Genomic DNA, 1,045,781 nt, shown 5'->3' on the forward strand with positions numbered 1-1,045,781 from the left:
TTTTTTTTATTTAATTATACGAAATATTAAAATCGATTAACTTTAAAATATTCTTTCGTTCGAATTCTTACTTAATTATTATTCCACGTCTTCTTTTTCACTTTTAACAGAGAGTTTCAGTTTCTAACTCGATCTTTAATTCATGGGTTTAATCGAAATTGCTGGGGAGTGACTAATATCGTCAGTTAGGATGGATAATAATGAGCGATTGGTTACACGAATAATAAAATAGATAAAGATAATAGAGAGAGAGAAAGAGAGAAAGAACAAATGAGACTTTTTATAAATGAAGACTTTCTATTTACTAACGAGGAAAAATCACGAGTATGGAAATGTTAAAAACAAGAAAAAATATGAGAAATGTACGTGAACATATGGGGAAATGTTTACACGAGAAAATTCTATTTTCTTTTTTCATGGTTTCTCGTTTAAATAATTACCCTGTGTTGTTTGTGTACCGTAGATATGATGCCATATTAAATATACAATGATGTCTTCAATTTCCACAAAAATTTCCCATTACAAAGTTATAATATTTGAAGAAATAAATTTGAATTTATTTTTGAATGAAAATAAAGTGAAACCAGGGACCATATCGTATATGCAATTTTTGATGCTTAGCATATTCTTGTCCCAACATTCAACATGCGACCCTCTTAACATACGACTATTTGGTCTGCAAACGCACCGGATGTTCTCGCCTTCCGTCCTCCGAATATTCGAATACATTATGCACTAGTCGTCGTATGTGTTCTGGGTAAATATCCTACGTAATGCAGTCACCGTTTCTACGGTTTCCATTAAATTTAAATAATCTTTGAATTTGTCTCCAATGTGATTGTGTCAACCATTACATCAGTAGCATCGTGTGCTACTGAACACAATGAAATTCGTTTTAGTCAATCACACAAAAAACAAGAAAAAAGAAAGAAGTTATCTCGTTTCCACTTCAATTACATCATTCGATTATTCTCATACATATTCCATAAAACGTAATAAAGATTAACTCGATTGATTTTTGTTCTCTATTGAAATTGAAAACTGAATAACAAAATCAAAGGTCTCTATTCAATTCTTATCATAGCGCAACTACATTCGATGATAATTACCAAAGCAATATATTCTCGTCTAAAATAATTTATGTGAAACATTTGGCAGCCATTTTGTCAAACGTTCCGCATGCATTCGCATCTTATGACTTTGAGTCATTAATGGTTATATGCTAAGTACCCTTTTAAGAGTTCGAAGCAACTCTTAATGATCTTTAGAAATTGAACTTTCTTAGATTCAAATCTTAACTACTACTTATTATATTTAATGTCAAAGAATAAAAAACGGAATAGAAATGGATAACTTATTTCTCATTCAAAATGCAAACACAATCGACGCGTATAATTTCCTGTATAAACGTATCTTCGAAACTTCAATTAAATTCTCAACACGCGTGGGTATCCTCGAAAGATAAAACCGTTTTATCAAAACAGAAACAATTTCGAATGTTAGTCAGCAGAGATATTGTGTCCAATTAATAATCTCTTTCATTCGTTATTATAATTCATTTTTTTTATTTTCATTTAATATTTGATTACTGAATTAAAAATATACTAAAGTTAAGATATTTTTACAAATACGAATTTTTCTAAGCATAAATTTCTTATTAGAACAATCAAACACGAAGACAATAGATAAATACAATAATGATGGAAACAACAAGACTTCCGGTTTTCTTTACTTTGGACCACCTTAGTTTGTATGACGTCAGACTGTAGACAGAACGTGCTAGGAAATTACAATCTATGTGTCACATTAGATGTACGATGATTACATTGAAATAATTCTAATGGATATTTTTTCTTGGAAAAACGGAAGTCGCTGAAGGAGACAATGGTCTCTTCTCGTAGAGAAAGAAAAAAAATCTTTTACTTTTATTCAATTATAATAATTAACATTTACTTCGGTATAAATAATTAAGTGTCGTTGTTCAATTGCATTTTGCGAATACAATATTGTTTACTTGTTTAAAAATGAACAAATGTCAACCCAAACGAATACCAGCTGTTGTGTCTTTCTCCTTTCTCACAGAAATTGCACCCCAATTTCGCGTACTACGACAAAAAAAAAGAAACTAATAATTCAAACAATTTCGTTTACTTGTAAAAAAAAAGAATGAAAATAGAAGGAAAAAACGGTACAACTTTCTAAAAAATAAAAATAGGATAAAAGTATTAATGGGAAATGTGTGATTGAATAAAATTTCACGCCCAACGGACGTAAGTGAAATCGTTCGACGAGTCGATTAAAAACGACGAAGCACAGCGAAAGCTTAGGATCGTGTACATTAGCGCCGGTCAATTAGGCCACCGTGTTGATTCGGTCTAACTAACGGAGAGACAGACGCATGTGCAAAGGCGGATCTGCCTTTCGTCTTCCCATGCCATGTTCTCATTTCACATGTGCACCAAACGAGACATATACCCCAGTCCCAACGAATGAATACCCCCACCTCACCCCACCTCGAACCGATCGAGGTCCCATCCTCCGCAATTCCCCGCTTATCCTCTCTCTCTTTCACTCTCTCTCTCTCTCTCTCTCTCTCTCTCTCTCTCTCTCTCTCTCTTTCTCTTTCTATCTATCTCTGCATTCGCAGCAACGGAACATAACGGCCAAAAAGGTCGTTGCTCGGTTGCGATTAAACTCCCGCTTCACGGTGGTATGGTCCTTGATTCTCTAAAGTTTTAAAAGACCAAAGAGTGGGATAAATTGCGAGTAAAAAAAAAACCAACTAAAAAAATGAACCAATTCGCTAGGACCCTGAGAACCTTTCTTCTTTTTTTCGCATATAAATGAAACTTTCTTTGTGCATAAATTAAATCCAACAATTTTAGTTAACAAGATTGTCCCCGTAGTTTCAACTGTCATTTGTTATTTTACCAATTGGTAATATTTTTACTCTTTTTTTTTTTGTTGAAAAATTCAAATGGATATCAAAATTTAAAAATGAAAAAAATAAAAATAGAGAATTAAAATATAACGAACGAGAAACATTATTACATGATAATCCTGTGAATAGTTCCTTTATTATAATAAATCTTTTCTTTTCATTAAAATGAAATTTCAATGTAACATGCACAAACCTGAGAATTGGATATTAAGAGTAGGTCACAATGTTAATTATCATTTGTTATTCTATGAATCATCCGGTTTAGCAACATACATCTTGACTATTTGAAAAGTTTCAACGTTCGACTGTGGGTCCTAAAAATACAATTGGTCTTAAAAAAAAAAACCATTGAAAATTAGATGGAAATAAATTCAAAGACGTTCCAGCTTTTGGTACAGTTGCCACTAGACTTAACATGCCACTTACAGCAGGATTCGAATTAATTGCAACGTCATTGAACGCAAGTGTATTTAGTGAATGGTCCAATCAGGGGACCGTTTCTACACTGCTTTGCCGATCCCAGTTCGAGCTCGTTAGTCAATTAAACTTCATAATTAGAGCATCTACGACAACGACGACATATAACTCACACGGATACGTACAATAAACTTTACACGCTAATGCTTGCAACGATAACACGGACAAAGAAAGATCAAGACGCAAAGAGAAGAGATATTATGCTTGTCTCATTTCTCTCTGTTCTAACTTTGTGTTCTCTTTGTAGGAGTATACCACCAACAACAACAACTGACAACTACTACTACTACTACTACTATTACTAACGAATCGATGTTGCGTTAGTACATACGCGACTAAACGTAATCAAGATTTATAGGTTTCTTTGAAAAGGTCAAGCAGAAGCATGCAACTATAACTGCTATACAAACTACAATCACTTATGGGGCAAACAGTGAAAGTACGATGCAGTTTGACTTATTGTTTGGCTAAAAATAAACCCCATCAAATTGGAAGTGCTTATACATATATAAGGAATAACACTGAATTATTATAGAAATAATAATATGTACCTACATTGGTGATTCATTTACAACTAGCACACTTCTAGCCTATTTATTTAGCTAAATAAAGTGGATGACGACAACGGAAGAAGAAAAATTGTCTTGCTGAGTTCTTTTAAAAGCACGTACGTCATAAGAACGTGACTTACAATTAACAGCAGACTCATTATCGCATTACCCAGTTACACTTAACATTAATATATTTAATTTCATTTCTTTCTTTCTTTCTTTATGTTTTATGAAAATTATACTATAAGTTTGAGAAACTTTTTTTTGTGCAAAATAAAAATCCAACGAATCGTAGAATTCATATTAGAGTTTAATTAATTTTCTTAATTATCATGATGAGATTATTAAGGTTTCTATGTTATTTGGAAGCAATTATATTAGTAAATGTAGAAATTTCTGCACCTATGTGATTAGTACTAATGAAGACGCATAACCATATCGAAGGGGAATGCACTCGATGAGATTAAATTCACGACGGCTTCGCCAATTGGATATCATACGATCGCCTTGCGATTCTACCGCACGCAGTATTTCCGCAGGATACGTTTCGACCGCATTTATCGGATTAACTCGCACTCGACCGTTAGCAAGATCAATGCAAGCGTAAAATCGATTTATCCGAGCGAAGGTGATTCTATCTAACATTTGAGCCTTCTCAACCTCTTCTCTCACCCTCCCTTATCCTCAACCTCACCCTCATCCTCACCCTCTCAACCCACTCTCACCTTCTCACCCAACCCATCTATCTCTATCTCTATTTCTATCTCCTGTTTTTTTTTTCTTTTTACTACCATTTCTCCCTTTTCTTTCTCATCCAACACCAATACCAACACACGCTAAAACTCTTTGCACGCTCTTCAAAAAGATCCGAGATTTCACTCGTGAACGAAGACAGAAGAAAAAACACCAAAAAAAGAAAAAAAAAACTAGAAAAAGAGAGTTGTGCCAGAAACATTTATGTACGTTTCGATCATGTTACTACTTTTCTAAGGATTCAGCCCTCTCATAGTCAGAGTCATTTAATCAACTAAAGTACTTCGGACTTTTATATCGAGAACTGTTCGTTCCTTTCAAGTATATTTTTAGTATATACTCTTCCTTTTATCTAACTGCGTATAAACCTTTTATTTTTTCTTCTTCTTTTTTTTTTTTTTTTTTTTGTTAATCAGTGCGTGAACATATATTTTTTGCATTTTTAATTTTATGTTAAGAATTTCGTCGATTTTTAACCATTATGTGTTTAATAGATTATTTTACTTTCTTTTAAATAAGATACGTAAATTTATTTATTTTAAATAATTTTAATACAATTATTTCATTTAACAATTTTACAATTTTACCTTTTATTACATTTTACAATTTTAATACAATTATTACATTTAATAACTTTTGTAATTTTAATTGAATTAATAAGTATTAATATTTGTTTAACACTTTCACGATAAGCTGTATTTAACTAAATGTCATTACCACGTTATGTGTACCGAAAACAGTAAACGTAGTGAGAAACGTGTTAATTATTTCATTTAATTATCAATAAATATGCATATACAACTTATATATCTTCATTGTATTAATAAATATTGAAAGAATTATAAGTTAAAGTATTTGTAATTGAAGAAACTTATTAACCCTTAGCACTCCGCAAACATTTGTACCACTGCTTGTAATTAATTATAACAAGTATTATTTTTTAATATTTACTTATCGAATTTTATAAATTTTGTTTTTTTATTTCTCTGTGCTTTCTTAAATAATGCATGAGCACATTTTAACTACAAATAACAATTATCAATCGAAGATACTGTAACATCTTAAGCATAAAGCTTAAAAACATTTAGCTCCGCCACGGAGCCTACGGCTACAAGGGTCTACATCTTTAAGGGTTAAAAACAATAAAATAAAAGAAAAATTAGAAAAGAAATTAAGGATAGTAATGGGAAATACAGAAAGGAAATGCAATTCCTTTCCTTAATGTCGTTTCGAACGCGACTAATTAAACACGAGTTCAAGTTCGTCAGTTTCTCTTGGGTTAATTGCGGTAAATGAACGTCAAGTGGTGGTTTTGTGTTAAAGTCTTGGGATACGTGTCAGCAAAACTACCGCAGTTTTCGTCCAATATTTTTTTTACATCTTCTTCCACTTTCTTTCTTTTTTTTTCCTGTTTTTTCTTCCTTTTCTGTCTGCCTTTATCTTCATCCTGTTTGTTTAACTTTTTATCATGTTGAAAATCCCATAGAAAAAATTCTTCATGCATTATCTTCCTAAAACGACTATATTTTTTTTTCTAATTCATATTTCTCTTACGTTTAGTCTTATCTATCTTCCTATTACGTTGTAATCTTTCCTTGAATTTATTCAAAAATTCCGGAAATAAGAGAGAGAGAGAGACAGAGGAAGAGAGAATTTGTTAAAGTTTTAATATTTGTAATTTTTATATCAGAAGGAGAAACAATGTAACTTAACTTTTGGAATTACTTCAAATTGTAATAACGAAACGTTCGATTAATTCTAACTTTTTTATATAATTAAAAAATCTCTTAAATAATTAGAATAAAAAATTAATATTATCAACAATTAATAAAAATGTGCTTTAATAATAATAATAATAATAATAATAATAATAATTAAGTTTAATATAATGCTCATAAAGAAATAAAAAGAACCAAATAAACAAAAATAAGAAATTTATAAAAAAAAAAGAAATATCAATGTTCGTATAAATAAATAAAACAAAAATCATCTAAATATGTTTTTTCATATTCAACTGATAGTGTTATCTAGAACAAAAATCTAATAATAATAAATTGTCGTTCGTTTTTCACATTGGAATCCACGTGGCCTAGAAGCACGAGGAAAAGCACAGAGAATTGCGGAGGATATGAATAGAAACGAACGAAGATGCGTTAAGAGAGCTTACAAGAAGCTTTCCAAGTTGTCTACTACCTCCTCTTTTCGTCGAGAAGCTTACAATTCGCAGCGAAATGCTTACAAGCGAATTCAACTTCTTCCGTTGTTTAAACAACGCTAACGAACACCAACAAAACGATCCTCTCGTCTCGAGTGTTACCTTTCTACGATCGATTCTACCCCCGAAGTTTACTTTCTAATTGTAAGATCGTTCAAATAATTCATTCTGTACGAACTTATGTAATATTAAAAAAGAAAACTAACAAGATTTTCAATTAAACTTTCGAAACAAAATCAATATTTGAGAAATCTATTTCTTCTTTTTTTTTTTTTTCAACCACATTTTCAATAATTAATCTACCTATAATTTCAAGTTTTACAGATATTATTATTATTATTATTTATGTGTTAATTAAAACATTGTAGTCTTATTTGATAAAAATAAAAAAGAAAATAACAATTATTTATATCTTCGAATAAAAGTAATATTCTTACAGTCTTTTCTAGCGACAATTAAAATTTTTGTATTTTCATATAATAAAATCTTTTTAAATAAACCTTTATATATATATATATATATTTAACATTAAATCTTATTAAACAATACTGATATTTATAACTAAAAATTTCAATATTACTTATTGAGCAAACCAATAAAAATAATTTAAAAAAAATAAAGAATTAACAAATGGTACGAGTATACTAGATTAAAATTAACATTTGAAAAAACACTACCAACAAATAGAAACAAATTTTCTTCTTAACAATTCTCACTTATATATTTATCAACTTGAAATGTAGAAATATTTTTAATAAATACAAATATAAAATTTACCAATAACGAAAAAAACCAAAAAAAAAGACCACAAGCCAAAAAAAAAAACAATTACCAAAAAAGAACAAAATCTGACCGAAGTATTATCAGTTAAATGTTGTCATTTTCTTCTTCTACGAGTACCCTTATGTGTTCGGAACGTGTAGTAGCGTCAACGGGGCGATGACACACGCCCAATATAAAGTATTCGTGTGTGTGTGTGTGTGTAGAAACTCGTGTGTGCGTGTTGCACGCGAGTAGCACGAGTAAACTCGTCCTACTCGTGCAGATAAGCGCGCGTGCGCACGTGTAAGCGTGTTACACTTCGTTAGAACTTGAAGGACTAGCATATACTGACATGAAAGAGAGAGAAAGAGAAAGAGATACAAGAAAAAGGGAAAGATAGAAAGATAGAACGAGAGAAAGAAAGAGAAATATATAGGGTCTCCCTTTTTACTCCATCTACTACAATTTGGGATCCTGACCGTTCAAAAAGTTGTGTGTATCGATCTGCTAAAAAGTTACCCAGGAAACGAGGGAGTACTTTCTTTCTTTCTTTCTTTCTTTTCTTTCTCTCTTTTCTCCCTTTTCATCCACCTCTCACTCTCTTACATTCGCTCAATTTCAAAACGAACATAACTTGCTATAGATTTCATCGATTCGTTGAAAAGCTCCTTGGCTTTCTTCGAGGATTGAAAGCAGTTATTGTAGAAGGAAAATATATTGAGTATTTTTTATATATCGTAATCTTATAGTAATATAAATAAAAAAATATAATATTAATAAATAAAATATTATAGTAATCTTTATGTTTAAAAAATTGTTGAATAATATTCGATTGAACAATGAGAACTAGAGTTCTTCATTGTTTCCTTTTTTTTTATATATATAATTTGTTATGTTATGCAAAAATATGAATAATTTGAATCGTTTATAAATCATTAACAAGATTTATGTTAAATTGTATTATAAAATCTATTGATTACTTAAACCTTTCCCACGGATTCGTAGAATGATCCAAGGGGTCACGGAGTCCTAGATTATATTAAAATGAAAATATTCACAATATCTATTTGTAGTCAAGATTTCCATTTCTTTTCACATGAGTTTAAAAGTATAAGTTAACTATGTTCTTTATCAAAACATGAGGTTATCGCATCGGCCGAGTTTTGGTTCACATATTTATCTGATATAATTTTCAATAGTTTGTCTGTGAATCTAACCAAAAAAAAAGCCAGAGACAGAGATAAATAGATGAGAACAAGGTACATTTATCTGAGAATTCAACGAAACTTAATCTAAACGTAAGCTCAAAATAGTTCCCGGTGTTTCCAGTTGTTAGTCTTATCCTTTCGAGAATTATTGTCTCTAGGGATTTCTCCTCGATCACTGTGACATTTAAACATTTTCAACCGTTTGTACGAAACGTCCCAAACGGGATTACGGTTGGTATCGATCTATGCTGCTCATTGGGTGTACCATAAAAACAAATTTTGTATATTAAATGAAAATCCTCAAATATTATTAACCTAAGCTTTATTATAAATAAAAACGTGTCTTTGTATGTAGAATTATCTTTCTTTGGAAATTTGGAAATTTTTCTGTAAATTTGAGTATTGTTTCTGATTGATTAAGATAAGTATCGTTAGGATATTTAATATTTTAGTATTTCTATTGATCAAAATTAATTTCAAATTCTAATATTATTTTTAGGATAATCTTATATTAAAAAAAAAAAAAAGACTCTTAAGATCTCTCTAAAAGATTTTTAAAGAAAAAAGAAAGTAAAAAAAAACACATTATTATTCAATATTATTAATTATTAAAAATGTATCTAATTTTAAATGTTCATATAATATCTACTGTTAAAGCTCCGCTTCTCCTAGCTCCCCCTTATTAAGTAAAAGGTGCGAACGACCCCATCAGTTTACCAATAACATTCTGAATCGTCGTTACTCTTACAAAAGAGAGCTGCAACTCCTCATCGCAGTTGCATCTGCTCAATCTTACACTGAGAAGATTTGAAGATATATTACAGATATTATCCTGTAAATAGATCCCTTAAATTTTTCTAATACTGAAGTCTTATGTAGAGACCACGGAGATGGAAAATAAGGAGAACCATCGTTATAGGCAATTTGTCATAAATTGTGTCTCCTAAAAACGTAACAAAATATCAATACTTATTTCTGCCACTAGGGCGGCATAGTGATCAGTGTGATCCTAGTGACGTCACAAAAAACCGTTGAGCATTGCCTCCGTGATTGCGAATTTGTTTGTTTTATTTTTTTTTCTTAGCAGCTATTGCTCACCCTGGAATAAAACTTTATTGTTTTATATTTTAGGGACACTTTTACACACTGTATCCTTCTCCTGAGTCTCTATCTCCGTGATAAAGACTAGGAAACAGCTTTGTGAGAAATATAGATAGTCTAGTGGCCAGTCGAAGAACTAATTTATATTTTTAAGTGTGTGTATTGAGATAATATGGGTCTACGCATCATAGTATGCAGTCGCACACAAACACACATATATATATAACGCTTAGTAGCCAGGAGTGGGGACTATGAAGCAGCGCACAAAGAGGTTACCTAGAATAGGAGAAAAATTGTATATTATATATTAATATACAGTTTATTGTGTGTATATTAATATACAATATTAATAATAATTATATATAATATAATAATAAATATATATGTATATATATATTTACCCCCTTTACCCCCTATCATTCTACTGCATAGAATGATTATTCTGTCTCATTCTCTCGCAAACTAAATCCTATATGTTTGTCTCTCTTTCGTAGTGTTTCATTGCACTTTTCGTTACAGCGTTTCATCCGTTTTTAAATCACCCCGATTCTAAAGAAGTTTTCACTTGAATATCAATGAATTAAAGTTTGGTCTTCCTGTTGCTTTCTTTCATCAGATAGGTACTCGACTTCCGTCGTTCCGGCTTCCTCTTTTCTCGAAAATTCATTTGCAGACACAGTCACAGCCGAGTTCCCTCGTCTTATAAATAATTTACCATGTGATTCATCGGCGAGGAGAGAGCACGCTGCTCCTTGGCGCCCACGTGGATAATAATCATAGAATACGTTGGATGAATGAACATCTTTTCTCAAGGAACTCATATGTATGTATTTTTCATATTCTCTAATTTTATTTAAAAAAAAAAAATTCAAGATCTATATACAAAGAAAAATCTGAAGTTTACCTGCAACCAAACAGTGTCAATGTATTCTATACACAAAAATAAAACAATAACGTAGATCATTTTGAAAAGATTTCATTCAAAAATTTATGATATAAATATATCACTATAAAAATACATAAATTATTTAATATACTAAAACAATTTTAAAAATAAATGCATACTACTAAAAGGACTTTACAATGATAACATTTATAACTCATAAATTGACAAATATATATGCATATTACTATTTTTTTTCTCGATCAGTCGATTGCATTAATTTGCTTTTATTTTCTAAACTTGTAATCTAGAAACCAAAAAAATAGCAAAATAAAAATTGTTCATAGCGTTATCTTTAAATTAAATATAAATACACAAAGAAACTATAAAACTAAGGCTATGTACAATATTTATAATAATTATGAATACAAATTTATCATTTAAATACAAAATAATTAAAAACGAATAAAAAAAATCAATAGAAACGATTATTATGATATTCCAAGTATGTGTAGTAAAGTACCACACCCAAGGAAACCATCTAGAACATGTATGCAGTGTTCTTCCGAAGCTTAGGTGCCGTTCGAAAACCGGTATCGATAACTTTTAAACCATAAAAGTAACGCATAGACATAGGCGACATAGGACAAGGGGCAGCCAGTCACGTAGAAGAAGCCATGTTTATGCTTGACATCGGTCTTCTTATCTTTCTTATTCTCTCTCTTTCTTCCTTTCTTTCTTCAGTTTTTTTCTCCAGGTTCCAAATAGACGACACATTGTAGCTACGATATCAGTTGAAAATGTTTAATAAAGGTAAGTGTATACTACGATACTTGAGAAGGTGAGTTCTTTCGTGGAAACAGCATGTTACCTTCTAACATACACATATACACACGTATGCACACAGACAAGAAAATAATAACGTAATCGTTGACAACTTAGTGTTCGCGTGACTCCACAAAATACGAGAAGCCCCTTTTTGCATGTTCCAGGGCGCCACAGAGAGACACGCTCGATAAAAGCGTCTACAAACGTCAGTGACCAGTACTATACCATAGAAAGCAAAGAGCATCGAACCAATACGTGTGGCACGTGTAATACCAGATCAGTGGATTTTAACACTGTTCGTATATTTCAGGGTCAAAGCACTGGAAATCGCTTTTAGTTGGTAGCTTTTGGTTGGACAATTAAACCCGTAACCCGTTTTACCTTTTACCCTATCACTCAACTGTAATTTACTGTTCAAATTTATACATGTAAATATAATACATATTAACGACCCAAACTTATTCGTACGTGTCTCTATATACGTGTGTGTATGCCTGTGTGTGTGTGTGTAAATGTATTATCATTAACCGATCATATAAATTTGTGATATTATATATATATGTACATAAATAGAAAATAACGTAATACAGGATTACCCAAAATTAATTTGACAAAAATGAATTATTATTCTAAAAGAGGTTCATTTTCGAATGTTAAATTCTACACCAATATATTAACACTTTAATGGCCGCTCACACAACATGTGTGTGATAGCCGGAACAATCGTTGTTGGTCGTTATTTATTTATAACTTTTTATATTCGTATAGAAATCGTATTCGTATAGAAATAAATATTTTTAATTATATATTAATAAAGTAATAATATCATTTATGGACTGCATTGAAATATATATTTTTTTTATTATTAATATTAGAGTTTTGATTTGTTAACAATTCAACTGATAAAGTCCGATAGAGGTAAATTTATGTTACTTATTTAAAACTTGTGAATCATACTAGAAGAAAGCTTTTCGATCAAGGATAGAACATTGTGATATCATCTAACTATGGAAGAGATTTGATTGATAGTAAATCGAAATAAATTGGTATCTATTACATCGATTTAAGTGATCTAATCGATCACTCGAATTTTGGTTGGAACTGAGTTTGATTTGGAACTAGACTTCATCATTAATAAATCATTCAAATATTATCCATTTATCGATCAACGATGAAACTAATTTATAGTCAACACTTGCTCTAACACGAATATTATATTTTAATAGAACAAAGTTTCGCATGAAATTATGTTATTAATTTTATCATCAATAAATCGAATTCATTTCTATATCTTAATCTTATCTAATACAAAACAAATGTAACAAAATAGTAAGTACATTATTACTAAATGATCAGATCAATTTATGTTATCAGCTTAATAGCTTATCGATTAGATCAATTTATTAATATTATTGTTGCAACAACTAATCAACTTAAATTTATTTTATCAATTTATCTACAGAAAACCACGTACTTACTGTTACAGTATATCTTTGTGATTAATTATGTAACAAATTTTATCGAGAAAATGGAATAAGTATAATAAAAACATAATCGCTAATCGATCGTTTAAACTTTCATTACAAATTCTATCATCAAAAATTTATGGGAATTATTTATTATTCTTAACACCATATAACTACAAATCAAGTGCATGGTGTTTTCATAGTTACACTGCTTCTAAAAATATATGGGAATAAGTAAGGCCGCAACTTCAAATAATATTTCTTATTTTTAAATTCAACAAAAGCGACTTTAAAGACACCTTGTATGTTACATTGTGTATATCAACGATAAAACCATTTTTTAAAACCTTGTTAAGCTATCCTGACTTTATCTAAACAAAGCAATAAAATACGATAGTTATCATTAAGCAATCATTACAATGTTTAATGCATGACAGATAAAATCAGCGACACATCAGATAAATTTACACTTTTGTTCAATCGACGACCTAAATTTAGGAACAATTTAATAACAATAAATAATAATAAATCGAAAATTAAAAAAAGGAACCTTTTGAAAGAAGTTTAAACAAAGTAATTTTACCTAAACGTATCTAAAACAAAGTTAATTATTTATCAATCGGATCAATTTACGTATTACTAATTTGATTAACATTAATAAATATAATCGATTTACACGATTATTTAATTGATTAATAAACCACCTAAATCTGTATTATACTTCGTTACTAATATTATTCAGCATCATAAATCACCATAAAATATTTAATCGATTAATTAACCACTTAAATCTATATTATACTTGTTCATCATTGCTAATACTATGCATCATCATAAATCATCATATAAAATACTACATTCTATAGATTAAATAATGAAACACAAACCAGTTTTCTAAAGAACTATCCAACCAATTAACGATTTCTACGATTTTATCTAAACGGAAGGAAAGTGGTAAAAAGGTAAAGCTTGTTGTTTAACAGTTAACATGTAATGATAGTTAACAATAAATAGAATATATATATATATATGTTTGTAAGAACGATGATGGAAAGTCGATAAAACCAGTGCGGCGTCGTCCTCGTCCAGCGAAGGCAACGAACCTAACGTGACTCATCATCGTTTCGTGCTGCTCACCTAACAACACAACCATATCCATACCCATACCATACCATGCCACACCATACCATACCAAAGTACACGGTTGCGTGCTAAATCCGGCGCTCCTAGTCTGGCGCGTTGCACTAATTTCGCCTGAAGCACACTATTAAGCCACTCGCGTAATATCGTCGACGTTTGAGTACGACCTACGTGATTTGTTGATGATTAAACGTTGCTTTGCTGTTACCTTTACTGTTAAAATGAAAATATTCGTGAATGAATAGTAAGAGGACAATTTACATTTTAAAGTTTTAAATATTGGGATAAGTGTTCGTAAATTTAACGATACGCGAATTAAAGTATCTTTTAGGCACAACGAGCCATTATAATGACTTTCGTGAATATTATATTTCAATATGATGCACCACTGTAGTGGTTTTCGCAGATAACATCTTTTGAAATATATTATACCTAATTTTATTATTAACACGTTCTGTGCCACGTGTACCACCGGTGGTACACTTACCATTAGATATATTTATTTAATACGCTGAAAATATATGTTTATAACAAATTTAATTCTGTAAAAGAATATTTCTATTAAAATATTGATACATTATTACAAAATGCAGTATAAAACAAAGCACATAAGTTTGTTTAATTGTTATATTTACAATAATTATTAATAACATGTAATGGTTGATTTTGTTAAAGCAAAATTAAATGGCCTAAATGACAAGTCAAATAATAAGAGCTTGGCACTGAACGTGTTAATTATTAAAATAAATTGTCTAAGTTAAAGTATATGTGTATCATTTCTCTGAGAAAAATTATAATTTCATGATGAAAATCTTCATTAAAATGTATTCGCGTAAAGAACAGTCATTGTTCGTCACAAATCGTAGTTTTATCGTTTACAAGTAATTCTTGTTGAACCCTGATGTACAGAAAAACAACCCCGCTCAATATTCAGTCGTGCCTAAAAGGTTAAACTTTTAACAATATTTTCCAAGATGTTCTTAAAATTGAAAAGTGAAATTATTTTTTAAAAATATTCATTTCAAGTTATTTCGCGTTAATATAACGTTAATATAACGTTAAACGTTTGTAACAATTTTTTAAGTTGTATGCAAGATATTTTTAGCTGTTTTCATTAAACATTAAATAAATAATACTATTTGTAAAATAAAATGACATGATTGGGTATGGGAAACAATAATTTCTGACTGTAATGACAATAAATCATCTGTGGACATATATATATCAGATCAAATAGTAGGATATTATTGTTTTAATGTTTAGAAAAACATTAAAATGATAACACATAACAGAATGGTTTGGAAATAAATTTGAGTTTTGTAACGAAAATAATACACACTGTGACAAGGAATGTTTTCAAACTATTCAATTCCAATCGCTTGTTAGATATTTATTATTACAATAAAAAAAATAATAATATATACCTATTAAAATATAAATTCTTCTTAAAAGTTAAGAACTAATACTTAGCAGAAAAATTTCATCAGAATTCAAAGCTCGTATATTCGTAGACGATAAAAAATGAAAAAGAAAGAATTCTTTATTCATTCTTTGCATTCCTTATTAAGAAAACTTTTCTGTCGGAGCATGCGCGTATAAAAAAGAAAACTATATATTATCAGAACACGTATGTGTTTGTGTGTATGTATATATGCTTAATATAACTTGCATGCGTATGTTATTTACACACTCTTCTAACGTACCAGTAAAGATAAGAAATACACTTTGTCATGTTGGTAGTTTGAGCGGTGCACCGACCTGACCGGATCATCGTCCGAGTGTAAACAAAGTCAGGTCTTTTTATTGATCACAGTATAGAAAACTGTTCTATCCTTGTTGGGAAGTTTCTAGGTAAACTTCTTTTTTTCTATTATCGTGTTATGCAAATGCAATTCTTCATTGTGACCTTCGTAACGCAACGTTTCGTAACGCCATTCAATACAATTTCGTTATACTTAACCGCAATTACGATTCAATACGCTGTGAGTGGTAATGTAAAAAGAGAGAGAGAGAGAGAGAGAAAGAGAGAGAGAGAGAGAGAGAACGAGATATAGAAAATGATGAGAGGAAGAGAGAAGTCATTGTATCGTCCCACGGATAAGAATTGTCGTTGCAACGATACATCCGGGCCGATAAATAGAAGATAGACGCTTAAATGTTCTTTATTCTCATGACAGCCGTTACAATTATCTTTGATATTGCTCGTTGTCACTGACAATGTTTCTAAAATTTAATCCAGATATTGTTTAATTTGATTATTGTTTTTTTACAATAAGTTACGTCAATCTACGTTAAAACGATTGTCAATATCGTAAAAAGTAACTTTGATATGTAATACTTTGGTTTATTTCAAATGTAATATTTTTTCTTTTGATATATGACGAAATGAATATATGATTCCATTTCTTTTTTTTTTTTTTGAACAAATGTTTATTTTGACAAATTCTTGACTTACGATTTATTTATCCAATAATTCTGATAAATTTGGTCAAACTATTTCTTTCTTCTTGTCCTTTCTCTCTTTACAATTATCCCGTAAAAATCAACAAGTGTCTATATTAATAAAATACCCGATTTTGATCAAGAACTTGAATGTAATGATTTGTGAACATCTGTATCAGTATCAAAAAATAGCATCACTTCAACAAGAGGCTATAATTTCTCGTATTTTTCTAGAATTACCGCGCTCACAGGTGCTTTAAAAATTCCTTGTCACATTGTCAGGTGAAAAAAAAAAGACTGCAGGTATTGAAGAAAAAATTAAATTTCCAAAAATATTTTTCTTTCAAAGATTCTGTGTAATGTTTCAAGTATAGTCGAGTAAGAAAATATCATTTAATTTACTCAAAATACACGTTCTATATTTATTTATTTACTTAATAATATTAATGAGAATAATAAAATGGTTACTAATTATAGAATCAGTTTTTTTTTGAACATTTCAAATTATCTTTAAATAAATTTAATTTAATTTGAAATGTGATGTATCTGTAATTAAATAAATGGTCAAGTTTTAGAATATAGTTAAAGTATATACATTGTATCAGTATTTCATTTTGATACAACCATGCTCCTATTATACAAAAAAATGTCTATTTACTTAATTTTATTTAAGAATGATTATCTATAAAAAAAAAATAATTATTTTTAAAATTAAATAAAAATGAATGTTGATACTGCATAAAATATTCTTATATAGTGTCTATATATTTTATAAAATGCTAATTCTCTCTCTCTCTCTCTCTCTCTCTCTCTCTCTCTCTCTCTGAATAAATAACAGCAATAAAAAAAGAAAAATTACATTATTTTCATACCTGTTCATAAAACCTTTCTAAACATAGCAAACACTTTCGAACATTTCTAATAAATTTTGACTTAAACCAAATTTCTCTTTTTAATCTAATTTCGAACAATACAAATCTAACAATAAGAAATACAAGATTTACAAGATAAAAATAATCTCTTTAAACCAGGAGAACAATCTCAGCTCGAAAAATCAAATTCCATTAATCAGCTTTGAAATATTAGATGGATTCTTTTTTTCCAAAATGTGGTCTGACCAGTAGTCCAAAGTAATTTACATTTAAAAGAGGAGATATATTCGTAACTTGGAACAAAGTGGTATTATTCAATGTGACAAGGTAGAAAAATGATATCGAGCAAATGCAAGGTAAAAAGGAAACTTATTATTCTTGACTGATATAACGATTTTCTCGAGATAAAATAATTTCTCTAGTCAAATTCAAAATGTTATATAAAGTTTTCAAAGCAATCATTAAACATATATATATATAAAAAATCTAAAAACAGATTTTTAGATGTGGAAAATTGATCCAACAGTTTCCTCTCTCTATTATGTTACAATGTGAACTACCACCATCATATAAGAATAGTTTAAAAATTCAATTTCCTTTCTCATTTCTCTTTTCTTTCCTGATAAAATCATTATAAGAACTTCACGAACGAGCTCAACCACTATTTCTTCCCGTAAATTGAAAACTTCGTTAAGATTCATCCCCTTGTTCTAGATAGTTTTCTACCTTTATTACCTTTAAATGAAACTCTTCTAAACTAACTGGGGACGAAAATTAAAGCTAAAATAAACTAAGTGCGCGATCTGCAACAACGAACGAAATCAATTCTAATCAATTATCGCATTTATCCAGATTACTTGATGTTTATTTTTGTTGAGAAACGTGCATGCATCTCGCCTCTTTGTTTGTTTGTTTTTTTTAAAGATTTTTTTTTCTTTATTTTCAATAAATATCTTTGTTATCTATCGAGATAAATTAAATGATTATTTTCTTTCTTTAAATCATCGATAATTGGATTTAAAAATAATTTATAATAATCAATTAGGCAAATGATATTGTTATCGAATAAGGTCCACCTTTTATCGAGTGATTTAAAATAAATGAAAAACCTTCGCGTTCGCTCATTGTGTAACATTTGAAAATTGCAGGAGAGGCACGTTTCCATTTTGTCCCTGACCGATTTTTTCATTCGGCCATCCAGATAACGATGGAAAGGAGTGCCCCAGAGACAGATAATAACTTTTAACTATGCTATATCTATCATGAACTTTTTTCTATTCTTTCAACGAACCGAAGAGAACTGTTCCATGTTTTAATGATGATAAACAAGAAAAAAAACATCATTAAAAATAATATTATACATTTTTCTGGTCACATTTATTATATATAAATTATTATTATTATAAAGAGGTCGTCACAGTTTACTGGTGAAAAAATAACAAATAAAATATTAAAAACAATAAAAAAAATTTTTAATTATTAATCTAATGATGAAATACGTTAATTAAAATATTACTCTTACCATCTTATACTTTTTAATCATTTTTATTTTGACTAATTAATAAATTTTGTATAATTGTAAATGTTAATATTTAAACTTTATAAAATAAAGGGTTATTATTAACATTCCAACCAGATTTATAAATAATTTAATATCAAGGAAACGAATTGATTTCTATACCAATATTTTAAGATGAAAATTTTTCAATTCACTTAAGTATACGATTAGACGACGATTATTTTAAAATATTCAATATTTTATCTGTTAGTAAATAAAAGTACAATTCTTTTTTATTTATAAATCGAGTAAAATGATTATAAAAAAATTTGTTCTATAGATAAATATAGAATGAATAGAAAAGTTATTTTCCCCAAAAAATAAAACTATTTTAGTAAAGAGAGGTCCTATGACCCTAGCCATCTATCTATGAGAGCAATAACCCTGAAAGTAGATCTTTCTAAAATTAAAACTATATATTTAGTGTAGCGTATTTTAAAAGAGAAATTATTATTTATATAATTTTGTCTTCTATCATTTTTTAAATGAGATTTCAAAGATGACGATAACGATAACATTTTATGAAATAATATTAAAAGAGAATAAGAAAGCGAATGAGATAGAATCCACAGTTAATCAACAGTTGAACAAGATTATATTGTAGAAAGTTTTAGTGATAGGTGATATGTGTTATGTGTGTGTGTGTATCAGAATCAGTTTATATACCTATTAAAGTAAGAATAATACAAACTATTAAAAAACATAATTAAAAACAACATATCTAATAATATACTTGGAATTTTAGACACAACTTCGGTTTTATATTGTATTCTATAAAAATTTTCTACACAAAATTACTGCTGAGTAAAAACGTTAAAAAAAATGTAAATTAGTTTAAACAATCCTAAATATTAATAAAGTACATTACAGTATTAAACATACCTTAAATAATTATTAATTAATCGAAAAATATGTGTATTGTAATTTAGAAGCACTGGGTATATGTTCGGGGCACCGTCTTGTTCGAAATTCACTTTCAGACTGACACGTTGTCATCAATGAATTTTCTTTTATTAAATGTTGTTGATATGACTTTTCGAACATTGCGCATGTTCATAAAGAAAATAATCTACCTAATTAATAGAATTTAAGATTATAACGTTCTGATTTTAATATTTTTTTAATTTTTATGCAATTATTTTATTGCTCCTGTACAGTGATGACTTCGAGGGTATAATTTACCTGTAATATAAGTAGAATGCATTAAAATATAAAAATAATTGTTAATTAATCAAAAGGAATGTGTAGTGTTTGCTGAATACACCAAGTATAGGATCGGAGTACCGTCTTTTTCGAAATTCACCTTCAGACTAACACGTTGTCATCTATCAAAATACTTTTTTTCAATATGGTTGATATGACGTTTCGAAAGATGAACATATACCCAGTGCTTCTTAATTACAATACACATTTTTTTCGAATTATTAACAATTAATTAAGATACTTCGAACCTAGTATTGTTCTATACTAAACTTATATTTATTTAAACATATATACATTTTTATAAACATTACATACCTATTATTGTACTTTGAATATTAATTAATTTTGATCTTATGTTTCATTAGATGAAAATTTAACCTTCAAAGTGAAAACTGGGCAGGAGCATTAATATAATTACATTAGAATGTAAAAAATTCTAAAATCAGAACGTTATAATCTTAAATTCTATTAATTAGGTAGATTATTTTCGTTATGCACATGCGCAACGTTCGGAAAGTCATACCAACAACATTTAATAAAAGGATTTTGATAGATGACAACCTGCCAGTCTGAAGGTGAATTTTGAAGAAGACAATTCTCCGAACGTATACCCAGTGCTTCTAAATTAAAATACACATATTTTTCGATTAATTAACAATTATTTTAATATTCTAATTCACTCTAACTATATTTCAGATTGTTTTAACTGATATACATTGGTTTAAACATTACATACTTATTACCGTACTTAGAATAATAATTAATTTTGATTTTATGTTTCATTAGATGAAAATTTTACCTTGCATACATTCATTTAGTTGACAATTTTTATATAATAAAATATCATATCGAAAATATCTTAAATATTTCAAATATATTAGAATAGATGTGTGTAAAATTTTTAAATTAATCTACCTTATATTATTCTTACTTTAATGGATAATTAATTCTGATACTAAAAAAGAATATTTAAATGACAGTAAACACAATGGATGATCAATCGTTAGACATAGTATTCCCCTTTGTTTTTACAGTTATGCAAACATGTATGATTTTACGGTACGTGGGGGCCATTTTTATAGATTATTTTCGTATTTGTTTAATTAATGTCTTATAGATAAAACTTTCAAGTTAAATTCATTAAATATTTAATTACAGTATACTGACGTATTTATTTCTTAATTATCTTATGTTTAAACACATTATATGAATAGTTTTCAAGAAAAAATGTAGTAAGCGTAACGATGTACGATTTTATGAGACACACTCACTGTATGTATGAATCAATTGATTACTTTCCACATGGTAATACGAGTTTCACTTCTATCTTCTATGAAGATAACACACATATTTTGTTTCTATTTTTACTTAAAAAATATCAGTAATCAGTTCTTAAAATCACTTATTATATATATTCAATTTATAATCTAATTTATATTGTGTTTTTTTTACTTTTCTTTATCGAAATTCGAATCACTTCTCTATGAATATTTTCTCACACCTATCCAATACTATCAAAATGGTCGCGTCTTTTTTTATCACCGTTCTGTAGTCAATAGCCTAGGCTTTTTGTTTTTTATTTTTCCGAACAGTTCATCCATCCATTTTACTAACCGTTGGTTGATTTTAATAATCTGACGGGAACTTGTTATCCAACATGACTAAGCCGTTGACATATTGAATTTATATTTAATGTGCGTATCCAATATTAAATATAAATTCTATATGCGAACAGTTCACATAATTAACGTTACTTCAAAGATGAATCGTGAAAGTGAATAATAATATCGTTTTACAAGCTTGAGAAAAAAAAAAAAAAAAGAAAGAAAGAAGAAAATAGACATACTACCAACGTCTCGGATAAGCTAAACTCAAGGTGGGCAGCGCGAGAGTCACGTTTCTCCTCGAATGAGTCATCCTTAAGAATCTTCGATGTTTATAAGATAAAATATTTTTCTTCGAATAATTTTTGTCACCTCTTATATCGGTGCAGATGCATTTACGGGTATTACCTTTTCTTCCAAGTAAATTTTCTAATAAGTAATGCTATATACACGCATATCAAACTTGATTACTTATTTCCAATACAATGCTGATCATTCAAATGAATATTTTAATCTCTTGACCTCTCAACTTAATTGATTTTAATCTTACCTTTAATAACCTATAAATACCTTCTAGAAATCCAATATGGCGTAGCTATTTTTACACTCGATTTATTTTAAATATAATAATTAAATAGAAATACTGTGAACATAAAGAAATGGAATTGATCGAAATAATTTTTAAAGAATAATAGAGACTGTTTTATCATCAAGTAAATCTCCGTTCAAATTTTCTTCATAAACTGTATCAAATTTATAAGATCGCTAATTCAAGAACAAGGTTATTTAAACTACTCATTAAATCTCTTGACTCTTTAACCAAATTTATTTTAATATATCTTTTAACGATCTTTCCAACTTTCAAAGTAGCGATTCATGATTATAAAAATTATCAGACGAAAATACCACAAAGTAGATCAAATTGATCAAGAAAAGTTTCTATGTATAATCAACTCAAAATAAAAAGATAAAAAAAAAATAAAGAGAGAGAAGCAAAGTACAGTGGACCTTTTGATAGTTATCAAGTTTCTCAAATAAAATCTTTCATGTTACGCGTAGATTAAATTTGATTACTACGTATTCTAATAAAAACTTTCTTCAGTATCCATTAAATCTCTTGAACCATCGACTAAGATCATTTCAATAAACTTTTTAACGACCTTTCAAATTTCCAAAATGGCGGTTCACGATAATTAAAATAATCTAACAGAAATATCCAAAAAAATAAATGAAGTTGATCGAAAAAAATTTCCAAAAATAATCATCCCTAATAGAAAACGAATAGATAGATAGAGAGAGAGAGAGAGAGAGAGAGAGAAGAAAGAACAGTAAATCTTTTGATAATTATCAAATTTCTCAAATAAAATTCTTCACATAAGGTAGATATATAATTTAATCTCATTCCTCATTCTAATAAAAACTTTTCCATCAATATCCATTAAATCTCTCAAACTATTGACTAGATACATTTTATAATAGATTTTTTAACCATCTATCCAATTTTCAAAATGGCGGTTCACAATAGTCAAAATATTCAAAGAAAAGTATATCAAAAAGTAGCTTTAAAGATAATAGAAACCAATTTTCCCCACAAATAAATCAGTTATCTCTATCGTGAAAACAGAAAAAGAGAAAATGATAAAGATAAGGAAAGATATACAAGGGGAATAAAACGGCACGCAAAGAATAAATCAAAGAAGGACAAAGTATTAAAAACAAAGAGAAAGAGAGAGAGAGAGAGAGAGAGAGAGAGATAGATAGATAGATAGAAATGTTCTCTAACTGTTTACAGGAAAATATTCGATCGTTACGAATTGAAAAGGAAGAAAAAGAAAGCTTAGTAGTAGGGTTCATCGATCCATTCGCGTTTAAGCAAATGCTCAAAGGCATGTATATTCCTCACAGCTTAACTCGTCAATGCATTGAATCGAGTCATTGTCTCGTCCGGTAATTATCCCCAATGCCAATAGAAAACTCACTTCCGTTCACGGGGGGGTAAACTTTCCCTCTCTCTCTCTCTCTCTCTCCCTTTCTCTCTTACATAAACGTGCTCAGTCATTGTCTCTCCTATCGTCAAAAGCATCAACTTTCGGAACATATGGCATATGTGTGTTTATATAACCATACAAGTTTTACGGCGCCATCGGCACGCGTCATGGTTAGCACAATTCTTTTTGGTTAACCAATGAAAAGAAGAGAATCTTCGATGGTTCTCCCCCATCAATAAGAGTCAACGAGGACAATAGAGACTATTTTAACTTTTAAGTTAGCTTCAAATATATATTTATGGTATTGTATAGTGTATATGTATAATGTATGTGTACCTAAGAATATGCATATTCCTACATAAGGATATATATATATATATATATATAACTGTGTATAAAGGTATATCCATAAATATTTGTATATATATATACTGTTTAATATGTATTGCATTTTATACTGTATATGTCTATCTCTGTATAAAGTATACAGGATGTTTCAGTTATTTTCCGTTAAATTTTATTAGTATATTTCTTAAACGTTTTATTAAAACGTTATAACAAAAATAGAAAATGATATTGGTGCTTCATACATGTTTCGTTGATATAACATAAAAACACAAGGCCACCGATATTTATTTGAATATGCAACAATAACACAATCGGATATAATTCTTTACCTGAAAGATTAACTGTATAATATTTTTTTTTCAGATATCCTACAAAATGAATTAAAGTCAGAATTAGTAGGAATTATTCTATTATTATTTCATCAACATTTATGCTTTCAATTAGATAGACTATGCTTCCGATTAAATGACTATTACTTACACGATTTTATTATTATAACGATGAATCCTTACTAATACTATAGTATATTACCGTAAATCACTCTTTACGATTATTTAAGACGTTTTGAATTTGAAATATAAAAAAAATCGTCTTTTATTTATCATTGAAAAAACCGACATTACTTTCCGAAACATTCTGATATTTTATCCGTATATGTATGTATAATGTACACATAAAAGTATATATCTGCAACACTTACCATATGTAAAAGTGAACCTTTAAGTATATCATACATGTGTATTATTTAATATGCATTTGTGTTGTATATTGTATGTGCGTACATGTGCACCTATGAGATATACAATATTATCTATAGATAGTATGCATAGTACGTGCACGCGCATAAATCGAGTAGGGAAGCTTACAGAAAAGCAGCTTGTCGGCTGACCTTCCTGCCCATGAAACTTGAGGTCAAAGTTTGAGAAAATAAACGAGCATAAAGGTCAATGTGAAATATATTTTTTTTCTTTTATTTTGTATTTCTTTTAATTAAATATACTATAGTCAAATTTCTATTCAAAAATAAAAATTTAACGAAATCACTCATACAAGTGTCCAAGCTGTAAATAATTGTGTTAATATTTTTTTTTTTTTTAAATCAAACAAACAAAATAAAAATAAGAACTTTTACGTTTCAAATAATTACTTTTCATTCAATTCTTCTTGTGATACTTAAAACTTAACCAGATTTTGATAAATGAACAAAAAAAAATCAAACAAAAGAGTTAAATCTGTCATACAGTCTATTTTATCAAACTAATTGTAAATATAAGGGTCAGATTATCACATAAAATCGAACAATAGAAAAATTTCTCATTGAATAGACCTTTCATTTTATGGTCCTGAATAAATACTTGGTTCAAATTTTCATAGAAAATCAAACAAAAGAAAAATAACATTTCTATACCCCATAGACATTTCATTCATTGTCAGTTAACTCTATGGTACTCTAATACATGGGTCATATTTTGATAGAAAAGTAAACAAAAAAGAGGAAATTAAATCTACTGTAATCATAGACTTTTGCATTCTGTCCAATTAGAACTGAATTTTAAAAATAAAACGTATAAAAAAATTCGTGCTGCAAAGAACTTTCTCATTCGATCTATTTTACAATGGAAGATCGAGTTTCGATCATATTTTGATTGAAAAAGGAAAAAAAAGTAAAAAGAAATTAAATATTTTTTAATTGGTAAGATTTCGTTCAGTCCATGCTACGTTACTGAATATTTGAATTGAGTTTTGATAAAAAAAAAAAAAAAATCAAATAGAAGAGAGAGAACAAAATTACTTCTATGACCAAAAATATTTTTATTTAATCAATTTTTGGAATATCCAAAAAAAAAATGAAAAATAAACAATATTGCATAATAAAATAAAATAAATATATTATATTAATTTGTACGATTAAATATTAAAAAGTATATTATATAATTAAACGAAATGTAAGATATTTCTTAATCATACTGCAGGATGCATGATTCATAAGCTGTAATGCAACTTTTACACTAACAACTCACATCTTTTTTTTCTGTTTCACAGAAAATTACACATGTTAATATATAAAAGCTACTTTTTCTTCTCGATATACGAGAAATAATCCATCGGTAAATTTCTATTGTGTATTTTTCTTGCATAATTTCTACGCAAATTTTGAACAAATAGAAAAAAAAAAAAAGCTACAACCTATGGAAGTACACCTGTAGTAATTTGTGATATACCTACAATACGAACAGTATTGTAGAAGCTTTTACCGAAATCATATAGTTCCGAGAGAAGAAGAAGAAAAAGAAGAGAAAAACCCTGGTTGAATCCGAAAGTTAAAAATAGGCGTTTCAACGGAGAGATAAAAGTGCAATCGATCGCCCTCGAACAGCTAGAACAATCTGAGTTACCTTGAGATTGTGCTAATTAATAGCGATTTCTACGAGATGTACGTTTATCTGGTTGATATGGTATGTATATTGTTCAGTCATGTAAATATACATGAATTCTCGTTCTCTTTCTCTCTTTCGAATCACACAATCGAAGATCAATAAAGTGACCTTGGTCTTTCTTTCGATGGATAGTTCTAGTTTCGCCTTTGTGGGTGTTGCTGATGTCAGATACGAGGCCTAGTTTGCGATTTTTCAAGGACGATTGAATTAGGGATTGAATTGCCAGGAAGATTCGTACCGATTTAGATTTTTAATGTACCATACATACGTTTATCTTTAAATGGGAACGAACTTTTGAGAGGAACCTAATGTTATTATAAGAATTTGGTTACTCAAAAAATTCGTGTGACAATACTTAGAAAAATCTATGTATATTAACCCATTAAGTTCTATGGACGCATATATGCGTTTGGTAAAAATTGTTAGCCTAATCGTTCGACACTTATACGTATTTGTTAATATTAATGTAAAATAATGTACCATTTATATTAATTAAATTAAATTATATTCAGAAAGAAAAACTTCAATTAATAAATATAATTTATTATTAGAATTTGGTTAATAATAAATTATTCCGTACCTACAAAACATTTTAGTTAAAAGTATTCAGCACTCAAAGGGTTAATCAGTGTTATATATGTATTTTATGTAAAATATACATATTATAGTATGCTATATTAATAGAATGTTTATGTTAATAGAGTTTTATTGAATAATTGTAAAATTGTTTACAGAATGTTATAGTTACACGATCAAAATTGTAATTAAATACATTCCAACCTAACTTTCTGAAATCGAGAATGGTAAGAAAATATTAGATTGTCCCAAAAGTTTCTTTCTTTTTAGTAATTCTACAGGCACAATATTGTTTATGTTGAATAATTTAAAGTATAGTAAAAAGTAAAATAAAGTAGAATCGATATTTTTTAGTAAAATTAATTTAAAATACAAATAAAAAAAATATATTACGCATACAATATTGTTCAACTTATCATCAAAAAAAGGAAGAAATTTTTGGGACAATCTAATAAAATTACATACGTATATACATATATTTATAAAACGACACGAACTTTTTGGACAATTCAATAATTACTTACATATGACAAAACTATCAAGGAATTCTCATCCTTGAAACTATTTTGATGAAATCATCAGCTTTCTAAATAGAGAAAGATTAATGATGCATACTATTTTTTATGAATATGTATAACACGTGTACTGCACAAATATGCATGGTGCAGCATTTGAATTGAATTTTCTGAATATCTTAGTTTGCAAAAGCAAGATAGTATTTATATAAATAATTTATAAATAACAATAGTTTCAAAATTAAAGTAATCAAGGATAATTAAAAGAAATAATAGAATTCACAAAATGATGATTACAATATATGTCGACCTATTTTATTCATCCTTCTCTCCTTTATTCCTTCCTACCTTCCTTCTTGTTTCACAAACCCGTCTTTGGGTTGAGGCTCGTACGCAAGCCGTTTCAAAAATATAGTCCCTCAGCCCCACCCTCGCTACCGTTTTCCCTTTTCGTTTCACCCTTCGCAAACAGCTGCCTCGCCTTTCGGTCTATATCCGTAACGAGTTGTACTGTCTGCATCTACTGAACAGTTTTTATCCAAACTTTATTCTTTTTCTTTTTATAGGATCGTCCAACAGTCCAAATGTACAAGCTCATTCGTATTTCCTGACTTTGTAAGATGTCACGAAAACGATGATTCTCTTTTCTAATGTGACAAAGATTAAAATAGAAGTTGTCCAGTTTTTTTTTCTATCTGATGGATTGCTAGTAATTTGAGTATTATTTGTTTAGGATTCGTGACAAAAATAAAATCATTCAACTTCACTGGACCAGATCTACCGTTAACCAAATGACTATTCTATTCGTTGAACTATCCAGGACTTTCGTTCAACTTTTTTTATTATTTAATTTTTTTTCAGTTTTTAATATTTATCTTATATATATAAAAAAAGTATATATATGTATATTTTTATACTATATATACTTTTATATTATATTACTATTTATACTTTATATATATACTTTTAATATTTTATTTAATTTAATTTAATTTAATTTAATTTGAAAATTAATTTAATTTTTATATTTGCACGTAGATGCACGATCGTACATTTTATATTAATCCAAAATCTAATTCCCCTTAATCTTCGTTTAAAAATTTACTCTTATCTTTAAACGAAAAAAATCTCATCTCGATTATAATTTATTAACTCATTGTGAGAATAAAATACTTACACAACTTCAAATATAGAAAATTGTCGAGTTATATTATGTTTTCAGATACTAACACGAATTGTAAAAAAGTCATATGGTTATATCCGTGTACCCTACGTGTAATATTGAACATTTTATTCGTTTTAATATAGGAATAAAATAATTCTTGCTTGAGTTGAGAGAATTAAAGTCTTTATATTTTCAATCGTATTCCGTAGAGACACACTACTTTCGAGTCATTCTAATCTAAGTACTTGTATGTAGGATATGTCGACTGGTACCGACTCGCCAACACTCGGCACAAATCGTTTATAAAGTTCCACCCACACATGGCACGAGCCTTCTTACGACCTCCATTACCCTTATTCAACTTTAAGTCTGAACCACAAATTTTACGTTACTTGAGAATGTTCTATGTAAGCATATGTAATATATAACTGGACTGTTCACTATTCTCTCAACGTTTTCTATTTTAATATTTGTAATAGTAATTAAAAATTAATGATTTTTGCGTTGACCGTTATGTAATGTTGTATTTTTCAATTTACAAATTACTGATGCCATTTATTTATGTTAGCATCAATATTGGTATCAATATTTATATTTACATTAAATATTACAAAATGTGTTAGCAACAAAAAAAAAGATACTATCTATAGATAGTGTTATTTATTTAAACATAAAATAGTAATTATTGTTTCGACTAAAATATATAATTACTAAATGTAAAATATATATTTTTATTTTAAACATATTATTATGCATTTATTGAAATATGAAATGTTAAAAATATTATTTATTTTTTAACATTATATCGTTTTATTTATTTAAATATTTGATAGTAAAAAATTTCAATAGTAGAAAATACTTATTTTATGAATATATTTAAATATAAATGATATAAATGATTAAAAATTTCAACATTACTTATTAGTCAACCCAATGAGTAATACAAAAACATTTTTAAAGACTTTTTCAATATCTCTATCAATATATTTCATTTGTTTCATAATAATGACACACACACATACACATACACACACCTACATCGATCTATAATAAAACTATAAAAAATAGTTTTAAATTTCAACAACGTCATACTTTGAATAATGTTTAACGACTTTCCTACGCTCGTGCACAAACCCAGTAGGCGTAATTGAGATTTCCTCCGATCAACGCGCTAGTACCATCAATTATCCTACGTCTCTTCTTCCTCCTCCTTCAATTCCTTCTCCATCTTTGCATATAATCCTACCAAAACCTACTTTTTCCCTATGTTAATGGCTCAATGAAAATTCACTATATTTAATTCATATTCCGTAACATCGATCTGACCAATTGTATTTAATAGGTCAAAAGATAATTCCGTACGTAAGTTGAAATCATTTTTAGAGATTGTTGGTTTCCTCCAAAAATGAAAAGAAATAAATGTTAATAAGTAATACAATTTGATAAGTTCCAAAAAAAAAACCTACCGGATGCAATTGATCGATTTTACAGTATAGAAAAAAAATTTGATTGGACAATGATATCAATGGGTTAACAGCAATGATAAAGTTCGAATCAACGTGAATTCAACGTTTTAAAAAAAAAGTGCAAATTTCAGTTTCTAGGTCAACAGCGCATTAGATACGATTGGTCGATTTCTCGTAATAGAAAAAAGTTTAATTACACTGTGATATAACCAATCATAAAAAATCAAATCAATATCTTGGATAATCGATTATCTTTACAAAAAAAAAAAAAGTGAGTGAAAATAAATGCACAAAAAATCTAATTAATGGTTCTTAACACTTATGAGATGTAATTGGTTGAGACTACGTTGCAAAAACAAGTTTGACTAGACAATAAAATCTGATCAAATTTATCTATCGTTACACTAAGAATTGAATTTATTTCCTGGATAATTCATTTCTCTTATAAAAAAAGAAAAAACAACAAAGAAACAATACAAATATAATGAATAAATCGTAAAACATTTCGGACTGACATACGGATTGATGTCAAATTGCAGAGAAAAAGTTTCGTTTGAACGTCAATATTTCAGCCTAATTTATCAATCATAATGCTAAAAAACGAATTAATATTCTAACACATTCGTTTACTTCGAAAAGAATAAAAGAAGAAACGTAATGGATAGATAATAAAACATATCAAATGCAACTGGTCGATTTCACGCTGCAGAAAAGAATTTGATTGAATGAATGCGGCGATCTCGGCCAAATTTGCTAATCATTATGCTAAAATCCTGAATTATTCATTGTACTGAAAAAAAAAAAACTGAAAAGACAAAGAAAAAGAAGAAATCCGATGAATAATATGTCATAAAACATATCGGATTCGACTGATCGATTTTACAATGCAGAATAAAAGTTTGATTAACAACAATATCTATGTCAGCTAATCGTAATGGTAAAAATTGTGAATTATTTATTTTCCCGTTACAAAATTGAAGAACGAAATAAAATTGCAAATGTAATACTAATGTGAATGGAATATGAAGCATATGAGGATGTAACTGGTCGATTTCGTCTGATAAAAAAATAAAAAATTTCGATCAACGAATGATATTTCATCTCCAAATTTGGAAAGTAAACTGGTGAAGTTAGAATCAACACGAAACTAAGTCAAAGTACCGTAAATCAATTGATCATTCGAGTTACTACAGCATCAAAACTTATCCTTATTTTAATATAGGACACTGCAATCGAATGTCCCTGAAAAAAAAATGATTTATAAACTTTCTTTTTACACTAGATTATTACTAACGAGCGATAAATCTGAGAAAGGGAGAAGTTTCGGTAGTCTTGTGTTAGCGTCGATTAAATTCCGTACACGTTCGGTCCACAGAATCCCTTCTCTTGTTCGTGGACCAAATAGATAAGAGGAATCATCTAGTTCCAAGTTGAGTTGAGTTGAGTTGAGTTGAGCTGAGTTAAGTTGAGTTGTTTAAACTCTCCTAGCTCGATTTGTCAATCGCTGATCTGCAATTCTCATCGAAACGGATCCGTGAATATGCAGAGGTTGGCCTTCAACTTCCGGAAGTTAATCAAATTGTACATAGAAGCTTACGATTAATCGACCGTATGCTGTTATGAATGCTGCATGATTAATTGCACGGTAAACATAACCACTACCCTTTTCGTCAAATAGTATGCATGCGACACAATTACAAATTTCTACAAAATTCTATAATTTACTAATGAAATGTAACTTTCCTAGTAGCATAAAATATTGACAAATTATTTGTACTACTAGGGTTTCTTTGAAACATTATATTTTGATAATATAATATTTGCAAATAAATATATCATTTTTAACGTTATAATTATACGAACTAATTTCAAATTATAGTTATAATAAGTTTTTGACGCTGCTAACTTTTGGTATTGAACTTTGAAGGAAATTTAAATTGCTAGAAGATAATTTAGTAAAATCCAAGACTTCTTCTTTCTTTCTTTCTCTCTTGTGTAACTTACTTTAAACTAAAGATAAGCGAATCCTTTAGTTGTGTTTCTACACAGTCAACGCCTACATTGTAATCGACATATATTAGACGGGAAAACGTTTTACACGACGATTAAGCTATTGGCTTAAGAATGAGGCTCTTTCTAGCACATTAAACGATTCTTGCGCTTCGTGGAAACTTTCAAGATGGTCAGTGAAAACTTGTAGGAAGAACAGTGTAATGGTTATCACTGATTCTTCGAACTTGTATTTTCTTTTTTCTTTTTTTACGAACAAACTACTTTCAATATATAAGTCAATTAAATTTCATTTTAACGAACTGATAAAAATTATGTGTTTGATATAAAAACTAATAAATTACAAATTTGTAATATAGGCAAAAATTTTGTAAAAATATTGTTTATTAATTTATAACAAAACAATGCAATTATTTTTAATAAGAAAATGAATTATCGTCGGGCGAACTTTTTAGTATCATTCATTACTATAAATCATTTGTCTAGTGACTTTAATATTTTTCATTAAATAAAAAAAAAAACTATACGTGCACTTCATATGAGAAAATAAATTTCGAAAGGGAAAAAAGAAAACGATAATAAAAATAAAAATAAACTAGGATAAATCGTTCCATTTGAAGTTTGATAAGAAAACTTGAACGACGAGGTTCGCGTCTAAATTTTGAAGCACTTCTCTTTAAAAGATAGAATATTTTTGTAGAAGTCTACGAAAGGCAACTTCATGAATGTGCATATTCTATCGTCCGAGGGACAATGAAGAAGAAAGTGGCGCGGCCGACACTTCATTGCAGCTCTCGAATTCGCATTGTTATCCTACCATTGGACGCTTGAAAACCAGGCAATCAAGAAACGTCTATACGAGTGTCATTCTCTGGTGAACGACCTTTCGTCATTTTTCCCTACAATGGAAACTTTTTTACCCCGTTAAGATTTTCTCAAGTAACTTTTATAACAACCTTTCATTTTCGGGCGCAAAAGAAAAAAAAAAAAAAAAAAATCATGAAAAAAAATCACGGAACGTATCTAGTGATCTACTTCTGAATATTTTACATTTTCAATTAATTTTATAAATGAACGAAAAATAAAATAAATTTATAAATGACTCTTAATTTATTATTATTATAGATTTTCAAAATTTTTTCATTAAAACAATCAAAAATTCTATCAATTTGTTCAACAAGCCAAATTATTATAAAAGAAAAATATAAATCGATACCTGTAAAAAAATAAAAAAAATAAAGGAAATATGTAATATAAAGTTATGAGTAATAATCTATGACTACGAAGAACAGGAAGTAAGATATTATCATCATCATCATCATCATCGTCATCATCATCATCATCGTCATCATCATCGTCGGAATATACATTGAAAGGTTAAGTACTTGCTCGAATATGTTCTCTCTTCCTCTTAATCGGTATTAATCAGCAAGAAGACGATAAAGAAACGAATCTACAGGTCGTAAGCAGTTATCGGAAGTCAATTCGAGTTCGACCTTCTCCGAGTTCGAAGACACTTACCAACTATGAACGAATAAGTTTAAATGTATGATTATTCCGAACAGAGTGTTAGCTACTTCGAACAAACGTTCGAGACTTTCATTGACAGCAAATACATTTTGAAGATCAATGAATCGCACTCTACTCGCTTTTAATAGTTGCCTTCTCTCTCACACACACACACACATACTCTATCAATAGTGAATCATCCTCATCGTTAATTCTTCTTTATGTCTCACACACATAAGAAACTCTTATATTTAAAAATTAACTATAAATATACAAAATGAATCAAAAGACGATTTACCGAGCTACAATAGTGGAATTTATTTTTTAACAAATATTTATTCATAGAATAATAGCATTGTTTTTAAAAATGTATCATACTTTTTTTAACGGTAGTGTAACTAATGATTCATATATTAAAAAAAAATAAAATACCTAATATTGTAATTTTTAATTACAAAACATTTGATTTTTGTTCGATTTGTTTTTGTTCTCTCTGAATAACAAAATATTATAAATATTAATTATAATATAATATATTACCAAAAATATATGTAATAGTATTATATTATATAAATATTATTAAAAATATATAATACATAATAATATATATAATAATAAATTACTATATACAATATAGTATATAATATATAAATAGTAATGAGATAATAAAAAAAAATAAAATAAGAAATTAATATATAAAATAAAAAATTACTTGTTGACAGATATTTGGAATAATAGAATTGTGCTTAAAATACACCATACTTTTTTTTTAACAACACTGTAATTAAGAATTCATATCTTCTAATAAAATACCAAATATTATAATTTTAATAAACAAATGATTTTTATTATTTTTTTCTTTTTTAATGTTCTCGATAAAAAGACTTTTGAGACATCCTGAGGAATCAAATAAAGGATAAAAATCGTCAATTGAAATTATCCAAAAGGATTACAATTCCATTCGATGACTCAACCCGCATCTAGCAACGCAAATGACTAAGGCCTAATGCATATAGCAATTCTTTGTAAATTGTTCCGTTCTTTTCTAAAGTATCTTTCGTAAGACTGATCACCGATTCTTTTCTTTCTAAACCATTTGATCTTTTACCGACGTAACAGGGTTACGATCCGTTCATGCACGCATTTAACATAATTTATATATTAATTTCTTTTATAATTTTATATAAATAAATGTTTTTTTATTTTAACTAAATTGATTTCATTCAAATTTACAAATTAGAATCAGATTTTCAATACATTTTTTTGTAGTGGCAATGAACAAATCGTAAATACATATATAATAAAAGTATTTTATTAGGAAATAAAAATTCGAATAATGTAAATTATAAATTGAACAATTGAACAATAAAAAATAAGTGAAAAAGATCGTAATGAAAAAAACAATTAAAAAATCATAAGAGTTCAATCTCTCCAGGTGAAAAGTTAACGGTATCGGTTTACTGTTAAAAAAAAGAAACTTCAAGTGGACGTAATAACGTTTACCGTAAAAAATACGTATAATGTCATTATATTATATTTATTATTTATAAACATAATTTTGCTATTTATATGATTCGCAAATAAATAGTAAAAGAAAATAACAAATATGGCAACTAATAATTTTCATTTATTATATTGTTAAACATTTAAACTCATATTATATTCCATGTTAATACAAAAATAAAAACTTTCTTCCTATCATCTAAAATAAAATAAAAATTTCAACTATAAAAAGTATTACCACTAGTAGCACAAAATATTGAAAACTATTGAAAAATAGATTGAATCTCTTTTTAATATTAAATACACATGTATTCAACATTTTTCAATATTTTGTGCTACTAAAGACCCCATCTTTTTAAATAAGCGGTAGAAACATATGGCGGGAAATATAAGAAAATTGTAAGCTGAAAAAAAAAAGGAAATCTTTCGAAGAAAAGACCGAAGAATCATCGAGCATCTTTATGCTCTGTTGAATTTTCTAACAATAAGAGGTACAAGAAAATAACGAGAGACTCAACGGAGCCATTCGATACGAAAAAGATCCGGCTGCATTCATCTCAAGCTGCGTTAACACATTTCTAACCGACCAAAATAAATTGGACCAAGTTATACAGAAAGCTACCAGCCCTCAATGACCTCAAAGTGAATAAATTTAGTTAGAAGATTCTTATACTTTTTCAAAATCGTTACTTTCATTTCCACAAAATTACGAATTTTATTTTACATCTAACATAATTTGATACAAACTTGACGTTTATTCAATAAATTATCAAATAATTTTTTACAAAATCTGTAGACACCAAAAAAAAATAAAAATAAAAATGCAAACTAATGAAAAAGAAAAAAACGAAACAAAAATAATTTAGTTTTTAATTTACAATTAATATATTAAAAATAATATATTATATATATATATATATTAATAATAATAATATATATAATAATTTAATTTAAAATAATTAAAAAAAAAAATGGCTCGTACGTATAAATTCGTATTCTCCTTTCAACAAAATTCCAATCTTTATTAGGTTTCTGTATTCGTGAAATGGAAAAGCAAAAAAACGATACATCATTCGAGATAATTATTCTTCGTACGTTGAAATGGTATTGGATCGGACGTTAGACGCGTTCTCCGTTATTCAAAGCGAAGGTGAACGCTTTTCACCGACCTATCACGATGCTAGACGAAATGCCTCCTTCCCCACTTCGATATCTTTCAAGGATTATAAATAAATCTTCTCAAGAAAGTGGAAAAAAAAAAACGAAAAGAAAAAAAAAAGAAAAGAAAATACGAATGACTTCCTCAATAAAAGAGTCAGCTGTATTTAAAAACTTTAGCTGAGAAACGTGCATATGACGCCATTTTTAATTCTTACAATTAAAATACTTCAAAAACTTTCATTATAAAACAAAATGACTATGAAAAATGACAAATAGTATATATAAATTATATTTAAAAAATTCATGCTGAATAACACACGTGTGTTGCAAATTTTTATCTTGCGATTAAATATTTTGGAAATTTTCTTTAAAACAAAATGGACAAGAACAAAATAGGGCAGAAATATTTCACAGGATACAAGTGATACGTATAATAGAAAATAATAGTTCCATTACTTTAATCCAATTACATTACTCATATTAAATTTAATCCAACTAAACCTCATTCATTATACATATGCATACGTCATCAGTTTTTTGTTCACATTTTTACAAAATAGATACAACGTTAAGTGAATATAAGTAAACACGCACTCGTAAAAGCGTCACGTTAAAGTCAAACGTGTTTTCTACTTGAATATATATTTATATAAACAATATTATACAATAGTTACGATCAGAGATATATAAATAATTGATAAACACATTTAAATACCATAATTAAAAGAAAACACTAATCAAATTTCAATAAAAACAAATACATAAAAATAATCAAAACGTTATTTATAATTTCACGCTCTATTTTTGTTATCTAAATTATTTATTAATTATTAATATAAAATGTAATATATATATATATGTCTGATCTAATACTAATGAATGTTATTTGTTTAGGATTATATTCTTTAGATTTTTATAAAATATCTTTACGAAGGTATGAAACAAAAACGACATTAATTATTAACCTAATACTTATAAAAAATAATAGACGGTATATTTTAAGATTACAATTTTGTTTTCCCGCCATATTTTTATATGACTCATTTGTAAAAGATAAATAACATTTTGTAATCTTTATTATATATATTTTAATGTTACAAATAGAAAAACAGCTATAAAATTTCTATTCCTATTAAATATTAATGAAGAATCCTAAACTTAATATTTTAGTCGCCATATTTGTTTTCATTTATTTTCTTGTCTTATAAATAACGAAACATTCTTAATTAAATATTTATTATATATAAATATACTATATAATACGTATTATATACTTTTATTCAACGCAAAGACCATGAATTGTTATTTATATAATATATGCATATATATAGATAAAAATAAAAATATACAACATATAACATACATAATAAATAACAATTACTAGACCATCAAACTGTCAATAAACAAATCTATCTGTCTACATAATAAATATAAAGATAAATAAATACATGTTTACAAGTATACATAATAAATATATATATATATATATATGTATATTGAAAATATAAAAATAAAAATAAATAAATTTACCTTGACTTTCGGTATGAGCGGTAACGACGATGATGAGAAAAATGAAAAGCAAGAGCACCGATTTGCACCGCACCATCGAAACACTTGGGAAGAAGAAACGGTAGTTCAAGTAGCACAAAGTATCACTAATCATGTTAACTTCTTGTCGTTAAAACGTCCTCCGGAATTAACACGATTAACTATTATTAAAAATTTTATTATTTCACGCTATCATCGTTCGTTTAACGTTTCGCACATTTATGTTTTGTTACCTTTAAACACGAGTCACCTTAACTTTTTTCAACGCGACGCGAAGAAACACCACACCGTACCAGCCACCACGTCCGACTACTCCGACTACGTAGACTGTTGCGACACCTCTGAAGTCTCTATCACCCCTACTACGCCAGCCTATCGAACGATCCTATCTTGCGAACATATCCGACTCTACTCGACCACTTCCGAATCTCTCGATACTTCAATTGCGCGAGATTCGAATTGTACAAAGTTAAGAATATAAGTAAACTAATAGTATAACGAAATTGTTAGGTTATTAAATAATAATATTTTATGAAAATTCTTATTATACGATATAAAATTCATATAGAAAAATAAGATTGACTTCCAATAAATAATAAAATTATTTAAAATATTGAAATAAAAATTTTTCATTTTTATTTTAATGTTACATCAGTTCGTTATCATTTCGTGTTTTTGTTATAACATTATTTGCTTATTTTTACTTATAGAACTGGTAAAATCTTGTAATTTAAATTGAAGAAAACTGGGCAACTTGTATATGTGTCGGTAATTGTAAGAATTTTAAATCTTCATTTTATGATTTATTTTGTAATATAAATAATTATATTATAAAATAAAGTATAAAATCAATTTCTTTCACTTTTTTATTTTATTTACTATTACGATTATCAGCAAATGTATATATGTATCGATTTTCTACCGTTTCCAAACAAAAATTGATCAAACTACGAGCGCAAGCAGTTTGACACATTCTCGTAACCATATCTTAGATTTATAAAAAAGTATAATTCATTAATCGGCTCTTTAATTTTATTAATTAATTGTGTTGAATAATGGATAACATACGAAAGATTTTAATAAAAAAGATTATTTATGAATGTAAAAGTAATAACATACACGTGACCAACGATTTAGTTTCCTTCTTGGTAAGTTTTTTCATTTAATCTGAATAAATTAACCTCGCATTTCTTTTATTACTGAATTATTTTAATAGCTGTCACTGACACAATTAAATCCAATTTATCAATTTATGGAAGATGACGAAATAAGTCATAAAAAAGTGATTCAAATAATCAAAGAAAAATTGCTGGATCAAAATAGACCAAGTTTGACGACGTTAAAAAATCAATTATATTATGCTAAACATTATCGTGAAAGAGGTTGCTATTTATCCAATTATAGATTAAGTTATGCGAAAAGTTACTAATCCTCGATCGAACATTTGAATTTAAAAAATAAATTGTAATATATTTATTTATATTGAGTATTTTATTTTCTTTTTATTTTATTGTTTTATGTTTTATAATATTTTTTAATAGATCATTTTATTAAATGATAAGTAGTATAATAAATATTATTTAAAATTGAATTACTTATTCTTTTTATAAACCTAAATTGGATTTATAGAATTATATCTTAATTTTTTTGATAATTTTATAATATAATTTGTTTTTAAATAAAGATGACAAAATTATGAGCTTCTTACTGTTTTAAATTAATTTTGTTCTCACTTGTGGGATTGCTAAATTTCTGCCTAACTTGATCTAATTTTTGTCATTACTTTCATTAATTGTCTATCTCTATTTGAAGAATAATTTAAATCAAATTTCATTAGATGAAATCATTAAAAAGCATAGGCTAAGTCTTCATCGTAAAACAAACCCATTGGTCACTGAAATTTGTAAAACGAATAAAATTAACAATGATCAAGAAATGGAAAAACTCTATCAGAAAATGATTCTAGTTATTACCCTTTTAAGTGGACTCGGTAATCCAGCAATAACGAACACTTTACGGTAAAACTAAATTATTCTATTTAAGATACAATTTCTCTCTCTCTCTCTCTCTCTCTCTCTCTCTCTCTCTCTATCTATCTATCTCTCTCTCTCCTTTAATTAAGAAAAATAAAAAATGAAATAAAACTTACATTTTTCAGAGAAGTAACTGCAACATTGCAAAGTGTATTTCAACCATCTGAGTTATCAAATTATGTAAATCTTCCAAAAAACGAAAAGGAAAAACAACTTATGGAATTGATGTGTATAGTTGCCGGTATACGTTTATTTAATCGAGATTGTCAACGTGGTGGAAAAGAAATCGATGATCGTGAGAAATAACTGTTGAATCGTTTTGTTTTTTTTTTTTTTTAAATTGGTATAAGTCCGTTTAATTCTTATTTTGAGATATTTGAAAGTTTCCGCTTGAATCAATTTCAAAAGTATTGCTAATTAATAAATTCGTGTAAAATTTTACATGAAATTTTAATATAAAGTCAAAATAAATTATACTGTTTTGTGAGCTGTAAATGGACACATCCTACTTTAAAAAAAAAAAAAAAAAAATCATTTATACATTAACATTTAATAATGATATCTTTTCTTATGATGGATAATTTTGTATTTCTTATAGTTCCAAGTATTTTACAAGATTCAGTTAAGAAAACGTACGACAATATCCTTGAATTATTGGAAAAGTTAATGACAAAAGTTTACGAATTTACTGATATCATAGAAAGGATCATTTCTTCTATGGTGATAGATGAGAACGACGATATATGTTACTCGAGTATGCAGAAATTGATTTTACCTAAAAACATTAAAGAAGATAATTACAAATGGGCTATTGAAATTTTAACGGCATCTCGTCAACAGGAAATATATATCAGGCACGTATAATAATTTAAAAATCATTAATATTAAAAGAAAGATTATTTTTTGTAAATCTTTTTCCTACAGAAAATTACTATCTGACGTAGAACACAGTGGGAATATAATCAAAAATTTGATCGAACGTCTTCAACAACGTCTGATGAAACTTCATGAAACGATGCGTTACAGAACAGCCATTCCAACAACTCAAGTTTATGTAAGTTTTAAATAACAAAAAATAGTATTAGGTAAACAAGATAGTTTGTACCATTTATAGTAAAAAAGAGACAATAATTAGCGAATAATTAAGTAAGAAAAAAAGGTTATTAAAACAATTCGACTAATGTTAGATCACTGAAACTCTGTTTTCTTATCAATACTCTATTCTAATAGCCACAGTTCATCGACCTTGCAGATATATGGATGGGATTACAGGATGAAGTGATCATATTAAGTAATATTAATAATTTTCTCTGGGAGATACACAATTTGAATATTAAGGTAACACAAAAAAGTTTATTTTATTACTCGACAAAATTGTTTTACAAAGGACTCTTGGAACACTTCATTTCTTTTTACCTATATCGCAGAATGTAAGCGTGTACGATCAAGAAATATTCAAGGATATAATAATAAAAAACGTAAACGTTTTAACAGACGCTGAACGTCTTGAACTGTCAATGGGTGAAACAATAAGTAATAATAAATATCTCACTAAATGCATAATACTATACATAAAAATATACTGTGGGTATCTCAGTAAATTCCATAAGATTTTATCATCATATTCTATAAATAAAAACAAGCCAAAGATTGTCCCATAAATATGAGCTCTTAAATGTTTCATTAAAAATTTCGAATAAAAATATAAAATAATAACGAACCGGTATTTCGTTGATATGACATATGAGTACATTGCCGATATCTATTTGAATATGCAACGATAATGTATTCGGATTTCACTTTTTACTTAAAAGTTTAACCGGGCAATCTTTTGTAAATTTTTTATAAAATAGATTGCAGCCAAAATTAGTAGAAAATATTCTATTATTATTTCATGAAATATTTATGCATCCAATTAAATAGTTGTCCAGTACATTATGTGCTACAAATACGACAATCATTAAATAACCATTAAATAACCTCGAATAATGAATAAATCGAGGAGAACCAATTTCATAGTTCCCCTAAGATCAACAAATATCACGTTAATAGATTTTTACTTGTGAGAATAAGTCGGGAATAAATATTATACAAAAGATTTCCAACGTATTTACTACAATTAAAGAAAATTAAGAAAAAATTAATAAATAAAATAAATAAATAATAATAAAAATTCAATTCTCTGTAAATGCCAATACTGCGTTTTCAATAGCGCATAATATTTTGAAATGGAATTATAATTTAAATTGACGATCAAGAAATCAGTCCATTTCGTATTTTTGTTGTAACTATCAAATTAAACATTTATGAGTTCATGTTTGCGTTACATTTTTTTTTTATTTTTACTTATAAAATATGCTGGTTAAATTTTATGAAAATAAATTAAAACATCCTATATATATATGCATCTATATATACAGTCCCGAACGTAACTATTAGCACGGATTACAATTTTCTCACATCTACCCGTAAATCTGTAAAAATTTATTTAACTTTTTGTTTTTTCTTAAATATAATGCTCGAGCGTAAAATTTAAATATATCGCAAATTGTATTTATTAAATTTATATATGATAAAAGAAATAAATGAAGAAATGCATAAAAATCTATAAAAAAAAAACAAAAAAGATTCTTTTTTTTTTTGTACACCTAATTTGATCTCTCTATGACTTACAATGTACTTAAACTTTAAGACAACTCGAGAGATATATTTTACAAAAAGAAACAAAAGAAAAAAGAAAATTAAATTAAAAAAATGTTATAAGAAAAATGTAATCCGTGCCGACGCTTTATGTTCTGTGCTGTATATACACGTACGTATAAACTTGAAAATAAGATTGACATCGATCATCGATTTAATGTTATCGTTGAAATTTTTAGCAGATTGTGGCGATTGTACTATCTATTATCCGAACAATACGAAGGATTTTGATAAAATTGATTTGGAGGTAAACTTGCCAATATTACCATAATAGTAATAATAATAATAATAATAATAATAATAATAATAATAATAATAATAATAATAATAATAATAATAATAATAATAATAATAATAATAATCATAATAATAATAACAAAAAACACGTAAGATACATTCATATATGTAATAATTTGATTACTGTAATAACGAATTATTTAATCGTAAAGTTTCTCGGCTTTTGCGCTTGGATGTTCGTAATGGGGAAAGGAGCTTTAATTCCAGCAAATCCCAACAATGGGGTAGCTAAATGGCGAGGGAGGTATTATGCTTTCAGTTCAGCAGCAGCTGCTCGTCTTTTTGGAAAGGAACCAGATAAGTAAGTATATGTACGCGTAAGCTTTGTAAACGGAAGAATTGTGGAAAACGTTCTATTCATCGTTCTTATTCTTATTCGTTGCAGGTGCGTTGCAGAGGCTCTGAATTTTATCAGGGATCATATAGAATACGTCTATTTATTCCAGATGTATGAAGACATCGAAACTATGAAAAATAAGGAGTGAGTCAAACGAAACACACACATATATAGGGTGTTTCATTTTTATACCGTTAAACGAAGTATAAAAATATTTCGTGATTAAAAGTAAGACAAAAATTGAATATAAATAAAAAGACATAAATACTTGATTGCAAAATTATAATAAAAATATCAAAATTATAAATAACTGTATTCTCGTTCGATCGGTTTAATCATGTTTGCTCAAGTTCTTGTTCGTTTTTTTTAAGTATTGTTCATTCTTGTCATTTACAATTTTGCTATCTTGTTCATAAATGAAGGATTTTATGCTCCTGTATTTATATATTATACAATTTTGTTCTTATTTTTAATCAGAAATTATTTTGTCTATTTGATAATATTAAAATAAAATACCCCGTATATGTTTTTGTAAATACCGGTACTTTGTTATATCGCGAATTAATTACAATGTCAAATATCCATAACTGAAAATAACTTATAGTTCGTATCAATTATGCAAAAAGATAATATACTAAATAAGAATTTAATATTTTGTAAGTAAAACATTTCATTGACAAAACTGAAATGAAAAACAAAAAAGGAATTTGTAATTAAATGGCATAACTTTGCGTTGATAGAAAGAAGAAAAATTTATATTTGCATTCAAATAGTTTCTTTCATTTTTAGCAACAGTTTCTAATCTGACCGATTAAAGTATAAAATTAACAAGAATGTTTAATAACTCGATGTTCTTATTAGTAAATTTGCGATATAACAAATAAAATTTGGAATATTAAGGGTAACACGCGAATTATCACTTGAAAATATTTCATCCTTTAAAATCAGATTATTGAAATCATTCATATTTATAATTAACAAGATTAACGGAAGATGAATCAGAGTTAAAGACTTGTCAAGATCAAACGGTTCAAACTGATACGCATATTTTACCACCACAAAAGGACGATACAAATTACATTTGGAATGTTTGGGAACTTAGAAGAAGAGCTCTCTCTTTGGTAATTCTCATTTTTCCTTAAAAAGTAAACATAGAACGATCGTATTCGAAGAAACGTTTTCATTTTCTTCGCGGACGGACGTTTCAATTTTATTTTATTCGTTCATTTTGTTTGTTTATTCATTCATTTTATTCATATAACTCGCCTATATTTATTTATATTTAGGCTAATGTAAGACAACGCGCAACGCGTAGCACGCAGACTCATTTGTCAAACTTTAGAAGTGGTGCCTACGTGCAAGCAACACCACCGAGAGACAAGGAAGTACAAACCAAAAGAGACAATTATACAAACACGAAAAAACTTCTCACTTATATTTTTGGATTACGAGGAAGACGCGATAACAACCAGCACGTTCTCTCTTTCCTCGAAGAGGAACTTGAACACCTAGAAAACTCCGCTTAGAAATCCCAAATCCAATCATCACCTCCTTTTCTATTACTTCTATTATTTCTTTTTTTTCACATCACTATCTTAGCAAAACTTACAAACGTAAAAAACGTCGATAGTTTTTCGTTAGAAAAAAAAATTAAGAAGACTCAGTAAAAAGACTCTTCGTCATCATGGACTGACATAGATTGATTGAATGATAGATCGATTGATTTAATTTGAGTTTATTAAAAATTATGGGATAATATTAGAAGAATGAGGAATATACATTATGATAAATAACGTGGAAATAAATGTGACACGAGAAATGCTTCTTTTTTTTGTTTCTTTCTACTTTTTTCTTAAAAAAAAAATTTTAAGCAATACTTTTTAATGACACTTTTTGTTTTTTCTTCTTACATTTACGGAAAACAGCAGCGCGTTCTCTTCAGCCATATGTTATTCCTCTTAAAACAAGAGCATGAGAAAGTGCGATAAAGAGATAGAAGAGAAAGAGAGAGAGAAAGAAAAAAAAAGAAAAAACAAAAAAAACTATCATCATTATTATTATTAATAATAATATAATATATATAATATATAATTTTCCGTGTACACATATCATTATCATATCTTTTTTTCGATTTTATTCATTCTCTTTACTTCCTTTCGCGTAATTATTATTTGTTTACGCAAAATAATAAAAAAAAAAAAAAAAAACAACAACAACAAAAAAACAGAAGAACTTGTTTTCGTCGCTATGAATTCTCCCATGTGGGGGCTTTTTTCTTTTTTCCTCAGTCACGATTACAATAGGCCATAGCATTTTCTTAATTTATATTCAAAATACACACATTTTTTTTGTCTGTTTGTTTGTTTGTTTCTTTCTTTCTTTCTTTTTTTCTTTCTTTCTTTCTTCTTTTTTTAACTTCTTCCTCCATGACGATGAGGAGCGGACAAACCGTTAAAAAAAAGCCGGTAATTACATTTCCACACCTCGCCCGTGAAAGAGAGAGAGAGAAACCTATTACTTAATTTTTATTTTTTTAACTTTTTTCTTCGACATTGTGCTGCGATCTCGTTTCAAGCACATTATCGTTATCATTAATATTATTATTATCGTTATTATTAATATTATTATTATTATTATTAATATTATTATTTTTATTTTATTATTATTATTATTATTAATTATTATTATTATTATGTTTTTTTTAATGTATACGTCATTAACTTTTTACTGAATACACATCACTTTAGGATTAGATCTTAAAAGTTAGGTCAATTTTTTTACACCAAGAAACCTATTATTACGACAGTAATTATTAATTACACGATAATAATACAATTAAACTTCGCTTAAGAATTAATTTCAGTGTATAATGTAGCTATTATACAGAAAAGGTACAGGATGTTTATTTTGCATAATCGTAAATCTGTCCATTTTTTTCTTTTTTCTTCTTTCTTTATTTATTTATTTACTCATTCATTTATTTATTTATTCATTTATTTATTTATTTATTTATTTATTTATTTATTTTATTTCTTTATTATTATTTATTTTTCATTTCCTTCATCTTCTCCCCCTTTCTCTTTCTTTTTTAATTTTCATTTTTATCCCTATTCGATCAACCGTTTTCTTCAAGTATTTTCTTAAACCCTTTGGTGGCAAAAAAAAAACGATTTATGTTCACAGAATAAGATTATGATTAGATATAATTTTCTCGAAAATTAGATCGTCGATAACTAAATCTAAAAATAAGTTGAAAACAATATGTGTAAAATAATAAGACTTGTGCCGACAGTATATAAAAACACAACACAATATGCACAAGTTCCAAAGTTCAAAATAGAACACTGATTTTTCTTTTTATATAACATTGGGCGGTCACCTTGTTTTTAGCAAAGTAGATCTTTTTCAAAAGTAGTAGTAGTACTAGTAGTAGTAGTAGTAGTAGTAGTAGTAGTAGTAATGTAATAGTGGTTCTAATAATAATAAGATATATATGAAATTTATAAATCAATGAGAGATAATGATGTCATATAATAAAATTAACAATAATTTTTAAAAACAATTATTCAGACGTGTCTAATTCTTATTATTCAATTTTTTATGTCTGAATATATTTTTTCTTATGAACATCTTATTTGCATAGCCACAATACATATTTTTTTTTTTATTGAATATTCCATGAACAGTGACTCGCTTTAATATTCGGACACCATGATTTTTTAAATACGATTGCTCTGTAGACTTACTTAGAGTATAGTTAAAAAAAAATTGTCATGTTTTTTATCAACTAATAAACTCTTGTTAGTTTGTAGAAACATAGGTTTTATTTTTTTAATTAACATCTATATAGCATAATAAAAACAAAAAACGTTTACTTTTCATATTACAAAAATAGTTAATAAATTAGATATTTAAGGAAACAATATTATTATACGAATATTAACGAAAGTAAATAGAATTATAATAATTCCAATATTTAGTTGAACTTCGGTTTTGTTTAAGAACATGTTGTAACCACTTTGGTATGTTTCAAATAATTTTCTTTAAATATTCTGACATTCGTCCCCATTCTTCTGGTTAACGTATTTTTAATTCATATTTTGATCTTATTGGTATCTTTCTTATGCTATAACCTTTCTCATCCTACAAATTTTCAACTAGGTTCAAGTCCGCTGACTATAATGGAGGATTCTTAACTTCAAGAAAATTATTACTATGTTGTAAATGTTTTTACTACAGATAATTATGTTTATTAAATAAATAAGACCTATGTTTCTGAAGATTCGAAAAAATATATTACTTGATAAATATAAACAAAAACATTTTAATTCAATTCTAAGTAGATATACACGATAATCATATTTAAAACGCCATGACGCACAAATATTAAAATATATCACTGTATTATTTGAGACCACCGCGCGGACTATAAGATATAACATTTTAAATATAACAAAATAAGATTTGTTTAATAATCCCTTGGCCACCTCAATTATCATTCACATTTCAAAATCATTTAAAGATCTTGATAACAGCTCTAAGTTTCTATTTATAACATTAAAGGGACGTTCTCGTTTAAACTTATATTTACTTTATTTTTTTTTTATAAAGTAATTCAACTATTCCCATAAATCATAAAAATTAAATACATTATTTAGAAGAGACGAAGAAAAAGAGAGAGAAAGAAATTAAGTGAGAAGAAAAAAAAGAGCCGTTATCATGATCGACACAGAGCACATCGGAATGATGTTAACATGGCTAGTCTTATTCGCAAATATGTTTTGTGTTTTCATGTATATGTATTTATGCATGTATTGTGTGAGAAAGATGGAGGCGCACAGTTCGCCTTGGAATATGTTATACAATGTTTATAACCTGTCAGAGATCGGGATTGAATGATTTAATTTAAAAAGTGATTTTTTAGGTACTTCATCATTCCAAAGGTTCTAAAACGCTTAACACCCATTATTTTCATCAACTCGTCATCACAGATTGCAAATTGTTTGTTTTTCGGGTCCTGTAATATAAACAATGTTGCATAAAAGGATTCAGCATATATCTTAAGTATCAAAGTCTAAATTAAATATATTACATTATATGCATATACTTTATATAAATATACAAATACTCACATAAAGATTCCTTTCTTTGATAATACTCCATACTTTCTTAACAACCTCATGTCGAGCCATTTGATCGGCACCCACAACAGCTGCTAATTCAGGAGACAATGTAATAGCACGAGTATATCCTCCACCCTTGCCCTTACCGCCGCCACCACCACCTTTCTTAGCAGCGCTTCCAGGAGCTTTTTTGTTTTTACCCCAATCTTCGTCGCTGTCACTATCACTACCTTTTTTCTTACCCTTTTTACCAGGTTTTCCTAATATAATAGAAAAATGAAGAGGTATTAAAAAATAAGGCAAACCACCAACAACCATCTTAGAAGAATAAAATAACAGATAAACAATTTATAATTATTCATACCTTTTTTAGGTGTAGCTTTTGGCTTTTGTGGACTATACTCTTCGTCGCTAGCATCTTCATCACTAGCACTTTCTTCATCAGCAGAAGAATCCTTCTTACGCTTACTGGATGTTTTTTTAGTTGGACCTCTCTTTGCTGGCTTCTTTTCCTCCTCCTCTTCTTCTTCCTCTGAACCTTCTTCCTCTTCCTCCTCTCCGTCGTCTGATTCTTCACTAGCAGCAGCAGCCTTCTTCTTTTTCTTTCCGCTGTCTTGCTTTTCTTGTAAACACTCCATAACTAAATCATCTACTTCCTCTCTTCTATATAAATAATAAAAAACATATTTGTATAAGAAATTTAACAATACAATATAGATTTAATTTTCAAATTATATTATCTTAATTAGTATGTTTTCTAAAAATACAAATAAAACTAATTATATGTTTGAGGAGGAACGAGATGAAAATTTTAGACTGACAAATTTCATTCAGATTTCCTCATTTTACTCTTGGATACAAAACATTCTCTCCTACATAGTAAATAGGAGAATAGAAATAATTGTTGCATCCAAAGCATACACCATAAATTAATCAAATGTATTAAGAAACAAACTTATTCAGAAAACTTCAATTTTATTCTTATCAAAGTAAAAATTGCTTACCTTGCTGAGAGATCGACATCTAACTTTTTTTCTATTTGTTGCCTTACTTTCTTCGCTGACATTGTAGTAAGGTCTGCATCTTTTAAAATTGCTGGAAAATATACAATTAATGATAACACACATCTCCTAATAGTTCAAAGATAATTATAACGTTCTTCAAGAAATAAATAATCAATACTTCTATTTATATTATTTGTTTCTAAATGTTATATGAACGGTTACTATATATCCCATCAATTATATCCACAATATATTATCATAATAAGAATAATTACTGCTAAAAAAGTTCTAATACAGCATCTTAGCAAAAAGATTAAATGAATAACAAGTTTATCCGCTTATTTGCAAAAAATAATTTATATAATTACAATTGTTGTTTTATTATTTTAGCCTTGAAAATGTTGATAATCTTAAAATAAAAGAGCAAGAAATTAAACTATAATTATGATAATAAATAAATTTGAAGTAAAAATATTTTTTAATTGATTTTGATTTATTTTTTATCGTAATTATTTTTATTACAAAATAAATCGTAAATAAATGTATTTAAATTGTTAGACTTAACTACTCGGTTTCATAATTACAGGCTTGTATGGAAAAACATTAAAAAAAAATAAGGTTTATTTAACACATTTTTTTTCTTCGTTTAATGTAAAATATATGAAAACACATATTTAATCAATAAAACAAAAAGTGAAATATCTTATAGGAACGAAAGACAATATTCAATGTTCAAGTTCATGGTACATATAAAATCTAATACTAAAAGCCAAATTTCCCGCCGCGATATTCAGTAAATACAGAATGCAAATGGCGACGAATCGCTATAATGCATGCCGGTTGGACGAACGGAGGGTCGCGCGAATCCGCGATAATGAAAATAATTCTGAAAGTAAACAGAATAACAGAAATTACCATTGTCCGATAAAACGATGAAAAACCAATTACTTCGATCCAACTATCAAATTCGAATTATTCGTTGCATACGCGTTAAAATAATAACAACCGCAAATTCTTAGAGGGAGGGGGAAGAATAAAAGAATATAATCGCGGCGACGGTTGAAGGCGATAAAAATCAACTTCTCTTTATCTTTCTTTCTTTCTCTTTATTTCCTTGGTCTCTTTGTTTCTTGTTTCAAAAAAAAAATAATAAAAAAAGATTAAAATACGAGTATGTATATTACGTGCTTTGTCATCGCTTTTCCGTCTCTCGTGACGATCATGAATGACTATGGCGGGAAAGGATGGATTATGAGCACAAATACTCGCGTAGTTGGAGGGTTGCACGCTCGCTCGAAGCGTTGATAGGTAGGTTGGTAGATAGGTAGACGACAACGTCAGACGCGATAATGACGACAAATCCTCAGGAATAAGAAAAGTAATAACACGAAAAGTAAAATGGACTTAGAGAAAGAGAAAATATGATTGACTAAACGTAAGGCTAAAGGTGAAAATATAGTCGCCCGTGTAGTTGTGAATAAAATAGACAGATTCACGTATTGAAGTAAAACTCGACGTAGAAAGAGAGAATATCTTGGAGAAAAATGAAGATAGAAAGAAGGGGGGAGAGAGAGAGAGAGAGAGAGAGAGAAAGAAGATACTACACACATAGGCGCACGATGTATAAGAGGCGCCTTCGCTCACGCGCCACAAACGCAACGTATAGCGGGCGGAGGAAGGTACTTCTCATCCATATACACGTACACACGCGCATACATACATCAAACATACATCACACACACACATGTGCGCGCGCATCATATATACATACATACATACACATATATACAACACACGATATAGAGGGAAAAAGAAAGCTCGTTTGCGTCGCAACCATAAAGAAATGGCGATAATTAGCAGAGTCAAAAATATTTCAGAAAAATTCGCAGATCACGTAGAATGTATTCGCAATAAAAGTAAATGCATCGTTGATTCCCTACGTAGATGGAAAATACGAGCGGGATCGGTCGGCGCGATTAGTAATGGCCGGCGTGGGGCACGCCACTCGGCTACATACGTGCGCGCTAAAGTCGTCACGTCACAAGAGGAAAGAGCCAGTTTTCCTATCTATTCGGATGTACAGGTTAACGCGCAATTAATAGGATTAATCGATGGGATAACATATAGGATAGATTCACCGTACAAAATGGAGTATATCAAAGAATATCCTTACTTACCGGTGATCTCCTTACGGATCTCGTCCTTAGAGATATCAGACATGGTAATGCTTCTCGTTGTGCGTACTGCTACCAACTGAACCTATGCCGGCTGCGGACTCCCGTAGCGTCCGTTGGTACACTCACTCCTAAAAGTTAATCCTCGCGCGTTAGGCTTCCCTATCTTTGCATACGGATAACTTGATGGGGCTACGTTAAAAACGTTTACAATATACACCAAATCGTATTAGTTTTTTATTCTCTACAAGTTTCTCATGACGCCCCACTCATAATTTTTCGATCGAACTCATCGATTTTGAATTTTTCCTAGACCAATCTTAGATATTTATTCGACTGACTGTACTACGAGCGGCCGTTGGTGGCTGCCAGTGGCGTCCACAGTACAGTCGAGTCCCGTTAACGCTCTCTCCTATCTCACAAAATTCACTTTCGATTATCCATAACTTTTTTCTACCTAATTTAATACGTTTATTATATACACCAAATCGGGTCAATTTTTTTTTCTCTACAAGTTTCTTATTATGCCCCACGCACAATATTGCGATTAAAGCCTACGAATTTTTATTTAATGTCATATATCTGACAGGCTTATTGTAAGCGTCTGTACCAAAGCGACCGGTCCGGGTTTCGAGCGTTGGGCATGCAGTCGCATCGTATGACAATCAGGATGCAAGGCTTTACGTAAACAATTAAAAAAGGCTCTTCATTCGGAGCAACGCTCGATATGGCATCGTCAAAGCATACCCTCACCCTATTTCTTTCTCTCTTTCTCTCTTAACCAAATTTATTTCGATCGTATAAGCTTTTATATCTTCGTACACTCTGTACGAAGGTTATAAGTTCATAACAGAAACGCATTTATCTTCTATCTCTTTCCCTCTTTATTTCATTCGTCGTTACTCTGTCTTTTTTTTCTCTCTCTCTCTTTCACTTTCATTATCTCTTTCTCTCTTAAAAATTTTCTTATCCACCGTGACAGGTTTACGTATTATCATTTCTACTGCTGCGGAATATCCTATATTTGCTAAATTCTTATGACTAATAAATAAATAGATATCCCTAAACGAATTTTAACTTTGAAAAAAATATTGAAAGAAATCTTATAAAAAAATGATGCATGAATGTGCAAACAAAAATAGAAGAAAACAAAGAAATTTCTTATATTTCAGGAACGATCGTCCTCGAGCATAATTGCACCCAATCAGTACGATATTTTATTAGGCCGCGACTGTTCGAAGCGACCACTTGGTTTCTTCGTTGGCTAGTACAGTAACATTCAAAATGATCCCAATGGCGGTAATAATACATAACATTAAGAGGTAAATAACTTTTGAACGGTTCATTTAAAATATTAACTCTCTTCACAAAATCGTATTAATTTTTTAAAATCTAAATATTTCTCATGAAGCGCTTAGTCCGATTTTATTGTTTAAACTATCAAGAAAGATTGTTTCCTTACTGTTAGGATAATACTTCGTTCGTTGACTGTACTACATTTGTTGTATTTCCAAGAGAAATGAATTTTTTATTTATTCGTTATATGAATTAAATTATTGTAAAAAAAATACATTATAAAATTTTCTCATTTTTATTCGTATTTTTTCTTAATTAATATACTTAATAATAATATTTATCGTTGACACATGGCAATGTAATGCCGCCACGATATTTAAACACTTTAAAATGGCGGCCCCCTTTTTTGCGGATTCATCCTTGCTGGTTGTTATTCTATGCAGCGATTATTCTTACGATGAAATAAAAACGATCGTTTTTAATTAACGCCAATCGGTAATGTGTATAATCTGCCTAAATGCTAGCTGTTAAAAATTCAACTTTCTTGACATAAATCAATAGTATTACGCATTTTCCCTAAAAATGCTAGTTTTCCCTCTCAATTTCTTATTATTTCCGGTTGCTTAAAATAATATTATTAATCGAAATAAGAAGATTATCTTTTTATTAAAGTAATATTTTTTAAATATTGTAAAAATAATTTTCTTTTATTTTTTATTTTAACAACATAATTAATATTCGTTTCTTTGTCACCTAACGAAGAATATAGTTGCTGATTTGCTTCTGAAATATTGATATTTTCGTAGTATTCATCGCTATGTACGCTATCTGATGGCGAAATACAGTTTCTTAACGGAAAAAAATACATGCGCAGAAAAAGAGCGGAAAATTTAATAACTCTCTCCCTCTCTCTCTTTCTCTCTCTTTCTATATATATATGTACAGAGTAATTATAATATAAATTCAAAAAACTAATATAATATGTAAACAAATTTTCTAAAGAAAAGTTTAAGTTATGTTTATAAACAAAATTTTGCACTTGGTTAAAAAATTGTTCATATAATTTTAATTAATTGTATTTTACTTTGATCGATACAAAACTTCTTTTATACATTAAGTATTAAATCTTTTTTGTTGAACCTTTTATTTAGGCAAGATGTTTGACATGGTTGGACGAAAAGTTTAAGATCTGTCTATAAGGACTACTATAGCATTTAACATGTTAAGTAAAGTAAGATTCTCGATCTTAGAATTTAATATATATTTGTCGTGCAATCATTAATATGTCAACATAAGTAATTAAGCACACTTCTTTTAATATTAAAATCATTGATTAATCATCTTCTTTCTTTATGTAAACTGTTTATTCTTATATTCATAAGCATTTATAAATACATTATGTTTTTCTTTGCTTATATAGATAATAAACTTATACATCTCATTACCAGATTCTCTTTTTATTTTTTATGATTTAATTCAACTTAAAATAAAATTTTACCTCTTTCTAAACTTCAGTTCTTTTGTAATAAGATAATAAGAACATTATTTGTTTTATTTTCTCTTTCGGTTAAAAAGGGACTTGATAAAATTATCAAAAGTAATATCATAAATTTGGTACTCCTTAAAAATTACATCATGTCCAAGGAGCATGTTAAGGCCCTACTTTGTTGCATTTCATGATGACTGTCAAAATTGTACATTAGACTTATTTGTTATTATCAAATATTAAATAATTAAGTATGCAACTTTGCTTCCGCCGTTTTAAATGTCAGTTTTATGAGAATTTAAAGTACATAAGTGATTCTCTGATATTACAGTATATCATTAGTCGTATTAGGTACACAATTACTGGTTAGTTAAACGGAAATTCACAAACGCAAATGAGATAACTGTTTAACTCCTTCGTTGTATTACTTTTCATTAGAAAAATATTTTATATTTCTTCTTCAATTAACCTTAATATATAATTTCGTATAAACCGTATACGAAAACAAATAACGTTATCACCGTGTGCTGCTGCCTTCTGTGAACTGTCAGATTCTTTAAACTAACTTAAATCGATTTATAAAACCTACCAATTATCGATATTTTCCTTAGCATCCGTCATCTGATTGGTTGAATTGAAACAATCACGAGGATTCATCAATATCGAATTAAATATATCGAATCGAAATCATATATAAATATCGAAATTATACAATTACAAGCATTAATCTAAATAGTACAAAAAATTAATATTAAAAATAAAAGTGACACGAAAATATTTATGAAAGAAATAATAAACAAAATTTGAATTGGTAATAATTGAACAAAAGAGAAATTTATAACCTACTGGTAATTTAAAAATGAATAAATTAAAGAAATAAGATCCTTATAATTAAATTAATAGATAATATTTAGATTAATTAACCATTGAGGTTAGAAAGAAAAAGAAAAAATGATCGAAAAAAAAGATTTGATTGGTCGAGTCCGTTGATTCCAAGAACGATACGATCCGCTAGAGGGTGACAGTGGCGCACTCGTGTCAGTACTCGATGGCGGCCGAGACGTACCCACGAGAAAAGCCGTCTATGGCTTAGACGTCGTCGTCGTCGTCGCCGTCGTCGCCGCTGTTGTGGCTGTCGTCGTCGTCGCCGCCGTTGCCGTCGCCGCCGTCGTCGTTATCACCGCTATTGTGACTGTCGTTGTCGTCTTCGTAGTCATCGTCATCGTCATCGTCGTTGCCGCCGTCGTTGCAGTCACAGTAATCGTCATTGGAATATTTTCAAATTAATCGTTACAAAATCATCGCAAATAAAAAAGAAATTCTTTATAAAAACGAAAATTCTTGTACACTATAATACGTCTGTTGAATCACCGTCCTGTCGGTGAAGCGCATTCACTGTCGTCTTCTTGAGATCACGCGTATTATCTACAACTTCACCTATACCCCACTCCTTGAAAATTTCATCGCCGTCGTTGCGTTGTCGTCGTCGTCGCTATCGTCGTCGTCGTTGTCGTATTGTTGTATCTTGATGGTGGTGGTGTAGTGGTAGTATAGTGGTATATGTGTTTCTTACGAGGATTCCCATTTGGTGCGGAGTCGACGGTGTTGTGTGGTTGTGCTGCGGTTACTTGTTCGTGCGTCTCATCGTGCATGCGTTCATTCGTGCGTTTATTCGTTTCTGCGTAAGTAAATTCGTTTTCGTTCCTTCATTCGTGCGTTCGTCTCGTGTATGGTTTGTGTATCGTCCTTTCGTCGTTATCGTAATGAAGAAGTTTATATCGGATCGTTGTTGCTCCGAAAGTAAAAATTAAAAAGGAAGAAAAAAGAAGAAAAAAAAGAAGAGCAAGAAAAAAAAAGAAGAAGAAAGAGGCCGCTAAGAAAGAGAAAGTGTGGTAGTAAAACGCGATGTGCAAGCTTAACCGTTCGAATCTTAGCTCGAACTCGAGTTGACCCTTCGAAGGATGGACCTCCATCTCCACCACCTTCTTTTCCTCGTCCTCCAGCTTAATCGAAGGAACGCATCGCCGTCGTGGCATTGGTAAACACGACCTCTACCGTTTACGAAAACAGTAAGTCACATGTACGATCTTATATTTCAGTTACATTTGCTTGGATATTATTTGTTTATTTTCCTTTTTTTTTTACATTCAATTTTTTTTAAGACATTCATTTATTCGTAAGACAAACTATTATTGCGCGCCTTTTCTCATCTTCCTAGAAAGAGAGAGAGAGAGAGAAAGAGAAAGAAAGAAAGAAAGATAGGTTTATATACAGAAAATGATGTTTTGTGTCATTTCAGTTAAACATCTATAATATATCAAATTTGTTTTCATAATTATTCACCTCTAACGATCTTCTTTTTAACGTATTTAAAAAAATTCAAGATAGGGGTGACAATTGTGATATTTTTTTACTTTCTCCAACTACACTACTTCATCGTCTTGTGATTTTTTCTCTCTCTCTCTCTTTCTCTCTCATTATGTTTACGCGTCTGGCTTTGTCCATCATGTCTTTACCCCACTCTCCTCCTCTACTCTCCTCTATGTCACTTCTGTTAGTATTCTCTCTCTCTCTCTCTCTTTCTTTCTTTCTTTCTTTCTTTCTCTTTCCTTCCTTCCGTCCTTCTTTCTTTCTCTTATCTGGCCCTCTTTCTTTCTCTCACTCTCTCCTACTGGTGCTGCTTCTGCAGTTTGCATTTTACCCAGAGGGTATAAGAATAAAGGGAAGGAGCACAAAGTAATACTTTAGACAAGAAGGGGATGAAGCCAGTTTGTAAAGGAAACATGGGTCAACTATACGTTTCGTGTAGAAAAAAACATATTGTCATGTGTTCTTCACTATGATGTGTTCAGATTGATAGGAACTCTATTAATGCTTTATGAAAATACATTGCTTGTTTTATTTTATTATTATTAAGCCAGTTTGTAAGGAAAATATGAAGTATTTATATGCTCTGTTTAGAAAAGAAAATGATATTGAAATTAATAGGAACTTTATCAATGTGTTTTATGAACTTATTTAAAGACATATATAACAAGGCTTTTTTGAATTATTAAGTTATTAAGATTATGTTATTCAAAACTACTTTTTCTTCTTACCATGTACAATCTTTGATTTCAACGTGTAAATCAAAAACTAATTTAAAATTAGATTAGAAATATAAATTGATATCTAATTTAATATTCATTTTCATTTATTAAGGCTCTATTTAATTAGATGTATTATATATCAAATAATAGATTTAATGAGCTTATGTAGTATATGTTAGATACTATTTTTAAGCCGTAGATTAAATGAAATATAAATGAATTATAGATCAGTGGTTAAAGAAGTTCCTTTAATATTCTAATTGTATCTTTATTTATTTATTTTGTTTAAGTATTGATGAAATAAACTTTTAATACGTATAGGAATGTATTAGAACAATACAAATGTAGGTAATTTGCTTTATAAGTAAAACTTAGGTTTTTGGATACATACTTTGCAAAGTTAATGAAGAGCTTATTATTCAAGATTTAATTGCAAATATTGTCACATATTACTAAAAATCTAATATTTTGTTTTGAATACTTTATAATAAACAATTTGTATAGAAAAAAACTTTTGATTAAATCAATTGTACTATAATCGTTAAAAAGCATGGTGTGTACTTTGGTCGTAGTTTTGCCGGTATTCATCTGAAAAGAATTTCCAATAAAACCGAAATATAAACGAATACATAGCATTGAGTGTTTCGTTTGTGAAAAAAAAAAGACAGAAAAGAGGTGTAGTGGCTGGCGACGGTGATAGGAACGGATGGATGATTGTAAAACGATGGAGACCTCGAATGCAGCGGTAGTTTTATTTAAAGCAACGATGATTGTTTCGTTAGAAGTACGAGCCTTCTCCTCGTCGTCGTCGTCGTCGTCGTCGTCGTTCCTCGCTTCTAGTTTCTCTTTCGTGAAGTCAGCAGCAGCAGTAGCAGCCAGCAACGAGCGACATGCTGCATTTACCGCGCCACTTTGTCATGTAGTAGGAGAGACGACTTGCCGTTTCTAAGAACACAGTCTGACTTTAGATAATTTAAAAGAAGATTATTTTAGGTTCACCAGCTACCAAATTGGTATCCTAACACTATTCAAAATCAAATGGTAAGGTTCAATTGAATCATCGATCACGTTACTTTACTTTATTTCATTTAACTTAATATCTTAAAGGAGGTATTCTGTTTTTATAGGAAATCGAAAATGGGATTTTTTATCTTATATAAAAGTAGTAAATCAATTTGGTTTTTAGAGTTTTTTTTTGGGTTATTTGTATTGATAATATTTCAAGATAACATTCGCCTTAAAGTTCACATAATTTTTATTTCAACTGAAAAATACTGTAGATCATTTTTGAAAAATGAATTTTTTCTGTTCGAACTATCATCAAATTGTGAACTCCCGAGCATATTTCGTTATACGAAAGTAATTGAGCAGAAAAAAGATACGGTCGTCACCCTTTACTAGTTGTAATTATCCACCCCTCTCTGTTTGTGTATAGGAGCGAAGTGTAAGTTACCTTGCTAGTACTTTTATCCTCCCTCCCCCTCTTAACCTTACTTTTTTGTTCAATGAGATTAAAACGATTCCTGATATTTTCGCGCGATTTTTTTATTAAATATACAATCGCGGATAAAAATAAGTTTAATTGTTTAATCATATCTATAATAAAAAAATAAAATGTAGTACTGCATTAAAATATTTCGTTCTATTTAATTACTACAATCATGAAATAAATACCTTTGTTAGTTTTAAAAGAAACATCTTATAATAGTTTTTTTTTTTAACCATCCTGTAGATACAAATAGGGAATCCATTTTATCTACTATGAAAATCTTTCTCATTCGTTCTTCGTTATTATCTTGAAAATATTCGAAGGAAAAGTTTTACGATAGAAATATTTAGTTATGCTATTACTTTGATACTTTTGCGTTTGTTTGCCTATATTTTAATCAAAAGGAAACCGGTTTTATCGTACAATGTAATATGTATTTTAGAATGTTGTGTACTTCTGAGATATAGTTGGTATAGTAATACGGGCTCATCGACATCTGGGAATAGTAACGCCGGGGCGGAAAGCTTCAAAGAGTCCTTTGAAGTTTCAGTTGATGTTCCTGAGCCGATTCCTCTTCGTTACCCGTCTTTTTTGTCACACGCTCGTTTACCCGCGCACTTACTGATACGTTGACTATCGCCATGATCTCTCTCGATACTTTACCGGTTTCAAATCTTCGAAGTATTCCCTCCCTTCTTTTTTTTTTTTAGAAATCGATCGACCTTTGGGAGCAATGCTTAAATATTTCTTCAGAATCAAATATTTCCTGTAGTCTTTACATATCATGCGTTCCAAATTATCAAAGCTACATATATTCGAAATAGAAAATTATTATTATTATTATTATTATTATTTTTCATAATGTCTTGTTGAAACATTTTGGAACTTCTTGAAAAACAATTCAATTTCATTTACTTTGATTTATTTTAATTTTTATTTAATTTTCTTTTACTCGAAAACTGACTACTAATGCTTCTGCAATACACGTACAAAAATATTAATAATATTTATTTAATATTTTTTTTTGTATTTTTTTCTATCGATAAAGATCAAACATTTTGTTCTAAATAATTATTGTTCGTCACCCATTATAGAAATTTTGCAAAATTCTAAAAAAATAACACTTTTTTTCAACTACTTTATAATTTGTAAACACTATTACAAATAAAAATGTAGAGAGAGAGAGAGAGAGAGAGAGAGAGAGAGAGAGAGAGAGAGAGAGAGAGAGTCCACAGAGAAGAACTTAGACTGTATATTTTTCTATATACTGACCTACTAATTGTACAAAACGTTCGACTACTTCCATTGATTATAAGTATCCATGAACGCCTATAATGACTATTAAAATCTAAACTATATGTTTACACTACTTTGTAATTATCGTTTTCAACTTTTCTCTTTTCTATTGAGAAATAAAAAAGAATCGAATAGAAAAAGGTAGAAAATAAAAAACATAAAATGGATTTGATAATGTCTCAAAAGTAAACATGATATTTATGCTGAATTTTGTGCATTGCAAAAATCAGCTGATTACAAACAAATATACATGTTTCTAAGAATTTCTTTAAACAATTAATTTTTGTTTTATTATATAAGGATTTTCTATAGTTTTTACGATGAGGTTATTGTACTATAAATATTATACATTTAGTTAAACATTCGTGCATTTTTTTATTATATGATAATACATTGTTTAATCCTCGTACACGTATATTCATGCACGCGAGCGCATATAAGCTCATTGATTCTCTCAGTATGTACAGCGTATCATCACAATAATAATTTGATTAGAACGTATAATAATCCCTCCTATAATACGGTTAATTCGTTCTTCAGTGTATCAAAATCGTATTAAGATAAACAAAACAATATTATATAAACATTTATGAAATTTATCGGCTGTGGATATATTTACATTCTCAGAATTCGTGTACATTTAATATTTTAATTAATTTGTTAAGCTTATTAAATACTATTTCATTTTTCTTATCGTATAATAATTTATTTCTAATTTTTATTTACATTTATTAGTATATTATTTCGTGATTCTGTTATTATCATAAATAAATTTTTCAGTTTTGTGAAAAAAATTCAAAATCGGTTAAAATTGCGCTAATAAGTTTTAAAAGAATGGACATTATTATTATTTTGTTGTTAATTAAGTTTTGCAAACTTATTCAATTAAATATTATTTTAGATTTTTCTATTATCATATTTAATACTTTTGTATAAACAAACATAAGGTAAAATTAATCATTTACTGTATCAATAGAACACTTCTTATTCTCAAGATTCCAATCTTACATCTTAACTAAAGAGACATTTTAATGGTGTTCCACGGAACAACTAAATTTTCACAAAATCTCTACCGCTGTCACCAATTTGTTACGAGACGGTACGCTTGTCATCATAGGTTTAAATAAAGATTTGGAAAATATTTGAGAGACCTGGATTCAAATAAGTTTATTCTAGTTTAACATACAAAACGTATGTTGTTCGTTGTAAAGATACTTACTAAATAATTTCCGAATTTCTTCCGCTTTTTTTATACGATTTCTGACCGCACGTTTTAGTCCAATCAGAAAGTAGAAAAGGAAATTCTAAAAATAAACATTTTTAATAAATTAATCAAAAATAAAAAAAAAGAAATTAAATTAGTATATATAGAGGCATGCATACAATTGATACATATTTTTATTTCCTAAATAATAAACACAAATTATGAAATAATGAATGTAGTTTGAATTGTTACTACATTTAATATATAATTAAGATTTTAAAATGGAAATCAAGAAAATCATAATAAAAAATTGTATAAATGTGAATATAAATATACATAACAGGACTGTAGAGAATATGTAAAACACAAACACAAATACTATGTGCGTTAATATATTTCCGAATACCATTGCATGCTTCTTTTTTATGAAAAGTTGTAAAGAAATGTCATTTCTCGCAAATATTACAATTTTCTTAATTACATGTCAGATTTATAAAATTAAATTTGTTTTTATACTGTAAGGAGACCATATAAAACTTAAACAAAACATACTATGTACGTGTGTTTTTAGCAGTATTATATTTTATTCAGAAACTTGACTTTTCTAGATAAAATTAAACAAAATACGATCATTTTGACCATTTCACGTGTTTTATTTCTACAATGTAATTATTACGTATATACATTGAAAGCGTGAGGAAGAAGTGATTCAAGCAAAATTATTGACATTACAGAATGCTTTTAATTTCATAAAACAAAATGGCACTGGTAACATTATCATTTTATTGTACAATATAATGATTTACCTATCAAACTAAAGAAAGAGATATTATTGCTATTGTTATCGTTAACAAATGACATATAATAAGATGCTCAATTTCCGTTGAAAAAGATTGCACTAGTAACTTGAAACTATTTTATTTAACAATATATACAATTATTACACGTATCCACCGAAAGGGTGAGAGAAGAAGGAGTAGAGTTGATCTCAGCGAGGAAAAGTAAACTAAACGAAAGATAAGAAGAAGAAAAAGAAAAAGGAAAGAAAAAAAACAGTATAAAAAAGAAACAAGAAAAAAGAAAAACGAAAAAAAAAAAGAAGATATATTAAATCGGCGGCGTATATCGGTTGTGTGTTGGGTATATGCCGGGTTGGCTGGCTAGCTTGCTGCGCGCCGTGCCGCTTTCTTCTTCCACATGCAAACGTCGAATATACGTGCGTGCGTTCGTGCGCGCGCGTAATATCGCGTGCGGCGGCAAGATCAAAGGAACATTTCCTCCTTCCTCTCTTCGGGCTAACCCTCCCTCGTGCTTTCTCGTCTCGAGACCGGCTCCCTCCCTCCCGCCCTCCTTTTATCCCACCCCGTCTCTATACGCACACCGGCTGTCTCTATTGAGTACGTGTAAACGCACCATTAAGTCTTCGTTTCTTTACGCGCACTTATTGTTCTTTCGTAATCTTTGCTCTCCCCACCCCAAAGCACCTCTACGTTCTGTCCACCTCTGACCCTTCCCTTAAGTTCAGCGTGTTTGTACTGAAATCTAGGATATAATACTACTATTATTATCCTTCTCTCAACCCCTCTCCAAAACGTAGAGTCTCGAGTGCTTTTTCTCAAGGTTCCTACCGACCACCTTGAGAAACGAGAATTCATTCTATTTCGGTATCATGACGTAACAGCGAATATAGAGAGAGGGAGAGAGAGAGAGAGAAAAGAGAGGAGTCCTCTTACTCTATCATTTTTTCGACTTTCCTTCATTTATTCTTCGATCTAACGAACTTTATCTGACTATTCGTTTATGAATTATCGTTAGCGTTTATTTGAATATATGTATATATGTATAATATTACATATCTCTACGCGGAATGATCTTCGAAGTTAAAGTAACTTTTTCAACGAGTTTCTTTTGAAAGGATTAAAAAGGGGTACACTCGAAAGTGAAAAAGCATATTTAATGAGATTTGCTTGAGAATGTTCGGAAAAATCAAAGCTATAAAAAGAACGCGGGGATATGCGGAAGAAGGATTAAAGTTTGTCATGAAAAGATACAAGGATGGAACGGATCATCAGTAAAAGCGGCACGTCCGAAAAATCTCGGGTTTCGAGACCATGGACCCACTCTTTAGAATCCGCTGCCCTTATACCTGAACCCTATATCACCTTTTTGTCCTACCTTGTCGACAGAAGAGAAGAAAGCGCGGCGAGAGGGTGTCACAAGGTAGGGAGAACCGCGTAGAAACGAAGACGACAGACCAGGAAGAAGAAAGGTGGTTAGAAAAAGATGAAAAGAGAAAGAGGAAGCGAGTGAGAAGGAAGAAACGGTCTTCTCTGTGGTACAGGGTATGAGGCATAGGGGGCTGACGGTGCCTTTCCTTCCTACGGTCACCATAGTTTCAGTCTTGCCGTGTTCTTCGTGTTGTGTAGGGTGACGAGTTCTTCTCTCGCTTTATTTCTATTACGGTTTACTACATCGAACGTTTATGTACATTTATATACTATATTTAATGTTGTCAATGAGTAATAAATAATGATTCAAGAAATATTTTCAAAGGATCTTTTGTTGTAATCAAGAACAATAGTTAAATCCGTCCAATTCAATATTTTTGGATCCTCCGAATTTTGAAGTTTTATGTAGCTGATGATATTGAAGAAAAAGCACAGTAAGAAACAGTTCAAAGATACCGGCCTTTACGGTCACCATAATTTCGGTCTTACTGTGTCCTTCGTGCTCTGCAGGATACCATGTTTCTCTCTCGTGCTTTCTTTCTATTACAATTCGTTACACTACAGTTGTATGCACTGTGAATAGTTCGTTCGTCTTTTCTTTTTTTTTAAGTTAGCATCTGGTTTTACGTTTGATGTTTCAAATTTAATGGTAATAAATCATTATCTGTGAAATCTTGTGGAAGGATTTTTTGTTCTGATCAAAAACAATCGTCGGCGGCACCGTCAATATAATACATTTGGATTTTATGGATTTTGGAATGTAACGAAACTGGCGGTATTGATCAAAGGCGGCATAGCAAGGAAACGTTAAAAGTTAGAAAATACAATAGAAGAGGGAACGTAAGATACTCAAGTATTTCTGCAAAGAGTGTGGTAGTCCTGCGCGAGAACGATCCAACAGAGACCAGTCTTACCGAGGACGGTCGACCGTATATACATCGTTGATGTGTGGAGACTTCAATGCCTGTAGTTGGAAAATGCTCCTGATATACCACCAACGAACGCGTACCGCCAACGATGTTGCGATGCCGGCGACTGAAACGTTTCTGTAAAACCGGTAGCAGCCCCATTGCTTTCGTTCTTCGTTACGCTTGTGTGACATATCTCTATCTATTATTTTTCTCGTATATTATCGGCATCCAATAATAAAACCAATGCTTATTGTGTGTGCTCTCACTGATTTGGGATTATATAAGTGAAACATTCATTCCAACTCACGTAAGTGCTTCACAATTTTGTTTACGTTTTCGAGATTGTTATTTAATTGTCTAATAAATATTAGTACAATATTTTCGGTAAGCAATACGAAAAAAAGTTTTCTATGCTCGTAATATGAAATAATTGAAACATTTCAATCTTTCTAACGAATTAGCATCATTTATATGAGTAGCTAAAAAAAAAGGTTATAAGTAACTTTCTTTTTAAATTTATAAAATATATTGTAACTCGACACAGAGTATCTAGTTTGTAATTATTCACTTATCTTTTATTGTTTCAACTTATTGTTAGGTAAAAGTGCATGACGAATTTCGGCCATCGAATGTATCCAAGGAATTAAAAAAGGAATTTCAAAATATTATTTTAAAATAAACGATATTCGTAGTGAAATGGAGATGGGGGGGGGGAGAGAAAGATAACGTAAAAATAAAATTTTCATAACTAGCATAAATATTTCTTGGTACACACCAAGTTGTACATTTCCACGCTCTTAAATTGCATACAGTAATTGAAGTTGCTTACTATAGTTCGTACTCCAAACATGAAAGTAAAGAATTTTCGTGCACTTTTGGTAGATGTGCGGTGGTAAGTAGTACCAAATACTTAAAGGTAAATGAGGAGAGAGAAAGAAAGAGAGGGAGCAAGAAGTCTGCTTTGAAAAGAAAGGTCCGGGTCTGTCGATAGTGGCGAAAACAGCCTGAAAGGGTTAAATCGATCGTAAGCCGCACGTGAGTCTTTCGTTTTATAAACGTTAAAAAATTATGTTCTTAAAAGAGTTTCAGTATTTTATTCTCTAATTTAAACACCGAATTATAATTTGAATTTTGATTTATATTGCGTTCTCATATCTTTCGGTATCGATTTTAATTAATAAATAAAATATATATAATATTTTTAATAAAGTAACTTTAATATTATTATTATTATTATTATACCGTCATTCATACCTGTCTGTGCTTTAGAATATTACAAAAATAAAAATTTGTTCAAAACATATTTTAATTCATCATATATCATTTGGATTAGTAAATATAATTATTATTTTTTGTATTATCTGAATAAAAAGGATCGTGATTTGATGGTCGGAAAAATTCTTAGAACGTCAGTTAAGGATAATAGATTAATCTTATTATTCTTTTCACTAAGAATATCGTCTTTCCTCTTCTCCTTTATCTATTTTGTGTATTTTTTTTTTTTCTTGAAGATAGCTGGACCGGTCGCATTCAAGTGTACTCTCTATCCTCTTCGCTTTTGTATTCACTGACATTTCGACAGGCGAAGAAAATCTTACCTGCACGTACAGCGTGTCCTTCTTGGAAATGTAACGTTCCATAGAATACAGACGAGCTGTATGTAATTCGTTTCAATTCTTTAACTAAACATATCTTTATCATCTAACGTGCTTGTTTATCGAGTATCTGTAATCAGTGTTATTTGAAAAAAATCTTCAATGGAGTTCATATGAACTACTACATATTCTCTATCGTTGTTGTTCATTCATACTTCCAATAGGACAATAGCTATTCTTTAATCCGCTCTTTCAAACAAATCACCGTATATGTGACAAACGAATATCGCCGACATTTCTTTTCATGTGGGAAGCTACGAACTTTATTCTGAAGAAAACATCATACACACACACACACACACAAATATACATTATTTCGTTCAAAAAATTATCTATGATCAAATTAATTCAAATTTATATCATTTAGAAATTGTTCATATCTCTTACTATAAAAAAAAATAGAACATTACTAATCTCTATTGAAATTATTTAAACAATTATTAAGAAAATAATATATCAATGTATACAAAACTTATTTAAGCGTTTTTATTATTGTTTTAAATAAATCAATCGAGATCTTAATAATTTTAACAATTCAAACCTCTAGAACGATAACCAAATACATTCGTATGCATATACATACGTGATAAATACAAATAATATAAACATGTAAGAAATGTTGTAAATATGATCGAAGAAATTTTGAAAAAATTACGTTGTATTTATGTTACCATGAAAGATCTAAATTAGAGAGTGTCAAAATTTACATGGTCGCTCATTAATGCATATCAAATACGTCGGTGAAGGACCTAATATTTGGGTTTATTCGTCTACATTAATATTTCGGACATATACCAAGCAACTACATGAATCTTGACATTCTTCGATTTCGATCATTCAAATAAATTCATAAAAGGAGCGTACATTTGAAACACCCGATATGTCGAGCAGCGAAAGAAGGGGCCTGACTTTCGAGCAGCATGGCTTGGCTGAGCGAAGCGTTCCGAAAACCTGTAATTACGGACCCGACGTACATCAAGCGATGCCGCCAGCCAGCAGCCGCCCGGGCAACCTACGTCTTCCCCGACCCTCTTTTTATCCGTTTCTTTTTTCCTTCTCTCTCTTTCTCTTTCTCTTTCTCTTTCTCTTTCTCTTTCTCTCTTTCTCTCGACGCTCCAGAGACTCGAGCTTGAAGAAAGAGAAAAAGAGAGAGGGGGAGAAAGAGAAACAGGTAAGAAGAGAAAGAGAAGCAGAGGGGGAATATAGCGAGCAAGAGAGAGAAAGAGAATGTGAGTGAGTTAGTGAGAGAGAGAGAGAGAGACCTGCTTCCCTTCCAGCGTAGCTCGACGCGATTCAGCTCGGTGAACGTAAGGACTATCCTCGTAAACATTGCGGTGTGCTTTTTTTTATACTTTTTTTTCTTTGCTTTCACACACACATACAAATATACGCATATAGGAGAACGCGTAGGCACATATACACATACACGCGCACAGAGAGAGAAATAATTGTAATTCCTAAATAACGCACTCATTCAAAATATGTTTTCTCCTTTCTTTGCCTTTACTTTACCGTATCTTAGAGGTTGAATTTGATTTGTAAAAAAGTTGAATTTAGTGTGCAAAATCTATGTACTAGTCTCTAATCTTATTTTCCCTTCCTTTCCCATTGGGAATAAAATCGAATTTTATTTCCGATAATCCCTTTTGGAATATAATTTATTCTTTATTATTATTATTTACAAACTTATATGTGTATATTCAGAGTAATTTTAAGAAATTGTTATATCAGCTATTTTAAGTAATTTTATTGAATTATTTTTCTTGTTGATTTCGATTCGCAATTGGGTTTGATTGGATTGGACAAAAGAAAGAAAAATGATTTCATTGCGAACAACAATCTTATGGTGATAATGCCATGAAGTTAGTAGTTTGAAGATCATGCGATACCACCGGCCATTGGTTCTTCTTTTTTTTCTTTTTCTTCTCTTTCTGTTTCGCAAGAAACTAAAAAGTATTCAAAGTGGCGTTGTTGTTTTATTTTTATTTTTATTTTTATCGTCACATCCTTTCCATTTCCCTATCGACTATCATCTGCGCTCCCGATGTGCCTCTACTATTCTCGGTAGAATGAAAAGAAAATATATATGTCAGTCATTATAATAAAGGCCTAAGTTAAAGAATTATACAAATTTATTTTATGATTTACTTTATAAAATAAATCATAAAATTCATTTTTCTAATTCTTGACTTATAATTGGTTCACTGTATAATTACCGACATATATATATATATATAGAGTATATATAAGAAAGTAATTTCGACTTGCACCAATAGATAGCGTTATGTTTGTATCGTTATTCTTTTGTTAATGTTAGAATTTTTTTTTCTTTTGAGGTTTGGTAGTTGACACTTTTTGGTTGCTATAGAAATTAATTCTGTATAATTTTGTTTACAACTGTTAGTTTAGAAACAATTGAATTTTATTTCACACTAGAAAACCGAAATTATTTTCTTGCCAACCCAATATATATATATGTTTGAAACTTGCTACATATACACACAAGAAAATGTGTAAGGAAAGTTATATGCGCAAAAGGAACATTTTTAAATTTAACCGCTTTATATTCGCACCTCGCGTGTTATCAAGGTTGTATTGCAGGTTTCTGGTATCCATTTGTCGTTCTTGGTCCTTCAAGTCGTTCATGCATTCATTTTAATATCGTTCTCTTTAGTATAGTGAAAACCGAGAAATGTTTCCAGATGAACGGTATTGATACTTTTCATGGATTCAACTTCTTTATACGCTTCAAAAAATCTCAATATCAGTAAAACCTTACTCGTATTATATGCCTCAACTATTTCCTTTTCGAAAGAGGTTAGAAAAATCGGCAAGAAGAAAAAAAGAGATATGTTGGAATGAAGGAGTAGGGGAAAAATAGTAGGTGGAAGGGAAGTCAGTGTCAAACAAAACTAATCCACAAAGGTTGAAATAAATTGAAAACCAATTTGAATCAAATAAAATTGATATTTATAAGTCAAGTATAAAGTAAGATCCGATTTGTATGCTACATGGATTAAAATCATTGATTTGAATCATTAATAAGTATTATTTAAAATATATCTTGTTGTATAATAAATATATATATATATATATATATATATATATATATATATATATAAATTTTGCACTTTAAATCAAACTTTTTGCAAATTAAAGTGTTAGTAAAAAAAAAGAAACAACTCAAAAAATTGTTCAAATAAATTACCAGTTGAATTTTAGATTGCAAGAAAATTAAACAATTCTGTAGAAATATTGTATTTTCTGAAGAGTATGAAGTTTATTTGAAAAGGGCTGTGTGTGTGTGTGTGTGTGTGTGTGTGTGTGTGTGTGTGTGTGTGTGTGTGTGTGTGTGTGTGTAAAAACTGTATTGTATATATATTGTCGATAATTACTAGTAGTTAAAGATTTAAAAATGTAATGATTCTTATCTGCGGGTGAAGGAAAAGTTATCTAGTGGATCGACTTTATCAACGAGTTTTCTACGCCCGAGTGTATTCGCCGGCGTATAATTATATCTTACAGTGCCGCCGGTAAAATAATTATACCGACAGACATCATTAAGCAAAATTAAAAGTGAGGGTGGTACATGTGGGGAAGTGGTTAAGCTGTAAATTGAAATCATTATTTTCACGCTTTAAAGGCCATTTAAACTTGAAAACTTTGTATGCCTTACGATATTCAGTTAAATCATCATCATATATACATAAAATAATACACACACACAAACGCACCACCACCACCACCACCACGCACATATATGCATGCATGCATATATATATGTAGATACTTTGTATATATTTACGCGACATCTATCGATCAAATTTGTATGCTTTGGTTAATTTGATATATCTGAAGAAAGTAGTATATAAGTGTATAAATTTGTTTACTACAAATTAATCATTTTACATATCATATACATCTTTTTGCATTTCAAATTAATCCTTTTGCAAATAACATTTATCTTTTTGCAAACCAAATTCACTGTATAAACAATTAACAACAAATTGAAGGATAAATTTGATTAGTACAAAAATTAAAATGATTTATACAAAAGGGTTAATTTTGAAGTGAAAAACTTGTATAAAGATGGAAAAGAGTTACAATTTATATTGTTAAGTATTTTTTAATTTCTAAACCAAGTATTACTGCCAAATTACTCGAGAAAAAGTAATATGTTTGTATTATTATAATTAGTTGCTTATAAAAAAAAAATGGTAATAACAAACATTTTAAAAATTTTACAATGTAATATGTATGTATAATTGTTTTTTTGGTTAATTATTAATTAATATTATTAATTATTATTACTAATTAATATTATTAATTAATTTTTTTTTATTTAACACAGTAATTTTTAACAGATATACATATTACTGAATCAGAAACATAGATTGAAATGTTCAAAATGAAATCAATTTCTATTATAATATGATTAATATATCATTTATTTGAATGAAATTAATGTATTATTAAAAATAAAAGTAAATTTGTGATTTATTGACACTTTGACTGCCATATTGGTCATATATGAAGGGCCATGGTTTCTCTTAAGACACCATAAATGGTCATTGATGACTGGAGTGTATGAACCTTTTACAATTGTAAAAAATTAAATAAAAATTGAAAGTTAGTGTATTTGAATATGACTGACATATAGAAGATATTTTGAAATAAAAAGTGCCTTATTGAACAATTAAAATTACTTATTAACATCAATTTATTATTATTTTGCCATTATATTCTTTAAATAATAAAAATAATACTATGGTATCCTGGGCAAGACATAGCGATAGATATCTATCAATATCGGTGTGGCAGTCGAAGGGTTAACACTATATTGTTCAGTGGCACCATATTGGTGTTGCAAATAAAAGTATTGGATGCAAGCTGGAAATAAAAGTATTAAATCATGATTGGTCATAATGAACTAAATGCTCTATGTATTTTAGTATTTTACATGATAAGAATGAAAGTTTCTTACCGATGAAAGATGTATTAATGCTTCGCGTAGACAAAATGTGAGATATTAATCTCTTTATACATACTGGTTTGAAAAAAGTATTACCATTCTTATATAAGATGCTTATGAGAATAGAAGTCTACGCTCTATATACTTCATACACCAATGTACCAATACACCGATATAGTTTGAGCAATTCTTTGCGTACTTCAGCCCGCTTCAATTATTACCTTTGAGTATAGATTTCTAGTCTGCGCAGCTCACAGCTCACTGTCAGGATTTTATATACTCCCTACCTATTCCAACCCCCTTCTATTGATGTAGCCCTCAGTCCTGGCCAGGACGCGCTACCATAGCTCAGTTTACTGCGAGCAGTGCTATCGATGTGCTGCTCAGTGCTGCGATGAGTGGTATCGCATACTTGGAAAGATAGAAGAATCATCTATATTAGACGATAACAATTCATAATAGCATCCTATACTGATCTCATAACGGATCCTATTTAGCTTGTGTATATTTCAAGTCTACCTATAGAGGGTAACCGTCAAAATGGTATGTAAGCTTTTCACCATCCCTTGAGTCAGGTAAGAGTGCGGTGGAGTGAGATGATTCATTATGACAGCTTTTCATTTCATACTTCCTCTTTCATAGAACTTGAGTTTACATTTTTCCATTCATCGTGCTTCGCTGCTTTGAATGATAGCGAAACTAAAAAACATAAGTAAATATAGCGCTCTGAAATTATATATAAATATTCATTTTTTATCACATGTTATTACTACCTTATATACTAGTTATATGGTAAACATTATCTTTGCTAATGTTATTATACTTTTATCATAGTTATATATAATGATTACAATCCGTAATTTATGAAGATATTTAAAAATGAGTGCGATGAGTGATATGAGTACGCTAACTTTTCGACAACTTCATTGTATAAGATGTGCAAAGCTTACAAGATGAGATTTAGTGTATATTGAACCTAAAATATAATCTATAAGAAATCATATTTCTATGGTTCTTCTTAACAAAAGGCTACCTTTAAAGATCTTTTGTTCCCTTCGGTCTAGCTTGATACCGCTAAACTTAAGTAATAGTTTTCCAGTCTATCGGTCTCTTATTCCATAAGTATTCCAAACAGTTCTTCAATGTATCATGATATTTCCTAGGTAGTTCTAGATAATTCAATGGATTTCATTATAATTTTTGTCGATCAATACTACACAAAGATGGTGCGCAGTCCAATAGAGGGGTATACCGAGTGGTGGTTCTCGATGCGCAGACTGCTGGAAGATAGACCGCGAGCACATACACTGAGAGCCTTACTCCCATACTTCTTTAGAACAGAAAATCTTGGTATAGAATTCGTATATGACTCACCACAGAGCTCCATCGATCCACTAACCATGGCCCAGGCTCAGGTTCTTTGTTCGAAAGTATTGGGACCTTGTCGACATGTCGAGTCAATGTTGTCGATGTCGATGTCGATGTCGATGTCGATGTCGATGTTGAGTTTCATGATTCTAATGCGAGAACTATTGTGCTTGGTTCTATTTCTATTTCACAGAACTAAAGTTATATACATTTGTCTTTTTTATTCAATTTTTAATTATTAGTCATTATTATTACATTTTCATTAATATTTTTGACATAGTTACTATTTATATATAATGCACTATTGCTTGCATAACAACAAAAATAATATATACTTACAATACAATGCTTCTTAAATGAAAACACGTAAACCTTTTCTATGTCATTACAATAGAATAATTGTACTTATATTGTTTATCATAACTGAATATAGAAATTAGATTTAAAAATATTTTCTATAATTTTGTTTTTTATTTTGTTTGCATTTTTATTACATATCATTTACAGATTTTATATTAATATTATTTTATTTTTATAGATTTGGAATAATCATGTCCACTAAGAGACGTCGTGGGCCACAATTAAGCTTAGATAATAAAATAGTACGTGATGGCTACAACAGATAGGATGAGTGGATCTCGGCAAAACGAATCACGTTGCTTCAATGAGAACTCTCCAAGGCCACCAGTGCCTGGTAAGAATTAAATAAAGAAAAATTTGTAAATTTTATTTATATCGAATATGAATTTGATGTAGTATATAGAAATGACAACATTAAATGAATTTATTAATATAGGAGAGGAAACAGGAGGCCATGTAAGTAGGTTCCGTCCACAGAGTCCAGCTCTGACCCCTAGACGTTCTTCTTTAGCAACACCAACAGCATTGGGTTCTTGCGATGCTTCTGCACCGTTGGGTTTTGAGCCAGAAGGTTGCTGTAGAACCACCACTATGGAGTGTGATTCGTCTCCTCCTTGTTTACGGTGGGCCAAAAACCTGCATTCCTTACTGCAGGATTCAGTTGGTCTGGAACTATTTAGAAAGTACCTGGATCAAGAAGGCAAACCGCATGCGAATCCGCTTAATTTTTGGTTTGCCTGTGAAGGCCTCAAAGAACAAAGTGATCCAGATAGAATACATCATCTGGTTAAGCTTATTTACAGAAAATTTTTTCTCAAGTCTCAGCTAGCCATACCAGAAGATGTAAGAAAAGAGGCTAATCGTCGTGTAAAAGAAGGAAGAGTAGATGAGAAGGTTTTTGATGCTGTACAAATACAAGTGGAACGTCTCATCAATGAAACTACGTATCCAAACTTCCTTCGATCAGAAATGTATCTCCAATATGTACAGAATTCCCAAAATCCAGACTCTGGTGGATGTCCAAGCTCTGGTTCTAGTCGAGAAATGTCTGTTTCTTGTGGACCAAGCTTACTACCTACTGTACACGAGGACAGCGAATTTATTACCTCTGTGCACAGCTCGCATTCAGCGAGTGAGACGCCTGGAGAATTGAGAAGTGAGCTGAGGTTAACCAAAAATGTGTTGATAGCTACTCAACAAACTAGAGCAATGGATGTGCGGCCTAAGCCAGAAGCATGTGCTGGGTAAATAAATTATTACATCTTATTCAAGAGTATTGGCTTTTATTTTATAGCTTCGATGGTTCTTATGACACCATCAAATACATTTGTATGAATGCTTGAATTTTATTAATAAATATATTTAAGCTTGTGTGAATATTTTTGCCGAAAAAAATTAAAATTGATTTAATATTAAATATAACATAATATATATATATATATATATATATATATATATATATATATATATATATATATATAAAATATAAAATATTTTTGTTGTGATCATAGATAATATGTTAATTGGATTCACACGAAAATAGTCTTTTACAAAGCTCCTATAACCTTATATTGAATGTAAAGCATGCTCGTATTTTAATATCGTTTTATTCATTAATCAGTTATTATTTAACACATTATCAGTTATGATAACATTATTTTAGTTATATTTTATTAGTTTATTTTTATTTATATATTTTCTGTTTCTTTTTTCGTTTGTTTGCTGTTTTTGCGTGGCGTTAAAGCATTTACTTGCAACATGGAGCTAGTCCGTATCATATGCACGTATCCAGACTGCACACACAATATTCTTCCTATAATCCAGTCTCCAGACAAGATTCAGAACTCCAAAGCTTAAGCAGCGATGCACGAACTGAATCAGACAATATATCCATCACTGACTCATCTGTGTAAGTTTTACTTTATTATTTTATTTTGCACGGAAAGAAAAACAGGAAAAATTTCTTTTTTTTTTCACGTTTGTGTACACGTGGAGTAGACGATGTAACAATATAATAATTATAAAATACCTTAAATTTATTATTATGTTCTCAGCGATGGAATGTCAATGGGCAGCAGACAACGTAGTAAAAAACAATATTCGAGACAATCTAGAGGAGTGAAGGAATTAGCCAATTTAAATCGCGATCCAATGGCACATCATGCAATCATACCTCGAACACAACGGGTACCACGAGATCTCATGCAACCTTCAAACCCAGAAGAGTTTGCACAGGTTCTTATTAAAAAATTGGAAGATGTTAGACGAGATAGAGAAACGCAAGAAAAACTTGATCGTCATTTACAAGAAAGCGAATTACATAGTATAGATAATTCCATGGAAGCCTTGCCTGGTAACAGTGCTCCTAAAGACCTTGCTGATGCTCTAGGAGAAAAAGCATTAACGGATGAAGATAGTGATCAGGCGATTTTAGATCAACACGTGTCAAGAGTTTGGTCGGATTTAACACCTTCCAGATCTCCTGGTCATTTATCACCTAGAACACATTCTCCCGAAAGAAGGCGTCCCATGCATAGTTACCCAAGATCGTACAAACAAAGAAAAGAAAAAGATGTGTTTTCTACTTTCTCAGCGGACAGCGGGAATATTCACGACTTTCCAGAAGGTAGTGAGCTTATTCATGAATTTGGTTACTTTCCTAAATCAAAATCCGTGCCATCCGATTATGCAGATTCCCTCCATAAACAGGATTTTTATCTTCAAGGTGTGTTATTATTTTAATTACATTATTTCTTATCTAAAAGTTTTAACGATTTGTTCGTTTGTTTATAAATTATAACACATATTATATCTATTTGCTTGTTTTATAAATTTCTCTCTTACTTCGTTCCACTACATCAGAAAGTATTTCAACATATTGCAGCTCATGATCAAAGATTTAGAAGATTAGATATGACAAGAAGATCCTCTACAAAAAAATCAATGACAGAATTAACGGACAGTGGTGTGAGCGTTGTAAGTGATGCTCCACCATTGAATGTGTGCAAAGATATTCGTCTATTATCTTGGTTGAAGGAATCAGATATTAAGAAAACGGATACTAAGCATAGCCGGCATGGTAAAAAATACGGATCTCGAAGTGGTTCCTTGGAACGAACAAGTAGGGAAAGTTGGGGTGTACCTGCACAACCATTTGTTGCTGATCCTGGAATGCCTCCTTTACCACAACCACATACGGTACAGTATTAAAAACTGTGTTGACGTTATACATATTTCTAAATAATTAAACTGAAGCTTTTAATTGATTTTAAGATTTAATTTTTTTTAAATTACAATGGAAGTATGAACACTTTCTTAAATGCAAATGGTTGACATTAAGTAATTTTAAAATGAAGTTTTCAAACTAGTCAGTTTAACTGATTCAGTAGTTTTGGTGTTAAAAGAGTTTTAATTTTGTATGTATGCATGCATATAAAATATATGTTCGTCTTTGTCTATGAGCAGGCAACTCAGTTGGAAGAAGCACGAAGAAGGTTAGCAGAGGAAGAAAAGGTACGTGGTTGTTGTAAACAACGGCATGCAAGTACATCAAAACAAGCACATGATCCCATTGTACAGAGTCAGTGTTGCAATCAATCGAATCAATCTACGTTAAAAAAGACTAAACAAGATGCTGGAGATTTCACCACCGTTGTGTTCAGTTTCTGTGATGAGCAATTCCCTTATCGAACCAAAATTCCTGGTCGTAACGTCACGTTAAAACAATTTAAGGAATACCTTCCGAAAAAGGGCAGTTATCGGTATGTATATTATAATTAATTAATTCATATCAAATCTGTAAAAAATACAAAAAAAAAAAAGAAATTTGATCACACAGGGTGAGACATTTAAGTACAGATTTAAATATTCTATCCTGTATAGATGTTATTATTAAATTAAAATACGTATTTTACGCATATATATGCATACAACAACAAAAATTACAACAACAATAAATAATAATAATAATAAAATATATTATATGTATTAGGTCGAGTCATAAATAACTTCTAATGCAGCTAAGTGACGAATACATAATAAATTAATATAATTTTATTACTTAATGAATACAAAATAAATGTCTGATAAAAAAAACGAAAGTTACTTATGACTCGACCTAATATATTGTGGAGAGGGATGGGATGGTTCATATAAATAAAATAGAATTATTTTTCATTTTTATATTATGTTATGTTTTTCAGATATTTCTTTAAAACTGAGTGCGAAGACTTAGACGTAAAAGTTATACAAGAAGAAATAACAGATGATTCTGAGATTCTGCCATTGTGGGAAGGCAAAGTGATGGCACAAGTAAAGACGCTTGAGTGATAGACTGATAAAGCATATGTTGAGCTGATAAAGCAAAAATTGTCTTAACCCATCGGCTTACCTAATCGTCAAATTGACGGGGTCACCTTCGTGTGCCTTGAATTTAACCTAGTCGTAGATTTGAGGAATTTATTTGCGACGATATGGAAGGAGACCGTAATATATATATACATATTATATGTATATAAATCCGCAGGTCTAATTATTATTATAAGCTACTATCACTATTTTTGCATTTAAGAATTTTCTTTATTTGCTTTATAATTTAGGAATATTGTATCTTATATTTAAAAAAAGAAAAAAAATCATCAATTTATGTATTGTAGAAAAAAGCAAAAAAAAAGAAAGAAAGATAAACTAGCTTCCTATCATCTTGTCGTTTTGTAATGGCCATTGTATTTTTGGCTAAAAACATTGTCAACTATATATATATTTTCTTCTTGTTTTCATTTTACGATTCCATTTTAATCCAAACGCCATATGTGTATGGTTTGGATAAAAGAAAAGAAAAAAGACGCACCGTTCCCAAAATATATCTATTCCTACTTCCAACGGCCTACAAAATTGTGTTCACATAATTGTCATGGATACAAAGTATAAGTTTTAGATGAAAGAATTAGAAAAATAATTCATTTTTCATTCTACTATTATTAATGGCGTCATCATCATCCGAATCTCCAATTTTTTCACTTTAATAGTACAGTAGACTCCTGTACAACGCGGTTAATACGTTATGTTTTATACGTAATATAAATAATGATGGTTATCGTCGTGTTCAATTTGTTTTGTACGTTTTACTTATTAAGGTAGTCAAACATTGTTAAAAGTAGTTTATATAGCAAATTGAAAAAAAAACAGGATGATAGCTTGACCGATTTTAATTTAATTATTTGACAATAGTAAATAAAAATATTTACTAAATAATGTATTTTTTTTTGTGTATATAGCACGTTTTATAAGAATTGCGTTAAACGGGAGTTTATTGTAATCAATTGTATTTACCTAAAAAAAGAAGGATATAATTACACGAACAAGTGTCTTCCATTATAATATTATTAATGACATTCTTTAATAACAATGTTTTTACTGCAAATTTAAAAAAAGAAAACAAAGTAGAAACTTCCTAATTCACACGGCCTGTTATATAGTTAGTACTTTTACTAAAACAAAACAAAAAGAAAATATTTTGTATTCTGCCTATGATATTCGTCGTATATGTCATGAATTGTCGCATTTACAAGAAAAAGAATTGTTTCGTTTTTTTCTCTTTTTTTTTCTGTAATTAACTTCAACGAGTTAAGGAAAATGCTATTGTAATTTTATTTCGATGTAAACATTTGCAATACTTTTTATTCGAACATTTTGTTTGATTCGAATCCCTAAGAAAACCCTCGTTGATCTTCCTATTAATAATAATAATTTAATAATTATTACGAAAGTATTCTATTATTTGTATGTAAAAAATGAACATAGAGCTCGTTTATATTATTATTATATATATATATAATGATTTCGTGAGGTACCTTATAAGTACTAAGTAAAATAATAAATTAATATTTCTAATTATAATTTTTTTTTTAATAAAATCAAATTTTTAAGAGTGATGGTAGCTAACACACAATGTTTTTATTAAGTTTAATATATATGTGTATGTATTTATACTCAGATAATTTCAATGACTGGGCACAAGAAAACAACGGGGATGATTTTGTTGCGTTAACGATTGGATAAGCCGATGGATTAATCGTAGTACAATAACTATGGTAGTCATAAGTTAAGTGCCTTAATATATGTCATTAATCATGCTGTAATTTCAGAGGTTGGAATATAAAATTGTCTTAAAGGGGAAACAGTAGTGCCTAATGTTTTCAAGTTGGATAGCTCATAAATGATACAATGTCTCATAATTTTTTATTTCTAATTTTGTTTCGAATGTATTCAGTTTTCAATGTTTCAAAAATTAAAAAGAAAGAGAATTACAAAAAACAAGCATGGAAAATATATATATAATTTATCTGTAATATTTCATGTTTTCTAACATTGATCAAAAATTGAACATCATCGTCTCTGTTTTATTACTCGTTAAATGTATGTTATTTGATTATTTATATATGCAGTAAGGAATTTAAATATTTATATAGTAAGAATATAAAAAAATATTCCTACTACACAAATATTTGATGTCTCAGTGTATGCATATATAATTTTTAATTTTATCTCAATATATTCTATTTTACTTAAATGAATTACATTTAAAAAAAATATTTTTGGTTGATATATTGTCTCATTGAGGGGTTAAATAAAGTTAAGAATGAAAAATTGTGAAAAGAATCATCGCATTTTGTCGAGTTAATAAGAAAGTTCTACCGCTAGTTAGCGCTTCCGTCGAGAAAGATTGAGAGGGCATTTTGAAACCGAATTTTCATAGGCATCACTCTAATATGTGTTTCTTTAACGAATTATTTATATATAAAAAAAAAAGAAATAAGGACAGATGAAAAGAATGAAGAAAAAACAAGAAATCATCCATCTATTGTGATTGCGAAAGACACGTATTTACATATCCGAATTGATGAGATACAAATAATTTGTATATGCAAAATCATAATAGGAAACATCATTCGTTAATTACAAAATACTTTTGTATTCTGCATTTTACTGTCCATTAATTAAAAGTAAAAAAAGGAGAGAAAGGAAAGTAACAAGAAACAAAGTTCATTTTTGTAATTTATAAAAAAAGAAATTTCCTTGACCTCTTTATAACCGCCAGAAAAAATGTTTCTCTTTAATTGGTAAAATGGACGTACGATCATTCCTCGATACTTATTATAATTAATAATGTTTACTGCAATTAAAATTCGCATGATAATTATACATATATATCATTCTGCGACACATTTAAACGATCAACCGGCCAAAATGTCCGGCCGACCAATAAATAAATATAATAATAATGTTTATAGAATTGTCACCGCAGATATTTAAAAAGAAAGAAAGAAAGAAAAAAGGGGAAAAATATCCTTGCAAAAAATAATGTTAATTGTGTAATTAAATAATAACCGATTTTACAACCGAAAGATCTGTATTTTGAAAGACGTAACATCGATTGTTATATTAATGTATAATCAATCAAGTGCAAGTGGCAATTATGAATTTTATAAAAATGTTCTTTGAACATCTGTGCGCGCGTGCTTTAGGGATATCAAGAGTTAAATCAATTTTTAGTAATCCAATAAAAAAAATTATAATAATACAAAAAAGCTAATATTTAAAAAAAAAAAAATACTTGATAATAACATATTAATAAAATAATTGATTGCTTTCCGGTATCCTTAACTGCTCTATCGTAATTAAGGATTTTATAATTCGTCAATCGAATATGTCCAGTTTTTACCTGAACTTAGTAATCCAATTTGGGAAAGTAAATTAATACACGTTGCAAATCTAATTTTTCAAATCAATCTTACATATCATGACAGTGGCTGTATATAATTGGAGTATTTAATACTACAATAGTTACGTTTTCGACTTCAATACCATGCAACAAAAAAAAGATAGGAAATAAATTATAATTTATGCAAATAATAGATAATCTAATTTGTTTTTTTTATTCAACATACCGTCATATATCATTCCAATTCATTTTAAGTAAAAATGTTAGATTTTTGAAATCTGACAGAAAAACAAAATGAAAAACCACCCAAAAAAAGAAATAAAAACAATCAAAGACAGAATAAAAAAATGAAACAAGCAAAAACTATTTTTTTCCAAATATTTTCAAATTAAAATAAAACTTATGTTATCACTATTATAGTTCACTTTTGAATTCCAATTAAAAGTGCATTTTTTCTAGTTACATTTTCTAAAGTTAAGTACGAAATTTATACTATCAAAAATTTGAAAATATTAAAATTTTTAAATACAATTCAATGGTAAAAAAGAAATGAATCATATGCATATATGCATTTAGTCTGTGAACATTTATGCATAATAATTACATTATAATTAAATCACTTATTATACAATACTTTGTATTGGACGAATACGATTTAAGTATTTTTTTATTCTTAACGAATAACTACAGTGGTGCCATTCTGGAAACTGTATGTTCCTAGGATGGGTATTAGTCCTTTTAGATCGTAACCATTAAAGTTACTAAACAAGCAAGCGATGTGTATGTAGCGGAAACCACGAGTCGTTAAAAGTTAATTTTTTTCAATAATCACATGAATAAAATCCTAATTATTGAATGTAAATTGAAATATTAAACAAACAAGTAAGTAGATATATTGTTTTAAACATCAAACCTATTTAAGAACCTTATTATGTTAAGAACTCATAAAAATAAGTTCAAACAATAATATTGTTTACATACATAGAAATGATTAAACAATGTTTGTAGCATTTAATACAGCATATTTCATAAATTTGTTTTAATTATATTTAAGCTATCTCAATATATCTATTAATATTGCGATTTCTTTTATCAAAGTCTTATTAAAAAAATAATTTAATCTAATCTGTTTAAATGTATACGGTATTTTTGCATCATGAATTTCCAAACTTGAAGATTATATTAAATATTTTTATTCCAGAATGCCATTAGCTCGTGATCTTTTGCACCCAAGTCCCATTGAGGAAAAAAGAAAGCACAAGTTAAAGAGACTCGTGCAGAAACCTAATAGTTATTTTATGGATGTTAAGTGTCCTGGATGCTATGCTATCAAAACTATTTTTTCACATGCCCAAAAATCTGTCGAGTGTGACGGATGTCGGACTATTCTATGCACACCAACTGGTGGCAAAGCACGATTGACAGAAGGTTGCTCCTTTAGAAGAAAGGTTCAATGTTAATGCTATGTGACATGAATATTATTCTTTACATTCAATAAATAAATACGATTATACTGTAATGAGTATATATATTTTTACCACAATGTATGCTGCGTGCATATATGTGTATTTATTCATACATCCATTTATTTCATAGTATTTGGCTCACATTCATTAATTGTAAAACACTTTTGTAATATGTAAATAATTACTTAATACACTAGATAGAATATTATATATTAATAAAATGGTTAAATATTCCTTTTTTTCACTTTATTTTTAATTTATGTCAAGATAATAATAATTATAATAGCTTATTTAACAATTAAACATTAATTTACATCATAATCGAATATTGTATGCATTACATGTTCCATGTCATTTTCATAAATTGCTTAACAAGTATTCGGTAACATTTTAATTATACTTTTCTGCAGTGTTAATCTTAACACGATTACTTAAATCTTTAACAATGCAGTAATAAATAATTTTAAAATATAGGGGGTGTACAAAATGTAATCCCACTAAACCCTTTTTTAAACCTAAAATCATTTTTTCCTATAACAGCAAATATTTCAAATATTATTAAAAATTTTCTTGTGTTTTGATCTATCTGTAGTTTTTTGCTGGATTCGCATCAGAAATAGAAAATTACAGTGAGAATTTTCGTAATATTTTACTTTTTTATTATCGTTAAGAGTATTAGTGTAAGCCAGAAACAAATTATGTATTATTTATACAAAAGTTGTATTAAGTAAACGATAACCTTTAAATTGCATTTTTAAATTTCGTTTTGATAATTTGAAAGATGTACTACGTTTCCGTCCAGTTCAAGAACATGACGGCAAAATAAAGTAAATGGTGGATGAAAATTATCGTATAACAAAGCGAGAAACAGCTGAGAGGTTGATTTTTTTCAAATTTAGCTATTTGCGGTCTCTTAAAACTTCTTGCATTTTAAATAAATATACAAATAATTTTATAATATATTAAAATTCTTACCTTTTAAGAGTCTGTTATATGAAGAACAAATTACGATTAAAGAAAAAATAATTATTAAACTTTAGAACTATTAAAGTAACTATAACTTATAATAAAATTAAATCAACTTTTAGTAATCCAATGAAAAAAATTATAATATAAAAAGAGCCAAAAAAATATTAAAAAAAAAAAAAATACTTAACAATAATGTATTATCTAAATAATTTATTATTTTCCAGTATCTTTAACTGATCTCTACCATAATTCATGATTTTATAATTCGTCAAACAAAACATGTCCAATTTTTATCTGAACTTAGTAATGTAATTTGGACAAGAAAATTTATACAGTATATGCTACTCTTGACGAGTAACTATAGTGGCGCCACTCTAGAAACTTTATGTTCATAGGATGGGTATTCGTCCTTTTAGATCTTAACTTCGCTGTAAGAACACGTGGTTCAGATTGTAATTATTTAATGTAAAGTGAAATACTACCTAAAAAAGTAAGTAAATATATTGTTTAAAACATAGAACCTCTACACTATTATAAAAATTCATAAAAATGTGTTAGAACAGAAATATTTCTTACATACGTAGAAATGATCGAACAGTGTTTGTAGCATTCAATGCTGCATATTTTATCAATTCGTTATAATTATGTTGAAAAAAGTTATTTCAATATATCTATTAATATTACGATTTTATAATACAAATATCGAAATTATGTGAATAGTATTATGTTTTTGAAATTAAATTAATGTTTTTTTAATGTTAACCAATCTTGAGCAACATATATAATTTGTTGGACAATTTGTTTTAAGATGTCTTATTAAAAGAATAATTTAATCTAATCTGTTTAAATGTATACGGTATTTTTGCATCATGAATTTCCAAACTTGAAGATTACATTAAATATTTTTATTTCAGAATGCCATTAGCTCGTGATCTTCTGCACCCAAGTCCCATTGAGGAGAAAAGGAAGCACAAGTTGAAGAGACTCGTGCAGAAACCTAATAGTTATTTTATGGATGTTAAGTGTCCTGGATGCTATGCAATCAAAACTATTTTTTCACATGCACAAAAACCTGTGGAATGCGATGGATGTCGTACTATTCTATGCACACCAACTGGTGGCAAAGCACGATTGACAGAAGGTTGCTCCTTTAGAAGAAAGGTTCAATGTTAATGCTATGTGACATGAATATTATTCTTTACATTCAATAAATAAATACGATTATACTGTAATGAGTATATATATTTTTACCACAATGTATGCTGCGTGCATATATGTGTATTTATTCATACATCCATTTATTTCATAGTATTTGTCTCGCATTCATTAATTGTAAAACATTTTTGTAATATGCAAATAATTACTTAATAGACTACATAGAATATTATATATTAATTACATGGTTAAATTCCTTTTTTTCATTTTATTTTTAATTTATGTCAAGATAATATTAATAATATAATTATAATAGCTTATTTAACAATTAAACATTAATTTACATCATAATCGAATATTGTATGCATTACATGTTCCATGTCATTTTCATAAATTGCTTAACAAGTATTCGGTAACATTTTAATTATACTTTTCTGCAGTGTTAATCTTAACACGATTACTTAAATCTTTAAGAATGCAATATTGCATTATATGCTTGAAATACTCCAGACGCGACTTCGACGGACCGAGACTTGAGCGATAACTAAAATATAAAATAAAATATGAAATTTACTTAATTAAAATTAAAACTTATATTTACTGTTAACTCGTTGCACTATGTTTTAACATATAAAGCTGCATATATATATATACTAAAATTGAAGTTATATTTCGTGTATCTTAATGTTTGGATTGTAAGATTTGTTAAGAGTTAACAATAATTATGTAAAGAATATCAAATGTTTCACACGTTATTATAGTGCAAAGAGTTAACATGTAACAATGTAGAATTAAGTAATATTGTACCGTAACATCAGGATTGCCAGGCTGTATTTTCAATTCATTTAATACCCACACATTATTAGTTAATTTTAATGATTGATAAAGCATATCCTGTCCTTCAACGTTTCTCTTGGCAATAGTGAAGACATTGTTTTGTTGCATCTTTTGTACCACTTGATCAGCAGTCAGCATTATTCCGCTTAATGTATACTGAACCTAACAATGGAACCAATCTTATTAATTGAAAGACAAAAATTGTGGAAATAAAAAAATTATTCTATCAAGCTAATAGAAATAACCTCATTTTGGGCAGGAATATCTTTCCAAGTTGAAAGGAATACTCTTTTGTCTAGTTGTCCGTCTTCAGTAAAATATACGTTCATAGGGACTAAGCATGCAAAGTAGAATACATCAATATTATTCTTTATGGCAACTTGTAAATTATTTAAAGGTTCCATGCGTTGCACTGCTCCTGCCGTGGATAAAATTACATTGGTTTCAATAGTAGCTCCTGGACTTAAAGGACTAGGTACTTGTAACGGCGCTGCTGGTGTCAAACCAAAACTATTTTTATTAAGTTGAATGGCAAATCCTCCCATAGGTTGCATTGCTTTATTTGTAAATGTCATATCCATGCTGATCTGACCATTTCTATTTTAAATAAAATTTAAATAAAATACTAGTATCATAATATGTTTGATTATGTATACTGTGTAATACTTACTTTCTTGAAAATGTACCCCAGATATCAAAACCTTTACCCTTTTCTGCAGGCAACCAATTAACTTTAGTTGGTACATAAGATGTAGGTCCTTGATTGAAACCGAAAATGTCACCCAATAATCCTGTTGTACTCTGGGAAACAACCGGTGCTGTAGTATTTGCCGCTCCATCATTACTACCTAAAATTCCATCTAAACCACCTCCTAAAAGATCTAAACCTAATCCTGATTGCGCAGCTGGTGCTGGAGGTACTATAGTTGGTCCACCTTAAAAAAAAGTATTCAAATGGCTTATAATTCTAAGCAGGCAATAGTATTGTTACGCACAATTACTTGAAAATTAATCTACTCACCAATGTCCATACTGAGAAGATCGCCTATCAATGAGTCTTGCGCAAGTATAACTTGAGCATGAGGTTGAGAAGTAGTAGCAGTACGTTGACTTGAATCCTCATTTGAATTACTTCTAGCAGGTAAGGATTTCCTAGCTCCAGCTGCTCTACCTTCCACAAACGCGGTTGGTGGTTTGTGATATACTGATGCTAAACTAGAAATATGACAGATCAATTCATCTAATAATGTTGGTTCCAATAAATCTGTTTCTTCTGAAATAAGAGGTTTCTCAGCTAGTACAACTTCTTTAGCTGCTGCTGGATCAGTGCTGAGCAATCGCCAATATATAAATCCACGATCTCTTAAATCTGGATTATCTGAATCTTGTGTTGCTAAACTTAGTACTTGTTGTACTAATTCTTGAGTGTCAGTAGGTCTTTTTAAAAATAATTTAACAATGGCTGTTAACAGTTGTAATTGCACTTGTGTATTTTCATCGTGAAAACCTTCTAGAAAACTTTCTAACAATTCGTCTGCGTTATCAATACGTTCCGCATATTCTCCAATTATCCAAATCATAGAAGCACGTGCTTCTGGTTCATCAAGAGTATCCAAATTTTCGCAAAGTGTTGAAATTATACTTTCATATTTATTCGGATATTTACGGAAGATATCTTTAATAACGACAATGGCTTCTTGAACAACATAATTAACCTAATGAAAATAAAAAACATAATATATTGCAACAACTATTACAAAGTTATGATATTATGTAATAATAAGATGCATACTTTTGTTTGAATTAGGTCTAGTAACGTAGAAACGCATCGCTCTGCAGAAGGTTCAACTTTTATAGCGCAACGTCCAATGGCTCTAACAGCTTTCCTAACAAAATCTACATCAACTTCTGTAGCATATTCTTTTAATTCGGATAAAACCTGGGCAATATTGGCTTGCGATGCTAAACGTATCATAATATCCAATTTTTCAAGTTTAACATAAATTGGATCATTATATTTGACAAAGAAAACTTTCATTTCGTGTTTCAATATATCTGGTCTTTTTTGTACAATAAGATTTATATTTCTTAGTGCAACATATTGAACTTCAGGTTCGGAACTGAGCAACGTTACAAGAGGCGGAGCCAATTTTTTTGTAAGAGTACCAACAAAATCAGATTCTGATTGGAGCATTTCCATCAATTTCATAAGGACCTGAGTTTTTAAATGTAATATTAACCATTAATTTGATATGAAAAATAAAATTTAATAATTATTTTTATCTTAGAAAATGTATAAAAGAATCTACCTTAACGGCAGATAGAACGACTGCAGCATTTGCATGCGCCAAACGTGGAGTAATACGTTCGCAAATACTTTGAGCTTCACGATCATCTTTTGGCGAATAATTAGCGAGTGAATCTAATATAAAAACTTGACCCCATTCTGTACATTCGTTAAGAGCTGTTAGAAGTTTGTTAATAGTTTGAGCATTCATTTCAACTAAAGGTTGTCCGCTAGGACTAGCTTCATTAATTTCTGACAATGCAGCTACTGCATTAGCAACAACCTATTGACAAATAAAAGGAATGATAGAAATATATATGAAAATTAAAAGAACAATATTAATAATTATATTATCTTTTTTTCTAAATTGGTATGGATTTACACATACCATAGGATTGCTATCGGATAGAAGATCTTTTAATTGATCCAAAAATCCTTGATCTTCAACTAAAGCAGCATTAATGTCGTAAAGCTTGGCAACGCATACTGCGGCCGTTTTACGAACATATGGATCCTCGTCCTTCAGACATTTCCTTAATGGCTCGCAAAGGTATTCAGTGATCTTGTCAACACGTATGCACCCCATTGTACGAACCGCTAATGCTCGAATCAGTGGATTTGGATCTTCACAGTCCTGCGCAAAAATCGGGCAAGCCAGGGATTCAAGTCTAGTCACAGCAGTGGCTATCTATCTCAGTCCATGAATTTAAACAAAGTAGAAATTGGTATGGTACCTTTGTCATCGGAGATGTCGCTAGCTCCTTTTGCGTGTCAGAACGAAAAAGGTCAAATTGGTCACCGTCACCATTTTTATTAATAGTTAAATTATTATACTTATGAACCATGTAATAATGTAATATAACACAGAACTGATCATTTTTTAAAGAGCACGAGATATATTTATTACGCTTTACTGTACAAATTGTTTTTATATTTCGAGTTGAAATATCAAAATATATATATGTATACATATATATGTATGTATATATGCATATATAAATATATATACATATATAAGAAATATTCACATTAATTCATGTATTCATGCGCGAGAAAGAATACTTAAAGAAGAATTATTAAGAATCTGTTGAACATTAAAGGATATACATAAATATTCCATATTAACTATGTCATATAAAATGTTATTTTCAACATTGATTACATTTATTAACGACATGTATATATATCCCGAAAGGAGTGTAATAATTTTCGTGCAATTAGCAGATCTCTATTCGCTGTATCAGGCATCAATTTATAATGCAATAATACATATAAAATGACATTTAAAGAATTGGATGAATCATGCTGTTCACATTATATAGGCATTATAAAAGAGAATCCATATTTCTACCATTAATATTATATTAGATGGCAGTTTAATTTAAGGCCAATTAGATTTTTATTGCAAATATACAGCTGTGACACAATTACACGATATGCTACAAGCTGTTTAATTGCAAAGTTATATTGTGTGAATATGAGAAAATTCCATGCTTTATTTTGGAAAAGATATGACAAATTGTATTTGGTGCATTAGTGTTGTAAAGAAACTAACATTAATCCAGATCCTTTAAAACCATTTGATGAATAAATTTTTGCTAAATATCATAATTATCAATAGAAACATTCCTGCTATATTTATATTTATGCTTTATCGAAAATAGATACTGGAATTTGGTGATATGGAATAAAATTAATAATACATTCTAATAATATGTAACTGTAATGATTAATCCTTTTAGGAATATTTTTAATATCATTATATATCAGCCAAACTCCAGGCTCGTGCCCTTTGAAAAATAAGCAATTCAGAAAATACGAAAGGAGAAGTACATTCCGTCCCATAACGCAGACAGCTCTGTACAAACTGGTGTAATTTGCAAAGCACAGTCTGTACATAGTATGAGGCAGGCTGCAAAAGGAATTATAGGTTTTTTTTTGTTCCCATTAAGAGAACTGTCTTTTAGTAGAAAAAAAAAAAAAGAAAAGAAAAAACATTTTCAGCTTGCCTCTTTGCAGACAGAGACTCTCAACATCATCCAAGTGTCGATAAGTTATTTGAAGGATGAAGGTGCATTTAAAAATTTATTAAATCAAATGAGTTTCTAACGCTACATTACCTTAACGAATGTGTTGACAGCCATGATGGCCATATCTGGTTGACTCTTAGCATAATTCATGAGATACAAATAAACCAGTTTCTTCAGTTCCAAATTATCAGTCTGCATACAGTTAACAACATCAGGAAATAGCGCAGATACATCTTTGCCTACTGTCATGGATGCAATCACCTAAAAAAATTACATTATTCTTATATACAAATTTATTGCATTAATGTAATGTAATATTTCTTATATATATATATAGAGAGAGAGAGAGAGATTTTTCCGACTAAATGTTATTAGCATATTATAAAAGTAATTAAACCTATCATAAGAAGTAAATAATAAATAATAATAATAATAATAATAATAATAATAATAATAATAATAATAATAATAATAATAATAATAATAATAATAATAATAATAATAGTTATAATAATATTAAATGAAAAGTCATACAAATATTCTGACATTTACCTTCTTAACAGCTTCCTTTTTCTTTTCTTTCTTATCATTGTTCAATTCTGATTTAAGTTCAAATATTTCACCTTTTTTTGTTGTTGTAAAATATTTCGAGTCTGTCATCTTGATAATCAAATATCAGATAAAGGTACTTCTTACAAGGTGTACCTTAGAAAAGGAAAAAAATCGGTATTAAACACTTATCAGAAGATCCTTATATTATATAGTGGAAAATTAAATGAGGACTCAATATAGCAAACCATACTTGGATCAATGTTTAAGGCCTATGGTGTCTTCTTACTAACTTTGAATAAAATCGAAATTTCCTTTAAGTTTATATATGCATGTACATGAACATTGATAGCTTCAATTGCAGCAACAAAGTTATGAAATTTATTTGATGTGGGTAGAAATAAAACAAAAAATGACAAATTTGTTACAAATCTATATCTATGAGAATAACATTTTAGATTATTTTTATATAAATAAACGTGGTGTTAGGATTTGTAAATACAATATATTATGCATTAAAAATAGACGACAAATTTGATACCTTTTACTAATATTCTAATTATTTAAGAATCGAAGGAAAAGCTTGTCAATTGTCAATCGAAAGCAATACGCCTCCTTACCCCACTTTTACGAAGACTGACGTTTAGTTAATTTTTGACCAATATCGATACCTATCGATATTACTTTTCTATCGATTCTCGTATCAATAAAATCGATAGTAGTACATGATACCAATCTTTGTTCGACATTAATATCGGCTTTTCTATCGATAATCATTTAAATCAACATTAATAAATTATTATTTTTAATTTTCCATATTTTCGAAGACTTTTAAACTGTTTGTCTTAATATTTCTAGTAAACAATTTTCTAAATTTTATTTCGAATATATTTCCGTTAACTTTAGAATATATAAGATGTCTCAGCAACTGCTGACCTAGCGCCACCGCGTGGTCAGTCACTGAAACCAACTGGAAACAGCTGTTATACCCGTGCACTCTGTTTTAATAATCTTCTCGTTTGTTTATCTTTATAAGAGTCTTAAACTAAGGTTATGTGAACGTATTATTATCACACGATAAAAGAAGAAAAAACATTAATAATTATTGTAAATGATTATAAATAACTCGTTGAAAATATAGAAGTATATATCAGTCCGTTATATGTATAAGTATTAGTGCTGATATTGTTTAGAAAAAAAAAGAAATAATAATAAAAATGTTGTCTATTGAACGAATCCCAGATCAAATTGGATATTTAGTGTTAACAGAGGATGGAGCAGTATTATCGGTAATATTTGAATCATTACTTTTGATACTTAAATATTTTATATATTAACACGCGATTTTGCGTACACACACACAACTTAGCGTTTTAGGTTATCAAATTTTTGTGTGAAATTCATACTTTATATGTATTGTTATCAAAACAATAGTATAACTATTAGTATTCGTACCACTTGTGGTTTGTTACAAGACTTATATGTTATTAAGCATTACTTTTTTCAACATTTGTTTATCCTAATGATATTATTATAGATTAATGTATTTGTTTAAAAATAAAAATATTTTTTTTATTAAATTACAGTCTGGTGGTGATCTAGAGAATGACGAGAGAATTGCCAATGTTATCGTGGGCTTGGTAATGTTAACTAATAAAATAGATCCAAAAGCTTTTCCCACGGGTGAAAGTTTTGAAAAGATATCAATTACATATCCGGATCATTGTTATATTATTTGTCTTTCTAATAAGAAGATCTACGTAGTAAAGAAAAAATTATCTTTGTCAGAAAAAAATATTGAATTGCAACAATTTATTGATATTTAAATATATACATGTATGTACAAATGAATACATTAACATAAATACATACATATGTACGTATATATGTTAACATATTCGGAGTCAATAATTTTGTTATATATAGTTTTATAATATTGAAAGACCTGATTACAATAAATTCCTGTTATTAAAACTATAGGATAAAAATAATAAATTTATTTTAAAATATTAGCATTGCAAGAAATTGTTCTTTGAAATGAACAAAACAAATTTGTCTAATATACAAATCTACAATATGTTCAATTTATAAAAATGAGAAAAAGTAATATAAAAAAATATACTTTTAAAAGTTGTTCTTTTCTCTAGGATTGTATGAATATATTCAATACTGTTTTGTTTACTTGCTTTTGTAATATAAAATAAACGACTTGTTATTAATTTTTTTTATTAAAAAATGTATATTACGTGTTATTATATTAATTCCTTTGGAAAAACTATATTTTCTTATACTGTATTGCAAATTAGAACCCTTATCGGTAGTAAATTAGTATATGTAAATTAAATTTTCTTTTTACGAAACGCTTAAAAGTATAGAATACCTTATGGTTAAGGCGTAGATATAATCCATTATTTATAGAAAAAAATTTGTATTTTAAATATTATATACAAATACAATGCATTAAATAATAAAGCTTCAAAAAATGTTACAATCAATATTAATTACATATTTACATTGGCTACAATTAAAAACTTTACAGTATAAATTACGCTTCAGTGTCAGTAGATGAACCATCATAATTGACTAAAGAGGTGGACATATTTGTACTGCTTTTTGAAGAAGATGCTGTATTTACCTTTGGTAATATCTGTTTATTTGAATTAATTTTCTTTTTTGTTATTAAAGATTGCGATGTAATCTTTGTTTTGTTTTTAGAACGTACAACAGAAACTAACTTCTTCAAAGGTGTTGTACGTTGCGTTTCTACAATTATTGAAATTTTAAGTATATTGTTATACAAACTTATAAAAATAAGTCTAATTTTTTTATAAACTTACCTTTTTTTGTATTATGAGCAAGTAATTTAGCTACTTTAATATCATCTTCATGTTCTTCTACCAAATTCATTTTTAATCCGTATTTATTCAATAATAATTGATTTGATCCTTGTTTTTTTTTAAGTTCTTTCTCTTTAGCCTATGACATATATTAAATAGTTATTATTGCATATTTATTGATAATTTGTATTTATTTATACAAGGTGAATTAATTGATTGTTTTTTATTTATTTAACATACGTACTCTAAAGGCTGATCTTAATGCACAATTAGAACTATAATCATCCTTCCATATTGCATCATTTAATGATATTGCACTTTCCAATGCTTTATCCCGTGATTTGGCTACCTTTTTGTCTTCAACCTTATGTTCTAATTTATACATAGCATCATCATATAATCGATGTGAAACTTCTTTTGTTTCTGGTACGATTTGCTCATTTTCTTTAGGATCCCATCGGTTCTCTTGACGCCGAGCACCATTTACAATCACATAATCTAAATTCTGAAAAGTATATAATTTTTCTATACATTTGCAAAATGACATATATACATATAAAATAATAATATTAATAATAAATATATTATAATTATATCTTACAGCGGGATCAGTTTTAATTTCAAAATGATTATCGCAAAGATGACATTTCATGCGAAATTGATAAAGTGGAGTACTATAATACATTCCAATCTTTTTCTTTTCTGCATTGTATCGTACACCCATACCAATATGATTTCCACAACCATTACACCATATATTATATGGCATTTCAAACCGAATAATAAGGATTCCCATGTGAAGTTTACGTGCCCTTTCACGTAGTGCATGTGTTCCAAGAAATTTATTAAGTCCACCAACGCGTGGATCATAATCAGGTGGATAATATAAATTTGTTCCTTTTCTTTCACCCATTGTGCTACAAATGAATATTTACAAAAAATTTAAGTATAATGTATAATATACATATAAATATGATTTCTTTCTTATTTATCAAAGAAATTTAATATAAGAAGAAGTCAATATAAAAGTAGAAGAATAAGAATATAATTAGAAAAGAATAAGTTAATATAAAAGTATATAACAACAAAATATAATAATACCTGAATTAATATAATATATTTTAAGCTAATCAATAATTAATTATAGTTTAGCGCAATAAAACTTTTGATTGATACTGATATCAGTTTATCTAATATTTTCGTTTAACTTTAGATTTTAATGTAATAACTTCAAATAAAAAAATAATAGACAAAAATCACCAACTAGACGAAGAGAATGAGGTTGAGAATGAGGTTAGGATCTCACATACAAAATAATATTAATTTTGACGTAGAGACCATAAGTTGACAATAAAATCAAAACAAAATTAAATGGAATGACGAAGATTTAATTGATTATCTATATTGTGAATACTGTACATAAAATTTTGATTAGTTGCGTCACGTAGGATAGATAGTAGGAGTGTGAACGATATAGGATTTTTCACATTTTTTGTGGTAGTCATTTCTTAACCCCGATCATAGTTCTCTTTTTTTGCCACTGGCTGCGCAAGTATTCAGAGCGTACCGATACTATTATTATTATTATTACACGTAAATTAAATATAAAATATTAATTTATTTTTTTTAGAATTATTTTTATTAAAAAATGGGAAAGTGTTGTGCCGTTTATGGTTGCCTTAGTGGCCGAAAGACAAGTGAGAATTTAGGAAAAGTGGCTTTATTCAAAGTATCAAAAGTGAGTAACCTCAAAATAATATTAAAAATTTTATGTTAACAAATAATTGATTATTACATTTGTGTAGTTTTTAAATATTATTAATTCCACGTTTCTTAAAATATTTTGTTTTCAGAGCTGTCAATAGCAACAAGACTTCCCGCGTAAGTATTTAAACGAGTACTCTGTGAAAAGCAGCGCGCCCTACCGGCAAAATATCTTGTCCCCCTAAATTGATACCATTCTTTCAACATTACGTTCGGACTCCTGGTATCTATCCTCCGTGAGTTGCGTTTAAGGAACAAATATTACTAGAATTTAATTTACTTGAAAATAAGGCTTAACTTTAAAAAAACATCTAGTAACTAAGAAAACACAATAAATTACCCATAATGCCTCAATATGAAAAAGCCGCGATAAGGATGAATTCTTCTTACATTGTGTAGTAGCAGTCAATTATTAACTAAAGAGGTATCCAAGAGGTAAGAAGTTAGTTTTATTATTAAAGATAGTATTATTTAAATAAATTTTTCTTAAAATTTTGTTTACATTATATTTCATTTTTATATATATATTTAAACGCTATATATTAACAATTTTTACTTAAATGAAAAAATGATAAAATTAATCATTTGCACATCTTAACTGTTGAATAAAGAACATACGCTTTTATAAAAAATTCATTTTATACTTTCTTAAATAAATTCTAATTTGAATAATTCATTCTATCATTTACAGTTAATATATTTTTAACAGATTAAACAAGTGTGTTTTTATGTCTATTGATTTTTTTATATAACAAAAAAGTGGCGTATATAAGAAATCGTTATTTTATTCCAATTTAATTAAGAAAACCTCAGTCACCTTTTATGTATGTTTTAACTAATTTATATTCTGATTAAAATATTTTTATATTGCAGGGTTTAAATTTTAATATATATATATATATAAAAATTTAATAGTATTAAAAATGCTAGGAGGTAAAGGAAGAGGTAAGGCAAAAAGTAAAAGTCAACCTAAAACATCACCTGCATCAGCTGAATCTCCAAAAACACCAACTACATCTGGTACATCTTCAAAAACACCAACCACATCAGGTCCATCTCCAAGAAAATCAATTGCATCAGGTACATCTACAAAACCACTTCCAATCCCATCTGATACACCTCCAAAAATAGCAACCACATCAGGTATATCTCCAAGAAAATCAATTACACTAGTTAAATCTCCAAGTTCACCAACCAAATCTGGTACACCTCCAAAAAAAACAACCACATCAGGTAAATCTCCAAGTACACCAATCGCATCAGGTACATCTTCAAAAATACCAATCCTAATCCCATCTCCACAAAAACCAACTGCATCAAGTACATGTGCAAAAACGCTAGTCGGGTCAGGCACAACTGCAAAAACACCAACCGCATCAGGTAAATCTCCAAGTACACCAATCGCATCAAGTACATCTTCAAAAATACCAATCCTAATCCCATCTCCACAAAAACCAACTGCATCAAGTACATATGCAAAAACGCTAGTCGGGTCAGGCACAACTGCAAGTACACCAACTGCATCAGTTAAATCTCCAAGTCCACCAACCAAATCTGGTACACCTCCAAAAAAAACAACCGCATCAGGTATACCTCCAAAAAGACCACAGACATTATCATTTCATACACATTGTTTTTCTCCATCAAAAAGAGAAAGTGCATCAGGTAAATCTCCAAGTACACCAAGCACATCTGGTACACCTCCAAAAAGAGCAAAAGCATCAGGTAAATCTGCAAGTACACCAAGCACATCTGGTACTCCTCTAAAAGGAGCAAGCACATCAGGTAAATCTCTAAGTACACCAACCACATCTGGTACACCTCCAAAAAGAGCAAGCGCATCAGGTAAATCTGCAAGTACACCAAGCACATCTGGTACTCCTCCAAAAGGAGCAAGCGCATCAGGTAAATCTCTAAGTACACCAACCGCATCTGGTACACCTCCAAAAAGAGCAAGCGCATCAGGTAAATCTCCAAGTACACCAATCGCATCAAGTACATCTTCAAAAATACCAATCCTAACCCCATCTCCACAAAAACCAACTGCATCAAGTACATATGCAAAAGCGCTAGTCGGGTCAGGCACAACTGCAAGAACACCAACCACATCAGGTACATCTCCAAGTACACCAATCACATCAAGTACATCTGCAAAAACACCAACTACATTAGATATATCAGATACACTTCCAAAACTAGCTGCATTAGATTTATCAGGTACACTTTCAAGAACAACAATTGCATTAGATATATCAAGTACACTTCCAAGAACAACAACTGCATCAGATACATCTGAAAAATTTGCAGTAACATCAGATACATCTGCAAGAATACCAACTACATCTGGAACATCGAATGCACCATCAGAATGTATTGCACCAAAAATTCCTGTTTGGCCCCGGGAACCAACTGCTTCGTTAGAAGCTTCTACATCTCAACTATCTTTATCTGAGTCGCCTGTTTTGTCTCAGCCAATTTCGTTGCAGTCTAGACCAACTCATCTTGAATTGTCGAAACCTGGACCATCAAGTCAGGTAAAAACAACAGAAAATATTAAAATATTAAATTATATGATTTCTTTAGCTAATTAAGTCTGAAATGTATCTTCATTTCATGTTGTATTATTAATTCAAACAATTAGTTTATTAATATAGATAATCAATTCGAGTTCTGTAGAATTTTAATTAAGGATATTGTTTTGATGATAAATTAGTTAGATTACTCATAACTTTTAATTTATTATAATTTATTTATTAATGTATAATGAGGATTTAATAAATTATTTACTGTTATTGTTTATTAAATTTATATAATATTACAGCCTTCTTTACGAGGACGTGGTGATAGACGAAAACCCTTTGAAGGATCTCTTTATGAATCTCAAGTTCCTGATGGTAGTGTATTATTTAATCGAAAGATATTTGATGATATATGCATCAAGTACATATGCAATGAGCATAATTTCTAGTTTGATTTCAGTACGTTAAAATAAGAAAAATAGTTCATATCATATGCTTAATATAAAACCTTAACAACAACTATAATTTGGGAACGGGATGTCATATCGGGTATATGATTATATGAACTTTTTTTTAATTTTAGCATACTAGAACAATCCCTGAAAGTTATGCTCAATATTTTGTAACTTAATTTATTTTAATATTATTTATATTAAAATATGAAACTTTATTAGTCAGAGCTAGTGGAGATACTTCGTTTGGTAGAGGTGCCATACGAGGTAGAAGATTCCTATGTACAGATTCCTTATTAGTCACAAGACCAGAAAATCTCCCTACAAAAAAGGGTAAGTTTTGATTTTAAAATTAATTATTATATGTATGTATATAAATGTTATTATTAAAACGTAAAATTCGTTAATTCACGAAATGACTAATACAATCCTGAAATAACTATACGGAAATATGAAAAAAGGTAAAATTACATATTTCAATTAGGTAATATATGAATTTACAAAAGACCTGTAGTTAAGGTATGAATTTGAAATTTGATCCATAAATTAGATCCAATAGAATAGTATGACTAACAGAATACAAAACTATTTAAATGTACTGTTTGTAAATTTGTGCAATGCATTGTATGTACTAATTGTACGAAAAAATCTCAGACAACATGTATATTGTAACAATCTACTTTGATTTTTTATCTGAATATTGTACTTGCAATTTAATTTGTAGGAGTTACTGGTAACCAAATTATGCTTCAATCCAATTATTTTAAGTTACCATGTTCTGCCGATTGGACTCTTTTTCAATTTAGAGTTGATTTCGCTCCAGAAGAAGATAGTATCCATGGTAGGAAAAAATTACTTAAACTTCATAAAGAAAAATTGGGCGTATATATTTTTGATGGTACTGTATTATATACAACTAATCGTTTACCCAAAGTAAGTATCAATATTAATAAACACGTCAAATATTTATTAATAATATAAATCAAATATTGACTTGCAGAATATGGATCTTTTATCAATAAGAGAAACCGACAGTGCAAAAATTCAAATTACTGTAAAATTTGCCAGAGAGGTTCCTAAGAATGATTTTTATTATTTACAATTTTTTAATTTAATAATGAGGAAATGCTTGGAATTTTTAAACCTACAATTAGTTGGTCGTAATTTTTACGATCCGCATAACAAGGTGAGTAAAAAATTGCTATTAATATGATTATATATATCATTTATTGAAGTATAATATATTTTTATATATACATACATACTTAAGATTTATCTCACTCCTCTGCTCACACATTACATATATAGATATATTAATTATCTAATTAATTAATTTTATTTTTTATAACAGATAGATATTAGTCAATTTAAATTGGAATTATGGCCAGGTTATTTTACAGCTATTAAAGAACATGAACAAAACATTCTTATGTGCGCGGAAATAACACACAAAGTTATGCGTCAGGAAACACTGTTAGATATATGGATAAATTGTTTAGAAACAGATGATAAACCAATGGTAATATAATAAATGACTTTTACTATTTTTTAAATATATTAATATATAATAATAATTAATTGTACCATTAATAGCAAGTGTTTACTGACCTAGTCAAGGGAACTGTGGTACTTACTGGTTACAACAATAATACGTATAGTATCCAAGATATTGATTTTCAATTAAATCCAAAATCTACATTTAAACTTAAATCAGGAGAGTCAATTTCGTATCAGGATTATTATAGGGATAGATATCAACTTAGAGTTTCGTACGCAAATCAGCCTTTGCTTATTGCAAAACCAAAGCAAAAGATACGTACTATGAATACAAATGTATCGGATCAGATGATTTATTTAGTTCCTGAATTTTGTCGTGCGACAGGTAAATTTATTTGATTGAGTATAAAGTGTATTAAATTTAATATAATATTATTGATAAATAATTTTATATATATGCCAGTAATTATAATAGTAGATCACAAGTTGAAAAATAATTTATTTTCTAATATATTTTATAATATAAATTATTGTAATATAAAATAAAGCATAAACTTCATTTTATTTCTCTCTCTTTCTCTCGTGCGCTCTATAAATATATATTGTTTTTTTTTTTTAGGTTTGACGGAAAAAATGCGATCAAATTTTAATCTGATGCAAACTTTATCTGCACATACGCGAGTCTCTCCAGAGGCACGAATAAAAAAATTATTACACTTTAATAGAAGACTCTGCTCTGAACCAAATGTCATATCGGAGTTAAAGAATTGGAATCTTAAATTGGAAAGTAAATTGATCGATGTTCCAGCACGTGTATTACCTGCTGAAAATATTTGTTTCGGTACACGGTCTAAATCTACTACATTAGAAGCAGATTGGACAAAAGAATTACGTTTTAACAAATTAGTTACTTGTACCCCCTTGGATAATTGGGTTTTAATACAAACAGAATATACACAACCTGATTCCAAGGTATTATATTTTTATCAGTTATCTTCCAACTTAAACAAAATTATTTGAAGTTTATCATCAACTGTATTTTATTGAATTTTAATTCAACAGGTTTTCGTAAAAAATCTAATACAGGCTGCTGGAGGGATGGGATTTATTATAAGACGTCCAGAAGAAGTGATTATACGTGACGACAGATACAACACATATGTTGATGCAATAGAAACTTATTTGAGTAAAAAAAGACCGCAATTTGTTTTTTGTATTCTTCCGCAAATTCGTTCTGACCGTTATGGTGCTATAAAAAAGAAATGTTGTGTAGACCGTCCAATTCCATCTCAAGTAATAGTAAAGAAAAATTTAATTAGAGGAGGATTGTCTGTATCTACGAAGGTAGCTATTCAAATCAATTGCAAATTGGGTGGAGTTCCATGGTATGTGGAAATACCACTTCAAGGTTTAATGGTAGTAGGTTTTGATGTTTGCCATAGTAAACAATCAGGCAATTATGGTAAGTAACATTTAATAATTAAATTATCTTTAACGCATTAAGCGCTGAGCTTGCTTTACCTTTTTTTTATTAACGGGACGATATGCTGCTCACCTGGAGAGATACATAAATATATTAATATTTATTATAAATAATTTTAAAAATGCTTATATCGTTAATCGTCAGTATTAACTATTATTAAATACAGCGCCTAACGTGCTTATTAAGATATATTATGATTTATTGATCTATAAAAACGGTTTTTTTATATGCTATTATAAAAAACATTATTTTTTACAGCTGCTACAGTAGCATCTATAAATAATAATTTAAGCAGATATGTAAGCGCTGTAAGTGCACATACTTATGGTGAAGAATTATCAAACGATATATCTGCTCATATTTATAAATTCGTAATGGTATATAGAAGTGTGAACAAAACATTACCCGATCGTATAGTGATCTATCGCGATGGCGTTGGAGAAGGTCAAATAGAGCAAGTCTATCAACACGAGGTAAAGCACATAAGACAAAGCCTTCAAAAATTGTATAAAGAACAAGTAGTAAGATTGGCTGTTATAATCGTAAACAAACGAGTTAATAGTAGATTGTTTTATCGTGAACGTAATCCACCACCTGGCACGGTAGTGGATGACGTGATTACTAATCGAGTAAAATACGATTTCTTTATTGTATCCCAAAATGTTAAACAGGGCACTGTTACACCAACCTCATATAGTGTAATTGATGATAATGTTGGTCTTGATGCAGATAAAATGCAACGACTTACATATAAATTGACACATATGTACTATAATTGGTCTGGTACTGTAAGAGTACCAGCTCCATGTCAATATGCACATAAGCTTGCATATTTAATTTCTGAAAACATTAAAACTATACCGAGTGTTCGTTTGGAACAACTTTTATATTTTTTGTAATTTGGAATCTTTATATCTATCGTTTAATATTGTTAATGATATGCGCCCATCGTACGTAAATATACGTATATAACAGGTTGGTGAATTAGTAAAAATTAACACCTGAAAGTGCTGCTCCGTATTTTGAATAAATATTTTATTTTTTGTTTTGTTTATTAAACCAATTCGTTAGAAAAGAAGTTCTTTTTCTTTTTATTATAAAAATTTTTTTAATATGTCTCCATTTTTTAACGGGAAATTCTTTTTCACTGTCATGTCCAATATTATAATATCTTTTATTACCACTTAATTCAGCAACTTCCATTCTACTTATTGCATTAGCCTAAATTTGCACGAATATGGGAGACATGATTGCGCTGCGTTGCTGTGTGAAAAATGACTAATTGTGTTCATCAGTCAACGTGTTAAAAAAAAATTCGATACAATTGTTTCTTACAATTAGGTGTAATTCTTGCAATAGTGCAATTTATATAAGAATTTTTTCAAAAACGGAGTAATTGCAGATGACAATTGTTATTGACGTAACACCTATATACATATTTACACGTATTAAATGGAAACTTGACATAAAATCAAAAAATATATTATTGTTTATTTCTAAAGATTTAGAGAAAAAGGAATTATTTTGAATGTCTTTTTTTTTTTATTATAAACTTACTCGTGGATATTTTTATTTAGCTCATTATAGAAGTTATGTCATAGTTGTAGTATCGTTGACATTTAAACAGTTTTTTTTTTCTTATATTATTATTTTTTCTTACATATGTATTTTATGTATGAGTTAAAATTAAGTTAGATTATAGATTTATTCACATAGAATAAAATCTTAATTAAGCAGACTGTTCAGGAGACAAATTAGGCGAATAAATCGAAGTTCAACAGATAGTTGATACTAAAGTAGAATTATTTTAAATATATTTTTTATATGCTAAATAAGATTTTGTGTGTGACAATGTTGTTATATCAAATTATATGCATAAAAAATGTTTATTGTGAAACATATATAGGTTTTTTATTTTTGTATGCAACATTAAAAAAATAAAAAAAAATAAAATATAATTAAAAAAGTACATGTATATTCGTGTACGTACTTCTAACTTGTGATACGCAACTCCTTACACATATTTTTGTCTTGTGTTCACATTTTTAATATTTCTTTATTTGTTGTTTTAATTTATTTGATCGTACTCAGAATAGGTTACAAAAGATTATATTAACGAACTTAGAGGGTTAATGGTTTATAGCAGTATTTTCTAAACTTTTTAGATTCTCAATGCCTTTGCTCATTCCAAATTTTTCAAAGACGTCCTATGACAAATTTCAAAAAATGAAATTTTTTAAACAGCTGATAATTTTTAGCAAGAATTTAAATTTGTCATTTTAATCTTAAGGGATTAAGTCGAAATTGGTCATTACAGTTCGAATAAATTAGAACCAAACATAAGAACTTTTATTATTTGCGTTTTAGAAATTCCTTGCAAATTACTAACAGCGGTGTTATTAAACTTCAGCCATCGTTATAAAATGTTATTTATTTTAAATATAAATTAGTACAAATTCTAACATTTCATTTTAGCTGACTTAATATATTGCAAAAGTAAATTATTATCCTTTAATCTGTTTAATTTAAATTACAAGTGAATAGAGTAAGTTTTTTATTTCAAATGTGAAATATATTTATAAAATTGATTGACTATAATGTGTAGCAGTCGTGGCCGAGTGGTTAAGGCGTCTGACTAGAAATCAGATTCCCTCTGGGAGCGTAGGTTCGAGTCCTACCGACTGCGTGAGTTACTTAGTTTTTAAAACTATATTTTTTTTCTCTTCCTATCAATTAAATATGTAAATTAATCAAATTTTGCGAAAAATTACGAATCAGTATTGATAAAAAATTAATTGCATTTAATTTGAAGATTTTAATGAAAAAATGAGGATGAATATACACAAAATATTCTTCATGTTGGATTTTTTTTTATTTACATATTCCATGTATTTTAATATGTAGATTAAGAAGATTAAGAAGAAGTAGATTAAGATGTTATAATATACCAAATATATAATATATGTATAAATAATATAATAACAAAAAAAAACCATGGATGATTATACTTTGTGAGTTCATGCCTAAATACAACATATAGAAGAGTTTTTAAAAAAATCGTGGTGAGGAATGTTTCGTATATATCTATGCATACAGTATGATTCTGAGGATTGTCATTGTATATACGCGATTCATTCCATATTCGGATAAACGATCATTAGGATTATTGACGTTTATACTATTGTATTAATATTTAATCTGGTAAATATTTATCGTCTATTCGAAAATTTTTCCAAAAACGTAAACGCTTAAATAAGAATAAAATTTTCAATACAAAAGGTAATTACAAAAAAAAAATGTCAAGTCGTAAAGTACTTAAATCATTTATTTCACTTTAAGTGTAATGGAAAACTTTTACAGCTGCAATATCGCATAGACTTAATAATAGGAGCTCAGGTATAAAAGCATTATCGCATTGTTACAAATACTCTAACTTTCGAAAGCAAGCGAAGAAGTATGTGGTGTTAGTTTAATCAATCCCTCTCCATAACAATTACTAGTTTACCTCTTAGTAAAACTGTAAACATTTGTTAGTCTACTGAAGAACTCATTAAGTAATAACATCAACGCTAAGTACCACGGAGGATAGATACCAGGAGTCCGAACGTAATGTTGAAAGAATGGTATCAATTTAGGGGGACAAGATATTTTGCCGGTAGGGCGCGCTGCTTTTCACAGAGTACTCGTTTAAATACTTACGCGGGAAGTCTTGTTGCTATTGACAGCTCTGAAAACAAAATATTTTAAGAAACGTGGAATTAATAATATTTAAAAACTACACAAATGTAATAATCAATTATTTGTTAACATAAAATTTTTAATATTATTTTGAGGTTACTCACTTTTGATACTTTGAATAAAGCCACTTTTCCTAAATTCTCACTTGTCTTTCGGCCACTAAGGCAACCATAAACGGCACAACACTTTCCCATTTTTTAATAAAAATAATTCTAAAAAAATAAATTAATATTTTATATTTAATTTACGTGTAATAATAATAATAATAGTATCGGTACGCTCTGAATACTTGCGCAGCCAGTGGCAAAAAAGAGAACTATGATCGGGGTTAAGAAATGACTACCACAAAAAATGTGAAAAATCCTATATCGTTCAGACTCCTGCTATCTATCCTCCATGCTAAGTTCAACGCTAGGTGCAACAAATAAGTGAGTACTTGCAACTATTTCTTATTCTTTTACACACACACACAACACACACACAAACAATTGAAATTATATCTTCAATATTAAATTAAAACAAGAGTTTTATTAATTATTCGATTACAAATAAAAATATTAGCAACTAATTCTACGTATAAAAAATTGAATACAAAAATGGAACTTTGTATACTAACGAAGATTTCATGTAAACGCGTTTTATTTTAAACATAACATTTATGAACACACTTCCGTTTTAGAAAATAATGTAAAAGTAATTTAATTTGAAAAATAATATTAATTGCTAACTTTTTAACTTACTTGAAAACATAATAAAAAATAATCGAAAGAGTTGTAGGTAAATTTATAAAGTTTATGAAAAGAACGTCAACATTTCTTCATTTAAACTTAAATAGATGATGTAGATACGTTCAATAATTAGACATTTTTAATAAATAATTATGATCGATAATTTGAAAGCTATAAATACAAATAAATAATCTGAATGAAATATAAATAAAGAAAAATATCTGATTTAATTATAATTTTAATGACGACGGCTCACTTTTAGTAATTCTCCTTTCTAAACTCTATATTAATGTTTTTTTTTTAAATATTCGAAATATTAATTTGTTATCTCATTAACACGTAAGATTTATAATCGTGTATCATAATATTCCACGAGTTTACTTTTATTCGCAAATAATCGTAATAAAAATCAAATTTACTGCTACTTTTGTCGTTACGAGAAAAATCGACTTATGAGTTTGATAACACAAAATATGATAAACGTACGAATATCCAATGAGTTTTTTTATATTAGCGATTGATAAAAATATTGCGAAATCGAAATAATATTTAAAATCTACATTTATACATTTTAACAAGCATAAAAATATAAGAAAATTTACATAAATAGATCATAAATTTGGGATATGATTTTTTTATATAATGTTGAATAAAAAGAAAAGTTTATCGAACGGAGTTATATGAATTCTGGGTGATAGCTGCCGGATTACATACAAAAGTGGTTAATTATTACAGTAATTATGATAATGTCGTAATAAAATTATAAAGTAACCACTACCATAACTCACATTATTAGATTGATAGCTTACAATTTATACGTTTTTGCATATGCTTATATATCTAGTGTTCTGAACGGAATGTTGCATATGTTTTAACTCACTAACTTCTGCTTAAAGACATTGTTACTTTTCCTTATGAATAACGTTTGTAGTACAAGTAATTTGGTATATAATAATTGTTTTATATGATAGATCGAAACGTAAGAAGCTTCTAAATCATGTCTGAAATGTCTGTGGCTAAAATACGAAATGATTTTGAGATTAAGAATAAGGTTGAGTATCAGTAAATGCGATTAATGTAATCTCTGTGGAGAAAACGAACTTTCTGATTAAGCTGATTAATACTCTTAATGGCAAATGAACGTTGTATCGTGAAATCCAAAATTTGCTTTATTAGTATTTCATAAATATATCTAAATATATATATATATATAAATTTATAACAGAAAAGTATGTAGATGTATATATCTAATTACATCTAGAAAGATAATATATTATTAAATATTAAAGTGTATACTTTTCATAATATTTCTATGTATATTTCTACAGTATCTATATATCCATGTAGATATATATATATATTAGGGTGGGTCAAAAAAATGACTTATTTTTTTTTTCAAGTACCACGCAAAAATGGATTCCTAGACACTTTAAAAGAATTCTCACCCAATATGAGCTCTTAATTTTAATAGGAAGATCCTCCGCATCGCAGTTTTTTATTTTTTTTCAGTCCAATAGATTAAAATTCATACCTCATTATTTATTGATTGTATAGAAAAATGTTCTAGACAAATTTTGTAGGAAATTTAATGCTCTACAAAAAAGGTATCTTATATTTTTTCCGTAAACCTCACCATTTGAATAATATTGAAGATATTCAGAGACAAAAATCAGTACACATGAAAGTTTGATGATGAATATCTTTTGAACGCTTAATTTAATCGCCAAAACATAAGACACCATTTTTATAGAGCAGTTATATATATATATATATCATATAATAGTATAATATAAGCATGTAATATATCTACATACTTATCTATTATATATTTATATAAATCCTATAGATTACTTAAAAATAAATTTTATCGACATATAAATCGGTAGCTGATAATATTTGATCAAAAATATTGATAAACATATTTGTTTTACATATATGTGTTGATATAAAAGAAGTTTTTCCATTTAGAAATTCACACAATCAATTTTAATTTAACTTATATTATCCGAAAACGTACAACAAAATGGGTAAAATCAAAAACAGTTTTTGCGAACAAAGTTCGGTTTCAAATTTGTTCAATTTCTTCTAAATTTTTCCTTTAACTTAATATCTCTTTTATAAATACATATGACATTATCAATTTATCATTAAACATATTTGTTATTTCGTATTTCAATATGTTAAATATTAGCTTTGATTACGGTTGAATATCATTCTAAGCAATGATACGATAACAATTATCACGTGCGTACTGCTATCGTCCACGTGTTGTTTCTATCAGCACGCACGTTTATACAAATATACCAATAGTTTACTTCATTTTATTGCAATAATAATTTCATTAACAAAAAATGTGAATTGTTAATTTTATAAAAATAATAACGAATAAGAGAGTTGAAAGGTTATTTATTAAGTTTACTGAAAAATATTATTCGCTTATTCGTTCGTAATTATCTATAAAAAGATAAAATCTGTTAAGAAAATTTGTTTATATATTACTGTAAATATATTTTTATATTTTATTGATATATACCTTAAAATATATTTTTAAAAATTTTCATATCGAGCATAAATAACTTTTTCATATTTTTCAAATTTAACCAATATATTTAACTAATATTTATAACAAATATTAAATCATTCAAAAATATATATTTTAATTTTATAAAATGTTATTTTTATTTAATATTTATGTTAATACTTTTCATAATTATTCTAAATATTTTTTTTTTTTTTTAAATAGTTTAAATATTTCAGAGTGAATCTAATATGAAATAACGCGTGTATTTGCAAGCACGTTATAAGATAAACAAGAAAATTAACGGGAAATAGAAATGATTGAAAATTTGAGCTTTACTTCACCTTCTCCCACTTTCATTATTTCAATGCATGTGTATTTTGTTGTTGAGAGTGGAATATTACCAAACAGCACGGTCTTTCTATATCCTATCTTAAAACTCTAACAATAAGTTCTATACGTATATTTTTCACGAGACAGAGCTTACTATTTGTATGACTCGTGCGAGCGCGCAGTTATGCACTTAAGATTCTATTAGCATCAGCAAGGACACGAAATGACGTTCGAATTAGATAACGAAAGTAATATCATTTATAAACGTCCTATTTTTTCTTTATATTCTTTTTTCTGTTTTTTTAGAATATGTGTGTATAGTATATATTAACAAATATATTTTAATGTCTGTTTTAATAAAAATTGTTTGAATAAAATAAATAAAAATAATACACACACACAAAAATAATAACTTTGTAAATTAAATTCTTTTATGAATTGTAATACTTTCTAAATTTATTGGAAATATAGGGTGTCCCAGTTTTTACTCTCTCGTAAAATTTTACTTCTATATTTTATTAGTAAATATAAGAAAAATATGTTATATAACCATGGATTCTTAAATGTGTTTTTTCTTTTTTTTTTAATTATAATAAAAATGCAAAACGATAACGGGCAGGTGTTTCATCGACACAGCAAAAATTCATCGCCGATATCTATTTGAATATGCAACGATGACGTCTTTGGATTTTACTTTTTACCAGACAAATTAATCGCTCAATCATTTTTAAATTTTCTATGAAATAAAATGCAGCCAGAATTATAATTAGTACTAATTACATTAATAAAAAATCTATTATTATCCAATTAATATTTATGTATCTAATTAAATAGTTGTCCAGTACATTATGCGCTACATATTGAATAATTATAAATAATATTAATAATTAAATAACCATTAAATAACCCCCAAAGATGAATAAGTTGAGATAAGAACTAATTTTTTGACTTCTCCAAGATTACCACATATCACGTTAATGGATTTTTACTTGTAAGGAACAATGGAAAAGAAAGTTTGTCGAACAAATTAATATGTATCGAAAATGAATTAAAAGTCCGAGTAAATCAGATTAATATGATCAGTTGGTTATCTTTAACATAATGTTTGTTTAAATTATAGCATAGTAATATCTACTTATTAGATAACATATTTATACAAACATTCATTATCATTTTTTTATATCATATATATATATATATATATATATATATCGTATAGATCGTATGGATATATCGATCGTATAGATATATATAATATATATATATTTATTTCATCGATAAATCGGTCAATACACTATTATTATGATATCAATCGAACATATATAATCGAAGATATTTAACAAATGATCTAGGAAATATCACTCATACCAATAACTTTTTTAATTGTGTCAAATTTAATTATAAGTGCACATCGTTCATACAATAATATCTTTGTCTTTTACATCTTACAGTTAGCTGAATATTGGAAATTAGAGCATCAAATAAATAAAAATATTTTCATAATTTTTTAATAGAAAAGAAGAAATATATTCAGATTATGTATATATGTAATTTGTATTTGATAAGTAATATATAAAGTTGTGTGTACTAATCTTAGAAAAAATTTATTTCTCGTAATAAAGGCGATAGCTTGTTACTAATTGTCGACATAACAATAACAGTACAATAGACTTTCATATGACAAGACTAATAGTATATGTTACGTGATTTATGAATTTGTATTACAAGAAATCGTGTTGTACGAACATGTTTTTTGTTTTTGTTTTATTTGCTCTAATATAATTTACAATTATTGGGTGGTTCAAAAAGTAATTTTATTTTTTTTTATAGCAACGAAGACAACAATACTGTATTCAGTTAGGGAACATTTCATTTTGAAATTACGAGAAATTCTTGCATTTTATTATATAGCGAGTTGGACGAGAAATCGTTTCGTTTAAAAACAGTAGTTGCAATATTTTTTGGCACATTATAAGAAGTTGCGCGTTGTAGGTAGTGGATGTTAGACAGTAGTCTATCGGAATAGGAAAGACAAATAGAGTTTATTAGAACGATAAGTATGAAAAATAGTTAAGAAGAATAAGAAAGAGAGAAATAAAGATAATGATAATCAGAGAAAAAGAAAAAATTTGTATATGTAGCAAATAATAATCTTACGAATTAGAATAATTTATCATTATTCAAAAATGCTCGATAGATTATTTTCAATTGTTGATAGTAATAAGAAAGACATCTTATTTGGACGATACGATAAAAAAGAGACGGAAAGAAATATATAATGCATATATATAAAAATAGAGATAGAAAAAGAGATATAGAGATGGAAAGAATGAAAAAGAGAGAGATAAATTGGTATAAGCGTATCAATAAGGGTGGATGGAGGAGGTAGCTCTGATGCGCGCGCATCAGACCATTCGTTTTCTCTTACTTACGAGCTTTATATATGACGTCACCCAGACGTCACACTTACTTAGGTCGTGGCACTTACTTAGCTTATATTAGAGTTGCATTCAGAAGACCGGGGAACCCACTTTTACCGACACACGATTTCAGGTACGCGACAGTTTCTGTATTAATTAATCGATTAATCGATTAATATTGTTTCTTCAAGATTATCTCTTAAACTCGTTTATTGGCGTATTTATTATATTAACTGATAATATGTATTTTCGTAATATAACGCCGATTCATTTTATTTATCATTTGATTCTAGTAATTTTTTCATTTTTAATCTTTTTGTTTCTTTTTTAGTTATGTTTTTTCTTTTTTAAAATTTTATTTTTTATTTCTTATCCTCCTTTTTAATTTTAATGCTACTATATTAATATAATACGTAAATATTATTTAATTACTTATATGTATGTCTTAGCTATTACGATTTGTTTTTTGCACCATTTACCCGCCGCGACATATCAGCGGCCATTTTGAAAATGAAAAAAGGCGCTAACCCTGAACTTTAAAGAAGATTGAATTGATTTCGCTTTATTATTCATTAGTCTTTTTTGTTATTAACACATATATATAATTTTGTATTATTTCATTTTTACCAAAGAAATTTTTAAAGAAAATTTCATGACCTGATTTTGTCTGATAAAAAAGAAATATAATTATTTTTTGATTTATTTGATAATTGATGCCTATTTATTTTATTAATATTGAGTATAATAAGTGAAAATATAAAAAGAATATTAAGAATTAATATAAATATTTGTTAAAAATTAAATTTATACTATGTTTTTTTACATGGAATTTCTTAAATAATTTAAGAATATGAATAATAACTTTGTATTATTTAACATGAAATAAAAATGATAACTGATTAATTATATTTTATAATCAATGCTAAATACAAATATCATTTTATTGATAATTTCAATAAACCTTTTATTATATAATAAATATAAACAATTATTTTGCATGGGATTATTTACAAAATTCAATGACTTGGCTTAATTTAGTGATAAATAATACTAATTCTTGGTTTATTATTTAATCGATCCTAAGCATATAAAAATATTATTTTATTAAAAATTGCAAAAAATATTAGAGTTATAGAAATACTAATACGACTATTATTATTATTATTATATACTATTAATTTATGAACTGTTAAGTTGAAAAATATTTATTACTATTAAATAATTATCAAAATCTATATAAATCGAGTTTAATAAATTGTACTTTTGTTAGTAATTAAAAAAAGATCATTTTTAAATTAGTATCTTTATCTCATGAAGATAATGATTAATTAAACTATAGATAGTTACGAAACATTACAAGTTTTATTAAATTATCAGCGTTGTTTATCGTATCGCATGATAGTTTAATTAGTAGAGAACAATTGGTATAGCACAAACATTATAATTTAATATTATGTAATAACTTTATTTAACACTAGATATACCACCATTTTTAGTATACCTATTTCTACCACACCAGTCAAAATAATTTGTAGATATTTTTAAATAATAAAACGCTTAATTATTTACAGTTTGTCGGTCGCAATTTCTACATATGTAGATTTTGCTGTGTGTACACTTTCCGCATACACTTTTTTTTGCATATATTGCAAATATTTGTAGTTTTATTGTTATTGCTATATTCCATTTGACACCATTTTCGTACAGGAATCGTGCCATTTGTAGTTGGTATATCAGCTTCGTGTGGTTTTTGCCTTGAAGTCTAATATTCTGAAGCAAGTTTTTCTGCTAATCGAAACAGAAATATTGAAAAAGACTTGAAATGGCCACCTTTTGGAACTAGATTTTACGGTATATTTTCGTGCCATTTGATTAGAGACATCAACGCTAAATTTAGTTCTATTATAAAACGATACAGTTTCAGGTAATTTCTTAACAGTTTTATCAATTTTTATGTGTTTATGTTTTGTCTGGTTTGCTCTTGTAAACGGTAAGTATACATTCATTGGATTGGTATAACAACGTTGAGAAACGAGCCATGCTGTCTTTTTTCAATTTGCAAATTTTTCGACAAAAACTTCCTTCGTAAACAGTTTTTCCTCAAAACTCAATACTTGAAACAAGACTATCCGTGCCTCGTGCACTTACAAAGCTTATCGCTAAATGTATTGCATCGGTCTCATAATTGTCCCGAAATCATATCTCTGTATCGATAAAACATTATAGTACCTATCCATTATTATATTTGTCCCAATTTCATGTTATTATAGAATTTCTTCATAAAAACATGTACCAATCAGTCATTTTGACTGGAATTGGCATAAGTGTCCACGACAAAAATTCCTTTTGTTATTAATAGATATAAAAAAAAATTAAGTTCATGAAATGTTTTCTCTACTTATACCTACAAAAGTCATAACAACATTTCGAAAATCAAATCTTACTTGAAGTAGAGATTTTGAATTGAAATGGTCCAACCAGTCAAAATGATTGGTCTGGTATATCTAGTGTTAAAAAATATGACGGTAGTGAGTACTGTGTGACAATATTGATAAGCTTATCGTTCAATAAAAATTACATAATATTTAAAAAAAACCATACGTATTTTCTTTTCAAATGTATCATTTATCAAATTATTTTTGCAATTTCAGTATCTGAAAACAAGATAAACTACTAATCATGGCTGAATCCCTTGAGCAAATGCCAAAATCTGAGACGATTAAACTTCGCGAACGACACATTGGGTAAGATGAATTTAAATCTTATTGATAAATCCATATTGATATAATTAATCGATTATATTATCACTCTTATCGATGATTGATTTTTGAAACCAACTTTGTTATTTATAAACAATGCTTGCACTTATATAACCAATTCAATCCTAATTAATTAGACGAAAAATTGTATCTTTTGTTTTAACTTTTTGACTATTACAATACATTAATTGGAAATTTAAATCGACGTATGATTTTGTAAACATAAAAATAATTTAAAATCAAAAGTTATTCAAATTAGAAAATTTTCAAACTAATATACATATTATATATCATATTTATATGTGAATAACTATATCGATCATATTTTTTGTTTATTTCTTTACAGACAATCATGCAAATTGTTTTTCAAATCCAGTCCATTAAAAATAGTTAAAGGTGTAGGACAGTATATGTTCGATGAAAAAGGTACACGTTATTTGGATTGTATGAACAATGTTGCACATGGTAAGTGGAATAAGTAAACTGGTCATATATGCCAAATCGATTAACTCCATGAAATTAAAAGTAGAAAAAAATAATAAAATTGTATACTTTATCTTTGGTTGTAAATTTTGCTTTACAGATATGGAAGAAAAATTTAATTATCGATTTTTTTATTACAAAAATAAATTTATAAACTATTGATTTAGAGCTTTGGAACTCCTTATTGATGGAAATCCCAGGCAATTATTTCTTCAACTCATAATATAATACGTTGCTGTATATTGTTATAAATTTTACTGGTCATCAGCCATGCAAAACAGTGTTAAGCTTATTGGGAATTTATTTTTAATATGAAAAATATATTTAAATGTTTTGGCATAACAATTTTTAAAACAATTCTACTATTAGAGTTAATCGTTTCGGCCTACAATTTATTTACAAATATAAATATGTATTTATTATTTACATTTTGAAAAAGATTACATTTATCAATAAATATTCATAACAATTGGGTTTTAATTACAGTTGGACACTGTCAACCAGATGTCGTAAAAGCTGGTCAAGAACAAATGGCGTTATTATCAACGAACAATCGTTTCTTACACGATAATATTGTAGTTTGTGCAAGACGATTGACTGCAACAATGCCGGAACCATTATCAGTATGTTTCTTCGTTAATTCTGGAAGCGAAGCCAACGATCTTGCGCTTCGTCTGGCACAAGCGCACACTGGCAATAAGGACATTATCACTCTCGATCAGTACGATAGTTCATTTATTTTAATTCTTTTTTTATCTCGTTAACCCATTAACTGCAGTTTACTCCTACATAAAATTATTAACGATTGCACAATTTCATTAAACACTTATCATAAACTTATTTTTTTCCTCTTTTAAAATATAAAAAAGACTTTTTAATTTTAAAGTAAATTAATAAAATTTATTTTATAATACGTAATAATAGAATTCACGCGTACGTTAGATAACAAGTAAATTAAAAATATTATTTAATGTCATTTGATTCAATGATAAAAATATTATTTTTCCTTTACAGTGCTTATCATGGTCATCTAACGTCAATGATCGATATCTCTCCATATAAATTTAATCAAATAAAAAATGGAAAAAAGGATTGGGTCCACGTGGTATGATTTTTTTATCTCTACAATACTTATTATATATTAATTTTAACATAAATTGATTTTATGCTTTATGGTTAGGAATTTATTTGCACATCTAATATTTCATGATATATAATAATATAAAATAAATTAAAATATAATAAATATAATAATAGATAATAATTATAATAATAGATAGATAGATAGGTAGATAGATAGATAGATAGATAGATGGATACATTTTACTGCTTCCCCGAAGGGTTACACTCCTTTTACAATTATATCCTTAACCTATCTTAACACTACTTTCTCCCTCATTTCTCCCTCATTTCTCCCTTCTTCCCTTCCCCCTGAACCCGTCCCACACCTCCACTTCTACCTCCCTCAATCCCAACCTTGTCCCTCCTTCCTCTCTCTTATACTCCAATCCTCTTCATCCACTCTTCCCCCATTCCACTCTCGTCCAAAATCTCTTTTATCTTTTCTTCCACTCCTCTCCCGTCCTCCTCACCTATTGTTCTGATGCAGCCTTCCAACACATGCTCCTACTGCTCTCCCAGTATTTCCCTTCCCTCATTTCATTCTCTAATCTGAACCTCGCAACTCTTCTTTTCCTCTCTTCACTCCACTTGCCTTCCCAATTATAATAATATATATATATAATATATGTTATTTATTAATTAATATATATAATATATATAAAAATGATAAAATAATATAAAATAAATTAGAAAATCAATTTATTCAATTTTTTATTTTCAATCTATTATCTTAAATATCGGCACAATTATTTTTTAATCTTAATAATGATAATGTTCACTAGGCACCTTGTCCAGACGTATATCGCGGAAAATATTGTGCTGATGATTATCCTAATCAAGATCTTGGTCTTAAATATGCAGAAGATATAAAACACATTTGCGACGATCTTAAAGTCAAAGGTCGAGGAGTTTGTACATATATAGCAGAGAGTTTATTGTCCGTTGGTGGACAAATCCTTCCACCTAAAAATTACTTTAAAAACGTATTCAGGTAATTAAACATTTATAATTATTAATTTTTGTATATTTTTTTTACAAATAATAATTTTGTTTATGTGATGGTTTCAAAATAATTTGTCTTTAAATAATTTTATTATAATTTTCAAAATATTTGATTGATGATAAGTTATGTCGGAATGCTTAATTTTTTATGTTTATTTAAATAATATTAATATAAAAAAATAATATTATTAATAGTTTTAATAGCCACTAACAATAAAATGAATCTATAATATGAAAAATAAATGTATTCAGGTATGTTAGAGAAGCTGGTGGTGTATGCATCATTGACGAGGTTCAAGTTGGTTTTGGTAGAGTTGGTAGTCACATGTGGGCCTTTCAACTTTATGGGGTGGTACCAGATATCGTAACAGTTGGAAAGCCAATGGGTAATGGACATCCTGTAGCAGCAGTAATCACGACGCTTGAAATCGCAACTAGTTTTAAGAACACTGGAATCGAATATTTTAATACGGTAATTATTTCTAAAATAAAGAAAAAATAATAATAATTAGAAATAATTAGAAATACAGTTTTTTAATAATCTTTTCGTCTATTTTCTTTTTGCAGTACGGCGGTAATCCAGTATCCTGTGCAATAGCTAATGCTGTTATGGAAGTTATCGAACGTGACAATCTGCAAGAAAATGCTTTGATAGTTGGAAAACACTTAATGACAGAATTAAAAAAATTATCTAAACGTAGGAAGATAATTGGTGATGTTCGTGGTGTAGGATTGTTCATTGGTATCGAATTGGTACGAAGTAGAAGGGAGAAGACTCCAGCTACCGCTGAAGCTAAACACATTGTCTCGAGGATGAAAGAACAAAAAATTCTCGTTAGCAGTGATGGTCCGGATAGAAATGTTCTCAAACTTAAACCACCTATGGTATTCACCATAGAAAATGCTAATGAGTTTGTATCTACTCTTGACGAGGTTCTACAAGAAATTGACATTGATACGGAAGAGGTGATTATTTTTTTTCTCTTCTTTTTTTCTAGCTTTTATCGTATAGTTTCGTAAATCATGAAGAAATCGTGCTGTTACTAACATAATTCGATAAAAAATTGAAAAAAATGATAGTCTCCGATAAGTATTTCCGTTCAAATATAAAACGTTTGCAAAATTAATCGATTAAATTATAAGAAAGTTTCATATAATTTGTTTTTCTCTAGAATGATTTTTAAATATCACTATTTGCAAAATAGGTAATATATACTATGGTGATAAGCGCACGCGCCAAATATTTTTATGTTATTAGAAATGAGATGAGAGTGGAAACGTTTTTATTTGCGTCATGCCAACTAATCTTATGTTAGTTAGTTCTGCTACTTTTTTAATAACCTTTCTCTCTCTATTATCAATATTATATCTAATTAAATCCAAAATGTGCAGACTAATGTCAATGTCAAGCTCATCTATATTTCTTGTTTTTAACTTCATTTTTATTATTCTTATCCTAAGTATTTTCTAATCGTTTATTCATAATTTGTAGCAATGTTAACAATTTTTTAATATTATTATGGAAGGAATGTATTTTTTACTCTCTCTTTTACGAATTCGAGTCATTTTTCTACAAACACCTTTTGTTTTTTTGAACGAATCACCCATCCATATTACTAATCGTACCCATACTGCTTAACTTTAAGTGATCGATTAGAAACTAGGATTCCAACGTGACTAGGCCGTTAACTTTAATTATTATTATCATTTGTTTTTTTTTCAACAGGAATTGGAAGTTACACGGACAGTAATTAAAGCAACGATTTCATCAATGGATCTTGACAACAATTCTACCTGTACCAAAACAAATCCTGTCTTCGTTCGTGCCAGTTAATTATTTATTATTAACAAATTAAGAAATTTAAAGTATTATATTTTTAGGATAATTTTATGTAAAAATAATGTTTTTTAAATAAAAGAAATATTTGTATAGTAAACATTTTACTTATATCTTTATAAAAGTTTGGAATCATTTGTTGATTTCTATAAAAATCTAATATACCGATACATTATAAAATGATCTATCGTTATTGCATTAATTATTAATAAGTTGAATTATCTTGAAAAAAAAGATATAATATATTATATTTTCATAATAATCTTAGGATCCTTGATGGCACTAACCCTGTGCTACCGCCCAGTTTACACAATCATGTGAATACAACCTTGTATAGAACTTTATAAATTACTAGGGTGCCCCGGCCACGCGTTGCTGTGGCTTTTTTTGAGGTGAAAACTTTTTCAAAATCAGATCGATTTAAAAATCGTTAAATGAAAGAACGTAAAACTGATAAAAAAAAGATAATTTATTAATTAATAAAATTCATTATATAATTTTTTATTCTATATATTAATTACTAAATAAAAGTCTATATATAAAAATCAGTGTCACAATTTATTTGTCTATTAATAATTCTGAAACTGCTTATCTTATCTTATTGAAATTTGTTTTATTACATTCGTTTTTTTCCAACTTAGCACCTAGCATAATTTCAAAACACCAAACATCCATTTCTTTAATTCATTGTATTTAATAACATCAATTAATCTATTATATATTTACATATCGCAATAATATGATAATCACTAATCATAATAACACTAAAAGAAACATTATAAATCTGTAAGTTTTATGGATTGTACGATGTTTTTCCGTTCGTATTTTAGCACGAAAGTCATAGCTTCCTTTTTATATTCTTGCATGTAACGTGGACTGCCTATGTACGATTATGGTAGAATGACTGAATTACCAATTTCTGCGGTTTCGGCGTTGTTTACAATAGTCCCACGCAAGTGATTGTATTCTTCCGCACGCAGTTTCTGTTGATTAAATCGTAAGTATCATAGTCATTCGCTCCCTATCTTCACGTACATGTCTACTATGAATTGTTGGCAAAGTTCACGAAATCGTAGAATGATTTTGTCCTGACCGCGTCTAATCATCAACCGATACGCATAGTAATCCTTCGAGCAAAACATACATAAATAGAATTAATGAAATTATTTAATGATGAAAAATGTTAAAAGTATAATTAGGGCCAGGATTTTTGCCGCAGTTTTGAAATGATTAGTTTTAATTTATGAAATTATAACAAAAATATAAGTTTTATGGAAAAATTTTTCAAACAAAAGTAAAAAATTAAATTTTATGAAAACATTGTCTCTTATAATTTTTTCATACAACCAATATTTCCATTGACATTTCAAAATAAAGATTCATAATGATTGATTTTTTGGAAACTATGAAAATCTTAATTGTTCAATTACATTTTTTTAATAAAATTAAATTAAAATTACATTTTTATAAGATCAACAACATAAATAAAAAAAAGTATACTTACAACACAAAATCCGTTGTTATTGGAAGCTCGTGTCACGTAATCACTTGATTAACTAATCGTGCAAAATACACTCAAAATTGATAATTTAATAAAATTAAATTAAAATTACATTTTTATAAGATCAACAACATAAATAAAAAAAAGTATACTTACAACACAAAATCCGTTGTTATTGGAAGCTCGTGTCACGTGTTGAGTACTTTTGAGGTTATAAAATCACTTGATTAACTAATCGTGCAAAATACACTCAAAATTGATAATTTAATTATTATTGATAAAATAGGAATGATTAAAAGTTAATATAAGAGTTACACTGAGATAGCAAAATAATAATTGTCAACGTTACTACTACACTTGATGCATAAACAATAATGATGGCCGACAACTGTGTAGGGAGTAAAAAAAAGGAAACCGGCTTCGTTCTACTCCGTGCTGTTTACTGGGTCAGAAGTGACACCTATAAACATCTGGCGGGGATAATAATAACTAAATAAATGACGATTGATCAGTTATCGACCGGAGAGGAAAAATGATTAAATTACTAAAATGGCTATTAAAAAATAAGGGTTGATCGTAGAAGGGTGAAAATTAAGGATTGTATGTATTTTTGTATGTTGTATCATAAAAAAATAGAAATTAAAAATTTTGTCTAAAAAATGAAAAAAAAAGTTTAGGGGTGGACTACCCCTAACATTTAGGGGGATGAAAAATAGATGTTGGCCGATTCTCATAGATACCGGATAAGCACAAAAAATTTCATCAAAATCGGTTAAGCCGTTTCGGAGGAGTATGGGAACGAAAACTGTGACACGAGATTTTTATATATATATAGATTTACAAATTATCGATTTTGTTTAATTCTTCGTTTGAACAAATTTATAATATTTTTTCATGAAAACAGCAATTGTTCTTTTTTTCTTTTAAAAAATCATAATGGGTATAATCAAAAAAAAATATAAAATATTATACTTCTGTATTAATCTTGAGTAAAAATGATATTTTTTAATTAAAGATGATATTCTTACTTTTGTAAAAAATACAATTTTTATAATAATTAAAAATCTTTGTTATATTAATTAATAAATTCTTTCATATTTTTTATTCTATTTATTATATTGTATTTTACATAATAAAGAGATCTATGAAAAACAATGAAAATTGGAAATAATTATAGCCATATTAATCCATATTACATGAAAATTGATTAGTAATATGTCAGATATTCGATTAAATAGCCCTTTCTTAAAAAGAATAAAATAAATAAATTAATTAAACATTAAATGAATGAAAAATAATTTGTAGATGCAACATTTATAGATAGAGTCACCGTTCTCAAGAAAATAACAAGAGGTCACTGATAAGGCAATGCATTAAAAAAATTTCGATCAACGAACTGATGAATAAGAATTTTTCATTGATAAAATGTACTAATGTAATATCATTAGTGTCATTAACGTGTCACCTTGAAATGAGATACAGACGATTTAGAAATAAGTATATTATATATTTAAAGCTGTTTAAGTTGCAGTTATTTCAAAGGTCAAAATTGCATAGCTAAATGCGTCAGAAAAAAATATAATTTACACGCGTTGAGAATTATTTCAAGAAATCAATGATTAGCAGCCAGAGATGAGGTCAGAGATCATGTTAAAACTGCAAATGATCAGACAATATAAATACGTCTTTAAATGTCATAGTTTCATTCCCTGTTGGTTGATCTACTGAAATCATTGCCAATATGAGGTCTCCTTTTATTCTACTGCTATTAGGTAAGATTTCCACATTTATTTTTCTTGCGTTTTAACGTACCATACCTTAAAAGGAAGTCGGAACAAATTCATGGACTAATCATAAGAATAAGTTTATAAAGTGTAATTATTTGTACATTGTTTATACGTAACTTGATCAGTACTCAATTTTTTGTTTAATTACAACAATAGAACGTACAACTGTATGCATTGATAATAGCGACTATTATTCAATCGTTTTTTTAAATTATAATTATATTATAATCAACATAATTGAAATATAATATCAAATATCAACTTACCTGGCAATAAGGTACATTGATATAAATTATTTTAAATAAATATTTTCTCATTTATTTCATATGTAGATTTTTAATTTATTTATTTATTTACAGCCTGTTGAACTAGTAAATGAGCTTAGTTATACATAATATACTCTCGCATAATAACATAATACAATTTAACCTGCTATAATATAATAATATAATATACATAATGAATATATTTCACATATATTTTATAAAATGTATACTTACCATCTATACTTATTGTTAATATAAGATTTCTATATGAGTCAGTCGTTTATACAAGCTTTTTGCATGGACGATTCGTGTATATGAATCACTGGTAATAAAAAATTAAATTCTTAAGATATTTGATATATCTTTTTTCCTTTCTTACAGCTGGAATTGCTGCTGCAAGTAGTGCCGACGATGACAACCATGGCTGGACAGTTGGAAAAGAATATCAATATCTCGTACGTAGTCGTACACTAACTGGACTGGAAACCTTAGATGACCAATATGTTGGTATTTTAATGAAAGCGATACTAAGGGTTCAATATGTTTCTACTGACACCTTTAGATTAAAATTAATGAATCCTCAGTATGCTAAAATACACAAGAAACTACCAGACGGTTCGGAATCTTATATCTCTGATCAGATGTTAGAATACGAAGATCTACCATTAACTAATGAGCCGTTTATTGTTAAACAAAAACATAACATCTTCAGAGAATTGATCGTTAGCATGAATTTACCAGTTTGGGAAATAAACATCATCAAGAGTATCGTCAGCCAATTACAAACTGATACTCAAGGAGAAAACGTGAAAAGAACTAAGGGTCTTCAAATACCAGAAAATGAAAATCCTTTTGCCACTTTCCATTCTATGGAAGATAGTATTAGTGGAAGATGTGAAGTTCTCTACGATATCGTACCGTTAGCTGAACAAACCATTCATAATCATCCAGAATTATTACCAAATCCAAAAGTACGGGGTAAAGGAGAACTCTTCTACATCACGAAAACTAAGAACTACGAGAAATGCGATCAACGCATAGACTATTATTTTGGATTAAATGGAAATTTAAACTGGGAATCCGATATTAGAAACAATGATCGAATTATGAAAGTAAGTTAATATATCAATTTATTTGACAATAAAAACTTAAGTAATTTTACGTAGAACAATTGAACATCACGTTACCCAAACGGCTATGTCTCCGTTGGGATGCCGTGAGGTGCAATTGTAAAATATATCCGATTTACACTATACACTAAGCCTGTATAATTTTAAAAAGACATTAATTTTTCACACAATATGTTCATTCGATTTACAGAAAACCTCAACGTCTTATATGGTTTTATCTGGAACTCTTAAGGACTTTATTGTACAATCGGCTGTAACAACAACTAAAGTAATCATGAAGCCGAGACTAGCAGATGAACAAGAAAGCATTGTAATGAGTAAAATGAATGTGACTCTTGTTAGTGTCCAGAAAGCAACAGACCAAATACCAGAACCGATTCGTCCTATATCAACTGGAAATTTAATTTACACTTACAACGATCCATTTTCGGAAACTGAACGTCAACGACTTGGACAACCTGGCGAAAGTTATAATTCGATGTCGAACGAAATGAACTCTAATTCTGAAAGTAACGAAGAACTACGACTTATGAAGGAACTGTATGGTCACACTCTTGGTCACAAAACCAATGTTATTAATGACGAGGACAAAAGATATTGGCAGAAAAAACCAACGTTACAAGATGCACCTAGAAATCCATTCTTACCATTGTTCATTGGTAACAAGGGCAAGGCAGTCCTATTATCTGATAAGGTAGACTCTACTAAAATGGTATCGACACTTGCCGAAGAAATTGTAAACGAAATAGAAAATCCGAACACCATGTCTGAAGAAGAGACCTTAGAAAAATTCACGATTATTTGTAGATTGATCAGTAGCATGAGTTTAGAGCAAATCAACAATGTCGAAAGAAACTTGCATTCCATTATGAATGAAAATAGTTCTGACGAACGGACTCAAATTAAAAATGAGGACATTAAAGCTCTATTTCATGATGCAGTTGCTAGTGCAGGAACTGGACCTGCTTTGATGACTATCAAACGTTGGATCGAAGAAAAACAGATCAAAGAATCAGAAGCTGCCGAAATTGTATCAGCCCTTTATAAGACTGCACGAACACCTACAGCCGAATATGTCGATACTTTATTTGTAAGTATCATCCCCGTCATTATGTTGTTTTTTTATAGCCAAATTAAAATAAAATCTAATCCAAATAAAAAATATCAGTAACATACTTTCTTTTATTTATACAGGAAATGGCAAATAATCCAGAGATACAAAAACAAATGTATCTCAATTCGTCGATGGTTTTATCCTTCGCTGAATTAGTATATCTCACTCAAGTTTCTAATAACAGCATGTTCAATTTTTATCCAGTTAATGTTTTCGGCCGTCTATCATCTAAACAAAATGACGCAGTTTTAAGAAAATACATTCCATTCCTTGCGGAACAATTGAGGAAAGCTATCAAGGATGGAGATAGTCCAAGAATTCAAGTGTATATTATTGCTTTAGGTATAACAGCACATCCGAAGATATTGAGCGTTTTTGAGCCTTACCTCGAGGGCAAGGAACAAGTGTCAAATTACCAACGTTTCCTGATGGTTATGTCTTTAAGAAGATTAGCTGATGTTAAACCTAGCCTTGCACGTTCTGTCTTATACAAGATCTATCTCAATACCTGGGACGTTCATTATATTCGTTGCGCTGCTGTCTATTTACTAATGAAAACGAGTCCACCGTTAGATATGCTCACGCGTATGGCACAATTCACCAATTATGACTATAATAGACATGTCATTTCTGCAGTTAAATCAATGATTGAAAATGCAGCTAAGTTACCGTATCCTGAGTGGCAAGGATTAGCAAGCAATGCTCGCAAAGTACTTCATCTATTGAATCCAGTAGATATTGAATATTATGATTCACAAAATTATTTTGAGGAAGTTAGAATGAATGATCAGTTGAGTTACAGAATGTTAATTAATTTTATCGGAAGTGAAGATAGCATATTGCCAATGTCTATGTTCTTTGCTATGAAACCTTCTTACAATGATTTCCTTGATTATCCATATGAATTAGGTCTGAGTTTGTCGAGTGTAAAGAGTCTATTAGAAATGTATTGGCATAAATCTGAAAAAGAAAACGTTGGTGAGTCACCCACGGAGAAAATCGCTAAAATGCTTAACATCCAATCGAATGATGTTGAACAAGTGGAAGGAACATTCTTCTATAGGACGCCGTATCTTGATAGTTACTTAGCTTTTGATAATCATACCATTGAAAGAGTTTTACGTTGTAAGTTATTTTCATTTTATTTTAAATAATATATCAATTATCACACATAATTCTCACAAAAATATATTCTTTCTTATTCCAGATCTAATGTCTTCGAAGCACAGTGGTCGTGTTAACAAAAATAAATGGTTAAACCACGACATGATTATGAGTTTTCCTACTGAGACTGGTTTACCTTTTGTTTACGCCTTACATAGACCTGTATTTTACAAAATTAGTGGTGCAGCTAAACCAGATATGAAATCTGGATTCGAGCTTCGTCTACTTATGTGTACAAGAGATCAAGGAAGAACTGGATTCATAACACCATTTGATCATGAAGCATACGTATCAGGCATTGATACCAATTTACAAATTTTCCTACCATTTAGACTAAATTACAATTTCAATTCTGAAAAACATAGAATCGATTTAACAATTCGACCATCAAAAGAAGATGTCAATAAGAGGACCAAACTGGTACACTATAGTGAGATTCCTTATACCTCGCAATATGATCTCCTGTCGTTACGTCCATTGCTCTTAACCAAGAACACTCATAGAGTAGAATCGAAAAAACCAACACATATTAGAATTCCAGAAGATCTTAACAGCGTTATTGCCATAGAGGCTGAAGGTGAAAATCTTGTAACAAGATTTCAAAAATTCGTAGAAAGTTACGATAAGTGGGATGATATGGCAACTGAGTATTCAAGTGACGGTAGATACAAAAAAATTGACATTTATGTCAAATCTAATCTACAAGAAAACGAAGCTATTAAACTTTTTGTCGTTTGGGATTATATGCAAATTAGACCAGAAAATGATAATTCTGATGAGGGAACTTGGGAATCCGGCAAGAAAGTAGTTTTAACAGACCAATACACACCTGATAGCCCGACTAGAAGAAAAACTTACATGCTAGAAGCTTCTAAAGGTATGAATTCTGGAAATGCGTTTGTTGTTGACGTTGGTGTGGAAATACCCGGAAAATGGGGTGGTGGTCACGTTTTGACCTGGTGTATGGCTACTAGCGATGTTGAAAATAAATACCGAAGTCTTTCGTACATGCACGTGAACATACCTCAACATGGTGAAACTTTCGAAATTTGCACTAATGCTCAAATGAAAAAATCGGCAGTAGTACCTTTTGATTACCAGAAAATACTTAATGATGATCCAATGGTGAAATTCAGCCTTAATATTAAAGCTGGAACAACGTGTTCTGAAGGCAAACATATTGCCATTGAAGGAAAGATGAAACAGACTGAGGATTATAAAACGTATGTCCGAGAATCGTCAATGGCTAAGAAATGCAAGGAAAGTCACAAAAATAGAATTAGAGATTGCCAGGGAGCTATAAATATGGCTAGAAAAGTAAACGGAATGGAAATGACAATCAACTTTGATTCTGAACAAGATAATGATGCTATGTTAAATGCTGTCCAGAATTCAAACAAACTTTTAAAAATATCGAACATGCAACTTACGAGAAAATCAAACAACAAGGAAAACAACGAAGTAATGATTCAAATTAAATTATCACCTGACATGAAAAGCGCAGATGGTAAAATATCTATACCTGGAAACACTTTTACTTTCACTAATTTTGAAATGTGTCAAATATGGAATGATATTGATACTGAAACAGACGAAAAAGACACCACTGAACTTACAGGTAAATAATTTGACTAGTCTAAAATATGTAAACATTTTTAATTTCACATTTTATAGATAATTAAATATACAATCCTTTCATTAAAATCAACTGTTTTTTCAGAGTCGTGTACCATTGAAAATGATGAAGCAACAACTTTTGATGGTAAAGTCTATCCCTTGCGCCTTGGTAAATGTCCACACGTTTTATTAACCACCTACCCAAAACATAATCCAAACAAGTATAATGAATTATGGTATGTTCCTGAACATATGAAATTAAGCATTGTTGCCCAAGAAATGGAAAATAACAAAAAAGAAGTTAGAATTCAAATGGGTAATGACGAAGTTGTACTTCGACCAACTGGTATGGAACATGAAGTTATGGTTAACGGACAAAAAGTGAAATGCTCGCAGAAACAAAGCTACCAACAAGTCAAGAACGATGAAGTTGTCTATGAAATATATAAACTTCCTGGGCCTGCCGTCAAATTGTCATCAACAGAATATGATCTTGATCTGGTCTACGATGGCGACCGCGTACAAATTGAGGTATGTAATAGCTGCAGAAATAATACGTTATCTTTAAGATTATAATTCATAATAAATTTTATTATTCTTTCATTGTAGGTTCCTGACACATATAGAAAATCTATTCGTGGTCTCTGCGGTGATTATGATGGTAGACCAGAAAATGACTTTATCACTCCAAAGAACTGCATACTACAGAAGCCAGAAGAATTTGCATCCACATATATCTTGAAGGAACGATGCGAAGGAAATGCTTTGAAACATGCGAAAAAGGCTATGTTCTCTAAGTGCGTATCAGAGGTTACACGCTTCAGTGATGTGATAAGCGACGAGGAAGCTGGACGACCAACTACGAATTGGAAACAATGGGGTTATCACAAAAAAGATAATATGAACAATTGCCACAGTCATCGAATTAGAGCTGTAACCAAGGAGAATAAGATCTGCTTCACTATGAGACCTGTACCGATGTGTGCTAGCGGATGTAAACCTAATGGAACAAGGCAAAAGAAATATTATCTTCATTGTTTACCAAAGAACGAACAAAGTTTAGCATTGATGAAAAGAGTTGAAAAGGGAGCTAATCCTGATTTTAGTCAACGCACTCCTACCGGTTCTGAAATGCTCATGGTTCCCGTAGAATGTGTAGCTGCTTGAACAAAAAATATGCCATACTGCTAATAATAAAATATTTCTTTTTTGTTTATTTTATAAAACAATTATTATTATCAATATTGTTTTGTGAATATCGTATTACGTTTTTAATATAATATAAAATAAAAAATAAATTTGTATAATCGTTAAAAGACATACTTATTTAAACGATTATTGTCCAAATTATTTTTCAAATAATATTTACCTCAAATGAATAGATATAAATAAAAAAATTGTTTATTAATAGGAAAACATTTTAACTATTATCTTAAATATATATTTGATCGTTAAATGTGATGATAATAATAATAATAATAATCTATAAAAAACATAAAAAATAATACATATTATTGTTTCAATCTTATTATAACATAATTCATAAAATATCTTAAATCAAAAAATCTTTAGAAAAAGAAAAGCAATTTAATTGCAATCTAATTATAAAACTTAAACATTTCAATTTACAATTTGTAAAATAATTTTAAAACTACATATTTTTATAAATAATCAATAATCATACCTGACATTTCTTCTCTCATCTTTTCTATTTTTCAAAATAATAATGAATTTTCTCTTAACGTTGCATTATTTTTCAAAAAAGCAGTTTTAAACGAATATCATTCCTATATATATAATCACGTGTGCATAACATATATATAAATCTTCGTATATATAAACAATTCGTAGAGGAGACATATATATATATATATATATATATATATATATATATATAATAGCAAGGTTAGAGAATGCGCAGAAATCCTTACATAAAACTTAACCTCTACTGTAAATTTACATCAGTGTGTTTTAAAAGTACGAGGTAAACGGTGTGTCCAACATTTTCAAAATTTTAAATTTATTTATTTATCTTTAACTGAAAATTTCTAAAAAAATGTCAGCCCGTAAAAAGAATAAAAATAAAATGATGGACAGAAGACATCGTCGTGTATTAGGAAAGGAAGAAAAATATCGTCAAGAAAGAGATAAATCTGACAAGGAAGAATCAGGTTAGAATAAATGACTTGAATAAAATCTCTAAACTCTTCATCTTCTTATCATCTTTATAGAATCGGAAGAAGAATGGCCAATACCCTTTCCCGTTGCTATGTGGGATTTAGAACAATGCGATCCGAAGAAATGTACCGGTAGAAAATTATCTAGACATGGGTTAATAAAAACGTTACGGTTAAATACACGTTTTTCAGGTTTAGCACTCACTCCATCAGGCACACAAGTAAGTTTTAATAATTGTTCTTTTTTTTTACAATTTATGTTCTAATTATACGTAATATTTATAACAATTATTGAATTACAGTGCGTCAATCCAATGGATCGCAATATTGTACAGGATTTTGGTTGTGCCGTTGTGGATTGTAGTTGGGCTCGCATAGATACCACACCAATTGATCAAATAAAGGCATCCAATTCTCGCCTTTTACCTTTCCTCGTTGCAGCTAATCCAATTAATTATGGAAAAGCGTGTAAATTAAGTTGTGTAGAAGCAATAGCCGCAGCATTGATCATAACAGGATTTCCAGATGTAGCTAATTATTATTTAGATAAGTTTTCCTGGGGCCATTCTTTTCTTGAATTGAATAAGGAATTGTTAGAAAGATATGCTACCTGTAAGGATGCTAAAGAAATTATAGCTGTTCAAGATGATTTCATTGCAAACGCTAGACAAGAGAGATTAGATAGACAAGGTACAAATTTTTTACGATAACATTTTTCCTCATATAAAAATAAAAGCATATCTTAATATATCATTTTATTAGAAGCACTACCTGATTTTCCACCAACCGATACAGAATCTGATGAGGAAGAAGAGGAACAAAAAGATGACGATGTTAGTGAAATTAACAAAAAGCTACAAGATGTAAAAACGTAAATGTAATTTATAAAAAAACATTTCTATGTGGGACAAAATAGGCATGACTGATATATTTCACAATAGTGGCTAACACTATTTTAATTTGTTTCTGCATAACCTTTATTTAATTTTATTATACTTATGCGACATATAAGAAAGTTTTTTATTTGTAAAAGTCATAGTAGAAAATAATCCTGTATAATATTGCAATCTATTGAGTTGATATATCATAATTTAACGACTATTATAAATAGTTTATAGAATCTTATAAATCATATTCAAACAAAATTATTCCTGAATCTGTGTAACATGTAATTTGACTTTTTGATTTTCTGAATTTATATGAATAAAGATTGACATTTTTAAAATGAAAACAAAACATAACAATCCAAAAAGATAATTGTGATAATTGGCATATTATTGATATTTTAAATAAATAATTACGCAAATAATCATCTGTTAAACTCGTGAGCGTAAGAAACTCTATGGTCATGCCTACAAGCATATTAATTTATACCAAATTTATACTAAATATATATATTTAGATATAATTTTTAATTTATTTAAATAATATATTTAAATGAAAATGATAAAAAACTATGTAAATCACATTAGAATGATTTCTATGTGATATGAGCAACATGTTTGCCAAATCAATTAATTTCACAAAACAAAAAGTATAGAAAATTAATAAAGTTATATTATAATATATTGTGTTGACTATTAAGTAATGTTAGAATGTATAATATTTTATATCTGAAAAGAATGAGATTTTTTTTTTGAGATTATGATATTTTATATCTGAGAAAGAATATACAGATCATTTAACAAACAATTTGTCTAACAACAATTTGTTCAACAATGTTCACATTGTTGAATAGATTATGTTCATTAACCAATCACTCATTGTACTTGAATAAAAATACATTTTATATCTTAATATTGTTATACTAAAAAGCTATTTAATGTTTTATATCTAAATAAATAATACTATTAAATACTTTTTCTACTGAAACACTTTTTAATATTGCATATTAAATATGCAATATTTATATTTTTTATATTAAAAATTGTAATATATTACTTATTGATCGTCACATTGCATTGTTAAATCATTTCTTATTCAATGATCATACAATTTTAAAAATTTGTCAAAATAAATCTTTGAAAGATGAATCTTTCAAGATGATATTTGAAAGATAAATCTTTCAATAATGATAAGACTAATTATTAAAGAAATATATTTTAGACATACAAAATTAAACTTCAACTGAGTGCTTTAATATTACAATATAAAAATAAATTCCAAAAGTAAAGTTAATCACTTTGCTCAGGGAGAAACTCTTATATGTATCAATAATTATAACAGTAAATTAACAATAAGTGCAAAAAATGCAACAAATTGATTTTAAGATTTAATTTATAATAAAAATTGTAGTATATATATATATATATATATATATATATATATTATATACATTGCAATAAATATATAATTGAACAATTTCTTTCATATGTAGATAACTACATTCATTTATTCTTATTTTGAGATATTTAAGGATTTGCGTTAACATTGATTTAAAAATATTGGTAAATGTTAATGAATAAGAGTAATATTAAATTTTATTATCTAATAACAATTATAAAAACTGATATATAAAAAAGCGGACTTTTTTGGGCTATGTAGATGGGCTTATATTATTTTTAAATAATAACTCAATTAATCATGAATTTTAGTAAATAAAATTTAAATTGTACTAATTTTTGATAAAACAAATAATTGTAATAAAAAATAAATGATAAAATCAATGATTGAAATATTTAGATTTATTATTAATAATTCACTGTATGTACCAGCGATTACATGAGTGGACTAAATGAAAAACTTAAAAGAACTTATTTTATAATATATTTAATTTTATTATTTATATTATAAAATAAATCATAATATCAGTAATTTAAATATTTAGACTAATTGTCAATCTATTGCAAAAATTATTAACGCTTATAAGGTATTCGGAAAAAATGTATATGCAATTTAAAAAATTTTAAACATGCGCGCGCATGGAATGCTATTTCCACCAATAACGTCGAACAGGAGTATAGACGCATTCTTCCGAGTAGCCGGCAACGTCGCATTGTTTCTTTCGCGCACAGCTGATGCTTGACTGACGTCATAGAAACAAAGCCATGCGCGGTCGATCGTGCGACCGCGAAAGAAAGCGCACGGTCCTGGCCGCGATCGCATCGAGAAAACGTGACGTTTACTCGTAGCGTTGAGGGTACTCCTTGTAACCACTTTTTTCGCCAAAGAGATAACTACGACGACGACGACAACAACAACAAGGAGAGACGAGCCGGTGTTGTTCAGTGTGTTTCGCGTAGGCGAACGTGACCAAGCTATCCTGTCTTTCTCCGATTCTCTCTCTTTCTACCCTTCCTTCTTATCTCTCTCTCTTTTTCTTTCTGACGTATTCTTTGTGTCATCCTCTCTTCCTTTATTTACAAAAGTCGATTGTCAAAGTAAAATAATAAAAAAGAACCAGTATGCCGTTCATATCGAAGGATTGGCGTAGTCCTGGCGAAGAATGGGTTAAAACGGTCGAAGGATGGGAAAAGAAAAAAATCCTAGAGTGTGCGAATAATAAGACGTTGTCACTTCTACTTCGGTAAGTACCGTTCACCATCACATTTTATCCATATCCATACACATATACACATGTATATGCATCTGAAACTCTTTTATTTTAAATGTACACACATACTCTCTCCTTTCCGTTCTTGCGAATCCTTTTGAAGTAGTAGCATTCAATGAGAGTTACTATCTCTTTAAAAAAAAACAGCTGTCAGCTGAGGTACATTCCTCGTCAAAAAGATATCCCAGGTATGTTATATTTAATTTTTCAATGGTGTACGTCAAATTTGACGAATAATATAAAAATATTATGAGTTCAGAATATGAAGTTCATTGGAAATCAATCAAAATATCGTAGTTTTATGCATATAAGAAAGAAAACCTTTTATTAAATTTAAAAATTAAAATGATACCACGCACGCTTTGTTAATTTGTTTAGAGATTACTCAGTATTCTTTAATTTATTAACGAATAAAAATTAAAATACAATATCATACAAATTTGTAAGTATGAGACGCGAAAAATAATTAAACAAATCGAAAAAAAAGTAAATTCTTGAATTAAAAGAGCAACAGTTATCGGTAGCAAAGATATCGAAAGTAATCGAATGAAATCGTATGGTAATACATAATTTTTTTTAAAATATTAAAGATTAGAGTATTGGGTAGGCCAAGAGTATTGGTAGGCCATCATCGTTATTTGATTGCAATAAATGATCAATTTTGCGTATGGCTTCGAATTCGTTTATAACCATAAAGCAAAGAAAAAAATTCCAATGTTTTGAATATTCGTCGAGTTGTTGCAAATATGAAAAGGCTAAAATCGAAAAAAAACTTTGCATTAACGACGAAATAAAGCGGAATGTTTACGCTACTTTCCAAAAGAAAAAGCACATTGAAAAAAGAAATGGAGAAAAGTGCTGTTCTTAGACGGAAACAGATTTAGCCTGATGGGTTACAATGTTATTTTCACGATTCAACAACAAATGGGAGGAGACAGCGTAATGGTTTGGACCGGAATCGGTTATTTCGAACACAGGACAAGTATCAAATTCATCAATAGGAGAATGAATACCAATACGTGTTCAATATATAAATTTAATTAAAGAACAAATAAATATGATATAAATTATATTATATTATATATATGAATTAAAAAATGCTATTGCATATAAATGGAATATCTTCAATCAAAATTATATTAAAAATCTTTCTTTTTTTATAAAAAAAAAAACCAAAAAGGATATACTCATTATCAAATAAGCGCATATGTTTGAAAAGTAATTATTATTAGTTAAAATATATGTTGGTTATTATTGTGTATGTCCTATTATTTATTTTGTTCTAAGAATAAAACTCTTTTCTTTGTTATACGTTAAACCTTAAGACAATGTGTAAATTATTTCTAACAAACCATATATTATATTTTGATTTTCAAAATATTGTTATATTATTTGTAACAGACGTTAAATTGTACATTAGTTATTGAAAATTTAAAAATAGCACATCTGGCCTATCTTTTCGACAAAGAGTGCAAGTATTTACGGCAAATCGTTCCAAAGCGCAGGACTCGTTTCTCGACACAGTGATAGCATCGAATAACAGATACTGTACTACTTCTGTTTTCGATATTTCTCTTTCTCTCTCTCTCTCTCTCTCTGCAAATTAGTTCATCTTTTTTTAATACATTCCTGTAGTATGCACTTTTTACTGTGACGCAGTTCACGTGAATTTTACTAAATTTATATGCATACCTTTTCAATTTAATTACATTAGGCGGACAAATAAATGAGCATACGCAATTTTTGAGAAATATCAATTTTTTTTATTTACTATTATTATTATTATTATTATTATTATTATTATTATTATTTTCTTTACTTTTTTTCTTATTCATTTCAATCGCAAGTAGACACAATGCATCAGCCGTTGTCATAGGCTTCGCAACAAGAAAACTGCCGACCGCAAAGTGGAAGACTTTCTATGTTGCTCAACGATAGATCGTGTTCCCCTCTTACTCTCGAGAGTTCAGTCTAGTTTTCCCTTTTTTTTTCTTTTCTTCTTTCTTTCTTTATTATATAAGGTCAACTACCTTTAATAACGAAGAAAGCCGTACGTAGTGACTAACGTTAAGTAGGCACTATTTAAAACTCTGTTTAAATTACTAGTTTGGATGAAAATTTTCTAGAGCTATTTTTTTTCTTCACTTCAAAACTTGTTATACCTGTATGTATGTGTGTTTGTATTTTTTGTTCTTTTTTTCTTTATGTATTTACGAAAAGTTGATTAATTTTTAAATTTTTATAATATTAACATTAAATCAAGTTCTATCAAAATTATATGCGTAAATTAAAAAGTCATTGTTCGTAACCATCTGATCTTAATCTTTCTTATGATTTTTTGAATTTGAGGTAAAGATTTTTTTATTTTTTTTTTAAATTTAATTTCATCGTAACTTTCAGTGACGACAAAAAATAGAAGAAAGTTAATTCCTGCGTATTTTTCTTTAAATGTTTTATAATTTGGAACGTTACAAGATATAGAATATCAATCATTTTTACTTTTTGCCTGATTCTAGTTTTGATGGATTATTTAATATCCTATTTGATTTTGTATTTAATTCAAATTCAGATTTTTGTATCATATGATTTGGAACAGTTAACTACAAAATGGTGGAACTCGCTATCTTTATTTGAAACATTTCCGTTTATTGAATCAATTAATGTTAATAAGACATAATATATACGCAATAAATAATATTATAAAAATTGTATAATATCTAACATAAATTATTAAACAATACTATTATAAAAATTAATATAAATATCAAATAAGTTAAATACGTTTGTAAATTTAAACAATAGTACAATATTAAATGAAGAATTTCGTAAATTTTATTTACAGCTGGCTTGTAAATTGAAATAAAAATTTAAAAGATACTTGGATTATTTTTAGAATTGAAAATGAAATTTTATTGCAGTTTTAACTTACAAAGTACTCGGATCGTAAATACAATTAGGTAAAGAGTTTCAAATAGATTTTAAATAGTTTTGAATAAAAGAAACATTAAGTAATTAGAAAGGACTGTTTTATACTGTTAAGCTTTTAAATTGTTTTATTATATGGCTTTTAGGGTTTTCAACAACTTTGACGAAGAAACGAAAAAGAAGTTAAATAAAGAATGCTTGAGATCAAAGTCAGGGATTAAAAATGGATTACAATTATTAAGTTGTAACGGTATAATAGATCAAAGAGTCTATAATATATAAATTATACAATAGACGAATTTGTACAAAATTGAATTTTTTTTATCTATTAAATAAATCATTAAAAATTAAATAGTCCATAATTTCCATCGAAGTTTAATGAACTATAAATTAAATTTCATTAAAATTACATAGAATCAGTATAAGTCATAGGAAAAATACGAATACAAGGATATATTAAAATCTTTCATATTAATAATCCAAATTGTTATATTAACATATTGTCGATGTAAAAATTAGTTCACTCTTATCGAACGAATGGAATAATAATTTTTTTATTGCATCTTTGAAAGATAATCTTATCAATTCGATCAATTAGGTTATCCCTAAAAAGTCTTAAACAATACATAACTTAATCATACATAGATGAGAGCACGTAATATCAAGATAGGAAAAGAAAGTAGGAAGGAAGAACAATATATATATAGTATAATGCTGTATCCTTGAAGTAAATAATTGGAATCCTCGAAATCCAGAAAATGTTATCTGTGACGTTGGTTGTATGCTGGTATAGAAGTAGGTCATGACCTAGCTAATACGATCTCTACCTATTTTCATGATTCCTCTCGGTACACTGCCTGCTCTCTCGGCCTTGACAAATGTATCCCTCAATAATTTGTCACTTTAAGAGCGTGCTTCTGCATCGCAAAGTAAATGCTTGTCAAGTTTAATATTTGAAATATCTACTTGCAATGTTATATTTTATATACAATATTATATCAAATTTTATAAAAGAAAGAAAAAACAAAATTTTATGCAGTTACAATTTTATTCATCTCTAATTGTAAGTGTATCAATTAAATTACTTGTGAACTGTTTGTTGTTTGAAAAAATATTTGAATATAAAGTTGTATGATATCGGAAGGATTAATCGATATAATAAACATTTATTGAGATGTGAAGGTCATTTGAAGATTTTTAATTTTTTTATTATAAAGTGTAAGATTTGATTCTATAATTTAAAAATGTATTAGATTCTGATTACAAACAATTCAATATACTTTCTAATTGCAGAGTCAAAATTTAACTGCTATAATAAAAAAAAAATTACAATAATTTTTGTATCTCTATAAATATGTAAAATAGTAAAAAACTAATTGTTACATTACGTATCTCACTTTTGATGTTATACAACTATCATTTGAAATATTACAAATTCTATTTTTGTGTTAAGCTGAATTTGTTGATATTTCTCTTTTTTTTTTTTTTCTTCTCATTGTTACTTTTCTTTTTTTTCCCCTCAATTTTAAATACATGCTAAAAGTAGCGATACAATAAAAATGAGAACGACCATTACGTTTCATCCTTTGCGAATTCTTTTCACTACTGATCCACTTACGCCACAATGACAATCTTATCAACCCGATTGTGACGTTCTTTCTCTTTATTGTTCTTTCTCTCTCTTTCTCTCTCTCTCTCTTTTTCTTTCTTTCTTTCTTTCTTGTTTTACTGTTACTATATTACATTGAACACGTAATTGCATTAATATATAAAAATCCTATGTTTGTATTTATTATATTATGAACAACGTGTAAATAATCTTTGGATAAATTAAATGTCGTAAGTGTCTAAATATGTAACCTGTATAGTACATATTACATGCGAAAAGATCGATGAAAACATCAAGTTTAAACAGATCGCGTGTAACAAAGCTAGGAAAATAATCATCTGTTTAAATCAACCTTGATACCTTTTTATATAGAATAAATGCATAAGAACTATTAGATCGATATTTGCAATGTCAAGATTTATGTATAATGTATTAACATGTATGTTATATGCATGTAAACATATATATGTAATATATACCGTGTATGTATAAGTAATTACATATTATGTATATAATATTATATATATGTATATGTAATAGATCGTATATGCAAATAAATGTATGTATGTATGAATAAGATTATATATGTACAAACATGAATACACAAATAACATTATATTAAATTGTTCGGAAAATTCAAATCCGGTTTTAATGAAAATTTCAAGACATAACACTGTAATATTTTGATTTATTTATAAACCGGCACGAATTTTCCAAGCAATCAAATACATAGATAAATATAATACATACGTAGCTGGATTAAAAAATTTAGAGCCTAACATAGACACCATTTTTTTTTTTTGGTCAACTCACTTTTATTTTTCGATATAATTTTTTATTTTTTTTTTTATTTCTATTTTTATTTTTAGAGTACATACATATATATATATTTCACTTACATATACATACAACTCTTCTATTATAACATCAATCGTTTTATCAAATGTGTCATGAAGTATTAATGCTTACATAATGTCGTGGATTAATGGTGTGAGGTTTCTCTCCCAGTGCTACGTAAGCGGATTAGTGCAAGGTCTTTTAAAACGACCTCATCTGCGATTCATCGACCTTAACTCATCGGAACTAGAGAAACAATTTGATATGAGCTATTAGAAAAACTTATTACGATAACATTTAGAAAATGCTAATGCAATAAATGAAATATAGATTTACATGTATGTGTAAAACATTAATAAGAATTATTGGAAAATTCGTTCTGTAATTTCTTTTTTTTCAGAGGTGAAAAAGATGCAGGAGACAAGAAGGAGAAGGATAGAAAAAAAGGTAAGTAATAATAATAATTTCAAAGTATTACAAAGTTTGATTGATTTATCCTTTTATTCACGTCATGTCAAATTTTGAATTCACGCAAATTAGAATATACTTAGGTAGATTTGAAAAGTTTTGAGCCTAGCATAGAAACAATTTTTATTTTCGATCAAACTCACTTTTATTTTTAGATGTAGTTTCAAAGCTGTTAGAGACAAATAAGCATACAATTTTTTAACTTAACTTTATACATATATGTATAGCTATAATTTTTAACATTTAATTTATTATATTATTATTTATTGTAATTATACAATTATCACGCTACAAAATTATTTCTTAGTTTATATATACATATAAATTTTAAAATAATTTTTTAAGTCCTTAATTTAATATAATAATATATTATTATATTTACCAGATATTTAAAAAAAGGTAATATTACAAATTGTTATCTTGAAAAAATAGTATTTTTAATAAAAATTATTCGGTCAATAGCTATTTGATTTCAAGGGTGAAATATTATGGCATTTATTGTTCTTTATTTAGCGGAAGGTTTCAAGGCCATTTAAAGGTCAATTGTGTTTTTCTTTCTTTTTTTTTCCTCTTTTTATTTATTTATTTACTGGACCTACTTTTTTATAGCGACAATATATTCTATAGAAAAAAAACAATTACTGTTATTTGAAATATTTCTTCGAACCCCCCTAGACGTGGTATTTTTGAGTTAGGACTCAAAAATAAATTAGTCCATGAAGGATTATTACTTTGGTAAAATTGATAACTCGTTATATATATACATATAGGTTTCTTTTTACATGGTAGTTTTGTTTTATGCAATTCACATTTACACGGTATTTTATGTAGACGTTTTATTTACATAGTTTATTTACTTTGTATACAGCTGCAGAAATGCATATTAATTAGTTTACAGAAAATTTCACATATATTGTGCATATTTAAAAATAAAAAATATTTTATATTTTTCATTTTATAAATATAATAATATTTTATTATAATAAAACAATAAAAACAATAAAAAATATTTTATATTTTTTATTTTTCATTTTCCTTACACAGTAATTTTATTTTGTGTGTTTATCAAATAAGATATATTAGAGTATATTAAATATATGGATATTAGTTATAAAAAAATTACAATGATCTTGATTAATCGCAGTCAGAGTGATTAATTTTTGAATGAAAGGAAAGAGACAATAAAGGAAATAGAAGGGCGTAGAAGTGGGGTGGTTTGTTATCGATTAGCAGAGTAAGTTCCGACCTTCGTTTTCATCCCAGCGTAATTTCAAGTTCGTCGGTTTCGAGTGGGAAGATCATTACGATGAACTGAGGATAAAAAATAGAAGAGGACAAAGAAATTAGAAAGGGAAAGTGTACTTTTCCTCTCTGTCGTTCAATAGCCCGAGCAAAATTCTATTTTAAAAGCCAAGTTTCAAGCATCAATTTTTTTTTAACTTGCTTTTATATTTTGTTTGTTTTATTTTATATTTCATTTTAGTGAGTAAGTTAAAATAATATATGTATGTACGCAAGGTGTCTCAGTTTTATCCGCAAAATTAAACCAGTATTTTTTATAAATAAAAATAAAAAACAAATGTTATATAAACATGGGCCTTTAAAAATTATAAAAAAAAATACAAAATTACAACAGACTACTCAGTTATTGGATACCACATAGGAATAGATTATCGATTGAAATTACAATTCCATTTCTAAATATTGTCTGTTATTATGAATGCAGACCTGGTGTCTATGGAGAATACAATTTATTGCATTACTAATCTCTTGTCCATTTTCCTTAATTGCAGCAAATACGTCGTAAATCCTTCACATTAATTCCCTACGCGTATTAATTTGTGTTTGATAAACTTTTGCTTTTGCTGTTTGCCACAAGTACAAATCCATTGACGTGATTTCTCATGATATTAGTGGCTAAATAATTGATCCTCTTCGACCTATTCAGTGTATGGGATAATAATTATTTAACTAGACAACCATATATATAATTGTAATCATAAATGTTGACGAAATAATAATAGAATGTTTCTTACCAATTCTAACTGTAATTCATTTCTTAAGAAATCTAAAAGAGACTGCTGTTAATCTTTTATACTAAATAATAAATGATCAAATAGCTACCAACAATGTGTTCTTATGTTATATCGAGAAAACAGCGGTCCGTTATCATTTAGTATTTTTATTACAACTTTTTAAAAAGGCATTTCAAAGTCCATATTTATATAAAATTTTATTCTTATTTTCAATTATAAAATATGCTGATAAAATTTTATGGAAAAAATTGGAATACCCTATACATACATGTATATGTAAGTATATATAATATATATATACATTTTGTTTTATTTTATTTTTCATGATTTTAGAAAATGCCGTCCAACCGCATTGCCACATCACGTTGAAGTGCACACGTGAGGTGAGTGACTCCTTCCGCAGATGTCTTTATTTTTAGCACGGACTCGTGAAAGATGGAAGAAATGGGATTGGCCTCTTAAGAAGCCGGTCGGTCATTCGTCTGTCATGCTTTACTAGAGGGTGAAAAAATCGTATGAAGGGAGAAGAAAGGAAATACAACGTGACCAATGGGTCTTCGTTAGAAATAGTATGCGACGATACGTAGTATTACACTTGGTATTTATAGACTTTAAGTGTATTATAAACTATATATTTTTTTTAATTCTTATTTTTGTTTTTAATTTTCCAATCACATCAGGTATATAATATTACTATTGTGAAGTATTCGGTTGCCCAAAAAGTTCATGCCGATTTTTATACAGAATATATATATATATATATATTTATAAATTGACATCAACTTTCCAGGCAATCCATTATTTATTAAAAAAAAAAACAAATGAAGTTATGAATCGTCATTTTAAAGTTAAATTCGATTTTAAATAGAAATAGAGTTTTTATTGAAAGTATATTAAATATTAATAAATATTTAAACGTCATTTTTTACAGATCGCCGGTTTTAATGGATTAAGTGACGCTTTGAAGAGATTAGACTTTTTATCGGCGGTACATGACTGTCGTCGATTTAATTACATCGTAAGACTTTTGGATCTTCTAGTTAGTCACAGAATGGGTGGTTTGAGTGGCTGTGCTCAACGAGTCCTTTTTAATATGTTAGAAGAAGTAGCATTGGAAGGTAAGGAAAAACTTAATTTGATAATTAAAGGGCCATTTACTTTCTCATATTATGATGAAAAAATCGATATTTCTAATATTTTTTAACACTTTTTTTACCGCTAGCCGATTCATCGGCTTTTATTGCCAACGCTCATCGACAGTTAGCCGATTAATTGACTTTTCTATTGCTAGAAACAAAAGTATGCGCATCTAAGCCGGTAATAACTAAACAGCAGCCTCAAAAACGAGCGGTCAAATAAGTGTTAACCAGAATGATCCCTCAAAAATAAATTCAAATTTAATATGAGCCATTTAGTCTAAAAGAATTATTTCCATTTTTCGAATTTTTACAAATGTTTCTACCAAATTATACTTGATTGATGCTTAACTTTCCATATTTAAAATTAATTTCCTTAATAGTAAACATCATTGAATACAAAAATTTTGTATATTTATTGAATATTAAATGATATGACAATGTATACAATTTTATCAATTTTTTCTACATTTTTTTTAATGAAGTAAATCAATTATACAAATCAACGATTCATATAAACTGTTAGTTTGATCTTGCAATACATTTTCAATGATTTTTCATCAGTATCCTTATCGCAACAACAAACTGGAAGATTAAGACGATTAATCGAAAGAGTTAGAGCATTCAGTGCTGGATGTTGTTGGGGTGGAAGACCTCTAGGCTCAGTAATTTTATGGGAAAAACATAAAGCAGCTTTGGAAAGGATCTTACAAATTGCCTCGTCTATCACTATAACTCAGGTAAATTGTTAGAAATATATTTGCTTGGTTGGTTACTTAAATTTGTTAAATATGATTATTAATATAACAATAGTTATATTCTATAAATTAAACAGTTAGTTATGTAAAAGATTTTAAATTAAAATCATTATATAGCCAGACGAGGAGCAACAACCACAATGGTCAGATTTACCAGCAGAATGTCGCAGAGAAGTTCTTCTTCGATTAAGCGACCCGCAGGACATCGAAGCTTCATCAGAAGCATGCGAACACCTCGCAGTTTTAGCTCAAGAACAAAGAATATGGCGAGAACTAGCACAATATCATTTTACTCCACAACAAATAGCTACTACCAGACAAAATAATCCGGAGAAAGATTGGAAGACTATATTTACTATCGCTAGGAGGTAAATAAATATATGTAAGATTCGTGAAAAAAGACTGGAGCACTTAGACAGACTGAACTGAGACTCGAGCCCGGATCTTTCTATTTCCGGGCGACTGCTCTTATCCATTGAGCTATCCAGGGCCCACCGACCCAATCTTTCTTCACGAATGCTTATAATGTTAAGTTTGGCATGGAGGCGTTTTGTTCCACACATATATTTATATAGATAAATTTTGAGTTAATTTAAAGTTAACTAATTTGTAATTATCATTGTCTAGGTCATTCGGTTTGCGAGAAGAATACGCAGAAATGATACAATTATGCCGCAATTGTCGTTGCTTATTTTGGAGATCCTTGGGCCATCCATGTATTGCTGATCAGGATCCAGCATTTCAAGAGAAGTTAGCCGATGTAGATCAAGCTTCTCTTCATGTTCCAATACCGCCTCAAACTTTCCTTAAGTTTTTTTCACTATGAAGGCTTTTCGTTAAGTGTTTTGTAAAGAAAATAATAGATATGCGGCAATATATGCGTGCATATCCGTAGAATATGTCTGTGAATAAGATTTAAAAAGAGAAGGTCAATGGAAAAAGGAAAATATAAGTCATAGGAAGAAAGGAAAGATACATGACAATGTGATGATGTGATCAAAAAATTTCGACATTATATGCAAATGATATAATATAGCAAAGATAAAGATATTTAAAAGTTCTATTGCACATAGAGATCTTATCGTTATGGAAAGACCTTTAAAATAAGTTATATCTAATGTATTATGATTGCATATCTTAAGAGTTTCTAATTCGTCGTTACGAAACTTCAGATCGTGCAAAAATTCTTAGAATGCTTCCTTCCCTTCAAATTTATTATGGCAACTACTTCCCAAATCGCAAAGTATATTTCTGTAATTTCTGAAATTTGAATAGTTATAATAACTTGTAAACGATAAGTACTAGTCGTATTAAAATATTGATCGTTAGATATATTGTATATGTGTTTAAAAAAACAAAACACAAAAGATATCCAACTACGAAGATAGGCTTTCAGGGTTTTTACCTTTGTTAAGAAAGTCTATCTTTGACTGTCTGTTCTTAGATAGACTGCATTATTTTTATGCAGCAAATATACATTTGTCATTTGTGAAATAATATTGTTTTTATTCGAAAAATATCTATTCTATTAAACTAAAATAATCCTGCCAAGTAAATGATAATGAACTTTATTTGAGAAAAGAAAAAGAATTCTTGTTGCAATTTTCATTTACATTTATTATTATTGGATATGTGGCGAGTGTGTATATATATTTACATATTGTAACTAATAGAACATTCGAAGTTCATTTTCAATAATTTATCTTATGTTAGTTGATTTAATTTGATAAAACTGTTTCGTATAGTAAATATAATTGTGTTTTCGAAGTATACTGAACTACATTTTTATCAATATTTTTTAAAGTATACATAATATGTTGTAACGTAAGTTAAATATTTCTTATAAAAAGAAAATATATTTGAGATAATACTTTAAATATTACTAAAGTTTTTCGTAACATTTAACTCTGTTATGGAAGATTACGATTTTGTTTTAAAAATCTAAATTTTTAATGTTAATTTTTTTTTAACGTTACAAGTATGTATTCAAATTTTATGAATTTTTTTATACCCTTTATACAATAATGATAAAAATGTAATACAGAGACGTGCAAATTTTTTGTCAGAGAAAAATATTCGTTACTGTTATTCGATCAACTTTAATCGAGTATACTTACTCGATACAAATAAAATATATACATATAATTGTTGTAAAAATCTATTTAGAAAAAATAAAAAGAAATATTGGTATAAGGAACGATTGACTTAGTAAGCCAATTTTGTATGTCTCTGCTATAACATATCTTAATTGTTATAACTATGTGCAAGTATTTTATTTATATAAAATAGATACTAACAGCAAATGATTCAGTAAACTCTCAACTTTACGATAATCTATGTAAGATATTATAATTTATTAAAAGAATAATTTGTAAACTGTCTTCGTATAAAATATGCATATACACTTTGTTATATGCATGGATATTAAATTATGATATAAAAAAACAAGCATACACAAAGATAATTCAGACAAATCACGAAGTATCTTTTCTTTAAAAGTATGAAATACTTTGATTGAGACATTTAAACAGCATATGAACTAATTAATGGTATTCTGTATAATCGTACAAAATGAGATCCTATTTACACTGCTCTGTATACATTTATTATACATACGTATGTACTCATTTAGCTATAACGACAGAAAATTTTTTTAAATCTTTATAATTTATCATCAATATACGAATATTATAATTGATTAATCGAAGAAAAGAAAAATTATACTGCCAATATGGATGCTATTGCATTTAAATGAATTGAACAAATTGTTTAGAAAATTTTTCTTTAGGAAAAAATGTGATGTTTTGGATATTTGTTTTTTGTTTTATATTCATGTAGTCTTTTAAGATTATTGCATGACTTACACAGTTCATTAACCTAGTCATTAAAAAGTTATTAAAATTGAACGTTCAGGTGTGTGTGCGTGCGTGTGTGCGCGCACGTGATGTGTGTGATATTTAATGACATTATAATTATTTACTCAAAATTTTGGCAGCTCATTGTGAAATTTGGAAACGAATTAAAGTCATTATATCATAATTAAGAACTATCCTACGATAAGATTTATTTTAATTATATGTGTGTGTGTGTATACAGTGAGGTTGTACAAATTGCAAAATAAAATTTATTTAAATATGTATATGTACATACGCGATGTAAAAGTTATTTTCGGACACGTGCGTGAAAAGAATTTATAAAATATTTTTATTAATATCTAGTATACATATATTTAATAATACGTATGTATGTATGTATGTATCTTTATCTTCTTACCTTTCAGTTTGAAAATGGGTGGTAGAATGTGTTTGCCGACAATTTTGATCCAGAGAGTTGGGGAAAATATTATTTTAAATTAGAAATAATAAATAAATATTTTATTTTGCATTATGCATGTATTTTTTTAAATAAAATATTTCATTTATTGTAAAATTGTTTAAAATACTATTTTTAATAATGTTTTATTTCACAATTTATCTTCAGGCCAAAGACTATTCAAAATATAATTCTTATAATTCATAGATAAAGTATTTTATTTTATATTTGAAATTATCAAAATAAAATATATTACTCATAGAAACATCATATCTTATTTGAAATATTTTTTATTTTAATTGTGAATAATTTGTTATTTAAAATAATAAATAAAATATTATTTCGATAAATATTACCCAATCTGTTTTGATCATTTTTTTTTTAAATGATTGATGACAAAATTTGTTTTAATTTATCATTGAAGTGATTGTTTTGAATAAAAGGTTGAAAACGAGCCTTAAACATATTAATTTTATATTTTAATTGCTTTCAACTACTAACTAAATTTCTATTTTCATGAATCACCTCTCAATAATTGACCAATGATTTCCCTTGTTGCTACCAATCGGAAACATCTTCTATTAGTATTTATAATAATCAAATGAATGTATTATTAAAGTAATTATAATATTAAATTAACGAATGGAACGTAATATAAAATTTCATATAATAATAACAATATTTAATTTAAAAAACAATAAATATATATACACACACACATATATATATAAATATACATGTATATATATATATTTATATATATATATATATATATTATATTATATTTATATATATATATTTAATTCTTTTAATAAGGTTCATATTTAATTCGGAAGTTCAATGCCACCTATGCGTCAAACGCGAAACTTGATCTACGTGAAGAAACGCATGCGTAAAACGGAAAGCCAGTGACGCTGTGGTCTGTTAGTAGTTAACACGGCGACACTCCGCGGTTCGCGTTTGATTCATAATTTTTGTTGTAATCATTTGAAGAAAACCTATAAAAAATGTCTACAATGTCTCACGGAAAAAAGCGAGTTTGCTATTATTATGACAGTAAGTTAAAAATAATAACTAATTTCTTAAGTGTTTAGTTGACCCGCGAAAAGCTCGTATACACACACTGATAGTCATCGAAATGTGTGTTTGTGCTGTTCGCGCTTCTATCAGCACGTACACAGCATTTATATTTTTATATTAGCTTTTTGTCTTATATTTGTTACAATAATCAAATTTTAGTTCAAAATACATAATAGCGACGCGTTGTATACATTACACGTTGAAATTTAATCATGTTATTTATATGTTTGCATGATTTTTTTATCGTTAAGTCGAGAAATTTTCAAGTAACGCTTCGTATCACCGTACTTTTCAGAGGCAAGTTGGCGTCAGCCATAACACTACGGATTACCGATGTACACTTGAAAATCTCTCACGTTATATGCATGTATTGTGATATTTGTTGACATTATTGAAATTATTGAAATTATTTAAAAAAATAGGTACTTCTTGTATAATTATTGCAATTTACAATTTTAATTCTGTCGTTTCTAATTCGAAGTAATCTAATATGAAAATGTAACACTCATGATTTATGATTTTTCTGTATAAAATTTTAGGCGATTAACTAATTTTTACTGAAGAAATTGCTTTTACTTTTTTATATTTTTTTATCTTCCATTTACTTAAAATAAAATAATATTTTATTAATTTATCATTGATTTACGGTTTCGTTTTGGTTAAGAAAGTTGTAGGTTATATGAGGAATATTTAAATTTATTCAGAAAAATTCAATTCACGTCATAGCTATTATTTCATTCATCAATATTCGTAATTGTGTTCGACCAATGTTTAGTCTGAAAATATATATCTATAAATATTATCAAATCTATATACGTAAATCTCGAGATCTTCAGATAAACTTCAGTGCACCGTAGCATCGTACCTTCAGTAACTAATAACAAAATTATTGTTACAAACATGATTAAATGTGTTTAATTAATTAATTTTCAGGCGATATTGGAAATTATTATTATGGTCAAGGCCACCCTATGAAACCACATCGCATAAGGATGACACATAATTTACTACTGAACTATGGTCTTTACAGAAAGATGGAAATTTATGTAAGAATTGTCACTTGTTAGTTTATCTGTTAGTAACAATGAGATAATTGATGTTACAAAATTATGATAATTACAATGATTACAAAAAACACTTTCATAAAGTGTTTTTTTTTTTTTTTTTTAATAATTATTATTAATTATTCATAATTTATTTTTTTTTTATATAGAGACCACATAAAGCTACTGCTGATGAAATGACAAAGTTCCATAGCGATGAGTATATTAGATTTTTAAGATCTATCAGGCCAGACAATATGTCGGAATATAACAAACAAATGCAGAGATGTAAGAATCGTATTAATTTAAATATTTGTTATACATTTGTCTGTAATTTTTTATATATTTAAAAACAATAATATTTAACTATTTGAAAAATAGTTAACGTGGGTGAAGATTGTCCAGTTTTCGATGGTTTGTATGAATTCTGCCAATTGTCAGCCGGTGGTTCTGTAGCAGCTGCAGTAAAACTTAATAAACAAGCATCAGAAATTTGTATTAATTGGGGTGGTGGATTACATCATGCTAAGAAGAGCGAAGCATCAGGCTTCTGTTATGTAAATGACATTGTACTCGGAATTTTGGAATTACTTAAATATCATCAAAGAGTTTTATACATTGATATCGATGTTCATCACGGTGATGGTGTTGAAGAAGCATTTTACACAACGGATAGAGTAATGACTGTTTCTTTTCATAAATATGGAGAGTATTTTCCTGGTACGGGAGATCTCAGAGACATTGGTGCTGGCAAGGTAAGAAGTTAAATAAATTAATTTTAAAACTAGAATTACAGACAGTTGAAACGTAGCTATATCTACCAAAACCAGTCAAAATGACTGGTTTGGTAGTTCTAGTGTTACAAAATCAAAGATCATTTTGCTTAATTATAATAAATTATCTTTTAATTCATTTTATCTTATCTTATGAATAGGGTAAATATTATGCAGTCAACATACCTTTACGGGATGGCATGGATGATGAAAGTTATGAGTCCATTTTTGTACCCATAATTTCAAAAGTTATGGAAACTTTCCAACCGTCAGCAGTTGTTTTACAATGTGGAGCAGATTCCTTAACAGGTACATTTAATATATATGTGCAATTACATTTCTAACATTTTTACGCATTTATTATTATTGGATATTAATTTGTTATTTGTAATAGGTGATCGACTTGGCTGTTTTAATTTAACAGTAAGAGGACATGGTAAATGTGTAGAATTTGTTAAGAAATATAATCTACCATTCTTAATGGTTGGAGGAGGTGGCTATACAATAAGGAATGTATCTAGATGTTGGACGTATGAAACATCTGTTGCTCTAGGAACAGAAATAGCTAATGAACTTCCATATAATGACTATTTTGAATATTTTGGACCTGATTTCAAGTTACATATAAGCCCATCAAATATGGCTAATCAAAACACACCTGAATACCTTGAAAAGATAAAGTAATTATTAAGTTATTATATATATATATATATATATATATACATATATTAAGTTATGAAACAACCAAATTATATGTTCATCGTTTTATTTTATCGTAGAACAAGATTATTTGAAAACTTAAGAATGTTGCCTCACGCGCCGGGTGTTCAAGTGCAAGCAATTCCAGAGGATGGTGCTGTTATCGAAGATTCCGAAGCAGAGGAGAAAATAAATCCCGACGAAAGATTATCGCAAAGAGATTTAGACAAAAGGATACAACATGAAAATGAATATAGCGATAGCGAAGACGAGGGTGATGGTGGTAGAAGAGACAACAGGTCTTTCAAAGTATGTTCTGCTTTATTGTTACATAATATACTGTTAAAGCATAGACAATAAATAATCATATTTTATATTATCGTTATATTAAAGTATTATCTTCTAAAGAATTCCAGAAAACGACCAAGACTGGAAAAGGGTCAGGAAGGTATAGATAGTGATATAAAAAAGGAAGAGGATATCAAATCTGAAGTTAAAGGTATTTATCGCATTGTTATTAAAACGCTAAACCCCTATCAATAATTTACGATACCTTTTTTTATACCATAACTTTAACTAAAGTTATATTTTTATCATTTAATGAAAATAATATTAATAGAGGTTCTCGGTTAAATAATAAATGAGACAAAATGTTGAATCCTTTTGTTATTACATGATTTGACGCAAGTATACATTTCATATAAATTCACTCATAAAAATACGTATTGTTGCATTGTATGACTTCCTTTATATCGTCGTTCAATATCGGGTCTTTACATAAACGACCCGATAATAGTTATATTCATAATTATTGCAAAGTTAGAAAGAAAAATAATATAGAAAACAACATTTTAATTTCAAATTTAAAACCGATTAATTTAATTTAAAGAGAATATAAAAAATAATGTAAAGGATCTTTATATTTTTTATTATTTCTATTTTTATTTTTTTTTTAAATAATTATATAATAAATGTTATTTTATATTTTAGAGAATGATAAGGACGAAAAAATGAATGTTTCGAATGAAGAGACGAAAAAAGATGGTGGGGCGAATCCCTGATAAATAATAGCATCTACTCGACGGAATTATTACAGAGGTCTTTATTTAAATCGAATTTAAATAAGCTTAGGTAACTTATGTGCTAAAGGGGCACGTGATGTACAGATATTTGTTACCTTAAGACCATCATCCCATAATCCGAAAATCACTTTTTTTTCGACTTTTATACGATAGAAACAAAAGATATATACTTGATTATAAGTATTCGATTATATTCGTTCGTAAAACATAATAACTTATACTGAGAAACACGTATATAAGCGTGATTTTGATTTTCTTTGAAATTTTTGTATATTCTTTTGTATTATTATTATTATCTTTATTTTTCCTTCATAAATATTTATTAGAGCAATTTTGATGAAAAGAAAACATTTAAATTTATTTAAATATTCTTAAAATATTTATAGTGACTTAAATTTTTTTTAAATATATTTCTTAAATTATTAATTAATTCCTTCAGACATAGATCGGTAATACGAACGAAATCATAAAGTTCTTGATACCAAGGTAACAGTCAATTCTAACATATACTCTACAAATATCATATATATCAATTTTAAAAAGAAATGTTCTATGTGATCGAATTGATTGTCTATCTTATCCATTTCTCAGGATATTATTTCAATTGAATGACGACATGACAAGTTGACGCGCAATTTAACATAGGTGCATTACAGTACGTTCACACTATCCAGGTTTTTTGACCGTATTTTGATAATTTTGCTAAATCTGCGCCGAATGTTAATAAAAGTCCGCCTTTACACACATCAAAACATGTTGGGATGCGAGCATGCATCAACTCCGAGGTTTTATGAAATGTGCATCAATTTCAATTTGCTTCCACATTATTGATTCTTCTCATCGTATTTATTGCGTGATATTAATGTCAAAACACTTTTTGTTGTATTGTTGTAAGTACTTCTGATACCGATTTAAATACATTGTGACATGTATCATGAAACTTAGGAATCGATACACACATCCCAACATGTTTTAACATTTTAATAGTACGAAGGACTTAACGTTCACACGATGCAATTTCTCGATCACGTGTTAATCTTTCCTTAAAGTTTTTTGTTATGTTTGTTTAAATAATCCAAGTTCACTATATCTATGCTGCTGCTACTGCATCTACTGATAAGATCTTATAAGATATTTTCTTTATCCAAATATTCAAAATTATCTGATCAATAAGACTTTTCTGTATACGGTTGACCAAACGATATCATGTGAACATGTACATATAAACGTATGCCCTATTAAAGAAGACAGTAAAAAACAGATTTAAAAAAAAAACAAATCCTGTTTGGTGTCATGTGAACGGTCTGTTTGCTAGATTAGTTAATGCAAAGGGATCATGGGATAATAAAATTTTTTGCTTCCTATTTCTATTCTTGTACATAATATAATGCTAATATTAAAAAAGAAATGAAATTCTCTACACGCAATAATAATATTAATAATTATAATTATATCATAATGATGATTGCAAACGAAAATGACACAACAACAAAATAATAAAATGAAAACAAAAGATAAATCACATATTCACTTTAGTATATAAAATATATTATTTTATATGCAAGATATAAAAAAAATCATATTTGATGGTAAAGAATGAAAAACAAAGATAAGAAATATCGAATGACAGATTTTCAAGTGTAGGTATAGTACATAAGAATATTTATAATAAGCGAAAGTAATCGTAAGAGTTCAAATTTATCAGTACGACTAGACCTACTTTTATTCTTGATGTTAGTGGATGTTAAATCGCTCTCGTGAGAAGGAAAACATTAAAAAACATAACTGATAAAAACCGCCTCTGGTAGGCTATTATTAATTAACGAAATTATTATTATTATTATTATTATTAATATTATTATTATTATTATCATTATTATTATCATTATTATTATATTCAAAATCGACAACCACCCGTTAATAAAGTTTTTAAATCTTTCTTGTAAGAGCGAACGTCCATTGCTAACCAATATGTACAGAAATCTACTTTTTCCACCGAATGGATCGGACCAGTGCGCAATTATCTAATATGAATGATCCGATCTTTGAATAAAAAAGAAAACGAAAAGAAAAAAAGTAATAATAATAATAACATTCATTTACTTAGTCAAAGTAATTAATTATCCATCACACAAAGAAAAAATAATTCAATGTAATGATAGTATACTTATTATGCCGGATTTTTTTGAGATAGATAAAATAATGATATATTTATGCCCAAATATTAAAATACACATATACGGATGTTTTTAAATATTTATAATAAAAGAATAAAGAAATTTCTACGCGTGAATACAATTATTCTATAACTTGAAATTAGAAAAAAATTGAGATGAATGAATTGAAATTTAAATATACCACTCGAACTACTACGTGCATGTCGCGTCACGTGTAACCAATAACCATGTTTGTTTATCAAAATGGTGACAGTTCAAAGTCATCGGCAAACGTCGTCTTCGCGATTTTACAAAGTATGCGTAGCAAAGAATGATTATTGTCAAAAACGTGACAAACATTTTATATATATAATTTGACCTCATTTAGTATGATAAACGTTTTCATAAACCATTTTTCTTATCTAATAGTCAAAAATATAATACAACTAAAGTTCCATATTTCTAACCTCAACATTAAAAACAACACAAGTTTTATTGGCGGGACGACAATTTAATTGTATATTTAAGTAAGAGATATATCTATATATATACATATATATATATATATTAAGAAATAAAAGGATAATTTATTTATTGTGATAATATAATATTTTTTAAATTATTAAAAAGAACAAGAGTGGAGAAGTATACACAAATTCTTAAGAAACTTATACAAGAGATTTGAAGATCAGGAGAAAATTAATGAAAGATTAATTATCTTCTAAAAATAAACGTTTAGAGATTATTTGATATTATTCTACGACATTATATTTATTCTAAATAATGGCCCATTTATCACACGTTATGACACTCGCTAATAGTATTATCGGCGTAAGTGTTCTCGCCATGCCATTTTGTTTTAAACAATGCGGCATTATTTTAGCTGCATTGATTCTTTTATTGTCTAATTTTCTATCTCGTTTTGCTTGTCATCTTCTTATTAAGTCATCGGTAATGTCAAGAAGACGTAATTTTGAGCTACTTGCTTTTTATGCGTTTGGCTATATGGGCAAATTTTTAGTTGAACTTTTTATTATTGGATTCCTCGTTGGTACGTGCATTGCATTTTTTGTCGTTGTTGGTGATTTGGGACCACAAATTGTTGGGAAACTGATAGACAAAAAACCTGATGATATAAGAACTAGTCTACTTTTAATAACAAGTATTTTTATAATATTACCGTTGGGTCTATTAAGAAACATTGATAGTTTATCGAGTATTTGTACCGCTACTGTTGGTTTTTATGCTTGCCTTGTTTTGAAGGTAAGAATTCTATAAATATTGCAAACAAGTATTATGTGTTATTTACTTCATATACTTTGTTACTACAAGATTTATTATGTTTTATAATAATTTTTATATTGGCAGGTATTCACCGAGTCAATACAACACATATTTGCGGGTGATTGGACGAATAACGTATACTTTTGGAGATCCAGCGGTATTCTTCAATGTTTGCCAATATTTTCTATGGCTCTTTTTTGCCAAACACAGTTATTTGAAATATATGAAACCATTCCAAACGTATCACTCGAAAAAATGAACGATGTTGTACGAGGCGCATTAAATATCTGTACTTTGGTATATTTATGCGTTGGTTTCTTTGGTTATATTGCATTCTGTACACAACCGTTCACAGGTACGCTTTTATTATATAGATATTAATAAAAAGAAATTAAACTATTTATAATAAAAATAAACTTTCTTTTTCTTCATTCACAGGAAATATACTGATGAGCTTTGAACCTAGCATATCATCAGATATGATTAAGATGGGATTTTTTTTCTCTGTAGCTTTTAGTTTTCCGCTAGTCATTTTTCCTTGCCGTGCAAGTCTGAATTCTCTCTTGTTTCGTCGGGTATGCATATAGATAATATGACGAATCTATTGAATATGGGCATTATTGTTAGAACTTTTAGGTACACACTCACGAACCGTCTATGAATTACATGCCAGAAGTAAGATTTAGATGTCTTACCATTGCGATAGTATCTTTTTCTGTAATTACTGGTATATTGATGCCAAATATTGAATTCGTACTTGGTTTAGTTGGATCTACGATTGGTGTTATGATATGCTTAATGTTTCCTGCAGCATTTTTCATATCCATGAGCAACAAACATACAAATGAAAGATTATTAGCACAGGTAATAATTATAATGGAAAGCCCATATCGACAATCATATTTATTGTAAATATTATTTTAATTATTTATTACTTTTCATTTAAGGCGATTCTATTCGTTGGCGTTTGGATAATGGTTCTTGGTACATATGCCAATTTGTATGCAATGGAAGAATCTTCTAATACCAAAATTGGCATAACGACTGATAGATCGCTTAATCAATTAGATAATTTACCATTACATTTTAATAAAGAAGATATTCATATGATACCTGTTTCTAGTAATCCTAAAATTCTATCGAACGTTAAAGGTATGGTAAGAAATCATATTATAATATGATATTAAAGTGGATGATCACTTAATTGCAACCTGAATTGTTTGTTAACCGGTTATTGAAAAAGATACAATTTTATAAATTTGAAACACAATTTTTCTTGTATTTATTCTCTTAGATTTTCGTTATTCGAACATATGTTTCTTGTCCAAACATAAAAATCTTTCACGAAAGTATTAGTTATCCGATTTTTTCGCAATCGGAACTGTTCATTAAACGATCACCCACAGTATATAATTATTTATATGTTATTTTTAATTGTAGAAAAAGTAATACATGTATTACCAAAAATTGAAATGATGGTTGAAAATAAACATTTCGGTGATATTCGTCAAGAACCTCCAGTTCCTGTCGAACGCGTTGCTGTTGCAGAGAAGTTGATGCTAGAAGAACGAAATCCTGCTGAAAATGTAGGAGCTAGTTTTGCTCCGGAAATTAAACAAATTATTGGAAAGATCAAAACAATAGATGAGCACCTCAATGAAGAACCTAAATCTGTTATAAATAATAGTAAATTGATAATGCATGAGAACTTTGTAACGTCAAAGGCTAATGAAAACATTAATATAATTAAATCTAAAATGACTAATGAAATTTTAAAAATTGATAATCCTCTAAATTCTGATGCAATAAAAAAAGAAGATTCTGAACTAGCTGCTGAAGAAGAAATTGCTGATACAAAGGTGATAACAAAAAATGAAAAGCATCGACAAAATTTAGAAGAGCAAGCATTAGAAAATTTGGAAATGTTAAAGGAACAGGAAAAACTAGAGGATCTTCAAGAAAAAAAGCAAGAATTAGAAATAGAAATAGGGAAAATAGAAAAGCATATAGAAGAGTCCATAAAGAATGATAAGAACAATGATAACGATAAAACAAATATTATACAAAAATTTAATTCAGATAAAGTTGAAAATATTAATAAACGGAGCAAAATTAGTAAAAATTTTGATAAAAGCAAAATTTTAAAGAAATATACAATTGGAACGAACATCAATGAAAATGTTCTAGAAATACCAAATATTAAAAACGTAAATAAAAATATTGTACAGGATACAAATGATTCTAAACAGTTAATCGATACAAAGAATAACAACAATATTCAAAATGTAGAAAAAATAAATTTGAAAGAAGACAAGAATACAGATCAACTACATTCAACATCACATTATCAAGAGAAGTTCAATACAACGTTTGATAATATTATTAATAAGTCAAAGGGAAATATTGTAAGTGCTTTAAATAAAGGAATTTTAATAAAAACTTTATCAAAGAACAAAAGAGACATAGAAATATCACAGGGTAAAAAAGAAAGTATCGTCAATGAAATGAATAAGTCTGATGAAATATTAACGCAAAATCAGAATATTGTGCCTCTTATGTTACAGAGTAAAAGTGAAACTAACGTTAATAAGTCTGAACAATTAACTGAAAAAAGTGATAATGATATTCAAGTAATGCGAAGAGATATTTTAGAAAATCATGATAGAGAGAAGCGAGAAGTCACCAACATTAACATTTCTCCTGATGCTTCGACCGAAAAAATACAATCTTTCGTGAAAGATATTTCTATGAATATCGATCGTATAAAATGTAATAAAAAATCAGACGATTCGCAGCTAGAAATAGTCAATATACCCGAAAAAAAATTTAAGTCAAAATTACCAGAAGAAACGACTATTCAATCTATTCCAACATCAATTAAAACCACCACTTATTTATCTTCGAAAGAGAATGAAGAATTTACAAAGAAACCAATTTTAGTAATAAATCCAGATATAACCATTAAAAATGAATATATTAAATTAAAGCAAAGAGATTTGAAAACTTTAAATACGGATTATCAAAACAGAAACTCATGACCGTTAGAATGTGTAATATATTATTTTTAATTATCAATGTTTAAAAGGATTTATTTGTAAATTACTAAAATATGTTTCTTTGCTTTTTCTAAATATTAAGCTAAAAAATGATTTAAAATATTGTGAAAGAGATATTGAATATAATGAAAATAACTAAAGATCGCTATGAAAATACATATTGTAATTCAAATAACACTGTCAATGTGTGATGTCAAGTTTAAATTATTATTAATTATATAAATTAATAAACAGTTTTGTAATTCTACTATAATTTAAAAAAAGAAGAAAGATTTATCTTTCGTTTGTTAATGCAAACTAAAGTTAGGATAATTATTTATTTTTAAAATTTTCTTCTTAAAATTTTAACCATTCCATAAAATAATGAAATTCATCAAATCATTTATATATTTGTAAGACTTAAGAGATCGTTTTATATGGTATACTATATCATATAAATTCAATTAGAATTTTAACTAAACCAGAAAATTCAGGTTAAAAAAATTATGTTTTTATATTATAATATGTATAAAAAAAACAGTACATTAAGTGCTTGAAAATAGCCAAATATAAATCTATTTTTACATAATATAACAATATCGATTACTTCACTTGTAAATAGATCTTGAATAAACGTATAAATCTTTTTTATTACGTATACGGAGTTCGCAAAAAAAATGTATATATATTCAAGGAAAAGAAAAATTTGTATGAATACTATAATATTAAACTTATTCAGATGTTTATTAGAATCTAAGAATTAACAGAACTTTTACAATTTTAATTCATGTTAAAATAGGTTTCTATTAGTTTTTAGCTTATATGAATATAAATTTACAAGGATGGCTAGAATGAAAAGGTGCAATTTAGTTTCCTGCACATTTTTCTGATTTAATACCTGTAGATTTTTACCTATGGGGGACATTCATAAAAATGTTTGCATATTGTAGAAAACCTACTGAACTAGCTAAACTAGCTAAACCTTTATAGAAGAAATGGAAAATGTATGTGCAGTAACCCAATTGGATATATTAGTCAACATTGCCCTACAAACAAAAGTTATTGTTTACCGTAAAAATAAAACTAAAGTATATTACTCTGAACATCTATTGTAATTATAAAAGTAAAAGAACTGATATTAATTTCGTGATCTCTGAATAAATTTAATATTAAAATTTAATACAAATTTTTCTTTTCTTTGAGTATAAATACAATTTTTCTGCGAACTCTGTATATATATATATATATGAACGTAGAAGTCTCAAACAATTTCCTATACGTTTATCCAAAACAAAACAGTAAATACGAAGAAAAAAAAGAGAAGGTCGTGGACGTTAGTACTTGGAAAAAAAATGTTTACCACGAAAAAAAATTTGTTGCTGTGTTGAGAACAGTATATCTTCTAATTTTCGTTTATTATCAAAAACTAAAAGAAGGTCGAGGAAAGAAAGGAGAATAAGGAGAAGGAGGAAGAAGAAAGTATAAACATATTTTCTATTTCAAGATTTTTATTATCTTAAGTAACCATTAAATGAACTTTTTTCAAATTTCTATTTATTGTATCGATCGTAACATATCTTGTACCGCGTATAACCGGTCAGGATTAAATGTCCTATTCTCTTATAAATTTCTTCTTTATCTTTTCATATCATTTCTTTTTCTCGCGGAAAGGGTTGCTCGGTGTGAAAATTTTGCCGACAGATGTCTTCATAGTCAGTTCGGTCAGCGAGAACGTCTTGTTCGTATGTGTTTGCACTTATATGTAACATGGCTACAAGTAATACGGAAGAAATCAAGGTATTTAAAGATAAAAATCATTCTATCCTGACATAAACAAAAATTTCTAAGTGATATATCATTTAAAAATGATAAATCTATCCAATTATTTTTTTAATTATAATCCGGTATCGTAGAAAGTAGCATGGTCGCTTGGTTCATTTCTTACTACCCCTCTTTTACCGTATGTCTACATCTTTTTCTTGCCAAAACTTTCAATACAGATTTGAGAATCATAATTATTTCTCATATTTTCTATTATCTTTTATTCTTTATTCAATTTTTATTACAATGATGTGGACTTAATTTAAATGTCTGCATGTTTTATTAAATGTTTATATTTCAAAAACGGTGCATTATGTTACGTGAACTCTTCAAACTCGCGTGGTACCACTACAATGCGGGGTATACGATTTTCTAGGTTAAATGATTTTGACCTTAGTTTTTAGGTCGTCCTGAAAGTTTTTTTTATTTCTCTCATCCTTTTTGCACAAATATTTTGACAGTAGATTAATACGTTGTGTTTAAAGTTTTAAGTAAATTTGTAATAAACATTAATTGCAAATTTTGTTTCATAGGAGATTGAACGGAAGGAGCAAGGAGTAATAAATTTTGATGAATTTCCACCAGAAGTTTTGATTAAACATCCGCTTCAACATACTTGGACACTTTGGTACTATGAACCAGACAAAAGTAAATTATGGGAGGAAAGTCAACGTGAGATTACCAGTTTTGATACTGCAGAAGATTTCTGGAGGTAAATTTAATTTATTATTCTTCAGAAAAATATTGTTGTCAAATGGTTTATTTAATATAGATACAATTTGGCCAGATAAACCTTAGACATCCACTGTATATTATTTGTATTAACGATAAAATTATTTTTCTCTTTAACAGTTTATACAATCACATAAAGCCTGCATCAGAGTTAAGACAAGGTTGCGATTATAGTATGTTTAAACAAGGAATCCGACCAATGTGGGAAGACGATGCTAATAAATTAGGTGGACGATGGCTTATTAATTTAGATAAGAAACAAAGAGCTATGGATTTAGATCATTTTTGGCTAGAAATTCTTCTGTGTATGATCGGAGAAGCATTCAATGAATACTCAGATGATGTATGTGGCGCTGTTGTTAATGTTAGGTTAAAAGGTGATAAAATTGGTGTATGGACAGCTAACTCCAATTGTGAAGAAAGCGTTATGGAAATAGGGTGAGTTTATATTACTTATATTAACCAGTCACAACTCAAAGTGATTAATACCACTTTAAAAATTTGTGCAAATTGTATTACAGAACCGTTTGGTTGATACTTAACTTTTTAGTATTAAAATAAATTTATTAAATAATTAGATTTTATACTATTAAAAGAACAAAATTTTCCTGACTGTTTAATAATAAATGATACGACGCGGTATATTATTTTAGCAATAATCTTTTTGTTCATTGAAGTTGACTTAATGAGCAACTCATATAATCTATATTTATTTTTATATTGATATTGTGTTTTTAATTTCCAGACGTAAATTAAAAGAAAGATTGAGGATTACACCCAAAGTAACTATAGGATATCAAGTACATAAAGATACTATGATCAAGAAAGGAAGTCAAACAAAAAATTCGTATACGGTCTAATTATAATATATCAAGAATTCTTAACTTCATTTAAAAATTTCATTGTTATATTGGTCATTGAATAACAGGTATTTAACAAAATTTTCATTAATATTGATTTAAATAACAGTATATATAATCTATTAATCAATTTGGTTAAAATGATGAAAAAATATTTTTTGTTTCTTTTTCTAAATCGTAACTTCATATCCGAAAGGTAATCGAACGAAGGTTAAAATAAATAAATATTAAATTGTAACAAATTAATATCATATAAATGTATAAATACATAGCTTAGAGGTAGTTTATGAAAGATACGCGCAGGCTGCTGTATTTTTCTACTTTCCACATTTGTCACTTTACATATGATTTCCAGTTTGCATGAAATAAAGCTCGTTTCTATTATTATTTCAAAAAGTATTGTGGTTTATTTTGCTTGTTTGTTTCTCCTAAATAAGGCATATCGAATAGTTAACATTAAAATTTTAACATTTGTTAATTAGATTACCAACGATCAATGAAATGCAGCATCTTGCTTTATTCTTCTAAAACGTATTAAAGATGTGTGATGTTTACACAATTGTTTGACATACAACAATTATATTTAAACCTTTCTTATATAAAGTATATTTAAAGAAAAAAATATATATATATTGCTACATGCACTTTTTCAAAGCTTTAATTCCATTCCCTTTTTATAAATAATAATGTTATATATTACATATTATATTTATACAAAAAATATTTTATATTTCGTTACGCAATAAGATTTTTTCAACAACCTCTTTAACATCCTTACGTCTTCCTTTTTCTAACGCGTGTAATAAACTCATTTTCCACTCTGAATTATTTTGCGAAATACAAATATGCAAAGCCTGCAAAATGTTTAATTGTGTAAATACATATATATATATATATATAATATTTTTAATATAAAATTACATTTAAGCATATATTACCTTATTACATTGTTCTTTTAAATTACACGGATATTTATTCTCTAATTCATCTATTTGATATTCCTTAAGATTCATAAATCTGCAAACATCTCTCCAAGAACGTCCCAATTGTTCGCTGACTTTCAATACAACTTAAAGTATATATTTAAATAAAATTTACAATATTTCATATTAAGTTATTATGTTAATCATATTTAAAGAAGTTCAATCATTAATAAATACCTATTTGTTTTAATTTTGATTCCTTGTTATTTAAAGTTTGAGATAATTGTTTTGGTGTTTCCTGTAATCTTAAATTATGACTATTTAGTCCAGAATTTTCCGGTAATGAATTTAGCGATACTCTTCTATCACATGTTTCATGATGATTATTTTTCGGTAAAGATCGTGCTATAACAACGTATAGAACTTTTAATAATTATAATATTTTAGTAATTGAATATTATGTTAATAAAAGATTGTATATGTATACAAATATATATGTACCAACTATATGTATATATTTATTTTTAATATTTATATAATTATATATATATATATTAAAAAACAATACAAACTTTATTTTTTAATTTTGTCTAGCACGTACAAGCTATTGTTTCTAAAAATTGTATAAATCTGTTTATTCTAATTTTGAAATATTTAAACGTTTGTGTTTTTAGATTGATTTAGAAATGCCAGTTAATATTAATAAATTCAGGTGATATTTTTAAAAATATAAGCAAGATCAAAATTACATTATCCGAAAATAATTAACAAAACGTTTAAAGAAAATAAGACTTTTATGAATAGCAAATGGACTTATAGCACTTAAAAAAAAAAACATTAATGCATTAACACTTTATTGCGTAACTTCTATTAATAAATTTATAAGAATATTGTGTGTGTTTGAATCATTTCAGCTTTGTTATTAATAATATGAAAAGAAGTCATCCATATCTAACTGAAACTAAGCTTAACTCATTTTTTTTCGAAATTCAATTTACAACATTTTAAAAGAAAAAACGTTACATTCACTTTTCGGGAGCGTATATATACGCTCTTCGTATATGAATGGTCATTCTTCAAGAGCGTATATATACGCTCATCGAAGCGAAAGAATTAAATATAATAAAGCTATTAAAAAGTACAAACACTCACCATTATCATTTTGATACATATTATAATACGATGGATAATTCATCAGTTTATACCAATCTTCATAGTTTTTTAATTTTGTTATCAAATCAGATTTTTTAATATATCTCTTTTCGATATAATACAACGGTTTAATGTCGTCGTAAGCGAGTATGGTATACTTTTCTAACACTTTAATTAATCCTTCAAGATTTTGTATACCACTTATTTTTCGTTTAGATCCTATATCGTAAGAATATTCATTTTTAATTTCTTCCAAATTTTCAAAAGAAACACAAGGTTTCGAAATCTTTACAAATTCCTCGATTAAGTCCTTGTACTTTACTTGCACTGTCATGATTTCTATTAGAGAGTCAGGGAATCCCCTCTTGGAATTGTTTGATAAGTCCAGTTCCTAAATTAAATTATATTTTTATCATCACAATGCTAAGATTAATTATTAGTGAGTTTATCAACAATTTTTAAATTGATCAAAAAGTCTGTTTTTTTCTCCAAAAATTTAAATTATTTATGCCATAGTAAATGCATCACTAATAAATTTGTTTAACAATGAATTTTCAACCAATCAAATTTAAATTTTAACTAGTAAACTTATGCATTTACGGATCTGACTTAGAAAAGTAAAACACGAGAATCTAAATGAATAGATTCATTAGTAAGTTTGCGCATACGGTTACAATTATTATTTTTTTGCATCAAAGTTGCAAAAATAGATAAAATGTGTATAAAAATTCTAGTGGTTTCGTAATTTCGTCCATGAATCATACTTTCACTAATTTATTCTAATAAATATTTTAATATCGCCTTAATACTTTTATTTAAATTTCTTATAATAATTTTTTCTGATACTTTATTTATTTAGTCCTTCAGTTATTTCCTTGTTTCTCTTTTATGGTAAAATGATAAAAATTGTAATAAATGGTAATATAATAATAGAATATCTTGTAAGTCAGTGGTTCCCAAAATGGTAATGGTAGAGTACCATTTTGGTACCCCAGGCATCCGCAAAATATTACATAATTTTTATCATTTTAATTTTATTTATGACTTCTTATTTGTGAAAAACATGAGTTTTCGGCAGCTACTGCGTTAAAAGTTAAATATTATACGTAAATTAATGTGAAAAAGGAAATAAGGGTAGCTGCTTTTAGCTTAATTCTACGATTTAAGAAAATATACTACTAACAAGCTCATTCGTCTTCAAGATACCACAACTGGTTCAATGATCAATTTTTTATTTTCAATTAAAATTCTGTGCTCACAATATTATCACTTTTCTTCATTCGACTTAACGACTATTATAATCATAAATATTATTTTATTTATTATTCAATCTGCTATTAAATTGATCATTATTTGCATTCAGTAGTTAAAATCTAACCTTTGTTACGGATCAATCATTAAATCAATAATTGTATAAATAGATATACATAAACTCTTGGTAGGTTTACTTTTAAAGCTTTAACGTCAATGACCGATTTATATGCAAAAGTTCAATGAGGAGTAAAAACTCGGTACTGTACGCATATACAGATTCTGCACTCCAAATTTAATTTTTTGCAAATCAAATTCACCCCTTTTTAAATAAAATTCAACTTTTTCAACTCTTTATATAATAAACGTTAATACTTGATTATTATTGTTGTAAATCTGTAAAAATATAAGCTTATAGGTTATGGTAAAAATTGTATTTGTAAAAATAAGTGTTCCTACGTCATGCGATATTAATGTTATCTGTTGATAAAAACATGAATAGTATTTTATTTTATGTCGCATGTGCTTTGTGTGATCTATGCACTTTCCGCGGTTATGTGCGCTTCTAGGGATATTCCCTAGACTCCTTTAGGAATCCATCATCGTTCGAAGTAGAGAGAGTAAATAACATAATCCATTATCGAGATATCTATATTATCAATAGTAGATACAATCAGTGAAGCCAGATCGCGGAGCATTTCTACCCCTTCTCTCGAGCTCAGCACGCCTCACACACAACAAAATTTACGTGTCGGTGTGTCGGAAAATCAAAAGAAGCCGAGAGAAGCCGAGGTAGCTGCGCGACAGAGGAGAAATAATACCCCCACCACGCGCCGCGGAGAAATACATGGACACAAACACATTTGAACAATGTGTAAAACAATGTGTAAAACCCTTAGGTTTTCCGACACACCGACACGTAAATTTTGTTGTGTGCGAGACGTGCTGAGCTCGAGAGAAGGGGTAGAAATGTTCCGCGATCTGGCTTCACTGTGAAGCCAGATCGCGGGTAAATCTTACCCTCTCCCTGTGCCACTGGGATTGCACACAATGAAAGTTTTCCATGTCCGTGTGTTTGGGATTTCGAGGAAAGCCGAGTGTAACCGAAGTTGGCGGTTGGCCACGAAGTGGCACACTATGAAAGCGACTCGTATCCATGTGTTCGGACGACACAAGTCGCTTTCATAGTGTGCCACTCCGGCGTGCCCGCCAACTTCGGTTACACTCGGCTTTCCTCGACATCCCAAACACACGGACATGGAAAACTTTCATTGTGTGCAATCCCAGTGGCACAGGGAGAGGGTAAGATTTACCCACGATCTGACAGCACTGGCTTAATATTCGACGTTCGACACGCAGCCAATGGGAGCGTTTCTTACTACCTGGATTTTTCTATTAAGTGCTAAGGGCGGTCTCGTTTGTTTTCCACCTCTTGCTTCATACAGATGCAATTATTATTTTCTCGTATACTAATATATTTTTGTTAAAAATTAAAAAAGTATATTTTTTATTATATTTCGTCCATCATTATTTTTAAAGTGACCTCAGGATCCCTACACATTTGGCAATCGCCGTGCCATCTACTGGTAGAGATAAAGCTCCCTATACATCCTGATGCTTTTTAGGATTTGTGATGTGTACTAAGTTTGGATATCTTGATTATACATTCTATCTATGATACAATTGTGTTATGGTATTTTGTATAAATCGATTCAATTCTTGTCAGTGATACTTTAAGCAGCTATCATTTTTTAAATGGGTAAGTTTAAAAAATATAACCGAAGAACAAAATGAATATTTAATGTTTATTAACTTCAAAATAATTTGGTTTCATATGACTAATTATTTTTCAATAATATTTGTTTTTTTTTTCAAAGTAAATCACTTATACTAATGTATTTAATGTTACTTATATGTTTTTATATAAATAAAATTAATTACATTTTATAAAATTATATTTAATAATATTAGATTCAAGTGAGGTGTCAACGCAAAAGAAACATAAAAAACATAAACACAAAAAACATAAGAAGAAAAAGATAATATATGATGATAGTGATGGTTTTACTGCTGAAGTACCTGAGGGTGAAAGAAAAAAAATGTTTAAAGTTAAAGTTAAAAAGGAAGACGAAAAGAGGTATGTCTCAGTTAAATGATTTTTATTCTCATTTACTTAAATAAGATCATACATTTTATTAGTGGAGAACTGTTTAATAATTGATCTATATTATGTACAGCATTGAAAAGGTTCGTGAAAAATCTACAAAAGTAACCAATTTAAGTTCGACAGGATGTGTTGCCACATCTTCTTCAAAAGTTCCGACTAAAAAAAAGATTCCAAAGAGTAACAAAGGAAAAGATAGCGGTACTAGTAGCGAAGAAGAAAGGTGGTTAGATGCTATAGAATCTGGAAAACTTGAGGAGGTAGATAGCAATAAAAATTTCTTTTCAATATCTTATTAAATAAAATACTTAAAAAATAATTGAATTCTTTATTATTTAGGTAGATGATGAATTAAAGAAGATCAAACCAAAAGATCCAAAATTAATGACTGCACGACAAAGAGCCATGTTTGAAAGGAAAACGGATACAGAACCAAATCCGGGAGTAGAACGACTTATGTCATTACCAACAGGATATAAAGAAAAGGTTATGACTGCGGAAGCAATTCAAAAAGCTGCTCTTAAGTCCTTAAAAAGAAAACAACTTGCTGATGAAAAAAGGGAGAAAGATAAAGTAAAGATAAACAGTTTTAATAAATTTATAATTGTCCCCATAAAGTAGGACCTCGATTAACCGGTTCGTGTTTATCAGACGTCTTAAGTATCCGTTGCTTTATGTTTAATAATAAATGTTGGAATCAGTTCGAGATATATGTATTTAAATTTTTTTCAAATTTTGTTCTTATTATAATTTTACTTTTCTTTTACCGTCCATCGCGAAAGTGTTAATCATGTGATAAAAATGAACACGGATAACAATATAAAAAAAATACAAATACTATTTTCTATTACATATCCAATATAATATATGTATTAGTATGCACATTGGTGTTACTATAAAAAAGAATAACAGATGAAAATGTTATTTTGTATAGAAGAAACGTGTTTTAAAGAGTTTCACCCTCGTCTCGATTTATCTACGTCGTTTATCTCCCGATCAAGCTGGTTAATCAAGATACTACTGTACTTATGATTAATAAATAGTTAATTTTTATTTGTTTTTGATTGTAGAAAAAGACGATGGAAAGATTATTAAAAAAACAAGAATCGAAAGCTTCGAAAATAATTGGTAAAGGTAAACCATCTAAAAGACAAGTTCCTCTTGTTACTTATCGTATGACAATAGGAGGAAGTTCAATATCTTTACCACCGGGAGAAGAATTTCCACTAAAACCAGCGAAAGTGTAAATATGATATCTTTTCTTTCGAATTTTTTTTTTAATTTCAATCATATATCTTACATAAAAAATATGTTTTTATTTTTCTAGAAAAGAAATACCGGCACCGGTGCTGTGCAGTGTGAACAAATGTAAAAATCTAAAGAAATATTCTTGTTCTAAAACAGGTGTTCCTTTGTGCAGTTTAGAATGTTATAAGACAAATATATTATTGAAAGTATGATAGTTAATGTAAATAGATGTTAGGAATGTGTACAAATGTTAATAGATATGAATGATTTACAAGAAAATTTGAATAAAGCTAATATGTTTGTAAATAAATTTTTCTTTTTATAAAGGAAATGGACTTTTTGGCTTCGTGCTCTGTCTATTTCATAAGCCGTGAATAATCGGACTTTTGTTTCTCATATATACTAAAAATTTAAAGAAACAAAATATAAATAACCTTTATTTTGAATTTATTTTGACGCGAGAAGTCCAATCTTGTGAAATAAAAAGAAAAAATATTGATTTATTCATCGGCATAATATTTTTATACATTTATATATTTTATTTCTTTGTTAAAAAAGAATAAAAAAACTAATCATAATTAATTATATACTAAAGACTTTATTTTTTGTGCTCTTATAAATAATCACCTTATATTATAAAAATATACTCTGATAAAAATGTCGGTGTATGATGAAAATCGTGTAATATTTTTTAAAAATATTATTACGAAAGGAAAAAAAGAAATAATTTTTTAATTAGTATCGTTAAACATGTAATGTCTGTCTATTTTGGTAAATCAATATTCCGTTTTTCTGGGAAGATTTGTCAGGTGGCAATAATATTTGGTCAAATAAGGTTTGTTATTATTTTATACAAATAAAGTAAAAATGAGATCGGTAAAAACATACAAAAAATAATTCGATTATAAAGGAAGAAAAAAAGAGAGTTTCAATTATTTTTCATAATGAACGAGGTATCTCAAGGTAATTGACAGATCGCAAATCAAAAGATGAAGCTATCTTCTTAAAAGACGATACTACTACTATCATCAAGGCCATTGGTGCGAATAACTTGGAATATTCTGCTTACACAAATTGAGTTCCTCGTATAATTCGATTTAAATGTCTCACTCTGTATATATGAGTTCAACTCATTGAATTAAAATGTATATAAAAAAATAACACCATGGAAAAAACTTGTTTTTTATATTAAATTTATTAACAAATGATATCTTAATTTTTATCTAAAAAATATTCTATTAATGCACTTGATTTACTTTTCTATTAATCGCCGTTAACTTGGGACTCATTGGAAAAGGAAAAAACCGATGAAAATCGAAATACAAATGGCGGTCGGCCAAAGAATACACCTTGGTATCCATTTAACAGATTAAAATTTAACGAAAAGAAAGAACTCAAAGAACTGTAGACGCACTAAGACAAATGGAAAAGAATCGGGAATTATTCAAAAGAAGAATCGAAATGATATTAAAGGTTATTGTATGAAATTTATTAAATTATTCAGAAAGTAATATCGGTTTTTTAGTAATAAATAAAAGAAGATTTTTTCATATTTAGAATCAAAGCCGTTTTAAATGATCGTAAATTGTCGAATTTAATAAATTCAACTTTTCGCAATTAGTTATTTCTTTCGTTGCTATGCGACAATTAGCATCTATCAGTGTTTTTTAATTTCATTCTTATTTGTTTTAATTGGACGACTTAAACCTGATGCATCTTTCAAATTAAAATTATTGGAACGAAAATTCGAAAAACAATTTTGACACTTGTGTTTACCTAACATATTCTTTCTGTAAACGGCGCATTATTTTTTTTTTTGTTTAGTTTATATTACATTATTAAATTTATACTAATAAGAAAACAAAGCAAAATATGAACATGGTGACATTGATTTTCCATTTTTGATGAGATGCAAAAAAAAGTTATTAAGACGAATCGAAACACAAGAAGTTTGTAAATCGCTTTTGAAATGTTTATTGTTACAATGTAATGATTTTGATGTTTAGATTAATATTGAATTCCAAGAAACATCACTAACAAAAGTTTTCTACAAAATAGAAATTAATTACTTTCTGAACAACCTGATAATTTGCATGTTTATTATATTCTATCAAAAATATATTTGCACGTAATAAATTTTGTTAGTACGTGCTATATATTGTCAAATTTTATTTTTATTAAAAATCATTAGAACAAATTAAGATTATTTATATTGAACTATAATTTATTCAACGTCAGCTTATTGTTAGTTTTAATTATTCCATAAGAGATATTGTGTTTGATCGAAAATACAGAATTCACAAATGATATTTCGATGTAACAGAAAATGAATAAATTCTAAATAGCAAATGGTTTGACATTGAATTAAAGGAATTAGTTAAAAGAGGGGAGCATAGAGTTGTAATTTATTTATTTCTTTTGACAAACTACTTGAAAAATTCTGTGTTTACTTTCTACAAAACAAAAGCTACATTTCCAAGCAAAAAGTAGCAGATGCATTGAGAGAAAGGACGTGATCGTTCGAGGATAAAGAAAGAGAAGGAGAAAAAGAAAAAGATAAACTAGGGATGCGCATGTGCAAAGATGCGCGTAGCACCGAGCGCGCGCGCGATGTATTTAAGTAGAAAAAAAAATTGCAGTTTAAAGAACCGGCAAGTAAAGAAAAAGAGAAAAAGAGGTAGTCCTACCCTTTAGCAGTCCAGCGTAGTAATAATCATGAAATACAATGAAGATCAGATTCGCGCAGACTCGGCTGTTTTCGTCGTGTTTCGTTTTAGTGCATTCGAACGCGCGTTCAGACGACGATGCTACTTTCCGATGCAAAAGAAAATAATGGAAGGAAAAAAGTTAAAATGAAGGTTAAGTGAGCAAACGCGGCTCTTTTTTTCTCCTCTTCTCTTTTTACTCCATCCTTCTCTCTTTTTTTGCTTTCAAGCTTCGCGCAAAAATCATTAAAACGCGTGCCCAATTCATGGTAGCAACACCCGCACTCACACACACGTTTAAAGGCTATTTGACAGAGCGCAGTGAACAAGATGCAATAACAAGAGCGAAAGAGAAAGTGCAAGAAAAGTTGGAATTGAGGGTGGAAGGGGGATGAATAAATAGGTGGGGATAGATTCTCTGATTGTAAGTTCTTCGAGCCGCGTATTTCTGAACGGTTTCGAAATAATAAAGTTTTAGCTGCTTCAACAAAAGGACTCGACGAGAATTTGTTTTTGAACGGAGCATGAACTATAAAGACAGAGATATTTGGGATAACAAGAATAATCAAGAAGACGAGGAAGAGGACGATTTGATAGTAATAGAAAGAAATCATTGTAATTCACGTCTAATTGGGATGGAATGGACTCGGGATAAAACCTTGGAACTTCTTCGAGAATATCAACAGAGACGCATACTTTGGGATTGGAATGCTCGTGGTTACAGGGATAAAACTAAACGTAAACGCGCGATTCAAGAACTCGCTGAGATATTATCTTGCAATATTTTAGAAATCGAGAAGAAAATTACTAATTTGAAGTGTCAATACTCGAGGGAGTTGCACAAAATTGAGAATAGCCGGGATGTTGCTACCAGGCCAGACGATGTTTACGTTTCCAAGTGGTTTGCGTTCAAGCCAATGCAATTTCTTCAATTCGGTTCTCGTCGGTATAATAAAAGAAAGAAGGTAAGAAGAAATTTAATAATAAGAAAAAAACTTTTAATGTTTTTTCCTATTACGATCGATTATAGATACGTGTGTAGATATTTGAAGATAGCTAATACAGGTATTCCTGATTAATGAGTATCATTGAAGCTTATACCGTATAAACAGGGTTTCTGAAATTTTCCGGGCGAAACTGTGTCAATATATTGTATGCTAGCAATTGAATAAAACTATAAACGTCTTATGTTTATAAAATATTTTTTTCTTATAATCGTGTATAAAATATGCTGACTTGGTTGGAAAACCCTCAAACACCCTGTATACATTGATGTTCTTCGTTTATTTATTATCTCGATCAGAAATCAAAATGCGAATCTAAGATACTTAAGCATCTAATTGTATATTCATCGATTTATTGGACTAAATTCTGTAGAAAGCTTTCAAAGTTATCAATAATTAAATAACGTAAAAATGTTTGAAATATCACAGAAAGTCGAAGAAGAATCAAATCTACAAGAAGAATATCTTGTAAGCGACATCGATCCAGAATGTATAACATTCGTCGACTGTAACGAAGAAACGAATGGTTCTACGACTGGTTCGATCAATGATGCTTCATTGAGCGAAGATGCTGAGGAATTATCCTCGTCAAGTTTGAAAACAATGGAACTTTACAATTCTTCGTTACCAAGGTCGAACAATCCGCTTGACGATCTCGAAGAAACCGAACAAACGTTGAACCTTGAAAGGACATCACCGAATCAAACGAAAAAAACTAAAGAAGAATTTGTTAAGTTTGGCGAAAGCATAGCCGTGCAACTCGCTGAAATACCGGACTCTTATTCCAGATCGGTCGCGAAGTTGAGAATCAATCAAATTTTATTTGAAGCCGAAATCGGCGTATATGCGTAAATACGACGCTAATTGACTTATGTCTATCGTGCATTTGATATATTGATAACTTCATAATTAATTAATTAATTATTTGTCCTCTCAAGGATAAAATTTTGAGATCTTGGGAACAATCTGTTTTTACTATATATATATACAGATAGCCCTCCTACAATACGGTTTCCTTTCAAAAAAAAAAAAACCTTTGTACAACACTATACTTCTACAGCCGCGATGAGGCTTGCCGTCTTAAAGATACAGTGTTGAGGAAAGTATTTCCTTTCATCTCCATGGCCTAAAAACAAAACTCTCCTACAACGCGGTTTCACACAACACGGTATTTTCTAGGAACCTATCTATCGTGTTATAGGAGGGTTGTCTGGGTTCATATATATATATATATCTTAGTTTAACGAATTTTATTCATTTTGATATTTCTTTGATTAATATTTAATTATAAAGGAGAGATAATAACGACTGATAATTAAAAAATATTTAAAATATTTGGAGACCAAGACAGCAAAATAAAACGAAAAAAAAATAAAATAAATAATTATTATAAAAATAGTGTATATGCATAATATGAACAAACTTGGTTAACGCAACACGTCTAATCGGGAATCATTTTCTTGCTTTGCTCAATGTCATTCAACAATAGCAGATTTTTAACTAATTACTTTTTTAAGTAATTGATTTTTTTATTTTTTTCATTCATATGCAAAGTATATGTTTAAATATTAAGTGAATAAATAAATTTTATACAAAAATAAAACAATTATTTGATTGCAACTTAATTCGATATTATAATGGAAAACACGTACTCGTTATCGCTTCATTTTTCATCATAGTTAATTGGTTAGCAAAGGACATTTCTTCTTTTTGATAAAAATACAATTATATTTTAAGCTCCATTTGTTTTCTATTATAGTCTATTATAGTCTATAAGAAATAAATTAATTATCAAACTGTGATAAGCATTTTTCTTTCATTAGTTTAAAGAAAACGTATAAAATAATAAGTACTATAAAAATATAACCATATCAATAATAACATACAATAATAAAAAGAAAATAACATTTTAACATATTATATAAACAATAATTTGCAAAGCTATAATCAATTACGCTCTTTCATTTAACACAATTTAAATTTTTGTCGACTATGTAAAATATGCTTTTACACAAAATACTTATAATTATATGATATAAGTGATTTTGTTTAAATTACGAATAAGTCCACTGTAATATGTGCAAAAATCCTAGAAAAAAGAAGTATACATAACTACTAAACAATTTGAATATGAAAGTAAATAGTATTTCTAACACCTTCATAGTTTGAATTACAATAAGAGCGTACAATATTAATATAAGTATCTCTATTTTATACATGTGTTGAGAATGTTCCACTAAAGCAAGGTAAATACGACGAATAGTACGACTACCAAATTCGGTAAGTCTTTCCATTGTATGATGTAATTTGGCATGTTCACTGCATAATTCTTCTACAAAATATAAAATACAAATGAAAATAGAGTATTTTTATTCTAATCGTAAGATTTATTATTTTTAACATGTTAAATGCTATGTCAGTCCTTATAGACTGGTCTTAGTCTTTTCATGCAGGCCAACATTTTCATGCTTTTTTTATAGTTAACACATTATTGTGGCTTAAATGGAAAGTCCAATAAAGGAAGTTTGACGCTTTAACATGTTAATAAAGATAAAACTATATACCTGCGTCCTCTTCAATTTCTTCATGTGATGCAGGTAAGTACTTATCTAATATTAATTCTACGAGATGTGTCGTATTATCCACAGTTTTTAGAATACTGATTCCCGTTTCAGTGGACATGACTCTGTCTGCTTGTTGCCAACTATATAAACGTAAGTAATGTGCTTTATAATAAGTAAGTAAAATCATGATTCTAACTTTTTGTTTTGTTTCGTGTTTAAGATTGGAAAATGTTTTTACAGCTGGTCGTAGATGATTTGTGACTATCGATTTGGTCCTATCTAATATCTAAAAGAATAAAAAAATGATAAAAAACATTTTTTACGATTTAATTCTGTAACATATAGAGACAACGTTTTTCAAAAACGTTATATGTTTTTTATGCCATCTTTGATTGATGCAAATAATCGATACAAATCGTAGCATTGTTACCTCTTTAGGCTCTTCTTTGATTATAGGCAGTTTAAATTCCATAAAATCTAAACCCAGACACAAGGTCTTATCCAAAGTATAAATAGGCTTTTCCATTAATCTAGCGACCGGTAATGACTTCTCAATAACAGTATTTACAACATTTTCCACCATATCGAATGCCCAATTAACAAACGTATTAGCTCCTTTCATACGATCATAAACTTTAGTAGATTTATCAAACAAGTAATTTAAACTTGGTATTTTTCTAGCACGATCTACAGATTGAATCCTGCATAACCCATCTGTTACTTCTACTTTCATGTTTGCAAATATGCATCAGAGTGTATATTTCTATTGACACAATCACTTTATTTATAGAAAAACTAGTAGAGAGCTGCAAGAAAAGTTTTATTCTGAATTATTGAATAAGAGAACCGTAATTAATACAACAGAAAATACTAAATAATTTAAAAATATTTGTGTCTACATTTTTCTATATTATTCTTATTCTTATTTATATATATTAATCATAATAAAAGTATAATGAGAAAATTAATTTAAAAAAATATATCATCTTCACAAAAATATTAAAAGGAAAAATTTTTAAAGTTTCATTTTGGTAAATGCATATTATATTTATACAAGAATGCAAAATTATTTAATTTAACGTAAATTTCATTTCAGAATTAATTGTAAATAGAAGTATGTGTGTGTTTATAATTATAAGAGTGGATTAAGTATTAAAAATTATTATTATCAAATAAATCATGAAATAAATTTTCTCTAATTTATGACTTAGCCATTGTCATAATTATTAATACATATATAACAGATATTTTTTATAGTCTCTTACCAGTTATAATCACCTATTTTATCACTAATCCATTTACTTCCACATCGAATATTCACTCCGCAATAGAAACGCGTACCTTGATCTCTGATTCATTATAATATTTATTTTGTTTATATTATGATAATTAATCACTTCAGGTTTTCTTTTATTATTCTTTTTAACGAGTACTCTTTACCTCTTGTTGTTTTTTTATCTTTTTCTTCTTTCTTTCTTTATCATATGGCTATAATATATATTATGCAGTTTTTAAAACAATTAGGTTATGTTCAAGAAAATTCATAGGACCAGATGTTTCATATTGATGATTTGATTTTCATTATTGCCGCTAGATATCACTATTGTGTACTTTTTATGAGGCGCCAAAATACAAATTTGATAATTAATTAAGAGAATCGTCAATTATTATTATTATTAATGATGTTATTCATACCTTGTAAATGTAACATATAAATATTATTTTAATATCTTATTCTCATTTATATGTAATACAATAAATACATCAAACAGATTGATGAATCTCAAAGAACATGAAATTTTTAAATATTTTTTCCATTTCATTGTTTTAATCCACTTCTAATATTTTTTAACAATAAGAAGAAATAATTTCGTATAATTGGAAGGTGTTCTAGTGTTTTCCTCTCTCTCTAGTTTTATATATATTATGTTATGTATATATTTATTTACTAAATTTATCAGTTATCTTTTTCCATAGAAGTTGTAATGGTAAGAAACCATTTCTTTTGGCATGTTGTGGATGAAAAACATCAAAATCTGTTCTCCTTAATTCTTCTAAATAATTTTCTAAAAAAACTATTGGTAAAAATATTACCTTGCTTTTTTTAAAAGTATTAAGCAAGATTGCCTGAAACAATGATTATACAAAAATGTAATTAACAATTATTGTCTTGTAATTAAAAACATGATAAAAATGCTATACCTCGTCTAGATGTTGTTTCGCACAAGATGCTACTTCAAATATTACATCATTTACTGCTGTAGTTTTTACATTTCTTAATATTGCTTCGGAGGATACATTGTGTTTCATTAAAATATCTTGTGGTAAAATGATAACACGTTTCTGAGCATGATACGGAATGGAACGTATTAAAGTAATAATTCCATGTGCCTTACCCAAATGACTAGCTGCATGATCTGCATTTATATTTTTAATACCATTTGCTTCTAAGAGTAAATAATAGATTGATGAAACAGCATTTTCAGAATAATTTTCGATAGCTTGTATATTAGGAAATATTGACTTTTCTAATTTATCTAAGCGAGCCTCGATTAGACGTTTGAAATATCTTTTTGAAAGTTTATGCTTTTGTAATATCTGTATTAAAAATAAAACATATAAATGTGACATTTTATCTATATAATGAGTTGTATTAATGTTTTGCAATATAATCTTTACCCTGTGTAATTCTATAGCAACTGGTGTTTTAGATGGCAAACCATCATATATGCTGTTCAGTGTTTCTTTCCAAAATTGTAATCTCATTTGTCCTACGTGTTTCATAGTTACTTGATCTTCAACTTGTGCTATTTCAACGTTAAAAGCACGTATTGCAAAACCCGCAGCTTTTATATTCTTAGGTAATAGTAACGTGCATAAAAAATTCTCATAATCGTTTTTTCTAGAAGTAAAAAATATATGCACATAGAAATAAATAAATGTACGATTAAAACAATCGGATAAAAAGGTGAACTTTCTTTTTATAAAAGATTTTACTTTTTATTTTATGTTATCATTGCATTCAATGAGCATACCTAACCAATTCCAAACAATATTCACCAGGTGACTGTTTTTTCATTGTAGTCATACAACGAAAACATTGTCGTACTATACTTTTATTAACAAGTAATGACAAAGTAGTCATTTTGTAGTTTTTTATATTAAGTTTGTTAACATCAAAATATAACCAAAGATAACCTTACTTTAGCATTATACAGTACGTGTATGAATCGTGAAGCGCCATTTTTATATAGAGACACATGTAAACTTCTTATAATATTATATTGTATATTTATATAAAATTGTAAACTAACAAACATTCTTTACAGTCTATTTAAACTGTTCTTTAATATAAAATTTGGTAGATTAAATAGTATAAAAAAATATTAAGTTTGTCCGAAAATAATATTAGTTTTGTTTATTTTATAATGGCATAAAAATAAATTTTTTATTGATAATCCTGACTATATAAGACATGTTATAGAAAAATGAATTAACAAATTATTTATAGTAATTATTAAAATGTTTAGCAAATTTATTAATTCTTTATTCAGATATAAAATATTGAATGTCTCATTTCTTCTTACATATTGTATATTATTATACAAAGTTTATTTTAGTAAAGTTTTGCTAGCATATTCTATAAATAAAAGTAAGAACAAAATTTATATAAACATGAGCTTTTAAAAAGTTATTGAAAAGTTATTAAAATATACGAAATGACAACGGACTACTTTCTTGTTCAGTACTACATAGAAATAAATTGCTGATTTAGATTATAATTCTATTTCTAAATATTGTTTGTTATTATGAACATAAGATTGGCTTTGATAAAGAATAAAATTTATTGCAATAATTATTTCTTGTTCACTTTCTTTTACATTAATTCTTGACGCATATTAATTTCTGTTTGATGAACTTTTTCTTTTACTGTTATCCATAAGTAATAATCCATTGGAGATCATAATTATGCAACCATTATCAATATTGATATTATATAATGTACTGGAAAACCATCTAATTGGATTCATAAATGTTGGGGAAATAGAAATGAAATATCTTCTACTAATTCTGGTTACAATTCACTTTCTATGAAATCTAAAAACTGTAGTTAATCTTTTAGGTAAACAGTGAAGTCCAAGTACGTTATTGTTGCATATTCAAATAGCAACAACAAAGCGCACTTAACTGTGTCAATGAAATCCAAACCCTTTATAATTTCGTATTTTTGTCATAACTTTTTAATTAAACATTAAAGAGTCCATGTTAATAGAACAATTTTTTTCATTTAACAGTTTGATGTCTAATCATTGAAGTTAAGTATCAATGAAGTGCTTTAATATTAAAATTAAAACCAATTATAAACGTAGTGTTAATAGCTTTGGCTTGTGAATGATTTATATGTTAAAAGTCTTTTTTATCATTCTTATTGTCATATTACTGATATACAATAATCACAAGAAAAATTAATTTATATTTATTATAAATAATTTTTATTTTTTAAAGTATTTCTTAAGAAATTAAATCACATGGACTCTTTTTTAAATATAGTAACCACGCATTTAAACTTATTTCATACACCAGAGAAAAGCTTCCTATAAGTAGCACTAAATAAATTATATTCAGACTTGCTTAAGTAGCAGTAATTCTCCTTAAAAAGTTAACAACGCGACAGTCTTATTAATTATTATTAGCAACTTTTGTGACTTTTATTGATTCAATAAAATAGCTTTAATGTCTAAAATAATAATGCATTAATCTTTAAACTTCTATTTTGTATATATAGATAAATACTTACACATATATATGTATATATATGTCATTTAATTTGTATGCGATCAATCTTAATTATAGATAATCTTACAAAACTATTTTTATAAAATTAAATCCTAATTAAATCACATTTATAACATTATTAACCTTTTAGGCACTACGCGCCACTATAGTGGCTTTCGTGAATAACATCTTTTAAAATGTATTATACCTAGTTTTATTATTAATTATTAAAGTAAATTATCTAAATAAAGTATATGTGTACCATTTCTTTGGAAAAAATTATAATTTAATCGTGAAAAACTTTTTAAAAATGTACTCGCGTAAAGAATAGCCTTTATTCGTCACACATCATAATTTTAACGTAATTCTTGTTGAACCTTGCCGTATAGAGAAACAGTAACGCGCAACATTCAACAGTGCCTAAGAGATTAATGAATTCCAAATAGAAAGAAGTTATTTTAGAATACAATATAAGACCTGAATTTTGTGTATAGAAACATGACAGATATACTCTATTTACTTGATATTTTATTTTTAATTTTAATAATTTAATTAGTATGATCGAAAGTAATAGTATATTAATTATTTATAATAATTATTTGGGTTTTTTTTTTGTAAAAACGTTGTGAGCATATCTACGCTTGAAAAATAAGATCAAAATGATACATAAATATATAGATTATTTAAAGCTTTATTCAAAAGTTATAACATAAATAGTTAAATTGACTAAATATGTTGTTTACTATCTTGAAGCGATTAAACGTATTCTTATGTAAATAATAGCTTGATCGTCTATATCACCTGATCTCATCCCACAAGGTTTTTATTTATGGAGGAAACAGGAAATTTATGCAACTGAGATAGCTAAACTTGACATGATGGAACAAATTTAGGATGCAGCTGCAAAAATCCGTAAAATATTCACAATATTATAAACAGTATATATTACATCGGTACTTATATTTGTGTAGGTAGGCAACATTTTATATAGCATATCTAAACAGTTTTACAATTTACATTATAACTTTTGAATAAAGCTTTAAATTATCTACATAAAGTTTTTTTCTTATTTTTGTACGCAGAATACGTTCACAATGTTTGTATGAAAAAATCTCAAAAATCTTATATATATATTTATCCGTATACTTATATGAAAGTAATTATTTAAAACAATATTAACAATGTGTTAAGATAATTAAAATTTAATTAAATATATTTTAATATACTAATAGAATTGTATAGCTTACTGTAACAAATATATATATATATATATGAATAGCTTAGTATAAACTGATTATAAATTATCTTTATTTCATATTTTTATACGGATAATAAGATTAAAGTTATTTTGTGAGATATAATTGTATCAAACTATAATAGCTTATATAAAAGCTTACATAGATATAGTCAGTGCCTGACGTTCACGTATTGGCTCTATATCAAATATTGCACAAGCAATTTCATTTGATATAAAATTATAAGATATTGAAGTAATCAAATAAAATTCAACTCCAAACATCGCTGGAATAACGTTTCTGCGAATCCATTTGTTTAATGTACATTGATGCTTCTTTATCCGACATATTTCCTTTTTCTTTTACAACTTTTAGTAATATATTATGTACATCACGAGCCATATTCCTAGCATCGCTGTAAACAAATTATTTTATTAAGTACGTATATATAATAAATATATATTTAATAAAAAAAAAGAAATCAATTTAATTCTTTTGTTATAGCATGCTTTGACGCGAGTATCGTTGCGCAAGTATAAATTTGCTAGTAAATACGTATTGTCGCATGTACGATCTCCATATGAGTCACTAATAACGAAAGAATTAAAAAGATATAACTATATATATATATATATATATATATATAAGATTTTAATTTATACTAACCCGCAAACATATATATGACCATTTTGTTCACCAATGACTCTCCATATTTCATCTTTATTCTTTTCAAGTAAGTGCGTTACGTATACTTTTTCAGGCTGATCTCTGCTAAATGCAGTATGTAATTTCAATGTACCATTCTTTACGTATTCTTCTAACTCTTCTTTGTACAAATAATCTTCCATCTTCTTTCTGCATCCAAAATATAATATCGTTTCACCAACTTCATTGCCATCCTTTCTGCCCAAGTCTCGCTCTTGTATGAAAGCTCTAAACGGTGCTATACCGGTTCCAGGTCCAATCATGATAATTGGGGTAGACAATCGCGGTGGTAAACGAAATTGTGATTTCCTTACGAATATAGGAACAACAGAGGGTGGATTTGAAGGATGTTTTTCTTTTAACCAACTGGTTGTAACACCTTTATTAATTCTACCCGTTGGTGTTTTATATTCCACGACAACAGCGGTAATATGTATTGAATTTGGATAAAGCTAAGACAAAAAAGAATAATATCGCTTATATTAAAATAATCGTATCGTACAAATACAAAAAGGACAAATTACTTGGTCAGATTAAAAAAAAATATTTCTTAGACATACCTTTGGCGACGAAGAAATAGAATAATAACGACATTGCAATCGTGGTAAAATTTCACACAAATGATCCAAAGCTGGTTTTAGACTAGGAATATCTTCTAAGATATGTACAATATTTCTGTTTGCTTGAACGACCCATTGTTGATAGGCTGCTTTGCCTTCAACGGTGGGAGAGGCCATCAACTGTAATTTTTCTTTATCAACTGGATCGCTAGCATATTCTACTAATTCTTTTAAAATATGAGTTCTGGGATTACTGGTTATATCCAAATAATAAGTTAAGGCGGTTCTATATGTACAAGGACATGGGAATGGATGTGTTTTAGTAGATTCCTCTGAAATATAACAATATTTTAAAAATTAATAAAAAATTCTATACTGTTAGATAATATATAATATAATTAATTCCTTTATAAAACATACCGTCTGTATTAGTAAGAGTGAATACAATATCTAAATCAACTCCACACTTTGCTCCAATTTTATTAACCATTTCTGAATTATTAACAGGATATACAGCTAAATGGTCGCCAGCTTCATAACGCATTTTAGATTTTTCTATATCCAACTCAATATGCATACAAGATCTATCGGATGTTGGTCCATGTAATTCTTTGTTGATTATGATCGGTGCCAAGAAAGGGTTTTTAGCGTCATATGGTCTATATAAAGGCAAATACAACTGATCAAAATTCATTAATCTCAATACGTTCACTAGCTTGTTTTGTGGAGTTAATCTTATTTATGGCGCGAATGAGTAATTTATATTATTCCTAAAATATTATATTTTGTATGAATATATATATAAATTCTTACGATCTTTGATTCTGGAAAGAATGAAGACGTGCTATTTCTCCGGTGTAAACACATTCAGGTGAAATGTCAACATGTTCCGTTAATTTATATTGCCTAATACTGACGTCTTCTTCTGTATCTTCAATACCAAAGTATTCACAAACAGCTGGCCAAAATTTTTCTTTCCAAGTAATGAAATCATCTTCTATACTGTAATACAAAATCAATATAATTTAGAAATATTTATAAACATCATAATATAAAATAAATCAATAATTATTATCTTACTTAGCATCATCATCGCCTAATCCTAATTCATAAACACGAGTAGCACCCAGTTGTTCCAATCTATGATCGACATATATGGCCACCTCATTGTAATGTTCGTAAGTTTTGTTTCCAAGTCCGAATACCTATACAACAAATGAAAGAAAATACTTTGCAATCGTTTAGAATATATCTTTTTTTCTTAAATAATTTTTGTGACTTTGAAATAATGTAAATTTAAATTTGTGCACCTTAATCTTTAGATTGCGAAATAGTACTAAAGAGCGACACAACGTGGCGCTGTTCCGATAGACGATAGTATTCATTAGACGAGTCAAAATTTTAAAACTCATTTTCACTAAATTATTATGTGTAGTATTTTATGTGTTACTTTACTAAATATAGAACAGTTACGAGAAAATAATGTTAATTTTATCACATAATTATTTTATTTATTTCTGAATGTACAAAACTAATAAGTTACTTTCGAATGTAAAAATATATTTATAGCACATGATATATATAAGTGCTTATGTAATTTAAATGGATATGTTGAACTTTAAAATGAATAATAGTGTAAATAAAGTGAATAAAGTTGTATGTAAAATGTATATGTATCAGCTGCGTACACTGTGTATGCTTTCACTTAGTTTTAAACTGATAAATATCACTATGATTGCTTCGTATCAATAAGAGTATAAAGGTTATGTAGAAGTTAGAAGAGATATGACGTAACTTCCGGACAAATAGTTATTTAATACTACGATCGTATTGAGATTTATGTTCTTAGAAAATTTTATCTTTTTTCTTTATCAACGAATGTAAATAAAAGTAAATCAATTTTTGATATTAATTATAATATAAATTAAATTCAATTTTGCATTTATACTATTTTGTTAAAGATTGATCTCATCTTTTACAAATAAATTAAAGTTCTTAAGCAAAATAATACGTACTGAATAATTTAACCCAGTAAGATCTGGATTCCCATTCTTGAGCCAGTCAACAAATTCCATTGCATTGTCTGTAGGATCACCTTCTCCATACGTGGCTAAACAAAATACTGCTAAGCTATTTTTAATCGTTTTCATTCGCGTCAATTCTTCCTGTTAATAATGAAAACATAATAATAAACATCATGATATGCATTCCGAGCTGTAAATTCTATAAATCGTATGAGATTTATTACTTACCATCTCGCATTCTTCTGGATCTGCAACCATACCCTTCAATTTATATCGGATACCTTCCTTGGCTAATCGACCTGCAAATTCTTCACCTGTTCCAGTTTGACTACCATAAAATACGACTAAACTACGTCCGGATGATATTAACTTCTTTGTAAAGGAATTTTCTGATGGTGTTAAAGATGTAAATGATGTTGGTCTTTAAAAGAGAGAAAATAATTATATTCAAGAAGAGTATTTATATTATACTTTGATAAATATGATGATATTTACTGAATAGAGTATGATTTAGGAGGGGGTGTGAATTCCTCTGGTTTACTTTTACGTATAAAAAGCCACCACATAGCAGCCATAAGTATGGTTATGAGTAGAAGAAAATCTAGCATAGTGTAAGAAGTAATGTCCAAAGTTTCAGTTTTGTTTTCGTTTTCTACAATTGGAGAACCAGTCATCCTAACTGCCTTCGGTTGTGATGCGTCTGCAATCTATAATCAGAATGTAATGATCTAAACTACATAATTGGTGTTGATACGTTAAATAAGTTTTTTGTGTTATATGTATTGTAGATAAGTATTGTATCAATGAGAAATGCATTTAGAAAACTAATATAGCAGAGGCATAGATAAATGATTAATTAAGATTATATTCACAACAAATTGAAATGAGTAATAATGACAATAAAATTGCTATATTCTGATATTTTAATAAAATATAAATAAGCGAAAATACAATATATTCAATGCTTTGTTTCATTTCCACAGCTATTGAATTATTACATAGTATCTTAAGATTAGTAATAGTGTATTGTCATAGTACTCTGTTTGATGCTTAAAATTAATATTTAAATTATAAGTTGTGCCAAGCTTCGGATACAGAATAATTATGTTTATTTCTATCATTACTTATTTTAATAGCTTTGTTATTAAGTAGATTAGATTTCTTACTTATTGACAAGTGCTTAATACTTTACTGGCCGCACATTTCTCGAGTTACTGTTGCGCTGCCACCAGCGAAATTTACGCTGGAGAAAAATAAATTACGCGTACGTGACAGCGTTTCATTTCGACATAACCTACAATTTTGTTTATTAAATAACTGCAATATTATCGAAATAGCTTTTGTTTTTAATTATACCTATTTGAAACAGATTATATAACCGATTAATCACATACATGTCACAAAGTTTTTATAAATAGTGACATTTATATGACAATTGTATTAAATTGATGTGAGAAAAAAAGAAAGGAAAAATAATAGCTATTGATGACATATCAAAAAGTAGTAATATCAATTGATAGCAACTTTTATTACACAATCATATTTAATCATTCATTCTATCAAGTGGCATTATGCGTCACGATGACTTTGTATGTTTTACTAAAAATTATAATAGTATGAAATAAAGATTATCTATTTTTAAAAAGTTTTTCACGTTTAAAGGAATTTAAACTTTTCCTATAATAATAATAATAATAATAATAATAATAATAATAATAATAATAATAATAATAATAATAATAATAATAATAATAATAATAATAATACACAATAAAGTAATTATGGGTGATAAATAAATATGATAGTAATTTGATTTTAGAATATTTACATTCCACATAATACTGAGAGTTGTGTGATTTAGAATATATACAGGATAATGTAATAACCTTATCCATCTTGAATATCTATGTTATTTGTTTTAATATAAAAAGAATGTTTAGTGCAGAACTGATATGACATAGGGGAAGACATAATGATGCCTATATCTTTTGTGTAGGTGGAAGCATAGAGGAGATTTCAAGGTCATTTTCATTTTTTCAAATGGAATAACCTGTTTTTATAACCACTTTGCGATAGCCGGTATAAGACAGTTTTAACAAGCTATTACTGAAGGTCACTAGAGGTTAAATGTCACAATAAAACAAACATTGAGGAAGATGTTCGAATTGTGATTATTTATATCAAAATATATTAATGAAACTTTTGTAATAGTTTATTTCACTACTACGTGTGAGCTTGAATTATATTGAAACTGATTTATTTATTATAACGGAACGGTTATTTTATTTAAAAAGACATCGATAATTTAAAAATTTTGTAATAAAATGACTTTGAGAACAAATTCATCCAATCATTATATTTCCTTCCTGTAAAAGTGCAACTTTTTCTTTTGCAGTTTTTTAATACGATTATAAAGTGGACAGAGTTATTAAAGGATTCTGTATATTGCATAAATTAATTTCTTAATTATAAAAAAATTTATATAATTAGAAATTAACAATGAATTGATAAGAGTTAAAACGATATTAAATGTAAGTTAAATTCGATATTTTAAGCTAAAGTTGATCAAAAATTTGTATTGGCAAAAGAAAAATTCAAATACGTGGACGTCATATTGAAATAAAAATTAGATTAACAAAAAATGAAATTTACATATTGGTACGTGATTTTAAAATCGTACGGAGGGGACTCTTAAATACAATTGTCAGAAGAACAAAATCACTGGAACGGAAACACGGACGCTTTTTATTTGTCCTTGAAATTTTATCGGTAGTATTTTATATAGCTCGAATAAAAAATTCGATTTTTTGAACTTTGAACCTCTTCTTCCAATCTTTATCAACAGAAATAGAATAATCATCAAAATTTTGTTTTCCGATTGTCGTTCTTACCATGAAAATTTGATATATAGACCAGGTTTTCTCAGGCAGTGACTTTAAACGAAATTTCCGTTTTTTTTTTATCAATTTCTTACATTATTCGTTTATATGTATAATTATTTATTAAAGAAAATACGAAAGAAAAATAAATAAAAAATAAAAAAACAAAAATAGATGTGAATGTATAGTATCAAAAATTTTTCACAATGGGAATATTGAAAATAAAAAAGAAAATAAATCGAAGATAATAAAATGAAATATGAACTTTGGATATTATCAAAATTTTTTACATTCTCAAAACTCTTAATGAATTATAAGTAAAATTGAATAGATAGTTTAACTACGCAATAAAAGAAAAACCTTAGTCTGTGACAATGTATTATACGACTTATATACTTTATTTGATCACGTGATTCGGTAAGAGATAAACGATTCTTGGAAAATAACTTACGATAATTATCAATGTGAGTTCCTACATTTTTAATATATTTTCTCTTAAATACAATCACCTTATTTTAAGAACATATTTATAATTTAAATTATTTTTAAACTAATAAAAATAATAATAATTACCGGCAAATCCATTTTAACGATGATAAGTGAGATAAAGAATCCGTTAAAAGATAATGAACGTTTACTTTTATATAAATAGATATATATGTATATATATATATAAAGAGGGGTTATATTTTGAATATTGAAATAAGGAACAACACAATAGAACACAACATCGACTATCGATGCACTACGAGCGACTAAAAGACCATTTACGTGAAGATTTCCCTCACGTCGAGATGGCGAAAATTTATTGTACGCATGCGTTTGTAACTCGATTTATTCATTTATTTTTCCCTCTCCTCTTTGAATTTTAGCATTTTCATTGGTTGTCATTGTTATCGTGTCAACGGTTTACTCTTCTAACTTGTTACGGTCTACTATGTGACACTGAATATAACAGCAAGAATTTGTCAAATAAACAAGTCATTTCCTATCTAGTACTTTATTCAATCATAAGTTAAATATTATGAAATTATACTTTTTAATATAACTCTTAAAAAAAAAGCTCTATATACGTGAATTATATATAGTTGGGTATAAGAGTAAATGATAAAAGTATTATAAAAAAAACTACTACTGATAGCTATTGCTACAATTATTAGGTAATTAAAATTTATATAATTTCAATAAATATTTTCGAACGTTTATTTAAAATTGTTAAAATTATCTGTGTTCTATTGTTTCGTTTACCTAACAGAACTCTAACTCTGTTAATTTTCCATATATTTTCTGTTCAACAATTGCATTAACTTTATTGATTAATTTCAATTTGGATCTTAAAGTGATCATTGTAATAATTTAATGTTAGAATTTTTTTGCAATATGTTTAGATCGACAATAGACCAAATCTTTACTATTTGACAGATCTTAGAAAAAAAATGGGTATTTAATCAGCCGGTACACACCAACTTTATATAGATTTCCAAAAAGCGTACGATTCGGTAAGACGAGAAAAAATGCTCGAAATCCTAATACAACAGGGGATACCAAGAAAATTGGTCAACCTGGTTCAATTTTGCCTAAAGGAAACAAGGGGTAAAGTGAGGATAGGTAACCAAATGTCGGAAGATTTTAGTATTCATAGCGGGTTAAAATAGGGGGACGCATTGTCACCTCTTCTGTTCAATTTAGTACTAGAATTCGCTGTCAAAGAACTGCAGAAAAGTAAAGATGGTCTACAGTTGAACGGGACAACACAATTGTTGACATACGCGAACGATATTGCTTTGTTAGGGGACAATAAAGAGTCATTAATTAATAACGCGAAAATACTAATAGATAACACGAAAGATTTGGGGCTACAAATAAGCGCGGAGAAAACCAAATATATGGTCACCGATAGAATTTAGAATATGCCTAGTACTGGAACTTTGGTCGTCCGGGATAAAATTTTCGAACGGGTCAGCAACTTTAGGTATATTTAGGATCGATCATAAACCAGACGAACGAAATTAAAGAAGAACTTAAGAAAAGAATCAATTTAGGCAATGCATGCTTTTATTCAGTTAATAAATTACTCAGCTCGCGGTTGCTGTCTAGGTGATTAAAAATTAGGATATACAGAACAATCATCCTGCTAGTAATCCTTTATGGTAACGAAACGTTGTCGCTTACGTTACGGGACGAAAAGAAATTTAAGGTTTTCGAAAACAAAGTTCTTCGTAAAATCTTCGGTGCAAAACGCGATGAGGAAACGGGCGAATATAACGTAGAAGAACGTACATAACGTAGAAGTACATCGATTGTACAACAAACCGGACATTATTAACGTCGTAAAATCACGCTGTTTAAGATGGGCTGGTAACGTGGCGTGCATGGGGGAGGATGGAACGGCGCATAAAATATTGGTCAGTATACCGAACGGGAAAAGACCACTATGTAAACCGAGACGTAAATGGAAGGATAATATTAGAAGAGATCTGAAAGAAATAGGATACGAAGACCGCGAATGGAAGGATCGTGCTCAGGGACGGGAAAAATGGCGGGATTTGGTATTTGTAGCAATGAACTTTCGAGTTCCTAATGCCAACTAATAATTATACTAATAATAATAATAATAATAATAATAAATAATAATAATGTTTAGGATTATCAGCTCGTTGTTGTTGTTAGTTGTGGAATAAATTCTTTACCAAGAGCCATTTTTTACTGCTGCGAAAATAAAATTTGTCTTTAATAACACCAATATATTTTTTAACAGTCATAAAACTGTCTACAAGTTTTAATATTTCATATATAAAATCGAGATATGAGACCATACCGTGGTATAGATTCACTCTCATGTTTTACTCCGTCAATTCCGATAATTACATACGTATTTCTAGAACCTATTCTTTATTTTTTTTCCTGATTGTATGCGTATTAATTAGCATAACTGTAGATTATATATGCACTTCTCTTATTTATTACATCATACATTATATAGTATAATTATTTATGTTGAATGAGAAAAAATATTAAACGAGGCCTTAAGAGGTTAAATAATTTTCTTTTCAAGGAAGGATCACAGAAATCATGAATATTCTTCTATCGTGAATCAAGAATTGAAATATTAAATAAAATATCAATGACGTGAATTCTTTGTTTTTCTTCGACTTTTTTTTTCTATTTTTATTTATTTATTTGTTTTGTCATTGTTTTTAAAGCAAGATCTCTCGATTTTTCAGAGATATTACGATTAATGCAAGTATAAATATATTAGGTTGATGCATATGAAATGTCGGATTTTTTTTACGTGCAAAAATTTCTCTTCCTGTTTTCGTTATGCTTTGGTTTTTGGCATAACCTCGTTTATAGTCGTCTGAGTTTATAGTCGACTGTCCATCGCCAGAGTTACATTTCAACAAAGGAGATTTTCTCAAAAGTGTTCCCTTTTGTTATTTGTTTTGAATTTTGTACCAATATGAATTCCACCGAAATTCGTGTCATTTTCTTGTATGAGTATAAACTTGGTAATAATGCTGTAAAAGCTGCACGCAACATAAACCAGGCGTTTGGGGAGAATACTATTAACCCCTTAACCTACGATTTATGTTCGAGAATTTAGGGCCGAAAACGTAAACAAGTTCGCGCAGCCTTCGAGCCATTCGCACGACTTAAGTAATACACTGATCGAGCAAAGCGTAAATATTATGATCATCGTATACGGGCTATGCCAGTAGTTGTAGGTTAAGTGGTTAAATGCTCATTCGTATGCTCGACGATTTAGTATTTATTTTATCTTTTTTATTTGTTTTTTTTTTTTTTTTTTTTTAATACAAATTTTTACCTCCTTTATTTTTTATTTAGTAATTATTCTATCTCAATTTTTAATAAAAAATAATGACGAACTTACTTATTTAACGATGTAAATGATAATCAGTAATAGTCAATAAAATACGCTAATTGATTTTATGATGAGAAAAAAATTCCTCTACCTATTTTCCTGTTGTAATTATGATTGAAAGGTATATTACACGTTTGGAGGAGGATAAATTTATCATATATTTTTTCGTTATAACTTTTCGTAGAAGAATGATTTTCAATTTGTTATCTAAATACAGAGCCTGATTAATAGCACGCGATGAATCCACGTGATGATTTTTAGTTCCTGATTTTATTTTAATCAGTTAGCTGTGAATGACGAGTATACCTAACACAATTATTATTAACAATTTTACAATTCCTACAATTATTATTAACAATTATTAAAAAAAATGAAAAATTCAAAAGATTTGATTTACAATTCATATCTCTGCGTTTATATAACTGTAATAAACATAATTTATAGTTAAATAATAAAAAAAATAAGATAAAAAATTCAAGGTGAATGATAATATTTTCTTTTTGCAAAATTATATATGCATACTTAGTCTCTTGTTATATTGTTAGAAAATTGTCTTTGAGAAAAAATTATTTTCATCATCGAACGTATTATTTAAATAGCTGTAACTTTGTCTTGATCGTTTTCTCATATAAATACAAAATAACGGAGATATGTTATAACTGAAATGGTAATAGCTCCCGACCACCCGGTATATATGACTCGTGTCAGAGTTTTTTATCAATATAAAAATCGACTTTCATTATGGCACTAATGCATTTAGTAACAAGAAAACGGAAAAAGTGAGAAAGTCTTCATTTCTGTAATGAAATAAGGTAATAATAAGCGAATGAAATTAATGTTAAAATAAATTGTACAAATCTTGATTATTATCAGGTTTTACTAATATAAGATATCGTAGATATCGATAAATATCCGTATAATTGCTTTACGTGAGTGATAAGAATTCAAAAAAGAACTTATCTGCAGTGACTTTCACAAATATTCGGACGCAAAAGTGATAGCTAAATTTATGACTTTATATTTTGATTATTTCAAAATTTAGCCTTTGTTTTTGTTTTAATTCGGCTATTGAAACAATTGGAATTTTCCTAATTTTCTTCTCTAATTCATCTCATAAATTATCAATGGGATTAAGATTCAGTGATTGATTTGAGATGAAGAATTTTGAGTCATTGATTTAATAAAAAATTTTGCACAATGAGTGCTTCATGCTGGAGGTATTTGTCCTAATGAACATTTTTTTTATGTTCCTCTTTATTATTTGTTCCTATTTATAGAAATATTAACGATATATAGAAATATTAAAGATATATAGAAATATATCTTTAAGATATATTTGAGTTATTTGTCGAGTTATGTAGTGAGCAAATTTAATAAATTCAACGGGTGCTTTCACTATAGTCTTTTGGCCATTTCTTTGTAACAGTTTACTGTAGGTAGATTCGCATGGGTTTTGATTCTGATTTTGTGTGATTGTGTAAGTCTTATTATTTCTTCTTGCCCAAAATGTGCGTTCAATATTTTACGAATGTTATTATTACGGATATACCAGAGTGCATTAAAGATTGCAAAACGAATTATTAATTGAAGGCTTTCCATTTTTTAAATGTGTTACTTAGCAGTCATTTTTTAAAGTTACGTTATTATTATTGGATTATTATTATCCCGGCTTTTTGGAATTACGAAGTAAATTGTTTTTAAGTATATGTAAAGATTTTAATACATTAAGTAACATCAAGATTCCGGGTACATTAAAAAAAATGCAACCTCTCAAACTTTTAACAATTTACTGTAGTCTTTGCATTTTAGAAATAATATTTTTTATTTATTTATCGCCACGCTATTGAACTTCCTTGCAAATTTTAAAGGTTGAATTTGCTTTCGTCAAAAAATATTATATTTTTCTATATGTTATTAGATTTCAACATTGTCTTCCTCAATTTATTTGAATATAAATATACCATATGTTTAAAAGATTATTCAAAATGACGTCATTGCTATAATTTCCATGATATTAAGCATTTTTAATATATGGAAATAAATGAACTTACATTTATAATTGTTTTCTAGAGAAATTTCATAGCAGTGATATTATCAAATATTTATAATATAGTTTATATTCTTTTGTTAGATCGTTCACTGTTATATCGAGCTCGTTGGAAATAGCCAAGGAAAAACATTATTTGTTTTGACACCAAAATGGCATTCAACATAGTTTACAAATTTTTTATCACTTGATCCGGAAATTATCTAAATCAATTCTTGTGAAAATATTAATAAATAAATCAATCAAAAAGAGATATAACAACGGAAAAATTGATCTCAAAGCCATGAAAAATATTGCATCGAGTTAGAACCTAAATAAAATATGCAATAATCATCACCATGTATCGTTACGCGAATGTAATATTAATATATACAATGATCGAAGGATAGTCATCTAATGTAAGCATAAATAATTATTTTTAAGGTCAGTTATATACCGTGTTTTCTTTTATCTTAATTATAAATATTATTTTTTCTAATTAATCTCATGTGTCAAAGATAAAATAATTTGAAATACAACAATCTAAGAAATCTTTTTTTGTAAATATTCATAATTGTATATGAATACAAATTAACCATACACCTTAATTGTATCATTAAAGATTTAATTAAATGAGAAAAGAAAGGAATTGTCATGTCGAAGTCATCGGAAAGCAATAACGACAAATTTCAACCAATAAAATATTGCGAAGTAAGTTGAAATTTATTCTCTACTTTGTAATCCTGTACCATATTTGTGAAATCTCGTAATTTCATTGCAAAATAATAACTTTTCTCTGTAATCCCACGTGATTATTATTTCTGTTTGAACATTTTTTCTCGAGAAAAAAATCTTTGAAAAAAATTACAATAAATAAAAAATTTTTGAAAAAAAATCATTTTATCTAAATTTTGCATTTCTTGAGAAATTATTATTATTTCTAAATAAATAAATAAATAAAAAAAGTTTTTGTAGAGTTTATTAATCCTAGCTCAAGCTAGGATTCGATATTTTTCGATATTATCGGTAAATACTTTTTAAATCTAATCTTAAGAGAGTACTCTAATCTTTTATTTTCTTTGTTTTATTTCTTATTTATCATTTTTTATGATCGTAACGTACTATTATATTATGCAATAGTATATTACAATGAACAGATTACATAACTAAAAATAATTATATAGTTCGAATGTTTTCAGTATTATTAATTTGGATGTACGACTAAAAGTATTTGAATGATGTGATAAAATAAAATTTCAGAATGGAAAAATTGAGGAAGGAAGAATCGGTGGGGTCAAAGTACGAGAAACATTGAATATAAATGACAATGGTAATATGAAGCAAATGAAATGGCCGACATTGTGCGATGCAAATCCATATATAGTGGATCTTTGGAAAAATCTCTTCAAGAAAAAAGAAAAATCAGAAACCGTAAAATCCGAAACCGTAAAATCCGAAACCGTAAAATCCGAAACCGTAAAATCCGAAACCGTAAAATCCGAAACCGCATCATCCGAAACCGCATCATCGACTAATTAAACTCAACATTATTGATTTTTCGATCTTAAAAATTTGTAAAAAAAAAAAAAGAACATTAATAACCGATGAAATTAAATTAGTTTTTAATAATTTTGTCTTTCTATCTTTTTTTAAAAGTAAATAAATTGTCTAGAATCGATATACATAGATGGGTTGAAAAATTTTGAACTTAACATAGAAGCAATGTATTTTTTGGTCAAATTCATTTTTATCAACACTTTGACTGCCACGTCAGTCTTCCATGACGTGACGTTTGTTCTTTCAATGGGGCCGTTTGAGTTATCTATGACTAACTTTACTACAGGGTAGCACAATAAGAATTGCAATTTTAATCTATTAATGAAAATTTTGCTCAAAGAGTTATCATCTGTACCTTGAGCTGATATCATTCCTCATATATAATTCCTATGTGTAATAATCTTATTGATATCAATAAACATGGACATTAAAAAAAATTCGCTTTTTTTTTGTATTGATTTTAAATTGAACTTTTTGTTGCGTCACCTTCTATATTGTTTTATATCTAATCTTTAAATTACAGCCTCGACGGCAAATTACGTAAAACTTGCGTGATAGTTAATGCGTTAAAAAAACATGAGTAGAAGTGTTGTATTTTCTTGAGTTTTACAATTTGTCAACTTATTCCTCTTATATATTATATTATTTTTTTAAAATAAAATAAAAACAAAAGAGGAATGTAGAAAAAGCCGATCCATATGTATGAATGCAGTACGATGAACTTTAAACCTTTTTTTAAACTGAATCTTTTCTTCTGAATTTTATCTTATACTCATCTCAAATGTATAATTCAAAAGAATCAGAATACAACTATTATTAAATTTCGTCATTTGTAACCGTTGTTAAGGGTAAAAGTTTTCTTTGTAAATGAGATGGACAAATTCAATATTTTAAATTAAAATAAATGTTATTTTAAAAATGTGAAATGAAAAGAAAAAAATATATCTTTTAAGAACAAAAGGATAATATATAATATTTAATTTTTTTCTTAACTGTTTGTTTTTCTTTTATCATTCGACAAAATTTTCAACATACGTGAAATAAAATATGGAATAATAAATAACAAATAGATTGATACAAAATTGATATTTATATAAAAAATCATTGGATTTCTAACAATAAAATAAATTATTTAAAGAAATAAGCAGATAGTATAGTTTCAGTGTTAACAAAGAAATCTTACAATTATTATTAACAAATTGAAATTACGTATATACGTGTTACATAGATTCGCCCGGTGTCTATTTTAATTTATCATGTATGATTCGCATGAACGTATGATTTATAAAACATATAGTGAATCACGGAACACAAATTTCATTTAAAATTGACATCTCCCTTTCTCTTTCTCCCCCTTCCCATTATGTACTATCATTCTATCTCTATCGTTTCATGTATTATTTCTCCTATTCCTTCTCTTTTTTTCCCACTTTATTTTTTCCCTTTCTTCCTTTCTCAATCTTACTCACCAATCGCCACCTGTCAGAATATAATGTGTTAAATTTACATACCAGACGAAATTGAAGGATTCCCGATGAGTGTTATTAATTTTTGGAAAGTTGCTTCTCTTTCCTTGCTCTACTAAGATAAATGATCACAATGTGAATTTTCTGCTTCTATTATTTCTTCACAGTTCTTCCTATTTTTCTTCTTCTTTTTTTTTTTTTTTTTTTTATTAACAAACACTGTGTAATACCAAGAAGAAATTGTTAAAGTGATTCAATGCACGTTTGGAATGATACTGCAACTCGACAGAAACGTGATGGACCTTTATAACAAATAAGAGATGCATAAGAAAGAAATAAAAAGAAATACAAAGAAATAGAAAAGAGATTAAAACAAAATTAAAACAAAATTAAAAAGAAATTTTTAAAAAATAAAAAATAAAAACAAATCAAATTTTCTTTACACCAGAAGTAGATATGACAACAATTTTTTTCGTTCACAAGGAATTTAACAGTTCGCGACTCGACTCACTGACTAACCGAAGCTCTTCTTTTTAAAGATGGAAAGTTGGAAGGAACCGACATGAGCAGAAGTGTAGGACAGTGATATGTGTGTGTGTGTGTTGTGCAGTGGGTAATGTATCTAGAGTGTGTGCATGCATGCAGCGTGTTATGTGTACTGCTACGTTTTCTCTCGATATACAATTTGTGTGACGTATATCTGTAAGAGAGAACGTATGAGTCAAAAAAAAGGAGGAGGAAAGAAATAAAAATTTCAGTCACGACGAATAATGACGACGATCGGTAACGATCTACAACGATAGTAGATCGATCCTTTCACGATTCCGAAGGTTGTCGTATATGCAATTCCACAAACAACAAAAATATTCCTGATTTTTATGCTTCTTCTACTTGTGTCTTATAAATAAATTCTCATAAATGAGAATCCCTGTTATTAGTTATTTTTTTGTGTCGATAATTACGACGTACAATTTATTTTATAATATAAATAATTTTTAATATAATTTATAATATTAATAAGAAAACAAAAATTCACATTTAGTTTATCTTTTTTTCTATTCGGTTGTTAACTTGAACATTCTAACGGAAATGGCGGTAAAGTTTTAACAAAATGCGCGCTTTATTTGAAACTTTTCTAACAGCTTTTACTGGTTCTTATGAAGTTAGATTAATAACAAGTCGAAAAATTGGAGAAAATTGATTCTATGATTTATTTCGAAATATTAATAATTGTAATAAATTAATTATTTTACTTAGTTTTCTATCATAATTAATGGCATACTTAGAAATATTTAATTACAAAGTAAACATCGCTTACATTTAATCGAATTATTCGTAGAAAAAAATGAAATCAATTTATTTAATAGTTCATAACTTCGTACTCTTGGTCCACTCACTTTGATCAATTATTTTCAATTCGTTGATTCGTCGAAATATTTATATGGAACAATCGAAACATTTCGATTTAATCTTTTTTTTAATTTTGTCTTCATTTTCCTTGGATTTACTTTCCAAAGCTAAAATAAAAAGGATAGAAATCAAAATAAACGTGTCTTAAAATTGAAGTTCAAAGTCGTTAAACTTCTGTAACCAAATTAAATGTTTTTTTTGTTTGAACATTTATTCTCAATCTGAAATCAATTTTTTCAATTTTTCGTCTTACTACATTGTCATAATTACTAGCTCAATTGTATGACATCAAAGTTACATAAAGTATGCAAAATACAACCTACTTATTAAATCCGAGCCGATATTCATTGGTACTATTTTGTTATTTTCTAATTCTCGTAAAACCATTGCATTGAAGCATAAACTAGCAACTCTTGCGAACAATTCATTAACTCCGTCTCCAGTTCTAGCTGAAACTGTCCAATATTCGGCTCTCATTCGATTCGCAACATCTATCGCACGATTTTCAATAATCTCGTATACTTTGTTCGACTGAAAATAAATAAACACCAAATGTTAAATTTAAAAAAGGAAAAACAAAAAATAAATATAGTTACTCAGACTTTCGTGAAATTAGATTTAGATTATCTTACCAGTAAATCTCTTTTCATACCAACTAAAAAAACATGACAAAAGTTAGTGTTACTTTTATATGCTTCTAATAACCATTGTTGACAATGTGCCAAGGTTACTAAATTTCCAACATCAAAAACAACTATAATCGCTGTAACATAAATGAATTTCAGATTTGTTAGTGGACAAATTATAAATTAAAAAATTCATTTTATGACTTATTTTGTAATTAAAATTACGGATAAATAATGTGAAACGTAATATTCTTCCATAATGCGTTCAATAATAAAGTTAAATTTTTGTATATAAAATGAATTTACCATTAGCAGATCGATAATAGGAAGCAGCGATACATTTGAATCGCTCTTGTCCAGCCGTATCCCATCTGAAAGTATAATTTTATTTTTACAGTTCAGTGTGTTGTGCTTGTCTTAGGGGGAAGAATTTGAAGAATTTCAAACATTCACTTACATTTGCAAATAAAATGGAACACCAAGAACATCAAACCTTTCTACTTCAAAATCTACACCAATGGTAGCCTTATAGTTGTTGTCAAAAAGTTTGTGACAAAAACTAATAAACAAAATAATATTATTATTTTTATAATGTTTAAATTAATAAAATTAGAAGAGTCATTCTAGCCGAAAATTAAGGAAAAATTGTCGTAGAAAGTTTTTCAGAGACGGAGGTAGCTACTTTTATTTACAAAAATTCTTTTTTTTCAGAAATTATCTTCTATTAGTTTAAGATGTGATAATAAGGTAGAAAAAATTTTAAACCAAAACTCATTGTTTTTATTGAAAAATAAATTCACGAAAATAATTTTATTTTTGCATTGCTTGACCAGAATAACTCCTTAAGTTAACACTTTGTAAGCGAGCGCCATTTTTAAACGTGTAGCAACAAAATTTAGTTACTATATAGAGTCATTTGCCAAAAAAAAAAATAAATTAATTGTTATTTTTACAAGAATGAACAATTTATTAATTTTTACTGCTATCACATCACTGAGATTAGTCTCTCGCTTTCGACGTTTGTTCTTATCCGAACCGTGATCATAATTTCCCGTCTACAAAGTGTTACACTAAAAAACAAATTTTAAATATATATATTATATTATACCGATTTACTAATGACGTTTTTCCAACTGCTACATCTCCAATGACAATTACTTTCGATATTCGAAGGGTAAAAGATTTTTCTGCACAAGCTTGTTTAACGACATCATTGAAATCTCTTTCGTAGTAAGGAGTTATCGCTGAAGAAAATGGGGGTGGCCATTTTTTAATCTATCGATAATTATATTATTATATTTTATGTATAGAAATTGAAATAAACAATATAAAACATACTATATATATATACCTGTCGTTCTTCGTGAGCGTTAGTTTTCATTAATTTAAATACAGCAGAACGTGTTTCTAACATCCTTTTCAATGGAATATATGTATTTAATTAAAAAAAATAATCAACTAATCAATTAACAATAAACAATAACAAATTTTTTTTAATGTTATATCATCACACTGTTATAAATATACTTTTACGAGAAATGCTAACATTTCTGTTCATTCAAGGATCTTAGAGAGTACTGTTCTAAAACATAAACATTGGTTGCTGTGACAGATGTTTTCTATCGTACTTGGGGGCATATTAGCATTGAAGGAGATATTCTGGTATTACGACTAAAAATAAACGATCTTTTTTTTTTTACATTTTATTAATCTACAGTTCTTTTAATAAAATGTAAACATTTTAGTACAATCGGTCTTATAGTTTCTTTTTTCAATAAAAACGAATTCAAAGTTTAAGGTATCGTTCTCAGATAGGATAAAAGTCAAAATAATGAAATTTTTGTATTATTATTATTATTATTAGTTGGCATTAGAAACTCGAAAGTTCATTGCTACAAATACCAAATTCCGCCAGTGTTTTCGTCCCTGAGTGCGACCCCTCCATTCACGGTCTTCGTAGTCTATTTCTTTAAGATCCTTTCTAATATTATTCTCCCATCTACGTCTCGGTCTACCTAGTGGTCTTTTCCCGTTCGATATACCGACCAGTATTTATGTGTCATTCGATCCTCTTCCAGGTGCCACGTAACCAGCCCATTTTATTCGGTGTGATTTTACGATGTTAATAATGTCCGGTTTATTGTACAATCGATGTATTTCTACGTTATGGAGTTTGCTCCATTCGCCCGTTTCCTCATCGCGTTTCGCACCGAAGATTTTATGAAGAACTTTGTTTTCGAAAACCCTAAAAGTATCTATAATCGACATATGCTAAAATAGTCAATTTTTCAAAAATTTATATAAAATTGTTCAATGTTTCAAATCATTTACAAATGTAGTATTTCAAAAGCATTTTTCTTTTTCTAACCAAAATTATTCCAAAATAATACACAAAAAAATATGTGTATTTAGGTCAGTAGAAATAATTTTTTTTTTTCATGTAAGCTTCTAGCAGATTATATAAAAGAGAATTTATATTTTATATATTCACAGCATTTGCATTTAATTAGAATTATATATTAAAGGATAACACATATGTATACGAATTTTTATAAGAATACTTACATATATATTACATATATATTGAGTAGGTCATATGTATGTTTATACAAGTACATAATTTTTAAAAAGATAAGAGATGTATATGTGATCTTTAATTTGATTTGCAGAATGGATGAGATAGATATCTTGCTTAACTAATATATATGCATAAATACATTTTGTGTCTAGTCCATAAATAATAACGAATATATTTTGAAAAACATTAACCCATTTGCATCATAAGCGTATATATACGCTCAATTTTTTTTTGTCACTATCACCGGAGCGTATATATATGTGGCTGCGTTCGGCATTGAATCCAAATATTTAATTAATAAAATAACACACTCCCTAACAGTATAAGATCACAGAGACAAGCACCGGTACTGATAACTGTTACACTGCTTTGATGTAATGATGATTTGTTATTTTGCTTATTTTTGTTATCTCTTATTTTTTTTTACTTTTATACAATTTTACATCTAAATACATAATAAAAATTTACGGTGATATTTTTCTTTCTTTTCCTTTTTCTTCATATTTCCATATGATGCAAATGGGTTAACAGTTATTACGTTAGATGCTGTATTTTCTATGCATATTTATTTACAAAAGTTTGGCTTTTTTTTTTTTAAATATATTTGATTTGTATAAACATCTATAACCTATTATGCAAAAGAAATGATATTTATATTTATGTGAATATCACATATTAGAATTCGCTTATAATCCCAGACGTCCTGGAGTTTTACGATACGGTGCTGGCGTACCTGGTTCTCTAATGCCTGGTGTAAGAATTTCTTTCCTAGGAATAAACAAAATGAAATAAAAGTAATAAGAAGAATAAAAACATGGAATAAAAGATATAAAAAAAGGAAATATTATTTTATACAAACATACTGAAAAAAAACTTACTTTTTAACAGAAGCTTGTTCGCGTTCTAGTTGTTCTTGTGCTCTTGCTTTCATCTCCTCTTCTGCTTCTTTCATTTGACCTTCCATTTCGTGCAAATGTTGCATCGCTTGTCTTCGTTTTGCACGACCACTTCGTCCTGTTTCTTTAACACTAAAGAACATTGGACCTAGTTCTGCTAACCAATGTCCATCTACCGCAGTTACACATTGCATGTATTCTTTTGCCGTCATAACTAGTTCATGGTAAACAACATAGTCAGGCGTAAAACCCATGCCAAATAAAGCTGATGTAGGATGAAGATGACACGGCATTCCTGTACGACAATTAACATATTCGCCTATACCCTTCAATCGTGCTGCCTGATGGAAATACGCAGAACATATGCATTTCCGTACTATATCCCAATCAGTGCCGCAACTGACAACTTCCATTTTTTGTTGCTTTAAGATTTCTTCCAATTGTTGACGCACTTCTCTGACTTTACGTATAGCTTTAGCATGTATGAAATGATCGTTACACCACGACGTAGAGTACCCATTAGCTTTCCATTGGTTATATACATTGAGGTAAGTTAAGTGATCTGATTCTGGAATTTGAAATTTTTCTCTTGCCGAATCAGAATCTTCTTCTCGACCTTTTGGTCGATAAAATATTGAAGGCACTGATAACATGGAAACTGTAATAACACATAAAAAAGATTATTATTGTAATTGTACCACATAAAAATTGGAACAATTTATGCTAATATTTAATAATTTGAAATTGAAACTATGACTAAGTAATTTTATTATAATTGTATAAGAATTATTTTATGGATTGATAATTTCTTGACAAAATAAAGATCATAAAATTATGGAATTTGTACTGTTTAACTAATTTTTTATCATTTTGAAATTTGGTAGTTTTCACATAATTTAACTAAATTGTTGGTATATAAATAAGATTTAAATAAAATATATACCTATAATTAAAATATCTGCGGTGCAACCAAGTTGAGAAGCAACTATTAACATTTGACATTGCGGAGGATCCAAAGGAAATTCTGCCATTTGACGTCCTAAAGGTGTCAACCGTCCTGTATGATCTAGAGCACCCAATATCCATAATTGATATAAGGAATTAAGTATATTATCTTGTGGTGGAGGATCCATAAAATGGAAAGCAAGTAAATCTTGAACTCCCAATGATTTTAGAAGTAATACAGTGTTAGCTAAATTTGTACGCTGAATTTCTGGTACTCCTGTGGCCAATAACTCATCTAAATATTGTCTACGAGTGTATAATCTGTAACAACAACCAGGTCCGGTACGACCAGCTCTTCCAGATCTCTAAATTGGAAAGGAAAATAAAAGAATTAGATAATAATAATCAAGATATTGAGTAAAATAAAGTTAAAAATAAGTATACCTGGTCAGCATTAGCTCTTGAAACAGGATATACTTGAAGAGCATCCATACCAATTCGTGGATTGTACACTTTTAATTTACAGTAACCCGAATCAACGACAAATACAATTCCATCTACTGTCAAAGATGTTTCAGCTATATTGGTTGCAACAACACATTTACGTAATCCACCTTCAGAACGTTGAAAAATTTTCGCTTGTAAATCTGACGGTAATTGAGAATATATTGGTAAAATTGAAAGCGGAGGAGCCGATTCTATCTCAGCTAATCTTTCTTTCAATGCTTCGCACGTGACTTCAATATCTTCCTGACCAGGCATGAATACCAGAATATCTCCACTTTTCGGTTGCAAATGAATTTGCAAGACTTGTTTTACAGCGGCGTCTACGTAATCTTCGACTGCATTTTTTGCATGTAAAATCTCAACAGGAAATGTTCTACCAGGAATCTGAAATGTTGCCGCGTTTCCAAAAAATGCAGAAAATTTACTCGAATCCATTGTCGCGGAAGTTACGATTAATTTTAAATCATGTCTTCTTGCAACAACCTGTAAAATTATTATTTATAAAGTAACGATAAATAAATTTTATACTGAGATAAAATAATTTGTAAAAAATATATGTAAATATTACCTCTCTAAGTAAACCAAACAAGACATCGGTAGAAAGAGATCTTTCGTGAGCTTCGTCCATAATTATAACGCTATATCTATCTAAATCACCTTCTCGCAAACTTTCTCTTAACAAAATACCATCCGTCATGTATTTTATAACAGTCTGTAAAAATAAACAGTAATAATAAGTTATCAAAATGTTTTTATATTCAAAAAAGTATATAATATTTTATAACATTACTTACATCTTTGGATGTACAATCTTCAAAACGAATTGCGTAACCAACTTTTTCTCCTAATGCTGTAGCCATTTCATCGGAAACTCTTTTGGCAACTGACATAGCAGCTACTCTTCTGGGACACGTACATCCAATTATTCCATTGCGACTATAGCCATCTTCGTGAAGGTATTGCGTTAATTGAGTTGTTTTACCACTTCCAGTTTCTCCTACTATTACGACAACACTATTTTCTCTAATAACATTCAAAAGTTCCTGTCTTACGGCAAATACAGGAAGACTCCTTCTTTGATGTTGTATAGATCGATTTTTTGCTTCTCCGGTAATTTCATTGGAACCTATATGTCTTGCATATTTCTGTCCAGCTTTAAAGTCTGTTTCTTGACCGGGAACTTCTTTATCATCTTTTCTTCTGTCACGTACACCCATAATATTACCAATATGAGTTCCAGCCAATTCCCAGTGTTTCTTTTGTGCTCTACGACGTTCTTTTTGTTCACGATATGCTCGTACCAATGCAGAACCTTTTCTTGCCACAAGTGCCATATCAGAAGTAGGATCGCGCACGGGTACAACAGGCTCTGGCTGCTTGGTGAATACGATTCGTCCTAATCAATTAATGATTACATTGTATTGTTTTATATATATATCAGCAATTAATAATAATCAAAATAATACGCAATCAGCATAAAAGTAATACATTTCAAAATAAAAATAACTTACCATCTAAAAATGGAGGTACTACGTTATGAACAAGAAGATGAACTCTTCCTTCCGCTTCATCATCCGGATCATCATCATGATCTAAGGAACTTACAACACCAGAAGTTAACATTCTGTTTCTTTCCCATAATTCATTATCTTTGTTTATTTGCCTCTGTTGAGCTGAAACTCGCTTTTGTCTTTTTGCCTCTAATTCCATTTCTTTCTTTTGAGTATATTCTTCTGATACATCAGCGAAAGCATAGTTTTCTCCATCATCTAATGCATACCATTCTCTATCAAGTCTATAGGAAAAAAAATATACATAATTCTTTAATTATTAAGTACACAAAACAAGCATTCAGTGCAAATTTGCCATAAGTAGGACTCGTGTTTTTCATGAGTCACATGTGTTATAATGCAAGGCTTAATATATATTTTGTATCGTTGTCTGTACAGTGATAAAACTCTATAATTAGATTAGTTATAAGAAAAGGATTAAAAATAAAATAAATAAAATAAATAAAATAATAAAATAACAGTAACCTTTGCTGTTCTTCCTCCCATAATTCTTTTTCTTCTCCATCTATCATTGGCGTAGTACCGGAAGGTCTATTATCCTTCACCCAAGAGTTATATTTGTACGAGGGTGTAAATTCACTTCTAACGCTGTCACGACTATCTCTAGAAGCGTAAAGGTTTGGTGTAGGATGATCCCAACTTGATTTCTTTGGTTCTTCATCCTCATCGTCATCCCAATTACTTTTGGATGTAGGATCCTGTCAGAATGATAATTATTACTTCAAATTCTACAATTGATATTTCGTAAACATTTTATAGATGACAATTACCTTGGTCCTAAATTTAGGTGTTTGCGGTTCATCCTTAAATCGAAGCGGAGTTCTTCTTATACTATCTCTGCTTCGACTACGTTCCCTATCTCTGTCTCTATCCTTTCTATTGTCTCTGTCGCGGTCATAATATCTGGAATGCTTGTCTTGCGCGCTTAATCTTTGATGTTTTAATCGCGTTTCCAATCTTCTTTGTGCTTCGGTATTTACTCCACCTGTATGAGTAGGTGTTTCCTCTTCATAAGATCTATACCTTTTTTTTCTTGTATCTAATTTGAATTTAGATTCTGCAGGTTCTTGCGAATTTTCTCGTCGTTTCTTTTCAGCTAGTTTATCCAAGCCCAAAACAGACGATTGAGGTTTTTTAAATGTGTGATCGGATGCTTTTTTTCGAATAATTAAACCACCAGGTTTATTGTCAGATCCTTCTAACCTATACAAACTGGAATCCTCCGACATAGTTCTTCACTTTTTATTTAAAAAACTTTACGTGTATTTTTATAATGTTTTCTTTTTATAGAATTTTTATATCATCTTATAACGATATGTATACGTGTATAATAAAATATAAATATTTTATTAAGTTTTTCTTCACTCAGTTTTAAAATACACAATGGTAATATTAAACACCAACTAAAAATACAACGAAGAAAGGTTAAGTTGTTAAATTTTTGAAGGAATGTCTTGAAAAGATGGCGCTGTTGTCAAAATGCTTGTAAAGCTGTATTTATAATTAGTGAGCAGAAATAAGATTAAAATGTTGACTCGATATTGCAGATTTATTTTATGTACAACGTTTTGTTATTTACCTACATATGTCTATTTTGGTTTGAGACATGGAGCAGAAAAGAAATCTCGCGTTACCCTCGGTAGATCTTATTAATCACTGTTTAGATAGTTTGGCGATCGACCCGTTCGTAGGTGACAATGTTATGCACTAGCTTAATGTTACTGCATACTTTTCCTAGGGATTTTTTAAATTCAAGGTAAATTAGAACGATCCCTAATTAGAACTTTTTCGTTACGACTTGCTTTGGCGCGAATATCATTTTATCAAAGAATATAGAAGAGCGTAGAAACTCGCAAGTCCGGTTTTTTATTTAACCAGATTCATTTTAATTAGCACCGGGACCACCAGTGGGCGATAGTAGGTACTTAACGCGATGACTGTATAATACTATCAAAGAAAAGTACAATTTATCAAAGAACTACACCAGTGGTTCCCAAAGTGGGCGATATGGCCCCCTGGTGGGTAATGAAGCGGTCCAGGGGGGCAGTGACGACCACAGGTGACTTTAGGGATGGGGGAAATAAACTACTAAAAAGAGAAAAACGTCAGCGGAGGTCGATTCGCGCTGCTATATTATGCTACACAACAATGTCAGTATATTGATACTTTGTCAATAATAATAAAATATTAGAAAGAAATTCTCTTATTTAGGCTTTTATGTTTCTTATTCAAATAGTTTTTCTCAGTTACTAAAAAAAGGTCAACAATTAACAAAATTAAGAAATTAATTTTCAAGGGGGTGATAAATTTTCGAACGGGTCAGCAACTTTAGGTATATTTAGGATCGATCATAAACCAGACGAACGAAATTAAAGAAGAACTTAAGAAAAGAATCAATTTAGGCAATGCATGCTTTTATTCAGTTAATAAATTACTCAGCTCGCGGTTGCTGTCTAGGTGATTAAAAATTAGGATATACAGAACAATCATCCTGCTAGTAATCCTTTATGGTAACGAAACGTTGTCGCTTACGTTACGGGACGAAAAGAAATTTAAGGTTTTCGAAAACAAAGTTCTTCGTAAAATCTTCGGTGCAAAACGCGATGAGGAAACGGGCGAATATAACGTAGAAGAACGTACATAACGTAGAAGTACATCGATTGTACAACAAACCGGACATTATTAACGTCGTAAAATCACGCTGTTTAAGATGGGCTGGTAACGTGGCGTGCATGGGGGAGGATGGAACGGCGCATAAAATATTGGTCAGTATACCGAACGGGAAAAGACCACTATGTAAACCGAGACTTAGATGGAAGGATAATATTAGAAGAGATCTGAAAGAAATAGGATACGAAGACCGCGAATGGAAGGATCGCGCTCAGGGACGGGAAAAATGGCGGGATTTGGTATTTGTAGCAATGAACTTTCGAGTTTCTAATGCCAACTAATAATAATAATAATAATATTTTACGTTTACTCATGAGATATTTATATTGTTCAAAAAGATAAATGTATATAAGCGCGATATAGAAATTGCACTGACGATTTTCTAAAGAAAACTGAAACAGTGTATTGTTAAAATAAAAAATCTAATATCACCTTGTTAGTAGTGTTTATTTCATGATAGTCAACTGTTTGAGGCATGTTGCTTTGCAAAATACTCGATTAACATTTTTTTTTACCGCTAGCCGATTTATCTGCTTTTAATTGCAAATGCTCATCAATAGCTAGCCGATTAATTGACTTTTATATTGCTAGAAACAAATGCATGCGCGTCTAAGCCAGTAATAACTGAACGGCAGCCTTAAAAACGAGCGGTTAATAAAAGTATCTCATGTAAAGTATGAAATAAAAATATAAATGGTATGAACGTATATGTACGCTCTTCGTAACCGAGCGTCAAGTTTTCTAGAACGTGTTTTCGGTCATACTTCAAGGGCGTATATATATAACAGTCGATGTGAAAGTTACATTATCACTGGAGAAAAAAAATACGCATAAATTAAGTGTTCGGAATGTTGCAAAAACTATTGAAGAGCAGTAGAACCTACATAAATCTCATCGATGGCAGTGCAACGGCGACTCGAGAAATGTGCAGTCAGCAAAGTATTAAGATTCCGTTAACATGGTAACGTAATAAGAAAATCTAATTTTTATTCTTTAAATCATTGATTGAATCGAAAAAACATGAAAATGAGATATTTCATGACCAGTACGCAATACGTTAATTGGTCACGATTGTCAATTCGCAACGCGCTTGGTTCTGAATAAAAGGGAATGAAGAGCGATATCGCGACGATTCGGAATTTCTCGCAAATAAATGAACTGCGTGGCACAATTCGACATAGATTTTTAAAAACCTTTGGTACTAAAATGGTTAAATAGTGAAAATAAAATTATTGCAGTGCGGCTTTTCCGGAAAAGATTAATACAGTAATTTAAAAAATCTATGGAATTAAAGATAAATTCATCTTCAGAACAAATGATAATGATTACGCTTACGAGTACGCGGTTGAAATTTTGGTCACCATAAATATGGTTACCGCTTTATATGACATATGAACACTTAGCCGATCGATCGGGAGATCTCCCCATTTCAAAGTAAATCGGTTATTGACCGATCGAGGAGATTTCACCTTAGCAATGAGTTTTTCTTTTTTTTTACTTTTAATTTTGTTTTGCATAAAAAATATGCAAAAGCGTTAAATGAATTTGTTACCGTAAGATAATATAAATGAACACTTAAATTATTTTCAGACTTCTTGGATTTCAAATAGTGAATATCAGTGCGCATTACCCGCTAAAAATGCGTGGTGGAAACTGAACAGTTCGCTGTGGTGTGAGCGATCGACTAAGTGTGAGGATATAAATCTACATATTAAACAATATATTAACAGTCAGCATGTATTATTTCTTTTCCTAATGAGCTTATTCCTCTTCATTATGAAATATACTTTTGAAAGGTAAAAATTTAAATATTTTATAAAATAAACTTAATATTCGTTAATTGTTTGGATTAAAAAATAGTTGTATAAAAATTATTTGTAGCATAAAGCGGACATATAATACTCATTTCAATTTACATTTATTGTTCTATGGTTTATATATGAGGTGCAACTGATAATTTCCTTAAACTTTTTCACTATTTATTTAGTTCCTAATACTTTTGTTTTTATTTGGTACAGATATCTCTTCGTATTGTTTGGACAATTTCTAGGTATAAAAGATGAAAGAAAAAAAAAGTGCGACAAATTGAAATATTGAAGAAAGCTTATATAAATAAAAAAATAAATCATGAACAAGTAAAATTTTCTTACTTACAATTAAATAAGATTTTTAAATATTAAATAGTATATTTGTATATATTAAAAAAAATTATTTTTATTTTTATTTTTTAAAGATATTAGCATTAGCTAAACAATTGAATTGCTCAGAACGACAAATAGAAAGATGGCTAAGATTTAACAAATTTCAAGACATATCATCTACCTTAACAAAATTTTGTGAAAGCTGGTAGGTCAAATTTGTATGTAATAGGTTTCGGTTTGTATAATATTTAATAACTCATTTATAAATTTTAGCTGGAGGTGCTTTTATTACACATGTATGTTTATATATGGCCTTCTTATTTTATGGAATAAACCATGGTTTTGGAATACGACTCAATGCTATTATAACTACCCCTATCATTCAATTACTAACGACATAGGGTGGTATTACATTATTACTACGGCAATTTACTTGATATCAACTATTACCCATTTCTTTGAAACGAAAAGAAATGATTTTTGGCAAGTGTTTATTCATCATATAATCGCTATTGTGCTATTATTTCTTACTTGGGTCAACAATTTAACAAGGCTCATCTCATTAGTCATTGTACTACATGATGCTTCTGAAATATTCTTAGAAGTAAGTGTTATATATTCTTTGAAAATCTTAATCTTTTTTCAATTTCATTATTCTAAACAAACATTTTATTAGATACATATATGTATAATATTTATAAATATATATTGTGTGTGATAATTAGACATAAATGATACAGAGTCATCTGTTATGTTAGTTGTAATATATTAAATTTTTTGTAGCTGGCAAAAACGTCAAGATATGCTAATTATAAAAATACCAGCAATATTATGTTTGTTATTTTTACTATATCATGGATTTGCACACGTATTGGTATTTTTCCATTCTCGATAATTTATAGGTAACTTTATTTTTTGTTTTAAGGTAATGTTTATAATAACGAAGTCATAGTATTGAAAATTTCTTAATGCTTATTATTTTTTAGTTTATTCTTTGAAGCACCAAAACATATGTCAATGTTTCCAACATTTTATGTGATAGAAGCGTTACTCTGCCTTCTATTTCTACTACATTTATTTTGGACCTATCTTATTATTAAAGTAGCATACAATAATTTCTACACTGGACAGGTACATATTCATAAATTTAACGATATTTTAAAATGATAGAAAAGTAGATTTTTTATTTATTAAACAAATGTTGTGTAGAAAAAAGGTGATATACGAAGCGATAACGAAGATGTTTCCGATGTATCTGATAATGAGATTAATTCATCTGTTAATGATACAACAAAATACAACAAACGTAATCTAGACAAGCATTAACTATTCTCAATATTAAGATACCATATATATATATATATATATATATATTTTTATGTAAATGTATAAATAATGGATTTCTTTTTTCTAGACCTAATATAAGTGGCACAATAAAATAGAAAATGTATAAAAATAAGATACAGTAAAACCTGTTTTTGTGCCGTCCTTTTTTATGCGATTTTTTTTTGTGCGATCTTTTTTTTATGCAATTTTTTTCGTGCGATTTTTTTTATGCCGTATATGAATCTCAGCGGCGTTGGCACTAGTTTAATGTTTCCTATCAGTGTACATATACATGTATGGACAAACCCTTACTACGTGGACTCCTTGACGATAAAGGAATTTAATACAATCACTGGATCAGGGCATAATCGCAAAGGAAATCGAAAAGGAGTATTTTTAATAAAAAGTCTATGTCTTGTAAAAGTTTGGTGTAAATTTTTTTAATTCAGTATTAGATTGTACTATTAATAAGTAAATAAAATAGAGTTTCTAGCAGTGAACGCAGTGGCGATGGTGGAATAATAGGAAGAAAGGTTGTAAATATGATTAGTGGAATATCGGTGTCAGTGAAAAATTCAGTTACTCAATTAATCGGAGATGTTAATGAAATTTTATTGGTTGTTAAAAGCTGAAAATAATAAATACCATATATTGAAATAGTTGAACAAAAGTGCTTAAAATAGTAGCGCCCTTCCGTACCCTGTATATATATAAAATGTTTGTTCATATTACTTTTTTCGCAAACTACAATTTATCATCATATTTATCTTACGTGTATCGAATGTTGAATTATTCAGTATTGTTAGAGATAAGTCTTCAAAAAAATAATTGTTGTTTTTAATCTTACTTGATAAATAATCACAAAAAACTGGTTAACTTGATTATACATAAACAAGTAAATGCGTTGGAAACCTGTATTCCTTAGTTCATGATTAAAATGCTTCAAAGAAATGTTAATAAACTACTTAATAGTATTTACGCTTGTGTGATAAAGTATCTAAGATAAAGCCAAACAAAAACTAGGCGAAGAAAGAGAATTTTTGCATATTCGCTTTATATATATAAATAAGAATATTTATACAAGAGAAGTCTTCATATTCCTACAATATTGTTATTGTTTCTCTCTTATAATTTGTTAAATTTCTATGATATTAAGTTAAGTTTTCGATAAACTAAAATGTTTTTATTAAATTTATTGATAAAGGCAATTATTTTTTTACTGAGTTGCAACTTAGTAATTTCTAAAGAATGGGAAAGTGGTTTGCGTGAAAGATATGACGGATATGGAGAAGATTGGATATTTATGCCAGATGGAAATGGTTTACCTCAAGTAGCAATATTAAAGTACGAGGATAATGCGAGAAATATTCTTGATAATAAACACATTTCTTATATTCTCTACACACGGTTTGTTTATTATATACTTATTTATCGTACGCAATGTATTATTAGAATCTTCTCTATATATTGGAAAATACAATTAAAGGTTTGGTCCAGAAAATGGTACAAAACTTATGATTAATGATACTGCAGGACTTCTCAATTCAGATTTTAAAGCATCACGAAAAACAAAGTTCATAACACATGGATGGAAGTCCAGTTCAATGAGTTCCGGTTTTATAAATATGAAGGAAGGTAGTGAATATTTTTGATCATAAAATTATATCTTTCTATATAATTGGACAAGTTTTATTTTGATTGAACAGCTTACTTGCAACATGATGATTATAACATCATTCTTGTTGACTGGGAACCTTTAGCAGCAAGTACCTTTTATCTTGGTCCTATGCAAAATACCGTTAGTGTAGGAAAGGATGCTGCTAATTTTATCGACTTTCTGGTCTCAGAAACTGGTTTAAGAGTCGAAGATGTCCACTTCCTTGGTATGTATCATCATATGCTTATTAGAAGATGAAATAAAAACTATTTGAAAAAATTATTTAACGTACATTCCTTTTATATTGTTAAATAAATCTTAGGTCATTCTTTGGGTGCACATGTTGCCGGTAATGTTGGAAGTGCAATAACTTCTGGTAAATTAGGAAGAATTACTGGATTTGATCCAGCTTTGCCCGGATTCCATCTGCTTACTTCTGATAAGACTCGTTTGGATTTAACTGATGCAACATTCGTTGATGTGATTCATTCTTGTGGTGGTATTCTAGGATATCTACAACCTGTAGGTAAAGTTGACTTTTATCCAAATGCAGGAACGGCAGTTCAGCCTGGTTGTTGCTGCGTTCCAGAAGTCATGGGTAAGAAATATCTCACGAAGACGAATTTTCAAAATAACATTACAACAACATTAACAAAATAATACCTCTTCTATTTTAGAAGCATGCAGTCACGGACGATCTTACATATACTTTACAGAAAGTATTAATTCGAAGACTGGATTTTCTGCTGTAAAATGTAAAAATTGGGATCGTTTTGTAAGTGGTGATTGTTCAGATTCTGAGGCAGTTTTAATGGGAGAACACGTAGATAAATCTGCCAATGGATCTTATTTTCTTAGAACAAGATCTGAGTCGCCTTATGCATATATGCAAGAAATAACTAGTAATGATATTTAAATTTTATTGAAATTATACTTTTTTGGAACGATTCTTATAATTTTTTGATAGTGATGTCTAATGATTAAGAAAAGAATCTACTATGGTCTATTAACTTTCATCTAAACAATTAAAGCTTGTCTCTTTGTTTTTTGCTTAACGCATTAAATACCACGCTGATCTTTATAGACCAACCTTAGACTTTTCATCCAGTCCATGTTGGTCACCAATAGCCGATATTCCTATGCTTTTTGGGACTGACAGATTATAGTAGCCTAAACAGAGAGTTTAACAAAAGAAGCTTGGCGTTTAACCCATTGATGGCCAACTACGAGATATCTCGTAGTATGTGCTGCAATTTTAGATTAATTACAAACGGTTATTTGTTTTAAGAATTATTACAAAGGTTGATTAAAATATTTATATGGTGTAAAAAACATTACTTATCAATTATTGTAAATATCATTACAATATTATATCAATAACTTGATATTATTATATTTTTAAAAGTTTAAGGCAAGACGCTCTAAATATGTCTGGCAGTCAATGGGTTAATCTGTTAATTAAAGAAAATATATAACACTATAATCTCTCTTTATAATTCTAAAAAATATATGAAATATTTGATTTAGTTTAATAAATAATAATTGTATTATGTCACAATAGAGCAATTTTTTCATTGATAGTTTGGCTTACCTATAATTTTTGATGTATGAATTTTTTGATTATATTCGGTTTGAATAGAAACACTTTCACTATCTTTAGAAAGAACTTGGAAAACTTCAAAGTTTGATTGTCTTATAGATACTAAGTTGTTTTTAGAACCCATACTATTGTCAACTATTATCTAAAAAGATGATTTAATCATTCTTTTAATCGTCGTTCTTAAAGTAGAAGTAAATTAACATTAATTAGTAGATCTATATCTCACCAAATCAGGATCATGTCTCCATTCTCCATCGACATAAAATTTGTATTGATGTTCATCTTCCGATAAGTCGATAATAGTAATAAAATCACCATGACTCTTTACCATAGGCAATATTTCCCATCCAGTGAACGTTCCATTGATATATACTTGGTCTCCACCGCCTTCCCATTTAAAAAATGTAAGCAATACTTTGCTACTTGCAACCTTTGTTCCTTCGGAAACTGTATTTGATCTTGAACATGAGCTATCAAAATTATTTTCATCCTGTTGGCTTGTCTGTACAAAAAAGCAAATATATATTTATTGTCGTACAAAATATATGTTAATAATTGTTAAGTACTTTTGTATAATAAGGCTATTCTTCTTCGTGAGACGACTGGAAGACTAGATTATGAGGATTTTTGTCAAAGATAAATGCTTGGCCTTCTTTTTCTGGAGAGGGTGGTGTGTGTTTTTTTACCATAACGAGGATCTCTATTTGAATTATGACTTTGACTCACTGTTTGATTGCTTCTAGCATTTCCCATTATTGTTTGATAATGACAGTAATTGAAGTACAAAAGTAATTTTTTCAATAGGTTATGTTCTCGTAATAAAAAGTAATCATGTAGAAATAAAATTTTTGTTTCTTTCTTACCAAGTAAAATATGCGAATTTGCTTTTAATACGATTCTGCTATTTATCACATAAATTGTTAATAAAGTGAAAAGTATACAAATACTTTGTTACACTTGTCATGTACATAATGTTACAATCTAATAATAAGAAGAAACAGTAGATGAATAGTAGTCAGTATATGCTTGATTGTTGACATTTGTAGTTTAGATAATAGGCGGGAAATTTGAATAAAGCTCTTTCATTTCCTATCTAATTGACTACGAATTTAAAAATGAAATTTATAATAAATGATATTGTAAAAATTTGATGTTATTAATGTTTGATATTTTAAATATTTTGTGTCTATAATTTTTACATATACAATGTTTTTTTAGGAAATACCCTTCGATTTATAAGGTAAGGTGTTCATGTTTCTCATTTTTCAATAATAACAATTATTTTTATATATAATAATTACATGATATTAACATGATGGAATAAAAAGTGTCCATACCAACAATTGATAAGGTAGAAAACAAAACAGATTTGCATTATTTTAGGGATTAGACAGACTTTCCTCCTAAACGAAAGTTTTATGTAATTGCGGGTATTATGCGCGGGTATAAATGAGAAAGAAAAAAATTAAGAAGCTTTAAGTTACGTTGATTTAAAAACAGAAAAAAATATATTAGTGCTAAGAGTAAGTAAAGAGATAAAAAAAAATAAGGATTGAGTAAGTACAATGATGAGATTGATTTATTAAGTACATTGATGAGAACATGAAAAATTGAAAATTAAATGCTCATCACTTATTATTCAGTATGGCTTACAATTTCTCCATGATAATACTTGAAAAGATATGAAATATTATATATTCACTTAAAAATCTGACATTTCATATACACCAATCTAATATTATTTCCTAAAGTTGATATACTTCAATGTATTAACACAGCATCTTCGACCATATCGTTAATGTAACTATTACTACATTTATATAATAATTGTAATTTTTATATAAATATATAATAATTTTTTTTATAGATATGTTTTAATCTTCAAATAAAAAGAATTGATTATTTATCGAGATGGAGTAGATACTATCACTTAATATCTTTTAACACATATGTAGGCAATAAATCGATCTTTATGACACGTAAATAAAAAAGTTGGAAAACCATTAACTGAAAACAATTAAAAAGATGATGTTTACATATGAAATAATTAAAATAATATCTGTGATTTGATAAAATAAATATTATGAGCTTTTAATGAAATTTAAAGAAAAATTTTTTTTTTTTTCAATATCATATAGAAACGAATTTGTGGGTTTTAAGATAATAGTCGATTAAAAATTTGGTATTTTCACATAGTTTTAACGCTAAAAGCCGGCAATTATTTGTAGTTCTTCAATAACAATTATTATAATATACTTTCGATATCTTATTTTATATTTATTTGTTCTTTGACGGTTGCCCAAATCTTTCGCTGAAGTTGCACAAGCTTTGAACGAAAGATTATGCTCCGTCTTAACGTCATACGATAAAAGCAATAAGCTAATAATATAATAACATATATTATAATATAATAAAAAATAATATAATTCGTAATGATAATTACGAATTATTTTGTGAATTCCGTAATTCCAGTTCATAATCCAGCAACGGTCACAGCAAAATCGTTCTGATTCGTACGAAAAATAAAATATATTCAATATTGTATATAATTAATATGTTCTTTGTCTTGACTTTCGATTTTGTTAGTTGTATTATTGGCAGTTGCATTATTGTATTCGTGCAATGAATCTATTATTACTTCTCATTCGATAGAGTATCTGTAACATTTTTTATTACAGACGAAATTAAGTAAATGTTTTTTTTGGAAAATGCGATATGTTAAATTAATATAATAATTATAACACATACGAGTAACATTGAAAAAAATTTAATTCGTATTTAACTTTATGAATTATAATATAAAAAATGTCTCAATGCATATATATATAAATTAATTTCTTACCCACGAATATATCAACATTTGTACAATCGCAATAAAGGTTAATAATATTAGAGAGCAATAAACGTTCAATATTAAAATACTCATTAACAACGTTTTGAAAGACCATCCTAGTTCTATCAATATATCCCAAAGAGTCCTAAAAATAGATAAATATGTTAATGTTAATAAATTAACAACTATATTTGTATAGAATAATGTATAGAAAATATAAAAAATATTAAATTACCTATAAATTGGAGACATATTCCAAATAATATAAGTTGTGTAATACGATATTATCGTTAATAAATACATATGGATGAATTGTATTTGATAATTTTCTGTATGTGTTGCTAATTCATCTAGCTGTAAAGAAATGTAATATATTATTGTATATCTTGTACCAAAATGAAAACTATTACTTTGTAAAAAATTATGAATATATTTTGTACTTTGTATAAAACAGATAGAAAAATTATATCAACAGCCTATTGAATACATATGACCCTTAAACTGACAAGATTTTTAAACAAAATTCATACTGCTGAACTTTTAATCGAATAACTTATAGTCAATGAAGCGCTAGTTGCGGTCAGAAAGTAAAAAACAACAAATCCCTGGAAATCAATTTAATAATTTCGGAGTTAATTAAGTCCGTGGCTTGTAAGCTAGCTGAAGGACTAAAAAAATTGATCCATATTATTTGGGAGAAAGAGGGTTTGCTGGATGAAAATGGAAGGTGTATATAATTTTTTCAGTGTTTAAAAAGAGAGATAGGACAATATGCGGAAACTATACAGGACCTACTCTCGTCATGTTATAAGGTTCTATCGAATCTACTATTACAAAAACTAACAGCATATGCAGAAATTGTTGATTTCGGCAAAATAGTTTCATGAGCGACCAACTATTCACAATTGGACAGCTGTTAGAAAAAAAATGGGAATTTCACTAGAGGATGTACTAACTGTTCATTGACTATAAGAAAGTATACGCCTCCGGTGAAAGGATCAAAATATACTACGTGTATTTAATTAATGTATCAAGCTGGTATTTCATATCAGCTTTTCTTTTAAATATTTTGATTCCTTCTGTACTGACAAAAATTATTTACGCAATTTTCATTTCAGTAAAAAGAATCCACATGAAATGGATACTCTACGTAAATTGAGAGATAGGTGCATATAAGAAGTATATAAAAATTAATGAAGTGAAAAATAATACGAATATTCAAATATAATAATATTATATATTGTACTTACGTATCTATGTTGATCATAACAACTAAATATAAGTATGAGTACCGAAGTAATCCTCACGAAATTTATGGTCCATGATATATGCAACAATATAACAACAATTGTCTGTTTTATAAAAGTAAATGTAGATCTTGGTTCTTTCAACAAGAAAATAGTACAATACAAAAGCCAATAATATGCGAAATTTAACATATAATACCACCAAATATCATTAGTTACCATGTGATCTGATAAATTAATATAGCATAGTTTTATATTGTTAAACCATGGTTTATTCCGAAGAACAATAAAACCATAGATAAAAAAACATATGGTGCTAACAAACCTCCAACTAAAAATAAAACATTTTATTAAATATAGTTTTAAAATATATGTACAATATTTATAACTTTTATCTACCAGTCTTCGCAGAATATATCTAACATACATGGTTTGTCTTTAAGAGATCTATAATATAACCATTCACATATTTCTGGTATAGAACACCTCAATTTTCTAGCTAAGTCTAATATCTTGAAAATAAAATTAATTAATGTTAAGATATTCTATGTAGATTGTTCAAATATAATTTTATTGAGAAACATTTACCTGTCTATGATTATTTATTATTTGCTCAATATAAGCTCTTTCTAAGATTGCATTTTTCGGTATTGTTTTTGGTTTTATTAAACCGAACCATTGGCCAATAGGTTGAAAGAAATATCTGTATGATATTAATACAAAAGTATTAGTTTTAAAATATGCAGAGTGCAAAGTCTACTAAATTTTACTTTAAACGTAAAATCATTTTATATTATAGTAACAAATATTTCAGACATGATTGAAAACTTTGTTGTGTTTTGGTCTGTCAATAGTTTTTTGTTGGATTCGTGAGTATTAGAAATGAAAAATTAAAGTCAGCATTTTAGTCATATATTTTTTTTTTATTATCATAGGGGTATTATTGTAACCAGAAACAAATTAAATAATAATTTGTTTCTGGCTTACAATAATAAACAGTAATTTTAATTTGTAAGATGCAACACTCTTAAATCGTCCATTTTAAGTAAATGACGGCAAAATAAAAGAAATGACGAATGCCAATTGTCATATAATTACGCGAGAAACAACTAAGAATTTGAATTTATCAAATTTAGCAATTCACGATTGTTTAAAACTTCTGGCATTTTAAATGAATATAAAAATAATTTTATGAAATATTTAAATTCTTACCTTTTAAGAATCCATCGTATGCAGATTAAAATTATAATTAAAGGAAAAATAACTAATAAACTTTGATTATTTGGGTAGTTGTCCGTCGAATTTACCTGAAATTTATTCCATGTTGAATTGGAAGGAAACCATAAGTATCTCGAGCAAAATGTGAATATTTCCATTTTAGTTTTAAATATTTAAATAGTTAGTCTAAGAAAGAAGATACACATGAAATGAACAAAATAATCATTCTAGGCAATATCTTTCATAATATTCTTAATCCTATTTGACATTTATTTGTATTTGTTTAGTTATTGTCTCTTTGTCTTATGTATCGTGTCAACAATGTTTATTTGATTTATTAGATTGTTTCTATAAATTGTTGTAAAATTATATTCCATTGTTTTTAAAATTCAATTATCCGTTATAATTTAAATTCGATAATTATTATACTATTAGATGTAACAATTAATTGGATACTATGATATTAAATTCATTGCATCAAAATCCCAATTTTTTTCGTTAAGGAAATAATGTCGTTGTCAATATATGATTTCATTAAATTGTTAAGTCAGAAGTCTGTCCAATAATAATTTACATATTTGAATGAAAATTTTCTATATTTATCTAAGGAACATTTGTAAAATTAACGTACAATATTTTATTTATATAATTTATTACTTTCATTTAATATTAATTCAATAGAACTAATTATAAATACATCAATAAAAACTGAATAATAACGAAATATATTTTAATACTAAATGTATCGATATCTCATATGTATTTCTAAAACTACGAATCAAGTGACTCGTCTCAGAAAAATTCATATATTTTAGTAAAAAATATATCATTTATGTAATAAGTATTCTTTATTTACTCAAATAGTATTATAATTTGTAAGAAATATTGTCAGAAAGTTTCAAAAGGGTTATTTGATTTGTCGTAGTAGGTTCAGTGTTGATATGAAAATTGATTTTAAATATTAGATCCTTTGATTTTATTTTTAAGTGTACGAGAATGTGTCGCTTTCAGATTCAGTGATTGAATTGTCTAAAATTTCATCACTGAGAATATATAAAGGATCTTTAGGATACTCAATCTAGAACATTTTAAAAATAAATACCAAATTAAATTTAATCATTGAACATTTAGTGTAGCTTTTATTACGAATGAGAAGTTCTAAATAAATGTAATGAATATCATGTACTAGCTCAATTAAAGAGATATTTGTAATATGAAATTTGATTTGTTTGTTAAAATTATTATTTATCTAATAATTAAAAAAATTTCATTGTATAGTTAAATTTATAATATACCTTTAAAGAAGATAAATATTGAATTTTTAGTGTCAGTCTTTTGAAAATTTTTGTCCATTTTTTATCTACGAAATAAGAAATGTTCAATAATAAAATAAACAAGTGACATGCTGGAGATACTTCTATTATTTGTGGTAGGATGATCCACGAACTAAAACAATAAACATTATCTTTCATATAACAATATTGCTATTATAAAAGAGTTTTAAAGAAAGTTATAAAAGATTTGTAGTTATTTGTAGTTACCTTAATATTATATTGATTGGAAAAAATAAAATATGAGTAAAAATCCATGTTATGTCGAATAAAACTGATATAATATTATTGAGCTTGTGACAATTAGTATATTTGGCAATATTCGAAATCTGCAAAAAGTAAAATATATATTTTATTTTTTTTTTAAATGAAAACTGTGAAAACTCATTTATAAAATGAACTTATTTATTCAATTATTAATATACAGTGATTTCTGTGTACAAAAATTTCAAAATTTTGCATTATAAGCAAATATCAATAATTTAAAGTTGATAGCGAGAATGAATACGAATACTCCTTTAACTCACTGTATATGTAAGGATTAATATCCCATGTAAAAAAAAAGAAAAATATTGTAAGAATATACTACACTTACTTCTAGGAGATGCTTGGTAGGACACTGTATAAGTATGATTACTGAGCCAATTCTTACAAAATTCAAGATCCATGACATGTGCAACAATAAAAGAGATATTATATGATGAATAAGAACATGCCAATAGTCTTTTTGTTTCATTTCAAAGAAATGGGTGAAAATCGATAACCACTCAAATCCTATAGATATCATGTAATGAAACCATAAGTCAATAGTTAATGTGTGATACGGATAGTTATAATAGCATTCCTTTATATCCCATAAATATGGTTCATTCTTTAATAAAGTAAGCCCATACATAAATAAGTATGAATAGCGAATACAATTCCAACTACAATTAAAACATATTATTTAACATTATATGAAAGATAAGCTTATTATATATACAAACTATATCTACCTGCTGTGACAAAATTTTGTAATAATGTTCTTTTGATGATATGTCATCCTTAACCAGTCTTTTATATCTTTTTCTGACCAATTTAATATCTGAGCTTCTTTTTTTATCTTAAAAATAAAATTAATAAATAATACAAATATACGATTGAATTTTTTGTAATTTTATAATAAATAGAAAGAAAAATTTACCAGTTTATGTTCTGATATTGTAGAGTTATAAGCTTCCTTTAATATTTTATATGGTTGTAATGTTGGTTCCAGTTCTTCATAGCTTATACAAAGAAATTTGCCCATACGTTGAAAAATATTCCTATATAACGTTAATATAAAAGTATTGGTTACAAAATATTTAATTAATATGACTAAGAGAATAATAACTATATCTTAAGAACTCATTAATTTATTTAAATTCTTACCTATCCAAAATATTTTTGATAGCGAGGAGAATAAAAGCAAACATGAAAGGATATAATAAATGACTACATTCAGGATATGTATTTTTCGAATTTGACTTAATGTGGTCCCATGTTAGATTGGATGGTAACCAAATATTCGGCGACCATATTATATCCATTAACGATACATTTTTTGGAGTTAGAAACATTTTGATAGTTTGATAGTTTTTAGAAAAGTAAAACTAGAATGAGCTTTGTTATTTACAGCATTGTTGACTATTACCTTATTTGTTCTGTCTAACATTCGTTTGTTTTCATCAGTTTATAGATTCTTCGCTTTCGGAAATGTATTTATTTGTTTGGTTGTGAGTAATGTCATTATAGGTCATTACAAAGTATTTCAAACTAATTGTATTTAATTGTAAGATTTAATATTAAATGATTTGATATTTTTAATATTGAATATATTCTAGATTTGATAAATTAGGATAGAAGACATGGAAAAGAATGGAATAACTTAACGTTGTTTATTATCGCGGTATGAAATTGTCGAAAATAGCCTTATTATCGTTCAACGTATCGGACACAAATCTTAATTGATTTTGATGAATAAGTCCAATTTAAAAAGTGAACGTTCTAACGTTTTAATGCATAATTCGAATTTTATAAAAATTTTATTGTTTATGAATATAATCGTTTTCTAACATACTATTTTTTATTTTTTTGTTTTCGAGAATATCTTTTCCGTAAGAATAAAGCTTTTTAAAAGATTCAGAGTTATTCACAAAGACATCTTGTTTATTTTATAAATATTTTTCTTAGAATTCAAAAAAAACAATTTAATTAAAAAGTAACGAAGAAATTCTGATATTTTGGCTAAGTAATGACGATTTTTTTAGGCAAAATTTTCAATGATAAAGATTATATGAACGATTCTTAATATCTTGAATTCATTTGTGCTCTTAAAAGTTTTATAAAAGTAAAAGCCTATTGATAAGAAATGAATCTGAATCAAGTAATTAAGAACGTTACGGTCGTTAATTTCAAATAGGAAAAACACAAATGCTTGAACGTTACATGACATTATTGAGAGTGAATTCTGTAACAAAAATTCGAAAGTATATAGCAACGACTATAGGTGTTAAATAGTGATATAATACATTCCAAAAAGTTAAAAAATTCTTAAATTTTTAATCATATGATATTATCATGAACATCGATTTTTTCGTGTTAAATATATGGTCTAATCTCCTCGCAGCTGAAATATATATATAGATAAATCATTTTTCTGACATGCATAAATAAAATATTATTTTTATTTTTGATTGGACATCTTACTAACTTCTAAAATGATGATATGCTTCATAACCAGTTATTTTAATAACTGGCATCATTGGGAAATGTTCTTGAAAAACTTTCAATTCGAAGTCACCCAATTGCAATTGATCATTAGAAGTGTACATAAAACCTATCGATTTTTTTCGTGACTTCATCGTTTCTTTTATGATCCTTAGTTTATAATTAACCTTTCGGCAAGTTTCATCTACTTTATCGAGATAGAAAGACTTGACATCCATCTTTGACCCACGTATTAAAATGCAAACGCTTTTTGAATCATATGCTTTTTCATGTTCATTATGATCATGATTACAAACTGATATATCATGTACTACTCCACCCCATATATCTACATGTGTATTTGTAAACCTACGTTAAAAGCTAAATTTGAAATATTTACACACACAAAAATTAATTATTAATGAATATAAAATAATAACAAATATTCAATATATTACCAGTTCAATAAACATGTTTCTAATTGTCTGTAAAAAAACGAACCGGTATCATTGGTTAGCCAAATTATAAAACTTTTAGTAGGAAAACGGAGTTCAAAATATGGTTTGAATATATTTTTCAGTTGCTCGTTTTCACTGAAAGAATCATCGATCATAGAATTTAATTCTTTACAATATGTTCCATTTAAAGAAAAATTAGTACTAAGAGTTAGCGTAGATATGACCATGTCTTGTATTTCAGGAAAAAACAATCCTACAATAGAATTCGTGTCTTCTATCACAGAATAATTATGTACAACTACTGAATAATAATTGCGTGGCAGATACTGGCAATGACATCCTTTAATGAAACAAAATATTTTTAATAACAATACTTTATGAATTTATCCTCATGCTAAATTGAACATACTTTTTGAATCTGCTTCTTTAATTGCAGTGGTAATTAAAAATATATTAAAAACAGTTGGTATGTGACAACTCTTTATCATATCTAGTTTTAAAAAATTCCACCTAAGAGGGTGTTCCGTTTCTCCTCTCTTTCTTTTAATACATATAGGACCTCTTGATACTTGTACAGACATTGCTGCTTCATACCAAGAACTATAATAATAAACAAAGAAATAAAGTTATGTTAAATTTCTTTTATGTAAATACATTTATTGTACGATCGGTCATGTATCATACAAAAAGTAAGTACAGTTAATTATTAACGCATTTCATTATTAGTATGAATGTTTGTTGTTTATATACCGACAAACTACAGCAGCATTTTGTAGATCTTTTTCATTTAAAAAATTAAAAACTTCCTGCAAGCAGTCGTAGTTTAATTTATTCCACACTTTATATTTCAAATTCGACATTTTAATAATATGTAGCTTTGGAGAATATACTATCTTTAATCGATTTATTTATATTTCATATAGTAAAGGGAATCAAAATGATCGGATGTACGTTCGATTATAATCTACAATAAAATGATTTTCGAATAAATGTGGATCAAATATCAATACTTTATTTTTTCGATATACACACTTACATTTCGCGATTAATCGTGGATAAAAGACATTTGAATATCAACGTTAGTACTTACTTAGTTTATTCTATTCTTTTTTCACAATATTTCTTCTTTTTGCTTTTTCTACTAGTCGAATAAGTATGCTGGCTGGTTTTTATTTATTTAAAAAAAAATATATAATATATATTACGTCTAGGAAGATTTATACAGAGACTGGCTGTTTAAGTTTATTCGAATCTGTTAAGGTAACTATCTTCTCATTGTCAGATCACATTACGAAGTAATTCATCTTGAATATATGAACGATTTATCCTATGCAAACAACATAAATACTGTAACCGCTCTAGTAACTGTTATTTTACTTATAATAAATTTGAATTTCCTTCAAAATATTGATCTGAACGAATATTGAACTATTTACGATACCTAATAATGTATATACTAGCACACATAACAGAAATAAATAAGTTTCGTTCTATATCCATCGATGAAATATAAGTATAACATATCTTATAAGAGACTTTTGTTAATTTTTCCGAACGATCGTTAAATGCATTATATTATTAATGCTCTAAAAAAGTATTTTGGCATTAGGTTTTCAAATATTTTATTCTGTGTACGACGGTTAAGTTTTTATTATTATAATGATCTTTACTGTGTTTATTTAGTTTTGTAAAGGCTTTCAATATCTTTCTTGTTCAAAGTTAAACACACGCAACATAATGAAATTTAATGCTTGTACAGAAATCTCTATTACAACTTTTATCATATTCTTACCATTTACCATTTTTTATTATATGATAGAATTTTTTTGTTCATACAATTAAATACTGACACTTATGGTTTATTAGGAAAATTTATTATTACATTATATTAAATATTAATTATTATTATTATAATAAATATTAAATTATTATTAGAAAATTTTTACTTTTATTTATATATATTATTATGTACGCATAAATCCTCTTTCGATTATGAAGAAGATATCAATAATAAAAAATATAACAACCATTTTTAAAATTATATATTTGAATTTAATTTTAAAAGTATTATTGTTAGAATAAATATAAATATAATAAGTAATTGTAAACTAAAATATAGTTACAAAAACAATTTCAACAATTGATGTGAAGTAGATAAAATGACTCAATTTCGACAAGATATGAAAACTTCAAAAAATGTTTATTATAATAAATGTTAACTATGTTATAGGTGAAGTTTTCAATAAAATAATCAGTACTTTAGGTTTCATTATAAATTTCAACAAGCTTTGCCTATAATTGCACATTTAATTATATGTTATTATCATAAAGGTTGTTTTCGGTAAAGAATCGAATACACTTGTTATTTGTGTGTAAGATACTGAAATTAATGTATAAATAATTAATATTTTTTACATAATATATATAAAAAAAAGAATTGTTTTTTCTTTTATAGACCATTTACTAACCATCGTTATTTCCTCCAAATGCTTCTAAACCAAAGTAAGATGCTAAAATCATTTTCGGAAAAAATTGTTTTATCGTATTTAATTGTAAGTCATACAATTTAGAAGCAGCTTTAGTAACAAAAATTAAACCAATTGAATGATTTTTTAATTTTATATTTTGCTTTAAAATTTGGAGTTTATTTTCGATATCTACTTGAGTATTGATATTGCCATCTATGCATAGAGAAAAAGTTTCCATATCTGTACCATTTATTAAAACTACTGCGCCATTCACGTTTTGACCACATTCATGTGATTTACGATTGCAGACTGATAAATAAAATATTTTTCCACCCCATACAGGAATGTTGCTATTTGGAAACCTGTGAAAAAGATAAATTCAAAGTATTTACATATCTGGAATACTAATTTGTTTTCTATATTTACATATTACCATGATTTCAAAGCTATTTGTAGAGATTGTGAAATTGTACTTCTACATTCGCAGATAAAAATAAGACAACTCTTTGTAGGACGATTATTATTAAAAAATGGTTTGAACATACATTTAAGTAGATTAGTATTAAAAAGAGAACTATCAAACCATAATTTTGCTTCTTTGCAATAGATTCTACCATATTGATAATGCTGTAGAAAAGTTAACGTAGTTATTTGTATATTAGTTTCTGCAGGAAAAGATAAACTGGAAATGGCTCTTTTGCTTTGTATATTACAAGTGTACACCAATTGGAATGCATAAGTATTCAATGGCATATGTTTGCAGTAACAATCTATACAAAAATTTTTTATATCTTACATAAAAATATTCTTTAAATCAATATATAAACGAAATTGAGCATACCAGGTTGTGGTCCAGGCATGTATGCATTAAGAAAGTAAAATATATTTAAAGATGGTTTTTTTCGGAAATTTTCTGTTAAGTCTTTATGTATAGCTGCATTTGTGGATTCTGTTCTTCTAAAGCTTCTTATACGATATTCTGGACCTCTTAATTGCCTTTCATCATTTGCTGCTTCCATCCATGCTCTATAATTATGAAAAAAAGAATTTATAAATGTGAGAACATTTTTATAATATAAATATACTAATTGTCCATAAACTCTCTAATTGTATCCAAAATCCGTTGTTAACTAATAATATACCCATTTACAAAACAAATATACATAAAGGACTTTCATTGTATTTATACCTCGAAACCTTTGCAGCATTATCTAGATCGGTCCAATTTAAATACGAAAAAATTATACGTAAGACATCGTATTGTTGAAATTGTTCCATTGAATTTATTTATTTAACGTAAAAAAAAGAATATAATATTTTTAGTAGATATAAAATGATATATGAACAGAAGATTAATTACAAAAATTCACGCCGAAAAAATTGTATTACAATAAGTTTTTCGTAATAACATAAAATCAGCAGTATCTGACTGTTACAACTAATTAGACCTTCATAGGCAATATTCTTGTATGATTACCATATGAAAGATCTAATGTACAGTACATGTATTAATAGCAATCTCTTCAAAAATGACAAACTTTAAATGTTTCTGTTATTTCTTTTACTTGTAAGACCTCACAATGTCCTTTCACCTCAAAATGAAAATTCTTACTCACATGAGACTCTTTGTATTTCGTATAATAAATTGTCTATGTTACAGAATATATATATATATATATATATATATATATATATATATATATATGTTGTTACATAAATATTTACATAGTACATGTAAACATAGTACATATAAAAAATTTAATTTTATATTTGATCGACAAAATATATCTCTGGTTACAAATATATATATATAAGTATTATTTATCATTAAAGTTTGAATATTTTTCTGTTCGTAAAATACGCTATGATTGGCTGTCACATTCGTGATGTCATTTTCGTTAGAATCTTTGCTTTTGTATATTGTATGTATATTGCCAGAAGATTTTTTACGTGTACATTTTGGCAAAATAATAAATTTTTAGTGATAAAAAGATATTTTGTATACAAAAATATTGCAACTGTTGAAATTATACTAAAATATTTCAACAAAAATTATTCTCGTATTCTCCCAGTTCTTTATTTAATTCTGTTTTTCTGAATCTTGACGCATCTTACGATAATATTGGATCCAGTTTCTTTATGGGAATAAAAGATTTTTTATCCTTTTGTTTGTTTATCTTTGAGATACGCAATGTTGTAGGAAAAGTATTTAGAAAAAAAAATAAAATTCATAATGGACTTTTTCTTAAATATATCTTATTTATACATAATGATACGAAACAAGACAGATAGCCTTTTAGTTTAAGCAGTATCAATAAATTTATTGTTTTAATGATGTTATAATGAATATAAATTAATTAAAAATGAAAATAAAGCCGTAGTTTATTGTTTTTTCGGAAGAAGAATAACCCCACGCACGCTTAAGACTTCTTCGGGAATTGTTTTCGGTGCGCCATTTTTGAAATGTACTTAAAATATAAATTTTTCAAGAATAGAGTAGTATACTTTTCTTTTTATCGCCCATCTTTAATGTTTTTTGTTGTTTCTCTTTGATTTGTTGATTGTTTCAATTTTTAAGTTGCGTGATCTTTCACAAACAAATGAGGTATTCAATAATAATTAATCCTTGAACAATCCAGTGACTCACATTTCAATCTTATCACTTATCGTTACAATTACTTTTTTGTGTTAATTGTGAGCATCAGAGTTAATTGGTAAAAGAAAAAGATGTAAGGCAGCTTTTTTTTTTCTTCAGAGTCTATGATAAACAGTTGTTTTTTTCCACATGTTAGGAAACTCCATTTACAAAATATGTTAATTATAAAAGAAGTCTCATTACTTTATCCGATGTCGTCAGATAAACATCTAACAGGCGGGGTACTTCGTTATTCATTTTGCTACTATCTTCTTCGTTCGACAATTTCTAATTTCTTGTCCATTTATAATTTTTGAAATAATTAATAAAAGAAAATGAAGTGTATATAACTTAGGTTTATATCCGTTACATGAGACAGTAAATAAACTCTCTCAAATAAAAAGGTCCATATAATTTGAAATATACAATATGTAGATAATTAAATAATGAATGAAGAGTGTATTAATAAAAAAAAAAATAATAATTTGTGAAAAATACAAATTAAAAACAAACTACGCTATGTTAAAAATATCAATAAGTACTAATCAAAAAATTACAATGGGATTGGATTCTTTAATTTCTGTATTGTTCATCATGGGAGTCGGCTTGTTTCCATTTATGGGAATCGAACGATTATTCAACAGTTATGATAAGTTGGATCCTGAATCCCTTCCGAGAAATACTCGTGAGGTAAATTATTATTATTATTATTATCATTATTATAATCATTTTTTTACTAAATATAAAATAAAACTTATAAATTATTTTTGAAAATGAATTTTCTAGTTAAATAAAACGTATGATTTTATCGTTGTGGATGGTGGAAGTGCTGGAGCGGTAGTTGTTTCGAGGCTGTCCGAGGTATCGAACTGGAGCGTGTTGTTGATAGAGACTGGTGGTAATGAGAACGAGATTTCGGATATTCCACTTTTCTCGATCTTCAATCAGTTATCGGAATTAGATTGGAAATATAAGACCACTCCGTCAAAGTCTTCGGCTTATTGTCTCACGATGGTAGACAACAAATGTAATTGGCCACGTGGAAAAGTTTTAGGTGGAAGCAGCGTATTAAATACCATGATATATGTGCGTGGAAACAGGTAATATTAACATATCGCCGTTCTATTTGATATGTATATATCTCCGCTAAATATAGTATTAAATACGTAAGATAATATTTATTAATCCATTTGTATTATTCGAAAAATTGGCTCATATTTCATTACAATTTTGTTTATTGTTTCAAGATAGAAATATTGTAAAATGATACAGAAAAACAAAAAACAAAATGGCGTTCATAAAAAAAATTTATAAATTTTAGTTCAATGACCTGGCTTCAATTTAATTGTTGGCTTTACAATGTTCTTTTTTTTAGTTTTATAATGTTGTTTTCTTTATATTAATATTTAATCTATTTGTGCAATCATCATTTTTCTCTAATTACGTGCATGCGTATTGTGACGCACTTGTGTTCGGTTCTTATGCATAAAAAACTAATGCAATACATGGCATGGCAAACGGCTAGGAAAATTCCTCACAAAAATACTTTTATTACATAAATGGTTGAAAAAATAATTTATGCTCATGTTTGATAAATATGAAATTGGTTTTATTGCGTCCAGAATAATCAATTTGGTTATACATGCAGTTAGTGTATTTAAAATATAATAAAAATATTATTATTTTAAATTTAATTATATATAAATATATAATTATATTCATTATATTATAATTTATATATATATAAAATTATATAATTTATATTATATAATTTATATAATAATATATATATATATATATATATTTATAATTATATTTAAAATTGTTCATCGTTATACTTACTAAATTTTTGCTTGTAACTATTGATACAGTGTGTTTAAGATGAAGATAATTAAAAAATAAATATATTAGTATGTCTAAATTACATATTTAATAGATTTAAGGGGACCTTCTACTCTGAGCACCTAAAAAAAAGGCTATTTTCGCGAATTTTTTCCAAGAAAACTATAAAAGATATCGATCTAAAAGTTGTTGGGTTTGTTAAATTGAGTCTTAAACTATATAAATGAATTTTTATTTTTTCATTTTAATTAATTTTTTATTGCAAAAACAGTAGTATAAAAAAACACCTTAGAACTTTAGTGCTTTGGTAGCTCCATCAGAACTTGAGAATGGCTTACCTGAAACATACAAGTAAAATGGTTTTATATTCTGTATGACTTCAGCTACAAAGTGACAGTTTTATATAAAAATTTTATCAATAAATAAAAAAATGTTGGACAAATTACAAAAAAAACGTAATTTTGACCTTTTTTTTATTGTTTTTGACTAAAAATAAATAGTAAAAATTAAAATATAAGAAAAAACTCTCCATCACTTTGTTACAGCTCATGTGTAGAATATGTGGATTAAATTTTATAAGAATCGGTTTACTGGTTCGTGAGATACGATGGAGCTAGTATTTCAAAACATAGTTTCGAGATAAACGCGTTTAAAGTTTTTTTTTTCTAGTCAAAATCGTTAAAAATTCTTACCTAAACTTAATCTGCGATGCCTGGACCGTACAATAGACCTTCTTCTTGTTCATATTCTTCAATTTCTTCCAGTCTTGCCTTCTTCCACTTTGATCTGGTATCTTTTGAGCACTCAGAGCTTCGACGGTTCGCAGATTCGATACGTCGGTCGTCGCGTCTTTTAGCAAAGTCGATCGCTCCTGGCCCAAGTTTCATGCCCATCGTTTCCATTATCTTCATCACTGTTTGAAATCCTTCTTAGTCCGTCTTAGATCCTCATAAATAGGCTTTAGCACTTTCTGTACATCTTTAGAAAGTGCCGGAGGATGCTTGTATTTTTGCTTCAGTGCCTTAGTTTTGAGGTACTTACACCAGTCGATGGAACACGTATGGTAATTATTATTATCTTTTTTCTTTTTTTATGAATCGTGAGATATTATGATCCCTTTCTATTTGTAAGGAAAGATACAGTCTCCGTCGAAAGTGTACGAACAAGTTGAAATGAAAATAAATTAAAATGCAAACAAACTTTGAAAAGGGTTGAGAACATGGGAATCTGTTATTTTATAAAATTCAACTTCAATGATCAATTAAACATTTCTCATTTCTTTTTCTTTTTATGAAATAAAAATGTTTCCTTGTCGAAGATATTAGAATGAGAATTGAAATGAAAATAATAAGGGAAGTGTAAACACAACGCGGAAAAGGAAGAGGAAGAAGAAGAATATGAAGAAGAAGTTGGGGTAGGGGTTGGTAAAGGTGAAAAGTTGGGATGGAGTTATTCTTTTATTTATTTATTTTTTTTTTTTCAAGTCGAGTGATATTAATAATTCCCCATACAAAGTTTGAAAACAGGCCCTTGGATGGCCAATCGCCGGGCAAAGGATGACAACTAACGGCCGATCATTGACGTTTTCTAATAGCCCATAGAGGGCTCAATATCCAAATGATAACCCCGGCCCATTACCGGCATTTATTATCGGCCCATTACCGGCAGTTATTATCGGCCCATTACCGGCATTTATTATCGGCCCATTACCGGCATTTATTATCGGCCCATTACCGGCATTTATTATCGGCCCATTACCGGCATTTATTATCGGCCCATTACCGGCAGTTATTATCGGCCCATTACCGGCAGTTATTATCGGCCCATTACCGGCATTTATTATCGGCCCATTACCGGCATTTATTATTGGCCCATTACCGGCATTTATTATCGGCCCATTACCGGCATTTATTATCGGCCCATTACCGGCATTTATTATCGGCCCATTACCGGCAGTTATTATCGGCCCATTACCGGCATTTATTATTGGCCCATTACCGGCATTTATTATCGGCCCATTACCGGCATTTATTATCGGCCCATTACCGGCATTTATTATCGGCCCATTACCGGCATTTATTATCGGCCCATTACCGGCATTTATTATCGGCCCATTACCGGCAGTTATTATCGGCCCATTACCGGCCGATTATACAGATTACAATAAAAAAAACTGCTTGAATAAACAATGAAAGAGAAAGGGATTGAACAAGATAAGAGTCGTCCGTGCGCGCCGAACGCTCAGGAAAGCGGTCCGAGGTAGTTACGTTCAGGCACCAAAAATGTAGTTAGAGACATCGGATCTTTTTGAAATTTTAACACAATATTTCTACATATATATACATTCGAAAAATGTAAAAAAAAAAAAAAAAAAATTTTTTTAAATTGCAGAGTAGAAGGTCCCCTTAACTTGAAATCTTTTTTCTTCTTCTTCTTCTCTCTTCTAAGTAGGCACAATGCCTGTTTTTCATCGCGACGCGCTTCATATAGTCAGACTGTCGCTTCAGCGCTTTCGAGGTCTTCCAACGCTTCGTCTCCCCGATGGTAACTTATCTCGGAATATTTTGACCAGTCGGTCATCTGTCATGTGAGTGATGTGGTCATTCCACTCAACTTTTCTGCTTAATACTCAGTCGTTGATGTTCTCGAATCTCGAATGTTCAAAAATCTTTTTTTTTTTATAAAAAATGAATTAAATGAATATATAATGTACGAAGGTGACCTAACGTCTAATGTACGTTAGACTCGTGCATGTTGTTAAAACTGTAAAAAAAACAGAGGGATATCATATTTAAAGGTTGGTCATTCTTTGCCTTTATTTTTATTTAAATGGTTTTTAGTAACAGAATCATTTTAATACCTATTAAAGTCACAAAAATATAAAATACCTTACATTTATTGATTTACCTTAAATTGATTGATAATTAATCGAAGGAAATGAATATTGTAATTTAAAAGCACGGAATATAAGTTTGATGCACCGTCTTTTTCAAAATCCACCGAACCACCAACTGGTTCGTTGTTCTCCATGAAAGTTAGTTAAAATTATTTTATTGATAGTTGTTTATTTTACTTCCCGAATATTACTAACGAAAGTAATATGCATAGTAAATAAAATTTATTCTTTTGAAAGTCATATTTTGAGCTATTGCTATTAACCTTTCGTCTCCTTGCTTAGGAAATAATACCTATTGGATTTTTTTACATTCGTATTCTACATATACTTGTATGTATGATGAATAAATGAGTATTAGAAACAAAGAAAATCGTTTTAAGAACCTCTTGTGTTATTACATATTGATTATTATTAACAATATCAATTAATTTTATTCTAGATTGGATTTCGATACTTGGGCGAAAATGGGTAACACTGGCTGGAGTTACGAGGAAGTACTTCCTTATTTTCTTAAATCAGAGGATAACAGAAACCCTTATTTAAAGAAATCACCTTACCATAAAACGAATGGCTACTTAACTGTACAGGAATCTCCGTGGAGATCGGAATTAGGTATCACTTTTATAAAAGCTGGACAAGAATTAGGTTATGAAAATGAAGACATTAATGGTGAAAATCAAACTGGCTTCATGATAACGCAGAGTACGATTCGTTGCTCGTCAGCTAAAGCTTTCTTAAGGTCAGTGAAAAATAGACCGAATTTACATATAGCTTTAAACGCTCAAGAATTGAAGATACTTTTCAATAAAGAAAAACGAGTTACGGGGATACAATTTCTTCGAGATGGTTTAAAACAAATAATCAAGATAAAAAAAGAGATCATTCTGTCGGCTGGAGCAATCAATTAACCCCAATTGCTGATGCTTTCAGGAATAGGATCGAGAGAACATCTCGAGGAATTCGATATACCGGTAATATCTGATCTTCGAGTAGGTGACAATCTTCAAGACCATATTGGTCTTGGTGGATTAAGTTTTACAGTGAACGAATCTGTTACTCTTAAAGCGTCAAAAATATTATCGGTACCAGTACTTTTAAATTACTTCAAAAACGAAAACGGGCCTTGGACTACTTCTGGAACCGAAGCAATAGCTTTCGTTAATTCTAAATACGCTGATCCATCCGGTACTTATCCAGACCTTCAATTTATCTTTTTTCCAACGGGCTTGGATAGCTTTAATAAACATTTAATTAAAGCTTTTGGGATTAAAGATATCGTTTACAATACCGTATACAAAAAATTATTGAATGTTGACAATTGGACGTTATTGCCACTTTTATTGAAACCAAAAAGTTCCGGATAGATTCGTCTAAAGAGTAGAAATCCTTTGATTCATCCTGACATTAATCCGAATTATTTTGCTCATAAAGAAGATTTAGACGTCTTGATAGATGGTATACAAATTGCTATAGCTCTTTCAAATACAAGTGCATTTCAGAAATTTAATTCAAAACTGCACTCTGTGAAAATGCCTGGTTGTGAACAATTTTTGTTTGATACGTACAAATATTGGGAGTGCGCTTTAAGACACTACACTTTTATAATATATCACCCAGCGGGAACATGCAAAATGGGACCAAAACACGATCCAACAGCTGTCGTGGATCCAAGATTAAAAGTGTATGGTGTAAAAGGTTTAAGAGTTGTTGATGCATCTATAATACCTGTCATTACAAATGGAAATCTTATTGCACCTGTTATCATGATTGGCGAAAAAGCCAGTGACATGATAAAAGAGGATTGGCAATGATAAAAAAGAAAAAAGAAGTTTATAAATAATTTTAACACACGTGCAAAGAATTATTATTTTCAATATATATTTGTTAATTCATTACTTATTAAAATCAATTAAATAACTATATATTATTTAGTATACTTCTTTAAAGCACTCTTTCGACAAACAGTATTGTAAGGTTCTGAAAAGATGGTAGACCGTTGGGACTAGAACCAAAGAGTAAATCGCATAAAGAAAGAATTTCCCATCCTAAGGCTTAAATGTTGTCGTAGATATTCACCTTATCTTGTAATGTTCATCGTCTAAATATATTTATCTGTTTATCAAATAATGTTTAAGGTTGCTATCGAATTTTATTATATCCGAATAATTTCAAAATTGATTTATTCTGAATAGTTACAAAATGTTTTACAAAATATCAATGGAAGTAAATGAACAATTTCAAGTATTTGATTTAAGTGGAAAACGATTAAGGCCCAAAAATTTGGAAAAAATACCCTTACTACTTCTGAATACATATTCAAGCTCGATAAGAAAAGAAAAATACAAGGATATGAATGTTGCTCCTTGCTCCTATGTTTCTATTTTTTAAGTTTCATTATATTTAAAAGTAGCATAAGTTTATTTCTAGTTACAAAAACAATGTTTCTATCTGGCTAAATTGAAAATTGTTAGTACAAAGTATAAATTTGAGACTTTCAACATCTTGGAAAAGCAATGTTATAAACTTTTTTAAATATCGTGAAATGTAAAATCTTTAATATTTCGAAATGAAGAAAGGAGAACTTATACTATTTTCAAATATAACAATTCGTATACATGTAAAGGAAATAGCTTACAATACGAACAGAAAATAACCTAATGTTGTTATGTTTGTTCCTGTCGAGGTCACAGTATATTGTGAGATCATATAAATAAAAGATCGGTAAGAAAACCAGTTAAGGATTATAATTTCTCTAAAACTGACAGTTTGAATACCGTATATGAATAATTTCGCGTACACGGGTTAAAGGAAAGAATTGTCCTTAGAAGTTTAATAAGTTACAATAGTCAACCGTTGACCTGCTTTTAACTGACATAATTAAAATCCTATGTTTTTTTTTATTCATTAAAAGGGTTACACCTATAAATCTGATATATAGTAAACAAAATAAAAAAGCATCGAAACAAGGTAGGATAGATTAATAAAGCAATGATTTTAACGTAAACATGTTTTTTTTTTATGGAAAATTCATTATGAATTGTCCATAGGAAGTGTAGAAATATATGACTCTTTGTACTTCGTTATCGTCGAAAATCATGATGGGCTAAGTTAAAGTGGCTTTCTTCTGATCTTTTTGCCACTATAAAGATTATGTTATCGAACGACTGTATTAAACAACGAGGAGAAAAGTTTTTATTTTTATGCAATATTTATAATTAGTAGTAAATTTCATATTTATAGGACGTTTTAAATTAAATACAAATCTACTATTTTATAACGTAAATGCTATTGCAATTATTTGTAACTAAGGAAAGAAAATAATAAAAAAATGTAACTTTAAAAAATATAATATTGTTCTTTTTTTTTTACAGAGTCTTCTTTTACATATAGGAAAGTGATTTGTACAATTAAAAAGAATAAAGCCAGTATTCTAATAGATATTTTTGTATTCAACTCTTCGTTATTACAAGAAATTAGGTCAATACGATTCTTTTAATTAGTGTTTTTTAAATTAATCTCTTTGTAAAAACCATTTTACGTGATTTTACTAAAGTTATAAAGCATATTCTTTGCGTAAGTATAAATATTTAAAATAAAAAGTATGCATAATTTGTGTTTTTAACAAAAACTAATTTTATAGATTATATTTGAATGGACTTCGGACCATTTAGATATTGTTTAATGTGTACAATGCAAATAAATCGATTCAAAGTATTATAATCTTTTATGTTAAATATAGTTAGAAATATGGAAGAAGATTTATACAAAAAAGTCTTGCCACATGTTTTTAAATATTTGAATGGATGCGACCTATTTTGTACTAGCTCTGTTAATAGGTACTGATACAAAAGTATTTAATGCACATGCATTTTTTTACTAAATATAATTATAATTAACAGTTCTTTTTTATTGTATAAGAATGCTACTATGACAAATATTTTAACACCATGAAAATAGTCTATATTTAGAAATATTTGTTTATAATTATAGACTTTGGGAGAATCTATCACTAAAAGAGGAATTATCAAGAGGTCCTAAGTGTATTAGAAGATACCTAGACGATGAAAACCTGATATGTAAACCTGAGGATTTTAATGCTATACAAAAAAATGCAATAGCATGTTACCCTACTAGACCTGTTTATAATATATTTTTTAATCCCGTTTTATACGATTCATATACTTCTAGAGGTATGTTTAATATTAAATACATATTAATATAGAAAAAATGTTTATATCTAAATTATTTTGATCTTTTCAAGGATGTCACTGCGTAGATTTACCATGTAAATGTTATTCAGTTACATTAATCGATTCTTCTTTGGGAGGCACTCTGCTTTCAGCCTTTAGTTTTCCTTATACACCATTGATAAGTATCAATACATTTACTTTTTATAATGTGCCTTTTCATTCTTTCTTATATTGTCATGAGCTAAACTATTTTTTTGAAGATAATTTTGTGAGTGCCAAACGATTATTTAAAGCAATGAAACTAATTTTGCGTGAAAATTCTATTGTCACAAATTGTTTCATTTTATTTAGCCGTAAAAATACTGCACATAGGGTTTTTTGCCTACAGATGGCTTTAAAATATCGGTAATATATTAAATATTTAAATAAAATGATTGCTAGTAATGTTTTCACTTGTATATGTAAAATGTAAATATTTCTAATTGGCCTTTTTCTTCAGGTTTCCAAACACAAAGATTACCATGTGGGGTGGAGAAGTAAATAGTATTATGGTTTGCAATAATTTGAATAATTTACCAACGTGTAAAGAATTTCCAGAAATAGTTATTATTGCTCTTACTGGAATTATGCAAGTCTACTCAGTATATGTGAATAATGTATTTGTTACTCGTCCAATAATCGAAAAAAAACTTAATATTTTACAAAAGAATTTAACATTGAAAAAACACTCAATAGGTTTTATGTTTGCATCTCATGTTTTTCCTGAGCTGTTTGATTTGGAAGCAGCATTATTTATCAATATGTTTCCAACTGTGCCTTTCATTGCCTGTTATGGTTCAAAAACATATGGAGAAAAAAATGAGAGTTAGTAAAATGAGTTTAAAAAAGAAAATATTTTTTATTACATATATAAATGAGAAAAACTATTTGATGTATACATATTCTAGGTAACCTGGAACAAGACTCAGATGCCTTTAATTATAAAGAAATTACCTGTTACATGATAATTACATATGATTAAATGTGTAATTATATTTAAAGCTTTTTTTCAAATGTGGGTGAACTTAAATATCTAAAACGCCAGATATTTGGTTGGAAATTTTACCTAAAGCTTTGTAACATCTACAACGTATACTATGACATTATTATTTCGAAGTTTTCATATATTGCTGAATCATTAGTGTTTTATTCATTTACCTTAAATAAAAAATCAAAGCTTTTTTCATTACTACATTATGACTTTTTAATTATTATTGATTGTATATTTCTTCAAAGATTTTCGGAAACAGGAAAAATCCATAACTTTAAAAAATGTAGAGATCGTTTGTATATTGAAAAACATCTATGTAATTGGAAAAATCCTTTATTGCAAGAAAAAATTATTGTTTTATATTTTTATTTTATTTTAATATTTTCTAAAATTTGTTTGAAAAATATATTTTATAATGTAGAAATAAATTTCGTAATAATTGATAAAAATCAATATTTCATTACGCGAAAGAGAATCGTTAAAAAAAGGTTCAATTAAACGAATGTTTTAACAGCAACTGAAAAATATATTCAAAAAATTATAGACAAACATAAAAACATATTTCGACGAGCTCGATTTTTTTCCGCTGGTTTTAAGATTACGTACTTAACAGTTGATTCTAAAAACATGTCGAAGGAACATTCACATTTGCACGAGTACTTGCATGACGAAGGATTTGTTTAAGTAACACAAAAACAAGACTTATATATGAGTATTTTTGGCTAAAAAATCTAAATACGCTACCTCACGTGATGAAGATAGAATTTTTATCTAGCTCGAAGAACATGGCAAGATAATTATTAATGTACAATTATTATTACAAATATACCTATTGTTCAACTGTTTGTACATCAATTACATTGATTCTACGAACATTAAAAAATTCAATAGTGATTGAGAAAGGTAACAAGCGATTTTATCAAGCACGTGGTGGATTTCTTTATTAATTAATGTAAACGATAATGATACCATAAATTCCGTACCTCAACTTCATCTGATGACACTGAACTCGATACTCCGTCGTAACTAAATAAAATAATATTAAAAACACTATAAGTTGTTAATTATAATTTTTTGTACTTTTTTACTTTTACTATTACGTTTACAATATACTTGTAAATCGTTTACAAGGATTACACGAATGATATTTACATTCTCGTAATATATTATTTATTTTATTTTAATTCATTATATTTTTTATTATTTAAAAAAATAAAAAATAATATTTATTTCCCGATTAAATCGATATACTATGCTACATGTATGTACAAATAGTCATGCGTACACAGGTGGTTAAATAAAAAAATATTTTTCAATCATCGACCAACGAACGGAGCTTACATGAGCCAATTAAAAAATATATGAAAACTCCTGTGGATTTTTTATTTTTGATAACCAATTAATTATTGACATTCGTTAAATCGATCGGAGCAATTTTATGAGATAAAAGAGAAAGAGAAATAAAAAAAAAGGCAAAAAAAAACATGAAAGTAATCTTATTGTCTACTAGAAGATTAGAAATGTCGGGAATGAGAAACAGAAAGAGAGATAGACAGACCGATAGACAGACAGACAAAGAAAGAAGGGGAAAAAGGAAAAACACCTTCTGCCAGCTACGGAAAAAGTTCTTTTACAGGGTGGCAGATGAGTGGTAGGGGATGCGTCTGTTAACGAGAGAGCTGGTGTTATAGGCCGATGGGTAGAGAAAAACTGTCGTTTTCTTGATGCAAAACGAAACAAGACTGAAGTCGTGGAAATAGAACAGGCAGGAAGCTTAAAAGGAGAAAGAGTAATAAGGAAAAAGGAGTAAAGGAGGATGATGGAGGAGGATCGTGAGGCGGCAATCCTGGGAAAGTCAGCTACTATTCTAGCCACTCGAGTTCGGTTTATCCAAAAGGACGATATTGAGTATCCGCTATGCCACGTCCGATTTAAGCTCGCAGCATCTCCTTCTGGATCTCTTTCTTTCTTTCTTTTATTCTTCGACTATCTCGTTCTCTCGATATTCCTTAAAGTACCATTATGTACTCTACCTTCACCCCCTTTTCTTTCCTTTCCACTCCTTTCCTTTCTTTCCCTCTCTATTCTTCTCTTGTTTTCTTCTTCATCCGTTTTCTATCCTTTCTTATTCTGTTACATCCATTTCTTCGTACTCAGGCCATACGCGTCTACTCTATTGCAAGCAGCAGCACTCTTCTTCTTTCCTCGTTGGTCAGGAAGTAAGATAGGATGAAGAAGAGAAAGAAGAAGAGAACAAATAAGGATATCGGATTCTTCTTACTCTTAAGCCGATCCGTCTTTCGATCTTCTCCGATTCCTCTCTTTCCTTCTCTTTCTTCTCTTTGACATCTTTTTCTTTCTCTTGATTTTCAAGTAACTTCGAAAGCAAAGTAAATCAAAGAGATAGAAGCTGCAATTGCTAAGAATCTGAGAAAGGAATTTCAAAATATTCTTACCTTCCTCATTTTCCTATTTTTTTTTATGTTTTTTGTTCTTTTTCATTTTTAACTATTAAATTCTTCGGGATTTTGGATTCTAACGTTTTGAAGCATTATTATCTTAAAGAAGAATTTGCGATAAATTGAAAAAAAAAAACATGTGTGCAGATCACGTGGGGGGCGACGTTAGTGGCGGTGGGGCGCCGTGGGGCGACTATGGCGAGGGGCGTCGGCGGAGGTCACGGCGTGCGGTGGTGGTGGCTTCGTCAGGGGGCATCGGTGAGTGGCGGTTCTCGTTCGAGATAGAATCGATAAATAAATCTTTTAAATGGGGTCTCATACATATATTAAATATTATAGAATTGTCACATACAAAATATGATTACTAAGCAAGCCTTATATAATAAAAAAGATATAATTTTGTGACAATTCTATATAAACAACCCGAAAATGAGACTTTCACTTTCAAAGTGCAAGTGTACCATGTGCTTTTCCGGGGTCCTATTACTTAATATTAAATTTTCACATTCACTCAGAAAAAAACACATGCATACCCACCCACTTATTCCACGGTTCTCACACACTCCATCAGGGTGCAAAAGCCTACACTAGAGAGCATGTCACGAGGCACCTCCGACACCCTAGTTCAATCGTGTTTTTGAAACTTATATTCTATAAGGTTACGCAACAGTTGCTTTAATCGTCTGCCAAGGCTAGTGATTATTGCAAATAAAATTGCTGCAAAGTACAAGTATACTCTAGTATATATATGCATACTAGTTATATACGAGTATGTTTACACAAATAAATGTGGGTGACTCTACTATGCAAAACGATTATTAAAATATGTGTGCAGATCACACGTGTTAGAAGTGAAGCCTTCAAGAAACCACGTTTCGAGAGAATGAGACGAAAGAACAGAGTAAGATAATTGTAGGATTTATTTAATATAATATTATTACCATATATAGCAAAGAGAACGGTATGGTCTCTAGGTTAGATAGTTGATAAAAAGTACACAAATTTAAACAATAAAAATGGAATGCTGAATGCAATAGTCATAAATAGCACGAAAATCGTAGAATTTTTTTCGAGGGAAATATAATTTGCCGTTAAATTAGTAAACATAGAATATCCTTTTTGTGAAACTCAGGTATAAAATTTTAATCGTTAGGATGGACTCCAATTTCTCGTTTTCATCTACATTTTTGCGCTGTCTAACAAACAATTTAAGAATCAGGAAATAAAGATGCTACGAAAAACATATGGAAAATACTGTTGGACTGAACAAAGGTTCTGGTACAGATGTAATGAGAGATCTAATAGAGATCTTTTCGAGAAATACTTTTTCAACTCCATAGCCTGCTACACTTCTCTATCTCTCTCTCTCTCTCTCCCTTTTTTATTTATAACATATCTCGTCTTTATTCTTTAAACCACAAACTTATCTTCTCTAAATACTCTCGTCCAAATAAAGATTTGAACAACGAAAAATCTAAAGAACGCATTGAATCGTATCACTCACTAAGCTTATCGAACTGTGTACACAACGAGTCTCGAATTTCAGCCCCATGGTAAACTCCAACGATTCACGGTAGACATTCAGCGTGTTAAAAATGTTTTTATTTAATTAAAAAATTAACATAAATTTCTTCATTATGTAAATATTATAATTAATAATATAATTTTCTTATATGACTGGGTTAATACATGTCTTCGGATATTTTTTATAAAAACATATAAAAATCAAATTTAATAGAAATAATTTGATCTTTATGAATCAAATATATTTCATGAAGAAGCAAAAAAAATATGTGATAGCTTTTGAATGGAGTTTGTCAGCTGCTTCTAATATATTCTACAGTGTTCTCTTATTCTTTTTCTCTGATGTATCTTGTAATCATTTCTTTTTTTTGTGTAAAATATTGCAGACAATACAATTATTATATTCTATATATTTCATAATTATTAATTATAATATTTGCGAAATAAATAATTTAATATTAATTTTTCAATAAAATAGAAACACTTTTAAATAGAAAAGAAATGACACGTTTGATAAAAAAAACAGACCACGCACCTTCTGTCTTTATTTCGACCGTCAGTTTGTTTGTACCCTATTTTTTTGTCGAATACCTACGTGCTTATCTCTGTTTACTCTTCTACCCTTCTATCGCTTCTACCTATAAACAGGTATAGGATCAAAATAATATGTGTCCACGCTTCATAGTATGCAGTCGCACACAAACCCATACATATACAACCAGGAGCGATAACTACGAAGCAGAGCATAAAGAGGAGACCGAGAATAGGAAAAACTGTATAGCTATATTCTGTCTTATTCTCTTGCAGGCTCAATCCTATATGTTGTCTCTTTTATTTTTTTACTAAATATCGTAGCCGTTACATTGCCGTCCACCGCTCCGTTGCCTCGCCGCCGCGTTTCATTTTTTTCATATCACTCCCTATTCTAAAGAAGTTTTCACTTCAAAAAAGAATAAGGAAAAATACTTTCAATTTTTCTCGAAAGAGTAACGACACGTTAAACGATTTCGAGATAATGATGTCGCCGTTTCTCCTTGTAAAATTGATATTTTTAACATTCTAAGGAAGTGCCTTGCATCAACTCGTTTCAAACACGAAAGGTTATTGCGAATAACAAGCTACGAAGAGCAAGGGACGTATAACGCACATCGATGTTTGCAGGAGCTTCGTCCTCATCGGTTATTGTAACGACACCTGCGAGTCCTTCCATTCGATCTAACGATAAAAATGATAATAATAATAGTCGCAGTTGTAGTTATGGCAATAGTAGTAGTAAAAAAAAAAAAAAAAAAAAAAAAAATAATAATAATATTAATAAAAGTAATACCAACAACACGCATTTTTCTTGTTCACACCAAAAACGAAATAGCTTCAACGAAGAGGGATCTCGGATTATTCACAGTCTGATTAAAAAAGTGTATGTAGGATATTTACGTAGAAAAAAATGATTAAATATCTTGTGGTAATACGAGAGATGCGAAGCGTTATACGATTATAACACGAAACGCGGAATACAATATGTTAAATATTATAAAAGTATAATAAACTGATGTGTTTTACGATATGAGAAGTTAATGAAGTTTGTTTTCGATATTGGAATTGAATTCGATATCGTAAAATATAAAAGATAAAAAGAGAAAGAGAGAAAGAAGGGATGATGCGAATGGGTACGAGGGTGGAAGGAAAAGTTGTTTGCGAGAATCTCATTCAATTTCTTTATTCTGTTCTTCCAGAAACAAACCGACACGTTTAGTTTCGATGTTAAAACGAGGTCGAATAAATTCAAGGATAATCTGTTCTATTGAAAGTAATCCACTCGACGATAAATAGGGAGTTACGTCGCATTAAACGTGTATCATTTACGTAAGCGTATAATTTTCAACGGTCCAAAATTGGTGTCATCGATCAAACGAACAAGAACGATAAATTACGAGGTAAATAGATAGGTAGGTAGATGAGTGGATAGATAGGTAACTATGAATTATTTGTTACCTATTATACGCGTGCAAACTTCTTTCCCCTTTTCCTATCTTTTCCTCGAATTTTACTGATTCACATTATTTTAAATTCTACGATCTTGTTTTTCAGAGTTTTTCAAGAAGTAAGATAATCTTATCGTCGTTTATTTTCGCAAATCGATTTAATTACATGACATTGAAAACACGAGATTTTTGGCAAAACATGATAATTCTTAAAAAAATAAAGAAGTTTTCACTTCAAAAATCATGTGTGCAGATCACACATTTTAGAAGTGAAACCTTCAAAAAACCTAGCTTAGAGAGAGTGAGACAAATGCACAGTATCAGAAGTAGGCTAATTTAGGGTTTATTTATTACAATACTAGATATGCCCAGCCACGCGTTGCTGTGTCTCAGTCTGATTAAATAGAAAAGAAAAAAAAAACAAGAAAGTGCTACAAAATTCCAAATTATTAGCGTTTCACAAATGTTATATGATTTTCAAAATTATCTATCGTAGAATAGACGAGAAAATAAAATTAATAGGAAATGAAAAAGGTGTACACAAATGTGATATTACTAGAAAAGGATTAAAAAAAAATGAAAGAAGAAATAATAAATCGAAAAGAATGCTTATTGTTATCAGAAAACACCAAGTATATGATCGGAGTCTTCCGGTACTCCGATAATTATTTTATTCCCTCACCCCTTCACTGACTACGTCTACGACATGAATGTCCTTTCCCCTACCACTTTCGCCCACCTCTTCACCGACTCTTTTAGCACCATTGGGATTCCCCACCAATTCCTCGGGGAACTCCATGGGGTTCCCCACAATTCCCCCAAGGGATCCCCATGGAGATCCTACTTTTTACTTCCTACTTCCTACTTCTGGTTATTTCCTATTAAATATGTAATGGAACGAGTAGGGGCACGAGTAGAAAAAGCAGGGATTTGAAACGCAAATTAGTAAAATAATGCGTACTTTTAGGAAGTAATTGTACCCAAAAAAACCATCCGTGGGTGGCATTAGCGGGTATTGGTAGATTCCTCGAACCTTTCTACGTCCATAGATAATGTTTATAATGCCGCCAGTGGTTTACAGTAGGTTCTGAAGGATTTTGTTTAAGCCATTTACAGTCGGCAGTAGGCTGTGGGGGATGCAAAATGAAATCCGTCTACGGTACTACTTTAAACACTTTTAATTACTTTATACTGCATATATAAATAAAAAAACCAAGTTTCGAAGGAATGAGGTGCATGCACAATATCAGAAGTAAGTTAATTGTATGGTTTATTTATTGTAATATTGTTACCATATATAACAAAGGGTACCAATATGATCTTGCGGTGGGTGTAGCTGAAAAAAACTTTTAGCAATTTTTAGCAATTAAGATGGAATGCTGAATGCGATAGCCATAGATAGACATAAAAATCGTAGAATGTTTGTCGACGGAAAGATACCCAATCCTAACTTCAGTAAATATAATATATCCTTTTATGAAACTCAGGTATATGATTGTCTTTCTGTAAATTTGAGATATCTTTATCATGAGTCAACACACCCAAATATTTTTTTTTGTTGCAACTAATTCGTTGTTAAAGAAACACATTATTATTCAATATTATTAATTATAAAAAATGTATTTAATTTTAAATGTTCGTATAATATCTACTCTTAAAGCTCCGCTTCTCCTAGCTTTCCCATATTAAGTAAAAGGTGCAAACGACCATCAGTTTATCAATAATATTCTGAATCGCATACAAACACACACATTTACGACACCTAGTAGCCAGAAGTGAGGACTAGGAAGTACCGCATAAAGAGTAGACCGAGATAATAAGAAACAAATACATACTGTCTTCTACAATATTTCATTCTCTCGCAGGCTAAATCCTATATGTTTGTCTCTTTTTCGAAGTGTTTCATCCCATTCTTCGTTACAGCGTTTTCAAATCACCCCGATTCTAAAGAAGATTTTACTTAAAAAAAAAAGAAAAGAAATGAAATAAAAAAGGAGGAAGATAATGAATGGAAGAGAAGCTTTATAAAGAGAAGTTATCTCACTTTCTATTTTCTTCACACGAATGAGAAGACGAACGCGAATGGTTACACAGAAGGAATCGGACGCGGCTAACGAAGGGTCGCGTTACTATACCCTATCCTTTCTGCTTTGTATCGACGAAGGCCAACCCCTCCCCTCTCTTTCTCTATATATCAAACAATCTTTACGAAAACACGAAGGATTTCACGCTCGGAAACGATTCGTTCTCCGCAAACGATCTCGCCTTCTTCGCGCTTTCTTTATCTATTTTATTCCTTTTCTACCCCTACCCCCTCCCTTATCCCGCCACTACTATTTCTCTCTTTAAATCTTTCTCTCACCTACTATTTTTCTTTTTCCAAAAGACAGATAGTCCAATCGTTACTTTCCTCTTATACCTCGAGCCTCGTTACGCGTCCGATCGTGCTGTCCGGTTTGCCATTTCTAAAACTACAGAAAACTTTCTGAAGTGAAAACTTCTTTAGAATAGGGAGTGATTTGAAAAAAGTGAAACGTGGCGGCGATGTAACGGAGCAGCGGGCGGCTATGTAACGGTCACGATATTTAGTAAGAAGAGAAAAAGAGACAAACATATAGAATTGAGCCTGCGAGAGAATGAGACTGAATATAGCTATACAGTATTTCCTATTTTCGGTCTCCTCTTTATGCTATGCTTTGTAGTCCCCACTTCTGGCTACTAAGTTTTGTATATGTGTGTGTTTGTGTTTGTGTGCGACTGCATACTACAAAGCGTGGACTCATATAATTTCGATACTAAACTTGTATAGTCGTCAATCGAAGAACTACCTTGAAAACAGAAGTTAGTTCTTCGACGGGCCGTTAGTGTTCGCATTTTTCTCCTAAGCAAAATTATTTCATGAAGACTGTAAAAAAAACCTCCAGCATCAGGATAATTTACAATTCTTTTTTACTGGATGATACTGAAAATAAAATATCAAATCTTCTCAGTGTAAGGCTGAGTAGACGCAACTGCGATGTAAAGTTGTTGCTATTTTTTGATTTTTTGATTTTAATATAACAACAATATAGAATGTTTTTTGTAGAATGATAGGTCCTTCGCACCTTTTACTTAACATGTTCGTCGCCCAGCGCGATTCGGTTGAGTTTCTCGCCAGGCCCAAATCCGACTGTCGGCGCGCCGTAACGGAAACAAGCTGTAAGCAGGAATATAAGATGTAACTAAAATATTATGATTATATTATGATATTATTATCTTCTTTTTGTTTCAAAGAATAAAGCACAAAGTTATATTTTTTTATAGTAAAAAATATAATATAAAATTATCTTCTATTTGTCTTAAAGAATAAAATATAAAATTATCTTCTATTTATCGCAAAGAATTTTGTTTCGAAATGAGGATTATTACAAGTTTTTCGGCTAGAGGACTACCTGGGATCTTACTGCAGTTCTCCAAGATCCTTTATTAAGTCGAGAAGCATACTTTTTAAAGATAGACCAGTTACTTTTTTATCCTAAGAATGTCCATTAGACGGCGTAAAAATATAATTGAAAGTGAGGAGAGTAGTGATGATGAAGTTGTAAATAGAATTTCACCTTCAAATTCCGATACAGAAGGATCATATGCTAGTGAGGCCTTTGACGACATGTTGAATAAACTTGCTATAAACGAAGAAAAAGATATTGAACTCTGTTGGTAGTTCATTAGACACATTGATACTACAGTGGAACGGATTCGCTAAAACGCAACAGTCATTTCCGCAGGACTAGCATATAATAATGGGAAAACTGGCATTGACAAAAGTGATCAAATGATTTCATATGCCACAAAAATACGGAAAAGTATCAAGTGGTATCGAAAATTAGCACTATAATTGCTTTAGTAATAGTACTTACTATACTTTGTATAGTTTCTATATTTCTAATATTTAAACTATGGTTTTTTAGGAAGGGAAGCTTTTCTTTAACGAACAAATAAGGTTTTATTGTACCATCTATTAGGTACGATCACATGTTTTATTTCTTATTTTAAATTCTTTCATTTTCCCCTCATTATAGCTTTTCGCTTAGGCCAGAATACTTTATATTTTATATATCTTTTTAACAATCTAAAAAATTCGCAAACTATAGAAAAATGTGTGAAATAAAGCAGAAAAACACGATTAGGAAGATTCCAGAGTTCAACGGAACGTGTTCGTGCATTTCGTGCACGCCAGAAGACGTTATTAAATGTGCAGAATAATATCTCTAATCTCTAATATAAATAATGCGTTCACTGTTAGAAATAGTGAAAACGATCATCGTAAGTCATTAAATAGCTTCCAATCAATATATTTCTTTCTTAGTCCTTTCTACTCATACTAGACAAGCATAGTCTCAATAGATCACTTTTGTAACATTATTTTTTATTTTCTATTTAGATGATTTGCAATTGGATATTGTGAATTGTGGTTCAAGTGTCTCTCGACCAAAAATTAAGGCCGAACAGTGTCGTGAAAATCTGCAGAAAGAAAATATTAGGGAAATTTCAAAAAGTTTGACGGAACGCGTTCGTGCATTTCGTGCACGCAGAGAGGTTTTTAGTTACCATACATATTGTAATAATCATCAGCAACATGTCTCAATTCTTTAAATTGAGAACTTGCTTACTGTGTAATATGTTATGCATTATATATCAATAAAACGCAAAATAATTTTTGAATGTGGTAACAATATTATAATAATAATATTATAACAAATAAACTCTACAATTATCCTACACCTGATATTCTGCATTCGTCTCATTTTCTCGAAACTTAGTTTTTTTAAGGTTTCACTTCTAATCCGTGTGATCTGCACACATGTTTTTTTTTACAAGAAGTAAAAAAGATAGCAGAAAAGGACGTAGAAGAAGATGTGGATTTTTTACGAGCCGATAGAAATCGGCCGCTCGTCTTATTCGTTACTTATTCAGTATTAGTACATATCCATGCGGCGCCGACTTTTCGAATATTTTACGAAAGAGCAACGTCACTCTCTTTCTCTTTTTCATTTTCTTTTTCCCTCCCTCTCTCTCTTTCTCTTTCTCTCTTTCTTTCTGTGAGTTCGTTCGATCCAACGTTATTTTCTTTCGATCGTAAAATCAGGAAAAGGTCGATCGTTTCTGGTCTTTCTCACGAGCAATAGAAAAATAAAAAAAAAGTCGAAGAAGAGCTTGGAGAGAAAATCGGATTCCTTAAGTATTCGCAAAAGTTAAATAGGTCTTTCACCGTTTGACTTATAGACGTACTTTCCTAATTAATTAATACTTATTTCGAGAGAGAATTTCGACTGTTCCTGTTTAACTAGTTCGTGTCGAATCGATAAAAGATTTTTCATTATTACCAAATATTTTGTCTTATCTGATTTTTAATTCTTCCGTTCTTTCAAGGTAAATTCATTCTCTCTATTTTATACATTATAGAACGGAGGGAATATCTTTTAAAAGAAATAGCTGATAATTTTCATTTAACAATTATCGAAATAAATAAAAGCAAAAATTATAAGAACATTTCTTTCATTCGAAAAGCATCGAAATTAAGGAGTGGAGAGGAGAGTTAGAGAGAGAGAGAGAGAGAGAGAGAGAGAGAGAGAGAGATAAGTAAACGGGAAAGAAAGGATCCCTTTTCTTTCTATCCTTCTTTACCTTTTCCTTTCGATCGTAAATCTCCTTTTTATTCGCATTTCGCGGTAAACGCGATATGTAGGCCGACTTCGAATCGACTTCTAAAAGGAGAGTTACCCCGAGCGATTCGGCCGATAAAATAATCGATGGTCCTCGTGCATCACACGGAAGGATTCAATTCCATCGATAGCTCGGACTCTTTCGAGCAGCGCTTATTCGAAGAAAAGTGACTCGGGATCGTCGAAGGATTCGAACCTTCTCGCTCCTTTTGCCCTACATCTTCACATTCTCTCTTTCTCCCTTTCTCTTTCTCTTTCTCTTTCTCTTTCTCTTTCTCTTCCACACATATATATGTACACATATACACACACATATGCATATACACGCACACTCGCTCACTCGATCTGTTGTGTTTATCTTAGTTCCTACCGTAGCTCTTCATCCTTGGCATTCATCTCATCACAATGGAGGCCACCGTGCCGTCGGTTCACATCGAAAAACGAAATACATTATCCATTTAAAGAATATAACAAATAAATCCAATCTCGTATCGAGCGGAAAGCCGGTCTTTCGCTCAACGATCGAAGGTGTTGAACACCAAACAAGAAAAGAAAAATAGAAAAGAAAAAAAAGTAAGAAACAAGAAGGAAAAATATAACAATCGTAAAGAAAATCGTCGAGAAAGAGAGAAAGAGAAAGAGAGAAAAGGTAGAAACGATCGGTGGAAAAGTTTGCGGTGCACGATCTACGAATTCGTCCTTTTTACTTCTTCGACGATTACTTTTACTCAGCGCACTTGGTAGGAGGTGATCTGTGAGATCGAGTCTTCGATCAGTCGTAGAGATCCTCGATCGTGGCTGACTGAGTGTCGTCTCGTTCAAGCGGCAGAAAAAGAAAGAAAGAAGGAAAGAAAAGAAAGAAAGAGAAAGAGAAAGAGAAAGAGAAAGAGAAAGAGGAAGAGAAAGAGAAAGAGAAAGAGAAAGAGAAAGAGGTATAGAAAGAGAGGGTTTGCTAGGGAAGGAGGTGGTAAAAAGAGGGTAGTCGCTGGGTGATCCGCAGGTGTAGGCGACACTCAAGGTTCGTAGCAGACACGACTCTGCTCGGAAGGGTCGGTACTCTCTTTCCTACCAATCCCCACTACCTCACCTTTACCAGCAGCCCTCGTTATCTCCTTCTTCTCTCGTCAAGGGTGGACACGCGCTTGGTCCTCGTCGTCGTCGTCGCCGTCGTTGCTGTTGTTGTCGTCGTTGTCGTCATCGTCGTAGTAGTAGTAGTAGTCGTCGTCGTTGTAGTCATCGTCGTCGTCCCCACGAATTCCAGGGATCAATGCGTTGGTGCAGCAAAACGCCTGCGCCACCCTCCCCACCATTAAATCCCCACCAAAGGAAGATTGTCGGCCACGCAGAGCGGCAGCGCCGACAGTAGCAGCCACGGTGCTAGCCACGATCCTTTCGTCGCACTGACGACGTATAACTTTCCATACGAAAGAAAAAGGACTATTTATACGACACGAGGGAATATAAACACGAAAACGATAAAAATAAAAATAGAAATTAGAGATAAAATAAGATTAATAGAAAAATAAAAGAAAAAAATAATTTATTGACTATTAGGATATAATATGCAAGTCTCGTATAGAGGCTAGTGCAGTTTAGGCTGTGTTTTCTTGGTCCTCTCGAATTACACCGAACGTGTGCGAGAGTAAAGGGAGAAGAGAGGAGAGAGAGAAAGAGAGAGAGAGAGAGAGAGAGAGAGAGAGAAAGAGAGAGAGAGAGAACAGTGACGACCTCGATCCAGTACACCCCCACAACCATCTCTTTCGCATCCCCCCGCGGTTCCACTCGACTTCTATTTCTCTCTCTCTCTCATGCTTGCGCGCGCGTGTTCCCACCAGGCACTCTCCTCCTCGTCGCTCCAGCGTGCGCGGCGCTCGACCCTCGGAAATTCTGAAAGCGGTTCGCGCCTGTGCAACGCGGGGGTGGCGGGGACCGAAAATTGAGGCTAAAGGAAACTCGACGGATCCAGCCTAAGGGTCTCTCCTCTCTCTTAGGGTTTCTACTTGCCGCCGCCGCCGTTGTCGTTGTCATCGTCACTGTCACCGTCACACTGTCACCGTCACCGTCATCCTTATTGTTGTCGTCGCTGTTACTGTCGTTGTTGTCGTTGTCGTTGTCGTCGTTGTCGTCATTTTAACCGTCATCGTCATCGGTTTCGTCGTTGTTCTCGTCGTTATTGAAATTTGGCCGCGTGCGTACGTGCATGCGTGCGTGGCTACGTGCGCGCGTTCTCGCTTTTTTTCTCTTTCGTCGTCCTATTTCTTTTTTTTCGCTGCAATAAAAGTGGATATCTTACATCAACAGTAGGATTATCGATGCTTTTGGATTTAGGGAGAAGAATTTAACTTGGTGATTGTACTTTCTTGCTTTTATTTTCCTTGGTTTTTTCTCTCGAGGAAAGAAGAAAGATGCAAAGGAAAAGGTAAAGAGTGCAGGGGTGACATCGACGACACGAGCTACCACCGTCGCTGTTACATTATCATCTCGAAGAGCTGACACGGTTTACTTTGAGGATGTTCACCGACGAAAAGTCTTTATAATATAATACGGCGGAAAGAGAGTGAAACAATACAAAGAGAAACAGAAAGAGAAAGAAAGAGAGATAGTTGGAGAGTGAGAGGAAGAAAGTTAAACTGGAAGTAAGAGACAAAAAGAGATAAATTTAAAAAAAAGCTACGATATAGAGAATAAACTGAGTGGTGTAGTACGTTTTCGGGGTACGTGCGCTAGCCGTGGCCGCGAGTGCAGCGGTGTGACGTGACAGTGTACCTGAAGCAGTGATCGAGGAAGGTCGTGCGTCCTGCGTCTCTTTAAGAGTTTCCTCGAAAGGATATCTACGTTTAAGGATACTCAAGGAACCTTCGATAACGTATCTTCGTTGTGTCCGAGTCAAAAATCAAGTTAGTTCGTTTTTCTTTGTGTGTATATCATATGAAAACAAAAGAGAACAGGATCATCGACGATCCTGGACAAAGGCGATGATCGTCATGTGTTCTCGACCGCAGCCCTCGGTTGAGGGTTGAAACAACGAACTCGATATTGCGATATTTTTGTTCTTTTTACTATCGTGCGTGTGCGCGCGCGCCCACAACAGTGTGTCGGTTGTCGTCGTGGGAATCAAAAGGGAGTTCGACGATAACTTTTTCTTTTCACGACAACGAACTGGTCCCCCTCAGGAGGACCGACCGTGTACCACGTCATCGAGCTCAAAGTGAGTCTATTTCTATCCTTATTTTATTTTCTTTTGCGTATCTTTTTTTTACTACAACATTTCAATTTAATCTCAATATCACGCCACGAAATGGCAATTCTCGTTTTCTTTTACACCTTCTATTTTGATATTTTCTACTATTTTCTTTTCCTTTCCTTTTTTTTGTAAATCTCAAATCTTTTTCTCATCTTTAAAATCGAATCAACGACCCTTTGTTCCACGATATCAAATGCCGCGAATGATTTCAAATCGACTGTTATACTCTAATTTCATCGTGATTGAACGTAGAAAATGATTCGACTTGTTCGCCGTTTGCCGTTCGACTTTTTTTTTTAACCGATCGTTCGAAATTTTATTCCAATCATCGACAAATATTTGAACGTTTCGTTTAACGTATGAACGACCGCAGTTAGCTACAAAGATCTTCGAAATCGTACTGAAACGTTGAGTTTTATGATATAATGTAGATATCATAGTCATTTTATAGATCTCTTGAACGAATCTATCTCGTTCTTGGATCCTTAGATTTTTATGATATTTACCGAAAGCGTCTATATATGTGTCTGTAACTTAGTACACCCATGAAATCTTTCGGAATCTTAAACGTTGGAATTTCGAAGTTATGTTGATTGAAGGATATCAAAATTCTTGGAAGAACGTTACCCTTTATCGTATATTAAGAAATGAAACATAATTTTTATTCAGACTCTTCAAACATTTTTATGGACAATTCAAATTGTAATAATATTATTCGATTATAAAATACGATCAAATATGAAGTATAACTCGCTAAACGTTTCCTTTTTATCCTGTAATATTTTTTTAATGGTATAAATCAAAATTCTTGCTCTCAACGATGAAATCAAATATGCGCAAATAATTTCGATGCGACAACGTCGTATTCGTGAACGGATTATTTTCTCAGAGTATTAAAATTCAAGTGCAAGAATTCAATTATCCGCGAACAATCTTTAAATGTCTTCTCGCTTTTGTATTCCCGAAACGATTCTCTATTGCGTTTTAGAACAAACAAGTTTTTGCATGATATCCCCACTCAATAAATGCATACGCGCATCACGCCTTTCGCTTTAGAATACAAAACACGTTCTGTTTAATACTCGTGACAAAAAAACGTTAACAGGTAAATACGAGAAAACATTCTACATAGGTGTAACAAAATTATTGCTATGTGATCTTGTAACGTGGAGTACACGTTAATATTAATAATAACATGTATCAATTGTAGTAACTCGAAGTGTATATTAGGAAGAACAAAAATTAATGTAAAAGTTAATTAAAATTTGATGAGTAACGATCGTGAGAATAATAGATTAAGAGGATAAGAGATAGAGATAGAAAGATAGGTAAAAAAAAGAAAGAAAGAAAAGAGAGAGAGAGAGAGAGAGAGATGTGCAAAATCGCAGCGCGACACTTACTTCGCGCCGTTTACTTTCGCGCATCTCCATAATTCATTCTCATTATACTCTGCGCTTACTCTCCCTGCAAGCTCAACTCATTAGATACGTATACGTACTTACCTTCCTTGTGTAAAGTACTACCAAAGATAATATTATTCGCACGTAACGTTGCTTCGAGAACATAAGGAAGATATTTGCTTTAAGTATTTTCCTCTTAATTTTTAGAAAAGATCTTCAATGAATGTAAAAATGTTCGCTTGTTCGTTTGTTCGTTCGTTATGCTTTTTTCTGTGAATTCGTCATTACACGTTTAGCCAAATATTATATATATATATATGCTATTTTTCATATTAATGAAGCTAATATAAATATAATCAATTATTTAACAATAATGTAATACGTAATATGTTTGATATGACGAGAAATCAACGATGGTGTATAATCAATTATGCTAATTTTCCCTATAATACCGTTTCGTTATTAATAATAAATATTAATAATAAATAAAGAGTTAAAAAAAGAGAATAATATGAATGTGAATAATGAAATACATGTTACCAAGACAGGATGAATTTATTAATTTTATGAAGATTATATATATATATATATATATATATATATATACAGATAAATACAATAATAATAATAATAGATGAAAATAATCGTTATAATAATTATATAACATTAGTATTAAGTAAATAGTAAACTAACAGAAATATTTCGTTTTGACAAAATTTCTTGAAATGTAGAATCGTTTTCAAACTTTCCCTACATTCGTTCGTATGATTAATCTGCCCAGACGTAGTAATATGCTAGCCAAAAGCACTCGGAACGTCATAAATTTTGGCTGTACCGGGTGCCGACGAGGTTAAGCCTTCGCCTTGGAGTTGACGCACGATTGATCATGCCGTAGGCGTACAGACGTTGTTTGCGTGTCTTGAGTCTTAATGTTTCAACGTAGTAGACATGCCGCCTACTATAAACTTCATCTCGACTATTATCCAACGCATGTATTCTATCACGGCAACCGACCGTTCGAGAGAAACTTTCGATGCAACGCATACTACGAATAATCTATATAGCTTTGTACAGTTTTCCGTGAAAATGTGCAAGCACACGTGCACGCGACACGCACACACGCGCATACATATACATATAGTATGATAAATATACGTGAAGAGAAACAATGAAGAAAATCGTGTCAAGGACGCGTAATCCAGCCCTTTTCTACCAACCTAAGGCAACATGCACATAGCCACACATACGTGCGCGCATATACCACCACACACAACACACACACACATACATAACACATAGAAACACAGATAAAGTGTATATTTCGTTCGACGCGAAAAGTGTGTCTTCTGCCCACGCATTATTCTTTTGTTTGCTTTATGCTTGACATAGATGATAAAAATGAAATGCTATTCTTTTAAATAGCGTGCGCATATGAACGAAAGAGAAAAGAGAGATGGAATGTCGAGATGCGTTTTGTTACGGTTCGTTACGTCGACAAAGGATGCCGATGATTTTTCCGCGATTGTCAATTATGTATTTCATACATTGTTTTAATTTTTGTTTGTTTTTTTTTTTTTATTATAGTCCTGGTCTCTTTTTTTCAATTTTCATTAGACAAATGGTATTGAATTGCAAGTCACGAAGGAATAGTCACGTTTAGTTAGATAAATCCAGAGACAGGAAAAAAAGATTGATAGGATATTTCATTACAAATTTAGGACTTTTATAAGTTTATATATATATATTTACCTATCCATTGAATGTTCGTACACTGTTACGGTTACTAAATTTTTGCATGAAAACTATTCATTTAATGTGTTTAGGATAAAGATAATTAAGAAATAAATACATTAGTATACCTTTATAACATATTTATGTGTATATAATTAAGCAAATGCGAAAATAATGTACAAAAAACGCCCTCACACATCTAAAAATCGTACTTTTATGATAAAACAGTAAAAACAGAGGAATACCATGTCTAAGGATTGGTCATTCTTTTCTTTTTGCTTTTATTTAAATGTTTTTTATTATCAAAATCAGTTTAATATCCATTAAAGTAAGAATAATATAAAGTACATTTGTTAAAAAATTACTTATCAATTAAAATATTTCAAATATTAAACAATTTTGATCTGATATTTATTTATTAAATTAAAATTTTCAACTTGAAATTATCACTGACGTTCAAAAAATGTATATTAATTTAAACAATCTTAAATATTAATAAAATCTATTAGAGTATAAAACATATCTTAAATAAATGTTAATTAATTGAAAAATATGTTAAATGTAGTTTGAAAGCACGGAATATAAGTTCAACGTAACGTCCTCTTAGAGATTCACCTTCAGACTGACAGGTTGTCATCTGTCAGATTCTTTTATTCAATCTTGTTTATATGACTTTCCGAATGTTACACATGTGTGTAACGGTAATAATCTATATAATTAATAGAATTTAAGATTATAACGTTCTAATTTTAGCATTTTTACACACGCGCAACGTTCGGAAAGTTATATAAACAATATTATATGTAAGAATTTTGACAGAAGACCACCTGTCAATCTGAAAGTGCATTTCGAAGTGGACAGTAGATAAATCGTATATTTCGTTCTTTTAAACAACAATACACATTCCTTTCGATTAATTAACAATTATTTTCATATTTTAATACACTCTACTTATATTACAGGAAATTTTTGTCCTCGAAGTAATCACTTTGCAGCAGCGATAAGATAATTACATTAGAATGTAAAAATGCTAAAATTAGAACATTAAAATCTTAAATTCTATTAATTATATAGATTATTACCGTTGCACACATGCGCAATGTTTAGAAAATCATATAAACAACGTTGAATAAAATAATTCTGACAGATGACAACCTATCAGACTGAAGGTGAATTTCGAAACGGATGGCTCGTCGAACTTATATTTTGTGCTTTTAGACTACATTAAACATTTTTTTCAATTAATTAACAATCATTTAAGGTATGTTTAATGCTCTAATAGATTTTATTAATATTTAGGATTGGACTAATATTTAATATTGGATTTTAAAGAAATAGGCTACGAAGACTATGAGACTGGAGAGTCCCGTTCAGGGACGGAAACACTGACGGGATTTGGTATTTGTGGTAATAAACTTTCGAGTTCCTAATGCCAATTAATAATAATGTAATAATTTAGGATTGTTTAAACTAATATACTTATTTTAATGTCAGCGATAATCTCAAGTTAAAAATTTTAATTCAATAAAATATCAGAATCTGATGTATTATATTCGAAGTATCTTAATAGATAGGTAATTTTTTAGCAATACTTTACATTATTCTTACTTTAATGGGTATTAAAACGATTTTGATATTAAAAAACATTCAAATGTTAGTAAAAAAAAAGGATAAAATGTTATCCCCACATACACGATTTTAGGTTTCTTCATTATCTTCATCCTAAGCAAACTATATTAATTGTTTTCAAGTAAAAATTTTGTACGATTTTAAGGATCATTCATCGTATGTATATGGCATTCGTTTCTTTTTATTTGAAATACGTATCGTGTAATCACTGAGAAGCGATCGTTCACGATAAAAGCGCGTGAGTACTATTTGTGCAGACACATTACGCGTTTTACTGACACGCCTTCATATTTATCATTCATCCAGATAATAATACGTTCAAAGTAAATGATGAAATATTAGCCGGAATTAATAATAATACGTTATTATTCATCAAACACATATGTGTGCGCACAAATACAAGCAAACTCATTCGCTCGAATGATCAGTTGATTTTTACCCGAAAAATGTTTTTTATGGAGCCTTGCATTGAACTCTGTATTATTATCAAAGTTTATGTTTTCTGGACATATGTATGTTGATAGCAGACGGATATATTATGGTTATTTTTATCAACGAGAAGGATGTTAAATCTCGATGATAAAAATCATTAATTGAACTTTAATGAATGTTACGTTGGACGTTGCTAATATCTGTTTTCGTTGATGAAATTCATTACCATTATCAATCCTATCATTATCATTAGATTAGCATTATTGTTATTATAGATACAACAAGCGCTCTTTCTCTTGTTCTTTTTTGATATTTCAATAACGATCATCATAAATCAACGCACGTAATATGTAAATTAATACTATCTATAGAAAAGAAAATCTTTAAAAATAAAAAAAAGAACAACCCGTTACATTTGGGAATCAAGCTGCATGATCGTAACAAAGTTTATTAATGCATTTCTCATGAATATACCATTAGAAGTGCAACTTCTGCTGCTACTATCGAATCGTATCCGTCATCTTCCTGTTCGTCATGTTATCAAAAGGAAAAGAAGGATCATGTCGGATATATCAATCTTTCTCGTAAGCTTTTTTTAAATAAAACCTATATATGTCAAAGAGCACATCTTTCTTCAGGATCACGAGGATATATACATGGAAGGAAGGGTGCAGACGGAAGGTTAGGTAGCAGGATGTTCGATTTTCGACGCTAATTCTTCGTTGATCGATTTATCACGATTAAGTTAAAACCTTGGGCAGCATTCGCGGGGAGAACTCAAGGCCGTTAGACCACTATAAATTGTCGACTCCATTGGTAGGAGCAGCCTAGTAGCGAGCAAAGCCATCGTCGTCCCAGCGCGTCCAACGCGACACGCCATTGATCATGATGCAGACACGTCGCTCGTGCGGCTGAGAACTCGAGGCTTTGCCATAGTTACGTTAATTTTACGAGCCGCCCCAGTTTGCTATCCCTCGACGTTTTGCCCTTCCAGTCGGCCAACGACGTCAGGAAATTACGAACCGTGCTGTGTCGACGAATGATCCCTTTCTCTCTATTACTCTCTCTTTCTCTCTCTCTCTCTTTCTCCTTTCTCTTTGTCTTTGTCTTTGTCTTTAACGCTTCCTCACGGTATACCGTCTCTTAACCATTCGTACTTTCCTCACCACTCAACATCGCCTTTCAACCTCGTTATTAATTGCCTACTCATTAGACCGAGATAATCCTTAGTCCTTCGACATTTTGCATATTTATGACTATACACCCTATATATATATATATATATATCGTGGACAAAAAACATCTATACATATATACATATACATATATCTATAAGCCGTTCTAGCTTTTCTATTCGAATTGATCGAAATCGAGATTACAGGGGTTTCAGTGAGATTTGAATTTTCCTCATGTCTACCCTTTTCCCTCAAGAGAGAAAGTAAGAGAAACTACCCTTTTCTTGTAAACCCCAAGGCGTTTAAACGGCCTATCGCCTTATCTTTTACGCCCTTTTTACCATCAAGTACCTATCTACCTGTAAGGTTTTTACATCGAATTAACCGTTACGAATTGGATATCTATTAATGAAGCTAACACGTTAGACATGAATTTTTAATTGCCACGTCATTGTAGATTGTAGACGAAGGGAAGGAACAACGTTATGAGATTCTTAACGGTGTGTTACGGTTGTTAAAGGTATATGCATAAATATGGTTAAGAAAATTTTCTTCCTTTCAGATTGATATTAGACGGGTCATGTTAGAGTTAGTATATTAGAGAAAGGTAAAAAGAAGGGGGGGGAAGATAGTCTTGAATCTTCCTTTTCGGGAAACTTTGCGTTTACTGGTGTACGTGCATGAGATCGAAAACACTGACGGTAGATGAGAAGAAAAAGAAGAGGATATAAGTTCAAGAAAGCTAAAAGACGCGGGCGTCCCTTTCGTGATTGAAATTGATGATGGTGTTATTATGGTAGAAGCAAATGAGAAAGGAACGACATAGGGCCATTTTAAGTCTTCGCATGTAGACGACTACGGCGACGACGATGACTGCAATGGCGACGTTGTGGAAACCGTCGACGTTATTTCGACACTCGACAAATAAATTCTCTTTCGTTAGATGAGACTTTAGTTTCTCTGACGAGCGGTAAAAAAGAGAGAGCAGAGAAAGAGAGAGAGAGAAAAGTGAGGAAATGGTCCACGCAGTAGCATCCAACCGTATGCCGTCGGCTTTAACCACAAGCTAGACGTATTTTATTCTTTTCTTCTACTCTCATAGTCTCGTGCTCTTACTTGCTTTACTCCCTTACCTCTCTATCTATCTCTCTCTCTCTCTCTCTCTGTTTCTATCCCTCTCTTGCATGAGTTTTCTTCTTTTTGTTATCTCGCGGCGGAGTTACTTGCGAGGAAAATTTTAACGACCTTATGTTTACGTCCGTATAATAAAAACGTGAGCTGTATGTGCGCTACATTTTTATATTTATCTTCTATATTTCTATCTTTCTCGTTCTTTTTTCTTTCTGTATTGCGAAAAGTGAGTCGCTTAGTGCATACCCAAGGACTACCGATTTCATTCCTCTCGCGTTTCTTCTTCTGTTCTTTTCCACGGGTCTTCTTTTTTTCTTCTTTAACGGAAAGAGTTAAAGATATAACATCGTGTGGGCTTTGATATTTACTCGCAATTTTCTTTTTCAACTTAATATAGAACAGATACATATGTAATTTCTTTTGTAGACAATCGTAACAATTATAGTCGACACGTTTGATTTGAGTAATTCCAACCAAAGGACGGATGCTAATTAGTCACGACGCTCCTTTGTGTTTGTCTCCTCGCGAACCAATTAGTGAACCACTGATTATTTTGTTTTCATGAGGCTTCAGTTAACGCGCACAGCTTATAGTCACGCTTTATTCACTAACGGGAACAACCAATGTGCAAAATAGATAGTACATAGAGAAATTGATTGCGCCAATCGAATGCCGGTGTCGATGAACTTTCCTCCATGCAATTGGCTTAATGACATTCGCAAGCTATTATAGATAGTCATTGTCCGAATTAAATACGAAATTTACAGCATTTTATCAGGCTTGATTCTCATTTTACTTTCCCGATATACCAATGTGGATGATCAATTTAACCTACGAACTCGCTATGGAATGATTTATAAGCACAGTCTGAAAAATAATGAATGTTTAAAAGTGTTAGGATAGAAACTCGTTCGTTTGTTCGCACGAACGGTGAAACGAATTTCCTTTACGATCATCGAGGAACAACAAGGCGTCCTCATGTTCTAACGCTATTGTTGGGCGCACCCGTACCACATACATACACCCACACCCACAAATCCAACACACGGATATCACATCGACGACCGCATGGCCCCGATTCGATCTCGTTCGTTACGGGAAATTATTAAAATCTTCGTAACGGCCCTTCCATAAACTCGATTATATCAGGGAATTAATGCGATTCCATATCGTTTCGTTTCTCAATTATCGGAGATTATTGAAATATTTATATGCGATTGCAAATCGTTTTCCTGGCTTACTCATTGATTTTGATAACACATCGAATCGAAAGGCAACATTCTTCCCCCACTCCTCTTCCTTCTACTTCTTTTCCATTAGCATTACATACTTTTTTCATTTTAAACGTATTAAGAAAAGTGTGTGTTTGAGAATGTTATCTAACGTACAGTCTTATCAAATCCCTTCTTTTCGATCGCTTAGATGCTACAAAGTGTAACTTCAACATCATTCGCATACTTTACGTCGGCCCAAATACTGCAGACACGACTATTCAAAATTTACATTAGTTTCATATACCAATTATTTTACTATCTCCATATTTCAAATATATAATAAATATATAATAAATATATAATAAATATATAATATATATATATAACAAATGGGTATATTATAAAGTACACATGTACATATCCTATAATATACACGTTTATGCATTCATATAATCCATACATTCTTTAAGAGTATGAATAATTAAAGTTATAGAATTGGTGGTGTTTTCGTTAACCCGAGGATCCACAACGTTCCCGCTAATCGAGCATCATCTTCTCCTTCCGTATTTCTTCCCTTGTAATCCTCGAACACCCATAAGCTTAGAATGTTAATGTCGACCTAATTTGTATCGGCCAAGTGTCTTTCTCCCTTCTCTCTCTCTCATTTAGCAATTAGCCGTAAATTCTAAAGCCTAATCTCTCCTCTAGCTAATCGTCGTTAAGTATACTAGAATATCGTAATATTGTATCTATTGAATCGATGAATCGATTCAAAGATCAAGATCTTTCGTGTTATAGCAAAGATACGTCGTTAGCACGTTAGAAAATCATTTATCCGTTATTAGTTGGTAAACATTGTGGGAAAATCGGTTGATGAAAAGGTATGAAGGAAAAATTTGATGTTTTAATGGGTAAAATTTGGATTTTTTGTTTAGAAATGCAATCAAATGCTTTGGAATTTTTGAAATTATCCTTCCATTTTTGTTGTTTTTATTGTGCATCACTGAACGAATGACTCGCATTAATTCAGCTAAGTTATTCAGTGACGTTTCTGACAGATGATTCTCTCTGATTGCCGATTCGATACTATGCTTCACCGATCAGAGAATGGCTACTGATTGTGCAAGTTACCCTCTCTACCAGTCAACGACTTGACATCATCGAGCGTTAATTTTCCAACAGCCCGATCTCAAACGGAATTTTATATAGTTCGTCCTGTTCTATCATATATCGAAAATTCAAAGGGAAATGAAAACATCCATCCGGAATTCCAACGATAAAAGCGCGTTTCGTTTTATGCTCCTCTATACCCGTTGCATACCGATAATATTGTTCTTTTTCTTTTTATATTTTTTAGCATTTAATTTTCAAAAGATCGTTATAGTATATACTCTTTATCGGTGTAGCAATATAATACTGTGTAAGGGAAATTTATAGAGGCGAGTTACGGCGAATCTCAACGAGATTTATGCATAAATTATCCTTTAACGCCCGCGTACAGCTCTTTTATTACCTACATCTTTCCGATGAGAGAAAAGCTTTTATATATAATTTTATCTTAGTACGTGATCACTCTCTCTCTTTCTCTTACAAATTCATCACGCTTGACTCAACTCGACTCAACGACGTTTTGCTTATGTTATAATATCTAGACGAAAGCCTCTAATCGTCTAATCTCTAGGTTTCGTGTCGACAATCTTCGTGGGAATATACGAACGATTCGTCATTATATTGAATATTCTTCCAGATTTTAAATGAATTATATCGACAATTTTGAGAAACGATATGGCTACAAAGTTAACTATACACCTAACATCTACCGTCTTTCGAGAATCTTGCAAGGATCTTGCGAACGTTGGGGATGATATCAGTGCCGGAGAAATTTCACGGTACACTTAATTGTTCTAATTCAATTTGATTATAACCGGCTAGATAATAAGCCGGTAACGAGCTACTTGGTTCGTTAATAACGATCAGCCATTTCATCGTGTTCTGTCTCTCTCTCTCTCTTTCTCTCTTTCTCTTTCTCTTTCTCTTTCTCTTTGACTCTGTCCCTGTCAGCCTGTCTACGACTATCTTTATCATTCTCGCACATTGAAACACACACAGACACATTTTCTTTCTCTCTCTTTCTCTCTCTCTCTTTCTCTTTCATCGACACATACACATACACACATACACACACACATATATATATACACACCTTGGAAGACCTGGTTTTATCGCCCCCTGTGCGTCTTCCTTATCACGTATATCTATTTCCGTCCGACTCGCTGACTCGTCGCTCGTGACTACATCGTCTATAAATTCCCTATATCTATGCGTGGTATCGTCTATATATACCTCTTCTTCGCACCTTCCTAACCCTCACGGTACGTCGACTTCAATGTCGACTTTTTGTTCCGACCTTAAGAGAAACCACCAGTTTGAGATTGAGGAGACTCGACTTTACGCAAAGAGGAGAGGAGACAGTGATTGATATTGTGACTAAATCTATAATTTTCACATTTATGGGATAACTATTATACTTTCCCTTTTTATTTGGAGATATTCTTTTTTTTTAATCGTGTATAAAAATAAAAACAAATTTATGTGAAGTTAGTCACGTGGAATATTCTTATTCGTTTTTTGTTATTTGCTTGTACAATGCAAAGATTCCAAAATTTGTATACACACAATTTTATTTTTTAGGATTAATTTATCTTTCAAATTGATATAAATTTTGATTGCAGAAAAATATTTTATTTTTAAAGAAATATCGGTTTATTTAGATAATAAAAAAAATTCATTTTTTATTTTAAAGAATTCTTACCTACGTAAGATATTAAAATATAATGATTATTTTTGTAAGTATAATCTGATTTTCCTTCTTTTGCATCTAATTATACGTTTAAGACAATTAAACATATCTTGTTAGACCAATTTCATTATCAATTATGTTAAATCTTTGCTTTTATTAAAATAAAATGCCCGTTTGTAATAAGATTTTTATCTATAATATTATATATATATATATATTCTATCTATAAAATTAAAATATTTTTTTAGGAATAAGAATTTAGAAATATATTGATTATTTGAAATTGACAAAAACAGGTATGAATATCTCTCTAATTCATTTTATATATATATATTTATATATTATAGTTAATAAAACATTATTTGAAAAAAGAAAATATTAAGAAAAACACTTGTATTAAATATTTCCATAACTTAATAGAGTACGAGAAAATATATTTATATTACGTGATGAGACGTTTCATAAAATGCGTAAGACTTTTTCCAAGTTATATTTCAAAAATAGATACGCCGATCTTCGTTGGAATGAAAAGAATGGAATATATCTGCTTGTATTCCCTTTTTCCCTTATATCGATCTCGTAATTGGACGGGAAATGCTTTGCTTCGACGCGCGAACCGACAAAACGACTATCCTGGTTGGCAATAAATTACGAAGAATCACGTACCTCGGGCCCTTATACCGTAACGATCTTATTTACACGATTTAAACTCAGAGGTAAAGTGATACTATCGTTAACCACGATCTTTCTTTCCTTCCTTCCTTCCTTCCTTCCTTCGACCTCTTTCCTTTACTTGTGTTCTCTCTCTTCTTCTTTTTTTTTATTCTCTAATTGTAAAAATAAAATCTTATCGAAAGATCTTTCTATAGTTATATCAAAACATGACACAACAAGCTAAAATATTTTAGTCAGAGATCACAATACTTCTTGCTTACAAGAACATTGTATTATATTTACACATAAATGGTATAATCAATTTATGTTCTTTATCAGAGTTTGCGAACGAAAGTTACTTTCGAGAGTCGATCGATCAAAATAATCCGATTACGTTAGACGTAAGCGAGCGACGATGTACCTTTAGACATGAGCTTTTACTCGTTAAACTCGCTGGCCGAATTTTCGGTGAGTACCTAAATCGGGAAGTTGAATCCTTTAGATAGATTCGTCTCTTCGACGTTTCCATGATAGAAGAGCTAACGTAAGAGCGTTCGATTTTCTCTCTCTTTCCATATATATAGGTATATATAGCTTTCTTTGTTTGCTTACAATCTTAAAGTTCAAGTAAAGACCTTAGGTTCGTTATTATTCGAATCCAAAGTTTGAACGAGTGCACATAATCTTCGGGTACGTTTTAAAGCTTATAAGATTCTCTGATATTTTATATAATGTTCCTTTTTGTTTTCATCGATATCAGACATGATTATCAAACTTTCTTCTCTTAAATATAATTATAATTTTTCGAGTAAATTTGTTATATTATCGGGCGCACACATACACACACACACACACACATACATATATATTAAAACAAACATAGAACTAAAACAAACTTTATTTTAATTAATTTAGTTTTTCCATACATTTATAAATACATAATTTAACCGAAAATTCCTTTTTTATTTTGTTTTTATCCTTTGAAAAATTTTGCAAAAAGCGTCATTTCTAATCGTAAAGATAAAATAATTAAAAGTCACGTAATCAAGAAAAACGAGTCACAAGATCATAGTTGGCTGTTGTAGTCGAAAGACGATGGAGGAAGAAAAAGAAAAGAAATATAGGAAACATATAAGAAATGCTGATGTTTCCCGCGCGATTCAAGTGAAAAGAAAAGAAAGGCGTAAGAAAAGAATGAACAAGAACGCGGTAGCAAAAGGTGGTGGCTAGTAGAAGGGTAGAGTAAAACAGGGCGGAGGCCTTCGGTACTCTTCGCAACCATTCCGGAACTTTATTTCCCCGAGGATCGCTCCAGCAAAGTTTATCGCTCGAGGTAACACTGCCGTTCCTCCTCACCGTGCCTCTTTTTCCTCTTTATCCTGTTTTTTTCTTTTTTTTCCTTCTTTGTCTACTTCTTCGTTTTCTCTGTTTTTCTCTCCCTTTAGTCCTCCTCAGTCCGGCTTTTCTTCTATCTCTTTCTTTCTTTCTTTCTTTTTCGTACATAGTTACGTACGTACGTAGGTACGTACATACATACAACAAGCTGCTGTTCTCCGGTGGCCTGGCCACGTCCGACTACCGTATACCAGGCAATCAGGTTTCCAGGATGTAAGGTATTATCTGCTTAGGCCAGAAGAATCGTCGGTCCTGCAAATGGATTTTCTATCCTCGTCCACTACCTACTTTACTCTTTCCCTTTTCATCTCGCTTTTTACCTTTATTCTTCGTTTCAACGTGACTCAATTTAAGTCCTTTAAATGATATTATATTATAATATATTTCAGATTTTACAGTCTTTAACGGGAAAATAATTTTTAAAATGGATTTGAATGAATATCTTATGATAATAAAAATAATATCGTTTCAAAGCTTCAAATCGGTAAGAATCACGAATAAAATTATCAACGGAAAGTACAGAGTTAGACTGAGACAGAGAAAGAGAAAGAGAAAGAGAGAGAGAGAGAGAGAGAGAAAGAAATAGAAGCAAATTTGTGGCGCTTCGTTACATTTTTATATTTTTTTCATCTTTTCTTTTCTACCTTTCCCTTCTCTTTTTTTCCCTTTTCTTTTTTTCTTAATAATCCTCTCTCTTCCTTTTCTTTTCTCGACCATCTCTTATACATCCCATCTTCCGTGTACACAATTTGCGCTTGTAAATGCATATTTATTTTCCTCCGGGGTACTATTTTAACGGTAAATATTTAAGTTAGAGACCGGTTGTCGTCCCGTATTTTTAGACTAGTGTGCTTTCGGCAGAAGCTCCAGTTGAGAAATTCAATGAATACTCGTGTCCTTTTCCTTTTTTTTCCTCCTTGTTTTTGGTTTCATTTTTTGTCTCTCTCTACCTATTTTTTAGTCTTTGTTCGTTTTCTTTTTTCCCTTTTTTTTTGTCTGTTACTTTCCACGAATGGACAGATACAAAAAGAATAAAGGGGGTAAAAGGGGAAAGATTGAGGGAGGGTGAGAGTTTGAAACACGTTCGAACAACTGTTACGTTCTTTATTTTCATCGAAGACTAATTACTCTCCTTCCTTGTTTCTTAGGGCTCGTTACGCAGCTAATTACAAAGTCCTCCCTGTGAGATGTATTCATTAGCATTGTTAATTCATAATGCTTCTATGAAACATAAATGAAGCACATATTTATAAGTTTCGAATGATTTGAAATTGTACCTGTTAGTATTTATATTCTTTCAAATATTTTATAACGTGAATAACGTTAATGATCACGACAACGACGATGATAATGATGATGATAGTGATGGTGATGAAAATGATAATGATTATAATTTATAAATAATAATAATAATAATAATAATAATAATAATAATAATAATAATAATAATAATAATAATAATAATAATAATAATAATAATAATAATAATAATTACAACAATAACGTTAATGGTAGTAAATCGATGTAATTGTAATTTGGGGGAAAATAATGAATATCAATAAACGCACCTTTCGTTGTGGAATAATCCTTTAATAATGCGTACTGAGGGGAGAGGGGGAGGGGGTAAGCATTAAATCGCGCTCATGCATTCGCGCGTGCACTTGCAGAATCGTTGCCAAGTCGAGGATATCTCGTTCGGTAGCTACGTAGTACGTTGGTTTGCTCGTTCGTTTCCATTGTAAGTCTCACGAAATTTATCACCGCAGTGGTATAGGGTAGAAATAATACGGGCCACGAAAACGATGCGATGGTTTTGTAAATAACTGCTTTTCATATAGTTCTCTCTCTCTCTCTTTCTCGCGTTTTTTCACTTTCCTTCTCCCTCCAATCTCTTTTTCTATCCCTTCCTACTATTATAACACATTTTCGTTGTCGTCGGCAAACGAGGAACAATCGTTGAAAAACACAACGAATTTCCGCAGCAGACCGGACCGGACCGAAACGATTTTCCGCTGTTCGATATTCGATGGTATAAACGGCTCGTCGATCGGCTGGTTGGTTGGCTAATCGTTCCGAGATTAGAAACGTTCTCCATTATGAAACGAATTCGCGTTGTGCGAAATTATCGAGTACGAAGCGTTTAATCGATTCTGCTGGCTGGTTCTATGTGTGTGGAAATACGACGTCATTAAATATCATGAAGAGAGAGGGAGAAAGAGAGAGAAAGAGAGAGAGAGAGATAAAGATCTTTATGCGGTTTGATCATAATACGAGATTACATGCGAGTATTGCACTTATTATAATAATCAAGGAGAGATCAGGTAAAATGCAATTGGCTCTCAATAATCGATTCTGTCCGCCTGTTTATAATGCATAAAAAAATATACATATATATGTATATATTTACTACTATATTATAATATTATTCCCACACACGAACATGGAAATAGATGCGATCTAATTTGAACGATTGGGTCAATGAATATTATTTGATTGCATACGAAAAAGAAAGAAAAGAAAAAAGATGATTAAGTTGATTGCATGATGAGAAATTTTTCAAAGTGCTAACGTCCTTGTGTCAGGAAAGTAAAAAAAAAAAAAAAGAATGAAAAGAGAGAAAGAGAGAAAGAGAGAAAACGGGCCGCGTAGCGTCGGTCTTTAAAATCTCTCACCTCTTATTTCGAAATGATTCTTCAGCTAGATTAACGCTCGCCCGAGTTTCTTTGATGAAAGAGAGAGAAACCTACCGTTAATACCATTCCTCGGTATTAAAGCATAAAGTAAACAGGAGCCGAGGACTCGACTCGGGGATGAAAATTGAAGGAGAGTGCGTATCTGCTATACGTATACATGAGACCGAGAAAGAAAGAAAGAAAAAAAGAAAGAGAACGGGAATAGGATAGGCGTAAAGAGAAAAAAAGAAAAAAATGGAGGTGTGGTGGGAGAGCGGAAAAGAAGACCGAGAAATAAAGGGAAAAGAAAATGACAGAAAAAGGAATGAGAGTTTTGAATGTCGCATAGGCGTTAGATACAAGATTTAAAGTTTTAGGGCAGCACTTTGAGTGGAGCGTGCCTGCGGCAACGCCTTCCCACAGTACTACTTCCGCGTTAGCAGCACTTGAAATCTTTTTTCTATCTCTTCCTATCCATCTACTCTTCTTCGGTATTCATACTTTTTCTCTCTTTATCTATCTTTTCTCTTAAACTTAACTTCACTACTATTCTCTTCTCTTCTCTTTACTTCTCTTCTCTCTACACTCTTATTCTTCCTGTCGAAACTCAAGGAGGCTGTACGAGGGTACTGAACGGAAAGCAACTGGGAGTATTATCGATACTGCACGCGTACCTCCTTCCCGTTGTTGTTAGTATCAGTTTATGTGGCAGGAACGTGCGCAATATTAGAATTCTATAACGAAACAATGAAGGAGTAGTTTCCAAAGTCTCATAAATGCTAACACGACGAGAGATCAGATTTGCTTATTCGATTGTACGATAAGTTTTAGATCATCGATAACGTTCTTATCGATTTTCGCGAGGATAATATAGAACGAGAACTTAATTGAGGTCATACAAGTTTTCTCACCTAGATAGAGAGAAAGAGAGATAGATAGATAGATAGATAGATAGATAGATAGATAGATAGATAGATAGATAGATAGATAGATAGATAGATAGATAGATAGATAGATAGAGAGAGAGAGAGAGAGAGAGAGAGAGAGAGAGAAAGTTGCCCAGGGTTTTTCTCAGATATTATTTTATTCGAGGTATACCAACTGAAATTGGTGATACAGATTTCATCGTTATTTTTATTTTTTAATAAGCCAACCGAGAGACCCTTCGTCATGGATTCTTTCGTGAAATTTCTTTCACATTTATTTTTAAGTATTTCACTCTCAATTCTACTCTCTTACAAAATCCGAAGAAAAAAAAACCTTACTGAAAAAAAGAAATCTCTCACTCTTCTTTTCTTCTTCTTTTTCTTCTTCTCTTATTTTAAGTTGTAAAAGCGTACGAATGAAAAATGAAAAACGGTTGACGGAGTAAAATGGTATAGGATGTAAGTCGTTTGGAGAAATGGAAAGTTCACGTTTCATTTTGGCGGAGACACGACATTGTTTACTATTCGACATCGACTGTTGGGGGAGGGGGAAGAAAGAGAGAAGAAAGATAATAGGTATTGCTCGATGATAGGTCGCCGCTGCAAATATTCATTGAACGAATGAAAGAAACAAAAAGAGAAAAACAGAGAGAGAGAGAGAAAAAAATAACACCTAGTAGTCCGTTGCGTTGCGATTAACAGATAAACCTCCATAAATAATCTACGGTGAAACGAAATTCGAAACGTTCTATCGGCGCGATCATAGCGGAGCTCCGAGGGACACAATGGAAGAAACATAAATTAATTGACGGGAACGAGAGAGAATGTGTGTGTGTGTGTGTGTGTGAGAGAGAGAGAGAGAGAGAGAGAGCATGCTGTGATGTACGTTTTGTTCATCGTGATAAGCCATAGCTTATCGGTGATACGTACGATATACCGCAAAAACTAGTAGCGTTCGCACAGTTCGTAATAAGCGGGACGTGCTGGCGCTTATTATCGTCGCGATAGTGACACGATTTTCGCGCAGTATCGTCGGAAACTATTTTTCCCTCGTGGACGCGAGATAAAAAGGAAAAAAAAACAAAAAAGTATTTCCACGTCATGAAAATAAAATTTTAGTGTAACGAAATAGCGAAAAGAGCTCAACGGTACGAACACGAAAAGGGAGAGACAGAAAGAGTAAAAAAAGAAAAGAGATAGATAGATAGATAGATAGAGAGAGAGAGAGAGAGAGAGAGAGAGAGAGAGAGAGAGAGTGGAACGATATTGAAAACTAAAATACGAAACAAAGAGAGAGAAAGAGAAAGAGAGAAATTTTATGCCGTTCGAAACCAAGTAGCGGAACGGTGGCACGGATTTCTCTTGTATCCTCTATGGTAATATTGAAAAGAGAAAGAAGTGAGAAAAATAAAAAAATAAAAGTAAAAGTAACGACGAAAACCATTCAGACATATGATATCTCGTTCATGATTTCAGGTAGATGAGAACAGAGTTGTTAAAAAATATGCGACAAAATTTTTCAACGATAATATCGTAGTGTATGAAGAAGAGAGGAAAATTAGAGAAAATGAGAAGTAGGTAGGTAGGCTCTCTCGAAAAAAGTAGAAACTCAGAAAATAAAAAGGGACTTAGAATGAGTAAAGAATAGGATAGAGTAGGTATGTTTATAGTCGTAGATAGTCGTAGAAAGGTAAAGGGAGAATGGTTGAGAGAGAGAGAGAGAGAGAGAGAGAGAGAGAGAGAGGGGTTCAGCTCGTAAGGGATGCTTGCGGCAGACACTTAAGGCGAGAATACAGAGGAGTAGTACGAGTTGTAGACTGGCTGACGAGCTCCGGACACCTTGTGAAATTCCTCGCGTCTGCTGGGCAAAGGGAACGCGCGAGTAAGGGTCGAAGTGAACGTAGGGGTAGGGAGGAAGGGACGTGCCATGAGATAAGGTCGAGAGAAGGTCCACGTTCGTGCACCTCTGTGCACACACAAACACATAGAAGTTACACATAGATGAGCGCAAACACAGGGAGCAATACTGCAACTAAGGTGCATCGATCGGTTAGCTGGCACCTTTCTTGATAAGAGATGAGTTTCGTGATTTTTGTCGACTATATATAGAACTTCCTTCAAAATAGATATCTTATGTATAATAGCTAGTAAGATTGTACGCATTGGCTTGTACAGAGGGAGCTTAATGCCGACTTAAGAGCTGATGTACTTTTCTGATAATACCTTGTTGAATGCTTAGTAATTCCGTTGAAATGTTGCATCTCTTTGAAATTCATCGTTAAAAATTTGTAAAAGAAATTGTGTTCTCATTATATATATATATAAATAATAAATTAAATTGTAACGAAAGTGAGATAAGAATAGAAGGAATTTAAACGGAGACAAGGAAGAATTATAAAACAAAGTTGAATGTAACAAGACCTTCCGGAAAAGTTTCGAGTCCGACAAACTTACGATTTCGACAGCAGACGAAACTTAAGCGAACGAGTTCAAGCAAACCGTTTAAGATAGCTGTTGTTTCTCATGCGAAGTGGAAATCTCGAATCATCTGTAATCATCGGTGGCAAGTGGCGTGCAACACAGGCAGCTGGTGGTTAACCGATTACGGATAGCTTTCAGAACGCACGTGCCGCATATCTTGCGAATGGGTTGACCAAAGCGAAGTGCTGCTGGTTCCTGGTAGTGCTGGTGGCTGTTACCGTTGCTGCGTTCAGCAGAGAATCAAGTGGATTTTGCGAAACACGTCATATGGATCTATCCGTGTGCCACCCACAAAACCAAAGCGGCTACTCACCACCCACTCCTCTGTCCTAGTTCGCTTCCTCTTTCTCCCCCTCTCTGACACATACACATACACACACAGGACAAATACACATACTCTTATACATATAGAGATACATGTGCACGGCACGACAACTTTCTCGTTCGATCGTCACACCCGTTGCAAATGCAATTGAAAACGGTGCAGGATCGGTGGAAGGGCATTGTCGTATTGTCGACAAACGGGTGCGCTCGCGCACAAGGGAGAAAAAGGGAAAGAAAGAGAGAGAGAGAGAGAGAGAGAGAAAATGTGCACACGCCCACCTCGTGTTTGCGACAATATCTCCGAGCGAGTACTTTCCGCTCTGCTCAAAAACGGTGCTTTCCAAATCGACGTAGGGACTACAACGAGCTAACACGGAAAGCGAACTTCACTTCGATTTTCTAATCTTCTCTCTCTCTCTCTCTTTTTCTTTCTTTTGGTTCTTTTGCACGCGTAAAGCTTTCGACCCTCTTTCCTACAAAAAGGAAAGGCTCTAACGTAAGATTTTTATAGGAACGATATGACCTAGTTTTCAAATAGCGCCCTGATAGATACTTTACTTTAGAAAATTTGTAAGATAAAGTACGATGTGACTTAGCTTGACCAAGGTGAGCAAGAGTTTTTTGAAAAGTTGCATAAGAAAAGAAAAAATAGAGAGACAGAGAGAAAGAGAACGAAAAAATAACAAAACATACGCAGAGAACCTGCCAAATTCATGAGACATTGTGACCATAGGTTCAACGTATCACAAATATTTTATGCTTTTCAATATGTTCAAACGAACGCATAACATGGTTTGTTCGCTTTTAGTAACCGAGCTAACGGGACTTCTGCTTGTGTGTATGTTTGTTAAATAAAACTTTAATTTCTATGGGTGAAGTGTGGTCGGTCCTTTGAAATATATCAAATATTATAGATACGTATATCTATTTATTTATATGTACCTCCATTTATATTATATGTACGTGTGCATTGAGAAAGAGTCAACTCGCATTTAGCATTAATACTGCTAATTACGGAGTTGTTCAAGTGCGTTACTAGTTGTCGTTAACAATGTTGTTAGTATTATTTTTAAATTGTTTTTTTTTGTCATATTGCTCTTCGTCAAACGAAAAAACATAAAAAGAAAACAAAGGAATATATAGAACGAATAAAATTATTTTTTTATACTTTCAAATATCAATCGAACGCAAGAGAATTTTGTTCAACCGGTACTTGAGATCGATATAGATATAGATAAAAATGAAATAATAAAATAAAATCAATATTTGTCGAGCTAGAAACGTTTGTTGATTCTCTAAAAGTTCCATATTTATTTTTTTCTTCACTATACATCTATACGAATAAGAGGAAACAATTGTGGACTGTTGCGAATTCACGTTGAGATCAGATCTCTTTGGGGATTTTCGTATGTACTGTAACCTTAAAACTCACACCCCTAGGTCCTAAGGCGATACTTAAGCTTCGAACTCGAGAGGCGCACCTTTTCGACTTCGTGTTATGACTGTGTGTCTGCTAATATGGTGCGGTCGCCTGTAAAAGTGTCGCTGAACACGCTTCTTTGCGTCTTGAAAACGATCAACGTGTTCCACTGTGGGGCAATAAAGAGTCTCCTCGATTTCTTAGCCCCGTGAGATAAAGAGAAATACTTTTCTTCGAAACAATATACTCTAAGAAAACGATCTACTGGTGTCTACACTAAAAAGATAGTGACAGAAAAGAAGAAAGAAAAAGAGAGAGAGAGAGAGAGAAAGCTTTATCAATGTTATGACTTTCTCAGTTGGTTCGTGTTATTATTTCTATGATCGTACATATTTTTATGGTAGACTCTTTATTTTCTCCTCTTGATTATCTTGTTTTCTTACTTCCGTTCGTGTTCATGATTCAAGAGTTAAAGATCCATATACATGTATCTTAGAAAAATTGTACGTATGCACGTTTTGTTATTATAATAAATATTGTAGACAGGTATATATACGTTCCATGGTGGATGAAAAATATTATATAAAATAACGTCGATATCGAGTAAACGTCGTGAGAGTATAAAGAAAAAGGGGTGAAGGAAGAGAAGGAGAAGGAGATATATCACAAATCGAAGGAAATAAATTTGAGTCGCGATGATAAAGGTAAAGTAATGCACCGATTTCTTTACAGAGAAGTCGAACTACTACACAAATAGCAAAAAAGGGAGGAGGAAAAAAAATAAGGCGAGAAATAAACCGATCGATCGATCGCATTTGTCAGGAACCCTTCAAACTAATCTCGACTAGCGAGTCAAATTGGATTTCGACTTTTACCTAACTCGAAACAAAAGAACTTACTTCGATTCTAAGCACGAAGGCAGTATGGTTACCGCGTGTTATCCGAATATCACGAAACACCGAACGATTCGACCACGAAAATGCTTCGAATCTTCCGTCCAAAATTTATTCCGGTCACGATCGAGCACAGAGCGTGTGCACGAATAACGTCTACTTTCTCTCTGAGATACTCGAAACTCTCTTTTAATGTGCCGTACCTCTATGCGCGACTACCAAGGTAAAACGGTATCAAATACTTGGGAATAACCCTCGATATCTTGCTTTACGTCTTTTAACAAAATGTTTTATCGACACGCGAACAAATGTTTTGCACGTTTTGCACGCACCTTGCTACAGACATTTGATTTATAATATTACAGAAGGATCTGAGAAAGAGAAAAATGTATCATTCGTTTGATCTTTAATCACATGACGTGTTCCTTTATACCAAAGAAAAAAATATATTTTACGTCGTACGAAAGAATTTTGTAAAAGTAATCATAATTAATCAATTTTAAAGAAGACAGATACATATATCTATGTACAAATCTATTATTTTTCTTTCTTTTTTATTTCTATCTATAGATCTTATTAATAATCAGGTTGATTTACGTGAAAACTGTAATGTTTCTCAGAATTAGAACACGAAAGAGTCGAATCGTTCGATCGTTAATACCACGTGCTACTTCCTTTCTTCGTTGCATTCAGCAGAGAAGAAGAAGAAGAAAAAGGAAAAAGAAAGCTTTAGAATCGAAAGAGGTAAGGGAAGAAGAAAAGAATCATTCTTTGTGCGCGTATCGACGTGAATTAGACGAATGTTGGCAAAGAAAGAGAGAGAGAGAGAAAGAAAGAGAAAGAATGAGAAAACGAACGCATAGCACTCGAAGAAAGTAAAAGAAGTGAAGAAAAGAGAAAAGAAAGTTGATCAAGGGGAAGAGGGATTTCCCTTCTAACGCTTTCCGAACGAAAGAATCACCCTCCCCCTCCCGATTGTTTCTATGTAAGAAATCGTTTTCTCAGCGTCCCGCGTTCCAAAAGTCGTTAGTGGCTCGTTAGCTTTCACAGATTGGTAGATCCATTAACAAACAACAAATCCATTAACGAAAAAGAAAATGTGTTGTTGACCGATACCATTACGAATAGTTCAAAAGGATCGATAAATTCTATTCTTAACAAAGGACAAATTTATTTTTATAATAATTATTAATATATTATTAATCTTCAAGTATTTGTTTTAAATTTTGTATTATATTTATCATCTTACAAGATTGTTTCTCAAATAGCATATTTTGTTATCTTTGACTTTATAGGATGTTACTCGAATGAATGGTACAATTGGGTTGAGGGTGATTCGATGTTTCAAAATAAATAGATTTTTTTCGAAACTAAAACGTAGCTTTAAATGAACAAAAATATTACTTTTTTTACTTCGTCTAATTGTGATATATTCTCTTTTATTTTATTTCTCTTTCTTCGTTTAAATCTATTAGAGTTTTCTATTGAACGATTCATTGTCATGAAATAATCAAGTTTATTTCCCCCGTGATTGCGTGTGCTGCTAGACGCAGAGACATGTTTCTGGTCCATGCTAACGTTCCTCACTCGTGTGCGTCTCTCGTCATCCGTATCGGATCCGTGCCAAGTGCGACACCGCAATTGCGGACGGCCGCCGTGAAATCGAGAGTGCCTGCCTTCCTTTTCAAATTACTTTCACCGACCGCGTCGATCGATTTACGACCACCTACGTGTTTTCTTTTCTATTCTTGTACCAATCGTATTTTTAGATTTTTCTACATTTTCATTTTCTGTTTTTTTCTTTTTCTTTTTTTTCCTCTTCACTTTTTACGAAAAAAAATCATATTTTACAAATGCGTTTTCGAGTAGGAGATGATGCTTAACGTCACGCACGAACAATTCTTATTCCTTAATGATTATGATTCATTTATTATAATTACATTTGTCGAGTTCAAAATGTATGTAATTGTTATTTGCTGCGAAAGATTTTTATTTAAAATGTAAATATTCTCTTTTTGATTTTATGAGGTACCAACGCATGCATAATAAAGGATAAAAAGTTAAAATTCTGTCGGTGAGGTAAATTTTTTTTCCGTTAAAATAATAGACATATTGTTTTTTTAAATTGTTAATTATTTTAATACCTGATAATAATAAAATTATTTTTAACAGATGGATAACTTATTCATCTATATAATAATATATATATATACATTGTATAAATTAATTATTAATATAAATGTATATTTGTAAGCCAAAAAAATGAACAAAAAATATGACAACTTTTGCGAATTTTCGTATCGGCGATAATTAAGAAATTTTCAGTTGTTATTGAAGTTTCGTTCTTCGAAAGTTAACTTTAATTGGCTCATCGATCGATACAATTACTTTACGTTCATTCCCGTAGAATATTTGTAATATATAATTAAAAAACTTTCTTACAATGCATTTCTAATCCAATTTATTACTTCTTTAACAAAGTACGCGTTTTATACGATAGAGAACCATGATCTAATTCGTTTTAGATATCCTATCCTTGAGTAGGAAAAGAAAATTCACCTACATTGTATACGAGATATACCTTTTCTATGACGTGGAAGCATAAATTTACATTTATATGTTTTCTTATATTTACATATAAAAAGACAAATTTGCATTCGCATTTGACTTTATTGTCACTCGTTATCTACCTTCGTGGCTCGGGTCTTATTAAAACTCGGCGTTAAGCAAAAAAACATCAATTTTTTATATCATCCAATTTTTTCATTAATTATAATTAAACATTTTTTATTTCTTAAGATCATTACAATTTTCTATTACTTTCTTTTTTATCTAGAAATATACGATTTCTTTGAGCTTATCCGACGAACTTACGAGATCTTCGAACTAGTTGATGACTCGTAAGATATTATATCTTTTTCCAAAGATAGTATTATTGAACACATAGAAGATGAGAACGTACATATTTGAATACTCAAATTCCGATCTTTCTTTCTTTCTCTCTTTCTCTTTCCCATTCTTTTTCATTGCATTTTCTTTCCATACTCTCTCTTACTTTTGTATTATTTATTTTACTGTGTTCCACTTGCAAATCCAATTCCACGAAGACTTCATTCGCACATTTCGAAAGCATCAACTTTAGTAGATACGTATATATATATATATATATAAACGTAAATACGTATGCATACGCAGATGGAAAGTAGGAGAATCTATAGAACCACGCTTTAAGCAAGCTACAATATTTTGTTGCAGATAGATACGTATTTTTGTGTTTTTTGTTTTTTGTTTGAAAAAAGTCTCGTATTAAATTCAGATCGCGTAAAGTTCTACCACCACGTTTTCAACAAAAATATCGGCTTGTAATCGTTGAAAATATTGCTATTAAAACGGTCTGACTGTTCGTTTTTTTTTATTTTTTTTTATTATTATTTTTGTTTATTTTTAGTATGGAAATCGTATGAATGACAGATTGATTATCGGTGATCTGTTAAAAGATTATTGGAATAAAACGAGAGAGAAGTTTAACACGATGGAATCGTTTTGTATCAAAGTATAATCTTATCATTTGATAGTGAAACACTCAACTGGCGAAATTTGGCGAATTTTCCAGGCTTCATGAAAGCGAAACGAAGAAGAGACTGAGAGAAAAAGAGAGAGAAAGAGAGAGAAATCGACTTATTGTACAAAGTCTATCATCCTTTCTCGAAAAGGTAACTCGGTGAAACGACTCTCGATGATATAATCAAGGTCTATCTAGTTTCGCGATACAAAGGAAGCCAATTTTCAACTAACAGTGCTAGCCGCGTGTCTCGTCGACCACAAAATGTTGGGAACGGTGGAAAATACTGACATACGTATGTCATCATCTTCCATTGGTTATCCTTCTCTCATTTTCCTTCTCATCTCTAAAATAGCATCATTTCTCAAGCAAGTGTTGGAAATACTTCGAGAAACGCTAACAATGCTAGAGTTATTTGACGTATTTGATATATTATCTTTTGTGTATTTTATATTTAATACAATATAATAATCTATGCATATATATCTATCTAATGGATAGATGAATGAATTGATTGGATGCGTCGTATGATGAACAAATTTTATTAGGTCAATCTTTTTCGATTTTCTCTTAATTATGATATTCGATGCTTGAAATCCATCGACGATTATTTTTACATTTTCAATCGCGATTAAATATTCATTTTATCACGCTTGGTCATCAGGAATATGTAGGTCTTTCAATTTTGGAACGACCAACTACGATTTGCATAACCGATCGGAAAGTTTGTTTACGGTAATTCTCATATTTCTAGTTTGCACCGTGGATTTATTCGTTAAACGAGTTCTTGACTATATTTTTGTGGGTTGACATTTTGAAAATAATTTTTTGTTGTTCTTTACACGCATTTATTTATTTTAATCAAATTAAATACGGTCTCTGGTATAATGTACGCGGCGTTATTTTTTTCACGCGATTATGGCCGTACCACGCAAATTTCATTCAACGTCGTTATTCTTTGTGTAAACACGAACAGTGGAGAGTAAAATAACAGACCAACTGACTTTTGATAACACGCACTAACTTAAATTATTCTTATAAATTATTCTTATAAATTAAAAAACGTACTCCTCCATGCTCGTATATTTTCCAAGAAAGAAACGCCATTAGTTCTGCTTTATTTTATTCCACTCTGATTTCCCTTTCTTCTTTTTCTTATGTTTCGCAAAGCGGTAAAAAGCAAGGAAGGGTTTAAACCACCCTACCTTCCATTTTATGCATTATACAATAGCCACTTAAGACTCATGCTCTCCAAGATGAAGGTACAACCCCGAGTGTGTTGCCCTATTCGTGTTATATTATATAATACTTTTGTACCATTCACTGAAGCTACCACCGTACTCGTACGTGCGTGTATTAAGAGGGATTATTATAATTATCATGATATCATTATTGCAGAAAATTTATATATTATTTTCGTAATATCACAACAATTTCTCATAATTCTATATCTTGTATAAAAATGTTCTCTCTTTTTACCAACCAACCTTCCTCTCTCTCACAACAAGAAAAAGTAAAAAAAATAAATATAAAAAAAAAGATAGAAATAAACAGAATTCCGTATAATGAATAATAATAATAATAATAATAATAATAATAATAATAATAATAATAAATTAAAAACAATGTATTAAAACGAACAAAATAGGGAAGCGTTTGTACAAGAAAGTACAAGTGAAAGGTCAAGTGAAATGTGACTTTAATGAGAAACAATAGTAAGCAATTTTCTGTCAAAGCCGAGACTTTGTATTTTCATCATTTCTTTTCTTCGCGAAGACGATTAAGAATATGAGAAAAGAGACAGAGAAAGGGAGAATGGTATAAAGAGTAAAAGAACGTGAGGGAGTATAATTTATAATGGTAACGTTGATGTATTAATATTCACATCGGGGCTACGTTATTCTGGAAAAAGAATGGACTCCGTTTAACGTAGCCATTTCCGTCCAGATTCCGACGTCTTATACAGGCATAAAATATATCACTGGTAATATTAAAAACGACGGGAAACATCGTCGAGCTCTCCTCTGTAAATCTCCATTACGCAAGCGGGCATACCTTAGAAACGGTAAGTCAATATTCCTTTCATATCGTTAATGCGAAAGTGACGGGAATTATATACGTTCGCGCTTACTCAAGGAAGGAGACGAGAAGAGAGGAATCATCTAGCCTTCTGAGTCAACACCATCAACACGATCGGTCCAACCCAACCAACCCTTATCATCTCGCCAAGAAGGGTGCTTATTATTTTCACGGAAGGAAAGTACCGTCATTTGTTAGGTCTCTTCACCCTTTCATCCGTGTCTTACCGAATCTTTTTTCATCTCTTCTTTTTTTTTCATTTTACTTTTTTATATCCTTTTTTCTTTCCCTTCATCTTATTCCTCACTCACTTTTTCACTTCCATGATCCCTACCCTGTCACGAGGCGCAACCCCTCCTTATTTCACGATCGTCCCTTAGACTCTTCTCGAATAATCGAAGATGCAGACGTTAGACGAATGCTCAGTGTCGGGTTAGCAAAGTTCTTCGAGCTTGTGTACGCGCTCGTATTTGCACAGTTCCCTCTCTCTCTCTCTCTCTATCTATCTCTATCTCTTAAGAGAAAGAGAAGGAGGAAAAGTCAGTTCTCGATGATTGCATTCAATTCCTCGTCTCGAGTCGAAAGAAAGCACCGATTGGATTAAAGCTCCTTTTCATCCCGATGGAAGATAGTTATCCACGATCCTGGATATCCTGATTCAAATAGATCCATTCCTTTCTCTTTCCCTCTCTTATCGGATACGTTCATGTAGAAATTCTTACTTCGTAGCTCGTTTATAGGGACATTACGAAAAAATGTCTACGAAAGAAAGAAAGAAAAATAGCAGGTAAAAATTGTCCTTGTCAGCATCGTTGAATTCACGTTGAAACTTTAAGCTTACGTGTAATACGTATAGAAGTATATATATATATAGCTACCTCAATTTACGACAACGATCAATACCTTGATATGGAAGAAAAAAATAAATAAAAAATCGCAACTTTTCTCTCTCACTCTCTCTCTTGCGTGGATTTTCGTTCCGGACCATGATCGCGTCGTTACGTCGTAGAAATAATCTAGTTTATGCCGACAAGCGCTCTTCCGCTCCTCGAAACTTTTAACAATACTAATTAATCCATTGTGAAGCCTGTAATGATCACTCCAATTAGCTTCACGCACGTCGATGAACCGAATTTCAATTATTTCTAGGCTCAGCACCGAGGTCGTAGTAGTAGCTTACTTTTCGTTATCATCGTTGTCGTCGAAGTCGTTAGAATTCGTTACATGTTATTAAGTTAAACTTTCGCATCCATTGGTCGCTACAAACTTCATATTTACCAAGGGGACTACGGATAGCAATATTAACCGTCGAGTATACGTGTAAATAAAATAAAGGATACATGTATTTCTCTCTCTCTATATATATTTTCTATACGTATATGTACATATACATAGATGCACATAAATCAATACGTTTTCAACGCATTCTCCTCCCTTATAAATATAAATCGTAACGTGTGAAAGCGTTAAATGAGATCGTATCACTGTGAATTAAAACGAACGCAATGGCAAATACTTCCAACATTTTATTCTCTTTCTCTCTCGTTCATTTTCTAAATCCAACGTTCTTCGAGCATAACAAAATGCATTCTGTATCCAACGAAACCAATTGTAATGAACGAATTAAGAATGGCATCACGTAGAAAGCATCGAAGTATCCATTTAATCCGATATGAGAACGTGCTTGCAAGCTTTAAGATTTCTCTGTATAAGAACGAGGCAACTTTTGCTTAAGTGCTTCAAAACTTATCTTCATAATGATAATCGTTTGCGCGAATACGAAGAAACTTGCTAACGATATTTTTTTCTACTTGAGTATAGATATTCTGATAACATTTAGAATTGAAATATCCTTATTGTTCGCTTATGTTCTATTCTTGTGTAAACGAAAACTTCTATGATTATAAATAATATTTCTATAATTATTTATATAATTAATCTTTCTCTTATATTTGTTTGACTGAAAAGAAAAGATTGAGATAATATCTAGTTTTATAGTTATACATTTATTTGAAACTTAAAAACAATGTTATATTGGTAATTCCTTTTCCTTTTCAATTACTCATTTATGATTGACAAGAAATGTTCGATAGAAAATTATTGTGATTTCGAACGATTGTACGGAAAAGTTGAGAATCGATCATTTCTATCATCGTAGGAGTCCTTTAGTCCTTTAAAGAAGATGTCGATATAGAAAAGATTCAACGAGCTCACTCGAATTTTTCCACTTTATGCCTCCCATCTTTTCAAGAATCGAACGTTTCAACGTCGACGATTCGATGGGCGTTAATTACTCTCATTATCGAGACTAGGTATGAAACTGAGTGGAAAGAAAGAGAGAGATAATGCAGGGAGTTTCATGGAAAGGATAACGAAGAGAAGAAGGATGAGAGAACACTCGAAGGGATCACGCGGCCGAGGAAAACGATTAATATCCGTCAATCCGTGGCGGAATGATTGGTATGCGAGACCTATATGCACGTGGAACAATCGCCATTGATATGTATACGAGTACGTGTGTGTGTGTGTGTGTGTTCACGTTAAAAGCCTTGGAGTTGAGAGAATCCACTACCGATCACGTACTACTTATATATGTACAACGTGATGGTGCAATAATAGTCTACCTTATGTAATATTCTTTTTTTATTTATGCGAATTTCCTATTTCACCTTACGTTTCTTTTAATGAATCCTTTAGAGAAAAAGCCTTGCATTTTAATATTACTTTAAATGAAAAATCTTATTCTATATATTCTGCAGTAGTGTATTATTAATTTAGAATTATTGTATTAATGAAGATTTGTGCCTTATCTAATGACCCAACGAAAGAATATATATATCATGACACATGGAAATAGATAATGATAAAGAAAAGGAAATACTATTATTAAAATATATATAATAAACGGTCGATAGATCTTTAGATTTTTATTTTGAAAGAACGGTCAAATAATACCCGATGCGACAAAGTTAATATCGTGACATTTATACGTGAACGGGGGTATATATGCCTATGTGCAAAAGGGAGCGTATATTTACATATAGAAGAACTTATTTACATATAGAGCAACTAGTTTGGCTTTCACCGAGCACGACAGTGAATCGTTAATTTGCAGCCTTTATCATTGTAATCGTGAGATATCGTTTTGTGCCAAGCTTCAACGAAGACGATCGGTAAGATTTTGCGTATAGAAAGTGGATGTTATCTCTGATATTGAAAGATGACACGTGATGTCACGGGAGAAAAAATCTGACAAGGGTTAGTCAGTGAAAATAGCAATGGAGCAAACTTGAGAAAGTACGGAAGTATCGTCCTCTATCATTTTCATAAATCCAATAACAACCGTAATACCAAGTGAAAAATAATATTTCGCCCTGAAAATGGATCCATAAGAGCCTCTCCATTTTCTCCCTCGGGCGAGACCGTATAGTACGTGACCTGCTCTTTACGTCAGACACAATGGAAGAGGGAAAGAGAAAAGTACAAAGAGGGAGGTAACGAAATAGAAACGTTACCATTGAAGTTAACGATGAACCATTAAGACGAATCTGAGAATTTCTTAATACCATTGCAAACCCCAACAAACATATTATCACACTTTTTTTTTTCTATAGATATATACCTATATATATATTCAATAACTATTATACAGAATAATATACGAGAAAATTTCTTAATATTATTGTAAACCTCAATGACGTATTATCCCATTCTTTTCTACATTCAATTATTATCTTATAAAAATGATACAACGTAATGGGGAATATTGATTATCTACAATACTTTTTTTGAAATGTAATCGATCCTATAATTACTCAACGCCTTTCATCGTATTCTCTTCGATTGGATATTTTCATTGTCTAAATTCGATAGGAGATTTAAGAAACGAATGAGTTAGTGGTTTTCGATTTTTTCGGTTAAATGCGTCTAACTTTGATGAAAAAAATCACGTTGAGCTCGGATGATATTGCGAATATTTTTGACGATTCGATTGGTTATTGTGCGGTAGAGTTAGAACGAAAGCAAACCGGAAAATCAAAGCCCCGAAAAGACCTACGAATCCAGTAAAATGCATTAGGGGAAAGATCAAAATCGGCAATACCCATCGATGTTGAGCTCACGACTCGACCGTGAAACTAGCCCCAAGATAATTAATATTATAGTCGTTGCAGTCGGGTTATGTTCGTCGATTAAAGCACCGGATGTCAATTAAACGGCACTGCTGGTGCAAAATAAAATGGCGTGCACGCACGAAACACCAGGAATAGAGAGAGTGGCTTGCGTGAAAACCGTATCCTCTCCCTTTCTTTTCCCCCTTTACAGCTTTCTCTTTTCAGCTAATCTAGTTTCATCAATTACTATCGATCAAGAGAACGGGGTAAGCTTGATACGAGTACGATCGGCCATTCTTTTGAAATAATGTGCTCGTTTGGTCACCTCGTTATACCAATCATGTCAATTCATTTTTGTTCGCAATATCTACCAAATCCAAAACTAATAATTACACTAACTATTAATCTCCTTTCATTTCTCTCATTCATTTATTTGTTTTTCTTTTTCAACCCTAACGTTACGATACATTACAATAGTCAACGAACTCACATCTTTCTCGTTTATGTCAAGCGTTATAACGTGACAAATAATACGTATGATAGGTAAAAAAAGAGAGAAAGAAAGAGTTCTAGAAATTGGGCGATAAAATAGGGGAAGGGGGAGGGGGTTGGATGCCAAGAGAAAGTTTCTTAAGAAGTTTAATGAGTTTTAGTACCACTCTTTCTCGAAGTTCTTCACATTAATGACTTCACCTTCGAAGAGATGCTTTTGATTTTTCTTATTTTTTTTTCTCTTTCATCTTTATGTAATATTTCACGTAGATTATGCTATTTTTGATACTCGAGTATAATATTTGACTTAGATTTAAAGTATGACCGAACTTTTGATTTATAATCATTTTCTTTAAACTATCTTAACAAAAAAAAAAGAAAAAACTCGATGAAAAACGTTCTTCTTATTTATTAACTCTTATTATATTTGTTCGATACACAACGCAATTTGATAGCGTTTCTCATATTTCATGTTGAAAAGTATCAAAGCAACGAGTGCCCGACACTCTGCCCTCAGATCTATCGATACGTGTTTTCAAACGATCGTTATATATATAACGACGCTTTGATATTTTTCGGGATGAACTGAAACAAAACCGTACTGTATATGAACTTTTCAACAAGATTTGTTCAAAGGTTCCTGACATTTCTACTGGAATAACTTTAAGTTTTCGTAGTCAAGTACTTTAAGTAGTGCTTATATTATACACATACATGCATATATAACTTTGATGAAAGTGAATGAACACGAGTAAAAAAAAAATAATAATCTAAACAAACGCCCAAATCTTGTCCCCTTTTTCTTCTAAGGTATTTTTTTTCTTTTTCTTTTGTTAAACCATTCCGAAGACAGGTCGCGTCAGTAACGTGACTGGCAGGGGCCCCATAGATCTTGCTAAATTATTCTGACGAGAAAATTGCAATGCCGCGATGAAGGCGTGTCTGGAGGGTGTATAATTGAGTTTCCAAACCCTCCACCATTAGTCGTGGCATTACACGTCATTCATTCATATATATATATCTCCCCCTTTCTTACACTTCTCTTCGTTCAGATACTAACAGATATCTACCTGAGATTTATCTGTCGACGCAAATAAATTACCGACAATCACCAAGCTCCCATACAATTTCTATCTAACGCTTGATGCGGAGGGTCAATCGTAGAAATGCCAATCCTAGAAAAGAGGTGTGGCTACATAAACTTTCCTCTCTCTCGAACGAATCGCACGTCGAAAGAATTTTAAATGGAACGGACGTACGTTCTATAAACGTCCCGTATTTAAAAGAAGATAAAAAAATAAAGAAAGAAAGAAAAAAAATATCTAATCATGTTTATGCGTCATTTTTGTCATAGCAATAGTTCGTTAAATGACGAATAAATTGAAATGAAAATTAATTGAATTTGATTTCTGAAAATATTAATGAGAAGAAGGGGTGGGGGAGAAGTTTCAATTACGAACGAGAATATTATTTGCGAATAATTTTATTGGAAATAGAAAGACAGAGAGAAAGAGAGAGAGAGAGAGAGAGAGAGAGAGAGAGAGAGAGATGATAGATTTGTATTTCGTCTTGCACTATCACCGAAAGATTCCTTCGGGCTATTGCGAGTCACTGTTTCGATATGGCAACGATCCCTATCAATATCTACGTCCATCAACATTGAGATACGTGAAGATAGGAGTATGGCCCCGCCCACAAGTACCTATCATTCGAACTTTCAATCGATTTTCACTCCGATGATAATCGTTTCAGCCCTTTGCCGTACGATATCTCATTGACATCTCATCTACAAAACTTTATTGCCACAGTGATGATGGTCTTCTTTTTTTTTCTTTCTCTGTCTCTCTCTCTCTCTCTCTCTCTCTCTCTCCCTCCATATATTTATCTCGATTCCTATCTTACATTTTACATATACTTTTTGTTTTTTATTTTTATTTTTATTTATTTTTTTCCTTCTTTTTTTTTATTTTCATTTTACATACGAGAGAAACTATCTAAAAAGGGAAGATATATCGTGCTTATTTGCACGATACCATCGCGTTCGTTATATGAATAGAGTTGGTTGGGGAAAAGAAAAAAAAAATCCTACACACATGGAGTACTCGATAGCAAATCAAAATCTAATGCCACCCAATCGTTGCTCGGGTTCGTTTATTCTAATATCGATTTATTAAAAGTACACGTTTGTAAGAGTTCTTTTATGTATGATATTACACTTTTTACTTTTTACGATGTCATCAAAAAAAGAAAAAAAGAGATAGAGAGAAGTTAGTGGATTCGAAACTTTATAGTAGGTATGTTTGTTGTTTGCTTGTTTGTTTTTTTTTCTTTCATACATGCACATAATATTTGTTTTAAAAAGTAAAAAATGCGCACGAATAAGAGCGTACGTATTTTGTTTATAAATAAAGAATCACAAGTACCATCGTTGTTTCCTCGTGTAATAACTACCAAACCACCGAATGGGATATTTTGCAAGCATAATTAAATATTGTTACAAGAATTTTCGATAGTGTTAAATAAACAAAATTCGTAGAAAGAATAATAATCCATAAATATAATTTCTATCTTTATTATTCTTTACTATATGTAAGTAATAAGTTTACTAGATAATTTACATGCAAGTCTTATTCTCGAATACTACAAGTTTCTACTAACTATTTGGTCCTAAATTAAATGAAAATGTTTCGTAAATTTCTCGACAATCGTTTAGCGAGAAAATAACATAATAGTTGGTAGATCTTTGTTTCGGCCGTTTTCATATTTGGCCTATTCAGGTGAGCAAGAGGGGATAGTTCAAAGAGGTTGCATATGTTTACGGTGCTGAGAAACTTACTATCCGTATATTTACATGTTCCCCTATATAAGCAAATGTCTCAAGTAGAATTGAGAATGTATGGAGCTTTGCGACTCGCTTCGTCGACTATATGGGGTCGTGGCACCGTCTAAGTCCCGCTTTGTACTTTCTCTGTCTCTTTCTCTACTTCTCTCCATTCATCGTACAAGAAAGTAAAATTAGCGAACAACGGAAAATATAATAATATTCTCAAAGTATCTTCCGACGTCTCTTTTTTCCGTTTATATTTGCAAATGCAAATTACACATATTTATTATGTGGAAAATGTATTACTTTATTTTCCGATAGGTTTAAAATAAAATTATAAGTAAAATAAAATAATAGAATAATTAATATCGTAAATCGCGATACGTGTCAACTGAACTTTTATCTAATGACAAAAATTATATTTAAAAAAGGCACCTTGTAGGTACTAGTAGTAAAACATTAATATTTTTGAAAAATGCTTGGTGTAATCGACTCGAAATTATACGATATCAAAAGAGAGAGAGAGAGGAAGAAAGAAAGGAAGGAAAAAGGAAAAGTGTAACGATATCTTTGAACGGTGATATCGTTGCCTCGGTATTTATTTTCCGAGTTACGTCGCTAAAAGTCACGCGACCGTTTCCTTTATTTCTTTCCAACGTCGGAGCTTTCGTGATATTGCCATGGAGATTATAATAGCACAATGCTTTAGCTTTCCGACGTTTCTTTTCAAAGCGAATAAGAAAAAAAATTTATATATATATATATATTAAAAAGAGGAGAAAAAATAAAATAAAAAAAAAAGGTAACAACCATATAAAACTTGCTGAGTAGTTTTGTGAAATTTATATGTGAGAGTCTAGGTATATGTTAAAAAGATCACAATCATGTACACAACGATCCAACCACTTTAATCTACCTATATATTTTTTATTAGCATCGTTCTTTATCCGCTGTCAGTCTCGAATCTCTAGTGATTCTTAGTTAAACTTCATGATCTTAATGAAAATTCATAAGACGTGATATAAATTAAAATACGATAGTCCAACTCATATTTCATCTATGTCGTGATTCTTCCTCAGGGTAATTGTAGAGAGATACTTGCCTGAGGAAGATAGTCTTTCATAGACTCTTAAATCCTTCGTGAAAAGGAATAAAAAAAAAAAAAAAAAAAAAAATTAAAATGCAGGATAAAAATTTGAGATTTTGTCAAGATCTTTCGTTGTATATTTTTTTTTCTTTATTTTTTTTTTCCTTTTTTTTACACGAGTCCAACGTATCACATAAATCTACCATAATCATCGAATTCGTGTAACGATAATTAATACTATAGTGACACCTTTGCATCGTCATCATCGTTAAACAATTCGTCGGCACTGTGAGTCTCACTCGCGGGCTGGTAGGATCATTGTGGCGTTGTGCGTTGTAACAATAAGCATCTCGTTGACACTGTGACAAGCAGGATACGTTCGTTGCATCCTCTCCCTAACCAAGGGAAGGTTTACTTGTTTATCCGTAATTAGCCTAATGGCCGGCTACACCGCGTCGTTTCAAACTAAACGTTCATGGTAGTTCACGTCGGTGATGCTTCGAAACGTTTTCGAGGACACAAGAACTACACGTTAGTCGATATTCAGCTTGAAAATCCAAAGATGTGGTTTTAACCATAATTTCAATCTTATTTCCTTTCATATATATATTACGATTATTCTTTGTATATTTTTCTTTATGTTTAGCGTAAATTATAACAAGTATCTCGATAATTTACGAAACTTCTTTTATTTCTTATTATTTTTTTTAACGAAACTTTTATCTTAATTGCAATTATTATTGATCGATAATAATTAATTAATTAGTTAGAAAGCAAGTTTAGTAAGCGTTACTTTGTGTGTTGGAAAGTCGTAAAGCTGTGGATCGAATTTAACTTCACATAGAATAAAGGGAGAGTTAACGTTAACCTCGACGCCCTAGCTTTTCTTTCTCTCTCCCTTTTTCTCTCTTTCTATCTCACTCCCTTTATCTCCTTCGTTGTTCTGCTTTCCCTAAGCGCACCGTATTTTTCTCGAAGTTAACTCCTTGTTAAGTTCTTTTAAAATCCCCGGAGGTTCGTGTTTCGGGTAGTACGCCGTGCTACAATAGATTCTAACTCTTTTGTACTCTCTACAAAAAAGGGAAGGGTGAGAGTGCACGAAAGAAACGGTTTTCAAATTCAGTTCTTTCTCCTTCTCATGAAAAATTGATCGTAATAGGTTAATAAATGAATTTCATGCATTTTAAACATCTACTTATATAGGTAGATAACTAGGTACGCATAGTTTGAAATGTTAAACGTTTTAAGTACGATTCACGTTGAACATTAATTAATCATACATGCGAACTTTTGATTAATTAGCTATAATGAACTCAAGTTGTATAAGCAATCGATTAAAGTTTTTGGAAAAATATTGTTAGGTATTAATGAGTCTGCAATACACGGACTATTATTGATTATATCAAGATTCGGTTATCGTTTTATTTTATACTTTTTGTCGTTTACTATCAGGAACATAATTAAATAATTAGTTTGAATCAACGAGTTGTTTCTTAATTTCAATATCGATTATACGCATTGAGAATATATTTCGATATAAAGGAGAATCGTATAGACCATCCAATCTAAATATTATTACTTTACTATATAAATGACGATCAATGCTAACATATTATATTCATACGATATTTTAGCTAATAATCCTCTAAACCGAATGAACATTTATAGAATCAACACAGAAACGATATTAATTATAGGTGAAATCGTTCGTAAAATGGATTAAATATTAAATAGATATATAGCTGTTAAACTTTGATATAATCAATTAACTTAATGTGTTTGTTACGTTTGTATCTTACGCTACTATATCTGATAGACAGGAACAATTCATGGGAAAAGAAAAACATTCGCTCTCATTTAACAAAAATATCTGACAAATTTCAATAACAATTATGAAAAAAATGAAGGTAATGAATATTACGGTATTTGAGATACCATAGAATCAATATTAAATTGATGTGTCGAATTGTTTGGGATTCAACATGCGTAGTCGCCGATCTCATATCTAATAACTGCCGATCGGTCAAACCGGCATGAATTTGAAGAGCGATTGGATCGCGGTTGCGCGTGCAAGTGTAATGCAAATATCTCTTCGTTATTAATGCGATTCGTGTACGATGTATCGAGCGTATCGCCTAGACGGCATGCCCCGAAGGAATATCAAAGCATAGGACGGCCTTGTCGAACGTGAATCGGATAAGAACGTGGACCTTCTCAATTCGGTTGCCATGAAACACCCAACGATAAATTCCAAATCTCTCGATTTCATTTTCCAAGAAAAGGTCGGAGAGAAAACAATAGGTATTATCCCCTTATATCGTAAATCACTTTTCTTCTTTTTTTCCGATCAAAATAAAAGTTGCTGACTCGTTCTCTAATTTTCTTATAATATTCCTTTTATTATAATATATCAAATTATATTCCATTGTTTCTATATTACAATTATTTTTCATGGGTAGATGATTTTTTCAAAAAAAAAAAAAAAAAAAAAGAAAGAAAATATAAATATACGTGATTTTTGCGAACGCAAAGATAATAATTGCAAGTAAAATTAATTGTATAATTTATGTTAGGATCATAAAATACGTCTACCATTTCTAATTAATAAAGGTTGACTTTTCGATTTATAGTATTCACTTTATTTATGTATATGGTATATAAATGAAAAAGATCTATTGCTTGAACATAAATATTTCTTCATTTCGTGCTATTACATTATACTTTTTTATTCATAGTCAAATATATTTAAGATAACGAAGTAATCGTGATTAATTAAGTCAGCAATTGGAATCGACTAAACTAAAGAAAAGAAAGGCTTACGTTGGCGTTGGCGTTTGATTCAAGTCAATTGCGTTTCAATTTGTGAGATAATAGACGTGTCTATTTTAAAACGAATTCCATCGAGACGTGGAATCATTATCGAATTCTCATTCGATTCCCGATCGTTTGTAAATTTTATGAAGTATCGTAGGTGGGTCTGATCGATACGGGGGGAAAAAATAAAATAAAATTGTAACACAGAAAGGAGAGAGAGAGAGAGTCAGTGAGAGAGAGAAAGACAACAGAAGCAGGGTGCCATTGAAATTTAATTAATCGCGTCAATAACATGGAAATAATTCGGTTTTTATCGATGGATCTGTCGCAAAAATCACTCGTTTATAGGCGATAAATGTTGGAAAACTGGAAAGCGAGAAACACGACACAAAGCTTCACATCGATTATTTACTGCTGTTTATTTTTTCAACGTGATTACTAACACCTGCAAAGCTTTTGCATCTACGCACCGTTCTCTTCTAGTCTGGTAACGACACACACACATATACGTACATATGTTCGTATTTTCCATAACGTTGTCAAAATAATTTTCTTCGTTGGTAAATCGCCGCTAAGAATCCAATTATCTTTCATTGATTTATTTATTTAACGCCGGTCGCGTGTTTTTTTTAACAAAATTTTGTAACAATTTTCAATATAGCCGTTGATAATAATAATAATAATAATAATAATAATAATAATAATAATAAATAACCGTATTAACTCATTTTAAATTTATTGCTTATGATTGTAGTAGCCAACCGTAATCATTATTATTTCCATGGGAGAAATTTAATGCGTGCGATTTTAATTAAGTAACCTACTAATAACAATTACACGTATTCGATGTACGTAAACAAATAATATATGCATTATTAACATACCAAATCACCCATATATCAAACTTAAGGAAGTTTTTAAAAAAATGTGTGTGAACTACTTTTATATATTATATTACTCTAATACGAAAAGTAAAAACAGTTAAAAGCGAGAAAAAGGGTCATTCGATTGTAGTTGCGTGATTCGTAAAACTTTACCTCACTCGAAACTATTACATTCTTCAGCATATAACAAGGCGCGAACGAGACTTATTATTTGTAAAGCACACAATTGAAAAATCGAAACAGCATATCTATGAAAAAATTATAATGCACACAATGGCCTTTTTTTTTTTTAAAAAAAAGATAGCATAGGATAGAAAGAAGGGGAAAAGAATAAATAACAAAAAGGAAAAAAAAAGAATAGAAAAATGAGAATATTCAAAGAAGAAAAAATGGTAGGACTGAAAAAAAGTTGAAGGGACTTTAGTGCAGCTACTTTTGCTCTGCCCTCAATACTTTCAGTTAATTAAATTTGCCGCGTTATTAACGTTTATGCGGCCAGAAAGTTCGCGCTCATAAAAAACCGCGGTTATTCCTGTTCCTGAAGTTGGCGTTAGTAAAGGTTGCTTGCTTGCTTGCTTGGGGTTGAGTGACTCGTACACCCTTTGCGCGCGCGTTCACACACACACACACACAACTACACAAATGTAATCACATATAATTGCGTATGTACTTCTCTTCGTCATCACTGTGGTTCTCGTTGAAGGAGCCGTCGACTGAAAACGTTCGCGTGTCTCATTGCGTAGAATCAATACCTCGTTTCTACACGCAAGTCTTTCTTTCTTTCTTTCTTTTTTCTTTCCTCCTTTCTTTCGTGTACCTCTCGTTTCGTGGTTCTCTACGGACACAATCCACCCTTCCGCTTTAATTCACCCTTCATTGTTAAACCCAACCCTTTTCTCTTTTATTCTCGACTAAAAGCAGAGATACATTTTGTTTTTTTTTTCTTTTTTTTTTTCTATTTAGTGTCCTTTTTCTTTTTCTTTTTCTTTTACCAAAGTTATTCATTTAAATTTGAAACTATTGGGTTACTCGATTATGGAGGTTTTATTTTTTTTTTTTTACTTTTTTCTTTTTATCATCATTGGTTTATCTCGATGAAGCCGAGTATAGAAAGAATAAAAAATAACGAGAAAGAAAATGAGAAATATATATGTAGAAAAAAAAAAGAAGAAAAAAACGAAAAATAAAAAGAGAAAAAAATGGAAATATCAAGATTGTGATTCTTTCGTTTTACGAATGAATTATTTTTAACTTCATTTTACGCTATTAGCTTTCCACTCGCCATAGAATATAACTCTACTTATTTCGTGAACAAAACGAAATTATCTGTCATACTGCAAAAAGAATATGCATTCCTTTTTATTTTATCTCCTTTTTATTTTTCATTTTTTCCTCTCTCTCTGTCTCTCTCTCTTTTTCTATTTCTTTTTTTTTATCTTCTCTTTTTTCCACACCGAACGAGTAGAAATATTTCAAGGTGGAACTTCATACGGTGAAAGGTTGTAATAGCGTTGGTGGTGGAACTACGATCCCAGAACGTCGAGAATCTAGTAATTTTGAGAATCACGCCAAATTCCTAGACGACACTCTGTCTGACTCTCAAGTCTCTGACTTGAAACATTCCGCATAGTATCTTCTGTGCATCTTTTCATAAATAAGAACGGTCATTTTATTTTCAACGATCTAACTTGTAGATTTATATGAAATTCTACGAGGAAATATTTTCTTTTTTTTTCCTTCCTTTTCGTTTTCTAATTTTCTCTTTTCTTTTTTCATTTCCATTTTTTGTTATTTTCATATCCCGAACTTTACGGTCACGCTCGATTATCTCGAATTGTTTCTTCGATTCTCGTTTCTCGCTTTTCCTAAAAGCAACTCGCGAGAATAGAACTCGAATATAGTCGACTTTCTCCGAGAGTTTAATTATCGTTCCACCAAATTAGTAATTTCGGTAGAAGAAACTTTTGTACGCAAACTTGGCATTTTAAATCGATCGAATTCTTTTCACTGAGTTTTACGTTTTATGGAAAATAAATCGCATAAATGAGAGAAAATTAACTCTAAGTATATATATATATATACGTGAAACCAATGGAAAACGTGTTATTTTAACCGTCCTAAGATAAATAATGAAAGAACGAAATTCATTTAACAACAAAAATAACTCTTCCGAGTGCCTTCGAATAATGCACAAAGAGCAGAATATTATCTCTTAATATTGCGAGAAATAGTAAACAAATGTAAAGGATTGTTAGAAAAAGTTTTAAATTGATTGTAATGATATTAATAGATCAACGAAATAAATGTTTTTTTTTTTTTAAATAAATCGAATAATGATGAATGATATTTAATCGATCGATAAAGGATTGACAAATTTAAAAAAGAAACGACGATTATTATTAAATTTTGGTATTAACTTAAAAAAATATTATATTCCACTAACCGTGATGCAAATGATGTATAATTTAAAATTAATTAACTTCTTAAAATAAAATTGTGAATAGGTGAGGGTTTATTTTATTTTATTTTATTTTCTTTTTTCGTTACCAACGATAACATTGACTTCTTTTCATTTTAGGTACTTTCTTCTATATATACATATATATATATATATATATTTCTTTTTTAAATGTATATACATATACTATTTTATATATATATATATAGGTATGTACGTATACTATATATATATATTTCGACAGGCCGGGACTTTCTAATAAATAAAGGCCCACTAACGCCGGTAATAGAACGATGCCGTGAATGGAAAGTATATAAATCTCGTCTAAAAGAGAACCTGCCTCGTATTCATGATACACCGTGGCGTTCGCGTATCGAAATAAAATCATCCAACGAAAGAAGAGGAGAAAATAAATAAAAAAAAAAAAAGAAGAAAAAGGAAAAATAATAAAAAAGATAGAGAAATGAACCCTCGTAGATATTCTTTTCGTGTAAATTAATGTCGTTCGTTGCAAGTTCGAATCGTTGTGTTCTAATGAAAATAGCTAAAGAAGAGTAAATTCTATATAGGTACACATTTTTATTTCGTTTCTTTCGTGAATTTAATGAATTATTTACAGTAATACTTATCATTTTGTATATTTTAATTTTGAGAAAAAGAAAAAAAAACGATGAGAAGAAATTTCGAAGGAGCTTCTTTAATATACAAAAAGAAACGTCGTATCTTTTATTCTTAAACGTATGAATAAGAAATCTTTATGAAAACGAGATCAAGGTAGTGGTTGTGTGCACATGTGCGTGTATGTGTATACCTTTTGTAAAGGGAAATAGACGAAATGAATAATCGATTTGACACGTTAAAATCGGATCTTTCGACATTGACATCGTCGCTCGATGAAAATCGTTTAATTCGATTGCAAATTCTATTCAACTTCCCGTTTTACAACCAACGTAGACGACGATTATTTATTATAAGAACAGAAAAAGAAATTGCATTTGGAAAATTCATCTTTCCTCTTTTACTTGATAATCAAGGTATATGTACAACTATGAAAAAATTTATTTCACGACGAATATGAAGCAAATAAATAATAGTTTTTTAATGAAATTTTCCTTTGACAAGTCCTATCGCTCGAAGGAAGAAAACTTTCTTACCGAACGGTATAAAATATGCTCCGTTAGATACTCGGTTACTTTTCCAGTTCCTTGAACAGACCTTACTACTGCTAAATCCAGTACCGTAGACGTTTTTATTTTCTACTATAAAGAAGACGAACAGATTTTCAGTAGATTTATAGCCGTCGTCTTCGTCGTCGTCGTCATTTTCTTCTTTGTTGTCTAAATTAATACTTCTCAAAGCATGGTCAGTGGTGCTTAAAAAAGATCCTTCAAATCCTTTTAGATAATCCTGTAACCATTAATGATTTTTATTAAGGACGAATCAAAAGTATTACTTAAATTAATCAAAAGTTTTAACAATTAGAAACAAAAATTAGTTTAAAAAGTTTTACGAATAAAGTAATTGATGTTTTAAAATCATTCAGAGACTTTTGATCTTAACAACAAATGTTTCATTTTTAATGAAGCATATATAATTCTATATCATAAATCTGAGTTATTTGAAGTCGTTAAATTTTCTTTCTAACACAAAACATTTATCTAAATCTTCATCATTCGTCTTGACAATTCCTCAATCAAATCGATATATATCGATGTATATATATATATATAAGCAACGTAGAAAGAAAAGTTTCATATAACATGTGATAAAAATGAACGCAACAACGGTTAACATAAAATATGACGTCGTCGAACTTGTAGTTCGATCAATCATAACTGCGAACAAGGGATAAACTTGCACGAGTTCTTCCTCTTCTTTTTATTCTCATTCTTTCAATAGGAGATAGCCGATAGGGAAATCATTTTTTTCCACTTTCACGGCACATTACGCGGCTGTTATCGCATCATTTCAATGCATGATATTGATGGCCAGGCAAGTCTCGTATCAAGAAATAAGCGTTTGAATATAAACGCGAAAGATCTCTTTTTCTTCTTCTTTTTCTTTTTCTTCTTTTACACAAAAAACATCTCTTTTGAGAATATATATGTTCATACAATTCCGTTTCCATGCGTATCTCTAACAATAAGTCTCAGAAGATCGAACCACTTGTTACGATAACGATCTTATGTTGTAAAACGATGCTACGTGGGTAGTTTTTAAAATACATTTTTAAAAATATCAAAGTAACCTATCCTTCTTGAATAAAAGAATATAAGATTCGTAGAATCTTTGAAAGTTCATCAATCTTTCATTAAAGATTATCTTCGTATGTAGTTCGTTTTTGAATAAGAAGGAAGACTTTACATATCCTTAGCATAAGAATCAGACGCCTCTATTCTACAAAAGCGAACTTTGCTACGTAGTTCGAGCCATCTTACTGCATATTCAAGTACACTTCTAATCTGTTTTAAGTTAAGTATAGATAAAAAAAAGAGATCACTCTCAAATACCTCTAATCTTGTTTCATTAAATTATCATTATTTTCTTGTCGATTCTATTAGATTTTTTATAAACAATTGTACGAAACTTTTGTTAATTTTTGGCATGCAAAAATAGCAAATTTATAACACCCATCGGAGATATTATTAAAGTAAGATAAGTAATAAGATAAATAAAAGCTTTATCCTAATCGTTAAGAAGGTTCAAAAATCTTTCAATTTTCAATAGTAAGAACTATCGATAGTAACTTGAAATCTTGGAACAGTAAACTGTAGTTTAAATCGTTTTCGATAGAAACTGATCGTGAAACGATCAAAGAATCATAACTCAACTCGAAACTTACTCTCTCTCTCTCTCTCTCTCTCTCTCTTCCTATATATTTATCTGTCCTTTTTCCTTTGGTATCGCGTGCACTAGAGGTCCAAGAAACTTAGGGTGGCGGTTCGTGTGGCCGCCTTTATCTCGTTAATCCAATATTTCGTCCGTACGTCGACGGTGCGGCCATTTCCGGTGCGATTTCGTGGAACACGAAACGACGTCACCCAACGATGGTGGCGGTACTGGCGTGGGTGGTGCTGCACCACCAGTCGGACCGCATCGAGGGTGAGTCGGGTGAAAGGGCGGAAAGGGTGTGCCGATCGAAGGCCAGATCGCGGTTCTCTCCCTATCGCGACAGCCTATTGAATTTAACGAATGCTTACCGCAAACGAGTTAACCTTTTGCTCCGTACTTCCATTTGCCGCTGCTGCTGCTGCTTCTACTGCTTGCACTGTTTCCAACTTTCAAGCCAGTTCACAAGATTTATACTTTTAGTGTTTTTCTTTCGAATGTTCAAATACGTTCAGTATCACGAAAAATTTCTTACTCATTTACAACATAATCATTTTCATCGCGAAATTTTCATTATTATAATTAAATAAATGAACTTTATATATGTATTTATATAAAGTTCATACATTAAAAATAATTATAACGATGGTTTTATATATCACATGCCATTCTTTCGTTTATTTTTGCCAACTCATTAATTAAATAAAATTATAATATTTTCGATATGAATGTTGTTATATTATTAAGCAAAATATTGGGATTCGCGTGTACATATATTGCAAAGTTTCCAGTTGTCAGACTCATTTTTGTTTATACTGTTTTAATGAAATTCATTTCAAAATTTAATTTTTATAAAATATTATGTTCGTTTAAAATCAACAAAAAAATAATTAAAGTGATTACTGATATTTCAAATAATAATTTACTTATACGTTATATTATAAGTTTTCTTTTATTCATATTTTCATTATTTCACTTTTAGGAAAAATGAAAATTATTAATAGCAATTATCAAGCGTTGAATATATACTTTTAATGTATAAATTGAATAGTACATTGTGTTATCCAGTTATACGTATTATTCCAAATGTTTAATTTAATAATATTTAACTTATTATAATTAATTTGTAATATTTATAAGCACACCGATTATCGGTGACTATCATAATCCCGTTAAAAAGATAATCAGTGTTTACGAAAGCATGTAAAATTAGTCAGAAAATAAAAAATAACGATTATAAAAATAAATAAAAAGATAAGTATTTTTTTTTTTTAGATGAATTTAATAGACTCGCATAAATTTTAAAAAGCGAACTCGAAATTGGTTTGAGGTTCTTTGACTTAGGAAAGGTGAATAGATTGAAACGAAAAGAGAAATTAGCAAAATTAATTAGATTCGAATGCGTGACACCATCTAAAACGAAATTTGGTAGGTTTTAACGTAGAGTTTATTTGCTTATCCCTCTCTCCCACCGTAGTAGCTACGTACTTTAACGAGAATGTAAAACTAACGTGCCGCGACGTACAAGCTACGTTAACCGTGTATTATGGGTCTGCGTAGAGAGTCAAAACTAAATGCAGTAGCTGCTAATTAACAATTCAAACTTTCCTCCCCTCTGCCCCCTTCCCCCACATCTCCGTCATGTCCACTGGCATGTTTACCACTAACGAGCCGTAGCACGAGAATTAACGCATTCAAAGTTCTTAACCGTTCTTACATGATATTTCTGCAAATGATATATAAAATGAATATCATAGAAATTTAAATCTTCCGAATGATCCGATAATATTTCTTAAAAGCATATCAAAGTAAGCCGTAAAGCGTTTTAAACGAATCCGCTTTCTGGAAGCTTCTCTGACGCAAAAGCGACTTTCAATGATTCAAACTAAACTTTCATGCATATTCTCGCGAAGAACGTTGAAGAGTAAAACCAAATCGAATTGTATTTGCTTGCACATGTATATTAAAATTCATTTTAAAATAAACTAAATTCGAATGTAAAAACAAGAGGATTAAATTAAATTAAAAAAATTTTCATGAAAAATATTAAATTAGACCGCGATGGTTAATAGGCTAACTTTAATATAATCCTATTATAAATATACGAAGAGTCAAAACTTTTCGCGTTATTTTATTTTATTACCCGAACTTATTCTTTATCTATCTATATATATTATAAATTTATTAAAAAAATATTTTCTCTTCGGTACAGAACAATCTCCTATCGCGTACCAGACATTGTTCACATGCTTTTTCTTACTCGCGATCATTATTGAAGTAAATTTTTCGAAGGATAACGACAAGTATTATTATCATTATTATTTTTTTTGCTTATAGAGAAAAAAAGTTTTTTTTTTCGTCAGATGGAAGGACGGACGCTCGATTTAATCTAATCGATTAAGTTAACGCATAGAATAAGGTTTCGACGTACGTATAAAACTTTAGTGAGATTGGACATTTTATTAAGAAAATATTGTAACTCCCGTCAGATATAACAATATCATTTAAGTGTATTTATTACATACACTGGCCGTTAACGTCCCGTTAGCTATCGTTATTCGTAGTAAAATAACGATGCTAGTGATATTATTTAATCGACCAGCCGATATTTTCCAATACCAGGGGAGAGGACCATCGTCCGATAACGCGAATTTACTCGAACATTTCGTCACGAGCCATCGGGGAAAGAATTTTGTTAAACGCGACGATAAAGAAGCACGCTAATGAGAGCACGTAAATCGAATTTTACGAGATCGACCCTCCACCCTCTTATTCCTCCCCACACTTACTGCCCTACTGCTTTCGAAACCCTTCATCGTAGTTCGTTCGGTGTAATTTTTCTTCTAATATTCCACACCGTGAGCTTAATTCTACTTTGTCGTTGTTACATTGATTTCCTCAGACGTTTGCTTCTTTACAATTCCGAAAACTAATCAACGTTATTAATAATGTATGAACAATGAAGATATATCAAGAAACGTGGCAAAATTCTAAAATATTATTCGGTTAGACGAATTTATTGAACTTGACGTTTATATGCGGTTACATGTAAAGTGGGGCTAGCATTTGAACAACGGTAGAGTATGATATCGAGGTCGAGTAAGACAAAACAATGCTCGAAATACGTAAGCAATGCTAGTTCACACAATATAGATTGTTATCATATTGGCCGTGCCTTATTCTCCTAACCACTAGAGTCCTTCTCCCACACGATTCACCACGCCATAGAAATGAACGCATTGCGAAGTGGTCATGAGATATCTCGTGTTTGATTATTCTCATGAGACCGAAACCCTTTTGTTTAACTTTTTCTTTAGGTGACACATCCAATAAAGTTCGATTCTCGACCAATGAGACGCAAGAGCGCGTGTATAGAGTTACAAACTAATGAACAAGAAAGTAGTTAATAATTAACTTTGTGGTTTGAGAGTGGGTTGAAAATAAAAAAAGAAAAAAGAAGAAAAAAAAAAGAAAAAACATACATAGAAACTACGTGAAAGGTTAAAAAAAAAACTCGGTGCTCGTTTCCGCCCCGACGGAAGTACGGAATTAAATATTTCGAACGCTTCCACGTTCGCTCGTTATTCTTTTCCACGTCGGAGAATAAAACGTGCCGAAAAATGTATCCACTTAACCTCGATCGTACGCGGTGATTCATTTCCCTCTTTCGAATAAACATCGTTCTCGCGCTCGCGCTCGCGATCCCACGTTTTCGTAATAAATTTACGAACGCGTTTTGGAGCGGAAATACTTCCGGTAAGCCTCACTTCGTGGAAAAGCATCGCCTTTCGAAAAGATTTAAAGGCATGCGAAACAATGTGGATCCTCCTTGACCGAGACAAAAGTGGTGATTTTCTCTCTCTCTCTCTCTCGATCTCTTTGATAATAGAAAGAAATAAAAGTATCGAAAGCTTAAAAAAAAACTACGACGATATTATAAACACAAGGTGATGCACGTTGCGACAATTCGTCTAGTTAAATTTCTAAAATATCTTCTTCCGATTGAACTCAAATTGAACGTGAATTGTCTGAGAAGCATAATAGAAAAAATAAAATAAATTACTTAATTTATTGAAAGCACGATGTTACGATAATTGTTATAAAACGTGTATGTAGGTATAATTATAGATAACATATTAAAAACCTCACGTGTTTGTCAAGAACCAACAAACGTGCACGGTCGTACTACTTGTTTTAAGCTCGGAACTCGAAGTAAAACGAAATGATCTCTCATTTTTGTCAATCTCCTTCATTTATTCAAAGGGTTATCTACTCGAACGTGGTAAAGCCATACGAAACACACCCACACATACACATTACTTCTTTCTATATCCTTCTTTCATTATCTAGTTTCCTTTTTCATTTCCATTTTGTCATTTTTTTTCTTTTGTCCTTAAATCAAAATAAAAGAAACGTACATGACGTAAACAGGAATGTTTGGCGGTGAGCGTATTAGAAGAACGTGCATTGTAATGTTGCGGCTACCATGCGGAACACTACACGGAAATGACACTGGAGAGTGATGAAAATCGAAGAAAGAGAAAACGAGCTAGCCAAAAAGAGTGAGAGAGAAAGAGAGAGAGACAAAGGGAGAAAGAGAAAATCCATACCGTGGTTCTTTCTTCTGCAAACGTTTCGATGTAATTTCCTGCGGGCAGAATTTCCTCTTTCTCTTTCTCACTCTCTCTCTCTCCCTTATTCTCTCACCGCATGGCGAAATATATAGCGTGTATGAAAGCCGATTTACAGGCAATGGCCAACGCGAACGTGAGTACGCGCATGATCGGACGAATGGTTTAGGATAACGAAATGTACGGCTGATTAGTTCCAACATTTGATTGATGTCATTACAGATTCGCTTATACCAATGACACGAACGTACGTTCCCTGACGCAAATTATCTAGTATACACGTACTATAGGTAACGCAATGACATTAGCGGATTGCTGTTTGCAATGGCACGTATCGGTTCTAGAGATACTAATAGACGATAGGCTACCCATCTCGGTTCGGTTGATTCTACTCGAAACTTCCTTTGATTCATTCCTTTGGAAAGGGATCTGCAGTTGGTCATAATAATAAATCGATCTAACGAAAATTGTTATGGAAATTCAACGTGTAATTACTTTTCACTAAGTTTCTCATTTATTTAGTTTTCAAAATATTTTCTCATTCGTATTAAACGTTGTTATTAACGAGAAAGAGAGAGAGAGAGAGAGAGAGAGAGAGAGAAAGAGAAAATTAGAACAACCAAGAGGATGGATTCGTACGGAAGTAATTTCTCAAAGATTCTCAGAAGGTTAGGTTGGAAAACGTAAGACGTTCGTTAAACCCGAAAGACCGATGTATCCTTTTCCCTCTGGATGAACGTTCTTCGTAAAGATCCTAAGGGAGTCTTCCGGTAAAAGGCTAATAACCGTCGAGAGGGCAATTGTCGAGGATGAAGGCTGCTTTATATTCTCAGCAACTGTCCGTTCAAGCAGCTGGTTGCACAGCGTTGCTACGTGCTCGCGATAGATCAGAGCCGCGTTTGAAGTGAACGCCCAACGACAATGCATCTTAATAGGCGAACATTGCCCTTACCTCCCTTCCGTCGTCGGCAGGAACGAACTGTCCCTCCTAAGTACGCCCAAAGGAAATAATAAAAGCTTGCCCACAGAGCACGATCCAACGACGAGAATGATAAATACATTCGAACTCTCATGCAGAAACCCAACATGAACAAAAATATCAAATTTATTGGTAATCCTTTCAACGTAGCTTCTGTGGTAAACCTAACTAACCAGAGAATGGTATATCATGATTTAGTAAATAATTCCATTCGACATTTCGATTAATTTACTTTGTTTACCCACATATGTAAATATACGTACACATGAGTTTGCTCACTGCCCAATTGCTCCAATTGCTTCTATTTTTTTTGTTTTTTTTTTCTTTTTTTCCCAAATTTTACTCTCAAACCACTCTCGTTCGATATTTAACTTCATATATTTTAAATTAACTTTTGAAAATAATTAATTGATTTTAAATCACAAACATTTCTATAGTAGTTACATAATGAATGGATATAACTTTATCAATTTCATCTGTTATTCGTTCTGTAAAGTTAATCGATCTGGGGGAAATGTATAGCTCACATATCCATTTATTCATTGTCGATAAACTTTGTACTCTAAGAAAAACTGAAACTTTTTTCCTGTACGCATCGATGCAAAAGTCTAATAAAGAAAGATTGTAAAAAAGTAGGAAAAATTAGTTTCCTATATTACGTCGTCGAACATGAAAATTTTTAGTTTCTGACGAAACTTCGGAAGAAAAAAGAAACGTATCATCGTCCTGTTCTTTCATCCTCCATGTTAGTACTGTGCTGTACCGTACTACGAAGATATGTATACGTTATATGCTACGCGTGCTTTCTCCGATGATAGAAGTTTTCATATTGAAAAAAAAAAATTGTAGAGGGTGGATTGGGGGGTAAGGGGTGTTGGTTTAGGAAGAAAAAATGGAAAAGAAAAATAGGCACGCGGCTGGAATAGTACTTTTTGGAAAACGTGTAACTTTTGTCCTAGATATTTTTGCGTGACTCGCTTCGAAAGGTACCGATACAAATTTCAGCATATTCAAGAGATAAATGATTCGTGTTCGTGTTGGTTTATTCGGGTATACCGATACGCGGCTGAGCTTTTGGGAAATCGAACGAAACTGGACTGAAGTAGTACGAGCTCGTTTCATCTCCCTTTTTTTTCTTTATTTTTTTTTTTCTTTTTCTATGTATATTTTTTCATCGTTTGTAGGAAAGAGGTTTGTTCCGACGTACGACGGCTTAATGTTACTCGAGCGATATATTTCTGCATCGATGACGCCATTGTAGTTCGTAGAGAGGCACCGATAAAATAGGTAGGTATTCGTTTGTAGCAACGATAGATATGAAAGAAGGATCCTTAGCCTCACCTGCGTTTCGTCGTGGCATCTAATGGACTATACTTCGTCGACGAGTTCATGGCTTTTCCATTGTTAGCGTGTAAACTATTGTCGCGGTGCCAACTGCAGATGCGCTTAGACTTTTTTAAACGGCGTGTATACGTCGAGAAATAGGGGGTGGGGGAAAATATAAATAAAAGAAAGTATAAGAGAGCATAGGTGAATTATTAAAACAATAGTAGAAAACTTATTGCTTCCTATATGCATATGTATTATACGATGCAATATATTTGACGATATTTATACTTACGTGTGAAGTATTAGGACAGAATGTCTATATTATTGACGATTTATCGGTTATTTACTAATCTCGAAACTTTTCATTGAAACTGTGCGTATGTGTGCATATATATGTGTGTGTCAGTGCGTAATTTATGTTTTCGTATAATCAACTATCGTGTTAACTGCAATTTAAACGGAAAGTGTGTTTCCCTTTCCACAAAAACGTGATGACTCTCTTGGAATCAATTTGTAAAGTATCTGAATTCGTAGGGTATTTGTATTTGTGACGAGTTCGGTGCAAGAATGCACGATTGAATTTTACCAAAATCGTTTCGATCGTTTAATTAAATAGTTATATGTGTACATAAGTACGTTCAAAGAGATAAAATTTACGATAATGAGTCTGCACCATTGAAAAATTTAATGTTTACCGAAAATAGGTATTTACTTATCTACGTGGTTGCTACACCTACCCGACTATAAAATCACAGATTAATCAATTAACGTAAGATTATTTGATAAAGCTTCATAAATCGTGCACAATAGCCGTGCACATTCTGATTAAATACTACACCGCTTATGGAAAATCGATCTTTACGTTCTGCAACTCGGTCAGTATTTAATGATAATTATTCAATAATTCTTGCAATTATGAATATATATGATAGAGTCATTGAATTTGCTACAATTCATAGAAATTAAACATTATGGGGATTATATATCTTTGAAATTATAAAAGAATAAAATAAGCTTATTATATTTAGCAAATATTCGTATAATGTGACTAATGTGTTATGCCTTTTGTGAATTCGCGTTTTTAGAAAATTTCTTTCACTAAACACGGTATTTTCCAGTGTTTAGTTTTCTTGAGATAATTTAAAATTAATTCATAAGAGCATATTATGCATTAGATATAAATTCAAATAAGGTTCTTCTTTCTCTATTTCTCTTTCTTTTCCACAAACTATTCTTGATAACATATTGATCATTATTATTATTATTATTAACTGGCGTTAGGAACTCGAAAGTTCATTGCCGCAAATACCAAATCCCACCATTGTTCCCGTCCCTGAGCGCGATCCTTCCATTCGCGGTCTTCGTATCCTATTTCTTTCAGGTCTCTTCTAATATTATTCTCCCATCTACGTCTCGGTCTACCTAGTGGTCTTTTCCCGTTTGGTATACCGACCAATATTTTGTGCGCTGTTCGATCTTCCCCCATGCACGCCACGTGACCAGCCCATTTTATTCGGTGTGATTTTACGATGTTAATAATGTCCGGTTTGTTGTACAATCGATGTACTTCAACATTATGGAGTTTTCTCCATTCGCCCGTTTCTTCATTGCGTTTTGCACCGAAGATTTTACGAAGAACTTCGTTTTCGAAAACCCTACATTTCGTTTCGTCCTGTAAAGTAAGCGACCACGATTCGCTACCATAAAGGACTACCGGCAAGATGATTGTCCTGCATATCCTGATTTTTAATCGCCTAGACAGCAACCGCGAGCTGAGTAATTTGTTAACTGAATGAAAACATGAGTTGCCTAGATTGATTCTTTTCTTAAGTTCTTCGTTAATTTCGTTCGTCTGGTTTATGATCGATCCTGAATATACCTAAAGTTGCTGACCCGCTTAAAAGTTTTATCCCGGACGACCAAAGTTCCAGTACTAGGCCTATTCTGAACTCTATCGGTTACCATATATTTGGTTTTCTCCGCGCTTATTTGTAGCCCCAAATTTTTGTGTTATCTATTAGTATTTTTTCGTTATTAATTAATGCCTCTCGATTGTCTCCTAACAAAGCAATATCGTCCGCGTATGTCAACAATTGAGTTGTCCCGTTCAACTATAGACCATCTTTACTTTTCTACAGTTCTTTGACAGCGAATTCCAGTACTAAATTGAACAAAATGGGTGACAATGCGTCCCCCTGTTTTAACTCGCTATGGATATTAAAATCTTCCGACATTTGGTTACCTAACCTCACTTTACCTCTAGTTTCCTTTAAGCAAAGTTGAACAAGGTTGACCAATTTTCTTGGTATCCCCTGTCGTATTAGGATTTTGAGCATTTTTTCTCGTTTTAATGAATCGTACGCTTTTTGAAAATCTATATAAAGTTGATCTACCGGCTGATTAAATTCCCATTTTTTCTCTAAGATCTGCCGAATAGCAAAAATTTGGTCTTTAGTCGATCTATTTCTCCTAAAACAGCACTGGTGATTTTCTATTATTTCCTCTGCATACGGTACTATCCTAGCTAGTAAGTATTGATCATTACTAACAAATAAAAAAAGCAATTACGAAATAGATGAAATTGATGGTTATGATGATAACGATGTAATTGTCAATTAGTGCAAATGTACTTTTCAAATATATCGAATGACTGTATTTTATTATATAGCGCGTTATACGAAGAATCGTTTTATATGAAATCACTAGATGTAATATTTTTGATATGTTATATGGTAGTCTAAAGTATATAAGCACATATTTTGTTTTTATTACTCTCTTTCTTTTATGATATTTGAATCACATTTCTACGAAACCTTTTCACATATAGTCCACTTTTCCCAAGAGGTCATTTTTTTATCGTCTCTTAGGAGTCAACAGCACACGGTTTTCCAAACGGGTTATCCATCCATGTACTAACTGTGCTCATAGTTGCTCGACTTTAGCGATCTTACACGTTAACTAATTTTCTCAACGTGTGACTTATTGTTAGATCTATATACTAGTGGTTAATTTGAGAAATAATTAACCAAGATTGAATTTGATCACGAACAAGTTGTAGAAATATTTCTTTCGTAGATTATCTTATCGAACGAGTGTAAAAAGAAGAAAAACGAACGATACGATTAAAGGATAAAGGATAGATTGATAAAATGTATACGCTTAAATAGAAATGGAGGTAGACACATTTAAATATCGAGCTCTGAATAGTTGTCGTAGCTTGCGAAACGCAAACCACATCGGACAGATCTGAGATATCGCTCGTTTGCGTTTCCTCGAGAATTAGGTAGCGGCAAACAAAAAGCAACGCTTTCGAATGGGAAACATCGTCTCGCGTCACGGCCACGAAACCACGTTGGACACTTGAAATATCACTGGCTTGCGTTCTCCCAGAGAACAATATAGCTAACTGCCGCGATAACGGCTGGACTCGGTTGCTTTTGCTCTTGGATGTGTTAAACGCGAGCCAACCCGACGTGATTCGTTCCGTAATATCTCGCGTAGTCTCCGTCCGAAATTATCGTTGACGTGGAATACGTTTAACTATATACATGTATCTATAGACATATATATGTATATATTTATATGTGTGTTCATACGTATGTATACACTTATGTATATGCATAGGTAACAGCTGCTATCCGAGTGACGAAGAGAGAAACGCATCGTCTACTCAAAACTGACCAGGCATACCAACTACTCACAGTTCATGCTGTGTAAATTGTGTATCAAAAGGGAAACATTTCGACGATACATTCCATTAAGTTTATTTACATACCACGGTTCCCATTGTTCTCTCTTGATTTTACTATTTATTCAAGATTTTTCTTCTAACATTTATAACAATTCATAGAACATAAAAATATATATAGTAATCAAATATCGTATGCGAATAAAATACCAAATGAAATTCCATTTCTTTAACTCTCTCTCCTTCTCACTCTATCTCTCTCGAAAAAAAGAAAAAAAGAAAAAGGATTTAAATATATCGAATTCCGTTGAAAATGTTGCACTCTTTCGAGAATGTTTTGGAACGAATCGTAAGTAAAAAAAAAAATAAGAGTGGAAAGGGAAGAAGAGAGAGAGAGAGAGAGAAAACATGAAGGACGTTCGACGAATCTTATCGATGAATTATTCAACAAGCCACCGTATTTATCGGTGTATTTATCTATAAACGTGGGTACACGTTACTTGCATTTATCGTGTACTTTCGGTAAACTTTTAAGCCCTAGAACGAACCTTTTGTAGGTGTGCTTGTTAAAGGACTCGAGATAAAGTCGCACAAGGTTTTACTCGAGGACGAGGACGAGGACGAATATCGAGAAGAAAAATGACCCCTAGCATCGACTAGACTTTAAATTCTTTTCGCGTCGAGACAACACTGATGAGTAGTTAACTATCTGTGTGCTTCACCTTTCCACGCCTTTTCATTTTCCAACGTAGTTATTTTAAAACTAGTAGAACCCTTTGAGGATCGTTTGTAACCACGAATCTCACCACATAGCATTAATTCAGCCACCCTATCGATAAAAGTCAAGTTCCAATGGGAGGGAAAGAACACATAAAAGCTCGAGGCTTTTAAAACAGATGGTCAAAGGTACATACTAACGTGGCTTGTTCGATAAGTGACGACCGTGTTTCCACACCTCATTGTCACATCTCTCTCTTTCTCTCTTTTTTTCTTTTTTTTTTTGTTTTTATTTAAATATCGATTCCGTCATTTTCTTCAACGATTTTCCTTACCCGTCTAACTCTGATTTATCTACCATTCTTTCTTGTTTACATCGTGCAACAAGTTTTCTATTTATCACGTCTCCTGACATAGATCGTCCGTGCCAAAGGGTAACGAGCTTTTTCCTGCTATTTCGATGATGAAAAAAAAAGTCTAAATGTGGAGATCGTGCCGAATAGTTGACTCCAAATTGTAATCTATGATAATTGTTAGTGGAAGGAGATTAATACGAAATGAAAATCTTCTTAATTGTAAACGTTTCCGATAATGTCCGATTGTGTTTAACAATACGTGCTATATCGTTAATACCAAGAAATCATACAGTTATGCATTCAAGTATAATATACTATAGTAGATAGGGCCATTAGCATAGAGCTTTGATAATCCGATTGCAGTGAAGAGGTTTGAATCGAATTAGTTAGTGTACATGTATTAAGTACATTGTAAACTTCTTGTCAGGAATTTACAATGCCCGTACTGCTCTATTAACTTTAATTTTACAATAAATTCTAAACGTAAGAAGAAATGTTAACATTACATATAATTATTTATCTTTCAAATGAAACTTGGAATTTTTTGTAAGTATAATTGTTCACGTAGAACAACGAAATTATACTTGATAATAATAACTTGAAAATTTGACAGTAAACTGAGCTCAATCAACAGTAATTTGTACATTCATTTTGCAAGCGTCATAGCCAGAGGTTTCACAAATGGGAGAGGAAGAGATTTAGTATCAACGTTAATAGCAAAATGTAAACCTCCTAGGCAATCTCTGCGTCGTAACCCATACGTACGGTCATCATATCGTGGATACATAATGCCTAATCTAATTCTATAGATTCGCATCAATACCTGGCATGTGCGATCGTACAAGAGAGACGTACAAGCAAAGAGAGATATAGAGACAGAGAGAGAAACAATTCTCCCAATAGAGAGCAAACGTAGAGTTAGGAGAGACTGTTTCGAGCCTTTGGTGAATTCACCTGTATCGCGATCAATCGATGACCTACAACCAATTATGGAGCTACATCTTAATTGGCAAACACATCGCAAACGAATATGTCGTTCGTTTGCGATGATTTTTCTATAGACGAATTTTTATCACGTACTTTCATACTAGCTCTCCTCTCTATACCGTCAGTTTAAAGGAAATTCATATATATATAATATTTCTTTTTTCTTTTCTTTTATCTCTAAATAAATAAATGAATAAGATTATTTTCAAAGTATTACGAGACAGTATTACGATTCTAAGAACGTAGACGTGAAAACAAATCTTTTAATTCTGTAAAAAATATTATATATAGTAATATGTGGGGTTCAGACAGAGAGCAATATAATAAACAATAACTGAACTGATGATGAACTGAATGTGCGTGATAGTTTATTTAATTATGATGTGATGTTGAGCGGTATTTACAAAAAGTTTACAAAAATGTGGCGTGGTTACAAAAATACAGAATACAAAAGAGTTATAAATATAAGACCGACTGACTGACTAATAAACTGATAAACTGACTGATAAAATACGCAGACGAATATAACAGACTGAAAATATAATTATTAAACTGAGAACTAAGGACTAAGGAATCGATACAGACAAACGATATACAGATTGATACAGATTAAGAACTGATAGGCTAAGGAACTTGATTTCTTACTTTCTTTCACATATTTATATTATAAATGAGTAACACACACTCCTTTAAAGAGGGAAGGAGATTTTGAATACTATCAACCAATAGCAGAAGGATCCTCCCCCCATAGTCTACCGATGGGTACAGTTATTGTTTTTGATAAAGATCGCAGTGAAATCATGCATAAAGGAACTTCGTTTTTTTAAACAACGGAATATCTCCCCCCCCCCCCAATCTCCGAGTAGAGTTTTCTTTCACTAAGATCGATAGTGTATTCAAACGGGAAATAAAATAAATAAAGAACTAAATATTAATTTTATCGTCTACAAATACTATATTTATGAAAAAACATTTCAATTTAAAATTAATTAAAAGGAGGAACAATTTATAAAAATAAAAAATAAAAAGAAACACTGCTACGTTATTAAAAACATACTAAATTATCAAAATTGCCTTATATCATTAATAATTTGCACAAGTTAATTGATATTACGTTGAATAATAGAAAGACCAAAAAAAAAAAGAACAAATTAATATATTAATTATTATGATCAATACAATCGTTCTCGTTATATCTACGGAAATGAAAATGAATGGAATTCGTATGATACGATCTTTCACCTATATCTCAATAGAAGAAAAATATTAACGAAGCCATAGAAATTTATATGAAAAGTATAAAAAAAAATTGCTCTATGTAGAGACTTGCATGTTATATAGTGTTGAAACTGAAAGAGTTGGTATGATATTGAAGAAAGTAGTAGTAGTAGTAGTTGCGAGATTGCGAAAAGAGTAAGCTCGCATATTTTAATAGGTACCTTGCGAAGAAGGTGACGCGAATGACGAGAAACGAATTCCTGAACACGCTCGGGCCATCGAGCTTGATAGTAAATGTTCTCTTCGGTGAAAATTCGATTCACGGGGCGTTGGTGTTGCTTCGATCGACACGAATACGTATATAACCTCTCTCTCTCTCTCTCTCTCTCTCTCTCTCTCTCTCTCTATATATATATATATATATATATATATATATATATATGTATAGAGAAAGAGAAAAAGAGACAGATATATGTACTATGTACACGACAAGGTATGCGTTTATGTGATGTAAAAATAATATTTTAACGGAGTGTTTCTTTCAGCGTCATCAGGTAAAGACACGTTCCCAACGTATACAGACGCCTCTTACGTATAATAAATCTGCTTAGTCCTCTTTTCCTCTCTTTACATATTTTTATTTCAATATATACTAGACGTGATAAAGGTACACGTTCGATTGTTTATCGACAGCCCGAAGTACTAAATTTATTTCATAAATTTTCCAAAGAAACGAGTAATGCAATCGCTCAACTTAAATATTATTATTGTCATCGTTCATAAATAATTGAGATTTTATTTTTCAATTAATGAATTCTTTATTTATTTATCGATCCAATATATCTTCTCTTTTACTTATCAAATATTAATGGCAGACTTAATTAAATTTATTCAAGATTAAGTAAATAATTAATTTTTAAACAAATTTAATAAGTGATACTCTTTTACCATTTACATTAAACTTGAAAGTGTCAAGAAATAGTATATTTATATTTAACATGAAATTTTTAAAACAACATGGTGTACGTATCGTATCAAGTAAAACATAGTTAGACAGCAATTGTGCTATGTTGGCATTTTTATCTATTAAAACTCAAAAAGTGTTTGTTGCAAGCTACAGAATCTATTTTATATATCGGTATTTCTCTTTCCTTCTTTCTCTTTTCCTCAATCTGTCTCTCTCAACTCAAACAAACACGTATAGTTTTAAGTTTTACGAGCGGAACGTCTATTCAAACTCACAACTGACTTTCACGCAGGACAAATAAGATCGTAATCCTTTAGGTGAATTTTCTGTATTATGATTCTCGCAGGAAGATTTACGGGTCCACTAAGAAGAACCCTGTATCTCCTTCTATCCCCGTCACCACCCTCACCCGCCACTCTCTCTTTCTTTTTCTCTTTCACGAAAAGACACACACGGTCGTAAGACGGAATGAAACTGGTGGCAACGTACCGCGACGCTTTTCGTCTTGTCTCAGAAAACGAGAATAAACGAGTACACGAGTCCTCGTCGTTTTCTACGAGTCACCGAAGAATGGAAGAAGAAGAAGAAAAAAAAATAAAAATATAAACAATGCAAAAAAAAACACAAAATAAGTAAAATACAAAGAAAGTAAAAAGGGGTCTTTGACGTGTTACCTGAGGGAAAAGCGATTTACAATACCACGAAACTATTTTCTATGAAATAACTTTGCAAAGCGTTAAATTTGATGGCAACCGAGACGAAAGGAAGGACAAAGAGAAAGAGAAGAAGAGAAGAAAAAAAAAAACAAAATATAAGAAGAAGGATTAGAAAATTTTCTGAACTTTCGACTCGTACCTACCAGAACGAGTTCTCCTAGCATTTCCACCCTTATCCTTTTAACTCCCCTCCACTGAGCGAACTGGTTTTAATTAAACGCCAAACGTCGTCGTTGCGATGAAATTTTTCGGAAATTAATTAGAAAATATACGAAGCGAGGTTAATCACCTCGTCTACAACTAGAAAGAGAGAGAAAGAGAGGGAGAGAGAGAGAGGATCAAGTAGAAAGGTAAGTAAGCTCGACGAACAGGGGTGTGTAGTAGTTCAACGGACTTCGAAGTGCTAAAAAGCAACTGGGTTGAGTTCTTGAATCGAGAAAACAGGTAGTAGTGTAGACCATTTTTTTTTTTTAAACGAATTGATCAAGAGAAAAGGTTAAAGAAAGAGAACGTATTGTTATTTTAAATGACTTACTGTGGTCTTATTAGAACAATCGAATAATACAATGATGTTTAATTAAAATTAATTACAAATGTATATAGTAGCAACGATTCTTCAAATTTCTAAAGAATTCCGTAACAAAAATACCAAAAATAAGTTCTATCTTTTGGAATAAAAAAGTATCATTACTATAGATTATATGAAATTTTGCGAACAAAAGAGGAAAGTGAGGGTAGCATCAAAGACTCGAGACTAGAAAAGAAAGAGTTAAAAGAATTGTGTCCTTGGTCAGCGAAGCAAAGAGGAAACGTATCGACGAGCTCATTTTTTCCCTTTTTTTTTTTAAACGCAAGAAAAGCTTACGGCAAGCACACACAATGGATGGTCGAGCACGAAGAAGAAAAAGAAGAAAAAGTAAAAGAAAATGAATAAGAAAAAAAAATAGGAGAAAGGAATAAGAAGAAAAAGGAAAGAAAAGAAAAAATAAAAGAAAAAAAGGAATGCCCGTCGGGATGCTATTATAGGACAGGTCTAGGCGCAAGCGAATAGACGAATCGATGCCAGCCTGCAAATTGACCCAAATTGGAAAATAAACGAAAGAGGATGCCATTGCCGATCTTACGGAAACGAACGACATTTCATATCGATAAGGAAGTACTCTCTGAGAGAAGGAAGGAAGAAAGAAGGAGGAGGAGGGTAGATAAGGGGGGCTTGATGATGAAGGACGAAGAAGAGGGGAGGAGAGGGGGCTTAGTGCTCTAGCTACAAAAACTCAAATCCACGGGGAACTATTCGCGCGTCTGTATAATGCCCTTCTTTCAATGGTCGAAGCTGCTTTTCTCTAGCTCTCCTACCCTTAAAAATATCCCCCTTTATGCTACGTCGGCGACGACAACGATGACGGTGGTGGGTTGGCTACATACACGGCACTCCTTTCGAACAAAGGAACTCGCTCCACAAAAGTTGACGTCTTAGAAAAGAAAAGAGAAAAAGAGTGAAAGAGTGAAAAGAGAGAGAGAGAGAGAGAGAGAGAGAGAGAGAGAATGACTGAGTGAGTGTGCGAGTATGAGAGAGAGAGAGAGAGAGGGAAGTAGAGAGTCTACTCGCGGAACTCTCTAATGGCCGAGGATTTTTGTGCTGCTCCTTGGAATATTGCTTTAAGTAGAAAGTTGGGAGCTACCGTTTTCTCGCGTCCGACGTACCCTCCGGCTAACTGAAAATGAAAGAGCAAAAAAAAAGATGGATATATTAAAAAGACCGCGTGAGAAAGAGAGAAAGAGAGAGAGAGAGAGAGAGAGAGAGAGAGAAAGAAAGAGAGAGAGACGAAGAAGAAAGATGGGTAAGAAGCTAATGTTATTTACTTTACGAATTCGAATGAAAACTTTTGCCTAGAATAAATAATCGTTGACATATCCCGCACGTATACGTTTAAATACGAAGGTAAAAGCGTACTTTAAATTCTCCATTGTTTGCGAAAATTCCGCTCAAGAACACGATATCGTTCGTGAGAAACTCATTTCGGATGTTCACTTAAATACATACCCTGTTGTTTAAACGAACAAACACGTTAGAACAAAGTACGTACACACGTTATCGCTTTATCTCTTTATCTTTTTCCTTCTCTCATCGTATATTTTTATTTTCTTCTCTTTTTATATTTCTAACATTGATTTTCAATAAACTTTATTCCTTACTCTATTTTTTCTTTTCTTTTCTTTTCTCAGTCTCATTTTTCTTTGATGATATAAGGATATAGATAGAAAGAAAATAGAGAACACTTTCGTTTATTCATAGACACGCTCCTTCAAGATAAACCATTCTTTTTTGCTCTCTTTTTCGATGAAGACGTTACTTGAAAATATAGTTGAGTGAGAGATACGAGATACGTTGCGTGCACCTTGTAAGACTGTTCGCTAAAGTGTTACTAACGACTACAGTTCATTGAATCGAAGCTAAAGGCAATAAATCGAGATACTTTCCTTTCGATTATCTTAACAGTTTTCTCTCTCTCTCTCTCTCTTTTTCTTTCTCTCTCATACATCTCTCTTTTAAGCTATCAACGAGTGGGTATGCGATAAGTGTAGACGCAATTTTCTGTAGAGACACATGAGGCTTGACGTTCTGTGAGAAAAGTGTCACGCACGTTTCTTGATACTCTCTCTCTCTCTCTCTCTCTCACTTTCTGACTTTCTATCCCTGCTACTCTCTTTGTTACCATCCCCAATAGGAGAACATCGTGCAAAGTGCCACGTAATAGCGATTAATGGAAGCGCATCCATTTACCACAACCAAAGACATCAGGCGTGCGTGCTAACGCGCTTTCTAAGTAGGCACTTCGATTAACCAAAGTGCCCGACTCTTCTGTCTGCCACTTCTCTCTTAGGAGACTCTTGTCTAACAACATTTTATTTCTATCTAATAACAGAGAGATAGAGAAAGAGAGAGGGAAAGAGAAAGGGAAAGGGAGGATGAGAAAAGATGCGAGGTAATGTTATTCTCGTTGCTCGTGAAATCGGATATAACAGAGCAAATATTTGCAAATAATACAATACTAAAAAAAAAAAAATGATGATGCTTGTAATCTAAAAGGATAAAACATGAAATGAGGATATTTCGAATCGTACGCGTTGTTGTAACGCGTCATTAATGGAATTCGTTCTTCTTGTGACGTCGTTTAATTCGATATTATTGTACGAATGAAAATATATCGAATGTAAAAAAGGCTCCCTTTCATGTTAATAATTGAAAAGGATTTATTTTAATCTGGTCAAGTATTAGGGATCATTTTTGTTGGTTTAAAAAAAAAAGAAAAGTAACTATGTAAATAATTTATATATTCTCGCGTAAATAACTTTTGCCAATTTTACTATAGAATTTCTGGTAATATTAGGAAGAAAGTGGTAACAAATAAAAAATGAAAAGCAAGATTGAGAGAGAAAGGAGCTTTATGAAACATCACCAAAAAGTGGACACGACCTGTATTGTTGCAAATTTCCGTAGTAATTTTAGGTTGCTATATCGATGAATAATAATCAACAATTTTTTGAAACGTACAATAATAGACAATAAAAGAAATATGCAAACAAACTGTACGATATAGAACACATACATACACACACATCGATACACTGCTCATTCAACATTTTTGAAAGTAAATCGCTTTCGTTAATTTTATCGAATTTTTATCAATAGTCATTGTAATTAATATTAATTCAACTTATGTTAAATTTCTTCAAAAATAAATCAACACGCGAATTTTCAATTAGCGTAAGGTTGTATAAAAATTATTTTTTCTTTCAAAAATAAAAATGTCATTTTGATTTTCCCGATAGAAATCTATGTTAAACGTATCTTATAATAAATAATGATTAAAGCGCGAGGACGGGCTAAAATTGAATCGTTATTATTGTTAGTACGGTACCATGGGAATATAATTTTCGAAAGTGCAAACACGAAGATGTTTCTCCTTCTTCGAATCTATACCGGCAAGTAGTTAATGAACAAGATCGTTTCGTTTCGAGTAACGCTATTTCGTTTATACAGAGTGGTATGGGTAGCTCTCTCGATTAACGGAGAGAACAATTTAATTCCTAACAGAGATAACCGACTTATCGGCGAAATATATCGGTATCAGGACGTCCCACGATAATGCTATAACGGCGTGCGTGAGAATGGTTCTTCGATATCGCGACTGAATATTCTGATATCTTTCTCTCTCTCTCTCTCTCTTTCTCTCGCATAAACACACACATACATACATAAACATACACACACGGATACTCATACACTATCTCTGTCTCTGTCTCTCTTTCTGTCTCTCTCTTTCTTTCCTTCCTTTAATACGCATATGGAATCCAGAATCCCGAATAACGATTGTCAGCCGAGAACGCTGAGCTGTAATGTACGCGCATTACGGGCCGACTGTTGAGCTCGTACTTAAGACTTAAATGAAATTTAAGTAGAATATGGCTTAGCGTTGAGTCAAGGAAAGGGGACGATTAGTTCAATTTAAAATCAAGCTTTACGTAAATTCTTGAACGTAGAAAATGGAATTAATTTGATAATCGGAATAAAGAGGAGAAAATTTGAAATATTTCATTTTAAAGTACCGACCATAGAAAAGCTTTGCATCATTATGTCAGGTTATTTTCATTTTATTTAAACATTCGGTTGATTCTATTCCGATAAATAAATAAGATGAAAGAACTTCCCTTTTGAATAAACTTTCTAGGACTTATCGTGAAAAGGTAATTGATAAATTACTGAAGCTATATACTTCATTAAAATTTTCATAGAAAATGGAAGTAGACAAAAAGTAATGTTTTAACTTTGTCCTTTAGTTCGAATGAATCAAAGACAAACAAAGAAGAATATACATGGGAGGCATGCAAAAGATCATCCTCTAATATTAATTCGCCAAGTCAACACATAATTCCCCTCCACTGAAGTTTCCATTCTCCTTTATTTGAAAACTAAAGTAACTTGAGTTGTACTCAAAGAGCTCTTATCAGCGTACGTACCATCAACGTTATAGTACATGCGTCTGATATCAAATGTTACAACAATTTTATAGGAAAAGGTAAAGTTCGAGGACACTTGTTAACTACTCAGGGACGGCAGTATCGTTCCAACATTCTAATACCAGAACCTCTGTCTGTCTGACGCTATCGCGACTCTCTCTACTTTCCGTTGCTAGTAGAGGAGCTGTTATTACTAAAGAGGCACTTCCCTAAACTCAAAACTTCAAAACGATCGTTTTTACTCTCTTTCTTTCTCTCTCTCGCTTTTTTCGCGTTTTTTTTTCTTTCTTTCCATATTTTCTAAGAATTTTCTAACGTGTGTGTGTTCTACACCATCCAAATCTGAAGATAGATATCTGTCACGAATCAGAAAGGAGGGCAAAAATTTTCATCGACAATTTTTCTCGACTCTCGATATTTGCACGCTTGTCAATCGAACATTGGGGTATGAAGTCGAGACGTCGAATTTCGTTCGTCGATGTACTAGCAAAGTCGACAGAGAAATAGAGAGAAAGCGTAACAAAAAAAAAAAGAAAAAAAAAGAAAGTAAAAAAAGAAGATATAGCGACGAACTAACGCAAATTTTCGGTCGAACGCGTCCTCGGCGAGACTTCGACGAATGACAGCCCTTGTCCTTTTTTTTTCCTAGCAACTATCGACAATTATTGCCATTATCGATGGACGAAGTTTCGCGATTGCGAACTGTCCGTCACTTTGGACCGTTTTTCCTCTTCTTTCATTCCGTGTTAGTCGAATACACCTGAAACGAACAGGTTGTATCACGCGCACACGCATAAAACACGTACAAACTGGGACGCGCATATTTGCACATATTCTGCACACGCGCACAAGTTTATAAGAGTTCTCTGGCACTTTTACGTTGGAACCGTGTATCAATGTCCGCTCGTTCGAGCGTTAACAACGAGGCAGACGCGGCCTGCTCGTAAACCTTTGAAGCTTGGCTCTACCTCTTGAACACGTACAATCCTAGCAACCTAGGTACGGCCCTGGGACCCATATGTACCACCAATACGCGGAAGCTCTAGGTAGACTTAATGGCAGACGCGACATGTAAATGACCTATCGATGGATCAACGGGGCACATCGGCTTTTCACAGCACCCACCTCTATCTGTCTGTCTGTCTGTCTCTGTCTCTGTCTCTGCCTCTCTCTCTCTCTCTCTCTCTCTTCGTATCTCAATCTCTATCTGTTCATCCATCTATCTTTCTCCCTATTGGTCCCTATCGCACTATCTCGCTTTGTCGTTAAACGTTCAACCCAAGGGGGTATTCACTAGACAGGCTATCGAAAATCTTTTAATTACAATCTTTCGTTTTTGAACGATATCACTGCTGAATAGCAGCCGGTCTGGTCACACGAATTTTTCATTCGAATTCACTTTTCCACCTTCCGTTTAAACGATAGAATACGATCCTTTTTTTTCTTCTCTTTTCTTTTTTTTTATTTCCTTTATTTCCACGAGGCTTATGTTGATTTAAATCCCTCGAAGGAACGATATCCTCAGATGTTTAACTTTCTTTAGGTGTAGACGAACGAACGAACGAATGAACGAACGAACGAAAAAACGAAAGAACGAAAGAACGAATGAACGGAACGAACGGAAAAATGGCAGGGAGGTGAGAGTATACGTAGCCTTCTTAAAATCTAAAGTATTCAGAATAAGAAAGAAAGAAGGGAAGAAAGAAGGGAAGAAAGAAGGGAAAATTCAAAGAATAAAGAAGAAGAAAAAGAAGTAGTAGAGTAAAAAAAAAAAAAAGAAAAGTGGAAAAGGAAAAGAAAAAGGAAAAAGTAGAAACTAAAAGTTCCAACGCTGCTCCGTGACGACCACCGTCGTTACTCCCTTATGTAACTTCTTATGTAAGCGAAAGCACGGTTTACGATCCAATCGTAAGATTCGACGTGGGCTCTTGAGACGAGAGAGAGAAAAAGTCTCTCGGTGCGTTTAACTCTTCGAGTTCTGCATTATTTTCATGCTCTCAAGCGATCCGCAAATCTTCAATTCCTTCAGCTATTCTTTACGCTTTGCGATTATTTTAAATCAAGTTACAAATTTCTAAACTATCAATGACCCTACCTTATATTCTTCTTTATTTTATTAAGCGTTAAGATAAAAATTCAAATTCTTTTTAACATAAATGACTTACTTTAACTTTTATTTTCTCTCTTTGACCCTTTTTAAATAATAATTACATGAAGTATTAATTTTAATTATTAGGCATAATAAATTAATTCGATGATTTTGAACAAATTTAGTATTTATTTATTAAGTAATCATATATGTATATTTGTTATTCTTCGAAATAGTCTCTATTATTTTCGATTACTTTAATCCATCTTTCAAACATTTCCCAAATTTCTTGACGGAAATAAAATGAAGATTTTGATGCGATGAATATAAAAGCATTGAATTATAATTGCTACATCTAATATATTAATGTTATTCAATATTCAAAGAATGATAAAATATTTTCTTATCTATTCATTTATCTTTATCCACTATACTTTTAATGGATCAAAAAGTTACCAGGATCATTTATCTTATTCAACTTTATGAGATATGAACTGTTTTAACGAGCGAAGGGAGTGCGTGATCAGCTAAACAATATAATATATCAATAAACATCTGCTAGTATTACTTCTTTGTAGTCCCAAGATCTCTTCTGCTTTCCGATAGGGTACTAGGTAAGATGAACGTAAGAAAAAAATATCATTCTTTTTCCCAGTCACGTTTTCAGTGGCGAAGGAAACGACTGGCTAAGTTGCTAGAGCAAGGAAGAGTTGTGGTAAGGGGAAAAAGACGGGGGGGGGGAGAGAAGGAAAAATAGGAAACGAAGAAAAGATCTATTCGAGGTCGGCACACCCTCGGGAATAATAGAGTATCGATAGATCGTGTATCATTCTTTCTTTTCCACTCTTTCTTCATCACATAAGGCATGTCTCTCTTTTTCTTTAGCTCATTTCCCTCGCGAATTTTTCCAACGGGTTACAAGGAAACTCGGTAATCACTTGTCTTGGATACAGCTGACCCGAAATTGCTTTTTTATTATTGTTGTAGATTTGTTTGTCATCCCTCAATGACCCATCGACGAGAGTGAAAAGAAAAGAAAAAGGGAAGGTGGGAAGTGTATAGAAACAAAAGAAAAAAGAAAAAAATTGCCAACAAGAAGCCAAAGTTTAATTCTTTAAAAAACATTCTAATAATATGTATCGATGAAGAATATTGTAACATTAATCGACTTATTAATATTTTATATATTAAAAGGGAACCAAAATGATCAGATGTAAGTTCGAATATAATCTGCAATAAAATGATTTACGAATAAATGTGTGTTTTGATAAATTAGGATGGAAGACAGGGAAAAGAATGAAATAACTTAACATTGTTTATTATCGCGGTATGAAATTGCCGAAAATAGCCTTATTATCGTTCAACGTATCGGACACAATTCTTAATTGATTTTGATGAATAAGTCCAATTTAAAAAGTGAACGTTCTAACGTTTTAATGCATAATTCGAATTTTATAAAAATTTTATTGTTTATGAATATAATCGTTTTCTAACATACTATTTTTTATTTTTTTGTTTTCGAGAATATCTTTTCCGTAAGAATAAAGCTTTTTAAAAGATTCAGAGTTATTCACAAAGATATCTTGTTTATTTTATAAATATTTTTCTTAGAATTAAAAAAAACAATTTAATTAAAAAGTAACGAAGAAATTCTGATATTTTGGCTAAGTAATGACGAATTATTTAGGCAAAATTTTCATTGATAAAGATAATATGAACGATTCTTAATATCTTGAATTCATTTGTGCTCTTAAAAGTTTTATAAAAGTAAAAGCCTATTGATAAGTAATGAATCTGAATCAAGTAATTAAGAACGTTACGATCGTTAATTTCAAATAGGAAACACACAAATGCTTGAACGTTATATGATATTTTTGAGAGTGAATTCTGTTACAAAAAGTCGAAAGTATATAGCAACGGCTATAGGTGTTAAATAGTGATATAATACATTCCAACAAGTTAAAAAATTCTTAAATTTTTAATCATATGATATTATCATTAACAACGTTTTTTTCGTGCTAAATATATCCTTTAATCTCCTCGTAGCTGAAATAATTATATTAATAAATCATTTTTCTGACATGCATAAATAAAATATTTTTATTTTTGATTGGATATCTTACTAACTTCTAAAATGAAATCCATATGTTTCATGACCAGTTATTTTAATAACTGGCATCATTGGGAAATGTTCTTGAAAAAATCTCGATTCGAAGTCATCCAATTGCAATTGAAAATTAGAAGTGTACATAAAACCTATCGATTTTTTTCGTAACATTATCATATCTTTTATGATCCTTAGTTTATAATTGAACAGTCGGCTAGTTTCATCTGCTTTATCGAGATAGAAAGACCTGACATCTATCTTTGACCCACGTATTAAAATGCAAACGCTTTTTGAATCATATTCCTTTTCATGTTCATTATGATCATGATTACAAACTGATATATCATGTACTACTCCACCCCATATAGAAACACGTTTATTTATAAACCTAGGTTAAAAGATAAATTTGAAATATTTACAAAAAAAATTAGTTATTATGGATATAAAATTATAACAAATATTCAATATATTACCAGTTCAATAAACATGTTTCTAATTTTCTGTAAAGAAACGAACCGGAATCATTGGTTAGCCAAATTATTAAACTTTTAGTAGGAAAACGGAGTTCGAAATATGGTTTGAATATATTTTTCAGCTGCTCGTTTTCACTGAAAGAATTATCGATCACAGAATTTAGTTCTTTACAATATGTTCCATTTAAAGAAGAATTAGTACTGAGAGTTAGAGTAGAAATGACCATGTCTTGTATTTCAGGAAAAAACAATCCTATAATAGAATTCGTGTCTTCTATTTCATAATATTTATGTACAACTACTGAATAAAAATTGCGTGGCAGATACTGGCAATGACATCCTTTAATAAAACAAAATATTTTTAATAACAATACATTATGAATGTATCCTTATGCTAAATTGAACATACTTTTTGAATCTTCTTCTTCAATTGCAGTCATAATGAAAAATATATTAAAAACAGTTGGTACGTGACAATTATTTATCATATCTAGTTTTAAAAAATTCCACCTAAGAGGGGGTTCCGTTTCTCGTCTCTTTCTTTTAATGCATATAGGACCTCTTGATACTTGTACAGACATTGCTGCTTCATACCAAGAACTATAATAATAAACAATGAAATAAAGTTATGTTAAATTTCTCTTATGTAAATACATTTATTGTACGATCGGTCATGTATCATACAAAAAGTAAGTACAGTTAATTATTAACGCATTTCATTATTAGTATGAATGTTTGTTGTTTATATACCGACAAACTACAGCAGCATTTTGTAGATCTTTTTCATTTAAAAAATTAAAAACTTCCTGCAAGCAGTCGTAGTTTAATTTATTCCACACTTTATATTCCAAATTCGACATTTTAATAATATGTAGCTTTCGAGAATATACTATCTTTAATCGATTTATTTATATTTCATATAGTAAAGGGAATCAAAATGATCGGATGTACGTTCAATTATAATCTACAATAAAATGATTTTCGAATAAATGTGGATCAAATATCAATACTTTATTTTTTCGATATACACACTTACATTTCGCGATTAATCATGGATAAAAGACATTTGAGTATCAACGTTAGTACTTACTTAGTTTATTCCACTCTTGTTTGACAATATTTCTTCTTTTTGCTTTTTCTACTAGTCGAATAAGTATGCTGGCTGGTTTTTATTTATTTAAAAAAAAGTGTATAATATATATTACGTCTAGGAAGATTTATACAGAGACTGGCTGTTTAAGGTAATTCGAATCTGTTAAGGTAACTATCTTCTCATTGCCAGATCACAGTACGAAGTAATTTATCTTGAATATATGAACGATTTATCCTATACAAACAACATAAATACTGTAACCGCTTTAGTAACTGTTATTTTACTTATAATAAATTTGAATTTCCTTCAAAATATTGTTCTGAACGAATATTAAACTATTTACGATACCTAATAATGTATATACTAGCACACATAACAGACACAAATATGAATCGTTCTATATCCATCGATGAAATATAAGTATAACATATCTTATAAGAGACTTTTGTTAATTTTTCCAAACGATCGTTCAATGCATTATATTATTAATGCTCTAAAAAAGTATTTTAGCATTAGGTTTTCAAATATTTTATTCTGTGTACGACGGTTAAGTTTTTATTATTATAATGATCTCTACTGTGTTTATTTAGTTTTGTAAAGGTTTTCAATATCTTTCTTGTTCAAAGTTAAACACACGCAACATAATGAAATTTAATGCTTGTACAGAAATCTCTATTACAACTTTTATCATATTCTTACCATTTACCACTTTTTATTATATGATCGAATTTTTTTGTTCATACAATTAAATACTGACACTTATGGTTTATTAGGAAAATTTATTATTACATTATATTAAATATTAATTATTATTATTATAATATATATTAAATTATTATTAGAAAATTTTTACTTTTATTTTTATATATTAATATGTACGCATAAATCTTTTTTTTGTTATAAAGAGGATATCAATAATAAAAAATATAACAACCATTTTTAAAATTATATATTTGATTTTAATTTTAAAAGTATTATTGTTAGAATAAATATAAATATAGTAAATAATTGTAAATTAAAATGTAGTTACAAAAACAATTTCGGCAATTGATGTGAAGCAGATAAAATGTCTTAATTTCGACACGATATGAAAACATCAAAAAATGTTTATTATAATAAATGTTAACTATGTTAGGTGAAGTTTTCAATGAAATAATCAGTTCTTTAAGATTTGTTATACAGTTTAACAAGCTGTTCCTATTATTGCACATTCAATTATATGTTATTATCATAAAGGTTGTTTTCGGTAAAGAATCGGATTTATTTGTTATTTTTGTGTAAGATACTGAAATTAATGTATAAATAATTAATTTTTCTTAGATAATATATAAAAAAAAAGAATTGTTTTTTCTTTTATAGACCATTTACTAACCATCGTTATTTCCTCCAAATGCTTCTAAACCAAAATAAGATGCTAAAATCATTTTCGGAAAAAATTGTTTTATCGTAATTAATTGTAAGTCATACAATTTAGAAGCAACTTTAGAAGCAAAAATTAAACCAATTGAATGATTTTTTAATCTTATATTTTCCTTCAAAATTTGTAGTTTATTTTCGATATCTACTTGAGTATTTATATTGCCATCTATAGATATAGAAAAGCTTTCCATCTCTGTACCATTTATTAAAACAACTGCGCAACTCAATTTATCATTACATTTCCGTGAATCATTCAAATAATTACAAACTGATAAATAATATATTCTTCCACCCCATACAGGAATGTTTCTATTTGGAAACCTGCGTAGAAAAATAAATTCAAAGTATTAACATATATGAAATAATAAGGTATATTTTCTATATTTAACATATTACCATGATTTAAAAGCTATCTGTAGAGAGTTAGGAATTGTACAATCAGACCTGCAGAAAATTATCAGACAACTTTTTGTGTGACAATTATTTTTAAAAAATGGTTTAAATATAGGTTTTATTAGTTCTGCGCAATTCGTACCATGACGCATAAACTCTTTGAAAGGAACCGTAATTATATTTATATTATTTTCTTCAGGAAAAGATAAACTGAACATACTTTTTTCTTTTTGTATGTTACAAGAGTACCACAATTCTAATGCATAATTATTCAATGGCATATGTCTGCAGTAACAACCTATACACAAATTTTTAAATTTTTACATAAAAATCTTCTTTAAATCAATATATAAACGAAATTGAGCATACCTGGTTGTGGTTCTAAGTTTTCTAAATTAAGATAGTAAAATATATTTAAAGATGGTTTCTTTCGGAAATTTGCTGTTAAGGCTTTATGTATAGATGCAAAATTATTTAGGCTTTCTGTTTCTTTAAAGTTTCTTATACGATATTCTGGACCTCTTGATTGCCTTTCATCATTTGCTGCTTCCATCCATGCTCTATAATTATGAAAAAAAGAATTTATAAATGTGAGAACATTTTTATAATATAAATATACTAATTGTCCATAAACGCTCTAATTATATACAAAATCCGTTGTTAACTAATAATATCCCCACTTACAAAACAAATATACATAAAGGACTTTCATTGTATTTATACCTCGAAACCTTTGCAGCATTATCTAGATCGGTCCAATTTAAATACGAAAAAATTATACGTAAGACATCGTATTGTTGAAATTGTTCCATTGAATTTATTTATTTAACGTAAAAAAAAGAATATAATAGTTTTAGTAGATATAAAATGATATATGAACAGAAGATTAATTACAAAAATTCACGCCGAAAAAATTGTATTACAATAAGTTTTTCGTAATAACATAAAATCAGCAGTATCTGACTGTTACAACTAATTAGACCTTCATAGGCAATATTTTTTTATGATTACCATATGAAAGAATTAATGTACAGTACATGTATTAACAGCAATCTCTTCAAAAATGACAAACTTTAAATGTTTCTGTTATTTCTTTTATTTGTAAGACCTCACAATGTCCTTTCACTTTAAAATGAGAATTCTTACTCACATGAGACTTTTTGTTTTTCGTATAATAAATTATTTACTTTACAGATATATATATATATATATGTTATTATAGTAAGTAAGTTTGAATATATATATATATATATATATATATATTCAAACTTTAAATATAAATAATATATATGTATATGCTTTTATGTAAATATTTACATAGTACATGTAAACACAGTACACATAAAAAATTTAATTTTACATTTGGTCGACAAAATATATCTCTAGTTACAAATATATATATTATTTATAATTAAAGTTTGAATATTTTCTACTCATAATATGCACTATGATTGACTGCAACATTCGTGACGTCACTTTCGTTAGAATTTTTTCAATTTGGAAAAGGATTTTTGTTAGCTACCCTAACTCCAAAATTATACTAGTGCCGTTTGTTATACATGGTAACAATATTATAATAAATAAAACCTACAATTATCTTACTCTTGATACTCTGCATTCGTCTCATTCTCCTGAAACTTACAATAGTTTTTTGAAGGTTTCACTTTTAACACGTGTGATCTGCACACATGATATTTTATTTTAAGATGTAAAATATTATTCGGTTCCCCCTTTTCGAAACTCGAATCCAAATCGTTTTCGTCAATAAAATATCGGATCTTACTCAAATCGTTATTTATCTTTATTACAAACTATCATTCTCTTTCTCTTTCTCTTTATCTATCTATCTTCCCATCTCCTGTCTACTTTACGCTTTTCCTAAATCCCCCGTCTTTCCTCGTAAATGTATCCCGTCGCGGCGGCAGACATTAAATGTCTCGTAGTAAATTGCCCCGGTTGGCTTCTTTCCCTATAGGGAAGAAGAAAAAAAAGAGGAAAACAGAAAAAAAGAAAACGAAGGTAAAGAAGTAAAGAGGAAAGAAGACGGGACGAGACGAGACGACGACTACGACGACGACGACGACGACGACGAAGTAGAAGAAGAAGAAGAAGAAGAAAAACAGAAAAGAGAAAGAAGTGGCACGAAAGAAGTGGAACGTAAGAAGGGGGACAGTTAGAAAGAGAGAAAGATATGGTAGAAGAAAAGGAAAACAAGAAAAAAAAGGGAAGAAAAGCCAGCAGCCCTCTTCTCAAGTCGTGCCGGAAAAAATTACTTTCGTCTGAAGTCGAAAGAAAGTAGACGTAGTAGAAGTAGAAGTAGAAGTAGGAGAAGTATAAGTAGAAGTAGAATGAGATAGAAACGAGCCGGCCCTCAACGTGGGCTGAGGGTAGTGGGGGAAAGGGCGATGGAGGGAAGGGCCTGGCGCGCCTCGCGTTTTACGCGTGCTCGTGAAAAATCCGCCTTGAAAAAGCAACCTCTGACAAGGATTTCTACCATGGTCTGAACTTGAAAGTCGATGTCGGCGTGTGCCCGTTGGCGATAAAATCGACCACTCTTTTTCCTAACCCTTGAGGCGAACCTACTACCTCTTCTATTTCCTATCTCTCTTTATCTTTTTCTTTTTTTGTTTTTTCTTTTCTTTTCTTTTCTTTTTTTTTTTTTTTTTTGATTTCTATCCTTTTTTTTCTTTCTCCCTCATTCATACCGTTTGACCCCTTGCAAGTAATAAAGACTCGTATGAAGTAGCGAAATGGAAAGTGCATGTAGCAAAAGTGCATTTATGGCAGGTCGAATTGTTCGTTGAACCTCTCCCCCCTCCTCTCCCCTCCTCCTACTCACTTTTCTCTTTTTCTCACGCCCCTTTTTCTCCGATGTTCACTCTCTTGTCTCCAACGTTACCTATACACGGATAAGAAGAAGAGACTTGTAATATATTATACTCGAGGGTACGAAACGAGCCAAGAAAGATCGTGCGATTTGCTAACGTCGCTCTCGCGTTTTATTTCCGAGAGCAAGGTTTTACTAAAGGAAAAATAATAAAACAAAATGGCGAAGACTGATAAGTACGAGCCTTTTAAAACGGACCATTTTATACAAGGCGCGTGCGAAAAAATATTAAAGTAAGCTAACTGGTTTATCGAAAGTTTGACTTTTCTTTGATATCGACGATTTTAATTGTAAAAAAAAAGAAAAGAACAAATTAGAAGAAATAATTTCATCATCGAATTGAATTTGGTTTGAGAAAATATCCTATTTCCTTTCCTCGCTTTCAATCCTTTTAACGAAAATGGGTAATCGATTTAATTCTTTATTTCAATACCGTGTTCCTCGTGTGACGAAATTCTAACATATATCCTACTCAAATTTTTTTTTATCCTATTCGACTATTCAATTATATCTCATGCTCCATAATTCGACGTCGAACTCACATTTCTCAAGATCATAGCTTGTTTAAAGGTCTCACGATTTGACCATGAACTGGTCAACATTATATTACGTGTATCAATAATTGGTAATTCATATTGTCATTTTTCATATTGTTTTTGATTTCAATTACTTGTTGTTTATTATCGAATGATTTTAAAAGAAAAGAAAAAGAAATAGAAGAAGAAAAAATAATAAAGAATAGTAGAAACTATTAAAATAATTCTTATATTTTTCATGACTCTGTTCTCCTTCTTTCTCTTTTCCTTTTTATCTCTTTATCTTTGTACATGTTTCACATCGAAATTCGTTTCTATAAATATTTCTGTTCGAATTCAGAGAAAACGATTAAACATTGAATTCTAACGGATGGATGCTCATTATCAATTGTTTCTTTAACGTTTCCATTACACAGAGCGTGGGCATTCTGGTTTCCCTTTGACGGACAAAGATCGTTCGTAATCGGTCGATTTTACGAGCCAGCTAGGAGAAACCTCAAATCCCAGGATTTTCACGAGAAGAGAGGCTTTGGACCGATAAGAGTACGAGATAACCGGTAAACCGCTGGTAAACGATATTTTAACAAGCCAGCCCGTAGACTCGCCAGCGTTAATCTCGAGGAAAAAAAAATGCATATTAGTCATTCGCTTTCACCCTAGCCGATATTTTTTTTCTCTCTCTTTCTCCTCTCTTCTATCTTCTTCTCTTCTCTTTTCTGGTTGGCGACCCGCCAAAACTACTCGTTTCGTCTTTTTCCATTTGGATCGTGACTTTAGCATCATTCGCGCTTCTCCCATTCTTTTTATAACTCTGCAACATTTATAACGCTCGTATTGAAAAAAAAAAAGAAGAGAAAAAAAGGAAAAAGGATAGAAAATAGGAAACAGAAGTCAAATACTATAACGTCGAGAACGTAGGACTGTACGTCGAATACGTATACAAAAATGTTACAATATTTACCTACAAACGTATTCTCGTTCGTAAATGTCAATGTTACGATATAACACCCGATTCTGGGATGCATTTGACTGACCCCGATCGTAAAAGTGAAGTAGTACTCGACTAACTTTTCCACGATCTAAACCTATCTTCGTTTAACGTCTCGCATTTAATGCGCAAGCAAACTTCAACGTCACACATGTCCCGCAAATATTCAACTTAACCTCGGGCTTCCAGACTTTTTACTTACTTATTATACTATACTTTCTCTTCTTCCATTTATTTCTATCATAATCTCGAAATACCCTTAACGATTATTTCTCTCTTATAATAGAATTTTTTATTGGACGAACAGGTTAATGAATAAATAAGTAAACAAAAACTATATATATATATTTCCAGTAGTCTTGTCTTCTCTTTTTATCCTCTACCACCCTTTTATGGGTTCGAATAACTTCTATACAAACAACTTTTTACACTTATATCCAACACTACCAAAGAGGTCGCATTTTTTACCGTCTTTTAGGAGTCAACACAACATGGTTATATTTTCTTTTTCGAACGGATAACCCATGTATATTTTAACCGTGCCTATCACCATTGCTTGGATTTTAGTGATCTGACAAGAACGAGTATTTCAATGTGACTAAACCGTTGATTAATATTTTTAGTGTTACAAGTTTTCATCGTAAATATTCAAAACTACACGTAGAATACACACACATATACATACACACGCATAATACACACACACACATTGAAGTGTAAAACAAGTGCACTAAAAGTACGCATCGAAGTATAGGTAACGAACTATAGGAAACGAAGTATAGGTAACAGGGTAGAAGAGTAAGTGGCATTCCTTGTTTTAAATGACTTACCGCTTTACCCATAGAGATATACCGCTCGAATGGCCTGCACCCTCATTCGTCTACCTCGAAGAACGCAAGCGATCCGTCGCCCGCAGCTCTTCCGCCATCCTACTGAAATCCTTTAATCCGATCTTAAGAACTTTTCGGTATTCTCGTTACGCGTCTCTAATCCTCCTACGTTATGCTTGACGTCAAAGCTCGTCGTTCTTTACTTGAAAGCTCACATCATTGTTCTTTCATCGATGTTTCCGTCTCTACTCTCTCTCTCTCGTTTAGTTAGTTTTTCAAAAATGAAAATATTGCCAATATACATTATCATTGAAATTAGTGATGATTATAAAAAAAAAAAAAAATACAAATATCTTAACTGAAATGAAAATTATTGAAATACTTTAAGTATTACAGATATATTTTTTTCTACATTATTTTATACGGTTCCACTCATACCTAATTTGAAAGAAAGAGACAATAGGAAAATATTGTTCTTAAATATTATTTTATAAATCTCTTTCATCGAATGAAAATATATACATATATATATAGATACCTTAGGATACCTATATAACTATTTTCAATAAGTAGGTTATCGTTACACGATCGCTAAGTATAAAGCTGAAAATAATCGTGTAACGTTAAGAAGCGATTAATGACGCTCGAATAGATATTTCGCTTACTCATATTCACGAATAGTTTGCAAATGTACTCACGAAAAAGAAAATGATAGATAGAGAGAGAAAGATTTTATAAGAGAAAGAAAAAAATCAAGAATGAAAAGCAAAAATCGTAAACTCTCGGATTTATTTGACGTCATATTTATCGAGGGAAAAGTAACAGGGATGGGGGTGGAGTGAAGGTGGGGGCTGGGGGTAGGGGGAAAGAAAAAATAGCATTTCAGCGAGTAGACGAGAGCATAGACGAGAGGAGAGAGATTTTTCTCAGAATGAAAGGACAATAGATTTTTCCACGTTCCGTTCCATTATTGCAAACTTGGCTTCGGTAGTAGTCTCTCGTATTACTGTCTCTCGCTCGACCGTACGAACGAAGCGTAAAACCAAAAGTCTAAGGACGCCCTTTGAACGCGAACCACCAGACTATAGTTATACCTAGCTATACAGAAAGAAAGTTGGAAAAATGTAAGGTAAAAGTTGAGAAAAATTGTAGATTTAAATCACGCATGACCTGCTTTTAAGAAATTTCCTTCTCGATCAGAAATGTAATATAGGTACGTTACTTATATTTCTACTTGTAAGATAAAAAGAGAAAAAATGAGAGTGTGAGTGGGTGTGAGAGAGAGAGAATTTACCTAGCAAAGCTTAACTCTTCTCGTCAGCAAAATAGAACTTTCGATTATACTCTTTTTTTTTCTTTTTTTTTATATTTTATTATTTTTTTTTTCTGAAGCAAACACGAGTACGCGGAACGCCCGAACGATCGTCGATAACGATTGTGTTCATGGGATTTGAAAAAGTCCGCGAGTTCTGATAACGATCGACGCACTTGCATGTACACACACGTGGGGGAGGCTTTTAAACGTGACGTTTAATTGCTTTGATACTTGAGCCTGATATCCACATACCTGTGCATACGTATGTAAATACGTATGTGTATATGTTTATTTATATATATGTAGAAATATTTTTTTTTTATTATCGAAACAGACATCAAGAACAATCGAAATTACTTCTACATCCTTGTTTTCTTTTTTATTTTTTTTTTTTTTTTGTTGCGTTCGATTAAAAAGATGAACGTGATTACCTTTGACTGACACCATGAACGTGATATTTAATACCAAATAGAATATTATTCCTATCATAATTATCGAACTTTTTAAAGAATTTATTAGCTATATATATAGATTATATATTGTCAATTTGTCACTAATATTGAGTTATTTCTAGATAATCGTAACAAATTTTCCATTTTTTCCTCTAGTTGTTTATTTAAATAAATATATTTATTTATTTTTTCCTCATCGAATAATCAAATAAATTTTTGATATTACGAGCGAACTAAAAATAAGCAACGTCAATAAGCACGATAGAATTTAATGACCTGTCTCAAATAATAAAACGTTAATGAAGTGGTGCTTTTTATGGAACATAGAAGAGTGGATATAGCGTACATATACCGGTAATTATCGTATTGGGTCATACAAAATAAAACCTAAATACTCGATATGGATCTTTGGAACGCGTTTGATATACAGACATTCAAGAAAAGAAAAAAGAAAAATCATGCGTTTCGATCGAATTAATTGATGAATTAGATTAATTAATGACCATGTATAATGGGGTATAAAAATTATTGTAATTAATTGACATATTTATTTCTTATTCGATCGAAAACTTTCAACGCAAATGACCCCATTTGGTATAATATAATATTGTAGATTAGTGAATTTGATAGAGTATATCATTTACATGCAAAGTGAGAGACGATGCTTTAAACCATTCTAGGCTCTATATCAATATTACGCAATTACCGAGCATGCCTTTGGACGTAATGAATTTACATTGATTTCAGTAACGGTAGAGAAACTATACGAGGACAAGGTGGGAAGCGTTAGGACTAATGGCGGCGTTGGTCAAGGATGTTATAGCTACGAGTTGACTAATATAATAACGTCGATTACCTACTACTATTCCAATAACGACGAGTCGGAAGATATAACATCGACAACAACGACAAAGATTTATTCGACCGTTTTCGTTGATCGCGGGGCTTTAGTTAGCTACTATCGTCCATGCATATCGCGTTACTGTTCTCTGTTTCTCTCTAATCGGCTTTGCATGTTCGCCGAGCGATTAGAATAAAAATAAAAAAAAACTCAACCCATCCTTCCCTTCCCTCACCCTCCCGTCAGAAAAAAAGAGAAGAAAAAAAAGAAAGAAAAGAATCAAATCGATTTGTATCATGGCGTATAGAGATAGACGATTTTCATGTAATTGGATAAAATGAAACGTGGTTCATTGAAGTCTTGTTGATATATAGTAGCTCCGATCGTGTGCGAGCAGCCATTACCACCGACATATACATATATATATATATATACATACATACATACATACATACATACATATGTAGTTTACAAGCTCGTTCAACTTTACGTGGCGTTTACTTCGATATACCTAAACGTGAACGCTAATTGATCGAATCGGCATGGAACTCATATATATATATATATATATTCTAATCCCATGCGATGGTAACAGTGAACGAGAATAGTTTTACTACCGTATGATAATTATATCTCTCTCGTTCCATCTTTCTTTTCCTGCTTCTTTTTTTACTCTTTTTTTTTTTTTTTTTTTTTTTTATAATCGAAGAGAAATAAACCAACCCAACCTATCGTATACTTCAAATCTGTGTAACAATTAATTGGCAAATCGTTTTAATGGACACTACCTTCTAATTAATTCGAGTTAGTCGGGCATACTTGGTCAGCAATCAGAATATCAGTACGAACGATAATTCCGAAAAGCCACTTGATCCTGATACAAACGTCTGTGAATAACGTGGCTCGCCATAAAACGTGTACATGAATATACATGCAAGCAACATGCATGGGGCTAGGTAAACACAATGATGTTTAATTTTCAATCGGTACCAAGCTTGGCTTACGATCGCCGAAGGCTACGAATACAGAAGGGAGAGAGAGAGAGAGAGAGAGAGAGAAAGGGAGGGAGAGAGAGGAAATGATCAAGTTAGTCGTAACGATTCGTTGTACGTGGTCAGCAACGCAGACGATAATAACAGGAACGGTAAGCGGTAACCGAGGGAACATACATAGATCGTTGATAAATCGTAACAGAAGGATATTCTGGTAGACCGTTTGTACGGTTCCATCGACGAATCTTCCTTTTTACTCGTATAAAGTTATCCAAAGGGACAACACACTGAAGTCGGATGAAGGAAGAAAGATGACTGTTCAGTTATTGGCAAGTGGGCTTCGTCGTGTAATTCCATCTTGAAAATCGATCTACCTCGAATCCCAGAACTTCTTTCAAATACATATATATATATATATATATATATATATATATATATATATATATACATGTAAGTTTATACATCTACACATATACACACACATATATTATATTATATAACAAAACATCTATCTAATTTTATATATTATATAATATACGAGACGTTTATATGCCCTTGTATATTCTTATCCTCTCTTCTTCTTCTTTTCTTTGAAAGCAAAGCTCAAGGGAGAGAGACTTTTCGGTGGTAAAGTGGTACAGCAAAGAAAGGACACGAAGGAAGATTGGAAGTTAAGTCAAGAAAAAGAGAGAGGAAAAATTGAAGTGCAAAGAGCACGAAAGGAGTTGGTCAAAACAGGTCGTTCGGAACGCATCGTTCCCAGAGGTACACTGTCGTCATTAATTCAACGTTTACTTCCGTACGATACATATCGACCGCGAAACGATATTTTATCTGAGTATAAGGGATGGATAGCTGTTCCCTTCCTTTTCCTACCCCCTCTTAAAATCAACAATCGTCTCTCTCTCCCTCTTACCCTTTTACATGCACGTAAAATCACAAGTGACAGTAGAATACTGGATATGAAAGAAGAAAATCTTTATAATATTTGATTGTCATCATTTCTCGTGTTTTATTATTTTATAATAATAAAAAAAAAGAAATAGTGTTCGCGACAATAACAATCGGATAAACATTTTGATCAAATTTTTTACGTTTATATATTTTAATGAAATTTCCGTCACAAAATTTGTGGAAAAATATGATCGTGTATTCATTCGTCTCAACCCTCTAAGAAAGATAAGGGATTTATAGAAAAAAAGGAAAAAAATGAAAAGTAAAAGAGAAGGATTTCTTCATGGTTTAATCAAAACGTTCGTCTGGTCGAAAATGGATACAAAAGAAACGTCAAGAAGCGACTTTAATTTTCATATAAATTACCTACCTTGGAGTTCCAGAGCGATGAATTTATAAGACGTTTAATTTGCGCCTGATTTTATCTCATTCTCTTTCGTTTAATATATATTATATTATATAAATGTGTATATAGTTTTCTATTTTTTTTCTTTTCATTTGATATTTCCTCGAAATATTATAAAGAAATGGAAATTTAGCATACTGAGTAGACGGGCTGATTAAAGATTACCCAATACTACTGCCGTTATTATTATTATTACTACTACTACTACTAGTATTAAAATGTAAATAGGTGCGTTAAAAAAACAATGGAGTGGCAGAAATGAAAGGATGTACCAAGTAATACGTCTTCGCAATTTGAGATAAGTGCATAACTACAAACTGGATATTGTCTACTTAATTGTCAATTTCAAGTAAATATTTGTATAATTTTGTTGCGTCAACGAAAGCAGGAATATTCATCTTTTCTTTTTTTTTCTTATGCTTATAATTCTCCTTCTCTACACTTACTTCGTATCAAATTTGATAATAGTTTCCTCCAATCACCTCAAATTTTTCTTACTTGTTTATTCACTTGCAATTGACATATAACAAATGTATTTTTTTCAATAGCTTCGTAAATTTTATTGACAGATTGATTACTTTTTAACTAGGAACTTAAAACCAGCATGATTCTGATATCAATAATATGTTCTGTAACTTAAAACCTTATTTGATTTAAATACCAATATCATTTCAATCGTATTTTCTAGTACCGATACAGTATCGATAAATATTGAAACCAAAAAAAAAAATCCGTATATACAAATATATCTATGCAAAACTACCAGTATTTTCTTATTTCAGTTTCAGTAAAGTGATAAAAAAATACGGCCGAAAAATATTGGAATAATATTGATATTTTATGCTTTGGTTCAAATTCCAGCTTCAAAATACGATTTGTGGAAAAATTGTGTGAATAAATACTTCATTAATATAGCTCGGTTTTTCTTTTTTATAAATAGAAAGTAAGAATCATTACATTTTTCTTTTTAATTAAGCGTGACTTAGAATTATGTTTTCAATAAATTCGAAATGTCAAATATTTCTCTTTCCGCGCTTTAAAAAAATTTGTTTAATACAGTAAGTCAGAAAAGTGATATGATGAAAGAATGAACAACTAATAAAGGCTGATTATTTTAGCACGTTTTTATATGGCTTTTATAATGAAATATTCACCGCTTCAATATACTCGTACTTATTTATGTAGTACATATGTTATCAACAATGTATGAAAAGCCGGTATTCTATAGAATATGTAAGTATTATTTTTCTACTTTGATCTAAAACAATGATTTCAAAAAATTGTTCAAACAAATGTTTAATGTTATTAAATATTTGGTAGAATAGTGTGACGTCCTGCCACGTTTCTTGGTAATATTTTTCTCACAATATTATAAATTTAGTTAAAAAAACGAATTTCAGTTGTTTGTATAAAAGTAATGGAAAACTCTCTTTTAGTGATAAATATATAAAACAAGGGAGACAGATGTAAAATCCGAGCGAAACAAAGGAAAATAAATATGAAATTAACTAAACATATCCATTTATCTATTAACAAAAAATGAATAAAACTCATTCTCAATGATCTCCGAAATATTTAAGTTTACCAAAGGAAGTATCATGTATAAGACATAGGAAATTCCGAGCGAATCAAAGAACAAATAAAAGATTTCATAAATATATCCACTTAATTTATTAACGAGAAATAAATAGAACTCGCTCCCAATGGCCTTTCGAAATATATAGGAACGATGAAAGAAATATCAAATATAAAAACAGATCTAAGCGATTGACTCGAAAAATTGGAGATCCTTGCGACGCATAGGCGTCAGCGCGCAGTTAATTTAAAAGAAATTTACACTTAACATTTGTCATTGTATAGAAATTGGACGGGACCGTCGCCTATGTGCAGATTGAGTGGTCCTAATGATAAATTAGTGACAGTTGTTTTAGGACTCATCGGGTAATCATTGAGAATGACAGCTACATGAACCTTTCTATTTGAAACCTAAACGCTAGGCGGGTGACGGCTATGCGATCCACAGGAAATAACAAAGTTAATTGTTTCTGATGGGAGCCACGTGGAATCTTCTCGAAAGATCCAGTCGCGAGTTCTTAGAAAATAAAATAAGATTAACGAATTATAAAATTATAAAAGAAATAATTATTCACTTAAATCTTTCTAAATTTTGGAAATTGCAGAAGTGTGTCAAAAGCCCATTGATTTTGCATAGATTTATCCAGAAAAGGAAACTATAGAATATTGTTAACGAACAATCGTATGAAAATTAGAACATTAAAAAGAGAGATAATGTTAAAGAATTATAATAATGTTGGAAACCGATGTCATGTAACTATATAATCATTTAAGAACCTTATGTGCGTTAAATATGCACGCGTGGAGCTTGGAATGACTTGTGTCGAAGGGTGGGGACGATAGCATCCCCTCCACTAGGAACCTTTTTGACCTATATAAACTTAAGAGACATCGCCCTCGCGAGATATTACCATTATATTTTTCGACGATTGCAGTTGTATTTTTGTGAATTAATGTTTTATATTGTCCCGACCAATCATTTTTAATTGAAGGTCTTACCTTTGCCCTGATTAGAGTGCTATACGAGTTATAAGTTTTGATATCTCGTATTGTGTAATATTGGTGATTATTAGTTGTCTATTAAGAGAATAGTTACTTGAATAATTGATTCGCTCTGAGGAGAAGAATTTGGGATTTGGATTGGAAACCATCAAAATTCTCAAGCTCTCTTGTTCCATCCACGGATCTTTTCTTTTATATTAACATTTTGTAAGTAATCAAAACCACTATTTCTTTATTAAATGCCTTGTATATCAGAGCTATGGAATACTATAATTTATATAAACCAGACAAAAATTTCTTCCTTTCTTCATTATTTATCTATCCATTACTCTTACAATTCCTCTTGCATTATTTGCCATTTTTTATCATCATTTAATCATTGGAAGAAGGAACCTGCTTGGTCCAGGCTAAACTCAGTGAATGCAAAGTGACCAAGTGACCACAATAGGCTTAGCTTTATTACTTAATATTATTCGTCATTCAGGACGTAACAATGGTATAACAAAAATTTAAAAAATAAAGCAAAGAAAATATTTTTAAGAAAACACTTTCTCGAAAAAAATTGTTTATATAAATAGTTTATAATAAATTAGAATTATAGGGGAAAATTAATTCCTTATTGTCCTAATTGATTATTCAATTCAATTTTATTTAAAATTTGTATAAAAGTGTTTTTATAAAATTGTTAATAACAATGTTTTTTTTTTTAAAGATATTTAAAACATAAAAGGGAAAGTGTGACCTTTATCTTGGAGTTTTTATCCGATGTCTTTGCCATATTTTGTTTCAGAGGTATTATCATGCTAATAAAAAATGTTTACATTAGATCATTGATCTATATAATTTCTTTTATGAATGAAGACCATTGACATAGTGACCTACATAAATTCCTCGAATTTACGTTGTCAGCTGATCGTAAATAGTTTTTTTTATTACTACTACTACTACTACTTACTACGAGCAGATGCACACGAATTATGAATGACTATGTTTCGAAGGTGATATTTTCGGAACTAGAAATCGCAGAAACTGGAAACTAAGATCATTTTAAAGGAAAAAATGTCCTCTTTCTTTTTGTCGATTTCAATAATATCAATATTATAGGATTACTTTTTGCAAATATTTCATTCTCTCATATCTCTTAAATATACCTATATGTACTCAACAAATTTTTTAAATCCATTCTTAGACAATTAACACTTCTATACACCTTCATGCAATGTTTTTCGAATAAGACTATATTAATGTAATTTCAAAGCTAATATCTACAGTATAAATAATTCTTTAGACACTCGTTGCCTGTACTTATTTATTTAAATAACATTTCGTCCGTAGCATAATTGTATCTATAAATAATGTGAAACTATTTATGTTACGAAACCCATAACGTGTTTATACATTTTAACATCGTAAAAGCTTTCTATTCGTTGAGAAGTTTCGCATTATACAAGCGATAATACATATAGGTATATATATACTAAGGCTCGACAAGGGAAAATTTATAGGGGAAAATTTCTCTTACCAAGACAAGACTGCCCATTTCGAATAATGGCCGTTTGTTTTGCCTGTGCATCCAAATGTTCACAAGTGAGAGAGAGAGAGAGAGAAAGAGAGAGAGAGAAAAAGAGAGAGAGAGAGAGAGAGAGAAAGAGAGAGAGAGAGAGAGAAAGAGAGAGAGAGAGAGAGAAAGAGAGAGAGAGAGAGAGAGGGAAATAATTCGCGCGGAAGAAGAAGAAGAGAAACGGATGGCATTCTATCCGTGCCAAAACAAGACTAGCGATATTTTCCTTTTTCAGAAATTTCGATCAGTGTGGGATCTTCATTTACGTGGTCTGGATCCCGATACAAAGACCTGTTATTCTCTACACTTGTCGTTTAGATTTTTCATTATCTTTCCAGTTTCCCTGGCTTCGTTAGAAGAAAGCTCTTAAATATTACTACTCAATCCGAATTTGTTCCTCGATTTCTAATCTTTTCCTATACGTAGAGAAAATCAATTCAACAAAAATTCAATTTCTTGATGAACGATCTCACAAAATTTCGTTAATATCTATTTATGGTAAAAAAAATCGATCGTTTTATCTTCAAAATTTAATTTGATAAATTTTTTCATTGTAACCATCTTTTCAATATATTTTGGAAGTTACTTTTACGTTTAAAAACAAAAACAGAAAGAAAGAAAAAAAAGAAAAATTTCCTGGAAGCAGTCAAAGTTTATGTCTTTCAAAAATATTCCAATAATATGTAGCGTTGAAGAATATAATATCTCAAATCGACTTATTAATATTTTATATATTAAAAGGGGACCAAAATGATCAGATGAGGTTCGAATATAATCTGCAATAAAACGATTTTCGAATAAATGTGTGTTTTGATAAATTAGGATGGAAGATAGGGAAAAGAACGAAATAACTTAACATTGTTTATTATTGCGGTATGAAATTGTTGAAAATAGCCTTATTATCGTTCGATGTATCGGACACAATTCTTAATTGATTTTGATGAACAAGGACTCATTTAAAAAATGAACGTTCTAACGTTTTAATGCATACTTCAAATTTTATATAAATTTTATTGTTCATGAATCTAATCGATTTCTAACATACTATTTTTTATTTTTTTGTTTTCGAGAATATCTTTTCCGTAAAAATAAAGCTTTTTAAAAGATTCAGAGTTATTCACAAAGACATCTTGTTTATTTTATAAATATTTTTCTTAGAATTTAAAAAAAACAATACAATTAAAAAGTAACGAAGAAATTCTGATATTTTGGCTAAGTAATGACGATTTTTTTAGGCAAAATTTTCAATGATAAAGATTATATGAATAATTCTTAATATCTTGAATTCATTTGTGCTCTTAAAAGTTTTATAAAAGTAAAAGCCTATTGATAAGAAATGAATCTGAATCAAGTAATTAAGAACGTTACGATCGTTAATTTCAAATAGGAAAAACACAAATGCTTGAACGTTATATGACATTATTGAGAGTGAATTCTGTAACAAAAATTCGAAAGTATATAGCAACGACTATAGGTGTTAAATAGTGATATAATACATTCCAAAAAGTTAACAAATTCTTAAATTTTTAATCATATGATATTATCATGAACATCGATTTTTTTCGTGTTAAATATACGGTCTAATCTCCTCGCAGCTGAAATATATATATAGATAAATCATTTTTCTGACATGCATAAATAAAATATTATTTTTATTTTTGACTGGACATCTTACTAACTTCTAAAATGATGATATGCTTCATGACCAGTTATTTTAATAACTGGCATCATTGGGAAATGTTCCTTAAAAACTCTCAATTCGAAGTCACCCAATTGCAATTGATCATTAGAAGTGTACATAAAACCTATCGATTTTTTTCGTAACTTCATCGTTTCTTTTATGATCCTTAGTTTATAATTAACCTTTCGGCAAGTTTCATCTACTTTATCGAGATAGAAAGACCTGACATCTATCTTTGACCCACGTATTAAAATGCAAACGCTTTTTGAATCATATTCCTTTTCATGTTCATTATGATCATGATTACAAACTGATATATCATGTACTATTCCACCCCATATATCTACATGTCTATTTGTAAACCTACGTTAAAAGATAAATTTGAAATATTTACAAAAAAAAAATTAATTATTAATGAATATAAAATTATAACAAATATTCAATATATTACCAGTTCAATAAACATGTTTCTAATTGTCTGTAAAAAAACGAACCGGAACTATTGGTTAGCCAAATTATTAAACTTTCAGTAGGAAAACGGAGTTCGAAATATGGTTTGAATATATTTTTCAGTTGCTCGTTTTCACTGAAAGAATCATCGATCATAGAATTTAGTTCTTTACAATATGTTCCATTTAAAGAAGAATTAGTACTAAGAGTTAGCGTAGATATGACCATGTCTTGTATTTCAGGAAAAAACAATCCTACAATAGAATTCGTGTCTTCTATCACAGAATAATTATGTACAACTACTGAATAAAAATTGCGTGGCAGATACTGGCAATGACATCCTTTAATGAAACAAAATATTTTTAATAACAATACTTTATGAATTTATCCTTATGCTAAATTGAACATACTTTTTGAATCTTCTTCTTCAATTGCAGTCATAATGAAAAATATATTAAAAACAGTTGGTACGTGACAATTATTTATCATATCTAGTTTTAAAAAATTCCACCTAAGAGGGGGTTCCGTTTCTCCTCTCTTTCTTTTAATACATATAGGACCTCTTGATACTTGTACAGACATTGCTGCTTCATACCAAGAACTATAATAATAAACAATGAAATAAAGTTAGGTTAAATTTCTTTTATGTAAATACATTTATTGTACGATCGGTCATGTATCATACAAAAAGTAAGTACAGTTAATTATTAACGCATTTCATTATTAGTATGAATGTTTGTTGTTTATATACCGACAAACTACAGCAGCATTTTGTAGATCTTTTTCATTTAAAAAATTAAAAACTTTCTGCAAGCAGTCGTAGTTTAATTTATTCCGCACTTCATATTCCAAATTCGACATTTTAATAATATGTAGCTTTGGAGAATATACTATCTTTAATCGATTTATTTATATTTCATATAGTAAAGGGAATCAAAATGATCGGATGTACGTTCGATTATAATCTACAATAAAATGATTTTCGAATAAATGTGGATCAAATATCAATACTTTATTTTTTCGATATGCACACTTACATTTCGCGATTAATCATGGATAAAAGACATTTAAGTATCAACGTTAGTACTTACTTAGTTTATTCCATTCTTGTTTGACAATATTTCTTCTTTTTGCTTTTTCTACTAGTCGAATAAGTATGCTGACTGGTTTTTATTTATTTAAAAAAAAATGTATAATATATATTACGTCTAGGAAGATTTATACAGAGACTGGCTGTTTAAGTTAATTCGAATCTGTTAAGGTAACTATCTTCTCATTGTCAGATCACAGTACGAAGTAATTTATCTTGAATATATGAACGATTTATCCTATACAAACAACATAAATAGTGTAACCGCTTTAGTAACTGTTATTTTACTTATAATAAATTTGAATTTCCTTCAAAATATTGATCTGAACGAATATTGAACTATTTACGATACCTAATAATGTATATACTAGCACACATAACAGACACAAATATGTATCGTTCTATATCCATCGATGAAATATAAGTATAACATATCTTATGAGAAACTTTTGTTTATTTTTTCAAACGATTGTTAAATGCATTATATTATTAATGCTCTAAAAAAGTATTTTAGCATTAGGTTTTCAAATATTTTATCCTGTGTACGACGGTTAAATTTTTATTATTATAATGATCTTTACTGTGTTTATTTAGTTTTGTAAAGGCTTTCAATATCTTTCTTGTTCAAAGTTAAACACACACAACATAATGAAATTTAATGTTTGTACAGAAACCTGTATTACGACTTTTATTATATTCTTACCATTAACCATTTTTTATTATATGATAGAATTTTTTTGTTCATACAATTAAATACTGACACTTATGGTTTATTAGGAAAATTTATTATTACATTATATTAAATATTAGTTATTAATATTATAATATATATTAAATTATTATAAGAAAATTTTTACTTTTATTTTTATATATTAATATGTACGCATAAATTCTTTTTTTGTTATAAAGAGGATATCAATAATAAAAAATATAACAACCATTTTTAAAATTATATATTTGATTTTAATTTTAAAAGTATTATTGGTCGAATAAATATAAATATAGTAAGTATTTGTAAATTAAAATGTAGTTACAAAAACAATTTCGGCAATTGATGTGAAGCAGATAAAATGTCTTAATTTCGACACGATATGAAAACTTCAAAAAATGTTTATTATAATAAATGTTAACTATGTTAGGTGAAGTTTTCAATGAAATAATCAGTTCTTTAAGATTCGTTATACAGTTTAACAAGCTGTTCCTATTATTGCACATTCAATTATATGTTATTATCATAAAGGTTGTTTTCGGTAAAGAATCGGATTTATTTGTTATTTTTGTGTAAGATACTGAAATTAATGTATAAATAATTAATTTTTCTTAGATAATATATAAAAAAAAGAATTGTTTTTTCTTTTATAGACCATTTACTAACCATCGTTATTTCCTCCAAATGCTTCTAAACCAAAATAAGATGCTAAAATCATTTTCGGAAAAAATTGTTTTATCGTAATTAATTGTAAGTCATACAATTTAGAAGCAACTTCAGAAACAAAAATTAAACCAATTGAATGATTTTTTAATCTTATATTTTCCTTCAAAATGTGTAGTTTATTTTCGATATCTACTTGAGTATTTATATTGCTATCTATAGATATAGAAAAGCTTTCCATCTCTGTACCATTTTTTAAAACGACTGCGCAATTCGGGTTATCACTACATTTATGTACATTTTTAATATAATTGCAGACTGATAATTTATATATTCTCCCACCCCATACGGGAATGTTTTTATTTGGAAACCTGCATAAAAAGATATATTCAAAGTATTTACATATATGAAATAATAAGTTATTTTCTATATTTAACATATTACCATGATTTCAAAGCCCTCCCTAGAGAGCATGGAATTGTACTACTACATTCGCAGAAAATAATAAGACAACTTGTTGTAGGACGATTCTTAATAAAAAATGGTTGGAACATAGATTTAAGTTGTTCAGTATTAAAAAGAGTACTATCGAACGATAAGTTTGCTTCTTCGCAATAGATTCTACCATAACGAAAAAACTGTTTGAAAGTAATAGTAGTTATTTGTATATTAGTTTCTTCAGGAAAAGATAAACTGAACATGCTTTTTTCTCTTCGTATATTACCACAGTATCGCAATTCTAATGCATAAGTATTCAATGGCATATGTCTGCAGTAACAACCTATACACAAATTTTTAAATTTTTACATAAAAATATTCTTTAAATCAATATATAAAAGAAATTGAGCATACCTGGTTGTGGTTCTAAGTTTTCTAAATTAAGATAGTAAAATATATTTAAAGATGGTTTCTTTCGGAAATTTGCTGTTAAGTCTTTATGTATAGATGCAAAATTATTTAGGCTTTCTGTTTCTTTAAAGTTTCTTATACGATATTCTGGACCTCTTGATTGTCTTTCATCGTTTGCTGCTTCCATCCAAACTCTTAAATTATGAAAAAGTATTTATAACTGTGAACATTTTTATAATATAAATATATTAATTGTCCATAAACGCTCTAATTATATACAAAATCCGTTGTTTACTATTTATATACCCAGTTACAAAACAAATATACATAAAGGACTTTGACTGTATTTATACCTCGAAACCTTTGCAGCATTATCTAGATTGGTCCAATTTAAATACGAAAAAATTATACGTAAGACATCGTATTGTTGAAATTGTTCCATTGAATTTATTTATTTAACGTAAAAAAAAGAATATAATATTTTTAGTAGATATAAAATGATATATGAACAGAAGATTAATTACAAAAATTCACGCCGAAAAAATTGTATTACAATAAGTTTTTCGTAATAACATAAAATCAGCAGTATCTGACTGTTACAATTAATTAGACCTTCATAGGCAATATTTTTTTATGATTACCATATGAAAGAATTAATGTACAGTACATGTATTAACAGCAATCTCTTCAAAAATGACAAACTTTAAATGTTTCTGTTATTTCTTTTACTTGTAAGACCTCACAATGTCCTTTCACCTCAAAATGAAAATTCTTATTCACATAAGACTTTTGGTTTTTCGTGTAATAAATTGTTTACATTACAGATGTATATATAAATAGCTTCTATGTAAATATTTCCATAGTACATGTAAACACAGTACACAAAAAAATTTAATTTTATATTTGATCGATAAAATATATCTCTGGTTACAAATATATATATATATATATATATATATATATATATATATATTATTTATAATTAAAGTTTAAATATTTTCTGTTCATAAAATGCGCTATGATTGTCTGCCACATTCGTGACGTCACTTTCATTAGAATCTTTGCTCTTGTATATTGTATGTGTATTGCGAGCAGATTTTGTACATGTACATTTTGTCAAAATAATTAATTTTTATTGATAAAAAGATATTTTGTATAGAAAAATATTTCAACTGTTGAAATTATACTAAAATATTTCAACAAAAATTATTCTCACATTCTCCCCGTTTTTTATTCAATTCTGTTTCTCTGAATCTTGACGCATCTTACGATAATATTGGATCCAGTTTCAAAACAACATTTGTACAGATCACAAGTGTTAGAAGTGAAACCTTCAAAAAATTAAGTTTAGAGAGAATGAGACGAATGCACAGTATCAAGAGTAAAATAAATGTAGGATTTATTTATTATAATATTGTTAGCATATATATCAAAGGGCACCGGTATTATTTTGAGATTAGGGTAGGGTAGGTACTACGCTCCATTTTTTCAAATCACCCCCATTCTAAAGAAGTTTTCACTTCAAAAATATAAAACAACATGTAAAAGAAAATAAAAAAATATGAGGAATAAATCGCAGAGCATTTTCGCAGAATATATATATGATCAACATGATTATTTCTCTGACTCGGTTTACTATATATATAGAGCTATGTGGAAAATAACATCAGGATAACCTGGCTTATCGCGACATCGTACATTTTCCCAAATACCATGCGCCACGTTAGCAAGAATGAATTGCAAGTTTGCATGCGCAGAATTTTGCACAAGTTATTAACTCGGTTTGGAAGATTGGACCTTTTCGCGTAATATTACTTGTGTGAGTATTATCGAGCGAACCAAAACGAGACGCATTTTCTCTTCGTTTTTGAAACGTGACGTTTCGCGTGTTTCGAATTATTACGAGAGACACGATGAACGAATTGGTATTTTTTTTTGTCGAAGTCTCGATAAAATCAAATAAACGAAAAAGAAAGAAAAAAGGATAAGAGACAGTTTTGCATGATTAGATGTTCCTCTTACAGAAAAATTTTCACGACTTGCGAAGAGCTCGCCGAACTATATCAGCTCGTCCTGGTATTATCCTTCTTTCATTTTTAAGTGACACCACAAAGAAGACTTAATACTCTCGGAGAACATTCCATTTCAGTTCTGAAGTTATCATCTCTAAAAGTCTCTACTTTCTCTCTCTCTCTTTCTCTTCCTTAGTCTCTATTCTGTGATACCAGTTGGAAGAAAGTTTTAATGGTCTCACATATTTTTCTCTCTCCTGAAACGGTTAATAAAGATGAAGATTCGCGCGAAGTCGTGTTCCTTAATATCTCCGTACAGTTTATAGAAACGATTTCAGGAAAGGAAAAAGAAAAAAAAAGAAGGACGCTTTACTCTACCTTTTTAACGATACTAAGAGTGGATACATTAAAATATAACGAAAAATAATGATATACAGATCGAAATAAAACGATTTCTTTCAAGCTTTCAAATATGACATCATTGATTCTCGAAAAATTCACTTTACTTCGACAAAAAAAAAAAAGAAAAAAGGCTCGTAAACGAGTGCTCTGCTAGAGACATTAATATCGTCATAAATTTTTATTCGTTTTATCTCTTTTTCGAATTTTCTCTTTTTGAATGTCTACCTACCATTGCTTTCTCCGCAATCTCTAAAAAAAATGAATGGAATGCGATCGTAACCCCATCCGATATAATCCGTAGCTTTAGTATAAATTTTATGTTTTTTATTCTCTCTCTCTCTCTCTCTCTCTCTCTCTCACTCGTTTGATCTGCTTTATACATTCACATACAAAGAAATTCTTTTCAATTTCAATGTATAAATGATTTAATATAAATTATTATTCAAAGACTAACGTAATCAGAGGTAATGTATTGACATTGATGTGGAGATCGATTGATCAAACGCAATTACATGATTAAAATTAAAGTCCACATTTTATAGTACTTATTGTTTGAAAAGTTCTTTTTATATTGAAATACTAGGGGTGCCCCGGTCACGCGTTGCTGTGGCTAATATATATATAGATAGATCTGAATCTACGCACATAACATTTGTCTTCTTTTTCTCTTTTTTCTTAATATCGAACCAACTGCGCATGAGCGGTAACATAGGATCACCACTTACTTCACATCATATAATTTTACATTGTCTGAATATAGGCACATAACATTTGTCTTTTTTTTCTCTTTTTCCTAATATCCTTTTAAAGGAAAAATAATTATGGTGGGTCACCCTTATCACTCAGGTGTATAAGAAATATAAGAAAAACTATTCTCATACCTACCGAATATACACAAAAAATTTCATATAAATCGGTCAAGTCGTTTCGGAGAATAAGAATAACAAACACTGTGACAGGGGAATTTTATAGAGATAAGATAACGTTCGTGTTCGAATTACAAAACTCGTTGAGTGGTTCTACACATATTTTTCATAATCCAAAGATAGAGAAAGAGTAAGAGAGAGAAAGAGAAGAAAAAGAAACTTTTAATATTGAAAGAGAACGGACCATGCTGGCAATATTTCGAAGTCAATAAATTATTTGTATCATCGAACTCCTAAGCATAACAAACTAAGCAAGCAACCAAACAAGTGAGCGAGCAAGCTAGCTATAGTATCTAATTGAAAGAATTTTTTTTTTATCTTTATATGTTTTTCTTTCTTTTATTGGTTTACGGATTTAAAAAAAAACTTGCTTAAAATACACCCAAGAGATAAATATAAACTGCGAGAAGTTTTTTTTTCGACGTGTCAAATTCGCGCATCTAAAACTTTCTCGAACGAAATAACTTTTTTTCCCTTCTACCCCTACCATTTATATTATACGAAATATTTCGAGTTTTTTAAAATAATATAAAGATACCTATGTACACAATGTGAATATTTAAAAAAAAAATAAAGAAAAAAAATGGGAGAAACGAAAAGAAAAGAAAGAAAGAAAAAAATCAACCGAGAAAAATCGGTTGCATAGAGTAATGCAAAAGTACTTCGCAAAAGTATATAAAATACTGTTTCTCAAAAACTATTGAATATTCATACGATTCCCTAAAGATACTTACATAAAAAATCCGTCAACGTTCCCGTTACAGAAATAAAACTCGTAAAAGTTTCTATTCTTAGAAAGAGTTATAATACTCGGGGTGGCAGATAATGTTACTCCCCATGACAAATCACACAATGAATTTTCGTTAAGGGATTGACATAAGTGTCAAGTATGACAGAACGCTGAGAGACGTGTAATACGGTAAATACAGCGCGCGCGCGCGCGCGCGAGAGAGAGAGAGAGAGAGAGAGAGAGTGAGTGAGTTTCTCTTCCTTGGCAACGCTATAATACACTCGCATAACATTTTGCCTGCGCTTATCGTGATGTGTCCATTAAACTACCTTTAAAGTGAACTCAGCCGTACCACGATCTTCTGTGCAATATACTCTGCCCCGCCAACGTGACAACCCTTTGAATTATGCGATGGATCGTGCGAACAAAAACGAAGGAGCCAGAGATAGAGGTGTGGAACGGAGAGGTGTAAGAAAAAAAAAAAGAAAAAATAAACCAGAGTAAAATTTCACGTCTGAATACCGGACTATCGAACAAACTAGCTCTTGCCTTCTCTTACTGAAATTTTTACAAGCTTTCCAATTTGTTATGGTGAGAAAAAGAAGCTCCATATCCGACTCTTATTCGTGTTGCCCTTTCTCGCAACGTCCCGTCCCTTTCGTCCTTATTCCCGATTTCCCCGTACACACAAACTTCCCAACGTAGCTCGTATATCCTCCAGAGAAATAAGCCAAGCCATTTCCGCCACTGATTTCTATGCCGCCATTACTCTGAAATTCTGAGAACTCCCTCGCCCTTCTTACTTTCTCTCTCTCTCTCTCTCTCTCTCTCTCTCTCTCTCTTTTACTCTCACTCATACTAGCTTGTTCAGTCCCACACATACTCTCTTGCCATCCATTCGAGACTCCGGAAGAGGAAGGAGAGTTTCTCAACGAGCTAACCGAAACTCTCTCGAGGGTGAAGCAAAGAGTAACGCTCGCCTAATCCGTCACAGCTTCTATACACGATATTCGCTTCGTTGTCGTTGTCGTCGTCGTCGTCGTCGTCGTCGTCGTCTCGTACACGTCGTCGCCATAGACTCCTTTCAAAGGTGTTTTCGGACTTCTATGGAAGACTTCGATATCGTTTCTCGTTATATATATATGCATGTACGTATGTTGTGTATATGCAATACCTTCATAAAAATCTTGAATACGACTTAACCAAGCGCGTATAATACATCGAGGAGAACGTTCGTGAAAGTAAAAATAAATTAAAAAAAAAATGAATAGATAAAGATGAAGAGGAGGAAGAAGAAGAAGAAAAAGAAGAAAAAAAAACATGTGTGCAGATCACACGTATTAGAAGTGAAACCTTCAAAAATCTAAGTTTCGAGAAAATGAGACGAATGCACAGTTTTAAGAGTAAGATAATTGTAGGATTTATTTATTATAATATTATTACCATTTATAATAAAGATCACCGGTATGAACTCTGGGTGGAATAGCTGATAAAAAGTACACTTTTCCCAATTCAAGCAATAAAAATGGAATGCTAAATGCGATAGCCATAGATAGAAACAAAAATGGTAGAATGTTTGTCGGTGGAAAGATATCCTATCTTTTAACCTAAGTAAATATAATTTTTTTTTTTGAAACTCAGGTAGATAAATTTTTTTTCTTTTACACTTTTCACACTTTCTGTGGATGTGAGATATCTTTATTATGGGTTCAAACACACACAAGTATTTCTTTGTGTGTTGCAACTAATACCTGAAGATGCTGTAAAAGAAGGGAACAATTCTGGTCGTATTTTTTTCGTTTCATCGGGTTTTAAATTACAACGATTTTAATATCTATTTATCATTTCCGTTGTTTTATTTTTTAATATTAAAAATTCTTTTTAAAATTTATTTTCTATATTTTTTTTTTCTATATTTGTAAAATAAGTTATATTATTGTATTTTTATTGGAAATATAAAGTAAATTAGGTTTATTTATTTGTGTCACGTGTCTAGATTCTTCTATTTAAAAACTTTTCTATTTTATTGAAAAATTAGTATAAATTTCTTAAATACGCAAACATTACAATTAAAAAACATGTCTTTGGATATTTATAAGAAAAATATTCTACAATGTTGTTTAATACTTTTTCTCTGATGTATCTGATAATCATTTCTTTTTTTTGTAAAATATTGCAGACAATACAATTATTTTATTCTATATATTTCATAAATGTTCATTATAATATTTGCGAAATAAATAATTTAATATTAATTTTTCAATAAAATAGAAACATTTTTAAATAGAAAAGAAATGACACGTTTGGTAAACAAAAAACAGACCACGCACCTTCTTTCTTTATTTCGACCATCGGTTTGTTTAGACCTTATACTTTTGTCGCATACCTACGTGCTTATTTCTGTTTATTCTTCTACCCTTCTATCGCTCCTACCTACAAACATTTTGAGTATCGAAATAATATGTGTCCACGTTTTGTAGTATGCAGTCGCACACAAACACACACAAATACAACCAGGAGCGATAACTACGAATCATAGCATAAAGAGGAAACCGTGAATAGGAAAACTGTATAGCTATATTCCGTCTCATTCTCTCGCAGGCTCAATCCTATATGTTTGTCTCTTTTTCTCTCATTATTTAGTATAGCAGCCGTTACATAGCTGCGTTTCCGTTTATTTACTTTACAGATTACTCCCATTCTAAAGAAGTTTTCACTTCAAAAAGAATACGAAAAAATAAATAAAATCAAAAGAAATGGTGAAATCATCGTTACTTATCGATGTACGTCTAGTACTATAAAAGTACCTAATACAAATTTTACAAACAGATTCGAATATAGAATGAAAATCGCGGCGACGTCATGTTACGCTACGTTTACTGCAAGTTTTACCGGCAAAACTTTCACCAGTTTTGTCGGAAAACTAGCTATCGCTGTCTCTTCCCTTTCCCCACGATTCCCACGATTTCACCGAGATTCTCCCTCTTTTTCGTGCTTTCGCTTTCTCACTTCATCTCCGTTCCTTTCCGAAACGCTTCACGAAGCTTTGACGATACTCCACCAACTCGAAAGAAGAAGATAGGAGTATTTCAATGAGACACGTTGAAGGGAAGATTCTGCGAAACGAATCTCTCTCTCTCCTTCGATCTGTCTAGAAATTTCCTATCGTCTCGACGCTTCGAAACCTTTTGTGAGTAGCGAGAGAGAGAGAGAGAGAGAGAGTTAAATAGAAAGACATTGGATAGGAAAGGAAAACCTTCGGCTTTTCGTGACGTCATCGATCTTTATCGATCGAGTAGAACCATTCCCACAAAGACTATTTTCCTGTTTCTCTCGGAAGTGAAGGACGGATCTATTATCCCAAGCCGACAAATTTATCGTACGAGTAAATCAACGTTCTAGGGATAATCGAATGATGTTAATAGGAAGAGCTCGAATACACTAGCAATTGGTTTCGTATGCATTTAATTCTCATTCTACTAAAGCTATCGAAACGTAGGATCGATTTTAAACGATCGTAATCGTATGGACGTTAACCACCACCATGTTATACATATTCTTCGAAAATGTACGGAAGAAGTCTAAAAAGTCTAAAACGTATAACCTATGTATGTACCTAAATGTGTATATATATTATTCTATGTATAACAAACACATACCGTCAGGGATTAATTCGTTCCAATTAATTCGAAAGAGCAATTGGGTCGCGCGATTACACGGATTAACTTAACTATATGCGATCGATAATCTCGTTTTAATCAGGAAATTAAGGTGCCGATTTAACGGTCAGCGCTGTGTTTACCGCGGTGTACCAGTACGTGCTACGATTTTCAAGAAGCCGATATCTAATAGTACGTGATACCAATTCAAGGATTAAAATTCTCTTCTTATGCTATACCGGATAATCTCTAACATTTACTTTTGATTTTTATACTAATATAAATTCAAAGTTGAAATAAGATATATGTATAATATATACAGTGAATCACGTGAGTATTAGTACTCACCTGTACTGTCCATTTGAAATAATTAATATTTACTTTTAAAATATGAGTCTTCAAAATTACTTATATATACAACAAATTATTTTTAAATTACGTCAATTTTAAATTTATATTGATTATATTGATATTGATTTTATTACAAAAGAACGTTTTATTTTTCGAACAATATTGTTTCATAAAAATAATCACAAATTCTTTTTCGCACAAGAATATTTTTACTTACGTAAGATATTAATAAAATACAATGATTATTTTTATATTATAATTCTTTTAAAATGATTGAACATATCTTGCGATATCAATTTTATTATTGGTTGTTATATTGCTTCTATTAAAATAAAATATTCTATTGTAATAAGATTTCTATATATGTAATAATATTAAAAAATCTGTTTTCTTGTAAACAAATTTAGAAATATTTACTTAATAATTACAATTATTATTAAAATAATTACAAGAGAATATGGATTTTTTAAAATTGAAAATGGGTGTATGAATACTCCTTTATGATTCATTGTCTAAGTATATACCTATATGATGATGAAATACAAGATGTAATTCAAGTAAAAACATTTTCGAAATTAATTACTGCTGTTGTCGTCGAAAAGACAAGAGAACTGACAGAGAAAGACAGAGAGAGAGAGAGAGAGAGAGAGAAAGAGAGAGAGACGAGAGAGATAGCAAAGCTTTGTCACAAAGGGCTAAATACAAGGATACCGTTTATAAAGCACACCACATTCATGGTAAACATTTGAGTTAGCGATAGGCTTCACCGTTAGAGTAGTTAGGCGACCGTTACAAGGTGGACATGTACAATGGTACCTGAACTCTCGTAAATTCGAACTTGGGTGCTTGACATCGTATACAGAATAAATATTTGCCCGGTCTCATAACATTGCTACTTATTGTCTGAATCGATCGCAAAACCAACCCATGCTCTCACTCCCACTATTTTCTTCCATACGCATGTACCGTCATTATTATGAGGAATAACTTCGATATACGTACAACGGTCATATTAAAGGGACTTGACGTGCATTAAATGCAATGACAAAATGAATATCGTTGAAATTACGATCTATGTGTCTTTTAATTTAATGACGATTAAAATATATAATTGATTTAAAATAATACACATTTTCGTTTTTCTTTTCTTTTTTGTTTCTATTTGTAATGTTCTACGATATTTAATTCATTCAAAAATATTATTCTTATCGTTTACGCATATAAAGAAAAATTTGATATAAAGCAACAAAATTGAACTAACGATGATAAAATTAGATATAGGTACACGTGATCGAATCGTTAACATTTTAACGAACAGTTGCTAATAATAGATCAAATATCATAGGTATACTTTGTAAATGTATATAAACAATACTCGCATTTGTTCTCCTGTATGTTCGACTAATAGAAATAAAAATTGAACGATTCGGATTTTGACTTTTTTACTATTATGGAATCCGATCGGTAATTGCATTTATATTTACTATTCGACGTTGCTTTTTCAAATATTATCTCTATCCTATATAAATCCCTTGTGTTTCATATTTTCAATCGTTTTAACCTTCGACGCGCGGTGCAACTTTTAAATTTAATAAAGTAAGACAAATAAAACTTCTTCCGCTTAACTATCTTTACTGATACAGATCAATCGTAATTTGGTATAAAAATTTCATTTCTTACTTATTTTATCTATCGTGTGGATTAATATTGTGAAACGTTTAACAATAATAGTCACGTTCACGGTACGATTCACTTCTTCGTGCTACATGATAAGTTGATAAAAGTCTCACGATATGTAACGTTAAATGTCTATTAACTACGATACGAGGATTAAAGTTCTAACTCTGTAGATCGTGATATATATATTTTCGAAGAATACTCGACAAATATTTGTTATATTCACTACCTTTTTCTCTTTTTCTTTTCTCCCTCTCTCTCTCTCTCTCTTTCTCTCTACTTTTTCTCCCTTTCTGTTTTTCACTCTCGAATAATTCTCCGTTACTTCGTGAAAAATTCCCATCCCAGAATCTGAACCGATGCAAACATATAACGGTGATTTGCCTACAAACTTTTAATCTACCATTAAAGGATGAAGAGAAAGAGAGAAATAAAGAGTACTCTTCTTTACAATTGAAGGTCTACACATTCAAATTACTTGAAGCGTGTGCGAGCAATTTTAAACGAAAGCATTCCAATTTATACCGCGAACAAAAATTGCGGATAAGGAAAAGTGTCCATTTATTCTCTCTCTCTCTATCTTTTTTTTTTTTTATTTATCTCTCGTTCTTTTACCAAGGAAAATCGATGTGCTTACGAACTATAAAATCGCTTTCAGAAACTACCTTGAAACGGGAGAAAAACCTAATAGCACGACCAACCGCGCTTCGTAGATGTTCTCGTTTAAGCCACTCATTTGTCATCGAACGTGACCAGCCATTTTTCCGTTTCGCTGACGACCACGAATACGTCCTTGATTTTAAATAATGACTTAAATATAAATAATAAAATCAATATATAAAAATATCTCCCTTTTCGTGTACATGAATTTTTATAATGTGTCATCTGTTGTTGGCGGGGAATTTTTTCGGCTAAACAAAATTCAAAGAAAATCAATATTTATTTGAAATACAGACTAGCTGGACGTTGAAAAATATTTCAAACGAGATAACAAAATATTCGGATTATAGAATATATATAGAAAAATAAAAAAAAAATTACAAAATATCCTCTCTTTCAACAACTATTTTTCTTCTTCTTCTTCTTTTTCTTTTTTTTTCTTTTTTCATCAATTTGCATAATTGCACTTGCGTAGATTAAGCAGAAAATGTTGTTACATAGTCGGTGATATTTCGAGTTAATGAGAACTCGACATTACTCTTTTGAAAAATAGCAGGTTTTCATAGTGATATTACTCGTTCATATAAGAATCATGAAAGAAGAAAAGGAAAAGTTTATTTGTGGCATTTGTTAAGGCAGCATCAAGAGATAAAAAGTACCCTAAGGTTTATCCTGTTTTCCAGAACACCTTAGACTAACTTTTCTCTCTATAAGAGTTAAACGAAAGAAGGAAGACTCTTCTTTTTTTTTCTTTCGTTATAAAACCACCGACTTTTTCTTCTCTCTATATGCACGCTCGTGGTTAAAATATTGTTAGCTTTCGCAAAAATACAAAGCCTTACAGGGAAGAAGAAGAAAAATAAAATTAAAAAAAAAAAAAGACAGTAAAAAAATACAGGAAAAAAACCAACGAGAGAACACGAGCGAAAAAAAGATTTTTTTTCTTTTTTATGAAATAGTTTGCGTGCTTCATTAGAGAAAATGTCGCAACGTAACATGGACAACGACGACGTCGAGGATAAAAATGACTCTGTTATTCGCAAAGTTATGCAGTGTAATGAATTACTCCTCTTCGATAATAAATAGTACAAATTCTTGATGTAAATACGTGAAAAATCAATAAACTTATTTCGTGATGTAATCCTTGATTACCTATTGTCGATCGAGCATTGTAATTTTATAGACGGTCTCGGCAACCAATGAACGCTTGCTTTGTCTTTCTTGATAATAAGATACAAACTCGGAGAAAGAAACTCGGTAAAAGAAAAAAAAAAGAAAGAGAAGCTTTAGCCAGCTAGCTTGCTAGCTGGCTTGTTCGTTCCGTCGAACTGGTAACAAGCTTCGATAAATTTCTGCGAATCAGAATTGAATTGGCCTCAATGCAGGAGAGGAGTTCTTCCGCTAGGTTGTTACTACAAATTTATGTTTTGATTTACTGCGATTCACTGACCTGAATTTTAATTCCTTGATTCATTCTATATTAAAAAAAAAAAAAGAAAAAACAAAAAAAAGGGTGGCATAGGATTGTGGATGGTGTTGCAAAGGTTTGGGGTATATTACTGGATGCTTGTCATCGCCTTCGAGAACGTGTCAGCTAGTTTTATTAGTTATTCGAGCGAATGCTCGATCGGAGCATGCGCAAATCGAGTGGAAAAAAGCAACCACGATCGATGCCCATAGTTGTTGGTTCTTTAATAAGATACCTAACACATACGCCTCGTTATTATCTTTAAATTAGCATATACAATTAACTAGGTTATTAACGTTAAAACTTAGGTGAGCACACGGACGTAGAATGAAACAATATGGGAACGAAGACAGAAGAAAAGCTTTCGCGTGTTTCCGGAACATCCGCGTTCTCGAGGGAAATAATGTGGACTGAGGAAAAAGGAAAGTCAAAAGAAAGCAAATACCACCTAACAAATATGTCATTCCATTGTCGAGAATAAAACATAAAATAGATAGACGCAAGAGAAATGTAAGAAAACGAAATATAGGGATAGAGAGAGAGAGAGAGAGAGAGAGAGAGAGAGAAAAGGAAAGATGAAAGAAGATTCTACTCTCTTGAAATTTACAATGATAAGGCAAATCCTTTAAAATATTCAGTATGATTTTGAGAGACGTTGAAAATGACCAATCACGTAGATATATACGACCTAACGTAGCACAGGAGCAAATCTTTACATAGCATTCGAGTTTGAGATCGTATCTTAACGATACGTAGGTACGTATCCTACTCGCAGATGAGAGAAACGAGAGCCACTTACTATTTCACTCTCTGCACTCTCTTTTAACGGATCCGGTACTTGTACATTCCCTTTGTATCGTAACACTACCCTTCCACGGTGACTTAATCGACTGACAGTGAAAGGCTACAGATTTCATCAAGAAATATAAACTAATGCAACATTGTATTCAGTTTCTCTCTCTCTCTCTCTCTTTCTCTCTCTCTATCTATCTATCTATCTATCTCTATCTCTATCTCTTTCTCTGTTCGTTTATCTTTCGATCGTTGCAAGCTTCATCGAGCATTCATTACGCGTCGTTTCTCTCCTTTATCTACCTTTTCCCTTTATTTCCTTTTATCTCTCTTTCTCTATGTCTTTTTCTTTCTCTTTCTTTCACTCGCTCACTCATTCGTTCTCACTCTTTCTTTCTACCCTTTATTGATCCTTTGACTGTTACATTCTTGCATTCTTTGTTTCTCACCTGCGTCAACTCGACACGAACTCTCGTGATTTACACAAAGAATTTCAACCTTTCCCGCAATTACATACGTAATAAAACGAATTCGTTTAATCCCCTAGGAATATCTGTCCCCCATTCCCCCTCGGAACATTACCAACGAATCCATCAATTAAGGTTAATTCAATTATTCTAACTTAAATAACGATCAATTTCTCTTTTCTCTTTCTCTCACTCTGTTTTTTGGTCAATATATACTTTCATGGCACTGGTTACTCTTCTCTTTAGTATACTTCGTAAAATTCTTTTAAAGTCAAGCATATTCGATCTAAGTTCCAAGTAGCAAACCTAGTAAATAATCGACGTTTCAAGGAAGCATCTACCGGTCGAAAAAGGAACGGAAATACCATGTTTACCCAAGTCCAAGAGTCTCTTCTGTGTACTAACGTAACGGTGAACCTAAGAACTAGGAGGACCAACAAAAGATTTTCGATTCGAGAGCGAATAGTTTGTGAAGCTATTCTCGCAATGAACGAGTAGAGAGAAAAAAGCAAAAAAAAAAGAAGAGAAAAAAGGCTTTTACTCGAAGTATATTACTTTCAACGTTCCATATAGTAAGTATATATATTGAGTGAATAATAAGTAAATCGAGATGAGATGTTCTTTTTCTTATGCACACACATACACACTCAATATATTACAATGAAGTCCGAAACTTGAACACGAATCGATAGATAAAAATAGGAATAGATAATACGTTCTGAGAAAGAGTCAGTGTTACGATGACTTGAAATAAAGAAGAGAAAGATATATACAGTGATAGAGAGAGAAGATAGAAAGAAAAGGAAACGAGCTATCACTCGTGATAGCTTATCCAAAAGATTCTCTAATGCTTTGAGTCATCAGTCGTTCGAATTGCACTCGACCCCGAGCTTATTCCTTCTTTAGAAAAATACCTCGCGATTTTTCTTATCGAGTGACAGGATGGCGTCCGAGGACAGGCCAAAAAATAGACCACCAATGGGAACTTCCCCATTTAGAGTTCGTATTAAAGTGGCAGACAACGTAAGTCTCTTCTCTTTAATGGGTGGTGAGCTATCCTTTTCTTCCAACGAGAATAAACAACGCGTTTTTAGATACACCGACAAAATGTCTTACTTTTCCAACGGAGACGAATTAGATGGATGAAAAGAAGGAGTAAAAGAGAGAGAGAGAGAGAGAGAGTGAGAGAGATAAGTTGATAGTTATTTATTGTAGCGCGAACTAAATGATCCGAACGAAAAATGCGAGAAGAAAATTTATGCGAAAGAGAAAAAGAGAGAGAGAGAGAGAGAGAGAGAATCAAAACGAAAAGTTCTGCTTCGAGTTCAAACTGATTTATGTAAACGTCACTGGATTTTGAACTATTTTTTTTTCTTTTCCCTGTTTGCTTCTCTAACTCTCTCTTTTCTCTTCTCTTTCTCTCTCTCTCTCTCTCTCTCTCTCTCTCTTTACATATATGTATATCCTTTTCTTTTTATCTGTCGATTCTTTTATTTTGTTTGTTTGTTCAAAAGCCTCTCGCCATATACGCGACGTATCGATCATAATTTCGAAAGCGAACCCGGCATAAGATTTATATCGGTGTCTATCTCTCATGAATAAATTCGGAAGGCCGGTGTTTAGACGACAAAACGTCGATGATCCCACTCACAAGAGATAGATGGATGGAAAGAGAAAGAAAAGAAGGGAAAGAGAGAGAGAGATAGAGAAAAATATGAAAGAGAAAGAGAAAAGTCGCTTTTTCCATAGACTTTGAAATAAGCTCGGGGAACCCTTCACTGTCATGTAAAAATCCATGGCATCTCTTTAATAAAGGAAGCAGATGGATGAGAAGAAAAAGTGAAAGAGAGAAAGAGAAGGAAGAGGTTTGAAAAGCGTGGAACGTCTGTCTGCTCGTTCATCCTGTCTACGAGAAAGAGAAAGAGAAGGAGAGAAAGAGAGAGAAAGAAAACTAGCTCTGTGAATTCACAAATCGCAGTTTGAACTGCACTCGACTCTGTTTGTACCTGTCGTTCCGCGATAAATACCTTTGAAGACCGTTGCTAATGGAATTTTAATTCTCTTATATCTTGAGTCGTGAAGAAGAGGAACCCTACCTTGCAAGGTAAAAGTGCAAGAAAGAGGAAAAGAATGAAAAAGATATAGAAAGAGTAGAAGTGGAAGAAGAATAAGGGTGAGAAGTAGATCCCCTAATAGGGGGATTATGCAAACATTTTTAAATATATCTTAACGAGTTTACGCGAGGGTGGATATGAGAAAGAAGATCGAGGGGAATAACAAGATGGGAAAAGGTGAGGCTAAAGGGACGCGATGATAGCCTCTAGACAATATAGAACAATCTAAACAATATAAAAATCATCCAATAGTTTGGGGTTGTGTCATCGAACGTAACGAAAATCGTTAAACCTTTGTTTTTTTGTTTCCTTTTCATTCTTCTTTTTTCGGCTCAGGTGTTTCCACGAAAAGATAACGAGAAATTCTTTTTATCGGTTGAGAAAATCACCTCGAGATCGAAGCACCAAAGGGATGCACGAAGATTTAAAGTAAGAAGAAGAAGGAGAAGCTCACACTAAGCTGGATGTATCTTGCAAAAGCGAGAGGCCTTTAAGCTTCGATTCCACTCGAAAGACAAGGAATTTCGTTTCTAATGACTACGATTTACCTTACCGACCTTTCTTTCATTCTTCTTCTCTCTTTCTCTCGTCTTCGATTTATCTCCGACAAACGTTTGGCACTACTTAAACAAGCTGTATACGAAAGAAAAAGAAATAAAGAAGGAATAAGAAAGAGTATTTAAAGACCGACACTACGATTGGAACTAGTATTGTTATTGTGATCTTGCATTCCCAGTTACACGAGAAGAATAGAGATAAAAAGCAAGCAAGAAAGAAAAAAAGAGATAGATAGATAGAGAGAGAAAGAGAGAGAGAGAGAGATGGAAGGAAAAAGAGTGATAGGGAGAAAGAGAAAAAAGATAGGTACCTATCGAAATACCAGGTCACCGTATTCCCGTAGTGAAACACGCTTTTAAAGTACACTTTCCACGCGGGATTAGCAAGGATTACGCTAGCGTAATACCACGCCGTTTCACGAAAACGACCGAACGAACGAACGAATTGGAACTTTTACCATTCCTTGTTTCCTGAAAAAAAATTATAAAAAAAAAACAGGAAAAAAAGCATGTCGTTGTTACTATGAAGTGGAAGTAGGGGAGGTGGTTGAAGAGCGAAAAAAAGTGTGAGAGAAACGGGAGAAAGAAAGAGAGAAAATAGGTGGATGAGTGTGTTAGGGCCCTGAGGAAAGCACACATAATGTTAACAGTGTGTAGGCAACGAGCTTTTCGTGACGCGTTCATAGCAACGACGTTTCGGCTCGTTTTCGATGAAAGGACAAATTATCACGCGGCAGATAATTACGATGAGAGGCCGACGTCGCTGAATACGACCGTTCGTTAATAACTGCTATCCTCGCTTCATTATACAGACCGCAATTTGCTTATTGGACGTTTAACGGCTTCTATGCCAGCCAGTCAGCAACCTACGCTGCTATGCATGAACTCGTTTTATTCTTTCTATACTTTATTATTTATTTTTTTTTTGGTATTTATTTATTTAAATAATATATTATATATTAGGCTATATGTGTATAAATTTGTTATATTCATGTATTATATTATTTACTATGAAATATTTTAATATTATGTAGGAAGAAAATATATTGCATCGAGGCAATTCATTACTCGCGATAAAATATCAGGTTTCCTATTAAAAGAATCTTACAATTAGTACTTTGTTGGATTATGTACGATCAAAATACAAAAATAACAAAAAATCTTGTCCATTATTAATGCATTGTTGGTTGCAGTTCGACCAAGCAGGAAATCCAGCGAATAAACATAATATTTTAGAAATAGCGTACAGTATACGTTCTTCGAATCGTGAGATTTTACATAAACGCGAATTCACGATTGTTTACATACGAATAAACATAACGCGTCAATAACTTCGAATACACGGCTAATGAAAAAACATAATGACAGATTAATAGAAGATTCAATGTATCTCATTATACACCGGATTAATACTTGTTTAAATAAAAGGGTTGATCGCGTGACGAGCGCTTCTAATTTTACTATAATTCGTTTAAACGAATAGTATGGTTATTTCTCGGATAAACATGTAATAAATACTTTATAACGTGCAGTTTTTTATTTTGCAGGATTTTAATTTTTTTCTTTGAACATCGATCATATATTTACGGAAAGAATTTAAGCATCTGGACGTATTTTTCTTTTTCTTTTTAAATTATCGTGATAAAAGAATAACGTAAACCTTTGTATAATCGTATCGTTAGAAATATAAACTCTTTGAAATTTGTTCATTAAATGGACTTATACTTAATAGTTTTGACAAATTTCTGTGAACAAATAACTCATCTATTGATCCACCATACAGGACGGAGTAATAAAGGAAATTAATCGCAATGAACGTTCTAACGAACGTTCGCTTGTTCCGAGAAAGCGTTGCATCGTTCGCTAAATACACACGCGTATCTATCTTTCGTTTATGTATTAATGTGCGTAGGTTATTATTGCCCCTGTAGCAATACAATTCAAGTACCCTGTGAATGATCAACGCTCTGGTATTGTTTTAAAACGAAGTGCGAACAGTATAAACATCTGGATAAGATCTGTAACGACGTAAATACATATGAAAACGAAAGAAAAATTGAGAATACGATCGAATAAGATTTATCCAAAGATTCTGTGAAACTCGTTGATATAACGTGAATTATACTCTCGTCGTAAAATTACGAAACGATTAACATGGGAAAGATCAATAATTAAACAAAAACACGCAAATATTAGCAAAGTTAAAACTTGATTAACTTCGATGATTAAACCATTCCTTGACCTAAAACCCGATAAAATTTCACATTACAAACATTTGTAATTCGTTGTTTGTTTATACCGGAAGATCTCTTTACAAAGGACACGTAACACATGTATGAACTTCTCGTACGTTGTGTGGTAAGCAGAAAACTTTTACACGATTCGTTCACCCTCGTTTGATCGCGACGTTATCGCGATTCGTCCTATGTGCATGTCATAAATTAACCTTCGTGACACGCGAAAGGAGTGTGAGGGGAAAAAAATATATGCATACGTATATATGTAGAGAGAAAGAGAGAGAAAGGACGAAAGTGAACGACCGCCTTTGGCGAGTTTTAAAGCAGCCACGAACTTTTTTCACGCTTCGTAAAAGTTTTCGTCGCGTGGTATGATGGCGCGAGTTGCCTCGAAATAAAAATAATTTTCTCTGACAAGTGTACACCCTCTTCTCTTCTACCCTTTCCCCCCTTTCTCTATCCAATGGTAAAAGCCGACAAGTAGAAGCACTCGAGCTTTTAATAAATACTTTCGGAGAAACAACTCTTTTCTTCCTTCCTTCTTTCCTTCCTTCCTTCCTTCCTTCCAATCCCTCTTTTCTTCCCATTAAATCCAAAATGTCTTGATATTTGTGATATTATATCACCTTCTCTCCTTTTTCCAACTTTTCTATCAACGTTATTCCTTATTATAACAAATATTTTTATTTGTTATTTTTACCTTATTACGGTATCGCGTATCCAAATGATCATTGAAATTTACAGCAAAAAAACTGCATATATATGCTGCACTATACTTATTCGAATTTTTATCTTTTTGTAGAAGACTGCATGGTCAAATACGAAAATTCGAATATAAACTAGCGTAAGAAAGAGGTAACTCTTGGTCTCCGACGATATCCAATAGCACGGCACGTAGAAAATCACCAGGACTTACTGTACTAGTCGTTATATTCAACAACGACGATAACGGTCCACGTTGGATTATGGTTAAAATCGTATCTAACAATTCGTCTCTTACTCTTTCCTCTTAGAACGTGCACATTATTTCTCTCTCTCTCTCTCTCTCTCTCTATCTATCTCTATCTCTATTTTATATTCTCCGTCTTCGTTTTCATGTGAATCTATAGATACGAGTATGTGTATGTATATATGTGTTAGCCAACTAGCATCTAAATCTTCGTACACGGTACGCTTCCGTACGTTCCACCATAGTAAGGAGAATAAGGGTGAACATTGGAAGATAGCTATATCGATGGAACAGCGGTTGTATCGCGCGTGACTGCGCATGGTTAAACGACTCTGAAGATGTATTTGTGTCTGTACGTGTGCACGTATGTGTGTACTTCTTCGACCGATGTCCACAAGAATCGTAGCGAATGAAAAGCGACGATCGGTTACAGCATTTTGCGATTACACTAGGGGGGGACTACTGGTAGGAGAAAAGAGATGGAGGTCGGGTTAAAGTAAAGTATCGATGCTAGTGCTAGTCTTTCCTTTTTATATTCTTTACAACGGTAGGATGATATCCTAGCAGCAAACTCTAAACATAAAATTTTCTCATTTTTTTGTTCTAGTATACAACTAAGAAACTCTCTGGATAAAACTGTTTCTCGAAGATTCAAAAAGGATATAAAGCATATTTTACAACGATCATTTCGTCGATTGATCTTACGGATTTTTGTAGTCTAGATTATGGAAAATAATGGAGGAAATGAAAAAAAAAAAGAAAAAAAAATATTAATTCTCTTAGACCTAGTGTTCAGATCAAAGGATTGTGGGGGTGGTTTGGGGGTGGTTGGCGTGGTTTCAGACAGACAGACATATATATAGAAGCTTTTATTGAATAAAAGAAATGTTTATTATAATATAACAAAGACTTAAAGACCGAAAGCAAAATAAGTAACCGTAACTACACTCGTTTAACACTCACTCGTCACACCGAATCAAGAAGGGCCGAGGATCGCCCTCTTCACCGCGTTTATATATGCATTCACCCCACCAATGGTCCCGATCACTTCCGTTAATCATTCTAGAAATCTCCAGACTATTCCCAATCGGTCAAACAAAAGACTTCTTCCCGATTTCCGGCTCGGGAACATTCGAGAGATTTCGGAGTGTTTACAAACGATGGTGCCAGCCGATATCGTACGCTTTTCTTTCTTGTCACATGCACTCGTATCCATATCGCTACAAATCTTTCATCAACCACTTCCATATACGCCATACACTCGCACTCTTATATATATATATATTTATATAACTGAATGACTAAATACCAGTTTTCCTACAGCTCGGCCATACTGACATTTTTGGTCGCCCCCGACCAACGGAATATTCACACAAACAAACACTCACTCACAAGTTTTACTTATTAAACTAACATAAAAATAAGACGTAACGCATAAACTATCATGAAACATAAGGCATAATATAAGATAAGATATGAGGCATATAGAATTTATATTTAAATTTACGGATTTTCTTATTTCTATCGTGGACGAATATATCGCTTCATCTGATCAGGGCCCACAATGCCTGTATATGGTATTTGTGTTACCTGAAACCCATCAATGTCCCCGACGATGTACCGGTCCATATCTAACACTTTTTTTACTTCATATGGTCCCTTGTATTTGGGGATTAGTTTTTTGTTTATACCGATGGTAGTATCTACGTTTTTTATCATCACCAAGTCTCCGACATAATACGAGACGGGTCTCTTTCGTCTCTTATTATAATAGCGCTCGTTCGAGTGCTGATCCTCCGAAATTCTCTCTGACGCTTTGTCTCGAATGGCTACTAGATCTCGGTTTTCCTCATTACGTCGGTTTAACGCTAACCTTATGTTATCGTTTATTTCCCCGAGTTGGTCCACGCCGAATAACAATCTACTGGGGGTCTCACCCGTTGAACGACAAACCGTGTTATTCAAAGCAAATTCTACCTTATCGATTACACAATTCCATTTTTCTGTAGACTCGCACAATTTCCCTAACATGGGAGTAATAACACGATTAAATCGTTCCACCTGACCGTTTGCGCGAGGCGTACCCACCGCAACAAGTACATGGTCGAACATTTCTTTTTTCGCGAATTCTTTAAACAACTCGGAGGTAAACGCCGTTCCCCGATCGCTTATTATGCGTCTTGGCTTACTATATGCAGAGAAGTATGTTTTCAAATGCCTGACGACCTCCTGAGCCGTTGTCGTCTTACACGGATATAATTTTATGAATTTCGTGAACGCATCAACAATGGACAAAAGGTATCGATATCCTTGTTTAGTCTTCTCCAGCGGACCATAGTGGTCAACATGAACCGTACGGAACGGAAGTTTATCCTTTTCCAAAGAATGTAAATATCCTTCGTTTTTGCCGCTAACCGGAGAAAACTCAATACACTTAAGACAATTTCTAATGTATTCCTTTACCTTCTCTGTCATATTCGGAAACCAATACACTTTTGTAATATGCTCGATTACCTTATTAATCCCTACGTGACCCAAATCGTCATGACATGTTCGCATAACGCTACATTCCATTGAAGCCGGTACATAAAACAGAAGTCCTTTCGACTTATCCTTCCGATAGACGAGACCATCGCGCAACTCGTAAAACTTATCTTCGTTTTTTTCTAAGGCTTCTCGGATTTCCCGTATCTTATCGTCGCGCTCCTGACTAATAGATAACGTTTGTTCGAAAGTATTTCCTTCTATAACTAAAATTTCGTGACATCGACTTAACGCATCGACGTGTGCCATACGTTTCCCCGGCCGATGCTGTATCTCATAGTCGTAATCTTCCAAAAACAAAGCCCACCGTGAAATTCGAGGGTTCACGTGGCGTTTGCTGAGTGTAAGCCTAAAACTATCACAATCGGTAATTATTTTGAATTTTATCCCGAATAGATAAGTATGGAAACGTTTAATGGCGTAGATAGCTGACAGACATTCGAGTTCAAAACTATGATATTTCGACTCGGCAGAGCTGGTGCGCTTACTGAAATATGACACGGGTTGGAACTTCCCGTCTTTTTGTTTCTGTAACAGGATAGCACCAAATCCCGCAGTACTTGCATCGCAATGCAATTCCGTCTCAAGAATCGGTGAATAAACCGCCAATATCGGTTGCGACGCCAACAGATTTTTTAACATTTCGAACACTTCTTGTTCCTTAGAACCAAAATGATAATTCTTATCAGATTTTATTATATCGTACAATGGTTTTGCCCTTATCGAAAACGCTGGTATAAACCGCCGGAAATAACTGGCCAGACAGACGAACCTGTGTAACTCTTTTACATTACGCGGCACAGGATAATTCACTACAGACTTCACGTTTTCGTCGCTCGGCCGAATACCATCCTCATTCACCTGATATCCCAGATACGTTATCTCGTTATAAGCGAAGTAACATTTATCAAGCCGGAACCGCAGAGAAAATCGCGCGGCTATTCGGAAAACCTCACGCAATATTTTAAGATGTTCTTCCATGCTATATGTCGCAATTAATATGTCGTCGAGGTACAAAAGAACCCTATCTTTTCTAATTAGTTCATCAAAACAATTAGATACGAATCTCTGAAATACTCGTGGTGCATTTGTTAAGCCAAATGGCATTCGCAGGTATTCATACTGACCGAAAGGTGTTACGAAAGAGGTATATTTTATCGACGATTCAGCTATTTTAACATGATGGAAACCGTCCTTCAGATCTAATGTTGTATAGTATCTTTTGTTTTTCAATCTATCCAAATTGTCGTCGATCACCGGCGTAGGAAAGTTATCTCTAATAGTTATTTTATTTAGCTCGCGGTAATCAACGCAAAGTCTGAGCTCACCATTCTTCTTACGAACTAATACAATCGGACTGGCATACGGTGACTTACTGGGCCTAATAATACCGTCGGCCACTAACTTATCCAGAATTACGCGCAGTTTCTCCTTATCGGCGTAAGCTAATCGTCTCGGCCGGAAAAAGATCGGTTGTTCGTGTTTCAAAGATATTACCATCTCACACCCATGTTCCTCTTCAACGACACCCGAATTTAGTTTTGACTTATATTCCGTATCATACAACTCTTTAACTTCCTTTTTCTCGTCAGAAAGGATATTAGGGTTAATTTGTAACGTCTCGTTTACTTTGACTGGTTCATCTAAGTAATCAATATTCAATATTTCATTATCAAAGCAATTATTCTCGTTTCTTAAAGACTCGGAATTGGTTTTTATAATTTGGACGTCTTGACCTAATAAAATTTTTACCGTCGGATTTGTAGAAAAATCTCTTCCAAGTAACACGGCGTGACTCATGGTGTTGTCCGGCACAACAAAAAAATTCATTTTCATCTCTACCTCACAGATATTAATATCTATTTCGAAATTACCTAAAATTTGTAGCTTGGAACCGTTTATTCCATAAAGATCATGACTTCCTTTTACCGCAGATAAACTTACATTATTCGGTGCATAGGTTTGCTTGATCATACTTATAGGTGATCCAGAATCAACTATAGCGCAAAACTTATATCTACAGATATCACCATTTTCGTCTGCTGTGGTAAACGTTAAGGGTACCGTGTACGGGGGATATAGTGCTGGCCCCTGTACCAAATTCATTGAATCTGAAGAAGGTGTGGACGTGTGTGATACTGATGTAGTAGGCGCATCGGGTTTCCTCCTCTTCTCCGGACAGTCCTTAAGATGATGATTGGCTGATCCGCAGCAATAACAGAACCCCTTCGATGTTCTTGGTTTCCTGCATTGCGGAAGAGTATGACCCACCTCCCCGCAATTATAGCATTTTCTGATTGCCCGTGTTGTCGTCGACCCCTTCGTCGATGGGTTCGGATGAACAACCGCTTTCGCTGCCTTCACGTCCCTTACGTAATATTCCTGTGACCTTTTCGGTCGCAGATTAATTTTTTCAAAAGCTTCGTTTAAGTCAGACGTTGACTTAAAACGGGCCATACGTGCCTGATCCTGAAGTCGTGGATCTGGTATCCCATCGACAATGTAGTCGATTATCTCTTCCTCGGGTATCGGAACACGATTAGCGAATATAATTTTCTCATGTAAATAGCTACTGAAGGATTCGTTTGGATGCCATATTCGTGCTTCAAATTCTCTTCTCAAGGTCAGTTTACTTTGACGATTATTATACATTGTTCTCATCCGTTGAAGAAGATCTTCCACACTTAAACTGATGTGTTCTGGTTTTGAATGAAACCAATTCAGAGCTGATCCTTTTAATTTTGAACTGATAACAATCTTTGTGCTGTTATCGTCCAGACTATAAGTACTACGTACTAAATTCAATTGTTGTTCCCATTTCCAAAATGAATGGTCGGACCCATCGAATTCGCACAGCAACTCACTGATACTTCTCAAGTTGACATTACTCGGTGTATTACTTACTCGGTTTAAACTTTCAATGCTAGAAGTAGTTGCTGATTGTATGGCTTGTTCTCTTCTTACCAATTCCAATTCCTTTCTAAGTAGATCTCTTTCTTTTCTTATCAGTTCAAGATCTGGAGAAACATTACCGTCTCCAACACGTGGAGCCCCAACAGCAACCGTCGGCTCGTCACGTCCCGTCGGACCGTCTTCTTGAACCGGATTATTCAACTCCTTTTCCAGATACTGCCATATTTCTGGCTCCGTTTCGGTCAACCTACTAATTAATTCATTCTTGTTTCCGACAGTAGGCAAATTTCTTACGCGTAATGCCTCCTTCAATTGGCAAACGGTGTAAGAGCTTGGTTCCTTAGCAGACATTATGATAGTTTCTGTTTTTGATGATAATTCCTCAAACCCGATATGATATTATTTTCTACACACAGCGGACAGAATTTCGCATATACGGCGGACAGAACAGACTTCGCGTAAACGAACAGAGATATTCCGCGCAACGGACAGAAAAGATTTCGTATCTAACGAACAGAGATTTCCGCGCAACGGACAGAAGACTTCGTATACGACGAACAGAGATTTCCGCACAGCGAACAGAAGAACAGAATTGTATCACTTTCCAAAAAATCGCGTATTCACTTCGACACAGATCCCACTATTTCTTTAATCCCACTTCTGAACTGTGGGGGTGGTTTGGGGGTGGTTGGCGTGGTTTCAGACAGACAGACATATATATAGAAGCTTTTATTGAATAAAAGAAATGTTTATTATAATATAACAAAGACTTAAAGACCGAAAGCAAAATAAGTAACCGTAACTACACTCGTTTAACACTCACTCGTCACACCGAATCAAGAAGGGCCGAGGATCGCCCTCTTCACCGCGTTTATATATGCATTCACCCCACCAATGGTCCCGATCACTTCCGTTAATCATTCTAGAAATCTCCAGACTATTCCCAATCGGTCAAACAAAAGACTTCTTCCCGATTTCCGGCTCGGGAACATTCGAGAGATTTCGGAGTGTTTACAAACGATGGTGCCAGCCGATATCGTACGCTTTTCTTTCTTGTCACATGCACTCGTATCCATATCGCTACAAATCTTTCATCAACCACTTCCATATACGCCATACACTCGCACTCTTATATATATATATATTTATATAACTGAATGACTAAATACCAGTTTTCCTACAGGATTAAACTTTTCAACTCGTTGATACGAGTTAAACTATCTTACAGTCCGTGATCAAACGTAATCGACAAAGATCGAAGTTCAAACTTCAAACGGAAGAGGTATGGTAAAATCCGTGGGGTTGGTTGGATCGATTAATTCATCCTTGCGAGACCGTCAAACTAAGTTACTCTTAATGGAAGCTAAGTTATTAGCAGCAAAGTCGCGACATCTGATTCAGAATTTCTAATCAGTCTGAACCGTCTAAAATTATATCTATCTATCTTTTTTTTATTTCTTTTTTTCTCTCCCTTTCTCTCCCCTTTTTTTTTTTTTTGTATCCTCTCGTCATCACTGCAACGTCCCATTACGTTGTCGATAATATGACTACGCTTTGATTTATCTTTGAAAGCATCTTAAATCGGCTTTTGCCCAAGCTTTTGCATATTTCACGAAGTAGTAACACGATACGCGACGCTAAAAATCTTCTTAATCGAACCCTGTAAACCCCCTATCGGGTTACTTGGTAAACTTTAAATCGATGCGTGTATAAAAGGAACAGCCAATTGGCAAAAATTCAAACGGTAATTATATATATCTATATGTGTATGTAATTCTGTATAATAATATAGAATATATAAAATATGTTATATCTATATTTATCGTTTATGTTCAGCCAAATGTCATTAAATACATTTTCATCTTTTTTTGATTGTAATCAACAACTACTAATATTACTACTACTACATTTTTTGAATTCACTAGCCATTACTACATAAAAAAGCATAAATAGTAATGCGTGAAGAAATTAACAAAAAGCATATTCTTCCCATTAAAAATTTCTTTGACAAGCAATAATAGATTAGCATAAATGTCAGTGACCTTTGACTGAACATACATTTACAGGTTACATCACATTATCATAAACTTTGTATAATATTAAAAAATCCGAAAATTATAAATATTTCTAATGACGTCAACGATTATACATATATCTTTTTACAGAGAATATAAATTATCCATTATTCATAATAATAATAATAGCAGAAACGTAATAAAACTATAAATAGTTGAGACATTTATGCATAAATAAACATATGACCTGTTGCAATTCATTGAGAATTTCATTCATTGAGAAGAAAAGCTATGAACCAGTGGTCTTTATAGGTGAAACGAATTTATACCATCTTGCTACTCGAAAAAAAACTAACATAAAAAGAAAATGTTTATTCTAAGCAATTATCAAGTACCGTCAAACCATCGGTCCTCTCTCCACTTCAGACCTTTCGATTGAATCGCGAACGGTGACGTTACATGAAGGTTGCGTCAAAGAAAAATTTTCTTTTTATGCTAGTTTTTCCTAACATCTAGGTGATGATGTAACCCCTTAACATGAGAAGTATCTTAGAGAAGAACATTTGTAAGACCGTGTGCTCTCTTTACAATGAGCGAGTAGGATGCTACTACGATCTACCCATCTTCTTCCCCCTTTCCATTTCCCAATTTATCGATTCCACTTCGGCGGAAAGCTTTCCATTAGCAACATACTAAGGCACGTATGCACCAACTATACGCGTATTTTGTCGATGTGCATTTCCAGGCTAGCTTGGCCTTACCTATTGTAACCAACCAATCGGTGCAGAATTTCACGTACAAATGCATTGTGTGATATGGACCTATATATTCAACTGTAAAGAGAAAGAGAGAGAGATAAGTATGAGTGTAACTGTGAGAGAGAAAAGCTTCACACTTATGCATACACACAACTAATATGCCTTCATATGTTCACGTTATATCAACATGAATCAATAAGATACACGCATATGCGTTAATGTAACTATATTCTCACTCTATATTCTCTCTCTCTCTCTCTCTCTTTGAACACATTAATACTCAACAGAAAATGATATCCCACGAAGGTTAGTATCACTTGCATAGTTTGCATGCTGAGAAAATATTGACGAAAGCTAGCTCATTTCTGCCTTCGCGTTATCGATCAAATATTGCTAACATACTATAATTTTCTAATAATAATATAATAGTATTATTATTATTATTACTATTATTATTATCCATATAATTAGAGGAATGATGTTAAAATACCTAACGAATAATAATCGACGTTATTTTCTATCGTTATATTATAATAATTTTCATAAGATAAATTCCATTTCTAGTCCATAGAAGATCAAAGTTTATTTTTTAGATTAAAAAAAAATATAAAAAGAAAACAACTGTATTACGTCCAGCTGAAAGGAAAGAAGAAAATTATCAAATTAACCGCATCTTTCGTTCTTTGTTCTATTCTCAACGTCACGAAATGCATGCATTTAGAACGCTGAATTATTCAGGGAGGCTCGATATTAACATAATGGAGGAGGGAGGGAGAGAGAGAGAGAGAGTGGAGAAGGATGGAGGGGATGCAAATTCACATCATCTCGTCGTAATTGTAGAGGATGATCAGTAAGATTCAATATTTACCACCAATAGAGAAATGCCAGCGATATCATGGACCAGTACTACTCAGAATACAAAAAGAGAAGTGATCTCGTTCGACATTATTTGCTTTTTTTGTTTTGTTTTATCATTTTCATTCTTCATCTTGTTCCATCTGTTTTTACTATTATAAACGATATACACACGAAGAAATGCTTTTCGTATCTGAAAATTGAAAGAAATATATTCGTTAAAAGATATTCGTTAAAATATTTTTTTTTACAAATAAATTAATATTTGTAACGATACGTATGATACATACATACATACGTACATATATATATATATATATATATACATATGTCGTACGCGTTAAAAAATATTTCATCGAAGATAAAAAAATAGAGAAAAATAGAAACTTCAATTCGTTTGTTACAAAATTCTCGAATAATTGTTATGACATTTTCAACGTTCGTTATTAAAAATTAGAGAAAGAGAGATAGATAGAGAGAGAGAGAGAGATAGAGTGACAGAGAGAGAAAGGGAAGTTAAAAAAAAGGAAAACAAGGAAAAATAAGGCAACGATTTTTCAATAAACGTCATTCTAAATATATCTATCTCGTGTAATGCATTCCCCCTGACAGTTCTAATCTCTTATATACTTTTTTTCAAAAGCGAGACTCTGTGTGAAGGACGTATGAATTCGATTCTCGGATGCGGTCGCACGGAATCTGCCCCCTTTTTTTCCCTTGCTCTCTCTCTCTCTCTCTCTCTCTTTTCTCTAGCTCCACTTCCGAAGAACGTCGTTTATCACGCGATGCAATCGCATGTTCTCGTATAACCACTGTCTGCTTCTTCGTTTTTTTTTTATCTTTTTCCTTTACTTTTTTTATACTTTTTCTCTTCTTTTTTTCCCAGTTTTTTTTTTTTTTACTCGACTAGTGGGAAAGCGTCGCGCGACGGAATTACGCCCGCGGAGAAGAGAATAAATCCTTCAAAGGATTATTCGTGCTTTAAGGAAGAAAAATTCTTCGTGATATACGATGTGTAGAAAAAAAAAAGAAAGAAAAAATAATCCACGAGTACGTACGGTTATCCACATCGAGGAATAGATACTTTTCTTCCTTCTCGCATTTGTATGACCTGGCGTGTGCATCCGGTAAATTTAAGAAAAAAGGAGGAACAAAAATTGTTAACATCTCGTAACGTCGACTCGGCTCAAGTTTTTCATTTATTTGTAAGAATGTTAATACCATTCAAGACAGATGAAACGTGCGCCATTGTTTTTTATTTCGAAGAGAAAAAAAAGAATTCATCGAATTATAATTATTACATGGAATTAGAATAGAATAGGATAGAGAAAAGGTTAAAATAGTATAGCATTGAATTAATTGAAGTAGATATATAATAACGAAAGATATTAATATTATAAGAAGTGGATAGCTAATATCGAATGCAATTAGATACAACTCTCAAACTTATACGTATGATTATAACGAAACGTAATAAAGCGTTAAATGAAATTTCAACGTGTGTTGCCCACACTTGTCCTATTTCTCTCTTTCTCTTTTTCTCTGTTATTCTATTTTACATTCACAAAATAGTGAATGTTTGGCAGGTATTACTTACGCTAAAAGTAGCCGAACGCAACTGATATTACTCCAGGATTCTTAATTAAGAGTTCGAAAGAGCCCGTCAGTGCGATTATAATCGGGCAAATCGTATTTAGAAACGCGTTACGAACGAAAAGCTCGAGGGTCGAGTGTCGAAAGGTCACGCTCGTCCGTGGATACCTAGCAGCTCATGACGTCATTACAACCGAGAATTTCGCAAGCGTACATCCCCTGTGCTAGAAATGCCAAAACGAAAGCTTTTAAACGAGAAACTTGGAAATATTCCTCGCTAAGCAATTTCCTTCTAAATATATGAATACACATTTATTTCATAACCATATTCCAATTATCTTTAACTTAAAATTGCTACAAATTAAAATACACACAACAATACAAAAAAAAAAAAAAAATAAGAAAATAAAAGTAAATTACCTAATATTTCTGTTCTTAATTATTTTCTGTCTTGATAAAACTTAAATAACGACAATAAATATTAGGGTGACCAGAAAGTAATATCGTTTCAACAAATGTCCAATTTTTTATATTTTTATTAAAAACCGATTGATTTTTATCAATTTGGTATTCAAAATTTTGCATACTAAATGAAAAAAGGTTGTTAATAACGAGGAGTGGTGATTACATTATTGATTCAAAATAAAAACTTGTTAGAAAAAAATTTATTCGTTTGAATTGAAGATTAGAAAACGACATTACTTTTCGGTCAACCTAATACATTGACGATGAACAAAGATAAATAACAAAACAAAAAAAAAGAATAAAGAAAAAGAAAACTTTTAAAAATCTTTAAACGCCAAGATAGCAGAATACAAACACAAAAGAACGATCGAGCATGTAAACTCTCGCGTGTTCGGTGGGGTAGACGCACGCGTGTCGCTACCTTTTTTACTTTACGTCTTCAATGAAAGAATTGTATGGCTCGAAAAGATGGTGAACGGCACTGTCATCTTAAGAGTAAAAGAAAAAAGAAAAGAAAAGAGAAAAATAGAAAGAGATGCGAGAAGAGAAGAGAAAATAGTCCTTCCGAGGTGGAAATTATACGAAGAGAAAAAAGATCGTCTTGGGGTTGAAGAAGAAGAAGAAGAAGAAGAAGAAGAAGAAGAAGAAGAAGAAGAAGAAGAAGAAGAAGAAGGATCGGATAGGATGGGGTCGGGGGGAGAGGTGAGGAGGTGTGGCTTTCGAAGTCGGGTTGGAAAAGTGTGCCGAGTCGACTTTTATTACTCTCCCCCCTCCCTTTCTCTCACTCCCGCGTATTTCCACCTTCGTGCTCTCGTGTCTCTATTGTTACCTCTTTTTGCTTTACTCTTCTCTCTCTGTCACTCTCTCTCTCTCTCTCTCTCTCTTCTCTCTCTCTCTCTCTCTTTCTCTTTCCCTTCTTTTTTTTCCTGTATATCGTACTTGCTAGTCTCACGTGTATGAACGTGCTTGCATGTTTGTGTGAATGTGTGTATGTGTGTGTCTCTGTATGACCGCTCGGGAGCACGCTTGCATGACTTTTTCTCTGTTCGCGACACCACCGGCAACGACCTTTTGTGCCTTCGAGCCTGAGCTTGCACCACCGCTCTCCAATGTATGTACCATCAGACTGCACCTACCGTGTACACCAAGCTGCTTGCGATAGTTACAGGCACCACGCCACGAGTAAAGCGAGTAAAACAGAGAAGTGTTCAGCTCGACTCTTCTTTCGGATGCGCATATCGCTTTAAACAATGCGCGCGCGTGCGTCTCTCGCCCACGCTCCAACGCCAAACCTGAATCGATGATATGTTTTTTTTTTCTTCCTTTTTCCCCCTTTTTTTACATATATCTACCTGTCTCTCTCTCTCTCACTCTCCCATTTTCGTATTTTTTTCTTTCCCTTTCAAACGAAAAAAGACAAGAAAAGCTTTTAAAAGATAGAAAATAAGAAAAAGAAAAAAAATGAAATAAACGGAAGAGAACGTGCGTTGCCTCCACGCGCAATAGAAGTGAAACTCGTATTATCATGTGGAAAATAATCAATTGATTCATATGTGGAATGAGTGTTCGTACTTTAAAATTGTATATCTCGTTATGATCTATATAAATTTTTGCTTGGGAATTAAAGGATATAGTGCGCTCAGGATGAAGAACATTTAGAAATAATATAATCTTAATTACATATTTAATAGATTTAACTGGAAAGCTTTATCTATAATAAGTGTATTAAACAAATGCAAATATAATTTACGAAAATCGTGCATATATTGGTATAGCAGAGAGAAAAATATTTTAATTTTTGTTCACGTCTAATAATTGCTTAGTAATCCTTTGTTTTTAATGTTCATTAAATATTCTTTTTATTATCAGAATCATTTTAATACCCATTAAAGTAAGGATAATATACAAATGAATTTATTTAAAAATTACTTATTTATTAAAATGCCTCGAAATATTAAACAATTTCGATCTAATATTTTATTAGATGAAAATTTTCAACTCGAAATTATAAACGGACGTGAACGTTAAAAGCATGTTTAAACAATTCTAAACATTAATAAAGTACGTCAGAATGTTTGACATACCTTAAATGATTGTTAATTAATCAAAGGAAGCATATATTGTTATTTCGTAGCATGAAGAATAAGTTCAACGTCCCGTCCTCTTCAAAATACAACAGTAAACTAGTTCATTGTCTTCTATAAAAGTCAGTTAAAATTCTTCTATTAGTTGTTTATATGACTTTCCGAAGGTTTTACGTTATGTACATATAAAGAAAATAATATTCGTAATAAATAGAATTTAATTTTCTGAAAATCTTGTATACAAGAATTAATATAAAAAAATGTTACATAACTACCTTTTATAGAGAACAATGTCGGTGAATTTGGGAAATGATGTTGCATCAAACATATACTACATACTTTTAAACTACAATCTACATTTCCTTTGATTAATTAACAGTCATTTAAGGTATGTCGAATACTCTTAAAGTATGTTACATCCCTATTTATCCTTCCATAAACAAACGCATCTCGCAGTAACTATCGATCGATGTATCTTATATACACACATACATATACATATCCAACAACTAACATTAAAACCTTCTATAATTTTGTTCGACTATCGATTGACTGTAGCTTCTCTCGCACTTTCTCACTCTAGTTCTATTTTCATGTCGTTTCATAAAACTTAATCATTACCATTGTCTAAAAAGTTTAATTTCTAAAAAAATTATCAACAAGATCGACCAACAAATGACTTTATCAAGATTTCGTTTCATTACCAAACTCAATGTATTACGTTCACGCAAACGTGTCTCTCTCTCTCTCTCTCCCCCCCCTCTCTCTCTCTCCCTCTCTCTCTCTCTGTCTCGTACCCAATACATATCTGAATACAATCTGTTTTAATCGTGGCTAGCAGTGGTCATTTGAAAATACATTGGGAAACAAAAATCGAATTCATGTCCCTGTCAAATTTACTTTATTCGTTCTATTGTAGTAGTAGTAGTACTACTACTACTACTACATAACCATTTTAAGAACGGTTATCACATGTATTTTAATGTCAGATATTCCAGATGGACACGTGAATTTTTATTGACCTGATTTCTTCCTCGATTTTCTCTTTATATACCAACGAGGACCAGTCGTACACGTTGCGGTGATACGCGCATCCACATACGAGATTGGAAGCGACGACTCCCCGAAAGCCGATTGATCATTTAAACGACGCGAAAAATATGGTTGGGTTCTGCAAACATTGTTGTCCGATGACGAGAAGTTATTTTTTAAGAGTGAAAGAGAACAAAATAATGCGAAGGGGAAAAAATTGAGTATACAGAGTGAGAGGGAGAGTGAGAGTGAGAGAGAAAAAGATTGCTCGTGTTATATATACCGGAACACGATTTTGTTAAGAGTATCGGAAAAAATAGTCACCGTATCTTTTTGTTATATTTTCCCTATAGTTTCATCAACAAATATATTTTTAATAGAAATAGTATATAAACTCTACCAAGCAACAATCTTTTCCTCTTACGCACGAATTAACCTACACATCACGAAATTCATTTCAAGCTTATCGACGAATCAACGCGCATTAACACACGCATTATGACTACCTTTCGCTGACTGCACCCGTTCATATTTGTAAATTATAAATTCAGTTATATATATATACATCAATGTTAACTGTTGTATACGTAGCTCGTTTTAAATCGACTCACGATATTTACGATTACACCCGGCTGATTTCGTTGGAATTCTCTAATTCGCCATGTTTTATGAGCAGCAGCCTTCTACATATAATTAATCAGCGACGTAATTAATGATATACAACGGTGTTTCGGGATAACTGTTGTTATGCGAGTCACTTTAAATGCAAACCGGTAACGAGAATGAGTAAAGAAAATCGAACGAACTCATTTTATAGGGGACAACGATGGCAATGTGAAATTATGTCTCGCTATTTATTGCTTTTGCTACCCCCCCCCACCCACCCTCCTACTCTATCTCTTTCTCTCTCTCTCTCTCATTCTCCACCCTTCTACACTATTATTTTTTAATTAGGTTTCTTTGTTTAATTTTCTTTTAAAATTGTTCTCAATTCTACTCAGTTTACCTTGTTTTGTAATTAACTTTAATTCCATTCGTAGCTCGTAATTTTGAGTAATTATTATTGCTTGTTATTTTCTCTTTATTTTTTTCTTTTATTTTATTTCTCTTTCTTTCTCTCTCTCTCTGTTTCTGTCTCTCTCAATTTTTAGTTAATCATTAGTATAGTTTCCATTTACATCTTTTATAAACGGTCGAACAAAACGAAAATTCTAAACGATTTCAAGAGAATAAAATGAAATAAAATCTAAAGAAACACTCGAACGACATCGTGTGGTTCGTAAAATAGAAATATTTCTGAATTTATGTGAACGAAATCAAACAATACGTAAGAGCAAAAGGCTAAAGTAAATATAGAGGATAGAAATTTACTGAATTCATTTCACAAATTATCATTACATTCGCCAAATTCTACTGAAGTAACGTACTGAATTTTTCCGCATACATGCCTCTATGTATATATACAATATATACTCGTAAAAAGCAAATGAATTTGAGTGATATTCGTTAAAAAGAGTTTGTACTTCAATGTACGTTTTTCCACTATCGATTCCCTCAAACGGTGTCCTTTCTCTCCCTTTCGATGAAGCAGCGACAAACCTATAAAATTGAACTAAAACCAAAAAAAAAAGAGGAAAAAAAGAAAGACAAAGACAAAGAGAGGTCCTAACAGGTCGAAAAATCGTGAGAGTTCAGAAAATAAAACGATTTTGGTGTCGGTAGGAGTCGAAAAATCGTGACATTTTTTTTTTCGTTCAAAGTTTGAAACTAGTGATCGTTAGAACACGATGACGACTATTGCTACCACTACACAACTATTCCTATTCAAAAAAGGGACTAACAATAAGCGTAAGAGCGAGTCAGCAAGTGTATCGTATCCGTAAATCGTTCGTTCGTGGTGAACAGTAGGAAAAGAGAGCACAATTACTCGCTTGTTTCGATCAACTCATATAGTATCGAATAATGCGTCACTTGTTTCGAACGCTTCGGGATCATCGTGAATGATCGCTCGTTACGGCTTCACGAAAATCGAAACCAGTTACATCCGGTGGAACGATTTATGTGCACCTGTACACGTTAATCCTTTTCCTGAATGCATACACGTACATATAGATGAATAGAGGAGTGCAATAATAGCCTTTAGTAGGATTAACAAAGATTATATACATTATCATTATTATTAGTTCAATTAGTTAATCAAGATTAATATCAGTAAACTAGGAACATTATGCTTTTTATATTCCGTTATACGAAAAAAAAACAGAAAGGGAGAGAAAGAGAGAGAGAGATAGAGAGAGAGAGAATAAAAAACAAAGGAATTATGCTCTTACAGTATTATAAATTCATGTTCTTAATTGGTAAATTATTATTAAGAAGGTAAATAAAAACAATTAAATATGTAGCTAGAAGAGGGTAGTCGCCACCATGATTATATCTTAATGTACACGCATTCGTATATATTCATATTTACATATATACACGTATAAACTAATTTACACATGCACGTAAACACTTGGTGCTCTTTCCATGAACAACACTTCAGGCGCCTAGTTGATAAACTCAGAGCGTAGGGAGGATCATAAATTCCATTTTCGCATGCCCTGCATTTAACTTCGTCCGTGGTATTCGATACGTTATTATCGTACCGCGCTATCGGATACACGTGTTTTGGAATGTTTGCCTTTGTCCGAACGGAGCAAAGGTATTCGACACGTTCATGTAAATTCAACATGTAAATACGTGCCGCGTATGCGAACATCTTGCAAAGCCGTTGGGTGTTTCCATAATATCCTCGTATCACGTAATCGACGATCGTGAAAGATACGAGATACGCTGGATAAGACGTCGTACATATTCGAAACGATCTTCAATTGATTGATATTCCAATAGATAAAACATTTACAGGAATATTATGGTAACAAATCGAGTCGATACATATCTATAAATAATGTTTATTTCGAAGTATTATTTTCTTATCGCTTTTAGAGTCTTCAAAATTCAACTGATTTTCGACTTATAATTTTTGTGATATATTATAAAATATATATAACATAATACATGTGAACTTGGGGGATGTTACTGTCAATATAAAAAAATAATGCTTCTATCAAATTTTCTTTCGTATTAAAAGTAATAATACAATGTGTAAATTGTAATCTTAATTCTCTTCAAAAATCATATACGTTATCATATTTATTATTTATTAAAATTCTTTATTAAATTGATATCTTATTCATTATTGGAAATGTATCTACATACTTAAAAGACATCGAAACTGATAGAAATTCACTTTCAACTTTAATTGAAATAGCGAGAAACCCATCAATGCACAAATGACCGAGTAAAGAAATGACGCTATTGCAAAAAATAAAATAAAAGTATCTATTTATCTTTAATATTTACGTGCATGCCGAATTTCTATTAGATACGAATTGTCGAAGTGTGTTAATGCAATTATAAAACTAAAATCATCTCTCGCCGTCAAAATGTGATACGTTTTCTACGTAACAAGCGGACCGAGCACGCTCCAATTAACTATTATAACTACTTCGAAAAAAAAGCCACAAAAAAAAGCACAGAAAACGCGAACTCTTACCACTTTCTTTTTTACTTGTTCTTTATTTTTCTTTTTTCTTTGTTTTTTTTTCCTGAACCACTTACCTATTCCTTTTCTAACGCTAGGCGTTACTTTACTTTGCCGATAAGGTAAGCACGTAAATCGTTTGTACTCGTAATTAATTCCACTGATTTATTCGATTAACACACAAAAATATCATGATTAAATCACGAAAGCAAATAAATCGAGCAATCAAATGAATCAAACAGAATAGAATCGATATAAAAGAAAAGAAATAGAAAAAGAAAAAGAAAAAAAAGAAAAAGAAAGAGAATATTTTTTTCCGCTCTTTTACCTTTTTTGTTTACATTCACCCCTTAATAGTCTTTCGTGTCTAGCTAGACTCGTTGTATGTACTACAACAGGCTATTCTTCTCCACGTGACTTAAGGAAGAATAGAATAGCATAGAATTAATTAAATAAATGGAGAACGAGTAGTAATAGTGAGAAGGAGGAGAAGGAGGAGGAGAAACAGTGGAAGAACGGGCGGACGTAACGACGGAAGGGTACAATCCAGGCCAGGAAGGACGAGAGATTGAAAGGAAAAAAGAGGGTTAGGAAGAACGAACGAGGGTGAGAAGGGATGACTCGTTCCTATAGAAAAAGACAGAGCCTTCCGCTAGATTTCTACGGATTCGAGTCAACGACGATTTTTTCTATCTCTCTATCTCTTTTTTCTATCGATAACTTTTTTTTCACTTTGCCTTCTCTTCCTCCTCCTCCTACACTCATTATCGTAATCGAGAATAATTTTTCAGATCGCGATCCCGTCACTGCGTACAAGACCGAGTCGTCCGCAAAATTGAGAACGGATCGGATCGAACACAAAGGGGCGTAGAATAGAGAACGAGGGTGGGGAAAGAGAAACGAAAGGATAGTAGTTGGAAAAGATGGGGTTGGGTGGTAGGAAAAGGGGGGAGAGGGTGAGTACTTCGTCGAAATTGAGGAATAACGATCCCTCGGGACAGACGGAGAGAAGGAGAAAAATAATTCCTTCCCGTCTCTCTTTTACTTTTTTTTTTCTTTTCTATCACTCTCTCTCTTTCTCTCTTTCTCTCTCTCTCGCACTTTAAATTTTTCCTCTTTGCAATCCTTCTCGTTCCTTCTTATTTCTCATCCTCTCTTTCTCTCATAGTCTCTCTCTCTCTCTCGATCACTCTCAGTGCTCCACTAAAGCGTAATAGAAAATACATACCTTCGATCGGAAGATCGTCGTACACCTCCATCAAAAAATTCCATCCTCTCACATAATTACTTTCATCCCGTTCTCTACGCCGATCAAAGACACCTCCAGATACGCGCGTACTATCAAAATCGTTTTAAAACTACTTCGTCGTAGAACGAAATTTCATAAATCTATTGATCCTCGACAAAATGAATACGTGAGTAGAATTTAATATACTATTTTGAATAAAATTATATCGTAAATTATTCAAAACTTAAAAAAAAAGATCTACTAATAAAATATTATAGAATAAAGAGACTAAAAAAAAAACATAATTATAGATTCGATTTGTATTGATAAAGACAAATGAGATCGGCCGATGTTATATTATCGTCGTTCATTCGTGATAATTAGAATCGCCGAATCATACTGATTTACCAAGGAAACAGCCTCGGGTTAAGGCATCTTACATTAGACGAGAAAAGTTTGTTCGTCTTTATTGAATTCCCTCCCACCTTCTCCACCCTCTTCCACTTTCCATCCTTACCCCCCGATGGTCACGATTACCGCTGGACCGTTTCTCCCAAACCTAAACTCGATGCCGCGAGCTAGTTGACGAATCATTCCGATTTGCCTCGAGCATTATTCCTTGAACACTACTATTTCCTTCCGTATTTTCTTCCTCTACATTCACCCCATCCCCATCCCACTTTCTTCTCTTCCTTCCTTACATTTCCCTTTTTGCTTGTCGTCGTCTCATTGGCTCTTTCTTCCCCTTAACATTATTTTATCCATCTCAACACACGTTCGAACAAAAAGAGAGAGAAAGATTTACATCTCACCATTTCGCATCCGTCCTTTTATATTCCTCCACCCTCCTGTCGGTTCCTTTTTCTTCTTCTTTTTCTTCTTCATCATCATCATCATCATCATCATCATCATCTTGAAGCCCTCTCGAAGATCACCTGAATTCATGAAAACCAGCCGCTCCTTCGACGCGTACGCTTTCCGGAATTAGGGTAATTAGAGGCAATTCTGAGCTGGAATTAAAGTCGGGATAAGATTACTTCTGTTCCTCTTTCCCATCTCTTCGTTAGAGCATGCACCCTACATCCTTCGCGCGAGCGGATACACGAGAGGGTGTATACCCTCTTCTTGCTTGTCTCTCTCTTTCTCTCTCTCTCTCTCTCTCTCTCTCTCTCTCATGTCGCTTCTTGTCGAGCTCACAGAGACATCGTAGCATCTCGTCGATCCTCGAACCTAGATACACCCTCTCTCTCTCTATCTCCCTCTCTCTCTCTCTCATCCACGTCTCTACTACATCCTCTCCCACGTAAGGCACAATTATGGCGCTTAATATCTCGTTTCGTCCCATCCTCCTTCGTGGCTCGTCGTCTCGTGAATTAACGCGCGCTATCGCTCGCGGGCGTACTGCTCGTTACTTGCATGTAGATACGAGTCTCACGCTAGTGACAGTACGAGTTTGAAGTAAAAGGACACATAAGAGAGAACGATATGTATATGAAGTGGTGGAGGAGGATTTGATGACGATGATAATGATCATTATGACGATAATTATATACACAACCAAAAAAATTTCTATCCCATGTACTCTTTAACATATCATTTCTTGTTACCGATTGTTCAATTGTTTGAAAAACGAATATTCAAATAAAAAAAGTCACTTTTTATTAATCTATTAATTTATTCCTGATACTTTAAAGAACCTGACACGTGATGAAGATTTTATCCCAAACACGAATATCATCCAGTCAGGCTCGCGAATAGATAGTCAGGTTCGGTAAGCAAACCCTGATATAACTCTGACGCAATCCTACCGTTTGGGCCCAAGTTTTGTCGAACTAAATAATACGAGAAGGGGTTAATAGAATTATTCTTTTAATATAAAATTGGTTAAACATTGTTATAAAATCATAATTGAGTGTGTACATTTGTTCTAAGATTATTACATCGTAATATCGCATGGTAATATTACTCTAATTGTTCGATTTTCATAGAGAACGAAAAACAAAAAACAAAAAAGAAAAGAGAGAAAGTGAAAAAAAAGAAGGATTCGAAAAAGAGCCGATGCTCTTATCCTGCTTCCGTACTCTTGATATTCGAACTCGTTCGCTTAAGTAGAAACCCACTTTTAAGGACCGATTAAAAACTCTCCCGAAGAGAAGGAAACAGAAAGGGAGAAAGGGAAAAAGGGAGAGAGAAAGAGAAAGAGAGATAGGCGAGTTTGCTGATTAAAAACTCTTAAAGTGCACGCTCGAATATCGGCCAACCTCGGGCAGCAATAGAGAAAGAGAGAGGAAGAGAGAAAAAGAAAAAGAAAAGGGAGTGTAAGAGCGCGCGCACATTGAAAAATGTCCGAGTTTTCAACTTCAACAACGCTACCTTAATCATTCTCATCCTTCGTTCAGGTTTTTTTTTTATACTTTCGACACGCTCCCGAGAAGAAATCGTGACAAATGATGACGTAGTGGTTGTACGTATTAAAACATAGACACGCGTACTTCCCCGACCGTTACGCGAGCGAACTCTTAATAAATAAAATTAATTTTCGTCTAAAACAAAAAAAGAAGTAGGTATCTTCTTTCTCACGTCTCGGAAAAAAATAATTATGTTAAGAAATTAAACGAAACGAACCGCGATAATTTAAGTTAGCATCCATTTCGTTGAAATTTGTCGCGCGATACTCGTAAGAATCACATTATTCTACGACAATGTTTAAAAGTTAGATCATTGAACAATTTTTCTCACCGTCATTTACTTCTTTCATCATTTTTCTTTCTTACATAATTTTCTCTAATTTTCTCTTACGACGTCGAATACAAATAACGTATGAAACTAGCACGATGAAAAGGGATCAAAGGCATCACTTCTAACGAAATTTGCAAATGCCTTCCATTAGCGAAAAGGGCAAGTATAAAAACAAAATGCAAATGTTTGCCAAACAGTGATTGAAAACCTTTAGATAAACGGGTACCACTTGCAGACTATAAGTAAAATATATTTCACCGTGAGAAAATAACAGACGTGCCTGTGTAGCAACGATTTATTTCTTTCTTCGAACGTTGTCAATGGATAAAAAGAAAAAAAGAAAGAGAGAGAAGAGAGAGAGAGAAAATAATAATACGGAAAAAAGTTCGAGTGGCGTGTTTTCTCGCACGGAAAATCGACCTACGATAAAAAGTTTGAGAAAGAATAACTGTAAAGATAGAAGCTTATAATGAGGAAAAATTTAAAAGGAGAAGATACACTAACTCATTCTCTTTTTTTGTAAGAAGTAAAATAGAAATAATTTAGGTAATCGTTTTAAGAAAAAGAAAAAAAAAAGAAAAAAAACTTTGAAAATATTCAAACGAACCAAGAGTTTTTTCAACGTTGCAGCAATGAAATGAATACAAAGATTCGATGAAAATCACACCTCGTGTACGCGCGGTCGACAGTCCCGTTGATTGTTTCAATTCTCTAATATTGACATTGCATTAAGCTCCGACCAGTGATCTATTATTCCATTAAACAAGATTTTACTCAGGGGTACGTTTCGCGTACTACAATCATTCCTACTTGTTCATAGTTGCATTTTTTCATGTGAAAAATCGTTAACTTTTACAGTTGGATCAGTTCAATTAGCGATGTCTCGTACTTTAACTTCGTTTTCTCTCCTTCGTTTCTTTCGAGTATCGGCAAAAGAATAAAGAATAAAATTCTTTTAATAAATAAAAACAACAAAATAATAGAGAGGATATATCTTATTGATAATTTGTGAAAGAAACTATGATTGTTCCATTACTTTTTCAATAGTAAAAAAGAAAAATAAGAAAATAAAAAAATAATATTTATATAAAAAGAAATACAGAGAAAAAGGTTCAATTTATCGTTTGTTACTTTTCATCGATAATAATGATACATTTTTATTCGCGTGAATACAAAACCCCGTTAACAGGTTAATTATTTTCGACGAGTATATACGTCAATACAAAGCTTTATTTCGGTACGATTGACGTGTATACTCTTTTCGTGTAAAATAAAACAAAATTACCATCTACTACGGAAACTCGAAAATTTCTGAAAAAAAAGAACATAAAAGTAATGAAAATATGATGCGCTGGTATGTTTCTTTCATATTACTAATAAATCATATTTAATTTTTACTTTTATTTTTTTCCATGTTTATAATTTTATTATTTTGTTGACAATTTTGAGAAGTTTTAATAACAATACCATTTTCAACAATGAATCGTAAATATTATATAGAATAAAAATGTAATCCTTCCTCTCTCGTTTTGCTTTTATTTTCTTCGTAAAATTTATAATAGGAGCATTTTCCATACGTTCGACCTATATATACATATATACTAGTCATTGCTTGATTTTAATTACGCATCCCTCGTGAGAGATTTTTAAAACTACATTTTGCAATTAACAACATAAACGTTTAAAGACTGAATTAACATGTTGTATGCAACAGATATTCAAAATAAAAAAAAACAACTAACGTAATGTTTCTCTGTTATGCCTTTAAAGATCCCTCCAACATTCCCCTCCATCTTCCACCCTTTCCTTCCAACCCTCTACACGTGATTATTCAACACACGTTGTTTGACAAATAATTACGCTTTACGCAACTGTACAGCGATCACAAATATTGTACCACTGGATTCGAATTAATCGTTACGAATTCATCGATTCGTTGGTGTGCATACAGCGATGCCTGATTTGACTCTTTCATTCTCTTTACGTGAGTAAAATAACTCGCAATGAGGGAAAAGGAAAATAATAGAAATAAAACGTGTACTGATTATTCTTATAATAAAGTAATAATTAATTAAACATTAATATGCATTTTAATATTCGGATAAAAAGAAAGAAAATAAAAGATATTATTCGTTTATCGATGATTACTGATATCTCATTTCGTTTACACAAAAAAGTCCGTTCATCGTTTTGTATTCCTCGCAAAATGAATAATTTCCAAATTTTCAAAAATTAATTAACAAAACATTCAGTATGCGTGTATTAATAACATGTTAATATATTATACGATATTCAATATTTTTAATATTGTTATACGCAAATTTTTAATACCTTTAAATACGATATATCACAACGACAGGAAAAGCTTTTTAAAATATTTTGAAGTAGGAGTAATAGCTTGGATGGAAGCGCTAGAATATGAAATTATATAAATATTGATTTTAAATTATCCATTGATAGCCATATAAATGTATTTTGTTTTCAAATCAAAATTACTTAAAATCAAGTATTATTTTAAGTGGAAAAATGTAAAAATATGAAAATAGCACGCTTTTTATGTAAATACGCGAACAATATACCGCTCATACTTAAAGTGAGAAATGATAAAAAACATTGTGACACGAATTCGTATAAAAGTCCTTTTGTTTCTTCGGAAGAATATTAACCTCGGAGAGAGCTCCTTAATGTAACAAACATCATGATGGAAAAGTTCGGTGATATCCGCGAATTTCGATCGTCAAGGAAACACCTCTCGACACGAAACGAGTCTGGCGTGACGATTTATGCGATTCCTCTCTCTCTCACACACACATACACAGTATTCGAGCATTTTGAATTGTTTTACATTTTGAAAAGTCCCGCTTGTCACGAAAATGTCACGTAAATTATATCCTTCCTCCACATTTGTTTTTTTTTTTTATATTTGTCAAAAAAAATTTCTCTCTCGAGCGTAATTTTTCATACGCTTTGTTAGTCGCAAATAGAAAGATCGAACGTTTATTAATAAAAGAAATGCAAGATGCATTATAACATTGGAAACGATTCGAACTCGTTAAAAGTATTGCCTGAAACGATTCACGTTGTATACATATATTTTTTTTAATATATACAGAGAAATATGTATCTCTAAATGTATCTACGTGTACATATTTTTCTTTCAACATTTTCGATATCAAAACAATTGATCGAGTTAAAAGTCGTAAAAAAAAAGGCAGGAAACAAGAAATACACCAATAAACGTAATAGTTTCATTATTTTACAAGTACCGTTTGTATCGTAATAAACTCTTTACTTTATCGTAATACTTATTTATGAATCATATATATATTTATGAATCATTTATGTATCTTTGTATTATATTTATCACAATTGCAAAATCTTTCTGTTTTTCCTTTCTGTTTCTCTTTCTCTCTTTCTCTCTCTCTCTCTCTCTCTCTCTCTCTCTCTCTCTTTCTCTTTCTCTTTGTATTAAAACAGAAAATAAAAAAGGTAAAAGAGATAAAGAAGGAGGAAGAAAAGTATCGACTGAATTTTAAGATAATAATGAAAATTCAATGTTTCTTTTCCCAGGAGAACTCGGAACCTCGCAAGAATGCGGGACCGGCTATCGTGGTACATGGTCTTCTTGATCCTGCCGACAATTCTCCTGGCCAGGTCGCTCGACAAAGGTAAATAATATCCTAGATCGAATTCCTTCGACTGTTGGTCAAAATTATAGCCACCCTTCTACTTCTTCTTCGTCTTCTACCTTACGTGCTACATACCAAACGTCAAATCGAAATCTTTAGAAAAACGTTTTCGATTCCCAACGGATGCTACCTTTTGACAAAATATTACATAAAATGTTACAAGGACGTGCACGTATCTTTCGAGTCTATATCACGTAAATGTAATATTTTTTACAAACTTATATAAGAAATAAAATAGAATATAATAAAATAAAAATAAAAATAAAAATATATATGCATATATATGCAAATACATACAATATCGATCTTTTCTTTGATTTAATATTGAAATTCCTTCGATAGGATTTTCCTCGATTCAAAGGATTCCTACGATAAATACGCGCGAAAGTATCGCAAAATGACGTAGAAATATTTTTTTTTGCTTGCTTGCTATTTTTCTCCCTCTTTCTTTCTCTCTCTCTCTCTCTCTCTCTCTCTGTTTCTCTGTTTCTGTGTATACGAATAAAAGACGACTCGTTTATTGACAATGCGCACACTTTCATAGAAAACAAAGGCGCTTTGCACGTACGGAAAGTAACATAGTTATCGAGAAAATAGAGTTAGTTTCTCATCGGTGTTACGCGCACCAAATAAGATAAATCTTTTTACGGATTCGCTTCCTTTTGTTCTTCCTTTATTCCGACCTCACTCTTTCTCTTCATTTCATCCTTTTCTATTCGCGCACACTCTCTCTCTCTCTCTCTTTTTTTTTATTTCTTTTTTTCTTTCCACGTTTTTTGTACAGTCTCTCACTTTCTTCTGCTTTTTCCTCCTCGTTTCCCTTTACTATTTTTACGAGAAACTATCACCGCATCGTTCGTAACTTCTTTCTTTCTTATTATTTCAATATCTTTTTCTATTTCTCTCTTTTTATCTTCTGTTCTTACTCAGCAAGTTAAGAAAAAGAAGAAGAAGAAGGAAGAATTCGAGTAGTTTCTGTCGAGCCTTTTGTAATTTATGCAAAGCTGTCAAAGCAGGGACGTCATCTTCTACGTCTCTTTTTGCATGAAGAAACAAGAGCCTTTGGTGGATGTGTGTGTATATGTGTATATCTACGAAAAAATAAAATGAAAGAGAAAAAGATAAAATGAAAAAAAGAAAGAAAGAAATAGAGAAATAGAGAGAGAGAGAGAGAGAGAGAAAGAGATTAGAACGATAAAAAGGGAAAATCGCTAAAGGGCTTGTTGAAAGAAGAAGATAGAAGGTAAGACGGAATTGTGTGAGCCGAGAATAAGATGAAGAAGAATAGGAAAATTCTCTGAGAAGAAGGAGAAAGTAAGGAAGGTAAGGAAGAAGATCAAGAAGGAGAAGAAGGTAAAGGGTAAAGGTTGGGAGGAAGTTGGGAGGAAAGATGCACATAAAGCGAGATTCTCGCTTCTTCACGTTAGATGCGTCCCCACGGGCATGAATATTTTTCCTCTCCTTAGGGAAGCATCGGTCTCTCCTCTCCTAGTATCGAGCTCTTCACCTTCAAGGGTCGAATTGAGGTACGAAGGACAAACGTCCAAGACCCTTCTTTCAACGCACGCGTCGATTAGATAAGCTTTCTTTATTTTATCTTTTCTTTTTATTTTTCTATTCTCTTATTTCTTTTTTTTCTGAACATCTTATGTTTTATATTCAACATTTAACAAATGGTAACGTTATGATTATTATTCTTCTATAGAAGAGAAAATAATTCAAAGACTTTGAATCGTCGTCGTCGTCTTGGTTGTCCCTTTTGCAAGATGATTTTTATCACGATGACTGATGCCTTTTGGGAATTAAGTCTAACGACTTTGAATAAACTTGCTAATTCGTAATCATTAATAACGATGAAACCGTTTCCCTTATCTGTATATGAATGGTGTTAAAAAGCTACTAGGTAGGACATAGATAAATTGTGTAGGAAGTGAATTGAGAAAGATGGAACATTTCTATGGTAAATCTCGCGATGACTAGATAGCACGTTTGAAATCGAATAGCAATGTTACGAAAGCATCGGGTGTTACCTACGTTTATGGGAGAATATCATACGTTGTATGCAACGGAGACGATCAAGATAGGACGGAAACGATGAATATGTGTATTCACCTTCGTATCTACCATTTCGTAGTCTGCAAAAGGGAAGAGCCAAAGGCCGTAGGAAAATGGTGAGAGAAGAATGCTGTATACATATATATATATATATATAAGATGATGAAAATGTCATCGTATTTTGAACAAAATTACACACACATACACACATACAGATCTTACGAAAATTTGTATTACATCGTTTTCGAGACAAAAAAAGAAGGAAAAATTTTAAGTAAATCTGTTTTATCAAATTGACATCGGTGATAAAAAAATAACACGACATATGTATTCTCATAAAATGTTCGAATGAAAAATGATTCCTTCTTTATTTATAGTTACATTAAAAACAAAAAATAAGGAAGGAAAACAATAGAAAGAAATGCATCAAGGAGTTCTTCTTTCTCTTGCCAAAGACGGACTACAAAGTACCAATGAGGATCAAGTACTTACTAATGTACTTTCGTTGAGAGCCACCAACGAGAGAGCCTCTTCTGCCATCCTCGCGAATTTCCGAAGATTAATGTGCCGGATTTTAAACGATGCGCGATATTAAACGTCGACGAGCCTTTGTTACGACCCCTTTTCCTCGATCTTTTTCTTCTTCTTCTTCTTCTTCTTCTTCTTCTTCTTCTTCTTCTTCTTCTTCTTCTTCTCTTTCTCGGTAAGAAATTATCGAACGTGACGCGAACATCTGACTGAGAACGTGCCTTTAATCGCAGGCACGTCGTCGTGACTCTCGACAAAAGCCTGCAGCCGAAGCGTTAAAGAGGATGTATTTCCGGCTATCGTGGCGAGATTATTTTTACGCTAACTTACAATAAATGAAAGAAAGAAATAATGTTAAAATAAATTAGAAAAAGAGAGAGAGAGAGAAATATATAAAGTTTATAAGTTAATATTACGGTTCGTAAAAGTTATTAAATTTTTGTCAAAACTTGTAATATACTTTCACTGTTAAAGACAGCTAAGAAGAAAGAATAATTATTGTGGATGAACAAAAATAATTATACTTAAAAATAGATAAAGGTATATTCATAAATAGCCTTTTATTTTATCGATCAAACTTCAACTAGATAAACTAAGGAACGAACGAACGGAAGGACCCGGAAAAACGAGAGATATAATATAATATATTCTGGAAACTTAGTAAAGTAATATATTCGTATGATGATCCTATTAGTTAACGAGGTATAATTTGAAAATGAAAATTATATTTTATATGATGGGTACTATAAACGACGTGTGTATCATTGTTAAAGGATGATAGTGTACTCATATGTGTGTTTGAGAATGATACTCAACTAGATCACGTTATATGTACTTGTATAGGTAAAGAGAAAGGGGAAGAACATATATATATATATATTTACATGTGTATGTATTAGCAAACGCTTATATAATACACATACGTACATACATACGTACATATACAGGTTACACGTAAGCAAAGTAGAGAACAACAGCGTGTTTCCGAGAGCCCAGTAGAGCACTCGAGAGTTTGGACGAAATATCCCCTATGACTCGATCCTTTTGTCACTGACGAAACGTCGCCGTGGCAATACAGCTTCTGGGTTCATGCAAACCATGGCAAACGCACAAAGGCTCCTTTCTACTAAAGGCTGTCGATTAACGACGCATTAACGTACTTGCATACGCGTGTACAATTCGCTTTACCTAATTCTCAACCACGTTAACGTAACTACAGTCCATCTTACTACTATCTGACTAAAGATCAAATTCTTTTCCCTTTTTTTATCTCTTATTTTTTCCTTCTCCCTTATTTTTTTTTTTTTTTTTTAATTTATTTAATTTATTTCGAATAATTCCATTGATTTTGTTATATTTCGTAGTTGCATTTCGATACGACCGTCCGTTCTATAAAAAAAAAATCTAAAAATATAATATATCAAAATTTATTTACGAAACAATATATTAATGCGCGTATATATAAATTTATGTATTTATTTTATTGAAAAATTAATTAAATGATGTTAAATATTTTCAATCCCCTGTAGGATCGTTTATTTCCTGGTATAGTATAGCACTTAATATCCTATTTCCCTCTGTTGGTTTTTCCCCATTTCTCTTTAGCGTTTTTTGAAAATGCGTTGAAATCGTATTTCACGTGATACATATTTTGCAATAATACCTATTGTATTACGACAACATCATTACGCAGCGTCGATGATATAGAGAATAGAAATGACAGTGGGTTTTACTCGGAAATATGATATTTTCTGGAATAGCCAACGCTCGCAATTCTGTCACTCGAAAAAGGGAGAAGAGAGAGAGAGAGAGAGAGAGAGAGAGAGAGAGAGATAGATAGATAGATAGATAGCTCGATGGCAAGGTGCAATTGACCGCTCACTGACAAGTTTGCCAATCCAGCTTATGAGTTTTTCTCCGCTTCCTCTTTCTCCTCTCCCCCTCTCTTGCTCTCCCTTTCCCCTCATCTATCTATCTACTATCTCTAGCTCTCCCTTTTTCAACCTTTCGTTTTTCCACTTCCACAGTCTATACGATACACGTTTAACGATTTGTGTGTGTTCATGTGTATATGTGTATGTGTATAAAGAGTATAGCAAGCGGTAGGATCGTATATTGGTCAGCTTAATAACGTCACGAGAAGGTCGATGCTTACGGTTCGCCATCGACCTGGTCAAGCAAAGATAGAGTCTTCATACTCAATGGTTATAATCATAAACCTTACGTGTATTTCGTAAGAAGTAGAAGGTAAAACAAGTAAAAGAGAAAAAGAGATAGTAAGAAAGAAAGAAGCTTCATCCCCAAGGAAGGCAATTTCTTTTTGAAGGCCGGCATAACATATATATATATATATATATATATATATATATATATATACTCGAGACATTTTCGATGAATGAAACGCGCACCCACGTTTCTCTGTCAGCCTCGAGAAAAAGACAAGATGAGAGAAGAAGTAGAAGAAATGAAGAATAGGGAAAAACACGCAAGAGAGCTCTCTTATATAAAAAAAAAAAAAAAAAAATAGAAAAAGAAAAAAAAGGAAGAGTCAGATAAAATGTTTGTATCGGGTTCGTGGCTGACAGCCTTCGTGCTTGGCAATTTAACTTTGTGCAGTCGCGTGATAGTCATTGTTACCTATCTACTTGAAAGACCTACTTCCCGCCTCTTTACTAGCTCACTTTCTCATTTAAAATGCGTCGACTACCGATGAGAAAGAAGCAAAGAGAAAAATAGAGAGAGAGGAAAAAAAAGACATTTATTTCCCATTTGTTTGATTCGTTCCATAAACATCAATAGTATATATGATTAGGTTCAATATAGTTTAAACTTATTCACCGTAAATAGAACGATACATTAAGTATTATATATCGGAAAACAAGGTGAAGAATCAATAAAACGCAAGAGTTTAAAGTGCATCGAAATGAAAAGAATAATTAGTCGGAAGAGCTGTCTCATTAACAACTTCATCTTCTTTGCTAAAACTTTAGGTACGTAGGTAAGAGTTTCCATCTAGAAATTTACGGAAAGTAAATTTAAGGAGACTGCCGTAATTGACTATCTTCATTCGCATGGCACAGTAAACTCACGAATTTCATTTAAACCAATTGTAAGAAGATCTACGCTCTTATTTCATTTCACTGTCGATAAACCGTCTTTCTCTCTTGGTAGTTGTGTTATTCTTCTTTTTAAAAATTAAACTAATAGTAGACGCAAAAAATCGAAAATAAAAGTCAGGTGACGCGCATACATTATCCAGCATCTCTTTTTCCGAAAGATAAACGGCGCCGACATTTTGCCAAGCTAGCACAAGTATAACATGACCCCTTAAGCTCGGTCTACCTGGCTCCGTCATACTCGTGGATATTGAAAAATTGCACTATGATTTATTGCGGTGCTTCATCGTTTATCCGATCCACAGCACAGTTTCATCCTACGTACCTGATAACTCACGTTATCCCTCGTGATTTCGTTCCCGTGAGTATAATGATGATCGAACTTCCTCAGAACTGAAAGCCCTGTCAAGAGACACGGCTGTGCGTCACACCCTGTCATCGGCTCCTACTCGAGTACTAGATGAGCCGAGAGTAATTCTATTCGATTACTTGCCTACCCTAAAATATAACAAATATATACATATATATATACACACCCATACATACTTACATCTACTACGTAATATCTACATGTATTGATCTCATCTAGATTCTAATAGAGATTAGATTAATTACTTTAATGGAATAAGCTCGCGGTCTTACGTAACGTGTATTATGAAATTTAAAAGGAATCTAAGGGAAAAATACATTTTCTTAATCTTCTAGTTGCATTGTTTTTATATAAAAGAAAAATAAAATAATATTGAAACGAAAATAATTATTTTAGTCAGGTTTGATTAGATCTGTAAGTAGGTAATGTTTTTATTAGCAATATTTCATCGTCCAACTTCCACATTATATTTATTTTGAATCCTCGTTTAGCAAGTTCCAAAAGAAAAATGAAGTTCTATTCATAAGATTATATTCTTAGACTTTGACCATTCCGCTTGGTACATTAACAGACAATTGTAAACGTTATTTTTCCAACTACACATCATATTACTTCTACCAAACGAAAACACAACGGTCGATGTTCTACTTTTAAACTTCCATTACTCATTGACCTAGAACGCTAATTTAAAGTTTTTTCAGTATAAAGTAAAGAATCGTAAGAGTAAGCTTCCCATTGGTTATAACGTTGGTGCATACAAGATGTTTTTGACTGAAGTAATTTTTACTTTACAGTTGCTCTCGTTAGTTCGTAAATAACAAGGAAAAATAATTTCACCTGAGTTCTAACGAATAACCTGTAGAGTAAATCCTACTAAAACAACATCATATTAATGATAATGTAAAATACAGGAAAATTTTCTAATTATTATCAAAGAAAATATATCTTTAAACGTATGATGGCTTTCTTTCATTAATGTATATTTACCTGATGCGTATTAGTGCCTGTTAAATCGACGAGAATATTGATTCAAAATTTCATGACTCGAACCGAGAGATAGAGAGAGAGAGAGAAAGAGAGAAAGAGGAAGGAAAGTTTGAATAAACTATTAAATCGGTCGATAAAAAATTAAAAAGTATGATTACCTAATAAACATTAAAAAAACAAACAGATGATTTATTTATTCTCATCACACGGGGTAAAGAAATTAAATATTCTTTAGAAATTCGCTCGTTTGTGCGCCGATTAATCGCTTAAGAAATATAAATGAATAAAGTAAACCATTTGATCATGAAAAAAAAAATTAATATTTCAAAAAACAATGCAATATTAACGATGATTAGAAGCTATGAGCTTATAACACTTTGCTGCTTATTAATTTGGAGACCGAAACGTATCGAGAGATGAAATTAAACTCGTCTCTTAAAAACAGATGGAACAGCTCTATCTACAAAAGCACAGCTTTCTCTCTCTCTACCTAAGATTAACGATAATAGATTCCGAAGGACAATAGACGCTATTACGGAAACACGCGACGCAAAATGTTTTGCTACGTTGTAAAGCATTCTTCGTTTAAAATAGTCGTGTTTTGCAACGAAACGAGACGAGACTAGACGAGACGAGATAAAACAACACACAACAACACTGCTGCGCTTGCAGCGAAACGTTTACGATTTCGTATGCACAAACTACGATGATAAAATAAAATTACTCTTATTTTTTATCACACCAACACGTACCACGATTGAGACATTTACGCATTTGCAAGTCGTCAACAACTAAAAGTACAAACATAATATATATATATATATATATATGTACGTTGTTATATGTACGTGGTACGTCTATACGTGTTATTTCAAACACCCTTTAACGACCGAGCAAACAAATTCGCAAAACAAAACTAGGTGAGCTAGAAATGTAAAAGAAACGTTTGCGAGTCAAAATCCACACGAGGCTTTTTGGTCGAATCACAAAAATCCATTGTATGCTATTTCTTTATTTTCTGTTTTTCATCTTCTTTTTGTATATTTTTTAAAAATGTTTTTTGTTTTTTTTTTATATTATTTTCTTTTCTTTTTCTCTTTTTTTTTTTTACAATGAAGGGGTAAAAGGCATTCAGAAAAATACAGAATGGTTTTAAGCTTCATCCGTCAGAAAGTTAGACATTCATCTATCGTGCGGATTTGTAAACTGAAAAATCGATTTCAAAGAGAAAAAAAATAAATTTCGTTAGTAGAACAATGAACAAAATATAAAGAAAGAAATAGAAAGAAAAAAGAGAACGATGCGAAGCGGAGCGAAGCGAAACGAAACGAAGCGGAACGTAGAGTAGTTTGAATAAAAGGTACGATAAGCGAGGAGCCCGATTGCGGGTGCGTTTGAATTTTTCTCGCGGGTGCCTCTTGGGTTTATGCAAATTCGAGGATAACCGCTCGACGACCGAACGCAGAGAGAAAGGGAGAGAGAGAGTGGGAGATGTAAAATCGAGAAAAAAGAAGAAAAAAAGAAATTGGAGGAAAATGGGAGTTAAAAAGATACAGTCTGAAAATAATAGTTGTACTATTTCTTCTCAAAGAGAAAGAAAACTTAATGAACAATTGTTGACAAGTTTACAATGTTCGTGTGGATTTGTTTTAAGTATTATAAAAAATTATTAGTAAAAAGTAAAACATTTACTTACTCGAACGAGTTAACACGACTGCTCCTTTGTAACGTCCGTAGCAAACTGTTTTGTTGTACACATAGGTATACATAAATCTCAAGTAGTAAGATCTGATCGCGTGAAAATATGACTGTTCTAAAGGATGTTTAGAATTTAGACAAGGCGTTTAGAGAACACAAACAACGCAAGGTCGTTCTCATTAGCACCGGTTGCTCGCGGTTTCCCTTGATATTCAAAAGGTGGATAGGTACACGTTATTAAAGAGGATTTACTGCTTTACCTAGCAAAGAGGATTTGATGGTTACTTGTGACGACGGTCCTTCTATGTCGTCCACAGCCTTATCCCGGGCTATAAAGTCGTGAACATTTCACTCTCCGTATTTATCACTCTTCCTTACGACGACTTCCTCTTCCTCGAACGTTTGACACTGGTTGTTTAATTAGAGTCTGTTAATAGGTCATTAGTGTAGTTTCTACAAATTTATACACATTTCTCCGATTACCAAAATTACGAACGAACGACATTGACAATTTCATAATGCAATATATATGTATGATATTAAATAAAAAGGATAGGTTCAATTTTCCATCGTAATAAAAAATCGCTTATCGACTTCGTGCCAACCACCAAGTAAGAGCCCTTCAATTTCCCACGAAACTGAACGCATTCGATATATTCTACAAAGTAGCGAAAGGGTTATTAAAAAACTTTATGCATGGTTTATATTTTAAAGCTCTCCTATTTCCTCGAGCGAGTTAGATCGGTTAGTATGAATACATCGGATTTTATGTTCATACCTATGTATCTAAGCTGTCTCTCTTTAGTGCGTTATAAAACGATTTAACAGCATGAGTACTTACTCGAGAATATAGGCATGTTTCCGAAGTAAACGTTGAGCACTTCGATAAAGCGACGAAGCTACGCGCGATGTAATGTAATATAATTTAATGTAATCTAATGTAATGTAATGTAATGTAATGTAATGTAATGTAACGTAACGTAACGCAACGTAACGTAATGTAATGTAATGTATTGTAATGCAATGACACGAGACAATCCAATACCCGAACCTGATTTCAAATCCGTTTGCGTAAATCGCGTTACGCCTGGATTCGGAAGGGAGTTTGAATTAATTCTAGGATTTACGATGATCTAAGCGACATTATATGATACGCCTATCATAATGTATGTTCGAGAAGACACACAATACGCATCGAATATCGCGATAAACTATTAACTATTATATACCGTTAATATGAAATTGCTACGCAACATTGGAACACATATTAGCAATTTATTATATATATATATATACTTATATACTTGCATATATATACTTATATACATATGTGATATAAATTGTGTGCATAGTAAAACGCGTCTGCTCTACTAAAGGGACCTTTCGGTTGAACTAAGGTTGCTAAACGGACTACCATATATGTATGTACGTAGTATGTATGTATATACGGTATATAGTTATATGTAGATTCGTACGTTTGCTTGGGCATATAACAGGAACATCCTAAAACAGAATGCGTGCCATGCTACAGTGTGTACTAGAGTTTCTCTGTGTACAATTCGACTCGCTCACTATCGAGATTTGTATTAACGTGCTCCCGTCTTCGTTGACGTTTGTGGATTTCATCGAGTATAAATATGCGTGTAGGATTCGTAACATCGTACGAGAGTAAGTAAAATGTAATAGTAAATCCTCTTGATATTTAACTACATAAACGAAAGGTACGACATAAACTTGAGGTTTAACGGAATTCATTCTCTAGTAAATTGCTTTGCGATAACAATTGTATTTTTTTATATAATTAAGATGTGATTTGTAAAATTAATAATCTCCTTCTATGTTATACATGCAAATACGTCCCTAAATATAACACAACCATTGACATTTCAAATTGTGTAGCATCGGACTTAGAACAAGACCCGAAATGGATGCAATATTACTGACCTTAAATCTGAACCAACGAATTGAAGTGAAACGATAGGATGACACGATAAGTACCTTCTACGTCTATACATAAATACATACATGCATACATTGAACTACGGCTACAGGGATAACACGAATTGTATTACATAGAGAAGAGCAAAGATACTTCTTGATGTGCTCGAAAAAAAAAATTCCTAGAGCCAGCTAACCAAGCAAAGTCGATACTTTCTCGTTAAGAAGTGGCCCATAGTAAGATCGCGAATACTTGAAGTGGTAAGAAAAGAATACAAGAATAAGAGAGAGAGAAAGAGAAAGAGAGAGAGCACACCTCGTGGCCAACTAGTCGAAGCAGAGTACAGTAGACACCCTGCTACTTCTTCACCCTCTAACCACCTCGAACTTCTACCCCACTCCTTTTCCCCCTCTCTTCTTCCTACTTTACTCTCCATGCTACATCGCGGTACCTCGGCCTCTCGTCTCCTTGTATAAGCTTTCGCATTGTCTCGTAGAAACAAAAGGCAGGTAGCTTATGCCTCACATTCAAAAGCTCACAAAGTTCAGTCTCAAGTGTTCCTCTTTTGCCACGAGCCCACCCTGCGCTTTCCCTTCTCTCATCCCTCTCCCTCACCCTCTTCTTTTCCCTTTCTCGCTGTTCCTTTTCGTTTTCCAGTTTTCCACCACTCTACACCTCTTTATCCGTTTCTCTCTACTTCGACGACGGAAGGATACGCGCTCCTACCTACGGTCATATTTCACCTGAGAATGAGAAAGAGAAAGAGAGAGAGAAATAACCAAGTGGTCCTTTTGGAAACCAACGGTTTCCTTTTCGGCATTTTCCATCTCCTTCTCCCACTCTCTTCCTCTTTCTTACTCGCAGAAACATATATTTACTAGTTTGTTAGTGAAAACGTTACTTTGCTTTAAATATATATATATATATATATATATATATATATATATATATGTATATACATATAACTGGTTTTACCTCGTTAAAACTCAACTAGTATTAATATTCTAATGTTCTGAATGTGTTATCTAACGATTTAAATATTAGATAAGCAACTAAGATCTATAGGAAGAGCTATTTAGAAGAGGAGTAGAAAAGGAAAAAAAGAAATGACTTGAAAAAGATTAAATAGGTTGTCCCTCTTTCTCTTCTCACAAGACATCGCTTTGGTCCTCACATAATAGACGACGCTTTGGTAGCATCGAACGCATCCTTTAGCTTCCGAACGAGCCAACCCATTAGCCTTGTCCTCAGCAACGTCCAACGTTCAATGGACATCAACGCTTTCGTTCGAACAAGCTTCCGAAAGCTTTCGAAGGCTTTCAAATCGATCGATCTATCGACCGATCGATCGATCGATCGATTTCAAACAACCGAACGAGTGTTCGTCTTTCCTACCCAATTTTCTTTTCTCTCTATTCTTTTCTTTCCTTTATTTTTTCTTTCTACTACTTGAATAACAGCGTGTTTACAATCCATAAAAGTTCATTTCAGTAGAAAGAAATTAATTATAGCAGCCAGGCGAAGTCAATTTTTATCGTAAACGTGTTCCTCAACTGTTCTTAGAAATTCAACGTGATTTAATCGAAATTTTGATCAGATTAATTAATAAGTATTAAGCTTGCAATTAGTTGGAAGATATAACGATAGTTTAAATGAAACCTAATTGAAGGTAAAATAGTCGTGAAACGTTAAGCTCCCAATGGATCGGCCCATAAATGAAAGAGGAAACATTCATCCTAATCGATATTTCGTTTCTTGGGTCTATGTATTTTCGTTAATACAAAACACATCTACCCTACATATGGTGCATACGTATATGTATATACCTATATATAGTGTATAAACGCATACAGACGAACGTTGTATCAACTATGCTTTGAGAAAATAGGACGAAGGATGAAAGTGCTAACGATCGTTATATTAGAGTCCTGCCTGCATTTCCGATGAGAATCGAAAAACTCCCTCGATTCGAATTCGAATTTTGAAATCGAGTTAATCGGAACGCGAAACGAATCGTAGAAGCACAGATTGACGGAACGCCTGAAATTTTCATTTATTCGTTGGTTGATATGTTCGATATAAAGATAGAAAAAAATATATAGATAGGTGGAGTTAAGGAAGCATTCGTATCTCTAGTGTCCAATTAAAACAATCAATATTTTCTTGTAATAGATTATTTCTTAATCCTTATACACGGAAACATATTTTTAAGATTATTCAAACTTTAAATCGTTACAAATTTTATTGCAAAAAAATATATGATATATTAATAGAAGCAACAATTTGGCATAACTCATAATAAAATTGAGGTCTCACGAGATATATTCAGAAGACCTAAAAATATTATAAAATGGTCAAATGAGAACCAATCAAATATTATTAACAAAAATAATCGTTGTATTTGTATTATATCTTACGTAAATACAAATACCCTTGTAAAACCAATTTTGGATAATTTAAGTAAAATGATATTTCTGTAAAAAAAGAAACAAAAAAAAAAACAAAAATAAAAGTCAACCTCAATAAAATCGATATTAATTTAAAAGTCGAATATATAATACTAAAATATATTTTTGTATATAAAAATTTCCGAATGTTTGCATTACAAGCAAATATTAATTATTTCAAATTTACAATGGTAAGCAATTATGAATACACCCGTGATTCGCAGTATGTATTAGTAGATAGACTGACGATTTTCAATAGAAATTCGTGAGTCATCGTAGATAAGGTAATTTCGTTGGACCGTCACCACAATGTTGCCACCTCGTTATAATACGAGGACACGATGATAATTATAGTTATTCGAACGTGCCGCCGAACGATTAATTTTGCCTGCGGTAAAACGCCGCAGGCCCTGTTAGTCACCCCTGTCGTCGTTCACTGGGATATGCTATAAAAAATAATAGAGCACGCACGTTAGTGCATATTCATTATACGCGCTGCTCATATTTCGCACGACTGCAATTACAGTGGAGTGCCTGTGTCCTCGTCCTCCTCCTACTTCTCCTCCTTTTCCTCTTATTCCTCCTCCTCTTTCTCGTACTCTTCCTCGTACTCTTCCTCCTTCTATTCTAACCTCCTTCCTCCTCCTCCTTCTTCATCTTCTTCTTCTTCCTCGTCCTCCTCTTCATCGTCGTTGCCGTCGTCATCGTCGTCATACTACTCAGAGTTATGAGCACTCGTTATCGCTTCCACCAACTTCCTAATTAAGACACTCTCCGTACTGTCTCGTTTATTCAACGGGCAAAGATAAAAGCTCAACTTGATATTGACTTAAAGCATTAAAAGCTCTTTCTCTTTAAGCTAAATAACTATTGTACATTAATGCCGATTAAAGATAAGTAAGTAAGTAAGTAAGTACGAACGATTGTCTGTAAGTAGATGACTGTAATTGGTAAAATCTATTAGTAACCGGGGAAAGTCTCGAACGAGGGGTTAAACAAAGAAAAGAATTAAAAGAAGAAGATTTTACAAATGATTACTTTCATTTAAGTACCCAAGACCTTCTTCTTGTTGACAATTTAATCCTGATAATGATAGTAGAGCTAATTGTCAATTTTCTAACGTTCTTTTTAATCACGCAACTAACACTATCATTGGCTACCTTTCTTTATCGTACGATACTTTACGTATTAACGTTGTATATTAACAAAACCATTAATTGCAAAATCAATATTTAATTTGTTTTTAGCTCATAGAATTCTATATTAGTATGAAGTTCGAAAATGATGTTTTTGACTTATGTTTAGAAGGAAACACAAGGAAGAAGAGTACTTTCTCATCATTTCTCATCGTGCACGCGAACAACAAAGTTTTAAGATCTAACATAAGCGAAGAAATTTTACTACGTCATTCTGTTTTTTCTCTTTCTTTTTTCTTATCGCTCTTTTTCTGTCTTCTACGAAAACCTAATAACGCGTGTATGTGTCTTACGACGAAAGAGAGAAAAAGAGAGAAAAGAAAATGCATTTTAAGAATCCTTTATTTCTCAAAGGAAAAAAAAATAGATACTATCACACTGACCCGTTTCTCGTCTTACTTTTCATCCTCATTAGAAGAACGCGTTATTCCCCAATGGGAAAAATTTAAAAAGGAAAAGAGAAAATAAAAAAGAGAGACAGAGAGAGAGAGAGAGAAATAGAGAAATCGTCTTTTTAATATTATAAAATGAAATCTTCGTCTGTATAAGAACAGAACACTCGGCATCCTTACTTTATCAGTATTCTCGTAAAATAAAAAAACGTTCATCGTGATACTATGTATTACTATTTCATAAAAAACAGTAACACCCTAGTTCTCTTTTCAAATTCGAGATAAAGTACGACGTTGGAAAATTTTGACGTACGTCTGAACCCATTCTTCCGAGAGGTCCTGAAAAATACACAGACAAAAATGCAAAATAGCACGTAAAGGGTTAACGATTATTCTAGACTATTTCACGTGTGGCATCACCGTTCGTTCATTCGTTTTACCGAAATTTTCTACGTACCTCAACGTTTCGTATATTTTAACGAAATTCGATAAAATTTGATAACTTTTAAGGAGAGAATGAAAAACTAGAGAAATAAAGATAAAAAAATATAGATAGATATGAAGATAGAGAATGTGCATTTGGTAGTAGAACTATCGCGTTCAAAGTGAAAGGTAAGAGGCTACCGAGAAAATACCTTGTCGAATTTGGGATACAACCAAGTGGATATAGAGAGGATAGTCATCTGCATAGAGTGTGCTTCTTTACGAAGCAAAGACCACGCGTGGAATGGCAGATCCTATTCCTATGCAAACTACATGTATGTATGCAGGTGGTGGCACCGAACGACACGTTTAAGGCGGTCGTAGCAGATAGGCAGACGTAATGCCACAGTGTACGGTAACATTTTGGTTCTACCATGCATACGGCTCTTTCTGTCCTTCCCCCTACCCCCCCCTCCTTGCACTCCTCTCTCTCTCTCTCTCTATCCCACCCTTTCTATCTCTATCTAGTTATCTACCTTCTACCTTCGTCCTTGCAGTTTCAAGTTCCTCCTGTCCGTTCGTATTTTCGCATACATTCTTAAATATTATATTTTCTACACCGAGAGAAATTTAAGATTCGCCAGAATTCTGATTTCAACCGTGGGGTAGTAGTACATTGCTACCGACTCGAGAAAAAGAAAGATATAAAGAAAAGAGGAAAGAATCTTTTTTTCTCTCTCTCTTTCTCTATCTTTTTCTCTCTTTCTCTATCTTTCTCTATCTTTCTCTCTCTTTCTCTTCCTTCGTATTTTCAGCAGCCGCGGAATTAATGATATTTCATGTCGTCGCATCTGTAGCACGGCAAGGCGATCTAGGTCGGCCAGTAAAATAGCTCTCGCCAAAAACGTTAACTCGTCTTTTCTGTAGATGTTCATAAATATTCGTTTCGAGTAATTCGCTCATAAAAGCGAAAATCTGTAGAAAATATAATTCATACTAAAATAAGGTCGATCTCTTATATTATAAGAAATTCGATGAAATTAAATTTCAGACAAATTCTTGATTATCTCGTTAAAAATATAATATTATATATAGAAAATATTAACTACTGGTGGATAAAAAAAAGAAAGAAAGAAAAAAAAAGAACATTGATTAATGGAATCAATTTTTTCTTGTTAATAGTTTGAAATATACGTAAAACATTAACGAAAAAGAAAAAAACATAAAACTATTCCTTATCAAGCGGTAATTAAGAAATATATTCAAGAAACATACAAATTCGCTAACACAGATCGCGTGTTAGAATCTAACGAATATTATCTTCTTAGGTTTCGTGTGTTAAAGTTTATGTATAGATAAGATAAAAGTAACAATCTAATCTGTGTATAAGGTAAGATATAAAGTTGATAGACAGCACGTAGCGTACATTAGCCCGGATTGTCGGTATGATCGGTCGGTTATAGTGAACTGTAGAAAGCCTCGTCTAGGATCGTGTTTGAACGTGTAATATCAAAAGCGCCCGCAGCGATTTGATTCCCATTGTTTCATCAGCGTGGTTATCCAGGCAGACCTTTGATCCCAAGCAATTTTCTCTCCAAGTCCTCGAGGACGACGACGACTACGACGACAACGACTGTATGACTACGAGACGAGTACTACGACTTTAGTCCTCATTAAAATCTTCTAATACCATTGAAGCTGTTGGATACGACTATTTACACTTTTAATCGTCTACTTCGTGGCCACGTACAATTTAATACTCTCAACACTCTTTCTCTTAATCCTCCTCATATTACAATTTTATCCTCGAATATACCTTCAATTACCCACCCCAAGTATATTTAATCGTTATCCCGTTCCCTCTGAAAACAACGTACCGATTATACCGAGTACATATCCCTTGCAGCTTATATCAAACGAAAGAGAAGGGAGGAAAGTAAACTAGATGAAAAAACAAAAATCGATTCGTCGGCTCTCAAGTGGTCGCGTGCAATATATCGCAATCTTGTTCTCTCTCTCTCTCCTTCTCTTTTTCCGCACTATTATAATCCTCTTTGTTTTTATCCTCTCTCTCTCTCTCTCTCTCTCTCTCTCTCTCTCTCTCTCTCTCTTTCTTTATCCTTCATTAATCCATCGAATATCTTTAGCTCATTGCTGTGTCGTTATTTAACATCAGTACGTAATAGAAGAAGCCATGAAATTTCCGTTCCCTTTTGAGAGAGAAGATAGTTAAAAAAAAAAAAGGAAAGGAAAATAAAAAGAAAAAATGGAAAAGGAAATTAAAAACCAAAAGAGAAATAGATAGATAGAAAGAGAGAGAGAGAGGAGAAAAAAAGGAAGAGAAAAGAAATTTGAATAGAACGCATTCAGATCTCGTTACAGAGTACGGTGAAACCCGATTCATTGGTCTGTTTATTCGCAAACAAACGCCTTGACGTGCACCCAGTGCGAAAAGTTTTCCAGTGCCAATCGAATTCAAGACGAGACGCACGCAAGCAAGCGAAGCAACGAACTCCTAGATGGTCGTTGCCGATTGTGAACGAGTTAAAAAAGGGCTTGCAAAGCGTGAGAAAGAGAAAGGGACGTGCCAGCCGTCGTCGCTTCGTTGCTGCTACACGAAGAAATTTCTGCGTTGAATCGATGCACCAACTGCGTCAAGACTTCCACCTACTAAACTCCACCTCATCCCACTCTTACAACCATTCATCCCTTTCCAACTCTTTACTATATATCCGTGCGACCGTGCGCGGATTTTATTCCACGTACATCGTCGAATGCATTAGAGTCGATCTTTCTTTTTCTTTCTTTATCTCTTTCTTTCTACCTTTTTTGTTTGTTTCTTTCTTTCTTACATTTTCTTTCTCTATCTCTTTCTCTTTCTCTTTCTCTTTACCTGTTTCTACTAGCACGCGATTTTCTGTCGTATAGAGAGAGACGCGTCAAACGTTCCGAAGATTTATCGAACCAGACGGTTATGTTAAATCGACGTGGCAACGTGCCGTGACGAGAAACGCGACGTACGCCAATTACCTATCTATCTATCTTTCTATCTATCCTACGCTACCAGAATCCAATTCGATCAAATTCGACCATTCATGCGAAACGAAACTTCTACGAATTTACGAGATTTCATTAAGATTTACGTTACATGGTTAACTTACTTATCTAGATACAAGATATTCGATAGAGAAAGAAAGAAAGAGAAAGAGGGAGGTATAAAGAAAAAGACATAGATTCTTCGAAAACTATGTAATACATATAATATGTATATCACAAGTATATATTTACGTATCATCGATTCCATTTAGTCAGTTTCATTGAACTAACAAAAATTCTCATTTCATCGTTGTTACGTCCTTGTAAAATATGTCGAGAAACGGAAGTTGGAACATTTCGTGTCCAACCGAATCGTGTTCGCACGAAACATATATACATCCATACACGCATATACAAATACACATGCGTATACATGTACCATGATACGCGCTTGAGACTTGTGACATGTTCGAATCATCGTCACTGATGTTACTACATATCCGTGCTATGTTCGTTAATGGTCCTCTCGTTTTTAGATACTTCACGAGTTCAAACAGTGTATCCTTTAAAAAATATGTTCTGATTTATTAAATGATAATAATGGACGTAAAAGAAAAGTAAAGTTAAAACGAAAGAAAAAAGAAAAATAAATAATATAGAAAAATAAAGTTTCGAGTAAAAGTAGGTACGTTTTAAAAAATCGATATAGTTTATCGTTCCCTTCATGGCCCTTTAAAAACAGGCTAATAGACATGTATTGCGGTTACGTATCTATGGATTATTTAAATGAGGTCAGAACTAAAGAGAGAGAGAGGGAGAGAGAGAGAAACGTTTCTCCAACGCGAACCTACTCCCTGAGTTTCCTCGAATAGTAATTCGGCGTCGAAAGCAAACATCCTAAATCACCTAGCCGATGCCACAGGATACGTTGGATTCCTCAAAAATTTATACCACCTATATTGGTTGTGTATATAGGTATGTTTGTCATATACAGGGTGAGTCAGCGAAGATCGACCAACTGAATTATTTCTACAATCTTAGTAATAGGATAAATTGTTTCAAATAAGAAAGTAGTTTTTACAATCGAAGGGACTCTATATATAATTGGGTTATTAGGACAATTTTTTCTCGCGTGTAGTCGCTTAACAGATTGAAAAATCATTGTCGTCCATTTTAAATGGAACAGTACATTTTTTAACTTCTACAATTGTAACCTTTTTCCAATCCTAAATAATTTTTAAGATTATCTTCGTGCAACATCGTGGATATGAAAAAAAAATGGTTAATAAATGAAAATTAATCTCCGATGTTTTTCAAACGAAATAATACTCGACCTCGGTTCGTATGTTCTAATGGAAAATTCCTCGTTACACATTTCACATATACACAATTTGTTTATAACTCTGTAACAATGTGTTTTCTGACAAACTTTGCAGAACATTTTTATCCTTTTTTTTTACATGCACCCAAATTAAACCCTCGCAATTTGATCATCTAAGTTTGGTACACCCTGTATATAGATATAAATGTAACTGTAGGTATGTGTATGTAGAAGTAGTTTTGCTAGCGATAGAATAACATTTTGTTTGCAACACGTAGAATCACTACCACGATAAGGATTCCGTTTCTCAAAAGGAAAGATTTATAAAAGTAACGAATATGTTTCTTCCTATTTTTGAATTATATTGCTACTTTTTTAAAAATTTATAATCAGTTTTATTGTTACTTTGACAAATAAAATAGAAGAAGTAAAATTAAAAAAAAAACAAAACGATCAAAGAACTATCGATAATTTCGTTCATTGAAAAAATTGGATTTCTTTTTTCTTTTAAGGATATAAACGATTCCTTTTATTTTTTTTTATTTGTATTCCATTGTGACACATCTATTCTTGTTTTTTTTTTCAATGCAATGAATTGAACAACCCGTTCTTCTATTTCCGATCGCTGTATTTCACGAATCTCGTCTTACGTAACACTCGAACGAATATGCATACGTCCCGTTACAAATCGTCGCACTTTTTCTTCAGCTAGAGTATTCATACCCCAGGCAACGTTGTCACTATAACAAAAGAAAGATTGAGAAAGAAAAGGTTAAAATTTGAAGCGATACACCATCCACCTTGAATATATCGTTTCCGATACTATATCTCGTAACATCTTACACGCGTATATTAAAATCGTATTTTATTTGAATCAACCTTTTTCTATTATATTATCCATTATTTTTAGTTTTCTTTTTCTTTTTTTAACATTTAAAACAGGACTACTTTGAAAAAAGATATTAATATTATTCCACCATCAGGTCTTTTCATTTCAGATCGGCGTATACCTTACAACATACCGTCAGACTGGCGAGCACTGTGGTTGAGCAATTTAGATGAACTACAAAGAATCAACGATGCGAACGACAACAACACTGTATCGAACGTCACAGTACAATTGGGTGGCACGGCTTTCTTGCACTGCAAAGTTCGCAATTCGGCAGACAGAACCGTCTCGGATGCCGAGGTAAGGAAACTATTTCGTGTACCTATATCATTGAAAATAACATTGATTTCATCTTTGTGTTGTACGAAAATATTTCCCTTTAACATATAATCCTACCATATCATACTAATTTTCCTCTAATAATCTGTACAACGATTACGCAAACGCGTTAGACTGTATCAAATAAGATAAGAGAAACAACAGCAACAAAAAAAGAAAAGAAAAAAGTTAAAAAAGAGGAGAAAACACAAAAAAAGTCGAGAAAAAAAGTTTACTTTTCCAACGTTACTAACTCGAAGAGCTATATTACCAATTGACCCTACCTAAATATATAATATATATGTATGAGAGGATACACGTGTACGTACACATAGCTAGCTAGCTATACATAGCTGTACGTACGTAGATACGCTAGTATCTACTACACTTGGATATCAAAAAGAAGAAACGAGAAGAAAGAAAAAGAAAAAAAAGTATGTAGAAGGAGAAGGAGGAGGAGGAGGAGGAGGAGGAATGAGCCGAGAAACACGTCTTTTCTTATTCCAAAGTAGAAGAGAGGAAAAGGCAGACGCAGCCCTCTTTCCAGATCCCCAGAGAGTCTCGAATCTTCTTGTAGTTTCACGACCCAGACGCTCCGGCTTTCTTGGCAACGAATCGAGCAGCAGCAGCAGCAGTAGCAGCAGCAGTAACAGTAGCAGCAACAGCAGCAACAACAATAACAACACCATCATCACCATTACCAGCAACAACAGCAGCAGCAGTAGAAGCAGCAGCAGAATACCAGCAACATCCTGCAGCGAGCGATGCGAATCGGCCGACAGATTTGGGTTATCCGAGTGGTCCATTGTCCGTGCGTGCCGAGCCATTGTGAGGCTTCGCTTCCGTCTCTGGCGTTATCCACCACCACCTCCTTCTACTCCTCCTCCTTCTCTTTCCATCTACCTATAGAGGAACGTGTCCTAATCCCTTTACGAGCGTTAATTTTATTGCCATGTTTATAGAGAAGCTAGTGACACACTAGTGTGCCATCCCCGAAGGTCTACGCGTTGCTCGTATTTCCCCGAACACCCTTCGCGTAACTCCATTAACGCGTTAACGATCGCAAAAGGCTTGATTAACGACTAACCAACGTTGAGATCTCGCATGTTTCGATAGCATTTCGCAGCAGCAACAACAACAACATAGTCGATTTTCTCTCTTCCCTACCTCCCCCCTTCATCTCCCTCTCTTCTCTTTCTCATTCTCACTAGGTTCGAATGGAACCACGAAACTTGGAATTTACGCTCGCAAACGCAACCACCAACGAGAATTCCATTCCAACAGTCGATCTCTCTCTCTCTCTCTCTCCCTCTCTCTCTTTCTGTCTGTCGGTCTCTTTCACTCTCGCTCTCTCGCGTTCACTTTGTTTATGTTCCGTCCCCGTTGAACGTTATTCAAGGTGGATCTTGATTCCGGCGAAACTCGAGTGCACTGCCAAGATAAGCAAAGGAGGCCCGCTCAACTCCGTTTGTGCGTGACGTTTGCGTTTCACCCTGCCGCCCATTTTAATCTGACACTGTAAATATTTTCGCGCGCGACCACAAGGAACGGTGAACAAAAAAGAACGAGAGAGAAAAAGAGAGAAAGAGAGAAAGAGAGACAGAGAAAAAGAAGCATAAAGAACGCCTTGCTAGAACGTTGCTCTTTTTTTTCCAATTATTTTATGATATTTTTTTATCATAGATTTTTTATTGTTTGTTTTTTTCCCATCGAGTCGAAAGATTTTCTTTCGAGATCAATTTTTATTAATCTGTTTCAAAGGAATTATCTAAAAATAATATTTATATATTTTTCACAGTTTTTCTACTTATCGATATTTTTTTCTATGATAATAGTATTAATTTAATCCCTCAATAATAAATACGATTCTTCTATTGTATGAATATATCATAAAAGTCGCATATAACTGTTATAATAAAAAGAAATATATATTTATATTCAAAGAAAATAAATTGAAAAGCAAACTTGTTGTTATAAGTCAATTAAATTTACAATATATTGATATTTTTTTCTTTTTTTTTTCATCTTCAATGCAGACCAAATACTCTTTCTAATATAATTATAATAAGTACAAAAAATCATATCGTTATTACTTACGTTGTATCAAAAAGTTTCTCTCAATTTTTTAATTAAATACACTTTATGTCCAGCGGCTAATTATTTTCGTTTCATCCTAGTTAATTCTCTTCCATTGATACATTCGACCGTAACGAAATATTAATTACATGTATGCATGTACCGATAATTATGATTGCGAACTGTTTTCAAAAATTGAACAAAAATGAATAATTTTCAAATTTTTATATTATATTAAATTTACTATAACAATATTAATAAATAAACCATCAAATAAAACTTTTACAAATTTTTCATTTATTGCTAGTCCATTATCTTAATTATCAGTACATATATGAATAATGATTTCAAAGTCTACAATGTAAAATCTTCATAATACAGTCGTATGATTTTTCAGACCACATTTAAATATGATGTAGAGTAATTCCTTTTTATTCAAAAAAGTAGATTGAAAACTTAATTCATTATAACGTTTGGTTTTCTTTAACTAAATGTGATTTACATATGGATATATGTAAATGTTCCACGTAATTCTATTCTATCCCGATAAAATCAATGTTATGCGTATGCATGTTCATGTTCGTATGTATACATGTGTGTACACGTGTGCATGATAAACACTTGGAACTATTACATACCTGCTTCCAATTACGATATCGTCATCAGTATTAGATCATTATCAAAATGAAATTTGTAAATTAATAATTCAAGTAGAAGCTCTTTGTGTTAGTTTATGATGTTTCACGAGTACATCTTCATTAAAGGATAAAATTAAATACAACGATAGACATGTCACGAATAAATTAAAAACATTTATCATAAGGGAAAATAATTTGTCGTAAATCAAACACTATATCAAAGTTTCAATAATTTTCATTTTTTTTTCCAAAGTTATCCACTTATAAAAAGCAAGTAGAATAGAAGGGTACCATAGAATGTCGATCTGTTCGATTCCAAAGGAAAAAAGAAAGCTCGATTGAAGTTGACAAGAATTTATTTTACGGGCGAGCTTTCATCTTGAACATTCATTGACATCAACAAGAGTTGGCAGAACAAATGTCACCAAAAGATGGACACCATCAGTACTGGTCTAGAAATGATAGAAAGAAAAGAAAAGGGCAATAGTGATGGGGAGGAAGGAGGAAAAGGAGAAAGGGAAAGAGGATAAGAAGTTTTAAGTCAAGGAAAAACACGTCGAACGTTTCCGGTTAAACTCAGTCTATCGTAAAAAACTTCAAACGAGTAAGGAAGTCCTTTTGCAGAACACGAAAGAAGATTCTTCGAAAGCAACGGGAAATCTATTGAAAAGTACGGGCAAGTTGATGCTTGACCTGAGAGTTTTCAATGGGCACCACCAGCGGCCTTCGTCGAGTGGATTAAGTTGTCTTCCCGTTCAAAATCTTCCTTCATAATTTGGACCAGAATCTGATTTATTCGAGACCAGACGGATAGATTTTATAAGGGAAAAGAAAGAAAAAAAAAACGTAAAGAAAAAGAAGAAGATCGATAATTCTGTTCGTTACTCGAGTAAAAGTTTAGCACCATAAACAGTCCGATCGTATCGGAGAAACGTCTATGTTCTAACCCGTCGATAAACGAAAAGGTTGTAAAGTAAAACGTCTATCGTATAAATACAGATACATGTAATATCATAAGTATTTTATATTCCTATATGTATATATAAATGCATGTGTGTGTGTATATTTCGGTACAAGATCGATATTTGGAAAATGATATAGATAACTAGGTACCACGATAAGCGCTATACAAATACATATTATTATGAGTAATCCGAGAATTCAGCCCTTGGCATGCTTTATGTCAGGAAAACGACGTCGAAACGCGACGACCGTGATTGGCTTTCGTCGGTTTATGCTTTATGTTTTATGCATTCTCTTTTCGCAATAATCTTAAAACGGTAGGGGAGTAGAAACAAAAAGGAAGAATACAGAGTCATGAGCAAGAAGAAAGATAGAAGGAGAAAGAGAGAAGGAAGAAGAAGCGCGGAGGGCGGGTGAAAGAAAGAAAGAAAGAAAGAAAGCAAGGGAAGTTGTACATAAAAGGGAAAAAAAGAAGAGAAGAAGGTGAATTTCTGACATTCCTTAGAGACCCGGATTACATTTCCTACTATCACAATTTTCCCGTTCGTGCTGGGGTATCATCGTCGTAGTCTTTTCTTCAAAATTGTCTTACAAGTTCGTTTCGACGAAATGAATGTACATAGGATATGAAATCGACGATAGACGAGCTTAGATACGTACCTCTCTGTGTATATATTCGTGGTTTTCGGGCTTTCGCTCCCTTTCGTCTTGCAAATTCCGTAAAGCACTTTGGGGGATTCAACGTTGTATCGCGTATACACTCGAAAATTCTATTTGCGATTATTCGTCCTTTATGTATAATTAACGGGATACGCTCTAACACAAAGCAATTGGCGGTCTTTCAGTTTACCGTAAATTACATCACTAAAGGAGACAACGGGAAGAAAAATACATTTTAAGTAGACCTCTTGTAATTACGATAATAAATGATATTAAATAAATCTTTTGTTAAAATCTAATAAAATTACTCACGTATAACACGTGAGTTTTCGATCGTTGGTTAAATTAAAATGATAAAAATTAATTTACCTTTAAAGATAAATTCAAGATCATAAACAATATCGGAGATTAGGATAAATCTTTTCAAGAACTTGTTTACATCTTTAAAATGATCTAACATGACACGTTTTCTATTATTTTATTGTTAATTCTATTATTTCTATTATTTTATATGTTTTTATGTTTTTACGTGTTCCTCTTGACGAGGAGGACACATGTTACATAGAATAGAAATAAAACATCGAAGTAATCCAAGTAAAACGATCGTGTTACAGATCTCGTGGATTCGTCGTCGAGACTTTCACGTTTTAACGAGCTCGACGTCAACTTACACGAACGACGAGCGGTTTCAAGTGTTACACGCCGAAGGTTCGGACGATTGGACTCTTCAAATCAAATACGTCCAAGAAAGAGACAATGGGACCTACGAGTGTCAGGTAAGTGTTCACACCCACTGGTAATTTTACGAAAGGGATATTATTACCAGGTTTTATTTTCAACTAACATCCCAAGTCATTTAAACAAAAAACCATACAAAAAGAAAAACCGATTTCTCTCTCTCTCTCTCTCTCTCTCTCTTTCTCTCTAATTTCGATCCATTCGAAATTCTTAAAAGTGATATCAAATAACAAAAGAAAAGAAAAAGAAAGAGATGTACCTTGTTAATAAAGAATTTTATTACCTATTTTCTATTAACAAAGCTCGTTTTATTTTGTATAGCAAAAAAAATAGATCCTTAAAAAAAGATATTAATTTTCTAACAGATAAGATAAGACAAACACACCTTTTTTATCTATTTAATTAAAAGATAATAACTAATAGAATATTTTAACGAATTAAAACGATGTTTCAGAAAGTAACAACAACAAAATGAAAAAAAAAAAAGAATGAACATTTGTATATGTGTTTTCGAACGGGAAAAAAACGAGAGAAAGAGAATAAAGAAACAAAAAAAATGAAAAAGTAAGACAAGAGTTAGTACTCGCATCTCTAGGTAGATTTTTACTTCTGTTAGGTGTGTTTTCAGGCTGTATAAAGTAACGCGCATATCAAGGAAAAGTATCACAAGATGCTGTTTCGAGAGCATCGAAAAATAGAGAGAGAGAGAGAAATACGTAAGAAAGACCTGTGACACTCAACGGATTAAAGTGAAACGTAAATCAAATTGTACAGAAAGCTGGAATGCAAAGGCCGCGAACGTCTAAGCTCAGTACTCGAGTAGAACTTTTCGAAAAGATCGTACTTTCCTTTTCCTTGTAAATGTGCATATTCTATATAGGCATATGACATGCATTTTTCCATGTAAGGATAATGGCGCTGAGCTTAAAGAAAAAGGATACTACAAAAAGAAAATCGAGGTTTTCACTCTCTCTCTCTCTCTCTCTCTTTCTCTCTTTCTTTATCTATCATTCTATATTTTCTATCGTTACATTTTCGTTCCAATAATATCTAAAAAAGAGAGGATAATATTTTTAATATTTATGAAACAAGCAAGTTCACTTATAAATATTGACCTTTTTGAAGTGAAAACTTCTTTAAAATAGGGGTGATTTGAAAAAAATGAAACGTGATGATGTAGTGAGGCCACGACACTAAATAAGAAGAGAAAAAGAGACAAACATATAGGATTGAGCCTGCGAGAGAATGAGACAGAATATAGCTATACAGTTTTTTCTATTCTCGGTCTCCTCTTTATGCGATGCTTATTGAAAATATAATAGCAAGTATGGTGTATTTTTTTTTACAAAACATGCCATATCTTTTATGTTTAAAAATGTTTTTATTTTATTGAAAAATTAGCATTAAATTCTTTATTTCGCAAATATAATACATAAAATAAATACATAGAATATAAAAAACCATGTGTTCAAATCACACGTGTTAGAAGTGAAACTTTCAAAAAATTAAGTTTCGAGAGAAGGAGACAAATTCACAGTTTCAAGAGTAAGATAATTTAGGATTTATTTATTATAATATTGTTACCATATATATCAAAGGGCTCCGATATGATCTTGGGATGGGGGGTAGCTAACAAAAACTATCACTTTCAAATTGTATCAATTAAGATAGAGTGCCGAATGCGATAGCCATACGTGGAAACAAATATACATATATATACATGTAGGATTGGGTTTAGTGTAGAGGTGCGAGGTTAACATACACCCAGTTTAATCCTACTTATAAAATATTTGTAACGTTTTTATTTCGTCACACCTAAAATGTTTATTAGACAACCCAAAAATGTAGATGACAATGAGAAATCGAAAACCATCCTAACAAATTACTGCGAGGGATACAGGACAGATTAAGGTGGTTAGAAACGAAATATATTGCCAAAGAAATAGATGTTTATGAACAAAGGCGACTGAGGGGTGAAGATATACCATTCGTACCTAGTACTACCTTCTGAGTAAATTATTCTCTCTTTATCTATGAATAAATTTTTACTATAATTTTTAAACTAATTTTTTGTCCAGTTTATTAGAGATTTTTCATAAAATATTCTATTATTGAGTACTACTTCGAAACTGTCCTTTTATATTTTCATGTAAACCTTGTATTTCCTCTCATCGCGATACTATCTTATATTATATATTTTATATTATCTCATTCTACCGTAAAATTCAGTCCGTTTTTAGAATAAAATAAAATATCTTTTATACCTTTTATAAACTTTATTGAATAATATAATTACTATTATAATTATTGACTACTTATCAGTGTGAGCGTCTTATTCCTATAGACGAAAAATTGAACCAATATTCGTTTAAACGAACAGAATTATACAGTAAACCTAATATTTACTCTATTTCACGAAAAATTATAATGTATCATAATAAAATATCCGTCCAAGTGTAAATACATTTATATAAATATAACTTTTAAATTCTTTTTCAACAAAATTCTAACTTTTTTAATCATGTATTTGAAACTATATATATACATTCAAAGATGATAGATAAACAAATAAAGTGTTTTATTAGATAAATTTATTATATTATTTTTTATTATATTTATATATATATATAGATAGATACAGTTTAAATGCTGATTATTAAAATGTTTTTCTTTCAAATTAATTTTGTATCAATAATCTGATATAATTTTGTTCTCAATAAGCTTGAAAAAATATTTTTGTTATGAGTATTATAGTAACATATATATCGCAAATTCCTATTACCATAACTCTTTTATATATTATATATACGTATATACTTATATATATTTACAAAAGTTGATTAAAACTTTTACTCAAAGTTATAGGATAGTTAAAGATCTTTCGTTCTTGTTATACAAACATCCAGTTATTTATTTATATATATATATATATAAGAATATCGAAACACGTTATTATAAATTGTATATATTAGTTTCTTTTTTCTTAGTAATAAAAGATAATATAATATAGTTATATCATGTTTCTTAGATATCTAGTAAAAGATTCGAAATAGCGATGAAAGTTAACGGTATATATCTGTGTAAGCATTCTCGACAATACGATGCAACTCGTACGCCAAGAATAAAATTATCTATTATTTGGCACTATTTGAGAATATCGTTCTCTCTCGATGTATCGCGAACGATAAAACGTTCAAATTTGTTCTGCTATCGCTCGATAAAAAAAAAAAAAAAAGGAAACATGAGAATGAAGTAAAGAAAGAAAGAAAGATTCAAATCTCTTTACTTCTTTTTCGTATTTTCTTTTTTTTTTTTATTATCTTCATTGCGGCGAGATAGTCGAGAGGGGAAGGGGAAAGCGGGAATGGGAGTTAGAAAAAAAACAGCAATTATTTAACTAGAAAATAATGAAAGTTGTTGAATAGTTGTCAAAGGAAAAACGTTGACGCGAAGAACCACAGGAATTCAAACAAATCGATGAAATTGAAATTTCCTCGCTTATATCAACGTTACGTAAATATACCTAAACGTTTCGTGAACCAACGGTTAAACAATGAAATGTTAAAGCAAAACGCTCGAAAAACGTCAAAAGTATGGGGCTGGTAACATCGGGTGTACTCGAGTGCGAGAGAGCGACCCGTAACTGTACCGTTTAATTGTTATGCATGTACATCTGTCTACGTGACGCATAGCTGCATTTACAAAGTGCAATTCGCGACAGTTCATTATGTCGGTGGAGAGTCTCAGCGGTCCGCAGGATAGCCGAGAGGTCGTCGTCCGTTACAGGCCACGGGAAACAAGAGAAAAATCGATAGAGCCAAAATCATTTCACCGAGGATTAGTTGACTTTTCATAAATTTCACCCCCTTTTTCGTACACATTCTATAACCCCATTTTAAACCTCAATCTCTCTAATATCGTATTTCCAAGTAAACTCAATTTGTTCTTTAATAATATTATCTAATTCAACTAAATTTAATCTAACAATAAAAGAGCTATTTTTAACCCTTTATCGATAATTTATTTGTAAATCACTTACAAATAATAAAAATATCTTATTAATAATTTTTATATATTTGTAGTACTCCTTAAAAAAAATAAATCATTTTTAATAAATAATAATTTATTCTTATAATGTTGAACAATTTTTTTTAAATATATATTTCGAAACTAATTATAATTTAATGAAAATCATCAATATAAAAACCTGAAGACACATAAGGGTTACTATAAACCCACATACACACATACATTTAAAATATCATTTTTGATAAATTATTTCTTATAACAATTTCGAATTCATTTATTACATTTTTTTTAACATTTAGTATTTTCATTTATCTTCTCAACGATAAAATGAATTTGCAATATAAATATTAATTGTATGAAGATAACGACGATTCTCTCGTTTGCAGAAATGACCGTCCGATAAAATATAATATTATGAAAGAAGAAAAAAAATATATATCTCAAATAAAAATTGGATGCATATAAACTTGATATAAAATAAATATACAATACTTTAGAAACAAATTTGATTAACATCGACAAAGTCTTTCTCCAGCATCCTTCGATTCCGTTTAATCAAACTATTTACTTGAACGCCTTTTGGATAAAGTTGCGAAAAAAAAATAAAGAAACTCGATAATTCTAATTGCTTTTTAGCATTGCGAGAATACAAGAGGAACATACATCTGTAATAATTAAGAACAGTGAATATATTATCGTACTGAACGTTTTTCTTGGTGCATGAAACCGAACGTATGTACTAACGATTAAACCTAATTGAAAATGGAATAATGGAAACCTTTAGAGTAATTGGGAACTCGTCGCCTCGGGTTACGTTCGTGACACAACGAAGGGAGAATGCCTCGTCAAAGGCTAGAAAGAATTTTAAAAGAAGGAACAAAAAAGTTCCTCTTCTATGCAAAAAATAAAGAGAAAGAATAAAAGTTAGACAGAGGGAGAGAGAGTAAGAGAGAAAGAAAGAGAGAGAGAGAGAGATTTTTAAATCGACGAGCGTGTTCTCGTTTCAATCGATATTCTATTTTCAAACTCTCGATTCTACCAGAAGAACATTTTGCATTAAAGTTTACTATGTAAACTTTACGCGTCGAATGGATAACGACGACTAAAAATATGAATAATGATATCTTCGTTATAAAGGTGTTATGTTACACGACCATTAAGTACTCAATCCTTTTCTCATACGTAGATTTGTAATGCGTATATGTATATTTTACATAAATGATAATTACAATGTTCATCGATTACCTACTATCTATAATAAATCGATTAACAAATTCGTAAAAATTATTTTTTCTTTTTTCTTTTTTTGTACGAATATTTTTGCATAATTAAATTTGATCGAAGAAGTGATAAAACAAAACAAAAATAGGAAAAAAGAGGAAAAAAGAATAGAATTCCAATCGCCGACGAGGGGAATACAAGCAGGGCGATGTTGCAAACGCAAACAAGTAGCCGAGAATATTCACCAGCAAAACTAATGCCTTCGTTAACGAGGAAATAATCAAAACGGAACTCATCGTACACGTAACGTACATCCTTTTTTTCACAAACAATTTTTATAAATGCACATTCGCTACTACTACTACTACTATTACTACTACCAGTTTATTTTACGCACAAAACATCTTTCTTTTTTATTTTATATTTTAATTCTTTTTTCCTTCCTCCTCCCCCCCCCTCCATCCCATTCGACTCTGAAACAACGTTTGCGTTAACGTACATACAAATGTTGTTACAAGACCAAAAAATTAATAGCATGAAATTTTCTCGCAAACGATATTTTGCTTTTTACACACAAAAAATGATAATTGTGTTCTCTTTGAAATTGATTAATCCTTTTGGTTGTGATTTTTTTTTTTTTTTTTTTTAATTAAACAATCGATTCAATTTTCACGAAAATGTTAATATTTACAATCAACAACATTCCGCTTTGTATTAAATCGTATTACTTCCTCTGTTTTCTTTTTTTCTTTATTATTTTTGTTGGAAATAATTCTTTTAAACGATCATTCTCGCTAATTTGCCGTCGCTATTTCTAAAAGCATTCTATCATTTTTATTATTTACGAGAAGATTTTACACGATCGAACGAACGATGAAATACAATAGCACCACACGTCATTTACTATTTTATTTTTCTTCGACGCCATGATAACGGTTTCGAGAATGTTCAACTTCTCGTTGAAATAAAAAGCGATTCGGTGAGACAAAGCTAAGCGGCTATCGTAAATTCCATAAAGAGCGCTTTAGCGTAGTCATTGCAAAACCGTATTATACGATTTTATACGTCCCCGCATACATACATTTATATGTATACATATACATTTATATCCAAAGCTATCTCTCAAAAATATAATAATATTGAGTCAATGTAAAAAAAAAAAGGAAAAAAATTGCATTTTTTTTAGTCACGTGACGACGTTGTCTCCTCACAAAAATAACAATCTAATCACAAAAATAAAACAAACGTGTACGTTACATTGTTTGTAAAATAAAGAGTTGTTAGGAGAAGTGGAGGAGAAGGAGATGGAAGAAAAGAATACAAAAAAAAAAAATAAAAAGACGAAGTAGAAAAGATAGAAAAAAGGAGATGGAAGAGGATAAAAAAAAATAAAGAACCAAACACACAAGTTTTTCTTTTTAAAAGAAATAAGATTCTCTTAAGATGCGTCTTTGTGTCGATACTAAGAAAGTAAAGATGTGCGCTTGGTACTTTTTTAAAAACTTTCTATGAAGAAAAGCAAGAATTTTTTTTCTTCTTCTTCTTTTTCTTTTTTTTTTCCTTTTTTTTTTCATGAATACAGAAAATTATGTGGCAGAACGATGTTTGTTACGTGCAGCAACAAACAGAAAGAAAAAGAGAGAGAGAGAAAAAAAAGGAAAGAAAACCTGACATGTATATTTTCTCGACATGGCTACGTTCTATTCGCTTTTAACTACCTGCCTTCGTCCTAAACCTAAATGAAATTTTTAATTTTGCAAAACAGAAATGACTCTAAAAGAATAGAAATAACACAAACCCGGTAAGACCATTCTTCATTTAGTTTGTAAATTCCACGAAACGAAGTGTGGTTATAAAGCTCGAGAAAGAAGAAGAAAGAGAAGAAAAAGCCTTCACGAGAATTTCAAAAAAAAATAAAACTTATAATTCTTAGATATAAAATGAAAAGAACGTGTAACTTACCACCATCGAGAATTCAATCTCGTCGAGTGAATTAAGACATACGATTCAAGAAACGTTACGATCGTTCGTCACTATTTTTTGTACCCTTTATTTCTTTCTTTATTTTATTTTTATACAATTAATCTTTTTTTTTCCTATTTTCAACTACCGTATCGCAACTCTGTACTGTTTTTTTTATATTATTCGTTACTGCAAAGTTTGTTTATACAAACTGATCCAATATTTAATTCTATCAATTTTTTTGACGTATTCATTCATTTATTTATTCATTTATTTATTTATTTATTTATTTATTTATTTATTTATTTATTTATTTATTTATTTATTCGATGAAAAAAAATTTGAAAATTTAAACAATGAAATAAAAGAGTATGTGTGCGTTAGAGAGAAAAAGAAAAAGAAAAAAAAAGAGAAAGAGAGAAAGAGAGAAGGGTAAAATTTGGCAGTAATCGTAGAGATTCGTTTAAATCGTTTAAAGCTCGTCTCGATGTTTATCCAAACACGACCACCAACCAGTAGCAGGTACGGTAAAGCTATGAGATGCTTGTGCCTGGAAATTGGATCGCTTATGGTACCACGTAGAAAAGGAGCAGTCTCCTTCGACGTAGTCTCGCGTTCTCCGTATCAAAGTATACGGTATCACCGTAGATAAGGACTCGTTAAGCTTTCGAGGGTTGAAACTGGGGATAAGTTTGAACTTTGCTTGAAGTTTAAAAGTCATGGAGTAAAACGAGATTTTAAAGGCCTCTTCGTCTCCTCGTCAGAGTTTGATTTCGCGTGTTTTCCTTTTGTACGTAGAATCACGACAAAGGTAAGATTTCTTTATTTTATTATTTTTTATCTTTTTCTTTTTCTTTTACTTTTACTTTTTTTACTACCAAAGAATATCTATTGCGACTAATGTATCCAATTTTATCTCGAGTAAAAGAAATCTCCTTATAATGTAGAAAAGAGGAAAACGACGTTCATCATAGTGATGGGGGAACGACTTTATCGGTAAATCTGTAAGAATGTCTCTGCTGTCCTATGACTGTTCCTTCCTATTTCCTTTCTCTCTCTTGTTTTATCTTTATTTCTATCTTTTTCTTCCTTTTTTCTCTAGATACATTTATTGATTCGTCTATTATTTCTTTGTTCAACAACAATGCAAAACTCAGTATGTACACGACATACGAGCGTAACACGTGTATGAAAAGGAAATACGAACAAAACAAAAGTGAAATTCTATTTTCTACGACTTCACATTTTTCTCTTTTTTTTTATTGTTTTTTGTTTTTTTTTTTTGTTTCTTTGAATACTTTTTAGATAGATTGGATAGAAGTATATATATATAATACACTTTTATAAATGAGTAGCTGAAAACGAGTAACATTTTTTTCAATTTAAGATAAGTGGATAACTACACACCAGACAATGTACAAAACTGTACGAGTAACATTACTTTTAAAATTTGAGATAATTGCATAACTACGAACTAGGAAATATCTAAAAATGTTACTTGGATCCCTTTTATTTTTAGCAACTCAGATATATATATATATATTCATATAATTATATTTCATCATATGAAATTATATATTTATTTACACACATATTTATTATAACACATTTATATATGAATTACTATATAATACATTATAACTCAAATATTATATATATACAGATGTATATTGTATATTTTTGTAATAAAATAGTACTTACAATTAGAAGTATATCGGTACGAAACACATAAACGTTGATTAAAGGATGTATCTTTAAAAGCTGGTGCTCCCAGAATGAACAAAGTTTTACCATTTTACAGTTACAGAAAGTAGTTAAGTATTATACCACGATAACTGATTTTATCAGTACAGAACTGTTTGATATGACAGCAATACTAACGCTTGCCCCTTTTCTTTCTCCCTCTTGCTTTATTTCTACGTATCTTTTCTCTTTCTACTGTTGAGAAAACGAAATACTTAATTTTCTTGATATATTCTTTAACAAGGAGAAAGTAAAAAAAAAAGACAAAAAAACGAATAATCGAATTAAAAGAAAGCGAAAGGAATTTTATTGGAATTCGAAAACTTTTCAGATTGAATATTTCTACTAAATGTATATTTAAATTATCATCTTAATTACAGATTCATTTAATTGAACTTGGAGATATCTAAATTGTGAAGAAAAAAAATCGAAATATTCATAATTTTCAAATTATTTAGTATGAATTTATATAATATGAATATTTATAAATATTCGGTTAGGATAATTGAAAGTTAGATAAATGAAACTACAAAGGAAGTGAAGAAAAAATAGTCCGATATCTCGAAATTAGTTCGGACAATGGTCTTGTACGAAGGATACAGAATGAATGGCTTTGAACAACTCACTCCGTCCAATAATTAAATATAAAACGTGAAACGCGTACCGATTAAATGTATCCCTAACTTAATTACAAAGAACAGAGGTGATAGACGGAGGTTAAAAAATACGAGACAGGTAGATGGAATAAACCTGAGATAGTAGGTTGAATCGTGCTAGTGATCTTTCATGCTTCCTACCAATTTAAAACTTTTCTCTTCCCTTTTCCGTACGCCCGACTAACGTTCTTATCAAAAAATCTTCTTTGCCGTTTTAAAGAAAACTTTACGTGTCGATATAAACGCGAACTTACTATTATTCATTTGCATTTGAATAATATCAGTAAATATATAAGTTTTATTTTCATTTTTGTTATTTAATTGTACGAAGAAACAAATTGTTTGTTATTGTACAACTGATTTAAAACTGTTTTTATTCAAAAGAAATAATATATATATATATATATTCTCATTTTAAATATCAATTTCGAAATGCAATCTCAATTAATTTCGATTAAATGTGTCGTTGATATTATCAAGTACGTCCAAGTATTTCGTCGTCTCGTAACGAAATTATCAGCAGTTATGTATACCTCCTGTTGCCAAGGGATATTAGCTCATCCTCGTAAAACAATAATGTACGACATTGCGATGTTGCTTATGGGCGCATACTATAATCTTGCAAGAGATGCAACACGATCGATTATATGGATATATTCCTATTACAGTTATCTCATTCATCTATTTATCAATAAATTATAATTAATTATTTTTCTAACAAAATTGATACAAATAAACAAATGATATTTCTTCATTATAATTTACCTTTCCCATTCAATATTTTCCATTATTTTCTTTTAATTAAACGAAGAAATATTTTTAACGTTATTAAACAAAATTAAATAGGAAATACAATCTCTCTCGAATCTAATAAAAGACTTGCTGTAGGTATCTTCGTTTAAGTAGATTAATTAGAAATTAAATTCAAAGATTAAATGAAAAAATAAACAAGAGAAAGAGAACAAGGAAAAAGGAAAAAGAAAGTAATGAAAGCATTATTCATTAAGTAAAATCTGTTTTCATAATTGGAAAAAATATAAAATAAGTATACAAAGAGAAAAAGGAACTTTGCGATATGATCAAAAGATTTAGTAAAATATTCCGGAACATCTGTTAAATAAAGTTAATAGTATTATTATGCCTACGACCTTAGATCGAAGGTATAGTCGTAAAATGATTGCCTCAAGCAACATCGAATAACGTAAGGTGTCCGACACGTTTCACGCTGTCATAATGAAATTACCAGTTGTTCATCGAGTTGCCAAGGAATATTAGCTCGCGGTCATAAAACAATAACGACCGGATCGTATTCCATGATCATTAATGCAGACTGAAATTTTCCAAGTTCTAAGGTATCCTTAATCGTCTTCATTTCATCTTCTATATATATATATATATATGTATGCAACATACACCTGCACATATTCAGTCAGCCATCTATCTACTTATCTATCTATCTATCAATCTATCTATCTATATGTCTCTATCTATCTTTCTATCTCGTCTTGGCCCGATTTAGAAAGATGGACACGAAAGATCTCAAGTTGAAATCCAATAACCTACAAAGTCCTTTATAATCTCTCCTTGAATTACTTTTTAAAGATGCTACAGGCTGCTCAGTGCACTGGGAAAAAAAGAAAAAAGCTTTCGAACTAATCTACGGTGGACGGGTGGCTTCACTGGACCGGTGCTACCTCATTACGTTGTAATTAAGAGCGCCTTTAATTTCGTAATACTTTTATATCAAACTTTGAGGAAAATTGTTGAAGAGCCATCAGAAGATAATACACTGATATTAACCTCGATTATTACGTATTCATCAAACACCGAGATATTTAATATCTATTAGTAAATAACAAAAATTAAAAAAAAGAAGGTAAGAGGATTAATGAAATATTTGATATAGCAAGCATTACTTTAGTATTTATTTAACAAAGTTAAAATAACCAAAATAATAAACTTATAATAATGCATTAATGTCTGTATATATTATATTATTAATATATAGGGAGTTTCAGCTAGAAAAGGGTATCCATTTTCTTTCATTTTTATCATATTTTTGGTATTTTAATTCATTCACTCTAAATAAATTGAACTTATAAGAAAATTGTGTTTGATATATTCATGATATAGCAATCAAAGTATGTCTGAAATATTTTTCATATCAAAAGCAAAGAAAATATTTAAATAACCATTTTCAATTGGAGACATCTTATATACTGTGGCTAGTTTCGAAATTTCAGAGGATAATAAAATTCATCTCACACGTGACAGGATCAAGCGTTATCATTATAAAATTATAAGTTCTCGGTAGGTTTCTAAAAAACTACCCGTTTCGAACTTTTTTTCTACGTTTACCGGACACGAACGTCTGTTTCAAGTTCATTTATTGTATTTACCTTTTTACATATTTTATGTTACGGAACTGGATAGGGACAAAGGTAGAAGGAAAAAGAAAAGAGCATAGAAAAAATTCGATTAAAGTGGCGAATAGAAAGAAGTAAGGAAGGAAGGAAGCAGAATTCAAAAACAAATAGCTAAAAGTTTGAGCCACGAGATAGAAATACAAGTAGTAGGAATAAAAATAAAAGAAAAAGAATTTTTGTGATCTCTAAACACAAAATCGAATGGACCTTACCCATTTCTGTTCTTTACTTTCTTTGAACTCCAATACAGATGAAAGCATATGATAATACATATGCCAGGTCGAATGTCTTTACCTTTTCCCCTCTCTCTCTCTCTCTCTCTCTCTCTCTCTCAGTTTCTCTGAACTTTTCTATATATATATATTTATTTTACCCCGAGAGATGCTTTCGTCGTAGCTTCAAAGGACTCAAAATACCTCAGACGTATTTGAGGCTCAAACGCGTGTCTCCCTATCTCTATTTCACCTTACCCCAGAAATGTTCGTTCCCACCCCTCGATTCTCGCATCAGTTTCTACACTCCTTTGCTTTCTCTTACACTGTCTTTCGGTAGACACACTTCTACTAGCATCGAGCTATCGCCTCATCTCTTTCCTTCGTTTTCATTTTCCAAGCTGACACGTGCACACACACACAGATTCAAGGATACACGTGCGTGTATCCGCAACGTTGATGAAACTTTCGTCTCTGCAAAGACCGCAAACCGAGCTAGTAGACTGCTGGCTTTTGGATCGCTTGTTTTCGTATTTTCAGAAAGGAGACCGTTCATTTCTTTTCTCAAAAAGTCGACGTTGAGTCGCGCCTGGATATAATTGGATCGGCTACACTTGGAATTTTTTCCTCTCTCTCTCCTTTCTCTCTTTTCCTATACACGATAAGGGTATATATATACATGTGTATGTGTATAGAACACTACACCCAACTAAGTTTACCGAACACATATGTATATATATATATATACGTAGGTATTTCTCTTTTCGCTTTACCAAAGTCTCCCAAGTTGGTTCTTTTTCAAGGAGTTCGCTAGCAACAAATTACACATCGTTCTCGTCGTGCCACGTTGAACGTTCTACAGAGAGACGAAAAGAAACGCCATTAAAAACTCGCGCGTACCTACGATGTTTAGCTGTTTCGAAACGATCAAACGAACGAAAAGGAGAAAAGAAGAGAAGAGAAAAGGAAGACGTGGATCGATTTTCTCAACATTTTTTTTCCTTTTCCCACGAAGAACGAACGAACGAACTTTCATCCAGCTTCCAACTCGAAAAGATACCTCTATATCCTTTCCTTCTTTCTCTCCTTTCTCCATTTCTGTCTTACCAAAGGAAAAACGAATAAATCGATCCAACCTAGACTACGAAGAAAGAACGAGTCACCCGTCGGATTTTATAGCCACTTCCTACACCGGCTGAACCTTACTCGCGACCATAAAAAATATCGCTCCCCCTACGGTGGAAATCAGTTTTTCGGTAGGATTCTAGAAGAACGATAGCGTTGCTACGTGCTCCTATATCTTGCAAAAAGAAATAGGAGAAAAAGAAAGAATGACACGTATCAGCTACGTAGTCTCATATGTCTCCATGCAAGTATGTACGTATGTTCTTATATGTATATATATATATATATATATATATATATATATATATATATATATATATATATATGTATACATACATGTATACTATGTATGATATGGCAACAAACAGCAGATATTACCCACACTTACACATATTTATAGATATCTATATACGCGTATGTAGGATTCAGGAGCTCGGAGACTCGCGTGCAATCCGCGTTTCATCCGAGAGAGGTCGAGGGACTCTTGCATTTCTCTATCTCTGTCGTTCTTTTTTCTTCTTTTTTCTCTCTCTCTCACTTTCTTACTCACTCAGTTCTGAACAGCCCATCTACCCTTTTGCGACCCAACAGTTCAGCCTAGTTCCACTTTTTCTTCTTCTTCTTCTTCCTTCACCTCTGTTTTCCTTTTTCTTGATCCTTTTCTCATACTCTTACTGTTTCTCCAACTTACATAGCAGTTGTTTCTGTTTTTCCGTGCACGATGGCACCGATGTCTCCCTGGGACTCCGATAAAATCGATTTCGTTCGTGAACGAAGTAGATACGACGGGTGTGATAATACCAACACCTTCTGTCTTTTTAAATAAGAGATAGAGAGAGAGAGAGAGAGAGAGAGAAAGAAAGAAAGAAACAGTTTCGTAAGCAGTAGTATACTTTTAACGTGACCGAGTCAGTAGTTTTTTTCGTCAAAAAATAAACGCAAAGTTAAAACCACGTACCGACCTCTAGTTTGTTACCTCTTCAGTACCCATGAGTGTTACTAAAAGAAAGCTTCTTTCAATGTGACTTTTCTATCCCTTATTCCTTTTTCCTTCTTCTTCTTCTTCTTCTTCTTCTTCTTCTTCTTCTTCTTCTAATACTCACTCAGCACGCGCACAGAATTTCTTAGTACTATGAAAGTAAGTATACTTACTTACTAAAGGTGGTGCGACCTCGAAGATCTCTTCAACACATTGATCGTCTTTCACCATTTCTCTCTCTCTCTTTCTTTTTCTCAAAAATGTGCAGTAAGATTCAACGAAGAAGCCTGCGTAGTCTTTGAGGAGGCTTTATCGTACTCGCAAACGGATTCCAGATAAAACGAACGAAAAGAGAAGGATTCGTATGAAGATAGAAAAGAAGTGAACTTGTCACACAGTTGAATGGATGCTTTGTTTTCTAACACGTATGTATGTATGTATGTATGTATGTATATGCATGTATATTGAACATATATACATAAGAGGTACTTACGATATCAACGCTTGAGATATTCCTATTTCCATTACATCGAACAATGTTCACGACACGGTTTAAATACGGGTACTCATGAATCATCGACGTAGTCTCCAGGGACATCTCTTCAAAGTAATTTCGTAGATAAGCGTACCAAATTTTCATCGACCCTTGTTATATCAGTGTTATATAATAATTATGACAAGGAAATAGAGAGGGAGAGAGAAGGACAAAATATTCTTATTTTCTCAACTGTACAATTTCAAAAAGTTTTAATGATAAAACTTGAAAAATTGACATATGTAGGACGTATGTACAATAGGTATTGTTTCTGACAAACACGTTAAATCGTAACGATTTTCGCATGCGAATTGAAAAAATCAATTAAGTTTATGAAGTTTAATATAACATATGCATTTGCGTTTGTCCGTTATTGAAAATATTGTTATCGTTTGATTTAAAAATCTTTTGTCGTAGATCGGACAAACGAATCAGTCCGATTTGTGACAAAAATCGAAAGAGTTACATAAATTGAATTAAAAGAACAAAAAATATATGTCATGCTATTGAAAGAAAAAAAATGATATATTGTAATAGAATTACGAAAAGGAACAAGATTTTTCGAAGAGTCATCGTATAAATCTCGATATTAAAGGAACATTTTGTTAGACGTTTGGGGGTGTGGTTTCTCTTTTCCATCTTTTCACGAAATCAACGCCAACACCCCGAACTCACCACCAAAAGCACTACTAATCGGCCTTTGGACGTCAGCAACTGGCAGGATTGGATTATTAAATTCCGACGGTGGAATATTGATCTGTAGAATAGCTATTGTTCGCTGAGAGCAATGGAGCTCGATAACACCGCGTAGTAGTAGGCGAATGGAAAGTGCGTCGTGAATTAGAGGATTAGTCCGCATCGCGTGCTTCGGACAGCCTTGTAAATAATATCTTCGTGATCATGATATAACTAAATGGCCTCGTTTCGAAGCGCACGATTTAATGTCAAAGATTTTTCCTAGGTCGACATTATTTTCTTTAAACACGATATAAAAACCAAGCTCGAAAACTAAATCGACATTTTTTCCCTACTATAAGAGATTATATTATATAATAGAAGAAGAAAAAAAAATAGATTTTTCGTGAAAAAAGTTAGAGCCTTATTTTTTAATGTTTTTTTACTACTTCCTTGGATTCCCAATGAACGCAATGTCGGTTTCTAGAAAAAACAAGGAAACGAATTAATTAATTTATTTATTCATATAAAAATGAATGGATTTAACGGTATTAATTAAAACGAGGTCGTTTCTTTACTTAAAACATTATTTATTGTTCGTTTCGGTAGAAGACATCTTTAAAGGTATAACGAGAGGCCTTTCAAACTTTCATTCCATTCAGTTAAATAATGGCATTGTCTTATAATAATATACATTCCATTGGAGAATATTCGTAACTGACTATCGGAATAGCGATGGTTTCTCCTGTCCGAGTATTTGTCAACGAACTTCCTCCGTAACTAGTTCGTTAAACGCCTTGAAGGGTCTCTCTCTCTCTCTCTCCCTCTGCCTCGTAAATTCCTATTTGCCAACTCTGTTTTATTTGCTTTGAACGAGCACCGAAACCGACGACGACATTTGAGGTCTAACCGTGGTGTTAGTAGGAAAAGGGCGCATACGATTCGTATAGAATTTATTTTCCTCAGGCGTCGAAAGTGACATACAGTGTTATAAATTTTGTTTAACGATTTATGTTAGTCGTGAAACTAACATTGCCAGTGTATTTTCTTCTTACCACTTCATTTTTTTCCATAAATTTTAACGATAAGGACGTTAACGACGGTGGAACGAGGAGGAACGAAGAGGAAGAGAAGGAAACGTAGTACTACTACCTTCTTGAAACCGAACGTCATTCGCTTGCACACATAATAAGGCTGCTCGACGTCTGGGCGCCATGGTGCACGCTATCTCATTAATATAGATACCCTTTGATGAGTAGTCGACCGTTCCTAGGACGGATCCTTGAAACGGTACTAGCGGGTTAACACATTCGCCTGTTTAGTACCACCCTCTTCATCCTAGCACATGGTATACATCTATATATATATATATATATATATATGTATATATGTATGTATATGTATGTATATTCACTACAAACTACATCGCAATTTCCCGTCAAAGAAGGAACGTGCGTACCCGGCGGAAACGTAATCCGATCGATCCGGGAAAACTTAAACTTCGTTTTCAACGGCAGCTGCAGCGTGTAATTAAAAGTACACCGCGATTCGAAATGATAGGGGAAAAACGTTACTCGAATTAGAAGACCTGTCGTCCATTTCTTTGTTGCATTCAGAGATATTCGGATGAAGAAGAAGAAAAAGTAGAAGACGATAGACGAAAGTTTTTTTACCTTTTCAAACTTTCCATTTCCCCTTATATCCTATTCCCTTTTAGATGGAATTAGAAAGTAATCATAAATATCTATAATTAATTCAATCGTTAAATACAATACATGAAATAATTTTCTCTAACCATTGTTGTAATGTAATTTATAATATAAATTGTATAATAGATAATATGAAATAATAATGTATTGATATCAGGAAACCAATTATCTATTTTAACAAAATTTATTGAAATTACATTACATTACATAGAGACGTATTTGATTTCGATCGACTAGAATATTATCTTCTATAAATTAATAATTGAATCAATGAACAACGAATTCAAACTGATTCGAATCTGATATAAACATAGTACTACATATCCTTGCATGCATATATATATATAGATACATGAGATGCGCGACACTAGTGAAAATCGTATTATCTGAAAACATACATGCCTATAATTAGAAACTTTGTTTACTTCATATTACACGCTAAAGATCTTTATCATAGAACATCCTATTATTTTCTTAAACAAAACAACATATACAAGTATGTTGTTTAGGTACCATTCAAACGAATATAAAGCTAACAACAATAGAAATTACGTAAACAGCAATCTTCTTAAACTTTCTATTCTTCTGTTTAGAATTGTTAGAAAAGTAAAGGTACCGTGTAATATGGTGCAGAATAGTGTCGACTAAATTCGACCGAATAGTCGTTAAACTGCGAAACTCTTCTAGAGAAAAAAGAAGCAATCTTTTTCTCTCTTTCTCTTTCTCTTTCTCTTTCTACATTTCTCTTCTAAAACACGAAGGCTACGACGAGTAGTAGTATGCCTTTAGCCATGCTGAGACATTGGGAACGAAATGCAAGGGGCTGTTATTCTCTGGGCATTACCCGAGAGCACTCGCGAGTTAATGTGTCTCCGCAAGGCTGTATACCCGTACACATCTCTACGTAAAATAAAAATCGAAGGTATCCCTTGTGAGATGAGAGACAGGGAGCAAAAAAAAACAGGGGAGAGAATAAAAGAACGAACAAAGAGCTGTAATGGCGTACGAAGACGATGAGAGAGAAAGAGAAAGAAAAAGAAAAGGAAAACGAGAGATAAAGAAAAAAACAGTAAAATAGAAAGAGAAAGAGAAAGATAAAGAGAGAGAGAGAGAGATAATTAATAACCGCTGAGTGATTAAAACGACTCGGCGTTTAATTTGAAACGGACCTTCTTTAGACTCAAAAGCAAGGCACCAGCAGATCGATGATAAAAGTTTACACGCGGAATCACATCGGTAAAAGACTTTCCGTTCATTGAAAAAGAATCTATTACCGTAGAGCTTGGAGAAATTCTTACACAGATTACAGAAAACTCGGCTTGGAAATAAAGTTGCGCGAAAGCTCATTAAAATACGGAAAGAAAAGTGTCATATACTTTTCTATGAACTTTGCTCTCCGGTGGCATCCAAATATAAATGCTGTCGGGAACGTGTGTTAGTGACTGCAGAGGTAAGAAGAAAAAAGAGATGGTTAAGTAATTGTGAAAGTTCGAAACAGTTAAAATGGAGAGAAAAGTAGAAAATAGAGAGAGAAAGAGTCAAAAGAATATCTAGGAAGAAATTTTCTAGAATAAAGAAAGAAAAGAAAAAACAAAAAGAAACCAAATTATGATCTTAAATAACGTTTAACTGTATGTATGCGTATGTATTATACTTATCTGCATATATGTATGCGTTAAGACAGTATCAGAGACTAAAAAAAAATGCTTCATTAACTTCATCATTTTAATTTTGATTTAAAAATAACATTTTCCAAGGCTGTCGCTTAACATAAAAATACTTCAAATACTCGGTTCTTTCAATTTCAATGTAATTACGACGATGCGAAAAAAATATCTACTTAATCCGGCTCCAATTTTGAAAATAAGACTCGTGCGAAAAATTAAGATCTCGGAGAAAATAGAAATAAAATGATAAAGAAGGACAGAGAGCCTTTAAACTTTCCCAAGAGAGAAAAAACGTAAAGAACAACGACGTTTCCGATGAAACGGGATCGATTTCTACGAATCGGCTCGGAAGTGTAGTGTATATATATATATATACCTGAACAGTCAGACAGCAAAATTGCTATTGGAAAAATTTATTTTTAGTGAAACGAGAATTTCCAATGATATTTCCTACTAGTCTCTCCTTTTTAAATCGACTCGTCTTTTCTGTATCATATATTAAATGGCACAATTTGACTTTTACTCCCTGAAGAACGACAAATGTATCTATATTCTCGAATACTATACTTATATATCGAATTACACTCTACCACAGTTATTATTCTCTCATAAATCTATTCCAGCACATTGAAACAATTTATATATGATACAGATATATTGATAGAATATAAATAATTATCCAATGTATAGTGAGTGTCCTTGAAAATCTTACACTGTACCTATTAAAGAAAGAATAATATAAAATACATATATATATATAAAAGATATTCATCATCAAACTTTCATGTGTACTGATTTTTGTCTCATAATATCTTTTGAACGCTTAATTTAATCGCCAAAACATAATACACCATTCTTATAGAGCAGTTAATTTCCTACAAAAATTTGTATTGTGCACTTTTTAATAGTCATTTATTGCCGAGTTATAAAATTCATAAACACAAATGAAATTTGTCTAAAAATCATCAAATTTAAATCTTCAATATCATTCAAATGGTGAGATTTACGGAAAAAATATAAGATACCTTTTTTGTAGAACATTAAATTTCCTACAAAATTCGTCTAGAACATTTTTCTGTACAATCAATAAATAATGAGGTATGAATTTTAATCTATTGGACTGAAAAAAAATAAAAAACTGCGATGCGGAGGATCTTCCTATTAAAATTAAGAGCTCATATTTGGTGAGAATTGTTTTAAGGTGTCTAGCAACCCATTTTTCCGTGGCACTTGAAAAAAAAAATTAGTCATTTTTTTGACCCACCCTAATATATATATATACATTTGTATTATAAAAATTACATATATGTATTTCGAATATTAAACAATTGTGATCCGATATTTTATTAGATAAAAATTTTTAACTCAAAATCATTGCTATATAAAAACGTTAAAATAAATTTAATATTAGTTTAAACGATCCTAAATATTAATAAAGTACATTAGAGTATTAGGCATACTTTTAATAATTGTTAATTAATTTAAAAGAATAATTAATTGTGGTCTAAAAGCGCGTAGAATAAATTTTACGTACCACCCTCTTCGAAATACACCGTCAGACTGGCTCGTTTTCCTCTATAAAAGTCAGTTAAAAATCTATTATTGATTGTTGTGTTTACGTTACCTCCCGAAGATTATATATATATATATAACGAAAGTAAATATACTTAGTAAATAAAATTTATTCTTCTAAGTGTCGTATAAACAACATTCAATAAACGTGCTTTCATAGAGGACAATAAACCAGTCTAAATCGAAGAGAACGGTACGTCGAACTTATATTCCTTACTTTTAGACTACAATTAAGAATTTTTTCAATTAATTAACAATCATTTAAGGTATGTTTAATACTCTAACATATTTTATTAATATTTAGGATCGTTTAAACTGATATAAAATTTTTTTAACATTTTTATTCAGCAATTATTTTGAGTTGAAAATTTTAATCGAATGAAATATCAAATCAAAATTGTTTATTATTCGAAATATTTTAATTGATAGGTAATTTTTTAACAAATGTACTTTATATTATTCTTACTTTAATGGATATTAAACTGATTACAATACTAAAAAAAACATTTAAATAAAAGTAAAAACAAAAGATTAATAATCTCTAGATGTTGTATTCCCCCTGTTTTTACAGTTATACCAACACGTACAAACTAAAGATACGGGTGTTTTCTGTACATTTATTTTAGCATTTGTTTAATTCACTTGTTATGAATAAAACATTGAAGATAAACCCATTAAATATGTAATTATGGTATACAAAAGTACATATATTAACTTTTACATTTTCTTCATCTTAAACACAGTATATCAATAATTTTCAAGGAAAAATCTAGTAAGCGTAACGGTGTACGATTTTAGGGGACACTCACTCTATGCATTTATACATTTTAAACTTAGACGTATACATTTACCATAGATATTTCTACTGAACGAAGTATACCTACTTCTGTGCTAATAATTCATTATCATTCCACCTCGACTTGCTTTAAATTTAGTACTTTGATATTAACTTATGCGAGTTAAGATCGTGACTTGCTGGACCCAGTAGGAAACTGGGTCAAATGGTGATACGAAGTTGATTATTATTTTAAAAATAATAATAATAAAAACATAGGTTTCCTTTAATGGTTGGTAACAAAAAGAATAGGAAATAACGTTTGATTAAATAAATATATACATACCTATATATAATCTTTGATAATAAAAGAAAAGAAAATATGAAAGCTCATATTCGCTATAGTTATAACCGAAACCCATGTGGAATATCGAAAAGGGATCTACAACGGACGGAAACTTAAAGCAAACAACTTCCTGAGTTACGATTTCGCGAGGAAGTTCGTGCTATCTTGTTGATACGAACATTCAATCCCACATGTCGCACACAATACGTCCCTTCTAGTATAAGCTGAGGAATGGCTCGTTATTCTCGCATTTGCAGCTGTACAATTTGCGATCGTAGAGACCGGTGTATGTCGGCTTACTAATGAGCAACGAACAGATATTGCCTGGCTTAGACCAAGGATTACCATCTCGAAAACGCTCGAGAAGTCTTTACAACCAAGGAGTGTGGTTTAAAATCCCTACTGAGATCTGAATACGCGTTATTATGACCTGTTTTGTAACGAGGAAAGAGATATAAACCGTACGTACGTTGTGTCGTACAACGACGCCGACAACGAGGCGAATTTGAATTAAAAAATATGCTAGAACGATAGATAACAAAAATAACTATCAACGAAACGAATAAAAAAGAAAAACGCGATGATAAAAAATAAATCACCTTAATCTCGAAATGTTCTCAAACGAGAAAAGAACTAATTCATTAGATTAAACAAATAATTAAGTAATAGGATAATAAAAAGACGGCATCCCGATTCTCGTATAGGAAATTAAACTCGTTAAAAACTTAAATTTACACATCCAATAATTCTCGTTGTTTCTCGTAAATTAAAACGATGTATTGGAGATTCAAGTTCACCCAACTGAAATATTTAATCGTATTAGCAGCTTTGAAACTTGTCCAAAAAAAATAATGTTAAGTTAAATAGACACGGGTTCTTAAATTCTCCCACTGAAAGATCTTGTTAGTTAGATAACAATTAACACGTTTATTCTCTTTAGTGAGTCGTTAAAAATAGCACTGTTCTTTGGTTTTTTTTCTTTTCTTTTTTTGGTCGAGTTAGTCGTTAGTGAACTCAACACAAGTATGTTAGAACCGTTTGTTCCTGTGTTGCTGCAACTTGTGGTGTTAAGCCTAACTTCTGTAAGGACTTACAATTAGTTGCCAAACTATTGTGTCTGGTGCCGTTTGCTAGCTTTTGAACGTGGTGACAATACCAATGAAGAAGGAATTGATTAAACATTCATCGACAATTTTTACAGGAAAATAATAATAATAAAAAAAAATATATCGATAGAACAAAAAATCAGCAGATGTCCCATTCCAAATGTTTTCGTGACAAACAATTTTTGATTTTAACAAAGGGATCGTAATCAGCGCAGTAACAACCTCTTAATTCAACGTTCTACGTTCTACGACAAACCGAACTAACATTAACACGAATTTAATTGATCTAACTCAAGAGAATCACCATCCCGGGATTCGATCCTTCTGGGAAAAGGAAAATGCTTTGCTGAGCGTTCTCTCTTAAAGCCCCACCGAACTGTACGAAATCCGATCTCGCTTTCCACTAACGATCCCATTGGCGCTTCGAGCTACTGGAAACGTTTCTCTAACGAGTGACACATACTCTTCATAGCCACCATATCCAAAGAAAAAGAATAAATGAGATATAGAGTGAAAGAGAGAGAAATAGTGATAGATAGAAATAGATAGATAGAAATAGAGAGCGAAGGGCAGAACGAAAATCAATTTTATTTCCAACCTCTCGATCCTTACTCTCATTTATTTCTCCTTGCACTATCGTTAAACGAATCCTCGCCCAGTGAAATATTATATCTCGAATACTCGATCGATATCGACCTTCCTATCCAACTTTACGAACGATTAATATAATAGACTTAAGATAAATTCAACACGATATCTTCTATATTTTGTTCATTAACGACGATCACAACTACGACGACGAATTATCCATCCTTATTGTTCGGAATAATTAAAGCAACACAACATCGTAACTAACAAGAATAACGAGTAAAACGCAATCCATAGGAGCGCACCCGTGTACCACTTCTTTCAACCACAAATAACAGTGAGTACCACCTTAACGGGTTACGTGTACCGTAAGTAATGAATAAGTGGAGTCAAGGGTGGATCCCCTTTCATATTTGTGTCGTTCTTTACCACCTGCCGTTTTACTCCATCCTCGTAACGTGTCACGCATCGGGGTTTATGCGCATGGAAACTGCAGTCTATCTATCTCTCTCTCTCTTTTTCTCTCCTTTTTTCTCTTACTCTCTCTCTCTCTATATATATATATATCCATGACGTCGTAAACGAAGAAGAGAAGAAGGAAAGAACTCATTACAAGCGAACCTTTTATACTTCGCCTTCATTGTCGCTAACTGTTTCTCTTGAGACGTTTCCACCTTCACCTATATAGTATACAGGACGACGAGCTGAAATTATCGTGAGCTAGATTTCGGTGATCGATCGGGACCGACCATATGTATGTATGTATGTATGTATGTATGTATGTATGTATGTATTTATGTATATATGTATGTTTCTCTTTCTCTCTCTCTCTCTCTCTCTCTCTCTCTCGGTCACCCGCTCTCTAGCTAGAATTTCCATAATACATCACATCTCGATCAAAACCGTCCGAACGTATTATTATTATCAGCATTATTATTGTCGACGTACGGAAGGAATGATTTTTATCATCGACTATAGCAGGTCACGTGAACGACCATTACTCTCCCAGCTATTCGGTCATAGTTCGAGACTCTTTATTACGGTCACTAAAGAAAGAGAGAGTGAGGGAGAGAAATTTTCTCGAAAGGAAGTTCTCTCTCTGTTTTACGTGCGTCAATATGATTACTATTAATAGTAATAGTAATAGTAGTAATAATAGTAGTAGTAATAGTATTAATAATAATAACTAGGTTATAGTTTATTTCCGACGATATCGTCTCTCGTTATCGTCCACGCGTCATTTGACGTCTTCATATCCCAAAATATTACATTTATCGGCGTAGATGAGACGTAACAAACCGACAGCCACAAATTACAATCCCCGTTGGCCGAGTTGGATGTAAGCTTGCTAGCAACTCGGTACTAAGTGGTGTAACAGAAGACATAATAAGGGGATAATCCTACAAAACGGATTATGTTAAGCGGGACAAACGAGCTTGTTTACGCGAGGGTTGCCACCGTGTGAGCCACAGATCGCGAGTCTTCTCTGTATTTCTCTCCAGATAGAATTTTCCTCTTTCTCAACCTATCTCTCTCCCTCTCTCTCTTTCTTTCTATCTATCTATCTATCCGTCTGTCTGTTTCTATCCTTTTCACTACCTCTTTCTCTCACTCTCGACAGAAGCCCGTCACCAGTCGCGAGAATACTTCAGAGAAAATGGGAAAAGTAGGTGAGATTGTACGTTGAAACTACCATGCGAACCGTTCGATAAACAGAAGAGAAAAAAAAGATAGCTTCGTTCTCTCTCTCTCTCTCTCTCTCTCTCTCTCTCTCCACCTTTATTTGACCCAAAACTTTCCTTAGCCATCGTGAAAGAGATAGAAGTTGTTTTTCTCGTTTTCTATTTTCTTTTTTTCTTCTTCTTTTTCTTCTTCTTCTTTTTCTTTTTCTTCTTCTTACCCTCTTCTTTCGTTATTCTAGAAACTACTACTAGACGAGGATTTAATGATCGGATTACGCTAGAATCAGACGATTAGCCTTATTTATCCTTATTTAGACGTTTTCTTAAATCCATTGCTCGTTTATTTGTTCATTTAACGTAACTCGCGATTCTAATGATAATTAACGGGAAATTCGATTTTTCACAAAAGCGATCCTACTAAGCGGATCATCGGAGAAATCAGATTACACTAAACCAAATGGAAAGGCTCGTTTGCGAACAAAACGAAAAGCATCGCTTTTATGCTTCCTATCAAATGGTGGAAGCGTCATCCAACAAAAGTATTATGGTTCATCGGTGAGATGCTCTGATTGGACGCGTTGGCACAAATATGATGCGATCTGATAAGGGTGCTAACGGTAGATATGTTTTATATTTATGTATGTATCTGTAGATTGTTATCCATATACATAAATATACGCAAATGCATACAATCTATAAATTTTAAAATAATGAAATTAATGCAGACAACAATAGAATAATAAAACGAACGGACATTTGAGACTTTACAATCGTTTATTTGCAGAGAGAGAGAGAGAGAGAGAGAACTGTAACAGGACTTATACTTACACTGGTGGTCATGTAATTATACAACTTTAAGCATATTCGGGTAAAATTTCAATTCCAAATAGTCACACGATTTTCGGGATTAAACAAAACTTTGTGAAAAGGGGCCGACGCGTTTGGAGTTAAAAGTTATCATGGGGATAGAAACGCGTATGTCACCTCTTGACGTAACATTGAATAAAACAGCAGGCGCAGATGTTAAAACTACGTTTTCGATTAAATGAATTCTCTTGGATTAACTTGAGAATAACTAAGAAAACAAATGGAAAGAAAAAGGTAAAAAACCACGAGCGAATGACAAATAATCATAAATTGAATATTTTGAAATAAATGAATTTATTGAAATCGTGGTGTTAACAGAACATAAAAATAGAGAAAAAGAAGAAAAAGATCATTAATACTGAAATACTGAGGTACGATTTCAAGTAACGTTAGGTAATTAATTCAGGTAATTGAATCATGTATCAGGTAATGTAATCATGTGGTAAATGAATCATATGTACAGATCACACATGTTAGGAGTGAAACCTTCTTAAAGCCAAGCTTCGAGAGAATGAGACGAATCGAAAATATCAGAAGTAAGATAATTTTGTAAGGTTTATTTATTATAATATTGTTATCATATGCACCAAAAGGCACCGATATGATCTTAGGGTGGGGATAGCTGACCAAAACTACCACTTTCCAAATAGGAACAATTAAAATGGAATGGCGAATGCGATAGCCATAGAGATACAAAAATCGTAGAATGTTTGTCGACGGAAAGATACTCCGATCTAAATTCCCGTTCTACTAATAACCTCATTCTATTTTTGTTTTGTTGCAACTAATTTTCTTTTAGATGCTCGACCAAGAACGAAACAATTTTGGTCGTATTTGTTTCGTTTCATCGTGTTTTGAATAACAAAGATTTTAACAAAATTTTCTCTTTAAAAATCGTTGTAAGACAAACACATTATAATTCAATATTATTAATTATTAAAAATGTATTTAATTTTAAATGTTTGTTTAATATCTACTGTTAAAGCTCTACTTCTCCTAGCTCCCTCCCTTATTAAGTAAAAGGTTGCGAACAATCCATCAGTTTACCATACATAGATGTATGTATATTTGTCTCTTTTTCTCTTTTTAGTACCGTAACCGTTTCATCGTTTCGTTGCCATTACTATGGATTTTCGTTCGCTTTTTTAAGTCACCCAAATCCTAAAAAAGTTTTCATTTCAAAAAATATTTACACATTTTGTTCATTTGTCATTTTATAAATTTATACCATTTATACCGAAGCGAATGAAAGTTTAATTTTAAAATAAAGCAAATTATACAGATGGAACGAACTAAATAATAAAAGGTACGATATCTAAAATTCACGAGGCAAGATTTTTGATAGCTCGTTTCTATACTTTATATTCCTCAAAGACGAGGTAGCGTGAATCGTTCTGTAAAATAATCGATCTCACGCGAAGACGATGAATATGTACGCGAACGGGTATTAATGCAGCACGGAATTGCCGGGAAAATTATTAGACTCGTTGACGATCGTTTGCCTCATAAGAATCGTAAATTGCTTCGATTTCGCTTGGCTCGTAAATCGAATAAATTATCTTGAAAATGTTTTGCATTTAAACGAACGAGTTTTCAATGTTAACGAAACAACGTTAAACTTTTTATTATTTTATTTGTATTCAAATATAAAAAAAACATATATCTATGTGAAAATGCATATTATTTTGTTTAATATCGAATTCTCGATAATTGAAACATAATATTATATAATATAATACTATAATATCTTTGTTAATTAATCATTTCTTTGTTGTTAAGCATAAAATCATTTTAAATGACGAGTTAAACGTTCGTGATGGATATGAGATTAATCGAATGAAAACGTTGCGCAAACGAACCTGCAAAAAGAGCCAACGAGAGATAGACCTGAAGAAATTTAAAAGTGATTATTCAAAAGCTTATCGAGATTAAGGTATGCCAAGGATTTCTCGATCGTTCAAATAGTTATGTTATCTCTCGACGTTTCTCCGAATAACGAATTGCTCTATATGGAATGGTATTCACAAAAGAGGGGAACACCTAACACGAGGATAGAGCGAGTAATTGAAGTTAAAATGGACAACTTTTCCATGACCTCTTCAGAACTCGCAATTAGTCATCATTTTTAACTTTAACATGGCATATAAATATAGTATATATACTTATTTATATTATGTATATATATATATATATTTGAGGTCTCAGCACGATCCATGATGGCCTTCGGTCGCCTTTAAACTATTTTCTTTTTCTTTTTCTTTTTTCTTTTTTCTTTTTTCTTTTTTCTTTTTTCTTTTTTCTTTTTTCTTTTTTCTTTTTTATTTCTTACACGCAACTCGTCTTTTACCAATTCTTTTTTAGATAAAAAATATAAAAATGTCGTAAACTCATAGGTATATATTTAATATTATGATTATCAAGAGAAAGATTTAAATCATTGCATTTAATAAGGCAAAGTAAAAACTTTATCACAATGTTAATATACGCAAAAACTCTTATTTCAATTCTGCAGGTATGAGGATATCAAAATCTAACGTTCCCCTTAAGGGATGCGCCAACTTTTGGACTTTCTAGGACTGCAATGTACCTAGTTGCCAACACGTTAACCGACTTTCACGTATATTTTCATGAGTTAAATTCATTTTACTCCGAGAGAGAATTCGCGATAGTTATGCTATGTTGAATACAAAATTAACATACATTGGTCTAATTGAGATCTGTGAACGAGAGTTATATAAAACGGAATAAAGTACGAATAAATTTGATCAAAAGAAAAGTATGGCTTGCTGAGATTTTATTAGAAAATAATTTGAAAATTCAATTTCCGTTCAATTGGATAGTAATAACTTTTTTTACGATCTATTTCAAAGTTATAATTATTCAAAATACGTGAAAGTATAGATAATGTAACACGAATCGAAATATCATTATTCTAATTCGAATTGAACAACAGAATTTCTTTCCCAAGAAAACAAAATAAAAATAAAAGAAAGAAACAAATTTCATCAATCGAATTCTCGATAAAGTTTTTTGTTTTCTTTTTTTAAACCCTATCGAAGAAAATATTTAAAAATGCAAGAATTAAGACGAGTTAACCGGAAGGCCTTTGAACTCTACGATGGAGAGTATTCAAAGTTCAATCTATTCTAATAGGCCGCACTTTGGGTTAAACCGCTTCGAGGCAATACCCCAGCTCTTGCCTACGTCTGCTACGTGCCTTGTTCGAGATGGTGCAATTTACTCACATACGTTTAGCGAACACCGATGTGAGGCGAGAAAGTTTAACCAAAACGCGAATAGTTGCGCTTAAGCCCGATGTAAGGAACAATTTGATTGGTCGAATCTAGGTATATATATATATATATGTAGTTGAGTACGTATAAATCTACATCTACGTATAATAAATATATGCATATACATAAGCGTATTTATCCAAATGAATGTTGCAACCGAATCAGGAGGGCTAGTAGGAAGGGAGAGGGAAAAATTGACCCTACGTGTACAAATAAATTAAAAAAAAAATAATAATACTTTTTCTCTCTAATTATCTATCGATTATATTACATTTTCATATTCATCGTCCTTGGTAATGTTTGTGTTTTTACCTTCGATCGTTTGAATTATTTATTTTACGTTTAGTTTATTTCTATCGGTCTAACAATGAGTGACAAGCAACAGTAGAAATTAGAATCGTTGCAATTCGGACATTTTGAATTTACTATTAGACATTTAAATTGGAAAAGATAATTCAGTACAAGCATACTTCGTGATATTTTTAATACGATTTTCCCGAAAATAAAACCTCAAAGGAAAAAATATGACTTCACTTTTTTTTCGACTTATTTTAACATGTAAAAATCATCTCACAGTCGGTTGTACCGTCCATTAGGATATATCCTGTATATTTTAGTAACACAAACAAGACTTCGGGTCGATAATTTTCCTTTCTTTTTTTTCTTTCTTTCTTTCTCACGTCGACGTGACGACCATTTAACCGCGGCGATCTACCTCGGAGCTAAATTATCACGCACGTACGAAACAGTCCGTATGATTAACGAGATTACGCTCAGCGACCGTGGCAAGTTGGTTGGTGAGCAAGTTCTTTCTGACGTTTTCACGACGACGAACACGACCGCAAGGGATGACAAATGAAAAAAGAAAAAAAGAAAAAAGAGACGAGAAAAGAAACAGGAATAGAAAAAAAAAAATTACAAGAAAAGGAAAAATAAAACAGAAAAATAGGAATTAAAGAGAAAGAGAAAGAAAAATAAATTACCAAACGTTTCGTAACTGCGTTATGTTGCATGCTTCTTAAGTAACCCCTTGTTTTAGTTGTTTTGAAAAATGGCATCACGGGATATCTTTCCCTTTTTCTCTCTCTCTCTCTCTCTCTCTTTCTCTCTCTCTCTCTCTCTCTTGTATTTATCCTTCAGTTGTTTTCACTTTAGAGAGAGAGTGAATCTGAAGGAGACACCGTAAGTCAAGAAAAGTTTACGATATTCGCCATCATTTTCTTCCCCACCGCATGTTTCCTTACTAGCCCGACGATACACTTTTCGAACTTCTAATGCTTTTTTATACGGCCATAGCTTTCAAACTATTGTCCCGCAAGGAACTTCCTATAGTATCGTTCTCTTCATCTTGAATGATTAATATTTAAAGTACGATCGGTTGGTAAACAGAGGCGTTTAACTTTTTTAAATTAAACTTTTATGTGCATTCTTTTTCTTTCTCTTTATTTTTTGTTTTCTTTTTTTTCTTAAATCCTTTTTGCAAATTCCGTTTAAACGACTCGTTTGTTCTTCGTACAAAAATTACATGGGATATTGAGAATGTGGATATAACTGCAAAAATTTAACCTTATATTAAATGAAAAAAGTTAAAAAGTCTTATTTAATTTGACCTAAGGATTCTAATAAGAAGAAGTTCATTGAAAGTGTACTTTAATTAGAGAAACGTACGATCAAATTTTGCGCTTGTCCTATGTAAGTAGATACGGGATCTATATACGTTAAAAGTTCGTGTATTATTAGGTAGATAATAAAGTTGGGACGTAAACAATAACGTCGTAAGCGTATAAAATGAGAAAACAAGTCGTTCAAAGTAAAAATGACTTAAAGTATATACATATCGTACTTAGATATACGCTTTAAGAAACTAACTCTGCATTAAATATATACATGCTAAAGACCTTTCATCCGAGATTGTTGTAGCTTCTTCTTTTTCTTCTTAAAAAAAAAAAAAAAAATGTTAAACCGCCTCTACTTCTATTTTCTCTTACTTCTTTAGCTTCTCTTTCTCTTATTTCTCATCTCTTCTTGCTCGTGGAATAACATTTATCGCGGATATATTACACCCGATAACCGGAGGCACCACCTTTCAACGCTCCTTAATCTTTAAAGTAATATGCATTTTTATGATATAAATATGAAATTTACGCGCGTCTGGGTTGCAAACGATATTACCGTGGTCGTTAATATCACACACAGGCGCATTATTCGTAGAAAATTTTCTGCCTTAACACCGTGAAAGAGAAAGCGAGAGATGGTAGCAGATAAGATCGACCCTTTTACGAAAGTTGATACATAAATCTACGCTAACTTTCAAATGATATATCGTTCGTTTTCCTCTAATCGGCGTGAAATAGATCGTCGTATCTAACAATGCTAAATTTCTGAGACAAACATGGTATAAGTTATTAAAACTTCAGAAGCCGAGTTAATGAGGTCACGAACGTAGGGAAGATGAGGACCCACCTAGGATCGTAAGACGATCGAGGGTTAGAAAGATAATGTAGTTATCTGTTCTTCAATGATTAACGAGTTTCTATATTTATGTATGTTTCAGGTCTCGAGGAGAACAGGGATACTGTCACACTTCGTCAATCTAAACATAGTGATACCAGAGGCATTTATATTAGGGAGCGACGAGCATCATGTCGACGTGGGGTCTATCATAAATCTCGTATGCATAATAGAAAAGGTAAGATTATCATCAAACTCTTCCTTTGATCGTATATTCAAGCTTGAGTGTACAATTAGATTAGGACTAACCTTCTTTTCTCCCTCTCCCTCTCTCTCTCCCTCTCCCTCTCTCTCTCCCTCTCCCTTTTTTTCTCACCCTTCTTACTTTCGAACTTATAATATAAAATAGATATACATAAGCGTACCAAACACGATTCTTTAATACTCGCAATGACGATTACCAAGCAAACTCGCTTACCGCAACTTGTTACTAATTACCAGCCATTTCATTCGTCGTGCACATTTAATCCCCTCGAGAATATTAAGCTGTTTGCACACGAGATTAGAATACGACTAAAACGATTCTCGCACATTGTTACAATATTTATTTGTTCGTGAAATAAACCGTATATAGTCGAGCTTTCGAATTTCCCCCTTTTCGTCCGTGTGTATGTGTATATATGCTGTGTTAATAATAATAACGACGCGGTAAAATCTTATCGATCACTCGACAAGACCGAATATAGTTTGAAGGTTTTTCTAATTGTTTTGATTACACTTGAGAAAAAAAAACCTCGAGGAGAAGAAGGGGGGCTTTATATATTATGCTTGCCTATCAATCTCAACGTACTTTACGATTACGAAGTTGATTTTTTGTTGGCTTTTTCTTTTTTATTTAGAGAAACCGAAATATGTAATCGAATATATATAGTATAGTAATATATTCATATAATATACATCGTACGTTGGACTCGTTAAAATACGAAAAGAGGCATCGAACGCAAACGAGAAAAATCTGAACGAGTCTAGAGTGAAACGAGAATTAGGAGGAAGAGGGAGAAAAGGGACGAAAAAAAGGGGTAGTACGCGGTTAATAACTCCGACGTTGTTTTAATATCTGCGTCGAGATCCGCTTTTCCTCGTTTCCCGAACTTTATTCCGAGCATCGATATCCGCGGATGTGGGAGAAAATACAAGTAGAATAAAAGGACCGTGAATTTTGATGACGCTGATTCCGTTGTAAATTGACGAGTACCCGTAGATAACGTTAATTAAACTGATAAATTAAAAGTGTCACTGCACGGCGTAGCGAAAATTGATCACGCTTGTGTGTCAACTAACATATTCGTTCCATGCATACATATATATACATATGTTTGTAAGTAAGTGTAATGTTCGTATTTAAATATACATAAATATCTATCCGTATATATATATTTGTGTGTGTTTTATATCGTACGAAGCAAATATACGCAACGCACGAATACTTGCTGTAATATAACGTCACCTTTTATGATTTCTCCTCTCTCCCGCCCCCCCCCTTTTCCCATCTCACTCTTTTCCACTTGTCCATCTATTTCTATCTTTCCCACGTAAACGAATGTACGCATAACATGCGCACGTATATAAATAGTTCAACATACTTTGTGGGAAAGGTATCGACATCGGTATCGAATACACACGTATATATATATATATATGAGTTTTGTATAAGTACACGATAGGAGAAAAAAAAATACTACTCGGATAAACTCCGTCGTCTGGAAACAAAAAAAAAGAGAGAGAGAGAAAGAAAGAGAGAGAGAGAGTGAGGAAGTCTATGGTAGCATTAAAACGATGTCGCTACATGCACCAGCCGGCAAATGAGAACGAATAAAGCGTTGCCTTTTATTGTGAACGCATTTCCTACTCTGTTTCCACCCCTACACCTCGCTCTCTTTCCGTATCTGAAACTCCATTTTACGTATGTGTGTATATATATATAATTACGTAAAACGATTCTATTAAATTTATATAATTTGTTATTACTATCTCGGTAGTAAAATTAAACGAATCGCAGTATAATAACGAAAGGGCTCGATGAACAAGCGAAATAAAATAAAAGTATTTTAGTATGGATTTTTTTTGTTATCCTATAGAAAATGATTTAAAAGGAATGAAAAAGTAAGTGAGAAAAGAGAAAAGAAAGTAGGGTTATATTGTATAAGAATTAGAGTGACTCGAGAGAATAGAGGGTGATGTCTGTCGCGAATAGGGGTGAAATAAAAACGATCTAAGTAATAAAATACTGGAAGGGCTGAGTTTTTTCGGTTGGTAGTAAAGCTTCTACTTTGCTATACAAGCTAAGAAATTGACTCTCTCTCTCTCTCTCTCTCTTTCTCGTTTTATCTTTCCATCTCTGACTTGTTTTTTGTCTTTTTTTTTATCTTTATATCTAACAATCTATCTCTTTCTCTCTCTCTCTCTCTCTCTCTCTCTTGTACTTAAACGTTCTCTGTGCAATCCTAGTTTCTCGAGGAAGTTCACGGAAGCCTTTTAGTTTCGCTTGGCATACACCGGGTACGCTTATATTCTTCTAGAAAACCTCCCCCTTGATTCCCAACGCGACCGTACAATTTTAAGGATAATACGACAAAACGTGCATCGCCGTTCGGCGAACGTTTTGATCGTTTCTAAAGATAAGTCGTCGAGCGGAGTTTTAACCAAGCGATCGTATCGGAATAACCGAGTCTCGAACAATTTCGTCGAATCTCCAGTGTAATATTTAATTTTTTCTTGTGTAAATTTAATGAGTTTCCTAGATCGTTAAGGCAAATGATTTCGTTCATTTTTGATTGTTCTCTTTTTTTATTTTCATGTACTTATAGAAAGATATACGCGTGTATAATTATTAATAACAATGATTGATGATTAAACTGGGAAAATTGAATAGTTATATAATATCTATTTATATGATATATATATATATATATATATATATATATATGTGTGTGTGACACATATGAAAAACTATACTATTACAAACAAATGAAAATTCTTTATTTAATTTCACGCGCGCAAGACTTTATAACGGCGATTCCGACGTAGCGTAGAATTTGCATATACAATGGAGAATCCCAAGGGACGAGAAGGAGGGCCGAGGAACAATCGATGTGAACGGCCGAGCTTATGCTATCTCTCCCTCGGAGCTTAAACCGCGAAAATTTGGCGCGGTGAATGCATTTTCGAAAATGCCAGTAATCTACTACCGCATACGGAAATTCTGTACGCTCTGATGGCCGCATAAACGCGAAGAACGAACCATGGACGATTCGTTATCCAAACGATTTATGCGGAGGGATACGAAGTACAGCCGTTTGATGTTAGCCCTTTTCATACAAATTTAATTGAGATATATTTATATAGAAATATATGTCTACGTAATGTCGATAATGTAGTATGCATTAAATTTCGTTTAACATGTATTATCGTTCTTTCGAAATTTTCGGGTAAACTAAAAAAAATTAGAAATGTTTTGAACCGAAATATGGTAAAAAAAAAAAGATTGCTGATAAATGTTTGGTACGAACGTGCCATGGAGAGTCGCTTATCAATTTTGCAATTTATTCGAAAACGATTGATGTTCGTGGTACTAAACGATAGCTCTAATTTCCTCTCTACCAACCATAAATATCTTAAAATCTATACTTTATTGCCGAGATGAGGTACGAGAAAAAAAAAGCTATTTAATTAAACGAACGGATGTTAAAAGTGCAGTAACATGAAAAAAACAAAAATAAAATGATTTAAAGTATTCTGTTATTTTTCCATCATTCGTTTAATAATTACGATCGTAATTCTCGTTTCGTATAAAAAATATGTTTTTTCATTGACCAAAAGTACGTTAGTCAATGTAAAAATTATATTATAAGTAGTTAATAAATCAATATTAAATTTCATTAAGAAGGAAAAAATAAATACTTGAAATATTCCGTCATCGTCGTAGTTGTCGTCAACTGAGAAAAGTGTCGCAAAACGGTAAGCTCTTAATCCTTTAGCTCGAGTTTTTCGCTTTATCTACGTTTCGTTGGATTTTCTCGCGTCAAGCAATCCGAAAGTTTAATACTTTGAAGCTTGAAATACGCAACGAGTATAAGTATTTTATTCAATCTAACAAAAACAATAAAAATACGAAAAGAAAGGCCGACAACATTAATAAATTAATCTTCAACTAATTTGAGTGAAACAATTGGAGTGTTCTTGCATTGTTAAACAAAAGAAAATAGATGTAGAACAAAATATTCATGTCTCTAGAGAGATAAAGAGAGAGAGAGAGAGAGAAAGAGAAAAAGAGAATACTAGATACAACACCACCATCCATCCATCCAATAGAATATAATCGCTTGTTGAAAAATTTTATCGGTCAAAAGAAGTTACGTTCAACCGAATCCTAATTGAAAATTCAGATGCAAAAAATTCTTGCTTGGCCTCGAGGAATTGTCTGACCGTTCAAGAAAATAATTTTTCTCGTAAATTCGTTAAACGAGTTTCGCTTTAAATACACGAGAGTGCTTGGCAGATTAATAGGAACGGGTGGAAAGAAAAAGGAAGGAAAAAAGGGTGGTAAAGGGGAAAAGAGACTGAGCGACGCGAAACGTTCGTCAATGTCAAAAGTAATAGTACCCGTGTTCGAAGACCATTCTCCTTCTTCTATAACTGAAACTGATAACAACTCTTTAACGTCGTTAGAAAATGTACTTCCGACAAAGCCTTCCTTTTTAATATCCAACCGCTCAAGCTCAAATTCAATATGCCCATTGCTAAAATCACTAGAGTCTCTTTAAAGTCTGACAATGAATACCCTAATCGCTACTTACGTACCGTGTCGATCGTTTCAACAAACGATACGACTTTCTTGTCTCTTATCGGAGAACAATTTTCAAGATCGTAGAACGTAATATAAAAAGAAAAATAGATTTTCTTCATAACTAAAAGTAAATCCTTTTAATTTCATTTAAAATCAACAATCAATTTGATCGTATTAAACAAGAAACATATGCGTATATAAATACATCTGTTTATTTTAAAACGATGAAAGAATACACTGTCCCTAGATTAAACATTTTTCAAGGATTGTAAAACGTCATAATAACAATGATAAAAAAAAACTCCCAAGAGCAAAAGGGAAACTCGTTTTCTTCGTTTATTAAACTTTTAAGCGAGACCAGAGCTGTAGGTAAAAAAAAGTAGAAAAGGAATGATTCATGGTACGTACATAGGTGGATAAAAAGTAAGAGATAAAGAATATTGACGATAGGAAAATGAAATTTATGGAGGATAAAAAGCTTGGCGTTGGGGAATTCGGGCAACAAGTTATAGAAGAGGAAGTAAATTCGGTAAGACGAATGCGGTGCATGAGTTTCGCAGTAATGAACCGCAGCTTGATTAAACCACGATTTGATCGCGTCGTACAAAATTATGATAGACCCAATTAAACTTTCAACAAAATTCTCATTACACGATGCAGTGCAGCAGCAGCAGCAGCAGTAGCAGTAACAGTAGCAGCAGCAGGAGCAGGAGCAGGAGTTTTCATGAAAAAGAGATAAAGAGAGAAAGAAAGCTTGCCCGTTTTTCTCGTTAATAATATCGACCGGTTGGCCTCGTTCGCACGAGAAAGAAGTACAGCTTACAACAAATTTTCGCTAACGCTGCCAACATGTACCATTTACAAATACGAGATACTCTTAATCCTTATAAATAAAGTAGATAGACGTATATACATTTGAGGCCATTAATTCCTTCTCCGTGCAGTTCCTAATTTCTCTTTCTTTATCTTACGTTGTTTCACTGCTATCTGTACCAACATGTTTCAGCAATGTTTTTATATTATTACATGTACTATTAAGAAGTTGCCTTAGCTAAACTAATAATGACAATTTATTTTAAACGTTATTGTTTTGTTAAACAAATAATTAAAACTTTTTAATCATGGAAACTAACCAAACAATTGTTTGTTATTTAATAATATTTTCAAGTAATAAATATTAAATATCTATCTAAATGAAGAATCTATCGTTCGTTTTAACAGATTACTTTAATAATTTACTAATGTATATAAGGATGGAAAAAACTGACATTATTAGTTTGTTGCTTACTTTTAGATAAATATCATTGGCTTGTGTCATATCTTCACACATACAGCTGTCAAAGAATGATAAGCGAAAAGTGATAAGGTATGACTGATGGAATGAGAAACTCGGTCAAATGGAAGAAATACCAACGAAGCTATTAATGACCCCAGGTGTACAAAGTAGCCTTCGAGTTTTTCTTAAGTTTCAAAGGACAAAAAGTAGTTTAACCACGAATTTCATTTCTCTTTGAAAACTAAAAAAGAAAAAGAAAAAAAAGCTCAGCTTTGCGAATAACATCGACGATGACAAGAAGGAAGATGATCTTTTAATAATAATCACTTTAATCGTTTCTTCGAAGCGAGCAAACTGAGAACTCCCCCGAGGCAATGTCGAACTTTCTAATTGATTCTAAATTATGTGATTAAAATTTCAAATTAGCGAAGCTTACATCCTCAACCGTCGTGCTTGCGTTATCATTTAAGAGATGTAACTTAAAAATTCTACAGTGGAGAAAAGCCGGTACTTAAGTTAATCGCAAATAAGAGTACAAGCTAGTCAAATCTTCTTCTCCTAAGGGAAATATGCAAAAGTTACTCAAATTTCCACCATACATACATATGCATATATATATATGGAGTTAACTTAAAGAGATCGATTAAATTATGGAAATAACAACAATGACAAAAGAAAAAATGCAAAAATTACATAAACTTCGTTTGACCCTTTGTATAAATCTATCCAAAACAAAAAGAAAAATCTATAAACGTTTAGTAAAAATTCAACTTCACTAGAATGCAAGTTGCATTATCTTTCAAGAGAAAAAGAACTTTGAAATATTACGAGATAGGTATGGTAAAGTTGATGTTGTCATCCAAGAAGGATCATGATATTCGGCTACTACTCAAAAAGTAATGCTCGTTTTTCATAAGTCTCAGAGGGTCCATGCACGCAAAGACACAACTGTTCGTTTTTCAGAAGCAGATCCTCCAGTCAGGAATACTAGGAGCAGCTTTAAAGCCGAGATAGCGTTTGAACTTTCGGCTAAGTCAGCCCTGGCGACAGAAAGTCTCCGATATGAACTCACCCTCTCTCTCTCTCTCGCTCTCTGAAAGATTCCTCTCGTAACCCTCTCAACCCTCTCTACCATTCTCTTCTATCGTCGATGGAACTGCCCCTAAGCTTGCTTCAGGAACGATGGATGGTCCGAAGAAAAATCGAACAAATCGACGAAGTAGGGGATAAATTCCTTTTCTTTTCTAATAATGCGAAGAAAGAATGACCCTTTAGGAGTGAGGAAGACTAATCTGCTAGACGAGGAAGAAGAAGAAGACAACGACTACGACGACGACGTAGAAAACGACGAGGAAAACGACAACTACGAGGACGAATACGAGGTCTATAAGAACGAAGACGACTCACGGCTTTCAATCGCTCTTCTGTCCCAACGAACGGAAACGAAGAAATTGTGAATCCATCCTCTTTCTCGTTGTCGTCTTGACTACCGAGCAAAGGGAGTAAAGCCGGGTTTTAACGCATGACCGACGCACTTCTTCTCTCATCGGATTACTCGAACGTTTCGACAATAGTTTATTATTATAGTTTCATTCGAAGACGTCTCGCTCGGTCTAGCGTAAATCTTTTCTCAATAACTTCTGTTTTGGAAAATTGAAATTTCTCTTTGCCATTGCTGGATTTTATGAAAAAGAAAAAAAAAGAAAAATGAGAAAGAAAGAAGAAACAAAGGTAAAAAGAAAAAATAAAGATAAAGAGGAAGAATAAAAGAAGGAACAAATACATATAGTTAAGTCCATCGTAAGGAATTTTATTAGGCTAGTCAAAATTTACGTGTCGCACCTGCTACAACGTAAAATTGCCATAAACTCCGGTGTACCAGTTATTGTGAGACCTGACGAACGAATATTATTTTTGATACGTCCTATAAGCGTCCTACTTCATATACGAAAAAAGGGTCTCGAGCAACGATGTAGAACGTAAATCAAACTCAATCGGCCATAGGAAGGAAAGTAGGCGGTGATGGAAATCAGGCATATCGATAACTCCCTTTTTCCCGAAATTCTCGAACACGTTGCGCCATACGATTTTGTACACCTCGAGAAATCGGCAAGATTTGCTTAAAAACTGGGATTGGTATCAACGTTCAACTAGATATTATATAACTTACTTTTTGTTTAATGTTGAAAAGTGGAAGTGAGGAAGCAATGGAATAAGAAGAAGAAGAAGAAGAAGAAGAGGTAGAAACTAACGGAATCCGTGTAATTCGAAAGAACGATAACAAGAAATGTTGAAAACGAGATCTTCCGCGATAGGACTTCGACTCTTTGTTTCGAAAAGTTTGATCGAACTATTTTCGCATTTCGGCTTTTACCTAGTATACTAGAGTATCAGAATCCGCAGGCGTTAGGATAGCTCAAGATCGTTATTCTCGATCGATGACATTACCGTAAGTAAAATCGAAAAAGTATCTCCGTATACGACTCCTTCGAGTCGTATTGAGGATCGTTTCGAATCTCGCGAGAGAAAACGGGGATTGCTATTGGAATTCGTTCTCAGGCAAAAGCTAGTTTTCGCTCGAATTTCGCTAGAATTTCGCGATGATGTAACTTCTAACGATCGTTCGTCTTGGGGAAATTGATTTTGAAAAGAACGAAAATAGAGCTCTCCCCGTCAAAATATTTTATCCTTTAAAAAATCCATTTTCCAAAGTGCCGATTCATCGATAAAAAAAAAAAAAAAATAAAACACAAGCTAAAGTTGTTTTATATCAGTTGTTCAACCATCGAGTGAACATTTTCAACAAACGCAGACATTACGTTAACCGCGAGATACAATAACGCCATAATTAATGACGCACTTCGTGCATGGTTCTCTCTCTTTCTCTGTTTCCTTCTCTACACCCACCATTCTCTATCTAACTAAATGTGTAATAATGATCATTCGAGGTAAGCTTAATGCGGAATTTTAACCCGAATGGACGACGAAACTTTTGCCCTTTAGAATTCTACCCCGAATACGAATGAGTTATTCCTGGAAACTTTATTTTTTCTTTTTCTCTCTCTTTCTCCTATATATTTCTCTGTAGAAATTTACGAGGGCAAAACGCAAGAGTGTAAAAAAGCTGCTTCGGCTCGCGGCTAGCGTTTGGAATCCGCTAGAAGAGTACGCTTAGTTTCGTTCGAGGAACGATGACAAAGTTTTTATACGTCTTCTCACTCGCCCTCAGGAAAAGAACGATTTCTCGCGAAGAACGATCATAAATTTCCATTTGCGCCATTTACCCCGAATCCACGGGATTGCCATTGGCTATCTATATAGGTTCTTATTGAACGATAAATATAGAGTGTCTCAAAAGCACCAGGATTCGACGATAGGAGTTCGAGTTTCTTCTCAGATAAAATGTAGAGTTTATATCCTTTCTTATCTCACCTTTAATTCCATCGTCGACGCAATCATTTACCGAGATTCTTTTTAACCAACTATAAGAACGATATCGATTATTTGAATTAAAAAAAGAAAAGAAAACAATTTACAAAAAAATATATATTAATATACATATCTTTTATTGCATATATATAGATATAAAATTTCACGGAAGATGATTCGTTTGATTGTTTTCTTTTATTGAAAACGAAACTGTGGAATGTATTTTTCTATAATATTGATATCAGCCTTATCGTTTTTTCAATTTGCTCGAAGGAAACAACACTATAAAGTTGCAATAGTAATAACGCTTATACGTGCACAATGGTGAAGAGTGAACGGATACCGGGACATACTTTCTAAAATTACAACAACAACAAAAAGGATAGAAATCAAAAAAGAGAAAACGAGAGAGAAATAAAAAGAGAGAGAGAGAGAGAGAAAGGAAGAATCAACCGTGAAAGTTTTCCGATCGAGTCGACGTAAAACTCACGACATAAAAGCCCATTCATAAATGGGAACTTTCTAGATTCGCTTTGTTACGCGTTTCCACTGTACCGCGTACGTTTCATAACGTCGATGGAACGTGGTACAACGATTCACGCTCAGGACTACTACTCCTACCCTTCATTGCCATTGGGGTAAAAGTACTCTGAGAAGAGTGAGATGCATACCAACAAAGGGAAGGTAGAGGAAGAGGAAAATAGGGATAGGGGTTGTGAGAGAGACGTCGAGAACCACCAAGACGAGGAGGATACCTACCCTCCTTATCGGGCGTCGAATTGCTAATCTTCACTAAACTCAGCGAGCGGAAATCCAGTTAAGTGGATGTCGCGACAGTTACGGTAGTCTACCAAGACACACGAGGAAAGGGACAGGGACACGGCGGTATACGAGATCGAATTTCCTTTCGGACGTAGCAAAACTTGAGGGACAGTTTGGCACACGATACTACGCCACCACTATCACCACTACCATCGCCACCACCATCACTATACTGCTATCCACACTTACGTCTGTTATAATCCGGCTTGCTTGCTTCGTCGTTTCCTTACGCCCTTATTATCAACTATCTCTATAGATTCTTCCTAATCTCCATTCGCTTCTCTAATTTGACTTTTCGCTCGAGTTATAGTTTGCTCCGATCAAGGAAGAAGATCCCTTTCCACCTTCCCTATCATCTTCCTCAATTTAGGATACAACATCAAATGTACTTTAACTTTGACTTATCTTATTGTAACTTCATTTCTCTTTAAGAAAAAAAAAGAAAGGGGAAAAATTAATCGAGTAAACAAATAGTACCATCGTACTGATTGATTTTTCTTTCGTGGTTATTCACGAAGGTAAACATTAGGATGAGGCTCGAGTAGTAGACTTGTATCCATTTGAGGCAAGATTTTACTCTCGAGAAAACTTACCCTCCTAGACCCTCTCGATAAGTTTCCCCTTTTATTGATTCTACTTTAGCGTGAATTTTCGAGGGAATGATCGACCGTATCTTACTTAAAAGAAGAATATAAAGGGGAAAGAAAGAGAAGAAATATCTAAACGAGATTAGAAGAAGAGAAAGGAAAACGAAACGAAAAAGAAAAAGAAAAAAAAACTAATTTCCCCCTTCCAGTTACTCTGCGGGCCATTTTCAAAAGGAAGAAGCTTTAAAGCTGCCAACTGCATTCCCTTAATAATTGTAACTTTTAGTTAGAGGACTGTTTAAGGGTTATGTACTACTACTACTGTGAGGGTAATGCTCTCTCACTAATTACCGAAACGGCATACACGTGGGACTGCACAATGTCGTTCTCGCGTCGACTTTTACCACGACCAAGAGAAACAAGAACCTACTCCCCCTACTCGCAAGAAGTTCATGCATTGTTCCAGCATTAGAAGTACTACAAACCCTGAAATTAATTCTCCTTCCTTCTATGAGAACTCAACGAAATTGATAGTAGAATCAATGAAGGGAAGATATCGATTAACGATCCTTTAACAAGATATCATCATCCTTTGTACCCTATACAGGATAGAAGACAGGCACTTCGTGAAATGTTCCTGATCATTTTGCTTTGTTTGATTTAATATGTAAAAGCCGCACGGAGATTTGAGATTACAAATACGCAGCTCTGTAAGTCTTCCTACCCATGTGTCTCTCTATATCTTCATCTCCTTTCACCTTGGATAGCATCCAAAGGAACGAGAACTAACCTCGAGGCTAACCGCCAAGCTCTTCTGTAAATTTCTACAGTGAAACAATTCATTAGAATACGACTGCAGGCAACGACTCGAATTCTCTCTCTCTCTCTCTCTCTCTCTTTCTCTCTGTCTCTTTCTACCTTTCTCTTTCCCTTCTCTACCCCTCTTTCTTTCTTTCTTTCTTTCTTTCTTTCCTCTATCTCTCTCTCTCTCACACAAATTATTATATTAGAATATATAAGAAGAACGTATTTAAAATTCTTATAAAAAATACATTTCTTTCAAAATTAAACTACCTGTATATATACATTAACATAAATAATAAATATTATACCACCGATTACTAGAAGATGACAAAAAAAAAGAAAGAAAAAAAAAAAAAAGAAGTTTCACTCAAAAAAAAAAATTGAAGGAAAGAAAGATAGACGAATAGGGTAGTTAAATTTTCGATCAGTAAAGCAATACGAAACTTGATATTTACACTAAATTCGTGCTATCAACGACTCTCGGTCGCTATTTAAACTTCGGCATTCGTATATGAGCTTTCCCCGTAACTCCGGTACTCAGGTTTATCCCGGATCGTCCGATTAATTCCAGCAAGTATTTTTTTGTTGTCAATGGAAATCGAAATCGAGATCGATAGTGCGAGTTACGATCGCGTAGGAGGATCCACCTGCGAACTAGAAAAAGGGTAGGTAAAATGAGGAGGAACGGGAAAGTGGAAGGATGAAGGGAGAAGAGGGGAGTTCAGGGGGAAACGGTAGGAAGCGATAAACGCGAAAACGGCGATAACTGATAACTCCGATGAAAATATCGGAAGCCCGTTGGACTGTGTATTAATTCGGAATGCCGAGTGTCCGAATGTCTTTGTCGTTATTTGATGTGTACGTGTGTTTGTTTCAAATCTGTATTTCTGTTTGTACATATATGCCTACATCCATGTGTTTGAGCGAGAAAAAGAGAGAGTTAAAAGCCAACGCTTCGTATACAGATTCAATCCGGAAGCCCCTCGAGCTTGCAAAACAGGCAAGTGCAACTCGGCGAACTTACGCTAGATATAGGCATGTGCTCGCAAGCGAATGAGCGTCGGTGCATTGGTGCATAGGGAGGGTGAGAGAGGATGAGAGAGAGAGAGAGAGAGAGATAAACGACACACGCAACTCTGCAGCATGAGTCGATGGAAATTCGTATGAAAACCAACAAGAGAGAAGAAGGGTGATGGTGATGGTGATGGTGTTAATAGTAGTGGTAGTAGTGATACGGAAGAGGGTACGCTGACGCAAGAACACCTGCTGTTTGCGTACACCTACCGAGTAATTCGATCTATCTTTGGACCAAAACTCGCTCCGAGTTTTTATATATATATAAAAATATTGTACCTATATACGTATATATATAAAAATATTAAAAAAAAAAAAGGTAAAAGAATAAAAAAATATAATAAAAGAACGAGGAGAGAAAAAATGTGCGCAAAGCGATCGGCGAAAAATGTTTTCGGTCGAATCAGCGATCGCGTCCCCCGCCCCCTGTATATGTCCTTTCTGTCTACCTGTTTTTCACTTCCGCTTTTGCGTTTTAAACGAGACTACTCTGTTGTACTCCAGCGAGGTGACTCGATCGTTCGGAAATTGGACGGCTCGATTTCCTTTCGAAAGCTACCGAATTTATCGTTCTTCGTTTTAATCGAAAAACTCTACCACCGATTGACGTCCCACTCGGCCAGCCTACTCTAAACACCGTAACACCTCCCCCAGGAAAAATCTTTTTTTGTTTTTTATTTTTTTTTTCCTTTCGGTTTTTCGTATTTCTTTTTATTCTTGTTATTATCTTCCTTTTTTCTTTATTTTTTCTTTGTCCTTGTCTTTCTTTTTCGCTTGGTAACGCAGAAAGAACGTCAGGTTGGCTCGTAAAATCCAACCATACGATTTTCAAGACGAGTCTCATATATCAATGCCGCCAATTCTGAAGGCAAAGCTCTTTGGGGACCTTCGTAATTGGGATTCTCATGGGACGGGAGATTTCGTATTTTCTCTACCGTTTTCCCCGTCATTGTATTCGGCTTTTTCATTCGTGGCAGATGATTTTTTTCATATACGTAGGAGAATAAAAGAACAACCTTGACGAAATAATTTGACCATCCTTCAACGATTCTTCCCCGAATAAGCCATTCAAATTCTTGTTATTTTTATTATAAGAAAAATTTCTATTTGATTACTTTCTTTCTTCAATGCGTAAATACTTAACCGTACGTACCGTAATTATTAATTATAATTAATCCAAAAGTCGCTTAATTAACGCCCGAATTTGAGGACGTTAATTAAACCGGATGGCAATAAAAAAAAATAAAAAAAAGTAGTAGTACATGAGTGTACGCGATTGGTCCAATACTCGCCATAAACCAAGCACATCGAGAGACTATTGTCGAGAGCTCACGAAAACGTTTTATTCGTCAGTCCTTTATCTCTATTTCTCTTTTTCTCTACGACCATCTAAAGAAGAAGTAGAAGTAGAAGTAGAAGTAAAAGAGAAGAAGGAGTAAAAGAAAAGAAAGAAAAAAAAAAAGAGAAGAAGGATAGCCGAGTAGCAAGCTCGTACCATTTGTCAAGAGTAATTTGTCCTTTTCCATTTTGCGCATCTCACGCTACTGCCGTATTAAAGTAAGATAAGGTTAGCATAAAACACGGTGACGAGGCCAATTAATCGTACTCCTCTTTCACCACGATTTCCTCCTTTGTTTGACCATCGTCATTCTCGTCGAAATCGCATATTTTTCACTTCTCTTCAATTCTTCACATTATTCTTCTATTCTTTATCGTTTTTACTTACTTGTTCAACTTACAATGAGTGTTGAAAGTATTCGATAATATATTACAATAATTTTCGATCTTAACAAATGTTGAGCTCAACTGATGCTGATAACGCTTACAAACATACTGACGAGATGAATTATAACTAGAAAGCAATCACGCGCGTGATGTGTTTACATTATGATTTATATACGAATTCTCTTATAAATAGTTTGAAAAAAATAAGAACTGTATGAATACTTATTGCTCGTATGTTTCTGCCAATTTTTTCATTTTCCTTGTCAATTTTATAATTTATTCAAAAAAAGAATTTTTTGTTTCATTACATCTATTATAAAAACTTTCAAGAATATATATAAATTCATCGTTTATAAAAAATTTAATTAATGAACTACAATTTCACAACATTTTATTTCAAATTGATCGGTGTAAGAATACTTTCTACATCCACTGTATATGTGTCCGTTAAAGTGTATAATTTGATTTATTCGTAAAAATACTAACGATAAGTCTTGCACGAAATAACTAAGCGTATTAGGGAAAACATATAAAAATAATTTTATTATACACTTAAAAGGCTACAGATTATCTTGTCTATTGGAAATAAATAAGAAGAAAATTTTTATTTACTCGTCCCATCCCTTTACAAATCAAGTGAAAACCTTCGAACTTAATGTGAGGTTTCTACAACAATTCTCGTAATTATTCGTTTTTATTTTATTTTTTGTATTTTGAAAACCAATATTATTTCATATATAATATACGGATAAAATCTCACTTTCATACTTTTTACAAGTTTTTTCTCGTAAATTTTTATATTTTCTAGTTAGAATATATAATTCGGCCTTGTTTTATATTTGATCAGGATAGTTATTTCATGATTTAGCTGGTTATTTTATGTATTAACGGATTTTTAATTTTAATGGTAAACTTATATTCCATATCTCTTAAAAAGAGAAAAGAAAAAGAACATATATAGTACTATAATAGAAATTCGACATTAAAATATATGAATAGTATATACATGATTAAAGATTACCGTAACGACTGGGAATAATATAAGGAGATTAACATAAGAAGATTAACATTACAATATACATAACGAGAATGAAAGAAAGTATGTTTCCTTGCATATATGTACAATATATATTATATATGCATATATATATATACTTACAATTAGTATAGATAGATATAGGTATACTCGTACATATCCATCTGTAACGCGAACGTTAATTTTCATATTCCACTCGCTTTTTAGAAAGAGCTCACTCACGTGTATCCATTAGTGCTTGATAAAATTAAGTCTATACTAGAGTACGCTCGTATTTCTCTCCCAATATTAAATTCCTCCCGTTGAATTTTCCAACTTACGAAGTACAGTACTTGGATCTCGATATTCTCGATAGATGTGTTGCATCGATATTCCGTATGTGTCCTTTAAAATGTAATCTTTTAAAAAAAAGTGACTACTTTATTTGTCCCACGTACTCACATATTTTGTTACCCCTCAACCCTTCCCCCCTCCTCCAAGTACGGTTGTTTCAACCAATAATAACAAAGTAAAAGAGAAAAGCAGGAAAAAAGAGAAAACTCGACCAAGCATAGTACAGAACACAGAGTATTCATAAAGTCCAACTACAACGTAGTGTGTAACCGCTACAGTCGGCTTAAGGGCTGGTACCTTAACTAACGTAACAAACAAAAGAAGGAACATTTAACAGGCGAGAATGCGCGCTCTTCCGACCTACCCACTTTCTATGCATTTCTTTTTTGCCAGGATCCGTCAAGCGCGAAAATCTCTGCTCGTAGGATTTCTCTCTGAACCGGCTATTCTTTCATGCTCAAGTTAACTCCTCGCGTACCCTTTTAGTATAGAAGAGTATCTACAATATACTACATTTATACTTATCTATGTAGGTGTATATATATATATATACTTCTATATCGAAATGAATTACAACAAGGTTCCTTTCAATGGGTTTTATCTCTTGTAGAAATTGTGAGCTTGTCCTACATCTAAAGATTTCTAACTGTTCATTCTCTTTCATCTCACATAGACATTAAATTATCAACACCTATTTCATAGATACTTTGATGATTATAATCACCATTGAAGGATAAAGGGAGAGAATATAAAATTCAATATTGGATCCATTTGTCGATAAATAAAATTGTCGAGAATTCACGAGAGATCGTATATCAATGAGAAATAGATTGAAGTAAAAATATCGCGAATCACATCATTGTACCAAATGTTTTATATATGTGTGTATATATGTATTACATTTATATATCGTGTAATTTAAATCGTTACGCATTAATTGGAAGTTAAATTTAACGGATTCTAGTTGATAGTTTACGGAATGACACGACCTATAAAAAATTCATCACGGTCTCGAACCCCTCCGATGTTCATACATATTGGATCAAGCATAATGATTTTTTAATCATCGTTAATGTGGGACTACGTGCAATCAGTACCGAAAAAAAAATGTCACACACTATCGTCTGACGCGAAATGTTTTTGTATTTTAAATAATAAGTACAAAATATGATACCTCCACTGTCGAGATGACACGCTATTTTCCGAGGTGAAAAATCTGTAATTACCGTTTCTAATACCGTTGGACAGAAAAATATCGCGTTACTATCGACCTAAAGCGGAACGATTAAAGTTAATATCACAGACACGCATCGGTGCATATTGCGAGAAAACACGCGAACGCCCTTCATTTATTCTTTTTGTTTGCTTTGTTCTTTTACTCTTCATTTTGTTTCACCTTATTATCACTTTTATTTACGTCAGATTGATATTATCAAGAAGGTCCATGCTAGTCAATTTACTTTCATCACATTTCAGTTTGTTGTAAAAATTTGTTTGATGAACCAATGCGAGGAAGGCAAAATTAATTTCAAAAAACACAAAAATTAAAAAAAAAATAAATATGTGTCTATACGCGAATGTGTATGTACGAATACATTTATAAATTTAAATTTACATATAAAGAGAGAAAGAAAATTTCAAATATGAAATTGTCCAATAATTTATAACATTCGATGCGAAATCGTTTCCTATTACCTGGAGAAACGAGAATGCATTGTCGAGTTTAACGATAAAGTAATAACATACGTGTGCACATACGTTGTGCACACCATTTTCCGTTTAAAGAAAAAGGAAAAATGAATGATAAAGAGAGTGAGAGAATGAGAGAGAGTAGATAGAAAAAAAGAAAATATAGTAGAAGGTAGTAGTAAACCTGGAGCAGGCTCGTCAAACGAAATCGTTCTCTTTATCTTTTGCTTGCAGAGCCCTACGCCACCGCAATACGTATTCTGGTATCACAATAACCGGATGATAAACTACGACACCTCGCGGGGCAGCGTCACCGTACAAACCGATCCAGGACCAACCCAGAGTCGACTGACGATACGCCAGGCCGTGGAATCGGACTCCGGCAATTACACGTGTAACGCGTCCAATACCAAGCCTGCATCCATCTATGTCTTCGTTACCGAGGGTGAGTATATTTATGTACATACATACATATGTATTACCAGTCTAACTAGAATAACATAAATGTATCGTTCGTTTGGCACAATGTATGGGTATTCTTAAAAAAAAAAAAAAGAAATAAATTCTCATAATCATTTTTGATAGCGATTAATGTTCCTAATATATTTCACGAACGCGATACAGAGAAATATTTAAGAAAATAGATAGGTTCACAATTAATGGGCATCTTTGTGGCAATTCGTAAGGATGATTAAAAAAAAGAAAAAAAAACAACAATGGTCGGAATCTAAAACGCGTACGTTTTACCTTTTACGATAATTAAGAGTGAACGCGATAACGTTAACTCCCTCGAGGTATCCTCCTCCTATCTCTCGGAATCGTTGATTTATTTTTCCACTGTTCTTAGAGGGACGGATAATTAATGAAAAGTTCGAAATACGTTGAAGTGTTCCTCGTTTAGATAACGGAGAAAGTGGAACTCTTGAGGTGCTATTTATGATTGGAAAGGAATGGATTTTTTATTCGAAAAAGAAACAAAAATAAATCAGAGAAAATAAGAGATATGAGAATAATCGCTTTTAACGAAAAATTATGAAGGATAAAATAAATACGTTTTTATATGCTTGAAAAAATTTAAAAAATATATTTATCAGATGAATAAATAAACGAAAATCTTTGAATCATCTTCTTATACGTTAATAAGTATTTACAAAGAGATGAGTTTAAACAGATTACGATGAACAAAGAGGAGGTATCAGAAAAGTATTAAAAGTAAGACCCCTCAACTTCCGAGTATGCTTGAGTACTTATATTCGTATGTATGAACTACGTATGTATGTATGTATGTATGTATGTATGTATGTATGCCTCTCTATTATGCGTATACATGTGCGTGTGCGTATGCATGTATATATATATAAGTGTAAGTATACGTACATTTCTGATCCGCTTAAATGAAACTGTTTAAGGCGTTACTCTAGAAACGACGTAGAAAAGGTCGAAATATATTCATCGGGGTAACTAAAGTTACGTGCGCATTCCCGTTCTTCTTGTCTTCTCTCCACCCCATCAGTTCATTTCCCTCCAATTCCCCTTTGCCACCCCTTAATGCGAGCTTTATATTAAAAAACACCGTCTGTTATTATAGCGTATATTCTTTTCTCACTAGCCCTTAGCTACTTTTTTTCCACCAAACGAGAATACACTTCAGCGAGTGAGCAAAAACTACTTCTTTTTTGTCGTTTCTCCCCATCGTAGTTCATTAAACTAAACAACAAAATGTAGTAACTTGTATGTACTTTTATAGTTACATTGATAAATACATTTTTCAAAAGTTTTCCCCATTTTTAGTCGACATATAATGTAAATCACAACGTTGTTTAACTATTCAACGCGCGAAGAAACAGAAAGAAGCACAAAACGCGCGCGTGCAAATGTGTACTTATAGATATATGTTGTGTGTGTGTATGTGTACTACAAAAAAAAAGAAGAAGAAAAGAAAAAAAAAACAAAGTAACGTATTACTCGTTAAATTTTTTATCAACGCATAAAGCACACTCTCTTCGAAGCAAAGGGATATTTTTAGAAATAATACGTGCTTTAATAGGCGCTCCGATAAGTTTGTGTATGTGTGTGTTGGTGTGTTCTACGAGTTAGTATATATAATGTGCAGTATGTAATATGCAATGTGTATGATGTGACGAGGTTGTATATGTGTATGCGCGTATTCACGCACGTAACTCGTCTCAGCGTCAGGAGATCGAACGTGTTGGGATCCACGCCCCAGTAGAAGCACTCGAGCGAGCTTGCAGAGAGAAAGAGAGATAGATAGAAGAGCTTCTTTGGTTCTTCGACGATCGATCACTTCGATGACCTCCCTTAACGTACCTCTCTATTTCTCATACACGCACACACTCTCACCTTTTCTATACCTCATGCTTACATACACATATACACAATATATGTCCATGTTTTTCTACGTATAATAGATTACATATGTATGTATATATACACACCCACCACACATATATATGTATTGTATATACATATATATATTTAACCCCTTCCTAATGAAACTCGAAACTAACGACGAAGCTTTGACGAACAAAAAACTTCGTTCTCTCTTTCCATCTTTTTCATTCTCTCTATTTCAGTCCCTCTCTCTCTCTCTCTCTCTTTTTCTCTCTCTCTTTTTCTTTTTCTCTTTGTCGAAATTCTTGAGGCTAACAAAAAAAGAAATCATAGTCCGTTCGTTCAGAGGGCAGAACGCCTCATCGTGAAACCCTTATAATCGACCGAAGAAAAGAGGAGGGAGGAGTTGCCTTGTTGGAAAAGCTTAATTAGATTACGAAAAAAGCAAAGGGGTCGAAGGTAAAAGGATCATCGTGATCCTTCGAACGACGTAATCTCAAGAATCGTGAGGGATAACGAGGGTTGCCCTGACTTTTGTCTTTGGTCTTCTAAACATTCGTTTGATTTCATTTCATTTCTTTATTTCATTTTCTTAGATGACACTTGTCATTTTATTCGAAAATTCAGATTAACCTACGATAACGATTATTATTTTTTTTTTTTTTAAGTGAAAACTTCTTTAGAATGGATGTGATTTGACAAAATGAAACGCGGTGATGTAGTGGGAAAACGAAACCGGGATGTAGTGGATATATATATATATATATATATATATATATATATATATATATAGTAGTATCTCATTTTCAAAGTATGTCTGGAGGGTTGCATACGAATAGGCGCACATTTTTATAATAAAATTAATAATTAAATAAATAATTACAAATTAAAAGTACAAATAATATTATAATAATATTATAATAATACTATATATAATAAATTATCCTCGAAACTTGTTTATTTGAAGGTTTCACTTCTAACTTGTGTGATATGCGGACATGTTTTTTTTTTTACTATATAAATGTATTTTCTTTAGCAATTTCCCCTTTTGAAAAATCGATTTTACCTAAGACAATCTATTTCACTTTTTTTTCTTCTTCTTCCTCTATTCTTCTTTCTTTCTACTTTTTCATCCCTCATCTTCCTAGAGAGCATTACCTGAAAAAGAAAGGTCAGGTTTGAGCTTCCATTCGCGAGATAAGGCATTTCCTCTATCTCCTGTGCACGGGACCAAACTTAAGTTCCAGATGATGCAAAAGGTGAGCGAGCAAGCTCCAACACGCCATTTGAAGCTCGCACCGAGTGTCCATGAAAAAGTAATGAGAGAACGTTGGGAAAGGTTGCCTCGTAGTTTTCCTCGTATTTCTCTACTCTGGAGAAAGAGAAGAGAACGAAAGAGGAGAAAAAAGATGAAAAAAAGAAGAAAAACATAGAAAGAGAGATATTTAGTCGACCTAATATCGATTCGTACCATTTCCCGATGGAACGTTTATGAGAAAACGAATCCTACTCTTCTTCTCTATCTCTTCTTCTCTACATACTGCATATACATACATAGATACATAGATATATATAATACATACATACATATGTACCAAAATTAATCTCGATTATTTAATTATTTTTTTATTAATACTTTAAATTCATTTTAACGATGGTTCATGTATCTGTTTCTATTTAATTAAACGAGCTAAAAAAATAAAATTTACATTGTACAGTGTGTAATCACTATCATTTAATCAATTTCAACGATTTTCGATAGATGATTAAATCAAATGGAATAGTTACTTTACAAAAATGATTTTTCGTTCGAATACTTTCAATACATATCATATATATATATATATATATATACGTTAAAGTGAGAAATCTATTAATTTATACTTCAAACAGATAACATTTGAATTAAAAGTCGATAGAATAAAGTATTTGTTTCAAAATACAGGAAGAAATAAGAACGGATAACAATAAATATAATTATACAAATAAAAAGCTTTAAAGACAAATGAAATCTCAATCTCATACTTTAACTATTGAATTATTATTTTATTTTTTATGTAAGGCTCAAAAATATAATCAGGTCCTTCTAAACATTTTCTATTTCGACTAAACGTTGCTCTTCTATTAATTGATTCGTGCCTTTTTTTAAATGTTGACTATAATATTTCTAATACGTCGAATTAGTGCATCCTAAATATGTCAACTTTTACTTTATATACATATATCTCTTCTTCAAACCAGTCCCACAAAGAATAAACTAATGATGAGAGGTCAGGAAACCGTGGTTAGCCAATTAATATGACCACCGTGCTATGAAGCAACTCTAACGTAATGATTAAAACAATTTGTGCGAGAAATTTTGTTATGACGTTATAACTTACCTTAATAACAAAGAAAACATCGGATGACAACATTTGAGATTTTTGATTTTGTAAAATTATGTTTACGTGTATAAAATACACCCTTTTTAGTGTTTGAAGCGTTCCTGTGGATTCATTCTGTGTATATTACGAATATACACATACGCATACACGTAAGTTTCATCCAAGTAGATGTACGTTAGATGTACACATTCTGATGAAATTTTGAAGACACCAAGTCCATTATAGCGTCTCCTCACGGACCACGAATTTTGCGCGTGTATTAACGTCCTGTAGCTACACGGTACCATACATACACAGAGGATCGTAATTCACGCTCTCCCGGGAACATATGGGCGAACGGCTCGCCGTAAATTACGGTAAAAATGTGCATGTGCTCGCGCTTCACGAAGGACACGTATATCCGATGAATGTTGCAAATCTGAAGGCCCCGGAGCTTTGCGTCATGAATCCTGATAGTACACGTAGGAAAACGTGACGGCTAAGAAATCACGACCTTCTTTTTTTCATTTCTCTCTTTTCTTTATCTTTACTTTTTTTTTGTGTTTCCCCTATTTTTTCACATTTTTTTCTTTCCCTTTTTTTTTTCTATCCAACCATTCTCGCAAAATATCATTCACGTTTTCAAGAAATATAATTCTACAATCTAATGCCAGTAAAAAAAAAAAATAATTGTAATAAGTAATAAATATCAATAGTAATAGAATATTATAATTTTAAACGCGCAGGATTTTAGATATCAGATCGATACAATTAGTAGGATAACTCTTTAGAAAGGGAATTAATTTACAATAAATAATTATACAATAATTATGAATATATTTAGATAAATCGTCGATAAATTCAATACTAATAATAATGTTCGTATTCATTTCATTAATTAAAATTTTTAATAATCCTTATTGAAGGATATTAGCAAAAAGGTTGGATATTAATATACGTTGGATTTGAATATACATACAAAGATGAATTAAAGAATAATTCGTGTCATATTTTGATATTATATGCGACATACTTTAATAATATAAAAAAAAATACTTTTGTACAAAATAGATCATTTAACGTAATATTACTTTTTATTACTGTACGTAACAGATATTATTACATAGAAATAATTAATACTTTAAAGGATCGTTTTGTATCAAAGTCGAAAAATTACGTGATTTATTTTTATCGATTTAACATGAATTACTTTCTATATTAATTTTCTTTCATGTTCCCTTATAGAAATCCTTCGATATCGTTTCATTGAATTTACTTTTTCTCTTTTATCGAGAAAACTTTGAACTAGACGATTGATGTTAAAAGAAAAACGTAGGAAGCCGAAATGTTCGTGGAAAAATTGTTGAACGTCAATTACCACTAGTTCTCTTTCTTATGTTAGATTAAAGCGAGACGCTTAAGCTCTTTGAAGACTAAAACACGGAAGCCTTACGCATTATACCGGCCCAGTTGTCAGACTACGAACGTCCCTTTGTGCTTTGGTACACGTCTTCTATAATGCTGTAGCGGTGACATAATTGACAAAGTTTACGTCAACTCTTGTTCATAAATCCAGAACTCATTCAGTTTCGAAGATCTTCACTATTTGATCAGGAAGTTGAATTAAACCACTTTATTGTCAGACACTAGCGACGACATTTACCGCCTTTGAATTCCAGAATATCAATTAAATGGATTATCAAGGAATCGATCGTAAAAATAAAACGATATTACGGAAAAGTCATTTTATAAAAAGGATTAACTAAGCTATACTCGATTAATAATAATGATGTATAATGAATCACAGGAGTACTCGTAAATACTCTTATCATTATAAATTTGAAATAATTAATATTTGCTAAATTCTTATAAACAGGAACCTATTTTAGAATTATTTAACTTTTAAATTGATATCAATTTTATTTCAGAAGAATATTTTACTTAAATGATCAAAAATAAATCTCACAAGAGTATTTGTACTTACGTAAGATAAAATAAATATACAATCTTATCAGTTATATTATATTTTATTTATTTTGTAATAAAATGATAATTAATTGAAAGGTTTAATTATCCTGAAATATGTTTCTGTGTATAATAATTTAGATAATTGTATTACAAGAAAATATTGATCGTTTTAAATTGATAGTAAGGGTAGGAATACTTCTATAACTCATTGTATATGTATATGTATATGTATATATATATATATATATATAGGGTATATATACAAAGATATAATTTGGTCGAAGATCGTTAAATCGAAGGTTTCTTAGGTTACCGCAAATCAGGGTACCCTTACTTTCCTTATAGCCTTACCCTAGCCGAATTTAACTTTCCGATTAATTAACGTAGGGTCTCCCAGGCGAGATATAAGCTAAGAACGAAGTTAAACCGAGGTAGCCGCTCAGAGTAAAATATTTTGTGTGGGATGCCTGCAACACCGGTTGCCTAGAAAAAAAAAGGGGGTACTTGAGCTAACTAAGCGGAAAGTTAACGTAATTCTTGCGAAAGTACAGGACAAAGTGAACTAACAATAAGTCCGTTTGCGGGAGACTCGCAAGCGTAACGAGGAGAACTCGAGGGACAAAATATCGAATCCGCTCGACGATTACAACCTTTCGCAATTTTCCTATCGCATGAATTTCCTTCAACTAGATTCATTGTCTCTCCTCCTCTTCCTCCTTCTCTCCTTCCCTCTTTCCCTTCCTTTGAATTATACATCGATCACGAACGATCGAAGAATAATGAAATAATGAATTACATTTCATTCATCTAACCAATTCACCCTTGTTCTTGTACGGGAAAAAAAATAAAGGAAATCCGTTCGTAAAATTGCATTAGATTCAATTATTCGTGTCGTATATATGCTAACATGAATTTTAAACTTGTTCTCGTCTAATGTTCAATAGATATTTCATCTAAAATAAAAAACCTAAATATCTAAATCACTACAAAATATTATATCTCTAAAATAATACATATTTAATTGGAACAAATATATCGAGAACTATTATTTTAAGGTCATAGTAGTGAAAATGAAAAGGTTACACATTGACATTTCTTGAAATGGAACTTGGTCTTTAGTTAAAATTATACGAAAGTTATAAAACGAGTCGAGGAAAGTTTTAAACGCTCTGAATTTTTCCCTACTAATGTGAATAAAAAAAAAAAGAATATTTTTACTACTCGACGATAGTTAATTCTAATTCAGGTAAACTCAGCTTCCTCCGTTTAAAACAAAATAAAAAGGAAAAAAACAGGGAGGAAAAAAGTAAAAAAAAAAAACAAAAAAGAAAGAAACGATTCCGTAGAACATAGTGCACGTTCAATCGTCGAATTTATGGAACTCGTGTTGAACGAATCCAAATAAGAAAAGAAAACAAAGGTTGAAAGTAGATTAGCGAAAGCAATAGGTGAATGAAGGGATAGGAAAGGGGATGAGAGGGTGAATCGGAAGATATGGTCGACGACTTTGATCAACGACTATACCGATCGGTCCGAGTCCCTCGGAAGATCCCGTCGAACCTTCGTCTAGCAAACTTTAATTTAATTACTCTTCTCTTATTCGATCCCTTTTATTTCTTGTTACAGGTGACAAAATGGCGGCGATTCAGCGTCGCAAAACGTCGGCCGCAAGGAGGATCCTGAACGAAATGCTGCTGACGACTATGCTCGTGACCAGTCTCCTTCTGGCACGATAAACGATTTCACTTCAAAATGTCCATAATTATTTAAATCCGTACGACTACTTCCATTCGCGATAGGTAGGTTACACCAGTCCGCGTTTTTAACGAATATTCATCCCCTTTCTCTTATTCCATTCTTATTCCATTCTTATATTCCTTTTACTTTAACAAGTTTTCTTTTCTTTATACTTCTTCAATTTATTTCATTCAGTTTGAAATTGTCTTTTTTTCTTTTACGTGTTTTATCTTTTTTTTTCCTTTTATTATCATTCTTTCATTTTCTCATCTACTCTTTTTCTATCTTTTTCTCTCTTTCTATCTCTTCTTCTTCCCCCCAACCCTCTCTACCTATCTCTTTTCTCTTACCCTTTAATTTTTTTTGTTATTTGATTATATTTCCTTCTTTTTCACATTTTATTCAACTTCGTCGAGATCGCCGTCGGTCGGGTCTAATCGGATATATATGCGAGAAAGATTTTCGTGGAAGATTATTCGATTGCCTGCCAGGAGTCATTACGTGCGAGACCGGCACGCGACTCGAATTATGTAAATAAAAATACGCGTTGGTAATCGTAATCGTTGCTCCACGACAAAACCTACCACCACCACCACCACCACCATCCCCCAATAGAAGCAAGCTCCGGAGACACGTCGAGAGAATCGAAACGTCGTCGTCCGAATATGGATATTCAAACGCGACGTTCAAAATCGCATCGTTTAGTGGGAAATATTTCGTTAACCCTTTAACTATCAAAAGACTTTTATCACGAAAAAAATACTCGCAAGAGAAATACGCCAACTCAATGATTTCGATATTAACGAAACTTATGTAAAGGAATAAGAGTTAAGAAAAAAAAAATCATAGTGAAAATTTAATCATTTCTTAATCTTTATTGATTATTAAATAATTATTTTTGTTTCCAACGATCGTCAAAATGTATTCCAATCAAAATCGAAAATACCACTCTTCTCAACGGGTAAATCATCAAAATTATCATCTTTTCGTAAAAATGTTCTAACCGATGGTCTGTCGACGATAAGTCAACTTCCAAAGCGATATTACCCGCTGTCGAGCATTAACGTAAGTTATTGGTCCTCTTTGTCATCGCTAGATGGCAATGCCGTTCATATCCTGTCCGTATATAAAAATGGCGAAGACGGGGAAAATTCAAATACATTTTAGCAAGATGAAGAAAATAATTGTTTTAAAATAAAAAATAAAATGTAAAGAAAGAATGAAGAATAAAGGAAGAGATTAGTATCAAAATTATTCGATAAACGGCAATCAAAAAAAAGAATAATCGTTGTAATAAATTTATAAAATGGAAGAATAGAGCTTCTATACGAAGTTTCGCGCGTTTCATGAAAATCGAAATATTCGAGTTGGCGAAATAAATGTTAAAGCTACGCGTTGATGTTTAATGTATCTCAGAGACTATCTCTCATATACATAAATCTTAAAAAAATGTAAATGATCGTTATTATTTCTCGTCGATATCTAGAGTAACGTGTAAGAGTTTTCTAGTTTATAAAATATTTTACGCGTTCAAAGTCTGTTTCGGGTCCATACGATTAATAATATATTTAAACGATCGTTGTTATATCTTATCAAAATCGAGAACCGTCGTAAGTACGTGCTCGAATTTTGTAAAATAATAATGTGCTTGTGAAAACGGTGTTCTCAGCGGCACGCAAATTCTAGTGGTAGTTACAGGGTTAAATAAAAAAAAAAAGATAAAATACAAATTTAAAACTACAATTAATTTAAAAAAGAAAGGAAGATAAAGAAGGAAGGAAGGAAGGAAGGAAGAAAGAAAGAAGGAAGGAAGGAAAGATTGTAGGAAGAAAGAAAGAAAAGAAAAGAAAGAATTAAAATATGAGATTATTAAGACATTTCCTCGGATATATATTTAATCGGAAAATGTAAAAAGAATTGAAGTTTAACTCGTAGAAGGAATAACGTATGAAAGTATTTTCTTGTACGTAGAGAGACTTTCTCTGTCTCTCTTTTTCTCTCTCTCTCTCTCTCTCTCTCTCTCTTTCTCTTCTTTCTCTTTCTCTTTCTCTCTTACTCTTTCTCTTTCTCTTTCTATTTCTCATTCTCTTTCTCACTCAACTCCGCTTTCCTCGCTTTTTTAAAAAGCATCTAAAAGCATATCGGTCTTCATTCGTTACGCACGGAAAAGTTTTGATGGCAACGATCGATCTACGAGAGAGAAACGAGAATTCTTAATATTCAAGGAGTAACGAGGAATAACGAAGGTACATACGCGATATTAACTACTATCGTCGATACGTCATTTTCTATTTTGTCGTAAACGAAAAACTTCAACTCCTTTACATCGTCCCTCATTTTCTTCTCTCTTTCGTGTAAAAAAAAGAAAAAAGAAAGGAAGAGAAAAAAAAAGCAACGTGGGCCCGGGGGGAAGGGATAGGAAAAACACAGTGACTTTAACGAGACGAGATTCGAACAGTGATTATGTCATATTATAAAAATGATTATTTTTTTTCTGTCTCATCGTATCAAATTCATTAAACGACATATATACTCCCGCCCGATAGAGATCGAAACGCTTCCTTTCTTTTTTGTCCTTGTTCATTCATTAATCAAAAATAAATAACCTGTCCGAAGAATATTAATATAATTCAAAGATTAATTTTACAAAAAAAAAAGAGAAAAAATTGATTATTTCCGATACTGAATAAAGAAAAGAGCGAACGCGAGGGCGCAAATGCGTCGACCGTTCTCCAAGCGTATTATACGCATACAGATATGTAATTATGTACACCTACGTAATAATAATAATAATAATTATTATAATTATAATAATAATAATATAATATAATATTAATAATAGAATTAATTATATAATAATAAAACAATAGTTAATAGTTATTTAACTATAAGATGAATAAGAATAAGAGAAAAAGAAGATGAAGATGAAGATGAAGAAGGAGGAAAATAACGTTACGACAACAAGGTAATCAAGATAATGAATCGATTATGTTATTATCATAGAAAGAAAACTTGTAAATAGATATAAGAAACTTCGGAATTCTATTCAGCCGAATATTTCGAAAATGAAATACCATCTAACGAAGTTGCTGGAATAGCGGAGCAATAGGGCATAATGAGAACGATACAAGGTTCCACGAATATTTAGCGAGATCTGGAATGTTTCGATCGATAGAAATCGTGTGCCGAGGAATCTATATATAGCTATTAATAATAGATGAAAACAATAACACGGACAGGCTAATCTCTCTACTCGGTGTATAATTCAATTGATCGTTCGAATCACAAAACAATCGATAATAAAATATTCGAGATTAAACTGCAAACCTACAATGTATACTTCGTCGAACACTCGCGATTAGATTACCGGTTTTTTGTTACATCTCACGCATTTTTCGTTTTGTTGTTATTTTTTTTTTCTTTCTCTTCTCTCTCTCTCTCTCTCTCTCTCGCTCGCTCTCCCTCCCCTCCTGCCCCCCCTATCTCTTTGTAAACGACCACCGTTTGTATACGAAATGAGAACAAAAAAAGCATAGGTCTATGGGTGGTGAAGGAGGACGGTGGGGCGGAAAAAACCTGGTCGCTTTGGCAGTGCCATTAACGTGAAACGAATGAAATCGTAGCAATTACTCGCGACATTTCATCGTATCGATTCGATTCGCGTTATTACATTACATAGAACGATTGCTTTCGAACGTAAAACGAGCGACCGATTCACGGCTATCGCTACTTTTACCCTTCAATTATCGCCGAACGAAGCGAGGCGCCACATCGAAAACGATCCTTCGTTCCATCGCGTACGTTTGCGAATCAAAGGAAATATCCCGAAAAAAAAAAAAAAGGAAAAAAAATACCCCTTCCGGAAAAAAAAAAATATTTAAAAGGTAGGTTTTCCGACGAAACGGGAAAAAAAATGGGAAAAAGAGAATCGATCGGTCTCATTCAAGTCGACAAATCGACAATTATACGATCGTTTGTATTTCCTAAAAAATTCGATTTTACCTTACATAAAAGGTTTTTTTTAATCTCATTATTACACTCAATTAACAAACTCGTCTGTGTATTTAAAAAATTAATTCCCCTTCACCCCCCAAAAAATAAAAAGAAAAGAAAAAATAGGGAAGAGAAAAATATCCATTTAATTTCATCTTCCCTTATTTTTTCTCCTTCTCTCTCTCTCTCTCTCTCTCTCTCTCTCTCTTTCTTTTTTTATTATCATTGGTCGACCTCGAATTTAGTCTCGAATGTTTATACCATAAAAAAAGACTTAGAATTCAAATAATCGTACGAACAACTTAGCAGTATTTTTTTCCCAGTTCTAAAAATCCTTGACGGTGATTTGAAAATGAATCATTGCGAATGAATCAGGAAAAGTGAGAAAGAAAAAGAGGAAGGAGGTGAGAGAGAGAGAGAGAGAGAGAGAGAGAGAGAAAGGGAAACACACATATATACGATAGAAACATAATTATTCGGCGTCGATTCAGCAGCGTTAGCTTTTAAAAAGTGTGGCTAGTAACGAGAGAAAGATAGAGTGTGAATGAGTGAGAAAGAGAGATAGTTGCTACAAAAATCTCTTTGAGAGACGATGATTGGACGCGACACGAGAAGCTTACAATGGACGTTTAATGAGTTCTTTTTATGGGGTACGATCGAATGCGCGGACGCTTCCTACGTCCACGCAGTTGGAAAGGATAGTTAAAAGAGAAATAGAGATAGACAGATAGATAGACAAAGAAAGAGAGAGAAGAATGAAAGAAAGAAAAAGATTAAAAAAAAATTTCGAAAATAAAGTCAGAGAATGAGAGAGAGAGAGAGAGAGAGAAAAAAAAAAAGAAGAAGTCAAGAAGGATCGTTTGATCGACGGACCGTAAAGATGGCTTTCGCGGATTTCGTGGAATCAGGTGCAGTCATCCGTGTATTATGTATCCGTCGTTATCTGTTCGACAAGAAGAAGAAGAAAAATATAGAGAAAAAAAAGAGACAAAAATAAGAAGACGAACTGAGAGAGAGAGAGGGGGAGAGAAAGATAGATAGAAAAAAGAATGGCTATGGGGAGTTCGAGGTCGTTTCAGAAAAGTCTTTTTCCCGTACCTTCTCCTCTCTCTCTCTCTCTCTCTCTCTCTTTCTTTCTCTCTTAATTCCTTTCCCTTCTTTTACTTTAACGTAACTATCCAAAAAGATTCTTCCCTTTGTTAGATACAACGCCGATAAATATCTTTTTGAAATCGTACCGCTTGTTCGTTCGTTCGTTCGTTCGTTCATTCGTTCATTCGTTCGTTCGTTCGTTCGTTCGTTCGTTCGTTCGTTCGTTCGTACATTAATATTTCCATCATTCTCTTTTTCTTTTTATCCATCCATTTATCCATCTTTTTTTCTAATTATTTCTGTATTTCATTCGTTTTCTTTCTTTTTCTCTTTTTCTATAGATTTCAAACAATCGTTAAAGGTTCGTTCGACGACCGAGATTTTCATTGATGCAACGTAATTATAAAAATATACTTATGTATATATAAGAATATATAGAAAAATATATAAAAGATAACGGTGGAATCATGTTTTTGTTCGTGTATGATAATATATACTATCAATATAGGCAACGTTGTATCCGTATACGTATATACATATATGTATATACGTTACACATATACTACACTTTAGTATTTACGTATGTGTTATATCACAAGGTTGAAATTCGTGAGAGCACAATTTAGTTTCTTCCGTTCCGTGCTTGTCTTTCTAGAAGCGAACGAACCCCATCGTGCTGTCGCACGAAACTTCGAAATGAAAGTAATCTAAAAGCTGTCGTAGGATTGTAAAATTTCCCACGAGCTCTCTCTCTCTTTCTCGCTCTCTCTCTCTGTCTCTTCCTCTTTCTATCTTTTTGTTCCTCTTTTTCCCTTTCACCGTGTTACATATATGCGTGTAGTATGAACAATGTAATACACTGTATATATTTTCCAACACGACGAAATTACTCGTGCGATAATGAAACTTGTCGCTAAAGAAAACAAAAAAAAACCTTAAAAGAAAGAAAGAGAGAGAGAGAGAGAGAAGGGAAGAAAAAGTACGGTCTGAAAAATGGCGGCTTTGTAACGTACGAACGAAGTAAATTACGATAACGAGTAGAAAGATTAGCGCGCACGGCTTGTGGCTCCGTTTTATAATCTCATCGTTAAGATATCCGTTAATAAATTTCCTTAATTCGTCCATGAAAAGATGAAAAGATTAAAAAGGGACTATCACGCTGGTGGACTTAGCATTTTGAGCCCCTCGGTAATTAATTTTCGTGGGCGTCATGAACGGCTACAACGACTACGACTAAAACGATGTTTTATTATTTCTTTTAGTTCCATTAACTATCCTTCCCTTACACCTACACGAAAAAAAAAAATATATATATATATATATATAGAAAGAGAGAGACAGAGAGGATATTTTAAACGCGTATGAAAATTACATATTCCTTTACGACACGTCATTGTTGACAGGTTTTATTCGAGTAAATTGATTTTATAAAGTCGTATTCAAATTGAATTCGTCGTGGGCTACGAATGAGAGTGAACGTGCGAACGAACTTTAAAAATGGGGAACACACAACAAGGAAGACCGATCGCGTTGACCTAAATACATCCGTTACCATAAATCTGAAGGACACCTACGGAGCAAAATCCATTGGCGAGGAATCTTCCTATCTCCAGTTTTACGAATCCTCTTCTTTCTCTCTATCTATATCTTTATCTCTTTCTATATTTTTCTCTCTCTCTCTCATCCTTTCTGTCTGTATTTTGAATCGACCGATAAAAGAATTTCCAACGACACTTTTACGAGACGAGACAAAAGAAAATTTAAACGATGCACGCCGTTTACGTCGTGAAAAAAAAATTAACATCCTTTATTCCAATTTTACCATTAACAAAAAGATCATAATTATGTAATTTAGTTACTAATTGGCTCATATATTCCTCGGCACTTTAAATACCGACCATTTCTGGTTGAATCTCTGTACATAAGAAAATGACAAAAAAAAATAAAATAAAATAATAAGAAAAAAATACAGAGATTACGTTAAGAACATTACGAAATATGTGTGATTAAAAATGTTTTTAAGTAATCTTTATTTTTTTTTTCTCAAAAGATGGTAAAAGAATGACGAAAAACATAGGACGTAAGATCCTTTTATGTATCCTGTTAGTGGCGTTATACAAAGATTTATTACGTATCCACGTAATTTTAAGGATTATAAAGAAAATACGTGTGTATACGTATATAAATATATATATACATATATACACGTATGCATAGATATATACATATATATATGTATGTAAGTGATGGAAGATAAGAAGGAAAGAAGATAAAGCGTTCGTGTAAAAGTGATTAAAATGAGAATATAAAAGAATGCATAATGGCAAGTAAGAGTTCAAAGAAGGCTAAAAGCATCATCAGCGATTTTTATTAGAGACTCGTTTTAATTAATCAAGAGACAAAAGAAGAAAAAAACAAATCTTAATCTGAACCGTTTAACATTCGCCTAGATTCTGATTATACAGATAAATGTTTATAATGAATCTTTAGTAATTATTCGGTTATATGTATGTAATAAGTACGTACCTTGTTAAAAATCCAATATTTAAAACAAACATGAAGCGCCTTAAGCGACGAAGACTTTAAGGTTTACGTATCGAGCTATAAATATTTTCATATTATTATGATAGTATATCAACAAGTTTCATTGTATCGTATATATTGTGCAAAATATGATTAGACCATCTTTTCTTACGATGACGGTATTGCACATATGTATTAATGATATTATTATAATTATTATACAATACCCGAGACGATAATTTCGTCCTACCACTCGCCAAAACAAAAAAAGAAAAGAAAATAATAAAATACAATTAAACAATTCGATCCTTTGATCATGAAGGACGATCTAGATGATCGATCAGTTCAGAATAAGTCCATATAAAAATGGTTCATTTATCTTTTTTCTAAAGCAATAATTAGCTCTTACGGGTCGCACATATTATACACACTTAAATACACATATCCGATTCGACAAAAAGTTACCGAGCTTGATACGATGAACGATATAAAACGTGAGAAGAAAGTAATGGACCACCAAATAATATAAAACAAATGAAAAAAGTCTTCGGTCTTATACGCGATCTCCTTGCTAACAATAATTTAACAGTTTAAAAAGAAAAAAAAATCCCTCGCTTCCCGTTCCCATTCCCGTTCCGTGTTCTGCACGAAAAGAAAAATCATTTTGATCGAGACCTTTTTAGACGATCTAGAAAATTCCGTAGAAAAAGGGAAAGAGAGAAGGGTAGATCCCTCGCTCAAACGAGGCGATTTATGTCTTATCTCGACAAGTAGTCTCTGATCGCGTTGCATAACTTTGACGATGGCACGTACTATGAAAATAAAAAAAAAAGAATAAAAAAGATAAGAATATATAATAATATATGAAAAAAAAATATATAAAAAAAAAGAAATGGAAAAGAAAAGGTAATTAATATTTAAATATACAAATAAGAATATACTCGCCGAGCGGGCAACCGAATTCTCTATTCATGAGTTTGGATCTCTCGAAGACACACGAAAGAAATAAAAATTAATAATTAAAAGAAAAAGATACAAAAAAAAGAACAAGAACAATGAAAGCTGTTTTCTCCGAGACCCGGCGACGAAAGAACGAGACGTATCCCGCGCAACTTTTATGTACCAAGAATTTTCTATTGCGTCATCTTTACTGTTCGTTAATAAGATTAATTAAAACATACGATGTAACGATACCAAAAATAATAAGATGGGACTATCGTCAAACAAAGCTCAAACGTACGTTTCGTTTGCACTTCGTTCGGCCGATGTCGCATCGATTAGGCTATCAATCTAGGATCTAATCGACATTAAGTTAAGACGATAATGTAATGGTACATTATACGATGGAATTTCGAATTAATTCTTGAAGAATTAAATGATAAACACTCGCAATTTAATGAATTTCTCAGTACATATATGTCTGCAGTCATGTATTATAGAGAAGGAAATGATTCGATTCAATAAAAACATATGAAATCCTAATCGACTAGTCCTTTCTCTCTTTTTAAATCAATCTTTTTACGTCGATATATATATATATTGGTGGGTCACCACATTTTACCATCTAGATTTACGTTATTATTATTACGCGTAGCAGATCATGTTTCACATGGAATTGAATGGCTTTGAAAGGGGCTCATACTGATGGTATTTTTTTTTTATAGGTGGACGTGTAAAGGACATATGAGAGTCATTAATGTTTTTTTAAACGGAATCATATATATTTTAATGCATCATCTGATGCTCTTTCATATTATTTACAAAAAAGTAATAACCTATTTATGTAAAAAAATTATTACTTTAGGAGATATTTTAATTTTTATGTCTATTTACAAAAAAGGTTCAATGTGGCGACCATTTGCATCAGTACACTTTCTGAATCGAGAAATTAATAACTCATTAACGTTTCTTAATGTATCTGATGTTATTTTCTTGCATTCATTGACTATACGATCCCTCATATCGGCCATTGCAGTCGGAGGCTCAGCGTAAACTTTATTTTTTAAATAGCCCCATAAGAAAAAGTCGAGGGGCGTTAGATCTGGTGATTTAGCCGGAAAATGAATGGGCCCACCCCGTCCTATCCAACGATTTGGGAACATTTGATTTAATGTATCCCTTGCTATTCTTGAATAATGAGCAGGGCAACCATCCTGTTGTATCCACATTATTTGTCGTGTATGCAATGGTAAATCGTCTAAAAATGTGCATAGAGTGTTTGATAAAAAATTTGCATATTTTGGTCCGGTAAGTGATCCTTCGATAAAGTATGAACCAATAAGTTTATCGCCGAGTATGCCCATCCAAACATTTACACTCTATCGATATTGATTATCCATTTGTCTAAACCAATGAGGATTTTCCGTTAGCCAATAATGGGTATTTCTTGAATTCATTGATCCATTTTTCGTAAACGTTGCTTTGTCTGTGAAAATAATATTGCTGGAAAAGTTGTCTCTTTGAGTGAGAGCCCAATTACAAAATTCTAAACGTTGATAACAGTCATTTGCGGTCAGTTCTTGAACCTTTAATACATGATATGAATGGTATTTGTGCTTTATCAATATGTGTAAAATGTTTTTGCGGCTAATTCAAGCTTATCTTTTGATTTCGCGAAAGCTAATGGATGAATTTATCGTAACTGCGGCTAACACTGCAATTTCGTTTGCTTCATTTGTTATTATTTTATTACGAATTGCCTTTTTGCGTACTAATTGCCCTGTCTGGTGAAATTTTTTAAAAATATTATCAAAGGTACGACGTGATGGAGTATTTCGTTGAGGAAATCTATTGGCGTATAATATTACGTTGAGCCTCCAACTACAATGGCCGATATGAGGGATCGTATCGTCAATGAATGCAAGAAAATAACATCAGATACATTAAGAAACGTTAATGAGTTATTAATTTCTCGATTCAGAAAGTGTACTGATGCAAATGGTCGCCACATTGAACTTTTTTTGTAAATAGACATAAAAATTAAAATATCTCCTAAAGTAATTATTTTTTTACATAAATAGGTTATTACTTTTTTGTAAATAATATGAAAGAGCATCAGATGATGCATTAAAATATATATGATTCCGTTTAAAAAAACATTAATGACTCTCATATGTTCTTTACACGTCCACCTATAAAAAAAAAAATACCATCAGTATGAGCCCCTTTCAAAGCCACTCAACTCCATGTGAAATATGATCTGCTACGCGTAATAATAATAACGTAAATCTAGATGGTAAAATGTGGTGACCCACCAGTATATATATATGTATATTATTCGTAATAATTAAATAATATATGTGTATGTATTTAAATATTTGTTAAGAAAAACATATTGAAAAGTATAATTGCACTTTATTATAATATTCATTTCCAGGTCCCTTCACTATGTTTTTGCCACTCACACAAAGTAGACAAAGGATCAACAAAATTTATAACATTACATGTATCCGTTTTATAATAATTCGAATGAATGCATACGCATGGAAATAGTTTCTTACATTAATTTCACTGTCCTATGTTTTATCGGTACTGAATTCTTTTTCTCGTCGTAGACGATACTGTGTTTCTAAAACTAGTGTTTTCATAACATTGTTTTCTAACGATTATATATATGCATATATGTATACAAATACGCATATATATTTTTTATTCATACATAATATAAAGAATCTTATGTTATATATAAGCATAATAGGTAATTAATTTAAAGCTGCAAAAAGTCTCAGCGCCATTTACATTTTATTCATTTTTACAGTACTTTTGTGCACCTTCGTGATTCGCGCAACATATATATTTAAATGCATAAGAAAAAAGAATGTAATGCCTAATTTTCATCTAGACAAAAGTAATAGCATTATCCACAGCTTTCTACAGCTCAAAAACAACTGATACAAATTATTTAATCTTCTTTTCATATTACTATTATCATTATTATTATTAATATTATTAATATTATTATTATTCTTTTTCGTTAACTATTTTCAAGCAGCTGAACCCTCTTTGCAGCTGTAGTAATTTAAAACTTTAATTTGTAATATATAATATATCTAGATAACAAAAAATATATAATATTTTACAGTACCATTAAATTATAATAACTGTAAATAAGTTGTTATCTGTATGCAAAGCGCATAACAGATTTAGCCATGGCAACTGACAAATTGGATCACTCCTCCCGAAGTACGGATAGACATTTCTTGAGCAACTCTGCGTGCGCCTATTGGAAAATAAATGCTGAGTTAATTATCTTTGTAGATATGTATTATTTATTTTATGTATATAAAATTAAACACACTAACTTTAGCATGTTTTATTTCAAGTTCTGTTAACTCAATAAGGTTCTTTTTAAATGCTGCTACACGCCTCGTTTTGAAATCCGTTAATTCTGAAATAAATCATTTGACTTTAAAATGTTATTAAATATATATATAACACACTATAGATACTAATTACATACCTTTTTTACCCTTTTCCGACATCTGTTCGAATTTTTCACACGCCTCGGTTTGAGCTTGTTCTGCCTTAATTAACAAAAATATATAACTTTAGTACAAAAATGAATTTCATTCATAATTCACTAATTCATTGTCTATTATATATAATAATGTGTGATTAAAGTATGTCTTCCTTTTTAAATATCAGTGATAATTTCTAATAAATAAACCACTCTTAACAAACATTTTCATCATTTATAAATCACAGTAAAAGATAGAAGACTCAACTGTATTATACGCTCTATTCTGTATTTCAAACTAATAATACTGAAAAAATCATCATGTACAATACATATATGCGTATATGTTCATAATAATTCTGTAAATCCTTAAATAACAACATGCAATTTTATTAAGTCATGCATAACATTTATTGGCAGTCTCTGCTTTTGTGCAATATTTAAATTATGATAATTTTCCTGCTTAAAGAGTGAATCTGTTCAAAATTTACTTTTTTAAATAATTGAATAAAAATAAATATAAATATATTCTCGTTAATTATAAACTACTACACAATAATTGATTATTACTCTAGCAGGATAATTGTGCAAAGAATATTTTGTATGCATCATAAATACTTCGTGTACCGCTTCTCATATCTATAAAATATGAAAATGGTTCTATTAATGTCCATGTAAAGTATCCGATCAATTTCAATGGAATACACATATCTATGTAATTTATATCTTTAAAAAAAAAATAAAGAGATAATATAACTCGCAAATATAGCAATTTAGATTATCAAGCGATATAGCAGAACAATGTATGTACGACACAAATGAAGAAAGACACACCTCAGCAACTTCCAGTGCCTTGAAGTGCAAGAAAAAGTTAAGTTGTTTATTATTAGAGAATATGATACGCTATATTTAAATAACATTATAAACATGTGTTTTCCCTATTTATATTAAAACTTTTTTTTTCTTTGTTAATTCATTTATTATTAATATGCAATTTGATTTTAAAAACGAAAGAATACTGAAGAAACTTTTTTTGAATAAATCAATTTTTTCAATGAACATTTCTATCTAATAACTATAAATAGAATTTTCTACCAATACTTAATTTCACCTTACTTTACATTAAATTTGGATTAAATATATACTCACTGCATGTACATCCTTATTTTTGGCACGAGCTTTTTCAAGAGCACGATTCGCAGATTCGTACGCATGTAAAGCTTTTAACCTTCTAAAAAGAAGCTTTTTCGCTGCAGCAGTATCCCTCATGTAATAACGAAGCGTATCAGACAATTTCAAATCTTCGTCGGATGCTACTCGTCCTTCGACCTTCTGTAAAATCGTAAAAACAATAAAAAGTTTAAAAAGATACAAAAATTGAAAGTGACATTAACATTGTTACTTAAAAGTATAGAAACTTACCCGTAATTTTTCAAACGTTTCAGCAATCTTTGTTAAAAATTTCTCTAATTTACCAGGATCTATTGTAGCTAATTGTAAAAGATTAGTAGATATTTTAATATACGAATCGGCTACGTCTTTATGCTTAACAGTTTGACGATCGGAACGACTCGTTGCTTCTTTTAAGTTCTGATGATACAATTGCAGAAATGTCATTTCTTGATCAAAAAAGTCATTTACATCTTTAACAGTTGCCTGCAGATAATATTCATCTGTAGTTTTGGAAAAAGATTTCACTAAACCACCAAACATTTCCATTTTATTTTTTCCTAAAAACAAAGACAACATTTATCGCTGTTAATATTGCAAAACTAATATCGAAAGAGTATAAAGAAACTAAAGAAATATTTACCTCTCACGCACAGATCTTGATCGTACTCTAAAAATACTCTAAGATTGTGATCATTTAGAAAAACTGGATGATGTGCTAATCTTGTTAGAAACATTTCATGCATAGCGACAGTTTTCTTGAAAGTAGCCAAATATTCTCTGTAAGGATTATGTTTTTATTAAAAAAAGTATTGCATAAAAAATATAATTGAAAGCGTTCTATTTAAATGAATATAGAACTTACGCTTCTAATTCTTGCTTCATTTTGTTAAATTCTTCTCTTGTCATGTTACCTTCACCCTCTCCCAATTTTTGTAACTTTTCACGTGATGCATCAAAGTCCGGTCTTGGTGGACATGGTGGAATCTATGATTCAGACAGATAAGTTACTATTTACTTATAATGAAGATGAGGTTAATTCAAAGGAAACATAATTTATCATATTAAGAAAATAGAATACGTACAATATATCCAGCGTACTCCTCATTTTCCTCAAATCTGTCATGAAGCCAGACAAATTCCTCATGCTGTCTTACAACCAAATTCTCTGGCTTTTGAAAATCAGGCAAGGAAGTTTTAGTGTGTACAGTAAATTTCACTTTATCCTTCTCACTGAGAGCATCAGATATATCCACTCGCAGAGGCTTGTCTGGCAGATCTACACTATCAGCATGAATAGTCTAAAAAATGTTAACTCAAAGACATTATTCGAGTAGAATAATTATCTAAATGAATGAAAAATGTTGAAAATATGAGGAACAATAGAAATGTCATTATATTAATAATAGGAAGAATGAAAAATGTAAATACCTTTTTCGGAGGCACGCTGTTTAAAATGTCGGTAGTGTCACATATTCCGTCCTGCAACATTTCTCGCTTATTAAATACTGTAGATCTCCTTTTTTTTAAAGGGAACGAACAATGCCAGAGTTCCAACTAATTAAACGCATGGAAAATTCAATAGCCTACCGGCCAAGTGATAACAGGTTCCACCTACCATCATGGCGCCTGGTTGCGTCTTTACGACGCAGCACGTTAGCTAATGTCCAGTGTGTCAAAGGAATCTTCTAAATAATGCTTCACCGCCTTATGGAAGGTACATCTGCAATGATAACCCTTCTGCAGTACTTTATGGGAAGCGCGAATGCGTTTAAAACGATAGCGAACAACGCTCTTGCTTTAACGAAGCCCGCTCACGTTCAACTCACGACATGCCGCTCTCTCTAGCGTTTTCTATCGTGAGCGCAACAGTGAGATTCCAACGTATCGGCAAATCAGCTGTGGATCAGGTCAGGTCAGCTGCGTCACGCGGAATTTATTTGAACGTGTGTCAAACGAATAATTCTATGACACATATAAGTACTCAGGAGGAGAGACTCGCGCACAACAGATGATATGATTTTCTTCTAAATAGGAATATATATATATATGTATATTATAAGCGTTAAATGTCAAATATCTTGACATTTATTGGTTTTTAATTATTGGAGAGGATAATGTTCAGATATATTTTCTAAAATTAACTTACATCGTTTAATCGTTATAGCATATAAGCATAATAAAAGTATACAGTGCTAAAATATCCTTTGTTACAATCACAAAATATTTTGTTACATTATAAAAAAAAATATATATATATATATATAACAAAGAGATACATAGATATAAGAAAAAGTACATAGCTAACCCATTAATACTAACGTCAAATGATACTTTTTGGATCATGTATAGGTATTGGATCTGTTCAACAAATATACTCTATATATGTACAAATAAAAATAAAATATTATTCAAAAACACTATTAACATGTGCATTTAATTGCCATAATTATATAATGGTAAAATAAATGCATACAATATGATATTTCAGTTTTGTGACACTTATCCTTTTATGAAATTCAAAGTGAATTCAATATTCAAATCCAAATTCTACACATGATTTAAAATCTTTTTATCATTTTAGTTAAGAAATATTAAACTAACATTACGATGTCTCCATCAGATCTAATTAATGTTCCATAAATATAATGCAATAAAAGACTATATTTTCTGTTAATGCACATCTACACATTTTACATATACTTAATCCTTTTTGTCCTTGTATAGTTGAATATGTATAATGTACAATATGATATTTTTGGACCTTTTTCGAATAGGATACATTTAGAAGTATTATGCCATAATATGTCTAAATCAATATCTTTGGTTAAGATTTACGAATGCACTCTATGTAGTTAACTCTTTAGATTGTATAGTACTACAAACGTTCTCCAATTAAAAAGAAAAATCTGCAAAATTTAAATTCACTGTCATATCATCAATCATTGACTTTTAAAAATGTATCATAAGTAATGATACCAATCACAACAATATAAATATTGTAAATAGTGAGGTTTTGTATAATCATTACATAGAATATAAATTTGGTTACATAGGCCTCGTGATGTAATGGATTACATATTTTATATATTCGTCATCTTATACATCAATACATACGTATACATAATGTCGCCTTAGGTAGCCAAGTGTAATTTTGTATTCCTGTTTAAAGCCAATCGAACTCGATTATTCCAATCCACGATGCATAATTAAATAAATGAAATTTATAATATTAAAGCACATCACATATATTACATGACAGTAAATAAATGTAAATTATGGAATAGGAATGCCTATCCCTTCCGCCTTGTCATCCTTCTTTACTCATCAATGATAAAGACATTTACACCTTCAATAATATGTTCAATATTTCAACATGGCAAATACATTTAATTCCCATATTTTACAGATAGAAGTATATATCGTATTATATAGCAATGAGCATAAAGTGAAAATACTTTAAATTTAGTAATGTAGAGAATATCATTTCTCGATAGTAAAACAAATCAAAATATTACTAGCACAAATAAACTACACATGGGACTTTGAGAAAATGAATTCCATTAAAGTATTATATTAACTTTTAAATAACGATAAAAATAAAAAAAAATAATGTTACATAAATCTAAAAGTAAAAATTATATGGATTTTCATGTATATATGTATATGTATACAAAATATACTAGGTAATATTGTGATGATACAAACTGATCTGATAATCTGTAAATCAAGATTTTATTATATTTTATGATTCTAATGACGTATAACACTTTTGCTATATAAAACTCCTATCACCATGTATATAATATTTTTCAAATAATAATTATACCAATTGTGTCACTCGTTACCTCAAGATGCGACGCGCGCAAAATTAAATGTACAAAGTCGGTGGTTGAGATTAAAACGAGGAGCAGGAGTAAAAGGATCGATTTAGATCGGAGAAGGATGTAGCGGTGGGCAGGCAACCCCCAGCCCCTAGCAGCACCCACCGCCCTGTGCATTTCCTTGTCCTCCGGTGCCTGCTAATCCACTAGGACTTGTCGGAGAATGTTGTGGTCCAATTTTAATGCCATTTGCCTAATTAAATAAAATAATAATAATATTAACAGAATGATATGCATCATTTGATGAAATCTAAAATCTTTCATATTAATAAATATTTACCTCATTATTGATATCAAATACACCCTCTTGTATTTTTTCATATATTTCTTTCGCTGTGTTAATGAACGCTTCTTCAACATTTGCTGCTGTCTTTGCACTTGTTTCCATGAAAACAAGTCCATGTTCTCTGGCAAATGCTTCTCCTTCTTCCCTTTTTACTTCTCTTCGTGAATCAAGATCACTTTTATTTCCAATTAACATGATCACCATATTTGAATTTGAATGTTGCCTAGCATCTTCCAACCATGTTGTAAGATGATTGAATGTTTCTCTACGTGTAATGTCATATACCAATAACGCTCCTGCTGCACCACGATAATAAGATCGTGTAATAGAACGGAATGCTTCTTGTCCAGCCTATAATGTATTTATACTTACATTTGAAAAATTCGGAATTAATATAAATTATCAATGTTATTCGATAATTACCGTATCCCAAATCTGCAATTTTATTTGTTTAGAGTCAATGGTAATCATACGAGCACCAAATTCTACTCCTATTGTTAAATCATGAACTGGTTGAAATCTTTTGTCTGTGAATTGCAATAAAAGGCAAGATTTTCCAACACCTATATTAAAGAAAAATAAATATAAGTATTATGTAATAATAAATTAAATGTGTTACTGTAAATATGGTACAAGACTTTAATTATAAAGCATATATTTAAACTAATGCGTTGTAGCTTGGTATACATATATATACTGCTACTATATATATATATATACTATATGTATTTTATACATATATTTAAGTTAATAAAGCATATAAAAAAACAATTGTATACAAAAAAAGAAATATTTTACATCGAGGTCAAAGTGAAATAGCATACCAGTTACTTACTGACATAACATCAAACGTAAATATAAAAATTAAAAGATCTACTAATAAATTCAACTATCATATTTATTTTATGTTTTAGACACAAATAAAATAGATACACATCTTAAAAGTTCATATTAATTAAAAAGAAATTTGACAGTTGTGATGCAATATTGATAGGTATAAGTGTAAAATAAAAAAAAATAAAAAATGTTAGAGTATAAAATTTCTACGAATAGAAACATCATTCTATGAGAGAACAAAAACAACGAAGGGATCCTGTCAGGTCATTCTTAATGCGGAATATAGAATATGTTGAAGGGAGAGGTCCAACTATAACACCATGCCAATTACCTGTATCTCCAATAATGATATACTTGAAAAGGTATGCATACGACATTTTTAAAACTTGGAGTTTATGATGTACAAGTATCAATATAATAGAAAACACAGCTTCAATTTTTTCACTGCTTTATCTCTTCTGCTTGGGCATGACGTCACTAAATCACATCGGTAATACTCGGATATATTCGGTCAATCCTCATTCGTATTTCCGCTGCTGCGCTGCTGTCGTTTCCGCTTACTTGTAATATTTTCTTCGACTTTCTTTTATTGAAATATTAATAAATATATTAAATCATAAAGTTCATTTAAATATCAGATAATAATGTACCAATATCCTTTTATCAAACTTTATTATATTATCATAGAATAAAAATAGACTAAAAACAATAATACAAAACAATGTATTGAAAATTTTATTACAATTGTATGTTACTACTTTCAATTTTATACAATTTTTTGTTGAACTTACAATTAAATGTATAAGATGATTGCACCACTACTGTATAAAATATATTTCTATCATCATAAATATCGTATCATATTTATTTTCTTTTCAACAAAAAATATGTAAAATTGTGTTATTTGTAATTACATGATACAACAGTATCATATAATGACAGGAATAATACTGTCAAAACAATAACATATCATAGAATAATGTTTGATAAAAATAATTGGCTTTAATTTTATGGAATTTCATCACGACGATTAATCACCATTCTCTTACTTACAATTACAGATACTTACAAAATTTCTTAAAGTCATATATTCTTGTAATCGTACAATCTATGTACTCGTGTTCATGTCCGATAAATAAGACAAAGAGAGGAGAAATATGTGGACCAATCAGCGAACGACAGCAATGCGCCGGGTCTCGTGCTTCGGTGGCTACTTTTTAGCGAAGCCACGTCTTCGTAAACCAGTAGTTCTCCGATAGTTAGGTGCGTTGAAACGATAAGAAAGAAGCTCTGTTAATTTCATGATGCTACCTAAAATTTTCGTTTTTGTTAGTTTACTTTTTCTAAATGTTTACGCTTCCGAAAGTGACGTTCTTGAATTAACCGATGATGATTTCACGGACGAACTTAAACGTCATGAAAATGCACTTGTCATGTTTTATGCACCATGGTAAGAAACAATAATTAATTATACTCTTGTTTCTATTATTTTTAAATATATAAGTCATACGAAAAATAAAATATGTTAAGCATCGATCGTCTTTATATCTGATAAAAACGTTAAATGAAAAATTGAGCTTACATCAATGTCAAATTTTACATACGTTAAATACCGGTTAGCCATCGTACTTTTAAACTTATTGTTAACGACAATTTATCTTATTGTAAAATTATTTTCTTGTTATTTTAATTTATAATAAAGCCTTCTTTTTATATAAATTAAAACGATATGATAAATTTGTTAATGTTTCTTTCTATATTTACTTTACTTATCACAGTATAAAATTTGTCAAGACATAAATATGCATTTTTTTTTTTTTTGATTAAATAAATTAACTGAAAAATGATTTTTATTATTTCATCGATTTTCTTATTTTTAAGTTTATCCATTGTCTTGTGTGTATACATTTTAGTTCCCCCGATGTATAAAAGTAAAATATTAATTACTTCTATCTGCTTGATTATAAACCAAAATATTTGTTGTTTTTAGGTGTGGACATTGTAAACGTTTAAAGCCTGAATATGCAAAAGCTGCTGAACTTCTTATAGGTAATGATCCACCAATCACATTTGCTAAAGTTGATTGTACAGAAAGTGGAAAAGAAACATGTAACAAACATTCTGTCAGTGGATACCCCACATTAAAAATTTTTGCAAATGGTGACTTGGTTGGAGATTACAATGGACCCAGAGAAGCACCTGGTATTGTTAAATACATGAAGGTAATTTATTATTTGTATTCAATCTAAGCAGATATGATAAATGTATATTTCAATAAATGTTTATCTGACATTACCATTTTTTTAGGCACAAGTTGGTCCAGCATCAAAAGAATTAGTTAGCGAAGATTGTCTAAAATCATTCTTAGATTCTAATGATGTAGGTGTCGTAGGTTACTTTGAGAAAGATGATTCACCTTTGTCAGCTGCATTCCATGCCGTTTCTAAGAAACTCCGAGAAAAAGTTAGGTTTGCTCATACGTCTAATAAAAAATTATTAGAAAAAGAAGGTTTGAGGTGAGTATGAGATATTTCGGTGTTATAAACTATTAATTTTATTAATATTTAATATTGTGCCAATATATATTTTATTTTTGATATTCTTCCAGCAATAATATTGTTTTATATCGGCCAAAAATACTTCACAACAAATTTGAAGCTAATAGTGTAAAATATGAAGATGGTGATAGCATTAACGATGTCAATAATTTTATCACACAGAACTAGTAAGTTTATTTTTGTTTTATATATGTAAATATATGTCATCTAAATACGTTCTTTTAAAGTATACAATACGCGAAATATTAATATATACGAATGTTTTTTTTTTTTACAGCTTTGGCATTGTGGGTGTTCGTACTCGCGATAACTCAGCGGAATTTAAAAACCCATTGATTGTTGCTTATTACAGTGTAGATTATGTTAAAAATCCTAAGGGTACCAATTATTGGCGTAACAGGATTCTCAAAGTTGCGAAAGATTATCCTACTTTCAATTTTGCCATTTCTTCCAAAGATGACTTCCAACATGAATTGAATGATTTCGGCATAGACTTTGTAAAAGGTGATAAACCAGTTGTTCTGGCAAAAGACGCACAAGGCCAGAAATTTGTTCTTAAAGAAGAATTCTCTGTGGATAACTTTGAAAAGTTTGTAAAAGCATTAGAAGCTGGAGAATTAGAACCATATCTGAAATCTGAACCAATTCCTGAAGATAATAATGGAAATGTTAAAGTTGCAGTAGCAAAGAACTTCGATGAAATTGTTACGAATAACAACAAAGATACGTTAATTGAATTTTATGCTCCTTGGTGTGGTCATTGTAAAAAGCTTGCACCTGTTTTTGATGAATTGGGAGACAAATTGGCTAATGAAGATGTTGAAATAGTGAAGTTCGATGCCACAGCTAATGATGTTCCAGCACCATACGAAGTTAGAGGATTCCCAACTCTTTTCTGGGCACCGAAAGACTCTAAGAATGAACCTATTAAATACGAAGGCGGCAGAGAATTAGAAGACTTTATTAAATATATTGCTAAGCATTCTACTAACGCGCTTAAAGGCTACGACCGTAAGGGTAAAGCCGTTAAAGCTAAAAACGAAGAGTTGTAATACTTTAACAATTTTTAATTCATTGTTTAATGCATTTTCTGAATCACTTCAGCTTTAAAAAGTGAAATGAGATTCTTTTGTATAATTCATTTATTGTCATTAATATGTGACAAAGAACATTAGTCATAGAAGTTAAATAGTAAGTTATCTTTTTTTAAATACTATAAAAAAAAAAGAATAAAATGTATGAAAAGGTGATTATAGAATCTTTAATAATATCATATACTTGTTTAGAAAGGAGCAATTAGGGTGAATTGGAAACAATAATAGGTTGTATTACATATACTTTATACGATTGTATAAAAACGTCAAAAGTGAAAGAAACTTGTCCTTATTTCTTTCCATACTTAAAAATATTGATACAAGACATAAATGCTTTTTCCATTTCAGAGCGTCTGACTGTGCTTTAGGTTAAATACTATTCTTAATTTTTGTTTATATGAAAATAAGAATAAATTGTTTTATACAAAATACGAATATTAATTATCTACCTATTTAACTCTTTGTAAAAACCTATAATATAAATTCTAAATCATTAGAATTTAAATCTCGTAAAAAAGTATATCGATTTATTTATCACGTCGTTCCAATATATAAAAATAAAAATTAATATTAATTGAGACATACATATATATAATATATAATATATATATATATATATATATATATATATATATATATATATATATATATATATATATATATTTTTTTAAATAAAATAAATCTATGAAATAATAATGATAAATGATTGTTAATTGATTGATTACATTGTTTTGTGTGTGTGTGTGTGTATATATATATATATATAAGAATAAATTTAAATCATAGAAAAAGTGAAGAATAAACAGAGTGTATACGGTATAATTAATATCTTAGAAAGAAGACGATCCCAAGGTAAAATCGTTTATTTGACATTCAGCTAAGAGAGAGATCGATTTTACCGATAGAGAACTCTATTTTCTTACACACTGATTTCGAAGCCATGATCTGCCGGGACGTAACAATATATCTGGTCTTTCCTCTGCGAATAGTTAAGTACGTTGGCGTGGCTGCATAACATCTTATGGCATCTTACTCTGTTTAATGGGTGTATGGTACTTGCCCATGATAAATAACAATAAATGATCAATAATTAACGTATAAATCTAGAAAGTGACCATTTAATCAGTGTTAGGATTAAATTTCATAAATTTGGTGAGTGTACGTGAAATAAAAAAAATATTTTACATAGCAATTTTACTTCTTTTTTTCTTCTCTCGTATCTGCTTATCGCACCCTGACTGCTTTAAATTACTATTGGTTAATAAATTGTATTATTTCAGTAAATTATTCTTTCATTGCGTTAGTTCCTTATTATAGGCTTTTTTGGCGCTTTATATATACATATAATAATACACATATATATGTATCTTAGCTTTTGTCTATTTAATCATTTGTTTATATCCTCCCATTTAAAAAACTATATTATTTATTATTTACTATCATACCCAACTCTAAGAATATTAATAAGAAATAAATCATTGTACCTACTATAGAATATTTATTTTACATTAATTCAATATATATTTAATTTTAATAATAAATTAATTAAACTTATAAATGTTAAACATATAAAGGAAGTAAAAATTTCGTATAAGAATTAAATTAAAATTATATATATTTATATACTTATAATTTATAGAAAATAATATTTACATATTATTTATATAATTTATAGATATTTTAAGAAGTAACTAAAGTTTTCTATTGGATGTACCAGTTTATGTTAAAACAAGAACTGGTATTATGACGGAATATAAGCTCGTAGTGGTAGGAGCTGGTGGCGTTGGAAAATCCGCACTAACTATTCAACTTATACAAAATCACTTTGTAGATGAGTATGACCCCACCATAGAAGATTCTTATAGGAAACAAGTAAGTTTAAGTTAATTCGTTAATAAAACACTACGATTTACTTACATGGTCAACTATTAATGTAGTTCAAAAGCTGTTTTATTAATGATAAATATTTTGTTAAACAGGTTGTTATTGATGGAGAAACGTGCCTTTTAGATATATTAGACACAGCTGGTCAAGAAGAATATAGTGCAATGAGAGATCAATATATGAGGACTGGTGAAGGGTTTTTATTAGTATTTGCTGTTAATTCTGCTAAAAGCTTTGAAGTATGTACTCCTCTACATTGTATTCTATGTATAAAGACGAAAATAATAATATAAGATATTAATCATGACATGACGTACAAATGTTAGTCATATGTTATTTTTATCCTTAAAGGATATAGGTACGTATAGAGAACAAATAAAAAGAGTAAAAGATGCAGAAGAAGTACCAATGGTATTAGTTGGAAATAAGTGCGATCTTCAACAATCTTGGGCAGTAAATATGACACAAGCAAGAGAAGTTGCACGCCAATATGGAGTACCATTTGTTGAAACATCTGCAAAAACTAGAATGGGTGTAGATGATGCTTTTTATACTCTGGTGAGTTAATTATTATAAATATTGAAAATATTGGAATATGATATTGCTTGCTATCAATGTATCATAAATTCATAATTGTATATATTAAAATAGTACGTATTTATGAAGATCATTGATACATTTTAGGTAAGAGAAATACGAAAAGATAAAGAACACAGAGGTAAAGAAAAAAGAAAACGTATGAGAGTTGGTAATTCTGGACGCAGGAGGCATCGATGTTGTCTCCTTTAAACTATTTGCTAAAATTAATTTTTTTCACTCAACAGATCAACGAAAGAATAAAATGTAAAATCCTAGAGTATATTCACTTTACATAAATTTTTGCAGCTTCCTTTATAGAATATCATAATTAACCTTGAAAAAAAAATCAGTTTTTCTATATACCTTGAAAAAGAACAACATATTTAATACATAGTATAGTATATTACAAGGATGCTTACTCACGTCATTACAATTTGTGAAACAATATTGCTTATATAATGGTCTGACACGCATCATTGAACATTTTATGAATTAAAGGAGCAGAACCCTTGATTGTTAAAATGTCTAAATCTGCTGCAATTTTTTCTAATCTGCAATCAATAATTATGAAACATATGTAAATTTTTTTAATGAAATATTTATTTATTGGTTCGAACTGTTTTTTTTTTTAATTACACATACATCGTAAAAATTAATTTTATGTGAGAAGTCAAGCTTATGTTATGATTTGCATTAATAATTCAATATATATCTATGGTAGAAAATATTTCTTCCATTTTTACTTTAATAAACTTCTGTATTTTTAATGTAATTTTGCAAATCAAGTATCAAGATTTTATTAATTATTAATTTTAATGTTATTTGTATATTTGTTTTAATTTTGTTTCTATTCTGTTACATAATATAAATGTTAAAATTCACTTAAGATTGCAGAGACTCACAAACCTAATTAAATTAATTTGGTGCTCGGGCAACATTATATTGTTATATGTATATATATATAGATGTATATTACTGTGATTTTGTATAACATTTTAAAATAGCAAGTAAGAGTAAATTATGAATATATTTGAGATAGAATTTGTAAACACTCCACTTATGTAAAATGGAGAGATTTGGTACATTGGTGGTTCATAATTACAATAGTAAATTAATTATTAGTAAGAATGAGAAATGTGAAAAAACAACTAAGTATTAAAATATTATTTCTATATTACTTTCTAATATGATTTTATAATATGACATATAGAAATATATTTATATATATTAAATTTTATATCATTTCTCAGTGAGAACAATTTTTTGAAATCATTTGTTCTAATATGTAATCGAGCATAATTGTAAAAATAAATGAAACATATCAAAAGAATATATAAAGTAATAAAAGAATGTTGTAGAGTGAAGGTCTCGTGGGAAAATCGTTAAAAAATGATCACTTTCTGTTACCTTATCTCAATTGAAAGTACATATTATTTAATTCCATTATGATTGCTTGAACCACCTTTGTACAAATAAACGGTACAAACATTTAACATATCTTGTACTAAGAAGGTGTACCTAATAATAGCATAAAAACACTAAACAAAGTCATCATAATTAATTTTCATAAAAATAATTGTGTAATATAAAACATTTAAAAATCTACGCAAACGTGCTTGTTGCAGCTATAAGTAAATTCAACTAATTTGTAAATAACAATTTCGTTAAAATTACATTTATAACATTTAAAAATATTTTGTTATTTTCCGTTAAAACAAACGAATTTATAACAAGATTATCATCATTATCACATATCAATATATCATTTATAATTAATCATCATTAGGTACACCTGAACTCGTACAAGCGCATGCACAAATTCAGTTCCAAAAATAATTACTGCCTTAATATAGAACTAGTAAGTTTGACTTTACAGTTAAAAATGATGAAGCGTTATTATTCAACATTAGTATACATTATTTTAATATCTTTGTATTATTCTCTATATTACAATAATATATTCTATGTAAGGGAATCCTATATTAATTAGAATATATGATTTTTAGACAAATTTGCGACGCAATATAAATGGTTATTACGATTGTAATTTAGTTACTGTAATAAAATTAGTAATCTTTTTAGAAATACTCGATAAATACCACATAAGCGACGCTTTATTAGAATTATTATTATTATTATTATTATTATTATTATTATTATTATTATTATTATTATTATTATTATATATAATTTTTATTTTTTTTATTTTATGTATATACTCTTATATTATCTAAAAGTTTTAAGGAAAGACATGCATTATCGTGTTCCGGGTATAATTTAGTTCCAATAAACTTTCAATTTAAATTTATTGAAGTAGATTGAACTAAGATGCACGGATATGTTTCTTTGAAGAACGCGGTAAGTATTAAGACTCTACGAATTAATGCGATGTTATAAATAAAAGGAAATTAAATAAGATCGTATTATATATGTTGAGTTACATCAGCGACTGTGATGAGGGACACATTTAACAATCAAGGGTGAAACTGGCTTTAAAATTTATATGTACAATCTGAGTAAATGTGTGCATGTGTGTTACATGTATGAGTGACTGCGTTAGTTGCATATATGCACAAAAGATACAATTTGTAATATTAATCTTAATCTCTTCAAATATTAAAAAATATGTAAGTGTACAATTATACACAGCATAACTATTATTATGTAATTTCATTTATTCTGAATAAAACTTTATATAAAAAATACATTCTTTTAAATAAAAATATAATTAATATATATAATATTCATTGTATAGTTCTAACTTTGGCAATATCAACATGTGTCATATATCAAGTTAATTACTCTATCTTATTTCAAGTGTAATACATATTTTATACATAATATTTTAAACCTTATACATTTTTAAAACTGTATGTTTTAAATTCAAGAAAAATTTTAGAAAAGATTTTTATACATCAATCTTTACCTATACAAACAATAACATTGAGTAGTATAAAGATAAAAGCAATAGAACCATGAAAATCAGCTAAAAGTAACTAAGATCTTATTAATATATTTATTATGTCGATATAATATATTCATTCACAAAATACAGTTGTAATAACAATTAAATATGATAACAAAATTAATTTCGATCTTTTTTGTAATCCAATATAAGTTTAGCAAGTTGACTGCGCTGACCTAAATGAATATTCTTTTGCTTAACACATGTTGTGTAAGTATCATGATTGAAAGTACTATTACATCGTATATCTTTATATTTGATTTTCAATGCTGGTTCTACTGCACGTAGTATATGTATGTCAGTAAAAGACACAAACATGTCAAATATAGAAGTAATTGGATTATGCCTTGAAAACTCTAAAATAGTAACAATATCTTTATCAGAACGAGCTAATGGAATACTCGTTTCAACAGCTTTTCTCACTGAAACATAACAGAATATAATATATATAATATATATAATAATTATATTTATTTTAAAGAGCTCATACTAAAAGAGATACAAGAGTGTTAAAAAGTTTTGAGACTATGAAGAAAAATAAAAATGAGCTTGAAAGAAAAAATAATTATTTTTACGCTAGGCTCACAAAACTTTTCAACCTGTACACACATTTTATAACATACTTGCAGTGTAATCTTTAACATAAAATGCAATGTTATTATAATTATATTCATCATATCTTCCATAATTATGATTAATATCCACTTCAGAGTGTTTATTAGCATCAGTATATGTTATATCAGGATGATAAGCAACAAATGGAATTGGACTAAATATTTGATATTGATTTATAGTATTCATACGAATCTACAACATAAATATATGAAAATTTAATATTTACATAATTATTATATCATTCTGTCTTGTTTTTACATACCCTATTTAAATAATCTAATTTCAGATCTATACCAGTTTCAACAAAGAGAATTAAACTCTCAGGTGAAAACTTTTTAATGCATAAATCTGTGACAGCAATTTTAAGCATTGGATCTATTTCAATATCATTTATAACGATTGGTAAACGAACTGAATGCCATGTAACCTTTGACTGGTCCTTTTTATATTTCTCTGAAAGCATTAAAGCATATTTTTTAATACCATGAAATATATCTGCTTGCCCTTTTGACGGTGATTCAACGTTGTATAAAAGAACCTGCAAAATTTGTAAACTTATTTATCTATTAACTCTTTAAAAAGTCATTAACAAATATTCTAATAATACTTACAAGCATAAGAAAAGTCTTATATTTCTTTTGCATGCAACTCTCTTCATAATATTCTAGAAAACTCAATGCATCCTCTTTGTTGTTTATATTAACAATTAATATCATATTAATTCTTGTATTTTCTGTTACATATGGAACTGATATAACTTCAACTTTTCCTAATGTTTTGCATACTTCTACTCTCTTATATACTTTTTTCTCAGTAGCTACTTCAATAAAAGAAAGATCAAAAATATAATCCATTCCTCTAGACGCATCAAATCTTTTATAGCCATTTATCAATTTTTCGAACACTAGCCTTTGATTATTTTCCATAATTATTTTACTAGTAATTGTATTTATTATATGATCTATATCAAATTTAGCATCTGCTTTTAACTTTTGTATATTTAAAAAGTCAGTCTCAAAAAAAGTATGCGTTTCATTAAAGTATACCCAGTGTAAAACATCGAAACGTGTTAAAGGCTTATTTCCTGGTTGATTACCAATAGGCCATGATATATTATGTTCATGCTCTGGTGTTAAATGCTTAGTTTGTAAAATAGCATTACGTAAATCAGAAATTTTTCGCTGACCATCAATAGATTTCATCTGAAACAAAGTGTCTTCCTTTTTCATATACTTGTTCCAAAAATTAATTTATGTATATAACGTGTTAATTTATTAATGGTATTCTTACCGCCGTTATGTACATGTGAAAACGGTAGAAATTGAGATGATCATAAATAGGATAAATAGTAAATGAATTTAAAAAATTTTCTTGCAAAAGTAATTTTGATAATTCCTGTTCAAAATTAAATGTAGAATTTAACTTCGTTGATAAGAATTTTTGTCCTTGCATTAGGCTTGTACAAGAAAGCGACGAAGAATGCACAATGCAACGTCCAAAATTAATATCATCTATATCTGAGTATGTGTTTTGTACACACCAATCTAAATTAGTTTTAATTTCTTGAATTATAGAGTTACTTAAAAGAATACCAGAATCTGGAAATAATAATAATCTCATTTAGATATATGTGTGTGTGTGTGTGTATATTATATTTTATTATATAAAGAATAAACTTTATACTTTACCTAAAGAACAATAGGCTTGTGTATCGATTGGTATACCCACATGAACATTTTGACTCACGCTAATTTTAGATACGAAGTCAACCAATTTTCTAGCATTAATATAACTGACATCTTTTATTAAAAAATAATAGTCATAGTCTTCTAAATAATTGTCAGTAATGTATTTCATAACATGAAATGGTTTTAAAATACTTCTGGTATCTGTAAAGCCTACTATACCAGGAAGAGATACATTAGGTTTAACACCTTCTGGTATTGAGATAAAATAACGCACTTTGTCAACTAAATGTGCAATTGTCTTATTTATTGCAATATCTCTACTGTGCAAATACATTCGACTAGTTATTATTCCTACAAAGAGCTTTTCTCTAATTCCAAGTTCTGTAGAGTAATATCTTGGACGTGTAAACATTTTTGGTATCTTTCGTGCTTGCAACGGCTTATTAGCTATGTTTACTTTAGGTTCATATTCATCACTAGCCTCATGTGTATGTGATAATTGAGATACATATTCCATTTTTTCTTCATTTTCAAAATCATTAACCGGTACCAAAAACAAACTAAGACTTAAACCCATGCATATTCCAATGATCAAATAAATATTGCCCCAACAGTTTAAAAAGAGGATCTTGAATAACGGATTCATTATGACAATCTTATATTAATTAATAATCACTTTGATTATTCTCTATATTATGATAGTAAATAAATTTGATCATGTACATTAATATTGTCTATGCATAAAGAACATGTATTTTATGATATTATCAAATATTATCATTCTTAAGATATAATACTTTAATAATTATTACTAACAAAGTATTATATCTCGTATAATATCAGTCTATTTTTATTAAATAAAATCTTAAGAAAAAATGTGTATATTTCTATGCACCACATTCATTCTTTTAATTTTATATAAATCAATTTCTATCAAATTTTCTTTTTAGAAGATTTAGATTAATGGCACTTGTATTTTTGCTGGTTAATTGATTTGTTCATGAGTTAATAAAAATATATTGTTTCAATTTAACAATGCATATATATATATATATATATAAATGTTTTAATTAAATGCTAAATGTTATGATCTTTATATTTCATCCGAATACCTTGGACATATTCTAATCATAATGTTCATATAATTTATGATAATGTAGTGATAAAATGAGTAAAAAGTCTTAATCGTGTGACACACACAGTGAAGCCAGACAGTGAAGCTAGACAGTGCTGTCAGACAGTGCTGTCAGATCGTGGGTAAATCTTACCCTCTCCCTGTGCCACTGGGATTGCACACAATGAAAGTTTTCCATGTCCGTGTGTTTGGGATGTCGAAAGAAGCCGAGTGTAACCGAAGTTGGCGGTTGGCCACGAAGTGGCACACTATGAAAGCGACTCATGTCCATGTATTCGGACGACACGAGTCGCTTTCATAGTGTGCCACTTCGTGGCCAACCGCCAACTTCGGTTACACTCGGCTTCTTTCGACATCCCAAACACACGGACATGGAAAACTTTCATTGTGCAATCCCAGTGGCACAGGGAGAGGGTAAGATTTACCCACGATCTGACAGCACTGTTTGAACAGTGACTTGAACAAGTGAAGCCTTGTACGATCCAATTTGGAATTTTGAAAATTTGATAACCTTTATTTTTTTTTTTAGTCATCAAATTTAGCAAACGGGTACGAATTTTCGACAGTGATTCGAAATCTTGAGAAACAGCACTGTACGATCTGTGTACGATCAAGTCTTTCTCCCTGTCGTACGCCGTTTTTACGATAGGGTTTTGAACTTGAAGACTAAAAAAAAAAAAAGGTCATCAACTTTGAAAAAGTTGGAACTTGGAAACTTTTTCCACATTTTGAAAATTTTGTCCGAGAAATTGTTGGATTTTTGTCAGATTTCAAATTTTCCCGGGGCGTACGATAATTTTCTGCCGCGTACGATAATTTTACGCCCCTGTGTCGATCAGACGAACTAAAATCTCTGGGATCACTGGTAGGAAACTCAGTTTATGGCAAATTGCCTATAGCAATTGTTCTGCTGTTTCTACCTCCGTCGCATTTGTGTTCAGATTGCTGCATAAATCACGAATTTAATTTTGAAAATGCTTGTTAAAAATTAGTTCGATTGAATTATTGCATAATTGTTGCAAGTGTTTTATAATTATTGTAGTGTTCAGATATTTGTATATATATAAATATTTATATATTTGTTGAATTTTGTTTTGATACAAAATGGCGGAATACGAGAGAGTAAGGACTGGAAAACTTGTTTTGAAGGGAGAAAAAATAAAGTCAGTATACACAAAAATTGTTTGATTACATTTATATTAATCATTATCAGTAGAAAAGTTTGATTTACCAATTAATTTATGTATTTTCAGATCAAGGAAACGAAAATCTAAGAAACAAGAAACCAAAGAGAGCGTCACTATTGATAATGAAGATATCAAGCTTCATGGTATGTATACACTTTATTTGTTTATTATATTTTGAATTATTATTATCACTAACTTGTTATTATATCAAAGAGATAAAGATATATTTAAAAAAATTATTTCTCTTTTAATAGGTGGTTGGTGGAAGACCAATAGTATCAAAGAAATAACTGGTACAGTAGCCATTGAGTTTGGAAAACAAACCTACATAAAAGCTCTTGATAATGGGCTTTTTACGCTTGGTGCTCCTCACGCTGATGGCGAAGGCCCTAGTCCTGAAGAAATCTTAACAGCACTTCGTATAAGCGACAATTTAATAGCGTTAAAGTCCGGTTATGGTAAATATCTTGGCGTTGACAAAAATGGTGTTGTTGTAGGACGTAGTGATGCAGTAGGTGCAATTGAACAATGGGAACCAATTTTTGAAGTAAGTTTTTTGACAAATGATAACTCAAATAAATATCATTTTTTATTTTAATATGTAACATATTAATATTGATTAACTTTTTTTTATAGGGTGACAAACTTGCTATATTAAGTAATACGATGGGAAATTTCATTTCTGTAACTGACGAAGACGATGTTATTTGCCAAAGTAAAGTAGCGGGTTTATCAGAATTTGTTACTATAAGAAGTATTATAGAACGTGACAATAAACCTAATAAAGATATTCCAAAAGAAGAAGTTGGTTCCTTAGCTGATGTAGAAGTGAACTATGTGTAAGTATAATGACATTAATTTTCATATAATTAATATATCTATATAAATGTTAATAATAAATAATCTAATAATTGTGTTATTATGTTACAGACGTAAATTTCAAAAATTTCAAGATAAAAAACTAAGGATAAATAAAGAAGATCGATCTGCCTTAGAAAAAGCTAAAATGGAAGGAAATTTACATGAAACCTTACTAGATCGAAGAAGTAAAATGAAAGCTGATCGTTACTGCAAATAGATTATTTGTATTAAAATGGTAATATATTATTGGATTGCCTAGATACAAATTCTGTTCTGTACATATACATATTTATATGTATACATTAAAATTGTAATATATATTTGATTAGGCAATTCAGTAATTATATCATTAAGTTATCCATAAATTAGAGTCAATTTTGAAATAAATGAGCCATTTATTTTAAAAATGATCTTAATCCATTTGCCAGTTTCTTATTAACCATAGTTACATATACCACCTAAAGTTAGCTATCATAAAAAACATTTTATGAAAAATGGACTTATGTTAGATCATTTTCAAAATAAAAGCGGCTTAGTATATTATATGTAAATATTATATGTACATTAAAAATATAAATTGACACAAACTTTTTAAGCAACCCAATGTTTATATTAACACATGCAGTCAACGGCTTTACAATATTATTATGTAAAATTGTAAAAATGTATTTTATTATCAATTTGTAATCTTAATTTAATGTTATATATTTCAAGTTTTTGTATACAATATATATCCAGCTAAATATTTTATTCAACAAATGCCGATTTGAATGTGTTAATTTGTTGTACAAATATATATATATATATATATTTATTAAGAATATAAATATATTTGGTTGTAAAATTCATTTATAATACACATTTTTTACACATGTACATATGATTTGTATTAATGTAATATAGCATAAATAGTATTGTATTCAATCTTTTCATGGATGTTATGATTGATGTTATTTTTTATATTAAATCTTTCCAATTTATTATAATAAAAGTGTAGTTTTTTCAATTTGTTTTGTTCTGCTAAGTCGCTGTCGATATAAAATAAATGAAGTTAAAAATCATTTTCTTTTCAATTTAAAAAATTTCCCCTGAATGAATTAAATTAGCATGATTATAATAATATACTGTAAAATATATTAAACAAATATTTTGTATGTAGGGTAAAAATGAAATATTCTAAATAGTAAAGTTGTTTAATTTTATATTTAAAGGTTGATACCACTGATTTATTTACTCGATCAGTTAACTCCATCTATGAGGAAGAGCTCATCACTTGGCATTGATGGTGTCGCAAAGTAATTTTTAAGAGATGGAGCTAAACGAATATTAAGCTATTCCTGAATAGGTATGTGTCCTTTGAAATACGGCGTTTTTTTCAATTTATCTATTTACATTATGTATGTGATATTGCAAAGAGATTTTTATAATTTTGATAAATATATATACATTATGTCTGTTTCGAACGGCGTCCTACAAAATGTTACCTTACGAACTTACTACAATGCGACGTATTTTTTTTATGTTTTAATCTTTTATACGTGTGCGTTTACAACATTAGTTTTCAACTGCATGCTATATATTTATTATTATTTATATTATTTATATAAATTTAAAATAGTGAAAAATATTTATTCAGAATGATAATTGAATGGTAATAAGGTTATAGATATAGATCATAATCAATTTTGATCAAGGTGAGTTGTGAAGTATTACAGCTTATAAAAAGTAGAATTATTTTTGTTTTATAGAAGAATAAAAAATAAATCTACAAGAATTTGTATATAAAAACTGACTAATTAAACAGTCAATTATAACCTGTATTTTTCAGATTCAATTAAAAATATTTGAGTGATATGAAAAGTATTGCAATTTTTTAAGATAAAATAGTTTATAATATGAAATTCCAATCAACAGTATCAATATCCATAGGTATAATATTTTTTAAAGGAAGCAGAATAGAAAAGATTTAATAGTGCGAGTAGTACGTTCATAAGCATAACAATAGTAGTTGATAACTATATTAAGCAACACATATCGTATTGGTAATATAGTCTTTGTATATTGAATAAATATATTCCATACTACCAATTACAATTATTTATTAATACTATTTAAGTACAATATTAGAGTAAGATTTCTACTCGTACTCTGCGACATATAAATATTATAGTTTTGTAACTGCAATTAAATTTGATCTTTACAAAGAAAAAGATATTATCCTTGTATATGAAAAGAATTTATATTTATAATATTTTTGTTATATTAATTTATTATTTCTGTGTATAGATTATTGAAAAATGCAGACATCAACTAATCGTGAAAAATCTCTCCCTTCGCGAGGGTTGAAGCAAGTGAAAGTGGATAATTGGGGAACATTTTTTCTTCAAAGACTTCAACAACTTTATTTCGAAGAAGAGTTACTTGACTTAACAATTAAGTTTCCTACTAGTGATATAACTGTACAGGTATTATTATAATCAAATTATATCACATATATAACTAATTATTAATTTATCAAATTTAAATATTATTATAAAATATTATATTATATATATATATATATATATTTATTATTTAGGCACATCGCTTAGTAATCACAACATGTACAGATTACTTTTTATTATTGGAACGTCAGTTAAAAGAAAAAGATGAGAATTTTGATGGAGTTATTATTATGCCACCAGATATGCCTTATGAGTGTGTTAAATCTATAATAAGGTAAAAATATAATTTTAATCACTATTGTACAGAATTATTAAATGATTAAAATTAAAATTTTATATAGTTTTATGTATACTGGACAATTGGAATATTGGAATTCAGAACAACATGCGTTGTATCGAACAGCACAAAAAATGAAAATGACGGTTTTAACTAAGCTGCTTGATGCACAATTCAATACAACTGCATTACAAGCAAATAGACCAATAAAATCAAATACTCCAATTATTTCAAAATCAGTAACGTTGTCAACTGAAGGAACAGCAACGACAAATGCATCATCGACACTGCCTGCTCAGCCATTACCTGGAAGGAAGTATGTACTAAAATTTGATTATTTTTTACATGAGTTGCATATTGTGCTATTTTCAGCTGGACCTTATTAAATATTTGTTTTTTATAACTCATAGGCTTCCAATTTGGAAAAGAAAATTAGAATTACCTCCCACAATGCCAATTACAAATTATGAATTGCGAGGCTCAGCACAAAAGTCTAGAGAAATCACTGCGGGACCATCCAGATTTGATTTACCTGAAGCAGAAGAATTTGCTCTTGGAGTTTTTTCTTCGTTTGATGATATCACATATAATACAAAGCCTATTGTTCAAGCATCAGGTAAATATAAAAGAGATAGATCACCTTCGCTTAAATGTTCTCCTGATAGAGATGCCAAGAATGATTCAACGGAAGATGAAGAAGATGACACTCAGTTACATGAGAAAGATTCAAAAGAAATTAATTCAGATGACGATTGGACAATATCAAATACATCTGAACGATCTCAAGATGGACAACAAACATCAAAAAAGGTAAGATTCGATCTTGAAGAAAAAGAAAATTTGGAGAAATCATCATCTTGTCACACAAACACAGATGAAGCTATTAATAATCATGCAAAGATTATTAGAGAAGTGCTCAAAAAATATCCTCATCTGATAAAACACAACAAAAATATACGTTTAAAAATAATGCAAAAGAAGCTAAGTCTGCAGAAGCTAGTACTCCTTGTAAAACAAAAGTTTCTTATGTTGTATTGAAATCAGATCACTTGATGTCTAGTAATGGTGATGATAATGACTCAAAATGTAATGGTAACATAGATGGTGGCGAAACTGGACCATGGAAATGTAACAAATGCGATTTAGATGAAGAGTACACAAATTATTATATGTATAGAAGACATATGCAAGATGTACATGAGGAGAAATTCGATCCAAGAGTTTGCGAACATTGTGGCTATAGAGCAACAAAAAGAAATATTTTGATGTATCATCTTTATACAAAACACAACGTGCCTCCACCAAAAAGCATGCGTTTCCCTAAATGTCAATCATGCTCATACGTGGCTCTTTCTGAAACTCTGCTCGTGAAACACGAAATAAGTTACAACCATCGTCCTACATCCCGAAATCATCCTTCAAACTTTGAAATAACTCAATGTTTACAATGTTCTCAAGTTTTTAAAGATACTAATGATCTCACCACACATGAAATAAATACTGGACATAGTAATCATGTAGAAGGCAGAGAAAAAGGATATCGATGTCCTCACTGTAGCAAAACTTTCGTACGTGTTACGAATTTGCAAGTTCATATAGACTGTTCTCATAAGGATTTACGAGATTCTGAAACGCCAGCTCCTGCTCCACCAATTTCTTTAGAACCGTCTTCGGAGGCAGAAGCTCTTAGTCACGTAGCAAGTGGGATAGCAACATCACTTGGAGTTGGAGATAGTGTATCCCCGGAAACTCAAGAAGTAGAGAATCAATCTGATTTCATAGTACCAGAAATGCAAATAGCTGATATTTCACAAACTACAACTTATCATACTCATGAGTTCGAAGGTCAGCAAATGATCATGTTGATCAATAACGATAATTATCAGCAACAGGATGGGAATGATCATCATCAACAACCCCAGCAATTGGATATTTCTGGAAATGAACAAATCGTAATGCAAGGTACAGAAGATGGAATGATCGTGTATATTCACGATAACGATGAGACAGAGAGACAAACGTATAGTGATTATCAATCTATAGAAATTACACAGGAGCCAGAGGAAATAGTTGAGGAAGTTGTTGAGGAGGTGGAAGAGGCAGTGATGGAAGAAGAAGTGCAAGAAGAACGATCTGAGCTTATAGATGAAAATAATGTTCATCAAATGGAAGATGGTATTCAATATGTTGAAGAACAAACTGAGATAGTTGAATATGATGAGGAACAATGTAGCGAAGATAGAAATAGAATAGAAGAAACACAAGAATCTGTAATGATTATTGAAGAGGAGCATGTGGAAGGAGATGATGAAGTTATTGAAGAAGTTACTGAAAAAGAAAATAACGAACAACAATCACCTGAAACAAGAGATTTTGCTACTGAGTGGGATGAGTATAGTAGAGATGCAATTGAATGATGAGTAATAAGATGCAATTTATATTCTTTATTAATTCATTTATATAAATAACAAATATGCTTTGCAAGTCGTTAGATATAAAGTTTTCGACTATGTTATACTAACATAATCATAAAGTTTTAAGTAGAAGAATTTATTATAATATTTTATCAAAGATTCTAGAAATGTATTGAGTACTCATTCAAAATGAAACAAATATGCATATTCTTATAATTTATTCGATTTAAAAGCAAAAACATTTTTAATATGTTACAGGTGGGTTTACAATTAATATCCATTTTTTTTCATTTAATAATAGTAAGGGTATTATAGTTATAATTATAATAATAATAATAATAGTGATAATGATGATTATGATTATGATAATGATGATGATGATGGTGATGATGATGAGGATAAGGATGAGGATAAGGATGAGGATAATAATGATGAATGATGGTGATGATTATGATGATGATGATGATAATGATGATGATAATGGTGGTGTTGATAATAATGATGATGATGATGATGATGATGATGATAATGACAATGATAATAAAAATATAATAATTATATAATAATTGAAATTATAATAACCATATAATTATAAGAATGAAAAATATTAACGCTGATAAAAAGAAAACAATAAAAGAGTTGTTATGGTAGCAATTACCAAGATGATGGCAAGTATATAACAAAAATGAGGCAAAAGAGAATAATATTATAGTTATTTTTATCTGATTTGAAGGAATTTATATTCATTATGGACAAAATTTATAATTTGTTTTATTTTACAGTTTAACATGCATTTCTATAGATTTTAGAGTTTAAGAGCTCAAATTATATATCAATTATGATTATATTTGAACGAAATATTATACATAGAAAAAAGAAACGTATGAAAATGTTAAATGAATATATAGTTATAATGAATGTGATGAAAGCGAGCGTATGTGTATGTGTGTTTATGTATGCAAAATTTAATAAATTTTCTGGAAGAATAGGATTTTTATTTTTCTATTTCTAACCATATAAAATAGTTTTAAATAATTTCTTTTATAAAGAACATCTCTAATAAAATTGTATTCATTATATCAAATATTAAAAAATAATTTGGAAAAATTTATGAAAAAAGAAGCTACGAAAAATCCATAAAATTAAAAAGCATCTGTAGTTCGTCTTCGATCATTTGACTTGAAATTTGCGCAACTGCATCATTTCTCTTTTAGATTTTTATTAATTTTTAATAATGATTAAAATTAGAAAGAAAATACTAATTACTATTTATTATTTACTATATTAGTAAGTTTTGAATAAATGTTTATATACATAAATGTAATTAGAAAAAATGTAAAAGATATATTTCTCTCATGTTACTTGTAAGATGGCGCTGAAGAATTAAGTGTTCCCTCTATGTTATATTAGTGATATATGTTTAATTTTAAATGGGAGTTTTTCGAATTTATGTAACGGTCAGTATTTTCTGTGGTAATTCAAAAAGTATTGTTTATTAAGACTTGATGAAATATTTCATTTAAATTTATTTGATACAATATTAATTAGTTTAAAAGTTTATTTATGTTTGCTTAATATATATATATAATGTTATATTTATAAAAATATTAATATTGGGTAAGTAAATCATAATAAGAGAGAACGTTCATTTACTTTTTAATAATTTTTAGCTTGTTTCAGAGATTTGTTTGTTTATTTCATATGTTTATAACTATAATATTTTTTATTTATATGTATTTTAATTTAAAAAGTATATTGTGTAGAAACATTATGCATGTTTTTAATTTTTCTATGTTATTTATTTATACATATTAAGTTTTTTACTGTTTATAAAAATTTTTTCAAATTGTGATACAGTGTAATGTTACATTTTTAAATTTTTATTCCAGATATTACATACAATAAGGAATAGGTTTAAAAAAAATATAGTAGCTTTATATTGATTCATAATTACTGTGTTTGATAAAAATAATTTATACAATGGATAATTATTGTGCTCCACAGTGGGTAGATTTTACATGTAGTCCACAAGTACCATCTGATGATTATTTTGAAAAACATCATGAAATTTATGAACCTAAGTTACGTACTAAAGTAATTGAAGAAAATATCAATTCAGATAATGAGTTGTCAGAAATTATTGAAACACCCAGAAAATCAGTGCAATCGATAAAAGAATCCATCAAATCTATATCTACTGAAAATTTAGAAACAGAAATAAGTAATATTAAGAATACACCGATAAAAGTAATATATCCTTTACCTTATAATAATAGTAAACCAAGAATTATAAAGGAGACGAGTTATGACAATGTAATGAATAATGCTATGCAGCTTTGTAAAGATTTAATAATTAATGATAAAGAACATACTGATGTATTATCAACAGATGATCTATTTAAAAAACCAATGCCAGTTAAAACGAAAACGTTCAAGCCTGTGAGAATTCGTGAAATTGAGAATTCTTTTTCAGAGTCAATTCCTGAAGGAATGATGGACAGTGAAAATAATATACATAACGGAGAAATAAACAATACATCTTTAAATGGTGTTAATATGAATAAACGTGGCACAAGTTCATCGAAAAAAGTTATAAAAGATGTTGGTAAAATATCGAAAACCGACGATCATTTGAAATGTAACATGTCAGAAAATAATATCTTACAAAATGATCGTTCTAAAATAAATTTAGATAGCAAAAGTTTAAAATTGAAGTCTTCTAATTTGAAACAACAATCTTCTCTGGTAAACAAATATACAATTTCAAAGATAAACACATGTAATAGACCTGTAGTAAGAAATAATCAAGAAAAATCAAAACCTAAGCAAATAGAAAAGGATCAAACCAAAACAAAATTTTTACGATCCAACTCTGCGGATTCTTCATCAGTTTTACATAATAAAATTACGCAGAAAAATATTAAAGTTACAGATGCAGATAGTACAGTTAAAATAAAACAAACTTCAAGATTATATTCTTCTTTTTCCAAAGAAGGAAAAGTACTTAGTCAAAAGAATAATGCATCCAAAAAAATGGTTACTACTGTTGTAGGTAATAACGGATCAGAAATTATAATTAAAAAAGAAAAAATTCTATTTTTTGATATTCCTATACACACTAAACAAAAAAAGATTACGTGTCCGATACCTTTCAGTTTTGAAAATCGCGATAAAATGAAAAAGCAATTAAAGCTAGATCAATCAGAGTCCAAATCCAAGTCAGTCCCTAATCTAAAATTATTAGATTTTAGTAAATCTCAAAAAGTTATGAATAAATTACCAAGTACAAAGAAAAACACACTTAGGGGTTTTTCTAGTAACAAAGATATTAACGAAAAAATAAAAGATATTAAACAATTAGAAAGAAATAAAAGTAATAGTACATCTTACATGCATTCTACGCTTCCATATAAACCAATGAAAACTAATTATTTAATGAAAGACAAAATCGAAAAAAAGAAAATTCCAGATAGTCAGAATAAAAAGGATGCAAATCAGATAAAAAAACCATTAGCACCTATTTCTTATAAAAATATTCAAACTAACATAAATTTAAAAGATAACAAACAGAAAACATTAGAAATAAATAAAAAATGTAGCGAGAAAGAGAATAAACAACCTAATAATTCTACGTTTATTACAAATACTAGTACTTTAAATCAGAGCAAAGTAATCAAGTCAAAATCTTCTGTGATTAAAACAAATATCGAAAGGAAAGAAAAACAACGACATGTAATAGAAGAAAAGGTGAAGGAAAAGAGAACTTTACTAGAGGAAAAACTTAAAAAAGAAAAAGAAGAGAAGGAAGCTAAGGAAAAATTGGAAATAGCAAAACTTCGAAAGCAAACTGAAATAAAAGCTAGACCAATGCCAGTATATAAACCACTTATTCGTGTAAGGTCTACAAAACCTTTGACCAAACCACAAAGTCCAGCATGGTCAAGTAAGAAAAAGGTTGAAAAATCAACTTTGTAGTTTTGTTCATGTAATCGTATGTATTAATCATTTATAATTCATTATTGTCTATATATTATTATATATATATATAATTTATTATTCATTTGGGGATCATTTTTTAAATACTAACCATGTTTTTGTACAAATGTAATTATGTAAAAGAAATAACAAACGAATAATGCTTAAGATTTTTGATCAATAAGTTCTTCATATATATTATATAAGTATATATACATATATATTAGTTTTTATCATTTTTATATAAATTCTTAGTATATGTCTAGCAAATTACTTATTTGTTTGCGTTTTGCGACACGCGATTTTTATTTCTTCGCCAGACGGACGATAAGACGCAGTTATTTCCATAAATTTATCAAATGGACATAACACTTGACAATCAGGGATTTGAAGTTCTACTGCTTTTGGCGGAATGCCTGTATAATATAATACCTAAAAATAACAATAAGTTTAGATTAATCAGATAAATTGAAAAGTAAAATGAATATTGTACTGAGATTGAAGATATTTTCAGAAGAAGTATTTTAGTCTTATTATTTTTTAACTAAATACCTTAATATAATAAGTTTGATTAGTTTGAAGTAATTCTAATATAACGGCACTGGAAAATTGTGGAACATGTGGTTTATATACATTTAAAACATTTAACATGCTACCAATATTTGTTTCATGACCACTGTATAAGTAGATTTTGTTTCCTTTTAGTTTTCCATGTTTAGAAGCTAACATATTTTCTACCATTTCTGTTAACAATGGACCTAAAATATAAATCTATATAAATTTCTATTAATCTTCAAATTTACTTTTATATCAATCATGTATGCTTATATACCTCCAGAAAGTCTTTTTAATTTAGTATTTAAATTAGCAACTTCGTAAGAATATATGATGCCATCTTTGAGATGGCCATCTGGAAATACAGAGAGGACCCATCCAGGCAAGGGAAGATCCATCATCCATTCGGCCATAAAAATATTATATAAAGAATACATATCTAAAGGATTATTTATTTGTTTTCCAGACCATTTGGTTAGATTGGCATTCATTTCACTAAATTCAGCCATCTTCTGTATGACTTCGGGTGTTTTTAAAACTCTTTGATATTCCTCTGAATATCTATAAATAATCCAATTTAATGTTTTATAAGATTTAACTGTTGCAAATTTGTTTGCACATAAAAGTTTATATTTGTTAAACATACAAAGGACAATCCATTGGTAATAAGATATTATCTTCAATCGTTGGAACATATGTATATGGGATCGGTTGCCAATTTATATCAGTGTCCCATTTTTGAATATTTATAGGTGGAAACAATCCAGCAAGAACAAGTTGCAAGGACATTTTTGTTCTAGAATAATCCGTAGTACGAGCTTTTACTTGCTCTGGAGTATAAATTTTACTCAAGAAGTTTCCATATCTGAATCTGAGAAATTTGCCTAGCTCATAAGCGCGTTTTTTACCTTTCTGAAATATATAAATAAATTATATATATTTTTAATAATGTATTTTTTAAAATACCATGTGTAGTTATTAAATCTAAAGATCTATAGACATTTGTCAATTCTCCAAAACCCATTGGATAAAAATCATATGATTTGTATAGATCATTTGGATATAATTCTTTATTTGGGGTTCTATCTCCATGTCTAAATATCTGTAAAAATAATTAAAAAGTTATATATATACATAACTTGTACTCTTTTGTTATACAAAATAATAAAAAAGAAACAATGATTTCTTTTAAAATGTTTTCTTACCACATTCACCAACTTAATTTCTGGTTCCTCTACGCTGTCAGATACTGCTACAATTATTAAAATATTAATAATAATAATATTAATCAAATAAAACCAATTTTGTTTTATGTTCATATTTAGATCATAAAATTATGTCTATCTTAATTCTGTTGTACTAATGTACTGTATCTATGGCCTTGAACAATCAGTTTTATTAGAAAAGATATCACTTAAATATACAAAACTAGATTTCATAATTTTTGATTTTTATTTGATATTTGATGATGATTATTGAATTTTGATTGCTGATATTTATCATTATATATTATTATACTATCTAATCACTAGATTTTATGATAATTGAAATAAGCATTTCTTATTAAGATATCTTGTATCTATTATATTCAAAGATACGTCAAGATATTTTCACAATCAATTTTTTGAATCCTATTATTTCATTGGACGACAATACCTTTCAGTGTAGTAACTATTTAAATCATTATTAGGGGCTATAAAGATTGTTTAAAGAATTATGATTTACACTTTAGAATAATTAAATAGTATAATAATTTATATCTACAAAATTTTATTAAATATTTGAATTTATATATTTGAAATTATTCAAATAAATTCTCATAGAATTTGAAGTTCCTTAAGATTGGTAGCCCTGTATCTGAGTATCTTTGTTACCGCGTCTGTGCATAAGATTACCGCACAGTAAACTATTGTTTTAAAATTTGACGGTTTAAGAAATTTAAGTTCTCTATTTATTTAAAAGTTCTTCATGAAATTATATACCAAAATATAAAAAAAAATGGCTAAAATTCTCGACGACACTGCTGCCATAATGCATTATTTTGATACGTGAGTAGATATAGTTTTTCAATTGTTTTATTATGTCAACATTCATTGTATGAATGGTCTTATTTCGTTTTCAATTACACATGTGACATTTAAATTTACAAAAACTATTTGTTGTATATGTAATATATGTGACATTAATTAGAAAAGGAATTGAATTGGTTAGTGGAGTTGAATTAGGAAGTGAGTTTGTTAGGAAAATATGTTATACTATTGAAAAATATATATTAATAAATTATTTTGTAGGATAATAAAATAGTTAGATGAAAAATATTTGTTTATATATTATAAGAGAAGAGGTGAAAGATAAAAAAAGCATGTTACACTTAGAAGATTACAAAATATCTTCTATATGCTGACAACGTTTATTACTATATAAATACATTTGTGTGACCAATATAAAAACTTAAAATATTGATACATACACTGTTATTCGCTTACAAGGTCTCTTTTGTAGTTAATAAGTCTTGAATTTATTGATCACTTGCATTAACGCTTGTTATCAATCTTAAAAAGGCTATAGGTCATTCTTCGATACAGTGCTTTTTTAATCTCTTCTATATAAGTCAATTGAATTTTTATCGAAATCATTTTTTAATATGAGACTCTTCTTTCAATAAATGTTAAAAATAACTTGTGTAATTCTAAACAACGCTTTACAAATCCTTATTAATTTCTACAAATTCTCTTTACAAAGTGATTTTTACTTGTTGCTATTATTGTGGGATTCAGACAGAGAGAAATATAAAACTGATGATGATATAATATAGTTTATTAAATTATGATGATGTTGAGCGTTATTTACAAAAGGTTTACAAAAAAGTGGTGTGGTTACAAAAATACAGAATACAAAAGAACTATGAATATAAGACCGACTGACTGACTAATAAACTGATAAACTGATTGATAAAATACGCAGACGAATATAATAGACTGAAAGTATAATTATTAAACTGAGAACTAAGGACTAATACAGACGGATATATGGATGTGCAGATTGATACAGATTAAGAACTGATAGACTAAGGAACTCGAATACTAAAGACTCTCACATATTTATATCATAAATGAGTAAATCCCTTTGGAGAGGGAAGGAGATTTGAATATTATTTTTATCGTCTACGATAGTGTATTTAAACAAGAAATAAAATAAAGAAAGAACTACATATTAATTATATCGCCGATATTATAAAAAATAGATATGATCCTCTGAATAATATTAATATCTTTAAGAGCCAATAGTGTTTATAAGTTAGACCATAATTTATTTTATCTGGAATTATTGTATTATCATTTCTATTTTTTCTTGTTGTTATTTTATTTCTAATTCAAGAGATTCCTTCTGAAGAGTTTTATTCTTCTCTCTTTAATTTTCTTTTTCTCTTTCTTTCTTTCTTTCTTTCTCTCTCTCTCTCTCTCTCTTTCCCCCTTTTCCCTATGTCATCTCCCTACGTGTTTCCAGTTTTTGCCCCCACTTTTCCTACACTGCTCAGTATCACCACGCCGCTTCTGGACCAGTCGCATTTCGTACGTCGTACGAACGAGTTTAGTATCAACGTGTTTATTCGTGTTTTATCTTTATCTGTAGTGTATTTTCGGGTAGAGATAGAGAAAGAGAGAGAGAGAGAGAGAGAGAGAGAGAGAGAAAGATTAAAGAGAAAATAAGTAGAAAATAACATAAAAAAAAGTAAACGAAACAACAACAGAAAAAGATACAACGCTTTGAAGATCTAATTCGTGAACTAGAATAATTGATGATTGAAAAATATGGACATAAAATTGGTGTTATCGTTATTATCGCGATGAACATTATAATTCGTCGTACGAGAATGGCACATAAAACTTTGTCAGTGAAGAAGAGATCGTTCTTCTTTAGGAGGATCATTAGGAAAAACAAATCATTTGTGACAAGTGTTTGACGTAATAATATCTTTTTGACGCGATTCGTCAAAATCTCGAACCTATTTTCGTGCATTTTTTTTCGTCTTCTTTTCGTTGTTGACATTTTTTTCTTAACCTTTGGACGTTTCTCTTAATTTCCCCCTCTCTTCTGTCCTTCAACCCTTCCCTCACTTTTTCACTGCCATCAGAAACAAATCAGCGAAAGAAGAATTGGGCGCGCGACCCTAAAGCGGATTAATTTTCGTTTTATTGTGGATTTTATACTTTACTACCCCCTTTTCTCTCCGCCCCTTTTTATATGTATATATATATATATATTTTTTTTTCGTTTTGTTATATATTGCTGTTAAACTTACGAACTTAATAGATAAAACGCGCGAGTTTAACGAAACGGTGGAGAGGGCTGTTTAAAGTGCGGGAGCATATATGTGTTCGTGTGTGATTGTGATACTATAAAAATACGTGTGGAATAATTTGTGAACCATTTAAAGAATTATATCTAAAGGAGAAAATTATCTCGATTGAACGGGTCCAGCGACGACGTAACATGTTGAATGAAATCGTCCATGTTTTAATTGAACAACTTTAAATTAACGAATACTAGATAGGACACTGAATTTTTGTCTTCTTTATAAATGATTTCTCTTTGTTCCTTCTTTTTTTTTCATTTGATGTACGTAATCAATAAAATAAAAACACGTAGGACGACAAATGATCGCGATATTTCATAGTTGCGCGTTGAAAGAGTAGGGACACAAAGAAAAAAAAGAAGAAAAAAAAAGACATTTTCACGACGTAAATTCCATATCATTCATAATTTATACGTACGCGTGTACGTGCGAAATTGTGATTTTAAACGAGACTGATTGACTTATTTTATCACTTAGAAAATTGTTTCAAATTATTATATTAGATTGTTAAAGTATAAGACGTTCAATATTAAGTATAAACGATTTATCGACATATATATATATATATATTTTTGTTGTTATTGCGTGTTCTCTTGTGTGAATGTGTTATCAAGAATACGGTGTACATATATAAATGTATAGACTTATATAAATATATGTGAATATACATATATTTTATTATAAAAATAATAGATATAGATAGTTTGAACATTATACTTTTTATACGTGAATACGAGAAGCGCACGGAAACGGTGTGATTATTCTTATTGTTGTTATTATTATATATTGTTATCAATGTTATCAAAAGCACATCAACGTAAAATGTTTCTCGGTGGTTACGTCTACGGTAATCAAAACCAGAACAATCAACCTTCTTCAGCTAGGGGCAGCATTTGGGGTAGTGCTTATAGTCCATTTCGAAAGTAAGTTGGTAATATATTCAAAAATAATATGCCACATGTATGTTTATCATTTTTATAGACGAACAATACAAATGTTCCAGTGTAGATATTTATTATAAAGAGGATTATATATTTAATTAATTTAAAACATATGTTCTTAATTAGTATCTGTTTCGAAACAGATTGAATTGTTTGTTTCAAATTTTCTAAATCTCAAGAAAAAAGTGCTTTATCGTTTGTATGTTTTTTTGTTTGGTTATCAATTTCAGTACGTTCGTTTTTTATTTTTTCTAGAAATTTGTTTATTGATAATATAGTAAATCCGGTGATCACTTAAATACGTATATCGTTTCTTTGAACATAGTATTAAAGTATTATTGCAGTTATTGTCACGAGAATAATCATTACGCTCGTTTAAACACCCACGCAATGAAAGATACGAATTCAGAGAGTTTCGAGTTGGTATAGAACGAAGAATGAATCGAGAAAACGAAGTTAATTGTTTAACTCGAATGATAATTCGTTTAACGACCTGATAATTAAAAAGACTTTGCATATGCACCGTTGACCTGCATCTCTTCATCATAATGTACTCGTCCAACGAAGTGCGAAAGAAACTTACTGCATTAGAGTGTATATAATTATATAAATTATATATGTATCAGTCGGAAATAGGCGAACAGTAGGAGTTAAACAAATTAGAAATTGTTAAACTTTTCATGAATCATTTTTTTTCAAGACGTTCTTCTTTTCCACTTTGATTTTTTGTTTTTGTGTTTCCGTTGTTTACTCGTCTTCATTATTTCGTGTAAGCGATTTATCGATACTATGACTTATTTTCACAATAGAGATACAATCATCCTTAACCTTGTAGGTACGGCTGAATTCTGTTTCGTTCACTACGCGAGTCATTGAAATAAAGTATTTGATGATTAAAAATTATAATTTTTCTTAAGAATATAATGCACATACTATAACTTTGACAATTTACTTTAATTATTAATAATATGTTCTGAAAGATGACATCTGCGAAAACCCACTATAGTGGCGCATCGTGCCGAAGAGGTTAAAGATATATTTCGATACACTTATCGAATTTGTGAATATATATGTAGATATATATATATATATATATATATATATATATATATATATATATATATATATATTTGCTTAACTCGTTTATTTACTTTAACGATAAATAATCTATGTTGAGAGTAAAATAATTTTTAAATATCCTTTTAACGATGTGACACCTTAAATGTCAATAGAAATTACATATTCCAAAAGTTATATTAATAATGGGGTCGGTGTGTTGTGTGTTAACAACAGCATCGTGGTCCATGGCACAATTCTCTCTCTCTCTCTCTCTCTCTCTCTCTCTCCCTCTTTCTCTTTCTCTTCTCTCACTGTATTGATTTCTTGCTTTTACTACCCTCCATCTTGTCAGATGATGGACCTTCGTTGCATTTCGCGGGTAACACGAATTTCTTTTTTATTTTTCTTATTATTTTTTTAAAATGTATGACTTGATCATAAATAAAAAGATAAATAAAAAAATGATAAATATTTAAGTTCATTGAGAAATTGAAGAGAAACATTTGGGCGTTGTTTACCAAAAAGCAGGATACATTTTTTACGCATCTTTAAAACGCATCTCTCTGTTGTGAGAGATGCGGAAAAAGAAAGAAAGAGAAATAGAGAAAGGGAGAGAGAGAGAGAGAGAAAGATAAAAACACAGGAAACGACGGTAGAGGAAGGTAGAGGAAAGTTAGGGTTCGAAAGGGCAGACGCTAACATTAAATGTGCACAGGGCGAGCTATTTTTAAAATCCCCGTTCGTTGTTACTTTCAAAGGAGTGCGACAACACATCTTTATTTTTCGAGAAAATACGCGTTGAAAACAATTTGAATGTCGCGTGAACTATTGGCTGTTTATTACTATATGGAATAATTATATATGTATTTGAGAAATTCGTTTGATGTTTGCTAAAATCATAAAGAACACATTTTTAATTAATAATAATGATCATATTTTTTGTATTTATTTGATGCATATATATTATACTTTTTAATTATTTGTTTGTACTTGTAAATATTATAGTTTAACCCTTAACGTGCTCCGTAGCGTAAATGTTTTTAAGCTTTATGTTTAAGATGCTACGGTATCTTCGATTGATAATTGTTATCTGTAGTTAAAACGTGCTCATGCATTATTTAAGAAAGCACAGAAAAATAAAAAAACAAAATTTGATAAATTCGATAAGTAAATATTTAAAAATAATACAAGCAGTGGTACAAATATTTGCGGAGTGTTCTAAGGATTAAAATTTGGTTTGTGTTTACGATGACGTAATATGGACACGTAATGTGCCCATAGTCCAAGTAGATAGAATGGAAAGTTATGGGAAAATTACTATTACCCAACGTGATAAATGACACGTAATCACTAAGAAGCTTTTTTGTTTCTTATGCACTTATGTGAAATGTACATAGATAACTTTATTTTGGTTTTTTTGAATAAAATATAGAGGGAAGATACATGTATCTTTTTTTCTATGACGTATTTTTTGTACTCTATTTTAGTTTCAAATATTGTTGAATGCAAGTAAGAATTTATTATTAGTTAGAAAGTGTTATAATTTTTATTTTTTCATTAGCTGATTATCCTCTATTTTTGACAAGCATAGAAAACAAGATTAAACTTTATCGTACTTCTTCATTATTTTTAACTTGGCGTTTTACCAAATGAAATTCACATATTCCGATATTTTTCTTCGAGCTCTGACAAGCCATTCGTTTCTTACTGGCATAGAGTCAGAAAATCATTATCCATCTGTACTAAAAGAAATCGAATGTTTCGAGTTTGGATAAGAAATTATTTATATCTTGTAGACGTTAAGTCTTATAATGTTACATATTTTAATTTCATTTATTTAATTTTCTGTTATATTTAATTTCTCATTTCTTGTGTGAAATCCGATCTTGATTTTAATTAAACAAAACCTTGCGATCTTTCCGATTTGTATTGAAAGTCCCCTCCCCCTCATCTCCAGTGATACTAAATGGTTAGTATCAATGAACCAATATGATTAATATATTTCCTTCCCCCTTTGTTCCCCCAAAAGGGCATATTAAATATATACCTTATACCCTTATATATACTTTATATATATATCCTTCTGTATCTGCGTCTGTCTGTCCATCTGTTGTTTTTATTCTCTCTGCATCCTAAAATCTTTTCGATTATTGGAATTGGAGATTAAACTTTTAATACATCTATTTGTCTTTTGCAATGTAAATATAACTAATTATTATCGAAAAACCTTAGCACTTTTTTTATCACATTCGGTAGGTAAAGTTTTTCAATGTTGTGCCGAAGATTTTCGAAATGACGTTGCATTCCCAAGAAAATCAACTAACTAGCTGGTCGACAGAGAACTGAGCTTAGGTGATGATACGTTAGGTCGCACGTTAATTACTTACTTTTGGATTTTAGCACGAATAGCACGTGTGTGTGTGTATCTACTACACCACCGAAATAGGTTTTGGATGAAATCTAAATTAAAGCTTTCTGGAAGTCCAGCGTTTCCTTATTGCTTTTAATGTAGTTGGCGATTGCTAGAGGACCCTACAGACTACTTCTGACTCGTCGCGTTCTCACGACATTAATTTCATACATATATAGCTTGAAGTAGAAGTTTAATGGCTAACCGTCATCATCATTCCTACTTGGTGATCACTGTGTTAACTAGGATTAGATAATCGATCGAGTAGAATTTTGTTCCAACGGTGAGAAAAATAAAAGTTGATCTTGTACTTGATTCAGCCGTGTTATCCCTTTTTCTTTTGAAATAGGACCTTCGAAATAGAAGATAGAAAGAGACCGAGATACTTTCTTCAATTTGGTCCTTTTGAAAGTTCTGTCCGATTCTATTACACGCGTACGTACGTGTCGTCTATTTCCCCGTCAACGGCACATGCCGACAATCCGTTTTCGGTTCTATTCCGAAAATAGACAGGCTTTGATTCGGCGCTATAGATCCCTAGCTCTTTATTTTCAGAAGGGAAAACATGAAAAGTCAACCAGCAATGTCCTCTTGCGTTCATGTTTTATTACGTGACCGTGTCTGATTCAGATGACACTTATTTAAAGAATGTCATTTTGTTTTTTAATTCTACTCGATCAGAGGTACGCGTAGATACCTGATCAGAACTGAGCGCCAGGTACGATTAAAACGAATGAAATTAAATCATGAGAAGGGATAGGTTATACACGTTGAACTCTCCTTTAATTCTTATCTATTTATTGTATTTTTTGTTTGTTTCAGTACCAACATGCCCCTGCAGGACATCACGATGAGCACAACTTTACCATTTGTAAATGGTAAGTATTGCAATATCACGTTAACGATTAAACGATTATCGATAAGATTTCTTGACCAATCTCGTTTCTCATGGTCTCACTGGAGACCAAAAACCGGATATGAGTTTACGGTCTGTAAACGAATAAAACAAACGATTTTGCTAAACGATCTTGCTAACGTATTACTTTAATAATCGTTATGGTTTATCGATATAATTATGTTACTTATCGTTATGTATATCTTCAATGATAGAGATCGAATTCTTTTAATAATGTACTCAGTGATATATTACAGATGACAATAGGATGATCAATTATCTTTCTCTTCCCTCTTAACACACCCATCTTATTGCTCATTTCCGACGTAATTGACCCTTCATTGAGGTGTGTAACGATGTACCAGTCTATAAGCTACTTATTTTTCACGACTCGTTGATGATAATCACACGTGATGACATAATTATGTCTTTATAGATATTTATATTTTATCTAATAATAATTATTATACGTGATATATAGGAAATCAATGAAAGAGTTGTTAGTTGAGTTATATTAGGAAGACCTATCTTCTTCTTCTTCTTCTTCTTCTTTTACGGTTGAATTATTTTTTTATTAATATCTACGACGATAAAGACGACGTCAACGACGACGATGAACATAACATTGCGTCTAGTCGTCTTAGCCAATGTACTCGACGGAGAACGGTGAGAATACTCACCTAATTGTACTCATCAAGATGAAAGAGAGGACAACGAACTTACTTGCCTAGTGGGCTTTTGCTTGCACACCGGCTGAATCTGGTGTATCTACGGTATGGCGTAAATTTGGCCCTTACTAGATGAATCTGTGCCAAATGTGTCGTTTCTTCTTTTGAGAAGGCTCGGTGCCGATAATATTTACGCGGTCTAACCGTCTACTTTAACAATCGTATAGCCTTTCTACTCACTCAAGTCTCTCTTTTATATCTTTACGTTTCTAGTCTTATAAATATTTATACTTAGGGGGAGGGCATGGGGGTGGATTGGATAGGTGGTGAATAGAGGTGGGCTGATTCGAATCGATCTATCTTTGATTTAGAATTATTTAACTTTCATTTTTTCCTATTTAAACGTTCGAGTTTACGGAACACGTAAACGATTTATACGCAAGCATATATATATATATATATATATATTTATATAGAGGTTTCGCATTCGCAATCGTTTTGTTTAAATGAGAGCGCCGTGTTTCATCAACCAATCGGAAATACGACGCAGAGAGAGAGAGAGAGGTCTTTGATTAATTTCGATCGCGAGAACACTATCAGGAATTTAGGACACCTGTCCCACGGCGCCAAGCTAGCGTCGTCTATGGCATCAAACGGCGAACTCAATTTTCATTCGGTGATAAGATTGGATTCAAATTTGCCAAGTCAGTTTAAAGAAAATAAAAAAAAGAAACAAAATGTTAATATGTAAGTATTACTACATTGCAAAGTGACGATCATTCGCCTTGTCGAAATTCGTTCATCGCGATCTCGGATTACAGGAAGCAGTGATCCATTTATTTTGGCGGTTCACAAACGTTTTAAGCGGTTAGTAAAGAAGTGGGAGGACGTCGCGACGCCTCGCGTATTTATTTCTGTAACAACATACACTATGCTTTGCGGTGATGATGGTCGCCTGCGTTATTCCACGTTATTATGTACATTATACATATATTTACATTGCGACGTAAAATTTTTGACTAGGATTTACGAAAACATTTCCTCCCTCCTCTCTCTCTCACGAAAGAGAGAATATGATGAGAACGAAACGATAAATTGTTCTCCATTGAACGGACAGGATATTAGAATAAAATGTTATCTACGAGAAATCCATTAAATTTTATTGATCGCATTAGAAGAAATATATTTCAGAAAAGAAAAACGAGAGAAGAAGAATATCGCGATTATATTTTGAAAATTCAACAAATTCAGGAATCTATGCTTAAATCCCATAGAATTATTTTGAGAATGAGAGAAAAAGAGAATCGAGTTGAAACGATACTAAACAATCCTATTCTCAATATACGTCGTAGTAAAATGCGTGCTAAAATTCTGATCGCCTCGGAATAAGTCGTAAAGTTATTATTTTTAACCACAGAGAACTACTGTCCAGCCGGTAGTCGTAGAAAATCAACAGCTAACATTGCTGGTGCCTGCTGTTTTGTGTAGCTGCTGCTGCTGCTGCTGCTGCGTAGCTTAAGCTTTTCTTGGGAAAAGAGATGAGGTTCTAGTAAAAAAGGGGTGGAACGCGATCGGAAAGTCTAGCATGGCTGCATGCTAAGATGATTTCCACGGTTTTATTGCGGGTAGGTCAGGCCAGATTGGAGAATTGCCCGCCAAAATAGACTGTTCAAACCGTTCCGGCCTAAATGTGTCATCTATAAATACGAGAGCCCGGTTGGTACAAGAGAGTGAAAGAGAAAGAAAAAGAGAGAGAGGGAGAGAATAAGAGAGTGAGAGAGTGCCTCGTACGCATCGATACACTTGCAGAGAAATTATCTGAAGTATAATTCGCATATATTCATGAGTCATACGTCGTTTCCCTGCACCCTAGACACCTTGTCCCTCGAGTTTCTTCATCTTCTTCTTCTTCTTCATATTCTTTTCACTCTTTTAATTTTGTCTTTTTCGTTTTCTTTCATCATTTAGTTCTTTTTTTATTTTTTTCAACGTCTGCGAAAGAAACTTGTAAGCCGTCACTGTCGTTGACCGTTTCGTCGTCGCTTTTATATTATTAGACTCCCTCGATAACACCTCTCGAAGAATCATAGGGATTTATTTCCTCCCCCTAATCTTTTTATTTCTCTTTCTCTTTCTTTTTTAGCATTCAAGGCAAAGAGAGACAACGACCATCACCAACGAATAGATGATATTTTTTTTTTTATAAATGTCGCGCAAATGTCGTCAGAATTGAACTTAAAATCAAGGATTTTATGAGTCCTCGAGGGACAGATGTTACCACAACAAATATGGCGTCGTTCTTTCTCGAAAGTAAATTCACAGAAATGTATTTAGTTTTCTCGAAAATTTCTTGAAGATAATATCTACGTATGCATAAATGTGGTATACCAGTGCATATAGATATTATACTTTCAAGCGAATTCGTTAGACTATTAGATAAGTTAGAAGCTTTTAAGAGCTAGAAATTCGTACGTGCTTCTTCGAACACGTAACCTTCAAAAGCTTAAACGTCTTCTAACCGATGCGAATATATAGATTCAAAATATAATTTTAACCGCAGGTTGGTTGTGTTACGACGCAACCTTTGGCTAACAAAGACGATCGTCCGTCGTTTCAGTTCCGATTCGTCTTGTCGATCGGACTTATTCTTCTTCTTCTTCTCCTCTCTTTTATCGCTTCCCTTCACCCTTTGTTTTTATTCTTCTCGAAAAGAAAGAAACAAATAAGAAAAAATATATGTGAGCAGCAAATCAAATTCGCGCGTAAGAAGATAATCAAAGTGATATCGTGTGACGTAGATGTGTAAAAAGAAAAGAAGAAAAAAAAACCTAAAAAGAAAGAGAGAGAAAAAAAGTATTTCGATTAGGTGTTCCGTTCTTGTGGCATGGGATGTAGTAGGTCAAGGTTAGATCTTCCGTCGATCTCGCAAAACAACGAGGATAGACCCATCAGGATCGAGATTAAATTCGGTACGATAATAAATAATCGATTTAAAATGCTGATCGAATTTTTAATCGATGACAAAATTTATTTGTCCGCCTTGAGAGACGGTCGGACGTACTCACGCAAGCCCACGCAGGCGCGATCGAGAATTATATTCGATCATCGAGATATAATAACCAAGAATAAATAAAAAAAAAAAAAGGAATAAAATTGCAATGGCGTTTTCCGTCCTTATGACGGAATAACGAAGGATCGTGAGTTAGTATAAGATCGTAAGTTTGGAAAATTGTAGTCTGAGAAAGCTTTGAAATGATCGTTATCGAATGAAAGATCTATTTCGATCGATTTTGGGATTTATACATGTATTTACACACGTGTATAATTAAAAATGATACGTTTAAGTTTTATCATTGAGTGCATCAATAACAGAGTGTTTCCTTCAATGTATTAATTTGTTGTTCATCGCGTTGTTGCAGGTACAAATTCAAAGTCATCTGGTAAAAATTCTCCTGTTAGCGGTGTCGTCGAAGGTGTACCAGGGATGGCATCCGCAGGGGTTGGAAGAACGATGAAGGAATACGAAGATCAGCTCGGTGCTTTAAAGAAAGAGAACTTCAATCTTAAATTGCGAATATATTTTCTCGAAGAACGTATGGGGATTACTTCCGCCGACGAGGATGCGATTAAAAAGAACATCGAGTTAAAGGTCACTATCCGAGTGCCAAGTAGTAGTCAGTCGTTCATCGATCATTGAACCCGCGTTCGTTTTTTTGTATGTTATAATAATATATAGAGTTAGTAATAGTAGTAATTATTGTATCGTTGATATTGAAAAAGATCGATAATGTTATCTATTCATGTGTCATATGTAACTAACAGAAAATATTGAACGGTGACACGGTGTTTAGGTAGAAGTTGAGTCGCTTAGGAAGGAGTTGGCAGAGAAGCAGGAACTTCTTAGCCAAGCGGCTAAGGCATTCGAGTTGATTGAGGAACAAAAGGAGGTCTCCTCGCGGAATCAAACACAATATGAGCAATCTCTTGAAAAGGAGCGTGAAAGGATCTTGCAATTGGAAAAAGGTCGGTAATGCTATTAAATTATTATTTATGTTTATCCTTATAAAAAGAGAATTGTAGTAACTTAATTCCTTCAGTTATTTTATTGTTATTATTATATTTTTATTTCTTTTTTTCTTATTATCTTTTCTCAGAACTCGAGGAATATCGGGAAAGAGCAACTACTGATGCTTCCATTTTTTACAAAGAAGCATTTGGTGTTACGCCAGAGAAAGCTTTAGAAAATGAAAAACTTCACCAAATGGAAGAACTCGTTGAATCGCTCGAGGCTGAGGTAAGTATTATTTAAAATCGTTTAAATTATCTACGACGAGAAAAGAATATTATAATTTTTCAATTTGCTTCTTCCTAACTTACTCGCAGTAAACAAACGGCAATGGTAACGGTCTCACTTTCCTTTTGTTACCACAAATAAGATTACCACAGTTCGATAAGATGACAGTTAGAAAGAATTAATCAGTATGCTGTACTCGTTGAAGAGATAGCAAACGCGTCTCTACGGAAGAAATATTTTTTAATGAACATTTATCATTTTTTTCTTTATTTTCTTTGTTTTAAGATAATTAGTATCATTTATTTGTTCAACGAGTTTTTTTAAAGAATAAAACTAGTGAATTTCCATTAATCGTTCGTGTAAATTTTCCGATTGATTATCAAATTAGTTTAATAAAATCATACTAATTATTATCTTCTTCAGGTAAGACAATTAAGTGATAGCTTAGAAAAAGAACGTGAATGGGCTCAAGAATTGGAAAGCGAAAGGGATGAATATAGAGATCGTTTTGAAGCTGCAATACAAATGAGAGAAAATTTGGTTACCGAAAGGCTACGAGATATCGATGAATTGAGAGAACAAGTTCGAGAATTGGAGGATCAAATTTTTAAAAAAGATACTATCATTCAGCAATATAAAAGTGAAATAAGTGAAAAAGATAGGGCGATAAAGGAGAAGAACACGTTACTGGAAGAAAAGTGTAGGGCGTATGAAGATATATGTTCAGTTTCTGATAGAAGAAAAAAACAGATTGATCATTTGAAAACGTCCGTAAAAGCACGAGACGATGCTCTGACTGATCTAAATAATAAACATCGTACTCTTTTATCTCAGGTAAAGAAACATTTCTCCTAAAAAAATTCGAAGGCGTTTGAGTTAAAACGTAGAACAACATTTATTCTTACATTCGGTTATTTCTCTTCCAGTTTGAAAACGGCTATACAAAACGATCACCGGTAAGCAGCCCCTCGACAGTAAATCCATTTATAGAATCCATGTCGCCAAGGATGGCACAAAAACTAACTTGTCTGCAGGGTTCAGCGAATAACGATAGCGCTGCGTTTGAACGGGAAGCAAACAAGGAAAGACTCATTAAAGTAAAGTCGCCTACAATCATGATGGCCAGTACGGATGAAAAGGAAACTAAAGAGTTGGCAAAGGTAATTTTCCATAAATTCTCAATAATTATCCATTTTTTTTCTTTCTTAGGTTTGCATCCATTTTGTTATTTGTACAAATGAATCCTCTATTGATAGGAATTGCAAGAAAAGGAACTAGAGTTGAAGCGACAGGAGGAAGAAAAAAAACAGTTGATCTTGAAATTGTGTAACGTGCAAAAGCAAGTTGAAGTTACGGATCAAAAATTCAAAAAGATGGAAGGTGAACATCAAAAGGCTGTTAAGATGATCCAAGGATTTATGGAGAGGCAACAACAGTTGGAAGATAGAATAGCAAGAAAAGAACGGAAGATAGAGGAATTGGAGGCTGAATTGAATAGGTCATCTGGATACGAGGATGTGAAAGCAAGAAGACGCGATGGATCTGCCAGAAAGGATTACGGTGTTGAAATTACTGAAAATCCAGAACGTGATGATAATAGCAATCAGGTCGATATTACAATTTATGGACTTTACTCGATTATCTCTACGTTTTTAAATAAACATCCCTTAGAGAAGAAATATTGACCTGCAAATCAAATTTAATTGAAATGTTACGAATTGTAATATTTCAATTAAATGATTTGCAGTTTAAAAATACGATATATTTGTCGTGTGGTATCAACACTTTGAAGTGAAATTGTTTATGAAACGTAGAGATATCATGTTAGAAGCAAGGATATATAATCACTATTTAAATTATAAAAACAAATGCATGACTTAGTACATCAAACTTTTTTGTTTCTTTCAGAATCACTGAATTTTACTTCTTCTACTTCTCCTTCTCTGCTTTATGCCATCACTACTAGCAATGCATGACAATTACTGCTATGAACATCATTCATTATCGCGACTGCCTTGCAGCATAAACAGGCAATAACGTATTTATTTAAATAAAAAAAATGCTTTTCAGTACTTATATATACATATATATAATATACATATATATATATTATATATAAATATATAGTCACATATAAATAATAAAGATGTAGTGGACATATTTTTGAATCTTTTTTAATACTTAACTTAGTTCATTAGTATTTTTGTAATTATTTTCTCTAGACTATTATATGTGACTATATTAATTTGAAGACTTAGCACTTTTCAAAGTATAATTATTTAATTTGATTAATACGTAATCATATTCTCGATAGATATTCAAGCGTTTTTTTTAATTTAAATGAATAGTTACATTCGAGAGTTTATATTTTAATCATCTTTAGTTCAAATGCGATTCTGACTTGTTTTATAGTTAAAAGTTCAAAGAAAAGTTCGTATTTATGAATGCGAACGAAAATATTACAGAAATAATGAAATCTTCATTTCTAATAACATTTGTGGGTTTCAATTAAATCTATTAGAACACACAAGAGAAATGCCAATACATTACATTGTAGATTTTTATTTCCGTCCGTTCGTGCATACTTAGATGTTCTTGTAAATAGCCGTTAATTTATTTTTGTCACATTAAAAATAGTACCCGAAATATCTTGTGTATTTTTTTTTGTCATTATATCTTTAAAAAATTTTTAATTGAAATTTTGCGTGTCGCAATAAAACAACAACAACAACAAAAATAATCGCATTTACGAGCTATATTACGTTATCTCTCATGATCATATAGCCCTTTGATTTATTCTATTATTTCTTTTTTCATTTTATTTTTCTGTAATGCACGCCTTCTTACGAACGTTATACTTCTTCAGCATGAATCTTACTTGGATATGTTTCTCGGTATATTGTTGATAATATAAAATGACGTAGCCGATTATTACGTTGTAATTATAAAGAAATAGAAATAGGAAAAAAAATATTTATTTTTACGAAATAACGAAATTTCCTTAAGAAATATTGCGTGGAATCACGTGATGTCCGGGCTTCATGGAATCTCGGTGATACCAAATTGAAAGCACGCATGCCGTCTAATAATAGTGATCGTATGTCCCAACATCTTGCAGTCCACGCTCGGCAGTGTTCGCACGAAAATTCATCTCGACTGGTTAATCACCATCGTGTGGTTTTCCTTTTAACGAACGAACGACCAATAAGAATTAAATTAATTAAAATTAAAAATATTCCGTACGGTTCGTTACGCGGTTCATCATTAACGCGTCGCGTGTCGTTGAAAAGAAAAAAATACCTTTTTTTTTAAAGAAAAAAAATATACAAAACTTTTGTTTTTACTCTCACGAAAAATTTATCGCATCTCGGAAAAAAAATCATATTAATTATTGTGACTATTATTAATTCGAGTTTAACAATAACAATCGTTCTTATTGGCACCATCACGTTTTGAAAATAAAAAAAAACGATAACGAAGTATACACAATACTACTACGGTCATTCACAGTGCTAATTACATTTTAGCGCTCGCGTTGAATAACCACTTGGGATTCGATCTTTTCCTCTTTTCCTATTTTATTTTATTTTATTTTATTATTTATTTCTCTTTATTTGTTTAATGTTCTTGATTGTCCATTCTATCTTTGACGAATTCGAAAGTTAAACTTAGTACGCGTAAAACATGTTCTCCTGTTTGTGTGCCTCAATGCGGATGGAGGTAGGTGTATCACGATATCAAAAATAGATTGATATCGTCCAAGATAGGGATTAATTATATCGAAAATATTAATCTTATTTTTATGTTTTTTTTTTTTTTTTTTTTTTTACGTATACCCAGATTTTCTCTTATTGTTTTTTTATTTTTTATTTTTTTTCAGCGAATATGTTTTAAAGTGCACATCAGACAGGATACTTGTTATACATTTGTACAAGGGAAAAAAAAATGATAGAAAATATTTGAAATTATATTAATTTTAATTAATATGAAGGTAGAATTTAGATATCGAGTTATTTCGACGAGGACAATCGATAGGAATTACAAATTGAATCTTTTTCTTTTAGGGCCCAGCCGTTATCACGATTGTTCCCCCGCGCTCTTGGCCAAAGAAAATGAAAAATTAATTATCGTTGAAAAATCAAATTCCAGTAGTCGTCTATGTCCTCCAATTTTTGTTATAATATAATGATAATCATCCAATAAAAAATAGAGAATTTTTAATTTTCGTGACCAATCTTATCCTCAATTGCATATACAAACTGTAGCTCGCATTTCTTTTTGTAACATTTATATATCTGTAATTAAATTTGTTGTGTTTTATCAATAAAAATGAATTCCTTTCTATATCGATCTGTTTGAGTTTTATTCACGATGAATATACTTTTCTATGTGCAGCAACGGTTTGAAGAAATGGAAGCCAAAATAAACGACCTGCGAGATCAGATAGAGACAATCAAGGAGGAGAAACATCGTCTGGAAAAGCAAATACAGGTTGAATCAGAGGTATGATCATTTTTATATTTTATTTTGGCTATTCTTCAATGCTTCCTCGAGATATTTTTATCCTCCTTATTCTCTGAAATAATTAATAAATCGAATAAATATTTTTATTTCACAGGAGTTACAGGAACGACTCAACGACAAAGATCAACGAATAGAATTTTTAGAAATAGAGAAGAATACGATGAAAGAAGAGTTACAAGACAAGATCACTGAACTTGATAAGTTGAAACAAGCGACTGTGGAAATTCCCACCAACGAATTTTTTGAGTCTTCGGAATATAAAAAATTAATTCAAGAACTAGATCTACGTAACGCGGAAATCGTTGAGAAAAATCAGAAAATCGAGCAGTTAAGCAAGGAGTTGCAAGTGAAGACACATAATCTTCAAAAATTGGTGAATACCGAGTTATGGAGTAAAAACAAAGAAATCGCCAAGCTACATAATCATATGACGGCAAACAATCAATTGGATAGAAGTAGAAGCAAAACTGATATTCCTCAAGAAAGTGCTAGTACACATTTTGCAACTCTTATTAAGGAATTAAGTGACATTGGCATTAAAGTATCTTTTACCAACGAAATCATTCAATTAAATTACGTGAATGGAAACGAGTCGATAGACGTTAAAACAATGACAGAATATATTCAAACATTGGTTGAAAAGAAAAACGAATTGGAGAAAGAAGTGGATTATCTTAATTGGTTGAAACTTGTCACAAAACCCGACATAAAAGCAGAAATTGATGAATGTGAGAATGAAAGTGAAAGAACGAGAAAATATTGCGAATTGTTACGCGCTCATTTAAAGGATCTCGTTAAATTAATGAAGGACATTCTGAAGAACGCGAATCATCTTGATACGATTAATAGTAACCATAATCAAATCGTATTGGACGTGCTCCTTAGTTCGAATATATTTTCCGATGAGTTTGCACAAGTTCTCGAAGAGATGACCAAGCACGTTGTGATCTTTGGTAATAATAAAAATGCGATTGAAAATAACGAGAAAACAGACAATGCTGTGAAAAAAAGTTATTCCGAAAATATTTTGGATTTACCGAAAAATCATACGACTACTCAATCAGATTCGGAAGCTTTCTCGGAACCTGATAGAATAGTATCTATGGCTAGAATCGGTTTACAAGAAACTCAACACAAATCTATTAATCGTTCAAGATTTAGCAAACATACGAAAACGTTTAGCGACTCGGAGGATTCGATGGATTATATCCCATATCATAAAACTTATCAAGATGATTTACATGATCTGGACGCGAATAATCATATACAGGAACTGAAAGAAACAAATAATCTTTTATATTCTGAATTGAGTGCTCTTAGAAACGATCTTAATACAAAAATTTCCTATGATATCGTATGTAACTTTTCTTTCTCTATTTTTTTGTCTTTATTATTATAGTTTCATGCTAAATTTATGAGTATCTTTGTTTTACTTTTAGGTATTCGATGAAAAGTTGGTACCGCTCATTTTGAAACTTGAAAAGTCACAAAAAGTTTGCGAGAGATTGCAATCGTCTTTAGACAAGAGAATACATGAGTGCCATGCTTTGAGAAAAGAGAGTAAACAGAACAGTATACGTAAAGCACAACTTGAGAAAAAAATAGTAGAAGTGGAGAGTATGGTCGCTGAAATGAGTAAACAAAAATCTGAACTTCTGCAGTATAAAGAAAACACAGAGAAGAAGACAGCTGAGATGTTAATGGTTCTTAAGAAAGAAAACGAGAGAGTAAATATTATTTTCTTTTTTTTTTTCAGTTAATTTTAGTCTTAAATGATTTAACTTTACTGTAACACTTTTTTTTTTTATATACTTTAGTTGAGATCCAAAATCAGAACAATGGAAGAAGATAGCGAAACTGCCAAAGCAAAAATATCAGCCTTAACAAAAGAGTTGGATCATCTTACACTCTTACATAGTCAAATTCTCGTCGAAAATACAAAATTAACTAATGAGAAATTAAGACTTGAACAAGAAGTACGAAAAACTGATAACAGATACGATGTGTCTGTTCGTTTATTGCAAGATAAATTTAATAAAGAGGTAAGAAAGACACTCATTGAATTATTTATTTCCTATTTTTATTTGTAATGATAATATACAACAGAACACATATATGATTTTCTTTTCTGTAGATCTCAGATTTGAATCAAATAAATGATTCCCATAGAGCAAGAGTTGAAGAACTCGAAGCTACAAATAAAGAACTTCGAAGACACGTTGCTGTTTGTGAAGCAAGCGATTCTGCACCAAGCTCGAGTGGGGTTTCTTCGATACCAACTGATTCCACATTAAAACAAGCATGTGACGAAATTATTCAAGAATACCAAAATTATAATGTAAGTGTTTACTAATGCTCTTTTAAGAAGAACAAATAAAAGTTTGATGAATTATGATTAACATACCTTATAATTTTGACAGGCCTCGCAATATTGGCATCCAATAAATTATCAAACTCTCGGTGGACGAAGTAAATCCAGTTGTTCGCCTGATCTAGGCATTGAAAGTGATGCAACAATTAACACAATAAGACCACTACAAGATACTTTGAAGATTACCGAGTCAATGACCAATTTACTCAGCGATGAAGATAATGGTAATAGGAATGCTGCTGCTCGAGAGGTAGACAGTGATAGTCCATTGCCAATTGAAGGTACGTTTTAATTCATTTGATTTTATCTTTAAAATTTTCTATATACTCTTAAACGGAGTATAACATCGTTTGCAAATATTTAATGAACAATTTCTTCACTAATTATATCTTATTGCTTTTATAGCAATTTTTGCTGGACATAAATATAGTATGTATCTCTGATAAACAATTTAATTATTGTGCTTTTTAATCTGTCTAATTTAGTTTAGATAAAAGTTAGTCATTTTAGTGCTTATTTTTTTTTTATATCTTTAGCATTTTCTATATTTTGATTCATTAATTCAATGTGATTCAGAATATAGTATTTTTGCTTATATTTAAAAAATATTTTATGCGACTTCCGCTTATACCATCTATATAAGCTTATTTTAAGTTCAAAAATTTGAGATCATAAATTTATCGTTAAATTTTATAGGTCTTGATGAAATAGAAACACTTAAACAAGAAAATGAAACGCTGAAACGAAGGTTAATGAAAACAAGAAGAGCTCTTGAAGATACTTTTCAACACTTGTCAACATCGAACAAGAACAAGAAGAATGTAGAAAAGGCAATCACCAAACAATTGATGATTACGAAAAGTATATTAAAGAAAACAAGAACTTACGATGAACCATTTGAGAACTGATATGAACAAAAATATATACAAAGACCGAATTGAATTAAATATGTCTGTAGAAGAGAAAGCAGATACAAAATGGACAAGGTTTTGTTTAACCAATTTGCGTTAATCTTTGAATTGTCCACATACACACAACACACAAAAACATCGTGTTCAATTTTAATTGTTACATATTTTAGAATCCAACTGCTATACTATTCTACAGACTTATATTGTTAATTTTTTTAATAATGAAACATTTCGAAGTGACACGTGTAAATGTTACGAATATTACTAACAGCGATATTCTATCATTGTAATTTTTGTAAAACACAAAAAAAAGAAACAAAAAAATAAGTATTTTCTTACTACAACGAAATGTTTTCGAGGAAACGAAAAAATGAAAAAACCATTTATGTGCTTTTTAAAATACGCGACTGTATAATACGATATTTGTATATACTTATGTAGAAAGATTGCACGTAAAACATTGTATAAATCCATTTTGATTTATACTTTAGTGATTTCTTTCTTTTTTTTTTTACATGTTAAGTTCTTAGCAAGAAACTTATTCTTTTTTCAATTAATTATTTTATCGATTACATGAAATCACACGCGCGAAAATTCAAAAAGGTGTGTTGTATCATTATACGGCATTTGTACATAGAGTCTTCATAAATAATAAAGTGCCATTAATATTTGCGGTTTGAAATATTTTCTTATTTCGTTATTTTTAGACGTATTTATATTCCTATTCTTTATTTTCTAATTTCTCTTTACACAGAAAAAATGTTATACTAAATTTATAATTAATGGACAAATACTTCGTCGAGATCGACTTTGGTGCTTCTCTCATTACCCCGAAACAGTTCTGGTATACGAATAAAATACGAATTAACATAGATTATGATAAATTTTTATTATCACTTGATGACTAGATAATAATATAAAGATCCGTAATAACCGATTTCGGTGAAGTTGCGAACTGCGATAATTACACGCATGTTTTTTGTCCGTCAAGTTCGATGAGGAGCACAAAATCAGTTTTCTTTTTCTTTTCTTTTCTTTTCTTTTCATATTGTACAACATTTCACTCTTTCTTAGTCGTTTAATATAATATCTTTCTTAACGCATTTTTTCATGTTATTTATTTTTTCTTTTGTTTCTCATGATAATTGAATTTGTAGGCAGAATGATTAGGAAGAAGAGGGGTATACGTATATACAATTCTACAGTGACACTTTTCCATTAGCACGCTGCTATATATGATCAAGAACTGTAATCAAAGTCTCATGACCATTACGATGAGTGCATTTTTATCTTTTTCTTTCTTTTCTTTTCTTTTTTATTTTAACGAACCAAGAAGATGAACGACGAACCAAATAGAAGACAGTTATACGTAAGATAAAAGAAGATCCCGGTTAGATTTTTCGAGATCGATTGATCGTTCCATGAACTCTCTACGTATGTATCTTGAATATGTCTGTTCATTTTTTGGGATAAGATATCTTATCTTGTTCGAGTTATAAACGTAAATGGATTCACGATTTGTTATATATTTTAAAATCTATATACCAAATATATAATAATAATACTATATACACGTATGTAGAACATCGAACGAACTATTGCGATTAATATTAAAAACTGCTGTGTGTGTTTTTTTTTCCAGAGACCAATAAAACAAACGAATGAGAAAATCCATAGAGCAAATTCAGTATGATAGATACAAATCAATGAAGATTTTGTTTCGATTACAGTTCCTGCATGTAATATACGCGATTAAATGCTTCATTTTTTAATTGATACGAGACGCACGTATAATTATCATCGATTCATTTGTAGAAAAATCCGATGATGGTGCGGAGGAAGATCCCCATTTTTTATTTTTTATTCGCAACATTATCGCGTCTTATTCATATGCACATTAAATTTATCTGTTTCTTTTTATTCTTTCTTTCTTTCTTTCTTTCTTTCCTTCCTTCTTTCTTTCTTTCTTTTTCTCGAAGAACGCGTATACAAATTTCAATATAATAAGAAGGAACGAAAAAATATTAGTATCATTCGCCAGAGCTTTATTTTTCGACATTATTTGTAATCGATCGAAACTGGCACAAATATTTTGATCATTTACATATTTTCGATCTTCACTGTTCTATAATCTAAATGTAATTTTGATTATCATCATTTGTTTGACCTGTTTGTTCCAGTATGATCGATCGCAATTTTTCAGCGATCGAGTTCAATTTGATTTTATTCGGAATACCAACGAAGGGATCTGCATTATCGACTCTTGGATTTATAGTTTAGATAATTACTAAATAATTCATTGGGGAATGTATCCTTTGTACTGTTTTATGTGAATGAAATGATTAAACGTTCTGAACTTTTGTAACGTTGAAAAGATTAAAAGAGATAATCCGAATGGCGAAATAATTGTGATTATTGATTCTCAAAATAGCAAGTCTTTTGTAAAACCCATATCTTCACCTACAAATCATTTGTTACCATTGATTACAAATTCTTATAAGGATTAATACTTCAATTTTTTAATCAGACATCGATTTGTAGTATTTATTTTGTAAAGAAAATTATCGATCGTTTTGATACGACAAACGCGTATAGATAACTATACCTACTTTCTTTTTTTCTTTTAGAATTTAATCTTCTAGAATTTGCAATCAATGTATCTCTCGAAACGCAGTTTCAAACATTTCGATTTCCACTTACTTTTGCGATATTTTGTAAGAAAAATCAAAGTATCGATGTGCTAACTGATCATTAGCTCATGCCACTTAGAAATTCGTACAGAAGATTCAATAAACAAATTGAACACTTATACGTAAACACACGATATTAAATATAACAAGTAATTAAGTAAGTAAGTAAATAGATACTTCGGGGAAATGAAGACGTATTTACTAAGAAACGACTTGTACAAGGTAGGTAAAAGTATCGATCGTTTAACTCTTGATACAAATGTGAAATGTCATAATATTTTGTAAAATATATGATCCGATTAGTTTATCAGAAGTTAAAAACTCTTTTTCATAGTACATTTGTTGCCAAATGAATAGAAAATAAAAACGTTGAAAAAGATATTTGGACTATTTCATTTAGAAAGTAGTCATAATATACAATTATGCGAATTGTGTTGATTTCTTTTTCGAATCTACGATACTTCGAGCTACGCAAGAAATTCCACGAAAGCTGATTTCGATAGTTATACACGATCAATACCTTGAATGAGCAACCACTGCTCGATAACGATAGATAAATAGATACGTGCATGTTCGTCGTGTATATACGTTACTTACGCGACAGTTTTCATCGATGCTGGAATTTACAGATTACATCTCCCGAAATATTACGCCGAAATTCATTTATCACGAGTCGAATTTAATACCCACGATGAATCATATTTGATTTTCATCGTCCCGTCATTAGATCTTAAGCGATTGCTTGCTATTGGGTGCACTTCACTTTTTCGCAATTTTTTTTTTTTAAATGGGAAAAACCAACTTTAACACATCTTGAGATTGAGTTTGATTGATTGTGAGAGAGTCAAGCGATCGATCGCTAAGATTTCGTATTTCAGTTCCATTTCATTATTTTTTTTTTTGTTATTCTTTCTTTCTTTCTTTCATTTTAAGTACTTCGATGCTCTTATATTTTTAGATTTTATATATAAATAATACTTATGTAACGTCAATTATACACATGAAATAAGAGAACGTCGATCGCGATTATTATTATGATAAGTTGGTACAACCCATTGCTCTTCTCTTTTCACCATACAAAAAATGTCAATTATTTGTGCGCGAAACAACGGTTTAAAAGTTTATTAATTTGTTGCATCGTTCATGCGATGCTCTACTATGGACGAATACCAGAATCATAAAATCTCTTTAAATGTTTCTCAATTAAAAACCAAGTGATAATAGAGTATTAAATAAATAATTTGTAATGACAAAAAATCAATCACCGACCATAATATCTCTCGTTCTACAATAATTAAAACCATAGTTCAAATTTATGGTACGTCTTATAATTTTTGCATTATTCGCACGTCTTCTTCCAACTTGTTTTACATTTCCAAATCGTTAATTACCCTTTTTCGTATCAAAGCAATGTCAAATTTGGACATAAATGAATTTGAATAAATCGCAACGCGTATTTAATTGTCGTAAATGTAATGACATAAATGTGTAATCGGCTAGAACGACGATGACGACGACAACGACAACGACGACGACAATGACGATGAGTCTTTCCCTAATAGTAAGGGAATCCGTGAACACGGGATTCTTCTCATTCGTCATAAATCTCGATGAGAATTTGTGTCTGTCGTCAGGTAAATGTTGTTGTTCCATAGCGTTGCGTTATTTTAGACGGTATTCGATATCGTTCGGCTTTGGCGGGTTATGTGGCGTAGTGTGATTGGTGATGAGCATGCGAGGGTGGCTCTCCAAGCCAGGAATCCGGCGAGGGTGGAAAGTCGGGGTAACCACCACCGCCACCGCCACCACCACCACCACCACCCCCGCTCGATTCGTTGCTTAGATCCGATGCAGGTCCTGGTACCATGCCTCCTGGCCCTCCTATTTACAATTCAATAATTTTGTTAAATCTTATTCGAATCATATTAATATTACAATTAGATTCTTTTAAAGGATTTCGATGAAAAAAATAAAAATATAATTAATTCTTACCTAGTGTAGTGTATACTGAAAGACCTGCATCCGGTGGGTATGGAAATTGTGGTGGTAAGGACGGTGATCGAGATGTCGATAGATAAGGTGGTGTCGTTGCACCTAAATAACCACGAGGTGGTCCACCGCTACCACTGTTTCCACCACCACCTGGACTCGCACCTTCTCCGTCCAATCCCATATTAACAACAGTCCCGTAACTGTCGTTACTCAAATCTAAAATAACAGATTTATGTTATTTAGGGATAAGTACATGTGTATCTTTTTTATGTACTTTTTACCAATAGATCGACATTAGTATTATTACGTAAGGAAATTAGAGATACAGAGAGTTATCTGAAGTGAGCGTAAACGAGTGACCGAATCAAACAGAAGGCATTAGTCGTGACGATGAAAAAGATAAAACTTGTCTAGCATGATGAGCCTTGGTGATAATAATTCAACTCGTTCGAACAGCACCCGACGTTCGGCTTATGATAGATCGAGGGAAGATAAGCCGTGCCTCTTGATCGAAGATAATTCTTGTCCTACTAGGAATGCACGTGCCACCAATATCATTCCCACTTTCGCGACGTGGCAAACATGAAAGACATGGTTTCTAACGCGTTTAATTCAGAATGGATTGCCTTCTGAATTATAAACAGATTACTTGTGCTTGGACGCCTCGTGATGTCACGTTTTAATTTTATTATCTTTTCTCTGTCTTCAATCGTAGATCCTTTCGATCATCTTTATAACAATGTCGTCGTTTAAATAAATTCAATATCACATATATATATATATTATGTATTCGTATTCGAAAGAAAATTTTTCTTATTCGAAACAATTACACCGATTTCGAGTTGATTTGATTAAATATTTAACATAAAACTTGCGTAGGCTTTTTGGTGTACAGCTAATGGGGGATATAAATTCAAGGATAATCCGCAATCTTCCGAAAATCTCAGGTATAGCAAGCTAGCAGTTAGCCTTTGCAATCTCCTGAATATTTGAAGAAGATCGTCCTCTCCTCCCTTGTAGGTATCTTGCGAGCGATAAAGCGATTGCGGGAACGGAGTTTCGTGAGGCTCGTTTTATCCAACGAGTCTCGTCTTTTGCGTGGGACGAAGAAACGATTCTTTTTTTAGAGAACCCACGTAATTCGCGTGTTTTCGCGTATATAAATATATATTTAAATATAAATGAAGATATATATATATATATATATAAATTTTTGTTGTTTTTATTTGGATCTAGGAAAAACTAAGAAAGATGCATTGATAATTTGTACATACCGTGATGGCCAAAGGTCGAATCCAAATCAACTTTAAGTTCGTCCTTGTCAAGTAATTTGTCGTGCCTAGGCGAATGTCCACCCGCACTGGTACCTTTCATACTTCGGAAATACTGCGACCACCTTGTCCTACCAGCGTCCTTCTTCAGTCTCTTCTCCTTTGCCCTCCTTAACACGAATGATTCATTCTATTCCGATCTTGTTTCTATTTAATTATTTGACGAGAGAAAGAAAAATATAATAAAAACGAGAAGGATCGGTGCACTCTTAGAAAATGAATCACCGATTATATATTTTCTTCTAAGACTATTATCTAAAACTTGACGATTGTATAATCGGCACGCGTAGAAAATTTTTACAATTACGAATCTCGTTTTTCCTTATCGGTTTTATCGATTACGACGTCGATCTTAGAAAGCTGCAGAGGTAACTACTTAGTTAGTGTCATTTCTTCTCTCGATATTCTCCTCAAGATTTCTTCGAGTGTAAGGTGCGATAGAGAAATGTATAAAAAAAAAAGGCGAGATAAAATAATATTCTTAGATATAGCTCACCTACTTTTGTTACTTTGTACCGCGGTATCGCTCACACGTACTTCAAGCGATAATAATAACAGGCGAAAAAGAGAAAATAGTTTTATGATTGTAGAAATTCTAAAAAGATTATATTATTTTCTTAACTTTCTTTGTTAATTTTTCTCTAGATAGTATTCGAAGGGAATAGGGATATTGAATAGCGAACGTGGTTGTCGATCGATTTGTACGGAAATTCTTATCGTCGGTATTCTCTTTCTCGACAAGTTAATGAATCCGAAGCATTTAATTCTATCTGTGGTCTCACGATTGGTCTTGCCTTAAAGCAAAGGCTTCGGAAACCTTGCCGGTTGATACGGAATCCTTATGAGTGCCCAGCATCTCACAATTACTCATCTGCCTTGGTTTCGCTTAAATTTATCTCCCAACGAAGAGGCGCTCGCCCTTTTCGTTCAATAAACGATTCCTAGTTCTGTTTGTAAGCTGATTGTTCCTTCCTTCTCTCTCCTTGTTTTCAAATTGTTATGATGTAGAAAATTTAGTCGAATCGATTTCTCTATCTCGAAATATACAGTACAGAATTCTATCTTATGAATCGCGAATTTATCTCGAAAAAATATCTTTAAAGTGATTTTTACGTTATTCTAATGATACACGATTTTTGAATTGTGTTTCTCACGAGATAAATATTGACAAATTATAGTCTTACCTGTTTTGAAACCACACTTGGACGACACGCATGTCCAAACCCGTGTCCTGCGAGAGTTGTTCCCGAACATGTCTCGCTGGCTTTGGACTGGTATTGTACGCCAATTTCAAGGTCTCCAATTGTTTCGCCGTGATCGTCGTTCGCGGCCTCTTGTTTGGTTGATCACCATCGATGCTACCGCCGTCGGCCAGTTCTAAAATTTGTTACAATTTTGTGTCCTAATCCTTTGATATTTCATTTAACGTTATTACTTATATTAATAGAACGACAAAAATTCGGAGAAATTTAACTCGACGTTTAATTAATTTACGAGGATACCCGTAGAGTGAACGAAACAAAAATATAACCAATTGAATTCACTCCAGGGGGTTAGAGATATCTTTCTCAATTTCCTACCCGCTGTTTCAATTTATTTTTCCGACAATTAATATTACCTTTTGCCTTGGCTTGTTCGTAGTCCGGTTTGCAGACGAGTTTCTTATCCTCCATGAGGTAAAATTCATCCCCGGTGTCCAACTGTCGCGAACAGAGTGCGCAGGAGAAACAGGTCAGATGATAAACCAATTCTTGCGCTCTTCTTACCACTTGCGAAGGTGCCAATCCTTGGCCGCAGCCCGCGCATTTCGTCCCAAAACGCCTGCCACACCAACAACATACAACATTTTCACATTACATTCACACGTAAATGACAAGACTCTACCGGCTTTTAATCGACACGCGTTATCTCTTTTTTGCTTTTCTTCTTATCTTTTTACACGATTTAAGTTAAACAGGAACAACGATTAAATTTGTAACAATCATTGGTGCTTACTTGAAGAAATCATCCTTGCAAAAGACATGGCCGTTTCTTGCGAAGCATTTGTCTGTTAGCCTTGCTCCGCAGTCACGACAGGTAAGACATCTCGCGTGCCAACACCTTTCTAGGACCTTCAACACGTACCTATCCAAGATAGCTTCCTGGCAACCACCACATTTCGGTATCGATGCTGGAACGAAACAGGATAACTAGAATTAAGAATAGTTCTCTATTCGAAAATAAATCGAATCGAATATTTAGGTAGAAATAGTGTAGAGATATTTGACAAGGGAACCAACACAGCAATATAGCTCTGTTCACTTACAATAAAGAATTTCTGGAATATGCGAGGGTAAGCCTAGATCGACGGCCGGTTGATTGAGAGGGTGCATGTCGTGACAAATGGTATTATCAGCGACGTTGTTAACAGTGTTGCGTCTATGTTGAGACTCCGGGCTACTTTGTGGCGGAGTGAGCATCTCCTCGCGAGCTCGCTGGTACATCCCTTCCAGCGGCAGAGTCTCACGACTCAACATCTCGAGGCTTATCATAGTCATAGCGATGAAGAAACGCGTCACAGTAATTCTCGTAGAACGTAACTCATCTCGAGAAGTCAGAAAACGAGATATGGAATATGTACATATATATATCTCTCTCTATATATATATGATCGAGAGAGTAATCTTATCACATCATCCAAGATTTTGGTCCAATGTTATAATATTCCTATATGTTGATCTTTAGCACACAGTATTTACACTTATCAATATTAATAAACAAGATTCGTCGTCACTGATAGTCTCTAACTCACGAATACAAAAGATAACTAAAGAGAAAGCTTTGTTGAAGTGCGAAATAAAATGTTTGTAAGAAAAAAAAAGAGAGAGAGAAAGAGAGAGATCAGAGGATGTAAAGGAAAAAGAAAATAATGATGGAAAAAGAAAGAAATAGAAAAAAAGAGATAGAAAGAGAAAGATAGAGATAAAGATATAGGATAGAGGAGCGACAGAATGGAAAGCACGGATGACAAGACGGTTGCAGGCACACGACTGCTCTGTCGACTGTAGCGTTGCTAGTGCGCACGTGACATGCGTGGGTGTGGCGGGTCACTGGTGGGGCAAGTGTCAGGGTGATTGGGTGTGGTTTCTACCCATGCCACCCCGCTTCCGGTACCGATTGGAGGAAACTTTTACCGCCTCCAATATGGCGTACGAGCTGGACACCGTATTCGACGGGGGTTGCCTACAACCACCCTGACGACTCTCTTCTTACCCTCGTTGGCACCCCTCGAAGAACAGCGGATAAAAACAAAGGACTACAAATTTTGGCGACGGCGATATAAACGCGGACACACGCTTCCGAGGAAGTTTCTCTCTTCGTATCCATCGAACGTTTTTACTCGAGTACGAGAATACTAGGTTTTATACCCGCTTGGCGATATTCTCGCTTTCCTGAATACGTGCTAAGTGTACAAAAAAAAAGGGCTTCCGATAAATTCACTCTCTTATCGAATATCTCACAAATTCTATCCTCTCACCTTTTTTATCTTATAATTCAGCTTAACAATTTTCTATTATAATTTAGACTTTACTTATTGCGTAGGTAGAATATTTAGATGATTTATTCATTTTAATCCGAAGAATATTCCTCTCGCTTTTAGCTTTTCTTTTTCTCCTTTTTTTTCTTTTCTTTCTCTCTCTTTAATTAAACTGTCTCATTCTTTCCCTGATAATCAAACAAAACAAAACCAAAACAAAAATGAAAATATTTCGTTTCAGATAGCTTGTATTCATTCGTTAATATCCATTCATCCCGTGAGCCACGCCTAGGATGATACCTTGGTATGTATTCATCGGAATCGTCGCGTAAAAGAATTCTCGAGCTTTCCCTTAGGAACTTCCTTTGGTATATAAGGGACTGTCGGTGATTCGGGAAGGAATGGGGAGAGAAATGTCGGAGAAAGGCGAAGGGGTGGTGTATCAGTGGGTGCTTGTGGTGGTGAGCTGACTCGACGAAGGGGATTGTGGAGAGCACAAAAAGAACCGAGCGAAATTAAGAACGGCCGTGCTGCTACTGGCTTCTGCTTCTCTACTTCTCCTACTGCTGGTGAGGTCGCCATTTTATAATCTTAGTCGTGATCATTCGTGTATATATTCCTTTTCATCCCTTTTCTTTTTCTTTCCCTCTTTTTCTTTCTTTCTCTATCTTTCTCACAACGCTAGACGCAAGTGTATTCTCTTTCTTTTTCTCTTTCCATTTACACGAATGCACACACCGTCTCATCTTGGATATCCACGATCACGCAGCAGATATCCAAGGCGTTTCTAGATCTCTTTTCGCTTTACCGGCTGGCTCACCTTCATTCTGTCCTTGTCTTTTTCCTCGAAAGAAAATTCTAACTCTACCACTAAAATATGGATTTTTCGAATGTATATCATATTTTTCTCTCTCTCTCTCTCTTTCTTTTTTTCTTTATTTTTTGTACCTTTATAAAGTCGGATTAAATATTCGTAACTCAGATATATTTTATCGAATTTCTTTATCGATAATGAAAAGTTAGAAAATGTTTTTCAAATCCTATCAGATGAAAATCAATTGCAATCATTCGTATCATAAAATCGAATTAAATATTCTTAATTGTTGGATTTTTATTTTTACGACATAAAAAGTTTAAAAATATAAGATCAAGCATCGATCAAAGTAATTTATGTGATTTTTGAAAAAGAAAAATATCTAAATCGATTCGATAACCAACGCACCATAAAACTTGTGTTTCTTTTCTTGAACGTTCATCCGTATAATCGTGCTCGTTAACGAGAAAAAATAGTTGGTAAATTCAGTGATGATCGTGATCAATGAACGGACACCACCATCCTTAATGCACCCTAAAGCACGTTGAATTTTCCACCTCGCATCCGTGGGCAACAGATGGTCCACCATTTTGCATATATATTCGTTGATCCTGTTAAATCTATCGCTTTTATGTCACTTTCGTTGCGGCTGAAAGGGACGAACGCATCGACGAAAAAGTCAGTCGTTTGTACTTTTAGTATACCTACACACTATTCCTTTCGACGAATGCAGTCATGCTTAGTTTGTGGCAACGACGAGAAACCTAATCGATAACCATATTCGGTGGCTATAAATCATCGCTTTCTTTTTATTATAGTAATCTTATATGGTTTGCTTTTTCGTTTTATTGGATTATCATATATTTCCGCAAAAAATATGAACTATAATTATTCAAAATTATTATTACGTGTATATATATAATATACTATAATATAGTATAATATAGTAGGATATTATAGTACTATATAAATAGTATATATAATGATAAATAAATAAATTATTTATTATAGATGGACGGATAAAATAATTTTAAGATTTGATCTAAACACTCATTTTTATAAAATTATTAATATTTTTCATTCATACTTACTTTCTTAAAAAATAACTTTGATAACTTCAAACCTTTTAAGTACTTAATACTCTTGACCAAAGTGCTATTCATGGATACGAAATACTTTTTCGTTAGTATTAGTTTTATTGATTGATTATAGTAGCACATAGTAATTTTGATTTTAAGTACATCATAGTATTATTTTTATAATAGATAGATTATAGTAACAGATGTATACTAGCATAATTGATTGATTATATGTAATACGTGTACCTAAGTTACTCATATAATTCTTTCATATAAAAGAAAAAGTACAAAAGAGACAAAGTTTCTTTCTAATAAAATTTTTATACGACAAAACTCGAGACAATTATCAACTTTCACGCAAACGATAAAACGTATTCTTTACATTTATGTCGATGCAATTATGTGTTCTATGCATTTATATCGCATGCATGTATATATGCCCATAGTCCAGAGGCTGATAACTTTTTTTTTTTTTACCAAACGCATATTTACGTCCGTAATATTAATTCTCAAAGGATTAAGAAAAAAAACAGAAAAAAGGAAAAAAGAACAAGATAGATAATCTCTCTCTGTGGGACGATTTAGTCTCTCAGGTTTGGATCTGTACCTAAGCTCTTCGCATTTGTATCGTCGAGGAGATCGTTGAAAGGGAAAATCAAGATGTCCGCTTTTTGCGCTTCTATTTTCGATAGATCTCTCTCTCTTTCACTCTCTTACTTTCTTTCTCTTTCTCGTGAGAGGATGTAGAAGCTATTCAGGGAGTGTCTCTGCGATTGCGCGGCTTTGCTAATTTCCGTGGGCGTCCTTCTCGGCCTTCGATCACGCGAATCCACCCTTCGTCGGTTCCGTTGCACATGTCGACACGCCTCCAGGAGTCCTCCGTAAGCGTAAAAAGCATCGCCAGCGGGGGGTATAGAGGGTTTTTCACGGCTTGGCAAGGGTAGAATGCCGCGTTTGGGCTCACCTCGGGGGCTTGTGCCGAGCGGATGAGCCACGTAACAGAAAAAAAAACAAGAAAAAAAACACACACACACAAAACAAGAAAGATAGAAACAAGAAGAGAACTCAAGCTTGAGCACGGTCTGTTACTCTGGAATAACATCCCCCTTTGGCACCCTTGACCTAACAAATTATGACATTTATTATTTATTTCTACTATTTATTTCTTGTTCATATTGGACCTCGTAAATACCTTCCAATAAAACGACAACAACGAAGGACAACGAAGATCTATGCGAATAAAATTTATCTTTCTTTTTTTTTTCATTTTCAAAGAAATAATGATTTATACGTAAGGTAAGGTGAAATTATGGTTATAGGTACATTAGATCGTTTTAAAAAATTCTTGATCATTTTTTCAAGTTTAACATTTTATTGATAGAATTACTGGTAAACTAGAAAAAAAATTAAAATATCTTTTGCATGTAAAATTTATGGAAAAAAGAAGAAAAAAGAAACTTTCTGGTGGATTTCTAATATCTACACATAGATACATAAAATTCGTGAAACTCTTGATAAATAAAGGAAGATTGGAATATATTTATTCGTAAAATTGTATGAAATATTAATCGAATATGGCGTATAATCAAATCGCGTAGGTATATATATGCATGTTTAATCGAATTCGCAGCGGACAAATGCTCTCTATATCTATTTCTCTTCTTCTCACGTTAGGTATGAACGTTTTCATAACGTTAACGCGAGTAATATATTATATCACCCTTGCAACACGTAAAAAGATTTGAATATATGCCACCTACTTGAACCATTTAAACATATGGTTTTCCTTCGGTGAACCCCTCCGAGTTATTATGAAAACATATATGTATATCGCTAATGAAATTAATATTCGACAAGTGCAATCGCGAAACCCTTAAAATTCATTCGACGAAGCCAGCGGGGGAGAGTTGCGAAGTAATCTAAACGTAGCTCAGGATTTTTGAGGGATTTTTGAGGGATTTTTGGAACTGCAACGAACAATACGAATAAAAGAGAACAAACAGATAGGTAGATATATGTACTATATGTATCAATTCGTCTATTTTAATCGATACGGTATAAATAAATATCTCTAATAATCGAAATTGTAAAATACCGATGTAAAATATCCGAACGCAAAAGCGAATAATTAATCTTACCAAATATGTTCCATCCCATATACCTACTAATCAAATTACAATTATCGTTACTCATCTCGTTATTTTTATTAAACAATATTTTCTTTTTTTTCTAAATATTATGAATTTCCTAGCGTCAAGTGCAATAATCGGAGCGTGCGCCGATGCCAGATGTGCCATTGTGACATGGAATTCTATGGTGCTAACGGGGGTTAAAGGGGGAATCAAAGAAAGAACTAGAAAATAAGAGAGAAAGAAAGAAGAGGGAGAAAGAAAGATTAAGAGAGAAAGAGAAAGAGAAAGAGAGAGTGAATTTTGCGCGGGTGTATCGTCATGGTAGACTACGTTGTCCCTCTCCTTTTCCATTTCGACTTTGAGTCTATGCAAACCCCCGTGTAACTTGCGTACAACACCCCCGTGGAAAGCCCCTTTGCGAGATTCACAAAGCTCGATGACAGAACCCTCCTATTGTCGTTTTGGTTCTGGCCGAGATCTCCAATGGTTAAATGGGCTTAAACGATGAACGTATGTATGCATATATGTATGCATTATATATATATATATATATGTTTATAGGTACGTATGTCTTAACATATAGATCTGCTAGTAAATGTGGCCGCGCGAGCGCACCCATGATTATGTAGTAAAGAGTAGTAAAGCCTTTCAAGCTACGTTTTTCTCTTTTCTAAACAAAACGAGTGATAATCAAAGGTAATACGATCCCCAGGGATCCACCCGCCTGCTACTACTGCTGCTGCTGTTGCTGCTTATTGTCCTTATGTAATGCACCTTCTCCTTCCCTCCCTTCTCTTCTCTTTCTCTTTTCTTCTTTTTTTCCAAACAGTTCGATATCTGTCAGAAATCAAAAAGTCGAATACGACTGAATATCTCTCCGGGGTAACATCTTCCAATTTGTTGACGACAAGAAGGAAAGAGAATTACAGAAGAAGAAGAAGAATTCCAGGAAAAACGATAAACGTCAATTGACGTTTTTTGTGGATAGACGAATAAAAAAATATGAATTTTAAAATAATCTAACTTTATTGTATGAAATGTTAATGGTTTGAGAGAATTTAGTATTTTCTTATGTCCATAATGTTCTTGTATAATTTAATGCATATAGAACAATTTACAGAAGAATATACGTTCTTCCTTAAAAAAAAAAAAAAAAAAGAAAAAGAAACATACTAATGTAAAATATATCGTTCCTAAATTGTTTTAAAAAAATAAATTTATTTTAGTAACTTTAAAGCACTCATTTTTCTTTTATCTTACAAATATCCTGTTTCTCTGAATTTATGTAGTGATTCCAAACTTTTAGTCGGGTAATTGTATTTGTTCATACGCATATATATATATATAATTATATACGTGTTGATTCCGTTTATATAGAGAGTATCGAGAATGATAATTATAACATCGTAATAGACTTTGGTAATATAGCAATTAATATGGTACCTTTGTATTTATTATTCCTCGTTTACACAGAAGCAGCAAAGAGAAATTAATAATTATGACTTTATGCATATATTCATTACTAGTACTATGAACCCCAGAATAATCGTAGAATGAAAAAGAAGTCATAAATAAAAGTTGCTAGTGCGATAGTGGTGGTGGTGGTGGTGATAGAGGTGGTGGCAATAAAAATAAATCTGACGTGCCTAGAGCCGTGGACATTAATAAATCTAATATCTTCCGACCGATAAAACGAGAGACGACGACGAGCTAGCACACTTTTTTGTTCCTTTTTCTTCTCTCGACTGTTTTTCGGGGAGGCTAACAGTTTGGATGGGTCGCGTAACCATACGAAAAATCATTGTGAATTGTGCAAATAAGTATAAAATTCAGACAATGTGTCCGCAGAGCCGAATAACGCACGAACAGGATAAACTTGGAGGGGTGAAATCTTTTCGACGGGATTGTTTTCTCTCTTTCTTTCTATCTTTTTCTTTTTTTTCTTTTTTGTTTTTTTATTTTCTTTTTGTTTTTTTTTTGTACTTTCAGACTAAACAGAACTCAGCATTTCAAGAGACAAACTTGATTGCATGATTTATGCAATGTCTTTTGATTTTCTAATTTTATATCTTTCGACACTTTTTTTTAAATTATTATTATTATTATTAACATTTCTAGCAATATATTTAAAAAGAAAGAAAACGAAACTCAAAAATTTGCGAATAATCAAAAGATTCACGATCAATTTATTATTCAAGTTCAAGAAACACTTCCAAGTACTAAATCCTATGTGCTTATTGAGTCATCAAAGTAAAGCAGCTCGGCAGTTATATTATCGAAGCAAGTAGAATGCCAACTAAATGGGGCACTTCCTCGAGGATGGATGATGCTTCCTCCTCGGTTGCATTATTTATGCGTAACGCCCATTGCGTGTCCTGCATATCCATACGCACAGAGGCTTGCACATATGGGGACATTAGCTAGACCATTAACTATTTTATCCACATGCTGGTGTGCTTCTGTCCTGGAAACTTGGAGTTAATCACGAGTAGCTTTCGCACTTTCTGCATTATGCATACGCTTGCTTTATGACCTTGAATTGTATGAATTTTAGGGTAGAACTTTATAAATCACCCTCATATATACATATATTATACACAGTATTATTAACAGATGCAAAATCATTGACATTTAATAGAAATAATTCTAAAATATAGATGACAAAAATATAAACTTTTTCTCTATTATAATCGATCTGATTTCATTATTATATTTACATTTAAACTTGAACACGAATACGCGTAGAACTAATACATAAATATATACACATATCCGTTTAGCCCACTTCCTTTTTCCCGCGTGCGGTCACGAAAGATCTATAGATCGGAGAAGGAGCGGTCACGAGTGTCTATCTACAATACGAACACATAGGTGTGTAAGTGTTACGTAGCTACGAGAAAAGCGGATCAGTACGTGCACACACACGTTAGCAGGATATGTACTGCGGGTTAGAACATTTAGCGAGTACATTAAGGAAATTGCGTGGACTCTTTGCACCGCACCCTGCTATAGGGCCGACGCACTCACATTCCAACTATTTTAACGTGTATGTGTTATATCACACGTATGCACACGAATGGGGAAGTGTAGTGGAGTAAAGTAAGGCCTTCCAGCTCGTGGAGATTGGTTTTTGTAAAGGATGTGTTCTAGCGCGTGCGTGTGTTCTCCTCTGTCTATCTTTCTCTCTTTCTATTTCTCTGTCACACGTTGGTGGTGAGAAAGCGGTGAAATATGGGTAGAGAAAAAGCAAGAGGAGAGAGTATGGAGGGAAAGGATAAGAGGGCGAAGGATAAAGTAGAGAAGTAGAAGAAGACGATATTAAAGAGAGACAGAAATAAAGATAGAGATAGAGATAGAGAGAGAATCGTATCGAAGGGGAGACGACAACGTGGATCGTAGCAAGCAGACCCCGGTGAGACAAGTAGGGTCAAGTGAACTAAAGCGAAACTACCGGGGGATGGTGGTGTTAAGGAGACAATATATGCCCCCGTGCTAGGGACGAAGATGGCTTTAATCTATTACCAGACTGGTTTGGGCCAAGTGGCTTCTTGTTACACGCTCGTTTGGACGAAACGGAGTCTAAACTGATCCGCTAAAACTGACTCTGACTTCCCTTTTATTAATCAAATTTACTTACTTCCCGAACTTTTCGATTCGCTTCGATCAACTTCGACGAACAACACAGATGATTTATGCGTTACTTGCAATTTCATATTACTCCTCACCTTTTTTCTATATTTCGTTTCTTTTTATTTTATTACCTGACTATAACGGTAACAAGAGATTTCTATTGCGTAAATGGCAGATGTCAAATCGTACTTCGAGTTGACGAATTCAACAACCCCTTTTTCTTATATTCTACGATCAAACGAATTATCGTTAAAGGTGATTCGAGTCACGGTACCGCGAACCGAGTCGAATTACTTCCGGAAAAAGGTCGAGAAGCCGGAAATCAAGAGGTCGCGGCCAGTGGTGTGTCGAGTCGTGATTAATATTTTCTTTCCTTTTTTTCTTTTTTATTTCGTTTCCTTTTCCTCTCTTACCTATCCTCTATCTTTCTCTTTCTCTCACTCTTTCTCTTTCCCTTTCTTTTTCTTTCTCTGTCTCTTTACCGGCGAGACGGCTCACTGATCACAGCTGCGACTCCTCTCTCTTACTGTTTCTTTTCACGCCGGTGATATACGATCGCGAGGTTAACGAGTGACGCAAGAAGCCCGTCCGATGGAGAGAAATTCGCGTTCCTTTGTCTTTTTAGCTCTTTCGTACTCTTTCTCTCTCTCTCTCTCTTTTTCTCTCACCCGCGTCTTTTGTCGTTTCGTTCCTTTTTCGAAAACGCGACGTTGCGGTTGTGCTTTCACCCGACTGCAAAAGTTCTCGTTTAATCTTCCTCCTCTTTCTCTCTTTCTTTTTCTCTTTCCTTTCTATATTCTTTTTTTACTTTCCTCTTTTTTGCTCTTTTCTTTTTTCTTGTTTTTTGTTGTTGTTTTATAAGAGCCACGAGGAAGAGAGAAAGAGAGAGAAAAAAAGAAGCTTTTTCTTTCGCCGTTCTTCGCGTTCGACGCTTCCTTCTCCGTTTGCGTCGATTTAACGATAGGCGGCAAGTTTTTTGCCTTGCATCCTTGTGTTAACGAACGATTTCGTTCTCTCGTTTATCCACAGTAGTAACCCTACGATAAATTCCGATAGTAAATCGTCGCAACTTAGGACGACGAATAGTTGTCGTCGTCGTTGATCGTCGAGTCGCGCTAAATAACACCGACATAGATCGGATGTCCAAACGTCGGCAAGTAATCGGACACCAGTAAAACAGTTAACTTGGAATCCCTGTAAGCTCCTCTCTCTAAAGGACACCTGTAAAAAGTGGTGATCCTTTTTTTGGGAAAGGAAGCTCAAAGGATGTCAGGCACGAGCTAGTTATCACGGTGGCTTCTTCGCCATATGTTTCTTGACACGTGCCACATGCGAACACACACCAATGTTTTTATATTTCTCTAAAATAAGTAAAAAAAAAGTATCATCTCGAAAGAGACACGAGATTATATCTGCGTATGCATATCTGGAAAAATTTCTTTTCATTTTCCACCGTGAGAAGGCGAGTTCGTATGGTTTGCCCCATACTCCTTTGGACGACGACCCATGGGTACCATAACAGGTCGAGTGTGCAACAATATCAGCAGCGTAGACAACACCAGCATCAGCACAATGGCACACGATAACACTTGCAACATAGGACCCTAAGCACGTACTGCTTTCTCACTCTCTTTAAATCTATCTATCTCTGTCTGTCTCTTTCTCTCTTTTGACCATTCGAACGGCCGACTTCTCGCACGAAAAACCCCATGAGTCTCTCTCCTACAATATGCTACCATGTACATTGGATACTCTTGGGTTTGGTATTTGCTGTACTGTTCCCATAATTCTCTAGAGAATACTCTAGGCTTGTTACATCTCTCGGGACTTGATCCCAGTGATATAATGTGAGAATCGAAATACGTCCTCTGTCTTGTCAAAGAAAGCTACTACTTTTTAATGTCAAGTGTCACCTTTATTATTCATACCAACGTTAAACCGTATAGCATTTTATGGTTAAAGTCAAAAGAAGAAATCCCAATGTATTTCCTCTTTGTGACTTTTTTTTTTTTAATCCGACAATATAGCTCATACGATGCAATACACGTAATTCGTGTTGTTGTCACGGTGGTAGATCAACAACGTTAAAGTAACATAGTTTGCGTGGTTGATCATCGAAACCGAGTGCAGCTGTCGGAAACCTAAAGGATGTTGTTAAGAACCGTGCGGCTTCCATAGGGGGTAAAGAGATCTTGGCATGCATCATAGAACAGGTGTGGAAACCTTCGTATTCTTCCTCTTTCTATCATCATTTTACTTGTCTATATTATTTTTAAACATCATTCTATACTTATTTATTATCGACATATTTGTCAATTAAATGACAACGAGTATCAACGAGGAAATCAAATGAAAAAAAAAAAAACATCAATTTTTCTTCGTTTTATCGTGAAAAAGAAAATTGTATCGAAGTTTTATAAATGGACTGTGTAGAGATTCGAAGAGGAAGGATTAATAGCAGGCCAAAATAAATTCGACATACAAACGGATCGATGTTAAAATCTCAACCGTAGATAGATCTTAATTCGAAGATTTCCTTCAATGTTTACGATTCAATCATGCTCAATTGTATTAATTTCATTCCAACGATCCTCGCGATACATTTAACGAAAAGGATTCAAATATTGAATTGAAATTGTTTTACTTTTTACTATGATTGTTTAAAACATGTTTTTATTTTATTATTTATTTTTTCTTATATTTTTCTAATATCTTAGATTACAAGCCGGACATGAAGAGAACAAAGAAAATAGAAAAAAAAAAAAAAGAAAAATCCTATGCACGACAAGAAGTATAGTAGGACTCTATACGTGACGTTCGATGGTTTCTGTACGACGAAGAAAGAGGAATATAAGAGGAGAAAGAGGAGAAAGAGGAGAAAGAGGGCCTACGTTTCAAAGCGTACACTCCTGCTTCGAGCTATCCCAAAATCCCTTGGGAAATCAAGGAAACACAGGATTTGGTCGTATTGGTGTGTGTATCCACGAAGAGGCGTAGACCGGATCTCACGCGTGTAAACGAAGAATCGTTTCCAATGTGTTCAAGCTCGAGTAAAAACGTTCACTTTTCTAAGGATTTACAGCGATGGAGTTTTTATTGTTTTTACCAGCTAAAGACAAAGATATTCTATTTAAAAGCTTCCTATATTTTATTATTTCTTTTTGTACTTGTATAAAATATGAAAAAAAACTTGATAAAGGTCCACGACATTTATATTTAACTTAGTAGAATTTCCATTCCTTTCTTATACTCCATTAACACGTTCCGATCATTTTCTAAAGACTTTCCGTTCAACTTTCCATTCACGCTTAAGACTTGTGTTTTTTTTGTTTCTGGTGTATGCCTTACTATGATTACAACAAGTTATGGTAAAAAACAAGACTACTACACCATGTATCACATAAAAGCAGTAGTAATAATATTCAGATATCTGAAGAATTGACTGCATAAAAAACTTTTAAAATATTTCTCATTTTACTATGACAATACCTGATAGCTTGAACGGTAAGTTCAGCGTGGGGCGTATACGTCCCACACGGCACGGAATGTGTTAAATATTATCGTTGAATCGATTAATACAACGTAGGTAGGTATATATATAAATAAATGTATATAACGTAGGTAAATTTTACGATCAAATATGAAGCGAAATGGATATTAGGCCGGTATCGATGTATCCCTTTGAAATCATAGTAATTGAGAAATCTTTTTTAAAAAATTGGGAAGGTAGGCGGACGAATGTACGTATGTGTATGCATGTTATAGCATATTTGCAAAGCCGATGTAGCTACATAGAGAAAGAAGGAAAGAGAAAGAGAGATGAAGCCAAGTGCACAAACGTTATGTTTGCACGTTCATCCATCGATTCGTCCTGAAAGCACGTACCGAAACTTCCCATCGTATTGATACAATCTATTAACATAGGATATTTATTCGCAATGCGACCTCGTTTTTCGAACGAAAGAAATTATTCCCTATGATTATGATTAGATCATTCGAATTATTCGAAAATTACCGATAGTTAGTGCCCCTATATTTTTCAACTACATACAGAATCAAAATCATTCTTTTGTTTTTTGGAATATAATACCGGATTGTTTATGAATAATGGACAATAATTATACTGTTCCGTTTAGTTGTCTAGTTGGAATTTAACTGTTTGTTGTGAGTCGTTTACAAAATTGCGTCAATTCAGAAGGAGACACGGAATTAAAGTCAATCGTCGATGTTTAACAGAATTTTAAGGATTAATATGGTACATAAGATTTATCTTAGAAAATAATTATGTTATACAATAAATTTAAAAAAATATCGAAATAGAGCGTATAACGTATTTTGACATACTATGAGAAATGTTTTATATGTTTCCTGTAAACAAAAATTATGTTTCTAGAATTAAATCAAAATTAATTAATATTGTTCAACATTTATATTTGTATTTGTATATGCTCATATGCACATACGTGCTTGCAACCTGCTAGGATGAGCTTTGAGTATTATCGAACGTGGAGGATCAATGGACACAATTATCTGGTCACGTGTCGTGGCAGCATGTAGTCCTAGATACAAAGCAGGTTCTTTCGTCCTTCTTCGAAGGATTCGACGTTGATGAATGTCACGCACGTGACGGCTGTCGAATAGTACGTCGAACCACAAAGTTTTTTGAAAAATTACTTTCCCTTCGAATGACCGACTCAACCATCACCATTTTCGATATCGTGACTTATACCATTTTCTTTACTAACAACTTTTCAATTCTTTAATGTTATATCGTTTCAATGAAAAGTGTTTTAAACGAATAATAAGTAAAATTCAACTTCTATGATCCCGAAATTATTATCTCCTTTATTTTAGATCCATGAAGTAACCCTTAATTGTGAGAATTCGTTTGCATAAAATGAAAATGAATGAAAATAAAAGAAGAAGAAGAATATAATACCTTATTCCTTTCGTTTTAAAAGCTCGAAGTAGTTTAGTCGGAAAGTTTACTTTTCCCCCCATTCTAACCACGCCGGCTCCTTCATGCGCCGATTTTCATCCTAATTATTGTTACCAACGATAAGTCGTAATAATTAAGAGGGACGCGCGCAAGTCTTCTCGAGGGTCGACGTAGACAAATAAAATCCAGATCATTCCCTTTCGTCCCGTGGGATCGACGATCCCACGATCGGAGAAAAAAAGACAAGGACAGATTCTACGAAACACCAAAAGAAGATATCCACAGATCTTCAAGAGTCGATAATCGAATTTTGTTTGCTACTCAGGGTAGATCGTTATCTTTGATACGCGTGGAAATAGTCGATTATTTTATTTTCCTTGATTGATATTTATCTAAGCCTTCAATATATAAGCGTGTATCAGTCGTATGTAGTTTAATGTTTTTCAAAATCAATGTTACCTTCACAAAGTAATAAAGTTTGGCCCAGTTGACGTGTAAAAGCTTATGGCGATACAAGTTTGCCATATATGTATGTGTACATATATGTGTGTGTGTGTTGTGTGTAAGTACATATATCCGTCGTTTGGCAGGTCAGGTAATCAGGCGTAATGCTTTCATGTTTGGAGCATGCTCTCTATCTGCAACACGCATGATAGGCAACGTTAATAATGTCCCACGAGAGTTTAATCTCCGAATCCAAAACGTGCGTGCACGGTATTTATGCGTTTCTACCTTTATTAGTGGACTTTAAAGCGGGTCACTTAAAAACATAAATTATCAATATATTTATGGATCTTCAAAAATATGACATTTTAAGTAACTCTACATTTTAACGAATAGGTCAAATCTAAGATTTTAATTAACAGCATGAAAAATATTTAAATTATATAAATAAATGTTATCTGTATAAAATCTAAGACAAATAATTTAACTTATAGAATAGCGAAACAATAATTAATTATATAAATTAATAATGTTAAAAACTTTTTGCCGATCATTGTATAAGAATTATTTATCAATTGAATCATATGAGCCGTTCAGTGCACACATCGATTAACTTCATAAAACCAAAAGTTGAGAAATGCGATGAAATAATGTAAGTATATTGTTGTATTACTTATTATTCAATGGCCAAAAAAATTTTGCCGTTTAATGGTGTTAATCTTTGTTATTCAGAAAAGTTATTATAAATATAAAAAGTTATGACTATACCAAATGCTTTGACACTTAAATTTAAGATTTTTCAAAAAGGGGAGTTAATCGATGTGTGCACTGAACGGCTCATATGTAATATTTTTTTAAAGAAAAAAAAATAAACGTGACATACTCCGGTTTTTTATGTTTCATTTTAATGTTTTCATTTTATCATCCTCGAAATTAATTATCTCGAATGTTTTTGAGTTAAAAATATTTATTTTAATTTTACCAAATTCGGTGGGGATATCAAAAATGTTCTATCGGTGAAAACTACCTTCCCTCGTATATCTATCGTTCTCCCCCTTCCCCTCTTTCCTTTTTCTCCACACCCTTTCTACAACACACGTACATTTTTCATTCGCGAAGGAGGAACATCCCGCAGTAGAAATCCCCATTCGGCTGACTATTCTAGCGAGCGTAACCTACAAAAGTCAAAGGCGTCTCTCTCCCGTCTCTTCCATGCTGATCCTCCTAGATTTTAATCAAGGGCTGCGTGTACCTATTAGGGGCAGCTATTGTGCGTGGGTGTATCGTGAATACTACCAGAGCAACGTTCCTTTCCCTTAACGTCATAACACTTCGACGATAAACAGCAGGAGGTGGGGGGTTGGCTCCTGACTTTATTCCCTGACTATGCAGCACGTCACTTGTCGCTCCCGATTATTATTTTTGGATTGAAAGGAAAAGATAAAATTACGTATTAATTTGTTTCTGTTGTCGTTAATGATTCTCAATGATTTTTATATCTGAATATATTAGTATATTTTACATCTGAAAACATTTTGAATAATTTTTTTTTCTAAATATAAAAACAAAAGTTAAATATTATAGTCGGTTAATAAATTGAATAAATGTATAAACGTGTAAACCTTTATTTCCTACGCAAACAATATCGTTTACCTATCCTTTCGTTAGAGTTTTAATTTCGTCATGGAAAGAAGGGTTGAAGAATAAAATAATATAAAATAAGTAGCGATTAAGATCTACGAGATACTATCGAGAATAGAGGATGCGTAACTAGCTCGTTAAAAATTTATTCGAGTATCTATTTATCTCCGACTTGGAAAAATGATCGTTCGACTTTATCCGCGTGTGTTAAAGGCTATAGCACTAGGAGGTGGTCGATGGTAGTTACTATCTTCGAAATCGCGCATCTGCCGCGTATTTTGGTGAATCACTCCGTTCTTCGTAAGGCTATGGGTCTGCTCTATATTATGGCTTCTAGAAAGTCCACGGGTGTTCCGGGATATTGCGCTCCCGTTATAAACTTCGGAGTACTTCATGGTCAGCTGCGGAGGTGGCCGGGTCACCGGTGAAACCATAAGGCCCGCAATTATGGCTTTTATGGTACCTTGATGATGATGTGTTAGGACAGTCTCGATAATTAACAGGATGACTTTCAACTGTGGTCTTAACTTTTATTCAGAGCAAATCTTTTTTATCGTGATTTTTTGTTTTTGTTTTTCTAACAAACTGAGATTTGATTTAATGATTTCAAAAAATAAACATTGTTTATAAAAATTGTACTTTTAGATAGAAATTGAAAATAAAAGAATATACACATGGCCTTCATGCGTGATAGAAGTGAAACCTTTTATATTATACGAAAACTAATCAATTGATTCATATGTACAGAATAAAATCGTACACCGTGACCACCGTACGATCAAATCGTACACGTACCTTAAAATCATGCATGTTGGTAAAACTGTAAAAACACGGGGAAATAGCATATCTAACGATTAGTCATTCTTTGTGTGTGTTTTTACTGTTATTTAAAATAATAAAAATTATATATCTATTAATATACTTCAAATATTAAACAAATTCTGATATTTTATTAGACGGAAATTTTCAATTCGAAATCATTGATGAGTAAAAACGTTAAAACAAAATGTATATTGGTTTAAACAATTATAAATATTAATAAAGTACATTAGAATATTAAATATACATTAAATGATTGTTAATTAATAAAAAAAAAAGTTAATTATAGTCTAAAAGTACGGAATATAATTTTGAAGAACCGTCCACTTCGAAATACACCGTTAGACTGGTTCGTTGTCTTCTATGAAAGTACTTTTATTGAATGTTGTTTATATGACTTTGACTACACATATTACTTTCCGTATATATATGTAACCTTTTGAAAATTACCCTAATACTAGACTTTCCATAATTTCAATTAACAGTCGATTGACTGTGGCTTCTGATTTCACTGTTTTTCTTTCTATTCACGTCGTTCCATAAAATTCTATTGCTACCGTTGTCTAATTGTAAGAAGTTTCATTTAAAAAAAATTAATTGTTTTTTTCATATTATATATTACGTTATTTTTATCGCTTGTTCCATAATATTTTGTTTACAAAAAGATTAAACCGCGCAGCGCATCGTTGAAAATCGAAGAGAAACGTTGCCACCCCCTGGAGAGTAGTCGCGATATGTATTTTCAGAACCGCTCGAGCTCACCCTTCCTTCGAAAGTTTGGTTTGTGTTCGGTGCCTTTTCATCGAGGGCTGCTTACTGTTTGATCTTATTATTTCACTCGTCCGAATTTAAACACTTCATGCCGATCTTGTTTGTCTACCTTTGGCCACAACTCCATATGACAAATAATCGAATAAACGAAGTAATGGAGATACGTTGGGGCTTATCCTAAAGGGGCCAATATTTTCTTGTGATTATTAATTATTCTAGATAAATTAAAATATATATATTGTACAAAAAAAGCAATAAAAATGAATGATATTGTTTTAAAATTCAATTATTATGATTTAATTTATTACAGATCATTTAGATTTTTATAAAAATGTCTAAATAATTTTATTTCATCGAAAAAAGATAACCGGGAAATTTTTCTATAATAAAAATACATTTTTTTAGAAAGGTATTACCCCTATTTTTACTGGTAGTTAAGAAAAAAGTAAATCGTTTCGTCAACCGCATTACCGGACTTGGTTGTATGTGAGCCAAAGCAAACATTGACATGTTCAATCATTTCAATCCCTCTCGCTAACCAGTCATCCTGTATGGTCTTTATACATATCCCGAGAAAAAGAGAGGGAAAGAACGAAGGAAACGTAGAGGAACAGAGAAAGAATGAAAGAAAGAGAAAGAGAAAGAGAGAGAGAGAGAGAGAGAGAGAAAGAAAGGAAGAAAGAAAGACAGGAGAAACGTTGGCCATCTGGCCCTCTAAAAGGGGGGCGCTCTGCTCTGGCGCTAAGGGGTAGAAATTGAAATGAAAGCGGGACCCTACTCGAAACCATGCACGTCCTCGCTACGGTTATCAATGAGGGTTATTAGGGGACGATATGTTTTCTTTTTCCACAGATTTCCGCGTGACAACTATGGCTTTTAGCGACGAGTCAAGATGATGACAGATCAGCGAATTCGTCGGCTTGTACGATGACTTTTTATAATCATCGATGTTACTAATACTTAAGAATAAAATCGAATCAATTCTAATATAATACTTATCAACCCTATCACGAATATTTGAACAATTTAACGAATAAATCATAATAATGTTAGCAAAATGATAATACAATAATTGTGTTTATATTGAACGTTAAACACACAATCGAACTCAAAGTATACACACGCCTTGTACGAAATATTCTAATAAAAATTGATTTTTATCATGAATATAATATTATGCTATCAATTTAACGAGTATAAATCAGAAACTCATCGAAATAATAATTATTGTATTTACATTAGATGTGTAACATTGAAAAGAAAATAAGTGTTTTTCCACTAGATATTCTTAAAAACGATGAGGACGCATCAAAGACTACTTGACATTATCGGATAGAAAAGAGGTCACGTGTCGGCTCGTGTCCACCGGATGTCACGGTTTTGTCGCGTTAGTCGCCTTTTCTATGGGCCATTCATTCTAGGATGGAAACACGGGCGTCTCCTTTTCCGCCCAAATCAATGACTATGTCGTTCGTAACACGGTACAAACTTGCACCATGAACTTCTATATCTCATTTGTTATAAGAACAAAGAATTTCACGGTGGTTAACAAATTTTTGGTTGGTCCATGTGTCGAAGAATGATTCCCGTTATGTGGTGGGGGAGAATGACATTTAAATTTGAAATTTGAAGTTTCGTCAAGAGTGGGAATTTTGAAATGTATGTATCTTTTTTTTTTATTCTTTTGTTTTTTTTTTTTGATATAGAGAATCCTTTGAAGTACGTATCGCGTTGTATCTAGTAGGTATAGAAAAAGAGAATAGAGAGATAGAGGAACGAATCGGTAGGAAACTATCGACTCTGTTCCCATATGCTCTCGAGGACATCCACTTGGTGTCATGCTCGCCAGTTGGTCCCATCGTACAATGTGCCATTATTGCGTACAACTAAAAGTTACGTCTCTCGAGTTGTTTATTGACCGATACCTAGTGAAGTGCCAGTTTGATACTTCTTTCGACGATGCGGGCAATTTCTTTTATTCGTACTTAAAACATGAAAGTAAGATGACATCGATAAGCTCGATTTTTAAAACGGAATAAATAAATTAACATGATATTATTGATATTAAAAATAAATAAATAGTAACAAAATGTATTCCCCTCAACTGTTAACGTAAATACAAATATTGATATTAATATTGAAACGTGACAAATACCGTACGACAATTATCACAGCTTCCAATTCACAAAGTGAGATCGGTTCCTTCATCTCGAGGAAGAATTGCATAGGAGGTGGTGGTAGGTACGCATATTCATGGCCGCACATGGTGCCAGAAACGTTGAAGCACCAGTTGTTCTGGCACGCTCCACACACGTGCAGGGACACGTGGACGGCTTGATGAGTGGATTGTTCATTCCTACGTTTTCGCGAGTAGGTATTCTCTTTGCCAAGTTTTCAAATCCTAAGGCAGCTGCTACTAGAGTATAATAATCGATCGACGATTGATGTAGGTGTTAGGTCTATATCAGGAATACAAAAAAAAAAAAAATCAAAATGTTTCATATCGAATAACTTAGAAATTTCAATATGAAATATTTTGCAATTTCAAAGCTTTTCACCAATCCACGATCGTATGAAAGTATTTTTTCAAACTTTAACCTATCAAATATCGATATGGAAATTATTATGAAGTATCGAGAAAATAATAGAAAAGAAATTGTCTTCATTGTTAGTTCGTGCTTCGTTCGTGTCTCGTCGAGGAATCGATAATACCAGCTGCTGTCCGCAACTCCATTAAGATAATTGTCGGCTCTCTCTATCTCTCTTTCCTTTTCGCCATTTGACTCTCGTCGTCCCCTTTCCCTCCTTACTTTTCTTTGCCTTCGCGCGAGTTCCATCGAATTTACGTATGTAGGTACGATAAAAAGAAAGAAAAGGGAAAAAGGGATACCGGTACGACTAGAAAGCATTGAGAAATCGAAGGAAGAAAAACATTTTCTGCTTTGGAGCTTTTAGAGGTCTTGGCACGAGCTACGCTGACGACGCATAGCTTTATGTGGTTCCCCAAGCAATGGTGGTCACGTTTCTAACCCAAATACATACGTTAGTGTATTCATTGAAGCTCCCTTGATTTACATTTCGATCGGTGTTATTTGACTCGAATGAAAAAGGGACTTTTCCTAGTTTCGAAAAAAAAAACAAAAAAAAAATTATTAAAAATATAAAGAGTAAACGAGCGAGCGAGAAAAAGAAAAAAAGTCAAACGTTACATTTCGTTTCTTCGTCGTTTAACATATATAAAAGAGTTCATAGAATCTGTTATCTCTTTCTCCAAAATCTTTCAAAGAGTATACAAATTTTTTTCAAGCTGTAAGTCTATATATATATACATAAGTGACATCAAAACACGCGTAGTAAAATACAGTTGTTCATTTTACTTCTTTGATTGTATATATACATATATTTTGGTTTTGATCTATTTGTTTTAAAAACGTATCCCCTGTTGTGTCAACAATTAGATAAAATGTACGTTGTAAAATATTCCGAAAAATTTGTCGTCGTTACGATCATAGCAGATATTTACCTTGGATACGTCAACTAAAAAATGTAGAAACCACCCCCTCCCCTTTTTATAATCAAACACGCATAAGGGTAGTCAAGTTCATTGTTAGGTATCGATAAAGAATCATAAAATTGTTGTCCATGTTCATTTAAGAGAAAGTTGATCCTCGCTGCATTTAGGTATACAAAAGACGAGATACTTGAAACCATCAAAGAATTAACCTGGGTAATACAAAAGACTGAATATATACAAGAAGAACTAAAATTCTTAACAGGAACCTTAAGACTACCATGAGCCTAATCTTCATTGTAACAGAATAACAGAATGCATCTTTAATTATTAGTAATTGAACTCGTGTCTTTCCTATATTACTTTCTTCAAGCCTTACAACGTGGAAGTTTGGAAGATTAAGTTCTTATAATCAGGCAGTGTTAGAAAGCCTGTGCACAGTACGAAAATTAAAGATTATTCCGAGCACATACAGTACCCATGAAAATTTTCAGTTAATTAAATTTTGTCACGAAGAATAATAAGTATTAATATACTCAATTCATTAATTAATTTCACATAAAATTCATAATTTTGTTCTTGTATTCCTTCAAATTTAAAAGAATAAAACATACAATTTAAAGATAAATTATAAATGTAAATCGTTATCAAATTATTTCTATATATTTAGATTGATTTTCAAAAGTATAGAGAAGATTTTTACGAAACACGTAGAATGATCATGGTCACGGTTTCACGGTTTCATTGACGTCCATTGTAAACGAACGAGAACGATTTTGCACGACAATACTCGTCATACGTACCACTCCTATACACGGACAACAACAGCAACAACAACGAATGCTTCGAAAGAAACCGTGTGTGTCCGTGGCATGCATTGTCAATTACGCGGAAAAATTCCTCTTTCTCGTTGTACGTCATAGAGTATCCTACGACCTAGTTCTCATATTCTTCATATATTCACGTGTTTCTTCAATCGGAATACTCCTCGTCAAAAACGTGTAAGTAAAGATTCGTTTCCTCGTAAATCTTTTGAAGGATGCTTACTATATATATATCGTTTATGTCGGCAATATCTCGAACTCGTACTTTCGAGTTACCATCCTCCGTTTCCAATAAAAATACACCTATATGTGACACTTCCATATCGATTTACATTCGTTCTCATCATTTTATTTATTTGTTTAATATTTTCAACGAATACAATTGTAAGTAATTTCACAATAGGATTTAATTAAAATCGATAAAACCAAAATAAACGTTAATTTTTCGGATTAGTTTGAAGGAGTTTGGAAAATTGAAAAGAAGTAAGAAAAAATCGCGATTGAAAATTAATCACGCCTCGTTGATAATAGGTCTTCAAACTTGCGTTCTGTTGACGTTTGGATACAATTGCAGAATACACAACGAAGTCGAAGCCTTTTCTATTATTCTTTCTCTTTCTCTCTTTTGACCACCCTCGTAGTTTTGTAACTATAGGAACACAAACACGTCCTAAGCGTAGTTTAGTTCCCATCAAGAGCCACTTAATCTCCGATCGTGTAAACTCGGTCCACAATGGAAGGGAAACACGCGTGTCCCAACGTAAGCCATTATATTCCGCGGCGCATGTGATTATGTTCGGCAAACATAGAGTGAAAGAGGAAAAAGAAAGAAAGAAAGAAAGAGAGAGAGAAAATGTATATTTCAGAGCAGAAGGAGTCACGTGACCGGCTGAGAAGTGAGCATCGCAAAACGCGTGTAGTATGTCTAACCGCACGCGGTCACTCTACGAAAACGCACCCTCCTTCTTCGAATACGAGTAGAGTAGTTCGAACGAAAACTCGAGCCGCAAAATGATCTCTCGTACACGTTTGTTACGCCTCCAAGGAAAACAACCCCACGGACACGAGGCCGTTTGTCGCGCGTTCCCACGTATAAGAGTACAGATCCAAAGCGCGAAAGCAACCCCCACAAGCGCACCCCCTGTGTACGTTCACCACCCCCCTCTTTTCCACGGTTACCTTTCTATCTAACTGTGTCCTTGGAACTTTTAGTTTCGGATTACCGATAGCACAACGGATAGACTTTTGTTTGAATTTCCATCGAATTCCCACTTCCCGACCCACCCTTTTTGATACTTTCTGTTTTTTTCTTTATTATCTTTTTCTTTTTTTTTCTTTCTTTCTTTTCTATATATGCTCAAATATTTCTGACTTCATGTGTATCTCGGCATATGAGAAAAAGTTTATACGATTATCATGCGAATTATAGTCTTCGAGATAAGTATTAAAAATATATATTACGAAATATACGTGAATTCGAAAGAATATTATTATATCGATCGATCGATATTCTACATTCCCATCGGAAATTGTTCACAATAACGTTGCAATCATGGAGAATGATAAATAGTTTAAAAAATCTTTCTTTTTCTGATCTCTTTTTTATGTGTTTTTATTTTCTTCCTTTTTTTTTAATTATATAAAAACACCATCCGTTAGTCTTGAACGTTGATCATGTTCTATTTGTCTAAGAGACAAAGTATTTATTTTTTCTTCTCTTTTCTTTTCACATAATCTTATCAAACCTCATCTTTGTCGAATCATTGCTTACAATCGGTTTAATGTTCTAGAGTTTCTTATCAAAATCTGAACGATTTATCGTCATTGAGGAAGATGTTCTACTTTAAGCTTGTTAGATTGTCCGGAAATGATTATTTTTGTTTTCGCGATTGTCCACGTTGTCGAGTTTGAACGTTTCATCGATTTCGCACGATTTTTCTTAGGTTACATTCGGTTACATTCTTAGGTTATCCTAAATCTAAGAGAATTACTTGTTTTCTCCTCTCTCTCTCTCTCTCTTTTACTTTTCCTTTTTTTCCTTCCATGTTTGGTAATAGGATTCACCTATCGATCCTACACGAGCCTTTTCTGGCACATACCTACTTAACTTTTTTATTGACCGTAAGGGAAGGGAGAGACCGATTGACTTAGGATATTCACACGAGTTCAAAAAAAAAAAAAAGAAAAATAAGCGGCTTTTTACTCGGAGCAGTATGATACTTCCGAGTTATAACTTCCCGTTGTAACATGATATCAAAACCCGACGCGTGTTGCGCTCGAGCTCTTCACGTAAAAAAAAGTTGGACGGATTCTTCGTTGTTGATTTTATTTGTATTTTCTTTTTTTTTTTCATTTTTATTTTTTTTTCTATGCATATCGTTTCTACGTAAATTACACTTTCCTTTGAACGTGGAATAAATAACACGATTTTCCTTTTAAATTAGTTTTATCTTTCTTTCGTATTTACCGATGTATCAATTTTTTAAAAACTTTTTCTATACGCTTATATATAATATAATAGTATATGCAAGATAAATATATATATATATATATATATATATATATAAATTATTCAATGAAAATTTGCATTAAAACAAAGGACAAATGTATAATAATAAGATTAAAATATGCAATTTATTTAACGAATAAATGCAATAATCAATTTGATAAAAAATATCAATATGACGATAGATATAGCATGACATATGTTTGAACTAACTCTTTTTTTTAATTATTATTATTATTTTGGTTATCTATATCTCACCCAATGGATGAAGTAACTTCTACGTGTTAGGAAACATTCCTGTCTAGAAAAAAAGAAAAAAGAAGTAATAGCGGTAAGAGAGAGAGAAGAAGTATGTTGAAGAGAAGAAAAATAACGGTCCATACGTTGAAAATAACTATGCTCGTTAATAATATCGGGATGTTATTTGAACGGGTAGCGGTGGTGGGTATTATATGGCGTCAATAATTTTTACGCAACGAGACGCGTTCCCTATAGAAGGTCGATAATAGAGGCTTAACGACGTTACCGTGGCGATTTATCAAAAGCGAGTGACCACCGACACGAAGCGAAGTCGTGCCGAGAAAACGAAGAAGAGGAACAAGAGGAGGAGGAGGAGGAGGAAAAGGAAGAAGAAATAGAAAAAGAGGAAAGGTCGAAAGCACAGAAAGAGAAAAAGTGGATGGACTGCTCGTACGGTTCTTCTCCTACGATCGAGGGTTATACGAACAACGTGGTTGTGGTATATATATATATATATATATGTATTAAAAAAAAAAAAAAGAAAGCAAGAGAAAGAAAAATAATAAAAAAAAGGAAAAGAAGAAGAAGAAAAAAATAAAAAAGAAGAAGAAAGCCGCGGGGAGCGTAAAAAGTTTCGAGTTGGAAAGTAATTTCCTCTTGGTTTCACGAGTTTCCCGCGAAGAAAAATATAGTTGGCAAAAAGCTTTCTATCCTCTCTCTCTCTCTCTCTCTCTCTCGCTCTCTTTTTCTTTCTCTGTCTTTTTCTCATTTTTTTTCTCTCTTTTTTTATTTTCCCTCTTTTGTCTCTTTTACAATAATCTTCCAGTCGAATATTTGCGTGCTATCGATGAACCAGAGAAACTTTGGAAGATCGATATCGAATGAAAGATTACCGTCGTACCTTTTCGAACTTATACGTTAACTTTTCTGAGGAAAACATATAACGTTAAGAATACTTTGTTATAAGAGTCTTGTGCAAGATTCAAGCGGGAAAAATCGAAGGGGAGAAATTCAAGTTTATCCAGAGTGGTAAAACTTGCTCGTTTCTTGTAATGGGATCAATTCATTCAATCATCAATTTTGACTGCTACGGAAAAACGCGAACGAAAAAATATATTTCTGTGAGTGTGTTCGTACGTGTGTGTGTGTATAAACTATCCGTGTATTTAAGTTTGTGAGTGCGCGCGCACGGAGCCCTCGGTAGTAGAACTTTAAAGTTCAGCCCTTTCAGTAGGGCAAAGCCGATTCGTTCGGCCGCAACAAAGGTAGCAACCTTCATCCTCATTTTCCCGGTAGCTTTTCCTTCTCTCTAAAAGTGAATGCCTCGAGCGCTGTAACCAGCCGCCATTTTCTTTTCACCCCCTACCACCCTCCTATCCAACCCTCATTCGCCATGAGCCGGCGTTTCCTATGGTTACCATTTGCGGAGGGGATGCTTGACGTTCTCATCGGTCGCTTTCTTGTCGTTCGAGCCAACGTCTCTTCTCATTTTTCCATCTCTACACTTTTTTCTTTCTTTCTTTCTTTCTTTCCTTCTTTTCTTTTTTTTTCTTTTTTTTCTTATTTTTTTTTCTTTCACTCTCTCTTTTTTCTTCGACGACGATGACTACTACAACGACCTTTTCTTACTTCTACGACGAATTTCAATACTCTCATCCCCTTTCGTTCTTTAAAACTTCTTCGTCTCGCATTTTTTTTTTTAATACGTTTATATAATAATCATCATTATTTCTCATTCTTTAATCCCCCTTTTTTTTGTTTACATTTACTATAAAAAGAGAAATATTATATTCTTTATAGATATTAATTAATTCTCTAATTTCGTTTCATACCCATTTATTTTCATTATTCTCAACGTTCCCCCGTCATAATAATATCGTTCTTATAAAACACAAGTGTACCTAGGAGGAATCGAGTTTACACGTTTATGTCACTTTTACTGTCGACGACAACATAGTAGCTAGTAGTAGGTTGTACGTAACGCCTCGGGTTTAGGCTTAAGCACATTAACTATCCCGCCCGAAGCAATAGCGTATTGATTAGAGGGTGGCCAAGCCTCTGAACACTTTTACATGATTAAACACTCTTACATGATTAAACCGCCCCAACGAAGCTACGAAGAGACCAACCTGGTGTGGCACTTAACTTATTAAAATATATACCAACGCCGCGCTATCGTAGCGTTTTTTATTAAGGAAACCTTATCAGTCCTACGGTGAGAAACGTTCTCGTTGCTTATTTTTCCTCGACAATGGTTGTTGTTCGTTCAGTTCTTTCAGATCATCTTCTTCAGTTTTTTTCTTTAACCTCCTATTCAAACTTCCACATTTTATTACTTACTATTATTTAGAAAGTATAAAAACAAAAAATAATTTCATACTTTTCTTTTAATCGTTTATTTGATTTTTGTTCTTTTTAAATTCTCCAAAAAAAAACAACAAAAACGAATAAAGTGCACGATATATAAATACACATATTTTCAAATTAATTAAATATTAATTGGTAAAATCGAGAGTTCATTGATTCTCATAATGCAGTTATACGAGCAAGCTCGTACCTCGGTCGAACTTACTTTCATAATTAAGGAGTCCTTTGACCTTGCTCTACTCACCGAAATTGAGGGAAACTAAGAGAGAGAAAGAGAAAGAGAGGAAGGTGTAGAGATGACTGTCGTATAAAATGAAATTAGAAGAGGAAATTATTGAAGTTCTAAACGGTTGGTAAACTGTGACGGAGAAAGAGAAAGAGGAATGAGACAAAGGATAAAATCTGTAACACTACTAGCACCATGAGCACGTTTCGTAAGTACGTATTTACATGCATATGCCTCGATGTTTCCGTGATTCTACGTAGTACTCCTAAAGTACACCACACGTGTTTACACGTATATCGTTCGTAAAGAAACAGAGAAAGAGAGGAGAAGAAGAAGAAGAAGGCGGTAAGGGATTGCACGAAAGCTGTGCATTATGCACAAGGAGTAATCTGTTGCATGCGAGAGACTCCTACAATTGTAGTGCATTTATGTGTGGGCCCAACAAGACAAGACGCGAGATGCTCGTGAAAATGAATAGACAATAGGAAGTAAAACGTAAAGTTATGGGTACGTTACACGTTCTCTACTCCTATCTTTTTCCAACGCTCATTTTTGTTGTTTTTTTGTTTCCCTTAAAAGGAAAGCCAGAAAAGATCAATGAAGATAAATCCTGTAAATATATTTAGACTCGAAATAATAAAACGAGAGGTGATATCAATTTTATACGATTATTCTGTTTAATGCTCCAATTAGCGACACGGCAAGAGGGGACGTAACAAAACGTGCCGAGTTATTGTTTTGTACAAACAAATAAAAAAAAAATAAAAAGAAATAATCTGATAAGCGTATACTGGAGCTTACGCGAAAAAGATATTATGCAATACTCGTGTAATAGTTTTTTTTTTCTATAATTGATAAAATACACGCAAGAGAGTAGATTCTAAATGCGGTTATAATATTAACTAACATAGAAATGAATTTTATCGATCGCAAAAATCGGTAGTCGTCTTATCGAAAACTTACCAGCCACCGTTCGTGTTAAACGCGGTAAAAAAATGTCAACTTGACCCGATAATGTAAGAGCGTTCGCGATAGCGGCGTCATCGTAGCTGGGACTTCTTTATCTCGAGTAGTATTTATTAATCTACACCGAACGCGTATTACGGTATGTTACGATTTTCGAATAATGACTGATTCCGACATATATATTTTCAAACTCATCTGTTTCCTCTCGATTTTCAAGGATATCCTTAGATCGGCTTACGTTATATCGTGTACAGACACACTTATACACGCACGTACACACTTATTTATATATAAATACAATCCTAATCGAAAATAGCGATAACAGAAGAAGTACTCTTTAACCATCATTTTCTTTTGTTGTAACATCCTCGATATAACAATTTCTAATCGCAGTTAGATAAATCATCGAAGGTCGGTAAAGAGTTAGAAGCATTGGTATTGAAACATACTTGGATTTTCAATAAGAAGAATTAAAAAATGAAGAAAATGATTAATTAGATAGAATAATAAAAAAGGAAGAATATTGTAGTATTGATGTTTATCGTACATCCCCTACCTTCCAAGTTCTTATTCCTGGCTAGAAGAGCCAAAAGGACGTCAGGATTGGGCGGAGTGTCAGCTAGATCTCCAGTATCTTGATGAGCCTGCGGCAAAGAAGATGGACCAAGAGGTGGCATGGTGGTACCCGGTGGTGGACGTGGCATCATAACTGAGGCCGAAGCCAAGGGTGGCAAGGCCAGTCCTCCGGGCGGATGATGGAGAGGATTGTGAGCTGGTAGTCCGCTCGTTGGTAATGTTGGTAGCGTTGGTAGCGTCGGAACCGGTTCCACCGCTGCCGACATCGACAAATCGATGCCACCCAATAGCACCGGACGACAGCCACCAGAAGCAGCGCCCGTGTTCACTGCCGGGAGGATTTCGCCACCCCCCGGCAGTGGTGCGTATGGCAAGTACAGCTCCAGTCTAAGTATATCTTTGATCGATCTATCAAATTTCAATTCTTTCCCTTTCTATAAAAACTCGATGATGTTTTTTGTGTTTCTTTATGTCTCGAGAAAAATTTGTAATTTACTTTAAAAGTTTCTTTTTTCTTTTCCCCCTACGAAAAATTATACAATCTTCTATTTGATTTTCAAAATCACTCAAACAAATTTGATGAAAATATATCTTATAAGAATCTTTTTTTTTTACCTAGTTAAATAATTTTCGATCGTGAGAGCATTTGCTTGCGTCCGAGTTTGACACGTGATTGGATTTATGCACTGGCACTTATCACACATCACTGATTCAACTATGCAATGCTTTCATTATTAACATAAAGAATATGTTAAGTTGATTTATTTATAGAGTCTTGTAATTAACTTTTCTTTTACTGTATATCGTTCGTTCCGTCGGCAAGATTTCGTAGGTCACTTCAGCGACGGTAACCGTGTGTAGTTGTTATCCGTCTTTGGTGATCGAAATGATCGTCAAGAGGCACTCGATCACACTATCGTTCAATAATTTTCGTCGAGTAGTAGTTTATCCGATTACGATTTGTATGTACACACATACCTATGTGTTCCTGTTGGTCGTTGTTGTCATAAATGAAACTAATTGATCTGTATAATCCTTCACTAAATTTTGAAGGTAACGCGAGGCGCTTACTTTTTTATTAGTATCTTTTAAAGGTCGATATCACTGAATATCGTTATCAATGAACGAAACGTTTAGGTACTCGTAAGTATTTTCACGTGTTCGAATTTTTATCGTGTTTCAAATTACAAATTGTCATCTTTCGGGAAAAACGGATGATGGACGCGTTTCTTCAAAATGACAAAAATCTGCTTGTATTTCGAATTCCATAAAACCTGATCTTTTTCAACAGTTTCTCTTCTTCTTCTTCTTAAATCTTCTTTTTTTTATTTCCTTTGCGATCCGTTTCTTTTTTGTCCATATTGTTTTTTTGTTAGTTTTGCGATTTTACGGTCCTTTCCAAGATTCATCGTAACGTAATGAAAAGTTTCCTTTACGATCGGTGCACGTAGAATAAAACAAAACTCAAAATGAAATAATGGAAAATCAATGATCGAAATGCATAAGATGATAGAAAAGAGCATCGAGGTTAGTCTTTCGCAGACCTAAATCTAACGACACACACATACACGCTGTTTCTCTGTTTTACTCTCGCAGAGAGACTCGATTGTGGCAACGATCCGACTCCTTATCTGTACTACTGTCCACAGGTCTCGGTTTATCTCAACTTAACCTTGGACATGCCGTTTCCAGATCGAGATGATCTCTATTTTTGTTGCCGTTTCTTTTTTCTTGCTTTTTCCTTTACGATCAATCGCAAGCGTGAGGAAAATTTTTCTTAACGCTTATAATTTTGACAATAAAATTGTTGTTCTTTTACCTTTTTTTTATATTTTCTTATCTGTTTAACAACAAATTTCCGTCTATTTTTCTTTATTCCATTCCTTTTTTGTTGTTTTCTTCTCTCTTTGATAATACAATGAATATAATATTCAAAAGGTAATAATTCCGAAAGAATTTGAAGAAAAATAAAATCGATGAAAAATACAGAGAGAAGGAAAGAAGATCGGCTAGCTTGAGAAAAGGGTCCCACCAAATCTCGATCGAAAGGATCTATCCTCTTGTTCGTGGTTTACGAAACGGTGTCTCCTCCCCTTCGATCTTGGCGTCGAACGAGCGACGGATCGGTTTTTACACGCGCGTCGATGTAAATGTGGCCCGGGGCCCGATGCAAACGGTGCATGCCAGGTCGAGAAAAAAGCTCGAGAATCGGTCGGTAAAGCGATAGCTTTACGGGATATATCTAGTCGGCGTTCCCTTTGGAGAATCTTCTTTTGGCTTTAGGTCCGACGGTTAAACTCGAACGTGATCGAACTCGTTGACTCGACGTAAGAAACGAGAAAGAGAATTCCGCTGGTTCCTGGACCAGCTCTCTTTATCTCTTTCTTTCTTTCTTTTTCTCTTTTTATCTTTCTCTCTCTCACGGAGAAAGAGGCAAACCCGTTCGTGATGAGTTATCCATCGAAGACACTGGTTGATTCCATTGACTAGTCACCGAGCACGGTTTCTCGCGTACAATCGCTAAAATCATTCTCTTATACATCCTGCTGCACAACTAAGAAGAAGAAGAAGAAGAAGAATAATAATAATAAAAAGAAGAATAAGAAGAAGAAAATGCGATTCTTTCGTTCCACCTTGTTGGGTAGTCCGACTGGGAATTGAGATTATTCAGAGGACGATTGGAATTCTCGCGATGCGTCTCGTTTACGCCGATCGCAAATCACTCGTACAATTCACCGAGAGAACGGACGTCTTCATGAACAGACGACGTATGCACGATCCTCGGAGAAAAGACATCCTTCCTGATAACATCCTTCTTCGTTTATCTTGAAAATTTGACACCGAGAATCCAATTCGATAATAATACTATGTTTATCTTCTAATCACTTGACTTTTTGTTAAACGTCGATATCGATGAAGATTAGGATTAATTAGATCGAATTGAATTTAATCGTAAATAAAAGAATTTTAATTAATAACCGAAAAGGTTAAACCGCGGACACGACACTATCAGACTACTCTCCAGGATTCGCGATGTTCCTTGGCTACGAAGTCGACGCTGCCGAGAAAGCAAGAGGGAATCCAGAGGGATGCGTGGACAGAGAAGGTAATGTGGAGAGCCTATCCAAAGGTGTAGGTGTTTGTTCATGTGTACGTGTGTGTGTGTATGTATGTTTGTGTGGGTGTATCAGAGAGGGGAGGTTTCCACCCTACTACCATACCAGTTATGCCAACGCGACCGCCTCGAATCGTATCGCGCCAAGGCAAAAGAGAGATACGTATAGTACACTAGTACGTTTGGTGGGGGAGGTTCCTGTTACGCCTGCGCTTCAAAATCCTCGCCCTCCTCTTTCTCTTTCTCCTCTCATCTTCTTCGTACTCGTCCATCTCCTTCTCTAGCGTGCTCACGAAAGATGAGACCGTAGGAATATACCGTCCGAGAATAAGATTTTTCGATGATTTGCGGACTGAGGATCGCTCGATGAATTTCTACTTTAACACCCTTAAACTTTAATAGTTCTAATCAAATTTACTATATACCACTGTTATGTCTACTTCATTTTTTGTTCTTTTCAAGAATTTTATTTTAATTATTATATTTCTTTCATAAATTCGACATATAAGTATCCTAGTAGCACAAAATATTAAATACACATGTATTCCATATTTTTCAATATTTTGTGCTATTAGGATAGAATCGATTTTTACTGATCATCATCATCGTATCGATATTGAGAAAAAATCAAAATACTTGAAAATATCGTTAAATATTTTTTATTTTCTTTGTTTCAATTCCTATAATGATTGGAAACGAAACGTTCAAAGGAGAACGAAACAAGACCGATGATTTGATAGTAGTACGATAGAAACAGAGTCTATGGGATTTTAGGGATGCGGAAGATTGTGTATAGGAATAGAAGAGGATACTATTGCACTAATTAAGACTGATAGTCAATAATGGCGGGCATGGATCGTTTTAGGAAGAACATATCCCTCGACCACCAGTTCAGTACGGGGGTTGTTTAAGTCTTCTCTTCGCCTTCCTTTTCGACAAGGGTTGACTCTGTTCAGGGTTAGAAAGAAGGAGACATATTTTTATTGTACCTAGGTGAATCACTGCTACAGGCTTCTCTCTCTTTTTTTTTCTTCTTTTTCTTTTTTTATCTTTCCTTTTCTTTTTCTCTGTTCTTTTTTTCCATTATTCGTTCACGTATATACATACATACATACATACATACATGTAGCTGTATATATGTATATGTCTCTACGTTAATGCTTCCATATATATATATATATGTGTGTGTGTGTGTGTGTGTGTGTGTATGTGTGTGTGTGTGTGAACTCCAAGCCGCATATACTAACACACATATATGTTCGCACGTTGAGTCGATCCATTGGATGCACTCAACGAAATTAAACCTACGTTCCTCGACATCCAACCATCGCCGTCATAGCCCAGCCTGATCGAGATATCGACAGATTCGGGTTTTAACGCCACGTTCTCGAGAAAGAGAGAAAAATTCGAAAAATTCAAAATTCTATTTGAACCTATCGTCGTACAAAAAAAAAAAATGAAAAAAATAGGGAATTCTACGTAATAGTCCGTCAAATATGTTTTCAACAAATCGACGAATTTTTTATCTTTCTTTTTTATGCGTTACGAAAAAAAAAAGAGAAAATTTGGAGAAGTACACTTCGTAAAATGAATCTCGGAAATGAAGGTGTCACTCGTTTAACGAATTGTTGAATATTTGTGAGTTCATCTGAATTTTACAATGTTCAAACGTGTTTTCACTTCTCTAATCGGATACGTTCGCCATCGTGGATGGTGTGGGTGTACGTATTTATCCATACGTAGACGCCTATACTGCGCATGCGTTTCTTTTACTTGTATATATATATATATATATAATATATATTATATACATATATATCTATACACATATTAAATATATATATATACATATATCTTGAATTTCGTTTTGAACGACTCGCGATGTAATCCCGAAGGAAAATCGTATATATTCGACTGAGGTAATAGCTAGTACGCTGTATTTCCTAATCTCTAAAGTTACGTTATTACGTTATCTTCCATGAATGTTATCAACGAAACGATAGAAAAAGAAAAATAACTTGCATCTATATACCTTTTTCAACTTTTCAACTTTTCAACTTCTTATAAACTTTCTCGTCGCGAATTATGAGAAAAAGTTGTATACGTTAGTTCCATTCGTTCGTTCATATGTATGGGTTTTCATAGTTTTCCATTTTTCTTTATTTCCTTTCCCAGTTAGAAGAAAATGGTACACGATCGGGGCCTGACTACACACTTGCCTGTGTGTTGGAAAAATGTGGAGCACACTGACTCCGAACCGTAGGAAGGGAAACGAGAGGATATCGAACCAACGATTCTAGAGGCGGAGTCGCCCCACCAAGTTACCATGGAAACGTGACACTCTCTTTCGGGCTTTTCGAGCTTTTCGAGCTTACCACCGGGAAGGTCTCGCCCGCTTTGCACTGTCTGCGCTCGGCGGAACACCCGCGGCCCTCGCGAACGCCGCCAACTTTATTTCCCTTTAAAAGGCAATCCTTTCTTCTTCTACTTCTTCTTCTTTTTCTTCTTCTTTTTCTTTTTCTTCTTCTTTTTCTTTTTCTTCTTCTTTTTCTTTTTCTTTTTTTATTATTATTATTATTATTATTATTATTATTATTATCTCTATCCCCTTTTCTCCATCTTTTTTTTCAGTTACTTTTTTTCACCACCTCCTCCAAACTCTGCCGGCTTACCTTCCGCCGAATTTCTTTTTTGTTTCTTTTTAAAATTATTTCGATTTTCTGTCCCTCTTCTGACTTTCAATATGAATATATATATATACCTATCTTCCCTTTCAGCATGATTGCATGATTTCAAGCGAACACTTTCACTGCTTAACTATTCTCTTTTCACTCGGACGTACAATGAAAAATGTACGAAACATCTACACGACTTCATCGATAGTGTGTATAGACTCTTTTATTCGAATGAAAAATATTTACTTTTTGTTTTTCTAATTTCATTTAAAAAAATTGAATAAAATTGAGAAATAGTCGAAAGAGGTAAGAAATTCGGGAATTCGGGAAAAATTTTAACGCGTTTAGTATGTTTATTATATATATGTCACAACAGCGTCTGATTTAATAGAAAATATACTTTCACAACGACGCGCATCTTGCTCTGTCCTTTTCAATTCACTTCGTCAGTCGTCGCGGACTTCTATACGCTATCTTTCTTTGTCTCTTTCTTTCTACGAGAAGGGGTAGCACGATATTCGTTCTCTTTTTCTCTCTCATTCTCATTCTCATATATATATATATATATATATATATATATATATATATATATATATATCACCCTGTATCTTCTTGGACCTCCGTAGCTTCCCTCCGAGTACCATAGTGTTTTCAATGTTAGCTCAAGACACGTGTATGTATAACACGTGTTGCGCGTGTATAGGTGAGTTAAACGCGTGCGAGAAGGAGAAACGATGACATATGCAGAGCTCGGCTATCTCTATATTTTACTCGAAGCTATTCGCGAGAATTTACGATGTTCAAAAGCCTCTCCTCTCGTTCATCCAACCTCACCCCGACGTTTTCCTCTATCTCCATCTTTTTTTTTCTTTCTCTCTTTCTCTCTTTCTTATTTTCTATACATGTATGTTTTTCATTTTTCTTTTTCTTCTTCTCTTTTCTTCTTCTTCTTCTTCTTCTTCTTCTTCTATTGTTTCTCCTATTCTTTATTTTTTTTTTCATCCTCAGCCTTATCCTCTTCGTCTTATGTACCTAGACTTTCTCTGAATTTCCTGCGAATTTCTTCATCTCTACCCTTTTTCTAACTACTTTTTCTTCATTTATGCACGCAGGTCTTTTTATTTCTTTTTCTCATTTCTATTTGTTCTTTTTCCTTTCTTTCGTTTCTTCTTGTCGTAGTTTTATAATTTTTATTTTCAGGACTTCTTTTCTTCTTCCTTTCCTATCCTCTTCTTCTTCTTCTTTTCTTTTTTATTTCTTTCTAAACATTAAATTTGATTTTTATTTATTACGTTTGGTTACTGAACTATATGTCAAATTAAATAACTTCTGTTCCAACTGAAAAAGGTAGTTGGAGATGAATATATGCACTTTTATAGAATTTAATCTTCTATATAAGAAATATAAAAGAGAGATTAATATTAACAAAAAGAAAATTTGTTATTAATTGTATTAACAATTAAAAAAATGGGATAATAATATTTTAATTAATTTTATCCTGCAACATTCTTAATTATTTTCACTAATTGAAATAATAAAAAAAGCTATATATAATAATATCATTGTATAACACGTATATCATTCGAATTATGTTATTGCTTGTGTCATTTGTGATTTTTGCGAATTCAAAGCCGAATTGTTGTCGGACAAAAGGTTGAAATCCGAACGCATGGTGGAGTCTCTTTGACGATAAAATTGAGATATATGGTAAAGGTTCAGTGGAAACTGCAAACGGAATATAATATTACTTTATCTCAATAAAGGCGCTGATTATGATGTCTCTCTTTCTCTCTCTCTCTCTCTCTCTCTCTCTCTCTCTCTCTCTCTCTCCCAAACGAAGTCCATTTCCGAGAGCAAATAAGAATTTTAAAGGAAGAAAATCGATCGAGCATCTCTTTGACGTTGTTAACAATGACTAATGAAAAATCTGTATTAATCTTACGAAACTTTATTTATTATTTATTTAATTCCTTACGATGAATAAAGTTCTTTTTTCAATTATCTACCTTTAAGTAAGTATTCTTTTACTACGAATCTCGCAATCTCGTAATTTATGCTCAAAGTAATATTATTTTAAAATTCTTCATCAGAAATAAATGTAGAATGTAAAAGACTCGATTTATAGAAGATTTTTTTCAAAAATACATTAAACATTTATTAATTAATATTAATAATTAAATCATTTTATTAAAAAGAAGATTATACTTAGAAATAAGAAGAAGAATAAAAATTTAGTTCTCAACTGGCGCCGTGGCTTAGTTGGTTAAAGCGCCTGTCTAGTAAACAGGAGATCGAGGGTTCGAATCCCTCCGGGGCCTTGTGTGCGTTTCGATCTACATTGTAACGTAGAGCGAAAATTTTTTTTTCCTCTTTTTTTTTATAACTTAGGCAAAAAACACGAGTTTGTTGTAACAACGGATATAAAAGGTAAAATTGTATTTTATACAAATTCTATTTATCAGTTATATATCGAGTTTACATGTGAATATAAATTATGATTGCTATAAATAATTGATTATTTTTCTAACAAGTATATATATATATATGTATATGTATAAACCATTAGCTATAAAACGAGTGAAATCTGAGAACATTGGAGATATCATGGTTGCGGCTCGTCTGTAAAAGAACATTCTATAACTTAAGTAACACGAACAAACCAATTAGATGGTTAAGCGAGCAAGCCCCCATGAAATTCAATTGTCTTCGCCCCATGCGTCTCAGGGCTAACCACCCTTATATTTTCATCCCTCTCTAGGAAGACCGTGCAGAGAGCTCCAACGGTCTTACAGACTTGCTATTAAGGTGTCAGTTGAATTAGATCTCTAGCCAGTTTGGGGTGACTTAACTGATAGCGAGATATGGTGGTATTGGGGGTGTGCTTTTCTCTTGGAAATTTTTATGAAAGGGGAGACAACAAATTCTCATAAGTATATATAGGTATTAAAAAAAAAAAAAAAAAAAAAAATAATAATAATATAAACAGATATAAAATATTTTCAATGGTATTCTAATTCGATAGATATAGTAAATTTTTATCGAGCAAACAGACAGAGATCAATCGATGTAAGAATATATGATTGTTTACAAATGCTCGAACTTTCATAAATATTTTATACCTTCGACCAATTGCCATAGGGTAAAATCGAAAATCCCATAGGAGAAGCGCGTAAACCCCTAAGGGAGGAATTATTTTTTGCTGGTTCAACGAGTATACTGGTTTCTCGATCCCAGGTGGCCAGAATATGAAACGATGTTCATATTATCTTGCCTCCTTGTTTATAACAGAGTTTCAACAAATTTTATTCAGATCATTGTCTTCTCAGGTAGATATTTAACTCAAAGTCAGACAAATGAACGATTAGATGGCTGACAATTTTCAAACAGCTCCTTTTATGTCTCTCTTTCATTGTCGATAAAAGTACGTGAATCGGTATCATGAATAACGTGATTGCCAAGCTCCGATGAGCTACGTGGGCGATCCCTAAGCCTGGTGAATCGACAGGATGGTTTCAGGGATCAGAAGCGATCATTGCTAACGGTAATGGCGGATTATCAATGGCCCATCTGTCATTTGACTTATGCGATGATCTTGCTAGAGGGAAACTTTGCTTGGCAAATGAGTAAGTACTTGCACATAGAGTGAGATCATTCCATTTAATGAAAACATATAAGAGCTTTCTTACTATCACATCGAATTAATTGATTTTAACAATTGATACGGTAAAATAAAATCTCATAGAGAGTTATTATTTTTCTATTTAATGTTAACTTAATAAAAATTTTATAAACACTAACTTGTGTGCTAACTTTTAATTTTATAAACATTAACTTTTATAAAAATTTTATAAGCATTTACATTTTTACTATGAAAAAATTTGTTTTTTCTTCAATTCATCTTAAATTCTCAAATAATAAAAGATAATTAGAATAAATACACGTATACTATATAGTTGAAGCAAGCAGGCCGTATGGAAGAATACGATGGACATACATTTTACTTGGCCATCAGCCAATTGGCGCGATCGTTCCGAGCACTGCGGGCATTCCATGGATTTGGTGAATATTTAGTACGGCTTACGGATTTAACGCTTCCTGTCAAAGTATGCGGTTCGCACTTGCTCCGTTTATCTTCTGCGGTCGGTGATCTTCTGGATTAACCAATCATTCCTATATCTCATATCAATGCCTTACATCGATTTCGCTTAAAATATTTCTGACTGAATTCTCTTCTATTCTTTTCTATTTTCTTAATTTTCTTTAAATATTTATCATACAAACGTTGATTTATTTCAGCATTATTTATTAATAAATTTCAAAAATATTCCTATATGTTTAGACGTGTCTATGCATGTGTTTATCTTAATTTATTCTTTAAATACTAAACTCGCTGAAGCATAAACTGAAGCAAGAAATAATTATAACAAATCTTTTATGTATTTATGTATCTACATTATTGATTTGGTGTATCGAGATTGTTAACAACTATAAAATCAATAATAAAAATAATTTAATAAAGTTGTTTAAATAGAGGAATGTAAAAATATATTTATATTATTAGACAAATGAAAAAAAAATTTCCAGGGGGCACCCGGGTTTGAACCGGGGACCTCTCGATCTGCAGTCGAATGCTCTACCACTGAGCTATACCCCCCATTAACATTTGTATGTACAAAGTACGTTTTATTCCTCATTACTAAAATTTGATTTTTATTCATATAATAGAATTATTTTTAGATAACATACGTTTTTTTAGAAATATAATTTATACGACATTTATATCATTCAAATTTCTGTAACCTGGTTTTGCAAACAGAGAATCTATGAATGAAATATTAAAATTTTGATTTTAATATTAAATTATATTATTATTATTTCTAAAATATTTCTTTGCTTTAATGTTATTCATTTTTATTAATTTATATTTCATGCGATCATAATTATATTTCTACTTCATAAATTATAATGAGAGATTAAAGATAAAAATATCACGAAAAAATAAACGTAATATTTTAGTTATTTGAATTTATTATTTTTTATACACATTTGATGATATTATGAATATGTTCTATTGTAGATACTAATTGTAGGTGGCGCATCTATCGACTTTCAATATTCGGGATAGTACAGTAGCGTACTTATGAAAATTAAAAAAGAAAAATCCTTTTTTTTTTTTAATGTTTTCTTTTTTATATTATTTTTTATTTTACATTTTTGTTTATATAAACAGTCAAGAAAAACATATTTTAATTAATATATTTCTTGGTTTAATCTTGCATTTTTTATCGTATAATTCATGAGAAAATTACTATATATACATATATGTGTTCTCTTTTATGTGGATTTTATTAATATTGTTTATTTTAACAATACATTTTTGTCGTTTTTATTTTCTTTTATAAAAAATTGATCATTCTACTTTGAGGTTGGATTACCAATAATAAAAGGATTATAAGACTAAAAATTGTTATTTACTGATATTAGTATTATATCTAACAAATCGTAAGATGTTTATTTTTTATTTATTTATTTGGTCCTTAGCTTGCATACTAACTCCAACGTGTATTCCAACATTTTGTGTGCAATATATATAAAATATAAGCTTCAGTTTTATTTCAATTATGTTATGAAAAACCACTATTTAATAAATATTATTTATATAATGTTATTTTCTTTAACATTTATATTTATTTGTCTTTCTGAACTATTTGTATTCGTAACAATTGTAAAAAATGTTCACCTTATCCTATCCTAGATAGGTAATAATAATTTCAATAAGTATAATTAAAAGTACGTAATTGAGAGCAGATTTATGATGCTCTAAATATTTTAAGTCACATTTAAGTAATCTTAATGCATAACGTAATACAGTATGTCAGATGATATAACATTATTTCTTTTCAGTTAAATTTAAAATAACATTATATCTACGAGTATTACTACCATTAATAATAATAATAAAAATAATAATAATAATAATAATAATAATAATAATAACAATAATTATTGAACGAATAATTTTAGTGAACACGTTTCATTAATACCCGTCACCAACTCAGACATATCTTTGTAACTTTGTGCATTTTAATAAGTTTGCGAGCATTATTCTGATAATAAGTCCATTTTCCTTACAGTCTTTTATTAACGCTGAATAGTGTTATTTCTTAGTCCTGTAAACACTTTCTTATTTCGTGACCTATCGCTGCACCTAATGGTGGTGGGACGGCATTACCAACTTGTCGGTGTTTATCTAATAAATTACCATAAAATCTAAAAGAATCAGGAAATCCTTGAGATCTTGCACATTCCCTTACACTGACAACTCGAGTTTGTTCTGGATGCAAAACGCGACCCTAAAAATTTAATTAACAAACATAGTGTTACTATATGAATAAAAAAAAACTTCCTAGCTTAATATATTATTAGTATTTACCTGTTTTCCCATGGGTTCTGGATTCGTAATGGTTGTACCGAAAAATCCTTCCCATTCTAATCGTCCGTATAACCCTGCCCAATGATTGTGACGATTTGCTGTATGTGGTAAACACCATGGTATTAAAGTGTTGTATTGTCTATCTATTGGATCACATGCTTTGCCAGAACAACAACTGCATACACCACGATATGCACCGGTTGAACTTTTTCCTGCCTTCTTATCATGATGATTATATTCTCTTTAAGAAAACAAATAAATGTATTAAAAAATTATAGAAAATATTGTAGTAATTTTATATCATATAAGAATTATATACACATACAATTTTTTAGAGTATGTTCCATCGCTTAGACGAACTACTATATTAGGTAAATCGCGCCAATCGGAACCACTTGCAATAGGGATATGTGCTATTCTAGCTTCTACGAGTGGTGCCATGTCTTTACATATATGATCTCTCAATATTGAGTCATGAATACTTCTCATCTGAAAATTGTGCCATTAGAAATATAATAACGAACTTAAAGACTTTTCTATTTTACTCTAAAAATTCCTAAGTTAACATACTTTTCTTTGGAAATACGAATTGGGTTCATCCCCATAAGGCATTTCTTCCTGATTCCATCCATTCCTGATGATAGGAAGATCAGACATAGCATCGTGAACACTAATTGTTCTGTAAGGTGCTGATTCTGTCCAATCACAATTGGAAGAATACTACAAAAAAGCAATAACGATTTAAAAACTTTTTATACAATTTTTGTGATATATATTGTATGTTTTATAAAAGATTAAACTTACTTTTTTGTTATCAACAATAACACTCAAACGACATGCACGTTTGCTAAATACATGTGTTGGTTCTGGAAACTTTGGAAGTATTTCACCTGGAGCAGCCGCCAAGATGATTAATCTATGAAATAAATATAGAATGTAGAAATATTTTAACGTTTTCATATAAAATCAATAAAAAAAAGTAAAAATAAATATTTTATTAACCTTCTTCTTGTTTGAGGAACTCCATAATTCCCGGCTTGGAGGATACCAAATGTACATTGATAGCCCATGCGAACTAAACATCTTAAGGTAAGCTTAAGCACCATACATCTTTTAAATGAAGCGAAATTTCTGACATTTTCCATAATGAAAAATTTTGGTCTGTAGTAATCGCACCAAGACAAGCACGATGCCACTAAAGAATTTTTTAAAAAGTGAATATTGACGTGAATTAAAACGATTCATGCCGCTGAAACCCTGACAAGGTGGTCCACCACATAAAAGTTCCACTTCACCCTTTTGAGGTAATCGTAGTCCATTCTCATCGTAAATATCACCCTGAAATTATATAAATATGTACATATTTTTATTCATTATATTATTTTAATATTATTATCGTTAATTTCTTGATATTGTTTCAAGCGTACTAACATTCATAACTTTTTGTAGTAGTATATTACAGTCTTCAGAAAATACAATTGCATCAGGATTATTAAGTTTATATGCACATGCAGCAGCATCTTCTTTTTCCACAGCCCAATTATTTTTAGCTATACCAGCTTGATATAGACCTTCCGACAAACCTAAATCATAGTTAATAGAAAATGAATGTATAACAACTCAAATTTTGTTAAATGTAAATTGATTTTAATCGATAATTACCACCACAGCCAGCGAAGAGATCTAAGGTTCTTAATGGTTCTACTTTTTTGTAGTCAATTGGTTTTTCAATAAACTTCTTTGTTTCACTATTTTCTGGTTTTGTACCCTTTCCTTTGCCCTTTCCTTTTCCGAATTTACCAATTTTACAAGCCTGAGGTGATGGTTCATCAAATGTTTTATCTGCAGCATTGTAAGCTTGTGTAAAATAAAAACGATATGGGCCTGCCATAGACCATTCTTCTAATGGTTCATTTAAATTTTCTGAGTAAGTCAAATAGCATTTTCCAGTTACTTCAGAAAATTTTACGTTACATACTGAAATGAATTAAATTAAATATAAATACACATACATCAAATATTTTCTATGGGCAAAGTGATTTATAAATTTACCTTCGTCACTCCAATACAACATATTCAAATCTACTTGATGCATTAAATTAAGGCCTTTGTGTGTATTTTCCGGTCTATACAATTTATTTACTTTTATCCAGATGTCTGAAGAAGCAACTAGTTTATTAGTGGTAGTAACGTATATTGTATTTATATATCCAATGTGGAAAGGTTCAGGTGTATCGCAATTTGAACCCTTCACGTGTTCTGATGATTTTCGATAATATTCTGGATACATATCTTCATCTACTGCCTTTCCTTTCTTTTGCTTTGATATGGTATGACTCGTTGCTGTATATTTAAATCTTATAGCACCTGGTGATAAAAATACTGCACTTCCTACTCTAAATTCTTCACCTTTATATTTTACAACACCGTAAATTACTTCTCTAAAATTTTTTTCTTCTATTAATTCGAAAACCTTAAAAGATAATATGGTTATTAATTGAACATAAAATATGTTTTTATTTTCTATTTTTAAATAATTTTTGTTTTACCTTTGGTGTATAATAACATTGTAAGTCGGTGAAACGTACACAAGCAGGACAAAATCGATGACTAATTTCTTTTCGCTGGCAGATACTATCCAGAGCAGGATCTTCAAATCGGGCAGTTTCAGAAGTATACTTTTTTTGATAAAAAAATGTCTTCCCATTCTCATCTTTTATTTCATTCTCCAATGCTTCATCCGAATTACCTTAATTAAATTTGATATTAATTTATGATAATACTTTGAATTGTTTCAATAATGAAAAATAAAATAATTACCTAATCCAGACCAATCTTGTGGTTTTTTTCTATATATAACAGTAGCTTTACATTTAATGGAAAAGAATGGTACATTATCACATTCATCTAATGAAAATAATTCTAAAGGATCAGATGTTTCACCAAGAACTGTGTCGCTACCTCTACGAAACCAGTTTGCATGACACAGTTTAGCACCGCTTTTATCTTCACACATAAATATAACTCTTGCGATTTGTAACGGAACAGTTGGATCACCTGATTCTATGAGTACACAATCATTGACTCGAATCTCTTCATCTATTAATTTAACTGCTTCATAAAATGTTCTTCGACCATCAACGGCAACAGGTTGTCCTATCCACTCTATTTTTTTATAGACATTTTTGAATGATTTAAGAATCATCTTTTGAGTAATCTTTGTATTTTCTATAAAAGTATCAGTTAACTCGTCATCTTCAAGATCTGAATCTTCAGCCTCCTATTAATAAATATATTTGAATAGTATTTTAAAAAATGTTTAATAGTATTCTAATCATATTATTTTTTAGGTAGTCATTTAAATATAATTACTTGAATAGCCATATTTGGACATCTTCTTTTAAAACATGCTTGTTTACTTTTTCCACCACCACCAAACTTAGCCATATCTTTACACGCAATACAAGTTCCACAATCAGATTGTTGGCAAGCTTCACATACTCCACATCTATGTCTTCTAGGACCCTGCATATAATATTTATATAGAAAAATATTTTCATTAAAAAAAAAATATTCTTCTATCATATACATACAATCATATTTTTGTCTTCATTCTTTGCCAGTTGATCGGTAAAGAATGTCTCAAACGTATCATTAACTAATTTAGTTGTTGTTGCTTTTGTCCAACAAGGCTTTTTTTGTTTTTGATGCTTTTGTTGAACTCTGCGCATTGCAATTTTTTTACCAACAGTTATACCAGCTAAAGATATTAAAGCTCTCATACATGCATTTGTAATTAGCAATGGATCTTCTGGTCTGGCAGAAGAATCAAAAGAAATAACTTGATCACAGATAAACTGTGCATGTTGAAGTAAAGCATCTTCCGTAAATTTAGGTAAACCTTTTGGTGGAACTATGGTCTGATATAAAAAAAATATTAAGTTAGTTTATATTCTAATTGTTACAGTAACATTGAAATATCTAAATTACAATAAAATACCTGAAGTTTGTTCAGTAAATCCTCATAAGTTGGATTGATTTCATTTAATAAAAATTCTATAATAATTTTGCTCATATAAATCTTTTGTCTTATACAGTCCATAAAAGGTGCATATTCTTCTGAAGGTTCCATTAAAATGTATTCTCCGAATGATGTGCTAAAACCTATGAGAGCTAATTCTCCTCCATCGAATCCGGACACCCACCATTCATTTATTGGTCCCATATCTTTAGTAGGAACTCCTCCTTCGGGACATGCATTTTCCTCATAAATAGCTTTCATATATCCAGAGAAATATAATGCTACATTTTTTTCAATCAAACCGGTATCAAAAGGACATAGATGACCATTGTTGTCATATACGCTAAGAAGTTATAATATAAATATATTACTTTAACATATTTTATTTATTGCTTTATATAATAAAGTATAACAATTTCATACTACTACTCACCTAAAATGTGTTAACTTATTTTGTGGCCTTTCATCACTTTCATGTATCATGGCTTCTTCTCCTGTAAATAAGGACAATCTAGAATCAGTCAAGGCAACAAATTCTTCCACAGCTCCATTAGGATGACCTTGATATAACTTTATTTCATTTACAATCAACTTTTGACGACAATATTCACATTTTTGTGGAGTATCTACAACTTTTTTAATTACTGGATTTTCTTCGCTTATATTATGGTTACTATCTTTATGTTTAATTTTTTTACAAGTATTTTCAAATTCATCATCCACAGTTTCATTGGTTTCTATAAAGTTTGTTTCAAAACTAAGTTTAGGCATAGTTTCATTTATACTTTCAATGGGTTTACAAGAATTTTCTTCGGTCCTTATTATGGGTTCTACTGAATTAGTTGGCTTGGTGAAGTTTTTCCAATATGATGTAAATTTTTCTATTTTAATGTTTTTTTTGATTCTGCTTGGACTAAGCATAACTTTATCGCTAACATATTTTCCACTGCGTAACTTTTTTCTATCGTTACCTACATCGCACAATGCATTGTTTATGGAGAGTGGTACATAACCATTCTCAATATTATTTTCATTATTCTTCTCGATATGTGAATTCGTTTCGTTAATATTATTTTCTTTAAAAATGCTTCTTTTTAATGAAAATCTATGTCCATCAAGAATCTCTACATCCGGATGATTTTCTTTTTCGCTATTATCCCCGTTAGTAACCACAGCAGATAACATTTTGAATTAAAATTAGGATTAACTGTTTGTTTGTTATAATTTTGTTATTTTTCACGTAAAAACCTTACAAGTAATTATAATTGCCTGAGACTGAGACAATGAATGCGATAGCATTTTCTCACGTTTTTCCGTAAAATGAAACATAACCTATACAACAAAGTAGCACCAATACTGCCGCCAAAAATCTTAAGGGTCGATTTACAATTCACTAGACATGCCACGCTTTATGGTGAGTTGACCAATCATAACTTTTTTTTAACCTTCCTTTTATTACTATACCTAATAACTCTGGTATTGTGAAATTCGTTGAATTGTAAACTAGGGAAAGTAGAGATGATCTAATTGGAAAAAAATCACTATTTTTTTACCGACATTTTCATCACATGAGAATCGAGCTGAAATCAGACGCCATTTTAAAATGATCAAAAACCTATGCAAAATAACAAGCAACTTTACTTTATTTTGTTTATAATAAATTTCAAATAAAGATAATTATAGTTTCATATTCATATAGATATATGTAATTATACGTTTAAAGTTATATAAGAAAATGAATATTTAACTATGATAATAATTTAATATTACAAGTGCGAATGAACAATTTACGTAAAACGATAATTTGTTTTTTCAATTATTTCAATGTATAAAAAAATATAACGAGAGTTCATTTTAAAATTTGCAATTTTGAATAATTCTTCTTTTTATTTAGATTTTAAAAATAAATTCGTTGATTTAGATATCGAGAGGGAAATTCAAAATAAATATTGATAACATTTTTAATCCTTTCATTTTTAATCTAGTTACTTCTAATTGTAATTTTAAAAGTGTACTCTATTTTATAATATATCGTTTCAAGGATACTCAATACTGCGTTCTATTATGTTTAAAAATAATAAAATAAAGTTAAAAATGATTTATATTTATTACTTTTTAAATAATATATTAAAAAATAGATACTTTTAACAATTTTGAAGTACTTGTAACTGTGATGGAAAAGATCTTCTCTACTTAAAATTTTATAAAAATTTATTTTTAGCTGTCTGTTAAATAATCACATTAACATGTTTTTTTTTTTTTATAATAATTGTAATTATTTAAAATTGAAAATTATTAAGGACGACAAGTTTGACACTGAAGATATATGCTATTTCAATTACATGAAACATTACGTAAAAGATCTTTTATTTATCATATCTATTTTTTGCAATGAATTTATTCTGTTATTTTTCAATGATAATAATTATCTAATGCATTAACTAAAACTTGTTTACACGAAAGTTATTATTTCAGTGAACTAGTCAATATGCTAAGTATTGTTTAATCTAAATTTTTGTGAACGTAAATTAGCATGACTAAACATTATAGTAAAGTATTTTAAAACGAAATATTTCAATTGTAGATGAAGATAAAGAAAAGGGAGGATATATTTGCGAACAAATAACTTGCATAAGATTTGTGTTTATATAATATTTTCGTCTGCATAATATTTTAAAATAAAATATTTGTTATATTTCAACGATAGTTTTTGATTCGTTTACTGAGAAACATTTCTAGTTAATTAATACTGATAATGAACTAACTTCGAATACACGTAAATATTTCATATTAGTATAACATGTAATATTTGCGTAATTACATAGATATAACAAATATTATTTAGGTGCAACACGTTTACCCTAATAAGTAAATATTTTGATTAATATTATTTATTTATTATTTCTATATCTAATACGAAAATATATCGTCGAATATATTCTTATCTACTATTTTAAATATTTATGTAGTTAAATTATTACAATTTTGATGCGCATATGCGATTTTGTTAGAAACTTTAGATAATTTACAGTAATTAAATGATATGCATTTTCTTAAAATTAGTCACGCAATTGTTATTAACTTAAAAATACTTTTAACTGATTACATAATTGCTGATGTATACTTATATAAACATTTGTGCAACAAAAAAGGAAGGAATTGTCGTTGAAACTATAACAGAGTTGCGACGGCATTAACTTTTTTTACTGAAGAACATCTCTTTGTTTTTCTGTAAATATGAAGTTGACGTTGCAATTGTTGTTATCATCTCTTTTAATATCTTTGTCCTTACAAAAAGAATTGTTCAAATGGAGATACATAGATTATGATTGGTTAGGTGAGGGTATGGAGAAATATTATATCGAAAACGGATTATACGTAAAAAATGCTTCGCCAGCTATAGATGCATTAATAGCAAGTAATAAATGAAAAATATTTGACGAATAAAATAAATGAACTTCGTATGAAATAGTAAAATAACAATTAATTGTGTAGATGGGAAAGTATTTATTAGCATACCTCGTGCTTCTGGAGTACCTGCCAGTGTCGGAACGCTTAATAAAAATAAAATACGGGGTGAAGGTCCTGTAGTTACGCCCTATCCAAGTTGGGATTGGGCAGATACAAGAAAAAATTGTAATGAAACTATCATCAGCGTTTACAGAATGGACGTGAGTAGCAAACGATAAATCCGAATTTGTGTATTTTTTTTATTTAAATCATTATTTTATTCTAGATTGACAATTGTAATAGATTATGGATACTGGATAATGGAAAGAACGGAGATATTACTCTATGCCCACAAAAACTTATAGCATTTGATATAGAAACTAATAAGGCGGTAATTATAAAGGAAATTCCAAACAAATATGGTGCTGACAAAAATGGTAAAGGTGTTTTAGCAACTCCTTTGATCGTAACTCATGGAAAAAAATGTGAACACATAACGGTCAGATTATTATAATTATTTATTTAATTTGTTCTTTTCGGAGATCAATTGAAACGATTAGTATTTTTCGATTCAATTAAACAGGCATACATGGCGGATATAGAAGGTTATGCATTAGTGGTATGGAGAGGAGGCGATGAATTTCAAAGATTTGAATCACCACTTTTTGCGAACGATCCAAAAGCCTCGTATTTCGACTTGGACGGTGACAAAATGTATTTAAATGATGGTCTCGTTGGTTTAGCACTGTATATAGGTGAACAAAAATCTAAAGATGATCTGCTTCGTTCGTTAATTTATAGCTAATATTATATTGATTTTCTTTTCATTTTTTTTAGATGGCCTAAATCCTAACTGCAATACATTATTTTGTAATAAATTATATTTGAGTTCATTATCTTCTTATGATATGTTTCACGTATCAGTGAATTCGTTGAAGAAAAGTAATAGTTCAAACATAGAAATCATACAAGATAAGGGTAATTTTAGACTTCGTAAAGTGGCATTGGCTATTGAACGTCATTCGATGTATTTTTGTAGTATAGAAGATTATTCTCTTAGAAAGTGGGATGTAAGGACTGCATACGACAAGAAGAATGTGGTAAGAATTACATTTTTCATCGGATAATATGTATTACTTCATTTAATCTGATTACGAATAATATTATTTATTCTCTCTTTTTCTTTTCTATTATAGAAAGTAATAAAGACAGATAAGAAATTATTAAATTTCGTTTCTGGTTTGAAAATTAGAAAAAGTAAAATCCTTAGGAAACATAATTGTACGCAAGTCTATGGATTAGCAAATAAATATGAGAGGACAGGAACTAAAACAAGAAATACAAATGAAATCAATTACAATATATTTTCGTATAATTTGTGCGGAAAAGATGGACCTTATGAATAAGATTATCTTTGGTAAGTAAGTGCACATTTAAATTTTTATCCATGTTTATTGTTCCATTTCGGCAACAAAAAATCAATCTTATAGATACGTTTATTTTTTATTTTTAATACGAATCATTTTCTTGTTTTCTTTTTCTTCAGTTTACAATATTGCACGAAATTCCATGTGGATACAGTTGCATACATTTTAAATATTATATTATATAAACAATACCTATTTAAAAAGAAATATACATATATATATATTTATTTATTTATTTATTTATTCTTTGTAAAGAATCTATTGTTATTAATAATTAAAATTTATTCATTCTAGTGTGAAATGTTTATAAATTTTATTTTCGTATATTTTTTCTTCATTGTTTCTGCAATGATAAATTTATTAACTTTATTTTTAAATTGCTTCCTACCTCTTTTCCTCAATTATATCTATGGAAAATAATAAATATTATTATGGTTTCGTATAACGAAAATGTTGAATTAGTAACATGCGAAAATACGGAAAGAGATTAAAGAGTAAAACGCGATAAAAAGCGTTTTGAAAACTCAATAGGATCCTTTAGTACCATAGTATCTACATACCAAATCCGCTTGTCGGCAGACTATTAATTCCAACTCTTTACTGCTAGATAGCGATACCATTTGTTATACCATGGAAACGCCAATTTCACAAAAGTTTCATTTCCTTTGCAAATTCGAACGAAGCTCGAAGGGAGAATTCATTAATTTCCTATGCATCCCGATGGAGGAGCCTAATATTCGCTTTTACTTTCATACTTTTTTAACCAAGATTATGTCTTTTATCGAGTTGCAGTTAGTTCATCGAATACGTGTATCATTTTTCCATAGATTTTTTTTTTATTTCTCTCTCTTTATTTTATTATTATTATTATTATTTAAATACGTAAATATTCAACGCAAGAGTACTGTGCATAGAAACGTGACTTTGTTTTTTGTCAATAACATAAACAAATATATTATATAAGTATACATTTTGGTATAATTGGTAATATTAATTATTATATCATTATTTAAAATATCAAAATTGCACATAATTAATATAATTGTATGATAATTGTATCATATAGATATATAAATGCATTGATAATGTTAATGATAATATTATCAACAACAATTTTAGAGTTATATAGATACATTATTTAAATATTATTTTAATATAAATCAATTAAATTTTCATATATATTATTATTGATAATCCTTTTTGTAATAAAGTAGAATGAACATTCGAACGTATCGAAAGTATTTCATACGATTCAGTAACTCTGCTTATCGTTTTAAAAACAAGGAAAAGAAAACAATGTTTTAAGGAAAAAACATTATTTTCTTAGAACTTAAATGTCAACGTCATCGGTATATCGAAAAAAACACGTTATGTTAATATGCACCTCTTTTTTTTGTCTTTTTATTTATTCTGCAATTTTTTTCACGTTAAATCTTGATTTACACACGTTGGACATATTCTACTATGTAAAAATATAGTTTCCAGTGTGTAGAATTACATTAATAAAATCGATAAGAGCTTGAACGAAAATATGCATACGTTTAATGTCTCATACGTATATTCAAACATATGTACATATATATATATATATATATATATATATAAAACATTGCAACACATTATCGTGCTCAAAGCGTAGCAATGAAAATTGTGTCGTCGAACGAAATCTATTTATATATAAACGAGTACACATCAATTGATATCCAATTAATTTTCACATTATATTACGTGTTTCATAATAATTACCTTTTCTCTTTTCGTTAAAAAAAAAATTAATATTATACATTTTGGTATACATATATTTTGTACTTTGCAATTTTTTCACATTTATTATTCATTTATCTCTATTATTTTCATAGTTTTATAATAGAAAAATATAAGTAAATCGTTTGGGTTTTATCGATCCAAAAATATATACATATATAGTAGAATTATTCAATTGTATTTCTACATTGAATTCTGCACGAACTATGAAGAAAATAAATATGATTTACTTCGATACGTTAGACGTAAAAATAAGTTCGACCATTCTCACTTGAGTATTCATTTTCACAATTCATTCTCAAACGACGAATACTTACATTTATACACGCAATTTGCCATTGGAAAGTTGTCTTTTTTTTCTTCCTCCGTTTAATAAAAAAAGACGAAAAGACGTTCGCGTTCTTTAAAAAGATTTCTCGACTTTTTACTTTGGGTTGCTCTCGATACTCGAATCTACGAAGAAGAAGGAAAAAAGGGGAGGGGGAGGAGGGCTTGCAATTCACGGAAGTTCCCGAAAAAGCTCGGAATTTCCTTCGGAATCCTTTTATGGAGACTAATGCGTCGGTTTGTCATTTTCATCTTCCATTTATCTCTGTTGTAAATCGTCGATATCGATATCGATTCGCCATACTCTCTTCTCCCTTTTCCATTCCCACCATCCACCCACCATCGCCATATCGTACCACCCGAGTAACACTACCTTCAGAAATATTTCTAATCCTCGCGCAGAATCGAATCGGCAGAAAGAGGATGAGCCTCAAGGAGTTTTCTTTTCAACGAAAAGCATACTCAGAAGTTTGAGCTTGAGTTTTCGTATTTGTAAAAAGAAATCCATCAAGGCCATTGCCACATATCGATATCCATGTTTCGTATTTTAAATGTTAAATATATATGAGGCATTCCACGTCAAATCGAAAATTTTGGACCCCGACCCTTTTCAATTTTGCTAAAACTTTTTTATAATTTTTAACATCATTAAAAAAACTTTTGAGAATTTTTACAGATTTTTGGCTACTATAATTCTGAAATTGCAGCTAGATGAAAGATTACGTTGCCTAATTTATTCATTCACCTCTTTTCTCATCAAGTTTTGTACCAATGATTTTTCGAATATCCTACATTTTTTCTCGTATCATAGAAACAAGCAAAATAAAATCACATTCTTTTTGAGATGCCTGTCACAACACACACTCACATAAATATTATAAAAATAAAAAAAAACAAGTAGATCAATTAAAGTTTTAAATCTGAAACAGAAATGTTAATAAATTAAACACTTTATTAACAAACATATTTAAAATCTTTTGTAAACCTGTGCAAATATTTAATGTTATATTTAGTGTTTACATGTGTGCTTTCAAAAATGAATTTATACATATCTTATAAAAAACAAGAGGAGAATCAAAAAGGTTTGTTGTTAAATCCAACGAAGATCACCTGTAACAAAAAGAAAACTATATTAATCATACAATCAGCTTATGCAATAGCCTGACATATAAATCGTCCAATTCGCAGATACACTTTTTTATTAAATTCTCGATTTATTTTTATCAAATATCTATTTACCGTTGGAATGAAATTAAATTTAAACGCGTAATTTTACATTTACAAAAAATAAAAAAAATAAAATAGTAAAAGTACAAATAATAAGTTACTAAAGAAAATTATTATGACTAATAGTTTTAAACTGCATTATATAGAAAAAAAAAATTACAAATTTAATAAAATACGATCAAAGTTCCAAATCTTAAAAACAAAAAAGAAAAGAGAGATTACTTTAATATTCAAAAAACGATAATTAGGCTTCAAAATGTAATAATAAGGGAATTTAAATATTTTGACTCGAACTAACTAAACACATATGCATCTTTTTGACGATATAGACACGAATTTGGTGTCCCAAGGAGATGAAATGATTCGTCATCTCCAATTATAACTAGAAATTAATGACGAGCAAAAAAGTAAAACAATAAAATATAAAATATGACTAGAGAGCCATTCTCTAAAGATTCGAACTTGCTGTTGAACCTTTGAAAATAACTCAATAGCCTGTAGTTGCCCTCTTTAGCCACAATTAAGTGGAGGCCTCTTCGGCATTAAGCCTCTTCTTTCTTCATTCCATGAAAACTGCATTTGGACATTTTCTACGCGCGAGCAAGATAAGATTTCTCATACTAATTTTGCAAATAAACTCGTATTTGTTATGATTCTAATTCTCAATTATTACAAAATAATTTACATTTCGCAAACACTTTTTTAGCTCGTGGACCATCAATGAACTTACAGTTCATTGACCATACACGAGCACATTTAAACGAATGTCCAAGCAGATAATAATTTCCCTCGATGACCTAATAACACTTCGCACTTTGAATGTCGAGTAATAAGATCAAATTGAAATAAAAAGTGCAATTAATGCAATGAATGTTCTTGCAATACTTTTATTTCATTAATATGTTATATTTAATTATATCAAATATTTCCAGCTGTAAGACGAAATCGCGATAGTGCGTAGTGCTAATCCTGAAATACTTAAAACTAAGTATCAAATGCATCAAAGAATTTGCGAATTTGATTCGATTCTATCTCGTTTAAGATAAAATCGAAGTAGAAATGAATCTTTCAAATGGTTGCAAATACCTTTGAATCATGATACATGATACATAAAGATCACAGAATAGTCACAAAATAAATTAACAAATCAAGCATAATATAGAATGAGATGATAAAATTTTGTAACAATTCTGTATAAACCAGGAAGCGGAATTTCCACTCCGGAGTGGAAGCAAGAAGTCTAATGCCTTTCCTGGATCCTACCTACTTAAAATTAAAGTTTTCACATTCATTCAGAGAAGTATGCTATCTGCCTGCTTATTATCCATATTTTTACCCATTTTAAGAAAAACCATACATACCCACCCACTCACTCCACGGTTCTCACACATACCACCAGGGTGCAAAAGCCTAAACTAGAGAGCATGCCCCGGGGCACCTCCGACACCCTAGTTCAACCACGTTTTATAAACTTATATGCTAATGGGTATACGTACATTTTGCTGAAATCGACTGCCAAGGCTAATGATTATTGCATAAAAAACTAAAGCAAAAATACAAGTATACACTAGTATATATGTATGCATACTAGTAATATACAAGTATATCAAAGTTTCCACAAATAAATGCAGTAACTCTACTATGCAAACGATTATCAAAAAAATTAGAAATATTTAATATAAATATAAGAATGAAGATAGATATGTAGAAGTAATGCTTTAAGTATTTAATGATGTATTAAATGAATAAAAAAATATCGTGTAACGATGTACAATACACACTATCTAATACGCACACACAGGTGTAAAGTACATCGTGCAATCACTAGCACAATAACAGCCGCCAATAGGGGAAAAAACTAAAACTAAACCCACGCTAAGTGTTTCTCACCCATACGTGTAACACCTGGGCACACGCATAGATGAGAACGCAGAAAGTATGGGGGGGGGAGAAACGGGAGATTAGTATATTAGAAGCTGAAAATCCTGATCTAAAAAATATGATTAACACATAAACACATAAATACATTTGTATAAAAATTCATCTAAGCGACTAAGGACTCTACAAGTCATTTGGTGAATAATGACTTAAACAAGCGAATGAAAAAAAAAGTTACCCCATATGAAACAATTATAGTTTCGAGGTAAGGATGTATTAAAAGACTCTACAATGATGATGGATATTTTTTGCAAACCTCGGACGACTTTTTCATTAAGTTGGTTGTTCTAATGAAAGAACTGGGCTTTGAGCCGCCACTTAACTGCCAAAGTCTATCCGTCGCGAATGAGTTTGTCTTCTTGCTCATTTATTTAAAATATCAAAGTATTGATATATCAAAATTAATTTCGATTAGATAAACTATGTACGAAGCAATGCATGTAAGACATTTATTACATGCTTTTAACACGTAATAAAGAAGAGAGTGCATTTATTAATTGCATTATGAATTAAATGAATTTAACCGATGAGACAAGAAAACCTATCCTAAACTAATAATAAAACATACAATAAAATATACAATTTTCATGAGTAACTCCTAAAAAGGAATAACTCATGTGCTCGTCAATAATTTATTTAAATAATTACAACCAGTAACTCGTGCCGATTTGGACCTTTCATCCTCGGCATGATTGAGCACTGGAGGGACTTTAAATAAAAACTCACGGTTTAAGAAGTTCTGCGATGGCTCCAAAACACTCCTACTTCGCAGCAAGTATTGTAGTCTGACGATGGAAGACGATACTCGATTTGCCATTGAAGAAGATCCATCCAAAATCCTTCGAAAAATTCATCCAACATCTTTGAAAGGAAGAGAATCCATGGTTATATCTGTAAAATAAAATAGAAGAAAACGATAAGTTATCTGGAATGTTATCCAAAATCATGTTAAAATAAAATCGAATAAAATGTAAATAAAAATGAATACTTACAATACATTCTAATAAGATGCAGCTCTATTGCACCATGGTGATGCACCTCGCGTGAATCTAATAACCCGGTATAAACGAAAATAAGAATCTATAGATGAGTTTCTTATCGCGAAACCGAAATTTTATTATACGACGAGCAGCACTGACTCTAATTCGCGTTTGATTTTAATTTATTACTCGCCCGATCACTGATTCTAAACTGCACTAATTCAAAGACTGCATTGCTCGCAGTCAAATGCAAGAACGAAAATTTCACTTCCGGTCACTTCACATGAGCCATTCGTGCACGATTGCAATCTGAAACTGAAATAAAAAACAATACTATTAATATCATTACTATTACAGACAATCATTAAAATTTTTAAGGATTTATTTAATAAAAAAATATACTCACTTTAAATCTTTATTGATGAATGCACAATGGATCTCCTTTCCTTAGGATGACGATGAGCACATGTTTAAACCGAATAAAAGAAACTTGCGAGTTTCTTAACCGAGCAAACGGAACTTTAACATGCGACGATCAACACTGAATCTACTTGTCGACTTTTTTATATTTTATTTTAACACGATGCAACACACGAGAACCTCATTGCCTACGCGCTCGATTGCAATGATTTTCTGAAACATAACAAGAAAAAGAACAATTAATATCATTGTTGTAATAAAAATCAATTGAAATTATCATAGAAATGTTTGATAGTAAAATATACTTACTTTTAGTCTTCGTTGATGACTGCAGGATGGGTATCCTACCCTTAGGATGACGATGTATAAAATAAAATTAAATAAAAAGTCTGAAAAGCTGAAACATACTAAAGACTATATTACAATATTTCCTGTAAATCATTTCTGAAGGCAGGGCACACATTAAAACCCTTGAATATTTTTGATAAAATATTCAATGGTAAATAGAAAGAAATAATTTAATAATCTATGAGAGTTGACATAATTAAAAGTTAAAGTTATTAAATATTTGTGAAATTGATCAAAGTAATGCAACTATTTGCTTGCAATATTACATATCAAGTATGCAATGTTAGTATAAATATTAATTAAAAATCTTTAAAATTGTCTAAATAGAATAGTAATTGTATCAGCAAACTCAATAAAGAGTAACATAAAAAATAAACCTGTTTTTATACCATTCTATGCAATGAAAAGCTTTTTAAACTATTAAAATCAAAAAGATAACGTTAGAAATAAAATTATTAAATAATTTAATACGCCTTATTTTCGTTCATGTTGTCTCGTTGAAAGATAGACGACGAATACGAGGTATGTTACTACGTAACCTTGGTAGAGGAGATCTCGGGAGTGTCGAACGTTCGGCTATTATACCTATGTTATCGGCTGTTTACGTTTTGTCGTCGACTCGAGAAATACCTGCAAATATAAATACACATTTATATAATAGCTTATATGTCGAGTGTATTGTTTTCTTATTCTTCCTCTCTCTCTCACTCTTTCTGTAGTATTTCTTTATGCTTATATGCTTATACTTAAAAAAAATAATGCTTACCTCGCCGAATATGGAGAAGATAAAAAAAGTTGCCATAAGATTAAAAGGTTAGTGAATTCGTGTTGCAACTTTCCCCATGCTCAGAAAGCTAAAAAATTTTAAATATGTTTGTTAATAAAGTGTTTAATTTATTAACATTTCTGTTTCAGATTTAAGACTTTAATTGATCTACTTGTTTATTTTTTTATTTTTATAATATTTATGTGAGTGTGTGTGTGTGTGTGTTGTGACAGGCATCTCAAAAAGAATGTGATTTTATTTTGCTTGTTTCTATGATACGAGAAAAAATGTAGGATATTCGAAAAATCATTGGTACAAAACTTGATGAGAAAAGAGGTGAATGAATAAATTAGGCAACGTAATCTTTCATCTAGCTGCAATTTCAGAATTATAGTAGCCAAAAATCTGTAAAAATTCTCAAAAGTTTTTTTAATGATGTTAAAAATTATAAAAAAGTTTTAGCAAAATTGAAAAGGGTCGGGGTCCAAAATTTTCGATTTGACGTGGAATGCCTCATATATATCTCTTAAAGAGATTTTTGTAATTAAATTTCAAATATCATGTTTTCCAATATCTCTCACGCTTTTGGACACTGCTTTAACTTATTTTATCTTTTTTTGTAAACATAAAGTTAATTAATCTTATTCGATGTAATATGTACCTACAGATATTAACAACGGATAATTATAATTGATAATTTGATTATTAATATAAATGAAGCTTCTCTGATCGTTTGTAATATTCGCTTATTAAAGTTAGTTAATTTTTGTTCTTTTACCTTACACACACCTTTCTACGCGTTTTACCATATTGAGCTTATGCTTCTCTTGCGAAGTAAATTATATTTTTCTCTCTTTCCTTCGTTTTTCTTTTTTTTTTTCTCCTGTCCTTCCTTCGTCCTTTTTACGGTCCTCCATCGTAGAGAGTCCCTCGACGCGTTCCAGCACTTTTGCCTAAGAGAAATGCCACGGCTAAGAGAATATGCCGGATTTATTGAATTTCAACGTGAAACGACAAAACGTGACGGAATCCGACGTAGCTCGTATCACGTAAGCGTAATGGTCCAATTCGTGCTTTCGTTTTTCCCTCGAATATACAAATGTGTGTGTGTGTGTGTGTGTATGTATATATGTATGTGTGTATATGAATGTATAAGTGTGTACGTATATTCATTCGTGTTACGTATGAATAAACTCAACGGGCTTGATAAATTTTTAGTCAGTGAGTTTGAAAATTCGCTATATTATTGTATTTTCCAAATTGGTTTCTCGACCAGTTCAAAATCAAACGTACGTAAAATTGGAAACGAACCTTTCGCAAACTCCAAGTCATTTCTTTGACGAATATGCTTACGAATGCTTACGAATAACGGTGAATATTGAAAAGAAGCTTAGCTCTCTTGCACGCGTTTCCTTTGATATGTAGACGAACTCGGGCAATATTAATAAAACCTCACGAAAGTAACGGCTCTATGTTACAGGTTAAAAGGAATTTTTGAATATTTTTCAGAGTTACTATATTATCTATCTACAATATATATATATATATATATATACGTCTCTTTATACATTTGAAGATTTAATTGACACACGAAAGCAATATTTGGCGACAAATAATGGAAAATCATTGTTCGGAAATATGTAATTAATAGATAATAAACGTGGGAGATATATATATTGTTGATTGCGAATATTCATCGTAGCAATTAAATTATATATTTTTATTTGTTATTACGTTATTATGATAGATGTTAAAACCTTAATACGTCTATAGTATTACATAAATATGATAAATTCATAAAACATTTGATTTCGAATTTGAAATCGTTTCATATATTCATGATATCAAGAAAAATTACATTTTCGAGATAGAAGAAAGGCAGATAGGTAGATAGAAGAAAGAAAGAAAAAAAAGAAAGAAAATTAATGGAAATAGCAAGAAATCGCCTGTTTTCTTTCGATTTAACCACTGACGGATCACAGACGCGGAAGTAACTTCTCCATTTGGTCACACGACACGCTCTTTCTCTTTTTCTCTCTCTCTTCTCCTCTCTTTTGCAGTGAAATACGATTTTCTTTCATTCTTTTTACTTTTCTTTCCTTGGCTTCTTTTTTTTCCTTTTCTTTCTTTTTTTCTTTTTTTTTTTACGTATCCGTACGTTGTCGGACGACAGGTAAGAAAGACGGATGAAAATATTCAGAGTGCTTTTCTCGAGGACACAATCGCCGGGGAATCGAAATGTCAAGGAAACTCGTCAGGAAGACCGTCAGGAAAGACGACTGCAAAGAGGAAAAAGAAGAAGAAGCAGAAGCTAGAAGAAGAAGAAGAAGAGGGAGAAGGAGAAGAAAAAGAAGAGGAATAGGAAGATGAAGAAGAAGAGGATAGAAGAAGAATTTCTATCCTTTGTCGGTTTCTTCGCACTACCGTGCGTAGCGCACAAAGTTACTTAAAGAAACGGAAGGAAAAGAAAATGGGAGACTTTCTATTCGAGTCGACTTTTCCTTTGTTGAATTATGACTGTTATTCCATGTATTCATTCGTGATAGAATCCCTCAAATTGGCCGTTAAGAATCTGACAAAAAAAGACTCTACGAACGTGTTTGACTTTTGTGGAACCTTACAAAGAGAGAAATCTTGTTTATGGGAATTATTCAAGAAATATAAAAAAGAAATTTGGAGCAAAAGGAAAATATTAAAGATAGTCATCAATATTACATATCACAATGTTCTTTTTATTATTTATTACTTTGACTTCTTTTCTTTTTTTCTCTCACTTTCGAATTGACAAAGTTATATACTTTTGCTCGATTACGAAGAAGACTAATTTCGATAAAAGACAATTTTCTCGAGACGTTCTCATATTTTCGTTTTTTTTTTCTTTCTTTCTTTCACAAGGAATATGAAAAGAGGATGACGGAGTACATAGACTATGAGATAAATTTTCACGCGAGTTTTATCAAAGTTTATCGGTAAAAGAAAAGATAAGACCTATCCCGTTCGATGTTCCTCGACGATAGTTTGTTCCAAGTTGTGCTTCGTTGTTCGGGCATCTCGAACGTCCAAATGCAATTACCACTTCCTTGTGAACATCAAAGCAACCTAAAGGGATCTCTTGAAATAAATCTCTCTTTCCTTCTTCCTCTCTTTTCCTTCCTTCTCTCTTCCACCTTTTTTATTTTGTTGGCTTGGAGTATCTAGAGGAAATGATAGATTTTTATCCTGGGATGTGACTTATCTGTTTCTTTTGTAATCCATTGTTCCACGAAATTGGAGCTTATGAAGAGTCATTCTTGTTTTCGTTTCTACGTTTTTACCTAGTCTCTGTATACTATAATGTGTATGTATAATAATATGTATCTCTATTAAAATAAATACATACATACACACATACACATTTATATAGAAATATGTAAGTTAGTTTAATTTACGATTTCAAACCAACAGAAAAAGCACGTTATCTCGGTAAAAAGAAAGAAAAAAAAATAAAAAACAAATTAGCGATAACAAATATAAAATGAAATAATATTCTGCAGCTTACTTTGGTTAATTTTTTCTTCTCTTTTTTTACATTAAGTTAAAACATGTTTTAAAGTTAGTTAAATCTGTTAAACGATCATTTAAATATGATGACGAACGGTGTTATAATACGCATATGACACATAGATATAAATAAGCTCTTTGTAATTTTGTTCAAATACGAAACGTATCAACGTACACACGCATATATGTAAAGTACATATATATCTATATGTACATAGGTGCAGGGAGAAAACCAATATCGGTTATATGTATATATATTACGTATATATATATATATATATATAGATTCGACATATCATACTGCAAAGGCTTAATATATCGACATGATTGCCCGAGAATTACTGTTTCATCAAACGAGAGGACTTTTTTTTATTTAATCGCTAGAAATGAAGAATATTTTCATCTCACTCTCTCTCACATACATACTCTCTTTCTCTCTGTTTGTCTCTCATTTTTTTTTCTTTTATTATTGCTTTTCTTGTTTATTATGATTTTTATCTATATGTCGATGGAAAGAGTAGAAGAGACACGTTCGAGAACGTTGCAATTCCACAATCATTGTACCATAACCACGGTTAGCCTACTTTTATTCACGTATGAAAAAAAGAAAATACCACATTCTCTGTTTATCCATCCTACTCCACATTCCTTTATTATTCCTTCGTATATTTATTCGGTCAATTCTTTCTTTATTTTATTTTATTTTACTTTATTTTTGTTTTATTTCTGTCCTCCTTTTTCCTCTATCTTTCTATTTTCTCCATCTTCTTTCCTTCGTTTTATCCATTTATTTCTTTCCCGTACGAATAGTCAAAGGACTTATTGCCCGAGTTTCGCTCGTAGGCGAGTTTGTAATGCAGCTTAGAGTCACGACTGCAAAATTTCAGCGCGTTTCGGTCGGCGAAATTGAATCCAGCCTCCGGGGAAATGTTGCTGCCATTCTCCTCAGAGTCCAGTGTAACCCCTTGGCCAACCTTCGGCCGAAGGAACTTGATTACCAAATATAAGCGAATGCTACTTCTTACAAATAATATATATATATATATATATATATATATATATATATATATATATATATATATATATATAGTATATACATTATATATGTGTATATAGGTACATGCATTGTACGTAAAAGTAGGAATATAATTCTACTTGTACAAGTATTTATCGATTTATCTATGTACTTACATATATACATATAACGTTTAGGTAAGCCTTAATTCATTTACAAAGAGATCGTTTTTCCAATCGAATATAGTATTTTAACGATTTTATGGTATTTCTGTAACAAAGAAATAAAATATGACGTAAATAACACAGTTGATTTTTTTTTTACGTGAAACAGCAGAATAAGGTAATGCAAAAAAAGAAAGAAAGAAATAAAAGGCAAAAGACAGAAGTACAGAAAGTACATTATGCATTTTGCCGCGTAGACGTTACAAAATCATATTACAATATATATCTGTAAGTTTAATGTGCACTTGTTGGTAAAATTCGTGTAGTAAATATAACGCGAAAACGATAATAAAGATAAAGAATATAATAATTCTAGTAAGTACTTATTCAGATAAAATTTATTCGTGCCATTACTTTACGTGATAAAGAAAAAAATTATGCATAGCTTATACAGTTAATAATAATAATGATCAAAAAAAGGAGAAGAAGAACAACAACAACAACAATAATAACAATGAATGCTGAACGAAATGGTTTGTCTCCGCGATCGGCTAATAACGAAGAAATCGATTTATGGGGGATGATAATTTAAATGCTTTTATTTACTTGCATACCGTTTATAGAGAAACACGACGTAGAACGTAGAAGGTTCTTCCTTTTCGAAGCTTTCGCCGGCGATTTATCTTATCTCGGCATTCATTGCAGTAGCTGGTACCCTCGGGCAACACTAAACTACCGGTGAAATAATAGCAGCGCTTAATCCGCGTGTAGACGTTCACGAGTGGCGTATCCTAGAGGATTTACGAGGAAGGAATCCGGATCTTTGCAAAACGAATAGATTCGTAGAGTTACGCGTTTGAGTAGTGGCACAAAAACTTTCCTAGTATTACCCTTTATATATATACATATAATACATATGTATATTTACTTCTTTTGCGTATAAAAAGTATGTGCACGTGTGGCAAATCGATGCGACTCTTACTTGAAATGGGACTCAAAACAGTGCTTGTTTTACTTTTTTTTCCTTTCCTTTTTTCATTTATTTTCGTTTTTTTCTTTCTCTCTTTTCGAGTTTTCAACGAATTATCGACCTATATTATCGGACTAACCGGTTTACATTTATTAAATGTAGTATTGATGTTCGATGCTTTTATGAACGGCTTTTTATTGTTGAATTCAGCAAGTACATGTATGCGTGGTTTATTTAGATATAAGTAATAAATAAAGTATTGTATTTGTCTACATTCCAATATATGCTATCAAAACAAATAGAAAAATAAAATTGCAAAATAAAAAAAAAGATTATTTCTAAAGTGTTTAGATAGTTTTTTAAGGTGAATTTTACATATATTGAATGTACTATTATTATTGTGTTATGAAAAGCAGATGCAGATAATAATTCACGAGCATTACGTAATTTCTTTTGGGAGAGTATCGAAAATTTTCATGTCAAACAAAAAATGAAAGGTTTTGAATGGGAACATCATTTGAGTGATGGGAAAGAAACTGGGGAAATATCGATCGGATAAGCGAAATAAATATTTGAAGTGTGTTTTATTATATGTGTGTACGGATATTTGTAAGCATAGAGGATCGATATCTGTTTATTTTCTATATCGTAATGAATTATAAATTAGCATTTGTTTATGGTTTTTATTCATGCGTATGTGTGTGCGTATGCGTATTAGTGTTAAGAGGAAACTTGAACGATCTGAGATAGTTTGTCAGTTGTAAAGCGAGTTTCGTTCTGCTCTTGCTCATTATACAATAAGTCAGATACAGATTTTCCTAACAAAAATTAAAAATATATATTTAAAAAATATAATAATTTAGTAATTCAATAAAGTTATTAACATACAAAACTTAAGAAGTTTCACTTCAACCGCATGTGGGTTTCATGTGTTTTTCCTTTTTATATAATTTTAATATGTTTGAAAATACGTAATTTACATATTTTAAAATATATATATATATATATTTTATATTAAATATTTCTTTTTTATATTTTGAAATTATGCATCAAAGGATTCTTCCCGTAAATAAAGGGATAGATATTTTCATTGAAATATTATCACGTATAACTGAAAGCAATGAAAATGTTCCTCTCTTTGTATTGATTAATATAATTAACGCTTCGCCAAGCCTAGATTGGGACGACCGAACACAACACCGCTATCCTGTAAATTAGGTTTTATATATGCATGTTTATTGCTTGCAATGGACATCGTATTTAATGAACACTGGAAAAATATTAATGAAGCGTACGAATTTAGAACTATTTTATACTAATATTAACTAGTAAAAAGTTTCTTACAACTAATTCATTTTACGCGACTTATATATAGTTATATATAGTTATATATAGTTGTATACTCCATTAGAATATTCCTCGAATATTTGAAATAGTTCAACGAGGTAATAATCAGAGAAAGACTTTCGACGATAAGCAATTTCAAATATCTTTGAATAAAGGGCATTTTTTAATGTGAAACTTTGAAAGATATTTTATTTCTAAAGAATTTATACTTATTTTATAATATAGTATATTATTGTTAGATATTTTGATAATAATCATTTAGTAATAATAATTAGTATTCGTGATTTAATAATAAATAAATGTAAGGATAGAGTAAAACACATAAATTGTCAAAGTTTCGTTAAATTTTTGTTAAAATTTGAATTAAAAAATAGTTTTAAAAATTTCAGGTAAAATGAATCAGAGACAGAGATAGAAAGAGAGAGAGAGAGAGAGAGAAAGAAAGTAGTAGATACGAATGTCCAGGTCAAACTATCGTTAATATAATAGTAGTAGTGATAGTATTACGAGGGTTGAGCTCTACAGGCGAAACGATTTATTGAACCCATTATACGGTTGCAAAGCTCGCTATCCTCAAATCCAAAGCCCAGTAGGAAAGAATCCAAGCGAAATAACGAGCGAACAGTAGACACGGCCGTCTGAGTCGGACAGCAATGGATACGTTCCGAGCCGCAGCCAACATGATGTATATATTAATCCTTTAAGTGCTAAAATTCGTTTCCTTTCTTTCTCTATTTCTCCCACATGTTCACATAAGCAATCATTTTCGGTTCTTTGAACTTTTGCAAGTACTAGCTAGCATTTTTTTTATCGAGAAGAAAAATAGAATAGGAACAAGAATAAGAAATGGAAAGAGAGAAAGAAAATTGATGATGAATATTCTGAAGAAAATTTTTCGTCATAAATGAAGGCAACATACGGTAGAATAAAGATCCTATGTTTCAAAATGTAAAAGAGAGAAAAATAAAGAAAAAAAAACATTTTTCTTTTTCTTTATTTCTTGTTGCATGTTTCAGTCTTGAAGTTGAGAACATTGGCTTCCCTAAAGTAATACCGTAAACGTACGAAACTATAGGGTTGGAAAGTTTTGCTTGGCCGTCGGTATAGTTTCGTGAATCTTTTTCGAAATTCGAGCTCCGTCGTGGTTAAATCCATTAAACGATTACACAGAGAGAAATAGATATAAGAGAGAGAGAGAGAGAGAGAGAGAGAGAGAGAGAGAGAGAGAGGGATAGAAATAGAGGAAGGAGGAAATAGAGAAAGATAGAACGAGTTGTTCGCCCTGTATTCTCGACAAATTCGAACTTCAGCGTAAAGGAGACCGAATTCGAAATAACAAGTGAGCGATAGAAGTAGACATGACTGGCTCTGTCATCTAGTATAGTAAGTAACTTACACATGCATATGTATGCGAATGTGTGCGTATAATATATATACACGTATCTAACTAAATATAGTTAGTATATATGTACTACTAACCAAGGAACGTGCAAAACGATTTATCAAAGCTATTATACCGTTAGAAACCGTGCCATCCACGGATTCAAATTCCAGCGGGAGGAAGTAGACAATGCGAAATAACGGAAGAACCCTACTCTCTTCTCCACTGTGTTTGGAGCCACGTCGTATAAATTTCATTCGTACGAACGTAACGGAAGGTTTTTAGGAACCAGGGGTGGTAAGCTGAGGCGCAGATAGATTGATATATTTTCATGCTCTAGGATTCTTTCAACGCTTTCTCTTGATCGTAAATAAATCAGACAGATAACCGAACAAGATAAAGAGAGAGAGAGAACTAGAGAAAGATTAGAGTAGGGGTAACTCGCTAAATTCTTCACGAATCCCATTTGAAGTGGACGAAGGCAAGCAAGCAAGCAAGGTTGGTTTTACGTAAACGTTTGTTAGCTTATCTCGTTTTACGATAAGAGGAAACACGACCGAGAACACTGGAGTGTTCGTGTCTTCTTTTCTCTCGTGGTATGGTGCAATGACGATGACGGTGGTGTTGGTGGTGGTGATGATGGTGGTGGTGGTGGTGGCAAGTAACAGAAAGGGGGAAAGATCGAGGCCATTACACGTTTACAAGCCCTGGAATTCAACGGCTCGAATTCCAACAGGACGAAGAGTCCAATAGGAAATAACGAGTGCGAAGAGAAGGTACTGTAGACAAGGACTTGCCTGAGTCAGACAGCTGCACTCGGATAGCCACTCGATTCGTTTTAGTTTCACGTTGATAGTACATACATATACTACTATATACTTACTAGGTAGCTAGTGGACAGAAACAACAACGGTATTTTCGTTTACGATTTACAGGCCAAGAAAGATAACTCTAAAAAAAGAGGGAAAACGTTGTTATATTGTTGTTGTTATTGTTTACTTGTAAGTGTATATATGTCGTCTCATCTGATATGGCTCAGAGCGACGAACGGTTTGCTCGTCAGCAAGGATTAATAGATCCTAGCCGGAGAAATTGTCAATCTCATCGGTGAAACCTCCTTTGAATATTCATATCCTTTGTTATATCATCTCTCTCTCTCTCTCTTCCTCTTTCTATGTCTCTGTCTCATTCACTCTATCTGTTCGTTATAGAGGAAGCGGTAGTATGCCATCGTTTCGACTACCATTCGATCGAATCCCATTTTGTCGTTCAGTCAGCCACGAAAAAGCGATTCGCCGCTGCTTTTCCTCCAAGTCGAAGCTTTATTTACACGCCGGACTGATTTCTGTAAGATTTTTTTCTTTTTGTCTTTTATTTTTGCTACCTCTTTCTCTCTCTCTCTCTGTTTATCTTATCTTATCAGAATTTACATAAGTAGGTATAATAATTCCGAACGACGAGTACGAGATTCTTACGTCAATGAAAAAGACAAAGACGCGACGAGAGTGCATTGAGAAAAGTCGAGAAAATCATTTTCCGTTCTGTTTGCCGCGTTAAAACGAGAGATTTCATGACGGCTATCGTGAAAGCTAATATAGTTTCTACTTGAAAGTTTTCGTCTCTCCTACTTTTTCTCTTTCTATATGTATATATATATCTATATCTGTACGTAAGAGAAGAAAAGAAAGAATCATTTGTCTTTGCGACGCCAATAATTTTTATCTATCGTCGCTCGTGACTATACCAAGAAGAGAATCTATGCCTTTCCAACTTCTTCCTATCGTAACTATCATAAAAATAAAAAGAAATAAAAAAAAAGAAAATAAGAGAAAGTACGAAAAGTAAAGAAGAAGAGAACAGAGAAAATAAAAGAAGAACCTTCTTTAAAGCCTACGATCGTGTTATATACGATAGTACGCGATCGGAAAGAAGTGGTAAAAATCGAAATAAAATCGACTAGAACCTCGTGATGAAAGAAAATTCTACAGACTTTCTTCTAGCATTACGGATCGAATTGGCAAGTAGAAAAGAAATAAAGATTAATGAACAAAGCAATGTTAGACGTTTCCCGAACGTGATATATGGATCTTGATGTAATATTTCATATAGAAATCTGATATTAATAATATAAATAAATAATTTTTGGAAAAATTATATAATAAAAATAATTATTTAGAAGCTTAGCTTAGTTGAAATTCTAGTTTCCGTTAAATTATTAAAAACATACGCGACTAGTATATAAATGGGGATGACCCATTCAATAAAACAAAACCCATGTGTGTGTTAATTTCAGATGAAATAAATTATAAAATGTATTTTATCAATTTGTTGACTATCAGTTCATTATGAAACTTACCAGAACTTACAATATGTATATGTGTATATATATAAATTACATTTTACATAAATATATATTGCAAGCAATCCCTGAAAAATCAATAAGCAACGATTGTAAATTATGCCTTGCAAATCTGTGACAAGGTGAAAAGAACAATACTAAAGATGCGGCAAGAGGGAGGAGGGACAAGTAAAAAGAAAGGAAAAAGAAAGGAATACGTAAAGAAGAAGATATTTTAGAAGGAAGTCAAATCTTGTTGATGCAAGTTGCTAGTTTCAACATGTACCAACGGCATATCCTTGCCGTTAAATTAAACCTTAATCGCTTATTCCAGACGGAAGAAGCGATCAAGGTAGGAAGATCCGGCCGACGCGTGTACGCTCGTGAAAGCGTACACAATTCAGAAGCGTCGTTGAGTTTGAAAGACTTAGAGAATGAGAGAATGAGAAAGAGAGAATGAGAGAAAGAGAGAGAAGGAGAGAAAATGATATAGTAAGGAGTAGGAAGAAAAGAGAAGAGAGGAGAGAGAAAGTTGAAGGGGAGAAACTGTGGGAGGGTTTCAAATTTTCCCCGCGGGTGTAATCTGGCTGCGAAGTCATTGACTGGGACCGGGACTTCTCTCTATCTCTCTCTCTCTCTCTTTTCTCAGTCTAAGGGGGAAAGAGGAGTTCGTCAAGTATAGAGGGACGCCAAGTTGAATCAAGAGGGAGGAAGAGTGCAAAAGAAAAAGAAAAAGTCAAAGAAAGAGAAAGAAGAGTAGTATCCTTCTCATCTGCCGTTCGTCTCGATCTCAAAAAACAAAAAAAAAACGAAGATGGAAGGAGGGAAAAAAAAAGAGAAAAAAGCAAGTAGAGAGGAGTACGAAATGAGGGAAGTAAAGAAAAGCAACGAGTTTTAACGAAATCGATGAAGCGGTGTAAGTCCTTTACCGCAACTTCGTCTTACCTTTCTTTTTCTTTCTTTCTTTTTTATTTTAAATAGCTCTGGTTTACGAGAATGTGAACAAGTGATTGAATAATGAGAGCCGATTAAAAAGGGTATACAGGATATGGCTTAAGTAAGAAAACGAAGTACCGTCCTTGAGCCGCTCCGTGTCCGACTTTACTCTTCTTTACTCGGACGGTAATTCTATCTCTTATAAGAGAATTACTAACACACACAAACACACACACTTACACAAATTCTCTTCCCTCTCACTAACTCTCTTACTCTCTGATCGGCTAATACTGCGAAGCTAGGTAAAGCTTACCCGAGGTACTCTCTTTTTTTCCTGCGATCGGCGAATGTCGATCTGTACGAAAAAGAGACGAATAAAAAAAAAATGAAAATCCTCGATACAAAAAAATTAAACAAAAATCAGAGAGAGCGAGAAAGAATGAAAAAAAAAGTACGATAGACCAACAACAACAACAACAAATACGAAAAAAAAATATACGAAAGAGAGAGACAGAGAGAGAGAGAGAGAGAGAGAGAGAGAGAGAGGGAGAGAAAGAGAGAGAGAGAGAGAGAGAGAGAGAGAGAGAAAGAGAAATCGTATAAAATCGATTCGCTGCCAGATGAGATTTATCGTGGAGGGTAGGTACCAACCTATTGCGGCTTGCAACTTGTTTCCTCATTCGCTAAAGCCGCGTCCCGCTTTATATTACGCGTATAACCATGTCGTACACGTACACGGATACGTCCAAGTACATATACACCTATGTGATATATACAAGCTAGTTCACTCTCAACAAGAAAACAACTACGTTGGTTTTGCCATTACGAACGACAGAACGGATTGTCGATTTACACGAAACGTTCCGCTCGCAATAGGGAAAAGACGAATACAAAATCGAACGTTATCGATACTCGTCGACATTGAACGAGAACGTGGAAAGGGCGAAACTTCATTTCATATCCCCATCTCTTTCTCTCTCTTCCCCCTTCTTACCCATATTCCTTGCCACTCACTCCTCCTACCTTACCCTTACACTTCCATAAGTACGGAAATAAAAATCCCTCTTATATTTCTTCCCGTAAACACCTTCATAAGGCATTGCTACTGCTAGCAGGAAAAGCCCCCTGTATAGAAAAGAACGCGGAGTCTGCGAGTCTGCGACGTCGAAGATAAACGGCATATCCGTGGACAGACGAGGAGGATGCAAGCTATACGCTAGCGTTAACATCCTTTTAATGACGCGGCCATTAAGGGGTACGTTCGCTTGCTCGCTCACTCGCTAGCTAGCTTGCGCGCGCGCGCTCGCGCACCCGAAAGACCCTACGCGCCAACCTTAAGCGACGTTATAAAGTATCCTGACAGTAAAGACTCTCCATTTTTGACGGGGCAACGAATTCGTGCTTGGCTTCCTTGCCTCCGCGTTACCAAGCGAGTTCTTTCGGAAAGAATAATAAAGCGAAAAATGAAAAAAAAAAAAAAAAACAAATAAAAAGTGGAAGATTCTTTTAGGATTAAAATTTCCTTTTGCAATTTTAAAGAGACCTACATGCGAATTCATCCTGAATTGATTTCATTCATTGGCCACCCACTACGAATGAAGTGCTCTATTTAAATTGAATTTTATGAAGAGAATTCCATTTAAATGGAAAAATATATATATATATATATATACATGGAATACAAATATTATATATAGGTGTACATAATATATCAGTAAACGAAAGTAGTTGTTCGTTCGATATAGATGAAAACGATATTCATTTTTCATTTTTTTTTCATATTTTTATAAGTGTTGTTAGACGTAATTTATATATATACAAGTATATTTAATGGATAACATGATTTTTAACGAGATAGCTTATTTCTAGTTAAAACGTTCAGTTTATAAATTAATTCGATCTGTATTTGACGTAAAAAAAAGATATTCGATTATTGATAAGCTGACGCGTAAACTGCATCTCTTGCTTTTTCCTTTTTCTTTTCTTGTTCCTTCGTTTGGTAAGACAAAAGGAAAGCTTTGCAATAATGTTTGAAATAATGAGTATAAGGTGCAAATTCGGTTACAAAAGCTGAAAATAAAGGAACGTTAGTTCAGGAAGCTTGAGTTGGGTGAAAAGCGTGAAACAGAGGTGTTCGAGAGAGAAAGAGAGAGAAATGAGGGTAGTAGAGAGGAAAAGGGAGTTTGAAACAAATCAAGGTACCTTTTCGTTTGTTGTTTGCCGAAAGGTGGCAATCCACTTGTTCCCTTTACGAAAATTAATTGCGGCAAGTTTACATGAAAGTAATTATGTGCTACAACAGTCACAAAAGTAGTATTGTCATTTAGGTAATTACGCGCTAGTGCTTGTTGTTCTGGAAATCCACGTTACTTGAGAACGATACAAGTATAATACACTTATATGTAGAGAAAATGCTTTTGTGCGGTATCAATGCAGAATCCTTTCATAAGATTAAAATTTTGTTATCTATATGAACAGCTGTTCTTTTTACTTTTTAATCCGGTTTGCTATTATTGATTAGAAAGGTATCCCAAGCGTGCATTTATGTATGATAAACATGAACATTCTTTAAATATTTTAGTTGAATGTTTGATAGAAGAATTTTACAGATTATATAATATATTTATGCACATATAAGTAACGTTGGAATTTACTACTGTAAGTTAACCGTATTTTTTTTTATTGAAAATGCAGTGTCGGTTATTTATTGTTAAATATAAATAAAATATTATAAATTCTGACATTATTCATTGGCCAATGAATCGAATATATTATATATATATATATAACTTTCACGGTTATGTGTTATAGAAATAAATAAACGAATCACCGTATGTATTCATCCTCTCATTTAATTCATACGTTCTACAGAAACAATGGAAATAGAGGTAAAAGTTAGAGAAAAAGGAAAAATAGTATGCACTCGATTGCACAGATTTAGAGTCAGTCGTACCACAATACGATAACGTAAAGGGATGATTCAATGCTTCTACCTTCTCAACCCTTCTTCCTCTCTTTTTCTTTCTCTTTTTTTTTAAGTTTTATAGACTTATCAGAAGAGAAAAAAGAGAAAGAGAAAGAGAAAATTCTTCGGAATTTTATTCGAAGCTTTCTAGGTATTCGTTAAAACGAAGAAGAAACAACGAAGGGAAGTTGGCGAGGATAAGGCAATGGCATCAAAGGAACGATGCGAAAAAGAAAAAAGGGAAAAAGGAAAGAAGGAAGGAAGGAAGGAAGGAAGGAAGTAAGAAAGGATGCAGACGGGTTCGTTGAGGCGATTTCTTCGAAAAATAAGATGCAACACACACAAAGGTGAGCTTGTAAGAGCACGTGCTTTTAACTTTGGTGACGTTGATCAAGCGTATCGCCAACTTCCTTCGAAGGATATATCGTGTAATCCTCCGCGAAATGCTCCCCCGGAAATACCTCGTGTATCTCGTTTCGACGCATATGCTGTTTGTCTAACCTTCACGGACTTTTTCCCCCCATCCCAACCTCTGTCTCTCTTTTCGCTTATGTACATATATGAAAATGATAAATGGGTTTTATGGTTACATATCTATTTTCCCCCATGAGTAATAATTATTATTACCATTAAAATCAGACATGAATATTATTGTACTGTTTCTGTACTACTATAATTCATCGTATGTTATAACTATAAAAATATATATATTTCGAAAAAGTTCGAAAATAAGTAAAGTCATCTTAACACGATACCGTTCATTTTGAAAATATTTCTTATCGTTTTCATTTCTTTTTATTATTATTTTAACGAAGAATTTTTTAGTTACAAATTTAGCATATTTCATGGAAAATTACATTGTGAAAGGAATATTACTTGTTATGTAAAAATAACGATAATAATAAATTTTCTTGAAAACTCATAAAAAGCTATATATGAGAAAGATATGACGAATATATAGAAATTTATGAGAAATTGTTTATAGTAAAGTTAAGGCGTTAAAAGGATATCCCTAGGAGATTTTGGAATATTCGAAAAGATCATGGTAAGGGAAATGAGAAAGAAGGAAAGAGAGAAGTTTTGAAAAGAGAGAGGGGGGATAATGATGACCGTGAAAGCTCGTAAAGGTGTTAGGCGTGATCGTGAAATCTCCGAAACGATCCCCGAGTGGTAACGAAGAGTTTTACGGAAAACTCTAGTAGGAAATCGCTGTTCTAAGGTTGGTTTGGTCATAAATCCAAGTTCGCTGGTGTTATCTGGCTTCTAACGTCGTTCGAGCCACCGGTGGTAAGGCGTCCAAAGGTGCCACGAAAAAGAGAAGCCAGCGAGCGATGAGCGAAGGGTAGAAGAAAAAGAACAAGAAAAAGAAAAGGAAAGACAAATAGAAAGAGGAAAAGGTGGAGGAGGAGGAGGAGGAGGAGGAGGAGGAGGAGGAGGAAAAGGAAGAAGACTTTTCTTCGAACGACAATGCGACTCTCCGGAGAGAGAAAAACAAAATAAAGAAATGCTATTCGAAAGGTCGTTACTTCTTCGTAACACGATCGAACTGAAATGTCCAGGGGTATAAAGTTTTCACGAAGTGGTAATGGAGGATGTACAACTTTTGATTGTATATACCTGTCGATAAACAAAAATGGAACTATTTCTTAAGTAATATATTTTAATTAATAGATTAATCAGTAAGATATAGTAGTATTACGAACTTTACAAGAATATTTGTTCCTATATATTTTTTATACGATAGACATATATAATTGTACTATAATAGGTAGATATAGGTTTACAGGAATCTAACATTAATAAATGTTATTTATTAAAATATTAAACTAACCGAGATAAGAGAGAGAGAGAGAGATAAAATATTTATATTATTATTTTTGAATCTTATATACAATAATCTATGATCGTCTATGATTCGTAAGAGATCAAGTTTATTTGAGCTCATATTTTTTTGACAAACCAGTTTAATGATTTTATATTTAATTATCGTTAAGAATTAGCAATTTTTGAGACTAGGTAGAAATGAATTCCTTTTTCTTCTTGTCTCTTTCCCTCTCTCTATTTCTCTTTACATTAGACCTTAAAGGTTCGTCCTAAAAGACGCGAGATTTCAAGGCGGTGATGCGGTCACGGCTGACGAGCTTCCATGTACATACACACGGAATTAAAGGCAATAGGAGTTCGCCACTTCGGCGAAAGTGCAGAGCGCTTCGTTAACTCGTGGCGTACTCGAAAGACGTGTCTTGGATGCGAACTAAGAGCCAACGAGGCTGTCTCTACGAATAGAGGTGATACAGCATTTATGGGACATCGCAAGTGGTTACTATCGTCGGTTACCACGATCAAACGGTCGTTGGACCTAGTATACTGTATTGCTTTGATCGAAACCCGGACATGGGGAAGTTAGACCACGACAAAAAAACGAACAAGCACGAGGTCAAAGAAAATAAGGAAAAAAAAGAAATAGGAACCTTTTCTTTCTCGACTTTTGCCATTTCTTTTTAAAATTGATGTCGGATAACTTATATATATGGTATATGTGTAATACGTGCTTGTTATTGGGAATCGGATAACGTAAAAGTATGTAATTGATATTTTTATATATTTATTTATTTTATTAGAAATAAAATGGGTATCATATTAGGTTGGAAATTTTTAATAATTACATTTAAAAAAAATATAAATTTTAATGCGATCTAATAATTTACTACATTCTTTGACAATTTCTATAAGAAATATTATTTATTTTCAACGCTGTATCTAGTAGTTTATTTTTTTATAACTTAAAATGCAATTGAAAACAAAAGCCGTGAAATCTTTCCGGTATCACCTAAAGTTCAGCTCGAAAAACCTCGACGTCAAAGTGTTTATCAATATATACGTTTTTGAAGTGAACAATTCTTTAGAATCGGGGTGATTTAAAAACGGATGAAACGATGAAATGATGGAAAGAAAAAATGACGATAAGCTACGTTACTAAAAAGAGAAAAAGAGACAAACGTATAGGATTAAGCCTGAAAGAGAATGAAATAGAATATAATATACAGTTTTTTCTAAATATACTCGATCTCCTCTTTGTGCGGTGCTTCGTAGTCCCCACTCCTAGTTTCTAGGCATTCTATATGTGTGTGTTTATGTAAGACTGCATACTACGAAGCGTAGACTTACATTATTTTACAGAAAACCCAGAACTTCTATTATTAGGATGTTACAAAACCTTATAAATTTATACGAGTTCGTAAGGGTTACAGACCGTACATACGGTTTATAGTAATTAGCTCTCTAGGTACAGCCGTTTTCGAGGAAATTAGAGATAAAGTTTTACTAGTGTATTTCTATATACTATTTTTTTAAATGTAACTTTAACTACAGTTGTAGCGTAACGCATATCAGCCTGAACTTGTAACCGATAAATAGCTGGAAAAGTTTTGTGGATAAAATTACTTCCGAAAAGTACGCATTATTTTACTATTTTTCATTACAAATCCCGGCTTTTCTACTTGTTCCATTAAATGGTACAATTTGGTATCATTCAATAGCGTTTTGTAATTGTTTAAAGTGTTTAAAGTAGTACCTTATGCGGATTTCCGTAACCATTACAATTTTTTTACGCTTGATACTGTACATTTGTCTCATTCTCTCGAAGCTTGGTTTTTTGAAGGTTTCACTTGTACTGTGTGTGATATACGCACATGATATTTTTCTTTTTCTCTTTTTTTCTTTTTATTTTTGTCTCTTTCACGATAACAAATAGTCGAGCATCGGTTATTGGCAAAAATCAAAAACATTCGCTCACACTCAAATTTCCTCTTACGTACTTTGCACGCTCGACATAATAGAACGTATTAATCTATTGTTACTAAGGTATGAAAGGACAACATGTCAATGGAAAGAGGAAAAAAGAACCATGTACATATGTATCCACATACATGTAAATATATATATATATATTATATATATATGATATTATATATTATATATGATATATATATCAGTATATATGTAGAATCGAAAAGAGAAAGAATGTTTCAGAGTAACTGTTCCTAATTTTTAGATGCTATAAGAGGTATGTAATAAAATACCTTTTTGTAAATAAAGTAGTCTCCAGAAACACTCTTGTATCGAGTTTAATACGATATGAACAAAATGTGAACCTAAAACGTGAAAAATATCAACATGAAAAGTAACCGTTTCATTTAGTTTTTAATGGCTACGAATTAGTGGAATATTACAGTAATGAAATTAAGACAATTATAAAAACTGGTCACAAAAATACGAACAACAAACTCTGACTTCGTACGAAATATAACGTCGTATGATAAAATGAGAAATTCTAGTATATAACTTTCCTTTTCTCTTGATATATATCCTATGAAGGATTGATTTAATATGACTTCGAATATAAAAACTAACCGGAATCATATCTGAAGAAAATGTAGACTAGGCAGTAGTATTCTCATAAGTAAGCACTTTTGGATATTACTTTTTTAGAAAAAAATTTAATTATCTGTTCATCACACGTTTTAACACTAGGAGTAGTTATTCTGAAACTCTCTGTATATACTCTTTAAATATATGTATATACGTATAGTAGACATGTATACATATGTATATATACGATTGGAGGAATGTCGAGGAGACAGATGTTTTTCGTTCGTCTTTTTTGGTACTCTCGTGAACCGATTGAATCTGCAATTTCAGAGAAAGGTAGCCGTCTTGCACGGATGCAGAGATTTTCTTCTAGGAAGTCGATCGTAGAGAGTTCCTTCTAGAATTTCAAAGTCCAGCGAAGAAGTCTTGCCAAAGCTAGGAGGCGTGGTGACACGCACGCCATGACTCGACCCATGTACGTGAGGGAGTCCAATCTTTTCTTAATTCCACTCGAATGTCACGAGGCGTCGACAACGAGGATCATTGTCCCGTACGTGAAACTATTCGAGCTTGAAAAATCAAAAAAACATCGATCTTGATATCGTTCATCCTCCCATTTCCTTACAAATTAATACAATTAAAAAATATCAATTATTAATATCAAATTTAACCTAGTCACGTGTTGTTTGGAAAGATTTGTTTTTGTTTAATTAAGTTTTTTGTTCAAAATGCAGTGCACATTTTGTTTGTATATATATATTTTATTGTATTTTATTGTAGTTATGAAAAATATTCTAAAAGATTAACTATATTCGAAGTTAGTTTAATCTTGTATTTTATTTTTTAATCCGATAAAAATGAAATTGCAAATTATACAAACTTATCATCGGAAGGAAGAAAAGTAGCTTATCTTTACAGGTAAAAGTATTGATAAAGGATCGAGTGATAGGAAAAAACGGGGAAAGATAAAAAAAAGATAAAAAAATACAGAGAAAGAAAGAAAGATAGAGAGGAAGAGAAACGGAAAAAGAGGAAGTTGGTTCGTAGGAACTTTAGTATTTTCTTCCATCCTCTTCTTCTTCTTCTTTTCGAAGTTAGAGAAAGATCAGAGGAAAGAGTCAGATAGGCCGAAACGAATAAACCTTTCAGACTGGCGCTCGGTTATCTCGTGGGACCCGTCGAAGGTAAAGTACGAGACAAAAGAGAGAAAGAGAAAGAAATAAAAGGGCAAAAAAAAAAAAAGAAAGAGAGAGAGAGAAGAAGAGTAACGATTACTGGATTCGAATACCTACTAAGGAATGAAACAAGAACGAAGGACTCGATATACGATGGGGTATAAGAGAAAAAAGTAAAAAAAAAAAAAGGAGAAACGATATAGAAAGAGAAAGAGAAACAAAAAAAGGGCAAAAAAAAGAAGGGTTGCAAAGGGAAAAGGAAAACGATCGCAGAAACCGTTAATTGCTCAGGGCTCTCAAGCTTGGTAAGGGAAGTTAGTTTCTTCGTTAGATCGTCGCGACCCTCTTCTTCTGACTCCTCTTCCTCCTCGCATCCTTTTCAGTCTTTCTATCGAGAAGGAGGTAAAAAATAAAAAAGAAAAAGGTCAAGAAAAATGGCTCGACGTCCATGTTTTAGATCGAATTAAATACAAGTCAATCGAGGACGTTCGACCACAAAGAGGAGGGTCACTGACAGTGTCGCGCGCTTTCCCCGAGCTTTAGGATTCCTGTATAAAGACCGACCAGTTCACTGAGAGAGTTAGTGAGTTAGAGAGTTAGACATAGTGTTGGAGAGAGAAAGGATGATGCACTGGTGGTCCGTTTGATCGATCGACACTAGAATGTTCGTTGGCTTCGAGCTGTTACGGAGGACGCAACGTTGATCGCATAATTACTCTACGGATTGACGTGTATAGCACTTCTCGTCGACGTTACGAGGAAAAAGTGAAAAAAAAAACGACAAAAAAATGATAAGGGGAACCCTGTCAAGAATGAACGAAAAAGAAAGAGAGAGGGAGAGATAGAACAGAACGAACGATTAATCGATAACAAAAACTCTACGTTTATTCCCCCATCTAGTCCTGTCTACGATTCGTTAACATTTAAAACATTTTTAGTTCAGCCACTTTCGGCTTGTCGTTTATATATGAAACTATCAGTTTCAAAAATTGGATATGAACTAAAAATAAAAAGACTATTTTCTTTTTTTTTTTGTGAAATTCGTCGAGACTTGTCAACTGTTACCATCAGACATTATCTCTCTTTCTCTTATAATCACAAGATACTCTTTCTCGTATCTATATAGGAAGAGATTTCAAATGTATAGCATGGCATACCACTCGGCGAAACTATAAAGTTCCGAGATTGTACAGAGATGGGATATAAAGTAAACGCCTGAAGCTTTGTGTTTCTTTTTAACGTATCTAACGTATCTGTTCGTGAAAGAAAGATAGAATGAGAGAAAAAGAAATGATGATTGTATCTCTCCTACTTCCTATCGTGGCTAAGGGTGAAACGTTCCGATCGATGCAAGATGGAATGCGAATCTTCTATCCTTTAAAACTACCACGCTGAGATTCGTAGACTGTCGATAATATACGCTTGATATCGCCAGAGATGTGAAAAACATCGATATACGAAAGCAGATCCGGGGAATGTATTGAAACTGATGCTACAGGGATATATGAGAAAAGATGATACGGCGATAGCCCCAACGTTTATGATCGTCCGATCTTACTCTTAACCTTTTTCTTTCCTCTTTCTCTCTCTCTCTCTCTTTTCCTTTTTTTGTCTCCTTGAAATTTCTGGTCATAAAAATCGGAATCGATCGTCCTAGGGGCAAAGAAATAACGATTTTTATTTCTCTTGGAAAAAAGTTAAACAAATACAAAAACACAATCGGATTTAATAAAATAAAATAAAATAAAATAAAATAAAATAAAATAAAATAAAATAAAAAAAAGTTATCTTAAAATAATACAAGAGTTTGTCACGTTGAAGAACAAAATGATTGGAAAATAAAATGAAAAAGATCTTTTCAACAAAAATTTTACGGGCATGTAGATGTACATACGTAAAAAAAAATCTATATATACCTATATATACATATATATTGCATATGTATCAGGAACACATAGGTAACATTTTTCTCCGCTTTTGACGAGCCCTACACCCAACCCTTAACCGTAAAGTGGAATGTTAATTTGCCATGAGCGCGTCGTTCTACATGTGAACGTCGAAACTGTTTACGAATAACAGTTCGTCTACATTCGAGTGTAGTACGTATGAACGTTGGTTGAACGAACCCTTTTCACATTTACGAATATATCTTCTTGTTCGTAACTCTCAAACGTATTTTCATCGAAACATCATCGGAAATGAAAATTCATCGGATATTATTCTACCACGAAGTTCGTCGTAATATTACGATCTCAACGACTAACATAAGTTAAAAGGATACAATTAGGATCATTTCTTTCTTATTATTGTTTATAATCGAGTTGGATAATTGCTTTTTAAATTAAGCCTCCAAGAGAATTAACATATCCGAGTGTCTGTGAAAACGTAACCACCAGCGTTTTAACTCTGCCCACATACAATTTTCCTATCTTCTCTCTTTCTCTCTCTCTCTCTCTCTCTATTTTGTTCCCTCTTTTTCTTTTTTTAGATTTTCCCCATCCTTTCTTCTCTCTCTTTTTCTCCTACCCTCTTCCTTCCTTCCTTCCTTCCTTTTCCTCTTCAACTTCTCTCACAGCTCTCGCGAAGCAGGAAATTAGCAGCGTTTTAAAGCGAATCGTTTCTCTTTCTCTCTTTCTATCTCTGTTTCGTAGCTAAAGCATAAATCGGACGAACGCAAACTAGGGTTCGCGTGGACGCGACACAAATGCGAATTGGACGTCCAAAGTAATCACGCGACTCGCGCTAACAAGCTATCTCGTTAATACGCCACGGACAAGATCACATCTCTTCGCTACAGGAAAGAAACACAACCTCATCATCATTATCGTCATCATCATCATCCGAGTATCTACGATCTTGTTGAGTCCTATCTATGAAAAAGTTTGCGTACATAAATGTGCGTGGGTGGGTGGGTGCGTTTGCGCTTGTATACCGAGATAGAAAAAGAGAAAGATTGATTGTTTATAAAGAGAGAGAGAGAGAGAGAGAGAGAGAGAGAGAGAGTGAGAGAGAAAGAGGGGGAGGAGGAAAGAGAGTATACGTGATATCGATTTACCACGCTCGAGGTCGTGGTCTTTTCTCTCTTTTTGCGACTTTTTCAACATGCGTCTCGTTAAAGAATGTCTTGATATCATTTGTCTCTTGCACGATGAATATTACAAAAGAAACAACCTTATATTCTTTCTCCTTCTCTTTTCTTTATCTCCCCCTTTTCATTTTTTTTTTTTTTATTTCTTTCCATATTTTTCTCCTTTCATTTCTCATTCCTTAGAAAATATTGATCTTTATGTTTTCCCGTTACTTTCTAATTTATAACAGTGGGTGGTAATGAAAAATTAAAATTTTCATCCAATTTTTTTCCTTTCTTCTTTTTTTTTTTTATTGAAGTTTGATCAAATACGTGTCGGCATACCAACAGAACTAACGAACTTTTCTCCGCGACTCAAGTTGAAATCTTAAGATCGTAGGATTCGTGAGAGAAAAATATAAAAAAAAAGAGAGAAAAAGACTGAGAGAGAGAGAAATTTAACCAGGAACTTATTAGAATTTATTTTCCCAGAGATGGATTCGAGTAGACTAACGAACTTTCGCAACAACAAAATTATTTTTCACGATGATTTCTATCTTTGCGGTGACCAGTAGTTGGCCTTAATTAAAGTTAAATTTATCTTCGTATCAGCAATGAAAGACATTTCTATGCCTCACCACTTTCTTTCTCCACCATCACACCAGTTCAATACGAGTTTCTTTACTTTGAGTTAACTGCGGATTATGAATTAAATGAGTTTGAAAACGAATATGCAAGGAACATTAGAAGCATACCTTTTTTTCTTTTCTATCTTCAACCGTTACTGAAAATACAAATTTAGAAGAAAGTTGAAAGGATATTTACTTTCTATTTGTGTCAAAGGTTCACTCGTTTCTATGCAAATTCTGTATGAAAGAAAGAAAGAGAGAAAAAGAAGTAGAGAGTTCACAGTATAACGAATACATAAAAAATAATAAAGGAAAAAAATGGAGAGTAGAAGATAGATAGAGAGAGAGATAGATAGATAGAGAGAGAGAGAGAGAGAGAGAGAGAGAGAGAGAGAGAGAAGAAAAGAGTTTAAAACGAAAACGTATAAAACGATCCAATATAAACGTGTTATTAAATTCCTCGTAATGGTGAAAAAAATCAAGGGATCGTTTCGAATAAATAGAAGAAATTTCTCCCCTTTTACGTGCGAAAATGAATTGGTTAAATATCCTGAACACATACACGAACTCTACGTATGCACAAGGTGTAAAAGAAATACGCAACTAAATTTCCGTAACAGTTATCTTATGCGTATAAGAGAAAAAAAAATAGGTTATATCTACATGAGTTAATGAGAATACTTGATTTCTGAGTAATAAAACTTAGAATTATAATCTTTGTGTACTTTATGTATATTTGCTATAATTATGATATATTCTGTTGACATTTTCTTACATGAATTGTTCATAATGTCCACTTTCTACTTGCATACAGCTCTATGATCGTCGTCTCCTCGAGTTCCGAACACGTTTAATAATTCCTGGCATAATACGTATCTACTTATAGTTAGGAGTAAAGTAATCCATTAGCGGATGGTAAAGATATTCAGTACAGTACAAAATTCAACAAATATTATTACAAATACGAACATTGTGTTCATAGTTTGTTTAGTTTTTTGTTTCTCTTCCTTTATTTGAAACAAATAAAATGAAAATATTTAGAATGCATTTGTGAAATTGTATTTTTTTTTTTTTTTTACTTTATTTTTATTTCACCCAGTATATACGAGGTGTGTTTTGAAATTTCGTGAACGTGTTCTTTGATATGAGGTACAAATAAATGTTCTGTACGAACGTTTGGTCGAAAATATCTCTCTATCGAAATAATTGACGTTAATTAGTAGTATCAAACAATGATTTTATTTGAGTATTAATGGGCGTAACTTTTTGTGTTGCCGTTTAATGCATCTAATGTTACTTACACGGGAAGTTGAAAATATTATCCATCATATTTAGCATTGTTTATATAAGAACATTTATTTATACTTTAGATTATGGAATATGTTAAACGAAATATAACAGCATATTTTTGATTTACTCTGTATATTTGAATAAACCTATATTAAATTATTATATTTATTCCGCGTTCATCTTTGAGAGAGAGAGAGAGAGAGAGAGAGAGAGAGAAATCAGAGTTGTGCTTAAAAAAAATAGGTTTAATATTTTTCACTAATTAATAGTTCATTAACTTACTCTTTATGTAGTACGAGTTACGTTGGCTTATAATCAACGTCGCTTTTATATTCTACTGGTATTGCTAAGAAAAAGCTCGTCTAATATCACGTTTAATTGCAAATCCGAAACGTTGTTCTTCTCGGTCGATCAAACGAGCCAACTAAAACGAAATTAAACCTTTTCACTTTTCTGCTAATTCCTCTCGCGGTGTGTTCTTCTCTTTGTAGAATTTTTTTCTCCCATTTTTTTTTCTTTATTTTTCATTTCACTTCTTTTAAATCCATTTTGTTGATATATTCAAACCAAACGCGCATAAATGTATTTCGACTGAAATATTAACGTCAATTTACAATTTCATTCAGCGCACAAAACCGTTAGTTTGTTATAAACATAATAATTGCATACGAAAATTAAAACCGTAATTAACAAAACACACTCAACACACACACACATATAAATATATATAAAGAAAAAAAGAAAGAAGATAATAAAATATTTCAACGAATTTTCCAAATATAATACAATATTATTAAAATACTTTTAATAAATTTGTTGTCATTAAAAATATACAATTAACACAACATAGGAAAACACATACATATGTATATGCATCCATAAAAGTATTTAGAACTACAAAAAATTAACAATGGAACATCTGACGCTGGTTCCGTGTAAACACTCGATCACCCTAGCTTTTACCGTTTGCCATTCAACCCCATTCTCTTCTTTTTTTCTCTCTCTCTCTTTCTCTTTATCTGAAAAGCTCTATAAAGCGTCGGTGCAAATGGAAGAAGTAGTATATCTTTCCATTCTTTATCCTTGCAGTTAAACAAACAGTTGGCTAAATATTTTATTGGCAATTTTACGATCTCCTGAGGGTTGATTATTCAAGATTAACTAGCCCGAAGCCTAACATTTTTGATAAAGAGAGAAAAGAAGGAAGAATATAATCAGGCGTATGCGTGTAATCAAAACTAAATCTATTACACGTTACTATATATATATGTGTATTTGTGTATGTACACATTTCTATTAATCATCCTTATATTCTCTTTGTAACCTGCCATCTCCCGCGTTTCGTTTCACATTGGGAAAATCACGCGCGAGTAGTCTCGTCTTTCTAACGAAATTCCACGAAACTTTGCGTCACTTCGCAAACGGCTTATCTTTCTTCGTTCTACTCTCAACCCCATTCCTTCTACGATAGAATCGAATCAATGTGAGGTCTCAACCCTTTTCAAAGTTTCTCTTCACGCTTTTGTCCCGAATAGATTCTATTTAACACTTTCAGTAGTCGAATGTATACGGTAAGAATGAAGGATTAGAACAAAATCTATTTATACGTTTATATTAGGCGTAGAAATTAATTCGGTGTGTCCTTTGTAACAAAAATAAAACAATTTTAAAAATTAAAAATTCTATACAGTAACAGTCACAAGAGTATTCGTAACACTACTGTTAATTTAAAATAATATTATCTGGTAAAATAATATTTGAAAATTTTTATATACAGAAATATATTTTAGAATTATTCAAACTTTTAAATCAATAGAAATTTTCTTGCAAAATAGTACTTTATTATAAGAAAAATAACAATTTGATAAGCTTGTTAAGAAAATTTATCTTAAAAAATATATTCAGTCGGTGTATTTAATTGCTCTGAAAATATTATGTTAAATTTATGAATTGGGAATGAATTTAAGGGAAAATCTGAACAAAAAGTAAATATCAATAATTTAAAATTAACAATGGGAGCGTATATTAATACTCACTTTATACAGAGTGATTCTGTGAATGTGTAACAAACTTTTAGGAATGATACAGCAGGCTATTATTAATAACTTTCACGAAGGAACTCTCCTTTCCGGAAACGTTTCGTTTGTTAATTACAAAGAGTGATGAATCTATGTATGTGCTAACCAGTTTAAGTAACATTTTAGAATAATAAGCACACAAAATGTTTCTTGTTTTATTACATACGATAATGATTTATTATAGTTCTTTAAATTAAAGTTATGGTTAGAGAAAGTATTTTAGCAACACACATTACGTTTTATAATTATTGAAATCGTATTCGAGCACAAGTTCCTATATAAAAGTATTTTTTATAACGATCATCTCTCTCTATTATCCTTAAAAATTTACGACCACTATAAAATTATCCTATATTTACAACGAGTATTTTCACTTAATAATAAATTTACATTACATGCTTTCTCGAGAAATTATGAAATTATCTAATATGTATTATATAATTTTCTGTTTTATATAATCCTATAAGAAACGTATGTGTGTGAAATATATTTAAATATACCAAAATAAAATTGAACGTTAATTAAATTTTTCTTTATATTGTTTGCACATAAGATTTATAAACATATGACGATAATATCTTCTGTTCAATTTTTAATACAAAATTGTAGAACATTGAAAATATACTTAGAAAATATTTAAACTGAAATAGTATCTGATATAATATAAAATTATGAAAACTTACCGATAGTATTGAAGATCTTAGATCTGTAAAAGGGATTGTTGATTAATGTAAGTTGGGAAAATGGAAATCTTGATAATAAGATAATCGTTAGGTGGAATGTACACATCTTTTTACAATACTTGAACACTTTGAACGTCATTTTAACAAATAGAAAATAAATTCACGATGATTAAAAATCAAACAATCGTTGCAGTTGAGTGTTTAGTTTCAACTGTAGTCTTTCCTATTAATCTCGTCACCCTCTAAAATTTATTTGTTGTTTATTTTGCTTCGCTCGAATCTTTTTTATTTATAACTCCTTTCTCTTTCTCCCTATTTGTTTAATATAAAAGTGACATAACTAATTGCGAGACGTACATTTATTTTTGAGATATTTTGTGATTAGTTTTTATTTGTATACATACAATAACGTACAGAGAATAATTATAATATGTGCTTTAGTCTTGAAAATAAATTCGTTTATAGATATAATTAAAACATTTTTGAAGAATAGCTTATGATAAAAAAATGTATATATAAAATTGTTTGTGTCATAACCATCGGATCATATCTTTTTTTTTTGTTCAACTTAATTATAATCAAACGATAAATTTAACTCTTAACGATCTAGAAGTATTTGAAGTTTACTTACCACTGTCGGTTCCAACCGACAGCATTTTCCAGTACTTTGCTTGTTTTCTTGTTCTTATCCGACTTCTCGTATCGTTTTAATCTCGATCGATCACAACTCGATAAACGTGATTCGTTAACGGACAAGTTCTCTTCACAATACTTTTAAAGATAGAACTGGATAATCTCAGTTTTCATATAATTCCCATTTCTCTTTTGTTACATTACGATCTCGAGTAAATTTTATCCCAATTGTTTTACTTTCGTACTTGCAATCGATAGATTTCACCACGGAATAGAGACTAACAATGTGGTTCATTATAACTTTCTCGATTTGTTCATGGTCAAGAGGTCATTAATATGACATAGTCGATTCGTTAAATTTTTTCTTCACTCATTATCTCATCTTGCATTGTACTATTGTTGTATATTAGTTATCTTGTACATAATAAAACGACCACCTGTTATACGAATTGCTCACCGTCATATTATTTTCTTTTATGATACATACAAATTATTTTTATATCGTGTGTGATATTATTTTTGTTAAAATTTTGAATTCTTCAATACAATAGATATATCTTTTTTATTTGTTATTAATATATCAACAGCAAGATGACATTCCATTTTATAAACACAATAACAATGATAAAAATATTGGGAATTGGCAAGAAAGTAATTTCGGTTTTCTAGTGTGAAATAAAACTCTATTGTTTCTATACAAAAAAAATGAGCTTTAAATTAAATAACTAAATTTTATTAACTTTCTATACAAAAAATGAACTTTAAATTAAATAACATTAAAAAAAGAATAACGAAACAAACCTAACTCTATCTATTGGTGCAAGCCGAAATTACTTTCTTGCCAACCCAATAATAACATAATTTTTATCCTAACAATGTAATAGTCGAAAATCGACTTAAATAAAAATACAATTGGTGCATATAGGACGTTAAAGATTGTAAAAAAACAAAAAAAAGAAAATCACATAATAAACACATTTTAAATGAATTCCCATGGGAAAAACATTTTTCTCTGTCAAACAAAAATCACGAATCAAATATGCAAATAATATCGACTGTAAGAATAAAAAAAAAAAAAAGAGAAAGAAAGAGAAAATAGTAATATGAATAAATGCGAACTTTCGATGAATAATAACAAAATTTTCTTCTCCCTACTCACACACACACACATACACAAACACATATCGAGGAAAAAGATAGAAATGGAAGAAGAAGAAGTGGAATAAAAAGAAACGATAAAGAAATCTCGAAAGAAAAGATGAACGAGCGTTTATGTAAGCAACCAAGAGAGGAGGGAGGAGGAGAAGAATAGGAAGGGGGTAGAAAAGCTAGGAGATCGAGTGTAGCAGGTGCTTCGCGGTCCGATGGCACAGGTCATCGTCGGATTTCCATTATGGCGCGATGCTCGATTCACCGGTCTCGTTGAATAATGAACGAGGAGCCGGTAGACAAGGCTGGTAGCAGAGAACGAGAGAGAGGGAGAGAGAGAGAGAGAGAGAGAGAGAGAGAGAAAGAGAGAGAAGCGTCCCTCTGAAACCACCGGTAAAATCGATGCGGGACGAGTTCGCAACCTCCTCTTGGTTGTTCCCTATCTCTCTCTTTCTTTCTTTCATTCTCTCTCTATCTCACTCTTTTTCATTCTTCTATCGAGAACGAGAAAGCAGAGTCTACCTTTGCGATGAGACATACCAGAAATATGAAAAAAAAAAGAAAGAAAGAGTGGGTGAGAAAAAGGGGAGGTAGGTGGGGGTGCAGGTTTGGTGGAGAAAGACGACCTCGTGACCCGAACGCATGACCTCGTCATTTATAATTTTGGCTATATCCGAATCTTTAATATCCGGTGGTTGAGGGCAATGACAGAAGACAGGTGGGTGGATGAATAAAGAGGGTGTGAGTAAAAGAGGGATGGGAGGATAGAAGACACAAGGGGGTATTCGTTCTTTGTGGGTTCAAGAGCCGCGTCGGCAAATGCTATGAAAACTACGCGAGTTCTTACGCACCGGGCCCTTCATTGATCGTTTCGTGTAAGTGTAATACAGATAAAGGTGAAGTTAAAATGAGAAAAAGATAAAGAGAGTAAGAGAGAGATAAAGAAAAAGACAGATTTAACCAGCGATTATAGCGAAGCGACTTCTTTTAACTTTTGCAATTTATACTTTCGAGTTTTGGATTGACAAGCATGAATTTTTAAGAGAGTATACACGAAGTTTGTTTTTTCTTTCCTCTATCTTTCTTTCTTCCTTTCTTTCTTTCTTTCTTTCTTTCTTTCTTTAGCTTTTTAATACTCGTATGTATCTTCTACGAGTACCAAGAGTATTTTTTTTCTTCTTTACCATCGTCTTCTATGTAGTCCTCGTTCAAATGTCCTCGATAAAGGTACAAAAATCGTCGATTTGGGATATCACCGAAGGCAGGGTTCTTCTCTCATTACGTACTTTTCCTCTTAACAAAGGTAAATTAATTTTGAAATCTTAATTGAAGCCAATCTTCCAGCTCCGATATTAAGGATATGATATACTTTCAAAGAGAGAGAAAGAGAGAGAGAGAGAGAGAGAGAAATGGAGATAAAATTTGTGTACTTAAATTATTTGATTGGCTTTATTATAAGAAAAACGATACTTTTAAAAATAAACAAAAAAAAACAAGTGTTTTATTATTATATTTTATAAATTGAAATTGAAAGATAATAACGTCTATGTTCAACCAAAATTCATTAACTAAAATTAATGTCAATTAGAGTTATAGTTCGTCAAACAAATATTTAATGGGAAAAATCAAGTTTGGGAAATGTATGCTTTTTATTAATATTTTCATACGTAATCATTGATGCCTTTTAATAATAATAAATTGGATTATTTATGAAATTTTAAAGCAATGTTAGTTAAATAAATTATTTCGGATCCAAAAGTATAGTTTGTGATTTTTGATTGAACGTACATGTTCAAATGTTCAGATCTGTAGTTTACTGTGTTGCTTAATTTGGAAGGTTTATGTATTATGATAATCGGAAACTTATTTTTCAAAAGTTTCCTTTTTAATAATTGCTTTAGTATAAAGATAGGTATATAGAAACAATGTATAATTTCTCAAAGCTTTTAACAATATTAATGATCTTAATCGCGCGATGCAACCACTAAACCTCTTGTCTCTTTACTTGCTACTTTAATTTTTTTTTGTTCACAATTTATAATCCCACCTGTAATGTGAATCTGATGATGCTACGTCGAGTCTGACTCGACATCCATCAAGTATAAAAAATAATCTCGATCGAATCTGTTATTCGAAAAAACAAATAAATAAATTTAACTGGTGGATTAAAAGTGTTAAAAAGAAAAATGAAAACGTAGCAACGAAAAAAATATGAAAATAAAAGTCTAAATAAACGTCGTGAAAAAGTTTAACGATCGATCTTTTTATATTTGAAAAAAAGAAGAAAAAAGAGAAAAATGTGTGTAGAAGAGGATATTTATGTATTAAGAACACGTCAATTGACGCGTAACTAATGAGTTTTCGAAAATAAGGGGTATGAGAGAAAAAAAGATGTTTACAGAAATAGAAAAATATGCGAGATATCTTTTGAAAGTTTCTTGACAGTCAGGCTTAAACGTAAACACGTTGGCCCGTTCGTCTTCTAAGGGAATGTGGGAGAAGGGGGATTAAAGGGGGCTTCGGGGATGAGGGTGCCAAACGTGCGCGAACCTCACGTCACGTACATCTGCGCGTAAATTGAACTGCAGCCCGAATGTCTGCATGTGCGAGCGATAAAATACTTTTCCTATTCCCTTTTCCTGTCCTCTCATAGCATAGCCGCCCCCTTCTCACCCATCGTACCGTATTCCCTCCTCCCGTTCCATTCCACCTCTCCGTTTTTTCTATCATCCCACTTTCCGCTGACGAGGAGGAGATCACCCCAGGTGTGTCGTTTCAATTAACGATTCATCGAAATAAATCTTATCTTTAAACGTTAACGATCGTCGTCTAACTTTAATTACGAGAACTGCCGAGCGTTTATTAATTGGCGTTTATTTTCAGTTTTACCGAAGTTATATATAAAAGCCCTTCATATGCCAAACTAACTTCCTTCCTTCTTACCTTACGAGACTTAACGTCTAAAACATGGCGATGGTAATGAATCTTATGTTAGATCCGAGATTACATTCTTCCATGTAATGCTACCTTAATGCTCCAATTCTTTTTATTTTCTTTTCATTTTTTTTTATTCGTCTATTTTTGAACATCGATCCAGCTAAGAATTATCTCTCGTTAAAATTATTGCAAAGTTATAACGACCGAAACTTTAGATCGATAAATGATTATCTAACTTCTTGAAAGTACTTTGTGTTGAACGAATGCAACTATGTTTAAGTATCTGTGTGTACATGTATGTATAAAGAAGAAACGATAATTTAGAAAATACGTGAATATATATATTACACACACACACACACGCGCGCGCGCGTATGTATGTATGTATGTATATATTAAAAGAACGAAGTCATCGATCAAGCTGTTCTTTCTGCGTAAGCTGTAATACATCACAGAATTTCCTGAAATAAATATACATATACATATTTCGTGTCGTATAAAAGTCGAGAAATCTCATGATTATTAAAATACGTGGCAGGGGCGCGTCCTGTTAGACGTAGAACCATTCACAGGAGAAATGATGGACGAGGATGTGTCGAAGGGTGCGAGAGTCGAATGTTTGCATTTTTTTCTCCTTGTTTTTTATTTTTTTTATTTTTTTTTTTATCATTTATGCACGGCCGCACACAAAAATAGCAAGAGTCGATCGAACTCAGACGATGTTGGGCTAGTCGTTATTAACGTCAAGGTACGAATTTTATTAATTCGTAACGATTCAGTTTGATATATGTTGTACTGCATGTATGTACCTACCTGATTTTGTTATTCGATGATTAAAAAATATATCGATCGCTGTAAGAAATTAAAAAAAAAAAAAAAGAAAAATATATTCTTCTTTAAATTTCTCATAAGACGAATGTTCGTTTTTCTCTGTAAAAAGAAAATTCAGTTAGGAGTAGTAGAACCATTTTTCAAAAAGTTTTTCTAAGTGTGTGTTTTTCTTTTTTTCGCTTTTATTATAAAATATAATAATATTTAACATTTACGTCACATCGAATATCTATAATAACACATATGTACATGTGAGATCGCATGCACGTATGTATGTATATATTTATATATTCATGTAATAATAATAATAATAATAATAATAATATGTACAATCGCCAACGACACGCGCATAATTTTTCGTCATTCCTTTGATGAAAAAAAAAGAAACAAAGAAAAAAAACGCAACAAGCATTTAAGAGATCTTAATTTTACTATTACAATTAATAAAACGATTATATCGTTTAATAAAGACCGCTTCTTTTCGGATTATAAAGTTCATTATGATATTTTGAAAGATTCAACATACGTACGTACGTAATATAGATACATATTTATCTTTAACTTCGATAAAACCATCCATTAATTTAATAATCTCTTATCGTACTCGCACGTTGGTAAAACTTTTACCAAAATTTTTTTTTTTTTACAATATTTCTCTGGAATATTCTTTTTTATTGAGAGAGGATGAGTCTCTCATACGGTTTTAAACGGTCAGAAAAAGAGGAATACTTAATGCTCTTGTTATATTAATGTGCAGACAAAGTACATGCTCTCTTTTCTCTCTCACACTTTTTTTCTTCCTCTTTTTCTTTTTCTATTACATACATTATTTCATCCCCACGTTTACGCAACGTTCATATACATCTGTCTCCTCTTTTTAACAATTGTCCGTTCCACGTCACGAAACGTTTTATTCTTTCTTTTCAACTACGGATATCCACTTTGCAAAGGGATAATGAAGAATAATTAGATTTCGAGCAATGCTTCGAAGCCGATGCTCCCATTTAGATTACGGATTATCAAGGACGATATGCTCAATAATCAAAACGCGATAGGGCTGATAAAATCGTCTGGTATTCGAATCGATGCGCAAAACAAATATAGAAGGGTCGATGAACGATCTTGCGAGCGTGAAATCGTTTCATTACAGCAGACCGAGTGCATTTTTTTCATTTCTATAGGTATATATATATATATATATATATACCAGGCATATATACATATAAGTGGGTGTGTGTATGTATATGTATATGTACGCTTACTATATACAAACAAAATTGCATTCATTTAACAATCTCAAAATTTTCTCGCTTTCTATATATATATATATATATATATATATATTTGAGCATGAACAGATATTAAAAAGTTTTCAAATTAAATTTATGACATGAAAAAAAAATAAGTAAATAAGTTAAAACTTATTTAGAAAAATATATTGATACGCGCGCGCGCGTTTGATGATTTTGCATTTATTAAATTCCATTGTTTTTCGTATTGTCCGAAAAAGGTATGAAATATAAAACGTTCGCTTAATTCGTGCACGTATCATATATATAGTAGAGAAGATTTGTAGAGCGTATATTAACAAATTTGACTTAGTTACGAAAACTTTGTAGTTAATGAAATATTACTTGACGATGATATACCTCTTCTCTTTGTAATGCAAAACGTTATGGGAACGTCGATGGTCGATTCGGTGTGTGCTGTGTAAGGTCGTTAGAACCATAAGCTCATTCATGCGAAATAGCGAAATGAAGAGAGCTTACACAATAGCAGAAATTGCTTTACGAATTTCCAACTTGCACCGCGCGAAGAATTAAGTAAACTCGATACAAAATGTTATTACGACACATCCTGACGATATTGTGTATTTGTATATGCATACATACGTGCATACGTGCATACGTGCATACGTATGTACGTACGTACGTACGCGTAGTATACAAACCGTGAAATAACAATCGTGGTCAACTTGAAAAGTTATGTCTATCCATTAGAAAAAGTAAAATTTATAAAAATGGGAGAATTATGGTTTAAACAAAATTCGAGATATAATTTTTTCTGTCTAACAAAACATAAATAAGTGGTTGAAAAAGAAAAGGAAAAATTACTATCTTAAATTTAAAAAACATTTCTCTTCTATCCCTTTCTTTTTTAGCCACAAAAATACACGAAACAATATAATGATTTTTTAGGATAATAAATAAAAGTAATAAATAATTGCCTACTCCTATTATCGAGGAAATATACGACGTTGTACAATTTAAATTTTAATTTCGACATTGCTTTTGTTCTTTTTACAAGAAAAATCACCTCTTTACAAGTTTAACTACGATTTTAGCAAGTGCTGACAAAGTTCAACCTCAATTTTTATTCATATCGAGCTATTATCCTCGATGTTCTTTCAATCGCTCTTTTTTATTCTTCTTCTTTTGTCTCTACTCCTTCTTCTTCTTCTTCTTTTTTCTTTTTTCTTTGTAATACAGATTAGCCTTGAAAAGGATTCACACGCGTATCCTTTATTCTGATCCTTAAAGAAACTATCTCTTCGTGATAATCCCTAAGTTGGCGAATCCATAATGAACGAGAGAGAGTCTTTAGGATTTTTGAGCAATTGATCGATCGGACTAAACAAACACGAGCATACACACACGAACACATACACCACACATACATGCACACACGTAGATAGAAAATAATAGAAGGAGAAGGAAAATAACTCGCTCGTTGAGCAGCTTCGGCGTTTTTACTCGTCGGTATTGTAATTCGTTAAACCTTCTCTTCCTCACCCCTTCTTCTTTTCCTTTTCCACTCCAACAAATCTCCCCTCCTTCTTCTTCCCGCCGCCCCACTCTCCCACTTTTTCACCTTCTTAGAAGATAAATGTGTTTCTCTCTTTCCTGACCAATGAATTCAATTCATTAAACTTTCAAGGAAGAAAAACTCTTTAGTATATTCTTTACGCTCAACAAACTAACGTTTATTCTCTTTTTTTTTCCTTCCCTCACCCCCACACCCCCATACACCCCATTTCCCTCTCTCTCTCTCTCTCACTCTCTCTATTTCTATTCTATTGCCACTCTATTTTGCTTTCCTTTTTCATCACCCCACACAACAAACGTGATGAACGATCTCCCTCACGTGCTTACTTCAGCATTTTACATTTTTTCGCTGCACACTCGAAATTAGATTTACCATCAGAATTATCGACGATTTCGCTCGTTAACGACTTAATGGCTACGCCATAACGGACGTAAGTGAAATAATAACGAACGCCGGAGGGTTGTGAAACAACGGATTGAGTATGAGGGGGTGGTGGTAGTGGTGGTGGTGAAAATTATTGACGACGCGACTTCATTCGGTTAATATGTTCTTTTTGTTTTCTTTCTTTTGTTTTTTCTTTCTTTCTCTTTCTCTCTCTCTATCTCTCTCTCTCCCTTTCTATTTTCCTTTTTTCTTTTCTTTTTCTTTTCTTTTTTATTACGATCGATCCTCATTCTCGAAGACTACACTATTTCCTTTATCTATCTTTTCCGTAGTCTATACTTCGAATTATTTTTATTATGCGATAGGTGTATGAACTATAGACGACTAACCTTTTTTTCCAACGACGACGACGTTCAACTTTTTTGAAATACATATTTTGTAAATTACAAAGAGGATGAAACGAAAGAGGAAAAAAAAAGAGAGAGAGAGAGTAATCAAATCGATCGGTTGTACAAGTATTTCTATACGTGACCATACTCAATTATTATTAGTTATCGACGTGTATCCTGGAATACGAATAATAAGCCTTAATTAGTGATAAATCTTAAACGTCTAAATACAAGAGCACCTAGTGAACTTTGCGGTTTTATCGAGCGACCATAGGGGAAATAAAGAGAAAGAGAGAGAGAGAGAGAATGAGAAAGATTGGAGAAAGGGATAACTGAGAGGGACGAAGAGAAACGGGAGAGTATAGTATTACCGTCGTCGTATCTGGCCACGACTTCGGATACCCTAATTAATCACCGCGTCTGCGGTCATGCCTGTCGGCAAAATCCTATTGTAGAGAGCATTGTCGTGCATTCGCAGTGTAGATTCGACGCTTCGGTGAACGAGCATTTCAATGCTCGAATGGAAACTACGCTTCAATGCTATCCATTGTATGTTGAATTCAGAAATCGCACTTGGATATGGTGTTGAGAGGGTGGAAAGAGGTAAAAGGGTAGTCGGGAGGAGGGAATGGGTGGGGACGGCGAGCGAAAGAGGAAAAGCGAGTGGGTTCGAAGATCGATGTAAGGTGAAAGGTGTGGTAACGAAAGCATCGAGAAATACGGAAAATTCCAATGGTTGATATAGTCCGATCGAGAGAGAATGTATGATGTACGATGTAGATATCTACATATGCATATTACATATATATATATATATGTATGTATGTGTTCATATATTCACATACATATATGTATATATCGATACTTATATAAAATTATGGGAACATAGATAGAATGTTCTTTAAAGTTCATAAAAGATCTTATCTTTTTCTTTCTTTCTCTATCTCTATCTATTTCTCTTTCTCTTTTTCTATCCCTTCAACGTCGTGCCCTCGACGTTATTAAGAAAATCCATTAAAGAGAAGAGACACACTCGAAATACTGCCGGGTATATTCCTTTTCAAAGTTAAATCAAAGACGAGTTCTTGTAGGAGCTTAAGGCAAGATAGCAAGGTAAATTAACAGATCTTCTAGAGATTTCTACTAGCAGCTGTGGTCAGAAAATGCTTACTTATATATTATTATAACTATTATTTAATATGTGTTCGCTTAATTTCATTGAAACGTATATTATTGTTAATTAACACGTTAGAAGAAGAAAAAAACATTGCTTTATACGTATTTACATATAGAATATGGAACAAGACGGCTTTTGATGTTTTAACATCGGTCAATTTACGGATAAGTATGTATATTATGTATATATTTATACACATGTATGTATGTACAAATAAGTACATACATATTTTTAAACGTGATAAAAATTTCCATTAAGCCGTTATTGATTATTTTTACGCGTCAAATGTGCGTTTTTTTTTTATATCAGTGAAAATCGTTTTTGAAGAAACGTATTGTGTCATATAAATAGTCTATGAGAGAAAAAAAGAGAAAAAGAGAGAGAGAGAAAGAGAACAATCATTTTGGTAAAAAAGAAATTCTAAGTATATGACGACAATGGCAAGCGAGAATGTAATAAAAAGAATTGATATAGAAGATGAAGGTATGCATTCTTGTAAGAAAAATATGAAATACGTTTCCCTCGAGAAGTATTCCTTCCTCTCTTTCTCTCTCTTTCTCTCTCTCTGTTTAATTCATATCTATCCATATATTTTGTTCTCTTGATCTTTTTAGTTTCTCCAATTTTGAACATTAGATTTATGAGACCCGTCAATATTACAGGCTTAAATTTCACGTGTAAAATGAACAAAATTATGACTATTATTTTCCAACAATTTTTGCTTATTCTTATTGATTGAATGATACAAATATATACTTAAAAACATTTCACTTTCACTTTTCTAATTTTCAAATTTTGCATAATACATTATACCACATTTGTAATTTTCCTTTATTCGTAAAATATGTATACAAAAATTCCTATAAACCTAAAAGTAACAATCCAGCTAATATACTCTTTGAGTTAATACTTCAAACAACGTAAAGGTAGATTTAAAAAAGGTACAGGAATGCTTTGGTATTCTTTTGAAATCTTTGCAACAGGTAGCAATCGTCGATCGTCGATAATGATCGAGAAATCCTCGTCGTCTTTTTCATGTTCCTTTCTTGTTCTTTCAATATTCGTGACATAAGAATTTCTATAGAAAAGTTTGTCCGACCAAAAGAAATATCGAAAAGAGAAAAAGAGATAGAAAGAGAAAGAGAATCTGAACGTAAACGAGGAATAGCACCAACGAGTGTGCCAAGTTTTTCGTATATTTTCAAGAACTTAAAGATCTATTTTGCCCCCACTCCTCGTGACTTAGCATTGACATCAGTAAGCATACTAGAATCACCATTGGCATCACTTGAACAACTTCTACTACTTTTCTTTCCCCTCATCTTCTTCCTGCTCCTCATCTTTCTCCTTTATTCTTTTCTTTCTTTCCCTGACTTTCATCGGGGGGGGGGGGGGGGGGGGTAACATTTACTAAACTCTTTCGTGCTTCTTCTTCTTCTTCTTCTTCTCTTTTTTCTTTTTCTTAGAACGACTTTTCCGCGCGAAGGAATCCGTCCGGATCGCCGACAGTAATAATAAAATAGGCCATTCAAGTCGAAATATCCCATGAAAGGCATCCATTGTTGAGTTTATGTTCTTCTCCAACCTCTCTCTCTCTCTCTCTCTCGTTTTCATTCATGTCGTCGAAAGAAAATGGGGAAAGTAAACTCGAGCGTTTTGTACGACAAGAGTAAGAAAGATATAGAGGGAGAAGAAAAATTAAAGGATCATCTAGCTTCGACTATCCGTTCTTCGAAATACTTTGGACCGTTGAAAGATCGATCATTCGTTTGGAAACTACTTGCTCCATGTCTTTGTAGAAGTTCAACGAGAGTTTTAGCCCTCCTTCTTCCTTCTTCTAGTTCGTTCTCTACTTCCGTCCCTTTCCAATCCTCTTTCTCTCTCAATCTATCTCTACCTTTCTCTTTCTTTACTCTACTTGTCCCCTATCACCTCTGTTTTAGACCTAGATTATCGGATACTTCCGACGACTATTCCGACTAGCTTTACCGCGTTATGAACTTGACAGCAATTTTCCTACAATCCCCCCCCCCCGCGAGAAGTAAGTTCGATCGCATAATCAACTACATACCGGATATATTTCATCGTGCTTTCTCTCGTTCTCTTTCATTCTTGTCTGTGAAGTCTCTTCGAACTCCATGAAACACGATTTATCTTTCTCGAATTGGAAGCTGTTTGTTCTGCTATTGTTTTCCTAATGAGATTCGGTTGAAACGTAATACGTCGAATTAACGCTAGAGTACTCTAAGACGATGACAATGATAAATTAAAAAGGTACTTTCTAATGAAATCACAACAATCGAATGTTATGAGATAATTATGTAAATGACGACGATGAGACAATGACAGAATCAAAAAATTTACCTTTCGTAATGTAAGGTTCTAATGAGATAATTGTACACGTTTAAAGTTGAAAACAAATTTTACGGAGAACAATTGAGAAGATTTCTTGTTAAAACTTGGTTAAAAGGAAGAAAAGTAAGGGAAAAAAAAAAATAAATAAAAAAAATTCGGACGAAAAACGGAAACGTTTTCAACTTAACCACCGCATTTTACTTGGCACCATTTCTTCGTGGTTAACAACATTACGTGCCTTACATATACACACAGAGAGACACGCATGCACACACGGGGCTACACACACACTTTTTCCTTCTTTTATTTCTTGACCACTTTCGACTCTTTTGTACTACGAAAAGATAACATACAAGAGAACTGTCTCTTGTAAAGAAAATTCTAGGAAAACAGGAAAAGTCGCTTTTATACGTAAGATCAAGTAGGACAATCGCCTTATGGAAACATTGTGTGCGTCTTACTAGAAAACCGATAGGTCGATTAGTCGCTCGTGTCTTCTTCGTCGTACTAGTAAAATTCAAAGAGCAAGGGATACTTTTCTCTTTTTTCTTTTTCGAGCCCTTACGTTTCACTTTATTTCTTTACTAACCAAAGAGATTCGATGATTTTTATCTCTCTCTCTCTCTCTCTTTTTCTTTCTTTCTTTTTAAGTTTGCCTTTCCACGACACGTTGTGTTGCTACAACGATGTAGAAGCAGCAACACGTCGAGTGCTTTTGGTAAGGAAGTAGGAAGTCGATAAAAGGCAAAATGGGATCGGGTCGATTGCGTAAGGACAAAGTAAGACTTACAAGTTTGTGTGTTCCGAGTATCATATATGTAACGTGTGTATCTCTTTCTTCTGCGTTGTGTTTGCATGTGAGAAAAATATAAAAGATAAAGTCAACATGATTTAACAAGAAATAAGATTCTTTCTCGACTAAAGAACAGAAAAAGAAGTAAGAGAGAAAGATCCATTTTGATAGAAATTCTTTTTCGTACGATCCTCAGAATCGATTGATTGATTGATCGATTCATTTGGTCGAAAGTAAAGTCCCTGAGAAAGGTTCATTGAGAAGTTACTGTTTTACCGCGAATTCTCTCTCTCTCTCTCTCTCTCTCTCTCTCATTCATGCTGTTGTAATACAACTCTATTTATCGAAATCTCATTTATCGGAGTGGATTTTCATTGCGGAGTACCGCTAAAACCGTATCGAGACTCTCATTACGCGGTTAGATTCTATCCAACAAATCTGGTTATACGTACACGCCTGAAAACAAGTATTTAACTTCGGTCGAACAACTTTTCCATTTAAACAGCCAATCGTTTCAACAATCTTCATTTCTATATATATATATATAGAAATATATATTACGTTTCATTTTCGATTAAATACAATTCTTCGTGATCATTTTCAAATTATCGGAAAAATATCGTATCTAACTTACCGCAGAACGGTAGAACACGGTAGCTACTACCTTACGCGTCGAATTATACTCATTTTCTTCGAGTCACGTTTTCTTCTTTCCTTTTCTTTTTTTTTCTCTCTTTTTTAACTTTACTTCTTTCTTTCCATCGTCTCAATACGATCGTTCTACTCGTTTCTTTTTATCAAAAGAGAGAAAAAGCGACGAGAAAAAAAAAGAAAAAAAATCTCTACCGTTTTCTTCTCGCTTTTATAACAAGTGAAATTCACTAAAATGAATCAGACCATTGTCGTAAGAGTATAGTAAGGAGTAAGATTCTCAACTGGTGCGTATAAGTGAAATATTTTTCACAACTTTATTATACTTATTTTCCAAACTTACTACACATTCTATTTTTCTCTTACTTTATCTATTACGTTTAAATAAATGTATGAAATGATACCGATCATATATCCTACAATTTTTCATAACAGAAAACAACGAAAAGGGAAGAACTGAATTTAACATTTGGAATGCGGACAACGTATTTTCACGTTTTTCGCAGTCTGTCACTAGAGCCCGGATCACGTAAAAATACGTATTTAATAGATTTTTAGTGGATGGCGGCTAATGTATAATTACAACACAGTGAAATGGACAAAAAACTTAGGTATATATATATATGATAAATTGTGCATTTTTCAATGCACATGTAGTATATAATTCGACAAAAACATAAAAAATAAGATACAAGAAATTTTTGACCAAACTCTTCCTTGATTCACGAAAAAACGTGCGTTGCACGCGTAACTTAATGGCGAAGTATACCCGCGTGCCAAGTGTTAATTATATTTCTAAAGTAAAGAATTGTATTTTTCAAATGTTAGACGTTCGTTTAAAAAAAAAAAAAAAAACATGTAGATTACTAATATCATGTCTTGATTCAACGATTCCGAATTCTCTTACGTGATTTATCTTTTTTTTCTTTTATTTAAAAAAAATGAAGTGTAATTATAAAATTCTTAAGGAAAAAATGAGTATCGTTATATGTAATTGCCATGACGTTTCATTTTTTTGTTTTTTTTTTTTCTCACATTGTCATCGTTTTCGTTATCATTATCAACATCAAATTTTAAAACACAAAAAAAAAAGAACATTAAATTCGATGTCGATAAAATAAAGTCTACAAAAGCTTTCGTAAAGGTAGTAACTGTCTTTTTATTTGAAAATTTCTATTTTTTTTTCTTTTCTGTTCTTTTTTTTTTTTTTTTTTGATATTCTATAAATCTTTTTTTCGACAATTTTGTTGTCCCACTTCTGTCAGTGAAATATTTCGACCGGTTGATCCTAACGAAACAAAAACACACATGCCTGCACACAATTATAGAAGGAAAACGTAATAAAAAACCCTTGGATTTTACCACAGATTTTCGTTTTCACCGAAAAAAAAAAGTTTGGTGAATCGTATTGTTGAATTCGTAGTGAGAGAAGAGGAGGGGGGAGGAGGAAAAAAAGAGAGGGAGAGTGAGAGAGAAAAATACAAAAAGAGAGATGGAGAGAATGAGTGGAATACGCATAGCACGTATTACACGCACGAATGTCGTGTTGCAATCAAATCAAGAATTGGTAAAAATCAGTAAGAGAAAATCTGCATTATTACGTAAAAACCCCTAATAGAATTAACGAAAAGGAAGGTTAAACTTATCATTTGAATTGAAAACGATCTTTTATTCTTTTTCTTATTTCATTCGTCGAACGATAATGCCTTTGTTTTTGTCGAACGTTTTCATTGATCTAATATTTTATCCGTAAATAACAACGACGATATCCAACTTTATATCTCATTGGAGGATGACAAAAATATGTGTGATGAAGATATTTATATGAATAAAAAAAAAAAAAGAAAAAATGATATAAAAAGTAATAAAAAAATTTCTAAACTTATCGTCATCGAGTTAGTGCTTTGAAAATGATAAGGGTGAAAATTTATTGTATGTATATGCATGCGAGCATAACCGTACACGGATAATGTATTATAACTATATATAAATGTATTTACATGTGTATATATATATATATATATATATATATATATATATATATATATATATATATATATATATATAGAAATATACAAGTAGAGAGAGAAGTTAAAGCTTATGTATGTACGAGCTTTAAATCCATACACGGGGGTAAACGTACTTACGAAGTATTTGTTTACGACCTAAAACCCCTGGGAGACAAGTGTCCACGCGAAAAGGGTTGTGGAATCCAGCAACGGCAACGCAGCTTTGCCGGAGATAAGCGTGCCACGTTGTAAATTCCATCACTATATCGCTAAATACCTACATTAGTATACGTATATATATATATGTTATATACGTATTTATATACGCGACTGCGTAAACTATGAGGCATCCGAATTTAACGCTTCCATTTGTACGTCATTTTCTCTCTCGTCGTGTTTCTTCTTACTATCCTTTTCTCTCTTTCTCTTATTACTCTTTCTCATAGGAAAAGACGGAAATTTACCTGCGGCCAGCTTTTAAAAGCAACCTCGGAAAAACAGATAGATGAATGAATAGAAGAAAAAGAAGAAAGAGTTCTTTCTTGCTCTCACTCGTTTTCGTTTTCTCTTTCTTTTTCTTTATCTTTTTCTCGAGAGTAGTTTATAAAGGAATTCAAATCTTCACAAAACGAAAGGATTTGAATGAGTTCGAAGACCGCGAGCTAAAGTTGAAAAAGGATGCCAACGTGATATAAGATAAGAGCCAAAATTCCTTCACCAATGGGTGGTATATCTATATTATACTTACACAAGAGTCAAAGGCGGTTTTGCATGAATCGATCTAAGAGAAAAGAATTCATTTTTCGTTCATTTTGCCTTAGGTAATTTCTCAATGAAAATATTTAAAAAAAAAAAAAAAATTGAAGAAAACCTCTTTGAGAAACGAAAGAAAAGAAAAAGAAAAAGAACTAAAATTAATTGGAATTTTTCCTTCGAGAAAATTAATCTTAAAAATCGATACAAGTATTGAAGAGAGAAGAGAAAATGATAGGAGAGAGAATTTTCGAGTAGGATGGCGATAATGAACCCACTATGTGACTGAAGTACGACTCTTGAAATCGCTTCTACTCGACGATTCTTTATAGATTCGTCTTTTATCTTTTTATTATTTTCTCTATCTACTAAGTCATACTCTTCCACGGCGAGCAAACAAACAAACAAACAAACAACAAACAAACACACACACGCATACATACAGAAACGCCCAAGTTAAGATACATACATACATACATACATACAAACTTGATTTGAAACTATTCTTATATAGAGAACAATCGATTTCGTATTCTCGCGAGTATATTCACGTGACGATATTCGAAAGAGCAACGAGAATTGAGAATCGATGCAATTTCTCGTAGGAATACGTATTTCCTAGTCACCTTACTCTGCTTCTTCGATGTAACATATAAGTAGATATACACACACACATACACACGTACATAAACGCATACATATAGAGACAAACGTCCTTGCTTCATCACGCATTGCTTGCACACCCATACCCACACTTACCCGCATACATACACACAAAGTATAGATATACGTACGTATATACGTACGTCATCAGGTTGACTACATCATCAGAGAGACGATCAACAGACGGTGGCGAAAGAGAGAGTGGTTGTCGTCGTCTTCGGCGAAGCGTAGGCGCGAATCGATTGTCAAATGCGCAGAGGATCCGTGTGGGAGTTTGACGGCTTGTGTCGGGCAGCGCAGAAACTCAGACCGAAGCACAGCATCAGCAAGATTACCGAGCCGATGAGGAGATGGCTGGACCAGGACAACGAGCATTTGCCTGAAACGCATAAACCGTTGGCACGTCATCGACTCCTAAACCTGTCGTGTCTCTTTGACCGATGAATTTCAGCTTTGATTTGGGACCCGTATCTCTTGGTCTCTACGTTCTAACACAACTTCATTCTCTAACTCTAGATGCATCTCTCTCTTTCTCTCTCTATTTCTGTTTGTCTCTTATGCATTACCGTTCTATCGTGTCCCATGTGTACTTGTCACAACAATACGGTTACCCTAAGGGACACTCTAAGTTCAAGATTTGAGCTTAATCGAGAGAAAGGGAGAGAGATAGACTAGATGAGTGAGTGAGTGAGAGATCCCAGGAGATAACGTCGAGCCAATTATTTCACTCGATGCATCATCCTCGGTAATTTAAACAAAACATTTGTCTACCGAATAAAAATTTTCTAAGCGCTTGTCGATTTCCCTAAAGAGTCATCCTAATTTCGATTAAATGAACACATTTATTGTAATAAATTAATGAAAGAAGTTGAACAAAGAATATGAGACTACAATAATAACAAAATTTGAAAAATATCTGTTAACATTTTCACCTCATTAAGATACTAAATACTCATGTATCAATATAATAATTACAGTTTTGATCAAACAAAAAATATTGTACAACTGCATCTTCATAGGTATAGAAAAAGATTTAAACAAAATCTTATCTTTGTAAACATCGTATTACAAAATTCTAAGATTCTACTTTTCTGATTGAACATTCTACGTAAAAATCAAGGATACTCTTTCAGACATTAGACGTATCAAAGCTAGGGTGCCACGAGGAAGCATCCTCAGACTAATTTTCTACACCCTCTACAGGACAAACATATTAGTAAAGGTAAACTACAAAATCCTAACATTTGCGAATGACACTGCAATGTTTACCACAGACAAAGATTCGCGACAAGCAACGAACGCGCTACAAGAATAAATTTACATTCTTGAAGAATGGTTATACGTGAGAAGTAAATCAAGGTAAACCTTATAACAAGTGTAAACATATTACATTTAAATTAAGGAAAAGTCAAATGCCTAAATTAAAATTACATATATAATACAGAAATTCCACAAGTAATGATACTCAAATATTTAAGACTACATCTAGATTCAAAACTAGCTATAATCAACGATACTTATTATCAACATATCCCGAGAAGACTCAAACACCCTGGAGACTTAGTAAAAAATTAAACTATGCAAAATTAATGTCAATAGTGACGCTATTATTTCAACGGTGACATTGTTCACGCGCTATCTTTTTACAAATATAATAATTTATCAAATGTCTATCTAACAAATTGTAAAGTGTTGTATGGGAGCAAAGTAAATTAAAAAAAAAAAAAGAAACATTTATTACAAATATGTATCTTGATTAAAAGACGTGTGTTCTCTTTTAGACGTTAACAAAAGTACGCGTAGTTGAACTTATCATTCTTATCGGTAAAACGGTAATACCAACCTACCACTGGCATTAGCAGTTTTTACGCTAGAATGGATAATATTGTAAAAACGTACTGCTTATTGTAGTACATAGAACGAATATCGGAAAATCTTTGTAAAAATGGAATAAAAAAGAAAGAAAGACAAAAAAGAGAAAATAATAGAGGAAATCGAAAAGTAGGAAATACTTCGCGTGCAAAACGTGTGAAGATAAAATCGTGCTCACGTATACTAACGTACATACGTCTACAAATACATACGTATGTAAGTACATAGCAGTTTTAAGTCTATTTCGTTAAGGAAAATGACTTTCCTTTTTCTTTCTCTCTCTCTCTCTCTCTCTCTCTTTTTCTCTCTCTCTCTCTCTCTCTCTCTATCTACTTCGATTTAAACTTTCTACAAAAATCGTTTTTCAAAAGATTTCCTCCCAAAGCACTGGAATACTATTCGCAAAAGTATGTAACATTTCATATAAAAAAAAAAATAAAAAAAGCATTAAGAGAAATTTTCCTTACCATTGTCAATCTAACGTGAATACGAAATATCATTGAACGTCCAATTAAATTTACTCGAAAATAATCTAACATAAATGGATCATCGAGAAAGTTCTGATTTAATACGTAAAAAGTCTGCTTATAATCAAATCGTTGGATGAACCGTAAGAAACGCGACACGACATTGCTATCTCTCACTCACTCTCTCTCTCTCTCTTTCTCTCTCTCTTTATCTTTCTTTCTTTTCTTTTCTTTTTTATTTGACGATAAATCGCGGAAAAATCTCGGTGATCGAAAACGTTTTCGCGAGAAGTTAATTCAAGGGGCGGTAGCGCGTCGTAACAGTTTCCTGTCGGGTCGATCGGTCGCAGATAAGTTCATTTCTCTCGGAACCCTTGGAGAATTCTTTGGGATAGGGTCGCGACGGAAGCTTCAAATTGATTAACCCTTTCCGAAGGAACAGAAAGAGAATAAAAAGAGAAAAAAAGAAAACGACAAGCAAGCTAGCAGGCAGGCAGGCAGGTAGGCAGACAGGCAGACTGACAGATAAAAAAGAGAACAAAAAAACGAAAGCAAATTAGATTAGAATTTTAATTAGACAAGTTTGTTATTACGGTCTGTGAGCAATAAATTAAAAAGGAAAAAAATTTATATAGTATATCAGTATAAATGTATTACAGACAAAAATAAAATACTAAAAAAGAAATAATAGAAAGAAAAATAGAGAGAGAGAGAAATCGTAATGAAGAAACAAGAGAAACAGATAGCAGGAAACGGTTAGGAAGGTTAGTGTTACGGTCGAACAAGTAGCGTAAGTCCGCGATGCAGCTTAGGTTCATAAACTAACGTGAAAAGGGATGAGAGAGAGAGAGAGAGAGAGCTCGTGCCTGCCTCCAGGATGCAGAAAGTTCCAAGGGGGGTGGGTAAGAGAGAAGAAGGGAAAGAGAAACCTACAATAAGAGCGTCGTTAGGTTCCGTGGTTATACGAGGTGCGTAATGATCGTTGCGCGGTCGACCCTTACATCGGCGATTAGCACCATTCTACTAGTAGGAAATGACGAGCTTGCTTCTACAACTAGAGAAAGAGAGAGAGAGAGAGAAAGGGAAAGATAGAAATAGAGAAAGAGATAGAAACAACTTACTCACCGAGATTGTACACGTTCGCAGCTTTACCACAGGACTCACGTACTTCTTGATTGTCCCATCCAATGGGGTACATCACCAAACCACCACATATCATTGCAGCTGAAATACAAATACGAAAGATACACAGTATAAGAATATTTGTCATTAGCTTTGATATTCTATTCCATAAAAAAATACAAACTAGAGAACAAATAAGGAGAATAAGAGTATGAATAAGAAGATTGTGGAATAATACAAAGAGACGGAAACCCTATGTTGTTTCGATGTGTCTCTCTTTGTATAGCTGAACTAACTTTCCACGTAGATATACCATCGATCTTCCCACTCTCCTTGATGGAAACACGCTCGAAACCGAGAAATTCCAGAAATGTCACGGTTCACCGCTGTAAGGTGGTTGCTCGACGAATACGACGACAACGACGACAACGACGACATCGACGACGACGACATCGACATCGACGACAACGACGACGATGGCTACGACGACGAGATAAACTCGATTTTGTGGTAGATTATCTCAAGGATAGCAACGTCGATCGAAGGATTACCTCAAGGAACTCAGTTATAAGCGGGACCATTTAACAGGAACGTGGAAAGTTCGATAGGCTTTCGGGTGAGAGGATAAATTTCTCGATTTTCTGAGAATTCGAGATTATTACCTTATCCAATATGGTTTCTTTTCTCAAGATCATTTTCTTATATTTCGAATTGAACGAGGTGTTTTTGCGTAAATGAAGAAAAAAGAAATTCGTATAGAATTGGAAATCGAACAAAAAGGATTTTTAATCGTATATTCGATTAATTTGAAATATTGATTGAAAAAAAGGGGATATGGTATTTGTTAAACTATAGAAAAAGAGTTTAGTTTATTCCAAACAGATCCGTAAATGAAATTTGGAATATTCGGTACATATAAACGTATACAATTAAATTAAATCGCATACCTTAGAAACAACCAAACGTTAAACGTTCCATCACGGTTTACTAGTACTAGCCGTAAAGTTATTTACTCTCGATTAAGATCGACGAGAACGATCGTCTACTAAACTTTGAATGCTATGATACCTAACTCTCATCCCCTTTCTTCCTATAACTAGGAGTAACAAATCGCCAACCACGATGCAACGCGAGTTATTTGTACTAATACCGACAATTGATGGATTATATACGTTAGAAATGAAGTTTGTTGTTAGACGAGACAATGACTACTCACCGGCTATGAAATGAATAGAACCAAGAAGCCTCGTATGCTTCGGAGTCCTTAGAATATGTGGTAGAAAAGAAGATGCAGCTGCTAGAAGAGTCAAAGCACCGATCACTGCGATCGATACACCGATCCCCATCGTTACTGTACTTGCTTGCCACCATGCACTTGGTATATCCCAGAAACTGCAAATTTTATTTTTCATTTTTGATCTTTTATTGTTAAATATTTTACATACATTTCTCAATTTCTTCTTTTCAAAGTTAAAAATATATTTGAAAAAACTTATTTATACAAATTTACAAAACATTTTCTGTTGTACTTCGACTATTTTAATATAAATATTTATATTTATCATATATGAGAAAAGAATTTCTGCTATTTCTCCATAAAAGCATATAAAGAATATCTAGAATAAAAAATGTTTAACATGTTGAATATTAAGTATGAGTCATTACTCTCTCAACGATATTCTATTTTTTAAACGTTTTCAAGATTTCTTTTGTGACATTTAAATTAATTGAAATGACAATTGTCTCATATTTGTTACGTACTGAAAAATAACTAAATATATATTAATCGAGATATCATGTAAAAATATTAAAAAGAAAAAATATTTTTATCCATTTTTCTTTGGTTGTAAAAAATGTTATTTTATTTCAATGAGTTTTCAAATTTTTCTACCTTAAGATGACAAAGATTAAATGTCTTTCTGATAATTACGAAAGATATCTGTGCAAGTATATATATGTATGTATGTATTATATGTATGAGTATGCATCTCCGTTCACAGCTTCGCTTGGGACGCTTTATCCCGTGTTGATCGTCGTCATTGTTTGCCTCCGTTACGTTACGCTCGGGATATCTGTTGCCAGTTACAGAATAATTTATACGTCATCCCTCCCGCAATATACCTTGCACGCTCGTAATTAATTCCAAGTTCGGCTATCAACGAATACTAGACAGCCGTTACTAGTATTGTTTTGAATGCTGTGGAATATACACATGTATTACGATTCACAAGATTATTTCTTAGCCATATGTTTGGAATTGAATGAAACGATTGTCGATTGAATCAAAATGATATATTAATTTACGTTATAATTTATATCTTATCTTGTTACTTTGATTTTTAAGGGTTGGAGTTATTTCTTTATGAACACCTTCTTACATTTATTCAATACTATTAAATAAATCGCATCTTTTTTTCTTTTATTTCTGCAAATTTTGGATTATTCATCTATATTACTACTAACAATGCCCACGTTGTTTGACTTTAATGTGATTGGCCAAGAATTAGTAATTCAACGTGACTAAGCCGTTGACTTAAGAGGTTACAACACCTTGGCGCTCGTAAAAACTACCGTCAAAAGAAAATTTTTGTTTGACGAAACTTTCAAATTTTTTCATCCCCTTTCTCGGGCCATACCCTTGGCTCGCGGGACAAGTGTCAGACCTGTGGGCTTGTGACGCTACTTGAAAGTTACGTCAATACAAAAATTTTCTTCTTGTGCTAGTTATTCCGAGATTAAAGTCGGTATAACTCTTTAACTCGAATCTATGTAGATATATATAATAAATAATATAATAAAAGTATTATACACAAATGTTTTAATATTTATTATTTAAATATTTATTATTTAAATATTAAAACATTTGTGTATATATGTTTGAAAACGAATATTTTAACAGAGTATTTATTATAGTTTAAATATTGAATACATTTTTAAATTATCGGATTTTTAAACAAATAATAAAGTTTCATCAGTTTTCACAAAATTATTTTTAAATCAATATCAATTACTTGAGAATTTATTTACCATATCGTATTAACGAAAATTTTAATTTATTTTGTTTCATATTTATTTTTTTTCTCCTCTCTTCTGTTCTCTTCTTTTTTTTTTTTTTTGCAGAATTAGTAACAAGCTACGCAGAAAATATTTGATAAGTTTAAATGGAATAAGATCGATTAGTGATGAACAAATATTGATGAATATGTACAACATCGATTGGCAATTATTAATGTTAACGGTTCTTCTCAATCGAATATGCCTGACAGATATGCAAAAGTTAAATCAATTGTATCCCTCCGAATTTGTTGGTCCCACAATTATTTACTTTATATAGAATACCCAGATACCATATATACCATGTATATATATCTTTTTTTTATTTTGTTAATTTTCTGTCCCTTTTTAAACAGTAATCGGCCGTGAGCTTTCGTTCCATTTGCATTCGTATCGTGGAAACGTCTACGTGGAATTAATGTTTTATTAGTATGTTTTTTTTATATACCTCTTTCACAGATAACACTTTGATATCTTCGTTAGCAATAATTTATTTTCGGTAAATGTATTTACGCTCATCGATAAAACCCGTAAAATGACGTTTTTATATACTACACTCTCATTCGAATTTAAAAATAATTTCTCGTACCTTTGAAAGAAAAAAAAATCATTTAAATAAATATTACCTCGCGTTGCCTAAATAATTTTAAACAAATATAATTAAAAAAAAAAAAAACAGAAGAGAATAAAATAATTTTATTTTATGCGTAATAGTTAGCTATAAACCAACCTAAAGATACCTTGTGACAAATGTACAATAGAGAAATAAACACGTACACTCATCTATCATAATTAATTGTAGAAAATTTCAAACGAACATGCGCTTAACAAAAATTTCAAAGGGAAAGCTTTGTTTGTTTTTTTATTATTTTTTTTTTTTATGCGTCTCGAATTTCTGTCTACCTCTCAAATACTTTCCACTAGCTCAGGTATACAAGCGTTACGTTGTTACGTGTAACTTACACATAAAACTTACACGCACGCTCAAACCTTTTCACGCGGAAAAATACAAGCGTAAATGCGTATATGAAAATTCAGGGAGGAAGAGATTCGGTTTTGGCAAACAATGGCGCGGACGATATTTGCCATTTTCGAGCAGGCACAGTGGTGATACATTCAGGAATTTCTGGTCGCGCTAAACGAGGAGGATGCGGTTCCGGTCGCGGAAATGCGGGCAAATGGGCGGCACGTGTACACACAAACGAGCCGCAAACGTATACATACATAGATATGTCTATAGGAAGAACCAATGAGTATGAGGATATACACGACCCTTACATATTTAAATATATACATACATACATACATACATATATATATATATATAGATAAACATACATTTACATACGTACCTAGAGTACCGTGCACACTGGTAAACTATCTCAGGTGTAGCGTTAGGTGCTCTGATTCGTGGATAGTTGCAACGTCGAAAGGAACTGAAGTACGCGTCGGCCTTTCCCAGTAGTCGTCCCTGAAAAGTGTAGTAGACATAAATCTAAACAGACGTCAGTGTGCGCTTACCATTCGCTATTTTAAGGTCCTATGCATATAGGGTAGACCAGAAAAAGGTCTGCTTTACGCTTCACGCACCAATCTTACGCGCGGCCGTGTTTTACGATGCGATTCTGTGGAAAAATATGACGGAAAACACGTTCTTTGAAATTTCCTCTTTAGGAAAGAGTCAAGAAAGTATACTAAAATATTTCAAAGTAAGAAAGTGTTGATGTTGTGTAAAATCAATTTTTCAACCTTTTATAAAAAAAAATAGGGGTTTCTTTTTAATTTTTTTTTTTTTTTTTAAATTTCTAAGGAGCGTCAATCGACAAATACGAATTAGTAAATAGAGAAATTGTTTAAAGAGACAATTGTTTTTTTCATTGCATCGATGATATATCATTTTATGGAAAAATTGAACGAATTAGTTTAACGATCTGTGATTAAACGAACAGATAATAAACAAATATATTTAAATACCAAAAAAAGAATGAAAGAGAGAAAGCTAAAACGTTTCGAAAGAAGCATCATTAAGCCTGAGCTTGATTAATAGATACCTAAACGAACACGTGATTAAATTTGTATCCATTTAATTTTTTCGCGTTTACTTTGCGTAAAATCGGATTAAAAAAAAATATAGTGCGAGAGAAAAAGAGAGAGAAAAAAAATAACAAGCGGAGGACGGTTTCTAAGTATTATCGTTGTGTTGAACGCGTTCATTTTTCAACGTTCTCGTTATTTCGCGTTATACAGCTATGTATATCGGCTAACATGCTAAAGTATTTTCATAAGTAAGTAACTACGTAAATAAGTAAGTATGAAGAAAAATTTGCGTGGGAACGGCAAAAAAGAGAGAATATTCTCGGACTAAAATGGTTAGCATTTTTCGTTCGTTTCGAAATCTCTTCATTTTTTGATTTTTTTTTGTTAAAGATAAAAAATGAAAGAGAAAGGGGGAGCAAAAAAAATATAATCTGCTAATACAAATCTGTACGAAGGATACCATCGAGTCGCGAAATATTCCTTTTTGGATTGACGATAAATTGAATCTCACAAAGTGTGCAAATGTTACAACTTCCGTAACTCCTAATTAGCTGAAATCGTAAAGTTTTGTATATAAATCATATGATGAAGTCCTTGAAAAAGCCGACTTTCGCGAACCACATGTCTTCATACATCGAAATTACTAGGTTAGAATGGTGTTAATATAATTGCTTCCATGTAATATTTTCTATCTTTTATATTTTAATTGATATTTATTTAAAAAATGTAAAAATCATATTTTATAAATTATAAATTTATGTAAAAATATCTTTTGAGAAATAGTCAATTTAACCCAATATATACTAGATGAGATAATTAAAATAAGACGCATAAATAACTCGTTGTTATTGGTGATAAAAAATAATTCGTTTCAGACAGAACTTACTACTTGGATTCCAAAATAGCATAATCCTATGTTATATATCTTATAATATATTTACTATGTTACGTGTTACGTATTTATTTTTTAAGTTTTATTTATTAAGCCAAAAAGAAAATTCAATAATAAAAACTCCAAAGTAATTGTACATGTCTTAAAAATATATGCCCTATTAAATATTACATAGAAAAATAAATTATTCCCTTTAAAATAAAATAAAAAAATAGAAAATTTACCGTCACACGTTTTCTACGCTTACGAAAAAATTATTAACGTGGGATTACGTCACCCCACGAAAGCAAGAAAAAAATTCATTAAAAAGATTTATTTAAATTGCTAATAATAATCGAATTATTCAGATAGGTTGTTTAAATACTTTACATGTTATTATCTTATAATATTTCTATCTTTCTCTCATTCTCTTTTTTTTCTGTCTGTCCATCTCCTGCTCTCTCATGCAGAATTTGTAATGTGGCAATTTCGAGAACCATCGGTATGCTAATAACCGTGTTACCTCGAGCTCGTACGCTTCGCATATTCTTCCAAGGTATCCTTTGCCAGGATACTGCACACTATCTTAGCGTTATCTCGAACAAAAACGCACGGCGACTTCGAAACTACAACGGCGCCAGGTTTCGGTCGATTAAGAATCCTAATCAGGCAGCGTCTCCTTCATAGGAGGCTCGAAAAAGAAAGACGAAAAGGAAAAAGAAGAAGAAGAAGGAGACGGTTAAGAAGAAGGGTAGGAAAAAAAAGGAAAGGAAGAAGAAGAAGAAGAAGAAGAAGAACGAAAAAGAAAATCTAAAAGAGGAGACAAAAAAGGAGAAAGTAAACTTTGCAAGTTCGTATAAATCACGGTGAGAGAGAGAGAGAGAGAGAGAGAGAGAGAGAAAGGGAGATAAAAAATCGAAGGATTTTACATACATATGCAAGATCTATGGTACATTCTTGGACAAAATTTTACACTATCGTTCCCTTCTTTCTTTTTTGTTTTTTTTTTTTAATTTCCTTTATATCATTTTTCTTAATCCTTTATACATAGTTTGATCTTTTTCAGGATACTAACATTTAACAAAGTACTAATCATATATTTTAACGTTTTGCATTTATCGTCGAATAAAAAATAATTTATTTACCTATCCGAAACGCGAACGGTTTTATTTAAATAATTCCTACATCGTTGAGAAAAATAATTAAAAAAAAAAAAAAGAAAACAAAATAAATTTAAAGGTAACTACTGTGTAACGTTTGAAATTTTTTACCAGGAAGATCATATGTGCACGTAGGTGTAAATCCGAGGAGAGATAAGTAAATTCGCAGCTGGTCGACATACTTGAAAATAAAAAGGTAGGATAACGTGTTTGGAGATTCCTGTTTTCTTATGCAAATGTAACGCAACGTTGCTGGTGGTGTTCCGTAAGCTTTGATCCCATATGCGTAAAATTTCGTTCGTTTCTACCCTTTCCCTTTCGCTCATACACACACATGCACATATATACGCACACTCATTCGCGACATCGTTCAGAAACGAGACGTCGACGATGAATATAACATTAAATATCCATTGTTTCGTCAGAGAGAGCCCGCTTCAGTGCGACATTATGCGGATAATAAAGTTCGAATCCACTAATACTCGAATATTGACTCGGTAGACCACGTTCGTTCGTTGGTAATTCCCAACAAAGGAATACCTACTACCGACTAATTTATTGAAATATACTGACGTTCCTATAATCCGATTATGTCGTGTAATTACGAGACTAAAATCAAGTATTAACGATGATGGCCCTTAACTGTCGTATACACTCAATCATACAATTCTTAACTATTGCATATTATATACAATGAGTATACCTCTTAAAATCGTACAACATTACTCTTACTTGATTTTATCTTGAAAGCTATTAGTATAGTATGTTTAAGAAGAAGAAAATTTAGAAATAAATGCATTAATATACTTTAATTACATATTAAATGAGTTTAATTTAAAAGCTTTCTTTATAATGAGGGAATAAAACAAATATAAAAATAATATACAGAAAACGTCTGTATCTTAAAATCGTACGTGTTAGTATAACTGTAAAAATAAGAATAATACAAAGTATCTATACATTTGTTAAAAAATTATCTATCTATTAATATATTTAGAATTATCCCCTTAAGGAACAATTTTGGCTCAACGTGATACAACTCCGCTCGAGTTAACTATATTTCGATTTAATATTTTATTCGATTAAAATTTTCAATTCAAAAACATCGCTGAATATAAAAACGTTAAAAAAAAATGTATGTTAGTTTAAACAATCCTAGATATTAATTCATTAACTGCCAAACTATATTTTATTTCGAAAATACTTATATTTTTGAAGAAATCTCAAATAGGGATTGTAGTTGGTTGCATGAAAAAAAAAGACTAATAAGAAAAACTATTTCTTTTATTATATGCGTTATTTTATACATACAAAAAGTATTTATTATTTATGCCATTTTTCCCTACAGTACACATTTAACCGAGTGGTGTAGGTAAAATTCGAAAATCCCCAAATGGGAATTGTGGCAGATAATGGGTTAATAAAATGCATTAGAATATTATACATACCTTAAATGATTGTTAATTAATCGAAAAAAATATTAATTGTAGTCTAAAAGCACAAAATATAAATTCGACGTAAAGTCAAGTCAATTTCTTTTATTGATTATTGTTTACATTACTTCCCCCAAAGAATATATATATATATTTATATATTATATTATATATATATATATATATATATATATATATATAACGAAAGCAATATGCGTGGTAAATGAAATGTATTCTTCTGAGTGTCATATAAACAACTTTCAATAAAAGTACTTTCATAGAGGACAATGAACCAGTCTAACGGTGTATTTCGAAGAGGATGGTACATAGATCATATATTCCGTGCTTTCACACTACAATATGCATTTCCTTTGATTAATTAACAATTATTTAAGGGGTATGTTTAATATTCTAATGTATTTTATTAATATTTAAGATTGTTTAAAGAAACATATATATATATATATATATTTTTTTTTTTAACATTTTTACTCAGCGATGATTTCGGGTTGAAAATTTTAATCAAATAAAATATCAGATTGAAATTATCTAATGTTCAAAGTATATTAATAGATAGGTAATTTTTATACAAATTTACTTTGTACATTATTATTCTTATTTTTACATTTATACTAACGTATACGATTTTAAGATACGGATGTATTTTCTATTTATTATTTTTATATTTGTTTAATTTTCTTATTAGGAAAAAAGCTTTCAAGTTAAACTCATTTAATATGTAAAGTATATTAATGAACTTATCTCTAAATTCTTTTCGTTTTAAACACACTATACTAATAGCTTTCAAACAAAAATCTAATAAATGTAACGGTGTACGATTTTAAAAGAACACTCACTGTATATTGCTGTTACTTTGTGAAATTCGTTAATTCGTGAAACGATCATCTAAATCCTGAAATAATTATACTGACATATTTAAATATAAAATAAGATACAATTACATACTTTTAGTAAATAATATTTGATTATATAAGAAGCGAATATATTATAATAGTTAAAGTATAAAATAGAAATTTGATCTCAAGTATAAGAAAAATATTTATCGATTTCGTTTCTCAATATCTGTTTTATTCTGCATTGTTGTAAATCCCATAACGGAGAATATATTTTTTCATTTTAAAGCTTATTTAATCTTAAAATAGAGTTTCTCTATTGATTTAAAGGATTAAATTCATTTCCTTCGAAAACTATGAAAACGAAAATAAAATAACCGCGAACAATGAGTACTCGTAGATCCATCCTTATCTCTTTCTGTCCTTTGAAAACAGATTTTCTGTTAGTCATGCTGTTCTATCCACCTAACTACTCGTCTCTTGTGAATTCATATCTAACCTAAAACTGTTAGTTTTAGTCTATAATCAAATTATTTTTATATGTTTTCCCAAAAATTGTCTAGTTGTTTCGAGTAAGACCTAAGGTTTTCATGATTTAACCGAACTATATAATATTACATATGTAAAGTAAAATAAAAATAATATGTTCAAAATACATCATCACATTTACTTCTTAATGTATTATTTCATTAATATATTACTCTCATTAATTATTTCATGTATCTTTTAACCTAAATTCCATTTATATATATAACGCTGTATGTGTGTGTGTCTTGCCAAAAACTGAGAATATGTATAATAAATCAATTTAACTCTTATTCTGTTACTTTACTTGTATTACTTTTGTCTATCATTCTCACGCATATAGACGCAAAGATATCGATCGACTATTTCTCTTTCTCTCTTTCTCTCTCTCTCTCCCTCTCCGTCTCTTATACCATATCCTTCCATCTTCATGAGAAAAGACAGGGTAGGACAAAAAAAAAAATAAGAAGGAAAAACTGCGAGTACTATACTTTCGCTTGACGATAAGTCTCTCTTTCTTTCCTTCTCTCTCTCCTTTTTCTACTTTTGTTGTAAAAGCTCGATATTTGTGTGTGTGTTAGAGAGTATGTCGCAGAAGGCGTTTCTAGCCGAAAGGAAACGAGTGTAAGGAGCCGAGAAGAGGAAATAAGGAAAAAGAGAAAAAAACAATGGAGGTGAGGTAAGGGGATGATAAGGGTGAGGGATGCTGTAAGAAGGGTTGGTCTATGAGACGAACATTTCTCAACGGAGATCGACCAATTGCTCGGACGTATCGCGCTTTTCCGCGAAGCAACGAACCAACGGCCGGATATCCGTCGCGGCTAGAAACGTCATCCGTATCGTCGTGTAAAAAAGCTAGGAGTAAAGTTGTACGTCTACGGGGCCAACCGTTCTAAGCGCAACCCCTACTTTTCTCTATTTCTATCTACCTTATTCCCCTCCTATTTCTCTCTTTTCCTCCTACATTCTATGTTACACTACTTACGGACGTAAACCGATCGTACAGCAAAGACGGATTTATGTGCTACTAGGAAAAGGGATACGTGTGTACGATGTTCTACCTTATACCGCCATCATTTTTCTATTCTTTTATTTTTCTCTGGTTGGTTCGTTCGTTTTACCAAAAAAGAAAAATAAGGTAACATACCTTTATATACCTTGATAATAATATAAAAAAATACAAATGTAAAATAATTCAAAAGAAATAATATATATATGTATTTAGTTGTGTGTGTGCGTGTATATATATATGTGTGTATTGATTTATTATCACCATGTAATCTCAATTTCATATTATTTGGAATCGTTAATTGAATGGGAACATTTTATCGTACTACCTAACCGTTCTGCTTTATACAGTTATAAGCTCATCTTTTGGTGCAACGTTAACAAAGTGCTCGCGATCAACGATATCGACGAACATATAATATTGATGCGTATATGCATTTGTAATTTCTCTACGTATATATGATGCATCAAAGTGCTTTTTGGATTTTGACCGAATAAAAATAAAAAGAAAAAGAATGAAAACATGATTTACGTACGTATATATATATATATGTACACGTGTACATCTGTCTAAACAAAACCAAAAATATATTAAAAAAAAAAAACCGAAAAATATCGAATATATTTTCATTTCGGATTTTGAACGAAACTCGTAAAATCTACTGCTTTTTTCAAATTTCGTTTGAAATCTCTCACTGATCTGTTAATTCTCCTACATGTTGCATGATGTTGGTTTAAACGTATCTATTGCATTATACATCGATGTCCTTTGATTTGCTTTATATCGTTGATCGCAACTGTTAAACTGTTTTCACATTAGTATGACTGTGTGAAAACGATACATTACAAGGTTTAAACCAAAATGACTATCGTATAAACTATCTAACGAATAATAGTGATTTTGTTTGTTTGCAAATGATTACGTGTATCTGTAATACGTTCATTAACGATTTCATTATCACTAATAAGGAAATTTGTTCGATTAAAATGTTCAATCCGACATACATATATATATATACAATTATAATACATTATATGAAAGCACAAACGATGAAGTAACAATTATGGTAACGCAAAGATATGATCGTTATCCAAATAAAGAATACCTACAAATGAGTTGTTTTATAAAACATTTTCCATCTGTTGAAAGTTGTACAAGTAAACTCTGTATAATACAACACTTCTATTCAATGGTTTCATTCTAACACAGTTCAAGAATTGGAAAAATACCTTCTTAGAACATGACATCTTAGATTACGATGTCACTTTAACCCCGTCTGAAAATTACAGAAATTCCAGAATAATACGGAACGTAATGTAAGAACAAAGGTAGGATCATAAAAAAATAAACACAAGAATTTATGTGAGAAAGAATATTCCAAAGTATGTAAGTTTAATGTAATTCAAATTATCTGGAAGCTCGGTTACTTATCAACTGACTAACTAACTCAACAAAATTATTTAATATAAATATTTCTTTCAATTATATCCAAATAATAATATATTTTGTTTTAATATTTTAAATGTAATACCACTTTTCGCACTAGTACTTTTTATTTTGTATAAGAGAGATTCCAATAACACGATATTTTTTTGAAACCTAACAACCGTGTTATACGGTGATTACCTGTACAACGTTTGTATTGAAAAATGCTTAGGTTTCGTTTGGAAATATAGGAATGTACAGATGGTACAGGGTGCATACTATGTCAACGAGTAAGAATCTCGTTGGATCGATTTGTATGTCTGTGTGTGTGTATATGTATGTTAGGTGATATCGACTGTAAAATAAAACTGAAAATATCCATACGATTTGCTCGTATCGCCGAATGTAATATACGTACTAAACGATATAACAAGGGACTTCAATGTGTCTCTCTCGTAACGCATCTCGTTCAAACGAAACGAGCCAAGAGTAATACCAATATATAAGGGTTGAAAAAGAGGAAAAGAAACAGATAGGAGTGGGACTACTATGATATGAAAATAAAAATAAAATGCAAAATCTTCGAAAACGAAGATATCAAATCATATACCAAATCTTGTCTACATATATATATAGTATATAATATTATATACGAAATTACTTTCAAATAATTATCAACGATGCACAGTTAGAAAGAGTGAATTAAGGCCATTCGATTTCAATTTATTGCAGTCCATTAAAAGTTCGACCTCAAAATTGGTAAATCGCTTAAAGCTTCGACTGTGAAAACCGCAGAATTTTTTTTTTCTTATCCTACCTACCTGCCTCCCATCCTCCCACCCTCTATCTTTTTATTTCTTTTTTTCCTGTTCTCTTTTTTTTTACTCCCTTTATTTTTTATTACGCTCGAAACAGCGATTTCGACGAGCGAGCTTAAATTTCTACGTGAACAAGCAAGCGCGTAATTTGTAATTCATAACTAAGAACACATCGCGAACGGGAAACGAATTTAAATAATATATCGTACGTCTATATACATACCTACGTATACTTGAATATTGCTATTATAAAACGTTATCGCAAGCGTTGAAACGTCGACTCGTTTGCAAAAGTAATTAAATGAAATTAAAAAGGGGAGAAAAAAAGAAAAAGAGAAGAGAAGAGGGAGAGGAAAGAGAGAGAGAGAGAGAGAGAGAGAGAGAAAGTAAAAAAGAAATGTTATACGTTATTTAGATTGATTATTCGTTCGTATTTATAACGATATTATTATCGATATTATAATCGATCGTTCGAGACAAAGAATAAAAAAAAGAATTAGTAAAACGAGACGAGGAAAACCTTGTTTTAAAAGAAACGAACAAATAAAAAAAAGGATAATAAAAAAAAATTCTTCTGTCGAGAGAATAAAAGCGCAGCATGCTGAAAGTTGATTTTCTTAAAAAAAAAACAGCAGTAAGGAAAGATGGGTGATGTTTTCGTTGCTTCTCTTTTTTCCACGTGGAAGGTACACGAGGAAGATGAAAAGAAGCTAATTTAGAGTTGATTCTCCGTTACGATCGAAGATCGGGTAAACAAAAAAATTAAAAGAATGGATAACGAAGGAAATGAGAATAGTAAAAAAAATAGAAAATAAAATGATGTATAAAATAAAGTGAAAGAAAGAGAAGAAAAAGAGAGATAGAAATAGAAAGCAAAGATACAACGTCGAATAATTGTGATTGTTGACAATAACGATGGAATATAAATAAAAAAAAATTAAAAAAAAATAACAAGTTAAAAAAAAATACTTCAAGAGAAAAGAGAAAAGTAGAGTAGGATAGTGAATGTCGTTTACCTGTATCCAATAAGGCAAATAAAAGCCAGAACACGCTAGGATCGATGCCACGGTGGACAGAGTAGCCCACAGCACGCACAGCACTGTCATCTCATCGGTTTGAAAGCGTTCGCCTCATTCGCACTACCCTTTCACGTCGTTTCACGAGGTCCCAGCGCTGAGACGAACGTCGGAAGCTCGAAAATCGAAACTCGTCCGTATTCCCTCGACTTTCTTTTTATCCATAAAAATCCTTGCCGATGTAATTTCCGCCAATCAACAAAATTTCAGGTAGAAAATTTTTTATTTATTTGATCGATATAAATTTTATCGCAGTTGTTATTATTATTATCATTATCACTTCTTCCTTTTCTTCTTCACTTTTTTCGTATTCTTTCGAAAAACTCGAAATTGAGAAATGTTACAACGACAACTAAGCAAAATCGAACGATCGAGGACCACTAAAGATCAATAAGAAATTGTTTGATTCGTTTATCACATTTCCGTGATCTTTTATCACTTCCTCGGGTTTACTTCCTCGAGTAATATCAAGTTCATATATATAGAATAGGGACTACCGAACGGCCGGCTTGTTTCGATGACGTTGAAAGTCAAAATAAGAGCTTCCCAGTCGAAGAAGCTTTGTCTGTCTATCTCTCTCTCTCTCTCTCTCTCTCCTCTCCTCTCCTTTTCACTCTCTTCTTCTAGAAAGAAGATGAGAAACACGCTCAAAGCTAATTATAACTTAACGCGTGCTCTCGTATACGTATCTTTTTATATATTTTATACACACATGTACGTACGATGTACATATATACGAATGCGTGTGATCTAACGTGTATAGTTCGAAGAACACACGCGTTTCTAAAAAAAAAAAGAATGAGAATAAGAAAAATAAGAGAAAGAGAAGAAATAAAAAAGAAGATCAAAAAGAAAAAGAAAATATCAACCCTTTTATTTATGACTTTTTCTTCGCGTGTTGTTTCTCCCACAGAGTCGAATGTAAATGTGAGATTATATTTACGAGAACGTATCAATCTCGTTTCAACTCGTATGAACGAACGAACGAACAAACGAAACAATAACGACTAAATGTCAAAATGGAAGTTAAACTAGCAATGACAAATAAATCATGAACGGATTTCTTATACCTTGTGTCTATCTCTATTTGATCCGAAGTTGACGCGCGCGGTGCCGTGTCGGAACTGCGACTGGACCGTTCTCCTCTACGTTCTCCATCCCCCTCCAACCCTCTCTCACTCTATCTTTCTCACCCCCGTACACTGTTTCGCTCCCACTACCAACATCTCATCGCCCTCTCACTCCTTCCCTTTGCGTTCTCTTCTCTTGAACAGCGTGGTGCCACAGCATCTCGGTTGAACCATCTGGCGAGTGTACCAAAATATATATATACATATATATACATATATTTTGGTATATACATATATATATATGTATGCATATGTATATGTTTGTGTATATTTCTATATATATATATATATTATTTCTATATATGTAAAATACATATCTACATCGAATTACCGGTAGGAGACGCGTGCATGCTTTTCTCTCTCTCTCACTCTCTTTCCCTCTAAAGTCGTACAAGCTACACGTATGTATATATACATTTACTCGTTCGTATTTAGCTTTCCAAAAGACAGATAGAAAGAGAGAGAGAGAGAGAGAGAGAGAGAGGAATAAACACAGAATACATACGCACGAATTAGTACACCTTAAAGACCTTGCAAGCCTTGATAAATTATAAATATAATTATGATTTATAAAGTACAATTATGATTTCTTATATTTGACTATTAATTCATTATTAAAAGGAGGTTATAACAAGTCGATACAAAAACGAGTGCAGCATTGAAATTATTTCGATCGGCGCCAGATTATTGAAGTTTATTATTCATTAATTCAGTACCATAGTACCTACAACGGCTGTGTATATTGATGTTTGTAGTTATTCCATCATTTTCGTTCTTATGAAGAAAAAATAAATACGCCTGTAATTTAAATGGAAATATTTAATTTTAGTTTTAAATATTTATATTTCAATTAACAATGATATAATAAAAATAGTCTAGATATAATCATAATTTTTTGTTATTAATAAAAGTAATTGTTTTCAATTATTTCAAAATATTTTACACGTTATCAGCATATATCTAAAGCAATATTATTCTGTCCGGTAATAGAGTAAATCGTATATTTTAATATCAATTAATAAATATTTTCTAATTTATTTTGCCCAGATATTTACTCAAAATTTCATCAAGCGATATAAAAAGAAGGAAAGCAAATATATTTTAGCATATTATTCTTCAAGTAATTAATTTAAACAAACAAACAAATATAATTGTAGGAATGAAAAACTAAAAACTGATCCGAATCTTTCCTATTTTAATGAATGCGAATATACAATAAGATTTATTTGTATTATACTAATAACGGGGAAATATTTACGGTGCTTGCGTATATTCGCTAATTTTCCTTTAGCTAAGCCTATCCATTAAGCTTTTCCCCTGTTCCACTACTCTTCTCCGAGTAAGTACGCTCTCCTGCTGGACGAGAACGCACCTGCACGCGATCATGGCCAAGTACGAGGCTTACCGCTATGTAACGCAACGTCAAGGGCTTCTACTACTACCTAAACAACCCCCTTTCTATCACCGCAACCACCGTCACCACCACCAATACCATCACCTTCACCACTGATATTATATAACACACATATACATATACGATACGCACGCATGCTGTGCGTGCTAGTTGCATTTTCCTCTGCTAACGTCTCGTAGTTAGCTAGAAAGTAATCTGTGGTTTGACCTAGTTAACAGCAAAACGTTACTCCCTTCGATTTATCTCTCTTCCTCTTACTCCACCTCTACCTTCTCCTACTTCTCGTCCTTCTCGTCCTTCTCCTGATGAGGAAAACGTCAACAGCATCGACGAGCTTGCCATCGCACCAATTGGTTTCAGTGTTTAACCGACACTGTCACTGATTCCTGCTTAATCGCTTCGACATGGTCTATAATGTCAAATTGAATCTAATTTTATCGATCAACGGTCTAGTTATTTTTTTTTTTATAGAATCCAATATATTGTAGAAATTAGAATTCTTATTTCAAATTTTACATTTTAATCAATCTTAATCGGATAATTACAATATGCAATAGATAAAATAATTATAAGCACTGTTCAAACAAATTTTCTTAACAAATGTTGATATTATCTTCTAGAAATTAATCTGTTGTACATATTTAGAAACAAAAATTGTATGTAATTATATTGATGTGATTATGCAATATTAAATTTAAACCAACAGATATGCAATGACAAAATAATTATTCTTCGAATATTTAAAATAATATAATTTATAATAAAAAAAAAAAAGTATTTTTTCAAGAAAGGGAAAAAACTTCAAACTACTTTGAAATACATAAAGGAATATATATAATTTGAAGAAAAAAAAAAACAATGGAAAACAAAGGAGAACGCTATGACATTCCAGTGGGGTGTTTCGTTATTACGTGATGCTACTTTGTCTGGTAATTTTACGTCACTACTCATTCGCGTTACAATCTCTTTCTATCTTTCTTTCTCCTTCCCATTTGACTTCCCATTTTTTCTCTCTTCTTACGAATTGGAATCACGTGAAAAAATGTGTGTTGGGCACGTTCGCGTGCATGAATTCTCTCGTCATAATTTTCTCGTTCGCAACGATAATGGTGCTTTCTCGAAAACTAGTGAAACACGTGACGTCTCTGGAGATATCAACGTGCGTTGGTCTCAAAAAAAAAAAAAAAGAAACATCTCGTTCGTCTTCTTAAGAATGAGAGAGAAAATTTCGGAGGCAGAAATTAAAAGCTTTCTTAAGGCGAACGTGCCGGGATAGCTAGGGAGACAAAAGAAAAGAAATAGAAAAAATATTTTTTTGCGCAGAAAGATGAGGGAAAAAAGCAGAATATTTAATATCACAGTACTATTCTTATTAATATACCGGACGTCTCGTTTTAAACGATATTACCAAACATCTCAGATCCTATTTATCTTATAAACAAATATTTCAAATAAAAGTTCCTAGTTTTTCAAAATGAAATGTAATATTTATTACAGCTATTTCATAGAATTCGCTTTTATCAAGATACGGAAGTCATAACAATTTTTTTTCAATGGAAATCAATATTTTAAACTCAACAAAAATTGTACAGAATATCAATACAAATCCAACAAGGATCTACGATGTACTTTGTCATCGATACTTCATCGAGTTATATATGGACCCTTCTAATATTATTCATACTAAACTAATATTTCTATATCATACTTATATGTATAACAATAATAATAATAATAATAATAATAATAATAATAATAGTACAATATTAGTTGTACAACTTTACTTCCGCGTAACAGGGAACAGACGTAGGATAACGCGTAGGAGTATAAAATAAAACAACAATGGCCTTAATTTTTTGGTTTTATTTTTCTTTTTCTTACTTCCAACTCTTTTCTTCTCTTTAATTTCTTTCTCAAGCCCAATTTCACGTAAAACCTTTCACCCCTTTTATCGTCCTACATCTTATTTTTACTTTCCTTTTTTTTCGGAAGAACTCGATCACCGACGTCTCGGGCATTACGTGATCTTCGAGAAAAGCGGGAGAAGGAAAAACGAGTTAAAATAATAAAAAAGAAAAAAAAACACCATAAAAGAAGAAAAAGAAAAGAAGTCCTGAAGGTAAGCTCGATCGCCCTTAAAGCCAAGGGACGAAGCCGTTCGCGGTAGGATTCGGGCCATCGTCACTGCCCTACGAGTTCCCCATCTCCGTTTGGCACGACTCGAGCGCTCGCATTAGGGAAATGAACTGCTGGTTTTTATGGTCTCTGAGAGCTTCTCGCATAGAGAAAGAGAAAGAATGTATGAAGGAAAAAGGAGAGTGGCGAAGGATCGTATAGGAAAATAGAGAAGATGAGTATAGAAGAGAAATAAAGAAAGAAAGAAAAAAAAATAGATAAAGATGGAGGGAGAATGAGAGGGAGAGAGAGAGAGAGAGAGAGAGAGAAATAGAGAGGAGTAGAGGAAAGCGACGATGCAGAAATGGTACGGTGTAACGTTCTATTTCGTAGAGAACGGAATGAGAAAGTTGCCATTCTGTCGGAGTGGTGTAGGAGAATTACCAACTGGCTTGGTCGTTTTCTCTCTCTCTCTCTCTCTCTCTCTCTCTTTCTCTTATTCGCTGACTTTCCAACCCTTTCCTGTTTCCTTGATAAGGGTGGATAGAGACGGAGGGGTTTGTCGCTCGGGATGAACCTGGCAGGGCGGTAAAGTCTAATTTCGGTGTAAATTCCGGAGAGTTTTATTGCCTTGAGTCCGTGGCTTTAGCCTGCCACCCTCGAAATCTCGTTCGGCTAAGCATATATTTATGCGCATACCCGTTTCGAAGCATCCCGCCGAGCCCGACGTTTGAGATGATAATAAAAAGCGATAATTTCGTGCTACCTACAGAAACAACATTGATTTATGTAAAGGAAGATATCTACGTGTACGCGTGTATGAATTTTTTGTCAGGATGGGAAAAAAGAAAAAATATCTTCGAGTTTTGAAATTCGATGTAGATATTTTTTGTCACGGTAATCCGTAATTGTCTGGCGACACCACCAAATGTAATAACCGTAACAATCAGAACTATGACGTTTGAGAAAGTCCTGTAATGAAAATAATCATAATAATAATCCTGGTTGAGAGTCTTCTTACTACCACGTTCCTTCCTTCGTTTCGTGAAAGTAAGGAAATAAAACCATGGTGGAAAATTCTCTCAGCATATCCATCGTCCAAGGCTGTAAGACGAGGACAGTCGCTATCATTTCGAACGGATTATGCCGGCAGATTTATTTTTACGAGCGGCCAAATACACTGGCCGATCTCGATCTCCTTCTTCTTTTCCTTTTCGTTCTTCTTTTCGAGACGACGAACCGATAACGGTTTCGTCGATTTGCAGGGAACGCTCCGATCGATAAAATACTGCTCTCTCTCTCTCTCTCTCTCTCTCTCTCTCTCTCTCTTCTTACTCTCTTTTCCCCTGAATTCCATGAGGGAAGCTATTTTCCATAACGTGCGTTTATGTTAGACTCCGTGTGTCTATAGAGTTCATCGTAACGGGCGTTACTCTTTAAAATGGTTTCGCATTTAAGTAGATTTTACGGTGTCTCGTGGAAGTTCTCGTCTTCCGTTGTTGTAAACGTTCATCACCTTGTACTCTTTACCTTCTAAAGCATATAAACGTTAACTTATGAAATATCTTGTATGGTTATACTAACTTATAAGATGAAAAATTAACGAGCAATAACTTAATATTATATCAAGTATATAATAACGTAATATTTTGTTGATAGGCAATGACGACAGAGCGAGTACGACGAGACAGAACAGTTCATCGACGAGTTACCAAGCGATAGAACTTCAACGACAAAAACCGGCGCCAACGTCCGACGCATAGTCTCTCCTATAAGATGAAGTAGCTAAAGTACGTTCGTCGAGATAAGAAACGATTTCACGGAGGTGAACTCCACGAGATAAGAACTTTACCAAACGACGGTGTAAAATATATTTGTAAAGTGAATGGTCTACGCTCACGGGGTGTGAGATGCAACCGAATGAAAATAAATCATTCGTTCGGAGTACTTTCGATTCTTAATCGTAAAATTGTAATACCTTCAAAGGTACCACCAAAGAATCTAAGCTTTACCATCGGTTTCTTTCAAATCCACGAGGGAGAAAAAACCTGGTAATCCTTTCTGTAAGATAAGACGAATTTTATTAAGGTCTGGATCCTTCTTAGATCGATTTAGCCGATCTATCTAAATGAATTTATCAAAATTGTTTTTAAAGGTAACTTCTTTTACTGGAAATAATAATAATAGGGTATCACTATAAATCCAAATCAACTTGATCATAGATATGATACAAACATTAATTTTAAATGTAAAGAAAATAATTGTCATTTATTTTTATTAAAAAAATTAAAGATAAATAAAATTACATCATTGCTAAAAAATTATATTAACTAAACAACTTATTTGATATAGCGAATCAACTAGCATTAACTTTTTATAAATGGATTTAACGTTCAAGTTTAATCTATGTAATATAATTTTTATAATTATTACCATAAACTACTCTAAAATTTATATTCTATCACACTATAATCATTTTCAAACCGATACCATTATAACTATAACTGTTACATTTATAAATTTCTGTATAAATTGGAACGTATTAATTTTCCACATTTTATATAAATTTAAATAAATAACAAACAATTAAATATAAAAAATATTTCTGATATAAACTATTTTTAACTAAAGTAGATATTTATTTAAATAATGAAAACCTCTATTTGCTACAAATGTTCCTGTTTTTAGTATGCAAACACATAAAGAACTACCAATTTTAACGTATTGAAGAGAATTAAACATACAATTTAAATTATCCACAATTATCTATTTGAACCAGCAATTAAAGGAATAAATAATAAAATTTAAATGAAAAAATAGAATAAAATAGAGAAAACAAATGAAAAGTAAAATAATATTAGTAAATTCTGTTACCACAAGTATTAGACCGGTCTTCTCATAATTTTCTCAGCATTGTTCTTGCTGTTACCATTTCATCCTATTTCATAATTCCAACTAATCAGGTTAATTTTCTTGCACCTGCAATAAATACAAGTATCAAAAAATTATAATTATTTTTCGATTAAAACATTTATAAGTAATGAACTATTAGCCATACTGAGTCTTATTATACTTTCCCAAACATTTAACATAAATTATATAATTACGAGTGATATTTTATCATTTAAAATTATAAAATAAAACAATTTAAAAATATAAACAAGAAAAATTCCATTATACCTGTAATACTTTTTCCACACATCATTTCTAAAACAGCATATTATTACTTCTTTCTTGATCATCGAACCTAACCTAAAAAACGAAATACATTTATTAATAATACTTAACAAATTAAAATAAATCGTAACAATTGAAAGCTTATAAAAGGAAATATACCACAAAAGATTAAATTTATATTAATATTTGATAGGATTCAATACCGTGAATTTAATCGTACTGCGTAACAGACGAAATGACGATATCGAGACGAACGATTTCATTTCGATTATCGATCGAGATTCGAGTATAGAATCGAGCGCCATGTACGGAGCATATACGATCACTTCGTATGGTCTCTCCCGCTCCTATTCATTACAACATATTAGTCAGTTATTCGATTCTTTCACGTGTACGTATTATCGTTATCCAATTGCTAAAGGATTTTTTCAAATTAATAATTATAATAATTATTAAAATTACCATATCAAAACTAATGTTAAACGTAATCGTTATATGAAAATTCGTATTAATAGTTTTCCCGCAATTATTAACTCTAATGTTAAAGCGTTTTAAACGAATAAATAGTTTTCCTCAAAGTTACCTACAAAAACTAACATCTATAGATCAACCGGATGCATTTGCATACGATGCGATGCACAGCTACAACAAAACCGATCACGACAAATTCAACTGTGAAGACACGACTGGTTAATAAATTCGGAGCAAAGGTGAGATTAAATAAAATAATATAATATATATTATCGATAATATATTCACGATCATACGAGTTTTTATATTTTTATTTATTTTGTATATCATATATGAAATTTAGGCATTGAATTGTTAAGGATTACATTTTTATTGAAAATTGCGTTCTCCAGCAATATTTAAAATTAATCGTTTCTTTTGTTTTACGTTAATTTGAAATAAAATTACAGGTGTCCTTTAGTGAATGCAAATTTGAATCGTATTGTTCTATAGTCAGCATAATATATGTAAAGACGCAACTACATCATCGCATGAGAATTTCTTGATGAGTGTCAACGATATTTCAGTTTTCCTCATTTCATGTGTACATGTACACACATATATGTATACATATTCTCATATATATATATTTATATATATGATACGGCTTATTACGATTTTCGTAAATAGAATGATCGCTTCCGTTTTGCATAAACGTCTAACTAGTCTGCATTATTTTGGTTGAAAATGTAGCAATAGTTAGTTCGTCGTTTAATATCTATAAGTTTGTACAATTTTTTATAAAGATGACGTCAAAGTAAACGTGACGAGAATATGTAAAAGAAATCGAAAAAGAGCGAGAGAGAAAAAGAGAGACATTTGTCATCGATCGAGACAAAATCTATTTCCATAAAAGTATCGAACTCTAAGACTATCGAAGCGTAAATCTCGATATTTATCGAACGAGATTGTCTATATATGGGATTTTAAATATTACAAAATGATGATGAAAATGCAAAACGATTTAAATAAATTCTAATGAATATATAGAAAGAGTATTGCAGGTATTTTAACAAGACTAAAGAATAAAAGTCAAAATAACAATGGAAACTAATAGAGAAACGTTTTCTTACGGTAAAACGTTTCCCCTTGAAAAACTTTCCAGCAAAATTTCTCTATCCTTAAACAATGGAGCCGAACCTTCTCAAGCATAATACTGCAATTCCGTATCTCTGAAAACGAACGAACGAAGAAAAAAAGGAGAAGTAAGGAAGAACACAAAGCCAAACACACAGAGAAAGAATGAGAGAGAGAGAGAGAGAAGGAGAAAGAATGAGTGAGAAGTACTCCGAGGAAGAAGTTCCAAAAACTTTTCCTTTCTTCTCACTCTCATTCTCTTTCTCTGTCTCTGTTCTAAGAAATCCGAGAGCCAAGTTTAACGAAGGAACTTAACAAATTTTCACTGAAGATCTTAAAGACTCCATTGGAGTATATAAATCGACGATACCGCACAGGTTAAGCATGGATTTTCACGTTTTAAGACCTCAGTGTTTCACTCCTTCCTTCTCTTTCTCTCTCTCTCTCTCTCTCTCTCTCATATTCTTTGGCGTGGTAATCGCGCCGCCATCTTATTTTGACGATTTAAGCGCGGAGTTTTTGGACGACGAAGGTACACGGTGTACGCGCTAACTTAAAAGAAAGAAATAAAGAGACTGAGAAAGATAAAGAGAGAAGTAGAATGAGAGAAAGAGTGAGAAGGATAGACTAGGATCTCATCCCGATGAGTCTGTTGGATATTTCAGTCTACTAGTCGCACCAGTGGACGTTAATACGCACAGCGTAGAAGAGGCCGGTAACGGCGAACAAACACACATATCCTGACTATAGATATTCTTGTTCGCTCTGGCTTAAGTGCATTAGTGTACTCTCTTTCTCTCTCTCTTTCTATCTCTCTCTCTCTTTCTCTCTTGGCTCCGTCGTATCTATTATTAGTACCCAGTCATTGGAGTCGGTTCTCTCTTCGTACGCCTGACAACGTTACCGTAGTAGTGTTCGAGATACGCGGAAAAAAGGTGTAAAGAGAATTTTCCTTTTCTTTCTATATAACTCTGTTTCTCTCTATCTCTCTCATTCTCTTACTCTCTCTCTCTCTCTTTCTTTCTTTTTATCTGTTATTAACTCTCTTTTCCTTTCTTCCATATCTTCTCGTCACTATTGAACTTACGCGGGTGTCACGACGTAAGAATATCACTCTCTCGTATTCTTTGTTGCTTCGTCGCATCGTCTTTCTTTTCACGTCGGACTAATCACGACGACCGAACAATAGTCGATAGAAGAAACGAGCGAGCGAAGAAACGAGCAAAATAGCAAACGAACGAGCGAGTAAGCGAACGAACGAACGAGAAAGCGAGCGAGCGAGCAAGCAAGCAAGCAACCAACCAACCAAGCGCGCTTCTTTCGACGCCAAAGAGCGGTGACGCGTTTCCGTAACGCGCTTTTGCTAGAAAAGCGTTGTTTGCGCTCCAAGACGTGGATTTACCTTTGCCGATACTTTCAAGGATCTTCAAAAGGATGATCCTCTCACGTTCTTCACTGTAAGTTTAATCCCCCCACGTTTTTCATGCTCGTCTATCTGTCCTTGCTATTTTTTCTCTTTTTTTCTCTTTTTATATCTCTCTTTTTTCTCTCCCTTTTTCTCTTTCTTCTTTTAGTTTTTATATGTCTGCCCTTTTCTTTTTCTTCCTCTCTTTTTTTCTCTTTCTCTCTCTCTCACTCTTTTTGGCTTCGAGACTTTCTATACACAGTAGTATATGGCATTGATGAACGTTTAAAGTCAAATGTCGTCGTCGTCATCGTTGTTGAAAAGAACCTTCGTCCAATTCGAGAAATCAACGTCAACGCGTGTACCACTCGCTAACGCGCGTCGATTCATTAACCATCATTACTGGCGCGAAATTCAAATAGACGTTTTTGTCTTGTTCGAAAAAGTAATATACGATCTTCGTCGAATTTTTTCGATATTTTTATTCTCACAGTATTTTTCTGTTTCTTATGAAGCAATATTAGAGTATCGTAGAGGTAACTCTTTTATTTCGTCAAAGTTTATTTTACGTGTGAACGAAAAATATGACTTCGAAGTACGAATGTAACTGTGAAGGTATGTATATATACGTATGTTACATATATATACGACAGAACACGAATACATGAAATTATTGGGAGAGTTCAAGTAGTTAATAAAAACAGCTTGAGAAAGAAAGGGAATTTCGAAACAATAAAACAACTACCTATTCTATTACTTGCCGTTATTGTTTTTCTCGTCCCTTTAAATTCCTATTTAATTGTTCGATATTAACAATAAACACCCGGTCACGTATTACAATGCGTGCTTTAATTTATTGCTTCTAAAACCTAGTCACGAATTGGTGCGTTTCCCTTTCTTTATAACTGTAACAATTAAAATGCTATCTATACCGTTTCAATCGATTTCATTTTAGTGAATGATAAAACAATTAAATTTCACAAATCTGCAAAATATTCATTATTATTAAGTGATTTAAGTTTAAGCTTCAAAAAAATTGTATATTATGAACAATATACGTTTTTATACTTGTTTTTAGATGAAGGATGCAATTCAGTCGAAAGGAACTAATAATATAAATAGTACTAAGACTAAACCATCCTTAGAGATTTATCGACCACCAGGTAAATTTATTGATTTATTTATCATTTCATAATATTAATATATTTGTCGAATAAATATTTAATTTATCGTCTATTTATGACTAAAGACATTTCTTAAAAACTTTTTTCGTAACCTTGGTAGGTGGAAGAACGGAAGGGACAACGGCGAACGTCACTAATCCAAGATTGAACGTACATGCTAAGGAGTTCACTATGAAACAGAACGATTCGCATCCATCTAAGTGAGTCCGCGTTACAGACAGGGACAGGCCTTAGAAGACGTACAAAAGAAATGTCGGATTTGAAACCTATATTATAACGAAGAAAAATCGCGTTATTCTTTTTATCTATTTTAAGATACAATCAAATTCATGAGAGGGCATGTTCTCTTTTGATCAAATTGGATTCAAACAACAGAAAACGATTGAAAACTCGTACCAAGGATGCATACGAATCGATTAAAATAGTCAAATGAATCGTTCTCGATACGTGCTGGCCTGGTCATTGATAGTTTTAAATCAAATATGAGAATGCTTGTACGCACGTAGAAAATGGTGGATGTTTCGAATGAAAACTAAAATACTTTCTCTCGCTAGTGAAACGTTATATTACTTATTTATATGCAAAGTGTTACGTTAGAATTTTGAAGATCCAAATACCGTTCGAAGGTTTGATTTAATCATCCTGATGATGCAATGAGTAAGAAAATAATCATCCGATGGCAATCTACTTTCTTTAGTTTTTTTCTTTTCGATGCACGCGTTATGTAATTGCAGGAATACAAATTAACATATAGTTTGACATTTAAATAGACTGACATTTAAGCGGGCATGTCTGGATCAGGTCTCGGACGAATGCTTCAGAGCGTACCCCGTATTATCTACAGCACAGCAAATCGAGTGGGAACGTTCATCGATATCTTTACGCTCAGCAACAACAGCAACATCAACAGCAACTTCATCATCCCTTACATCAACAGAGACATTCTCATGGTAGCCATCATTCGAGTTCGTCGAGACAAGGACATCCTTTGGAAACGGTTGCTTCCAGCGGAAATATCTTACACGTAAGCTCGATTAGATAACACAATTGACAAGTTCTCTATAATGTCCGATCAGAAGGCAATTTGATATATTGAAAGGTTTGGAATAATATGGATTAGAAAAGTTATTGTCTTTGTCTGACAGGGTACAAATAGAGTTCACTTCAATGTGGACCACAATGAAGGGAAATCTAGCACACCGAAAGTAGGAAGACTTACGAAGTCTCTATCATTCGTGTCCACTTACGGTTTGAAACGTTCGAAAAGTCTGAACGCTGCCGATGTTCTGGCTGCTAAAGCAATTAATATCTCTGATGCTTCGGAATTAGGAAAGTTTCCGTGCCCTGTTCAAGACACCCTTTTAAGAGCCATCGATGGTAAGTGACGTCAATGTGTCAAACTTCCATATTTTAAGAAATATTATCGTTGTGAAAAAGTTTGAGAAAATGCTCATAAAATTTTCGCCCTTCAGATCCAAATCTATTGAATGCACGTTCGCTTATGGAACTCGTACGACATATATTAGAACGGACCGTTGAAAATCGTCGCTATGCAGAACCAGCGGCAAAGATTTGCATCACTATCATAGAGGTACCAATTGAAACGTATATATTTCTTTGAATATATAATCTAATCATAAAATTCGTTTTTATACTTACATTGATATCTTATTATCCAGAAAGAAAGTAACGAGACCTTCTTGGAATCGCTCTTGAACATATGTCAACAATGGTACCAAGATCGTGCGAGAATACTTCGAGATGAGTCAGGTTGTCACCGTTATTCGGCCTTCATGATGTTCCTCAACGAGATGTACTGTCAGGTGTGGAGAATGTATCTTCTACTGAATTGATTTGTGTCTTCTAGTAGCGACTAACTAAACAAAAAAAGCAAATCAAATCCGTGTCTCCTGAGTAACTCTTACAGGTACAAAAAAAGCTTCGCATAAAAAAAAACTCGTTGAATTTATAGCATTTATTACCTGCGGCAAGTAATTGTTCCTTATTTCAATGGCTTACTTACCAACATGTTGTGCAACCTTGTTTAACTCGAGAATGTATATGCGAATAATAGGTATGTATTACGTTTATCTATGTAATTATGTTGCACTGCAGTTGAAACGACGACAACTTCAACTGAAGACGCAACAAGAAGGAGTTCCACCGGGCCGTGTGCTTCTCACGTTACTCTGGAAATGTTGCCAGGACTGTTTGCAGCCTCCGGTCGTAAATTCTCTTGCCGAGGTAAAAATAAATAATTTTTGTTATTTGAATGAAGGTGAGATACAAATTATTCTATTTGTTAAAAAAAAAATATAAATGTACAGAGCGAAGATAAAAAAGTAACATGGACATTTTATTATTATACGAATACTTTTTTCCTCACTGTATATATATTGATGTTGGTAATTTATTTAAAAGAAAAAAAAGCATACAAAAAAGTATTTCTTATAATTACGATGAATGAAGGAATATGCGTATCGATCTATGCACATATTGCATTAATTCTAATATCGTTACTCACCTTCGTTCAGCTCATCCCACCTTGACCGAATAGTAGTGATCTACTTATCTCAATGTCATAACTTCGTGATCTTGATATGTTATTTCGAATTTCCCATTCACCGTAGACGGATTGTCTCTTCTTCATTCTCACTTGCATTGGTAAGGATCTGGATGTTGAATTACCGGCACAACTTCAACAACTTCTTGGAAGTCTACGAGACGCCTTTCTTGCTGACGAGACGATTCTTCCATCCGTGAGGAAAACGCTTCTACAATTAATAGAACTACATGCAGCTCATTGGCAATTACCAGCACCAGCAGTCGTATACTATTATCCTGGATCGACTTCCAAATGATCTTTGTTCTTTTTATTTATTTTTTCGGTCTATCCATCCATCCATCTATCAGTCCATCCATCTATCCATCTATCCATCTATACATCTATCGATCCATTGGTCTTCACATTTTTTGTGTGTATGTGTATGTGTGTGCGTGTCTGCGAGTGTGAGTGCGTGCATGTGTGCGTTGTCAAAGCTCGAACTCGCGTACATGCGTTCATTATTTTTTTCTACTCGATTGAAAAACTTTTCACGGATTGATTCTCTTTTAACGGACCATTCATTCTATCTCTCTTTTTCTCATTTCCAATTTCTCTCTACTTTCTTTTATAAATCACGACAAACGTGTACGATACATATACATATATACAGACATAAATACATATATAAATCGTGCCATTCGTAAAATAATTCTGTGTTTCCTGATAAGAGAAAAAACAATTAAATCCTCGCTTCGAGGAATCGAAAGGAAGAATGCATTTAAAGCTTTTTTTTTCTTGCTTTCTTCTTTCCTTTATCACCTAATGGATTTCTCTTGTGACATGACTTATACGATGCTTATAACATCAATAGCCACAATTTCGTTTACATAACGAAGTAAAAGTACCCCAAGCTGTATATTTTTGCATTTCCATGGATTATAAAAAGCTCACATCAAAGATTCTTCATTGCAACCGTCGATATTGAATATCGAACGTTGAACAGGATATTAGAAATATTTTCTTTATTATAGAGAATTTTGTTTGATAAAACATAATATCAGGAAACTCTTTCTTTACTTAAACTTATTATAAGTACTAAATTAAACGAAAATAAAAGAAACAAAAATTAAATGGTCAATTTATATACATACGTATATATATATATAATATAAGCAAATAAAAAATTCATTATTTAATTATTACACGAGTGACTTAAACAATAAAAAAAGTAAAAAAAAAAAATCATTATAAATAACGATTACAAATATATCTTTTATTTGAAAACCTATCATCCGAAAAAATGATGTATTTATTTTACGATCAAACTTCTTCATAATTTACATTGGACAAATAACGAAAAATTAATAATGATGTGCATTGTAATTGGATTTTGTAATTGGATAAAGTAAATCAAAATTTAATTGTATATGCGTACGTAATCTAATTTTTTTTTCTTTCTCGAATGCATCGTCCAAAGTTTCCTTTATTTCCTGGTAGAAAAGAAGCCGTTATTTTGTCGAATAAAAGGTGAAAGACCTCGGTCGTATAAATCGTTAAAAATGTATTCAAGACACGAAGAGACAGACGTATTTCGACTGGAACGTATGGTCTTAACGAGGAAAGTATATACACTCGCGGACGATCTCAACCAAATGTAACCGTCTTTGACGATTCGTGCCAAGGGCGATAAAAATCGACCGGTAGCCGAGTAGGCGCGATCTCTCTTTGTGTGGATTGAGTCATAACATAAACCTCAATATATACATAAGTACTTACATACTTGCATATATACATACATACATACACACATTATACCTGCAACTCTCGGCCAAAAGAATGCGATCACCAAATATCACGGATGTGTGATGAAAATTTCATACCATATACAGTTTTTAATTAAAACAACAAAAACAAATGGTATCCTAACAAATGAACATTATATTTAGGAATAATCTTAATATATATAACAGAAAAAAAATTAAAAACAGCATAAAAACGTATTGAACTTCAATCAATTCATATTATTTAACTCGAATTATTTGCTTGAATTTGAAAAGTAAGCTTCTTCGTCAAGGTTGCGAAACCATGAACAGTTAAAAAAAATGACGAGGAAACGATACGGATTATGGCGACAAAAAACTTGCTTATCCGTAAGAAATGACACTCGATAGATTTTCTGTATTTTTTTTTCATTTTTTGATCATACATAATACATAATGTATTTAATGTGATATAACAGGACAATGCGGATGACTGCAAATATCATTTAATTTCTTGTAAGTAAAAACATACTTTGCATTTGTAATTGAATGTATAATATTATGTAAAAAAAAAAAAAAGAAATGCTAAAAATCTAATCTCCATTTCACTGATCGCACTAAATGCTTTTTTTGTCTAGCTCTGATGAAAGATTATTCATACTATAAATTTACAAATAAACTTTCTCGTGCATCGTATTTTTAGCAAAAAACTGTAAGTAGAGAAGAAAATATTACGATAGAGTCTAGACTGTTTCGAAAATATGACTCATGCGGATCCAAGAGGTAAAAAGATACAGGAAAAAGTATATCAAAGACAGACATGCGGCAACGAGGTTCGTTTGAATGTCGTTGAGAAGATCCTCCTTCGTCGAAAGGACAGAAGAAAAGAAAAAAAAAGAAGAAGAAGGTGAAACGTAGCTGCAGGAGGCTAACCAGGAGGATCGTCGTGAAGCGTCGACCTTGAAACGAACTCGAGGAACGGAGAGACTAGGGAGAGGTTTTGCCTTGGGTAATCGGTGCCGCGGACTCAAAAACTAGGCCTGCGCATATGATGACGTCACGAGCGATGCCGCCTCGGTAAAACGTGCCGCCTGGAGAAAGGAATCGCTTGCGAGTAAGAAACTTGGTGGGGGTCTCCTTTAGTTAGAGAGGTTTTACGTATAGAACTTTACGGATAGGCTCGTTCGTTCGTTATGTTGTTGAAAGAAAAGAGAGAAGACCATAATAATATGGGAAAAGAGAAGGAGAAGGACGGTAATCTGGTGGTGGCGGTTGGTAAGAACGAAGCAAGTAGACCGGCGACTTTCACCGTACAGCTAAGATCGGCTTGTGTCGGTTCGTAGCTTGATTCTCAACAACTCGACCACGCTCTTGGCCCAAACCACGTTACAAAAAGCTAAGAAATAAGAAAAAAAAACAGACAAAAAGACAAATAGAAAGAATATCGATCTTGAACAATTCTTTGAAAAACCTCAACGTTATCTTCATCTTTCTTGTCTTTTACACCAAAGTGAAAAAAATCTGATCGCGCTGATCGTGTACAAGGATTCTCGAGAGCCAGCGTAATACTTTTTTTTCAACTTGACCGGCACGCACGTGACGTTGTGAATTTACCCGTGCCCGCATTGTTAGTTTTTCTAACTTTTTGCTTAACATTCCTATCTTGAAGAAACTCGTGAGGTGACTCAATTCGACGTTTCCAACCGATTCTCCGGATTTTATGTTCAAATGTGCCCCCATTCTATTTAGTAATTCAATTTGTGAGTTTCGAAAGAAAAGTGAAACAAGGAAAATGAATCGTTCGGATTGTCGCTGAGAAAACGTGAAATTCTACTTTTTCTTTTTGGGTCACCTAGAGTGAGATCCATCAGATCCTGGTTTTCTTCGTACAGATGAGATATGGCACCGATTTAGATCTTTCTGAAGAGTAAAGAAGAACAACGATGACAGGGAAACGTATATTTTTGGTCCGTTTCTTCAAACGGTTGCATTTGTTTCTCTGGGTTCTTTGGATCGTGTTACTCGTTGAAACTGGTAGGTGCTAGCCGCGCAACAAACTTTCGCTCTTGCCAGACAAGCTCGCCTGGCTGAACTCCGTTTTATGAAGCTTTCATTTCTAAACATTCATTCGTTGCCTCGTTAACGGTACTCGCGTTGCATATTTTATAATTGTAAAGTACTCGCTGGTACTTTCTTACTAAATATTATGCATAAATCTTAATAATTAACATACGATTATGCAAAATTTGTTAATTTAAAATAAAAAACAATATTTTTTTATAATAGGAATACGATTAAAATATTATACTCTACTAATTGTTTATTTTAAAACCATTAGGAGCATTTTACAATGATGTGGAGAAGCAAAGATACGATGGATGGTACAACAACTTGGCCCATCCAAATTGGGGATCAATCGGCAAGTACTCGAAACATTTACTTACCAAAGCTTTCTGAAGGATCACTTAATTCAGCTTGTAAACTTCATAGGCAGCAGGCTGATACGAAAGGTACCTGCAGCTTATTCCGATGGTGTTTATGCATTGGCTGGCCAAGACAGACCCTCGCCAAGAAAACTAAGTGATTTGTTCATGCAAGGAGATGAAGGTTTACCTTCCGTTAAGAACCGGACTGCTCTGTTTGCTTTTTTCGGTAAAAATTGTCTCGATTTTGCAAATATTTATTGAACATTAATTCTCGATAATACTTGAAGTTGAGTTTACACAATATTAATGCCTATTATACTGGTAGATATGAATAAAATACATAATCCATAGCCGGAAGCGTATCGGTTTAGGTCCTGTTTGACAAATCCTGTTATGACTAATCCCTTCTGAATTCCAATGTATAACATTAAGATTTAACTAGCAAGAATTAAATTTTAGTGTAGACAACGAAATGATTTCAGGGCAACTGATCACGTCGGAAATAATCATGGCCAGCGAAAGTGGCTGCCCTATTGAGTTCCATCGTATCGACGTGGATAAATGTGATCCGGTTTTCGACAAGGAGTGCCAAGGTAACAAGTACATTCCTTTCCTACGTGCCGATTACGACCGCCAAACTGGACATAGCCCGAACAGCCCTCGCGAACAGGTAATTTCCTACTTTTCCGCATCCATTAAAAATTTATGACTTTTTTATTCCAACTTCGTGCGACTACAAATAAAACATAAGTTAATCTAATAAAAACGTTAGACTTGATTTCATTAGATAAAATGAAAATAAATAAATGTGAATGACACGATTTTCAATCGTATCAATAGAATTTTACATTTACCCTGTGGACATTCATAAGAATAAAATAGATGACACAGTGTTTTACCTGCATGACTAGCAGCGAAATGACGTAAAAGAAAAATATTAGCTCATAAACAATAACATGAAAAATAGCTCTGAATATGTGAGGTTGCAGATAAATAAAGTAACAAGCTGGATCGATGGTAGCTTCATATACTCCAGTAGCGAAGCATGGGCGAACACTATGAGAGCATTCAAGAACGGAAGTCTCCTCATGGAACCGAGCAGAAAATTTCCCGTGAGAAACACCATGCGCGCCCCGCTCTTCAATCATGCCGTTCCACACGTTATGAGAATGCTCAGTCCAGAACGGCTTTATCGTAAGACTACACCTTGTTCTTGCCGTTTACCTTAAATTTCTCTTACAACATGACTTACTCATAACATCGAAATCTCTTTATATTCTTCTTCTTTTGCAATATCCAACCACGAATACGAATCGTATTCGTTCGCCAGAAGTTAAACACGTTAGCCAATGTATCATTCTTATCTAACTATAAGATCGATCATGATCGTTGATACGTAACAACCAAATTTTGTTAGGTACATCATACTCTTGTAACTACTTATTTACGCCACAAGAATATTTCATAACCCTATTATGGATTACAATCCATCTACGAGTACAATTTTGCTTATCCTGATTGTAATCTTTTGCATAGTACTCGGAGATCCAAGGACCAATCAACATCCACCGTTACTCTCATTAGGAATCCTATTTTATCGTTGGCATAACGTTATAGCGAGTCGTGTGCAACGAGAATATCCGAACATGTCCGACGAAGAAATCTTTCAGAAAGCACGACGTATAGTTATAGGAACTTTGCAGGTATCTATTGAGTTAACATTTTCTTCAAGTATGAGAAACGAATATAACAGTCAATTAAATTTCTCCCTTGTTTTATTTATCTCAGAACATCATTTTATATGAATATCTTCCCACGCTTTTAAACGAAGAATTACCAGCGTATACTGGTTATAAGGCTGATCTCCATCCAGGAATAAGTCATATTTTTCAAAGTGCTGCTTTTCGTTTTGGACATACTCTCATACCACCTGGTATATACAGACGTGACGAAAGATGCGAGTTTCGAAAGACTAACGCGGGTCAAGCAGCAATCAGACTCTGTTCTACTTGGTGGGATTCGAACGTGAGTATTCATAATAAATTACAAAAGTTACTTTGTGCGAAGTGTCACAAAGTTTATCTTCTTCTTCCGCTTCTTCCACGTCTTCTAAAACTATGTCCTATTATTTCTGATTTTCAAGTTTCTTGTTAAACGTTTAACAATCTATTAAACTTGACCGTTTATTTTCAGGAAATTTTATCAAATAGTACTATAGAAGAACTAATTATGGGAATGAGCTCTCAAATAGCCGAAAAAGAGGACAACCTTCTCGGTACAGATATACGAAACAATTTATTCGGACCCATGGAATTTTCCCGCAGGGATCTTGGGGCTCTTAATATAATGCGTGGTCGTGATAATGGATTACCGGATTACAATACAGCACGAAAACATTTCAAGTTAACGCCAAGGAAAACATGGAACGAGATTAATCCTGACTTATTCAACAAAAATCCATCTCTTTTGCGTACACTCGTTGAAATCCACTCTAACAACTTAAATAATGTTGATGTTTATGTTGGCGGTATGTTGGAGTCCAGTGATGGTCCGGGAGAACTTTTTACTGCGGTTATTAAAGAGCAATTTTTACGCTTGAGAGATTCTGATCGCTTTTGGTTTGAAAACGAAGAGTCTGGGTAAAATAGGAATTCCTTTGAAGTTCAATTGAAGTATATACAGTATTTTTTCGATCGTATAATAAAGTACATACTACAAACATACATTTATATTTTATACAGGATATTTACCAAAAACGAAATAGAAGATATACGTCGTGTGACGTTGTGGGATGTAATCACTAATGCGACCAATATTTCACCGGACACAATTCAAAAGCGAGTATTTCTTTGGGAAGAAAACGATCCGTGTCCTCAACCTTTCCAATTGAATTCATCCGTTCTCGAACCCTGTTTACCGTTACAACGATACGACTATTTTGAAGTATGTCAAGTGAAATTTATTTGTTATAACACTTAGGCACTAAACGATTCGTGAAATACTATTTATACATTATAATATTATCTTTACACAGGGCAGTGAATTCGTATACATCTACGCTTGCGTCTTCCTAGGATTTTTTCCAATTTTATGCGCTGGTGCCGCTTATGGTTTGGTTAAACTACAAAACCGACGAAGACGTCGTTTACGTATACTTCAAGAAGAAATTCAAAGAAAAAGTGACTCGAATCGAATTTGCGTCGATAAAATGGTCGTACGCGAGTGGTTGCACGCTAATCATCGTCGTTTGGTGAAAGTTCGCTTCGGTCCAGAAGCAGCTTTGCATATCGTCGATCGAAAAGGAGAAAAACTTCGTACGTTTGATTTTAGTGGCGTTAATACAATAACCATAGAAGAATCTCAGGTATATCTTTTTTTTTATCTTTCTTCACAACTTCTTTCTTCTTTGTTATATCCATCCTTTTTTATTTTTTTGTACGTTAAAAAATTAAGATCTTATCCAATTGATTTCGAGCTTCGATAAATATTTAAGGAAAGCGAAAGTGGGCATAGAAAGGCACTGGTATTGTTACGTATACCGCGTGATTACGACCTTGTCCTTGAACTCGATTCCTTGGCCTCGCGCAGAAAGTTCATTGCGAAATTGGAAACGTTCCTGTCGTCCCATAAGAAACATTGCACGCTTTTCCAAGTTAACCGCGATGTTATGCTCGCAAAAGCGGAAACTAAAGAACGTCGACAGAAGAAACTCGAACAGGTTGGTATCATTTATTCGTTCAGAAGAACAAAATTGTTTCCTTTGTTTTGTTATTTTTTTCATAAACATTTCTAACAATTATGAAAAAGAAAGAAAAAGTAGAAATAATTGTATCGCAAAATAAATGAAAAGAAAAGAAAATTAAAAAGAACTTTAACAGTTTTTCCGAGAAGCTTACGCGTTGACATTTGGTTTACGTCCTGGGGAAAGACGAAGACGATCCGAGGATAGCGACACGGGCGAAGTTATTACAGCTATGCGTACATCTCTTTCAAAAAGTGAGTTCGCTAGTGCACTAGGTATGCGTCCTGATGCAGTTTTCGTGAAGAAAATGTTTAATATCGTCGACAAAGATGGCGACGGTCGCATATCCTTTCAAGAATTTCTCGACACCGTGTTGCTATTTTCCCGTGGTAAAACTGAGGACAAATTGCGTATTATTTTTGACATGTGCGATAAAGACAGCAACGGTGTCATTGATAAAGAAGAATTATCCGAAATGTTAAGATCCCTCGTTGAAATTGCACGTACTACGAGTCTTTCCGATGATCATGTCACCGAACTCATCGATGGAATGTTTCAAGTAAATTAAACATTCATATTTTTACCTTTACACAATTTCCTTAAAGAATAAGTGAAAAAAATAAATTATTTGTTCATAACATAGGACGCTGGACTTGAAAGGAAAAATTATCTTACTTACAATGATTTTAAATTAATGATGAAAGAATATAAAGGTGATTTTGTTGCCATCGGATTGGACTGTAAAGGAGCAAAACAAAATTTTCTGGACATGTCGACAAACGTCGCACGAATGACGAGCTTTCATATCGATCAACTGCCACCGGAAGATTCGAAAAGTTGGACCCGTAAACAATGGGACGCAATATCGACTTTTCTCGAGGAAAACAGACAAAATATATTTTATCTTTTCGTGTTTTACGTTATCACTATAGCACTATTCGTGGAAAGATTTATACGTGAGTTTTAACAAAAGTTTATGAATTTCTTGTAAAGAATATATTTTTCTCTTTTTTTTTGGTTCTAAGAGATAACATAATTATTATCTTTTTAAACACATATAACTATTTATTTATAGATTATTCTTTTATGGCTGAACATACGGATTTGAGACACATTATGGGTGTTGGTATAGCTATAACTCGAGGATCTGCAGCAGCTTTATCATTTTGTTACAGTCTATTACTCCTCACGATGTCTCGCAATCTTTTGACCAAATTAAAAGAATTCTCGATTCAGCAGTATATACCATTGGATTCACACATACAATTTCACAAAATAGCCGCGTGCACAGCTCTCTTTTTTTCCATTTTACATACGGTCGGACACATCGTGAATTTTTATCACGTATCGACACAACCGATAGCACATCTCCGTTGCCTCACAAACGAGATCAGTTTTCCAAGCGATGCCAAGCCAACTATCACATTTTGGCTCTTTCAAACGGTGACAGGTCTGTGATGAAAAAAGTTATTGAATTTTTAATAGTATTTATACACGTATAATACCATTTACATTTTATTATCTTTTATTTTTTTGTTCTATGTTTTTCTTTTTGTTTCCAGGTTTAACCGGTATTCTACTTTTCCTCGTAATGACGATTATTTTCGTCTTCGCTCATCCCACGATACGTCAAAAAGCATATAAATTCTTTTCTTTAACTCACAGTTTGTATGTATTATTTTATGCGTTATCATTGATACATGGTTTAGCCAGATTAACCGGCTCGCCAAGATTTTGGATTTTCTTCGTAGGTCCAGCTATCATCTATGCTCTTGACAAGGTAACAAAATCATGATTATTATAATATTTCTTCATAGAAATAAAATGAATAACATTTATTAATTGAATTCAGGTCGTAAGTTTGAGAACAAAATATATGGCCCTTGATATAATTGAAACGGAATTGCTACCCTCCGATGTAATAAAGATAAAATTCTATAGACCTCCAAATCTAAAGTATCTCTCGGGTCAATGGGTACGTCTCTCGTGTACTGTCTTTAGATCGAATGAGTTTCACTCATTCACCCTTACTTCGGCGCCCCACGAGAACTTCCTTTCGTGTCATATAAAAGCGCAAGGTCCATGGACCTGGAAATTAAGGAACTACTTTGATCCTTGTAACTATAATCCGGAGGACGATCATCCTAAAATACGAATCGAGGGACCGTTCGGAGGTGGAAATCAAGACTGGTATAAATTCGAAGTGGCAGTTATGGTTGGCGGGGGAATTGGAGTTACTCCGTATGCTTCCATGCTGAATGATCTCGTCTTTGGTACTTCCACCAACAGATATTCCGGAGTTGCCTGTAAAAAGGTACCCAACGTTCTTCCAAATTCATCCTTAAGCATATGTTTCCTTTCTCCTTCTCTCTCTTTCTCTCTCTCTCTCTCTCTCTCTCTCTTTCTCTCTCTCTCTCTCTCTCTTTCTCTCTCTCTCTCTCTCTCTGTCTCTCTCTTTCTTTACTAACCGTTTGACTTTTCTCGACAGGTATACTTCCTTTGGATTTGCCCATCCCACAAACACTTTGAGTGGTTCATCGACGTTCTCAGAGACGTCGAAAGGAAAGATGTAACCGACGTTCTCGAGATACATATATTTATAACTCAGTTTTTTCATAAATTCGACTTACGTACTACCATGCTTGTAAGTATAGAAATGATCGTTCAACTTTTGATATCCGTTCTTAGGATGACTTTATCCGAACTCTGACGAATGTTCAATTTGATGTTTCTTTTTTTCAGTATATCTGTGAAAATCATTTTCAAAGATTATCTAAGAAAAGCATATTCACTGGACTGAAAGCTATTAATCATTTTGGTCGACCGGATATGACCTCCTTTCTAAAGTTCGTTCAAAAGAAACATAGTTACGTGAGTATTATAAAAGTACTTGAGGCTTTTCGTTATTAAAAAAGTCTAAAGTTCAACGATTCGAAAGCTTTCGTTTCCTTTTCTTTATTTTTTTCCAAAGTACTTCTAACTACGAAAATGTATTATTGTACTTTATACGAATTACCATTGTAATAACTTTTAGTATCTCAGGAGTTCTCGCAGAAGTGAGAGGACGAATGAAATGAATTCTTCGACGCGACAGAACTTTTAGATTTTTATATTTTGCAGGTCAGTAAAATAGGAGTATTTAGTTGCGGACCACGACCTTTAACCAAAAGTGTAATGTCTGCTTGCGACGAGGTGAACAAAGGTCGTAGACTACCATACTTTATCCACCATTTTGAGAACTTTGGCTAGTTATTGCGAGAATAGAAGTGGAAACCCGCTGCTTTCTACGGACTCCTCTGGAACATATTGAAGATAGTGTATATATTTATTGTGTTAGTGTGTGTGCCTTATTTATAATTAATATTATATTTCTTATTTATGAAGAGAGAAGATTAAACATGTCATTGAACCGTTTCCTAATTTTCCAATAATAGGATTCAATGAAATGAACGCGAATATTTTCCACTTTTAGTGGATTACTAGTCGGTAATAATAATTTAAAGAAAAAAGATTCAATAAATGTTTCGTACCGATAATAGTCAAGAATCGAATTTAAAAAGTTAAATATCAGTAGCTAATTTTGAGCTTTATTTATCAAGTGGCATAGATATATAAATATATATTTATATTAAAATACATTTATTTTATTTTAAATCCAATGTAAGTATCAAGAGTTCGTCATCCTTCTTGGTGCTGGAGGAAATGGATAAGACCAATTGCTTCTGCCGGGATCATTATTACGTTCTTGTTGAAAATCAGAGGATTTGTGAGGAGCGTAAGTTTTATTTATCACACCCTGCGTGTCCTCTTGATCCGTATTTCTGCTTTGAAGTTTTGACGACAGCTGACTGAAACATTTCATTCTTTATACACTTATCCAATGTCCGTAAAAAATAAAAGCATGAATAAAATATGAGGAAAGAATAAAACCGAGATGGACGTTATAACTTTATATAAAATTTGATATCGATTTGAAAGCACAAAAAAGAAAGAAAAAAAATACCTCATGATACGATCCCCCAAAGAATCTTCAATTTTCGGTAATTTTCTTCTAATGTTTCTCGTATCGAAACTTTCTTCTATAATAACATGCCTGTCATAAGGAGTATCATAATCGACTTCGAGTATTGTTGAAAATTGATGAGGAAATATTAAATCTATCGCTGTTACAACGATACCAGCAAAAACACATCCGATACCTATAAAATATCAACGTCATAAATGGTATACATTTACTGTACACTGGGAGATATGAGAAACATTATAGAAACAATCTAATTTATCACCTGCAACCAAAATCAACCAATAATTCCAGCCCATATCGAAAGCGAGAATTGAACCGTCTATATGAGCAATCAACGGTTCGCATGGTAGCAATGCCCAATAAATTAGATTTGTGCAGAGCATACACAATCCTGTCATGATCATACTGTATGCGCCGTAACGTGGTACGACCATAAGTAATAAATTCATCATACACCAAGAAGCAAAAGAGGTCCTAAAAAAATAAAAAATAAAATAAAGAAATAGAATCAAATTATCCTTCATCTCCTGATATCCTTTTAAAAACGTTTCAATCGTAAACAAAACTCACCAAAGCATTATAGACGCGTAGTAACCAGCTTCACGGTATTTACTACCCCAAGAAAATCCTTCCTGATGAAGGCTAAAATATTCCGCCAGTGAAACGATTGGAAAGGGAGCTCCTTGATAAAGCGCTTGTTTGAAAGCACTCGTCATTTCGTTAGAACCCCTCCATGAGAATCTCTCATTATACTCGGCATCATCGTTCGTGTGTTCGCTGTCTGGTAGGTCTGATGAAGGCAATCAAAGGACAGATTAGCAATTAAAAAAATAAAAAAAATATAAAAGGAAGAAAGAAGGAAGAATGGAAGCTAATGAAATATGTAACTCGCGAGGGGGAAGAGAAATTCCTACGACACGAGAATCTCTCTCTTTCTCATTTTAAGATGTCATCGGCATCAAACGTTCTCGTTTCTGAGCACGTCCGAATGTTAGAGATTCAGCAGCATTTCTAGGATAAATTTTTCAACGTTCAAACGTGGACTGGTCGTTTCTTTTAAAGGGGATCATCCCAAACCTAATATGCTTCATTCGTACATTTTACATTTCAGTTTGCAAAGGAGTACTAATCTTTTCATAAACTGACTCACTTAAAATTTCACTACACGTTCTTTATAAAGCGTATGAAGTAGTCATCGTTGTTTAATATTATGACTCACGTTTGTAGGTAATGTTGATATGCATGAGTCCAATGTACCCGCCAATTTGGGCTCTTGTTTTATGCCTGGAAAAAGCGCTGTACGAACTAACGATGGTTGCTGAACTGGTATGCCAAGATGAGCCATACTGAGCGACTTAAAGCAAATCAATTAAAGTTGCATTTTTTTCTCTTTTTTTACATACAAAGAATCATCTTTTATGCTGACCAACAAGGTCGACTCATTGAAAGTAATATTGTACAGACCTTGAATTGTTGCTCCAACGAAGAGACTCAGGGTAACGATCAGGAACGTAGTTAGTCTCTACAAAAAAATATCATTTTGAATAAATTCATATTCTTTTCCTTGTAATATTTCATTTCTTCTTTTGTCAATTTTCTCAGATTAAAAATGAATTTAACTTACTTCTTTTCGTATACCAGGAAATATGACTAGAAAAGCTGTAAATATTGTCCCGAAAATAACAAAGACGATAACAAGAGCAACATCGCCGGTGACTGGTGTACGATTACTATAACTATAGAGAGTTGGTCCACCATCGTTTCTGAAAGCATCGAACCATCCCTTCATCTTTGCGTATTTTTTTTTTCACGAAGACCAACCACAATCTAGAGTATTTTTTCCTTTTAGAACATCGACAATAAATAAAAACAAAAAGAAATGAAAAAATTAACGTTAAACGATAAATCGATTGATATAATTTGATTTATTCGATTAATTGCATTATAGACAACTTACTTTGTAAAATTTCGAACGTCAGCGTGTTCTCGTTATACTACTTGGTCGTTTCCGCCTGCTCTTATAACTCGACAAGTTTCACGTTGCATCCTACGATATTCCTCGAGCCATTCAAGGACAGAATGATTCCGGTAATGTAATTATGTTCGAAACGATGGATCCTCCTTGTCGAGATAGGTGCACCTGTGATAGCAAAGCGAGAGACTGAAACATAGAACGTATACTGAAAGCAGCAGTAGGTCAACGGGTTCTCTCGCTTTCAAAGTAATTTCCACCATCGAGCAACGGCCTCGTCGGTGGAGGGACAGATCTTGGGACAGGTGGGGCGTTCTTCGCTTTGCGTCCCGCATGAAAGAGAAAGAAAGAGAGGGAAATAGAAGAGAAAGGAAAGCCATGGAGAAAAGGGGAACAGAAAGAGAAACGAAAACATGATCGTGTGCAATGGATTATTGCATATCAGCTGTGAGAAAGCGCATAAATTACGTGCCTCCTGCTCATCACGTTTTTACTTTTCATTTAATCGTTTTCTATGATAAATATATCGATCGATGATGGTCCATAAAGAGTCAGAGATATCGATGCTTGATCGAACAATGTCGATCGTATATGCACATTTCACCTAGTGTCTATTTTTTTTATCTATATTTCGTATATTCACAATCTATCGATACGCACATTGCAATTTTTCATCTAATTGGACACGTTGAATTTTACGTGACATTGTTTTTGTAAGATAAATCAAATAAAATAACACCTCTTCAAATATCTAACAATAAGATCAATTTGATTAAGCAACCACCTACTGCCCAATCTTTCTATTTGAAATTCTTCTCGATAAAAAAGAAGACAATAGGAGTAGAAGAAGAAGAAGAAGAAGAAGTTCCATTGAAAGAGGAAGAACCGGTAGTCCGGTCTTCCGCATGCTGTGAAGAAAATCGGTCTCCACGTTAGCGTCTGTGGACAGGATACAAGGTATGCATCGGGAGCATCTATCTCTTTCTCTCTCGCATACATAGCGCCGGCAATAACTCGGGCTATTTCTGCTTGTCTAATTTGGTCCGGGTGACGCTATGCCTTTAGGCAGCAGCTTGTGGCAGAGCATCATCCACCGTCGTCACCGACGCCACCTTCATCGTCGTCGTCGTCCTCGTCGTGGATCGTCGATCGTCGTTACCAGGGAAAAGCAACGAGAAGAGAAAAAAAAAGAAAAGAATAGAAAAGAGAACAGAAAGAGAGAGAGAGAAGAGTATACGGCGTGTCGGCAAGAAGTTCCTTTTAGTCCCTTCGCGAAGAAGACAAGGAAGATCACGGATCTATCTCTACTTGGCTACAACATCCTTGTCTCTGATCTTCTTTTCTTTCTGTCTACCTTCTATATATATAGATATAGATATATACATATATACCAGTCCTATATACATATACATCGATCTAACTCACTTCTCGTTCTTCGCACACGATCGTCGGACTGCTCTTACTCCGAGCATTGGAAGGTAATCGATTGAACCATCTTTTTTCCAGCAAGCTTTTAACCGCACGCGGTCGATCGATGTGTCAGGACCACCACCGACCATTCTCCTCTGCTACTCGTGCTACTCGTGCTACTCCTGGTGCCGATACTAGTGGTAGTAGTGGTGGTGGTGATGGTGGTGGTGATGGTGGTGGTGGTGGTGGTGGTGGTGGTGAGAATGATAATGATGATGATGATGATGGGTATTGGTATTGGTGGTAGTAATAGTACTAATAGTAGTGGTGGTGATGAAGGTGGTGATGGTGGTGGGTGGTGGTAGTGGCGATGTTATTGCTACTATCCCTGGCTACCGTGGTGGTTTAGCGCTTTTGCGAGAGAGATAGGTCAGAATCGTAATACGATTCGAGTCGAAGCCCACGTAAAATAGCTTCTACGATAACGGCATTTCCTGACGTGTTACTTTTCATTCAGATCACTCCGCAGTTGGAACAGAGAAACGGATAAACGATTTGGGTATAACGATGAATACTGATAGATATCGAGGGAAGTGAAAAGTTTGTGGTTTGAGCTGTATCGAATAGATATCGGTCTATCGATAATAACTACGAAGGCTATCGAATCGAATCGTTTAACGTTGGTCTCTTCCTACCACGAGATTATTCTCTTCCTGCCTTGATATCTGCCTAACGGCAAGTGCTCGAGACTCTATCGCGGTGAGTCTTCTAAAAAAAAAAGTCCGATACGGATAAAAAAAAGTTTGTTGATCAAGAGGATAGATCGTAAATGGGAGAGGAAGATCGAGAGATCCCAAAAGTCTTCGTAGTCGTCTTGTCTTCTTCAATCCACGTCATTGTCTATTCTCTTGACCGTGCTTTTTGATCAAACATGCTGGTGGTGGTGGTTGTGATGGTACTGGTGGTGGTTGTGGTGGCCCATTGTAAATCCAGCCACATTTCGAAAGAATCTCTCACTCAGCATCCTTTCCCTCGTACTCCTACTATCTATTTCAAGAAAATAATTTATTCATCCAAATATTATTAAGAATATTCGTCGATCTAACAATATTTGTTTCTTTTCTATGGACCCAAGAAAAGCATTCTTCTAATTTTTGAGTAAACAAAGAGAAAGATAGAGGTGAACGTATCAATGAATAAAATTATGCAATAAAGCGTTTTCTTAAGATAGCCGGCTTGGCATCAAACAAACGGAACGAATAAAGGAATAAACTATAGTTGACAATCGACTCTTATATTAGAATAGCTCGAATATTTTATTGAAACATAGAATAAATACATTTCTTCTCTCTCTCTCTCTCTCTCTCTCTCTCTCTCTCTCTCTCTCTCTCTCTCTTTATCTATCTCTATTTCATTTCCTTCTTCTATTATTAGTAATTCACGTATTGAGACAAACTTGACGTCATTCGACGATATTAAAGATAGGATTTTACGTAAATTACAGTTAATAAGAAAGGTCGAAGAGAAAAGTTACTGTTAGTTCATAAGAATATTCCAGATCTTGAATCCAGATAAGGTCCTCCTAATTTCCGTACTCGCGTAAACAGGTCAAAGTTATTTTCGCGCTCTAGCCGAGGAAGCTACACCGCCCGATGGCCAACGCCTTTAAAACCACGGTGAAATGTGCGTAACGACGATCGTCAAGACGCGAAACCGCTCCGGATTCTTCCGCCTCGATAAAGAATTATTCGCGAGGCTACAGTGTTTGGCATATAGCCAAACGAAAAGAGAGAGAGAGAGAGAGAAGAACGGTGCATGTTTCGAACTGGTGCCCGTGTTTGGAGACCAAAAATTAATCGAATGCTCTCGTGATTAATCGTAACGACCTTCGTTGCAACGTCGACGGTTTGAGTTTATTCCCCCACCCTCACCCCTCACCCCTTTTCTTTTCATTTTTAATTTCTTTTTCAATTTTTTTTTCTTTTTTCAACTTTTTCTTTCAACTCGAGAAAGAAACTTTCAACGTTGTCCTATATCAGAACTCGTGTCAGGAATTATTTATGATTAAATGTAATTTTCATAGAGTTATTAGACTTAGTCGTGAGAGTAAAAGCGTGACAATCTTACTCTTTTAATCTTTATCTCTTGTGCTTGATAATGATAATAACAAAAGGAAACGATAATTAAAATACTCTCCTTTTACTTTCAGACGCTTGGTCGAAGAAGAGGAGGAGAAGGAGGAGAAGGAGGATTAAAAGAGACATGTCCGATGCAGAGGGTAAGAATTATCAAGATATACTCGTCTTTCTGACATTATTCTTTTTTTTTTTTTTAAAGTAATTTCAGTCGAAGAAAACAAACACGAATGAAGATAAATAATTAAAAGAAAAAGAAAAAAGAAATCAAATAAACTATAATGTAAAAGAAAACGTTAGATTAATTTATCTTGCAATCCATTCTATTTATCTCGAATTTGGATAAGATTTTACTTACAAGTATTACGTAGAGACATACATGTATATATTCTTGGTTGATTGGTGTTACAGTAATCGTTACGGAGAATTATGAGATTCAAAGTGAGATTGAGGAGGACCGGAAGGAGGAGGATGAGGATCAACGGAAGAGGAGATCGACTTCGGTAGATTCGGAAATTGTCGATGAGCTTCGGCTTCTGTCACCAAAAGAAAAAGAGCAAAAACAAGCTCAAGAAGAGGAAGAAGAAATAGAAGAAGCCAAAGAAGAAGAAGAAGAAGAAGAAGAGAAAGAGGAAGAAGAAGAAGAAAAAGAAGATAAAAAAGAAGAAGAGGAGAAGGAGGAGGAAGTGGGGCAAGAAGAGGAGAGATCAGAAGGAAAAGAAGAAAGAATAGAAGAGGAAAAAGACGAGGATCAAACCGAGAAATCTCAGGAAAGCGTAGAAACGAGGGAAACTTTGGAATCAGGTTCGTGATGGATCGCCTTCTTTTCGATCGATCTTCTTGATCACGTACACATAGACATATATACGTAAAGTCTCTCTATCTATCTATCTATCTATCTATCTCTGTTTCTCTTTCTCTTTCTCTCTCTCTCTCTCTCTCTTTCTTTCTTTGAGAGTAAAGCTTCCACGATGCAGAGCATTAGCTCGCAGCAGCTGCGAGGCGTTGAACGAGCGAGCGACCGAAAATAAATCCAACGGAGAATACCGTGCGTTTTAAATAAAGCGAGAGCGAACGATGGTCGAAGGCGGTCAACCCGTATCTCTTTCTCTTTCTCTCTAACAGATCCTCGATTTATACATATTCGTTCTATCCATTAAACGTCTATCCACCGGTCGATTTATTCCATACGTTATAGGATCCTCTCTCTCGCTAACCTATACGTTTGTTTTTCCCTTCATACGTTCGTTTATCCCTCGAGTCTCTTCTTCTCAACCAGCCTTCCCCTATTTATTCGCTTATCTATTTCTTCTTCTTCTTCTTCGTTCATCCAGACGTTCTTCTACCTACCGTGAAAAGTCTCACTCTCTCTTTCTCTCTTTCTCTTTCTCTTACAAACAGTATGAACACGTACAAAAGATTCGTGGTCTGCCAAATGGGCAACCAGCAAACAGTAGCTCACAGTAGTACTTTTGTACTAGTAATAGTTGTAGTAGTAGTAGTAGTAGTTTGCTAAGTAGTAGTAGTAACGAGTAAGACGAGAACACATTCGGATAGAGTAAAGTAACCAATCGCAAGAGGAAAGCTTGCGATCTCTTAGCCCTCCGGGGGTATAACAACGCGTCGTAATATCAACACACATCTGGCTACGGAGAAATTTCGTTCGCTGTGCTTTCAGTATACTTCTCGACCTTCGCGATACGCGTTTCGTCTTTGCTCTTCTCTTTCTTTCTCATTGTCTTTTTTCTTTTCTTTTTGTTTCTTTTACTTCGTCTATTCCATTCTTTCTCTTACTCTCTTTTTTTTTCCCCGCTTAATTTCCCTCTCTCTCTCTCTCTCTCTCTCTGTTATACTCAACGCAAACAAGTTTTATTCTATTTTTCAAATTTTTCAAACACTCCGAGATTACTCTTTTTCTCTATTTCTTTTGAAATTCGCGATCTTTTTGTCGCCTATCCACGCGTAAAAATAGATATTCGACAATGGAGATCCAACGTCGCGAAAACGCGCGAATACACGTGTCGCGCTTTTTGTCACGGTCTCTTTCCCTTCGTGAAAATGACAGCAGACGCAACCCACCGATCAACACATTTTCCTGTGCGTGAATCGTTCGATCGATTTAAGCCGTGCTCTTTTTTTTACTGATCCAGAGCGAAAGATAGAAAGAGAAAGATAGATCTACCTACCCTTCGATCCATTGTTATTCGATCTTTCATTTCTCTATTTTACTTTTTTTTCTTTATTTCTTTCTTTTTCTCTTGTTTTCTTTCTCCTTCTCTCTTTCTCTCTCTCTATCTCTTTCACTCTCGTATAACATTCCCACGCCCGTCCGTTTTATTTTCATCTCGAAGGGCGTTCTATTACAGAAGCGAGATAAATTTATTACAGAAATAAAGAGGAGGAAGAAAAAAAAGAAATAAGAGATAGAAAGGCGTCGCTCGGCTGTTCGATTTGATCTTCGTCTTCGATTAAAAATAGAACGTTTTTGCGAGAATCCTCTTACGAGGGATTCCGTAATCATTCGATAACGAACGGGGAAGAAAATAAACGGAACTAATTCAATCCATCCATCCATCCATCCATCCATCTTTCCTTTTTATTTCTTCTTGAATCTTTCAGTCAGATCATTCGACACGACGTGCCTGCCGTCCTCGAAATCGGCCGAACGTGTGACCGAACCAGCAAGTTCTTTACCCAAGGAAGAGAATATATCTCTGACTGAGCCACAAGAGGAAAAGATAGATACGAGGGTAGGGGTAGTAGGCGAGTCTCTACCGATCAACAACAGTAGCACCAGCAGTAGCAGCAGCACCAGCACCAGTAAAACCACCACCATTATTACCACCACCACCAACACTACCGCCACCACCACCACCACTACTACCACCAGTAGTTCGATTCCAAGAGCAACGACGGATCAGGGCAGCAACGAGAAACAAGCAGTCGGTGAGTGGAATTCATTACCGGTACTGGTAGAGCGCCTTCGTTCGGTGCTCGAGCTCTCGCTCGCGATAGCCGATACGTCGTCGTCCTCTTCGTCATCGATCAAGGAGGATTCACGAGGACTTGCACTGGACGTCGATGATTCCCGAAAAGTTCGTCCCATGGACGAACGATCAACCGCTGTCAAGAATAGTAACGGCAAGGAGCAAGACTTAAAGAACGATTTGAGGTTCCTCGAGGACCTCTTGATGTCCGACATACACACAGCCCTTTCACGTTTACGAGAAACCCTTGAGAGAATCGACGTTGGCGCGTTAGCAAAACACGGTGCAGCTTCCGACCCAACTAGTAAACTTCAACTTCTACGTCTAGTGTCGAGTTTACTTTCCCGATTAGAGATGCCACGTGATTCGTTAGAGGAAGAAAATAAGATACTTTCCCAAGAAGAGAAGCTAAAGTCTTCTTTGACAACTACAACATCGTCTATGAATAATCGTAGAAGACGAGGTAGCAGACACACTATTGGTGTTTCTGCCGAGGAATTAGCATGTGCTAGGAAGTGGTTGCAAGAGGAAAAGAATTTTAAAGAGGTGACACCATTTACAAAAATAACACCCTCACCGATGTTCACGACCACATCGACGAAGGCTACCGATTCTTCCGAGGAAAAGCCAAGACCCGAAGAGATACATGACAAATATACGAAAGACGCCATCAATCATCGACAGTCACTACGCGATAAAAATAATATCGATAAGGGTCTTGAAATTCGACCACGTGCTGTTGTTCCCTTCTATGCCGATAAAACGGACTTTGTTGTCTCCCAAACGACTAACGCGTCAAACGAAGTGACTCATCATCAGTCTCTACGACCTAGTATCGACTCGAGGAACAAATTGGATAACACGGAAGTTGGCAACGTTGAAGTCGGTCGCGTTGGCAGGTTGGCTGCGGCTCTTCAACAACGAGTGGAATCCTCGAGCAAGTGTACTTCTTCCAATCGATTTATTGCAAAAAAATCGAAGATCAAACGAGCCAATACCATTGACATTCCAAGTTACCTCAAATTACAAGCTGATAGTCTCAAGCAAGAGGGTAGCGGTTGTGTATCTCTAAAAAAACCTATAAATGTCAGCGACAAGGCAAATTGTAGCTCAATTAAAAACATGATCGTACCATCCTTCCAACCGAAAACTGAAAATGATAGAAAATTCATGGCATTAATTAATAAGAATAACGATACTCCTATATTCAACGCACCAACATCGTTCAAATCATTTGGTTACACAAAAACAATGGATCCATCAACGGTAAGCAACGAAAATTGGAACAGTCGTTTCTCAAACATTAAGACAGCCTTTGACAAGACGACGACTTCCGGTGATGATTCTGAACAACAAGTTAACAAGAATAAGCTTCCGAAACGACCACCGATAGTTCCTCAAGTGACTCAACGATATAATCCTGGAAAGGAAAAGCCCTTCAACGCGAATGTCTTCTGTAACTTTGAACATGATACACCTAACGCTGGTCAATCGATCTCTCCTGGTTTTAGACATGCTCCTTCCTCTCCTTTTCGAAGGATCGAAAAGCCAACTATTGTATCGAACTTCGTTAAACCTTCACCGATCCCTACCAATCCTGCTAAAAGCAATATACCTATGCCTGGTAATACATTACGTGAGAAAGCAAGAAAGATGTTTGATCGTGGCGACAACAGTAACAACGTTCAACAACGAGCTTTAGAATACAAAGTTCAAGTCGATGGAAACTCAGAGAGACGTACCTTTCCACGACCACCTTGGATTGAACATGAGAAATCATCGAGTGTAACGATCGCAGAAAATGGACGTCTAGATTACCGTTCGTTCTGTAAGCAATTTGCACCGTTCGTTAGCAAAGGTACATCCTCGTCATCCTTGGAAAAAACACCCTACGAGTTCAACAATACTCCTCGGCAAAATTCCAAAGTATATCAACCTAGAAATGAATTGATTAGTGAACAAAATCATCCGAACGTGGTAGATGGAAAAATTTCGTTCCAGATGATACCGAAAGATTACAATCATTATAACATTCAGGGAACTCGTGATTCTCGTGATTTTACTAGTGAAACTGAAACCACAGGTGGATCTCAACAAGCTGACGTTACTCTACGTGGCAGTGCATCAGTAGCTGTTCAAACTGGTGTTCAGGATGAAATAACCAACGATGAAGCTAGATCCTTTCGTGTTACTCCAAAAATTTCGAACGGGCCACCTTTGATTTGTAGCAATGTCTCGATACAAACGTCAAGTGATGTGCCTTCTACAATTTCAGAAGACGTTCAAAATTTTCTTTCGGATAATCAGAAAAATCACAACGAAGAGAAAAGTCGTGAAGAATATCGTTCGCGAAATGAATCGGATAGTGTTTTGCCGATAAAAGAAAATGTTCGCGAAGCTGTGCCTTTTCACGATTATTGTTCCAAAACGATCGTACAAAATCCACAGATGCAAAATCAGATAGCTTTAGTGACAATTTACGATGAGCCAGTACCGAAAACTGAACAAAACGAATACGAATCAGCTAAAGTGAACTATGCGGAAGATGATCGATCTCAATCTAAAGATTACGACTATTTGGATGCTAAAAATATTCAAAATCAAGATATAAGCGAAGAGGAAGGGGTCGTAACGAGATATACCTGTGCTATAGCAACAGTAGCAAATGTTGAAAATCCAAATATTCAAGAGGAAATTGTCGAGCCATCATACTTCAAGGAATACTCGACTCCATCTGTGTCACCTGTCTCAAGATCGAAAACAAATAACGAAGAAGAAGTTGATGAGGAGATACGTAGACACAATATGTTGCAACAAAGTTTGATACAGCGTCTCCATCATGAACGTTGTACGATGATCGATCGTCCATTCAAGCGATCACCGATCGATTATCAAAATGAAACACATGAGAATAGCAAGAAGGAACAACAAACCTTTGAACAAGGGTACTACGTTCCTCCACGAAGTAACGAATATATACCGATAAAGAATGTAAACAAAGTCGAATCGATCTCACCCTCTTCTTTACTCAATCAATCGAAGCGCATCGTTAATCTTCCTCAAGCGAAGAAATTTCTTTCACCGGTTTTACCGACGAAACAAACTCAAATCGCACCATCTACGTCGCGCGTAGTCAATCAAGTTTCAGCTCTGAGAGGAGTTTACGAACAACCAGTCGTTATTTCAAACAAACCTATACACAAGGAACGATCACCGATATCAAATGGAACAAATCCAATTGATTCCAGCGATGAATATTTAATGTCTTGCGCCAATCAACCGTCTAGATCGATCGTTCTCTCAAAATCTGAATCTTGGCATCAGTTGGCTCTCTCTAACAGTTCTTCTCGTATTCCTCGTACAAATGACTCCAGCCCTTCGACGTTGTCGAGAGCTTCTTATTTACCAAAACCCCCAAAACCAAGATCACCGTCAGCCATGAAATTTCGAACGAAACAATACGAAGCATCTTCAGATAGTGTTAAAAAGATGGAGGACAAGATAAGAAGATATTTTGACAGTCCCAATGAAAGTTCAACGAACGAAACTAAAGAATCGAAGAAACGTTCCTCTCCTCGTCATATTCAAGGAAAGTGCATGATCGGACTATCGAGAAGTCGTACCTTGCCTGGTATCTGCGAACAGAAACTCGTCTTAACGATACCACCAACACAAGTACCTCTCCTACAAGTTAACAGTGCTGACGTCGACAAGGTCTTCGACGACATCTTCCAGGAAGCCACGAGGATGGACGGTCAGCATTGCTGACCGATCAACTTTATCTCTCTCTCTACTTCTTCTTCTTTTTCTTCTTCTTGCATCGACCACTTGTAATGGTAGCGATAGCTGCTGCGAATACGCAAGAAATTGAGTTACGATAAAAAATTCATCGCACACGGATCCATTGATTGAACGCAAGATGCAATGTGATTTTTATATTTGTGTATTATTCTTTTATTGTTATACTTGTTCTTGTTATTGTTATTGTTATTATTATTATTATTATTATTATTATTGAAAATATCGTCCATGATGATACCTACATAAATACTTAGTATCACGTAAAACGACGATCATATTAATAAACCAAAGACTGTGTTAATAACGTCAAGTGAGAAATAATCAAAATCGAATAATCATATTTATCGTTGGTTCGCACAATAAAAATAAATATAATAAGGGATGTTGGAGATAGTTGAAGATGTTAAATCAATTAGACAACTAGAGAAATACATCCCAAGATGAATTAAATGACGTTACAATAACCATCATGAATAATTTATTTTAATATCAAATTAATCTATATCAGCATGTAGTAAATCTGAAATAGAAGAAAAATGATCGATTATCGGCATACATCATCGGTCTCAACAGGTACAAATTTGAAATGATAAAAGAAAGACAAAAAAAAATATTTCGAGAAGACTCGTAGAAGAAAAGTAACTTTGGATACCTCTCAGTACTCTGTTGCAACCTCAAAGAGATTTCACCAAGAAACGTAAGGCAGAGCTTGAAGAAGACGATGCTGTTCAGCTCGTATTATTTGGCTAGAAGGCACCGACTTTTGGCAGTCCTTTCACAAAAGCTAAGACGTACATATGTGTCTCCCTTTCTCTTTCTCTTTCTCTCTAGCGCATTTAGCAGCGCGTATGATTCTACTTCGTCTTTTGGACGTAGCCACACGTTCTAAGGACGGACATTGAAAATGAGAAGGAGAAAGAGAGAAAAAGATAGAGAAACGCTAGAAGGTCGTACAGATCCCCGAATAAAGCAGTGAGTCACAAAGCATCTTTCTGTAGCTCCTTTTGTTGCGCCAAATAGTGTTCTAGTTTTCTCCACACTGCTCTTTTGCACTGTGTGCGACTTTTGCCGTAGATTATATTCGTAGCTGTGTGGTGTCATTTATATACGCGGTTGTACAGTTAACATCATCACTACGACCACATCAACCCAACTCGCGTTACTTATGCCAGGATCTTCCTGATCATAGAAACATCCGTCGTCGTTGCCAATTGCCTCGAAATTATAGATTTCTGTTGCTGCAAATAAACACAAATTACACACTTCACAGTTTTAGCATGCATCTATATAAATAAGACAGAGTTTACAATGAATCCTCTTTAACAACAACGACGATGCAATTGAAGAAACAATACACTACCACACGAAAGATGATTGAAGAAAGCTTGGAGTGAATTTCCTGAAGATCTTGAAAAACCTTTAGCCTCTCTATATCTCTTTATGCCTGGAAAAGCAAGCAAAACCGATGTTAAATTGGCCGATATTTGAACTAACTCACAGCTTTAATAGCGATATAACGTTATAGTCAAAGAACGTTACAAAATCCATTCCAGTTAACTATATAATTATACTTTGAAAAGAATCTCTACTTATTATTTTGAATTAAAAGATTGATACTGACGATTTTTGAATACTTACAAACTAAAGATTTACTACTCTTGCAAGTGTGAGTAACATAGTAGTAAAGAATTCACCGATAACGGCACATTTCTTTTTTCAGCCCCCAAGAAACCATTATCGCCATTTGCCAAATTTCGTCAACTAGATCGGCAATATAGTTCTTCTTTGCCATCAAGGTAATTATCATTATTCTTGATCAACTCAACGAAAGAATTCTTCGAAAATTGAAGAAAAATCTCTTCTCTCATTGTCTTTTCTTCTACTATTATATCCTAAACTCCACTCTCTGTTGTGTCTTCTAATGTTTTGTCTGTCCTTTCCGATCACCGATCCAGTCCCATAAAGTCGCCAGAAAAGGAGTTTCGTTTTAGATTTACCGAACCTACTGTGACAAATAACGCGGTACAAATAAAGGAACGATTGTTAGCTTGGTGCCGTTCCAAAACCAAGGAATATGAGGTAAACACTTAATACTCAGGTTTTACGTATGTACCGATAATTATAACAATGGACTAAATCAAACAATTTGTTTAATTTATTTTATGATATATTTTAGAAAATAATTACTTTTATTATAACAAATCATGAAATTAATTTATTTGTTATTTTTCTATTTAGTCCTCTGTCTTAATTATTAGTACATATATTCTTTCTCATTTTCAATACCATCGTTAAAATTGATATATTAACATAATTGATTTGCAGAATATACAACTTGATAATTTCTCGACCAGTTGGAACAATGGTTTGGCATTTTGTGCTCTGATTCATCATTTTAGACCTGACGCCTTTGATTATTATTCATTACGTCCGCAAGATCGCAGGAAGAATTTTGATCTGGCATTCAAAACAGCTGAGTGAGACTTCCTTTTACCTTCATTATCTTCTTAAAAATAATCAAAAATATATAATGTTATTTGTTCATTGTTTTTTTTTTTTTATAGTGAAGCTGGTATCGCACCGTTGCTCGATGTTGAGGACATGGTGGCTATGCGACGTCCGGATTGGAAATGCGTCTTCACTTACGTTCAATCCTTTTATCGTCGTTTCAAAGACGAAGATTGAATGAAATTGGCTTTTACAAATATATATATATACTTTTTTATTATTATAAATATATGTCACTCTTAGCAGACCTCGCAATTGAATTAATTTACATAACGTAATACTTGATGAATATCGAAGAGATTAAAAACACAATTAACAAGTTGATCTTGATACAAGAAGGAAAATTAAAGTGGTTTGATATTTTCTTGTTTTTTTAATTTTTTACATCTTCAATTAACTTGGCACAAACTTTCGTACAAATCAACGAATTATTTTATTTAAAAATATGACAACTGTACTAAAGAATGAAGACATTGTGTATCTTGTACTATTGACTATTGTTGATAGACTAACATTTTTAAATATAAATATAATTTGTTTTTTTTTGTATATGTTAAAAATATAATTTTATTATTATAAATAAATTTATAGACTAACTCAAGAGCAGTCTTTTATAACGTTTTACCATTTTTACATAACCGCATATAAAATTAATAAATGTATAATCTTATGTGAAAGTAAATGAAAGAAAAAAATGATATATATATATATATATTTAATTGTATTTAATAATATTAAATTAATACAATCATTAGCTGTATAAATAATACCTACAAAGAGACGCAAAATAAGTACAATTAGAAAATATAAATAATTTAGACAAGAATAATGTTGTACTTATCTAAATTACTAATAAATGTTTAACCCTTTGCGGTTGACGACTTTTTCGGCTGCGCCAGGTGATAGATCGATGCGATTTTCGCGAATGTGTCGGGCTTCTTATAGGTACAATAAAATTATCCTACACATAAATTATCTTACAAAAACGTTATATTTTAACAATTCATCTATATTTACACCTTTAAGAATATAATTTCGCAAACTTAATCTCTGTATTTTACTTTCGAGTGATAATTTATAAAACATTGACCAAGATGCATTCTTGGTTTGTCTGGACATGTATCACAATAAGAGCTCGTCTCGCGTCTTCCACCTGGTGTGTTTCGGATAGAACAAACCTTGCAATCCCTTTTTGTACCACTAAGCATTACGTGGAGCTTTCCATTGAGCCGAATCTCATCCGAGTTGGACGTCGATGTTGAAGGTCTTCGCGGCTGTTGAAAATCTCCTTTCAACTGCTTTACTAACATTTTTCGGAATTGTAAGTGGTTAAGTGGCTGTTCGTTTCTCTGCCTTTTGACTAGCTTGTACAGAATATAAGAATTAATTAAGCAAATTTCTAGTCCCCAAAAAAATAGCATGCGCCACCACTTCGATGGTTTTCGCATAAAGCAGTATGTGGAGGCATACTGATCGGCCAGGTCAATGCCGCCCATGGATTTTAGGTAATTAATGACAACATCGGGCTTTCTAACAACTGTTTGAACACCATGCCGGAGTGTTCTTTCTACGTCACTCATTGCCGCATTATGAAAATTTGTCAATACCGTAACAATTCTCTTATCTTTCCACGCTAGAACCAAATTATCAATTCTGCGGTAGGCTACCATCGGTTTTCCTTTAGGAAGTTGTTTTTTTTTAATCACATCTGGCAACCCTTTTCTATTAGGCAAGATCCCAGTCAAATGACACTTCAGTTTAAGTAATTCATTCGCCAAAATGTAGCTAGTGTAATACCGGTCAGTAAACATATGATGTCCCTGTGCACCAGGAACTCTATTCAATAGCATTGTGTATAAATGCAATGGAATTCTTGTTGATACTGGAAGGTCCGGTCTTATTAATAATTGTGTTGTCAGACTGCCATAGTACGGTAGAATTTCACAAATATATCCCGTACCAGAATCTGTCAGTATGTAAATGTTGATACCCCATTTGGTCGGTTTCTTTGAGTTATATGTAGTAAATGAAACCCGTCCTTTGGATTTTACAATAGACTCATTGACACAAATCTCTTTGCCCGGTGTGAAATAGTTCAAAAGACTTGAATTTATGTAATCAAGGTAGCCATTTATTAGTTGTAAACGTGTTCTGGTGTAGCTACCTTGCGCTGAAACTATCTCTGTATGTAGCATCCAAAAAATTTGGGTAAACCGATCTCTTGAAAATGTATTCGGGTAAAATGGAATGTAGCTTGTAGCGTCTGTTGACCAATATTCTTTTATATTGGCCGCTGTCATTGTCCCCATATTTACTATAACTGCGATAAACGCCCAAAATTCTGCTTTTGTAACATTATACCACGTGCGCCAAATTGATCGTGATGACAGCACCATTTCCTCTAACTTTCTTGAAGCATAGCGATTCGTATCTGCTACTATCTGATCCACCAGCTTATCGGTAAAAAACAACTTGAAAAAATCTAGAGGCTCTACAACATTTGAGGATACCTGTGGCCCTGCAGGTCTTTCACCGGGAATGAATTTTATCCTAGGTGGTATTTCCATTGATTCGTCACAAGGTGTCCATTCCGATTGATCAGAGGGTTGTGGGGCGTCACTGTCACTTTCGGAATCGCTGTCTGTCATTCTGATCCTTCGATTCCTTACATCCAATACAACTTCATCATCTTCATCACTACTTTCGCATTCTTTATCACTAGTTTTGTTATGTATGTGATCGATTTCGTCCTGGACTATTTCAAAACAGAATTCATCGTCGCTAGAACTGATTTCACTTTTGATATCCATTTTTCTCGGGGTTCGAACAAAACCACACTGTAAAAATTTTCCAGATACTTTTGCCACGATCGTCGAGTCTCAACCGAGGCCAGAGATATTTTCAGAGCCGCCGTCTTAGAAAGACCTTTTTCTAATTTTTTCTTATCCCCGTTAAAATGTGTGATTTGACATTTTATACGAAAGAATATCAATAGCTAAGGAACCTTTTCAAGAACCAATACTGCCTTCCTATCGCTTGGAGATAATGAAATCTAACATAAACACTGATTGTCGCCGCTCAGTCGACATCCAACCTGCGGCGCGAATCGCCATGGCGCCTGAGTGGCGCATTCCGCAAAAACTTAAACCATTAAACTCTAAACATAACGTATATTCAAATTTGTTTAATAATCTTTAGTTTCTTTTTAAAGTTTTATTTAATATTAAGTTAATGTATAAAAATAATATTTGGATCACGCTTGAAAATCTAACATAAAATTAAAGAGCACTATCTTCTAATGAATTGTGTATGCCGTTGCTATCATCATCTCCAATCATCTCCTGTAAATAAAACATAATATAAATATATATATACATTACATCAACATTATCAAAATCATTCGTTAACTATTAATTGCAATTAATTTTTCTTTCACTTACTTGTAATACTTCAACTAATGTCCGTGTTTCATTCAACATTTCGTTACACAAACGATTTTCTTCCTGCAATGTTACTATGCGTTCGTGTAATGCTTTATTTTCATCTAGTGCTTCATCAAGTGCTATTCGTCGTCTTTCTGCTAATACTTGCCAATAATTCTCGCTTGGACCAGCTGTAATACAAAAACGCAAACATTTAATTAGAGATCCATGTAACTTCTTCAATGAAGATACATTTAATGCAAACACAATTTGATATACACCTTCAGATGTTAAATCTTCTATATCAATTCGAATCAACTCTTCTCTACTTGTTTGAACTGCCTTATCTTTTTTGTAAAAATAATTTTTATTTTGTATGCTTTCTTTTTTTGATTTCACCGATGTGTCTTTAACATCTCTAAAGTATAAAATTGTATAATAATATTAATTCTTACAATATACATTAGTCTCCTATATAATGTTAAATAAATAAAAATATGTATAAATACTTTTTTATTGTATCTTGAAGTGGTAATTCCGCTTTGACGTGAATTTCGTTTTTTACTTTCTCCGATATATTTCGAATATCCCTGAAGTAGAAAATCGTATAATAATATTAATTCTTCAAAGATGCAGTAATTTCCAATACAATATAAATAAAAAAAAAAATATATATATATATAAATACTTTTTTACTGTATCTTGAAATGGTAATTCTGTCGTGACATTAATTTCAGTCTCACTCAAGATCCCTTTTTCCGTAGATTCCGGCTATAAAATGTGCAAATGACTTTCTGACCTTAGCCTGTTTTAATAAAACAGAAAACTGTGATATACCACATCCCTTAGTTGAACTAAGGCTCGATTAATCTAACCTTCTATTAAATTATGTTACTTTAGCAATAATTTTTTACCAATACGTATTGATAAAGAAATAATTATTTAAATATATTTATTAACATCCGTTTGAAAAATAATATAAATTAAATCAACTGTCACTTAGGGTATGTTTTTATCATATGTTATAACTTGTTGCTCAGACTATTTAAAAAAATTCATCCTTACACTAATCCAATTCTATTATAAGTCTAACAAACAAAATATCTAATTTATTATTAAATATTTTCACAATATTGATAAAAGAATAAAAAGAAAATATAATAATATCAATATTTATACTAACCTCTGAAATGGAGGTTTTGGAGGCAAGAACTTTCGTTTCACTTGCTGGTTTCATTATTCGGTATCGATATTCCAAAGTAGAAATGTAATCTGTTTATAATAAAATCAAATCAACTTTATTACTGGAAACATATTTAAAATATTAAATATAATTACTTTATTGATAGATGAAAGATTAAGATATTTGATAAGAGGAGAAATAACCAAATATTTTAGGTTACACAAAATTAGGAATTTTAATTAAATATACTTTCTAACGAAAAATGATTATTCAACTTTCCTAGAAAAATAATAAGGGACTATTGCTAAATACTCAAATTAAATACTGATTATTCTGTAGTGCCGCTTATATACGAAAGTTGCGCTTTAAAACTGAGTCTATAGATGGCGCATCAATTACTATAGCCTAGGAACATTTTCATAGTTCAGTGTAGTCAACTGTAATTATTTTTATATATATTTTATTCATTCTTAAAAACTTTAAATATAAAATAAGATCTTTAATAAAATACGAAAAATAGTTTTGATTTATTATATAAACAGTATTTTTATATAAATTGCTTTTTTTCTATGTTTAAAAAGTGTGACAGTTAATTCTAGTATTATTTGAACTTTGGTGGCTTGAACTATAGTTTCTAAACGGTTGTGATGAGTTTATAAGTGACCAGTTAAATCACATGTCAACTGTGGATATTTACGATGAATATCGGATGAAATATATCGTTATATTTGGTTTATTTTTCATAAAATAAGATATTAAATATAGTTCGCATATTATTCTTTTGAAACATAAAGTTCATTTTATATATATTATTGAATCATGAAACCTACAAGTGATCAAAAAGTTTCTGGCGCCAAAATTACCACATCAGAGGTTAATGTAAATATTGTTTATTCTAGTTTTTTTTTATTAATTCAAAAATATCGTGAATAAATGTTATCATTGAATTGTAAAAAAATTAAATTGTTAAATGTTTTATTACGAATACAATTCTAGAAAAGAAATATATATATATATATTAAAATATATTTTACAAACACAACAGATACTTAATTGAAGTCCATTCTAACAAAATAGCAGTTAGTTTAATTTAAATTATAACATAAACGAATTTTAGTAAAAACATTTTTAAATATTGTTTGTTAATTAAAATATTACTGAAAAAATCATGTCATCGTTAAAAATAACATGTATTAGTAGAAGAGTAGATAATTAGCCATTTCCTTGTACAATCAAAAGAGATTGTATAAAATTATTTACTTTATTTTAATTACACAGCTTAAACTCAGAGAATCTTTACACGATTTGCAACCAACAGCTATGGACAAGGAAAATCTAGTTGGCGGTGGAAGAACCATCAAAACAGATTCATCAATCAAAGATGCATTAAAAAAGTATTAAAATATATTTACTTTATTTGTGTTATATATTAGATATATATAAAAATGTATTCTACAAGAAATAATATTATTGTATGATTTTTTACAACAGAGATATCGAAAGCACAACGGAGAAACCAAAAATAACAAAACAAAAACACAAAAAAGTTATTTGTAAAAATAAGGCAGTTCAAACAAGTAGAGGAGAGTTGATTCGAATTGATATAGAAGATTTAACATCTGAAGGTGTATATCAAATTGTGTTTGCATTAAATGTATCTTCATTGAAGAAGTTACATGGATCTCTAATTAAATGTTTGCGTTTTTGTATTACAGCTGGTCCAAGCGAGAATTATTGGCAAGTATTAGCAGAAAGACGACGAATAGCACTTCATGATGCGCTAGATGAAAATAAAGCATTACACGAACGCATAGCAACATTGCAGGAAGAAAATCGTTTGTGTAACGAAATGTTGAATGAAACACGGGCATTAGTTGAAGTATTACAAGTAAGTGAAAGAAAAATTAATTGCAATTAATAGTTAACGAATGATTTTGATAATGTTGATGTAATGTATATATATATTATGTTTTATTTACAGGAGATGATTGGAGATGATGATAGCAACGGTATACACAATTCATTGGAAGATAGTGCTCTTTAATTTTATATTAAATTTTCAAGAGTGATCCAAATATTACTTTTATATCTTAACCCCATATCGAATAAAACCTTAAAAAAAATTAAAGATAATTAAACAAAATTGTATTTATATTATATTAAGAGTTTAATGATTTAAATATTTATTATTAATTTAAATAAATATAATTAACGTTATTCTTATCTAAGATAGAAACTGTTAGATTCCTCATGGATTTCATTATTCATGAAAATATATAAAATTTACTTTTTTTACTTATTAATATATAGTAGCAGTAATAAGGAATGAATTTAGGTAAATATTTTTATTGATAAAATTATAAACTAATAACAATTTAACAAGTATAAAAATAAAACCTTTATATAAGCCTATGTCATAACAATAAAATACTTTTACTATACAAACAAAAATATAAGAATAATGATTACTTAATTATATCATTTACTTTTTGTTCATTAAATAAAATGCTTATCTTCCACCTTCTATTATGTATAAAAATATACTTAGTCTTACTTTTGATTTTTGTTAGCACAGTTACTTATACATTAAAAATAGATTAGTTTATTACCAAATTGTTACTAATATTGTAATAACTTGCATTTAAGATATCCTTAGATAGTTTAGATTATTTAATGTAAAGTAGTAATGTCTAATGCTTGCCAAACTTGATCAAATATTTATCTATAATGACAAAGTACAATATGTTTTCATCTTTTATAAAGATGTTTCATGTAACTATTCTTTTCATGTAATTACACTGTCGAAAGAATTTGTGCATACGTTTTTGTTGCAATTTTTCAACTTGATTCATGCAACTTTCATTTTGACATAGAGCACAAAATTCAGAAGATATAGCATGGAACGGTGAGCGAAAGTAGACGCTAGCATTTTTCAATAACTTATTTTTGCGATGTGCCCAAACATGTAGAATAACTTCAAATATCATAAGTAATACCAAAACCCAACGAGAATATATGACAGCTGGTAGAAACAAGCAAATTGGATTTACTTGTCCGAAAGATGATCCTATCGGAACCGGCTCCATTTCCATATTATCTAATTTACAGCCCGATTTCTTGGGCATCATATTATCTTTCACTTGTTTTGGTATCTGTAATAAATAATATTTCAATATTTAATCCGAAGACATATTTGGAAAGTATTAAAGTAATTTATAGAAAGTATAATTAACCGCACCCGTAAAACATGTTGTTAAATTGAAAAATATTCTTCACCTGAAAAGGTACTTTCCTACTTCTTTGCGTAGCACTCCCTTGAAAATTAACTTCAGGTTCACCAGTTTCAGCATTGTTCATTGAACAAATAGGATTACGCATCTCTAAATTGTCCTGGAAAGATTGCATCAAACTTTCACCTGTCTCTTCGTCTATGAAAATCTGCTCCATTGCGTATATACCTTCGACCATTTTCCACGTTTCTTTTACTTGAAGAGAAAAATTAAAAACTAACGAATGAAAAGGTTTTTGGGGTCACTTCCCGGACGTTGTTTTTGATACGCTTTATTCTAATGAGTCTTTTAGTCTGAAAATAAAACGTTTTTGAAAGCGATTGAAGCGCTAATTAACATTCACTTATAATTATTTATGTACTTATGAAATAGAAAGAAAAGTAAACAAACTATAAATGCGGTCTGGCCGATTTAAAAAATTCATTTGAAGAAAAAGATTTAAATAAGAGCTTGATTTTAACATTGTGAAACAAAATGAAGAAGAACGTATGATGATTACTAACTATATTTATAATAAGCAAATAATAAAGGTAAATCATTGACAAATAACAGATAAATAATTTGGAGTAAAGCTTTGACAAAAATCTAATTATAAATGAGATAGGTGAATAAGGTTAATAACATAGCACAATAGAGAAATTATGGAAACGAAAAGGTGGAATTGTATTGAGAAACGTATGGGAATCGAACTTTTTTCGTTTTTTTTTGTTTCTAATTATAAATATTTAAATGCTGTAATCCTGGTGTAAATAATTAAAATTTTCGAGGCTGGTATCATCACTAACGGATTCCGGAAAGCAAGTGCAACATACAAATCCGTATTTTCTGCAGAGTGATGCAATGTACGAACAAAAAATATCAAGCATACAGCACATTGTTTAAAAACAAAATTTATCTTATTCTTATTTTTAATATTTTTTTCTTTAACTCGAGAATGCAACAAATTTTAAATTTAATATCCGTAACAACAAAATCAAAGACTATCATCTAATTATTTTCAATAAGAAAAATTCGATGTTCGTTTGTTTCTTACCTTTTTAATAACTTATTTAATTATATTATAAACTATATTTGATCTTTTTTACAATTTAAATTAAATAATTAATGAACTGAATATTGTTTTAATAAATTTTTTTTCCATTAAAAAAATTTAGGCAATAAAATCTTATATTAATAATACACACACATTTTTAACAATGATTAATTTAATTGTTTGTATATCATATGATGATATGATATGAGATATATATATATATATATATATATATATATATATATATATATCCTTGTATAAAATTTATCTTTAATGATTAGATAAGGTTAATAATTAAAGCTAAAAAAATCAATTATTTCTTGATGCTTCTAATAATCCATTAAATTTATACAAATTTGTTTCTTTTTTGCTATTATTTACAAACAATATTATTATTTTCCCCTTTTTTTCAATTTAAATATATTTCGTTAAGAAATCTAATCGAGATATGAGATAATTTTGTTTCGTTGGATAATAAAAAAGAAGAAAAAAATATTTTACACTATCGATTAAAAGATAAGATATAGTTTAAAGAAAATTTAACAAAAACGTTTACAAGTTAGAAGATTTTGGATAATTATTATTACAAAGATTGCTTACACGAGAAATAAGTAAATATGAAATCCTGTAATGAGTTGATATTTCAATTTATCTGACAAGGAAATATACTTTATTCCTGATAACAGCAACTCACTAAATGTCTGCCATGACTAAAGGTAAGACAGCTAGTAAAAAAAAAAGAGTATCTATTACGTATAAGAATAGTAAGTAAATAATATAGAAATTCTCTATTATCTCCGTATGAAAATTCTTATCATTTGACATTTTTACCTGTTAAAAAGAGGGAAAAAGTTTTAATTTAAACATATTATAAATTATTTAATCGAATAAAATACTTCATTTGTTAAATAATTAACTTTAATAATTTTATTGTAATTAATTAGTCCTTGAAATCGCAATACTTTTACGTGATGTATATTTCATTTTAATTTCATATTATACTTCTTTATGATTGGTTGAATAGGTAGGTAATTTTCTAACCTAAGATTTGTATTATACTCAAAGATGTTACATAAATATAATCCATATCAAGGAGACAGAAAAAAAATCAGGAAAGAAAAACATTTTAAGTTCTATGTTTTTTTGCTATATTGGACAAATTATTTTAATAAGATATGCGTAATGTCCATTTAAATTTGATTGGTTAAGATATTTAAGCGGTAAATTTTAAACTTATTGAAATAAAATTAGGGAAAAAAGATTATACTAATCTAATCTAATTCTCATAAAATTTTGTTTTGATCTATTTCATGTATAATTAATGTAAATTAACGATATTAAAACAAGGAATTTTTAACAGACTACAAAAATGATGGACATTTTATTGTCAGTTTGTTCATCACATTAGAGAGTTTGTTTTTAAGGTTCCTTACATTTTTTATTATTTTTTTCTTGATAGAGTCTAATATATCATATTAAAATTCTTTTTCATGATTTTATATTTTATTAGTTTTGTAACTACAAATATATATTTATTCAATTTTATTTGTGTAAAACATATATATATATATATATACAAAATGTTTCATGTAGAAAAACTTTTTGTACACACGTAGCATTGGATTATCTGCAATGTTCATTTCAATCACGATAAACATCACTGTTCGATAATTTTTAAATATTATACCTACGATTTCTATCGTTAAAAAAGTTTTTCCTATTTTTACACGTAAGTATTCAGTCGTAGCTCAAAAATTGCATTAGTAATGCATTTCGGCCAATAATTAAACATTAAAAAAAAAACGAAAATTTGATCTTTGATTGATTGTGTACATGTATACATAATTAAACATTGTGCATTGAAAGTTAGTATATATATAAATAAATATCGATAATTCTAAAACATATTCAATTTTATATCTTATTGCTAAATAGTAAAAGTTATAGTCGTGTTAACAGAGAGAGCGTTATTTTTTCTCTTGTGTAGGCGTTGAACTCGTTTTTTCTTCCGTTTGCTCTTGTGCAGAAGATAGGAATTGTGTTAAGTGAAGAATTGACAAAACGCTGGAGGTATAATTTTTTACGTCTTCCTCTGTAATAGTTTTCAATTGTGCTACAACAGAATGATAAACGCGATTGGCTGTTTTCGTAGACAAATGTCCGACTTTTTGTACGATGTGTAAGATTTTGTTCTCCTCAGCAGAAACTGGATCTGTAATATAAAAATCGATAGAATAGAATAAGTGTGCAAATTCTCTTAGGATTAATAGTTAAAAGTTAGTAACACATACTCGGTGTAGATTCTTCTCCACCGACAGCTGGGAAATAATGATCCAATAAACGATCGATAAGAACGCTGGTGTTATCTACACCTTGGACAGCCATGGTACCAAATTGAGTATTCAGTAATTCGTTAGTTTTTGTTATACTTATTTCTTTTAACGCTGAAGCATGTACAGTTGCCGATGTCTTTAAAGAATGAAGTTTTTCTATCGTAGGCTGAATAGGACTGCTCATTACAGCTTTAGCAGCGTCATAAATCTAATAAATAAATCATTTATTATTTATTTATTTATCATATTAACATTTACGTCAGATTCATCAAAATTCAAAATTTGCGCTAACCTCTTGCGGCGGTTGCTTGACCATTGGAACTTTTTTTTCAACGATATCGAGTCCTTCGCATAGTTTCTGATCAACAGCATTTATTTGTCCTTCAAATTTTTTTGCCAATGGCGCTGCGATCGGTACCGCTGTTGCAGTAGCATAATTAAATCCAGCTTCTACGTATTTCATAGCCCAGTTTACAAATTGATTCGAATCTTTTAGGTAAGAATACGTCGATTCTGTTTTCTCTATAGCTGAGTGAACCATGGGAATTTTTTTCATTCGATTTAATACCTCCAATTGTGGACCTGAACTGTTTTCTTGTTTAGTTTCCGCCATTTTGGATTTTTTCTCTTTTCAAACTCTGCGAACAATAATTCTTTTTACATTAACAATTTTATTATGTATGCACTGAGTTTTACTATATCATTATATAAATATAATTGTTTTAGTTAATTTATAAAAATAGGGTACAAATATTTTCTCTTTAAATATTTTTATATACTATCACTATATATTGTTGACTTTGAACCTTTCATCATCAATTTTATCATTATTTCTATCTAATATTCCGTGAAGGATATTGGAGATTTGTTATTATCTATCTTTTTTATTTACCACATTTTTTCCTCTACCTTGTAATTGATCAGTACACTATAATTACGTCATATTTTGAATAGTATTATACTTTGGACTCCTGTTATTTATCTTACTCGTCTTAAGATTTTACTAAGACGTCTTTGATTTTTTCTTTGATTGCAAATAGAAAAGTAAATTGGCGTATAATAAACAAAACAATAATTTTTAATAATTAAAAGTAGTTTTTAGTTAATCACATTACTCATAATTTTATTATACATCAATTTAATTTGCATGAGTCAAAATGTATTTAAACTTTAGACTTGATATATATTTTATAAATTTGAAGTTTTTTTAATAGAATTGATCGAATGATCAATCAACGTTAGAAAACACAAATTTCTTAAAACTTTCTCGAAAAGAAAGTGAGACGTTAATTTCATTATCAATAATAGAAGAAATTTTTTTCTTTTACTTTCTATTAATTAAATTTCAAAATAGTCAAAGTTGTTGCCGCTTTGTCTAAATATTTATCGGATCGATTATCGACTTATTTATCTGTTATCTCATTTAATTTAAATTTGGGAAAATTACTAGCAAAAAAAAAATGGCGCATAAAAACGTAAACAGTGCATTGATTTTTAAATATATATTGAATGAATAGTCATAAATAATTAAATGGAAAGAAAAGAGAATAATCGAAATCGTTAATAGTTAATTGAGTTCTATTTTTAATTAAATTATACAGGGCCAATCGATAAATCAATTCAATAGAATTTCTTTGTATTTTCGTATATAACCTAAAATATAATAGAAATACATTTTATAAATTTATTTTTCTTAATTTTATTCAAGGAAAACAATAAAAAAGATGATGTAAGTTTATGTAAAGTATGAAAACGTTTCAAATTCCGGTCACGTATGTAGGACTGTTATCAAAGTCATAAAAAAGTATAAGAAAAAGAGTGAATAAAGAATAATCAAAACAAAAATAAAAGTAAATTAAAAAGAAAAAGAATATAGAAAAGCTAAGAAATAATTTGACGTGTAAATCATAATTGTTTATAATGAAGTTTAAAAATTGTTAAAATATTTCTGGGCGTACGTGCATATGTACTCGTACACATATATAGATATTTCTTAAGAAAGATACTTCGAGATTGTGACTAAAATACATTTTATCTAATTCTACTTTATTTTCTAATATATTAAATTATATTAATATTTTTTTAATAAATCATTAGTTTATTTTGAAAAACAGACTTACGATAAAAAAAACACTATTTCAAAATGTTTTCAAGTAATTCGTTGAACACTTACTATGTCTCACTTTGTTCGAAGAGATACTGAACGTTGGTATTGCCGGCTTACGTGATGCTCATCTTTTTATAATATCTTTTCGTTGGTCGGTTAGGAAGAGGAAGCACCAATAAACGACGAGGAAGTAAGAACGAAACATCGGTGAAGACCAAATGCAGCGCCATCTTAAATACCGTATCAATCAAAACAAGAACCCTTGTTCTTATTTTCTTTTATTTTTTGCTTCATAAGTTAATTTTTACATGTTATCTTAAATTTAAAGTTTTTTATATCATTAAAAGCTTATAAAAAGCTAAAAAGAATAAGCTTAATTCAATTAATTTACAAAATTCTTCAAAGGCCCGTCAGATTAGTCATACATATATCAATGCATCAAGACATTTGTTTTAATCTAATTTTTTAAAGCGAAACATTTTTTATTTTCATGAAATTTTTATTCCTTAACGTAGAGAGTTAATTAATAAAAATAATATGCTAAGATAAATTTTGCATCTCTTTTTAAAATAAAAGTAAATTTAATTGAAATAATTCTTTCTATGTTAGGCTCGAAACTTTTCAACCCATCTACGTATTTAGATACTGAAAAGATAAATTTCTAGATACGCCCCTGTTGTTTCTTCTGCGCAGTACAGTAATGTACACAGTAGAATATAATCTTTCATCTCGTTAATTTTATGACGTGGAGATAAAACGTTGGCACTTGTTGCTGACGATTTACGTGTTGATTCATAATAGACGGAACGTTAAGTTGTACTATGCACCCGTTTAAGATAAATAACATTATTAATCGGATTTAGCGGGAAAATATGAGTCATGATGAAATGCAACTCTAGACTAACTTTGCGTGAGGTTTTTGTATCATTGATGCTGTATCATCGTAAACTACTATACCAATCGATAAGAATAGTCAATGGATTAATTAATTCATGTACATATTAAAAGTATAATATATATTCTTATTTGTACATTATTATTATAAAGATGTGTATATATGAAATATTATTATTATTATTATTATTATTATTTTAAAATACAGTGTATTTTTTAAAATTTTATTTTTAAATATTATTTCGTACATTTTTTTGAAAACTTGTAAAAATAACTTTATTAATGATTACTACGATAATTTGATGGATTATCTTGTTCAGATCGATTTATTTTTTGTAAGATATCGAAACACGACAGAAGGAAATCATCCAGACTGTAGTGTTTTCATTGGAATATTAGGCTCAAAGGTTGAAACGATTCTCGAAGAGTTATCACATTTTGATTTATATATATGAATATTAGGAAAACATATTTTTTTTCCTTTTTATACTATCATGTTGAACACACATAACATATTTTAATACGTTTAATTTTAGACTAGAAATAAGAACAACACCATGGAAAAATAAACACTTTAAACCATTAATAAAATGGTTTGTTTAAATGATATTAACAGAAATATCAAAATCTTTATTTAAATACGATTTATATTATTTGATTTTTAATGGATTTATTATTTCTTTTCTTTTTGTTGTTCTTACGAATAATATTTTTTCTTTGTCGATTGAAATATGTTTGATAAATGATATTAATTATATAAACGAAATATTATGAATCACAATAAAAAATACATAAAAAGATAAAATGATGCGAATTATTAAAAAACAAAAAAAGCTTTTAATTCTGACTCGAGTTTTGGTTAGTTGGTGTTTGTTGATTGGGTTGTTCGCATTTATTAGGAGTCGTTAGCTCGATAATTTTATCATTGATCGCGTGTATGTACTGTGTGAGTTGAAAAAATTCTAAAAGAAAAGCGATGTATCTTCTCAGGTTTTCCTTGCTAATTTCCTTAGTGCGCTGGCATATATTTAGATAAACACGTCGAGCTGTTTTATTGGATAAACGGCCAACAATTTGTAAAGTATGAAGGAGTTTGTCCTCTTCTTCTGTTTCTACCGTGGCATCTGTTCGGTGAAAGTTCAATGTTATTTGTAATTACTTTCAATCTTTCTCCATATCTATTTCTTAATTTCTTTCTTTTTTTTCTTCGCGCGTATTTATTTATTTTATTTCGATGTTTATTTTTACTCACTAGTTTCATCTTCATTTCCAATGGCAGGAAAATATATGTCTATCAATTTGTCCACGATTACAGCGGTACTGTCTAATCTCTTAACAGCTTCAATACCATAATGAGTATCTAAAAGTTGATTAGCTTTATTCCAGCTGATATCTCTCAGATTCGTAGCTTGCTCTAATAAAGCGTCGTTTACGTAATAGATCGTTGAAACTGCCGGTTGAACTTTTTTTACGGCTAAATCGTAGGCATTAGCTAAAATCTGAAGAAAGATTTTAAAAAAATAAGTGGAATGGGATAATCTTAAAAAGATAAGATATATATTTTGTTTCGAAAGAAGAAGAGTACGGAAAGATAATATATATATATATTCATCATAATTTCTCTATCTAGGTTCTTCCTGTTGCGTTCTCACGAGCTAGGATCGATTTACCTACCTGCTCGGGTTTCTCCTTCACCAATGGGACTCTTTCTTCGATTTTGTCGAGACCGAAGCAGAGCGTGTGGTCGACAAAATGTATAGGAATCTCGAATTTCTTAGCTAGGGGGACGGCTATGGGTACAGCTTGCCTGGTTGCACTCTCGAAAGAATTCTCGGCCGTGGTTAGAGCCCAGTGTACCAACCAATGAGAGTCTTTCAGTTTACTATAAGTTTCTGCCGATTTATTTAAAGCCATTACGATCATTGGAAGCTCGAGAACACGATGAAAAACTTCGAGGTGAGGTAGTTGAGCAGTTTCCGTAGCCATTTTGATTTTGATGAAAAATTTCCTAAAAATATTATTCACATTACCACATATAATATTAGACACATTTCTCTTTGATAATATTAAATATTATCATTCATGTATAGACACATATGATAATTCTTTATTTATGATTTTATCGTCTAGCATGTCTTAATCTTCAATTTGAATTTTAAATATATATTAATTATAATACTATATACTATTTCTCAAGATAACTATAAATGTGACAATAATAATTTTCGCTATTACTGCATGACAAGCGTTTGTATTTATTATGTATGTTTTGTAAACAGACGTGTTTCCATTGCGATGAGCCTCGACGAGGTCAACGAATTGAAATTGTCTAGAGATATGTACGTGAATGCGAATGCTTCTTCCTACTTTCTCATACGGAAACGACCCTTCTATAAAAGATAAAAGTATCTCACGGGAGTCTAGAAATATCCGTCCAACTAGTGTCGGTGAATTTTTAACAAGTAAACTTTGTTATCCATCACGATTTTATTAAATTAAAGTCTTACACTATCTAGTTAAATAATTTGCAATAAAATATTTTCTAATACGATAAATAAAACGTCGATAAGATAACTTATATACGAGATAAATCATTTATTTATTCTTATATGAAAATATCTAGACTAATTGTAAATTTTTTAACGTACCAGTTTATGAACATACAATAGACACATTATATATAAATAAATATATATATATACACTTATAAATTATAATATTAAAGAATACCGTTATTTATAAACAAAGATATAATAACATATATCATAATTTATATTATAAAAAATAGTAGAATTTTATTTAATAAAATATCTGTTAAATAAATGTGTTATACTTACGTATTTAAAAGTAATTTGTAATTCTTGAATTTCGAATGTTTCACGCGTTGACAAGAATACAAAACAAGAATACAAAACAAAAATACAATCCTTCCCTCGCGGTAGGTGACGCGCATCTGGCCTCGTACACCTATTGCAAGTTTTCGAGGTATAGCGTCGCGCATGCGCAGTATGCACGGCGACTGAAGTTCGATTCGCGCGTAAACAATTTTGAATTCGATTTTAAAGAGACATAAGTATAATTTAAAATAATTTTAAAAACAAACTTTTTTTTCAACGATGATTCGTTAACTTTATAGATACATTTATTTTTTCACCAATAATAATAACATCAAATTACAGTAGGAAACCAATACAGGTAACTAATTATTCGACACTTATACTTACGATTATCGTTAAAAACGGTGAGATGATTTTTCCTCGTTCTAAACTCCTAATCTTATTACCCCGAATCATTATGGATTATGTATTTAGATATATGTATATGAAAAGAAGAAAAACAAAAAGTAAATCAGCATTAAAATGAAAAGAAAATGAGAAAGAGAAGAAAAGTAAAATTTCGATCGTGCTGATATCTATGATATTTTTGATAACACACTTTTCTTTTCTTATTTTCTCTAAGTGTTATGGATGTAATTTAGTTTTATAATAGGGAAGGAGTTAATAAGAATGATGATTTTTGTCCTAGACACATTTTCTCGACTAATTTTAAGTAAAACCATTCTACTTCTTATTTTTTATCTCCATTTGTTTATACGTTATCTGTTAGGAACGTTTGTTGGTTACACGTTTACGCGAAGAAGTAGAAGAACATGACAATGATGATGATGACGATGATGATGATGATGGTGTAGAAGAAGTAGTAGTAGAAATAATATTTCTATGTGCCGTTGACCTTGGATGGTAATCGAGAAGCTTTTCGTTCCCCGAGGGGGGAAGAAACCCGCTTGAGACAGTTTCCGGGTTCTGCTTGGTTACTCGATGCCGTTTACCGGTGCATCGGAAGTCATCGACGTGTGGTTGCTGTGGTTCCGTTGAGGATCTTGTACTCGATTCGACTTTGACGATGTATTCGTCATTGTCGTTCCTGTGGATGTTGTTGGATTTTCTGTTCCTGTCCTTGTTCCTGTTCCCGTCGTTTTTTTTGACACTGTCGTTGTTGCAGTCGTTGCATCCTTCATGCTCGGAGGATATGCAAGTAGTGCGGCTAGCAGTTCCTGAAGAAATATCGCTCGGGAATAAGTGAGCCGATGCTTTTTTTTCCAGAATTAATATGACCTGATTGTTTTTAATGAGAGAAGAAGAGATATCTAATAATCGCGCGTTTTCGTTCATATAATTAATATATTCAAGATATTTCATTAAACTCAAAAAACTCTGATGATAATATCAATGAAAAAAAAAAAATAGTTTTTTTTACAATGAGATCAAAAATGTCAAAAGAAAATCATCATCGTCACGGCACGTTTTTTCCTTTTATTTTTTTTTAATTTCTTTCAATTTTATATCTTCATTCTTTCAGATTTTACGCGTTGAGATGGGAAAGATTGCAACAAGGTATTACTGTCCGATTATTTATTTCAATGAAAAATTAAAAGAAGATATAGCGTTAACAAAAAAGCGATATTATCTATCTATGTATATATATAGATATATATATATGTATATATATAAATTGTAATAATTGTAATTATAATAAATTTTTGTAGAAGAATATAAAAAAAAAAAATGAAAATTAAAAACAATTATCGTTGAAAGAACCGTGCCGATAATTATCTTCCTTTCTTTACATATTAATTGCATCCTCGTTCAATATCTTTGGTCTCGATAAAGTGATCAAGGATGACAAAAGAAAGAAAAGGAAGGTAAAAATGATAAAAAGCAATAATGTTAGATCATTTGAAAGATTCGTTCGAACAACGACGGACTGTTCTCGAGCAAAGACGACGTCGAGGAGCCCGTCGTCGCCCTCGTCTTCGTCGTCGACGTCGCACTGAGTACTTACGCACCAGTAACCTATTGGTGTTTGTTCCAAGCTTCCGTACCACCGAACGAAGTATCATGGACATCTGTTGCGTCTGCGTCGTCTCTTCTGTCCCGATAATCGATGCCGCCTACGCATCAAAATCAAATCCTTTGCCAATTCTCTATTTCATTTTGTAACATTATTATTTATCGAGAGACTATCTTTTTTTTATATTTTCTATATATATATATATATATATAATAATACATAACGTGTTCAAATTATATATGATGTGTATGTATTGTAATCCGTTAAGGTGGTTTCGGATCGATCTGAATTTCTTCTTTTTTTTCTTTCGAGAAAAAAAGAAATACTTCAATATCATTGACTTACGAATCAATATTATCATCCGTATTATTTCTTTTTTTCTCGTCGAAATTCGATTCTAAACTATAACTGTAAAATATCGCATATGTTATGTAAGATTTGATATGAACTATACTACAATCGATGAAATAAAAAACATAAAAGGAAAGAGATGTCAGATCGATATTAAACCACTTTTTTGATCGGCCAATTTTCAATCTAGAATTCGATGATTCGACCTTCAAAGTGGCATCCGTTAACGTCAGTAAACGTCGGGAAATCCTGATAAGGAGTTTGCCAATCCTCCGTGGCGTTCTTGCAGCTAAGGATGCTGCACCATTAACGAGATGAACTATGCGTCTTGCTGATTCTCTTGTTAATAAGACGAAAAATTGTTCCAAATTTGTGGGACGTGCTTGATTCTCGGGTTCGGGTAGGCTCAATGAAGCCCATAACTCTTTAGCTTTTTGCAACGCTAATTTAGGATCCTTTGCGATCTAACAAAGAGAAATGAATTATTTGGATTTTAATTAAAATGTTATTTATCATTTTACACAAAGAGATTAGTACTTACCAATTCAATTACGTAAAGAAACACGTGAATGCATTCGGTGCCTTGTTCTTTGAGAGCTCGTGCCTCAGCCAACGTACGACGTGTTAATCTTCTTTGTAATTTTCTTGAAAATCTTGCACCGTGTTGAATAGTACGAGTTGTTTTGCTAACAGCTTTCTTTGAATCAACCTCTATTATAAATATATAAATATATATATATTTAATGGTTTTCTAATTGTTTTATTTGTTGTTATTGTAATTGTAAATTGTTATAAATTTGCTCAAAAAGAATTAGAAATATATTGAAGAGAGTTTAAATAATACATTTACGATAAAAATAAATAATACCATCAACTGTTTTATCAGCTGTATCATCAGGTAAATAATGATCAACGTATTGATCTGCCATAGTTAGAGCACTGTCCAATGTGTCGACTGCAATACTGGCAGCGTGACTACCAATTTGCTTCACAGTACCAGCACGCAGCAGAACTGGCCTCAAAATTTTATTTGACACATAGTCTCGAGTATACCAATACATCTATAATTTCAAAAAGAAATGTAACAAATTATTCCATTAAATATGCATCGCCATTTAAAAAGAAACGAATCTTAGAAAAAAAAAATCAGTAATTAATTACATGTTGAGGAGGAATATGTACTGCTGGTACTCTCTGCTCAACTATATCGATTCCTTTACATAGCAATTGATCAATGGTAGTGATTGGTCCATTGAAAGTACAGATCGCTGGTTTAGCCGAAGCAGCTGCCAGTGCAAGTGATGTTTCAGCTGCGTCGAGACTCCAATTCATCAAAACATTCGCACTCTAAATACAATTTATTTTTCATATTTTTACTCTGTTGCGATTAAAGAAATTTCTTAGAATTAAGATTATTAAAAAAAAAAAAAAAAAAAAACAAATAAGAAGAAGTGAAGTCGAGTGATGATTACAAGTGATTCGAAATTAGAAAAAGGTTAAACAAAAATGATTAATTATCTATAAAAAGTAAAGAAGAAACAACTTTCGTAATCGATAATCGCTCGAAACTTTTCGAAAATGAAGTTATTACCAATCAAAGGAGGAAAGATAAGCCGATGATACCTTTATCCTTTTGTAAACATGTCCAGCGATGTGTATGCCACTTTCGACGATTGGCAGATTCGATAGTTTCGTGATTGATTCAAATTGCACTGGATCCGAATTAATCTGTACTTTATTACTTGGTGCCATCTTTGACCGTCGCTAAAAGAAAATAAAAATAAACAAAAATATATTTTTGCAAAATAATAAGATCGAACGTTCTTCTGCCTCTTAGATGGGATATGGAATATTTTATTTACTTATACGTGTGTACATGGATACATATCATGAAATTTGAACAACGTCATATTGAAAGAGAAATTGGGTTTTGAAAGAGAAAGAAAGAAACGAAAGAAAACAAACAGAAACGACAAGATACCACATCACACGACAAAGAGCAATGACATTCCTCTTTCCTGTTTTATCGATTAGTAACATCGTCGTTATTGTGGTTCATGACAATTATAAAAGTCAAACGAAACGAAAGATCAGTTCTATGAGAAATATACGATTTTTAATATCATTTTATTTATGTTTTTAAAATTTTTTATTCAATTACTGTAAGACAGAGAAAAAAAGAGAGACAAAGACTTCGTTTTATGATTATTTTTAAGTCATGATCAAGAGACCCGAATGTCTTATCGGATTTATCCAAGATTATCGAAATCGTTTTAACCTTTTGTAGAATGAAGCGATGATTTTCCGTTTTAACTAAAACTTTTGCACAATTATATTAAATTTATATATTACGTATAACAATTATATTAAACATATATTTATTAATTATGTTTATTTTTTTTCTTTTAAATAAACTTACATATGTGTGATCTCGAATTAGATGCAAGAATATCTTGTTTCATTCGTTCGATTGATTTCTTCTCTTTGGATATTTTCTGCAGATAAAAAAGAAAAAAACAGAGAGAAAAAAAGAAGATACATTGAAAGAATCGTTGATCGAAATGAGCGTCGCTTTAATTAACGATTAAAAGTTAGCATTATTTCGCCGGATGGCACACAAGTACGAGAAAATAATAATAACATGTAGCAGATAACACGGGAAAGTAAGAACGAATGAGAAAGCAATTAAGAATAAGACGGGCAAGATAATTTAAAGGAAAATAAGAGAAAGAGAAGAGAAAGAAAGAACGAGAGTGGGCTGACTGAACGAAGCACGCATATGTATATATATATTTATCTATGTATATAAATAGATAAATATCGTGTTCGAACATCTCCTGAGTTTGAACGAACGGTATTATTATTTTTCAATAACGAACCACTCAATAATTCTAATTATTGTCAAATTATCTTTTCTTTTGTTTCTCATTATTTGACTTTAAATTTACCTTTAAGAAAATGATCATGACAAATAAAAATAATCGCGTTTTAAGAGTCAGCAAATGTTTTTTAAAATGAGATAAAGATTTTGAACATTTTTCATTTATCGAAAATCTTGTACATAAACACTTGTTATCCGCTATCATCTTTAACGATCAATCAGTATTAATGTCTAATAATATTTATAGATTTATTTATCTAATTTTGTTTATCTTACTTTTATTATATCACGTATGTATAAACATATTTTTTCTCATACACTCGGTGTGAACGATTATGATTATACATATGAAATGATGGATCCTCCTACTCTACCTAAAGAGTATCGAACAATTATAGTGATTTGTACGTACCTTGATATTTTTGTCGACGATACAAACTTAGGCGATCACGCGTCGCCAGTTTGGATTTGACAACACGATTGACACAGAATGGTGGTAAGTCCCGTGTTTCGTTTGAGAACGCGTCTCTGACTGCACATCGAGAACTGTGAAATGTTATCTCTTATGTTTGACCTATGACACATTACCGATTATATACAGCCCGGCAGAATGGCAACAGTAAAGGCGTATTGAGAAAAAATTATTCTTTTCTCTTTTTGCTATTTATTTTTTTTAATCTTTCTTTTCTTTCCTCCCTTTTTTTCTTCCCACACCCATCATTTTTGTTGCATTTTGTCTGATGACGAAGATAAAATCGCTTAAAAAGATAATGTCACTTTAGTGTTACAAAAAATATAGCTTATTTTTAAGAATTTTTTTTATTGGAATATGGTAACTGTAAGACAACATTCGTTTACAGGACTTTTTCACACACATTTTCAACAACATTCAAAAATTTCTTCATTGCAAGTTGTAACAAAATGGCAGTGTTAGAGCTTAGTGTAAAGTAGAGCAATACTGCCGGTTAGATTTCTTCTCAAATTTTTGATCTAGAAAATAAATCTATATATATTTTTCAGTTTTACAATAAATTATATTAAGATATTTAAAAAAATACTGTTTTTTGTGAAAATGGTGCACCATAGAATTGATAGTTATCATTTTTCGATAAGTATTATATTGTAAGTAATTATACGGGTTCTGGATAAATTTTGATCATAAGTTGTGGTCATGAACACTTCGACAATTTAAAAAAAATGTAATTTTCATATATAAGTGTTTAAAGTTTCACATAGAATTATTTCATGAAATTTTTGATTTACCTCTAGTCTACGATGTTTGAACCATACAAATTGGTTTTCGATATTTCTTATCTGGTTGATTTCTATGACAACCGAGTCATTTTTATTATTTTCAGTGAGTGATCGTTCCGAATAGTCAATAGATACATCGCGCATCAGTTTACGCACAGTAATTGCAATAATCTTAATCAATCGCTGTACCCAGTATCTAGTCCATCCATCATTATAGATACAAACCTCTATGCAGTTATTAAAGAGATCGTTTTTACTCAATTCCTTCGTAAATCGATTTGATTACATTGAAAATATCCCGTGAGAGAGAGCTAGTTTATGCAAATATTTGTGCAAGGTATTAATGGTTTTCTCTTTTTGTTACAAACACCACGAATAATTCTCTTGCTACGGCTTATCATCAGTCGATAGCTTATGGTTCAATGTCGTCCAGATTTCGTTTTTCATTTTTTTTTCGATAGAATCATGATTACAAAATTGGCTGACTAGTCCGTAGTAAATCGAAAGTTCATCTACAAGCTTTCCGATTAATTTTCCCTTTCATCCGATGTCTTTAATATTTTTTTCTTTTCACAAACAACTGATGCTTGAAAATATTTGGCTAATCATTGCACATTCTTGTGAATATCATTTCCATGAAATTTTTTTCCACAATATTTCAAGACCCTATAAAGAACATTTTAAGTTAAAACAAAATTTTAGATGTTTTGGAAAATTTTATAGAATAGTATAAATTTTTAATTGAACCTCGGGTTTTTCTCGATTGAAAAAAAAGAAACGAAATAGAATAAAAATAAAAATGAAAATAATTACATAATCATGTACATAATAAATTCTTCGTGTATTTTTATTTAGATTACACGGAAAAGAAAAAAAGGAAAAAAATTCAGTTGTAGATTACATGTTAGACTTCGATACATCGATCTATGGAACCGAGTTGACGTTTGTTGTCATCTTCGCTAATTAGGAATCTCCGATAGTAAATAAGTCTATAAAAAATCGTCAAATTATCGATCAGATAATTGGAATACTTTGTCTAGTTCTATACAAATCAATAGATTTTTTTTCGGCATAAAAGTTTCTCTTTCTTTAAAAAAATTTTTCTTAATGAACTCGAACGTCTAGTTTTGATTATTCTTCCTCCTCCTCCTATCATTATCATTCTCTTCTAAGATTTTTCTCTCTAATTCAGGAAAAGAAACTATGATCAAAAAAATCGAAATTATCTCTGACAGACAATCGCAATTATGTTCAAAGTTCAAAGTTTTTGCGTTCGGGTTTGAATGAATGACAGTTAATGTGTAAATTAAAGGGAGATCAATGCTTATATGTGTAGGTTTATTTATAACTGTATAAGTTTATAAACGATATACTCACACTTATTCATTTTAAGGCGATTTCTCAGGTCTCTACATTTCCATCAGATCCGATTGTCTCGCATCGAGGTCTTGCATGTACTGTGCAACAAAAAAAAAGAGAAAGAAAATAGATAGAAAGTGAGAAAGAGAAAGAGTGAGGGTGAGAAAGATGCACCAATGGCTTCTCTTCTTTCTTCTTGTCTTCATTTTTATTCATTTTCGTACTTAGTTTGTTTCTGTGCTGTGAAAAAAATTCGTTCTTCGAAAAAATCACTTCTCTTTTTTCATAAATTTTTTCTATCTTCTATTTTTTTTTTCTGATACCTAGGTCCACTTTTATATCTGTTGTCTCTACTTGATCGTAACGAAATTTTATATCGTTTTTATACGTAACGTCGATGATCATTTGAAAAACAAAATTTTATTTTTGCAAAATGAGTCATAACGCGACTTGGTCCATTTGGAAAATAATTATGTTAAGTTGTATTAATGTTCATCGTTTAGTATTGTAATATATTCATAATTAGATTAATTTTTAATCTATTAGATTTAATCATGTTAGATTAATTATTTAGATTAGATAAGTATGTTTACAATGATATTCGTTAATATTAATCAGCGACACGCGTATGTGAATTTTATTTTAGTCAAATTACTAAACATTTTAATTATGTGTTTACAAGAATATTGTAAAATCTGATATATATATATATATATATATATATATATATATATATATTTTATAAAGAATAAATCAAGTTCGCGTAATACATTTTTCTATTCAAGTTAATAGAAGCATAAACTTTCCTACCAAAGAAAATATGCTAATGATAATGTTAATAAACTTGTTGATTATCGATATCAATGGTTAATTCAAATCATCGATATTAATAAGCTTTTATTAAACTCAGTACAAATAAAAGAGAGAAAAAACATGATAATTTGTTTTTTTTTTTACGTGTGATGCGTCTTAGGTTTATGTGAACTTTTAAAAAAAATTTTAATCGAGAATACATGCGTGATTAAGAATTATGTAATTGATCGTTTACAATGATTTCCAAATATTCAGAATAATATAATATACAGTGAGAGAGTCACAGAAGTATCCATAACTACCCCTACTGTAAATTTGCTTGTAATGCAAAGCTTCAAAAATATGATATAAATTTTATTTCTGGGAATATTTTATTGTTTGAGATACATAATTTTACTTAAATGATCAAAAATTGTGTTATCTCACACGAATATCAGCATATGTGTAAGATAATTGTAATGATAAATGGAAATAAAATGCAATGATTATTTTTGTAAATAGTACTTGATTATTTAAGTTTAATTATTATTTTTTAGATAGTCTCCTTTAGCGGGAGATCTATGTCCAGCAGTGGACGCGATTGGTCGATTGATGATTATTTTTTAAGTTTTAATAATTTTTTGCATAAGAATTTTGAGATATTGTATTATAAAAAATATTGATTATTTTAAATTGACAGTAGGAGTACGAATCCTCTTAGTACTCACTATATACGAATGATTAATTCTTTTAATATCAATACCTGTCAATCACAGCTGATATTAGAATTCTTCATTGAAATGCAACGGAAACAACAAGCATCTTGCAACACGCATGACAAACGTGTTAGAGAAAATGAAGATATGTATTATTAGATATTACTATCCAAATCAATTCAGTTTAATCTATGGTTATATAGTACATGTATATACATATACGCATGAGTATATTGAGAAGATAATAATCGTATATGTTTCAAAGTTATATATATATATATATATATAAGAAACCCACATATATATATAAATATGTACGTAAAGTAATGTTAACGCGTTTGACATTTCTTTTAAAAACGTTTTTGCGTCTTTGAGTCGACAATTAAATAGAATATAGATCAATGCGATTTATCGAATGTATGTCATCTCCTATTTAGTTCTTGAAAAAAAAGAAAGAGAAAAAGAATTATTTTTTTTTTGCGAATATTTTATTTGCAAATAATGTTTGAATAAAGATCGATTAAAAAAATCTTATTAAATTTTATCACAATTTTCCTTCATTGAAAAGTCAGCTTCTAATTTTCTTACTGGATGAATATCAGCAATTTTTCGTTTGACATTGCTAGTTACTCTTTGTTAGTTAGAATACAGTGATAAATCTCTAGATAGAAATGTTCTCTATTAATTTGACCTTTTTTCTTCAAGTTAGGTTCCTTTGGTATCCTTGAAAATTTTCCTATTTTATGCGTATTCGCATTATGTTGATTTTTTCTTTTCTTTTTTCTTTTTAACATAACTTGACATTTAAGAAGAATGATCGATGATGATCAAACTCGGTTGTCACTTTTGTAGATATCTTTTTTTTTTTAATATCAATTCCCATCTTAATCTGTTTTTATATCCATAAATGATCTAGTTGATAGATCACACGATCTTTTAACTCTGCCCATGTTTAACTTTATCGACGTTAACAACGTTAATAAACGATCTTCTATATTATCTAAAAATAAATCACGAATGGGGTTGCGTGGATTGTAAGACGTAAAAAAGGAAGACGATGACTGAACGATATTTCTTCGTGTCATTCATTCAATTTTGCTTTTAAACGTTTGTCACTTTTGTTAATGCTTTGTACGATTGAAAACAACTGATCATATCATCGATCTACTATCTCTTATTCATTGATCTCCACAATTAATTAATAAAGAATAATTTATATATATTTTGAGTGACCCAAATTAGACTGCAACCCGTTTTACATCAGCACGCGAATATCATCAACGACGATAACGACGACGACGACGACTACGACTACGACGTTACTGAAGTAATAATAAAATAAAATTATTATTAAAATTATGCCACAATTATTTGTTTCGTTATCAAGAAATATGTTCTGAAACGTAATAAACAGAATTATGTAACACGAATAAAACGAATGTAATAAATGAAACATAAAACTGTAAACGTAAATTTTTTTTATTTTATAGGATTTAAGAAACTATTTAGGATATAAATGTCAAACAATTGTTCTTTAGTGCTTGTAAATATTTGAAAAGATTAATTTTGGTGTCAGAAAAGTATATTTCGTTTATATTCAGTTAAAAGTCATTAACTAAAATTTATACTAATTTGAGTTATTGCTCGTTAAACATAGTTTTAATGAGAAAAATAATATTTGAGAAAAGTATACTTTGTTTTTTGTTAATACTTTCACATTCTACTATTGATCTTTTGTTCAAGCACGCTACGATTCGTTGACTATTAAGACACATCACGTTTTACATGGGTTATGCAGGACGTGTCTCGTGCAACGTCTTCTAATATTAACTTCAATCAGTGGCAATAAGGAGGAAATAACTTAACACGTGCACGAGTTATTATTTATCGTCTCGGTTGCTCACGTGATTATGAGAATAGGCATATAAAGGTATCTTGATCTTGAACGGGCCAACGTATTCTTTCGTAGGCGTCGTTCGGGTCAAAGTGAACGTTCGCCTGCGTTTATTGGAATATCGTTCGTTTTCAAAGTTAATTATTTGAAATATTTTTAAAAGACGTGTTATATACTCGATCAAGTTATTTCGTGATTATTTTTGGTTACTTTTTTGTAATTCTAATATTTTCCAAAATAACAAATAACAAATTTTTAAGATAGAAATGCGTGAATTAGAAAGTCAAAGAATTTTAAAAGACGAAGAATGTTTTGAAGTCATAAGAAAGAAACTTCATCGAGATTGTATGGAAGATTTTTCTTTGATCGATTATGAATTAGTGCCTATAGATGGTGTTAATGGTTACATGGGTCAATATTTTAAACTCAAGGCTAAGGTCGCACGACCGATGACACCGTTGGAAACAAAAGATTTGAATTTTTTCACAAAAATACCACCACCTACCAGTAGTCCTCAATATGAGTTCATTCAACAATATGGTACCTTCAAGAAAGAGGTAGAACTTTATACCAGAGTTTTTCCTGAAGTTTTGGATGGTACCGAACAAAGGTATATACCAGAGTGTTTCTTGGGTTTGGAGGATGACGTTATTGTGTTGGAAGATATGGCACATAGAGGATTCGTCATGACAGATAAGTTTGAAACATTTGATTTTGAACATTGTCAGGTGTTGATGAAAACACTTGCCAGGTTTCATGCGAAATCGTTTATCTTCGAGGAACAGTATAAAAGAAATCTACACGACGAATTCTCTCATTGCATGCAAGAAACACTTTGGTCTCTAAAAGACGGTAGAAGCAAAGCCATGTTCGATGCAGCTGTTAAGGGAACGGTTTCTATGATTGGAATTTTACCAAATCTTAATGATAATCAGAAAGAAGTATTTAAAGGAAAAGTCATGGATTTATCCGTAAGTCACATGGACAAATTATCACCCTCGTCTAAGCACAAGAACGTTTTGTGTCATGGTGATTTATGGACGAATAATATTTTATTTAAATATGACAAAGATAAAAAACCGATCGAGTGTTGTTTGATAGATTTTCAATTAGCCAGGTGAGATTAATAAATCATTTTTTTCAGATTTTCTCATATTAACAAATGTCTTATGTAATATTATTTTAAATCTTTAGGTACAACCCACCAGCACATGATATTCTATGCTTTTTCCAATTTACGACTAGTCGAGAATTACGAGAAAAACATGGCGAGACCTTGTTGAAAATTTATTATGATTCAATGACAGAGGCCTTGAAAGAAGCAGATTTAAACATATCAACGATCTTTCCCTGGTCCGAATTTATATCGTCCATCGAAGATTTACGTACTATGTGTATTACTCATGGTGTTTTGAATACTCCGATCATGCTTTTGGATCCTGGCGCTGCAAGCAAGTACTTCAGCGAGGAGCCGGAACTTCTCGAAAGTGTTCTCTACGTCGATAGAACTCCACTTATTTGTGGACAATTCGAGAATGTTCCGAGATATCGAGCCAGGATGCTCGAAGGTTTGCTTGAGTTACATGATCATTTGATCGACTAAATTTTTCTTTTTCTTTCACCAAAAGTTCGACCTGTCGTATTTCCCTGTAGTTTAATATCGAATTTCTCTTCGAAATGATTCGTATATTTGCAATATTTTGAATATTGTTAAAAATACAAAAATTTTACAAATAATAATTTAAGTTTTCGATCTCGGATATGTCAATTCGATTGATTGAATAAAAAAGTATTAGTAATGTTAGCTGCAAATAAATTTGCAAAAGAAACTAGTACCTTATTTTATTTTTAAATTTCTTCATTAATATATTATACCCACCTTGAAATAGAATTATGAATGAATCTCGATAGAAATATCCTTTAAGTATTCTGCAAAGAAATATTTTTAAATGAGGAAGGATTATATATTCGAATATTATTTAAAATAAAAATGATATTAAAATTCGATGATGGTATAGAAACGTTCAAAAATAATAACAATCTTATCGATCGTGTGAACGGTATTACCCTAATCGGGACACGCTCGAAATAGGGCATCCGTTCTATTTTATTACAAACTCTGATGTGAATATCGCACACCGAAACGTGAGGCATAATGGGACTCTTGTAATTTCATACCTTTTATGTATATAATTATTTATATCGTCAATTATAATGAATATATAGTTATGTACAATATTGAATCTCATTCTTTAACAATAACATCAACAACATGATTAAACAACGTTCCTCATTGGTACACAAATTGTAAATGTACAGATAAAAAAGCATTAGATGAGGTTCAATGAGGCATCGAAGGTGGGCGTACACATTCGGCGCGCCTGAATCCCTTCTTCCCTTCGTACACAAACGTAATCCTTTTATATATATATTTATATACATACATATGTATGTGCATACATTATACACATACACATATACATACACATGTCGAAATCTTTTCGATCCTATGTCCATAAAGATTTTCCACTTTTATTTACCTCTTCGTCTTCCTCTTTATTTTTATTTTATTTTATTTTTTTTGCATTTTCGCTTTCATCTTCATCTTCATCTTCGTCTTCTTTATCCTTTCTCTCATTTTTTTTTGTCTTTTTGTTAAATTTTTAATTTTAATTTATTTTTTTGTTACGTAAGCCTTCGTCACACACAAGGGTGATCCCTTTATCTAAATCACTTCAAAAACGTTACTACCCGTGCGTTATTTCGTGGCATGGAAGAATAAGAGTGCGTCAATAATAAAGTACACACAAGTATATATATATAACTTCACGATTAGAAATTATTATGTTTAATCATCCACGAGGACTTTTATCGTCGTAAATTAATTCATTTATTAATTACGCAGGCCATAGAAATCCTCATCGAATGTTCTTCACGCAAACACCGAGCAATTTTTGAAATATTATTCTCTTTCTATTTCTCTCTCTTTTTATAATTCTATTTCTTTAATTTCTTTTCTTTTTTTATATCATAATACAATTTCTTTCCATGCCATAATCAAACGCATAGGTGTCGTTTGACGTGGCGAAGGTAAAGGGATTAACGCGAGAATACAATCGCACATATACATACACACGTCATGCGCACGCACATTATATACGAATATATACACACATTATTTATATTTTTATATTCTATATATATACATATATATATATATATATATATATATATATATATATATGTATATATATATGTATATATACTTATAATTATTATTTATATGCATATACTTATCAATATTTATACTTCGTTTATACACGTACACGGTCCACATGCACGCAACAAAATATACGCCGCGTGTAACTCAAGGCGAATTAGATTACACGTTATGTATCGATCGAGTCGGTGCATGATTTAATTATTAAGGAGAGTGCACGACGCTTTTTATTTCCTCGCGAGGAACCAGCCAGGGCCGACGCTTAGCCGCTCTTCTTGAAAATTTGTTCCTCGATCTACCATCATTGTCGACGTTTCCATGTTATTATTATTTTTTAATTTTTTAATCAAATTGTCGAGAATCTCTTTTCATTTTTGACAAAAAATAAAAAGAAAAAAAAATGAAAACAATTACATTTTAAGTATTAATAACAAGCGGAACTAACTAAAAGTAATTTAATTGAATTTATTGGGAAACATAAAAAATGAATTTTCATTAGTAGAAATAAAACGTCGACGTTAAAGGAGATCGAGAACAAATATGCTGGTAGAATTCAATCACGATTATAAAAAAAAATTCTTCTTTCTCTCTCCCGCTTTGTGCGTACGCATCCTGGATTTGAAAAAGGAACTCGACGAAAGCATAAAAAAGTCGTTTTGTTAATCGAAAAAGCGAACGAACATCGAACTGTGTGTCTCGATTTAATAAAAAATCGATCACGAACGAAGCTACTATTCTCTTCTTTTAGCTTCGTCGCGACAGGACGCAAATCGTCGACCATTCGTCGTTTACGCGAGAGACTCTACGCAAGGCTCCAACGAGTTTTCTTGGTTTGTTTTTTTTTTTTTATTTTTTCGTTTTTTTTTCTTCTTCATTTTCTTATTTTGTCGTATGTTTGTTTGTTTCTCTTCGTCGGGATGTAATAATTTTCTTATTTTTCTTTTTTTTGACTTCAAATATACCTTTTTATCGAATCTATATTTCGTACTATTTTCATTTATTATTAATCATCCTTCTTTTTCTGTTATTCAATTATTTATTTTGATCTTTCTTCTCTTATCATCTCTGTTTCTTCGAGTCTCTTAACCTTGAACAATGTCACGATACACACACGAAAGACCACCCACCAATACTTTTATACGTGACACGAATAAGTATATCCTATTATTATTCGCGTATTACGTGCGACGGGACGAGAATCGAAATCTGGTTTTCGTTAAATAAGATTTGCGTTTTATGAAATGCTTTAGGTACTTTTTTTCATTTTATTTCTTTATCTTCTTTTTGGAAAAAGAAAGACTTTTTTAAACATTCAAATATATTATATTTAAATTTTATATGTTCTTCAATTAATTAACTAATTTATTATAATATTTAAAGTAGCAATGCAACGATAAATTTCTTACAAAAGTAAGAACAAGATACAGGAAGCAAGATATTTTCAAGTGACTTTTCATTCTTTATCCTTTAGTTAATAACGTTTTAATTTAATACAAAGAAACAATTCAGTCTCTCTTTTATATTTAAAGTCAATTCATAAATAAGTCAAGAGTTTATTATAATGGATTGACATTTATTTATGAATAAACCATATTTTTAATAAGAACGTTTAATTTGCAATGCATTCAATCATAGATAAGTACTATTTTATCGTAATCAATTTAACATTTATAACCAACGCTTATATATATTTATGAATCAACTCAAGATATATATACATATTTTTATAAACGACGAGGCACTTCCTTTCGTACTCGTCCGTTTTGAATTTTCACATTTTTCTCATTAAAAATCATAATATGTGACAATGTTCTTCCCATTTTCCCAAAATCCCATAATCATCAACAACCTATCATTGTCATTCAAGAATAACGAAGTCTTGATTTTCGAAATAACGAAAAAGAAGGACCTACGATGTTTATTTTCTTCCATTTTTATCAATTTTTATCTCGTCCTGTCGCGCGTATTAAAGGATCTTTCCGGATAAATTAAAAGAGGATCCTTCAAGAAGAAAGAGATAGACAGAAAAGCAGACAGACGGACAGACAAACAGACAGACAGACAACAGACAGACAAACAGACAGACAAACGTACATATGTACAGATTGACAGACAGAGATGACACACACAATTTTGTTGCAAAAATTTTCTAACGCGATCATTTGTGTCTTCTTATTTTCACTTTAACGTGCCAGGTGCCCATCGATCCTATGCACATTTCTTATGTATGTATATGTATGTACATCCTATTATTTCTTCTTCTTTTTTTTCGTTTTTCTTTTGTTTTTATAATTATCATAATCATCAATCGTTATCGTCATTATCGTTATCAATCGCAATCATAATCATTAATGTTTAAACTTCTTCACAAGCTCCGAGAGACGTAAACCCTTTTTTTTTATAGCTTCGCAATCGACTTGTACACACAGAAACGTTTATGTACAACGAATTTAAAATACGAACTGCAATGGCAGTGAACAGTGCAGGTGAATAGGTACTCCAAACAGCAAGTTAATTAGCGGCATAGCGCGACAGCAGCAGCGGCAGCAGCGGCGGCGGCGGTAACGGCGGCGATTATGATTTTTTTATTTTTTTTTTTATTATTTTTGTTTTGTTTTTTTTTTTCTTTTTTTTTTTATATATACGGTTCATTCCTCCCTTCTTTATTTATCTCTGTATATATTTGTTTTTTTTTTCTTTTTATTCGTAATCACATTATTACAAACACACACACGAGACACGACGGACACGTCTATATCAATATCTACCTCGTTCAGCAGTTTGTTGTCTCTTCTTCAGCTTTTATCTTTTTTTTTTTTTTGTTATTTTGTTGTTTATTACATACTCCGTTTCTTCTTCTTCATCATCATCATCATCATCATCATCATCATCATCATCATCTCCTCTTATCTTCTTCGTTCTTTATTTTTACGACTCGTATAAGTTTTTTGTTGTTGTAATTAATAGTTTTTTTTTTTTATTTTTTTTTTTTAAGTGGTTTCTTTTCTTTTTTATCGCTCTCTGTGCGCTAGGCTAATTAACGCGCACGTTCTATTTGTTGTTTCTTAATTGGCAAGAAAATCGAGGGTATAAAGTAGATGAATATAGTAATAATAATAATTTTGAAAAAAAAAGAAAAAATAATAAAGAATAATTTTCACTAGCTCGTGAATGAAAATAAACAATTTATCTTATTTTTATTCTCTTCTCCTTTGTCATATTTCGATTTTCATTAGCTTTTACCCTCGTTTTTCAAGCCACGTGGACCTACTCACGCACACACATACATGCATACACGACGCGGACACGAAAAAGAAATACGATTAGTCGCTTTAGTCGTTATCCGGCTTCACGACAGACAGACGTGTTGAGCCTTTTTTTACTTTTACTTCTTCGTCTATGTGTGTGTATGTTATGGTACGTGCATCTTACACGTACCATATACGCACTATCGAGGATCGAAAGAATGTATTAATGAATGAAAGAACGAACGACGAACTTACAAATGAATGCATGATTGAAAAAATGATTGGATGAATGGATGGATGAAAGAATGAATGAATAAATGAATGAATTACAAAGATAGAGAGAGAGAGAGAGAGAGAAAGAGAAAGAGAGAATGAGAAAGAGAGTACAATACCTGTGCACAAGTTTATCCGTTATATGTAGGTATGTATATTTTTATCCTTCATCATATGTGTATATATATATGTACGTCCATATGTTTTTTCTTTTTTTTACTTTTGTTTTATACACAGGTGAGTTTCACAAAAATATATAAAAGAGAGAGCGCTATGTGTACATATATATATATAATGCATATAATACCTATATATAATCGATTTACTTCACGTTGCTTGGAAAAAGTGTAATTCTTATGTGTGTACATTTGTTTTATCTCTGTATGATGTGTGCGCGCACGTACGTAACGTGTGATTGACTTCGTTCAAAGCAATTTTCTCTCCTTTTTATTTCTTTTCATTAAACTTATTTAAACATTTCCATTAGATTTACAATCGATCATATCTTAATTTAACACGTACACGTTATACGTACACGCATATTTTTGTGTATGAGTGTGTGTACGTGAGTACGTGTGTGTCAAAATGATTTTTCTCATTTTTTAACTCGATAACTTAATCTCATTTACTTTCCTATGTTCCCTTTTTCTCTTACACTCGTACCATTGTAAAAGATTTTTTTTCCTTCCCATTCGCTTATCTTTACGTCTTTCTTTATAAAGTGTTTTTATTTAGGCTTTGGGACGTTCACGGATGAACAACACCCTCGTATCTTTTTATACGTACATATATACAAAAAAAAAATTGAAAATATTTTATCAGGTAGAAAAAGAGAAAGAGTGGTGGATAGAGTGAAAGAGAAATAGAGAGAAATAGAGAGTGAGAGAGAAAGAGAAAAAGAAAATTGAACATGAAAATTACGAAGAGAAAAGAAGAAGACGACAGTGAAAATGTAGATCAAAACAGCTCGAAAATGGAAATGTGAGTGACTTTGAACAATTTTCGTATTATTTGTTGTAATTTTTTTTTTTTTCGAGGTATGCAAGAAAACGTACATATATGCACGTATATGTACCCATACTTGCATCTGTGTATAATATAATGTATCTGTATCTGTATATATATATATATATATATGTATATGTATATTTATGCACACACACACACATACACACGCACAAAACGTTCCTTTATCATACAATGATAACTTTCAAATGAAACGAATGGGAGTACAGATCGGGGTTCTTTTTCTTTCTTTTTCATTTCTTTTTTTATACAAGAAAAGATAACACACGCTCATACACACACACACACACACACACACACACACACACATACACAAACGACGCTTACGGCTTTTAAAATCTTTCGACGACGTTCGATGTCGCCGTTTAAGATGAAGGATGGGGTTAGGAAAAGGGGGTGAGGTTTCGGGGCTACTCCTCGACGTCCCAAAGTTTTGCGATCGTGATAGTCATCGTAGAGAGAACCGGTAAGCTACACGATACGTACGTACGTACTTACAAAAAATTATTTCAAAAAACACAGATATACGCTCCCCTTCTTTTTTTCCCCTTCTTATTTCTTCTTCTTCTTCTTTGTTATTATTATTAATTATTATTATTATTACTATTGTTATTATTATTATTATTAATATTATTATTAATATTAATATTATTAATATTATCATTATTATTATTATTAATATTATTATTATAATAATTATTATTATTATTACAATTATTATTATTATTTTTTTGTTATTTTTATTTTGTTCTTTATCAATTATCGCTTTTTCTTCTTCTTATTTTTCTTCTTTTTTTCTTATTTTTATCTTCATGTTCTCATCTTCTTATCTTCATTTGCACCGATACGGTGTGCGTGTGCGTGCGTATGTGTAAAACCTGTACAAAGTGCTCGAGATTGAAAATTTGTATTGTTCCTTTCGTATTTGGTTGTGTAAAGCAAGACACACGAGGTAAAGGTTACAACATTTTTTGTTTATTATTTTTTTATGTTTTGTTTTTAGGTGTATGTAGTAGTAGAGTTCCGGACACATTACGAAGATTCTCTTCTTTTTACGCGCACTCATTAGCTGTGTCTTCTTGGTACTCAGCCATTTTGGTACTCTCTCCCATTCTTTCTTTTCCTCCAGTTATTTTTGTCTTTTTTTTTTCATGTTTGTAACATTTTTGTCATATTTTATCTTTGTCACCTATTTTCATCCTTTTTCCCTTCTCATTCCTTCATCCCCTCCATTCATTTCGTTTCCATTTTCTTTTGGCCTCTTCTTCGATGCACTTTCTATCGATTTAAATCATTTGTCTTTTTGTTTTTATAATAATACCTGTTTTTTTTTGTTTTTTTTTTATTGTTTTTATTCTTTTTTTTTTTTTTTTTAATAATATTTTCGCCTCTTTTACTTATTTATTCTATTTGTCTTTTGTTCACGTCTCCACTTCTTCTAGCATTTGCAATTTCTCTTTTTTACATCAAGGTACGAAAAGAGTTAGGTTTAGAGACGAGAGAAAGAGAAGGAGAGAGAGAGAGAGAGAGAGAGAGAGAGAGAGAGAGAAAAAAGTGAGTAAAGAGTAGAAAAAAGTGAGGGTGAGAAAAAGAAAGAGATGATGCGAACGTGGGACAATTAAATTCCATTTAATTAATCTCGACGAATTGCTTTTGAACATTTCTTCGTCTTTCCACCATTCTTTTTCTTATTTCTTCTCACTTTTTTCATTTTCCTCTTCAAGACTTTTTTTTCTTATTTTACAAACGAAACACGACTATTTTTTTTCTCTCTCACTCTGTCTCCATTTCTTATCTCTCGTCTCTTTTTAAATTCTACGATAAATTATTAGATAATCTTCGAATGAATCACACGGAGGCGTTGATTTCTTATCCGCTCTTGCGTTGTTTTGTTTTTTATCCTTTTGTTTGTAATAATTTGTTTTCTTCCTCTTCTTTGTTCTATTTTTTTTCTTTTTATGTTTAATCACTGCAAATTATCAAACAGTAACGTTTGGCTAACGGAAAAGGCTCCGCGAGTTGGTGAAACGTCGATCCTCCCACCTGTTTTTTATTTTGTACCTTCTCCATTATCACGTTGTTTTGTTCTTGTTGTTGTTGTTTGTTTGCTTGCTTCCTTGCCATGATTGCACCTTAATTTTATTATACATATACGCTCCTCTCTCGAGCTTTTTTAATTATTGTATAGGGGCAATGGGAGGGGGTGACTCGATCACACATTTTGTCTCTGCGATAAGCCGATCAGTCCTTTGCGTTATTATTATTATTATTTTTTTTTTCTTAAGTAGTTGTCCTTTCTGCGAATAAGACAACTTCTTGATTCTTGAGAGCACCACGTGTAGCTACCCTCGGACCATGTTTCACCATGCCACTTCCAACATTCCTCTCGATTCTTCTTTTTTTTTATTTTTCTTCTTCCCTTCATCTTTTCCATTTCATTTTCCTATCATCCCACTAGTTTAGACTCCTCCACCATTTTTCCATCCACTCGATCCTTTCTCCTTCGTAAATATTACAAACTCTCGTTCGTTCTTTTTTCGTCTTCACGTTCACGCGATTGGGTGTACACAAAATTTGTTATTGTCGAGAATAAAGGATTACTTGGAAATTTTGTGAAGGAAATACAATTGTGATAAAATAAAAAAGTAAGAAAAAAAAAGAGAGAAAGAAAGTGAAAGAGAGAGAGAATAATAAAAAGAGAGAAATATGAAATTCGATACATAGATTGGTCGTAAATAATAAAACAAATAAACAGAAATAAAAGGAAGGATTCGCGTGGCTGGCTGATAATCCTGATAACGACGTTGTTGACTTGCACAGGAAGAACGGACGTCTTCGTATAATTTGTTTTTCTTATTTGCTCGTTTGTATTTTTTTTCAATGGACGGGGCTCGCATAGGCTCGATGATGGACGCGTGATTATTTCATCTGCTTTCTCGAACGACGAAGAAGACCGGATGAGTTCAGGAATGATGGACAGCATGATGACCTTAGACGCGTGAATTAGATGTAGGAATAAGGTCCGTCGGTGAGGGCGCTACACAGCAACAGTCAGGAGGCGTCATCTTTGCCACGGGCACCTCTGCTCGGTCTGTATTCTAGACCTGGATCGAACTGCATCAGCACGAAAACCTGAAAAGTTTTTATTTAATTCAATTACTTACTTAATTATATCTCATCATTTAAACCCAATATTACAAATGATTATTTCAATAATTGGATAGATGTTTCAAAGAAGGGCTTACGGGCAAACTTAACAAAAGTGTCAGCAAATATTACGATAAGTGAAATCATTGTTAATGCATCATAGGCCTTTCCTTTAGACATCCATTCAATTATTAAAAAGATACACATAAATATGAGAAAGATTTAGAATACGTTCCGTGACGTATGGGTAGCATGAGTCCTACTTTAAATTTTATGTTCAAGATACTCGAAATTATTTTTATTTATTTATTAAAAAATTCTTTAACAAACTTTATAAATTATTATTTAATGAATTATGTTGAAAATATACCTGATCTGTAGGTAAGAGTGTGAAATCATCCGGTGGATTTGTAATGACGTATCTTTTCGACGAAGCATCGCACGACGAACTTGTATCTCGAAACCTACAAGATATGTTAATTTGTAAATTTCACTGTTCTTGTACTCATATATTCCTATTTCATACACACATAAACACGCACTCACACGTAAGCTAAGCTAAACACAATGAACTTCACGAAATGTTTTATCAAATATTTTGTATTATATGCTACGACAAATTTATTAAAACAAATTGTTAATTAAATTTACGTTAAATTGATAAAAATCTATTTACTTGTAAAAGTTAGTAAATCTATCTTATAAATCGAATTGAGATAAATTGAAATAAAATGATAGAATTAAAAATTAAAATAAGCTAACTATTCTAAGTTAATTTGTTATTAGCTAAGAATCTTTTTGGGATTAGATTAAAGCGTGTATATTTAATAAGCTAGAAAGCTTAATTTGTTAAGCGTATGTTAATAAATCATATTTCGAAGAAATAAAATCGAAATCTTGAAGAAAGAAGTAATAGAAATCATTAAAAAAGAAAAAAAAGAAAAGAAATATAATCGAACTAAAACTAAAACTAAAACTAAAACTAAAATAAGGAATAAACAACTAAACTAACAAAGCTGTTTCGGTTATTTTGCGACATTAAACTAAACGCTAAACAAATAGATGACAATAAAAAATGATAGGTATTTTTTGGATGAAAAAACTCACGATCATCGTTTTTTTTTTCTCGTGACGTAAAAACGGAAAATACAAAACTGTGCGACAGAAAATGAAAGAATCACGGAAGTAATTATTACAAGAATGATATACGATAAAAATGTCATAGACTTTGGTAGCGATATATAATAATATATATGTATATATATAATATGGCAGCAATCAGAAAGATCATTGTAAGCCAGAATGCATAGATTATCCAATAAATACCATCGAGAGAGGGAAAAAATTCCGGTACCTGTACCTGTACAGACCAATGCACAGCATTCCATACGATTTTAATGCTGCGACAAAGAGGTCACCGTACTTGCCTCCTTCGCCGTACTGAGCTAATGGCCCATCGTACAATGCGATTTGACCGACTCTACATCGATCTCTATTGGCTAAACTGTCCGCGGTGCTATAAAGTCAAATTCAACAAATATTATCATTAGTATTATCTATAAATTATTGCGCAATTTGAATCAAATTTGATTGGATATAATAATATAATGATACAAGAATAAGATTCTGATTCATACGTAGATGTTGTTGATCATAAATAATTGTTCACCTGTAACCCCCTCTCAAACCGGCACCTTCTGCCAAAATTAATTCCAATTCGGGCGTTGCTCCACCGGTTATCAAAGAACGTATCAGAGTAAGCGCGTTTTGATTGAAGTACGTCTATAATTATATTTACAAAAGAATGTTATTTGAAATAATATTTAGGATTATTAGTATTGATTAAAATGATTCAATTTATTGATTTACCGTCGACATGAGCGAATCCAATACGCTCACAGCGAAAGCGGTACCGCAAGCGAACGGTTGTGTGAGGTAGAGTTCCGTGTCTGGGTCATCGTCATCATCCTGATCAAGGAACTGTACGTTGCTGTCGTTTACGAGTTCTATAAATATCAGATGTTTCGTTATATTACTGTAAGTGATAATAATTTAATTCGATGGTTTAGAATTTATACTTTTTCTTTTTTTATTTTGAGTTCTGGCATACTGAAAAGATGTCAATTATTTTATAATTTAATTGTAATTATTTTATTATTACTTGTATGCATTCATACCTGTGATCATTGGCACGTTTGCCCCGTAAACGGATCCTCGTCGCTGTAGAACAATCGGGCTGCCAACTGTGGTCAAATTACCTTGCTCATTATTTGCTGGAATTTTCACTCATGGTTTAATGATATCATTGAAAACATACAAACAAGAATATACAAACGAGAAACTTGTGTTCAAGTATACACGTATAAATATCGTATATTATCGTAATTAACACGTCGTCACGACCTAAATCAATTTGATAAAGAATTTTCTAAAATAAAACATTCGATGAGTATCGATGTAGCTCAACGTGTTAACGAGATAATGTCTAAAGCGTAGGTAGAATTCTAAGCTCGAACAGCTTACCTTGACTTAACACGCCGATCGTATCGTCGAACGTCATGGCCTTTATATTAAGGGATGCGAGGATGGCTTCCTTGTCGGCGAGGGTGGGGTCATCGTTGCTAGGCACTTTTGCCGACAGGATGCAACACATGTCGCATAGATTCACGTTTACTGCGCGCAAATCAGCTCTGCTCAACGGTGAACCCTACAAATCAAAGTATTATCAGTACCTAATTATTATTATAATATTCATAGAGTGGATATTTAATACAAGATGATCCAAAAGTCGCATAATCAAATTGAAAAAGATGATACATTTTTTAAAACAATACAGTAACTGGATATATTTATATGTTGAATTGAAAAAGAAAATATTGTAATTACTGATTTTTTGTATTGCTTTTTCTTTTTATGCACGACGTGCATTTTTGAATCAATTAAATCTACGTAGCATCGGAATCTCATTAGCTATTCAAATTTTTCTTTATATCGACACTTACATTCAACACCGATATTTTTGGTAGGTTCTGTAACATTTTCCATTCGCGGCGGATGTAGTCCACAGACCCAACTATCACTACGTGTTTAAGCTCGTGGTAATGGAAATTGGAAGCTCGTAATGGCATAACAAGGTTTCTCAACCCGATAAGAGGCGAGTCGGGATCGGCAAACAGGCAGACAACGACGTGTCCATTTAGAACTGTCATAGCCGCCTGATTACGATCTAATATGCAGTCTTCGAGGTTACGGGATGGACTCCAATGGAACATGCCCGTTGAGTCGTATTTCATTTCGGTCTTCTCAAAGTCGAAATCTTTTGCCTGATCGTCGGCGATACCAACTTGAAGACCACCGTTGTTGTTTACGTTAGTACCACCCGAGGCTCTACTCGTTGGCCTGAAAAATTAAAACAAACAAAAAACAACCAGAATTATAACAAGTTGATATCAATTTTGTTGTTTTTTAATCAATATTGTTTCCTTTTGTTTTTATTAATTAATTTTATCTATAGTATCTCGTACATAAGTTTTTTCACTTCGTAGGCAAGATGGTAGCCAGCGTACGCGGATTCTTCTTGTGATCTGAAAATTAATAAAACGATATTATTATTATTATTATTAAAGATAAAAAAGATGTGTCTTTTCTTTTTTATAAAAAAAGGAGACTTTAATGTAAGTAAATACCTCTGATTATAAGGCTGATTGGGACTCGACAAACTATCATTCGTAGCTCGATTGACATTCGGTTTCACTTTGTTCACTTGCTTCGTCGAATTCATCATAGTCATTCCGACAGAATTTCGATGATTCCTCATAGCTACAATAAATAAAACGTTAAGCATTTATGTTAAATACATATATATATATCTAAACGATCAAAATTGAGAATCGTATTCCATGTATCTGAAATTGATCACATATTTCAAGAAAGACAAAGAGACATGGAGAGAGAGTTTGATATAATTAAAACAAAAATGAACACTCACCGTTAGGATCTTCTCGTTCACGATTAATCTCACCTAAAATATATAAAATACTATTAATTATTTTCACGATCAATGATCTAAGATTGAACGATGATTGGCCGCATTAATGCCGGTGTGACGTATAAATAAATATAACATAATTTTTATATTCGCAAAATTTATAATTTTATTTCTATTTCGATTTTTTTTTATGTGTGTGTACATTTTTATTTATTTTTACAAATCCCCAGCATTAATGAGCCATTATAATTACACGATTATCACATTGTTCGCGATCTAACACCCCTCCCGTTTTTATTGCGCATATTACTTTCATGGATAAAAATCCTACAGAGCCCCATGCTTACAGGCGCGCATACCTCAGCCTAGAGACATGTAATTTATAATATATATAATATACATATATAGTTGTTAGAACGTGCCAGAAAAACCAACAAAAATAAATAGTACGGCCAATGCTCGAAGCCTGACATTTAAGTATTTCAATATTTATGAAGCAGCGTTGTAATTACACGTACGTCTTCTTCTAATTTATTTATTTTATTTATTTACTTATTTTATTCTTCTTTTTTAAAGCTTTTTACAAATAATTTCAACATTATATTTTTTACGAGAAGACGCACGTTTCTCTATCGCAGCGAGCGATTAATAAAGTTAGACGTGTATGCACGTCCTTTCAATATAAAAACATCGAATGTTTAATAATTTCGAGCGTATTGCGATAAGAATAAAAGAAGCGCACATACATGAAATATATGCGAATATATAATAACAATACTAAATAAATAAATAAATAAATAATAATAATGATAATAATAATAATAATAATAATAATAATAATATACGTAAGTTTATAGTATGTATGTATAAGTAAGTAAATCTTTAATAATTTTAAACAAATGCATTCGTCGATAGCTTAAAGTGGAAATAATGAAGAAGTAATACACGACGAGTCTACGACACGAAGCGCTTCCATGCATTAAAAATATTACAAAAGAAATTTAAAAAAAAAGGGAATAAAACAAAAAATTAAAACAAACAAAAAAAACTTAAGATAGAAATAAAAAATTCCTAACTAAAATCTTGTATACTCCAGTGTTAGTCGGTTCGTGTATCGATGGAGATTGATTTCACCAGTAATGAATATATTCTGTTGTTTATTTGAAAAAGTCTCGGATAATATGAGTAACAAAAATATAAAAAAAAATATTCAAAAAAAAAAAAAATTAAGAATATCATACTTTAAGGAAGCTCTTAAGCACAATTACGTAACGTTGTACGTTCGATTGAAGATATTTGATTTTGCAAGAAGCCGCACACATTATTGTTACGATATCGTCAAATTAATTATTATTTGTAGGCAGAGCAATGAAAAATAACGAAAAAGCGATATTCTCGTATACGTTTCTTATGTTAATTAATTAATTTTTTTTTCTTTTCGGAGAAAGAGAAAATTTAGTTAGTTAGGTAGATAAAGACAGATAGAAAGAGATAGATAGAAAGAGAGAAAAAGAGAGAGAAAGAAATAGACATTTTTTTATTCGACATCATGCTTCTCCGTTATTAATTATTTAAATGTAATATTCTTTTTTGTTATCGCGCTCGTTGACGTTCGGAAAGGCAGTTTGCGAGACTGTAGCATGGATTTGATTGAGGTGTAACTGTACCTCTCAGGTGAACCATCTTGGGCAGTTCTGGCGGAGTGAATGTGGGGGGAGGATGGTGGTCGTCTGCAACAAACCACTACACATGTTAGCTACGCTAACTAATTAACTAACGCCTAAACTCGCTACTCTAGAGAACTAATCGCTAAATACATTGGTAACTATGCTTGCAAACTTTCTTCCATTTCGCTCGAAAACTCACCCTTCGTACCATTTAATTGAAAACACATATATACATACATACAATTGCATATATATATATATATATATATATATATATATATATATATATATATATATATGGTTATACTGATTTCAAATCGATTAAAATGTTATTTTATTTGATACGACATTTAAGTGAGTTTTCAATCGAAGTTGCTACTAATTTCTACGTCACTTTTAGTACTATTTCTACTACTATTACTACTACTACTATTACTTTATTACTATTATTAATTTCTGTGCTAATATATATTATTTTACGAACACGAACATACATAAATATAGGTAATCATAACTTAGGTTAACTACATTGCCAAAAACAGTTCGCATGAACAAGGACGAACAAGAAAAATTCATATCATTGGTTTCTTTTCGTAATTGCAAATACAAAGGTTCTATTGTATTAATTATGCAAAGATTTGTGAAGATGCATAGTGGAATTAATTAACGAAAAAGAGAGAGAAAGAGAGAGAGACAGACAGGCGGATGGATAGATTGATAGACAGATAGATAGATAGACAGATAGATAGGCAAAGGGAAAGTTATAAAAAAAATAGGGACGGAAAGAGAGAAGAAAATTAGACAGATTGAAATCGTCCATGTTATACCAACATATTTCTTAAATACGCTCACAAGCTGTGCACTGTGCATTTTGATACTTATCGCTTCTATCATGCATTGGCTGGCAAGCTGTAATACCGTCAATTATATTTGCATTTATGCTCGCATGCGAAATAAAATTTCACTTTTCTAATAGTTGACAACGAAGATGTTCCACGATTAATTTGAATTTTTATTATTATTTGATTTTTATTTTCATTATTTCAAACTTTCTTTTCGTTTCTTCTGATTAATTTTTTTAATGTTTTTTTTTTTTAATATATTTTTTTCTCATATAAAATGATCGAGAAAAATAGTACAAAAAAAAAAACAAGTGTTTTCGTGACTATTACTTTATTTATTTATGTTTTTATTTAATTAATTAATACCTTCGACGAGCATGCATCGAAGGATTATGTTGATTTTTTTTTTAACACATTTTATTAGTTTATTTTTTTAAATCTTTTTCCTGGTTTTTATTACATTTTTTTTTCTTTTTCCTCCTCTTCCACTTTCATCTTCTCCTCTTCCTTGTCATCACAGTGCACAAGTTCGCGTTATTAAGTGCAAGACCTTTTTTTATGCACCCAAGGAAGGAATTGACGTGCAGAAAAGTAGACATTCGAGCAAAAGCTCTGTGTGTATGTTAAAGAAACAGAGAGAATAAAAAGAGAGAGAGAGAGAAAGAAGGGGGAGGCAAGATGGGGGTTGATAAAATCTTTGAAAAGAGTGCTTGAAAAGTATACGCACACACACACATGAAGAGAGAGAAAGAGTGAGAGAAATAGAGAGAAAAAGAAAGATAGATAGACAGACAGACAGAGAGAGAAAGAGAAAAAGAGGTATTTGGAAGGACGGACAGACGGACAGAGAGACAGTTTGTATCGTGTGAGAAGCGGAATCAAAGGAAAAAAAGAAGAGTCGTTTTAGCCGTCGGGGGTTGGTTACTCTGCGAAACTCTCGTCGTCGAAGTCGAGTGACGAATTATAATTATTGTCTCTTCTTTTTCTTTATTTTTTTTTTCCATTTTTATTTCTTTTTCTTCTTTTTTCTTTTTGTTTTGTTTTGATTTTCTCAACTTGCTCGTTAATTCTTCGTTATTTTTCTTCATGTTAATTTTCCATTTCTTTTTTTTTTTTTTTTTAATTTATGTAAGTACGTGTATATTTATTTCTTGGTCGTAATTTTATTTTATTTTATTTTTTTTTTGTTATTTCTTTTTTCCATAATCGTTCCTACGTATGTAGGACTACGTTTGTTGAGTTATTGGTAATATTTTTTGATATTAGCGGTGTGCCAAGTATTGCGCGCGTGAAAGTTCCAAATCGTACACGTTTATAATATTCAAATGATATTTCCTAATGTATTTTATTTGTTTGTTATTATTCTTTGAAATTAAATATTTTATTTAAATTGTAATTTGGAAATGTTATATTTGTTTAATGATTTTATTTATGACGATAAGATATTTTCTAATAAACGTGAGAAACGTGGAACTTAATTTAGATTTAGCAATATGATAACAGCATTGCTCAATGTTATTTCGTGATTAGCCTTGTTTTAGCCTACTTCTCTAAATCAATTGTGCTGCGTTAGTTATATCGTAATCTTTCTCATTGTACACTGGCACGATCGAGTTCTGTGATTATGTTATATATATTTATGATATCTATATATGTGTATGGATAAATATATATATATATATATATATGTATATATAAGTATGAATATATAAAGTGAAATCATAGAAGTATTCGTACCCGCTTTCACTGTCAATTTGAAATAATTGATATTTGCTTGTAATGCAAAGATTCAAAATATTTATACACAAAAATTCTATTTTACGATTATTTAACTTTTAAATTGATATAAATTTTATTATAGGGAATATTTTATTATTATAAAAATATAATTTTATTTAAATGAATTTAAATTGATCTAACAAGAGTATTTCCATCTGCATAAAATGTAATAAAAGTACAATAATTATTTTTGTAAGTAGTATGCTTGGTTCAGATGATTGAGCTAATTTTCTTATCAGTAATATACAATTTTATTTATTTTATAATCAAATGCTTTTATTACAATAAAATTTCATATGAATTAAAAAGTTTCGTAATTTTAATATAAAGTTTATGTGTATATACAAATTTTGAAATATTTCATTACAAGAAAATATTGATTATTTTCAGTTGACAGATTTAGTACGAATACTCCCATGTGGCTCACTATATATTTAAATATTAAATATACTCCCGCTGAGACAATTTGACTTACTTGGGTACGAGTAGTCTTCACCTATGCGGGTAGATTGGAGGACGAGAAGAGAGTTTTCGAACAGATACAGATGCGAAGAGTTAGTTAGATTAATGATCACTATTTTCTTTTTACATATTCTTATTATTGTTTTCTAGTATAGAGTTATTATTTGTGATTGTGTTACTTGTAAAAATATGCATGTGTATTTATGTATGTATTACGTTTTCATTTAATGATGATGATCATGAGAGTACAAAGTTCGTAAAATCAAATCGAAACAACATAAATGATTAATTACTATATTATATTAAATAAAGATACAAATTTTGAAATCTTTTTGTTTTTGTTTTGTTTTGAACGATTTTACGAACGTTTTTATATTAAATGCTAACAGGTGAGGTGGACTCCTACAAGGGAATGCATATTGTGAAAACGATGGATGGTACACGTATGAATAATACGTGTATGTATGAGTCCGTTTCTGCGAGTACTTTGTGTGATCAGACGTGCAGATAGATCACGTATGTTTACACACCTAGTACAAGGGAACACTCGTATCGGATATATCCTAGGTATGTATTCAATGTAAAACACGTATTTCCCTGCTTTCGAATGGATTTAACACGACCCTGACAATGAGATAAGAAAGCTTTACTTTCAAATTTCTCTAGCGTTTTTATCCCCTGCCCCCCTTCACTTCCTTTTGTATCTTTTCATATTTATTTGTAATTTTCCTTTCTTTTTATTTAAAATTGTCGAATCCTGTTATTTTTGGTTTGGTTCCTTTCCCTTTCAAACATTAAAGTTGTCGGTGATATCCAATTTTTTATTCTTTTTTTTTGTTTCATTTTCTTGCGAATATTATAATTTTTGATTGTATACCAATGTTAAGGAGTTTTTAAAGACTAATCGATTATGGTTGATTATGATAAATTTGTAATATTATATTTATACTCTTACAGAACTCTCGTGTGAAAAATATCGCGTAAAACATCTTCAAACTAACTGTACATTTCTATAGATTCGTTTAAAAAGATATTCCATTGAGTATAAATAATTATATATGTACACCAAAGTTTAGGATAATAGACAATTCCAAAAGATTACTACGTGACTATGATAAGTATTATAATATGTTATAGAGTATAGTATAGTATATTATATTATATAATGCAGCGAATATATATATAGAGAGAGAATTTAACACACATGTAAAAACACAATCAATGTTAACACATACGACAAAGATCTAAAAGTGAATGAAAAGAAAAAAAACAATTAAGAAATAATTTTTTTTCTTTTTCATTTGAAGAGCGTTCTGTAAAATGTCGAAAGCAATTCACGTACAATTCAATCTCGAGTTCTTTTAAGAGAGTTAATGATTATATTGATTAATTAAAAACGATTAAATGCTAAAAGAAATAATTAAAAGAAAAAAATAATAAATAAAAGAAAATAATTACTTTGGGACTTTGTTAACGGTCGTTGTCATTGTTTTAAGGAATAAGAGAGAAAAAGATTGATTAAGAGATAAATAGATGATAGATAACTAGATTTAGACAAAGATAAAAAGATAGATATACAAAAGAACTAACAAAAAGTAGATACGAATAAACAACTAACTGGTCTAAATATATATTTATAGATATATAATATATGTTCTAAACACACGTCGAATAATAATAATAATAATAATAATAATAATAATAATAATAATAATAATAATAATAATAATAATTATAGTCATAAACATTAAATCGATCCAACGCGAATCTAATAAACGAATGATTTATATTAAATCCGAACACGTGTTTTGTATATACGTATATAATACATAAATCTATGTATGTATAATAAATATATACCGATGAAATTTCATGATCCACTTTTACAACAATTAACCATCTTGAAACATTTACAAACCATTATAATATATATATATAAAAACTACATTCATATGAAAAAAAGTACACATCGATGTATAATAATAATATTAATAATAATAGTAATCATTTCGATAGCAAAAAAAAAAGGAAAATATAGCATTACATCAATACAGGGCTCAAAAAAACACTAAACTGTATTCTACACTTGGTTCTGTCATATCGTTGCCATACTGAAAGATTATATTAAAATAGAGATAGAATATGAATAAATTAGCAAAACGAAGGAACAAACACAAGGATAATAATTAATTTGAACTTTGCTCGAAACTTCTTCTCTGTTTCTATTAATTCTAATTTATTTCATTTTTTTGAATCTAATTCTTTGCAAGCTCGTTTCACTTCGTTGTGCTAATCGTTTCTCGTGTTGATTAAATGTTTGCATCTTATTCCTTCGTTGACCGTTTCGTCGCTTACAAATTAGAAACGATGAAGAGAGTGAGTATGAGAGAGAGAAAGAGAAAGAAAGAAAAAAGAGAGAGAAAGAGAGAGATAGGGACAGAAAAAAAGAGAAGAGATATCACTTGCGAGACGTAAGCCTTAACGAACGAATTAATCTCCATAATGGAAAGGTCAAGTTGAGTTGGTTGTTTACTCGTTCCACCATTTCGTATTTTTCCCTCATTTCGTTAACGCCTACGATAAAACTAGCCTGTCTTTAGTGAAATTATCGATCGAAATTTGTATTCGAATGACAACGATCGTTATACTACGTTTGTGTGACTGTTTTCTAAAAATTACCATTCGAATCGAAGGATATGAAAAGATAGATAAAGAAAGAGAGAAAGAGAGAGAGAGATAGAGAGATAGAAATAATTTTTATATTGAAAAAAAGAATGTATCTTTCGATTCAAATAGTATAAATCTATTTGATTGAAATCTATTGTTAATATAAAGTACCGGTGATTAGTGAATTATTTAGATTTTCTTTTCATTTTAAATGAACTCTTTTGTTTTGTAATTTGTTTCAATTCTCACTGAATTATCTGCAACTTTGATATCACGCATTAAATTCGCACAAATATGCGTATAAATTGATGGGTTAATTTGTTAATAAAACTTTTTTTATACCAATTATAGTTAATATTAGTTAAACGAAGTGTTAACAGTTAGAAATGACTCGAGAGAATTTTAAAGAAAAATGGACAAATATTTTAAGAGGGATGATTTCACAGTGCAAAAAGTTAATTCTCGTTAATTAAAGTTAATTTTCGTTAATTTAAACGAGTCCACGAATCACCGTTACATATATATTCCCGTCACGTTGCTATCTGTATGTATATATAGAAATAATCGATCGGTTATACATATGTGTAGGTATCTGTAGATAAATGAAATTATAGATGATAGAGAGAAAGGAAGAGAGAAAGAAAAATAGATAGATAGATAGATAGAGAATGAGAGAGAGAATGAGAGAGACAATCTATATTGGGGGATACATACTTGCTCTTCCGACCATTTGAACAGCTCGCACGCCTTTCCGGAATGTGGCCACTGCCCGGAGGGAGGAGAACCAGAGCTGTTAGTTGTCACACCAAAATAATGTCAACCTATATACGAGGTTTACAATGCGTGAAGGGAAATCCGAGGGTCTAAAGATCGACGTGTTTCGCTGTCGGTATAAATTGAAAAAAAAGAAGAAAAAAAAAAGAAAACATACGACGGAATAAAAATCTAAATCTTTCGTACTAATTGTAAATTAATTCTCGATAATAACATTTCAATATCGAATAATATCAAATAATCATTTCTTCGAGATTAATTGAAAGAAGTACGATCGATTAGATTTCTTTCACGTGAAGACGTTCGACGTAAATTAAACAATATATCGATATATATATATCGTCTTACTCATTGTCATCTAAATTCAAAAATTAATTCATTTTGTTGTTCTCTTATAGAGACACTCTTATTATACCGTCAGAGATATGCGAACAAAGAACATTTGGCATTTCATTTAAAAATTCATGTGCACAATTAATTTCTACGAAAATTGGTGGAACTTGGGTGATGATTTCTGTTGTACGTACAAATATTAATTATAAATCGTAGACATTTAAATCGCTTGCTCTCTCAACGGATAAAATGGCCCTTTCTAGTTTGGTGAGATATTCAGACCACGTAAAACGAAGTTACGCAAAAATTGAGGAAATTGTTGGATCAGGTTAAAAGGGGCAGGGTGCAGGGGGTAGAGGGTTGTTTGACACAAATAACACAGGCATAACGAGCCAACTGAATTCTTCCCTACTCAAAGTATGGATTAATAATTAAAAAAAAAAAGAAATATTATAATCGTTGCTAACTTTCTTAAAAGTGACTTGTATTCTTTACGAATCGCGAGTTGGTAAAGAGCTCTCGAAGGGTATACAAACTCTTCTCGTTTGAATCTCGAGTCAAAGAAGTAGTACGGACTAAGTAGACACCTGAGAGTCGACCACTTAAGGAACCTTCATCAATGCTTGTCAGTTACGATTGAAAAGACCACCAGAGATTAAAACGGTGTGACGATGTTATGATTTATTATTGTTTTTGTCATAATCGTTTAATGATTTTTAATGTTGATGCTGATATACGATTAAATATGTGTCGATGTTCATGTATTATAAATAATATATAAGTATATTTATATGTACTACTTTATATTATAGCTGATATATTGAGAATGCTTCGTATTGAAGGAAAAAAAGGTAGTATTAGATATTTTTTCAAAAAGTGGGTGTGTTTGATAAACCCTGGGCATCGATAATGTATTTCGAAAAATCTCGTCTTTTATTTTTTTTTTTCATCTTTAATAAGGATCATAAGATTATTCTTGCTAGAGAAGAAAATTATAATAGTAATAATAAGAAGAAAAAGAACAAGAAAATAAAGAAGAAAAAGAGGAAGAAAAAGAAGAAGAAGAACAAGAAGAAGAAGAAAAATGGGTTACAGAGTTACACGACGATGAGAGATCGTCATCCAAAGGCCTTTGTGTGTCAGAGTTTTATGAACGTGTCTCAAGTCAAGGTTAATGGATGCTTCTAATTTTACATACATACATACATACATACATACATACGTTCATACATAAGTACATACATACGTCCATACGTACATAATACCTATACGTATTACATAGGGTACACTTGGGAACTATAAGGATAAGATCGCATTTAACCACCATAATTTGTTAAATGGTTGCTCGTACACACATCGCGCTGGTAAATAAGACGTTATGAGGGTCCTATCAAAGTTTATATAGATAAAGAGAGAGAGAGAGAGAGAGAGAGAGAGAGGGAGAGAGAGAAAAGAGTGGGATGGATAATCGATAGATTTTATGACTCGCTTGTTACAACTAGAACGATCGGTATATTGGCAACACCTTAGTCAGAGCTGATTTGCTAAAGTCTATTAACAATTAATACGCTGTTATTGCGATTTACGTAAATACATATAACATTTTATAAAGTATAAATATACTATTATTCTGTTGATAGAAGAACATTATAATATAAACGATTAGAGTTAGAATAAAAATGCTTAAAAATGCATGAACATTAGAATGAACGCCGATTCGAGTATTCGATGCTTTTCAATTTCTTGTCGAATCGGCGTGGACAAAAGCTGCGGCAAAGGTCGGCTGGGAAAAAATGGGGAATAAATGAAAAAAGTAATATATAAAGAAGGAAATTTTATAGAACGCACAACAATTAGCGTGAGTGTTATTATCAAATAATATTCGTGTTAACTTATTGTTATAGTTTTAAATTGAACGATTAAAGAGTGAAATCCAGCCGATCGAATTAATTCGGCGAAAGCACACCGAAGCGACGATTAATTACAACAATTAATAGCAAGCCTGTAAATTGTGAGAAAACAAAACAAATTCAAAAAGAAAATAAATCAAAATAATAATATAACAAAACGTATTAACTAAATAGTAAAACTAAAAAAAAAAACGGGCAATAACTTTTCGTCGATCAGTGATACGTCACAGGCACTAAGAATATGTGTAAACACAGAGAGAGAGAAAGAAATAGAGAAAGATAGAGTAAAATAGAAGAATCATCAAGACGTTCGAAGTAATAACGTGCTTTAGCATGAAATAATTTGCGCTTTTTTTTTTACTATTTTTATTTTGTTGCAGATAAATCTCTAAAATAAGCGAACGTTTTTTATTTTTTAAATCGTCTCCCACGCGTCATTTAACCGACTCGTTTTAATTAATCTAAAACGTTTTAAATTTGATTAAAATGAAAAAAAGAGAAAAACAATAGCGATTATAGGATGCTTCGAAGATACTCGAGACATTTGCTATACTAATAGCACTTGCAAAAGGCGAATAATTCATACATTACGAATTGATACGTATCTCAAGTAACGAAGTAACGGAACAACTTCTTACAGATAAGATGAGGTAAACGATTATTACTTACTTCATCTTGTCTGAAATCATTCTTTTTTTTTTTTGTTTCTTTATAACGACACATATAAAAACTTTGTGTGCGAATTCAACCATCTTTGGTGAAGGTAAAACGAAGAGAAAGAGAAAGAAAGAAGAGAGAGAGAGAGAGAGAGAGAGAGAGACATAGAGAGAAAAGTTAAGAAACGTGAAGGAATAAAGGTATAGTGATTTATAAGAACAACAAAAAATAATTTATCAGAATAATTTTGACGATTGAAATTTGTCGATCAATATAATAATTATAATAATTATTATTATTGTGTTATTTTAATTCTGACAAATTATATTTTTTAAATAGGATAATTGTAAGGATTGGAAAATAGGGGGAAAAAAAGAGGTTGTGGTAGAAACAGGCGTACCATCTAAGTAACTGCTGTAGGCAGTGTTTCCTTTCACCATGCCAGTCTGCATCATCATCATCCCCACATCTGGAAAAATTCAGCGATCGACCCGGGAGCGGGTTCGTAAATAGAGATCAAGAAATAGAGATAAAAAGTGGGATTGAGGCTGTGTGCATCTAGGAGAATATTATTTAAACATATAGTAGATAATCGTTAGATCTTTACGAAAATTAATAAAGATATGTGCGTACGAGAAGACGAGAACACGCTAAAGGTAGAAAGATACAACAAAAATGGAACTGAGTAAACTTCTAAAAAGCTTCGAATTAGTATACTTGCAATTAGATTAAACCGAAAAAAGAAAGTAAGAAAGATAGAGAAAAAGAGAGAGAGAGAGAAATAGTGAGAAGTAGATCAAAACCGAAAAAAGTTAGTCAATTTTAATAAAAAAGAAAAGCTTTTGAGAAGTTTATACTTTAAACATTTACGATCAGATATATTTTATGACAACGACGGTTGGAATACTTTTTCGACGATTACGCTGTCAAAAAGAGATTTTTGGAAAAAAATAACAAATAAAAAAAAAAGTAATCGAAAAACTATATATGAACAGAGATAATCGTTAAACGTTGAAAACTGAATGACAGGAATCACAAGTTCGACGATTACCTTCGACGTTCTCTCATATTCTCTTCGAGTCTTTCGATACCTGGAATAATATAATTAACTGAAACCTTAGGAGTTAGTTGACTGATAGTTTAACGAAAATCGTCTCATTGCCCAGGGTTTAGGACAACGTTTAAGTGTTCAATGTGAATCGTGTGATCTTCGTAAACAGATTGTTACACCTAACGATGTTAATTAAATACAACGATACGATATGTCCGATTACAATTTTTAATCGATTTAGATTTGTTATCAATAAAAGAGTAAGGATTGTAGCGATTAGGGTGAGAATTTCTGTCCATTCGTTGAATCGAAAATATCCTATTACATGTACTTAAAATGTACGTGGTGATGTGTGTGTGTGTGTGAAAATGCGTGCATGTGAAAGTCGAATATTTCAATTTTCGTTCCTCTTTCTTTTTAAAAACACATCCTTTGATGAGATTTCATTGGCGTGATTACAATCGACGATGTCGACGTAATATTATTTTAGAATTTTATAATAAACCACAGTATTATCGTAGATATAATCATTTTTTTTTCGATCTCGCGCGCAATACGAAATCGAATTTGACTTTTTATTGGCGAATTTCGCTCGATTTAGATTAGGGTAGATAAATATGAAACAAAGAGATAGAAATAGATAGACAGAGAAAGATAGTTACAGATAGAGAGAAATAAATATAGTAAGAGAGAGATAAGAGATGAAGGATAAAGTTAAGAGAAATGGAAATTAGGATGTAGGAATGAAAAAACAGTAGGAACAGAAATGCGAAATAGAGAAAGATAGATAAGAGAAAGAGAGAGAAAATGTGATGAAGAGAAAAAATAGAGATTGTAGGTTGCAGAGGATATAACTGTTAACAGTAACATTACGTGAAGCTATCATACCGTAGTAAAGTATGAATACCAAGTAAGTGCCAAATCCATACCAAGTAAGGCATTAAAGAAAACCGTATTGGGAACTATAGTCATGCATGCAAAAACGAACGAACGAGAAGAGCACACACTATAGTGCAGGCTAATTTTCTCAGTGGGGATAGTCAGGTGGTCATGCCAGGCCAGCTGACAAATTTATTAGAAAATCACGTGTCACGTGTGTCGTTATATATCAGTCAATTTATTATAATGAATAATTAATGAATAATTAATGTTAGAATAATTTATCAGAAAAATTAATCGAACGATCGATCATTGTGTTCGTTCGACGCATGTTTCTTTTTTAATTTTAGTTTTTTAAATAAATTTTGTAACCTTGAAGAATCACAACGATAAAATGTTAAACTTTCGATGTATATACTAGTAAAATACGAATTAAAAAATTTGATAATTATCGTAAAACAATATTATTTGCATTACTTTCTTCGTCATCGTCATCGTCGTCGTCGTCGTCATTGTAGTCATCATTGTTACAGTCATTGTCCTTGTTTAAACAGCAATTAAAAAATTGTAAAAGAAGATTTGCATACTTCTTTCTCCTTTTATTTTTTGTTACATTATTAAATTGTTAAGTATTAAATCTTGTTCATCGTCACAGACACACACGCATACGCACACGCACGCACGCACGCAAATTTGAGTTAGAAATTTAGAAGCATACGCATTCTCGTGGGGCACAGACAGGAAAATGTACAGAGAGAAATAGATAGATAGATATAGATATAGATATAGATACAGAAGATAAAGAAAAACAGTAATAGAAGAGAGAGAGAGAGAGAGAGAGAGAGAGAGAGAGAGAGATAGAGAGAAAGAGATAGAGGCAGGGGTGGAAAGGAAGTAACAAGAAGAAGACAGAGAAAGTGAAACAGGAAACTTGCAGGTAGTATGCCATATACAGATAGACATTTCAAACAGTAAGTTGTAAAAACGCAGGTAGAAAATAGAGACAAATAGATACAGAGATAAAGATATAGCATAGTCAGGATAGTGATACAGCAGAGAAGAAAAAGAAGAAGAAGAATAACGATCTTTTAGCCAGTATAGTGTAAAAGAATAGGAGAATAAGAATAGAGAAATCTTTGGCATAAAAGGGTAGAGAAGAGGGTCAAAGAAGAAGATAACGACGAAATGAACAACAAAACAAAAACAAAAAAATGAAACAATTGTTAGACGATAGGGTGAAAGAATGTCTATTATCAGACCAAGCGAGCGTGTATAAGACGTTACCTAAGTCCCGGCCCCAGGAGCGTTGCTGCTGCCCCACTAAATCATATATGATAAATAAAATGGTCATAATTATGTCACTCGGTTAATCGTCGCAATTATTACTGAAACGTCGCTTAATAATATAAACATAATAAATTACTAAATATACGGGGATGGATATCTCGTTTTTTGAGGGTTCATTGTTAGAGAGAAAAAGACAGATAGAGAGAGAAAGAAAGAGAAAGAGAAGGAGAAAGAGAGAGAGAGAGAGAAGCACAAGAAAGAGCAAGAGAAAAAGAGAGAGAGAGAGAGAGACAGAGATAGAAAGTTTAGTAATATAGAATAAGGGTATTAATTAGTTGGGTGAAGAAAGCATATTGCGCAGTGTTTGTCGGATCGTACACAATATTTGAATTGTAAGTCGATTTTAAAATCAACTTTTGTCTAAGCAGGTATTTCTATAATTCTAAATTAAATATAAATATATATATATGAGTCAGGCGAGTTTCTCGATGAGAGAAATAAAATATAATTTGTGGAAGAAGAAATATCATTTGATATCCTATATCGTTAGAAATATTAAATATAAGGATGGTAATATACTAATACTTATAATAATAAGAATAATAAGAATTATAAGAATAATAATAGTAATGATCATGATGAAAATAATAATAATAATAATAATAATAATAATAATAATAATAATAATAATAATAATAATAATAATAATAATAATAGTAAAAAGAAGAAAAAATAGGGCCGATTTAAGGCTCGCTTTTTGCCTTTCGACGTTCTTTTTTTTAAATTTTTTTTTTTTTTAATGCACCCTTTAAAATGTTATTATATATTACCTCGTGCACAGACACTCGTATCGTTATCGTATTATCGCGTTATGCACTCGGTATCTCTGTCAAAAACGATCCGAATTGAATTAGTTGGCAGAAGATTTGATAAGGATTCATTATTTTTTTTTTTGTTATCTTTGTTAAAATTTCAAGAAAGTACTTTTTTTTCTTGCATTTAGTATGATTGGTATATTCTTGAATTATAGTTAATAGATCAATGACTGGAAAAACTTACAGTTTTTGCACTTGCATTTCTTGATTAGTGTCTCGTCTTTAATTTCATCGTGGCATGCTTTGCAATAGAACCACGCCCTGAAAAATTAAAACAAGAAAGAGAGAGAAGATTAATTTATTGATTTTTTTTTTTAAATAATTTTTTTTGTTAATTTATCTATATCGATTGTTTGTCTTTTACTTTTGTTTCTTGGATAAAAAAAAAGGAATCGTCATTTAAATGAATTTTTTCAATAAGGCCATCATTATGCATTTTGATTAAAAACTTACCGCTTGACTTCGTCCGCGGATTGAGCGATAAAGAATCCCTGAGTATTTGCAGCGATTTTGGCACCACGTGGATTGATCGAAATTTTACTGTCGACACCTCCTTCGCCCTTGATCTCAATCGCCAACAGGAGCAGCTTCAGTTTTGTGAAGCACAACCTATGATACGTTTACGCGTAATATTTGTCCAGATATTTGTTCTCCATCCAATAAAACATGTTACAACCAAAACAACTATGAAGATATTTAATATGTGAATGTCTAATCTATCGCGAAACATCGACTGAACGATTAATTGCGAACGATATGATATTTATGCGATTAGGTTATAGGTAAAAGCGAAAGATGTTTACTACGAGGTAGCTGTTCGATAGAAAATCAAATAAAATATTATTTTTCTTTTTGTTAAAAGAAAAAAAAGAAAAGAGAAAAAAAACTCTTATTTTACTAAACTACTAGGAAATTATTCTTTTTAAGAGCCACCTCGTAGATTACGTGCCACTTATACTAAACACAATGAAAATGCACTCGTCGACTTTAAATAAATGATTCGTAAATGACACGGAAAAGCGTAAGAGAGAAAGATAGAGAAAGAAAGAGAGAGAGAGAGAGAGACGATCGATGCGAGCGAGTCCCAGTTTTACGATTTCTATGTATGTAATGCATGTATATGTACATGTGTATATGTATATATACGTGTATATACCTACTTAAGTCTGAAAAAGAAGAAAGAGAAAAGCAATTAAAAGGATGACTCGCATAGCATCGATCGTTACTGTCATTTCGTTGTAATAATGAAAGGATAGTGAAACTTTCTTTGGTATCATCGATTTTTTTTTATTTTTCTTACAAAAATTTTGAAATCGGGATCATCGTGTTTCTGTAATAATATCAAAAATAAAAAAATAAATTATAAAGAAGGAGAAAACAAGGAGTTTCTTTTCCAATGAGTTTCAATATCCGTACGACGATTACATTCGAAAGACTTTTTTTTAATTACGTTTTGAGTGGAATCACTCGACTATTGATAGGGAGTCTTATAAATCGTATAGATTTCTACTGCATTACAAATTTTCTCGAAAAACAAATCTACGTCTAGATGTCAGTGGTAGCACAAATTTTGAATCTTAATTTTTAGACAATTTTTGACAATTTTCATAAATTGTTATGCATCAAAATAAACACGTGAAATCTTAATGAATTTTCGATATCAAAATAATCACATTTAAAGTCTATATTTTATTTTATTATTATTATTATATTATACTTTTATTTCTTATATTCACTGATACGAGATGTACAAAAAAAAATGTTAAATAAGAATTTTGAAATCTCCATGAATCTTATGCATAGAAATAATCTCATTTGAAAGGAATGAATTGTCTTTTTAAATTAAAAACTGAGAAATATCTTTATTAATATCATCTTTACGTTCGAGCAAAAAAATGTAAAGCTCGGTTGAAATTTCAGTCAATAAAGAATGACACGATGACAATTATAAATAATTTGCGCACCACTGGTCTAGACTCTCTCGATCCCTTCGTGATTAAAGTCGAGTCAACCCTTTTCTCTGTCACGTATGTATGCACATTTATATATGAATGTATGTATGCATGAATGTATGTACTAGTTTCTCACATAAAACGCTACGACTTGCCATTATACCGAAACGAGCATAGGTAACAACTCGGAGATCGTAAAAAAGAATGAAAGAGTAACGTCGTACTGTATACATCGCGTCACCGTAAAAGAAAACGTAATTGCTCGTTAAAGAATTAAAGCGAGTCGTGCGAACGAAAAGTGCGAAAGATCAACAAAGTATACATATACCTCACGTAACCATGTATCTGAGTAAGTATATATATACTTTGTATGTATGAGATTTAACGAATGAATGAATGAATGAATGAATGAATGAACTAATGAATCTATGAATATATACACACGTATTACATAAATTTAAAAGAAAGAAAAGAAACGAAAAATTTGAAGAAAAACGAAATAGAAGAAATGAAAAAGAAAAGTAGAGCCCATTACAGAGAAGGTCGTTTATTATGACTTTTAAATATGCAACAAGGTATATATATATATATATATATATATATATATATATATATATATATATATATATATATATATATTATCCTCGTGTCTTAAAACACGCATTGTAAATGATCTAACAAGAAAAGGGGGAGAACATTTTTTTTACCAAAATGTGAATTAGTACTCTGTAATGCGTCCTCGGATAAATATAGTAAGAGAGACAAAAAAGAAAGAGATAAAGAGAGAGAAAGAGAGAGAGAGAAAGAGAAAGATAGAGAGAGAAAGAGAAAGATAGAGAGAGATAGAGAAAGAGAGAGAAAGTGAAGAAAAGCATTCGTCATGCAAAAAAACGGGGGTGGTAAGCCACGTAAATGACATTCTTGCGAAAGCGCCATGCGAGCGAATTGAAGAAGGGGTGAGTGGTGAGGTAAGGGGTATGCAGACTACAGGAACAATTAGGAACATCGAACAACTACGACAATGGAATAGTCATGCGAACATATAACGAAGGGTGTGCTGATATTCGTGCTACTAGTTACAACTACTACTAATACTACTACCATTGCTAGTAGTGATGGTGGTGGGGTGGCGCGTTTCTAATCTACGTTACTACTTCCTAATATCACGCTTGAGAAACTCGAGAGAAACTGCTACTGTATATGCGAGGCGAACTCGTCTCAATGTGTAAAATGTTATTAATTATATAGAAGTAAGTAAGTATGTAATGCTAGATATAACGAGTAAGCGTAGAAATAAATAATTAAAGAAATAAAAAAAAGAAATATCCTTACAATTGTAATTATAATACATAAGAGTGACAGACTAGTTCATTTATTTATATCTGTGCTGTGTTTAAACGCTACAATTATTTCAACGTTTCACACTAATTTGTCAAGTTGTGTGTCCAAGGGTATATAATTAATTAATTTATATATATATATATATATATATATATATATATATATATATATATATAGAGAGAGAGAGAGAGAGAGAGAGACAGACAGACAGAGAAAGAAAGAGAGAGATAGATAAAGATAAAAATATATAGAAAGAGAGAGAGAGATAGAGAGCAGTAGAAAGAGAATAATACAGTAATAATAATAATTAATCGTAAAATCGAATTAAGAATATATCGAGTCAGAGAATGGGGTAATACAGGACGAGTAATTTTGGGTCGATGATAAACGGTGGAGGTTAGGTTGGTGATTGCTGTTGTTTTTTTTTTTGGATGATTGTGTGGAGAGCTAAAAGTTTATTTTTACGAAGCAAAAAACATACGACTTTTGAAATGTTCGAAGTACGTATAGATAAAACAAAGCTACTACGTCTCTGGATAGAGAAATGAATTTTCTTATGGTAGATAAGAAAGAATAGTAATTCATACGAATGTCCGTAGATCCATAACGTTTGGCCATTGTCGAAACAAATGTTGTTACGATAGAATTTTATTTATCCATCCTGTATATAAATCTAGATAGAAATGTTTTTCTCGTATTCTAATATCGAATAGATACGTAGAACATAAAACGTAGTAGATATGCGTTTACTATAAGTGTCGTTTGTAAATTTTTTTCTCGTTTGTTTGGGTTTTTTCTTTTTTATTTAACGACAATAATAAATTTGTCGCAATACTAATGTTGTTATATTCGGATTAACATGCTCGTTTCGTGCGAATTCTCCTTTCTCACAGTACTCTGAGATTCGATGAAAATCATTCTGAATGATCTAAGCGCAACACATCGCATTCGCCATCTAAAATCTGTCCTTCTAAATTCTACAAAATTATTTTATAGAAATCTTATCTCGAAAAACGTGAGAAAGGAAATGAGACTTTCGAAAATACATTCTTTTTGTCTGCACATCTAAATTTGATTTTTCCTCATTTTTCTTCAGATATTTCTTTAATTATTCTAATTATTTCCTTTATCACGTCTCGAAGAATAATCAAATGAAATTCAGGTGTCGAGGCTTTCGTGATTGTATATATATATGTAGGAGCGAGTAATAATTAGAATAATAATAAATTTCATAATCCATTTGATGCACGTCACAACGAAAAGTTTCTTTTATGAGACTCTCTACATATATAGTAAACAGCAGCTTGCATGCTCGTATCAAAAAAAGAAGAAGAAGAAGAAGAAGAAATAGAAGAAGAAGAAAAATGTTCGCATTTGTTAACAAAAACAATATTAAATAATAATGTTACATTGAAATGTAAAAGACACAAAAAAATAAATTTAAAAAAAAATATATATATATATAAAAGTTAAATTCATTACTAATTCAAATATGTCGCTAAACGTATGCCATAAAAAATAGGATAACTAAAATATACATATTTATACATATGTATTATTACATCTATATATAGATGTAAAATTTAAAAAGAAAAATTTGTTGTACGTGAAAACTTTGCCGTGTTTTATCTTGTCTATTCGGGGATCGAGTACTTTTCTATTTGGAAAATAAAAATTGACGTATTCGATGGTAAAAAAGGGAAGAGAGCATACAAAAAAATAAATAAATAGATACAGAAATAACAACTCTCACTAATTGCTACGATCTCATTTCTCAAAATACTTCGTGCCATGAAAAATTTCATCGTCTAAGCAAAATACGATATATAATAAATACTAAAATTTATTCACGAGCAATTAACGTAGATTCCACGAAATGATGACATTATTTATGAAATCTAATTTATTGGCACACGGTATACATATTTATTCAAGATACAAAAATTAATCGTCGATAAAATATCGAAATGGAATCTATGTTCTCATTCGTATCTAATTCTACTGATCGAAATTAGATTACAAAATAAAAAAACAAAAACCAAAAAGGAGATAGAAAAAGAGAGAGAGAGAGATGGATGTGCAAAATTTATGATAAAAACAAAACAAAAATTTTCCTTAAAGAAATTAAAAAATTAAAAAAAAAAAATGAAAAAGAAATTTAAAATTCGAAAAGAAAATGACCGGAGCATTTATTTTCGTAGACGAAAAAAATGAAAACAGGCCTAAAGGCATACCCAAGGAAAAAATATAAATAAAAACTAAACACAACACAATTATTAAAAACAAAAAAAAACAAAAGAAAAGGATAAGAGAGACAAAATGCATCTACATAAAAATAAATAGGAAAATAGATAGAGTTAGTGAAAGAGAGAGAGAGAGAGAGAGAGATAAAGTTAAAGATAAAGATTAAGAGAAAAAGAGAAAGATAGAGAAAGAGAGAGAGAGAGAGAGAGAGAAAGAAAGAGAGAGAAAAAAAGAAGAGAAAAGTAAGAAAGAAAAAAAGAAGATAAAAAACGTTTGTAAGAGTTTACTCGTGAATCAAAAGGGTCGAGGTGAAGGCCCGCGCAGGCAACACAGGTACGTTAATTTAAATGAGAATGTTTGTTGATCCAAGGAGACAAAAAATAACTTGCTCCTCGTTCAAATATGCTCTGGGACGATAAAACAAGCTTCGTTTGTGTGTGTGTGTGTGAGAGTGAAAAAAAAAGAAAATATCGAAGAAAAAAAAAGTAGAGAAAAATCATTTTTTTTTCTTCACAACCAACTACAACGCACACAATTTTTGAACGTTCTCATTTAAATAATCCGTCCAACGTGATACACTGCTGTTATCGTAACATGGAAATATCCACAAGTATAATATACATATAAAAAATGTAAGAAATCTACACAATATGAAGAAAGATATAATATAGAATCGCATTCGGATGTCGTCGAGTGTTGCAAACTGTGTTTATGTATAAATTTACGTATGTGTATGCGTGTATTCTGTGTATGCATGTGACGTTATTAAATCTAATTAAAAATGAAAAACAAAAAAAAAATCAGAAGAAAAGATAAAAAAAATAATTTAATGCGAATTTAAACTCGTTAGCAGTCAAAAACACACAACGAATCGAGCGTTTTCTTTTACTAGTTAAAAAACGTAGTTATTATACGAGTCTATTTGCCGTCTTCGTATTTGTCGTCATCGTCGTCATTCCGTAAGTATATGTATGCAAATTATGCGTTTGTGCGTGTGTGTGTAAATGTATGTGTATATGAAATGTGTCGTTGGTGATGTTCACGCGAGTGTTGCAGCTGATGGCAGCGAGAACTTACTCGCTGGCTTGGGGAAATGTCATCCCGGTAAAGGACGGGGAGAGGGTTTCCGTGTACATCTCGCAGCCCGTGCCTTGCAGGTAATCATTCTGCCATGCCTGAGTATCCGGAGACTGAAACACCAACCAACCAGGCTCCACGTCATCAAACCTTTCAAGAAGCACCGTGTACAGAACGTGAATGGGGCACTCGCCACGAGAACGATCGCGTACATTTTTTTTTTTTAAAGAAAATTTATGGTCGGCCCGAAAAAGGGAATAAAGGGGACGAAGGGTTGTTTTAGGAATACAAGGAAATTTAGAGAAAAATATAGGGAGACGATAATAATGGCTCTTGCTTTTCTCGAAATCAGCAGCGAAAGAGAAAGAGAGAGAGAGAGAGAGAGAGAAAGAAAGAGAAAAGAAAGATAGATTCATAGATAAATGTTGGCCTTACTCATATTATACAAGGGTGTGTTGTTTACAAGGGGTGATTCTATATATAAGTATATAAATCGATAAAAAGGAGTAACATTCTTTTTGTTTGAAAAAATGTTTTCGAGAAAATCGTGTAAGATAATTGTAAATTTAAATAATTTATGTTATTACCTGATTAATAATTTATATTTTTAATTATAAAAGAATACTTACTTAATGAATTTCTGTTCTTTTGTACACTTTTGTACAAATGAAAGAAGATTTGAAAATCGTATCGTATGAAATATTCAATTGCCACAGAAACGCGTCGCAGTTCGACTGATAGAAAAAGACGACACTAAAAGGGAAAATATAAGTCGAACGATTGAAGGTGAAATGTTAAACATTACAAAGAACAATGAATTCGAAAGCGTAAACGAAAGACAATGTTTTTATAATTGATACGTCATTGAAAAGATAAACACACTACGAGAACGATTTTCTCAAAAACAAGGCCTCAAATGAAAATATGTTATTCTATTGTTATCGACTTATATATTTTTACATGTAAAATCAAGTCCAGTTCAGTTGTACAATCCTTTCGGATACATCATCAATATGCATAATTCGTTCAATTTTAATTGACACACACCAATATCGAAATTATCAGTGAGAACGGAGAAAATTTGACATCATTGTAGAATATTTCTCGTTATCACTAACAATTTCTAAAATATTCTTGTCAATATATCGATTAGAAAATAACGCAAAAAGGGCGTTTTTAAGACGAAGAAAACTTTCCTTCGTAAAAAATATTTATTTTTTTTCAATATCGACAAATATTTATCGTCATTCTCATATATATATATATATAAAACATTTTATAAAAGAAAACTCTGAGCTCGTAGAAAATAAAGAAAAGATAAAAAGAGAAAGACAGAGAAAGAGAAAGAGGAAAAAAAAAGAGTAAAAGAAAGAGAGTGAGTGAGAGAGAGAGAGAGAGAGAAATCGTTCGACTTAACGCGATTTCCATACAGTTCCTTCCATTTTTCTTCGTTAGAACGATCATGTTAGATCGTTCCAATTAAAAATGAAAAACTCGTAGGCATCGAAAATCTCGTAAAAAGAAGTAAAAGAAGACAGAAAGAGAAAGAAAGGGAGAGAGAAAAAAAAGATTATAAGTTGTGAAAAAAAAACCTTAAATAAAGGAAAAAAAAAAAGAAAAAGAGAGAGAAAGAGAGGGAAGGAAAAACCTCCCTTCTCTTATCATCGTATATAATCTTTTTTTTATTGTTTCTTCTTCTTCTACCATCCGGTGGAGTCTGTCTGTTCCTCTCTCCCTATCTCTCTCTTTCTCTCTCAACTCGAAATTCGTATCGAGCGAAAGCACAGGCCGCTTTCTCTCGGAGTTCTTCACGCTTGTGCGCCCGCGCGCACTTTCCTTTCACGCTCGAAGACTCCCCTAAAGGCGATTGCGAGTCCTCGTTTTCGTCGTCGTCGTCATCGTTGTCGTTGTTAGTGTCGTTGTATAGTCATGTTGGAAAGAACATAGTAGTAGACACGTTTATCGTTTATACCAACCGTAGCAGCGCACACCCATTTGAAAAAAGTGGAGGAATAAGGGGAACGTTAACGAGATCGACTCAGCTTCGCCGTTATCCACTACTACCACACCTCTCCTTCCTATTTGTTGCTTGTTTTTCTTGTTGTTATTATTGTTGGTTGTTAGGTAAGTTGTATGATTATTGGATCTCCGTGTAGACTCACGCATACACGTATATATAATTTTGTATACGCGATAGATCGATATCAAATTGCGTTCAAATGTTAGGGGACGCGTGTATGCGTAATTATTATTGCATGGTGATTGTCGTTTAATCATCTATTTGATTACTCGATTTTAATTGAAGATTTAAAAAAGTCGTGTAAAGATAAACATATATAGTATATATAATTGAAAGAATAAATAAATTTTAATAGTAGCATCTCGAGTTAATTAATAATTTACTGAAAGATATTGGATCTGTTTCATTTTAAAATGCCAATATTGATATTTGACGAACTACGTCAATAAATTTCTTTTATGAAGAATAGAATTGAAATATAGTTTTTATTCTAAGAATACTTATTATATTTCTGATAACGTTAATTAATGAAAATACGTTCGTTAAGATTATTTTGCTGTTTTTTTTCTCTCGACGAGTTTACTCGATAAGTGAAGCTTGCTTTTTAAGATCCGACGAATCTTTTACGTATATTATCTACTAACAATAAGTCGCAGAAATAATCGTACTAGCCTACACTGTCAATTTTAAATAATTTATATTTACATATAATGCAAAGTTTTAACGTGCATTTGCACACAAACTAATTTAGGATTATTAAACTTTCAAATTGATATAATATAACTCAATTTTGTTTTTAAGTAGTACTTGACTAGATCAATTTTTGAATTTTTTAATGATTTAGAAATGGATATACTTTTGTAAGATCTATTATCTTATTTTTCTTAAGTTGATGATTTATTTTCTTCATTTATGTAAAATCATATTTCTCTTACAATAAAATACTCTTATATCAATAAAACTGATATCAATAGACAAGTTTATTAATCCTAAGATATATTTCTTTGTATAAAAATTTGAAAACATTGCATTACAAACAGATATATCAATTGTTTTTAAATTTGCACTAAATGGTACGAATATTTCTGTAACTTAGTGTATGGTTATTTACGTAAGTGTAAATTTAAATAGAAACATAATATTTGTGTTTATATATCTATATATCTATATAAATATATAAATATATATAGAGATATATAAATATATATAGATACATAGATATATAATAGTAGTATATAGCAAAGAAAGGTGAAAGTACGAAAAAACGTTACTAAAGCGATGTAGGGGTGGCTTACATCGACTAGGTGTAGCACAGATACGAATTTGTACAATATATAAGTTAAACACGTTCCATGTATATCCATATTACGTCATAATTATAAATATACATATTCATGTGTGTATAATGTGTACGTGTATAAGATATAGATGTATATATAATATATATATATATATATATATATAGCGTAGTGAGAGACAGGCGGAGGCGAAGCTTCATCTCTTTTTTATATCTTTTTTTCTATTTTTTTTTATACTGTGTTTATTTTATTGTTGCTTGCTTTCTATCCGATTCAAGAGACATCCGAGCCCTTTTTCAATTCCCTCCTCTTTAAGAAAGACGAGAAGTGACATTTGTATGAAGAGAGAGAGAGACGAGCTATATTATACTAAACGTCGTGGTCGTTGAAAAAGAAAGAAAGAAAGAAAAAAAGAAGAAAAAATAAGAAACAAAGAGAAACAAATGGTACAACTCGAGAAAAAAAGATTTTTTAATTAAACGAGACGCTATTAGCATTTCTTTCGACTAAGACTGACAATAGACGTTGTTAGTCCTAATTTATATTTTACAATTAGAAAATAAAGTGATACGATTTTATCCTAAATACGGTCATATTTTCTAACATAAAATAATATTTTTAACGCATTAGTATGTCTACATTTTTTTTTATATTAAAATTCTTTAAAAAAAATGTATATAAATATTTCAAATACCTTTAATCACGATAGAAAAAAAAGATATATATATATTTAATTTTAATTTCTATACAGAAATTGTCGAGTAATAATAGCAAACAGTATAATTAATCCATTCCTCGATTAGAAAGATTTAACGGGATGAACAGTTAATTACAAAAAGCGATGGGGTGTGTTAGTAAAAGATAAAATGGCAGAGATCAAGATCACGATCGATTAAAGATAGTTTGTTCTAGATGAGTTAAAGACTTCGCTTTTTTTATATTATTTTTTTTTTTTTTTTTTTAATATGAGAGTTAAACGATTGATTAATATCGTATGAAAAAAAAAGAGAGAAAAAAGATACATAAGGAATAGTAATAATATTATGATTAATATTAATAATTATAAATTAGGTCTCGTCTCTTGAATCAGAGATACACGTATCAATTTTTTTTGGATTGTTTTGATTGGTCATGGACCGACTTACTCAGTTGCTCTCGCAAAAGGCATTCCAATGAAGGTAGGGCTCAGTGTCTCGGTGTACATCTCCATTCCAGTTCCACGTAGGTAGTCATTCTGCCAAGCCTGTATATTGGGCGACTGGTACCAATCAACCGACCATTTCTAAATCACACACACTCCTATGCATGTACGGATTGTGCGCATTTTTCCACGTTGTACGCGAGACACGAAGTTAGACGTGTTGTGTGTGACATGACGTTAATTCACGTACACACACAAACACACGTGAGCTCACGCTTACGCGTCTCTTAAGGTACGTACTCATTTTCGTTGGCGACGCCATGCTTCGTTATATAAAATATTTTTTTTTGCGAGCCAGGAGTTACAAAAACAAAATTATAAAGATTGAGAAAAGATAGGGGAGTGTGTCAGAAAGAGAGATAGAGATAGAGAAAAAGAAAGAGAAAAAAAGGAAAGTAAGTAAAAACATAGTTCGATCGATTGGTAACACAATTTCACTAGATTTGAATGAATTTTGATTTCTTTTTTGTTTTATTTTTAATCGGAAAATATTAATTCGATTATTATTTAAAAAACGTACGTAAAGTCAATGAACTCCAATCGATATTTTGATTTTTGCTCTCTTGCACTCTTGAACTTTTGCACGAAAGAGAGTTGTCTTAATAAAAAAAAATCTCGCGTCGTCAATTAGACAGAGGGAGACAGATAGATTGATAGAAAAGTAGGAGAAAGAGAGAGAGAGAGAGAAAGAGATAGAAGAAGAAAGAAATTAATAGAGTGAGTGAGAAGAATAGAGAAAAAAAGAAAAAAAATTGAACGACCTAACGCTGAAAAACTTACGAGTAACGTACTTGCACACATGCATAGAATAAAAGGAAATAGGCAAATAATATATTTAATTTGCCAATGGGATGACATATGATTTTCTACTGACCGTCTTGAAGGATCGCATGGCGAAGAGATTAGCCATCATTGTGCTGAATCCTGGTGCCAGGCAGGACTGCGCGATAAATCCTAACTTCAATTCGGCCAGGCAAATTACATCGTCGCCCTGCTTCCAATCCCACGATGGAATGTTTAGTAAATAGGCCTAAAACGTAATATATAGAAAATATAATATATATATTATCTGTCCCAGATCAAATATCTGTTTATTCATTTTTTATAACAAATAAAAATTTTTATACAATTGCCTCCAAATGATTCCAATTGTTAATTAATCGGACAAAATTTAATTAATTGGAATTAATTTTTATGGTGCGGATTGTTGCTCTATTTTTATATAAATATATATTTTTATTAATTATAATTTTAATTATATTATATATGTATAATTAAGATTATTAATAAATCTTATAGTATATATTAACATTTTATTATATAATAATTAATATTTATATTAATTATTATAATAAATATTAATATTAAAATTAATATTTATACATATATTAATATAATTTTTATATTAAAATTACATTATTTGTAATTGTAAATTGTAGAAATCCCTTTTTTACTTGGATACAAACGTCAAACGTTATTCCTTTACTCTTTTCCCTTGTCCTTAGGGACCCCACTCTAAGACTTTCTTGAATAAAAAGCTTATAACAAAAGAGTCTTTGACGTTTAACGTGTTAAATGATTTTTTCATAATAATAATATTTCATTATTTTGATTTGTTTTGATACCTTGTTGTGATACTGCATTAGCTGTATAATGACACGAATGTCATCCGAATAGTTCTTGATGGAGATGACGCGCATGATGTTGGCCGCGTCCTCGGCGTCCGGGTCCTGACAATACTTATTTGCCAAAACCAAACACGCGTCCGCATCGTGGACCTGAAAATCATTTGAACGGAGTGTTGCACTATTCGTGAGGTTTCATCATTCGAGAATGGGTAGGGACGAAAGGGAGAGAAATAGTTTCAAATAGGCGAATTGTCATAAGCGATAATTATTGCCCTTCGTCATTACGAACCGTTCGAAAAAATGCGAACAAATAATTAAACAATTCTTTATTATTATTAATAAATAATAATAATAATAATAATAATAAATATATGAAATACCCAATACGAGATCGACAAACTTCGCGAATTGGATAAAAATCGAAAAATTAATAATAAAATGAAATGAAAAGAAGAACTAGGAAGAAACAAAAAAAAGAGATTATGTTTCTTATTAAACATCATCGCCCGAGGATATGTAATAAACTGCGAGTTCTTTATCATAAGTAACGACACTCGTCTGAAGAGAAAAGTCGAGCAGGTTAAATAAAAAGTGACACGAACTAGAAAGACCAAGAACGACAAAGAATGAGAGAGAAAAAGAGAGAGAAAGAGTGATAGAAAGAAAAAGAGAGAAAAAAGAAAGAGATGTTTCATCGCGTTAATGTGACTAAAGACTCGGGCTTGATGATACGTTACAAACTATTGCTAATAGTCATAAAAAACAAACGAGAACACATTTTAATTTTACTAATAACGATTTCAAGTCATTTAATTATTAGTAAAAACCCGATTAATCGATTTATATGTGGTCTGAATGTATATAATTGTGTAGGAAATAAAAGAAAACTATGTTTTAAGAATTGAACGTGTTTTACATACATACCGAGAGATATAGGCATTATGAAAATGTGAGTTTCATGAAAAATCATTTAAAGAAGAAAAATATGAAAGAAAAATAAAACAGAAAGAGAAAGAGAGACTAACTACACGTTTCTTGAGTCATATGTAAATGTATTTATCTAGATAAAGAAAGAAAAAGAGAGAGAGAGAGAGAAAGAGAGAAGAAAAATGGACAAACAGATGATGATCGATCGTATGAAATTTGCCGATCTTCGGAAAGACAGGAGAGGGATTGATGGGTTAACGTAGGTCGCAGGTTGCACGTGTATCTGCACGTATCAACTAATGAATGAATGAATTAATTATCATGCCAAACTAACGAGAACTATCATAAACTTGAAGTTAAAGCTCGACGAAAACTACGAAGCATCAATTACGCAATAAGATAAGAACGCAGCCAAAAGAACGTTACAACGCAAAAATGAATTATGTATATATGTATATATCTATATATCTATTTATTTATATATATATATATTAGGGTGGGTAAAAAAAAACAATTATTTTTTTTTTTACAAGTGCCACGAAAAAATGGGTTGCTATACACTTTAAAAAAATTCTCACCAAATATGAGCTCTTAATTTTAATAGGAAGATCCTCCGCATCGCAGTTTTTTATTTTTTTCTCAGTCCAATAGAATATAAAATTCATACCTCATCATTAATTGATTGTACAGAAAAATTTTCTGGAAGAATTTTGTAGGAAATTTAATGCTCTACAAAAAAGGTATCTTATATTTTTTCCGTAAACCTCACCATTTGAATAATATTGAAGATTTAAGTTTGATTATTTTAAGATAAATTTCATTTTTGTTTATGAATTTTATAACTCGACAATAAATGACTATTAAAAAATGCGCAATACAAATTTTTGTAGAAAATTAACTGCTCTATAAAAATGGTGTCTTATGTTTTGGCGATTAAATTAAGCGTTCAAAAGATATTCAGAGACAGAAATCAGTACATATGAAAGTTTGATAATGAATTTCGAATTCGAATTTCGAATTGATAATGAATAATGAATTCTTTTGAACGCTTAATTTAATCGCCAAAACATAAGACACCATTTTTATAGAGCAGTCAATTTCCTACAAAAATTTGTATTGTGCATTTTTTAATAATCATTTATTGTCGAGTTATAAAACTCATAAACAAAAATGAAATTTGTCTTAAAATAATCAAACTTAAATCTTCAATATAATTCAAATGATGAGGTTTACGGAAAAAATATAAGATACCTTTTTTGTAGAGCATTAAATTTCCTACAAAATTCTTTCAGAAAATTTTTCTGTACAATCAATTAATGATGAGATACGAATTTTATATTCTATTGGACTGAGAAAAAAATAAAAAACTGCGATGCGGAGGATCTTCCTATTAAAATTAAGAGCTCATATTTTGTGAGAATTTTTTTTAAAGTGTCTAGCAACCCATTTTTTTGTGGCACTTGCAAAAAAAAAATAATTGTTTTTTTTTACCCACTCTAATATATATATATATATATATCTAGTTCATAATATAATAAAATAATGAGAGAGAGAGAGAGAGATAGACAGAAAAAGAGAGAGAGAGAGAGAGAGAAAGATAGAGGTAATCGTAAAACCTATAGAAATTTTTTCATAGGAAAAAATGAAACAATTCCTTACTAATATATAATACAAAATAAATAATATTATATTAATAAACTAACGTTCTAAATGTTTCTAATAATTAATTAAGAGGAGAGAGAGAGAGAGAGAATACGATGTGACCATTTCGCATCTACCAAATAATCTCCCAACACTTACCCCACTCGGGATGATAGCAGGTATGGGTTTATCCGGTGGGTGAAACACATAACCTTTATAAGAAGGTTACGTTTACGTCCTTTCTTTTGTGAAAGTTTCGAGGAACATTTAATGAAGGAATTAATTAAATATGCATCTATAGATGCATATATATATGTATATACTCATGTATATTATATACGTGTATAAAAGTATACGTATAAATACATATGTATAAGGGAAAAATTAACATGGATGTTACTTGTTTTATTTTTAAATGAGGAATCATTTGTATAATAAAATAAAGGGTAAAGGTCCTTCCTTTTTTTTCTGTTAATACTTTTATTCTTTTTTAAATATACTCTCGAGAATACAAGATGATGGAAAAATATTGTACTGTCTGGATGGTTTTGCGTTGTCTATCACGCACACACAAAGAACATATGAAAGCACGCATGACAGCTTATCAGGCGCGATAAGACAGACAGATAGGCAAAACAAGTGATAAAAAATAGAGTAGGGAATAAAAATAGGGAGAAAAAATATTTCGCGGACACGATCAATATTTATAGCTGACATAGTTGGAAATTTTGGGACTCTTGATACACAAACAACAACCATCCTATAAATTATAATTTGTTTATTTTGAATATTCAAAGAAAACGTTTTTTATGGAATCTTGTGGATAAAATTGTAATATCGCGCAAGTAGAAGTATAGAAATAGATAATAATCGTCGTTAATGTTCGACAAAAGAGAACGCGAAATTTTCATTAGGAGAAAATGAATAAAGAGAGATAGAGAGAGAGAGATAACGATAATTAATGTAAGTATTATTTCACGCAAGTATCATCGACGTCTTAATCGTGACCTCGAAGACTCACCTTGACCCGATGTAGGTCAATGGGGTTCATGATGGTCCCCTGAAAGAACTCCACGGTGGTGAAGTGTCGCTTGAACAATCCTTCCAGCTCGAGATCTGGTGGCTTCCTAAATGGTGGCACGAGTCCGAGACAAAATGATAGATATTTCTTTTAGAAATGTACGTTCACCTTGGATTTTCAGCGAAACATCCTTTTTCTCTTACAGCGAGTATGAGAATATATCGTCGAACCAATCGACGTGCACCTAGCTCGCCGAAGTATCTCCGACTTGTGTGTGCTTTTTACTTTGCTCTTTATTATTTGTATATATTTATATATAATACATATATAAATATATATAATAAATAAATATAAATAGATAATAAATATATAATCTACATACACATATAGCGATATGAAAACGTATATGTGTATGTTTAAATGAATGAAATAAATAATATAATTATAGTATATTATAATTAAAGCGATATTAAAGTAAATACAAATTAACATCCACTCTCGATCACTGTCGATTACGATTGAAGATTAAAAGAAATCATTTTTGTCAATTAAATTATTTAATATCAGGTCAAGGATATTCTATCTATATATATACATACATATATACATATAGATATATGTATAATTTTGATTATCGACGATAGATCGAGATGTATGCTAAATAGATCTAAGTAAGTCTCTACTGCACGCTGATTCGGCTTCATAGCTCAATACAGCATACCATGCAGTCGCAGGCGATTGCATTCTACATAATATATTGCGTGCGTGCGTATATGATGTGTGTACGCTCGCGCGCGTTTAGTGTATAGTCGATAATATTAAAATATTTCAAATATAAAAACAAACGAAATAATTCAATAAATAATAAAAATTAAAGTAAAGATATTAATTAGAGTAATTTAAAAAAAATATAAGAAAAAAGAAATAATAATGTTATAACAGTTATGATGAAAGATTAGTAACGATAATAATGATAATGACAATGATAAAAAGAGAAAGAGAGAAAGAGATAGAGATAGGCAAACGTAGATGATAATTATATACTCTCTATCGATGTTTCGTGGATCACGATAGATGTGAATATATTTTCAATGACGCGTATTTTTCTCATTATCCAGCCGAGTTAAAAGAACCTAAAGAGAGCTGCAAGGAAAGAATAAGAAAAAGAAGAAGAAGAAGAAGAAGAAAAAGCTCGCGTGAAGGGCTTTCGTTTCGAGATATAATACGTATCGCTAGATTGATGGAAGTTCATTTGTTGGTTTGTTGTATATATAATTTGTTTTTTGTTTTATTTGTTCGTGTGGTATAGTTGTTCTAGGGTTCAGGATACCTTGACGCGTTCCAGATCCACAGCATTCATCATCGTGCCCTGAAAAAACTCCACGGTGGTGTAATGCCTCTTGAGGAGACCCTCCAATTCGAGATCTGGTTCTTTCCTGAAAAAACAGATCACTCCTTACGACAACGGCGATCAGACTTCTTTAACCATTTTCAGAACAACACTGTTCTGAGTGAACTAGCACGTTAAAGTCGTTTGTTTGTTTGTTCGTTCGTTCGTTCGTTCATTCGTTTGATCGATTAGAATTCTTTTAGAAAACAACTCACGCCAGAAAATTCGAAAAGACGTATTCTCGTTTCCTGTTTACGTTCCCCATGTATATTTTCTTTGATTTTCTTTTATATTATTATCTGTCATTTTCTTATTCGTTCATTTCTTCAGTTGGATTTCATCGTTGCAAAATTAAACGAGTCATGTGATCCATTCCGTCTGATCGCCCTTTCATCGTGTCACAGAAAAATAGTGTCTATCGAACGGAGGAAAGAAAAAGATAGAGAGGGATAGAGAAAGGGATATAAAAAGAAAGAGAGAGAGAGTGAGAGAGAGAGAGTGAGAGGGATAGATAGAAAAAGAGAGAGAGATAGAAATAGAGAGAGAATATTTTGAAACGTATGGCGACGTATACTCACCACCATGTCGCCATATCGCATATGGTTATGACGTAATGGAACAATTATATAAAATATGATCGTATACCAACAAGGTAATATATATATATGTATATATAATGAGATAAGATTGAAGGGGGTGAAATGTGTAAGATTGCTTTGTGATTGTGATATGACAGTAGTAGACTTACTTAAAACATATTTTGTGTTAATGACGCCATCTTTACGCATACTTGTAGCTTATATTTTATATTGAAGAAAATAAAAAAAAGTAAATATAAAGAATAAAGGACTTCCATTGATTATCGTGCGATAGAAGAAGGATAGGAACGATAGTAAATAAATAATGAAAATAATATGAAAAAGAAAAAATAATTATGAGAAAAAAAATACTATATATATATAGGTAGATAAATGGATATATAAATGAAAAAAATATATATTAATAATGATTAAAAAATAAAAGACGATGATCGAATGGGTTATCAACTCGGTCCTTACTCTTTCCTCTATATCTTTTCATTTCTTTTCTTTCTTTCTCCTTTTTATTGCTATCGATGTTCATACCTATGTAAGAAGACAACTTCTACATCGACGTCCTCGCGATCCTCGTGTAAGAAGTCCTTGAGAAAGTGCGAGACCGATTCGTAGGTGATATGACCACACACGACAATATGTCTGTCAACACAAAAAATATATTAGAAAATCTGTCGCAATGGATGACAGGGTAAGCGTATTTATTCAAGGATCAAAGTATTTTTCAAGCAACTACTGTGTGCACGCTCTAAAACAATGTACATGGATATGTATACATATATTATACAGATATCACATACATACGTCGTTTTTTTAATATATATGTACATACATATACATTATGTTTGAATGCGTGTGTATGTATATATACGTATACATATATAAAAAAAGAGATCAATCAACTCTAGACGTTCGCGCGACAATTCTTTCGCTCTCTTCTTCCGTACTCTCTCCGTTACCACCGTAACATCTTCTTCATCTTATTCTTTTTATGCTATCTACTCGGAACGTGTCTTACTCCGAGAAAGATCAAGATAAAGAGATAGATATAGACAGAGAGATACAGATAGACTGAGAGAGAAAGAGAAATATAGATAGATAGAAAAAGAGAGAGAGAGAGAGAGAGAGAAAAGATAATAGTTGAAAGAGATTGAAAGAGAAAGAAAAGTAAGTACAGAAGAGAAAGAGAGAGAGAGAGATAATGTGAGAGGGAGAGACAAATAAAGATAGATAGAGATAGAGACTCATGCAATTTCATTATTACGTGGACAAAATTAAACGTTGTGCACGAGACGACAGGAAGAGAGAAGAGAAAAAAAAGTGAAGTCGATAACTTCTTTTTCCTTTTATTTTCCGTTCGTTTTATTATTTACTTATTTATTTTTTTTTTGCGTTTATTTCGTTTTATTATTATTATTTTTTTTTTTTTTGAAATAAGAAAATATTATTCTTTCCTTTTTTTTTCATTTATCATTTTTATTTCTCGTATTTTTCTTTAAATATTGTTTTTAGCAAAAAATTTCATTTTACAGACGTTACACACTCTGTGTATCTATCATAGACTATTTTGTTTTTCTTTCTTTAATACCCGTATACCATTTTAGCCTGCCGCCATGTTGAGTAGAACGCGTTTTCTTAGCGCGTAATTTTGTTCCTTGAATTTGATAAAAAAGAAACGGGGGAAAAAAATACTTTTTGTATGTATATATCTATATAGATTTATACGTAGAATAAATGAAGATTTAAAAAAAGAAAAATATGTATAAAAATCCATAGAAGATCACCGATACGTCACTTTTTTCTCTCTATATTATTTTTCGTTCATTCCGAACGGCCATTTTGAACGATGATGAAATCAACGAAGAAGAGAAAAATAATTAGAAAAATAAAAGATTTGTAGCTTCTTTATGTTAACCGTTTCGTCGGCATAGACGAGTTATCTCGCGATGAGGAAACTGCTTGTATCGGATCACAGACGAGTTATCTCGCAATTTACATGAAATAAAAGAAGATATAGTATTGGGGTTACTAAAAAAATACCATAATTCGGAGAATAATTTTCAACAGAAATTGAACTGGAATCATTTCTATTCGCTTCGCTTTCATTCCAGATATTTCTAAAAGAAAAAACCTCTAACAAAAAAAAACTTGATCCTACGAAGCGTTGTGTATGGTGCAAAATAAGATCAATTCATAAAGAAATTAGCTATTATTGTAAGAATTGTGATGTCGCGTTATGTGCAATTCTCTGCTTGGAATGGTACCATACAGAGAACTTATAAATTTGAAATATCCTTAAATCAAAGCTTTACTTTATTATATATCCTTATCAAAATTACCGCTTTTCTGAATAAAAGTTCTTAATCTAATAATGAAGCACTCGAGATATGTCTGTGGCAATGGTACCGCAGCGCGGTATAATACGTCTGTGATTTTGTACAAGCAGTTTAGTCTTTGCGAGATAATTCGTCTGTGACCCGATACAAACAGTATAGTCATCCATGCCAACGATACGGTTAATTAAAAGAAAAAGAAAAAAATCCAAAAAATATATACATACGCATACATATAAGAAAATATGTTAATTAAATAGAATAAAAATGTCTTATGCGATGATCATCATTGACAAAATATACAAAAAAATAATTAATCATTGATGCGCGTGAGACGGTTCGTATCTACGCGTTTTCTTCTTTTTATGCTTACTTTATCTTTGCCAATGTGGAGGAGAATATTTTGCAGCAGTATCAGCAACAGCAGAACAATTGTTGTCAAAATACGCTTATCGGTTTTTTTTCTTTTTTATCTTGTCTTATTATTTTTTATTTTACGTACGCACACATACATGTACATGTATGTATATATGCATATACATATATGCACATAAGGATAACTTCTTAACGTATACCTATATACACACACACCCACAAAATTACAAACAATGGTCTAAACTTACCGATAATTTGTGATAGGGACTCGGCTTATGTCTTTTTAGCCGACTAACGTGATTGGACAACTAAACACACACCTATATGTTAAGATATCTGTGCTCTAGGTTATATATATATAGGTATGTACAATATACATTACGGTAGGAGAGAAAAAGTAGCCAGAAATTCGGACAAAAGATTCGCTGTATAATAATAATAATAATAATAAATAATGCAGGCTCATACTTTATATATATATATATATTAATAAAATTGTTTTCTTGCACTAAAGTAACAAGTGAATTGTAGTGGTAATAGTTATAATATTAGTACAGGTAGTAATGCTGGTGGTTGTGATAATGGTGGTATTAATACGTATATATATATAAATTCTCAAGCACAAGATTCGGCCGCTATTCGGATAATTAATAATAATAATAATAATAATTACAATACATAATTAATCTCTTGCGTGCCACGTGTGTGCGTGTTATCATTAAAAATGCTGACGTGTATCTTTTTTCTTTCCTTTCCTTTTTATACTCTCGATGTATTCGATATTACGAAAAAGTGGAAAGAGAAAGAGAGAGAGAGAGAGAGAGAGAGAGAGAGAGAGAGAAAAGAAAAGAAAGAAAAAAAAAAGAAGAAAAAGAGGTTTAGTGGTGCTTATTATTATTAGTGCAATTAAAGGGATTCGTTACGTTTTATATAAAAAATTTACACATCCGTGTCATGAATTAATTACGATATCTAAAAAAGAAAAAAAAATTAAAGTTTCAAAAAAAGATCCATGATCTTAAGGGACAATATTTATTACCATGCTTAATTAATGGTTAACAAATTACTACCGTTCGTATATAATTGTAATTACCTAAGAATTAACGTGAGAAAAAATTGACTCATTATGAATTTAATTTCTTGATTTATATAACAATCGATTATTTTGATAAAAGAGAATTTAATAAAAAAGTGAGATGATCTATGTACAATTATATATATACAGATAAATATATAAACTAATATATATATATATATATATATATATATATATATATATATATATATATACATATATATGTAAGTAAGTATAATATAAATCAATGCTATTGAATTCATAGTGAGCCTGGGCGGTGATCGATATAAGCCCTACTGCCATTATTAAATCTATTCTACAATAGGAGGCCGACGTTTCGCTGTGTGTAAGTATATTAGTTCGTGTATTTAGACGTCAGTGCTTTTTTTTTACAGATTTTACATTTACAACAGATACATACTCTATATTTACGTATGTAAGTATGTGTAAATCATATTGTGAGAATAAAGTTATATTTTTCTCTCTCTCCCTTTTTCTCAGTTTAATCATTACGCATTAAACGATAGAGAGTTCATCAACATTGTTTTGAAAGTTGAGAAAAAGATAAAGATAGAAAGAAAGAGAGCGAGAGAGAGAGAGAGAGAAAAAGTATGAGAGAGAACAAGAGTGTGTGTGTGTGTGAGAGAGAGAGAGAGATAGAATAAAATTAAAAATTCTATGTATAAGTATGTTAAGACATGTGTATGCGTGTATAATAATGTATGTGACATATTACACTAGTTCGTGCGAGAGAAAGAAAGAAAGAGAGGGAGAGAGAGAGAACAAATTATAACTATTACTCTCTCTCTCTCTCTCTCTCTCACGTGCTCTAAAGTCACACTTTTCTGAGATTCGATTTGTTAGTTTTTTCTTCTTCTCGCCCTGCATTGCGATAATAATTTAAATAATAATAATAATAATAATAATAATAATAATAACAATAATATTCACGAGAACGATAACGCCGTTTTCTTACTAATGGTAGAAGTGTATTGGTAGAGTAATAGTGGTGACGTGATATTTTGTAACGGTAAGGTAGTGGTGGTAGTAGTGGTGGTAGTTGGAAATAAAAAAAGTATGTCACCGATGCGCAAAAATAATTTTTTCTTCCACCGAAATTAATTGACAGTGTGAAGTAATTAATTGTGTTCGCGCGAGTTGTATTATTTTATTTACAATATCTTTTTCTTTTTCTTTCCCTTTTTAAAATTTATAAGTTCGTCATACCGAAAAAAAAAAACAAGAGGGAAATAAAACTTATATATATATATTATTGAGAAACGTTCTTTTTCGATAAGAACAAAAAAAAAAAAAAAAGAAATTGACGTTTGATATAGGATTGATAAAATATCATCGACGAAGGAGAACAAGTAACGACGACGAAGATGACGACGATAAAAGTGACACTGTTGACGTTGACGACTTAACGCGTCTCTTTCTCTCTTTTTTTTTTTTTTTTACTTATTTTTCGTTTTTCCTTTTCTATTTTCTAACTAACCGAGAAAGAAAGAAAGACAGAGAGAGAGAGAGAGAGAGAGACTCGTTGAATATGTACAATTTTAGTTGACTTTTTTACCATTTTTATATACTTTTGTGATATACAACACACAATAGATGTACGAAAAAGATGAAAAATAAAAAGAAATCATAAAAAAAAGAGATTCACATATGTAATATATTTTCCGTTGGCGCGTATTCGTTGTTCTCTGTTTTTTATATTTTATATTACTTTTTTAACGATAAATTACAGCCACATTTTTTACGAAGTTCGCCACGGAACGAAAAATGTTCTACGCGTTGTGTTAAAGGAAAAGAAAGAAAAAAAGAAAAAGGGAAAAAATTACAAGAAGAAAAAAAAATAAAATAAAAAGAAAATTTAAGAATCAGCGAAAATCCTTCTTCCCATTTTGTGTCTAGCGTATATATAATACAATATATATAATATATAATATATTTATATATACAATGTATATAATGTGATATTTGGTAAGCTCGCGTTGTTCTCGATGAATTAATTTAACAAACGGCCTTTGACTGATAAATTCGTCACTTACGCTATATTTATATATACATATATGTTGTCTATATATGTACGTATAATATAAATATATGTAAACAACAATGACAACAACAAGAACAACAACAAGAATACAAAGATAATATTATGATGGTGTATGAACGTACAAACGCACACAGCCCACGCACACTCCACACACACACACATAAACACACACACAGATTAACGAGTCTATAGCAACAAATTGTTCGGTTTTTTTTTTCATCTCTTCCTTCGCACGTTTTAATTGACGATGGTTAATAAAAACGTAGTTTGGGACGGGGTGGAGGTGATGATGACGTTGGTGGATCTTATGATTGAGGATGAAGGAAAGAGAAAGTTAGAGAGAGAAGAGAAAGATAGAGAGAGAAAAAAAGAAAGAGAGAGAAAGAGAGAAAGATAAAGAGAGAAAAAAATGAAAAAAGGGAGAAATCATTAGTGTTGATAATTTTTAAAACTAAATTCTTCCTAATAACACCAAATAATCTCCACACCGAATGAATTATTATAATAAATACAAGAAAAATCATTATATCTCTCGTGTATGCACATACATCTTTAATAAAAAATGCGCACGTATACAAATGAGAACGAGTGTACGGTGTTAGCTGTTAACAAACATCCATTGTTAATGTTTATCTAAAATCACGAAGAAATTTATGTTACTTTTTTTGCACTTTAGTCACTGTATTTTTTATAAGGAAAAAGAAAGTTAAAGAAAATAGAAAGAAAAGAAAGAAAAATGAAATCGCGACACGAAAATGACATTTTCTTTAAAAAAAAAATATATATATATATATTATTTTTTGATATTATTATTATTATTATTCGGTTCTTTTTAGAATTTTTGTTCGAACACGTTCTCGTTAAATTCGCGTTTCTCTTTCAGGGATGATACAAGATTGAGAGAGAGAAAGAGAGAAAAAGAGAGAGAAAGAGAGAAAGAAAGAGGTAGACAGAAATAATAAATGAAAAAAAAAAACATTGGAAAAATGAAATCTTGTCGAGAACGTACTATTAAGGGTCATCACTGTACGCAGCGTACAGGTATGGTTTGTAAACATGCGTACGACCCCAATCTCATTTCTAAAATGTAAAGGGAGCGTTGGAGTAGGGTGGGGGGGGGGGTGGTAGACATGTACATGCGGCGGCATTTGGTTCGTTACACTCGGGAAAAAATACAGCCCAAACTCCGGCTGTTATGACACAATACAACTAAAGCTTACCGTATCGTTTGTATGCTTCTAACACCCTAATAAAAGGAAGAAGAAAAGGGAAAGAAATAGAAGGAAGAAACGAGATTTTTTTTTCTTTTGAAAATAGAAAAACAAAACAAAACAAAATCTGAGCCACCAGCATTTTCTCTTCATTTCTCTTTTCTTTTTTTTTTCTTGAATAATTAATTTAGTCTATTTTGTTGGTATCGTATGAGCTTAAGGAGTTTTACTTATACTATTTTTTGGTTATCAATAATTCTATTATAAAGAAAAAAATTAAGTCAATTGCCTCAGCGAAAAATACAATTTTTAAACTGTTTTTTTCTTTTTTTATAAAGAAAAAAATAATTCTTTTTTTTTATTTTACGGATAAATTGATGAAAAGAAAGAAAAAGATAGAGAAAATGAGAGAAATATTTATAAGAGATAACAAAATCCGAAGAAAGCTGTATTTGTTCCAAGTGCGATTAGTGTGCACAAACAAGCTAACATCGTTTTACTAGATGTGATTAGGTATGTGTGTGTGTATATATATGTATCTGCATTGGCAATCAGACTGACTGGTAGTTATACAAGTTGGTAAATGGATAGAAAGGAAATATAGGAGTGTTCATTAGAGTTCACAAACGACGATGTCCATTGATTAGCATAGGAATCCTTTTATGGATTCTGCAAAGAGAGAGATACTCGTCTCTTGCAGATATAATATGTAGGATAAAATAAGTGGAACTCTGTGATTCAGTGTGATATGCTAACGTTATAGTTTCTAAGCGCACATACAGTGATAAAGTAAAAATAAAATAATAATAACAAGAAAAAGAAGAAGTAGTAGTAGTAGAAGAAGAAGAAGAAGAAAAAGTAGAAGAAATGGATTGAGTTGATGGAATATTTCTTGGTAGTTTGATAAGAGGATCGTTTGGTTAAATAAAGGATAATGATTGTTTGTTTTCTGTTCTGTGTTTATGTTCAATTTTACTTTGTCTCGAATAAAGAAAATATTTGATCTTCTTTTTGTTCTTTCGAAAATGTCGCTGTGGAGAGAAACGTGTGGTGGTATCTGTTTTATATATATATATATATGTATGTATGTAGTAATACACTGCGTACACCGTTTTCATGATAAAGTAAGATAAACGAGCGAACAGGTGGGTTAGTAAGTAAGTAGTCAAGGAAGAAAACGAGTACACGACAGACGGTTAGATCGATGAGCAAGTGAAGGCTGTCATGAAAGATTTAGTCAGACTCGGTAAGTGGATGGTGTCGCTGATACGAAGAGGAAAATCAGAATATTCAATCTAAACGATTATAATGACGATGTTAACGGAAAATGGCATTTGTAATGAATTAACATTATTACGAATCAACAAATTTTTATAAAAAAAAATAGAACATTAGAAAAAAATGAGATTATGAAGAGTTCCGAAAACGCGTGTACGTACGTGTAGAAATGTATGTATGTATAAACTGTATAAAGTGTAATTGTTATATAAAGATGGAATTAAATCCATCGGAAAATAGAGAAGCAGACATTGTTCCTTTAGTTTTTGTTTCAAAGTATTATACATACTGTCTCGTGTTTGAGGAAAGGTTGGATCAGGTTATGGTGGCTCGTGAAAAGAGTGGATATTTGAAGTGGTTCAACTCGGGAAAGCTAATTGGCTGGTAGTGTCTCTCACCTGCGACCTCGCTCGTTCTTCAAAGTGCCGCCATACTTGTTTCGCGTCCCGATCAGGTCAATTATCTCGGGGATACAACTGGCGAATATGGCCTACATCGCGTGATAGAACAGAATACAACACTCGCATCAATACACTTGTGTAACAGGGTTGACTGTAATTTTTTTTTGTGTTTCGTGTTTGTCTTTATTCTCTTTTTTTTTATAATATTTTCTTTTCCTTTTTTTTCCGCTTCTCATTTTTTTATTTTTATTTTTTTTTCGTCTATTTGCTTTGGTCGTTTTTTTTTGTCTATTCTTTTCTTTTTACTTTTTTTTCCGTACTTTTTTATTTCCTCTCTCATACGAATTCGCCCACTCGCTTCCCTTGATTTTTTTCCCCCATTCGCGTAACTTATTTTTTTTTTTATCATCGGCCGTTTTATTCATTTATTTGTCTACTTTTTCTTTCTTTCGAAATAGTAACGACGATAAGAAGATACCCCCAATAAGAAAAAAAAACAAAAACAAAAATACATAAAGAGATAGAAGAAAAAATAGAGAGCGAGAAAAAAAGAGAGAAAAAAAGAGGAAATATATCGAGTGGCGCATATCCGTCGAGTCGCGTGCGACGGTAACGTTATATATATATATTTCTTTTTTTTATTATTATTATTTCTTTTTTATTACATATAAATATATAATATATATATATTTTTTTTATTATTATTATTCCTGTGCATCTAAACGTTTTTCATTGTACGTTCTACATTAAACATATTATTTATTATTCTCCGTATGATTTTTTTTTACTTGTTACTCGTATTATTTTTTGGTTTATTTTTTTCTATTTTTTTTTTTCTTAATAAACATAATCCCGTCGTCCTGTCCTTCTCTTCGACTTTTTTTTTTGTTTTCTCTCAAGTGTCGAGGGCGAGGAGAGTCATACATTTACATATAAAAAACAGAAGAAAGTTTTGGTTCAGCTACTGGGCAACGCGGCTACTCATAGAGACACGATTATTAGTGCTGTACCGCTATCAGCGCCACTGCCCGAACAATTATAGTAAAATGCGTGGAAAATGATATAAACACGTTCCAAGTAAAAGGGCGGGGTATATATATGTATATATATATATTAAAAAAAAAAATAGTAGTGGCTATATATATACCTACACCTAGGTCCTACACACCTACACCTAAAGCCTAACGAAAACTACAAGTAGATATATGTGCCGACACGTATAATCTATTTCAAAATACCTTTGCAATTGTAGATATTATAATAATATCCACACGGTATTTTTGCTTTCTTTGAGACATCATATAATATATATATATATATATATATATATTTCATTATCATCGTAATATATAGTGAAATAATATTTTTTTGTAAATATTTAATTAATTAATAATAAATAATTATTAAATAATTATAGTAGTAGTAGTAGCAGTGGTGGCAATTTTCTTCTTTCGTGTCTTTCAATTATCCTTTCATGCAGGTTTTTTTTTTTTTAAATTTTATTTTTTCGTATCTTTTCCATGGAACAGTCGCGATACTAATTTTGGATTTTGAATTTTTCTTTTTAATGCATAATATAATCGTGAGGCTCGTCGCATCGAACTTTTGTAAAGTTCTTGAACTGGGTCAAGGTTAGATCGAACTGGACCTTACGCGTTCGAGTATATAGAATTAGAAAAGAGAAAGAAAGAGAAAGAAAGAGAGAAATAAAGAGAGAAAGAAAGAAAGAAAAAAAAAGAAAGAGAAAGAGAGAGAGAGAGAGAGATAGTACGATTATTCAAATAATTTCTTAAATATCAAAAGGATATGCGACTTAATCCCACCCGATTGAAAAGTTTTATTTACAATTTTCCGACGTTTCGCTTTAATCGGATTAATCTTTCTAAATTGAAAAATGAAAATCTTACACGTTATTCGAAGAATAGATAAATTCTTGAAAGGATTTTGTCAGGAGTTTTCCTAGTTTCTCGTCAAAAAAAAAAAAAAACATTTTTCTAATTTTTTGTTTTAAGTTCGGAAGGTTTAGAATTTGCTCACACGTGACTCCTACACACATTTTCTCTCTCATTTTTTTTTTAATTATTTTCATTTCATATAATATTAGCGTGTCAACACGATCATCGTTACTGAGGCTGTGATAATCCGTTCATGTATGCGCGTGTGTAAGAAGGGTACGAAGAATTTTCTTTTTATGCAAATAATTTTTCTATTTTATTTTTTATTTTTTTTCATATATATAAAAATAGAAATATATATGGAGTAAGGCCCAGTTCTACGAATCGACCGAAATATTTTCTATTTCGGTATGGAAAAATTCGATCTTTCTTTTTTAAATTTATTTGCATCGCCCATTCGTTGATAGAACAAAAATAACGGACGTTCCCTCTGAGCGTAATCAACAATTTGATCGACAACAACGTTCCCGAACTTTTGTGCATATTCAACCCTTCGTGCATCATGGGAATCCCTCCTTTCGAGAACGTAAGCCCGATAGGAAAAAAAAAACAAAGTGAGTACATCATCTACGAATAGAGAGAGAGATCCAACCGTGAAATTATTTTTCCAATACGTACGCGAGAAGAACACACATACGCGAGCTTTCGCGAAATTACATAGGTAACTATTGATCAATTAGTGTTGTTTGAAGAATTTACCAATCCCCCTCTCTCTGTACGTGTATGTGTGTATGTGTCTGTGTGAATGTAAGTATATAATGTATATGATACATATATTTATTCATCACAAAAATTTATATGTTAACCCACAAAAGAAAAATACAATTTACAAACGAAAGACGTATATGACAATATAGGCGAATTATGTATGACAAAGTAATAATATATATAATATACGTGTGTGTATGTGTGTGTGAAATGTATATATATATATAGAGTCCGCCAAACGTGACTTAATAAACTAAAACTACCTGCGTGCCTCGACGAATAATAGTGGGTTGTGGGCGTGCGCTTGTCGGTGAACGACGGAGAAGGAGCCACAGTAAAATGATCGATTTTTTTGACGATGCCTCGTATTACGAAATTTTCGATACGTGTAATTTCTATATATATATATATTCATATATATATATATATATATATATATATAGTATTATAATATATCAAGCTGAAGCCTTACGATAAAAAAAATTTAATATGATCTATATTAAATATTAGCGCAACTATGCTTGGGAAATCGGATACAATATAATATAAGTGAAATTTAAATAGCGCTAATGTGATATTAACGTGTGAGAGAATATATATATATATATATAATAGCAGTGAATATTTCGATCGATTCGACTACTGGGATCTACGTAAAACGTATGAAAGAGAGAGAGAGAGAGAGAGAGAGAGAGAAAGAAAGAAAGAAAGAAAGAAAGAAAGAAAGAAAGAAAGAAAGAAAAAAAGAAAGAGAGAGAAAAAGAGAGTGATCGATAGAAAGACCGCGTAATTAAATGTGTTTTCAATTTCATCGTTATAAATGTAACATTTGATATTATTTCGAAGTACACTATATATTATAAGCTTACTATCGACTAACAAACGATCAAAATGCTATAACACAAAAATGGATGCGCTACTCGTCGCGTTCGATTCGACGACACGTTAATTAATTTTCTTCATTAATGTTTAATCCTTTGTTCTATATAGGCTATATAGGTTATGCATCGAAAGGGCATGAACTAAGAAAATACACGTGCGAATTTTGCAATGACCGCAGCCTTCTCCACACGATTCACCGTGTAAGTATTTATATAAATACTTTTTTTTTACTACCCGCGTTTGGCGTTTTTTTCTTTTTTGATTGAGAGATGCAGCAGCAATTGGAAAATTATCGTGTGTCACGGCGAAGACGTGCAAATGTCTACTTTGGAGAGGGTAGTCCCTAAAAAAAAGAGAGAGAAAGAGAAAGAGATAGAAAGAGAGAGAGAGAGGGATAGAGAGAGAGAAAGAGAGAGAGAGAGAGCAATTTCACGTGCCAACGCCAAATTATTTGTTAAATCGGTTGCCTTTATTCGCAATAACTTTTATAATTTGTTTTTGTTGTTTGTTTGTTTCGGAGTTGGTATTTTTCTTTTCTCTGATTATTTGTTCCTTCTTTGTTTCTTACGCTTATAATACTTTGTTTTTTGTATACTTTACTTGAATTAATATTATCTACGTTGCTGGCACTAATGAAAAAAAAAATGCCAAAAACCTTATCAAGCGAAATAAAATCGTGCCCCGGACCGACGAAGAAGAGCCCAATCTAAAGGCCAATTCGACGGTGGGGTTCGATCAACCCTTGGACAATCTACTAGGCTAACCAGAACACTAACGCATGCCGTCAAGAAACTCAATCCGTGAAGAGAGAGATAGATAGATAGATAGATAGAGAGAGAGATAGAGAGAGAGAGAGAGAGAGATAGATTGATTGATTGATAGAAAGAGAGAGAGAGAGAGAAAGAGAAAGAGAGGCTGATTAACTAGAAGAAGGATAACAGATCTATAGGAATCGAAAGAGAAAGATCGATTGGATCTAAAAGGATTTATACGTCGTATTATTCAGATAAAGGATACTTTTTGAAAAAAAGGAAAACAAAAATGCAAAGTAAAAAAAAAGAAGATATTTTAATAAACAAAAACGAACAATGAATCGTCCGCCACTAGTATTATTGTTATCACGTGTTTTTGTGTGTTTTATTATTAAAGAATAATAAATTCGCGACGAAATTTAATATTAATTTGTTTTCTTTTGTTCGTGATTTTTTGGTTTTTTTTTTTTTTGTAAAAACAAACGAGATGATTTAATAAAAGATTGTCGATATTACATATCAAGTGAACTTTTAATACGAAAACCCTGTTCCACTCGAATCGATAGCGAATTTATCGGGTATTTGTTTGTTCGTTCGTTTTTTTTTTCGTATACCAAATCTGTTGAATATTGCATAGAATTTATCGAATTTATTGAATGAGAAAAAGAGAGAGAGAGAGAGAGTGAGAGTGTGTATATGTGCCTGTGTGTGTGTGAGAGAGAGAGACTGACGAACAGAGAAACATTCTAAGGGATATTTGTGTGTGTGAAGATATTAACAAATACACAACGTTGAAACGATGATAAAAGGTTAAAGGAAAGAAGGTATATTTAAAATATATATATACATAGGTATATATACATACAAAGATGGGGAATAAAGATGCAAAGTAATCAACGTGATCAATATACTTTTTTTAAAATCTAATCGTGAATAAATCGAAACGAAAAGGAAATTTCGTCGTCTCACTCAAAGCGATCGATAATAACTACTTTTATCAAATGTTGCTGTGTGTGTGTGTATGTATGTGTGTGTATGTGCCAATAATTATGGTATTTTTGTATAAATATATAAGTATTACACATTTAAGTAGAGATGCAAACCAACGATATATGAATTTACAAAACGTAATTTAAAAAACCAAAAAGAAATACAATATTTAATGGATTTTTTTTTCAACTGATTAGATTATATGTAAAAGTAATAAAATATGAATTTTATTAAAAATTTGATTGCATTTCTATATCATCATATGAACTTATAGACATGTACAATGGTTTACAAAAAAATAAATATACTTGAAGTGTACGTGTAAACACATACACATATGTGTATGCGTGTTCACAGGCAATTACGCGAAACGATAATAAAACATAACGTTCTCTCTCGCAATTAAATTGTGTACTTGTGGTGCGACGCAATGATGACTATGACAAATATATTAATAATAATAATAATTATAACGATGACGATGATAATAATGATAATAATCACAATAACAATAATTAAAATAGTTAAAATATTAACAAAGTAATAAAACAAAAATATCAAAACAATAGTCGCGCGTGTAATTTATCCTCTTATTTTATTTTCATATTGTTTCTCGTTCAACAATTTTTTTTTCCAAAACTAATTTGTAAATGTACCGAAAGAAATGCATACGTGTATTACCAAGTTTTTGAATAAACTGAAACAATAAATTGAAACAATGAGGATAAGAAACAAGCGGTATGACCTTGATATGGAAGGATACGTCAAGAAAGGAGACAATAAGAAATAGATTAGAGAGAGAGAGAGAGAGAGAGAGAGAGAGAGAGAGAGAGAGAAAGAGAGAGAAAGAGAGTAGAAATAAGTAAGAGATAGTGAAAAAGGGGTTTATGAACGGTAGGGATTGTAGTAAATATTCGTATTCAGATAATCCTTCTCATCTAATCGTGTGTTGTACGGAATTTCACAAGGACATGAAATATATTTTAAAAGCTAGTCAAAAAATCAAGTTAATCTTTTTTTCGTTTCACGGATAGCAGCCGTGAGCCCATGTCTTCTTTCTTTTTTGTCTTTCCCAAGGATAACCTACCCCATTCGATCGTAAATTTTTCGAAGAAAAATTTCACCAATAACAAAAAAATAATATAAAAAACAGTAGAGAGTTCTCAGAAATGGCCCTTCAACGTCGTTCGACCGGTTTCAAAAATACACTACGATAGTTCCTATTTCGAATAATTTGTTTCTAACTTATCTACGAAAAAAACGAAAAAATAATCAGTATAAAAAACAAGCAGAGCACTTCCTGAGTATATATTTCTTAGCAAAGAAAAACATAAATAGATAAATAAATAAATAAATATATAAATAAATTTAAAAAAAAAATATATATATATATATATATGTATATGTGTCTAATGCAAAAAATGATAACGCGAGGGTCACTTCGCTATCCAGAATTACATCGTTCCTCCTTCGCAAATCTACGCGACTACTACGGGAACAGTAGATATTTAACAATAATAATAAAAATAATGATAATAATAATAATAATAATAATAATAATAGTAATAGTATAATAATTATAAAAATAATAAAAATAATAATAATAAATAATAATATTATTATTAATTGTAATAATCAAGGGGGGGGGGCTAAATGTTTGAAAAAAATGGCAGGGTGGGCATAGGTAATTGTAAAAATTGAAAAGGGGTCGAAGGGGGTGGCTGGGGTTCGAAGGGTCATTTTGGCTGTGTTCTCCACTGTAGGTGGATTTTTTGCTGGGGGGTACCTGCGTCCACGTTCGCGTTTGTACTGGCCACCGTACTTGCAGCGGTTCGCGGCGAGCTCCGTGATCTCTGGGATCCAGCTGGCGAACACCGCCTACACACCCACAATCATCCGTTGCCGTCAGAACAGTAACCCTATCCTCAGCTTTCTAGTGTTTTTTGTTTTTTATTTTTTTGATTTTGTTATTTTTTTTTTTTTTTGATTGATTGATTTGATTCGATTTGATTGATTGCCTGATTTGTTTGATTGATTGATTTATTTTTGTATTTGTTTTTTTTTCTACGGATCGATTTTTTATCGTCCCTTTTCGTTCTTTTTTTTTTTATTTTTGTTTTTATTCTTTCTTTTTTTTTTCATTTCTTTTGTTGTGTTTTTTTTCCTTGGTAATTTTTGTTAATATTTTTGTCTTATTTTTATCTCTAAACAAACTACAAAGGTATAATATATTATATTTCAAATGCATTTATTTATTTATTTCTTCGACTAGTTTTTTTATTTTCCCTTTTTTTTCGGTTACCTCTCGCATATTCGATCCTTCCGTTCCGTCTCGCTTGCTCTCGCATCCATTCGTCTCGTTCCGTCTTCCTTATCCTTTCTTTTTGTTTTTTTTATTCGTCTGGTTAATTTTTAATAAATTCACGTACTTTATTTCCTTTCCTTTCCTTTAACGTAACACACACGTCTACCACGTGTATACTCGATTTATGCTTCGACGATTTTACCAAGGGGCCCAACCACCAACGTCCCTTTTCGTTCGGGGACGTACGACTCCCTTGAGAGAACGACCACGAACATTTCCCCTTCAAAAATTGTGGGATTCGCCGACTCTTTATCCTTCTTCGGTTTCGTATCCCCTCGACAGTAGGTACCAACGTTTCTCGCAAAAACTGATGAATTAATAACAACGAACGATGCTTATACACCAGAGTATACCTTTTCGCAATTTCGATCAACTCCCTTCCTCTTACCCCCTACCCTTACCCACCCAACAAATATAAAATAAAACGAAACATTACCAAATCGTTCGTGTAAATTCAAACACGAATCGGTTCATCCTCTTTTTCTACAACAAAATGAATTATTTATCGGTAGTCTTCTTTATTTCGTTTGAATATATAAATAAATAAGAAAACACAAAATGAAAGAGTATACGTTTGCAATTTATGAATAATATTATACAGTGTCGTTAGTTTATCATGATAGATTTTTTTTTATCGTAATTATCGAAGTGTCTTTTAAAATAACGTCGAATGAGATATACTTTATAAAAGAAAAAGAAATTGCTCCATGGTTTGTTTCTTTTAGGAGAGGGTTGAAGAAAAAAAATAAAGAATGTTTCCAAACGTCAGTTAGTTGCCAGACACCAGTCTCTCTTTTCACAGCATGGTACAACGTATCATTCGCATAAACTAGCGTGATCAAACGGAGCTTTGCTAACTCCTCGTAAACATGCGTTTTATGTTTTCTACATTCGACGATATATATATATATATATATATATATATATATTCGTGTCTTGTAATACGATCGACTGCAGTCAGTAAAATTGCATTTCCGTATTTTAAAGGAAACATGCGGTGCTTTTACGTACCCATCGTTTTACCAATTTCACGTTTCGAGTATAAAAATATAAAAAGAAATAAAAAGAAAAAGGGAAGGAACAACGACGATGAAATAACAATTTTTTTTTTTTTTATCGATTTCACTTACATTAATAAACAACAAAGTGTGTGATTAAACGAATAAAAAAAAATTAATGGAATATAATATTTTCTTTCATTTGAAGAATCATTGATATGATTAAAATGATGATAGTTAATATTTTTTTTTATTATTGTATATATGCGTGTGCGTGTATATAATCGTATCGATGATCAATGTTTCTAGGGAGGTAGCAGACTAAATTGGTAAATCGTGCTTAGTTTCATAGAATTGTGTCACATTTTGTGAATGTTTCTATTTATATATAGTATACATGTTAGAAATCCATATGTTGTACACGTAAGATATATATATATATATATGTACTTTGATATGTACATGTTATACTGAGAGGTAAAAAGAGTGAGTTTCTAGAAAATGATAAGACGTTCAGCGGGTTAAGATGGCGAAGAATAATAATAAATGTCTTGACGGTGAAATACGTATCGTTGGTTGGGTGTAAAACTTACAGAACTTTTTCAAAATGCTACACACGCGAACTCGTGGTATTCAAATTTTTAAATTCAGGATGGTACGAATACATATTCTTGAGAGAACCTCTTCGAATTATGTAAAAGGAGTCTTTTTTAAAAATGCTCCTACTTCGCCATCTTTATATTTCTCTCTTTTAAAAGAGAGAGAGAAAGAGAGGGAGAAAGATATATACATATATATATATATATATAAGAGAGAGAGAGAGAGAGAGAGAGAGAGAGAGAGACAACTATATTAGCTGTAAAAGAAATAATATCGCATAAAAGAAAAAAATAATAAAACAATTATTTGCGATGTATAATTTGGCTTTTCTGTATGTTTATATTATACGTAAATAAAAATAAATATATATATATATATATAAATAATTGTTACCTTTTGTAGTTTTTATGTGTATTTGTTAATTATTATAAAAAAGAAAAAGGTTACGAAAATAGATAAGTCATGCTATTCTGGTTCACCTACAACGCTGTAGTACAAGTATGTAGTACAACATACGTGTCTCTGAGAAAAGTAATCGATAGAATTTCTCGGCTTGCGATCGACGTTACATGTCAAAATTATCGTAAACATATATAAGAATATATATATATATATATAGAAAGAGAGAGAGAGAGAGAGAGAGAGAGAGAGAGAGAGAGAGAGAGAGAGTGAAAGAGATATATATATCTATAAATACGTACTGGAAGAAAAAGTAATAGCGAAAAAATATACATAATAGAAAAAGAAAGAATAAAATTTATTATAAATGGGATATATAAAATATTTAAAGGAAAAAAATGTTAAATAAATAAATAAATAAATAAATAAATAAATAAATAAATAAATAAATAAATAAATAAATTAGAGAAAGAAAGAAAGAAGGAAAAAAAGAAAGAATATGAAAGATATAATAGAAAAGTAATCGAGAGAAGGATAGAATAAGATGCGGAGGATATTGTACTTTTATTAAATAATTATACCTCTTTCCATGTTCCCGCTTGTACTCGCCGCTGTACTTGGACCTACTCCCTACGAGCTCTATTATCTCAGGTATGCTACTAGCAAAAATTGCCTGTAAATAGAAATCATAACTGGAAAGGAATATGCCACTACGGATCGTTAAAAACAAAGTAGGTCATCTATGTATGCTCACAATTTACAGCGGAGCTTATGCCTCCCCTCTTATATATGTTTGTATATGTATTTTTTTTCTTCATATGTTCATTGGTATGATACGTGTGTGTATAAATGTGTCTGCGTGTCTCTCTCTTTAAATGTGTTGTAATATATATGTTTGTATGTATGCTTCTGTATATGTTCTATGTATTACACACACACATATATATATACATGGTCGTATAAGTTTATTATATTCTACTATTGTATTCGTGTACTATCACAACAACAAAAAATGGACCGGTCTTGATAAACTGGGGGATGGATAACAAAAAAAAAAAAAAAATAACCTGGAAAGGAGACACACAACACACTAATGATTCTTACCTCGTATAAATCTATAGAGTATAATATTTGTGTATATGTGTGGGTGTATGTTTCAATTCGTTCGTTGCACGGATTCCTAGAAATTGCTGAACACTGTACAATACTCACCATGTTTCGATACGAACACGATTCTACATATATATACATATACAGAGTGTTACCTTTAATTCGCAATGTTGCAATTTGCCTATGAAAAATAGAAAAATTTTTCTTTCTATGAAAAAAACGTTGTATGATAAAAATTTAATTTTTTTTCCTGTTCGAATGGTAAAAAGCAAATAAAAAATTTGTTTCATTAAATGAACCCATGTATTATTTTTTTGCTTTTAAAGGTTACACCTTGTATATTATATCTATGTAAATATGTATACATGTATCTATAATGTATATATGTGTGAGTTAGAGAATAGGGTTGAAATACTAGCCGGAGCTACTTAATGGTTGGGAAAATTGATGTGGACACTGATGGATATTTTTTTATGCTTATTCTACTATCCGTTATCGTAAGACGAGAAGCTTTAAAATGCTCGGAAAATGGCGCTTGTCTTTGGTAACGCGACGATGACGATAAACGATTATCGATCGATCCGTTTTCTATGCTTCGATGTTTGCTCTCTTCTTATGCGCGAATACCCGCGTAAAACTATACTATTCGAAATAAAAGAAATAGAAACGAGAAAGTGAGATAGAGAGAAAGATAAAAGAAAGAGAGAAGAAAATAGAAATATAGAAAGAGAGAGAGAGAGAAATAGAAAAAGAGAGGAAACGTTATAAGATCAGTATTTTAATGCATTAACAGATAGAATTAATTTTGGTATTGCGATAAACAAATTTTATCGTTAAAAAAAAAGGAAAATTCCGTTTGTGTAAGATTTATTATAAGATACACAAAATATGAAAGAAGATTTTTCATGAAAGAAGATCATTTTTCGTAACCGATTGTTAATGCATTAATCATTGATGAAATGATCGTTAAAATCGCATTATTGGATAGTATGAAAAGCTTGGCAAAGCGAATTGATAATATGCTCGTCGAGAATAAGGGGCAAAGAGACAAAGAAAGAAAAAGGTGGAAGAAAAAAATATATGTAAATACAGATAGAAAGATAGAGACAAATACAGTTGTAAGAGGTAAGAATACATTTTACTTCAATATAAAAGCTTTGATCTAAAAGTACTACATTATCCATAAATGCAATAGGATGATAGTGGTGGTATCGTCTAGTGGTAGAAAATTCCATGGAGCTTTTAAGTGCAGTTTACGTAAAGTGTCGCGACCGACTGATACCTATGAGTATATATACGAGTAAATATGTATGCATAATTTGAGAGAGGACACCGTATGCATACACATCTATGCATAATATAAATATATATGTACCTGTGTGTATAAAACGTACGTGTCGTTTGAAACAGACTATGCGATGTTTTACAAAGAGACAAAGATATATAAGGTGTCTAAATTAAGCTTAATTAAATCACCTAAATACTTTCTTTGTTTACAATCGTGTTAAAGAAACTTCAAAAGAAAAAGTTACACTATTACAGAGAGAGAAATCTAATGATTAAAAGAATTATTTCTCAAGGTTAATTTTTTACGAGAATTTAAGGTTATTCTTATAGAATGCCATTAGATTTTCCCCCTTTGCAATGGTTCAATTTTTTCATTCGAAACTTTTTAATACGATTGCAAACAGAGAAGAGATATTTAAATAATCTGATTTAACTGAGACATCTTGTATATACAATATATACATTATATACATATATAAGTATTACATAAGCGAAAAGAGGAATGCTGTAAGTTGATGCTTCATATAAAGAGGCATCGTTCGTTGCGGACTGTAAATCTTGTGAAAGAGAGGATAAGAGATAGAAAGTGATAGAGCATGATATAGAATGAAATAGGAATAGAAAGATAGGAAGAGAAGAGAGAGAGAAAGAGAGAGAAAGAGAGAGTGAAGCATGACATTTATCTGACTGGCAAGCAAATATATATAGAGCATTCAAATAATTATAAGCAGTTTCTCGCGCCGATTATTACATCGACCATTCTCTTGTATTTTTTGTTGTTGTTGTTTTTGTTTTTGTTTATCTAATAATTATTTGTTAACATTTTGGTTTGTTATCGTTGTACCAGGTTAAACATGTGAGTGATGTTAGTATCGATCCTTACCATCGTTGGGTTTCGATCCATCATTTTCTTCTTCTTTCATTCAAGAAATTCTTCTCTTTCGACGATTCCCATTTTCTACTTCGTTGTGTTAGTATTCTTATTTGATCCGTTTTAATTCGTCAGTATATTCCCATATGGCTCAAGCAACCAAAGACACTGCAGTTTAACGAATTAACGCAAAAGATAGATAGATAGATAGACAGATAGATAGGTAGATAGATAGATAGATGAGTAGATAGTTAAATGGATGGATGGATAGCTAAATAATTAGATAGATTATTAGATAGATTATAGAATACACGATACATACACAGATAAATACATAGAAAAACATGGCTTGATAGAGCGGGAGAGTCGATCGTTTTGCGAAAAGGTATATGTGTGTACGTGATACGTACTCTCCTATTATGTATTCTTTGTTTTCTTTTTTTTTTTTTATTTAATTATATTCTCTTAAATACCTACTCTCTAGTAATCGCGATAATAATTAATATTAAGAATTAAAAATGTCTTAACGATTTAAAAGCTGCAAAATGAGATTAGATTATTATACACCCACCGATATACAAATTGAATTTCTGACGGAACGAAACTTAAAAATTGATCGCAAGTAAGAAGTTACATCAGTTCGGAGAGCGAGAGGATTTCAAACGACAATTCCCTTCGCAAAGGGTGCATTATTTTAATCGAGTGGCTACGTGTTTTTTTTTTTATAATTTTTTTTTTTACTCCTTTATCTTTTGTCTTTTTGATTTTGTGCTTTATTTGAATTTTACTTAATTTGTTTTGCTTATAAAGGTAGTATATCGAGCGTTGTATGAAACATAAAGGCGAAGGTTCATCTTGGAGAATATCTCGAAACAAATTAGACGAATTTATTGTGAAGAATATAATTGAATTATTTTTCGAAAATGATTAAAAACAAAAAAAAAACAATGCGAAAAATGATATGCGTATATAATCGTCCAATTTGTCGAAATAACTCTGATAAAACATGAACGCTAATAGCCGTTGATGAATAATCGAAAAAATCCAAACAAAACATAACAAAGTTATAATTATATCGTCCAATGATTAAATAGTATAACAATATAATATAATACAATATAATGTAATATAATGTAATATAATATAATATAATATAAAATATATATATATATATATATATATATATATATGTATAGAAATATGGTAAACGTATTGCTACGATGAATTAATATCCGAGAAAGAAAATTTCAAGCGGCCAGAAATAATGTTAGTAGAGTTAGTAGAATTATATTTCAGCAGCGTATCAGCGCACGGAGGGCAGTAAGTATGTATGTTAGAACACAGATATACACAGGCAAGAACGACAGTGAAAAATTGAAGCTTGTACAAAACACCAACATTTCACTATTTATAATATAAAGAAAAAGTTATCGAGTACTTTTAATTTTGTATTGTATAGTATATATATATTTCTTTTTGCTCTGTTTTCTTTAATATTTTCTTTTGCAACGGCACGATAAAGTTTCATGGCCAGAGAGAGAGAGAGAGAGAGAGAAATATAAATAGAAAGATAGAGAGAGAGAGAGAGAAAAAGAGGAAGAGAGAGTGAGAGTAAGAGAGAGAAAGAAAGAAAAAAAGTAAGAGAAAGAGAGACGACGTTCAAACAAGAAGAATCTTTCGCAGCATCCAATCTCGAAGTGAATTAAATATTTTATCAAAGAGTTAAAACTCTATGATGTTTATAAAGCATGAAAAACTAAATGAATTTTGATTATTTCAAAATATAGTATTTAGTTGATTATACCGTTTAGATAATTGGAATGAAAAAATTTCCAAAGAAACATAATACTAATGCATCGTAACTGTAATTGGTAATTGTAATAAGTATACTCTCGTTAGTTTTTAATATATGCGAAATAAAACGCGTATGTTGTACATTGCAAAGCTATGAAATAACATTTCGAGAAAAAAAGAGAAATAATTAAAAGAAAAAGAAAAAAGAGACAGAGAGAGAGAGAGAGAGAGAGAGATAATTATTTTGTTTTGTTAATTAACTCATACTTTAAAACTTGATGAGTTGAACTTACACTCGTATATAAATAAAAAATAAAAAAGAAAAGAAGAAATAAATTAAAATCCACTCCGCCTCTTGCTTTCATTGTTACTTTTAATTTGTTAATTTTGACAACGAGAATGGATGAATGGTTGGATCCTAGAACGGTATCTCTCTCTTATTTTTGGTTAACATATGTTAATTCCTCTGGCTACGTGAAAAACATCACAATCAAAGACGCGAATAAGAGCGTTTTTATTCTAAAAAAAAAGTCGTAAATATGATATGAAATAAATATCGCGCTAATTCTACGAATGTAAATTATTTGCTTAACATATATATAATAGAATAAAATAATTAATATTTATAACTCGACGATATATGAAAAAAGCGACATACAATCGGAAAAATACTATTTCGTATTGTTGCTTTTATTATAATTTCATTTTTACGATTTTCATTATTTTAATAATATAATAGAATAATTTTAAATACAAAAAGAGATAGAGATAGAGAGAAAGACAGAAATACAGAAAAAGAGAAAATGAGAGAGAAAGAGAAAGCGACACAGAAAGAGAGAGAGAGAGAGAGAGAGAGAGAGGGAGAGAATAAGAGTGAAAGAGAAAGCGAGAAAAGGGGGTTGAAAAAAAAAATAAGAAGAAAGGCATCAAGTATGGTATAAGCGCACTTTTATCGAGCTATATATATATATATATATTATGTTACTACGAACTATGAACGCGAGTTTTTGTTTTCAAAATAAATAAGAAAAAAAAATAAGAAAAAAAAATAAGAAGAAACAAACGCGACGAAATAGTATTTTCATCCCTTTTTTTTATCCGATTGGAGGAAAACTTATATGCAACGATCCAATGAAACGACCCGAGAGAATTTGTGTATGCTCGATAAGAAAGAAAGGTTTGTCTGGTTTTTTCTATATTTTTTTTTGAGAGAAAGAGAGAGAGAGAAAGAGAAAATTCATTGATTGAAATTTATTGAAAAAAAAGAGAGAAGGAGAGGAAAAATAAAGAAGAAGAAGAAGAAGAAGAAGAAGAAAAAAACACAGAAGGATAATAAACCTAAGAGAATAATGGACCGTGCGGGTAACGGACCGTGTTGACGCGTGCTGCTCGACAAATAAAGGCCAATGATCATCGGAGTCTCTCAAATCGTAATATTAAAAAAAAAATATATTTTTTATTGGATCGTAAGAAATTTGACACGAATAAATGTATAATTTATACGCGACGAGGGGACACAACGTGTAAAAAGATATGTAATCTTATGTACGTAAATATGTATACATACATATTTATAATGAGAATAAATATACGTGTATGCTGCGTGTTCGCACGTGCGCTTGCGATATTATATGCGAATATTCTGGAGACATAAAGACAATTTTTTAGTTTTCCTTTTTTTTTTATTCTTTTATTTCATTTCATTTTATTCTATTTTATTTTATTTTATTTTATTTTATTTCTTGTTTACTTTTTTTTTTTATTATTTATATATACAACGAACGATTTTCTAATATAATAAGAATAAAAACGACGGCTATGACGATACAGCTGAACCACGTTAATGCATGATATTTGTAACAACATCATGGAATATTAAAGCTAATTCCGATTTCGATTTTTTGATTTTTCTTTTCTAATTGATTTTATTTTTTATTTTTATTCTCGAGTCTCGATACACAAACCCCTACTTTTAACCCCCCGCTACAACGAATCAAAAATCGTCGGCTGATGGCCAAGATACGAATAAAAGTAATTAAAAAAAAAAAAAAAAGAAAACGAAAATTGAACGATTTTAGGGTCATTTTTATAATTCTTTGGCTTTTTGGATACATTCGGTCAAGTTATTTTTTTTATATATATAGTAAAGTGAATTATTTAGAAAAGGGGATCAAGAATTTCTAGAAACAGCAAAACACAAAAATACGCGTTTATCACAATTGTTCTTCGTATCCTAAATAAAACCATAAAAACGCTTTTTATGGTAGATTTGTAAAGAATCGAACAAAACCTATGCGAGTAAGGACTAGTCCACGTTCTAATTTAAATCGACTTCTAATCGACGACGCTCGATTTCTCTGAGTGTACTATTTAGATAAATTTACATATGTAAAAACGTTTTTTTTTTTTATAGAACTTTCTTCGGGGCAGATTAACCTTCGACGGGATCGCAATTTCATGTTCTTTTTTTCTTATTTGTTTTTTTTTTTTTTAATTATTTTTTGGTCATTTTGAATTTCTCTTTTGTTTCATTTTTTTTTATTGACTGTTCTTTATTTTTTTTATAATAATTATTATTATTTTGTGTTTTTTCTTATTTCAACTCTCACTCTAATTGTAAGACTGGACCACGGTCAACGACATGATTGGCAAAATATGAATACGTATATGTATATATTATCTAATTATTTTCTTTTTAAATAAATTTTCAGAAAATTTCATTGACCAAGCGAATATATTGAATACGTGTTTCTAACTCGCCGAAAAAATCATAGGCTATTCAATATTAATTATTTCTTAGACTTCGACGATTCCTTCGTTTCTTATTTATTATTCATTCTCGATTGATATATCTTTCGTTTATTTATTTTTTTTTAAGTTTTCATCCAATAATAAATATTTAAAGATTTGTCGTACGAGCGATTTGTTTCGCTCGTAAATTTTTTATTTTTTATTTTTTATAACACGGGGCCTCTCGTGACTCGTGTATTTTATATGTAATTCACGGATTCAAATGTATTATAGTTTTCTTTTCTTTTTTTTTTCTTTTGTTTGTTTGTTAGACGTAATAATAATAATAATAATAAAGATAATAATAATAATAAATGATAATAACATATAATAATAATAATAATAATAATAACAATATATATATGTATATACTATAGTAATGTATATTTAAACGGTATAGGAAATAATAACCAAAGTTGACTTACCAAACCGACGAGTAGAAAAAATACTAGGAATGTGCGGCCGAGGACCGTCTGGCAGTAAACGTCGCCATATCCTACCGTGGACATTGTCACGATTAGAAAATACACGCAGGTCCAGTACGAAAGCTGTTGCGGATTTATGAACTCGAATGGATCCCCTGAGTTTTCAAGCTGCCGACAAAATTATTCTCCAATCATTAGGATCGATAATAAAAAGATCAAATAGAAATTATTCAAATATTTTTAACAAAATAAATATAAATTATAAAAAAAAAAAAGAACAATTGTTTTATCCCTGTCAGCAGGAATTCGTAAATATATATATATATATATATATATATATATAATAATTATACTTAAAATAAAAAAATAAAAATAAAATAAAATTACAATTTACGATATATTTTGTATATTAAAATAAATCGTAAAATCATTTATATATTTATATTATAAAATAAATCATAAAATAATTTTTTTTTCTTCTTCGGGCTTATTGTTAGTCCACTTTAGTAATTAAATTTAATAATACATGTATTTGTATAAGTAGTGGAACAAAAATATTTTTTACCAAATGAATGATGCCAGCAGCGGTCAACCAGACGGAGATGAAGATGGATACGAGTTGGGCGAGGCGAATGGAACTCGATGTCTTTAGAATGTTGAGGTACTGGAGGATGTCAGGGACCGTCATCAATCGTAGGGCTCGGAGGAATCTCAGTCCGATCCACGTCCGATCGAGATATATCGATACGAAGGACGGTGGTATCGTAAAGTAATCCACAAACGAGTACATCTCCAGCATGAACCACAGCTTGTCACTGGCGGCGATAAACTGTTTACGAGAAAGACAAGGGGAGAAAAAAATACAAAAACAAACGGCAAGAAAAAGAGAGAGAGAAAGAGATGAGATAGGTCTTCGCACTACAATTTCTATTTCTGTTTGACATTTTCATTTTCTTTTCTGTTCATTGACGTTACAATTCTAAAAACGTTGTTTACTTACGCGTATAAAAAAGTAGACCATAAAAAATATATTGAAAGCTAAGTCTATCTGCTGAGTAAAATTGCTGCTCCATTTCTGGCAACGTTCCACCTCCTCACTGTAACAGAAATAAAAAAAAATCAAAATCCCCGATCGTTGGATTATCGATAATAAAATTCTCTCTCTTAAAAAGAGAAAAAAAGAAAGAAAGAAAGAAAGAAAGAAAAGGGAGAGGGTAAGGTATTCTTTGTGGATACCGACTAAAGACCTTTGTAAAGACGAGACGAGTAATTGCAACAGGTGCAACGCACAAGGTTTTCTTTTAATCGATAGACAGACAGCAGAGAAACGCGAACAGCAAAAGAATAAAAAGGTTAAGTGTCGAGTTTACTCGTATCACATTTTTAAAGATCACTTTTTGTTTTCGTCAGATTAATTGTAATAATAAGAATATTAATGAAATAATAAGAAATAAAATAATCTTACGTGGAGGCATCGATGAAGTATATTATAAGCGATGCTATACTGAGAATGAAAACTAGCACCACCTGAAACAGAAAGTACAATGTGTCAGAGATACGATGAACGTGCTCTTTTAAGAATAAATAAACAATTGAAAAGAAAGAGAGAAAGATAGAGAAAGAGAAAGAGAGAGAGAGAGAGAGAGAGAGAGAGAGAGAGAGTGGGAGATAGGAAAACAGAGAAAGAAAGTAACAATAACGTCTTAAGTAAGTACTATAACCGATGATAGAGTAGTAGAACGAAAGGATGGAGGATGTAAAAACAAACACCAAGAATATATGTATTTCAGAGCGCGTACCGTCTAGAAAATAAATTCTTGCTTTAGCATAGAATAGGTAAGCGCGCGTCTATATGTTTGTATGCATTATGAAGCATCTTTACATACAACAAACATGCACATGCGTATAATATACACGAAACACAAACAGATATGAAAAAGCATAAACTTAAAGGTAAGATAGAGTTTGCTAGCTATCAAGAGAGAATCGACGAAACTCTCTCACAATTGTCCTAAAGCTCGTATATACCTTAACGAATACACATTAAAATAGATGTATTACATATATAGACGAAATGTAAATAACTAAAGAGGTATAGGCTTGTACGTATGTATATCCTAGGTAAGCTACATCGCTAGCAACGATCGATTTCAAGATTCTTGGCTCAGTTCCAGTTACTACCTCGTTAAATTTCAAACGATTTCCCGCGCCCTACGTTCAACAAAATCGGTAACTCTTGGTGTTTTATTTACAAATTTTCTTCTAATTGATGTTCTTCTTTCTATGTCATTATTATTATTATTATTATTATTATTATTATTATTATTATTATTAGTTAGTTGTTAAGTTTACGATCGAATCACTTTATTCCAGCTCGACTCGTTAATTTTATTCAACGCGGTGCATATATTTCGACACCCGCTGATCGTTTCTCTTTACCCTCCTACCATCATCGTTCTTCCCACTCCCTTTTTTCACACACGGAGGATAACACCGAGTGAGTGACGAAAACAAATGCGATTTGCTTATTATTACTAAACTTTCTCTTCTATCGATTGAAACACAGAGAACTACATGATAATATACCATCTGAAATAATTCAAGCTGATTATAATATTTTGCATCTCTATGATTCTCTCTTTAAAATCTTGTTTATTTATGATATAATACTCCTATTTACATAAGTAGTACGAAGAAAAGTTTTAATCGCGCGCACTACGATTGGATATTTAAAAAGAAAAATAAACTCTTAAGAAAGACAAATTATTCGTGAATAACTTTGAAATAGGAGGAAAAAGAAAATGAAGAGAGAGAAGAGAAATATCGACTTATTGTTAGTCAAATAAATTCATTCGATTTTCTAATATCAATTCACTTCTACTTTTCCTTTCTTTTTTTTTTCTTTTTTTTTCTTTTTTTGTTATTTTTACAAAGAAAAGAAAAAAATCTGAGAGAAAAATGTCAACAAACTGATCGATACATTCTCCGAGTATAGTAGAAGAAAATTAAACGAAGGAAAATCAACGCTACTGAAATAAACATCAAGATAGAAGGAAGACTGAACGATAGAGAAAGAAAGAAAGAGAGAGTGAGAGAGATGGTGAGAGAAGGGTGAGAGAAAGAAAGGGAGATGGTATCGGAGGGGTGCAGTAAGAGTCAGTTTTATCAATAAACGCGTGTATGGTTGGAGGAGGATGTTATACCCGTGACCACCAGCACCGATATCGATCGGTGGCAACCCTCTCCGACTCCCTCGCTTCGTTCGTACCACGAGCTGCAACGTGTCGGCACCTATACGTTACCGGGTTAACCGAGTACAGTTGCACTCCAACGGGGGTAAGACAAGCTTTACGTTTGAACTTGCGTTTGACCTGGTCACGAGGCTGTCGCTTCTCTCTCTCTCTCTCTTTCTTTCTCTTTCTCTTTTGCTTCGCCTCTTTCAGCTAGAAGGGTGCCTCCTCTCTCTTATTCATTTTATTTCAAACCTTCAGTTAAGTTCCCTCCCTCCCCAACAACGAATGAAACGCGAGGTGGCGTTTCACTACTTTCCAATCCTTTGGCACACGCCCGAACACCGATTCCTCCTCTTTCTCTCTCTCTCTCTCTCTCTCTCTCTCTCTTTGTTTTTCCCTTTCTTGCTTATTTTTGGTCTCTCCGTCTTTCCCTGTCTATGTTTCTTTTTTGCTTGTTCTTGAAATATATATTTGTACCAAATATATTATATATATGTATCTCTTCCACTTACTAGAGCATGATAGAAAGATATAGGTCAGTGGGTTATCTCTTCCAGGATCATTCTCCATTACCGGAAGCTTTTCTGAGCAATTGCATCTTCGAAAGGACAACTGGACCGAGGGTAAGTTCGTGACTAGAAGGAAGAAGTGAGAAGGGAAGAAGAAATAGATGGAAGATGAATTCGTACTTTTCGATCGTTAAGCTTCTTACTGACGACTTCGAGTTGTTTACGCGCTCTGTTTATTCGTTTCTTCCTATCAGGAATTAGAGAGAGATCCTTGAAAGAAACCGGAACGAACGGGGTTGGGTGGGCGAACCGAAGCGGTGCAATCTGGTAAAAGATTTATTTATCGCGAGCACCGTTCTACTCTACGGCGCCCCACTGTTTTTTAATTCCCATTGCTATTTTCAACGCAAGTAAATAAATAAATAAATATATATATATATTTTATATATATATATATATGTGCACACAAGTATAATTATAATAGGTGTCTTACGTGTTGATGTTAAATAAGTATATGATGTTAGATAAATATAATGATCAAAAAGAGAAAAAGAGGACGAGAAAAAATGTAAAAAAGTATTAAGTTAATTATATTAAAAACTTTGTGAATAAAGTGAAAGAAAACAAAGAGGTAGACAAGAGAAAGAGAAAAAGAGAGAGAGAGAGAGAGACGCACGAGACGTATAAAAGTGTCACGTTAATCGATTCGCATGTAGCGCCACATGCAACTACATTATACGCGTGCACACACACACACATTCATACGTATACAGGTGTATACAATACGCAGCGCGTTAGTTGTAGCGACGCTTTCGCAAAGTTATTACAAAAGCTACTCCATTCAATGCTTTGCGAAGTACAAGTGGCACTACCTTCCAATCCCCCCTAGCTCGTTTCACCGCACCTTCTATCTTCGTGCTATCACTGCGTCCTATTCCATCCCCTACGAAGATACATATGTAGAACATACATACGTAGTGTAAATTTCACGTCTCGAGTGCGCTAGAGCGCTACTTAAGAAAATGCAATTTGCCCTGAGAAGCGGACAATCTGACCTATCGCGCTTTGCTATAAATAAAGATTGCCGTTCTTATTTTAGGATGAAAATTAGCGTGGGTCTCGGACAGTCTCGTCACGAGCCTCCTCGGTTATTTTCGTCGTCACCAAGACAAGATATGCATATACACTCTTTCTATCTCTCGATCTCTATCTCTATCTCTCTCTCTTTCTCACCTTTTTTCCCTCTTTATCTTTCTTTCAATCAAGGATTTCATTTAGAAATTATTAAATTGCATCTTGCTCCTTCGAACAATGAAGAAAAATGAAACTATGATTGGTATAAAGAAAAACGAAACAAATTAGTGTATAATTGATTAACAATCAATCATTTATCTGATTATTATTTGATTCATTTGAATAGAAAAAAAAAAACAAAGAAATTTATTGAGTAGTGAGCTAAGCAAGAAAAAGAAGAAAAAGAAGAAAAAGAAGCGATAATTGCATCGACTAAAAGATTTAGTTTCTAATGCCACGTCTAATTTCGTCTCGTTAGAACTTAAACCTTATGCATTTAAATCTGACAGACGGATGAAAGTCGAAGGTCAAGAACGAGAGAACGAACTCGGACTTCGTCAAGGGATTTCCTACGCCTCAGGCTTACTTTTGAACTCGTTCGATTTTGTCATTCTTCGAATAGAATAATTTGCTAATAACAGGGTTAACGATTGAAGATTAATAAAATTGACGAACAAAGTGTAGTTAATTTCTAACAATAAAATCAAATGGGATTTGTATCTTTCGCAATTTTACGCAATAAAGATTCTTAATCCGAATAATTGAAATCCCCATTTCACAAGTACGCGTAAGTTTTTATATATATGTATATGTGTGTGCACGTATGTATCGATATGTGTTTGTTGGCTGTAGGTACGACAGAAACTCTTATTTGAGAGTTTATAGATATATCTACGACAAAACGATGATCTCGATCGTGAACGAATCATCAACGATCCTTGTAGTCATCATCCAACTTAGATAACAACAGTGAATCAGAGCCTTTCCTTGAAATAAAAATTTTCGATGACGATATTCCTTCTTTCTCTCTCTTCCATTTTCTTTTTTTTTTCTTACTTTTTTAACCTTCTTTGAGTAAACGAAAAAATAGTACAGAAGAAATAAAGCTCGCTATAGAATAGAATTATTTGATAGGGTGGATGAGGGGTAGCCAAGAGGGTACCGTGCAAGAAAGTTTTACATCCCGAGATGGCGTACATCCAATTTTACGTCGTTTCGCGCCAACGGCAGATTGAACCGGGTTTATCTAATTCGACTATTTATACGAGTAAACGCGAAATTCAACGGTGGAAAATTACCGATCTACGTGTTAGCGACAATTCACCCTTCTTTCCCTTTTGTTTCCTGAAAACGACATAGTGAGAATATTAACGATCATATGGATTTGTACTTAAAACAGTATATACCAAAGAAAGAGAGAAAGAATAATATAAAGAGGATATATCTAAATCCAAGACGTCGATCTTGAAATCATTCAAAATGTTTCCATCTTATTTAATTTAACTTTGTTATTTTAATTATATAAAACAAGATAAACGCGTTACATATATTATATCTATATAAATTGAGAAACAAAGAGACGATTTTTCGATAATAATCTACGCAGAAAGCAAACAACATGGCGTAAGTTGTTATAGCAAATAAACACGATACGCCGGCAAGTAATGTTGCCAACGATGTCCGCCAAAGCTTAGCATTATTCTATTTCCTAGGACGGATGATTCAAAATCGTTCGTCAGACGTATAACGAGCTATCTCTCTCTCTCTCCCTTTTTCGACTGAAATGTTCCCTATTGGTAGGTATACACCACTTGTTTCAGTGTTTCATCGATGTCGAACATTGATGATGCTAGAAACGGATCTACTAATTACACGCTAATTAGGTTCGGAAATGAACGGAAACCACGTAACGACGAGAAAATTGAAATTGGTGCATCTATCGATCCGCGGGCACAATTGGAAAACATTATTTCACGTATTAACAACAATTAAGTCATCAATAATGATCATGTAGTATTTCATTTGGAAATAAATATTATAAAACTAATTAATAAATATATTTTCTCATTCGAAAGTGGTAATACGTGAAGCCTTGCACCCCTCCCCCCTCTCTCAATCTTTCTCAAAAAACATTATTTTATGTATTAACAACAATGAAGTAATCAATAATGATCATGTAGTATTTCATTTGGAAATAAATATTATAAAACTAACTAATAAATATATTTTTTTATTCGAAAGTCGTAATACGTGAAGCCTTGCACCCCTATTCCTCTCTCAATTTTTCTTACTCGTTCCTACTCCCACTCTTTCTTTTTATCTCTATCTCCTATCCGCAACGAGAACTATCGATAATGGGCCTTGGCACAGTAAAATTCGTGTTAGTCGGACGGGAGCGCGCTCCTAACATTTTACTTCGAATGGCGTCATGACAAATCTGTTACATTCTTGGAAATGGATATTGGCCGGTCGCCAACCGCCGTTATCTACTTTCCTTTCGGAGTATGATCCATATCCTTAATCCTTTTCGTTGCTTACCCCAAAATTACCTGTTACGATCCCCTTTTAAAATTTATGATCAAAAATGTGGATCCTTAAATGACCCATTATACTCTAATATGAGAATTTACTAGTCACGTGTAACATTGTTCAAATTACCACGTGTTATCGACCGATATTTATCATAAAAAAATAAAAAAATAAAAAAGAAGAAAAATAAATGTAGCGAATGATATTAATATAAATTTGACGTTGATAAAAGTTTAAAAAAATGAGTCGAGCAAATATCACGTTTAAACGATCACTCTTTACTAATAGAAAAAGGAAGAGAGATAGGCAAAAGCGATCCGAGATTATTTTAAGTGTTTCCGACATCTAATCGATCAAGTTCGCGTGATATACGTGTAAGGGACGATCAAGATTCATATGATTACACTTTTGACACCTAAGAAGAAAAGATCTTCTCCTTCGAAAGAAAGCTAAAATGATTGCTCTTGAATTCGTAATGCAAGTAATCTCGGTAAATACATTAATCATTAATTACTTAATATACGTATTCAATCTTTCGAAGAGTGAGTTAGCTATACAAAATGTCTATTATTAAGATAAAAGAAGTAGAAGAGGTAGAAGAAGAAGAAGAAGAAGAAGAAAAAGAAAGAGGAGGAGACCATTTATCCGAATAAATATCTAACGATCTCTCGCGAATCCTCTACAATCAGTAACAAAGATATATGTAGCATCGATTATAAATTATACACGGGATGACCTCGAAAGGGCAAACCGAAAAGGTTTCGTTTATCGATTCTTTGTTAACACTACACGACGAGCGAAATTAGACGGTGACGACGACGATGACAACGACGATGACAACGAATCGAGGAATGATATCCATCCTATCACCTATATACGGAATAATCTCTCTGGTATATAGAACTTACATAGGTGTATTGTATAAGGAAGAGGAATAAAGAATAAGAAGCTGATTTCGTTATGTGGGTCGTCCACTAGGTCATTTCGATTGCTCATTGTGCAAAGGTTAAAGTCCAATTATAGATGACTGAAAAATAAAATGACCCTTCTGTCCTGATACGAAATAATAAACGTTATCTGTATCTTCTTCTCTTTCTTACTCTCTCTTTTTCTCTTTCTCCTGATAGAACAAGATATATTCAAAAGATATATCTTAGAATTTACATTCTTTTATTGAAAAGTGGAACAGGTCGAACATCAAATATTCGAACTAATAATAAAAAAAAGAACGAGAAAAAGAGAAGAAGAAGAAAGGGGTGAGAAGATAAGGTATACTTCGAAAATAAAAAAAAAAAAATAAAAAGATAAAGGATAACGTAAAGAAGAAGAATAAGGAAGGACGAAAAGAAGATATCGAGTTCGACCGCCTCTCTTTCTTTTTCTTTCTCTCTTTCTCCCTTTTTTTCTTTCACTCTTTCTCTCAACGGAAAGCCGTTTCTAGGGTGAAGCAGCACACGCACTGCGTAGAAACCATCCACCCAGGAAGAACTAGGTCACCGGTCACGTACAATACTTGTGCGAGCTCTTCGCGAAACATCATGCGACGGTGGGCGCACGCGCGCTCATTCGAGGGGGTGAAGAAGATACGTTAATTTTCCCTACACGTTTCGTCTTCCGAATTAAACGAAAGGAGTGAGGATAAAATAAGAAAGAAAAAGAAAAACAATAGATAAAAAAATTCATGCATAAATCGAACTAACTAAATTGAAATATACAAATACAAATAAATAATAGATAAACGAAGGAAAGAAAGAAAATTGTTTCTTTCCTTCGTCATGTACTTTTATTATTCTTCAACGTTTCGCACACGATGACATCACATCACTCAGAGATTACATCAAAAGTGAAAGAGTTAGTCACGGAAATATCGATTATATTCTCGAATGTGTTAAACGAGATTGAGATAAAAAATATCGTGCAAATTCGAAGGATAGATTTATTGTCGTCGTTAAACGAGCTTTTCTAAAATCGTTCGTTCGGAAGAGATCACAAATGGAGACAAAGTGAATAGCTTAAACTATTTCTCTTTCTTTCTCTCTGTTTTTGTTTCTACCTATCTCTATTATACTCACGGATAATGGTACTTAACAGAAATAGATCACTCATTTGGCGGCTAGCATCAAATTTGACGTTTTACGAGAGGCAAGCCACGCGTGAACGAACACATGTTATCTTTTAATGGTCGACAGTTTTTTTTCTCTTTCTAAAACGTTCGATACTTAATGTTTCGTAAATATTTTTTATTATTTAGCTTTTCAAAAAGTTAACGAGTTTAAAACACAAACAACGTAAACTGCTCTCTCATTGGAGAACTATCAACGCCATCTACGTTACTGTGATTTCACTGAAATTTTGCAATGATGAAAAAACCCTTTTTTCTTTCCCCATTTTTCTTAATCCTTTTTCCTGTTAAATCTTCAAGGTATTAGATTATTAACGTTATTTGAGAGCCACACGATACAGTTCGTAATATTCTTTGAATAGGTATTTACAAAGTAAAGGTCAAAACGTTGCTTTAAAGCACGAAAGATCTCTGTTATCTTTCTCCCTTTAATATTCTCGATAAACAAGCACGTTCGATTTCTCTCTGTGAACATAGAGTTTCATTTAGTTTTCCTTCACGTCACCTAAGTAGATATTAGAAATGGAACGTTGTAAATGTATACGCTTCTGTAAATGTGTCGCATCGCGTGCGAGATAGAAAGAGAAAGAGAAAGAGAAAGAGAAAATGAGGGAGGAGCATGCCTACGCGACGCGTATTTGCGTGCGCGTATCAACGATGTGACATATAAACACCTAAGTCGAACGGTTGAAACTTTGTGCGAGTATTATTATTACGTTATCGTTGACGATACTTTCAAATTCAAAAGGTATACCATTAAAACGGAGGATAAAGCCAATAGATAATATGAGGGAGTTTAATAACTCAATCTATTTTTTAACGTGTAAAGATAAAATGGAAATAAAAGGGCGCGCGAAAAGAAAGGAAAAGAAGAATAATACAAATACTAATACTAATGCGCGCGAATAGAATAAAAATGAAAGTAAATAACTTACAAGAATACGTCCAGTGGTGGTCTGTCCGGAAATCAGCTCGCCGGCCCAATCTTTGGCCTCAGTCATAAAAGTTCCCTCGAACTCCTTTCCATGGCGGTTCGATTTATGCTCCTTCTGCTTCGGGTCATTTGGGGCGAATTCGGGCTCTTTTCGGCAGCAAAGGAAGGCGAACGCGCGCCAGAGGAGGACGATAAGCAGCCCGGCGAGGAACGTGAAGATGCTCGACAGCAAGAAGCACCACCATTTTCGCTCCTTTAGGCAGTCATCTACCGGGGGCTGCTCGGTCGGCGTCTCTACGCTCGTCATTCCGGCGGATCTCTGCTGCCCCCGGATCACACATTCACCGGCCAACTGTTACTATGATGGCCGATCGCACGCACTTTATACGCTTCATAATTTCGTCGTCCCCTGAAGCCACGCGGCGGCTATCGTCGCCTTCTTCCTCTTCCACCGCTGCTGTCCTTTCTTTTTCTCTCCCGCCACCACTTCTTCCTCTTTTTCCACCCCTTCTTCTTCCTCCTCTTCCTCCACCTCCTCCTCTATCTCCTCCTCGTGCACCGTCGACTCTATCAACCACAAGAAATTTCCTTTCCACTATTTTCGCGCTATCACTCTTTCCTTCCTTCCACCCCCTTACCCCTTTCGATAAGCTCCTTTTTCTCCTCCTCTTCCTCCTTTTCCTCTTCTTCTTCTTCTTTTCCCTCTTCCACGTACGTGCTGCTGCTGCTGCTGCGTTCACCACTCTCTCTTTCCACCACCTCAACTCGGCTGCGAGACGACTGCTCTCTCTCTCTCTTTCTCTCCTCGCTCTTTTGCCCTTTACCTACTTACCCCTCTTCTCTCACTCACTCTCTTTCTTTCTCTCTCTCTCTCTCTCGATCAACCCCCCACCCCCACCCCACCCCCACTACTTCTTGATACGTTTCCTAGTTTATCTCTCAACCTTTCTCTCTTCTTCCTTCTTTCTTCCTCCCCTTTTCGTTCTCTGTACTTTGATCGAATTATCACTTGTAAGGATAACACAACAACTACACGCACCGTTTTTACTTTCGTAACAAATTGTTTACTTTCTCTTAACGTTTTTTTATAGCTATTATTAAAATAATTAATTATTCGTTCGCTTTCGACGTTATTACAACGTGTCTCACTTCGCACTGAAACGTCCACGTATCTTTATTAATCACGTAACACGTATGTCTAGCGAATTTGTTCTTTCTCTCTCAATCTACCCCTTTTAAAGAAAATAAGAGAACAGGGAAGAAAATTTTACCCGATCAACATAGTAGACGAAGGAAAAATGATTTGGTTCGTCTCATCCCGTCTATCGTCGTGACGCGTCGCGTCGTGTCGTGTCGCGTCGTGTCGCCTCGCCTTCACGTCGTCGAGTAAAATTTTCGTCGTCGAGCAACGTGTGTCCTCTTCTACTATCTCGTGCTCACTCGCGACGACGAGGACGACTCGACCGACCGGCAGTCAATGCCGTTGTCTTTCCTATACAGTATATATATATATATACTTACGTACATGTAGTATATGTATATATATCTCTATATACGTGTATGCGTGCGTATATATACATATATATGTGTATATATGGCACCATAGCACGACAGACACTTTCCACCTCTACTTCTTCTTTTTCCCTTCCTACACTTCCTCGAAGTGGGGTGAATAATCGTGAAAAAGCACTGGCTGTTTGACGAGATACCTGTCCACCAGTACCAGGACTCTTCTGCTTTTGTTTTCTTTTTATCTTTCTCTTTTTTTATCTTTTTCCCTTTCTCTTTTAACCCCTAAAAGAGACGAGTTTCTCGATAACGATAACTGCTACGATAACTATAACGAACTATCCGTATTTACTATATTTGCTTGTTTGTTCGTTCATTCCTTTTTAACACCAAGAACAAATGTTTCACCTTCGTCGAATGAAGATAAAGGATATTCGAATTATTCGAGAAGGCTCTCGCTGTAGCAGCAGCAGCAGCAGTAGCACCACCACCACCACTACCACCAGACAACCACCACCGCCACCACCACACCACCACCACCACCTGCACCACTGCCACCACCACCACCACCACCACTACCACCACTTTCTTCTACTTCTTCTTCTTCAGCTTCTCCTCTTCTTCTTCTTCTTCTTCTTCTTCTACTTCTATCTTCCTACTTCTTCTTCTTCTTCTTCGTCTACCGCTCGTTTCGTACCGTCTCTTACTACTCTCGAGCGCGTATATCAAAGTTTAGTTTTTATTAGCCTATCGGGCTGCAGCACACCACCGACGACGACGGCGACGGCGGCGACGACGACGACGACGACGAGGACGACCGAAGGTCCCGACGACCATACCAGTGCTCCGCAGCAATCAATACGCAACAATGGACCGGGACCAATAAGCTCGAAGCTTTTCCTGACGTAGAGAGACGCACGCTCTCCCTCTTGCGAGTCAAACCGAGTCTTCCTCTCCTCCCTAACCCATCGTCACCCCTACGACACACCGCATTCGCCAATCTACTTGCGGCTGAGCAGCTTTGAAAGCTCACCGTTTGGCGTCGCTAATCTCAAGCCCGCCAATACTCGAATTTACGCTTTCCATTGATTTGATAAAATGAACGCTTCCAATCTTTTACATTTACTTTTACATTGAAATATTCGAATTCAATAAATAATTCCAAAACTTACCGTCAATATTCTTCTCGTAAAAAGCAACTCAACTCGTTTTAGAACGTAATGTTATGTAACTCGATATTTGATCATTAAAGTGACTAATTAAATACCAGTTTCTTCGTATTATTTATCGTCACTTAATTTTTGTTAAATACTTAAGGGACAGATGTAAATAAGGCGATTATCGAAGGAATAATGAATTCAGGTTCGATGGTTTCGTAGACTTTCGTTTAACGAACATTTGGGGGGGGGGGGGAATTAAACTGTTGCAATTGAAATCGTTCGTTTTTGCTGCACAATGAAAAAAATATTAACATTTGCGTAACGAATCGACGAATCTAGCGCCCTCTCGTAGTCTTCAAGTTTCAACGAGAACGAGGATAAAAAAGGCGCTCTACGATTACCGACTATCTAAGGTGTTCGTTTGATCGATCTACGACATACATTTGATAATAATTTAAGATTATATAAGATCATGTAAGATATGTAAACGAAAACTCGTTTTCGTTTTATAAATCATAGATTACACCTAAGTAAAAGAGAAGATATCCCGTTAAAAGGTACGATAAGTCGTCGTCCATGATATTTTTTTCATTTTTATAAATACTGGTTTACTTTCCCTAGTATCTCGCCGATGTGAAATAATATGTCAAAAGTTATTAAAAGATTTATTGATTTATTACGAAATTGTTGTTATAGATTAGGCAAATGTCGTGTCATCATCCTTCCTGCCGTAAATATAATTAAAAATATATATGTATATGTTAGATATAATGATGAGGCTTTGGTGTGCGAACCTACTCCGTTCTCTTTCTCTTTCTCTCAGGTTCGTACACGAGGTCTTGCATCCATATAGGAAAGCTGAGCAGAGAAGGAAGATACCAAAGGCAAGAACGTCGTTCGAACTATCGCGCGGTGTCCTTGACACCGAGGAAGCTGCAATGGCGTCGCCCTCGACACTCGATGGGATTTTAATATCTTCTATACGGTATTTGATTGTAAGCTGGTCCATAGTTCGAATCGTCAGGTCCGGGTGGATTCGCTGCTAGCGCACGTCTTATGGCCTCTGGGATTGGGGGTGGCGTTGGTAAATGAGCACCCTGAGGACGGAAGCCATTTTCGTCTGCCACGTATTCCACTTGAATAGGTGTACCGTCGGGTGCCGTGTACGAGAATCTACCCTGCACCGCCTACACTCATACATCAAGCATGTTTTTTACTGTTCTTTTCTTTTTATCAAGATCAAAAGTCCAATAATATATCTCGTATCTTCAAAAATGTATGTTTCGAAATTACCTCAGCTTGCTGTCCAGGACCACCACCTGCTTTAGGGCGACCAGTTTCCTGGGCTGAAATTCCATTTTCTGTCTCGTAGCTCCAGTTGTACGTGCCATCTGGGAAAGAATCGCGTTGCTGGCTACGAATTGCTATAAACCGACCACTGTACGGGCTAGAGTGAAGGAAATAAATGGTATTTACTTTATCTTCTTTTTTCAAATGTTACGAAAGGGTACCAAGGGGTGCCAAGAATGTTGGATAATTTGATCAGAATAAATTGTTAGAATAAAGTTTGAGAATACAAATGTTAGATACAGTTATAGTTTTAGTTGTATCGAGTTATGTGTTGAAAAAATCATTCGAAGAAAATGAAAGCATTTCAAATAAAAATCAAAAATATCATTTACCTGTTGTATTCCGGTTGATACTTCGGCTGTGGTTGATAACTAGGCTTTGGTGTCTGCGGGAAGAGATTTTGATTGAAACCTCTGAAACCTCCGAACTGCCCCAAGGCAGAGCCAACAAGAGCGAGGATCAGTATCTGCAATCAAGTAAGATATGAAGATAGAATAGTACGAAAGTGTAGGTACGTGATATGATTACAGTATGTCGATAATTTCTATGAACATGTCCACACTTCTCGACAGAGAAATAGTAAGAACATGGCAGTTTGAAAAGACACTCACTGTATACTGCATGACGATGATGATTCTCCACGGATCGTGATGCCGATTTGAAGAGTATCGAATCTGTGGCATCAACCACGAATACCGCTGGCATTTATATGAAGACGCTCAAGATCTTCCCTTCTCTCTGCTCCTCTAGACCACATCGGTGTCCATTCTCCTCTCTTCTCAAGCACGCAAGTCGTTCTAAGCGCCCTCGCATCCTCGCCCCACCTCAACCCCACGTTCGAGGTCACACGGATCCCGGAGTCATTTGTACTTACGTATATATATCTATGTTTTCAAAGCGTTAACATATTGTTATCGTTTAATAATCAATTCAATGTTATCTCCTATTATATTACCACATCAAGCCAATATGATTAAACGTGGAACGAAAATAGACAATTTATTTTAGAAAAAAAAAAAAATAAATTTAAATGAACAATATATACGTCATGTACACTTTGGAGGATGATGGTTTTAACATTTTAAAAAATTCAAAAAAAAGAGAGAAAAATTGTGACAGCAAATAAATAAGAGCATAACTACTTGCTGGAATAATAAATGAAAGTGTCAAGATATTATGTTTTGTCAATTCATAAACGCATCCGCGAAGGTGTACGATCACCAACGATGATTTCATTCCTGATATATTCATAATTCGCTCTCTGCTTTTCGCCATCCAAAGGCGTAAACGCATTGTTCTTAGGTGAGACCACTCCCAGAGAACATCGCTAACTCTGCTATCTACCTGTATCTTATACAGGACTGGTGTATGATCGTCTATAAGTCGTAATATTGCAGATGTCTTGGCTTAAAGGTAGATCGTGCTATATGTGAACAGAGTCTGGTTTAAATACGATTATCGTGAATTAGGTATTACTCCTTTAATAATTTGCTTATGTATGAATGCATACCAAATACTAATTACTTTGTTCTGAGAAGTTTTTGCATAACTAGGATCAAATGAAAACAACTCGATGATATTTTTCTCGTTTCATATCGAGGATTCCAATCGAACGTTAATAATCGAGCTTGCGAAATGTCCCTGATAATAATAATGAGAAAATATGCAATAATAAAGTAAGTACAATGTGTAGGAATTGACGCTTAATAAGTCTAACTAATTTCCAATCGAAATAGATAATAAATGATTGTAATTAAAATGAAACTTATGACAATGTTATCTGATTTTATTGATCATTTTATTAGATATTTTGTTCTGTAGTATTTAAGTTTCTAACCATATTACGTATGCATACATCATAACTATCCCATTGCGAACATTATCATTATTTTAATGAGATATAAGTTACGAAATCGATCGTTCGGTGTTTTCATCGTAAATCGTCCCAATTTGGGTAGAAACGAGAATAAAGATCGATGGATTCAATCGACTGGAAGGAAACGAAAGAAGAAGGCGGTACGTAAGGCAATTTAAGTTGGGCATTGAACGGCTAGGCGCGGATCGGTTTGCATAATTCTCGAGTAGGATGCTCGCCTGGGAGGCCCCCGAAGGTATGCCTTCTATCCGAGCCGTGGTGAGTCTGAAAGCTCACAACGATGACGAGGCATACCTAAGTCAATGTAGTTAATAAAACCAGAAAGGTCAGACCCGGTTCGAATAATTCTCCGAGACGCCGAGAGCATTCCGCGAGATCTAGAACCATCCTAGATGAGACAACAGGTTCGAAAGAGATCCTTGTTGATCCTTACAAAGAGTTTTCTTTAGTTAAAAGATTTTAAATTTATTTTCAGGACATCTCATTAAGTAAGAAAGTAAGTAAGATACTAGTTGATCATTAATTTAACAACAAACACGTGTTTTAAATATATTTTCTTGATCGTTGCAAGCATTACGCTAAACGCCTAAAGGTGATGCACTTAAATATACTGAATTCCAAATGGGACGAGTGTGTGGGATGAGGTGTCTCGATCTTCTCACGGTACAACTCGGGTATAAAATGGTGCACCTATAAATCAAGGATATTCCTGGAATTCTCATGAAAGTATGTAGATACGCAGTTATCGAATTTCTGGCGATAAGTCCCCCGAGAGAACACAATGTAATTTCTCGGATATCTCTTACCAAGATTCAAGATCACTGCCGACGCTCGCTGATCTTGCTACTTCCTTTCTTTATCCTACTTATTGTCCACGAAGTTAAGGTGATCGTCTATCTTTCCTTTCTCTCACTCTTTCTCTCTCACTCTCACTCATTTACTCTTTCTCTCTCTATCTATCTTTCTGTCTACTTTATCTCTAATCCTACTTTTCCTTATTCCTAAGTGTTCTATCAAAACTTTCGTTAACAATTCCGTGACCCGGCAGTTGACTTTCCACCTAATGTAAAAGTTACCATCTTTATGGCCGACTATCATTAGGATTATCATCATCATCATCATCATCATCATCGTCGTCGTCGTCATCATCATTGCAAAGGATCATCACTATTCCACGCTGCTTTATTCCCGTAACTCGGCGAATAACTCGCTAAAAGTTATTGTGCAATCATTCTGGCATTTCTGGCCGACTCCTCTCTTTGTGCTCTGCCCTTCTTTTCTTTCCGGTCCGTGACGAAAGCGAAAGGAATCCATCCTAGAAGATCCACGCCCAGTGGAGCCTAACTGTCAGCAATATCTCGACTCTTCTCTTTCTCTCTGTTTTTACGTGCAAGGATTCGAGCATCGTGATGATAATTAGAGCTTCAAAAGGTCGCTTGTATCGACATATCGTGCATCTAAATGATTAATCGATGGTTAATTGCACTTAACTCTAACCGTTGCTACGCCAATTTGTCGTAAGTCGATATATGTAAATATATTAGATCTATCTATTACCTTTCATAAATTCGTGTCCTGAATTTATTTTACTTTATTATCGTCGTATTAATTTTCAATAAAAATGACACGACCGAATTTCGAGCATCGATCATTCTCGTAAAAGTAAATTGAAAAATAAAAAGAAATAAAGGAAAAATTATGAAAATCACTGAAAGGTGTTGCGGTCGATGAAGTTATAGTCATTTTCGTGACAGGATACGACTCGCCCAGGTGTCCATCGATCTCCTTGACCGATATATCCCTCGTGCGCAAAGATCAAAACGTTTCACGATTGTATGCAAAATATCGATTTCGTCTATCGGCCATTCTAACAATACCATCGAGCTGACAGCTCCTTCTGCTTCCTTTTCGATTGTGTCACAGAATGGAAAGCACTACGTGACATCCTGACCCCAATGTTAAAGGCGCGGTTTGACATCCCCGGTCAGTTAACATACGTTTCGTGAGAGACTGACTCGTATGTATTTACTACATCTTTCGCCAGTCTTGCTAACTCCTTCTTGTATCATAAATTTCATGATTTCATTTATCTTCTAACAGGTACCACTTATGTAATATTAACAATAAATGTATACGTAATAATTCGTTTCCCTTATCATTCTTTTATTAAATTAAACATTAATAATAGATATAGTCTTAATGTTTATCACCATTAAATTCCTCATCAATCATAGTCTTAACTAATATAATACAAATCTATCAATTTGTCATTCGTTTGATGAACAATTGTTAAGGTATTCAAGGTTAAACATTACATCGTATTATTGAGATAAAGATCAGCGGCGAGAAAATAGAATCGTAAAATTCATAGTAAAAGGATCTCGATGGTACTTTCAAACTTTCACGGCTTTCGTGAATGCCTCTTAAGAGGTGCCAGAAACGAAGTTCCAAGCTGTTCACGGTGAAAATGTTAAATCCTGGGATGAGCCAGAGTCGTCCATTCGGTCGACCGTTCGTTCGTTCGTTCGGTCGGTTAGTTGATCGTTGTGCAACGCAAAGAGGAGGCCGATGATTTGCTTTCACTGACTCACCTTTAAACGTGATATTACGATTACCATTAACATTAACTACGAGTGGCATTTCGAGTTGGTTTCCTAAAATTTAACGCCTCCGTAATAACAACGATTTAATTGATAGCTAGGTTAGACAGCTACCAGTAGGTTGTTCGCTTATTAATTGGTCAAACCTAAGTTCTTCTGGTATTATAAGTAACAGGTACGAAAAGATATAACTCAATTTCAAGTCGATTGCATGTATTTATCATCGTCTAAAGACACAAGCGGTTACATTCTATTAAAAGAACAATAATAGCGCGCGTTAATTTGACGTTTTATCGTCTAGATAAATCTGAAGCAGCTCTTCTCTAATCGTAAGTGATCTCTCCTCTTCGTATCGTATCCAGTAAACTGTCTCTTTATCTCTCTTTTTCTCTCTCCTTCTCTTGGTTTTTTTTCTTCCTATTTGGATTTCGCTAGCATCGATTATTTCGTCAAAGGAAATTACATTAAACTTTTTCACGCTGGATCGATCACTTAAAGATACAATTTCCTTTCTTTTTAAACATCTAGATGTTACGTTACGATAACATTGTCCTTTATCTTTCCAAATAAATCTTTAGTTCTAACAGATCATTATCCAAATAATTTTCGTTGTGATTTAGTCTCTAATGGAATTTACCTATTTGGCTTTCCACTCGAAACGAACTGACGAGTACGTATGTCAAAAATAGAAATTGCAAAAGAAGAGAGAAAAGGAGAGAGAAAGAGAAAAAGATAGAAAGAAAGAAATAGAGAAGAGCAATAAGGAGCATAATTTAAAACGTTAAATAAAGGCAATCCTCTTTGATCCTTCTCATTCAATTTCCTTACTATTCTTCTTTATCTATCAACGTGAAGGATCGAATGAAAAGGACAATTACGCATTTGTAGATGTTACAGGCAGTTCCTTGTGATTTTTATAGTTAGTGTCTTAGCAAAAGCTAGCTGGTTTAGAAAATGATATACCCTCAAAGAAAAAGAAGGAGAAGAATAAGAATAAAAGACTTCGTTCATCTTCGTTGACAATAGCGAACGAATCGTCCTGATACTCGTGATAATCGTAAAGAACGATAAAAGTAATATAATGAAAAAAAAAAGAAAAAAAAAATAAGAAAGAAAAAAAAGAATAAGAGAAAAGGAGAAAGATGTGGAAGAGAAAAATAGAATAGAAGTCGATAAACATAATGTCATGTCTAGTATCTCCTGTAAGGCTCCTCCTCCTCGGGATGAGCCGCGTTGTAGCTGAGGGCTCGTTGGATGGCAGGTGGAATGGGCGGAGGTGTAGGTAAGTGAGCACCGCTCGCTTGAAAGCCGTTCTCGTCTGCGGTGTAAGTGACCAATATCGGGGTACCGTCTGGTGCTGTATAACTATATTGACCTCTGACCTCTTCGATTTGGGCTGGACCAATATTCTTTGGACGTCCTTGTTCTGCTACCGAGATTCCATTTTCGGTGTCGTAACTGAAAAAACATTTTCAATTTAAATCGAGAATCTTGTGTTTTACTTATTTGTGGGATCTTACTTAGATTGTTTGGAGAATCGAAAAGCACGTCTTTCGCTTTTTATACTATTTTGGATCACTGAGATATTCAGGACCTTTAGGTTTTACTTACTCACGAATGTCTACTTAAATTAGGAAAGAAGATGTTTCGTCTTTATATATTATTTATAGGTATATACAGGATGTTAAAAGTTGTTCAGCTTTGAGAATACATTCTATTACATTGAACATAAAAAAAAAACAGAGTTTTTATTATCAAGAACAATAATAATTGCTGGAAAATACTATAACAAGGATTTCCGTGAAACGGGACTACCATTGATGATATGTCATACACAGGATGATAAAAATCTACAGAATAATAAACGCGATTATGTAAAACGAAGAAGTTCGGTTTCTTGCGGATGTCGATAATGATTTTAGTAGAAAAATAGATTCCAATTATTGACATGATTCTTATACACAAAAAATAATAAAACTGAGTAATTTTAATCCTTCAAGAAAAAAAAATGCAAAATTATGGGAAAAAAATAAGATTGGAAAAAGAAACGGGTAGGGGTTGTAAAGGACGAATAAAGAAAGTTAACGATAAGAAGAAAAAGAAGATAATTGCCAAGTTTGAGGTACAAAAAGAGAGATGTCGGTAGATCTGTGAGGCGTCACACAAGGCAGGTGTCATGGGAGGTGTCTGAGAAGAGTTAGATGCGATTTTATAAAGACACGCGAACAGCCAGAGTGTGGCTGCGGATGGGACGGAAGGTGGACAGGTAGGTAGGTAGGAAGATAGGTAGGCAGATACGTAGGTAGGTAGGTCGATTGTAATTGTTCGATTGCGCAATCCGTTATTGCGAACTGCGCAGGCGATTAACATGGACGATTAACATCGAAGTCAATTAGCTATCTTTCTCGAGCGTGTACATATGCAATGATTCGGTGGCTGTATCACGATGTTGCTTCTCGTGTTTTACTAGGATTCCTCCACGTCGAAGAAAAAGTTCGATCAATTCTTTCACATCTAATTAGATGGATGATGCATAATGACGTTTAATAGTTTGAAAACGAAAAAAAAAATGAGAGAAAGAAATGTTTCATGTTTTTTTTCGTATTCGAAATTTCGTAGTTCAATCGTTCTCATTCTTTCGAAGGCCAATTCTTGGTTGTGCTCATCGGAGCCGAAAATCGTGGTATGATCGGAAATAAAAATGGAGGCGAACGTGCTAACGAGCACGATTACATCTTCGACGCGTGACGAGTAGTTTATAATACGCGCGAATTATCCCGTTTATATGTAGGTATATACGTAATTTCAAGAGGAAAGAGCAACCGAGATCCTTCGACCGTGTCGAGATCGCTCTTGAGGAAACGAAACAAACGGACGAACACCTCGGTGCCGTTTATCGATGGAAGGACGGACAGACTTACCTGTAGGAGTAAGATCCGTCTGGTGCTGTGTCTTTCGATTGTCGCAATATGGCGATATGTCTGCCGTAGTACTCGGGGTTGTATGGATATCTGTTGTATTGTGCATATGACGCCACCGTCAGACCGAGTAATAGCACCTACAAACGTTTAAAATACAAACAATCTCAAGCGTGTTAAAAAGAAAAGTTGGACATGGTCAGTGTTGAAAGTTCAAATTTGTGGTATAATTTCCAGTAAAATAAAATTTTTAAAAAATAAGATCAAAATAAGCTTTTTACAATATCTATTTCAAACGATTTCTACTTTAAATTCTAGTTTGTTAGAGATAATTTCTTTTTATTGATTCGATTATAAAATTACATTGGAAGCTTCTACTTTATCCGTTCATATAATCAATTTCTTTAAATAAGACGCAGGACAAGCGTGAATAATCTGCGCGTTAGTCACGATCGAAAGGATGTTCCTCAGGTAAAATAAGGACACAAGTGGGACGATTGGAACGTTGAAAAAGTTTTGATCTTTATGAACTGTCGGCGCGTTTATGAATAATAATAAGCATAACCGGGAACTGCGGTTTCTTCACTCGCGGTCATACCGCGAATGAATATGCGCGCGGCACGTGTCGCCACGGCGCGTTCTTTTGATATGCCAATTAGTAGCGCGTCCTACGGTTTTTAAACGATACCTTTAACTAATATTTTAACGATTTATCGAACCGCAAAAATTTGCGTTATCGTTAATTACTACATAGATATCGATGTTCTCTTATGTTGACCTTTTGTTAACGAGTTAAAGTTATGAAATAAAGTAATACAATTGAAATTGATAGTTTAACAACGAGCTTACAACATCGTCCATTAAATCCAACCAAATAGAAATTTAATTAGTATAAACCAAAGAAATTTTATTGATAAAAACAAAAATAGATGATAATCTTATTTCACTCACAAGGATCTTCATAGTGTCTTCGTAGATCCGTAAGAAATAACGGAAAAAGTAAAATTAAAATGGTGTGTAAGACGACGAAGTGGTTAAGTTTGACAGACTCAAATTACTCGAATTCACGTTTATTGAAACGACGATGAAGAGATTTATGTGTTACACAGAGTGGTTCTAAGCACTGTCGAAGATTACAGTGGCCAGGTTGGTCATGATGAGGTTTTATAGTCAACGTCGCATTCTCCTTCTGGACTACCATCCGCCCCGCCACAGAGACAACGATGCTTAACGAGAGGTTGAAGGGGAGAATTAATCTTCGAAGTGTTCGTGTAATTCAAAGAAGCCAGTTGCACTTAAAAGATGGCACATTCCCTCCTTCTTTCCCTTTCCTTCCCTTCCCTACCCTTCCCTTCTTTACTCGAACTATTCCGTGGGCCGTATTTGCCCCTCCCGCGAATTCGAGAAGATTTGCCTGACTTAACCTGACCTTTCGTACCTGCGATACGATAATAATTATTACTTATACTCGAACTCCGTCCTTTATATGATCAGAATTTTTTCCTAAGACTACCTTATTCTCATTTCTCTTTCTATTTATCTGTCTATCTATCTATCTATTAATGTAGTTATGTAAATACATTTACATATTTCTACTTATATGTGTAAGTAAGTATATTGTGCCTACATTTTATATGGGAGATAAGGACACGTCGATGGTGCGAAGGAATTTTGCTATCTCGTAAGACTATCTATTGTTAAAGTATTCTTTCAATATTACACTATCCTCCCCTAGTTTTAATAATTTTACAATTCAATTGTATCCAGTTTCTTTCCTTTTTTTGTTCGTTTCTTTAATTTAACAATTATAGTTGCAGAATTCAACTATATCTATAATCTGTCTCTTTCTCTCTTTTTTTTTTGTTGGCTTTTTTCATTTCGCATTTATTGTTGTAAAATAATGTGATAAAAAATAGGCAGAATGTTTAACTGATATCATCGATTTTATATTATCAATCATTGAATGTTGATATCGTGTATGTCAGTTTACCTTTTGCGTGATCGTCAAATTAAATACATCTAATCGAATATGTCTAACTAATAATGGTACGATAAAAGTATACGTCGATGTTTTACTTAAACTGATCATTATCTTCTGCCCGTTATAACATATCTTGTAACACATCGAGCAAGACGACCTCGCCATGGGATTCAGATCGTCAGATGTACTACGGATCATCGCAGGGCGTATTCCTTTCACTGTTTGCTACAACTTGCCGAACAATTAACATTATTGTGTCCGGGTATACTTACGACATTTTGCATTTATATTTTTATTTTTATTTATGAGAACATAACAATGACATCATTTTTTTTTTTATATGAATGCAGTTAAAAATTTTCGAATTTTTCTGGTGTACCTATAGACGTTGTTTACATTTTCTCGCAAAATCATACATTTTATTTATTCTCGCAAATTTTTAATATTGATTGCATCTGTATTTTCTATAATAATAATGCTACTCTTAACAATTAATTGTATTTAATTATTATTACTTTTTTAAATAATTAATTATATTAGTTAATAAATGGGAATCAATTATTATTGATCTATACAAGAATCTATTCCTAAAGATCTATATTGAAGTCGATAAAACAGGAATCTACTAGTAGTAAGTAGTGTTAGGTCAGTGAAACAGGATTCAGTTTTTATCGACTAAAACTATTTGACCAGTAAAACAGTTTTCTATTATATCAACGATTATTTCATGAGATAAATAGAACAGTTCTCTGTTCTACTCCGAATATAAGATAAAAAGTTTGACTACAATCTTTGGTGATTTCTATGGGGATAAATGACCTAGAAGAAAATAAGTTCATGATGTTAGCATGATGTTAGCAATGCACCTCTTTTTAGTGATTTCTAACAAATCAAAAAAGAGAACTAGACGATGGAAGCGCCATCATGTGGACATTTAAACTTGAATCCGCTAGTGAGTGGTGTAGGGTCTCTATGTAGGAAATGTTTTCAACCGTTTAACTAAATATTTAATTTGATTTGTTACTGTTGGAAATATTTAATTATTCTAATGTTAATAATTATAAATTATTAAGATAGTAAATTGTGTTGTTAACAATGAAAGTAAAGGTTTTATCAAGAAATCCGGATGAATATTTACGAGAAACCAAACGTGATATTCACAAACGTATGTATCATTTGTGAACATAACCTCTAATATACATAAAGCATGCAGAAAAAATTAATAAATGAATTTTTTGAATGTTTAGTTCCTAGGAATTATGATCCATCGTTACATCCTTTCGAAGTACCAAGAGAATATACTAGAGCTTTAAATGCCGTTAAATTGGATAGAGTTTTTGCTAAACCTTTCATAGGTTGTTTAGAAGGCCATAAGGATGGTGTATCAGCTGTTTGCAAACATCCTTTGCGTTTATCAGTTCTTCTTAGTGGTGCCTATGATGGAGAGTTGAAAGTATGGAATTTATCTGATAGAACAGCAGAACGATCTTTCATAGCCCACGATGGCATACTTCGTGGTATTACATTCACCCCGAGTGGACAGCATTTCATGACAATCGGTGATGATAAAACTATAAAGACATGGAAAGCTGAGAAACCATTGTTCGGTGAAGAAGAAGAACCTGTTAATACCATTATTAGCAAAGTAAATAATCATAATTTCTTTTTATTCAATATTCTTCGTTATTGTTATTATACCAACGAAATTAATTATAGTCCCAGTTAACTGGTATATCACATCATCGAAAAGATCCAGTTTTTGTTACTTGTGGAGATACATGTCAACTTTGGGAAGAGACAAGGAATGAACCAATACGTACTTTCAAATGGGGTGTTGATAGTTTACACGATGTCAAGTATAATCCAGTACAAAAAAATTTGTTAGGTGAGAACATGGTAATATGTACTTGCTACAAATCTAATGGAACATATCTAAAATAATATTATTTCATTATTTTCTAGCTGCTTGTTCTAGTGATCGTAGTATTATTTTATACGATGCCAGGGAAACCGGTCCATTACGAAGAATTGTTATGAGATTACAAACAAACAAACTTTCTTGGAATCCTATGGAAGCCATTACTTTCACATGTGCCAATGAAGATTATAAGTGAGTCTCGATTGAAATATACAAATTGTTTAAATATATTATACTTTTATGCTAATATTTTTCTTTAATCTTTTTTTATAGCTTGTATACTTACGATATTCGTTCATTAAAAAGTCCAGTTAATGTACACATGGATCACGTAAGCGCAGTAATAGACGTAGATTACGCTCCTACTGGTAGAGAATTTGTTTCTGGTAGTTACGACAAATCAATTCGTATTTTCGAAGTTGATAAGGGACATTCGCGAGAAGTTTATCATACGAAACGAATGCAAAGGCTCACGAATGTGGCTTGGTCTCTTGATAATAAATATATAATTAGTGGTAGCGATGAAATGAATCTTCGAGTATGGAAAGCTAGGGCGTCAGAAAAATTGGGTGTGGTATGTAACGATTTTCTCTTATAATTTTCTTTTACTTTTTTAACATAATTTTTTAGTATCTGTGATCTTTATTTTTGAAACTATAGCTCAAACCCAGGGAAAAAACGTCATTGAATTATTCCAATGCGTTAATAGAGAAATTTGCGGCTCATCCACAAGTACGTCGTATTGCTAGACACAGACAAGTACCGAAACATATTTATAACGCTCAAGCTGAGATACGAACTCTTCGTGAAAAGAGTAAACGAAAGTATGTTATTCAAAAATTCCAAAATTTTGTTTTTATTTTTATTCTTGATGGAATAAAACAATATTTTATTTTTTGTTGTATTACAGGGAAGCTAATAGACGTGCTCATTCAAAGAAAGGAGCAGTACCGTTTGTACCGGAAAGACAAAAGCATATTGTACGACAAGATGAATAAGGTATATAATATTTTCATCTACAATTTGTACAATGTATAGAATTATTTATAATTTGGACTCGATTTTTATCAATAAATAACGATAACGCAAAGTGTTTTATTTTTTTTGTTCTTTATAGAAAATATATTTAAATTGTCTTATAATTGTAATCGAGGATAGAGAATTGTCTCTAATTTTTAGGGGTATGGTTTAATATATATTTTTTTATAACTTCACATTGTTTATTGCAATAAATAATTTTATTGAAATTATACAACGCATTGTTATAATGATCCGTAAATCATTACAAATCTTAAGCATCGATTAATGTCTTGCTTAGTGTAGCTTACAGCGGTTTAATGATTTTTCTCGATCGTTCGTGCGATTCTTTCGCGAATATTTCAATGTTATTAATCAATTGGCGATAAGTAGGTCATATATATTTATGCATATATATTATTTTCGTTCATCGAAACTTGCTTTCTTGTTTGTAAGTAAAAAAGAATTACGAATAACAAATAAAACGAAAATATTATGTTTCAATATATTTCGTTGATTTTTACGTGTCAGGTCTCGTCGTGGAATTTATGAATTAAATGCTAAATTAAACGAATTATTTCAAATTATAAATTCGTTCGAACGATTGGATAAACTAAGTGTTAGGTATTCGAATGAGATTATTTCTTTTTATTCAACTATAGTTCCGATGATAACGTATATAACGAACGTTGTTTTATTACAGACAATTACTTCATATGCCATACTATATTCGCCCTTACAATTATTACAATTATCGTTTCGGTACTCGTTGATGATTGATACAAATGGAATTGATTTCCTTTTTTTTCTGGCGTACAAAAGATGGCACGCAATTTTGCTTTTATTTATTTTTTATTAATCGTAATCCTCTGCTTTCTTCTTTCTTGTATTCTTTTTTTATCGGTCGATATCACACGTGCGCAATTATATATTTATAATAACACTAGCTACGCTCACAACTTCTGTACAAGACTAGGTTAGTCGAGCGATTAAAGTAGCACTATAATTGTGTCCTTCGATTCTAAAAATGTTCCGTTTTTTATTTATTTATTTTTTATTTAAATTACTTTGCTTTTCTTTTTTTTTCTTTTCCCGAACTACTTTGCGACTACTCCCTTCTCGTGTATCTTTTTTTTCTTCTTCTCTTTTTTTCTCTCGTTGCTCTCACTTTGACTCTTTAATTAATTAAATTATAAGCTGCTTTGCGCGTAACGATAATTATCATCTATATACATATAAACACATTTACATTCATTTGATAACGTACTATCGAGCCGCACGAACATCAATATGGCATTAATACCGAGCCACTTTCCAGTCAATATCGAACTCACCGTTTATTTAATTTCTTATTTCTTTTATTCTTTTTCTCTTTCTTTTTATTTTATTTTTTTTATAATATATATATATATTTATATTTATATATTAAAGGGAACACTCGAGTATGTTATCAAGTTACACACATCCATACATTACAATTAACTTATTACAAGTTATTCCAGTAGTTCGACAATCTTTCATATTCTCGTTTTCTCCTAAAGCGTACATCGTCTAGCTTGACTTTGATCGATATTCGTAATGTACTTTTTGATTATAACGTTTGTTCGATCGTCGTTGAGAGCCTGCTTCGATGAAGAAAAAAATAAACTCAGAAATATATGTATGATATTTAATAATCGATTTCTACGTTAGAATTAAATGTTAAATTTTCAACCAAAATTGAAAGGAAATTAAATTAACGAGAAAAGCTTTGACCGGAATCGTTAATTTGTCAGACTTTATCACTTTTATTTAGTCGAGAAAATTTCTCTTTGAAGTTTCATCGATCGAGGCAGACTTTACGACAAAATTGCTTTCGAAGCGCACAACAGCAACCAACAACGTGTCGTTCTTTCTTTCTCTCTCTCTCTCTCTCTCTCTCTCTCTCCCTCTCTCTCTTTTTTATTTTCCTCGCGTGCGCGCATCGATTGACTTTTGATTTGCACACAATTTTCTGTGCTATTCGCTTAAATTATATTTATAGTCATATAGATTATTTGATCACTATCGACGAACTTGGAACGTTGATATTCAATCGTAAAGAAAAAAAAATGTTCACAATTAAATACGGCTTCAAATCACACGATGTCACGATGTCATTTACCTTTGTAATACTAATCTACTTTCATTGCGATATCACGTAGAATATTTATTTTACTTTTCATGGTTTTATCGTCTTCACAGGTAAACACAGTTGATAGATATCGTTCCTTACGATCCCGATTAAATAGCGTAGGTTTTATATCTTACTTTTCTTTCTGTACATAGACTTTTGTGGGAGTATTTCGTCCTCATAAACCCGTTCGTTTGAAAGGTCGACACACGATGTCGTCCATCCTTCGATGTTATTATGAAACACGGTCACGTAATGCATGTTTCTCTATCTTCCTCTTCCTTTCTCTATCTTCCTCTTTCTTTCTTTCTTTCCTTCTTTCTTTCTTTCTTTCTCTTTCTAGACGTTCAGATCGGCCATCATTTTGCGAAAATCCGCGAGCGTGTTGTAATCCGGATCCGAGTCGATGTCCGCGAAATCCTTGTTCGAGTCGCTCTTCACGAAGCTGGGATTGTATCGGCTTAACGACAGTGGACACGGCAACAACTCTGGCATTACGGAATGGTGGGTTATCAAGGCTGTCAGCGTTGTGAATTCTTTCGTAAAGCCCTGCAACAGACACGAAACGATGCTTTGTCTTTTACTCTTTAATACATTCATGGTACATTGTTGCACTCGTATGGAAGCCGAGTGATAAGGCTACTTTCGTGTTCATACGTAAATACACATATATACATGCATACGTGTATATATATATGAACGATGTTATATAGTATTGTTGTAGTACTACGTACGAGTTGATGAAAATAAACTGATCTGTCATATTAATTTAACTTTCGTTTTTAAACACGTGAGAACATATTTGTTTAACGAATTTATTTAGATTCCTATTATATCGAGCTTTGATTTAATTAGGTATTGTATTATACATACAATATTACTATCAAAAAGTTTGAAATTATTTGCTGACTTTTGTAAAAATAGAATATATTGATAATTTTTGATATGATCTAACGTTATTAAATATTAATGTTTAAAAAAAATTTAGTATTTACTTTTATCTCTATCTTCGAAGTTATGGCTACATAGTTTGGTACACAATGTACATCGAAATTTAAATTTAATTTTTATCTCTTTTTTGTTGTTTTTATTTGAACAAACTCTTTTATGCAACAAAGTTAAACGTTAAAGCGAAATATCTGTCTCTTTCTCTTTATACAAGAAAGTCATGAGAGGATTTACCTTATTTACCTAACAGTACTGGAGGATAGTTAATCGTTATCGCGGGATACGATACACATATATCGTTCATGTGTGTCAAAATTATTAGGAGAAAGGTATACATTTGGTTCTCGCGACGTGTTTCTACGAGAATGCAATTTCACGGAGAAAGAGAAGGGAGAGAGTTTTGATTTCCCCGCGGTACATCCAACAAAACTCATTCATACTGGTTTCGGGGATTATCAAAGTCCGCAGACCCATTTAATTTATCCCTACAAGGGAAGTTCAGCCATTTAAATAGGGATATTCGTGCGAGAAAACACGCGAGAGAGAACCGCGATGGTTTTGTTCTTCTTCTGTACCATCCCTATTATGATATTTATAAAATTGAGAACATTAATGCACGTTAATAACTTGTAAATAATTTTGATTATTCGTCTACTCAAAAATAACTACTTTGAAAATCGTTAAATATTTATTTACGTATGCATTTACTTTTTTTCCGTTTTTTTTTTTCGAAAAATTATTTGGGTCAATTGAGTGTTCGAAATAAAAAAAGTATAAAGAAAGAAAAAGAGGGCTTGGAATAAACAAAATATATCAGTGTATTCGTTGACGTCATCTTGTTTACGAATACATTTCTAAGGATTTGCGTGGGCGAACGATTCAATGGTTCGCTTCGTTTTTCATAACAGCAACAAAATGGCGACTACTCGCGAATAAACTACTCTTGAACGAACAAGGGCGGCTAGAACTTTTTTTTGTATAAATTATATAGGTCAAAGTCGTGTGGATTCTGTTTTACAAATGTAAATGCATCCACATTCCATGAAGTATTGAATATGTATATGTCTCTTTTCTGTCTGTACATATATACACGTGTAAGTGCGTCATCAGAGAATTCTATGTACAAAGTGATGGTTCATTATCGTTCCCTCTTTCTCCCACTCTTTTCAGCAGCATTTTTAATGTAGTCGGGTAGATGTTAATTTACGTTAATGAACAACTTTCGTTATGGAAAACATCCTTGAAGAAAAATCGATCAAAATAAAAAGTATAAATCTTTCGAAAATAAATCACTTTATTGCAAATTTCTAGGTTCTTCATTTTCACTCTCTTCTCTTTCTCTTTTTCTCTTTTTTTTTAGAAAGAAATAATGAACGTGGAGGACTCGGGAATGTTATGAAGGCATAAACCTTGAAAACTCGTTTAACGAAATGGCTTTTTTTAGATGGATATAATGGATGAAGGATTTTAAAATAGTAACGTGTTGAATTGTTAAGTTAAGAAAATAAAGAAAACCAAGAAAAAAACGGAAGTAAGATAAGGGAAAAGCTTGAAAAGTAAAAGGACAAAAATAAAAAAAGAGAAATAGTAGGAGAGAAAAAGAGATTTACCTTAATTTTGTAGCCTTTGTTAGTTCGCATTATGAGATAATGGGCGATTCCGCTTGGTTGAAATTCACGCGGTACTCGGAGCGAAAGGGCGTAACATCCGGGTTTACTGGTACTCTCTCGTACCATGAAGGCTCCTTCCGGTTCCTGGCTCAACACTTCCAACGTTATTTCCCTGAAATCATAAATGGTTGGAGCATCGTTTACGAGTTGTTAGTTGTGATTGTTGTGAAAATATCAATTTCTTTTCAAACACGAGAAATTTTATTGCCAAAATTAATCGATGATATTGTAGATTTTTTTTATTAATAATTTATAGTTAAATATGTGTAGATACGTGTTGCGTGTAGATGATTAAAAAGAAAATAACCAAAAATTACAAGTATTTTGATATTAACCTCGGTATACCAGCTTGGAACCAAGGTGCTTTACGTAGTTCAGCTTCCTCGCTACGATTATTCAAACTGTCCGTTCTCTCTGGTAAAGGAGGAGGTGTTGGGGTCGAGCCATGGGTGCTCCCGTCTGCTGGTACCGAACTACTTGAAGTACTAATTTGCGATCTTCTTTTCGATTTAAATTCTGTTTCCGTTCCCGAACTTGGTGAATTATGTCCTATCCTGTAAACAATTCCCGTATTATTTAATTTATCCGAACAATAATCTTAAGAGAATATATATTTGAAAACAATAATATAATAATATAATTTATAAACACAATCAAGAAAAAAGATGTCAAATATAAATTGAAATAATAATAATAATAAATAATAAAATAGATTATTGAAATAACGCAGACCTGTTATTTTCGATGTTAAAGTTTTTGGCAGTAATGGAAGCATTGATGGTGTTATCGATGGTCTCGGAAGGTTGTATCTTATTATAAGACGGCCTCGTGCCTTCAGAGTCGATGATCGCTTCGTTGATGTAGCCACCGGAATGTGGTCTGTTTGAGGGGCTAGTTGGCGTGCTGCTACCGCTTACGAGCGGACAGCTGTCGTCTTCACCATTTAATCCGAGAACGTCGCGCCCACCAGTTAGGCCCATCGCCAGACGCTTTATCAGCGGTGGCTTGTCCGTCAGTCTCTTATACGAGTTCAGCTCCGTTGGCGAGTTACTCTCATCGCTACTTGGCGTACTCTGCTGCGAAATACTTTTCGGTTCATCCTCGTTCGTTATCGGACCGAGGACGTTCGTAAAATTATGCGACGGCCGTAGACCCGGGATGGAATTTGGTGTCTGTTACAAAAAAAAAATATTATTTTTTTTTGAAAATAATTTTATTAATATTTATTTGAGACATCGAATTAATTTTAAGTGTTTTTAATGTGTTTAATATAATTAAATGATATATTCGAATAGATGGTTAAAGTGACAGGGGTGCTAATTTTACATGTTAAAATAATAAATTAAAAAAAAAGGAATAACGATAACTCACGCAAATACACACTCATATGAATAAATTATTGAACATTGATTTACATATTATACATGATTTTAATTAGATTTAAGATAAAAGTCTATTCTGATCTGTTCTTTAAAATCACACCTCTGTGTACATATATGTCGACGATTCGAATATAAACAGTTATTTATAATATACTCGCCTGTTTTCTTCGCATCGTTATAACAGTTAGACCGACAGAGACGAACTAAACGTAGGAGAAATAAGTCGCGCGGTCGATGGCAATTTATAAACATCATAGAGGGCAATGAATACGAATGCGTTAACGAAATGAAATGTTAGTTTTTCATTAGTTATAGAATAACTAACACGAATACGCGTATTCTTGCAAATTTTTGAACACGTTTTTCCCAAATATGTAGCATTAAACATGCAAGTATTACTTTTTTATTTAAACTTATTGTTAGATATCTTTACGATTAGCATCACTCTTAATGATGGTTATATAAATTTATTTAAATTCATTCATATTGTTGGAATGTAATCATTTAGCGAAAATAGGTCATCGTCTAACATTTTTGCAAATTTAAAAAAAAGTAACAATAGACTCAAAATGCATCTTATGTGTGTTGATGAGCGGTTATGAAAACGTCAAAGAATTATTTGATAGTCACGTTCGAGTAAATCGCGATAGTGGGACCAGAGTGGGAGGGAGTGATACCTTTGTTAGAAAGGAAATAGAGTTCGGGCACCCACCTTTACGCTGGCTAGTCGCAACGTGGGCGAGCCGGCGCTGCCGAGCTGTACGTTCATGTCCGCTGCGGACGAACCGCTTCCAGTTCTGGACGTGGGCGACGTCCGACTTTTCAGCCACGAATTCGAGGACGAATTCCTGCAGCCGCCTCCACTCCCGGCGATCGAACTGTCGCCGGACAAAGATTTGTTCTGTTGGCAACCAAAAAAATATATTTTCTTATTAAACAGAGTCTAAACAAGAATTTTTCGATTTTTTTTTTTTTTGTAAACGCACGAATGAAATAACGCGTAGGTAAAACGTTGATTCGATCGACCTTGATAAACATAAAAATTTATTAGAGTTTTTTTTTTATTAATGAATACAGGTCTATTTAAATGGAGAATTGTTTTCAAATGATTTAGTGTTAGTTTGTTGTTGTTAATTGGTTAAATAGTTAATCGTTTAATTCAATTTTGGAATTTAACTTTTTTTTTTATCGGTGATTCTCAACGAGGAACGTTTTAGTTACATTTGTTTATTGTTTACAAAAGAATTCTCATATGAATGAGGTAAATTGTGTTTGAGAGAGTACGTCATGGGAGATAATAAAATAATGAAATGAGAAAGAGAGTACGATTTTACGGTACTTCGCGAGGAAATCAACTCGGTTGTATGAATAATTAAAGAGTCAGAGAAATTTACGTGTCCCTGGGAAAACACAAAAGTCCTACGTGAAGAAAGAAAGAAAAAGATTGAAAAAAAATAAAAAGAGTCGATAAATTTTTCAATGTTTGGACGTGAGGAATACAATCCTCGCAGTTTCATCGTCTCGTCTGTTGTGTTGGTAGTAGTCGTTGTCTGGGAAGTTTACTTGCCAATCACGAATTCGGAAAAGTCTCGTGGTCAAATCAAAGAAAGAAACGTTATGGGCAGCATCCATTGACTGAACGTGAACTCATAAAACAAATACTCAAATACTCGTGGATCGTTTCGAAATCTGACGATTCCGAGGAAGAAATTGTCCCAGAGAGAAGAACCGGATAGGCCGCGAGAAACGAACTGACCGTTTTATTCGGAAATACGACGCTGCCGTGGGACTCGGCTCGAATTTATAATTAACGCGGTCGCCTGTAAATGGGACACCTACTGGAGTCAGTCGTGCTCTCGGAAAAGAGAGAAAGATAGAGATACATGCATTCGGTACGCTTCGATTTTCATGAATAAAATCTTCTCTTATTAATAAATATCTGAATGGACATTTTTTTACTTTAATTTTTTGTTTTATTTAAATGCACGTGCTATTTTTAATTTGTCGCATCAAACCGTAGGTAGACATACCTAATTTGTAGGCAATTCATTGATATGATTATTTATAATTAAATAAATATAACGTCTTATTTTGGATTAATATAAAAGAAAGTATTTTGTGAAAGAGCAGAAAAAGTAAATGTTTTATTTTATTCTTTCGTATTTCGAATTGAGAGATAAAAGAATAAAAAGAGTAGGTAACCTACCCAGGAAGTTCGATGTTCCTGTTTGTCCTTGCGATAGTGTGGTGAGGATTGCGGCGAGATTACATCCTGAAGGATCGGTTGGCGCTGGAGCTGCGCCACGTACGCCATACGAAAAGCATTGCCGACTATGGTGTTCAATTCTTCCGCCTGTGAACAGAGATGAGTGGATAAAACTTAATTGATGAACTATCTAAAATTACTTTTTATCATAACTATGGTAATAAATATATAATTTATTATATTATTTTTTCTATTCTTTAAACATAGTAAAAAGAAGTATTCTATCGTAACTATTTTTTTAAATTACTGTCATTACAATAACATTTTCATAAACTTTACTACAATTTCAAATCATACGGAAACATTTATTTTTACCATAATAGTTTCGACTTCAGGTAGATGATTTGTAAAATTAAGAAAAAGTAACTTACATTTCGAAATAAATGTGTTCACATTCGAGCTAGATCATTAATTAAATATTTCAATAAAAAAAGGAAAACAAAAAGAAAAAAAAAGACAATATTATTGTAATTTTGATTACGACTCGATGATCGGTTTATCTAAAATGAATATCGATCGAATTGGTTGCCGCAAAGACGACCGCTTAATTCGTATCGGCGACTCGATGGTTAGAAGGATGGTTTGGTCCTCCGATCGGCCCACATCCGCTCGACGGACTAATCGATGCCGCGGCAGAGAATTTCAATTAATTAAGCGACCCTCTCGTACGACCCACCAAGCTCTTGGTCCGCGTCAAAGGCCAGACGCGAACTTCGAATGATGCGATTCGATGGTTAGATCGAATTGGAAAGGGAAACTTTGTACTTCCTATCTCTCCGGGTCGAGCAAATCGGTCATTTAATTTTCAACCAGATCAGAGTCGCTGCTTTTGGAGTACTTGTCTCGAGTTCTCATTGCTAGTATTCATGGTTACTAATCTTATGTGCATCATATCAATTTGCTAAAAAATATTACGTCATACTTACGTCTACTTAGAAATAAACATTTTTTTAATATCGTCTATGCTCAGTTTAAAGTTACTAATAATATTTCTCTTCTTTTATTCTAATGCATATTTTTTAAAGCATACTTTTTTCCATTCATGATGTTTTCCATCAAAAATTTCTTTAACGACGAGTTATAACTCAGATTAAACATAAATGTTAGTTATTTATATCATAAAAATCGGTAGAAACTTTTAGGACAATCAAATACATTGAACAAGATCGATGTAATCGAAGTGATCAAATCTGTTTTCATTGCTATTCTTTTATCTATTATTTTTATATCACACTTTTGCTTGCACTTATACTTTCATTTATTTTTACATACTGACTTACAAATAAATAAATTTTCAAAAATAAAGTATCAATCGGCAAAGAGATTAACTCAATAATCGATTAGTTAATCATCGTATTTTGATCGTTTTATTTTCCACTATTATACGATTCAAAGTTTGAAAGATACTCGAATAACTTGAAACTCGTTGAGTCTATCTTATTACTTTTTCTCTCGTCTGGATTCTCGACGAATACTCGGATACTTTGGAATGTGAAAACTCCAAGAGACTATTTCACGAAAAATAAAGAATAAGGAGAAAAAGTAATGGAAGAAAAAGAGACCAATTGGTGATAGGGGAAAAGGGAAGGCAGGCGTTAACGGAAAGTAATCGATAACGGAAAATAAACCGCAGCGAACATACTTCACGTGTGGGTAGAACAGCTTGAGAAGAGAACTAAGGGAAGAAAAACGGTGATCTTCAGGATAGTAAAGAGAAAAGACATGTTAGAGGGTGAGGGTAAGGGTGAGTAGTATGTATGTGAACGGAAGAGAATAAGAGGAAGAGGAAAAGAGGGAGAGGGAGAGAGAAACCTACCGCTTTCGATAGCATCCGGTACTGCGGTTGACTCTCCTACCAGTTGGATATTCGAAATGGAGAAACGAACGTGAACGCATAGCTTGTAGCTTCTCTCTCTCTCTCATTCTCAATCTCCTCCCTCTCTTTCTATCTATGCTAGGAATGCAGGGTATTTGATATTTGCGTTTTGGCCAACGACGCCAAGGGGAATCGGACGGCGCCGGTACCAACAGTCGACACGAATTCAAGTTCTAAACTTGAATCCTCTTCGTTGACTCTGATGCAGTTTACTAAATTCAAAGAGAGAGAGAGAGAGAGAGAGAGAGAGAGAGAGAGAGAGAGAGAGAGAGATACTGAGTTATTTAGCTGTTAATATGATTTTCGAGTCTTATTCTGTCCTTACATTTGATTTATTTTTCAACTAAATGGCAAAAGATTAATTCAACACAATACAAAATTCGTGATATTTATCAGTAAAAAATTATTAACTCATAAAACAACTTTAAAATTATACAATTATTATTAAAACTATTGAGTTATAGTTTCCTTTTGGGCTTACTAAGTAAAGATTTTTTCAATAATGTTAATTTTACTATTAGCTAGTAAATAAGCCATTAAAAAGTGAATATTTTCAACAACAAAATTTGTACTCGATTTCAGATTATTGAGGATTGTTAGCCTCGTTGCATTATTTACAATAGCACAATTCAAATTGAAGTTATAATAGCTGTTTTATTTTTTAATCGTAGTATAAGTGCGAGTAATTCGGGCAGGCTGTCAGTAATTGTCGATCCCGTTGAATGACATTCCTGGATGTATTTGGAATTTATTGGAAATTTTGGTGTGATGCGAAATCAAATATTATGGAAAAGGAGGTGTCAAAAATGACATATGTATGTTTTTACAATGGGAAATAATATAATAATTTATTTAGAAGAAATTTAATAACAATATTACGCACATGTTATTTTTAATATGTTGATCGTAAAATAAAATCGATATTGGATCACGAAGTTCATTTATTATTCGATTGATCGGTTTCGTCTAATTTTCACGTAGTTTCGATACCAAGTTTTAGTCATGATCAAAGGATATTAAAAAATAAAAAGTTCGAGTAAGTACAAGCATTGTATCCGAATGAATACTTAAGTTGGGTTCCTTGGTATGGCTCGTTAAAAGTGGGAAGGTAAATGATGAGAAGTATGAGAAGGGGGTAAAATTTTGAACTTAATAACGTCACAGTGAATAAATTCGTTAACGAGGTTTCTTGCGAACTAGTTAGAAATTGTCAGAAAGTTTTGAAACTGGAGTGTTGTTCTTCGTCATTGATTCGTGCATACACGATATAGTAAGCTTTCGATATACGTATATATCGATAAACGAACGAGCAGTTTTTCGCTGACAGTTCTTGTTCGTAAGCATCGTTTCCATAATTGCATTGACTCTTGGAAAAACTTTGAAGGATCGATATTTTCTTTTCGATAAACTTTTTAGTATGACGTGTATTGTAAACGATGGAGTAACTTCGTTATTATGTAAAAACTTGTTACAAGATGCTATCGATTATAATGAAATAAATTTAAAAATAAATAAAACATCGATCTAAAGGAGAAAAAAGAAAGAATAACTTGTACATCTACAACTTGTTACAATCATAATGTAATACTACTATCTGAATTTCTAATATCCGTCGAGCATTACGATTATATTATCGATTAAAATCGATTTAATAGATGTGGGACGTTAACAATTTTTGATAATAATCGTCACACGAGTTGACAGATCGTAATATAAATTGTTAAATATAACGTACAAATAGACAGAATATATTTAAAGGATATTTGAATAGTTATAATCAGTAAAATGAGAATCTCAATATTTGAAAATATTCGAGAAATGATCCAATGTATATACGTTGATTGACGCGAGACAGCCTGGTGAATACGCAACGCAGCTGGCTCAGGAATTATTTTAACTGTTCCGAAAATCCGATCAAATTAAAAGCCTCTGGGTAAACACGGTTTAATAAACTTTTAAACGATTCGTTTCACCCTTGTTAGGTTTTATTCCAAACGGGTTGCCGGGTTCGTTGTCGGTGAGTATAATGCAATAAGGTATGCGTGCACATAACAATTGCAGAGACATAATAATAGTGTGAAAGCTCTCATTGAATTCGTCATTTGCTTCGTGAAAATCGTCGACAATAACGTAGTCAATAAATAATGCATCGATGTTGCAAAGTTCAACCCTTTCGACGACAAATTTTCAACGGGTTTTAACGAAAGCTTTTCGTCACGAAATCTCGACATTTTTCAACGAAAAATAAAAAGACAAAAAATTCTAATCTGTCAACGAGTCCGAGAAGATTTTAGTCGAAGACTGAACTCGTTCGTGCCCGTAGGCTCTTCTTGATTTTCAGAAATATTCTGCTGGAAGTCAGTCCTCCCGTCCGGCTTAGCGTTATCGGCTAGACGACAGACAGTCGCGGCTTTTCCCGTCAGGGTTGATGACAAGAGCGAGAGAAAGAGAAAGAAAAAGAGGGGTTACTACTTTCATTCGTGGGCTTACAATGCGCCGTCTTTTAGCGGGTATGCCGTACCTGTTGGTGGGCACGGATCCCGCGTGACTACTGCTGCTTCTGCTGCTGCTACTGCTACTGCTACTACTACGTCGTGCATTAATACGCACCGGCGTACCTTTTATGAGCTTTGGAAAAGAGAGCGATAGCCTTCCAACCATCTCGTCTCTTCAAGCTTACAAGTAAGAAAGATAGAGCTAGTGAATGAGTATGAAGAAAGAGAGAGAGAGAGAGAGAAGTTGAACGATGCGTGTTTGCTCTAAGGCCTACCAACCACGTTCAACTCTTCTGTCTTCCTCTTTTCGTTTTCCTCTTCGTCGTCGTCGTCGTCGTCTTCGTCGTTTGTCGTTGTAGGTCTATCAAACCATCCACGTGCCTACTTCCTTCTCTACTTATGTTAGATTCGTGTGTATGAGAGCTATGGGAAAGGGTTAAAAGTGAAAGACAGAAAAAGAGAGAGAGAAAGATGAAGAAGAAGAAGAAGATGAGGGGTAAAAGAAGAGGGAATCTGTGAGTAAAGGGCGAGCTGGCGTACGGTCAGGACCTTTCTAAACGCGCGCACACGAGAGGCCATGGGCCGAGGCAAGGGTCGCGACGTGAGTGCTTATTACACATTCAGGGCCCTGCATTTGCACTGTGGCCCGTTGGAAAACCCTCCTCCTTCTCTATATTTCTTTCTTTCTTTCTTTCTTTCTTTTTTTCCTTCGTTTTTCTCCCTTTAATCCTCCCGCAACTTCGAGTCTTCTCTTTTTCTCTTTCTCTATTTTCTCTTTCTTGCTCTTTTTCTTTATTCCTTTTTATTTTTTTTTTTTGACTTCCTCTTTTTCGCTCTTTTCTTCTTCTTTTCATTTTTTTCCATTTGTATTCCTCTTTCTGACCAAAAGTAACCGAAGAGGAAAACTCTAGTCTCTTTATACTTGCCACGATCATTCTTCACAATTCCCTGAAAAAGATTCGCTTTAAACGTGCCTATTGGTATTTTCTCTCTTTTACTTTTCCAATCACATTTTTTTCTTGTTTTTCTTTATTTTGTCGTTTTTTTCTAAAGATTTTCGTTTGACGCTAATCTTCTTTTACCTTTTTGCATTTTTTCACTTCGATGCAATGCGGAGGTAGTGTTATTAGTTTTTCATTTCTTTGCGAAGTTCCTTTATCGATCGATTATTATACTTTACGAATGAGATCTTTAATTTTACAAATATTTTATAATTCAATGGATATTTCATTCACATTAAAATAAGAATTATTTTTCTTTTTTAATTTGAAGCGTTTACACGTGAGAAATATTTTATTTAAAGACAAAAAACAGAACGCATAAATTCGATTTTAATTCGATCAGTTAAAAGTCGGAACGTTGAGGATGATAGTTAAAGGGAAAATATATATGAAAAATATTTTTTATATTGGCAAATGTAAACAAGTTATCAAACGGTAAGTTTATGGAGTAGCCATATAATGATGGGGAATGGGAAAGATAACAGGAACGATAATGGGATCGATCTTGTAGCTTTTACGAAACTTGGCAAGGTGTGCATATTAAAGCGCATAACGCAAGTAGAATCCCTAGCTAGAATCTCGTGCTTTGCGGTCCTGAGGTCAAGCTGGTCGGCTCGGTGAGGATCGAGATATTTCAATTACGTTTCCATGCGAGCCGGCCAGCCGGCTGTGCTATAATTGCTGTTGGGATGTGCCGTCTCATAACTCGCGAACTCATATAAGCCTCTCTCTATCTTTTTCTCTTTCTCTCTCTCTCTCTCTCTTTCTCTCTTCGTCGAATTCACTCTTCTATGCCCTTCATGTATACGATTTCCTGTTTGCCAAAGCATCATTTTCTAAGCACTCATATTGTTTATACGTTTTTAGATTAAACAGAGAGAATCGACATTTTTAACTTTACTTTATTTTTTCATTCCTATCATTGTTTAATTAATTTTGTGAATTTATTAATTATGATATCTTTTTCGTGTAACATTAATTGAATATTTATCCTTGTATTCAATCAAAAACTTACATTTCTATATGTTACTCATTAATAATGAAATAATAAAGAATTTTAAATAATTGATATTTGATTTGATATTAGTCCGATATGTTTAACTCATGGAGAAAAGTAACAACGACTTGGAAAAAGGTAAAGAAAGATAGAGATTTCAAGAAAGAACCAGTAGTATGTAAAGAATGTGGTCGTTTGCATTTACCCAAGAGATACAGCTTGTGCAAAAAGTAATTCTCGTCATGTGCTTTTAAATATATTGTCACCATACGAGATATCTACGCTTGTTTTAAGTTTTTTTTTTTTCAGATAATACCACCAACTTGTTCTCCCATGAGATGCGAACTTATAGCTTCATAACTTTTATTATGTTCTTTTGCATTGTACATCTGTATTCACATAAAGGTATATATATGTACATATATGTATCTTAGAAATCCTTACTTATGTTCAACACATAGAAATAAAACTTTATATGGGATACTTTTAAAATATACAAAATGTTTACTACAAAAACTATATACACTTTAAAAACATTATATATAGTTTATGTACTATGCAATGATGAAAAAAAATTGTCAGATGTTTTAATATTTTATTTTTATTTTATAGTTATTTGCATAATATTCAATTCAATAAAAAAATGTGTACAACGCAGATTTATTATGTACACTGGATTCCATTTATTTAATTTCAATTATAAATGTATTTATTTATTCATCAGCAAGATTCATAGAAACGTGTTCGGTCATATAGTTCGAGCATAAATAGTGTAAAAGTATTTTTTAAATTCGAAATCATTCTATAGGTAGGGGAGGATTTTAAGTAAGAGAACATCGTCGTGAACTAAGAAAAGCAAATAAAAAAAAATAAAAGAGCGGTACTTTTTCGGCAGCAAAAGATCGCTCCCTTTGTTACAGGTCGTGAGGTCGTGTCATCGGGAGAAATTTATTATCCTGGTAGGCGGTGACGGTTCAGACCCATGTTCCCAACCCCCAGAATATTTCATCTCACGGTCTTTAAATCTAGCTCGTAACAAAGATTTAATTTTTCATTTATGACAATTAAGTTTCTCTTTGACGGATTACTTTATGGGTACATACACTTTTTCTTTTTTTGCTCCCTTCAAAACTAAACTCTTGTACTTATGTTTTATATTTGTGAAAAAAGTTTTTGATTTTAACTAATAAAAAAAAGCTATTGGACTTGTCTCAACTCCAATTTAGATCCAGTTTTCTCGAGTTGTTGTTTGAGTTTTTAATTTCCATCGTAGTTAATATTTCTTTGTAAAATTGTTGTGTACCCAATTCTCATTGCATTGGATTCATAAATTTTTCTTGTACAACATTTTAAAGCTGAATAATATATCACAGGAGAGAATATACTTAAAGCGTAATTTTCATTGCAGGTGTGGAGAATTTTGTTAGTGATCCACTCGAAAACGTTTGACATACTTTATTTGGTAAGGGTTCAGAAGAAGAGGAATCAACCATTGCCTAAAGTATTATTTCAAAAGGCAGGTGTTACGTTCTGGCTGATTAATTTTTCTGACATCTCGTAAGATCCATGCAATTTACTTAAAGTATCCGATCGTATGACAGGTGGCTATGGCAGAAAAATCACAGCCATCATCTAATCGTGCTTTTTTACCCTCAATGAAAGTCATTACAGTTCAGGTGATCCGCTTTTGGACTGTTTCTTTATTCTCACGAACGATCCTTGGAACAAGTTTAAATATCTTCGTGTCGTTTACACGCAAGGTGTGTTTCTTCGTCGACGAACGTAATAACAGGTTCTCTCTTTTTACCTTCAAACGGGACTCTATAATTTTAACGAAGGAAAGGAAACATATATTCTTTTTTCTTTTCTTCAACGATGACTTTTTCTATCGATCAGTATTCTAACATTTGCAAAATAAAATATCTAAAAAAAATTATACCACCTAACTTTCCAAGAAAATATTCATTAACTGGTATTTGCGTAAAAGATACAAATAATATTTAACGATAAAATAAAAGAAAAGTAAAATAATATAATGAACGAGTAACACAATAATATCGTTGTTATTGTTGAAATCTATCGATCATTGAACTCGATGAAAAAGTTTTGATCGACAACGAGTAAAGTTAGATAAACGATGGATTAATGTTTAAGAATAAGAGGAAGGAATTAACTCGCAATTTCACGTGGTGGACGACGGTGTTCGTGCTCGAAGACGAAGGAAAGGAGAATCAAGGTGGACCGAAAGGATGGCGGGTTGCCGTGGCTTTGCCCTGACCGAGCTGCTGCGCGCCGTGACGGGCCACATTCCAAGCATTCCACACGGTCACGGCCATATCTCCCATTCCTCTAGATTTCCAAGCCGGTACACACCAGCTTGACTCTCTTCTCTTTCTCTTTCTTCTTCTCGTATCTTCCTTCCTCTCTTCTTCGTATTCACATCTCCGTCGTTACAAAAGGCATAAAAGAGGATACAAGTTCACGTACGTAGTCAACTCTCGCAACTCCTTTTCTCTTCCTACCACGATTTTCGTTCCTCCTTGTACTCTTGACACTTCCAATACTGTGCTTTATTTCTACTACTATGATAATCGAGCATACAACAACCCCCGCCCCAGTCGTCTGATTCACTCGGCTCCTCGACTCCCCACCAAAAGCGACAACGTCATACGTCATATCGAACATTCTACTATATTTTGTAAAATGTTTACAAATCTTCTTCCATCGTACATATATATTTCATCAGTTACCTTTGGAAACATTCCTAATATTGTATATAACATATTAATTTTTTTTTTTTAATTAATATATCAATAATCATGCATTGAATGTAAATGGATGATTATTTAAAATTAGAGATTAACGTTGCTAAAAATAATTAGAAAAATGTATTATAGTAAATGGATAAATTAAGAAATGTATTCATCATTTAAAAGTGTAATTACTAAGCTAGCAATTCCGTGTTTTCATTGATCATTCGGAATATAGTAAATGGATTAATTTACTAAAAGTTAAATCGATTTTATGTGGGTAAGTTTAAAGGGAACATTTAAAAGGTTTTTCTCTTTTTTTTTTTTTTAAAGAGAGTAATAGAAAGAAATAATATCTATAGTAAATTTATTTCTATTTGATTTGTTCTCGATTATAGTCCACATACATGTACGCGATGAACCTGTCTACCAAACTCGTAGAAAATGTCACGTTCCTGTCTGGTGATCGAAGTTAAAAACGGGAAGCAATCTAGTTTATTGAGAGCAATATTTCGATGATTTTGCTTGTCACACTTATTCTCTTATTTTCTTCAAGTTTCTTTTCGCGCGCGGCAAACGTTTTACGATCACGTTCAGGATCGTTTCGATTTTATCGATTTTTATTATTCGAGGACAACGTATGATCTCTTCTCGAAGACAATCGAGTTGGATTTTCTCGGATCCTTTCGATGATTGTGTTGCGTTGAACCGAGGATACGAAATAAAAGTAACATTGTTCTTTTTTTATTCCATGGAATATGTGAAAGAGAATGAATTTTGTTGAAAAGGATGGTATGCGATATAGTACGTTAATGAAATTCAAAAAAAAATGGCAGGAAAATCTTTCGAAATTCAAGAGACAAAAAAATATTCGTTCTACTTAAGTTAGAGAAAAAAATAAGCGGAATAAGAATAAAAATAAGAAGGAAGATGGAAGACAATTTTTCTCTTTCCCAGTTGAAATTTAATCGAGGCTTCAGACGGGGAACAATTTTGATGACTTCGAAATTTTCAATTTATTCCATTCGCCAAATTCCTTGGGCGCGCGGTTCGAGATAAAAGGATCGGAGGTACCCATTCTTGGATTGAAATGGAAGTCGGGCTCGCATTGTAGGGATTAAAGGATCCACGTCCGGTCCTTCCCGCGCGAGCCGTTATAATCGAATGAAGTGCGATTCCGTCTCAAAACTTCCACCTCTCTTGGCGTGTAATACTGGAAAATTGTTTGACTATCTGCCGAGTACTTTGCTCGACGTGACGTGAAACCGATGGAAGATTGGAAGATGTGAACGCGGGTAGTCGTGTTCTGTATAAAGAGAGAGAGAGAAAGAGAGAGAGAGAGAATGGAAGAGAGAACGTGGTAGATTTCTATCTATGTACGTTCATATGTGTCCTATGTATATTTATGTCTCTATGTGTGTATGTGTATACGAAAGAGAGAGAGCGAGAGAGAGAAAGAAGACGACCAACGTGAGACAGAAAGCAGAGCCAAGACACAAGCAGACTCTTTGATCAGCAATTAACACCGACGTCCGAGTTAGAGCTCGATTTACCGTATGCTCATCCACGAACGAAGGAGCCATTGACTTTCCCTTTGAATGAACTCTTGAATAGAAGATCTTTGTACTCTGCTTTGTATTAATCATACGTTCGTGGTCGCTATTTCGCGTATTTTTTTGAATGACGAACAGATAAAGTATATGCATAACGTGTAGCATATATAATATGTATTCCGTCATGGTTGGATACATATATTTTTTAAAATGAAGGAGTCTTTAATCGTGTACTTTAGATATTTATTTTTTTTAACAGACTGATTATTATTTTCCTTTATTTCTCATTGCTACGATTTAACCATTTATGTTGCTTTAAATCCGTTGAAATTTCTTATATTAAAGAATATTTAATAATAAGCTAAATCAAATGTTGGTACGACTTCTTTATTTCGTTTGAAATCATGCGACACAATGAGAATGTTTAAATTCAATCCCATTAAACTTTTAAAAATACCATATTGTTCTAATATGTAATTGAATTTAACGTGCGACTAAAGAGGGAATCGTTCGTGTTCAAAGGTACTTTTCTTTGCTTTTGTACAAAAAATTTCGTTTGAGCGAGTTCGAGAAATAGATGGATTAATAGTTAGAGAGTAAAGAGATAGAGATAGAGAGAGAAAGAGGATAACGATGCAAACTGAGTCTTTGATCAGCAATTAACACCGATGATCGTACTCAGAATCCGATTTTCCATATGTTCGTCGAACGAATCTACTTGGGGAACATAGCAGCCGTTTCTCCTCGTATTTCGTCCCCTAGTAAACTGAAATCCCTCCCTCTTCTCCTCCCCTTCGCCACTCTCTTCCCTTCTATTTTATCGTCCCTCAACGCCACATCCCATACGCACAGATTTCAACAATATACCTACTAGAATACCCAGACAAACGTGTTCCAGTCACGCCTTCCGATCGAGTTTCGATATCGATTGGAAAGTTTCAGATAACACGCAATTGCAAACTTTCAAGAATATCGTTCGATATATCTAGTCGATAACAAGTTAATATTTATGATTTAATCGGTGCATTACGTCGATTATCTTGACGATATTTTATTCATTCTCTATTTCTTTTTCTTTTTTAGTGAAAATATTCAACGCATACTTTCATTATTTAAAAATTAGAATATTATATTAGGTTGTTCTAAAAGTTGTTTATTTTTTCTTCATAAGTTTAGCATGTATAATGTTATATTTTTTATTTTATGTTATTTTACTGTAAGTTATTTATTTATGTTGAATAAAAAAATATTATGGCGAGTAAAATTGAATAAGAAAAAAAATGAAATTTTTGGTATAAATTATATTATTTTGTATGTCGTTTAAAAAATATGTTCTTTTCGGTTAACACTTCGTTTAATATCGAAAAACCACGAAGATACATGACACTTTCTTCGATTAGAACTTCCGTGAAGAAAATTCCGTGAAGAATTCGATGAACCGGCTGGCGAGGTCATCCAATCGGGTTCGAAAGTGCAAGATGGCGTTTTCTTACGTAACGGTGTCTTCCTACGAAATTGATCGTTTTTACTTTTCTTCTCGTTTATCTCTCTTTTTTATACTTTCTTATCGAAAATTAATAAACTGAATCACGAAGTTTTAGGTAGGATGTTCTTCTTTTTTCCTTTTTTTTCTGATTGTGAAACGATCGGTTAAAGCAGACTCATTCTTTCGTTTCTCATGGTAGTTGAACGTTTAAAAGGCTCGTGCAAACTTGTGACGAATCATTTACACGCTCTGTAACTACGCTACAAGAGCATAAACGTTTTGGAACGAGAGGAACGTTGATTCGAGCACGATTACGAGAACAGAGCTTCATAGAATTTTATTGTTCGCCTGAGAAGCAAGTGTGTTCTTTGTATGGTAGATGTGGTCCACTACGATGTACAGTATAATGAGTTCACCTCTGTGTTATATACGTATAGCTTATAGGCCTGGCCCCAAGCCTTGCAGTCAACTTCGAGAACAATAGGCTACGACCGAAACACAAACTGCACTTTCATTAGTACTCATAACTAATGAAATTAAGTTCCTCTCTTAAATTGTTCCCTGTTTCTACCTATGTGCTAACGTTTACGAAAAAATGCATACTTCTGTTTCTCCATTCATTATTTACTTGTCATTATCGTTAATAATTCTTATTAATTTAGTATATCTTTTTTTTTAAATATATGTGGCATTCGTGAAAAAAATTGGACCGCTGGACTGACTGGACCTGGACTCGAACCACGGATCTTTCGCTTTCCGGGCGACTGCTCTTTTAACCAATTGAGCTATCCAGGATCCACCGACCAATCCTTCTCACGAATGCCCAATAAGTTTGGCATGGAGGCGCTCGTCCCACATATATTTATGCACTACATGCCATTTGTAGGATTATTAGTACCAAAATAAGGGTTTACAATTTATTATACAATTGGATATATTTAAGATATTGCAATAGATTTAATATGGTGTTTTTAGCGTTTAAATTGTGATTTAAGGTGGGTCTTGTTTCGAATCATTGTCGGTAGGCAATATGAGATAATATGATCAATTGTTAATTGCACAGATCACAGATTACAGAATAGAGATTATATTTTTTATCTAACTTTATTAGATTTATTTTAATATTAAATAGAATATCATTTTACGAAAAAAATATCCTATTTTTATAAATTTTAAATTTTCTGAAACATCACATTGCGATAGCGAATATTTTTATACGAGGGATAGAAACTTATATGAAAGAGTAGATATCGTCGGCAAAGGGAAAAAGGTTAAGGATAAGAAAAGTAAGTACGAAGCTGGCATTTGTCTTTCGAGATATCATCTCTCTTTTTCTCCCTGTTATCGTATCGAGTATTAATAGCGAACACGAAGCAGAGATAACTTAGTTTATTGGTAGTTAATGTCTTAAGTAATTTATCGATAAAAAAAGGCTATATAAAGAAACGTGATACTTATGCATAGGTTTTTCTTGTGAAACTTCCTATCACTTTGGTTAAGCTTGACACTCATAAATAATTGGCTATTTATCACTAGTATAATCCTTTTTCCAATGATCTAATAATTAATATTCTTTTACATCGTTAAAATATTCTGAAGTGTCATATTATATTTGTAATTTTTCTTGGAAAAATAAAATAAATTCAAAATTCGTCATTCTATTTGTAAAAAAAATTAATCTTTTAATCAATTGTCATGTTAGATCTTTAATAATATTAAATTATTTTAAAAATCATGACATTGCATTTCATTCTTCTATTTAATCTCGATAAAAGTTAGTAGGAAACACTCTCCGTTCTTATCTGATGGTTTCATCTTTTTCATTTGAATCATCCTAGTCATTGTTGTTAATTTAGGATAAATTTTTGGAGTATGTATATATATATATATATATAGAGAGAGAGAGAGAGAAGAAAATTGGTCATAACAATCCATCTGTTCTTTGTACAACTTGATCGATTCTATCTTATATCGGTGATACGTTCTATCCGATTAGGTATTAATGAGAACGTCGAATGATAGTAATTAACTAGCCGTTACCATGGCACGCGTAAGGCAATACATTTAATTATCTATCGAACGTTATAATCTCTCTTGTTGAAGCTACTGGGTAAAATTAGCGTTAAGTGATTCGAAGGATCGTTAAATCGTGATTTACATTCGCCTGTTTGCTATTAAATTGAATATCGACGTACGTATACGTGTTTAGAAACGATTGGTCGAATAGATGTTAGAACTGTCTGCTTAATAGGATAGATAGATAACTTGTTGAGTTCTGAACACACGTAGATAAATTATAATTAAATTAGCAACGATTAATTCAATAATGGTCAAAGAAGAGTACTTGTCATTCAAATTTAACAAACTAATGTTTGATATGACAACATACACAGGGTGAGTTGGGAATAACGCTTTAAACTCTAGAAGTTTATTCTATAATTAAAAATAACTTTAAATAAACTTAAATTTGAGGCATTTCCTCCGATTAATCTGCACAAAAGTATGCTAAAATTATATATTATTTATAATATAAAATAAAATAAAAAATTATAATACAAACGTTATCCATTTTTTTTGACACATTGTCGATCACACTGTCATAATTAATGACACATAATGTAAGAAGATAGGAAAAGAAAAGAAATAAGACCGTTATCGGTCTATCTTAATTATATCAATGAAAATGAGTTACGGTCTTTTAAAGCTTTGAAATGGAAGTTACAAACCGTGAGATGCTTTTGGAAAAAGGAAAAAAAAGGAAAGAAGGAAAGGCACGCGAACACTGGTGGTGCGAGTAATTGTCATCGTGAGCTCGGAGAAAAAGCGTCAGGTAAAAGCGGAAGTGTGCTTGAGTAAAGTGGATAAGCGTTATGGCGGTATACACGCGTGGCAGCACGTTACTTATACACATGCACACATATACACGGTAATATATACATATATATCTATATGCACATATAAACAGAAAAAGAGAGTACACGCAATGGGCATGCCGAATAGTCGCGAACGAAGCAAGCCGCCTGCTGTTTCCAACTTGACGCTCACAGTAAAAGCTTCGTAGACGACGCCGACGGCGCGACGAGACTTAATCAGTTTTGTCGCATCCGTAAAATGACTTTGCAAATGCGTCACTGGTGGACTCCGGTAAGAGAGAAAAACAGAGAAAAAGAGAACAGACAGGGAGAAGAAAACCTTTCCAATGATTATTCCTTTCTCTTTTCAATTTTACGCATTGCAGACTCATCATGTGAACATTACCTTTAATAATAATTAGAGTGACATATATACAATATAACTGATATTCAAGACTGGTCTAATGTAAGTTGTTGAAATTCCTTATTTTAGCTAACTTACAATTTTAGACGTAAAGTTGTAAACGTTGAGAATATCTTCGAGATGAAAATTCAAGAGAAATCTTACTTGTAAGGGCATATATTCGTGTAATGAGCTGAAAGAAAATATACGAGGATTCAAAGTCACTCGACACGGTTATTAAAAGAACGTGTATTTTCTTTTTTTGTTTTTTGTCTTAAAAATAAGAGATGAAAAGTAAAGAAAGAAAAGAAAAGAAAGGAAGAAAAGAGAAAGAATTCTCTTACCAAAGGAAGTCAAGGTTTCTGTATACGAATATTAAAAAATAAAAGAAATACAAATCGAAATTTCATCGTATCGAATATAACCATCGAGGACTCGAAATAAAGATCGTTCTCTTATTAAGGATCAGCGAGAGAATTGTAAGATAATACCGGAAAGTCTGGCCACAGGAAACGACGAGAATAGACGATGAAACGAGAGGATGAGAACGCACAAATCCGACACGCGGCGAAAGCGCGCTCGTCACGGTGTAACTTAAGGAGCTTCCATGTCCTCCCTTGTGTATATATATATATATATATATATATATATATACCTATATATAATAAATATATACGTACACGAACACACATACACACATAAACACATAGGGTCGAATGATAGTTTGCTCACATCGCCCTTCATTCGCTCGCGAAACGATGTAAAAGTACATTGAGAGAGGCAGAAGTCGCGTGACGTCGAGTGGGATCGGTCTTTCTTCTTTATTCTTTATTTACCAACTTTAATGGCTCCTGGCAGGAGGACAAGGACGAGGGTCCTCCTGTTGTAAGAAGAATATACCCTCTGATGGACAGTGTCAATTATATTCTCGTAGATTTCTCATATACTTCCTTCGAGATCATTGCCAAGGAAGGTTATAGTTGAAAAATGCTAGAATTATGTTCTTTATTTCCTCCTTTATCTTCTTTTTCTATCGAACCACTTTAAAACTCGAAATTCACAATACCCAAGAACCATTATTCGGCGAAACGTCGAAGAACGTAGTATTATTATCGAGGAGAAACGTAGCCAGGTGTGTAACTTATGTGTGTGCCTTCGTTGTCGTCGAACAGAGTCGAGAGTTCATATATTGTACCGGGTCATATTATGCGGTGTCTCGAGAATAATGGCGCCCCGCCCTTTGTACGCGATGCTCTATTGATGTCGAAGGGAATTTCTTAACGTTCGCGATCTGTAAGGTAGTACCAAACCTTCCCCTCTCCTCATTCCTTCACTTTCCCCCTGCCTCTTTTTCCATGTTTCATACTCTTTCCTCTTGGTTTGTCTGTTTCTCTCTCTCTCTCTTTCTCTTGGCTTTTCTCCGAGGACTTAGAAGAAGCGTCTTCGAGCGTACGAGTAGAGTAAAATGAACTCACGTTCGTACGTGCTATTGTCGAGTCCCCAAGGGGGTACGTCAAGTTTCTAGGGACTTTTTTGGGGAATTTTCGAGTCGCGAAAAACCGAGTGAGATCCACATTTTTAAGGAGGAAGAACTCCCGTCGAGGTGCCATGATAAAATTTAGAGTGTGTATTGTGAACAGACGCATGCACATAGAACTCTACTCTTTTTCTTTTTCTCTTTCTCTCTTTCTCGTTAAACGTCTGTGGCTTTTCTCTTGTACAGCAGACAGATGCCGCTAGGCGAGGGCGTCCGGAATGTTGTCTCGCTGGATTTTAGGAATTGTACGGGCACCGTCGAGCACGGTACCCACTACCACCTTTCGTTTCGAACGAACGAATCTTTTCAGGGCCGCTGGGGTACCCTTTTCAAAGACAACCTTGGAGTACTTTATTGAAGCGTCGTTAAGTTATTTATGCGTTGGACCGAAACGAGCGCATTATCCTTCTCGATCCATGAGAACACAATCGTAAGCGTTGTTTAGTTCTTTTTTTTCCCCATTTATTTGACATAGTGCTACCTGAATTACGTTATTCGTTCACCGTTTTTGGATTATATCATGAAAAAAAGAAAAAAAAGTCTTGGGGAATTGACATTAAGAATGCGTAGTCGAAGAATTCCAATCCACATGATCGAGGGTAAACATTTGTTCAGCTTAAATGTCAACGATATTCTTCATTATTTGTATTACGTAAATCGTAATTGTTAGATAAGTGTTGCTCATTTTGTCACGTCGATGAAAATGAAATTTTTTGCCTTTCCTTTTTATAGTTTACGAGGAGAATGTCCGAGTATCCTTCGTCGATAGATTGTTTTTTAAGAAAAAGAAAAAGAAGAAAAAAGAAGATGGTTAGGCAATTTGAAAATCTTAGAAGTTGAACGTTACTCCGTTAAGGGCATCGTGATTATGGGTGTGAATGAAAATGCAATGAGAATTTCTTTCTTTTATCAATCTCCTTTGATTGTATAATAAAATAATGACCTGTTACAGACCTACTAACATTTCGTCGAATCATAGATATTGTGTAAGTTTAGATTCAGATTGGATTTAGAAGAATCTCGTAGTTACATTTAGCATAAGCAAAAAGGATACTCGTAACGAGCATTACTTTTCTTTATTTTCTTTTATATCATATATGAATGTATTCGATAAATTCGATATCTACCATCTTTCCGTATAATCTCTTTTTTTTTTTTGGTTTGTTCGATTAAATAAATTTATTGCCATGGAAATAACAATGAGCTAGGCAATTTAATTATGCAAATTTGTTGAAATTCTCTGTACCGTACCGTGTCTCGATCGTTTTGTCTTTATCTTCGGTCAAATCTAACGATCTGTGATCGTTCGGATAAACCGACGAATTAAAGTTTCCTTTACTACTTTCTACGAAATGGTGAACAATTAAAAGCACGAAGATAAGGAAAACGACAGAAAATTATGTTTCCGGCTGATTCTCCAGAGTAATACGATGTGAAACTGCGAATAAAAGGAAATGAAGAGAAAAAGAAAGAGAAAGAAAAAAATAGATAAAGAGAGAGTGAGAGAAAAAGATATAAATAGATAGATATATTCGGTGGTAAGCTCCTTTTCCTGGAGACTCTTCTCTGAAACGATGCTCTTTAAACTCTTTGCTGTCTTTTCCACCTAACGTGCTTTTTGAGTAAGGTCGTGTTTCAAGTGTCGACGATTAACGTTCTCCCATTTTCTCGGTTAACCTTTTAATCTTCCTACGACGAGTGGGTTTTTCTAAATTATACTCAATGCGAGGGAACATTTGAAAAGAAGAAAAAAGAAAAATATAAAAAAAGAAAAGTAAGATATTGATATTGCAAATGTTACAGGGATAAACGTACTCTTCAATTGAATACCATAATAATATTGAATCTTGTAAGTTGTATCCCATTCAACGCGATGAAAACTTCTTCCTTTTACTCGAATAAAAATCTTACGTTATTCAGCTTGCTTCTTTAATTTTAAGAGTGCTCACTTTGGATCGAGTTTTCGATAGAGGACCACCGAGTGTTTCCTTTGTGTGATAAAGCGATAACCGTGTGTAATCTTTGTAAGATACAGCAGTCAAAGCAAGGCATTCTATGTATCTACAGGATGTTTCAACGATTACGACTTCCCTCATCGTGATAATTCATCCATGAAATTGTGTACAGTTGGATCACAGTTATCAGAACAAGTTGTTCGTTCATTTGGACAATATCTTTGAAAAGAGATAAATGTCAGCTGATGTATTCGTGTGTATACAAGGAATATATTTTTATAGCATGGATACGACTCAAGTTTTTAGTGTACAGAATGACTGTAAAAAGTTTTATACAAATTTATCTATAAATACGTGGATGGTTTAAAAAGTTTTGAACTTCACATAGTTGCACACATGCGCAACGTTCGGAAAATCATATAGACAACATTAAATAAAAGATTTTTGATAGAGGACAACGTGCTAGTTTGAAGGTGAATTTCGAGGAGGACGGTACTCCGAAAATATATTTCGTACTTTTAATCACCAATAGACATTTTCATCGATTAATTATTAATTAATTAAGGTAAATTGAACACTGTACTGTACTTTAATAATTATTTGGGATTATTTAAACTAAAATACATTTGTTTCAATGTTTCTAAGTAAACACACTATATCAATAGCCTTTTAAAATAAAAATTTAGTAAATCTAACGGTGTACGATTTTTAGGAACACTCATTCTATATGTGAATTAATTAATTATTTTTCACATGATAATACGAATTCTATTTCTATCGCGGATCAAGGCTACGCGAATTCTTTTTTAATTATATCGAAAATACGAATAAAAGTACTTTTTTTTATATTTTTGAAAATAACTGTTTCAATCCTCGTTTGCGTTAACATAATTATGAGTTAACATTAATAAAAATGTTGTCGTCATCGTGTCACGCAGTTGATGAATTTTTTTTATTCACTTTCTATGTGTTTTAACGCGACAGTGAAAGACTGCTCAAATGATACGGTAAAAGATCATAAAAGAGACAGGCCGTTGTTAAAATAGCAGCACCATGGTGGTTGTCTATCGGTAAAGGGGCAAGAAGAAGAACAAGCAAGCGATCTCCCATGGCACGAGTAGCTATAGGGGCTTGAGGAATGTGTTCGTCCGATCCCACGACTTATCTCTTTCTCCCCCTTCCCCCTCTTACATTCTTTACTTCTCTCTTACTCTCTTTCTCAGATCATAGTATTACTAAGGTTAGCCTTTAGTCTTTTGCGTGCATTTTGAACGATCGAAGTGAGCATTGCAATTATTACGAAATTTTCGATCAGTTTCATTTTTATCTGGTTTCATCGAAAGATATAAATCAGTTCTCAGATAAAGTTCGAATTAATCTTTGAAATTTGGTTATTCCGTTAGATCAATAAAATATTCGTACTTATTAATCATTTGTTTGTTTGTTCGTAGAATAAATTTAAATGTTGAATGAATGAATTAAAATATTATTTTTCCTTTTTTCTTTTTTTACGAACATGCACGTAATATTTGTTGTTTGATCTATTACTATATATTTATCTCTCGATACATGAAATTTAACGGTTAAGATGCAACTTGTATAGTCATTGCCAAGCAATAAAAATTACACTTATTTTCCGAAGACTTTAAAGAAGAAGCATTTTCGATGGACGGTCTTCTTTACTTTAAGCATCGACACACTCGAGGTCATATTGCGGTACCCCGAGCTAATCGCGATTCGCTAATACCGTGAGAGGTACATACTGTGCTTGCTGATTTGCAGGTCGTCGTCATAGTCGTAGCAACAGTAGTAGTAGTAGTAGTAATAGTAGTAATAGTATTCGTCTTTGGATTAGCGGTTAGAGTTCGTTCGGAGGCAAATAGATCGAAGATAAAACAGCAGATGCCATGAACGGCACTTCGGGATCGTTTTTAATGACGCAACTTATCGCATGCTCGCGTGAAAGTTAACTTGTATCGTATGGTGTTTGTAACTTCGTATATATGTATACTATTCAAATATATTTCATGTTTTCTTTTCTCTTTCAAGAAGAAGAAAAAAAGAAGAAGAAGAAGATTCGGCCATTCGAGTAACCCCTTTTTTTATTTACCCTTTTTGTTTTATTCTCATCCACTAACGGTTCCTCTCTTGTCCTCCAATAAGAAAAAAAGGAAGAGAGTCATGTTCGCTTACGTGCTTTAATCGTATTTCAAGTGGGCGTTTTAGACCTCGACATCGTTTAGATATTTTAGACAGCTAAATAAGCCAACGTGAAAGTTCGCATAACATCGACGACGGCTATAACGATATTCGATATTATCATAGATATATATGTGTATGTATTATTCGTGTATATGTACATTATACTGTTACGTAAATGTTAGAAAGCAACGATTCAATTTTCCATCTTACCTACGTAGTTTTAATCTTACGAGATTTTAGATAATCATTCGCATGGTTAATCTATTTCTTCTAATCGATCACAATTTTCTTCGACTTCCTAGTCGTATTATACCTTCGTAAAGATCGTACCGTTTGAAAGTTACGAAGCGATTTCTCATTATTATAAAACGATCTAATGTTGGTTATATCCTACGTAAATTTGTATTATACAATATAGAAGTATTCTCTTAACGTAGGTTGTCGGTGCTTGTCATCGTAAAAAAAAAATGATTTCAACGAGTCTGTCGAAAGCAGTAATAAATTCCTATGGACACGAACTAACCGTAAATTTATCGATTACCGTTACTCGCCTTCGATTCGTGATTGACTCGTAATCGTTCATCTTTCCTAAGTAAAACGAACTTACTTTGAGTTTTTGCGTATGACCGCATCGACAGCAACAATAGGACATGTAATCTGGTAGTGCTGGCATAAACTTGAGTTGCTCCTGTTGCTGCGAGTACTCGTCAACGAGTTTACGATAATGTACCCTGAAGATGGGCCGTGTTGCGTTTTGCGAGCCCTTTCCAAGGCGTCCCATAATCGCGGAGAATGCGGCCAGGATTTTACGTCCGCGTACGAACCTCTTCATGCCACGACGACCGTTGTTGCACCGCTTCGTCTTCGAACTCGAGACTCGTACTCGCAGCCCTTTCTCCTCCGATCCTTTACGATCCTTTCGACGATACCGCCGACCACCTCCTCGTCGATTCCACACTGACGCTATCGTTTCTTCTTCATTAACGATTTAACGAAAATTACGTTTCTTGTTTTCTTTTTTTTTCGTGGCACAACTACAACTTCATCCGAAATATTCTTTTTTATACGTTATTCGAAAAAAAAACAAAACCGCAAAACTATAACAGAAATAAGAAAGGAACAAAAAAAGTAACCTTTTTTACGGTCTCACATTAAATTCTTGTATATATTCCCAATCGACTAGTTTTCGTGCGAAGCTAGTTTACACACGTTTCACGGCACACCTTAAGGCACTTTCTAAATCGTGTTACATAGCGAGCACCACCAACTCGGATGGTAGTAGCATCTACCAGCACTTAGCACACGACGAGGCACACTTTCCACTTTAATTGTCGCGGCGCCTTCTCAACTCTCCGAGATATAAGTTGAGCATCCGAACGGAGTCGTCTTCGAGAATTTGTCTGGAATTCTCCCCTCGAAGGCCTCGAATATTCCCGTCCTCGTCGTATTCTTCTTATTCTTCTTTCTTGAAATTCAAACTTAGTTGAAGTTTCAAGTGTTTCTTGAAAATTGACTTCTTCGAAACGAAATATACTTATATATAAATATATATATATGTATGTGTGCGATTCACTCTAATCGTCTCTGTTTCTCTTTCTCACTAACTTCTTCTCGAAATAGGTTAAATTCGTCTCTAAATCCAGAAACTTACGGATTACTGTGCTTGTTTTCCTTTTATCCCTCAAGAATTGGGAAAATTCAAAAATAGTTTCTCGAACTGTCGAGAACGTGTTCTGTTCTGTTCTGTTCTTTAGAAAGATTGAGGCAGAATAAGTTCCTATTCCTTCTAACGATACTATTATTATTATCGTTTTGCAGGTGACGATATTAATCTATGATCGGCAAAATACCGGTCCCTTCGTACGAATGACTGTTAAAGTGGGAGAGAAAGAAAGAAAGAAAAAAGAAAAGAGAGAAAGAGAGAGAGAGAGAGAGAGAGAGAGAGAGAGAATAAGAGGGAGAAAGAAAGAGAAAGAGGATAGAAGGAAGGATCAAGGGAGATACGCTCGATGGGCTCACGTAGAAGAATATACTAGGTGTCGCTCTGCATGCCGATCCGCGGAAACCGGTTAACGAGTTCCACTCGCGAGTTCCAGCCTCCGTTGGCTCGCCTTTCGACTGTCAACTCGGCCGGATCCACCGCTTCTGGCTCCTGCTCTTTCTCGAGAGCACTCTATCTCTCTTTCTCTCTTTATCCGTACCAAAGAGAGTGAGAGATAGATAGACCGAGAGAGAGAGAAAGATCTTCTTTTTCTCTTTTTCCCCCACTAGCACGTTTTTCCCGTCGCAGGATGCAGAAGGAGAAGCGCGTTTTTCCGTTCGAGTTGATTCACCTTCCTCTTCGCTTTAAGGCCTTCTCTCTACGTGCAGATGTAGAGATCGGTAATGCGATCCTCGATGCCCTGTCGTATTTTTCTCGCGAATACGCGTCATACTTTCTTCTCGATCCTCCCAAATAATTCACCTTTTTAATATATACACACGTGTTTTTCATTTGTATTAAATAAATATTATTTATATTCATTCGAAAAGTAGATACGATTTTTTTCTTCACCTACGTATCATATTCGTAGTAACTATCTTCGATAACAATTTGATCATTTTTCCTCATCGTATAATAACATTTGCAATGTTTGATCATGTTATTTTTATTGTTTTTTTTTTAAATCATATTTCAATAACACTTATCTAATTCACACATTTATCTCATGCACGTACATGTATATCTACTATAATAAACTTAAAGGGATTGATCTAACTTCGATCGCACTGTTAACTGAATTTCTATCCAAGCATCGAGCTCACCGTTCTTTTTTTCACGAGAGCTATCTTTGAAATACGCCGAGAGGATATTTCAGGAGAGAAGAGAAGGAAACTAACCAGAGAGAATGGGAAAGAGAGAGAGAGAGAGGGAAATCGGCTTTCTAGCCGGTCGTAGCGGCGGTTAACAGCGATACCTTCTCGGTACGTGAAGAGAGAGAGAACTGAAGTCTCTGAAAGAGGAGGCAAGCAGGCAAGCAGGCAAGCAAGCAAGCAAGCAAGCAAGCAGGCAGGCAAGCAAGCAGGCAAGCAAGCCAGGCATCGAGGAAGGAACCAGCCAGCCCACACTGTGTTCGAGTCTTCTCCCCTTCTCCTCTTATTTCTTCTCCTTCTCTTCCTCTTTTTCCTTCTCCTCCAACCCCACTCCTCCCCCACCAAGGCGCGAAACCCAGCAGACCGATCGACCGACCGACCTCTTCTCTCTTCGACCGCTTTCTTGCTCCAACTGCGGCATTGAACACGTTCAACGGCAGCTGGCGAATACCCGCCGTCTTTCGTCCTTCTTACTCTCTTACTAGATCTTCTGTTTTTCTCTTTCTCTTTCAATCTCTCTCTCTTATACTTGTGCTCCAAGAGAGAAGCATCGCCCCGATCGCATGAGTTTGCGATTCGCGTTCTTTGACCTCCCTCCGGCATGAACTACCCTTTGGTGCTACGTACCTTCTTCTTAGAGACGTCGTGCGTCGTCGAGAAGAAGAGGACTTTGCCATTTGCAATAATTTCTGTATTTCCGGGAGAAATTTCACTTCCTGTTATATCTCGTATAATATTATGCACATATTAAATTATTTATTGTAATACACCTTGCTCTTTTTTCAACAAATTCTAGTTAATGATTTAAATTATGATTTAAATTTAGTTAATTAATGTTATGTGAAATTTTTTTAATATATTAACAATGTTAAACACTACTGGATGGAATGAGTAATACCGTGAGACACCTGGTAGAAGAAAGTCAGGTGAATGGAAAGAAAAGTATCATTCTTTGATATTATCCTGTCGTTGATAAAAATTAGTTCGGAGTTCGTTGCTCGAGTTAGTCTAAGCAGTCATCCGTATCTTGCTGATAGGTCGTAAAGTCGAGAGGAGTTCTTTTTTTATATGGTGGGAAAGCTAATTCCCTCGAGGTTTTATCACGAAGTTTCTTAAGTCTATGTTTACGACCTTAACGATCTTTTTCTATCGATAATATCTGTTTTTCGGTATGCATAATTGCTAAATCTTTCTTTCTTAGAAATACTCATACTTTAAGGAACGATAAAAATGACACGTTTATTTTCGTATAAACTTGTTCGAATACGTTAAGGTTAAGGTCAAACGAATGATTCATGATCAATGAACGTTAATTCGATTATACAAGTTGTCAGATTCGAATTTCAATGCGATAGAAGCTTAGCAATAGGTTATGCGAGATCTCGAAGGAAGATATTCCCTTTATTGACCTGATTCCCTTCGAGGCGATCTACTCCAAGACGGAAGTTCTATTCTCTGCTTGGGTGGACCCTGCACCGTTCCTAAATTCAATTAGGACGGTAATTCAGTGACTAGGGCATCTTCCAAGCCATGAAACAGCCGGATATGTGGTTGGAAAAACAACGTCAGCTGATATTCTCTTGGGATCTTTGTTTTTCTAATATCATTTATCTCAAGTTAAAAGCGTCTAAATTAAGTCGTAACATTAGAAGATTGCTAATTTTATTAATATGAATAATTTAACCCTTTTGGTAATAATTTGATGAATTTCAGAAAAGTAATGTGATCTTTTCTCTCGTTGAAAATGTCCTTTTTTCATTTGGATAAATTTTAATTATTTAGCATTATTATAGTCATACTACGATATAAATGACTATAAGTACATTAATAAGATTAAATTAAATAAAATCTTAAAAATCGCGAGATATAAATTATGAAATTTTGTTTATCATCTTATCGTTTAATCATTGATTTCACAGTTATATTTTTTTAACGAATAATAAGTCATACATTGTTGGAATTTGGTCGTGCATACGTTAATAAATCGTCTTGCCTTCTTGTTTCTTTTGGGAAGAATTCAGAGAGAACGAGAGATAGAGAGAGAAAGAAGAAGATTTGAAAGATAAGGACATCTTGTGCAATCGGTTATGCAGATAACGGCGCGTTATGATTCAAGGAAGCTCTTTCAAGTTTCTCCCAAGAAATTATGACGAAATTTTGATGGGCCCATCTGCCTTATTACAAAGAACGAAAATTATTGTCCGCCACTGTTGGATGAATATGTTAAGGAAACTTTTGCTCTGCGTACATTTGCATTCCAACACGGACTTTACTTACTTATCACGGTTTGATATATTTTTTAATAAACTTTGGAGAATCTTTAAAAGTGGCAATAATTTTTTATTTATTACGATTATTATCATAAGGAATTGCGGAAGAACCATCGATTATTACGTTTTCACGATGAACAGTGTATATAATGTATGGTTGTCGAATAACATATATATATATTTTCAAAAATCCAATTTTTATTTAATGTTTTAACAAAATGAAAATATTAAAAAAAAAGAACGTTTGAATCTTTTCACATTTATTGATCTCAAAGATATTTTTTGGTTGTTGATGAAATATAACATACAAACGTTTACATGTTTAATAGGAATTAACACTTTTTGACCTAACCGATAATAGTAAATGTAATTTCGAATTGTAGAAAATTACATTAAATTAGTGGGAGAGAAAAAAAAATGATAGGAATGGTTTTGAAGAGTTAGTTGGATTTGAAATGGTTTTACCACGAGAGAGAGCTTATAGTAATTTGATCGTCGATAAAAATAACAGATATTCCTCGTGCTTGTTGGCATTCTTCGAACGCGTACAGTGTTAAAGCCGGAGGTCGTCGAGCGAAATTCCTGTCATAAATGACAAGATCCTCCTTCCTTGCTCACGGCACTGGCGTGTGTATTCGTGTTTCTCTTCTCGCGAGTTTGAGAGACTCGTTCGCGAATGAGGATGTTACTTTTTTTTCTCCTATGTCTTTCACATCCTCATCTCTCGTTGTCGTCGTCGTCGTATTCGTCGTCGTATAGCTGTTCGCAAGAAAACTTTAACCAACGTGAAGTAATCAAAGTTTAGAAAAAACTACAACGTTTACGAATGCCAAACATAGTCGCACGCCACCGCTAGTAGTAGTCTTTTACTCTTCTCGTCGTTGAATGTTTCAAGGAATCGTTTTAGATTCGAGTTTGATCCTTATAATATTTCGTAGATATTTTGCCTTGATTTTTTGCTTCCTTCTCCTTCTCCTTTTTCTTCTTCTTCTTCTTCTTCATCTTCTTCTTCATCATCTTCTTCATCATCTTCTTGTACTTACATAAAACGATAGGTGTAGAACGTAGCAGCAGCAACATCAGGGTGAGCTGAGATCTCAGTGGATAAAAAAGAAAATGAGGCTAGCTCGTTGGAAAGAAGGGGAGCAACGTACCTATACGTTGGTTTCTTCTTCGATTAGTCTACAGTATTATCTGTGCGGGAATGCCAAGGCCGACTTCATTCCGGGCCAGCGATGATCGCCATTGATGCACCGGGTGCATGTACCTACTCTTACTAGCAGCGAATAAACCTTTAATCGTTTCTTCTATCCGTTAAACTTATTTCAATTCAAATTCATTGTGTGGGATTAATTAAAGCATTAAATAAAATGAATACTGAACAAATTCGTATGACAGAATAATTATGTTTTTTTTTTACAGATATTTTCGTTATTTTTATTTTATTATTAATCATTCATTTGATATTTTTCTTTGATAAATTATCATTATAATGATTATAGATCGATTTTTATTGAGGAAACTTTCTCTTGACATTTGGCAGTTAGATGACTTCCTTATCCGCGAGAAAAATTATACGATCTTCAAGTCTACGTGTTCACGAGTTAGATGCATCACGAAGGAATTCTGAGATTTCTCTTCGCGTTGCATAGCTCCACGACTCGGACTACTACTATCATCGAATATTAATTGACTCCTTTTCCTCCAGTTTAAAAATACTTACATCGTTAAAGTTTCTATCTTACTTTTTCTATGTTCTTTATTTTTTTTTCCAAGACATACATGTGGATTTTAACGTTTCCAGATGTTTAACCGGGGAAAATTTTCAACGTTCTGACATCTTCGTATGAGTCGTTTATTTTATCGTTTTTATTTTAATAGCCCATTTATTATAGTTCCTTATGTCACGCTGTCGAGATTGGTTAGAAAAAATCAACCGTTATCATTCCGTTGATGTAACTTAATTCGACAAGAACTCTGAAATTTGTTAGGAATGAAAAAGAATAATTGTTGGGATAAGATTATTTTATAGTAAGTACGTATATGGGTTTCTTTGAATAGACCGCAAAGCGATACGTCATGTATCTTGTTGATTTTCCTCCTAATTATATCTTATTCCTTATTGTAACATCATATATGTATATATATATATATACACACACACATAATTGTTTTAAGACGAATTTATCGTTTAAGTAAGGAATATTCATCATGTAATTTACGTGTTGTCGTTTTTGAATAATAGCCATTTGTTTTAAACCGCAGTTGGTTTGCATTCAACCATTCTTATTTATGATCTTCCGAGAGTGAATATAACGGAACCATTTCCATGTTCAAGTAGTAAACGCTCTAACTATATTCCAGATGCGGAAGTAAAAAAGGAAGATAAAAAAAATAGGAAGAAGAAAAAGAGACGATGAAGATGAACAAGTTAATATCATTTGGAAGAGGAAAAATTACATGACGTCATTGAGTTTAATGTTGAGTTAAATTACATCGGAAATCGCATTAATTAAATATTCTCCAAAATAATTTAAATTTATTGGTAAAAATGTTTAACTTCTAGTGAAAAAAAAACATCAGTTTATAATTCTTCGAATTTTTTATATTTTCTTAAATAAAAAGGATTGAAGAAAATAAAACTACAACTAATAAATATACAACTTCATTGCTTTTAACGAAAACTTTGTTTCATTAACAAGAACAGTCCTAAATTCAACTATATTTATTTCCTCCTTTTTTGAACAAGATTTTATAACAGGATCCTGTTGTTTTTTTATTTCCATTTGGTTTCAGATGGGTACAATGCGTTCTTTTCGATTTCAACTCGTTATTCATTGAGTTTCGTAGACATTGAACTTCGATTTCTTCCGTCTTTCTCTTTTTTTCTTTCGTTTCATGCCCTTTGAAACAAAAAAAAAATTCGAGAGAGAGGAAGAGCAAAAGGAGTTGGAGATGAAGGAGATTACGAAAAAGGAAGAATACGAAGTTGAGAAGACGAAGGAAGGAATTCGAGATATTTTCTTGTCGTTCCGAAACGACAACGTGGACCATTGAACCTTTTATTTACTTGGCAGGAGGCTTTGAGAAGACTCTTCACCTAGACGTGAAGTGGATCGTCTACATCGCCGATTGCTCGAGACCCATTTCACGAGTAATCGTATGGAACTTTCTATGCAATGGTGCTTCTTCTATGAAGATGCGCGATTCTTCCGAGGTCTATGAATTCCTTGTCTCTCGAAAATGTCAACTCGCATCACTTATCATTTATTTCTATAGAGATAAAGAACATGAACAAAATCGTTTACGTTAACTTTTTTTTTTCCTATTTTTCTCTTCTTAATTCTTGTTCCTCAAGAGTATATTTCCTGGATTGAATTCAACATCAAATTGTGCTTTGTAAGTTTATTTAAATAATTATCTATGTGTTACGTGTCATGTTCAGGAATATTTAGGAAGCAATATGAGTTAGACTCTGACTCTGAATACGATAAGTAACTTGGGAATTTATTTGATGTATGTTTTATTTCTTTGTGTTTGTAACGCGTAGGAGTAGAGATTTTTCAGGACTAAAAGAAAATATTCAAATATCGTGCTGCCTGATTTTCGAGGAAAGGAAAATTAAGGAAAAATGGGGGCTAAATTTAAAAAAGGGTCTGTGTGTAGGAAAAAAAAACGTAGATGGAAATAAGAGGGATCTGTGGTAGAGAAGGGATATAAAATTTAACAATAATAATAATATGATAATGATAATAGTAGTAAGTATAACATAGAAAATAAACAAACAAAAAATAATAAAAAGATTAATTATAAAAAACGTTCAAAAGAGTATTACGAAGATATTTAAATAACTGAATATATCAATATTTTGTCAATAAGAATTAACATAACCATACACATTGAAATGATGTTCAATGTATAATAAAACGTGAATGGTAGATTGTGGGAGAAAATATTTGTAATATCTGAACTAAATCTTAATAAGATTCTCAACTATTTAATTCATAAATTAAAGTAAAAATATTCTTATTTTGAAGAATATCATTTTTTGTTATAACAATTAAATAACATTGATTGTTCACTATGCTTGACAATAAGTTTTAAAAATTGATTTCATTATCTTGATATCAATATCAAAAGTATCGAAAATATTCTAGGTCAATGAGGTGGATTTTCTTTCGTCGGTGTGAGTAATATCGAAGAAATTAGTGAGTTCATAGAATATACCTGAGAGACAAGAAGAAAAGGTTCTAGAGAATCTGGTGTTAAGTTCCGATTAGAGAATCCGCCCTCTTCTCGTTCTTCGTCCCTTTTCTACCTACACATTCGAGGACTGGATGCCTTTCGATGAGTCTCTGGAGTAACGACGTTCCTAATTCACCTGAAGATATTTAAACTTTAATCCACAGAGTGCTATTCGAATTGACTGCACGGGAAGCGGACGGAGTCCGAGCATAAAGTTTCAAGTGCAAAGTCTACTATCCTCCAGTTTTCGAAAGATTTCATAGTCTGTTTTCTTCTTCTTCTTCTTCCTTTTTCTTTAGATACATACAAACACACACACAGACACACACATACATTTCTTTCTGTTTCTTCAGCTCGTCACCTCGGCATGTTATCGCCAAGAAGAATTCCGCCCTTGTCCTTTTCAATGCCAGCGGCCTTTCGAAGCTGCAGTATCTTTCTAGACAACAGGAAGAGGCTTTTAGATCATCGTGCTTTTCCAAGAAGTAGAAGGATGAGAAAGAGAATGAGAGAGAAAGAGAGAGAGAATGGGAAAAGTGAAGGTTGGGGTTATTCGGTGGAAAGAGGAGAACTTGAAAAGCTCCGGAACCATGATAGACCGTAGGCCTTCGCGCGTGTTTTGTGTCTCCTTGCGCTTTTTGCAAAAGTTCGTTGTCTCAAACTTTCGACTTTCTCCTTCTCTTCCTCGTCTTGAAGATTTTCCCTCCCCTACCTCGAAGAGTTCCTTGCGTTTTCTTTCTGTCCAAGATATTACCTAGGAAGAAGGAAACTTTCGAGACCGATCTTAATTCGATCATTTTTGTATTTCTTTCTTTTTTTTTTGGTCTCTTCTCTTCGCGACTTCGCACTTTCATATTATTTTTTTTTCACTGTCATTTAATTCCTCACCTTACCAAACAACAATCAAAACAACTTTTATTTCAATTAATATTAAAAACATCGAGAATAAATACATCTTAAATTCGTAGGGAATCTAAGAATAAATCCTTTCCGATAAACCTTTAACGCCACCGGATATTCTCTACGCCCTGAGCTAACTTCGTGTAGGGAATTTCAAATAGTTGTTTTAATTTGACTTTGGTGTATACACGTTAGCATCCAAGAGAGAAAGGGTGGTAGCATAAGTACGTATAATGTAATTTGATGATCATCGCAAAGTGTGTGTGTGTCTGTGTGTGTGTGTTTGTGCATGCATGTGAGAGAGAAAGAGAAAAGAGGGTTTTGGAGTTCTCTCTATCGTCGTTGGTACCTCGTTTCGTTTGCTTTCGTCTGCCAATCCTGTTGGGTGCAGATCTTTCCTCTTTCTACAGCACGTAGCGTCTTTCGGTTGACACTCGATACACGTAGTCGATCGAAAAGAATGGAGAACCGCAGGTGAGCGCAGAGTGTAGTTTCTTTTCTTTCTTGAAAATGTGAGAGGAAAGAGATGAGAAAGAGGATGGCGGAAGGGAAAGGGAAAGGGAAAGGGGCAAGGGGAAAGGGGCACGAAGCTCGGCATGCTAAGACGAAGGTAAACGGGTTAGTCCACGATCGCGGCTTCGCCCGAACTTATAAGCTCGAAATCGCGATGAATTATTCAAAGAGACTCTCGCCTGAATAATTGATACACATGGGAAGTCAATAGACGCATATACGTATCTCTATGTATATATGTATACATTTAGATAAGTAGGTAGGTTGGTAGATATAGGTACTTGACGGTACCTACCTATCCTTTTCCTCCCTTTCTTGATCGACGGAAAAGTATCTTACTTCTTGCGCTTCTTACTCGTATAGCAAGTATCGCGAGCCGTCATGCAAACCGCTCAATTTCACCCACCACTAACCTTCTAGGTTCGAAATATTACGATATAACCATGCCGAAGTACCGCAAGAGAATTTATTTTCACTTCGAATATTGTCCCCCATCCTCTTTCAATGTAATAAATTTTTTCTTTTTATTAAAAAGAAAATATTATAGATAAATATCTTTTTATTAAAAAATGATTATAATAATAATAATAAAAATATATAAATATGATAAATATGATATAATAAATATATATATAATATAATAAAAATGATTATATTAATAATAAAATAATAATTATTTCACATGGGTACATTTTTTATATCCTATTATTAAAAATTTTATAAAATCGAGAATAAGTTTTTAGAAAAAATGGGATATTGTAATATTTGAAGGTTTAAACATTTTTACTTTAGTACACGTTACTTGTTTACATTCTATGTTTTTCATTCGGAGACGTGTTTTGTTTGGAAAGACGATGTTTGATGTTTTATTAGTTGATAGGATAAATTTGTTTACGTTCTAGATCGAAGCAGATGAACAATTAATAACGTTGTTAGTTTTCGTTCAGATTTCAAGGAAGAATGTTGCGTCGGAAACTATAACCAAAGGTAACTCGTGAGAAAACAATGTATACGTGTATTTTATTGCAGGTTCGAATTACATTGAACACAGCGGGAATAAACCTTCGGAACATACATTTTGCGGTTTACCTTTCGATTACTCAATATCGTTATTCATGATTCTATCATATTAATTTAGTGATTATTATAGTGAAATGTGTTGTTATTAAAATTTATTATCTCTTATTCAACACTAATGTGAATTATATTATTATTATATAATGGTCATATTCGTATCGATAGTATATTAATATTCGTATTATTGATGTATCAATGCATTATTACAAGGACTATTAATTAATTGAATTAGTAAATTTTGGTTTTGATTTCGTTATTATTTGGGGATGATAATTGTACAAATCTTTGTCTTAATCATATTAATTACAATATTATTTTACAGGTAATTTTTATGTCGTCTAATTAAATAGTTTATAAAATAAAGGATTAGCTCTTGGAAATGTTTGAGCATATTTGATAGTTTAAATATTGACAGATATAAATATGATTATTAACTGGTATAATAATATAGATTAGATTTATACAACATTGAATCTTAAATAATAATATTTTAGTAACTTATTCGTATTATTTTGTTTCAGAAATATGAACAAGCCGTAACGTTTAGGTGTCAGCTCGTGGATGTAAATTACGTGATGCGTGTCGTGAATGATTGTGGTGAAAGCATCGATACTGACAAGCATTCTGTGGTCTGATCTCGCATCGATATAGCTTACTATAGAACCAATCGTCTCTCACGTTCCATTGTTTCTTGGAGTTTGGTAACGTCGTTGATGGAATCAGGAGAATATCGTTCAAAATCTCTGAATTCTAAGTTACCACGTGAAGTATCTTAACAATTTACGTTACTATGATTTAAGATGAATTGCTCGATAATTAACGTTTTTTTTTTTTATTAATATTTAATTATTTTATATTGAATGGAAAGGAAGAAAACCACGTACTATGAATAATTATTATCTTTGGATATGGTTTATTTAGTTATCTCTATAACAAATGTCGACATATGTTAGTTGATACTCTGTTTTGATTATTTTTGTGAAAATTATTGGCTGCTTCTCATAACTCGAACGTTTCAATATCTGTTGACTCGAATTTCTATCATTTGAGAAGACACATAAATACATTCTGTTATAATAATAATCAGAAAATTATTTTATTCGAATCATTTCTCTTAGATCATGTAAAACGCGTTCTGTTTTATTATGAAGTATATGAATATTTCAAAAAAAGGATTTTTTCGTTGTTGTAAAGTGTCATTTTAGTAAAAGAGATAGGAAAATAGATTTTGAAAATATTATTTAAAGTTTTTTAAAGTTATAATAAAATGATCAAATTTAATGATAATATCTAATGACGATATAACAATTTCGCATTAGCAGACATCTCGAAATATTGCAAGCATTATGCTTAAATTTCGATATTTGTGTTAGCACACTAATGTATCTTAAATAATGCTGCTTCTTTGCGAAACCTGCCTTGTAAAGGTGAATTTTTGCTCACCAAGTTTCAGGTACGAACGCGATCAGCGCAAACGACTTTTTATATCATCTTTTACTTTCTTCGTAAAAAGAAAATATCTGGTTCGTACGATTTCAACGAATTATAATCGCGAATTTTCTTTTTAAATTATTCTACACTTTTTATAATCCGTTCTATACCATCCTTTATTTATTTCCAAATAATGATATATGATTATTATTCAAAAAAACAAATTAAAAAACATTATTTTTACGTATATACTTGAAATAAATAAATAAATAAAAATATATATATATATATTAAATAATATATTCATTTTACGTAGAATATTTTGCGAACAATATTTACATGCTAGCTGTTAGTTTTTCGTCTCTTTGAGTCTAGTCCGTAAACGCGGTAAAAGACGAAACACTCGTATTCTCGAGGGCAGTTCAAAGACTTCATCTGCTTTAAGCTCGTTGGTTACCAAATAGCTTTTGGTTTCCACTCGAGAACGTCGGTCATCTTCTAACTGCTGGTTGTGGAAAAATATACGCTTCTTCGACGTCTTCTGAGCTTGCCGTTTCTAGTTTCCAACATCTCGTATAATATGTTATCTGTACCGTTAACATCATTTGGTGTAAAAAATCTTTACTTTTACATACGTAATCTCATATTTCTCTTTCTCGTCGTAAATTAAATTTAAAGGATAAAAGTGTTATTTCAATTTTTATCTCATAATTTGCATATATCGTCCACGATCAACCAAAAGTCACTAAATAACGTTTATACTAATCTGATTTATTGGCTTGTCAAATATTTTTATGGAGTAATGGGTAAAAAGGTTAAATTGAATAATTTTTTGCTAAAGTATAGTTAATGATTTTCGTCTGATTACAAACGATATTATTATTCTTATTATTTTTATTATTACAATTCAATATTTTTATTTATATCGTATTTAAATCGATTAAATCAAATATTATAGTTGAATGATTTATTGCACGTGTACGAAATGAATACTAGTATACAAATGTATTTATAATTAATTTATGATTGTTTCAATAATGAAACGTAACTTCTATCAATTCTAAATGAAAGCAATATGAATAGGACTATCGAGTAGTGATGTGTACTAGCATCGAAAATTGAGGGTTAGTTAGGAACAATAGGACGAAATGAATCTCGGTTGAGGCAGCACTTTCCTCGACCTATTAGTCGCTCAATTAGGTAAAACACCCGAAATACGTGTATAGACCTTTCGTTTCGAATCCAATAGTCGCATTAATTCACACTCGAATGAATAATCGAAAGGAAGGATACGTTTCTCTTTTATTTCTTTAACTTTTCTGGTTTTATAAAATGAATCGTTACATTTCATTGTCAAGGTTTCCTTTGACCTCTTTTGCGTAAGCGTTAACATGTGGGCAGTATTTAAAATAAAAATTCACATAAATTTGTAGTTATGTGGGGAAAAAAAACATTGATGACTTTAAAAAAATTCGAAAAACAAATAACCTTGAAGAAAAGAGTATTCTTGTCAGATATTGGTTCCTTGATTCCATTTAAATTGAATATAAAATATTTTTAATACGACCATAATTTTAAAACAAATTTAAGTTGGTTTATTTAAATGGACCATCCTGTTCTTTGCATATAGATTGATCAGAATTTTTGTTTAAATTGAAAATAATGACGTATTTCTTTTTTTATTGCAATTCGAAGAACAAACAAAGTTATTACACAACGAAAATTGATCATTTATCGTGAAATTTAGTTTTCTTCGGTCGACTTTGTACTTCAAATGTTATTACGTTTGGATAGACTTTTCTAAACGATTCGATTTTCTCTTATCGTGATATCGATCAGTACAATTATCGAAAATCCTTCCTACGTAGCTATCTATTGCGATTACAATGCCCCGAAGCAGTTGCACGTAAATACATAGATACATAGAACGGTAGTAGATTCAAGTAACGGCTTGAGCAAATCTAGTCTTCGTACTCTCTCTATCTATCTATCATTATCTCTATCTTGCTTGCACATGATATGGTGCATGTATGCACGTAAGCGTAGCGCAATATCTTCTCATTAGCAATTAATCGATAGAATGTCTTTAAAGTACTTCTTAAACAAAATCGTAAGTTAGAAACCGATGCACGCATTATTTAGACTCATTGTCAGTATGTAATTACAATCGTACGGTAATAGTAATTGAAAGAAACGAAATATTCTCGTGAATATTTTATCGTGAGGAATAGAATGAAAATAATGTAATAGAATTTTCTGTTACTGAATTAAATTGAATTAGTTGAGAAATTTTTACTTTTCGTTTGTCTCCATTTCGAGAATTTTATGAGCGTGTATGTGTATACGTACATATAACATTTATTAAATATATATGTATATCTCTTTGTTGTTTGAGTTACTTCCATCTCATTAGTCGGTAAAATTTGTGAGTAATTTTCGAGGATGCGAGGCATACACCGAATTCTGACATCGAGTTTTGAACGTGATAAAGGATCCTTTTAGGTAGAAGTGATGTTGCGCATAATAGAGAGACGGCCGAAGGAATCTGGTATGAAACGAACGAATATTCCACGCTACGAAACTACGTAGCTGGAAGTACGGATATAATAACGGATATATAAGTACGTTACTGGAAGGATGGATATATAAAGGAATCGAGACTTTATCGTGTTAGAAAATGCATCTTTGTGTATAGCTCATTGTAAGGTGGGTCCTTTGTACGATATAACGTCGTGAGTGAAAGAGTCTATATAGTTCCATAATAATTATGTATTAAAATTTGTCTCGCGAACATTTAATAACATCGCCGTCCTTCAACCCGCCCCCGTATAAACTTGGATTTTTTTTTATACTTTTATTGCTATCGAGCAAAAAGAGCTATGAAACGATTTCCCTTCGTTTTATTTCCCTTTAACGAACTTCATTGTGATTACTTTCAATACCAACGATCGTTAAAAAATATTCATCAAATCATCGTAGTTAAATTTTTTATATACATCTTTTGTTTATAAACCTTGAAATAGAATTTATAATGTAAAATACAGACCGTTATATAATACATAACGTATATATAATAACTGATTATTTTCTGTTCTGAATTTGAAATGTTTGTAAAGACAGAAGATAGTTTCGTAATGTTTCAATGGTACACCGTATATACATTCGGAGTATCATCGCGATAGTAAAAGACCACCAAGCGGGTTTTGTTGTCATGGATATGACCACGTACAGGTTGACAGCCGATGGTAAGAGTCAGGTTGTCAAAAGATGATATGTAAGTAGATATGTACGTCGAAACTAGAGAAGTTACAACGGAGGAAAGTCGATAGACAACCGGAAGACTACTAACCCTCTGTCTGTTTCTCTATGTCTTTTCTCTCCCCTCATACCCCCCAACTCCCTCTCTTTCTCTCTCAGTTTCTATATCTTCCTTTTATTTCTCTTTATCTTTTCTCTCTATCTCTATTTCTATCTTCTGGCGCAATGAGTCAGCAACCATGAATGGTGCTACTCGTACTACCTACGACTACGTCTTCTTATTAGGAAAGATCTGCATTCCGCCGATGTCTACCTCGACGTCACTGAGATTCTGAAATATTTCCCTGGAGAGAGCTTTCCCGAACTCCTAGGTATGCCGCATGAGAGACAAAGATTTTACCTTTTTTCCATTTTCTCCCAAGTAGAACATTCTACCTTTTTTATTAGCATCATAAAACACTTGCGGATAAAACATGATCATTATTGGGTGTTTTTCTGTTTTTCTTTTTGTTTGTTTCTTTTAACTTATAGCATTTAAGATATTTTCATAAATCTCGTTTCAAAAAGTAATCTTTTTTCTTACTCATAATAATATATAAAATATTGTAATTTTTAATTTTTTTTTTAGAAAAATACTTTAGATAAAATAAGCATGTGATTAAAATTGGTTTTCTTTTTAATTATTTCAGTGAGATCGATTTATGCAATTTCATTCAAATAAAATGTAAAAGTAATTTCAAATTTGTAATTATTTGTGTATTAATAACAGACAAATTATTAGAATAAATAATTTTTCAGAAAATATTGAAGATAAATTATTGAAAAAAAAAATAAGTTACTAATTGGGTTGTTATTTTATTTCTTTACAAAAATTATCGAGTTATGCAATTTTATGAGGGCAATTACACTATCTCATAACGCATGTGGTTTACGTATAAAACTTAAACAAGAACATGGTTTATCCACATATGCTTTCTTTACAAGTTTCTCTGAGTACATCCGCGATATTCAAAGCCGGCATACTTATCGGAGCGAAAAGGAGCAGTACACACCTTGCAAACCATGTTCGCTTGGACAACCCTCTCACTGGTTTAACTGGTTTCATAAACGATGCGCGATCGTTTTTCTACCAGTTGATCGTACGGATATCGGGGACGGCACTTTTTCGATTATATAATCGCGATATATCGAGCGGACATCTTTCGTTGTAACTCATGTCGCATTCCTTCATGTTTGTTTCTCTCTTTGAACATCATCTTTCGATAGTTCTTCCTTCATCTTATTATTAGATACATTAGCAGATGAATTTATAATCCTCTATCTTCAGTATAATTTTACATCTAGTTTTAACACCTTTTTTTCTGTGTGGAAACTGTTATATTAAAAAATCTTTGATAGATATTTTTCTATATGGTTTTATTTAATGATATACGTAGAATAATGTCGCGAATATATTTAATATGTAAATTTTGAGATATATAAAAACTTGTCTTATCGTTAGCATTTGCCATTGAATAGATAATAATTGTCAACTTTTAATATACGATAGAGAAAATCGATGTAAATTATTTGGAATAAAATATTACCGATAAAATGTATAATATTAAAGTATATTAACGAATCGAACCTTTTACAATATTGGAAAGGATATAAATTCAGAAAAATTAATTTTATTATATTAACATAAACAACGCACATAATTTACTTAGAATAGAAAGTCATACGAGCATATAAGGCTTCGATTAGAAAAGGGTACAATGACATGTGGTATAGAGTACCGTTGTATAAAGCACCGTTGTTTGATGTTCATCGTTCATCCTTTGAATTTTCCATTACTTGCCTTTTACGTTTATGACATTTTTCCTTATTAAAAAGCGGTAGCTTTCTTCCTGTATTTTACAGTTTTATACATTTATTTGTATGTGTATTATATATGCGTGGGTAGAAGGATGATACTGTGAATGAACGGTGAATGATCAACACACTCGCACGATATGTCGTATAATATCGTTTTTTTTTGTTTAAAAATTTGAATGCTTCCTTCTTTCTCTTTCTATTACTTTAACCAGAAGTGGGCGTGACGGAGTTGATATTTTTCTTTAAAAAAAGTATGGTGAGCGCGTCAACGATTGAAGTATCGTTTAAGATCAAGAAGCGGATCCTCTCTTTGAAATGGCAAAACAAGTTTCGAACTCCTGGATTTTACTTTTCTCTTACTGGATCCATGCAACTTTGTCGTCGTCGTCGTCGTCGTCGTGGTCGTCGCGTGTTTCGATTGCGTCTCTTCACTCTTTATATTTATTTTTTCTTTTCATTGAGTTTACTACCTCGTTTGTTTCTCTAATCCTGATTTACGGGATGGAAAGTATCAACGAGTACGTCGAGTTCTCGATCCTTTTTTTTCAAATCGTTTTATCAAAATTGTTGACGATCGGTTAAAATATAAATGACAATAAGAAATGGCTAATATTATTTAGAAAGGTTTACAAAAATCTTGTCATAATAATATTACACGATGGTGAATATTATGACATTCCAAAGTTTATGTCCAATTTCAATGATAACGCGTTTCACGAACAAAATTCATTTCAAATAATATTATCGTATTTTAGAATCCATTGGATAAGCGATATTTATCGAGAATCGGTGTAAGGGGTGTCTGCTACGATTCTACGTCGAGGTTATAATTTCAATTCCAAGAGATTAACTGGCTGCGCACGCGTATAACCTTTGAGAATCTAGCAAATAAAAGTCTCGTGGAAAGCAAGGTGCGTCTAGACGAAGTGATATCTAATGAAGATCGACCGAACGAGATAGGGCCTAATGAGTGGAGCACTTCGTGCACGTAGACAGCAAACTCGAGAGTTCCTGCGAAAGCTGCGGATAATGTCAAGGTCGTTGGCCAACAGATAGTCATATTATATAGATCTACTTACGAGTTACGATCTCTTACGTTCGGAGAAGAAAGTTTCATTTAAGACAATCATTTCATTAAATTAAGAGCTACAATTTATTAAACATTGACCAATTTAATTTTTTCTTAATCTCTTAATGCAATAATACGATTTTTATTGTCGTTCTCGATCGTGTCGTATATTTTCATTAAGAAGATCGGTAGTAATATCCTCGTTTATATGCAAACGTCTACCAATAATATCTGGTAATTTTAAATGCGAATATTATATACATTTTATTAGACTATTCATTTGAATTGGATCATTCGTTCTTTCCAATTTACATATTACAATGTAACGAATAAATAAGATCATTCGTTAGCTTTGTATTAATGTTGGACGTAAACTATGTTATTGACTAAGGTAAGAGTAGAATAAGTCGTCGTAGTCTGTTTGTAGGCTTAATCGAGTAGAGTAGGACACCTTGGTAGGGATCATCGTCGATTATGCGAACAGCCACGGAGGAGCTAGGGATGTTGTGTCGGTATTTGCGGCTAAGGGTAAAGGGAGGGTGGCGGTTCGTGTTTGCGGTGTCTCTGCAATGTGTTGAGTACTCGCGTGCTTGCGTACACAAGAAAGAGAGAGAGAGAGAGTCCGAGTTCACGATGCCAAGACTAATGGCGGTTCAACGATGCAACGAGCTGCAAACAGGACTCCCGGACTTTATGGGTCTCTCATGTACACCCTCCGTTCGTGCTACTTTTAACCCTCATCTCCTATTTCTCTTCTCTTTGTTCCATTCTATTCTTTGAATGTATAGAATGATTTCATTTATTATAAAAACATCGTTTTCTTTTTAAAATTATATTTCGTTGGTTAACCATCCCATTGTTAGTAATATTCATTGTCAATTATTTGATATAATTAAAACGATACATCAATGGATTATTTGCACAATCAATATGGAATTTATTTTCCAGACAATAAGGACTCGAATAACATTCCGGATGGAACTTATTAAAGAACAATACGCATCGAGGCTTATCGAATTAATATACAATGGCTTTAAGAATTACGTAATATCGATGTGTAAGTTACGCTTTACGAGTTGACGATGTGATCGTAATGAAGTACCTTGCAGTACTCTATTACAAGGTTGAGTGAGAGTTGCATTTTGAACGTGAAGTGGTATAAGTTTCGTAACATTGACTCTCTTAATGATGGAAGGTTTACTGTGGTGTAATAACTTAGCACGTGCAATAGATTCCAAAGGAGTTTCTACGGATGTGGAGTGGAGTGGCTGTTATGGTTGGGACGTTATTCCTGTAGCGTTCGCAATTCGCGTAACGGATTTCATCGTCGAGTTATATCCTTCGCATTGAGCCTGTCTTTTCAGTGTGACGGAGCAATTTGTCCTAGAGGATAAGCAATGCATTATTACGATTTTACCAAGGACAGCTTCTTCCTCTCCTTCCTTTCTCTTCTTACTTGGACCATCAAACCTGACGAGAATGGCAATTCCTTTCGTTTTAAAAACTAACATCAACGCCAAGAGATTTGTCTTTTTTTTTGGTACCGTTCATTCGCTCCTTCCATCGTTGAAAAGAAATTACCAAGGGGTAAGTAGGTAGGTATACGTGTGAGACGAAACGATTTAGATTTTTGTAACGCTTTTTCGAGCGTATAAAATAATGTTCTTTCCTGTCTCACGGATACCAATGAATCTTTTTTGTCATCGTATAAAAGTTATTTACAGAAAATATAAGATATTTTTTTTCTCGACCGACGATTGATTGTGTTTTTTGTTTGTTTTATAGATAAAAAGATTTTTTAGAGTAACAATTTGATCCTTTCTTTTTTTTAAATAAAGTAATAAAATAAACATGATGATAATATGAACTTACCTGTTCTGCAGATTCGGTTACGAACGAGTGGCAGTATTGGATACTGAAATGTGCCCTGGGTTCTCGTGCCAAAAAGCTGAACTGAGCGTGTCGGGGTTCACAAGTCGCGTAAGATATGCGCCTTAACGCGTGCGCCATTTGCACGCACTGTAAAAATAAAATAATAAATATATAATTTGAGGTATATAATATTTGACATTTATCACTACAACGAATAAGTGTGTCGCTTTACTTATTTCAGGGAAACATACTAACGTTTACACAACGCCACACATAATGATATCTTTGGTTTCCTTTGATTCTTGCCGCTTTCTTGTCGCGTGTACCCTTTAACCTTCAACGATTGCATTGCATTTCACAAATTCCAATTTCTTTTGTTCAAGGTTCGTGCGTAATAACTACTATTTTTTTTTAACGTTTGTCATTATGTACTAATTATTAGTCTTATCGAGGCTAATACTTAGTTTTTGTAATTAATGATTACAAAAGTAAGAAAAGTAAGTCCTATTTGTTTGATTAAGGTAATAAGACAGATCATAAATCTTAAGTGAGAGAAAGAAGTAGAAAAATAAATCATATATAATAGTATATAACAAATTAAATAATATTTTATAGGGAGTATGCTGGTTTTGTTTCAAATTTCTGTATTGTTCATAAAAATATATGCTAAAGAAAAATAATCAATTTATTAGATGCATGAATACATTGAATGTAAAACGATACATTCGAGATTCGTAAGAAGAAGGCAAATGCAATTGAGTATGTGTTGGTATATAATTCATTTTATTTAAATCAAGATCGACCCTTAGCTCCTCTTATCCCGTAAGAAGAAGCCATTGCGCGTGAATCGAAGCGGAAATGGTTAGCTCGTAGTCCGTAATGTAAAATGGCACGATTCCTTTCACTCTACAAATACGGTACATGGGAGTTCATGCCGCAAGAATTTGTTATCTCGACGAGCACAGTGCTCGGCCTCCTAGCTTTGATCTCTCTTTCTCTCTCTCTTTTTCTTACCCCTTTTTATCTCTCTTCTCTCTCTCTCTTTCTTACCCCTTTTTATCTCTCTTCTCTCTCTCTTTTGCGATTTTTCGTCGTTTTTATCATTTCGACGTAAACCTCGTCACACGTCGGATCGTTCTTTCTTAGCTTTCCCGTCAAAACTCTCGAAATCATGTATATACGACCACATACATTCTATTTTTCTAGAGTTAGTGCAAGCACATATCTCTCTTTCTCTCTCTCTCTCTCTTTCTTTGTCCCTTTTTCTTTTTATATCTCTTTCCTTTACTCTCTGCCTCTGCTGCTCCTTCCAAAGTGCATCATTACGGATAACGGGTTTCCTTCGTCGGGGTAAATAACGTCGGAGAAAGGTTTAGTACGCCCCCTCCCTCTTTTTATCTACCTTACTCTTTCCTACTTACGTACCCTTCGACTCGACCCACAAGCTAGGAAATTTCTGCCGAGAACTCGAATTTCAAAGTTGTTTTTTTTTCTTTTTACAACTAAACTCTCTCTCTCTCTCTTCTTTTTTTTCTCGGTTTACCTTGAGAATATTACTTGACGTATTTTACGTTAAATTTGTTAGATCAAGTGTGTGCAATTAAATTCTAACTTTATTCATTTTATTAGTCATTACAATTTGTCCTTTTCAAGAACACTCACGACCTTTACATTTCTTGCAATTAAAACTTTCAACGGTATACTAATTGAGGAAAAGATATTGTGAGTGTCTATTACATTGGCCAATAAATTCGTGACAATTTATGACGATAACGTTATAATATTTCTTTGTTATACGATTCAATTCGCGATAATAAAATTTTTGTTTTTTTTTTTAATTTTTTTTTTCTTGCGTTGTGTGCAGACGTTGCTTACAAATTGTTTCGAAAATAAGCTTGGTAGAAGTGGCATCCTCATTAAGCGAGATATCTCATAAATATCACTTATACGTATTAGAAGGATGAGTTGGAGATATCGTAGCTCGTTAGTGACGATAGTAAATCTTCGGTATTACATCCGATGCTGCGAACGTAGGACGCGAATTTTAAGTACTCACGATCGAGTCTTAACGATGCTAAATAAACCATCATCCGGTTGATCGATCAACACACTATCTTTTAAAAAAAAATAATATACATCCTGTTAAAAAAAAAATAAATTAAAAAGCAAGTAAAAAACCAAAAGATCTTTGAAAAAAAGTATTAATTAACGATATCAATAAATTTTATTGATAAAATATCATTTTTATGAAGATGATATTATCTGCTCTACCGACGAATACACATCCAGTACGAGCATATTCGTTCGTTCGGACTTTATACTTCCAACTATCGCCGATAGAGATCGCTCTTACGCGTAAATATGCTATCTTTTTTTATTACTACGTAAGTTTTTGTTTTGTTTTTTAAATTTTGTCGCGCCGTTCGGTTAATGTCCGACGTATAATTTTTTTTCTTTTTTTCTTTTATATAATCCCAATGCGCGACACGATTTTAATAGGTTTTATAAAACCTTTAGATAGTTTAATATGACATCGTATAATGGCCATAAAAAAGTTTTCGCTTTTAAACGGATAGTCGATGTAGTGAAACATGAATTTTCATCGTTTCAAACATCAAAGCGTTCGGAGGCGCGAAACAGTGGAATGAATCGTTGAGATATCAAATTTGTTATTACTTTGCCGTCCGAGCTTTCGTTACTTTGCATATTTAATCAAAAGAAAAGAGAGAGAGAGAGAGAGATATGACAAGGATAAACGATTTGTTATTATAACATCTTTTTTTCTTCTCACGAAACATCTTTCTATTTTAAAAAATTGAACTTAAATTTTATCGAGGATCGGCAATTAAGTAATTAATTGGAGAATATGATAATAAGAAAAGAAGGATAGAAAGATAGAAGAAGCATTGTCGTGTCTCGGTGCTTTGATTAACGTCAGTTAAACCGTGATGACAAAAGAAAAGAAAAGAAAAGAATAAAAAATAAAGAAAGAACAAAATAAAAAAGAATAAATTGCGATTATTGGCCACTTCGAGACGACCGACGTTGAGCGCCCGTGGCAAAAGTTTTCTTCGTCGAATTCGTTCTACAGCAACATGAAACTTTTAATGGTTCTCCGTTGAACTCGTTCGTGGTGAAAAATAAAAAAAAAGAAAAAGGAGAAAAAAGAGAAAGAATAAAAGAATTATATGGAAACTCAAAGTCTCGGCTATGTTTTGCGCCTACGTTTTGAAACTCTTTCGAGTAGTTTGCGAAATATTGTTCGACCAGTCCGCGAATCATTAGTTCGCAGATGCGCGATTGGCAAGGATTTCGCTGAATAATCATACGTAATGACCTTCGGGAACTTGACTTCCTACCGTCTGTACGTGTTCAATAGGTTTTTTAACGAGTTATAAGCAACCCCCTTCTGTAGATCGTGCGAAGTTGTAACTCGTAATGGCTCGGAACATTTGATTGTATATATATTTTTTGAATCATTAAATTTTTCTCACGTCAAAGTAATATCAAGTTTCGGATATAATAAAATGCAAAGATATCACTCACACGTGTACGTCTAAGACTACGATGAGAATTAGATTTTCATATTTTTCTTCATTACGTCAAAGTAAAAAAGGGGGTAAGAAGAAACGTACGTGTATTCTAGAAACGAACATTGGAACGTTTGAAATCGTATAAAACTTGTCGTCGATGAGTTCGATCAAAATTTATTGCCTTTCCTTACATGGCAGGATTCTTCTTGCTTTCCGGAACGACTTTTAATATTCTTCAAGTATCCTTTTTATAGCCACGAAAGCGTTCTCATTGTCTCAGAGTTATCGCTCGTATTCGGTATACGATCCTTTTAACGAAAGATAACGTTAATACTTTAAAGTTTTCTTCTTTGATCGCGACTCGTCTCTGGTTGCTATTGTTTTATTTTTCTTTTTCTTCTTATTTTACCATTGCAGATTTATTTTTTACGAAAATATGGTAAGGGGTTTCTTTTAATTTAATTTAGATAATTTAATTTCTAAAAAATAATCGAAAAAAGGGGGGAAAGGAGAAAATTGTGTATGCACGTTTACCAGAGACATATTTCGATTTGAACCTCACGTAAAACTCTAAGTCACGTTTTCATCCTTCCAACATATGCAAGTATATTTTTACATGCATCACTTTTATAAGCTAGAGCAGGTTACCTTACCGTAATATCGGCGAACGTATAAACGTACTTTTATTTCGCGACTCGAGGCGTAAAATATTTTTATTTCTTGAATACTACGGAGATGTATGGATGCACGCTTGATACTAACACGTTTGCATCTTTTCGTAAACTTTTTATGATTTTCAAATCGCTGCTTTTAATTCTTACGATGATATTGTATTAACATAACACTCGATTTTGTATAAGCAATCGTAATCAGTATTTGAAATACAATTAGTCATATGAATATTCTATCCAGTCTTATTGATTATTTTGTAATACATGTCTGATGAATATTTAACATTACAATATTATATTTATGATTATGTATGCATAATCAATGTAATAATAAATATTTATATTAAATATGTAAAAAGCATGATTAAAAATTGATAAATTAATCCTTAAGTAATATTTTTTTATATTTGCTCATAAAATAAAAAATTTAAATTTAAATTATACGTTAGTCTTCCAGATATTTTTAATTTTTTAATAGAAACATTTTTATATTTGTTGTTCGTGTCTAAAGAAGAAGCACGTTTTCGGGACCCAATGACAATAATCGTAAAAATTATGGGGGTGGGGGAAGGGCTAGATATAAAATTTTTCTCTGTAAAAGATGACGAGGCATGTATAAAAAAAAAAAGGAAGAAAAAAAAATTAGGAAAATAAGGGAACGTGGTAGGGAAGCGTATTTCGTTGAGGCAAAATTCGTTGCTTTTTTCAAGAGTTTACGTTGAATTTTTCATGATCCATACATTTACTTGGAGCAATGTAGATAGTTCTACGTGAGAAGAGGGTGCATTGAGAAATAAGTTAACTCGAGATTTTTGATTTTTCTATCATAAACTAGTATTCCTGTAAAAATGATGATACAAATGAATAGGGGGTTATCTATATTAAAAAAAAAAAATTAAGATCGAAAGTGTAAAACAAATTAAAGTCTTATCCGAACAAATATTACTCTACATTTTACGACTTACTTTTTCATGTAAAATCAAATAAGGGATGCATTTAATCAGACATATAAATTCAGCATTTAAAAGTACATCTATAAAAATAATTAATTTACAATCTAATTCATTAAAAAATGACAAAAAAAAAGATTTCAATGTTTTTATTTTCGTAAAAGAAAATATTGTCAAGCAATAATCAATTTTTGATCGATAACGTTAGAGGGGGAGGGTGCAGACTCCTACCCTTTTCTAAATATATTTAGTAGTCTGATAACAATGATGCAATAGACTCTTTGAAAGACTTTCAAATCAACGTTTCCGTTTCTCAATGCTTTAAAAACAAAAGCCATTGATTCACGTCTTCGGTTCCCAACGTGTTAATATCGTAGAACGATCGTTCTAGTAGAAATAAGTGAGAAAAGGGGATAGGAACGGAATGGAATGGAATGGAATGAAAAAAAATGGAAAGAAAAGAAAAGTGTAAAGAAAAGAAAACGAGTGGACGATTTTCCGCCGGGGACTCGTAATCGTCGTGTGGCCGATGATAAAAGCATCGTGAAACTTCATAATTTTTCTTTCTCAACGGGCAACGACGAACCCAAGGAAGGAAGTGGCTGGGGAAGAAGAAGAAGAACATGAAAGTAAGAGAGAAAGAGAGAGGTGATAATTTAAAGAGAGAGAGAAGTAATGGACGACGAATGAAACGAGAATCTTCTAAGAAAAAGGTTGGAAAAAGCTTGCTCGTTGTTTCATCTTTATATCGTGAGTAACGACGTGGATCGTTTTCTATTGTCTTTCGAATGCCGCCATGTCGCCCTTTCTATCTTCTTTTCTCAACCTACCGCGGAGATCGTGCAGAAAATTTGAATGAAACAAAAGGGGTGGATTATAAGAAGTAGGGAGGGAGGGAAAGAAGAAAAAAGGTTGCTGCTCGAGTTTACTTACATAGGAACGAAAGATAAAAGAACAACAGAATTCAGTTTTACGAGCGTATAACGATATTCATTTTTAACGAGTCTAATCGACCGATCGAAGAAGATTAAACTGTCTGATCAGAAAAGAAAATAAGATTTTTGACGATTTCGTCATTATTCTTTTAAAGTACGTACTTGATTTTTCTATACACGAGTTTTATTCTTTGTAATACAAGGAATTAAATAAATACAGCGATTATTATCGATACGATTTGTCTTCAATATTGACAAAGTAGAACTGACAAACAAATAGAAAATAGTTCAACACAACACAGTTAAGTTCTTCCGTACAAACTCTTATCGGTAGGTAGGACAAACCTTGTATAGTCGGTGTCTGTGGTAACTGTACGTGCGGAAGATATAAACGATGCCAGAAGGTGAAGGTACTATCGATAACTTTTCTTTTTCCCCTTTTTCTGCTTCTTCTTCTTCTTCCTCCTTTTTTTCCTATTTCTTATAACTTTTTCTTTCTTTTTCCTATTTTTTTGAATTTTTTTGTTTTTTTTTCTTTTTCTTTTTCTTTTTCTTTTTATTCGAAAAGGAATTCCCAGTGATACGATATGTAAGGCAAACTTTTCGTCTTTTGTTGTATTTCGTTTGACGAAACAACGGGGACCTCTCATGGTATATTTCTTATCTTTATCGGTTTTGTACACGTGAAGAGAAAATTTCAAAAATTTCTTACTTGGTATTGTATACGTACTATGTAAAAACCTTTCCTTCTTTTCATATCGTCGTTTTTTTGGCTAACAAATATCAAACCGTGTGCTTGGCTTTTTGTACAAAGAAATCAGAAATATTGTTTTTTTTTAGTGTGTGAATTAGAATAAGAAAAATATAAATGTTCGATTATGTTCGTACGTACTATGTAAAAACCTTTCCTTCTTTTCATATCGTCGATTTTTTGGCTAACAAATATCAAACCGTGTGCTTGGCTTTTTGTACAAAGAAATCAGAAATATTGTTTTTTTTTAGTGTGTGAATTAGAATAAGAAAAATATAAATGTTCGATGAGAATAATAAAAATAATAATTTAATTTAATAAATATTTATTGTTGAAAATATTTACTTGTGTAGAAATAGTTGTAAAAGGAAGTAATGAATGATTTTTATAATTAGATGTTTTTATCACGCTTTTGAAAATATAATATTTCAGGCGTATTAATAAATGATACAAGTTTGTAGTTAATTATCTACCGACAAGAGTAGGAATTTCTATGGTGAAGTAAGCCGTTAAATCGGATCTCTTAGTATCGAAGTAAGAAGGAAGTCGGTAGGGTCGTTATCACCGTTTAAAGGATACATCGATATAGCAAAGTCTTGTGTAAGAGGTAAGGAAGTCAAGACCGTAGTCCCTGTGGGATACGAAGATTTTCTAGAATTACGTGGAGAAATTCAGCGTGGTCCATTTCCGGGGCAGAACTTTTTAACGAGCTTTAAGAAACGGTTTCACCGTTTTTCTTGCTTTTTGATCGTCATCCCTAATAGCCTGGTATCACCTCGTTGAATAATTTGAAATTTATTTTAACTCTCGTGTATAACAGACAACAAATAACGTTTCGTTGCAAACAACGACTACACTCTCGGTTTTGACATACGATTTATTTGTATTATTTATAATGCCATCGCTTTTTAGTTTATCAAAAGTTTAAAAGCAGAACGAACAGTAAGAGCACGGTTAATCTTCATCGATGATCGAAATATCGATGATATGTATAACAACTCAATTTTAATTTCGATAGGTACACGCACAATACAGCAATTTCGTTTCCAACGTATCGAGAAACTCTTCGATGTGGAACTTTTACGAAATGAAAATTTTCAATTTGAATTTAACCGATTAATAACGAATACGCATTTTCAATAGTATTGCATTTACGATATCATTTCGGGATTTGTAAATTTTCGGGGTTAAATATTTACGTATTTTACGATTCGTAATAACACGGCAAAATTTAATATGAGCGATCGAGGTTTTATCATATAATACATTTCGATTTATCATACGTGTATGTTATTCGCATTATATGACGTATATGCCCAACTACTAATATCTAACTCGTTCGATATATTCTCGTTTGAAATTTCTACTAGCCTCCTATGTAAATTATTATCAGCATTGTTACGTTGTCCAAGGATTATCTATCGTTGTGATATAATCAAGGTACCATCACTCTGGGACACCGTTCAATAAACAGTGAATTATTGCGCGTGATCGTGTTTGCATAATACCATGGCATCTACGTAGTTATTGCTCGAAAATCGATAACCGATGCTTTCGCACTGAGATTTCCACGATCTCATCCTCAAGATTGTGTGTTTTTTTATCCAATTATTTTACAAAATTAACAACAAATTTTGGACAGTCGAAAACAAATATTTCTATTTTATATTACACAAACACAGTATACAATTGATCGAAACGATTTTATAATCTTCTGATGATGAATATATAAGTTTTCTATATCTTTTTTATTAGATAATATTCTTTTCTAATTGAAAAAAAGAAACAAATATTTAAATGAATATTTTTTGACAAAAGTTCGATACATTAATAATAATAAATAAACAATTGAAAAAAATAAATAAAATAGAAAAGAATTATTTACGAAACGATTTGGAGAGAAATGCCATAGAGAAATAGAATAATTTTGGTCTATTGTTAGAACTAAACCACAAATAGTTGTGCTTGTTTCTAAGCATAAAGCTACGCGTACTTCGAGAACATCATAAATCGTTAGAAAGGAAAGACGAAGCTTAGGATGAACGGTTAGAACCGTGCTTAGCACGCACGTACTATATACATACGTGTATTACATATATACATAGATACATTTATACATACATACATACATATATTGTACTTGGATACTCTGCATTGGCGCGTGGAAACTGGATTCAACTATTCGAGTAGAACTATGCGCGATATCAATCGTGTTCCGGTGGTCACGACAAACGACCCTCTCGAGAGGATCGTTTCGCCAAGTTCGTCAGTCTATCTCGGAGTATCCAACGGCATCGTTATTTTCCTCGTCGTTCTGTCACGCCACTCCTCCTCACCCTCTTCCATTCTTGCCTTGGCAATTGGCTGTTATTCGTCTCTTCTCCTTACCCTCCTTCCTTCTCTTTTTCTCATCCTCTCATCCCCCTTTTCCTTTTTCTTATTTTTTTTCCCTTTTTCTTTCATCCTCTTCTCCAGAGTCTCTCTTCTTTCTCTTTGAACCTCTTCTCGTGGCTTATTTTTATCATCTTTCTCTCTTTTTCTTCTTTTTTTTTATTTTCTTTCGGTTTTTTTTTTTTATAACTAATACTCCCTTCAAGTTTATTGCGTATCTCTTTCTATCTTCATTCATCTTCCTTCTTCTTTCCTATCCTCTCGAACCACTCTGAAGATTATGCGAATTTTATTGGACGCTAGCGAGAGACTCTTCTTTCTTTCTTTCTTTCTTTCTTTGAAAAACTTCCCGACTCTACTACGTACGAGCGCGCGTAATTGCGTCTACCTCGATCGACAAGCGTTCTATCTTTTTGTCAAAGCCTGAGTAAAACCTCATTAGGTTCTTAGTCTGTACCAGAGATTTCTTCTTCTTCTTCTTTTTTTTTTTTTTAGAGAAAACCTTTACTTTAGGTTTTTTTCTTTTCTTTTAAGTTTAACGGTACGAAGAATTTTGATTTTGTATCGAGAATTTTTTTCCGATAATTGAGCTTTCCTTTAGAACGGATTTCTTATTTTTACATCAGTTTAAATAATTGGCATTACTCTTATTTATTTTAAACCACTCATGTTTGTTTATAAATCAAATTCATACGTTTAATAATATTATAATTTTTAGATTATTAAAAAGAAAGTGTAAAATATGTTTAAAAGTTTAGAACATTTCGGCACGAATGTAATAATAGTGAAAAAAAAATTATCTTAACGTAGTAAAATTTGATCGATTTAGCGTTTGCTAACTTTGCCATCGTCGATCGTTTTACGCGACAAAATTGACGAAATAAAAATCGTAGACCCGCGGAAAATACTGCGACTCGTAAAATGCACTAGTGGAAATGAAAGTGTTTGAACGAATGAAAGTAGGATGACGAAGAACGATTGAAATTCAATTCAAAGTTTGCTTCGAAAAGTTTGAATTTTTTTTTTTCACGAATATTTACTATGCCTATAGACCGATTCATTTCTCTGTTTTTTCGTTTTTGTTTTATATATATATATATATATATATATATATATATATATATATATACATTGTTCGTTTTATATCGAATATCGAAATATACGCTACCATAAATGCCTGTAATTGAATGATACGTCGATTCAACGAACTCGGTTGACCTATTCCCCCTTGGTTTACAATTTCAATTTTTTTTACATACTCTCTCAGCCGCAATAAAATGAAATAATTTTTTGTTTCTCTGACGCTCTCCAGTTTTTTTTTCATCTAAATATACGAATAATTCTCATACTATATTTTAATATCTTTCTAATTGATTTTTATACAATTTATAAATTATAAATGTCTGTGTGTGTGTGTGTGTGTGTATGGTACGAAAAATTAGATACAAAACAATTTTTTTCCAAACAAATGAATTTTTGAATTTAATAACTCCAATTAAATTGCTGAACCGATAATTGAAGGAGAATATTTACAAAAGGAAAGTCAAGAATTATTCGCGTGTAATTAAAATATATGTAGTTAAGAATGTAGTCGTCATCCATTGTTGTTAAACCCAGAAATGAGAATTCGACACGTTACTCGCAGGTTTGTTCTTGGTGGGTGGTGTACAATAGGGAATTCTCTTGTACAATAATAATACACCATAGTGCTTTCAATAGACACTAAAAAATAGAAGAGTGTATTGGAGTTCTCTAGACAAAGGCGGAAAGTATTGTTTTATTCATACTTTCCGTAGCAAACGACTAGGATTTCGATCGGTGTGTATTACATGAGTGGTCACGTATGTTTGCTATGTGATCCTCGAACAAATTGGAGTCTTTGGATGACTCAATTGGGATTTCTACTGCGGTTATTTTTTTTTAACTATTTATTCGAATCTCTTTTTTTTTTAATAATTATATTATAATGGTGATATATTTCTATTTTACAATATACATGCATATCTACGTATATATGTGTGTACGTTTATATTTATGTTTAGGTTACGTAATGCGTGAATTTTAAAGTGTATGCATTTGATCGATGTGTAAGTAAATGTAAATATCGAACGTGTTATTCTCTTCTCGGGTTGGTCGATCATGTTGAATCTCTTTTCACGAATGAGACGAGAAGACAAGGATGGAAATATTAACGATGCACGGTTAAACGACGAAGGTTGACTCGCAAGGATGCATTTACGAGGGACCATAAACTGCAACAATGCGCGACATAGACCAGCTCGAATGCATTTTTCAGCGATGTTTGCATGTATGCCCAGACTATCAGCGGTTTTCTCGTAAAACTGTCGATGCGCTCCTGCCAATCTACCACCATAGAGCTCACGAATAGTTTTCTTTTTGTCTCCTCTTTATTTTCCGTATTTTTATTTTTTTTTTATTTTTGTAATTTTTTTTCACCTTTTTCTTTGCATCGCGTATATATCGCGGCTCTCTACGAAACCTTTCCCATGGGACTTTGGTAATGGTCGAAAATTAACGATGCGAGAGAATTTTCGTCGTTTTATCTGCAAATATTGTACGGGTCGTGCTTTTTTGTTTTATTTTATTTTATTTACTTTTTCATTTTGGTTCTCGCGTATAAAGTTAGAGAATGAAAATATTATATTATATGTTATTTGGTTATACGAGATTATGAAAAGTGCGTTTGACGTGTATATTTTTTGTCGGAGAAAGATTTTCAAAATTATAATATATTCTATTTATACAATGCGTATTTATTTTTTAAAAATAAATTTCCACCCGTGTTCCTCATAGATTTGATAAAACAAAGGATCGGATAATATCAAATGAAATATTATTAAATTTTAGTAAGTTTTACTTACACAACATTTCATTAATATTATTTTACTAAATACCGCGTATTACTCGATAAAATAAGAAATAATAAAAAATATCGTTAATATAAAATTGTGAAAAATAAAGAAAAAAAACATAGAAAGAAAATTTTTTTACTGCGATCAGTCGTAAATTACATTAAATATTTTATTTATATTTCACGTATCATTTTTATATTTTAATAAAAGCATCGTTGTTTTACAGTATGGTAATTAAATTGGTGACGAATTGAGTTAATATTTAATATACATGGAAGGAAACTTTGGGAGTGAGAATATTCGTCGATAAAGGTGAAAACTTGAGAGGGCTGAAAGTGGGAGGAGGGTGAGGGCGCGTTAAGTCGACGCACCGTAGTGACAGGGAAGGTTCGGACATTCGTCGAGGACGATGGCTGCTGGCATTCGCCATCAGGTGGAGTGCTCGTAGTTGAGATACGCGAAGCTGCCGTGAGTGCTGTTTCGTGTATGCACGAGTAAATCCGCAGGTGGAAGGGAAAAACATATCCGACGATCGGTTACGGCTTTGGGATTCGATATATGTTGTTACTATAGATTGACTTTCGATTTTTTCCTTTTTTCCTTCCTCTTTTTCATTTTGTTTCCAATTTTTCTCAAAATTTCAACACGAAAAAGGTCCTTTCAAGCATTTGTTCGATTACACACACACACACACACACACACACACACACACACACACACACACACACACACACACACACACCAAAGTAATACTTAAATGAATAATTTCGTTTATCATTAAATATTTATTAACCTGCTACATTAATTTTTATCAATTACGTATCCTAAACTTTTCCAGTATCTATCCATTTCATAAAAGCTCCAATTTAATACTTTCTATGAGATGAAGGAAAACAAAGTGGCTTTTCATTCAAAGAAAAAGAGATAGTAAATTTACTGAAGAGTTAACAGTGTAAGGTATAAAGATAGTGTACTTTACAGATTCGGAGATGGGGGAAGGTAGGAAAGAGAAAGAGAAAGCCAAAGGAACATTGGTCTTTTTCCGTAAAGAATTCAAAGGATTGAGATACTACACCGATGTTTATCACAATAGGAACGTCAACACAACTACCACACAAAACAACAATAAAACAACAACATGATGTTCGAAATAAAAGGATCGATCCTTTGATAGGACTCTCTAAGGTATAAAGGTATGTATCAATGAAGGGAACGCGAATACATATATATATAAGATAAAGCAAAGAGGCCGCAAGGGTAAACAGAGTACGACGAAAAAGGGCGGCAACCTTTGAAAAGTGGCGCCACCGGCGATGCTTGTATTAAAGGTATGGGGGTAGAAGGGCTAGGTGTATAGGGTAGTACGAGTTGTGGGCCACGTGGGGCCTTTGCCTGCATCCACCCAGTTTCGCTACTTGAACGGGGTGGAAACGGCTATATTTACTCTCCACCTGCGGATTTTCTCGTGCATACACGGAACAGCACTCTACTGAGAAACGCACATCTCCGGCGCGTTTGTTCGTCCTGCTGCTGATAGTTTCATCGAATTCATTGAATATCTGAACTTTAACGTGCCATCGAATATTCTATAAGTGTCGTTGAATTCCTTTTTTCTTTTCTTTTCTCATTTTTAAAACAAGTTTTATTCTTAATCTATAACATGCATTTATATGCACTTATTGATTTATAAAATAATAAAATTTTACGAATTTTTATAAAGGATTGATATAACACATTTTGTGCAACAATTCATTGATGTTTATTCATTTCGTTGAAAGCGAAAGTATATAAATATACTTGATACGTTTATACACCTGCAGACAGGAATACCGCACGGTAGTATATTCTAACTCTTATATTCCTTCATTTATATACTAGCTAAAAATATCAACATACGCCAGGAATGTTTGCATATATCGAAGAGAGGTTAAAAAAGTCTAGAAAGTAAGTAATAAGATACATAATAAGAGAAATTTTGGTTGAATGAAGAGTGAACTCTTCCCCCAACCACTTCGTGAAATTTCTTTTCACAGATGTATACGTGAAAATATTAAAAGAAATAAGGAGTACATCGTTGGATAAAAATAAAGAAAAAAAGAAAAGAGTAGAAGGGAAGTAGAAGAAGAAGAAAAAGAAGAAGAAGGGTGATGCGTTTCTGCTTTCACGTGAGTGGTGTTTGGTGTAACGCACGAGTAATTCCGTGCCACTGCGAAAGGGAACGAAGAGGAGGGGTAAAAAAAGGGAGTCGATTCTTCCGCAAGAGGTTCAAAGGTTATCTACGCACACTTTTTCTTTTTTCTTTCTTTCTTTCCCTTTCTTACTCTCCCCGTGCGTGTGTTTACTCGGCAGAAGCAACCAGCTAACAGCATCCAAAGCCGCTCTCGTTCGCATACGTTCTCTTCTTCCTTTCTTCCTTTCTTCCATTCTTCGTCATGTGACTTTTTCTCTTTCTTTCTTTCTTTCTCTTTCACTCTCACTCTCTCGACGAAAAGCAAAGAGAGCTTGAAACGAGAAGGTCACGGTTCCTATCTTTGGCAACATTGAAGAATAGGCTTTTGATGTAACGCGTGCGTGCTTGGCCGAAGCAACGAAGGATCGCATTTCCATCAGTGGTCGCTTTTCCAACACCCTGAAAGCTTACCAACCGCTGAGGTTTTCCTCGGATACGATGCGATCGATCACTATCTTTTTTCCCCTTCTGCTGGGACTTTAGTTATGTGTGTTATCGGAAATTTCAAGACAAATTTCACAATATTTCATTTATATATATATATATATATATATATAATTAATCAATTAATGATGAGGTATGAATTTTATTCTGTTGGACTGAGAAAAAAATAAAAAACTGCGATGCGGAGGATCTTCCTATTAAAATTAAAAGCTCATATTTGGTGAGAATTTTTTTAAGCTGTCTAGCAACCCATTTTTCCGTGGCACTTGTAAAAAAAAATGATTGATTTTTTTGACCCCACCCTAATATATATATATATATATATATATATTCCTATCAAAAAATTATTTATTATTTTGATAATTAAGATAAATAAATAACTAATATTTAGTCTTAGTTAGTTAGTTTAATTATTAGTTATTATAGTTATTGAAAAGTTTTGTCATTTTTCTTATAAAATTTTGTATAAGAATGTTTAAAAGTAAATACATTTAATCAATTAAAACGATCATCGTCATTTTCAATGATCTTTCGTTCATTTTTTTTTACATATAAATAGATTTTCCGGTACTTTTAATATATGATATTAAATTTTTCATGAAAGATATTTTTTCTTTATCACTGTCGCGTCGTATGTTTGACCTTTTCATTATCACGAATCCAAGTTGGTTCTCTTATTAAATTAATGGTAATAGACAGGCAGTGTTTATGTAATTGTAGATTTAAGCTCGGTGATGTAAAGTTGATATAAAATGTGGTGAACCAGTAGAAATGAATTCTGCGAGTAAGCAAAAGCGTAATTGAAGAGTGGTTAGGCGTGAGAGAGCAGAGAAAGTTTAAGGAAACTCTGTAAAATCTGAAAGGGAACACCATATAGAAGTTTAACGATCTATGTTCTGAGGCGAAAGTAATTCTATAGTTTATACATTTATGTATATGTATATTTATAAACAACGAACAAGATAAAGAAAAATGGATCGCGTTTCGCTTTATGAAAAGCTTTAATGGGGGTTCTCTTGCAAACGCGAAACAATCGACCGTAAAACCAAACCACCGCTTGATGTAATGTTTTATTTTAATTATTACCATATCTTAATGGAAGCGCGGTTATGTATTTTTTTCTCCTTTTATTTTTTTCTTTTATTTCATAACAAATAGACGGCTAAAATATTGGATCGATCGTTCGTTCGTTCGTTCGTACAAAATCTCAACAAGGCTCGAATTTAATTTAGTATGGAATTTTTTTTTAATTCCGTTTATTTTTTAATAACGTTAAACGTACGGCAACGTACGATGATTGATATTGTGCGAGTAAATTAATTTGTAATAAAATCGTGGAAATTTTTTTACATCTTCTCGGTCCGATGAGTATGATAGGAGGTAATTAGAAAATATAAAATTGCGATCTATTTCGTTTTAACGATTGAAAATAAATTTTCAATACGTTTCCAAGTTCGTTCAATATGAAGGCATCAAATTTCAAACTGTGTTTGCCTTGCGATATATATATATATATATATATATATATATACTTTGCTATAATATTCAACTCGATAAGTGGAATATCGAGACTGATGTCAAATTTCACCGACAGAAGTGGCTTCAATGTTACATGAAACTTCAATTCTTCGACATTGTACAGATATTTTCTTTACTCATTAGTAAATCTTACTTTATTGTTTTTTTTTTAAAGATAAATTATAAATTTTTGTAATTAATATCTATAAGATCGCATGATGATATTAAAATTATCGATGATATTAAATTGATATAATAAAAAATATGCCATTATGGGATTTACGTAGGTAATTAGTTTAGAATAGAGATAGAGATTATTTTTGTTAGATTCATTCGCGAAATCGAATTTTCAGATTGCCAGAAGAGATAGATGGCTTTGGAGGATCCATGACAACGGTGCGTAGCTTAGCTCACCATTGAACGCGAGATTAGTTTTCGTGCACTCGTTTTCTGCCTCCAGGGAATCTTCCCGATGCTTCCAGAAAATTTCACAAGAGTGGAATATCGAAAAAGCAGATGTAAAGTTGGATCGGATCCGGAAATGAGAGAACGCATTCGCGTGCACCGAGTATGAAATGAATTTCCCTCAAAACTGCATTTTTACATTTAAATTTCACGAATAATTTATCTTTAATCATTATCATTTAAGGTTAATCAAAGTTTATGCATATTGAGTTAACTTTATTTAAAATATAAATTTTACATTATTTTTTTTTAAATAATAATTTCCATTTTAATTCATGTATAATGAAATATAATTTTAAGTAGATTTATTAAAAAATTAACAATAATGACGTATTTATTTTTTATATTAAAAGAAAAATTCTTATTAATTATTGGTTTATCAAAAGAATATTTTTTTTCTGTTCATATGTTATCATTTGATGAGACATATTGACATTGAGAGGGAAGAGTATAAGAGGGTCTTTATTACTGAAGAACTTCTCCTTGGAATTGTCGAGCGTGTATATATTTTTCTTTATCTCTTTTATTCGTTTTGTTTCTTTCCCCTTAAACGTTGAACATTCGAAGGGATAACGAGAAATGTTCTCATCGGTCCAGTCGTGTATATAGATCCGGTTGATCGTTATGACGATTGTCACTGCCTTATACTTGCTCGTCTTTACGTCACGTTTTTGTCAGTTATTTCCTTTTTCTTTCTACGATCTTGTTATAACCGGTTGTATATATAAATACATATATATCCTGTAAATTGTAATAACAAGATCGTCTAGTATTGCGTGTGCGTCATAGAACTGCCCTCTCTCATTTTCAGATTCGTTCTTTTATTTTTATTTTCTATCGCATAAAATGCACAGAAATAAGCTTGAAAAATTGGCAACCGGCCGGTCATATTTGCATTTATCACCATTTCAAAATTGTATAACGTTAAAGGGAACAAAAGGATCTACGATTGTGGCAAATATTTTGACATAAGTATATTGCATGGTAATATTTACGAGTTCTTTTACGTCTTCATTTACAATCTTCCATTGTGATGTAGATTTGTAATTTAATATGGAAATTTATGTTTAACTATTTACACATATACATTGGGCACTATCTTCAGATCTTATTAGAGACTTCTCTAACAATTTTGTATTACCTCAACCTACGACGAAGGAATAATTTCTATACATTTTGTAGACGAATGTAGGGAAATTTGGTTGGTCTAGTAGATACGTTGGAGATTCGTGGGAACAACCGAAGCGTGTAATCTTTCACAGCTTTTGGTCATGAATATAACGCACTTGAGTTAGGAGAATGCTTTATTTGATTTACGACTTTCGCACTCGAAGGCACGTAAGCAACTTTTGTTCATCGAAGCAGGTCAGTGTTGCGAAACTTAACCTAAAGTAAGATCCTAAGTTTAGCTGTGCTTTCTGCCTTCTACAATTCCCACTGCAACAAGTTTCCATTTGCTTTAATCATCTTATGTGGGCACCTAACGTTCCGTAATATCACTGAAAACTTTCTCACCGACATTATAATCTGTTATTACATTATTAACTTATCTTTTGTTCAGTAAAATACTTTTTATAGTTCATTTTTAATAGCTTACTATTAATAATGAATACAATTAATTATTAGTTTGTAATTTATGATACGGTGCGATACATTTATAATGCAAATATTTTTTAAATTTAGGGATTTAATATAAAAATAATGAATTATATGTAAGATATATTTTAAGATCAATCTAAATTGATCGAAACGAGACACCGGAAACAATTTAGACCGCAAATGATCCAATATTCGATTCGAAAAACGTAACAATACCATTGAATCAAGAAAAGAAAGTACTTACGGATGATTGAACGAGTCGATGAATTAATCTAAATCGAGTTTCTTCTTTCGATCGTTTGAATCGTGAAGCAATTTGCAGGACAAAAGATTGCTGGCTGTATCGAAATGTGTCCTTATTCATTGCATTATACAAATTTGCAATAGCAATGAAAAGGAAATTGCGATCAACGATCGATGCATTCCCAAAGATGCGAGTAACAAATAATAGAACGTAATTTACAGTTTTTGCGTGACTGTGAGTTACTTGCCAAGCGTAGCTTGCTACGTCGAACATCATCATCATCATAATCATCATCATCATCATCGTTATCATCATCATCATCATCATCATCATCATCGTCATCATCATCATCGTCATAATCATCTTCATGATAGTCGTCGTAGTCGTCGTCAACATCATCATCATTATTATCATCATCTTCAGAATCGACGATGAAGACAACGAAGACGCGGATGAGGAGAACGGTGGCAACGATGCGATCGCGTCGTCATCGTTAATCAGAGATGTTGGAAATTGCGAGCGCGGCAAATCGCGGTTGAAGCGTAATTTCAGCTATCTGTATAAATCACAGTCGCAATAATTTACCGTAATTACTATCAATCATTGGTTGTTTCGACATTCTAACCGATGTATCTAAGTATGTACCTACCGTTCGAACCTTCGAACATTTTTTATACAACTCCCCTCCTCCTTCTCGTTCCTCGTCTCTCGCCCCTACCATTACTTTCAAACTTCATTCGATTAAATTTGTATTTTATTCGTTTTATTTTACATGGCCAATCCTAGCACACCGTAGTTTCAATTTTTTTTTTTATATCATCATTTTATATCCCAATGCATCTAAATACGTTTCTACGTTCGAACTTTCGAACATTTTTTATACCCCTCACCTTTTAAACTTCATACGATTTCATTTGAATTTTATTCGTTTTATTTTACAGGCCGGTAGTTTCAATTTTTTATTTATATTTTGATCTAGTTTATCTCGATGGCAAATTATTTATATGCCATGCGTGATTTTTCTTTTATTGATATATTTATATACACATATACACATATGTTCTTATACACATTCATTGTTCTCTGTAATGTTTACTTTTAAATTTTAGTCGTTTGACTTATTTCTCCTTTCTTTGGTTTAGGACAAACTTTGAACTTGATATTAATATAAGTAGATAAAAATGTTGCTAAAATAAGATTAGTCGAACGAAATGAAAGATTGTCGTCTATCAAAGGATATGTTTCTTATTTTCCTATTAGGAATGTGTTTGTATAGGATTCATATTTCCGAAAATGAAGATTTAGAGGTTGCTTGTAGTAACAAGAGATGTACGAGTGTCTAGCAAAATACGACTGTACAAGGCGATATCGATATTAGTGGGATGGGGAAAGGTCGTGCAGGGGTGGAGGAGGACGCGAATCACGTGTGTAGGTCGCGATGTGTTCGATGCGTTATGGTTACAGCGCAGGAGGACGTTATATATCTCCTATCGGTTACTGTCGTTATTGAGAGCTACGATAATCCCTCGAGGCGCGATGTGCTATTCGAAACGTAAATACGTTTTGTTATATTCATCCCATAGTGCGAAAATTAATGGACCGTGTACGAAAATAAATCCGTTTACCAAATACGTTTACCGTCAGTTAATCGATTTTATATTAATTATATAATTAAATATATATTTTCTTCATGCACGATTGAGTCATTTATTTGCCGAATAAAAGACGACAATCGAATATATATATTGTTAAATAATTACACATATATTTTCATTTAAAATACGATAATAAAATAATTCGCGTATATGTCCAACGCGTAACGTTGGAAAAAAGAAAGACCATATATTTAATGATTTAGTTTGGTGTGCAATTTGTTTGTTCTTTTTTTTTTTTTTTCTTACAACATAATTGAAATCGAAGCGAGAAAAGAGAAGAAATTCGTTTAGATCCGAGTGTGTCGAGTGTTCTTACCTTTTTACGGCCGTAAAAAAAAAAAGCTCGTCCAAAGTATTTTGTTGGTTGGGTGGGAAGATCGAGGGTTGGAGGGGGTGGTACGTAAGGATTTTTTCAGGTAGAAAATTACAGCGAGAGCTTAAGAGAAGCTCTCGAAATAAAACATTAATTCGGTGGATCGATGCGTTCTTTACGGTCCGTAAACCGTCGAAAGAGAGTAAAGAGGGTTGAGGGTGGATTTTCGGAGTAGACTGCAAAACGGGAAGTAGGAGGTAGGGATGAAAAGGTACGTGCGTCGAACCAACTTGGAAATATTACCGGGCTTGGATGCGCTAAGGATTATGTGCCCTCCCAATTAAAGTCCCAGAAATAATAAAAAGGAAACTGAAGCCTAAATTATTCGCGTTTTGTTTTCATCGTGGTCTAACCGAAATTACTTGACGATGAGCTTCGCAAAAAATGAAATAAAAATATATGAAAAAAAAAAGAACAAAAATCCGAAGACCGTAGAGAAACCGAATTGTTTTACCTGCGTCGGCGAAGAAAAAACAAATTTCAAACGCGTTTTTATTACGCACGAAAATACGAAACACGAGCACTTTTGTAATCGATCTTATTTCTTCCTTACGATTTTCTTAATAAGTTTGAAAAATTTGGATGAATAAAATTAATTTTAAATTGTAAAAATTTCATGAATTTTCTTTCGAACAATGTTGCATTTACGATTGAAAAAGATCGGGTTGAAAAAAAGTGCGACGGAAAAAACGTAATCCAATTCACGTGCAACTGGAGAATCACAAACGCGTTAAATTATTATCGTCGTTAGACTGGTAAAGTCGAGGCGAGTTCGATGCGAACGGACAAAAGTTAAAATCCGATTCGTCTCGTCGGTAAAACTCGACGAAACGGATTAGCAATGAAGCGTTACGTGGCGTCGCGACGCTGCCCAGCATTACCTTAGTCGTAAAGCAGGAGGTAAGCTTTGAGTAAAGAGAGTGAAAAAAAAGAAAGAGAAATGAAATGTAAAAAGAGAAGAAGGGAAACGGGGGAGAGAAGAGAGAGAGAGAAGAGGAGAGTGGTCGAGGGTGTCCTTTTTTGGGACTTTAAGCACCATAAACCAAGGTGATGTAGTGTCGTAGACACCATTGACAAAGATACGACGCCCATGGGGCTGGGAAAGCTATAAGCGAGTGCTCAGCCGCAGGCTTTCCTCTATTTCTCTCTCTCTCTTTCTTGTTCACCCTTTCGTCGCAATTTCTAGTGAACGTTCGAAGGAGCAAGCCTCCTCTGGGGTCCTTCGATCCTTAACCTCACGCCTGAAAGAGTCGTCGAACGATAGAGATCTTTGGAACACAACCTGCTTGCTTCCCTCGTTATCCCTTGCGAATAACACCTAGGAAATCCTTCGTGACATAGAGCACACGATTCTAAAGACTATGGATACTTGGTAGCTCGAGTATATTTCTCACTTTCTTTCTCTCTTTATTTCTTTCTTTCTATCTTTCACAGATACACATATTGCAGTTACTGGCGATATCTTCCAATTTATAGTCGGTCACCGTGAGAATGTTATCGATTATCGAAATTACGTAGCTCATTTTGTCGCGTACTTTCCTGGAAGTATTCCAACTGAAAACCGATACTTATATCTTTTACTAATCCCTTGATCTAACATGCGTTATAATTCTTCAATAAAGCCGAGCGCTTATCTCTGTACACTTGTATAAATGTTAATCTTCGAAGAGTCCTCTTTTCAATAAATAATTCGTACTTCTTTTTATTCTTTTCAAAAATAAAATATGTAAAACATAAGTTATACGAAAAATATTTAAGTGGATATAGTTAGTCAAATAAAATAATAATAATATTTATGACACAGAAATCGTACAATACTTTCTAATTAATATTCATATGCTTATTAGAAACACAAGACAAGGGACACATTTAAATGATTACATTAAAGTACTTTCAATTAAAAATTATATAATTAATTAAATATCGATATTTTATTTTATTTTATGTTTTCTTTTTTTTTCTTTTAAAGACAAAAAAAATACAACGAAAAAAAACAACAAGTCACATGTAAGAATTCGGAATAGTTGTGTTGATAAAAGTAAAATCAGAGTGATATACGTCCAAGATTCTCGAGAACGATGTGCATTAGGGATCGAAGGAGACGCGAGTGGAGTGTGCATTAGGGAGTGATTGAGAGGGAAACGTGAGTATAAGGAGAAGGGGTTTCCGCAGGAATAAAACAGTACGAGACGAAGGGGATAGCGTTCATTGACACACAAGTATAGGACGCGTGCCGTTAGTCTCCTTCATCGTTTCGAGTTCTTAGCGGAGTGCTCGCTACGTAAAGGGGTTGAAAAAAGGGGGGCAAAGAGAAAGAGATTGAGAGAGAAAGAGAGAGAACCAAAGAGCGTATACAAGCGTGTAAAAAGAAACTCCAAGTTCGCGGTTGGAAGAGAAGGGCGGAGGAAATGTTATGGTGGTGCGAGAGGGTTGGTGGGAGAGAGGGAGAGCTTTGGACAAAGTCGCGTAGCAAAGCCAAATTTTCTGTGTTCTTGACTCCAAAGTTCGATAATCTTCGTGACACTTTGTGCGCTTTTCACCCTTTTTAAGCCGACCTTAAGATCTTTGAGAAAGAAGCTTGGACTCTTTTGATGTCAACGGTCACGATTTAATGTCGTTTTCGAACGTGGCTGCTCTTCTTCTTCTTTTATCCTTTTCGTTTTTTCTACAACTCAGTTGTTCTATCTTTATCTGCACGTTGCAAGCTCTATCCGTTTATCTGTATGTCTTTTTCTCTGTCTCTCTTTTTGCCTTCTTCTTTCCCTTTATCTTTCTTGTTTTCTTTTCTTTCGTATTCTTGTTCTTAGCTCGATGTTCAAAGTAGTGTTAGAGTAGGAGGATAAGCGAGCGTAAATACATATTAGGTTAAAGCTTTTTGAGGCTTGCACTCACTCACTTTTTCTCTCTCTTTCACTCTTTATTTCTGTCTTTCTTTATTTTCCTTCCAGCGGTGTTATATACGTCGGTCGTAGTATATAGCCAGATAAAGCATAAAGGAACGAACATAACGAGATTCAAAGTACGTACAGTGAGACGATGTACGTGATAAAGTGTATGTATGTGTAAAGTAAGTATACGTGTATTATACATATTATACATATTCTAGGCCAACTCATTTTCATGAAACTAATTCTAAACGATTTAACTTAATTCGTTTTTGAAATCTGTAACGTTCTTAAAGATTCGATTACCTGCATACGAGATATTTTCTTACTTTTTCATTTTTTAAGACACGATAACATAAGAATACGTCCGTTAATCGTGAATACATTATTTTGGATAATATCTTCGCGAATTAAGAATCGCGTAATTCGTCGAGACTCCGTAAATTCTCAATTAGAGTTCAATTAAATGAGGAAAAAAAAGAAAAGAAAGAAAAAGAAAAAAAAAGAGAGGAAAAAGGAAAGAAGTTGAAACCGAGACGCAATTTGTCGTTTAAGTGATGAAGTTCCGACAATTTCATTCGTTCTCTTTCCATCATTTCGATCCTCGTCTCCATTTTCTCGTTTTGCTCGTCGAGGAGTAATCAAGCAAAATATAGAATGTTTAATCGCTCTAGTTGACGAACGCGTACGGAGTGGTAAAGGGTAGTCGGGCTCGTTGCAATCAAGGTTAGAGACGTCACGTTGGATTAAAGGATGCGACACGAGACAAAGGGTGTAGGACTGAAGGTTACGAACATGAGAGAGATAGAAAAAGAGAGTATGAGAAAGTGGGAGAGAGAGAGATAGAGAAGAAAGGATTTTAATCCCTACGCAGGATTTCGACGGGTTTAAAGTGTCCAAGGACATGGGACCAACGAAAAGCTCACCTGGTGGCAACAATTTCAACGCTATGGCAAGCTTATACGATTAACTTGTTCCAGACTTTGTAAGTTCACGGCTAAATAATGATAATAATAATCGTCTATGAATTCTCTCTCTCTCTCTTATGAGTTTTAAAATAAATATTATATTTTCTTTACAAATCATTATCGCGAATAAATTTATTCGTTTAACTTATACGAGTCAAACACGGGAGATATTGAAATATTTTTGATTAAATATTAATGATTAAAATATATTCATTTTAAAATAAATATTTATGCTTGTTTATCTATTTTGTTTCAGAAAAATAATTTTTATTCTTTCTTTTTTCTCGTTATTTTTTTTATTTTCTTTTGTTATACAACCGTTGGAGATTTATCTAATTGCAAGATGATAAAATGCTGGTTGATCGTTGAACGAAAGAGAAAATCTTTGAGAACGTCAAAGGCGGCGAACGAGTGACGATCTTTTATTGCATACATCAAGAACGAGAGATGATGAAACGAAGAAGGAGAAAATCCAAAGAGAAAGGAACATTTACCACAGGTACGAGTACTCGGATGGAAAAATCGAAACATTAGAGGCGAACTTTTTTCACGAGTTTTCTCATTACCACCGCCATGTTTTTTGCCTCACGCGTTTCTCTTCTTTTTTTATCTTCTCATCCTTCGACGTACTTCCAAGTTCTACAAAGCGAACAAAAGAAATCGACCGACTTCTTCTGCTTCTGCTTCTTCTTCTTCTTTTTTATTTTCTTCTTCTTCTACTTCTTGATTCATTTGTATGAGCTTTGGTAGACAGCGGTCTTTCTTCGAACTTAGGGGTGAAAGATAAGAAAAAAAGGGGAAAAAAATAGAAAGAAAAGGAAGGAAAAAAAATAGAAAAAGAAGAAAAACCGAGAAAGTAAACTGAAAGTACGACGACCGAGTTTCATTACTTACTAGTCAGAAGGACGGTACAACCATACAACATTGGAGATGTTGTTCTGAAAAGGATATCGCGTGACTTTTCACACGAAATTTTTCTTCCCTTTTTTCCCATTTTCCGTTCCCTTTTCCTTTCTTATCTTATCTTATTATCTTCTATCTTTTGGATGTTTGCTTGTTGTTTGTATTTTTTTTTTATACTTCCTTTTTTATCTTTTCTTTTCCTCTTTTTCCATTAACAAGATTCTCTTCGTTAGTGGAGAAACGCTAGACATCCGTGAGAATTTTTACGAGTGTACTAAGGACGTTAAAACGATTCAAGCTTTGCTCGTATTCGACGAGATGAAAAAAGAAAAAAAAAACGAAGAAATAAAAGCTTTCGATTTCTGTCTAAAGCACATGTTTAGCACACGTACATTCAAAGTACGTTTCTAGATGATTGCGAAATAGTCTTTACGTTTGTTACATCCAGTTGTTTCGGTTTGTTACTTCCACATCTTTATTTTTTCGCTTTCTATAATACTCTCTTTCTCTTTCTTTTTTTATTTCGTTCTCCAGTTTTCTCCTCTTCGCAGGTCGTTAACTCCAAAGTTCAAGCAAACTGGTGCACGATACCTTTTGAAGAAACCGTTTGTATGTTCAGCGACAAATAGAAAATAGTGAGTAAAAAAATATCACTAGTGTTATTAATGTAATTTTATGCATAACTTCTTTATTTTTCTTTTTATTTTTGTTTACCGTTGCTATTTTATTTGTCGCTAAATTATAAATTGATATTCTAACAATGGATAGAAGAAAGAGAGTCGAAGAACAAAATAAATAAAAACGTAAAAAGCTTTCATCGTGCAATTTATATCGAATTTAATATTTTTCTTCGTTTTCGCATCGTTAGTAAATGTGTAGGAAAAAAAATATATTTCTCCTTATTGTTCTCTTCTAAATTTTATGATTTCGGTAGTAAAAATATGTGTGGGTTGCTCTATCTTTCTTTCTCAACAAAAGAAAAACTAAAAAAGTAAAATACAAACGAATTTCTCTACGACTAGACGAGACACAAAAATCGTACAATAAAAGTTTACATTCTTTTCGTTTTGGACATTGCAATTAATTGAAGCTGTCGCCACGTGAAATAATTACGAAACTCGACTGGTACCTTCTTCCTTGATGGAAAGGAAAAAGATAGAGAGATACACAGAGAAAATAAGAGAAAACGAGATAGAAGAACTCGACGACACTCAGGTACACGAAAAGTACCCTCGACGAGGGAAAACTCGACGATGACGACCACGACGGCCTCGTGACCCTGAGTCGTGGACGGGTCAACTAGCTACCCGGTACTTGTGCGAATTTACTTCGTTCCTTTACTCTTCTATGTTATGTCGCGTCATGTTGCATCGTTTTTTTTTTGCCTTACTTCCGCGTCCGAAGTGATAATCTTTGGATTTTTCTATTCTTCGATAATTTTTAAAAAATGAACCTAATTTGCAACCAATGAGAATTCAATTGTGTACAATGAAATATTACAAATGGATACAAATCATTTGCAAATATTATTAACATGTAATTTTTAATTGATCATATAAATATTTTAAAATCGTTGATACATGAAATTTGTTTTAAAATCAAATAAAAAAAAAGAAACAAAATTCAAATAAATGTATGTTCATAACAGTGTAAATAAGATAAGGATGATTATAATATTAAGTAGATTTTTGATATTTTATATTAACGACACATAATAATATTTGTATAAAATGTTTCACAATAGAAGTTTCTCTTATATGATGAATATTTTGGCTCTTCCCTCATTCGTATTGATTTACCGCGGCAATTCCATGACGTTCTTTCATCGTACTCGTTAAATTTCCACGCGCGCCCAAGCTATTCGAGGTAATCTCGTGATTTTGTAATTGTTCCTCGTTCACGGAAGTAAAACGTTCAGTGGCATTTATGTACAGTTGCCGGGCGGACCCAGGGAAGTTGGCCACAAGCATCTTTGTGCGAACAATTGAAACAATTGTACGAGCGTATAGTGACTTTAATGAATGTTGGCAATAGGAAACACGATGAAGCGGGGAGAGGGAGGGAGAGAAAGAGAGAGGGAGAAGGAGAGAGGACCAAGTAAAGAGTACCTCTGAAAAGGGAGGAAAGAGAAAAGAGATAGCTTTAAGCGAAAAACGTCCGACTTGTAATTCGAACGGGCTTACCGCGCTCTTATTATTAGGAATTTTATCATTATTATTGCCGTACCTTCCGCTATCATTATCCTATTCTTAATAGGATAAAATCCAGGAGAAAACGTAACGGCATTTATAGTCGGACTGCTTTCTATTGTAATGCGAAAAACTTTTCGCTACTGTTTTCTTCCTCAGTATCTTTTTGCGAATTTTTATCACGAATTTACATAATTACGTTTTCTCTTGGGTTTCTTCTAACCTGTCCTCTTTTCTTTATTCGTAAGTTTTTTGTTTTTGTTTTCTTCTTTATATTCATTTTTTATATTGTATTTTTTTTTCCAAGATTTATCAACGCGAATAAATATCGTCCCGCTTGACCTAGTTTTTTACAATTGTTTTTGTTTTTTGTTTATAGTCTAATTTTCGATAAATTTAATAAAAAGAAATCGAATTAGGAAATAGACGAGGTGTTAAATATTTATGAGATTTTTGTACGGAACGTCATCCTCGATGGCTGAGTAGTTCTCCGTCATGGATATATAACGCGTAACAGGTGGCACGAAGGTAGTATCGGATTTCATACGAAAAAAATCTCATTCGGTTATATTAGAAAAGTTGTTTTCTGAATCACACAAGAGAAGAAATTGGATCGACCGATGTCCAACTGGCATGGATCGTAAAGTCACTGACTATTTTACTTGCGTATTCATGTTTTCGCGTGAAGAATTTTCTCATTTTCCCTTCGTGATCCTTTCTTTTAACGTTGTCATCAAACAGATGACACAGGAGAATTTGTTTACTTAATTAAAAGACTGACGACGAGGATGAAGATAACAACTTCATTTTGCCGGAGGATAGGCAAGAGAATTTCATTCGCGAATATTAAAAAAAAAAAAAGAAAAAGAAAAAAAGAAGAAAAAATATATATATATATATATATATATATATATTTTATGTCCTTCACTCTACTTCTCAACGTTCGCCGATAATTAAGTTAATATACACGGGAAACGTGGTAGCATCGTATTTAAAAAGAAAAGCATTCGTTCTCGTTCTAATTAGCTCATTACTACAGATTAAATACACGAATTTCTCATAATATTAATTACTTCCGCATGTTTGACTTCATTGACGTCGGTGAGTTTTAATGAGAAGACGAAAAATACGGATTTGGAATTCTTTTTTTTCTGCTTGTGGATAAAGACACCTGTCAGACGTTTTGAGGAGAGAAATTTGATGACATTCACAGGAGAAGAGGTGCATACGTAAATGTGAGATGAAGTATTCTTCAACAAAGAGAGAAAGAATGACGAGATAAAGAAAAAGAGAATTACAGGTAGAAAAAATGAGAGGGAGAGAGAGAGAGAATAGACAAAAATTTTATATAGACATTTTTTATTTATTTCTTTTGATTTGATACTTTTTTTCTCTTTTTTTCTTTTTCATGTTCGAACGAATATCACAGAATATCGCTTATCAAAATAGCATAATATCGATTTCGTCAAGAATATACAATGATAGATACACAAGTATTGTCTCTCTATTCACGGTATATTGCATTTATTGTTAAAATGTATAGAGCGAGTCTCTATCGGTAGTACAAAATAGTATACCGAAATATGGACCCGATAAGAAACGAATGAAATTAGTTTGCTTCTGTTTCGATCTCTCTTCTTCCTCTCCTTTTGTTTTATTTTTTTTTTGTTTACATTTTTATTTCAAATCCAAAAATACACACGTGTTACTAAAGATAAAAGTTTAATAACGAAAGCGTATTCGCGAACCTTGTTTTTTCGTGTAGTTCGTAGCCAGCATACGAGAGTGAGAGAGAGAGAGAGAGAGAGAGAAATGGTCTCTGTTTATTCTTCCTTCCCTTTATTTATTTTTTTGTTTCTTTTTCCCTTTCCCCCCTTCATTTTTTTTTCTTTTTTATTTATTCACGTGAATGTAATCGAAACGTTTCAAACGATGGATTCCATTGATTCGCAATTCCATAAAGCTTTTGATCTGTCGACAAAGCAAGGAGGGATATTCCGCTAATGCATCTTTCAGATTCAAACAAGTGAAGTTTGTTGCTCGTGTAAATGATGTGTAAGACAGCGGTGTTAGGGGGGGGGGGGAGGGAAAGGAAAAGAGGACTGTTTTTGTTTTAAAGGTATCGACATACGCGACGCGTTTGTTTTTCCAAGACAGGATTTTTCTATAAGCTTTGGGAATATCATAGAAGCACGGAAAAGAAGAAGAAACAGAAGAAGAAGAAGTAGAAAAAGAAGAAGAATCAAGAAGAAGTAGAAAGAAGTTGGTGTATACATGTGCCGTGGCAGAAGCTTCGTCCGGATTTCCCTCGAAAGCTTTCATTTCTTGGAAAGAAGAAAGTTTCAAGGGGTGATGGAGGTTTTAAAGGGGGTAGGAGGGGGGAGGAGAACTGTACGAAGGAAGTAACGAATTTCTATATTTTCAGTTCCAACGTAACCGCTGTCCACGTAATGGTCTCACAACTTTTGAGCAACGTCTTTCTCTCTCTCTCTCTCTCTCTCCTTGTCTACTTTTTATCTTTTTATACTTGCTTTTTATCTGTCCAAACGAAAAGCAACCACCATAACTAACCAACCACTCATCTGAATTTCAAACTTTTTTAAAAGATTGTCCGTCCGTCAACGTCCCAATGTTCTCGCTTTGACGAAAGGAAAAAAGGAAAAAAACAAAAAACAAAAAGAAAAGATGATATTAACGGACGTAAAAAGGGGCCTCTTCGTTGTTTTTCTTTTTTTAACAAACTTATCATATATCGTTTTTCTTTTCCCTTTCAAAATAAAAGCCTAATATGTTATGTTGGATTTTCAATTTGGAAAAAGGAACAAATATAATATATTTTTTCTTTTTTTTTTGTCCTTTTTGATCGTGATGGACAGTTATTTTTCAGATTTTATTTTGAAACCTGACAATCACGAATCTCGTGCTAGTTGAAATTTGATTAGATGAATAATAAACTGGAGCATTTTCTTTTATTTTTTTCCCCTTTTTTTCTGTAACCAGAAAGAATAAAAAATTAATGTTATTTTTTTTGTTCTTTTTCATAAAATCGACCGACAAAGTTTACCTTATGAAAAAAAGAAGAAGAAAAAAAAGAAGAAAATAGTCCTGAAAACGAACTAGAAAAAGATTTTAAAGACCACGACTGCAGGGGTTCATGAATTTTTTACAAAGTCGTCGTCTATCTATTTAAAAGAGCAGAGCGCGAGCGCCCTTTCATTTCTGCACGTTTACCACTCTGAAATTTACTCTCGCTCGAATTTAAAAGTTTTTAAAAGATTGCCTCTGTAAACGTCCTTGCTTCTCGTACTTCCATTCGAGAAAAAAGGTAATGGAAAATAGAAACTGTCAAGAGACGACAACGACGACGACGACGACGACGACGTTTCTCTGCTGCTACTGCTGTTGCTGCTCCTTTTTTCTTATCTTCAATTTGACCCTCGAAGACAATCGCATGGTCTACAAAGAACGAGCTGACGTCCGTTTTTTTCTTTTTATAGAGACTTTTGTATATTACACAAAGAAACCAATTTAATAGTAATAATATATTACACAAAGCTCTCTTAAAGTCTCATTTGCAAACAGATCATATTAATTTTATTAAACGTTTCTATTTCTAACGTTATCTAATTTTTGTAATTTCGTTTAATCCTTTGAGTTCTGAATACCCCTAGCGGAAATAATTTGTGTGGACGACACGGTTGGGATTGTTAGGAACGGAATACTGTTTTTATTAATGGTGAACTATGTTCGTTGAATAATAGAATAAGAAAAAAAAAATAAAGAATCTCAAACGAGAGGCAGGCAGAAACACAATTGTGAAAAAATATATATGCGTTTTTAGTCCAACACGGATAACTTTCACATTTTATATATAAAAATATATTTTCCAAAATATAAAAAGAAAAAAAAGAAAATAAATACGTCGATCGATGTTCATTTCAATGATAAAAAAAAAATATATTCTCTGTGATGAAAAAAACATAGAACGCACACGTGTAAAATATGAATTTTATCGTCTATCACGTTGGGTAGTCGATGTCGAAGAAAAATAAACGATACAAATTACCCATCAACTATCTTTCCTAGATTAAATATCGAAGACAAACTAGGATTACGTTAAGGTTCAGGTTGCAGCAAATTCTTGTGGCAGACAGTTGTTCGATCATGAAGTTGACTTGACGTTCGAAAAAATCGGAAAAAATCGTTTTATATGTTCAAGTGTTCGTTACTTTCGAACATTCGCGAAGCCTTGAAGAAAGGCAAGCGGTTGTGCTTTTACTCGTGCATAAAACTCAGGAGCTTTGGTGGCTTTTGTTCCATCGCTGAGTACTGAGTTTAAAGCGGCGAAACCGTGTGGCAAAAGGGATGAAAAAGAATGGAAACGGAACAACACCATTTCCATGAAGTGAGAGGGAAGGATAAAGAGCAAGAAACTAAGAGAGAGAGAGAGAGAGAAAAAGAGAGAGAGCAGAAGAGTAAGAAGAACAGAGAAAGAATCAGAAGCGAGGGGAACCAAAGAGGAAGAGAGAAATCTAAGGTCCACATCTTTCATGCAACGTAGAACGCGAGAGTCGATGCTTTCCATCCTCATCGAATTACGAACGACTCCCGATCCTTGTTCTTTCCATTCCCTTTTCTATCTCTCTTTTATCGAATCGACGTCACTAATATATACGACGTCATATGTCATACGTCATCCTGTAACGACTCGATGCATCCTGCATGAACGATTTATCAACGTCGAATGTGTGCACCGATCTTTTTCTCATTAAAAGGTAAAGTAGTAGCTTCGGGACTAGCATTTTGACATTTTCTTCAAACCATCTAAAGCTCAACGTATTTGAGAATATTTGACAAAGTATGACATTTATTTATTTTTTTTTTCTTTTATATTATTTCTTTTTTTGTTTTGTTTTTCTTATCGAATGACAAGATTATCCGTAACTTTTTCCGTCTTGTTTAATTATCGATTGGTTATCCCATTTGTTAAGGGTATCCAAAGTTATCTAATATTCAAGAACATTTTGGTACCTTACTCAAGTCGATAGGACAACAGAGAGATAATTGAATAATTTAGATCTTACGTAGGAGAAACAACAAGGAAATAGTTTTAGCTGACGTTAAGTGAGAAAACTCGCATTACCAAAATTGCCTTTGAAAAAGTTCTTTCACTTTTCGTCTTCGCTTGACGTTTCGACATGAAAAAACTTCTTAAATTTGGATACCATCGCGTGTCCGGAAACATTGTTTACTCGTTTCGAAATAGTAGCAAAAGGTTTTGGAAGATTGTCTAAGAAAGAGAGAGAGAGAGAAAGAGAAAGGTTAAGGGAGGGGATTATCAATCAAGATGACAGCGATATAGGAGAGATTCGTGGCGCATTAGTCTCCGCCTAGTGGATTCGCTCGTGGTGCCAATCACTGAGAAAACCGAAAGTCTCTCGAGACGTAGGGTTCGCAACCCTTGCCGAACAAGTCTTCCTATCGTTGCCGTCAACGCGACGATCCAATCTATCTTATCGACATTTCGATTTTATAAGATTTTTATTTACGATCTTATCCTATGCTTATCTTAATCTCCAATCGTTTACATATATGTTTTAACTTCGAGTTACGAGGAATTTACAGATATATTTATTTATTTAACCATTTGTTAGAAAATGTTTTAATATTAGAAATAATTGAAAATTTACTTTCTAAGTTGTTTGGCACACGTTATTTTAGTTGTAAGAATAAATTGCGTCCAAAAAACGTATTTTTCTGTTTTTATCTATATTTTATCTCGTATGTAGAAAAATCAGTTATCCAGAAAAATCAATTTTTATCATTTTTGGTCGTATCTATTTCCGCTGGTTATTTTCTATTTTTCTTTCTCACAATCGAATAGCCAGTTAAATCGAGCGAAACATTTGATTACACGAATAATAATTACAAACGAGAGAGTGCGCACGATTAATTGCAATCCGTAGGGAGAAATAATATTCGACGAGAATTTATCTTTGATGTTATACGTGTTACAATCGGGTGGTCCTGTTCGACGAAAGAGATTCGTTGAAACGAGAATGTAGGGATCGTTGAGCTTCGGTGTAAGCGTTATCGCGAAAACAGCCTATCTGCCCTTTTCGTAGGGTGGCAATTAGTTTAATTAATATCGTCCCTAAAATTAATAAGGTAAACCTTGTCGATGTTGTACAATAGCGATGTTAGCCTCGTTTCATTTTTTATTTTCTATACCGAGAATCGATACAATGTATTTAATAAATAATAACAAATTATCTCGAAACAGTATAAGAAAATAGAAGAAACGAAAAACGAGTTGGATGGAAGATAATGAAGAATAAGAATAAGAATAAGAATAAGAATAAGAATAAGAATAAGAATAAGAATAAGAATAAGAATAAGAATAAGAATAAGAATAAGAATAAGAATAAGAATAAGAATAAGAATAAGAATAAGAACAAGAAGAAGAAGAAGAAGAAGTGATAAAACTTTTTAGGCGTTTGAAGTTTTACTGGACCAGTAATTACTAACAGAGAAGAAGGTTTTTTTAAAAACTCAGGTAATGCCAACGACTTCGCGAATGAACTTCGTTTACTATGGAGAGAAGTAAAGAGAACGAATCGACGTATGTGTGTGTGTGTGGGAGAGAGAGAAAAAAATAGAATCTGGTTTAGTAAGCGTAATATTTCAGTGATATATACATATCTCAGAGGCGTAAAACGCTCGTGACGAAACATTCTAAAAACTAAAAGCTGGCGTAAAAAGCACTGTGTGGTCCTCTAACTTTCTCTCTCTCTCTCTCTCTTTCTTTCTCTTTCCAACATATATCTATAGTCCATTTGGCTTACTACGTGAAACGTACAAAAACAGGACACATGTACGCTAGCAGGATAAGGTTCGCATGTTTGAATGGATTTTATACGACACTGTATATCGTCACACGATGTTGTCCCGCTTGGAACAAGTTGGCCGAGTTTCTTTGTGTTTGTTGTGTTTCACGAACGCGTTCAAAGATAGACAACGTTGATTTTCTCTTTCTTTCTCTCTCTTTCTCTTTTACTCTTTTAGGTACTCTTTCCACTCTGAAATCAAAAGGGATGCGACACGCGAAAGCTCGTACGACAGCTATTGGCTTTTTTTCTGCTATACCTGGTCTTCTTAATATATCCGTCTGTCTGTCTATCTGTTTCATTCTCTCTCTCTTGTTTTTTCCTTTTTTTATCTTTTATTATCACAATAAAAAATAATGCGTTTATACGCTATGTTCTAATGGTAAACAAATTATCATCAATTGTATGATGTGAAATCGATCGAATTGTTGGAATACACATTTTTCTTTTACGCAAGTGTTAAATATATACGATCAGGATGTATGTGTATAGTAGATAAGTAAGTACTCATATATTTTTCTGATCCGTACTCACTTTTCCATCTGGACTGCATACTTTGATCCCCGCAAGCGAGACTATCAGTAGAACGGGCGTGGACCGATCGCTGTACTGAAACAAAACGGACGATGTCATATAGGTGTTCAAAGTGTGCGTAGGAGAATTAATTAATGTATTCGATCGATTTAATTGCTCGAGATGGAATAACATCGTTTTCAGGGAGAGAGAGAGTGTGCCATGCAAATATACCAAGGATCGGAGATTCGATTACCGAATGGATGCCTGTTATTCGAGATGGAACGTATTATTCTATCTATCTTTTTTTACCTGTCTATTTAACGACGTGAGCTATTCTATTCCTCTCTCTCTCTCTCTTTCTCTCATTGGTAGAAATTAATTTCTTCCTACGTTTGAATAAATGCCGAATTAAATATCGCGAATTATAACGATTTTCGATTTCTTCGATAATATTATGGATTAATAAAGCACGAATTTGAAAGCTCAAAGTCAATTGCATAAGAATACGAGATAAAGTTTCTTCTTTATTTGACAATGAGAATAATAATGATAATCGTGAGAGAACAAATAACGAAAAGAAACATTTTTGCGAGATGTTCGTTTTAAATATATATATAAATATAAAAATATATAGAAAGAGGGATGGCTGGATCGTTCAGAGAAACAAAGCTGCAACGGCGTTGTTCTTCCTTCGAGTTTTGCCATTGTTTGGACGTGAAGAAAAAAAAGGGAAGATAGAATAGGAAGAGTAAGGGGTGACTTCTCAACGTGAGAGAGAAGGTAGTAGTATCGTGCAAGTAGGAGCTTCCAGCGGTCGTCTAATTTCGAAAATTGAAAAGTTGGCAAAGTGAGCTGTGAGAATGAAAATGTGGTCGGTGTGCGGCATGAGACGAAGAGACAAAGACAAAGACAAAGAGAAAGGGAAAGGATCTCTCCCCATTTCTTGCTCGTAAGGATATCTGATATTCATTGTTTCAACATCCCATTATAATCGATTAATGTTCATAAAATATTTCACGATAAAGGATCAACGATATACAATATTTATATTTCTTATTATAACAAAAAAAAACAAAAAAAATAGCGCATATATTTTTACCAAAAGAAAAGTCTAATATCCTTTTTAATTTTCAAGACAAAAGATGCACTTCGCCCCTCCCCCCTGCGGTGTAGGCACGTTGTTAGTAATGTCAAAGTACGATCACGACGTTTTTTAATAAGACTGTGCTCTTGAGCTAGGACGTTCGAGACGAAAATAAGAGTTCTTGGCTTGTTTCGGGACACCCGTAGCGTGTTGCTCTAGCTTTGTTCAGTGAGGGTGATTAAAAAGTTGCTGAGTGAGTCGCTACGGCGTAGGGAGAATCGACGTAGACGAGGATAGAAAAGGAATGAGAACAAATATGAAAAGAGAAGGAGGAAGAGTAAGAGTAGAGAAAAAAAGAAGATAGAAAGAAAGAAAGTGATTGATAGTATGGTCTATGTACTTATAAGAGTATTAAATGCATCGGTTATAAGGTTAAAACCTTGAATAAGTTTTTGGCATAATCGACAAGCTTCTTCTTGGATAAGAATCCAATATATGTATGCGTGATTTTCTATCACCTTTAAAAGATTTAACAGGATAATTCTCAAAGGAGAAAATTAGTTATTGAATACCTCGTAAAATTTATCGTTAGAATCAAATTAGATGTCAGGAAATGGCAAGGATAGATTTTAACCGTTTTGCTATCGTATGTATCTGTATTCGATAATGCAAATTTATCGATCAATTAACGACGAGAATTATTGCTCGTAGAAGTAATTTTTAATAGGAAAAAAAAACCAATATAAAGTACATAAATCACATTTTTAACCAAATGTTTAGTTAGTTACTTTTTGACTGAATAAGAACGAAATGATCAATTTATAAGGGATGATAATTTTTTTACATCTAATGGAAAAATGAAAAATTGTCAGAGAAAAATTCTTTTCTAATCGTAGTTACTCCGTAGGTTACTATTTCTGTAGAATAAAAATCCATATGAAATAGAGATGAGTGTGTGGTAGGTATTTCTTCTTCCAGGCAACATCACTCAAACTCTTTTTTTTTCTTTTTTTCTTTTTTTATTTTTCACTCATTCCTCAGTACGTGTCGTTCTTCTCCCTTTCCCCATTTGCCTCACTGCTCACCCACATCTGCATAAACTGACACTCGCTCGATTTAGTCTTTTTTTTTCTTTTTTTCTTCTTTTCTCTCTCTCTTTCTGTTTCACTCTCTCACTATTCTATCCTCTCCATTCCCTATTCCGTCTTCTCTCGCTGCAAGTGGTCGATGATTGTGCGCGTCCGGACAGGAAGACGCGGAAAATCGTCGTTGTCGAGTTCCTACCTGAATCTCCAACGAGAATTGAACGAATCGAAATGAGAAATTAATTGGTTTGTCGTCTGCAGGCGACTGCACCGGCTCTTTACCGTTTTTCTTACTTAGGATGCTGACGGTTCACGCAAGTTAACCGAGATACGAATTGGCTTTCTGGACAGAGAGGAGAGATTCTTCAATGATGACTTGCACAATTTCTTTTTTTCTATTTTTTTTTAAAGGTGTTAATCAAGCGGATAAGCAATTTTATTGATTTCAAGAAAACAAACAATTATTCATCAATCGTTTTAATTTCAATACAATTTCTGCTTTTTCTTTTTTTTTTTATTTTATTCTGTTTAACCAATGATAAAATTGTAGGAAAAAATATTTTTTTCTAGTTAGTTTGAAGATTTATATTCTTCATGGGGCTAGATACGTAGATGCATGTGTGTTGTGTATACGAAGTTTCGTAGAATCGTTTTATCGAACAGCCCCGTCTCATAAAATCCTCGAGAATGGATCGTAAAGGACACGGTTACGAGCATTATGATTATCGGTGAGTCACAATGTTATAGAAAATATCATTCGAGAATCATTACTACCGAGGGAGTTGTCGGGGGAGATTTTAACCTAATGTTGATGGATAAACGTTCAGCTTTATCGTTGTTCAAGAACGCTTATGAATTTGTTGAAACCGACAAATTGCATTTACAAAGTTTCTCACAGTCATTGGAAATTCTATCTTATTTATATAATATTTGTTGTATAATTTGTCGCTATTCTTTTGGAAATCTTATTGTCTCGTTAATTTTGAAATTAAAACATATCTACCATTTTTGAAATAATTAATTTTCTACAAAAAAAAGGAAGAAGATGTCTTCTTACTCTCAATTAAGTAGTTAGATTACAACAACTAGCCAATTTCCTACAGAATAAACGTAGAAACGTGAGAGAAGACAAAAGTTATAATTTTCGAAACGGTCGAGCGATTTCGTGGGCACTTCTAACGAGTGCCCGTGAATTCCAAGCACCGAGAACTACGTTAACTTCGATTCGGCCGAGAATTTATCAGGCGGATTTGGTACGGCCAAGTTGGCTATTCAAATATTCGCATTCAAAGCGGAGTGCATCTGAAAATCGCATGAAAGCGGGTTTTAGGAACGAGAGAGAAAACGATTCAATGGGTGATCGGTAATTCACTGATCAACTAATGGTCGAAGGCAATCTTAAAGACCTTTGAAATCTGGAATATACCTTTCGAACGTTCACCCTAAAGCTGCTCGTAAATTCTCATTCTGAAAAGCTCAGATCATTGAAGCGAACGCGAGAAAACCAATTAAATGAAACGATTCTAATCCATATGACGATTTTACGTCCTTCAGGCATTGTCTTATTAATACAATAGGTCAAGGTTCATCATAAAATTAATTGAAAATTATTCTAATTGTTTGTTGCCTCGTTTTTAGATCTATCTATCTAAATATTGCAATCCCCAAAATACGGAGTAATATCTAATTATCAATTAAATCAAGTAATATACTCTGACTACTATTTTAAATGAAATTTAATTGTAAATCAAATCTTGATTAATGCATACTTGATCGTATGAAAACAAGAGAATAAGAAAAAGAGTAAAAAAAAAAAAAAAAAAAAAAAACCGTAGTTACGCACGATTTGAAAGTATCTCATTCAATTTAACATAGTATATGAATAGGAAATGTATAGTACTTCGAGCTGATCTCTCTTTTCCGGATTCGAAGTGGCATAAACGCTTTATCAGCTGCGATAACCTTGAATGGCCAGTGAGATTCAATGTCTGGCCGCAGTTTCGTTTTTCAACGGAAAATAGCCAACGAACGTAAGTGAAAGTTATACGGGCTTTTCCTTTCACGTCGTGTTCATATCAAGAGAGACAGAGAGAAAGAGAAAGAGAGAGAGAGAGAGAGAGAGAGAGAGAGAAAGAGAAAACTGCGGAAGGGAAAACGCACACGAGATGCAACGAAACCACTCGTTCCGTCGGCTTTCCGCGTATGAAGTCCGCTTTAATGCGTTCGAGAATGGGGCCTTCCTTTCAACCTCTCTCATTTTACTTGTTTTTTCTCCTCCTTCCTCCTCTCTTCTCCCAACCTTTTTTTTAAATATTTTTTTCTTTTATTTTTTCTATACTTTTCGTGTTGCAGGAAGTAGGTACACGCGTGAGCGAGAAAATCCGTGGAATACGCATTTTCTCTGAGTATTATATTAACGTTATGAGCATCGCGAAAAGATCGTCGCGAGTGAGTTTCCGGACGTGCTGTGAAGTCGTTCAAATTATACAATGCGAAATATTACACGAACAAGGGAAAGAAGAAACACAGGATAGAGGAAACATGAATTTTATGAGACTCTCAGGATAAAAGTATATGAAGGATGCAGCATTAACTTAATTGTTTCTATATTAAACAGCTATTAATATTCCTTAAAATATAAAATTATTTCAAACGTCAAATTTTCAACGTCGTCATTTTTTATATTTCACTATCAATTTTGTGTTGTCTTTAGTCGTGTAAAGTTTGACAAGTGTTGCCAGTGAATGAATTTTAATGAATATTTATTTAAATGATTTGCGTGATTTAATTTAATGATAAAATAATAATAAAATTACTGTATAAGGTGCAGCATTCAATAATTGGTCATTAAAAGTATTAAAATAATAGCACATGAGAATGTTTATTGAATTAATTATGAATGTAAGGGTGGGAGAAAGATGAAGAGTGTGAGTGTATGTTATGCGTGAAACAATTGATGAACGTTGAAAGATTTGTAAGTACATGTAGCGATATGAATACGAGTGTGTGTGGCAGGAAAAAAAAGCGAGCGTGTTAGCGATATCAGCTGATGTTATCGTTTTGTAAGCGCCCCGAAATCTCTCGAATATTCTCGAACCGGAAATCGGAAAGAAGTTCTTTGTTTAATCGATTGGGAATAGTCTAAAGATTTCGAGAAAGATTGACGGAAGTGATTAGGTGGGGTGAATGTGTATATAAGCACGGTGAAAAGGGTAGCCTTCGCCTTCTTGATTCAGTGTGACTAGTTGTAAGTGAACGAGTGTAATACGATTGTAATTATGAGTTTGAGATTTCTAACTATTGTTACTTACTTTTCTTTTCGATTTCTATCTCTTTATTCTTATTATACTAAACCTTAATATTTAAGTGTTTGTTCTATTATAATAAATACTTTTTTATTAAATTCAATAAATCTTACATGAATATTATTTCTTTTCAAATAATAAAACAATATTAACATGTTAAATTGTTTATTATTGAATTTTTGTTTGTAAAACATTTGTAATAGTTTTAATCGAAGTTTCAATTGACTCGAAGAAAAAGAGAAACAACTTTATTCACATTTGCGAGCTGGCAAATCCAGGCGAGTTGCAAACTAGAAAAATTTGCACGTTTTATCGATATATGCGAGAAGTTCGATAAAACAGCAATATGTATCCATAGATCCGCGTGTCGACATTAAATCATGTTTCAAGATACGACGACTATGGGAAATAAATTTTGAGAAAAATAAAAACGTATCGATCGTATCTTCTGCATGAAATGAAATAAAAACGATTTTAATAACATAAAGTCAACGTGATACGACTTAGAGTTACTATTTTAAATTTATTTTAATTTATTATTACAAAATATAATCTAGAACTTTTAATCGTAGTTTAATGTCACGTTATAATATCTTCTTATAACGTGTTAACAAAAATTATTAAGAAACGCGAAAAAAGTATATACAATTTTTCTACCCGTTCATCATTATAAATAAATAAATTTTTATTTGAAAGAATGTGATGAGCTCTACGTAAGATATAAATATTATTTGCTAACAAAATTCTATATAATTTTTTACTTCTTTCGTCATTATACATAAATTGATTTAAATTTCCATTAGAGAAAATGTACCGAGCTACGTAGGATTTACTATTTTGAAATCCTATCAAGGGATAAAAAGAGGGAAATAAATAGAGAAAGAAAGAGAAAGATAGTTCCGACGAAGTTTGAAAACCAGATTCTACCAAATGGCGTTGATTGTTTATCGATGTAACTGGAAATTTTCAACATTTGAACAACGTTTTGAAATATATATCATCTTGACGTAGAAGCGAGAAGGGAGGAGGGAGAAGTTCTCGCTCGCGAGTTTAGCTTGATAGTTCGCGGTGGTCAACGATTGCGGGAGCAGAAGAGAGCTAATAAATAAAACGGTTCGATCGGCCGATCTCTCGCGTATCTCGTTTCCGTGTAAATCTATTTTTACATCGGCTCGTACGGACATTTGACGTAAATCCTAGTGCCTCGCCTCGTTTGCATACTTTTCGAAGTATTCTGTGGATTCTGCACACTTCCCTATCTTCTCTCTTTTCTCTCTTTCTCTCTCTATGTTTCTGTTTCTTTCTCTTTCTCGCAACAGCAGCAGCACCAGCACCACCAGCAGCAGCAGCAGCAGTAGATCCGATTAACGGATGTATCAGATATTGCACGCCCTCCTGCCTGCAAGTATTAAACGTTACAAGGGGATATGCACGCGCTTCTATACACACCCACGTATGCATCTATCTACCTACTTGCATATACACGTTTCATCATACACATATGTTTACGCCTTGCCCTTGTGGTTGTACATTTTCAAGGATAATAGATAACCTTACGGGGCTAGCCCGTGGGGACCAGGTTGCCATGGGAATAAGCCAGCGACCTCTAATGGAGATGGATTTCCGCATCGGTGGATGTAACCTCGCTGGATGACAGATAAGCTTCGAAATTTTACATTCCACGTTTCCATGCGTTGCTTTCGCCCTGTTCTTCGTGGACCCACCACCCCCGCTATACAATATACCTTTTCTTGTTACTTTACGAACGAGCCTGATTTGTCGAAGAAGAGAAATGTGAATAAGATGATACGATATGGAATATTTTCTATGATTCAACGAATTTCTATTCGTAATTCTTATTCCAATTGGTTTTTCAATTCTATTGAAATGTAGAGGAATGTTACTGATTCGAATATAATGAAAATATTATATGATATTTTTTAATTTAATATTAGATAAAAAAATGCGTGTACATGAATTGAAAAATTGCATAATAAAATTATCATAAAAATTTTATGAAAACGCATAGATGTAGAAATGAATAGAGAGAAGTGTATGTCTCTTAAAAAGACAAGAACTTGTGAGAGAGAGCTTTGACTTAAACGCCAACGCTATTTGATATCGTAATAGAGCGTAACGGAGCAGTCATCGACCGATTGATGCGTCTACAAAGGCATCTCTTCTCTCTTCTCTTCTCTTTTCTTCTCTTCTCTTCTCTTCCCATCCTTTCTCTTCTCATCTCTTCTCTTCACTTCGTCGAATGACTACAACCATCGAAATGTTGGTTCTAGCCTTTCACGCTTTATTTGTTCTCTCCGACAGGATCGAGAGAAGTGTTTGTCTGAGAACTCAAGTGACTCACTCGATCATGAATAAGATTCAATCGAATTGAAAAGCGACGAACGAGGTTGCATTGATTAACATCCCTTCTTAGAGAATTAGAATAGATTTCCATGAAATTTCATAGACGTGAGAAGATTTCCCGCAAACCTTTTAATTTAGCTATTGACGATGACGAATTGGCAAATAGAGAAAAAAAGAGAAAAAATAGGAATAAACGATGGTCAATTCGTTTGCTACGAAATCGATGGAATTTTTCATTCGAGCTTGTTCGTCCCGTTTGAAACTGGATCGATTAGGATGTCAATTAGGCGGGTACAAAGGGATCGATTATAAAATGCATTTCGTTGCAAAAGAGATTAATCATGGATGCGTGACGTTGGATGCATGGATCGGCAGTTTTGGAAGTAGAGACAGGACGACAGTCGAGGGTTATCGGCGTGCCATTAACTTCCGGATGTTTGAACTATATTGTCCGTTGACAGGAGGGACATTAATTTGTCCGACGCATAGAATGAATCATTCGAGTTCAAGAACGGAAACTATCGCGTGATCCATTAAGGAAATACTATCTCGTATCGTGCTATTACGATTTTCCCTTCTTGAATGACACGATAGTAGACTCGTTTTATTTTCGAATCATGTACCCTCATTATTATGTCGAGTTGTAAATTTTCGTTTAATAATTATCACAATGAGAACACTAACTCAACTTTGGTATTCCTCATCTTTGATATTCACAAATATTATTAGCATATGTCGATATTCTCCATTACGGAATACAATTGTTATGATAACAAGATACAGAAATGTAAAGTTTGAGCATCATTTAAGAGCATAATTATACCTCAATTATAATAATAATATGATGAAATTTCGTTTTCTTTTTTCGTGAATTCTCATTTCCAGATAATAGAGAATTTATTTTAACTTAGGATAGAAACGTACCGTTGTTTAATTATGATTTAACACGAGGTGCATTTTAATTAGTTAGTTATATCAACAAAGTTCTTGAATTACTAATACGGCAGAGCGTGATTATATAGCATAAAACGTTTTACATAATATTCTGGTTAAACAATTTTCGTGATTTCATTAAACTCCGGCTAGACTTGATCATTTTTTTAGTTGAACTTTTAGGGTCATTATTCCGGCATATTAGGCAAGAATTTAATAACGTGCCAATATGTTTTACGTGACAACCCTCGTATGATACAGGAGTGAGTGAAGGCCAACTAGAGGGACTGAACGTACGGTCTACGTAATAAATCAGGCAGAAGAGTAGACATACCGCGACGTTGAAAATATTTTCAAGCTTCTGGTTAAGGGTTTAAGGGCAAGGTTGGTCGTATACGAACACTTTCACCCGTCGGCATTTCTAAGTTTATGAAATGTTTGCCTACAAAAGCGAGATAACAGTTTTCTCATACAAATTTGTTAACCAAATATATGAATATTTTTCACGAGAGAAAAATATATGAGTTTTTTATTTTCATTCTTTTTTTTTCTTCGTAAACTTAAAATATTTTTACGTAAATAATTCTTTTATTTTATTGTAATTTTAAATCATTTCCATCTGGTTCGTGTAGCATAATACTTGCCTAAGTTAAAGCTATATCTTCAGTCTAAAGTAGATGCTGACATCGAAGGCAGTTATGATTTGAATTATTAATGTTAACTTCCTATAGTATAGTCGGATGATTTGTATTTCTCATACATTTATGACACATACATATTTTGTCGCCCCTAGTAGTTCAGTAAACGCACGCGATTTCCGACTGTAGATAAATATTCGAAAAGGAAATTCAACGAGAAGAATTATTATCTTCTATTTAGGGACTTTTTAGATTTTATTATATATCTTTTATAATATATAATTCTAAAAAAAAAAAAAATAATAAAGATTTAAACGTATATTCAAATTAATATCTTTTTATATCGGCTCATTTACTCAAAATATAGTATTCGATTGTAAGGTAGGAATGAGATTTAACAATTAATTAAAAGAAGTAAGAAGTAATAAGGGGAAAGATTAAAAGGGTTAAGAGCGACAAAGGGTTTGAGAAGAAAAAAGGGGATGAAAAAGAAAAAGGGAAAGAGGGATGAAAAGAAAGAAAGAATGACAGAATGAAAAGAAAAACAGAGAGAGAGAGAGAGAGAAAGAAAGAGGAAGAGGAAGAGGAAAAGGAAAAGGAAAAGGGAAGAGTAAATTGTATATAACAAATGGGCAACAACAATAATGTGTACGTTTATATACGTTGTTGCAAAACGTCATTATGATCGTTAACAATTATTTGTGAAAATCATTATCAGTTAGCTGCTTTTACGCGATTGTATTAAATTGGAATGAAAACACGATGAAAGTTGAGAGAACGAAGGGTAGGAAGAGAAGGCTTCCCTTATTATAAGGCATTCTTATTATAAGAAGGTCCCCTAATTATTGTCGTGACTTAAGGAGGAAGGACTCGCCTCCTTGAAACCACTCGGAGTACATTAAATTACGCGTTCACCGTCTTCGTCTTCGTCGTCTGCTCTACAGAGCACTCGTATTAAAATGCCTCCTTGTATTATTATTATATATGCATATATATATATTTAATATAAAGGTATATAAATTATATACAGACGTATATTTACATATCGACAATATTATATTCTACATTTTAGAATATATTTGCACGAAAAAATTCGATTTAAAAAAATAAAATTCATTTTCGTTTTTAAATGTTAAAAGTCACGACAGATGTGACCTTGCTTAAACCATAAATCGATCAAGAATGAAATTAATGTCGACTAAGTGGAAATGAGTTACGATCGAGTAAGTTAATTTTAGTTCGACGTGGAGACAAATCAAATTTATTTCTTTTAATAGCCCAGCTTTGAGAGAATATAATTAAATGAAAGGAGAAAAAAAGAAAAAAGAAAGAGAAAAAAAGATGAAGCGTACATGTCGATCCGATAAAATCGGTATCGATCGAAGATCCTACCAAGGCGAGGCACTGGTCTAGCGGTACGTCGTTAAATCAAAGTAATTAACCTCATTACGATGCTTATAGCTAAATTACTTTGCACACACAGCTAATTTGCATCGAACAGAGAGAGATTGAACGTCCGTTCATTAACTTGTAATAACGTGGTGCTTTATATAGATCGCAAGAAATGGAAGATTTCCTCGAACGCTAAGAATTCTGAGTAATAGGTATCTGAAAATATGGTTTTTATAATTTGATCAATAAAATATTTAATTCATTGCTAACACAATTTATTTTTCCTTAGATTTATTTTAAAATAAACAAACTTCATATACGTATATTTAAACAAGAATATTCATATAATTTTTTGCATAGATTAACATTAAAATTATTAAAGATTAAAAGATTTTCTAAACGACGATAGAATTATTACATAAATATATAATTGTTTGAAATTAAAAAATCTCTTTTATAAAGTTAGATTAAAATGAATGTGTTTGATTAATAATTTTAATATTAAAATAGTAAATAAAAGTAAGGTATATAAAAGTATATAATACGTAAAACGATTGAAGCTGAAAATTACTTGCAGGTAAGCGATATGTAAATTTCAGAACACGTTGAATGAGTTCTGATAGGACAATGCACGGTACCAAGAACGACGAAAGCAAGAGCTGCTTCGCAGACTGAACTTTACAACATGGTATTAGCCTCGGTCGTTCGATTCATATTGTTCACTGAGGTCCCGTCGTTACCCTCGCCGTTTCTCTCTCCCCATTCCATTAACCCTATGAACCAACATGGCCGTGGCCATACCGTAACCCTCGACGACCATTGACATTTTCCTTGCCCCCTACCAAGCAGTACACTCTGTCATGGACCACGTCATGCTTAACACTACGATCGACTTTTCTGTCACTCGCGTTACATCTATTATCGTTAACACGCACGATCGATCAATTGTAATTCGTCTACTATAAAATACAACTTAGTAACCATTTTTGTTATATTACTAATTAATTTTAAGAAAATTTTCACTACTTTTTCCCTTATTATTTTTTGTTTTGTTTTTCTCAACGTTTTTCTACAAAAAGATAAAATAAAAGGTCTCCAAATCTTATAACTCGACCTGTTTAGTTATAATAATAGGAATGAAAAAAGTTTGTAAAAAACAAAAAGAAAAGATTTTGTAAATCGTTTAAATAAATTCCTTATTAAGAAGTGGAAATCTTTTCTCAAGATGTGCATAACGATTATGGCTCGTCCCAAGAGGGTATGAAGAAAATTTTTCCAAAGTTACAACAACTCGAGGAGAGAGAGATATACAAAAAGTTTGCTATCCTTCCTAACTTGGTTCGTACTTTTAATTTATATTTCTTTTACTGTATACGGGGCACACGGTAACGGATTTTTCATTAATCATCCTTGCGTTGCTTATTTTTTTAATTCACGAATAATAAGACGCTTTTGAAGATTATATGAAAATTGAAAATGACAGAAAAGAAAAAGGAAAAATCATTATTTAATTTGTATTTTTTCTTTTCTTATTCCTTTTTATTATATCAACTTTTTATTATTATTATTTCCGATTTAGCAGGACTGTTATCGTTTGAAATCCCTCATGAATCACGGTATGCTCTTGACATCGAAGTTCCTGCCCTTTTCCTTCGACCGCCGTATAGTCGACTTTACTCATACACACGTACACGTGCACACACACATATATATATACGAACGTATACTGAAAGCAAAGTACCACGATGGTGGCCCGTCTCAACATCGGCTTTTCTTGCCTGCGCAGGCTCCCATCGTAAGAGAGATTTTGCATATTCAAACGTAGAACGGCGAGCCTGAAGCTGACTGCACCTCTGCTTGGGTTCCGTTACCTACACCTTCCTTTTAATTATTGCGATTAATTAAGTCGTAACAAGTCTGCGTTAGTAAGGAATAGCTCGCTCCGTAAACGTTTCCAACGAGTCTTTCGTCCATTCTGATGGTGATGGTGGGGTGATGATGGAAGTAGTAGTGTTTTGGTGAATGGCAAAAGAGCTGATAGAAAGGGTGAAGGTGAAGAACGGGGTGAATTCATTATAGGCATCGTTAGTTGCCTTCGTACTTTCGAACTGTATCAAACGAATTGTTCATAACAATCACATTCCATAAATCTTTTTAATACTTTATTATAGTTTGGAATTGCCAGGATTTATTTCCGATTTTTCCTTGTTTTGAAAAATTGTTGAATAGTTTTGCTATTAATTCAATATTTTAATCAATGACTTATAAATAGACGTCATAAATTGAATTACTTTCTTCTTATACCTATGTACACTTATAAGTACACCTATGTCTTTTCCAGAGTTACTGTCTTTTAATTTTGTTATTTGTTGATTAAAGTTTAGCAACCGAACCAACTAGCTAGAAATAAGAGGATGAGATATAATACTGAAACTTTTTTACCACAATGACGAGGAGTCAGACTTCTCGTAAACTTTCGACGAAATCCGTGAGTTAGGTTACGAGCACGGTTTTTCCCCTTTTCTCAACTCGTTACTTTTACTTTTACTTTTATCTCATTGCGTTTACAAAGTTTAGCTAGAGCAAAGTGCTCAACGTTTGCTACTATCTCTTACAGATTTAAGACTTATTTTACGGAAGTGGATCAAACTAACGAGGAAGGAGTCGAAATCGAATACGAAAAAAAATTTGATACCTTTCGAAGAAAGAAACCGAGATATCTATAAAATCGAAAGTAAAAGAAGAAAGTTCCTTTTTAACAAGTTTAAAAAAAAAAACGAAAGAGAGAAGAAAGCATCCTGTGGACAACCAACGGGACATATTTCAAATTCAGCGGCCCGTAACCCTTGCAATCTTCGAATGGAGGAGGATGGGTTAACTGACCGGACGCCTCTGAAATTGAATCCACAATCCAACTTGGAGAATCACCTAGCCAGGGTGTAACATATGCATTGGTTTGAGTAAATGGACGATGGTGGTCCACTTCCCTTTCTCTCCTTCTTCCATCCACGCCCCTCTCCTTCACCCTCTCTCTCTTTCTCCCTTATCGTAATTTCATTCTCACTCTCACACGTCGATTTTCTGCTTGTACTTGCACGTTTTACAAGGTTTCTTCTTTCTATCCCTTTTCTTGTTTTAGTTTTGTTATTTTCTCTTTTTATTTCTTTTTCTTTTTTTGTTTCAATCTCTTAACAAGCTTGTATGCACGTTGGAAGGACTATCGAGAATAGTTCGATACTTTCTGCACATAGTAGATGCAGGTTTCGTTCTCATTGGACTACACAGCAACGTTTCGTGTTGCTAATCCGCTTTGTCGACCGTAACATATGTATGTAGATGTACGTTTCACGCGAGTGTAATGAGAAGAGGAAAAGGAAGAAAAAAAAGATAACAACGAAGAGAGACTCACGACCTATTCGTCGAATCCACTTTTTCTTCTTCCCTTGCTTGACGCACGTTCGGATTTGGCTAACGAACCATTCGTACCAACCTTAACATTATCTCACTGAGGGCTTACAGTCCAGCGGAATGTGTTCGGATTTTCTTCTTATTTTTTTTCGCCCTTTCCTTCTTTTTGTTTCTTTTTCTTTACGATTTACATCGTAGTTTCTCTATAGTTTTCTTTTTTTGGTTCCATTTTGCTGCCGTAAATACCTATACTCGTTACCACGATTTCACTGTACGAAATAATGCATTTTAACGATCGTAATTTTCGTATTCTTTAATATATAAATTTAATGTCATTTGAAAGTAATTTTCACACAGATACCTGAACACATTACATACACATACACACACATACATTGTGATCGTTCGCGTTTCGTTTTATACGTAAACGTGATTATTTCGCACAAAGGTGTCCACGCATGGGTGGCCCATGGATTCATTTATTCGAACGCAAAAATTTAATTTCTTTTATTTCTCGTTGATTTGTCCGCTGTCAGCGAAGTGCTCTTATAATGCGGGGGCTATTAACGGTTCAGCACGAACTTTTAATTAACGACCGCTTTAAGCGGAAGTAATTGGAGTGGAACGATCTGTCATTGGTTAAAAAAGAAAAAAACACACACACACAAAAGAATTTAAAAAAGAAGAAAATTCAAAGCAAATATGCGGAATCCCATTTATTTGTGAATTCCATGTTATCTAGGAGAGAATAATCGATGAAACGAAAAGTTCACATGTACGACGTGCCAAAAACGATCACGTTCACATCGACATAGTTTTGCTTTTTCAAAATGGCAAATAACAAAAATCGAAATCTTTGGTGAGATTTGAGCGTAAAAAAAGATAAAGAAAAATTCTTTAATATTATTTGTTGTGTACATATTGTATATGTTTCTTAATAAAATATATATAATATGCATATATTCATTTAAAGAAAATCGCTGAACGTATCACAAATTAGTGTTTGTGTTATTGATATATAAAAACCGTACTCAAGCCCTATTCTCTCTCAAAGGGATAGCAATTATTTAGCCATTTTCAGCTCGTAATCGTGCGGCTTTGACTTGTATTTGCCATCGCAGTAAAATCCGTAAAAATGGAAGCGTTACGGTGTTAACCATACTTACTCTCATGTAATATACATTTCGCAATTTATCGATACGAATCGTATCGTTAATTGGCCAAAGTCGGAAGAATCGGCAGTGATCTCAATAATTATCTTCTCGTCAGTGCCAGAGAAGCGGTTTAATTAAACGAAGGAGCCAATTCTTATTGCCAATTACAAAGACGTTATAAACGGATCTTTTTCTACTTCTCCGATTGAAAGAGAGAGAGAATCCAAGGAGAACTTTCGTTTCGATTGATCGAGATCGAGCGAAGTAATGAACGCGAAAAGAAAGAAAGAAAGAAAGAAGAGAAGAGAAGAAAGTGGAGTAGGAGGATTTTAAGAAGAAGAAGAAGAAGAAGAAGAAGAAGAAGAAGGAGGAGGAGAAGACGACTAGAGAAAAGCTGGAAAAGTGGAGGAGTTGTTGAGGTTGGGCTTGGAAAATAAGAAGAAATCAATTAAAAATTAACGCCAACGAATTATTAAGAAACATTGTGAGACTCTCTCAACGTCTTACCGCGCGATACGAACTAAAGAATTGGGATACCTTAGCCATGGCTAAAGTTTTGGGGGACAGGGAAAATGGAACTGCTTGAGAATAAAATAACTTTGAACCTCGTTACTTTCTTTCTTTGTAATAAACTTTCATAGCCACTCTTAGAGATTGTTATTAACGTTGGAAAATTTATAATTCAACAATCTTCCTTGCATTATCCTAATATACCTCTTTTTTTGTTCGTTTTTTTTCTGCCCTATCGATCTAACTTTCTTTACATACAAATAAATAAGTAGTAAAGTATAAGTCGATATTGATCTAATTAATTCAACCAATCATAAATCCTTCCGAATGTAAATCGTATTATTGCAATAAATGTTGATACCGCAAAAAAGTAATTAACAAAAATAGACTATAATGTTATAAAGATAAAAGTTCCGAAATGTATTCTCCTAAATTGGTTCAATGATCCATTTGTAAAAGGCTGTAGGGAATCCTCCTCCGTTCTTTAAAGAAAAAAGAATAGGCGAACTTTTCGTTTGTTTAAGGAAACCACCAGACTTGGTTAGGAATACGTGAAAGAGGCGTGGTAACCCTCATCACCCCTTTGGACTCCAAAACCCTCATCGACGTACAACCAAATATCCCTCTTTCCTCCCTCCCTTCCGTTCTTCGTCGCGTTTCGTATGCAGCCAAACACGTTGAACCATTCGCACGCGAAATTTATTCATCGGGCCACCCTTGCTTCAATTCTCCATTTCTCTCTCTTTCTCTTTCTCTCTTAATCTATCTATCTATCTATCTCTTTTGTTCCTCATCCCAGAGAAACGAAACAGCTCGCGATCTGTTTAGGGTCGATGAAGAATTTACCGAACCGCGTCGACCTGTTGGGTATTTTGTGCCAGCCCCTATCGTGTTACGTCGATAAATTCGTCCCGTTCAAGCGGCATTCACTCATCTCTTCTCTTTCTCTTTCTATTTCTCTTTTCCTCTCACTCTCTCTTTTCTGTCATTCACTTACTGAAAATCATTAAGCTTTCAAAAGTGGTCCATGGTGAGAGTTTTCAGGCCAAACTTGTTCGCAACGTTATTGATCCAATTAGAACGTTCGTTATTTGGGTCATACTTTTTAATTCCTATTACTTAGATATTATATAAATACTAATATTTTTTCACAATAATCTAATATAAAAACAAATTAAATCAAGTAGGAATAATATATTTGAAAGACTATTGATCGATCGGAACGTTTACACTTGGGAGAACCTGGTCGAAACAAATACGACTAAATCATGGTGTTACAAGAGAAAGAAATAAATGCAGAGTGCAAGGACTTTAACGAGCGACTGTATTCAGAGATATATTATTTTGTCGTCGAGCAATTCACCTTCGTACATATTCATAGATCTTTGGAAATTTTTCGTAATATGCATACACACACGTAGATACGTATCTATCTATCTATCTGGTAACTCACATATATACACGTATACGAGTGTCCTATGCATGTATTTATGGATACATGCATATATCGTTTGTGTTAAGTCAAAAGTCATTAACTTAACATTCATGCTAATTTGAATTATACTTCGTCAAACAAATTTTTAATAACAAATAAATCAAATTTAAGAACAGTATATATTTTGTTAATGTATCACGCATTATTATTGATATTTTTTACAAAGTAATGGCTAGTAAGTTCAAAATAATTATTAAATTTAAAAATGTGTATAATATTAGTGACTTTCGGTTGAAAATATAAAATATATCGCATTGAGAGGTAGTAGGTTGGTGGACATTAATCGCGCATAGATGTTTTCGCGTAGAAAGTGTCTTTTATTCTTTTCTTTTTTTTTAAGACGGTCGAAAAACCGTAGGGTGAGTTATATTCCTGACATTGGCGACAAAGAATATTTATTAAGGAAAAGGGAAAGAAAGTACGTCGCGAGGAGAGGACGCGAGCGAACGACACATGGGTCTTTACTTCCTGCTTGAGTGGTTCACCGAGCTTTCAAAGAACTTTCAGAAGCTTTCACGAGGCTTAACGGTGCACGTTACGTTTCCCTGCCCTTCCTTAGTCTCAAACGACTAATAGCGTGCAAAGTACACTCTCTCTCTGTCTTTCCTCCCCTATTCGCGTTTAAAGAACTCGACTTAAAGTCGTTTACTTTCTTCGTTGCACTTCTACGTCTTCTTTCTTTCCCCCACCTCCACTCCTCTCCGTGATTATTTTCTCTTTCCTTATTTTATTTTTATTTTTTTTTTACGTATAACCCAACGTGAGAGTTAATTAAGAATGAAAAGGAAAAAGTTTTTCCTTCCAAAGAAATTACAAGGAATCGTGTTGCGTTTGCTTTGGTTCTGTCAAAGAGATAATTGAAATTTTTGTTTAAATCCACGACTTTAAAGAGGAAGAGAGAGAACTCTTTATTAGTTTTAATTCTTTCTTTATTTCTTTTTTTCTTTCTTATAGTTTATTCTATTCGATATTATCGAGAGATTAAATTAATCGATGAAGAATTTTTAATTCGAGCTAATCAAACTTACATGATTCTGGAAAAGGGAAGAACAAGGTTTTCAAGTTTATTTGAGGATTAAAAGTTTAGTTCTCGAAAATCCCTTAATTAGATAGCCATGACGACGATTTCCGAGATATAACCAAGTTCTACCGAGTGACACGCGTGGGAATCGAAAACGCTGTTTTCCTCGTCCTACATTCGAACTTTTAAGCTGTGCTTTAACTTCGAGCTATCACGATGAAACGTAGGAGTTTCTAACGCTTTACTAATTTCTACGAAGAATTTATCGTCCCGGATCTTTCAATTTTCGTAATTAGTCAATCGGTTATGTTGATAAAAGAAAAAGAAAAAAAATATAAGTGTAAGCACAACACATGTAATAATAGATGTTTTAATTTGTTTTTAAATTATTTTTGTACTATTTTTATGTTGAAAAACATTTGTAATACTATTAGAAGTTGATTATTAAGAAATGAAATAAAAATATAAAACTTGACCATGATACCATAAAAATCTCATAAATACATACATAATAGAGTGGTTAGTATAATGTTCTCTATACGATGAACGTTATTTGATATTCAGTACAGTGGTTTATAATATGTTAGGGTTGATACAGTGGCGTTTTATGGCGATTTATCTGGCGACAGATTGACCAGTAGGAACAAATGGACTAGCATATCAGCATGGATGCGATTTGGTTAAAATTGGATTGGCCGAGAATAGCAAATCGGATTAGGATCTGAAACTGATCAGAATTTTGTCTAGCTTGAAAACACAATTTTATAAAATGGAATTTCTTAGAGAGAATTACATTCTGTCTAGAAACTGTAACAACAATCCCTTGGTGGTAAAGATTAATTTGCATAAATTAGATTAGGTCAAAGATAAAAAGACGTCTGACATTTTTTGATTTGATTAAGAAAGCAAGATTTTTTTTTTAAATATTATTTCCTTTACAAAGTGGTTACGATATTTCAATGAAACGAATAGAAATGTACTATATAAAAAAATATATTTATTTAAATTATAATAAAAAAAGTAGTAATGTTTAATTTTTTCATTTTATTTGAATTTATCGTAACGAGACAAATATTTGGTATATAAAAGAGAAATAATTAGCAGAAAACACTAATTACGTAGTCATGCTGTGTTCTTTGCGTTTAATGCGCGTATCGCTTTTAAGGGTCTAACATTACTAATTTTGTAAGGGTAGGACACACCTGCAGGATCGTAAAGAGAGAGAGAGAGAGAGAGAGAGAGAGAGAGAGAAAGGGAGAAATGGAAGTTCACGGGGTTATCTGTTTCACCCTCTATCTCGTAAATAGCCAGCTTGGTAACCGGCTAGGGTGTTCGCGAACGGTTATCTGGACACACTTTAACGCGACACCTCTTTCCCTAGGTACGTATCTATATATGTACAGGTACATTTAAACGTATTTTCCCCGACGTATTTAATTGCTTCTTCTATTTCGTGGCTCACGTATGTGCCAACTGATTTGCGGTCAACCGTAGCGATATTAATTTCTCTCGAAAGTCATCAAAAGCTCCCTTTTTTCTTTTCGATAAAAGAGAGAATTCTTGTAAAGTCATTCTTTATGCATTTTATCGAGTTAAAATAAATTTATCTTTCTGTAAGTACAATTTTTTAGAATAAAGTTATCATTCTCGGATAATGTAATTAAATCGAACAATTATAAATGAGAAAATATGTGTTTCGAGTAATAGAAATTTCTTAATTTTATTTCTAAAAATCGATTAAAGTTGTTTGATAGCAAACGCATCTTGTCGATGACCATCGAAAGTAATCGAATACCGGGTAGATAAACTGTAAAAGCAAAAGATAGAGAAAGAGAGAGAGAAAGTAAAGTAATAGCATTACCGGGTTAGATACTTTCGTTTCTTCGATTTTCCTTCGCTTTTAAGAACAGCTTGTGCCTACGACGAAACCGAGTTACACAGTTTCTCGAAGTAGAAAACTTTAGAGTATCTGTAGTCGGATACACCATATTGGACTCTTTTTCCTTTTTACTTCTGTTTTCCTTTGCCCTCATTTTATCTACTATTGGGTAAAAGATGAAGATTCGTGCTAATCGAAGTGTATTTTTAAATTAAATTTTATTCCTTCGAACGATACCTACTCGTTTTATCTTATATAATATCGTTACTAGTTATTTCAAAATTATTCGATGAAATAACATAATTTAATATAATTAATAAAGAAAGATTATAATATAAGTAACAAAGTGTGTGTTACAAAGTATCAATTTAATATTAGTAATAATTTGAAATATAAAAATGAATTATCATGTAGTTTGTAAAAATGGAAAGAAGAACAAAAATAGGAAAATTAAAATAAAAGACAGAGTTTCTTTTCCTCGAAGGCTTATCGAAAATACGGATCGGAAAATTACCGGGCATATATCGATCGAATTCGTTGTCGGATTCCTGTCGAGATTAGAATAGTTTATGGTTAAAATGTGAGTCCGAAGTAACGTAGAAGTAGGTTAACGAGAACCTACACTTGTGAAGGTTGGATTTGAAAAGCTGGCAAGAGGAAAAAATATTTTTTTTTTCGATGAGTACTCTCTCGCCTTGAATTCTCACATTTGAGATCATTGTTACGTCGATCAATCGAAAAAAAAGGAAGAGGAAAAAAAAACGAGAAAAATAGAAAGAAAGAATACGTGTACGAATGATAAAAGAAATCGAAAGCAGTATTGGCTCGGAACACACTTCGATTATTCAAAGCATTATTCTTTCCAAACGATTCTAGGATTCAGTGATCCTCGTTTAATGGCTGTAACATCGCTAGCCCTTCTCTATCTATGAACTTCGACTTGCCTATCAATAGAACTCGGATTTTCGTTTGTCAGGACCAAGCTTTTATTCAACCATGTCCATCGTTCTACACTTTTTCTGTCTCTCTCTCTTTCCCTTTTTTCTGTCTATCTGTTCGTCTACCTCTTGTTCTCTTCTGTAACCTAGGAAAAAATCGATCATGTAGATTTTCTACCGGTGGTTAATCCTATTCTTAATGCAATAGTGCAAGCTCGTTGGACTATGTAAAAGATAAAAGAATAAGATAAAAATCAATTATATTGAATTGAATTTAAAAACGAATATATACATAAAAAGATTTTTTAATTTAAATATGTGTGTCTATGTCCTGTGTGCGGGCAAATATAAAAATTAAATATATAAATCGTATATCTCTATCCGTATTAAAAATTATTAAAAAGTTCGTATACAATTGTTAAGAATACAATGAGAGTTAGTATATGCAGCAATAAATCTGAGTAAATAGTGAAACGAAATGAATGTGTGTTGCGATAATACGATAAAAAAAAATATAATTCCTCTTATATTTTCGAATAAGAATAAAATCATTGAATACGACAATATACTCATTGTCAATAACTTTTTTTATATTCTAATTGAAATAATTTGATAAAAATTCGAAAATTCAATGGAACGTAACAAATGAAACTATGATAAAATTGTAGCAACGGTAACGAATGTGCGTAAAGCGTATGTGATTGTGCGTTACGACGAGTGTGTTCGGATTAACGGAAGAATCCTCTTGCAGGTTCGACGACCCTTCGGATGGTGACGGGTGCCGTTGCAACGGATCGACAAATTCCACGACGATTCGGCGTTGCACCGGCTTAATTCTTTACACAGAGAACACCCAAAAGTTTCTCTTCGCGTTTATAAAATTGATGTTCGAGAGAGTAAAGTATATGAACGTAAAAATAAGTTTACTACGTACATGTATGATGTATACCACACACATATACATACATATAATATAATATATATTTATTATATGTATGTGCGTCCGGCTGGCCGGTTCGATCGCGTGTATCAATCGGCGCGGCTAATTGATAATAACAGTGCTCTTTTAATGTCATCATCCCGGCTAATTAGGATGTGGGCCTCTCTCGTTCAATTACCGTCATGTTATTATGAAGCCACTCGGCTCACCCTTTATCCTGTATCCCCCTCTTCTCTTCCCCTCATCTCGATGTCTCTCTCCTTTTTTTTCTCTTTTTCTCTTTTACTCTCTTTCGGTTTTGGACCCCTTCCCCATTTACTATCGCTCTCTCACGATATTTTTATTGTGTAGTACAGCCGATTTAGGGATAAATCGTTTGAAATATCGTCGTCGAACGAGAGTACTTATCCTTTAAATACTTCTTGATAAGTTTCGATTGATATACGAAGAAGAAATAGTATACTTACGTTACATGGTATAATCAATCATTTGGTATACTTGCTTCTGGGTTGTTATACGCGTACCATCATGGATAGAGAAGCTCATAGGATTAGACGAACGTTGCGGCAGCTGCGCGATATTACGTTATTACACGTTAGACCGTGTGTTTCTAGTCGTTGTACAGAGTGTGCTTATGATATTCAAAGTAAAGTAACGAAATTTGTTGCCATATGCGTTCCGTGATATGCTCGTAATTATAATTTCTCCCTTTACCTCTCTTTTTCTCTATTTAAATATATGAGATCATTAAACGTTTATTTTTATTTATCTTAAAATCACTTTTTCTCTCTCTCTCTCTTTTTTTTTTTTTTATTTACCTATATTAATATTATATATTCTAATATATATGGATGTCAAAAAAATAAAACGTTAATACTCCCTTTGTGGTAACATTTTTCATTTATGCTTTAATAAAATATTATTTTGGATACATCAAAGTAAGATTTTTTCAAATGTTCATCAAATATTGGTACATTTTATGAAAGAGAACAGTGTTCGTATCAAAAACATGACATATTGTGTAAAGAACGGATAAACGAAATTCTGTGTTGTGTATTGATTTCGACATTCTCCGCCGTTCCGATCCGACGAATTCGGTTCGCATCGAAGGGTTTATAAAAATCCAAGCTATGATGTATTTTATCTACTCTTTCTATCTTCTTTCGATCGAAAAAGCGGGAATTCAGTCGGCTTATTTTCTTTCTTCGTTTCGACAGTCACATTTGATATCACAAAATCGTTCAAATAAAGTACGACGTTTAAAGATCAAAATTTCATTCGAAGAAGAACTTATGGTTATTACATTTCTCAGTATTATTTTATATTTCCTTACTAACCTCTCTTGGTTTTTTAAATAAATCAAATTTCTACCTGAGTACTACTATTTTTTTTTGTTTCATTCATAAAGTCCTTTCATTTCTCGTTACTTCAAGTTTACTTTAATTACTTTGTAAGTTGTATACATCAAGATTGCATTCATCAAAAATACGGTTTTGCGAACCAGAGATCGAAAATAAATTGAATGAAATTTGTATGTTTCATATTCTGAGAAAAAATTAAAAACAAATTTTAATTACTATAGTTTTTATTTATCCAATGGCTGTGATTTTCAATTTAAAAAAAAAAAGGAAAAAGAAAGTGGTAAAATAAATTGCGTTTTGATATCAATAAATTTGTTTATTTGAAATAAAAAGTCGATGAAAATTGGTAACATGCGAAATAATAAATCAGACCAAGAGTTTGTGTGCTATATTCTGAACAATCATTACGGAGTGACCTCGATCATGGTCAATGGCTTATAATACCGTTGATAATATAACACTTTCTAGAAGGAAAAGTTCGAGTGTCATTATTCCACCAAATGATTCTTCACTTGCAAGATCATTAAAGTAATTAACAAATGGAGTAGTGGTTCTCTTGACATCCAATTACGTTTATATTGTTGTCAATGATGTTTCATCATCTCGAAGACGAGTCAGTGAACGAGTATATACTATGTGCAATTAGGTGTTAGGTTTTTTTTTTCACCGTGTAGATGAAAATTAAGTCTTTTATGTAATTATCGAGCTCGGAAGGATGCATTACTATAAACGATTTACCTACTTAATACTACGTGCTTTTTAAAGAGAACTTTTTTTTATCCTAATATCGTTCGTTATTTCAGTAATTAATTTCAATGGAAAACGTTTACGTACATTTCACATTGCATGGTACTCGAAATAAGTAGGTCAAACGAAATTAGAACGAATTATTGTAATTCAGTCTTTTACTTACGTGTAACAAACTCAATTAGAGTACAAATATAAAAGTAAAAGATACTTTAAAGCAGAATTATATGTATTAGGTGTAATATTGGTTCCTTTTTTATAAATTTAAATATTTATCTATAAAGTAATCTGTAATTATTCAAAATAGTCTCCATTATTTTCATATCATGGAATTAATTGTTACACTTTATATATATATCACCATTAAAACGTATAATATGTTATTAATAATTCATGAAATAACCAGGTAAATAATGAAATAACTACAGGTTTCCCTCCTACAACACGGTAGATAGGTTCCTAGAAAATGCCGTGTTATTTGAAACCGTGTTGTTTGAGACCCAGAGCCAATGCAAAAAGGGGGGTTACGTTCTGAAAACTTTTTAAAAACAAATATTTTTATTTTTTTTTAAGTAAACAACTTAATTTTAATTAAAAATATAAATGTATGAACAATACAAAACAAAAAACATTATCTTAATTTAACGCAACTTTAATTTAATTTATTTCTTCGTCGTTACTGCTAAATTAAATTCAACCGAGAACGTTTTTTCGGTGGAATGATATCGCCTTGACTTTCAGAACGTTTTTCTTTTCTTTTAGGTTCTTCCATCTTCTTCCTTCTTTAAAAAATCTGTAATTTTACTTTGCTTGTTGTTTCTTACGAGGTCATTGTAAATTTCTTGGTATAGAGCTAGACAGTTTTGATGCTTCCTTTTGAATTTTCGGCTCCTTTCTTTGGAAGGATCTGCATTTAAGAAAAATGACTCGAGATTTTCAGCTAAGTTTAGGCCTTCTTGTAATATTTTTAATGTTAACTTATTAACAGCACAATCTTCATCAGTGCTAGTGTCCTCAGGATCAATTTGATTTACAGTTTCGGATACCATTTCCATCAAATCCGCGTCATCAATTTCTTCTTCCACTAATAAACCTTGAAGGTCCACAATAGCCATTTCCACAAAACCTTCGCTTCCGATTGATTTAGCAAGTTCTGATATGTAACCAATTTCATTTTATGACGATTCACGCACGTTTTCTATTTTAACTGAAGAGAGCTATTTCTTCTTCAAACACGCATTTAACGTTGATGTTTTCAGTTCATAACAGTGTGAAACACTTTTGTTTTCAGGCCATGGAGATGAAAAGAAATACTTTCTGCAACACTGTATCTATAAGACGGTAAGCCTCGCCGCGGCTGTAGAAGTACAGTGTTGTAAAAAGGTTTTTTGAAAGAAAACCATTTTATAGGATACCGTGTTGTAGGGGGGTTCCCACAATTGTGAATCGTGTTATTGCGAAACCGTGTTATGAGAAACGTGTTGTTGGAAGGATACCTGTATAGTGATCTGTTTAGCTATACATATATATTAAAGATTTTTCAGATTATCATCTGGTATAAGTTTAAAGGCTTTCTGAGACAGATGAGATTCGATTCTGACGCCTGTATTCTGATACGCGGAAAAGTCTATCTTACTTTTACGGATTTCTTCAAACAGTATATTTATAGCAAACTGTATACCTACTTACAGAAACATCGAATTTCCATTCGTAAAGGAAAATGTGTTTTCTCGATATCGAAAGTAATCCAGTGATCGCGTATATACATACATGCATTTATCCAATGCATATCGAAGTGCACCTTGTGTTCGATAACTAAAGATTTTTTTTTTTTCTAAAGTATCAAAATAATCGTATAATCCGCGAATATTTAAAACGAAAAATGTTTTTAACCGTACGATACTATTTTAATAACACGAATAATAATATTTTTCAAATAACTTTTTTTAATCCTATTAAAAAAAAGAAACATATTTTTAACAAATGATGTTATTTCACATTTAATAGACTGCCATAGAAAATACAATATGGTTATTGACTGAGCGAGCGGTTTTTAATGTTCTCTTCTATGAGGGATTCGATCTCGAAAAACACATCAATATCGTACGGGAGTTCTTTGATAGAGATATACTGGGTGATTGTAAATTGCTTTCACTGACGGTTTACCTAATAGCAAGGAAGAAAAGAAGTTACCGAAGAAAGAAATGTAGACTGTAAAGTCTGCACAGATATAAGAATAATGAAAACGGGAGAAAGATTCTCGAATTGCTTTCAATGTCGAGCTTCTTTCTCCCTTTTCTTCATCTTATGACTCTTCAGCTTTCTCGGATATTAGCATGGTAACTGTCTGGGAGTAGAACGATTATCAAAAGAGATAGAGATAGATAGATAAATGAAGAAAAAAGAGAGGGAAAGAGAGAAAAAAAGAAAGAGATACGGAACTTAAGGAACCATATAATCGAATAACCAAACTATTGCGTTTTCAGTTGTACGAAAATCAACGCATTATACTTGTACACCTGCACGAACTCCTGACGGTTCTCACGATACGATTATATAACGAATTTATTATCAGATTTAATAATCGTTAAATCGGATAACAAGGATTCACTTTGTTTAAGCCTTCGCTTCTGCCCTTTATCACGGCACGGCGACAAAAAGCAAGCGCAAAAGAGCTATAGTAATACACTAGGTATATATATTATCCTTTATTTGATAACGAACATAGGCAAAGCTTACTGCAACGAGCGATTAAACGACGCGGTTAAAACCGACCAGACTAATTGGTGGGATTTAATGAATATTCGGCATATTCCGCATAACCAATAGAAAGAGAGAAAGAAAGAGAGAGACAGATATATGTATTTATCGATAAGTAATAAAATGATTTCTCTCATTTTTCGATATTTTTAATAATATCAATCATTAACACATCGACTACATTCATTGTAATTATTACGAAAATATTGGAGTTATTTTATTAGATCAGAAATATTTTAAAGAACAATTTCATCATTCTTTTGGACTCATTAATATAAGACCATAAATAAAATTTATAAAATATCGTCTTTTATTATTTCACCTGGTACGGGTTCGAATATTTTTCTACGATAACGTTCTCACACATATCACACATTTCCAAAAATGTCGCGTTTTTTTATCGCCCTTTGGATTCAACAGCATATGGTTATTTATTTCTTTTTCGAACGGATCACCCTTCCATGTACTAATCGTATTTTGTGATTTGACGAGAACTATGAGAACTAATTTTTTCCAACGTGGGTAAGGCTGTTATCGTTAATAAAATTTGATAAACAAATGAAAAACCGAGTGATAGAAAAAAAGAAGAAATTTCTTTAACTTACTTATCCTCCTCTTTTGTTCATAGTAGTAAGTATTTAGTAATTAGCGAGGAGGAAACAGGTCTCACTGATAGCAAGTCGCGATAAGGCTAATCGAATCGTGCTAGCAAATTACTTCCCACCTTCCATCCGTGAAGCAGGGAAGGATGCGTAATCAAATAACGTCCTTACGTCGAGCGTAATTCAATTGCTTTTAAGGTGAAGAAGAAGAAGAAGAAGAAGAAGAAGAAGAGAAAGAAGAAGACGACGACGAAGCGAAGACAGGCATAGTGTACAAAGTAACCAACCGGAGACGATTTGAAAATCAGGAAGAAAGGGTGGACAAGATGAGATGGCAGAAGGGCGGAATACCCTAAAGGACAATGACGACCGATGGTGCTGTTCTTCCTGTCGGCGAGTAATCTCAAATTAGCGACTCCAAATTTTCCCCAGGGCACTAAAATCACGCGGGAACATTCTATCTCATTTTAAGATTCTTTCGTTTTACTTAAAGGGTTTACTAGAACACAGATATTATTCATAAAACCGTGAAACTTTAGTTAATGATCGTATGCTGAGAGTAGTCCCTTTCTCATGCGTAAAATTATTTTACGAGATACCTATACTATTACGAGATATCTCTGTCTCTTTCTCTCTCTTTTTCTTTCTCTTTCTCTTTCTCTTCCTCTCTTTATTCCCCTTTTCTTTTTATTTCTCTTTGATCTTTCTCGCGCATTTATATTGAACGTACTTTGAAGAAGAAACGTGTCGAGTAAGGTAAAAAGTATATTTATTCGTCGATTCTACCTTTGACTCAACTTTATCTTAACTTTTACAAGACGGACAGACGAGGATCGTAAAGAATAAATAACTACGAGATATAAAATTGAAGTAAAACTGTAATGTTTGAGGTTGAAAAAAGACAAAGAAAATAAATATAATGTATTTAAAAAAAATATAATGTTAAGGAAAAAGTTTAGGAAAAAGGAGGAAGAGGAAAAAAATATGACAGAAGAGGGTGCGAATGAGAAAATGCGAAGGAGGAAAAGGATGAAGTGAAGTGGAGTGAAAAGTGAGAGTGGTAGAAGTGTCATTAGAACACGCTGCTTGGCTAACTTCCTCCGAGTGGTAAAAACGAAAAGGGAGAAAGAAAAAAATTAGAAGAAAGAAAGAAAGAAAGAAAGAAAGAAAGGAAATAATACGGGAAGAAAAATGAAGAGGGAAGAAGAATGAGAAAGAAGGAGGAGGTGGAGCAAAAGCGTTGCCAAAGCAGAGACGAGCTTTTCTTCTACGAGATGGAGGATGCTATTGGGTCGAAGGGGTGGATCGTGTCGTCGTGCTCGAAGGCATGTTGGAGAAAATCAAAGATGGCGGAATGGAGGAGGGGATGGCATGTGCGACTTCTGGACCGCTGAAGAAACGAAAGAAGAAAAGAAGAAAGAAAAAGTAGTGGAGGAGGAGGAGGAGAATAGGGTAAAGGATAAGGAAGAAAAGATATAGAATGGTAGTAGGGTGAGAAGGAGATAGAGAGAGTGGGTGGATTGCTCACGGTCACTGCAGTCTGTACAGGAGGCGCTTAATTGTGTCGCGGAAATACTCAGACACAGGTGGATTCCTTTAATAATGCGCTCGACCGTTTCACCCACCCCTTTCTCTTGATGGTTTCTCTTTTTCGTACCACCTACCATTCCTTCTCTCTCGCGAATTTCTATCTTCTTTGTATAGGAATATTCGAGCGAACAAGTGAATAAGTACGACGCATACCGACGCCCTTTCTCAATCCCTTTTTGACTCTTTCTTCTTTTGGATTCCTGACATTATCTAATATATCCTGTATTGTATGTTGCCTTATATGATGATTGCATCAACGTTAATTAATTAAAGAAACTAATTGATTTTTATAATTATATTTTTTGATCTCGTAATTACGTTCAAATTCATCGTTGACGAACAGATATTTTCATGTTTTTTTTTTACACGCGTATGACATAATATATCAATATTTGCATAGAATGACGATTTGATTAATATCTCTTATAACATCAAAGCTTTTTTCGAAATTGCTCTCTTAGGAAGATAGAAAGATGGCACATCTGTTGCTGGAACAAATCGATGTCCCTCCAAGGCAAACACTCGGAAGCGTGTCGCGCTACCATTAGTAAACAGACCACCACTACTCGGCGTACCAGTTTTCATCATCCAACTAACGGATCGATGCATCTATTCTTTAACTTATCAAACTTACTTATGATTATTCTAATCAATAATACATATTTCAATTCGTAAGATTAGATATCATTTTGGATTTCACGATGACCATTCAAGATAATCACGAAAGATATCGAACAAGGAAAAAAAGAATCTTTTTTCATGTAATATTTATCGAAGAAAGTACAAAGGAAATGAAAAGTTGGGATGAAAAAAGATGTTAACGTATGTACAAAGTCACTTGTAGGTTCGAATCGAAATGTGTTCGTAGGATCGACTCTTCCTTCTGTGATGTGTGTCTAGAAAACTAACGTAGAGAACTCGGTGGTCGAAGTCAAGATACTTTGGTGGGATTCCAAAGTGATCGTTGTTGATAGAGTGAGAGAAAGAGAAAGAGAAAAACAGAGAGAAAGAGAGATACAACGACGACGAGCGGTGGATAGACGGAAGCTTTCCTTTATGGAGAGGGTGAAACGTTTCTTTGACGGATCATCCGAGCTCTAGTCAGTCGGCGACGTAATCTGTCTAGGCCTTGAGGCGTGGGCGTCGTTGCTCTCTGCCTATCACCCTCTCTCTCTCTTTCTCTTTCTATCTCTCTCTGTTTGCCTCTTCTTCCTCTACTTTATTTCTGGAAAGAACCGTAGGAGGGAAGATAAGAGAAGGAGGAACCGATGCAGCCAGCTGCAGCTGTACCAGTTCAGGCTTTGCTCTCGTGATCCTTTCGTGATAAACTCTTGATAAAGTAATCGCGCGATCGTTTCCTATTATTCTCTTTAAAAGGATCTTCTCGAAAATTTTGAACAGTACCTTAATAACTTTCACAAAGCGAACAAGTGTCGTATAATAATAGTATTGACACTTTTGAAGATAATTAATTGGCAAGATAATATATTTTTAATTGATTTTTTAAATATTTAGATTAAATAATTTTAATATAATGGAAAAGAGAGAAATGAGAAAAGAAATGCAACTGCACGAGTTCCGTGATAAACTACTGACAAAGTTATCGTACCATCTTAACTTTCAATTACAATAAGTGAACAGAGTGTTGTAATAATACTACTACTACTACTATTATTAAATAATAATATAATAGTAGTAGCATTTTTTAGATAATTAATTAAAGTAAAACATTTTTAATTGATTTTTAGATATTAAAATAAACGATGTTTAAACTTAAAACTTATAATTAGGTTCATTAGATCTCTTTTTGTTTGCTTGCTTGCAATCAAAGTTAATAAAAAAAAAGCAAAATATTAAAAGGGAATTTTCTTTGATCGATCGAAATATACGTACGATTTAAAACTCGTTTCGCGGTGCAATCTCGATCGTGCGAAACTTTTTCTGCTTATATATCGCAATCGACCCTTAACGAGAACTAATTTTCTCGTGGGACGAACAACGCGCACGCGGACTTCTAAGAAGAATCTCCCCTACCCTATAAATCGGCGCGCGACCCTCGCAAAAAGGAAAAGGATGAGAGGAGGAGGAGGAAGAAGAAGAAGAAGAGAAAAAAACTATAAAGATGAAGAGTGGACCACTCGGAGCCGGAAATTCTCGATCTCGTAACGCTGCGAAGCTATTGATGTAATGAATGTAATTTTACTCTGAGCAAAGGAACGCGTCTTACTTCAAGCAATTTGAGGACGAGGCGAGAGGAACAAAATAATAAGAGTAGAGGAAATAATATAAAAAGTTCGATAATAAGGAGTTCGTGATGGAGGATAACGTGATTCTCTTGGAATTATTAACACTTTTCTTCCCTTATATTTTTTCTTTTTTTTTTTTTAAACATTTTTTATTTCAATCGTCTTTCTTTATTTATTTATGACAAAATCATTCGTGGTACTTGTGCGTAATAAGAACGTGCTAATTCATTTCTATCATGTTATTAACCTCTTTTCATCATCTTCTTTTTTCTTATTTTCTTTCAACTGGTATCATCGTAAATATGAATCAACGAAAATTCGTATTCCTCAAATAAGGACATATCACGAAACTTTCCGTCATGCAATAACCTATCCTTCTATCCATCTCTTTCCCTCTTTTACTTCCTTTATTTCTCTTCCTAACATTTCCGGATCCTCCTGTCGTTTCTTGATTAACGCGCCGTTCGATATTTCATTTCCTATTCCAAGTAAAATACATCTATGTAAAATGATTTAATGATGCGTTTCGATATGTCTGACCACTATTGATTCGTCCACACTACGAAATTGTAATGAAATAAAACGATTGATAGATACGATATATATTTCTTTTAGAGTATTTTCATCGGTCCATAGATTATGTGATATATTGTTTTAAAATATTCTGCGGTCGTGCAGATTGAATTTTAACGAGGTTTCTTCGAGTAAAAACAGTGAATCTAAATGTGAAAAGTCAAAAAAACGTCTCGACGAGAATGCAAGTGATCTTCGTGAGTACAGAAAAAGATTGAAAGGGTGAGCGAGAGAAAACGAGAGACAGAGAGAGAAAGAGAGAGAGAGAGAGAAAGAGAGAGAGAGTTTGATAAGAGGGAAGAGGAAAGGAAAAGCGAACCATTAATTAATTGCCGTAATTTAAGCGGTCCACACCATAATTTATTCTTAGCTACCGCATAACGTTGCCGAATATTGATCGCCCGTTTCAAGCACAGCTTAATAAGCGTACATAAAATTTGCATAGCAAATAATGCTTCCATTACTCTATCAAACTTCCATCCGAATGCGCGGTTTCTCTCATTGCTATGTATTTGCATACGTATACGTATAATATATATATACATATATGTTACATATACATATATATGTATATTTCTCCATGTGCATTTTCTTGTGTCCACAAAATTCTGAGCCGTCATTATCCCCCAACGACGCTCTTTTAACGTCGTATTGTCGATAGGAAAAAAAAGATGCTTGATTATTATGTGGTATCCTCGATGGTTATACACACTCGTAATAATACTAATAATCATTATAATAATAATCATCATATAGCACGCATACGTCGTCGACTTAACCGACGCGTATTCCTGCGTTTATCGATTAATCCGTTAATTAATGATCGTATTTTGCAGTCAGCAACGAAAAGACAATCGTCGTATGAAAAGCCGATTCGCTATTAATTCTCTTCGACGTATGACGCAGACGTTTGTTCTTCCACGCACTGCTATTTGCTCTTATATGCATATATATGTGCTGTGTGTGTTTTATTTACATTAGGTGTACCCGTTCAAATTATATGCAAAGAATTGTACACACTTTACGCAACGGAATGCACGTTTGTTTTTTCTTTTTTTTTTTACCTGTAATGAATTGTACCACCCTGTATGGAGAGCATCGAGCATGAGCATTATTTTCATCGACTTGAATGAAAAGAATCGGCAAACCCTTGGAAAGAATTTTAATTGTTACTTGACTCTCCAACAAAGATGCCTTTTCTGTCTCAGTATTAATCTTTTCTCTCTGTCTCTCTCTCTCATTCTTTCTCTTTTACTCTCCATTAACAGAAAGACAAAGGTAAAAAGAAAAAGATAGAAATCTTTCATTGTCTTGCGAGTACTTCGTCGTCTCCACAAAGAATTATTCGAAAAGTTCTTCGTTTTCTTCTCGAGTGGACTACCCTCCTCTCCATTTCGTTCTATTTTCTTCGGATTCTTTTGGCATTGGTCTCGCGTGTGTACATATCAACGATACACTTGTTATCAATCGAAATTCTCTTATCATCCACTTGAATTCCCGACCTTTTCTGTTACTTCGATATTACTTTTTATACCACTAACTTTCTTTTCGTATAAAAAAAGAAAAGAATCTTTTTTTCTGAAGAGATTTTTGGTTGCGTCTAATGAAACAGCTGGCTTTTTTTCGTATTGTCCGTCAACCGGTTACTAAGCAGGTAAACCATGTACGTCAGGGTTGTTTGTGATTTTTGTTGAAGTAAATTTTTTATCGCCCAAGTATTTTTCAAAAATCCCTCCTCGTCTACGTGCATGAAAGATCATATCCTACGTTAATTATGAATGCGACTCGGTAAAAAAATTCACCGACTAGCGTGGACGTTCCGGAAAGTCTGAAGGAACGGACAAATATATATTCTCTGGCGTAAAGGATGACGAAAAAAGAAAAAAATATAAAACCTCCGTACACACAAAATATTCTTTCCGTTAGGAGGATTTGCGTGTGTAATAAAAATGCGCTCGACTGGTACTCCCGTCGGCATTGACTTTGGAGAATGATCTGAGGATTTTCGAGGGCCAAAGTCCGAAAACCTGGGGGATGATATTTTAAAGGGGCATCGTGCGCGTCGGACGGTACGGTGCAATCTCCCCATTTACAATGGACCCAACTCGAGAGCAGGTCTAATATGCTTTAAACCGCCGACATCGAAAGGAGAGAAAGAGAAAGAGAGAGAGAAAGAGAGCAAGAGAAAGATAGGGGTGAAAGAGGAATGGGGAGAGACAGACGAACGGAAAACGGACGGATTGAGAAGAGTAAGAAGGGAATGAGAGAAGGAATGGATAGGGGGTATGGGAGGGAAGGGTATAGTGAAGGATAAGAGGAAGGGATGAAAACCACGAATATTCATAATAGAAAGTCGAAGAGAAATAAGCTGACCCTGCAAACAGCCACTCGCACTTGGCACCGCCTGAATTCTCCGCGTTCGTTATGAGGACTTCTGGATCAACGATGGAAGACCGAATAAAGAAATAAGAGAAGAAAGGAGAAGAGTAGAGAAAAGAAGAGAAAAGAAGAGAAAAAAAGGAAGATAAAGAAGAGAGAAAAGAGCCTACGCCCCTTCACTGTGCTTTTCCTTTTTACGCATTTTTTCCTTCTCGTCTTTGGTGGTAGACTCCCGTCGAGGGCTCGTAGGACGGATTCGTTTCGGGATTGCGTTGGATTCGAATAGAGAAAGGGCGTCGATGTCCGATTAAGAGATCGACCCTGTCTAATGCTTCCTGTTTTTTTCGTTTTCTTTTTTTTCTTTCTCCCTCGAGCCATCTTCGAAGGAAATTGCTAAGGAAAAATTTGTCGAGCCCATCGATTTTTTAACTGTAAATAATACGAGTTTACTAAAGGCCATAAAACAAAATCAAAAAAAGAAAAATAAGTATGGATTTATTTTATTTCAATTTATGAGAAAAAAAATTGGTTTCTCTTGTAATCGAAGATATTATATTTAATTCGTATCATAGTAATTATATACGAGTTATCGATGAAATAATTTGCTTCGAAAGAATCAATGCGTCCGAAAAAAAAATGGAAAAAGGATGGAAGACTTCGTAAATGGAAAAATCTGACGAACGTATTAGAGAAAGAGAAATGTAAAGAGAGAGGGTAGAATTGCAAGAAAAAAAAATAAAAATGATACAGAATGGAAGCGGTGTTGATTCGAAGACCAAGGAAGGAAGGAAGGAAAGAAAACGACGATAATAGTCGGGAATAACAACAATAACAATAACAATAACAATAATGGGGTAGTATTGCAAAAGGGGTTGAGAGAAAGATGAAAATAGAAAGAGAAAGGGAAAGAGAAGTAGAAAGAGAAAAAGAGAGTAGTTGCTTGGGCTTGGTAATGGTCTCTTGATATTTTCATGGCGGTGTACGCTATTTCTTTTCTCCGATGGTCTCTGATTTTCTCTCTCCCTCTCACTCTTTCTTCCACTCTCTTTTACTCTCAGTGCGACGCGCGAGCGCACTTTTCTCTTGTTCACTCCGGTCGCAGCTTTACCCTCATTTTCCGACATACAAAGGTCGTCATTATAAATTGATGAGGGCACCCTGACTCTCGCAAATCTATAACGGACTGTTTGTTTGGGTGAAATTGGAGGAAAACATTGCGGTGAGCACTACCCCGGGCGATATACGCCGACCGCAGACGCTTTGGGACGGGTTCGAGGCTCGATGGCTGACCCACCATCCGGGGGGAAGGGAGGAGGGCAGGGGGTGGTGGAAGGTGGTAGCTGCTAGCTAGCTGGGATACCTGCGTTTTTTCATCGTGTCGTTCTTTTTCGCGCGTGCACTCATTCGCGTGTACTCTCACTGATTTTCTTTTTCTTTCTATTTTTCTCTTCCTCTCTTTCTATCTCATTTTTGCCTGTTTGTATTTTCTACTTTTTTTAAAGTTCCCTTTTCCGTGTCAAAAGTTCGTCACGTCCGACGACGACACTTTACTCGGTACCTACCACCGGTTAGCCAGCCGAGCACTGTGCAAACAAATTTTAACAAGTTACCAACGATTACGATGTTGTGTAAAAGCCGTCGCGGTTAATCGTGATGCTTTGACAATCGTTTTAGCGTTTTGTTTAACAAGATAATGTGCAACGGCAACCGCGTATCCTACCAATTTGTTAATGAGATTAGCGGTAAATTAGGTTGGAAATTTGTAAAAATATTTAAAAAATAATCTTAATCGTTTTGCTTTATCGGTAACCTCGAAACGATACATTTGACGAGAATTTAATACTCGTTGTTTAATGTTAAATTTATACTAATTTATTATTTAGTAAATTATTTTTTATTATTTAGAATTTTGTTTATATTATTTCTCTACAAATATATTAGATAATACAAATATACGTGATGGTATAATATGAAGAATTTTAGTCAATTAGGAAGTCAACTGGGTTCGTTGCCGATGTCATTTCAAAGCTTTTGTAAACATCGACCGATTACAGGAGATAATTAAAACGATTACAAAAGGAAAATATAAATATAAGAGAGAGAGTGAGAGAGAGAGAGAGAGAGAGAGAGAGAGAAAAGACAGATAAAAATAAAGATAGTTTTTCGGTTAGAGCTGTCACTTTTGCTTTTAATCAGAATTTTCATGAGCCCATCCAGACGAAAGAAAGTGACGTAATACTTTTCTTTGAGTTTAAAAAAAGGGAAAAGATTTTTCCGCAATCTCCAACAAGACTCCAGAAAGAGAGAGACGTTTAAAAGTTACTCAAATCTTCGCCCTAATGAAGAAAACCGGTGGCCGAATAACGCCAATAAAACTCCCCCTTCTATCACGAAGAACTTTTTCTCTTTCATAAACTTACCCCTTTAATAACGGGTTAATACCTTATGTCGAACACTAAAACCAAGATGATTTACCAGATTTTTACAAGCATGAAAAGAAGAAAAAATAAGAAGAAGAAGAAGAAAAATTAAAGAACAAGAAGTAAAAAAAAATAAACAACAATAGAAATAAGTAATAATAAGTTCTTAGATATTCGTCAATTAAAATCTAATCAAATTTTGCTTCGATGGCACGAGCCCTTTTAAATTCATTTTAATCATCGTAAGTCGAGATGCTCGAATACTACTACTCAAGTAGGTACTTTATTTTCCTTGCAAACTATACGCGAGAAATCCCTAACGAAAGCCGTTTATAGCTCATTACGATCTCGTTTAGTAGACGAGAAACGAGGAACATGGAAAAGAAGAAGAAGAAGAAGAACAGAATGAGAAGAAAGAGAAAGGATAGGAGAAGCCGATGGAGAAACATCGTCGGATTTATGATCGTTTTACCAAAGCAAGATGATAGAAGAGCCGCTACCGTAAAAACGACCACTTGTCTTTCTCTCACTCTCTCTCACTCTCTCTATTTCTTTCTCTTTTTCTCCTTCCTACTCTAAAAACTAGCAGGACAGATTCAAAGGTATCCGCGTGTTCTTTTCTCATCCATCGTCTCACTCAATCGACCCATCTTCTTTCTCTCTCTTTATCTCATACACTCTCTGTCTTTTTCTTTCCCTTTCCCATTCATTCTATCTATTTTTTTTATTTTTTTTTTCTTCATCTTACTACGTTATACGCCTACACGTAGAATAGATGACCGTTCATTCACGGGGCACGTATTATTTGTCACTTTCCGACAATGTTAGAGAAATCCTTCGAAGTTAGTTGACAATCTCGCACAGTCGAACGAACGAACGAACGAACGAACGAACGAATGAACATGAACATACCTTTTTTTGCAGATAGAGATGAAATTTCGTCAAGGGAGCTTGATTTATGATCACACGACCTTCTTTTATCCACCCTTTTTCGTTTCCCCTTCGTTGTCATTCTTATACTGACCGTAAAACATTCGTTCTTCTTGTAAAAAGAAAGAAAGTAGATAGATAGGTAGATAGATAGATAGATAGATAGATAGATAGATAGATAGATAGATAGATAGATAGAGAAAATGAGAACAAGAGAGAAAAAGATTCTAGGTGATAGGCGACTCTGTCACTTCGTTAGAACAACGTTAATGCTTTCGACACTTGCTAGATATGTTGTAACTACTTACTTACATATAATAGAGTTTGTTATTCAGTAGATAATCTCCATTTGCTCGTTTTAATAAATTCACATCACTTTTCTCATCATTCTTCTTAATAATATAAGATAAATGAAACATCAACTGTGTGCAATTTCGATTCAACGATTTTTCAGCATTTTTCCTTTCAACGTTTTATTCAAATTAATTGAATTCGTAAATAATAAGAAAAAATACGTCGATATACGATTAAATTTTATTTCAATTAAGAAATTATTTTCCATTCAAAAAATAAATTAAACGTGCGATAAATTAATAATAAAAATCAATAGAAATTTGTGGATTAATTCAAAGCTATTCGTCGAAGGGCTGGTAAAAAAGAAAAAAATTTTACCGAGAAATATCGAAAAAAAAAACGATAAATTCATCATAGTTACAATAATCTAACAGTGAATTTTGCATAGAACGCTCGTAGAAGACTATCCGTAGGAGCTTCTTGTCGTCGCGAAGGGGGGTAATAACTCAACGATTTTAATTTCAGCGTGCTATGGCGAAGCCATTAATACGATCATAAATCGTAGCTCAAATCGGTATTCTCGCTTGATTACACCGTCGAATTAAGTAGAACGCCGGGGCACGGTATATCTTCGATAATCTCAGGGCTGTTCTCGATTTAGCCGACGCGAGTGCTCCCATGGGCCACTCTATTCTACGATCTCGTCTTCTCCCTTCCTTCCTACGAGCTTTTCTAATAGCGTGAAACCACCTAGTGATTCATACTTCATTATTCTTTCCCATGGATATCAAGTAATCACCTATTGTAAATGCATTTCAATATTTAACAATGTATCATCTAAGCAAATCTAATAATAATCTAATTTATTATATGGATACGAGATTTATCTTATTCTTTTTTTGTATTTCATTAGAAAAATATAAACCGAATCAGTAATGAAAGAAATGTCTTCTCGAAAAAGTGACGGGAAAATCTTTCACGATTTTTTATCTTATAAAAAAGAAAAAGAAAAAAAAGACCGCGAACATACAACAAATATCATGGAGACATCGGAAACAACATATATCATCGTGATTGTGTGTACTGACACTCAGTGAAAATCCCCAAACGCGGGATGGATTTGATCTCAAGGGTACAAAGAGACATATCGTTGCAATCGATTAAAAGAAAAAGAAAAAAAAAACATCGTGACAAAATCGATGATATAGTTCTACGTAGAAAGTATTATCACGATATCGAGACCCCGAATTGAAATGATTTTAAGAAGGGTCTAAGGGATTCAACGCGTTCAACCAAGGTCTAACAATAAGAAAAAGAAGATGAAGGAAAGTAAGTATATTTAAAAAGTAGGTCAGAGAAGGTAACGAGAAATTGGTGGCAAGGTAGAAACTTTCGTTGTTTCTTTCGATGTTTCTCGTCGTTAAGGTATTTGGTAAAAGGAGGAGGAAGAGGAGGAGGAGGAAGAGAGAAAAAACGGAAGACAGTGGCCGTTGGCCGTGTCTTGAGTAAAATGTAGTTCCGGTGTTAATCAAGAACTAGGAGTCTTTATGAGGGTCGAAGGTAGGACATTGGGAAGAGAGAAGATATATATATATATATATATATATACTCTTACTTCTCAACACATGAATGGGTCTCTCTTTGTGCGTGCTATTGTCAAGAAAAAAAGAAAAAAGGAAAGTAACACAGAGAGAAAAAGAAGGACAAAGAGAACCGAAGCAAATGACAGAACGGAAAGAAAGAGAGAAAGAGAGATGGATGATCGAATGAACGATCGATTCGAAGTGGAGGAAAAAGGTTAAAGGAGGAGGATGATACCAGTGATGCTGCCGTTTCTGCCGTTGCTGTTCTTCTTCGTATCTTCCTCTTCCGTTGCCTGCGGCCAGATTAGATTGCTTACCACCCACCCAGTCCACTTTACTCGGACTCTCACTCTTATCCTACAAGATACATGTCTTTTCCTTTTTTTCAAAAAAGAAAGAACCTTGATGGGACTTCTTGGAAGGTATCACATAGTATTGTTATAATCAAAGTATAGAAATTGTTGTTAAAGTTTTCTTACAATTCTTTATTTTATCGTGAACATTCAATTATTTTCTTTTTATCGCGAACAAAGTTGCATTGTCGCGTTATTAGTCTGAATTTTCTAGAGAGAAGTATTTTATAACAGATAGAAAAGTATAATTTATATTTTAGATAGTATTTGTAGATATTACTTTATGGTCGTTATTCAAGTTCATTATCGACATAAACAGTTTTCGTGCTTTATCCTTTTGAAGATTTTCTTTGGAAATTATCGCTATTACAAACTGAACTCTCTCGCTTTAACATTCCAACTTCGGATAATCGAGATAGCAATGTAATTGAGACGTGATTGTGTTACGGTCAGGCTACTATATAACCAAGGACGTAATTTCTTGGGTATAATTGAAACAAAGTCGGTAGTCTTATACTCAGATTTTCGGGATAATTGAGGTCAGTATATCGTGTTACAAACCATCGTGGTCTCAAGATAATAAGAAAACAACGTAATCGATCCAAGGTATTCGATTACGAGCTATAATTATAGGATAGTCTTCGGTCTACAGATGTTCTTTAACGAGAATAAGAGATGGTTCGAGCGAAAATAGGTTTATTAGAATGATGTCGTTAGCATGTCGTAGAGTTTTTCCAATCGTTTCTTCTTTGACATCGCCTAACGTTCAATATCGACGAGATTAAACCTAGAAATGGAATAGAAATGAGGGAAACTAAGTTGTAAGATTAATTTAAGCCATTAGGAAATATTCCTCTGATTAAATTTCGTTACAAAGATTGATCGCAACCATCAATTTATTCAAGAAAAGAACAAAACATACACTTTTTATCATTCATACGTTGTATTTGTTCATGCAATTTTTAACATGTTGACCCTTCAATAAATTTTGCATAAATCGATATATCCAGCCCAACGTTTTTCCTAATTCATTTAAAAACTAAAATGTAAAAAAACTTTATCGTTAGATTTTTCGTACTATGTTTTATTCTTCTTTTTACAACGGTTGCTCAAAGTGACTCGTAAATCATGGATAAACACGAATCCTACAAATCTTTGAAAGCAAATCTTTGGCAAAATTTATTAAACCGACCACGACCGTCGTTAGGTACGATTAAAAATCGGATAGATAGAGATTACCTAATAAAATTGAAAGAGTATAACATTTTTCTTGAATGAAATAGAGAGAAAGAGTCAATCTAAATCTATTTGATATCTAATCGTTGATACTTCTAAAAGAAAAAAAACGATTTAATGAGAAAATAAGAAGTCTTAATTAGACATATTGAGGGATAACAGGAAACGGGCTAAAGATAAGAAATATAAAAGGGTCGAGGGTTGAATAGCATGGAACAAGGGAGGGAAGGATGTATATATATATATATATATATATATATATATATATATATATATATATATATATATATATATATATATATATATAAGACTCAATGCGTAGATTCGTTTTGGCAAAAGCGGGTCACCGTTACGAGATCACCTCAAATAAATACCAACGTACTCAGATACTGAAACGAACCCTTGGTGCGTCTACCACATGACAGCCTTAATTTCATTTCGCCGATAGAATTTTGTCTGCTTTGCGAGAACGTTCTACTCGCTCGAGATTGATCGAGAAACGAAGTGCTTCGCAATTTTATCAATGCCGACCTACGATGTCGTAAACCTTTTCCCTCTAGTATCCCTTTTCAAGTGTTAGGACTATCTTGGATTTACAAGAAAGGAATGGATTTTCCTTCAACGTTTAGACGACGAAACCAATGAGTCTCCAGCGTGGAATCTTTTATAGACTATCCTTCTTCCAACTCGAGACACTCATTTCATTCTATCGATTAATTATTTTTAAGAGATTAATTCTTATTTTTATCGAGTATTCTTAGATATTAATATTATAATTAAATTATCTTTGGCAGAGAAGAAAATTTATAAATAACAGATCAATATTTATTTTAATTCAGCGCAGTGAATTAAACAGTATTTTTATTCTTTAAGAAAAAGCTTTCCTTCCCCTCTTCTATCTAAAAGAAGAGTGCAAGCTCTCAGTATTTTTTAAAAATAAAATACAGATGTTTAGGAGCATATGCATGCCGTGTTCTTAATATAAAAATTCCTAATATAAAATCTTATTTTTTAAAGCGTCTGAGTAAAATTATTATTCAGAAAAATAATTTATTTTTATCTACACAGACAAAGTGTAGATAAGTTAATCTAGAAAGAAAGGTAATAATACTTGATTAGAGTATTGTGTTGCAGGTGGAATCGATAAATTGTCCTATAAATTGGTACGATCGATTACAGAAAAATGTTGAAGGTGATAATCTCAGGTTTGGTAAATTTTGCTCTGAAGTTATGTTTAACGCCTTACGTTAATCCATAGAAGCCTTGCATACAATGGACTTTTGCCAATGACAGTCTCGACTCGTCGTGTAAACGGAATGAATAGGATCATCGTAGCGTATGCCTGCTCGAGATCGTTGGAAAGGTTCAACGAAGTTCTCGTTTCACGTTGGCATCGTTGGCCTCGCTAGCATTCGAGTTCGTTGATTGTATCACGACTACACGACGACGACGACAACTAAAAGACGATGACGTTGGCAATGACGAGAAATCTAGTGCGTGGTAGGTACTTGCTCGTTGTTTATTACTGTCAAATTGCGTCCTAGTTCATGGCGCATTAATTTAATAGGACGTAACAAACTACTTACTCTCTCTCGCTCTGTAATATGTCATATTCATATCATGCCGTTTCTCTGATTTTCTCCTTTTTACCAACGATTTTTATAGTTCTTTTCGAAAATAGTTGACTCGTTTAAAAAATAAACAAAAAATTCTTTATAAGATAGAAAAAAACAGAGGCTTTGTTCGTGATGAGTGTACCTTGTATTATGGTTTAGATATTATTTTCAATTTTGTAACTTTGAAAAAGCAAAATCTTTGTCAAGTTTAATATATAATCATAATGTAATTGTACTTTATACACTTTAATATTTTAAATCTTGTAATTACTCTATAAGAATTATCTCGTGAGGAAGGGGAAGGGAAAAATACATTTTAATATCGTTAATCATAAAAGGAAATTATATCGAGGAGTAATAAAAACAGAAAGATCCGAGGGAAATCTGTACGAGTACGTTCGAATTTTAATTTCGAAGAGCACGCATGCACGAAGTAATCAGAATTTCTATTGGGTTTTCGTTCAACTCGTATTACATACACGGGATTCTTGCATACGACGAGTATTACGGTGTGCGTGGGTAGTAGTTGGTCGTATAGCTTTCATTAAAATCCGAAAATCCTGGGACCGATCGGGTTCTATCGAGCAATTATTATAGTCACGATTGCGATTGTCGTTGTTCCAACGGCGCCGGTAATTTTCATTTAATACGTACTACCAATAAACGATGATATCGTTACTATTTCCACTATTTCTTTATCCTCTTTACTCTTTATTCTACCTTTGCGTTTATGTATATATATATATATATATATATATATATATGGTGAAACGTTTCGACGAAAATACGGTGGAAGCATCGATTGCCGGCGTTCGCGTAATTAGCGCGAACTGCACACGACACGAACGAATTCGCCTCGACTCGAAGCCGAGTCGAAACGAGCGAACCTTTCAGACGAGAAGGCCATTCGCAAAAATCGCAATTGGTCAGTACGAGCGATCTGCATAAAGCTAAATGTCGATTTTCCACCACTCCCACCCCTTTACTATCTACTCTCTCCCTCCCTCCCTTTTTCCCCTATCTCTATTCGTTGCTCTCGTCAGGGTTGCTTTTGATCTCCATTAAATTTCCCCTTACTCCTCTTCTCCTTTCTGTATTTATTTTTCTTTTTCAGTCTTTAACGTAACATAGTAGAGAGGAATATAAAGAGAAAGAAATCTCTTCTATCTTTCTCTCTATGTATGGGTGAAAAAGAGAGTGAAAAAAAAACAAATGCGAATAACGAGAATTCTACCCCCCCCCATTATCGGCAAATAATAAAACCAAGAGGTAAAGGTGGAATTGTAATCAATTCATAATGAATATTTGGGTTGGCAGGACAATTAACTTGTTCGGTAATACGATAGGCAAACGATACAGTTCGGCAAACGAACGCCGTTCTAACTCCGATGTGGTTCGACGATGGAGCAATATCGACGCGAGAGATGCATACCCCGATCGTTTCGCGGCTTTTAACCACGCTGTGAAGCTTTCGATGAAAAGCAGCATGCGTATTTTTTTCTCTTTTCTTTTTTTTTCCTGTTTTTTTCTCCCTTTTTCATTTTCTTTTTTCTTTTTTTTCTCTTTTTTTATTTTTTCTTTTTTTTAATTTTCTTCCTTCTCTTTTTTTCGAATGAACGATAGAGAAGAAAGAGTGCATAACGCATGCGCGTGCATTACATTTTTTTGCTCTCTCTCTCTCTCTCTCTCTCTTTGTCTCTTTCTCTTTTTGTTTCTCTCACTCTTTCTCTCGTTCTATGAACGGAGTAATATACGAAAGGGCGAGTTAGAATTTTGCGTTCGTCGAATTGTTTCGAGTACTATGCACGCACGTACCCCACCCCCTCTTCCTCCCTCTCGTTCGGTGCGTTCACCAGAGAAAGAGAGAGTGAGAGAAAAAGAGGATGCTTTATGAAACGTTCGAAGCTTTTTGTCAAAGCTACGGCCAATGCACGATTTATGAATCTCGCTGGTTTTAGTAAAATTCCTTTTGAGTGGATTTGTCGATGGCCGGATTTAATATCGTCTCTTTCTCCCTGTGTATATTTCTACTCTTTTTCTTTCTCTTTCACTTTTGTAAGATCGTCGCAACATACCGGGAAAATGTAGACACGTACAAAAGTATTTTAACATTTGCCGAGTAATCATCATTGATCTTCTGAATTTTGTTTCTAGTCGTTTGGTACGGGTTTCACTATCGATTTTATTTCATATCTAACATTTTTCTTATAGATTGTGATAATTTTTTTTTATTTTGTTAAAAACAATGAATTATATTATAACGTGATTAATTGAAAAAGACAATCGATAACATTTTTTTATGCAAACGCGTATAATACACACGTGCATACACATTTGACGATATTTTTAATTTTCATTTGCATACTATTCTCAAAGCTTTTCAACGTTTTGCTCAAAGAATTTCATTTTTCTCAACGATACAACCAGAAAATCTCGGTCATTGCGTCCTTGAAAACTCTGCGAAAAAAGAACTAGTGAATTTACGTCTCAAAACCAACTCGACCTAAATTCTCCTTTTTTCACGATGTCACATACGTTTACTACATTTTTTCTAATATTCTACAATAAACAAAAAATAAAAACGTATATGCAGGTTGCTCGAAACATAATGCGTTATCACTTTATTTTACGATCAACATGATATTTAAATAATTCAATTTTATAAATATAAGAATAAAAATAACCTTGTATTTTTATTGTATAACAAATGTATTTTATATAAATAATATAAACGTACAAACTAGATATTAAAATCTTTCTCACAAGTTGGAATCAATTTGTCGAAAGCATTGAATTCGAAGATTTTATCGAATTGATCTCGAGAAGCACAAAAGAAATATAGTAAATCTTCCTATAGAAACGTTTCGAACTGGTTTCGATGCGCGCTGTTCTTTGGGTCGAAGAAAAGTCAGGCGAGTGAACAAAACGAAAGTATGTAGGATAAACGAAGGCCTGTTTATCGAAACGTCAAGCACAGACTGCCTATCAAAAACAGAAGCTGATACGGAGATCTCTCTCTCTCTCTTTCTCTTTCCGTTTACTGTACGCTCGATTTCGCGTATATACTGAAAACGTTTGTTTATAGTTAATATAGTAGGGTATAGAAACGGTATGTCTTCCTTCTCTCTCTCTTTCTCTCTTCCACTATTTTTCCGTTTTTATTTTATCTCATTTTTTTCTTTACTCTCTTATCGTTTTATCGATATATAACTCGAATACCAAAGCTGAAACGTTGCTATCACGCATATCTCTATATATGTATAATATGCACGTATTAACGAATTTGTTTACGTGTTCGTTACTAACGATCTATAGGAGATGAACCTTTACGAATATTCATCCGAATAATCAAATGTAAATTGAATGAATCGATGTGAAAAAATTTGTTTGTATAATAAAACACGTGTTCTTTATGAAATTTTTCGAATTGCTATTCAACGAATATATTTGCAAAAACGAGAGAAAATTCAAGAATTAAATTTATCATTACGAAAGAAAAAATAACAAAATGAAAAAAATTAAAAAATGTCTGGGAATGTAAAGTATTGCATAAACAAAAATTATTGTAATTTATTATCTGTTATCGTAAAACCGTTATGCGCGAGTTACTGGTATTTTTAAATTTATTTCTTCTTTTTTTTTTTATTAACTTATGACAACAAGCATGTTAAATGTACGTACTTAGCAACGATGCGTAAATAACCGAAATGAGATAAAATAAATTTAACTAAAGCGAGCACGCATCACTTACGAGATGGACCATTGTGTTAAATGTAACGCGAGTTCTCCTTCGCTAGAACATTGGGATACGGTTTTTAGATAGAAGTAACTATGCTACGTGTGCATGTTCATGCATACGTAATTATGTGTGAATCGCACGAATTTACGTATATTTATGTTCTAGTACGTGCAGGAAGCTTCGTTCCGCATTGTCATAGAAATAGAAAACAAAATACAGAAATAAGAGTGACGTTTTGTTGGAAACTTTGTTCTTCCTTCAGACATCTCTTCTTCCTTCTTCTTCTTCTTCTTCTTCTTCCCTTTATCTTTCTCTTTCTCTTAATATATAATAGATATACGGTATTTATACATATGCATTAGGTATATTTCTCTTTCTCTATGTTTCTTCTTTATGTTAGGTCTTTCCTAACTCCAACCTTTCTTTCTCTCTCTCTCTCTCTCTCACTCTCTCTCTCTCTCTCTGAAACTAAATTCGAGACATACACGGTAGACACATAAAAGAATAATTTACCGAACATTTATATTATTATCAAGTATCTCACGGTTCACGTGACTACCTTCATAAGTTGATTATATTTCGGTCGTTCTTCGTTAAAAAGTGAAAACGAATAGAACTGTACGGTATTGTCCCTTCGATAGAAGCAAGAACGGTTGCCAGCAAGAGAAAAAAGGGAGAGAAAGAGACGGAACGATCTTTTTGTCTTCTAAAAAAGCAATTTGTTTGGTTCACAGCCGGATGGTTGCAAAACCAATCAGCGAGTTCTCGCTCGAACGGAAGATTCGGCAGGTGGACAAAGACTCGTGGTTGGATACAAAAAATAATAATAGAAAAACAAAGAAGCCACTAAAACAAAACAAAAAGGAAAAGCAAAACAATAAAAAAAAATAAAAAAATAAAAAAATAAAAACAAGAAAAACCCTTCGAAAACGTTATTAGTGCTTACGAGAAAGGGTTGAGAGTATTTTGGTTATCAATTACCGCTAGCGTGATAAATTTTGAAGAACGTTGATAGATGCTGTTTATACGCGATCAAACATAATCGGAGAATGATCGAAAGGGATATAAGTGATTCGTATTCATATTTCATAGGACGTATGATTTACAAATATCGATTGCAGTGAGTGAGTGAGTGAGAGAGTGAATAATGCAAACAAAATTCTCTGTCATCGACTGGTAACTTCTTCGTGACACGATAAAATGTCGTAGGTACTACGGAGGTTTTGTTATTGTCATATACCTTTTAAATGTGAAACACTTTTATTATTTCCTTTACCCTTTCCTTTCTCCCCCAACGTGTCTCATTTTTTTTTTATTTTTTTTTTTTTGCAAAATGTATTTACCATCGTCGGTACGAAGAGACACTTTTTCGAGCTTGGGATCGTTACGCATTTACGTGACAAAAATGCAGCGTCGCGACGAGTTCTGGCAATGCACGATATAAATATAAGGAGTGTGAGAAAGAGAGAAAGATAGAGAGAGAAAGAGTGAGAAGAGAGAAGGAGGAGAACCAGTTCTCCGTGCACTTTGGTTCGAAACGATCGGAAATGGGCGGAAAAGCTCGTGCTAAAACGATCATCGTAAAGTCGTTCCGATGGCGAGGAAGAAATCGGAAATTTCATTTGGGACGACTGCTGGCATATCGCCTACGTCACCGGCACGAACCATCTGACGAATTTCGTTGGGCAAAAAGACGGATGAGACTCGTGGCAATGAAACGGATTCAACCTGGCAGATAACAAAGCTCGATTGTTCTCTAGGGCTAGTAGCAGTCGACTTAATTGATCGATCGTTTCCAAATAAATCGCTGTTACACCTAAGCGTCGCTTACTGAACGTAGGACCTGAATAATTTAAAGGGAAAGTCACTGTCGAATCTTTCTTTCTCATCTTATCATTTTTTTTTCTTCTCCTTTTTCTTCTTCTTCTTATTTTTCTTTCACCCTTTTTTCCTTTCCACTTTCTCTTCTACCTCCATGAATTTCTTTAACGGAAATTGCTTCGTCCACGTGCCCTTTTCAAAAATGTGATCTCGTTGATGATACCTTCGAGAAAATTGCCCACACCTCGTTTGTGACGTAAATTAATGTTGCTCGCATACGTGAAGTCTACGTAATGAAAAATATAACCTAACGCAAGGGGTCCTCTGCGTTTTGCAAGCACAGTAATAATGAAAAAATATTTCATTATTTTCCCATGATTTTACTTATTATTTCATAATCTTTTTTTTTTTGTAAAAGGTTCTATTTAATAGTAATTGTAAAACAAAAGTTTTATCACAGAACGAACGATAAACGATTATCAAGTTGATACAATCTTTAAAGTCTATCTATCTTCAACGTACTATCTTTACTATCAAGTACTATCTTTCATGTTAATTAAATTCTCTTTTATACCGACGTTGATGAACACAAATATGTTCCCAGAAATGTTTAACGAATAACATTCAATGAACAGGTAAAAAAAAAAAAACGAAAATATAGGATCGCGAAAAAGTGCGGTGGCAAATTTTCACCACCGACTGTTTGCCGAGAGTAATGAATTTTTATCCAACATTAGGCGACTATTTACACGGATTGGTTTACTTATTGCCATAACGGATCCCAAAACGATGAGGCCAGTTTTAACGTAGCAGTACGATGTTTTTATTTTTAATTAGGTTACCCAAACTAATTAATTCTTCGCCGGAAGCATCGGCACGAGTTCTCATTAATACGACACGGGGGTATGGTTGGCCGGTAAAATAGAAAAAAAAAGTAAAAAAAAGAGGGAGAGTGAGAGAGATAGAGAAAGAAAACACTCGCTGATGGTGGAAAAAGTTCGTAATTTACGGTCTACGTAAACGCTCGGAGCGGCTCGAAACATACCTTTTACTGGTCCTTTTTTTTTTTTGAAAATCCCATCGGACGATCCCGATTGATTAGCTTCGTTGTCGTTTGTCACATACCTCGGTTATTCTCTCTCTTTTTTTCTTATTTTTTTTCTCATTCTTTTTATATTTTCTACCTATTTAAAAAAAAAAGAAAAGAAAAGAAATCACGGTTACTTAATCAAAATCCATCACTTTTTCGTTAAAGCTGTTGAATGTGTATCCAATCTCTTTCATAGATGATACTTTGGGACACGAACGATTGTTCGAAACTATTTTTTAGAGGGTATGAAGAGATTTCGATAGGAAAAAAAAGAGATCGTTACCGCGATACTGTTCAAAACTTCTCGACACACTTTTACGTGCTCCTCTTATTGGATTTGTAAGCTCCAATTTAGAGGGTCATCGTTTTTTTTATCTTTAAAAAAATATACAGGCACATTATTAACGATAATTGTTCTACTTAATTTATCATCATCGAAATAATAATTCGTATTTTAATAATATTATCGATATATCGAAGTGGAATTTCACTCAATTTCATATAATTTAATTAATCGAAGTGCTCTCGTCCAAGGTAAAAATGTCGATACGCATTTTAATAATATAGAAAAATTTAATCTCTCGTCCAATTTAAATTTCTCGGTTTGATAGATCAACGAACGTTCGTAAAATAATGACCAATTATCGATATTGATTTGAAAACGATGAAAAAAAGAAAGAAAAAGCACCAACCTCTCTGAGATTGGAAATAACAAAAGGTAAAAATAAAAATATTATCATTTATTTTATAAACAAAATAAAATGTATCTTAAAATATGTTAAATATAAATATATGAGATTTTTTTTAAATTTTTATTTTTACCACCAATAGAGATAAAACCCTTTATATATAATCCCTTCGATTAATCCGTACAATTCGGTCGAATTCCACTCTCACTTCGCGGCAGAACGTCGAAGGGCTGTCACTCAAGATCGAATAAAAGACTTCACGGTTTGATCGGTAAAGGAAGAAAAACGTCTATTAAATCCATTGGAGTCATCTCTTATTCATCAATTATAAGAAAAAGATTGTCGATGATTAAAAACAAAACAAAAATAAAGAAATAAGAAGTTCATCAAATTCGATTCGTTTCGATGACGAAAGTAAAACTCTTACCTTGAATTTAGAAATCTTCTTCCAAACGTTGAAAACGTATCATCGATTGACTCTAGTCCTTTAATTACAATTGGTTGCACTTAAAAATTAAAACTATATATGAAAAAAAAAAAATAGAAAAAGAAATACGTGCAATGATTTGATAAACAAAATAATAATTCACTTTCTAGAATTGTTAATTATTTGACGTTGTTGCCTTTTTTTCTTATCGCGTTTCGTAATGGATAGAAAGAACGGAAAGAAGGAAATGTTGGGGAAAAAAAAACTGAAAGAAAAGTAGAAGAAAGTTAACGTGGATGATTATGTAGGAAAAAATTTTGATAAACGAAGACTATGTGTAACAATAATGGTCGAATATAAAAAATGTTTAATAATTATAGAAGATAAAAGATAGATTAAATTGAGAAAGAGAGGAAAGGAAAGAGGATGATGGAGGAGAGACTGCGTTCCTTGCGATAGAAGATACGCGGATGACTTGCCGGACGCGACTGACAGCACGGTGTTGCGCCACGTGGGCTCAGACCGGCGCGTACTCACACACAAATGTACATTTGCGCACGAGCGCGCCATTTGCGATCATGCGCACGATCATATAGTTTCCACTACCGCCATCCTCGCCGTTATACGAAACCTGTGTGTATCCACCACCACCAGCAAAAATAGAAAGAGATGAAGTATATGGAGCCTCGTTCACTATCTTTTTCTTTCTCATTCGTTTTCTATCCACCTTTCTCAATCACCACACCTCCTCCCTTTTTTGTTTTTTTCTTTTTTTTATGACGTTCTCGTTAGCGCGCGTAATTAGTCCCGATCATCGATTACGCGCCACCGTTCGTTGGTTCGTTCGTCCCATGAGTAATTTTCTTTCGATATAGTAAAAACTTTAACTTTAATTTTACTTTACTTTCTTACGATCATTTTCTATAAATATTCCAATTGAAATTATTGGTCGAAGAAGAAAAGTATCTTCTTAAAGAATATTCTTTTATAATTATTAGTTAACTGTCGTGTTGAAAAAAGAACAAAAAAAAGGAAGAGCGAGAGAGTCGAAGTACGTGACATAGTAATTTTCTGTAATTAAGTAGTCGGAATTAAAGTAGAGAAAGAGAGAGAGAGAGAGAGAAAGCTGTTAATTTCCGGAAGGATGTGGTTTAATTAAAAGCTCGATTTCCACCTGACACTGAGAAAACAATTAAGACGTCACAGAGAGGTGTTCGATCCCTTCGAGTTTCTTATCCCCTTGCGCATTTGTCCTTTCTTCTTCTTTCTTTCTTTTTTTCATTTCTTTCTCTCTCTCTCTTTCCTAAGGAATCTTGAGTGGGCGATCGATCTGATCCGAGACTACTATTATTTGAAAAAGGAAAGAAATAGGATGATAACAAAAAAATGTCTACTCTCTATCGACACGATCAGTGACATTTTCTCTTTCCGTTACTCCTCTCGTATCTTCAATTCTTTCGATCTCTCTTTCTCTCTTTCTCTCTCTCTTTTTCTCTAATTCTCTTTTTTCTCACTTTTTCTGAAATCGAACCTTAATTACTAAAGTACAACGTAAAAAAACGAAACATTGAAAAATATTGATCACCCACCCTGGTCTGATTTACGCTCCATTCGAAGCAATTGACGTACAAGAAGACCATTTACCAACGTTTACGACGTCATTCGATTAATTCAAATAATTATCTCTCGTACGTGACAGTAACATCGGGCTCGTTTGATCGTCCTTTTCTATCTTTAACCCGTTTGGTAGAAAAGCTTCGTGTTTCACGTTGAAGGGACGTTTCAATGGGCTACAATGTGTTTTCATTTCAAGGTAAAAGAATCTATTCTCTTCTCTCTCTCTTATTTTTTTGCTTACGCATGGAGAAATCTTCTTTGAAAATCATAGTACGAAAACGTGTGCATCGTCGATTTATTTTTTCGCAACAATATGTCTGCGAGGTAGCGACAAAATAAACCGGAGCAAGAATAAGAGAATAAGAACGAGGAAGAAGAAGCATATTCTTTGTTCGTACAGAGGAAAGAACATGTTACGAATTCTGCGGTTCGTTTTCTTTTGAAAGAATATATATGCGTAAAAAGGGATGGAATAAAAAAGGACGTTTTGTTTTTTTTTATCTCAAACCAGACAAGAAAGATAAACAAAAGCAAGAAATTAAAAGGGAGAAAGAAAGATGGAAAGTATTCGTAAGGGTGGAAAGGGCAAAAACGATTAACGTTTTCTCTCTCGAGACCAAAGTATTTAAACGAACAACAAGTATCAAAATCGAACAATGTTTAAAAAGAAAGAAAGAAAAGGTACTCTCTTTCTTTCGCTTGGAACGTAAAGAAAAAAAAATTTCGCTTAAGAAAGGACGATACTACCAAACCTTAAATCGCAAACGAGTTTTTGTTTTCCAAAACTGACGAGAATGGTCTTAACTTTCAACTTCTTTACCCATAATTTGACATTTTCCTCTTTTCTAATTTCTACTTTCCAAAGTAGTCATAATAACTGTTTTCAATTAGTCCCTATTGAATTTGACGAAACAAAGTCTTTTAAATAAGAAGCGCGCTTGGTCCTATCCTACCCCTAACACGAAAAGAGCCCTCGCTTGAATTGTCACGCTTTTGTGATTTCGATGTACTTCCGAAACAATGAAAAGAAATAAAGAGAGATATTTTCATTCATACTTCTTTATTATATTCAAATAAATTCGAACGATTTATATCATAAGAGTAATGCGTTCACAAAAATAATTAAATATTAATTTAGTTTTGTTTTCAATTAATTAAAATAATAGAATAATATAAGAAAGAAACACGTATGAAGTAAACGTTACTATCGCAAAGTTGATACAAAGATAGGTATTGTAGAAACATACGTGAATGCTATCGCGTCTCCGAACGTAGAGCACTCTGAAGAACGGATGTGACTGGACGGTAGCCTAAGCCAGGGGTGACGTGAGAGAAAGAGAAAGGCAGAGAGAGAAAGAGAGAAAAGAGTGGAGGATAAAAATCTAGAGAGATTGAAAGAAGGAAAGAGGAAGGAGAGGATTGAAAGATGGGAAGAGAAAGGGGAGGTAGAAGGCTTCAGGGACGATTTCAGGGACGGCTTTAGGGCGGCTTCTGTGGGAAGCTGCTAATTACCAAGGCTTGTTTGAATCGTTACAGTGGCCATCGGGTTTCTCCTTCTATCCCTGACGTCCCTGAACCCTTTCTCCTCCTCTAGTTCTCTTTTCACCTCCTTCAGTATCAGAGCATCCAGTTCGTCCTATAGTCCACCGAACTTCCAACGTTTCCTTCCCCAAACCATGTCTCCTCCCCCCCTCACCGTTCCTAATTCCGTTTCTCACTCCGTACCCTCTGGCATCGTCCACTGGCTTCTTCGGGGCAACAGAAACGTAGAGGCACTACCATCACGACCACCATCACCATCACCAACACATCAGAACGACGATGGTTGGTGGAGCCTTTCCAAAGTGAACTCCTGCGCTTGCTTGCATTCAGGGCAACCACGGGAAAGACCCCGCTGTCTCGAGCGTGTTAATTAGACCTGCTTTTGTTTCCAAAAGAAGCCTGAGTGAGGTAAATATGGACGATCCAAACCGTATTCCTTTCTCATTCATTCTCTCTTTCTCTTTCTCTTTCTCTTGCATATACACTCTCTGTCAGTTCTCTTTTTTTCTTTCTTTATCGTTTTCTTTCCTTCTTTAGCCTTATTTACCTGGCTTTTGTATCCTCCGATCCTTTGCCTCCTATCGCCTTAGTTTTTCCAAATGCAAGGATGGCGAAGGAGAAACTGGAGGTAGAGGGTTGGAAGGAGTTTCTCGTTTCTTCCGTTTTCATGAAGAAGTAATAATGAAAAATGAAGAAACCGTTGAGAACAATTACTTCTGAAAGAGAGAAAAAAAAGAAAGAAATAAAGAGAGAAGGAGAACGAAAGAGTAAGAGAATGGAAGAGAAATAGGAGAGAGGTAGGTAGGGAAGAGTGAAAGGAGAAAATTCGCGGTTGCTTTTAATTATCGACGTTTACGTGCTCGGCCGGGCGCCTTTCATTTGCAAATACGCGAGATTTCGCGTGTACCTTCCGCGGGTGCTATGCTGTGTTATGCTATGCTGTTAAAGCACAAAAAAGTCTACGAATTGCCGAAAGATTTTGATTAACTTTATTGTCTCGAACGCGATGCTAATTAATACCAAACTCGTTATTTTGGTAAGAAAACTCGTATTTTTCATTTGAATATATTACCTTTCTCTCTCTCTCTCTTTCTCTCTCTTTCATTTTTGTTTCATTTTATTTGATAAATATTTGAAAATGAAAAACCGTGTCCTAATGAATTTTTATAAGATCGTATTTTCCCGTGTTATCTGTCTCGCGCTATTATCACAACCACGAACATCTTGACGAATTAAAAATGATAATATTTCTGACGTATAATTACTTTTCACCTTTTTTAAATTGTTTCGCGTTTCGCATGTGATAAACGGGCGTCCCTTTTTTTTTACGAGGCTCGCCTTTAATATTAAAACTTTCACGAAAAGATGAGTGGGAGATAAATATAGGGAAGAAATGAATCACATCAATGAATGATATTTAGTAGATCGATCAACATCACTTCAAATAGTACGACTCTACTCTTATTAAAATTGCATTGTTAGCATATTTCATTCGAGGATTTTTTTAAATAGCACTTTATTTTTTATACCAATAAAACAAAATCCAATTGTTAATTTAATTATTTTTCGTATATATGATCATAAATATTGGTAAAACGAAAAAAAATTAAACAACAAGAGTAAGAAAAAAATTTATAACGTCCTTAGATTTTCAAATCAACGATCCGCTAAATTATCAGCGTTTACTTGGCTAAAATTTGAGTCCAAGGGTAGTTTCCATGCGATTTTCTTGAAAGTGTAGGTGGTATTAAATTAGATGTTCACCGCTAACCCCTTCATTTACGTTTCTGCCTATTCGTCTTTCTACCATCATATACCTACATCCTTCGTATTCTTCGTGTTTTGTTAGAGAATGAGAAGTAGAAAAGAATGGGAAACGGGAATAAGGATAGAAAGGAAAGAAGAATGGAAGAGGCTGGATATATTACCAGACTAGTAGGTCCTACGCAAATCCATTCACTGTAGTTTTCTATCTTTCTTCTTCTCTTTATCTTTCATCCATATCTTTCTCTTTCTATCATTCATTGACACCGTACGAAGGGTCGCTGCGTGATGTTTACATTTCAATTATCCGACGCTTCGCCCGTGCCATTATTAGTATTTGCATGATTTAGTAGGAGAAGAAGCGTGCCCTGCCCCTAGACCGAGCCTGTCTGGCTCACCAATCGAGAGATGCCGTACTTTATGAGTTCCTCCTACGAAGCTCACCCTCTCAACGAGGGTAGTACTGAGACAATGAGAAAACGAGTTGTATAGAAACTCGAGAATTTAACTATATATATTATATATATATCGCTTGGCTAGATATATATATATATATATATATGTCTTTTTACAATTCATGTTAAATTCTACTTGTTAGTATTACAACTTGATACGTTATATGTAATACTTAAATATACGAGCTTGTGTGTGTTATAAATCATTTTATATTTAAATAATGTATTTACTATTGAAAGTTCTGTGTAAACTTTAATGTTAAACTTTCATATACTTGGAACAAAAAAGAAGAAAAATGAAAAAGATTATAAAAAAGTTGATCGAAAGAGAGATAAAAGAGATCAGAAAACTTACTTAAGTAAGTACTAATACATTATACATTGATAGTAATCTCTTAGTATACCAAGCACAATTTTCATCGATCAACTTTTGACGGACGACCGATGGTAGGTAAAGACGAATGGAAATCCAGAAAAACAAAAGCCAAGGACTTTTGGATTAATGGTTAAAATTCGCAATTAAGTAAGAGAAAAAATATATACGTGGAAATTTCGTGATCGTGGCTTTAAGGCAAAACCTCGTATAAAACATTTACAACGATCGAAGTACAGTCGAACGCGTTTGTAATCGTTGCTCTACGAGATTTGTATATAAATCAGAAGTTTCGGATCAAAGTATAGAACCTAACTGCGTATTTAAAATGATAATTAGTTGAAATATCGAAGGAAAGAATTTTGTTGTAAGATTCTTATTGCATTGATTTTTGTTTCTTTGAAATCAATTTATCCGCTATTTCATTATTTATATAATTTATATAAAATATTAATTAAGTAATTAAAATATAAATAAGTAAATAGTTATATAAAAATAATTTAAATAAATAAATTTCTTTTAATTATTCTTATAATTATAAAATCATTGTACTTTAATTACAGTACGAGTTTTTTACGGTAATGAATTCATTATAAAAACGTAAGATTTAATTTAACGTTTTTGTTAAATAATGTTTTTTAATCATAATAAGAGCGGAAAATGAAGTAAAATCTTTCGCGTTTTTTCGGATTTTATAATTCCATAATGCCAAGGAAAGAGCGAAGATGAATGAACGAACGGTGGAGATAGGAAAGAGAGAGATGTATATATGAAAGAAAGAAAATCATTGGAATGGGAAAGAAACGGAACATTCTGCGCTCGTTAAAACGTGCCGCTTCAGCATCCATTGCAAACCGGAAGGAAGAGAGTTGCCTTCTTTGCATGAAATGAAGGGCTGACCCATTTCTCCCGCTTGATTTATCCTCGAATAAGTATCGTTTTATCTCGATCGAAAGTTCTACTTTAAAATATAATCTGAGAACAGTATGCAGAATAAATTTTCTTTTTTTTTCTTTTTTCTTTTGCGAACAAAACTTAGAACAAATTGCATGGTTGGAAAATATAAAAATTTTCGAAGTATTTGCATTAAACTAAATCTTTTTGATTATACTTTATATAAGGTGTAGTATAATATTTATAAAAACAAGGGGAATTTCGTAAAATTCATATATTCAATAAAATTAGAATATAACAGTTCTAGACTCGATTGGTGTACGTGTAAACGGAAACACAGTTCGTTGTTTCCGGTACGTTCAATGGTACGCACGAGATAAACGTGGTTTTATCGTAACGTGCAACCGATCGTAGACTATTCGAAAAGACCAATTTATCGTAGTCTGCTGCCATACAGTTACGACGACGATGAACTCTTGTCACTAACAAAGTTTCTCTCACGGCACATTTAGCGATTCTCGTCGACGACTACCAGACGGAATACAAGTGAAGGAGGATGAATATGGGAGTGAAGTATCGATTATAGTCGATCGAGATACACGCAAGCGTATTGTTCACGGTATTCTCGATGACAAAGAATGGGCAAAATACCGTGAATAATCGAACTTGAGTGTCATCCGTGAGAATATATATTATAACGCACCCTAGAAAAATCATTTAATGCCACATCGATCATTTTTTTCCTACCATTTTCAATCCCTTTTTATCATCACGTCCTTTCGATTCTTCAACGGATCATCGTTTTAGATGATATCTATTCTTTGCTGTTATTAAAAAAAAAAATTCCAAGTTACTGCTATCGTTTTTTTAGTCTAATCGATTGTAGGTTTAATCGATGAGAGAAAAAGAGAGAGGAAAATTATTGACCACCTGTAGATAAAATATATGTTTCTTAAGTTTATATCGTTCGCAGTAATAATTTGAGATCCGTCCATTCAAAATTCTAAATGGATCGATAAAGAAATAAGAGGATCGTTCTAGGGAAAGATTAAAGAGCCTTCATAATTTACTTTTACCAGGCGGAAATGAATTTCCCGAAAGTGAACGTTCAGAGATGTTAGGGAATTTTACGAGTTTTTCGATGAGGTCATCTTTTCCATGGACCATGCATTATCCGTTATCTTTTGATAGGGTCCATCGAATGGACGAGACCTATGAACTAATCTTGTTCTAAGAATGTTTTTCTATCGTTTCAGGATCCCCCTTACGAACGATATCAATGTCCGGTGTAATAAAACTCTTGTCTCGCGTAAACCTGCATCGAATTGATCTTTATAGCAAAGTATATTTCATTTTTCACGTTATATCATATTGAACACAATTATTTAACTATAATACAAATATTTTTATTCCAAATAAATATCATTTTCCTTGATCAATCTTTGAAGTACAATATATTTAATCGACAACGCAAACTGAATTTCCTTTGTGAAAATTGAAGGCACACCTACTAATCTACAGAATTATATTAGATTTCTCTCGAATAATTCTACATATCCGTTTTCTAAACGAACATAAACGAGCAATAATATTCTAGTCCGAATATCCTTTTGGGTCAGATAAACTGACTGTGTTCGAACAAAGACGACTGACCGATAGATAGAAACACGTGAACTACTTTCGACAAGTTTTCTTGCATACTGCATCGCGATTACCCTCTCCGTATCTTAAAGGAGAGATTAGTTCCTTGGAAACACGATCATTCTCGGTGTTTCTCTCTCGTTGACATTCTCGCGGATCGTCGACTTTACGAGAAGAAGTGAATTTCTCGCGTCATTGACTATCGTCTAGAAACTCCAAGGACCAAACTAGGGTTCTGCGAATGGCGTCAGTTAGTTCGTTCCATCTCTATCCGTGCATTTATTCCAAAACTTTAGGAATATCAGATCGACGATAGAGTGTATAAGAGGGATTGAGAGTGAGTGAGAGAGAGAGAGAGAGAGAGAGAGAGAGAGAGATGGAAGGAAAGTGATAGTGATAGAAATGTGGTACCTCTCATCTCCCTCTCTCACTCTCCTTTTCTTGGTCCGATTCCTTCTCCTTTATCCACACCCCCCTCTCTCTCTCTCTCTTACTCATTCTCTTTCTCTCTGGTTCACCACCCAAGTCACGGTAACTGCAGTTTGCGAAGACCAACCGAGGATAGATAAGACGAGGAAGGTTCGGACGCGTGGTGGAACGAGTTCGTTCGTCGATGAACGATACGCTCGAGGGTAAGCTCTGTCCTAGTGGTTTTGTTCATCGTCGATCGTCTTTACTCAGGAAGTCAGGATACAATGTATTGTAGATACACTTTCGACATTTAGATTTGCATCAACGTGCCCAGCTACGAAGGATTTACTGCTTTCGAAAATAAACGGTTAAACGATTATTTTTCATTTCCTATCAGCTTGTATCGAAATAATTATCAAGTATCAATATTTTAATGCATTTATTTCTGATAAATTGTTCGAGAAAATAATTAATTCATTTTTTTCATCAAATTTTCTTTTTACCATTTTAATCATTACATACGTAATATACTCTCTCTCTCTCTCTCTCTCTCTCTCTCTCTCTCTCTCTCTCTCTTAATCATACTTTATATCGATGATTGTAAAATCGTATTACTTTAATAGAAAACATTTTATGTCAATTTATTTATTTAATCTCTTTTATATTTATTCATCAATTTTCTTTTTCCATCATAAGCTTATATTTTATGATAAATCAAACTCTCAGTACTCTTTGCATTAACGCAACAAGCGTAATAAGAAAATTAATCAAAGAAGAGGATAAATTATTATCGATAGATGAATGCATTAACGTGGAATTCGACGGGAAACGCATCTACTGCGTTCTCTTCAACGTCGAACCTAAGTGAAAAGCAAGAAAGATGAGAGAAAGAGAGAGAGTGAAAGAGAATCAAACGAGGCACAGTCGCGTTCTCGAGATTACAAAGGTCGCCTTCTCTCTCTCTCTCTTTCCTCTCTCATATACATTCTCATACGACAGAGGTACGAGAAGTGCACTTTTCATTTCAAGGACAATGGACTGGCTCGATATCATCGTTCATCGCGCAGCAACGATATATCGTGCACGCTTTAAACCTTTTAGGTCGTGGCCCAACGTTAGCAGCGACGCCGATGCCAACGCCAAATGAGATGGCAGCCCGCGGAGAATGGAACGTGAAAGGCTCTTAGCAGGTGCTTTAGGTGGGCGTGTTCGACCGCGATATAGTACCTTTTAACCGTGGAAACAGCGAAAAGCACCGCGAGCATGATTCGTTCTCTCTCTCTCTCTCTCTCTTCATCTTTTTCTTTCTTTCTTCCTTTCTTTCTTCCTTTCTTTTTTCACGCTCGTTCTTTTTTATATTTCCCTTCTTCTATTTCTCTCTCTCTCTTTCTGGTTTTATTCTTTCTCTTTTTCTTCTCTTCTGCTTTTCCACTCCTTGATTTTTTTCCGTATCACCGACATTTTTTCCATGCCTTTTTCGAACAAAGCCGAACGATCGTCACGCAAAAAATGCATGACCCGAAAGGTAAAAGTTACATGTTTCGAATACCTTGATCTTTCCTCTATCAGCTCTCTTTTGAGTACTGAAAAATGAATTTGGCTCGGTTTTACGTCTATCTCGTTGCTTCCTATTTTCATGTCTATACGTTCATTTAAATGTATTTCTCTCTGTACATATGTATGTATTTATGTATGTATGTATGTATGTATGTATGTATGTATGTATGTATGTATGTATGTATTTTGCATTGGAAGGTTTTGCGGTAATAGGTACCGGCACTCGTGCGGAATATCGAGCGAGTTTAACTCGGACTTTACGTGGACGTTTTAACCTCAGGTTCATAATTTTTCCAAAAACCAAACGCATCGAGTTTATATACCAGCGATTGTTCATTACCATTTAAAATCGATTCTATATTTTATTCTTTTAAATCGAATTGAAAGGATTTTTGGTTTATTTTTGGTTTTTTCTTTTAGTAACAATAAAAAATAGAATTTATCGAAAATAAATCGAAAAGATTTTCATCTTCGTCAAAGATCGTTTTGTTTCCACGACCACATTTAATCCGTTACACAAAAATGAATAGTAAATAGAAGTAGTAATAACGTACACTCTGAGTTTATTTGCTGATCATTTGGCAAAGTTTTCTCTCTAAAAGATCCGTAAGAAATTTCACCAATAGTTAGAGGTAAAGAAAAAAAAAACAAATTGCGTGGGTTCTTTTATTCGTCAGGAAAAATAAAAGAAAATAAACCTAACGGACGATTCTAAATATTACAAGTCGTTTACGTGAACCGAGACAGGCGCGATCTTTTGGCTTCCTTCCGACTCCCACGTCGTTCGAGAAAAAGCTCCATCCCTACGATTTGCCTCCGATACTTTATCCATTCTTTATGCACCGAAAACCCCCGTCGTGGTTCCGCCATAAAGAAAATCCGTGACGGCTCAGACTTTTTCACGATGTACATAACACCTTTCTCTCTTTTTCTCTATATCTTTTTTTTTCTTTCTATACATTTGTACCTACTACCAGTAAAACTATCTCGTTGGCACCGGAACACTATCGAAACGACTCCCCCACGATGTTACGGAACGTCTGTCAGCCCTTTTCTTCGCAGCAGGCACCCGAGATTCCAACTTAAAAGCCCTTTCGAATTCGAGCTGTCCGATCGACGAATCTCGAGCTAAAGGAAAGGGGTCGTTGCTTATTTCCGTGGGGAGTAGGTAAATGTAGTTGAGCGACCTTTTCTTTTTTCTTTTTTTTTCTAAGTATATCGAATCTCGAAAGGGGAAAGATAATTTATATTTCTTTACAGACATTTTTAATCGAGTCAAATAAACGATATGAAAAATATCAAATATTATATTTATTGTCGTAATTTGACTTTAAAGAATGATAATGCTAATCGTCTCAAGCAATTAACAAATAGAGAATAATAATTTATAAAAATTAAACTCATTAACAAAAGTATCTAACATTGTTTTTTTTTATTATATAAGACTCAAATAAGAGAGTGATCCTTCTTTCGTTTTCTTTCTCTCTCTCTTTCCCTCTCCCTCTCTGTTTCTTTATGTCGCTATTTACAGAAGATATTAATCCTAAAGTCAAAGGATAGATAGTAAAGGTTGAGGAAACGTCGCTCGTAACGTGGTCATGTGGCGGGGTTAAGGTTCTTGAACGCACGCCAAATACGATGCTAGTCTTTTTAATTTTTATTTCTCCGCCTTTTCACGTGTTCACCTACGGTATCCCGTAAACAGTAATAAAAGTGCTAGTGCGCGTTGGTCCTATCTGGAAATGAATTGAATTGGCTACAGATACGAGAGACCGGTTGAAAAAACCATACTAGCGATTTTCTAACGAGATGTTGTACTCATTTCAAAATGACTTTATCGGTTCTTTCTTTTCACTTTGAGAAAAAACACGATGCGATAAGAAATTCAATTTTTATCCACTAAAATGATTTTATTCATCTTCGATTTGTTTTATTTTAATTTTACGAAGTCGACTTATGAAATATCCTACTTGAATACGTTTGTTTCTATGTTTTATATTTTCTTACTCGGTGGTTTTCCTCTCTTTCTTTCTCTCTTTCTCTCCTACCTTTCCTCTTTCATTTCTCTTTAATCTTAATTCATCGTTTCTCCTTGTCTTTATGATAAAACGTCGAGAAATTTCGTCCTTGAGTATTCATCGCTCGAGCATAATTATGCGGAGCGCGTACTGCTCTAAGGCATCGTTCTCGAGGGTAACGCGAGTGATTACACGGTTAATCTTCGTCGTCAAACAACATGAAAAATCGTCTTTAAAGTATCCGACGACGGTAGAATCTTTTAGAGTTCTTTTCGAATACGTTTATCGTCTACATTACCGATCGTATGTAATATCCCGCAAACTTTAAATGGGAATTTAATAATCGCAATTACCATTCTCACTTATCGCATAAATCTTATATTATACAAGAAATCTTTCATATTAAGTCAAAGTCGATGAAATACTTGACTTTAATAATCGTTATCTTTTCATTTCATTTTTATTTTTATTTTTTACAACAAAATGATAATATTATAAGATGATACTTAATGATTCTCTAAATACGAGATTAAAAATTATTTGTGAATTATAAAGTTAATTTTTTCGAAGGTCATCAAGTAGATAAGCATTTTCTATTGAGTTCAATAGTCGTATCAGATTCTATCAGAAGGTAAAAAGATGATAAAAATAATAAAAGAAAAAAAGCTAACGTTACAAATTCCAAAAGAGTAGAATTTCTCGACTGGTAGAATTCGGTAATTTCTAAGAACGGTGCATTGTTCAAGGAAGTAAATAGACTCGAGTCACGAGTTTCACGGGAAGAAACGTTGAGGTTGCATCGTTAGCGTGGTAAGAGTGCATTGTCTCGGACGATAGAAAACGTTCGTTTAATCTTTCGAGTTGTTATCCTTCTCAGAGTGTAACGTCGTTAGGTCGCCTTTTCGAACATGTTTCTTGCGAGTGATATAATGCGAGTATATCTTATATTATTAGTATTAGTAGTAGTCATCATAGTAGTTTTAGTAGTAGAATGGAAGGCGCGAAGGTCCTACGCTTTTTCTTACACCACAGCAACCTAATGTTGCTTTTATCGTAACTATAAATCAAAACGCCTGGAGAAAAGCCGAATTACTCGAGGACGAAAAGAAAAAGGAATACGAATACTATCCATGGTATAGTAACTTGCTTGGTAGCCTAAGAACCCGTGACTCGCGTTAAAATGCTCGCGTGTTACGTGGAATTAATGAGATAAGGACGACAAGACCGTAAATGGTCGGCCGATAAGAGAAACTCGTTAAAAAGGATACTTCTAAACGCGCGAATATCAACCAAAGATATTTCTCTTTAGTTCTTACCGAAACGAAATTGAAGCTTCTTCGTATTATATTAACCGTTTTTCTTCAATTTTTAATCTTGAATACATTTCGGCAAAATCTTAACACGTTTAACGATCACACATAATTTTTATATAATATTTTTTATCGCAGTGATCACAATTATAAGATTAAATATGAAATAACACAATTGCAAATAAGAATCTTACAATTATTAGCTACTCTTAATTTTTTTTATTTCATTTTCTATTCTAATTTAATTCTTTCCATTAGTTATTCGATTTGGTTATCCCGATTTAATTATTTCGAATCTGCTATTTTGTTCAAGAATAAGTATCTTGATTCATTTATCTATATCTCATTAAATTGATTTAATTATTCTCAAATAGCAATTACGATTTAGATGACTTACGTTATTTCCGTCTTAATTAAATGATAATATCTGATATAGTTATTTCTCTGTAAGCGTTGAAAATGTTTTGCTTCATTTGTGTCATCGTATTAGGAAATCCCGATAGAATGAATGGGTCTTGTTACCAGTTGTGTGATCTAACGTGAATCGAAAGTAATATGATACATCTCTCTATTCCAGTTGAGAACAGAGCGCACACGTGTCGTTGAGGTCTCGTATTATTACGTGGAAAGAGATAGTTTCTCCTTTCTTAGAGATTTAATGGCCACTTGTCGGGTGTTCGCAACGAAGTCGGCAAGCTAGAAGAAGTGCTTTAATTATGGCGCGGTCTGTAAGAAAATTATTAGCGGAGATCGGACCTCCGGCGGGGTACGATGAATTTGCAATAATCACTCGAATCCGTTGCATTTTCTTGCGCCTCTTTGGAATTAACTGCTTGGAGCTAGAATAATAAAAATAGAAGAAGAAGAAGAAAATAAAAAAATCAAGAACAAAGTAAAAGAAATGAACCAAAGAAGAAAGAGGAAGAAACGAAGGAAGAAATGAAAAAAAGAGAGAGATAAAGAGGGAATGAGAAAAAGGAAATGAAAAAAAAAATCGTTTTATACGGAGTTTAATGACTCTGGGAGCGAAGGTCCGATGGACTCCAGAAAGAAAGAGAGAAAAGGATAAAGAAAGATGGAATGGGAGAAGCTGGCCGCTAGCTCGCTACAATGTCGAAACGATTGCTATTGATCCAGAGAACAAGCGGCAAGTCTGAACGATTCTTCGCGAAAAACGTCGAAATTCCTTTTGTTTTTACGGCTTAACAATGTTCCACGCGTCTGATCCAAGTTTCTCGATTCTCCGAACGTTCTCTTTTAATGACGATAAGAAAGGAGGCATTCGATTAAATATCGGCTCGAGCTATCAATTCGATTTAAGACAATGCAATTGCTTCTTTTCCTGCGTTTGAAATTTTATTAAAAGAAGAGGAAAGAAAAAAGAAAATGAAAATTTACAAGACTTCCTCTACCTGTTCGCGGTATTTCGAAAGAATATTTCTTTATTTTATTATTACTTATTGTTTCTTTTTTAATTATTAATAAATATTTATTTTTCATTTTGTATACGATTTATAATTAAATCGTTGTGCGTTGTTCGAGTCCCGGATAATAAGTTTATAAAAAATTAACAATTCGTACGCATCGTATCATAGCAAACAATATGTCATGAGTCTTATCAATTTATTCGCGTTCCCTCGTCCGATATTTATGTATGAAAATTTGTATGCAGACGTAACGTGGGACGACTGCTCGTCGAGATGTTCGCCTCGATCCTATGAGCCGTCTGAGTGTTAATAAAATATGTATCTTGGGTAAACCATTTCGTATTTCGAGTGGATGCGTTGTCATACAAAACGTGAAGGCGTGTATACGTACGTCTTTTCTTCAGCATATATTATAATACTGAATTAAATAATTTTGTTTTTACAAACATTCATATTATAATACGACAATACAATGATATTTATATTTTTTCTAATTATTATTTCAATTTTGAGTTCTTTTACCTGTTGTTAACATATTAACTATATACGTCGCCATGATGAAAATAATTATCTTTTAAAAATGATTCATATATACGACGTATTTTTTACGTATTTTTTAATTCACAAACAATTTACGAGAAATATTATGCAATATTCAATAAATATTACGATGATCGTAATGCAATAAAATTTAAAAAAGATCTATACTTATGATGTACTCTAATAAGTACCAGCTTATTAAATTCATTCTTTTTTTTGTTATTCTCGAGATAAATTCAGTCATTCAGTTTATACCGGTATTGTATCGTTAAATATCCTAAAGATCCAAAAAGCGGAACGAAAAGTTTATACCGTTCTCATTAAAGATTAATAACATCAAGCTAAGAAGATATTAGAAGAAGAATAAGAAAGAAAGAGCAAAGCTTTCGAGTATTCTACTTTAGTCTGATCGATTTTAAAGAAATAATAGCTCTTAAGAAGTGGCACGTGTTCTTTTTCAATTTTGTATACACACTCTTAGAAAGGCATTGTTTCTAAAGTTATTGTTTTACGAGGAAAAAAGATTGCATTAAAGGTTTCATATATAATAGTTTCGATCCTTGGTAAGAAAAGAAATAGAACGGAATAATTCTTTATTACGAATTTATATGCATTCAATGAGTATAAAAGTTTTTCGAACAATGATATAAATGATTCTTAAATAGTAACCGATGAATGAGTATTTCAAGTCTTATAAATTAATAATCTTTGTCCCGATGAATTGAAAATAAAAATGTATTTTGACATCGATTACTGTTCTTCCTGTCATTTCATACTAAATGTCTTATTTCAAAATTATTATATTATAAAGTTTCATTCAATTTATATTACATGATTTACAAAATGAATTTATTAAAATAAATCTTTTTACACACACAAAATTCCGTTTGTGGGGAAAAACAAAAATTATTTTCTATACTTTCTAGTTTATATTTAATTGTAAGAATAAAAAAAACATTATCCACACGTATTATTTAATATTTTATTTTGTATTGAAAAAGTATTGTACATGGTATATAGACGAGAGGAAAAAATATGTTTAGACTATAATATCGCATACTCCCAGACATTTTCGGTTTTCCTTTTTCCCCATCCCTCTTTCTCTTCCTCTCTCCCTCTCTCTCTCTCTCTCTCTCTCTCTCTCTCTCTTTCTCTACTCTCTAGACGCATAAGTTTGATATCACTGCGAACCTTCATCGACTCTTTGCGGAACCAATATATCCTTGTGGCTCCATTCACCCAGTGATAAGCCAGCTTCGTATTCATGTGTAAATACCCCTTCTCCCACCTTATACCTCTTCTCTCTTCGTCAAGAGAGTCTCTCTCTTTACCCCCACCTTATCTAACCCTCGTCTTCTTACTCGTTTTCCCAGTAGACGGCCTTTTTCAGTAAAGAAGAATCGCGAAAAATTTAGTCTCTCGCGCTAGCTTTCTTCCCATTTTTTTTCCTTCCTTTTCATGTACTTTTATATATATACTTATATACTTATATAATTACTATATATATACTTATATACTTATATAATACGTATATATATATATTCCAACTTTTTTTTCTCCTCTTATCGATCGACTATTTTTTTCCTAGCTTTTGTAGACTTATTTTACAAATATATTATGTAAATCATCATAATAATTATTAAACGAAATGAAATTTTTATTTGTTTAATTTTTGATAAAGAGTACAAATTTTACTGAAATACTCGTTCAACTTTTGAATATGCATGAGTCTTCTTTATCATATATGAGATGGTAGGTTGCTGGCAACCCTTACACGATTTTTACATTTTTTTTTTGTATTCCTCTGATGAGTTTTAAAGTTCTTAATTTTATTTATAATAAAAATTCTATTAAATTCTGACTGAACTACTTTGAGGTCTAAATGTGTTAAAAACAAGTATACAAATAATAAATAACTTCTATACTTGAGATAATAATAATAGTTTTATTCTATGTCTATATATTTTATGATAAAAATAAAAAAGGAAAAATTTCCAAATGTTTTTCTCAATATTCTATCGTAAAATTATTTTATGGGAAATATTTTAATGAAGAATTCTCGAAAAAAGAAACGATTAGATTAAAAAGAGATCGAACTAGAAGGTAGGTAAGATTATTTCTTTTTATTCTATCATCCATTTAGGAACACACATTGATGTTGTAGAATTGTTTCTTTCCTTTCTAGAACTGACTTCGATGTGAAACCTAAAGAGAGGGATGGAGGGAGGTAGGTTTCCGGTTTGATCATAAACGAGTCTACTACACACGGGAAAGAGTGTTCCTCGTTTGTGGCATTGAGAAGAAAATTAATTCTATCTTTTGCCTCACCTTCGGATATACAACCTTACGAAAAAAAGAAGATACCTACAAGGCAACCTTGAAGACCTCGAATAAAATATAGAAGACACTCGCTCGTCGTCTTATTTAATCACAGCCACCCACCATGAAAAGTTAAACGTGCATTTATAATTTACCTCTGGGTCTTCATCTATTTTACTAATTTTTTTTCTTTTTCTCATTTTTTTATTTTTTTTTTTTTTTCGTTGAAGAAAACCTTTAAAATCATTGTTTACACGCTCGTCGTGCTTGTGTATCGTAGAAAAATATTTTTATGAAATATTGAGGAAATATAAAAATATATTCGACGTTCTTTAAAATTCAACTACAATTCAGTAATATTGCGGAAGATATGAATTTGTATAGATCGAATAAAAAAAAGTAATCGATAGTCTTTACAAAAGAATAGAACTAAGTAAACTAACAAGAAATTATAGACTTAAAGTAAAGTGTTGTGTATCGTCTGTATGTACAATAGAACAAGTTCGTTAAGTCGCTTTAATATATACTAAAACTCTTGAAGACTTTGATAATAAAGATAAGTCGGAGAAAATGAACTACAACTAGAGATCGTATAGAGATTTTCAATTTAAAATCATTAAAGTGCACAAGAACAAACGATACTCTCTTTTGATGATGAGTTATCTCTTAGTATAAATTTATATTATATATTATATATTTCTCTATCTACTGACATCAAAGGAACATCCACGCTATGATACAGTTTCTCTGAATTCAGCAAACATCGTTAATGATCTGTAAATGTGATTCAATTAAAGCGAGAGTATCTTCGCAGGAGTTTCCAGGATATCTTCATTGGCCTCTCGCCATGTTTATTCCAAAAGGAAGCGTATTGGAACTACGCAAATTCAAATTCTCGATAATTTTAATGAAAAATATCTTTTCTTACAATTATAAATAATTTCGTTTTAAACTTTGAGAATAATTAAGTATTTATTTCGTTTATAAATTTATTTAATTATTATCTAAACACGTGAACTTTCAAATTTAAGCTAAAAAGAATTCTTAAATTAGAATTAAAATTATTTGATAAACATACTATACATTACTTATTATTATTTATTAATTAATTATGTGTTATATTATTTTTATTTCAAAAATACGCAAATATTCTTTTATGAATGAGAATAATTTGACGACAAGATCGAATCCATGCGATCACTTTTGAAAGGAATAAAAAACAAATGTTAACTATTCCGAATATTTATCTTCGTTTTATGTAACGCAATAGCTTAGCTCATAGTTCTTTTTTCCATTAAAGGTAGAGGTGTGGCAATAGTAACGACGCCTTTTCACCCTGTAAAATTTACGTTTCTTACGAGAAAGCCATATGTATTGGTTCGCTATATCTTTTTACGTGGTACGCTTACTTCACCGCCCAAATGCAATTACGTTTATGCAGTTCCGCTTTCTCGAAGAATATGTGAGTCGCTTTGATCTAATAGCAATAAATCACCATGCGTGTTCTTTTAATTAGTTGTATCGATTCTAAAGAATGATATCGCGAACTGGACTTTACCGATAAATCGATAACGAATTTCATTTTGAACAATTATAGTTCTTAATGTAAAGAAAATAACACATTTGCATAGATCTATAAAGAAATAATATATAATCGATAATTAATAATTATTTAATTCCGTGACAAGGTATAAAAAGAATTTGGTATACAGAAAAATTCTATTTATAAAATATTTTCTTAATTATACCGTGTTGATCTTAGGAGAATATACTTTTTAAGTATTTAAAAAACGTAACATATTGATCAAATTATTTTCATTAAAAATAATATTAGAAGAGTAATAAAAATTAATATTAATAATTGAAATGATCCTACTTGTGACATACGATAAAAATATATATTATAATAAATCGACAATCGCTAATGATTTGATCGAACATATTGTGGTAAATATAAACGGATAGACCATTTGGGGAAATCGCATTTTAGTAAATTATCGATTAAGTATATTTCGCTAAATTGTCGATTAATGTCAATTTAACGGGGGGAAAACAATATTAACGTAACTATAACGATCATAAGTATTGACTTGAGTAAATACAGTAGTCAACGATTTAAATCGCTTTATCCTCCCTCTTTCGGTTAACTTGGCTCTTAACTAAATGAGGTAAATATCGACGGCAATGAATCGAAAGTAAAAGATAGCATGGACCTACCGAATAATTTCTTTCTCTTTTTATAACGATGGTGCTGGATAACAACGTATAAAATTTAATAGTTAGTTTACTTGGTCGTATTCAATTTGACCCCATCCACGTTGAATCAACAAGAAGGAAGAAGCATTACGGACGCAAAGAACTTATGCCGGAATTTCTCTTTTACTTTCGTACCTCGTTAACGAACTTTTGCGAGACCTAAGTTTAATGATTTCGAAGCGTTCGTTGGTAAACGATGAAGAGAACTTTCTGCAGCTGTGGTCATTGGTTACCTCAAAAGATATACTGTACGATCGAGCCTTGAGTAAATAAAATATAAACCGACCAAGCGCAACGAAATGTCTTTATAACTTCTCTTCTTACTTTTTTTTTTTATCAAATCGATATTCTATTTACTTTAACGCTAAAAATCATTATCAAACAAAAAATGTATATAATAAAATTTTGGTCCTAATGAACGTGATTTTCCAAAACTCAATTTTACGATCTAATTTTATTCTACATCCTTTAAAAATTGCTATAAGCTATAGAAACGTATAGAAAAAGTTTAGCGAAAGAATGATAAATCAAATAATAAAATCATACAAGGTGGTATACATTTCCCATTGAATTTTCCTCTATCTCGTTCAAAGATTCCCGACAGATAATAAACTGTCCATTGGAATACGGAAATACGTAGACGTGATAGAAAGGGTGAGATTCAGATAGAGTAGTTGAAAGCAAGATTTCTTCGAAAACATGATGGTTTTCTTATCGCTCTTAAATACCGATTGCATCTCTTGCGTCATTGATTAAACGTATATACGAATAGATAACGATCCAATAGGAGATCCTTCTCTTGATGCCATTTAGACATTTCGCTGTCTATTCATTCGTTTTTCTCTCTCTTCTCTTTTCTCTTACCATTTCCCTTTCTTTCTTAATGTCTTATCGAGTACAGTCATCCGGATGAGATTCGAGTAAGAGTTGGATGCCTTTTATTCGCACTCGTATTACGTATTTCCGTAATGGTGCTCTTAGGATTCAGCAAACTAGAGAAACACAACCAACCTATCGTGTGTCTTCAACATGTACCGAGAAGGTCGAAGGTCAGCCTCTCGAGAATAGAGATCGGGACGCGATGTCTCGTGTATATTCTTTCTCTTTTTTCTCTCTATCTTTCTTTCTTTTTTTACATCTGTTTTTTTTTTCATCTTTTTTCTTCTCCTTTTCGAGAAGCTGGACACGAGCCCATCCTTTGAAAGTATCTCACAGTATCCTGAATATTATACCTTCGCCGATGCTCTCCTCGGTTCTTTCGCGAATTCTTATTCCTACTGCAACAAAACTCGAAAGAGACAGAAATGAGAAAGGAAGAGAAACTTTCTTCTCTGCAATGTCTCTTCTCGTATATAGTTTCGTAGAGGGAAGTAAATGGGATATATCATACTTTCTTTTGATTTTATGATAAGCAAATGTATGAAGTGGTGTTTTTGGCTGATTATTATTCCTTTCGAGAATATATCTTTAATATTTATATAACATTTTTATTTACATATATTTTTAATAAATATTAATTTTTATTATGATTATTGTATTGTTTTATTTTTCTTATAATACTATTTCGTTTATGCCAAAAAAGATATTTCTCGATGAATAATTTAATGCCTATATTTTATATTTATATATATGTAATTATAATCACTCTAAAATAAATTCTATCATTTGAAAATATTTTCTAATCATCTAAAAAAACAAATGTTTTTTATATAACGGGCAACATTTAAAAAATATTCAAAATGATATTCGAGTTAGTTGATCACAAGTGAGATTCACGATAAAGGAAGGAAAAGGTATTTGCTGTCTCTTTTACTCTCATTTCTCGTTTACTCGTATCTCCAATGAACAAGACGGTTTCCATCATCTCTCTTTCTCTCTCTCTCTCTCTCTCTCTCTTTATCTTTCTCTTTCATGCTCGCTTCTCCTTTCGCGTTTGTCAGAAGCAATGACAGGATATTAAAGTAGGAACAGCACGTAGACTGCAGACTGTAAATATCCGGTGGTGCTCGGGCCGCCTGACGTTCACAATGAGCTGGTTGGAGGAAACAAGGGTGAGTAAGGGGAGGTGAGAATAGAGGGGATGAGAAGCTGGTAGTAGAGAGAGAGGGAGGGAGAGAGAGAGAAATAATGAATGAGAAACGCCAGAAGAGGACGAACGGACTTGGTCAGGATTTGCAACAAGCGGTACGCCGGTCCGGTACCTCGAGTGTTCGCATGAAAATGTACGTGGGGGTGGCTTTATTACGATCTGGTCATAAGCTGCCCCATGTGCGAACAAAAACAACGTCGATAATGGCAAACGTTAGAAAGTAGAGAAGAACTTGACTGCGAACAACCGAACGAGATTAAAGAGCCCCAAATGTTCCATTGGTAAAAAACGTCGATTCGTTCTTTCAACCCTTCAACGATTCAGCTTCACTCTTTAAAAAACTATACTTCAATTTCGGTAGTTTGCATTTGTATGGCTAATGGGGTGATTTGTAAAAAGGTAATCGTATAATTTTCGAAAGTTTCAATAAAGACATTTGCGAGATCACTTGGAATACAAATCAAAAAATGAATTATTTCTTTTTCTCTATTTTATTATTTATAATCAATATAATAATAATATAAATTTCTATTTTTAAGTAAAAACAGTATATTCTTAATCAACTAATGGATCATAGACATCTGTTGTAGATTAAACGATATTAGAATAGTTATTTTTTGTTCTTTTTTTTTTTTTGCTAATTAAAGAGTTTGCGTTGGGTCTCGTTGCTTCTCGTAAAGATAAACGTGATGCAGGGATGTGAAGAAAAAACGAAAAAAAAAGAAAAAACGGAAGGAAGAATATGAGAGTGCAAAGTATCCTCTCGAGAATTTAGGGTTTCTAATATGAAGGGATCTACGGGAATATATGAATTCCAATGACGAGGAGCGATATTGCTTGGGTTTTCTTTATTGTAGCTAATAAAGAGAGCTCGGATGTGGAAGGGGCTAGCGCATAACGCTTGAGGTCAACTTTTTTACTTTAATAGAGGTCAACAGCTTTCTTTCCTACAATTAAACTGTCCAAAGCTCTCTAATAACGTTCCTGCTATTCTCTTTTAAACATTACATTCCAGGCAATATTAAATATTGATTAAATGCCATAAAGAATATTTTAAGAGTAAGTATAATAGAACATTTATTTTTTAATCGTCGATTTATCCGACATTCGTAATATCGTAAATGTTCAATAGTAAATTTTGTAAAAATAAATCGAAAAAGAATTAAGCTACGATAAAATCTCAACGATCCGAGGAAAAAAACAATGATAATATGTTCGAATTGTCTGCGGGACGGAAGAATATTCTACAGGATGATGAAAACAAGATATTCTCTTTTCTTCGATATTCGATAATTCGTACAAGTTCCTTTTTTTCTATTTCTCTCTCTCTCTCTCTCTCTCTCTCTCTCTTTCTTTATCTCCTTTCTCTTTCGATGAACTCGGTTCAGTCGATGAAGATGAATCTGCATTGATGAGGTTTTTTATGAAAGAAAATAGAAGAAAGACAGAAAAGAGAGAGAATAAAGACAGAGAAATAGACAAAGAGTAAAAAAAGGAAAAGAAGGTAAAAGATAAAGAAAGAAATAGAGGAAAAAAAATTTCGTCGAAAGCATATAGGTCTATATAACGTAGCTAGAAAGAATGCGCTTGCCGATATTGGTTTTTTCGAATTCTCTTGGTCTCGTTCCTTTTTCATTCGCATTTCGACGAGGACTAAACGGACAGGTCCGTTTGTTCAATGTATATTGTTCTTGTCTCTGCTTATGTTTAGTCTGCCGCTTTTCTCTACATTCGATTCTTCAATATATACGGATGAATGCGTATCATCGGGAAGATGCTTCATTGTGCTTGATTTTCAATCATCAAGCAACAGCACATATACGAAGAAAACGAGGAGACTAATTTTTTATTTTCTATCTTTTTCCTATTTCTTCAGTGATTTTTTTATTTTATCGTAAGGGTTTCATTTACACACAAGTAAGTTAAAATAAACTACCGTCTACGTTAGATTCTTCAAATATGACCATGTTGATATATTAAATCGATACTTTGGCAAATCTTCTACTAATTTCTATCTTTTTTTCTTTCTTTTTCTTATATTAACATTTCACGAAGAGAGAAGTATTTTCATTTTCCGTCATTTTCCTATTTCTTCCATAATTTGTCTATTTTGTTGTTTGGTTGCATTTATATGCAACGTTTAATAAACTACCTTTCATTTTGGATTCTTCATACGTGAACATGTGGATATATTACGTCGATACTTTGGCAAACCTCCTCTCCTAGCTTCTCTTATTTTCTTTCTCTTTTTCTTATATTCACATTTCCCTTTTTCCTTTCCGAGAACGCAAGAAATGAAAATACGGCCGGTGAAAAGATTCCTCTTCTTCGCTACTATCGGCTAGTATTCCCGTTTCACCGAGTCTTATTTTTGGCTTTGTTCGAGATGACAGATACGACGGTATTGATGTTCCCGTTATTACGGGTTGGCAGGCAATATGCTGATTTATATCCGTTCTTGCCTTGCCTAAGAAAAAAGATAAAAGAAGGTAAGAATAAGACGAGAAGGAAACGAGGAGTACCAAAGAAAATAAGAACAAGAAGAAAAAGAAGATAATTCGTTTTTTCTTCTAGCTTTTTCCTCATACGCCACATCTTCTTCTTTTTTTCCCCGATATCGATCGTAATTTTCTTTCCTTTTATTTTCCCTTTTTTTTCTTCCTTAAGAACAGCAAAATTACTTTGGCCGCAAGAAAAGGGTGCGACTCATAACAAGATCGGATCGCTTTCTATGCATATTAAACGATGTAGTAGCCAATTAGCTTATCAGTCCTATGGCCTCTATTCTCTTCTTTCCGTTTAACGTTTTCTTCTTCATTTTGTCGAAGCAACCAACGTTTCCGACGTTTCTAAGTCATTGGCATAAATCAAAGTACACTACTGCACGGTTAGTAACTTCTAGTTAGTGCTAGTCGTAAATATGTTTTAACTGTTAAAGTACGACACACCTAACGACACGACTCGTCGTACGAACTAATCCGCATTAGGATTTTTCTTTTGTCATCGCTAAATTCATTGATTCTATCGATCGTCGTTAGACATTACAACTTGTTACGTTTTACACGTTGAATTATTTATATTTTAATCATTAAATTGACATAATATAATATTTTCCACGCTAATAATAGTTTACTTTTAGTATCATAATGATTATTACGTTCGTGTAAACCGATTAGTCACCGTAATCTATTTAATGATCACTTAATAGACGTATAATCGATTTTGAGATATGTAAATTTATGATAATGGTCAAATCGTTATTTATGAAAGCTACTGTGTGTTGTGAGATAGAAGAAATCAAAATATTATGAATGAACCGTGAATGATTTTGTATAATAGATGATTACTCTTGCTAATACAGAAACAATGACAGGATAAAAATGATTTATATATATATATATATATATATATATATATATATATATATATATATATATATATCTATTTATCTATCTAACGAAATATACGAAAAACTTAAAAAAAAAAAAAAAAGGATTTTCTAAGAAAATATATACTGTCTATATTGTGTGTGGGTATTTGAGTGTATGTGTGTGTAAATGCTTGCAAATGGATTAAATAATTTTCTCTATTTTCCATTTCTTTTCGCAGAGATGTCAGACGTGGTTGATTATGGAGATAAAAGTTGCTTTACAACGACGGATATATAAGATTGTATGTGTAAACATAAAAAAATATTAGAAATTGACTCTTATAAATGCACAAAAAAAAATCTTTTTTTTCTTTTTACACATTTTATTTATCTCACTTCTCATCATTCCGATTTTATTTGATGAACAAATAATTTCTATATTTTACGATTTAATTATAAAACGTTTATTAAGACTACGTATTATGTTAGGCTAAACAAAATTTTAAAGCCGAAAAATAAGGTCTACTTTAAGAAATATATATATAAATATTCTGTGTGTATATGTGTGTGTGCATAGATCCCATTTGCTTCCTTCTCGTCTGCTTTCGACTTGCAGTTAGTAGTGCACACCAGGACGCAAGAAAAAAAAAAAGTGATGGAAGTAGGGGAGTTTTCAGACGAAGAAGGAAAAGAGAAAAAGAGAAAGAAGAGCATCTTATTTCTCAGCTTTTTCCACGCTACCATTCATCTCCACCCGCCTATCCCTTCTCGTTTTTCCTAACTCTTGTAATCCGCTTTCTCATCTCGTTAATACTCTCGCCTGATTTTTCTTTCTCCATTTTGCCCTTTCTCTCCCTTCCCCTTCTTTCCCTTCTCTCTTTTCTCTCTTACTTCCACTCACTCGGTCACTTCTCTCGTTATTCTTGTCAGCTTCTTCGAATTTATAGGTATATTAATTCAATTTAACAAAAAAAAGTAACAAGAATTTAAATTCTAAAATGCATAAATATAGTTCGATGATTTTTTTTTTTTTAATATTTATAAATTTAAATCAGTTAAATGAAATATTAGAATTTATATTAAAAACTGGAAATAATATTGAATAATATCTTAATAAATTATCGAATATAACATCAAACTCTCGATACAAATGTCAACGCAAAAATAAATTTCATGAAAAAAAGAAAGAAAAAGAAAGAAAAAGAAAGAAAAAGAATGAACGAAGATATGCGATCCCGGATCGACGAGCAAAGGAAAACGGCGAATATATGAAAAAGTTACTTGTTGAAATCTCTTTGTACTATAAGATGTAGAATGTATTATACGATGGAGAAGTTTTTAAAAATTGACTCTGAAAACTTGTCACGTGTAAAAACGTTTGAAGTCGTTCTCATATTTTATTTACAAAAAAAAAAAAAAGAAAGGAAAGTAAAAAAAGCATCCCTATCACAATACATTTCCGTGCATCTCGTAATATGTAACATAAAAAATAAATAAAAAAGAAAAGAGAAATTAATAGAAAATGAAAAAGTTTATATACAAATAATAAACTAACGCATTAACGTAAACATAGAAAAAAATTAAGAATTTTTACAGTTAATTTTTACGGTTTAAAAATTAATTTATAATGGAATGAAATTCGTAATATACGAACATGACGAGAAAATCGTCCAACGATTACGATTAAATCTTACAATAGTAATATAAAGCGCATTGCTTTTATTAGAGAAGACAATAAAAAGAAGAAAGAGAATGAGGAAAAGAAAGTTCCATATTTGTACGTGAAGAGATCGTAATTACACCAACGTAAGTACAATAAAACGTTTGTAATTATACGTTTTAACATCGGAAGACACGGGCTACATACGCCATCGAAAAATGGCTGTTTGTCGCTGCTTGTTTCGCGCGCGCGTTTTTGTACGCGTTTGTAAGCGTGTGCTTCTACATAAGAGGGCTTCCTTTTCAAGGGAACGACAATAAGAATGGAGAATACATCGAGTCGTTCTCCACTTTTGAACGTTCAACGATCTTACTTTCTATCGAATTTCATGGTATATACGTTTTTATGCAAGTATGTGTATGTATTATAAATATATATATATATATATATATATATATATATATATATATATATATATATATATATGTATGAACACGTATTTGCGCCCACGCATTTATGTCGTGCAAAAGTCAACAATGAACCCTCATGGAAGCAACGAAAGAAAAGAGTTCAACTTATGCAGAATCGAACGAATATATAATTCAGTATTTCACATCCACCCACGATGTTATCTTTAGACGCGCATTATGCGACGTCTAGTCAAGTTTTACGCCTATTTATCGCCGATAATGATAATATTGTTCTTTTTTTTCTTTTTATCGCTTTCGAACGGAAAATTCAATTTGCAAAATTGCTCGAATAATTTCGCGACACGATCAAACAACAAATTTTCTATCATTGAACGAAAGTAATAATTGTAACAATAAGAGATAATAAAATTAGAGAACATCATTTGCTCTTTCAATTAATTTGTACCTTTGTTTATTCGTTTACAAATATCGAGAAAGAAAAAAAAGATCTATAAAATTAAAGTTAATTAATTGATTAATAAAATTACCAAAAACGAAAGAGGAAAAAAAGGAAACAAAAAAATAAAAAGATACCGAAAGATAATTCGAGGTTTAAGTTTGAAAAGAAAATTAACTTGCTCCATTCCGCTCGGTGAATCGAGATGGGTGATGACGTTAACACGCGTGCTGAAACTTGCCGGTGAGTGATAGAGAAAGATAAAGATAAAGAGACAGAGAGATAAAAGCGTACTCCAGATCGAAGCACACAGAGTTAGGGATAACGCACCCCACACGAAGAAGTAACTACTATAGTGTGAGAAGGGAGCACAAGAATTTGCGAGCACGCGCGCGCATTCCAACTACTAATACATGCAAATATATAGAACATATATGCATATGTAAAGAAGGGATCTTCTCGATCGTATGAGAGGAACCCGTATAAGAGTAAGAAAAAAAAAGAAGAAGAGGAAGAAGAAGAAGAGGAAGAAAAAGGAAGAGACGTAGACGAAAAAGAGAAAAAGAAAGAGACGGAGAGAATGAGAAGAGGAAAAGGAAGGTTCACACACGCGTGTTAGGGTAGAGGGCGAGGGGGTCAACGACCCAGGGGAATGCCGAGGCATCGGCAGTCGCTTTAAACCGTTCTGGGACTCTGAGAATGAGAGAAAGAAAGAGAAAGAAAGAGAAAGAAAGAGAGAGAGATATTGTGTGTACATAGCTACGTGCATGAGTGTGTATGTGTATGTGTATATATATATGTATGTATGTGTATGTGTATGTGTATGTGTATATGTATGTGTATGTGTAAGAGATAAAGAGAAAGAGAGAAAGAGAAAAAAAAGGTATAAAGTCAAAGAGACAGAGAGATGTAAAACGGAAGAAAGAGAAGGGAAAATCAAAGAGACACACAGAGAAAGATAGAAAGAACTGCACACATGAAGATATATGCGTGTGTGGTCTCATGCTATAGGTAAGGATGGTTTTGAGAGGGCAAATGAGAAGGGTAGAAGCATCGAAGAGGAAATATGAAGCAGCTGCTAGTAGGTTGTGGTGATGGTGAAGTAAAAGGTGAAGGGTTCAGTAGGTGGGTGTGCAAAAGACGGCAATCTCGGCACCTATTGAACGTCGCCTAGAGGTGTTTAATGAGAACAGTTGAGCTTGCTACGTGCTTATGCTTAACCTATATATGCACAATGACGACGACTATGACGATGATGACAACGACTATGACGATGACGACGACAACGACAACTACGACAACTATGCCTACATTTGACTGGCGGAAAGCCGACGAAGACGAAGCAGCAAGTACGGTGAAAACGGATGTCAGAGAAAAGACCGCTAGTTCGTGGCTAGGCAGAAAATGGCCCCAATTCGATCGTTTTCTTCTCCTTCTTTTCCTTATCCTACTCTCTAAGCTTTCGTGAACAATTGAAATTCGAATCTGGTGAGCTGGCTGAATCGTTACAGTTTGATTTTTTTCTTTCCCATTCTCAATTACTATCGGAGAATCAGAGATCATGTGAAAAAGGAATACAACAAAAAGTCATAACATTTGTAACATCAGTATGTTTGATTTTTATCATTAAATATTGTATCATAAAATATTTATTATTACATTATTATCGTATTATTATTCTTACGTGTAAAGTTAGAAGAGTTGATTGAAAGAAATTGATTAGGAGATTTCAGAAATAGGATAATACTCGTTTACGAGTCTGGCGAGTACATAGAATAGAGATTGCAGTAGCTTTAGTATACAACGTGCAGCGACAGCCATCCTGAGTGGATTAACCAACAGGCTTCAGTGGACAGGTACAGTCCAAGCATACCACGTGAAACCAAGATAACGATAACGAACGACGTTGATGAGAAACGAAAGGAATAGTAACGAATAACATTGCAAAACCGAGAATAGGTGTTATAAGTTATATAAATGTATGTACGTGAATTAACCAATGGAATATATGTATACATCAATTCACCATTTTGTGACTCAACCTCGATCAAAGTCAATAATTTTACATTTTATACGATACTAAGAGAAATAGTAAACAAGCTGTAAAATCTTTGCGTGTGCTCGTAAAAAAACACAAAATGTAGATGCGTAAACAGAAAGAGACAAAGAGAGAAAGAGAGAGAGAGAGATAGTTCGAATATTCTATAAGTTAACGATCCAAGAGTGGAATCCAATTTAAAAATCAGCTTGGTAGCAACGAGCATGTCTGCGCGTGGGCCAGGAAGTCGTGAATCGAGTATGTTGCATTAAATCTTGTCAACGTCGCGTTGAACCACTGTAGTAAAGAGCTTAGTACGTCGTAAATGCATAATGCCATTAAAGGGATCACGTTGCTCGATGAGAACGAAGAGAGATAGAAAAAAGAAAAGAAAAGAGAAAAATAAAGACAAGGAAAAAGTTGAGGAGAGAGAGAGAGAGAGAGAGAGAGAGAGAGAGAAAGAATTCCGTAAATTGTTGGAAAGCAATGGTCAAATTGGAAGGGCTGAAGAAAAACGGTATAAATTCGACACTGAAAGGGAAAGAAAAAGGGTGTGGGAGGACATGCAGTGCCGTCGTAATAAAACTGCCTACAAAGACCGGAATCGGTCGTTTCGTTCTGCGTTATATATTCGATATGCAAGCGATTTGAAGAATAGGCAAGCTCGTAGAAAACTTTTCTGAATGGGCTTCGAAACATATTCTTCCACTTTGCTAGACATACATATTTACATATACAGATAGCTATATGTACATAAGTATATATAGTAGTACCTATATACAAATGTGTGTGTCTATATATATTTGAAATTTATGGATATCGATATTGATGCAGGTCGATAAACGATTTTATTGATATTAGAAGAAAATCAACAATTGATACATAAGATAAGATGAAATAATATTCGTAATGAAAACTTGTGTCGAATTTAATATCGTTGTTCTTTTTTTGTTTTTTAAATCAAAATAAATTAAAAGATTTTACATAATTATTTTGCTAAGAAATTATTCGACAGTAGTTGTGGTTGTCTTACTTAGGTTAGTCATTCGTTGGCACTTTGTTCGTCAACGCCTCGTTTAGCGTCAAAAAAGTAAATCGGATGTGCGAACGATGGAAAAGGAAATCAGGATGAATCTGACACCGAGGGAAAAGAATAAATGAAGAGGAAGAGGAGGAGATCGAGAGAGGAACACGCGCATACTCAATAAAACTGCCTACAAAAATTCTTTCTTCGAGTACTACTATCTACTGTGTGATCTCGTTTGTCTTTGATATTAACTTTTAGAAAATGAAAACCTCGAATTTCAAGCAAGAATCTTGAGAACATGATGTAGAAAAAAACCTTTTTATGTGATGAAAAATAAAAAAAAATAGTCAAAACGAATTATAATTCTTATCGTTATTACGATCCCTTCGTTCCATTCGATCCCTCCAAGTCGATCTTTTGACATGAAATATGACTCGAATAATCGGGGTCGCAGCTTGCTGTAGACGTTCAAAGGAGGGAACTTAAATTATTATCATTGAGAGAAATGTATCACAATGTGTAGTTAAATAATACAATTTTTTTTTTCATTCCTCGAGTACTAGTAATAAGAGTTTTTACTCAAACATTGATACTTGATACTTGGTTAATGGTGTAACATTCATACGTCATTGTAACGATGTCAGCAAAGTGCAAAGGGTTAAAACGTGTAAAAACATTTGGAATATAATCCAACCTCGAATGATTTCTTAGTAGAAAAGAATGCGCGTAGATGAATGCTGTAGAAAGACGTAGGGCCATTAAAGGGGCTGTAATAAATAAACGCAATAAATCTAATATCGCAATAATATATATATATATGATACTACAAATCATACAGAGTGAACAAACGAGCACCGGTTCGTTTATTGGGTCACGCTTTAACCGTGAATGTAAACGGCTCGAGCGAAATGTAATTTCTTTGATAATAATGAACGTAAGTTGTTACCCTATAAATCATCTATCTCGCGATAAACTAATTACGCATGGAATAAGCATGGAATAGTATCTTAGTTGGTGATAAGTAATATAAATAATAATCAAATATTTTAATATAAATATTCCAAAAGTATCAGTAACGTAACTTCGTTTAATTAATTTCAACGATTATCTCGAAGCAGATTTAAGATCAATCTCGTAATACGTATATCACTAAGATTTAATCGTTATATCGATAACAGGGGAAGCTAATAACGTCTAGAATGTATTAGATATTCAGTCGTAGACGATAATTCAGAACGATAATTAAGATAAAAGATAAGACTAATTGCTCTTTACTCAGGAGAGGCTTTATTAACCTTTGGTAAATTAACCCCTCTAATCACTGTAAGTTGATCTCCGAGCGATCCACATACCACGTGACACATGAATACACATGGTAGCTAGCTTGCGGTCAACTGCAATGTCCTACAAATTTTCCCATCCCTTTCTATTACCTTCTAACCCTTCGTACTTCCTTTCCCCTTTTATAAATCTTTCAACAAATTGCTGTCAATCGTAGCGATTGCAAACAACGACATTAAATAATCCCTAGGAAAGGTTAAAGATTTAAGGCTCCCTATCAACATTCTTAGTGTGTATTTATTATAAGTGTGTTGTGTGTATAAAGGGATTATCGTTGACACCGTCTTCTCCCTTTTTCGATGATGAGAAGGATAAAAATAGGAAGAAGAAGAAGGATGGAGTCAAACGAAATACCAGTAGCACGGTAAAAGAGCTCGGTTATCTAGCTATCCCCAAAATCAATATGGATGTCTCCACGTGCAGGATATCTTTTCGGCACTTTCCTTTCACCGTTCGTTTTATACCCTCTGTCTTGAAGTATCTCCATATAGGATGGACAAAGAAAGAAGCTCTTGGAACTGACAAACTGCCCCATTAGTTGCAATCGAAGAAACGAAAGCACCTCTTTCTTCATTCTCTCGAACACGGTGACAAATTTTCTCTTCTTGTATCGTCATTTTTTTTCTTCCTTCTTTCCATCTATTCCATTCGCTTTCTCCTCCTTCTCCTCCTCCTTCTATAGTCTCTTTACTTTTCCCAATCTCTATCTCATACGTCATACCTGGCTACCTTTTTATCTTTCTCGACGTGATCCAAAAATTCTCTGCATTAGTTCGAGAATATTTTGTTTGTTAGATTACATTAAATATTTTGTACGATTGAATTAAAAATTATACGATCAGGAGTTTTTGCATTAATTTTTGTATAAGTATTGTGAAGAAAAACAAATAGTTAGAATTTGTCACGATAATCGAATAAAAATAAAGAAAAGAAAACTAAGAAAAAGGAGGCAATGTTATGCTAATATTATCATGCTTTGAAGGAATGTGTTTATTGAATTTTTTCCCCTCGATCAAATTGCATTCCACCGTGGTCGTGGACCATCGATTTGATTTTGCATTCCATAAAAACGATTGGATTCCACTAGTGGCCAATTTAAAGTAAGTAGATCATAAACAACTAAATGTACGTAAAAGAACTTACATGTTTCCGAACGTTCAAATTGACTATGCAAACTATCATACGATTGGATAAATGCATTTAAAAATGTATTATTTAAATTTGACCGATAAATAAATAATCTTGTTGAGTATATAAAATGTTACTTACCACCGATTCTTATTATCAAACGAATAACATTTTTTACGATAAGGTACTTCGGTTTATTTGATCGGACGAACTTGATTACATTCGAAGTGCGAATTTCGATCGAGATCCATCGAATCGAGAGATATCTTGCTTTTATGGCTCGTAAAAAACGAAAGTAATAAAATACAATCGTCAACGGTGCAGTCGAATGCTGTTGCTAATATTTTTCTGAATGTGAAAGAAATAAAGAAAGAGAGAGAAGAAAGATAAAAGGTATGATCGGAAAATCCTTCCGTCTTTGAGAATTAACGACGAGAAAGATTCGAGGGCGAGTAAGATAGAACGGTGTTTGTAAAAAAGTGCTAAACTTTCCTTTTCTATTATTCCAATCCTACCACCAACTGGTGCGTGTGAATAATTAGGGTGCACTCGAAACTGACGCGCGTCTCGTTCCTTTTCGTTTTACAACGGAAAATTTTTATAGCAGAAAACGCGTATATTGTTTTGTAGAAAAGAGAAAGAGAGGAAAGACGAAGAGAGACATTGGGGTCGAGGAGAAGGGAAAGGAAGTTGTAAAAAAAAATGGAAAGAGAAAGAGATGTGGATGGGAAGGGGGGAAAGAAAAAAGAAAACGTAAAAAGAAGAAAAAGAAAGGGAGAGGTGGAGAAACAAGAAGAGAGGAAGAGGAGGGCTGGTTAGAATGCGCTTTATTATCTTGTGCAAAACGTGATCCCTTCCTCTCCCCCCTTTATTCCCCAATCTCACCATAGGATAAAACAAAAGGGACAAAGGCCGTAATCGAAATATTACCAACAGAGAAATAATATGGATGAGTGGCTCACAATATGTGGATCTCTTATGTGTTACTGAAATTAATTAAAAAAAATAATAATAATTAAAAATTAAAGTAAGAGAGAAAAGTAATTTGACAAGGTCGCCATATCATCGTTCTCTTATCACACACGTCCGCATTTTTTACATTTTATGCTGACATTGAATTCAAAAAGATCATTTAGTTTAATTCTTTTTTTTTTTTCAACTTCCACGTGTCTGTTATCCATCCCTTGCTTTGTTTCCATTTTATGCAACTCGTCTAAATATTATAATAATAATTATAATAATTGTATTGCATTATAACTATATATTAAAAAATAATTATTATACGAATAATTATAATGATACGTCTCTACGTAAGAAGCAAACAAAATGTGATTAGAACTAGTAAAACTAACGATGTTTTTACCGATAAAATACAAAAGAATCAGAAAAAATTGATATATTATATTGACGAATGGAAGTAGTGGGCAAACGATTTATGTGTTTCATTTCGTATTCGACAGGAAGGCTTCATAAATCGTGACACCTGGTTTTCGTTATAAATTTGAGGAAATGGACCACATCGTCGTTGCCCAGTGTCGACCACACACATACAATGTAGATGCTGCACACATTTTACATTTCTCTCTCTATTTCTCTTTTTCTTTTCTTAATCGCTCGTCGACTTACGTCGATCGTATAAAAGGTAGTATATGTTAGCAGGTAACCGACTAATTCTACCAACCGGGTGGGGCATTAACGTTAAGGGACATAAAGAAACGGCCAGTTACACCGAAACTCGTTCTACCCGACTTGTTAACTTTCACGTCGCTATCGTAAAATCTCATTGGAACTAACGCGTTCGCGAATATCGCATCGCGCGAACATATCATTGATTCTTTTTGAGAAAGCAAGAAGAAGAAGAAGAAGAAAGAAGTAAACTCATCTGAATACTGGGTCTTCCACTTTTCCTTACAAACTTCCAAGTCTGTTCGCTAAACTAAAATGTAAATACCATTCACGTTTACGTATGTATTTGTGTATGCATGTATGTATGCATTATACGTGCCATCTTATACAAATTAACAAGAAGAGACGAAGAAAGTTTTTTACCATTGTATCTGAATTTTGAATTTTTGTCGAAAATTAATTCGTTAATAATACTCTCGAAGATTTTTGTTCTCTTTTCCTTTTTTTTTTTTTTTTTATTCAATTGATAAATAAACCGTATAGTAAATTGCATACTCGAGGAATTGGAGAAGCAATTTTTGATTAATCAATAATAATGTCTCTTTTACATGTTGATCATTTATTTTACTTCTTAGGTTAGTTACCTTTATACAATTCTTTCTTTCTTCTTTTTGTGTGTGCAAATCTCGTTCTATCCTTCACACTGTAATTACTTCGATTCTTCACTTATGTCAAATAAGAGATTAATGAGAAATGTTAAGAGTTTTTATATCTAATGTTAATTTAAGATTCATCCATAGATCGAGATAGGCCGACTAAAATTCGATCGAGACTTGAATTGTTAATAGTTCGATGTTGCAAACATGAACTATAAGGTATGTGTTACATTAATTTGAAAAGAAACTATGGTGATATTCAATTTAGTTAGTACAGTGATCGTGCGTGCGTATACATATACATATATACGTATCAAGAAAGTTGGGGAAGGAAACAAATACGAATACGAAATCCCGTCAATTACGTTTTTTATTCGCGTTAAAACTCGTTGACCTTGCCGAAGACTCGGCTCGCGTGTCCTCCGCTTATCCTACGCGTATCCTCTCTCGATTATCTTAAATGCTGTCTCGTCCTGCTGACGGCAAGAAAAATCAAAGACAATTCTCGATGTGTAACTCTCCTTGATGATTTTAGATATGCTACTACATTGGTGTTAATCAAAGTATGTAATAAATATGCTAGTCTCTGAATATGTGTAACTAAAGGGAATGTAATTAAAAAATGACATGGCTTTTAAAACAACTACGTCATTCAGAAACAAGGTTGATATCAATCTATTGCCTTATGGTCGTAATCATAACACGATATTGTCTTGAGTTTTCTTTTTATTTTATGAGTGTCATTGTTGTAATTTATAATATTTATAGTTTTCTTATTTTTTACGATACAACATACATGATACGATCTTTTTTTTTTTTAAACATGTTTATTTTGTTTTTGTAAAAGCGATTAAATACGTTATCGATCAAAATTATTTAACCACCATGCAAAATGATAGAAAGTTTACCTGCATGAATCTAATTTGTTTTCCTATTTGTATAATAAATCAATCATTTCTGTTCAAAAAAATATAATAACATTCAATCTCACTCTGTCATCCATGAAAAAAATAAATATCATGTATGCATCGACATATTTTCGATAGACAGATTACGTATGTTTTTTATTCGTTCTGAAAATATTTAAATTTTCATAAGTGACAAAATAATTTTGATCGATAATTTATGTCGAATTTATATCGACAATAATATCGAAGTTAAAGAAAGTTCGTATATTAATGTGTATAAATCATTTTGCAATATATTCAGTTTCTTGTTCCTTTTTCACATGTAAATAAAGTCACATTAATCTACTTTGAGATATAAAGACGTGTCAATGTCTTGACAAGTTATATTGCTATAAAATGATCTAGACGATATTAAAAAAAAAAGAAAAAGAAATGTGTCTCTCATTTAATTTTCATGACACATTAGTTATGCAGGAGAATGTACAATGAATCCTATTTGTAACGACAAACGGTGATCGCGATATTACAAGTAACATGAAGAAGAAGCCTGAAGGCAAATTTGATGGCAACTTCGATGGCGACGACGAGACGACTACCGTCTTAACAACAAGAAGAGAAGCCACTCCCTTTGCTTTCTTCGCCTCGTCTCGTTTCTTTTCTCCATTTTGTTTTATTATAATTTCAGGTAACTTTGTCTCGACGATGGTACGGCTGTACATTGTAATACATTCGCACGAATGAATTTTTTTTCCTTACCTATCTTAATCTTGGAATCATAAATTACGATCAACGAAGTCCTCTATAATTCGAATTAATTCCTTAGGCATACAAATAATTATAATACTCTTCGAAGGACATCAATTTTTACATTATATTACTTTTATCGAAAATAGATTTATAGTTATTATTTTATCGATGCTTCAAATCAAACATTGTTTCATATAACAAATATTTATAGTTATGAGTATAAATTTTCTATCATTGTTAACTATACACTCACAGTATCTTGATATTATACCTTTTACCATATATAATTTTTGTTACGTACTATGTTATAAATAAATTCAACAAATTAAAAACTTCATAATATAAAAATACAAGATCATGGAGATACGATAGAGATAATAATAAAGTTAAGAAATGTATCTGATATTGAAAAATAGAAATGAAACAGCCTCGATAAGTGCTACTATCTTCTTCGTATTCATATTCGTATTCGTATTACTGAAGAATCGAGCGCATGGATATAAATTTCTTTATGGGGGGGAAAAAGATGAAGACCCGTTATAAGAGAAGAAGATGATGCTTTCGTAATAATAAAAAAGCAAGCCCGTTCGTTGGTCGCGACTTCTCGGTGTTTTTTCTTCGGAAAGGTCAGAGAAAAAGAGAGGAAGGGCAAGAGGAGAGGAGAGAACCGGGTAATTGCGCGAAAGAAGAAATAAGGCGCAAAGAATGTGAATCGCTCGAGCGTCCTTACGCTTATGACTTTGCCCGTTTGTCTCGTCTTCGTATAATTCGAGTAAATTTTTCCTACTCTTCTTCTCTCATTTTCTCTCTCTATCTCTCTCCCGCTATTTCTTCTGTCTCCATAGCCGTTCTTTCGCTTCGTATAATTTAATCCTCTGGTTTCTCATTCATTTTATTCTTTCTAACGAGAAGGTAGCTCCAATAAAATACAATAAACATTCGCCGATGCAATTTAATACTACTATATCTACTATATCGTACATTACAAAGTATATGATGATATCAGGATAATAGTTTACACTGGTATGATTCTCGTCTGCAAATAAATATTTGTAAACAAAAATAAAACAAAAGTAGGAAAGTTATCGTATTAAAAATTCGATAGAAAAATTCATGATGAAAGATATAGATTACGAATTTTCGATACTAATATATTTGGTTTTATGATTAGATAATCTTAATAGAAATTTCGAATATTATATCACGGTCGAAAACTAAATATTAATTCGTTTTAGATCCAAAGTTATCAAACAGACAAGAAACGAATTTAATCAAGAACAGACTAACACAGCAAGAAGTACGTAACCTATGTGTTACTTCCCGTTAATGAATTGTGTTTGGTCCCTTCTAGTGGGCAACGAAGGTTAACCGCAATCAACGATATTAGATGGTTCGGTGCCTAATCGCGGTCGCACGATCTATTCTTCAAACACACCTTCGTATATACTTCGTTTAGTTTCCAATACATTAGCTTGCTTAGATTAAGGAAGGTCATCTTGTATAAATACTCAAGAGAAACAGAAAGCAAGAGAGTAAGAGGAAGAGGGAAGAACATCTGGGATTAAATATGCCCTGCTATATTAAGCACGCTCTTGAGAATCTGACTCCCTTGAATATCGAGGGGTTGTTCTTAAGCATAGAAACTAATGAATAATTCTCCTTTATTAATGTACAAAGGGACCCATATAATTAGCTGGATGCTAATACCTTCGATGTAAGAAAACGTCAAGTCCTTTGTATTTCGAGAGAGAAAATGAAACAATATTTTACGATCATCTTATAAATTGCTTTCTTCTTTCCTCTTTTTCTTTCTTTTTTCGATTTATACATTTTATTATTATATTATTATATAAGACAAGAAATGACAAATTTAGTTGGATACAATGTAAAAGTATATATAAATATTATTTTCTAGCATGATATTAAAAATTAATTCTTTTATCTTGATATTAATATCAAAGAATAGTAAAATACGGTAGAAAATACACATAACTATTTACTTTCCTACTTCTATACTTTCTCGGATTATATTAACAAATGACACGCACACATACGCTGAAAATTTTTTCTAACAAAGTAATTAACATAAAAGTTTATTTCCCGACTCTACTTCATTCTAACGACTATACCCATAAATGCAAACTACCGTTGGTACTTCATTTACCGTCATTGTTCCTTCCTTTAGCATTTGATTTCTCGTATATAAGGTAGTAAATAGAAAATATTAGCTCTCTTGTGTATACCTTGGAATTCTAAAACATTCGGCAGACCTCTTTTTCCCACGTCTTAATCACTTAAGCGTGATTTTCACTTTATTTACACTTTGTATACATACGACAAAGGCTCATCTTTGCCGTAGACGTTAGTCGAAGGTAGAAGGGGGTATATATTTCCTCTGCATTACCCTAAATGCGAATATCGGAGGGTTGGATTATACCACGGGAACTCAACGCGTATAATTTTCTTCGTTGAATATGCAAGGAAAGATACAAACGGACTGAAAGAGAAAGAAAAAGAGAAAGAGAGATACCTGTACTACGTCCTAGAGACGAGAAGCAATTTTTCACGAGAGGTTAAATTCAGACGGACCGTAAAACCATTATAATTTTGACTGTATTTTGCTTTCTTCTCTCTTAACCTTTAGAACATGATTAAAATTAATATCACGTAATATCATTTAATAAAACTTTTTTTTTTTTCATCACACAAGCTACCACTTTCGAATGAAATTTTTCAGTGGAATTTAACATTTATAAAATAAATAAATAAATAAAAAAATATAACAAAATAAGTTAACCCTTCTTAAACGTCATCTACAAAATCATTTCGACGCAAGTAAGATCGTGAAGATTATACAAAATCACGTAAGCGTAAAAATAGATCTCAGGGTAAGATTCAAGAATCCTATTTCATCGTTCGAGATATCCTTCTCGTACATACTTAGGTATATATTGAAATCGCTGAATAGTAGAACGTCAAGAATCTAGATCTAAAACGCGCCTTTGCGTTATTCCTTACGGATGATAAAATGCCAAAAGAAGAAATCTGGTTTGACATGTTGAACATCGTGCTTAAGGGTTTTGTAATGAAATTTTAGATTTCGTTTAATCCACAAGGAATATCGAATTTCTAGCATCACGAAGTCAATGGGGCAAACGTGATAGACAAGGTTGTTCAAAAATCAGACAATTTTACAACAAAGAACTAACTTAAAACGAATGTTTCAAATATCTGGCCAAAATGTAAACTGTGCTAATTTTTAATTTATACATTATTTTAATCTTTTTATTTTTATGTACATTATACGATTGAAAATGTTTAATAATTATTGAAAAATAATATATATCTTTTTCTCTTTAAATCTATTTTCTTAAAATTTACGTAAAAGACAAATCCCTCTACGTCGTATTGTAGTGGAACATCGTTGAGGTATGAAATATTATGAGATTATTTTTCTCATTTTTTTTTTTTTTTTATGTGTTTCATTACATCTTCATAAAATTCAAGCTGAAAGTTCTGCTTTTTCCGGTTAGAAAAGGTAGCAGAGATACGCTCGTATAGAAGAGAGAGTTACTACTCTACCTGCGGTATATTACGCTGAACATATACCTATACATAGACATGGACATGGATAAACTCGCTCGAATGGAGACGTAGTTGCCGAAAAGGGACGAGTTTCTCGTGTTCACGGTACGCGGCCGAATATTCAAATTCCGATGAAACTCCGGCGTGGAAATTTTGCTGATCCCTTTAGGGCACCGTTAGAGTCATTACTTGGTTTACAGTAATAGTGCGGCTTACAATAATAAGTCCTATATGCAAAGTTTATTCCCAACCGCAAATCTGTTGTTTGATTCCTCCGGCACGAGCTTACACTGGGGCGTTTGTAACTTTCGGCTAATTAAGCAACGTAGCTTCGCGTTAATTACATCGACGAGAATTACTCATACCATGATCCTCAAAGCAAGTAAAACATGGAACCGTTTAGAAAAAATTTTCTTCCAAAAATTTTACAACGTTAGGGTTATTTTACCGATCTGAATAATGTTATTGAATTAATATATAAATATAGAACAGAATCCAAGTTGTATTTGACAATTTGTTCTTATCATTTTATTTATATATATTTGTCATTAATAAAAACTATTAATTATTTTCGTCATTCTCTTTCTAAGATTTCAATGAAGAACGTAAATCTCGTTTTTTATTCAATTCGATACTCTTTTAAAAAAAATTAAAATGCTGAATTGATTATTCCAACGGAGGGACAAAAAATCGGTTAAATCTTTGAAAGATTTTGATTCAAAGGTAGTGATAGAAATTTTTCACGTTTCGACGTTATCTAAGCGCGTCGAATTACGTGGTACGTCCGAGCTGAGCGAACGATTTGAATATAAAATTCTCGATTCATCATGCATGCAAAACCGGAAAACAAACAGAGTGAAAATGGAACTTGGTGTATGTCGGGCCATTATCCTGGGATCTTATTGATTCTTATTATGCAGCGAAGCGTGCTGGAATAATCTATCTTGTCGCAAGTATACGTCACTTGCTGGTTATCGAAAGAAAACAATTTTGAATCACTACATGAACAAACAAGAAGGTTAATGCTAAACGCGATCATTTGTTCTAATCTGCCTATCAAATTTTTCGAATTCTATTCGATCGGACGAAATTCTATAATTTAAGGTGATTTTTGTATTCCTTCTTTTATTTTACAATGCGAAAAGGTACTCACTCTGAGAGTCTCCAGTTGGGACCGTACGAATTCCGCTCGACTGGCAACGTCGGGAATCGCCACAGGAAACGAACCCATGTACTGAAAATAGACAAATAAATTTATTTTATTATGTAGTTTGAAATTATTAAATATACAATTTAAATACAAATTCTTTAAAATTTGATCATATAAGATTAAGATATATTTTTTAAATCTTATACTCCTGATATATGTATAACTAAAAATTTGTTAATGTAAAATTAAGAAATATTTTTCAGTGAAAGATATAATGTTAATAAGAGATTGATAAAAAGAATTTCGTTAGTTTTAACGCGTGATAGAAGTTAAACACGTATTATCATGTGGCAAATAATCAATTAATTCAAAATCGTATTCTGTTACGCCTATTAAATGTCTGCTTGTAAAATATCGATACAGTGTGTTTAGAATGAAACAAATTTAGAAATAAATACATTAGTATACCTTAATTAAATATTTAACGAATTCAATTTGAAAACTTCATTTATAATATATTAGAGTATAGTACTGCATTCGATTTACCTTAATTGATTGATAATCAAAACAAAATTATAATTGTAGTCTAAATTCACGGAGTACAAATTCGACACACCGTTCTCTTTGAAATCCACCGTTACACTGTCTCTTAGTCCTCTATGAAAGTTCTTTTATTGAATGTTGTTTATATGACTTTCAGAAAGCTATAGGTATACGTGTAACGAAAATAAACAAAATTTATTCTATCGAAAATCATATAAACAAGAATCAATAAAAGAATTTTAATTGACTTTCATAAAAAAAACAATGTCTAACCATAGATTTCGAAGAGAACTGTACTACGAACTTCTAATCCGTACTTTTAAATTACAATATACATTTCCTACAATTAAATTAACAATTATTTAAGGTATATCTAACACTTTCACGTTCCTATTCATTTATCCATAAAATAACGCATCTCGCAATAACTATCGATCGACGTATCTCATACATGTACATATATGCACACATACACACACCATACTAATATTTAGAGCTTTTCATAATCTCGTTCAATTGTCGATCGACTGTGGGGTTCTATTTTACTCTATCTATCTCTCTCTCTCCCTCTCTTTTCATGTCGTTTCATAAAATTTTATCGATACCGTCACCTGAGAAGTTTCACTTCAAAAATGTTCACGTAATATCTATACGATTTAAAAAATTGCTTATAAATTCGATATAATATCAATAGATAGATACGAGCGAACACGTACGAAGGTGCAACTGAAAGTGAGATATAGGTGGTGGGAGAATACGAGAAAGTGATGCCCGATGTAAAGTCATATGGCGCTTGTAATGTTCACGAGAAGAGGTGAAGGTGGAAGAGGAGGAGGAGGAAGAGGAAGAAAAAACCAATAACCCAGTTCGAATTATTGAGCGAGTATACTTAAACTTGAGCAGATTTCGAACGATTTCTACGAGTTTTCATTGGTTTATTTCTTATTTGAACGAGAGCAGAGCAAGATGATCGAAAGATTGAAAAATCGATAAAAATAAATTTTTCATATATCACTTATTTTTCATGGCTAAGGTTAATAAAACTGAAGTATATGAATTTCGAAAGATTTCTTTCATATGTTCTTTTTCTCTTAACTCTTTTTATCTTTTTATTCCAATTTTCCTTTTTTTTTATAAATCTTAATAAAACATTGATAAAGTTTTTAATTGTTCAAGGAAAAATAAATAATCGATTTGGTGAAATAATTGTGTTTTAAGATTCACAGAGAATTCCCTTCAATTCTGGAGACTTTTGTGGAACAATAAAAAGAACCCAACTTAACCTACGACAAGAATTTCATTTCCCTTTTTCGCTCGGAAGATTTTGCTCACCAGTACTAGGCGTCCTCTTTTTTTTTTCTTTTTTCTCGTAGGACCTGCTATTTCCTTTTGATAGTCAATTTGGTTCACGATCATTCGTGTCCTCGGAGAAAAGAAAAGAAGACAGACGGACACGAAGATTCTTGGAAATTTCGTTTACTTCCTTGACCAAAACGATTCCTTTTGTCGTGAATTATTTCAAATTCCGATGAAAATGTTCTAACCGTATTTATTCATGCGAATTTTATTTTCCTATCCTTTGTGCACGCACCAATGGAATTCAAAGGAGTTAAAAACAGTGATATGTATACGAAGAGTTCTTTGCAAAGAAGACAAGTATCACAAATAACATGTGCGAGTGACGTTTTATCGTGTGGGTAAAAAAAAATGATAAAAAAGAGAGTGAGAGAGAGAGAGGGAGAGAGAGAGAGAAAGAGAGAGACAGGATATACTCTAAAGGGAGAAATACATGAAGTGATCTGGTAGATATCATCATTCTTTTGTGACACAACAAAATTTTATTCGAAACATACGAATATTAACCCTTTGACTGCTACAGACGCATATATGCGTCTGTCGGAAGCTATCGGTATGGACTAAGGACGCATATATGCACTTTCTGTAAGTGTTCGGCATGGACTAAGGACGCATATATGCATTTGTCAATTTTTCGAGCACCTACACAGAATTAATACCATTATGCGTCTGTGAGATACGTATAAATGCATTCCTTAGCAACGGCAATAAACAAATGCCAAAAATGCATTATATTATAATATATATAAATATATATATATATTATATTATATTTATTAAATTTAGTTTTTCAGTTTATTGTTTTCTATTTTGTTACACAAATTTTAGTTTATTTTAAGTTTCAACGTCAATAATAAGGAATACTAAAAAATAATACTAATAAATAATTAATTCTAAAAAATAACGCTCTTGAATTATTTAATCTCGTACGAAAGTACGATTTATGCTTTGAGTAGTTCATCAACAGAGTTCAGTCTACCGAAAAAGTATTCAGTCCATAGCGATCGTTAGTACTCGCCGCGCGCCGTCCGTACGGACTGCATAGGCCAGGAGTGTTCAGCAGTCAAAGGGTTAACCTCGTTGATTTTATTTGTTGTTGTTTTTTTTTTCAGGAAAGAAAAGAAATATTAATTTTTGTTTTTTAAATATTTATTTTCACGAATATGAATAAAAATGATAAAACTCTTTAGGACAAGAGTGAAATTTTGACATGTAATAATAATAACAATAATTATAATAATATAATAATAAAAATAATAATAATTATGATAAAACAACTTTTTCCATTAAAACTGAAAACAAATGAACTGATGTCATGGATCCATCAGTTTTCATTTACAGTGGAATATCAAATTTCAAAGCTTTGGATAAGTTAATCCAATATGGCTTAATTATTATCGGATTAAACTATATTCCAAGGAAGAAACCGTCAAAAAGGACAGGCAAATAATAGTCGGTAAGAAATGTGTCGGGGGATTCGCACGCATATAAATCTCGATGTAACGAGCGTTGGAAAGATAAGGAAAGTTGGCTCGCCTCGAGTAAAGAGAAAAGAGGATGGCCAAGAAAAGTGGTGGTGATGGTGATGGTTGAGACGAAACGGGGAGAAAGAGGAGCAGTTTCGTGTTTCGAGTGTGGGTATTGGTCTTTCTCGGTCAAACGCGTCGTCCGACGATTAAACGGTCGATAAAAATAGCGACCCTCCTTATAACGACAATAAATAAAAGCCCGGGGGGTAGATTCCAGGGTCGCAATAAATAACGGTACCTCGTGCAATTATGTTGCTCTTGGGTCCAACATTACGCGGATGCGTTTTCCCCGACGATCTGCTTCACATGTACATATTTATACGTGTACATACTTATCAGTACGAAATATGCTTTAACGTGTGTATCTATGCTTTCAATAAAAATAAATTCGGCGTATAAAAATAAATGATACAAATTTATATAAATATTTCTTCCATCCAATTTCCTTGACGTGATTTATAGTTATTTCGTTTTAGTAATTAACACAGACTATATATTTTAACGTATATATATTATTTGGTAATAAAAATAATTTCAATATAGAAAGTATCTTTATGTGTCTGGAACGAGAAATTAGATAAAATGAATTTTATTAATGATTATTAATTCTTGTTTTGATTATTTTCCATACTTCATTTAATCCTAGAATTGTATCCAAGGATTATCTTACGCCTTGTATAGAGATTTGTCTTTAGGCACAGTGCAAGTAATGAAATTAATCATGCAAATAAGACACACCGTGATTTCTCTCCAACTATAAATATGTGTCAACTGAATCCGTGACGCACCGGTTCGTCCTTCACGTTCATCTCCGTTATCGAAGACTTCGTGCTTGCACCTATCTTTTTTTTTTCCTATGGTCATGCATGCGATTAGAAAGGCGCATACAAGAACCTAACGGATCTATTCGATCCAGTCTGATCTCATCTAGTAGCTTTCTCGATATCTTTCAAAGATCACTTCAAACATATCGTTACGATCTCTATGTGTGTTTTCAAACATTTTGAAACACGTACAAAAAAAATAAAATAAAGGAATGAGAAATCTTTCGAACGCCCACTATTACCTGTGTTTCTTTATTTAACAATCTTTTAAAACGTTTCAAAAGAAGCGAGCACTTCTAGACTTGTTCTTTTTTTTCTGATTTCCTGAACAATCGAGGATAAAATACGCGTTGGGTGAGAACGAGAGGCGAATATTGTAGTAGCTGTAGTAAGGAACGTTAGAAACGCCCTGCAAAATCGACGCAGAGAATTTTAATTAGAAATCCCACTCTTCTCTTTCTCTCTCTTTCTCTCTTTTCAAATCCGATATGAAATTTCGAGATTTTGAATAAAAACGAAGAGAAGACCAAAATGAGAAGGAATAAAAATATAGAAATTTATTAATATAGATAAACAGACAGATTTAAAAACTAACAAAATGTTATCAACGTTTTCTTTGCTACGTTTATAACTTTTTTTTGAGTAAAATGTATCGTTTTTCTTCCATATGTTGCAACAACCACAGCTGTTGCTATGTTTCTACATGTAAAAGTATTATTAGATACAAATATACATATATATATGTATAATCCGGCAATATAATTTTCACTTTATAATCCTTGTGAAGGATATTCAATATTATATTATATTTTAACGAACTTTTCTACCCTGGGGATATTTCCTGAATATCATGAGGATTTTCCAGATGTTTTCCATCACCAATAAAATATACCATAACATCGATCCTAAAGCTTACCAGTAAAATTCATTTTAATGAAAGCTTCTACGATCGGATTCAAATATTTATTTTACGGTCGAATATCATACCGCGTGTGTCTACGTGTCTCTCTATCGATTTACGACAAAATACAACACGACTAACAAAAAACAAAACAAATTATAAGCCGAGAGTATCGCAATAATAATCCTTTCGTGCCGATGAATTCTCGCAAAATAAAATACAATAAAAAATAAAATTTAAAAAAAAATTTAAAAAAATAACAAAATTAATATTGACGACGTTCTAGCGTATTAATAATCAGTTGAAAACAACGATCGATTTACATGGTTGCACGATACGACCTTCTCGGAATCGTACGCGATTATGTTAGGAGTCATTTTTTCATACCGTCTTTCACAAAGGAATTATATACGTTCCACGATCATGCGACATGAATCATGCTACGTTGGTTGCATTTCAGCTGACTTGTAGCCCAACTTGTTTAGGTGTGCAACTTTAATCTCAAGAAGGAATATATACACTTAAACAGTTGAATGTAAAAGGAAAGGATTTTTTAATGTAATAGACTCTTGATAATACCTGCTCACATAATAATCGATTATGAAATGTTGCCAAGGTATGTGTTCATTAATCCTATTATAACTTACTATTCTTATTGTTATAATATCTATTGTATTGTCTTATGTCTATAATATCTATTGTATTATCTAGAATTTAATTAAAATTATCTATAATATTGTAACTATATTATAATAAATATCAATCAATTCAAAAAAAAAAAAAAATAAATAAAAGAAAATATAACAAATAAAGACAATATAGTAAAAATAAAATTAATTCCGAGATAATTAAATTTCTCTTATTAATTAATATCAAAATGAATAAACAGAAAAAAAAATATCACTCTTTCTATGGAAGAAAATGTTCACGAGAGAATTTTCAAGTTTTTTTTTCGGCTGCGAATGTTAATTCACGTAGGTGCACCGTGTGGATCGAAATTGCGAGGAGTCTTTTTTCACAATGAGCAGGAACGAAGTAAATAGGTATGCAAATTTTAACAGAGTGCGGTTCCTTCTCTAAAAAAGAAGAAAGAAGGAAAGAAGGAGGAAATAAAAAGGAAACAAAAAGTAAAAAAGAAAGACAAAAGGATCGTATAACCGTCTCTTGGTTTAATAAAGGCCGAATAACAGGTTGCATGATTAACGCGGAATGCGATTACTTTCACTTTTTACGAGTGGGAAACTCTTACAAATAACCTCGAACATAGTTCTCTCATAATCGGATAAAATGTATAATACAAAGAGACGAGAATATATAAATGTGACTACTGGGCAGTAAAATAATAAATTTCTTAGAAGAGGGTTAATTTCATCTGCAGATTTATCGGATGTACCGATTATTGACAAAGAAGCGATTAGATATACATACAATTTTATTTATTATTTCATTTTGCGAACTTATACCCTTTTGAATAATATTAATATTTTTTTAGATTTACACTTTATGAAAGGGTGAATGATGTAAGAGAATCAAACGATTATTAATGCATTCACGACTATACTAGAAACAAGAAAATAAAAGAAAGAAAAATAAAAAAATCAAGAAATTTAATGTATATATGATTGACGATAATTAAAAAGTTCACACTCTATAGGTGATATTAAAAATCACGCAGAACCTCGAAAAGGATTCGAAGTTGTTGAAATTGCAATTGAGAAAACACAACGTATACTATATGCGAATAAACCAGCATTATCTTTGTAATGATCTTACGTCATTTTCAATGAATGCATTATGCTCTAATCCGTACGATGCATTAATCAAAGCTCCTATATGAAATGATGATGGTTGCGTAAAGTTTACTTGATAAATTCGCACGAAGTCTAATTGTAGTTACATATATTGGAACTTTCGTCGATCTTTTCTCAAGGAAATAAGATAATTATTTTATTTGAAAAGAGTAGGAGATACGATCGGTCGGGTTAGTGCAACGAATCGAGTGTAGCGAATATCTTTGCTCTGCGAAAGATATCATCGTGGAGTATTCATTAACGCGTTTATTACTTCTCTGCGTGTATGTGTGTATGTGTCCTTTTCTGCTTCTTCCTTTTTTTCTTTTGTGAGACGTACGTGGAGAAGAAACAAAAGGCCGGATAGAGAGCGATAATATTTACAATGCAATTAAGCCTCGTTAGAAAAGCTACGCGCGGGACGATTCAAACGTTTCGTCGTGTTGAACCGTTAATTAAACATTTAAACATTCTCACGTACGTGTCTTTTTATTTTTCTTTTTCATTTATTTTGTTTTTTATTTTTTGTTTCATTTAAGTCGAACTCGTCATCGAACAAGATCGGAACATCTTTTCTTCAAAGAAACACGCCATGTACATATATATTTCGTCGAGATATTAATTACGTTGGAATTTCACGATACTTTACTTGGAAAACGATATAACGAGCAGGTGCCGGTACCAAGCACCTTGCAACATACTTGCGTTTTATATCGCTTGCAAATCAAACCTTTTCAACGTTTAATATTCGTCTCCGACAACGAGTCTTCTTGACTTTCTTACTTTTTTCAGTCAGGCTAAATTATACGCGAGTTTTTGAAACGACTTCGTAGTATCGAACTACCATCGATCGGTAAAATCAAACGTGATTTACGATTCGTCTCGAGGGAAGAAAAGCACTCTCTTTCTCTCTATTTTTTTCTCTTATCGATGAGAAAGAACGCTATATAGCAATTCAAAATGTTCTTGCTTATGTATCCACCTACATGCGAAAATTTACTTATGATAAAAGTAAAGATATCCAAGGATCGTGATAACGTTTTTGTTTGAAGGAACTTGTGATGACGTATTATAGTAATTCAAAATAATCTTACATCTATATGCATAGATATGCACGTGATAAGAATTAAAAGTACACAAGTATCGTGATAAAATTGTTAATATTTTAAAAGAAATAGTGGAGTAGTAGAATAACAATACCCACCTGTACACCATTGAATTGTTCCAGAGTAACTTTTGGTATTTTGATGTCCGTGCATTCCACCATTCCAACCATCTTTATTTTTTTTTCTTTTCCTCTTCCTGTACCTGCAATCACTCTTTTTATCTCTCTCTTCCCTCCTTCTTGTCGCCTTTCCAGGAGATTTTAAATTAATCTCGATTATCCTTCTTCTCTAATTGCACATTCCGTTAATTGCTCGATGTTTCGTGCGCCGACGATCGACGTAACGTCGAGAACGTATCGTGAAAAGATAAGCATCGTTTCTTCCTTCTTCCTTCATTCTTCCTAACGATCACGAAACAACGATGATGCTGACTTTCACCATCTTTAGCGATGCACGAATGTTTCGAAACATCATCGAAGAATGTTCGATAACAATTATAATTCATGGATAAAAAGTTTTTGTTTTCCTTTTAATTCGATGAACTTGGATGAAGAATTTTTTTGCGAAAAGTACGTTTTATGTTTTCTGTTTTTAACAAAATTAATGGACAAATTAATAGTGAAAATGTTTTCCAAAAGTATTTGGAAAGTATTTATATACGTCATAATTTATCAAAAGTTTAAAAAAAAAAACGGATAGACTGTCAATCTAAAAATAAACAAAAAATTGAATCGACAATTAATCGATTTCACCGGTCTACGCTAATGTTTAAATGGACTTTTCTGATTTCGGCTTTCAAATTAAAGCTTAACTCTTCGAACCGTTCGATCATGCGTTCACGTTTAAAAATACTCCTCTGGTAAATGATAAAGCAAATCGTGGAAATCAAAAACAAAAGTCTATATAACTTGTCTAAAATTAAAATAAATAATTTAGGTATTTCCTATATAAAAAAGTTTATCCAAAATTCGAAACGAATGGAGAATCAATAAGCTGATTTACAAAGAACAAAAATTTACAAATAAATCGGATGATCGTAAAAAATGTTAGTATCCCTGTTTGTTTATTATTCAAACGATCTGATCATCGAAGTGAACGCTTTTCTTTTCTTCCCTTTTCCGTCATTGTTCACTGTCACTCTCAGGCGTCTGTGAGAGATCAAGTAGAACAAGTAATACTTTCTCACGTAGCAAGCGTTCGTAACCCACAGTTAACGATTCGAGAGCTCGTTGTGCTCTACGCGCTGACAGGTGGAATCTTTCGGAAGGTAAGAACGATTTAATCAATGTCACAGTGAAATATAACGTCGCGAAAGAAGCTATGATAAAAAAAAAATAAAAAGAAATAGCAAAATAAAAGAAAAAAAAAAAACAGAAAAAATAAACACGTGAGAGCTCGCATTGAAATCCAAAACGCGTTAAAATTCTGTGTTAAACATTTTTCTCGTTAAATCTCGCTAATCTTGTTTCGAGATTATTAAATTGAATATTTGAAGGACGATAAATGGCAATAAAGATTTAATGAACCTTTTTATCAATATGTGCATAAATCTTATTAACGCGAGAGAGAAAGAAAAAGATACATAAAGTGATATAACGAAATGTCGATAAGTCTTTTTTTATTTTACTTATTTTGTTTTATTTTTTGTATTTTTATTTATTTCAAAGAAATAACATCTCTCAATCTCGAAACGTCGAAAACGGAAACGTAGTTTCTCGTTGTAACTTCCTTCGTTATCGAGCATCTTTCCAGATGAAATTGCATCTGATGCCTGAGCGGATATATTCTTGATGGTGGCACGACGATCACGTTGCAAACGCCATGACATTTTCGCGCATACGACGATCCACGTCCTTGGAGAATCTCAACATGAGATATACCTACCGAACGTGCATGGCATTTAATTGAACCCTTTGCTTCCTTACTTTTCCGCTTTCTAATATCAGTGAAACAAAGATAACCTATTCTCTTCTCCCAATGGATTTATTTCTTCTCTTTTTAACTTTATTCTTTTCTCTTACAGTAAGAATATACAAGCAGGAATAACGATGAGCAAGATCTCAGAATAACGTGCTTTTCCACTATCCCGTAATCCTCGTTAAGACCGTGACTCACGGGAAAGAAGTTGATCTACAGGGTGAACGGTATAACTTAATCTACCAGACGTTAAAATTATATTCTTAACAATTTCTTTTATTCATGAATTTTCTTTTCTAAGAACTTGTTTTCTGATTCTTTCTTATTTTCACGATTTACCACGATAGATTACAAATCGATCGTAATTACTAACTTAATTATAACATTGTTAAATTTGTAAATAAGTAAATATAATTATATTCTATGGTTCACTCTGTATATATATTTCATTCAGTCCTCGTGACTCTTTCGCGATTCTGTTCATGATCTCTCGCGAGTCGTATAATCCGAAGATATTCGCTCTACTCCCACGTGACTTTTCAAAACGAAACGAACGAGGAAGAAATCATTCGAGATATTCAAAAATTTCTCTTTAGATTAATGCAAAAAAAAAGAAAATAAGAAATAAGAGGGAAGTTACTTTCTCGTCGTGCAGGAGGACGTTTTTGATTTATCGACCGGTAGATCGATTTATACGCGACGATCGCGTGCTGCCGAAGAAAGATAAAGAGAGGAAAAGACTTGTTCTTCGGCTTCCAGCAGATCGAAATCGACTTTTCTCTCTCTTTTTTTTTCTTTTTTTTCTTCTTTTACTCTCCTCGTTGAACAGTTAATGGCAAACAGATCGGATAACCCCGCGGCATAGATCACTTGCAATGATGCATACCTGCTAACGTGATTTCATTGACGACCTAAATCGCTCTATCGACTCTCTTCTCCTGCTATTACCGAGTATCTTTTTCAAATTGCAAACGTGTCTTCAAAGTCTACTTAAAAGACGATTAAGGCAAATCTTTCTCCTATAAACTTTCGAGTATACAATGTAAATTTATACATTCTGTTTTAAATTAAATTATATATATGTTATCTATTAATATAATATATCTTATATTTTTTAAAACTGTAAACATAAAATGAACTGAGAATTAATAAAAAATATTAATAAACTTACGATCGTGGTAAAAAATATTCGTCAAATAAAATTTCAAGCGTGAATAATTCACAAATCTTTTAGATTTACCCTATTATATTTGCTATAGAAATAAAGATTCCTTTATAAGAACCATCATCCATAGATACGATAAAAATAATATGTATTACGTGACGCTTTGATTCTCGAGAATAGTAGAATCGTTGAAACAAGACCAGATCGTGAAACGAGACCTGATCGAAATGTGAAACAAACCGTGACTAGAAACGTGTAATGAATAAATAATCTTTTTACTAAATTCTAGAAAACGTTGTGTACAATTGTTGAATGCAACGGGTTCATTAAAACGTTTATCGATTAAATTTTATTCCAGTTTATCGAATATTCGTCAAAAATATCGTCGATATGATAAAGTTTCGAATATGATAACACAAAGATCAACGGTAGAAAATGAACGTTTTTAATGCACTAGAAATAGACCTTCACTATGCACACCGACCCATCGAATGAAATAATCCATCTAGAGATGAAAAATGACGCGCACTCATCCGCACAACGAGAGCATTCGACTTTCACTGCACTTGCCAAACGCATTAATCGCCACCCACGCACGTAACTCGTTATCCCTTGAATCAACGTAGAGATCGAATATATATATAAAGCTCGACAAATATTCCATAGATCGATAACCTCTGATGAAACACGCGAACGAATTAAATGATGAATAAAAATTTAACAAAAAAGACAAAAAATATGGAACAAAATAAATGTCTTCTTTAAATCAAGAACCGTATTATAATATTTCACGAAAGAAAAGAACATCTTCATCTTACGCGTCGGTGACACACTCGCGATGAAAGCGGCACTTGTCCTCCACGTAAGTAAAGAGAAAAAAGAGATAGAGAATAGAAGAAAAAGAAGAAAAAAAAGAAGAAGAAAAAGAAGAATAAGAAGGATAAGAAGAAACGTCAAGAAGACATCGAAAGCTCGCTTGTCGACTTTATCGGTGTTCCTTTCTCGAGGATCGAAGCCGTCTCGTAGAAGAAGAGAACATAGTACAGAGAAACGATGAAAGAGAGAGAGAGAAAAAGAGTATGAAGAGTATAAAGAAATAAGAAAGAAGAAGAAAGATTTGAGAGGAGAGAAAGAGATAGAATATAGTTGGCGATGAATAGAGTCACGCGTTATCGGGTGCAGGGTTGCTCACGCACGAGGTCTCGTCTCGCGCGTACGCTAAGTGCCGTGCGTGCGTAATAAGGCACTGAAGAGGCCTGCTGGCCCTACACACTCGCCTTCCCTACCACCTTCTTCCTCTTCGATGAAAAGAGAAGGAGTATGGGAACAGAATAAGCAACGAAGAGACGACCAAAGACGACCAAGACGACTAAGACGACGAGGGGCCCGCGCGTGCGTCCCTCTCTCGATGCGTTCGTTCTAGTCAACGCATACAAACATACACAAACATACACATTTATATATATATATATATATACTACACAAACGTATTAGAGTATATATGTACGTCGCAAGGTCGGCCACACTGTTCAACAACTCCCTACCCTTCTTCCTTTCGACCCTCTTCTTCGTTTCTGTAAGCCCTCGACCGATCGGGTCCCGTCTTCCCACCCTCCTACCTTTCCTACCCTTCCTATCCTTTTGCTACCAGCGCACTCTGCTTCCGAGTCCTTCTTTTACGATTTCGTATTTACCAGACACTCGGTATATGGATAGTTCTTCGAAGAAATAAATAAGTATCACGACGGAAGAATGAAAGAAGAGAAATAGTTTAAACTCTATTTGGAGAGGATTGGGAATACAATGACGTCGATTTTGAACAACATTTCTAAATATCATACGTGATCATAAATAATTTAGTTTCTTTTCTTTTTTTTTCTACTTCTAATAAAAATTCTTTACATACGTGACTTGCAAGAAAGCGATTAAAAAGAATGTTCGAGGCTATTGAAAATATATTTTTATAGACATATTTCCTTTTTTCACTAAATTTGTCTTCTTTTTAAAATTCCAAATCTTCTTTACAGTTTATTAAGAGAAGAAAAATTCTTTCTACGCTTTCTCGTATCTCATGAAATTTTCATTTTTCATTCAAACTGACAGAACGTGTCGCTTCCCTATAAAATAACTTACATTACAGATCATTTTCTAAGATACGAGAGACCGCTCCATAGAATCTTATTTGTTGTCCGTTCAGTGGTATTTCTACTCGTTTTTAGTAATCCGTTGGCCCATCACGAAGGTTCCAAAAGCATTTACGCATACTACAAGGACTACGGACCCTTCCAAGATTCCACAAGTATAGGTCATCTTCTTAAGTTCCAAACCCTTGAGATACAATCGTGAAACAAGCTTCTGTTTATTTTTCTTTAGCTTTTTTTTTAGAACGCCCTATCGTTTTTTGACGATCTCTAATACCGATGAGGGTGCTTATATAATACATGGCCCTATTTCAATTATAAAATATGTTTTCAGATGTAAATACAGAGATTATAAAAACTCTAAAGATATCATTAAGTGGATTTCATTCATAAACTAATTTATCTCTCCATTAAAATAGTATCGTTTATTATAAATTATATAAATCACCTTCTAAAATTATTTTTTAAATGTTTATTTATAAAAAAAATGAATATCAAGAGTATTTTTCACACATTAAAGCAGTAAAAAAAAATAGATACATACGGATATCTAAAATATTTTTTATTTATTTTGATACAGCACTTGGGTTTATTTTTTCGCGTAACTCTTTTTCAGTTTGTCTGAATATATAATTTTGATAGAAAAAAAATATACTGTAATAATACAATTTATCTGTCCATTCTCTTGTTGTATCAACTATCCAGATAGAACAATTTAAATGAAAGAATAAGAATAAAAGAAATGTTAGGTATGCGCCGAAGGTTTTTCGTAATGATCTTGGTTGCGTGATTAAGAGCGATTAGGAGAAACGTTAGAAGGTGTTTTAAAGTCACGCGATAATGTTGGGAGGAAGTGTTATTACTCACTCTGCACTCGGTACTGTGTATGCTTTAATGATTGACATCCATTAGTGGTTTAAAAATCATCCCGAAGATGAAGAAGATGAAGAAGAGGACTTCGCTCGCTTGCTCGCGCGTGCCTTTAGGCTTGAGCTTTGAAAATGCGATTTGCATATATGCAAATAACGAACGTAAGCCTGGCGCCTAAGTGCCGGAGCGAATCGCTACTCGCACGAGCGAACCACTGCTGAGAGTGATCGTTCAGCTCGCGATCTGAGGATTACGATAATGCAAAGACAAAAAGGATTCCATTTTGAGCCGGGAAGGAATCGCTCGAGGTTATCGCAACTTCAACTCGATAAATCCTCCGCAGAACTTATGTTCTCTAAGTTCTTTATAAAGAAGACTCGAATGTTTCCTATACGAACGATTAATTAATTCATCATCCCAACATGAATATCGAATGTCGACGTAAACGAGTTTATTAGAGCTTCTGTATTTTTTTCATTTTTTCCTTTACCAATTTAAACACACGTTTTATCTATTTTATTTTCAATTACAACCCTTGCTACTATTAGAATCATTAGTATTATTTACATATATTATGATTGTACCATCATGTTATTATCGTAAACATCATCTCGACAAACTAGTACCTCCTATTTATATTCTTGGATTTAACTACATTCAAAAAATATCAACGAACATTTATCTATTAAAACATCTTAGGCACGTAATAACTGAAACACGTCAAATAAATTACAACTTATTATAATGCACATATGACAATTATTTAAATTTCTTAACTGATCGTGAAACTAGTTAAATATATCTTGTTAGATAATAACAAGAATCACAAAATTTTTGCAAATATAATGTATGTAACTCACGTTGAAATTTGTATGTAATATATTTACAGAACGTTGTTAACCTTGTTGTAAAAGATTCAAGGAAAAGAAGAAAAAGTTAAGCGATCGTTCATACGTGTCAACATTCTTTCTAATTCTAATCACCAGTATGTTCATAAGTTCACATTCTTTTCTTTCAATGCCGCAATCGATAAAACTCATCGTTTAGCGAGTCAAGATATATGAAGATAGGGGGAGACCTGTTCATTCCTTGGAATCAAGTAAGCGAGACGGAGAAACTGAGCGTGAAAGGCTTTTTGCGCGTGCGCGCACGCGATCCTACGAGAAACCGTCAGCACGCGCGTGGAATTGCTCCTTCGAATGACGAAAGGGAAGTGAAAGAGGAAAGACATGTTTTATTTTTTTTTTTTTTTTTTTTAGTTTTTACATCGAAATTACCTCACTCTTGCAATGTCTCCATAAATAATTGAACCCGTCAATTCATTACCTTGTGATTTATTTTTCTCAAGTCTTTGATCTTTCATTTTAAACGCATGTAATATCGAAATGTTTTAATATATAAAATAATATTAAAAAGAAAACATAAAAATAATTAATTATTCCTTTCTCGAAAGAAAAAAGAAAATAATTAACATTTCCAAATTACGTTTCAACCCCTATAAATCTTATATTATAAAATTGGTCTTTTTTTTTTTTTAAACTAATGTAATCAATTTGTAATTTTGTTAATTAAAAAATAACTGTACGAAACAATTATTTTTCTTTTCATGGTATCCGACGTGTCACATTTTATTTACCTAAGAAGATATATATGTAAGTCGAAGCGATACCTCGTGCCACACGATATAAGGAATCCTCGTGTGGTGCTATTTAATAACGTTGCCAGCGCAATAATCGATAACACCCGGGGTAAAGGCTAACCGTGAAAGAGTTACGTACGAAAGGCTACGTGCCTAACGGAGTACATCTCCACTTAAAGTCTCACGAGAAAGAGAGAAAAAGAGAGAGAGAAAAGGGCAGGAAGGGGTGGTAAGGAGATAAAACAGAGAAATAAAGAAGCTGCGGGCATATATTTTTTATACACGTGCGCTTGAAAAGACGGAGGAGTCTAGATGCTTGTTCGTTCGATGATGAAAAAATAAAAAGAGAAATTTAAAAAAAAAAAATAATAAAAAAAATAAAATAAAAATAAATAAATAAAAATTTTAAAAAATTGGAGAGTAATGTGATACGCCAGTCGAAACACTCGATGCGAATAACCAAGGAAACCATAAAAAAAGAAAAAAAAAATAGGGAAAAGAGAAAAGAAAAAAATGTGGAAAGACGTGGTAGGGTGGGTATACGGGGTGTGTTTATATCGCAGTAATTAAAGGTTAGCTCAATATGATATACCGGGATGCTTCTTTATAAATCTTCTCGCGTTACTTCTTGCAGCACTTTTTTCAACCTTTATTCCAGCCGATAATCAATTGTACACGCGCGCATGCTTAAAGAAACTCTCGTGCAAAAGTGCGACAAGATTTACCGTTTATTCCCTTCATATAATAGCTTACGGATGGTTAACTCTTTCATTTTTGTTAAAATCTCTTCTCCTTAGAATACCTACGATATAATGTTCTTTTAATCTTTTATTACAATTGGTAGAAACACTGAGAGATCATAGTATTCTTATTTATCGATTATATCGTAACTTTAATAATAGTAATAATAATTATTGTTATTTTGTAATAATTTTATGTGATAAAAAGTAGGAATATTTGGCATACCATTTTATATTTCTTTATTAATTTGACATAATAAAATTACGATATATTCGTATAAATCTAAAATCGCATATTCTCTGTTTAAATATCATCATTTATATGTCATGTAGAAAAGGAATCTCGAAGAAATGAAAGGTGTACCTCCACCAAATCCTACGTGCTTGCATATGGGAAGAATGAGACAAAGAAATTCCTACCAGAATGGTTCTCGCACCACATGACGCACGACTCGGGTCCGCACAGCGCGTTTAGAAAAATGATCCTGCACTCCAAGAGAAGTTCCTTAAGGCTAATCGGGTTTGAACATATTCACCGGACGTTTCCGGGAATAGTCATGGAAATTGAACGACTGGAAAATCCATTTGATCCGATTCGATGCGTCCACAAGTTAAAACAGAAAAAGTTTCGTTGCTTTTATTATCGACGAGTCACATAAAGTCTCCCATCCAAGAAGATCAACTATTTTTTTTTTGCGGTCCAAGTCATTTCATTCGACTCTGTCAAATACTATAGACTTAATTGCTCATCGATACGGAACGGAAATAATTCACATTATAATTCATGACATTAATACGAATGTATATGGATTGATCCATTGATACGATAATATATTTTCATTTCAAATGAAATATACACCCGATAGCTTTCATAATATTTTTTTTTATTTCTTTAAAAACAATCCATAATTAACGCGAGATAGCAAATAATTAAAATTTATGGAGTAATATTTAAATAAAAATTTCTAGCAACATATTAAAGATCATTATAGCACGACACGGTATAAAAAAAAAAAAAAGAGAAAATCTTCATTGTCACGGTAAGAACGTTTAATAAATAATAGAAAGTAATGAAAAAGTACTTCGTGAAGAAGAATGAAGAAGTAAATGGTCGGCCGATGTCAGGTGGAAAGGTGGGCGAGAAAATCGCAGTTTCGCACGTGCGCACGTCTTTGGCTCACCATGGTCACGTGGCTCACGCACAAGTTCAAAAGAGAGCTTTCGCGCGAACAAGTAAACGTGTGCCGATCGCGTGCGTGCTCGCGATAGTTGTTGGGTTTGAAACCCCATCGATCAAAAAAGGAGAGGAAAAGAAATAATGGTGGGTCTGAAAAAGATGAGCTTGCCAAAGAGAGAAAGAGACAAATTGGAGATGGAACCAAAAAAAAAGAAATAACAAAAAAATGGTATAAAATCGTACATGAAAATTACATATTCGGTGAGAGAGTTATGCTTAAAAGGCCTCCAACGAAACATTGTCGTCAGCTAAAAGCTTCGTATATGTCAACGTCATGTTCACGACATATCGTAACTTTTATATGCACACGTGTGTACGTGTGTATATGTATTTATTAGATACGTGGATAGAGAGTGAGAGAGAAGAAAATACCGACACGATTTTGCTGTAAAATTAGAGAGGAGCCATAGTCGAGTTACCCAACGTGCAATACGTGCAATATTTTCTACCGTTCTCGTGGATTTCGACAAAACCTTAGTCGTGAATTTCGCAAATTCCTTCATGAATTCCTTTGGATTCCTCGTATATTTCGTGGTATTTAAAATAGTAAAGTGCATGAAAAAAAGAAAATAGTTATAACCTACTTTTATCAATTTTCATTTTTATACTAACTATTTTGTAGAGATTCTTTTTCTACTTATACGATAGAGTGATTATGAAATGATATATTATAATGACGTGTATATATATATACGTTAAGTACATTAAATGTTAATTAAACATTTACCTTAGCTCTGACGAATTTCTTCGAAAGCGGTTCTGCCATAATAGGTAGACATCACTTCCCATGGGATTGGCACTGTTTCCGGTATTTTTCACGGCAACGCCGAAGACATTATCGTAAAAAAGCACATCCGATATCGAGTTTCACTCATCACATTATATAACACGGTTACCACTTTATCCGTATTACGGATATTATACGTTGTCTCGATTAACGAAGTATCTTGTCAGTTACCTACACTTTTCAATCGGTCACTTTTCTCTTGTTTTTAAATAAAAACTTCTTCATTATAACATCCTGCCTTTTCTTATTACTTTTTTTCTTCTTCTTTCTGAAGTCATAAGTGATAGACCATTTAAATGACTCACACACGTTGCAATGCTAAAAATGAAAATTTAGGTAGAAACGAAATGTTATTTCGACGTATGTATAACTTGACGATAGACTCGTTAACGATGTCGGTGACTTTTATTAGTCTTAAAAAAGTATCCTGTCCCTTTCATTTTGTACTCTCGTGATCTTCTATAATTTTACATCTGGAGCTTTTAAGAAAACTACTTTTCTCTTGCCGCGAATTTATATTAATATTTAAGCTAAGTAGATAACTCGGATTTCGTTTATTTTTCTTTTCAAAATACAAAGAAAAGATGTTGCTCCATTGATTCGTAGCTATCAGCGAGATTTTTTCGATCTTTTCATTCTCCTTTTTTAAATTTACTTAAAATGACGAGGTAATACAAAGTGAAAAAAAAACGAGGCTAGTCTGAACATACAAATTTCATAATGTAATACTCTTTATAAATAATAATTATATTTTTATAAAGTAATTTTCATCGTCATATTAAGAAACTATCTTAATTCTCTTTGTTTTCCTAAAACGAAGGCTATATATATATATATATATGCAATCCTTGCCCGAGACGCATTTCACGAATTCAAAAATAACCTGATGGTAGTCAGCAATATAATATTTCGAGAATCGAAAGGCGACCTTCAACTTTAAAAAGTTGCATGCGTCACGATAGCATTCCTTTTGACATTTTCAATTCGATCTTTCGTTTGTGAAAATTTTTCCAAAATTTGGACGATACTTTTTACTAAAATTGTCATGAAAAATATGTTTGAACAAAATTCTATAACGATTGGATAAAACGATAGTAAAAATTTCGTTAGAATAAAGATTAGGATGATAGCGAGAGCATCGGTTGAATTTTGAAATCGAAATGCCAGACGGACTTGCAGTGTGCAGGGACGTTAAACGAACACGCCTCCCCGTACAGAAACCGCAAGATCGGTCACGATCGGATCGTAACGATCAGCGAAACTAGGTGAATCGATCGTTTCCACTGAAGAACATAACGAGCACGTACGTACGAATGGGCTATCCCACAAATTGCATCGATCACTATCGAATCTTTCGTTCGATCGAGTATTCTTCTATAAAAATACCGTACGAATCAAACGTTTCCCCATGTTGGAATTAAAAAAAAATTTTTAACTGTAATCATGTAATTACACTAGATAATAAATACGCTCGTTAACAAATTAATTAATTACGAAATAATTATACAAAATCGATAACACTGACTTCCTAAAAATTAAAGAAAAAGAAAGAAGAATTTCACTTTTCGTCGATGATCGATGTACAACACCACTTTTACTCTCCAAGGACTTTACAAATATATTTCTCAAGTTCTAGATCGATCACAAAGACAACACACAGCAGACATACGCGAGAAGATATTCAATACCAGCCAAAGTGAAAAATGATCGAAATAAGCACTGTTTGCGAATCGACGATAATATTATACATATAAGCTTTCGCGCGGGTGTGAGCTCAGAGAGACAGACACACATACACGCGCACACACACATACACACACTCGTGAAATCGATCGAAGTAAAGATAGGTATCACCACCAGTGGCTGTTTGAAAACAAGGAGAAAGGCTTTCGCTCGTAAAATGGCAAAGACTTGCTCGTGCAGTCTCGGCCTTAGCGATTTATCCGTCACCATTCGGAGTACACGATCACCATTTAGCGCGACACGAAGAGAGCACGTCTCTCCATCACTGGAAGCCGGAGTCTCTCCCCGGATTCTCTCGTCCGACTCACGAGGCACGGCAAAGAAGGCAGGCGAACAGCCAGCCAGCCACCAGCACCAGGCGAGAGCGAGCAAGCAAGCAAGCAAGCGAACGAACGAACGAACGAACGAACGAACGAACGAGCGATCGAGCGAGTTGGACGACGAACTCGCGAGACGAGCCAGTGGTGGACCTTACAGTGAAAGAGAGAGAGAGAGAGAAAGAAAGAGAGAGAGAGAGAGAGAGAAATATATATATATATATATAAAGAAAGAGAGAAAAAGAGAAATATATATATAAGTATGTATATATGTACTTCTGTATATACATATATATAAAGAGAGAGAAAGAGAAGGAAGAGAAAAGGAGAAGGAGCTGAACTGTTGTCTCTCCTCACGTACCAACCGATTCTCTCGTAAATCACGTGCTCGAGAATCGAGTGCTCGCTCGAGGAGGCGAGCCTTGCACAGAGAACTTTCGGTGGACGCGCGACCGTCGACTGGGTCCTCGCGGACACGTAAGAGGCCCCATTACCGTGGCCCCTGATGATACGCCGCACGGCAATCGTTAATGGCCAATGCCATGGATAAGAAACGGGAGAGAAAGGGAGTGAGTGAGATAGAGACAGAAATAATCTCTTTTTACTCTTTCTCTCTTTCTTTCTGTCTCTCTTTCTCTCTTTTTTTGTTCCTTGCCAAGTCCCATCACGGAAGAGTTCGGCAGAGGCCGGTCGGGCACCTGGGCGCGACATTGCCTCCTCACCTCTTCTTCTTCTTCTTTCTTTCTCTTTTTTCTTTCTTTTTTCTCTCTCTCTTTCTCGTTTCTTTCTCGTCCTCGAAGTTTCTCCTCTGTGCACTTCATGCTCGGATCGACGGCTCCTCGCTACTGGACGAATTTGCTTCGAGATCAAGGAATCGGTCCTACCGATCTTTTCTTTTTCGACCATGTGCCGAACACGGTGAGTATTCTCGATCCTCTCTCACGATAGCCCGCGAATTTGTCCCGTCTTGATTCCTTTACTTTCTTTCGACGAAAAAAAGACATCTCATATTATTGAGAAATATTTGATAAATAACTTAAGTACATATGTGTATTCGTTTGAGATAATATTATTTTTCGAATACTATCGTGAAATCTATTTGCATCAACTTTCCAAATTCGGTCCAATTTATTATGAAATTCAACGTCGTATCGATTTCGTGATGAGACTATTGTTATTAACGAATAGGAAGAAATTGTTCGTTAAATTAGCAAGTGTAATTTCATCGTTCCTATATAAATAAAACTCGATAGGACGAACGATCCGATTAGGATCTCGATCGGTAGAACGTTGCGGCAAGAATATCGTATATTATCTCTTAGCATAGATATACCTTTCACTAATCCGCATGGCCACTACTCGTCTTCGAGCTGTTGTATAATGAATGAAAAGTAGATTTTACCTGTTACGAGAGACATATCATCAAATTTCATTTAACCCATAATATTTCGTTCCGACGTAGGTATGCCTACCTATACGCCTACACAATTACTTGACTATCCGTTCGGATATAAGACGACAGACACCTCGTTTGTATTTCCAGTCGGTTCAATCGTAAAAATTCTTCTTGCATGCTGGAACGCATAATCTCGGCTAAAGTATAAACGTTACGTAAACCCTAACACATTAACATAAAAAGAATATATCCGGGTATACGCAACTGGATGATGATCGTAAATAAAACGAATCAAATAATATATTATTTTTTCTTTTCTTAAGAATTATCAATGAGATTTGAAGAAATATGACGAAATAATAATCAAACGAATTTCTTTCGAAAGTGTGTCAACAATGTTTAAATTTCAACTCAATCGTATACTTTGAAGAAATCTTTTATCATGTAATATCTGTTTAACGCGAGGAACATATTAAGGTACCCTCAAATTTTCTTTTCCAGGAGCCCCCTCAATATCTGTAGTAATCGTCCCTTTTGCTTCCTTTCAACAGGGACGCATTTTTAAATTGTTTATTTTCTCTCTCTCTCTCTCTCTCTCTCTCTCTCTCCCTATCTATCTTTCTATCTCTCTATCTCTATCTTTATCTATTGCCATCTCTGTTGTTCGCGGCAAGCATTGCGATAAGCAGATTACTTGGTCGATGTTTACCGCAATGCGAAGCATTCCTCATTCCTTGCTGACGAGGATACCTTCGAAAGGAGATATGCCTTCGAGTGAACGAACTCGTTAAATGCTTATGCGCGATGAAGAGATTATTTCTATGAAATTTCAGGCTGAACTTGAGACCACTTAATCCAACGATATCAGGAAATATTAAACGAGTCCGCGAGCTTATTTTTTTTTGTCTTTTAAAAAGATATAACCGTAATCGTTTCATTTCGATGAACCAAAGAGTAACTTTACGATTGGATTCAAAAGTAACTTTGTTCTTAACGCAAGATGTTATTAAAGAAGAAGATGTTATTTTTTTTATCTTTGAAATACGAGTGACAAGTAATGGTTTAAATAGCATAATATTAATATACATTCATACCAACTTTTTCTATCCAATCGTAAAAACATAGAAAAATTCAACATGTTACGCGTAAGTTAATCAACGTCAAGCATTGAATTTAGCCAGCATGAATCGTGGCCACCGCTCGATTATATTTGCGATGGGGAATGCTAATGTAAACGATAACCGTCTAGCATCTATCTATCCGTTAACCGCTCTCAAAATTTACGGCAAATAAAACTGCTTAACGAGCTTACTTGCTAGATTTTCTATTTTTTTTTTTGGTTTTTCTTTTTATTTATTTATTTTTTATTCATTGCTACGCAATAACGGTAAAAACGTGCATTCTTCCAAAGGTCGATATTCCAATCATTTTATACTTTCACTACTTTGGAGAATCGAATAGATATTTAACATTTCGAACGTAAGATTATAATTGCAATATATAAATTATACAATTAACCAAAGTATGATTTTTCAAGATTCAAGATATTAAAAAGACAAACGGATCCTTAATACTAATTTGCGGGGTCACCACAGTACCAACGGAAGGAGTCTAGAAAAGATGAAAAAGAAAGCAAGTTGAAAAGAAGAAGAGCACCTATCTCTCTTGGTTTTCTCTTTCGAGCGATAACAGAGCAATCTGGCAAAGAGCTCCGTTAATCCTTCCTTTTTTGTGCATGAACTACTATCCAGTAGTAGAGAGGAGCAGTAGTGGAAGGTGAAGTCGAATCGGCCGGTGAATCCGCCCCTGGCGCCACGTAGTATGTGCCATGTCATGTGTATGTGTATACGTGGGGTCTGTCGCGTGTGTTGGATCGTGTGCTCTCGCCGGTTGTGCCGATGACCAGTCTCTGGTCTGGCTGCAGCTGCGAACCGGTTATATACTTTCATCTGGCAGCCTTAGCACGCTCCCTAAAAGAGAATCCGGTGACTATAGTCACGTTGAAGAGGAAGGACAGAGAAAGAGAAATATAGAGAAATAAAGTGAGAAAGAAAGTAAGAAAGAGAGAGAGAGAAAAAAGATAGTCAAAGAGAAGGACAGGGGGAGGGGGAGGTTAATGCCTGTACCAAGGCACGCTTATGCATTGGAAGAAAAGACGTGCAATGTTCCTTCTTATTCCCTTCCTCCCACCCTCCGACAATCACTAGCTCCGTTCAATCTCCTCCTCCCACCACCAAAGGTTCCTCTTTCGTTCTCTTGTCTCTTTCTTGTCTTGGTTTTTCATTTTCCTTTTTTTTCTCTTTTTACCTCCTTTCTTTGAAACCTTCTTCTTCTTCGTCTTCTTCTTCCACTGGGATCCGTCTACGGGCTTCTACTTGTCCCATCGTACGTCGAAAGAATGACAGATTTAAGGACGGCTCGATCAACGAATCGAGAGAAAGAGAGAGATGCTCGATGTATCTCAGCAGACATAACTCAACGCCAGGTAGGTATTAAGATTTTCGTAGCTACTTCACGTGCATTCCTTCCAAGAGAGATCTCTTGCTTTCTCATTTCTGTTTGTTTGTTTGTTTGTTCCCTTCTTTGTTCTTTTACTTTTATTTTGGGGTAATTTTTATTTCGATAGTTTATTTTTTGTTGTTGTTGGTATTTTTTTGTAACCATACTTACTCTCCAGGTTGCGAATTTCGAAAGAGAAGATCGGAAGATCTCGTAATTTCGGTTTGGTCGAGACGACGAAATTACGAGTTTCCCTTCTGGTCAAGGTATGTAACGTACTTATGTACCTACTACTTCCTTTCAGAGGATATAAGAGAAGGGATCGGATCGTGGTAAGAGAAAGGGAAATTAATGCACCGCGCTGGTTTTCACTTTTATAATCGCCATATATATACATATACCTATATATATATACGTTGACCTTTCCTCGTCGAATGAATGTTTTAATAGATGTGGTAATATTTGGCAATCGTTAAATATTAAAAATCTAGATCTTATCTTTTAATTATTTTACATCATTAAACTTTGTAATATCCAATTGATACTGATGTTACGTCAACATTGTAACAGTTTCGATGTATAAATCGTTTCTTCTAAAATTAATTAATTGTGATTATACAACCGATCATAAATTTTTAATTAAAATACTGTTTTCTATGTTATATCCTTTTATATTTCTGACTTTTATTTAAATTAGATTCAAGTTAAATATTATCTCTTCTTTCGATTATATAATTTCGTTTAAATCGGTCAATTTGATTTAGAACGATCATTTACCAGTTACAACAGATACACGTATCCATAAAATGTGGTTAGATTTATTATTAAATTATTGAAGAGATTAGAAGGATCGTTCGTTTTTTTTTAGTGGTTTCAAATTGAGATTAATAAAAAAATCACATGGATTAGAAGAAATCTTGGAAGAATTCGATACGAAAGAAGTTCTTCCGAATGAATATCTTCGTTCTTCTTGCATTCCCTTCCGTAGTTGGATTCACGGTACGAGCGTGATCACGTTCAGTAAGTGGGGTCTAATGGACGGAGTCTCAGAGATCGGTACTTCGAAGACTTTTAGTTCGCGATACGCTTACTCGTAAATCAACGACGCGAAACTCGAGAAGAAACTTAGCCATTTTACGTTGTACTAGATGGAAGACGAGAACGACAACACGACGAAAAAGACGATCGACTTTTCTCTCGATCGAATCAATTCGATGTTCGCTATTCATTATTGTTTTTTTAATACTTTTTGCTACTCTCTTTCTCGTTCTCTTATCACGATCAGTTTCCTTTTCTCTTCTTTATCTTTCTCATTTCGTCTCAATGACACGTTAGTTCTAACTCGTCCCGGTAGTAGGTATCCAACTCTACCATCCTTTTATTTTATTCACCTATCCTTTCAACGCTCGTCCTCTGATAGAATAGTACTTGTTCCGTTAGATTCGCGATGCCGTATTTCTAACTACGATCGCTTTACGATCCTACTTCGGAGAAATATCGAGACTCGAGATAATTAATAGTAACTCTTCTGCGTGTGGCACGAATCGACTCAACGCTAACTCGAATCTAACGAAATTAATTGTCTAATAGAAGATAAAACAAAACTCAACTGTTTTGGTAATAGGTTTGTTAGATCGTCCGTTTATTTTTTCCAACTTACATTCTTGACTAACAAAAAGATATTTTCATTTTCAAAATTTCTATATATATATATATCTTACCTCGAAATGAACTTGGAATAATTTTTCATTTTTTACTTCGTATGAATTTAATCGAATATAGATAAAGCATTTCTATTTGAATTTTAAAAATGATTTTTCTTCATCGTACATCTTTTCGTACTCGCGTCATCGCATTTCTAATATTTTCAAGACCTCTCGAAACTACTTGCATTTCGTCGTTTTTGCTTGGAAAATTAAAAAGCCTTGGATCTAGCGAAATATCTGCAGGCATGTGGATAGGCAGGTACGTTACTTCGTGAAACCACGCGCGTACATTTAAATTGCGAGAAGAGGTCTCTGTGAGTTCTTTTGCAAGTCACATGAATCTAATATACACCGTAGCTGGGCAATTTTGTATGTTGCGTAGTATCCTCTTCTTCACTCATTCTCTCTCTCTTTCATTCTTTTTTGCATTTTTAATTGCAAGCAAACCTACACGAAACGTATGTTTTAAAACCAGTGAAAAAGTTTAAACGCTAGCTCGCGCTTATTTCTTTCCTACTTACACGTGTTTTTATCAAATTCTAAGCACATCGTCGAAAGGATCTCAATGAAGATTTCGGAAGAAAAAATATCTACCCTTCTGTACGTGAAACCATTGCAACTGTAGTCATCATGTTTTACATGTTACCTACGAAATATTACAAGTTTCTGCCTAGCTTTTATGTGCTGTATGAATTTGTATAAAAATATGTTACAAATTCTAATTTAATGAAAATCATGAAAAATGGTCTTGGTTTCTTGGATTACAAAATTTGCTTGAAAAAAAGAAATTAGGTCAACTTACATATAATGAACTACTTTTTAATTAGTTTAATTTGAACATTTATTTAATTTGTTGTATTTAACTCTATAAAAAATAAGTATTTTTGAAACTTTATAAAAAAAAGTATTACTATTGCATGCATGTTCATATGAATATAAATTTAATCAAATTTAAAATACGTATGGACAAAAAGTGCAAAAGAATTAATTATTTAGATTTACAATGTACTTTACATACAATTTATAATAGTTAATGGTATCCCCCCTTCAAAATGCTAAAAAAATCAAAATCCCCAAAAATATCTCATCGCTAAATATATTATATATTAAATTTTAAATCGTAATGGTAAGTCTGTTGACTGTGGCGCGAGATTTAAGGAACTTTACAGATAATTCTCCGACTCGATCGGTAACAAGAAGAAAACTTCACACAAAAAATAATAATAAATAGATAAACTTTTTGTACGTGTTTCAATAATTTTTGTATAACGCGCTAAAAACTTTTCAGCTTGTTTTTCTAATTATTTTTTCCTAAAATTACATTTATTGCATACAGAAATTTTGCATACACTCGTGTAAAATGTATTGCCTATTATCAGGAGGCATCCTCCTACGATCAGTTCTTTCACTTTACGTTAGATGGCACTAAAAATTTGTTTAATCGATACATAAGAAATTTGAAATGTAAAATGTAATTCGTATGCAGTATTCTGTAAAAAATACATTCCTTCGTAATTATAATATATTAACAATCGATATTTACATAAAAATAATATTATAGAAAATATTTGTCGACAGGTAAAACTAATCTTCGAGTCTTACAATTAGGCAAATTCTACATTCTCATAATAAGACGCGTTTATAATGAGCCTTATGAATACAAGATAACATCTACTCATACTTAGAATAGCAACCAATACCGTAGCCCGTTCCCTCTTGCACGAAGAAAAATACTTCCGACTAAAATGCAATTTGATATGCCAGCCTGGATAGAATATCATAACTTTAGAATTAAATTCACAATCAATTGAATCTCTTTCATTCGTTTGGATTCCTTTGAGTCACTTAAAAAGAATCATAATTTAAATAATATAATCGTTATCTTTAAATACAATTGACATTGAACAACTGACAAAAGTATCGATTACCTATTGAAACTAAAACTTACACCCAAAATATAAAAATTCATTTCTATGCAATATACTCGAATGTATTTCCATTGTGTAAGGACACTTTAAAAATATATTTCTAAATTAAAACAATTTAAGAGTATGCTGTATTTAATTTTGTTCTTTTTACAATGAATCAATTGCAAAATAATTTTTTATAAATCAAATATGCACCATTGTATTCCTTTGATAAAAAAAAAACCATTTCGTTAAATCGTTATCAATGTTTAACGAAGAAATAAGAAAAATCATGGACGTTAGTTTTTCACAACATATTTCTTTGGATGCAATTTTTCTCCCCCACCCTCTCATTTCCCACAAAGTATAAAACTTCCTCCACGGTCGGCGGGGCAGCACAGGTGACCGGAGGTGTTTCGAAGGGGGAGCTTCCCTCCTTCCACGCCTCGGGGAGCACGCCGGGCTGAATTTAACTCGTAACAACCGTACATTTTGT

General features: G+C 32.0%; 68 protein-coding genes, 6 long non-coding RNA genes, 3 other non-coding genes and 3 pseudogenes across 158 annotated transcripts in view; 37 read left to right on the plus strand and 43 right to left on the minus strand.

The window, feature by feature from the left end:
- Positions 1–38,574, minus strand: part of Meltrin (disintegrin and metalloproteinase domain-containing protein meltrin) — an 81,650-nt gene extending 43,076 nt beyond the window's left edge. The window contains exon 1 of the mRNA XM_015334819.2: positions 38,214–38,574. Coding sequence (XP_015190305.2) covers positions 38,214–38,346 — 133 coding nt within the window. The 5' untranslated portion in view covers positions 38,347–38,574. The remainder of the gene's footprint in view (positions 1–38,213) is intronic.
- LOC149032970 (small nucleolar RNA U3) lies at positions 9,552–9,755 on the minus strand (annotated as a pseudogene).
- Positions 38,575–38,887: 313 nt separating the features above from the next.
- LOC107073905 (cilia- and flagella-associated protein 206) lies at positions 38,888–46,108 on the plus strand. Its single transcript, XM_015334821.2, has 13 exons — positions 38,888–39,379; positions 39,448–39,613; positions 40,069–40,249; positions 40,390–40,559; positions 40,863–41,118; positions 41,189–41,318; positions 41,495–41,602; positions 41,692–41,797; positions 43,144–43,211; positions 43,414–43,562; positions 43,647–43,742; positions 44,581–44,719; positions 44,885–46,108. Exons 1-13 carry the CDS (start codon positions 39,287–39,289, stop codon positions 45,122–45,124), a joined length of 1,902 nt encoding a protein of 633 aa, XP_015190307.2. The 5' UTR covers positions 38,888–39,286; the 3' UTR covers positions 45,125–46,108.
- Non2 (upstream activation factor subunit spp27 homolog Non2) lies at positions 45,638–52,053 on the minus strand. Its single transcript, XM_015334996.2, has 5 exons — positions 51,903–52,053; positions 49,726–49,816; positions 49,086–49,384; positions 48,731–48,981; positions 45,638–48,615 (listed from the first exon to the last, which is right to left on the minus strand). Exons 1-5 carry the CDS (start codon positions 51,943–51,945, stop codon positions 48,499–48,501), a joined length of 801 nt encoding a protein of 266 aa, XP_015190482.1. The 5' UTR covers positions 51,946–52,053; the 3' UTR covers positions 45,638–48,498.
- Positions 52,054–55,882: 3,829 nt separating this feature from the next.
- On the plus strand, positions 55,883–77,607 carry Axn (protein axin). 5 transcript variants are annotated; one of them, XM_089171405.1, is made up of 9 exons: positions 55,883–56,750; positions 73,432–73,587; positions 73,690–74,497; positions 74,998–75,162; positions 75,308–75,978; positions 76,138–76,451; positions 76,719–76,766; positions 76,833–77,014; positions 77,456–77,607. In XM_089171405.1, the coding sequence occupies exons 2-9, from the start codon at positions 73,503–73,505 to the stop codon at positions 77,580–77,582; spliced, it is 2,400 nt and encodes a 799-aa protein (XP_089027531.1). In that variant the 5' UTR covers positions 55,883–56,750; positions 73,432–73,502; the 3' UTR covers positions 77,583–77,607. The 5 variants fall into 5 exon arrangements, with proteins under 5 accessions (XP_089027531.1, XP_015190087.1, XP_015190089.1 ...); XM_015334601.2 differs by having other exon boundaries at positions 76,719–77,014; XM_089171404.1 differs by lacking the exon at positions 55,883–56,750 and adding an exon at positions 71,899–72,100 and having other exon boundaries at positions 76,719–77,014.
- On the minus strand, positions 69,855–71,709 carry LOC149032971 (uncharacterized). The gene is made up of 2 exons (XR_016176181.1): positions 71,538–71,709; positions 69,855–71,443 (listed from the first exon to the last, which is right to left on the minus strand). It is a non-coding gene; the product is annotated as an uncharacterized LOC149032971 (long non-coding RNA).
- Positions 74,842–83,638, minus strand: LOC149032972 (uncharacterized). Its single transcript, XR_016176182.1, has 2 exons — positions 83,418–83,638; positions 74,842–75,125 (listed from the first exon to the last, which is right to left on the minus strand). It is a non-coding gene; the product is annotated as an uncharacterized LOC149032972 (long non-coding RNA).
- On the plus strand, positions 81,581–82,495 carry RpS27 (ribosomal protein S27). The gene is made up of 2 exons (XM_089171406.1): positions 81,581–81,858; positions 82,178–82,495. Exon 2 carries the CDS (start codon positions 82,179–82,181, stop codon positions 82,434–82,436), a length of 258 nt encoding a protein of 85 aa, XP_089027532.1. The 5' UTR covers positions 81,581–81,858; position 82,178; the 3' UTR covers positions 82,437–82,495.
- Positions 83,639–83,751: 113 nt separating the features above from the next.
- Positions 83,752–84,643, plus strand: LOC107073844 (small ribosomal subunit protein eS27). Its single transcript, XM_015334605.2, has 2 exons — positions 83,752–83,901; positions 84,326–84,643. The coding sequence occupies exon 2, from the start codon at positions 84,327–84,329 to the stop codon at positions 84,582–84,584; it is 258 nt and encodes an 85-aa protein (XP_015190091.1). The 5' UTR covers positions 83,752–83,901; position 84,326; the 3' UTR covers positions 84,585–84,643.
- Positions 84,644–84,819: 176 nt separating this feature from the next.
- AP-1-2beta (adaptor protein complex 1/2, beta subunit) lies at positions 84,820–90,961 on the minus strand. 6 transcript variants are annotated; one of them, XM_089171402.1, is made up of 13 exons: positions 90,811–90,961; positions 90,523–90,621; positions 90,273–90,425; positions 89,811–89,981; positions 88,425–88,451; positions 88,079–88,324; positions 87,713–87,973; positions 87,196–87,618; positions 86,425–87,118; positions 86,074–86,338; positions 85,649–86,000; positions 85,374–85,559; positions 84,820–85,110 (listed from the first exon to the last, which is right to left on the minus strand). In XM_089171402.1, exons 3-13 carry the CDS (start codon positions 90,378–90,380, stop codon positions 85,036–85,038), a joined length of 2,808 nt encoding a protein of 935 aa, XP_089027528.1. In that variant the 5' UTR covers positions 90,381–90,425; positions 90,523–90,621; positions 90,811–90,961; the 3' UTR covers positions 84,820–85,035. The 6 variants fall into 6 exon arrangements, with proteins under 6 accessions (XP_089027528.1, XP_015190085.1, XP_089027526.1 ...); XM_015334599.2 differs by having other exon boundaries at positions 85,374–85,565; XM_089171400.1 differs by having other exon boundaries at positions 85,374–85,565; positions 90,523–90,707; positions 90,811–90,939.
- A 272-nt stretch (positions 90,962–91,233) lies between these two features.
- Positions 91,234–92,764, plus strand: Lamtor4 (Late endosomal/lysosomal adaptor, MAPK and MTOR activator 4). Its single transcript, XM_015334604.2, has 2 exons — positions 91,234–91,558; positions 91,856–92,764. Exons 1-2 carry the CDS (start codon positions 91,487–91,489, stop codon positions 92,093–92,095), a joined length of 312 nt encoding a protein of 103 aa, XP_015190090.1. The 5' UTR covers positions 91,234–91,486; the 3' UTR covers positions 92,096–92,764.
- Positions 92,765–92,808: 44 nt separating this feature from the next.
- Positions 92,809–94,639, minus strand: LOC107073847 (coiled-coil domain-containing protein 130 homolog). Of its 3 annotated transcripts, none has more exons than XM_015334611.2 (5): positions 94,526–94,639; positions 93,708–94,023; positions 93,351–93,611; positions 93,107–93,245; positions 92,809–93,032 (listed from the first exon to the last, which is right to left on the minus strand). In XM_015334611.2, exons 1-5 carry the CDS (start codon positions 94,609–94,611, stop codon positions 92,815–92,817), a joined length of 1,020 nt encoding a protein of 339 aa, XP_015190097.2. In that variant the 5' UTR covers positions 94,612–94,639; the 3' UTR covers positions 92,809–92,814. The 3 variants fall into 3 exon arrangements, with proteins under 3 accessions (XP_015190097.2, XP_015190099.1, XP_015190098.1); XM_015334613.2 differs by lacking the exon at positions 94,526–94,639 and adding an exon at positions 94,367–94,518; XM_015334612.2 differs by lacking the exon at positions 94,526–94,639 and adding an exon at positions 94,208–94,516.
- A 65-nt stretch (positions 94,640–94,704) lies between these two features.
- On the plus strand, positions 94,705–102,790 carry aub (aubergine). Of its 6 annotated transcripts, none has more exons than XM_089171393.1 (12): positions 94,705–94,844; positions 94,960–95,305; positions 95,744–97,404; positions 97,692–97,764; positions 98,064–98,174; positions 98,566–98,774; positions 98,842–99,027; positions 99,193–99,360; positions 99,435–99,723; positions 99,958–100,310; positions 100,401–100,800; positions 101,080–102,790. In XM_089171393.1, exons 3-12 carry the CDS (start codon positions 95,794–95,796, stop codon positions 101,718–101,720), a joined length of 4,041 nt encoding a protein of 1,346 aa, XP_089027519.1. In that variant the 5' UTR covers positions 94,705–94,844; positions 94,960–95,305; positions 95,744–95,793; the 3' UTR covers positions 101,721–102,790. The 6 variants fall into 6 exon arrangements, with proteins under 6 accessions (XP_089027519.1, XP_015190096.2, XP_089027520.1 ...); XM_015334610.2 differs by having other exon boundaries at positions 94,756–95,305; positions 95,744–97,087; positions 97,178–97,404; XM_089171394.1 differs by having other exon boundaries at positions 94,756–95,305; positions 95,744–96,625; positions 96,716–97,404.
- Positions 102,791–103,425: 635 nt separating this feature from the next.
- TRNAS-AGA (transfer RNA serine (anticodon AGA)) lies at positions 103,426–103,507 on the plus strand. Its single transcript has one exon. It is a non-coding gene; the product is annotated as a tRNA-Ser (tRNA).
- Positions 103,508–104,929: 1,422 nt separating this feature from the next.
- Positions 104,930–117,861, plus strand: LOC107073992 (alanine--glyoxylate aminotransferase 2-like). 3 transcript variants are annotated; one of them, XM_015334998.2, is made up of 9 exons: positions 104,930–104,987; positions 113,210–113,302; positions 113,664–113,782; positions 114,287–114,521; positions 114,815–114,905; positions 115,705–115,913; positions 116,177–116,396; positions 116,492–116,890; positions 117,651–117,861. In XM_015334998.2, exons 2-9 carry the CDS (start codon positions 113,238–113,240, stop codon positions 117,756–117,758), a joined length of 1,446 nt encoding a protein of 481 aa, XP_015190484.2. In that variant the 5' UTR covers positions 104,930–104,987; positions 113,210–113,237; the 3' UTR covers positions 117,759–117,861. The 3 variants fall into 3 exon arrangements, with proteins under 3 accessions (XP_015190484.2, XP_015190483.2, XP_015190485.2); XM_015334997.2 differs by lacking the exon at positions 104,930–104,987 and adding an exon at positions 110,551–110,691; XM_015334999.2 differs by lacking the exon at positions 104,930–104,987 and adding an exon at positions 112,285–112,482.
- A 354-nt stretch (positions 117,862–118,215) lies between these two features.
- LOC149032974 (uncharacterized) lies at positions 118,216–119,664 on the minus strand. Its single transcript, XR_016176180.1, has 2 exons — positions 119,419–119,664; positions 118,216–118,888 (listed from the first exon to the last, which is right to left on the minus strand). It is a non-coding gene; the product is annotated as an uncharacterized LOC149032974 (long non-coding RNA).
- Positions 119,665–120,879: 1,215 nt separating this feature from the next.
- Vgn (vitellogenin) lies at positions 120,880–127,658 on the plus strand. The gene is made up of 7 exons (XM_015334853.2): positions 120,880–121,034; positions 121,697–122,427; positions 122,636–123,535; positions 123,640–124,684; positions 124,767–126,341; positions 126,444–126,871; positions 126,950–127,658. Exons 1-7 carry the CDS (start codon positions 121,004–121,006, stop codon positions 127,505–127,507), a joined length of 5,268 nt encoding a protein of 1,755 aa, XP_015190339.2. The 5' UTR covers positions 120,880–121,003; the 3' UTR covers positions 127,508–127,658.
- A 606-nt stretch (positions 127,659–128,264) lies between these two features.
- Positions 128,265–130,083, plus strand: LOC107074022 (18S rRNA aminocarboxypropyltransferase). 2 transcript variants are annotated; one of them, XM_015335037.2, is made up of 4 exons: positions 128,265–128,511; positions 128,572–128,738; positions 128,820–129,207; positions 129,283–130,083. In XM_015335037.2, the coding sequence occupies exons 1-4, from the start codon at positions 128,397–128,399 to the stop codon at positions 129,390–129,392; spliced, it is 780 nt and encodes a 259-aa protein (XP_015190523.1). In that variant the 5' UTR covers positions 128,265–128,396; the 3' UTR covers positions 129,393–130,083. The 2 variants fall into 2 exon arrangements, with proteins under 2 accessions (XP_015190523.1, XP_015190522.1); XM_015335036.2 differs by having other exon boundaries at positions 128,270–128,511; positions 129,280–130,083.
- Positions 130,084–131,396: 1,313 nt separating this feature from the next.
- LOC107073981 (F-box only protein 32) lies at positions 131,397–144,984 on the plus strand. 2 transcript variants are annotated; one of them, XM_015334974.2, is made up of 7 exons: positions 131,397–132,043; positions 137,842–137,888; positions 140,279–140,328; positions 140,877–141,063; positions 141,646–141,821; positions 141,957–142,207; positions 142,467–144,984. In XM_015334974.2, exons 1-7 carry the CDS (start codon positions 131,922–131,924, stop codon positions 142,663–142,665), a joined length of 1,032 nt encoding a protein of 343 aa, XP_015190460.1. In that variant the 5' UTR covers positions 131,397–131,921; the 3' UTR covers positions 142,666–144,984. The 2 variants fall into 2 exon arrangements, with proteins under 2 accessions (XP_015190460.1, XP_015190461.1); XM_015334975.2 differs by having other exon boundaries at positions 131,992–132,043; positions 140,279–140,514.
- Positions 132,050–135,271, plus strand: LOC149032975 (uncharacterized). Its single transcript, XR_016176162.1, has 3 exons — positions 132,050–132,258; positions 134,913–135,027; positions 135,142–135,271. It is a non-coding gene; the product is annotated as an uncharacterized LOC149032975 (long non-coding RNA).
- LOC149032976 (uncharacterized) lies at positions 138,458–140,269 on the minus strand. Its single transcript, XR_016176163.1, has 2 exons — positions 139,946–140,269; positions 138,458–139,849 (listed from the first exon to the last, which is right to left on the minus strand). It is a non-coding gene; the product is annotated as an uncharacterized LOC149032976 (long non-coding RNA).
- Positions 144,985–146,048: 1,064 nt separating the features above from the next.
- HDAC1 (histone deacetylase 1) lies at positions 146,049–152,592 on the plus strand. Its single transcript, XM_015334938.2, has 9 exons — positions 146,049–146,207; positions 147,165–147,277; positions 147,445–147,562; positions 147,656–148,029; positions 148,209–148,356; positions 148,442–148,727; positions 148,827–149,055; positions 149,155–149,245; positions 149,737–152,592. Exons 1-9 carry the CDS (start codon positions 146,159–146,161, stop codon positions 149,805–149,807), a joined length of 1,479 nt encoding a protein of 492 aa, XP_015190424.1. The 5' UTR covers positions 146,049–146,158; the 3' UTR covers positions 149,808–152,592.
- A 144-nt stretch (positions 152,593–152,736) lies between these two features.
- Positions 152,737–156,557, plus strand: LOC107073959 (putative sodium-coupled neutral amino acid transporter 10). The gene is made up of 6 exons (XM_015334939.2): positions 152,737–153,247; positions 153,353–153,623; positions 153,707–153,843; positions 153,905–154,132; positions 154,216–154,420; positions 154,709–156,557. The coding sequence occupies exons 1-6, from the start codon at positions 152,768–152,770 to the stop codon at positions 156,304–156,306; spliced, it is 2,919 nt and encodes a 972-aa protein (XP_015190425.2). The 5' UTR covers positions 152,737–152,767; the 3' UTR covers positions 156,307–156,557.
- Positions 156,558–157,956: 1,399 nt separating this feature from the next.
- Positions 157,957–160,360, plus strand: eIF4E4 (eukaryotic translation initiation factor 4E4). Of its 2 annotated transcripts, none has more exons than XM_015334566.2 (4): positions 157,957–158,100; positions 158,658–158,836; positions 158,977–159,294; positions 159,602–160,360. In XM_015334566.2, exons 1-4 carry the CDS (start codon positions 158,071–158,073, stop codon positions 159,714–159,716), a joined length of 642 nt encoding a protein of 213 aa, XP_015190052.1. In that variant the 5' UTR covers positions 157,957–158,070; the 3' UTR covers positions 159,717–160,360. The 2 variants fall into 2 exon arrangements, with proteins under 2 accessions (XP_015190052.1, XP_089027358.1); XM_089171232.1 differs by lacking the exon at positions 157,957–158,100 and adding an exon at positions 158,210–158,263.
- Positions 160,214–169,282, minus strand: Fadd (fas-associated death domain protein). 7 transcript variants are annotated; one of them, XM_089171229.1, is made up of 6 exons: positions 164,063–164,080; positions 162,975–163,438; positions 161,792–162,182; positions 160,877–161,044; positions 160,655–160,785; positions 160,214–160,570 (listed from the first exon to the last, which is right to left on the minus strand). In XM_089171229.1, exons 3-6 carry the CDS (start codon positions 162,123–162,125, stop codon positions 160,442–160,444), a joined length of 762 nt encoding a protein of 253 aa, XP_089027355.1. In that variant the 5' UTR covers positions 162,126–162,182; positions 162,975–163,438; positions 164,063–164,080; the 3' UTR covers positions 160,214–160,441. The 7 variants fall into 7 exon arrangements, with proteins under 7 accessions (XP_089027355.1, XP_089027354.1, XP_015190050.1 ...); XM_089171228.1 differs by lacking the exon at positions 164,063–164,080 and adding an exon at positions 163,502–163,996; XM_015334564.2 differs by lacking the exon at positions 164,063–164,080 and having other exon boundaries at positions 162,975–163,083; positions 163,170–163,996.
- Positions 164,368–166,764, plus strand: LOC107073827 (INO80 complex subunit B). Its single transcript, XM_015334560.2, has 6 exons — positions 164,368–164,801; positions 165,014–165,179; positions 165,280–165,466; positions 165,546–165,779; positions 166,277–166,449; positions 166,534–166,764. The coding sequence occupies exons 1-6, from the start codon at positions 164,798–164,800 to the stop codon at positions 166,664–166,666; spliced, it is 897 nt and encodes a 298-aa protein (XP_015190046.2). The 5' UTR covers positions 164,368–164,797; the 3' UTR covers positions 166,667–166,764.
- Positions 169,283–169,422: 140 nt separating the features above from the next.
- Positions 169,423–171,770, plus strand: LOC107073828 (uncharacterized). 2 transcript variants are annotated; one of them, XM_015334563.2, is made up of 3 exons: positions 169,423–169,562; positions 169,638–170,124; positions 170,593–171,770. In XM_015334563.2, exons 2-3 carry the CDS (start codon positions 169,684–169,686, stop codon positions 171,013–171,015), a joined length of 864 nt encoding a protein of 287 aa, XP_015190049.1. In that variant the 5' UTR covers positions 169,423–169,562; positions 169,638–169,683; the 3' UTR covers positions 171,016–171,770. The 2 variants fall into 2 exon arrangements, with proteins under 2 accessions (XP_015190049.1, XP_015190048.1); XM_015334562.2 differs by having other exon boundaries at positions 169,426–169,562; positions 169,632–170,124.
- On the minus strand, positions 171,387–174,290 carry LOC107073832 (lipid storage droplets surface-binding protein 2). Its single transcript, XM_015334567.2, has 4 exons — positions 173,993–174,290; positions 173,158–173,533; positions 172,728–173,013; positions 171,387–172,495 (listed from the first exon to the last, which is right to left on the minus strand). The coding sequence occupies exons 2-4, from the start codon at positions 173,458–173,460 to the stop codon at positions 172,218–172,220; spliced, it is 867 nt and encodes a 288-aa protein (XP_015190053.1). The 5' UTR covers positions 173,461–173,533; positions 173,993–174,290; the 3' UTR covers positions 171,387–172,217.
- A 302-nt stretch (positions 174,291–174,592) lies between these two features.
- On the minus strand, positions 174,593–176,002 carry sicily (NADH dehydrogenase (ubiquinone) complex I, assembly factor 6 homolog sicily). 2 transcript variants are annotated; one of them, XM_015334569.2, is made up of 5 exons: positions 175,763–176,002; positions 175,407–175,629; positions 175,124–175,325; positions 174,930–175,045; positions 174,593–174,854 (listed from the first exon to the last, which is right to left on the minus strand). In XM_015334569.2, the coding sequence occupies exons 1-5, from the start codon at positions 175,870–175,872 to the stop codon at positions 174,669–174,671; spliced, it is 837 nt and encodes a 278-aa protein (XP_015190055.1). In that variant the 5' UTR covers positions 175,873–176,002; the 3' UTR covers positions 174,593–174,668. The 2 variants fall into 2 exon arrangements, with proteins under 2 accessions (XP_015190055.1, XP_015190054.1); XM_015334568.2 differs by having other exon boundaries at positions 174,930–175,325.
- A 226-nt stretch (positions 176,003–176,228) lies between these two features.
- On the minus strand, positions 176,229–194,031 carry Cpr (Cytochrome P450 reductase). Of its 2 annotated transcripts, none has more exons than XM_015334576.2 (10): positions 193,884–194,031; positions 182,523–182,734; positions 182,256–182,448; positions 182,019–182,168; positions 181,084–181,208; positions 180,817–181,005; positions 180,424–180,662; positions 180,004–180,335; positions 179,405–179,895; positions 176,229–179,153 (listed from the first exon to the last, which is right to left on the minus strand). In XM_015334576.2, exons 2-10 carry the CDS (start codon positions 182,699–182,701, stop codon positions 179,009–179,011), a joined length of 2,043 nt encoding a protein of 680 aa, XP_015190062.1. In that variant the 5' UTR covers positions 182,702–182,734; positions 193,884–194,031; the 3' UTR covers positions 176,229–179,008. The 2 variants fall into 2 exon arrangements, with proteins under 2 accessions (XP_015190062.1, XP_015190058.1); XM_015334572.2 differs by lacking the exon at positions 193,884–194,031 and adding an exon at positions 185,480–185,647.
- Positions 185,724–193,298, plus strand: LOC107073836 (uncharacterized). Of its 4 annotated transcripts, none has more exons than XM_089171234.1 (4): positions 185,724–187,455; positions 190,921–191,259; positions 191,438–191,526; positions 192,076–193,298. In XM_089171234.1, exons 3-4 carry the CDS (start codon positions 191,470–191,472, stop codon positions 192,352–192,354), a joined length of 336 nt encoding a protein of 111 aa, XP_089027360.1. In that variant the 5' UTR covers positions 185,724–187,455; positions 190,921–191,259; positions 191,438–191,469; the 3' UTR covers positions 192,355–193,298. The 4 variants fall into 4 exon arrangements, with proteins under 4 accessions (XP_089027360.1, XP_089027359.1, XP_089027361.1 ...); XM_089171233.1 differs by having other exon boundaries at positions 190,921–191,234; XM_089171235.1 differs by having other exon boundaries at positions 185,724–187,311; positions 190,921–191,234.
- On the minus strand, positions 194,015–197,426 carry LOC107073835 (RAS oncogene family member RabX5). The gene is made up of 8 exons (XM_015334577.2): positions 197,226–197,426; positions 196,983–197,149; positions 196,332–196,433; positions 196,181–196,245; positions 195,881–196,011; positions 195,572–195,779; positions 194,282–195,355; positions 194,015–194,140 (listed from the first exon to the last, which is right to left on the minus strand). The coding sequence occupies exons 1-7, from the start codon at positions 197,286–197,288 to the stop codon at positions 195,276–195,278; spliced, it is 816 nt and encodes a 271-aa protein (XP_015190063.1). The 5' UTR covers positions 197,289–197,426; the 3' UTR covers positions 194,015–194,140; positions 194,282–195,275.
- Positions 197,427–198,345: 919 nt separating this feature from the next.
- Positions 198,346–204,027, minus strand: l(1)G0007 (ATP-dependent RNA helicase l(1)G0007). Its single transcript, XM_015334578.2, has 9 exons — positions 203,142–204,027; positions 202,837–203,069; positions 202,312–202,595; positions 201,595–202,196; positions 201,369–201,512; positions 200,738–201,283; positions 200,292–200,658; positions 199,331–200,006; positions 198,346–199,220 (listed from the first exon to the last, which is right to left on the minus strand). Exons 1-9 carry the CDS (start codon positions 203,598–203,600, stop codon positions 199,139–199,141), a joined length of 3,393 nt encoding a protein of 1,130 aa, XP_015190064.2. The 5' UTR covers positions 203,601–204,027; the 3' UTR covers positions 198,346–199,138.
- Positions 204,028–204,172: 145 nt separating this feature from the next.
- Positions 204,173–208,780, plus strand: LOC149032977 (ceramide synthase 5-like). The gene is given in 11 exon segments (XM_015334953.2): positions 204,173–204,521; positions 205,082–206,002; positions 206,632–206,837; positions 207,060–207,124; positions 207,127–207,176; positions 207,275–207,387; positions 207,456–207,786; positions 207,966–208,084; positions 208,169–208,313; positions 208,392–208,488; positions 208,597–208,780. Coding segments are annotated over 10 exon segments (1,140 nt in total). The 5' UTR covers positions 204,173–204,521; positions 205,082–205,999; the 3' UTR covers positions 208,608–208,780.
- On the plus strand, positions 208,485–211,499 carry LOC107073969 (pancreatic triacylglycerol lipase). Its single transcript, XM_015334954.2, has 5 exons — positions 208,485–209,915; positions 209,995–210,143; positions 210,215–210,391; positions 210,488–210,763; positions 210,843–211,499. The coding sequence occupies exons 1-5, from the start codon at positions 209,686–209,688 to the stop codon at positions 211,079–211,081; spliced, it is 1,071 nt and encodes a 356-aa protein (XP_015190440.2). The 5' UTR covers positions 208,485–209,685; the 3' UTR covers positions 211,082–211,499.
- Positions 211,062–212,530, minus strand: LOC107073970 (5'-AMP-activated protein kinase subunit beta-1-like; annotated as a pseudogene). The gene is made up of 4 exons (XR_016176136.1): positions 212,332–212,530; positions 211,992–212,267; positions 211,757–211,907; positions 211,062–211,335 (listed from the first exon to the last, which is right to left on the minus strand). The product of XR_016176136.1 is annotated as a 5'-AMP-activated protein kinase subunit beta-1-like (transcript).
- Positions 212,531–214,127: 1,597 nt separating this feature from the next.
- LOC149032978 (uncharacterized) lies at positions 214,128–216,164 on the minus strand. Its single transcript, XM_089171310.1, has 4 exons — positions 215,849–216,164; positions 214,834–214,952; positions 214,608–214,743; positions 214,128–214,422 (listed from the first exon to the last, which is right to left on the minus strand). Exons 1-4 carry the CDS (start codon positions 216,065–216,067, stop codon positions 214,372–214,374), a joined length of 525 nt encoding a protein of 174 aa, XP_089027436.1. The 5' UTR covers positions 216,068–216,164; the 3' UTR covers positions 214,128–214,371.
- A 76-nt stretch (positions 216,165–216,240) lies between these two features.
- LOC149032979 (ceramide synthase 6-like) lies at positions 216,241–217,221 on the minus strand. The gene is made up of 3 exons (XM_089170958.1): positions 217,058–217,221; positions 216,434–216,548; positions 216,241–216,357 (listed from the first exon to the last, which is right to left on the minus strand). The coding sequence occupies exons 1-3, from the start codon at positions 217,219–217,221 to the stop codon at positions 216,241–216,243; spliced, it is 396 nt and encodes a 131-aa protein (XP_089027084.1).
- An 824-nt stretch (positions 217,222–218,045) lies between these two features.
- Positions 218,046–220,304, minus strand: LOC149032980 (ceramide synthase 6-like). The gene is made up of 7 exons (XM_089170959.1): positions 219,805–220,304; positions 219,578–219,698; positions 219,390–219,496; positions 218,990–219,320; positions 218,605–218,723; positions 218,359–218,509; positions 218,046–218,141 (listed from the first exon to the last, which is right to left on the minus strand). The coding sequence occupies exons 1-7, from the start codon at positions 219,990–219,992 to the stop codon at positions 218,046–218,048; spliced, it is 1,113 nt and encodes a 370-aa protein (XP_089027085.1). The 5' UTR covers positions 219,993–220,304.
- A 426-nt stretch (positions 220,305–220,730) lies between these two features.
- LOC149032981 (uncharacterized) lies at positions 220,731–298,934 on the minus strand. Its single transcript, XM_089171207.1, has 8 exons — positions 297,341–298,934; positions 295,295–295,547; positions 224,889–225,073; positions 222,330–224,409; positions 221,989–222,179; positions 221,580–221,919; positions 221,126–221,490; positions 220,731–221,041 (listed from the first exon to the last, which is right to left on the minus strand). Exons 4-8 carry the CDS (start codon positions 222,437–222,439, stop codon positions 220,974–220,976), a joined length of 1,074 nt encoding a protein of 357 aa, XP_089027333.1. The 5' UTR covers positions 222,440–224,409; positions 224,889–225,073; positions 295,295–295,547; positions 297,341–298,934; the 3' UTR covers positions 220,731–220,973.
- LOC149032982 (glucose dehydrogenase [FAD, quinone] pseudogene) lies at positions 227,241–234,677 on the plus strand (annotated as a pseudogene).
- On the plus strand, positions 235,112–236,901 carry LOC107072278 (uncharacterized). 3 transcript variants are annotated; one of them, XR_016176134.1, is made up of 4 exons: positions 235,112–235,256; positions 235,411–235,610; positions 235,682–236,474; positions 236,558–236,901. XR_016176134.1 is itself a non-coding variant. In XM_089171210.1 (3 exons), the coding sequence occupies exons 2-3, from the start codon at positions 236,132–236,134 to the stop codon at positions 236,629–236,631; spliced, it is 417 nt and encodes a 138-aa protein (XP_089027336.1). In that variant the 5' UTR covers positions 235,112–235,256; positions 235,411–236,131; the 3' UTR covers positions 236,632–236,901. The 3 variants fall into 3 exon arrangements, 2 of the variants coding, with proteins under 2 accessions (XP_089027336.1, XP_089027338.1); XM_089171210.1 differs by having other exon boundaries at positions 235,411–236,474; XM_089171212.1 differs by having other exon boundaries at positions 235,112–236,474.
- dpr12 (defective proboscis extension response 12) lies at positions 250,016–481,973 on the plus strand. The gene is made up of 7 exons (XM_015334504.2): positions 250,016–251,515; positions 389,315–389,412; positions 409,925–410,130; positions 415,100–415,261; positions 446,946–447,080; positions 464,698–464,908; positions 472,773–481,973. The coding sequence occupies exons 2-7, from the start codon at positions 389,337–389,339 to the stop codon at positions 472,880–472,882; spliced, it is 900 nt and encodes a 299-aa protein (XP_015189990.1). The 5' UTR covers positions 250,016–251,515; positions 389,315–389,336; the 3' UTR covers positions 472,883–481,973.
- LOC149032983 (uncharacterized) lies at positions 321,364–324,134 on the minus strand. The gene is made up of 5 exons (XM_089171041.1): positions 322,999–324,134; positions 322,658–322,848; positions 322,249–322,588; positions 321,796–322,163; positions 321,364–321,714 (listed from the first exon to the last, which is right to left on the minus strand). Exons 1-5 carry the CDS (start codon positions 323,106–323,108, stop codon positions 321,647–321,649), a joined length of 1,077 nt encoding a protein of 358 aa, XP_089027167.1. The 5' UTR covers positions 323,109–324,134; the 3' UTR covers positions 321,364–321,646.
- Positions 324,426–395,673, minus strand: LOC149032984 (uncharacterized). 2 transcript variants are annotated; one of them, XM_089171209.1, is made up of 5 exons: positions 395,458–395,673; positions 325,523–325,713; positions 325,157–325,451; positions 324,714–325,081; positions 324,426–324,626 (listed from the first exon to the last, which is right to left on the minus strand). In XM_089171209.1, the coding sequence occupies exons 2-5, from the start codon at positions 325,704–325,706 to the stop codon at positions 324,553–324,555; spliced, it is 921 nt and encodes a 306-aa protein (XP_089027335.1). In that variant the 5' UTR covers positions 325,707–325,713; positions 395,458–395,673; the 3' UTR covers positions 324,426–324,552. The 2 variants fall into 2 exon arrangements, with proteins under 2 accessions (XP_089027335.1, XP_089027334.1); XM_089171208.1 differs by lacking the exon at positions 395,458–395,673 and adding an exon at positions 330,395–330,731.
- Positions 340,690–343,505, minus strand: LOC149032985 (uncharacterized). 2 transcript variants are annotated; one of them, XM_089170977.1, is made up of 5 exons: positions 342,715–343,505; positions 342,375–342,588; positions 342,034–342,224; positions 341,625–341,964; positions 340,690–341,536 (listed from the first exon to the last, which is right to left on the minus strand). In XM_089170977.1, the coding sequence occupies exons 2-5, from the start codon at positions 342,482–342,484 to the stop codon at positions 341,167–341,169; spliced, it is 1,011 nt and encodes a 336-aa protein (XP_089027103.1). In that variant the 5' UTR covers positions 342,485–342,588; positions 342,715–343,505; the 3' UTR covers positions 340,690–341,166. The 2 variants fall into 2 exon arrangements, with proteins under 2 accessions (XP_089027103.1, XP_089027104.1); XM_089170978.1 differs by lacking the exon at positions 342,375–342,588.
- LOC149032986 (uncharacterized) lies at positions 343,650–345,856 on the minus strand. The gene is made up of 5 exons (XM_089171117.1): positions 345,288–345,856; positions 344,938–345,128; positions 344,530–344,866; positions 344,089–344,456; positions 343,650–344,002 (listed from the first exon to the last, which is right to left on the minus strand). The coding sequence occupies exons 1-5, from the start codon at positions 345,374–345,376 to the stop codon at positions 343,929–343,931; spliced, it is 1,059 nt and encodes a 352-aa protein (XP_089027243.1). The 5' UTR covers positions 345,377–345,856; the 3' UTR covers positions 343,650–343,928.
- Positions 481,974–483,825: 1,852 nt separating the features above from the next.
- Snx6 (sorting nexin 6) lies at positions 483,826–488,111 on the minus strand. Of its 3 annotated transcripts, XM_015334507.2 has the most exons (11): positions 487,736–488,110; positions 487,549–487,599; positions 487,203–487,418; positions 486,983–487,104; positions 486,761–486,897; positions 486,370–486,677; positions 486,097–486,279; positions 485,782–485,799; positions 484,951–485,014; positions 484,793–484,878; positions 483,826–484,710 (listed from the first exon to the last, which is right to left on the minus strand). In XM_015334507.2, the coding sequence occupies exons 1-11, from the start codon at positions 487,739–487,741 to the stop codon at positions 484,660–484,662; spliced, it is 1,242 nt and encodes a 413-aa protein (XP_015189993.1). In that variant the 5' UTR covers positions 487,742–488,110; the 3' UTR covers positions 483,826–484,659. The 3 variants fall into 3 exon arrangements, with proteins under 3 accessions (XP_015189993.1, XP_015189992.1, XP_015189994.1); XM_015334506.2 differs by having other exon boundaries at positions 487,549–488,111; XM_015334508.2 differs by lacking the exon at positions 485,782–485,799 and having other exon boundaries at positions 487,549–488,110.
- Positions 488,112–488,247: 136 nt separating this feature from the next.
- Rab2 (RAS oncogene family member Rab2) lies at positions 488,248–491,613 on the minus strand. Its single transcript, XM_015334509.2, has 4 exons — positions 491,456–491,613; positions 490,711–490,850; positions 490,282–490,638; positions 488,248–490,194 (listed from the first exon to the last, which is right to left on the minus strand). Exons 1-4 carry the CDS (start codon positions 491,499–491,501, stop codon positions 490,093–490,095), a joined length of 645 nt encoding a protein of 214 aa, XP_015189995.1. The 5' UTR covers positions 491,502–491,613; the 3' UTR covers positions 488,248–490,092.
- Positions 491,614–492,300: 687 nt separating this feature from the next.
- ERp60 (disulfide-isomerase A3) lies at positions 492,301–495,205 on the plus strand. Its single transcript, XM_015334505.2, has 5 exons — positions 492,301–492,574; positions 493,115–493,346; positions 493,432–493,640; positions 493,733–493,849; positions 493,960–495,205. Exons 1-5 carry the CDS (start codon positions 492,426–492,428, stop codon positions 494,732–494,734), a joined length of 1,482 nt encoding a protein of 493 aa, XP_015189991.1. The 5' UTR covers positions 492,301–492,425; the 3' UTR covers positions 494,735–495,205.
- A 497-nt stretch (positions 495,206–495,702) lies between these two features.
- On the plus strand, positions 495,703–499,944 carry Ras85D (ras-like protein 1). Its single transcript, XM_015335012.2, has 5 exons — positions 495,703–495,928; positions 496,452–496,648; positions 496,756–496,899; positions 497,012–497,218; positions 497,345–499,944. Exons 2-5 carry the CDS (start codon positions 496,520–496,522, stop codon positions 497,447–497,449), a joined length of 585 nt encoding a protein of 194 aa, XP_015190498.1. The 5' UTR covers positions 495,703–495,928; positions 496,452–496,519; the 3' UTR covers positions 497,450–499,944.
- A 288-nt stretch (positions 499,945–500,232) lies between these two features.
- On the minus strand, positions 500,233–503,760 carry Chpf (Chondroitin polymerizing factor). Its single transcript, XM_015334529.2, has 6 exons — positions 502,508–503,760; positions 502,110–502,417; positions 501,431–502,021; positions 501,082–501,357; positions 500,828–501,011; positions 500,233–500,626 (listed from the first exon to the last, which is right to left on the minus strand). The coding sequence occupies exons 1-6, from the start codon at positions 503,151–503,153 to the stop codon at positions 500,325–500,327; spliced, it is 2,307 nt and encodes a 768-aa protein (XP_015190015.2). The 5' UTR covers positions 503,154–503,760; the 3' UTR covers positions 500,233–500,324.
- Positions 503,761–504,138: 378 nt separating this feature from the next.
- On the plus strand, positions 504,139–506,566 carry FRG1 (FSHD region gene 1). Its single transcript, XM_015334532.2, has 5 exons — positions 504,139–504,805; positions 504,896–504,972; positions 505,084–505,376; positions 505,466–505,668; positions 505,760–506,566. The coding sequence occupies exons 1-5, from the start codon at positions 504,747–504,749 to the stop codon at positions 505,905–505,907; spliced, it is 780 nt and encodes a 259-aa protein (XP_015190018.1). The 5' UTR covers positions 504,139–504,746; the 3' UTR covers positions 505,908–506,566.
- Positions 506,567–506,903: 337 nt separating this feature from the next.
- Cp190 (centrosome-associated zinc finger protein CP190) lies at positions 506,904–511,816 on the plus strand. The gene is given in 6 exon segments (XM_015334533.2): positions 506,904–507,035; positions 507,977–508,155; positions 508,269–508,408; positions 508,476–508,727; positions 508,822–509,381; positions 509,384–511,816. Coding segments are annotated over 5 exon segments (2,565 nt in total). The 5' UTR covers positions 506,904–507,035; positions 507,977–507,987; the 3' UTR covers positions 510,829–511,816.
- Positions 511,817–511,946: 130 nt separating this feature from the next.
- Positions 511,947–514,819, plus strand: LOC107073815 (uncharacterized). The gene is made up of 2 exons (XM_089171266.1): positions 511,947–512,442; positions 512,715–514,819. Exon 2 carries the CDS (start codon positions 512,806–512,808, stop codon positions 514,798–514,800), a length of 1,995 nt encoding a protein of 664 aa, XP_089027392.1. The 5' UTR covers positions 511,947–512,442; positions 512,715–512,805; the 3' UTR covers positions 514,801–514,819.
- A 145-nt stretch (positions 514,820–514,964) lies between these two features.
- LOC107073816 (venom acid phosphatase Acph-1) lies at positions 514,965–516,910 on the minus strand. Its single transcript, XM_015334536.2, has 6 exons — positions 516,561–516,910; positions 516,356–516,457; positions 516,002–516,267; positions 515,633–515,916; positions 515,353–515,558; positions 514,965–515,232 (listed from the first exon to the last, which is right to left on the minus strand). The coding sequence occupies exons 1-6, from the start codon at positions 516,672–516,674 to the stop codon at positions 515,071–515,073; spliced, it is 1,134 nt and encodes a 377-aa protein (XP_015190022.2). The 5' UTR covers positions 516,675–516,910; the 3' UTR covers positions 514,965–515,070.
- Positions 516,911–517,245: 335 nt separating this feature from the next.
- cnn (phosphodiesterase 4D interacting protein centrosomin) lies at positions 517,246–538,469 on the plus strand. 6 transcript variants are annotated; one of them, XM_089171265.1, is made up of 17 exons: positions 518,936–519,320; positions 519,670–520,635; positions 524,945–525,000; positions 529,105–529,334; positions 529,537–529,708; positions 529,840–529,979; positions 530,403–530,813; positions 530,906–531,139; positions 531,236–531,586; positions 534,375–534,482; positions 534,598–535,857; positions 535,943–536,230; positions 536,321–536,545; positions 536,638–536,841; positions 536,924–537,155; positions 537,280–537,303; positions 537,571–538,469. In XM_089171265.1, the coding sequence occupies exons 2-17, from the start codon at positions 520,508–520,510 to the stop codon at positions 537,780–537,782; spliced, it is 4,275 nt and encodes a 1,424-aa protein (XP_089027391.1). In that variant the 5' UTR covers positions 518,936–519,320; positions 519,670–520,507; the 3' UTR covers positions 537,783–538,469. The 6 variants fall into 6 exon arrangements, with proteins under 6 accessions (XP_015190026.1, XP_015190024.1, XP_089027391.1 ...); XM_015334540.2 differs by lacking the exons at positions 518,936–519,320; positions 519,670–520,635 and adding an exon at positions 517,246–517,403; XM_015334537.2 differs by having other exon boundaries at positions 518,936–520,635.
- A 331-nt stretch (positions 538,470–538,800) lies between these two features.
- Positions 538,801–577,988, minus strand: Lim3 (Lim3 homeobox protein). Its single transcript, XM_015334545.2, has 7 exons — positions 574,781–577,988; positions 545,794–545,968; positions 545,417–545,619; positions 544,983–545,175; positions 543,742–543,908; positions 542,468–542,683; positions 538,801–542,356 (listed from the first exon to the last, which is right to left on the minus strand). The coding sequence occupies exons 1-7, from the start codon at positions 575,064–575,066 to the stop codon at positions 542,178–542,180; spliced, it is 1,419 nt and encodes a 472-aa protein (XP_015190031.1). The 5' UTR covers positions 575,067–577,988; the 3' UTR covers positions 538,801–542,177.
- A 4,846-nt stretch (positions 577,989–582,834) lies between these two features.
- On the plus strand, positions 582,835–582,908 carry TRNAT-AGU (transfer RNA threonine (anticodon AGU)). The gene has a single exon. It is a non-coding gene; the product is annotated as a tRNA-Thr (tRNA).
- Positions 582,909–585,172: 2,264 nt separating this feature from the next.
- TRNAC-GCA (transfer RNA cysteine (anticodon GCA)) lies at positions 585,173–585,244 on the minus strand. Its single transcript has one exon. It is a non-coding gene; the product is annotated as a tRNA-Cys (tRNA).
- Positions 585,245–585,626: 382 nt separating this feature from the next.
- LOC107073999 (DNA (cytosine-5)-methyltransferase PliMCI) lies at positions 585,627–592,560 on the minus strand. The gene is given in 16 exon segments (XM_015335007.2): positions 585,627–586,943; positions 587,024–587,264; positions 587,349–587,512; positions 587,594–587,743; positions 587,828–587,939; positions 588,026–588,231; positions 588,233–588,361; positions 588,455–588,606; positions 588,686–589,000; positions 589,076–589,496; positions 589,573–589,772; positions 589,844–590,303; positions 590,396–590,548; positions 590,617–590,943; positions 591,024–591,387; positions 591,478–592,560. Coding segments are annotated over 16 exon segments (4,335 nt in total). The 5' UTR covers positions 592,230–592,560; the 3' UTR covers positions 585,627–586,754.
- Positions 592,561–594,189: 1,629 nt separating this feature from the next.
- On the plus strand, positions 594,190–596,222 carry LOC107074013 (royal jelly protein-like protein). Its single transcript, XM_015335023.2, has 7 exons — positions 594,190–594,462; positions 594,540–594,715; positions 594,781–594,993; positions 595,078–595,249; positions 595,332–595,594; positions 595,691–595,911; positions 596,041–596,222. The coding sequence occupies exons 1-6, from the start codon at positions 594,282–594,284 to the stop codon at positions 595,898–595,900; spliced, it is 1,215 nt and encodes a 404-aa protein (XP_015190509.1). The 5' UTR covers positions 594,190–594,281; the 3' UTR covers positions 595,901–595,911; positions 596,041–596,222.
- A 144-nt stretch (positions 596,223–596,366) lies between these two features.
- LOC149032989 (uncharacterized) lies at positions 596,367–604,199 on the minus strand. 2 transcript variants are annotated; one of them, XR_016176094.1, is made up of 4 exons: positions 602,887–604,199; positions 602,564–602,790; positions 602,170–602,472; positions 596,367–602,068 (listed from the first exon to the last, which is right to left on the minus strand). It is a non-coding gene; the product is annotated as an uncharacterized LOC149032989 (long non-coding RNA). The 2 variants fall into 2 exon arrangements; XR_016176093.1 differs by having other exon boundaries at positions 602,564–604,199.
- A 33,669-nt stretch (positions 604,200–637,868) lies between these two features.
- On the minus strand, positions 637,869–677,334 carry LOC107072845 (Tetraspan membrane protein in hair cell stereocilia). Of its 4 annotated transcripts, XM_089170941.1 has the most exons (6): positions 667,984–668,092; positions 666,854–667,536; positions 657,058–657,200; positions 653,868–654,043; positions 652,655–652,753; positions 637,869–649,569 (listed from the first exon to the last, which is right to left on the minus strand). In XM_089170941.1, exons 2-6 carry the CDS (start codon positions 666,941–666,943, stop codon positions 649,436–649,438), a joined length of 642 nt encoding a protein of 213 aa, XP_089027067.1. In that variant the 5' UTR covers positions 666,944–667,536; positions 667,984–668,092; the 3' UTR covers positions 637,869–649,435. The 4 variants fall into 4 exon arrangements, 3 of the variants coding, with proteins under 3 accessions (XP_089027067.1, XP_089027066.1, XP_089027068.1); XM_089170940.1 differs by having other exon boundaries at positions 666,854–668,120; XM_089170942.1 differs by having other exon boundaries at positions 657,058–657,176; positions 666,854–668,101.
- Positions 675,122–682,896, plus strand: LOC107072818 (uncharacterized). 5 transcript variants are annotated; one of them, XM_015333087.2, is made up of 10 exons: positions 676,901–677,271; positions 677,443–677,793; positions 678,820–678,904; positions 679,026–679,125; positions 679,727–679,949; positions 680,071–680,302; positions 680,398–680,516; positions 680,605–680,748; positions 681,041–681,169; positions 681,556–682,896. In XM_015333087.2, exons 3-10 carry the CDS (start codon positions 678,820–678,822, stop codon positions 681,784–681,786), a joined length of 1,263 nt encoding a protein of 420 aa, XP_015188573.1. In that variant the 5' UTR covers positions 676,901–677,271; positions 677,443–677,793; the 3' UTR covers positions 681,787–682,896. The 5 variants fall into 5 exon arrangements, with proteins under 5 accessions (XP_015188555.1, XP_015188573.1, XP_015188581.1 ...); XM_015333095.2 differs by having other exon boundaries at positions 677,526–677,793; XM_015333090.2 differs by adding an exon at positions 678,257–678,356 and having other exon boundaries at positions 677,244–677,793.
- A 150-nt stretch (positions 682,897–683,046) lies between these two features.
- On the plus strand, positions 683,047–693,031 carry Duox (dual oxidase). 3 transcript variants are annotated; one of them, XM_089170927.1, is made up of 19 exons: positions 683,047–685,264; positions 685,569–685,653; positions 685,725–685,882; positions 686,139–686,326; positions 686,646–686,850; positions 687,193–687,359; positions 687,445–687,681; positions 687,850–688,295; positions 688,398–688,599; positions 688,691–689,020; positions 689,150–689,374; positions 689,535–689,957; positions 690,042–690,354; positions 690,474–690,848; positions 690,961–691,178; positions 691,251–691,712; positions 691,887–692,042; positions 692,141–692,269; positions 692,519–693,031. In XM_089170927.1, the coding sequence occupies exons 1-19, from the start codon at positions 685,174–685,176 to the stop codon at positions 692,645–692,647; spliced, it is 4,539 nt and encodes a 1,512-aa protein (XP_089027053.1). In that variant the 5' UTR covers positions 683,047–685,173; the 3' UTR covers positions 692,648–693,031. The 3 variants fall into 3 exon arrangements, with proteins under 3 accessions (XP_089027053.1, XP_089027054.1, XP_015188677.1); XM_089170928.1 differs by having other exon boundaries at positions 683,047–684,344; XM_015333191.2 differs by lacking the exons at positions 683,047–685,264; positions 685,569–685,653; positions 685,725–685,882 and having other exon boundaries at positions 685,931–686,326; positions 686,639–686,850.
- Positions 692,562–696,958, minus strand: mol (dual oxidase maturation factor 1 mol). 3 transcript variants are annotated; one of them, XM_015333215.2, is made up of 10 exons: positions 696,820–696,958; positions 695,380–695,562; positions 695,047–695,264; positions 694,887–694,944; positions 694,642–694,776; positions 693,993–694,212; positions 693,685–693,896; positions 693,402–693,597; positions 693,036–693,246; positions 692,562–692,694 (listed from the first exon to the last, which is right to left on the minus strand). In XM_015333215.2, exons 3-9 carry the CDS (start codon positions 695,209–695,211, stop codon positions 693,066–693,068), a joined length of 1,167 nt encoding a protein of 388 aa, XP_015188701.1. In that variant the 5' UTR covers positions 695,212–695,264; positions 695,380–695,562; positions 696,820–696,958; the 3' UTR covers positions 692,562–692,694; positions 693,036–693,065. The 3 variants fall into 3 exon arrangements, with proteins under 3 accessions (XP_015188701.1, XP_015188704.1, XP_015188688.1); XM_015333218.2 differs by having other exon boundaries at positions 695,047–695,249; positions 695,380–695,583; XM_015333202.2 differs by having other exon boundaries at positions 695,380–695,583.
- On the plus strand, positions 696,262–708,836 carry LOC107072293 (uncharacterized). 6 transcript variants are annotated; one of them, XM_015332091.2, is made up of 7 exons: positions 699,014–699,082; positions 699,351–699,743; positions 701,559–701,885; positions 707,448–707,523; positions 707,683–707,806; positions 708,053–708,204; positions 708,292–708,836. In XM_015332091.2, exons 1-7 carry the CDS (start codon positions 699,067–699,069, stop codon positions 708,410–708,412), a joined length of 1,209 nt encoding a protein of 402 aa, XP_015187577.2. In that variant the 5' UTR covers positions 699,014–699,066; the 3' UTR covers positions 708,413–708,836. The 6 variants fall into 6 exon arrangements, with proteins under 6 accessions (XP_089027050.1, XP_089027052.1, XP_089027051.1 ...); XM_089170926.1 differs by lacking the exons at positions 707,448–707,523; positions 707,683–707,806; positions 708,053–708,204; positions 708,292–708,836 and adding exons at positions 697,107–697,233; positions 697,322–697,563 and having other exon boundaries at positions 701,559–706,655; XM_089170924.1 differs by lacking the exons at positions 707,448–707,523; positions 707,683–707,806; positions 708,053–708,204; positions 708,292–708,836 and adding an exon at positions 696,262–696,872 and having other exon boundaries at positions 701,559–706,655.
- Positions 708,837–711,414: 2,578 nt separating this feature from the next.
- On the minus strand, positions 711,415–713,150 carry LOC107072921 (uncharacterized). 3 transcript variants are annotated; one of them, XM_089170943.1, is made up of 7 exons: positions 712,996–713,150; positions 712,841–712,929; positions 712,346–712,428; positions 712,160–712,247; positions 711,939–712,074; positions 711,676–711,848; positions 711,415–711,576 (listed from the first exon to the last, which is right to left on the minus strand). In XM_089170943.1, exons 2-7 carry the CDS (start codon positions 712,892–712,894, stop codon positions 711,514–711,516), a joined length of 597 nt encoding a protein of 198 aa, XP_089027069.1. In that variant the 5' UTR covers positions 712,895–712,929; positions 712,996–713,150; the 3' UTR covers positions 711,415–711,513. The 3 variants fall into 3 exon arrangements, 2 of the variants coding, with proteins under 2 accessions (XP_089027069.1, XP_089027070.1); XM_089170944.1 differs by having other exon boundaries at positions 713,120–713,135; XR_016176081.1 differs by lacking the exons at positions 711,415–711,576; positions 711,676–711,848 and having other exon boundaries at positions 712,022–712,075; positions 712,167–712,247; positions 712,346–712,462.
- Positions 713,151–713,345: 195 nt separating this feature from the next.
- On the plus strand, positions 713,346–715,068 carry geminin (geminin DNA replication inhibitor). 2 transcript variants are annotated; one of them, XM_015333270.2, is made up of 5 exons: positions 713,346–713,713; positions 714,119–714,234; positions 714,332–714,465; positions 714,556–714,728; positions 714,822–715,068. In XM_015333270.2, exons 1-5 carry the CDS (start codon positions 713,660–713,662, stop codon positions 714,882–714,884), a joined length of 540 nt encoding a protein of 179 aa, XP_015188756.2. In that variant the 5' UTR covers positions 713,346–713,659; the 3' UTR covers positions 714,885–715,068. The 2 variants fall into 2 exon arrangements, with proteins under 2 accessions (XP_015188756.2, XP_015188747.2); XM_015333261.2 differs by having other exon boundaries at positions 713,352–713,719.
- Positions 715,069–715,170: 102 nt separating this feature from the next.
- Positions 715,171–717,929, minus strand: LOC107072939 (uncharacterized). 2 transcript variants are annotated; one of them, XM_089170946.1, is made up of 4 exons: positions 717,764–717,929; positions 716,299–716,423; positions 716,117–716,230; positions 715,171–715,992 (listed from the first exon to the last, which is right to left on the minus strand). In XM_089170946.1, exons 3-4 carry the CDS (start codon positions 716,216–716,218, stop codon positions 715,609–715,611), a joined length of 486 nt encoding a protein of 161 aa, XP_089027072.1. In that variant the 5' UTR covers positions 716,219–716,230; positions 716,299–716,423; positions 717,764–717,929; the 3' UTR covers positions 715,171–715,608. The 2 variants fall into 2 exon arrangements, with proteins under 2 accessions (XP_089027072.1, XP_015188769.1); XM_015333283.2 differs by having other exon boundaries at positions 716,117–716,423; positions 717,764–717,914.
- Positions 717,930–718,644: 715 nt separating this feature from the next.
- LOC149032990 (lipid storage droplets surface-binding protein 2-like) lies at positions 718,645–721,806 on the minus strand. 2 transcript variants are annotated; one of them, XM_089170939.1, is made up of 4 exons: positions 721,670–721,806; positions 719,789–720,134; positions 719,455–719,704; positions 718,645–719,375 (listed from the first exon to the last, which is right to left on the minus strand). In XM_089170939.1, the coding sequence occupies exons 2-4, from the start codon at positions 720,107–720,109 to the stop codon at positions 719,131–719,133; spliced, it is 816 nt and encodes a 271-aa protein (XP_089027065.1). In that variant the 5' UTR covers positions 720,110–720,134; positions 721,670–721,806; the 3' UTR covers positions 718,645–719,130. The 2 variants fall into 2 exon arrangements, with proteins under 2 accessions (XP_089027065.1, XP_089027064.1); XM_089170938.1 differs by having other exon boundaries at positions 721,617–721,753.
- A 777-nt stretch (positions 721,807–722,583) lies between these two features.
- Positions 722,584–725,498, minus strand: LOC107073889 (Lipid storage droplet-2). Its single transcript, XM_015334750.2, has 4 exons — positions 725,335–725,498; positions 724,172–724,505; positions 723,750–723,996; positions 722,584–723,621 (listed from the first exon to the last, which is right to left on the minus strand). Exons 1-4 carry the CDS (start codon positions 725,496–725,498, stop codon positions 723,335–723,337), a joined length of 1,032 nt encoding a protein of 343 aa, XP_015190236.2. The 3' UTR covers positions 722,584–723,334.
- Positions 725,499–725,621: 123 nt separating this feature from the next.
- Positions 725,622–735,717, minus strand: Lsd-1 (lipid storage droplet-1). 4 transcript variants are annotated; one of them, XM_089170934.1, is made up of 12 exons: positions 735,393–735,717; positions 733,212–733,291; positions 731,844–732,500; positions 730,993–731,570; positions 730,119–730,194; positions 729,323–729,463; positions 728,861–729,046; positions 728,568–728,760; positions 728,241–728,410; positions 727,906–728,163; positions 727,340–727,448; positions 725,622–726,551 (listed from the first exon to the last, which is right to left on the minus strand). In XM_089170934.1, the coding sequence occupies exons 6-12, from the start codon at positions 729,449–729,451 to the stop codon at positions 726,100–726,102; spliced, it is 1,497 nt and encodes a 498-aa protein (XP_089027060.1). In that variant the 5' UTR covers positions 729,452–729,463; positions 730,119–730,194; positions 730,993–731,570; positions 731,844–732,500; positions 733,212–733,291; positions 735,393–735,717; the 3' UTR covers positions 725,622–726,099. The 4 variants fall into 4 exon arrangements, with proteins under 4 accessions (XP_089027060.1, XP_089027059.1, XP_089027061.1 ...); XM_089170933.1 differs by lacking the exon at positions 735,393–735,717 and adding an exon at positions 734,749–734,855; XM_089170936.1 differs by lacking the exon at positions 735,393–735,717 and adding an exon at positions 734,749–734,851 and having other exon boundaries at positions 726,134–726,551; positions 727,344–727,448.
- Positions 735,718–736,649: 932 nt separating this feature from the next.
- On the plus strand, positions 736,650–744,856 carry LOC107073890 (uncharacterized). The gene is made up of 2 exons (XM_015334752.2): positions 736,650–737,712; positions 737,790–744,856. Exons 1-2 carry the CDS (start codon positions 736,862–736,864, stop codon positions 738,196–738,198), a joined length of 1,260 nt encoding a protein of 419 aa, XP_015190238.1. The 5' UTR covers positions 736,650–736,861; the 3' UTR covers positions 738,199–744,856.
- On the minus strand, positions 738,638–824,542 carry slo (calcium-activated potassium channel slo). 5 transcript variants are annotated; one of them, XM_089170929.1, is made up of 29 exons: positions 822,077–824,542; positions 813,140–813,201; positions 812,675–812,771; positions 812,240–812,503; positions 811,675–811,842; positions 793,746–793,837; positions 785,545–785,655; positions 783,031–783,136; positions 779,439–779,591; positions 778,688–778,843; positions 777,758–777,894; positions 767,134–767,289; positions 766,865–766,941; positions 765,803–765,838; positions 762,989–763,057; positions 759,629–759,679; positions 756,261–756,281; positions 753,165–753,227; positions 751,498–751,530; positions 751,196–751,328; positions 751,034–751,093; positions 750,512–750,908; positions 750,033–750,216; positions 749,687–749,782; positions 749,379–749,515; positions 749,179–749,291; positions 748,864–749,025; positions 747,880–747,973; positions 738,638–747,494 (listed from the first exon to the last, which is right to left on the minus strand). In XM_089170929.1, the coding sequence occupies exons 1-29, from the start codon at positions 822,380–822,382 to the stop codon at positions 747,414–747,416; spliced, it is 3,615 nt and encodes a 1,204-aa protein (XP_089027055.1). In that variant the 5' UTR covers positions 822,383–824,542; the 3' UTR covers positions 738,638–747,413. The 5 variants fall into 5 exon arrangements, with proteins under 5 accessions (XP_089027055.1, XP_089027056.1, XP_089027057.1 ...); XM_089170930.1 differs by having other exon boundaries at positions 749,687–749,752; positions 822,077–824,538; XM_089170931.1 differs by lacking the exons at positions 765,803–765,838; positions 777,758–777,894 and adding an exon at positions 773,295–773,407 and having other exon boundaries at positions 822,077–824,539.
- An 855-nt stretch (positions 824,543–825,397) lies between these two features.
- LOC107074020 (endocuticle structural glycoprotein SgAbd-2) lies at positions 825,398–826,864 on the minus strand. The gene is made up of 4 exons (XM_015335032.2): positions 826,706–826,864; positions 826,427–826,560; positions 826,038–826,191; positions 825,398–825,931 (listed from the first exon to the last, which is right to left on the minus strand). The coding sequence occupies exons 1-4, from the start codon at positions 826,775–826,777 to the stop codon at positions 825,713–825,715; spliced, it is 579 nt and encodes a 192-aa protein (XP_015190518.2). The 5' UTR covers positions 826,778–826,864; the 3' UTR covers positions 825,398–825,712.
- Positions 826,865–830,766: 3,902 nt separating this feature from the next.
- Positions 830,767–835,282, minus strand: LOC107074009 (endocuticle structural glycoprotein SgAbd-1). The gene is made up of 3 exons (XM_015335018.2): positions 834,440–835,282; positions 833,492–833,628; positions 830,767–832,028 (listed from the first exon to the last, which is right to left on the minus strand). The coding sequence occupies exons 1-3, from the start codon at positions 834,449–834,451 to the stop codon at positions 831,761–831,763; spliced, it is 417 nt and encodes a 138-aa protein (XP_015190504.1). The 5' UTR covers positions 834,452–835,282; the 3' UTR covers positions 830,767–831,760.
- A 1,137-nt stretch (positions 835,283–836,419) lies between these two features.
- LOC107073942 (DDB1- and CUL4-associated factor 13) lies at positions 836,420–884,203 on the plus strand. Of its 2 annotated transcripts, none has more exons than XM_089171351.1 (8): positions 836,420–836,634; positions 836,717–837,114; positions 837,186–837,354; positions 837,432–837,579; positions 837,661–837,961; positions 838,048–838,211; positions 838,298–838,386; positions 880,309–884,203. In XM_089171351.1, the coding sequence occupies exons 1-7, from the start codon at positions 836,565–836,567 to the stop codon at positions 838,383–838,385; spliced, it is 1,338 nt and encodes a 445-aa protein (XP_089027477.1). In that variant the 5' UTR covers positions 836,420–836,564; the 3' UTR covers position 838,386; positions 880,309–884,203. The 2 variants fall into 2 exon arrangements, with proteins under 2 accessions (XP_089027477.1, XP_015190394.1); XM_015334908.2 differs by lacking the exon at positions 880,309–884,203 and adding an exon at positions 840,900–841,038.
- Positions 838,586–1,035,734, minus strand: LOC107073941 (EGFR adapter protein). Of its 7 annotated transcripts, none has more exons than XM_015334900.2 (10): positions 1,035,658–1,035,734; positions 1,017,176–1,017,256; positions 924,273–924,342; positions 889,275–889,421; positions 846,763–846,909; positions 845,269–845,457; positions 843,907–844,346; positions 843,510–843,728; positions 843,115–843,286; positions 838,586–841,105 (listed from the first exon to the last, which is right to left on the minus strand). In XM_015334900.2, the coding sequence occupies exons 1-10, from the start codon at positions 1,035,717–1,035,719 to the stop codon at positions 840,896–840,898; spliced, it is 1,737 nt and encodes a 578-aa protein (XP_015190386.1). In that variant the 5' UTR covers positions 1,035,720–1,035,734; the 3' UTR covers positions 838,586–840,895. The 7 variants fall into 7 exon arrangements, with proteins under 7 accessions (XP_015190386.1, XP_015190388.1, XP_015190385.1 ...); XM_015334902.2 differs by having other exon boundaries at positions 924,273–924,347; positions 1,035,658–1,035,711; XM_015334899.2 differs by lacking the exon at positions 1,035,658–1,035,734 and adding an exon at positions 1,025,320–1,025,466 and having other exon boundaries at positions 924,273–924,347.
- Between the last annotated feature and the right edge of the window lie 10,047 nt (positions 1,035,735–1,045,781).

Source organism: Polistes dominula, unplaced genomic scaffold, assembly GCF_049000335.1.
Source record: "Polistes dominula isolate Pdom_NZ unplaced genomic scaffold, Pdom_raw_medaka contig_31, whole genome shotgun sequence".
In the NCBI taxonomy this organism is placed as follows: Eukaryota; Metazoa; Arthropoda; class Insecta; order Hymenoptera; family Vespidae; genus Polistes; species Polistes dominula.

Bases quoted from the DNA above. Each gene is read 5' to 3' on its own strand.
- LOC107073815 (XM_089171266.1), top strand. From the start codon at position 512,806: ATGGATAATTATTGTGCTCCACAGTGGGTAGATTTTACATGTAGTCCA.
- LOC107073832 (XM_015334567.2), bottom strand. From the start codon at position 173,460: ATGAAAGTAGAAGTAACAGATGGGTTATGCAGGATTCAATCTGTAGAT. The intron at 173,014-173,157 runs GTAACAATGCTA...TTATTCTTTTAG, and splicing joins TCAAAGAAGAGCCTAAAGAG to ATATTAGATAGGACCAAATC. The intron at 172,496-172,727 runs GTATATAGTTTT...TATATTTTGTAG, and splicing joins AGAAATTGAAGAGGACGCAG to AAGAATTATGCAGTGAACAT.
- LOC107073828 (XM_015334563.2), top strand. From the start codon at position 169,684: ATGAACTATAAAGACAGAGATATTTGGGATAACAAGAATAATCAAGAA. The intron at 170,125-170,592 runs GTAAGAAGAAAT...GAAATATCACAG, and splicing joins GGTATAATAAAAGAAAGAAG to AAAGTCGAAGAAGAATCAAA.
- LOC107074020 (XM_015335032.2), bottom strand. From the start codon at position 826,777: ATGCCACAGATTCGATACTCTTCAAATCGGCATCACGATCCGTGGAGA. The intron at 826,192-826,426 runs GTAAATGATATT...CCTTCACTCTAG, and splicing joins TATCAACCGGAATACAACAG to CCCGTACAGTGGTCGGTTTA. The intron at 825,932-826,037 runs GTAATTTCGAAA...GTATGAGTGTAG, and splicing joins GTCCTGGACAGCAAGCTGAG to GCGGTGCAGGGTAGATTCTC.
- LOC149032990 (XM_089170939.1), bottom strand. From the start codon at position 720,109: ATGGCGGAAACTAAACAAGAAAACAGTTCAGGTCCACAATTGGAGGTA. The intron at 719,705-719,788 runs GTTAGCGCAAAT...TTTATTTATTAG, and splicing joins TCAAGCAACCGCCGCAAGAG to ATTTATGACGCTGCTAAAGC. The intron at 719,376-719,454 runs GTATGTGTTACT...TTTATATTACAG, and splicing joins TGGAGAAGAATCTACACCGA to ATCCAGTTTCTGCTGAGGAG.
- LOC149032979 (XM_089170958.1), bottom strand. From the start codon at position 217,221: ATGGAAATATTCACATTTTGCTCGAGATACTTATGGTTTCCTTCCAAT. The intron at 216,549-217,057 runs GTAAGAATTTAA...AATATCATACAG, and splicing joins ATACGATGGATTCTTAAAAG to ATATTTCTTTCAACCTATTG. The intron at 216,358-216,433 runs GTAAATGTTTCT...TTTATTTTCAAG, and splicing joins TAATAAATAATCATAGACAG to ATATTAGACTTAGCTAGAAA.
- eIF4E4 (XM_089171232.1), top strand. From the start codon at position 158,225: ATGGTCGCTTGGTTCATTTCTTACTACCCCTCTTTTACC. The intron at 158,264-158,657 runs GTATGTCTACAT...TTTGTTTCATAG, and splicing joins CTTACTACCCCTCTTTTACC to GAGATTGAACGGAAGGAGCA. The intron at 158,837-158,976 runs GTAAATTTAATT...TCTCTTTAACAG, and splicing joins ACTGCAGAAGATTTCTGGAG to TTTATACAATCACATAAAGC.
- Ras85D (XM_015335012.2), top strand. From the start codon at position 496,520: ATGACGGAATATAAGCTCGTAGTGGTAGGAGCTGGTGGCGTTGGAAAA. The intron at 496,649-496,755 runs GTAAGTTTAAGT...TTTGTTAAACAG, and splicing joins AAGATTCTTATAGGAAACAA to GTTGTTATTGATGGAGAAAC. The intron at 496,900-497,011 runs GTATGTACTCCT...TTATCCTTAAAG, and splicing joins ATTCTGCTAAAAGCTTTGAA to GATATAGGTACGTATAGAGA.
- LOC149032978 (XM_089171310.1), bottom strand. From the start codon at position 216,067: ATGGTAACTAATGATATTTGGTGGTATTATATGTTAAATTTCGCATAT. The intron at 214,953-215,848 runs GTAAGTACAATA...ATTTCTTTACAG, and splicing joins GTTATGATCAACATAGATAC to CTAGATGAATTAGCAACACA. The intron at 214,744-214,833 runs GTAATTTAATAT...ATCTATTTTTAG, and splicing joins AATATGTCTCCAATTTATAG to GACTCTTTGGGATATATTGA.
- LOC149032984 (XM_089171209.1), bottom strand. From the start codon at position 325,706: ATGGAAGCAGCAAATGATGAAAGGCAATCAAGAGGTCCAGAATATCGT. The intron at 325,082-325,156 runs GTAATATGTTAA...TTTTCTACGCAG, and splicing joins CAGATAGCTTTTAAATCATG to GTTTCCAAATAGAAACATTC. The intron at 324,627-324,713 runs GTTAGTAAATGG...CATTAATTTCAG, and splicing joins ATTTGGAGGAAATAACGATG to TATCTTACACAAAAATAACA.
- AP-1-2beta (XM_015334599.2), bottom strand. From the start codon at position 90,380: ATGACAGACTCGAAATATTTTACAACAACAAAAAAAGGTGAAATATTT. The intron at 88,325-88,424 runs GTACCATACCAA...ATTTTTGCGCAG, and splicing joins CGACATCTCCGATGACAAAG to GACTGTGAAGATCCAAATCC. The intron at 85,111-85,373 runs GTACAATATTAC...TTTATATTTTAG, and splicing joins CTGGCAATCCTGATGTTACG to TTATCGCTCAAGTCTCGGTC.
- geminin (XM_015333261.2), top strand. From the start codon at position 713,660: ATGAAACCTACAAGTGATCAAAAAGTTTCTGGCGCCAAAATTACCACA. The intron at 714,235-714,331 runs GTATTAAAATAT...TTTTTACAACAG, and splicing joins ATCAAAGATGCATTAAAAAA to AGATATCGAAAGCACAACGG. The intron at 714,466-714,555 runs GTGTATATCAAA...TTTGTATTACAG, and splicing joins AGAAGATTTAACATCTGAAG to CTGGTCCAAGCGAGAATTAT.
- LOC107072845 (XM_089170940.1), bottom strand. From the start codon at position 666,943: ATGACAGTGCTGTGCGTGCTGTGGGCTACTCTGTCCACCGTGGCATCG. The intron at 654,044-657,057 runs GTACGTATGTAA...TAAAATTTGCAG, and splicing joins CAGTGTGCACGGTACTCTAG to TTTCTGGGATATACCAAGTG. The intron at 649,570-652,654 runs GTGAGTAAGTTG...TATGCGTTTCAG, and splicing joins TGCGAACGTGTACAATCTCG to GCAAATGCTCGTTGTCCTGG.
- LOC107074013 (XM_015335023.2), top strand. From the start codon at position 594,282: ATGAAGTTGACGTTGCAATTGTTGTTATCATCTCTTTTAATATCTTTG. The intron at 595,250-595,331 runs GTGAACAAAAAT...CATTTTTTTTAG, and splicing joins TGGTTTAGCACTGTATATAG to ATGGCCTAAATCCTAACTGC. The intron at 595,595-595,690 runs GTAAGAATTACA...TTTCTATTATAG, and splicing joins CATACGACAAGAAGAATGTG to AAAGTAATAAAGACAGATAA.
- LOC107073847 (XM_015334611.2), bottom strand. From the start codon at position 94,611: ATGACTACCACAAAAAATGTGAAAAATCCTATATCGTTCACACTCCTA. The intron at 93,612-93,707 runs GTAAGATATAAT...TATACTTTTCAG, and splicing joins AAATTAAAACTGATCCCGCT to AATTTAGATTATGTGATTGT. The intron at 93,246-93,350 runs GTACGTATGTTA...TATATGTCATAG, and splicing joins CATTAAGATCAGCCTTTAGA to GCTAAAGAGAAAGAACTTAA.
- LOC149032981 (XM_089171207.1), bottom strand. From the start codon at position 222,439: ATGTCGAATTTGAAATATAAAGTGTGGAATAAATTAAACTACGACTGC. The intron at 222,180-222,329 runs GTATATAAACAA...TTATTATTATAG, and splicing joins AATGCTGCTGTAGTTTGTCG to TTCTTGGTATGAAGCAGCAA. The intron at 221,042-221,125 runs GTTAGTAAGATG...TATATATTTCAG, and splicing joins AGCATATCATCATTTTAGAA to CTGCGAGGAGATTAGACCAT.
- Axn (XM_015334601.2), top strand. From the start codon at position 73,503: ATGGCTACAACAGATAGGATGAGTGGATCTCGGCAAAACGAATCACGT. The intron at 75,163-75,307 runs GTAAGTTTTACT...TTATGTTCTCAG, and splicing joins TCCATCACTGACTCATCTGT to CGATGGAATGTCAATGGGCA. The intron at 76,452-76,718 runs GTACAGTATTAA...GTCTATGAGCAG, and splicing joins CTTTACCACAACCACATACG to GCAACTCAGTTGGAAGAAGC.
- Vgn (XM_015334853.2), top strand. From the start codon at position 121,004: ATGAGGTCTCCTTTTATTCTACTGCTATTAG. The intron at 122,428-122,635 runs GTAAGTTAATAT...TTCGATTTACAG, and splicing joins ACAATGATCGAATTATGAAA to AAAACCTCAACGTCTTATAT. The intron at 126,872-126,949 runs GTATGTAATAGC...CTTTCATTGTAG, and splicing joins GCGACCGCGTACAAATTGAG to GTTCCTGACACATATAGAAA.
- Lamtor4 (XM_015334604.2), top strand. From the start codon at position 91,487: ATGTTGTCTATTGAACGAATCCCAGATCAAATTGGATATTTAGTGTTA. The intron at 91,559-91,855 runs GTAATATTTGAA...ATTAAATTACAG, and splicing joins AGGATGGAGCAGTATTATCG to TCTGGTGGTGATCTAGAGAA.
- LOC107072818 (XM_015333069.2), top strand. From the start codon at position 675,364: ATGCATTTGCATACGATGCGATGCACAGCTACAACAAAACCGATCACG. The intron at 678,905-679,025 runs GTAAATTTATTG...TAACCTTGGTAG, and splicing joins AGAGATTTATCGACCACCAG to GTGGAAGAACGGAAGGGACA. The intron at 680,303-680,397 runs GTAAGTGACGTC...TTCGCCCTTCAG, and splicing joins CCTTTTAAGAGCCATCGATG to ATCCAAATCTATTGAATGCA.
- Cpr (XM_015334572.2), bottom strand. The intron at 182,449-182,522 runs GTAAATATCATC...TCTCTTTTAAAG, and splicing joins CCTAAATCATACTCTATTCA to ACCAACATCATTTACATCTT. The intron at 181,006-181,083 runs GTAAGATAATAA...TTTGTATTACAG, and splicing joins TTAGGCGATGATGATGCTAA to TATAGAAGATGATTTCATTA.
- LOC107074009 (XM_015335018.2), bottom strand. The intron at 832,029-833,491 runs GTAAGTCTGTCC...ATGTTTTTTCAG, and splicing joins GACGGATCTTACTCCTACAG to TTACGACACCGAAAATGGAA.
- LOC107073959 (XM_015334939.2), top strand. From the start codon at position 152,768: ATGGCCCATTTATCACACGTTATGACACTCGCTAATAGTATTATCGGC. The intron at 153,624-153,706 runs GTACGCTTTTAT...CTTCATTCACAG, and splicing joins CTGTACACAACCGTTCACAG to GAAATATACTGATGAGCTTT. The intron at 154,133-154,215 runs GTAATAATTATA...TTTTCATTTAAG, and splicing joins ATGAAAGATTATTAGCACAG to GCGATTCTATTCGTTGGCGT.
- HDAC1 (XM_015334938.2), top strand. From the start codon at position 146,159: ATGTCTACAATGTCTCACGGAAAAAAGCGAGTTTGCTATTATTATGAC. The intron at 147,278-147,444 runs GTAAGAATTGTC...TTTTTTATATAG, and splicing joins ACAGAAAGATGGAAATTTAT to AGACCACATAAAGCTACTGC. The intron at 149,056-149,154 runs GTATGTTCTGCT...TATCTTCTAAAG, and splicing joins GAGACAACAGGTCTTTCAAA to AATTCCAGAAAACGACCAAG.
- Lim3 (XM_015334545.2), bottom strand. From the start codon at position 575,066: ATGTCGGCAGCGGTGGAACCGGTTCCGACGCTACCAACGCTACCAACA. The intron at 545,969-574,780 runs GTAGGGGATGTA...GTTTCGTTCCAG, and splicing joins CAGGAATAAGAACTTGGAAG to CATCGATACCGAAATGTGGT. The intron at 542,684-543,741 runs GTATGTACAAAT...CTGTTATTTTAG, and splicing joins TTCGACCTTTGGCCATCACG to ATTTGAGTAACGACAGTTAC.
- LOC107073905 (XM_015334821.2), top strand. From the start codon at position 39,287: ATGGATAACATACGAAAGATTTTAATAAAAAAGATTATTTATGAATGT. The intron at 40,560-40,862 runs GTGAGAAATAAC...TATTTCTTATAG, and splicing joins TGGAAAAGAAATCGATGATC to TTCCAAGTATTTTACAAGAT. The intron at 41,603-41,691 runs GTAACACAAAAA...CCTATATCGCAG, and splicing joins TACACAATTTGAATATTAAG to AATGTAAGCGTGTACGATCA.
- LOC149032983 (XM_089171041.1), bottom strand. From the start codon at position 323,108: ATGTCGAATTTGGAATATAAAGTGTGGAATAAATTAAACTACGACTGC. The intron at 322,849-322,998 runs GTATATAAACAA...TTATTATTATAG, and splicing joins AATGCTGCTGTAGTTTGTCG to TTCTTGGTATGAAGCAGCAA. The intron at 321,715-321,795 runs GTTAGTAAGATA...TAATTATTTCAG, and splicing joins ATATGGATTTCATTTTAGAA to CTACGAGGAGATTAAAGGAT.
- Rab2 (XM_015334509.2), bottom strand. From the start codon at position 491,501: ATGTCGTATGCATACCTTTTCAAGTATATCATTATTGGAGATACAG. The intron at 490,851-491,455 runs GTAATTGGCATG...TCTTTAATATAG, and splicing joins TATCATTATTGGAGATACAG to GTGTTGGAAAATCTTGCCTT. The intron at 490,195-490,281 runs GTAAATATTTAT...TTATTTAATTAG, and splicing joins TATTTGATATCAATAATGAG to GCAAATGGCATTAAAATTGG.
- Chpf (XM_015334529.2), bottom strand. From the start codon at position 503,153: ATGAATCCGTTATTCAAGATCCTCTTTTTAAACTGTTGGGGCAATATT. The intron at 502,022-502,109 runs GTAAGAATACCA...ACTTTGTTTCAG, and splicing joins TTCACATGTACATAACGGCG to ATGAAATCTATTGATGGTCA. The intron at 500,627-500,827 runs GTATGTTATAAA...GTTATGTTTCAG, and splicing joins TGTTAAAGATTACACTGCAA to TGAGAAAAGCTGTTGAAACG.
- slo (XM_089170929.1), bottom strand. From the start codon at position 822,382: ATGACGAGCGTAGAGACGCCGACCGAGCAGCCCCCGGTAGATGACTGC. The intron at 759,680-762,988 runs GTACGCCTGTTT...CCCTCCGGGCAG, and splicing joins CTACAGCAGTTACTTAGATG to TGGCCACATTCCGGAAAGGC. The intron at 751,531-753,164 runs GTACAGTTACAC...TATATATTTTAG, and splicing joins CAAGATGGTTCACCTGAGAG to GTGAGATTAATCGTGAACGA.
- LOC107073816 (XM_015334536.2), bottom strand. From the start codon at position 516,674: ATGAACATAAAACAAAATTGGTTTTATTTGATTAATATTATTATTATT. The intron at 516,268-516,355 runs GTCTATAGATCT...TATATATTTCAG, and splicing joins GTTTTGGAGAATTGACAAAT to AAAGGTAAAAAACGCGCTTA. The intron at 515,917-516,001 runs GTATGTTTAACA...GATTATTTATAG, and splicing joins TTACCAATGGATTGTCCTTT to ATATTCAGAGGAATATCAAA.
- RpS27 (XM_089171406.1), top strand. From the start codon at position 82,179: ATGCCATTAGCTCGTGATCTTTTGCACCCAAGTCCCATTGAGGAAAAA.
- aub (XM_089171393.1), top strand. From the start codon at position 95,794: ATGCTAGGAGGTAAAGGAAGAGGTAAGGCAAAAAGTAAAAGTCAACCT. The intron at 97,405-97,691 runs GTAAAAACAACA...ATAATATTACAG, and splicing joins AACCTGGACCATCAAGTCAG to CCTTCTTTACGAGGACGTGG. The intron at 98,775-98,841 runs GTAAGTATCAAT...ATTGACTTGCAG, and splicing joins CAACTAATCGTTTACCCAAA to AATATGGATCTTTTATCAAT.
- Fadd (XM_089171226.1), bottom strand. From the start codon at position 164,107: ATGGAAAACTTTCATTGTGTGCAATCCCAGTGGCACAGGGAGAGG. The intron at 162,183-164,062 runs GTAAGATTTACC...AATTTAATTTAG, and splicing joins CCCAGTGGCACAGGGAGAGG to GAACTGGACTTATCAAACAA. The intron at 161,045-161,791 runs GTGAGTGTTTGT...ACGTTGTTATAG, and splicing joins TATGTATCAAAATGATAATG to CACGATCTTTACCGAAAAAT.
- FRG1 (XM_015334532.2), top strand. From the start codon at position 504,747: ATGGCGGAATACGAGAGAGTAAGGACTGGAAAACTTGTTTTGAAGGGA. The intron at 504,806-504,895 runs GTCAGTATACAC...ATGTATTTTCAG, and splicing joins TTGAAGGGAGAAAAAATAAA to ATCAAGGAAACGAAAATCTA. The intron at 504,973-505,083 runs GTATGTATACAC...CTCTTTTAATAG, and splicing joins TGAAGATATCAAGCTTCATG to GTGGTTGGTGGAAGACCAAT.
- Snx6 (XM_015334506.2), bottom strand. From the start codon at position 487,608: ATGTTGCAGGACGGAATATGTGACACTACCGACATTTTAAACAGCGTG. The intron at 486,898-486,982 runs GTAAGTTCTATA...TAATCCTTACAG, and splicing joins ATGAAGCAAGAATTAGAAGC to AGAATATTTGGCTACTTTCA. The intron at 486,678-486,760 runs GTAAATATTTCT...CTTTGTTTTTAG, and splicing joins TCAAGATCTGTGCGTGAGAG to GAAAAAATAAAATGGAAATG.
- ERp60 (XM_015334505.2), top strand. From the start codon at position 492,426: ATGATGCTACCTAAAATTTTCGTTTTTGTTAGTTTACTTTTTCTAAAT. The intron at 492,575-493,114 runs GTAAGAAACAAT...TGTTGTTTTTAG, and splicing joins GTCATGTTTTATGCACCATG to GTGTGGACATTGTAAACGTT. The intron at 493,641-493,732 runs GTGAGTATGAGA...ATATTCTTCCAG, and splicing joins TTAGAAAAAGAAGGTTTGAG to CAATAATATTGTTTTATATC.
- LOC107073835 (XM_015334577.2), bottom strand. From the start codon at position 197,288: ATGTTAGAAACACGTTCTGCTGTATTTAAATTAATGAAAACTAACGCT. The intron at 197,150-197,225 runs GTATATATATAT...AATTATCGATAG, and splicing joins ACGCTCACGAAGAACGACAG to ATTAAAAAATGGCCACCCCC. The intron at 195,356-195,571 runs GTAGGTTGTATT...TTTTTATTTTAG, and splicing joins TATCGGCTCGGATTTAATAA to CTTTGGAAAGTAAATCCAAG.
- mol (XM_015333215.2), bottom strand. From the start codon at position 695,211: ATGAAGGGATGGTTCGATGCTTTCAGAAACGATGGTGGACCAACTCTC. The intron at 694,213-694,641 runs GTGAGTCATAAT...TGCCTTCATCAG, and splicing joins TATCAACATTACCTACAAAC to ACCTACCAGACAGCGAACAC. The intron at 693,598-693,684 runs GTGATAAATTAG...GATATTTTATAG, and splicing joins TTGGTTGATTTTGGTTGCAG to GTATCGGATGTGTTTTTGCT.
- LOC107072293 (XM_089170923.1), top strand. From the start codon at position 698,457: ATGGCCAACGCCTTTAAAACCACGGTGAAAT. The intron at 699,083-699,350 runs GTAAGAATTATC...TTGGTGTTACAG, and splicing joins AGACATGTCCGATGCAGAGG to TAATCGTTACGGAGAATTAT. The intron at 699,744-701,558 runs GTTCGTGATGGA...TGAATCTTTCAG, and splicing joins GAGGGAAACTTTGGAATCAG to TCAGATCATTCGACACGACG.
- LOC149032980 (XM_089170959.1), bottom strand. From the start codon at position 219,992: ATGTTTCTAACTCCAAAAAATGTATCGTTAATGGATATAATATGGTCG. The intron at 219,497-219,577 runs GTAAATTTTTCT...TTTATTTTTAAG, and splicing joins CAATATCAGAACATAAACTG to ATAAAAAAAGAAGCTCAGAT. The intron at 218,142-218,358 runs GTATATTATAAA...AAAATGTTCTAG, and splicing joins AATATTTATCTTCTTTAAAG to ATTGAGTATCCTAAAGATCC.
- LOC107073827 (XM_015334560.2), top strand. The intron at 165,780-166,276 runs GTAAAGATAAAC...TTTTGATTGTAG, and splicing joins AAAAAAGGGAGAAAGATAAA to AAAAAGACGATGGAAAGATT. The intron at 166,450-166,533 runs GTAAATATGATA...TTATTTTTCTAG, and splicing joins CCACTAAAACCAGCGAAAGT to AAAAGAAATACCGGCACCGG.
- LOC107073941 (XM_015334899.2), bottom strand. From the start codon at position 1,025,391: ATGGTTGGAATGGTGGAATGCACGGACATCAAAATACCAAAAGTTACT. The intron at 844,347-845,268 runs GTGGGTGCCCGA...TTTTTGTAACAG, and splicing joins TGCGACTAGCCAGCGTAAAG to ACACCAAATTCCATCCCGGG. The intron at 841,106-843,114 runs GTAAATCTCTTT...TGTCTGTTGCAG, and splicing joins ACAAAGGCTACAAAATTAAG to GGCTTTACGAAAGAATTCAC.
- Lsd-1 (XM_089170934.1), bottom strand. From the start codon at position 729,451: ATGGCACCAAGTAATAAAGTACAGATTAATTCGGATCCAGTGCAATTT. The intron at 728,761-728,860 runs GTAATTAATTAC...TTGAAATTATAG, and splicing joins TACATATTCCTCCTCAACAT to ATGTATTGGTATACTCGAGA. The intron at 726,552-727,339 runs GTAAGTACTCAG...ATATTTCTTCAG, and splicing joins CACCAATAGGTTACTGGTGC to GAACTGCTAGCCGCACTACT.
- LOC149032986 (XM_089171117.1), bottom strand. From the start codon at position 345,376: ATGGAACAATTTCAACAATACGATGTCTTACGTATAATTTTTTCGTAT. The intron at 345,129-345,287 runs GTATAAATACAG...TCATAATTTAAG, and splicing joins AATGCTGCAAAGGTTTCGAG to AGTTTGGATGGAAGCAGCAA. The intron at 344,003-344,088 runs GTTAGTAAATGG...CATTAATTTCAG, and splicing joins ATTTGGAGGAAATAACGATG to TATCTTACACAAAAATAACA.
- LOC107072278 (XM_089171212.1), top strand. From the start codon at position 236,132: ATGTGGGGTGGAGAAGTAAATAGTATTATGGTTTGCAATAATTTGAAT. The intron at 236,475-236,557 runs GTTAGTAAAATG...TACATATTCTAG, and splicing joins ATATGGAGAAAAAAATGAGA to GTAACCTGGAACAAGACTCA.
- LOC107074022 (XM_015335036.2), top strand. From the start codon at position 128,397: ATGTCAGCCCGTAAAAAGAATAAAAATAAAATGATGGACAGAAGACAT. The intron at 128,512-128,571 runs GTTAGAATAAAT...TCATCTTTATAG, and splicing joins ATCTGACAAGGAAGAATCAG to AATCGGAAGAAGAATGGCCA. The intron at 129,208-129,279 runs GTACAAATTTTT...TCATTTTATTAG, and splicing joins AGAGAGATTAGATAGACAAG to AAGCACTACCTGATTTTCCA.
- LOC107073836 (XM_089171234.1), top strand. From the start codon at position 191,470: ATGTCGAAGTCATCGGAAAGCAATAACGACAAATTTCAACCAATAAAA. The intron at 191,527-192,075 runs GTAAGTTGAAAT...ATAAAATTTCAG, and splicing joins AACCAATAAAATATTGCGAA to AATGGAAAAATTGAGGAAGG.
- LOC107072921 (XM_089170943.1), bottom strand. From the start codon at position 712,894: ATGAAACCAGCAAGTGAAACGAAAGTTCTTGCCTCCAAAACCTCCATT. The intron at 712,075-712,159 runs TACATATTTTTA...TTATACTTTAGA, and splicing joins ATACAATAAAAAAGTATTTA to GATGTTAAAGACACATCGGT. The intron at 711,849-711,938 runs GTGTATATCAAA...TTTGTATTACAG, and splicing joins AGAAGATTTAACATCTGAAG to CTGGTCCAAGCGAGAATTAT.
- Non2 (XM_015334996.2), bottom strand. From the start codon at position 51,945: ATGTCTGATATCTCTAAGGACGAGATCCGTAAGGAGATCACCG. The intron at 49,385-49,725 runs GTAAGCAATTTT...TTATTTATATAG, and splicing joins GATGTCGATCTCTCAGCAAG to AAGAGAGGAAGTAGATGATT. The intron at 48,616-48,730 runs GTGAGTATTTGT...TTTATATTACAG, and splicing joins TCAAAGAAAGGAATCTTTAT to GACCCGAAAAACAAACAATT.
- LOC107073889 (XM_015334750.2), bottom strand. From the start codon at position 725,498: ATGCGCGACGCTATACCTCGAAAACTTGCAATAGGTGTACGAGGCCAG. The intron at 724,506-725,334 runs GTAAGTATAACA...TAATATTTTTAG, and splicing joins TACAAATTACTTTTAAATAC to GAAATTTTTCATCAAAATCA. The intron at 723,622-723,749 runs GTGAGTAAAAAT...TTCACCGAACAG, and splicing joins TGGAAATGAAGATGAAACTA to ATGCCACGGTAGAAACAGAA.
- LOC107073844 (XM_015334605.2), top strand. From the start codon at position 84,327: ATGCCATTAGCTCGTGATCTTCTGCACCCAAGTCCCATTGAGGAGAAA.
- LOC149032985 (XM_089170977.1), bottom strand. From the start codon at position 342,484: ATGTCGAATTTGGAATATGAAGTGCGGAATAAATTAAACTACGACTGC. The intron at 341,965-342,033 runs GTATGTTCAATT...GTTTCATTAAAG, and splicing joins TGAAGAAGAAGATTCAAAAA to GATGTCATTGCCAGTATCTG. The intron at 341,537-341,624 runs GTAATATATTGA...CTTTTAACGTAG, and splicing joins GAAACATGTTTATTGAACTG to GTTTACAAATAGACATGTAG.
- LOC107073969 (XM_015334954.2), top strand. From the start codon at position 209,686: ATGTTTTTATTAAATTTATTGATAAAGGCAATTATTTTTTTACTGAGT. The intron at 209,916-209,994 runs GTTTGTTTATTA...ATACAATTAAAG, and splicing joins TCTTATATTCTCTACACACG to GTTTGGTCCAGAAAATGGTA. The intron at 210,144-210,214 runs GTAGTGAATATT...TTGATTGAACAG, and splicing joins TTTTATAAATATGAAGGAAG to CTTACTTGCAACATGATGAT.
- LOC107073981 (XM_015334974.2), top strand. From the start codon at position 131,922: ATGCCGTTCATATCGAAGGATTGGCGTAGTCCTGGCGAAGAATGGGTT. The intron at 140,329-140,876 runs GTGAGTGACTCC...CATTTTTTACAG, and splicing joins CGTTGAAGTGCACACGTGAG to ATCGCCGGTTTTAATGGATT. The intron at 141,822-141,956 runs GTAAATTGTTAG...ATCATTATATAG, and splicing joins CGTCTATCACTATAACTCAG to CCAGACGAGGAGCAACAACC.
- LOC107073942 (XM_089171351.1), top strand. From the start codon at position 836,565: ATGAAAGTAAAGGTTTTATCAAGAAATCCGGATGAATATTTACGAGAA. The intron at 837,580-837,660 runs GTGAGTCTCGAT...CTTTTTTTATAG, and splicing joins TGTGCCAATGAAGATTATAA to CTTGTATACTTACGATATTC. The intron at 838,212-838,297 runs GTATGTTATTCA...GTTGTATTACAG, and splicing joins CGTGAAAAGAGTAAACGAAA to GGAAGCTAATAGACGTGCTC.
- LOC107073890 (XM_015334752.2), top strand. From the start codon at position 736,862: ATGCGTGAATTAGAAAGTCAAAGAATTTTAAAAGACGAAGAATGTTTT. The intron at 737,713-737,789 runs GTGAGATTAATA...TTAAATCTTTAG, and splicing joins ATAGATTTTCAATTAGCCAG to GTACAACCCACCAGCACATG.
- Duox (XM_089170927.1), top strand. From the start codon at position 685,174: ATGACAGGGAAACGTATATTTTTGGTCCGTTTCTTCAAACGGTTGCAT. The intron at 687,360-687,444 runs GTATCTATTGAG...TATTTATCTCAG, and splicing joins TAGTTATAGGAACTTTGCAG to AACATCATTTTATATGAATA. The intron at 688,600-688,690 runs GTATGTCAAGTG...ATCTTTACACAG, and splicing joins AACGATACGACTATTTTGAA to GGCAGTGAATTCGTATACAT.
- LOC107073992 (XM_015334998.2), top strand. From the start codon at position 113,238: ATGGCTGAATCCCTTGAGCAAATGCCAAAATCTGAGACGATTAAACTT. The intron at 113,783-114,286 runs GTAAGTGGAATA...TTTTAATTACAG, and splicing joins TATGAACAATGTTGCACATG to TTGGACACTGTCAACCAGAT. The intron at 114,522-114,814 runs GTACGATAGTTC...TTTCCTTTACAG, and splicing joins GACATTATCACTCTCGATCA to TGCTTATCATGGTCATCTAA.
- LOC107072939 (XM_015333283.2), bottom strand. From the start codon at position 716,308: ATGGTCGAAGGTATATACGCAATGGAGCAGATTTTCATAGACGAAGAG. The intron at 715,993-716,116 runs GTGAAGAATATT...TATTTATTACAG, and splicing joins GTAGGAAAGTACCTTTTCAG to ATACCAAAACAAGTGAAAGA.
- sicily (XM_015334568.2), bottom strand. From the start codon at position 175,872: ATGACTACTTTGTCATTACTTGTTAATAAAAGTATAGTACGACAATGT. The intron at 175,326-175,406 runs GTAAAGATTATA...TTTTTAATACAG, and splicing joins TTGCTATAGAATTACACAGG to ATATTACAAAAGCATAAACT. The intron at 174,855-174,929 runs GTATAGCATTTT...TCATTGTTTCAG, and splicing joins CGAAACAACATCTAGACGAG to GCAATCTTGCTTAATACTTT.
- cnn (XM_015334537.2), top strand. From the start codon at position 520,508: ATGTTATCAAAAGCACATCAACGTAAAATGTTTCTCGGTGGTTACGTC. The intron at 529,709-529,839 runs GTCGGTAATGCT...ATCTTTTCTCAG, and splicing joins GATCTTGCAATTGGAAAAAG to AACTCGAGGAATATCGGGAA. The intron at 537,304-537,570 runs GTATGTATCTCT...TAAATTTTATAG, and splicing joins TTTTGCTGGACATAAATATA to GTCTTGATGAAATAGAAACA.
- dpr12 (XM_015334504.2), top strand. From the start codon at position 389,337: ATGCGGGACCGGCTATCGTGGTACATGGTCTTCTTGATCCTGCCGACA. The intron at 389,413-409,924 runs GTAAATAATATC...TTCCACCATCAG, and splicing joins GGCCAGGTCGCTCGACAAAG to GTCTTTTCATTTCAGATCGG. The intron at 415,262-446,945 runs GTAAGTGTTCAC...TGTATGTTTCAG, and splicing joins ATGGGACCTACGAGTGTCAG to GTCTCGAGGAGAACAGGGAT.